Below are 997,739 nucleotides of genomic sequence, written 5' to 3' on the forward strand. Positions count from 1 at the left end.
GTACATTCTTCTATATCATAATATTTCAGAATTAGGAATCTTTCTACTTATAACAGAAGTATATCTATGTCTCCTGTAACCATTCTTGAGTTTAAAAATTATCAACTTTTTAAAAATATCAACTTCTGGGTCTTTACTAGAATATGAAAGAGACAACCTAGGAGTCAGGGGACCTGGATTCTTATCTCAGCCTTGTTACCAGTTGATCTGGGAGTCTTGGAAGAATATCACCTACCTTCTCAGGACCTGTTCATTTCAAAAAGTAACATGTTTCACAGAGTAAGATATAAAATGAAGCAGATATTCTAGGAGAGGTCTAAATTTAATTCATATTCTTATATATTATCATTCTACTTCAAATATTTTAAATTACTTTCTGTTTGTTCCTCACCTTATCCACTTTCCAATGACAGAGAAATAGACTAAAAACAAAAAAACAAAAAAAAAATGTCACAGAGAGAGCTGAATAAACTTCTTAAAAGTCATCATCAATGATTAGTTTTAGTGAATGTCTAAAACAATACATGCAGGTAAACAAACACAATCTATCTGTTCCATGTTGTCAAGTTGGCAGGGTCTAAAGGATGGAGAACCACCACTGATGCAGGAAGAGCATGCGTTGGGGATATGCATGTAACTTGTATTTTACATATCTATCTGGGTACATTTTATATTGTTCCACAAATTTCTGAATTGGACCATTTTTTAAAGGTAAAATATAGCTTTATAAATATTAGAAAATTATTAGTTCTGGATAAATACTGGATCCAGGAGAAAAATAATACAAATTCAACTCAGATATATTCTCTCTTCACTCCTTCCCTACTCCCATATCTTCTGGCCAATCTGGCCAGGAATTGGATGCTTCTGGGCACAGAGCAGGTTGAACAGCTGTTTGACTCACTGCTTTTGACTCCTTGTCATTTGGCAGATTGAGATCTCTGCTGAGAGCACCATTTGGATTTTTTTTCACCCAAAACTGGTATTTTTGAACATGAAACTGAAATAAAGTGAGGCACTAGTGTACAGTTATAGAGTAATAATGCCAAAAGAGAGTGTGACAGATTTATGTCAAAAATCTAACTTCCCCTCAGAAGTGTTTAAAGAGATAACCCCACATTGGCTGAGGTGGCCATGACAGAGTATGAGTATGGGTTTTCTGAAAATGTATATATAAAAAATGATACTAGCTTCAGGTGTATGAACTAGTGAAGAGAAAATATCAGACATGAGTAAAAATAAAGATGCATATAAGCAGGCAGGACAAAATGAGACTGATTAGGAAAATATAAGTAGAGAATCCAAGAGAGTCAGTAAATCAAGGTTTGGGTATTTGGGAGGAGACTACAATACTACTACTACTATTGCTACCACCACTACAACCAACAGTCTCAATAGTTATTATTATCACTACAACAGCAACAACAAAATAGTTACATAATGCTTACAGAGCAAAAGTATATATGTCAGCACTGTTCTAATGCTTTAAACATAATAAATAATTTAATCTTCTTGACAATCATAAGAAAGAAGAACTATTGTTATTATTTCCAATTTATGGGAGATGCAACTGAGGCATAGAGAATCTAAGCCACTGACTCAAGATCACACAGCTGATAAAGGTGAAGTCATGGTTTGAATCTGTGGCCAAAAAGCAATGACTGAATCTAAAATTTGAACCACAGGTTAAAAGATGCTGCAGAAAGTTGAACACTTTTGAATTAAGCATATATAATAAGCAAAGCCTGAACAAAGGAAAGAAACCCCACTGAAGCCCTCTGTGGTGACAGTAGAAAAGCATACAAAGACTGACAAAATTCCCTTCTATTTAGGTCCTTCCTGGAAATTATATTTCTTCCCAAATTTACCTCTTCTGTCCTCCTTTCCAGACCAGAGTACACACAGATCTAAAGCTTCTTTTAAGGTCTCAGTCCTTCTCCAATAATTAGCAAACCTCATTGCCAGAAAAGTCTCTTTATATGTAAAATTAATCACTGACTTTCCAACTTAAACCCGTTTCCTCTTCTCTGATCTTTCTTGGCAATGGGAAATACACACTAGATGAAGATAGTTAAAATTCTAATCACCTTTGCTTTTTTGTTTTTATTTAATAACTCATTTAAATGTACTTCTGCTAAATCCTACTTTAAAATCCCCCTGACATTAATTACTGACATATTCAAGTCTTTCTGACAGGCCCATTTTGCCATCTTAAATGTACTTATGGTGAGTTTTCTCATCTTACCTCTCCATTTTCTAAGGGGTGTATCTTGGAATAAAATGAAGTGCAGATGACCTCATCGTCTTTGGCATATGATGGTGGTCCAGTGCGGGGATAAATATTGTAAAGGGTGAGGCACTCTGTGTCCGTCACAGCATGATACTGCCAGGGCTTGTAATCAACATCATCAAGTGAGCGTTCCAAAATCCAGTTTCCAGGCCGAGGGGAGTTAGCTGCTTTCACAATCACATATGCAATCTGGAACACCTGGGGAAGAGTGACAACAACAACACATAACTCTGAATTCCAAAGTATTCTCACCATTAGATATCAAATATAAGGCCTAAGGCTACAATATATTTTATTTCAGATTTTATTCGATAACCCTATTATGCTCTCTGAACTGATTTTACTGTTACATATTCATATTTAATAACTTTTTGCTAAAACGAGATGTTTCATTTTGACACCCACGCTTTAAAAGAAATGGGTTAAAATTGGATTTTAGTTTTCTAACAACTCATTGACATCATTTCATCTAATTTTTGAAGTTCCATTGTAATCACAACCACTTAAAGCATTTATTACATACCAATGTACTCACCTTACTTTGTTGGAGAGTATAATAAATGCGTTAGAAACCCCATGTGTGATTGTGCTTGATAGTTTAGAAACACTTCTATCACCTAGTCCTCAGACAAGTACCATGTAGATGGTGTTACTGTGGTACAGCAAAAACAGCATAGCACTTTAGAGACATGGTCCTGTATTCAAATTGTGGTCCTATTATTATGTGACCAAGGGCAGATTATTTTGCTTTGTCAATTCCTAGATCTCTTCTCTGCAAATTAGGATCAATAATAAATATACAAAGTACATTACTGAGAGCAATTTAGATTAAATGAGACAATGTATGCAAAGTACCTAGCAAGGGACTTGGTTGTAAATACTCAATAAATGTCTACCTCTACATCCCCAAGTAGAAAATAATGAAGAAATTCTAGGACATGCAGACAACTATCTGAAACTGGAACACATTAAATAGAGGGTTTATGTACCTTCTGTACAAGAGGTAAACATGTGTTTAAAAAAAAGGGAAATAAAGAAAGGCTTCAAGTCACTGTAAGTCTGCAGAGTGACAATTGAGAATATGGCAATTCTTTACTTTCAAATAATATTTGAAGATGTAAAAAATAAATATTCTGGATGCTCTGTGACGGTGAATATGTGTGTCTTTACCAATTCAATCCAAAAGTCTGAAAGAATAACACACAAACATTATTGAGTGACATTTATAGACAATGTCCTGAGTAAAAAGATACATACAAGTCAGTTTAAATTACAGTCTCCCCATCTATGAGTTGATAATATACTGTAAAATGGCATATATGAAAAATATACTAATAACAAAGGACTATTATATGTTCTTGTTTAGTAAATTCAGTGAGATATAAGGAGCTTGACAGGCTTAAGCTCTGAGTGATTGGGGTCACTGGAGGAAAAACCCACTAAAATGTAATCAGTGGGTCTGCTTAGAGAGAAGCTTGAAAGGAATGTTCTGAAAATAAACCTTACTTGCTTCATAGTTTTGACGTGAGATTTTCAGGAATATGGGTAAGGTGACTATGGCAAACTCTAAGGAACTGAATTTAAACATATGAAAAGTTGTTCTACAAGAGGTAAGACAGATGGCTCTGACGTGGGTCTTTTGAGATCTTTACTAGAATACTAGCCTTTCTACCTGAGTGCACTGAGAGGAAAATCATGAACCAAGAAACGATTGAAAGTTGGGCTGGTATTTGCCCCTTAGGCACAGTTGTGGAAATACTGGTAGTTAAAATACTGAAATACTTCTGTACTTGTTGGTAAATTACTGCTGCCCAAGCCTTCCAAATGCTTCCCCTCTCCTGAGACCATATGATTAACCTTGGGATAGCAAGGAACAGCCAAGACATCTCCTCTGATTAGTCTGGGCTTTGACTGTTCTAATTTATTGACTATCACTCTAGGTGGGAAATATTATGAGTTTATATTTACAAAGGTATACAAATAAGTATAATATCAGACAGACACATACATATGTATGTGCATATAAATACTGGAATACACTTACAGTTATTTTGGGGAAGGGAATATATGAACATATCAAAGCCATTACCTCTGGGGTTTGGGAATAAGGAGTCAAGGAGAGAAAAAGAGCTTTTATATTTCATCCAATATTCTGCTATATTAATTGCATGAACATAAATGCCTTAGTTTTTAATAAAATTATTTTTAAAATAAGGAAAAAAAATTAAAAATAAGTAACAAAGAAAGGACAAGAGTAAGACTGGATGGAATATACTCTATCAATCATAATCTAAAGTATCTGCTACTTCTGCATTTTTCAGGTGTTACAAGGAATTATTATTCTTAGACATTCCATGTTCAATAACTCATACCCATGAAACTTCTTTACAAAGGAATTCACTGAAGGACATACCTATTGATTAATCTGATAGAACACAGAGAGATACTCATTTCTGTTAAAAATCTGAAACACTATGGTCCTAATTTCTGGTAATCCTAAATTATTCATGACAAAGCCTGTAAAATAATAAAGAATTATGAAGAACTAAACTGTGAGCACCTAAAGAGCACAGGTGCTACATTCCTGATTATAATTCTTTTGAAATAGTGTGCATTCAATATTTATTATATAAATTGAATAACCAAAATTATTGTAACATGCTTCCATGTTACTGCTATTAGCTTTATACTGTTTATTTTTCCTGTTTGTTAGAGCTTAAATCCCAACCAGCATATCTTGTCACTTGCAGTAACTAAGACATACATTGCTTGCATGTTCGTTCTATTATGTCTCTATAAGCTGAATAAATTTCTTAAACTCTTTTACCCTCTGTTTCCCAGTGTTTCTTTTCCAAAGTTAAAACCATGGAAGAGATAATGAGATAATGAATAAAAAATACTGCTTGTTCTTTGGAAAAAATCATCTAGATAAATACTTCAGCAAATTTCCACCCAGAAAAATACAATGCACAGATACTTTTTTTAGTAGAAAACCAAAAGACAAATAACAAAGCATAATTAGAGATTATAGGCACAAATAAGAAGAATAAAGACATATTGATGTATGGAAAAAGAACTTTGTTTAGAAGCAGAAACACCTCAGAAAGCAAGTATATAGGAAAAGGCCACATTCTCTTGGAGCTACAACATGGATTTATGACTTAGGAGCTTCTGTGTTGGCTCTGGAATAATAGATGAAATCTATGAAAAGAAGTTATACTAGAAACCACACAGACTCCTTCTATAATTCAATATAACTGCCAGAATTAAGTGACATGGAAAAGCAGTCACTGCCTTTGAGAATATTAGAGTCATCCCATTTCAAAACAATATCCTTCTTTCATTTATTTTCTATGGATTCTTTCAAATTTCATGCAAAATTAATTAAATTAGTTGGCATGTAGTATTTTGAATAAACTTTTAAAAATGTGGTAGACAGCCTTATTGAAAAACATAATGAATAAAAGTGTTCTTTGAAAGCATCAGAAAAAGACTGGGAAAATTCTAACAGTGATTTTCTAAGTACTCCAAAATTTTATGATTCTCTAATGTAACTATGCTACTTTTATTAACTCTGTCTCATGTTTTCAGTATAAAAACTCTTCAAAATCAGTAGTTATAAAACCAGATTAATAAAACCCCAATCTGTATGGGGTGCAACAAGGAAAGCATACACTTCATTCTAAGTACAAAAATGCTCTGACGGCTGGGCTTCCATGAACCTTAGATATCAACACACAATACCCAACTTTTTGTTGTTGCTGGAGGCCACTTTTTACTAACTTCATGGCTGAAAAAAAAATCAAAATAACTTATAAATTATGCCAAATGTTTGACATTTTACTGTATCAAGGAGAACTTTCTAATTCATATTCCATTTGTATGTCACCTAACAAAATATCTGGTAATCATAATCATATGTCACTGATGTACCATCGAATTAGATGTTCCCAAGAGTATTAAGAACTTGATCTCATTTAGGGTGGAAATGGAGAATAGGATCTTTCTGAAGAATCTTTCAATCCCTAAGTAACAAGTAACACAAAATGACCATCATACATAGTGATGGTTTCTAATCTTTTTCACATCATGGCTGAGATAAGATATTGGTACAGCACTGGGGCAAAAGGAGGAGACCTCACAGTCCAAAGTGAGCTACCGAGGAACTCTGGTCACTCTAGATGCTGCCCTGAGTCTGGACACATTAGCTTGCCTATAACTCATATGGATATGTCTGACATCCAGAACCAATTTCTAGCACATGCATTGCAGGGTCTGGATTTTTAAAAACTATTCTGTGCTATGACTCTCAGGAACCTACTTTATCCCGGTTCCTTTGTCCTCAAAAGAATCACAGATCTGGGAAAATGCTACCAAAGCATATTGTGTTTTGCAGATTTTACTGAGACTTTTGAGTGTCACTGGCACACAGTTTAGAGAGTCAAGCCTAAGTATGACTCTTTAATGATGTAACAAGGACACAGGACTTCTATTTCCTATAGGCTGATCCCCCATGAAAGCCATAAAACTATTAATGAGGGCCACTTTTCTATGGAAGATGTGAGATCAACTTTCTTACAGAACTTGACCTAAATTATTCTCTTCCATTTCTTGTTTCCTAATTTGTCAAGAGAACAACATGTGGCCATCTAATTTCTGCCAACTGATGACCTCTGCCTCCTTCCCCACATTGCTGTCTGTGAACCTCCTATAGCAAATAGTTGCCCACATACCAAAAATGCTTAATTGTGGAAGAGGCTTTGCAATATTCTACTACCTGTTTTTGCCAATGTTATGGATTTAAGCTATGATGCTATCTCTAATATACTTTGAAAACTCATGTGTATTTTTAGTCCTAAAAGTATGTTTGTCAAATTCCCTTATTTACTCATATATATATATATATTAGCTTTCAGAAAGCAATGGGAGTTACACAATATCAGAACCAGAAAGGATCCTTGGAAGCACAGGTTTCAAGCTTAGTACCCACTGGAATAATCGGGGTAGCTTTATAGAAATGTGTAAACATCTCTGTGTTTATTTGATGGATCAAGTTCATGCAATTACCTGATCTTTAACCTGAGACCTAAAAAGAGAGAATAAAGAAATTATAAACAACAACAACAACAAAGAGAAGAGTTCAGTATTTCAGTATTTTTATGGAAGGTCCATGAGAGTTGGCTGATGAGGGAGAGCAGAGGTCACGGGCTAAAGAACTCAGAGTGGCTGTTGCCCTGGGGGAAGTCAAGCAGATCCTCACGATGGCAGGTCTGAGCAGAAGCAGGGGTGAGAAGTGGGCACGAATGTAGGAAATTCAGTGAAAGTCTGAGTACAATAGACTACCCCCCTACCACCAAACCACATGCAACCAAACTCTTACTCCCCAGCACAAATTACAGAGCAATCACAGAAAACAAGTGGCTCACTACAATCTTAAAAATTATCTGAAGAGATCGTGATACATATTTTGATAACACTATTACTGGACTTATGTTTAAATCAAGCTCTGATAATAAATGCTTTCAATTTAAAAAAATTAACTTAGAAATATCTTCAATGATTACTTCCTAGGTGAGTTTTACGTCACCTGTACATTTACACTTACTTCAGTTAACCTAGAATCATGTGGTGGGGAATCCTGAAGGATAGCCCCCTTGCCTGCCTGTACTTTCTTTCAGACAAATTAATTTACAATAATTTCACAGACTGAATTGATTTGTAATTGTCCCTCAGTTACAATGTGCAGCCCATTTATTCACCCCCAAGTGTATACTGCAATCGCTGAGTGTGAATTTAATGAGTTGCAGGTAAGCAAATGTGCCATTTCACCTCAGGGTAAGTGGCTCCCGTGTCGCCAGAGGAACAGAAACAATCTGCCCTCAATTAAAACAGATTTTTTATACTCACATTAAACTCATGTAAAGTTTACACATTTGAAAATGAATTACACTCCAAAATTTCTAAGAACTATTAATCTAACTGGATGACTAATGATAATCCTTTGAAGATACAATGTTCAATTATTCGCTGAAATTGTTCTTTTTTTTAACTGGTTTTAATCAATGCCTCACTACTCATGGGAAAGTATCTGAAGGACTTTCCTACATCACTATGCAAGAAAGAAAATCTCAACTTTTTTTCTGAAAATTAACAAGAGTTACTTTTCAGCTCACTCTAAATTAATATGCAAATATAGAGCAATTACATTGCTTTATTAAAAATAGTAGGTTGGACAAGTTGATTATAAAGTTGATTTGGAAAACTTAACAAGCAAGAATAGCCAAGAAAACCTGAGATGGAAGAGCAACGAATACAGGGATATATTATTAAGTGAAAAAACCAACGTGGATAATATTCAGGTATACAGGATGCTGCTGTTTACGAAGAGGGCTTTTTTTGAAATGATGGATCTATGACCACTAATGGTCATCAAGGGCCACAAATGTCCCCAAAAGAGAGATACTTGGATATTTTCTGCAATGTGATGGAAGGACACAGCACCATCTATAAAGCAGTCATGCCAAAAAAGTGACCCCAAATCAGAGTGAGTCTCTAAATGTAACAACTATCAGTTTACAGGAAATAAGGCAGCAGAGGAGCATGAAAACAGCACCGCAGGGATACAATTAGCAAAATCCAGAGTGTGAGAACTTTTATTAGACATACAATATGGTTTCTTCAAAAAATTGTGAGAAAATAAAAAATAATGAGGTTATGAGGTTATGAGGTTATAGATTAAGAGAGCTTAAGAGATAGATCAAACAAATCCAGTGTGCGACTTCAGGTAAACCCTGATTCGGAAAAAAAAAAAAAAAAGTCTGGAGGCCAGTGTGATGAATTTTAATACTGACTGAATATTTGTTAGTATTAAAGAAGTAGTAGTAATAGTGCTAATGTTTAGGTGTGACGATGGTGTTGTTTACAATAGAGCTGTATCTTTCAGAGATCCATACTGAATTATTTATAAAGGGAGTAATATGTATAGACTTTGCTTCCAAATAAACTGGCAGGTGGGGTGGACTATGGATAAATGTAAAATTGAAACAAGAAGGGCCACAAGTCAATTCTTACAGATGGGTGTTGGGTATATCTAGGTCTATGGTACTCCTCTCTGTACTTTTCTGTATGTTGGGAAATTTTCATAAAAATCAGAATAAAAAAGATTACTAATACACCTCATTCTAATAAACAAATGATTCTCTTTCACGTGATTTTCCACTATTGGTAATTCAGTGCTTGCTCTTAAAAAGCAAATTATTTAATGCATTTTCTTTATTATCTTGATAAATGTATATCTGTTTCATACCGCAACTACATTGCATTCTGAGCTCAAGAAATATATCTTAATTATTTAAAATTAATTATCAACTGTAAAGGGTATTGCTGGCCCAGAAAGTATCAAATTTTAGTCTAGTATTTAAAAACATTAGGAACACTAATAAATGGAATGCAAATGAGAATGAGTAATGTCCTCCCTCAGCTTATGAATGTATTAGTACTCATGCTTCATTAAGTTGCTATCACTTTTAACAATGTTAGCTGCAGGTGAAACTCAGACAAGCTTGTTCCTTCTCTTTAGCACTGCCCTTGACATGTATTCTCTCCTCACATATTTCTCTCTTATAATCTATGGTTTCAAAAGATGGACCTGCCTCCTGTGAACAAGCCATTGGCACAGCATGGCTTTCACACCAGCTACTGGTAAAAGAGCAGGTAGGCTGAGTTCCCCCATCGAACATGACAGTCCTTTCAATGAAGCCATCACAAAGAACAATATTGGTGTGAATCACAGACAGTCAGAAATGTGACAGTTTAAAGCTTGCTTTCTAAAAATTATTCACCCTGGAGAAATACCCAGCATTGCCTTTGTTTTTGTGCTTCTATAGTTACCGGGGTAGGAAGAACCTATGCTTTCACCAATTTATGACATTGCAGACATGAATGAATTACTCTAGTTCAAAGCATTTGGGGAATAAAAGCAAAGATTTGTAGTGATGAAGAGAGTTAGAAATATAATGTTAACAGTGTAGAATAACAAATCACAGACAGATGAAACTTTCTGATCTTGGTTCATGAATTCTTTCAACAGATCAGAGTCACTTAACACTTACTCAGTTTTAGCTATTTGAAATGAAATAGCATCAGCTATTTTCCTGCTTATTTAGGCCCCACTTCCTTGTCCCTCTCTAGGGACGTTCTTAAGAATAGTCTGTGCTCTCTGTTGTTTATTACCTTAGCGTGTCTTCTCTATTTAACCCCCTGCAGCCCATGAACCACTCACCACCCTACTCGAATCACTTTCAGAAGAGTGACCAGCAGCCTAGTTGGAAAATTCATTTTTTTTTCCTCCATCCTCAAGTTTCTTTGAAATCTCCATAGCTTTTGACTATACTGTTCTCCCCTTATCTGAAGCTCTCTTTATCTCTGGAAAAAATGATATTTATTTATAATTTAGAGATTTTTTAAAGAAGAAAAACATGTTTTCCTAATACAGCTTTTTGCCTAAAATGGAAAATAAACAATAGGAAAGAAGGGAGTGAAGACAGAAGGAGTGTTCAGAGGAGAGCACTGTGTGGGGTGTGCCTGCTGTGGTTCTTTTTAATTCAAGTTTCCTTAACAAAGGTGCATCCCAATGTTCTACGTCCTAAAAATCTTTTCTTGGGGAAAGTAGCATTTTATTGAGTGCTTAGTTTTTGCTAGGCACTTCAGCATACAGAAGTTTCTTTCTGCTAACAAGAATCCTGTGTGGCAGAAAGAATAATGGCCCCTCAAAGATGTCTACAGCTTAATCCTTGGAAACTTTGAATATATTACCTTATATGTGAAGGGGTACTTTGCAGATATGATTTAAAGACCTTGAGAAGGAATGTCTTTAAATCATATCTGCAAAGTACCCCTGGGCCCAATATAATCACAAGGGTCCTTAAAAATAGAAGAGGGAAGCAAAAGAGGTCAGAGTGGTGGAACATGAGAAGAATTCAACCCATTTCTGGCTTTGAAAATGGAGGAAGTGGCCATAAGCCAAGGAATGCAAGCAGCCTGTCAAAGTTAGAAAATCAAGGGAATGAATTCCTTTCTAGAATCTTCACAAGGGAATGCAACCTTGCTCACACCTGGATTTAGGCCAGTGAGGCTCATGTCAGGCTTCTAAAACTATAACAAATTTGTGCTGTTTTAAGCCACTAAATTTGTGGTAATTTGTTATGGCAGCAATAGGAAACCAGTGCACTAGGTAACTTGTTCCACTTCACATGACTAGTAAATTATGGAGCAGGTTTATAAATCCAGTTTTGTCTCATTTTGCTTTTTGCATAATACCTTCCATATCTATGAATACCTAAACTAACTCCTTTATACAGATATTTCCCACATCTCAAACTTCTAACCTAGCCACGTTCTCATGTCCCATTTTATATTTCAGAATAACAACTGAACATCTCTTATGACAATTTAATTTTACTTTGTAAAAAATAATTTTGCCCTCGTTTTACCACAAAAACTAAGTTATAAGTTGGTAGCAGTAGAAATTGTAGAATACACTATAAATGTCTTTTAATACCTTACACATACTAGATTCTCAATTATTTTTTTAATTCAATGGAGTAGGTGATCAAAATGGAATGCCACCTCTGAAATGATTTAAGGAAACTTAGATTGATTTCTACAAGTACCTAAAGAGTGCACCTACCTAACTACCATTTAACATTAATAAGTACAGATGACACATCCCTCATCATTTCCAGTTTTCTTGGGAAATGCTACCAAGATAACTACCTTGAATAGTCTACATCACATATTCTCCCTTTGAGATAAAAATCTGCAAAAGAGAGAATTCTGCCAAGGTTTGTCAAGCTGGCCTTTACCTCAAATTTTAGAAAGGTGACTTCACCTCACAGTGAAGTGTGAAGAGTGTAAATGAAATGAAAAATGAGAAACTGCAGAGCCTGATATCATTCTGGCTAAGATTTAAAAATAAGGGCAGGAGATGGCACTCATATAACTCTACAGACATTTTCTACAGACCAAATGCTGAAAGTTATGACAGATATGTCTGAAAGGGTACCATATTGAGAGGACACAGGATAAAATTCTTATGAAAACAACCCTGCAAACTCTTTGCTCTTTGTCCTCTGACTAAACTTCTCCTGATTTTTATGAGTTAGAAATGCATCAAATCATCATAGTACTTTGGTGATGTCAAGTCAGAAGAGATTTATGAAGTGCTGAGCTAGATTTCTGAAGCTCCAAAAGGATGCACAACACACAGATAACTCTTAGGAAATTTTACTGTCTTCTCTATGCCGCCTCCACAAACAAGCGTTTTACTCCATTAGAAAGTCTGACTGCTCATGGATTTTCCATACCTCTCCATGCAGGACTAATTAATTGGTTGCACCAAAGTAAAAAAGTTTTTTGTTTAACCTTCACCCCTAGAGGAAAATCAAGGCTAATCAAATTAGGACTTAGCACAGCAGGAGGGGAAAAAAGCTTAAAGAGTGACAGAGAACAATTTTCTAACACTGAAATTTGTCCAATTTAGCAGGTTATGAATGTCACAAAAAGTCATGGTTACAGTTGTCCTGAAAAAGAGCAAATTATTTTGGATATTTTCTGTGGTACCAAATGTCCCACTGTGAACATTCTATCATCCTTGAACATGATTAATTTATATAAAATAATTCACTAGAAAAAACCCTGCACACGTTTCCATTTAAAGTACAACAAAATGTCATTATATTCTGATCCTGAAATCACTATCCAATAGAACATTTAATAATAACGCCTAGAAAGAAATTGTAAAGAACAATATACCTTTGGGAAACAGAAGTAGTATTTTACTAATGTGGAATCAAGCTCTATCTCATTTATGATACCCCAGGCATAAAATAGAATTCATAGGGGTTCTTGAACAGTTTGATTGACTACAATTACCCAACATTAAAGAATAAAGCTGAAAAGTCATCAAGAGTAAATTCCGACACTATAAATTGAATCCACCTAACAGCAGAGAATGGATGACAATAGAACATCCGTGCAACTCTACCATAAGCATATATGGAGGTACTGTTGTGAACAGAAACACTATAAACAACATTTTAATGAAGTGCTTCATTACTAAGCCAAGACCTAAACATACTGTGGATTGTTGCAAAATAGCTGCAGCTATTTGCAAAGCTTTATAAGAGGTATGAAGGATGAAGGCTTAACCTTTTCTTACTCCAGATATCATGTCTGCAGTGAGTATAAATATGGTATTCAAACAGTGATCATAATCAACAGGTAGTAAATGCAGTCACTTATTGAAAGCAGACTTTACACACATTTTGTGTGAAGGAGACCCTTTTCCCATTGTTTGCCTGTTCAGTATAATACACTATCAAGTATCATCATAGACAGAAGTGAACAACAGCTGTATAACTATTAATATTTTTAAGTCTAATCCTTTTTATGTCTAGGTCACTTTATAGGACAAACCAAAAGAAGGTCATGATTTGAATTGTAGATATTCTTGACACGAACAACATTTTGGGCATGCATCAAATGCTTAAAGTACACAACATACTGGAAAACATCAGATCATTTTTGAACACTAAACATAAATGAAATTATTTAAATATGAACAGAATACATTTAAATGTCTATATGCTCAGTAATCTCTTTAGGGAGGCTCAAAAGAATATATTCAAAAGGGGACTAGGATGACTCCTTGATTAACAAGGGCAAGAAAGACAGTTATACCTGCAGTCACATTCACTTAGGCTAGTATTACTATACCTATTTTTCTCAAAATTCCTATTATGGATTCTAAAATTCTGCACTTCCATAAATATTTTGAAGACTCACAGAGTAATATATTTAGTTCATTGATTCATTTATTCTAAAATACTATTGAGCAACATATTATTTACTGTGCCAGTCTTTAAAGTGCTGAAATACAGTGGAGAAGATAACAAAGTTGCTCTCTCACAGGGATTATATTCTAGAAAAACAGACAACATACCAGTAGTCTGCTGGAGCCAGCTTGTACTGGCTTTCAAAAGCCAATTCTGGCAAAGACGTAGAGGAAAGGGAACACTTGTACCTTGTGGATGGAAATGTAAACTGGTCCAGTCACTATGAAAAACAATACTGAGGTTCTTCAAAAATTTAAAAATAGATTCAGCATAAGATCTGGCAGTTCCACTTCTAGGTATATACCCAAAAGAACTGAAAGCAGGATATTGAGGAGATAAATGCACTCCCATATTTATTGCAGAATTATTCACAATGGCCAAGATATGGAAAAAACCTAAGTGTCCATCAATGGGTGAATGCATGAAGAAGAGATTATACATATATACAATGAAATATTATTCAGCTATGAGAAAGAAGGATGTCCTGCCATTTGCAACAACATGGGTGAATGCTGAGCACGTGTATTATGCTAAGTTAGAGAAGTCATCAGAGAAAAGCAAGTACTGGATGATATCACTTATCTATAGAATCTCAAAAATCCAAACTCATAAAAACAAGAGTAAAATGGTTGTTACCAGGTGGGTAGGGGTTGGGGAATAGGGCAGATGTGGTTTAAGGGTGCAAACTTGCAACAAGTGGTAAATAAGTCCTAGAGATTTAATGCGCAGTACAGTGAATGCAGACAACACTGCATTATAATAATCAAACTTGCTAAGAGACTAGAATTATTACAACCACTAAAGTGATACTGCATAACATGATAGAGATGTTAATTACTGCTACAATGGCAATCATATTACAACATATAGATGCATCAAATTAATATGTTGTACAAATCAAATTTACACAATATTGTATAGCAAATATATTTTAATTTTTTTAAAAAGCCAATTGTGTTTATATCTTCCCAATTCCTTCTTCAATGACATCATTTTGGTAGCTTGAAATCAGTCCTGATGTGAGTATTCACACTACAGAAACTGGCTAACACAACAAATTAAGGCTTTTTGTTTACCCCTGGACAATCAACGGTTAATCATCTGCCAGGCCCCCAATGCAACAAACAAGGTAATTGAAAAAATAATGAAATTTTAGGTAGGGGTTTCTACAATAGATGGTGATCACAGAAGAATTTTTATTTGAGCAGAGACTTCTGTTCAAATGACATGACATGACATGACAAATTAAGCCATGTCAAGATCCGGGGAAAAGAGTATTTGAGGCAAAGGAAATAGCCAGTGTAAAGAGCCTGATGCAGGAATGCCCTTGGTTCATCTCAAATGTGGCAGCAATGGATGATGACCTGGGCTAATGCTGGAGAAACACACAAGGGCCAGGCCATGCAGATTCTACAGGAAATGACAAGAAGTATGGCTTTTTGTTTCTGTACTTCAGGAAAGCATTGCAGAATTTTGAGCAGAGGGGTGGTAAGATCCAATGTACATTTTTTAAAGATTACTATGGCTGCTGTTTGGTGCGTAGGTTATGAAGAGGGGATGGGAAAGCAAAGAGACTAGTCAGGAGCTTTTCTAGGAGTCCTGGTGAGAGATGATGATGGCTTAGATTAGGGTGGCAGTGATGCAGATAAGTAGTGGTAGTGCTCTCATATGTGGAATCTTAAAAAAATAATAATAATAACATCAATACAAAACAGAAACAGACTCATAGACATAGAATACAAACTTGTGGTTGCCAAGGGAGCAGGGGGTGGGAATGGACAGACTGGGATTTCAAAATGTAGAATAGATAAACAAGATTATACTGTATAGCACATGGAAATATATACAAGATCTTGTGGTAGCTCATAGTGAAAAAAAATGTGACAGTGAATGTATGTATGTTCATGTATAACTGAAAAATTGTGCTCTACACTGGAATTTGATACAACATTGTAAAATGACTATAACTCAATAAAAAATGTTAAAAAAAAAAAAAGTAGTGGTAGTAGTGGTGCCGATAAGAAGTGGTCAAATTCAGGATATATTTTATAGGTTGAGTTTTCAGAATTTGGATAAGGGGTATGAAGGGAAAATAATAATCAAATATAACTCCCAAGTTTTCTGTTTGTGTTTATCTATTTGTCTGAATAATTGGATTAAGAGTGGTGCTATTACTGAGAAGGTGCATGTTTGGAGGAAGGAAATCAACAAGGCCTCTGCTGTGAACTGTAAAATATGTGATGCATCATTAGATTTTCAAGTGGAGTTACTGGTTGAGAGACAGATGCAGCATAGTATTAAATGGGCTCTTGCTACTTGAGAAAGTTTCATAACCTCTCTGTGACTCATTGTTTTTAATCTGGACAATAAAAATAATAATACATTTTCATTATAAAGTTGTGAGGATTACAAAACATAACACACATAAAGTGCTACTGCAGTGTCCAACCCATATTACATGCTCATTAAATATGTTATCATCAGTAGCAGTGCTTTCATCCATTTCCTAAACAATACATTGGATCTAAGTTGTTATTCTTTTTAGATAATCTTGATAGGGAAATAAAGAACATATCAGATTAGCAAAAAAATCTAGATCTATTTTGAAACTTTTAACTGAGAAAGAGACCAGAGACACAGAGACAAAGAGAAATTAGATTAGTCAAAAGATATTTTCTAAGTGAGAGTAAAGTCTACCTTAACCCTCACTTGTATATTCACCTGCCAATAGTTATTTGTTTATGTTTTGTCTTGTTTGGTTTCACTGTTGTAATGAATAAAAATAAAGAAAATATATTTACATAATGCAATGGTGGAATACATTTTAAAATTTAATTATTGAGATTTATTATTTGTTTTGAAAGGTGATATAATTGCTCCCATGATATCATCAGGTACCAGAAAGTCCATCGTTTTCCTGAGCTCCTGGCAGGTGTTGTGTCTCACTTATATCACCCTTGCATTTCAGGGCGTCCACAACGTCTAGGAGGTCTGGAAGCAGGAATATAGTCTATGAGACCATACATTTGAAATTTAATTTTTAAATAACTAAATTTCAAAGACCACATAATTATATGAGGAAGATGTTCATAATATAGTATCTAGCTAACAGAATACAGTTGAAAAGAATATAGAATTTTATCTACAGTCTGCTATCAGTTTAAAATATATATGTATTTGTGTGTGAATATATGTGTTGGTGTGTGTGTGTGTGTGTGTGTGTGTGTGCAGAAGAGAACTGAAAGAAAATAAAACCAAATCTTATTGCTATTAACTAAATTTGTAATACAATAAAGCAAAATCTATATCAAAAAGTTAATTCATGAGAAGAAATATCTGTAAAGACAGTTATGCTTGCTATGAAACCTAGGTAAAACTCCCAAAATGTATGACGGAAAAACAATCAACAGGAAAATACCTATAGAGAAAAACAAATGTTTCAGGAATAAAATTTAAAAGTACTCCTTATATTGGAAATAGTAAAATATAATGATTTTAAATAGATAAAAAGATGTTTGATGAAACAATTTCATATTGCCATGGAGTTCACAAATTAATTTGGAATTCAAAGTTTTAATGAAAATCAAAAGAATTAAAGCTAGTCAATATAGTCAGTATTCAGATAGGGAATAAAGATTATTCCTAGGAAACTGACAATATAGCCTAATTTAGAGAGGACCATAAATAGGAGGAGTCTTAAATTTTACGATTTACAATAGCATCTACTTTAAGTACATTCCTCAGACAGAATCCCTACATTATGTAATCAATATACACAAGTGTTTCTTGTTGAAACTGAGCTCTTTCGGAAACTTGAAAGTAGGCACCTACAGGAGAAGTAACACTTTATATTCTAAATTTACTGGGTGTTTTAAAGACTTAGAGAACTGAAAAACTGTGTTAAGCCTGAGGTTGCATTAGCAATTTATGCTATTCCTGAGCAAGGAATAATTTGTATAATCGTTAAAAAAGAGGGATACAATTTAATTAGAAAGTAATGCTATAGCAGCACAGAACAAAGCTTGGAGCCATTCAGCAAGGCTAACCATTTGTTCAACAGCTACTTCTTGGGCACCTATTACATGTTAGTCACCTGTATCCATCCAGATGCTAGAAAAGTAATGAAGATTCGTAAAGGAATTATCAAGAACTCTTACATATTTCTACATTTAAATAGTATCACATGCAAGTATGGCTTTTAATACAATCATCTAGTATAATTTTTATTTCAAGTATAAAATATAACTTTGCCAAAGGTATCACTATGTTTTTAGAAATATTTTGATTGAGATATATGACTTTTAAAAACCCCAAGCATTTGACATACAGATTAAACAAGTTTATAATAAACCATTGTTTCTTAGCAAGTTGTTTTAGCACCTTAACCTTCATTTTCTACACTTGACAATGATATAAAAAAGAATGCAAATTTTTGTGCTTAAAATTATACTTATTTTCTCTATATTCAGAAATGCTTCATTTGTAAAATTTAGAATATGGAATTCTACTTAATGTCTGTAAGTACTAAGAACTTTAAAAGTTATGTTGATATGTAAATATTTAAGCAGGTTTTCATTGTGATTACTGGGGAGAAGCTTAAAAGCCCTTCCTTAGGAAAATCAATGAATAACACTAAAAATAAAGAAATAAGGATTTAAACTTCTGGAAATCATTTTAACCAAATTGGATCAATGATAATCTTTCTCAAATACTCTAGTGTAGGATTTAGTCTATTGCAATTGTAACTGCCCAAAGAATTTTCTTATACAGGCTCACAAATTCTGCATGATTCCTTAAAAGAAAATTACTTAAACTGAGCAATGAACAGCATTTAATAATGCAATAACTCTCTTCAAAACACTTTAAAAAGACAAAGGACACAGACATACATTTAAATAGCCAACTCAGTATTTCAAGTTACATCTATACATGTAAGTTAGAGGTTATTAGTATCTTTGATAAATCTTAAATTTAACTTAGAGGTAGTTTTAAATTTTAATACTCTTTTACATTAATCTTTTCTTGTTTTAATGAGATTATCACAGTTTCCGGCATGTATACATGCCATTATACATGCAAATGTATATGGTATACGGAGAAGTCCTGATGCTCTTGATTACTCTAAGATTCAGGTAGGAATTAAGTTGCGTGAATACCTCTTTGGAGTATAGAAGGCAGGTTCAGAAATTAGAAAGAGAACTGAGTTTGGACTCTGGCTCTATCGCTACCAGCTGTGAAATTCTGGTCAAGTTGCTAAATCTATCTGATGCAAAATGTTCTCATCTGTAATAGTATTGTTCTTATAGAGTTGAAAAAAAAAAACACATAAAATGATGCATGTAAAACATTTTGCCCTGCACCTGCGACCAAACAGGTTTGCAAGAAGTGCCATTTACTCACTAGAGATAAAAGTGCTGTATTTCTAGACACAAGTACTCTACATATTTTATTTATATTATTAAATTATTTATATTATAAAAAACATAATTTACACAAATAAATTATGGTAAATAAAACACTTAATTTTCTAACTGACTCCAACTTATCACATGCCTGTTGTTAATGACACATTTCAGTAAGATGAACAAAATTGTCCAGGATTTAACACCCTTTCATATAAATCTTTTATCTGTCATGTTTCAAGATTCTCAAATTTTACATGGTCCCTCTTTACTGCTATTCTTTCCAACAGCATATGGTCTAAAAGTTATTATGTATCTCTCTGAATGATTTATCCCTTGTTATCTCAAGAAAGATTTAAAAACTATGAAAAGAAATCTGAACCATTACCACTTCACACCCATTAGTATGGCAACTATCAGAAAAAGGCAGAAAATAACATGGTTTGGCAACGGTAGGCAAAATGGGAAACTTCATGCACTGTTGGTGGAAATGTAAAATGGTGAAGCCATTATGGAAAACTTTGGTGGATCCTTAAAAAGTTAAAAATAGAATTAGCATATGATCTAGCAATTCCACTTCTGGGTATGTACCCAAAAAGAAACAAATGCATGGATTCAAAAATATTTTTGTATATCTATGTTATAGCAGCATTATTAGCAATAGCCAAGAGGTGGAAGCAACCAAAGTGTCCATGAATGGATGAATGGACAAACAAAATGTGGTATATGCATACAATGGATTATCATTCAGCCTTAAAGAATGGAAATTTTGACATGCTACAACATGCATGGACAAATATTACATAATTCCATTTATATGATGTACCTAGAGTAGTCAAATTCATAGAGACAGAAAGTAGAATGGTGTCGCCAGGGACTAGGAGGAGGTGGGTAGGAGGCATTACTATTTAAAGGGTGCAGAGTTTCCTAAGTATATTCTAAAAGCAGTGGAAAATATCTTTTTTACTTTCTTACTCCATTTCTTGATTTTTCTATTTATTTTATAAACATTGCCATACTTCCAAAATCATTAATTAAATAAACTATTCTAAACACTGATGGATGGAAAAGCTTATCAGTTGAAATGAATTGAGGGAGGTGGCAGTGAGGATGATGACTGAGCAAACATGGACATTGTACTGAAATATTATTACTGAGAAGATGGTATGTTCCAGCCCATTACTGCAAGATTTTATCACAGAAATAGTAAATAGTATAAAGGCAGACAGCTAAATTAGGTATTCACTCTGTATTTTGAAGATTATTCATCTGTGCTTCCCAACATGGCTTGTTAAATTGATATAATCATAATGACCCAATGCAGAGAGGCAACTGCTCATTAGGGTTTGGGGCTGATTTCCTTGGTTGTACTACATGATGAGGCCAATTTTTCTTTTAGTTGGGTTCATTGTTTCAGCTAATTTGAGATTAATCTACCATGACCTTCCCACAGCAAACTTGGCTAAAAAGCCACATTAAAATATTTGTTAAAACAAATAAAACTGAAGTATTTTGACAGGAAATATATTACTTTTAATATTTAGACATGATCTGGCTAATAGATATAGGATGCTATAATCTATTTTTTTCTGTACTGTTTTATTAGCTGTTACCTTAAGTTTAAAATTACACAATCAATGTTTGTGTTTTTATATAATTAAACTGATCACTGATAGGTGTTGCTGTGGTGAAAGCTTCAAATTAAATCTCAGTGTTTGGAGCCTTCACCTTCTATTAAGGTTTCTCTAATAAAACAATATTGTCACTCTCTGAAATTTAATATGATGCTTTTTTTCTATATTCTGATATTTCCAATACCTAAGTGTAACTTGTCCCTCTTTGCAGCTATATTGCCACTGTTGATCATTCCCTCTTTCTTGATATATTTTATCTTGATTTCTCCGATTTCACCTTTCTCTCCTCCTTACTCCACTCACCACTATATTTGAAGTGCCAAGGATTCAATTTTAGGAACTTTTTTTAACTCTATACTTTCTTTCTAGGTGATTTTAAATGGGGCCATAGTGTTAAATACAACCTCTTTGCCAATGATATTCAAATTCATATCACTAATTCTAGTCTCTCCCCTAAACTCCAAATTCATAAGTCCAACTGTGTCTTTAATATTTCCATGTGGATGACTAATAACCTTTTCAAATATAACACATCGAAACAGAGCCCTATTTACCACTTAGAATTGCCATCCTGCTTTTCCTTGAGTCTATAACAATCTCAGTAAAGTAAATTTCTTCAGGCCAAAATCCTAGGAATCAACATCTTTACCTCACTATACCCATTTTACCATCAAATCTAGTTATATCAACCTGCACAGCAGATCCCAATCCACCATTTCTGTCTATCTCTGTTCCTACCACCATAGTCCCAAGTCACCATCATTTCTTGGCTAGAATATTGCTGTGGTTTCCTAACTGCCACCTAGTTTTCATTACATTCCCCCTTTAGCAGGCTGAATAATATTTCTAACAAAATAAATAAAATCATATTACTCCTTTCTTAAATCCCACTGCAGGTCTCTCATTACACTCAAAAATCTAGCACCTTATCATGACTGACTACTCTCTCCAGAAATTACTATAAGTAGAACTGGATACCTCCTGGACATCATCTCATATAACCTTTGCTTTTGATCAGTATGTTTCAGCCACACAGGGACCTTTTTTCATTCCTCAGCCTACCAAGGTTACTTCTACCTGGTATAAACTTATTCAGAGTTTTTCATGACTGTCAATGTCTGTTAATCAATTCTCAGCTCAAATATCAGTTTCTTAGAAACCCATAGGTAGGACATACAAATAAAGTGTCCTTTTATTATTCTCCATAATATTATACTGTTTTGTTTTTTTCCATGACATTTTAGCTAAATTATTTACTTAATTTTCCACATACCTTTTCTTTCCCAAGCAACCCTCCTGACTCTTGCAATTAGAATGTAAAATCTTGAAAAACAAGGACTTCTGGCTCCTTTATGGCCAAACTTTCAGGCTCAGAATAGTGCTTGTCAAGTAGTTCTTAATCAATAAATAGTTTTTCCAATTTATTACTGTAATGTGATTTTCTTTATATATTATTGAGGGCAAATCTATAGGGGGCAAGGTTCTTCCTACTTAGGATTGTACTTACTTTAATTAGGACTGCTTTAGGGGACAATTTCTTGCATCCCAGATTTTTCAGGATGATTCCAATTTTAAATATGTTTTCTTGCTTTCTTTATAACCCATTAAAATGTCTCAATAATTGATATATTTTAGTATTGAAGTAATCATTGAAAATCTTCCTTAAATTCACAAAAAAGAAAAATTCTCATCAGATAATATTCTGATTTAACTATAAATAAAACAAATACATATTTGCTTTCAAAGAGAAGAACTATAAAAGCTTAATAAAATAGTAAAAACAGCTATTTGAAGTCATCAGAGAGCAAACAAAGCAGACAAACTTGATTAAAAAGATATCAGGATGAGCTAGCCATTTTCCTTTCAGGGTATTCCTTGATTTACTCAGAGGTAAACAGAGGCTCATATAAAAAGCTACATCCTAGAGCTTTCATCAATCTCACAGGATGAGAAGATGAAGATTGGAGTTCAGAACTGTGAAGTCAGCTAGGACATGAAGAACCATGAGCCATAGAAAAATGAGCTCTACATTCTACTCATCTTTTGTCCTCAAGAGAGTTGCCAAATTAGGTGAAGGATTCAGAAGATAAACACCATGCAAAAATTAACTCATAACAGGTGAAAAGCTAAGCAGCTCTTTGGTAAGTCTCACAGAGCTGAAAAGACAAACTTTAAATTTCAGAGTCTGCCAAAAGAAAAGACTTTCAGTTAGGAACCCTGAAGGTCTAGAAGTAAGGGCAAACCAGAAACAGCCACCAGAATCCCTGATCAGGACCCAAAAATCTGAATAGCTGATCGAATCGAGGCAATCTGGTCCTAGTCTAACTCTTGCCAGAATGAACATAAATTCATTTAAAACAATTTTTATGAAATTTCAGACACAATGTATATTATTTAATTAAAAAAAAAAAAGAACTACCAAGCTTTCGACGAATCTGTAAACCAAGAAGGGGAAAAAAAAAATACAGACTCACAGATGTTTCAAATGTTAGTTATCAAACATATAATTAAAACAACTGTGATTAATGTGTTCCAGATGACCAAATGAAGTAGTCTGGAATCTATTTTTTTTTAAGTATCAAATGGAAATTCTAGAACTGAAAAATAGAATTACTGAAATTAAGAGTTCAGTAAATGTGTTTAATAGAAGATTAGATCCAACAGAAGAAAGCATTAATACACTCAAAAATAGGTCACCAGAAAACGCATAGACTAAAGAAGCCTTCAGAGAGATAGGGAAAAAAGATGAAAACTAAGAAAAGCATAGAATAATGCTTAATGGACATAATTGGCTTGATGAAAAAGCTAACATACGTGTAACTCGGATCCCAGAAATAGAAGAGAGAAAGTGAACAGTAACTTTTGAGGAAATATTGGCTGGGAATTTTCAAAACCAGTGAAATATATCAACCCATAGAATCCAGAAGCTTTTGATTCCCATGACTACTTATACAAATAAAATCACTACTAAACACATTTTAGTAAATCCCTGAACACCAAAGAAATAAAATCTTCAAAGAAAAAAGACACTTCACTTTCAAAAAAGAAGCAATAAAAACCACATGATCATCTCAATCGATGCAGAAAAAGCATTTGATAAAATTCAACACCCATTTATGATAAAAACTCTCACCAAAGTGGGTATAGAGGGAACATATCTCAACATAATAAAAGCTATATATGACAAACCTACAGCCAGCATAGTACTCAACGGTGAAAAACTCAAAAGCTTCCCACTAAAATCTGGGACAAGACAAGGATGCCCACTATCACCACTCCTATTCAACATAGTCCTGGAAGTCCTAGCCACAGCAGTCAGGCAAGAGAAAGAAATAAAAGGGATCCAAATTGGAAAAGAAGAGGTAAAAGTGTCATTATATGCTGATGACATGCTACTATATATAGAAAACCCTAAAAGGTCCACACAAAAGCTACTAGAACTGATTGAAGAATTCAGCAAGGTAGCAGGTTACAAAATTAACGTTCAAAAATCAGTTGCATTTCTTTACACTAACGATAAATCAACAGAAGAAGAAAGTAAAGAAACAATCCCCTTTAAAATAGCACCCAAAGTAATAAAATATCTGGGAATAAATCTAACCAAGGAGGTGAAAGAATTATACACAGAAAACTATAAACCATGGATGAAGGAAATTAAAGAAGACTTTAAAAAATGGAAAGATACTCCATGCTCTTGGATTGGAAGAATCAATATTGTTAAAATGGTCACACTGCCCAAGGCAATCTACAGATTTAATGCAATCCCTATCCAATTACCCAGGACATATTTCACAGAACTAGAACAAATCATAATAAAATTCATATGGAACCATCAAAGACCTAGAATTGCCAAAGCATTACTGAAGAGAAAGAAAGAGGCTGGAGGAATAACTCTCCCAGACTTCAGACAATACTATAGAGCTACAGTCATCAAGACAGCATGGTATTGGTACCAAAACAGACATATAGACCAATGGAACAGAATAGAGAGCCCAGTAATGAACCCACAAACTTTTGGTCAACTCATCTTTGACAAAGGAAGCAAGAATATACATTGGAATAAAGACAGTCTCTTCAGCAAATGGTGTTGGGAAAACTGGACAGCAGCATGTAAAACAATGAAGCTACAACACTCCCTTACACCATATACAAAAATCAACTCAAAATGGATTAAAGACTTAAACATAAGACAAGATACAATAAACCTCCTAGAGGGAAACATAGGCAAACATTATCTGACATACATCTAAAAAATTTTCTCCTAGAAGAAATAAAAGCAAGAATAAACAAATGGGACCTAATGAAACTTACAAGCTTCTGCACAGCAAAGGAAACCAGAAATAAAACAAGAAGAAAACCTACGGAATGGGAGAAAATTTTTGCAAGTGAAACCGACAAAGGCTTGATCTCCAGAATATATAAGCAGCTCATACGACTCAATAAGAAAAAAATAAACAACCCAATCCAAAAATGGGCAGAAGACCTAAACAAGCAATTCTCCAAGGAAGACATACAAATGATCAAAAAGCACATGAAAAAATGCTCAATATCACTAATTATCAGAGAAATGCAAATCAAAACTACAATGAGGTATCACCTCACACCAGTCAGAATGGCCGTCATTCAAAAATCCACAAATGACAAATGCTGGAGAGGCTGTGGAGAAAGGGGAACCCTCCTACACTGCTGGTGGGAATGCAGTTTGGTGCAGCCACTATGGAAAACAGTGTGGAGATTCCTCAAAAGACTAGGAATAGACTTACCATATGACCCAGGAATCCCACTCCTGGGCTTGTATCCAGAAGGAAATCTACTTCAAGATGACACCTGCACCCCAATGTTCATAGCAGCACTATTTACAATAGCCAAAACATGGAAACAGCTTAAATGTCCATCAACAGGTGACTGGATAAAGAAGTGGTGGTATATTTATACAATGGAATACTACTCAGCCATAAAAACCGACAACATAATGCCATTTGCAGCAACATGGATGCTCCTGGAGAATGTCATTCTAAGTGAAGTAAGCCAGAAAGAGAAAGAAAAATACCATATGAGATCGCTCATATGTGGAATCTAAAAAACAAAAACAAAAACAAAAACAAACAAACAAACAAAAACAAAGCGTAAATAAAGGACAGAAATAGACTCACAGACAGAGAATACAGACTTGTGGTTACCAGGGGGGTGGAGGGTGGGAAGGGATAGACTGGGATTTCAAAATTGTAGAATAGACTACACTGTATAGCACAGGGAAATATACACAAAATGTTATGATAACTCACAGAGAAAAAAATGTGACAATGAGTGTGTATATGTCCATGAATAACTGAAAAATTGTGCTGAACACTGGAATTTGACACAACATTGTAAAATGATTATAAATCAATAAAAAATGTTAAAAAAAAAAAAAGAACTTCCACTGATTTCACCACAGAAATTATAAAAGCCAAGCAGTAATGGTATAAGATCATTAAAGTGTGGAAAGAAAATAGCTTTCAAATTAGAATTTTATTCCTAATGAAATATGTGATTCAAAAATAAAGGGAAAATAAATGCTTTCAGAAAAAAAATTGAGAGAATTTGTCACCAGCAAACTGTCATTTAAAACAAAGAAAAAAAAAAAAAAAGACAGAAGGGAAATGACCTAATGGGAAGTCTACTAACAAAAGAATAAAGAAAGAGAACTGAAAAAGTTAAATGTGTTTAAAATTAAATGAATAGTGCCTGTTTATAATGATAATAATTACTTCTTATGGAATTTAATATACATATAAAATTAAACACATCAGAACTATAAGTCAAAATCTGACTGGGGTCAGGGAGAGTGGGTGGTGGGGGTGGAGAGTATGGAGTTAAAATGTTATAAGGCCTTTTGCCTTGTCTGGGAAGTGATGAAACTATCAATTTATAGCAAGTTCTGAAATCAAGGATGCATGCTATAATATTTAAGGTAATTAATAAAACAGGTAATAAAAGACTGCAGAGAACACAAGTTAATGAAAGGAGACAAAGAATAATTAAATGCGGAAAAATCTTTAATATCCAAAAAACCAAAATCAGAAGAAAAATTTAACAAAAAATTAGATAAAATTTAAAAAATGGGAACATAGCACTTTCAACTCAAATATCAGTAGTATTTAATGCAATACTTAATGAAAATAATTAAATATCTAATTTAAAGACAATGACTGTCAGATTGGTTAAATAAACAACTCAACTACATACTGCTCACAAAAGATAATCCTTAAATATAAAGATACCAAAATAAATGGAAAAGCTGTATGATGTAAACACTAACAAAAAGGAAGCTAGCAAGACTATAAAAGTAAATCTTAAGGATAGAATTATTGCTAGCAATAGAAAGAATGGTTAATATAGCACAAATCCTAAATTTGTATGCCCCTAATAAAACAGCCTCAATATATATAAATAAAACTTACATAAGTCACTGATACATTTATAAAACTACAACTACTGACTACAGAGCCCATATTCTTTCTCAGTAGAAATGTATGTTGGGTGAAAACAAGTCTCAAAAAATTGAATTTCAGAAAACTGGAAATAAACTGACTACAATTAAATTAAGTGAGAAAAACAACAACAAAAATGAAAAGATAATAAAAACACTCAATAGTTTAAAAGTGAAGCACTTAACTTCTAAATAACCCATGTATTATGGGAAATTATAATGAAAATCAGAAAATACTTTTAAAAAAATGATAATGAAATGTGCAACATTAAACCTGTAATATGCAGTTAAAGCCATATGTAGAGGCAAATATGTACCCTTAAAATATATGTGGAGAAAACAAAGGCTGAAATATTAATCATCTAAGTATCCATTCGACAGAAAAACAGTAAACTAAAATCCCCCCAAAAAAATTAGAAGTAAAAGACAAGACACATAAAAGCATAATTAAATACAATGTAATTATCTAACAATAGAGAAAATCAACCAAGTCAAAAATTGACTATTGATAAAATACCAAAATTATAAAAAAAATTATTAAAGATGCCAAAACCAAAATGAAGATTGCACCAACAATATTCAAAACAAACAAAACAAAAGAGATCATTTATACATTATACAGACCACTTATATATTAAAAAGCCAATAGTGGTATATCATTGACTTCATGTCAATATATTTGAAAATATAGGGGAAATGGATAGATTTCTTAAAAAGCCCAACTCAACTAAACAGACATAATAAGAAATAAAAACTCTGAAGAATCCCACATTTATTATAGAAATTGATCTATAACTCAAAGCCTATCCACAGAGAAAATACTTGGGGCTAATGGGCTTCACTGTTGAATAGAAGTTAGAATGTTGGTTACCTTTACAGAGAGAGTGAAGAGAACAGCTAGGAGAGAACATGAGGGTAATTTCTGCATTACTGGTTATCTTGATCTGGGTAGTACTTACTTAGGTAGATTCACTTTGTGAAAATTCATCAAGCTTTTCACTTATGATTTGCCAACTTTTTCATATACATGCTTCAATAAAAATATTAGGTACACAAACACAAAAGAAGTTTTTTTAAAAGATAAACATTGTCACACTAGTTAAAACATCAAAATTCAACTATATGCTGTGTATAAAAACATATGTAAAATGGAAGGTGGCAGAAAAGTTGAAATTAATAAACAGAAAAATAAGCATGCAAATGATAACAAAATAAAGCTGATATAAATAAAATAATATCAGGCAGAAAAGAAATTTAAGCGAAGAGCATAATAGTAATGAATAAGGTTACTTCTTAATGATTAAAAATTCAGTAATCAGGAAGATATAATAACAACAAAATCATACAGAAGTTATAATAAAAAGAGTTCAATGCCCAAGTGACACTTTTTAGGCTTTCCCTACATAGATATTAATTTTCACAAAATACTGAATATATATTGAATCCATAATTTTTTAAAAGTTATATGCCAAGTGAAACTAGTAGGTAACCTTCAAATATCCCAGTAATTAAACTGTTTTTGTTGTTAAACTAGCTTTTGTTTTGCTTTTTTATATCACTCTTATTACAACTCTAGCACATTTATTCTCTATTCAGCATTATTTTCAATGTAGAAGGCCAGGAACTGTTACTTAACCGAGTATCAACTACTGTGTAGCATTGTGCTTGGCTATTTGCCTATAATATATCACTTTAGCCTTCTAATAATCTTCTTCAAAAAGAAGTAGTGACACTAACTATAATTTACGTATGACCAAATGAGGAGTATAAAAGTAGGACAATTTACCAAAAGTAAATCAAGTGATAAGTCAGGAAATGGAAGTTGAACAAAATTACATCTCCTCCTTTCTCATTAGCCTCATTCTTGCCATGTTTGTATATTTAAGACTCAGGGTCACATTGGAAACATGTATTATCTACACATGAAAACATGTAAAACACATATGTTATTGCATAACTTAAATATATATAATATATAAATACATATAATTATAATCACATACATATAATAAGTAAAAACTTAGGCTCTAAGAATAAAATGGGAAAACACAGTATTCCACCAACATGATGAAATACAGTTGTATTTCCTGTGTGGAAGTCATCAGACAGCTGTGAAAAATTGCCCACATTCAGTCTATTTTAGGCAGTCCTGTTCAGACTTGCATAACAAAATTAGTATAATTTTAAAAATTTTAACATCTTTTCCACAGATTTTTAACAGATCTCTCCCTTATGTATTATTATTTCTATTTTTAAATAAGCAATTCTTTCACATATTCCCTGGTTTCAAGAATCATTTTCCAGGGCATTCATGTTGACACTATTTGAAATAGGATCTGCATCTCCAAAATGTTTATATGTTCATGATTTTGCTCAAATTTAGATTATCAGTAATTTATATCAAAATATATAATACCCTTTGTCTACCCTCTTGTTTAAACAGCACCCTGGTGGTCCCTTCCCCCTTTTTCACATATACTTTTTTTCCCCACAAAGAAATAATAAAATATCAATTAAAAAATTCTAGTCCTAGACTTCTCTGTTATAAAAGAGTTAAACTGATTAAAATCTACTTTTCCCAAATAAAGCTATAAATGTGGTAAAGTAACAAAAAGAGTAACAAATACAACTGAAGTTTAGAACATTCTTAGTAAAAGGATTAGTGAGAAAATCTACTTCATGCTATTTAACCTAAGACTGAAAGGAAAAATAAGAGGTTAAAAAATGCATAGCCTATTTTATCATAAGAAGTAAGATTATTTCTTCCTTTGTTTAATTTTCAGCTTTAATAAGATTCTTATACTATGAACTGATGTTTTGCATTGGTTATTCAATCACTTATTCATTTAATATAAATTTATTGAGTGCTTCATATGCTGTGCACTATTTTAAGAGCTTTGAATGTGGCAATTCAAAAAATAAAAATAGACAAATATCTCCACTCTCATGAAAACTATATTTAAAAAGGATAGGTAAAGAACATTCAACACAAATACAGATGGTTCCTGACTTATAACAGTTTGCTTTCAATTTTGAATTTGGATCTTTTTCAGGCTTGCGATATGGTTTGATACTGGGCAGGGCAGTGAGCCTGAGCTTCCAGTCAGCCACAGGACCACAAGGGTGAAAAACCTACACTCTTACAACCATTCTGTACCCACACAACCATTCTGTTTTTCATTTTCAGTTTAGTATTCAATAAATTACTAGTGAGATATTCAACGCTTTATTATAAAGTGGGCTTTGGGTTAGATTATTTTGCCTAACCGTAGGCTAATGTAAGTGTTCTGAGCACGTTTAAGGTAGGTTAAGCCAAGCTATGATGTGTGGTAGGTTAGATGTATTAAATGCATTTTTGACTTACAGTACTTTCAATTTATGATAGGTTTATTGGGATGTGATCCCATCATAAGTAGAGAAAGATCTGTAGTAAACTATATGTAGTAAGCTAGATAGCCATGTTTTATGGCAAAAAATAAAACAGGGAATAGGTTAGGAAGTAGGGAGGGGCTTGTCATTTTAATCACGATTATCAGGGAGGTCCTTGCTAAGAATGTAACACTTGAATACAAACCCAAAGGAAATGAGGAAACAGACTATATGGAAATTGGGAAAAATTATTCCAGACAGTAGGAACAGCAAGTGCAAAGGCCCTGAGACAGGGACAGCAACTGCAAAAGACTTTAAGGCCCACTGAAGCAGTCAGTCAGGCAACTGAAGAGGGGAGAAGAGGCCAGAGATGAAAAGGGGTGAGGTAAAGATCCCGTAAATCCTTGTGTGCAATTGTGCTTCTCCTACTGAGTGCCATTAGAGTTTTAGTGGAAGGAGTCTCAGATCTGATTTTGTACTAAGATCAATGTGAGTGCAGTACTGAAAGCAGACAGAAGGAGAGACAATTAGAACTAATGTTGTGCACAATATAGACACTAAAGCTGGTTGTCACCTTTATTAGTGATTAAAAGGTCAGCACAAACTCATTTAGAGAGAGAATACATTTTCTAATTAACCACAGATCCTACTTGAGACATTGAATCAATGATCTTTAAAAAAAAAAAAAAGCAGGTAAAGAACTGTGAATTTAATTGTATTCTGCTATACTAAACAAGACGTACCGTGTAGGACATTTTGAATATGAAGATTATAATTTCCTCTGTAGTTAGTTCTATATTCATCAATTTAGCAGTGACCAAATAATACCAAGAAAAAAAATTCAGTTATTTGAAGACCATTCTTTCATCAAATCTACGGAGTTCCTGCTAGATGCTAAGTGCCATGATGGATAGAGAGAACTCAGAATTCTGCTTCAAGAATTAGCAATCTAGTGGGACTATAGGGAAATAAACATCTAACCACCATGTCAAGGGCTAAATCCTTCACAGAGATCTGTCTCCAGGAAGAAAACCTTGCACCAAATAGACTGTGATTAACAGAACCATATTCAGCTAGAACTATGTACATCTTGCCTGGCTTTTTAATATATCACATGTGTGTCTTCTTCCTTATTTAGATAATGAGATATTAAATATAGGGATATCATTTACAGTCCTTTCTACCTTTTGAATAAGTAATAATTGTATACATCTCATTTTTTCCATTCTTTAATAGGTAGAGCTAATAATGCTCTCTAAGCTGTAGAACAACAGATCCTTTCAATAGGAATGAGTAAGAAGAGAGTGTGAGAAAAGAGTATGATATGCAAGAATAACAATCTTCTTTTGAAATTAAAAATTTGATACCCTTTACTTTATTTAAACAAAATAAAATTGAATATATGAAAAAACTGAACACATTGATATGTCAATGTATTTCATGCTTTATTATTATATAAAGGTTTAATCATCACATTAATGATTCAAGGCTTTAGAAAAAAATGGCTCTATGCTATTCACATAGATTCCAAAAGTATGGTAATATTTGCATGGAAATATTAACCCAACCTCCTTCAAAACATAACTCTTATGTACAATAGTTAATCAGTCTCACTAGATATGTCTCTATAAGGTCAATGAATAAAATATTTAGGTCAAGAACATGTAGAACTTGATCTCTGTAGCTGTAAGACAATCTTTCCTGATAAATGTATTTTTAGTTTTGGGGGATAAATTAGGAAGAGATTGGACTTATGTATTGAGATAAAGGAGATTCTTACCCATAAGCATAACTAATTCCATGGTGTACCTGGATTATCCAGGAATGCATATGAACTCAATATACATTTTTAAAAAGTCTATTAAGGAGCTGTCCCTCTGTGCTTTATCTTACTTGCCAATCAACTTTCTTCCTAAACAAATCAAAGAGCAGGACCGAGGAAATGGCCAAATTTAAAAAGTCATAAAATGAGATCAGATATCATAAGACATGTTGTGGTGAAAGCTGGTTGGAAAGGGACTAAAATGAAGTATCTTGGACATCCTATTAACCTTTAATTCCCTATTATTGTCTTTTAAATTGATGTATATTTCTCTTTGCCATTATATTGAGTTTTTGCATACATACCACTGTAACAGCTAAGCTTCTCAACGTGTTTATGCTCATACCAGGACCTTAAAATAGCTATAATTGCCAGATGGAATTCGTTGTTATATTGCTATATTGTTATTTCAATTTCTTGCCATGATATTATAATATTTATTTTGCTAATCTAGAACTTGGGAGGCACATCATGATTAAAATATCTGCTCCAGATATGCTGTGAGTAATTAGTAGAATTGGGAAAAGTTAATAATCGCTTAGTAATAATAATCTAAAAACAATCTATTTATAAAATAAGGGTCTACTGTCTTATCAATAATTGTTATATTTTTCTCATACTTATCTTGAATGTTAAAATGTAAAAGAAATTTCCCAGTGTAACCTGTAATGATTTAATCAAGGAAATTCAATCGTGACTATTTATTTAAAATAGTAATTTATTAAAGTATTTCACAGAGGAGCCAAGTATGTATCAACAACAAAAAACTGGCACTTGTTGAAATTCATGCGTCTCAAAACAAAAAGGAGAACTAATAAATGGTTAAACCTCTTGGTGAATCAATGACAAACATTCAGTGACATTTACCTAATCATTACAAAACTGCTGCCCTTGCCCCAGGTGAATAATAGCTCATATTATGATGAATAACCTATTAATCCTTCATGCTGTAGGTGGAAAAGACTGAAGTTATGCCATTTTAGAGACATACTAAAATGTAGTATAAAATGAGAGATCTACTCTTTGTTTTCTACAAAACAGATACTGGCTATATTCTCCCATAAGCCAGGGGATTATAGCATGGTATTTCTTGAACCCAAACTATGTATGGACCCCTTGAAATTATATACCAAAAATTCTCCCTAAGCTAGGTCTCTAGATCCATTTAGGAAATACTGGTATAGTTTGGGGTCTAGATACAGACTACTCAGGATGAAATTCCAGCCCTGCCCGTAATAAACTTTATTAAGAAGGCCAAGTCACTTAACTTTTCTAAGTCTCAGTGTTCTTCAACTATTACAAAGGGAAAATACTACTAGTTGCCTTATAGGCTAACTGTGAGAAGTAAACAAAATAATAAGGATATTCACATTTTCTCTGTTGTCAATGCATTGAAGTATGCTTTTCTGCAGCTTTGTTCCTTAATTGAATAGGTTCTAAGAATCTGTTCCACAGTTTGTTACTACAAAGCCTGAGGCCAAATAAGAGGTCTAAAGCCCCTTCCTGACTAAGGAATTCCTTATAAAATCTGATTACTAAAACTGCTTAACTTTTGTGCATCATTAAATCATTGACTAAATTAAAATCTTGAGTTGAGTAGAAATAAGGATTTACTTTATTTTGTAGATTGTGTTCTCCCTTCTCTTGAACACATGGTAAGTTGACTCACAGGAGGTAAGAGAGGGCTGAAGTGAACAGAGACATAGGTGCACCATCCTGAGATGCAGAAGCATACAAGGACAAATTCTTGTACCACTTCCAGGTAAGTGTATTCTAGACTTTGGAGACAGGAAAACCAGTATTATAAACAGATTCCTATCACTTGTTAGGAATAATGAACTATAAAAGATGTCTTAACCATTTACTCATCTTAAGGCCATTAAAGTAAAGTCAAGGAAAATAGACCAGGAAAACAAATCCACATAACTCTTGAGAAACCATGTGGGAATGGATGAGTGGGATGCAAAGCAAATGGGAAAATATAAATGGCTTCATTGAACAGTGTGTTTTTGGGTGGACTCTTTGATCTGTGGAATTTATAATGATTCGTATGTTGAATAAAAATGACTTAGTAAAAACGTGTGATTGTATCTTACAGTTGTAAATTAGAAGGAAAAAATGCTACTATGTTTGATAACAAGTCCAAGAGTACCCCAGAGACATCACAGGTTCAATTCCAGCCCGCTGCAATAAAGTGAATATCACAAAAAAGAATCACATGAATTGTTTTTGTCTTCCCAGTGCATATAAAAGCTATGTTTACACTGTACTGTGTGCAATAACATGTGTTTAAAAAAACAATCTACATACCTTAATTTTAAAAATATTTTATTGTTAAAAATGCTATAAATCATCTGAGCCTTCAGCAAGTCGTAATGTTTTTGCTGGTGAAGGGTCCTGCCTCAAAGTTGATGGCTGCTGACTGATCAGCATGGTGGTTACTAAAGGCTGGACAATGGTGGCGATTTCTTAAAATAGGATAACAATAAAGTTCTGCTGCATTGATTTACTCTTTCTTTCACGAACGATTTGTCTGTAGCATGCAATGTTGTTCAGTAGCATTTCACACACTGCAGAACTTCTTTCAAAATTAGAGTCAATCCTTTCAAAACCTGCTGCTTCTTTATCAACTAAGTTTATGTAATATTCTAAATCCTTTGTTGTCATTTCAACAGTCTTTACAGCACTGTCACCAGAGTGGATTCTATCTCAGGAAACCACTGTCTTTGCTCATCCATAAAAAGCAACAACTCATCTGTTCAAGTTTTATCATGAGACTGCAGCAACCCAGTCACATTTTCACTTCTAATTCTAGTTCTCTTGCAATTTCCACTTCATCTGCAGTTACTTCCTTCACCAAAGGCTTGAACTCCTCCAACCTACCCATGAGGGTTGGAATCAACTTCTTCCAAACTCCCGTTAAAGTTGATATTTTGACCTCTTTCCATGAATCACGAATTCTTAATGGCATCTAGAATGATGAATCCTTTACAGGTTTTCAATTTACTTTGCCTAGCCTTATAAAATGAATTTTTTAAATAATAACACTTAAAAGTTCAAATTACTCCTTGATCCATAGGCTACAGAATGGATGTTGTGTTAGCAGGCACAAACAACATGAATCTTATTGCACATCTCCAACAGAGATCTTGGTTGACCAGGTGCATTGTCAATTAGCAGTAATATTTTGAGAAAAAAAAAAACAAACCTGTTTTTTTCCTGAGCAATAGTTCTCAACAGTGGGCTTAAAATATTCAGTAAATCATACCGTACACAGATGTGCTGTCATCCAGTCTTTGTTGTTCCATTTACAGAAAACAGGCAGATTTAGCATAATTTCTAAGGGCCCTAGCATTTTGGAGTGATAAATGAGCATTGGCTTTAACTTCAAGTCATTAGCTGCATTAGACCCTAACAAGAAAGTAAGCCTGTCCCTTGAGGATTTGAAGCCAGGCATTGACTCCTCCTCTCTAGCTATGAGAGTCCTAGATGGCATCTTCTTCCAATAGAAGCCTGTTTCATCTACACTGAAAATCTGGCGTTTAGTGTTGCCACCTTTATGAATAATCTTAGCTAGATCTTCCGGATAACTTGCTGCAGCTCGCATCTGTTCTGCATCAGCACTTGCTGCTTCACCTTGCACTTTTATACTATGAAGACAGCTTCTTTCCTTAAACCTTATGAACCAATCCCTGCTGGCTTCATACTTTTCTTCAGTAGAGTCCTCACCTCTGTCAGCCTTTGTAGAATTGAAGAGAGTTAGAGCCTAGCTCTGGATTAGGCTTTGGTTTAAGGGAATGTTGTGGCTGGTCTGATCTTCGATCCAGATCACTAAAACTTTCTCCATGTCAGCAATAATGCTGTTCCGGCTTCTTATCATTCCTATGTTCACTGGAGAAGCAGCACTTTTACTTTCCTTCAAAAATTTTTCCTTTACATTCACAACTTGGCTGTTTGGTGCAAGAGGTCTAGTTTTGGCCTGTCGTGGCTTTTGACATGCCTTTCTCACTAAGCTTAATTATTTCTACCTTTTGATTTTAAATGAGAGACATGTGACTCTTCCTTTCACTTCAATACTTAGAGGCCACTGTAGGGTTATTAACTGTCGGGTTAATACTTTCAATGTTGTGTGTCTCCGGGAATAAGAAGGCCAAGGAGAGGGAGAGAGATACGGAAATGACTAGTTGGTGAGCAGTCAGAATACACACAACAATTATTAAGTTCACCTTCTTATGTGGGCATGGTTCGTGGCACCTCCAAAACAATTATAATGGTAATGTCAAAGCTCACTGATCACAGGTCATCATAACAAATACAATAATAATGGAAAAGTTCGAAATATTATAAGAATTACCAAAATGTGACACAGAGGCATGAAGTGAGCAAATGCAGTTGGAAAAATGGCGCCAACAGACTTGCTGGATACAGAATTGCCACAAACATTCAACTTAGAAAAAAAAAGCAGTATCTGTGAAGCACAATAAAGCAAAACACAATAAAATGAGGTATGCCTATAAACACTATTGTGGTTGAGTTCAAAAGAGTAGTATAAGTGATTTGTGAAAACTATATTAAAGATTCAGTCCCTGGGCTCCATGTGTTATCTAAAAGAATAGATGGAGATTAAAACAGAAAACTCAACCATCACTACTTACTGATTTCCTATCCTAGGAGATGACCCAAGGCAAGAGACAGCAGACTCATTCCTGATTGGGAAAGCCAACTTTCAATGATCACATGAAGGGGGACAACTGCTGTGACTGGCAAAGGACCAAACTGTCTTTATCAAGAGAGGGATGAAGTCCATTCTGAGACTAGAATTTTCAGAGAATTTATACATAAGACTTAGTTGATTTAAAGCATAATTGATCAGTGTACTATACTAGTTTGCCCTGTCACTCCCTGATTGTGCTCTGAGTCTTCCTCAGAAGTATTGTTAACTCAAGAATGACATTCAGCTGCTGGTAGGGGAAGAAATAAATTCATGCCAGTTGGCAATGTGGCTGCAGCACTGAGTCCCTGCTGTTACCCTGTTGCTCAGGTCCTGAAGAGTCCCAGATGGTTGGAAAGAGTATCTTCTGTGAGACCCACTAACCAGTTCTTTGCAATTCCTGAATATGTGCACATTGTCCAAAATGAACCCAAAACCCGATGGTGGCACACTATACTCTTGTTGATGACAAACAGCATCCAGTAGGGAAATGCCTGGTGTCTATCTGGCCTCCTGATAATGTGACTGACCCCCACTCGCTGGTACTCCTCCACTGTGATCACCTGTGGAAACACAACCTCTACAGTGTGTAGTATCTGTTAACTATCTTGGCCATTCCCTCTTCACTAACACCAAACTCCTTTGCTGCTCTGTCTCCACGTGGCCAGGGAGGAGTGGCTGAGAGCCCCTCATTCCAGAGCATGAGAGAACAGGCTGAAGTAAAGAAGTCCTCTAAGTTCAACATTCCTGGTCTCAGCCTTCAGTCAATTAAATAAACTTCTGTATTTGGAATAACAGTAAAATATGGGAACATTTTTCCAGATTCCATCTTATTTGCAAGCCTAAAGAATTGGGGGTGATGGTGATTCTTGATTAAGCCTGACCTGAGTATTGTGAACAGAAAGAAAGAAATTAAGTGTAGAAGGCACCTAAGGCCTATGTAAACACAAACTCTAACAACTTCCAACATCAATTTTATACAACTGCAAGGCTTGTTACCTCATTTAGTGGCCCAGGTTTAATTTAAGAATCAACTGTCACAGCTTGCTCAATTCTCAGTAATGAGAGGCAATTTACACAAGAGCCTTGTTATCCAAGAACCTTTTAGCACACACACCATGAGCAGAGTGGCAGCACTATTATAATTTTAGAAGTTAAAAAGAGCACTATTATTTTTTTCTTTATGTAAAATGTTGATCAATATTTTCATCATTAACTAGTCAAAACAGAGTTAGCTCCTAATTCAGTTCCAAACTCTTCATGTGAATTCATTTAGTTGTGCTTTAGAAATAAATGCCAAATATTTTGAAATTAAAAAATACTAAGTGAATAGGCTCCTTTGACCACTGTATCATGATAATAATGGAGGGTGATAAGAAAGAGTATGCTTTCACCCAAGAATTACTAACTACACAAATAGCAAATCCAAGGTAAATTTCAAAGTGGAAAATAAGAAAAAAATAAAATAAAATAAAAAGAGGCACTCTACCTGCTGTAAATCCAGTGTTATTGTCACATAATGGTATTCGATTCCATTCTTAATACTGGGACTCTGCCACCAAGTGTTCTTTCCATCAATAGCATTCGTAATTGGGTGTCTCTCTATTGAATCAGCAGCAGCATGCGAAAGGAGAAAAAAAATCATATGAAGAATTTATAGCTGTTTTTTTTAAATAAAAATTAAAACTAAGTTAAAGCCATCATGATGTGAATGTCAAACATTAAAATAAGAGGCAGCAATTCATATTTTTAACAGAATTTGTTTAATGTAGACTCTTTTTACAGCATTTACAAGATAGTTTGAAATGGTTAAATACTTCAGAATATAAGAGAAGAAGCTGTTCAGCACTCTGACCATCAACTAAAATGGGCAACTTTAAAGATCACTATAGAAATTAAGCATGAAGAAATAATACTGAAATCTAATTGATGTGTCAGTCATTCAAAGAAGCAAAAACCCTACTGTTTGAGGCAGTTCTGGTATAAACTCCTGAATTGTGGCTGAAAGGTACTTGAAGATTTACACTTCTGACACATTCAAGACTTGGGCGACTCAATACATATCTGGTTTTAATATAAAATGCTGTCAAATTCATCCTAGTAGGCTTTTTGCAGACAGTCCTTAACTAGCCAACTTCTATTTAAGCCACTATTTAAAAATATAATGAAAGATACTCCAAATCTCCCATCCAGTGTTTGCCCATCCCCATAATCATGAGCTCGGTGGAGGGGCCTGGACAATAATGGCAAACAAGGAGAGGATGGCACGTGAAATTCCATCCCAACCACACAACATGGACCTTCCCTGGCCTCTACTCCAGACAGATGAGAACAGGACCTACTGTGAGAACTCAAGGGGAGACTAGAGAAAGAAATAAGAGATGTGGACAATCGTTGCCATCTCCTCTCACAGTCCTGTCTTACAGTTCCTTCCTTCTCATGATCTCCCACACTCACAGATTCCTCATCTCCTCCATGCATCTCACAGCAGCGATCATTACCTCTGGAATGCCAAAGCTCTCATTCACAATCATTGGTTCTTGTCTGACATCTTTTTTTCTGTTTCCAAAGGAACACAAGTTCTGGCTCTCCCAGCTCATGCATGGATGAGGATGGCAGGAGTAGAGATTATTGGAGACGTTCCTATTTCCGGGACTGCAGTAAGAGAACTGAACTTCCTAACATCTCCTTTGAAAGTCAGCCTTTTTGCCCACAGAAATGTAAAGAGTGGAGGTCAGCTTCCCTGCTACTCTTCTGTTCATTATGGATTAAGTATGCTTTGGGGTGTCAGTCTTGAGAACTGTTATAACACTAATTCTTTGAGGAAGATGTTTCAAATGACTGGACTAAGAATACCCTGTTAGATTGGAGCACAATCTTTTTTTTTTTTTTTTTTGTAAACTAAAGAAATATCTCAAATAATGAGCAAAACATATCACTATGAGGAATAATCATGGACTCAATTTGCCTAGGTAATGGAGAAATCTAGCCAGGTGTTTGAATGATAATGGTGATGGAAGAGCATAAGACCCGGACGATGAAGTGCTGGAGCATGAGGAGCTAAGTAGTCCACCTGAATCCACCACTTAGTACTTAACTGACCGTGGGCAACTCACTTAAACTCTGTGTCATTCTTGAAGTAAGGATAACAAAATCCACTCCCAGCACAGGTCCCCAGAATGTTAACATTCAGAAAAAAGTACAAATGTTTTTAAAGTGTGTGTGAGAGAGATCTGTGGAATTGATATAGGAGCTCCAGCTCTTTATTTCTCCAAGTAACAGTAGAGTCCAGTCTACTCTTGCTACCATTTAATACATCATCACTATTGTTTCATAAAATGGAGGACATTGAAACACCACAAAAATTAAAAAAAAAACATAGTATCAAAATATAGGCTAATTCTTTAAAAGGTATTCATTATATTTTCATTAAAAAATTATAATGTTCTCATTTTATCATTTTGTCATGGACTAGTAAAATTATCTTGGATGGGAACTCTCAACTCCCAGGGTTACCAGAAGAAACATTACAACAATTAATATTATAACTATTATTATGCAGGTACATAAAATCAATTATGTATCAGTTCAAAATGTGCAGGGTTCTGAGTCTTTACTGGAGACAAATTACATTTAATAAAAATTTTGAAAATAAAAATCAAGCAAAAAGAAGACCTCAGTGCAATAGGAGTCTGCTAGTTAAGTAACATCATCTTCAAAATTTTTTGAATATTCATTAAATTTGCCATTTTCAGACTCTGTGCATTTTTATTACATATTAATTTTATTAATGTAGCTTACTATAACTTGTTTGACTGAAAATGTAAAGGCTTATATCTTTGAGTTATTTATGATAATATGAGTATATAAGACAGGACAAAAATAATCTATTTTTATTGGTAAATTATTTAACTCAACTAAACAGCTGGATGGACTTTGTACCAAGTCTTATCCCATTAGCAGTCCACTGACATAAGGCATCTTATCTCATTAATGAAAAATAAAATTGCTGAATAAATTGACTAATTAGCACTAGTTAACCTGTTCTGCTGAAGCTAGTGAAAGTGTTAGGTCTTTCTAATCACAACAGATACCAGAAGCATAACTAAATTTCAAATAAATGCCCTTGGTGGTACGAGTGGGTGCTAAAATTGGCACATGAGGAATCAGAACCATAAATGAAATATTACTGGCATTGCTTCCGAAGAAAAATAAATTATCACAGCAAACAGTCCTTAAACATCCTCCTGAATATTCTTTACAGACTGGGTTTAATATATGATAGAAAAACACACACATTTCCAAATCATACTTGTGGCTCGTAGGTAATTGTGAGAGGAGCTATCTAATTGGAAATTTGATATCTGCCACCTCAGGTCAAATTGATATGAGAATTAGTCACAAAAAGGAAGCCTGGGAGATGAATCAACAATTAACCATAACCCCCATTATGGAAGTTTAATCATAATTAATTTGCAAATACTGATTAATTGTTGGCATACTTCCCTTATTTAAATAGAGATAGAATTTTATAACATCCTCAACAGGGATAGTTACTCAAGTCAATCCAATGCATCTGAAAATTGGCGAGGGAATCCTTGATGAAGTAAACCTTTCAAACAGCTATTTTAATTGGAAAGCACAATCTATTCATAGTCAGGAAGTTCAAGTTTCCTTTCCTTTGTATGGTAATTAAATACAGACCTCCCAGGTTTATTCTAGCTGTTCACTGAATCTGTGGAATTTTATTATCTGTTACTCCAACTTCTACTAAAATATATTCATGTGGATTATTGCTAAATTTTTACTCTTGTGGGGTATTATTCCTTTTAAATTTCTGCTTCCAAAACAGGATTTTGAAGTGTAATTACGCTGGTAATTTAAAATTAAATTAATCACATGAAGGAAATCTAGACTGTGAAAAGTTTTAAACACTTACCACAAGTAAACAAAAATGAGAAATACTAAATATACCTCATACGTGCCTTGCTTTACTAAAACAATTAATTGATTTTGTTCCAACATGAAAATATGGGGTGGGAATATATAGATGTCTTCCTTTGACAGCCTGAATATGGAACTCTGAAGAGGGAAGTAACAGTGGCTCTTGGATTAATTTGGTGAATACATCTTATCCATTTTCCCAGCCACAAGTGTCCACTCAGTTATCTTCTACCCGAATTTTTCCATCTTCCTTCTATCCTGTGTCTGTGATTGTATATGTTTCCTTCTTTTTCTCTTTTGCTGGAATGCTTTTCCCTCTTATCTCAGGTAACTCAGGTTTTTAGAGCCCTTCTGAGTCTGACCACCAGCTTAGAACTTTCTCTTCCTACTTCAGTTCCCACTGATGTTTTCCTTAGAAATTCTAACATCACTGATAACATATACAGCAAGGTATAGCCCTGAGTTTACTGCGTTGAACATTTGTTTAATTGCTCTCTCTATCCAAGTCTTATCTACTCTGACATTGTACTTGTAGACAGGAACTATAAATATTTATATTTATATGCATACATATATAGATAACTATACACATATACACATACATACACATGTATATATGTATACACACACACACATATATAATTTTTACGTATTTTATCTCTCCAACTCTCACTCTCTGCCTAGCCCTTCCTAAACACACATCCACACACTTCCAACCACCCCCATCATTTCCTCCCATTCATTCTATGGCTCCAGGCTTTCTCATATTCTCTATGAAATCATCAAGGCCATTAATTCTTATACCAATGGTAATTTCTCTCCATCAGGCTTCATCTTCTTTCCTAACAAACCTAAAGTTCATAATCCAACAATTCATTTATTTTCTGGCTGTTACCTCAATTTTCTTGCTTTTGATTTTTCCCCAGGGCTCTGACGTAGGTCTTTTATCCTTCCCATTCTATAAAAGAATAGCAAACAGATAGGATGTGTCCCAATATCCCCCGCTCCTACACCCATAACAATCTACACCACAGAAAATAACCACACTTGAAAAAAACTTAAAAAACAAGGAAGGTTTCCGATGCTTACCATCTTTGGTTTCTTAACTTTATTTTTTTTTAACATTCTGTGATATACAAGACCAGTAATCTTATTCACAAAAGTCCTAATTCTCCAGACAGATTAATGTTTTCAGCATCTCTAAATTTTATAATAGTGATGGAACTATGCACTCTTCCCTTTAATCAACTCCAAGAAAGAAGGTATAGTGTCTCCGAACTTTCTTTTGAGATAAAATATACAAATTGTGAGAGAAAGCTTTCTTCATTTTATAAGTATTACAATTTAAAATAAAAGGAGAAGAAAAACTAAGCAAATTTTTAAATAATATAACTATGAAGCTTTATCCCCATTATAATTCTCCACACTGACATTAAGTATTTGCTTCATTAATCTCCCCAATATTTGATGATTCCCCAATGTATATCTATAAATCAACCTCCATCTATAGGATTATCTCACACCATTCTCCCCTTCTCTATATAAATTCTTTACTCATTAAAACTAATTACTTATAGTCTCTGAATATATCATGCTGTTTCATACTTTCAAGACTTATGTAGTTTTTTAATTTAATGCTTTCCCCCTTTCATCTCATTAATCTTTATTTTCTCGTTACATGGGTCACTTTCTCCCAGTAATCTGTAGATGTTCCTTTTGTACTCAATTTACTTTTCTCTATCTCCTATTTCCCCTTTAAGTCCTTTAAGTCAAAGGCTATATGTGATTTAACCCTCTCCTCCAGTACAATGCATTGCTAGTAGCCGATATTCAAATGCTTGCTGAATAAACGTATGAAAGAGTCTGAGATATCAGCCTGGTTCCTCAAGGCATCCAAGAGGGCTTTGTTTGACAGCTCTCCTTGTGTTGTTTAAGAACCTTCATAGTCTAGTTCCTGCCTCTGCACCAGACTCATCCCTATCCCCTGCCCTCTGACACGTTCAGATCAGCCATTCCTAACTACTTCTAGTTCCTTGGGCAAGTAATATATTCTGTCTTATTCTGATCTCTTTTTCTGGCATTCCTTCTTCTCCTCCCTTTGCTTTACCTGCTCAACTCATATTAGATCTTTAGGTACTACTTCTGGCAAGCCTTTTCTATACCAGGACTGAATGTATGACCCTCCCCTTTCTCCCTGAAGCCCCTATGCTCCTTCTCTCCTTAGTACTCACCACACTATGCAGAAATAGTCTGCATTTTACCATTTCTTCAACTTGAATCCAGGGACCTCTTATTCCTGTTGAATTTCCAGCATAGTACCTGGCACATAAGTGGCCAATGAATGACTAAATTCTGCATTAATAACCACATCCTCAGAGACTCTTCTGCAAGTAGTAAACTTAAGGACTGCCACAGTTCTTCAGCTAGAAAACCTCGAGCACCATACCTGCTACACATAAGGAATTCCAATAATATTTGTCAAGTGATGGAGAGGGGATGTAAAGCTCACACTGGAAGAAAAGTTCTAGAAATTTTGGGGATTACAAACTGTTTGACTTTAATGCAGTTTGGCCTCAACATCTCTCAATTATAGATCCTACCCAGTGCCATACAAATTCATCGTAAAATACATACGGTATGGACTGCTGCTGTTTTGATTGCAGATTCGACACTGTGGGTTCCTCACGGGCTGCCCAGGGACATGCTCTACCAATTTGCAATACATTTCAGGTCCTTTTTCTCCACATGTTGCATTTGTAGTGATGAGAGCATTGGAAGCGAGGTTCAGGACAGCAGGGAATAAACCTGAAAAAGATGGACAAATGTAGGTGTGTGGGATGATTTTGCTGCATTTTAAAAAGAAATTAAGATAGGATGTTTTTCAGATCATTAAATTAAACAAAAAATGAAATATCAGTGATGATTAAATACCTAGCTTAATTAAGTACATTACATAAATAGCATGTTTTACCAAATGAACTTTTTTTTTTCTGGGTCTTACATATGGACTCCAAAGCTATCTTCTTAATTTTTAACCTCTAATACTTAATTAGTAAGTCTTGCCTATAACACACACTTTAAAAAAATCTTTTGTTCATATTATTGGCACAGGTCTTACTGAAACTTCCATCCTGCATTTCAGCTATTTTATATTTAGTATTAAATGGCAATCATATGTAAAGATTTTGAACAACTATATATCTGTTTTTCATGGTCATTTTTATGCTCCAATATCATTTAGCATAAATGGTTATTGTCACTTATATCCAGACTGGAGAAGATAGAAAATAACGAAAAAATTTGGAACACCAGGAAAACCATTCTTGACTGCTTTCTGTGCTATATAGCCATACTATACAGCGGTATCTCACCAGAAACAAGTCATCACAGTAGTCCATGATCACATACCACAAATTACTTCTAAGATAAAATAGAAGTGTTCTGTTTGCTTAGATGCAATCTCATAGGCACACTTCACAGTAGAGCCGGGGAGACCTTTGATTCCATAAAAAAAAAGAAACCTCAATCTCTTCACCTTCTATAACTTACTCTCAATGCTGCTTCATATATGTCTAGTTTCTGCACTTTATAGACCTCTTTTCAATGACAATAAAGTCAAGTCACTTATCAGAAGTCACTCTTTAACTGAAAAACTCATTTGGAGAAAGCGCATCTGAGATTATAGATAATTCAACTCGATTTATGTAAAGAACATGCTAAACATCTAGGTGGTCTCTGCTCTATACACATGACAAGTAGGTCTGTATCAATTCAATCTCTGACAGAAAGTCCTTTATTGACTAAATCTCATGTCCTAATATTTACTGACAGTCTCTAGAGTTTTAAGTTTATAAGTGCTTTATGCATTATTGTCAAAACCTAGCACATGCTGGGTACACAATAAGCAGTCAATATTTGTAAAATTAATGAATTATAAATATTGGCCTTGTAAACATTCCTCTGTATCATCTGAATAATAATAATAATAATAACAACAACAACAACAATAACAATAATAATAACAACAATAACAATAATAATAACATCCAGCATAACTGAATACTTATAATGTGTCAGGCACTATTCTGTCAGGGTCTGTTCAAACACTATCTCTGTGGGCTAATTCACTATGCATGACACCCATGCAAGCTACATACCATTATTACCCCTATTTTATTAAGATGTTCAACAACTTGCCTAAGACTATAGCTATCAAGTAGCAGAGCTGTGACTTGAGTGCAAGCAATCTGGCCCCAAAGTCTATGTATGGTCTCTACAAATGTTACATGAAGCTCCCAGAAATCTAGTGCTAATTTGTGGTCCTGGTTAACCTTAGAATTGCATTTCTTTAATAGAAGCAATAGTACAACAAATAAAAAATAATTTTAAATAATTTGAATCTCTATTGTAATCACTCTCAAAAATTTAAAGAGATAAGTGAATACGTAAGACCAGGAAGCTCTTCCCTCAGTCACTCTCAGGGTCTCCCAAAAAGCTTCCTCTAAACAATCCTCTATCTTTTCCCTCCCTCCCCACACTCACCAGTCTCTAAAATTCCTCTGATTCTGCTGTTCCAATCCAGTACCCCCACCACCACATTAGCCCTTTTCTCTAGTTAATAGTTATTTGAGGTTTCCAATTTTTCTTCTTTTCTAGAAGTTCAGAACTTAACCTTTTTACTTAACTGCAGTTACTATCTCATTCATTTTTTCTCTTAAATTTCTCTCTCCCCTCATCTCTATGCTCTGACTCCAACTCAATGAGACACTCCGTCAAGGTGATATGAGTCAGCTAATACGATTACTGGTCAAAAAACTTTAGCCACTCATAAAACTATTGTTATTTATTTTGGGAGAAAATGCGAAGTGTTTTACAAAAGATTAAGTACTTTACAAAGGTTGATATGTTTTTTTTTTTAAAGCTTTACCTGTGTATACAAGGCTTATTGAAAAATATTTCAGTTTTGTGAAATTTGTCACGTTACAAATTTAAAAATAATTTGACCAACCCTAGATCATTATTCCCTATCTCTAGACATTTTATTCTTTAGGTTGGTAAATGATGTATGATTAAGTAAGTAAGATTTATCTGTATATCTCTCTCCTCTGTTATTAATCATTCCTTTGCATTTAGCTGTACAATTATTATTTCATCAAATATATGTTGAGCACATACTATACCAGATACCATAAAAAACTGGGCAATTAAAATACTATTATATGGGTTTATTGTGGGAAGTGGCTATGGGCTGAATTTTGGAGGAGTAATAGAAATGTATTTGGCATAAAAAAGGAAGAAAGAAAAAGCAAACATACCAGGCAGAGGAATAGTACATGAGTATGAACTTTATACTGAAAGCTTACATGGATGTTGAGCGACTGACAGAGCACTGCATTTGTAACTGTTCTAATCTGTTAGATCATGTGATTGTGTATAGATTTGGATGTAGATATAGATATAGATATGGATCTGGATCTAGATATAACATAGTTATGTATAGATTACACTTAGAGTATACATAATGGTTCACATATATATATCAACACAAACTATTGCCTATTTGTCATTGTTAGTAGTTTGTTTCAGTGGGATTTTTCCCAGGTCTTTAAAATTATAATTTATAGTGTAAAATGATAGGTAGTAAAAAGGAAGGTTATGCTGGAAATCCTGTTCTTAAGAGGGAACAACATCTTGCTGGCCTGCAGGATGAAGCCCCTTCTAGCCCTTCAAACAAATTTCCTTTCCTTACACAAAAGCCATCTCAGGTAGGAGCCACTGTCTCTAAACTGCCTCAAGACATGGTCAGTTTGTCTCTGAGATCTTTGTCTCCTTCACCTCTGACTAGCCTCGACCTTGACCTGACCTCGGGTTCTTTTTCATAAGAATGGGTAAGACTCCCCGTGCCCTGCTCTGGAGCAGCCCTAAGGAATCTGCCTGGAGTTGGGTAGGCCTGGACTTTCTCAGATCTGAGGAATCACAGGAGGGAGCCAACAGGGGAGGATGGCTGGTGAAAATTATTTTCCTGTATATCTTACGTCCCAAAATATAGAATTGGATTACCCACCGGATTAAGTGAATATAATGTGATCAAAACGCATGGCTATAAACAAAAGGATTACAGATATGGAAGTGACATTGATTCTGAAGATATTTCATATTCATTAAATAATATGATTTAATCCCTCAGTAACCCCATTGTGTAGGTTTTAATAATCCCATTTTACAAATGAAGAAAATTCAACTCAGAGAACACAAATAATATGCACAAAGTTATGAACGAGTAAGATCAATAACTAAGATTTTAACTCAGCTTTTTAACTCAGAAGGCTAATGATCATCAGAGCCTGAAGAAAAGCCAAAACCTGGTCCTCAGCAGAGTTTATCAATTTACACATTTAATAAAAGAAATAATTTACCTGGTCACCACCCTTCTGTTGTTTCACAGAGTTTTCTTCAACTAAAGATGTCAATAAAATTTACATTTACTATCTTTCACTTCTTTCCATTGATTTATTTCTGTTACGCTTATCGATAATGTGCTCAAAATTAACCTTTCATAATTTAATAGTCTTGCTTTGTGGTCAGGGAACAGCTGCCTTTTGAAATTTTATTAGCTATTTTGTTGTTTATTTTAAATAATCAGTAAAGTGTATTGGTCAGGGAAGATCCCCAATTAGTTGCTAACGATCAACTTGAAGCTTTTTATTGAATCTGCAGCAGGTTGTATTATAGATTGCAGCCCATTTTCATTATAGGTTAAATCTATTAGACTGCACCTATTTATTCCTATTCAAAAGCAGCAAAAGAAATATTTATTGCTATATTCAATATGAGTTACTTGGTTAAGATTATACAAACATTGGAAGTGTAAATGAACTACAAATAGATGATGAACTTTTATAGATTACTGACTTATAGCCTCTTAATTCAATTTGAGGTCATGTAATGTTAATGACATAAAAGCCAGTCATCATTACCCATACAATTATGACAGACATTTTTTCCTTAAAAAAAAGACTAAGTAAATTTAATTGGATTTGTGGTTTAAAGAAGAAAGTATAAAGAAAAAACAAATAATATTTATTCTCCTTATATTATATATTTTATTAAAGATTAGAATATGTATACTATTTAAAGAATAATATATTCTGTTCTATAATATATACATTTAGTAAGTATTCTAGAAAAAGGCTAAGTCTATGTCATGTGAAAAATAGGAATTCTGCTACCATATAGTAAACATTTAGAAATTCACCAAATTTTCACTGTTATCATTCAGATGTTTTTAGACAGCATTTGCTTGCTCAAATACTGTGCTATGTTCATACAAGTTTGCAGGATTTTGATGATCTGCCTTAAAATTCCGTATTTTGGTTTCAAATGGCAGAAGCATCTTTAAAACCTGCATGTGGAGATACTACTTAGTAATTGTGGAGTACCTCCTATTAAATCAAACCACTCATGGATAACAGCCATAATATATTAACAAAATATATTTTTAAAAATCACAAATACTTGAAGACACTGAAGAACAACTCAAAAGGGGTAAACCAGGAGGAATGCATATGCTTAGGATTGAGATATTGGTGTGCCTCAGACTGCACCATGCAAGGTGACTAAAACTCAAGTAGAAACCCACAATTTCACTGTCTTTTCTTTCCTTTTTTTTTTCATTTCTGTCTTGAAAAAGCAGAAAACAGAACTAAGAATAATCACAGATGCTGTAAAGTGAGGAAGAAATACTATAAAAAAAGAAAGCAACAGAAAGGGAGCCTCAAAATATGTGTAATAAAACTCTTCCCAAATCTCTCACTGATATCAGATATACATATTCCTTAGGCAGATTCCAAGTACCCCAGTTGGAACTAAGAACAAAATAGTGATAACAGTTGCTGCATTCTACAGGAAAAAACAAGACTCTATAGAGTCTTGAGTCCAGATAAGCTAACCAACTGATATAACACAAAATTAAAAGATGGATAACGATTCTTCAGAAGAACAAAACAGAATCTTGAGTATCTACAATGTATCATTCACAAAATCCAGAACAAAGTGTTTTTAAAAAGTATTAGACATACAAGGAAACATAAAATGCTACCCCTGCTTAGGAGATAAGCAGTGAATGGAGTCCAACACTGATATCAACTAGATGTTGGAATCAGTACACAAATATTTTTAAATAGCTTTCATAACTATGATCAAAGACACACACACACAAATACTTATAATTAAAAAAATAGGAAATCTCAACAGAGGATAAGAAACTACAAAAAAATACCAAATATAAATTCTAGAACTGAAAAATGCAGGATTTAGAATTCTAAAAAATTACTACATGAGATTAAAAAAAGTTGGAGATGACAAAATCAAGTGTAAGTAAACCTGAATATAAATTGATAGTTTTTTTCTCCCAAGCTCTTTAAATATATAATAATGTTTAAAGAAAAATTATAATGTTGCCTGGGGAGGTACAATGTATGTTGATGCAATACATATGACAATTAGAGCAAAGGAATGGTGGGTGGAGGGATCACAGTAAATGAACCCATATATTTATAAGGTTTTTTATGTTTTACATGCAGTGGCACAATATTAAAAAGATGGACAATACCAAATGTTTAAAAGTTTTGGGGAGCAACTGGTACTCTGCTCCATTGCTGCTGTGAGTGTAAATTAGTACAACCACTTTATTTTATTGTAAAAATAAAACAGAAAAAAATAGTTGACTTCAGGGGAAGAGGCATAAAAGAAATCTCTGAGGTGATGGTAATATTCCTAATAGAAGTTTGTATTGTACAGGTGTATACATATGTTAAAACTCACTAAATGTTTCAATCAATGAATGAATGTTACACCCCGTAAGGACTTGTATACTTCACGGTATGTAAATTTTACCTTAAAAAAGAAAGTAAACCAATATTGAACTCTAGTTAATGATATTCATGATGAAATCTTTAGGCATGAAGTCTGCAATGGATCAAAATACAAGATGGATACTGATGGACAGATAGATGTATGATAAAGCAAATACAGAGGGCGACATTTGAGAATGTAGATGCTGAGTATATGGGTGTTCATTGTATGATTCTTACAACTTTCTGTATGGGAAAATGTTTTCTTAAAATTTGACAAATTATCTATAGAGACATTAGATATGTATGTGTATAAGTATGTACCAGTGTATATAACCATATATACATATATGTATATATACTCACATATACATATATGTACGTATATATATATACACAATTTACTGCATTCTTTGGCTTTTATAAATTATCAACCATCAGTAACAACAAAATTTTAAATTGACATTACTTAAATCAAATGTGGAAAAGCTGATTGGATACTATGAAGGGAAACTATCTTTTCAATCCTGTTCAGAATCAGAGGAACCGAGCAAAATAAAGGACTGGATTAGCAAAACAGCTGAACATTTCTCCAAGACACCTGCAGGCCAGCAATCAGCAGGTAACTGTTCTCCTTGTACAGTTCTTCCAGCACTTACTTCTTAAAAATGGAGAACTTTGACTTAGCTTCATATTTAATACATAAGTGATGCCTTTTGAAGTGAGTCAGAGAGAAATGCATTTAATGTATCAATAAGTCATCTGTTCTGTGCACAATTCATACTCATTCCTTAGGACTTATGCAATTTTTCTCTAGGTGATGAACTGGAAGGTTGCTAACGAGTAGCAAAAAGAATTCAAATCAGAGAAGTCTAGTTCAAATTTGAATTTTACAAATGAGGAAAATAATTTCCAGAACCTAAATGGCACAGCTGGTTTTCAAACACAATTATTGCAATCCCAAATAAATTTGAATGAATTTCATTATTAAAGATCTACCCTGCCTCACTCCTCTTCCTACTCTAAATTAAAACCCTTTTCAGCTCCTACTCATTCCTGTTGTTTTGTGTCATCCAGTTCTCCTTTTCCCTCCCATAGGCACACTCACAGGCCAACTTCCACCATAGTTTTACAAATCCTATCCTTTATCTACAAATGTTTCCATTTTAAGAAAGCACCCCTTCAACCTTCTTATTGTAATTGAAGTCTTGATTTCCTCTGAAAACGACACTTTCATAAATCTCCCCAGTGGATCGCTAGTCACTGGGAGAGGAAAAATAGCCCCCTTCTGGTTTCTAAATGCTACTTACAAATCAGTTCCTCTAGTTGTCACTTATAACTTCTTAAAAAGTCCAAATCATCCAACCCTTCCAAGGGCTCACCTGCATTACTGACTGACTTCATGAGACCATCTACAAAAATAACTGGCCGGTAACTGATTCACAGTTATTTTTATCCCCCAAATCTCTGCCATTCTCACTAAATAGGCAAACATAAACTAGCACTGATAAAATGTTATTCCACAGAAACCAGAAAATGTTAAAAGGTACTCTGAGAACAATTATGTCTTCTTACCATTCTAAGATTTCTGCTTCCTATTAATTTTTTGTCTCCAGCTTAATGTTATCTGTCTCTCTATCTCTCTATCTATACTTTCAGATAAGGATATCCTATGGGAACTTACGTCTACTGCAACAGTACCCTAACTAGTCTTCCTTCATGATTCCACTTCCATTCGTCTTCCAAACTGGTGGGGAAATTATTTTCCTAAAAATTGTCTTTCGATATTGCCTTCTTGTTTAAAAACTCTGTGAGTTGCCTGCTGCCTATAACATAGCATCCAAATTCTTTGGTAGTCTGAGTATTTATAATCAGGCCCCTAACTACTTCTCTAAAATCAACTGCTTCCCTCTTCTTTCATGACTTCCTACGTGTCCAGTGTACTGACAACTTATTGTTTATAAATGTATCAGGTGCTTTGAAAATTCTTTGTCATGACATTATTTTGGTCCATTCCACATAGAACATTTTCCTTTTTTGCTTAGATGATCATCTACTCATCTCTCACTACCCAGCTCTCTGTGAATACCCACTTCTCTGTGAGTGTTTCCTGACTTTGCAACACAGAATTTGTTATTTCCTTCTTGGTGTCTACCTAGTACTTAGCTGATATCTTATTATAACCCTTATCACACTGAAACATTAGTATCTTTTACACTGGATCTCTAGTCTATAACATGACTGGGTACAGGGATAACACTAGCTAGAATATAACAGCACTCAAATTTAAATTTATTGAATGAGAATAAATGCATGCACTTGTATAATCTTTTCGGGGAGAAATCCGGCAAACAAAAGCCACTAAAATAATCAGACCCTTGATTTAGAGGAAATAGAACTGTTTTGGCACCTAGGCTCAGTGAAATAATTCAAAGAAACCCAAGCTATTCGAAAAATGTAGTAGATCTTTTATCATGGCTTGGCTGTCCAACACTCAGCCTCCATTTCTGTTCGCGGGTAATTGGCAGTTTTAGTACAGAGGGTTTGCAGTACCCTACCTCCTACCGAGGAAATGGAAGTTGAGGAGATCTTTCTTCTTCCCTCTCTTTAGCAGTTTGGGAAATCTGTGCACATGACTTTGGCCTAGGGCTCTGAATCTGGAGCAATTACAGAACTGAGGAGATAAGGAAAATAAGATCATGATAGCGACAGAGATAACAGTACCAGTGCAAGTGGGAGAAGTGGTAACAGCAATGTCTGCAAAGGGACCCTGACTAGCCTTTTTAGACAATGAAACCTAGGAATTGCCTTGATGCCTGTCTTAAGCCTAGTTTTCAAGTATTTCCAGCAATTGTACAGGTTCTGTGATATATTTCAAATACATTTCTGTTTAAGTTAAACAGTTTTGGTGATTTCTGTTGCTTGTGATCAAGAAGCCAGAGGGACAGAAGGGTCACATATTATGTTTACACATCCCCGTACACCAACACACACACAGACACACACAATGAAGATAGGAAGATCAAGACAAAACAGTTAAATATATGAACAGTTGCTTCATTTAAACACCTTTAGGATAAAGTGTGAAGGAACAATAGCAGTGACAACAATCATAATTGTTTACACAAAGACACAAGACTTATTAAATGAGCATGTTCAGAAGTGGTCACAATGTCACTTTAAAAATTCTGTTTCATGGTGAAAGTTTCCTTCTAGGTTATTTTTGTTTGTTTGTTTGTTTGTTTCCATTGTGTTCTTTATTTTGATTACCTTTAACTATATGAAGTTTGGTAAACTACCATTTTAAAATGACAATGATTTAACTCGTGTCTTTAAAGAAAAACTTAACGTAGTCTGACAAAAAGAATTCTTAAATATATTTTCTTATTTCCATCATTTTAAATATTAAACTAAATGAATATTGTGGAGTAGCTGTCTTCATTGCCTGTGCCTAGCATATTATAATATTTTAATTAACATTCAGAAATATTTATAAACATGTTTGCATATCAGTATAAACAGTGTATGTATTTTAATTTCTCAAGTAATATTTCTTGTTAACACTATAGTTCAGCTTGCATAGACCATCGTTCATATAATTGATAACAGATGGCATTTGGAGACTTGCTATGGGCAAGTCATCCAATTAATGGATTCTCTTCGATATATTCCATTTTTAAATAACTTTTAAAAATCATCACATTTTTTTACACCAATACAGTACACACTTCTCCCTCTCCGTCTCTCCTTCTGTCAACCCACTCTTGGTATACAGTATTTCTCTTGCTTGTTTGTGCCAAGCACCTCTCTCCTCTCAAAAGAATACGAGATAACTGTCTGTTTCAATGTTTCTAACTTTCCACTTCAGTCTCTAAGTCTGTGGAGCATTTTTAAAAATTTTCATGCAGGCAAACAGAGCTGTTTGCAAGTAATTCAGCATTTGAAAGACAAAAGAGAATCTGCCAATTTAAAATGTTCTAAGACGTGTCTGGGAAGAAAAGAAGATACTTGTCTGAAATCCTGAGCTATGTGGGTGTGTAGGAACACATTGGTATAAAACAAAAATGGGACAAAACAAAATGTTGCCGAAGAGAATGATTTCCAGCTGTGCACTGCAGGAAGGAACTTAATGCTCTTGATCCATGATGCAGATGAAGAGTTTTATAGAACTAGAAAATCAGTCCAATTTGAACTAATAGCCGTCCAGACACAACAACGTTTGTAAACTGGAAAAAAATAATGCTGAATCCAGTTGTTCAGAAAAACAAAAACAAAAACAAAAACAAAAACAGGCGCATATTCTGGCCCTAACTTGTATTTACGGGCCTTTCAAATTTGTCTTGTACTGTTGCTTAGTTCTCTCCTTTTCAGCTACAAAAAGAAAAGGATATTTCTGGAGGCTAAAGGGTCGGTCTGGTTTCCTTTCTTCTTTCTTAATCAAAAAAAGTAGTACATGTTCTATTTAATAATGGTAAAAATTGTTTCCTTTGTTCATTCTAAACAGATTAAGATGAAACCTTAAGTATTTTTATTATCATCAGAAAAAAAATTAAATCAGATGTAACCACACATACTCCAAAGGGTCTTAAGCAAGTTTTGCTTGTAGAATGTCAACGTACAGATATTCTGACTGGAAATAAGGATGACAAGGGCTATAATTAACTCAGATGCCATCTTAGCCACTTGACCCAACCAAGTGCTACAGAATTCTATTAAATTTCTGACAAAGGGATTTTATTAAGACAGGATTACACCAAAAATTCTCAATGACCTAAAACACCATATAGAAGAAAATAGCTACTATTATGACTTGGATTTTTGGTAAGAACACTAACAGATACACCAGGAAGGACATGACAAAACATCTCCATGACAATGACTCAAAGTAAGGCATTGTTCAAGGAACTCCTCAAATATACTTTTTAAACCAACTCTAACTACTGAATGCTCAATAAACTGAAGGTGACCACGCTATATGTGATCAATAAAAACTTCTTGAAATGCAAAAAAAAATAAATAAATAAAATTTAGCAAAATATCATCTCTATGGCTAGACTGAATAGATTCTTTATCTAACTTCAAATCCATCTCCCCCAAATACAGGTCCCCATTACTCCGGCTTCCATCATTTGTTGAGGACCTAGTGAGCACTGCCCTGGTCACAAAATTTCCAGTTCTATCAATATGCATGGAAATTTTACCGAATATCCATTTAAAGTTAGAATCTACAAACTGCTTTGTTTTATTTTTTTATGTTCCACTTGCAGAACAATCCTGAATCATCCTAAAGATTTTCAAAATCATATGATAAAAAATAATTATTATAGCTGGGGCACTTATTTAGAATGTTCTAGCATAAGGGTACCCAAAATATCCATTGAGGGGGTGGCAGCTGGGGAGAAATAGTTTCCAAGCTTCTTCCAACCTCACTTCATCAATATCAGCAGAGCATATGTTCAGAATCTGCTCTCTTCTGCCTGGCTTCCAAAACCAAGCCCATAAACTAGATGCCTCTTTGGCAGGTCTGTCTGCAAACTCAAAATGAGGAGCAAAAAAGGCAAAGGAGAGGAAATGCAAAACAATTTCAAGTCACTGAAAATGAAATTTAGAGCCCTAAGAAATACTCTCACAGACACAGAAAACAAACTTATGGTCACCAAATGGGAAAGTATGGGAGGGATAAATTGGGAATGTGGGATTAACAGGTACACGCTACTACGTATAAAATAGATAAACAACAAGTGCCTACTGTATAGGGAACTATATTAAGTATCTTGTAATAATCTATAATGGAAAAGAATCTGAAAAAGTATATATATATTTGGATACATATATACATACATAACATAATCACTTTGCTGTACACCTGGAACACTGTAAATCAACTATACTTCAAATGAAAAAATAAAGTACTTAGCGCAGTGGCAAAAAAAGTGCAATAATATTATAAAATAATTAGGTAAATTTGAAACCAGAACAGTATATGTAAATAATAAATCAAAACAGATCTAAAAAAAAAGAAATTTAGAGCCTTAAATTGGCAATTATCCCACAACAGAGGTGTCTGTAATACAGAAAACAAAAAAAACTCTGTCTGCTGTCAACAATCTAAAGTATAAAAATATAGTAAGTCTCTAAATTAATTGATATGTGAGGAGAATGAGCTTATATTTACATCCCTCAAACAAAAATATCAGAGGGGACTCATGTAAGCTTTGATGCATACAATGGCAGCCCGGAAAGATGCTGTTCACCGTGGGCCCTGCTCTTTAAGGACTGCTAGGACAATTTCTTATTTTTCATGATAAAACAGATATTTTTTAAAAATTCCTGTTCTATACTGTGCTTCTCCTGGCTTAAAAGACCTAGACAAAAGGAAAGAGAAAAGTCACATTAATTTACTTTGCTCTTTTTCATTTGTTTTTATCAGTAAGTATTAGAGTTCCTCAGGGCTTGGATCCTAGATCTTTTTCTTATTTCATTCTCATCCCCAAATAATTTTCAAATAATCCCTAATAATCTCATCTATTTCTAAACCATTTACATACCATCTGCATAGTCAACAAGTCCCAAGTTATATCTCTAGGCTAGATATTTTTCTGAAGCTCCAGGTCTAATTATGCATTGACACCTCCACTGAGATGTCTCACAAACATCTCAAACTTAATCTACCCAAAGCAGAGCTCATGATTTCCAGAGCTTGAGCACCACCACCATCCCTGCATAGACACCCTGGATTAGCTACCCCTGAGTTCTCTCTAGCTCAGCACATTTTATTTTACCCACCTAATGTCTCATACAGAAAGCTAGGAATCACTGTTGATACATTCCATCACCAAATACTATACTAACTTAAGAATTACTTTCAGATCCATATGCTTCTCCCCTGCACCACTGCAAACACTTGAGACCAAGTCATAAGCATTTTTAGCCTCTAGACTTCTGCAATAGCTTCTTCTTTTTTCCCTTTTTTTGAAGTATGCAATATCCTCTTAAATGGACTCCTGATTACCCTTTGCCTTTCTTTCTTCAATCTATTTTTAACAAAATGGACTTTCTTAAGATGCAAATGTGATCAAGTCACCTCTCTTAAAACCTTTCAAGGGAATGTAATTGCACCTAGGTTAAAATTCAAAATTATTATCCTATTTTACAATATTCTCTCATCACATTCCAAGAATACTGTCTTTAGTCAGTTTCTAGAACACAGATCTGCTTTTTCTTTCCTCAGGGTTTTGCCTAGAAATCCCTGCCTCTTAACTTTCCTCTACACATCATACCTTTCTAACTTTCACAAATCTTTCTTCCTTGTATCTTATTTCCTCTGAGATTTTTCCTAACCCTTTCTAAACAGTCCCCCATTATAATCTCTAATTATGCCTCACTTTTCCCATGTGTAATTATATGTGATATTATCCAAGGTCTACTTCCCTTGCTGGAACAGAAGCCCCATGATGAAAGAAACCATGTTTGTTTTGTTTAGTTTGTTCCACTATATTCTCACAGCTTAGCCAGGGCAGGACACATAAAGGTGCTCAAAAATATTCTCCAAGGAAAATTTTATCTTAGAATTTAGGGAATAATTGTGTGCCTATCCTGAAGTGGTGGAAAACTTCCTTTTGTCAAAACATAAAAAAGAATAAAACATGGAAAAAATTAAACACAACAAAAACGTACCAAAAAAAAATACACATAGATGCATTTCTTTTTTATTTTTAGTGACTTGACAACATAGATAATGTTAGCATCGAGGGCTAAAACTATTATTTTCTTGAAGTTGTATTAATTGTCTTCCTAAACCCAAATCCCTAAACTCTGGGTAGTTTCTCATCCTCTCTTTCAGAAAATAAACAAAACTGTCTTTCGTGTTTTGTTTGAATCACTTTGAATTCTCCCTGGAATTAGGTTGGTTTGGTTGATTAATCAGAGTTAGATTTATTGACTGATGTATTTCCCAATACCTCAGTCCACAAACATCCTCCTCCCAAAGCCCCGTCTACAAAAAACAAAAGAAACAAAAACATTTTGGAAGATATAAATCTATAAATGTATGCTTTTAATAAATACAGTGTTAAACTTATGCTCACCTCTGAAATTTTATATTACATCATCCCTTTCAAGTTGTATCAGGTCAGCCTGATACATAGGGTGAAGAATTAGAAAGAGAATTGCATGAAAAAATTCTTCACAGCTGACTCAAGCATCTAATTCTGTTTTATGCTTTAAAAGCAAATTCTATGCAGCTTCAGTATATCTATGGAAATACTTGTTTTATAGACAAATTTTTTTCAAAGTCAGATTTGACAGTGTTTATAGCAAAACACTTTGTTCTCCAGCAGCTGTTTGAACACACACATAAATATGCAAGAAAACTCACAAATACTCTATTTGCTCCTGTAAATACTTGGAAGCGAAAAATCAGCATTTTACAGTCATTTAGCATAGTGTTGCTAATAATACTTTTCATTTACCAAGCACATACAAAGTCTCAGATATAATGAGGTTTTTGTCAGAATTTTGCTTTTGCCTTTTTACCAACATTCTACGACCACTAAATTCTAAGTTCCTTGAGGGCAGAGACCATAATTCATTCATCTTTATGTTCTAAGAGACAACTAGAGTCAATGATATCAAATAAATGCTCAGTTAATATTCATAACATTAATGAATATCATTAACTGTGAATTGATTTAGTCATATCAGTTCTAACTTCTTTAAAATTCTTCATGGAGTTAAGTATATTTGTTCTAGCTCAATTTATACAAACAAAAACAAAACAAAACCCACGAACTTTCCTTTGTCACGTGGTATGTACTGTTAACTCACACTGTTCGAATAATCCAATTCTTTGATCATAATAAAAGTACAGCACTGAATTTTACAAAATATTTCATTTATCTCTTGAGTCTCACAACAAAACTGTAAGATAGATGGTTATAGATAATATTAACTCAATTATATATATATATATATAAAATATTACAACATCAGTAATAATAGACAATTTCTTAAATATAGAGCTCTGTTTTTCAAATCCAATCCTGGTTTTTCTTTGACCATATGTAACATTTTCACTGAAATCCTCCAACTGTCCAGGAACTCAGCTGGTCAGCTAATTAGTTAAAAATGGACACAGGCAAGACTCTCACCTTCACAGAGCTTCAAACTAGTGCAAGAGAATTATATAATAAAATTTCTGCATACATTTTATTAAAATTTTTTTCATATTGAAAATAATACATGAAGGACTGGAAGTAGCAGGTGACAGCAGGCAGCCAGGAAAGAATTTGAAAAATACTCAGAGTAAGTCCAGCCAGAGGTCAAGCCCAGAGGGTGACCTAAGGTAAACATGGATACAAGCCCAGAGAAACCAGATTCAGCTACTCTTTGCCGTAAACACCTAGGTAAGGACTTGGAACCTAAGTTTAGGAACAGAGAATTAAAGACATGGATCCTAGAGAAGGGATCTGATTCTGAGTCAGTGGCTATCAAAGGGGGGAAAAAACTGTGTATTCTAGCCCAGAGCCAGAGGTAGCCTTTGCACACAAGCAGGTCTGAGTCAATGGGTAAAGGCATGAAGGCTCTACAATCGCATGCCCTACAGATCTGAGGAAAAAGTGACCACGCCATTTCTCAAAATCCACTTAGATTTTCAAAATTTGAAAATTTTTGAAAAACCACTGTCAAAATGTGACCAAAAGTAGTTTAAAACATTTTCAAAAATTTCCCTTGGCTCACTCCTGGGCATATATCTGAAGAAAACTCTAATTTGAAAATATACATGCACCCCAATGTTCCTAACATCACTATTTACAATAGCCAAGACAGGGAAACAACATAAATGTCCATAACAGATGACTGAATAAAGCAATTGTGGTGTACATATATAAGTTTAGGAACAAAGAATACACACACACACACACACACACACACACACACACACATATACAATGGAATACTATTCAGCCATAAAAAGGAATTAAATAAAGCTATTTGCAGCAACATGGACCTAGAGATTCTCATACTAAGTGAAGTCAGTCAGACAAAGACAAATATCTTATGATACCACTTATATGTGGAACATAAAAATTATAAAAATTGATACAAAGGAACTCTACAAAACAGAAATAGTCTCACAGACAGAAAACAAATTCATAGTCACCAAAGGGAAAGTGGAGGAGGGATGAATTAGGAGTTTGGGATTAATATACATATAACAGATAACCAACAAGGGCTATATTCAGTACCTTGTAATAACCTATAATGGAAAAGAATCTAAAAAAGAATATATATAATATATATAAATTAAATATATATATTAAATTATATATATAAATTAAATCACTTCGCTGTGCACTGAAACACTGCAAATCAATTATACCCCAATAAAAAAAATTTTCCCTGGGTCTTTTCCCCAGTTTTTCTCATGTTATTTGGAAGCATGTCTCTTTTCTCCAATCATTAGTAGGCATTAAGAAAATCACTCACCCTCACCAATTTTATGTTCTTTAACTTCAGTCACCTTTAAATGTTCTGATTTTCTTTAGAGTTCCCCCAGAATAAATGCCATTGCAAGTATTTCAAAGGTCTTCAAAAAGTGCTTTATCTGCACTGGGATCTATGAGTTTGGGACACAGAGATGAGAGAAATAAGACTCTTTTTAACTTGCAGTGGTTACTAGTTGTCCACGTTGAAACTTACACGGTTCTCAATCTTGCTTGGTAGTCAAGTTGACAAAGGGACTTTAATGGAGTCTGGATATGTGCTATAGGTCATGAAACAGAGCATCCTTATCAGCATCCAGGGATGATGCATTTTTGGAATATTATTCTTGCTGTAAGTACGATATCCAAAATGAGACATTCTTACTACAGAAGTTGTCTGTGTAACTGTGCTCTAATTAAGTATTCCTAATCAGTCTCCTTTTTCAAGAATATCACTCTACTAAAATTCCATCCGCTTCTGAATTTTTATATGCCACCACACATGATACATTCTTATTTATACTCTCTAGTATTTTAATTGCATGGTAGTTAGAGCTCTTCATTGCTGATGTATAATGAGCTCTCAGATCACTATGGTATCACAAGCTATTTTTTCTCCACACTTGCAAACAGAGTAATTTCTCCGTCATCTTGTTTTAGTGTCATGAGATTTTTGCTTCCAAAGTAAATTGCTCTTCAGTATTATACATGAAACTTATGATTTGTGTCTGCCCGCTTCTCTAACTTCTTCTCTACATGTAGCTTTAATATTTCATCTGTTTTTGCACTACTGGTTAATTTAATAATATATTAACTATATTGTCTAAAATTATATACTGAATTACTTTGGAAATGAAATATATATTTGGTGGATTCAGTCATGTCAAGACAGCCAAGGGTTGGTCATTTTTTCCTACAGATACTGAATCTTATAACTGCCACCAGATTGGCTTATGGATAGAAGTTAATAGAGTAAAATATTCTGAAAGGTAATTATTTTACTCAAAATATTAAAACAACAATAAATAAAGAGCTGACAATACTAAGAGATTAAACTTAAACACTCATTGATTCCCTCAGGCTCCAAAATTTATTCAAAACTCAAGAAGGCCAGCTTATTGAATGAAATGTTTTCAGTATATAGATTTATTCAGTCACAAAACTGTAAACATTAACTGGTCCCGAGCACGTTGAAACAGGAGATTTAAACAATATTTTCAGAATGCTATGTATTTGCTTGGCTACAACAAACATACCTAGTAAAATGTTTTTCTTTAGAGATATATTTTTTGTCTACCCTGTCAGTAATGAAGCAGGCTTGTAAATCATGCTTATGAAACTGATAGATGGATTTGGGGCCTTAAGATTTCTAGACACTCATAATCATATTTGTTTACTGTCTCCATTCCTCTAAACTAAATTGAAAGCTTGTTCAGTAATATATCTGCTTAGTGTAATTTTGGACCCAAGAAAGTATTCAATAAGTAATTGATAAATAAATCAATTAATGCATGAATACAGCATACAAGGCTGGTTTCTAACATGGAATAGAAAAACTTACACTGCAGAAAACAATACAAACAGTTTATCGTATAAGATATGATAGTGTGTCTGTATTGACATTGTTTTGGAGTGATCTGAGACAAATTCTTCTCTTTTATCTTCTAATCATCAGGTCTTATCCTTATTTTTTAAAATATGCTTCAAATTTCCATTATCCTCCATCACTACTGATACAGAATAAATCCTATTTTTATTAAAAGCAGAGATGATAATAATGTGTTAGATTCCTGTGCATAATTGTCAGAATAAGCTCCACAGATGCCCACTTTCTTCATTTTCTTGCCCCACTCCAGACCTTCTAATAACTCTCACTTGACTCTTAGATTAAATATAAATGTTCTACCTAGATATTTCAAGTATTCCATAATCTTATTCTAAAACACCTTCCCTACCTAAAGTACTCAAATTTATCTCCGATTATTCTCAATTAAAATGCCATGCTCTAGTCAAATAATTTCCTTATCTTACTCTGAAAACATTATTTCATTACTCACCTCACCAAGGTTGTGTTAACTTCTTTACCAGAATTATTCTCCACAGGTCTAAATTAAATATTTTCTTCAAAATCTTGATAAAAAATTTATTCATCCTTTTCTAATCTTTTGGGTAAAAAAATCCATTTTTATTACACAATTTATCGCTTTAGACAAATGTTCTTTATTTTATTCTTTTTATGCACATGTACTTATGACATTAGAAAAATTACTTGTTTTGAATCTCCAGAATGCTTAGCATACCAGTAAGTGCATAGTCAGTGCTCAACAGTTCTTATTAACTCTTTCATTCACGTACAGTGTAAACATACTTATCACACACACATGTGCACATATGTGTATGCAAGCATCTCCAAGTATTAAAACCTATCAGTTGCTGGGCAAAAATTTCTACAAATGAACAGGTTGTTACATATGGATTCTAACATATTTATTCATTAATCATTCAGAAAATATTTATGGAGTGCTTGTTGTATACAAGGTAAGGTCAGCCTTGGGCTAAGTCATTGTGGAGTTATTCACTTCTGTTAACACCCTCAGTGTTTAGCCAGAGCCTCAGACACAATTAAAACAAACTCAGTCAATAAGAAGACAAGGTCTCTATTCTCAACAAGCTTATTTATTTTGTACAGCTATTTTTAAAACATTCTCTTTAATATAAGGGTTATTACTAAACAAAAGATATGTATTGCTTTAATATTTAATATTGAGTACTAGTCTTATGTTCTCTTATAGTCAGAGCTACCTGGAATTTTTCACTTTGAAAAATGTTCAGTTTTAGCTATGGCTGAATAGAGGAAGTAAGGCCTGAGCAGATGGCTGTCAAAACACCAATGACTACATCCCATGGCTGAGAACTTGCACACAAAAATATGCAACTTGGTACACTGTACACTTCTTCCATATAAATGCCAAGGGACATCTGGCTTGAAAACTTTGCAAAATCAATTTGATGCTATTCTATATTTGCTCTGTCTTCCACGAATATTAAATTATATCAGCATCTGCTAGAATCCCTGACAGGAAAGGCTGTGTCCCCAGAACCATTTCAAACCCTAGTGTTTCATTTTCGAACATCAGAAAACAGCTGGAAGCTGAAACCTGCGTTACAGGAATTGTACTGCTTACATGAATGGAGTTATTTGAGAAACAGAATTCTTATATCTGGAAGAATTAATGCATCCCTACTCACAAAACACATATAATACTAATTGCTTCTAAACAGCTTTATTCTTGGAGTTTCTAAATTTGTCACCACTACATTCATCCTTGCTGTCAGACTCAACTTTAGTGTGCATTTATACAACTGTCTTCATGCAAAATATTTTAGCACTGTGCTACCTGCAACTTGATAATACATTGTTTTAGTGAAAATGTTATATAATTTAACAGAAAAATCAATATATTTTAAATTCAGTTGCTACAGCATGAGTGTGTTTAATTATCATAGGTATTTAAACATATCTAGTCAAAGTAGCTATTTTATTCTGCATGATAGAAAGATAATTGATACCATGATTTCAATTTCACACAACCTTTCTTTCTATTCCATATTATGTTAAATAAAAATCACTAACACTTCTTAGATAAAATAGCCTATAGAGAGAAAGTGATGAGCATTTTACTGATGAGATAAATTAATATTCAAACTAAATACAAATTCTAGTTGATGGCTAAGTTTGACACACACAAATACATACATAGATGGTTGGTAAGCTTTTACAGGTGTGACTGTGGGTGCAGGTATGTGCACAGCAAATACATCTCTGATTGAATCTGCACTGCCCGTTACATATAGCAAGATTGGAAAATGATTCTGAGATGAAAAAGAGCAAGCACTTTGTTCCACTAAAAAGAAATCACTGTACATTTTCTTGTGGCTCCATAACGTAGTCAGAATGTTTCAAACGTAATTTCCTTAAATGAGCAAAAGCTGCCACGGGTATATTGTACACCGCATCCACCCTGACCACAGAGCTCACATCACTGCTGTTCAGCAGCTATGAAATTTCCCATTTCCCATTTAAAATGCATGAATTTGCACATCATACTGAAAGAAGCAAAAATGGTTTCCTTGATTTAAATTTTTTCAATTTAATTTTAATTCTGATATGGTTCATCTCTTTTCTCCATGGACCCTTCTTCTTAGGTATGATTTCTCCTTGACCTACTAACAAAGCTACTGATGAAAAGAGTAATCATAGTTATATTAAAGCAAAATATGGTATTTCCATCTTTATAAAAGAGTAATAACTGTTTCAGTTGGCTATTTTTTAAAATCTTTAATAAAACAAAATTTATGATTTCAGCTTTTTATTTTTAAAGTAGTAGCAGTGTCTGAATACATATTCTTTTCTTTTAGATGTAAAGACAATATATATGAATATTTTCACTTTTCTCAGAAATTTACTTGCTACAGATAACAAGCTACCCAGAGAGAGAGGAGGAAAAGAAAGACTTATTTTGTAATTGGAAATAAAAGTTCCAATTTATGAAAAAATAGCAAAAGTGTACATTTCACTTAATTTTTCACACTTTATAATACCTCAGTTCTTTCTTTTCCCAATGACTTAAACTATATTACACTCCTCAGTAGATTTACTTAGCTATAAACAGTTACTACATGTAATTTCTGTCATTGCAAGATTATTTTCTATACAGTATGAATCCCAAAACTACTTAGCACTAAATTAATTTTTAACTGTTCATAAGTTAAAAGAAAGTATTTCTTACAGCACTTGACTTTTTATTTTGACTGCCTTTAACCACTTCTGCCTAACCAAGAAATGGAAAGATATCTGCACATACCATTAACATCTTGACATAACATGAATTTAGTTAGACAAATCTACAGCTATACAGTAATTGAGGTGACTCTGTTCCGTGGGCATAGTGTACGTCCTCTAGAAATGAGAAAATAACTTTATCATGATTCCTAGTTTTTTTTCACCTGAGTTGATTTATTTATCTCATGTACTCTCTATATAACAAGTAAGTAGATTCAACATTGAACTGTATTTAAGTTCCATATTAAATGTATGAGTAACCCTGCTTTAAAATACAGGCAACTTTCACAAATGCAAGGAAGAGATAAAGACCTCCTCCCGGACTCTTGCTAAAGCAGCTGAGGAATTTCAGTGCTTCCAATTTCAGTGACTATCTTTTATCCTTGTCCCACCACTCATGTGGTCATAATCATCGGCTCTGGAGCAGTCAGATCATAATTAATCACCTATCTATTCTCCAAAAAGTATTTATTAAAAAATAAAGTATTTATTTACAATGAGTATAATGATATGTATATGCAGTGAATGACAAAGATAAAAATAACATGGATATAGAATTGGTATCTAATGAGATAACAAAGCACGTGACTTATAAGTGAATAAATAAAATCAAATATATAATGAAAATTGGTAAGTGATATGATAAATGTTAAAAGGGAAGGAGATGAGAGGAATGGACTGAATGGGGTTGGCAAGACTAGGGACAAGACAGCAAACTGGAGTGCTATTTTTGCAATGCAGGTGGGACATAACCACGTCTGAAGGGTACTGACAAAGTACTGAGAACAGAACAACAATCCAGGAGCTATTAATAAGGTAAAATCAATGAGACTGGTAATTCCTTAAATGAGGGGTAAGAGTGAAGGAACTCAAGGGTGATCCCCAAGTTTCCTTGCTGGCACCTGGTGTGGAATACAGAAAGAGCAACAGATCAGGTTGAAAGTCCAGACCTGAGAGTCTCGAATATATACTTGGAATGAATGTCAAGGAAGTGTTCGCAGATATACAGAGTAATTCTAAACTAAAAAAAAAAAAATATGGAATTCAGAAGAACATCTGTAGGTAAGGATTATACATTAGAATCTATAGAGGTTAAAGAAAGTGCTGTCTTAGTAGTCAATGGAAGATAGTTCTCAAACAAAGAGGGAGTGCCCAGACATGTTAAATGCCATAAAGAATTCAGGGAAGATAAAGAAAAATCTTCACTAGATTCAGAAATTAAGGGCTCATTGGTGACTGTAATGAGAATGGCTTTATGGAGAGATAGAAACAATGCAGACTGTCACCAGTTGAAGAGTAGATGGATATGAGACACAGATGCAGAGGGCAGTATATAATTTTTTTTTGTTTTATTTTTAAAAACAGAAAAAAATTAAGCAAATGAAATGCTGAAAGGAAAGAAATAATAGGGTGATATATTAAAACGCTAACTAAGAAGAAAAAAATAGATGCAATGAGATCTGATTACAGGGAATATTCAAATTCAAGGCGTCAATCAATATTGGCATGTAGATTCAAATAGTGTTCCCCACATATCTAAACTGGAAGCACTAAATTATTTTAAAACTCACAGTATCTTTAAGTACAGGAGTATTTTGAAGTTTGTGATTCTATTTGTTTCTTGAGTTATTATTCTGCCTCCTGGAACAAAGTCCTCTTTGAATAGAAAGTTGGCTAGATGCTTTTTAGTTATCAAAATGTCTTCTCTTATTATTGAAAGGAAAAGTCTACAGCCGTGAGTTATGCTAGGAAAAGCTTTTGACGTATGATGACTTTATGTAGGCTCTCATATATGTATCGATTTTGTCAACATTTATCAAAATCTATGAACATGCTGACATTGTATGTCGAAGCACTATTTTTGCTAAACTTCTTGACTAAAAGTGATTAAAGTACAATTTCTTAAGCACCAAGAAAATTCTGTCACCAAGAATGAATTTATAACATGCATAGCATTGAACACTTAAGAGTAAATGAGAGTTTCATGTTGTGATTAATACACAATGAGAGCTTGTCAACAGGCAGAATTTCTTGAGTTTCCTGAGTAAGCAAAAATGTAAAATAAGCAAAAATGGGCAGCATTATGACATTCCTTTTAAGTAAAAATCTCAGCCTTAAAAACCTCAAAAATGTATGATGTTATCCTAAAGCCTCCTGAAAGATTATTTTCTTTAGTTGGCCTTGCAAAGTTTTATTTATATGCTGAAATCAACAAGCCAAGAAGTAAGCAAATGTCCACAACAAACCATTCAACCAACAAAACAACAACAACAGCAAAACTAGTTAGGTTCTACCATCCCATAATTTCTTGCAGGAGAGATTTTTACTAGCATGGTTGATTTTTTTTTTTTTTAACTGCTGTTTTCTTTCCAATATTGTTTAAAGCACTGGGGGAACTCTTCAACGGATGAAATTTCCTAGAACCTTGAAGTTCATAAAGCTGCTTTATGGCCTATTTTTGGTCCATGGCCTACTTAAAACCACATTCTAGAGGAGTCTTTTTCTTTTGGAAACAGAGGTAACATCCCAAATTAGTCCTCATCTTTTTGTAAAACCTGCAGTCCCTAAAGAAATGACATATATTTAAGTGGAGGAACACAGCAAGCTTTTCTGGCTTCCTTCCCTTTGGCTATTTACAAGTCTCTTGTTTCCTTATCCACAAGTTCTTATCAGGGCAGGACATACTTCCAATTACAAAAAAGTCACTTACAGTTTCCTCCTGGGATAATAACACCTGTTCTTGCCTGAGCTATTCAAAGGGATGCTCAGGGCATTCTTTCTCCTACCTTTTCTCTCCAAACTGCTGCTAATTCTTGTGGCTATAGAATTAACTACACTATGTGTGTGTGTGTGTGTATGAATGTGTGTGCATGTGTGTAGCAAATAGAAGAAAAATAACAAAATAACAGGAGAGCTTCTTAGCACTTGAATATTTTTACCTCCAGAATTATGTGCACTTTCTATATAATCTTAAGATAAAAACTATTTACTTAAAGCATATATCTAATTCTAACAGTTTATAAGCTACCTGCAATCAATGAAAATGTAATTTCAGTATCTGAATAATTTGCCTTTCTAACATTATTTTAACTTTTGCAAACAGAAAAGTCAACACAGAAGAGCAATGGATTCATAGATGAAATATTTTGAAATAAATAAGAGATACCATGTGTCAAACAACTCAATATTTTGCTTGGTGAATGAGATGCCGTAATTTGGCCACCAAGGTTCCACTAATTGAGTAAACTATAATTCAAAAACTGGAATTTTTCTCAAACACTACGATTTAAGCCTGCTATACTTTGAAATGTTATTCCAAAAAGGAGAAATTCCATTGTTTTACTGGAGAATTAAAACTATGAAGTTTCCTTTGATGAATCAGTTATGTGAAATAAGTTATTCATAAGAAGTGATTATATTAAGAGGTGTAATTTGACAAAAGTAATTGAAACTTTTCTCTATAGGTGAACACTTCTACTTGTGGCCAAGAACAGCTGTGGCCCCAAATCCTGTAGCCACTTCTCCGCCAGGGAAAAGAATGAAGGTTACCTCTCTGAAGATATGATCCCAGAGGAAAGAAATCATATTCCTGCATTTGACTGGCTCTCTGTCTAATCACCCTGTTGTCCTGCTCTCACACTCTGGGTTCTCAGTCCTCTCAATCATCTCCTCAAGCAGATCATTGTAAAACCTCACAGCAAATATTAATAGGGAATAAACATATGCAGAGTTTTGGGGGTGTTTTTTTTTTAGTAAAGTGTACATCATAGAAAAGAAGAACCAAAATTAAACAGAAAAAAAGAACCTGGAAGACAAAGGATTATACAAAAATATCATCTTTTTAAAAGACAGAAGCCTCTAATATTCTTGGAGAGATTCAAGAAGAGGAAGAGAATATAGTAATATGAAAAAGAAATATTACAATCATTCTAAAATAAAGTTTCCATATAACTTCTGAACATTGCCTATAAAAGAAACAAAAGAAAAACAGATTAAAATATGAGGGAAAAATAACACAGATCATCAATACAAAAGGGTCAAATTTGAAGAAAAGGAGCTTCAAAAAGATAGAATAGAGAAACCAGATAGAAGAATTTCTATTAAAAACAGAAGAAAGAAATTACCCAAACTTGAAGAAATTTGATAAAATACAATGATTTAAACTCCATGAAAAGGACTCAGAAAGTTTATTCCCATGCAACACTTCTTAAAGAAACTATTTGAGGATGTACTCCAGCAAAATGAGAAAATAAAACAAGAAAGAGGAAGGTATGATATAGACAAAGTGGATTCAATGTAGGAAAACACAGCAGGAAACCTAGGGAACAATAAGTGCAAGTTCAGGTAAGACACAGAGGACTTTGGACAAACAGATCTAAAGAAAAATGGGACTAGTTAGAAAAACTAATGTACTGAAATATTTTTGAGAGAGGAAACAATATGATAATGACAAATAGTACAAGAAGGACAAGAAGAATCAGAAACCTGGGAAATATAAACAAATAAAAAATTACTCTTAAAATAGGGTATATAAACATGGAATTGTAGATATTTTAACACTGGATAATATTTACATCATAGAATATATACTATTTAAATAAAGCCATGATGTAATTACATTAGAAGTACAAGCAAGACAGATGGTGTGTTAAGAAAGTTAATTTTTGATTTATAAAAATAGAATGTCAATTGATAGTATATAAAATTGACAAACTGAGAAATATGAATAACAGTCTATCAAAAAAACATGAGATAAAATAGTCAAAAACTGTTCCCATTAGACACCTAAGAAGAACATAACTGGGAATCGAGAAGGAGTGGATAAATGTGTTTCAAGCTTTTTAATACTATTTAACTTTTTTGTGCTTGTATTTTTTATTTAAAAAAATCAAAATAATATATCTTATCAATCTTTTCCTTTGACTTTTATATCACTTTTAACATAACCTACCAATTTTTCCTTATTGCTTATTTAAAATGTTAAAACATATATATAAGATACTACATGTAGGACTTGTACATAATTAAGTTACCTCTACTGAAAAGGAAATGGAATTTTTTTTTATATCCTGGAATTTTTTTCTTATTTTTAAAGCATTTTTAAAATTGGTACATGCTACATACCAACATATTATATACTATAAATTCCATGTATTTTATATAAATATGTGACATATATATATATAAATATCAGTATAATTTGAATGTACTATCATAAATTAAAATCTTATTATCTTATCATAATAATATTATCAATGTAGTATCACAAGTAAAAACCTATATAATCATTATCCAGGTCAAGAAAGAATATCTCTCATACCCAAGAATCCACCCTCTCAATCCCTCCTTAAAGATAACTAATATCCTGATTAGAAATGACATGACAGTTCAGTTGTGTCTACTTTTGAATGCTATGTAAATAGAATTATGCAGTATATACCCTTTTCTATCTGATGTCTTCTGCTCAACATTATGTTCGAGGATTCACCCATGCTGTCAGGGATAGGTTCACTTTCACCACTCTATAGTATTCTTTACACGACTATACCAAAAAAAAGTTTATCCACACTAACACTGATGTCATTGGTTAGTTCCAGCTTTAGACATTATCAATGGTGCTGTTACAAGCATTTTTGGATGTGTGTTTGGTGCACAGGTGCACACATTTCTCTTGAGGTTATGCATACAAGTTGAAGTGCAGCTTCACACAGTATGCATTTATTAACCTCAGTAGATAATGCCAAAGAGTATTCCAAAGTGAGTTATACTACATACCTGTTTTTGAAATGTTTTAATGTCTAGTACGAATCTCAGGGAATTTTTTGGCTCTTATTGGTATTCAGTAGTTCTTGTACTACTATGCATAATAATTCAAATCTTTATTTGGTTTTATTGTTACCCATTGTTATAGATGATACCTTAAACTGTTCTTCAGCTAGACAGAAGTTTCTGTGGCATTCAGCATTTAAGCCACAAAAGGCAAAAGAAAATTCTTCTGTCAAATATCGTATGCTATGTAGATGACAGGACCTTGTTCTTCTAAACAAACTGAAAGAAAACCTCCTGCTGACAGAAGCACAAGCAAGAGTGGTCCTTTTTCTCAGCTGGAAGCAAGCTTATATATAGTACATCACAGCTCCCATTGTCTTCAATCTGAATTTCTACTACAGTCAAAAGGTAGAATACAAAATACAAATGGTGATTTTAAAATACACACAATTGCAAAAACAAGCAAACCCAAGATGCATAAGCAACTTGCAAGTTAAAACACTGTATTTTTGCACATTTCCATTTTCTTGTGCAGACTACATAAAAAAAAAAACTTTTGATTAGGAACGAGGAAAATTATATTTACTTGAAGTAATACCTTCCTTTGACAGTCATATCAAAAACTTAAAAAAAAAATAACAAGTTTAAAATTCTGAAGAATTAGGGTACTAAATTTCTTAATAAAATTAGAGTTGACAAGGATATAGTCAATTGAAATAATTATCAAAGATAGTGCATTTCATATTATATATTTCAAACGTTTAGCAATTTTCATGGTGAAATACTTGTGAATATTATTACATTAAGCATATTTATATTTTAAAACTACCTGCACAATCCATAATAGAGATAAACTCTAGGGAGAAGCCGAAGTAGCTGAGATGCTGAATATTCCTTTCCCTTGGGGTTTGCGAGACACCCCCCAACCCCCCCCTTTCTGGTTCTCATTTGTCACCAGTGCTTCTTAGCTTAAACACATGATTTTGACAACCTCACAGCAAAGACAACAAAGATTCTGACCAGCCTAAACTTACATGCGTTTTAAGAGAAGTGGGAAAACCCTGGAGATTTGATATGATTAAAAGGTAACTTCTCCTTAATATCTGTGTTCTTGATCTGTATCTCCAAATAAGATAGCCTAAAGTTTTTAACCTCTAAGTAGGTATCCTTTAGTTTGTATGTTTACATTTTTAATGATAAATGATCTATATTGAGTTCAATTTCAGACATGAGTGTTCTCAGCTATTTTGGAAAGTGTTAATTAGTTATCTTGGAGTAAATTCTACTTAATTTCTTATTTGAAGAGATTTCTGAGTTATATTTCAAAGCATTAAGGCTTGATAACTCTCCCTGACAGAATACCTGATATACTCTCACTCAGCTAGAGTCTACCAACAATACTGAATGCTTATTATTTCATAATCTTTATGTCCTGACTTTTTCATAATTATGTTGCCTGCTCTACTAGCTAGATTTTTATATTCCTTGTTTTAAAGATGGAAGGTTAAATAATTCCACCATGGTCAAACATCTAGGAAGTGTGCACAGGATGAATGGTATTTTTCTTCTGCTTAGCGCTCAGAAAACATAACTTTAAAGAATCTTAGCAACACTAATGAGCCATCTGAAGGCAGCTTTTATATGATTCTTCTGATGCAGCTAAAATCTAGATGATGGGATGATGAAAAACTTAAAGTTGGAATGATTAAATGTGGTGTCTGGTACTCAATAAATATTGTACATGAATAAATAATGACCTATAAGATAAGAATCCAGAAACAGACCTGCCCAATGAAGTCATAAAAGTACAGAGGGAATAAACCTAGCTCTAGCTTTTGCTAGGTAGTCCAGGCCAATATAAAAAGTACACAGGATCCAAATGTAAGATAACCAGAAAAGGCACAGATAAGGTAACCATACCTTCCTGCTCTTCAAGTGTACAGAACACCACTTTACTCTGCCTTATTTTCCACTGTTGGCCTTGCCTCATACCTCTTCAAGAAATTAGAAGCAATGAGACAGAAACCCTCTCATGTTCACACCACTAATACACCAACCTACCAGCATCTGCCCCATACTCTCTACATTCCCTCCTGTTGCTATAGATAAACAAAACTCTTCTTATTGAAGACCAAACTCTCCACACGTGGTCTGTAAAGTCAATATCACAACCTCTCCCACTTTCTCAAGGACCTTGCTCTGTTTAGATGTCTAAAAGGTGTCTCAAATTCAATATGGCTAAAGCAGAACACTGTATTCCCTTGCCTTCCCTCCATAAAAATCTTGCTCTCTTCCCAATATATTCCAGCACTTTGAATGGCATCACCATCTATGTAATTGCTCAAGACCAAAAATCTATGATCTATCCTTGAGTCTCCTTCCCTAACTAGCTTCATTAAACTTTCTCCTTCTCTGCTTATCACCTACATCCAATTCACCAGTAAGAACTACTGATTCCACCCACCAAAATATCCCCTACATGTATACCTTTCTCATTTCCATGAAATCCACCCTATACAAGTCATCATCACACTTGGGTTCCTATAGCCTCCTAGCTTGTCTCCCTACCTCAGATCTTGTATCCCAATAATAAATTCTCCATATGGTAGTCAAAGAAATCTTTTTAAATGCGTCCAAAGTAATACATATCTCTACTTACATTCTATTAAAAATAAAATGCAAATCTCTCTCCTGGCTTACAAAGCCCTACATGTTCTGGCCCTTGTCCACCTCGCTGACATTTCTTTCTAGTTGTATAGGACTACTTTTCTAATCCACACCTTCTATGCTCCAGTTATACCAGCTTTCTTTTGGTTCCTACAACATGCCACTCTGGGTTCTTTAATCAGGTGTTCCCTGACCACCTAATAACTATTTGGTCATATGTTATATTATTTTATTTATTCAATATTTTAATAAAAATATCAATCATACAAAAAAGTTGAAATAATAGTGGCATTTGGTCATATTTGCTTTAAGCACATTCATACCACAGTCTGATGACCATAGATAATACCTCAAGAAGAGATGGGAATTGTAATATGATTATGTTGAAGAAGGGGACATTATAGCTCTTCCCTATTGAAGGTAAGTGTCTTATATCTTATCATATATAAACAGCCCATGTGTTACTGACTCTAAATAAAGCCTTTAAAATCTATATCCCATAGACAAAAACATAATTAGTGAGAGCCAAGCACAGCGGGTTTGAAAATGATTTTCTTTTCATTGTGTTTTAATGCATTTAATAAGCTAAAATACATAACTAACTTTGTCAATGGAACATTTATTTATTCTTTATGAGCCATCACCTTGATGAACCAAAAAACAATACAGTATATTCTTGTTCTTCAGTGAGCATTATTTGCACAGTATCTTTCTGCTAGGACAAAAACCCATTACCTCTAAGAAATTGCAGTAACTTTGAGAGACATGTAAAAATGATAACTAGCTATTTCCAGTGAATAATCAAGAAAAAAGAAGTATTCCAAAAAACGAATAGTCTTCTTAATATCCAAAATAAATGTGCATACAATCCATAGAAGAATGTATAAATCCTTTTTTTTGTAAATAATTATAATAATTTCAACAATTTTAACTCCAAATTATAACTGTTTTAAGGAAACAAATTAAGGGTCATAACAGTACTGAAGTCTGGGGTTATTTGCAGATAGATAGAGGTAAAAAGTTCTAAATAAATTAACAGTGCATAATGTTATCATTGTATTTAAATCACAGCTACTACTATAGTAAAAGTAAATGAGTTATGCAAATCGGAATATTTATTATCTACTTTCTGTGTTTAAGAATGCAGATAAGTGCAAAATATAGGTAGAGAAATTTTAAGTGCTCCTGCTGAGAAGTAATAAAAATATATTCCTTAAGGGTTATGGATGTCTGAGTTTTGAACTACAATATTATCTTTGCCTTGCAGAAAGACAAGGTACAGTATGGAATTGCGTGAAACAACTAAAATTAATCCTGAGAGTTTGCAAAGGGAGAAGAATATAAACAACAGTCCAGGAGTCCAGTGCCACATTTGCCCTCTTTTAATAAATTTTCAGTATTGAACAAAGTTAAACCTATTCATTTTTACAACTTTTGTATGTTACCAGATGAAATCTATGAAAAAATACAGGATGGTAAGAGCCATAGTGCATTTAGAATTCTATCCACTGATTATCACCCTCCCTTACCCACTTAAAATGAATTACCAGGCACATGTAGAATAACTACCAAAAATAGTTTTGAAAAGGAACCAGATTTGTTGAAAAGCTTTCCTCCTGACCCTGAAAGTCCTGAAGTAAACAGCACTGAGAGAAACAGGTGTTCTCAGAATAGATTTCAAGAGTAATCTCTGTGAAGATCTTTTCTTTGCTCAGTCTTGATTTCGAGCGTACTACTGCCACCTTTGAAGCTTGAAAAGTCTCAGAGATGGATGAGCCACATGGGCACAGAATAAGAGTGACTCCTCTCCATTAGATGGAGCCCAACGTAATTACATAAATACTTGAAAAGACATACAAGACAACTCACAGTAATCTCATAAACATGAGATGTGCGGGTGGGTTCAAAGCTTCCAAATAAACCAGTAGATCTCTTTTCTCCATCCGAGGAACTGGTGTAGCATTTTTCACACCCATTACCAAAAGAGCAGGGACCTGATATTATAAAAGAACCTGGTGACTGCCAGATTTGCCACTTAAATGATATATCTGCTTAATTTCAGTTACGCTTCAGAGTGGTCCTGTATGCCTTGCCTTAGTAACTGAAGGTTCTATTAGTGAAGGATGAAAAGAAAGAGAAGGAGGGGTAAGAATAGCGAGTAGGTTTGCAAAGTAAAATGAGCAAGGTGGGCTATTCTCTACACAGATTAACGGGATTAGGAACAAATCTGCTTTTCTCAGAATAAAATTTGAATATGAAAAAAAGCAAACACTTGAATTTTGGGCATGTGACTGTACATGTATGCCTAAGGCATAGATACAGGAAACAAATATATTAAATAAAAAGTCATGTAACACTTGCTCTAGCTCTAGACCATTCACCTCTCTAACAGAACTCCTGAAACACTTCCTGAATTTTCTGAGACTTTGCCTTAGGGAAAACACATATTTAGACAACCAGGAATGACGGATTGCATAAAGTATGTTTTGCCATGGGAAACAATACAGTAAAAATTTACATTTCTCTCCTCCTTATTCATCCATGAATATTTCTCCCTATTTTGCCTGAATGTGAAATGTCATAATATACCAGGAAGGGAGAAGTCAAGTCCACCTTATGACCTTAGAGTCACTTTTCCGTATTCAAAATAGGAGGGAGATATGTTGAATTTAAATAGATCATGAAAGTTTTCAAATCTCTTCTCTCCAGAGGAGAAATTTTTCTCTATTAGAGAAAATTGATTTCCTCAAATCCACTATGTACGCGAGCATTTGCCATATGAAATTCTAATTATCAGAGATGTACCCTCGATTTCACCTGAACCAAAGAGAAAAAAAAAAAAATTAAAGGAATACTGTACCCTTCCAATCTTTTCAAGCTTGTTGAAAAGGGAAGCTTTCAATGTTGCTGTATTTCTGGGGAGAAAATTGTCCTGGCTTCAGGACATGTGTGGTCATTATTCAGATTTAGAAATTATGACTTGGTCCCAAGATATAGGCAGATTCATTCGAGTTCACCACTTAGAATTAATGTCTTTGATTATTAAAAAAAAAAAAGATTTTTAAACCTTTTAAACAAACCCTTCAGTAACCAGTTTAAATCTGATTTCTTATTGTTGCCATACTGTTCCTGACAACGAAACCTGCAATAATCCCCAACAGCTGCCGGCCAACAGGTGCTGCTGAATAACATTGAAACACTGAGCCACAGGCTAGAATCAATTTTGTCTCCTTCACCGTTACATTCAAGCAAGCAGAACAACGGGGGCATTTTTAATCTTACCTTTAATACCCTTCAAAAACAGAGGTGGGAAACAGGACCCCACTGCATAATCAAGAGAGCACACTCCCTGTTATGATAATTGTTCTCCAGGGCTGTGCATTTTATGAGTTACATATAAAACTTATAGGGAAGGTCATCTTCTGAATTCGGAACACAGCTGGAAGGCAGTAAGAATCACATTGTATACATAAAAAAACTCAGTGCCTGAGATATCATATTCAAGGGTGTAAATTTTAAGAAGTGCTCATTTGCAATCTGTGAACATATATCAAGGCAATTTAAACTATTTTCGTCCTCTGGCCCTGAATCTACATTCATATCTTTTCCTTCTAACTGCTTCCATCTTTTTGAAAATGGACATTTGAGAAGCCACAAAAGGTCAAATGTTTAATTAATGACTTTATGCTCTTCAAAAAAAATTATTTCTTCATTATTCTTGAGACTCTAGTGTCTCATCTAATGTCTATTTCCAGCCTGGATTTTTGGATTAAGCACGTTGTGGCTTTTTTAAATAATTAGAAAAAACTGCAGAATACTTGTCAAATTTTTGAGGTTTTTGAAGAATTAATCACAACATAGTTTTTTTTTTTTTTTTTTTTTGAGCCATAATTCCAAAGTGCTTGGAAGGAAAAAGAAAGAGAATCTCTAATACTTGAGAGATAGTAGTTGGGTGGGAAGATAGTTAACTTATTTCCACATTGGCACAAGTATTTAAACAGGCAATTTTTATACTAAATGAGTCTTTATTTGACTAAAGAGTTAATATCTTTACTTTCCAAAGACATCCAAGGGAGAGGATCATTTCCTTGTAACCACCAGGTGAGATTTCAGTGGCATGGTGTCCTTCTCAATTTATTGTATTTGGTAGAGATACTAGTGTTTTAATGTGAAAGAAGATACTCTCTTTTAAGAAAGTATTATATAGCAGAAGTGCTAAAGTCAGCCATTGCTATCTGGGTCTTTGGGTTATGCACACCAAAAGAAAAATCATAGCCCACACTGCAGTAAGCACACTACATCCTGGGTACAATATGTGTTTGTGGTCCCTACAATGTTTTCCAGAAGCTTAAGCTGATTCTGTGTGATTCATTTGGAAAATTCCTACAAGTGACTCTATCCAAAAAGTAATCTCTCACTCTGCCAAAGTTCCTGGCAATATGCAGATCTTGACTCCATCACTATTTAGGGAATATTTTAAAAGGTAGAAATAAATAAAAGGATTAGGTAACTTTGAGTGTGGATTTTTGTCAACATTCCTTTACTTGAGGAAATAGCATATTTTTTTTGCACATAGGTTTAATAAACAGCAAAACTTTAGTAAAACAACTGCTTTGATAGAAGACCCTAGAAAGGACTAATTAAGGATACATCTTTGGATCCTTGCAGACCTGGGGTCAAATACCTGCAAACTTTTTAGTTCTCGTTGATATAATAGAACTATAATATTTCCACTCTCCCAGGGTTATGATTAAATTGGATAATGGATGTAAATTACCCAACAGTGACAGAACTCCTATTTCTTATGTGGCTTTGTACTCTTGATTTTTCAGTACTGGAAGAAAATGAACATCTCTTATCTTCACCAACTTTGAATTTTTTTTTAAAGTTCAGCAGCTTTATATTACCTTATACCCCAAAGGAGTAATCTTAAGATCAAAAAGATGGACAGCAACACTTACATCAGTGAAGACATGCCGGGATTCTGCAAGCTTTGACACAAAGATTAATACCAGCCTCTTTGGCAGCATCAGTATCCCATCGTGCAGTTAATGACACCATGTGCAAGAACAAAATAAGCATGTTGTCACCATCTCCTATGATTTCAGATCTGAACTACCCTTTGTTGTGTACACTGGTCCTTTTCTTTCAAATTGTACAGCTACTAAAATAGCGAAGGGAGTTTCTCGAGGATGTATTTCATTAGGTTTAAAACTGCCCATAAAATCTGACAATTCAGCATCAGTATCCCATCGTGCAGTTAATGACACCATGTGCAAGAACAAAATAAGCATGTTGTCACCATCTCCTATGATTTCAGATCTGAACTACCCTGTGTTGTGTACACTGGTCCTTTTCTTTCAAATTGTACAGCTACTAAAATAGCGAAGGGAGTTTCTCGAGGATGTATTTCATTAGGTTTAAAACTGCCCATAAAATCTGACAATTCATGTCAGTGTCGCTGCTAGGAAGCCAATAAAGCCAGCACACCATAGCAGGTTGCATGAAATGCCAGCAGCATCTCCATCAACTGATGAATCAGCTGCACCCCAAAAACAAACTAATCAGCACAGACCATTTTACTGACAATACACTTGTGTTCCTATATTTCAGAAAGGCAATTTAGGTATTCTAGATGCGTCACAGCTCTTAGGAAAAAATGGCAGCCTAAAATGGAGAAAGCTGGCTGTTAATATTTCTGACTTATTCCTCCATCAGAAAAGCACTGTCCGAAGAGATTCCTTTCACTAAATCTCCGTTAGTGAATAGAATGTTAGACTAGTTATTCATGTGTGATTTACATTTACATGGCAACGCTTTGGTAATCCTGTTTGAGTTCATGCATCTTAATGAAACAGCATGGATCAGACATTTCATTTGGAAAAAAAATGGGATGTGTTTTATATATATACTCCAATGCCACAGAGAAATTACTTTATGGAAGCAATTTAGTATGGTTCCATGAATAGCATCTAGAATCTCCAATTCACTTAACATTTAAGAACCTAATGTGCACCAGGCATACAATCTATTTGCTAAACACTATGTGGTGCTCAGGGGACACACAGATGATAGACATAGTCCCTGTTTTCCAGGAGTTCACTCTACAGTAGAGGAAATAGCAATGGTGGTGGCAAGAGCCGCTTACGATCCCTCATACTTCTCCTTTCTCCAGTAATTTCTCTGAGCCGCCCCAAAGCCATCTTGAATAAATATAATCTTAGTAAAACATTGCTCTGCCCATGCATCTTAGAGACAAGTCTCCCTGGCCCCCTTCCACCAGGTTGCATCCCTAGCCCTCTGCAGAGCTACTTAAGCCCACGATGGGAAACAGACACTTAAACCTTCAGTGGCAGTGTCATGTGATAAATGATATAAATACCAAGACCTCTGTAGCCCAGAGTGGTGACTGTTAAGGGATTAGGATGTCAGGGGATAATTTCAGGAAATTCTTAAAAGGTGAGGATATGTTACTCATGCAAATAATGGGAAGTTTAGGAGAAGGGAGGTAGAAGGGGCAGCCCATGAGAAAGTGTATGCAAGTTCACAGCACAGTACCTGCAAAGAGTTCAGTGTGACAAGAGTGTAGTATCAGTGGGAGAAGTAGCGAAGATTAGCCTGGGCTGATGAACAGGGACCAGATTATAAAGGGATGATTATCTTATTAAAAGTTTCAATATAAATTTTATATTGGAGACCATGGCATCCTTAGCAGAATATTCAGCAAGAGAGATATGAGAATGGGAGGAGGAGAGGTGGCAGATGACTAACTTAAGAGGCTATGCAGAAATCAAAGGAAGAAATATTAAAATTCTGAATGAAGGCACTGGCTGTAGGATTGGAAAGAAGCAGAGGGATTTTAAGAAGACGTCACAGGCAGTATCCACAGGACTTGGTGGCTGTGGGGATGGCAACTGTAAAAGAGGGCTCCATGGTGTGACTCGTGGTGTGGATAATGGGTGAATGGGGCAGCTCACTGAGATGAGGAATACAGAGGAAGAAATGAGAGGTCATGCTGCCTAGTGCCCATACTCTAAGATCAAGACAAGTATGTTTAAGTCAGCTAAAATAAAATAAAATTATCACCCATTTCTTCCTTAAAAAATATGTTGACACAAATAGTAAAAAGACACTAAATTATTACTCAAAAAGTACTTTAAGAGAGGAGGGTATAGCTCACGTGGTAGAATGTATGCTTAGCATGCATGAGGTCCTGAGTTCAATCCCCAGTTCCTCCCCTAAAAGTAAATAATTAAACCTGATTACCTACCTCTCTGCCAAAAAAAAAGTACTTTAAAATGTTATGTTAAAATTCTATAAAAAGTGTTATACAGAGAACAATACAATTTCTTCCAATATACGGTAATAACCACAAGTGACATGTCTCTGGATCTCAATAATTGGAGATCGCATTTTTAATACTTTACAAGTTGGTTCTTACCTAGCCTGTGATATTTGCTGCCAACATTATGTATGTAATTCTAGATTGATTTAATACTAATCTAATCTTTATGATAAATGCTTAACATTAGGCACTGCCATCAGAGACATTTCTCAATCTTAGAGTTCTTACTTTTTTACCAAAAACTAAGAATAATTATATCACACATATCTCTTCTCTGAAAGTACAATACATCTCAAACAGATATTTCTGAAGAAAAAGCATAAGAATAGGAAACACTTGAAAAGTATTCTCTCTCCTAATAATAAATAAAGATACTGGAGGTAACAAGTAGGTAAGTTAATATATAAAGAGGCAGAAATACAAAAATTATATATATTTTCCCCTTGAGTAGAGTAATCTTTGGGTCAATATGTAGAGCCTCAGAATAATTGGAAAACTTTTCTAGAATTAAATTATTATAACTATTTCTTCAACAACAATGTACTAGTCTGCATGTATTTAAAATAGGAGCTGAAATTCAATTAAAATTGTACAATTAATATTAAATTATGGGAAATAATTTTAAGTAGTAAGTCAACAAGTTATTGATTATTCAACAATTTAATAAAATAGTATATTAAAATGTAAAAAAGCAAATTTTCTTGATATTATCTTATTATATAAAGCACAAAAGACAATGTTAGTAAGTCATTTTTTTTAAATTTCAAGGCCAAGATAATCGAGCAGAATAAGATAGGAGCAATCACTGTTCCCACCTACCCCTACAAGATAAAATGTGTGAGATGTGTAGATTTAAAAATTAATGAAGAAGAAAGAAAACGAAGAAAGAAGGAAGGAGAAATTGAGAGAAAAACCAGGGAGAATTTAAACTTACTGCCTTACACAAACCTAACCTCAGCAGCCAACATAAACACTGTGAATAAACTCTGGGAAAGAAACCAGCGTTTTTACATGAAAAGGACAGGAAAATCTGAACTTTCAGAAGTTTTTCCCCAAAATAAAACATGTTAAAGTATAATTTTCTTCCCAGTATATGTTTTCTTTCCAAAATAAATGTCTGAAAACTCAGCAGATGTTTCATAAAAGTTTTGAATATTGTTGAGGAATCTGATAATTCCATAAGGTTTTACTTGGAAATCTGGATCACATAAATTGAAACCATAATGAAACTGTGTTAACAGAACTAACTATAAATATGTCCTGAAATGTGTTTAGTGGAATATGTGTTAAATTCTAGTTAACAGGATATTCTGAAGCATCAAAAATACATTAATTAAGAGTACTTATAATTTGACAATAATTAGAATGTGTCAAAATATGAGCATATACTATAATAGCACATGAGAAAAAGAATTAGAAATAAAGCCAGAAAATAAGAAAAGTACATTATTCTTAATTTGCAAATTAAAATCAAAGAAAAACAAGAACCTGAGTTTACAGTATAGTCAATTAATTTAAGTCAGACTAATGTAAGAAGACAATATATTAGGCTCCGATGATTCAACAGTCCACAAAACAAACATGATCCCTGCTCTCACATTTAAATTGTTAAATTGTTCAGAAACACATATGGGTGTAAGTCAGTGAGTAGTGAGACATGATTTTTTTTTAATGAAAGACCTTTTCTAAAAGGTCTTTCAAGATCTAGCAGTCTATTACATGTCCTCTTTGCTGCTACTACCAAATCAGTTTTCTCTATCTCCTCAAAAATCTCAGATTATTTGAAGCTTCTATCATTAAGATATAGCACCTACTACACCCCCTATTACTTTCATAGAAACACCTTCCTAGCATTTTCAAGACATGGTTTCTGGTTCATCTTCCTTCCCACCTCTCCCTATATAACAGCAAAATCTACATATGTGAGTTACCTAGTGTGCAGGTCCTAGACTTCCTCATCAACTTCTTTTACTCCTCTCCATCTCAGGACCCACTCTCATGGCTCCTTCCTAGACATGGCACTCACCACATCACCTCATCCTTTTAGCTCACCCATTACAACAACTCATGGTCCTTTCTCTTATCCATCACCTCTTCTCTGCCATCATTCCTTCTTCCCTGGCTTAACGATTCCATGATCCATCTTTAAAATCACTGCATTACAAACCTCCTCAATTCCATTTCTCTTTTAAGAAAGCTGCTTCATTCACTTACTTAAAACTCACTGGAAAATCTGAACTTCTTAGCAGCTTATGTCTACAGGTCCAACGTTAACTCATATTATTCTTCCCCTCCCTTACTGTATACTAGCCACACAGGCCATTTCTTGCACCCACCAAACACTTTCTTACCATTATGCCTATCTACTTTTTTATCATCCTGCCTTATGAACTTATCTCCCTAAGTCTTGGCTTGCCAGCCTCTTTTGCATCTTTCTTGTTTCAGTTGCAACGTCACCTCTACACATAGTCTCCTCTGACCATTTCATCTAAAATAACCTAACACAACTTTTAGTACATTGTCTTGTTTATTTCCTTCTTAGCACTTACCATATAAATAACATAATTATATTGTTTAATTACCTAGTGGCTCTTTCCTGCATTAGATTTATAAGTTCTATAAAGACAAAGGCCTTATCTGTTTTGTACACTTTTATATAACATACTAGCAAATAATAAATTCATATAAAAATTAATAGAATGAATAAAAGGGAAGTAAGAGAAGAGTAAGGTTTGACTATATACCTGTCAAATATCTAAAAATAGTAAAAAAAAAAAAAAAGTGAGAGAGAATTGGATAAAGGCCATCAAAAGGTAGCAAAAACTTCCAGTTCTAAGATAAATAAGTACTAGGGATATAATGCACAACATGATAAATATAATTAACACTGCTGTATGTTAAATATGAAAGTTAAAAGAATAAATCCTGATAGTTCTCATCACACACAAAATTTTTTTCTATTTATTTAATTTTATATCTATATGAGATGATGGATGTTCATTCAACTTGTTATAATCATTTTATGATGTATGTAAGTCAAATCATTATGCTACACACCTTAAATTTATACAATGCTATATACCAATTAAATCTCAATAAAATTGGAAGAAAAATAAACAAATAAAAATTACTTTAGAAATAAAAAATAAAGAAAATTAGTAAAGAAAAAGTTTAATATTTAGTTAACTAGTCAAATTGAAAAAAAATCAGTATACACTAAGTGTACTAATTATGCTCTTATTTTGTTTGATATGAATAAGAGAAATAAGCCATATAAAATGTATTTTTATGTAAAAACTGGTCATAATTGACATGAAAATTCACTAGGTAAAGAGAAAATCAGTCCCATGGGTTATTTGATAGCATACAATAAGGAAAATTATATTTGATTTCAATTTTTGAAAACTAAATCAAAGTAAGACAGAAAGAACCCATAAATTTATCTATAAGAGAAACAGATTTAAATTATTAAATAACAAAAATACACTAAACCATATTTACAATAAATTATGAAATTCACAAAGCATTAAGTAAACAAATATGTCATTGATGAATCACAAATCTAAGGAATCATGGGATTTCTTTACTAAATATTGGGTTCTTATCAACACCTCTTAACTTCATCATACAGAAATCTTCTTTAACTACCCTAGTAAATACAGTACTATGCTAAGTGTAATAGAATTATGTTAAATACACATGTCATCTGACATATAATATCTATGAGAATTTTCATTCACAAAATAATTCCTGTTGACTATTTGTAATTCAGTGTGATAAACTTTTACATGTTCTTTATTTTCTCCAACCAAAAAACAATACCCATGAGGATAATTTTAAAGTATTTCTAAATTTCTATGGGATTGTATTAGATATAAGACCAGAATTTGTATAATAAATGCTGTTTTAAAATATAATCTTGGTAAAATATACAGTAGAACTTACATTCAATTTAATCTTCAGTTTCAAAGATAAAATTATGTAAGTTCAATTAAAAACGAATAATGCAAATAAATAAACAAAAAACAGTCAACTAAATATTGATTCAAACTACCATAAGGAACTCAAAGTGCAAAAGACTCTCAACATATCAGACTCCAACCCTTTAGTATTCCTTTGGGATGGAAATTATAAACTCTGACTCACTGTCCAGGAATGATTCCATAATTTTAGAGTGATACACTAAAAACATCTTCATTCACAAATTTGGACTATTTAGCTAGTTGGAAACTGACAAAGCTAATAAAATAGCATCTAACCCAAATCCTCAGAGTCTTCTTTGAAATAAAAAAACCCTTGGTATTCCTTGCTCTTCTCATCTGTCTTCAGAAAGTTCCAGGTGTGTAATCATTCCACAAAGATTCCTCCTCCATCCTTTAGATTTACACCATCCATTTTCAGCAGTTTCAGCTATCACACTCCACTATGCCCTATTCCTTAAAGCTCTTTTGTTATAAATACCTAATTCTCTGGTTTGTAGCACTGACATAGCATTAACTCCTAAAATTTGATTCACAAAACCACTCTAGTTCTCAAATATAATGAATGCTCCCACTTAAAAGTATGCTACCAGTTTCTTACATATCATGAGTATTATTCCAGAAGCCCAAGTTGATCAGTCTTTAATTCAAATATCCACAGTTTGGACCTTTAATATCTCACTGTGTTTAGATATTGCATTAATTTTTATTTTGCATCTATTAATCAAAGTAATTAAATGAGAATAGGTGAAACCAAGAGACTACTCCTTTCTTTCAAAAATTTCTTGTTTTAGAAACACTGACTCTCTCACACACACACACACAATAAATTTCATATTTTAAAAAACTATTATTTCTGAATCAAAAAAGGCTACATATTTTCTTTCATGTAGCCACAATGGTCAACTGTAACAATGTGTGTATTAGGGCTGTGTTAATTTACAAAAAAGGGGGATCAAGGATGCAGGCTGAGTGTCTTCCATGTATATACTGAGAAGCTCACACAAAAGACAGAACAGAAATGTACAAGTAGCCTGTAATGATGTGTGTAATACATTCTCAGTATAATATGTATAAAATCTAACATATATAAGTAAATTTGAGTGTAAGTTCCTCATCCCCTATTGGGTTGCCTAGCAACACAAAGGCATCCAGAACCACTGTCAAGACACTGATGCTTAAATTTGTGAGAAGTAACTATTCACTCATTGTTAAGTTAGGACCCATCTATATTATATCTAAATTCTTGGTGGATGGTTTTCCAGTTTCTGCTGCTCAGTAATGTTTCCATATGAAAAAGAGAGTGCTTTTTCATTTTATTTTCAGCTTTCTAGTCATAATCTTCTTGGCAAGATCAATATATTTGCATAAAAATGTGATTGTTGTCATTTAAAATAAATAACTCGTGGCACTCACACTGTGGTTAAGTGATTTCACCCACTGAAAGATTTTGCAGTGTATCTCAGGGATGGTTTTCATTGACAGCTAGAGAAATTAAATAGTACCAGTGATGTATCAGGCATATGATACCCAAAATATTTTTGCTTAAAAATTCCACTATCTTAAATGAAATTTCCATTCTTCCTTTGGATAACCCTGTACATAAATGAGAAATGGGCTTTACTTTGACACCGTCCCAACTTTGGTTATAGGTTTCTCTTCACACCAGTAGATTAAATGAGATGATGCACATGAAGTATTTACAACAAAACTGTCAACAGGAAGTGAAGACAAAAAGAACAAAAGTAATATGGGAACTGAAATGTCATTGCACAAAATAAAAAGCAGTTAGTGACTTCCTACCCTAACCTAGCTAGTCAGGAATTATCTCTTCACTGTCTTCACTAAACGTGAATGTAATTGGACACTACAGAATATAGGCAACCTTTTACATTTAAATGTGAAAGCATAAAATGTGTGTATGTGTAGCTCTTAAATGCAGATTCCTGGGTCCCCATACCTAGATGCAAAAAAAAAATTATCAAAGATGATAATTATTTGAATGCCTTGCAGTTGCAAACTATTTCTAATTTGCAACATTTCTCATTTAATGAGGGTGCTACATCCCAACTACTGAAATAATTTGACCACAGAATAAGAACTATCTTGAACTTCAGTATAATCATAACATTTGTGAGGGATATATCTTGAGACCACAAATCTCCAAAGACATCAAACTGTTCTTTTTTTTTTTTTTTTTTGACCACACAGATTTTTTAACACAATTTTGAAAGGTTACTTTCCATTTACAATTACTACAAAATATTGGCTATATTCCCCGTGCTGCACAATACATCCTTGAGCCTATCTTACACCCAACAGTGTGTACCTCCCACTCCTTCACCTCTATGTTGCCCTACCCTCCTCCTACTAACAACCACTAGTTTGTTCTCTGTATCTGTGAGTCTGCTTCTATTTTGTTATATTCACTAATTTGTTGTATTTTTTCAGATTCCACGTATAAGTAATAGTATACAGTTCAAATCCATAAAAACTTTAATCGACTAGCAGCTGAATTCCTTTCTGGGTACTGATTCTTCCTATGAAATAAAGTTTCTATTACTTTTTAAAAGTTAATACAAGGTGCCAATGAACTGACAGCCACACTGCGATGCTGGTACTGGTTAGTCAGCTGGGCTCACTTTCTGGCTGCCAATGACTGAAGTCAGAGCACAGATTACTGTCCTTAAAATTTTCAAACTGTATTACACACCTTAGAGATTTCTCACAAATAACTGAAACTGAAAGAGTTGTAAGTGTAAATGATAAATTTATAAATGCCAAGGCTCTATCATATTAAAAATTTTTAACAGTGTATTATATTAATTGTTCTATACTATATGCGATAAAATAAAAAGGATTAAATGATTCACAAATAAATGTGCTCTGGCCATAAAACACAGTGCAAATCTATGCTGTGATTTAAAATAATGCAGACATAAAAGAAAATTACTAGACTATGAATACATTTCTCAAATTAATACTTAAATGGGCCTAATTCCAGGATTTTGCATTCACTGAAAATTAAACACATGTACAGATGTCAAGAGCACATAGGAGATACTTACAAAAAGTAGAACTCAAATAGCTAGTTTGCTTAGATACATCACATGTAATTAGATACATACTTCCAATATCATTTTATTTTGTCCTGAATAGATTTCACAGCCAACTGTAAGTTTTACCTGAACTGTTTCTTAAGTTAGCAACTATCACAGACTTTTGCATCATAACAAAACAGGAAGGATTATTTAAAATCATGCTTTTTGCTTCACTATTTAATACCAGAAGCAGATTGCTTCTTCAATTTATTGTAAAGAAATCTAAAATGAACTTTAATGTATTGATATAGACATGACTGTATTTCACTTTGAAAAATTCGTAGAGCAAATATGAAGATGTTTTTGCTTCCTTAATAGGTTGTAGCATTTTCATCCATTTACAATTTGGGAAGCACTAGTTTTACCAAAAAGGCAATAGTGTGTCGTATTTCAGGACTGCAGAACAGTTTTGAGATCAACAGCAGAAGGAAAAAGGACGGTCAATTGATATAAGTTTCTGTTTATAAACCAGTAAAATCATTGTTCGAAAGAAAAAGGTAGAAGGAAGCAAACCCAGGAGAATAAAATAAGCTCCCCAGCAGGATGCTGTTCCCAGGGAAAAGAAATAAACAAAAATCACAAGATGATGATTTTTTCCTCCTTGTAGAGGACAGACTGTGTAATATTCAAAGTCCCAAGAATTTACTCTTTGAAACAAAATTCAACCTAAGTGATCATTTTTATGTTTAAACTTGTTCAAACTGATTGGGTCACAATCTTCTAGCTAATGCTAAAGAAATAACAATGGAATTAGCCTCTTTATAATGATTTTGAAAACATTTTTAATGCCTACATTCTCAACTCTGTAGTGTAGTTCTTTCAACCTTTATATACAAAAACTCATGTTAAGTAAAATATCTTCTTTTGCGTATATAAAAATATATAATACTGTATGATTTATATACTGACAAGTCATAATTTACAGCTCAATTAAAAACATTTTCAGCTCATTTGTTTTAGGTAACAAACATACAATGAAAGTATTTCAGATTAAAGCTTTCAACAGTGAACTCTCTGAGCAAGTCAAGATAAGTAAGAGTGAAGTAGCCTACTTGAAAACACAACAAAAATAAAACTAGTCTTTTACCATGTACTTGGCTTAAGGCAAACTGATAAATATTTAATCACTTCACCACAAAGTCCACTTCTTCCCAGACACAAAATTTTGTAGGATGTTATTACCTCTAGCTGTGGACCCATAGTTTTCATTAGCAGGATCTATGATAATAAGAAGGTGAAGCACAGAACAACTTGTTAGGAGCTCGGGCAACCAGCCAGGCTGTAAATGCATATTCATATTTGAAGATGTATGCTTTCTTTGTTAGATACACATTTCTGAGATGTTTCACATCCATTTGTGGCTGTTTTATTCCTATGAGTTAGAATAAAATGGTCTCCAATTAAACTGTAAATAATCAATAATTAAAGTAATTGCATCCTTCAGGAACCAATAGGAAATACATAAAAGAATAATATTTTTTTCTGAAACAGCACAGGACGAGGAAGAGCTGAGAAACACACAAAAAAACTAATGACATACTGTACACTGCAGAAGCCTGATAAACATGTCTCTGCAACAAAGCTATATAAGATATCCTGGCTGATGGTACAGCTTTGAGTTTGGTATTGTTTTAGCAGTGGCCATAAGAAGTAGAAAGCACTTTAAAATAACAAATATAACTACTCTCAGTTCTATCCAGCAAATTATCTAGAAAACTGGTTTTTATAAATATCAACAAAGCCTGATGTCAAGTGAAAAATAGTAACTTACTGTTTATAAGCTCTTCCTATGTGCCAAGCCCTTGTGTGTATTATCTGTAATCCTTACGACAGCTCTGTGAGGCAAATTTAATTAAGCACCTGAGGTATGAAAGTGTCTTGCTTTCTAGTAGCCTAGCTAGAAAAGGCACATCAGAATTTCAACACAAATTCAAAGGTCTATGCTTACATAGCCATGCAGGCTATTCGAATGCTATTTTGGAAACCAATGATTTATAAACTGAGCATATATGAGCACCATGCATGATTTCATTCACTCAAAAGAAAAATTTTTAATGCCTACATTCTCATAATTCTTCTCTGCATTACTCCAACCTCATAATTTATATTTTATATTTTTTAAATTTTAAGAACAAATGTTTCACATGTATATTTCTTACTGCAATTCAATTGTTAGAACTTTGAAGGATGGAGCCCTGTTTCATTTTTTTTAATGAATTAATGTATCAACAAATCTGTTTAACTAAATATTATAGAACTAGAGAAGCCAGACTCACAGTCATAACATCTTCTAGGTAATCATTATTTTTAAGCAACCTACATTTACATATCACTACCATTGTCATTCTTTATAAAATGTTTTTATGAAGACAAACCTTTCCATTCTAGAAACTCAGTATATATTAGTTTATAGAATAATTTGTCCTCTTTTTCATTTAATTGTCTAGGAAAGGATGATTTCACTTTTATTTTGTATCCTATTAATTGTAATTGAATCTAATAGACTTGTTACATGAATAATCTTAGCCTGAAGTAAATTTTGAGTTTTCTAAATCAAATGTTTCAGTTTTAATTTATTTGGCTCATCTCAGATGAAACCTAATTTCCATCAACACTGAAAATAAATGTAGAGAACCAAATTTCTCTCAGTCCTATGATTTCAAAGACTTAAAGAGAAAACTATTCTTAATTTAGTCTAAATTCTGAGAACATATGAGAATCCCAATAATTATGTAATTGTCTGGGCCATGCTTACACAGTATTGGGCTCCTGCCTCCTGAGCCCTTCTTATGACCATAGTTGTCACATGTGCTATGTGTTTTTCCAGTACCTTAGTCTAAGGCTGGCCTAGAAGGTTTTATTTAATAACTGAAACTCCTTTAGTAAAACAGTTTTCCATATCTAATTTTACCTAAGGTGGTGGTTTTTTTTTTTTATTGAAAAGTACATTTGACAGAGAAAATAAAAGGTTACTTGCCCAGGATCACATATTCATAGCCTGTGCGTTGGTTTGGCATTAGCAAACCTATTTTGTTAACATCAAGTGGATATTTTATCTTTTCCAGTAAATTTGCATCGGTCATGACCACCTCTTAAAACTCCTTCACTTGTCCTTCTACAGTGCACTCTCTAAATAGACTAACATTTCAAGTGCTAATTATCAGATCAAATGTTCAGCAATACTTACACAAATTAAAAATAACAAAGTAAATAAACAAAATAAAGCCAAGCTATAACTTTGGCCGACAAACAAGTTACTCTTGGTCCCTGATTTTCCTTAAAACATACACACACACACACACACACACACACATACACATACATATATATAATGACATAATTTGAAAAAGGCAGTTCCATTTCAAGTTGGTGACATTTTTCTCTGAAACAAGAGGATGAATTAATACGAATGTAAATATTTAGGTAAGTATTCAATTTAAGTGAATACTCTGGTTAAGCTAACTTTATTACCATCATAGTGGCAAGAGACCAATTAAGGGTCATTCATTCATTCAAAAAACATTAAGTGATCAGTTTGTGCCAAGCACTAATCTAAGCCTTGGGAATGTATAAATTGTTAAAATGTGAGGAATCAGTTACCAGCATTGAGAGCAGTCTGCTCTTTTTCTTGTCTATAACCAAACTGAGCCCCACCAGGGACTTAAACTCTAAGGAGATATTTATCACAGTTGCAGGCTGAATTAACTCCCAGGTACTATAAAGAAGTTAGCAGATCACCCATCAGGAGGGTGATGTTTTCAATGGTCTTTCTTTAATTTAGGAGAGAAGATTCTTCCACCAAACACTTTGAACAACTATAACATCAAACCACTTCACAAACTGCCTACAGGGTTATAGCCTGTTTTTACTCATAAGTGGGGTGACTTCTGAGAATAAAAGTTGGTACTACCTGTAGTTGTATCAAGATATCAAGTGTAAACTGGCATGGTCCTGAGCAAACAAGGATATACAGTCATACTACCTAAGGCACTAAAGTGGTTTTGATTTGTTGAACTGAACCTTTTCTTCCCCCAAACCCAAAACACCCAAATACACACAAACACACATACGTAAACACACATACATGCATGCACACTTGCAGACCATCAGTTTCAAATATTGATTCAACCATAGTGGCTGTATGAATTCGGGCAGTTACTAAGCCTTTCTTATCCCACTTTACTTATCTGCCAAATGAGGTTAATAACAGCCCTGATATTATAGGATTTTGTGATAATTATATTACATAATTTTTAACTCAGGAAGAGTGATTGGTATGTAAGTTTTGAATGTAGTACATATTTATTATTTTTATAAGTATTGTTCAACATGGACTTTGGCCTTTGGAGGTGGCACTAGACATTATCATAACATCTAGGATAGTGGAGATCCTAAAATCATTGGTCAGTAATCCATATCCTCTTATTTGTTCTCATCAAAAGACTTTTGGAAAGTTCCAAATACTTAAAAAATCTCTATTGCTTTACATTTTAAAAACTACATGCTGAGTAACTACTATGATAACGTATTCTGTTACATTTCATAAGGTCATCTCATTCAGCCTTTACCACAGAGCTATGGAACAAATGATAAAAGTTAATTAACCTAAGGTTAAAAATGTTGTTATTAACAGATCAGGAATTAAACCTGGGTCTTATAATTTCAAGTCCAGGACTATTCCCTTCAAACTGAATTCTCCCTTTTCCTCTTCCCCAATCATCAGACATACCCTCAGAAAAGCTCTGGAAGTTTAGACACATGATTTGTTAGAGAATCTGTGCAGAAACAGACACTATCATATACTGATCTGGGGACTGGAAAATGGTACTACCCACATAGAGAGGAATTTAACAACACCTAATTAATTTACATTCACATTTACTCTTTGACTGAGTAATCATACTTTTAGGAATCTACCCTCAATGTACACTGACAAACATATAAAAGAGACATACACAAAACAATTGCTTGCAGTCTACTTGTAGCAACAAAAGGCTGGAAAAAATATCCTTTAGTGAACTGTTTGTATAAATTATTTTGATATAGTCCAAAAAAATGGAAAGATAATCTATACTAAAAAAATGGTTACACATCAGGGAGGGGATGAACAGAATGGATGGACAGAGATGGAGCCTAGTATTCCCTGAATATACCTTTATCTCATAAATTTGACTTTGGAACTATGAAAAAGATTTACATTATTATAAAACAAAACAAAGTTTTAAAAGATGTAATGCCTTAAAGCAAAAAAAAAAAAAAAGTCACGTAAGACAAATGAAGCTGTGATTAGAGTTGGGAGCCTAACCACAGAAAAATGTTTTCAAGTGAATTTTTTTTAAAGGTAATTAAAATAAAGTCTTGAGATTAAACATAAAAAACAAACAAATAAATAAATAACTTGACTATATATGCCAAGTGTGATGTTTCAGAAATACAAAATAATGACTAGGAAATCTTTTAAAATAATTTCAGAAACTATGTTGCATATGATAATATTGGCATTCTGAAACTACAGGTACAGAGATAACATGACAGAGAAAATAAGTTATTAGGAATAAAATCTTCCAGTGGATGAGAAAAGAGATACATCATAAAATATAAAAAGTTAAGCATAGCCACATAATCCTAAATAGACATAGCAGCATAAACTCAAAATGTATTTTGACCATTAAAATATATATGTATTTCCCACGTGGTCTACTGCAAGACCTAAAAACTACCAACATATTAACAGTGAATTGGCCTACAAGCCTAGACATGGTCTCTAAATATTATTTCTCACTATAAGGACCAGGGATCCTCTGTACATGACTATTTCTAAGAGTAGGGCAGGAAAAAAGCAAGACAAGCTGGCAACATTTTTATATACCAAAAAACATAGAAAATAGCAAAGAAAATCGAGCTGAAAAGACTAACAAGCCAAGTTGAAGACACTCCCACCAGACAAGGATGAGACGATTTAAGCATTGATAAGAATAAATGTAATGAACTGAAATACTTCAAATATGTTCAAAATCCACAAGATAAAAAACATACAAAAAGCAAGTTGGTCACCACTAAAGCATATTAGTGAACCAACTGATTTTTCCAAAAACTTGGAAATAAAGGGAAAATGTCAAGTATTTAATCTGTTTTCCTATGTGAACTATACCTGGGGGTGAAAAAAAAAAGTAGTTAATGATGAAATTATTTTATTTATATACGTATTCAAGCAAATATATTAAAAAGGAATGTTAGATTATCACTGACTACTTGATGATATGAAATAATTATTGTTCACTTTTGAGCATAAAATGGTATTGGGATTATGTTTTTAAAAACAATCTTTGTCTTTTAGAGATCCATTCTTACATATTTGCAGATTATACGATATGATTTGCTTCAGAAGAATCCAGTAAGGAAAGAGGGTAGTTAGTAGGGCTTCAGATTGAAAAAAAAAAAAAAAAAACTAGGTGTGAGTAGCAGTGATTGAAGTGGCTAACGTGTACTTCAGGGGTTCTTTATACAATATTCTCTATTTTTCGTAAGTTTGAAATTTTCCATAATAAAAATATTTTTTAAATATTCAAGGATTAATATCAGATTCTTAAGTGGGCTCCAAACTGAAGTTTTGCTTTGTTTTGTGTGCCATTTTGTTGACATTTCAAGATCTTAGGAGTCAAAATTTCTTATTAAAAGAAAGTCAATCCCCCAAATCATCCAAAGTTTTTTGTCTTTATTTTTGCCTCACATTCCAATAAAATGTCTACTCTTGCCCCAACATCAAAAGCCAGAATTTTGCCATAAGCACTGAATGGTTTAAAATTGCATAGTGGTTTGATGTGTTCAGGCTATAACAGCACTGCAAACCTTGACTAATTCGTATTTTAAAACAGCGCCCTTCAAAAGAGCCCAGGAAACTATCAGTTTTTCCTCAATCTGCACAAGCAACCATCTGACCCACTTTTTTTCAGAGAGACCCACTCCACATTCAGGACCATGCACATCATGGACATAAATTTTAAAGGAATGAAGCAGGCTATGAACAAGAGTTTTTTAAAAGCTGTACTTACAAGAGACTATATTATGATTTATATCAAATGAATAAAAAGTGATACAATCTTTGAATGCAAAATAAAAATCATGTATTTCAGACCTACTGACTGATTAATTTGTAGGAGATCTACACAGAAAAGCAAGAAAGTGAGTTTCTAGTAAACTTTGAAATGTTCATGAATCTTTACTTTATTTCCCACTTGACTGATTCAATGCAGTCAAGTGATTCTCAAGGTGAATTCAGGCAACTTACGTTGTTTTGTGATACAGAGCCCGGGGACTTCCCCAGGAAAACTAAGGAATCGAGTAAAATTTAACTAAACCATATCTGTCACCATCTAAAATGACTACTATCAAGATTAAATTACAGATAAATTCAGATGGAAACCAGTAAGATTCGTGAGAAACGTCTCTCATTCCCAATGTGAAAACTTCACTTAAATTCTCATTTCTACAAAGAAACTTTGTTTCTTCCATAGAAAAATGCTTCTTACTATGAGAAATTTGTAATATGTACCTGCAGAATTTGTAAGACACAGATTTTTTTTGTCCTTAGAAGTGTCCTGAAAGTTGAAAGATGGCCATGTTTTGAACAGAGAAAATGAGAAGTTGAGAGAAAAGGAGAGTAGAAGAGGGAGTTCACACCCGGATACTCACCTCCAATGATATTCACATTTAAATAACAAGTATCAATGGGTCCTTCTGGAGATGTTTTCAAACATCTGCCAGGACTGAGGAGGCCCTGGTCAAATGGATTATACATAGTGACTATAGCACAGTAAGAATATGAGCAGCTGATGAACAGAAAAAGATCATGTCAGACTAAAAATGAGAGTTTCCTAGTAGTTCTGAATTGTCCCAGCATCACTGCAGGAGACAAAATAAAACAAAACAATGTGCTGGTCAGACCGTATCTCGGGTATGGGGAAATGAGAAGGACTGAAAGATAGGAAAGGAAAGGGTGGATTTGCAAGAACCACCACACTCTATAAAATGCAGGTAGTTGTTCATGTGTCTATTATATGTATTAATTATACACGTTTTACATATTAACATGGATATAAAATAGTGAACATAGGACAATGTTTAATAGGGTCTGATTACCTTAATTTTCAACTTAATAAAGGAAAGATAACTCATGTCAATGGTACATGTTAATAATAAATATCACAATATTTATATTATGTGCATAAAATACCTCCCTTTGTGCTTCACCCAATCCAAATCCCTGAAATTCAATTTCCTAAATAAATGGCAAGTGCAGTCACTTCTCTCCACTCCTGCTCATTTCAGCCCATTACTACTTTTTGTCTGGTCAATTGCAGTATTTTTCTAAGTCATTTTCTTGTTCCAAATCTCTTGCCTTGACCTACAAAGCATCCTTCATAAGCTTGTTTTTTAAAACCCAACTTTGACACTGTTGCTTTTCTAATTAGAATCTGTCAATAAATTTCCATCACCAGGTGATAAAATCCAAGCTTCTGACCATCATGTTCTTCCATCTTCCTCTCTATCCTCTCCTTCTATCACTCTTCCACAATAAAGTGGTTACTCACCACACTGCCTGCCTATGCATCCTAGAATACTGACAATTCCTCAAGCCTGTGGATATTCACTTTTTCATTCTCTAGGAAAAGCCCAAAATTGCAGAAAATTCAGAGTCAGCAACATCGGACTGGCCAATGGGAAAAAGTACAATCTGTTACTAATCGAAAAGGTAAATGAAGACCACAATGATATACCATTTTCACTCATAAAATTGCCAAAAATTTAAATTTATGTAACATTCCACCTTTTGACATATTCACTCAATATTATGATTTTGAGATCTATACAGACATAATACTGAAATAAAATTGCATGCAGTAAGTTACAGAAGGCAAGAAACCATTTTAAACATTGGAAAACTATGAATGCACAATATTGGTTAGGTACACATAATATGTATGTAACAGTATTTTTACTGGAAAGGGAAATGGCCACAAACCATGATGGTGGGTGTCTGAAAGAGAAGCAGAAAAGGATTAAGGATAGAGATCAAGATTAGTTGTATTTTGTCTTTTCACTTTGGTAAGAAAAAGAAAACATGACATGCCAAAAGTTATTTCTTAGAGATAGGAATGTGAGTATTTTTTAAAATCTCTTTTTCTGTATTTTTAAACTTTCTCAGTAGAAAAAAAAATGAATAAACAAAGAAAACACTGTTAATACCCTTAAGGAGCAAGGCAGTGAAGAAGACAAGCAAGTAAAACAACTCTGATAATGTGTGACTAATGCTACATTAGAGGACTAGATTGTTCTATGAGAGCAGAGAAGCTGGCTGCCTAAGTGACCAGGAATTACAGAACGACTTCCAGGAGTCATTAGCAACCAAGAGATGAGTAGAAGTTGATGAACTAGGAGCTGGGGGTGGTGTTTCTGTGTTGAAGGCAGTAAGAATAGCCTTTACAAAGGAAAGCCAGCAAGAGGGAACAGAATGTTTTGGAGGAACTGGGAGTCATTTTTACTGTCTTGGGTTCAAATGGCATGTGAACAGGTAATGAGAATTGAGGCTAGAAAGGCAGGCAACAGTGAGATCCTGAAAGGAAGTGTATGCAGCTCTCAGGAGTTTGAACTCTATCCTGACGGATGGGGAACCACCAAAGACTTTTAATTAGGAGAATGATAATACAAGATGTAGATTATGGAAAAATCACTGCAGGGAGATTGCATTTTACCTGCATTAGCAGAGAAACAATAGGGCAGAGGAAATCAAGAGTTATTTAGGGACTGACAACTATAGGGTAATTTAATTACATGCGACTGTGAGGAGCAGAAAAAATGAGAAGAAGTAGCCAGTCTTCGTAGGAAAGTAGGATGTCCCTCACCAAACAGGGAAACGTGGGAAAGAGTGTGCAGCTTGGTTTGGGGAAAGTGACCATCACAATTATACCTAGAATGATAAGGACTAAGATTTTCTCAATGCTATCTTACACAGATTTAAGTTTAAATTAAATTTAAAAATCCTACATTTGTCCAACGATTGGTATTCCAGATTTATTTTCCTATTATTAGTATTGGTGCAGAGAAATCTTTGAATATGCACATGAAAATCAAATCTATTTTTGTTGAGGTTGAAAGGATTTCTCAAGAAGCAAGAAAAAATTAAAATATGTACCCCAACTTTCTAAAACAGACACATAGTTCTCTAAGTATTTGTGGAGGGAATATTAGAATAACAATCATGATATTTCAGCTGGTAGAAATATTTTTATATGAACGTTTCATTATCTCTCTGGCACCATGGAAAAATAAGCTTATTTATTTATAGATATGAAATTCCTTTAACAGATATGTGGACAGCTTGATAAACATAAGTTTCCTAAACTTAACCTAATATGTCCCATTATTCCATGAGAAATGTAACTCAAAAAAAAAAAAAAAGAAAGAAAAGAATGGACCTTTCTGTCACAAAGACAATTAAATATCAAACAGAACCTCTTTCAATCAAATGAAAATCTAGAAACTGCCATGTTATTCATACATGCAGAGTACTGTCCTTTCAAGTTGTATATAATGCAGGAAATTCAGGTATATACAGGACAACCAGCAAAATATTTTAAAACATACAACAAATGTTACTCTGTGTGACACCAATCTAGGAAAGTAAAGTGACCATTTTTCTCTTGGACTGTTTCATATATGGTATCAGAAATGACTGCTGACGTCAATTCATAAAGTATTTCACCTAATAGTAGACAGAACTTTCATTGTTTTATACCATAACAGCAGTGACAGCCTACATTTAATGGGAGCAGACATGACTCTAAAAATCCAATCTATTTCTTATTTGATACTCTTCCCATCATTTTAAGCATATCAGTTACATTGATAGTTTTTGCAAGCTTTGACTGAGCTACTGTATCCCCAATGGTCTTAACATGCGTTTGATTTCTAGTGAGTTCCATATCCAGGATAAAACCCCCAGATTTGCAAAGGGGATCCTCTACAGGTCTACATATAAATATTTAGACTTTTCACCTATCTCTGCTGAGATTATCTGTGTGATAGAAAAAGTGGTGCCCCCAACATCTACCTGCTCTTCCATATAACTCAGATACCTTGATGAGGCCATGTGACGGATTCTGGCCAGTGACCTACAGGTATAAATGATGCTTGTCATCCTGGCCAAGAATGGAAGAGATGCACGGGATCCTCCAAGTATCCCTATATAGGTCAAGATGTCCAGCAATTGTCCATACGGTTAAGTATCCAACAGTTTTGGTCTTAAATTGTTTATATTGAACAGAACTCCTCTTTCTATCACTTTAGTAATTCAAGATGGACAAGTAATGTGTGACAGAGATAAGCGCTTGCTGTATTAAGCCACCAAAACTGAGGGGTTGCTTATTATACCAGAATTATTGCAGCGTAACCTAGCCCATCCTGAGTAATAATATCTTCTCTAAGTTGTGCCCAGTGTTATAATTCTATAATATTTTAAATACACTATGTGATTTTGACAAGAATTTTATTTACTAGTCACTTGGGACATAAAAATGTTTTACAAAATTAATCTAAGAAGTTAGTACCATGATTATAAGGGGGAGTCAAACCCACTTTTTCAAAGTCTTTTTAGCTTTTCCAGATTTCATCTGAAAACTTTTACGACAGTACATCATTCCCTACAGCATGAGCACTAAACTCAGTACTTTTTAAGTAGAGAGTCTGTTGTCTATGGAGACCACAGGTGCTGTCTATCAGACAAGCTGGAGCAGAGCCTTACAATACAGTTTGTTCTCACAAGAGGCAAGTTAATGCATGCTTTGAACAAGTTCACTTCCCAAGTGATTCTTGCTTTGCAAGAAATCTTTTTAACATTTTCTTAGCACTCATCCCCACTAGTTAGCCAGTTTCTGGCATTTCATTTTGTCTTTTATGCTCTTTCTCTTGGCAGATGAACCAGACTGCTGCTTTCTTCTTGTGACATGAGTTCAAAGCAAAATCAAAGGAGTCCAATTTTTTTTTTCTTAACCCAATTTTCAGTGTATAAAATAGTGATATTTGCTGGCTATGCACTAACGTCCCCCAAAATATCTCTACACCAATTTCAGTGGAGAAACTTGGAAATAAGGCAGTAACTTTAGGATTTGCCTAATTAGGGAGTATATAAGATAATGCCCATGATTTGTTTTTGTAAATAAAGTTTTATTGAAACACAGCCACCCCCACTCACAAACATGTTGTCTTATGGCTGCTTCTCCCTTACAACAGTAGAGTTGAATAGCCACAGCAATAGTCATCTGGCCCTATAGAAAGTAATTTTGTATACCCCTGACCTACATGGCCAACAGTATTTAATTAGAATAATGTACCAAATCCTTAATGCAAACTTGATAGCCTTGCATAATCTGGCTTCTTCTCAATTCAAATGCTCTTCCCCTCACTTTTGTGCTCTAGCCACAGTGACATTTTCAGATCTCTGAGGGCTCCATGATCTCTCCAGAGTACACCAGGAGAGGGACTATGTTTATGTAAATTTCTCTCTAAAGACCCTCCACATCTGCCCCAATTTCCTCCCTACTCATACCTAGCTCCTACTCATACTCCAAGAGTCACTTTCTCAGAGAAGTGGCTCCTGGCTGCTCTCTCGTAAAATCATGTTGTTTGGTGAAACACTACTGAGAAACCCATTCCTTATCTTACCTCATGTTGAATTATATTTCTGTTAGCTTGACTACTTGATTAGAGTTTGTCTCCCCTATAGGCTGCAAAGGTCTCTCAAAAAAAGGACAGATTGATATTTTGTTCAGTGTCTGAAGCACAGAGTAGGTGATCAGAAAAAAAATTGCTGAAGGAATCACTGGATTCCCAGGATACACAGGCTTAATATTTGAAGTTTCGACTATGCACAAGCAGTTCCAATAATTCATTACAAATATTCATTGGTAATTCCCCTCAGGCCCTGTTTCAAATCTCAAAATTGCTTGCTTAGTGTGTGAGTGAGTTCATTAGCTAGTCCGTGAAGCTGGGAGGCACTCAGGATACTTATTTTATTGCAGGCTTGCTACTCCATACTCATCTTCTCTCATGGAGTAAATCAGGAAACAATTTTTCTAATGGTTTATTTTCAAAAGAGAAGTTCCCCTTAAAAGAAAGTCAACTGACAGTGCTGCAGGTACTTAACCAGACTAGATACATTTGGGATTCAAGTAAAAAAGTACAATGTTGATTTTGCGGTATTTCCATTCTAGAGACAGAATGGATCAAACATAGTCTCCGAGGCAAACAAGGAAATTTTTAAAGTCTTGAAATAGTTTTGATACATTTTCCTCTGCTATAAAACGTTTTATCAAAACAGTGGTAAAACTAGAGAGAGGTTGAAAATAATTTAATTTTGTGAAGTGAGAACATATTCAGAAAATACTTGACTCAACAGAAATCTAATTCAGGTGATATGTGAAGTATATATTATCATTCCTCTGAAGCAACGGAGGGTGAAAGCAGTATTGAAGCTAATGAACCAGCATTTATCACAAGTAAAATTAAGTTCACATAGTTTAAGAATCTCTCTCTCTCCCTTTCAAAAAAAGGGAAAAAAAATTAAAAGACGCTGTAAGGTGACCATGTAGCCATATGAAGTTCCTTCTAACCAAAGGTGATCATAGATTAAAGGCCAGGTTGTAGGTCAGAAAAGGTAATCACAGATATCACCAGAATAAAACGCATCTGTGAACACATTCAAAGAGGAGAAGATAGCCAAATACAGATTATGTCTTCTATTTGGAAGCACATAGGAGTTCTGCTCTGTATACTGGGAACCCCAATTTGGGATTATAAGAATAATAATTTATGTCCATGTATTGGCCTTGCACCACAAGGCTACTGTAGAGATCAGTTTCATAAGTGCTTTACTTGAAGGATCTCTTGCAAAGCAATCATGAACCTAAACTTCTCAGTTTCTTGGGATTCATATGTACTAAAATAACATTTTCAGATTTGAAGGTCCCAAGACACATTCCTCATGAATGTTAACAGCATTCACAACATACACTCTTCATTAGTGAGATACCACTGTAAAATAGCTTGAAATATGAAAAGAAATAATTACTTTTGTGATGCTTCTCTCAAAGAGAAAAATCAGAATGGAGAGTAAATCCTCAAGCAAAGCATCCCTTCCTCTCCCATGCTGATGTCTTTCACAGTGTTCCTCTTACATCTTCTTTTCACCCCCTAAACTTGTTCTGGGCAACATCTCCCATTCCTTTGAGTTCCAATGACTATTTATATGCTGAAATTTCCCAAATCATTATCACCAGCTAGTGTTCTCCCTTGAGCTTTGACTCTATTCAACTCACACCTAAATACTAGCATGAGTGTCTATCAGACACTGGGGGAAAAAAGGAAAAAAAAAATCCACTGGAAACTTTTTTTCCCTCTTGAAATCTTTCTGTGTTTCTTTTAGCCAACTTAGATATCTGAGTGTCATGCCTAACCCCTTCTTCTTCCTCACACTCTACATCTAATCAGTTGCCAAATCTTTCTGAGTCAAACTACTAAAAAAGTCTGTCAGTCCATTCATGCCTGTTCACCTCCATTGCCACCACAGTCATTCAGGTCATTATCACCAATTCCCTCAACTACCTCAAAAGCCTCTTAATGAAATGCCCTGTCCTGACCTCTCTGATTCATTTTCCTCACTGCCATCAGAGGGATTTCCTTAAACTCTTTATCAAGGCTCACAAAGTGGTTAGTGATCAGATTGTTCCGTATCATTTAACCTTCCCTCTGCCTACTTTCTCCCTCTGATCCCTGCTTCCTCCTTCTTCTCCGTCACTGACCCCACACTTAAATTCCAAGTATTCCAAACTTCTCTCGGTTCCTGGAAAAGTCACACTTTCTTATCTATGGTTCACCTCAGAAGCTAAAGTGCTAAATTATTTTCCTGAAACATTCTGCCCCATCCTTCCACCCCTACCCTCACTGCAAATTCTATTCACCTGAACTTCTCCTGCTCGTCTTTAAAAATCTCAGATTAGTTACTACTTCCTCTGGGAAATCTTCCCTAACTTTTATAAAAATCGATTATTTTTCTGTCATATGTTCCAGTAGCATCTTGTTTAATTTACTGCTGCACTTTGCTCACCATATGCTATTTACTTAAAAAACTGTTTCTTGATAGATTGTGTCACAAAGCAGAGACAATTCCTATTAAATAATTTTGAACTTCAAAGTTAATAAAATATTTAGTCCATAAGATAAATATATATTGTGTGAATGGATAGATGGATAGATGGATGAATAGGCGAGTCAATGAATTCATAGGCTCATTTCCACTAGCTTTTTGACTTCCACCACCTCATTGATTTATTCTGCAAATATGCCTCCAAAAATCAATGACAGTCTAGGACAACACATCTCAAAATTTTCCAAGGCACTAATACTATTGGCAGGAGAGTCTGATATAGTACCCTAGAATATGTATTAATGGGGGGGGCGGGGTTAATCTGAAAACTGTATGTGAACTTTCAGTTACATCCCATTATATTTTTGAATATATTTTAATACAAACCAGTGTTTTTCTTGCCCCATGACCCATCAAAATGTTTAAATAAGCTTTATATTCCACAAGATGGTAGTACAGTGTTTATCCTGCAGTTTTAGCTAGCTTCTGGCATGCTGCTACATACCCCGATAGGTATGACCATTTGAATTTAAGATCCTGTTTACCTACAGGATTGATTTTTCCACAAGTCATGAAGTGATTTCTTTTGGTGAAAACTGGATGTTAGCAAATATTCTGTGGTTTCAAGCAACAATTTCTGCAGAATGAGGGGATACTTTTCTTCCCATTGTGACCTCTTCAACTGTCAAGTCCATGCTTAATAAAGCTAGTAGAGGGTCACCTGATTAACTGGGCACAAACGGAGTACCTTGAATTACAGGAAAGGCCAGCCAGTGGGCATACTGAGCACAGCATGCTGGTATCGGACTACTTATCTTGATTGCGCTAGCCACTGTGTGATATATTTAGGCCCTTTAAATGCTGCACTAGGTCAGTGTTAATGAGCAAAGCTTAAAAAGCAATTGAGGAGGGAAATGCATTTAGTTGAAATGCAAGTCTGCATTTGTGCTAGAAGGCAATTCCCAGGATTGTTTACGGAAGGGGGCACAGGCTTTAAGAACCCACAGCACCCTCACCACAAAGCAAGAATTCTATACATTCCCATGGTGACTGACCATTTGTAGCGAGTCATCTTAGTTATTTGCTTGTGGGACAGGTAAAGCAATAGGGTTAACCCTATACTTAACCAATCTGATCCTTTGTCTCAGTGACTCTTTCATCTTCTCTTGTAATTTGAAGCTCCTTCAAGTGGATGGAAAAAGCAGTTTCTGTTTTTCTACTCCCCACCCTTCCATCCAACTTCTTTCAACCTCGAATTCCCATGAAGCAATACAGCAAACTCTTACAATTAATATTGTCTAGAGACGATTAAACCAAATATTAAGTCATGTAGCTAGAGAAGTGAGAAGTATTTTAAAAGCATGCCATAAATACTGTTATGGTTTCAACATTTTTAATCATCAGCAGAGTTTTTAAAGGTGTTCTGAATAAAAGAAAAAAGGCACAACATAATATATTTCAAATTAAGCTTTTATTTTTTTTAAATAACTTTCTTGTTATTTTTGACTCAAGAATTATAGAGTGATCCCGGCAGAAGAAAAATTATAAAAATAGCAAACTCTGCTATGATCGGTGTCCTTCTCTGCATGGCTATGTCTTTGAGCCAAAGCCAGAGGTAGGAGTACTGCACAGTAAAGAAATCATGAATCCTGCTCTCAAATGAGCTCTCATGTCCTGGGCTCTTTAGATCCTGAGCCAAGCTATTAGGAGGTCTGTAACATCTTACAAGGACTTTGATTTAGCATTGCCCCACATAAAAGTGACTTCAGCTATTAGGGCAGCAATTGTTGAATTACCAGTCTTAAAATTTTTTTTCCACTGCAATATAGTAACTTACTAGTAACTACTTTTAAATTAGTAAGCAAGTTGGATTACATTGTAATTCATTATTTTCCTACGTATTTTCAATTCTTACACTCAGTTTAAATTTTATATCTCAACAATAAAGGGATATTAATATTAAATCGAAATACAATATCATAGCTAAAACAACACCAATACTTTTCACAGAATATTGGAAAGTCATTACAAGAGACACAGAGATCATTTGCAATAAGAGCTATTCTCAAGGTATTACTAAATCATTTCATTATTCATATATTTTCCTTTGCAATGGTTTTTATGGGTGCTCTAACATATCAATAAACAGTCCTTTACAATATCATTTTTTTTCTAAGTCAGCATAAAGATTTACTTTTCAGTGATGAAGTGAGGGAGATGCCCTATGACACAAAATTTAAGAAGGCAGACGAAATTGTGCCCAAGGCATCTCATTCGCCTCACCCTGGGCCAACTATAAGTTGTTATGTGTGGATTTTCGACAGTTGGGAGGTTGGTTGCTTTACCTGTCCCACAAACAAATAACTAAGATGACTTGCTACTAATGGTCAGTCACCATTCGTTCAAGAATCAACTACAGTATGGAAAAAGAAATGAGCGTTATAAGTGGACGTGTGGAATTCAAACCCATGTTGTTCAAGAGTCAACTATACACTATCTTGAGGGCAGGTAACCTACTTCATATATACCTACAACACTACTAATTACATAAAAAATATATTAATAATTGCTAAAATATTGTGTTGAATTTTAAGTTATCGTAGAGGTATCATGTTAAATTACAAATATAGGTAACAAAATGCTTTCTCCATGTAAGAAAGTTAAGCATTTTTTCCTTTAGTCTTCACTGTCTTTCCAGTGACAGGGGAAGGAGAGTAAAGGAGGTGGGCTCTGGCTGACTGTGAAAGCCATGGACATCCAAACCCTCCTGAGACAACCAAGAGACTGGTACAGAGCAGGAAAAGAGGACACCGCATACCAGGAAATAAGAGTAGTTTGGGCTCCTATCTTACCTTCCCATGTAGTCACTAATAAATCCAGCCTTACAGCTAATGAATCCTGCTTCAAGGGACATGCAAAAGAAGGCTAGCACCTCTCACCAGGGACACATTTAGCTACCAATGTTCATGGTTGTTAGCTACAGTCATTGTAAAGTACATCTTAATTCATTTCACCAAAAGACAGCTAGCTAGTGTAGACAAACCAATGGGGAATGATCAACTTAGTTATGCTAATTCTATCACTAATCATAAAACACATTTTAAGAAAAAGTATCCTGATAAGTTAAGAGAAACAAATTATCAGAATAAGAATACAATTTCCTACAACTAAATTTTCTACTATGAAACAGATGTTTATTTGTTGATGTTCATGAAGAAATTTTAGAGAAAAGCTGTTTGAGCAATTTTTAATGTATTATTTTTCTTAATTAAAGTATGTTTATATCTGCTGAACCTTTGAACCTTATCCAATTTCAGTTATAAGCCTCAAATAAGACATCTTCTTAACTGTACCCACAGTGGTTTGTTAAAATCAAATACAGCTGAAAAAACTCATACAGACTCAACATTGGTAGGTCATGTAATATAGAAGAGAACTACTTAAGGTGACAATATATTTGAAAGATCTTCACAATTTAGTTTCCACCTTTATGTCTTGAATTAAGATTCTATAATATTGTATCCAAGCAGAAAGTTTTAAAAATACCTTGTAGCATAATAAATTTCACCATAAGTTTGCATCCTTTCAAGAATTATTAAACAAAACAAAAAGACTTATGGTTAAAATATGATGTGGGGTTAGAAGATTACTTCAATTTTCGTAAGAATTAAATTTGGTAATTTACAATCATAATAATGCTAGTTTGCAGTTTATACCTTATACAGTTTACAGAAAATATCATATTTTCCATTTAGTTATTTAATTCTGAAATAAAAATGATTTCCACTGATTTCTGCCTAGATTCTAGTTGATACCTCTTTCTAGACCTCAAAAATAACTGCAACACTAGCTGTAATCGTATTTGGTGTTAATCTTCACCCAGCCTTAGACCTGAGTCCACCGAATGGGAACATCAATGTGATGTCTTCCATTTATAGAGCGCTTTTGATTGTCCTTGTTCTATATAAATAGTAAAGCTGTTTTGGCTTCTGTATGCAGAATATTAATTTGCTTTAAAATAAAAAAATATTAACCCAAGTATTTAAAACTACACAGGAAGTTGTAATATAATAACAAATATATTCTCAAAGAACTGGAAATTTATGTGAACTGCCTTTAGAAATTGGACTGTCAGTGATAATGTAATATTTCAAAACTTCTGTTAAAGTGCACAGATGTGATTATTTTAAAGTACCATTGCATCGTCATCTTCCCTGTAGTTGCACTAACCCTATTCAAGTGACCAAAGTGTGAACGAGAACTAACAGTTGTAAATGGCCCCCAATTTCATCTGCTTAGCAGTCTTGGCCTATAACAAATGAGAACAACTGAAAAAGAAGCCCTAGTGGTCCCCTTCAGAGTTTGGGAATTATGGAAACTGCACTTGACAAAGTCTCCTGTGGAATCTTTGACTAGAAGTATTGCATGCTTCCAACTCTTGTCTCCCTACAATCTCTTTTCCACAGAGCAGGCAGAGTAGCACAGTATTAAACAAGGACAGTTTCAAAACCAGATAATGGTTTCCCACGCACTTATAATAAGATTCCAGCAAAGCTCCACAGTTTAAAAAACCCTGCACCATCTACCTCGCCCCTAAACATCTTCCAATTTTATCTCATACCATCCTTTCCCCAGCTCATAGTATTGTAGCCTTTATGGCTTTGTTTCTGTTCCTTAAACATAAGAAGTTCATCTCTACATAAGACATTCATTCACGTCTTAGGATCTCTGAATCTCTGTCCATCTAGAACCACCTGCATCTTAGATCTCTCATAGCTGGAAAGTCTTTCAATTGAGCTTCAGCTAACACATTGCCTCTTTCAGCAAAGCCCTTCATGACCACCGAGTCAAACTGACTCCCACTCCATGAACTATGACAACTGTTTAATTTTATTCCTACTCTTTATCACTATATGAAATTATTTTGTTTATTTATCTGTGTCCTTGCTTTTTGGCTTTTTCCCTCGTCCCCATCCATTCTAAAATGAAAACATCACAAAAACAAAGACTTGTCCACTCCTCTTTTCCCACTGCTTAGAACAATGGCTGACACACAATAGACACTCATAAGTATTTGCTGAATAATTAATGAATCAGTGAATGAAAAAAATGAATGAATATGCTTTAGACTCCAATATGTTTATTAAGGCATATTCACTCAGAACAGACTATTACGTCCAGGATACCAGTGTTGCTACAACTTCATTTTGGTCATTGTAAAGCCGCCCCAGAATAGTCAGCAAGGCAGTTGCTCACCAGACTGGATGGAGGGAAAGCCCCTCCTTAACAGTCGCTTCATATGGACTTCCTTTTGTTTGACTGCATAAACCCATTTCATCTACAGAAAGAAAATAGAATGGATGATTTCTTTAATGCCAATTCTTACAGAGCAAAATTTGCCCTCACAGTTTGGGCTGAAGGAAAATAATGCAGGCACAGACCTGGGATCTTATTCTTGAGCAATGATGGACCTGAGGCTGGAAATCTTATATTCTTTAAGGATTAAGTAACTTAAACCTGAGATGCGAAGTTCAGACTCACAATTTATATCATCCACTGAGCAATAAAATCTGTGCTACTCTAGGTAAAGACTGGGGTCTTCTTCCTGGGAACCCATGGAAACCTTGTGCTACTGATTGGCAGAGATTCCCCTTCACTCTTAAACAGAGAAAGTTTTGAAATGAAGGGCAAATATACTCACCAGGTATTGCTAAGAACAGATTCTAATGGTCTCTTCAGTACAATATCAGATAAGAACATACGTACTACAGAGAATAGTCAGGAGTACATCTACAGACTTGACATATATATAGCAAGTGGGTGTTCATGCAGAGTACATGCGGTCAATCTAAAAGTGCCCACTCAGATATTTTACTCATTATTAAATAATGAATATTTAATGAAATAATCAATATTTGACTATCCTTTGTGTTTTTTCTTTGGTACCTTAAAAAACATTTGTTTTCCTTTTAAAATTGACTTCATTAATATTTCTTTTTTTATTAATGGTTGATTACATATTGCATTTGGGAATGGTAGAGGCCTTCCATCTATGTGCCCATCAGCAGTCGGTCAGACAAACCCCATGGGACACAGGTGGTAATGAAAGCTTCCCTGCCTGATGCTGCTTTCTGTCTCAGTGCAAAGAGCCTGGCCCCGTAATTTCTGTAGCAGCAAGAATGAATTGAGGCTGGTGACTCTTGGATACATCCCTGGTCTGTATTCCCAATATAAGTTTTCCTAATAATCTGCATAAACTTTGTGAGTACATTTTCCCACCTACACTTGAGTAAGTCACTGAAATTTGAACCTTCACTAGTTGTGTAATGAGGAAGAATTTTGCCCTTGAAACTTATTTTATGCAATACTTCTACAATGAAATTTAATTAATCAATTCTAGACTCAAAACAAAAGGACAGTTTTCCTGTGTACAGTACTTTCATTATCCCAAACACCTTATTTGCTGAGCTGATCTTTGCTCTTTTGAAAGAGTACAGAATTAACCATTTGATAAAGAAAAGCTCATTTCTCAGCACATTGACCTACTTTTTCCTTAATTTACCTCTTTTTAAAATGTGAATGTATGGGTACTTTTTATGAATATTCAGCATTGAGACAACAATTGAATCATTAATCAAAACAATAAGGATTTTTCAATCTATTCAGCTAAATGTGGCCTTTGAATACAATGCCTTTCTTAAAAAGAGCTGGCACATTCTCTGAGGCCTTCCCCAAAAAAACCCCTTGAGCTCAAATTAGTTTTCTTTTATTTTCAGTCTTTGCTCTTATGTATTGCTTTAGTTTATTTATTTGAATTGAAAGGCCTGTAAGTTAACCAAGAACAACAGAAGAGACCTCTAGAAGTTGTCCACAGAAGGTAAAAATTACACAGAAGACTCACATCTCCTAAAAAGAATTTAACTCAGATATTCAATTGCTCTTAAATAAGTGTCTAATGTCTAAACATATACAATTGACCCTTGAATACTGGGAGACATTTCAAAGATTCACTTTAAAATATTATAAAATAAATGTAACTCAGGAGATATTTTTAAACTGTTTGAACATGATTTTTAAATACCACAAATAATAATGCCATCACTATTGTTTGTTTGTTTGCAAATGCCCACACTCAGAAATCTATGCACTTTAAATTACTACTCATTTCCTTTAGACAGCTCAGTCCTTCTGAGCTGAAAGAAGAATAAATGATGATTCAAATAAATAAGAAACAAGATGGGAATAAAATAAAAACTGACAAATCTTAATTTTCTTTCACAGTGTTATCTATTTCAAATAATTAAATAAATAGAAAAGTTTAGTTGATAACCATGGTATTAAACCTAATTCATATTCTCAGGCCAGTTTTCCTCTAAATACAACAGAGTTTGTGTTTTCCAAAGTACAAACTAATATATAAAGAGCTGTATCAAACTTGCACAGGAGAAAAATAAAATGATACTGACACAGCCATCATTATAGCCCAATGTGAAACAGAGCAAAATATTTCACTCAGAACAGAGATCACTGCCCTGCTTTATTTAGTTTTCTAATATATGGTCAGCTCAGTACTTCCAGAAAACAAATTCTTCCTCCCAATTGTGATTTACAAAAAATATGTATATTTGAAGTAAGATTAATAAATTCTTTAAAGTTTTTTTTTCATGATTTAAAGGACCTTAAACAACATACTATTCACTGCAGTTGCCTGTGCTACTGCTGAACTTCATTTTATGATCCTCTCATATAAATTGTTCATGAGGGGACTCAACTTACAGACTCTTGAAATAAGAATGTATCCTGTACATTTATGTTTCAGGTTTATGATGATAGATTGTTATTGCCACAGAACTGGAAACTACCAAGTTAGTTTATAAAATCTTAATAAAAATAGTGCTCATACTAAAACAGACTCATTTACCAAGCCACTCAAACCTACCGGACATATACTCAATTTCCCAAATAAAATCAGAGATGTCCTGCTACATGAGAAGGGTGTGTGTAATAAGAGTAAACATTTTTTATTTTTATTTTTCTTATTAAACTTAAATGAAGACGACTTTGATAAAGTAGCATGCTTTTGAATTTCAGGTAATACATCTGTGAAACATTGAAGGCTGTATTTTTTTCAACATAATTGAAAGAGACATAAGGTTTAGCCTACAAAGTGTTGTTTGAATGCCAATGTTCATCTACTCAGATTCAAATCTGTTCTTTAATATTTACTTCAGTGTACTGACATTTGAAAGTAGAGATTCTAAACACTGTAGAAATTCTGTCCATGATGAATGAAATTGGAGCCAAATATGATAACAGCTGAGCATTCTGTAGTCCCTGTCTTACAAAATTATGCCAACATTCACTATGGGAGAGGTGAATTGTATTTGACAACATATTCCCAGGTACTGTGTAATGAACCTTCAAACTTCAATTAGAACCTATCAGAAAGAAAAACAAACACAATTTCACTAAAATGCTGCCTTCATAAGAAAAAGAAGTCAGTTGGAAAATACCACAAGTTCAACATCACTGGCTACTCATCAAGCATTCCCTTCCCATATCAGGTATCGCATAAATGCAAATTCTTTTAGTAATAAGAGAGCTCACTCCCATTTTAAAATACAGGGCATTCAACTCACCTTTTTAATCAACAACAGTTCTATACTCCAGTCTTTAATGATTGTCCCTTCCCACTACTCACACCAAAAACAAAGATTGTGTTTTAAAGTGCATTGAATGGCACTGTTTATGAAAGGTGATCAGCATATTCAAACCTCAAAAGGAAAAACACAATCTCTGGGATACCGTGCGTGGAGCATGTAAAACATCTACATGTTGATTTAAATTAAACTAGAAGAAGAATATTGAAGGTATGTTCCCCTAAGTAGGTTACATTCTTGGGGGATTTTGATTCAGAATCTTCCAGTGATGAATTTCCTAGTGCTTCACCAAGATAACATTTCAATAGATGTTTTGTCAGCTAAAATGCAATGGCTTGCTTGTTTTTAACCTCTCTCCTTGCCAATCTGTATTAGTAATTTGCAGAATTTTGGCCATGGGGAAAGCATACATGAAAAAACAAAAATGATGAGTCTACATAGCTTATAAACTGGGATAATAGTGCTGCCTTTGCTAATGCTTTAAACAGATGAATTGAGTGGTCGTTTTGAGGTTTCACTGAGGTTCTTTTGACGAAAGATTTCCTTTAATGTAATATTTTGATTTAAGATTTTATAGCAGTAAACAAAGCACTCAGTGGAAAATACCCAGTGAATTTTGCATAAGATGGGGTCTAAAGATAGCCAGATGTGAAAGATCTCAGTCATATGAGACACTATTTCAATTACGTTGCCATAGTTGGAAGTGAAACCGCCTACTAGGTAAGAAATAAGATTGTTTTTAAAATAATCCATATCACCCTAGTATTTTCTACATACCTTTTCACAGTAGTCATAAGGTCATTTGGTATTATTCATTTGTATGTTTGTCAACAATGTACATTTTCACCCCTGTAATCTGAGCCAGCTGAAAACAAGAGTCACATCTCAGTAGCAAGAAGGGAAGAAAGACAAAAACACAGAAAGGGAGAATAGAAAGAAGGGGGCTTTAAAGATCATCCCTTCCTACAGTTATCTGTGATCACACATCAGAGACTAAAAATATCAGTTAGTGAAAGAACTGCACCAGAAGAAGGCTATCTATTTCTCAGACCAATATTCTTCCCCCAACACCACCATGTATTTATTTTTTTCAAAAAACATAATAACAATTATAAGACAACAAAGACACTAAGATAATTAGTATAATCTCTCATCATTAGTATCTCTCCCTCGGAAGGAGGGAAAACATGGGGTTTTCTTTGTTGCTCTTTCACTAATAAACCTACTCTTTGCCATTTCAGAAGATTCTGTTGTGGGATAAAAAAAATAGATCCATTGATTTTGAAATAAAATGTAACTGATTCTACTTTTGCCATCAGGTAAATAAAGAAATATATAAGATTTTAAAAGTTAAATCTGGGTATAGTTTGATTTATAGACCTTTTTAGGATCCAGAGGTCCACATCACACGAATGGTGAAGCCTCGGACTAAATTACTCAAGGTGTCTGTTGTTATAAACACAGTAATATAGCAATGACCCAGTGGGGTTAGAGTGACATGAGTGAGGAGGTGACAGCCATGAATTAATAACTTTAAAATTCTGAGAAAAAAATGCTTTCCAACCTAGAATTCTATAACCAATAGATGTTTAAAAGAAGGAAGAATTAAGACATCTTCAGACATGTAAGTTTTACAAACATTTACCTTTCATTCATGCTTTCTAAAAAAACTACCAGAGAATGTTATCCACAAAAATGTGAGAGTAAAGAGCTCCAGGATGATTGTTTCAGAAAAAAAAAAAATCAACCAATAGATTTTCAAGTGTGATCCAGCATATCGAGAGGAGGATTAAAATTCTATCAAAGAGAATGGTTTAAAATTAGTGATGTGTCTATAGTAAACTATAGAATTAAAATAAAGGCAGTTTTAATGCTAGAAAAAAATGTACAAGAAAGAAAATATAGGCATAGTGCACCACAGAGCTCAGGTGTGAGTAATATTCAAAGAATTTTAATGATGTTAACACTAAATATTATTTTAAAGTGTAAGTATATGTTGGAGAATATAAAGAGAATACAAGGAGAAGGTAGAGAACAATAAATTGCACACACCCTGGGGTCTGGTGGGAAAGTGCCAATTTAACAGCCACAACTCTGAAGTTTTTTAAAAGAGTCAGAATGGATCTTTAAAAAATTCAAATACATTTTGGTCTACTCTATAGTTTTGCTTAAATAAAAGTATTGTTTCAAATTGTCCTTGAATAAAATCAGTGGCCCCAGAAGACATGCCATGTCCACGTTGTGGCTTTATGAACTCCATGGCTTACCACTGCCCCATGTCCATCTTTGATAGCTATTGTTCTCCACATTGCAAACTGTGTGAATTTTTTCCTATAAAAGTGGTAGTGAAATTTATGACAATTTAAGAATTATTGACTCATATGAATTCATGTATTTTGTTCAACTGAGCTTTTATTTTTTTCCTTTTTGCCACAAATATTTTTTATTGAATTTTTTACACCCTGGAGTTAATTTAGACATGCAGATCAACCAAACCTACTCTCATTTGAGAAAAAGCGGCATTTTAAATGTTTCTGAAATGATTAATTAATGGCTCTATTTAATGTTAAAACTGTGTATGAGTAGCTTTATTTTTGCTCCTTAAATTTGACAAAACATGCAAAGAGACAAATACAATAGATGGTTGATAGATTTATCTATTTTAATAAAAATCAAATTTGGAAACCTAAACTATAGCAAAATGCTTACAATTGAAGTGAAAGTAAAATGAGGATGAAACAATTAAGCGTGGGGTTTTTTTTCTATTCATTCTTTATATGTAAAAAGTATTCCCAATCTTGAGTGTTTCCACATATTCTGACCTTTTATTTTCGAGTTTTGATAAAGCTAGAACTTGTCATCTCTCTCACTCATTGTGGTCATATAAGCTAGTGGTTAAGGACCCAGATTATAATACCTTTCTCTATGTGCCCAAATCCTAGCTCTGACACTTACTAGCTGTGTGACCTCACTAAAGTTCTTTAGCCTCTATCTCTATGACTTCATCTGTAAACCAGGAATAATAATAGTTCCCATTTCACAGCAGTTAGAGAGAAAGTTAATACAGTATCTGTAAACACAGAACAATTTCATTGATTGTTAGACTGAACTTGTTCTAAAGGCAGTGGTTCTTATTAATTGTGAAAAAGCATTGTGTGAAGATTTTCAATTTTTTTTTTTTTGGATATTGCTTTTATAAAACAACCTTGGCAAAAATAAAACTAAATCCAAATACACTCAATTTTGTTAATTTGGAATTTTTTAGCTGTATTAAGATATAACTGACAAAAATGGCATATATTTAAAATGCACAACTTGACGTTTTGATAATACACATATATTGTGAAATGGTCACTGTGGGAGATTGGGTTAATAGGGACCTCTCTGTGTTACTACTTGCAACTACATATGAATCTACAATTGTCTAAGTAAAATTTTCCATTAAAAAAAGCAAAAGAAATAGATCCTCAGACATTCTCACTACATTCTTGCACTGTTACCACAAAGGGAGCTGAGGTACAGAACAGAAATATAATACAGTTTGAGCATTGGTATTCTATAAAGTCTTTCAAGAAGTAATCACATCTTAGACTGAAGTACAAACACATCCAAATTAAATACCTCCTCTGACTCTATAATGTGAATAATTAAATACCTATTACCTAAAGATTTTTCCACTTAAAGCCCACATTCCAGTGGTTGACAGCAGATGCCGTGAAGTTAGCACAGCCTGTGTTGGAAAGGGGACCTCTTTTATTCTGAGATCTGTGCCCTCCTGCAAGATTCTTACTGTGACCTTCCTCTGAACCCCAGGCCCACTGGCCACTCCACAACTGCATTTACCCAGCAATCTATGCTTAGCTCCAGCACAGTTCTCAGGATCCTGTTTCCAATTCCCTGTTCTCCTTCTTCCTATCTCCCCCACTAGGACTATGCTTCATTTATTGTTGTACTAAACAATTTTATTATTTATTTCCTTGTGAAGAGTGATTCTTACTCTTAGTACTTTCCTTGCTCACATCTGTGTCTTACAGGTTTATCTAGCTCATAAATCATTATCTCCCTCTGACACCCTAAAGAATGCTTATTAATACAGCTGAAATTTAAATTCATGTGGAGGGTAACTTAGAAAGATAAAGAAAATTCAGTTGGAACGCGCAAAGACTCATCTCACACAATCTAGTGTTTGATGGTAGAATATTTCTCTGCTTTTAAACCAAAAGATTGTTTTAAAAAGCTCTCAAATAATTCCCGTTCTATGATTTTGTAATTTTTTCATTCAAATGTGTTATATCTGGCGATGCACTTGAGAAAAATAGCTTTGCTGTGGTGTAGATTTATCCCATATGACAGGTCAGCCCTGTGAGTAAAAATTAAATCAAGGAATTGGTCATGTAAAATGCCAACAAACCCCCCTTTCATAAAAACAACTGTATGTGTTTTAGAAATATTAAATAAAATCAAGTATGATGACTGTTAGCAATCTTTTGCTGATGTAGATATTCCTTTAAAAGAGCTATAAAAACTAGAGTTCTTTCACTCAGATACAAAAAATTTCCACAGCTTGCAATTTCTTCCTGAAATAATATAGCATAAAAAAAAAATCCTAATTTAAATATTCATGTCTCCACTTTATTTAATGGTATGCTACTGTGACTATAGATATTATATTTTAATGCTCCGTGATGTTTCTCCCTGTTTTATAACAGCTAAAATAAGAGCCACCTTCAAGAGTAATACTATAAGTCATCATTATGAGGTTCATATTTTCTTTCTTTGAAAAATGTGTTCTGCTTGTAAAAATGATGACATGCTGACACTCAAAATAAACATATTCTTCAACATGCATACTGCATAATTTTAAATTAGGAAATAATCCACTAGTCTAGGAGACAAACTTTAGGATTCAAGTCTATCTTCAAACAATCTTTATCTAACATTCCTGTAGAACTAAAGCAGAAGAGATGAAACAGAAAATTTGGCACAATAATAACAAAATATCTGCAGGATATAATTTGGTCCCTGAACTTTTTGAAGATCAAGAAAAATCAGCTGGGATTCAACATTTAAAGAATACCGCCAATAAAATATACCTAGAATAATGCAAATGCACTTTGCAGGTTTATAATTTTGATGAGAAATATCTGAGGAATGAGCTTCCTTTAAAACTGTCCTCAGAAAAGTGGGGGAGAACAAGTTCATCTCCTTTAAACAGCATATCCAAAGTCATCCTTTCATCAATTTAGAAGAGAAAAAAAATTCAACAAAACTACCATAGTACATCAATAAGCTAACATCATGCTCTTTTTCTCTCTTCTCCTTTCCCCTCTCACATACACCACAATGCATACACATTCACTCACACACACACATATCCATATGCATACTTTTCATACACACAAGCATACATACTACAGATATAAGTTTGTTGTTTTTTTTTTTTTAACAAGGGGTATATCTGGAGGATGGGAAGTGAATCACAAAGGCTGTCAATTATATTAGAATCCAGGAGGCATTAAATATTAAAGGATATTCTAGTATTTTATAAGACTATGTGTTTCTTCCTTAAAGATTAGGTCTACTAATGAAATCCACTCTATGTAAAACTAATTTCTTTGTGAGAAGAAAATATAACAGGGCCTTTTTTATTGCTTTTACTTAAAAGCCAGAAGAACAGGTTTTCACATAAAAGTAAAGGAAAAACAAAACAAAACCAGGAAGCAGGTTCACTTGAAAAGTACTTCAAGTAGACACAGGGTGATCTTTTGGAAGGAGCATGGATTCCAATCCTAGCTGATACTGACTAGCTAGGGAATGCACACCAGGAAGCATTTTCACCTATCTGATACTCAGGGAAATGTGACCTAAGCTAGCCAAAGAACCCTGGCCCCTGTGAGCACATGGTTAGACACATGACCCACAGACGCCCATCAGAGATTAACGGCGACCCCAGAAGTAGGAAGTTTCTCTCCTCCTGAGATTTAAAGTGCTGAGGACCACCAAACCCTGTAACTCAGGCAACTTGTGGGAAGATTCCCCCCCAAATTAACAACAAAGAGGAAAGCTGAGAAGAGACAGGAGACAGCCCTGATGAAGAGACTGCAATTCCTGGTCAACAGGTGCTAAGTCAGGTCCCCTTCACACTCTCTGACCAAAATAACAAGAGTTGTCAAGGCAGGCTAAAATTTTGATTTCTATCGTCTACAAGTGAAAACTAACATAAGAAGAACAACCTATCTTATATAATTCTAGCAATAAATAATATAGGACAGTACACAGAAGGTATCTGACAATATTAATAACTATTATTACTATTAATATAAAAGGGTAATCCTTTTTTCTTTTACAAAGGATGTGCCCAGATTTTGCATTGTAAAACTCAACGCCTATAAATATCTCCCAAATACAGGATACCTAATCAAAGATTGATGAACAAATGAATAAACAAAGTTGATGGGTTTACATTTGGAAAGGCTATCTATGGTGTATATATATATCTATGGTATAATGTTTTATTTCTAGCTAGATAGCAAACAATTTACGGTCAGGCCCTCACAGGATAATCTCCCTTTTGAGTAATTCAAATTAATCCAGTTAGGGATCTGAAATATATCTAAAATCCCTCTTCTACTTTGTCATAAAATGTAACTTAATCATCAAATTGCTATCCCATCATATTCACATGTCCCACTCACCCTCAAGAGGAAGTGATTATACAGGACATGTAACTCCAGGGTTAGGGAACTTGGCACCCATTTTAGAATCTGCCTACCACAGTAAACAACCTAACTGTCCCACAAATATGATTGTACGTACACAAAGCCCTCAGACATCCAGACTAGTCACTTAAAAGAAAAAACGCACACAATTAAAAATTACCAACTCATATATTTAATCTACATGACAGTAATGAAATTTACACTTAACTTTATCTTTCTTTTGTGGGAAACGAGTTGGGATTTGAGTTTAAGCTATTGTAACAACTCTTTGATAACATGCCTATCCCCGTTACTGGCACCTAAATGTTAGGACACATAGAAGGAGAGTGAAATAAAAACAGCAGCTACTCTCCACTCACTGCTGTGTTAGTGTGACATGGATCAAATGGATTAGCAGGCAAGCTGGCTGGTCAGTCTGATGGCAGCTATGCCGATTAAAAAGTCCAGAAGTGAGAAGCTTGCTGTAACAAATGTATCTTACTGATACAAACATTTTCATTGGTCTAGGCATTTAAAATTCTAACAGATGGTCATTAGAGGGAAAAGACACAATTACATCAACTAAAGTGCATTTTTCCATAAAAATTTTTAGGTAAGTGAGGCACACTTATGAATTTAATTCTTCTTACTGATATTCTCTGAAATATATGAAGAGAACTAGTGTACCTTTTCTAAGCCTGCTCTGGTATCTGATAAATTTTGCCATCACCCCAGGCATTCCTTCTCATTCCACTCTCATTTCATTCTCATTTCCACTCTTTCCTCAAAAAGTAAACTGCTTTCCAAAATGCCTTTGAAGTATGGCATCTGAAGTTTATGTTTTCCAGATTTCACTTAGCAAACAAAAAGATCAATCAGAGCTTTCATTTTTCTTATTTTAGATCAGTGGTTTGTAAACTTGGGGTGCCTGTAAGGATTTTGGTAAACATGCAAACTTCTGGACCTAAATCCAGAGATACAGATTATTTCATTTAATCTAGTTAGGGTCCCTTGAATGTGCATTTTCAACTCCCTTGGTGATTTGGACTCAGGTGAGACATAAGCCATTGTTTGAAAAACCTTGTCTACTGAAATCATATAAGATTCCATTAGCTATTTTGTAATACTATGAGAGAACTGACACCTAATGAACTTCCTGTTCACTAGACCTCCTAAGATTATAGATGTGAGTTCCTATGCAGTATGAAACTATTAAGTTCTGGGGACAAACTACAAGAGCGCTGACATAGTACTACAAAAGTACATCACAATACATGTATCACTCTAAACTTTGAAGAGCTTTGGAGACCTTGACCTCATCATACATACATGCACCTAATGAACTTCCCACCATAAATATATTTTATAAGTGATCTCTCTAAATCTTTATTAAAGTCAGTGGCTCTTTCGTCACTAGGTACCTCCTATCCAAAGAGCCTCTCACTTGAACTACAAAGGTCTCCTTACAAGGTAGATACATTTCCCCTTCTCTTCCTTATCTACACCATATAACTGCTCTCTTTGTTTTCCTCTACGTTATCCATGAGTAATATTTAGTGATTTCGTTTTAATGTTATTTCCACCATTTTTTTCTGATCAGTGAGCAAGCAGAAAAAAATTTATGTAATTCTCATTGTTTCCTGAGTATACGGAAAAATGTAGGTACAAGCCCACAACGCAAATCTGCAAAATAGAAGAAGTGCAAGACACATTCTCTGATCCCATCAAAATAAAAGCTAGATGCCTTACAAAATAAACAGTTTATGTTTTTAAAAAAAATACTAGCATGTGTAGAAATGCATAACAAAGAGGGACTTATACAGTAAACCTGAGGGCAGCTTACACAAAGGGCACTCTTTCTCATCAAGTGTACAGTCCGTCCAGGAGGCACACTGCCCACAGGTCTCTAGAACAATCTTTCAGCAAACCTTGGCAGTTAGCCCTACCACCTCAACTGAGTTCCCTCTGCTAAGTACTTGGGCTTAACTGAAACCAAGGCAGTTACCAATGCAACTGATAATTGTTCACTATGCTCCACAATGTACAGGAAAAAAAAGTGATTTTTAAAATGTTATCCAAGTAAGACTACATACCAACGATCCCATTAAGACATATTTTCATTAACTAAGTTTTTTTTAATTCTGTAAAAGATCAACTAGAGGGCTTATTCCACAAAATTCTACAGAAACTAATTTTTTTTTTACCCCACAGAAGCATCCACTAGAAGAAACTTGCCATTCTCAGTATATACAATGGGGAAAAAAACTGTTTTAATCTCCATGACAACAGTGTTCAGTCACACAAAAACTTTCAGAATCCATTTAAATGAGTCAATTCATAGTTTTAATAATTAAATAAAAAGGCTAATAATTTATTCAATGTTTCTGGCTGCTGTCCATCTTTTATTACTTTTTCTCTTAAACTGAGCTGGAAGAAAAGAATTTCTTTAGTCTTCAGAAAAGTGTCAATAAACAGTAACTTAAATGACAATAGAACAGACATTTTTAAATGATATTGTAGATACATGTTACTTTAAAAGCACTTGAGCAAACCTTTGCTGATAAAGATTTTTTTTCAAGTTTCTCCTAAAAGAACTCAATAAAAATCGAAGAGGAAAAGTAATAGATGGAATGGGTGAATAACCACAAAAGTTATGGCTATGAACAAAGCTTAATGTCGAAAACAGAACTTGAATAAGTAGAGCTGTAAAAGTAGAAGTCAAGAGAAGGTCACATTATTTGTGCTTTGGTTGTTTGGTTTGCTCTTAATCATATATCTTGGAATTGTTTTGTGAGTTTGTTTTAATGAGACTGGTTTTTTTGCTGCTCTTTTGTGGTGGAGAACTTTAAACACAGCTAAAATTGGACAGAGTTCCCTAGGGATGCTATTTTCAAGCTAAGATTAACAGAGACCAACATTGCCCCCTTTTATCTCCTACCTCGGAACTTCTCAGTGCCAGAGGTATATATAGGTTATGTGATGACCCCTAGCTACACAATGTATTTGAAAAATCAGTCACTAGATTATAGTGCACTGAGCACAGAGAATAAAACTACCATCCACCACATGAGAATATGTTTGCATTCATGGGGTATCTCATTAATGGAACTCCTTATCATGTTTTCTTACTTATATATTTATCATCTGATTAATATTTTTCAGTTCCGGGCTCACTGGTTTGTCCAGCATGCCAATTTTCTTTTGTTTCTGAATCTTGAAAGCTATATGTTAAAAATTTCTTTAAATGAGTGTAAGAGAATCAAAGAATTAGTGAAATATAAAGTAAAATTTTATAGTCAAGAAAACCAAACTAAATGAGGATGCACACAATTCACAAAAGCATGACTAGTTTTTAATTTATTTGATTTATTGATTCAATTATTCAACAAACTTCCTCCTCATCCCAGATCTGTCTTTCAAAAGGTTTCAGATTAATCTTCTAACACAAACTTTGATGGTGCACCTTAGTTTTCAAGGGCTCACAGTAACTCTCTCCCAACTCATTTGATTTACCATGTTACCCTACCACCTAATAGTATACGGCTGGTAACTAGTAGACGTTAAGTCAGTATTTGTTGAAAGTCTGGGATAAATTCATTTCATCCTAAATCGCTCCTTCACTTGCTCCACGCCAGGCCTTATTTTCCACCATCACTGAAAGAAAACCTCCTGCTCAGGCAACTTATCTCAAAAGCCCCATGTTTATTCCATGCCATTGCTCTTGAGTTTTTCCTTTATGGAATATATGGTTTTGTACCCCTGTAAATACTACACATCTCTTATTAAGATTTAAAATAATATTCTGCATATCTAACATATTCCCTGCGTTTCCATGGCCTCCAGGTCATATTTCAGGATGTGGCACTCCTAGGTTTAGCCATGGAATTAAACAAAATATTTACCACAAAAAAAGTAATACATTCTTTATTCACTCATGAATGAATGATCTGTTTATTCCCTCATCCAGTATTGATTCATCCTAACAAATACTTATAGGGTGTATATCAGTGCCAAACAATGTGCTAAATATTAGAGAGAGAGATGGTAAGGAAAACAGAATAGTCCTTTCCCAGTCTGTTATGCACTGTGGTTTCATATGTGCAATAATCTGTACAATGGTTTATTCCCAAGTATGCCCTTAAGCAGAAGAAATTATTTTTTAATATAGTTCCTTGCTTTAATTCTATTTTGTATATTTGTAAACTAAAAAGTTAAAAAAAATGAACATTTTGTGGAGACGGTATTTTGCATACTCAGGTGAGAATTAAGTTTTAAATCAACCTATAATATTTTATCTGGGAAAAAAAAAAGAAATACTCCTTTCCATCCAGCTTACAAGAGAGAAAGAAGGAACACCAACCAACTAATCAAGAAGTCAACAATTATAATCTATGAGGAATGCTACAAAGGAAAAGCATAGGAAAACAATAGCTCCCCTAATAAGGGAATGTGATCCACTTGAGGGGGTAAGGTATGATCTAAAGAGACTTCTAAGGGAATGATATTTGAACTCAAGTTTGAAAAATGCATTGGATACATGGGGGTGAGCTTCTAAAGCACTAGGAAGGCTCAGAGATAAGGATTTTTTAAAGCAGTAGAGAGAACAGAACATATTTAAGTAATCAAAAGAGTCCAGTATGAGATAAACAAGTTCATGCTGTACAGTGCAGGGAACTATATTCAATATGTTGTAGTAACTTACAGTGAAAAAGAATATGAAAATGAATACATGTATGTTCATGTATGACTGAAGCATTATGCTGTACACCAGAAATTGACACAATATTGTAAACTAACTATACTTCAATAAATAAATATATATATGAAAAAATAAATTCCGCATGAACAAACATAACTTGAAAAATAATGGCAAAACTCATAAGGGGCAAGAATAGTGGAGCCAAGAATAGTGGCAAGAGTAGTGGTGTTTCTTATAGGAACAATGGTAGATCATTACAACTTTAAAGTTAAGGAATGATAAACATCTCTGGCTGCCAGGAAGAGAACAGACTGAAGTGGGCAAGAATGGGGGAAGTCTTTTTAGAAGGCAATGATGGGGGCTTGCTCAAAGCATTCAGAGAGAACCAGGAAGGCATATCAACATGCATGTGAGAGATACTTGTTTCTCAGAGTTGGTATGCTTGAGTCAACTATCTTATAAAAAGTAGGAGTTGGTCAATGAGATAATAGAGATGCGTATTTTAGTCTCCACTCAACCTGATCATTTCTTTCTTGTTCCTCCCTCCTGTTCCTCTCTGCTTTTGACTATGACTCCACACTTTGGACTCTGCTTACCTACTTGTAACCATGATACTCATCTGCTCTTTCATCTCTGGGTGGACTTCCAGGACATTGAAATCTTCTCTTCTGCCTCTCTCTAAAATAATTATGCTTATAACCTTTGTTTATTCATGTTTACCTTTTGTACTATGTATCAGATACTCTTCTAATTAGATGAATCAGAAGCAGTTGCAACTCATAAAACTCAAAGTCAAGTGAAGAAGAGGATGTTATAAAAGATTCATGCTTTCACCCAATATCTATTTATTGAACAGTTACCATGTATCAAGCAGAAGGATACAGAAGTGAAGTAAGAAAATGCCTGATTTTGTGGCGCTTCTGGTGAGGAAGATAAATTGTAACACTTTATGATAAGGGCTATTATAGAGACAGGAACAAAAAAGAAAATTGCTAATATCAAGAGGATAGAAGAGTACCCATTTTCATGAAAAAGTAACATTTTTCTTGAGTCTTAAAAGATGAAACAGTTTTTCAAACACAATTCTGGAGGAAAGCCTTTCTAAACTGGGTGTTGAGCATGTGAAGAATCTGAGTGGAAACTGAGGAGAAATGAAAAGTTTGTAGAACTTTTGGCTTTTTTGGAAACTAACTGTACATAGGTAGGGGGAGGGATTGCTCAAAATAAGAAAAGGCTAGCAGCTCAAAGACAAGTTAAAATTCTGTAGTGAAAGTACAAGGGGAAAATACTGAAGTTAGACTATAATGATGTAACAAGTAGTGCAGATGGAGAGAAAAGAGTGGGGTCCTTCTGAGGTTGCTGAATCAGGCACCAAGAGTCATTAACTGAGACTAAGACCACCCGGCATGGAGCGTGTTTGGGGGTCGAGATGCTAGAAACCTACCCTCTTGGCTGGCTCTTATTCCTTTGCTTACCCTTAGATGTTGAAATTCCCAGGGCCTTCCTTTTTCTTTCCTTGTGGTACATAAGTCACCAACAGATGTTTACAAATAAATAAACAAAGCACAAGCTTTCCCCGAGTGCTCACTTACTGACATCTGGCCTCGACAAAGGATCCCTCTCCCCTACCATTCATGCCCCATATAGATTTCTCCCTTTTCTCAGTTCTTTCTACTTAGAGGCTGTACAGTGCAATTCAGAACTTAATCATTTACTTGTACATTTCTCTGTAATGTATGAGAGTCTTGTCTTTCTGAACATAAGCCCTTGAGGCAGGGATTATATCCCATACTTTGTATTCTCTCTAGCAACAGCTTAAGGCCTGAGTATCAGTAAGCTCTCAGTAAATACTTGTTAAATGATTGATTCTCTGGCTCTAAGGCATCACTCCTGGAAAAAACAACAACTGAACAGATTTGCATAAGGCCTGGTCACCCCTACTAGAGATTTCACATTAGCAAAAGTGCAATCAATGACACAAAACTTCACTGTTGGTAAAAGGCCCACAAAAAAAGAGGCAACATTTTTGTAATTTGTGATGAAGAATAATTTAATCTTGTTCTTTCATCTATTACTTTGAAGATTACTTTTACAGTATAATATAGAGGCATGTTTAAGTATGATTTTGTAGAATAAAAATGTTTAGTTTTTTTTTTCCTTTTAATAGGATAATGTAGAAGAATATTCATTGGCTTAGGTCCTTAAATTATTCAGAAAAGAATGATTGGTGCATTTAAAGCAGTTTGAGGGGAAAAAAAGTATTGCTTAATTGCTACTTTTCAAAACAATGTAATAGACCTAAAATGAATAAGAACAGATTGTATAGTAACAGTCCAAGTGCACTACTTGGAAAGTAATAGGTTGAAAATAACAGTTCCCTAAAGTAATTGTTATTTGTTTAAACTTTAAAAATCGGAGTCACAAAGAAGGGCTTTAAAGTCAAATAAAATAAGTCAAATAAAAGAGTAAAAGTCAAAGTGGATCTTAAAAAATTAATTTTTAGGAACACCACTTGAAAGAAAATGACCGCCATGGAACTTACATTTTTTTAACTTAAGAAACATCCATTGCAGCACTTGCCTCACTGTTGTTGTCAATACCACACAGTTTTTAAAGAGCAAAGGTGGCAGTTCTAAAATCAAATGCAATCTTAGTTTCATTTATTCATCTGTTCAATTTTAAGATATTTAGTAGGCATCATGCAAGAGACTTTGCAATAATAGGGAAGTGAAAGAAGATGATTTCTTGCCTGAAAAGAATTAGAAATCTATACAGAATGGTAAGTACAAAGTATGATAGCTATAATGGAGATTCAAAGTCCTCCGGGAAATAAGGGAGGTGTCTCTTGTCCCTTTTATTCAAGGGCCCAGAGCTCTCATAGAAATGGTGACATCTTAATTGTTACTTAAAACTAGGTAGCACTTCAACAGCACTAGAAAGGGAAAGCATCCTAGATCACAGAAACAAAAAAGCAGAAGAGGTAGAAAGCATCCAGTGTGTATGTATGCATGTAGAGAAGCATCAGGGTTGTTTAAAAGGAAGTTGAGATACACACTGTGATGTGAACACTGGATTGAAGACAACAGGAAATACTGAAATATTTTAGTAAGGAATTTATATAATTAGACATTGTAGAAAGATTAACTTGACAATGATAGAGAATACCTGGAGGGGGAAGAGACTTTGACTAGAGAAATCAATTAAGGGACTGTAACACTCAAGACAGGCTAGGATGTTGTAAAGCTAGACATTCCAAAGTCTAAATGGATTAAACTAACAGAGACTTCTTTCTTTTGGGGGGGGGGGGCGTGGGGGGGCGTTAACTTTTTTTATTGAGTTACAGTCATTTTACAATGTTGTGTCAAATTCCAGTGTAGAGCACAATTTTTCAGTTATACATGAACATACACATATTCATTGTCACATTTCTTTTTCGCTGTGAGCTACCACAAGATCTTGTATATATTGCCCTGTGCTGTACAGTATAATCTTGTTTATCTATTCTACATACGCCTGTCAATATCTACAAATTTTGAACTCCCAGTCTATCCCTTCCCATCCCCCTTGGCAACCACAAGTTGGTATTCTATGTCTATGAGTCTGTTTCTGTTTTGTATTTATGTTTTTATGTTCTTTTTTTTTTTAGATTCCACATATGGGTGATCTCATATGGTATTTTTCTTTCTCTTTCTGGTTTACTTCACTTAGAATGTCATTCTCCAGGAACATCCATGTTGCTTCAAATGGCATCATGTTGTTGGTTTTTATGGCTGTATAGTATTCCACTGCATAAATATACCACATCTTCTTTATTCAGTCATCTGTTGATGGACATTTAGGCTGTTTCTATGTCTTGGCTATTGTAAATAGTGCTGCTATGAACATTGGGGTGCAGGTGTCTTTTTGAAGTAGGGTCCCTTCTGGATATATGCCCAGAAGCGGGATTCCTGGGTCATATGGTAAGTCTATTCCTAATAGAGACTTATTTCTTGTTCCTGCTCCATGTGATTTGGGGGAACATGGTGGGCATTGATTCATATCTTCTGCACTCAAGCCTCCATCTGTAAGACCACTTGTCTCTATGGCATAGTGAATTGTGCACTGGATTACAAAGGACTCAGTCTAAGAATAACATATGACACTTTGGTTCACACTTCACTGATTATGGCTACGCCTAACTTCAGAGGAAGGGCAAATATAATCCTACTATGAATCCAGAAGAATGGGAAATATCCATGAACAGCGCCAGTGACTATATCAAGAAGTGATTCAAATAATTCAGATAAACAGTAATAAGGATGTATCTTGTAATAACCTTTAAAATCTTGTAATAACCTTTTATGAAAACAAATATATGTATTTATAAGCATAACTGTAACATTATGTTGTACATCAGAAATTGACACATTGTAACTGACTATACTTCAACTTAAAAAAAAGGTAATAATGATAAAAGCAGTGAAAATGGAAAGAAGTAGGAGAGTAAAAGAAATACTCTACAAATAGAATCAAAGCCTTGTTGGTTGATAAACTATAGGAGGAAAGAAAAGTATCTAGTAGGACTGGAAGACTAATGATGTCCTTAGCAGAAATTAGGAAATAAGAAGAAAAGACTTGATTTTGGGGGAGGGGGTGGTGTAGAGGAATGGGAACTTCAAAGAGAGAATGCTTAGTTGTTAAGTTTAGACTACGTTTAGTTGTAAGTCCTTCCAGAGATATGTAAACAAACATATCCAAAGGATAGTTGAAATTTAGGAGCTGGAGTTCACAGAAGAGTTCAAATGGGGAAATAAGGATTTTAGAGTCATTGACATTGAAGTAATATTCACATTTATGGGCTTAGATGAGACTACAAATTTTGCATCATTAGATTGACCTTACTACAGTCTTGAGACAATAGAGAGAATGTTGATCTTATTTTACTGGTTTCATATTTCTAAAGAAAATAAACTCCCAATTAAAAAAATAATGCAGACAAGAATGTGCAATTGTTGAGGTAGAAGGTACACTACTATTTGAAATTTTAAAATTGTAATAGTAATGAATTTTGAATCCTTCAGGAGTCTTTCGTTAATACAATCCTACAGCTTTTATCTCTCATTCCTAGAAGGTCACCATGTAAATAAAGTGAAGACTGCTAATCCCCCCTGGGATAATTAATAAGCACATATTTAAAGATGATCCTCTGCATGGCATTGTAACAATTTTACAATTTTAAAAAAGAGCTTTCCTTTCCCTCTGCTTTCGCATGTACTGACATAAACTTTTAGTAATAAGGCAAGTAATAAGGCAAATACTTTATAAAGAATTTCAAGCAAAATTCCTGAACAAAACTTCCAGCTCCCAGAAACATTTTACTTGTCTATGCAGGTAAATATGAAGTGATCCATTACTCAGTCAACACACATTTCAATTACTCTCTTTGTGAAGTCAAATATATAAAATGAAACACTCGGGAGGATTTTTAAATTGATTTAACAATCTATGAAAGGATATTTAAATCAATTTAAGAGGTCAAAATTAGTATTAAAAATAAAGAATATAGAGTTAAAATACTGGAGTACACTGAATGTAGTAAGTCTAAATATTGCTTGAAGACATTTGATGACATTTTCATCATGTGTGTGTACGTGCATTTAAGTGTATGTTAAACAGAGAAAATGGGTCACAATTTAAATGTATCTTTTACCAAGAAAGGGCCTAAAGAACACTGCTCTAGAGGTGTGAGGAGAGAGGAAGGAGATTGGTGTATTATCCAGGAAATACTTTAGTCATTTCATTAGTTACAGGCAATTATCAGCTATGGATCCTACTTTAATAGCCACACAATATTGTCAGTCCCTTTAAATACACCAGGTCTTTGTGTTCTGCTGCTTTCAACTTCACGATTTTCTGCTTTGCTGATGATTTACACCCAAAACTATACCTTAGAGAACGAATGTATTCAAACTGGTTGTCAACCTTAATCAGATTCAGCATATACATACTTAATTCTTCATTTCATTTTTGTTAGAAGAGCTTAAGTGTACTGGGATTTGTTTCACAATCTTACCAGCAATACTACAACATTATAGCTGCTGAATACTAAAACATCGTATCAACCCCGAATTTTACTACTATATTAAATATACCTAACTGGCTAAGTGGTCTTTTATCTACTTCAAGAGGAGTGAGGGGCTCAGAACAAAGGTCAAATTTCTCAAATTTATCTCAGAAAAGGATTACCCATTTCTAAAAGAAGCATAAACATTCAAAATATGATCTCTAGTATATTTTACTAATCAATAAACACAATATTAGTATTAAATAAGGTTTAGATGTGGAGTGTCTCACTGTTATTTGGGATTTTCCTATCTTGAAAAACAAAAAAAAGATTTAAGCTGTCTTGGGAACCTACTGAAGCATTTGAGTTTTAAAACTTTTCTTTCCACTTCTTCCTCTTGGGTTCACCCTAAATATTCAGAACAAATAAGATTGATTATTACTGAAGTATAAAATATCTGAGTAACCTCTGAGAATGATAAATTTTGGGTATGCTATGTTCTCATCTTTGAGACTATGAATTGCTCATATATAAAGACTGGAAACCTAAAGAACTAATATTTGCATTCTAACCTCCTACTGCCACCACCACCAAAAAAGTTTTTTTTTTAAGAAATTCAGAACAGACTCAAAGCTAAGGTAATTTGAAAAAGTGTGATTTCACCTTTGCAGTGCAACACTCCACTCAGACCCCTAGATAGATAGATAGATAGATAGATAGATAGATAGACAGACAGACAGATAGATAGATAGGAAGAAAAACATAATCTTCAGTAGAAAAGAGAATTTTGGAGAAGTAACATGGAAATGGCAGAAGTAGTAGGTAGGAATCCCAGGTCTGGTGGACCATGAAAAAGTCCATCAGAATGCCTCATTATTGAAGGACTGATGATGAATATCAGACTAACAGAATTAAGATCACAAAGAACATGGCAGAGAAGGGAATAAGAGGCCACTTCACTTTGAGTCCAGGAATTTCCTCCCCCATCTCTCATAACAGGACTTAAACACTGTTGGACATGCAGAACAAGATGTGCAATAAGATAGTATTTATCTGAAAAACAAAACTAATCAAAGAAGAACCCATGTATTGCTATATGAGAATTTGTGTATATGTAAAGGCATAAGAAAAACCTCATAACTGAAGAATAAAGACCACTGTTTTCTCTGGGTAGAGCACTGGGAGTAAGGATATTATGTTTGAATTTTTTAAATTGTGGTAGAATACATATAACATAAATTTTTACCATCTTAACCATTTTGAGGTGTACAGTTCAGTAGTATTAAGTACATTCATATTGTCATGCAACCACCACCACCACCATCCATATCCAAAACCCTTTTCATCTTGAAAAACTAAAACTCTGTACACATTAACAATAATTCTTCCCTTCCCCTTGCCTCGGGAAACCACAATTCTATTTTCTATCTCTTTGAATTTGGCTACTTTAGGTACCTCATATAAGTGCAATCATATACTATGTGTCTTTTATGACTGGCTTATTTCATTTAGCATAATGTCCTCAAGGTTCATCCATATCACAGTATGTGTCATAATGTCCTTTCTTTTCAAGGCTAAATAATATCCCATTGTTTGTATATATCACATTTTGTTTATCCTTTCATCTGTACTTGGACACTTGGGTTGCTTCCACCTTTGACCTATTAAGAACAATGACACTATAAACATAGGTGTACAATTATCTCTTTGAGATCCTTCTTTTAATTCTTTTGGATATACACCCATAAGTGGAATTGTGGGATCATATGATAAATAATTCTATTTTTAATTTTTTGAGAAACTGCCACACTGTTTTCCACAGTGACTGACTACACCATTTTATATTCCCACCAGCAGTGTATAAAAGTCCTAATTTCTCCACATCCTCACCAACACTTATCTTTTATTTTTGTTTTTAAAGTAGCCATCCTAATATGTATGAGGTTACATATGAACTTTTTACAACAAAAAGATATTCCTATATTACTTTTACAAACACATCTTAATTTTGCTGAGAGACTTAAGCATACATATTCTGCCAAAGGCTTTTTAAGGTTATTTCTCATTGAATGAGTTTCTTCCCTAAAAAAGATGTAATCCTGTAAAAAGAGTAATTGCAACCAGCTTAATGTGAAGGGGTGGTTTGGCTTGTAGTGGACTCAGACAAAGCATCTACATGCTGGGTGATAACCCAGCTGTATAAGCTGCACCTGCAAATCTAGGAGGAAGTCAGATGGTACTCGAGACAGCTGTGCATTGACCTCTTACAAATATATAACAGAGGAGTGTAAATGTTTTATAGGAGTTTAAGAAGAATGTTGGGTAAAGCTTTAGTTTGTTATATAGGGGAAATTTTTTCCTGCAGTATATTCCTGAATTCTGATAACTGATTATTCAATTGATAGACAAAATAATACAAGTGAAATGTCAGGGTATCTCTTTCACTCTAAAGTCTTTAGTGGATATCCCCCCTTCTTTTCTTTTTCTTCTTCATTTTTACTTTTCTTTTTACATCCTCCACTTCTACCTCCTCCTCCATCATAAATGGTTCAAACAAATGTTAGCATTGAACATTAATGTTTAAATAAGGAATTATTTTGGATGGAGAAGGATTTTATTAATGTCAATAGTTCAGGCATGGACAGCTTTTAACACTGTGGAAATGGAAGGATGTGTAATAGCTGTATATATGTGAAAATGAACTTTTAAGACAAACTATTACTAGGATAAAGAGAAATCAAAATTAAGGAGTAGCTGGAATCTTTGAGAAGACAGTGTGATTTTCATAGATTTTTTGAAGATGATTTTCTTTTGCCAATATGATTAAGCAGAGGTAGTAGTTCTTACCAAATATTCCTTGAGATCCCTAAAATATTCCTTTTCAGCCCCTTTGCAGATAGAAAGGGTATTTTTGATAATAAAATGTAGATCAGAGAAAGGTGTATGACTTCCTAGCTGAAGCACTGAATAACTGGAGTGTCAGTTCCAGTCTCCTCTCGTCCTCTGCCATTGCGACCATGGACGTCATTTGCTGAGTTGGAAACATTACAAGAGCAGGAGAATGGGGACCCTGAGTCATCCGATGGATCTGTCCTGGACACTGCATGACTGAGAGCTAAATCTCTGTAATGGTAAGCTATCGAGATTTCAGGAGTGAAAGGAAGCACAGAAATTAGACACAAACCTGGTTAAATGGAAAGAGGATTTGACTGGGGATGCACAGAGCAAACATAAATACACAAAACCAGGAAATTCAAGCTGGTCTAGAGATCAGGAGGTGCTTCTCACAGGAAGTATAAAAATGCAATCATGACAAATTGGCATGAATTAGGCTAACAGAGGGTACTGCAGGCAATGACACTATCATGGGCCCAAGCTCAGAACTGAGAGAAATCCTGACATGTTCTATAAATCCAAAGGAGTTCAGGATGGCTACAGCTCAAATTATAATTTAAAAAGTGGCGAGAGATGAGCCTGGAAAGAAATGCAGAGGCCTGATCATGAGGTACCTTATAAATAAGGTGATCATATAATTCATCATCTAAATAAGGCCACTTGTGAGGATAAAAAGGGGCACCTCAAATAATTAGGCTGGGGCAGCAGGTATAAACCAGAGCTGTCAGAGACAAACTGGGATGTCTGGCTACATGACTTATAAGCTACATTAGTGGAACTTGGATTTTATACTGAGGTCAATCGGATGTCATGACAGCACTTAATATAGAGGAGTGGCTCAATACTATTGTATTTTATAAGCCCCACTCTAGCTGAAGCATAACAAACAAATGGAAGAGGGAGAAATGAGAAGCAGAAAGATCCATTAAAAGACCACTGTGATGACTGCTAGTTGTGAGATGATGGTGACCTGAATCATTGTAATGATGTTGAGCCTGTAAGGAAATTGATGAAGTAGTATTAGTTTGAACCATATGAAATTGCTACCACTCACCATTCTTAACCTACAAAAGTGGCAGTTTCATAAGGTTCAACTAATAGATTTGCAGGAAATAGGATCGACTAGACTTCTTTGGTGAGTGTGCCTCAGACAAATTAACAATTTGAAACATTAATGTGTTCTGGCTTTTCTCCCATATGACCAATACTGGCTGAATCTTAGACTATGAGGACATTCTTTTACTGGAAGGAGTCAGAGATTGGAGGCGAGAGAAAGAAAAGAACAACAAACAAAGATCTCAAATCTGTGGTTTCTGAATCTAAAAAGTTAGAATTCAGATGAGAGGCAGTGGAATATTTAAAAGCAAACAAAACTTGCTCTCCACCGAACAAGCTCCTCCACAACCCACCATCCCCTGGCTGAGACCAGCCCCTGGACCACTGAGGACAAGAGATGTGGCAGAGTGAGGAGAAAAGTCAAACACATGGGTGTCCCCCACTGAATTTAGGGATTAGGAGTGCAGACCCAAACATCAGATTACCTGGTTCTGCCACTTAATAAGTGAAACCTTGGGTGAGTTATCTAAACGTATGCCCCAAATTTCTCATCTACAAGATGAGAACAATACTATCTCCCACACAGTATTGTTTTGAGAATTGAGTTAATACATTTCCAGCACTTACAATAGTAAGTGGCAAGTTTTAATCACTATATAATTATTAGTATTAATAGTAGTAGTCTGAGTATTATCAAATTGGACTAACACTAACTGCACATTAATGTTTCAAACATAGAACACTCAAAATTGCTACCTCTAGATACTGGTAAAACAGTTGGCTGTATATGGTTCATGCATAAACAGGCACAACCAATCTGAGCAACAATCCCCATGAGTGCTCCAAGGTTCTCAAAGAGAGAGGCAGAAGACAACCGCCAACACTCTTACGGCCTCATCATTGAGGAAACTGAGCGGAGTCAGTTCACTTACTAGAGATCACCAACGTGCAGTACAGAGGAGGAGAAAACTGTGGGCCAGACAGAATGTAAGGTTGAAGTTAATACTGAGATCATTATGGGAAAACTGAATCTGTATCTGATCTCCACTAGTTGAAACAATCACAATATACTATCTATATCGATACATTTAATCAGGATCCAAATGCACACCCACCTATCCTGACACCATGATAATGCATATGCTCCCCCACACCCCACACCCAGATCTTATATCAGAAGAAAGATCGGGAGGCTGACCCTTGCAATGATTTGAGTTTTAAATTGAAAAATGACCCCAAAAGTACGAGACTGAATTGAAATTACCTGAAAACACCTAGATTAAATTACCCTAAGGAGGTTCACAGTCACAAATCAAACTCTATACTAGAAATATAAAATTTACATTTTTTGCACAACACTGTGAATATTACTCCTGATACAAGGGAATTTTGGATATAATGGAGGCAATTAAGAAAGTAAAGATTAGGAAGACTACAAGGTTTCCAGATGGACAATGGTTTGAGTCACAGTGCTTTTCTAGTGTTTATTGGAGAGTTGGAAGAAGGGTAGAAGATGATACATGTGCAAATTCTATCTTTCAACATTCTTTTTTTTCTTTTTATTAATTCCAACCTCTCTTTATATAATTCAGCATTATATAGATTTTTATGATAAAAGTATATTAAATTTTCAAACACAACCATTACTGGAATGCAAATATATGTACAATCATTCTAGCAAGTTTACTTAGATCCTAAAGTGTATGTTTCCAATATTTGTAAAATCAAGTACAGAATTCCTCCTTCACTAAACTGAATTGTAAGTTTAGAAAATTTTCAGTAATGATACCACTTTTTTGGTAAACATCATCAAGTTAGGGGAATTACTTTTGCTTTCAAACCATTCACTTACAAGAAAATAACACTTTTTGTCACACTAGGTTGATTCATATCACTCTATCAAAATGAGGTTAAAGGAAAGGGGATACAGACAAATGAGGGATACTAAGATAAAAAGAAAGGAAGACAGATAAAAGGATACAGAATAAAATGAAAAGAAAAATAGATGTAAGAAGATAAAATAACATTCTCCACTGTACACATTCAGTAAAGGGCTGTGGTTGAATTAAAACTCCATAGGGAAGAAGTAGTACTGGTGGCAAGCTTTCCTCATTTTCCTCAACTCCAGAATGAAATATGAAAATACATAAATCCTGAAGCAAGCAAGGGAAGCCTCTTTCTCCAATGAAATTAATAGGCCTATATAAGGCAAATAAAATTTAATTTTGCTTTTGTGGCATGGAAAAGGAATAAAGGCAAAAGCAAAATACATGACAAAATGAATTGTTAAATTGAGAACACAGAATAAACTTAAATAGCTAAGAAAAATAAGATAAATTATACTTCTCTATAAATAATTATAATTCTTCAAAACTTTTGATTAATTTCTAGTTTGGAATGATGGAAAATTTTTTTTGCTTATACATATTTTCTAATTGTAATGAGTAAGTGATAAGCTTATATTACTTTAATTATCAGTCTTCTTTTTTTTTAGAGACAGAGCTTCAATTTCATGTTGTATGTGGAAGAGGAAGGGTGAGGAGAAGCACTAAGACACCATGAAACAAAGGAAATGGAAAGAAATCCAACACAAGGACGAAAGAAAGAACAAGAATTAGGTGGGCTGAGTTAGAGAAGAGGAGACAGTAAACACTAACGTAAAGATAATGGGTGTGGAGCCAGTCAACACTCCTCACTTATATTAAACCTAATGCTTAAAAGTTTCTACTTCCCAAATCTCCACCTCTTCAGTTCTACTCTTGCCATCTGCATAGTAACTTACTTACCCAGATCATTCCTATCAGAACAGAGAAAAGATCCAGCTTCAGCAAAAAATTTCCAATTTTACTTGACTGTTCAGATGGAAAAGCAGTTGAGTGGGAAGGCTTGGATCACCTCTAGCCCTAAGTCATGGGCTGACCCTACAGCCCCTGTTGGCAGGACACAACAGCTCCGCAGAGTTGTGTGATGCCTCCTAGACTTCTGAATGTCCACACTATTTGAGAAAACCCACTCTACAAGGAAAGGACCTTGCAGTTGTATGCAACTAGATTTTAACTAAAAAATAATCATTGGATAAAGACAACGAAATCACAAGGGAAGGAAGACTTGAAATGCCAGTTATTTTAGTGAAACATGATCAGAGTGGTGAGATTTTTCAATTTACAGTACTCAATTGCCATGCCCAATTGTAAGAGCAATGCAGACACCATTTCACAAGCAATCACATTACTAGGGAGGTATTTCCATATCAGAAACTCAGTGATTCAAATACTAACTGTTTCAGTTGCTAAAATTGGTATCTACACTTAGTGTTCTCTCTGATCATTGCATTTATCTGGAGTGCTTACAGACCCAATGAATGGAATATGAATTAACAGAATTGAAATCTTTCAAAAATTTCCCAAGGACTTTGAAATTTTTGGCCTCCATTCCCATATGCTCATTGGCCAAACCCAATTTTTGGTTACCTGGTTATTAAGCTGCTCAGCTAGGACCATGAAATCACTACTGAAATTTGACATAAGAAGCAGGCTATCATCACCAAGGGAGATGGATGGTGACAAAACTAGCAGCAAAAAATGGCACAGCAGTTACGTAATAAATAACTGCAGTCAAAAGGTAGATAATCAGGTGTTAGGCACATATGCAATTAAATATCTCAATTTCAAGAAAATTATATTTAGACACTTGAAAACAACAATGATTTATTTATTATACATCTTATTTTAGAAATAAAAAAGAATAAAATTATCTCTCATCACATGTACTTGATGGACTATGGCCAAATCATTGAGTTTATATTATTCTCCCAGAAGGAGCAATTATAGTTTTCACTACAAATACCCAAATAAAGACATGAGTTTTATATTGTGGCCTCAGAGGTCCATTTTTTAAACTACAAATAACTGGCAGACTATCCACTTGCATAAGCATCACTTCAAATTGTGATACACTTCTGGTCCGACAATGTATTTCACACTGTTTAAGTAATACTCCCATCAAGTGGAGTTATATAAGACACCGCCAAGTTTACCTGCAGAGAAACACACTTCAATAGTTCTCACACAGCATGAAGGCATTTATCATTATTTAAATATAGAAAAAAAGAAAAGGTTCCAATGTTTCTGACATTATAACTGGCTTGTGGTAAACTGCTGTTAAACAGTGTTCAGTGGGCTGTACTTATCCTACACAACTGGAAGAGATCTCTCATGCTGTTCCACAAAATACTAAAAGAATCAGAAATGCTCTGGGTAAAATTCTTTCCTTAGCTCTTACCCTGTGCTCCCATAACTCTTCAAAGTTAACCACAGACTAATCAAAAACAGATTAGCAATTAAAAGGGGGAAATATTTACGTGAGTATGTATGTATATATGTGTGGGTTTTTTTTTTAAATAAAATCAGTATATTTTTTCCATTATCCTCTCTGTCTTATTCATGTGAGTATCTAAGTAGAATATTTATAAAATGTTTTGATAGAGCCAAATACATGTTGATTTTCAGCCCTTGGCCAAATATTGAATACACAGCAATGGCACTCAGGCAAAGTTCCATGGGAAGCAAAATATTTCAATGGATAGATTAATTATTTCCCATCTTAACCTTAATAAGGTCTAGCAACAAACTGCCCCAAGTAGAGCTATTCACAAATGGATCTAGCCACTTGTTTTAAGTGATCCCATTATTACTCAAAATCAGTAATGTACATTAAGTATAGAAACATTTAGGGGGATGTTTTTATTGTTTTTAGTAAAATAAAAAAGTTCAAAAGTACCATACATTATGACTATCCTATTGAATTTAGAAATTTGTGAAATACTAAACAATATGAATACCAAATTTAAGAACACATTTTAGGTACTATAAATTAAAATATAATTATGTTCAATAGTCCATAAATTCAAGAATAACTAACCCATGTTCAATTATCAGACTGCTTTAGAGACTATGCTACCTTCACCTTAAGGCTCAAGTATAAGAATTATCTTAAGACTCCTCAAAATGAAGGTGTCCATGAAAGCTGATTTTGTTATCTAGCTAGGTGGTACATCTTTAAAACTAAAACAAATAAAGTAAAATAAAAATAAAGCAAATTATTTTTTGAAGTGAGAACTACTGCAAAATTAGACATGCTTGAGACTGGACTGGGATGTACACGGCCCAGAAGCTATGGTGAACTGAAGCAAGTATTGCATACAAATATTATGAAGGATTACATGGCTAAATTATATAGGTCAGCTCTTATCATGAGCAGTATTTCTTTGTCACCCACTTCACATTTGTTTGCAAATTTAACATTCACCCTCCAAATGAGCATGCATATATTTTCTAAGGTGCAAAAACAAATGCACCTAAAGACTATTTAAACAGCATTTATCTCCCTATTTACACAGGAAGCCAATAGGCACAAACCACTGGTTTGAAGTATCTAATATAACATCCACAAAACATGTGGCTTTTGGGAGCTGTGACAATTAAGCAACTGAAACAAACACTGAGCCATATAGAGCTATTTTTAAAATAAAAATAAAATCTCTTTCTATTCTGCCGTAACTATGTAGGTCGGAAATTATTGTGGTTAACAACCTCGAGGAAAGAAAGGATGAAGGAGTTAGCTTTCCTCTTCTCTTCCAACTTTCTCTTCCATTTCCCCACAGTCCCTTTTTTATCTTTCTAATTTTGATCGAGGTTTGCCATATATTTGTACCCACAGCAGAGAAGGACAGCCACAATTTACAGCACCCACACTCACTCTCAGAGGATACCTATAACTTTGGCTGTGATATTAAAAACATATATAGTCTACATAACAGATAAATTTTCCCTTTCCTTGCACATAAACCTCAATTATAAACTCATTTAATTTAGATTAACTATGTGCTGAGGTAATTTCATTACATAAAATTATGTTTATGCCTGGTATATTTTGACTATATTTTATTGTTAATAAGCATGGGTAATCTGCTCCGAGAGCTTAATTCTGATTGCTCTATTACTGCTGCTCTAAAATATAGTGTAGACAACAACCACAAATCAGATTCCAGAGGTAGAAGAAGTACAGTAACTTTAGTTATTATATCTCAATAAGCTACATGTGCACAATTTTAAAAGGAATTTTCTATTAAAATACCTCTCGTTAAATAATAAGCGAAACTAACTTATTAAGGTCATCTAAACAACTGAGGTGAAGAGATAGCTTAAGTTCCTGTGGCTGTTATCCAATGTGAAAAGCAGCCCGGGTAGAGTAAAACTGATCTTTTTTTCATATGAATGTGTCATTTAAAGAAAAAGTACACCAGTCATACAAAGCATGATAATAACTGGTTAAATCAATGATGGCATGTCTTTTTCTTTGGCTAGAGTCATCAAATTTGAAAAGTTACTAAAAAAGTGAAATTTGTAAGTTAAAAAACTCTCCAGCCACTTAGCAATGCTAACATGCTCATATAGTGATGACCTTTCTCACACCTTCCAGACTTCACCCGACCTCACCTTTAGTTTTCATAACCTCTCCGAGTAGATACATTTTCAAAATTTAATTTTGAGCTTCCCTTTCTCTCATTGCAAACTAACCTGTTTCCTTACAAAATAGTAACCCTAAACTTCATCCTTTGCTCTCCTAGTTCATCAATTCTGTTTAACTTACTGCCTCTCTGAACAGACATACCCCATAACTCACTCTTCCCTCTCATGAACTGCTCTTTTCCTCATCTGCCCATTAAAATTCTTCTCTCCTGTTAGGCTCAGCTAAATTCCATCTTCTCTGTGAAACTGTCTCTACTCCTATGAGACAGAACTCTTTCTACTTTTAAAATATTTTAAATAAATTTATTAAACCCCTTTCCACCTACATACTTCCTGTATTAATTTCATTGTATATACACATTTAGTTTTCTTCTCTACTTACAAAATTCTTGCAGGAAAAAAATATGTCTTGCACATCTTTGTACGTATTATATAGAAAACCTTTTCTGACTCATAGCAAATGTTCAACAAACTTATATTTAATGAATAGATTGGGATTTATCTTTTCCCATTAATATTATTATCATTGCTTTACGCATGACCATAGTACATAAAAGCAATTAGATAAGACAGCCAATAACCTACTTTAAAAGTTGAACAAAGCATTTTACTCTGTTTTGTATGCCTATGTAGAATTTTAAGAAATGTTAAATTTACCAGAAAGCCTCCTAAAGAATAAAATCTTCCCAAATAGAGCAAGTTTTTTTTCTTTATTTTTTATAATTTTTCTAAACAAAAGAGAAAGAAAGAAGTAAATAGAAAAATGATCAATTACAATATCATTCCTTATCCCAAAATTTAGCCTACCAAACATTTATGTTTCTGGAAGTAATAAATATCACTAGTTTAAGATAATGTCTTTTGTTTTAGAAAAGTAAAACAATACAACCACTTTGGAAAATATCTTTCCCATTCTTATAAAATTAAAAGTATATTTACCATGCAACCCAGTAATTCCACTCCTAGATAAATATGAGCAGTAAAAACATATGTCCATAGAAAGACCTGTACATGACTCATATACAGTAAATTTATTCATAATAGCTAAAAACTGAAAACTGTCTAAAAGTCATCAATAGGTGTTAAATTTAAAATTGAGACATTCATACATTGGAAATTCTTAGCAATTAAAAGAAACAAAATATTGATGAACACAAAAATGTGGAATTTTTTCAGACCTTAGGCTGAGCGAAAGAAGGCAGACACAAAACATACATAGTTGGTGATTCATATAAAGGAAATTCTAGAAGAGATGAAACTAACCAGATAAGAGGTTGTGGGACTGAAAAGAGCAAGCAGGGTCTTTTTGGGAAAGTGGGATATTCTATTTCTCGACCAGGGTGATAGTTACATTTGTCAAAGGTCATCTAAAGGTACTTCTGTGTGAATTTTATTTTCTATGTAAATTATACTTCAAAAAAAGTTGTTAAAAAAGAGATTATGCCTTTATGTCATATTGTAAATATTTCACAGTCCATATGAGTTTCATTTTCTCAGTCTAATTCTCTAGAATGGTTACCATAATACCAATCCCCAGGGATCTCAGGAATAGTAGAAATAAAGTGAATAAAATGTCTTATTGGTCTTACCCCTTTGCTAGAATAGAAAAACAGTTAAAGCTTGTGAAAGCTAAATGGAAATGAGGTTCAAATTCAACAAATTATATTTTCCAAAGAAACTTCATTACACACATCTACATAAATGCATGTAATGTAGATAATTATCAAAATACATATCAGAAAGCAATAGTGTTTTAACTGTAAGATGGCATTTCTACCAGGGTTCTAAATAATGGTTACCATGAAGGTTGGTTTTGGAAATAAAGTTGCTTTATCTGACTTAATAGTTATACTACAGGAAACCATGACCCAGAATATTAAGTATAGATAGATTTCAAAAATTATTTGGTTTCTAGAACTTTGCAGCAGCATTCAGATGAGTACCTCTCAACCAATTTCCAACTAAAACTATAAAATAGTCTATTATTTCATTTACCTCATTAATTCCTTCATCAATTAAAATTTGCATACAAGCAAAAGAAAAACATGTCTTGGGAAAGAGACTTTATTCTGTTAACTCCCACACATATACAAGAAGGCTAATCTTAAACAGCTGTCTTTTTCTTTAACTAAATTAACAATGCTTATTATATTCTGGCTTCCAGATGCAGAACAACATGTTTCACGTTAATATGCCTAGTTTCTGACCTGGCAATAATGCTAAGGAACTCAGCAGGAAATCTGGCCTCCAGATACTGTTATCTTGGGAGATAAAGACAAAGGAACGATTCTCTCAATTACTTTATTGTGGAATTAAAACTGTTCATCTAAACTGTTGTCAAAGCATCTTTATTCCAAATCTGTTAACGTAAGTTACAAACAGGATGCCCCAAACCAAGCTGGAAAACTAAGGCTGTGGGTGGCATAATGATGAAATATAAAGCTGTCTCTTGAGGTAGCTACTAACTCTTACTAACTCTGTGACCCTTTTCTCCCCACAGAAAGAACAGAAAGAGTGGAAAGAAGAGGACATGTGGTAAGGTTTAAGCACAGATGTGGCAGGTGATCTTGACCTGGATGAATTTAAAATGCTCCTCCCATCAATCTGAACTGCACAGGTGTGTCCTAGGCTTTGATCCTCTCTGGGTCTCAAACCCTTGAGGAAATGGTTCTACAATTAATGGCTTTAAGACTATTCTAGGGCAATTCCCCCTTTGGTTCTGGCACTCTAAGGACCTCTCTGACCTAAAAAAGGGATTACTTGCAGCTGGATGCCTACATCTGAGATTTTCTAGGGTGAAAGATGAAGAGATTCCAACACCAGGCCTCTTAGAACCAAAGTCCATTGTCTTTGTCACCTTCTTCAGCCCAACCTCCTTTTCCCCCAGCCTCCACAGCAATAGCACTGCCATCAAATCCCAGAAACATGTATCCAGATGAAAGATCCTATTCTCACCAAGCTTTTTCCCCTGAGCTTGAAACAAAAGAAATATTTTAATTTCACTCTTTAAAAGAGAAAGGCGTTCTCAGCACTATGTAAAATACTTAGTTTTCTACAATAGCTTTCATAATATAAGTATAGAATAAAAGAAAGTTACAGGAGAAAGCTACAATTACAGCTTAAGATCCACAAAGGCTTTATAAAGACTTACTGTTAAAGAAAACTTCCACGAATATATTTATAATCCGTAAGTTTTATCTCATTTTTATCCAATAGTTGAAAATACACTAAGAAATATTTTCAAGTGATTTCAGAAAGGAAAAAAAAAAGCCACCATGAAATCTAGCAATGGAGTTTAAAAGAATTCTTCCATACAACAACTATGTAAATCAATAGTAGTTTCTTTGAAATAGAATTGAAAGCACACATAATGCATTTTAATGCAGAGTGTACAAAGACAGTAAGATCTATAATTTTACTAAATGTCAACGTTACTGTAGCCCACTTATTGTGGAGTCGGATATAATGAAACTCCATTTATAGTGAAGTAGAATGGAAGTTTAAAATTACGTCAATGTAATATAATGCACAAAATATAATTCCAGTAATGGTGAATATCTTATTACAAAGAAATCTTGGTGAAATGATGAGTTCACTGTAACTCTCCAATATCTCTCAAAGGGATGTTCAAAATAACATTAGAATTTAACACCAATATTTTACTCAGTGAATTATAATAAATTCAGTTTAAAATTCTCTAATATATGAAACCATATACAAGTCTATCAAGAAAGATGGAAAATACATGTGTATGAATGTAAAACAGTATACTATGCATATTCTAAGTTGTGTCTGGTCATATTCATGAATAGAATGTAAACAATGAATTAAACACTTCAGTTATGGAAGGGGTAAGAATTATTTTAAAGACACAGATAAAATGAATGGAGTACATGAGAAAGCAACCTTTTTTGACTGAATAAAAAAAAAGTTATAGATTATCCAGAGTCAATTTTAAAAACGCATAACCCTACCCTGCTTTAATATTGTTACAATGCTGCAATTTTCATATTATATTTCTCCTTTTAAAAAACTGCTACTTTCTATATTAGAAAGAAGAATTTATATGGAACTGAAATGCATGCCTGGGATTTAGAAAATCTGCGATTCTACTTCTATCCATTCTTATTTTTATCAAGCTACGCTATTCATTTTAAGTACTGACCCGCTCCCTCTCCCACTTTACTCCAATTGTAGGAATACTCTGATATATATAACACTATACTCAAATGTTTTGTGTAGAGGCATAGAGTTGGTGATGAAACAATAAAACATCCTAGACACCAGATGCTACACAAATGTAAGCATATGATAGCAGCATGGTGGAAAAGGGGGCTGTAATTAAAGCCATCAGAAAGGATTTGATTTTATCTCTCCATGGAAATCATAACTATATTATATAGTTACTTTAATTTAGAAAATTAGTTTATAGGATCTTCTCTATTTGAAAACTATACTAGCTAATTGCTGAAGAGAAATTTTTAAAGTGTTTAATATTAACTCCCATTTGTAGTAGAATATTTAACTTGAAAGAAATTTGCTAGTATGCTAATAATTCTATGGACTGCAGTTTCATTATTTCATTTATATTGTCTTTTCAATAACTTTACTCTTTATTTATCTATGAAGACTACATACCAAGAGAATAAAAATTAGAGTGGCATGCCACTTTTCTATTCCCTTTAATAAATTCTCACTTGAAAATGTTGCCATGACCTGGTGAGTCCATGCAGAATTCAATCTCCAGTGCTCCAATTGGTATTAAAAAGAAAACACATCTAACTTCAACACAAATTTCTTCCCCTCCCACACTCTCAGCTCATAAACACATAACTTAAGCAAGAAAACCAAGAAAAAAACCAAGTATACAATATGATGAATATCTTTACACCCCATATAATGATATATGGGATAAAGTGACAGCATTCATCAGACACAGGTGGATTCATTACTGAGGACGTGGAGGAAATGAGTATTGAACTCCACTTTGAAAGTAGAAGAGAATGTCAGGTGATCAAAAGTAGGGAGTGCTGAGGAAAGGGGGTGGTTTCTTGATGGTATGAAGAGCTCAGTAAAGGCATAGAGGGTGAAAATTATCTTTTTGAAAAAAAAATTACAGATTAATTAGGAAAAAGTAAAGAGGGAATCTTTTCCAAGTGGTGAGCATGGAAAGTGTGGAGGAGTTAAAAAGGAAACTGGGGGGGAAAGCCTTGAACAGTAGTGTCTATCATATATTTAATCATAGCTGGTAAACTCTTAGAAGCATCACTAATATTTAAATATTTAATTGGAACACCATGTTTTAGCATTCCGTGATCTTACAACTTTCCTTCATGTCTTGGCAAATTCTATTTTTGGTTCCCTTTTCTGTACTTGAGTAAAAATTTTAACTGTCTACTTTGGATTGCATCATATTCTTAATAATCTCTATGCTTTCCTACAAGTTAGCTCTCCTTTTTCTATTATTTCATCATTCAGTATTCATTGTTACCACTTTCTGTGCCAGCATCTAGGCTATGCAGAGAATAAAGTTGTAACAAAACAAAATCAGCTCTGCCTTGCCTAACATTAGAGTTCCATTTTTGAAATAAGGAGAATACAGGTACCATGTCTCTTGAACTGCAAATTTCTTTTATTAATTCTAAAAGATCACCATTTTTATTGTTAACTCCAAAAAGAGACCACACTTAGGAGTACAGTACATTAATTATTTGAAATATTGTGGAGTCCTGGTGAATATTTTTAAAAAGCACTTTTCTTCAGAAATAAAAAAGACTACAGCGATATCTAAAAAAAAAAAATACACACACAAAAGAAAAATGAAAACAGATGCCAATCAAGTCACCGTATGTGAGTTATCTATATTCTATCCCTAGAATTTACACCTTGAATGGACATTTAAATCTTACGTATTATAATTCTCATCAAAAAAGGTCTCACATATAGAAAAGTTCTGACTAAGCCAAGAAATACACAATCCTCATCCAAAGCTTAAAAATTGCTCAGTTTTTACTGGAATATTCTTAGGAAAAAAAATTTTATGTATATGTATATCTCAGAGGCAAAATAATGTATTCTAAAATATTTCTAAAATATTGTATTTATCACCTAAGTGCTATTTATAAGCATATCTTGTATCTGTGCAAACTATCTTTCGGTATTTGTGGAAATGTATATCTTATAAAAATATTCATTCAAATTATGAAAGCATTAGGAAAAATAGTACATGTACAAAAATTTTCAAAGGTTAACTCTTTTGATCTGAATAAAAAAAGTGGCTTCATTCATTTATAATTTTTTTATTGTGTGCCTACCATATGCCAGACTGGAGACAAGACATAATATAATAAATATAAATAAAAGACAAAAGTCTAATCATTGTGAAACTTTCCTTATTAATTTCGAACAGTTACATAGCTGAACATCTTGAAAGAACTAATTAATTGTATGCCCTTCTAGCTCCCTAAAATACCAACAGCTCTTGAAGTATGTCCGAAATAAGACTGGATTGGTCTTTTAAATTATTACATAATTGAAAATCATAAACAGGACAGAGTCATTAAATACAATTTTGACCTAATCTATGGAATTATTTTCAAAAGAGTCTAAACACAGTCATTCATTAATTTAAAAGAAAAAAAGTATGGATCTCCTAGGATCTGGAAAATGGCCTGAGAGAGGAATATTTTGTACAAAGGAATGAATATCTAAAGATAAAATTTCAAATCCTAGATAGATAAGGAACTTTAGAATAGTGTCGCTTTCTCAGCACATCTTAGGTAGCACCTGTCAGGAAGCCCACGGATAAATCATTCCTTGAAAGTTGAGTGAAAAACATTTTGTACAAGCTTGGGGGAGATAATAAAGAGAAATGAAAAAGTATTTTAAAGTATTTTTAAATATACCATTGTTTACAAATAAAGTACATCTAGATCTATCTCAAAACCAATAAAGATAGGATATGCATTTTAATATTTCCTTTCCAGACCAATTAATTTTTTCTGTTAATGGGAGGCATGTGGCAAAAAGGAAAAAAAAAATGGAAAGATGATGGGCCATGGTTCTCAATATAGAAGAACGAAATGTATTAAAAACCACTGGGAAAGAAAAAAATCAAAGAGAGGGGTGGAGAAAAACTTCATAAACCAACAATGCCTTTGGCCAAACCTATCATTTGTTGTGATAATGAGCAGCATTATTAATGATATTATTTTTATGGCACATTTTATTTAACCCTTATAACAACCCCAAGAGGTAGATTTGAACATTGGGTTCTCACTTTTTTTAGATGGAAATTGAGTCTCAGATAGTCAAATGACCATTCTATAGGTTAAGCTCATAGCTTTAGCAAAGGCTGAAGGCAAAATTTGTATCCTGGAGTTCCAGTCACAAATCCAGTAATTTTTTTAATGTACCAGAATGAAAAATTGGATAGTTGTTAAACATGTTAAACATGATTGAAACTTTTGGGGTAGGAAAGGGCCTATAGGAAGAATTTTGTTTAACTTTTTTTTTCAAATTCTGATGTTTCCAAGTATAGAAAAGTAGGTTTCCCTAGAGATCTGTTGGGATTATATGATTTCCTGAGGTAGATTTTGCTTTTGCTTTTGCTTTTGTTTTTCTCCAGAAATTTATCATTAGACTTAATACACAGGTAGACACACTAAAAATTCTCCCTATTCAGGTTGGTATTAAATAATGTGTGCCAAGACTTTTTTTTTTTTTTACCTTAGTAAGTAGAGAGAGTACAAAATAGAGGTTCTATATTGAGAGCTTTTCTACAATCCTATTATACTTTCCACTGAAGGCCATCCTGAAATTATGTTCCACTGGGTGTCAAACATGCTGAATTGTCATCTTTACCCATGCAGATGTTAGTAACAACATGTGCTTCATAGGCTGAAATAATAACTAATCTTTATGAAGCACTCACTATGTGCCATACATTTTTCCAACACATTATATACATTAAAATAACTCTTAAAAACAAATCCTTTAAAAATTCTTCAAAAAACAATTCCAAAAAAATGTTTATTATATATTTGAAATATAAATAACCACAAAGCATTGCTAAAATTTCCATTCTGTTGCCTGTTTAAATCATGTCTCACATTAAGCTACTAACATAACTATTAGCTAATTATAGGACTTTGTGCTTCTTCGTATCTCTGTTACTGACTTGTCATGGACCTTGATAGAATCCGTCAATCTCTCTGCAGTGACATAAATAGTTTACTATCTATAATCTCTTAGGATGTACTCAACAAAACTTTTAGAGTGTTTGGCTCTTAAGCAAAAGGGATGTCATATGCACTACAATTATCATTTTTGAGCTTTGTGATCAAACAATAAAAGAGAAAGAAGAAACTAGCTAATTTTTACTGATCAGTTGCCAAATATTTTCATATATATTATCTAGCTTAATTCTACTTTAATTTAAAGGAAATCTAAACTCTGTTGACTCAGTATTTTGCTCTTAGTATGAAAAATGATAGCTTGGCTGTGAATCCAATTCTTTTCCTCTCCCAAGTCTATATTTTTCCTACTATTCAAAGTTATCTCTAAAGTGGAGGAATGTATACAGAAATTAAAGACATAAAGAAATATATGTTAATAAGAATATTTTTGTTAAGTTAAGCCATGAAGTTCAGAATAGGAAACTAATCCAACACAAATTCCAATTAAAATAGAATTCGTACATTTGTGTTTTCAAGTATATGAGCAAATACCTTCATAAACAATCTCTGCAGAGTTCGGTGTACCACAGTGTTGGGGAAAAAAAAATGCCGCTTTAAGCCAGAGAATTTCTTGGCACCAATACAGTTTTTAGACTTAATTCTTTTTTCTTGAGGGCTTTTGAAAATTCACATTTATTGAAGCCCTAACAGATGCTCCATGTTTTATATTCATTGTTTTATATACTCCTCACAACAAACCAATGAGGTGAAGTAGCGACTTGAAATGACAATCTCACTACTTTGTGTTTTCCTTCGTATTTTCAGTCTCATTCACTAATTGAAAACAGAATAGCAGGCAATAAACCAGAAAATTGGGGTAGCTACACAAGCTTTTGGAAAAAATAGATTTGATGTGGCAAACTCTTCTAACCTTATTTCCCCTTTAGAATAGGACTTTATATGTTACAAGCAACATAAAAAGGGTTACACCTTAGAGTTTTAAAAGTGCAGCTATGGCGTGGAAAAATATAATGATTCCATTTACAATTTAGTGGTCCATAATAATTTATCAAGGCAACTACACTTTTCTGCAAATTCAATTTTTAGACTCCCTTATTCTAGATTTTTGTTTATAAAATTGAAAATCTAATGATTAAAAAAATCAAATAGCAATGTATAAAATATGCTAATTAGGTAATTGTGAGAGGGTTAAACTACAAATAGTACATACATACATACCAGTGCCACACATACAGACCTACACATATACATCCTCAAACTCTAGAAGTCTTACAAAATTTTCCATCTTAACTGAGAGATTCAACTTCAAATGGAACTCTAAATCCTTTCATGAAGCTGCTAGTGTTCTACACTTCTTCAGATGGAATTTTGAAATTAACTCTACTCTGATTCTTAGGTATATCTGTTTGACTTTTACTCCTTTCATTCACTGACATACACAGTGATTATTTTTTTAAAGAATTTATTATATAATAAATATCATTATGTTTCTAGTCTGCTAAAGTAATTTCTATAAGGAGACTTCAGAAAAGAAAATAATCAATTAATACCTTCTTATTGTCTAATATCCAGTAATCCGAATTTGAAGAATTTAAAGACTAAAATTTGATGAATACTTTTAAATTTATACATAATTTTAAGTAATATATGTGTGTATGCCTGCACAGTTTTAAGTAGTGTGTGTGTGTTTAAATGAAAAAGTTTTAAAGACTACACATTTTATATTTCTTATTCTTTCATAATACCTAATGAATCTCTGGTTTCAAATTAGACAACTAACATAAGTTAGAAATGAAGATATGATTTTTTAAGGTATTTTACAGAAGATAAAGAAGGACTTAAAACTCCAAAAGAGATGACAACTTAGGATCCATAAAATAAGGAGCAGGAACATACTCTAATTTCTCTAAAACTAGCATTGGGACATGCATTTGTCCTTGACAAATTTCTAGACATCTATTCTTCTATAAAATAAGGATAATTATATTAACCAACTAAAACCTTTTGCTATGTAAATGAATACATTAACGCTCACAATGCACTATATACTATTAAGCCAGCCTAAAGCATCTGGCCTTGGAAATGCAGTTAAAGGAAGTGCTGTGGGTAAGTGCACAACCCGGTGGCCAATTTAGAGGACCATTCAAGGAGAGACATCCTTGACATTGCACAAGATGCCCTTCCCAAGTGCCAGGCAGGAAATAGTTGCTCAGGTCTTCATCATTCAGAATTTACATAGATTAACTTGCTATTTGAACTAGACTAGGCCTGCTACAGAAGGCCAGTGTTATGAGTAATAAACCACTAATAGATTGTCCTCTATGGTCTTTTTCTACATGTCATGTGCCCAAATAGGATAAAGCTCCCATGTTAAAATCCACATTCAAGATGACTGGAAAAACACTGTTGTGTCTTTTTAATTTTTTTTTAAATTCATATTATAGATCTTTGTCAAGCAACCATCAAGCTTTAAACTCATCATATAAGTTTAGATTATACCTCAAAACTATCTTTAGATAGTAATTATCAGAGGTTTTCCTAAGAAGAAAGATTTAAGTGAAGTTTTGTCTTTCCTACCTTCTAAAAAGTTATATTTGTTAGAATCATGTTTTTGAAAACCATGTTGTATTCACAATCAGGATACTAAAGGAAACAAGAAAAAAGAAGGAAGGGAAACAGGGAGAGAAGGAAGAAATGAAGGAGAGACAAAAGAGAAAGAAGAAGCAGAGAGAGGAAGAAAGGGAGGGAAGAAGGAAAGGGAAAGAGAGGGAGGGAAGCTATGCAATTTTCTTCACCTACATTTGTTCTAAATCATAGAATTTAATCAGACCAAAATTGCTTTACTTTATTCCAAAGGTTTCTGCAAGGCTTACAGAGATCTTTAAAGAAGTTATAAAAATCAAACAGATAATAGAATAAGTTTCTGAATGGGAAAACATTTCAAAATCCATTTCATAAGAGTCATCAGATCAAAACATCATTGTGTGATTTTTAACAACAGTATCTAAACTTTAGCTCTGATACTGAAATGAATAATAAAAAAGAGAGCTCCAAGGTGTATATATATACATATATATATATATATATATATATGTCCATATAGGGTTATGAATAATTAATTTTGTTTGTTAATAATTTGTTCTAATGTGCATATTAGTTGAAAATACTCTAAGAAATCTATGGCATATTTCTAAGAACATGGGGGCAAAATAAAAGGATATGTAAAAATTCCTTGCATTTATGTAGTTTTGAGGTATTGATATTCTTTTAATAATGGAATGGAAATGAGATGGCGAAAGACAAAAAATAAAATAGAAGCTTTACAAAGATGCATCTGAGCATTCTGATGATAAGATTGTTGAGGTGGAATACCCTGGAATGGAGTCACCTAAACATACTGTATGAGTGAAAGGTTTGGGGCAGGAGATGAATCTAAAATAATCCTACATTTGTATTATTTATCTAATCTGATGGATTAAAACCTGCATGAGATAAGATATATTAATTACTATTTAATTCATTCATTTAATTCTGCTCAAAACTCTTCAATATCATTCTTTTCACTTAGACTAAAAGGCAAAATCTTTACAATGATTCTGTCCCCCATACTTCTCTAAGCCTTCTGATTGTGTCTTAGACCTTAGAACAACTAGTGATAAAAAAAAAGACTCAGAACTATGAGAAAGTATCTTCTGTAGCTAAAAACTTAAAAAAGAAACCACAACGAGACGGGTAAGAGGGGCAGACTTCAATATAATCAGGTCCCATATCCTCCTCGGTGGGCAACCCACAAACTGGAGAACAATTATATTGCAGAGGTTCTCCCATGGAAGTGAGAGCTCTGAGACCCACATCAGGCTCCCCAGCCTGGGGATCTGGCACTGGGAAGAAGAGTCCCCAGAGTGTTACGCTTTGAAGGCCAATGGGGCTTGATTACAGAGCTCCAGGGGACTGCAGGAATCAGAGACAATAAGCTTAAGGGTCGCACAGAACATCTCACACTTGCTGGGATCAAGGACAAAAGCAGTAATTTCACAGGAGGCTGGATCAGACTTACCCGCTAGGCTTGGGGGTCTCCTGGAGAGGCGTAGGGTGGCTGTGGCTCACCCTGAGGGCATGGACACAGCGGTGGCCATTCAGAGGTGTTAGTCTGAATGAACTCTCCTTCCAGAAAGCTTACATCTTGCTTGTATGTTAGCACCCACTGAGACTTGACCTCATACAATAGCCTATAGGCAGCAGAACTGGGACACATCAGGCCAAACAAGTAACTAGATGGGGACATATCCCCATCCATCAGCAGATATTGCCTAAGGCTAACCCCACAGCTGCCTCTAGACACACCCTTATACATGACTCTGCCCACCAGAGGGCCAATACCCAGCTCTACTCACCAGTGGGCAGGCACCAGCCTCTCCCACGAGGAAGCTTGCACCAGCCACTAGACCAGCCTCACCCACCTAGAAAACTTTTATCTCACAACCTGCAAAACAAGCCCACAAACACAGGCCAGAAACTACCCTGGGACCAGCTGGCCATAGGCCCCTGGGACAAGAGGGAAGTACACTGCTGGGATGCACAGGACATCTTCTACAGAGGGCCACTTCTCCAAGGTCGAAAAACATAACTAATCTGCATAAAAACACAAATAGAAATCTGGACAAAATGCAGCAGCAGAGGAATATGTTCCAGGCAAAGGCACAAGATAAAATCCTAGAAGAAGAAATAAGTGATGAGGAGATAGGCAATCTACCCAAGAAAGAGTTCAGAGTAATGATTATGAAGATTATCAGAGAGCTCAGGAAGAGAACAGATACATAGAGCAAAGTTCATAGAATAGAGTTATAAAGTATAAAACAACCAACCAGAGTTGAAGAATACAATTACTGAAATGAATAATACACTAGAAGGAACCAACAATAGACTAAATGAGGCAGAAGAATGGATCAGTGAGCTAGAAGACAGAGTAGTGGAAAGCACAACTGCAGAACAGAAAAAAGAATGAAAAGAAATGAAGACAGTTTAAGAGATCTCTGGGACAATATGAAGCACACTAACATTCTCACTAGATGGATCCCAGAAGGAGAAGAAAGAAAGAAATGATCCAAGAAATATTTGAAGAGATAATAGCTGAAAACTTCCCTAACCTTGGGAAGGAAACAGTCACCCAAGTCCAGGAAGCTCAGAGAGTCCCATACAGAATTAACCCAAAGAAGAGCACACCAAGACATATTATAATTAAAATGTCAAAAATTAAAGATAAGGAGAGAATATTAAAAGCATTAAGGGAAAAGCAACAAATAACATACAAAGGAACTCCTGTAAGACTATCTGCTGAATTTTCAGCAAAAACTCTGCAGGCCAGACAGGAGTCTCATGAAATATGTAAAATGATGAAAGGAGGAAACCGACAACCAAGAATACTCTATCCAGCAAGACTCTCATTCAGATTTGATGGAGAAATCAAAAGTTTTGCAAACAAGCAAAGCTAAAAGAATTCAGCACCATGAAACCAGCTTTGTGACAAATGCCAAAGGAAATTCTCTAGGCAGAAAAGAAAAGGCTGCAACTAGAAACAAGAAAATTACAAAATGGAAAAGCTCACAGGTAAAGGCAAACTTATAGTAAAGCTAGGAAATCATTCTCACACAAACTAGTAGGATGAGTAAAAGACATTAGTAGTAAAATCATCCGTTTCCATAATAAGCAGTCAAAAGACATACAAAAAAATGTAAAATGTGACATCAAAAACCGTAATCATGAAAGGAGAAGAGTACAAATGCAGGGTACTTAGAATACTTTTGAAAATAAAAGATGAGCAACTTAAAATATCACATATACATACGGAGTGTTATACCAAAACCTTATGGTAAACACAAACCAAAAATCTATAATAGATATACATACAAACAAGAAAAAGGAATGCAAACATAACACTAAAGAGAGTCACCAAATCACAGGAGAACAAAAGAAGAAAAGGAAGAGGAAGACCTACTAAAACAAATCCAAAACAACTAAAATAGCAATCAACCTGCACTCCTAGAAGTTCTGACACCTCTTACCCTGCTGTATTTGTCCAGAAATCCATCACCCACTACATTCCACACAATATCAGTATTTATTATATTACTTATTCATTCTATATTTATCATATTTCTGTCTCCTCAACTAGAATATAAACGCCACAAGAAAAGAGATTTTTTTTTTTTTTGGTCTCTTTTATTCACTGAACACATTCATTCAATAACCACATTCCAATACACACAGGCCCAATCCCATCAATTTCCTGCACAAATTCTGGCTTTTGAACTCAGTCTTACCAATGAGTACAGACCAGAATTAGTCTTCTTTCTGTCTACCTGGCATACACTGAGCCTGGTATGAGTCTTGAGAACTGTGTGCTGATCTAATTCTGTCTTTCCCTAACCTCTACCTTGTTTTCTCATTCACTGCCACTAGGCTTTTGCCTTAGTTCCCACTTAGCTACCCACTTCGAAGCTGTGATTCTACACAAATCCCAAACCCCAATCGTCCATATTAAAAGCTGAACAGTTTGGTCACTGACAAAGTTTTATTCTTGAACTTTTCCAGTCTCCAGCTGCTAAGTAAGGACCTACTGCAAACTGGACAGATGACGTGGAGTCACCAGTTTTTTGGGTTTTTTTTAATTACCCTCTCAGAAAGTCTCCCAGCCATGTTCTACCCACATGACAGAATCCTACTGGAGAGCTAATGTTTACTGGACTCAGGTGTCCATTTGATACATCCTCTGGATTCTATACTTTAGCCACCCCACTAATCTTGTTATGTACAGGCTAGGTTGAAGTTACTTTTCTCTATTCCGAACTCATAAATCTCAATTCCTCCTCTTTCATTGTGGCCCAGAATTGTGGTCCCATAATTCTGAAGCAGATTATGAAGGGAGATGTGAGACCTTATGGAAAATTTAACTGAATTTCTTTTCATTCTGCTAAATCTATTTGAATTAAAAGAAGGAACAGTGATTCAGTCTTAGTGGTCTATGTTGAAAAGTCCAGAACACTAGTCATTGTCGATGAGTAATCAGTATTTATGAAATGTATGAATAGAAAAATAGTGATAATGATCTGCTTTAGATAAATGGGGATGGAGAAAACACTGGAATGTGAAATCTGCTAAAAGGTAAACTTGTTTTAAGTCATAGCTATTGCAATATAGTTGAAAGGTGTTAAGAATTCCAAATTCTACTACTTCAGAAATTCTTATTTAACTAAATCCCTCCCATAAAATATAACTCATGTTTTTCTTATGCAGTCATATCTGGGTAGAACACTTGGGACATCTATTTGAGTTTTTAAATAATTATATCTAAGGAAGGTAAAAAGTATAGTTATGACAGTGTAGGTGACAGTTAACCCATCTTTCAGGAACTCAAGTAACTGAAGTGAATTAAGAAAGAATTGGCAGAGCATGTACAATTTTTTCATAATCCCTAGCAAATCTTGGTATAGATTCAGTTCATCACTTTGCAGGAAATCTTAGAATAGAAAATTTTTAGGAATAAGATAGATTAGCAATTTACATATACTGATGTGAGATTAAAAATATAAAGTGCATATCATTTTTTAAAATTCTAATACATCCATATAATATAATAGTCAATGTTGAATATGTTCTTATTCTTAGCCATACATTTCATCTGTTATAATTCATTTTTATTAAATTATTAGGCCAGTATGTAGTGAAAAAGTCAACAAGTTACATACGGAGTAAAGAAATAACCAAAAAAAAAAAAATCAGTTCCAGGTTTATGACCACAATAAATCCCCTGAAAAGTTCTCAGGTAATTTATAGTGTTCTCACATTTTATAGCACAGGATGTTTTAGAACATGCAATTGATGGGAATGTGGAAATTCTGCATTAAATTTTTAAATATTCTTGCCAAACATGAGTGAGGATTGTCTCAAATATGTTTTTATTTTAAATCCCAGAGGACATCTAAAAACACATTTATATTCACTTAATATTTTCTTGACATTTTCTAAGAATTCAGAAGTTCAAATACAAGTATGCATTCTGAAAACAATAGATGTAATACTAGAATCTTGGACTTGGAAAAGGACTGGAGACTTCATGAGTTTTAACTTCCTCTCTGTAGAGGCATTCCATACTCAATCATCTCTGACAAGTTGCACATCTGATCACTGCATGAATATTTCCAAAAGCTAAATGCTCTAACACAACCCAGTTGCTTCTGAATAGCTCAGAAGAGGGAAGGGTAGGGAGAGGGAGGAGGCTTCCTCTCATTTTATTTAACCCAAATCTTCCTCTTTGTCCTAATCTTCCATAGATCCGAGTTCAGACTTTAGAAAGAATATGTTAGTCTCTCTTCCAGGTAACAACACTTCCAAAAATTTGAGGATACCTTTTATTATTTCCTAAATCTTTCTCCAAATTAACAATCTTTACATGGAATAGTCCTCCTCTGAAAATCTTTTCAGACCCCTAACTTCTGCTCTCCCTCCTCTGAATTTACATCCATTTGTCAGTGAAGCACCCAAATGTGTTCTAAACAAATAAATCTATCTGCTTCTAAGTTTTTTTAATAAAAGTGAGCTAACTTTTCTGTCACCATATCATACTACTTGTTCACGTTGAACTTGCTGTAATTCAGACTACCTTTTTCATCCTGTCTTTGTACTCATTCCTGTACATATAAAGGACACAACAAATTTCCAGAAGAAGACAAAATGAAATTATTTAACATCTGGATACAAATAATAAAACCAATTCCACATAGGTTCTGTTCATGGGTCAGGCTATAAAGACCTTTAAAATTCCTGTATCTGTTATTCACCAGTTTAGCCATCTGAATCAATTTTGGCTCATCTGAAGTTGTCATAAGCTTGGATTTTATGTCTTCCATCAAGCCATTACCAAGACAAATTGACATAAGGAAATCTTTGTCACACGCCTAGAGTCTTCTTTGTGGATTGACCCTGTCTACTATGTAATAGTCGATGGAAAGAATCTATTTTCAGTCAGTTGCAATTTACCATTACACATCCAATTCCACGTATTATTAACACAAATATCAGGAAAAGATTTTATCTACTGCCTTGCTGAAATGCAGAAACACTTTGACTACATCATTTTTCTATTTTGTCAATCTTAAATTTAGTTAAGGAATTTCCTTGGAATATCATTCTTGCTGAGTCAATGCTATTCATACTACTATTCAGTATGTTCTAGAAACTACATAAAATGGTTGCTTCATGTCAACATTATTAATAAATTGGCACCACACTATACGGGAAAACAGAACTCATTCTAAACAATTAATTTTTGGCCAAGAAGGTTAGTGCTAGTATAACTGAAAAGAGAAAATTGATGATAGCCAAGAAAACACCTCTTTAATCAAACTCGTATCAGATCATGTTCACTGAGAGCTTGCTTTAACAGAACAACACTGAAAAGGAAACATGGCCTCAAAAAATTAAATGGAAAGAAATCTTGGTACTATAAAAAAGGAACTTTAGCATACAGTGCCCTTTAGCATAAAGCAATACTAGAAGTGCTCTTAGTTGTTAAAAATTAAGTTATTATCAGTTGCATGAACTTAAGTCAAAGCTAAGTCTCAGGTTTTAAATTTGTCCAACAATAATAATAATGACTAGAGGTGAAATAAGTTTATGTATACAAAGCATTTTTAAATTATAAAGCACTATACAAATTTAAGGTATTATGAAATATATTTTATATAGAATTTTAATATTAATATGTTTTACCCATTTATCTTTGAGCTAGTCTTTTAATATACTGCAAATAATCTATAAAATATACAGTAATAGATTCTAGAGTGTAGAATATAGCAGTCTGTAGCAGATTATATTTATTTTGCATAGAATTACTTATTGCGTATAACGCTCAAGTGATCTCTCAACCGAATGGCAGTATAAAATCTCCCTTCTATTTACTTCATCTTGTGCCTAGATCATAGAAATCAGAGTTAATTTTATCTCAAATAAAACTGGGGTGGGGAGAGAGAATAAGAGTATAGGGGATGGGGGGCACGCTAGGGAAAATTGTCAGGAGCCCACTTGATCCCTGCTCTGCATGCTTTGGCTTCTGCCCACTCCAAGTGAACAGAGAATTGCTGATCCTCGACTCTTCACTCCCAGCTGCCTAACAGTATTAAAGTATTGTGTATTGTTAAAGCATATCATATAACTGAGCAAAGTTAATATTTAAAAGTAGTATTTAAAAAAAATCAGTTGCCAAAGATATTCTCAAAATCACTGTTTCAGAAATTCTATTAATTAAGCCACATTGACCCCATTTTACTTCTCAGATAAGGAAAAGCAAAAATAGAAGAAGACAAAATTTATATAGTGAACCTAAGGTCATTTTTATTCTAGGAATTTTAATCAGGGAGTTATCATTATAGCAAAGAGCTTAAGGGTATTTTTTCTACTCCTTTTAAAATAAAATAGTACTGCTAGAAATACTAGATTATAAGCAGAAAAACTATCAGAACTGTTAGACATAGCTTTATTCCAGTTAACTAAAAGAGGGATGAGTGTATTTCAAAATTTTGGCAGATTCAGCCTCATGAAAACTTCCAAAAGCAACTAATCTCCAGATTTTGTACTCTTAGGGTAAATATTTTGATATTTGAAATCAAACCTCAGATATTTCTTAAAAGCTTTTTTACTTTGATACATGTTTTCCAACTTACAGAAATGTTTGCTGAAATACTGCATTATAAATTTTTTTAACGCTGCATATGTGCTTTTTGTAAAATCCATGATCATAGGGTAACTCTTCAAAGTCTCCCAAGAGTTTCAGAAATGATGATATGCATACAAACATTAAGATGCTCTGATGAGAATATTTTGAGTTACATTAAGTACAACTGTCTTCCAAAGTCCCATGACGTGTGTATCTGGTCACTGTGGTATTAATTAAAATACAGATGACATAGAGCTCTCATCTACATTTAAGCAAGGGGAGACACTTCATTATAATAAAGTAGGATACCTAAACTAGGATGTGGGTAAAGAAAAGATGAGGCTGGAGGCGCCACTGCCAGGAAAACAAACAAACAGGAAAAGAAAAAGAAAAAAAAAAAGGAAAAAAACACCCACATACTTAATGCTTTTACAAACCCTGTTCAAAGAGTTGGAAACAAAGTCCCTTAAAATAAAAAAGATGTATCAGCTGCCCTCCATAAAGCTCCAAGATGAACCACAGCTTGGGAAACCTTTCTCTGTAGGGATAGAGTCTGATTTGGAGAAACTTTTTTTAAATGTTTAAGTGGTTAAAAGTTTGTCTATCGTAAAGATTTTGAAAATCAATTTGCAGGATGTATAGTGATAACAAGACCTCTCAGAAACGACTGAAAGATGAAAAGCGTTTCGTGTTATTTAGGGGGAGGCTGGCTGTTCGCCCCTACACGGTGAACTCCGGGGGTTGAAAGTGAACTTGTAACAAGTTTACCCCCTGTCGCCCCAAAGCGCGCTCCCCTAGTGCAAAGCAAGAAGGCGGTGCCTGAACAGCAACTTCGAGAAGAAGGGACCGAGCACCGAGGGGCCCCAACGGTGTAACCTGGAGCCCGTGCCTCCACTGTACCTCTTTGCTGATGCGCCGGTGGCTGCCGCCGCTGCTGCTGCTGCGGGCGCTGCGCTTGGCCTCCCCCGAGGCCCCCGCTGAGCAGCAGGACCACGAGGACCCCGGCGGCTCCAGGCATTGCGGTAGCCCTGCGGGGATCCACTTCTCAGGAGCTGGAGGAGTCGCTGCCGCCCTGTCCCCTGCCCTGGCTTGGGCTGAGTGAGCAGCAGCTGCTGGGTAAGAGGAGGAGACAGCCCCCACCGGTTTTGGCTCGGCCGCCGCGGGAGGGTGGGGGTAGAAAGAGGACACTCCCTCCCCCTCCCCCTTCCCGGGCTCTCGCCCCACGGACGTCCCGCACGCGCTCTTAAAGGGTCCTCGGTGGAAAAGGCCTCTCCTTACAGCGGTCCTTCCCTCTGCGAAGGGACTGGCTTGCTCTGTTGGCTAAACTTCTTTTAAATTAAAGGAAATAATTGATATGAAAGCACTTTGTGATCTAAAAAATCCCTCCATAAGAAAAGCATTATTTGTGGGAAATCTGCACAAGTAGGATCTTTACCGAAGCTGAGTAGATGTACCTCCTGAGAAAGGCCTGGCAAAGTTGTGTGAGAGCACTGTGTATCCAGGGGATCCACATTAGTGACAAGACTGTCCAAAAGGCCTGGATGACTGAGAAGTTACGAGGAGGCCAAAGGTGCTGAAGTAAACGGATATCCCTCAGTGTTATCCATCTTCCCTAGTTTTATCAGTATTAGTGCTAGGAAACTTTTTTTTCTTTTCTGTAGAAGTTGCAAAATGGAGTCTGGCCCAGGCCTTAAGAATAAGACTGTGATCTCTGCTGTCAACTTTGTTTGATTCGACATAGGAAAAAATACAAAATTATTTAACCAAAATTAAGATACAAAACCAGTACTATCAGAGCTAATTTTGTTTCAGATAAACTTAATTGAGGTACATCTACACAAAATAAATGGCATCCACTTGCTATGTTTAAAAAATATAGGCATCCATTTGACAATTAACCCAATTAATATATAGTCTATTTCTATCATTCCCCCAGTTTCCTTCTTGCCCTTTTGCAGTAATTCCCCCATTACCACTACCCCTAGAAACAGGCAACCACTGATCTTTTGTCACTATAGATTATTTTAACTGTTTACAAATTTTATATAAAAGTTTAGCTGTTGACAAATTTTATACAAATTAAATAATAAAATCATTGTCTTTTGTGTCTCATTTTTAACAGTGCAATGTTTTGGTGGTATAACCATGTTGTTGCTTCATTCCAATAGTGTATTCCTTTTCGTTGCTGAATAGTATTCTATTATATGTATATATCACAATTTGCTTATACATTTACCTGTTGAAGTACATTTGGATTGTTTCAGTTTTGAGCTATTAAGAATAAAGCTGCTATGAATATTTGAATACAGTGTTTGTGTAGACATATGCTTATATTCCTCAATTCCTGAGAGTGATATTATTGGGGGTTTTGGTGCATATGTAATGATAATACTATAAAACTGTTTTACAATATGGTTATATTATTTTAAATTTCCCCAGTAGTCTATGAGACTTCCAGATGCTCTGCATTTTTGCCAACACCTAATATTATTTATTTTTAGTGACTCTAGTGGTTGCATGGTAAAATCTCACTGGCATTATCATTTACATTTCTCTGGTAATGCTGAAAATGTTTTCATGGGCTTACTAGGCATTTCTATGACTTTTGTGAAATGTCTGTTCAGATCTTATGTTCATTTTTTTCTAATTGTTTAATTTGTCATATTATTATTAAGTTATAAGATTTAAATATATATTCTGGAGAAAAATCCTTTGTCAAATATACTTGATATAGGACATTTGTTCTCAGCCTGTGGCTTGACTCTTCAGTTTCTCAACTGCTGCTGGAGGAGGTTATCGGGAGAACGAGACTGCTGGTTGACCTACTAACTGGATCCAGGCAACTGGAGGCTCCTCACTCCCTTCCCTATCCTTGGAAAGTGCATTCCCTCCCTGCCTTCCCTCCACTAGAAGCTGCCTCAAGGACACACCCTTGAAATAGTAATGTGTTGCTGAGATCATCTGGATAGCACATGTGACTGAACCAGGCTAAGGCCTCCGTATAAACTTTTAAGATTCTAGCAGGTGGGTGCAGAGATCTATGCATCTTGCAGCCGCACAAGACAAGCCTTCCATGTAAATTCCTTTGCTTGTTAAATCTGCCACCTACAAGTCCTAAGTGGTTTACCTTTTTCTTCAGTCTCTCCTTGCTCTCCATGTACATATAAGTGTGCCAGTTTGTAAGCCAACATCTGCTTCAGCAGAACAGAAGTGCTTAATTCTGATTAAGTTCAATTTATTTAGATTTTTCATTTATGCTTAATAGTTTTTGTGTCCCATTTCAGAAATTTTTACTTCAAATTTGTGAATATTATCTTCTCTATTTTTCCTAGAGACTTCATAGGCTTGGGTTTATGATTTATTGCTGTTTGCTGTGAAGTAAAGACCTTAGATAAGGGCCTTTTTTTTAAAAAAATGCAGATATCCATTCATTTTAGTACCATTGGTTGAGAGAATTATTATTTTCCCATCTGATTACTCTGGCCCTTTTTTCATAAGTCAATTAATCATACGTGGGCCTATTTTTGGACTCTCTTTTCATATATCCAAATATATATAGAATATTTTATGCCAATATCACTATCTTAATTACTACAGACTTATAGTAACCTCAAAGTTAAGTAATGTAAATACTACAATTTTTTTAACAAACTAAATTCTTTTGTCTATTCTAGATCTATTGCATTTCCATGCAATTATTAAAGCCAGCTTGTCAGTTTCTAATCCCAGAAATAATGTAGTAAGGAGTTTGACTGCAATTGGGTTCAATATATAGATAAATTTGGGAGGACATTGATATTTTAGCAGTTGTGTGCCTTCCAATCTGTAAATATAGATGTTTCCATTTATTCACATCTTCAATATTATAAGCATTGCTTTGTGGTTTTCAATTTGTATGTGTTCAACAGACTTCCTAAAATTTACCTCTTAATGTTTCATGTTTTTGGGTGCTATCATAAACAGTACTTTTAAATTTAATTTTTCATGCTGTTAGTAATACAAGTGATTTTGATTACATATACTGGATCTAGAAAAACTGTTAAAATCACTTCAAGTCGCTCATATGTAGATGCCTTTGCATACCTCATGTACAGGATCATGCCATCTACAAGTAAGAAATTTTACTTCTTCTTTTTCAATCTATATGTCTTTCATATTTTTCCTTGCCATACTGCACTGGCTGTGACCTCCAGTATAAAGTTGAACATAGTGGTGACAGTGGACATTTTTGCCTTATTTCTGATCAGAGGGGAAAGCAGTCATTCATTCACCATTATGGTAATGGTTATAGGTTTTTAATAGGTGCTTGTTATGAAGTGAGGAAGTTCCTCTCTTCTGCTGAAAAGTTTTTGTGACAAAAGAGTATTAAATTTGGGCAATGTTTTCTCTTCATCTATTTAAATAAACACTTTCCCTCTATTTGGTTATTTCTCTATTTGGTGAATTACAGTAACTGATTTTTCAATGTTAATCAAACTCACAGTCCCAGCATAAACCCCAATTTGTCACGATAGGTTATCCCTATTATATGTTGCTGGTTTCAATTTACTAATATTTGATTAAGAATTTTTAGGTTTATGTTCATAAAGGATATTAGTCTATAGTAATTTTTCTTATAATATTTATATCTGGTTTTGGTATCAGAGTAATGCTGGCCTTATATAACTAGTAGGAATATGGTACTTCTTGAAAGAGTTTGTATGGAATTTTTACAATTTTCTCCCTAAGTGTTTTATAGAACTTATTGGTGAAGCCATTCTGGGCCCACAGTTTTGTTTTCTTTGTTTTTTTGAAAAATTTTTGTTACAAATTCTATGTTTTAAGTAGATGGAGAATGATTCAATGATTTTCTACTTTTTCTTGTATCATATTTGATAATTCATATCTTTTAAAATATATTTGGCTAAGATATCAAATTTATTGCCATAAAGTTATTAATATTTATTATCCATTTAATATCTATGTTATCAGTAGTAAATGACATCTTCTCCCCAATATTTGTGTCTCTTCTATTCTTTTATATCAGTCTTTTTTATAGAGGATTGTCAATTCTATTCATTTTTCAAGGAATAAACTTTTGGTTTCATTGATTTTTTTTTTTTTGGACTATTTTCTGTTTCATTGGTTTCCCTTTATATCTTTAACTTTTCCTTCATTCTACTTATTTTAGGTTTACTTCACTCTTCTTTTTAGCTTCTTATGGTGAATACTCAGATCACCTTTCTTCTTATATAACTTATATCACTTTTATATTAATGGTTATTAAATGATTACTAAAGTGCTGAATTTTTCTCTAAGCATAGCCTTAACTGCAACTAACAAATTTGGAATTAAAAAAAATTTAGTTCAATTCAAAATCTTTTTTTAAAATTTCTATTGTGATTTCTTCTTTGACATGTGTTCTTTTGCAGTATGTTGCCGCTGTGGTCTCAATGTTTGTATCTCCCCAGGAGTCATGCGTTGAAATCCTAATGCCTAAATATGATGGTATTAGGAGGTGAGGGCTTTGGGAAATGATTAGGTCATAAGGATGGTGCTTCATGAATAGGAGTAGCACTCTTACAAAAGAGATTTGAGAGCCCCCTTGCCCCTTCCATCATGTGAGGACACCACAAAAAGACCTGGAAGCAGGTTCTCACCAGACACCAAATGTGCTGACACCTTGATCCTGTACTTCTAAATCTCCAAAACAGTGGGAAATAAATATCTGTTCTTTGTAAGCTACCTAGTCTATGATTTTTTATAGCAGTTGAGATGATTAAGACAGCTGTTAATATCTAATTTTTTTGAGGTTTCTCTAGATATTTTATTGTCATTAATTTCTAGTTTCAGCCTCTTATGGTCAGAGGATATATTTAAATACATTTAAATTTGTTGAGACTTGTTTTTTATTCTAACACATGGTCTATCTTAGTGAATGTTCTATATTCAATTGAAAACAATGTTCTGCTATTCTCAGGTGGAGAGTTCTGTAAAGGTTAATTAAGTCAAACTGGTTGATAGTGTTGTATTTATACTTACTCATTTGCTGTTTATTTGTTCTATCAATTACAAAAAGATAAATATTGAAATTTATCACTGTAATTATTGATATTGCTATTTCACCTTTCTAGTCTTATATTAGTTATCTATTGCTTTATAACAAATTACTCCCACATTTAGAAGTTTAAAATAATAAACAATTATCATCTCAAAATTATTGTGGATCAGCAATTCAGAACCATTCATTTGGGTGGTTTTCTTCACTTGGATGGGTCTCTCATGAGGTTGCAACAAGACATTACTCAGGGCTATAGTCTCCAGCAGGCTATAATGGGGCTAGAGAATCCAATTCTAAAGCGGTTGTTGGCAGGAGGTTTCAGGTCTTTGCCACATGTGACATGATAATTGTCACATGCCCTAAAGCATGTGATCTGAGAGGGAAAAAGGAATGAGGAATCTACAATGCCACTTATGACCCAGTCCTAAGGTCACATACCATCTCTTTTGTCAAATTTTATTCATTAGAAGTAGGATAATAAGTATAGATCACATATAAGGGATGGGGAATTAGCCTCCACCTTTTGAAAGAAGAGTATCACAAAATTTGTAGGTATATTTTAAAACCACAACAATCCCGCAAGATTTTGCTTTGTGTAATTTGAAGCCCTGTTATCAGTGTATGCACATTAATATTGTTACTTCTTCTTGAAAATCTAATCTCTTATCACTACAAAATGTCTCTATCTCTATTAATATTTTTCTACTAAAATCCATTTTCCTATTATTCATATATCTACTCCATATTTCTGATAATTAATGTTTGCTTGGCATATTTTTTCCACCCTTTACTTTTCAATTTGAATCTTCATGTATAGAGAGTCTCTTATAGACAATCTATAATGTAATCTTGTTTTTTCATCTAGACTGATAATTGTTGCTTTCTTATTGGATTGTTTAGGTCTACACTGTCTAATGCAGTAACCACTAGCCACATATGGCTGTTAAAATTTAAACTTGAATAAATTAAAATAAAGTAAACAATTCAGGTATTCAGTCACCCTAGCCACAGTTCAAGTGTTGAAAATCCACAGTGGACAATATAGCTTATATATACACAAGGAACATTTCTTTTATAACTGAAAATTCTATCATACAGTTCTTGTTTAGGCATTTTACACTTAGTATCATTATTGATATGACTGGGTTTAATATATCAGCTTTTTACATATTTTCTTTTTCCCTAATCTGTTCTTTAGTCTTTTTTCTTTTTCTATTTTCTTTTTGAATAATTATTTTTTGGTATTCTATTTTTATCTGCACCATTGTACTTATATATGATATATATATATGTATATGTCTTGTACATATTTATGCATTGATGTAAATAACATCATTATATATCATAATATAACATTATAACTAACAGTATACATATATGCACATATATTATGTATATATGTATATATAAATGGCATAAAATATGCAACTTTTAGATGTTTCATTATCTTCTGGATTGTATAATTTCTTATGACAAGTCTGCAATTATTCTCTTTTTTTTAATTCAGGCTGATCTTAAGATTATTATGTAATCTTTGATTTGATAAATGTTATTATTATGTACCTTGGTATGGATTTATTTGATGTTTATCTTGTTTGGGGATGATTGAATTTTTTGGAACTATTGAGTTTATAGTTTTCTTAAAATTTAGGAAAATTTAAGTAATTTCTTCTATAATCTCTTCTATCCCTTCCCCCAACCCCCACTGCCCATCTCTGTTTTTGAGATCAGTTTTCATTCCATTCATTTTTTTAATTCTTTTTTCTCTTTGTGCTTCAGTTTGAATACTTTCTATTGCTATATCTATGTATCTTTGTTTGGGCTACTATAACAAATTATCATAGACTTGGTGGCTTATAAACAACAGAAATTTATTCTCAGAAATAAATGGGCTAGAAAGTCCAAGATCAAGGGGCTGGCAGATTCAGTGCCTAATGAGAGTTTGTTTTCTGGTTCATAGACAATATGGCAGATGGGTAAGGTTGCTCTCAGAGGTCTCTCTTATAAGAGCACTAATCCTCATCATGAGGTCTCTACCCTCATGACCTAATCACCTCCCAAAGGAATCACTTCCAAATACCATCACATTAGGGATTAGATTTTATCATATGAATTTTGGGAGAACATAAACATTCAGTCTATAGCACTATGTGTATTTATCTTTTCTTCTGCAGAATCTTGACCACTTTCAAGCCAATCCAGTAAATGTTTTGTGCATTATTTTGCATTTTTTTCTTTAAACAAATTCTGTTAGTTTTAATTTTATGGTTTCCTTTTCTATTCTTCTTGTGTTCAACTTTAACTTTTAACTCTTTGAAAGTATTTGCAGTGGATGTTTTGAAGTTCGTATCTGCTTATTCAAACATCTCTTGTCATTTCTGGTTCTGTCTCTATTAATGTATTTTTTGTGATTATGGATCATGTATTTCTGCTTCTTTGTGTGTCTAGTAATTATTGACTAATTGTTAAAGTGATGAATTATTATAAGTTTTATGTTGTTGAGTATCTGGACTTTGTCTGCTTCCTTTGAAGAATGATGGTTTTGATTTTGTGGATTAATCCCTTCTCAGCCTTTTGGCTAAGATCAAATGTTTTATGGATTAGACTGACCCTTTCACTGTTAGTTTTAAAGATTTTTTAAGGTATAAATGAGGTAGCCTTCACTTTAGGTCTAGTTTAACTCTCCTATTAAGACATGACTCCTCTAATGTCTGTACTGGATTATAGAATTGTTAAATAATATCTCTTCACTGTAGTTGGCTGGAAATGATGTCTCCCAGTCCTGTATGTTCAGCTTCAACTCCCTTGTAATTCTTTGCGTGGTTTCATAGAGTTTCAACTTTTGCTGGAGAAGCTGATGTTAAGTCAAAAATACAAGGGCCTTGCACATAGATTCCTGGAGTTTTATCACTTAAAATCACCCTCTTCCAGTACCCTGCTTCACAAATTTAAGTTGCCTCCCCAAACTCTGATCTCTATCTCTGCAATTCAGCAGGACTGCTGTGCTTTGCTTGGGTTTTCTCTGCCTGCTGTAATTCATAAACTGTCTCCAGCAGAAAGTTGGTTCAATCACTGGCACCATCTAGTGTGTTTCTTTTTTCTCAGGACATACAGATTTGTACTGCCTATTATTTAGTGTCTTAAAACAGCATGTTTATATTTTCCCCAGTTGTTCTTATTTTTCCCTAGTAGTTTGTATACAGAAGATTCAGCATCAATTAGTCCCTCATGGCTAGGAATAAATGTCCCAAAGATACACTTTTTAAATAATAATAAAAAGACTAGATACAAAAAAATGATCATTCATTCGAATGATTTAAGAAATGTAATGAGCAGAACAATTTTGAGGATCATAGCCTGAGAATATTCTTACTCCTCATCTTAATAATACGACCTTTGAAATGGATCACATTGTTTAAATTTTTTCAAATTATATTTAAAAGCTTCTCAAAAGCTGTACTTTCAAAAAATATGAGAAGATCAAGAATAGGAAAAATAATTGTGGATATTAACCCAACTAATATTTCTTACAAACCTATAAAATTATGTCAGATTATTTATTGAATTTCTTCACATTATAAATAGTGGAGAAAGCATAGGACTACTTATTAACAAACTAAGGAGTTATTTACTAAAATACATTCTCTAGGTAGTCACAAAATATTGGATTTGCGATGAATATGGGGACATTTATCCTATAAAGTAGCATTACAGATCAGAAAATTAAAGAGTCAATTTACAAGATAGGAAATTTTTTTCAAAGAATGTTTTATCTGAATGCAGTTGACCCTTGAACAACACAAGTTTGAACTGTGTGGGCCCACTTATACACAGATTTTTTTTTTAATGGTGAACACTACAGTACTACATGATCTACGATTGGTTGAATCTGAGGATGCAGATTTTCAACTGAGTGGAGGGTTGGCACTACATTGTTCAAGGGCCAACTGTAATTTGAAAGACTGACTTAAAAAGAAAAATGTATAAGTAAAAACAGTGTAGATATGAAAAGAACAAAGTATAACTCAAGATAAAATTGTTAAAACACTTTTAAAAGAGTAAAATTATTCTTTTAATAAAATTAAAAATTAATTACATGGCCAATACATAATTTTAATGTCAATTATGTATGATCATTAAATTATTTCTATTTAAAGAGAAAGAGATATTAAAATGTCAGTTGTTATTAATTGCCACTCACAAACATATAATCCGTAGGAGAATGGCATAAGAGAAATCAACCTCATGGGCTAATCACAAAATACAATTATTTTATGTGCAATTTCTATAGCTCTACCTAGAAAAGGATACATTTAACTGTTAAGATTCCAAAATACAGAAAAAGACTGGCAATTGAACTTAAAAATAGAAAAAAAAGAAAGAAACATATGGAAAATAGAAAAATAGAACTTAATCCATGAAAAAAATTAAGTCAAAAATATCTATGAAGAAAGGACAAATATAGTCCCGAGAAATACATCAGTTTTCTTACCCTAAAATTCCAGAGAATCAGGTTTTTTTAATTCATAATTTAAGACAAAATATGAATTTTAAGATTTTGACCTAATATTGTACATTGAATTCTACTTAAAACCTCATTTAAGTAGATTAAAAGTAGTTCTATTTTTAGTTTTTCGAGAAATCGCTATACTGTTTTCCACAGTGGCTGCACCAGCTTACATTCCCATCAACATTGTACAAGGGATTCCTGTTTCTCCACATCCTTGCCAATATTTGTCATTTGTGGTCTTTTTAACAATAGCCTTTCTGAAGTGATACCTCGTTGTGGTTTTGATTGGCATTTCCCTGATAATTAAAGATGTTGAGCATCTTTTAATGTGCCTGATGACCATCTGCATTTCCTCTTTGGAAAAATGTCTATTCAGTTCTTCTGCCATTTTTTAATCAGGTTGTTTGCTTTTTTGATATTGAGTTCTATGAGCTATTTATATAGGCTGGAAAGCAATCCCTTATTGGTCATATCATTTGCAAATATTTTCTCCCATACCATAGATTATCTTTTCATTTTGTTGATGGTTTCCTTTGCTGTGCAAAAGCTTTTAAGTTTAATTAGGTCCCGTTTGTTTATTTTTTCTTTTGTTTCCATTACTCTAGGATACAGATCCAAAAAAAATATTGCTATGATTTATGTAAAAGAATGTACTGCCTATGTTTTCCTCTAGTTTTATAGTATCAGGCCTTCCATTTAGGTCTTTAATCCATTTTGAGTTTACTTCCATATATGGTGTTAGAGAATGTTCTAATTTCATTCTTTGACATGTGACTAGCTGTCCAGTTTTCCCAGCACCACATATTGAAGAGACTATCTTTACTTTCTCCACTGCATATTCTTGCCTCCTTTGTTGTAGATTAACTGACTATAAGTGCATGGGTTTATTTCTGGGCTCTCTAAACTGTTCCATTGATCAATATGTCTCTTTTTGTGCCAGTACCATACTGTTTTGATTACTGTAGTTTATAGTATAGTCTGAGGTTGGGGAATGTGATTTCTCCAGCTCTGTTCTTCTTTCTCAAGATTGTTTTGGCTATTCAGGGCCTTTTATGTTTCCATATAAATTTTAAATTTTGTTGTAGTTCTGTGAAACATGCCATTGATAATTTGATAGGGAATCTGTAGACTGCCTTATGTAGTATGGTCATTTTAACAATACTGATGCTTCCAATCCAAGAACTTGGTATATCTGTCCATCTGTTTGTGCTGTCTTCAAGTTCTTTTATCAACATCTTATAGTTTTCCAAGTACAGGTCTTTTGCTTCCTTAGGCAGGTTTATTCCTAGGTATTTTATTCTTTTTGACGAAATAGTAGATGGGATTGTTTCTTTAATTTCTCACCATATGACCCAGCAATTCCACTCCTAGGTATATATTGAAAAAAACAAAAACACTAATTCAAAAAGATACATACACTCCAATGTTTGTAGCAGCTTTATTTACGGTTGCCAAGATATGGAAGCAACCTGTGTCCATCAACAGATAGATGGATAAGGAAGATATGGTATATATTTACAATGGAATACTACGCAACCATAAAAAAGAATGAAATTTTGCTATTTGCAACAATATGGATGGACCTGGAGGGCATTATGCTAAGTGAAATAAGTCAGACAGAGAAAGACAAATACTGTATAATATCACTTATATGTGGAATCTAAAAAATACAACAAACTAGTAAATACAACAAAAAAAGAAGCACACTTACAGATATAGAGAACAAATTAGTGGTAACCGGTAGTGGGGGGAGGAGGAGGGAGAGTAGGAAGCACAAATTATTGGGGATAACATAAGCTACAAGAATGTATTATACAACATGGGGCATATAGCCAATATTTTGTAATAACTTTAAATGTAAAGTAACCTTTAAAAATTGTGTAATTTTTAAAATTTTAAAAAAATATATACCAAATTCCCCTCAAAAAATAACCTAAAAAATGCTGCTTTCTTTTTAAAAAAATAAAGTAGATGAAGAATAGTTCTACCATTTTTATAGACTGAGGAATTTGATGTCTATCTTATACTCAAGAAGACAATAAGTTTTTAAACTGAGAAGTGACATGATTAGAGCTCTGCTTTTGAAAAACAATTCTATCAGTGTGGAGGATTGAATAGACCAAAGGATTAATGAAAATGGAGGGAAATGACCTTCATAAGAGAGTACTGTGTTCTTTCTTCATTCATTCTAATAACAAATCTTTACAGAGCTTTATTCCAGCTTTCCTGTTATAAGCTGGAAACTAGACATTGTGGCTACTACAGAAAACAAGATAGGCAAGGCTGTGCTGTCATAGCACTTACATTACAGTGAAAAAATAAATAATAAATTAGTAAAAAATTTTAAATAAGTCATTACAAATTGTTAACACTATGAAGGAAACAAACAGGGCGATATAACAGTAACTGTAAGGTGAAGGCTCTTTAAACAGGGTGTCAGGAAAGCCTCTGTGAGTAGGTGACATTTAAGCTGAGATCTGACAGAGCACAGGAGTCCAATGAATGCAGGGTCAGGACGGAGGAGAGAAAATATTTTGGAGATGTTTGAGAGAGTGCATTAACAAGACTTGCTAACCAACCGGATATGGGGATTTAAGGATTATTCTAATGTTTCAGGCTGGAACAACTGGCTGTCTGGCAGTGTTAATAACTGAGATAGGAAATACAGGAAGACCGCCAGGTGTGAGTTAGAAATGTTGAGGTAATTGCCATTGGAGATGTCCAGTTGGTTATTTTTAGTTCTCCTGATGGCATTTTATAGTCATCCCATGAACAAACTACACAGTCAAGGGAACAGATTTCTCTATGAAACTGAAGAATAGGTGTGAAGGAAATAATTAGAAGACATAGCTAGCCTAGAAACAAATGTAAGTGTACAAAATAATTTAGAATACTCTATTTGCACTAAATGCTAGAAAATGGACTCTGAAACATATTTTTTGCTAACATTTTATTGGGAAGTACAATCCCAGGGAAGCATGAACACTAGGAAAATAGAGTAGAGAAGGGAATGAGACAGAACAAAATAGGGCAGTGGGACACAGCTTTATGGCAAACTGATGGCTGGGTCATTCAAGACATTTTCAGAGAGGTTACATAGAACTACTCTGCCTATTAAAGGGGAGAGGAGATTATTTACCCACTCATTCCCCCTTTGGTCAAAGTTCATCTTTTAGGAATTAGTTCCTCACACTTCTGAGGTGCACGTGTGTGGTGCTTAGTGAAATGAAAAGCTCCTGCCCATGTCTTGAAAATCAGTGACAACATGGAACGTTAAAAATACAGGAGGCATGAGGGAAGTTGTACCCAGACATTAAAGGAGGATCAGGAGCAGCAGGCACAGTGGGGACGTCAACCTAAAGCAGACGCAGCTGCCGTAGCAGCAACTTGGCTCCAGGCCTATGGGACAGAGCAAGCCACCACTCTGGGTAGAAAACAGGGCATGTGCACAGGTCTGTGGTGGTGTATAAACTGAAGCCAGTGGAAGATGATGAAGGACAGAGGAAGGGGTAGACAAAGTGGTAAGAGACAAGTCAGAGGTGATAGGCCAGATCATTTTCACCTTTTTAAGGACACTGGTTTCATCCTAAGTGAATAGGGCAGCTATTTCTATACTGCATTTTAAAAACATGTATCTGGTTGCTGTGTTGAAAGTAGCCTGTCAGAAGCAAGTTTAGGCACAAGACAATCAGCCACTACTGCAGAAATCCAGAACTTGTGGCTTGAACCAGAGGAGTAGCTGCAGTGGAGAGAAGTAACAGATTCTGGATATATTTTAAAGGGGGAGCCCACAGGATTTCCTTACTTCATACTTTTCACAGAATCAAATTTCCAGTGGATTAAGAAACTAACTTTTAAAGCTGCTAAAAATAAAATCATAAAAGTATTAGAAGGGAAATACAAAGATAGGGAAGACCCAACATTCCAAAATTCAAAATCCATAAACAGTATCAACATTAAAATAAATAAAATGAACAGATAAGCAACAGACAAGTAGAAGATAAAATATAAGAGATTAAAGTTTAGTACCTAGAATACATAAATACTCGTAAATTCAACAAGGAAAAGGCAAACAATTCAACAAAAAAGTAGGCAAAGAATATATAGAGGATATTCACAAAAAAGCAAAGGGGAATAGCTATACACATACAAAAAGGCACTGAACCTTGTATGTTAGTAGGAAAACACAAATTAAAACAATGAAGTGCCAGTTTTAATCTATCAGGTTGAAAAAATAAGTTTTTTTTCAAGGATTGGATAAAGCCTGATACTGGGGTGCTCATATACTGTCCATGGGAGTGTCTAATCTGCCAACACATTGAAAAGCACAAATTGATAAAATACACTAAAATGTAAAATACCCATCGTCTCAACCCAGCAAGTGTACTCAATATCTATCCTAGTGAAATATTCTCATATCACTAAAAAAGGTATGCAAAATTTTAATTGTATTACTGAAAAATCAGAAGTTTCCCTAATTTCCACCACAGAGTACTGGATAAACCTATGAGGCATACCTACCAGGTAAAAGAATAAAGTATATCCATAGGTCCTGACATGGAAAGATATCCAATATATACCTTACCAAAAAAGGAAGTTGTCTGAAAACACATAAGAGAATAATATTTGCATGATAAAAGTGTGTGGTGACTATCTGAATAGAATTTTTCTGAGTCCTCACAGTTGTGAGGTTAGATAGAGAAAAATAGAGCCATTACTAAGTAACTATGACATTAGAATAGCCTATTTTAATAGCTCAATTTTTAAAATTATTTCCTAAATTTAAGTGAAATGTCTTTTTCTGCATGTCACACTACATTATTTGTCAGTCTCATTATCAGATATTACTTCAAATAATACAATAAAAATACAATTTAAGTCAATTGCAATATAAAAATGAAAATCATGCAAAAACTATAAAAGTTCGTGAAGTCAGTGAAAGAGATTTTGGGGACTACAGACGTCATTGACCAGACCATTCAAAATTAGTCCAGTTAGCAATTAAACAAAAGAAAATGAAGCATGGGAATAATAAGAATGCTTTAAACAAAAATGGTTTTAAGATCAAAATGTTTACCAGACAGAGTTTGCGTACTTAAGCAAAAATGACCTGTTTTTAGAATCCTGTTGCAAAAGTCAAATGTGAAACAAATTATTTCATATTATGTTTTTATTCAATTTTGTTAGAAAAATTTAGAGCAAAACACTCCTGATTCATTCTTTGCATATGCCAAAAATTAGAGCAGTTAAAAGGATATCTCTTATTTTGGTAAAATTGAGAAAAATATTTAGTTAATTTTTTTTATCTTATATAAGATAAAATGCCAATAAAAGCTTTTCTTTTCTATCTACAATGAAACATCCCTTTTTTAAAAAGGAATTTATATTAACTGACATCTAGTACAAATTATATTAAATCAATAGACAATGTATCCCAAATATCTTGGTCCACTTTTAAGCTTTAATAACTTGAGAAGCATAAATTCTACAAACTTACCCACAAAAAAATCATTTGAAAGTTTATTTATTTACATTTCCTATACATGTATTCAATTTGATTGATCATAAATTTTTAACTTTATTTTAGTCTTTCTGATTGAAAGTGGCAAACATTGACAAACTGACACATTGTAAACTATACTTCAATAAAATATATTTTAAAAAGGATTAAAAGCTTACTATTTAAATTCTCAAAACTAAATAAATGTAAATAAATCTAAATGAACTTTTAAATGATAAGTTTTGTAAGTTTGTAATACTTCTGATACTACTAAGGCTTAAAACTACATACGTATGTGTTTGTATATTTGCATGCATATATCCTAGACTTATAAAAGGGAAAATCAAATTCTTCTAATAAGCATTAAAAAACTAAAAAGCAAGACATCAGAACCTACTGAAATAGAGATATAGACCATGTTTCTTGAAGAAAAAAATCAAATATTAAATATACTAATTTCTTTCAAAATTAATCAATACCAATTAAAATCCTAGAAGAGCTATTTATAAAATCTGACAAGCTGACTCTTGTAAAAAAAGAATTTTGTGACACATGTTAGATATGATAAGTAAACTTTGCTCAAGATGGAATATTACAATGAGGAGGCTGCAGCAGGGTAAAAAGATCAGGCTCAACTCTGAATACAAGAAAAAACTGGATTTACAGGCGAGGAAAAGGTTGGGTTGGGAGGAAGAGGAATCGGTGATAAAAGATTACTAAGAAGAGACATCAAGGAAAGGGAGATTCTTGTTGAACAGATTTAACAGGATTCTTGCAGAAGGCAGGGCAAGGTGATGAGACACAGAAGGTGAGGATTGGTTGGGGATGAGGACCACGATCAGATACTATGACTTGGATGCACTAGGATTAATCATTCCTTTCTAAAGCATGTTTACCAATAAAACTTTCAAAATTAGAGAAAAAAAGAAAAAAGAAGACGAAGAACCAGGGAAGACATTACTGCTTCAGCAACAGGGAAACAGATCAATTTAATAGTTTATATTTAGGTTTATAAATATTCATGAATTAGTAAAGAAAGGATGGCGCCATGACTACTGATTATTAATTGAGAAAAAATGAAATTAGGTTATGACTACATAGCTTACATAAAAATAATTACCATATGCATTCAAATTCTAACAATACAAAATCACTTCAAAAGTGTAAAAGAAAACACCAGAGACTAGGTTAATAACACAGGGGTTTAAAAGTTTTCCTAAACAAGTCACAAAGCTCAGAACCACAAGAGAAAAATTAGTTAAACTAACCTCTTAAAAATGATAAGTTTTTCACATGGAGAGAAACCATGTGCAAAATTAAACTATAGGCAACAGACTGTGAGAAATTTTTCAAAGTATTTTATGGGCACATAGTTTATGTATATTTTTTTTTTAAGTTGCTATGAACCACTAACAAGAAAGCAAACAACTTGATATAAAAGTAGGCAAAGAATATCAACAATTCATAAGAACAAAGATTCGATTTGTTTATGATAAAAACTCTCACCAAAGTGGGTACAGAGAGAACATAGCTCAGCATCATAAAAGCTATATATGACAAACCTACAGCCAGCATAGTACTCAACGGTGAAAAACTCAAAAGCTTCCCACTAAAATCTGGGACAAGACAAGGATGCCCACTATCACCACTCCTATTCAACATAGTCTTGGAAGTCCCAGCCACAGCAATCAGGCAAGAGAGAGAAATAAAAGGGATCCAAATTGGAAAAGAAGAGGTAAAAGTGTCACTATATGTCAATGACATGTTACTATATATAGAAAACCCTAAAAGGTCCACACAAAAACTACTAGAGCTGATCAAAGAATTCAGCAAGGTAGCAGGTTACAAGATTAACGTTCAAAAATCAGTTGCATTTCTTTACACTAACAATGAATCAACAGAAAAAGAAAGTAAAGAAACAATCCCCTTTAAAATAGCACCCAAAGTAGTAAAATATCTGTTTAAAAAAAGGATATATAAAAATTGTTCAACCAGTTATCTCAGAAATCTAAATGAAGTCAATAATAAAATTTGTTTCCACTCTGATATATGAAATAAGTTGATCCAAAAATTTAAAGGTTAGTAAGACCTAGTGCTGGTGAAAATAATAGGAAAACAGACAAGAATCTTATACTCTGTTCGTAAATTATTATTACACTTTTGAGGAAAGTTTGACAGAATCCACACATTTGAAACATATACATTGCCTTTGACCCAGTTACTCCACTTGCAGAAACACGTTTGATAAACACCATCTGTTATTATCTCAGCCCATGTTTCTCTAATGTGAATTACTCATACTTGATTCGTAAGTAAAGGAATGGATGCAAATAAACAAAAGCTGTGTAGAGTTATACATTATTTTTTCCCAGGCAAAAGAAGCAGGTGAAAGCATGAGTAGAAACAGAACCTTAAGCAGAAAAGGAAAAAGCCTACAGCTGGGCTGATGCAGAAGTATCAGAACTCGGTTCAGCTCTATTTTATAAAATTAAAAATCAGTGCCTGAGCCCAGGCTTCTCCCATGATGTCTCAACCTCAGCTTTACGTCGCTTTTACCTTTGGCAATTCGTATTGCCACCTTTGTGGCATCCACCCAGCTTACAGCTCCATTTCACCTGTACTCTTCAGTCCCATCAGGCCTACTCATATCAGCAATTTTATTTAATAGATTTGTACATTTTAAAACTCCACGGTAACAGCCCCCAGGCACACAAAGCTCTCTTGCCTAGACCGTCTATATGATCTCCCCAAGTACCAATTTGGTTTTGTTGGTTCTGTAGTTTCAAATGTGCACAGGTATTGAGTAGTCTGCCGCAGGAGACTGGTTCTTCAATTGTACTATTTAGAAGAACATGAGGTTTTAGGAGCTCATTCAGAGCATTAGGAAGAAAGCTTGTACTTGCACAAGTGAGCAAAGAAATATGGGTAGGTGGATGATCATTGCAGGAGTGACTGCAATGGTATATAATTGAACACCTGAAATCTATTCATTAGGGAATGATTAGATAAATATGACCTGTCTTTTCTATAGAACTTCATAACATTATAAAAAGGAGGCACAGGAATCTCACCAAGATACATTGTTTAAAAAGTCACTAAGCAATATATATTTTTACATTAAACTCAGGAATATAAAGCTCTATCTACAGGTACCAAGTTGTTCTCAATGGTTACATATAAGGATGCAAGTGTTATTAATGGAGAATTTTAGTAAATATGTTTCTGTACAATTTAAAGCTTTTTAAAAACAATATGTATATATTCATGGATCATTTCTGTAGTGATTTTAAATAACCTACTTTAAATTCAAACAATAAAAATCTACAAGAAAATTTTCAGCTCTTAGGGGAGGGGAAGAAAGAAATGGAAAAAAAGATTTTTTAAATAGACGTTATTAGTAAATTTCAAATGTTTATTATCTCAAAAATCATAAATAAAAATATAAACACACACTGGAAAGCAACAGATATAAGTGATATAAGTCAATATCTTCACTAATTTAGGAGCACAACAAAAATATGTGTAGTTTTATGAAAATATAGATGCCCAGCCCCACTCCCAGAAATTCCAATTCAATCTGGCAAAGAGGAACAGGAAAGTTGTATAGCATAACATGGTGTTGTAAGCCATTAACCCATAGCAGTGAGCAAGCTGTGGGAGTAGTTCAAGGAAGGATAGATGGTTAAGGCTGGAGAACATCAATTTTTACTTGCTTGAGTTCAGAATCAATTAAAAGACAAAGAAAGAATCAGACAGAGGAGTAATGGAACATCAGTATAACATGATGGTACTGTTGGAGAATGTAGCTGAATTGTATAGCCACAAGTTCTCAAGTCCCAAGCCCAGAGTTAGTTAGATACTTATCCACCTACTGACTGTCAGCTCTGGGTGACTAGAAGCACCCCCATGAAGCTCACCCAAGTAAAACATTGCTGTGGAGCTGAGAACCTGAGAGGCAAGCAAAGACCAAAACTAGGACGCCTAAGCTTCACTTGCCCAATTCCTACTCCCCAACTTATCAACCAGATAATTCACTCCTCCCATGGAGAAGGGTGAGGAGAACCAGAAGCAGAAGTGTCAATCCATATCCCTCACAAGGGAACAAGAAGGCAAGTGAAAGGAAGGCCCACCCTTTCTCACAGAGACTAGAAGAGAAAGTGGAGGTTTAACTGTATAATTAGGGGAAGTCTACCACAGAAGAGAGGAGAAATTTCAAAGAATAATTAACTCACAGTTATTAATATAAACCATAGAGCATACCTTAAAAGTTTCTACTATTTCAGAGGAAATTTGTTCCTTTCAGATTTTGCTATGTATTCTGCAGTATGATAAACTTAAAGCCCTTATACAAAACAAAAAATCCATGATAAAGCTTGACTTAGAGTTTTAAGAATATAGAATGATCCCTGAATCAGCAGTCCTCTGAGGAGAAAAATAGGATTGAAATTTATATCTTAATATCAAATAATGTTCTTTAGGATCAAATGTCCCACTTACCTATTAAGCCTCACAACATTATCATAATTTAACTGAGATCAAAATAGTTCCATAATCTACATGAAGGTAACAATTATAAAAAGGAATATATAAAGAATGACAAAGTACTTGTAGGTTCATTATAACTAGTGGAGTCCTACAGGAAATTTCCGCTGAAAGAATATTTACATCAAAAGTGGCATTCAGATAGAAAACAATTTGACAGACTCTTAATTTTGTTAGTGAGCAAAATGCCCTTACAAAATTCAAACACTTTGTTCTTCTCAGGACACACAGGCTCAAAACACTCTTAACCAGAGAAATTTGGGAATGACTAGAGGTGATATTCAGAATAAAAGGTTAATTTTAACTTTTTTATTATTTGATCTTTTCTACCCCTTCCCACATTAGATAAATGATCAACTTAAACTAAAATTCTTCTCTCCTGGCACATTTTTTAAATTTTATTTATTTATTTATTTATTTATTTATTTATTTATTTATTTATTTATTTATTTATTTATTCATTCATTCATTCATTCATTCATTCATTCATTCATTCATTCAGTGGAGATACTGAGGATTGAACCCAGGACCTCGTGCATGCTAAGCATACACTCTACCATTGAGCTATACTCTCTCCTGTCCTTGCACATTTTTGATGCAGGCCTACAAGGATTTTTTTCAAGGCCTCTTTTAGTTGTATTTATGATATGAGTGTTGCAAAAGATATTCACTGACCCTACCAATGTGGGGATTACACCTCCCCACTGTGTTGAACTAAGGTTTGTTGTGTGACTTGCTTTGGCCAGTGAAATGGGAAATGTGATATTTGTCATTCTGCGTGCTTCGCCATGCTTCTACCCAACTCTGTCATGAGGATTAGCAATGCTCCAGGTAAGCCAGTACCATTGGCCTGGGTCTTAGAGTGACATACAAGATAAGTGAGATACAAATATTTGCTGTTCTAAGACCTTGAGAGTTTTGAATTGCTGTTGACTCGATTAGAGCATTCCTATTCCTACAGATACCAAGAATCATCCAGGAGAAAGAAGAAGAAAAACCTTCAGTATTCTTTCCTCTTCTGTGTTAAAAGTAAATAAAAATCTATTTTTTTAAATTAATCTTTAAGGGGTTGAACTGACTGATTAAAACAGAAAAACAATCATTTGGTCTAGTAATCTATAGACTTAATCCCTTGCCATTTTTATTTCTGTAAAAACTGGCAACTGTTTACTAAATAAAGATGTTTATTTTAGTCCTGTCTTTAAAAAAAATTATCATCTGATAACTGATCTGGAATGAATGGCCATTTATTAAAAGAAAACAAAGTAATCTAACTTTTTCCCATTAGGAGAAAAATGCATTATTCTCTAATTCCTTAAACAAACAAACTTCTATTTATTTTTACTGTAAATAAGCATACTTTAAATTAATAAGAGAATGAATAATGATAGTGCTTTTAGAAAGCTATGTAATTTTCAAATGAAAAACACTAATCTTAGCACTTTCTTGGGCAAAGAAGATTATGAGCTACTAAAGAGAGCATGATGCTTTTAGTTAAAATAACACCACTGAAAAGGGTCTCTACCACCTTTATTTGAATAGTACTTCTGTTGCAAGAGAAAAGCTGCCAAATGTGTCCAGAATTGATTAATAAGGAGAATAATTGCTTCCTACTAATTTTAATCTTTTTACAGCTTTGCCTCTCATGGGATAAACATGAGGACTATGTGGCTTTATCATCAAATCTGAATCTAACCATTCCCTTGCCAGCAGCCAATGAGGTGCAAACACAAATTAAACTAGATTGAGGATTATACTGCTTGGCTGTTTGAAATTTTATATTACTGTGAAGCATGCAGGCGAAGAGTAGCAGATGGGCAATACTGAGCAAAATTTTCTTTCTGGATATTGCCCATCTGTTTTCCTTTTTTGCATTTCTACTTCAAACTATTCTAGATGTCCTAATTTTTCTTTCTTTCTTCCTTTCTTCCATTTTCCTTTCTTTCTTTCTTAATGGTGTCATAATTTGTTACTCAAATTTTCAGTGGTCAAACAAATAACTAGAGTTGATGATTTCAACATAAGCAGTAATAATAATTATTAATTTACACTATGTTCTTACTAGATTACAGTCACTCTCCTAAAACTTTTAAATGTCTTACCAGTTTTTCATAACCACTAAATAGATACATTTATTATCTTCATCTTACAGATGAGAAAATTGAAGAATAAGGAGTTCAAGACAATTATCCATTTTACATTGTTAGGAAATGGTAGAATAGGGATTCAATGCTGTTTTAAAATATCAAGCATTGGGGAAAAAATACTTTTTTGCTCTAAAATTTAATATACTATCATTAACACTTAAATTTTATGTTTATAATCAAACTTAAAATATATTTTATTTAATTTCTCTCAAGTTCATCAAAGAATACAAAGTATTTCACAAAATTCAAAAAACTGGTTGCAAGTGGTAAGATTTCACCAAACCATTGAATTTCAGATTTGGAATAGACATGAAACATCACCTTATCTAGTGCTTCTCAAAAGTCTTTGTTCAATGGAACCCTTTCTTTAGAAAATCTAACATAAAGACCAGTAATCTAATATATAGAACCAGATCAAAGTGTCTGAACAACGATTGGGTGTGGTGGAGGTGTTGCCATGGGAGGGGAGAGGGAAAAGACTTGGCCCCTGCCCCCTCAAATAGTTCTGTATCCTTGTCCCTCTTTATCCCTTGTCCACAGTATTCCTTTTTGGACATTTAGTGCATCACGTGTTCCTGAATAAAATTAATGAAAGTCTCTAATGATAATATCTGCCTAATGAGAAAGTGTTTATTTTACAGGCCTCAGTTTAACTAGAACTCAATTTTTAGATAATCTCAAAATGTAATCGCCTACTTTTACCCACTGTCTCCATCCTCAGGTTTCTCCTGGGCCACCAAAGGAAACTTCTGAAAAACTTTAAATTTTTTCGAGTGACCTTTGTATTTAGAAATGGAGAAAAAAAGGACCTATAGAAAGTAGAAGAGCTTGAGTGAACCAACCTTGGGAGCAGATAAGCAGGCAGAGCAGCTTACCAACATGGTGTTTCATGAACCCAGATTGAAAGCCTTCCCACATTCACATGCAAGCACAGTGATACAAATATCAGTGTAAATTAATTTTTAAAAAAATAGATAATTTTGGAACATGGGTCCTTTAGATCCTGTAGTAAGGCTGGGTCAGTGCTACACTTCAACAACGAGGTTAGTATATTAGTATATTAGGTTCAGGCAAGGAAGTAGAAGTACAAAAGAATCAATATGCAAGATGTGAAATTTTGTTTCATTTTGTTTTGTTTATAAGTCCTAATGGCAGGGAAGGCTTTTCTTTCTTCTACTGCATTTCATGACTGTCTTTCAACAGGACCTAAAATCTATAACATACTATCATACTGTACCTACTCTATAGTCTAATAGGACTAAGTTGGCTTTTTTGGGCTGGCCTAGTAACCAATCTGATTAAAAATATAATACATTTTCATGTAGGAATATCCAAAACTCAAATAAACAACTTGTAAAGGAATTGTTAGAAATAAATCTGTTCCTTTATTGAGGCTGTCTTTGTACACACTTACAAACACACGCACACACACACAGAGACACACACACACAGATACATATGGTGGCTATGATTAATCAGGCTCTCAAATCTAAAAAACAATTAAGGACACTGCTCTGACTCTTCGCTTATGTGTTTGCAATCTTTCCCTTATCTATGTTCATTCTCTCACACATGCTCTATCACAGTATAGCTTGAGGGGATCTGGAGCAGCTGGACTTTTCACAGAACAGCATAATGTTTTCCTCTGTATCAATGACTTCATCCTAAAAGGGCCACGTAAGCAGTAAGAGGCAACTTAATAACACAAATGGGTTCCTAAAGGGGAGAAATAAGCTATGAAAATTTGGGGGCCTACTCTATTAGTGAAATTTGGGGAACATGCCAGTAGATCCCTTGAAAGGACAAGGCAATCATTATTATCTTACACCTCCCAACATTATAAAGGAATCACAGGACTTGGTGGGCTTCTTGGGGTTCTTTCAACTCTTCGATGATGATACAGACTTCCCCAGGAAGAGGGTATTGGTTTCAAGTTACCTTGCTAGGAAAGGAAAGCTCCAAGGAATTTCACTTGGCCCTCCCCACCACAGTAACCTACATTTCACAGTTCAGATGTGTAAATAGAAAGTTTTGCTAGTTACTAAATATATGTACTCCAATCGTACACTCAAGATCTGGTAAAATAAATATGGGATGATGTGGCAGAGTTTACGGGTTGATAACATCCAGTTCCCATTTCATCCTTGCTAACATCCTCACTTTAATTCAGAGAAGCAATGTGACCAGCTCAACTGAATGCATTTTTCTTACACTTTCTTATTATCAGGACAGACACCTGTGATACATTCCTAGAAATGATCTCTTATCAGAATATGTTAGATAGACGTTAATTCTTTGAAAATTACTAGCTTTATAAAGGAGGAAATTGGCAGCAAATTTGGCCTTTTTTCCTTACGTTGACCTTCCCTTGAGCGTGGATATACAGGCAGCGATTGCAGGGGCTGTCCTTTCACGTGAGAGAATGGCAAAGGGAAACAGAACCGTAGCCTCTGACACCACAGAACTGTTCAACGCATTGACAGCTGCTACGTCCACACCTCTTGAGACAGGTGCAACATAAATGCTTGCTTATTTAAATCACACTAGTTGGATTTTCTACTATTTGCAGGCATACATAATCCTAATTAATACAGATAGATGTATCTGAGCCTAATGGGAGGTATACATGGGTCAGAATTCCATTTATCAACTAACTTCCTTAAATCTTAACTCTTTCCAATGGCTTATCAGCATACTTATTCCCCTAAAACCAGGCTGTGGTCCAGTCGTTCCTGATTCATGTGGGAATTTCTCTATCCACAGTGCACAGTTATCCTGGCTAATGGTATCCTGAGTATCACACTACCACTAGGAAGTCCTCCTTCCACAGACCTAACCTCCCTTAACCGTCCCCTCCAGGGACGGTGAACCTGTAAAAAGACTCAAGTCTTATGAATTCAAGTCAGGCCGTTTTTCTTCAGATCCAGAGTTTTGGGTACATATAAATCAGGTAGGACCTTAAAAAACTGTCCATCTTTTTCAGTGACAGAAATTCTGCGGTCAATTAGCCACTTCAAAACAACCACCAAAACACCTGTTTGTATGACCAATACAATTTCTAAGATAGTTCTAATGCCTTTAACAGTAACCAGTCCTATTCTGCCTCTGAAAATGAAATATTTCTATTGGCTTCTATAGATTTACATGTGTGGAGAATATGACAAATCAGGGAGAGAAGTGAGTGCTTCATATATACTAAATCCACTCCAAAATGTCTAACATCTTTGATACTGGGATTCTTTTTCTTCTCTATCATAGTGAGCAATTTCTGGCACCTATCTTAACGTAGAGTCTGTCACTACTGAGTCTAATGCAAAATAAAAGAAAAAAATTGAGATTACTTCCACCAGATCAAGAAGCACATTGGCTTCAGAATTGCCAGTATGGCCAACCCAAATCAGTCAGTTCAGGCCGACTCCAAACTTTGTTCTCTTCTCGTTGGCCTAGACTGAGAGTCAGCAGACTTTTTCTGTAACAGTCCAGATAGTAAATATTTTTGGCTTGCACGTGGGAAAGTTTCTATCACAACAATTAAACTCTGCTGTTATAATGATAAAGCAGCCATAAACCATATGTAATTAAAAGAGCAGAGTTGTGTTCCAATAAAATTTGATTTATAAACAGTTACTTGAACAGATTTTGTACACAAACCACTTCTAATCTAGAACTTCAAAAACAATCCTACATATGTTTATCATATTTTTACTCACATAAATTTATAAGTCCCTACAACTTTTTATGTGTGTGAGTATATGTGTGTTTGTGTGTATGCACATAGCTTTGTAAGATTTGACCTTGTAATTATGCCCATAAATCATGCTGGGATCTAACTTTTCTGACTGATTTAGAGATGAGGAAACTATTGGGATAGGACATCAGTAGAATTGGCTTCCTCCTACCAATTCCTTCCTTCCTCTCTTAGGTTAGACAAGCAAGAGGGGCAACCTCAACACAACAGAGGAGTGGTGGCTTTCCCGAGGCAAAAAAGGCTCAGAAAGCACTGGAGGCCCAGGCTTCTCTGAATTTTCCAAATATCTCAATTCCAATTTTCACAGGCATTTTCTTTTTCAAAAAGTGCTCTCACTTTCATCAAAGAAAGTCAGTGAAGCAATGAATTCACTCAGTGTAATTCAGCAATGCACAGACTCAAACTTATGTTCAGTTTCCAGTATATTTGCTTTGTGCAACAAAAGATGATAGGGTTTTTTTCTTTTAACACAGACATATAGATTCTCTTATTTGCAATCTGTGCCTTAAGCCAAGAATTTTGAAACCTGAGCAAACCATTCTCTTTTTCTTTTGAGATGTCCATGCATTTAGAAAAAAAAAATCTCTCAGACTCATTGAATTGCTCTTCATACTTCACTGTAACAGCCGCTGGAGCCTCATAGCCTTGCTCTGAATTGTTATTTTACAGCAGATGACCCGAAGGGATAATTTAATTGGTGGCTCAGGCCACATACTACTGGCTACCAAAGTTCTACCCTTTAATATTTGCTAGAAATTTTCTGCATTTTAGCCAGTTAACAAATCTCAGACTTCTCAAGACGCATGTGTTCATGTGCTCTTTTGCCACCCCACTCCCTATTTTCCCTTAAGCTTGTTGATTTCAAACATTTCTGGTCCTAATTTTATATTAGTCAAGGATCTTCGCTGAAAGCAGTAAACACTGACACTGGCTGATTCAAGATAAAATAATGTTTTGAAAGAAATGCCAGTGGGGTTGGAGAACCAGACCCAGAGGCCATGCAACCGGAGCATCAGCCAAATAGTACCCTAGAAACTGGCCATTTCTTGTGCCACTGTCACGGCTGAATGTTCAAAGCCACAGGAAACACTACTGACAATTCTGGAAGTCACTGTCAGGACTCCTGCCCTGAAAGGTGGTTGTTGCTGCTACAGTTGTCTTGGTCTTCTAACAAACAGATTCACTTCTGTGTATATTTCTTTGTATTGATATCTCATAATTTAAAATGTTGGTTACACACAGTTAGTTTTCAAGCCTAAGTGCAAAGGAGGTTAGACATGCAAGCATCATAAATACTTGCTATTTAAGCTTCTATTCACAAAGGTTTTTAGGTGGGGAATTCCCTGGGTAGAGGAAGATGATCTGAATGACAGACAAACAAGCAGAAAGGCAAATATCAAATTGTTAACATTTATCAAGTCCTTATCATTGCCAGGCAGTGTTATGAGTTTTCTATCTTCTAATTTATTTAGTTCTTACATTATTCTATTTTTCCCATTTTTGGAGAGGAAACTATAATACAGTGCATTTAGACAACTTCTCTGAAGTCACACTAATAAGTAACAGGAAAATAAAAAGGCCTGTCAGATGCTAAATCCACCCTCTTACCGGTTATGGACATTGTTTATAATTGCATAATTAACTTCTTACAAGATCAAAAATGTATAGTAATTTTGACATATAATATTGCTTATTGTTTGGAGAAAAGTGATAAAGTACTAAAGAAATGTCATATGAAAAAAGAAGAATATAAGATTGTGATTGAATTTTAAAACTGACTCATTAGATTAAGACTTTTGCCAAAGGCCTAAAATTTCTTAGGATTGTGAAATTGGGTCAGAAAACTCTAGTTACAAAATTACACTTTACTTTAGAATATATTGTAAACCTCTGTGCAAACCTCAGTAGACATTTTTATTTTTTGCTTTGAGACAATGACTCAATATTCTGCTTTATGGATAACATCAGCAGAGATAATAAAGAAAGTGATATTGCCAGAGGACTTTTCTCTTTACTGGACAACAAAATAGCAAAATAGCAGATTCTGACATTGATAGCAGCTATATGTTATGGTGGGATACTCTCTTTCATGACAATTTTTGAACATAATTTTTCTTTATTTAAGAGTATTTTTATATTTTACGTGATAGTATTGTTTTTATGCATTTTGAGGTAGCTTAGCCAAAAAATTAGAATAAAAAGACTAATAAAAGATTACAGGTTTGTATTATTTATCAGATAAAATGGTCTCAGTCCTGCTCAATATAGGACATGAAACGTAACAGGTGCTCTGTAATTGCTTATTGATTGGAGAATGCCAACACTTTGACTCATCACTAATTATCTGTCTACACTATTCTTATTGGGTTTTCCAAGCTTCTTTTCCACTCCATTCAAGCCGAAAGTTTTCCTGCCCCTTTATCTCAAGTTTTAATTTCTTCTTATAGTTTATTGAAAAGAAGAGCATCTAACATGAACTCTCAATATTCTTCTCCATTTCAATTTTTTCCCTTTTCTTCCTCTTGTTCTTGTTCTTCTTCCTCTTCTCCTCCTTCTCCTTTTATTTCTCCATCTCTCTCTCCTTCCTTGCTTCCCTCTATCTCTCTCCTCTCATTCTGTTCCTTCTGTCTCTCCCTTTCACTTTCTGTCTTTCACTTTCTTCCTTCTTAATTCCTTTCTTCCTTCCTTTTTCCTCCAGAAAGACCAGACAGAAAAGCAGAATGAGAAAAACACTTATGGCTTTGCTTTCCAAATTTGGATTTCCAGGACAAGATTTTGGTCCCTGAAGGAGAAGCTTAAGGTCGCTTCAGGGTTAAGTATTTCACATTTTTTAATGAATCAAAGGACCAAAAAAGGTGATTAAAGGATTTTGATGGCACAAAGGATAATCTCTGTTTATTTCAGTAGAGATCAATTTATTGAAGGCCTATTATGAGCCAAGTTCAGCCAAAATCATGGAAATACAAAAATAAGTCAAATATAGCTGTGACTTTAAAATACAAATTGGGATTTTCCAGGCAATAAACAATGTGAAATCATTCTAAGGAGAAAAAATGAGTAAATATGTAGTTGGAGCATACAGTATGCACCTACAAAATAGCATATAATTTAGAGTAGGCAGAAAATATTTATAAGGCATAGAGATAAGCCTGGAAATGTAACCTGGAGTTGCTGTGAAAATTCTTGTGTGCTGTGGTACATATATACTCTGGAGGTTAAAGGAGAATTATCATAGGGTTCAGATCAGAACTCTGTTTTATGACAGGCAGCATCACAGAATGCTTTCTTCTAAGTGCCTCATATATATTTTCTCTCCTATCCCTCACAACTAGGTTCTACTATCCCCATTTTATAGAATAAGAAACTGAGGCACAGAGTGGATAAGCAACTTACTCGAGATCAGGCTACCAAGATAGGGCTAGAATTTAACCTAGGTGATCTGACAGCTGGGTGAAAACTCTTTGCCACTTCACATATTAACTCCAACTCTTACAGGAATGGTTTAGAAAATAAATAGTAACCCATAATGGAAATCCATAAAAGCCAACACTGAATGACCAGACAAAAGAAAGATGAGACAAAAGATGATAAAATTATTTGGGAAAATACAAGTAGGGGTGAACAGTTGAGACTAGCTTTTGAGGTAAAAAGGATAGAATTTAATGAACAACTAAATGAAGGGTAATTCCAAACTTTCTTACTTGGATATCCATGTTAGTGGTGTTACTGAGATAGTGAATTTGAAAGAATATGTTTGCACCTATAAAAAATGAGTTCATTTAATTAATCCACGCATCCTACTAACAGGAGCAAGCAGAATCCCAGCTTTCAGAAATAAAAAGGTGAGAGGGAGATTGGAAGCCATGTCTATCAATAATGCTGAACCTCAATCTACTGAATAAGCAATCCGTACTCTTTCTTCCCTTGTGTTTAAACCAGTTCTAAAACAAAGTTACTGTAGGCAATTACTGTGAGAGAAGAAAAATTGTAGAGCCTGGAGAACCAGTTCAACAGTGACATCTAGTTTAATACTCTAAAATAATACAATTAAAGTTCTATGTGTCTTTCAGCAAGTCCATAGAAAACAAGATCCATTTTACTTCATTGTTTGTTGTTCAGGACAAGGTTCTTGGTTGACTATCAAAAACTATTATTTCTATTATAAGCAGAACAAGAACTATATTGAAAGGCTATTGGATAGCCTTTAATATACCTGAAATTTACTTCACCAAAAATTTTCTATTTAAATTCATCAAAAGATATCCAAATTAGGGCAATGGTAGAGTCACTTATGCCAACTCATCAGACACTCCATGTATTTCTCATAAGTAAATACTTCTGAAAATATTGACATTTAGTAATCTGAGAAATTACTCTCTAAACATTTCCAAATGTAAGGCTAGCCTCCAACAACATAAGAGAGATCTCTGAGTCTTCTTTTATTCATTTAATTCTTCATACTTCAGGTGATCAAACTAATCTCTAAACTTAAAGTAATAAACTATCATTTACACAACTGAAGTTAGAAGTAACCACCACAGAAACAAGGTAGAGGGGAAAGAGCTCTTGAAATACATAGCAGAAAGAGAATATACATTCTTTGCCTTGATATTCATTAATCATCTTTGTTTTGGTCATTTGTTATTTAGTTTTTTAAGATCATAGTGTTAAGAAATGGGCTATTGTCGCATCTCTTACCAATATGAAATAATCCTGTTAACAACAATACTTCAAATATCACTGCATGATTATGCCTTCTGTCTATGAAAAATACTCAGCACCTCCACCCAGTTCCTCAAGCCCTGTTATTTGTCTCATATCTGCTCACAAATAATTTTCTACTCTTAGTCCAACATTTCACTGAAGTTTGCTGTCTACCAACGCACTCTGAGTGGGCCCACTCATACTGCTGCTGCTGTCTGTGCCCTTCATGAAAATATTACTTCAGGATAAGGGTAGCTTCTCTTGTTGCTTATAAAGCAACAAACTCACTAGAGAACAAAATGATACTGAATTTCCTTCAGTCTTCACTGTGTCTGTGTCATGCTGTGTTGCCCTGAAAAAATGAACAAGTAGAATGTGCTTCTCTCTTGGCACAGTTTAAACCAAAGCACTGAAGTGCTTTGCTGGAGCCTCCCTTGGTTCATGGAGTATTTTATAAAAAGAGCCCATAGGTCTATCTCTGTACCTCTTCACATTCCCACCCCAACCAAGCACAAACCACCTCCAAGTTCTTTCTCCTGCCTGTAAATACTCTCATGAATGGCCTGACTAAGTAGTAATTCTCTTAACATACAGTACACAGTACCTTGACTATTGGATTGTTGGTTAAGCATGCTTTTCTGGAGGATTTTAAGAAATAGTAGAACCATATCTTTCTGAAAAATTTTAAGACTGGCTTGGTCTGAAGATATGTGCACTATTGAGATGTCCTTCCTAGAACTCTTTTCTATGCTAAGTAATGTTTTCTATATCCCTAATCCTTCTAATTCTCTCCTCCAAAACAGTTATATACAAATTCATGTTTGTGTGTTCTGTGTAGTTGTTACATATGATTTAAAATGTATTTTTAAAATACTGAAGAATTTTGGCTCTAAAACCTTAAAAGGTTTGGAGCAAAACTTTATATTTATTCACTTAAACTGTAAACAGAATTGCCTTTTTCAGTTCCTAGAGAACTTTTAACACAAACCATCCTGTGCTTGTACTGCAATATTCGCCTAGTGTTCTCAAGCTCATTCTAACTGGAGTTTTGCCTCAGCTCATTCGGAGTGATTTGCTAAAACCAAAAAGACAGGAAAAGAGTGTTAACTCTTCTTTCCCCCTTCAGACACAGTTGTCAGTTCTGGAAGTCAATTTGAAATAAGGCAGTGTCATTATTGCTAGCATCGGAGAAATGGGAGAGGGAAATCATTACAACTTTGATGTATACTACACTCTAGCATTTTAAAAACTGTTCATTATTTAACCAGATCTATAAATGCAATATCATTCATGCTTCCACGTGACATTTGGCATGTGGTTCCATGCGTGATGGAACCACATGACACGTGTCTTCCAGATGCCATCAAGAGCAAGTTATCAGGAGGCTTATTTTCAAAACAGGAGTTCAGTTCCCATATCTGACAATGCTCTTGGTTGGGACACATTACCTAATACTTACAGGCATAGTCATTTAAGACTCTTAGATTTCAAGATCCCTAAACTTCAATAAAATCTACATAGAAAAATAGATAAAACCTCTGGGAATAAAAGTTCTATTTGAGGAAAAAAAGTCAAGAGATTACTGTAATAGCTGTAGGTATGTTCTTTACATGTGCTTTGATTTATTTTATATATAATTTAAGATATAAAGTTATATTTACAAAATCCCCATGATTAGTTTTTGTGGTTCTTTTTTGCTGATTTTGATAAAAATGCCTATAGTGGATTTGCTGGCCACCTAGTCAGCTCTATTGTCTCCTCTCTCCTTCCTAAAGGCATTATTATTTTCAGTTTGGGTATCTACCATTTCACCATGCAGCCCATGTGTTCTGGGGAAAGTTAAATTTGGTAGAGTAGCATCTGATTGATCTAAACCAATAAACACATTTCCATTCTCTAACACAGTGATTGGTTCAGATGTATGTGACCTGAGCCAATCTAACCAGAAGCTGAATTTTAAAAAGTAAATTTTAAGACTCTGGCTTAAAACCCTGAGAAAGAAACACTTCTGTATCTGGGTGATGTGTGTTTACAAAGACTGGAATTGTTGGAGCTATTCTGTTAATATAAGGAAACTTCTAAGATGAATTTGACCATGGAAGGAAGAATGAGAAAGAAAATTGGGGTTTTTAAACGTATCATTAAGTTGCTGAATCATGATGAACTCAGCATGCTTCCCGATTTACATATTTATCAAAGCCAATAACTCCTATTTAATATTTAAGCCACACTCACTGGGGGTTTTTTGGTTACATGAAACAAAAAAACACAAAAATACAGTATCAGATAGTATAGTATCATATCGTATAGACAGGATGAGGTATATTAGCTATGGAAATGAATTGCTAAATGATTGCTTCTTCCCCTGGAGGTTCTACATTTAAAATACGGCATTAGGCACAAACAAATTTAATACTCTGCCATTTTTATGTGATAAAAGATAAAATATCAGTTATTCTAGTTACTTATCCTCCATTTTAAAAATATTTCCACAACTGAAAATTTTATAATAATTTATTTTAAACTCACATTAGTATTGTTGAAAGCCACATGATTTTTGCTTTACTTTGGAGATTACATGTACCACCTGCTTCACTAATAGTGGAAAGAGCAGATGGAGATGTTAATATGTTAAAATATCTTAGAATTTGACTAGCGGCAACTCCTAACATTCAGGAATTTTTTTCCTCCAAAATCTCATCCAAATTATTAAATTATTGTGTGTTTTGATAAAAAGATAAACTTCTTAATATTAAAACTTTTTTCTCAAAAGTCATCAATAATAAGTTACTTTAAAAGGTCAGTAATTATAAAAGAAATATCATCTTTAAATTATTTAATTTACTATTATTCTTAGGAATATCATACATTAAATTATATAACCATGGCATATTCTAAAGTATGAGAATGTTATATATTGCATCATGATTGACAATATTAAATCATATAAACATCAAGATACATATGAACACCTAAATCTTATAATTAGATATTTTAAATGTCTATATTACAAGCTGTTTGAACTAATAACAGTAATTTATTTTTTTTTATTTTCTGATTAATCAGGAATACATTCTCATGTATTCTAATTCTTGGGGGTTATTATTCCTTATTCACAAATAAAGAAATTAAGGTTTATAGAATTTCAACAACTTGGTCAAGGTAAACAGCTAGCAAATAGAGAGCCAATGCTCAAATCTATGGAATCCAACTTCAAGCCTATAGGACCAATCACTGCAAAATTCTTCCTAGGATATCAGAACTTCACCAACTTAAAATTTAGCAAAATAAGAAATTTTAAATTACTACAAATATATGACAGATGATAAAGAGGCAATTAAAGAAAATAATTAAATCTATCAATTAAAAAGGGTAATTATTTCCAGTAGTGATGTATATTTTGTGCAAATGATACATCAAGAAAATAATGAATTACAATGTTTATATGTAGATTGAACCTAGAAACATTTATGAGGGGATGAAGTTTTAGAAACTTTTTAAAGGATGAATTTTGTTGTTAATCATATGTTGCATTTTAGAAAGCCAGGAATCTATGCAGAGATGGGAGTAAACTGATCAGATGGTAGATTTCTTATTAATAAGTGTTCCAATTATTTTGACAAATTATATGAAAATATTTTTTAAACTATAGTTTTTGCTGTTTAACGTTCATAAACATTTGGTGATTTCCTATCATTCTATCAGGATTCATCTACTTTATCACTTAATATATTTCATGCTCACCCAATGTCCTAAAAATACTATTCAATTATGTTGAAACCATGTACCACCCAGCTACCTTAGCAGTTTCTGAAAATGTACAACTCTTTCCAAAGATAGAATTTGTCACCCTAGGAATGCTGTCAGACCTTACTGTCAAAGCCTTCTCAAAAAAAATAGATTCCAGTATGGCATTGCCACAGCACGGACTGAAAACATCTTACATCAGCCATGGAGTTACCACAACACTGAGCACAACATCAGGAAAAAATAAATAGGTCACTATTAAATAAATTGGTCAACTGCTCAAAATTGATTTTTGATAAAATGTAGGTTTGTGACCTCCTCAGTGATCTTTCTCTTTGCCTGAGCCTCCACTTTGGGTAAATTACTTAGCTCATGATTATTTATTATTCCTAATGGCCCTGTAATTTTTTGCATATTTTACTTAGTCTTCTCCATAATTTGATTTCAAACGCAAAATATAAACTTTATTTCATAACAACAGTGCTTGACATACAAGTACTTCTTGTTTGTAAATAACGTGTCAAAATGGCTGTTTTCACTATAATCTTAGGCCCTCTGCAGCCTCTGTGCTGGTGATTTGCTATTATCTCTGGGACCTCCCCCCTCCCCATCTATTCTTCTTCTCTGTTAATCCCATAGACTACATCATTCAAGTTCCCTCACTGACTTCCTGTAGGATTTAGACAAAGGAAAGAACCATCAAAATAGAGAGCAGGAGATAAATTGAGATGTTTTATTCTAACTACTTCTTTACTTCCTTACTTTGGGCCATGTTTCTGTCAGTAGCTTTCCCTCACCCCACCCCCACCCCCAGCCATCCACAGCTCCCGCTGTGTGTCCCTTCCTTTATTATTTCTATTCTTGCTGGGCCCCAGTACCAGGACTTTCTTACTTGGACCCTTCAGACCTAGGGATGGAGAGGAAGATACCAGGAATGCTCCAGAACTGAGAAAAGGCACTGTGAGGACACAGTGAAAAGAAGACCATCTGCAAGCCAAGAAGAGAGGTCTCACAAGAAACCAACCATGCCAGCACCTTGATTTGGGACTTCTAGCCTCCAGGACGATAATTTTTTGTTGTTTAAGCTGTGGTATTTTGTTGGCAGCCCTAGTGAATTAAGTATCTCAATCTACTATGTATAAGATCTTCAAAGCTATCTTGCTTTTCAGATTTAGTGAGGTGGCTTTAATTTAGATTCATCACATTTTATTTTAAGTCAAACTATCTTAATTTGTTAAACATTTTCCTTATAGAAAATACATGAATGATGTAAAAATAATGTGGAAACATGAAATTGCAGGTAGAAGCTAAACACTGACAATAATCTTGGATATAAAGTGAATCTAGACACTCTTCAGAATAATTCCCTCCGGTAAAGAAAATGAAGCTTTTCTACTTTTTTTAATCCCAGGTTTCATTATATAGTAGGTATCAAGATTTTTACAGAATGGTTGAATTGATAACTGAAAAAAAACATATTTTACAGTAGTGGTTCTTAAAGTGTAGTTCCTGGGCCATTAACTTCCATGTTACCTAAGAACTTCTTAGAAAGGCACAATCCTGAGTCCAACTCTAGACTTACTGAATCAGAAACCTTGGGATCCCTGCAATCCGAGTTTTAAAGGCTCTCAAGTGATTCTGATGCAGGCTAATGTTTGAGAACCACTGCTTATCATTACAGTAATCCAAATGTCTCAACAATAAATGGATAGCTTTGAAAAGGTGTGTGAGGAGAAAGAGTCCTTATCTCATAAACAAGTTGAATTATTTCTTCCAGATATTATTTTAATAACAATTGATGTTTACTAAAATAGAAAGTATTTTGTTAATAATAATTTGGATTCCAAATATTGCAAATAGGGATTTGTCAATATTATAATATTAAATATTGACAATACATTAATAAATGATAACCCCTTAAAAATCTACATTTTAAGTAACATTGAAAAATATTTACAATGATCTTTCAAAAATTACACAAGGTAATATGTTGCATTTACACATTGTACCATAAGTAGCATTTATCAAACAGTAGTAGTCCTAGTTCATCCATTGCTATAAGAAAGAGTGGGCAAAGAGATCTTCTAACAGTGACATAGGTCTAGCAAAATCTCAGCCAACCAACAGAGAGCTCTGGAGAAAAGACTGTCTCATAGTAGAATTCTGTATGTATTGAACAGATATGCCAGGACCAGCACCCATAGTGGGCTCAGTCATTACTATGGTATGGCTGGGAATAGCATGGATTTGGATCAGAGGCTGGGCAGAGACTGCAATTTTCCCAACTGAAGACTATCAGGTCATTGCACTAATTGCTGTTGTACAACAAGTACTTTCTTGGAGGGGGATTCAAAGAGCCCACCTCCATGGCTGCCAAAGGTATATTTTGGAAAACAAAAATTTAATTCATATATTTGATTATCCCTCTTTTGTGTAACCTTAGTGAAAAGGACTATATGAAGCTGAAGTTAAAATGCAGTAATCATTGAGAAATACACACTGTTAGTCACTTGTGCTGAAATTAATGAAAAAAATCTCACCAACTCCATGATCTTGTAGAGCAGTCAGTGAGAGTGGTCAGAGATAAGGAAAAAAGTGAGTACTAGTGAGAAAAATAAGTTTGATTTAATATTCTAAAGGTAGACATAATGGACGTGCACTCATAGTCCTGCGGGAGCTTCTCAATGGTAGTGGAAACAGTCACCATAGTAAAAGATAGCAAGGACTCTCAGAGAATGGGAAAATGAAAACAAATACATGAGCTGGCAGAGTGATGGGAACTCCTGCACCAATGACAGGGGAGAACTTAGAGACTGATGCCTCTGTTACTTTAGCTCCAGACTTAGCCTGTTCTCAAGGCCGGTGTCCAATTCCTGAAGACAGACTAAGAAATGCAAAGAAAGTAACAATAAATTATCAGCACCAAAGTGTCTCTCACAGACCTTGAACCTCATATCAAAAAATCTCTTTTGTGGCTTCTTTGAATCCATAAACAGGAAGTCGGCCATTAGAAAAGTGATGTGATTGTACTTTAAAAAAAATGATCAATTCATGACTATTGAAGAGTTAAATGTTAACAATACAAAGCATGTGTAAGTGCACCACAAAAAAAGTCTAGCCATAAACGTCACTTCATCACATTTGCCACTGCAAAACACCAACAATCAAAACTAGTACTATATAGGTGTATCATATTGAATCTTTTTCCTTTTAGGGTTCTGCCTCATTTTATCATATTTAATCAACTTTAAATAACACTTAAAGAGCATACAACTGCACACTAGTAACTCTTAAATTGACCTCACCAAGTGTTTCCAAATAGTCTTTCTAGCATTGACAATTTTTTATCCTCCTCAATTTCAAGATAGGAATCAGTAGAAAGGTATTAAGGGAGCATAGCTGAGGTGTTAGACCTGAAGCACGGTGGCAATGCCCATGGGAAAGGCTTCTCTGACTCACAGCTCTCCATGGCTTTTGAGAGACTGGCTTTTTTGTCTTTGAGAAAGCTTATAACTGGAGAAGAGGACCCTTAGGCAACTTCTCTTGGGGAATAACAATTACAGATATTCTTAGAGAAAAATGACTGTCTCTCCTTCCCTGTCACAACCCTGGAAGAAAACTTTTGTCATGGTCAGTAGAAGTAAAAACAAAGCTCTATCTGAAGAACAAATGCAGAAAATACATCATCTTGCCTTTCCTAATATTCTCAGTTACTCATTAGGAAAATAATGCAGTTAATTAAATTGGCAATTAATTGTATACATGATTCTTATTTGCTATTTAGAATAACTTAAAAGTTATGTATTCAGAAAGTTCTGTTGTAAGGATATTGAAAGGAATAACAATTTTATATCAACAGTCCAATTTATTATGTAGATTTTTTGTGTAATACTGATATCTTTCATAAATGTTCCGGTGTCCTTATTTTTTTTACCTTTATAGAGCATAAAAAGTTCATCCAAATACCATTCCATTATGCATTTATATAACAGAAAAATTCTTACGTATCTGATAACAGTTGACTAGACTTATCTCCAGTGTCCAGAGGCACTGGAGGTAAGTCTAAACTTAGCTGTTACATTTTTATATAACAGAACAAAATATGAGCAGCTATTTGTGGTTACTGTTTCATCAATTCTGAGAATAAATTTGTAAAGTCATGTGTGCATGGTGTAACTGTTTCATTTTTGTTGTGTTCAATAATATACCCAGAACATTCCAGTGATTAGGGGATTGCCATATCACGTTACCTCATGATGAGCAACATCTCTTATTCAGTGATATGCAACAAATTCTTTCCATGCTTACCTCATGTCATTTTATAAACATAAAGATCCCATAGATGCAGAGCCAAGAAAATCGTTAATGGCTGAAGGAAAATAGTAGAATGACAAAATGAAGGTCATAAAGATGTCTGACAGGGAAGGGAAGTGGAAGAGGCACCTCCTAACACTGAATAATCCTCTATCCATTCTCTGTTAGGAAAGATCCAAGTGTTTGTATTGTCCAGAATACAAACACTTTCTCTTGTTCAAGAGTCCTTCCTCCACCCACATGTGGCCTCAGCAAGCACAAGCATTTAATGAACATCTGCTATGTTCTTATCTTGGAATTTAGTACTATGTGGGATTCAACTACACATCAAGACTTAATGGGTAAGGAGCTTACAACCTATTTATGATATCATAGCTATCACAAAATCATTAAGGCCTAATGAGTGGTACTCATCTGAAGGCAACAATAGACTGAATCCAAACAAACTCAGTAGGGCTGCGGTATCTTCATGGACTAAGTAGGGCCTGTGATGGGGATTAAAGCATAGGAAATAAACACTCAGGATTAGAATGATATTAGGTATCCTGATAGAGATGATCCTCAGGTTCCTAATGGAGTTGATTAATGTGGTTATTGGAGAGAATATGGGTAAGGATTTTAGGGTACAGGGAAAAGAGAAATAAAAATTGTCTATACAAAGGAAAAAATCAAAACACTAAATGAGAGGTTCCCTGAGACAGAGCAGTAAGAGACAAATAAATACTTGTGATGATGGGAGTACTCAATGATATAGGGTAGAGGAGATAAAGGCAACTAATATTTATGCATGACTTCTATGCCCACGCAATGTGCTAAGTGTCTTATTTAAACTACAACCAAATTAGGTATTCATAGCTTTATTGCAGTGTCCTCCAGATATCCGTGATAGTATCCCAAAGTATTGTCTTAATATTCTACAGTCAACAAACACCAGGTTATAACTTTGGACATGACTCCCACTAAAGACTTTGTGACAATGGAAGAGAATTCTTGAACAGTAAATAACTTATACTATGATGTAGAGTAGCCCAAGCCTAGGAGCTATTTACCCTGACCTGCCTCCCTATGTCCATAAGCAACTTAGACCTCACCCGTCAAAAACTCTCCTGGCACATCCAAGTGTCAGAAATTTCTCTGCCCTGATTGAGGTACCTGTTCATACCCTGTCTAAACCAGATTTTAAAAAGTGTTGAAAGTCATTTTCTTCAAGAAGATTTGTCTTCCATTATCTCCTTTTTTCTCCACCTTCCATTTCACTTCCATTATCTCAGGAAACATCCATATCAAATCTTCAATATCCTCCACATTTCTGATCCATCTAATGCTATGACAATTGCCTATCTCTCCAGGCTCTTTAGACTTTAGAGACTTCATCTCTTCCTACAAGGGTTGGCAGCCACTACTGGCTGTTGACCAGATAATCAAGCTGCTTCTGTGCCATTGGGCATATTGGTATGTTGTTTCCCTGTCTTTTCTAAAGAATCATCACTTCCATTGTGAAATTTAGCCTAACACCCTAAGGCAGATTTAATCTGTTATACTCTTTTAAAATATTCTGAGTACGCTTTTATGCCAATCATTATTCCTGGAACTGGAAATATAGTGTTGAACAAAACAGGTAGGATCTCTCTCTCCTCTTACAAATTGAGCATCCATTCTGAGAGTTTGAGACATAAAAGCTCTTTTGTCAATATTTCATCTATGTACCAAGCATACTTTTCCAAATTACATGGCAGTGTACTGCTTTTGTGTTTCCATGTCTCTTTCTCACCATATTATAAGCAACTTAATAGAAGTACATTGACTGTCACCTGAGGGCCTCTAGTTCCTAGCAAAGTGTCTGGAACATAGTCCTGCTATTCAACACCCAAGGGCAACGTTGTCATCAGCCAGTGTTGGTGAAAGCTCTTAATTTAATATTTCTAATCAATTAATATATTGACCTTTTCATGTATCAAAAGGCTTTTAAACATTTTTATTATTATTTATGATAGCATCTTCTCAAAAAACAGCTCTTGTTATTTTCCAAAATTTGGATGATAAGCATCCCCTAAACTCAACATTAAAGAATTTATTGTTTTTTGCTAAGGATATATACCCTCTAAAAATACTTCGAGAATTTTACAAATATAATAAACCTTTTGCTAAATGATTTCTTAATTTTATTTTTTGGTTAGATTTGATTCTACCCTCCTCAAGTATTTTTCTTCATAAAAACATTGAGTTGCTTTTTTGGGGGGAAGGGGAGTGTTGGTGGTGGTTTTTCACTTTTGCTACTCTTTTGCTTACTTTCTAACACACCTATCCTTCATCTCTGGAAACTGGGAAATGACCAAGAGAGAACAAAGAACATCAGTAATCCTAAAACATGTTCATTCTTTATCTTTTTTATTTTTCACTCCAAGTCAACGGTTTCTGTTTGCCTCTCCTCTGAGGTTTGAATCTTTAGGCTTTGAACCTTCTGTTTCTTAGTTTATATATACTAACTTCTGAAAGAAAAAAAAATGACTCTTATTTATCCAATTGTTCCTCCACCAATTTTCTATAACTTTAGCTGTCGCTTTCAGCTGCTGAGTCAAAAATGTTCTGCAGGGATGATAGCAGCTTCTGCTCATCACCTTTTCTCTGGCACAGGCAGGGGGCCAAATTTATTGTGCAAAATATAGAGAGATTTTAGGACATTATTTTTCTGGGGCAACATAACTGATGTCACTTTGTATTCTCTCTCATCAATTTACAATCTGTATGTTGCAATATATGGGTACTATTTTTTTATATTCCAGTATATGGTTATGGCATAATTTCTTAACTAAAAATAAGCACTTTGTCTAACGCTCCTTTTAATTCTCTAAAATCTCAATAATGAGCCTTTATCTCCTTCTCAAATATCATCCTCTCATTGTTTAGATGTCTCACTGTGTACCTTTTAGCTTCCCAGAGTTGCTCCTACTGTGTTTAATCCAAACCACCAAACACTGAGTATTAGAGTCATCCTGTACCAGTCAAAATGCAGCTGTACTGGGCCAAATTCTCCAATTATTAGACTAGGTAGCTGTTTGAAGTAACAATTTGCATTCAAGATTCCATTTGTAATTTTCAGTAGTAAAACTTCATCGAATCAGTCTCACTAGTCACTATTATGTGATTGCCTCTATTGCATACTAGTTACAAATTTCACTTTTCCTTTAAAGCCACTTAATTTATTTACCTTGAATATCATTACAGTATTTTTTTACATGACATAAATATAATTTATTGCCCTCTCCTTTATCCAGCCAAGTATTGCTGTGTTTTTTTAATTCCCCTCCATATTACCTGAAATGCACTCAGAGATTTTCCTAATTTTTTATTTTAAAATATTAAAATGCCAATCCTCTCAACAACCACATTAAGGAATTATAGGGAAAGCAGTTGTCTTGCCACTTTAAATAGGGAGAAGCTGGGCTGCAAATAAAAGTGTGCACTTTTTATACAAGTCAGTCAGTTGTTGGTCTGGGAAAGGAGCCCAGGGAATTTACGTCCAATTTTAGCATATCAGTAAAGAGACTAATTTTTACTTTCACTTAAGGTCAAATCATAGGACTGGACTAAATTTTATTTTCATTTAGGGTTAAATTATAGGACTGGAAGGTACTAGTTTCCATTATATACTAGGCAGGATCCTATCAATGCTATGCCAGAAGAAAGTTTAATTTCAAAAATATTCATAGAAGAATTCTCTGTAACATGATTCTATCAGTTTTTTGAAATGTTAAAGTCAGAGAACTATAACTCTGTGTCTCAAATTAGAAGCAAGACTAACCAAGAGAAATGGCATAGAGTTCTTTTGGAAGAAATTAATAGTCATTGTCATTATGATATTCATAAACCCTTTCTTTGAGCATGCCTCTAGGTCCAAATCTATAGGTCCAAATCTATCTTGGTCATAAGCTGTCATTTATTTATTAATCCATTCAATAATTATTTACTGATATTTTATGCCCACCCCAGTAAAAAAAAAAGTAGACAAAATTCCTTCCTCAAACACAGTTTACAATCTTTGAGAAATTGTTTACAGTGAGTTAACTCCTACAGTAGAAAATGCACAAAGCTCAATGAGAGCATGTGGTCAGGGCAATTCCATAAAATTTCAGGGCTCAGCAAGGCTCTCTAAAGGAAGCAGTATCTTAAAATGTGGCTTGAAGGGTGAAAAAAGAGACAACTCAGTCAAATAGGAGATAGCGTGGTTAAAGAATATTGTAGGTACAATATGTAGAAAGCCACAGATGAAAGACAGCATTGCACATTAGATGATCTATAAGAAGTTTGACATCGGGAGTGGGAAGTGACTGAGATGGGGCTGATAAAATATCCAGAGCCAGCTGGAAAATAAAATAGAGCGAGTGTTGACAAACTTTCTGTAAAGGCCTGGGCGGCAAATATTTCATGCTTTTAGGCTTTGTGGACCATGCAGTCTCTTGTCTCAACTACTCAAATCTGCTATTGTAGAGCTAAAGCAACCTTAGACAATTTATAAATGAACATAATCCAATTGATATATAGATCAATTTATGGAGAACTGACATCTTAACATCATTTAGTCTTTTGACCCATGAACACAGTATATCTTTTCATTTATTTAGCTCTTTCATTTTACTCAGCAATGTTTTATAGCTCTTATTGTATAGGTCTTGCCTTTTCTTTTTTCACATGTATCCCTATTTCATATTTTAGATGGCATTATAAGTAGCATTATTTTACTTAATTTCCCTATTGTTTGTTGCTGGCATGTAGAAATATAATAGATTGTTATATATTTATTTTGTAATCTGCAACAGCACTTATTAGTGACAGTAGCTTTATTGAGATTCCATAGGATATTCTACAAATAGTCACATTCTTATGCAAATGAAGTGACTTTCTTTCAAATCTGGATTCATTTCTTTTATTTACCATATTGTACAACCTGCAATATAAAATTGATTAAAAGTGTTAAGACTGAATATCCTTGCCTTTCTCCTCATCTTAGGAGGACAGCATTTAGTCTTTCACAATTAATATAAGGTTTACTGTAGGTTTTTCATAGGAGACTTTTATCAAGTTAAGGAGGTTTCCTTCTGTGATGGTTAATTCTATGTGCCAATTCTCCTAGGCTACAGTGTCCAGTTATTTCATCAAACACAAGTCTAGATTTGCTATGAAGGTATTTTTTAGATGTGATTAACATTTAAATCAGTAGACATTGAGCAAAGTAGATCACCTGCCATAATATGTGTGAGTCTCTTCCAATTAACGTAAGATAGAAGACAAAGACTACCCAAAAAGGAAGGAATTCTGCCTCCAGACAGCCTTCATACTCAAGACTGCACCATCAACTGCACCATCCCTGGATTTTCAGCCTGAGAGCCTGCCCTGAAGGTTTTAAACTTGCCAGTCCTGACAATTATATGTGCTAATACCTTAAATATTTCCTTTTCCCTCTCCCCTGCCCCCTCTTCCTTCCCACTCTTCCTCCTTCATCCTGTCTCCCTTATCAACCCACCCCACTTCTCCAGGTAGATAGATATAGATGATGGACAGACAAACAGATAAAAATATAGTATCTTATTGGTTCCGTTTCTCTGTAGAATACTAATATACCTCTATTCCTAGCTCACTGAGTATTTTTACCAGGAATAGAAGCTGGATTCTATCAAATGTTTTTTCTGCATGTGTTAAGATGATTACACGATTTTTCTAATTTAATTTTTTCATTTATAAATCATATCATTAATTTTCTAATGTTTTTAGAGTAAGCTTGTATTATGCACATGAACCCTACTTGAACATAATACTTTATCATTTTGTTATATTGTATTTGATTGGCTAAAATTTCCTTAATAATTTTCACATCTGTGTTCATAAGGGTTATTGATACCGGAAAAAATGGGGCATGAGAGGATGGTCATGTCCCAGGTCTCGGATGAGTCCCTGGGATGCACCCCACCAAGTGATGGTCCTTGGCTTCATGCAGGAAAGAATTCAAAAGCGAGCCATAGTTGAGTAAAAGTAGATTTATTCAGAGAGATGCACACTCCATAGACTGAGTGTAGGCCGTCTCAGAAGGCCAGAGTAGCCACAATGCATGGAGGGCAGAGGTGGTAGTTAAAGTAAAACCAGATACACACTCCATAGATAGAGTGTGGGCCATTTCAGAAAGCAAGAGAAAGAGTGACCGTGAGATATGGGGTTTTTAGTTTTTATGGGATCAGTAATTTCATACGCTAATGAGTAAGAGGATTATTCCAACTACTTAGAGGAAGTGGCAGGGACTCCCAGGAATTGGGCCACTCTCCACTTTTTTTTTTTTTACATTTTTTAATTGAAGTATAGTCAATTTACAGTGTGTCTATTTCTGGTGTACAGCATAATGTTTCAGCCATACACATATATACATACATTCTTTTTCATTATAGGTTAGTACAAGATATTGGCTATAGTCTCCTGTGCTATACAGTATAAACTTGTTTATTTATTTTATACATAGTAATTAGTATCTGCAAATTTTGAACTCCCAATTTATTCCTTCCCACCCTGGTATTTATCCTTTCCCCCTGGTAACCATAAGTTTGTTCTCTGTGTCTGTGAGTCTATTTCTGTTTTGTAAGTAAGCTCATTTGTGTCTTAACTGTCCACTTTGTGACCATTTATGGCTAGCCTCAGATCTGTCATGGCACCTGTGTGAGTGCAATTTTGTATGCTAATATATTACAATGAGTGTATAATGAAGCTCAAGATCTACTGGAAGTCAAATCTCCTGCCATCTTGGGCCTCAGGGTCTATTGGGAGTTGAATTCTCCACCATCTTGTTGTTAATTGTTGTCATTCCTTTAATGGCTGTGCCTTGCCCTCTTCCTTTCTGTCTCAATATTAATCTACAGTTTTTTTTTCCTTGTAATGAATTTGTTTGGTTTTGATTTTAGAGTAAAGCTGGCCTCAAGGAAAGTATTCCTTCCTTTTCAATTTTCTGGAAGAGTTTGTGAAACCATACTAAATTTATTCATTAGTTGCAGTAGACTTTGTTTTTTGTTTTATTTTTTTTTTGTAAACTGCATAAAGTTTATTAAGTACACAACATGTTGTCCTCAAATAAAGTTTTACTTCTTATTTTATTTTCTTGTTTTTTTTCTTCTTGCTTTATTTTACTGGCTAGGACTTTAATTTCAATGGTGAATAAAAGTGAGACTGATGAGTCTATTATTATTCCCACTGGGGAGACGTTCCAGTCTTTCACCATTGTATGTGTTGTTAATTGTAGTGTTTTCATAGATGTCTTCAATCAGGTTGGGAAAGTTGTATTCTTGTTTTGGGAGAGATTTTTTTTTTCAATCATGAATTAGTGCTGAATTTTGTCAAATGGTTTTTTTGCATCTATTGAGGTGATCCTATTTCTTTTTCCTTTTTTTCTGTTAATGTGTTCAAATTACATTGACTGACTTCCAATGTTAAACCAACCTTGTATTCATGGAATCAACTGCATTTGGTCAAAATTTATTATCTTTGTTATATATTGTTGCATGTGATTTGCTCATTGCTAGGGCTATCAAAACAAAGTACATTACTAAGTGTTCTAAACAACAGAAATTTATTGTCTCACAGTTCTGGACGCTAGAACTTAGCAACACTGAAACAGTAAACTCTTGTTTTTTCCTGAGCAACAGGCAGCAATGAAAACCTCTTCTCATTTTTTCAGCCTCCAAGCTTCTGCTTTCCTTTTGGCTCTTTGGAGTCTTGCTTATCATATGTACATTTTAGGAATCATCTAAATAGTTGAAGGAAATACGTATGCAGAATTTGGAGGTAGGCATCCCTTCTTCCTAGCTTCCTCCTTTCTGAGATTATTCCCTTAATTTCCATCTGCTCCTGTCTTTTTCAACCTCTGTCTTTTCAGTCCAACACTGCACATTTTTATTTGAATTCTACTATTCTACATGTCTCAGGAAACTGGGAAGTGACCTCAGGGGAAAAATCAACTAAACAAGAATATCATCTTGTTTACTTCTTTTCTTTAAAACATTGTGTGTTATGCACTTTCTGATGCTTTTGATTGCTTTTAATATCACAAACAGTTTTTTTTTTTCCAGAGTTACAATAGTCATCAACAAGAGAATAAGTTTGATAAAAGTTACTAGTACCGGAATGCAAAGCCTAACCAGTGTTCTGTTGATTAAAAAAGAAGTTTCATAATGCAATCTCCTTCATGATTCCTATATATTAATTTATTATTTATATTTGTTTTTTAAGTTTGATTTTATTAATATTTTAATTCTATAATATAATAAGCAAAAAGCATTTCTAAAAATAACATTTAATACTACCAATGAGGCTCAAATATATAGTCTTTATTCTTCAACATGATCTCATAATTTTAACATAATAGTTTAATGTAATTTCTTAATTCTTAACATCATATAAAGCATAACTTAAAATGTTATAGGCAAGAAAATCCTCACTGTCCATGTTTTCATTATCATTAGCATCTCTTTCTTCTCTTGTATAGACAAAACAGTAATGTCCTTACATTAGCTATAACTTGATGTAATTAAGAGAGGTCCAAAAATCATTCTGAATGTGGAAACATAAAAGACTAGAAATCAGCCCTGGGAGAAGGTGAAGGTAAAATGAGCTGCTAATGAGCTAAATTCTATAACCCACAAACGAGAGACGTCACTGGTGACTACTGCTCCCCTTTCCTTCCCTCAATTTTTTATTGGTACTTTCAACTATTAAATAGATTTATCTTAGACTGACAATAAGTAGGACATAGTAATCACAAACTTAAGAAAAATGACTAAGGAAATGTTTCCCTTTAATATATAGGACAATTAAATTTGTAAATGATTAATTACATACTATTAATTTTTCACCATTTTTTACTCAATTGGGTTCAACACTGCATTCTCATAAAATTTTTTCAAAAGAGACTAATATATCACTACATTGTGCTGAGTACAGGAGATGCAAACATGCGCTAGATGTAATCCCTACCCTCACAAAATACATGATCAGTCAATAGCTCATTTGCCCTCTCAAAATGTCTCATGCTTATCTCTGCCTCTTTCTTCTTTTTGCCGAATCTCTAATATATATTTTATAACACATCTAACGTATAGTAACTTCCTGTGAGGCAGAGCATGATGACAGAAAGAACATGATCTTTGAAGTCAGAGAGACAAATTCAATTCTTAACTTTAACACATATGAAATGTATGTTTTTGAGGAAGTTATTTCAACTCTCTGGGCATAATTTCATCATTTGCCATATATATGGGCATTAACATCTATATCAAAGTGTTTTTGCAGGGAGTGCACAAGATACAAGTTGTGCAAATCTCCTGGGAAATTATCAAGGCTAAATAAGTCATTATTTCCTATATTCTACTGGCATTGAGAAAACAGATGTAAATGCATATTATAAACTGTGAATTAATCTACTAATTCTAATTTTGTTTTGAATCTATCAAGCATATTGCAGATAACCTAATCTCCCTAAGCCTCAAAAACCTTGATCAGCTTTCTGTTTCTTTTCTCAAGTAGTCCAGGTCCTCTTTCAAAGTCACCAAAGTCACGTGATCCCTATTCAGTCATTTCCCAATTACTTCCTGAGGTCTACTGGAATTTCTAAGTCCTCTCTTGACAATTTGGACAGGCATGCATATTCTCTCCCTTCTAGGCCTTTGATCTTACTTCTAGGACTTCTAGGCCTTTGATCTTACTTCTAGGACTTCTAGCCTCTAGAACTGAGACAACACATTCTGTTGTTTAAGCTGCCCAGTCTATGTTACTTTGTTAAAGTAGCTTAGCAAACCAATACATGAAATCTTTAAATCTTTGCAACTGTTCCCTTAAAAACAATGGAACACTCAGAGCAGCAAATCAAAAACTGGAAAATCTCTACCTCAATACTAGGTGACAAGTTATTCCCCACAAACCTTAAAATGTTAATAGGAGATGATGCACACCTCAAGAACAAGACCCAAATAGTCCTGTTTGGATGACTGTGCTGGAGGAGGCAGAGGAAATTTTCAGAGCCATAGAGCTAGGGAACCCCCAAATCATCAAGCTCTGAAAAGCTAAGCAAGCAAATACAGGAACAGTAGCAGATTTAGGACAGAACTTGACAGGTTCCAACTTGTGGGTACAATGTAGGAAAACATGGTAAAATCATATAGTGTTGGAGTAGTCTGAGCTCTGTGAACTCTTAAAACACAAACAAATAAAACATTAAAAGCTCCTTCCAAAACATGCTGGGGATAGGCACAAAGAAAGAAAAGGGTATCTAATTTTAGAAAGGAGAAAAAGCCATACGATCTCAGAGAGTAAACTTTTCTCAACACTTCACTAAACTAACAGAAGAGGGAGGTCTAGAATCTTGAAGCTAGAAAATATAATCTTACCCACTTTTCTCTCCTAAAAATGTAAGAAAATTAATCTCAAGCATGAGCAATGGAAAGGATTATCGTCAAACCACAGATAAAATTATTGTAACAAAACTGAAATTAAGGAGAAAGTTTATGTCCCTTCAGAAAATAGAGGTGTACTACAAAGATATTCCCACAGAAGTCACCTACTTATTAAAAATTAGTCCAAAAAAGTTAAGAAATTGTTAAAACTGTGAATTAATAGCTTAAATAAGAATTATACAAACTCATAAATGTGATGACTAGACAAAAGTATATTTGGAAAGATTGCTGACAAAACTTAGAATGCTAAATAAAAAAAAATAAATAAAAATCACTTCAGAAATGAAGTCCAAACTGGAAGGGACACGGACACATACACACACACCAGCATGAATAATGGCTTAGGAGAAAGAAAAGATGGAAAGGAGATAATGTTTAAAAGTCAAAATAAAATAAAGAAATAAAAGAGGATTGGAAAGAAGATTATAAAGATCACTAGAAGATAGGCAAGATTCAACATTTGAAAGCTATAATCATAAAACAGAACAAATACTAAAAACATGGTTCAAAACACTCTTGAGAAAATGAGAGGCCGAAAGCACATACTGTAAGGCACATTGTATATGTGGCTAAATGAGCCAGAACAGGAAATGCTCAGTCATATTCAGGAAAACTACTGAATTTTAAGAAAAAGGAAAAAGGGGTGAGGTTTGAGCATTTAGGCAAAAACATCAAGCTATCTAAAAGAGAAAGAAAATTAGATTATTGTTAGACTTTTTGACACCAGCACTTTATGCTTCATAAGACAACTGAAAGAATAGATCTGAGAAACACAATGAAAGAAAATATAAGCCAATAATTTTTATATTCAGGCAAATTGCCATACAAGCATACTACAAATACAAGCTGAAAAGAAAGCATCCAACTACTAGGAACATCAAGAACCCAGAGAATATTGCTTCCATGAGCACTTCTGAAGGAATCTATTAGAGGACAAGTTTCAAGCAACCTAAATAAATGGGGAGCTATCAGCATGATGTCTGGAAGAAGCTTTAAGTATATAGTTATCTGCAGGACTAAAACTAAATGATGGTTATAAAGAAAACAGTATAGTTACAATAACCATATTCGCTGAAAGTATAGATACACTACAGTTATTTTACACTGAGTATGGGGAGGAAGAACCTATACTAAATGAAGTAGTCCAACAGATGGCACCCCAAAATAATTTGAACCTAATTCTAAGCTTCTGCATATAAATAGGTAATATTGCAGATAGAGAAACAAGTTAAAGGATACTATAGGAAGAAATGTGCCAAATCCAGAATTCCTCAGAACATCTGACCCAGGTTCTTCAACAAGTCAATGGCATGAAAAACTAAAGGAGAGAAGACCATTTAACAGTAGAATTTACTTTTAAAATAATAACCAAATGCAATGAGAGTCCTTTGCTTGGATTCTAATTCAAACCAACTGTAAAAAGATATTTGTAGATAATTGGGCACATTTGAATACGAACTGGATATTTGATCACAATAAAAATGATAATTATATATGATGTGATAATGGCACTGTGGTTATGTAAGAAAATGCTTCCCATTTTTGGGATGCATATTGATATATTTAGTGGTTGAAATGACATGAATTCTGGGAATTGCTTTGAAATACTTTAGTATAAATAATTGGAGGATAGATAGAGCAAGTTTGTCAAAATGTTGCTGGTTGGGTGATGGATTATTTTTCAAAATAAAAATTTTAAAAGAAAAAGAAAAATGGCACCCAAAAGATATCCACATCAAATCCCTAGAACGTGGCAATATTACCTTACTTGGAAGAAGAATCTTTGCAGATATAATTAAGAACCTCAAATTGAGATCATCCTGGATTATCTGAGTGTGCTCTAAATCTAATGGAAAGAACCTTTTAAGAGACACACGAGGAGAAGAGACAGAAGAACAAGGAGGTAATGTTGCCATGGATGCCGACATTGGTATGATGCAGCAAAAAGCTCAAGGAATGCCAACTGCCAACAGAAGCTGGAAAGGGCAAGGAATGAAGTCTTCCCTAGAGTCACTGGAGGGAGTTTGATCCTTCTGACAGTTTGCCTGCTGACAGTTTGCATTTAAACTTTTGGCCTTCAGAAACATGACAGAATAAAATTTTATTGTTTGAAACCACCAAGTTTGTGGTAATTTGTTGTGATAGTCCTAGGAAAAAAAAACAACAACAACACTAAATTCATTACTATTCATAGCATGGCAGGGGAAACTTTGCTTGGCCTAAAGATTAGAGACCACTCTGTGTTCCATTGTCTGAGTGGCTCAGCAAACATTTGTTTACCAAATATTTGCTTTTCATCTCCATATGAATTGCCTTCTCCCCTATGAAGTCCCAATCCACTACCCTCAACAGCTTCTTTTGTCTTTATATGAGAGTAATATTTAAGATGAGGATTTTGGCCCTTTTGGTGAGTTAGTCAGTTTTTCTGGGTCTCTCCTATGTATACATGCCATTAAACTTTTGTTTGATTTTCTCCTGTCAATCTGGGTTATGCTAATTTAATTCTTAGGCCAGCCAGAGGAACCTAGAAGGGTAGAGGAAAACTTCCTCCCCCAAACATAGGAAACGGATTGCTTGTTTGAACTCAACGTTCTGAAGGCAACACATTTCTCATTTAGGAATACTGATCTGGTTTATATACTGGATACCATGATATACTGCTATCTTTCACTAGAGCTGGAGCAGATAGGTGATATAAAATGGGTTCAGGCAAGGTCAAGAGCCTGCTGCTTAGGCTATACAAGTTAGTAGACCCTTTATTAAAATCTCAGTGGTATTTAAAGACAGTGAGGGATTTTTGGAAAGCCACAGTAGGTGAATCATAATGCAGGCAGCTGGAGTCATCACTAGGAGTAAGGTCATGCCACCTGAAGTGGAGAATTATACACTTGTTGAAAAGCAGCCCCTAGTAAAGATGAAACAGTTGTCAGTGGAACACCAAGAGCACACATACAGGACTGCCTATCATGAGCTGTGTTCTTTTAGGTCCACTAAGTCATGAAGTCAGGCAGACACAGCAGCCATCCAAAATTCAGTGGAAGTCATACATCTCAAATCAAGCTCAAACAAGACTAAAGCACATTAAAGAATAAGACACTTAAGCAGGTATCCCAAAATCCTGTATTGCCCATCATGCTTGCAGCAGTGCCACTCCCTCAACTCACAGATAGATGGTCATATGGGAGAAGAAAGTTCCAATACAAACAAACAAAGAAACAGGAAGAAACCTGAGCTTAGTTTACAAATGGTTGAGATTGCTTTGTCATTGTATTTGTAGATGACATGATGCAACATTGAATTTCCTTGAAAATAAGCAGTACTGGATAGCATAGGGTAATGAAGATTGGTCATGGATTGATAATTGTTAAAACTGTATGATAAATACATGGAAATTTATTATATGATTCTCTCTCATTTTTTATATGTTTGACTTTTTCTATAATAAACATTTTGAAGTAAATTAAAGGTGATTATAGGTGTGATAGGAAAATAAGGAAGCCCTTGGTAAAATCCCATAATATTAAATCTTCAATATGAAATATAATTTCTTGGAATGATAGTCCATATTTTTCCATCACCAAGCCAATTAGCCTACCAAGAAATTTACAGTGATGAACAGCAGTGCATTGGAATGTTGTGGTACTCAAAGGATTATTTTGTATGGAAGGGGTCGTTTTGTGCTTATCACATTGGAAAGATGCCAAATGCTGAACTAAACTGTAAAATGAATAATGCCTTTATATTCAAAATCAAAAGCCCACAATATATTTATTGTCCTGTTACTACAAAATGTTCAGTTTGCAATCCAGTTTCTTTTGCATTTTACTAAAGCGAATCTCTTAATTATACAGTCACATAAGTAGAATCATAGTGTTTTAAAACTTAAAGAAAATTGAAAGATTATTTACTCTAACTTTCATGTATTTTACAAATGAGAAAACAGGATCTTTTGAAGTTCCCAAAGTATTACTGACTGAGCTGAGACTAAAACTCGAAACTTCTGTCTCCCAACCTAGTGCTTCTTCCACTACCTAAACTAAAAACATGATACATAAGATAATGTCCCTTTCAAAAAAATCCATTCTGATTGCTGCTAATGGGAAGTTTCCCATTAATACTGAAGAAAGCTTTCTCTCACACCTTTCTAATAGCTCCATCTCTTATGCTGTCCTAATAGACAGTGAATGCCTTAAAGGAAACTTTGTATCTGTTATTGTTAACCTTGATTAACTTTGAGAATCAATTAACCTTAATTCCCCAAGATCTATCACAGTGCCTGACATAAAACAGGCAGTTAATAAATGCTCACTGGAGAATAAAGGATGTGGCAGACCTACATGTTAACAATTGCAAAGCTTTATCTGAAAGCAAAATGAGTGCCACTTTTTTCAATTAGATGACAGAAGTGATGTGATGTATTTCTAATATACAGACATAGTTAGGTTTGAAGCACTATTGTTGGTGTGGTTTTTTTTTATTTGTTTTTGAAATGAAATAAAACCCACTTCCACTAGTGCAAGTTGGTATAAGCAGTATGTAAAGTGTCTCTTGATTTATGTAAGGCTCATAAAAACACAATACACAACTTTAAATAATGAAGAAACATTGATAAAATCTAACATAATGTATTAAATTTTTATAGTTCACATTAGAATACATGCTAAAATCTCATCTCTATTTCTCCCAAATAATTAAAAATTCTTTTTAGAGAAGGAAACTATATTCCTTTCTAATTATTTCTTTATTCCACATTTCTCTAATTATAATTACAAAATGGAATAAAGAGATAATTCTAATTATTTTGCATCTGTTCACAAGTATAAATGTCTATATAAATGAGATAATTGAAGATGTTCATAACAAATCTGAAAATCACTGAGGCATTTTAAATAAATAAAATCAATATTCAAAATTATCTACTGTATTAATTATCAAATTATATAAAAAATTTTTAAAAATTTTATTGAAGTGTAGTTGATTTAGGAAAACTAGTTTTCAAATGTCAACAAAAATTTTTTTAAAAACTTGATAATTCATTTTCATGCCTGAGAATGAAACAATTTTAAAAACTATGAAACAATTTTAAAAACTAATAATTAATTATTATAAAGAAATTCTTATCTGTTGTATTTTATTGATAAGGGGAATTCATTTTTTGCTCCTATGCATAGAATTTCTAGTATTGCAGGAAAGTTCTTTGAGTATGAACATCTCCATGTGAATCCAGTAGAAACATTTTACTGTTCTGGATAAGAGTTATAGTAAATTAAATAACTGATTCTTGTGTTTATGAGGGCTTCTTAGTGCACCCTTGTGGTCAAGTAATATGTTACAAATGTGACCTTAAACATTTCTGAGCATAAAGCCAGACGTAACAGAAGCCACTGTGAGACATCTGTTTGGTCCCTTCTGAAAGCACCAGCTATTATAGCCTACCTGGTTCTGGGAAAAAAAGATTCAGTATGAGTTTTGCTTTTTGAAAAGGAGATACAAGATAAACAATTCGAATAAAAAGGTTTAAGACAAAAAGATAATCTCAAATTGTTTGCAAGAGAGGCCACTGAAAATGATGTTGAATAATATTAACAAATATCAACACTGAACAAATATCAGTGGATTCATTTACTGCAGTCTGCTTGTTCAAACTTCTGTGTTCTGTCATGTGAAAAAACGGTATTTGAACAATGCTTCCTAGTTTCTTTCAATTTGTCAAATGCAGTCACAACTCTTGCCTTACAGTTTTTTAGTTGAACACAAGAAATCCTTGTTCTGGGTAGAAATGGATGTTTTGTTCACATCAACTGATAAACTAAGTGAGATATAACATAGTATTTACCTATTTTAAAAATTTAGCAAAAGAGCACTGTGTATACTTTTGAAAATAAGACAATAAAGAAAAATATTGGCAGAATGGACAGCAAATTTGAGATTTCTAACAAAATTGACTTTCAAAAAAAGCATTACTATCATGTTTCTACACATGTGTATATTACAATAGATAGAACTTGTCTTGGATATGTAAGTTTATATAATAGCAAAATACAGTCTAACACATTTTTATTTTTCCTGGTAACTTTCAGGAAATTTGTGGTTAATTCAGATACTTTTATATTAAAAAAATCTCATGCAAAGGTAAACTAGACATATATACAGAATATTTATATTAGTAACATTTTGTTTATAATAGCAAAAACTTGTAAATAATCAAAAGTACAGTGACAGGTAAATGGATGAATAAATCATTCTACATTCTTAAAATGTGGTAATGTCAGATAATGAATGAATAAATGTTACATACAACAGCACCAATGAACGTAAGCAATTTAAATTTAAGTGATAAAAATAAGTCCAAAAAGTTAAAATATTGCATAATATATTTTAATAAAATAAAAAAATTAAAACAAAGCAATCTACTTGTTAAGGATACTTAGCAATGACTAAGACATATATTTAAAAGCAACATAATATCCTTATATGATCCAAGGCAATAGTGACTAGAAGGCAGTAAGACTCAGGCTGGGGGAAGAAATGGCAAAAACCAGGTCATTAGATGTTTTATTTTCTATATTGGGTGTCAGGTTAATTGGTATTGGTTATACTATTGCTTGAAAACAAACTAATGTATAAAAACTAAAAATAAGGTATGCAAGAACCACTGATGAGAGTGTGTGATAAAACAAAGATAAATATTAATCCAATTCTATGTCCCTGGAACACAAACATAGAAACAACAGGATACAAAGGAAGACAAATGTTAATTAATATATCAGTTTCTACAAAGTACAAAAAACATAATAGGTATGTAATATAGTTAGGCATTATAGATGTTCTAAAATTTTGTAGTTCATCTTTGAATCAATAACTGGTCTTTGAAGAGAGAGTATATAGCTCAAGGGGTAGAGTGCATGCATGGCATGCATGAGGTCTTGGGTTCAATCCCTAGTACTTCCTCCAAATATAAATAAATAAATAAACCTAATAAATAAATAAATAAACCTCCCCCTCATAAAACAAACAAACAAACAAAAAAACTGACCTTCAAGTGATCTATTCACAAGTAGGTATATGAGGGGAGAGACTACAGGTCTTTATATGTTCCCAAAATCAAACACAGTGCTTTGTACTTAGATGTACTTACTAAGTATTTTATAACAAATGGACATGTGATTCAAAGATTAATCCACTGTACATTCATACACCCCAAAAATTAAAAAGAGAAAAATAATTATTTTCTAAAAAACATAATCATACACATACTTTAAAATCATTTAAATAAAAAAACCCTTTGAAACACATTCCAAGGTATATGTCAATAATTAATATTATATTTTTATGAGAAAATTCTCTTGAGGATCTTTATCTAAAGGGTAGAAATAAAATTTTGCCCTTTATTTTCATCCTTTATTATTTAAAAAAATTCAAATGCCACATTTGCTTTCTAGTTCAATAATTTCTGCTTGGTGGTTTGTAATAAGACTCGGAATCTTGCCCACCAGCAGTCAAGATAAATAGGCTCTGCCTTATTAGAGAATCTGGTGTGTTATGAGAAAAAGCCAAGGCAGGAATAACCTGAAACAAGAGACAGGCTACGAATATTGCAAATGGTTTTAAGATGCCAGCTGGCCTGAGGAAGAAGTAGAAGGGCCTTTCCTGGAATAAAATGGAATGATTATGCCAACCTAGAATTGGGTGAAATGTGGCACTAAACAGAGAGCCCTGGAGAAAGGCCAGACGACTCAGTAGGAGAGATGAAGGAAAAGAGAACAGGTGGATAAACTCCATTGCAAACTCAAGTGTTGCAAACAGCCGTACTCCTAACTGCTCACCGGAAATGGAAAGAGCTTAAGAATATAAAAATTAGTAACTTAATTTTACTCAGCATTCATTTAATTTTTAAAATGTCACAAACATACAAGATTAATCTCTATTTTCAACATATCCTCCCCACACTAACCACAGATAACAATATGTTAAAGGAAATATTTATTATGTGCCTGTTATGTGCTAGGTACTTGAGTTAAACCCAGAGAAAGTATACTTTAAATGAAGAAGTGAAGGGTAAGCAGGGCACAGCTAGGAGAAGGGGCAAGGATGTGTGAACATTTACAGATGCAAGATTCTCTCATACCTTTGACGAACTTCAGGTCAAGTGCGGTTGAATAATGGGAAGGTACTGGATTGAAAGGATTAAGGCTAGATTTAGACTCTAAATCATATTAAACTTTTATTAGATTTTATTCCACATGCTAAATGCTATAAGAAACCATGAAGTGTTTTAACAGAGTTCTGGATCAACTATGTATTTTAGAAGAATTACTCTGGTTGTAGCAAAAGGAAATTATTAGAAGAAAGTGGAATTGAAGGAAAAAAAGATGTAGGAAACGCTAAAGATGTCCAGGTAAAATAGAATGGTAGAACTTACATATGTGGCCCAAAAGGAGTAGGAGAGAATGAATTTACCTTCCTACTTGAAACGACTGAAAAGAAAAGAAAATATATGAAACAACATTTTCAACATATCACATGAAGAGTAGTGATTCCTGAGATATGGGACTCAGGTGAGTTCTACTACTGTCCCAGCTTACTGCCTTAAAACAATTTCCAGGCTCCTGTGCAGGGAGTGGTTATACTGGAGAAGACTAACAGATTCCCTGAGTAGAAGAAACAGCTGAAAATCCAGAAAGACCAGGGTGACAAAAGTCAAAGGAAAGAGTGTCAGTGAGAAGACAGCTTTACAGAGTGAGAAGACAGCTTTACAGAGATCGAACCCCAGAGAACTGTGGCAGGTTCCCCTCAAGTAAATAGACAAGTATTCATTGGAACATCAATGTAAGAAAATCACCCAAGGCCAAGGGGGAAGAAAAAAACAACAACACTTGAAATAAATAAAGGGAGCAGTACCTGGTGCCCCCTCCTCCAGACCAGAAATAATGCCTCTTCCCACAAGCCAAACTGGATAAACCTCATAGTTCAAGGTGCATTATGTAGAGTACTCAGTAATGGAGTAAAATTAGGCTTAAATCAAATGATATGCTTGTCCTACAAATCAAATTTTGAAAAATAAGACCAGAATGAATCAAACTGTTTCCAAGTAACTTAACTTCATTGATAATAAAGTTCAAGAATATTTCTAGAAATACAAAAGCACATAGTACAAAAGATGCAAAATCCATATTACCTGTCATTCAATAAAAAAAATCAAGCAGCACCCAAAGAGGCAAGTAATTATGTTAGGAGAAAAAGCAATCAACTGCAGCTGACCCAGAACTGGAATAGATGTTAGGATGAGCAGACAGAACATGAAAACATGTTGATCATTATAACTGCTTCTTATATATTCAAAAGCTAGAAAAATTGAGCATGTTAAATAGGGGCATTTAAAAAGAGACATAGAGATCATACATCATAATCAAGTGGGATTTATCCCAGGGATGCAAGAATGGTTTGATATCTGCAAACCAGTGTTATGCACCACATTCACAAATTGGAGAATAAAAATCATATGATTATCTCAACAGATGCAGAAAAGGCCTTTGACAAAATTCAACCTCCATTTATGATAAAAACTTTCCAGAAAATGGGTATAGAGGGAACATACTTCAACATAGTAAAAGTCATATATAATAAGTACACGGCTAACATAATACTCAATAGTGAAAAGTTGAAAGCACTTCCTCTAAGATCAGGAACAAGACAAGGATCCCTACCCTTACCACTATTTTTGAGCATAGTATTGGAAGTCCTAGCCAGAGGAATCAGACAAGAAAAATGAATAAAAGGAATCCAAATTGGAAAGGAAGAAAAATAATCAGTTTGTAGATGACATGATACTATGCATAGAAAATCATTAAGATGCTATCAAAAAAGTCATCAATAAATTCGGTAAAACTGCAGGACACAAAATTAATATGCAAAAATCTGTTGCATTTCTATACACTAACAATAAACTATCAGAAAGAGAAATTAAGGAAACACTCTATTTACCATCACATTAAAAGAATAAAATACCTAGGAATAAACTTGCCTAAGGAGGTAAAAAATAAAAAACTATACTCAGAAAACTATAAAACACTGATGAAAGAAACTGAAGATGACATAGATGGAAAGACATACTATGTTAATTTTTGGAAAAATCAATATTGTTAAAATGAACATACAATTCAAGGCAATACACAGATGATTCAGTTCAATCCCTATCAAAACACCAAGGGCATTTTTCATAGAACTAGAACAAATAATTCTAAAATTTGTATGGAAACACAAAAGACCCTAACTAGCCAAAACAATCTTGAGAAAGAAGAGATATGCAGGTATCACACTCCCTGATTTCAAACATCATTACAAGGCTACAGTAATTGAAACAGTACAGCTCTAAACTAAACTAGACACAGATCAATGGAACAGAATAAAGAGCTCAGAAATGAATCCACACTTATATAGGCAATTAACCTACGACAAAGAAGGCAAGAATATACAATGGGGAAAAGAAAGTCTTCAATAAATGGTGCTAGGAAAACTGGACAGCCACACACAAAAGAATCAGACTGGACTACTCTCTCATACCATGCACAAAAATAAATTCAAAATGGATTAAAGACAAATGGAAAACCTGAAACCATAAAACTTCTAGAAGAAAACAAAGGCAGTACTCTCTTTGACATTGGTCTTAGTAATATATTTTTGGACAGGTCTCCTCTGGCAAGGGAAACAAAAGCAAAAATAAACAAACATTATTACATAAAACCAAAAACCTTTTGCATAGTGAAGGAAACTATCACCAAAACAAAAATACCACCAAATGAATAGGAGAAGATACTTGCAAATAATACACCTGATAAGGGGTTAATGTCCAAAATACACAAAAACTAAATGTGGAATCTACACACAGACACACACACACACACACACACACACACACACACAAAGACAAGTGAATTTATTTGCAAAACAGAAACAGACTCACAAACATAGGAAACAAATTCATGGTTAACAAAGGAGAATGGGGGTGGGAAGGGATAAAATGTGAGTTCAAGATTGGCAAATATTAACTACTATATATAAAATAGATAAACAACAAGTTTTTACTATATGGCACAGGCAACTATATTCACTATCTTGTATTAAACTATAATGAAAAAGAATATGAAAAGAATGTATGTATGTATATGTATGACTGAAACATTATGCTGTACACGAGAAATTGATATAACATTGTAAACTGACTATACTTCAATTAAAAAAAAAAAAGCAAGGTGGAGGAAATGGGCAAAGGATCTGAATATAACTTTTTCCAAAGAAGACAAACAGATTGCCAACAGGCACATGAAAAGATGCTCAACATCGCTAATCATCAGGGAAATGCAAACCAAAACCACAAAGAGATATCACCTCAGATCTGTCAGAATGGCTAGTATCCAAAAGACTACAAATAACAAGTGTTAGCCAGGATGTGAAAAAAGGTAACCCTCATACACTGTTGGTCGGAATGTAGGTTGGTAAACCACTATGGAAAACAGTATGGAAATTCCTCAAAAAACTAAAGATTGAACTACATATCACCCAGCAATTCCATTCTTGGGTATTTATCCAAAGAAAACATAAACACTAATTAGAAAGATATATGCACCCCTATATTCACTGCAGCATTATTAATAATAACCAACATACAGAAGCAACCCAAGTAACCATCAATAGATGAATGGATAAAGAAGATGTGGTGATATACATAAGAAATGTACTGTGTGGAAACAGTTAACAACTAAGTAATGTCTTTGGTGACATGTCATAACTAGGCTTATTGTAGTGATCATTTTGAAAGGTATAGGAAAAAATCACTATGTTTGCAAAAGGAACTGACATAGCATTGTAGGTCAATTATACTTCAAAAAGAAATGAACATACAAACAACCTCACAGATAGAGATCAGATTTGTGGTTACCAGAGGCCAGGGGTAGGGTAAGGGGAATTGGATGAAGGCAGTCAAAAGGTAAGGTAACTTCCAGTTATAAGATAAATAAATACTACAGATGCAATGTACAACATGATAAATATAATTAACACTGCAGTATGTTATATATTAAAGCTGTTAAGAGAGTAAATCCTAAGAGTTCTTATTACACAAATAATTTTTCCTGTTTCTTTAATTTTATATCTATATGAGATAATAGATGATCACTAAACTTATTGTGATTGTAATTTCATGATGTATGTAAGGCAAATCATTATGCTGTATTCCTTAAACTAATAGAGTGCTGTATGTCAATTATATCTCAATAAAACAGGAAAAATTAATTAATTAATTAATTAATTAGAGACATAGAAAAATATACATTACAGTGTATTAAAATTAGGTAGTGAGATTCCTCTAGCTTTATTCTGCTTTTCAAAACTGCTATTTTAATTCCTTTGCCTTTCCATACTTATTTTAAAATATATTTACCTAAGTCTACAAAAAAAATATTTTTGAGAATTTCATAGGTATTGTGTTTATAGATCAGTTTGTGGAGAATTGGCATCTTTATTATGTTGAGCTTTTCAATCCATTAACATTGTTTCCCTCTCCATTTATTTAGATAGTTTATACTTTTTATCACAGTTCTGAAGTTCTTTGCATACAGATACATTAATGCATTTTCAAGTGTTGAACTAGCCTTGAATAGCTGGAATAAAATCTACTTGGTCATTATGCATAACTTTTTTAATATACTGCTGATTCAATTTGCTAATACTTTGTTGAGGATTTTTGTGTCTATGTTCCTGAGGAAGTAGCTTTTTTTTTCGTACAATCTTCATCTGGTTTCGGTAGTAGCGTAACACTAGCCTAAAATAAAGTGTTCGGAAGTGTTTTCTTCTCTTCTGATTTCTGGTAGAAATTATGTAAAATTAATATTAATTATTCTTTTTTTCCCCAAACTTTATTCTTTAATTTTTTTTTTTTTTTTTTTTTTTTGGTGGAGGGGAGGTAATTAGGTTTATTTATTTATTTGTTTTTTTAGAGGAGGTACTGGGGATTGAACCCAGGACCTCATGCATGCTAAGCATGTGCTTTACTACTTGAGCGATATCTTCCCCCCAATATTAATTATTCTTTAAGTACTTGATAGAATTATCCAGTGAAACCATGGGAATGCGTTTTCCAGAAACCTTTAAATTATGAATCAATTTTTCAAATAATTACAAAAGTATTCAGATTATCTATTTCATATTGAGTGAGTTTTGATGGTTTGCAGTATTTGAGGAATTAGTCTAATTCATTGTAATTTGCTAGTATCCTGGCTTGGACAATGTACTATGAGAGATGCCACCATTGATGAGAGATGCCACCATTGACAGAATCTGGAGGACGGGTACATGGACTCTCTCTGTACTATTTTGCAACTTCTAATGAGTCTATTAATTTTCTTCAAAATAAAAAGTTGAATAAAAAGAAATACATGTATTTTTCATAGTAACTGTTAATTTGTAAATTGTATACGTTAATGCAACTATTTATTACTATGAGAGAAATTTTACCCTGTGATTCTTAGTTTGTTGTTTACTTGATTGCAACCCTTTCTGGTTTGAAATGGAAAAAAAAAAAAAAAAACTCAGACTGTTCCATCCTTAAATTAATTTAGTAGGAAAAAAATCTCTCAATGCTGCTCTCTGTGCTCACTTCTTATAGGTAGTATACCATGTAATTGTGATAGGTAAGCTCTTCCAGATTGGAAGAAATCTTTTAAGATATGCTGGTATTATTTCAGTTGACAGGAATTTATTTCAGTTATAACCAGTATTCCCAAGCCTTAACAGACTGCGAATTTAAAAAAATGGAGATATATTTAATTACGACTCATCAACCTCTTTCCTACCTGCCTAAGCAGGAAATAAGCTCCTCTCAACTTGTTCTCTAGTTTGTTTGTTTGTTTTTCTGGAAGTGCTCAAACTATGTTTCAATTATGCTTAAAAAACAATCTGTCAAGATGCAGTCATCATGTCACATTTATACGCATCTTCAGCTCTTCTTTCGAGTTCACATAAGTTCACAGCCCCTGACTGCAGAAGCCCCTGGAAAAGAGTCGCTGCTTCTAGAAAACTCCCAATGCCCCATGCTGTTAGACTCTAAAGGAATAGAAGGACAATGTATTCAATGCAGATGTGGGAAGAATAGCCTTCCACTAACTTTGAGCTGTACTTTGTGAGCATAAACCCTGCTCTGCAGGGCCCCTGGTACTACACAAATAGTTTCATCAAATTTGGTCTAATCTCTTGCCTGAATACCACAAAGTTCTCTCAAAGAGATAGAAGAAATGACATCTCTTTATAACCGCTGTTGTTGTGTTTAATTCCCTGTTAACGGATAATAGGTTCAAAAGTAAAATAATCAGCTTCTCTATCCTTCTGCTCTCAAAAAATCCATATCCTAACTAAAATTCCTCCCTCTTTTTCTAATTAGGAAACAAAATTACTTCACATATGTGGATACTGATATTCATGGCAGGTAGAGTTAGAGAAAAGTGTCAGCAGCATTTTTGCACCATCTTAGCTGGTCAAAATGTCCTGTTCCAAAAGGGAAGAAAGGAAAATGTGAACACAACATATCAGTCCTTAGAGACATTGAAATATAGTAGTAGATCTAGTAGAAAATCAGACAAACCTGGCTCTTACTATTTATCAGAAGTGAGTGTTTTGAGCCTAAGACTTAACTATTATGGTGAGCTAGCAACATTCTGGCTCTTCAACCAATATTAACGAAATTAAAGACACCCTCTCAGTATGTCTGATATTCAAATACCATAAGAGAAAGCCTGAAAGTGTTCATTTAATCACCTATTATCCCTGTTTGGCAGAACTCATCAAACAACTGATCATTCATTCTTGGGTCAGGCACTTACCCCTGATGTAATTAGCCATGGAAAAACCTTTTAGACAGCATTCTTAGATATGCCAAGTTCCCAGAACATAATAGATTCTTCTTCTGCAATTGAGATCTTGTTAGCAGATGGTCATGTTCAATGTCTCAAGTATCTTAAATAAATACAATAAGACTGTTAAGCCCATCCACTGCTGGCATAAGCTTCAGAGTCAGACAGGCCAAAATTCTACTGTGTGTGCCATGTACCTAAAATACAAACCTGATACTTACGTTTTGCCATGTGAATATTTGCTGATTAAATGGAACAATTTAATCTATGTCTCAGTTTGCTTATCTTTAAAATAAAAATAAATGTTAGTAGTACAGCTGTTATAGACTAAATGTTTGTGTCTTTCCTAAAATTTATATATTGAAATCTTAATCTCAAATGTGATGATGTTAGGAGGTAGACCTTTGGGGAGTAATTACTTCATGAGGATGGTGTACTTATGAATGTGATTAGTGCCTTTATAAACTGAGAAATGGAAGCTTGCTTCCTCACTCTCTGATCTCTACTGTGTAAAGATACAAGGAGAAGACAGCCATCTATAAGCAGGAAGTGGGCCTTCACCAACACAGGATATACCAGCACCGTGATCTTGGACATCCTAGTATTCATAACTGAAAAATAAATGTTTTTGTTTAAGCCACTCAGTCTGTGGTATTTTTTAGAGCAACCCAGACTGACTAAGACAAGAGCTCACACACAACCAGCATTGCAAATTAGTCAGTGAATGATAAATACTGATTAACAACAAGCTACCAGTAGGTACTATATTTTAAAAAAAGGATATCAAAGTTAAATCATAATCATAGATCTTTTGTGAGCACTTATATCAAATACTATTCAAAGCACTTGACATATACTAATTCATTCAATCCTCAGAAGAAATTTATGAGTCAGTTGTTATCATTCTCCCCATCTTGTAGATAATGAAACTGAGAAAAACAGAGGTTAAGTAATTGGCCCAAGTTTCACACAGCTGGCAAATGGCAGAGTCAGAATATGCTCTTGAGTTGCCTGACCAGAGACCTTGAGCTCCTAATGGATGTACAAAGCCACCTTTCAAAAATAAATTTGGGAATTATTATGCTAAGCAGATTTCTTTGATATGAGAGAAACTATTATGTTTCAACGCATTGAATCTATGAGATGAAATATAGTTTATACTTATTATACTACATTTATTAGACCATAAAACCCTTTGTGTTTTCATGAATCATCCCACAGGTTATTCTGAGGATCTTGCCTTAGGACATGCTGCTCAAAGTATGAAAATTTATTCCATAAAAATGTCTCATTATTCCTTTACAGTCAATTCCCACTTATTAAATTCCTGAAATTTTAAAGTGGAAACATTTTATGCATGGCACCAGCACTGTGCCTTTACAATGTCTTTCACGTGAACAACACATATGTGGGTAGACACAGAAACCAGTAAGAGGCAAAATTCCAGAAAGGTAGCATTAGAGCTTTAATTGTTTATGCGCTATTTCAGAGACAAAGAATTCTGTGATTTGATGCAAAGAGAGTATTCCAAGATCACTGGGACTGGAATGAGTTCTATCAGCACCAAAAAGAACATAGGGAAGGGTCACAATATCTGTATCCCAGAAGATAAAAATAATAATGCTGGGGTTTGGGATGGAGAAGGAGAGCATAAAGTCCCTTCAGAGTGACACATTTAAATATGAGAGTAAGCTAAAGATTCTCAAAAAATAAATAAGCAGTGTACCAGACTGTCAATGACTGTCTAATCAAGGACAGTGGGATACCTACTTGGTTTTCTCTGTTAATGCTTATGAGTTCATGAAAACAATACAAACCTACTGTAATGAAGACTTGGATGGATGTGTAAATATGTAAATTTGACCTCTGTTGCATACAATCCTTAATTACAATTTGTCATAGAGAATCAATCAGAGTTTCTTGTAGTTACCTTTAAGGAGTGCAGTGGAGAAACAGGGGGTATAGGGCTTCTGCGTAATAGCACTCCTGAGTCCCACTTCAACTGAGGAGGAAGCACAGATGATATGAGGGTAACAGAGGAAGTGAATGATTATAACAAGATAAAGGTAAAGAGGCCAAGTGAGAAACATGGCCCGTGAAGCAATAATACTGGTTTGAACTCCTGAGGCACACAGGAGGCATGGTTTCAGAATAGGATCTGTGTATTTAACTATCTTTAGTCTACTTTTCATGATTTCTCTTGCTCCCTCAAGGAACTGCTTTCTCTCAAGCACTTAACCAGGTAGTTTTTATTTTCTAAGGTTTCATTGAAGCCCAGGGGAACAGAGCAAATTCAAAGGGACAAACTATAGTCCTTTTTTCTCATTGATGGAAATTGTGGTAATATTTGTGACAACTTTTTTCAGTTGTTAGTATTGCTAGGTTGCTTGCTTGGTATAAAACATCCAACTGTAATAAAGCAATATTTTTAAAGCTGGAAAACATTGATCCTAGGCTAACATAATTCATAATATTAGCATAATTATATTAATGTTACAACATTTATAGATCATATATCTATTCATTAGGAGAATATGTACTATATATCTATATTATCACTTTTAAAATTTGTATAAAAATTAATTTGATCTTTATGAACATGTGATTTCACTGAAGTTAGAAAGTCTTATATCATTTTATATTCTCTCAATAAATAGTAATATGTTATACTGCAGATGCTAAATAAGCTCAATAAATGTTTGTAGATTGAATAAACTAATGAATGATCAAAGTTAAGTTCTTCTAGAGTCAAATAAACAATTTTTCTTCTTTCACATGTCTCCTGCATTTACATAAGGTTTTTAATATTTATGTTTCTTTCTACAAACTTAATTTCAACTGTAGCTATCATATATGAACTTCTCATATCTCTATATAATATTACATTCACTTCAAAAGTTCATACTTTTATTGGAATTTTGGTTTATTTACTTAGTTTTAATTTTGGAATTAAATTTTGTTTTATTTACTTAGTTCAGTTGAATATCTTTCATAAGTTACTCAATCTTCAAAAATATAATTTCATTGCTATAAGATTGAATCAAATTAAGTTCTCAATTTCTTATGTAGATTGCTCATCTTAAACCCTTTGATTACCCTTAATATTTATAAATTTAAATTATTAACATTACTTTGAATTTATGAGTTTTCTTACTAATAGCTCAGATATGCCAGTTCATTCATTTATCTACCACACAGCATAGAGAAAATAAAACTGTTTTAATAAGGAATAATTTCTTCAGACTAATCTTTTCTTGTCCATCAAATCTGAACATTACTAAACAACTAAATTCAGAATAATAGTTTACCAAAATAAGTTTAAATTATATTTTTAATAAAAGAAGAAAAATTATATGGATTAATAACATATTAAAAACAAATATACAAAATGTCACATTCCTATTTTCATCATGGCATATCATATACAATTAAGTACAAAAAAAGAAAGCTCATTAGAGGGTATTGCACTACAAGATTCTATTTTCAACTTCATGTTATTAAACTATTACTGTCTTAAGTATAAGCAAATGTATGAATGGAAGAGAATATCAAGTCCAGAAAGAGATATAAGTATAATCAAGAATCAACTGTATGATAAAGTTGATATTTCAAAGCAGTGAATAAAGTTTTAAACAGTGCTTTGAGAACTCACTTGCTAATTAGAAATTAAAGACGTTTAATTATTTTCTTATTCCATAACATATAATGATTTTTAGGAGTTCTGCTTCTGATCAAGGTAGAGTAACAAATAATCCAACTAGCTGTTTAATCATCAACAATGAGAAAACTAGACAAAAATGTATGAAACAACTGAGGGACAGGAAACAAATCAATGAGATTTACATTGCCCACACAGTCCAGATGTAAGTTCATGGAGAAGATTCCAAGGAAAACACAATGATTTTACTGAATTAAGGAGTTAAAAGCTGGATTGAGGGAAGTTTAGATAGCTGGATATTGCTGGGCAGTCAGTATTCTACAGATTAGGAGGTTACACAGAAAAAGAGCTCCAGAAATATTCACGGTGACACCCTTAATTCCTTGGCTGTATATATGACAAATTTGTATATTAAAGACTTCAAAATATTGTTGGACAAAGTTTTAAAACATCTAAAGAAATGGAGATATATACCATGTTCATGAATTCAAATTGTTGAGATAATTCTCCATAAATGAAATATAGCTTTAATACAATTCCAACAAAAATAGGCAAGCATTTGTGATAATTAATAAATTGATGCCAAAATTATATAGAAACACAAATGATCAAGAATAGTTTTTAAAAGAAAAAAGTTGAAGAATATGCATTACGTGACTTCAAGACTTAGTATAATACTGCAGAAATTAAGATAATTTGTCTTTAGTGTAAAGATTAAGCTATGGATCAAAGGAAGAAAATAGACCTACATATGGGTGGTTAATTAATTTTTGACAAAGGTAATTTAATGGAAAAAAATGTAGTCTTTTCAATAAATGGTACTAGAACAACCATTTATAAATATGGAAAAAACATAAACCTCAACCCTTACCTTATAGCATACATAAAATTTAGCTCAAAGGGGATTACAGACATAACCGTAAGAGCTAAAAATACAACATTTCTATTAAAAAGCATAGGACAAAATCTTTAAGATTCTGGAGTACGCAAAGATGGGGGAAAGAAAGCATCCATTTAAAAAAAAACTGGTAAACTGATTTCATTAGAATTTAAAACTTCTGTTCTTTAAAAGACACTGTTAAGAAAATAGAAAAAGCAATCCACAGATTGAGAAAAAAAAGTCCTCAATATGTATGTTTGGAACTGACTTTTATCATTGACACATAAAGAACTTTTACAACTAAATATTTAGAAGACAAAGCACCTCCCCACCAAAATAGGCAAAACACATAATTAAGTACCTTACCAAAAAAGACATATTAATGGTGAATGCCTACAGGAAAAAAAGCTCAATGTGATTAGAAATTAATTAAATGAAAATTATAACCACAATAAGTTACCTCTATGCTATAAACTGAATGTTAGTGTCCCTCAAAATTCTTATGTTGAAACCTAATTCTGAATGAAATGGTATTTGGATATGGGCCCTTTGATTAGGTCATGAGGATGAAGCCCACATGAATGGGGTTATTGCCCTTATAATAGAGACCCCACACAGAGCTCTCTTATTCTTCTCCTGTCATGTGCAGCAAGAACACAGTCATCAATGAGCCAGAAAGAAGGCCCTAAGCAGACACAAAATCTTTTGGCACCTTGATCTTGGACTTCCTATCCTCTAGAGCTATGAGAAATACATGCTTGTTGTTTACCCAGTCTATATTACTTGTGTTATAGCAGCTTGAACTAAGACACACCCATTATTATGGCTAAAATAAAGCCTAACAATATCAGTATTTATAAAAATGGGGAATCCCTGGAACTCTAAATCATTACTGGCAGGAATATAAAACGATTTAACCACCCTGAGAAACTTTTTGGCAGTTTCTTATAAAGGTGTACACATTCCATACAACTTATTAATTCCATTCATAGATATTTACTCAGTTGAAATGGAAACATATGTTCACATAAAAACTTATATATGAAGATTCTTAGCAGCTTCATTCAAGATAGCTAAAAAACTGGAAGGATGCAAAAAGTCTGCTGGTAGATAAACGTATCAACAAATTTTGGTATATCCATATAATGGGATACAACTCAACAATAACAAAAATAATGAACGACTGATAGATACTAAAAATATTAAGCTAGACAATTTTACACCAAAAAAGATTCAAACACAAAGAGTACACTGTGTACAGTTTCATGCAGGACATATTTAGAGTGACAGAAAACTAGTGGTTGCCTGTGGCCAGGGGTTAAGAGAATTTGTGTTTAAAAAGGAAGGACTCATAAGAAAAAGAAAATTCAAAACTTGCAAATAGGCAAATGGATGATTGCATGTCCTTTCAATGTCATGCTAGATATTTTTGTGGCAGGTTTATCTGATAAGGATTAGCTAATGCCTAAGGGCATGTGCATTTGATTATAGCATTTTGCAACTCTGTAAGGGTAGGTGTTGGTGAGTATAAAACTGACGGTGATGCGGATGATTCTATTTCTATAGCAATGCAGATTAATTTTGTCCTGTAGAGATGCAAATGATTTTTATGCCATAGGAAACCTTACATATCCTGTAGGTCACTGATTTTTTTTTGTACGTAATTTAGAAATCTTAATTTAGTATTCTTTCTTTCCATGGCTATAAATAATCCTATCTACCCTACGGTGTTTTTTAGTCAGCTTTATCATTTTATTGATTCCATCAATAATGAGTTAAATATATCTCTGATACATATCACTTTTTAAAAATAGCCTTCTCCAAAGATTCCTGTGGGTTCAAATACTTAGATTACCACCTCATCCCTGCTGCATATTACTATACATGTACCTGCTTGTCTCTGATCCTATTTAACCATAAACACTTAGCTTCAGTCATTCTGGATCCCACCACTCTTAGTAAAATCAAAGAACATATCTCACTGGCAAAATCTCCTGTGGTTATCAGGAGCCTACAGACGATAGTCATCACTGGGTTTTTTAAGGACCCTGGTAGTCAATGCCTTAGTTAAATAAGGATTTTAGGTCTTTTTAGAAAATATAACGATAAGGAATGCACAGGTCATATATGATAAATATTCCAACATTCATATTTCCTAAGACTTTTGGATTCCTTTCTTTATACTATGTTAGGGAAATTCTGGATATCAACCTCTTTCAATCTAAGTTTCCATCAACAACAAAACAAATTGTTAAAGCTATTTCCAGCTATTCAAGTTAATAAATAAAATCTAGAATATCTAGTAAATTTACCCATTTCAAAAATTGATCCAATCTAGTGTTACATTCTGTTCTCCTTGGTCTAATGCTCTTAAAAGACAATTCCACATCTATTCCTCAGGCATCTGCAACATGTATTAGAAAAAATTTTGCAATTTTTTCATAAATGAGCTATTTCTTTCCTGCTCAGATTTCATACTTGCCACTGTGAAACATACTGATAAATAACCATAGCTATGGATCTGTTGCCAGTGGATGCAACCAGTGTTCCAGGTTCTTGTCCTGTCCCAGAAAGAATTCAGAGACAAGACGTAGAGGTTAAAAAAAGTAAAGTGAGATTTATTAAAGGATGGATAGTACCCTCTCAAGGGGAGAGCGGGCAGGCTCAGGTGAGTGGCTGCCCTGTGTTTCTATGGCAAGTTAGTTACATAGGGTACAAAAATGAATGGGCGGAATATTCATTGAGGAGGGAAGGGCTTGGGGTTGTATTTCCTGAGTATCATCCCAACTCCACCTTCCCAAAGGGAGGAGGGATTTTTGTTCTTATTTAGTGTGGATCAGAAGTGTCATGGTGTTGGTGCATGATGGGTACTTCTGATCTGCAAGTCTAATTTTATTGAAATGAGGGCATAATAAGCAAAAGGTTCATTTGGACACAGGAAATTCCTGCCTTTTTTTCACCTTTTTTTGTTGGTCTCCAGGCCAAAAGGTGTGGCTGGCCCCTTATCAACCCAAAGATTCCTGCTGTTCTTTCTCTGCCCAGGGACCCCTGGTGCTTACATGATGTATGTTTTCCTGCATTTGGCTTGTGCCCCTCCTTTATGCCCAGCTCCTGCCATTTGGTCTGTGTCCCCCTTTCTCTGCTCATATCTAGCTATCTGCCTGCTCTAACAGATTCAGTGACAACAGTGGTACTTGAGGAGTGTGGTAGGCAGGGTAATGGTCCACCAGTGATGTCCACATTGTAATCCCCAGACTCTGTGGGTATGATACCTTATATGGCAAAAGACTTTTCAAATGTAATTAAGTCAAGGATCCGACATGATTATCCTGAATTATTCCAGTGAGTCCAATGTTATCACATGGTTCCTTAAAAGTGGAAAAGAGAAGGGGAACGGGAGGTCAGCATGATGGGATATAAGAATGACAACCTCCACTGCTGGATTTGAACATGGAAGAAAGGGATCATGAACTGAGAAATACAGGCAGCTAGAAAAGGCAAAGATGGATTTTCTCCTAAGGCAGCCCTAGTGACACTTTGATTTTAGTCAAGGAAGACCCATGTTGAGCTTCTAGCCTACAGAATTGTAAGATAATACATTTGTGTTGTCTTTGGCCACTAAATTTGAGATAATTTGTTATGGTAGCAACAGGAAACTAATACAGGGTGAGAAGATTAGGTAGCCCATTACCAGGCAACTGCCTTAGAGGAGAATATTGTAAGAGATTCAAGAAAGAGGAGGCTAGTCTACTCAGAACCAAGAAGAGGAAACTCTGTGTTGGTCAAGGGCATATCTGAAAGACTCCATTAGAGTCAACCAAGTCTCAGGTCTTCATTAATGGCCAAGTAACACCACTTTACTTTAAAAGTCTGTATATTTAGGTTGCCTTATACTTCCGAAAACTGCTCAATTCAGTTTTGCATCTGGTTCCAACAAAACTGTCCCAGAAATAACTACCAGAAATCAGGTATTTTTTAAAGACAATTATAAAATAAGCTTTCTAGCATCACTGGGTAGAATAATAGAGTGGTAGCTTAAGCATATGGGTCAGAGAAAACTTTTTTTAATGTTAATATTTTGAACATATTTAAATGTCAATGCTTACAAATAAGTGAAAAAGGAAAAGCTGATAACAAGGAATACAATACAAATGAAGAACCTGAAAAAGTGCAAACAGGTTGACTCTGGAGGATAAAGAGATAAAGAGGTGGAAGATCTAGAGCACAGATGGGAAAATTAATAACTGAGATGAAAGAAGAAAGAAAACATGAATGTGACAAGATGAATTTGTTGGCATGGTGGCAGGTAACTGAAGTTCTTTCTCGAACTTCTATTTTTCTCTGAAAAAAGCAATGAAGGCAACTAATAAAAATAAGAATAGACAGGGAAGAACTAGAAGAATAAGAAAAGTGGAGAAAATTTCTTATAGCTACTGTGGAGAAGAGAAGAAAAAATTGATTAGGAATTGATATAAAGAAATTTTAGAAAATGGTTAGGGGTGTAATTGTGATTAAAGATAAATTTGTGAGTATACAATTCTCACTAATAGTTTTTAGCTACCTATGTATAGGTGCAATGAGGGAGCCAATTGGATTAATATAGGCTTGGTATGTCAGGCACTGGCCAATGGACTTCCAAACACTTCTCCTGTTTGGGGGAAAATTCCCATTTTATATGACTTGGTAGGATTCACTGCCTCATCTTCCACTACAAAAAATGAAGACAAGGATACAGACAGTTGAATCAGGTTCAGTCTAACACACTGAGATGGAAAATTGTGTATTTCAGGAATGAGTTTAAAATAAAAATTCCAAAAGAAAATTGAAAATATTCCTACCTTTTGAAACATTGCAATTTTTGTTTTTGTTACTTATTTTCTTAGACTAAGTGGTGGATTTGGTTTGAAATATCTGGTATCATACCATCATTCTATGGAAAAAAAGACAGATTTCTATAGAAGCCGAGCATGTAGGATATTAAAAATAGAACACAAAATATGTGTCATTACCAGGGATATTTGCATTCTGGTGCACTATTGTTTACTGTATTTACCATATTATTTTTAAAAATATAGTTTCCTCCAGCAATAAATTATCCTGGATTCTATGAAATGCAAACGCAAATATCAAAAAGCATATATTAAGAAAAAAATCTATTATACAAATTTGAAAAATTATGTTTATATATTGTTTAAAAGTGTTCTACTAAGTATCTTGTTTTATTCTTATTTTTTATTGAAGTGTAGTTGATTTATAGTGTTAGTTTCAGGTGTATGGCAAAGCGATTCAGTTATACATATAAATACATAAGTATCTTTTTCTAATCATGCTTTTTGTCTATTTTTCTGTCAGTATAAGAATATCCATATACTAAGTGGTCCCAGAGTTCTCTCTATTCTCAGAATAAAATAAATAAATAAATAAATAAATAAATAAATAAATAAATAAATAAATAAATAAATCTTTCCCTGCTAATTATAAGGAAAAGTTAAATCAACTTAATTTTTAGCATTTAAATATCTGTATGGATTTAGAATCCAACCAAGGCAGGGAAACTTCTCTATTTCTTTTATACTAGCAAACAGGTTGTGAAGTCAGGGACTCTGTGGTAAGGCTGACATTTCTATAAGCTAGTGGTTTTTTTTAGGCCACTCCTAGTCCCTAAAGCCACTTAAGTAGTCACTGTTTCTGCCTGTCAAGCAAGATAGTTATTAGCCTCTGTGAATATTTTCCTAATAGCTCCACCAATCATTTTTATCTCTCCTGCCAACCTGAGCTTTCATTAGCAACTGTGAAAAATGCTCACAAAGTTAACATAAAGAGGTACTGGACCAATGCAGTCTTTTTGAGTTTTTAGTTATACCCAGTGAGAATTGTTACACTCTTAGGAAAGACTTTGGAAATCACTACATATCTAATATAATTTTTCTCTCTCAATAAAATAGTCATGTCAGTTTTTCCAGGTTTTCAGGCCAAATTCATGGAGTCAGCTCATCTTCTTACATTCCTTATGCAAACATTAGCAAAGCCTGTTGGTTCCATCTCTGAAACGGACTGAGAATCTCCTTCCTCTACAGATCCCACATCAGTCCAAGCATCACCGGTCCTTGCCTGTACTACTCTAATAGCTTCCCAATGCATCTGCCTGCTTCTACATTAGTTCTACTATAGTCTATTCTTTACACCACACACATAGCAGTTTTTTAAAACATAAGCTAGATTATGCCCTTCTTCAAATCAAAACCCTTCAGTACATGTTCATTTTACAGAGAAAAAATTCCAAAGTCCTTGTTTAGGCCCACAAAGCCCTGCATGATGTGGCTCCTGACATCTCAGACCTCATCTCTCACTCACCTGTCATGGTGCTCCAGCTACACTGCTTCTTTGTAATTCTGCAGGCATACAAAGCAAGCTCCTCCCTTGGCTGAATTGTTCTTTCCTCTGATATCGCCCTGGCTTATCCTTCATTTAATCTATGTCTATATTAAAATGTTACTGCATTAGGGAGGCATTTTCCTACTAGCTAAAATAGCACCCCTGTGAATTTCTCTATCCCTTTACTCTCTTTATTTTTCATATAGTATATATCAACACACACACAGATGTACACATATATATGTATGTTGGCATGTGTATATGTGTGTATGTAGACATATATGTGTGTGTATACAAAATCTTTGCCAAGCAGACTACAAAGCTGTAAGTTCCAAGCAGATTATAAATTCCATGAGAGTAAAGACTTTAATTTATTGATTGCTCAATGCCTATGACCTAGGATAAAGTCTCTCACATAGTAGAGTTTTTCTTTTAAATAAATGAATGAATCTCTACTAAAAGAATATAATCTGGATAAACAGTTTATACACATACGTACTTAAGAGAAAAAGAAAGAACAAGGCATAACAGAAAATAAGAGTATTGTGCAAAGCTCAGCCATTGAATTGAAGGACATGTATGAATTTACATAGTGATCATGTGAATAAAAGAGGATTAATTACTTTGACCTGATTAGTTCATTTCTGAATTTATGCTCCTGAAGATTCACCCAAGAAGCAGGAACCTTGAGCAGGGGCTAACATATTCCAGCTTCATAACCATGTGTCTTTTCATCTACTCGTCCCGAATACCAGAAAAGGAATATGCATCAACACTGTCTGCTGTCTTCTAAGATTATTCTGCTAGTTATAGCACTGTCTGAACTTCTGAAATTAGTGAAACCATAGTATGGAAATACAGACCAGATTGTTTGCATGAGTTAATCAAAATTGCTCATTAGGGCAAGCTCTGACATTTTTCATCCTTGATAAAAGATTCTAACAATATGTTCCAAAATCTAAAATAATAAAAGATGACAAAATCTGCTTAAAGAGTGGTAAAATTGTGTTAATATCTTCGAGTTCATCAGTAAGCATTAAACTAAGACTAACTCATGCAATTCATATTTGAGTATTTCTCTGCCAGAGACCCCTGTTTTAAATCAGTTAAAAGAAGCCAATTTAAAACAAAAACAAAAAAAAAGAAGGGTCAAAGAATACATGTGTGTTTGTGAATTAAATTGATAAATCATTACTGACATTAAAATAAGTTTGAGAGGTATTGTAAAACTTGAGGCATTAAAATGAGCATTACATTTGGAAATAGGAGACATGGATTCTAATTCTAACTCCTCACCTAATTTCTGGACAATGTTGGACAAAGCTCACTTTCAATTGCTTTATTAAAAACAAACAAAAAGCTATATTAGATAACAAGATGTTAAAGGTATTTACCTCAGAGGGGTGATTATAAGAATTCCTTTAAAAATTGTCCGAAGTTGATAGCTGTCTTCCTGGTTTATACACTCTCCAATTACAAGTATTTCCTTATATTCAATGTAACTATTGTTTCTGCTATAATTGAAAATCCCTATTATTCCATAAAAATAAAATGTGTGCTTAAAATACTAATAAAATTCCTCTTAGTTTACTCAAAATCATTTCATAATTCCTTTTCCTATCTCCTCTTCTAATATTAATATCCTTGAAAGAATCAACCTTAAATATAAATTTATAAATAAAAAAGTTCCCATAAGTTCCAAATGCAAAAATTCATCTAGTTAGATGAATACTTTAGGTAGCAATTTACTTCTTCTTTTTTTTTTTGCACTTTTTTTTTTGAAGTAGTCAGTTTAGAATGTCGAGCCAATTTCTGGTGTAAAGCATAATGTTTCAGTCATACATATACATACGTACATATATTTATTTTCATATTCTTTTTCATTAAAGGTTACTACAATATTGACTATACTTCCCTGTGCCATACAGAAGAAACTTGGTTATCTATTTTATACATAGTAGTTAGTATCTGCAAATCTTGAGCTCCCGATTTATCCCTTGCCACCCCCACTTCCCCTCTGGTAGCCATAGGTTTGTTTTCTACATCTATGTGAGTCTGTTTCTGTTTTGTAAATAAGTTCATTTGTGTCTTTTTTTTTTTTTTTGAAGATTCCACATATGAGTGCACATATGAGTGCTATCATATGGTATTTTTCTTTCTCTTTCTGGCTTACTTGATTTAGAATGATGATTCAAAATAGCTTAAAGACTTAAACATAAGACAAGACACTACAACCTCCTGGGAGAAAACATAGACACAACATTTTCTGACATAAATCTTAGCAATGTTCTCCTAGGGCAGTCTACCCAGGCAATGGAAATAAAAACCAAAATAAACAAATGGGACCTAATTAAACGTATATGCTTTTGCACAGCAAAGGAAACCATAATCAAAACAAAAAGTCAACCTATGTAATGGGAGAAAATATTTGCAAATTATGAGACTGGCAAAGGCCTAATTTCCAATATATATAAACAGCTCGTACAACTTAGTAACAAAAAACCAAACAACCCAATCCAAAAATGGGCAGAATACCTAAACAAGCAATTCTCCAATGAAGGCATACAAATTTTCATGTGCCAATAGGCAACATGATCCAGCAAACTCACTCCTGGGCATATATCTGGAGGGGATTCTAATTCGAAAAGATACATCCACCCCAATGTTCATAGCAGCACTATTTACAATAGCCAAGACAAGGAAACAACCTAAATGCCCATCGACAGATGACTGGATAAAGAAGGTGTGGTATATTTATACAATGGAATACTACTCAGTGATAAAAAAAAAAATAAAGTAATGCCATTTGCAGCAACATGGATGGAACTAAAGATCATCATTCAAAGCAATTTACTTCTTTTTAATGCCAATTATGTTCTATTTTATTTCCTGATTTACTGCTTAATTTAATAATGACATACAAAGTTGTGATATTCAGTAAGTATGTTGGTCTGGAGAGAAAAAATACTGGTGATGTGAGTAATTTTATATGTTTAATACCTGATTTTATTATTTTTAATGATTTTTCACCAAATTTTTAGAAACTAAGACTGCAGGTGATCATTTGAAATTTTTTAAAATTCCATGAAAATTCTTTCAAATATTTTTATGTAACAACACCAAAAAATTTTTTTCAATTACAGTTAAGACCAGGTAGCAAATAATCACAAAGTCTGTATGCTAATGATCTCAACAAGCTGGAAGTGCTCCTTCTAACACAGGTGTTATCAGTGGACAAATTATGGGCTGTTTTGAAGACAACAAACTACTCCCTCACTTCTTGGAAATATCTTTGTCTCTGGTTTAAAGTTTCTATTAATAGATTCACTTATACTGAATTATGACACTGACATCAAAAGACCACTATTACCTTGGGAACATGCTGTGTGAGTTGGAAATTGGGAAACCCACTATTTTTCTTCTATAAGGAAAAATAGGCATGTATCATGCACAAAGGAAATTGTTCAGCTTTGGGCGGCATCCTTGCTTCTTATTGTTACATGCCTGAGAACATATAGACAGTTCAGTGCAGCTCTCAGTTGAAGCCTGTATAATCCTCTTACAAAGCTGTAATGTTGCTTCCCATGAAGGAAATAATATTACTTGTTTTTCCCCAATTAACTCCTATTTTGTTATTTTAATTCTTTATCTTTACTTTTTTCTTTGTATTGTAATTATGGACATCGAGGATCTCATCAAATCAATTTAAAGATGAGTGTAAAAGGAGAAAAAAAGTCAAAATATTTTTTAAAGATCTTTAAAAAAATGCCTCTGTCTCGCAGGTCAACAAGAATGTATTGATATTGTGAACATCTGTGATACATGTATTAATAAATAGAGTCATTACCAAAAACTATATACATTGGGGTAATTGTCTTTTCAAATTAGAGTTCCCTCCAGATACATGCCCAGGAGTGGGATTGCTGGATCCTATGGTAAGTCCATTTTTAGTTTTTTGAGGAATCTCCATACGGTCTTCCATAATAAGCTGCACTAAACTATATTCCCACCAACAGTGTAGGAGGGTTCCCTTTTCTCCACACCCTCTCCAGCATTTATCATTTGTGGGCTTTTTAATGATGGCCATTCTGGCTGGTGTGAGGTGATATTTCATTGAAGTCTTGATTCACATTTCTCTGATAGTGATATTGAGCATTTTTTCATGTGCCTATTGGCCATTTGTATGTCTTCACTGGAATTAACCCACTATTATTCACCTACTACACAGCTCAGTTTTGTCAATTTGCTAACTGTCATCTTGAAAAACAGGAAAAAGAACGCTGAGGGAAATTATCCTCATGAGAGATGTGAGATTGAGAGAGAAGGTCTAGGGTATAGGGTACAGTGCAATGAAGATACACCTGGAAAATGGTCAATGGTGGGGCTCTGGGCATTCATCATAGTTGTAATGTGAACAGTGTTGACAGATAAAATATAAAACATCTAGGTAAATTTGAGCAGATATTGCAACTTGGGACATACTTATATTTAAAATTCATTCCTTGTTTATCTAATATTCAAATTTAACTAAATTATTATTATTATTATTATTATTATTATTACTACTACTACTACTACTACTTAATAAGTCTGGTGACTATAGGGTGAAGGCAGCACCACTTAGGATAAGTGGTTTGAGAAAAAGACCATTGTCCATTTTCTTCTTGCCTTTGCATTTATTCTTGTCTGCAGCCAAAACTAAAGGGAAAAGAATCTTCAAAATTTACCTTCCCACAGAAATGTTTTTGCTTTTACTTTGTTTAAATTTTTATCCACCTTATTATAGTCTTCATACATCAACTTTTCCCTTGGGTGTATAGATTATGCAATGCATTGCATTAGGCATACACTATGATATAAAGAACGTAAAAAAATTCCTTTCTTTACTGATCTTACACTCTCATAGTACAGCAAGAACAAGCATGCAAACTAGCAATGGTATATAGCACAGAACATGTTATAGATATATAAAAGGGGAACTGAAGAAAAATAGTATTTCCAGATTGTTTAAGTGAAAGGTTAAAAGCTATATGAAGGCCTCAGAAGTGACTTATGTTTTCCGTCAGTATGACACACTAGATATTGTCCAACCACAGAATGTCTAGAAGTGCTGGATAAAATACAGAAAACAAGCTTTTATAAGCACAATTTATCTTACCAGAGGGTAAGGAAATTCCCAATGGTTGCTAAAAGAGTGAGTGAGAGAAGAGAGAAAGGAAAAGAGAAAGCACTGACAACCTCTATGGTATGCTAAAACCTCAGTATGAGTCTTCATAAAATATTTATTGATTTTAATGAACTAAAGGCTTGGATTTTAAGGCATAGATAGAAGAGACAAGATCTTGGACGTAACTATAATCTGGACCCATGCAAAAAGGTTTAGTAGGGGAAAAAAATGGTCTGTCAGCAAACACAGACAATTGGGATAATTCTGTATCTCAAAAAAAGAAAGAAAGAAATAAAGAAAACACAATATAACATAGTTGAATTTGTACTTCTCAGTAGGATGCAGAAAAATGCAAAAATATATACTTTTCATGGTATCCACAAGAAAAATGACAAATAACAAACCTATATCTAATATTCTACAGGAATATCAAAGGTTGATGGATTCATGGAAGCCTTGAAAAGCTAAACCCCAGCAAGAAATGAACCATGCATAGAAGAGTAGTGAGTCAAGACAGCTTCCATGCCTAGAGCACATGCCTTTTCTGGGTACAAGTGAGTTATAAGCAGGCATGTCACAGATAAGACTTTGCAGAAATGAGAAGAAACCAGCCCAGCTTTTTAAAACAGTGTAGACTGGCAGAGAGGACTAAAATTTGGAAAAGCCCCAGATGTGAAAAATAAATCAATGTGCCTGATAGTTTTTCCCACAACTCCCTGAATTTTGGTGAATAGTGGCAGTGGAACAGTATGAAACAGAATTTTTTTTATGCAATTTTATGCCTTCTGGGGTGTACGGTTTCCAGAGCCCTGCTGAAAATGAATACTCAGAGCCATACCGGACAAGGGCATTAAAAGAAAAGAAAATTACAGAACAATTTCTATCATGAATATAGATGCAAAAATCCTTAACAAAATATAAGCAAACTTAATCAAGGAATATATAAAAAGCTAATATAACTTGACTGAACTGAATTTAACACAGAAATGCAAAGTTGGTTTAATAACAGAAAATCTGTCAATGTAGTCCACCATATTAACAAAATAAGTCATATAATCATTTCAATAGATGCAGAAAAAAATATTTGACAAAATTTAACACTCACTCATGATAGAAAGCCATAGCAACTAGGCATAGAAGACAACATCATCAATCTAATGAAGGATATGTACAATAAATCTGTAGTACTTAAGTAAAACCTCAAATGCTTTCACTTGATATATGAAACAAGACAAAGATGCCCACTCTCAACACTTCTACCCAAAAATTTTACTGGAGGTCTTAGAGGTACAATAAGGTAAGAAAAAAGATACTTTCTTAAATATTAAAGGTATAAAAACAAGAGATAAAACTGTTTTTTCACAAATTGCATCATAATATTCAGACTTAAATAATCCATAAAACAAACTACGAGAATGAATAAATGAGTTTAACAAGGTCATAGAATACAAAGCCAATATAAAAAAAAATTAATTCTGCTTCTCTGTATTAGCAAGAAACAATTGTGCAAAAAATCTTTTTAAAATACAATTTATGTAGGCATTAAAGAACACAAAATACTTAGGAAGAAATTTAAGGTGAGATATACCAGTCCTACATACTGAAAACTACAAAAGCCATATTAGAGAAATTAAGGAAAACAAATAGAGGGATATTGCATGTTCACAAAAGGGACCAGATTTGTGAGAGGCTGCTACAATACCTTTTTCATTCATCTCTCAGGTTTTGGAGAGGAATGAGATTCTGCTTCCCTCTCCCTGCTCCCTCCCTCACTTCCTTCAGTACGGCTGCAGGCTATAAAACTGCTTAGCTATAGTCTAGATACAAAAAATATTTAAGACATAGTTGTTGCCATCAAGTAATTTATAATATTTACAAGAGACCAAAATTTCCTTGATTCTAGCAATGAAATGTACATATTAATTTTTCCAGTGTTGGCCCTGAAGGCAAAATAAATACCTCACAGGTGGGTCTTCATCTATTTTGTCTATTAAAATTTTTTAAAAATTCCTGTATTAAACAAGAGAAAAATCAACAGGTTGACTGCAGTCTTAATGATTATCATGAAGCTGAAACCACTTCATTTGCTACCAAGTTAAAAAAAGTGCAACTACCATACTCAGTAATAAATCAAGTACAAAATGAACTACAATAAAATTTTAATATGTATTTGATCAGGTCTAATTAGAAATTAATATGATGTTTAAAACTTTTTAATGGTTTCTTTATTGTGTCATACTGGAAGGTGCCTTTTGAACAGGAACTCAACTAGAGTGAACCTGAACTCAATGCTTTATAGACACAATATTTCAGCACTAATTTAATAAGAGTATTGAAAATGGATAACTGATGCGAGGTTTTCATTAAATCTAAATGGGTTCTACAAACTAATAGAAAGCATAAGCTTGGTGTATAAGATTAAGCAGTTTCTAAACAGCCATCTGATTTGATTCTAAGTTGCAAATGAATATATCCACGGATGAATGTAATTGTTTTAAATGTTACTATTTGTAAATTAAAATCTAAAAAGTAGTGCTTCCATATTAAATGAATAATCAAGAGTAGATACTTAATTTAGGTTTAATGTTATAAGACATATTTTTATGTGTTAGGTTGTTATTGCATCTCACAAAATATATCCTCCAATTAGTCGGGCTTGATGCAGTGGTATGTATCTAATATATGCAAATAGCCTGTGAGTTTGAACTTATACTGTCAGAATAGTCACTTCTCGCCTCTGGAGGTATGGGTTTAGGTCACAAATGAGAAGACCATAATTATCACTTGTTTCTTCCACTGTTAAAGTATGAGTGATTTTGAGAAATTAAGCATTTCAGCACAGTATCTTTAGTTGTACACATTTTTATTTGTTTTATTCTCTCCCGTGTTTAAGAAGAGCTAGTTTTGAAGGGCTAATCCAAATTTTGAAAGCTTGTATAACTTCAGGACCCTATTGTAGGCAGAATCAAAGAATGATTTGTACAATATGCACATATAAAATGCTCTCATCAATATGTTCTTTTTATTTTTAGTGTCTTTAACTAAGTTAATTAAATTCGTTGTGGACAGGTTAAAATTCACAAGTATTCCTCTCAAGTAAAATGTGTGTATATTTTTAAATGTATGTATTTTTAAACATGTAATAGAGTGACTGCATGATTGTTTTCAACATTTGCTTATCATTTTAGTGATATATACTACTAGATAAGTGACTTAACTGAAAGTTTTTACATAATGGCACAACATACATGGCATTTCCATCCCCACACTTTGCTACTTCACCAAGTCTATTTAAATTTGAATGTGAATATAAAGTTATTGTGATGAGAGGTAAACTTTGTTAACTAAATTTTTAAGCAGACAAATCTATTAATTAAAAAGAAATGATTGTGATCCCTTAATTTTAAGGGAAAGATTAGGATTTGGAACAATCAAGATATAAGTGACTTTTCAGAAGAAAGCATATGGTACAATAGCCAACTTGGGATACCATTATTTTACCTTTAATCCAATTCCTTTTTTCCTTTTATGTTTTGAATTCTATTAGTCAAAACAAAAGGGAAGAATTTGAAAATTAGCTCAAGCAACAGTATGAATGAGAAAAAGTGTTATTAAGTGAAGACAATAAAAAACTGACAGGTGAACTTGATAAGGTGAATGATTCAATCTCATATTGATTGACACATGCTAAATGTTCAGCACTATGATAGAAATTATAGATACAATTTTATATTTGGTGTACATATTTAGTTTAATATTTCTTCTTATATGTAAGAATTGCCTCTGTGGTACAAGCAATTTTTCATTATACCAATCTGTACAGGAGTATTCTGGAGAGAGGACTTGGCTATCTTATTCTTTGTGCCAATTATTTTTGAGCTCCTATTCTTCATTTCACTTTCCATCTCTTCTCTTTTACTCTTTTCTCTCATATTCACCACTTAACTCTGTCATGGCTAGCTAAGTTAAAGCTGGTCTTTGTCAAGAACAGGACCATTCAGCTTATTTATTCATAAAGGCTTCTGTGACAAGACTGTTTAACTGTCCAAAAAAACACTCATCTCTTTTCACTAATATAAGAGTTCCTGTGGAAACCTCCTGTAAATCAAAGTTTACAATTCCAATTCTTTACCACCTTGAGGGAGTGACACCAATGTAATGTGAGTCAAAGTGATGCCACCTGAGGTTGAGAAAGAGCCCTGCTTTATTTATACTCTCTTTTCTTATTTACCAACTAAATGCAGAGGACTTCAAGGTCCTAAAGAATGATGGCAACATAAGATGGAAGGAGGCGGAACTCCTGAATCACTCAATGCAAGACAAATTATCAACCAAGAGCACCTATACTGGATATTACTTGAGCAAAATATAATCTTCAGTCGTATAAACCAAAATTTTGTTTTGTTTGTGTTGTTTGTTAATTTTACAGCATCTGGTATTATCTTAATTAATGTAGATATTAGTAATTTGAAGTGGGGTACTTCCTTTAAGAAATACCACGCAGTGTCGCATTGGCTGAGTAATCAGGCAGGAGACAGTGAGAAAACTGATATTAGTAATAGAAAAGATGGCTGACTATACTATTCAGTGGAAAATATTTGGTAAAACTATCAACATGAACACACTGAGAGTCACCCAGCTTGTAGCTCCAGGGAAGGAGGTTAGAAAAAGTCAAAATGTTAATAGTATAAATTGGTTGTCATCCCCTCCATATTCTGTATTGTCATGTGTTTTAATTCTTCACATATATTAAGCACTACTAATCATTATTATTATTGTTGTTGTTTATGAACAGTATAGGTTTGGATTTACCCATGTATTTATCTGGCCTCCTGAATTTCCGTATTTCTATATAAAATTATTTTACTTTTGTTTGAAGAATTCCCCCCCAAATTTCTGTTCATTCAGATCTGCTGGTGATTAGTTCTCAATTTTTGTCTATCTGCAAATATTATTAATTATTTTATTTACATTTTTGAAGGATTATTTTCTTCGTTATAAGATATGTAAACAATCTTATGGTTACTGGGGGTAAGGGAGTGAGAAGGGATAAATTTGGGAGCTTGAGATTTGCAAATGTTAACCACTAGATATAAAAATAGATAAAAAACAAATTTCTTTTGTATAGCACAGGAAACTATATTCAATATCTTGTAATAACTTTTAATGAAAAAGTATATAAAAATAAATATATGTATATACATGCAGGACTGGGGCATTATGCCGTACACCAGAAACTGACACATTGTAACTGACTATTTTTCTACTGAAAAAAATAATAAATAAAATAAAACTTTTAATTCATATAGGCATGTCTTTTCTCTAGCATTTTTAAGACATCATTCTATTAATTTCTGACTTCTATCATTTCCACTGAGTAACTGGCTGTCAAGCTATGAAGATGAAGTGGTTTTTTCACTTTTCCTACTTTTAAGATTTTCTCTTTGTCTTTGGCTCTCAAAATTTTGCTATGATATGCCTTGGTATGATTTCTTTCTACAACTTCTGCTAGAGGTTTTTCTAGCAGTCTTTCATGTACTGTTTCTACTGAGTCTTTCATACATTTTAGGTAATTCTCAGCCATTATTTATTCAAATATTGCCTCTGCGACATTTCCTCTCTCTTTCTAGAACTCTAGATCATATCCATGTGTTCCATGTCTCTGACATTCTTTCTCCTTCAAGGATTCAAATTAGATATTTTTCATTGAATCTAGTCTTCTGTTGTATCTCATCTTTTACAGAGCTCTTAATTTTAGCCCTAAAATGTCAAAAAATTTTAAAGCCATTATGTGAACTCTGGCTTTTACACTAATTAAAATGGGAAACCAGTGGAGCTTTTCAGCAAAGAAGTGATATGAAAATTCATTATGTTTTAAATGGATCACTCAGTCACTGCAGTGGGAATAAACTGTAAAGGAACAAGGCAAGAGGTAGGAAGAACATTTAGAAATCTGTAGATGGTGGGTCAAACAGGAAAGTGGTTAGATACTATACATACTTTGAAATTACTGCAAACAGGATTTCCTGATGATATGATGTGGGATAAGGAAGAAAGAGAGGAGTCAAAAATGAATCCAAATTTGGGGGCTAGGGCAGCTGAAAGATGTAGATGACTTTGATGGAGTTTAGAAAGAATGAGGTGGTAGAGGAGTGCCAGATTGAGAATTCAGTTTGGGATTCACTAATTGTAAGCAGATAGATATACAACCTGATATTCAAGGGAAAGATCTGGTTGGAGACAGAAACCTGTGAGTGGTATTTAACCACTGAAATTAATGCAAATAAAACATGGAGAACCCCTAAATGCATGGAATCAAACTGAAAATTGAGAATATTTTTGTGAGATTTTTTCCCTTCATTTCTGTCATCATTTTAAGGCCATGTTGTCTATAAGGAGCTGTGACACCCGCCTAAATTCCACTAAAAAGAATGTTGGTTTTGCCAGAGGAAACGGGCTTATCAGTACTCAAATGAAAGAAATTTTGAAACTTTCAACATATATTTTTCAACTGTCAGTAAGGCCCAGGCTTAAGCTGATATAAAATATGTTCAGAACATTCAAATTTCTATATAGGAAAATGACTGGATTTACCCCCATGGTACATTCACTCTCTATTCTGTATTCCCTTTAATCATTTCCATCTGTCTTTTTCATTACCACATCACTTCTTACAGGCTAAAAAATTTCAATATGTCTTATGTCAGTAGAAGGCAATAAACTAGTTATGACACAATTTTCAATTGTTTGGAATGAAAATAGCTGCTATAATGGAGATTAGGGTGAAAGACTAAAAACAAAAATACTAGATACCTTCTTATAATTGGGAGTCAAAGATCTAGAGAGCAGCTATATGTGAAGCTGAATGATTTTGACAACAATGTTAAATAGGTTGGTGACACTTAATTTGTTTTTCAATTTCTGACCAGAACTGGCATTTAGATAAAATGAGAAAAATGTAAGATACATTCACAAACATTCAAGAATGTCAGCCTCCTCATTTCAAATAAGTTGGTAATAAAAGAAAAGAAATTAAGTTATTAGTTTATGAAGGTCTATTTAAAAAGATAAAATATGTGTGATATATGTATACATATACCATTTTTTTAACTATGGTGCCTATTTTGAAAATAAATTTTAAAATTAAAATTTAGAATAAATGACAGTATTTCTATAATTAGTAGATATATTTATATTAAGGGCACTGAGAAATGATAGAAGAGCCAAGTTTATCTTAAAAACTAATCCATGTATAATCTGTGAAATATATCTCTAATCATCTATCACTCCCACTAAAAAAATGTTTTTGTGTGTGAGCAAAAGTTAGGTAGACTTTCAAATTCTTTTCTTGTTAAAGAAGAGTAATAAATTATGTCTAGGAATGTTACAAAGCAATAGTAGAATCTTTCCAATACATATTTCCAGCCTACGGCAACAAAAAATACTTTTTAAAAAAACCCACAATAATACAAATTCAAAGCTCTACCTTCAAAGTATATCCAGAATCCAAAACCTAGAGTCTGGATCACCATCATTTCTCATCAGTTTTATTTTAATAGCCTCTCAACTATTCTTTCTACTTTGTCCCTTGGCTACATACACTTTATTCTCAGCACAGCAACCAGAGTGATCAGTGAGATCATATGACTCTACTGCTCTCACTTTCTAATATTCACTTCAGTCACTCAGCACCTGCATCCTGGTCCCCTTGTTATCCTCCATCACCCCAGGCATACTGCTCCTCAGAGACTCGAGTAGTTTCCTCTCCTCGTCGTACCTACAAAACCTATTCCCTTCCTCTTTCAGGTTTTTGCCCAAATATCACCTTCCAAATGGGGCTTATTCTGACTCTACCGTGCCCCTAATACTCCCAATTCTCCTAATGTCCTCTGCTTTCTTTTCCATGGTGCACTTTTCTTCCCTGCTGGGAAGTGAGCTCTAAGACGGCAGTAATCTTGGATGTTTTATTCACTGATACATTCCAAATGCTTAGAATCATACCTGCCACTTAGCAAATGTTTAATAAACACGTCACTAATGAATGAACAAAAAGTTCAGCTTCAACCTGAAAATATCAAAAAAAAATTTCTGAAAAAGAAGAAAATTAAACAACGTCCAATATTATAAAAAAAAATATCGAGACATCACACAGCATGTTATAGCTGTTTCTTTCATATTCCAAGCTCATTTTACCACTTAATTCCCATACATACAAGTGATTCTTCTTTTTCTGCTTTGCTTAAAATTGCTCCATAAGAAATCATAATAGCAACAAAAGGAAAACTACAGTTAAGCTGAGTTTGTTTTCGTAAAGAAATAGGAAGAGGCAAAGTTGAAAAATAGTGTTTTGTTTACTGACACACAGTGGGAGTATTCTAATGGATGCATTATCACACTGTGTATGTTTAGTGTTTGTGTTTATTTTAAAAGAACTATAGTCCTAACAAAAACAAACAAACAAACAAAAACAAAGCGTAAATACAGGACAGAAATAGACTCACAGACAAAGAATACAGACTTGTGGTTACCAGGGGGGTGGAGGGTGGGAAGGTATAGACTGGGATTTCAAAATTGTAGAATAGATAAACAAGATTACACTGTATAGCACAGGGAAATATACACAAAATGTTATGATAACTCACAGAGAAAAAAATGTGACAATGAGTGTGTATATGTCCATGAATGACTGAAAAATTGTGCTGAACACTGGAATTTGACACAACATTGTAAAATGATTATAAATCAATAAAAAATGTTAAAAAAAAAAAAGAACTATAGTCCTCTCTTTCTTTTCTAAATTTTCTTATGACATTGCTGAAGTACTATTATAGTATAAAAGAAAAGTACTGAATAGATTTAATAAACAAGTCATTGAAAAGAAAAAAAACAATTTTGGAAAGTTAGTTTGTGGTACTGACAAAAAAAGTTATAAGTAATCATATTCCTTATTATTAAAATATTACTTTTTAGATAAAATAGTAACAATGTTGACATTATCAAAATACGGTAAAAACAGCACCATTTATATTTTCTGAAGGAAACATTTTCAACATGCTAATCAGAACAAAAATAATAACATGCTAATTGTATTCCTATCCCCTAAATCATAATGTAATAATAAATACATATGAAGATTCAGTCTATGTGATTGACTCAACAAAGTTACTCCCTCCATTCCCATTATAAAGATACTGACTGGTGTCCACTGCATCCTGAATGCTGCCAATTATTATCCAAGTACCCTTACACGTCTGCTCAAAGAGTTCATGCTGGAGAAAATCTTCAACCAGAATGCATACCTTGCTCAAAGTAAAAAAAGAAGTCATAGTGGGTGGAAAAGGAGAATGAAAAGACTGGTCACATATTCAGCCAGGTCACATAATCTTTCTCAATCTCGGAGAATTAACACTAGAGAAAAATCCTTTGAGTGCACTGAATGTGGGAAAGCCCACAGTAATAACTTCTAATTTAAACATCAGGGACCTCAGGCAAAGAAAGGACCATACACATGTTGTGAATGTGGGGTATGCAGGAAGAGAACATCTCTGACTTATACAAGAGGTTATAGTTATTTACTAAGAACTATTTATTTACTTCTTGTCTAATCTACCTTTCCACCCTGGCAGGGATACTTATTTATTTTATTTATTCTCACATCACCAGGACAAAGCATAGAGCCTGGTACACTTAAGTACTGAAGTGGTTCAGAACATGCCACCCCAAAATATACCATGTTAGCACATTGATTATTTTAAGTTAAATGCACTTGAGAAATAGAAGATATAGGAAAGGAGGTTAGAGACCTAACCTCCCCCTTTCTACGTAAAAGCAGGTCATAAAATTTTCCATGAGAAATATGTGTTCCCTGTATCAGGGAGAGAAGAACACTCTTAAAACCAGAGACTAGGAGCCAATAACAAAATGAATCTATACAGTTACTCTCTCTTGCCTTTGGAGACAGCCCGCACTCTGTCTATGGAGTGTGTATCTACTTTTGCTTTAAACACTTCCCTCAGCCCCCCACACATCGTGTTCTCTGGCTTTCAGAGCTGGCCTGTACTCTGACTATGGAACGTGCATCTCTGAATAAATCTACTTCTACAAAAAAAAAAAAAAAAAAAAAAAAGAATCTATGCAAACAAATCTGCTAAAACAACCCTTTATTTACATTAGTTTCCCTCTATTATTCCTAGTCACTGTACCACTGTCCCACTAGCCCCTAACCTAAGACCTTTTGTCTTGTCATATCCCCACAATTTATTATTCTTTATTTTAAAAGATACATGAGCTTTTAGACCTAATGGCTTGTTTAAGCCTTCATTTTTCTTTTAAAAACTCTCATGTACATGTAAAAATATGAAATAAAGCTTATATGTTTTTCTCCTATTAATTTGTCTATGTCTGTTTAATTTTTATACCCAGCCACAGAACATAAGAGGACAGAAAGTTTTCGCTCCTAGTCAGTGAATTTTTTTTTTTAGTGGATAAGCTTCCACTCATAGAGTTGTATGTTTACCAAGATACATTTATATTTCCTAAACTCTTTATGCCAGTTTTACTTGCTAGTATAATTATGTAATTAAATTAAATTTTATGCAAACTGATGAAATGTGATTGATGATGGGTTTGTGATGTAAACTAAGTTAAATGCTAAGATTTCATAATTGTGAGTCACTAACATATATTCTCTGTTGTATGAAGTACAGAAAATAAAATTGTTAAAAGTTGACAGAGACAAATCTAGAAGGAATATGCACTTTTTTTTTTTTTTTTGGAAGAGCATGGGCTCTACGTCTAAGTTTAAGGAAAGTAAAATCAGAAATTACACAGTATATTGCAGATGTGTTTCTATAAGAAGGAAAAGTAGAATTTCTCTCAGCAGATCCATCAAAGTAAATGTCTTGGATCTCCATCAGCAGATTGGCAAATAAATACAAATTTACTTTTTTAACTTAAAGTAAGATGTTGAAATATGTACCTATATTTTATCCAGATACTCAACTTAAAACAATTATTTCAGTTAGCTTTCTACCTCCCAGTCCTGAATTCAGTAGAAGGGATATTATTACATAACATATAGAACATGTAACTTAATATATACTTTGGAAAGGTTTTTTGGTAATTATTTCATGTTGTTGATGAAAGTAACCAAGTTTTGCTAATCATAATGAAACTCAGCATAAAAATATTATAGTTTTAATTCATGCTTTATCTGGGACAAACTATTAATATTCCTCTTCCTTTGGAAACATTAGCTCTGATGAAAACATTGTTTATGTTATGTTCTGTTGCTCCAGACAACCAAAGTTTCCAAGGAAATATGCTTTAAATTCTTCAGTATTAAAATGAAAACCTCTTTTTTGTACAAATTGCCTCTGAGTGAGGGACAATGCCTGAAACAATAACCCAATTCAAAGTTTAAAAAAAAAAAAACTGGCAAAGTGACTCCAGTGGTTTTGTTCAAAAGCCATGAAAATCATTCTCCTTTGCTTTACAGATTTTACTACCCAGTATCAATATTTGCCTATTGTCAGCTGGGGAGAGATTAAAAATAAGTTGGGTTTAAATGCTCTTGAATTTCCATGGTGGTTATCTTTACCTCTGAATGATATTCATTCAGTGAGCTGATTATTGAGATTAAATTGCCTTGTAGTGCAGTTTGTGACAGTTGTTTAGCCTTCTTTCTACAGCTGAATTCAATGTGACTTCCCTGATGAAAAATGGAAACAAGAGACTACTAAAAAAAATTGAGGAAACTAGAAACCTCTTGACCCTTGTAACATTATACGCTAGTTATATACCCAGAATATATTTACAAAGATTTATCATTTGACCCATTAATTAATTATTTTATTACTATAGAAAAAGAGGAGAAAGAGAAGAAGTAGTAGTGGTAGTCCTTGACGCATGCGAGCTTGTCAAGATGGCAGAGCAGTAGGACTTTGAGCTGGCCTCCTCTCAGGAACACAACAAAACCACAACTGACTGCTGAACAGCCATCAATAAAAAAGACTGGAACCTACCAAAAAAGATTTTCTTCAACTGGACATAAAGAGAAAACCACAGTGGGACAGTGGGAGGGGCATGCTCACAATATAACTGGGTCCCACACTCCCCAGTTGGGTGACCCACAAGCAGAGAAGGATTATATTGCAGAAGTTCTTCCACAAGAGTGAGAGTTCTGAGCCCCATGTCATGGGTCTCGGCCTGGGGGTCTGGCATCAGGAGGAGGAACCCCCAGAGCATTTGGTTTTAAAGGCCAGGAGGGTTTAATTGTAGGAGTGCCACAGGACTAGGGTAAACAGACTTCACTCTTTTAAAGACTACACAGAATCTCACATGCACTGGGACCAAGAACAGAGGCATTAATTTCATAGGAGCTTGGGCCAGACCTTCCTGCTTGTTTGGGGAAGTCTCCTGGGGAGGTGATGGGTTGGAGAGGGTGGCTGTGGCTCATCCTGGGGGCATAAAAGATAGTGGCAAACATTCAGGGAGTATTCATCCGCATGAGCTTTCCTGGAGGCTGACACTTTGCATGGGTTATTAGCACCAAGGCCTTACCCCACTTATCAGCAGACAGGCTGCCTAAAGACTTCCTGAGGCCACAGCTGCCTCTAGACATGCCCCTAGACATGGCCTTGCCCACCAGAGGGCCAGGACTCAGCTCCACCCACCAGTGGGCAGTCATCAGCCCCTCCTCCCAGGAAACCTACACAAACCTCTAGTCCAGCCTCACCCACCAGGGGGCAGACATGAGAAGAAAGAAAACAACAATCCCACAGCCTGTGGACCTAGTCCACAAATGCAGACCAGACTCTACCCTGGAATCAGTTGGTCCCTGGCCCTTGGGTGATGAAAGGGGCATGCACTGCTGGCACACATAGGACATCACCTACAGAGGGCCGCTTCTCCAAGGTTGAGAAACATAACTAACCTCCCATATACATCAAAATACAAATAGAAATTTAGACAAAATGAGGTAGCATAGAAACATGTTCCAGGCAAAGGCACAAGATAAAATCCCAGAAGACGAAATAAATGATGAGAAGATAGACAATCTACCTGAGAAAGAGTTCAGAGTAATGATGGTGAAGATAATCAGAGAACTTGGGAGGAGAATAGAGGCACAGAGGGAGAAGTTTAAAGTTTTTAGCAAAGAGTTAGAAACTGGTTCTTTGGTAAAGAAACAACCAAACACAGCTGAAGGATACAGTAACCAAAATGAGTAACAGATTAGAAGAAACCAAGAGTAGACTAAATGAGGAAGAAGAACAGATCAGTGAGCTAGAAGACAGAGTAGTGAAAATCACTACCACAGAACAGAAAAAAGAAAAGAGAATCAAAAGAAATGAGAATGGTTTAAGAGACCTCTAGGACAACATGAAGCACACTAATATTCACATTATAGGGGTCCTAGACGGTGAACAGAGAGAGAAAAGCCCTGAGAAAATATTTGAAAGGGTAATAGATGAAAACCCCCCCAGTCACCCACGTCCAGGAAGCTCAGAAAGTACCAAATAGGATCAACCCCAAGAGGAGCACACTGAGGCATATAGTAACCAAATTAACAAAAATTGAAGATAAGGAGAAAATATTAAAAGCAATAAGAGAAAAGCAACAAATAACATATAAGGGAGCTCCCCTATGGTTATCAGCTGATTTTTCAGCAGAAACTCTTCAGGCCAGAAGGGAGTGGCATGGTATATTTAAAGTGATGAAGGGGGAAAAACCTACAAGTAAGAACACTCTACACAGCAAGGCTCTCATTCAGATTTGACAGAGAAATCAAAAGATTTACAGATAAACAAAAACTAAAAGAATTCAGCACCACCAAATCAGCTTTACAACAAATGCTAAGGGAACTTCTCTAGGTGGAAAAGAAAAGGCTACAACTAGAACCAAGAAAATTATGAAATGGGGAAAGCTCACCAGTAAAGGCAAACACACAGTAAAGGTAGGAAACCATGCATACACAAGCTAATAGGGAAGTTAAAAGACAAAAGCAGTAAAATCATCTGTAACTACAATAAGCAGTTAAAGAATACATAAAACAATTAGTTGTAAAATATATTAAAAACAGTAATCATGAAGAGAGGAAATTACAAATGCAGAGTATTTAAAATGCATTTGAAACTAAGAGATCAGCAACTTAAAACAATCATGTATATACAGACTTCTACATGATCCACTCTCACACCATTTTTATTCAACATAGTACTAGAAGTCCTAGCCACAGCAATTGTAGAATAAAAAGAAATAAAATGAATCCAAATTAGAAAAGAAGTCATAAAACTGTCACTGTTTGCAGATGACATGATACTATACATAGAAAATCCTAAAGATATTACCAAAAAACTACTAGAGCTCATCAATGAATTTGATAAAGTTGTGGGATACAAAATTAATATACAGAAATCAGTTTCATTTCTATACAATAACAATGATGTATCAGAAAAAGAAATTAAGGAAACAATCCAATACCACCACATCAACAAGAATAAAATACCTAGGAATAAACCTACTTAAGGAGGCAAAGGTCCTATACTCTGAAAACTATAAGGAACTGATGAAAGAAATGGAAGATGACAAAAACAGATGGAAAAATACACTGTATTCTTGGATTGGAAGAATCAATATTAAATATTAAAATGGCCATAATACCCAAGGTGATCTATAGATTCAATGCAATCCCTATCAAATTACCAATGGCATTTTTCACAAAACTAGAACAAAAAAATGTTAAAACTTGTACAGAAACACAAAAGACCCCAAATAGTCAAAACAATCTTGAGAAAGAAGAATGGAGCCAGAGGAATCAGGCTCCCTGACTTCAGACTATACTACAAAGCTATGGTAATCAAAACAGTATGGTGCTGGCAAAAAAGCAGACACACAGATCAATGGGACACGATAGAAAGTCCAGAAACTCACATACTTATGGTCAATTAATCTACAACAAAGGAGGCAAGAATACACGATGGAGAAAAGACAATCTGTTTAATAAGTGGTGCTGGGAAAACGGGACAGCTACATATAAAAGAATGAAACTAAAACATTCTCTAACATCATATACAAAAATAAACTCAAAATGGATTAAAGACCTAAATATAAGACCAGATGCTAAGAAGCTTCCAGAGAAAAACATAGGCAGAACACTCTCTGACATAAATCACAGCAATGATTTTTTGGATAGTCTCCTAGAAAACAAAAGCAAAAATAAACAGATGAGACCTAATTAAAAGTTTTTGCACAGCAAAGAAAACCATAAACAAAACAAAAAGACAATTTATGGAATGGGAGAAAATATCTGCAATGTGACTGACAAGGGATTGATTTCCACATATACAAGCAGCTCACACATTCAATATCAACAAAACAAACAACCCAGTAAAAAAAATGAGCAGAAAATCTAAATAAACATTTCTCCAATGAAGGCATACAAATGGCCAATAGGTACATGACAAATGCTGAATATTGCTAATTATCAGAGAAATACAAATCAAAATCACAATGAGGTTTCACCTCACACCAGTCAGAATGGCCATCATCAAAAAGTCTACAAATAATAAATGCTGGAGAGGGTGTGGAGAAAAAGGAACCCTCCTTCACTGTTGGTGAGAATGCAAACTGGTGCAGCCAGTATGGAGAACAGTATGGAGGTTCCTTAAAAAAAACTAAAAATAGAGTTATCATGTTATTCAGCAATCCCACTCCTGGGCATATAGCTGGAGAAAACTCTACTTTGAAAAGATACATGCCCCCTCAATGTTCACAGCAGCCCTTTTTACAATAGCCAAGACATGGAAATAACCTAAATGTCCATCGACAGACGACTGGATAAAGTTGTGGCATATATATATATATTTTTATATACAGCCATAAAAAGGAATGAAATAATGTCATTAGCAGTAACATGGATGGACCCAGAGATTATCATACTAAGTGAAGTAAGTTAGTCAGAGAAAAACAAACATCATATGATATAATTTATACAAGGAATCTAAAGATGACACAAATGAACTTATTTACAAAACAGAAGGAGACTCACAGATACAGAAAACAAACTCATGGTTACTGAGGAGGAAGGGATAAATTGGGAGTTAGGATTAGCAGATACAAACTGCAACTACTATGTACAGAACAGATAAACAACAAGATCCTACTATATAACAGAGAACTATATTCACTGGCTTGTAGTAACCTGTAATGAAAAAGAATATGTATACATATGTATAACTGAATCACTATGCTTTACAGCAAGAACTAATACAACATTTTTTGCAGATAACAAAGGCAGGATTGGGGATGGATAGATTTCTGGTTTAGTGGATGGTCAAGCATGCCCTATGCATGGACCCTAGGCACAGACCCTAGCTGAGAGTCTACTTCCCAGTTCCTTAGTAGGAAAGTTTGTATGACTAGAGAATGGCAACAACTAGGGGGCAGTACTGCCTAAAACCACGAAGGATAAAGTGGTGGGGAAGAAAAGCATTGCCATTGGCCATTCCCTGAGATTTACATTATACCAAATACACAGTCTCAGAGCAAAGAGGAAGATTTTGTACCTCCACCTCTAAACCCACACTAAGCACCACAGCCTCACTCTACTTCTAACAGACTCTCATGTCTTCCTGCTCTTTGATATGTAACAACCCAGAGGCCTCCCTGTGGCTGGGAGGGAAGGAGTGCTACAACTGGCTAGGCCTGGGTCAGCAGCCCATTCATATGATTTAGGAGATTCGGGGACTGAAAGCACTGAGACAATCACCCTGCAAAAGTTGGGGAGCAACAGCTTTCCAAAGGAAGGGAAGCAATGTGAGGCTAGCTCAAAAACAAGGAAAGCTAGTGTACAAACAAAAGCATTGAGTGTCAAACAAGTATTCACCAGTTCTGTAATATATGTATATTTTTTCCAGTTCATGTAAAATTTTTTTTTCATTTCATGCATCACTTAGACTTTTATCTTGGTTTATATTGCCTTTTGGAATAACATTTCAAAATTATGTAGTAAATGTATCCAATTTTCCTTTATAATTAATTTCTTATATTTAAAAACACATAAATTAGTTAATGAATGATGTCTTAGGCCAAAGCAGAAAATATAAAACCATCATCTGAAGTACTTAACTATGAGATGGAATATGGTCATATTTTGAGGCGGGATGGTATTTCAGGTGTGGAGTTAGTACATTGACAGTACCTAGATCTGCTCTTGCAAACAGCTCAAAGAGTTTCCCATTTTCTCGTGAGTTGAAAGAGGTATGAAGAAAACTCCAGTAGGAATGGGAAAGACTGGTGGAATGCAACAACTGGTCCTTGAGAAAAGAAATGCTGGAGTAGTTTTTAGACACTTATTTAGAGTAAAACTTAAAAGTGAATTATTTATACAAGAAAACCTATTAGACATAGAGGAGATACTCAGATTCAAAGAAGGACTGGAGAAAGAGGGGAGAAGAGCCTGGTGAACCTCTCCTGAAGCCTTGAGTGCCACAAACAGAATGAGAATCAGGGAGTCACAAAATGTACACGCAGCCTGCAAGTAGAAATGAAACAGGAAGGGGGCAGGGCACAGCCATTCAAGGAATGCTACAGCAATTAACATCAAAATGGTGAAAGATTCAACCCCCAGTAGGCCTTGAGGCTCAAGATGGTGGGAGATTTAACCTCTAGTAGACCTTGAGCTTCATTATATGCTAATTGTAATATATTAGCATGGTGAGTAACATGCCTGCAGGCACCACGACAGTCCCAAGGCTAGCCACAAAAGGTAAAAGAGTGGGAAATGGTCAACTTCCTGGGAATCCCAGCCCCTTCCCCAGGCTAGTTAGACTGGTCCTTCCACTTATTAGCACAGGAAGCCACTGCGCCCATAAAAACCGGCAACACCATGCCTCACGGCCAGCCTCTCCCCTCCACCCCACCTCCGTCTGGAGATGGTCTGCACTTTGTCTGTGGAGTGTGTATCTACTTTTACTCTAATCTGAGCACTCAACCCCCTCACCTCATGACCTTTCTCTTGCCTTTCGATGTATCTCTCTAAGTAAATCTACTTTTACTCAACTGTGGCTCGCTCTTGAATTCTTTCCTGCGCGAAGCCAAGGACCCACACTTGGCAGGGCACATTCCAGGGGCTCAACCAAAGCCTGGGACACGGCCCTCCTCATGCCCCATATCCGTTTTTCCTGCATCAGAAAGATCTTGGTATATTCAATGCACAACAACATGAATGTACTTAATGCCACTTAAAAATGATAAAATGGTAATTTTTGTTAGATATATTTTGCCACAATAACAACAACAAAAAAAAGGCAGATTCTGCCATTTACTGGATAGGTGGCACCGGGCAAGTATCTTAACCATGTGGAGTTTTACTTCTTTTTCAGCATATTATCACCAGTCAGAACTTGGTTAATGGGGCATTAAAATTGAACAGTTTTACCTCAGTCTTCTGTCAAAGCCCTTACACTGCGTATCAAAGTCAGGTGTAAGACCACCAATGAGATTTGCAGAAAATGGTGAGAGGAACTGATTTTATGAGTCTTCAACTCCCACTCACACTGAGTGTATAAAACGGCTGGAGAAATCTGGAGGAGAATTTTGGGGGAGTTGGTATGCTGAGCTTCTCCCCTAGGAAAGGGATTTAGGGGTTCATTTGTCTTCATGTCAAAACCAAAGAGAAGGCCTTGAAGAAACCATTTAAGGAGAGTGATACATGTTTAAATATGAAGGTGAGACAGGAATGAAAGGAGGGGAGGCTGTGAGGAAACTGAAAAGTACCTTATGAGAAATAGATAGTTTGAAACAACATCAAGTCCCAAGGAGCTCAATGCCAGCTCACGAAAACATCAGTTAAGAAAGAACCTTTCTGCTCATTTCTTCTTTTCTCTCCACCAGCTAGCTCTAAGGCCACAGGAGGAAGGAAAAAGGATTTACTCAGAGAAAACAGGGAGGAGAAAGTCTAAGGACAGACAGAAGTTAATATAAAGGTGGGCATGTGAATGCCTTCTATGGCCTCCTCAGTCTTAAAGAGAGTTTCTAAACTCAAAGAAAGTATACTGAGTATGAGTGAAAATTTTGTGGCAAACATGGGAAATTGGCAGATTTCATGGCCTGATTGATTCAGAGTGAACCTTAGCAGCATGTGGGGATGCAGTGACAGAGATGCCTCAGTGGGCTTCTAGATTTCAAGAGGATGCTTGCTCAGCCCCCAAATCAAGTTTCAGTCAACTCTGAAAAAGTGAGGAAAATTTAATTTCCTATACCAAACTCAATTTTGCCAAAGATTATTTTAACCTTTCAGGTACAATATACAGACTGCCATCTAGAAATTGACACAGGACAGCTATCTTCATCCAGGAATGGGGCGAGCCTCATCACCTCCTTTCCCTTTCTGGAAATCCAATTTGAGCTTGCTCTCTTTCCCTTTCTGTCTCCTAATCACCTATTACCTGCTGCATCTGCCTAGCAAAGCATCCTCATATACCCCAGCCCCAATCTCCGTCTTCCCAGTGTTGAACAATATGATAGCCTCATATTGAAAAATATGGCAAGAGTCCTTTAAAAATTGAGAGTTCATTTCTTTACAATCATTTTTTCAGTTTCTCATATGTCTGACAATGTGATACGTGTTGGGCATGCTACAAAGAATAAGACATTGTCTCAGCTTCAGTGAATTTGTAGATTAGGTACAGAAACAGGAAACTCAAGACATATTTATGAGCTAATGAGAAAATTACAGTAAAAGATATATACAAGTTGCTAAAGGAGCACAGAGGAAGGGAAAATTTGTTCTTCCTCTGGATTTAGGAAAACCTACATATAGAAAAAAGACAGCTAAAGAACCAATTAAACATAATTGAATCCCCTTTAACCATTCCCTGTCTTCTTGTTCAGCACACTGGAACATCACCATGAACAAGCAGCAGGGGTGCTTCACCTGCTTATTGCCATGGAAACTGCTGGTCCTACTTAACCACCTGAACAAGACTCTTCCCTCCAAGTTGATGTGGCTCCCTTTGTAGGGAAAATTTAGGGTGTTGTATGATCCTCACTGTTCCCAAATAGCTGCCCTACTAATCACTCCTTTGAAATTGCATCACTATCTTTAGATGGCTACAGGTAATTGTATATTTGTTACCTAACGTTTAAACGTCTCTTTGGGTGTTTCTACATATGTGCTGTGTAACTGATATACAATTGTGTGGTCAGCTGGCAAACTCAGCATAATCTAGAGCTTAGGAGCTTGATTTCTGCAGTCAGGCAACCTCAGTTCAAAGCCTATCTCTGGCACTGTACGTAAACCACTGTGCCTTGGTTTCTTCATCAACAAAATGAAGACATTACGAATACTCAATGCCTAGTACATAATAAGCATTTTATAACTAAGAGTATTGTCTTTATTATCTGGAAACCCACTGAAAACAAGGAAAAAGGGAGAACAGGCCAGAGATAAAAGTTTCTAAAAGAAAAAAATAAGACTGTTGAACAGAATTCTTGGAAGAATAGCATTCTTTGGGATTCTGAGTGATCTCTTTTATCGCCACATTATGTTTGAAATATTCCAGAGAGATACATGCTTCTTAATAAAACTGTAAAATCTATCTTCAAAGTCGAACTGTGGAGTAAATCTTGAGCTAGTGATTGCTACTCTGCAAATTATTTGCATTATTATATATAGAAATATTCTTTCAAACAGAAACACCCATTAGAGAGTGAACAGCATTATATGGTTCATTCAGCATACACTTTTATCTATAACTTCATTCTCAGATATTTTTTATAAACCCATAGTTATGATAGGCATAACCATTAATTTTTAACTCCTCCCATTTCATTTTATGAAGATGTTAGTACTATTTTATTAAGCAATATCATTATCATATCTATAAGTAAATTAATAAGTGAAAAACTCATTTTAAAATTCAATGGTTTTAAGTAATACACTATATGTTACACCCTAAAATGCTTATTGTCTTAAGAGTCCTACTTCAAATCAAGTGAGTTAATTTTTATTCTCAAAATACTTTTTGCCCAAAAGAGCTCAAAGACATTTCCTCATTCATAAAACTCTGTTACAAATTTGGTCTTTACGACAGAGCAAGGACAAAAAGCAAAATTACTAGCACTCTTAGTGCTGAAAGTCTTTTGCTTTCCTTAACAAAATTACTTAGTTTCTTCTGAGATTAATGGACTGTCAGTGGGTTCTGGGCAATGACTAAAACTTTAAAATAAGGAAGGGTGACCCCTAGTGTTGGCCTTTAGAAACCAAATTCATACAAAACCACAAAGCTTCAAAAATGTGAGAAAGAACAGTAGCATTCGTTATAAAACAAGTCAAAATACCTAATTTACTTGCCTTAATTGTCTATAGACACATAAGTCATTATTATTTAAGATATTATTAAAATGCTTAAAGAAAATCTTTTAAATGACAACATAGATCCTCCCACATAAATTTCCTTTCATTCACGGCAAGTGTACAAATCAAAAAAGAATAAAATAAGAGGAAAAGGCACAAGATTTGCTTGAATGAGCAAGGAAAAAACTAGCCAAGGTAAAAATAAAGCGTAAACATTAACTCCATATTGCACTGCAGATGACAAATTATACTTAAGCCACAGCATTAGGCTTGCGTGAAGTATTTAGTAAGGACATCTTCAGAGAATAATTTACTTCCTTACTAGTTTTTGCATAGAAAGATTAACCTTCAACAAACTCAAAGTCACCAGTCCTGCCAAAAAAAAGGAAAATAGTTCAGCTTAAACACCTGTCACTTGTGATAAAATGAAATGAGAGGTCAAGAGTGACTTACTGCATCCTTTGAACTCATTGTCACTCAACAAGAGAGGCTTTGGGGGAAAAAAAATGTTGGGACAGGGAAACCTTTTATGTGCAGGGGAGTTCTTCCTAGAGAAAAAAATACAGTATGTAGAAAAGTCTGGCAGTTCTTTCCTATTAGGTTTTATTCCCATTATTTACTAAGGTTCCTGACTGGAGCTGGCTTGACACCAGCACAGAGCTAAGCAACAATTTAATGTTCTCCTTCTGAGTTTCAAGTGCCATAGTGACATTAAAAAGTCACTGTTGCCTAGTCAAAGTTTGTGCTGAGGACAGCACTGCCACCTCCTTTTACTCACATGGACTCAAGAAGGAAAAGTACAGAATGATTGGGGAAATAGGAATAAGAAAGAAATTGAATATGGTGATGAAATTGTCAATTTAATATGAGAGGTAGAACTTAAAAGGACAATGGAATTTCTGCTAATAGCAATGACTGCTGACATGTCGCCCATCACTCATACAACACATTTTGTTCTTGGAATATGGCTTCATTTTCTTGCTGTTTCAACAAGTCCATGAAAAGAGAACCTTCACAACTGGGATTGTAACCTTTCCGGGCGCCAGTTCTACTAGCATACAATTTCTATTAGTCATTTAAAACCTTCAGAGCTTCCTGAAGTCCCTAAATTTTGTTCAAAGTGGGTTTTTCTTTGTATTTTTCTCTCATGCCCTCTGATTTTACACTGTAGGGCCCCTTTACCTTTCTTAAGAAAGATATACCTTTTATGTTTCACATAAATGGTACCTAATAAACATCTATTCACAACTGTAAATTATTTAGATTGCACATTAAATTATTTAAAATAATGCTTTAAAATAACTGTTTTTATAGTAATAAAAGAAAGATGTTACTCTCTAAGATGGGAGCACTAAATGATTTATTTTATTCCTTTTATGTTTCTGATTTCAAACATTTGGAAGAAAGTAAAATATCCTTTTTTAATCTGCATTTTCAATATTTTTGTAAAAAGAAATCATGCAAACAAGCGGCCTCAAGTTTCTATTGTTATTATACCCCCATAATTAAGGACTTTCGATTACAAGCAATATGTCTCATTAAAAAAAAACTTCATTCACTTAGCAAGAAGGCAATCCTTAATAGGTGCATACGTAATTTCATTTTGCACGACTGATTCACCTGCCTGCTAATGCTCATTCTCGCAGAGCCTTAGCACTCTGTGGGAACTTTTGTTTCTTATAAAAGCTGCATCAATTCCTTCCAGTGACTAATTTCATAAGACACTGAAACGGTTTCTGTGAAATTCAGCTTTCAAAAATGTATAAAACTCTAGGAAGGAGCTTATGCACACATTTTGCTTTCTTTTATATATATTACTCCTCCATTTAAGCATATCAGGCTCCTAAGAAATGTTGGAAAGGCAATCTTTTTTTGCCAAATAATAGTACAAAATAATTCCCTATTCAAGCGCACACACACACACACAAATACAAATGCATATGAAAGTTAAGTTGTAAGTACTGTGCTTTGGAGAGGTGGTATTCAAGGAAACATGAGAGTGATGATACTAACAGAACACATTTTCTTGGAGATGGGGAATCAATTTTATTAAAGATTTGGTAGAATAAGTGATTCATTCTATTTCATATTTGAAGCTATAATTTTATATTAAACATTATGAAGTGGAATTTAGAAAGACTTAAATTATACAGATAAAACATGGAGTTTCAAGGAAATTTAGTGTTTCCTGGTATGCTTTAAGCTATTGTCCCAAGTCCTTTAGGTTTACAGAGATTTTATTTTTCTATTTGGAATATTTCTATGGAAAATCTTGTGGTCAAATTCTGTGTTCAAATTTAGACTCTCCTGGGAGAGATAACATATAAAGCTGTTAAAGGGAAAATGTGTGTTTATTATATCGATGTGAAAGTCAAGGACAATAATCTGTACAGAAAAAATAGGTGATAGAGAGACTGACAGACAGGTGAGAGAGAGAGAGCTAGGAGGAAAAATTGGGGAAGAATGACCATACAATGCTTCTACGTGGGATCAGGTTGGAAGACATGACCGGAAGACAAAAGCAACAAAAATAAAAGACAGAAATGTAGGAACATCCCAAGGATAAATGGATGTCATCACAGTTTTGTGAAAGTCTACCTTTCTTTTACTGACTATATCCTTGAAACAAGGAGGCTTTTGATACTAAAACTCAGACGTATATCCTCTCCTTGCTTCTATACAAGGAAAAGATTTAAGCGATAATTTAGACATATATGTAACATCTCATAACCTAGGAAAAATATGTTTTGTTTTAACTACCAAAAGTTCCCACACCATTTGTATTATGTACAAAGAAATGGTCTAAATTAACAAGATAACATTAAATTAGATAAATGTAAGGTCTTGAACTTAGGTCTAAATATTTGACTACAAAAGGGAGAGTGTGATTTAGATAAAGCGACAGTGAATCAGGTTTCTAACACAGATCTGCCTCCAATTACTAAATTAAGAAGAGGTTGTAAGGAAATTTTTCTGAGCCTGGCTTTGTCCCATCAGTCTATGTCTCTCTGTAATTCCAAGCTAAGCAACATGTTTATCCTATAGCCACTGCCAACCTTATGATTTTTCCTAACACTTGACTTTTATTTTAATTATACAAGAGTGTGTTGTTGCTGTTAAAAAAAAAAAACCCAATGTTACAGAACTGTATGCAGTACGTAGTAAAGCATTCCCAGTGCCTCATGAGTTAACATTTGGATGTGTATTTTTTGAGATTTTTTTTTCTATATACCCAAATGTATCTAAATGTATAAATACAGATTTTTAGCAAAATGAAATCATATTAAACATGGTTTTTCAAATTGCTTTCTTCCCTTACTAATAATCTCCACCACTCAACCAATCAATATCTACCTAATTGCTAGATCAAAGAATACACAAATTCGTCACCTAGATATATAATGCCATATTAGCACCCTCCCAATACTGTAGCAAATAACACTCCCAACAAGCATGTCAAGGTATGTCAAATATTTATTTGCACATATTGATTAATTTGAGATAAAATTAGAACCATGATTTCATTGAAATTTTCATTTGAATTATACTCAATTTATAGATTAACTTAAGGACAACTGATATGGTTCCATGATGAGTTTTCCTAAGAACATCCTATATGATGGTATTTCTCAGGTCAGCTCTTCTCAATATAAGTAAGTGGTATGGTTTTTCCTTAATCTCATTATAGCAGTAGTTTCTCTAATGCTTAAGCATGGTTGTATTCCTAAACTTTGAGTTTTAAATCGTATTTTATGTGAGATGTAATGTGTATGTAAGTAAATGGGTCCTTTCTGTGACATATTTTGCTAGTAGTATAATACTACTATAAATTTAGCAGTTTTCACCTTGTGCTACTTGGGGAAGCAGTTTTTAAAAACCTAAAAATCTTCCATAAGTTAGAAGAGTTTGTTCATAAAATCATCTAACCCTACTACCTTTCTTAGGTACTAGTTTCTTTTATAATTATTGCTTTATTCACGTTTCCTACTTTATATGAGTAGAATTTAGCAATTTATATTTTCTTAAAGATAAATTCAATTAATCCAGTTTTTCAGTTATTTTGTCAAATACTTATCTAAAGTATTCTACTACTCCCTTCCATACCTTTAATTAAAGCCCATTTCTTCATTATACCAACAATAACTAATATTTCAGATTCTTAATGTATGCCAAGCACTGTATTCATTAAATTATTACAACTTTTGAGATAGGTAGCCTATTTTTTACCACTTTTCAAAGGAAGAAATTGAAAAATAAACCAGTGTTACTTATCTAATATCACACAGAGAGTAAGTGCCCTATCAAGTGTTCAAACTTAAAACCAATGTTCTTAATCTGTATACCATAAAAATCCAACAATTGTTAGGTTCTTTTGGTTGCAAATCGAACTTACTTCTGTGAAAGGAAGAAAGAAGTTCTCACCAGACCAGACCTCTGCAGCACAAGTTTCAGGGGTGGGTTTTCTCTTTAAAAGAGGTCATCAAACATTTTGCTTATATATCTCCATGAGAATTATTTTTATTGAGATATAATTGAGATATATAACATTTTATATGTGTCAGGTATACATGTATTGATTTGATATTTGTAAAGAATTTTTAAGTTGAAAATTAAAATTTTGTATTATCATTTAAGTAGCTGCAAAAAGATAATTTTTTGTATATTGTAAATATATGATTTAAAAAATGAAACTGCTCTATCACTTTAAAATGGACCCAGTGGGTCCTAAATACCATAGTGATTGGACACCCACCAAAATTTCACATCAATCCTTGTTTCCTTTTTATGTTTCACTTGACCCCATAAAACTTTATATCAAGGTGATGCATATTTTTATGCTTGAGCATCTTTATTATTTATATTTTTCTTTAAGAAAACTATGCACATAAATTTAATGCTTAATTTCCTTTGACTACAAGTTTCCAAGTGTTAAATTATTTTTTCTTTTGTATTGAATTATTATTGTAATTGCTAATTATTATCTGTTGATTTAAACAAGTTCACAAATTTTGACAATTATCAATCATTAAATGTATACTTTAACTAAAAATGCACTCCTTGTGAAATGGAAGAGACTAAAGATTTTATATGTTTTCATTTATTTTTATTATCAATTCATATATTCATTGATGAATGTTAGTAGTGCTTAAATGAAATTGGACTTAATGTTCATATGATCCCTATTTTCATTTTCATTGATGTAAGTGCTGAGAGAGTTTTTTCATATAAATTAATAACTGGTCCTAGAAGGAGTTTTTATATAGCAATGTTATGGGATTCTTAGAACTTGTTATCAGTTACATGACAAAAATTACCTAGTGATATTTCTTTAAAAAATATTTTTAATGATTAATCAATGGAAATCTATTAAGTTCTCCTTAAATTTTATTTAATTCAAAGACAAGAAATCTCCTGATTTGCAAGAGGATTTATAACCTAATCTTTAGGCCTTCCGTTCAATACCAGCATCAATATTTCCAAATGTTCCTTCTTTGGCAGCCTGGTGTTTTTTATATACTGGTACAACTCACTATTATAATATTCAAGAAGTCTAAGTGAGGTATATGCCATTTTTTTTTGTAAAAGAGAAAGGGGCTACTGTGAAAATAAAAATGAGAAAAGCATAATTAGAGTACAGACGGACAATAAAGTTCCGGAAATTGATTCCCTTAATCTATCCATGAGTCCAAGTAACTTTTGAAGAGTCTGCACATATGTGCAGAAGCACAGTGAACCCCAGATGATGACCATTTCTCATATGTTCTAACCACTCTTGAGTCTATTTCTCACAATCTTAAATGTCAGAATTCCAGGGGGGGTGGAGGGGGATAATTGGTCCAGCTTGGGTGAGTTCTCCAGCTTGCTCAATGAATGACAGCTACTGGAAAGGATCACATACTATAGATGGGGACACTAAGAATCTGTCACTGTTTATTAAAGGCCGATCCTAGAAAAGGTAAAATTGTGAGCTGTACCACCCTCACAAAAGTTACCTACAACGGTCTCAATGTGCTTCTCTTTTTGTTCTGCTTCAAACTGGCCAATTTTCTCCTTTTTATTTGTCTTTTCAAAGAACAAGTTCTTAGTCTTATTTTATTTATCTTTAATTCCTGCTTATAGCTTTCTTCATCCTTTCCACTTTGCTGTCTTAATTCTACTTTTACCTAAATGTTTATTTTCAACATATGAGTTACGAATTTCTCCCCAGCATCATTCTACCCATACCCATTAAGTTTTAATATGTAGTAATGTCATTAATTTCTAAGGAATGTATAATTTCAGTTGATTTGCAATGTCAAGACACATTTAAGAAAGTGTTTTTATGCCGAGACTATCTTCCCTGCTTGTTCTGTACTTGCCTATTATCAAATCTCAATGGAGTACTATAATGGTCATTTTAAATGTAAGTATTCACGGTATGCTCTGCTAAAAATCCTACAATAAACGTTCAAGTTTTGAATAAGTTTCAAACTCCTTACCATGGCTTAGATCACTTCCTTGGTTTGGCCCTATACCAAACTATCCTCACCTGCTGTGATCTCATCCTCACTCTCCCAATCTGTCTACAGTGACCACCTTGCTTTTCCTGGAGCACAACAAGCCTGATGCCACATGAAGGATTTTGCAATTGCTGTTTACTTTGCCTGGAATTTTCTTTCCCCAGATATTCACTGGATATGCTCAGTCATTTCATTAAGATTTCTGCTCGAATGTGACCTCCTTAAGGACAGCTTCATCACTTCCTTCATTATTTGTACTAAAAGGGGGTAAGGGAAGGGATGAGAGAAAGGTGTGTGTATGTGTGTGTGTATCCTATATATATATATATATATATATATATATATATAAATCATATAATATTTGTTTATATATAGAACATCTCTGGGAGGAGAGAAATGGGGAACTGCTAAGGGACAGAGACTGTTTATGTTCCATGGTAACTTTTGAATTTGATACTACCTGACTAAATCATCTATTCTAAAATTGACTATGTAACGACATTAAGAGAAGGGGAAGATTAATAAGAAGAGGGAAAATTCATAGGGGAGTGAAAAACATTTGTTGGGTCATGGAGTTTCTGTAGATTTATGTAAGGTGATGGGAGAGGAGACAGCATTCCAGGAGACTTAAACAGCATATGTGAAAGCATAGAAGGTGAAAGGAAAATAAGGAACATGCTACTGAATATTTTATGCAAATTTGTATCTTCAGGGCCTAGTTTACTAGAGACAAAAAATATACCTGTCTCAGTAGGGCAGTAGAAGCTTGTTAAGGAATAATGGAAAATAATATCGCCTAGGAAGAGCAGGAACAGATGGAGGATTTTAAAATTCAAAGCAGAAGGTTAGCTTTGTTGTACTAGGAAAAAGTAAGCCATCGAAGGTTCTTGAACAAGGGAACGGTATGGTCAAATAAGTATTTAAGGGAGATTATTCTACATCACTGTAATGAAAGGAAGGTGTCCAAGTAGATGACACTTACAGTTATTCTCAAAGGAGATTGGGACTTGGTTAGGTGAGTGGCTTGGGGTTACAGAGGAAAGTAATAATGAGATTTTTTTTTTAATCAACAGTATTTGGAAAGTATCTGTATATGAGAAATGGAGAGGTGATATCATAGTAAATTCAATTCACAAACAACCACAGACTATTATATATAAGCCGCTCTGTTATACATGTTTGTTCATGTAATTCATGTTTGTTCAAGTAATGAACAAAATGGAGAGATGTACAAAATCTGACTCTATTCAAGCGCTTGATTTTAATCATGATTTACATTTTACCATGAATCTTATAGTTTATGAACATCTTCACAAAAAATTTCTCATCATATCCCACAAATACTCATTTGAATTATAATCCATCCCACTGTATAGCAAAAATAATAAAAGTACTATGAGTTCAGGTGTTATGACCAGGTCACAGTACTATAAAGCTGAAGGGCACAAAAATGCAAACTGAATCTTCAAACTCCAGGTTCTGCTTATTTTCATACTATTATGCTTTAGGAGGTGAGTTAGCTAGTAATTTTTTGAGCACTTACTATGTTCTAGCTATACATATTATTATCTCATTTAATCTGTTTAAGTATCCCACAAATTAGGCATTACTATTATTAACATTATTTACCAGTAAGGAAAAATAAAGCTTCAGAAATGTTAAGTGATTTGCTACAAGTCATCCAGCTTGTAAGTGACAGCACAAGGATCAGAGTACAAGCCTGTCTAACCCAAGAACCTGAGCTCTGATAGATAGTATTCGGCAGTATCAGGTTGGGAGCAAAACAGTGCCACAGGAACAATGTTGTGAGAAGGTTCCTAGGAATCTTGGGAGCAGGTGAAAGAGTTGCCATTTAAGTGGGCTTTTGAAAGATGGGTTGACAGGTAATGGAGAAGACCACTGTGATATTGTAACATAATATGAAATATATACTTGGTTTTCATCCCCAGTTCCTGGAACAGAGCTCCTAAAATCCTTGAAAATTCCAGAGTGATCAAGATGAGGAGTGTCTTTCGTCATTAACAATAAGCCCCTTTCAACCATATCTGAGTTTATATTGAAAAGGTGATCCTTGATGGGCCCTTAGGTAGTGGGTGCTGGTTGCCAAAGGAATCAACCATGTGTTTGGAGGGTTGGAACTTTCAATCTCACTCTCTAACCTCCCTCTGAGGAGGAGTGAGGGGGCTGGAGGTTGAGTTAATCATCCCTGGCCAATGATTTAATCTATTGTGCCTACATAATGAAACCTTCAGGAAACCTTAAATAAAAGTGCTTGGGAAGCTTGTGAGTTGGTGAATGCATCCTTGTGTTGGGAGGGTGGTACATCCCAATCTCCATGGGGACAGAAGCTCCTTTGCTCAGTACTCTTCTGGACCTTGCTTCATGTGCCTCTTCATCTGGCTGTTCATTTGTAGCCTTTATAATATCCTTTATAATAAATTGGTAATATGAAGTGAAATGTTTCCCTGAGTTCTGTGGGTCATTGTAGCAATGTAAGGAGGAAGCAATGGGAACCCCTGATTTGCAGCCAAATTGTACAGCACTGGGGATAACCTGGGGGCCCACTACATGTGACTAAGATCTGAAATGGGGGCAGTCTTGTGGGACTGAGCTCTTAACCTGTGGCTCCAGGTAGTTAGTGTCAGAATTGAATTAAATTGTAGGCAATCCAGTTGGTGTTTACAGGGAACTGGAGAATTTCTTGGTGTGAAAAACCAACACATTTGATGTCAGAAGTGCTGTGAGTAGAAACAGATCATTGTAGCCACCAAGAGATGATAATCCAGGTTAATCCCATTATAAGTCTGTAATGTTTGAAATCAAATTTAACTCAGTATTTTGAACTAAATGACTTGGCTAGTAGTTGTATTATTAACCCCAGTAGGGAAGTTGGGAGGAGACACTGGATGGGACAGAAAAAAGATTATAAATTTAATCTTGAATATTTTACTGGACTATATTTAAATGCCTAAATATAACACATGTCAAGTTGAATTTCAGAAAGTGGCCAGATAGTGGGAAACTGAAAAATATGAATTTGGAAGTCTATAAAATGAGTATAATAATACCTACCTCATAGGTTCATATTAACAATTAAATATAATTAAATACAAACAAAAACTCTTTAAAAATGAGAAGTCATTGTTTTTTAAAAATAATTTGTCACACAGACACAGGGACAGCTGCAGTTCTGGGGGAGATGAGATTTCTGAGGTGTATTATTTAACAGAGAGAACAACAGGGGAGTGAAAAGGAATATTTGGGAAAAGATTGAGCATTTAAGAGAAAGGAAAGGAAGAAAAATTTGAATATTGCAGAGCAATGAAATGCTTTCCCAGAAGTCAAGGATACACAATTTTAGGGAGTGAAATGCATTAAAGAATTACGTGGATTGAGAGTGAATAAATTCACTATTAAATTTATTAAAGTTGACAATAAGTAGATCTTGAGAGGGTAACCCCAATAGAATGAGAAAGAAGAAAAAACAATTAAATGAATTTAAGGTCACATGGATAGACATGAAAGGGACATTGAAGATGATTAGCAATAAAGTAAAAGAAGGAAAGAGGACAGTAGCTAGAGAAGGATGTGAGAACAAATGTGAATGTTAAGCAGAATATAAGATTCTAGACTGGAAAAGACTATCTGTGAAAATAATACTGCTTATGAAACAGGAAGAACTGGGTCAAGGACAAAGAGACAGTTTGGTTTTATAGTATAATCATCTCTTTCTCTAAAATTGAAGAGAATCACAAACTGACAAGCCGAGAAGGAGGGAGAGTACCCTGAATCTTTCCAAATAAATAAGAGAAATAATCATTTGATGAGGAATAAGGATGGAACTTGAGGAAGAAGGGAATATGGAATTGGAAAGATAAAGGGAAAGAGAACAAAAAATCCACAGCAGCTACACTTTTGAATATTTTGTGAGAGAACCAGGAAGAGGTAGATAAATACATAAAGAAAGAAAGAAGGCAGTGGTATGGGCTCAGTTAAAATTGGCATGAAATTGTGGTGAGCTAGAGCTGAACAATTTCTCGTTGTTTTGTTTCGTTTTGTTTTTTCTTATTGAGTTGTGTAGCCAGGGATAAGAATCAGATTACACAGGCAAAGCAAAACTCTGGTAAATCAGAAAATCAAGAGTGCTTTAAACCATTTGTTTTTCCTGCAAACAATGCATTGAAGTTAGAATCAAGATATCTATACTTCAGCTTAATTATGAGATAAACAAACCAGTTTGGGGATTATTCTTGGACTGTGTCCCACTCCTTTAATGTTGCTGCAGTAGGAAAATTACTTCCAAAATTTCTAAACAATGATCTTATAAGTGAAACTTTTAAAATCTCATTCATAAATCACTAATTGCCTGTGCTCAAGTTAATTTTTAACTGAAGACTGTGTTTAATAAGTAGTTATGATGTTTTCAAATTTGCAGTTCCATAAACTGGAACATTAAGAAAAGTAGGAAGATCTACTTGTGGCTATATTTCAATAAGTCAATATAGATATTTATAGTAAATAAGAAATTTTAAGGAAAGACTGTATCACAGAAGATTCTAAACTATTTACTGTGATTTGTTTCCAAAACTACATAGGATTTTTATAAAATGTTAGGCAAAAGAGAAAGATAATAAAATTAAATTTATATTTAAATTTTTCTTAGAAAAGAAACTTCTACCACACACACACACACACACACACACACACACACACACACACACACACACACACACACATTCCTTGAGCTTGCAAAACTTAATGTAAGGATATTGGCATTCTAAAATTCTCAAAATGAAATCATTTCTTGTTTGTGACAGAAAAAAAATTTTGGTGGAAAAAAAAGGAGAGAAAAGAAACAAGGAATGAGAAGGGAGAGGAGAGAAGAATAAAAGAGAAAGGAAAATGAATGAAGGGAAAACCAAATTTTAAAAAATTACAGTCCAAAAAAATGTATAACACTTGTCAAATACACATTAAGTTCAGTGTTGGTCGTAACATTTCTCTCACATCTAACTTTTTTTTTCTCAATTTCAGTTTTTTCCTAAATGGTTCACTAATATTCTCACATTTTTCTATGCTGTATCTATCTTCCCTATAGAGCCAGAGGGGGAAAATGCTTAGAATATAACTAATTATCCTACATATATAAACTTTGGGGGATTTAGTACATACTAGTAAAATCCAGTGAGTTTATACAGCATAAATATTAATTATGAAGCTCTTTAAACCACGCAGAGTTCTAAAGTTTGAAGCTTTGTAAAACGTAAGTTCAGAACATTATCTTACTCCAATTCCTATACTTATTTCATGTACAGCAAATAGAGAAACATTTCCTAAAGCAAAAAGGAGGGAGGGAGCGAGGGAAGAAGGGGGAATAGCGAGAGGGGAAGAGAGGAAGAGAGGAAGAAAGGAGGAATGAAGGAAGGAAAGAAGGAAACACAGGCCGTTACTCTGGATTTTTAAAAGTTGTTAAATGTAATGGAAGCTTTAAGTACAAAATATTAACTATAAGTCTAATTTTTCTTTTAATCTCAACAAAATCAAATATTCTAATTTAATATAGCATCCAGATAACTAGCTTATTAGCAAATGATATAAAAGCAAAAAGCTTCAGGCATAACCCCAAGCCTTCTCAAATGATACTCTCCTTTCAGATGGTTATTAACTGTGACCCAGATGTAGTTTTCAATTCAGTAAATGAATCACCTCCTGCCTTTCCTGGCTTTTCAAAAAATAATAATCAATTAATCCTGCACCGAGAAATGACAATGAAGCTTGTTTTTATTCCTTGATTATGAAGTCTGATTGCCTTTAAGCTGTTGATGTATATTTTTAATCATATCAGCATTAAATTTTAAACAGAAAATTTTCTTTATTGTATTATTTTATTTTTACATCTTTTCATGCATACAAGTTTTGGAGGATTGGTTGTTGGTAATTTAATAGCTTTAAACTGGTAGTTAAGAAGTCATGATTTACTAAGACCACAAAATGCACACACTCACTTGCAAAAACTAGTGTTAAAGGAAAGCATATTTGTAGATACAAAATTCTTGCCCTAAAGGTTTTATTTCTCTTACTGTTTCTTTCCTTCTTACTTTCTTTTTCTTCTATATGAATAATTTCAATCTCTTCTGGCTGAAAACGTTTTTCTCCACATTCACGTTATTATTGGACTGTTATTAACTTATTATCCTGTCACAGGGAATCTTTGTTAAAAGGCAAAATTCCAATGGCATACCTATGACCTAAAATAAAGGGCAGGCATAAGAATAAGAAGCTCAGAAGATGATATGGCTGGCACATGTTATAAGAAGCTATTAGTCAAACAGTGTTATCACTATGTCTAGGACTTGGATCCCGACTTAAACATTCAGCATCTTCTCACTAGTAGTAACTTGCTGATATTTAGAATTTCATCTGTTTGAAAGAACTGCATCTATTTTTTTAAAATATTTATATATTTATAAATTTATATATATGTAAATTTATTTTACATTAAAGTTATACCATACATCATACACTGCTTTATTTTAAAGATCACTTAAAATAAGCATCATATTTTATGTGTTGATTCCCTGTAAATATACAAACTTTCAAGCTAAATTTAGTCTGTTCAGTTTTCCAGTACATTAATTTTTGTTTTATGGTGAAGACTTACTGTCTGACCAAAATATGTTAGAAACCCTAAAAGAAATTCATATTGCCCAGCGAGTTTGCAAATTGGGATGATAATTTTCAGTTATACTTCCCATAATTTCTTTCTTTCATAAAAAGGAAGTCATGTATGTGTTGAGCTACACATTCCTTCTGTCCAGTGTATGCAAGAAGACTTTCATACTACATACCTGATCCAAAGAAAGAGACCCAAAGGAAAGGTCATTAACATCTTTCAAATGCCAGTGAACCTGAACCTCATCCTGAATACTCAGCTGTCTTCTCCATTTCCTGCATTTACATAGGCAGAAATACTTAATACTTAGACATTTTAGTGGCTGGTTTCCTCTCCAAGCTTTGATTGTTCTTCAATGTTCTTCCATGTAAACTAAGCTTATATCTCTGCCCCAATATGCTTAGGAAATGGGCCAGACTGGCAACATCAAGTGACCAACCAAGATTTTCCCTCTTTCCCTCACTTTTTCAACTGAAGATAAGGGAGTGGGGAGTGGAAGTGATTGTTTTCATTGAAATATAAAAGCATTAATGTTCTTTTAGATTTATAGCCTAAAAGTAATAATATGTATGAGGAAAGGATTATGAAAAAACTATGAAAGGAAGGAAAGATGATTGTTCAAAAGCTAAAATTTTAAGCACTTAAAAATGACTTAAATGAATTATAATGAAAATATTGGTCAGTAATACATTGGTCAATGTACTTTTTTCTTCATACTCTATCTTTCTAAAATGAGGATTCTTTTTGAAATCCCACAACAAATAATTTACTTCCCTGAACTTAACTTTCACTCAGTACATCCTATTATTTTATAAGCTGTGCCCTGGATAAGTTATTAAAATTGACACACTTTGGTAGTCAAATAGAGGTCAGAATAATTAAAAGAAAAATTAAGTCAAATTCATTTCCCTGTGTCAGGCTGACCAAAAATTATATTTGATTGATTTAATGCTTTGTTAATAACTGAATTTATTAGACATACACACATACATTCAAGGTTTTCATCTTAAACCACACAAAGCAAAATTGATAAAATAATATATTGGGAACTCATAACAATAATAAAACAACAATTGTTAAAATAGACAAAGGATCTGAATATACATTTTTTTCTAAAAGATATACAAATGGCCAATAAGCACTTGAAAAGATGTTCAACATCATCAGGGAAATGCAAATCAAATCACAAGCTATCTCTTTATTCTCGCTAGGATGGCTATAATCAAAAAGACAAATAATAACAAGTGCTGGCAAGGATGTATAGATATCAAAACCTCATACTGGTGAGAATGTAAAATGGCACAACCTCCTTAGAAAACAGCCTGGCAATTCCTCAAATGATCATTCATAGAGTTATCATAGGATCCAACAACTGCACTGCTACACATATATCCAAGAGAAGTGAAATACATATTCACTTAAAAACTTGTACAGGAACATTCATAGCAGTATTATTTATAATGGCCAACGGGTAGAAACTACCCAAATGTCCTTCAACTGATGAATGGATAAATAAAATGAGGTGTAACATATATCTCATTAAAAAGCAATGATATACTGATACATGCTACAACATGGATGAGCCTTATATGCTAAGCGAAAGATACCATCTTAAAAGACCACATATTGTATGATTCCAATTATATGAAATGTCTAGAATAGGCAAATTTATATAAAGACAGAAGTTAAATTAGCTGCTGTCTAGGGTTAAGGCAGTGGTGGGGTGGTTGGGAGAAAATGGCAAGTAGTTGTAAATGGGTATGAGATTTCTTTTGAAGATCATGAAAATATTCTAAAATTAGATGTGCCGATGGTTGCATAACTGTGAATAGATTTTAAAAAAATTGAATTGTATACTTTAAGTGGGTGTATGTATAGTATGTGAATTATATATAAATAAGGTTGATAACAAAAAATTATTAGAACCATAGCAACTGAGAATAACACATCACTTAATATTCATGGAAAAGGTCCTGGCTTAACTCACACTAACTAAGTCACAGTGTCATCTAGCATTCTTAATACCACCAATTGGTAAACAATCTTTCTCCTTCCAAAAAGAAAAACAAAAGATGACTTTTAGAGTAGCTAAAAGTTAATCTTGAAGTCTTCTTGCTCTGCTAAATAAATAAGATTTTTTTCTTTAAAAGCTTTAACTAGGTATCCCTTGTTTCACTAAAATCCAACAGACAATCAAGGATTTAATTTACAGACTACTTGCAGTAGTAGAAATATGGGAATGATGTAACATTTCTGCTCTCCATTTGAAAGTATGACTTCAAACCAACGTTAACCATCTCTGATGAAGTACTTTGGAGCTTGAAACAAGACAGGAAACAGAATAAATAATAAACACAAATTTATTACTTATTTAATAAATAATATATTGAAAAAATATAAAATTTATAATTAATTGCTATCAAATTCCTCTAGCCTATTTCCCAGAATTCATGTCTGCATGAGGATACTTTATGATTAGTTTATTAAGATTAGTTTATTTTAAATATTCAATATATGGTTCACTTTTCTTATTATATAGAGTAATGCTGTTTGTATTTCCTTCACCCAGCAAAAATCAGTTTTACAATTTATGATGAAGTAAAGCAAACTTAATAAACAAAAACACAAAGGACTTATATTCTTTGTTCTAAAGAGATACTAAGTAAAGAGACCAATGTCACAATTTATTTCACACTGTATATAATTTATTATGATAGGAAGAAACTCATAAAGGACTCTATTAAATGCATATCAATGTTTTATATTAAAAGCTGTGTTATTTAAGTGATTAAAGTAATTTGAAAGAAAAAGTTGAAATTTTCACCATGAGTAGTGTCAACTCTTATTGAGTTGTATTAAAATCACCCATTGGTATAAGCTTGGACATATCTGCCCTTCAGGAACATAAAATTTACCTACCAGCAATATTTTATGCAAATCAGACTTTGAAACAGTTTCAGAAGTATCTGGCAAAAAAAATCTAATTTCTTGTCGTTGTGAGGTAAGCAACTATAACTGATTTGAAGTCATATTTCTGAGATGTGAACTAGCAGAGTTAAGTCTAATGTGCAATTGAAAGAATATTAAAATAAATCTTTGTAAAAAGTTACAAGCATCTATAGAAATTTTAGTACACATTAGCAAAGAACTGTAGCTTTCAGATGTCTGAGAATTTCTTTAAATAACAAATTTTTTCCCTAAGAAATAATATAGCCTTTTTATTTTTATGCATTATGTACAATAAAAGAAAGAAGCACTGTGCAGTGATATGGTTGAAAGGTTATTATTACTCCAATGACAGAAACAAAAGTATATTATCACTTGGATGATGTCAATGAAAGGGTATCATTACTTTTTCTAAGGAGAACATTCTGGTAAGTAAACACACAAGTACAGTATTTATTACATTTTATTCCACATGTGTCTCCTAGGAAATCAGGAAGAAATGTAATTAGTTTGTGATGTTGGGGAAAAAAAAACTTTGGTTTCATTTGCTCAACAAAAGTCTCTCAATCAATTATACTTTTATCAAATGTCCCTTCATATCCTAGCATTCTATTTTGCCATCCATTCTGTATTTCTCACACATATCTATCTCAAAAGTTATCTTGCTAGAGAGAGTGAAAAACAAACATCCAAATTCTACAAGAAAATGCTTAAAACTTTCAATGTTAAATCTATCCACATTTATATATATTAAACAGAATCATGTCTACTGCATTCTTATAAGCACCTGAAAATAAACATGTATGGTAAAAAAAAGTCATTGTGATATATAAATACATTTTTCCAAAATGTTAGATTATTGTAAAGTAAAATTAAGCTAATTTGTTATTTAAATTACTTCTTACTAGCTTCTTAGAAATCAGTGCTCCTTGTTCTTTGCATTTGTCCAAGCAAATTGTCAGGTGTAGAGACTTAAATACTACTGATGATGCTATATAGGTGCAACAGATAACAACTAGAGGAATATAATTCAAAAGCAGAATTATTTTTGCATAAAAAGGTAGCGGCTGAATGGTAATACATATTAACAGCAATGGTTCCCTCACCAAATTTTTCTCTCCAAATCTACATAATAACAATCAAAAATATTAGATAGGAAACTACAAACTTCAAAACACATGCATGTCTTACTTCTACCATCAGGGATAAAATATGCAGTCTCTACATAGACAAAGCTTTCACCATGAAAGTTAAGGAAGATTCAGCTGGGCACGCTGGCTACCTGATATTTTCCAGATGCTTACTGCAGTTGTCATTAACTAGAGAGAGTGTCTATATAACTAATAGTCAGGAAGAAGATACACTTAATTTTGCAATCTGTAGACTATATAATTAACCCATTAATCAGTGGATTAATTCAGAATAATCACCTTTATATTTCTTTAGTCTTCTTTTGGAGATTTCTTTTTTTGAGTTTTTTACCCCTACATAACTGATAATTTATCTGTTCTTTTTCTTTCCTTCACCTCAGAAATCTGTCATTGATATTTTGAGTTTCTTATAGTTAATTCTCATTTGTTTGCAATTCTCCAGGACAAAAGTCATGGTTATTGTCCCCCCTCTATTTTAGGGTAAGTTTATTCTCAGCTTTCTTCACAACTCCTGAAAATGGATCATCATTCACTGTAATTATGGCAAAAATGAATTCCCAGCTTTGCCCCCTAATTCTAATTTGAATACAGCATCTAAGTGGTAGGAGACAGTTGACATAAGTGATTTATGCCTCATACCTGTTAGAAGGAATCATGCGTTTAAAAGAGTGTTTGCCACAGTGGAATATAATTAGTATGATAATATTAGGACACCAATTTTTTGTAATCATCCTTTTATGTGTATACATTTCAGTTATTTTGTTGATAATACAAACGACAGTATTTCCTTGTTGACAGTATTAATGCATATGTTTTGAGCTTCAGATGGCAGAATGAGGACCAGTAGGTAGTAAAAGATTTTCACTCTACATGAAAAAGACTTTTGCAGCAATTAAAACTTCCAATATTTTAGCACACATATCCTAAAAAGGACATGCTTCTAAAAAAAAAATACAACTTCTAAAACTAAGACATACTAATAACAATTTTATAATGTCATCTAATTTAGTTGTTATTCAAATTTCCCCAATTATGCTCAAAATATATTTTATTATTTTAACTCCAGTATCCAGAGTCACATATTGCAATAAAGATTGTTATGTCTCCGAAATCACTTTAAATCTAGAGAATCCTTCAACTCTCCTAGAGTATTTCTTCTTTTCTCTTGGCTTTGACCTTTTTATTTTTATTTTCCCTTGACTTTGACTTTTTAAAAAGTCCAGACCAGTTGGCTTTGAGAATGCCCCAAGTTACAGATTTGTCTGACTGATTCATAATAAAGCTATTTAACTTGCTTCTCTAATTCCAATACTTCTTGTAAAATGCAAATCAGATAGATGTTTTATTAAGAATAAACATTTTTGGAAAATCACTTTATTGGCAATGATTTATATATGTTATAATACATAGCAAAGCAGACACAAATTGTCGTATCATCCTATTAATAGCAGATGCTAAGATTGTCTATTTGGTTGAGGTAGTGCCTGCAGACCTTTTCATACGAAAGGTACATTTTCCTTTTTGCAGTTAGCAAGCAATCTATGAAGTGATGTCTTACCACTGTGAGACTATTATGTTCCCCAACAATCCACTGGTCAAAGACTTTAGCCTCCATTGACATTCCTGCCTGAATCAGATATTATATTGATGCTGCAATAGTTATTTTTTTTAATCTACATTTCTCTCTTTCTCTCTCTCTCTCTCTCCTTTGGAATATCTCTATTGACTCATGAATTTTGGGTTTGTTTATTCAAATTTTTTATGATCATTTACCATCATTGTTATTTGTTCTTTCTTTTAATGTTCAAGTTTTCCCACATTAGACCAGTGAGAGACCTTTCATTGTGATCTCAGAGTTCTTTTAACATAATCCCATTAGTCTGATCACTTCCTGCATTTCTAGCATCAGAGATGACCTGGACTTGATTTTATTTTCCTGGCCACAACTTGTAATCAGCCATTTCTCCAAGGAGCCTTGGTTCCTTTTAGAAGTTAATGGTATTCAGAAACCAAGATCTGTGCTCTAGGTGTCTGCGAGTGGGATATCACTACTTTCATGACAGTACTCTATTATTTAAAAAAAAAAAAAAAAGATTAAGAAACTTAGTGCCCATCTTATAAAACTGAAAATAATTTTAAAACATAGTAAAAAGACAATATAAGTATTTCAAGAAACTACATGAGTCTGGTAATGAAAAAGACTTTCTTAACCAATACTAGGAACTACAAAATATAAAAATTCTTACAACAGCAACAACAACAACAAAACTAAAAGCAAAACCAATACTCAAACAATATGACTGGAAGAAATATTTGCAATCCAAATCGCCAAAGCTAACATCTATAATATCCAAACACACTTATATTCTGAAAAGAAAAAATACAAATGACCAAAGGAAAAATGTATGAAATTTTAAATGGGAATTAATAGCTGAACAAATCCAATCAACTAATAAACATGTGAAAAGTGCCCAAATTTGTTAGTCATCATAGAATGCATATGCCCAGTCACATTTTACCTTCCTCACTGGCAAATATGTTTAAATGGACATTTCTTTGACTTGTGTGTTATGGGAGAAGAGATGCTCAGACATTAGGTAGAAACGTGAGTTATCACACTCATTTCAGAAAGCAACCCAGCAACATCTATCAAAGTAAAAAGCAAATGTAGCCTTTGAGTTAAAAATCTTACTCCTCAACCTCAAGCTATAGAAATAAGGCACCAGGACTCCGAATACATAGGTATGGATATGAGTGTGGTGGTTGTTTCACTGGTTATTGTTTCACTGGCTGTTGTGGAGAGAAAAAAAAACAAACCTAGAAACAAACTGAATACTCATCAATCGGGAAATAAATCCATGGACTAGTACACAGAAATTGAAAATAATAAATTAGAAACAATGGAGGAATTTCCATGTGGTATGTTGAGGGAGAAAATCAAGGTACTGAAAGATATGAGGAGTTGGATTTCCTTTTAATAAAACCAAAAGACCAAATAAAATCTCTACATATGCACATATATATTGATAAATATGTTTATGCATCCATGGCTTTAAAAGACATCAGTATGAAAATGAAAAGACAAGACATAGACTGAGAGAAAATATATGAAAATAATATCTGATAAAAGTCTTATCTCCAGAATATAAAAAAGAATTCTTACAATCCAAAAAGATGTCCTTATTAAAAAATGATATGCAAATGTATAATAACCCCCCCCAAAAAAGGCATTCAACACAAGTAGCCATTAGGAAAATGGGATATTAAACCACAATGTGATACTACTCTATATCTACTAGAGTGGCTATAATCAGAACAGCTGACAATAACAGGTATTGGTAAGAATGTGGAGAAACTGGAACCCTCTTACATTTGCTGGTGTCAACATACAATAGTACAGCTACTTTGGAAAAGTAGTAGTTTCGCAGTTTCTTAAAAAGTGAACTGTATACTTAGCGTATAACCCAGAAATTTCAGTCTTAGGTGTCTACCCAAGAGAAATAAAAATATATATTTACATAAATACTTGTGGGCAAATAAGCATTATTTATATTCCCTTCTTTAGAACAATTCATAATAGGTAAAAATTAGAAACAACACAAATATCCATCAACTGGTGTTTGGATAAACAAAATATGATATATCCAAACATGAAATACTGCTCACTAATTAAAGGAAAAATGTATTAATACTTACAGCAACATGGATGAACCTCAAAAGCATTATACAAAGAAGCTAGATACAAAAGACTGAAGGTTATATGAGTCTATTTATACAAAATTTCTAAAAAGGGAAAAATTATAGACATAGAAAAAACATGGATGATTTCTCTGGGGCTAGGGTAGGAGCAGGGTTAACTGCAAAAGGGCATAAGAAAAATTTTTTTAAGCAATTGAGTCTTATAAAGGCAGATTGTGGTGATGGTTTGCATAATTATATAAATTTAATAAGCTTCATTGAAATGTATACTTCAAATGAGTGAATTTTATGATATGTAAATTATACCTCAATAAAGGTGTTAAAATATAGGAACATAGGTTACTAGGGGAGGGGAACGTGTTAGGTGATGCTGGTGAATTGAGGAAAAGAAGGGTTGGGACAGCAATTGAAAAAGAAAAAGCTTGGAGATGATCAAATTCGTATCTTCAAAAATAAAGTGTTTTACAATATCAAGTTCTCAAATATTTCTCTGAATGCATCAGATGTAAGACACTATAAGAATTTTCTGTTGCTTTATATTTTCAAAAAAAATGTGAATAACAGACATTTTAATAATCAGAGATGTATCATTCAGGCTGAAAATGTTAATATTTTTTGAATTCTGTAGCTAAAATAAACAATGGCCTAATAGTAACTTTGTTACACAACCATTATTATAATCCCTCAGGGGGACAATCTCAGTTATTAACTTAAAGGAAATGCCAGCTTTGTTAATGGAAAAAATAATAAAGATCCCTCTAAGTTGACCCACAGAAGGATATCTCCTGATGGGAAAAAAAATCACTGGATCACACCAACCACCCTCATTTTGTTCTGAGATTCACACTGGTCTTTTGTTATCTTACAGATTGCTGCTGTCATCACCATGCTAGACAAAGAAGACCTTTCTTTTATCACGTTGGATAAATGACCTATTCCTTGGATCCCCATAGCACAGTTGGAACATAGTTGGAAAGTTCATAGAAGTTTACATAAAAGTCCTTAAAGGCAGGGTCCATATATTATTCATCTGCATATTTCTAGAATTGCTGGTAATTACTGGCAAGTTTGCTGCCCAGTGAATATAAATTAACTTAACTGAACAAAAAAAGTAAATACAAAGATTATCTTTATATAGGTTAAACTGATTTGTTACAGACACATTTTTTTTCCTCTGGAGTATATGCCTATTTCATCCAAATGGGACCCTAGGACAAAGATGAGATTTTGCCAAAGTCTCTTTATGGTCTCTGGTCCCTCTCCATGTGGTACACACAATCCACTATATGTCCTTCTTGATGTTAGAGATACTTTAAAGATCAAATGAAGGAGATAGAGTCCCCGCTTCATTCTATTTAGGGTCTGACTTTGAAGTTCAAGTTTCCCGTAAGAAGACTCACTTTTTCTCCAGTTAGCTGACACCAGGAGTTACTTTCACCATTAACTGAGTCTCTGTTTATCTAAAAGATTATTGTCATACCTGTGCATGTTAATGTCATCTCAATAAAACTCTAACCCCAGTAATCATGAGATAAATACGATTTGTACCTATAAAGGAATTGGAGAGTGGAGTTTGTTTCTTTGCATCATGTACTACATTTTCATTACCAGCTTTCTCTGCGTATCTCACATCAGCCTTCTACATGATCACATCCAATACATTTTCAACTACTGTCAATTATACTAGTACAATTCCTATTTTACTGTTACATTCCCTGTCAATCCTGAGTCATTATTTTGACTTTTTAAAGTATTGTCTTTATTTCCTGAGAGTTAGAAAATAAAGGAAAACTTAAGGAATAAAATATTAATTACTCAGTATTGACTATGCATCTCAGTTGGTCTCCTTCCCTCCTTTGCAATCCATCTCCCAGAGTGCACAGGTTTTTTTTGAGACATGTCACTTTTCTAAAACCTTAAATTTGCTCTGAAATCAAACATACAAAAGTAGGATTACATACAGAATATCAAAATGGTTCTGTGAAACAGCCTAACCGCTGAGGTGTGTCTTACTTAAAAATATGCAAATCAATAAATAAGCTAACAGATAAATTCTCCAATAGATTCTCATAGGTCATAATATAAAATTTAAACTTTTCTGGACTCTTTCTTTTGCAGAACTCTTTTTATAAGCAGCTACCATATGAGCATTTTCCAAGTCATGTGTTTCATATATAGAAATGAGGTCCTAGATTGGGTAATATACGGAAAGCTTAAAAAGGATTTAAACATTTAGACAGGTATCATAAAGAGGAACAGTGTAGAATCATAAGGCTTGCCACAGGTGAGGAGAACTGCCAGCCCAAGGTCTGGAGAGAGGATAGGGATGAGTTTATAGGACTGCTAGAGTATAGCTTTATGAAAAGGGCCATCTGAAAGGAGCTGTGGTCCTCTGTTAAGGGATGCAGCTAATCTGTGGTGACCTGGTTACTTAGGAGAAGAATAAATGCCCTAATCATTCTCTCCTCTCACTTTCACCTTCTGAAAGTACAGATGTCTCAGTTGGGCTAAACACAACCAAAACCAAACACAAGGGCACTGAAGCATGAAATCCACAAACATCAGCATCCTGGGGGCATGGAAGAATATGGAGAAGAGTAGGGAGTGAATATGGAAGGGTCAACAATGGAAGCTATCCAACACATTACAGATTGCTAATCGCTAATAGCTGTTACCCCAAAGGAACAAAAAGGTATGTTGGCAAAATAACTGCTGGCTAAAATAAAGCCAAGTCCTAAGGCATGAGGAAAGATACAGTATGTAGTCTTTTCAAAACTTTATCTTTAATTGAACTATTTTTAAAGACCGTAGAATTGGTGTTTCACAGAAGTCAAATGCAAAGATTCACTAGACATTCAGTGGCTGGTTTACCTGCCTCTCTCTAGTTACACTGTACAGTTGAGAGCAGAAACTATGTTTTTCATTTCTCCGTCCTCATTGCCTGAGATATAAATATTTATTGAATGAATAAGTAAGTGAGTAAGTGAGTGAAAAGAATGAATCAACTCTATAGTCTAACCTAATACTCAAGAGTGTCTATTAACACTTTCTTTTAAAATTTTTTTAATTCAAGTATAGTTGAACAAATTATGTTAGTTTCAGGTATACAGCTTAGTAACTTGACAATCAAATACATTATGAAGTGATTAACATAAGTCTAGTAACCACTGGTCACCATACAAAATTATTATAGTATTAATAACATTCTCAATATTACCTACCCCCATTTCTCTACTCGTGTCAAACTATTCCAAATATCCTATACTTTCTCCATCGGTACCTTTGATAACCCAGTGTTTTCAAAAACAGAATTTCTCAAGACTGGCTCTATTGTCATTAAGGTCAGATTATTCTTTGTTGGGGTTAGGGGAGGTGGTTATTCTGTACATTGTGGGATGTTTTAGCAGCATCAGATGCCAGTACTACTTCCTGAGTTGTAACAAACTAAAAATCAACAGTGTCTCCAGATGCTGCTAAATGTACTCTCTGAGGTAGGAGGGGGAAGTAGGAAAGGGGAGGATTGCCCCCATTGAGAACCACTGTTCTATAGTATCATTCCTCCCTTCTTTACTAATAAATAAAAAGCTACCTCTAAGTTGCTAACTTCACAGAAATTTTGTATTTCTTGAAACCATGTATCTCCCTTTCTCAACCACTGAAATAATGACATTTAGCCTTCTATAGAGAACCTATCACTTTCCACCTTAAATTGAATTACTTGAATTCTTCTATTAGATGCAATTTCTGTATTTCCCAATGTACTTGGTGATTTATCTTCTGTAGATTATAGTATATGCCCAATAAATATTTTTAAATGAATGAATAGTATTATTTATTTTTCCATATGCAGAATTACCATGATATAGTCACACTTTCTCTTTGCATTAAGTTAAAGACTTTAGAGATAGGTGAATCTTAGAGGCTCTAACATGGCAAATTTCTTCTTATAATAAGGAGGTGGGAGCAATACTTGCTCACTCCCTGAGATATGAAAGAGGCTTATGACCATGAGAAAAACAAAATTCAGAAAAACAAGTTATCCATGATTTCACACTCTAAACTTCAAGATTCAAACCAGGATTTCACATCCCTTTTATATGTGTTTTTTTTAAATTCCTAATTAACATAAGGATCCAAATTAAGCATTTAAAAAGAAATTGAGGAAACCAAATGAGTGACTTTCATTGGTTGATATTTACCATAAAAATTTACCTTTAATAAAAAGGCCTATAAAATTGTTTTCATCTTCAAAGTGCTTTAAGACATTAATTATTGCAAGACTCCTGTGCAATAAATAATTAAGTATTATTATCTCTCCCTTTATTGATGGGAAAATGAAAATTGTTTAAGAACTTTTTCCAACTTATTTAGGTCAGCTACAATGTTAAAAGTCTAATTCCTCTCAGCACATCTTATTTTTCACTCTAAAACCTGATTTAAGAATGATTCTTACAAAATATATTTTATGAGGTTTGGTAACAGAAACCTCAAATAATTTCTAATATCAGAGATATAAATAATAAACTCTCCTCTTCCACTAAATATTAAATCAAACTTCAATCTTCAGTATTCCAGTTTGAACTATAAAACTTTTAACAAGTGGTAAATGATTTCCATAAATTACATTTCCATTCCTTCAGCATCATTATTAGTAACTGGATGAACATTTTCTTCAAGAAAATATGTAACCTTTTAAAATTCTAGTTCAAAAAGAAAGTTCAAAACATAGTTTGATAACATTCCAGGATTTACAAACCTAACACTTCCCTTGGGAAATAAGTGCCATGAAATCTACTATGTTCTGTCATTTTATAATGTGTTCAGAAATAAACTGTTGGAAAGGTTTACATATTTCTGTCAATATTCTGTTTGTAAATTTGCAGTTTTAGATAAATTATAGGATATGTTCACAGATTTAAGAAAACAAATTGCTTGTTCTCTTAATTCTGTAGAGTATGGATGTGTCTTTATATTTGCACCACTTACTCATAATGCAGGTGTTCAAAATGTCATCTACAGTCGCCCACTAAACATAAATGGATCTTTTTCCTTGGGATTGCCAAACATTTCTGTGCCTGTTTCCCAAAGTGGTCATTTAAGCAGCAACTTCTCACTAAACACCCAATTTCTACAATCATATCTTGCCTTCTGCTGAGTAGTATTTACTTCTATATAATAGGTCAACCAACAGCAATTTCACTTCTTAAGAAAATACAAACTAACATACTAGTTTTAAAATTGTATGCATTAGCTGCTTAATAACTCAGTGTTACAATGTAGGAAGCATTTAAGAAAGAAAGGAAGCCAACAGAGCTGGATGGTGAGAGAGGAAATGTCAGTGCTTAACATTTCAAATAAAGGCTGTCCACTCAGTGTACAGGAAGGTGAGGAGAGGAAGCAACATGATGGGGAAGTACAAAGAGTTTCTACAGTAGCAGAGAGGAGAGATTTTAGGAGCAATCATTGTCAATGCTATTATTTCTTCACTAGTGGAATGATTCAACTGCTAACTATTATGGATGTTCTGAACTCTGGCAGGAGACAGATATGGTTAACACCCACAAAAACAGCCACTTCAATCTGCTGCCCTGAAATAGCCTTTATCTTACTATTTATACATTTTTAGGCACCTATATGCTTGCCACTCCTATGACATTAATCAGAATGTATAAGTGAGTGAAATCAAGAGTAGAATGAGAAATACCCCTGAGAGGATAAAGAAAGCAGGCAACGCTAACATTTCCCCAAAATTCACACAGAATATGCCAGTATAAAAATACTCACAGTCAGAAATATTTTGTTTGTTCTTTGTTCTTACAGAAGTTATCTGAATCTGCAGTGACTGAATAAAAATTTGGCAAAATGTGACTTAAGAGGTATACTAAAGTTAAAGCTTATATTAGGATATTGTTGTCTTTAGTAAAGTACAAACATGTTATTTTGGAGAGATGGAGGCCAAAACGGAGGGAGGGAAGGATGGACAAACATAAGAAAAAAAAAAGAAAGAAAATCTTCACTGACTACCTACCAACTCTGTAAGATGCACCTGTTAACAACTTTTATATGCATCATATTTAATTCTCACAGTATGCCTATAACATGTATTTACATACTAATTTTTGTAAATAAAAAAAATCATACTCAAAGCTATTAGGTAATCGGCCCAAGATTACTCAATTAATATGAGTAGCAATTTTTAATCAGATCTGATTCTGAAGAACAAGCTTTTGTACTTCACAATGCTACTTCCTTTTTACTCATTTATACTACTAAACATTTAAAAATCTAAAATCTTTGTGAGAACATTGGAGAGAAAAAAAGTGGCAAAGAGAAAACAGTGAGGGAAGGAAAACAGACCATTCAAGAAAATAGGGCAAGAAAGAAGTTTTGGAAGAAAGGTATGTCCTCTCCAAAACTTTTTAAGAATAAAGGAAACCATACAGATCAGGCGTCTGGAGGAGAAAAAAAAAAAAAACAAAAACTTGCAACCACCACATCTATGAATGCAGCTTCGTGAAAAGCAGATATTAAAATAAGACAAAACAACCAATTTATGATCAATTCATCAGTAAATTATAATTAATCAAAATTCTTAGGGAGCACAACAGGCCAACATGTTACATATGTTGATTGATTAGACTATTATATAATACGATCCTTTCGCAAGACTAATAAAAATATGCTGAGAAAGACAGACACAAAAGAGAAAGAGAGAGAAAAATAGAGAGATTATCATAGCACTGACTTGTTTCTGGATAGCTCTGCCAAAAATTAATGCAATGGCATTAATCTTACCATGTATTTATCACCATCAGACAGTTTTCAATTCACTCAATGCCACTCATTTGTCAGCTACAATGATAGCGCCAATTAAAATTAATTTTTCACATATTTCTTCAGGTACTTTTAATGGTTTATTAAATTTCAGAAACTACATATTGCATCTACTATCTTTCTTCTTTTCTCAAAGTTTGTAATTTGACATGAAGCTATCAATCTTAACATAATTTATCCTTTATAAGACCATGTTACTTGTTGTTCATTGATTCCAGTGCCCTCTAAATTTTCCAAGATGTTATATATATAACAGTTTGTAGGAAGAACAGGTTTACCAAAATCAATTAATTTTTTTATGATCACATACTCTTTCTATTTCACCTTCCATAGTATCTACATATTTCACATAGATATAAAGACCTAAAAATAGAGTACTTTCTCTTTTCTTGAATGGTTATTTTCTAAACATATTGGTTCCTGCAACATCTAGAAGATCAAGTTGGTTATCTTACAGAAAGGAAAACAATAGATTTTTTTCCTGCTAAAATAGATTATATTTTGAGTAGTTTGAAATGACAAAGAGTCAGAGGTTACATTTTGTATTGATTTTTTGTGCTTTTGCTATCATAAAACTCTAATACCTATCTGGAAAGAATCAAATCCATAAAGTATCAAATCTAGGTTCAGTGGGCCATGGAGTTATTTGTGTTAAATGTTGGTATCCCCTGATAGACCATTTAGAATTTGGACCCACTGCATGAGACAGAAAACAAAAATTAACAGTGACTTGAATAAAATAGTAGTATAATTTTCTCTCATGTAAAATAACTTCGGCAGAAGGTAGTCAGAGTTTTCAGAGACCCAGACTTATGTCTTTACTCCACCATCCTAATGCGTGCTTCTCATTCTGAAGGTCAACTCATGGTTCAAAAAAAAGGAAAGGAAAACAAACAGCATACATCCTCTTTTTAAAGAAGATTTTGCTTAAATCCCTCATAACACTTCCACTTATATTAATGGAAAGAAGTTAGTCACGTGATCATACCCAACTATAAGAAAGGTAACAGCCTTTTAGCTGGGCAAAAAAAAAAAAAAAAAAAAATCAGGTTTTTCACAAAAAAAGAAATGGTCATTAGGAGGCAATTAAAAGTTCATGCCACAATAGTGTTCCCTCTTTGTCCCTCATTTTTAAGAGCACTCTTTAAACATATTTTAAATCATTTGCTATTTTCTTTCTTTGGGTAATGGCTTTCATTATCCAATATCCAGCTTATCACTGATATAATTATCATTGTCTTCAATGCTATATTTATTATTCAGTCCTGTCTCCTAAGTTCCTAATTTGCAAATGCCTATTGTCATCTCTACTCAGATGTTCTACAGTGTGACAGACACAATGCTATGGACTCACCAAACCCATTCTGTTTTTTTGGAGGGATGCACACAAGAAGACTACATTTACCAGCCTCCCTTACTATCAAACTTAAACCATATGACTAAGTTCAGGCTAATGGAACAGTGGAAGAAGTGATATATTCTTAAAAGGTCCCATTTGATCGTTTACTCTTTCTCCTGTAAAGATGGACTCCAAGATGAGAGAGCTACAGAACTGAAAAAGTCTACAGGTGTGAGTCATTGCTTAGCGATAAGCAATCCAGGGAAGACCACTGCACAAACCCCTATCAGACTTCCTGTTAAAATTATGATATTTGCAAGGTTATTTGTTCCATAAAGCATTAATTACACTGATTAAAACAAACAGGTATCAATAATTTAGGGATTCATTATATTTTCCAGTAAGTCAAATACAGTTCATACCAGATTAGTTTGGTAAAGTAGACAAATCATGTTTAGAGTTACAGGTTTTCTTGATATCAACCAGACAGATTAAAATCGAATGTTAAATTATAAAGGTTAGAGGAATTATATATGATAGCATAAAGAAAAAATCACAATCAATTAGGGCAAATTCTGGGGACTTTGCAAGAGAGTCTAACGATTTTGATTAGCATTCCTTCATTGCTGTGTATAGCTACTGTCTCTACTCCTAGATTATACGACCCTGTGATGAGAGCTGTTGTCTAATCTCTGTTTTAGCACAAACACACAGCATCTCACTTTGTATGGAATAAATGTTCAATGATAATGATGATAATATTGACGATGACAGTAATAATGATATTGATGAAGTTGATGTAAAAATTGTACATTGGTGTCATTTTATCAAAATTAGAAAATATATAATAAACACTAATTTGAAATAATAGGTTTAGAGTTGGAAGAGTTAAAACTATTCCACCACCATTTAGTTTTTTCAATTCCCAGTGTATAATTTCTAATAGTGCTACATTCAGCTATTTTTTTCCTTTAATTTTTGGTTACCCCACCTCTTGAATAAGTACCAAGATTTATCATATGATCACTTTCACAAAAATGTTCACTTTTGAGCTTTCTTCTAAATTCGTACTTGTGAAAATGAATCAACACATTTAAATCCTAATTGGCACCCTCACCTTTCACTAAAAACAAAGTGTCTTCCCCTGAAATCTAAATGTCAACACTTGCTACATCACTTTTTTCCTTGTTGACATGTGAATATTTAGTCTTCCAATGTCTCCATACCTTAAAAAAGTCACAAGAAGGATTCCCTACCCAAATAAGGAAGAATTAGAGTAAATAAGCAATAGTGCTGAGACAATGATCTATGTATAGTTTTTGAACATTTAAACATGAACTGCAATACATTTAAGTGCTTTTAGATAAAAAGTACAGTCTTTTTCATGTTGCATAATCTATGCAGAAATAATGGTGATATTTATTCTAGTTGTTTGAGCAGAGGTCACAGTAAAGTCATAAGGAAGATATGATGAGAGGGATGAAGAGAAACTTTTACAAACATAATGAGACCCCTTTTAAAGTAGTTTTTAAAAAAACTTCAGTAAAAACTTGTACTTAATTATGACAAGAAAGACAAAAGAAAAGAGAAGAATATTCAAAAGAGAAAGAAAAGCATGGACAAAAGTTTGGGTTTTTTTAACTGCAGAAGAGAAAAAAAATATGAGTTATAAGAAAGAGCACTAAATAATATGGATTTATCCTATTCTACTTTCTTGCAATTTTCCCTGAAAAAAAATGGTAATGAAAACAGAAAAGAGACAAGGTTATCCTAGGTAGGAAACCATTCAGAAACAAGCATATGGAGTAGAAGGACAATATCAACTATGGAAAAAGACTGTTGCCAAGTACAAGGGAGAAAATGATGTACTTGGTAACGACCACTTCCCGTCGCTCCAAAAAAAAGATTTTAAAATTCTTCATGTTTAAATAGAAATACGGTCAGATGATAAGGAATTTAAAAGGCCTCAAAGTGCCTTCTTTTTGAGTGTTTGCACTTCTGTTCATTTTCATGTCCTCACCCCCAGTCCCCAGCCTGAGCTCCCACATTACATACAGTACCTACCACAGAGTGCAGTTATTAAATATCTAAGGAAATTTTCATGAATTCAAAATGCTGTTCTATAGAAGGGTACAAAAAGCTTTCTTTATGCCCAATGATGTTTTATATGTTGATAACTGCACTGAACTGATACTACATTTATGTACTTGATTTTCATATCTTTGATGAAAACCCTTCTGTATCTTGGAAGGTATCTTAAAACTGTCCAAGACTGCAACTTGGTAAAGGACACAAGTCGAACAGTAGAGGGGAAAGATGATAACCAGAAAAATTAATTCAGCCAAATTTTCCTTGGTGATTAATGGACTGATGGATGTCAATGCCAATCATCCTTATATTCATAGTATTGCTTCTCAGGAACTGTGCTGCTGCTAACACAAATATATTAAAGAACCAATCTAGATGATCACAATACAATGACTTTTGACCTGCTGAGAGTGATGTGTAAGCATGAAATAAATATTACAGTTGGCAATTCTATCAAAAAACCTACCAGTTCTATGTGATATGCTCTTAAAAACTTAGAATGTCAGCACACTTGCTGATCAGACATGAAGGAAGATAACAGAGAGCTATAGAATTTTTTTTCTTCCTGAAATAGATGATAATCTTGAGTGGTTTGAGAAGTGACAAAAAGTCATGGACTACCTCTTCTACTGATTTTTTATGCTTTTGTTGTCAGGTACCTCTGATGACTACCTGGAAGAAGTCAGAAAATTGCAATATCCAGTCTGGTTTCAGTGTGCCATGGAGGAAAGTTAAAGGAAGCACAAGATTCACAGAATTTAATCTTTAAATTTAGAAGAACAATGTGTGGGTAACATAAGTAAGAAAATACAAGGAAAACCATAAAGCAGTAGATAACAATATAAAATGGTCTATTTTTAAAAGGAAAAAGGAACAAAATCTAAACCAACAAGGACCCCAGACATAGGGCTTAGGGGCTCTTCAACCTATCTGGCTCACAGAGAAGTCATAATTACCCACTGGAGAGATGATCTTGCTGTTCAAAAGGGCAGGGAAAGGTTGTGAAACGGAGTTAAGGGAGAAGACTTTCTCCCTAAAGAAACAGATCAGAACTTAAAAGGGGACAATTTCCACTGACTTGTGCCTATGCGAAAGGAATCTTTGAACCAGGACTTCCACTTCTGGTCCTACCTTGTGTCTTCTCCCCTCTGATTTTTTCTGAAATCACTGCAACTTATTTCTATATCTACTGTTCTATTGACTGTGCTAAAAAAAAATCAACAAATACCTACTATAAAATGTTTTTGTGAAATACTTGCAACAACAACAACAATAAATGCACTTAATGACCTTACCATGATGAATTTTATATAACAATCTTGTTCTGCAAAGGATGTTCCTGGACTCAGTACTTTTAACTATTATCCTGTAACACTATACAACTTAAATCTGTAAAACACTTTTTATTTTTCAAGGCTCTTTCTTTCATATTAATTTGCTCTGTGAGATGAAATAAATATAACTTCTAGTTTTAAAGGTACAGAAAATGAAGCATCAAAGGGGCATGTGACTAAATCTAAGTGCAAAACACTTTATTATTCTCAGCTCACTGAGAAAATATGTAAGTTAAATTCTCAGCCTTGTATTTACCCCAACCCCCTCCAGCTGTACATTTCAACCACATACTTAACTTAGTTTTTAATTAAACATTAGTGAGACATTTTAATCTTATCATCCTAGAATAAGTTCTGTAAGTCTTTTTTGTTCATCATCATAACTCTCACAGAAAGTGTGATCCCTGGCACATTAGAAATGCTAAACAGATAGAACTTGTTGTATGAACGGATGCATGATTTTCTTTTCATCGAGTGGTACCTAATTTTTGTTCCTTAATCTAATTGTACTTCAACCACACCATTTGCACCTCTCTCACTTGGTTATCTCTGCATGTACACATCTATTTCCTTCTGCTAGACTGTAGATTCTTAATGACCTATGACCATCAAGACCTAATATAGGTCTCTGTCCTGCAGTGGTATCCAATAAATGATTGAGAAAATGAAAATTTTCTCCATGCAACCTAGGAAGTTTACTAGAACAATTATGATCACTTATTAGAGACAAGCTACCTACCCAGTAAGCCCCTGATGAATTTCTGGGAATACAGCATTTTCCAAGTGAGTGAATAATTCTCTCTTGGTCTAGAGTCATGACATATTTTATAGCAGCCATGACTGCTGCCTGTCAATCCATGTGAGATCACCTTCTTCCTTTAAAAGATACCCTTCTTAAGCTAGTATCAGAGAGCAAGTAAAGTAAAAATTGAACACTCAGACTGGCCATTTGAACTCTGACACTTCTTGATAACGTGCTAACACTGCCAGTAATTGCTCTCAGTTGGGGACTGAATTCCCTAATACAGGTTGTGATTTTTTGCAGGTTCTGTTTCTTGTTTTTACATGAGCATCAAGCCCTTATCCTTGAATGTGAGAAATGCCAACAGTAAAAAAAAAAAAAAAAAAAATTTGACCTAACATTCTATACAAGTAGAAGTTGTACTTCATGAAACTAGAAAACTGAACATTTCTAAGATATTTCCCCCACACCTCACTCCTCAAAGGGAGAAGTGACATTTTCAGTTCTTTTCAGTTCTTGCTTCTCAATCAGGAGTAAGTTCTAATTTAAGAAAAGAAAACAGGAGTAATTTAGAGACACTTTTAAGGTCAGTAATATATGACATAGAACTGAAGTCTGTGAAGAAAATCACTACTTTGAAAGGATAAAACTATCCACTCAGCCTTCAAATATACTAATTAAAATGATATCTTCCTAAAGAAAAAATGCTAAGTCAGATACTTCACCAAAATAAGGCTAGTTTCACTGAAACTCAATTTCATATAACCAAGAGGATCTTAAATGTCATTCAGATCCCTACACAAATGATATCCACAGTGACATAGAGACATTTTACTTATCATAGGATTCAAATCTCTGAATTTCCTTACTCCTAATCTTTATTTAAATGGATTAAATTTTGTCTCATTTATATGTCTTTTTAAAGGACAGCTGGTAGTTATCCACATCCTTAAGTTTCCTACAGAACTGCATTTATTTTTATACCTGAAAAATAGCTGTCTGCCTGATTCGTTGCTAGTTCTTAATCACATGATTTTGGTCTTTCTGTTTTTACTGTTAGTGATCATAAAAATAAGAAAAGTGTCTTAATTGTAAACTATTAAAGCCTTTAAAATCTGCCTGTGGATTTTTTTGTAAATCACTTTAGTTTTTTGGGGTTTTTTTTTTCCTCAACTCATTTATCACCTCAACTTTGCTCTAATGATGCTTAAGATTTGGTTTTATTATAAATGTAAAAATTATAAATTGTAAATATGTCTAACATGAAAACAAAACCCCTCCAATCTGCTTTAGCTCCTAGAGAGCACACCAGCCCAAACAAAAGGCTCAAGATGAACCTCTGGAAATACAAGAGTGGTTGCCTTGGTGAGCCCAGGCCACTAAAAAAAAAGCCACAAACTAGGTGGCTTATAAGAACAAAAATTTATTTCTTATAGTTCTAGAGACTGGAAGTCCAAGATGAGGGTGCCAGTTTTGGTAAGAGCCCTCTTGTGGGTTGCACACTGTCAACTTCTTGTATGGTCCATATGGTGAAAAGCAGAGAGGAGCAGCAAGCTCTCTTGTGGCTCTTACAAGGGTACTAATCCCAGTCATAAAAGCAGCACCCTCATGACCTCATCTAATCCTAAATACCTCCCAAAGTCTCCACCTCCTAATTATATCATTTTTGGAGGTGGGATTTCATGAATTTCGAGAGGATACAGCATTCAGTCGTAACATGAAATAACTACTACACGATGTTGAAGGAATATACTACTGCAAAATATGTCACTTGGAGTAAGGATTATTTTGAGCTGAAGGCAACTGAGAAGCAGCAGATGCAAGAAGAACCCCCTACACTCCCCTCTTTTCCTAAAAGCACAGCATATATTTCCATTTGTACACGTGTTCCCCTCTGCAGGAAGAGGAAAACAACTCTTATCTGCATAACAAAGTACACTCAATGACCCTTATCTACCATACATTTATTTTCTAGTCATCCTCCCCTAATTTAATACCCCTAGTAACCCAAACCCCCTTTGTTTTGGCTAGTCATTTCTCTGCAATTTATGACTATTTGTTTAAATGATATATGTGCCCCAAATCTAACTCCCTCTTTGTGTTTTCTTTTTTTCTGTGTGGTCTGAGTACACATAAAAATATTAGTATCAGTAAAGAAACATTTCTCCTGTTCATCTGTCTTTTGTCAATTTAATTTGCAGGCCCCCAAATGTTGATACTAAGAGGGCAGCAGAAAGTTTTTCCATCCCAGCAATGTTTTAGCTATAAGAAAGAGAAAAGCCATTAAAACAAAACTGGCTTCAGTAAAGACATCTGTTATGTCATATGGGTATTCATAGCTATTCATAGCAGGGTAGGAATGGTTAGTTGGTTAATTTATCAGACCACTATACCATGAAGAACTCAGGATCTTTCCATCCCTTCCATACTGCCATCATCAGAATGTAGACATGTCCTTAGGCTTGTCTTTTCCTGATAGCAAGATGGCTGCAGTAGCTTCAAACATTACATCCTCACAAAACAACATTCAAAAGCCAGAATGAAGAGGAGACATATTCTCTTCATATCCCTAAATAAGAATGGCTAAACCTGTCCCAGAAGCTGTCCAACTGACTTCCCTTCACATTTCACTTGCCAAAATTCTGTCACATGCCCATGCCAGAATGAATCATTTGGCAGGGATATGGAATTACCATAATTGGCTTGGACTAATCAAGTTTCACCCCTGGAGTTGGGGAGGAAGCCAAACTCTCCTGATGCTCAACATCCCTGGGCAGAGCATAAGCAAAACTCAGTGAATGCTGACCAACACTATCTGTCATGGTTTATAATGTTATCTCTTTGTTCTACTCATGCATTTCTTTCTCTTTTACTTTTATTATATACTTAAAAACTCACTTACTTGTTTTATTTTTCACACCCCCAAGTTTGTAGCACCAGCTAAAGAGTTCACACAAGACCGCTTTATGACATGTCATAAATAGGCTCACATTCAGTTCACAAGACACACTTACAAGCACATAAAGAAATGCAATTCTCCATTAACCTTCCTAATCTTTGAAGATCAGCAACATAATTCACTCAAGATACCTGGGGGACAGAAAGTAGCCACAACATTACTCAGCAGATTCTATTACCTCAGTTCTTCAGACTCAAAGATTGTGATGTTTGTGGTAACTTAAAAACTCCTCAAGAGCAAAACTGTCATCTCCCACAGTGATGACAGTCCCATAGCGTTATGGGCACCTAATAAAGATTTATTGGGATAAATTAATTAATTAGTTATCCTTTCTGTGACTCTCTTCTACAGTCTGACTAGATGAAGTTTGCCTTTTAGAAGCTCATTAAACATCCCCTATCTATTTATGGTTTGACTCTCCTTCACCCTGGAAAATCTAGATTCATTCTGCAAAAATGACCACTTGCTTTACATTGGACTACACAATCCTATTTCACTACACTTCATAGATCTGTGTTATTGCTTGACAAAAAATGTGTATCTGGAGATTGTAATGACAGCATTATTTCTTCTCACATTACAAGGTTTGAAGGACTCCACTTTAGAATACTCTAACACACGTTAGTGGGCAAGGCCTTTCATGAGCTGGCTTTTGCCACAATCCAGGGTCATGTAATGCCTTTTGACAATTCCACCAATATTCTACAATTCAGTTTGCAATTTCCTCAGCATTCTCTGCTTTACCCTCTTTAGTGCATTTGCCTATAGAATTTCCTATTCTTGAAATGCCCTTTTCTACTTGGTCTAACTTTGGAGCTTATCTTGAGATTCACTCTTTGGGCATAGCTTGCTAGATAACCTCAAGCAGAATTAGATGTCCTTTTTCTAGGCTCCTTTAACCATGTTTTATTATAACTTTATTTTGGTTTGTTTTGACTTTTAACATGCCTGTTTCCCTATTTAGATGGTGAATTTCTTGAAGGCAAATTCTTTTATTCTTTATAAAAAATTTTTCCATTGCCTTTTACAGTAGCTTGAACATAGAAGGTACTTATTAAATATTTGCTAAATTAAAATTTTGAATTTCACATAAATCTAAAACAACCAAAGAAAATTTCTAATATCATAATAGTGCTGGTGTCGTGTGTGCCTTGTAGAGACTTACTGTCAATCCTTTCTCACTGTTTAGTAAGACTATAACTAGTCAAGCCTCACTGACAGAAATACTTTTGAAGAAAACGTATTTCTCAGACTTAAATCTCACTATTACAAACATGAATGAAAACTGCCATATATTGAAGACTTTTTGTTTTATAAGACGTTTAATACCCAGTTGATTCAATGTTGTTTTCTGGCTATCCGAAGCACTTCAGATCTCTAATTCTTTTTCTTTATCTTTCTTTTTTTTCCTGTCTTTTTCCTTTTCTATCAGGTCACGTAGAACATTCAGATGGATAAAGTATACGATTATTCTGAAATGTTCAATATAAATACTGTTCAGTTACTTTATTCTTTAGTTCAAATGGAATATTAATGACAAGTAATATTGTCTCTTTCAAACTACAAGGAGCAAATTTCTTACCTATTGTTTTAGCACAAAAATTTAGAAATACCTCCATTACTTTGTAGCAGTTTCCCCTTTCACAACAAGCACTTTGTGGTGCCATAATTGTCCTATTCACTAAGGATTTCTATATTGTCCCCTAGAATGTAAACACCTCAGAAGCAGTAATGTTGCTTTGCTCACTGAAGTATCTGAAGTCCCTAGAACAGTGCCCAGCTCACAGAATAGGGATTCAGTCATTTTTTTGGTTAAGGTGAATTAATACATGTATAGCTCTTATAACCATGCACATATAATTACAAAGACCTTGCAGGATTTTTTCTTATCATTTTCTCTCATACTAGTTTATAGTTTCTTCCTCATATTAAATCTTACATGAACTTCTATATGCTACATTAAAAAAAAAATCTAACACCAACTTCATCTCTTTTCACTTCCCAGGCTGTTTTATATACCACAATCAATTTCAACTTTCAAAAACACTTAAAGACCCCATTCTACCAATAATACCTTAATTGGAATCCAAAGACTTCTATAATTTGGCCTAACTTAATTCAGCTCTAATTCAACTTGGCTGCCTACTCATTATTTCTGAACAAATTTACTTTATATTTTCCTGCCTTAAATCATAATTTGTACTCCTGACCTCTTAAAGGATGTTCTCCCTTTATCTGTATGTATCACTGCCCATAGGCATCTTACACAACTTTTAGGTGCTAAGTTTATCTTACCTCCTCCTCCTTCTTACTTCCTCCAAGAAACCATCCCTGATTATTCCAACAGATCACCCAATGATGAGAGCAACTATGGTTTTAAAGTTTGAGGAGAAACTAATGGCATGTATGAATCCTTTCTTCAGAGAACTATGAATATACATATCTGTCCAATATCCTCCTAAAGAGTCAAAAATGCCTTTCATATCCTGTGCCACTAGCAAACTAGCTTGTATCATCATGGTGTCAACATTTTTCTCTCCAACTGAATTATAATTCCTGGAGAGTATGGACCATGTCATGAACATGTATACATTCTTATATAAGTGCTACAGTTTCTTAATTAGAGCTTAAATTTTTAAAAAAAAAACCTTAAAAATCTGTGGTTTATTAAAGTCCATCTTATAAATAATTTTAATAAAATTAATGACAACTAAGCTTGTACAAATTTTCTACTCATGCTACCTACTGCACAGTTACTTATACATGTGCTCATAACTACACTTTGAAAAATCTCCAAATAATATTTAATACCATTCCAATTCGAGAAATTCTAAAAATCTAAATATAATTTTTGATAACACTTTGATTATACAGGAAGAAAAAAAGCAATTTTCTGGATAATTTTGTGCCTTTGTTGCTCTGTATCTTCACTTTGCCCTTTATTTTCTGTTCCAATATCAACCATCATATATATATTTCATAATATATTATGAAAACAAATGGATATCTTTATTAATTCAAAATTATAATCAAATGCTTAAATGCCAAAGTGCGAAAATGTGATGAAGGCCAGAGAAGAGAATCAGAGAGCGAGAAAGGATCTCTAGGAAGGAGAAAAATAATTTCATGTCTTTAAAAGTTTCATAGTAACGTGCAGAGGAAATATATTTTTAAATCCCCAAATGTAGTTATTTTATGTTATGAAATACTCCTCTCTAGAAGAAAATAAAACCCCTTCTCTATTATGACTTGTTTCTATAATCTCATCTCTGCTATTAAAGCTATGAAATACTGTAGCTTTTCAATATATAGCATTCAATTTGTAGAGAATTCTTACAATCAAAGATAAAGCCAATTTCAAAGGAATATGTAACCATATTAGGATTCTTCTGCAAGAATGTACTTGTTTCACTCAGATTCTCCAGAGGAAATAAACACATTTCGAATATACAAAGTACCATTCATCATTTTGTTAAAAGTATAAATAATCCACTAGGGGGAAATGTGGAGGAAAAAAACTCAAGAGCAATATGTGACTCTGGAATACAAAATTAGTTTGGACAGATTATTAGAAAACACACTGTAAAGAATAATACTTCGCTCTCCACAGACTGAGCAAAGTGACAAAGAGAAATTCACCTTTTTTCACCCAATAGAAATCTCCCCCTAGAATAACTGAAAATATGAATCAATCTTTCAACAGGACAATTAATCATTCCTTAATTTGCATCATTCTCCAGCTTATGCAAAATATGTTCACATTTTTAGGACTATCCAAATGGATATATCATGGATTCAAAGATGGAATAAGACTTTCAAACGTCAAAAGTCTGAGGTGCTACCCACAAAATAACTATGCAAATCACAAAAACCAGCTATTCATAAATGAGCCAGACTTGTGTAACAGCCTCTGAACCAGCTCTAAAATCCTTTCAGCTTTTCTGTTTGGTCTGTTTATTCAGTCTACAGACCCATGTGGACCAAGTCGTATGATATTTTTATCAAAAGCCCCAAGGTTTCTAGCCCTGAAGATGATTAAGACCCCTGGAAAGAGAAGTTTGATCCAAATTTTGTTAACTCAAGAGTGGATTTTGGGAGTCTAAACAACTCTTGTCCCTTCAAGTAAGAATTTGAAATCTTAAACTCTTTTAATACTTATATGATTGAACTTACAATACATCTAGACCACCTTGGCATGTCTGGGCAAGAACTGGATTGTCCCTGTAAAACTAGAGGAAATAAATTCCAGATCCACTCTTTCTTTTACATACTACAGGCCACACTTCTAGTTCAAATTCTAATTGCCTCATGTTTGCCTTTTTCCCCCTTTAATGGTAGTATTTACAATTTCTCTTGTAAGCTATTCATGCATACAGCCTTTATTTGATTTTTAAAACGTATTTAATTTCATAAAATAACTGTAATAAAATATATTTTTAACAACTGTTTACTTTAGCCAGTCATGATTCTAACGCTTTACAAGTATTATTTCTTTTTTTTTATACAAGTATTATTTCAATTAATCCTCAGTACAATTCTATGAGATATGTACTATTATTTTTCTCATTTTGAAGATAAGAATGCCAGAGCACAAAGAAGTTAAATAATTTGCTCAAGGCCATGTAATTTGGAAGAAGTGAAACTGAGATTTGAATAGGCAGTTTGACTCCAAAGTGCATGCTCTTAATCACTACATTCTCTGAAATAGTCTCCTTAGATACAATTTTGATTCTACAATTGCCACATTCCTCCCTCAAGAAAAAAGGGGGAAAAATGGAAAGAAAAAATCAGCCAATCAATTTAAACTACTACTCTTGAAAAGGGCCCCATTCTTTTTGGCCAACTCCATCATGGTCCAGCTAATGTTCACTGATGAAGACAAAGGGATTTGCTTTTTCTTATAATGAATTTGTCTTCTTTGACAGCACAAGTCACTACTTGTGCCTTCCTCCTCCTTACAGTCCATGCTTTTTTTCTGCACCATGCACCTTTCCCTCATAAGGGGCTGCTAAAAGGCCACGTGGATCTGTAATTTGTTTGTTATTTCCTTACCTGAATTATCCTCTAATGGAACCTCCCCCTGCTAGCTGGAACATGACTTCTTGCCTGCTAAACCTACAGTACCTACAAGATTCCTTTTATTTAATGAACATTTGGACTTGATCCTAAACAGTCAATTTTGCCCTGATACAATCATTGCTCACTCATGATATCAACCTTCCAAAAAGTATGGTTCTTTCCTTCTTCAAATATTGCTCAATATTCAGCTTAACAGTACGTTTAATGTAAGAAATATCTGCATTTTTTGTATAGCAACATATTTGCCAGTACAGTAACACATTTTATACTTAGTAAGCTCTCAATATATATTTCTGGAAGGAAAACAAGTTAGCAGAAGAAAATAATGGAGGTGGGGGAGGCAGAGGGCAAGAGATGAAGAAAGACATGGAAAAGCTACTCACTTAAGGTATTGTTTAAAAGGATAAACTTAAGGCAAACTTCTTGCGCCCTTACATTTTTAATCTAAACTTTGACCCCCAAAAGACAATTATAACAATTAACTCTTTAATTATAACTATGGCCTAACAGACAAAAAATATACATAAACTAGGATAATACATGTACCACCAGTCCCACCCATAAAAACTTTATCTAATAACCTTGAATTCCATTTTTAAAGCCCAATCTTTTAAGTAATGATTTATTTTTTATCATTTCTAGAAATGTTACTCCAGGGGGAAAATGAGACCCAAAAAGATAAATGTTAGCAATTAAAGTAGAATCTTCTATCTTATGCTAGATGGTGCATTTATAAAGCCACACAGAAAAATATGAATCATCTTTATGACAATTGTTAGAAGAATCATTAGTACTAGTCTTGCATTAAGTAAGGAAATAAATTGCTTTGCTCAAAATTTAATCCAACTATTCCTTTACATATTTGCTAAAGTGAAGAACACTTTACATGCTAGAAGGGCAGCTAAGGGCACTAAACTCCTTGAAGCAAACAATTAATATGCTCTAGTATAACAAAATATCTAAGTGCTGATTGCATAATTAGACTAGATACAATGTAAAGGCTTATTTCATTGTTTTGATTGACCTGACTTGTCAAATCAAGTCAAAGTCATCAAACAATACTTGACATAGACAAACAGTCCCAGGCATGTGAACCCCATTTCATAACCTATTATAGTAGTGATTTTGAACAGCATAAATAGGAGAATAGAATTTTTTAAAAGACATCTTATATAGAAGCAATAATTTTCATAAGAGTTCCTACCTTTCAAAACCCATGACATCTTATCTTTTCAACTTTCAACTACATAAGAATTAAATTATCTTTTGGTATGTTCCTTATTCACATACTTTCTTCTTCCTCTTTAGTCAGATGCCTGTTGGTTATTTATCTAATAATTTACATTATGTCCACTTATGAAGAAGAGTCAAGTTAAGAAGACAAAACACAAACCAGTTCCTTGTGCTTTTGTATATCTTCAAAATATCAATAAAGGAAACACATACTTAATTTTTTTTAAGAATAGTTTTTTGTGGGGGAGGGTATAGCTCAAGTGGTAGAGCACATGTGTAGCATATACGAGGTCCTGGGTTCAATCCCCAGTGCCACCTCTAGAAATAAATAAATAAGTAAACCTAATTACCTCCCCCTCAAAAAATAAATAAATAGATAATAAATATAAGAATAGTTTTTTGTGTTACCATGGAGTTAATTTATCAACCTACAGACCTCTCTAGCTATATGTGTCACTATCATTTGTGTATAATTGGCTCTGCTGCCAGTCTGTTCCCGTTTGATACTGCATCCACACAATTACTTTTTAATCTATTTACAAAAATTCATTAATTCATGTCAGTTCTGTGCTTTAAAATACTAGCTAGCTCTCCATGCCTACAGAATAATTCTTTATCATGGCAATAATACCCTTAATAATTTGACCTAAGATGAGGTCTAGACCGATTTTTTCCTATGTCTCCACCATCTTGTTCCCTTTTCCAATTCTATGGGCCTCAACCAAGCTCAGCCTTCTGTTAATTCACTATACTCTTCCATACTATTTTTTCTGTTGGAATGTTCTTCCCTGCCTCATAAACTCATGCATCCCTCAAGGCCCAGGATAAATGTTACCATCTCGGTGAAATCATTATCTACTATTCAAGGAAGAGGGGGTTGCTTTCTTCTCTGTTTTCCCAACAGACATTTATTCATAATTATTATACCATGCATTAAGTTAGGCCATAAGTATTTATTTACATGAGAGGTATCGTAGTATATTGACAACAGCTTGCCATCTAGAGTCAGCCTAACTTACCCAACCAAGTTTTTACATTAGTTGATGTAGGTAAGTAGTCAGACCATTATACATGTTTTGTTAAATTAACAAATGATAAAAACTTTCACTTCTCTCTATATGATGTGATAACCTAAGGATATACTTCAAATACATAAAATATTTTACTTTTAAATATTTTTTTTTAAAAAAAGCACAACAGTGATTATATGAGTCTTGGTTTATTTACATGTTCAGTGTTAATCTTTATAAAGTAAGGATTCCATATCCCATATATTGACAATAATGTCACAGAATTTAAAAGTGTAACATGTCATCCCTAATGGCTTTAAAATAGTTTATTTTTAAGTGCTAATAATAAGTCCATCAATAGCAATCTTAAGACTCTTTTTAAAATTTATTTTTTCAGATTTAACATTTTAAATTTTGTATCCAGCCTTTTCTGAGACCTATGATTTTAAATAAAAGGCAAGATAAGCAATAAAGCTAATAAAATATGTTCTTAGCTGGACGAATACTTGTTATTTCAAGGAGAAACCCCCACAGGTGGCATGTTGAAAAGAGTAATAAAAGGAGTATAAAAAGAGGGGTAAAACAGAGGATATGAAAACCAACCCCCACATTCCCTACCACTAGTGATGAATAAAACACTAAACCTAAAATAAGACTAAAATAAGAAAATCTAAAATAAGCCATGTCTCTGAAATAAGTGGATTGAGGTAAGGTTATGTGCAAAAATTACTACTAACATTCAATATTTTTGGTTTCACAGATCCAGATTGCAATATAATCCTTACGCAAGTTCTTTGAATGTGTCTCTCCTGAGCAATTTGGGAAGTTTCTACTGTAGAGAATTGGAGGGTGGGGGACAAATCTAACTTGCATATGCAGGATAAATACAACATTTTCCTCATAAATTATATTTGGATTGGGGGTCCATTATTGAAGCAACATCACTTGAAATAAATATCAGAAAGCAGATTTCGTGTTTTGCAATAATTTTACACTGACTGAAAAGCTACAAAGATTGGATCATAATCACTGAGACCCTGGGTAGAGCAGATGGATTATCATCTAAGCACACAAGCTCAACCAGCAAGGCTCAAGCGTCTTTCCACCCACGGAGCTTTACCTTGTTAAGTAGGCAAATTTTCTGTATTATTCACAATAAAATGTCCTCACAAACAGCATCATAAACAGGGGCAAAATAGATGTGCGTTTATATGTGTATATTCTCTATGTATAACATTTCAAACCTACAAATCATTTAGAGAAAAACTATAATTCCAGATGGCTGCTTAATTTTATCATGAATTTTTTTCAAAATCTTCAAACATTTTACCACTGATAAACTATATTGGCAAAGATATATGTGATTGATTAAAATTGATGTTTATAGCAGGTGGCCAAATTACACAAATCTGCTTTGCTGTGAAGCAGTATTAAAAACACCACTCATAAAACTAATCTGTCATTTAAAGGAAACAGTTCAAGCCAATCCAGTAGCTACTGCTTTTTTAAAAAAATTTGACCATGCCCCACCAATATGCTAATACCCATCTGGAACATAATCCATTAAAATAATCCAAAGATGCCAAATGAAATGATGACAAGACTCTTTCATTTGATGACCCAAAATAAGCTGAAAACATTCCTAAAGCCTTATTTTTCTCACTTATATTATACCAAGTTTTATATTATGTTGGAAACTTACGAGCAAAATGTCATACTGACCACAGAAATATCTAAGTCCTCTTACACTAGGATCTGTTATACACTTGAGTAAAACTGAATATTTTCCAATATGCCATTTGCCTACTGTAGTTTATATAACTCAACATTATTTACAAAGATCTTATCTAGGGGGAACTAAATTATGCAGATGATAATGATCAGAAAATAACTGATCCACATCTCACGTTTGGTAACAGTGTTGACGGGGACAGTGTAGCCACAGAGCTGGAGATCAAGACGTGTCATCTACAGCGGGCTGGTAACGTGCTGACATCAGTTGTGCCACGAGCACAACCAAGTGGACCGTTTTGTTAGAACTCATTACTAAAAATGAAATCAAAATAAAACAAATCAAAAGAAACTAAATAAAATAAATTGGTTTATACTTTAAAAGTCATAGATCTGACTACAGGAATTACTTATAAAATCTGGATTCCTATCAGAAATTCTGATTGTTGGGAGTAGAAGAAATGAGTGAATTTCTATTTTTGAATTTTTTAGTTAAAATAAATTGAATTTTTTAAAAAAACTCCAATGAACTAATATTTTTCCAAGTTTTCAAAATTTCACCATATAGAATTTTTAAAAACTACTTAATAAAGTGTGTGTGCATGTGTGCACAGCATTTATATATACAGCTATATGTATCATTTTGGTGTATATATTTACATATATTTTTTTAGATGACATTTTGATTTTATCACCCTAGTAGTAGTTGATATTGTCACAACACTTTCTGGTATAATTTAAAGTATTTAATGTCACAGAAAACAGTGTTATTAGGCTTTGGGAAAGATGAGCTGGTTTTATTCTTAGGATACTGAACCACTAAATTTATATCCAAGTACAAGATGTTTTGAAGTTTCTTTACCATTTATTTGACTGAGTCCTTCCAGTACCTGTGGGCAACTTCATATCAATTTAAGTATGTACAATGTCGAGCAGGGTTTTCTCTTTAAAGCTAAAAAGTTCTTTCAGTTCCCACCCATCTAAGAACTTGCAACTTTGTTCTATCAGAAGAACACTAGCATTTCTGGTCACAAAGTGGGAAACAACTTAAACTCATGATATCACCTTGGTACCTGCAGGATGAAGATGCAAATCCTCCACTGCAAATTCAAGGAGTTTTTTCATTTATTCATTCAACATTTATTTAGTACAGTTGCATCTGTTGCTATGTAAGACTATCTGCAATATGTCCAATTTAATGACTCCTACCTTATTCTACACCTGGTTTACACACACATACACACAAGCATTCAATTGGACTGATCTGTCTACTCCTCCCTCAAATACACTCTATTCATTGCCATTATTGTTGTTTTCCACACATTATTTCAAAACACACACTCAGAATCCCTATCTGCAAGGAGACTGCAAGCCTCTATGGGTAGAGAGCTTCTTTGTTAAGGAAATCACCCTCTCAACAGTTCTCATTAGTTCCCAATAATTACTCATTGGAAGAAAAAAATACCTGTAATATATAGGATTACAAGAAGCTAACTTAATATGTTGCATGAGTGTCTTCAAATGAGCTCTACATAATAAACCATGGCGCTACTACATAAAAATATTTTAAGGGTTTTATATAGCATAGTATCTCTTTAAATCTGATTAAAATAACTGCTCTGAAAATTGCAAAATCCATAGATTCTCACTATTAGTGTTCATGAGATTATTGTTCAATGAAAAGAGTAAAATATTATTTAAGGCACATTTTTAAAATTCGAAATTTGTTTAATGCAACGAGTTACTGTATAATATAGCATCTCTAGTTTTAACCCAAATCATTGCTCCATGCTTCTAAAAGTCAAATATCTCCGATATCCCACCATGATATGTAACATCTATTAGTTTGGGGAGGATACACCTACATGTGTAGTAGGTTCTGTTAAACATTCAGTATTCCCTTTGGCAAATGACCAAGAGATTAGTTTATCATACTCTGAAACCTGGAGGAGCCAGCAGTACATTGGAATGACCGTTGTTTCAAAGCAAGACACCTTTTCATTTCACTTAACCCAGCCTTACAGAGCACACACTGGATGGTGCTCCTGGACTGTCTCTTAACCTATTTACATGTGTCCAATTTCTTCGCCTCAGAAGGCAAGTAGAAAGTGCCAACAGAGAGCTGTACTCCTTAAAGTCTAAATTGGTAGGGATTAAGTGGAGTTTAATAATAAAGTAAGAGACTTAAAATGAAGCCCTTTAAAAGACACATTTCTCTCCCTATTTTCTCTTATTAAAAGAGTAAACCGTGGAATTTATGGAGTAAGGCAAGAGAGAAAAGAGAAAAGGACAAGACTGCTTCCACCTTGGCCCTTCTCCCAATGGCTATTGCAGGTGCTTACTTTATCGACACCCCAATGGCAATCTTATAGAATGCTATACAGCTCTTATGACAAAGTCTCTTATGTCATCCAACTGCAAGATTGAATATTTAATATAAAAAATTTTCCAGAGGTAATGTAGAGTAGGTAAGGGTAAGTTCCTGTGTGGGTTGTGGGAAAAACAGGTACTGCTGTAAAAGATGTTCATGCAGTTTCAGGCTTAAGTCCATCCATGGAACTTCCCTCACATTTCAATAGGCCATTCTGCCATTCCAAGTCTCTGCCAATAACTAATCTACAGTTAGGATGTGTAAGAAGACAGGATGGCAGTTATCTTTGGTAAGTAAGGAGGTACACAGTGACTGAGCAGAGGAGTTTGGGGTGCTGGTCATGTTGTGTTTCTTGATTTGGATGATTGTTATACTGGCATGTTGACTCTGTGGGAATTCACATGGCTTTTCATTTATGATTTATGCAATTTATGTGATATATATTTTTAAATTTTTCTAAAAGTAATAAAATCTGCTGCCAAGTTAGAAACCCAACATTTTCCCTACTGTCAAATGACTTTGAGCTTTCTCAACTTGACATTTTATCTGCCAGTACAGAAATGGCCTTCACGCTAAGTCCTGAAAAGAAAAAAAATGATGTGACAACTTGAAAATCAGCAAAGAAAATGTGACTTTCTCTGTTCCAATATTACAAATGATGTATATTATCTAATATAATTAATGTCTAGAGTTATGAATCTACTTATTTTTATTTAAACCACCAGAACAGTATTGTAATATCCCAGTTTCTCATAAAAACATTCCCCTTCAGAAAGTGAACTCAACTTCAGATATCATAGACCATAAGTTTTCAGTGGAAACTATTTCTATCTCTTATCCTTTTTTTTGAAGTTTAGCAAGAACCAGTAATTAGCATCCCTGATCTTCTGTACCACTAGCCTGGCTAGATGGAAAAAAGATTATAAGGCAACAATTTCTACATCAGGATTTCAGTTGGGCAGTCTAGAAAATAGAAGTGTCATTTTGTTACTTTCTCTATGCAGCCTCTTGGTCAGTACTAAAGGGTATTGTTAGTGATCTCTCTTTAAAAAAAAAATCAGCTTTTCATTGCATTCACTACAGAAAAAATTATAGTTTAAAATAAGTCCACCTTGTTCCTTAACAAGAGAAGGAAGTATTTATTATTGTTATCAAACATAAGAGAGATGACCCATGGCAACCATTTGTATAGTGTTCCTAGCTCGCTGGCCACCCAGGCCTGCCTTCACTGTCCTCTTTTCAGGTGGTAAAGCAAGTTAGAAAGGAAGTGGATTCTAGGTAGAATTCTCAGCATTTGAATTATAGAAGTACCCAAGCCCCTCTATGGGTATAAAAGCAAAACACATTTTATTACCTAGGACTGTTCTAGTCATGAGTAACAGAAAAATGTAAGTCATGATGGCTTGTGGGAAACAAAAAGGGTAGGGTAATCTATAGGCTTAAGAAACTGAACATTCAAAAGGCACTATATCCAGTGGCTCAATGACATCAGTAAGGACTTCGTCTCTCTCCTTCTGTTAGATCTGTTTTTTTCTGCAATGGGCTTCATTCAGTTAAGCTTATCCTGAGGTGGGAAGCCCCATAAAAAGACCAGCACAACCCCCAGGCAGGGCCACTACTCTCCTGCCAGCACCATCCAGTTCCCTGGCCCAGCAGCTCTCTCTCACTTTTTACCTCTGAAAAGGCTTACTTCTAGGAAAGTGGAACTTACCCCTAAAATTCTATTGGTTCCCTAAGCTAACTCCTGATTGGTCCATTTGTAGTACTTCATTTGCACAGAGCTCACTCCTAATTGGTTACTTTTCTCACTCTTGATTGGTCCATTTCCCTTACTCCTGATTGGTTATTTCTCTCCTTCCTGATTGGTCCATTTCTACAAGGCTTGTTCCTAATTAGTCAACTTTTGTTATACCTTATTTGCATACGATGTTGCAAAGCGTAAACTGGCAGCCTATAAAAGCCTGTGTAAACCTACAGACGGGGTCCAGAGCTAGGAGTGTTAACTCCTCTGGGCCCACTGGCATAATAAACCTGAGTTCTCCAACTCTCCGAGTGCTGCTTTGTCTCTTGCCCAGATCCAAGTTGCTGTCACAACTGAGCCGTAACACTGAGCTGTAACATTGAGCTACAACACGTTTTTCTGCAACAATCCCAGGGAGTAACAAAACAGCTTCTAGCAGTTCTAGGCGATACTTTCTACCTTCAGCAAGTGGAATGGAAAAAGCTCCTCTTTTTCAATAGTTCAACCCTAGGATTGCTCTGCAAAATGTGGTTCCCACTATCCCTCAAACCTGCTCTGTAGGCGAAGGAATTGAATAAACTTAGTATCTAAGCCTGGATCACAGTCATACCTGGATCTAGGTAAGTGGTCATCTCTTTCAAAATACAAGCCCTAAAAGTGGGAGCAGGATAGTCTTCCAAAAGTTGGGGGGGAGGATCAATGTAAGAGAGAAAGGTAATGGATTCTAGGTGAACAAAAGAAGTAGATATCCAGTAGTAACTATATTCAGATGAGTATTTTAAAATAAAATGTCAACTTCCTAAGGACAATGGAGAAAACACAGTCAGTTTACAAACTGTCACTTTACATAGCTATGTTCAATGTCTTATGCCAGTTTGAATTAATGTTCCCAGTTCACTGTCTCTGAAAAAGACACTAGTCTTCCTCTCCAAGAGGCCTCCTCTGAAAACAAAGTCCCTTATTTCCCTTTTATTTTAGCAACTACCTACTCAAGCCCTTTCCCACTCAGCCTAAATCTCTCATTCAACTTTAATTCTATTACTATCTAAATATCCTCTTTCATTATTGCTTCTAAACCTCATCTAAAGACGAAAGGAATGCTACATAGAATACAAAAGAAAAGACATGATTGGGGTATACAAGTTTACACTTTAGATAAAATTAAGAAAGGAAATTTATATATCATTTCAAAAGAATAAGCTGATTCTCATCCTCCCAGGGGTCTATTAGTTAAAGTACCAGAATGACATGATAATAACATGGGCTGTTGAAATTCTGTGCTAGTACCATATTGAGAAGAGACTTGGAAAAAGTGTAATCTTTGAAAATGTATTTTAAAATAGCCTACCAATTAGATGCTGTCCAAAGAGCTTATAAAGGAAATATTGTGGCCTCTCCTTCAAAAAAGATTTTTAAAAACCAAAAGAGTGATGTTTTTGGTTAGTTTGAAGGCTACTGGGCCTGGAGTCAGGAAAATAGACTCTCTATAAGCCTTCTCAGCCTATGATTCAGGGACAGTCAAACTACCCAATCATGGGATAATCTATAAACCAACTGTTATATGAGACACTCAGAAACAGGCTAATAAAAACTTAAAGACAAATTACAGGGTTAAATCCTCAACTGCTAAAAGATGGACTATTTTACCTAATTTTACCTATTGTTCTTGTTTTAGTAGTTGTTATGTGATACACTCTCTTTGAGAAAAAAAATAACTTTCAGTATGAAATATTGTAAAAATAAAATGTCCAATAAAATCTGTATGATGGTATCTTTATTTCTTTAGGGATCTGAACATTCTAAGCTTTTAGGCTTTTGTGTGATTTTCTAACATAAATGTCTCCCCTTTACGACTGTTTCATGAATATCTAGACTTCCTTTTTCCTTTTGAGGCATACAGTTTTTATATTTACCTTTCTGCTGTAAGGTAGTTTCCATTGATTTCCACTTTTACTTATCGATATTTTAAAATAATTTTTAGCCTCATTTTGACTAATTTTCTTTTCTCAGACTGTTGTTGAATTTTGATTTTCCTTTTCTCAGGAAGCAAACCTGGATTAAGTTTTTTCTTCATTCAGAAGGAATTAGTAAAAACTCTCAGTTCAGCAACTGTCATCAGAAGATTTAAACTATTTCTTTTACTATAAGCTAATGTTTAGACATCCTACTTCATCTGTTTGGGTCACTTTGTAAGTTTTGTTCAAATTACATTACTAATAAATTTTACAATATAAAAGCCATTATATTTATTCTTCAGTGCTCCTGTAAGACCCTATTACTGCCTCTATGTTATCTCTTATGAGCAGTATTGTAATTATTCTTCACTTAATTTCCCTACTGCTCTGTAAATACTTTGAAGGTAGACACTGGATCCAATTTGTTCACTGTGGAATACTAAGCTTTGGACATAATTCTCAATATACAGTAGGTATATGGTCTCTAAATGCAGTTTTCCTTTGGTATATATATTGAATGTAGTTCCCTGTGCCATACAGTATAAACTTGTTGTTTATTTATTTTATATATATTAGTTAGTATCTGAAAATTTTGAACTCCCAGTTTATCCCTTCCCACCCTCCTCCCCGCTGGTAACCATAAGTTTGTTTTCTATGTCTGTGAGTCTGTTCTGTTTTGTAAATAAGTTTGTCTTTTTTTTTTTTTTTTTTTTAGATTTCACATATAAGTGATATCATATGGTATTTTTCTTTCTCTTTCTGGCTTACTTCGCTTAGAATGACAATCTCTAGGTTCATCCATGTTGCTGCAAATGGCATTATTTTATTCTTTTTTATGGCTGAGTAGTATTCCATTGTATAAATATATCACAACTTCTTTATCCAGTCATCTGTTGATGGACATTTAGGTTGTTTCCATGTATTGGCTATTATAAATAGTGCTCCTATGAACATTGGGGTGAATGTATCTTTTTTAATTAGGGTTCCCTCTGGATATATGCCCATCAGTGGGATTGCTGGATCATATGGTAAGTCCATTTTCAGTCTTTTGAGGAATCTCCATACTGTTTTCTATAATAGTTGCACCAAACTAAATTCCTACCAACCGTGTAGAAGGGTTCCCTTTTCTCCACAGCCTCTCCAGCATTTATTGTTTGTAGACTTTTGAATGATGGCAATTCTCACTGATGTGAGGTGATACCTTGTTGTAGTTTTGATTTGCATTTCTCTGATAATTTGTGACATTGAGCAGTTTTTCATGTGCCTATTGGCCATTTGTATATCTTCATTGGAGAATTGCTTGTTTAGGTCTCCTGACCATTTTGGATTGGGTTGTTTGTTTTTTTCTTATTAAGTTGTATGAGCTGTTTATATATTCTGGCAATTAAGCCTTTGTCAGTCTCATTTTTTGCAAATATTTTCTCCCATTCTGTAGGTTGCCTTTTTGTTTTGCTTATGGTTTCCTTTGCTTTGCAAAAGTTTGTAAGTTTAATTAGGTCCGATTTGCTTACTTTTGCTTTTATTTCTATTGCTTGGATAGACTGCCCTAGGAGAACATTGCTGAGATTTATATCAGATAATGTTTTGCCTATATTTTCTTTCTATACACTAACAATGAAATATCAGAAAAGAATTAAGGAAATGATCTCATTTACCACTGCATCAAAAAGAAGGTAATACCTAGGAATAAACTTACCTAAAGAGGCAAAACTCCAGTACTTGGAAAACTATAAGACACCAAGGAAAGAAATTGAAGATTACACAGATGGAAAGATATACTGTATTCTTGGATTGAAAGAACTAATATTGTTAAAATGATCATACTACTTAAGGCAATCTACAGAGTCAGTGCAATCCCTATCAAATTACAATGGCACTTTTCACAGAACTAGAACAAAAAATTTCAAATTTGTATGGAAACATGAAAGACCTCAAATAGCCAAAACAATCTTGAGAGAGAACAGAGCTGGAGGAATCATGCTCCCTATCTTCAGACCATACTACAAATCTATAGTAATAAAAAACAGTATGGTACTGGCACAAAAATAGACATGTAGATCAATGAAACAGGATAGAAAGCCCAAAAATAAACCCATGCACTTAAGGTCAATTAATCTACAAAAAAGGAGGCAAGAATATACAATGGAGAAAAGACAGTCTCTTCAACAAGTTGTGCTGGGAAAACTGGACAGCTACATGTAAAATAATGAACTTAGAACACTTTCTGACACGATATACAAAAATAAACTCAAAATATATTTTAAAGACCTAAATGTAAGACCAGATACTATGAAACTCTGAGAGGGAGACATAGGCAAAATACTCTCTGACATAAATTGTAGCAATATTTTTTGAATCCATCTACTAGAGAAATGGAAATAAACATCTTTGATAAATATAGATGCAAAAATTCTCAAGAAAATATTAGCAAACTGAATCCAACCACACATAAAATAGATCACATACTATGATCAAGTTGGATTCACTACAGGGTCACAAGGATGGTTCAACACACATAAATCAATCAATGTGATATACCACATCGATAGAAATTATAAAAAACACATGATCATCTTAATAGACGCAGAAAAAGTATTTGATAAAAATTTAACATCCCCCCAAGCAATATTCAACATCCATTCATGTTAAAACTCTTACCAAAGTGAGCATAGAGGGAACATATCTTAACATAATAAAAGCTATTTATGACAAACCGACAGCCAACATAACACTTAACATTGAAAAGTTGAAAGCCTTCCTGGTGAAAACTGGAACATAACAAGAATGCCCACTCTCACCACTTCTATTCAACATACTACTGAAAGTCCTAGACAGCAATCAGACAACTAAAAAAAAAAAAAAAAAAAAGATCCAAATTGAAAGGGAAGAAGTAAAATTATCATTATCTGCAAATGACATGATACAGAAAATTCAGAAGACTCCATACAAAACTACTAGAACTGGTAAATAAATTCAGTAAGATAACTGGATACAAGAAATCTGTTGCATTTCTTTACACTAACAATGAAATATCAGAGAAGGAAATTATAAAAACACTCTCAAGGGGAGGGTATAGCCTAGTGGTAGAGTGCATGCTTAGCATGCACAAGGTCCTGGGTTCAAATCCCAGTACCTCCATTAATAATAAACAAACAAACAAACAAACTTAATTAATCTCCCCCATCAAAAAAAACAAGGATAAAATACTGGGCTTTAAAGAAAAAATATATAGAAAAAAATTTTTTTTAATTTTTAAGTTTTAAAAAAAGAAAATCAAATCAAAAAATTATAGAATACTTAGGAACAAACCTGACAAAGAAGGTGAAAGACTTATACCCTGAAAATTCTAAAACACTGATAAAGAAATTGAGATGATTTAAAGAAATGGAAAGGTACCCCATATTCTTGGATTGGAAGAATCAATATTGTTAAAAAGTCCGTACTACCCAAGTAATCTACAGATTTAATGCGATCCCAAACAAATTACCCAGGACATTTTTTCACAGAACTAGAACAAATAATCCTAAAATTTATATGAAATCATAAAAGACCCAGAATTGCCAAAGCAGCACTGAGGAAAAAGAACAAAGCTGAAGGCATAACCTTCCCAGGCTTCAAACAATTCCACAAAGCTACACTAATCAAAACAGAATGGTATTGGCACAAAAACAGACATATGGATCAATGGAACAGAACAGAGAGCCCAGAAATAAATACACACACCTATGATCAATTAATCTTTGACAAAGGAGGCAAGAATATATAGTAGAGAAAAGACAAGTCTCTTCAGCAAGTGATGTTGGGAAAATTGGACAGCAGCATGTAAATCAATGAAGTTAGAACACTTCCTCACACCATATACAAAAATAAACTCAAAATGGTTTAAAAACTTAAACATAAGTCAAGACACCATAAATCTAGAAGAGAACAGAGCCAAAACATTCTCTGACACGTCATAGCAATGTTTCCCAAGGTAAGTCTCCCAAGGCAATAAAAATAAAAGCAAAAATTAACAAGTGAGACCTAAGCAAACGTGTAAGCTTTTACACAGCAAAGGAAACCATAACCAAAATGAAAAGACAACCTACAGAGTGGGAGAAAATATTCACAAATGAAGTGACTGACAAGGGATTAATTTCCAAAATATACAAACATTTCATACAACTCAGTAACAAAAAAACAACCCAATCAAAAAATGGCAGAAGACCTAAATAGATATTTCTCCAAAGAAGACATACAGATGGCCAATAGGCACATGAAAAGATACTCAGTGTCACTAATTATCAGAGAAATGCAAATCAAATCTACAACGACTGGTCAAAATGACCACCATTAAAAAGTCCACAAACAATAAATACTGGAGAGGGTGCGGAGAAAAAGGAACTATTCTAGATTGTTGGTGGGAATGTAAATTGATGCAGTTACTATGGAGAACAGTATCGAGGTTCCTTAAAAAACTAAAAATACAGTTACCATATAATCCAGCAATCCCACTCCTGGGCATATATTCAGAGAAAATTAATCTGAAAACATACATGCACCCCAATGTTCATAGCAGCAACTTTACAATAGCCAAGACATTGAAGCACCTGAATGTCCATCTGTAATAAGGAAGAACAAATCTGACTCATATTATATCTGTTCCTTTAGCTCTAACTTTGTGCTCTGTTTCCTGTGCTTAGTCATGCTGGTTCTGCACCTTTTATAAAAGAATGTTGCCTATAGCCTGAAATATATAGGATAGCCCATTCTCAAGGCTTTGATCTTTAGGGTATAACACTTCTCCATTCAAATAGAGATAAAAAGTTGCAGAACAGAGACTAACATTTGCCTTGTTGGAGATTACAGAAACATCATAACCTGACCTACATGGACAGCTGCAAGAACAAAAGACTCTGCAAGATACCAGGAAGTGTGCAACAACCAACCACACCCCCTCCTCTTTTTAGTATAAAAGGAGCCTGAATTCTGACTCGGGTAAGATGGTTCTCCAGGACATTAGTCTGCCATCTTCTCAATCTGCTGGCTTTCTAAATAAAGTCATTATTCCTTGCCCCAACACCTCATTTCCCAATTTATTGGCCTGTCCTGTGGTGAGCAGAACAAATTTGGACTCAGTAACACATCAACAGATGATTGAATAAGAAGATGTGGCATATATATATAATGGAATACTATTCAGCCATAAAAAGAATGAAATAATGCCATTTGCAGCAATGGATGGACCTAGAGATTATCATACTAAGTGAACTAAATCAAACAAAGACAAATATCATATGATATTGCTTATAAGTGGGATCTAGAAAAAATGATACAAATGAATTTATTTACAAAACAGAAATAGACTCACAAAGAAAATGAATTTATGATTAACAAGGGGGAAAGGGAGGATAAACTAAGAGTTTGGGATTAGCAGATACAAACTACTATATATAAAATAGATAAACAACAAGGTCCTACTGCACAGCACAGAGTACTACATTCAGTAACTTTTAATTATCTGTAATGAAGAAGAACATAAAAAAGAATATATATTTACATATATACGTGTGTGTGTATATATATATATGTGTGTGTGTGTATGTGTATATATATAAACTGAATCATTATGCTGTATACCAGAAACTAACACAACATTGTATGTCAACTGTACATCTTTTTTTTTAAATGGCCATCATCAAAAAGTCTACAAATAATAAGCGCTGGAGAGAATGTGGAGAAAAAGGAACCTTCCTACACTATTGGTGGGAATGTAAATTAGTGCAGCCACTATGGAAAACAGTACGGAGCTTCCTTAAAAAACTAAAAATAGAGTTACCATATGACTCAGTAATCCCACTCCTGGGCATATATTTGGAGGAAACTCTAATTCGAAAAGATACATGCACCCTAATGTTCACAGAAGCACTATTTACAATAGCAAAGACATGGAAGCAGATTATTATATATAAAATAGATAAACAACAGAACCTACTATATAGCACAGGGAACTATATTCAATATCTTATAATACTCTATAATGGGAAAGAATCTGAAAAATTATATATATACACACACACACACACACACACACACACACACACATATACATCTGAATCACTTTGCTGTATATCTGAAACTAACAGATTGTAAATCAACTATACTTCATAAAAATAATAATAATAATTTGTGTAAGGATTGTTTAATTTGGTTGAAGCTTGCAGCTGGGCTACTGAAAATTTAATTCAGTTTTTACAAATTAGTTAATGCCCAAGAAGTCATTCCACAAGAAAAAGTTATTTTTCAATTATTTTCCAGTAACCCACTTAGCCCAACTCAACCAGGCCAAAGGAGAAAAACACCAGAGTATTATTTCCTGCACTTGAAGTATTTGTAAGAACTTTTGGGTGGTAAGAATAAAGAAAAACCAAGATCAATATAAAATACTCAGTAAGTAAGCTTCTTGCTTTAGAATCTTGAACTCTTCAAACAAAATACGGTAAAAAGAAAAATAACAAAACAGTGTTTCCAGTAATTAACTAATGAAAGATAAATAGAGAATTCTTATCTGTACAAATGATATGTATGATACACAAGAAAGAAGGTGTAAAGCTAAAACAGGCAGCTTATCTTTCCTCCAAAAATACACCTTCATTACCTTCCTCTGATAAGAAAGAAGCTTTGGGGAATACATCGTGTTCATGTAGATGAACATTGTTTAAATGTTGTTCATGCAGTACAGGTCTTTTATGTGATAAAATACAGCACATGAAATACAGGTCAATACAGGTCAGAAATGTGATAAAAATTTTCTTATAAGGAATTTAAACTTAGCTCTGTTTCTAGAAATACTGTCTGAAAGTGGAACCCAATCTCAAAATTCAAGATAATTACTTGTTACTGCTTTGATATAGAAGAAAACAAAACAAAAAAAAAAAAAAAAAAAAAACTCAATTTCAGTTTCAGCTCAGATTATAATATAAAGGGACATAACTATAATCTTTTAATTTAAGATCATTTTCACAACATATCAGTTTAAAAAAATTCTCTCTGCCTTCAACCTCCTTAGCTTGCTTATTTCTTTTGTCCTATTAATGCCTATTAATAGAGACAGACATTCAATCAGCATTGGGGACTTCAATCAAAATCTTTACAATAATTTAAAGAAATTAAAGCATATGTGCTTTTTACTTGATTATTTCAATCCATTTTATTTATGGCTAGTCTTTTCTATTACATTTACTTTTTCATTTCAATTAGCTTCAATATAAATATGGATACTGGGTTACATATATTACTTTTAAAAGTATAAAAGCCACACAGGCACTTTACTACTATTTTACTAGTGGAAAAGCCATTCAATAACTCTGAGTTAATATCTATTATCTCCATTTTATAGATGACATAACTGAGACTAATAAAGAAATTACTTTGCCCAATCTACATCCAAGTCTCTCTGATTTCAAAGTACCTCTACTGTGTTTGAGATTCTAAAGCAGAACGATAAAAAATTTGAATGCTTTTAAAATGTGATAGGCATTATTAATCATACTCAGTTAAAATAACTGTTAAAATTTCATTTGTCTCAAAACTATAACCCTTTTAGGTGACATATCAACTTGCTGTGTATTTCTTCATTAGTACTCCTCCCCTCCACTTTTCTCTTTTCTTAGTACCTTTCTTTTCCTAATGATTTATACTTTGTTTCACCTTCTGTAATGCTATATTTCCAAAAACTCATCTTTACCCATTCTAATCTGTTCTTTTCACTTGAACATTCTTCATCTTCAGATGCAAAATTTCTTCCCACTATAATTTATATAACATCATCACTTGATTAGACTTGACCTTACTTGTCACAACTGCCTTTAAATACATTTTTAATAGGCCACAGATAATATTCATGTTGTAGTGCTCTGTCACCAAGTTAAAACAGTTATAGTTCAGAACTTCTTTAAGTCTGGTGTTTGCAGCAGTTTATGTTGGTGCAATACTGTGTACATATAACTGAAAATCAATAAGAAGTTAACGGAAAGTAAATACCATAGGGAGAATCAGGCACTATACTTGATGTACTTATAGAGCAAGAGAGAAAACATTTCAAGAAAATGGATAAAAATAAGTTTGGAAAGTTGAAGAAAAAATGGATCGTTTGTTTTATATGATGCTTACCTTTAGGGAATCTATAATTTGGCCTTAGGTTCAGTATGCTTTCACTTTCTCATCCTATAAAAAATGTCTGTTTGGAACACCTTGAGGGACCCAGATTAAGATGATTCACCAGGGTTTGCTAGGAGGGTCATGTATCTTCTTATTCTCAGAATTAGAAGAAATGAACTACCAAAGGCTTGAGTATCACTCAAATGACAGATGTAATGAAGAGCTAAAATACAAAAAGCTAAGTTCAAATTGCTCCAGCCACTGACACCTCTATCCAGGGAGGAAGAATAACTCCAGCCTCCAGAATATTCCTGTTGACCAAAATAATGCCCTTCAGAAAATTAAGAATTGGCTTCTAATAAAAAATTCAATTTATAATTAAAATATGAATTATTCATAAGAATTTTCTGAGCACTTCATTTGTTCTCCATATATACCTGGCTTGGTGTTACATATCTCAATCATTCATTCAATGATTTATAATGAAGAGGCTGTATAGCACAGTGGTTATGACCATAGGCTCTGGAGTCAGACATAGCTTGATTCAAAAGTTCCTTCCGCCATAAAAGTCTAGTTCATAAGGTTGTATGGGAACTAAAACTAAAAAAAAAAAAACAAAACAAAAAAAAAAACAAAAAAAACAAAAAACACACATATTTAGAGTATTTAACCAACTACTTTGTGCATAGTATGTGCACAATAATGTAATCTAATGTTATTATTCTACCTGATAGTGTATATTAAGTTTCTTGTTATTTGTGACAGTGGTCACAAATTACCACAAATTTAATGACCTACAACCATGCAAATTTATGTGAGGAGGGTACAGCTAAAGTGGTAGAGTGCATGCTTAGCACACATGTGGTCCTGGGTTCAATCCCAGTACTTCCTTGAACAATAAGTAAATAAGTAAACCCAATTACCTCCCCAAACCAAAAAAAAGGAGTTCTAGAGATCAGAAGTTTGAAATGGATCTCAGTAGGCTAAAATTAAGGTATCAGCAGGGTTGCATTCCATCTGGAGGCTCTGGGGAAATTCTGTTTTCTTGCCTTTGCCAGCTTCCAGAGGCTGCCTGCAATTCCATCTTCATAGCCAGTAATAGTCTGGCGAGTTTCTCACATCAAACCACTCCGACTCTGATACTTCTGCTTTCCTCTTCTACATTTTAAGGGCCTTTGTGGTTAATCTGTACCCACCCCTCCCCCAAATTCAGGATAATTTCTTTATTCTAAAGTCAGTTGATTAGCAGCCTTAATTTTATCTGCAATCTCTTTCCCCTTTGCCCTGAAGTTATGCCAACTTAATTTATTCACAGATTTGAGGATTAGCAGGTGGATATCACGGAGGGGAGCTATTCTTCTGCTTATCATATACTAAGTAGTTAAACAATATTATTTAATTTGCTAACTATAACATTTTTAAAAGTTAGGCATAATAAGAAAAGATTAATGTTTGTAAGATCCCTTTTCAAAATAACCCAGTGATATGAGATAGTAACAAATTCAACAAACTGTATATGTATTGTTCATTAAACTAAATATATTTTTACTGTTATTTTTACCAATAAACTTTTCTGTGAATAATAATTAAATTTACTTTTAAGCTATAGGAATCTGTGATGCTAGATGAGTTTGCATTAGAATTCAGCTTTTATCATTTAAAGAAGCAATGATATATGTTATTTGTGAAGAAAAATTTTAATTAACTTTATGATTAAACCCTTGTGCTAGAAATAAAAGGGAGATACAAAAGGCATACAAGAATTATGTCTCTTGGAAATTTCTATCTGATTTGTAAGAGAAGACATTCATTTCTCAAACCAGTAAGTAGCATGTGAACCAGTTTAGTCTTTCAGAACTGCTTCTAGAATGTGGTCAACTTGGGCTAGAGTTTTCAGGAACAAGACAGGATTTTTGAGCAGCTACCTAACATTTTGACTCACTATTTTCTCTTAAATCTGATAAATATTATGGACTTGCTTCTCTTGCCCAATCCCAACTCTGAAATACAATTCTAAGTTTTTACTAAGTCCTTGAAGCCTATACACAAACCCCAAAGGTGTCTGCAGCCTGGGAGAAAAAGTTCTGTTCCGTTAGAGAATTAGACATGATTAGACTAATAAGGAAAAGGATAGCTTTCAAAGGACAAAGAAGCAGCAAAAAATGGCCAAGCACCTCCTATATTATCTGGCACATAGTTCATGCTTAAACTCTGGTTAGTTCTATCTTCTTTCTCCTCCCAATGACTGAAGATTTGGAGAAAAGTCTGAGCAATTTGAGTTGGATAGTAGAAAGAAAACAGTTTTCCGGAAACAGTTTAAGGAAATATATACAATAGCATTAAGTTTATTTGATAGTTAAAGCCTTTTCACTTAGAATGGTAAATTTCTTAGGCAGAATAATTCTTTGCATTCACTGCACCCCTCTGACAAAGCTAGACAACTGTATTATTCTCTGCATTTTAAGTCGCAAGACTAACACTTATTTCAAGAAGAAGATTAATGTCAAAGGCATTAAAAAAGAACTCAGAAATTTAAACCCATACACGTTTACATTTCTGCCACTTTTTTGTTACAAGTAATTATGAACTGATTTTTTTTTAATCCATAGGCCTATTGGAACAAGTATGCCACTTTAACATCTGGTTTAGAAAATATATACAAAAATGCTTTATTTTAGTTGCTCAAAGAGTCATGCTATGTTATCCAGTCTTGATCAAGTTCCTTCTCTTAATGGTTCTCCCGAATAGCACTTCTCTAATAACAACAAAGTAAATAAATGTGTAATTAATTATTTAATATCTTTCTCTTCCATCTCCACAAGAATATGAGATCCACAGGAAAGGGCAGTGTCTGCCTTGGTTTCCACTATATGTCCAGTGCCCAATGAAAAAATTAATGAGTAACTAAACTCCTTATCCTTGAGATTCATCCTAGATTAATTCTGTATGGATTATATCATTATCCTAAATGTTACTTCCAAACTTTTCCTATCACCCTTCCATTTGCTTCTGTCCCATCTCCAGATCTAAAGTACTGGTACTTAAACCTCCCACAAAGAATTTTTTTAAACCTGGCTCAAGTCTAATCTTCCTCTTAGAAATTACAAAATCTGATATAAATCTGCATTATCAAACTATGTCTTGACCTTATCGTCTTTCTTCTGCAAACTGCCTTCATCTGCTGCCCAGAAGATAGTATAAGAGTTTATGTACTTTAGGGTGGATGTTGGATAACACATCTGATGGTTTATATCAAAATGTTTACTAAAAAAATTCAACACTTTATTAGTTAGAACTCCTACCTTATAAGCATTATAAACTAAATTTAGCTAGATTAAGCAAGAGAGAGAGAGAGAATTTATTATAAGGATATAGGTACGTTTTATTAACGACTTAGGATAGGAGTGTATGTTGGCTTTAGAGAAACAGTGGAACTAGAAAAGTAGAAGACATCAAAAATCCAGAACATTCCCTTTCACCTCCTCTCCCTTCTGCTTCTTGCTGAGTACTAACTTCATCTATTCATCTCTCTCTGAAGGTTACAGGATACAGTGAACAAAGATGCCCATCTTCAAGCATCCTAAGATTGCATGCTACCCATTCAAATGGCTTCCCTTGTTTTCAATTTAAATTTTAGAGCCCAGATTTAAAATTTCAGAAAATAATGTTAATTTAGACCATCATGATTCAGATGGCCATTGTGCTACAATAAGCTATCATCAAAGAGGAGGAATCAGATTGTCCCAACACGCCCATCATGGACTTGTCCCCATGATGCTACAGATTAGCCAAGTGATGGGGTGAGGGCAGTCAGGAAGGAAAGGACTGATTAGCTTCATCAGAAGGAGAGAAATATGTGAGATGAGACAGCCTTCCAAAATGTCTGCAAATATAAAATAAATATTCACCAATCTAGCAGAAAATAGGATTTAATGATTATCAAGTCTCTGGATTAGCGATTAATTCATTCAAGTGCACTGAAGTGAGAGAAAGAACAATAAATGTAAAGATTAATAGTTTTTTACTTATAAGAATTTAAATTTTATAGACAACAAAATATGACTAAAATAAAAAGGGCAAAAGAAAACTAGAAGATATTAAAAATAAACGATAACTCCCCTAAATCTAGATATAAAGAAGCTCATACACATAAGACAGCAAGCCCCAGTAAAGATTTTTTAAAATAAAAATAAGTTCTAAGATCCTTAATTCAGAATAACTGTAGTCACAATTTTTACAATGGAATTGATCTCTAAAAGTAAAACTAGTAAAAACATATAATTACTGAATTACTCATTTATGGGAATAATTCATGTGACTATTAGTATATGTAAGTAAAGACTTTTGGAAACACCAAGTCAGGAGACTAATTAGCAAGACTGCAATGTGACTAGGACTAAAAAGGCTACAAAAATGTCACCAAAGAGAGAGGGTTTATCAAGGAAAGATATGTCAGCAAGCAGCAAAGATAAAGGAGAATAAGATGACCAGATTCACAGTCACAAGAACATTTCATTTCCCCAGCAGTCAACATCATTTCAGAGCCAGTGTACCCCAGTCTCTGACAAACTCTTCAGCTCTCTGTGAAGAAGGCTACATTTTGCTGGTCAGAAGGCCAAAGAGAAGAGAGTTGCACACAGGGAAGGATTCAGATGTCTTCAGGGGATCTCACTTCCCTTGAGTCTTTGACTGAATAACGACCAGTGAATATCTGTGAGCAAACTCTCTGAGGACAGAAAAAGAAGAATCTACGGGGAAAATACACAAAGTTCTCACAGGGCCAGGAATAGTTTTTCTACCTACAGGCCAAAGTGAAAAATAGGGCATTGGGTAGAATACACATACTGGTTTTCCCTAAGCACTGTGGCAAAATTAGCCACTCTGATCCCCACTAAAAATGATTAAACTCAAAACCTGAAAAAGCCAATCTGTTTCCAAGTAACTTAACTGTGTCCCAGAACAAAGCTCAAAAATACTTATAGTAATACAAAAATATCCAGCACACAACAAGGTAAAATTCACAAAATCAGTCCTCAAAAAAAAAAAAAAAAAAAAAAAAAGGCAAGAAAATAAGATTCAGAGTGAGTAGAAAAACAAAACAATCAAAATGATCCAATATTATGAAGTTGACAGAGTCTGTAAATGAGGACATTAAACCAGTTATTACAACTGGATCCATGAGTTCAAGAATCTGGAGAAAAGATTGAGCATTTTAAGTAGAGACATGGGTGATACGGAAAAGACCAAATTAAACTAGAGATCCATGAGAATTAACAGCATATGTTTACAGAAAGACTTGTATGTGACTATGCATCACATTGATTGGTAAATAAATTATGGTATATTCAAACAATGAATACTATGAAACAGAAAGAATTACTAAAATATGCAGCAATTTTAATGGATCTCAGAACAATTACACAAGGATGTATATAAATGTCAAATCACTATATTTTATACCTGAAACTAACATAATATTTTATGTCAACTGTATTGCAATTTAAAAAAGAAAAAATAGAGAAATATTAGACAGTTGAATGAAGCCAGACATGAAAGTCTACATACTGCATGATTCCACTTATATGAAATTTTATGAAATAGGCAAAACTAATCTAGGGTAAATCAGTGTTTGTTTGGAAGGGAGAAGTGGAGGTTCTGACTGCAAAGAAGCACAAGGGTATTTTTTTAGATGAAGGAAATCTTCTATATTTACAGTTTTGTGGAGGTCATAGTGTACACATTTGCCAAAATTCTTCAAATTATATATCAAATTATCCAGAAATGAATATATTTGTGTATAAAAAGTAATGCATTCAATTGTTTACTACTTAAAAGAGATGGCCGACCTGAACCATGGAAAATGTATAACCGTTTCCCCATTGCTGAGGATTTTGAAAGAAACAAAATAAAGAATTAATAACATGAATATCTGAATAAGAAGTGGTAAACTTCTGGGCATTAGTAAGCTTGAAATTATGTGTTGTGTGCCCAAGTAAGTGCTCACAAACAGATATCAACCACAGAGAATTTCTCCAATAATAAAGTGGAGAAAATAATACTTCCTACGGATATTAGCCACCCCCTTTCCCCAGGCACTCCAGCTTGACCAGTGGGCTCATAAACAAAGTATTCAAGGCACCAGGGATAGAGGCTATGCATAGATTAAAAAATATGGTTTGCCCTTCAACAAGAATAATTCTGACTGTCATTATTGCTAAATACCTAACATGCCATCAGCTGAGTCTGATGCTGATCCCCTTTTGTGGCACCGTACCCAAGGTGATCAGCTAGCCAGGATGACTACCTCATCACAGAGGAGGAAGCGACATGTCATGAGGATAAACACAATAGATATGGACATATCATCCCTGTCTGCACTGTTTTGTAAGCACCGGTACTCATAGGCTAATGGAATTTCTGACTTTCTATCATGATACCCACAAAACTTTGCTTCTGGCCAAAGAACACACTTACTAGCAAAAAATGAGGGAAATGTTCACACTCATGGAATTTATTGGTTTTATGATGTGCCACATCACTTCAAATTTCCTTGCCTGACACAACAGTGGAATGCCCTATTAAAGACAAGTAATAATACCTTATTCAGTTAGGTGCTTTTCTACATTACTTTGTGGATATATTAAACCAGCAATCAATATTGTGCTATTTCTCTCATAGCCAGAAGACACAGACCAAGGAACCAAGAATTGGGAATGAGTGTTTTCTCTCACTGTTATCCTTAGGGACCCAATCACAAAAGCTTTTCTTCTCATTCCCTATCTTTTGGCTTTACAGGTGTAGAGGACATAATTCCCGAAAAATAAATGCTTCCACTAGTAGACCTAACCATGAGTCCACTGAACTTCAAGTTTAAACCTTGAACTCTTCATGCCACTAAGCCAATAGGCAAAGAACTGTTTGCTGTACTAATGAGAGTAATTGATCCTGTTATCAAGGAGAAAAAGTTACTGCTACATAATTAAGGCAGAGAAAATTCAAAGGATTCTCTGGGTTGCCTAGTAATGATATGTTCCATGAAAAAAAGGTTAGTAAAGTAATGGAGCAAGTCAAAAAAGCAGGACCATTAAAAACTCCAGCCCTTCAAACATGAAGCTTTGTGTTATCCCATCAGGTAACCATGACCAGCTAAGGTGCTTGTTGAGAGCAAATGGAATAGGTAGGAGAGAAGGAAATTATAAATACTGACTATGGCCTCTTATTTACTTGTGGGAATAAGGGAGGTAGAAGCTAAGACTATTTCTTTTTCTGCTTTATGATATACATATTTGCACAATCAGTTTGTTTTCCAACCTTCCTCTTCTTCTATCCAACATAAAGTATATTAGTAGAGATTAACCTTACAGTTCAATCTATAAGTTAAAAGCTATCAAAGGAGAATTGAAATTAAGTTAGAAAAGGAATGGACATAAGCCAGGGATAGACAGTATTATTCATGGAATTGTGTGTCTACCCTTTTGTGAAAAGAGTAAGTTATATGTGGCTGTATGTATATATCATAGCAGAGTTATATATCACATCATGTAGAAGCATGAAGTTGAATGGCTATTGTTTTTGAAGTTAAAATGTAAGTGGAAGTGTATATACAGACTTTGAGTTGACAAATCATGAACTATGCCAGACTGTGTTCAACTTGGCATCACTCCTGTTCCCATTTGCTTTGGACTGAATGTTAGTGTGAATCTAAAATTTATATGTTGAAACCCTAATCCCCAACATGATGGTATCTGGATATGGGGCCTTTGGGAATTAGCGTTAGATTAGGTTATGAGGGTGGGGCCCTCAGGAAGGGACTAAAGCTCCCTTTATTAAAAAAGAGACACGAGATTTCTCTTGTTGCCATGTGAGGACAGAGTGTGAAGATGGCCATCTGTAAACTAGGAAGAGCCCCCTCAACAGACACTGGATCTGCTGGAACCTTAATCTTGGACTTCCCAAGCCTCTAAAATGGTGAGAAATAAATACTTGTTGGTTAGGTCACCAAGTCTATGGTATTTTTGTTATAGCAGCTCCAATTGACTAAGACAGCATTTTATCTTTTAGTCTGCTTCAAAGGAGAACTTGAAACTCCACTCTCCAGATCCCCTTTAACTGGATGGTTCCAAGTTAGTCTGCAAATGGCAAACAAGCATTAACATGCAGAAAATAGCAAAGAAAAAAAGGCACTATTTTCTGGCAGCAATTAAAAGAAATATGCACAGGGAGACATGAGATTCTGTATCAAGGACTTCCAAATCATCCACTTTGGGTGTCTCAGACAACAGAAACATTAGTAGCGACTTCTTGGAGATTCTTAAAATTCACAGCTTTCAGACAAACTCTTGGAAATCCTCTCCGGGTCTGCTGGCTTCCCTATCTTCACTCCCCAGCCATAACAATGGTTATGCTTGCAATTCTTGTGTCAAACCCCTTCCTACTGAATATTCAGAAAAGCTTCTGCTTTTAAACTGAAACCTACCAATATAGGAAAATATCGTGTTTGGAACGGCCAAAAGTGATTGAGAGATAGTCCTTTAGAAACTTTAAAAAGAAAAAGAAAAAAAAAAAAAAAAAACTACAACCAAATCAGTTCTGATGAAGTACAGATCAGGGGTTTTTGCTATGTAATAGTCTACCCCAAAAGCTACTGGCATGGGAAATAGAAGGGCTATTGTTAGCTTCATTTACTGCCAGAAATTATTCAAAAAATTTTTTCTGGTTATGCACTTTTTGATAGGAAATGGAGGAAATGTAGTTCACTTCATGACTATGAACTCAAAGCTTTGGTTAAAGGAATGAACCATCTTTTTGGTTCTCACTCTAAAGGCAGAATAATTTTTCACAGGCATATCTCTCACCTAGATTTCAGCTAATCTCAGCAAATTTATTATAGATGACCACTTATTACTATATATAATCTATCACATTTAATGTTATAACAATAGATTGAACTACTTTATAAATTATGCATCATTTTAGATCATTGAAAATATGGCATTTAATATCAGAGGGCATCAAATTATGAAGGAGTTAGTACTCAAGGAAAACAAATTCTAATTTCCTGCTCCAAGAAATATTTCATGCCAGTGATTAAAATTTGAGTTTTTTGTTTCAAAGTTAATCATAAAACTAATGTTGACTTAGAAGAGATCTTTATGCATGCAACACTTAAGTTAATCTGAACAAAGGCTCACTTCTAAGTATTAAAAGTTCAAAATGAAAGCTTTCTACGTTTGTGATTTTACGTTTAGCTTAAAAAAGATTACTGTCACTTAATAGAAAATACTTGTGGTTGTCAAAAGAAACGTTATGGTCGATTAATGCTGTTGGTAAGAGTATTTAAATATTTCATTGTTACAGAAAACTCATCATTCAAATCAAATATTTATTCCCTTTTCATGTGTTAAGAACAAGGCTAAATTAAAGAAGTTATTCATTAAATATCTATTTAGCCTATAAGAAGTAAATGAAGCTTCTCCAACTAAAAATAATCCTGGCCTCTTGCTACATTTTTAGCATGCTAACAAATGACATACTGATATTCAAAAAGCTAGACGGTTATAGTGAACCCAATGTGCTTTTGGCACAAAGTCAAACAATGTTCTATCAAGCAACACTACTGTCTACTATATATTATGACACCTAAATCTATCAGTAACATCATATTCAGCTTCCAGATAAGTTTCACTGTTGACATGTTTCTCTTAGCATCAAGTGACAAGAGAAAGTGTCCAGTAAAAAGTTCTGAACTTCAGGCACTCCAGAGGCATGACAACCAAATCTACATTCAACTAAACATTCTGGTCAAGTGATAAAAATGTAACAAGTGACAACCAATTGTGGAAGAAGTTGATTCTAAGGCAATTGCACAGAGAGCAGAATATCTGAAATGGTTCCAGAACATGTTAAAATCCAGTCTGAAACAATGCATGAACAGGACAAGAGTCAGAAAATTATAATAGCAGAGCAGCCACAACTGTCAGAGATGGAGCAGAAGAAAAAATGTAAGTTTGAGAAAGACTGAATAAAGCTACAGTCTGCAAATGATCACCAAAGAAGGAGTTATTTTCTAATGGGCAGAAATTGGTACAGGAAAGACAAAAGCTGATTTTTAGGCAATATTGTTTAGTCCTCTGACAATGTAATACTATTTATGAGAAAATAATGATGATAATTGCCAATTGTTGACACTTATTAGATGCCAGGTATTGTATCAGGCCCTTTATTTCTTCATCTTTAATCCTGGTGAAAATACTTCAAGATAGTCATCATTATCTTCATTTTATAAATGAGGAAATTAAGGTTCAGAAGCTCAGCAATTTGCCCAAGATCGCACAGCTATCAAGTAAAAGAGCCAACATTTGATCCCAAATTTACATGATTCAAAGTCCAGGCTCCTTTCCTACTCAAAAATTTATGACTCCCATATTTATGAATGCTATGTACATATATAAACATACATGTAGAGAGAATCTGAATACACATATTCTTAGTGTATCATTCATACATATATCTTACTAGGTGCTAAAAGGGAAAAAAAGCTATGTTTACTATTTCTCTGTTCATCGTATTCAGTACTTTGAAAGACTGAAAAAACATAACAATCACAGGGAAAAACTGGAAAGCTTTACGAGAGAAATGGTTGTTAGTACTGTTTAAGAATACATAAAATGATGTTAGTCAATTTCCTGGGATTTTCGTAGTACTGAAAACAATCTCCTTAGAGAAGTTTAAATGTTAAATATGGGTTTTATAAGACATAGAAATAAAGAGATTTTCATAAGGATTCTTCTAGAGGAAAAAGCATCAGCATTCAGTGAAATTTGGGGATAGCTCAGAGAAAATTTAAAAATTCTTTATATTATTTGCCATAAAATAAGCAGCTTTGAGGGTGCTGCAGAGGATGGAGTAGGAGGATGAAGAAAAGGGACAAAAGGATTCAGAAACTGAAGGTTGATTTCCTAGAGAAAGAGCTAAAAAAAGGCTCTCCTGTATTAAATAAAGTTCTGAAGATTGTAAATACTCTATTGCTATGTTTTTGTTATCATGTTTTTTCCTCAAGTTTGAAAGTAAGAATGGAGTCCTCTTTAATTTACTGAGAGTGATAATTCAGTCACAAACTACCTTTTCATATAATTACCTTAGGAGGCTCTCTTTAGCTGTCTTCTGTTTTTTTAAATTTCCTCCCTTGCTTTGTTTGAGTCAACTTAGCAGGAAGTTCAAAATATCTAGGATGTGTTTCCCTGCTAGCTTACAAGAAAAATCAGATGAATAAAAGCATCTGTATATTTAGGTAATATAAGAGAAAAGCAAGATCTTTTGCTAACTAGTAGTGTAAACTTCAACAATTCAGTATCTTTGTGCTTCATTTTTCCTCCACTTTAAATAAGGGAAGTGGACTGGATAACACCTTCAAATTTATCAGCTCTTAATTCTACAGTTTTGTACACCAAGCTGTTAACCATGGCTGATTCCAAGGAGTGGACATTCATGGGAATGTCTGCCTTTATTACAGCCCTTGTTTTTTTTTTTTTTTTCTTTTTTAATATTATGCAGTACTTTTGTAAACTAATATTGATATAGATTTTTCAATCCATTATTTTGTGATAAGTGACATAACAGAATTCTGTTATCTTTGGTGCATACCACGGCACATATCCACTAAGTGTCTTCTAGAAATAATCTGTACACACATTTTAAATACCTCGCAGAGTATCCTCCCTTCCTTCTTTTACACTCAGAGGGGATTGATTTCATTGGTCCTTTTAGTAAATAAATAGCCCATTCTTTTCAATCTCTTCCTTTCTTTCCCAAATTTATTTTACAAACTCTAACGAGTGACTTGACTGGGCGCCTCACACTATCTGACCAAACTCAGTGTGACCCGAACTCTGAAAAGAAAACTTTTGCATTTTCCTTTTGATCATTTTAAAGGTATGTCAATCTCTGAATATCACTCTCTTGTTCTAGCAAGACTAAGTCTGGTCCCCACTGCCAGGTTGTTATCAAATTTCTCTTGCTTTTGTGATAAACGTTTGGGATTTCAACTAACTGAGGGAGGGCTCCCTGGGACTGCGGCTATAGCTGGATTCCCTGAATTATCTTCATCTGTCCCACATCTCCATGCAACAGTGGAGCTAAGGTCTGACAGCTAGATTATAATACTGCCTTTGTGTAACATGAAAAACTTTTCTTTTGTCTGTCAAATGTAAATTTACTAGGTCTGGCATCCACAAGGTAGTTTTGAGGAATGAATGCTTTGGAATGGATCCAGTTTGAGTTTTGAAGCAGCAGTTATTTTGGCTTTGTTTTTTTAAACCAGTAATTTAAGCCATTTCTTTAAAACAAACTGTTCTTCAGGTCCAGAAAGATAAGTTAGGCAATTTTCCTTCTATTGGTTTCCTTGCTGATAAACTACAGCATAGATTCTATTTACGCAGCTATGCAATTTTAAAGGATAATCCAGGACTTGGATGGAAAACAAAACAAAACAATTCTCATCCAGTATTGCAACTAAAACAACTTCATCCCATCTAGGTGGTTAGATTTAATGTTTCAACTAAAAGGGAGATTGGGACACTCAGAAAAGAGACCCTTTCCCTCTTATTCTCCCCTCCTTTCATGCCCCAGTCCTCTTACAATAGCAAATGTTATTGTTGCCACTGTACTGCTAGATCCCTCCCACCACTGCCTACTTGCTTTTCAAATTTTACCTTTTACCATATTACAAGCACACTTAAAGTCATCTTTCTCTCCCAACCAATTGCAATGAAGATGTTTCCCAATGTAAGTTATTTAAGCTAATGTATCCATTTCTTGGGTTGCAATAAAAACTTACCAAAAATTGAATGGCCTAAAACAATAGGAATTTATTCCCTCATAGTTCTAAATACCAGAAGTTCAAACTCAAAGTGTCCGCAGAACTTGATTCCCTCCAAAGGCTCTAGGGGAGTAACCTTCCTTGACTCTTCCACTTTCTGGTAGCTCCAACCATTTTCTTGGCTTATGGCTACATCACTCCAATCTTTGTCTCCATGGGGACATTTCTTCTCTTCTGTGTGTCTGTGTGGAGTCTCCCTCTTCCTCTATCTTATAAGAACATTTGTGATGGTATTTATAGCCCAGGGGTCAAGCCATCATAATCTCATCTCAAGATCCTTAATTTAGTCACATCTGCAAAGGCTTATTTTTCCAAATAAAGTAATATTCACAAATTTGAAAAATTAGGATTTGATATCTTTCAGTAATATATGCCACAGAAGACCTGAGCCATAAGTAATTGTACTTCTTTAAATCCTTAGAATAAACAGTTACTACTTATTAAAAAATTGATATCAAGTCTCTCGATACCGGTTTATATATCAACCTACATCGCCTCTTAATTTTCCTTATAAACTGTGAATATTTGTCAGAAGATGGGGCACTTGTCCCTAAACTGTCCCTACCTCAGAATGATTTCTCTACTCCCTTCAAATGTCTTCTCTACTTTCTATCTGTTCTCTGAAAACAGTGTTTAGTCTTTCAACTAATAAAAATATTCATCATATCAAAGGCTACCTTTATCTCCCCCTGTGTTCCTTTTTTTAATCATTTATTTCTTGAGTCCCCATAACACTCCAAGGTCTGTGAGAGCCAGTGACTTTTAATTCCAAAATCCTTTATTCTTAATTTACCTAGAAGTCCTACAGATTTTCATGAAAACATTCTTTTAGACTGTCCTGCCAATAAAGTCCTCAAGTAGGTGTGTAGACAGCTATAGTCAAGCCTCTGAGGACTGCTAGATATCCCCCATTGACATCCCAAAATTTCAAGTACTTGTTAAGACACTCAGCACACCTCCAGAAGTTGTAATACAGTACCTTCAGTAAAGCATGAAGCTGACCAGCATGTCAGTGAGTAACTAAAGGTGGAATGAAGTAGTTTACCATTTTCAACCTAAAGATCCCGTCACCAAAGGGAGGTTCCACAATCAATAGTCTGCCACGAGGAGTGGTTTCTTAAGAGGGAAAAAACTAAAGTACTCAAAGTCCAGAAGAAAATAACTAACCTGGAGATCCAAAAGTTAGCCCAAGGAATTATCATTTGAGAGGAGATCCCACTGACAAGGTAGCTGAGCAGGGAACCAGATGAAAGGACTCTTCCTGTGAAAAACCAAGAATTATATTATCAGAAATTTTTCTAAGCTTATTTTTCTAATTATAAACTTAATGTAAACTTGCAGAAAATTTGAAAAGTGCAGAACTGTATTCTAAAAGACATATTAAAATTATTCATAATTCCCATCACCCAGATAAAACCATAACTAACATTTTGCTGAATTTCCTCTAAGTCTTTTTATTAAAATGCACGTTTATCGTTCATTATAATATTAAACTTGCTTTTTCTCAATCTGTCTAAACCAACATTCAGAAAGGTTCCAATGCTCAGGCAAGCTCTCTCTAAACCACATCCATTAAGGCCATGCTGTATGTAGGTTACATTTTCTGAAATTTACAGATAAGGCAGACTGAACTGATACCCAGAACTGAATAGACGGCATACATATTCACTTCCAAAGTTTGGAATCTTTAATGAATAGCTTTCTACTTTATCCAAGCCTTGTGCACTGAGAAACTACCAAGGTTAATTTTCTATTTCATAAAGCACTCAGCGTATTGTTACTGTGAATATTTGCTTCTCTCTCCCCTATTTTGAAAGGCACTTTTGGTTTAATACATGGAGTTGTGCTATAGTTGCCTTGCACTTGAACATAAGGATGATTTATAAAGGTTTCTTACAAGTGTGTGCTATGCAATCTGAAAGGGCTGACCTTTAGCCACTCTTAAAGTTGGGAAGAAATTAGCTCATTAAATGGCAATATCATATCCCTTATTCAGCTGTCATGAAGTTCAACCTGAAACACAATATATTTTAAGGCTAGGCATATATTCTATCCAAGTATGAGTTTGGTATTTTACTTCATACCATTGTAATAGTTCAATATGTTTTGTGTAATTCTCTAAAATTCCACCCTAATGTTTCTTAATAATAGCAAAGATTCAGCTGTACTGCAAGAAAAATCATGTCCTCTCACTTAAAGGTTAATCATGAATTTCTCTCGCTTTATTACCAAGTCTATATGTGGCCATTATCCAAGTCTCTCAGCACCACTATTCCAAGTGAATTTTACTGTGTAACATCATGAGCTATACACATTACATCGATTAGAATAGTCATTTCAGTTCTGGAGTCAGGAGTGGGGTTTCTGCCCATAGGCACATAATTCTCTACAGCTCAAGCCATGTGTTCAGCACCAGATTCATATTTTAGAGTATGAAAACTGAAATTTTGCAAATGGTGAGTAATCAAGACAGATTAGGTAAGGACAAATATTAACCTGTGATCCCAATGCACAGTTTGAGAACTTCGTTTAGGCAAGAAACACATCTTATCACCATTATAGTGGGTGTTATCCTGGGGCACATAGTAGAGGTTGTTTTGTAAAATGAAGGTAAAAAGGCAATGAAGTTAAGGAAAAGGGAGGAAAGGAAAGAAGGGAGGGAGGGAAGAAGAAAGGGAGACTGAAGTAACACCATATGCAACTGCTTATTGTATTTCAATTTCCCATTCACATATTTTTGGCCAATCTGTCCTTAAACTTTGGTGCTATAATTATTTGTGCTGATTATGACCATTGTCATTCTTGATCTTGACTTAGTCACCTGGCTTTGTTTTCTTTTACTGTTGATTTTGGCTATATAATACAGCTTTACTAGGTGTTTGTTTGATTGTGATCTCAAGGTCCAATTACTACCCTGGTCTGCTGTTCAAATGGATTTTTTTTTTTGTTCCAGAATCTTCTCTGTGCACCACTAGTTTGCTTTGGAATTTTCTAAACTGGACCTTGGTTAAATTGGCCATTTAAGTGGGAAGAGCCGAATTCTCTTGTGCTGAATATTAATCTCACCAAAATTCCAACTGGTCCAGCTATTCCAAGAGAATATATCCAGTTTTGCTTAGAATCCTATTTTTTAACTATACTGAAGATGATTAGAATTATCTTTGTGACTATGTGGTAGCAGCCAGAACTCAAAAAGTATCCTTATGTGCAATTTAGAAAGGACTTTTAGAGCTGCACAAAGAATAATTAGCATGAAGGTAGTCTAACTTAAAGAACAACCAAAAGCAAGCTCAAACTTTCTGGTTCTCTCTCTCTCTCACAGACACATACGCATACACACACACAGAAACAACACATCAACAAGCATTTGAGTGTTTTTCCATAGACTTAGTCTATTTTTGATCGTAATGGAAAGAATATAATCTTATATTTCAAATCTGGAGCTCTGATATTTATAGTTGTGTTATTAGGGTTTCATTTTTTAGTAATAAAATATTTTTGTAAAGAAATGTACTTTATAGTTACAATTAGTTTTATAATTTTCTTTCAAAATTATAAAAGTAGAATTATTTAAAAATTAAATAAATTTGTTTATTTAAATAAGATACATTAATGTTAAAGACATTGTCATTTTTACCATACATATTTAAGTTTTTTAAATAACTAGTTTACCCTCTTACTAATTTATTTTGAAACTTTTCACTCATTTTTTTATTTCCTAAAAACTATGGTACAAATCATCACAGAAAATCCCAAGTTTCCCCATATCTTTAAGAGCATATAAAATGGGAATTTGAGGGTCAAAATTCCACTTTCTGGAATTTCATCTCCTTTGCTCTTGAAATTCCATAAAAATAAATTCTCATATTCTTCAAATTTAAAGTAATCAATTAATTACTTTTACCTTGACTGTGAATTTTTACTTGTGAATGTTGGAAGTTATAGTTAATTAATAATCAAGAAGATAATAAGCCAAGTTTGAATGTTCTGGACTACATTTACTCTATGTTGGGATCATTAGAGAAGAAGGGTCCCTAAGAAGACTTAAAGACAGCTGGGTGTAGCAGCAACCATCAGACAATTTGAAGGACAAATACAACAGCATGAGTTATGTGATAATAATCACATAAACTTAGGTAACACTTAACAGCAGTCAAATTTATTTTCTTCTGTGCCATTCCTATACCCACCTTTTGCTTTAATCCAGTAAAACTACCCAAGAAGAACTTTACAAAAGATCATGCCAAGGTTATGACTTACTAAGAGGCAGGACTGGAACAGCCAAGAGACATTTGGGACTAATGGATGATGCCAAAACTGATGGAGCTGAAGGTCCCAAAATGGAGTCCAAAGTGGAGGTTGAAGTAATAAACAAAGGCCAACGATCAAAAATGAACTAAATAGTTGACTAAAAGTGCAGTGATTAGGTGCTATTGAAATTGTGACAACTTAGGCTTCCATAAGTAAACTGCTAAACATTTTCTGCTCTGGCCAGATGAGGATATGATCATTCTAGGACCCAGCAGTAGGTGGCAAGTGAACCAAGATAAAAATATAATACGCAAGCTATTATAACAAGAGTTAAAAAAAAAAAAATGCAGTGACCAAGAAAGAGCTAGTCATGACATAGATTGGCATAATGCTTCCAATTGTAGGTCATTAGTGTGCTGATAATAAAGATCTTTTTGACCAGAGTATCTTCTCTCTGTCTTTCTAAGTCCTTTTGTGTCTACTTACTCTTTCTCTATATAATTTTAATTTAAAATAATATATTTAAACATTAACTATCTATCTATGTGATAGTGAGCTAAGGAGACAGAGAATACAAAGCAGAAGAAACTCTATGCCTTCAAGGAGTTTACAAAATAGTGTGGCAAATGAACCAATTAAACAAATAAATGTAACAATATGAAGAGTGGATAATTTTGTGAAGTCAGAGGAAGGAGATAATATGTTCAGTTAAAGACTCAGGAAAGGCTTCACAAAGAAGTGACATTTGAGAAAGAAATTTAAAATGATTAAAATTATTGTCAAGTAGAGTTGGGAAAAGAGTGATTTGCTAGCAAATAGCAGTCACTGAGGATATTTCTGAACAAGACTGGTGGGCATTGAAAGTCAGAAAGATGTCACCCTTTGTAGACAGGGTTTGTTTGACAAGGAGGAGCTAAGGAATTGCCCCCACATCTTCAGTGGCAATTTTATTCATTCTGAAGGGAGATTTTGATACTCTTTCAAACACTCTTTAATTTGTCCCAGCAACCATCACAAATTTAAAACTGGTAGTAAATTTTATAAAATGATTAGCCATTCCTGTAACATTTCACAAGATCATAGAAATTTGCACAATGACCTGTTACTAGTTGGTAACCTTTGGTTATCACTTGTTTGATAACCTTAATAGAGAAGTGTATCTCTTTTCTAAAGCATCTTTGTATAGTTTATGAAAAGTTACTCATTTCTAGCAAGATAGAAATTATACTATAGCCATGAATATCAGGACTTGAAATTTTCCACTGCAGAGTGTAATTTCATACTGAGTCATGCATTGAAAATCTTGTGTGCATTCCAATGTATGTGATCCATGTGCTTATATGGATATATGCAGTGATTTTCATAGGTGTCTTAGGTTGGATGTACAGTGCTAGAGTATTAAAATATTTAGGTAAAAATTCTAATTCATTTTCAAACTGAAAATTATATTCCAAATATATATAATTCCAAAATTAGATTATTTTAAAACATTTTATATTATAAATGAATTATAAATAAAATTGGTGCTTCCAGATACAGCTCCATGGGGGATTTCTGGAAAGTTTCTCTGCCTCTAACCTTCACCTAAAGCCTAGAGTGCCTCTCTGACTCTGTAGAGACAGGAGCTCTTCTGACCCTCACAAACTGGATTAGAGAACATCACAGCTCTGTGGATGTTCTGGAGGCCAAGGGTTCCAAACAGTTCTGCTAAGTTTGTTGAGAATAGAAATGCTCTTCATCAGTCTTGTCTTTGCCCGTTGTGTGAACAACAGATCACAGAAGTAAGAACATGTCTACATACTCAGTAAGGAGACCCTGACTTAGGAAGTGTTACACTTTCTGAAACTTCCCGTTTTTAACTGTAGACATGTTCTATTTATTGAAAAATGTTTGCACTGACCTGGCATGAAATCAGTAATCGATTAAACTTCTCTGAAATTCTTAACCATTTACATTGTGAGTGCTAAATATTTAGGAAACATAGTTCACACAATCCTGTTTCAGGAAGTGAGTAGCCTCTTGGAAATATCCCAATCTTTCATATGCCCAAAATGTTATTCCTGCTGCCATTTTTCACCTGTTCTCTCTCATAATATTTCATCTCTGGCATCCAGGTCAGTGTTTTCTCTGCTCTCCTGTACTTTTCAAGGTTATTTTGAGCTTTTGTAATCACTCCACTTTGAAGCAGAAGTTGTTTACAATACTATTAAGTAATGCAATTAAGTATTTCTATTTCTTTCCTCTCTTCTGTCTTTCTCACCAAATTTAAATTTCATGTAATGTTTCCCATATTTAAGGGTTAAACTGGAAAAACTGAATCAGCTGGAAAGCAATCCAGCTCTGGGCATAAGTTTTCCTTGATGCTGCTAATTTACATATTAAGTTGGGTAAGCCCCTCTTCCTGAGAGATTCTATGGGGTTAAAAAAATGTTAAACATTGTCTTAATTTCCTTCAATGTCAAAGTTGTATTTTACACTACACACACACACACACACACACACACACATATATATATACACACACATATATATGTGTGTATATAGCAGAGTGTTAGAATGGCTATTATCAAAAATACAAGAGATAAGTACTGAAGACAATATGGAGAAAAGGAAACCCTTGTTCTCTGTTGGTGGGAATGTAAACTGGTGTAGCCACTTTGAAAAACAGTATAGAAGTGCCTCAAAACATTAAAAATAGAACTACCATATGACCCAGCAATTCTACTTCTGGGTATGTAAAAAGGAAATGAAATCACTATCTCTAAGAGGTATCGCACTCCCATGTTCATTGCAGCATTATTTACAATAGCCAAGATATGGAAACAATCTGTGTCCACTGATGGATGAATGGATAAAGAAAATGTGGTATATACAGTTAACCCTTGAACAGCACAGGTTTGAACTGTGCAGGTCCATTATTTGTGGATTTTTTTCAATAAATATGTACTACAGTATTACACAATCCACAACAGGTTGAATCCAAAGATGCAGCACCAGAGATAGGGAGTGCTGGCTGTAAAATTAAATGCAGATTTTTGACTGCCTGGAGGGTCAGCATCCTTAACCCCCAGCTTGTTCAAGGACCAACTTTATATACAATGGATATTATTCAGTCAAAAAAAGAAAAATTCTGCCATTTGCAACAATATAGATGAAACTTACAGGCATTGTGCTAAGTGAAATAAGTCAAAGAAAGACAAATATTGTATGATCTCAACTGGAATCTTAAAAAAAGGAACTTACAGAAACAGAGAGTAGACTGGTGGCTACCAGGGTTGAGGAAGGTGGGAGAAATGAAGATGAAGATGATCAAAGGGTAAAAAGTTATAAGTGAGTAAGTTCTGGGGGTATGTACAGTATGGTGACTATATTTAATAATACCATATATATACTTGCAAGTTACTCAGATAGTAAACCTTAAAAGTTCTAAGCACCAAAAAATTAGAAACTATGTGAGGTGATGGATGTATTAACTAACCTTATTGTGGTAATCATTTCACAATATATATCAAATTATCACATCGTACACCTTAAACTTACACAATGCTATATGTCAATTATATCTCAATAAAGCTGGAAAAAAATGCATATTTAATATCCATGTTATGAATTTAGAATCATTAATGCTAGTCTGGAAAATAACATTCAGAATTACTATTTAAATCAATAAAAGGGATACAAATAATATCATGAAAAGAAAGAAATAGAATCTCAAAGGCCAATTTTGTCATTTTGATTTACTAAAATCAACAACTGACTGAATTAATAAGGATGATGAAGGAGCAAATATAACTCCTCCCCTCTTTTCTTTTAACTAAATGATCAAAGGGGCTTGTGACATTTAGAAGATGAAGGAAATACTTTTATGGTATCAGAGTGGGTTTTGTTTTATTTGGTTTGGTTTTATCCTTCCAAGATAAGTCCTTTTGCTTAACAAAAATCCTTAAAATGTCACCTGAATTTTCACAAATGAGGCAATGGCCACCCTTGACTTTTTAACTTTTAAACTGAGTGAACAATTGCAGATCCTCATCTTACTTGACCCCTCAGTAACTTCTGACACAGTGACTATTTCTTCTACCTTGAAATTATTTCCTCCATCATCTTCCAAGGTTCTGCTATGTCTTGGATTTATCCTTACTTCTATGGTAGCCTCTCTCAGCCTCCTTTAAGTTTCATTTTCCTCCTTTTTCCGGTAAATACAGGTTTTTTCTAAAGTTTCTTCATGTGTACTCTTCTGATTCCCATTAACCCTTTGTCCTGAAACATCTTAGCCAATCCTGTGATTTCAACTACTATTTGTTCAACAGTGAGTTTCAAATCTGAGAGTCTCTCAGATCTCTCTCCTGAGCTCCAAACCATGTATCCATATGTCTATTATACACCATTCATCTCTAAATCAATAGATTCCCAACTGAACTTACCATTTTTCTTACCTCTTTTCCATACCCACTCCAAAACTCTCTGATGTGTGTCACCATCTAACTACTAGGCTGAACCAGAAATTGAGCAATCAACTTTAAACATCCTATCATTTCCATCCCATATTTGATCTTTCACCCTGTCCTATCGATCTAACCTCCTTAGTATTACTTAAACCAACTCTATTCTCTCAATTCCTATCACTGCTACTTCAGCTCAGACACTTGTCACTTTTTACTTGCAATACCCAATAGCCTCCTAACAGATCTCCCAAGTTTATTCTGAAACTTCTCTATCCACATTTCATACTGATCCTAAAGCTGTTATTCTTAACTGAGTGACTGGAAGAAAATAACATAATACTATCTAAATGTTAGGAAAGGAGTAGGATGAAAGATGAGAGACTTTGTTAATTAAACAAAGCATGTTACTGATACAGTAATTTGGAAAATCTTATTGTAAAGTAATAATTTTTATTTTGAATTTTAAAATCTTTTAGATGAGGCCATATTATTTCTATGTATATTGAAAGAATGTATTTAAAAAGGAAATAAAGGGAAAAAGAAACTGTACAGTATAAAATTCTTCAGAGGGGCCACATTATCCTTAGAATAATGAGCCATTTTGTTTAGCATCTTTTGTAAAGTTCTCAGTGATCTAGTTTCTTGTTTATCTTCCCTAGCTTCTCATAAGTGATCACTAAACATAAATACTATATATAGTACAAGTGATAAAGAGCTATTTGATGACTTAACATCTTTGCACGTGCTGTTTTCTCTATCTGAAATACCCAGACTACAGGTGTGCACACATGCACACATACACATACATTTCCTTCTGGCTGTTATCTTCTTTTCCTTCAAGAACCCCACCAAGTATAACTGCCTTTAAAAATTTTTCTTTGACAACAAAATAAATTGTTTCTAGTGTAAAAAAATGCCTTTCTCTGCTCTCATCTTTACATATTGTGTGACTTCTATTATATTACTCATCACACTAGAATGAAATGCTTGCTTTTCTTATCCATATTCCCTACAAGACAGTGAGCTTCTTGAGAACAAAGATTACATTTTCATCCCTATATCTCCAATATCTAACCTACTATTTGAATAGATGTTTTCTGAAACCACTGAGACTTTTTAAAATGTTTTAGTAAATAAGACGTAGTAAATAAACACCTTAATACAAAATTTTCTTGAATAGCTCATATTTGAAATTCTTAAGCTTATAATGTAACACCACCATAACATTCAGAGAATAATCATTAAATGACCCCATTCTACAGATTATGTAACTGGAAAACTGAAGTCTAAAGTACTCAGTGAAAGTCACTAAAGGCAAAATCAGACATAAAATTCCGTATTTTTTTAATTCTGTAAAAGTAAAAGCTAGTCAGTTAAATAAATTAGGCTTAGTTCATTTGGTAATTTTCTCTTTAATTGGCTTTAAAACTCAAATTTATAAGCCTATTAACAAAAGAAGACAAATTGGTTCTAGTAGTCAGAACATAAAGAAATTTGGTGAATGCAAACTAGCCTGAATAAATTATACTGCAAATCATTTTGGGAAAAAAAATAGCCCATTTAAGGAAGATAAGCTTGCTATTATTAGCTAAAATGGTCCTTTAATGTCTTTATTATGTGTATTAATTATTATACAACCAACTAGTTAGACAGGTCAGCTTAGATTTGTTCCTACTGAACATACAATTAAAAGTTACCATGAAATTTGAGGAATTACAATAATGATGTATTCATGACTACCCTGAAAATATGTTTAAAACATCTGACTGCCTGCCAAAGTTGCTTATCATCTCTTATGCTAAAGAATTGCACAGGGAGTTGAAGAAATGAAAACAGCTTTTGTTTACAGCTCACCTGGCCTGTTACACAATTACTGTATACACAGTGTGTAATCAGAATCCAGAGAAAGATAACAGCTTTACTGCCACCAACACAATCAGAGAAAAGAGTCACCTCTAGGTCTCACTATGCTCCCTGGGCATGGCCAACACCTGGGCACTCAGGCCACCAGTACCCAACAGGCTGTAAGGGCAGAGTACAGAACCTTTAGTGTATTATTCAAGGTCAACTCTGCTGACTTTCTGTTGTATCCCTGGTCTTACTCCCTTCATTGTCTAACCCTCTAACTATCTACTAGATTCATTCATTCTTCTACTCATTCATTTACTCTTTCACAAAAAATGAATTAAGTTCTTACCTTGCACAGGCTCTTATCATACACAGTACTTGGAAGATTGAAGATGTGGAAAAGGAGCAAGGTTCCTGCCCTTATGGATTTTTTTAGTTTATCTGAGGAAATAGGCATTATTCACTTAAATATATATAATTCTTACCAAAGTGTCATAAGGAAAAAATAAATAGGATAATGAAGATATCTTATGAGGAAGTGAGAAAAGAATCTCCTTTAACTCCTTTTAGTCTTACTCCCCTGCTCAGAAATTGTCTAGTAGCTCTCCATTGACCAAAGCCTTATTTCTCAAACATCTTCATGGCTCCTTACCTGGAGCCATGAAGATGTTTGAGAAATATTTTCAAGTGACAGGGACACTACTCAGATGTACTAAATGTTTTTAAAGTATTTTTAAGTATATGTCTTTAAATTCCATATATATTTTCAGCTTATGCAATTTCTTGGAGTAATGATATAATAAGCTTATTGTCCATTCTGTAAATGTAGAAAAGAGATCTTTTGGTCAATTAATGGCCTTATAGGAAGCTTTTGGATCTATTCCAAATGCTGAAGGTTTGATGGAGTTGTCCAAAAGTTATGGAAAATATGAAAATTCAGTTAAGACTCCTTTCCATTGGAGTTAGACAAGAGAGAAAATGAAGAATAGTATCGAAAATCTCATGGTTATCTTGAAGGATAATAATAAAGTTATCTTATAGGAGATAATTACTGTGCACTAAAAATGGCCCAGCACTCATACTACCACAATTCTATGCCAAGATAAGATTCAGTCATACGGGGATGATATTTAAAGCATCAGAAATTGTAAAACAATGTCCACTGTTTAACAATGAGCATGACTGGTTTTACCTATGGAATAAATTCTGTAAAAATATTAATTTGACAACCATATATTCAGAGTTAGTGTTACATAAACTGTCAACCACAGTCAGGCTGAAGTGGGGGGTGGATATACTCTGGGGAATCTATCTTATCAGTATGCCCTACATCATTTTTTAAAATAAGGGAGCTGACGAAGTCAAGGGCAAAGTAAGGAGAGCTGCAGAGTTTATGAATCTCTCAGGTTAGGATTTTACTGCTTAAGTATAGATGCATCCTTGGCTTTAAGAGTTCCCCTTTCACTAGCACAAACTTCTCCTGTCCTCGCACCAGGGATGACTTTATCACTGAGGGCAAAGATCAATAACATGTTCTAATTCAGGACACAAAGACTTTTCCTGGGGGACCAAAGATACAATATCACTTCCAGGCAACAGGGCTTTTCCAAAATTTTTGAAGCTATTTAGACTTGAGAATTCTACCCCATGGGAGAGTGAAAAAGGCAAAGAACAACAGAACAGCCCTTAGTCAAAAAAGATTTTAGAGGTCAGGCGTCCCCTCTCAGAGCTACAACTTCTTGGAGCTCTTGTCATGCCTGCTTCTGCCCCACCTGTCTGACCTACTTGACTCTGTGCCAGTTCCAGTCTTTCAGATCAAACCACCTGCTTAGTCCTTCCCCAGCACCTTGATCTAGGCTGACTGCAGCTTCTCAGCCCCAGGCAACAGGGTAGGCCAGCTCTTTAGCCAGAACTGGGGCGCCGCTGGCTAGTCCAGTGCTCCCTGTTGTCTCCTGCAGCTTCCTATCCACTTGAATCTGTCAAAGCTGTGGGCACATGAGCTAGTTCTGGCTTTGAAAACCACAAGTATATACACAGTCACTGCTTTTTGTAGAGCCTTACTTTAGGAATTCCTACTTCATACTCATTGGATCCGCTCAAAACTGCTTAGAAAAAGCTCCCAGTTTGTACTCTGTGCCTATTCTTTCTGTCAAGGTTATTTTTCAGCTGCATCTTAAATTATCCTGCATAATTTTTATTTATTTTTGCCAATTCCTAATGAAGATTTTCTACCTCAACCCCACAGAATTGCTATTTATATATCCTGAAATTATTAATTACCCATATCAATCCTGTCTAACAAAGTGATACTGCAATAGCATCATTTTTTTGCCCAAAGAGTTCTGAAACTGTTAGCTTGATCATTGTATATCAGTTAATATTAATTGTGGTTCGGGGATTTCCGGAAGATGGCGGAGTAGAAGGACGCTCGCAGGTCACCCTCTCCCACAGATACACCAAGACCCACAACTACAGACCCACTCAGCCAACCAGAGCACCTGTGGAACTCCAACAGAACATCGACCTCTTCAAAAGATAAAGACGCCAAAAATCTGGTAGGAGAAAAGGAAAAAAGAAAGAACAAAAGGCAAAGCAGCGCGGGACGGGTCCCACGGGGAGGGAGCGGCAAAGGAGGACTGGCGCTCGCTCGCTGGGTCTCCCCTCTCCAACTGAGAGGCCAGCGGGACGGAGGGGCTCCGAGGCTCGGATCTGTACAGAGCAGCCCTTGACTAACAGAACTAAGTTAAACGGGCACAGAGCGTCCCCCCGACACCCAGCCTGAGACGCTGGCCGGCAGCCACGGGCAGGGCCAGGCTGCACAAGCTGGGCGGAGGACGGAAGTGGCCGCACGGAGGCAGCCCCGGGGGAACGCAAGGGGCTGCGCGCCGTGGCTGTGGGTGCACAGGGCTGAACAACCTGGGCCCTCCATAAAACAGCAAGGTTGATGTGCTCTCGGGGGAAGCGTGCACACCCCCATCTCTGAAAACCCGCGGAAAGTTTTCGGGGGAAGAGAGGCGGGGATCAGGCACAGCCACCATATCCTCCGCGCTGAGCACTCAGACGGGGGCGGGGGCGAAACCTGCATCCGCACCGAAGGGCTTAGCAGCCTCAAAGGCCAGACTGAGACTGGCCTGCACCCCGGGGCAGATAGGATCCTTCCATCCTGGTCCCTCAGAGAACTTGCTCCACAAAGCCAAACAAGGAGCTGGGTTTTAGCTCGGAGCAGGGACATGGCTGTCCCTCGGTCTTCCCCGAGCCCACCCGCGGAGCGCCGAGGGCGGAGCGCCGACCAGGGCGGAGCGCCGACCAGGGCGGAGCGCCGACCACGGCGCGCGGAGCGCGCAGCCGCACAGAGCAGCGGAGCTACCGGCGGCGGCGCAGGTAGAGCGAGAGCGGCACCCCGCCTTTTGGGCAGGAACACAGCCCCTGACCGAGGTGCTGGGAGGGGGAACGACCCGCCCTCCTACCCAGCCAGTCTGCAACATCTGACTGCGGCATCCGGAGGGGCAGCGACCCACCCGCCCACAGCAGAGAGCTGCACCTGACCTAGTGTTAGGAGGAGGCGCGATCTGCTTGCCGACAGGTGCTGGGAGCAGCACAGAAGAGGGCGCCAACGGAGGGCCACTGAAAACAGCAAGCTGAGCTTCCAAAACAGGACGAAGACAGAAAGACTTCACATTAAAAGCACACAGACTCCAGGAGAACACCGACAACCCCCCCCCCTTTTTTTTAAATCTGTTTTTACCTGTTCTATTTTCTATTACTCTCTTAATCTTTACTTCTTAATTCATTTCTATTTCTCTTGGGTTTTGATGTCCTGCTATTGATTAGACACAGGTTTCAAATACATCTATTCATCTCCCCCCCCCCTTTTTTTGTAAAGGTTTCAAAAGGACGTCTCAACCCGATTAATACTCTGCTTCAACTCACTCTTCTATTATTCATTATACACTGTTTTCAAACCCTCTTTCTCCCTTCTTTTAAAATTCTTTCTCTCTCTCTTATTTTTTTTTTCCTAAGTTCTATTCCTAAATAGGCATCAGATAGATAAAATCCTTAAGGACCAAAATAAACAACTGATACTCCATAAACCACAGTGCCAAAGAGGTATGAGCAAGATGAAGAAGCAGAAAAACCTTTCCCAATTAAAAGAACAAGAGAAATCCCCCGAAAGAAAGATCAACGAAATAGACATTGATAGCCTACTAGATCAAGATTTCAAAAAAGGAGTGATCGAATTGCTGAAGGAATTAAAAGAGATAGTGTTTAGAGATGTAAAATATGTCAAAAATGAAATTGAAGCTATAAAGAAGAGCCAAGTAGAATGGGTAAACTCATTGACAGAGATGAGGAATGATCTAATAGCTGTGCAAAGCCAACTAGATAATGCAGAGGAACGAATTAGTGATCCAGAAGACACGGCAATAGAAAGCACCCATTCAGAAGAACTACAAGAGAAGCAAATAAAAAATAATGAAAATAGCATAAGGGACCTATGGGATAATATAAAGCGTCCCAATCTTCGCATAATAGGGGTCCCAGAAGGAGAAGAAAGATCAAAGGGGATTGAAAAGGTTTTTGAAGAAATCATGACTGAAAACTTCCCAAACTTAAAGAAGGAATCAGATACCCAAGTACAGGAAGCTCAGAGGGTCCCAAACAGGAAGAACCCAAATAGACCCACACCAAGACATATCATAATCAAGATGGCCAGAGTCAAGGATAAAGAAATGATTCTAAAGGCAGCAAGAGAAAAGCAAAGAGTAAGTTACAAGGGAACCCCCATAAGGCTCTCAGCTGATTTCTCTACACAAACAATACAGGCCAGAAGGGAGTGGCAAGATATATTCAAAGCCCTGAATGAAAAAAAGATGCAGCCTAGGATCCTTTATCCAGCAAGGGTATCCTTGAGGATAGAAGGAGAAATAAAGAGTTTCACAGACAAAAAAAAAAAGCTGCAGGAGTTTAGCAACACTAAACCCATGCTAAAAGAAATATTGAAAGGGCTATTCTAAATAGAAAAGCAGCAGGATGCTACAGAAATGAGAAACACACAACTGGAAAGGTGATAACTCATGAATTACAAATAAAGTAAACATGAAATTATAAAAGAAGACATACAAATCACTGAGAGTGGGAGAGGGAGGCAGGGAAATAAAGAATTTTTTTTTTCTTTTTTAAATTTTTTTAACAGTAGCATGGGTTTGAGATCATGTTACTATCAGTTTAATAAAAACAGTTATAGTAATGGGTTGATAGATTTACAAAAAAGGGTAACCACAAGCCAAAAATTTACAAAGGAGTCACAAAAATTAAATAAATTCCATGATAATACAAAGGAAAATTACCAAACCACAAAGGGAAGAAGAAAGGAACAAAGAGGAGATACCAATTCAACTGCAAAGATAAGTTCAAAATGGCAATAAACACACATCTATCATTAATTACTGTAAATGTTAATGGACTAAATGCTCCAGTCAAAAGACACAGAGTGGCAGACTGGATAATAAAGCAAGAACCTTCAATATGCTGCATACAAGAGACCCACTTTAGGGAGAAGGACACATATAGATTGAGAGTGAAAGGATGGAAAAGGATATTCCATGCAAATGGAAAAGCCAAAAAAGCAGGTGTTGCAGTACTGATTTCAGACAAAATAGACTTTAAAAACAAAGGCCATAAAGAAAGATAAAGAAGGACATTTTATAATGATTAAAGGAGTGATACAAGATGAGGATATTACACTCGTTAATATATATGCACCCAATATAGGAGCACCTAACAACATACAAGAATTACTAACAGAGATAAAGGGTGATATTGATGGGAATACAATCATAGTTGGAGATTTTAACACTGCATTAACATCACTAGACAGATCTTTCAGACAGAAAATAAACAAGGCAACAGAGAAATTAAATACTACAATAGAAAAACTAGATTTGGTGGATATTTTCAGAGCATTACACCCCCAAAAAATAGGATATACATTCTTTTCAAGTGCACATGGAACATTTTCCAGGATCGATCATGTACTTGGGCACAAAAGAAACCTCAACAATTTTAAGAAGATAGAAATTATCTCAAGCATCTTTACTGACCACAATGCCATGAAACTGGAAATCAACAACAGAGAAACAAAGGAGAAAAAAAGGAAAGCATGGAGATTAAACAATATGTTATTGAAAAAACAATGGATCAATGAGGAAATCAAAGCTGAAATTAAAAAATACCTTGAGACAAATGATAATGAAAGCACAACCACTCAAAACCTATGGGACACAGCAAAGGCAGTGCTAAGAGGGATGTTTATAGTGATACAGGCCTTCCTCAAAAAAGAAGAACAATCTCAAATAAACAATTTAACCCACCACCTGAATGAATTAGAAAAAGAAGAACAAAAAGCCCCAAAAAGCAGCAGAAGGAAGGAAATAATAAAGATCAGAGAGGAATTAAATACAATAGAGATTAACAAGAACATAGAAAGAATCAACCAAACCAAAAGCTGGTTTTTTGAAAAAGTAAATAAAATCGACAAACCTCTGGCCAAACTCACAAAGAAGAAAAAAGAGAGAGCACAAATTAGCAAAATAAGAAAGGAAAATGGAGAAATTACAACAAACAAAATAGAAATACAGAATATCATACGAGAATATTATGAAAAACTATATGGAACCAAACTGGATAACCTAGAGGAGATGGACAAGTTTCTGGAAACATACTGTCCACCAAAACTGAATCAAGAAGAATCTGAACACTTGAACAATCCGATCACTAGAAAGGAAATAGAAATAGCAATTAAAAACATCCCTACAAATAAAAGTCCAGGACCGGACGGCTTCACCGGGGAATTCTACCAAACATACAAAGAAGAACTCATACCAGTCCTTCTCAAACTCTTCCAGACAATTGAAAAGGAGGGAATACTCCCAAACTCATTCTATGAAGCCACCATCACCCTGATACCAAAACCAGGCAAAGACACTACAAAAAAAGAGAATTATAGGCCAATATCACTGATGAACATAGACGCCAAAATCCTCACCAAAATTTTAGCAAATAGAATCCAACAACACATAAAAAAGATTATACATCATGACCAAGTGGGGTTCATCCCAGGGACACAAGGCTGGTTCAACATACGCAAATCAATCAGTGTAATACATCACATCAACAAGAGAAAGGACAAAAACCACATGATCATCTCAATCGATGCAGAAAAAGCATTTGATAAAATTCAACACCCATTTATGATAAAAACTCTCGCCAAAGTGGGTATAGAGGGAACATATCTCAACATAATAAAAGCTATATATGACAAACCTACAGCCAGCATAGTACTCAACGGTGAAAAACTCAAAAGCTTCCCACTAAAATCTGGGACAAGACAAGGATGCCCACTATCACCACTCCTATTCAATATAGTCCTGGAAGTCCTAGCCACAGCAGTCAGGCAAGAGAAAGAAATAAAAGGGATCCAAATTGGAAAAGAAGAGGTAAAAGTGTCATTATATGCTGATGACATGTTACTATACATAGAAAACCCTAAAAGGTCCACACAAAAGCTACTAGAACTGATTGAAGAATTCAGCAAGGTAGCAGGTTACAAAATTAACGTTCAAAAATCAGTTGCATTTCTTTACACTAACGATAAATCAACAGAAGAAGAAAGTAAAGAAACAATCCCCTTTAAAATAGCACCCAAAGTAATAAAATATCTGGGAATAAATCTAACCAAGGAGGTGAAAGAACTATACACAGAAAACTATAAACCATGGATGAAGGAAATTAAAGAAGACTTTAAAAAATGGAAAGATATTCCATGCTCTTGGATTGGAGAATCAATATTGTTAAAATGGTCACACTGCCCAAGGCAATCTACAGATTTAATGCAATCCCTATCCAATTACCCAGGACATATTTCACAGAACTAGAAAAAATCATAATAAAATTCATATGGAACCATCAAAGACCTAGAATTGCCAAAGCATTACTGAAGAGAAAGAAAGAGGCTGGAGGAATAACTCTCCCAGACTTCAGACAATACTATAGAGCTACAGTCATCAAGACAGCATGGTACTGGTACCAAAACAGACATATAGACCAATGGAACAGAATAGAGAGCCCAGAAATGAACCCACAAACTTTTGGTCAACTCATCTTTGACAAAGGAAGCAAGAATATACATTGGAATAAAGACAGTCTCTTCAGCAAATGGTGTTGGGAAAACTGGACAGCAGCATGTAAAACAATGAAGCTACAACACTCCCTTACACCATATACAAAAATCAACTCAAAATGGATTAAGGACTTAAACATAAGACAAGATACAATAAACCTCCTAGAGGGAAACATAGGCAAAACATTATCTGACATACATCTCAAAAATTTTCTCCTAGAAGAAATAAAAGCAAGAATAAACAAATGCGACCTAATGAAACTTACAAGCTTCTGCACAGCAAAGGAAACCAGAAATAAAACAAGAAGAAAACCTACGGAATGGGAGAAAATTTTTGCAAGTGAAACCGACAAAGGCTTGATCTCCAGAATATATAAGCAGCTCATACGACTCAATAAGAAAAAAATAAACAACCCAATCCAAAAATGGGCAGAAGACCTAAACAAGCAATTCTCCAAGGAAGACATACAAATGATCAAAAAGCACATGAAAAAATGCTCAATATCACTAATTATCAGAGAAATGCAAATCAAAACTACAATGAGGTATCACCTCACACCAGTCAGAATGGCCGTCATTCAAAAATCCACAAATGACAAATGCTGGAGAGGCTGTGGAGAAAGGGGAACCCTCCTACACTGCTGGTGGGAATGCAGTTTGGTGCAGCCACTATGGAAAACAGTGTGGAGATTCCTCAAAAGACTAGGAATAGACTTACCATATGACCCAGGAATCCCACTCCTGGGCTTGTATCCAGAAGGAAATCTACTTCAAGATGACACCTGCACCCCAATGTTCATAGCAGCACTATTTACAATAGCCAAAACATGGAAACAGCTTAAATGTCCATCAACAGGTGACTGGATAAAGAAGTGGTGGTATATTTATACAATGGAATACTACTCAGCCATAAAAACCGACAACATAATGCCATTTGCAGCAACATGGATGCTCCTGGAGAATGTCATTCTAAGTGAAGTAAGCCAGAAAGAGAAAGAAAAATACCATATGAGATCGCTCATATGTGGAATCTAAAAAACAAAAACAAAAACAAAAACAAACAAACAAACAAAAACAAAGCGTAAATAAAGGACAGAAATAGACTCACAGACAGAGAATACAGACTTGTGGTTACCAGGGGGGTGGAGGGTGGGAAGGGATAGACTGGGATTTCAAAATTGTAGAATAGACTACACTGTATAGCACAGGGAAATATACACAAAATGTTGATAACTCACAGAGAAAAAAATGTGACAATGAGTGTGTATATGTCCATGAATAACTGAAAAATTGTGCTGAACACTGGAATTTGACACAACATTGTAAAATGATTATAAATCAATAAAAAATGTTAAAAAAAATTGTGGTTCAGAGATGACAATTATTAAAAATGCAGTATATTTATCAGATACAGCCTACTAAACCACAACCAAAATTGGAAAGTACATATCCAGCCTAAGTGTTATTTCCCTGCATGAGTGGCTATTTGCAAAGCTGATTTACAGTGTGGCAAATAAGAAAATGGGATGATATACAGCAGTAGAGATGCTGCAAGAATTGCCATGCAGGCAGTGTTCTCAAGTACCACATACCATAAATTCTCACAAGATAAAGTATATACCAGAGGAAGCAATGAACCATTTTCTTTACACTTCTTCCATTCTGCCAGAACTCTAGAATTAAAACAGGAAAAGTGAAAAAGAGCTTCTAGTTTGAAATTAGACTGGACAGCACGGAAGAGCAGATCTCTAACTGGCTCCAAATCTGTATGGGCTTAGGTGACCTTGGGAAAGACTGAATCTCAAAATTCTCAGTTGCTTTCTGTTTTTATTTTCATTCTTTTAAGGAACAAGTATCTTCTCTGTTGATTAAGGATACTATAAAATGAAATTGTCATGTCTCACTAAAAATGATATATATACATGTATGTGATAAAACAATATAATTTGACATGTGATATATAAAGAATACATATAATATCACAAAACAAATGCAGTAGTTGCATATACATCGTTACTAGATATGCATAGGGCAAGTTTGACACAACTCTAGTTCCTGATACTACGAGCTCCCTAATTACATGAGAATTCTAAGTAGCTAAGGGAATGTATTATCTTTTCCATTTACTTTAAAGAAGGCAAATAATTTTAAAATTCTATTTTCAACTGGCAATACTGAAAGGGATTTAAAAGTCAATCATTTGAAAATAGGTCTGAAACCAGTAAAAACATACAAAACAACAGAGATGTGCAGCAATCTGATACCATAGAGTCAACTGTCCCTCAAATGTCCCTGGTAAATCTTTGAGAGGCTCTTGATAAAAGAAACAACCAAAGATACCTTCCTAATCCAACGTGGTAAATTTACAGTACATAAAAGCTATTAATACGAAAGATGTTTATGAATTTTGATGCTCATTTACATTTTTAAAATTTTATCATAAAGATACAGATAAACCTAAATATTGGGTAGAATTTTATTTTTTTTAGTTCCTAGGGAATAACAACAAAAAATCATCAGTCTTACAGCAATATTTCAAACAAATCTGAGAGCTTTTCAGGATATTTTGCAACTAAAAAGATATAGTAGATAGAACAATACAGTTAAAAGTACGATCAATGAAATCAAAAGTTACTTCAGGCTTTCCTCAAAACAGTGAAGCTTGGCACATAAAAAGTATATTTTATGAGTAACTTATTTGAGAAAATCCTACAAATACTAAATGCCTAATATGTACCAGTCAAAATACTAGATGCGGGGGATATATTAAACAAAATAGTGAAGTTTCTACTTTCTTAGAGTTTATACCAGTAGGAAATACACAAACATAATTTAAAGAATTGAATAAATAATTATAAGGGTGCAAAGTGCTGCAAACTGAGTGGCTGAAATACATATAGGATCACTACACAGAAAATGAAGTTTTAATTGGATGAAGAGAGTTAATAATAAGGACTATGAGTCACTTGAGATTCTTGATTCATGAGATGAGAATTACACCATTAGGAAAAATAAAGATCAGCATCAGTGAGTAAGTGAGACTAGCCAGTGGAAGCACAGACCTTTTCAATTCAGGCAGCATTTGAGTCTCTTTTCAGCAAGCCTTGTTAGATTCAGAAGCACAGTGAAAAAGAGTCTGTTGTCATTTGTATCTCCAGATTTATGTTACTATGAATTCCTGAAACTTAGTGATTACAAGGTAAAGCAGACATTTCCTGGACACTGAAACTTTTATGTAGTCATTGGTCCTTAATTTATCATATTTTTCTGAAACTGATAAACTGATGAAAGTGTACCCATTAAAGCAAAACATAAGATTATTTTTTCCTAATAGTAAGCATAATTTTATATTCTAATGAACATATAAAGAATGAAATGAAAAGTCATATAAACTAAGATATAAGAAGAAACTTCAAAGGAACTACCTTCCCAGACACTCCCCAAATACATGCTTACACACACAATTTCCAGTGGGGACATACTTCTGCTCTCCTCTGATTTTATAGAAAGTGTAATCAGAAGGTTTTGGGGCAAAACTTTGCAGTTTATATCCTAGCTTTGCAACTAAGTGGCTGTCTGATCTTGAACAAATTATGTAAATTTTTTGAGTTTGGGTATCTTCATTTGTAAGATGGAGTTAATATTATCTCCTTGACAGATCTGTGAGATTCCAATTGTGAAATGCTAACCCTCGCCTATCATAGAAGAGGTACTCAGTAAAGTCTTCCAATTTTTTTCTTTCCCAGCCTATCCTTCCCATTTTACTAAAACTAAGGAAGAGAAAGGAAAAGGAGAGAGAAGAAAAAAGCTTTCCTCTCTTTCCAACAGAATAAAAGATGACCTCCAGGCACAAGGAGAAATTTGTGAAAACAAATGTGCATTTTAGCCATCAAATGGTGACTGAGTGAAGAATCTCTGCCCCTATTTCAGGGACAAAGACAAAGTAGGTACTTGATAATTATTGAATTAATTGAATATAATGAAAAGAATGACTAAACTGAATGCCTGAAATGAAGGAATAAATAAATGGATAGATTGACATCCATCACATCACAAAGGGTCTTTGCACCTCTACAGAATTTTTTTTTTGGTACTATTTCCTCTTAGATAAGTGGTTTTTCAACCTGGACTACATAACGGAATCACCCGGTAAGCTTTTAAAGTCCCTATGCCCAGACCAACTGTATCAGAATCTTGTAGGAGGGGAACAGTAGTACTTTTTCAAATTCCTCAGGTGATTCCAATGTACTGTCAGCTCACTGAATCTTGGCCCTTCTAGTAACTAAGCCAGATGGGGAATGGTTTTTAATACTAAAGACTTTACATAGATTTGAAATGGATTGCAATTCTACAAATTCTACCTGAGCAACAGAATGGCCTGGGGCGTTTCCCTCTCTTTATCTCTATCCTTCTATCTCAAAAACCCAGCCCATCTCCCCATACCAACCAAAACAGAACCTTTGCGATTGGAACCCAGGCATCAGAATGTTTTTTCAAACCTAGGTAACTCTCTGCAAAGGAGAAATTTGTTCATATCCCTGCTTATAGGTGGCCACTTGCTATGATCTTCGACACAATTGGCTCCAGCTGTCAATGGAGAAGGCAAAGCCCAGTAAATATGAGGCCCTAACATAAATATCCTGCTAGTTTCTCTTGAAATGGGTAGGATTTCTTCCTTTTGGAGAATCCAAACCCTCAAGCCATCTCTGCTGTTCCTGAGGCAAGGACAGGCCAACATCTTGCCTATACCCTGGTCTGGTCTGCAGGAAACAAGTATAGCTTTGTCACATCACAACCTTCTTAAAACCAAATTATCCATGTACTTCCACATTTTTGGAGCCTGATATTCTGATACAGTAAGGCTGACAATTATTGGAGCTTTTACTGCATGTGTAATTAAGCCTAGTAATGGTTAAATATCAATCTATTTCTTCTAGAAAGCAAAAAACAGCAGAATACTAATTTACATAGATGCACACTTGGATCGTATCTTGGACATTTGCTTTTTCTTTTAGTCTGTTATTATTTGTTTGTTTTTCCTTTTCTTTATTCTTGATATCACCTTTCCTCACCTCTCTTCTTCATAACATTTATTCTACCTTTCCACTCCAAGAAAATTATGTTGAAATGTAATAGCTATTCTACCATATTTTACATGCATAAATATATATAATTTTTTCATTATTTGCTACAAACCCTAAATACTATATACATTTTATTCCTTTTTCTTTTCACCCAATACCTCATGAAAATTCTGCAAAGTACCTTAACATAGCTCTAATTCATTTTTAATAGCTGCAGAATAATTCATTATATGCAGCTACCATAATTCAACTATTATAATGGATATTCAGTTTCCTTTTTTTTTTTTTAGCTTGAACATCCTTATGTATTCATACTTATATACTGGTGCTTTTAACTCCATGGTTTAAATACCCAGGATGGAATTGATAGGTCAAAGGTTATATGAGGTATTTTTCCTTTTTTATTATAATAGCTGACCTAATCTGAAAAAACAGAAATTCACCAACAGTTTTTGAAAATACTCTTTTGGGGAGAGGGTATAGCTCAAGTGGTAGAGCACATACTTAGCATGCACAAGGTCTTGGTAATCCCCAGTATGTCCTCTAAAAATAAAGAAACCTAATTACCTCCCCACCTCCATCCCTCAAAAATACTCTTTTCTTTATATCACTACAAGCAGTAGAAAAACATCAGTCTTTTTTATCTTGGCCAATCTAATCAGGCTATAATGACAGCTCATTGTTAATTTAATTTGCATGTCTCTGACTCAGTGAGTTTGATCATTTTCTTTTTTGTTGTTGAACTTTTAGATTTGCTGTCCTATGAATTGCCTATTTGTGTCCTTTGTCCATTTTTTTCATTTGGAAACATATCCACCATGATGTTTTTAGGGATTTTAGTATCTTACCATCTAGAAAAGAAATAAATTTCATCTGTTTTTGGTAAATGGATATTTAAATTTTAATGTAGTTTTTTTCTGGCTTTTTTAAAGTTTTGAGAGAAATCCATGATTAATTTTGAGAATGCTATTTTCATCATCTACTGATACAAACATATATGTATTCAATTTGTTTTATAGTAAATCATGCATTAAATTCTGGTGGCAGATTTCCTGATAATGAATCACTATTCATTTCTCAAATGAAACATTTATCATAATGTATTAATTGATAAATTGTAACATTCTTTTTCTAATATTAAGCTTATTTTTATCTTATATGTTAAAATGTTACATTGATCAAGAATATTTTTTCTACTTAAGATGGGATATAAAAATATAATATTTAAGGTCATACACATGTATATTTGTGTGTACATATATTATTTTTTTCTATATGATTTTTATATGATTTTAAGGATATAAAAATATAATGTTTATGGTCATATACATGTACATTTGTGTGTATATACATCATTTTCTCTAATGCAGTATATACTCCATTGTTTGCATAATCATAAATATCTTTCCTACACCCTGAAATATTAATATCTTTTATGAGCGCATTAGGATTCCTGCCTTGAAGTTTTTTCCCCTTCAAGATGTTATTCCACTCTCTTCTATATTACATGTTACAGATGAGAAGTCCATTGACAGATTCTCCTTCCTTTGTAAGAACTGTTGTGGGGTTTTTTTTGCTTTTTTTTTTGGATAAAGTCTTATAAGGACCTTTTAAAAAAAAAACTACCATGAAATCCTTAGGTGGGTGTATTTTCTCATCAATTCTGTTTGAACATCATTAAGTTCTCTTCGGTCTCTATCTCTGGGAAGTCTTCTACTACTATTGGTTTAATCATTTCTCTATCTGTTCTTTTTTCTCCTGGAATTCCATGTCTTCATATTTTAATTACCTTCCAAATGTCTTACAATTTCCATAAATCTATTTTTATAATGCATACATTCAGATATTATTTCCTTTGATCTTTCAAACCACTAATTTTCAGAGCATTGATTCATTAAGGTATACTTAAGGCATAAAAGATAAACTCAGTTGCTTAACACAATTGCGTTGCATTTTTTGATCACATGAAGTTTAAGTGGTAAAAGTCAGGGGGAGTCAGCTGTGTTCAATTAACCTAGCTTGATGGGGACTTGTTATCTTCAACATGGGGCCTCCCAGGTCATCTTAGACATCTCCAACCAGTCAGCAAGTGTGGAGAGAGTGGAGGGTCATCATTAGAGGTCTGTCAGCTCTGGAGTTAGTGTACATTATCTCTACTCACATTCTATTAGCAAGAGCTCTACAGCCCGGGCATTTGTTATGGAAAAGGGGGCTGGGGAATATAATCTACCTACATGCCCAGGATAAAGAGGGGCCAGGTTTTGTGGAACACATAGCAGTCTCTGTCATCTTACCAAAGACTGTCACTCCTTCAGTTCTGGTTAATTTTTGGTTAAAAAATCATACTTTTTCTTTCTTGGTGGGAAGAGGTGGATTTTATTTTTGTTTGTTTCTTTGTTTTAGCTTCAAAAAGACTTCTGAAGAAATATTTGACTCTTCTTGAAAACTCTGTATTTTAGTTCAAATTATTATCTATCTCATTCAGGAGTTCAAGTTCAATTTTGTTTGGCATGTGTTGTGTTTTTTTCTCATCCATCTTCCTCCCTGGTTGCTGGGCTCTTTTAGATGTTTGTGTTTTGCTTCATTTTTTTCTGCTCAGTGGCACTCTAGGATGGTTGTACTAAAGTGATGAAACACACACACACACACACTGGAGGCCTCTTTGGTGATCCACCAGGAGTTTAGAAATTCTCATTAAAGCACCTGTCATTCTCTGAGGATGGTCCAATTCTCTTTTCCTTTACTGAAAAAAAAAAAAGTGTTATTTCCCTTGGGAAACCAATGAAAACCAGGCCCACAAACATGCTGATCTTCCACTGGCTTTTCACTCATCTCTAAGTGCCAAGCTCTCTAAAGATTTCAGCAATTAACAATCTAGACCAAGGCTCCATTGGTGGTCCTGGGCACTTGCCCCACCAGAGTGAGAGAAACAAAGGCTTCCTTTCCACCTAGCCATTCCACGGGTCCCAGAGCAGCCATTTGACTCAGGAAAGACAGTTTGGATGGAGTTGGTAGGTAGTGGAAAGGAAGAACACTTAGTTTAGGTCACCATCTTCCCAGAATCTCCTGTTTTTAATCTTTCCACATTAGTTTGAGGAGACATTTTTTCCCCAACAGCAAAGATTCAATGTTAATCTTATAAATTCTATTTGCCCTGTCCCTGTGTAATGAAAAAATATATGAACAAAATGTAAATAACTACGATTTTATGATATTTTAAAAGGAATATAGTTGCATCCACCTGAAGTAAATATAGTAACATAAACTTAATACTGATTAATCAACATCCTATTATATGTACCTTGGTAAATGGCTATGATTTCGTTGTAATTAGTATTAACTCTATAAAGCTTACATATGATATGTATTTCAATAAAAGAATTTCATGTGAATAAAATATAAAACTATGTCTTTTTCTTTCTTTAAACACTGTATGTAGATTACCAAATCTTCTAAAATTTCACTTTTACCACCAACATTTTAAAACAGTCAAATAAAACGAACTTCAGACTACAATGTTTATCATAAGTCCTAAATAATTGTCAATTCAAATTAGTAAGATTTTAATCTGAAAATAAAGTATAAAATAAGGTTCTATGTAACAGTAATATTCAAGTGTCCTCATATTAGATTTTTGTAACCAGTACTTCCTAGATCTATTTGCACTAATTGTTTTATAGAATAATCCTGAATAACAAAAGCATCTTCTGTTCTCTATGATTTTAACAATCACTGATTATAATTAAAGTGGATTGAAAATATCTTATTTGCCCTGGAATGAAGAAAAAACTTAGAACTTAAAGAGCTATTATTTTGACTTGAACAACAATTACCCTTTTGCTCCCTTCACAAGTCTTAATTCCAATCCAGGATTTGGTAATTTGGAAAAAAGAAGAGACAGGTACTGAAAAGAATCATATGAAACTATCCCTTTTCACCACCAATTCAAAACCTCACTTTTAAAGGCCAAGTGACTACTGTATTTATATTCAATAAACTTGTAATTTCTAACAATGATGCCAAATTTTATAACAGTCAGGCTATTTGTTTTTCCCAGGAAGCTTGCCATAATAGAATTACCTTTCAAATTGCATACTGTTATTATTCAATAGTATTAAAACACTCTGACTGTGAGCGTTAATTTGCAGAAACTACCATTGAACTTACTACTGATGAAAATACAAATAACAAATTACACATTTTAAAACTACATTTGAATTTGAAAATATGTCCAACATCACTCATTATCCCAAATAGAGGAACTGGCATGGTAACTGGGTAAAAATATGACTGCTTACATTTGATATGTTTTCCGTAAGAGAATCTTATGTGCATAAAATCTACTTAGTTATAATTATGAGGATGTTTTTTTGTGAGCCATCCTCTTCATTTCTCCTTTGAGAAAAAACCAATACAGTAAATTATGGCTCTCCCACAAAATTAGGATGTATGTTTGTAAAACAACACCTAATTTATGCTAGAAACCAGGAACATTGATAGAGACTAGGTCAACAGGACAGGCACAGTCTAGTGGAGCAATAGACACATCCATCAACTATTACACTTTAATATGATGAGTTATAATGGGGCTAAAAAATGCAATGAAAGCTGTACTCGTTAAGATTAAATCAGTGACTATAATGGATAAATACCAAAATTTCAGTGATTTAACACCTGAAAGTTTATTTCTCAGTCCTACAATGGTCCCATGTAGGAGTTGCTAGTTGGGCACTTCTCCAAGCAATGACTCAGGTACCTGGGCTCTCTTTTTCCAATAGTTCTACCATCTTAAATACACAGTTCCTGGGATCTCCTTGAGGTGTTCTTTAAACCAGGCATCTGAAAGTGTAAAACAGTGTGGAGGATGTCAATTGGGAGGGATTTACAGCCAAGCTTGAGTCTACACATTGTTTCCACTCACATTTTATGGCCATGTCAAACAAGTGAGGCTAAGCAATGCTTCCTTGCGCGCCAGAAAGAAAAAGAAACATATTTGTTATTAAGCAGCAAGGTCTACACAGAAGTAGGGAGATAAAGGGAAATTTCACAAGGGTGTTAATTCTACTACTAACTTTTCAGAGACATGTCCATTTTCCAGATGGACAATGCACACTACAAAGAACATTTGATATAGAAGCAACAGCTTATGTAAAGGCAAAGAAACGTAGAATCGTCTGGAGTATTGGTGGAAAAGAAGACTGTACAGTGTGTGTGGACTGTAGGATGCAAGGGGAGCAGGACATGAAACTGAAAAACCAGGGACCAGATCATTCAGTTCATGTCCACAAAACGTACTGCATATTATGTTTTATATGCTTTTAGGAGTTGATAAAGACAAATATAAAGAATAAGCCTCATTCACAAAAAGCTCCCATTTCAGCAGAGATCACAAAAAGAAATTTGATGAAGAGAAAAGATAGACGCACAACATATTTAAGTGAAGAATCAGCAGGACTTAGTATCTGATTGGATGGAAGGTGGCGGGAAAGATAAGAAGAATAGACTGGGGTGAAAAGAGAAGTATTATAAATTGGGAGTTTGGGATTTGAAGATACTAACCACTATATATCAAATAGACAAACAGCAAGGTCCCACTGTATATAACACAGGGAACTATCTTCAATAACCTGCAATAGCCTCTAATGAAAAAGAATATATATTTGTATAACTGAATCACTATGCTGTACACCAGAAATTAAGATAGCACTGTAAACCAACTATACTTCAATAGAAAGAAAGGAAGAAAGAAAGTAAGGAAGAAAGGTATAAAATGACTTCCAGACTTCTCATTTGGGAGACTGGGTAACTAGCAGAGGGAACACAGAAATAGGTAAGATCAATTCATGAAATTAATTTCAAACTTTTTGACTTCTAGGATATGCGGCATTCAGCTCAAGACTAGCAAGTCTTAAAATTCACATTTTGTGTGATTAAAATTTTGCTCAATCATGGTGCAACACACTGAAGTTGGGGGAGCAGAAACCTGGAGGGCCTGTGCGCTGCACCTGGAGATCTGCCTGAAAGGCCCTGGAGAACCACACTTGCATTCCCATCTAGAAGTCCTACTGGGTCGTCTAGTTCCACAAGACAGTCAGTGAGGATTCGAACGTGCTGTGCGGGTCCAAGGCTCCCAACAAGCACAACAGAAGTACTGAAAGCCGCAGCCCTTCCTCGACTCATCCGCTGAGGACACTGACAAGAGCGAGGCGTCCGCCCGCCAGGAGCTCAAGTAGCGGGCCTCTGGCCCAGAAATACTAGTGGGACACGGCCAAGGCCCGAAAGATGCGGTGCTTTGCCCCACCTGCATCAGCCCTATCACCCTCCCCAACGTCACCAAGGGCGCGGTACCTCAACGAGATCAGGACAGCATAGTGGCTTCCTCCAGCGGGCCACCAACAGGGGTGCTGTGTGAGGAGAACACGCGGAGCCCGAGCTTGGGCGTCCGCGACGTGACGCCGCGCAGATCCATCCAGGGCGTCGTCACGCCAGGAGCGGCCTCAACGCCGCCCGCGGAGCCCATGTCCCTGGGGAGATTCGGTGTCCGCAACGAGGGGTCGGTCGCTTCTACAGGGTCCGGAACGGAAAGCGGAGCCATGTCTTAAAGGAGTTTCCGGTGACCGGCACCCGCACGTTTATCCTCAAGGCCTGTCGACGAGTCCTTTGCTTTTACCGCCGACCTGAGGCCCACACCGGCGGCCCAGCCTCCGCGGTGCGTGTCTGACCTCTGCCCGGGGACCGCTTCCATCACACCAGCGCCCCAGGGGAGACACAGCAAGCTCAACGCCTGAAGGAAGGCGTCCCAGCTCCGGGCAACTCTCGGGACAGATTGCAGGGGGCCTCGCAGACCCTCCGCCCGGGGAACTCCAGCCGGCGACGACCGACCGCAGCCACGAGCGCTCGCGTCCTCCTCACGACACCTCGCGAGACCGTGAAGACCCGGGATGCCCCGCCTGACGGGCTTCCTGGGCTCATTCTGTGCCTTCTCTCAACGTGGATACTTGGTGCTGTTTCCTTCCTTCTTCAAGATTTAAGAGGCCGCAGAAATACCCTCCCGACAGGTACTTCTGTAGTTGATGGAGGTGGGGGAGGGAGTGAGACACCACTTTTTTTTTCTTTTTTTTCTTTTCTTCAGAGGGAAACTCAAATGCCCCCCCCGCCGCCAAATTTTAAAATAAACGCATTAAGAGACTTATTTGTGTGAAAAAAATTCTCAATCTCAGCTCAATCTAGAATCACGCTCCATCTGCTGTTTCTGTGTCTTGGTTCAATTTGCAGTATCTCCTATTTGAACTTCATCCCAATTGGTCAATAAGTACTTTTTTATTATACAATTTTTTAAAAAGCAACCTTCCCATAAAGCACCATCTACCTATTACACTATTAGACAAACGACTTTTTTAAGAAAGAAAAGGATTTCCTCACTTTCTCCATCCATTGTAGATTTCTGCCCAATCACAAGAATGAAACTGCCTTCATTAATGTATGATCTTTTAATTGACAAAACTAGTAGATTCTTTTCACCCAGCCTTCCAGGAGTCTTTGGGAAGGTGGCATTATTTGACCACACCCTTCTAACACTATCTACCACTTTGAGTGTGATGATAATACTGTCTTGCCTTCTAAGTACTCTGCTCAGCTACCATTCCAACATACACCAAATTGTGATGGTTGAAGCTGAGGTTCAAAATTTTGAACAATTTTGATAAGAAATCTATCATAAATAATAAATTCTCTTTCCAGAATGGTGCTGTGAATTCATGACCTTTGGACCAAGGCAGATTTGGTTACTCTCCACCTATGGAGACATCAGCAATTATGGTATGTCCAGTATCACTCCTTCCTTCTTCAAGTCATGATACCTCTCCTTTTCTCCTGAGGACTGCTTGTCTCCCATTCTGGAGTTTATAGTTCAGTGGACGATCAGACACACCTATCCCATCACATTTCAGGATTAGAAATGTGTATTAGTTTGCTAGGGCTACCAAAGCAAAGTACCAAAGATTGGGTGGCTTTAAACAGTAGAAATTTATTTTCTCACAGTTCCAAAGGTTAGAAGTCCAAGATTAAGGTGTCAGTAGCGTTGATTTCTTCTGAGGCCTCACTCTTTAGCTTTTAAATAGCTAGTTTCTCCCTGTACCTTCACATGGTCTTCTCCTCTGTACATGTCTGTGTCTAAATTTCTTTTTCTTATAAGAACATCAGTCATACTGGATTAGGGCCCACCCTAATGACCTCATTTTAATTTAATTACATCCTTAAAGAACCCATTCCAAGAAACAGAGTCACATTCTGAGTTATTAGGGGTTAGAATTTCAATATATGAATTTTGTGGGAACACAACTTTTTCTCTAACTGCATGAACCAAAGTTGGCCAGTCAGTATATCCCACACCCCTATGTAGAGAGGTTGGTCCCACGTGGGGGGATATTTTCAAGCAAGATTAAGCAGTATCTTTTGAGGACTGATAAGTGTGGAAAAAAGAAAGTCATAACCTACTTTGTGAGATTCCCTAGTTCCAAGGATAATGTAGGTTTGGCGCTTACGTATAAGTTTACAAAGGTTGTCTTTTGAGTCAAGTAGAGAAAACCTGTCAAGGATCAACATGAAGAAGACAGATACGAGAGATGGAGAGAAGGAGAGAGAAGTCTGATATTATTTGACCACACATGTCCAGTATGTCTAAACTAGGGAGCTTCTGTAAATTTTACTTGATGCCATATATTTTTTTACTAAGCTAGTTTGGGTTGGAAATCTGTCACTTTCAATTGAAAAAAAAAGTTCAACAAAATATACCTTGGAAAAATAGGTGGTTTTGGCAGAGTAACTTAGGTAGACTGACTAATGTTATATTGCTGTAAATATGAATCAATCATATTTCTCAACCATGTACTCTGAAGTGAAGCCCTGTAATAGGGTTCTCCAGAGAAATGGAACCAATAGGACATATATAGATATTTATTTGGGAATTTATTATAGATTTATTGTAGGAATTGGCTTATGTGGTTTTAGAAGTAGAGAAACAGAATGGGATCATCAATGACATATAGAAAGAAGTGAGGAGTTTTAAAATTTGCAGTTTGAACCTTGGGGCATTTCATTAGATTAACATGTTATGTAACATGTTAGGAAATACATGAGCTAAAAATGGGATTGGCAAGACTATATTTTCAGGGATCATTTCTGTAGTTCATTATTAGAGAAGAGCACTGATAATAAACCAGTAATCTGGTAAGTAAAAAAAGGGGGGATTGGCTATTATGAGAGTTATCTGTTTTATTGTATTTTTGTATGATTCATCTAGAGGCACTTTTGTTTGTTTGCAAGACCCAGAGCAAATAAGAGAAGAAACTCTGGAATTTGCTAGAGTAGTTTAAATTAAAATTTTTTCAGAGGTAAATAGGGTAGTAAACTGTCCTGAGTTATTGAAATTGTACGGTAGGTTTGTTATATTAGTCTCTATATTTTTGAATGTTTGAAATATTTCATGATAAAAATAGTAAGATTTTTTAAAAATTCCAACCTTGGGCCAAGCCAAGTATCAAGATATTTGGTTTAAAAAGCTAATGGCACCCTTTTCCCTATCCAGTTCAGAAACAATTGAGAAATAGACACAAAAATCAGATGAAAATTATAGCATCATCTTTATCATTTGTGAAACAGCTTCGAGAATGTTGCTTTAGGCCTTGAGCCAAGTAACTTGATAGTCTTGGCTCCCAAATTGATGCATTCATCCAAGCACTGGCATTACACCAGTGCTTGACAGGGTTACACCTAGGTATACCCTCTCTGCAGGCAGGAATATATGAAAATATGGGAACAAGTTGCTAAAATGAGTGAGGAGGAGAATGAGAAACCTTCCCTGAGTAACTGAAATGTTCTATTTCTTGATCTATAGTGATTTTATAAATACTTAAATATGTAAATGTCTATCAAGCTATCAAATCTATTAAAGATTTGTGCAATTCTTCATATGTATTAATCTACCAGGGCTGCCATAACAAAATAACACACACTGGGTAGCTTAAACAACTGAAACTTATTTTCTTGAGGTTCTGAAAGCCAAAAGTCCAAAATCAAGGTGCCAGCAATGTTCTCCTAAGGCATCTCTTCTTGGCCTGCAGATGGCCTTCTTCTCCCTGTTTCCTCACGTGGCCTCTTCTCTATGCACACCCGTCCTTGGTGACTCTTTACCTTCTTATAAGGACATAGTCATATTGGAACAGGGTCCAACTCTATGACTTTATTTAACCTTAATTACCCTTTTAAAAGGGTCTGTCTACAATTCAGTCACATTGGGGATTAAGTCTTGAACATGTGAGTTTATTGAGGGGACACAATTCAGTCCATAGCACTATATATATGGTATACATCAATAACAAAATTAAAAGAAAAGAAGAAATAAATGTCCATAGAATGGGAATTCATTAATATGAATGAAAAGACTGAATTCACTGTAAGTTTAAGACATCCCAAACTTTCCAAGAAAAAATTTGATAGCAGAGAAGGTACATGGAAGCCTTTGGAAAAGAAAGGAAATGGGAGAAAAACTAAAGGTTGGTGGGAAAAGGACTCTGGAAGCAAAGACCAGCTTTTCCTGCTTTACTGCTAAAAGTTTGAGAGAGGCCATACTCCCTTGTCCTGGGACCCACTGTTGCACAAAGGAGGGGCACATCAGCTTCCACTTCCAGTGACAGAGAGGGAGGGAGAAGAAAGGCTGGGTGGGAGTAGGCTTGCAGGGAGAGATGGGAGGCAGATGAGAATGAGTAACAGGAAGGAGGTGAGAGAGAAAGAGGTATCGGGAGGGAGAAAAGAAGGGAGAGAGAGGAGAGAGGAAAAGAGGGAGAGAGGTGAAGGCCGAGAATGAATTCCAACTCCGCAAGAGACAAATATATGGCTGAATGTTTAAGTAAATGAACTCTGGAGGCCAACTGCCTGCACTTATGTCTTAGCTCAGTCACGTAAGAGCTGTCTGACCACAGGGAAATCACTAAATCATTCCATGCCTTAGTTTCTCAACCTGTCAAGTGAAGTAGAGAATATACCTACCTCATATGCTAATTTATGATTGAATCAAATGAGCTAATACATGCACCGCTTGGCATATGTTTAAGCAAGTGCTGTATAAACGTCTGCTATTATCAGTCAAGTTTAAGTCTTCCACCTGGGATCCAAAGTATGAATAAGAAATAAAGACTTGCCTACTTTTGTGAAGATCCAGTGACCATGCACGGCTCAGGAAATAGTTTATTCCCTTTTTCACTCCCATGCTTGCTTCTCCTTAGGCCTAGGTTTAAATAAATAGGCAGAACTAGTCAGATTGCTCCACTGAACTATGCCGAAGTGGCTGGGATGCAGTTCTCATGTGATTTTCTTTAAGCCTGATATTTCCCAGCATAGACATAATTTCCCATCTAGGAAATGCTGATATCCTGCCTTTCCATGTTAAGGCAAAGTGAGAAATCTGCAGTCCTATAATTTTTCTGCATAGGTTATCTTGCTTAGTTTTTTTTTTTTTTTTTTTTTTTTTGCATTGGAACATCCAAGGGGGAAAAAAGTATACTCAGCAAAGACCATTTTATTTCCCTCCAGTTCACTGTGATACAGGTTGATAGACCACACTAACCCTGAGGAGACCGCTGAAATGTGAGAATGCAAGTGTTTTGCTCATTTTCTACACAGGCACTTGCAGAGACCAAAACACCACGCAGTAACTGGGAGCTGGAAAACCACAAGTAATGTTTACTGTGTGTGTCTATTAAAAGGTGTTAACAAGTAATTGCATAGCATCACCCACTTAAACATACTTCAGATGGTATTTTTACCCTGAGTCTGAGGAACGTTTCGTTGGCATAGATTTTTAAGAGCTTTTGAAAAGAATATGGTTCTATGGGAGATGCCAAATTTGTGGCTTCATCCAGTGCAATTCAGATGGCAGGATGTGGTTCAGCAGTTATGGGGGTTGCAGTGAGTCAGCTATGGAGACAAATGTTTCCATGGTGACCTTCCCCATTCATTCAGCGTGAGGCCTCCTTACACCCATGAGAATTAATGACAAGGCATTAACACTGATAATCATAATGAAGAGAGCTGTCTGAGAGTGGGGCAACTCCACCCTGACATTTGTGAGGAAGTAGGATGGAGGAATTTAGCCAGTGCGTCGGGGAGGAAAATACTGAACTACAGAGAAAGGAAATCCATTTATTTTTTCTTTTATAGAACAGTTTTCCTGCCAGAATAGACCCTGCTGCTGACAGACGTCTATAGCCTCCCCTCTGGGAATTCTCTTAGTGGTACAACAAAGTGCGGGTGAAAATAAATAACTCAAAGAAATGATTCACTAATGGTCAAAAGAAGCAGGTTGAGGGAATATGGAAGGGACACAGGCTTAAACTCTACTCTGTTTTGTTTGTTTGTTTAAATACTTTAAAATGTTCCTTAGGAAGTCCTTTTAGGAAAAGCCTTTTTCTTGAAAGACTTACCTTTTTCTGTAGCTTCATGGCAAAACTTTTGTTCCTTTCAGGGGAAAAGTACTTTTCATGTTGTGCTAATAGCAGCACTTTATTTCTGTGTACAGAGATGTGGGGCATTGCACAAACATTAGGAGTCTACCCTCTTAACTCAGATGCCAGCCTGGGTAAAATTATAGACGCAAAGAGAGATTATGCTTTCCCAGAGCAGGATGCAGATTTTCACAGGCTCCCAAAGGATCAGGCCTTGTGATTTAGTCAGTTGTTTGCATGGTTATCTCCTTTATTAAATTTCAAAATTCCATAGAGCAGAAACTTTATCTTATTCATCTTCAGTGTTGTCAGCTCCACTCCCAGCACACACACACATGCAAATATATACAAGTACACATGCACACACAGGTAGTAATCTAACATCATTCTTTATGCACTACATGCCACATTACTACATATCTGTTAAATGAGTGGATTTGATCAGCAACATAAAACCTCAGGTGAGGCAATTAAGCACTTTGTATATGAAGTTTTAGAAATCCATAGGGCTAAATTATAACAGTTTTTAAAACTATGTGGTGCTGTTCTGCTTTTTCCAATGTTTAGACAAGTGGATTTGACACAAATACAATAAAGCCTAAGAGGCAGTAAATGAAAAACATGTGTGAAAAAAATCAAGAGGTTCTCAAGGCAGCTGGACTGTTTAGATTGATTAAATGATGTCTGCAGAATGCTGATGGCTGGACCTACTGTGGCATTTATTAATCCATCAAATATTTATTAAGAACCTACTTTAATAGCTGTTTGCTCTGTGCCAAGCACTGTCCTAAGTGCTTTATGCATATTACCTTATTCAATCTTCCCTAAGAAGTAAACACTGTTATTAAAATACCTATTTTTCAAGCAAGTAAACTGAAATATGAGTAATTTAAGTAAGTTGCCTAAATCCACACAGATAGTAGAGGTGGAGTCATAAACTGAACCAAGGAGCCTGGCTGCGGATCACAGGTTCTTAACTGCTGCATGACACTGCCAATCCCTGGGCTGGGAACTCAGAGTCAAGCCATAATCAGAAGTATGTACATTTACTTTGTTTTCATAAAGCTTAGTGTTTTGAAGGGGAGGCATGCTGAAAACAACCAAATACAATCACAGGTGACAAGTGCTAAATGAGAGCCGAGGAAGAACTCTAAGGACAGGGCAGTATAAATCATCCTAACCTAAGGATGTGAGGCTTCTCATAATGCAGAAGAGAGAGAGTAAAAGAGGTCAGTGTCATTTCGTACTCACGTTGTTTCCTGATGGTCTCTGGTGATGAGATAAGAGTGGCTGAGCCAGAGGTGTTGAGTCATGCTCAGGAGGGAATCTTTCCAGGTGATTCCGAAGGTCAGCTGATGAACTCTGAGAGACACACCTCTGGTAGGTGCAACACAGGACAGAAAGATAGCATCTGACTAGACAAGGGACGATCATACCAGGTGAAACGTGTCATCAGAGACTGTTGGGAAGGACAGTATTTCCATAAAGCTAGAAGTGTAGATGTGGACATTATAGAGAAAAACACAGTCAATAAAGGAAGCTGAGAAACTCTGCTAGGGTTAGAGAGAATGCTATAGACATGAGAAGCTTTGGGGAGCCAGGCACCTGCTAGAAAATTCCTCTAGAAGTCAGTCTAAATCTTGACAATTGTTAACAATTTTTATTCATCACCATAACAGTTAATTTATATTGAGCACTTCCTATATACCAAGCTTTATGCTAAGACTAGGGGAAAAGTATTTTTATCATTACTGCTACGCTGATCAGCTATGACATAATAGAGCTGAGCACTTGACCCCTGATCATCATACAACCCCCAGAAATATTTTATCACTTAAAGCTACTGATTACCACCCTTTTTGACTTTAAAGGTTGATAGTCAAATCTATGGGAACACATCGAAACAAATGCAAGATTTTTTTTTCACTTCAAAGTTTTTATGAATTTTAAGTATTGGTTGATTAGCATTTTTCATACAACACTAATTACAGCAGAATGTGTAGGGGAAGGGTAAAGTGGAGGTCAGAAGAAGCCCTAGAACTGAGGAGAAACACATTTTGAAACATCAGGGAAATGAATGAACAAAGAATCAAAAGACAGACATGAATATTGTTAAGTCAGAGCATGTCAGGAGTTTTGGAAGTCCCAGCAAACAGCTTCTAGATGATCAGCAGAAATAGAAGGGATGAAAGCAAAGTGTGTGACCAACAGGCAGGCCGTCAGAAATTGTCAGGAGAGACAAAGAAATGTGGATACAAGGCAAGACTTGTTGGAGGTGAAACCAGGACAGGACCCTGAGCCCAGGCAGCCTGCTCTCCTGCCCCTACTTCTTGAGTCCCCGCCATCCTGTTGAGAATGAATGAGCCGTGGGGAACCACATATGGGGAAAGCAGAAGGCAGTAACCAGGAGTGAATCTGTGAGTGGCAGCAGGAACTGCAACAGCAGGGTTAGTTTAAAAGGTTAGTGGTTTTTCTCTGTTTCTTACATCTTCCTCAAGTGGCTGAAGTGTTTAAGATTAAAATACCATTAATTTTTAGGAAATAAATGACTGAAAACTCATTCTTAAAATCTTCTAGGATTAGAAGGGTCTTATTTGGGAGGTACAGAATTTTAACGCTTTCTAGGACTTTCCTTCTGCAACTTTGCAATCGCTGTGTAACTTGCTTTCTGCATCCTCTCCCAACGAGGGCCACTTCCATGCTCTTCAAACAGACCAAAATGTGGCATATTTGGGCATCATTTGAAGTATATATTGTTCCTGATATCCATGTTTAAAGCATGTTATGCATGCCCTGAATTTTACCTTTACATTTGTTGAAGTTACTTTACTGAATATTTGTCCATCTTTTGTACATCATAGCTAGGACTGTTAAATAATGCAAAAAGGGATTTGAACATATCCTTTATAAAATATGACAATGCTTAGATAAATATATTTTCAGTATCTAGGCACATTACTTAAACATACTATTCCTTTTTTAAAATATAGGTTCAGCATAAAGTTGTTGAACTCAAATAATGTACTTATTTGAAAATCTGTACCTGAATGAGTTGCAGGAAGAGTTCTCAAAATCTAACCAGTTCACTAGTATTGTGGACTAGGAAGTAACTTCCTTATTTTAACAATAGGAAGTATTTTTATGACCTGTAGTACCTTGGGTGGTACTTTGGGGAATGATGAAGCAAGAATTTCCTTCCCTGCTTGCAGACCTCTAGCTACAAGTTAGTGCCCTTGGTTGTGATGCTGCTGGCTGGCTTATTAAGGATTTGATGTATTGTCTTTTGTCCTTTTGGCTCCTGTCACTGTCTTCACTTTCCTGTCCTTTTTGTGGTATCTGCTTGGTTCTGGAATCTCTTTTTGGTTGCTTTTTCTTCCTTGTACAAAATGTTGTCTTGTCTTTTCAGCATTTCAAAAGGTTTCCCCAGTGACTTGAATTTGAAGAAAGCTGCAGGGTCGTTGCTCAGTGGAAAGCTTAGAATGACAGTGAAATCCCTAAACAGGGACTACTCTTTCTGAATAGGGAAGCCTAAAAATAAAAGCTGTCTGCAGCTGGGACTGTGTGCTAAGACAACTGAAATGCAGAGGAAATCGAAAGTATAAATAAAAAAACAACCTTGCTAGAAAGGACTAAGGTGTTAAATTGGTGCCAAGGTAGAAACCTGGAAAAGGCCAACTTCATAGTAGGTGGTTTATCACCCACAGATAGTTTAATGTGGTGAAAGTTTGATTCATCCATGAAATGTCAGCCCCAAGAATGCAAGGAGATAGCAAAGAGGCTCTAAGTCAGCCTAACTTCCCCAAAACAACTGGAGAGCTCCATGTTCCTAAGGCACCACTTTCTGTTTTCCTTCCTTCTACACAAGCAACTCTAATTATTTTACTGATGTTCTCTTCCACCAGCTCGCTTCTTTGGAATGGCATTTTCTTTTCTTATTCATCAGTGCCAATTCCAAGTCTCCCTTTCCCTAACCCCATTCTTGCCTGGACTACAATTTCACATCAGCCCAGTTTGGGGCTCCTGTAATTTCCCTCTAACTGCTGTTTCAATGCATTTTGAACTCCAGCTTTTTAACCCCTCACTCTTAATCCTGTTTGTCATCCTTACAGAGTTTCACTTCTTTTCTCTTGGAAGAGTTTAGACCAACTCCTTGGTTATCACTTGTTTGGGATCAGTCAAATCCCAAATCCCTACACCTAGACTGTGATAATATTTGAGGACAAAAAAACAAAAACAAAAACATACAAATGTGCAGCTAGTGCTACTAAAATGTATATTCATCTCTTCAGCTGGACTATCCATGCTGCTTGGCAATCCAATGTTTCCCTCCTTCAGCTCCCTCAACTGTGAGCCACAAATGTGATTTCAAGTCTTCACCAGGCTTTGCAATCCTCTTTACTCTGTAAGTCTCATTTTTTCTTAGCATATGACCTGTATGGAAAAAAGTGGGGTTCTCTATAGCACACACGACTGCAAATTATTTCTATCTTCATGGCAGATCATGTAGTTTCTACCAGCAAAATTGAAAAAGCACTCCTTCTAGTACTTTCTATTTGATCACCCACTCTTCTGGCTTTCCTTTAGATTATAAAATTATGCTTATTTCTCTTAATTTAACAGGAAAAAAATATCTCTCAAATCTGTGTTCCTTTCTAGCTACCTTTCCTGCATTCTTCTTCCTTTTATTAAGAATGACCTTCACTTATCATCTTTACTTAGTCATTCTCTTCCCCATATTTCTTTTATTTTAAAAATAATTCTTTAACATCGTCATTAAAGTAATGTATGTACCTATTTTTAAATGAAGAATAGTAATGTCCAGATTTACCACTGTCCACCTCCCAATTTGACTACTCTTGGGCCCCTCTTTTAACACTTTATGCCCCCTGAACACTACCATTTTAAGAGTTCTGTTCACCAATGGATGTATTTTCTTTTTCTTCCCTTATTTTGATAAAGTAGATTCTTCAGTTCTGATAGAGCTTTCTGAGTTCTTATGTATCTAAAAATATTACTTTTCTACCCTCATGCTTGATCAGTGGGTGGTTTGGGCATTGAATTCTTTGTTGAACAACAGATTCCCTTAGAATTTTGAAGTCACCGCTTCTCTATCTCTAGCATCTAATGTTACTGTCAAGAAAGTTCGATGTTATTCCAATTATTGTTCATTTTTTAGTCAGTTTTAAAGTTTTTAAAAAAATTCTCAAATGTACAGAAAAATTGCACAAATAGTACAAATAACTCTTTTCCTGTTCCATTTGAAAATAAGTTATCAATCTGAAGCCTCAATTTTCAGATTACTTTAGTATTTATTTCCTCCAAAGACATTCAATATGTTCCTACATAATAAAATACAGCCATCAAAATCAGAAATTAACATTGATGCAACACTGTCATCTGCTTTAACTCTTTAGGCCACTTCTTTGGACCCTATTTAAGTTTGCCATTTGTCCCAATAATGTTTGCATTTAAAGGATCCAGTTCAGAATCACCTCTCACAGGTCTCTTTAGTCTCCTTCAGTCTGGAACAATTCTCCAGTTTTTCCTAGGCTTTATAACATTGACACTTTTGAAGAGATAGGTCAGTTATTTTGTGGAATGACCCTTCGATTGGGTTTGTCTCCTGATTAAATTCGGGATGTGCATTTTTGGCAGAACTATAACAAAAGTGGTGCTGTATCTTCAGTGTATCATAACAGCTTTCTAATGCACAGTACATCTCTTTCCATTCTTTAACTTTGAAACCTTTAAACGTGTGTCATTATATTAAAGTGTCTCATGTTGACAACATGTAATTGGGTACTCCATTATTTACCTATTCTGACAGTCTTATCTTCTTAATTGGTGTATTTAAATCATTTGAGTTGATGTAATTATTGATATGGTTGCATTTAAGCCTACAAACTTACTGTTGCTTTCCCATTTGTCCCATTTCTTCCTTGTTTGGGGTTTTTTCCCCCACTCTTTTGCTTCTTTTGGATTATGTAATTATTTTGTACTATTCAATTTCATCTCCACTGTTGGTTTATTAGCTATATCTTTTTGCTTTATATTTTTAGTTGTTTCTCTGTGGTTTATAATATACATCTTAACTTTTCACAATTTGCTTTTTTAAATTATTAAATTATTTAAATCATTTATTCCGTATCAAAATAATATATGTCTTTATGTGTAATGTAAGGACATTACAACTGAAAACTTACATCTCCTCCACCTGGTACTCTTTTTATTATACACTTTACTTGTATATATGTCATAAATCACAAAATACGTTGTTGTTATTTTTGCTTTAAATAGTATAATATCACTTAAACAAGTGAAAAATAAACAAAAACAAAATGAACAAAAAGAGTCTTGTGGAAGATGAAAAAGGTTTGGAGATGGATGGATGGTTAAAATATGCTGACAACTCTTCCAGCTTTTGTTTCTCTCAAAAAGTCTTGCAACAAAAGCAAAAATAAACTTTTTTTAAAATGATGCAGTGGGACTACATCAAACTAAAAAGCTTCTGCACAGCAAAGAATACCATCAACAAAATGAAAAGGCAACCTACTGAATGCAAATCATATATCTGATAAGGAGTTAATATCCAAAACATATGAAGAACTCAGTCAACTCAATAGCAAAACACAGTCAGATTAAAACATGGGCAGATGATCTGAACATACATTGTTTTCCAAAGAAGACATACAGATGGCAACAGGTACATGAAAAGATGCTGAATATCACTAATCATCAGGGAAATGCAAATCAAAACCACAATGAGATATCCCTTCACACCTGTTTGAATGACTGTTAATGTCATTCAAAAAGACAAGAAATAACAAATGTTGGCAAGGTTGTGGATGAAAGGGAACCCTTGTGCACAATTGGTAGAAATATAAACTGGTACAGCCACTGTGGAAAACAGTATGAATGTTTCTTAAAAAAATTTAAAATAGCTCTACTATGTCATCTAGCAATTCTACTTCTGGGTATTTATCCAAAGAAAACAAAAACACAAATTTGAAAAAAATACATGCACCTCTATGTTCATTGCAGCATTTTTCACAATAGCCAAGACATGGAAACAAACCTAACTGTCCATCAATGGATGAATAGATAAAGAAAATGTAGTATATACATATCATGGAATATTATTCTGTCATAAAAAAGAATGAAATCTTGGCATTTGCAACATGTATAGACTTTGAGGGCATTATGCTAAGTGAGATAAGTCACACAGAGAAAGACAAGCACAATATGGTCTCACTTACTTGTGGAATTAAAAAAAAAGACAAAACTGAGCTCATAATACAAGGAACAGATTGGTAGATGCCGGAAATTGGGGGTGGGAAGGTGAGTGAAATGAGTGAAGAGGGTCAAAAGGTACAAACTTTGAGTTGTAAAATGTTAAAGTCCTGAGGAAATAGTGTACAGCATGGTGACTATAGTTAATAATATGATATTACATACTTGAAAGTTTCTAAAAGAGTAAATCTTAAAAGTTCTCATCACAGCAAAAAGCATTGTATAACTATGCATGGTGACAGATGTTAACTAAACTTATGGTGCTGATTATTTTGTAATATATGGAAATATTGAATCATATTGTACACCTGAAATTAATATGTTATATATCAGCTATACCTCAAATATTTTAATAAATAATAACCTAAATAAATACATAATTTTAAAGTCTTTATTTACCTGCTTTTTTGGAAGATATTTTGTTGTACATAAAATTATTTTAGCATTTAAAAAATACTGTTTAATTACTTTCTGACTTGCATGTTTTTGAAGAGAAATCATTCTCATGCACCCTTTTTGCCTCTGGCAAGTAGGGCTTAACTCACTTGTTAAGACTTACAGTGCTCTGCTATCTGTTGGCCAGTGTCTGAAAATAATTCTTTCATACATTTGGTCCAGTTTTCTAATTGTTTACAGAGAAAGGGCATGTCCTGTACCAGTTTCTCCCTCATAGAGGAAAAAGAATTTGCCATCTATCTCATAAATTATGTTAGATATGAATAAATTACTTCTTTGTATTAAAAGACAGAGATTCTTTACCTGGATTTGAAAACAAAACAAGACAAAAATGAAAAACCAAGACCAAATCATAACTTTCTGTTTGTCTCATCTGTTTATTTGTTCCTGTCTTCTTGCTTGCTTGTTTGTTTTCTTTTAGATTAACTGAATTATTTTTCCTTTAAATTCCTCTATTTAAATATACATCTTTGCATTATTTTTGGTGGATGTTTATGGGAGTACATCATGCATTATTAACTTACCATGATCTAGTTAGAGTTTCTTTTAAAATATTTTAAGTAAAATGTAAGAACTTTGGAAAAAAAAGAGTTCCATTTATCCACCTGTCCTTTTTACTATTGTTGGCATATATATTATATCTACAAATACAGAGTTTATAGTTTCAATTATATAGTTTGTTTTCTCAATTATAGGTTTATAGTTTTAGTTTTCATATGACTTTTACAGAAACTAATTGAATGTAATTGTATGTTTACCCACATATTTACCAAGCATAGTGAAAGAGATGAAGTTAAGAATGTGTTTGGGTCCCCATATTCTCAGATTTCTGTATTTCATCCTTGTCATTCCTTGAAGGAAAGCAATTTCTCTTCCTCTCTTCCATACTTCTGTTTTTACTCCACTGTAGTGGAGTCTTTGTTCACCAGAAGCAAAAGCTAGATTCTGAAATGTTTTATTTATCTCTATTTCTTCCAGTCTCTGGTGTGTTCTTTCTAAAAGAAAGAATATTCTGCCTTGTCTCTCATTCTGCTTTCGCCAGACTGAGCTCCTTGTTGTTTCCTGAATTCACCCTGCTGTTTCCCAGCCTGTACTTTTCCTCTGGTTCTCCTTCTGGAGCACCTTCATCCAGCAACCATCTGGAAAAACACCTTTGAACATTCAGGTCATGCATCATCTACACCCACAAAGCTTCTGTGTCACCTCCCTTCTCCCAGGTGGTAAGAACCAAAACTTCCTTCGGTGCCCCAGCACACCCTGCATATCCTACTGCTTTTGTTCTCTTAATATTTAAATGCACTTGTTTGTTTACCTGGCCTGTATAAGTACTTTTGGATCATAGAACACACCTCTTTCCTCTTTGTTTCTAGCACAGTGTCAGCACTGGAAGTTGCTGAATGAACAAATAATTAATTGACTAAACATATGAAAGAAGGAATATAGGTTTGTATCTATTAATTTGTAGTGGGTAATTTTAAGGTAGTAAATATTTTAACAAGGAAGTAGTATCTTAAATTGAAGAAGTTAAATTGAGATGAAAATGTAAGGATTATGTCACGAAGAAACAGTTAAGAATTGACAAAAGATCCCATCTGAGATTTCTAAATATAAATTGGATCTCTGTGTGTAAATTTTTCCATTTTTCCCTTGAGAAATATAGATTGGCATGCAGTCTCTAGCTGATTGGCATAGGATGCTCACAGACATCTGAACAAGCGAAAGAAGCCAGCGTAAGAGAGTCCAAGAAAAATAATATCTTCCCTAGAAAGACAAAATTCAAATGCAAATGTGCTGGATCATTTCAGGAACTGGTAGAGGAATGGATTTAAAATTCTAAAACTTTAAGTCCAAGGCAGAAAAAAAAAAAAAAACAGTCTTTTAAAAATCAATGTTTCAATGATGAACAATTTTGACCAATTAAAGTTTAGACTAATTGCTATGGTGATTTTGGAAAAGAATGAAGTTAATGAGTTTCTGAATGTCAACTGCAGTTTTTGAGTACTTTTAATTTGCAATCTCTTTATTGAATGGAGAAAGCATTGAAGACTCAGTCTGAATGTATTCAAACTACATTTTAGTTTTTACAGCTGTACTTTAGCATAGGAATTATATTTTGCTATAATATCCACTCAGTTTTTGGAAGTAAAGTCTTAGATATATCTTTTAGGAGTGTCAAATCATACACTCTGTCAGATTCCAAAAATAACTTTGTTCAGTGTTATACAGGATAAGACTCTGGCCTGATATACTAATCCTCTGATCTAGAGGAAAATAGTTGACAGATTGCTTGACCTAGCAAATCATTCAGATAACTCTGCTAGGAGCAATGGCCCTGCCATTTTTTTAAAATATAAATTTTTGATTCCTATCAATTTTCACTGAAGGAAACTTTGAGAAAAATGCCCAAGGATTTTGGAATTCACTGTAATTTAAATGTCTATTTCAAGTAGATGGAAAGCAATCCCCTGCCTTTCCTACTTTTGCAGAGGCAATTGGGGAAAATAATAAGAGGGACAATTTTTCTTTTCCTTCCTACTTTAGATATTAATTACAATAAATATAAAATACATCCTAGCCACCTACACACTGAAATCCTTCAGCCTAGACATTTACTTGAAGATCAACTGTTACAAACCTTTGCAAACTATGTGCATACATAAATAATTAGTGCTTTTACTCACACTTTAGAATTTTGCTTTTCATTTCCTAGTATTGATATCTACAGAGAAAGGAATGAAATGACACTACAAAGTCTAATGTACCAATCACATGAGCCCAGTCATACACGGGAGGGAGAGAAGTAATGAGCTGATTTTTCTCATTTTTCTGCCTGCATTTCCCCCTCTTGATTTTTTAGCACCAAGGTAACATCTGATATCAGAAAAAAATGCAGCAAAATAAAAACATGAAAAGCCAAAAAAAGGCATCAAACCAAGGGTGACTTTCTGTGTCTGCATTTCAGGATCATGCTGCCAATTATTTCAGGTCCAGGAAACTCAGAGACAAGGATTACCTACTCCTACAAAATGCATTATTTTCCCCTCATTTGTCCGGGTGGCAAGCAACACAAAAACAAACATGAAAAATATGTATTGCAATGTTTTTATATTCAGTTAATGGTTTACTAGTCCAGCATTCACTAAATCAAACTACCATAGAAAATGCATGTCCTGTGGTGTCTCTATTTCCCTCTCTCCCCCTTGCAATTAAAAGGCTCTAATGAGAAATACGACTAGTTCAGAGGCTTTTAATTGACATACATAGGACTGATTTAAGAGCTTTCACCTGTCCCTGACTAACTCAAGGGCACTGATCTTTGAAATAAACTTTACTCAAGATAAACACACATACACAAATGAGGGGTTCAGTACAATTACTTGAGTGCTAGAGGGCATTAAATTTAACAAGTAATATGTAGGTAATGGTCCATGATATCTACAGATCTATTATGATAAACTATATTTAATTGTCTGTATTTTTACAATAGACATTCATATACCTTTTCCTCCATTAGTATTTAAGGCAAGTAAACAAATTCTCCAAAAGAACTTGTACTTCTCTCCAGTCGTGGTCAGTTATCAAAGCAATGTTACATTTAAGTGATTTTTTTTTAGACTGTCTCATCATAGTACCTCTGTGTGCCTTCAAAATGTTTTTCTGTAAACATTTAAATAATTTTTAAAAATCATACAGACCTCTTCCTTTGACATAGGAGATACAAAGCCCTGAGAGATGAAGTGATCTGCCCAAGGTCAAACCTTGAGTTCGTGAACAAGTCAGAACTAGGAAACAAAGATGTCAAATGTGAGATACATTCATCAGCACTAATTCATGATGAGATGTCAGAATACTTCCACTGTCTTTTTTTTTTTTTTCCTCTAGCAGTTTATACTTATAAAAGCTGCTTCTAATGGGTTATTTCTTCACCAAATCTCTAAAATACAAGCTTTTGTTTTTTTCAACTTCACTTTTTTTTTTAATTAAAAAAAATACTTTGTATTAAAGACTTAAGGGTTTTGTCCATTATGAAAGAATAACTTAGAATTTAGAAACTGACTTTAGAACTTTAGAAATGTTGTCAGTTTATATGTCCCCTGAACATGGATTTAGGGGTACTTCATTTTACAGTGCCAAAAGTTCACATGCATGATTGACATCTGTTTCTGTTTTTTTCCCTTTCCTATTTTAAGCCCAGTTAGTGTTTGATGACAAATAGAAGACTATAAACTCAGTGAGGAAAAAATATCCTTTGAAAATAAAGAAGTTAATAACTATTCATATTTCTTCAGGGATTTTTATAGACTCTTTGAAGGAGTCACAAATTTGTATTTCTGGAAACTGAATGGCCCATTGAACTGATTTGTGTAGTTTTTTGTTGTTGTTATTTTTTTAATGTGAGCATCTTTGCAAATCTTTTAGTTTAATTTTGGAGAAAAGTGTTTTGTTCATTCTGTAGTACCCTATGTCTAATGATTTAGCAGACACTAAGCAAATGATACTGGAAGTTATTTGAGACTATGGCCTGGGACTTTTTCATTGTACAAAATATAAATTTATTTTTATTTATTTATATTTTATTTATTTAAGTTATCTTTATACATGTAAATGCCTCATCACTTACTGTGAGAGAAACAGATTGCAGATTTCAAAGATCAAACCATAAGAGATTGGCAAAGCCATTCAAGGTCCCCAGTTAACAGATTTATCAATTGATCTTTTTTATAAATGAAGTTAATTGCTGTTCCCTTTGTTATAGATTTAGAAGTGAATTACACACATAACACACACACACACACACACACACACACACCTGGTGTTCTGTATTGAAAGATATGCATAGGTTATTGTTTTAAAGTGAGTAAATCGTCTGTCCCACCCTTACACAGAGTATACCTTATACAGAGTGGTTGCTCCGTGACAGAAGCTGCTCTCCATGAGACACAGCTTTGTATGTAGACCTCTAGTCTAACAGTTATAATAGGGCATTAGCAAAAAGAGAGGAAATTAAGGAGGAATGCATTTTTTTTCCTGGAATGTTTTCTGGTATGGACTAACATATTTTAGTATCTAAAACCTGCAATGTTAGAGTCATACAAAATACATCAATATGTAAACTGATAAATATTTTAAAGGCTATCACCCCCGATGGTAAAAGCTTTAAATTCAGTCTTTTGAGCTTGCTAACGAGGAAATGAAATAATTATAATTATACAAAAAAAGTTTGCTGTGAAATAAGGATTATAATAGTTTCAAATTCTCAGTTCTGCCTTAATGAAACAAAGGTGCTTCTAAAAATCTCCAGACCATGCAAAAGAATGCAGTTAAAACCATAGGGGTTGGGGCATGATACTCCAAAAATTTGTCAATGGAACATTAAAAAGAAAGGAAGGAAGAAAGCAAACAAGCAAGCAAGAAAGAAACCTAATGAAAATGGTAGCAGTTTTACACTTGTTAAATGGATAAGAAATAGGTAAATACTACAACAAATATGGCACTTCATTCTGAAAAGGATCTGAAGTTTTTTTGTGGAAGGGTTGCAGATTGTGAGTCATTGTGAAGTGTGGAAAGAAGGTTTTCTGAGTCAATAGGAAGTGAAACATCAGATGTGAATGAGTGTGAACTACTGATTGTCCTTGTAAGATGTGAATGTGTGTATGTTTTGTACATTCCTATGAGGCTTAGCTCAGAAGTGTAGTTTTCTGTGTTCACCTAATTTTTCTAGCAGATGAAACAGTGCATAAGCAAATGCAAAATTTGTTGTATGCTAAACTTCTTTCTTAATAAATCAATTGCACTGAAACAAATTTACATTTTTTTAAAACCATAATTATAACAGAACTGACTGTACAATGTTAGTTGAATTTAAACTTTTATTGGTATGTGCCAGAACATAACAAGAAAATGATTTATCTGGGACTCAGTTGTCTGGTACACCCCAATCTCAAATAGCAATTAAATGAGAGTAAATGATCCTATCAAGTATATATGGAAGCCACACGATAGTGACAGTTGAAGCAAGTGTTAGACCAGACCAGTGGTTCTCAAACTCTAATGTGGTCAAAATCAACTGCAGTGTTTCCTAAAACTCAAATTTGCCCCACTCCCAGAGTTTTTGTTTCAATATTTGCATTTCTGAATATTCCCAGGAGATGCTGATGCTGGTGTCCCCCAGACCAGGGTTTGGGAACCACTTGTTAGACCATCCCAACTACTGCTGAAAGCAGTTGACAACACTCTGTCTCAGTACTTACTACATAGAGGAGAAAGTTTGTTTCCATTGTGGTTACCATTAAGATTGTGACTTTCTCATCAAAAAGATCCCAATAGACTTTCTCTAACTTTCTTTGCTCCACTGTTAGTGGGGAAAAAAACCAAACAACAATAAGAATAAAGACAAAATTAACATCTAGGTTCATGTTATGTGGTGGCATTTTGATCACCACCTTTCAAGTGTTTGTCATTCTCCATTGTACAGAAACCATGCATTTGTGGTGCAGTTGGCCTCCACCAGGTATGAGCCTTGATTAGAATGAATCAGTTAGGTTAAAAATCATTCCCTCTGGGCGTCCATGATTGATTCACTCAGAGAAAATTTAGAACTTCAATTCAACAGTTTGGGAAATGATGGTTTCTTTTCTACAAACTTGAATTAGGAAACAGGTCACTCCAGAAGCTGCTGGCAGCCATTTTATAACCATAAGGCAAGACAGACTGAGGGCAAAGCTAAAACTGCAGGAGACCAGAGCCAAAAGAATAACAGAAAAATAGAGCTGGATTCTTCACTGAACAGAACCTGAAGCCCAAACTACCACTAAAATTCTCAGTTATATGAGTGGATTAACCACTTTAATTTTTAAGCCAGTTTAAGTTGGGTTTCTTGTTACTTTAACCAAGAATAAAACAAACAAATCAAAGGAAAAAGAAGAAGAAACTCCTACCTAAATAGGTACAGACGAAGGCAAGATAAGACCAGAGCTAGTAAGTAAATCAAGCAGTGAGCATATTGGAATGATGCAAAGTCTCCATAAAAGTATGATAAACATTCCACGTAACGTGAACTTCGGCTATTTATACATTCAAGGACTAAGATCTTGTTGGTAAGGATTTCTGGGGAAAAAAAAATCAGTTCCAGGTAGTAGAGCCTGGAGAAGTCCCCAAAAGGATCAAAGGAAGCAAAGCATCTAGAACAATTAAACATACAAGCTGTTTCCATGACCACCCTCTCTAGACTTCGCTTACTATCCAGAAAATGAATATAGACCCCATTGAGGAATGCAGTTAGTTATTCTTAATAATTATTTTGGTCAGCTTCACAAAGTCTCAAGTAAAAGAATCTTTCTAACCCATTGTCACATACAGATATCTGGACTGAGCAGACTACTGATTATTATAGGGTTTTGGGCAGAAAGAGCAAACCTGGTTAGACAGTGTTACTCACTCAATTTACAAAAATTCACCTTAACTAAATCTACCTCTGCCTGAATATGTTCCATTTTAACCAAAAACAACAACAAAAACAAACAAAAAATAGAACCATGAAAAGTAAGACTTGGGAATTCAGGAAAAATAAGTTTAATTTGCCAGTTTGCCAATCAGAAGAGAAATTATTACTCTTTCATTTGGCCCAGGAGCAAATTAATCCCAGTAAACCAAATGGCAAGCAGAAACAGGATTATTTTAGGAGGGAGATAATCTGTTGAAATCCTGTCTGCTGTTTAACTTTGGATAAGCTATTTAACAGTCTGGAGTACCAGATTTATCATCTGTAAAATGGGGATGATATGTAATTTATAGAGGGAGTTTTCTGGTATGAAAAATAAGACAGCCTATGGAAAGCACCTCACAGCACCTGATAGATATTATGTGCCTGATATTTGATGGTTTCCTATCTTTCCCTTACCCTAAATACCTCAATAGCCTCTTAGAACAAAATATAAAATAGCTATGTTTCACCAGATTGTTTAAGCTATTCATGGAGGAGGGCATTCTGAGTCCTGTGACCACAGAAGCCCTGAGGGCACAGCTGTATTGGAGGGGTTGTCCAGGATTGGGGTTGTTTAGAGGATCCCCAAATCCTCTAAACATAATTGGACAAGAGGAAAACCATAATAACATCCAGGGCAACGTTCAAGTATATACAAGCTAGATAGCGATCAGTTCCATAGAAACCAGATATACAAAGTGTTTCCTATTAACAAAAAGGCAGAAGCTTTTTATGTGCCACTTAACCAGCAGCTTTCACATTTGGCAGTGGGACATGAAACCTAAGGACTGAGTGTGTCCATGGAAAGTAAGATATCAACAACGAAGCTGCAGGAAAAGTATGTGACATTTTAAGGCTCATTTATAAACACAGTCTCCTGGAATACTTCTACGAAGCTGGTGAAATTGTGGTCCAGTTTACTCTTGCTTGCCAAACAGTGATAATCTCAAACTGCTGAGTTTAAGAAGAAAAAGGATACCTTAACAGCTTTTACATGTACCAGTCCTGCTGATTTTTGTGTACTAAAACCTGCACTATTGGAAATTCTGTCTGTCAAAAATAATGTACATTTCTAGCTCTATATTTACCAGGTATGTGTTAATGGGTGGGTGGCTAGAGTTTTGTTTTGTTTCCTTGGTTGTTTTAACCTTATTTGGGCACCAGCAATGTACTTTTTTAAAAGCCTTGTCTGAATGATAGGTTCACCCAAGAAAATCATAGAATACACTCTGAATAACAGAATGTGTCATATAATAGTTTTGTGATTTGGCTGCCTACCACTGTCACCTCATTATTCAAACTGTATACCTGCGTGTTATTCAGAATATGTAATGAGAAAATTTAATTTCATGGGATATTAGTTCATAAAGAATTCAAAATTTTCTGCCATATATATGATGACTTTTTAGGACTCTGTTTGCCTAAAAGAATATAGAAAGATTAAAGAGAATATTTGTCCAGTGTTTAGCATATAGAGATGACTTTTTCAGTGAACCTGGTTGGATTCTAGGTCCACCTTTACCAGCTAGATGACCTTGGACAGGTACTCCAACAATTCCACACCATCAGGTACCAAAATTAGAGAGAGATCAGTAAGTACCAGATAGATCATTGTGAAGAAGAAAGTGAAAACTGATTACAAAAATATTTTGTAAATTAAAAAGTACTGAGGTAGTTCTAAAATATTTAATTGTTCTACATGCAAGCCGCTTAGCTACTTATACCTGTGGACCTTGAGAAGTAATTTATTTTGTCTAAGAGCCCAAGTTTTGCATCTGTGTATCACACACACACACACACACACACACACATGCACACGCATAAACAGTAATAACACCGATCTACCTATCTTATCTGCGAAATTTGAATGAAATTGTATTCTCTGAAGGAGCGTTGTCAACTGTAAATATTACAAAATTTTTAATGAGTAGGCATTCTTGTCCCAATTATACTGACATGAATTCCTAAAATAGAGAGACACTTCAGTTAAAAACATTAGATTATAAACTCCATGAATTTAGCAGTTCTGTTTTGTTCCTTGGTATATCTTGAACTCCTAGAACAGTGCCTGATACATAGCAGGTGCTTAATAAATACTTGTTCAATAAATATCAACATAAATATATATAAAATATATTGAAGTTTCTATGATAATAGTGACAGTTTGGGAAAAAAGAGATACTGATGTGTGTGCTACTAAGAAATCAACTGGCAATGAGAATGAAGAATTTTCTGGAAGGTAAGGAAAGTATTTGAGAGAAGACTATATAGTTTTATTCTATGACTTACATTAGGAAAGAATAGTCATAACACATTCCCCTTGGGGCCAAGCAGTACATTGATTTTTCTTCCACATATATGAGAAAGAAAACAAATCAATGAAAATAAACTAGAAGCAAGACATTCAGCAATCTAGGTATCTTTCCAAGAAAGAAAATGGGATGTACCTTCTCATATTGCTGTCCATTTGTCCTTGCATCCTGTATCTCTATCCGCATGTACACCCAAATTTGAATTTAATAATTATTGCCTATAATCACGACCCTGAATTCTCGAAGAAATGATGTCATTTTCAATATTATTCTAATACAGAGAATTATGTATTATGTTTCATAAAAAATCATTACTTTTTAAAGTTGTGGTATTTTCTTCTTTCCTGTAAACATGATAATTAAGAATCTATCATGTGTCATGAAATGTAGATAATTCAAAGAAAGAATAAATATGACCCATACTATAATGGAGTTTGTAATTCAATGAAAGATAAAGAGAAATTTAACTTCTTTTTAATTTAAATTATTTTATTCTGTCAATCTATTTTCCTAGACCACCAATAATTATGTATTAGGTTTATTTTATGTAAAATTAAAAACAACTAAGTCATATTCATATGCATCTGGGTTGATATTCTATATTTTCTTTTCTGGGTAGCTTTGCTATTTACTATTTGTTTGTTTGTTTGTTTGTTTTTGTGTATTTTCTGTGTATGTGAGTGTATAAGCCAAGGTATTATAATGTTATCCTGTATTATTTTCTAGCAGTTTATAATATATATTTCTATCCAAATATTCGTCCACAATATACTTTAATTATTAATTTACTTGTCTATCTCCCCAACAACTATAGTCTGAGTTTATTAAGATATGGATTATTATTTAGCATTATTTCTCTAGTATGTAGCACAGTACCTGGGATATTACATACACTGAAAAAATGTAGAAGGAAGAAAGGAAGGGAAGGAGGAAGAAAGAAACATTTATGTAAATACATGCCACAGTTTATTCCACGTGATCACATGATCTGAACATGGAAAAGTTAAATAGAAGTGAATATATTGATGCCAAATTATGCTGGAGATTTAAGAGCGTGCAAAAGCAAAAGAAATGAGGCAATAGGTTACAAGTTTTGAATCAGGAGTTAGATCATGTCTATCTACATGTCCTAGTTAACCTTGTATATTCTTTATGCCACACAGAGAAGTCACAGTGTACTGAGCTGGACAGAGTTTACTCTAGCAATGTAAGTCAGCTTCAGCCACTAAAGGTTCCAGTTTCCGCAGCCAGACTAAAGCAGAACATTTTGGTTGTTACCTCAGTGACTCAAGCAGGAGGTAGAGGAAGTACTTAGTCATCCTCTCTATTTTTACTTTTTTGCCTAAACTAGCTAGATAATTGGCTGAACTCTCCATTCTGCCTAGACTGTGGAGAGCTGGCAGAGCTGCAAGAAGAAATTTGCCCAGTCTTAAAACTATGGTACCAGTTTCTTCATTATTACTCACCCCCACACTCTAAATAAACAATAAAACAACTAGAAACGCGCTGAGAAAGATTCTGCCAAAATTACATGCCTGCTGCTTCTAGACTTGAGAAACAAACTCGAAAGTGATTTGCAGGAAAACAAAAGCACAAATAAAAATCTAGCCCGATGCAGTCCTACAGAGCAGGTTTTACTGGTAGAGCCACAATCTCACTACTACACTAGGGGAATGCTCTGTGATCCGCCCCAAGGGCATTTCCCTGGGGGTCTGGGATGCTTTCCATCACCATCCTTTCCACAGAGGACACTTCTCACTGGTATCTGTTAGGACAGCTGGAAAGATATTATTTTACCAAAATAAACTTTTTTATTAAAAGTTATGATTGCACCTGCAATACAGCCCAGCATGTGGCGTGTCAGCTTTGTTGTACATTATTTTTCTATTACTATTCCAGGAAAGATCTCTATCAGTGACTGCCTGCAGAGTAGGAGAAAAAAATCCAAAATGGAGCATTATAACTTATAGCCCAGAGGATACAAAAAGAAAAGAAAAAACAGAAACAACAACCTAAGATCCCATATCCTCCTTTCCCTTAGGAAAGGGAAAGATTTACCTGATTTTGAGTAGCTTAGTTCACATATGCAAGAATATTTTTGTAAGTCTACAAAAAAAGAAAGTGCTGCATCCAAGCAAATTTAAAATGTGTTTAAAATGTAGATGAATATTGCCAAATTACATGCCAAAAAATGCTTTACCTATATTACCTCTGCAATCTTAACCCAAACCACATGTAATTCATCCTCCATACTGGCTTATGTGCAGGCCTGAAAGGCTGTATTTTTCCCCTATACTCTCTCCCTGTGCCATTCTTTGTCTTTCTAAAGGTTTAGCTTAACTAGTCCGTACTCAGAGACACCTTTATTCCCTACTGGGTTCCTTATGTGTTTTCGTCATTAAATTTTTTACAAATTATGACCTCTTACCTGTTACTTTGCTTGCATCTATTTCCCTCCGTAGAATTTATGTACCTAAAGGGAAAGGAAAGTACCTTTTCTGTTTTGTTGATCATTGCATTCTCAACACCTAGCTCTCTGCTTGACATATATTAAATACTACTCAGGTATTTGTTAAATGAATGAATTGTGCAATCTGGTGTTAAACAACCATAGTTAATTTATTGGCCTTGCAATTTATTTATTGCATAATCTTGAGGGTTAATTACCTCCGTAAATACCTTTTGATTTCCTTCATTTGTAAAATAATAATTATTCTAGCCACATAGAGATGTGAACATTAAATGAAATGAGTAAAGAGCATCATGTATAACAAAAAAGAATTCAAAACAGCTACCTGTTATTGCCTAAACTGAAATGAGGGGCAGGGAGATAAGTGAATGAGTGAACGCAACTCATTGGGAATTGTATACGTACTCATGGCAAGTGGAGGCAGTTTGAGTTGTTGGTTGGTAGTTTCCTGGAGGCAGAAGACTACCGTCTACTTGACTGCAGTTTGACTAGAAGGTGCATTCATGCATCTAGAAGGAGGAAACGGTTGAGGATGCTTCTCCCTTAACACATTCAAGAGATAATATTTCTGCGAATTATTTCTATTTAACTCCTTCTGGATCCTGCAGTGTCTTCTTTCTGTAGCTCGCCTCTGCAAGGAATCAACTGCGAAACAGTTTTGAGAGGGATAGGATTTTCAGAACTTAATGCTCAATGCTATCCTACAACCACCATCCATTACTGCATAGCTAGAGGAAAGAAAAGGTTGGGAGGAAAAATCTGAAGCAGAATATCAAGTTACTCTGTTGTCTTTATGAAGGAAGCCCCAAAAATGTGTTGGAGGCTCCTGTTTGACTTGTAACATCAGAGATGAGATTTACTCAAATGGAAAATGTAGAGAATTTTTAAAAACCTAAAACCTTCTACTTTGATATATATTTGTATGTAAACTATCCCCATAAAAGTAAGGAATGTTTTGGTAATGAATTCCATTATAAATCACATAAGTGAAATTGAAAGTGTCACAAAGAACAATACAATATTTATTTTAAAACTTTGAAAATGTGTGCACATTGCTATTTGGTAGTCAACATAAAATTAAGACAGATTTTAATTTTTTTACCTAGAAAATTTTAAAAACTAGCCCATTTTTTAATTTGAATTCTTCAGTTAATTTGCTTAATCTTCTGCTGTTGCTTTGTGAAGCCTTTAACAAAGTATATTACACAAGCTCTATTTCATACTCAGTCAAGTTCTTTATAAAACTAAAATGAATGACGTACCAAGGTCACTATTTCCACTGACAGTGGCTCTAGACCTGCCTGAATATCCAAAGTATTTGGAGGTGTGTATTGGGACCAGGTGGTGTTTGTATGGCTTTTTGGATAGAACACTTCAATTAGCCTTGAAGAAGTTTCAGCTTATTGTTCAAGGAGTCAACTTCCTACTTCTAATATAGTGACTCTCAGTCTTATGATATCCAACCCTCCCATTTTATTGTAATCATTTTGTTACAATCTTTTTATGACCCCGAAATAAAGTTATAGGTATGTAACCTCTAACACGTATAATTTCAAAAAGGGAAGAAAGGAAAGAAGAAAGTATGCTCTAACAGTAAAATTAAAGAGTCATAAAAAGAAAGGAAAATAATTTGTATTTCAACATGTAAGAACTTAGGCACAAGCATGCCAGAAGACGTATTGAAATTGTCAGATGCTTGCACCTATGTGAAATGAATAAGATATGATTTTGATAAGCAGGATGAGATGAACTCATTTTTTTTATAACTATAAGAAAATGAAAGGGGAAATATGCATAGACGCTAGAACAAAAACTGGTTTCACAAAAAAAATGTAGGAGGCAGAATAATGCCCCTGTCCCACCCCAAGATTCCACATCTTCCCTGGAACATATGAATATATATATTAAGTTGTATGGCAAAGAGAAACTAAGATCGAATTCAGATTGCTAATAAGATTATTCTGAATTGTCAAGGTAACATGAGGGCCATTAAAAATAGAAGAGTCAAAGTCAGAAGAGATGTGGAGACAGAAGCAAGGTCAGAGTGATGGAATGTGAGAAAGATAGGGCTCACCTTTGCTAGCTGTGAAGATGGAGGAGTAAAGGAATGCTGGCCGCCTTTGGAAGCTCAAAACAGGAAGGAAATGATTCACCCCTTGTAGCCTCCAGAAAGGAGCACCGTCCTGTCAAAAATTTGCCTTTAGCCCAGTGAGAACCGCGTCAGACTTCTAACTCACAGCCATAAAATAAGAAACTTTTGTTGTTTAAGCTACGAAGTTTGTGTTAATTTGCTGCAGCAGTAATAGAAAATTAATACAGCAAGTAAACACACCAATCTTTTATGATAAAAGAAAGAGGGACATAACTTTAATTAAAATGAGGATAAATCAAGACAAATTACAAACCTTCATAAGGGAGAAAGAAGAGGGGGGTATAAATGATACCCTCACAAAGAACCCGTGATTTATAAATACAGAGTCAAAATAATTCCTTATTTTTTGGCATGGGATAAGACAGGTGTATCATCAGAAAACATATCTCATTTCCTGATAGCCTACTACATGTCAAGGCATGTTTTGGGCAGTGGTACTTAAAACTTGAAGTGTATCCCTCTGTTGGTTTGGGGAAATAAAGGATGAATTGAGAAGAAATAAACTTTTTAAAACAAGAGCCTATATAGAGAAATTCTATTTTTTAAACACTTTTTTATTGAGTTATAGTCATTTTACAATGTTGTGTCAAATTCCAGTGTAGAGCACAATTTTTCGATTATACATGAACATACATATATCCTCCAGGACAGTATCAAAGTTTGGAAAACAACCCAAAATTATATAAATAATTGTACTGTGCTTTTCCACAATAGATTTCTTACTAATGGGTTACAAAATAAATTTAAAATATGTAGGTTGGAAAGGTTATGGACTAAACTATATTCCTTTAAACACAATTTTTTGATCCGTAGGTATATAGCTTTCATCAGATTTGGAAAAATTTTGGCCATTATTTCTTCAATATTTCTTCTGCTTCTCCTCCTTTAGAGACTCCAAATACATGTACGTTAGGCCGCTTGAAATTGTCTCAGACCTAAGTGAGGCACCATTTATTTTCTTTTTAAATCTTTTCTCTACCTGTTTTATTTTGAATAATTCTATTGCTGTATCTATAAATTCAGTATTTTTTTCCCTGCAGTGAATAGTCTCCTGTTTTTCATCTCTGTAGTTTTCATCCTTAGAAATTCTGTTTGGTTCTGTTATATCTTCCAATCTTACTGCTATCATGTTCAATCTTTTTCCAGCTACTTTAACGTATAGAATAGAATTACAAGTATTTTAACATCCTTGTCTGCTAATTATGACATCTTTGTCAGTTCTTATTGATTAATTTTGATTGGCTGATTTTTTCCCCTTATGATGGGTTATACTTTTTTTCACTTTTTTATGTCTGGAATAAATTTTATTACATGTGAGGCAATACAGATTTTACCTTGTTAGATGCTGGATATTCTGCATTCTAAAAATATTTTGAGCTTTTTCTGAGATAAAATAGTTTGATCACTTGGAATCCTGCTTTTAAGATATTCTATGCAAGACTAGAGTCATGTGTAGTTTAAGTATTCCCAATGCCAAGACTAGACCCTACTACCCAGAACCCTGTGAACTGTGTAGTTTTTCCAGTGTGGCTGATGGGTACAAACACTATTGCCCAACCTATGTGATTGTTGGGTCCTGTTCCCTTTAATCATTTCGGGTGTTCTTTCCCCCTCAATTACTGTTGAGGTAGTTTTCTTAAAAGCATGCAGTAATCAATACTTTGCTAAGAGGGTGATTCTCTGTAGTTGCCCAGAACTATTTTTGAGTGGTTATCTCCTCTCTCATACTCCAGCTGCCATATGAACTTTAAATACATTCTTCTTGGATTCTTAACGCAACCTCCTCAAATCAGGAAGTCCACTAATCTCTACTTGAATTTACCCTTCATGTGATCTGGACAGTCTCTTAAGGTTGGAAAAATCAGAGGTCTCACCTCATTTGTTTCCTATCTGCCAGAGATCACTGTCCTTTGTTATTTGAGGCCAATGTCTTGAAAACTGTCCTTTCCTGTATGTATCCAGATTTTTAGTTGTTTCAGATTGAAGGGTAAATCCTGTTTTTCTTGTTCTATTTTGGCCACAAGTAAAGTCAATGTGCCTTTTAAACAGTCCTTCTCCCCTTCCTTCTCTTTCTCTGTGTGTGTGTGTGTGTGTGTATTTTTAAATACTCAGTTTTTAAATTGAAGTTTAAATTCATGAGTCTAATCTATTTACATGTACTTGAATATGTTTCACCAACCTTATTTTTGTTTATCATTTCTTTAAATACTTTCTTAAAAAAAAAACTAATTTTCCCTATTAAGACAAGAAATTAGGACATTCTTAAATTCCTTAATTCTCTTCCACAATAATTCACATCATGTAATTTTTTCCCTAGATTTAAAATTCAAGGTTATTGTAGATGTATTTCCTCTTTTTTATTTGATCTTAAATAAGTGGTTACAATAAGAGCAAACTTCACCAAGCTATTCAGTCACCTTTAATTCACAGATCTTTTGCTGCATCTCTATGATTTTTCTCTCATCCTGCTTTACCTAAAACTGTTGTCTCTGTGAATCATTGCATGGCAGTTCTCTTGAGGCTTTCCATGCCTGAGATTTTTTTTTTTTTAATTATGCTGGCATATTTGAAGAAAGTTTGGCATGAAAATTCTATTTTAAATTATTTCCCTTTAGTACTTATAGAATACCTCTTCATTATCTTCTTCTTGTGTTTATTGGAAAATCTGGTATCAATCTGACTTTAGAGTCTTTGTTACTGTTCTGCTCTGGAAATTTTTATGTATGTATATGGTGTGAATTTAGCTACCTACACTTAATTATTTATTTACTTTGTCTTCTTTTATCTTTCAAATAACTTCCCTAATTTTAGATTCACAATCTGTTTCTATGGATATCTGTAATCCAAAAATTTATTTTCAAACGGCTGTGCCCCTCAAGTATTATGTTATATTCTGTGAGCTCTTCTTCATTAGGGCTAGTTCCCAAGCTTTGCTACCCAGAGAACCACCTGTGCAACTTTTAAAATCCCCAAAGGCAGGTCCCAATCCATAGCAATTAAATCAGCATGTCTAGGAGTGGGAGCCAGGTATTAGTGTATTTTTATATCTCCAGGTGATTCCAGTATGCAACAAAATTTGGGAACCAGTGTTTAGAAGCATCAGCCATGCTGTCGGGTAGCATGTGTTTCCCAGTGTGTCAGATTAATGAGTCAGGGAGTACAGGTGGGGGCAAGGGTGGAAGACTCCTGAGATAAATAGCTCCAAACATCAGAAAAATCACTCTTTACCCCAAAAAACATCTCAGGTCAGCTCTTCATCTTCCACCACTCTTGGCAGAATCAGCATTAGAGGAAGATACTCCTTAGATTGTAATTCTTTAGTCCTAACTGTGTAGAGAATCACTTAAGAATCACCAGGCTACACCCTCCACCAGTTAAATCCAGAGCTGTTTAAGGGTGGGACACAGACATTAGTATTTCTTCAAGTTCCGTAGATAATTTCATTGTTGGGCTAAAACTAAGTACCACCCTTCCAAAAATTTGGAGAATGAGGGGTGGAGACACAATTGCCTGAGGTCAGATTGTCTCCACCTATTTTTCTTAGCTCCTCAGAAGGGAAGAACTATTTTACTGACTAAAATTTACTCTTGAGGATACTGGGACAAGAGTTCTGAGCAGGGATTTGGAGCAGGTGCTATTTGTACCAAGATAATAGAGGGCTGGAAAGCAAGGACAGAACTCCAATTCTTCTCTTTCTATTTTATCCTCTAACTGCTAACTATTGAGCTACATCCTATCCCAGACTAAAACCGTGTGTGCGCGCAGGCGCACACACACACGCATACACATAAACCAACACCAACCAATTGCCTAGAGGGGTGAAACTTGCATTCTCTTACAGTGTTCTTCATTTTCCTCCTCTGGTTCCTGAAGGTTGAAAATAAAAGAAGATTCTAGCAGTTGGGCTAGTTTAGTACCTTGGGTGAAATTAGCATCAAAATCAGTGCATATTAAAACCATTCCAAAAAATTATATAAAATAAAAGCTTTGTATTTAATGCAAAACAGAGCTAGGCTCTGGTTTCAGATGAAGTTTTGAATACCTTGTGGACATCTGAATGTCATGTAAGATTTCTTGTTATATAATTCTTTGTTATATAGAACTACCCTTGCACATTGCAAGGCATCAGTCATCTCTGGCTCTTGCCTTCCCCTCCAAATAATAATATATTGTGCCAAAATGTAAAAGATCTTGCAAGCCCTGATAAATCTGAACCTATCCATAAAAGACAATGAAATATGTAAAAGGCTTTTAAGGAAGGAAAATAAAAGGTTTAATTGAACAGTAGTGAACTAGACTAGGCAGTCAGTTCTTTAAGGGAAGCACCACTTTGGCATCACCACTATATCATCAAAGATTATTCAAGAACTTGGTGAATAGTAGACAATAAATAGATGAGCAGAGAGATGGATGAGTGGAGAGAAGGAGAGAGATGGGGTCAGAGACAGAAAGAGAAGAATATAAGATGCAAGAAGTCCAGTTAGGGAGCTAATAATTATTTAGTTAATTATTAAAGAAGACCGAAGCCAAAGTAATAATAGTGGAATAGTGACAACTGAACAGATCTGAAATATTTAGAAGAAATAATCAGTAGGTCCTATGAGATCGTGTAATGTAGTAGCCAGAACAAGGATTCTGTAGCACAGATAATTCCCTGATTTAGGTAATAATTCCTTTTAAGCACAGAGAAAGCACAATAATGCAAGAAGTCCAGAGATAAAACTACTAAAGTGTTCATTTCTGTAAGACATGCATGGTTTCTCAAACACATCTGTATTTTTCATATGTAGGAGCATACTCAGGTATACAGTAAAACTTCAATAGATACCTGTTGAATTTGTATAAATAAATAAGGCTTTATCTTATTCACATAATCAAGCTGCTCAAATCCTTGTCACTGTTGTAGCTTCAACAATAGATCTTTCTGACATTAGCGGTAATTGAATGAGCAGGGTTTGTTGCACATGTACAACCATTTTTAAATTGTTTTTCCAATTTTACACTTTATACTTGTGGATTTTTGCCAGTTCTTTTTGTATTGATTGTATTTTTTAAATACCTACTTAAACACATCATCAATTATCAAAACCAGTAATATGTATATTTAAAGGAAAGTTTAGGGTATGGCAAAGGAGTTTGAAGGGTCTTAGGTATAAAGGATATACCTTGCTAATGTAGAAGTGAATTGAACAAACACAGCAGTTTATGAGAGGATAAAATCATTTAGAATTGGGAGATTAAATGGATTAGAAAAAGAAAAAAGGAAGAGGGCAAGAAAAATTAAAGAAAAGAAGGTCATCGATATCAGTGCAAATAACAGGAAGCCTCTAACAACCAGAGTGGAGAGGGCTACGATTGAGTACCAGATGGAGAGAAAAGCAGAGTGGATTTAGGGAGCTTGAAAAAGACAGAAGAACAAGAATGAACGAAGGCCTGATCATTGACTGATTGGGGTGACATTGAATATCTTACAGAAGGATGTAAAGAACAGGGTTTTAGTGAGGAAAAGAAAAAAAAAAGCACAAAAAAATCTATTGTAGCATTATTCACAAGACATAGAAACAACCTAAGTGTCAGTCAACTGATGAATGGGGTGAAGAAGAAACGGTATATACATACAGCAGAGTGTTTGTTATTCAGCCATGAGAAGGAAGAAATGTGCCATTTGCAACAACATGAATGGATCTTGAGGGCATTATGCTAAATAAGTCAGAGAAAAACACTGTATGATATCACATGTGATATGGAATCTAAAAAAGCTGAAATCATAGAAACAGAGAACAGAATGGTGGTTACGAGGGGCTAGGAGAGTAGGGGGATGGGGCAGGGGGGAACTGGGGAGATGGTCAAAGAGTAAGAAAAAAAACACCCCACAAAATATAGTGACAAGAAAACAAGTAACCAAAGACGTGTTAGTAAAATTTAAGTCACTGTGTGAAAGTTACTGAGTGAAGCAACAGTATTGAAAGTTGTGCTACAGAGATGATAACTGAACTCAGAAAGTGAAAAATCTTTTAGAGAAGAACAGCCAAACTATGATAAAACCCAAAAGGAAAACACAAGTATTTATGACAAGTTTTTCATATCATATTTCTGATTAGCACATTTGTTTAATGAGCACAGAACAAACATAAAGCTTCCAATGGTGCTATAGAATAAGTATACTGGGAGGACACTGAACAGGGCAACCTAACTGTGCTCTCAAATCTAATGTGCAGAGACTAGATTATAGCAACAGAAGAGAATGACATATTGAATGTTCAAGTAATTATGGCAAAATTATAGACAGTGGGACAGTGGGAGCCCTTCCGGTTGGTAAGACCATCAAAATGACAAGGCAGTTTATCTTCAGTTCCTACAGTGTGTTCCTCTTCCTTCCCTTTGGGTCCTTCTAACCTCACAGGTTCTTTGCCTTCTTAAGACTCTCTTTTTCCTAGGGCCTGCTGTAGGATAAGCATGGATAATCACCATTAAAATGTTGGTTGAAGATAGATTAATATGTCTTGCATTTAAGTGGAAAACACTTGCACAAATTCTTTTAGACAAGTAGACAAAAGCGTGTAACACTGGGTGTTTAAAAAAAATGGGAAGAGTCAGATGTCTTCCCTAGGCCCTTAGATGCACACTGTTTTTTTTTGCATGTATTCTATAAAGAAATATACATATGCAATGCCCTCCTGCCAAAATATTTTATATCCTCATAGTCTAGAGGAAATTAAGGAAATTTGAATTAAACCTAATATTCATCATCCTTCATCCCCACCCTTATCTTTATGGAATTGTAAGTAGTGGGGAGGATTTTGACATGATGGACAGCATTCTAGGCAATAGAAAGGAGAAAGAAAAATGACTACAAAAGAAAAATGAGGTAGTATAAATTAATGCGGACTGTGATGATATGCATTTTCCAAGCTAACAGTACTTTGGAAACTTACTGACATTGAAGGCTAAGGTTAACAAAGTGTAGAAAATGGAAAATAATTGAAGCAAAGGGGAAAACAGCATAGATAGTAGAAAAGCAAATAGGAGAGAATAACCTTATAATAATAATGTTTATTTTTAAATAACTCACTGACTGTAGATCTTGACAAATTATGAAATGTTTCTTCCATTCCATTCTCTTCTTACATACTTTGTCCTTCTTATCTATTCACAGCAGTAGATGAGCTTGTCCTCATCATAAGAGTAACTGAGCATGAACATTATCTGAGCAGAAAGTGCTGTCTGAAGAAAGGTGTTGTATTGTTTATTGGTGGATACTGTCTCACACACAGTGCATACGCAGATCTCTGATATTTTATATCACATTTTGTGAAAATGATTAACGTATTTTATGAATACTAATTAAGTATCATAGAAGTGCCTATTAATAATATCTAAAGGGAAAGAACACAGTGAAACTACCAGTCCTGAGATTATCGGACAAGCATGTAGAACACTAATTCAAGAATAGTGTTGTGACTTCTTAATATCTCTTCTCCTTATGGTTCTGACAAATCTATTATAAATCTCTCCAATCACATATTTGATTAAAAATAAGTTGCATTTACATAATTATTTAGTAGTTGTTTTGAATCAAATTATCATTTTATAAAGATATTTGTTAAGTTATAATCCTATATATTATTCTAAAATATTGCCCTCAAATGCAATTTATGTCATTTTTTTCTGTCTCTAATATTGTTTCAAGCATTCTCGTTTTTCCAGGGCACTGTCTGTTTCTGATTCTTCCTTTCTCCTGCTTCCTTTTCAGTGTTCACTTCCTCTCCTTGATGTAATGTACTGTCTCTTAATTATTTTATTTCCAGTCCATCTGTTAAAGTTCTGTTTCTATCTTTTTCTCCTATTCTGTCAATCTAATACATTATTCTCTCTGGATCATCTGTGTTTTGCTCTCTCAGTATTCCTCATATTTGCAAATAATATCACAAGCTGATGCTAGATTAGAATAAACCAGGGCCAAAACACAGAAAAGCAAAGGCCAGGGAAAGAGTGCAACAAAGTAATAAGTTAACAGGATTGATGCTAAGACTTCTAGCCCTAAAATTATTTGAAATTTTCATTCATTGGTCTGCTTTATATTTGATAATTCTCCACTTTGATAATTGCTCAATGTTTTTGAAAGAGAACATCAGCTGTGCCCAGTAGTTGATGAAGTGATGGTATACATACTATTTTTTCACTTTCCAGAATTTCAGTATCTGAAGAACATCAGAATGTGTCTTATTATTTTAGCATAGCTTATTGACTTCATCAGGTGTAGGTAATGGTCCTCTTGTAATTGTGCACAAAAGCATTTATGATATGTCATCTTCTCCTGCAAACTGTTCTCAGCATGGCCTGCATTCTCAGTCAAATCATGTGGTGTGTAGGGCTTTAAGTGCCCTAATAAATAATAGAATCTCCTTGATTAGAAGTTATCTCACTTGGCTTGAGAATACTGTATTAGTTTCCCAGGGCTGCTGTAAGACAGTACCACAAACTCTGTCTTAAGACAGTAGAAATGTATTGTCTCACAGTTCTGAAGACTAAAAGTCTGAAATCAAGATATCAGTAAGACCATACTCTCTCTGAAAGCTTTAGTAGAGGATTCTTCCTCACCTCTTTCTAGATTCTGGTGGTAGCTGGTAATCCTTGGTATTCCCTGGTTTGTGGCAGAATACCTCCAGTCTCTGCCTGTCTTCACATGGCTTTCTTCCTGTGTGTCTCTGTGTCTCTGTTTTCTCTTCTTATAAGGACCCCAGGCATTAGATTGAGGTCCACTTTAATCTAGTATGGCCTCATCTTAACTTAATTACATCTGCAAATATCCTATTTCCAAGTAAGGTCACATTCATAGGTCCTAGGTTTAAGACTTTAACATACGTTCTTTATTGACACAATTCAATCCATAACAAATACTTTTCCATTTTTTTTTTTTTTTTGCCACTTGAAATCGTAGTGATGAATGATCTAATACAATGTTATATATACTGGAGATGTTTAATTCACATTATTTGATTTTGATTTCTACACATATAATGCTTTTTACTATTAGTTATACTGGTGGTAATGGTCATAAGAAGAAACTCAATGACAAAGTATTTTCTGCTTTCATCTGTAAGAAACAGATTGAAATACAACTTTTAGTAATGATATATTACTCAATATTTTATGTGTTGCTTAAATAATATTTTTGCTTTTATCTTTAATACATTTTTATAAACACAATATCCATGTAAAAATAAATGGAACTGTGCTAAAATATCTAGGAGTAAGTTGAGATACTCTCCTTATATGAAGTAAAGCTAAGACTACTTTAAAACAAAGTGATGCAACTCAGGCTTCCCTTGAATGGAAAGCACATGTAAGATCTGAATATTCAATAACTACTGAGCAGGAAGAATAAACCTCTATTTTTTGTTTGTTTCAGTTAATTATACTAATTAAAATTAGAACGTCCACCATTAAAATTACCTGCAGCTGTATGGTTCGTGTTGCTATTGTTGGTGTACACTGAAAATATTCCAACAGAGGGCACCAAGAATTGCTTGTGATCAAAACACCCACACAATCTTGTCACTTTGGAAAGATTGCAGACAGCATAACTAATAAAGTTATTGTGCTCTTGTGAAAAAATATAGCATGTTTGAAAAGAGTGTATTAACCTCGTTGTAAAGTATTGATTGCACTCTATATTAAAGGAAATGAAAGAACAAAGATAAATTGCTTTTAATTCTTACCTTGTTTGCTCTTGCTTGTTTTATTCCATTTCAATTTACACCTATATTCAAGAACACTAAAAAATGTATCACCTGGCCTCAAAGGCAGTTTTATTTTTCTTACACACTTTTGTAACAATTTGATGCTTTAATAAAACAGATGTATAATTTAACTGAGAAAGTGATGAATAAGAAATATCTAATCTCAAATAACTGTGAACTCAACTTGCTATGTTTACTATTACAAAAAGAAAAAAGAGGAAGAGGGGGATGGGAGGGAGGGGAAGTAAAGACAGAGAGAGACAGATGAAAAGAAAGAAAAAGGAGTTTTGTTATTTTGTTTTATTTTTTTGTTACCTTCCGAAATTTCTATTTACTAGATAACAGTAACAGGTTAAATCCTGATGGTAAACTCCTAGAGAATATAATGATAAGCAAACAATCAGTATTTCTGAAATCCCAAGTTTGAAATTAGAAATGTTCAATGTTGTGCTGATCTTTATTAAAGACTATTTATGCCAATAATATGTTCACACATATGAATATTCATCCAAATCAGCAAGCCTTGTATATAAGGAACAAGCTGTTTGGAAGGTGGACAGTGTGAGATACAGAAGTAATAGAAATCATTTGAATATTGGGCTCTTTTGTTGTTGTTGAAAACAGGAAAAAAATTCTTGAAATTTTAGTTTCAGACCACAGAATTTATGTTTACAACATTGATGCTACTCCTTTGTTATAATACTTACATAAAACAAGATATGCATGAAAATAAGTAATATTTACATATTGATTGCTTCTGTATTCATTGTGGTGTAACAAGTCTTCAGAGCATAGCTCATGAGCATTGATGTATAAAAATAAACTGGATTCCAAATAATTTTTTAAATGTTCAAAGTTTAAAATTCAAAATATTTTTTAAATGAATAAAGCATAACAGGATGAAGCTCCACCGTGTTGAGTGGCAGTTGATGGACACTTCATGCATATTTATTAGATATAAACCAATATTTAAAAATCAGATAAAATTCTCTTTTATTGTTAATGACCATCATCTGAAGTCACCCTGGTGTGGTGATGTACTAAGTATAAAATCAGTCACCTTTTTTTGAGCTACTTCTCTTAAGAGCAGAGTTCCTGTAATTGCATTCCCATCTCTCTTTCTTTCTCTTTCTTTTTGAGATGTATCTGTAAAGACATTTGGCATCTCATCAGCAAAAACAGCAGCTAGAGAAAGGCCTTCCTACGTGCTCTGTCAGGGGAATTGCAAGTTTAGGTGGAGTTTTAATAGACATCAAGGATTTACTGACATAACATAGATTGCATGCTTTCATTCTATCTATTATTTGTGCCTTTCTCTTTTAATGGAAATGAAAACAATTATAGAACAGAAAAAGATAAAGCTCCCCTTTGAGAGTACTGTATTATAGTCCGTGAAGAGGTATAAACTGACAAATATACGCACAAGGTAGGTATTTTCACATCAGATGACATTAGTTAAAATTAATTTCTACTTTCAAATTTTGTAGGAAACATCTGTGAAAATCAACCCAAGCCAACAAATCAATAATATTCTATGTAAGTTATGGAAGGATTTTATTATTATTTTTATTCCAATTCACATGTTTTCTGGAACTGCTAGTGATTACCTGGCATTAACAACTTCTGATGTTGTTAATAAATTGTTTCTTTCATAAATTGCCCACAATCTGGACTTTAAAAAATACAAATTAGACAAAATTCCCTGAATCTAGCCCTGAAGATTTCCTTCAGAGTGTGCTGACAGTTCTTCAATGTCCAAAACCCCATCCTATATGTTGTGGCCTTACATCAATCCGAAACCGTTCAACAAATCTCAATCTAAAAAGGAAAAAAGAACCATGAAAATATACCTGATAGAGCTGTGTTGAATATATGGCATGTGGACATTATAAAATAGTCTTTTTACTCTGTGTTTGATTCATAATTAAAGAATCATAGAAATACAGAAATGGAGGCGGTTTCATCTGTCAAATTCAACATCCATTTTAAAGTAATATTTTTAATTACAAAATTAAATCATATTTCTTGTGGTAACTTTAGGAAACAGATTTCATTTAAGCCCCATAGATTGAACTCTTGTGTTTATTTCCACTCCCCCTGGAAATGAAAGGAATGAAAGTAATGGAACATAATACTTACAAAAGAACAAACCTTCAAGGACAAAGAGAATTAGAAGACAACAGCGAGTCAGAGACGTGAACAAATTTTTGAAAATAAAAAGCAGTTGGAGGGTAATCAAATTGGCAGAGCTAAATGAAAATGAAATCTAAGACCTTCAAAGGAGAATTTTGAAGATTAGCTAGCAGATTCACAGAATCCTGGAAAGACTTGAAACAGAAGCTCTCAGTACTGGTTCAGGCAGAAGTGGGCCTTGGAGCCTAAGGACACTCAGATCTGTTCTCCCACTCCAGCAGAAGACCTGAGGTTTAATCAGGGATACTGAGACATTGTACTGGCAAAATAAATAGATTAAGTGAAAGACTAAATGCTGAATACATGTGTACCTCATTTTATTGCACTTTGCATAACTGTGCTTCACAGATAGTGAGTTTTATAAAAATTGAAGGTTTGTGGCAACCCTGAGTCAAGCAGGTCTATTGACACCATTTTTCCAACTCATATTTGCTCACTTCCTATCTCTTACATTTTGGTAATTCTCACAATATTTCATATTTTTTTCATTATTGTATTTGTTATGGTGATCAGTGACCTTTGATGTTACTATTGTAATTGTTTTGGGGTGCCACCATCCACATCCATATGACAGCAAATTTAATCTATAAATGCTGTGTCTGTCCTGACTGCACAACCACCTGTTTCTTCATCTCTTCCTCTCTTCGGGTATCCCTATTGCCTGAGACACAACTGTACTGAAATTAGGTCATCAGTAATCCTATAATGGCCTTTTAAAGCGAAAGGAAGAGTCACATGTCTTTCTTTTTAAATCAAAAGCTGGGAACGATTAAGCTTAATGAGGAAGGCATGTCACAAGCCAAGATAGGTTGAAAGTTAGGTGTCTTCTGCCAAACAATAAGCCAAGTTGTGAGTGCAAGGGAAGAGTTCTTGAAGGAGCTTACGAGTCCTATTCCAGTGAACACATGAATGATAAGAAAGTGAAACAGCCTTATCGTCGATATGGAGAAAGTTTTAGTGATCTGGATAGAAGATTCAACCAGCCATAACATTCCCTTAAACCATAGCCTAATCCAGAGCAAATCCCTAACTCTTTTCAATGTTATGAAGGCTAAGAGAGGTGAGGAAACTGCAGAAGGAAAGTTTGAAGCTAACAGAGGTTGATTCATGAGGTTTAAGGAAAGAAACCATCTCTGTAACATATAAGTGCAAAGTGAAGCAGCAGCTGCTGATGGAACTACAGCAAGCTATTTAGAAGACCTAAGATAATTAATGAAGGTGGCTGTACTAAACAACAGCTTTTCAATTTAGGTGAAACAGCCTTCTATTGGAAGAAGATGCCAACTAGACTTTCACAGCTAGAGAGGAGACATCAATGCCTGGCTTTAAAGCTTCAAAGAAAAGGTTGACTCTTGTCAGGGGTTAATGCAGCTGGTGACTTTAAGTTGAAGTCAGTGTTCGTTTACCATTCCACAAGCCCTAGGGCTCCTAAGGATGATGTTCAATCTACTCTGCCTGTGCTCTATAAATGGAACAACAAAGCCTAGATGACAGCACATGTGTTGACAATATGGTTTACTAAATATCTTAAAACCAAAGTTGAGACCTACTGCTCAGAAAAGTTTCCTTTCAAAATGTTACGGTCATTGACAATGCACCTGGTCACCTAATAGTTCTGATGGAGATGTACAAGGAGATTTGTTTTCATGCCTGCTAATACAATATCCATTCTGTAGCCCATAGATCAAGGAGAAATTTCGGCTTTCTAGTCTTGTTCTTTAAGAAATACATTTCATAAGGCTATAACTGCCTTAGATAGTGATTCCTCTGATGGATCTGGCAAAGTATATTGAAAATTTTTTGGAAAAGATACTATTCTTGATGACATTAAGAACACTGATGATTCTTAGAAGAGGTAAAAATATCAACATTAACAGGAGTTGGGAAGAAGTTGATTCCAGTCCTCATGGATGACTTTGAGGGTTTCAAGTCTTCAACGGAGAAAGTCACTGCAGATGTGGTGGAATGTGCAAGAGAACTAGTATTAGAAGTGGAGCCTGAAGATGTGACTGAGTTACTGTAATCTTATGATAAAACTTAAATAAATGGGGAGTTGCTGCTTATTGATGAACAAAGAAAGTGATTCCTTGAGATGGAATCTACACCTGGTGAAGAGGCTGTGAAGATTGTTGACAAGAAAGGATATTACATAAACTTAGTTGATAAAGCAGTGACAGGGTTTGAGAGGATTGACTCCAGTTTTGAAAGTTCTCTTGTAGGTAAAAGGCTATGAAACAGCATTGCACTCCTCAAAGACATCATTTGTAAAGAGAATTGCCAATTAATGTGGCAAACTTCATTACTGTATTATTTTAAGAAATTGCCACAACCACCCCAACCTTCAGCAACCATCACCCTGATTATTCAGCAGCCATAGACATCGAGGCAAAAACCTCCACCAGCAAAAAGATGACTTGCTAAAGGGCTCAGATGATGGTCAGCATTTTTAGCAATAATGTATTTTTAAATTAACACATGTACTTTTTTTAGATACCATGCTATTGCATGCTTCATAGACTACAGACTAGCGTAAACCTAACTTTCATATACACTTCGAAACAAAGAAATTCATGTGACTAGCTTTATTGAAATATTTGCTTTATTGTGGTGGTCTGGAACCAAACCTGCACTATATCAGAGGTATGCTTGTAGTTATAACTCCCATCCCACTAACTCACTCTCTTCCATTGCCAGTGTCCAAGGACATCAGCAACAAACTACAAATGCAAACACTTTTGAGGAAAACCTCCAACATTTAACACAGAGGACAAAACATGAAATTTGACAATTTACTCTCTCATCAGCAGTGTATGGGAATACCTGTTTTTTTCCACTCCTTCTTCAGTCTTGAATATTTGTAATCATGTAAAATAAAATAATCTTCTGCTAAGTATTTTCATTATGGCAAATAAGTAAACAAACAAACAAACAAACAAACAAACAAATAATAATAGAAGCAGAGCGTTCATGTAAGTGGGCCAAAGCCTGTAAGTGCTAAAGTGGTACAAGTGGGATCTGAACCGGGTCGTTAGGCTCCAGAGCTTATGCTTTTAGCAACTTACACTCTTGAAAATATTAATTATGCATATTACTGTCCAAACTGTTGTTTCTTCTCTGAACTTTTATGTTTATAAATGTGCTGGTTTACTGCTGTTTAGATGACTAATTTTTGGTATGTGAATCTGCTCATTTTTTTAAATGGCTATTTTTTAAAATGATAAATTTTCCACATCAGGACTGTATCAAATATAGCAATAGTTCATCCCTTTTTATTGTTGAGTAGTTTTCATGGAAATGATATACTTTTGAGGGACATTCAACTGTTCAGAGACATTTTAGCCATTTCCAGCTTGAGTTATTACAAATAAAACTGCTAAATGATCCTATATGTTTTTGTGTGCACATTAATTTTCATTTCTCTGGATAAATGCTCAAGAGTACAATTGCCGGAATATACGGTAAATATATGTAGTTTTTAAAGAAGCTGTCAAACCATTTTCCAGAGTGACTGTAACATTTTATATTCCCAACAGCAATTATGAAGGATTGAGCTTTTCCACATCCTCACTAGCATTTGGTATTGTCACTGTTTGTTTGGGTTTTTTTAATTAGCTATTTTTAAAACTGTTGAGTAATATCTCATCATGGTCTTTATTTGTATTTCCCTAATGGCTAGTGATGCTCAACATCTTTTTGTGTATTTATTTGCCATATGTGTATCCTCTTCATTTGTTTTGAAATGTCTCTTCATTTGTTTTGTCCATTTTCTAATTGATTTTAAGGGGTTTTTTGGTTTGTTTTTTATTGTAGAGTTATGATAATTCTTGAATATTCCAAATATGTGTCCTTTGCCTGATGAGGTGTACAAATATTTTCCCTCAGTCTGTAGCTTGTCTTTTTTTGTTGTTGCTTTGAGGGGGCGGTAATTAGGTTTATTTACTTATTTTTAGAGGGGGTATTGGGGATTGAACCCAGGATTTTGTTCATGCTAAGCATGCGCTCTACTGTTTGAGCTATACCCTCCTACATTGTAGCTTGTCTTTTTATCACCTTAACAGGCTCTTTTGAAGAGCAAAATGTCTTATATTAACAAAGTCACATTTATTGGATTGCTTTTTATCTGGAGATCATGTTTTGGCAGGGGTCCTGTCTAAGCCCTAAGTCCTAAAGACTTTATCATACTATATAATCTTTGAAACATTGCATAGTTTTATATTTTATGCTTAAATCTATAATCCATTTTGAATTAATTTTTGTATAAAGTGCAATGTTTTGGTGATGGGCTTTTTGCCCATGGTTATCCCATTGCTCCAGAACCATTTGTTAAAAAGACTCTCCTTTCCTCCATTGAATTGCTTTTGCATAATCAGTTAGGCATACTTGCTTACATTAAGTTCTACTAAGTTCTTTATTCTGTTCTATTGTGTATCCTTGAACCAACACCACACAGTCTTAATTACTATAGTTATATAAGTCCTGAAATCAAGTAATTTCTCCTACTTTATTCTTCTTTTTCAAAATTATTTCCCTGTTTTAGTCTTTTTGCTTTTCCATAAAATTAAGAAAAAAATCTTGCTTATCTAAAAGCAAATATTCCTGGAATTTTGAAAAGAATTGCATTATACTTACGTATCAGTTTGGGAAAAATTGACATCTATACATTGTTGAAACTTTCAGTCTATGAACAGATTACAACTATCCATTTATTTGGAAATTTTAAAGTGTCTTTCCTTATCATTTTGTAATTCCAGCATACAGGTTCTTTACATGTTTTCTTAGGGTTACACCTAATTTTTTGAGTGATTGTAAATGGTATTATACTTTTAATTTTAGTGGTCATGCAGTCATTGTTAGAATATAAAAATGTAATTGATTTTGTGTCTTGATCTTGTTATTTTATGACTTTGCTGAACTCAATTATTAGTTTTAGGATTTTTTTGTAGATTCCTTAGGATTTTTTTATGTAGACTATCACGACATCTGCAAATAGAGACAGTTTTGTTTCTTCCTATTTCATCTGTATGCCTTTTATTTCTTTTTCTTAATTTGTAAGGCTAGCTAGAACTTCCAGCACCATGTTGAACAGCAGTGGTAAGAGTGACATACTTGCCTTGCTCTTGACTTTAGAGGAAAAACATTCCATCTTTAACCATTAAGTTTGTGGTTGGAGGTTTGTTGGAGGTTTTCTGTAGATGTTCTTTGTCAATTTGAGAAGTTCTGATCTTTTCCTGGGCTATTGATACAAAGTATAATCGATACTCTCTTGTGATGATGGGTAGTGAGAGCGAGCTGCAATTCCCAGCCAACGCGTGACCATGAGGATAAACAACCAATACACTTACAACTATTCTCTAGTCACACAACCATTCTGTTTTTCACTTTCAGTACAGTATTCAATAAGTTACATGAGATATTCAACACTTTATTATAAAATAGGCTTTGTGCTAGATGATTTTGCCTAACCATAGGTTAATATAAGCATTCTGAGCACATTTAAGGTAGGTTAGGCTCAGCTTTTATTTTCAGTAGGATTGGTGTATTAAATGCATTTTTAACTTACAATGGGTTTATGGACACGTAACTCCATCATAAGTTGAGGAAGTTCTATATACTGTTTTTAAGTGTATGTCTTTGTACATATTTCTTGGTGGCCATGCTATTTATCATTATTATATGTGCATAACATATAACAATCTACTGGTATTGATAATTTACTAGATCAAGTGAAGTGTAGAAACCTTAGCTCCCTTACAACCCTTTACCCATCTATAATATGTGTCTTAAATATTTTCTCTGCATACATTTAGAATGGCATCACATAGTGTTATAATTATTCCTTCCACTGTCAAACACAATTTGAAAACTCAGAAAGAGAAGAAAAAATTATTGTAGGTAAACATGTTTTTACCTTTCCATTTTTTTCCTTCCTAATGTTTCCAGATTCTTTTTTTTAATCATTTCCTTCCTGTTAGGAAACTTCCTTTAGCCATTATTTCAGGACTGGTTTACTGGCAACAGATTCTTTTAGTTTTAGTTCATCTGAGCGTTCTTGATTTCCATTGTATTCTTAAAGGATATGTTGGTTAGATTTAGACTTCTGAGCTGATAGACTTTTTCTCTAACCACTTGAAAAACATGCCACATCCTCATGATCTCCATGGTTTCTAATGAGAAATCTACATCATTTGAATTGTTTTGTCCCTTTGGGTAAGGTGTCATTTCTTTCTCTCTACTTTCAATAGTTTGTCTTTTCTTTTCAAAAGTTTGACATTCATGTGGCTTAGGGTGGATTTCTTTGGGTTTGTCCTAGCCAGATTTTATCCACTTCTTTGAATCATTCTATAGTTACCTGAAAAATTGAGTTTGCAGTTAAAAACTTTTCCAGAAAGAAAATTCTAGTCCTAGATGACTTCGGTGATGAATTCTACCAAACATTTATTAAAGACATAATACCAAGTCTTCACAAAATTTTCCAGAAAATTGAAGAGGAAGGAATACTTCCTATGTCATTCTATGATACAAGCACTAATACCAAACCAAATATTTATGATGGACATATATGAAGTAACTCATAAAATTTTAGCAAAATTGAAATCTATATATCAACCAATGTAATTCTTCATATTAACAGACTAAAAAGGAAAATCTCTGTGAACATCTTAATAGATGAGGAAGGAACACTTGACAAATTCAACATTTCCTCCTGATAAATCTCTTAACTGACTAGGAATAGAAGGGAAAATCTTCAACCTGATAAGGGCCATGATCTACAATTAACCTACATCTACTTAAAGTAACAGCATGGATGAGTTTCAAAATAGTTAGGCTGAGTGAAGTAAGTCAGTCAAAAAAGAGGTACACATTGTATTATTCCAATTACATAAAATCATAGAAAATACAAACTATAGTTAGAGAAAGCAGATTAGTGGTTGTCTGAGGACAAAATGGGAGAAAATGTCTAAAGAAGTAGAAGGAGAGAGTGACAAAGAATCTTGAAGAAACTTTTGGGGATGCCAAATATGTTCATTGTCTTGACTGTGTTGATATTTTCACAAGTATATACATACGTCAAAATTTATCAAATTATATACTTTAAATGTGTACAGTTTATTGTATGATATTCTTACCCTTCTGAGTTGATAGAAATTTTACCAAGTTAAAGAAGTTTACTTTCAAATTCCTATTTTTCTATCCAGACCAAATGCATTAACATATGGGCTATTTTGCTTATTTCACATGAGCATGTTATCACTTGATCAAGTGCTATCTAACAGCACTATCATAATAAAGTCAAAAGTTCATTACAGTTGTTTTAAATAGGGCAATATTTACATGTTTAACATCCATATACAAAAAAAAAAGAAAGCATTGTATTTCAAGAGAAGGGCTCCAAGTGCATCAAATTCTTTAAAGATAATATTCATTTGAAAGAAGAAAGGGCAAATGAGAGGAAAGCAGAGAAGAAGGAAGGGGAGGAATAAGGGAAGAAGGGGAGGGAGACAAGGAAAGAAGAAGGAAAGGAAGGGAAAGACCTAACAGCAAAAACATGCATATGTTTGCATTAATAGCTTGACTTTTGAAATCCCAGATATAAAAAAAACATTAAATGTTTTCTTTTATCATCAAAAAAAGGAAATATAAATACTCTGGGTATATATGAGATATGGTACTAAATGGGAATAAAATGGACTGGCACAGTAAAGATGATTCACAGAGCAGGGTTGCAGAGCATCAAGGGTCATCTATCAAAAACTTTGAAAGCAGCTGGATTACGGTAGATAATCTTGGGACTCTTAGCAGTTAGTATACAGTGGCAGGCATGACTTTTTGAGATGTGTTAATAAAATCGAAACTCCTACATTTAATAAGGTTGCCTAGAACTTAGCATTCTATTTCCCCACTATGATAAAGAATCATAGGTCTTTTTTGTTTGTTGGTTTTCAAATGTATACTCGTATTTAACATCTAGTGTTCTCCCCTGTTCTCTAATAAATGTAATTTCAATTCCATTTTTAATAGCTCACAGAAGAGGCTCTGAATTATTAACCCCTGATCAATTTCCAAACACAGCTGACCTTTAACGTAATCCAAGTTTATTGAATTTTTACAAATAGAAATAAAGAAGAAAATTTGAGAGCAAGAGCAATCCTAAAGGAAATCTACATCTACAGTCTCTCTCCTGAAATTCATAGGGCAAGATGTGTACAAAAGTTAAGAATTTTTAGAATTTTAGAACAGTGATGTGATGCATATACCATGTATCGCATACATCTACAGTGGGGTTTGTGGAAGCACTGTAGTCAAAGACTTGGCTATTTTTGCAGGGAAATGTGTTAACATCCATAAGTGTGTAAAACAGAGATCACAGATAACTCATGTTCAGCTAGATTTTGCCACCATATAAATTTAAAGACACCTTTTTGGTATTCGGATTATTTTGGACTTCAAATTTGCAGGTAAGTCGTTATAGACCTGAATTTCAATATGTTGAAAGGAAGAGAAGACAATTGTGGCATAAAACCGGAGAAGAGAGCCTTAAATATGAAAAAAAATATGCACACATTTTAACAGATTCCTATTAACTTTCAGAGTGCTGATAATATAGATATATGGCTGGCAGATTTCAGCTACTGTATTTCAGTTTCATTTTTCTAGCATTTTAACAGAATGACCATGTATTTTCTGAAAAGTGGGGCTATGGATCATGAAACCAATGTGATTTTTTTTTAGAGGAAAAATCTCATGAATTATGAATGGTGTTGTAGGCAGAACTGTAAAAATTATACCATATTTAAGATAGCACACTTGATATACTTTTGAATATACTCATATTAAATGTAAGATAGTAAATTTTGTTTCTATTACATTGGAACTTCACTAAGATACTATCATCAGGGTCCGTGTAGAGTAACCTTATAGATAAGATTATCACAGTGAAATCTTTCACATCTAAAATGTAGTCCATTGAGACTGAGGGCCAACTGACTTCTGTTTCTTCTGAAACTTTTTAATGAAAGAAAACAAGAAACGAAAGGAAGGAGAGATGGAAGGAAGGAAGAAAGGAAGAAAGAAAGGAAGGAAGAGTGGAAGGAAGAGTGGTAGGAAGAACAAAAGGAAAATATATTTCATTTTGGTAAATAATACATTAGACATTTCATGTGTGATGACAAAACTAGATCAAACTTCCTGCTTATATTAAAATATGCACTTAATTTCAGCATGGTTTTCATATGTAATATTGTTTTTTTAGAAACTTGATTTTTATTCAGATTAGATTGGACTTTGATAAATTGGAAAGAAATTCTGAGTGCACAAAGTAGCCTGAGTATTTATAAAACTGATACTATTAAAATGTCATGTCCCTATTCCCACTCCTAAGCAAACATGAACTCTAATGTTATTCTGTGACTCATCTAATGAATAAGTCTTTCTCTTCATTTTTAACACCTTCTCTCTCAAGTTTCAAAATGTTTACCTATATAAGCAAAATTATTATGATTAATTTCAAAATACAGCTTTCTCTTAAACATGATTACCTAAGTGTAGTTGAGGTTAGATGAAGGAAGAGAAGGATGATGATTAAAACAACAAAACCACTCTGTTCCAGGCCCCATGTGAAGTCGTTTCACATACATTACTATTATTAGCCTTTATCACAACCCCCTCAGACGTATACTATGGTATATTTTACAGATAAGTTAAAGAGATTTCCCCAGGTCACAGTTATGAACAGTTCATCTGTCTCTGGATTGGTAACCTTTCTTTATGTCAGACTACTTCCTTTTTTCCTGTCATTCTGCAAAAGATTACATCCATAGAGTCATGTAAATATTTTCCTGATGCCAAGAGCTTGAATTCTCAACTAAATTCTCCTACAAAACATCAAACTATACAGATTCCCCTCACCAAAGTTTCTGGCAGTAAGCCTATCTGACCACTTTAGAGCTACACAAAGTAGAGTATAAGAAATTGAGTCAGGACCTCAAATGCTTAATTTGTACTATTTTACCCACATATCAAGCCTCCTAGTTGTTTTTAGCTTTGCAAATTCCCTAATCTGCAATCTGGGGCTCTCAGCACCTATTATCTATGTGTCTTTCTTTTGAACTGGGGCATTTTAAGACTGAATGAAATTAGAAATGCTTCAAAAACAGCATCTCTGAAATACTGTTATGCCCTATTGCAACCTGCATTTCTGTCTCTTTGTGCAGAATGTTCAGGGAAACTTCAAGTAGTGCCCAGATGTTTTGAGACATTTGATTAGCAGGAGTTATTCCTCTGAAAGTGTGAGGGATTTATTTTGAGATGTGTGCTGTTACCCTGACTGCTGCTATAAAGCCGTGGGTTGTTCTTTCCTTTTTGCCATAGGAGTACTTTATAATTTCAGTAAGATTCTCTCTGCATGAAATAATGTACTTTAATGTAGATTTCCTGCAGCAATCCACAAATACTTCTCTGTGGGATTTTACATTTCAACCAATTCAGTGTACTCATATCACTTTTAAATTCATTTTTACTTACATTTTTATAATGTTCACCCGGACTAATAATTTTAGCCTTACCATAGATATTTTTGGTCACGTTTCTCTCTAAATCTTAAAACCCTACAACTCTGAAGCACAAAGCAAACAGTTCTTGTTTTTTTGTTTGTTTGTTTATTTGTTTGTTATTCTTGGATCTCCATTCTAATATGGAATGACAAGCCTTAGGTCATAAAATATTAAATAAAATTGAAAAATTTCCTCAATGTTAACATGATTAGCTTGGATTAAAAAATAAAAGTCTGGCTCTTGCTAACTTGCATTACAGTCTGGTGAAGGTAGAGGAACATTCTTACTTGGGTACAGCCTACATATATATTTTTTTCTGACCCTTGGACTACTTCTTTTAGTTTAAGCTTTTTAATTCCAATTCCAATTTCAATAAACTTTATTGGCATGGCAAGTAATGCAAGCATGGCTAGAATCCATAAATTATGTTTGTGACTTTAGGGCAGCAGGTTTCACAGAGGAAATGGGATTTTTTTTTCTTGCATCTTCATTTTCCATTAAGTAAGGGAAATGGAAGAGAATATTTCAGTTCTAGTAAGACATAGCAGAAGAATGAAAAAAAAAAAAAAAGGACTTCTCTGGTGGCTGCTTTCTGCAATGAGCCATGAGCTAGAAGCAAACATTTTTAAAGAAATAAAAGAAATACCAATTCAGTATTTTATATTAAAATAAAATGTGTCTATAGGAGAATATGTAGATTCTGTGGGGTCTGAAGTTTAATACCAGTTTGTGGAACATTTTTCAGGAAAGAAATTAAAATTAAAATTTAATTAGATTCAAAAGTGGGTATTTAAGATGATAAGAGAAATCACAATAAATTGTGTATTTTAAAAGCTGACAAATAAAATAAGCATCACAAAATTTAAAAATATATATATATTAATTAACTGAACACCATATCTGTGTAATACTTCTTTCTTTATGTGATAATTTCTGTTTTCTGTAAATGGAATAGAAAGATAATTCAGTCTGTCTTCTAGCCTTGTAGTGCAAATGAGTTTAAATTAATCCTAGTTTAGAAAGCTTTATTTCAGCCTCACAATTTGTGGTATTGTCATGCCAAGACATGAAATGCATAAAATGGATGACTTTAAAAACAGACATGTATGGTGTTAGTAGTATGGTTTTAGGTGTGTGCCCTACAATCTGAAGAGTTCTGTAAATTCCATTTTGCATAATTCTCATCAAAAAGAGAAAAATGTATGGTGCATTTATAATTGTACATGCTGCATTATTTAGTATGTTTTCAACAGAAGAGGACTTTCATTTTGAGTAGGCAGCCTCCCCTTAATTTTAAATATTCAATGTTTGGAAAAATTATCTCAGACTAGCTTCTGACTCCTTTTTCCTCTTCCACCACCACCAGAATATCTGTGGAAGCCATTTCTACACCAGGACAACCAGTAATAACTTAATTATACGTGAAAGTGACTGCAAACCACAAAAATGTATTCCACTAAACTGGGATTTCTCAACTTGGCACTGTTGACATTTTGGGCCCAATAAATCTTTGTTGGTGGGAGGGAGGGGCATTCTTTGAATTCCAGGTGTTTGGCAACCTCCTTGGCCTCTATATACCAGTAATATTCCCACTTCCCACCCCAGTTATGACACCCCATAATGTCCCCAGACATTGCTGAACATCTCTTGAAAGACAAAATTGTCCCTAGCTGAGAATCAATGTGTTAAGATGATCAGTTGCAATCCAAACTTACCTAGTTAACTGAATATCAAAAAACACCACTACTCCGGTATCAGTAGGGCAAAAACGTGGCACAGGGAAAGCTGAAGAGGAAAGAGACAAAGTCTTAACAGTTGCAGAAACAGTATCTTTTTTTCTTATTTAGTATCACAAAAAGCTTATGATCATATGAACACATTGTGAGGGACTTCCCATGCTTTTGGAAGGGGTCAATGCAAGGGGGCTTATAGATAAGGCTTCATTAACCTCAAATCATTTCTATTTGTTCTTGAGACTAATAAGAAAATAATAATTTTTAGTATTTTTATGCACTATTGTTCAAGGGGGCCCCTGAAGTCGGATAAATGTTCCTAGTAGGCAATGGTTGTTTAAATTATACTTAGTAGGGAAAAGCCTAGGTCAGTGACTGGCTCCTCATTCATTGTTACTTGCCTTGGTCTCTAGGGTGATGCGGCTGGAAGTCTGTTAGTGAAAAACATATGTATTATGTCCAAATAAGAATAAAGAACTAAGCATTTAATTAAGTTAAATATGTTTCTTTCCTAGACAGTAATGTTTTCCAAGCATAGTTGGCAATAAAGCCTTTTTTCATGGAATACTTATCTCACTGGACTCTCATATTATTTAGAAAAGAGTTTGGTGAATGCTGCTGTTATGGTAAGAAGATGGCATTTGGCATAAGGCAGTTTGGGGTCCAAATGTTGGCTCAGCTCTTTCCTAGCAAATGGTTACTATAAAGTCAATTAACCTTTCCTAGCCTCTGAGATCTTATCCGCAAAACTGGGATTAAAATACCTGCCCTACTGTATTATTGCGAGGTTTAAAGATAGCATATAGAAAGTACCTTGTACAGTGCCTGACGCATGGTACACACACCGTAAATCACAGCTCCTGTTAATGGTTGAGCGTGTTCCTTGAAAGGACTTTAAGAAAGCATTAATCTGAAATCACAGAGAAGACATTCGTATGGAGTTGTAATTCTATTAGCTTTTACTTAATGTAGGTTGGTTGACTTTCTAGGGAGAATGAAATCTGCCTGGATTTGTTGAACACCGTGAAATGCTCAATAGTTATTTGTGTAAAAATCTCTCAGCTCTAGAAGAAGCAAACAAACAGCCTTTTCTAGTAGAGAATAATTCATCATTAATTTAACATGGTCTTACCTAAAATAATAGTATTCTTGGTGAGATTATATACTAGGTATTAACCCTGGTTGTGTCTAAGTGGGTAGGAGTTGTGATATTTTTGTTTTCTTCTTTCTAATTTTGCTGTAATGAATGTTATTTTTGTAATGAGGGAAAAAGTTACTTTTAAAATTTCAAATAGTAAACCCCTGAGTTCTTTGGTGCCAATATTCTGGTGATGCTTATGCTCCTAGTAGGAGGAGATTGTATCTATTTAGATAGTGCTATACAAAACATGATTCTTCCAAGACCTAAAAATAATCATATCCTTTAAAATTAAAAGCAATCTTAAGGATCATCTTTTCCTGTGCTTTTCCGTGGAATACAAAAAAAAAAAATGGATTCCTAGAAGTTTAGAGTACTTGAAAGCAGTTAGTTAATGATAGAATCAGGACTCCTCTGCTTTTCAAAATGTTTCTGTATAACAAACAATGCAGATCCTAGGTGACTGGGAGAAGGGCTGATTGAAAAGAATGTTGACGATTCATTTACTGTCAGTTCCATTATTCATATTTTAATTCCTTCCAAATTATCCTACTAATGTAATCCCAACTTCCTTGTTCCTTTGCCTCTTAAACAAACTCTTAATAGCAGAGGTCTTAAAATAGTCACAGACTGTCTTATAATCTTCCTGTATCCCCATCTCCCTTTTGGCATTTTCTCCCAAATTCTGAATCTACCTCCTATCCCTTAACCACCATGTCTTACGCTGTTACTGGCTGCTTGAAGTCTCCATCTTGGCTGTCACCCAAAACCTCCCCATTTCAAAGTGTTTATGATTCCAATTTTTCCCTTCCTTCCCAGCTCTGGTTAACTCCAACATAAACTTCAGGATTTACCTCAAATCTGTTGTCCTGTCACTGAAGCCAGTACCCAATTCCCAATGCAGCACTGGTGGTTCTTCTGCACCTTTACCATTTATTAAAATTGTGATGTGTTTCTTTCTGAACTGATATATGAGTCAGACAGGTCTTCTCCATTTTTGTAACAAGTTAACCTGGAATAGGATGCTAAATAATTAGTGCCTGAATGAGTGACTCAGCCTCCTGAAGGTAGCTCATGACCGCTAGATGTTTAGAGAAAAAGGGCATGATAAAATAATTCAAACTGAAGTATAAATGACTGATAGACCTTCTAGTCTACCCTCACAGGAACATTTGAATGTTTGATAGGACACTTAAAATGATGGCATTTTAGACAAAGTGACTCTGGAGATTGCTTCTAAATTGATAACACAGAGGCAGTCAGGTTGTCCTGATACATAGACTGGTCTGTATTTGAAGCACACAGTGGCTAGAATAGTCAGTTATAAGGAACTAATGAAGAAAAACATTGGGAAATCCTAGGAAGACATTAAGAAGTGGAGGAGAGAAAAGAGGTGAGAAATCATGGCTCAAACAACTTAGTATTGCTGGTCCCAAAGCAGAAACTGGCAACAGGAACCTTGGATCATTGTTCCTCACAGAGATTTGGTCACCAAACTGCTCTTTCACTATATTAAGTTAAATACAGCCTCTTGTGCAGCTGACATCAGAGTAAATTTCATCCTCCAGTTTCACATTTCAGTAGCAGAAACTGACAACCCAGATCCTAAATTGTCCCCATTTGAAGTGAGAGAAACAGATGGGAGGGGAATACACTGAGTGAAGATATTTGTCACCCATTCTTGCCAGAAAATGACAGAAATTAATTGCTTTTCTATTTGTTTTTTCATAGCAGGTTGTTTGTACCTCAGTTGTGCCTATCATTTTTGCCTTTACTCCCAATTATTTTTTCACATGCCATCTTCCATGTTCCCATGCTCAACATTAGATGGTACCTTAAGCTCTTGGAGATGTGGGACCCTCCTATGCTCTATCTCTTTACCTTTCAATGCCCAGTACAGAGCATTAAATATAGTAAGAAAGGGAGAGGGAAGAAGGGAGGGAAAATGCAGAGAGGAATTGCCTTTTTAGGAAGGTATTGGTTAGTATCAAGTGGATGTACAGGGTAGGTGTGGAGGTAATTGGATGTGCTGGAGTTGGAAAAATAGAGGTTGAAGAAATAAAGAGGAATAAAAAGGAGATGGAGATGGTGTACCAATTGTAAAACCTAGTTTCAAATTCACTTGCATTTTCTGTGATTACTGCTGAGTGTTTTGCAGAGTCTGGTGTTTCAATTTGTTTTGAAGTAGTTAGGGCCAACTTTTCAATTTATTCCATTGCTAAATAATTAATCTACCCCCGGGCTCCTTAGTAAACTGATCAGCAGCCGTATTACTACTGGACAAAACAGTTCTGTGATGTGTCTTGTCACTTGCCAACTCAGGTATAATTTTTCTTTGTTGAGAAATCATACCTTTGGATGTGAATTACATACTTTCTTTTTAATGGAGGAACAGGTTGCAATAATTTAAAGGCATTTCTAATGTCTCACCTGGTTTCTTCAAACTTGTCCATTTGCTGAGATTTATGGATCCTGTACCAAGATTTATTTTTCTTGACAGTTTTGTTAAGAATTTGGAAGACCTAGTAGGTCATCCTAATTTTTTTCTCTCACCAAAATCTGAGGATAACTGGCAGAATGTCACATAGAGGAGATAGAAACTTAAAAGCTAGTAGAATTCTGTGATTTAGAGATGAATAAACTTAGATTACATTTTAACCAATAGCCTTTCACAGTGTAGATACCATCCCTGGCCTCATTTCACCTTGACAAGTGGTTAATTAGCATATGCTTGAGGATGCACTCTAAAATCTTGTATAGGGCACCTTAACTTCCTGTGCCTTGGCCTTTTCATCTAAAAAGATTTAAACAGCAGGAAGGTAGAACCTCTTGACCTATTCAGTGAGTCTGCAAAACTTAAGTACCCACTCTTCTTGGGTAGTTTTGCTTATTTATTGGGAGATTTAGCTCTTGGTTTACAAAAATGAAACAAATACATGAAAATATAAATAAGTAAATGTATCAAAGTGAAAGGAAAAGCAGGGTAGAATAGTAAAATAAGACCACTAGAAATTGAGTATATAACAATGTAGACCAATAAGTTGTATGTAATTGCTAAATAATGACCACAAATTTAGCTCTGAGTTTCCCAGCAGCCAAGTTGAAAAAGGAAATACAGATAGTTACACAATTATTCATTAAATATAAATAGGCATGATTTTGAAGACAATTTTTTCTTGTCTATTAACCATTCAGTCTTTTCTTATACTGAGTCAAAGTTTTACCTTTGATAGTATTACTACCAAAATGAATTGGACCCAGTCTTGGTTTCAAAAGCAAAATATAATAAAATTATCTCTTTTTATGATTTTTTTGAGATATTACAATATTAATTGTAGTGATGGTAGTTATTTCTTGGCCATCTATAAATTCTACTTATTTATCATCCATCTCCCTCTGCTAGAATATAAACACAGTGCAGAGATTTTCGCCTACTTTGCACCCTGTTGTATAAGCCATATCAGAATAGTACCTAGCCCTGTGAGGCACACAGTGAATATTTATTTAATAAATGAAGAAAACATTAGGTTGTGTGGGGCAGGCCAGCAGGAGGCATATCTTTAGTCACACCACCCTAATTAAGGGTACATAAACAGTCACTGGATCCTAGGCTATCAACCTGATTGTGATTTGTTTACTGAGCTATTTTACAATGGAAAGACAACATTCTGAATATGACATGTGAACTTAGCCTTCCCTTCTTGAAGCTATCTAGAAAGGGGGGAAAAACCTCAAATATTCAGATCTAAGATGAATTAAACAGCCCTAATTGTTTTAAGGTGCAGTCTCACTTTACCCAGTATGACTTGGATTTAGACTCACAGCTCTCATTGTTGCAGTAGGAAATGAGTTCTGGGTATCATACAATGAGTTGTAAACAAAATCCCTTAGTATATCTCGGTATAAATAAGTGATGTTGACAATTGTTTGTTATGCACAAAAGAAAATATTTCACTAGCAGGAAGAACACACAAAAAAAATAGACTAAAAAGTCTGCATTCTTGATCAATATTATAACTATAAACAAAAAATCTTAGAAATTAAAGAAAAAAATGGGCTTCAAAAGCTTGCATCAGAATAATACTTTTAAACTTCAGTGGCCATAAGACTTAAGATTTTCTTACTCATACTGTTCTTCAACTTTCTGTCCAGGGGTTTGTTCTTTCATTATTTCAGAATTTGGTGTCTTTTCCTGCCAGACCACAGGGCCACTTGACCTTGAAAAGTCTTTTCATTCATCCGCCCATCTACCCATTCGTTCATTCCTCAACTGTCATTAATTGAACAACTATGTGACAGTAACTATTTATGGGTGAAGATACAATGATAAACAATAAATAGTCTTTGACTTCCAGGAAATTAGAGTGACAGCCTATGTGCTAACGAAACAAAAATTTGATTTCTAAGGAGGCATTGATCCTCAGAATTAATGACCAATTGATTAACATAAAAAAGATTAAAGCAAGTGGATATGATGAAATGGGCTGTGGGCCTTGTAGAAAATAGAGGAAATAGAGTCTCATCCCCTTCGATAGCTTATAATCTATAGAAAACTGTATAGAGATAATTACCACAGGAAATATGTCAGTCTTCAAGATAACTACTGATAAAGGCTATTTCCTAGTTTATGTGTTCTTCCAACTAAATAATATAGTTATACCAAACTAGAATGTGATTACTAGCATTTATAGTGAAGGATTTGTAACAGAAGGTTAAGAACTGTATTACTTGCAAATACAGAAAATTACAAATACATTTAAAAATTTTCATAAATTGTTTATCACAATGAACCTTTGTGTGGTAATTCAATACATTTTTGCCGTTCAAAATTAGTGGGGTTTTTTTGGGAAGAAAGTTTAATTTTTCTTCTAGTTTCATTGAATATAATTGAAATATAGTACTGTATAAATTTTAAGGTGTACAGCATAATAACTTGACTTATATACGTGGTGAAATGATGACCACAGTAAGTTTAGTGAACATCTATCATCTCTTATGGATACAAATAAAATAAAAAGAAAAAAAATATATTTTCCTTGTGATAAGAACTCTTAGGACTTACTCTCTTAATAACTATCATATATAACATACAGCAGTGTTAATTATATTAATCCTGTTGTACTTGTTTCTTTCATATCTGGAAGTGTGTACCTTTTGGTCACCTTCATCCAATTCCTTGCCCCTCCTCTGGTAAACACAAATCTGATATCTTTTTCTATGAGTCTGTTTGTTTGTTTTGAAGTATAATTTGACCTACAACACTATGTTAGTTCCTAGTGCACAGTATAGTGTGATTTGATATTTCTATACATTTCAAAATGATCACCATGGTAAGTCTAGTTACCATCTGTCACCATACAAAAGATAGTACATTATTATTGACTATATTCCCTATACTATACATTTCTTCTCTGACTCATTTATTTTATAACTGGAGGTTTGTACCTCTTGATTTCCCTCACCTATGTCACTTATCATACACCCCTCTCCCCTCTGGCAACCACCTGTTTGTTCCTTATAGCTGTAAGTCTGTTTCTGTTTTTTTCATTTGTTTTTTTAGATTCTACACATAAGTGAAATGATATAGTATTTGTCTTTCTCTGTCTGACTTATTTAATTTAGCATAATATCCTCTAGGTCTATCCATGTTATCACAAATGGCAAGATTTCATTCTTTTCAAGGCTCAGTAACCTCCATACTATTTTCTATAGTGGCTGCACCAATTTTTATTCCCACCAACAATATACGAGGGTTCCCTTTTCTTCACATCCTCATCAACATTTGTTATTTGTTGTCTTTTTGATAATAGCCATCTTGATAGGTGTGAGGTGATAGCTCATTGTGGTCAAAATAAGTGTTTTGAAACAGCCTATTTCTTAACACCGCGGACGCTGGAGTCAGAGTGCCTGGATTTGTGCTTTAGCTTACCACTTAAGCAAATTGCTTAATCTATTTGAGCATAAGCTTTCTTATTTTTCATTTGAACTTGTAAAATGGCTCAAATAATAGCTTTAAGGATCAAATGAGATAACCCCTGTGTATTAGCTTCCTATTGCTACTGTAACAAATTATTACAAACTTAGTAGCTAAAAATTATACAAATTTATTATCTTACAGTTCTGGGGTCAGAAGTCTGAAGTGGATTTCACTGGACTAAAATAAGGTGTATATAGGGCTACGTTCCATATGGACGCTCTAGTGGAGACCTTATTCACTTGACTTTCCCAGCTTCTAAAAGTCACTTAATTCCTTGACTCCTGGCCCCCTGCTCTGTCTTCAAAGCTAGCAGTGTAACATTTTCTCTCCTCACTCTTCTCTGCTTCTATCCTTCCATCTTTTCTCTCTTACTCTATTGCTTCTCTCTTATAAGGATCCTGTGGATAACACTGAGCCCATCCAGATATCCCAGGATAATACTTCCATCTTAAGATCTTTTACTTAATCACATCTGTAAAGTCTCTTATGCCATGTAAGGGAATATATTCACATATTCTTATCTTCCAGGGATTTTTTTTTTTTTTTTGGTGGGGGGATGTGGAGCTTGTTATTATTCTGCCCACCACTCCATGTAAACTGTTTTTTAAAAATTAGCTAATATTATTAGTTATGTACATTCCTGTTGTCCACCAAACTTCTTTGAAGTTTATGTAAATTAGGTAAGTGGCTGTTTTACATTGCAGAAACTGAAAAAGGAAATGGGGTTTTGACCAACCCAGTCTCTGATTCTTTTCCCAGACCATTGTAGTTTGTCATCTTTGACTTTCTGCTGAGATCAGTGGACCATTAGTTTAAATCAGCTCAGCTGTAGTTGTCAACAAGTAAAGAGCTAATTGACTATTTCATTATGGCCCCAAAGAAATTACTTGTGATTTTAATACTCCACTGTGCTTGTATAGCTATTTCTTAATGAATTCTTCTCTGAGTTTATTTCGTTTAGGCAGTTGTGAAGCTTTTAAAAGCACACAAACTGATGTTAGGACATATCTGTATTTTATATGTCTTCCAACAAGGCTTCTCAGGTGATTTGAAAACATTCAACAACAAACTGAGAACTTGCTTCCAGGATAGACAGGTATTGCAGTCAACAAGAATCACATTTTGGTCAGTTATCAAGTGCAAACTACTTCACAGAAAGTCTGTTTAAGGAAGTTCAAGCTCAAAAAAGTAGTTTACAGCTCATGCCTTTTTTCCCTTGCCAGTCATAACCATCACTTTCCTCAAGATATAGCTCAAAATTGGTCATCCTCCAAAAGCTTTTCCCTCCGACTGCCCTTCACCAGAACCTAACACTTTGCTTCCTATTCCTTCACATTTCAAATATATTATATATCACATACACACATATGGTTTGTTGTCTCTTATTTTTTGTCTATTAATCTCAAATGCAAACTGCTAATTCTCCTCTATCCCCTATAGAGTAACTAGCACTGTGTTGTACACTTAATAAACACTTGCAAATGGCAAAATGAATTCTTTGTTTTGGTTAAAGAGGACTTCAGCACTGAAATGAGCCCCTGTGTTTGTGTGTAGGTTTTACTGGTTCATTTTTTTGTCAGACTTCCCTGGTTATGAATGCGGTGGTAGCACCAACAGTGTAAAGGGAGGATTTTATTGGACAACATTTGGAGGATTAGAAAAATCTCCAGAGCTTTGGAAGTGCCACATTTTGTGTTCAGAATCCTACTTCATTCTGTCTCAAGACCAGAATAAGCTGGGAAGAAAGATGGCAAGATCCACAGGGTTCCATATGTGAAGCCAGCAGCCCCATTTCCCTTCAGAAGTAAGTAGGAGGAAGGAAGAAGTGTGATCATTAGAGAATTTCTCATTCAGCTGTGTTAATTCTCCTCAGGCTGAAACTTTGAATCTGAATTCTTAACCCTGCAAAATGTATTATTGAATACATGATGTATTTACTTAGTTTTAAGAGTTATCCTCTTTCCTACTTTTTGCTAAAATAAGGAACAAAAAATTACCTTGGGATAATTTGTCCATTCAGACCAAAAATAATACAAACAGAATTTAATAGGATGCTATATAGCTGGTGCCCTTTATACCTTTTTTCCTATAGTGAGCCATACTTTTTTGGGGGGGCTGGGGGCATGGAAATTACTCACTAATTTAAAGTTTAAAGGGTGAGTAAGGCACCATATAGTGTCCCAGAGAAGGTAATTTATCAAACACATGTAGGATACCATAAAGACCAGACATTTTTTCCCTCAGAGTTCAATCTTTTATTGTCATTAGACTAGACTTTTTGAAAATGGGGAGAGACTCCAAAGCCAGAATATACCAGCTCTGTAAGTGACTGTCACTATCCCGTCTCTCCACCTCAGTCCAATTCACACTTTTATGATTAGCTTCCTTTTTGACCCATGCTTGTTAATTATACCCAGCTGTAGGCAAATTGCTCTTCCAAATTGGCAACACTGAGCTCTCAAGCTGCTCACATTTTTTTTTTTTCTTCTCTTCCCTGGATAAAACCTTTGGAGCATGCTTTATCTTGACTAGTGTTTTCTGAGTTAATCCTCAGTTATGGATATTTTAAAGGGATCAAGGGACTCACAAAATAACTCTGGGTTTGAATACAGTGCACTTCTTTCCATTTGATCCAAAACTGTTAAGAACATACAGAGAGGAGATGTTCCTTAGAGACTTAGACTCATAGCCATCACAATTCCATTTGTTTCTGGATGCTCTCAGGTCAAGATCCAAGTAGTAGCTAGCCAGGTCCCAGCACTACTCCTGGGATCAGTGGGCTTTGCCCTACAGTCAAAGACTCCCAACACCCATCCAGAACAATAGCTTTCAAAGGCATAACAGGCACCTTTTTTTTTTTTTTGGAAGTCCCTGTTCTGTTCAAGGACTTTATTGTCAGAAATCCCTGCTGCCCTTCCCTTCTTGGAGGGCTCTACTGACAATATACATACCCAAGCAAGACTGTGACTTAAGGAAGTGCTTTTAGTTTTTTTTTTTTTTCTTTTTCCTTCTTTTAAAAGAAGAAATAGAAGCTCATTTCCATCCAACAGCCCAAGAGGCTCTGTCTGATGAATTGGCATTGAGAATTTTGTCACCTAATGCAAATGAAAGTTTTTAGAGATGAGAGTTAGGTACATAGGTATTGGGGGGATGGGAGAAAAATGAGATTCAGGATCAGAATTTGCAGGTCAGAGTGACAGCTCTGCTATTAACCAGCATTATAACTTTGGCCAGGTATTTTAATCCCTCTAAACTTTGGTTTCCCTTACTAATTCACAGGGTTGGATTGAGGATGGATTGAGATTGTGTGAGTGAATAGGCATTACAAACTGAAAAGCATAATATAAACAATCAGTTGTTATTAACAAGATGAGAATATTATCTAATTGCTTATAAATGCATGCTGTGGGTATCCTTATGGTTTGTCACTGGATAAATAAAACCTTGCTTCTTCTGGGTACAGGTTTGTACATAATCCTTCAGTAGAACAAGAAAAAGAAAAGAACATTTACTCAGCAATTATTATCATTCAGACCCTTTCATACTTGTACCTAAAACTAAATTTACACCCATACAAAAATATACAATGTACCATAGTCTATTTAATCGTCTGAAAAAGTCTGATTAACCTCATTTTCATATGAAAGAAATTGAGACACAGAGATACTAAATGTTGCTTAATGCGATGCTTTCCAAATTCTGTTCTCTGGAACCCTAATCCTGAGAAATACTTCTCTTTTAAAGAGTACTGTGGTCTGAAACTTTGAGAAAAAGTGCATTATTTTCCTCCCTCCAACAGATTCACAGTACACAACACCATATTAGTAATCATGGAACAGTTCCGCGGTAAAGAAGCCTGGTACAGTAAAGAAACCTGTTTATCTTTGCTCAATCCAGAGTTCTCCAAGCTTATGTGATCTGGAGAGCCTGTTGTCCAATTATATTTGCTAAATTTCGATAGAACTGGGATTTTACAGAAAACATTTGCCAAATGGAGATCTCAATTCGTGATTGGAGTTACTATGTGGTAAATCTGCAATCACAATACAAACCTATCCTCTTTAAAAAGATATCCTACAACCATATACCAAAAACCATAGGAAAATAGTTATAAAATTTTATTATTTTACATTTACTGCTAAATATATCAATATTATAGTTTGTGGGTTTTTTTTCAGTTTTTTTCCCTTAGTTGTAATCATAATGTATGTTGACTTTGTCTTACAGTTATTTTATTGTAGCAAAACATGTATAACATTAAAATGACCACTTTAACCATTTTTAAGTATACAGTTCCACGGCATTATGTACTTTTACATTATTGTGCAACCATCACCACTATCCATCTCCAGAAATTTTTCATCTTCCCAAACTGAAACTCTGTAATGTCTTCTGATTTTTTTTTTACCCAACATTTTATGAGAATCATTTTTCCACTTTGCAACTTACTCTTTTTAATACCTTCATTTCTAGTGGCTGTGAGATATTCAATCCCAGACAATGCTCATGAGTCTGCCCATGACTGGACTTTTATATCATTTCCAGTTCTTCCTTTTGTAAATGATAAATATCTTTGTGTCTATAACACTTTCCTTATGTTGGGTTATAAGAATACCAACATCTTAGTGATTTTTAACACATGTTGACAATTTTTTTCTGTTATGTCAAATTTATACTTCTATTTGATTGATACATTCATCCATTCTTTCAAATAAAGACCTAGTAAATTCTCAATATTTGCCAAGTACTATGTGGAAGCCACACATACTCTCTATTCAAATGATTTCAGTACACTATGGCCAGCATTAGATATTGTGGCCAGCATTAGTGGCAAATAAGGACAAAAAACACTGATTTACTTGTCCAAAAGTTTTAATGCATTTCTTTGACTTTTAGTGAGAAGTCATCTTTGCTAGTTTGTTGATTCCTTTTGAGAGTTTCCTTGTCCCTCTTTGTTTCCCCTCCCCTACTTCTTACCCTTATATGTGCTGTTGGGCAAATTATTTAATCTCTAAACTTGTTTCCTCGTTTGTCAAATGGGAGTAATAATTGTACCAATGTCATAGGATTGTTGTCTGAACTCAACATTGTACACTTAAATGTCTCAATGAGACATGATATATCTTAAGTCAGTGCCTAGCATGCTGAAAGCACTCTGCAAACATTACCTGTATTGTTATTATTTCCCAGAGAAAGTAAAAGGAATCTTCTGTGAGTTGACCCAAGGAATGGGCAAGCTAGAACTGTGCCCACTTTGCCCTGGCACTGCATGTCAATTTTGAACAAGACTTCTGTGTGTTTATAAACAAGTAAACCTAACAAGTCATGAACTTCCTTCATCTCTCAGGAACAGAACACATTAATTACTATATGTATGGTGAGATTTTGTTTGTTTTTCCTGAGACATACTGCTGCTAAGTTTACAAAGTTCCGCCTAGTCCTTTAAAAGGAAAACATATGTCCTTCCATTTTTTTTTTGTTACTTAGGATTTAGTAATGTTCCCCAATCAAAGAAGTAGAAATAGTGATATGTTAACAGTTATAAGTCAGTGAGTTAAAAAAAAATTCTACATTGTAGTCTAAGGAAGAATGACCTTAACTATGATGAACTGACAAGTGTTCAGCTAGTTAGTGTGCTAATAAGCCAGCTTTAAGACTCCCAGTTATGTTTAATCAAGCATCTATCCTTATCAAATTTTTAAAGTCAGAATTAGCCTTGCTGATTATAAATCTGTGTGTATATATATATCACAATATATAATATACATATATATAACCAGTTCTATCATAAGCCTGGTCATTAATACCATTTATTAATTGATTATGTGTCCTGGTAAGTTGTTAATTAATCTGAATATGTGTCTTGGTAAATTGTGTAAATGTTATATTACATTGAATGTCCATTGTGTTGATTTACAAAGGCTAAAGACGTCTGAGTAACTGACACATGCCAATCAAGAGATTCTATTGTTCTGGGAATTGTATATGTGACGTCAAAATTCTGAATAAAAATTGTTTATTCATATCTATTTTACTTGCTATTCTACAAAATGAATAAAGTATTCACTATACTGTCTTTTCACAGAAGCAAGTAAACGTGGCATATGGTGAAACCACTTCAAGCTGCTGAAGTAGCAAACTGGAAAATACTTCACTGTCATAGCATTATTTTCCTCCGGATGAAATCATTCGTTGCTGTTTTCATTGTCGGCGTAAAGTTCTTTTGTTAAATACTTCTGTTTCTTAAATACCTCTTAGGTATTAAAAACAAATCAAAAAACCTACCCTACTCCCGCAGACCTACTGAAAGGCAAGGATCATAAGCCCAGCTCCTGGGTTCTTCCTGCGGGAAGAAGTGGAAGGAGGCCGGAAGGTTTCAGAACAACAAGCAAAGTCAATGAAGCAGAGAATAAATCCAAATATTCAGCAAATGACAAACCAGAAAGAAGACATGCCAGCTGTTCACGCTGGAAAGTTACTGAACGTTTATTTTGGTTCAAGTTTTATTTTTATATGAAGAAGGAACAATAAGTTTTCAACGGGGGTGGGATGTCTTACTCTGTATTACATGAATAGGGAACAGAGAGTTTGCAAAGCAGGTGGGTGTTTTATCTGGGCGCTTCTACACTCCCTCTTCCTACCGGCCGCCGCTCTGGCGGGACATCCGCCTTGGGCACAGAAAAGCAGGGCGCCTCTGCTCAGGCGGCAGGGTTTCTCTGCGATCGTCTTTTGGGGTCCGGCCACACTGCTTACCCAACTGTCGCATGTCAAACTGCCGTTTCTGGAGTAGGGCAGCCAACGGCGTGAGGCCCCCTTTCCCGCCTGCTGCTCTCGAGCAGCGGCGGGCGGCAGGGCTCCGGCGGCGAACAAAGGCGGCGCGGAGCGCGGTGCGCGCGCGGCCGGGGTTGGCGCGCGTCTCTCCGGCAGGAGGCGGCGGCGGTGCCGCGCCTGAGCCTGCATTCCTCAGAAGCGCCAGGAGCCCGCGGGGCGACGTCACCCCCGGCTCCGCCCCCGTCCCTCCCCTAGCAAAGTAACTCTTGACTAACAGGAGCAGCCTCCGCCGAGCATGGAGAGCTGCCGCCGCGGCCGGCCGGCGACGCGGGCGACGCTGGCGCCCCAGAGGTAGTTTGGCGACCGCGGGGAAAGAAAAAGTGCGGGCGGGCGGTCGGCTGTCGACTCCCTGCTGTCACCCCGTCAGGCCCGACCGTCCCCTCGGCCTGGGATTTCGCTGCAATCCCCCAGCAGCTCTTTGCAAAGCGGCTTGAAAGTTCTCCCAAAGTCGACATGGATACAGCGGCGACGGCGCTGCCTGCTTTTGTGGCGCTCTTGCTCCTTTCCCCTTGGCCTTTCCTGGGGTCGGCCCAAGGCCAGTTCTCCGCAGGTGAGTGGCCGGGGGGCGTCCGGAGCCCCGACGAATGCCCCCAGCCCGGAGCTCCCCAGGAGTGGAGCCGGCTCCTCTCTAGGGCCGGGGGCAAGGGTTTAGGGGGGAACTTTCGCGGCCCGGGGCGGGGGTATCGAGCACAAGGAGAGATGTCCCCAGACTTTGTGCCAGGTGGGACGCGGGGTACTGGGCTGGGAGCCACTGGTGCAGGTAACTTTGATCTTTGCGACCCATTGTTCCTGGTGGAGGCTCGCTCGGCGCGCAGGCGGGCAGGGCTGTGCGGGAGTGTGCGAGACAGTGCTTTTCTTGGGAAACTGGTTGCCTCGGCGTCCCGCGCAAGCTGCACGACGCCGGGGTAGAGAGAAAGAAAAAGTGGTTACGACTGTGAGGACGGCTACTCTTGCTTATGGTGCGGGCTTGTTGCTTTCTGCTACTAGAACGTTCAAAGAAAATTTCCCCGGGAAGCCATTGTCAGAAATGTGGAGACTCGAAGGGACTGACCCCGGCGCGCTTTGCCAGGTGCTTTTTGTCCCGGGAATAACCTCTGACTGTTGTCTAACTACTTCCCCGTCCCTCCCCCAGCGTTGGGCTGCTCCTAGATTTGCCCTGTGGGTTAGGGCACTGCGCTGAGTAGGTTCCGTGTGTGTGCTGGCGGAGCCCTTAAGACGTTTTGAAACACGATTCTGAGGATCCAGGCCGAGCCGTCCTGGGCAGCGAGATTTGGGCTGCGGGTCGCGGAAGCCTGACCCGCGGTGTGGGAGCCCGCTCCCCCGGCATAGCCACCGAGAAACTGGCCCAGCTCCTCCCGGAGCCAGCCTGGGTGATGGGGGCTGCAAACGACTGCCGCCGGCCTGGAGAACCCAAAAGGAGGCGTGCGGTGCGGTCTCGCCTGTTAGCCCTTTGGGTTCTAGTAAAACCACTTATAAAAGTCCGTAAAACCCGTCTTTCCCAGTCCTGTCCTCCATTCCCTTCCAGTTTTGTCATCCTTCCTGTCGGTTGCTTCTTTCGTTCCCTCCTCTGGGGGCTCTGAAGTTTCACCAGGTGGATGCTGGGGAGCAGGCTCCCGGCAGATCGTCTGCCTCCCGCTGGTCCTGACAACTTTTCTTGCCAGCCCACCCAGCTCAGCTTGGCTGGCTAGCGCATCTGCTGCCTTGGTTCGCAGTGCAGATGGAGACGGAGAGGTGGCCGAGGGGTGCTGGAGAACACTGGGGAAGCGACAGCCGCTATCCTGGCTGAGGCCACAGGACGCAGAGAACCAACTTACTTTGCACTTGTCAGCTTCTCTCGTTGTTGTGGCTACCTGGTTTCCTGGGAATAAATTCAAATAGTTGTTTTCCGGAGTAATGTTTATTTACATTCCGTCGTCTTTCCCCGGTTAGAACTCTTTAAAAAAAAGTTAGACAACAAATTCAGGTGGCAGCACGTGCTATGCACTGAGGCAGATTATAAAATTCAGCGAGTAGAGGAAAAGTTATGTGTCTAGGTGATGTATGCAGAGGACAACAGCTCTGTGCAATGGATGATCCGATAGCTTAATTTTAATTCTTTCTGGAGCAAGCATTACAGCATGCATCTCTGACACATAATGCCCTTTACTATTGGAAGCGTGCTTGATATAAGACATGAAGTGAGGCAAGTGAGGAGGGGGGGTATTGATTTCTGCACAATGTCACTACACGGAGAACCTATGCTTGAAAAGGCATGTAGTTTGTTAATTGAAAGTTGGAATTCTACTAGTTGCATGATTAAATTTACATGTATTCAAGAGTTGCAACTATTAATGTCTCCACAGCTGATGGATATATTTTCATCAGTAAAGAAACTTTTCTTTTTCTCTTTTCAAATGTTATTTACCCCTTAATGAGCAAGTAAATATTAAATTTCCTCTAGCAGAATGCAGATTAGCTTTCCTGATCCCTAGAGTTCAGATATCTCTAATGAACAGTTGTGTTCTTAGACATCCAGTTCTAAGTAATTTAACAAAATATGCCTGGTTTTTCTTTAGTGACAAAGCAAAACACTTGACTTTATTTTATATTTAATTAAAAGAGTGTGCAGTTCTAATCAATGCAATTCTGGCAGGACTGTATCTCAAATGTTTTGCCATTCAGGAGATAGATAGATATCCAGAAATGAATGCCTTTTATTCCCACAGTTTAGATTATGAATCTGCCTTTCTCCATAAATTAAAAGTTTGTTTTGTAGAAATTTCCATTTTCTGCCTATCCTGTCATTTGTTATTCTACTGTCATGATATTTTATGGCAGTCAGAGTGTTGCAAAGACATGGAATCACAGATTGGAGGTGTATTTTTCTTGCATTTTTTTTCTTGCGTTTCATTTCTTTTGAGAAATTTAAATAAAAATGCTTTAAAAGTATAAAACAAATACATGTTCAGAATTTTAAAATAACCTGTTAAATGTTTTAAAAATCATGCTCTTTAGGCCAATTTACCACTTTCAGATATTATGTGGTTCCTAAATGTAGTAAGCTTCAAAAGCAAAATTTGAAAGGCTGCAGATTGTTGGATCTTTGATATGTCATGTACTCATCCAGTCTACTTTGTTTAAACCACAGTTTTAAGAACATTTGCATCACTTGCGACTTTTTTCTTAGCTTTTAGAGGTAAAGTGTAAAAATTCTGCATGGTGAGCCTCTTTAAAATCTGAATTTCCAGAACTTCCTATGAATCTCAACTTATATTGTTTCAGTTTAATTGTTCACTGAAAATGACAGCTGTGTCAAATCTCTATTATACGTGGGGAAGTTGAAGCATAGAAGCAGAAAGATGTACTGAAGTTTGTTTGCTGGGTTGTGTGGTTGTTATCTCTTGGTATCATAATGTGAGGAAGTTTTCTGTATTAGGACAAAACCAGTCACAGGTGAGGTAATTTGGAGACTCAGCTTTCTCATCTGTAAAATGGGGATAATAATACCCATTCTGACCTTTCTACATGGTTTTTATGAGAATGGTTTAGTTTATGTGAACTGACACTGTAAATTGTCAAGCATTATGCAACTATCTGGGGTGTAATCATCATACATTAAGGTAGCTAAGTGCCTTGCGGTCTTTCCTTGCTCCCACACTCTCTCCTAGTAAGCAGGCTGTTCAGGATTTGTGTGTGTGTGTGTGTGTGTGTGTGTGTGTGTCACTCCACCAGTCATTCATTTTAATCATTGTTAAACATAAATATCCTAGATTGGCCAGACCATAATTTTATCAGCACAGTGAGAAACATTTTCCTTTAAATTTTTTTGTTTTGTTTTTTACTTACCCCGTGTAAATCCTTACTTGAACTAAACCTGTAGAAGAGTCACTGTTAACATTCATAGTATTCTAACCATAGGAAAAACTTATTTTTAGTCATTTTCTTTAGCTGTCTGTTCAACTCTTGATTGTTCTACTTTTCCATCTCAGTGGGAGAAAAATATGCAGCTTTTTAGATGCAGTCTTACCAGTGACCTAGAGAGGGACTGTTGTCTCTCTAGTATGATGTGAGCCTGGAAATGCAACTCCAGATCCTGCCTTGGATATAGTTCTTGGCATGTCACACTGTAAGCATTCACTCACTTGATCCCTTACAACCTTGCAGCTCATCTAAGCAGTGCCACTTTCCCAGAGTCTCACTCCTTGGTGTCTCTGTAGGTGAATTAAATTTCTCCTATATTTATTATCTACTAGGAAGATACATCGGAGACAGCTTTTTAAAGCTTTCCCTGTTGGTTTTCTGGTTTTGATTGGCCAGAATCTCTCCATCCCTCAATTCATTGGAACTCCAAATCCTAAACTAGTAGTAATGTGTAACCAGACATTTCCAGGACTGGTTTTTCTCTCACTTGTCTCCATATACCTGCCTCTGTTGGTTTTCCTAGATTGCGGGATGTCGTATTGTGTCTGGCCAACCAAGACGGGAAGAGGCAGGTCTGGCTGCTTTTTGGGCTTTGGCAGTGTGCTGCTGACAGCTCTTCTCTTTGTATTCATAAATGTGAATTTGAAAAATAAATCAACCCCTCTGCCACTCTGCCCCTCTCCCACACTCCTTCCCACTCCCCTCTGGCAACCACAAAGCCCCACATGCACATACACAAAATCACAGCCTTTTTATTTTCGCCAAATATCTTTTGGTGCTGGTCATGTTCTTAAAAATTGGAAATACAATTCAACCATTACCCAGAGCAAACGCCAGTCCTCCCACTTAATCTCATATTTCTGGCAGTGATGGTTTACTACACGTTTTTATGGCCTTTAACAAATATTTAATTCATGTGATAGGGTCCTATATAGAGAAACTAGGTCATTGCCTGATAATGCTTTTGAAGTGCTGTGTTCTAGGTCTGCTCAAAGTGATATTAGGGACAGTGTAAGTCATGCTAAATGTGGATCTGCTTCTCCGAGGCATGGAAAATGCTGTCCTCATCTGCCTGGTGCTCTTCCCATTTCCTCTGCTTGCTCCTCACGGAGGGCAGGAAGAGGAATGCTGGAAGATTGAGAGCAGGAAACATCAAGGGAGTTCACAGATTGTTCCTAAAGACAAAACAAAGAACACTGTGTGTGTGTGTGTGTGTGTGTGTGTGTGTGTGTGTGTGTGTGTGTGTGTGTGTGTGCGTGTGCGTGTTTGATCTTTTATTTAATTTTTGAAAGAGGGAAAAAAAGCCCTATTTTTGATTTGTTTATTGGAATCAGCCTTTGCCTTTGTCCAAGCACATTCATTTCTTATTCTGTGGATGTAAAAACTTCCCTCTGTGTATTCCTCTCAGACTTTACCCTTTGATCATGTGTCTGGCTTGTGTTCCTTTATCAAATGGTGTTTCATTTTGCCTAAAAAAGGTTATAATTGCTTTTGAACATGACTTTTTTTTCTTTTCATCAAAACTCACACTGTTTGTCATAGTTCTGAATGATGGTGTTTTATCAGTTCATGATGTTAAACTGGTATTTGACATCAATCAAGCTAATTTTTATATATATAAACTTGTAAATCCATGAAGTAATCTTTTAATGTCATAGAATATTTGTGCTTGTATATCTCTGGAAGAGAGAATTTGAGTTCCTTTTTGTAAATGGGGATAGAAAAAAAATTTGAGTGCCATACTGCCTGTTATTTTGAGAAGTGAGATATGTTACATATAACTGGGCTTTGGAAAACTTTAGAAGTTATGTTTGAATGTGTGATATCAGTGAGAAGTCTGGAGGTAGATAGTTTACAAACTTCAAACTCCATCTTAGCGGAAATGTGTTTTTATGAAAAAATGCTCTTAAAGAAACATAGTTTCACATAAAGGGTTTTATTAGTTCCATGAAGATTCTGTTGGGAAAGGTATGTTTATTTTCTTGCAATATTCTTGTGGGAATTCTTTTGATTTGTAGCTAGTATTTTAGTAATAAAAACTGACCTTACGCAATTAAAAAAGTTAGTTTTGTGAGGTTTGCGGATTGTTGAGCTCCTGGGAAAATGTTCGGCTTGAGATCTAAGAGTCACATTTATCCTGTTGTGGAACATTGCCATTTCCCCACTTAACTCCGGTTTGAATTTTTTGGCATTCTCCTCTGTGTGTTGATAATCCATAAAAATTACAAGTGGCTTATTTTGTCACTTACAGTTGTTTTAGGAGCAAATTAAGTAGCCCTGAATGAAATAATCCGTGTTTCCACTTTATGTGATTATGGATAGAGCTCTGTTGAAATAAAAGTGATGAACAGAGCAATGCTGGCTGAATCCTTTTACAGGTGTCCTTCTAGGAATTATTTTCAAGAGGAACTCAGAAATAAAGCCAAATGAAATAGTGTCTAGAGTTATTCTTTGCATTTATTTTGTTGAGAAAGCTGAATGATGTAAATATGTATTTGTGTGTGTGTGTGTGTGTGTGAATACAGACACACACACACATACATACACACATATCTTAACAGTGATAGAACTTCATTGTCTCCAAAGGTTCAGGTGAGAAGGAAACTTAAGGACATCTACAGAGGGAATCAAACGTCTATATTTATATTCTGGAAAGGGTATTGAAAATACATAATTGTTTTGTCTATTCATAGATGAAGAAACTGAAATGGAAAAGTAAATGGACTATATAGTATCTAAGATACTGTACTATACTATATTGTACTTTAAAGGAGGAAATAAGAAACCTTCCTCCAGATTGGTGTCTATTTATATAACCCTTCCCAGTGCAGCCTGCTCCTTAACCAGCTGCTTGTAGGTTGATTCTCCAAACCCTGCCCAGGCAGCAGCTGATCAGCTACAGAAATTCCCCTAATCCTTACTGGGCGATGGGTTGACCTAGCAGCTGGTTAAGTGGCAGACTGGCCAGAGCTCCTTGATGTGATTTGACTTAGGTCGTTCAACAAATTTGAGAGTGGAGAGGAAGCCTTTCTAGCGCCCTCACTGCCCACTTAAGGGCTGATGGCTAATTGCTTTGTGGTCATTGGATTCGTCAATTGCAAGGTGCCCTAGCATTTTGTTACTTGAATTATGGTCGATGGACCAGCAGCATCAACATCACCTGGGAATTTGGAATGATCTTGTTTGTGATCATGTGTCGGAGCCCACCTAAGACCTACTGATTCAGAATCCGCATTTTAATAATATCCCCAGGTGATTTGCTTGAACATTTAATTTATGAGAAACATTGCCCTAGGACAAAGAAAGCTCAGCTTGAAAAGATTTGCCACGTGCACTTTGCTATAGAATTGTAAGAGTATTGTCAAAGAATTAATTACAACATGAAACAAATTTCCCTGGATTTACACTTCTGGTGAGTATTTACTTAATTATAATATAACACCCCAGGCGCATGAAAACAACAGTACTGTTCAGGTTTTTTTTTTTTTTTTAAAGAATCCTCAGACAATTTGGAAAGAAATATTTCACAAGAGAATAAAAATAAGGCTACATAGTTTTGGTTGTGAACATATTATATAAGAATATTTAGAGGTAAACATATTATCTGAAGAACCAAACATGATATATGCCAATCATTTTTACTTAGCATATTGCCATGTTCCTATAGAAAATGATATTCCCTCTTTTTTTTTTTTTAACTAGTAGCAGCAGTTTCTTGTTTTATATTTCTCTTTTTCTTCTAAGTGTAATTTAAGTAGCTTTGTAATAAGGAGCTCATTTATAGGATAGTCAGATTTAATGAATGGAAGTTAGGTAGAATACATTAAATATCACTAGTGTTCTTTTATTATCTTTTGTGCTCATATTTAAGAACACAGATTCTTGTCAGTTTTCTCAAGAGAAAAATTATGATGTAATAGACAGTGTACACTATTCACGTCAAAACACAGTTTTACTTGCATTTTATAGCTTGCTTTAGCATTCTTTTAGAAAATGAATTTTCCCAGAAGACCTAATTGCCTTCTTATTAATGAGCCTGTAAGAATGTTTTGCTATCCATTTACTATTCTAAATGTATCTACTTTTGCTGGCTGTTTCAACAGTGAAGTCCCTGATTAAATCACGACTGCTCTATTTGTTTTTGCCATTCACTAGCGACACAGAAAATACTGGCATAATGACATGGTTATGGCAGAAACTAATGAAAAACAAGCGATATAAATTAGTGTTTACCGATAATAGTTGGTTGTATTGTAATATTAGGAGCTGGAGTTTGGGGCAGTACACAGCAGAATTCTCTACATGTTTTACACTGTAAATGAAAGTCTGCTTCACCTGTATTGTTTTAAATACAATATTGGTTTAAATAGTTGCTGGATTAATGAATAAACTGCAAATCAAGGATCTCCACATTTACTTGTTTTAGACACTAGTGTTCAAAGGAAGAGGTTTAATTTTGGACAGATCAGTGTTAGAGGAGAAGTTAGTGATGGAGAGAAAGCCTGATAGTTACTTCCATACATCTTGGAGAGCTTTAGAGTGTGAAGTTCTCTGATTTGTTACTTTTTCTAATTTTATGCCAAATTCTAGAGATTGACTTTTGTACTAGTTCAATTTTTATTCCTGTCAGCAATAATTAGGTTCGTTTATTCCCTCACACATCCGAGGGGGGAGATTTCCCCAAAGCAGTTGCAGAAACAACAATAGGAGTTGCTATTTACTAAGTGCCTGCGACCTGCCAGGCCTTATGATCAGTGTTCTGCATCACTTAAAATCCTCACCATGATATTTTAAGATTGGAATCATCTCCATTTTGCAAACTGAGGCCAAGAGAGGTTAAGTAATAAATTGCCACAGATGACAGTGTGATGAACTAACATAGCCGGGATTCATTATTGGATATATATACAGATGTAGCAATTAGACGTTTTTTTGGGTTACATAGTGGCAGAAAATGCAACCTAGACTGGCTGCAACAAAAGGGGAATTTATTGTCACTTCTAACTGACAATTCAGGTGGAGCTTTACTTAGGAGTTCACACAATTCCATTGAGATACGGTCTTTACCTGCCTGCTCCGTTTAGCTTTGGGTGCTCCAGAAGCTTCGTTCTTGGCTCCACATAGAGGCAAGGTAGCATCGGCAGCTCCCAGATTCTGGTCCATTAGGAAAATGTAAACTATCTGCTGGGCACCTGAAAAGGCCCTGAGGTTCACTAGGGTTGGATTCAGTGAATCATATATCCAGCCCCTGAGGAGAAGTATGCTGATTGTCTTAGTTTCCTAGGATTCTGGGCTCAACCCTGCATCCCCCAAGAGGTCATCTGGACTGATTGAGGGGAGTGGAATGTGTATCAAATCAGAGGTTGTCAGCAGATAGAGGAGTGGATTCTAGAAAAGTAGCCAAATCTCAGTGTAGTTGCTTGAGATAGAATTAAATAAGGCGTGAGCAGTAAAATCAAAGAGAAGGGTGCACCTGTGTGTGTGATTATAATCCTTCTGAGGGAGGTGGTGAAAGTTGGTGGTGGGGGAACATAGTTGGATCTGATGGTTCTCTGCTCTGTACCAGTAGATGGTAACATCAGGAAGACGTGATGGTCTAAGCCTTAGTCTCTAAGGGGAAGGGAGTGGAGGAGGAAGAGAGGAGAGAGAGGCAATCCATTTGTGGTAGGTTTGTGTGCATTGCAAATCAGCTGTTCATAGTTTAGGGAGCATTTCTTTTTTGGTCTTTAAGCCCTACTTTTAAGCATGCATTTTATTATTTTCATGATTGTATCCTCTTTGCCTCAGTATTGAATAAGTCTAGTGTTCAAATTTGACAGAATTTTGAGTGCTAAAAGGGACCTTTTAAATTAACATCACTTGATTTGATATAACTTGCCCAAAGTCACATAACTTGGAAGAACTTGAGGTCAAAATCAAACTCAAGATTTTGATTTTTTTTTTTGGTCACTATTGTTACAACATATGCATTGTTTTTGCTTAATGGTAATTTATATAGATACCTATTATTTAAGATTTTCTTTAATTATTTTGGTTTGTATTCTGAAGTTCTAAAAACAATGTTTCCAAAGGCAAACCTGATTTGGCTTTGCTCAGAATAGTAATCCAAGTATGAGGTGATAATAATTAGTATGTCTATGAGAGAAAGAGAGCATTTAGATAACTGCCTGTTTTTCAGTTATCCTGCAGGATTTATTTATATATATACATGCTTGAACAGGTATTTGCATGTATACATTTATTTATTTTTAATGGATGCCAAAGGATAAACTAAGCTGGGTAAATGATGCTAATTCAGAGAAATAAAACCTAGTGACTCTTCACTTTGGAAACAAATTTTGAAAAACTCAGGAAGTGACGGTGAACTTGTTTATAATTTTGGTCTTCTCACCTCTGCTGCCTAGCTGTATAATGCATATCTGAAAACATGGACTGTTCCACAGAGTTGCTATGACAAGGTACTGAATAATGAATAAAATATAGAGAAGTAGTAGCTGTTTGCTTAGCCTCCTTATCTCACAAGGAGAGAATTGTCTATCTGGCCTGTGTTAGATAGGAGGCCTAAAGTTGGATGTGACTGAGGCTCGGGCCCAGCGTGGCTGTGCCAGTTTAGAGCAATGTCAGCCCTGGGCACTTCTGCCATCGGTGTTGGCCGTTCTTTGGCAAGGGCAGCTGGCCTGGCACTGAGGGGTGAAGACGATGGTTGTGGAGGAAGCTTACTGATTGCTGTCTGTTCACTGTGCTTCCTTCTGTTACTGGAGGTCTATTTTCACACACTTTTTTCTGTTATCTTAAAGATCTTAATGAATTATTATTGTCTTCCATGTGTGTTGCCTGTTCTCTGTGGCTCTTTTTTACCCCTTATTATATCCTTATCAGGTGTGATAACTGTGACTCTTGAATGATGAAGTTTGTGATAAGTTGCCTAACAACGTGGTGGGTTGAAGCAGAGTGCTACCTAGTCTTCACCCATTTTTGCACCTTTAACTAAACTCACATTTGAGTACTTAGGGAATATATGAGGTGAAGAGCGTAGCAGTGACCTGCTTCAGAGAGAGCAGAAGGATTCTTTGGATACTTTGGAGATCTATATACAAAACATTTTTGTGCACAGAACGTTGGGCAGCTGTAAGACAGTTCCAGTCTTAGTTGTGTCACTTTCTGGCTGTGAGGTTTGGAAGTAAGTCCTTTCTGCTTGACCTTAATTTCCTGATCACTAAAATGGGACTGTTACACTGAAGAGTGATTTTAATATCTTTAGTTACTCAGTAGGAGACTTTTAAAGGTAAAATGAGTAATATATGTGAAAGTACTGCTATAATTGGAAAGTACCATAAAATGTAAATTATTTTAGTTGTGAATATAAACTTGGATAATAAAGAAATCATTGTTGATGAAGGCACAGAATACATGGTGAAGATGAAAATAAAAACAATAGATGCTTTGTATATTTGTGCAAGTTATGCGTTACGATCTAAGTTGTTTACTTATCTCAGTGTTTGGGGAAAGTGGTGTGCCAGAGAAGTCTGTAAGGCACTTGTGAACAGTGAGTAATTTTGTTATATATCATGAAACGTAGCCTCCCAAATTCATTTTCACTTACCATATTTCATTTTATATATATGTAACTTTTACTCTGTAATGCTAAAAGTTTTTATATTTTCACCAGATATGTTAATAAAGATTATGTGATTATAAAATATTGTTACTGATAGTTTTTAAACTTATGTTTGAAGGACTGTGCTCATATATAGCAAGTTGTACGTCCAGTTTTTCTTTTTGAATATTTTCGTGAAGAGATTAAAAATGCTGTTGTTATCAGAGCTGGTCTGCCTAATTGGCGAGAGCATGTTATTAAGGTTTGCCTCGCTTAAGGCTTGTTTATTCTTCCACAACACATTTCTTTTGAGTGTCTGCTATGTGTCTGCGCCGTCGCAGGGCCTGGGTGTGCTGGTGGGAGCAGATGTGACTTTTGCGACAATTAAGGAATGTAATCTTCACATAGCTCCCCATTTAGTGATTCACGGGTCAAGCCTGTGGCTGTTTTGTGACTGACTGTACCCTGGTGGCTTGGCAAGTCTCAAAGCTCAGTCTGTCTCTCACAATTTGCTGGTCCACTTTAGAACTTGACGGACAATGCAATGTGTCAGCAGTCTTTCCGTATCCTTGACTCTGCAGACAGAAAGCTAGAAAGAAGCCTACCAAAAAAGAATTATGCAAAGATAGGCCACAACGATAGTGAAATTCCTCTAAGTGGAATTTCCCAGAAGTTGAGTAATTGGAAGCATAAACAAGTCGGGCAGAGGAGAGAGAATGTTTTCTGGAAGCTCACTTATACTCCATTTGGGGGCAGGATGAGGAAGATTGGGGGGCATCCTCATAGTGGACATAAATGTGTACATAAATGTGTCTTCATAACCTGAACATTTGTGCACAGAGGCCCTGGTTTTTCGGCTGCAGATTCGTACTGGCCGTGACCTACAACTGCTTATCACCTGCTGCAGGTGCCTGGACTCTGATCTGTCCCCTCTCTGCTGCTTCAGTGGAGCACGATGTCCTGAGTAGTGAGCCACCTGCTACCAGAGAGGGGAGGGATCCAGAGAGGCAGCCAGGAATGAGGGTAGACCTTGACCCTCCCCCCCCCTCGCCTGTTCCTGCCCTGCCCCTGCATCCTAAAAGCAAAGCAAATTCTATTCCTGGTGCTTAGGTCAGTCATTTTGAAGGGTTTTGAAGAGGGTGACAGTATTGTCATTTAAATACACCCATTGACCTACTAGGACATGGAGATTCTGAACATCTGTATTAAATGAGGCCCACTGGACTTGTAGTTGGTGAATTAAGGAGAAAAGTGATTTTGGAGATGTGTGAATTTTTCCTAAGCAAAATCAAAATTGCCAAATTACATAGACCCAAGATTCAAAAATAGAAATTTAGAAAGCTGTTTTGTTTTAGTTAAGTCACTAATATTTTGTGCCCTTTTCATGTTTAAGTAAAGGGTACTCACAGAAAGATAGCATAATATTTAAGATCACAGACTTTTAGGAACTGACTAAGTGTGAATACTTTCCCACATTTTTTCACTATGTGACCCAACCACATTCCTTAAAATGTGGTTGATTTTACCACATCTGGTAAAATGGGATGATTCAAGTACCCATCTCGGATGTTTGTTCTGAGGAATACTGAGTTAAGGTGCTTAAAAGAGTGCCTGGTGCTCTAATAAAATTCATCCACTTTCGCTTTTATTACTATCATCATCATTATTACTGGACTAAATTAAACACTGTTTGCAGAATATCTTGATACCATGCTGTTATCTTTTAAAATGTCTAACTGCATTATCTTTCACTTTAATATAAAACCAGCAGAGAGTAGGTAACAGGCTGCCTGAAATAGATCAACTCGTATGCGGATTAACAAAGACCACAGCAAGCACTATAAAGAATATAATTCAATGTTTATGAAAACAAGAGGCAAATTTACATTGATTCCTAAGGATCAAAATCTTAGAATGAGTGGCAAAAATAAACAAACAAAAACACCTGTAAAAGTCATGAGTGGGGAAGCTAGAGTGAATGTGTGAAAAGGATCAAGTTTTTGGTATAAAATACCTGAAACAATCTTTGGAAAATATGTTTAACATTTTTTAGGGAGCTTGGAGGAGGTGGGGAATATGGGGCATTGGTGAAACTGCTTACCCCCTGGAGAGATTTAATCTCAGTTAAAATATGAAAATTCTAATTTGGGAATAGGATTAAAGTGGGAATTGACCAGAAAATTGAGGAGTGAGATCTATACCACTTCAAGAAGTGTCCATCTCAGTGAGACTAAAATCCTGCCTGGGAGCAGCACTTGGATTTAGAAATGAGATCATTAGAATTAAGCAGAGATAAGGGAGGCCTCCTTAGCTCCTAAAGAATGTTGTTTCCCTAAAGGGTATAGAAAAGGATATGTGTACTGCTTCATTTGCATTTGACACTTGGTAAGTAAGTGCGGTACTGGCATTTAGAACAGCTATTTACCTATGAATTCTAGATAACGTTTTTTGTTTTCTTTTTGAAGATTGCTGTTGATATTTAATCGTCCTTAGCCCAGGTAGTTTCAAATCCTTTTAAAACCCCAGGCTTTTTCAATCATTGTCAATGGGGGCAAAGCCATTTTAGAGTTCTGCATGGGGCTGGTTGAACTTTTGACAACTCTTAGCTCACTTGCAGAGCTCACTTTGGCAAGTCAGTGTGGAGGAAAGCCTTTTTAAACTTGAACAAGGATTGCATGTCCAATTCAAGCTTCAGATTTCTTAGACCCTTTCACCTTCTTACTGCATCTCTTCTAACTTTAACTGAAACAAACTTCCCTTTTCCATGGGTTATACCTGTGAAAATATTTGCTCTCCAGATGATATAATTAAATATTCCTGTCAACTTTCTAATCAGAGAAGCTCTTTGCACTGCAGGCTTGAATCTCACTAAAATAGAAGCTCTTATAATATCCAGTTTACTATAATAGTGCAATTTTGTATCCTGACTGGATGCTCCTACTGACAGGGGTCTTTGAGATTCTGGTGGCAGCAGGTGCCTTCATAAGCTCCTCTCCATTTACAAGGTAAGTTTCTTAAGATGGTGTCATTTTGGTACACTATTTGGTCAGGTTCATGTCTTAATAAAAAGGAGCATTATAAAACAAACTTCTGCAGCACGTATGATCTTAAATATGGATCCATTCGAAAGAAGGGATATGTACCTGGACTGTTTGTTCTGTGCTCCAGAATCATGACCCAGTTATTTGGAAAGCTGATGGATCCTCTATATTTCATAACATATAAGGTATTGAATCAGAAGATTGAGAATGGCAGACCTATGTATGGAATGAAAACACTATATAATAGACAGTATACTTTAATATAATAGTATGTATAGGAACAATAAGTTCTAACTAGTGTGGTTCAGACTGTGGCTTGCAATCCTTCTATATGAGGGATTTGGAGAAACCCATGACCAGGAAGTGTTAGAGCAGATATCTCTTGAAGAACTAGGTGCTCTGTCTCCGTGCTTTTTTTTTTTTTTTTTTGACTTTCAATACAATTTAATTATTTTTTACACTAAGGTCTTATGTATTTCTAGTTTATTCCTAAGTATTTCATAGTTTTTTTTTAATTGAAATATAATCAGTTTACAATGTGTCAATTTCTGGTGTACAGCATAATGTTTCAGTCATATATACATATATTTGTTTTCATATTCTTTTTCATTATAGGTTACTACAAGATATTGAAATTAGTTCCCTGTGCTAGTCAATAGAAACTTCTTGTTTTGTCTCCTTGCTCTTAAGGCAAAGTCTGTTTGATTCTGCAGAGTGGACTGTGTCTTTTCTGGTCCATTATGATCAGGAATGCAGATCCTAGGTAAGGCCTGGGAATTGCTTTCGAGAGATGTTGTTTACTCCTTTAGTTTAGGTACTAGAACCCATAGGGCAGTTTGGGTTTCCCACAGGTATGTGCTGTTCAGTGGAGTGATCCATTTAGGATCTTTCTTGGTCTCTTGGCAGTTTGCTCGCAGTTTGGAGTCAGGATAGCAGTAGGTAGAAGCACTCCATCCATCCCCATCCCTAATTCGTAATTATACCACATACTTCCCCAGTTGCCAATACATTTTAGAAGAGCATTGGATTTTATTAAGAGTGTCTCATGTTGCTTTCAAATATAGTCAAGTAAAGATGAGGAGAGAAGGAAGGGGCAGGATGTCATATCAGCATTTAATTTTTCAGGTGCTTATGGCTTGAAAGTAGTAAGAGGTTTCTGTTGAGGTGGAGACTTACTGTTGTTGACACCCCCATCTATTGTTGGGATTTCAGCTACACCAAGCATTGTCCTTTATGTGAGCAGTGACAAAAAGGATATATCTATTCTGTACATTATGGCAGTAGACTTAATCTTTTATGACAGCATGTCAAATATAATATCCTTTTGAGCTTGTTAAAATTGGAGATACTAGTCTAAATTATTAGCACGTTCCTTTTGGCAATACCTTGCTGGGGCAGATAGCAGTGCTATGTGTGTTCATAGGATTGATTGGGATCCCAGCTAGGGAAGCTGGTGAGCTAGTAGTCTCTTCATCCACTGAGATGTGCGTAGCAGAGCTTGTCTCAGTTCTCTCATGTTAACTCAGTTCAGTTCACCAGGCATTTAGTGCCTGACCCTTGGGTGCCAGGTAGTGTGTTTAGCCCAGAGGACAAAAAGATAAAAAAGGTCCTACAGACAAGTAGTGTGGTCTAGAAATAAATGTTACAAATCAGAGTGGAAGGTACAGTGAGAGAGGGACATGGGGAAAAGACCATCAGGACATGGGGAAAGGACAGTCATCACTCCTGGGGTGACTAGTTAGGCCTTTCTGGATCAGAATGCCATCCATGGCAAAATTCCCAAGAATGGGCACACAATGCTCATGGAAAAAGGAGGGAGTAGTGGTGATGATGGTAAATGTTTAACAGTTGATTCCAGAACACACAAAAAAACCCCACCAAAGTTCAAGTTTTAGCATTTGCCAGTTTCCACCATGTAAATACTCCCCACTATGGCTTATTACAAATTACTGATGTGACGTCACCGAACACAAGTTGGGAAGAGGTGCATAGTTGCACAGCACTATATAGCATTTCTACCCTACAGATACAAGAGAAGTAAGTAACCTCAAAACATAACAGGACATAAAAGAGTAATAGTAAAATATAACAAAATAATTGGGAAATGATGAGTTTTGAGTTAATATCTCTGTATTCAAATGTAAGTTTCTATAATTTAATGTTTCCAGTGGCTGTGACTAACAACCAGCTCACAAAAATTGCTGAAAATTTTAGTAAATGACTGTCAGGTGCTGGTATGGGCTTGCTCTAGCATATCACTCAGTGCATTATAAGCTTGGATATGGGTGTGAGGGGCCCAGTGAGTGACTCCTCTCCACTTTAATTACGGGGTCTTTCTAGAACACTCTTCCCAAAGATCAGAATTTAGTGTGAGAAAGGCTAGTCCACCTTGAAACCCATTAGTGAGAATTTGGTTATCGGCAAGGTTTGGATTCACAGATACAGAATGCTGATGTCAGAGGCTTTGGAGCATCCACTGTGGAGCCTTATCTTAGGAAAAGTACCAAGAAGACTGTCTTTCTGCTTAACTCAAGTTTCCTCACCGTACAGGGTGAATATCTTTGGTTGTAGGTGTTGATGTTAGTAGTCAAGCTCTCCTTAAGGACTGTTAACTTAGAGTCCTGCTAAGTCTACTTGAAGAGTAAGCTTTTCAATACATTTGAATTATGTACATTTTCATGTTAAGCACCATCTTTTCCAGAATATTACACAGTAGGTAGTGGATTTCCAGCCAATATAACTTGGAAATTATTATATAATCCTTGTAATAACATGCCTCTGTGGCCCACAAAAGCACCTCACATTTGCAATATTCAGAAATATTGGAAGAATGAAAATGTCAGTGAAAGTGAATGGGTCTGCGTCGCATTCTGCTATACATTATTGTTTTGATGGGGTTTTTTTTTTGATGTATATGAAATTAACATCTTCAAAATTACCATTTTTATGTAAAGTATGTATTTCTTGTCTTGAATTTATTTGGTTTAATGATATTTTATTGTTATTTTCCACTGACTTATACAGTTAGCTTAAGTTACTTCTGGTTATTTTACTTGATTTAAACATTTTTTTCTTTATTTAACCTCTACCAATGTCACATACAAGTGAAATGTTTAACATACGCTCTTATACATTTACTTCTATAAAACAACAATAATCCATGTTCTAAAAAAATGTCCTGTAGATTAAGCCTGCAGTGTTAAAGGAAAATTCCTGTGCCCCATATGCCTTTGGTAGGCTCTGCCCAGAAGGAAGTTAGTATCTAAAAGTAAGATATGCATACTCCAGAGTATATTGCAAGGTATTTTTGCAGCTTGTAGAGATTGTAAATATGGCAGATTGTGACTATGTTGTGTATGTATGTTTTTTCCCTTTTTGTAGGAGAGTGTGTATGTGTTCACTGAGTGTAATATATGATGAAATGCTGACAGTGCCCAAGTGACTTATTTTGGCAAAACAGATTTCCCTGTATGATTTTTCTCTATATATTTTATATAAAATATTTCATCTCATACTTGGGAAGAAAAATCTATCTTCCCTCATATAAGAACAATTTCAAGAATTTGGAATCATTCCAAAGTTTACAATTTGAAACTAGATTTCATAGCAGAATTTTCCCAGTCTGTTCAAAACAAAATATAGATTTTAATTTTTCTCAATTAATGGTCTCTCTTCCTTGAAGAAGCCAAGTGGGAAAAGACAGATAAATGTTATTTAGTATTAATGAACACGTACAGGCACACCTCAGAGATATTGTGGCTTTGGTTCCAAATCAATGCAATAAAGGGAACATCACAATAATGAAGAGTCACATGAAGTTTTTGGTGTCCCAGTGCATATAAAAGTTATGTTTACACCACACTGTCATCTATTAAGTGTGCAATAGCATTATGTCTTAAAAAAGCAACGTGTATGCATTAATTAAAAAATAATTTATTTGAGGGAGAGTATAGCTTGGTGTTAGAGTGTGTGCTTGGCATGCACGAGATCCTGGGCTTAATCCCCAGTACCTCTATTAAACACACACACACACACCCCTCCCTAAAAAAAGACCCCCAAAATAAAAAAAAAATCCAAACAAAAGAAATTTTAAAAAAGCAACACAACTGGTTGCAAATATTAAAGAAATTAACTTTATTGCTAAAAAAATGCTATCATCTGCGCATTCATTGAGTTGTAGTAGTAACATCAGGGGTCACTGAAAGCAGATCACCATAACAAATGCAATAATACTGTAGAATTCTGAAATATTATCAGAATTATCAAAATGTGACACATTGTCACAAAGTGAGTAAATGCTGTTGCTCAAGGCAGGGTTGCCACAAACCTTCACGTTGTAAAAACGCATTTTCTGCAAAGCACAGTAAAGCAAAGTGCAATAAAACGAGGTATGCCTGCAGTGCAAAAGTGACTGACATTTTATTTTCTGTGCTTATATGGTTATGGGAAAGGGGTATATGTTAATATAAACCCTCAGGGATTTACTTTATAAAATCAATTTCTGCTGTATAACCTGGGATCAGTAGAATTTAAAGTCAATCTCTTATCTTTATTCCTATAGTACTCTAGCTATTAATTGATATTTGCAACGATGACTGAATTAGCTAAACAGAATCAGAGATTTAATTATGCTAGGTACATTGTAGTCCATAAGGCTGGAAAGCTTACCAGTAGTGGTCACAGTGACTAAAATGAAAGACTCCCTCCCGTACAATTTGAGTTAGTTCACGTGATTGTATTGCCTGGGACAACCCATTTGAGAGCATGTGTTTTTGAAAAACAGCTTCTACTTTGTATTTTTGTATCTCAACACTGTTTATTCAGCAGGTCTTGATCAAGATCTGTAATTCATTTCTCACTATATTTAGCCACTTTTCACCAAAGACTGATGACACGACACAACAATGATCTTACCTGAGGATCAGGATTTTACCTGATTCTGTGTCCGTAACTGCAGCCTTTAGTGTGTGTTTCCCTGGGCTGTTTACATATCTTGTCTAGACTGTTATTTCAAGGGCAAAATATATATCCTTTTTTAATGTTTAGGTCCACTAACCTATTATAACATTTACTTTAAAAATATTATTTTCAGTAACTGACATTTTAGTGTTTACTAGGTCTGTCACTTAACTAAGAATTTATAAGCCTCAGCCCAGTATTTTCAAAATGCATGTGGTCACCCATTTTGTGGATACCAAATTCAATTTAGTTGACAGCAACTAGTTTTTAAAAAAATGAAATAGAGAATATAATAACATATAATCAAAATAAGTATGCATCTCAGAGAGAGAATATTGTTTTCAGAAAACTTTGGCTTTACTTAAATAGATTTTTACGTATCTTTATGTTTCAGTGTACTGAGTCAGAGTGTGAAATGAATTTCTCTCTGTGGGTCTGACCAAAACGTGGGAAAGCCGCTATACTTTGTCATATAGTGCTCACTACATTCCAATGAAGTAATCCAAGGTCTAGGATGCATCCCAGATCAATGGTTTATAGACTCCAAGGATATCCTTTAGCTATTATGTTGTGGCACTTCTGATGGACTGTAAACAGCACAGGGGTTGCTTGATTGGGTAAATGACTGATTTGACTTACCTAGGACTCCTTCCTTAACCTCAGTTTGGGGATAATGCTGCCATGAGCACCCTAACTCTTTACAGGGTTGTAAGGATCAAATAAGGCAATTCATGAGAATATGCTTTTCCAACCTTAAAGGAGCTGTACCCATGTAGACATTATTATTACAGTAACTCGCTCTATGCTTTTCACTTAATTGACTACCAGGTTTGACTAGAGATAGTTGGATTTAAATACCTAATAAGATATTTTTCAAACTCAGAAGTCTACAATTCATTGCTTCATGAGTAGAGATCACTCTTGGTGAGTACTTTTTATGATTTTTTGTTTCTTGTTTATGACAAGATGTTGTAAATAAGGCATCTATGGTTTTTATTCATATTTATGTTTCCTATTTTGGTGTTACTCTTGATAAAAAAGCAGAAGGCAAATGTACTTTGGACATACCTGTACAAGGCTCATTATTCACATTTATCTTCAAATAAACCTGCACCTTGGTTTTAAAAGAAAAATAACACTAAATTAAACTTGATTTTCAACAAAAATTTGAAATACCAATGGTGATATTCAGTGGAACATCTAAAAAGTTCTAAATAAAAATATATCCAAGACTTTTAGAAAAACAATAATGGAACAAAAAACAAAGACAAACCTCCCATTGATTGTAAAACTTTTGAGTGAAGGTATTTTAATAAATAGAAGTAGCCAGCAAAGTAGCTAGTGGTCTGCTGTCTGTCTTCTATTCTTCTGTCTCTGTCTCCTTCACTGTTTCACTCTTTCTTTCTCTCTCGGTCTCTCTCTCTCCCTTCCCTCAATCATCTATCTTTCTAGCTATGTGGCCATTTGGTCAAACATCTCTCTAAGATACACATTTTTATTCCATATTTATTCTGTGGCCTTCTTTCAGGATATAATGATTGAGACATATGTATTTTGTATTTTCACATCAATATGGAGTAACCTTATGATTCAGTATACATCCTGAGGCTTAGGGTTAGGAAAATGATCATCATTAAACATACTTCTCAACATTTAGAGGAACAGGCAGCTCTCTGGACAGAGGAGCATTGATGCCTCTTCTCCAGCAACCCCTTAGTCTAGCCCTACTGAAAGCATAGGAGGGTATTGGGATGCAAATTAGGTGGAGGAAGGCTCTTTGCCAAGTGTTGTTTATTGAGCTGAGTAACTGTCTCCTAGTGGGTTGGAGGGAGGTGGTTAGTTTAAGTGGGCAGGAAGAGCCCCCATACTCCCAAATGCTGAGATATCTCAAGGAAATTCCCCAAATGTGGATTCCCTGGGCCCCTGCACAGGCTACAGGCTCCTCCCCATCCAGGAGCTCAGGTTAAGACCACCTGTTTGTAATCGGGAAACTGTTCGTTTGCACTTTGGAAATTAGGATCCTTGGAAAGCAAGTGAGGCTGTGATTTATCTTTTAACAACCTGACGAAGAAGAAAGTGTTAAGGAAATAGGATGACTACAGTTTCAGGGGATTTATTTACAGTTCCTAAGAGAACTAATTGTTTTTACTTTTCACACTTCAGATATAAACAGTATGCTAATAACAAAGCATCCATACCTATTCATGAGAAAAATTCTCTGGAGGACTTATGTTAGTTAACATGTTAAGAAACTCTTACTGTTAGAAAAAAAATATTTTAAAGTTAAAAAAAAAAAGTCTTTTAAAGTGTTTAGCAATTCAGATTTTAAACTGATTCACAGAATCGCCTCATACCCACCTCCAGTTAATGAGATTTTACTGTTTTATATGTTAGCTACATCTAATAGAAAGGGAAGAAAAAAAAACCCTTCTGATAAGTGATAATGACTTAAACTTTGGATCTAAACTAAGAGAACAGGTCTCTTCAAAATGTGCATGAATTAATCCTGGGAGAGAGTGGTTGAGTAAGAAATAAAGGAGGGGGAATGGGAAGGATTCAGAAAAACAGGAAAGCCAAGGTATTTAGTGTACGACTCATTTTTGATGTTTACTTGTTTAAGGGTGAAATTTTTACATTTGCTCATTTCAAAGCAAGATTTAAAAACTCAAGTATTTACAGCAATTTTATTTCTGTCTACTTTGTGTTAAAAGTATTTTTTCAGTGTAGCACCAGGGCTAATTAAGTTAAAATATTTTAAAAGGGAGTTTACTAACATTATTAATTTCCCTTGTTCTTTGGCAGCTTAAAACTATTAAGATTACTGTTCTGTTACTGATAGCACTTACATATGTTTTTGTACCTCTGAAGTGAAAGCTTACTTAACTGCCGGCAGTATAGAATACAGTCATCTCCAATTTGGACAATTAACATAAGGCAGCTTTATAAGTGATGAGTCCCATGCTGTTGTATATGTGGGAGGATTATGGCATCGAGTCATTTTGTTACCCTGTTTGGATGTTATCCTTTTTAGTTTATAAGTAATCTAATGTTTGTTACCCATAATGTTTTTTACTGATCTCAGAGCCACCCTGGCCTTCTTTAGTTTACTGTGATGCCAAGCACTATAAAAATATTTTGAGTAAAGATTTCTGAGGGAAACTATCATCTCCGCTGTTTATAAAGAATTTTATTATAAAATGAGAGCAGTTCCACAAGCCACATCAGAAAATGTCACATTGTATCATCATTAGACCATTATCATGCCTTGTGTAACATTTATGCTTCCTATAAATTCAGAAGCAGTGAAAGTTGTTTTGTACAGTATTTATTCATTTAGGAGATAATGAATAGCACAGGATGGTAGTAATTTTAAAGGCTGTGTATGTTGTTATTAATGGTCAAGATGAAGGAAGTGGCATTATTTCAAAGATTTCTGTCTTTCTGATCTTTCAGGACAATACCATGTTAGGATCAAATCTTGACCTGATCTCAAATCCCACGCCCTAAATTAAATTTAAATTACTTTATTTTGGCTTAATATTTTATATTAAAAAAATCATTGGTTAAATACTAACTATATGTTCAGCATTTAGTGAGAAACTGTTAAGATATAAAGTATGTGATAAAATCTTTTATAGATGAAATACATAATAATCATAGGAAGAATTTTATAATTGATTTTCTTTGTTTTCACTTTACTACCAGACAGGGTTTTAGGACTAACTCCTTCTTTGTCTGACCTACTTTTCAACCTTAAGATTTAAGAAGATGTTTTTTCCATCTATCTAATTGTTAGAATCTAAGATGAGACTTCCTCGTTAGGCCTGCTTCTTCTCCCAAGATTTTAAAGGACATTCAATGAATTTTTAAATATACATTGAGCGCCTTGGCTATAGCATGCTTTAGGGACTGAGAACACAGTCCTTTACATCATGGACCTCTAATCATGGTCCTTACAGTCTCGGGTAGACAGATGTTAAACAGATACTTAAACATAATTAAGTAATCATAAGTTTGTAAAGTTCTGTAAAGAAGTATATGGAGAAATATAAGGAGAAGTACTCTCAGGAAGATTGCCCTTGCCTTGGGGTCATTGAGAACCAAAGATTGAACAGAAATTCTTGACATGAGGAAAGCTGGGCAGGAGATTCTAGGCAAAGAGCACAACCTTCGTGAAGGCTCGGGGAGTCTGGAGAGAAGATGATGTGTTGTAGCAACTGACAGAAGCCCACCACCATTGGAGAGGAGACTGGGAAGAGGAGCTTGGCTGTAAATAATTGTGAGGATTTTGTCATAAGGAAAAAGGACAACCAAAGTGGGAGAAAGACATGATCAGATTTCCACTTTATAAGGATCACTCTGAGCACAGTATGAAAAACGGTTTGGATAAGGCCATGTGGACTTTGAGGAGACCAGTTAGGAGGACATCTTTGTAGTCTGAGGGATGATAGCGGTTGGATGAGGCTAGAGTGGGAGAGTGGACAGGCGGGAGAGGTGTTTGGAAGGTGAGACTTAGAGAGCTTACTGATAGGTTTGTGGGGACTTAGTGAGAGGGAAGGATGAGAAATGCTGGCCTAAGCACCTGGTTTGATCTGTAACACTTACTGAGATAGGGAACATGAAAATTGGGTGTTTTGGACCTTTGCCTCCCTGAGACTTTAAAAACAAATTTGCATGTTCCTTTCCCGTGTGTAATTCTGTTTTAGGTATCATGACTGAATATTCTTACTTTTCAAAATAGTTTCCCTTTCTGTTATGGTTTAAGGTATGTGTGCCTGTGTGTCTGTTGAAAACGTAGTCATTGAAGATTACCCATTTCGGCTCCAAACAGCTGTCTCTTTACCCCAGGCACCTTTCTATATTGATTCTCTCTCCTTTATACTTTAGCTTCCTTGAGTGATAACCTTTTCTCTTTTTGAAGGTCTTACCCTGTTAAAGGCAACATTTCTTTAGAATATGTATAAATACACATATATGTATAAGTATGGCTCAACGAGTCCACATATACACACAGTTTTTTTTTTTCCAGATTGCACTGAGTTGTTGTATAGTAAGATATGGAGAAAGGAAGAAAACCTAAAAAAGATTTCTTCAATGCCTTGTCTTAGAAAATGGACACATACTAGAAGGTTGAGAATTGAGTTTTTTGTTTTTTTGTTTTTTTTTTTTTTGGTAGTGGGGAGAATAGATTTTACCATTTGGCTGCTTACGAACATCAGAAAAATGAGTATGACTCTTGTTTTTCCCATGTACTTTCAGGGCGTTATGACAGTTTTAATGTGGATTGTAAAGTGTAGGAGGTATACTCTAATTCCCTTTCACGCACATAAATCAAGTTTCAGGCTCTCTCGGAAATGTTTACTAGAAAACATCATGGGCAGACTTTAAAATGCTTTTGGATTGCATGACGGCATGGTGCCGCTTCGATTGAAGGCTTGTAATATTTTATTTTCTTTCCCAAAGAGTCAAGCTAAATCCTGTAAGCGTTTTTTCTCGTTTTGTTGTTTCTGTTGTACCATTGTGTTTGGCTCTAACCTTTCACCCCCCAGGAAACAAAAGTGTTTTCTTACTCTGGTGCTCCTGCTGAGTCCTCCAGCTGTTGGGCAGCAGTTTCAAAGTTGTTCCTTATTTACACAGTGTAATTCTGGCTGATCAGAAAACTTCCTAAGTCTTGTCTGAAGTATAACATACAAACTGTAAGGGATATATTTTGAAGGGAAACCTTCATCAAAACTTAACCAAAACGCAGCTCATCTTACTATTTTAATAAAAAATCTCATTTAATTAAATGATTATATCCTTTTAAAAAATATTTATGATGAACTTCAACATAAAACCTAGTCTACAAAACCTCAAGCAAATTCATCAGTAGTGGGTTCTGGCAGCCACTCTGGATCATTCACCGTTAAAAGTAACAGCAAACGTGCAAAGCTGCGAGTGTATGCCAGGCACCGTGTTGGGGTCTGTTGAGACTTTGCCCTCCAGGAACTTCAGTGTGTTAAGAGGAATGGACATGGTGATAAACGTTCTAACCTGCTTAGGCATGAAGTACTGGGAGAAGACAGATAAGGGAGGAGCTGTCTCTCCCTGGAAAAGTTGAGAAAAGCATCACAGATGAGGGAACAGTTGTGTTAAGTCTTACCCTTGGGGTTTCCAGATGAAGAGCAGGGGAGTGGCTTAAATATTTACAGTGTAACAGAATGATAAATTCAAAAATAGTATTAAGTTTTGGCATTGTGGGAACTGAAGAGGCAGATTACTCAATTGAGGGGGGTTGGATATATGGAATTTACCTAGTGAAAAAAAAGTGATACCAACTTTGAGATCTAAAGACAGGCAGGCATTAGAAGGGTAAGAGAGCCAAGGAGGATATTCTAGGCAGAGAGAGTAGCCTGTGAAGGGCCCAGAAATTAAGCAGTAAGAACTGCCACTGGTGTCTGTGAAGACACTAGAGATGAATGTGGCAATTTATTGGGGCTAGGTGGTAAAACCTTTGGGTCCCGTGCCATGGAATGTTGACTTTATCTTGGAGGCAAGCTGATGACATTGAAGGACTTTAGGCAGGGGAATGATAGGATGGGACTTCCACAATTAGAAGATTATGTTAAAAAAAAAAAATTGGGAACATTGGTGAATCAGTTCCCAGGGGGAAGCTTTATCACCTAGAACTATTCCTGCTTTAATGCTTGAACTCTTAAGTTACCTAGCAGCCTTGCTTAGCTTTTAGCATCCTGTGCTTGTGGTAATTTTTGCTACCCTTGTCCTTGCTGCTATCACCCATTTTCTTCTGTATCCGTCATGTCTGTGATACACAGAGCCCTGGCCAGGATCATGAAGGGCAACTGAAAAAGTAACAAGGTAAAAAAATTACATATTAATGTAAGCCTAAGGTTTAAATTGGTGGCAGATTTTGGTGTTCGTATGAGTACTTGAGTCTGTCTAAATTAATCTGACATTTTCATCACTGTTTCCCAGCTTGAGAATTGACCTCAGGTAAAATAATTGGAAATTATTGGTATAACCCCAGCTACATTACAGCTGCCAAGTGTGGATACACGGGAGCTAGGCTGCTTTTGTCTCCTTCCTCATAAACATTCTTTCCGCATTCTTTATCAGCACATAATCCTGAGACACAAAAAGCCTTTGTGTCCCACTGGGAATGTGAGAAAATCAAGTCTATATATTGGTTTTGCCTCTGTTTTGCTCCTGGTTAGGAACTACTAACATTTCCATGTTAACCACCCTGGTTTTGAATTGAGATAAATGTTTTCAGCAAGATATCTCCTTCATTTTCTCCAAAGATACCACCATTCCCATAGAAGACGTTTTAAGGACAGATTGTTTCAGTGTCTGTTTTCATCCACCTGATGTGTGACTTGTGGGTACTTGTTAGAAATGTAAATTTAATGGAACTTAGCCTAATAGTAAGCACTAATATAGCACCTCCCATGTGCCAGACACTATGTAAATTAACACACTTAATCTCCACCCCAATTACCTGAGGTAGGTATTATTGTTAAACACTCCTACGAACTGAATCATGGTCCACCCCCAACCCCCAACTTTCCCAATTCTCATATTTAAGGACTAATCCTCATTGTGACTGCATTTTAAGGTAGAACCTTTAATGAGCTAATTAAGGTTAAATGAGGTCATAAAGGTGGGGCCTTAATCCAATAGGAGTGGTGTCCTTAAAAGAAAGGAGACACCAGGGATGCACTTACACAGAGAAAAGGCCATGTGAAGACCTAGGGAGAAGGCAGCCACCTGCCAGCCAAGGAGAGAAGCCTCAGGATAACCTTGTCAGCACATTGGTCTTGGACTTCCAACATTCAGACGTTTAAGAAAATAATTTTATTGTTTAAGCCATCTAGTCTGCAGTATATTGTTATGGCAGCCCTTGCAGATTAAAACACACAAATTTTGCATATGAGGAAATGGAGGCACAGAGAGATTAAGCAACTGGCTTAAGGTCACACAGCTAGAAAATGACCAAGTCAAGATTCGTACCTGAAAAATGTGACTGTTTGTTCAGTGTTGTTAACCATTATGCTATATTGGTTCTCATGTAGAGAGAGCTTCCCACTACCTGGACCTAGGTGTGTGACTACATACTGCCTCTGGCATTTTCCCTTTCTTCCTTTCCTCTGCCCACTTCTTGCTTTCTGGTGCACAGTGCCTAGGACCTCTTCACTTTAGGCTGTTCTGTACAGGAATGATATATCTGCAGGGTCCCTTACTCTTATCATGGTTTGTAATTTGCGTGGCTCAGGCAATTTCATGGCTCAGAATGAGCAGGGTCAGCAAACACTGTTGAAATTTTTCTTGTCATGCATTAACTTTTCAAATGATAGCAAAACTCACCTTCATTTTTTCCCAGCACTAGTCGGATTATTTCTGTTAAAGGCTGCTTTCGTGGTATATCCCTGACTGCCATCTTATGGAAAGGAATTTCTGGGAAAGGACAGGAAGAAGAAGTCGAGAAATTAGAGAATTTGCTTGAATTAAAGTGCCTATATTAATACCCAACACTGATCTAACTGATGAATTGAGCACTTTTTAATTATTTTAAAATATATTTAATATGCTCTCTGTTTTAAAACAGTCTTTAAAATAGGATAGTGTTTTTGGTAGCTACTTACACCTCAGTAAACCTAAAGAATTGGTGCATTTGTAAAAATGCAGTGACTGTTGAGGGTACATTGTCGAGTCTTGCCTGAAAATACATGCAAGAATGAATTACATACAGAACTACATTGGGATTGGTCTGGGAAATAATAGTTTAGTTCTGAGCTTATTAACCATTTCCCATGAATTTGCAAGTGTGTAGGTCGTACAGGAAAACAAAACTAATAAATGAATACTTGGACTCTTGTCCTGATCCTCCTTTTAAGATGTAACTAAAAGATGTTTGAATACTCTGTCAGGTGCCTTTCATATAAATATAATTTGATACAGATTTAGAAACAGATAAAAATGAAAAAAATTACATTATATTGATTAATCTTTAGATTTTATATTTTTACTTAATTTTGTATGGCTGACTGTTACATGTTGAGGATACTTTAGTTTCTGAAACCATGTTAATATCACTTGACTTGTTATTATGCTAGAGGCTTGAGAATAGGATTATTTCCTTCTGAGGTTTCTTCCAGCTTATGAACCAACCCATTACCTTCTCTGTGTGCAGAACTCTTACCAGGATTAGGAGAAACAAGAGAAAGCAGAGTGCTTTACTTTAAATGTGAAACTTTAAATATAAACTGCCTTTAGAATGACTAATGAAGTTTTTTTTTTTTCTATCATGGAACCACTTTGTTATCTCTGTATTTCTGTGTATAATTTTAGTAGAAAATATATTTCATTTTCAAAATAAGAGATTTGTCTTTTTAATATAGTTATCTTATTTAATACCTGAATGTAAACTCCTCAATTTATGGCACTGAAATTGGTTGCTGTGGAAGTATTTTCAGAACCCTAGGCTTATGATTTGTGGAAAGTATATTAGAGAATCACATAAATTTTTCTTTTTTTTTTTTAAAGTATGCTCTTTTCTCAAGCCTACTTACAATAAAAATAAAAGGATGAGATTTATGAGAAAAAAAAAATTGTTTTTACATACGTTAGAGTTTTTTCTTTCCCATTAGAGATCAATGGCTTTATGACAGTGTAAAATTATTTTTTATGTCTGTAAACTTGTTCTAGTTTTAAACTATCTTAATTGCCAGTGAAAGGTGAAAGTAATTATTGCATTTTTCATTGTAGCGGAAACCCACTTAATTCTCATTAGATTTTAAAGAATTAAATGACATTTAAATTTATTTGTTGAAACACTTCAATACCACTACACCAATACAGGTATAATGATTTTCTTCTTGAGCAACATTCCCTCAATACCCACTCTCAGAAGTGCTAATTCCAGGCTACCTGTTGGCGAAACTAACAGTAAGTAGGGTTTTTCTCCCCTCTGCATCCAAGCAGTTTTAACATGGAATTATCTAACATGCCTCTGATTCTGACACCAATCCCTATATGCATTTTTTTCTAACACAACCAAGCAGTTAACTCAGTTCTGACACTGTCTACCTGGAAATAACATCAGACTCCACAGGTTATGGGCTCAGTCCTAGAAGACTGCCCCTTCTTCAGATGCCATTTCCAAGTCAAGGTTGTCACCTGTGCTTCTGATAGACTAAAGATAGGTTCCCACAGCCTCCTCCTTGGCTTCAATTAATTTGCTAGAGCAGTTCAAAGAACTCAGAGAAACATTTTAGTTATTAGATTAATGGTTTATTATGAAAAGATATAATTCAGGAACAGCCAGAAGGAAGCATGCACAGGGAAAGATATGGGGAAAGGATGCAGGGCTTCCATCCTTCCCAGGTGCCCCAGTCTCCCCAGATCTTCATGTGTTCACCAACCTGGAAGCTCTCTGAACTCAGTTGTTTTGGGTTTTTATGTAGGCTTCATTACAGAGGCAGAATTGGTTAATTCATTGGCCATTTCCAATCAACTCAGCCTCCAGCTTCTTCCCTCCCCAGAGCTGTGTGTGTTGTGAAGGGGTGGGACTGAAAGTTCCAACACTCCAGTCACATGATGGGTTCCTGTGGCAACCATCCCGCTTCCCTAGGTGCTTTCCAAAGATCATCTCATTAACATAAACTCAGATGTGATTGAAAGGGATTTGTTATGAATGTCAAGACCCTTGTTGCTCTTTTCACTTAGGAAATGCCAAGGGTTTTAGGAGCTCTATGCTAGAACAGGGATGAAGACCAATACATGTTTTATATTTTAAGTCATAATATCACAGTGTTCAACATGAAAGGTGAGGTGGAACCCGTGTTTCAAGGATAATTATCTGCTTTTGTTCAGGTTCCCAATATTTTTTTATATATATATATAAATAAATATTTATATATATATATATATATATATATATATATATATATAAAAATAAATATTTTTATATATATATAGACAATAAAATCTTTAAGATATATAATATATGTTATATAATATATATATATATTTAATAGACTTTTTTCTTTTGGTGCAGTTTCAGGTTCACAACAGAATTGAGCAGAAAATACAGAGAGTTTGCACATAGCCCTCCCCCCAACACATATATACTCCCCTACATCAACATCCCTCATCAGTCTGCCATATTTGGTACAATTGATGAGCCAACATGGGCATATTATTATCAGCCAAAGTCCATAGTTTACATTAGGGTTCACTCTTGATGTTGTACATTCTATGGGTTTTGACAAATGCATAATGACATGCAGCCACCATTACAGTAGCATAGAGAATAATTTCATTGCCCTAAAAATCCCCTGTGCTCCATCTAGTCATTCCTCCTTCCCTCTGTCTCCCCAGACCCCTGGAAACCATGATCTTTTTATTGTTTCTGTAGCTGTGCCTTTTCCAGAATGTCATTTGGTTGGAATTGTACAGTTCGTAGCCTTTTCAGACTGGCTTCTTTCATTTAGTAATATGTCTTTTATGTTTCTTCCATGTCTTTCATGGCTTGATAGATCTTTTTTTTTTTTGCTGCACATAGATTTTTTAAATTTATATATATGTGCTGTTCATTCTTTCTAAGAACATTTAGAGCTTTAGCTTTAAAAATTACATAGTTATCAAAGGAATAAAGCCAACCACAAAATAAGAATTAATTCCAAAATATACATACAACATTATATATATATATATATATATATATATATATATATATATATATATATATATATATATTATGTTTTATTCACTCCCCTTGGTATGTTTTATTGATTTATAATCATTTTACAATGTTGTGTCAAATTCCAGTGTTCAGCACAATTTTTCAGTTATTCATGGACATATACACACTCATTGTCACATTTTTTTCTCTGTGAGTTATCATAACATTTTGTGTATATTTCCCTGTGCTATACAGTGTAGTCTAATCTACAATTTTGAAATCCAAGTCTATCCCTTCCCACCCTCCACCCCCCTGGTAACCACAAGTCTGTATTCTCTGTGAGTCTATTTCTGTCCTTTATTTACGCTTTGTTTTTGTTTGTTTGTTTGTTTTTGTTTTTGTTTTTTAGATTCCACATATGAGTGATCTCATATGGTATTTTTCTTTCTCTTTCTGGCTTACTTCACTTAGAATGACATTCTCCAGGAGCATCCATGTTGCTGCAAATGGCATTATGTTGTCAGTTTTTATGGCTGAGTAGTATTCCATTGTATAAATATACCACCACTTCTTTATCCAGTCACCTGTTGATGGACATTTAGGCTGTTTCCATGTTTTGGCTATTGTAAATAGTGCTGCTATGAACATTGGGGTGCAGGTGTCATCCTGAAGTAGATTTCCTTCTGGATACAAGCCCAGGAGTGGGATTCCTGGGTCATATGGTAAGTCTATTCCTAGTCTTTTGAGGAATCTCCACACTGTTTTCCATAGTGGCTGCACCAAACTGCATTCCCACCAGCAGTGTAGGAGGGTTCCCCTTTCTCCACAGCCTCTCCAGCATTTGTCATTTGTGGATTTTTGAATGACGGCCATTCTGACTGGTGTGTGGTGATACCTCATTGTAGTTTTGATTTGCATTTCTCTGATAATTAGTGATATTGAGCATTTTTTCATGTGCTTTTTGATCATTTGTATGTCTTCCTTGGAGAATTGCTTGTTTAGGTCTTCTGCCCATTTTTGGATTGGGTTGTTTATTTTTTTCTTATTGAGTCGTATGAGCTGCTTATATATTCTGGAGATCAAGCCTTTGTCGGTTTCACTTGCAAAAATTTTCTCCCATTCCGTAGGTTTTCTTCTTGTTTTATTTCTGGTTTCCTTTGCTGTGCAGAAGCTTGTAAGTTTCATTAGGTCGTATTTGTTTATTCTTGCTTTTATTTCTTCTAGGAGAAAATTTTTGAGATGTATGTCAGATAATGTTTTGCCTATGTTTTCCTCTAGGAAGTTTATTGTATCTTGTCTTATGTTTAAGTCCTTAATCCATTTTGAGTTGATTTTTGTATATGGTGTAAGGGAGTGTTCTAGCTTCATTGTTTTACATGCTGCTGTCCAGTTTTCCCAACACCATTTGCTGAAGAGACTGTCTTTATTCCAATGTATATTCTTGCCTCCTTTGTCGAAGATGAGTTGACCAAAAGTTTGTGAGTTCATTTCTGGGCTCTCTATTCTGTTCCATTGGTCTATATGTCTGTTTTGGTACCAGTACCATGCTGTCTTGATGACTGTAGCTCTATAGTATTGTCTGAAGTCTGGGAGAGTTATTCCTCCAGCCTCTTTCTTTCTCTTCAGTAATGCTTTGGCAATTCTAGGTCTTTGATGGTTCCATATGAATTTTATTATGATTTTTTCTAGTTCTGTGAAATATGTCCTGGGTAATTGGATAGGGATTGCATTAAATCTGTAGATTGCCTTGGGCAGTGTGACCATTTTAACAATATTGATTCTTCCAATCCAAGAGCATGGTATATCTTTCCATTTTTTAAAGTCTTCTTTAATTTCCTTCATCCATGGTTTATAGTTTTCTGTGTATAATTCTTTCACCTCCTTGGTTAGATTTATTCCCAGATATTTTATTACTTTGGGTGCTATTTTAAAGGGGATTGTTTCTTTACTTTCTTCTTCTGTTGATTTATCGTTAGTGTAAAGAAATGCAACTGATTTTTGAACGTTAATTTTGTAACCTGCTACCTTGCTGAATTCTTCAATCAGTTCTAGTAGCTTTTGTGTGGACCTTTTAGGGTTTTCTATATATAGTAGCATGTCATCAGCATATAATGACACTTTTATCTCTTCTTTTCCAATTTGGATCCCTTTTATTTCTTTCTCTTGCCTGACTGCTGTGGCTAGGACTTCCAGGACTATGTTGTATAGGAGTGGTGATAGTGGGCATCCTTGTCTTGTCCCAGATTTTAGTGGGAAGCTTTTGAGTTTTTCACCGTTGAGTACTATGCTGGCTGTAGGTTTGTCATATATAGCTTTTATTATGTTGAGATATGTTCCCTCTATACCCACTTTGGCGAGAGTTTTTATCATAAATGGGTGTTGAATTTTATCAAATGCTTTTTCTGCATCGATTGAGATGATCATGTGGTTTTTGTCCTTTCTCTTGTTGATGTGATGTATTACACTGATTGATTTGCGTATGTTGAACCAGCCTTGTGTCCCTGGGATGAACCCCACTTGGTCATGATGTATAATCTTTTTTATGTGTTGTTGGATTCTATTTGCTAAAATTTTGGTGAGGATTTTGGCGTCTATGTTCATCAGTGATATTGGCCTATAATTCTCTTTTTTTGTAGTGTCTTTGCCTGGTTTTGGTATCAGGGTGATGGTGGCTTCATAGAATGAGTTTGGGAGTATTCCCTCCTTTTCAATCGTCTGGAAGAGTTTGAGAAGGACTGGTATGAGTTCTTCTTTGTATGTTTGGTAGAATTCCCCGGTGAAGCCGTCCAGTCCTGGACTTTTATTTCTAGGGAGGTTTTTAATTGCTATTTCTATTTCCTTTCTAGTGATCGGATTGTTCAAGTGTTCAGATTCTTCTTGATTCAGTTTTGGTGGACAGTATGTTTCCAGAAACTTGTCCATCTCCTCTAGGTTATCCAGTTTGGTTCCATATAGTTTTTCATAATATTCTCGTATGATATTCTGTATTTCTATTTTGTTTGTTGTAATTTCTCCATTTTCCTTTCTTATTTTGCTAATTTGTGCTCTCTCTTTTTTCTTCTTTGTGAGTTTGGCCAGAGGTTTGTCGATTTTATTTACTTTTTCAAAAAACCAGCTTTTGGTTTGGTTGATTTTTTCTATGGTCTTGTTAATCTCTATTGTATTTAATTCCTCTCTGATCTTTATTATTTCCTTCCTTCTGCTGCTTTTTGTTCTTCTTTTTCTAATTCATTCAGGTGGTGGGTTAAATTGTTTATTTGAGATTGTTCTTCTTTTTTGAGGAAGGCCTGTATCACTATAAACTTCCCTCTTAGCACTGCCTTTGCTGTGTCCCATAGGTTTTGAGTAGTTGTGCTTTCATTATCATTTGTCTCAAGGTATTTTTTAATTTCAGCTTTGATTTCCTCATTTATATATTTTTTTAATATTATATATTTTTTGAACCTAGAGTAGGTAGTAGTGGTTTGTGGATGCCCAGCATCTATTCCCTATTCTGACAGGAGCTTCCAGATTCTGCTTTGTGAGATTACACCTCCTCACTGTATGCAGTCTTGAAGGGACTTTTAGTCAGGGTGTCCCTTACCCAGATCTGGGTGGCTGAGACACACTTGGAAAATGAGTCCTACCCTAGGATTGTTAAAGTGAGACAAGAAAGGCATTTGCTAACAGCTGGTGAAATTTGTAAGATTTAAAATGTGAGAGCTCATGACATCCATCTTTCCTGCCTTGCGGAGAAAGCAGTAGAAGAGTACTAGAGAGAGGAACTGAAGATTTCACACCATGTTAAAAATCCCTGGTTTTAACTATTAAAACGAAGTCAACAGACCCAAAATGGAGTTGCTTATTCTAAGCCTCAGGTCACCAAAGCAAGATTTAATCAGTTTTATCTCCCAGAAGTGGAATCTTAAACCAGTCAATCAGGAATGCCTGGTCACCTCTAATTAGGTAATCTGCCTGATAGACCCCTGCCAAACCCTAAAGGAAAGTAACCTTGCAATAACCATTCTGCTTGTTTGCCTAGTATTCCTTGTTCCTGATAGGAACTATAAAAGTCTTTCATTTTGTACAGGTCCTTGGAGCTGCTATCTGTCTGCTAGATTGGGTGCTGCCTGATTCATGAATTATTGAATAAAGACAATAAAATCTTTAAAATTTACTCAATTGAATTTTGTATTTTAACTCAACTATTTATGAGAACTAGCTTTTTTCCTTGCATATTCTATGGCTTATTATTTAAAAATTTTCTCTGATTACACAAATCAATACATTCTTCCTTTTGTCTAAGCTAGTTTGTCTCACAACCAAACTGATAATCACCTCAATCGAATTAATTTTTTCTGTGTTTGTATTTTGCCTCTTTTTTATGCGTAAGTCATTTTCAAAAGTTATAATCACAGTATAGATGCAGTTTTGTTTTAAGCTTTTTTCCCCAAATAAGTACATCTAATAAATGCATTTTTCCTAAATATTTTCTTTTTATTTGTCAGAAAAATCTGTATGATACATGAATTTGTGCTATAGTTTGCCATTTAACCTATGTTAAATGTTTAGGTTTCTTTTCACACCTTTAAAAACTTTTTAAAACAATTAAAAATAACAAGGGACTTTGTGTATTTTTAGTAGTACTCCCTGGGTTAATGTGTAAAAGTTTGATTATTGAAAAAAGGTGAGGATTTTAGTGTTTAATTCCATGTTGGATTCCTGAAGGGATATTTCACATTTGTAGTGACAAATAGCAATGTATGTTTCTACCATTTATCTACAACTGCATCAGCTTTGTTTATTATAATTTTTTAAGTTAACACAAATTTTAATAATACATTCTGTTTTTAATTACTTGTCAAATCTTAACGTATTTTGTTTAGTGTCTGTGATCTCTCCCGTTTAATTTTTTACTACATTCACTCTATTTCAATCCTTTATCAACTTACTCCTGTATAATTGCAATAAATTACTAGCCAACATTTAATATATCCACTCTCTCCTATTGCCACTCATATTTCATGTCCACCACTTATTAAGTGCATAACTTTGAGCAAAGTATTAAATCCTCTATTAACTCATCTAGATGGGGTTAACAATGGTACCTATCTTAGAATGGTATAATGTATGTAGAATACTTAGCATGTATCTGGCATGTAGAATGTTAGTTAATTATAAGAAGTTTATGCACTGGATAATATATCCTCCCCTTGAAATCATATAATTTACCTCCTTTAGGGAATTTGTCTTTGCTGACTTCTAAATGGTTTCATTACTCCTGGGAGTGTCTTTTCTCTCTAGGCAGGATCCTTACATAACTCTTTGCATAACCCTTTTTGAGTACACTTAATTCATAGTTATTCAGAGGGTAAAGAGTCACTGACAAAGAGAATATAGAGACAAATATTAAATTTTTAGAATACTTTAAATTCTAGTAGTCTGACAGAATATTTATTCACATTAGGTTTCTTCTGTTGACTTTAGAGAGAAAACCAATGTGTAAGTATAATGGTGTTGGAGGTGGGGGGCAGGTACTTACTGATTTTTGTCACAAAATTCAGAATAATGAAAGAGCATGGACTTTGGAGCACAAATAAAACTGAATACAAATCCAAACTCTGCCAGTCGCTATCTAAGTTACATTAGTTACATCATTGTTTGCCTTCTTCTTGGTCCAAAATGGGGATAACAATACCTGTTTTCTGCCTAAATTATAAAGATTAACTGAAAAATGATTACCTAGATTTTCTTTAAAATATGTTCAGCACTCAAGAAAACCTGTTGATTCTTCATTCTTAGAAGGTATTTTCCATTATTGCGTGTCTGATTATTGCTATTCTTTAATAACATGTTTCTATCAGGATCACTGTTCTCTTTCTTCTTGGACTCTGTCAACTTTCCTGCTCTGCTTCTGCATCCTTTCATGGTCATTGTGTCCAGTCTTTGTACCCGTGGAAGAGCTGCTTCCAGTTGCTACAAGGGATCTCTCATTGTTCACTAGGATCCCTCACTGTGACAGCAGCTGCAGCTTAAGTAGTTCTCTTTTCTTTTATTGTCTTTCCTTCTTCCTTTGTTTTACTTCATTTTATTATAGCAACATACATGAGTTATCTCTGTGTGTCTTCTCCATGAATGGGACTTTGTATTTAAGGTGTACAGCATGATGATTTGATACATGTTATACATAGTGAAATGATTACTACAAACTAATTAATATATCACCTCATATAGTTGTCATTTTGTGTGTGTGTGATAGATGCACCTGAAATCTGCTCTCTTAGTGTATTTCCAGTATTCAAGACAGTATTATTAAGTATAGTCATCTATGTATTCTTAATGAATGAATTGTTAGATAAAGCATTTTAATGGTATGGATCTTTATAAGATTACGTTAGTATTGAATGTCAGGCAGGTTTTCTCCTTTTCACTTTATTTTTCCCCCAATGAAGGAAATTGTTAAAAATTTGGTGGTGGCATAACTGAGTGAAGACTTATGAACATGAGCACTGGTTACTTGCTTAGAACCTGACAATAAACGTGTAATGTATGCTGTTGTAAACAATTGTTCTCAATTTAGAATGTCATTGCTTAAGTTATTTTTTTTAATGTCATCCTGGGTTGATTGCAACAAAGCCAAAAATATACTACTGGGTACTTAGGATAATTTTCTTGATCGAAAAGTTGAATTGTAATTATATAGCTTGTATTTATTTGTGGGTAGCATTAAAACTTCACATAATTGAGATTGTTATATGTAGATCATTCTCCCTTTTTATTGTGGGTTCAGAGACTCCACTCTAATGGTTTTAATCCTATGAACTTCCTGTTGAGATTGTCTGCTAGTTAAAATGGAAATTTAATTTTTATGAGGTTTGTATGTGTTTTGAAGCAAATTAAAATTACAGCAGTTAGGGTTGTAGATTTGATTTGTATTTTCTGAAAGGAAGGAAACTGTTGGGTTTTAAAATGTGATTTGATTTGAACAAACTCTGCTAATTAAATTTATTTTTGAGTACAGTATTAGTAGAAAAATTATAAATGAGGATAATTTTCCATTGCTTCTTTCTGCATTTCTGAAGTAAAACTCAATATTTTCTTAACATTTTGTTTTTTAAATAGAGCATTAACAAGAAGTCATTTACAAGTGACTTATTTGTGTTTTTAAAGTTTATTATACAAAGGATTACTCAGGAAATACTTTCTTCCCTAGTTTACTTCTGACCCTGGGAACAAATATGTGTTAGTATTATCATTTGATAACTGTCTCATCAACAGTGAAATTAGCCTCACAGACTCAGTCTTACTTAAATTTGTTGAAGCTGGTATTAGATTGTTTAACTTGTTAAAACTAGAGGCATATGTTTATTGATGGTTAATAATACACTTGAAAATGTAGTTAAGATTATAAACAGCTTTGAAAATAACCTGTAGAAAGTCCTCATTTAAAAAGAAAAGGTTTAGATTATAATTTTTCTCTTAGGAGTTTAAAATGTTGCTAAGCATTTGCTGTGAACGCTTCTATAAAAGGAAGTAGAAAGAAGAGTTAGTGGAACTGAAACCTACTATTCCTGGGAAAAACTAACTTTGATACAAGATTACTGCCCATTAAACCTGTTTTATGCTGCCTTGGAAATAATTTAAGACAAAGGGTGATGGATAAACCCATGAATTCTACATGAGAATAACCAGCTTTTGTTTTCTTTGTTTGATTTGATTTGATTTGATAAGCATGGCCATTGTAACGTGTATATCGAGGATTCATCAGTTACTATATTTGAAGAGCACTTTGGTCAGTAGTCAGGATGTGTTTCTGAGGAATCAAGGGACACTGGGGATATATAACAGAACCATGAAGAGGGGAAAATAAATTGAAAAGGAAGTGACTGACCCTGGAAATTACCAGGACATCCTGCCCAGGATGTCATTACCAAATCTGTGTTCCGTTATTTTTATAAAAAGATAAAATCTATATACACCAGAGGACAATGGCAAACTAAGACATAATTGGCCTGTGATGATAAAGGACATTTCATACTGCATTAGCCTAGTTCTTTTAATTAGAGTTTCAGTTTAATTGCAGTATATTTCTCAACTAGTTGTTGGCACTATCTGATGATAACAGAGATTTTTACTTAAGACTGGCTCTTTATATAAAGTGCTAGCCATGACTTCATGCAGAATGATGTTGAATTCACAGCATAGTGTCCATGAGCTGAACATCAGGGAAGTGTGTGAGTTCCTTTAATACATTAGACTTCCGTTACTATGTTGTTTTCTGTTCCCTTGTTCATCTTTATGAATAAATAGGTTCTCAGAAAGAGAGGCAGACTCAATAGTACGACACTTAAACTACACTCATTCATAATATATGAGGAGAAGAAGATGAGAAGGAAAAGGAAGGAAAAATCTGAATTGTATTGTATTTGAATTATGTTAGTTTTATGAAAAGACAGGCTGCTTTTTTGCTTTTAAACACTCGGAGTAGTAGAAAATAAGATGTCAAGGAGTCAAAAGGGTAAAATATGTTGGTAGAAAAAAAAATCCTGTCTTGTAGGGTTTGATAATGTAATATATTGCACAAGCATTCAAAAATGACTAAACAGAAAAATTGCTGGTCCTAGTGTTGGTGGCATTAACCACACTATTCAGAGCCCATGTCTAAATATTTAATAATTAGATATTCAGATTAGTAAAGTTTTATTTTATCAAGAATCTTGCATCTAAAGAAGTCAGCCCTATGTTGGCTCAGCTAGGAAAAAAGTGTGATGTGGACGCATCAAGTGGTTTTATGAGCAGGATACCACCTGGTTCCTCCTTGCTCTGACTTCATTTGTTGTCTGGGATAATGAGAACTGTTCATTGGCTCAGTGCCTCTGCTTGTAAGAGACAGATGCTATCTGATCCCTCCTGTCAGAAGAATTCCCAGAATAAGCCATTCAACCAAGAACAATCGGTGTCTTGTTGATAGCAAACAGTAGGGAATTCTCTGTATTCTCTTGCACCTTGCTTTTTCGTTTGTGTTTGTCCCCTGGTAGCAGAAACTGTTCATTGACTGACTAACTGAGGGAGCACATCAGTGGCAGAGAAGATACTGCTTTTCGGTGATTTGGCTGTTCTTTATTACTGTGCTGTACCCACTCAGTATCCCAAAATGTCCACATTGCCAGTTCACTTTTAGCATTTCTGTTGAGCCTGTCTCCTGCTGTGTGTTTCTATTTGTCTTTTCTGGTATGTACACTGTATTTTAAGCAGGTCTCTATTTCTAGTCCTTCTTTTTCTCCACCTCCTCCTCCTATTTCTCATCCTGTAATCACGCGTCATTCACAATCAGGATTTTCTTTCAGTCTATTCCCATTCCAGAATAGTTTAAGCCATACATTGTAGCTAAAAACAAACAGTGCAGTGTAATATGAATGATGAGAAAAGGTAGATACAACCAGACCACAACCAGACCACAAGGAATTTATTTTCGATTTCACTCACAGCCTGGGATGGATATTTCACAGCCTGGTGATGTCACTCTGTACTTCACGTCTTCTGAGGGCTGGGGAACATTGTTCAGTGTCATCCAGCACAGGTCTTATTAGGGCTCCTCATTAACTTGTCTTATTTGATGACAGTAAGAACATGTTTCTGTCACTAAGAGTGAGGATTGAAAACAAGCAAACAAACAACAGAATATAAGAAACCCTGTAAACTGCTAATATGTATTAATACCTGAAATCCATGCAGCAGGATTTATTTATTCATTCATTTATTTTTGTGTGTTTTATTTTGGGGGGACAATGATTCAATTAAAACAAAATTATATTCTGAGAAGAAAATGCACAGAGGCCAGATGGTCCATTTTAGAACCTCACTTGTGTTAGTTAACAAGCCTTTACTGAGTGCTTGTCTCTGGAAAATAGGATGCTGTATAGTCCTGGAAAAGGTAAATGACCTGTAACAGCCAGTTCCTTTAAGTTTGTAAATTTTGTTGGAGATCCTTGAAATGTATATTTATAAAAATTCTTGGTGGAAACTGAAGACTTGCTCACACTAGCTTAACAGTAAAACAGTTTAAAACAGATGGACTGTATGACATGCGATCAAAATATCTGTAAAGTAACTGAGGAATGACTATTGAATCTGGTTGAAAGAAGGAAGTAGATTTAGAGGAGAAAAGGTGTGAAAGTGTTTCTTAATAAAGGGGGCCTTGATACCACAGTCTCTGCAATACAATGTTGCAGATGTTGCTTGGGGAAACAGGAAAATAATAAGTTAATTCATCACTTAAAAAGTAAGCCTCCATTCATTCATCTTATCTTAGCCCACTGTCTCAAGGTCTGGCCTTGTTAGTCTCTTGGTGATTGTTGTAGGTTATAAGCATTCAACACTGTAAAGCAATACAAATACAAAGCATTTGGCATACAGAATTGTAAAATTTTAAAGAGATTAAAGATTTTGTGTTCTAAATCTTTCAAAGATACTGGTACCTGAGGTAAGGTTAAGTGATCAGTTAACAGTTGAACTTAATTAATTGTCTATATATTAATGGTAGAATAGAGTTTAAAAATATGTATGAGATGATGAAAATGCATTTTCAGAATTACTTCAAAAGATAAAGTATAATAAAAGCTTTTAAGTAATTTTTTTGAAATTGGAATTGGAAATGCAAGCCTATTTGAGTCCCATATTTGTTTTAAAACTGTTGTCAGGGCTCATCCATGGATCAAAAATGGAAGACTGTCTTTGCAGGGTGTTGTATACACAGAGACTCTACAGCGGGGTTGGAAGTTATGTTGGTATGGATGTGACAAAAAGAGTGACTTAGAGAAGAGGGGTAGAATGATGAGTAAGGAGAAGTGGGTTTGGAGAAGCAATGAAAGTGTGTTGAAGGGCTTTGAGTGGACCAGTGTAAAATTTTAGGCCTTACAATGTGATGCATTAAGACTGAGAGTTGACTTGGCCATGGTGGTTGATGTTATTTGGGAGGCATCCTGATACAGTGGGTAGAACACTGGACTATGTTCTGTAGCCTTAGCTCCATCTCCCAACTGGATATGCAAACATAGTTGTTACTTCCCCATTTTGAGCCTCTGTTTTTCATCAAGGCAGTAAGGGTGTTAGACTTGATCTTTCAGGTGCCCTCTGTACTTCGTGAAGGGTATTCTTATGGTTCAGTATAGTAGAAGACACTGAAGGAGGGTGGATGTGCTAGGGACTTACTGTTAATTCCTGTGTGAGGAATGAGGGCTTGGGCTGGATTGATATTTAAGAATGAAGAGGAAAGGAGAGATCAGGGACATATGGTAGAGGCAGAAATGGCAGAATTTGTAGACAGGTTGAGCTTTGAGGATGAAGATGGAGAGAGTCAGAAATAACTACATTTTGGAGCTGAGGGGATTAGGAGGAAGAGTGAACACTGTTGACAGTTACGGGAAATTTGCAAACACTTCCTTATTGCTGGGGGAAGAAGACAGAGCTCAGGTTTTCGCATGACAAGTTTTAGTTGACATCTGAGTGAGAAGTCCTGTAGGCATCTGGAAGTACCAGAGTGAAAGAGGAACCAGGGAAGTCGGGCCTGGTGATGGCTCCTAGGTGTCAACCACAGACTGTCTTCAGAACTGAGAGTAAGTGAGCTCATTGAGGAAGGAAAAAAAGAGCATGGACCTAAGGCTGGAGGCAGGGTGGGGGAAAATCCTTACTGTAACTTATAGCCAATAGTGGGTGTGGAAGTTAAAGACAATAGCAAGTTGGATAAATGGGAGAAGGCCCAGGGGACCCAGGAGGTTGAGAACACCACTGAGTTAGGTTTTGAGGTAGTAGGTGGCCTCGGGTTGTATCCTTGTACTATTTCCAGAATATCAAAGCATAAGAAAGAATTCTAAAGTGTAAGAAATGATAAGAATAGAGACTCCTTATTTTAACCACAAGACGGAGTATAGATGTTCTAATAAGTAGGAAAATAAATAGTATTAAGTAAAATTCAACACACTCAATTTAGTGTGCCAAGAAAAAAGAAAAGTGTTTTTCTCCCCTTTAAGTCTGTCTTCAGTGAGCAATTAACAGTCCTTTCTAATCAGTCCTCTTTCAAATCATCCCTAAACTGCACTACCGTCTATCCAAACAAAGCATATCCCTTGCAGGATGGCAGAGAGAAAAAACCTATCTGTGACAACTACTGAGATTAAAAATACACCCTCTCTCAACCTGTTTATTACAGATGGGCCCCAGGCCAGCTTTGTTTGATCACCCATCTTTAAACACTACATATGAGTTTGTTACAGTGGAATTTGGACAGTGGGATTGAGTCAATACAGGACTTTATGACGCTGTTTAATTTGTAAATAAGAACTTAAAGCAGGACTTCCAGTGAAAACCATCTATCTGAGGATGGCCAAGATTACTGTTTCCTCCCACTAGTTTTTAGTGTCATAATCATTTCAGAAGTAAAATGCAGATTTTTTCCCCCTTTTGGGGCATCTAATTAGTTTCAACAACTCAGCGCTGGAATCGTACAGTTTTATTGAGGCTGGGGAAGTAAAAGCTGGACTACTGAGTACACCACTAACATTGTGGCAGGACCAGAAGTCTTCTGGATCTCAGCTGGGCCAGTCACTGAGCAGTGTTTTGTTAACTAGAACCTTACCAGGTCCATTTGTGTACCATCAGTGTTTGCTGAGTCTTCAGCCCAGCCTCAGACCCACTCCTTTTACCTACTGAGAATACATGGCTTTCTCTGTGGCTCTGCTGGAAGGAATGGGAACCCCACTACCTTGGGTGAGGAAGATTAAGCCTGGAGGACAGTGAAAGTGAAGTGATATGGAGCTGAATGTGCAACTTATCTGTTAGTCCAGAGAGAGGAAGTGCTGTAGGGAACGGCTGCCCAATTCTGTATTCCAGGAGTTTTATTCCTAACAATATATATCCTACAGCTGAATGCACTTCTTAATTTGCCTGTAAATTAACAAAATATTGTTTTACTAATTTTTTCTAGATATAATACTTCTTTTCTTTGATATGGGCAGAACTATGAAAATGTTCTAACTGATAACCCAAGGCACAATTATATTTCCTTTTGCTGAAAAACAAACAAAATCCGACATATATTTGAGATCATCTCTCTCCTAGAGTGGCAAAAGCATCTTAAAAACGCAGAATGGGCTGTATCCACTCTTGTTTTGCAGAATTATTTTGTTTGCCTTTGTGAGGATAAAGGTCGTGTTAGCTTTCCCTGAAAACATGTATTCCAGAGGAGACGGGTGACCAAGGGCACGTGAGAGCAGTGCCAGAACAAGTATCTTAAATAAAATACCAAGCAGTGCTACAGGTACGAGACGGTTCATAGGGAGGGAGAATAAACAAGAATCTGCCTCTGATGGGTGGTTGTGTCCCTTTGCAGCCACCAAAGCTCAGACACAGTGATGGCTCTGGACTGGATCCAGTGAGGAGGGAAGACGTGAAATCCTTGGGTATATCTGTCTGGTATCGCTATCAGAAAACTATGGCACAGGGAGGAGAGATGTGGGTAAGGTGGGAAGGAATCCATGAACCACAAGTGAAATTGTGCCAGTTCTGAAACTCTTGGATCTTTGTTTTACTCTTCTTTTCTTTGAACAGTGATATCAAAACAGTGTCTCCAAAGATCGCCTACATTCATTAATTCCAAGTAGGGAGGAATGTCTCACCCCTTCTTTCAGTTAGTTTTAAATAGCATCAACACATCTGCCCTTAGTATACTGCTGCTTCAACATCCCTTTATATCCCAAGTTCTTTCTCTAATTTAATGGCAGTGACAATGGCATATGGAGAATGATGACGGGGGTGGGGCTGTTAACGCCTCAGAGTTGAGCTGTTCTCTTCTCAGACCTAGGGAAAGAGGATGATGTTTGAATAGGAACTTTATGATCATCAACTTTACTCTGTTCTTAATGGAAAAAAAATTGTCAGTATTTAACTTGTATATTTTAATATGTTCTTTATGTGTCAAGTTTACATTACAAATATCAGCTGCTTTTTTACACAAAAGAGTTTTTCATTTCTGAGTGTTTTAGAAAGAACTAGATAAGTGTAGCCTTTTCTTTAGTGCTTTTAAATAATTTTAGTTGATTTATGGTGGCTACTTCTCTTGAAGTTTAGCTTTTAGACTTTAATTGATAGGTTACAAAAAGGAGATTGCAGCTTCGTAGTAAATGTTAAATGTAACCATGAAAATAACAGTGTTACTTTTTTTTCCCCTCCTCTCTCTCTCTCTCTCTCTCTCTCTCTCAGCTATAATATATCTGCTAGAGATTCCTAAGTGTTAATGTATGGATTTTTTTTAATATAATTTGTTATATTCCTGAAATAAAATTGGCTTGCTTTATTTGTCAATAAGTGTGTTACTTTTTCTAACATTTAATTCAGGGTAGTTTCACACCAAAATGAGTAAACATTTTTATTCTTTCTAGCTGTCTTGCTTGCTTTACTTCTTTGTACAATTTGGAAATCACATTGTAACTTTTTTTGCCTCTTTATTAAGTTTTTGGAAAACTAAACACATGGAAACATCCTTATTTTACATACTGGTAGCAACACCCTAGTAAAATTAGATTTTTTTTTCAATTTCAAGAATTTTTTTTTTTAAAGTAGTTTAGAAAGAACCCATGTTTGTTGACATTTATCATCATCTAGACCTTAATTTCACATAGTCTAGGTTCCTCAATAACTATTTGCAGGTTTCTAGAACTTAAATAAATGATAAACTATAAACCTGAAAAATATGTGGTCATTTGCTGAATCAAATCAAAATGAACTGACATTTTTTTTAACCTATGAGTGAAACTAAATTATTTAAATGGTCTACCAAATCATAGTAAAACGAGTATTGAAATAAAACTAAATCTACATATTTTATACATTACTAAACCAAACCTATTTTATTAAAATAAATGATCCTCTAGTGTATTATTTATACATACTTTATCCAAAGATTTACATCTGCTTGATAATACTGCATACATAGTTTTGGATGAGTTGACCTCAGGCAAAAAAGATGCTTCCCAGAGCACAGGACGTGCTGGACATATTGATCACCAAAATGCTCTGTGAGATGTTTTTGAAGGTCTGTTTACGTGACCCCGATAGAAACAAGATCACCTCTTGGTGTGAGAGGAAAGATGCTGGTGAACACAAAGATTGCCATGGGGAGGTGTAACTCTTGGGCAGCAGAATTAGATCTGTACTGTGAGTGCCCTTTTTCAGGAATTACAGAATGAAATAATGAATGAAACATAACAGAAAACTTGTGTTGGTAAAACATCCTTTCTCATTTTAAAGAAAAAGACTTACTTGGTCTGTCAAAACCCAGCGCTGATTTTCAAAATGTGATGCAATGTTGATGGGACAACTTTAATATAAGTATAAAATTTTTGTACAGAAGTACTTGACACTGAACATTAGCCACACTGGGATGTGGCTGTATACACTCTTTTTTATTAGGAAGTGCCATCTGTTTCTTCTCAAAAATCAGTTTAAAATGTTTTTCTCACCAGTGAAATATGATCAACTCTCAGTCAAAATGGTATCCTAGCTCAGTCTTTACCTCTGTGCTTCAGATCTATTTAAGGCAATAACCCACAAGAATGCCCAGGAGTATATCTTAATCTCAATATGTTTAAAAGCAGCTGCATTATTCACTCTCCAGTATACTTCATACCAATCCTTCAGAGTTCCAGTTACCCAATTGCTTTTCCCCTTTCCCTCCTTACACCAAAACCTCCACTGTCTCTTTAAAATTCCCCATACCTGCACCTCCTGCCTATTTCAATACCATTTAGCCAAGATGCTCAGAATATCTTTCCTGGTCTATTGCAGTAGTCTCCTTATCTGCTCTCCTGCCTTGGCTGCATAAATGACCTCCTCTAACCAATCCATCTTTCACTGTGCTCTCAAAGTGATTTGTCTGACACAAAAATCTGATTGTGTGAGTCCCGTCTTAAATGTTCACTGCTTCCCTGTGGCCAAAGGTATACAGCTCTGCCTCTTAAATGGTTTCTATGTTTGAGGCACTCTTTAGATATAGTATCTTGTATAATCCTCACAGCAAGTAAATGAGGTACTTACTAATGCTTATTATCTCCATTTTACAAATGAGGAAACAGACACAGAGAGTTTAAGTACCTGGCCCAGGGTCGCGTAGCTGATAATGTCTGGGCCTGAATTTGGCCCAGGGAGCCTGACGCTGGACCCACTATCTGTCAGCACTATGCTGTATTGCTTCTAACTTCTTAGCTTCTCATAAAAGCAGGGTTTGACATCCAGAGTGAACAGAGAGAGGATATACTCATTTTATATCATCATATTCCCGTGTGTGTGTGGCTTGCCTTGCCGCTGCCTATAAAGGGGATGTTTTAATTTTACATTTTAGTGTGGGAATGCAACGATTCTTGGTCTGAGAGCTAGTATTTCATAAGTACTAATGGTCTTAAACTATTAGGTACATTGTATGGCTTCAGTTTTAGTTGAGGTATTAGGCATTTAAAATGTATTTGCAGCACTGTTTCCCTTTTAGAGATGCCTTTTTCTGCCCTTCAGTAGTTGATAGTGTAGTGTATACATTTTGCTCCAGAGAAGAATATAATGACACTGAGCCTTGGTATGAAGATACTTCACTTCTTGCTCCTGCCTGAGGCTATCATGAGTTTTCAGTTGTTGCAGGAGTTCAGAAAGCTTAAATTTTGATGGCCAGAGCCATTGAAAGCTTTCTGTCTCAAAGTTAAGTTTGATTTGAGAAAAGGAATATACATGTAAAAATATACAGTCTCATTTTGTCAACTGCTTGCCATTCTTTGAATCCATAGTTTATTATAAACATTTATCCTATCTTCTTAAGTTACTGATTTCCTTGTAGTGTCAGGTTATGTTAGAAAGATCATTTTTTTCCACTGGAAAATGTAGTGTTTCCTGGTCATAGTTCAGACTTTTGTGAATGAACCCGACCAAACAAGTCAGTGTCTAATGTATCTTCCATATAAGAGCCCTTCATCTATTTGATGATAGCCATCATGTCCCCTTGTGTCACCTCTCCTTTAAGTAAATGTTAGGGTTCCTCCCACAACATATGAGTTTCATGTCTTATTTTGCCACGCAGGTCCCACTTTGAATTAGAAAACTCAAATATATAATCAGTAGATATGGTTTAGTGTCATCTAGAATATCAGTGGCAGAGATCTTAAATGGAACCTAGTTATTGGCCCCTGTTGCGGTCTGAATCGTGTGCCCCCAAAATTCATTGAAGTCCCAACCCTCAGTACCTTAGAATGTGACTGTATTGGGAGATACAGCCTTTAAAGAGGTACTAAGGTAAAACGAGCTTTTATGGCTGGACCCTAATCCAGTGCACTAGTATCCTCATAAAAAGAGATTAGGAAAAAAAAAAGAAGAGATCAGGCAGACAAGTACAGGGGAAGACATGTGAAGACACAGTGAGAATGTGGCCATCTGTAAGTCAAGGAGAGACGCCTCTTTAAAAACCAAATCTGCCACCACCTTGATCTTGGGCCTCTATCTATCTCTAGAATTGTGAGAAAATAAATTTCTCGTTTCTCAGTCACACAGGCTGTGGTATGTTGTTTTGGCAGCCTTAATAAACTAATATAGTCCTAAACTTTGTGCCCTAATTCCTCAAGCCCAAAACAGCAGTTATCGAACCACGTGGCCCTGGTGGGTTAAGTGGAAAGGAATGGTTTACGCACGGACTCACAGCTGAGATTATACAGAATGCTGGATTTGGTTTTTGTGTTATTTTGTGTCTTGGATGTTTCTTTTCTACTTTGTACTGCAGAAATGAATGTTCATTTTTGAATGACAACAAAGGAAGTTAAAAAAATGTGGTGTTTTAATCTAACTGGTAGTGTCACAGGATAGGTTTTATATAACCTAAGTGGTAGCTTCTCAAGATTGTGTGTGTGTGTGCGTGTGTGTGCATGTGTGTGTGTGTGCATGCGCTGATGAGCAAGGGATTCTGATTATTTGAGTCTTGAAAACATTTGCCTGAATTGGTATTCTGGAGCTTGAGATACTTTAGGACCATGAAAAATTCAGTTTTAAAAGTTTGAAATTTCTCTAAGAGTTGCTTGAAAAATAAGTAGCAACTGATGAGTCATTTAGTATTTCTGAACATCTGATTTCTGATCATAAACTGATACCATCTTGGATTCTGTGATACCACAGACAGATTAGGAAAATTATTATTTTGCATCCCTAATAGTGAAAAACTGACTTGGGGAAGAATCATCAGTTGATGTTAAACTGAGGGCAAAAGAAGTTTGATGGAGAGCAGAATATTTATGTGGTCTTAGAGCATCACTCTACAGACATTTTACTAATTACAAGAAAAAAAAAGTACTTCTATAGTGGAGAGATAGAACATCAAAATTAACATTGTTAAGGACGTGCACACAGATACCACATGCGTCTGGGTAGGATACCATAAGAAGAACACACAAATTTTTTTTTTTGTATTTTTCTGACAAGTGCATTACCTGAATCTAATCCTGAGAAAAAGCAAATAAACCCAAATAGAGGAAAATTCTACGAAATACCTGCCTTGTCTTCTTCAAAATGACAATGTCATGAAAGACAAAGGAAGCTGAGGAATTGTTCTTCTGGATTAAAGGAGACTGAGAGATGTGAGAATTAAATATAGGTAAAAGGGACATCATTGAGGCAACTGACAATGGAATATGAACTCTGAATTATATCAGGACCAGCAAAAGTTTTTGTTTTTTTTTTGTAAGGGACAAAATAATAAATGTTTTAGGCTTTGCAGGCCATACTGTGTCTCTTGCGACAACTACCCAACTCTGCTGTTGCTCACAGTGCTGCTGGGGACAAAACAGAAAAGAATGGGTATGGCTGTGTTCCAGTAAAATTTTATTTACAAAATCACTTGGCATGTCAGGTTTGGCCCAAGGGTTTGCCGAACACTTCATTTTGTAATCTTATTGTATCAATGTTAAAGTTTCTGAATGTGATAACAGTATTGTGGTTATGTAAGAGCATATTCTCGTGGTTTGGAAATATATACCATGGAAGTACTGGGGGGTGAAGGGCATATTGTATGCAACATACTGTCAAATTGTTTAGGAAACGTAAATAGATTGTATAGACTTATATAGAATAACTATGAAATTGATGGAAAGAGAAAGCAAATGTGACAATATGTTGAAAATTGGTGAGTCTGGTTACTAAAGGATATGCAGGAGTTCTTTGTATTATTCTTGCAACTTTTCTGTAAGTTTGAAATTGTTTCAAAATAAAAAGATAAAAGCAAATTTCAGAGAGTTCCTTATACTGAAAGGGGGGAGTGAAGCACAAAACGAAAGTAACCGTCAGCGCACACTTGCCCACACACCACTCGCTGCATTTGGCTATGTTGTACCATCTGCGACATGCAGAGCCACGTGAATAAACAGAAGCTACAAGACCAGGCTTCTGGGGGACTATTCAAATAAAAGGCAGAATTCATGAAGGGAAAAAAAAAACCCCACAAAGAACAGAAATACGAGCAAAGGCTCAGCAGAACCTCCTGATTTCACTTGGTTTTTCTGCTCTCTGGAGGGACAGAGCCTTGGGAAGAAAGCGCGATATGGAGGTGTTGCTTATGCTTTTGCTCTGCCTTCCTCATCCTCCTCCCAATTTCTTTCTCTCTCACTGCGCCCCCCTCCTCACCCTCTTTGTTTCTGTTGTTGGCCTTTTAGTCTTCTCCCTCTCTTCTTCTACTCTTCGGCTCCCTCTCCTAAGGTAACACGTGAATTTGCTTCTGACATGTTCTTACACATTAACTCTGCTAAAATCATTGTGGAGAAACCACAACCAGCACAACTATGTTCAAAGCTTGTTTGAAACCCAGCTTCAAAACTGCAACATGAAAATATCCAGCGTTAGCCTCACACACTCTCACGTATACCTGCTGGACCTCTAGCTTGTGATTAAAAATAAGAAGGAATGTGGTTCAACTGTGAGTCCATTAGTCTGGTCCATTTCACAATCAGGCCACTTTCTCCTTATTGATGGGCCTGCTTTTGGTGTGTGTGTGTTTTGGAGGTTGTTTTGTAGATAGTAAGTGCCTCTCTGATTTCCAGTTTTCACTCATTTGTAATTGTTTCTCTTTAAAACCTCTTTCTTCCCCATGAACATAGTCCTTATCACATCTCTATATCCATTTGTGCCTTGCCCCAAACTCTTCCTGTCAGCTTTCTTTCCTTTTCTTTTGTATGTAAAATGGTGTTTATTTTATTTTTTAAAGGTGTACATTGTGATGATTTAATACACATACACATTGTGCAGTGATTACCACAATCAAGTTAATTAACACATTCACCATCTCCCATGGTTACCATTTTTGTTGTGTATATGCTGATAGCACTTAAGATCTACTCTCTTAGCAAATTTCAAGTGTACAATGCAGTATTATTAATTATACATAATCACTATGCTATACATTAGATCCATGGAACTTAGTCATCTTACAGTTGAAAGTGTGTCTGCTTTGATCAACATCTCCCCATTTCCTCCCTTCCCACTACCCCCATCAGCCCCTGGAAACTGCTGTCCTATCCTCTGGTTCTGTGAGTTTGACTTTTTGTTTTTAATCATTATTGGTTTTCTTCTGGAACAAGATTGTCCCAACCTTTTCTGCTCATCTTCCATAATATCTAGACTGCTCTGCCCAATTCATTTTTCTTTTTCCTCTTTCAGTTCCTGCCCCAATTTTTGCTACGAAATGAATTGAAAATCAAACATTTTTATTTGTTCAGTAAAATTTTACACACACACATACAATCACACAGTTATCAGAAAACTGGATATCCTGCAAATACCTTTACAATTTGGCATATTTATGACAGCGATTGGGAAAATGTTGCATAAATGTACTCTCTGAATGTTTTCAACTACTGGCCTAAATTGTCAGTTTTTCTCAGGCATACTAAATTCATTTGAAGCCAAGAGAACATTGTTGCATAAAATTTGTTTTTAAATGATGTCCTTCGGTGGCGTTTGTTGAAGGCACTATCATGTATTCTCCTGATACTTTGACTCCAACTTAAAGGAGGCTTAAGTTAGCCCTTAATGTAGTCTGGTCTTAACTTTCCTTGTCTGATTTCTTTTTAGTTTAGTGGCACAGTCTCTTTTTTAAGAGAAAGAAATTCACTATGTGGTTAAATGCAGTGAAAATGAGTAGTTTTTTGTTTTTTGTTTTTTAACTGTGGATATTAAGCAATATAACCAGGACTTGTAATAGTTTATAGGAAAGGCTTTTTAGCCATTAAAAAAAAAGATATATTGTTTCTTCTCTAGATAATGCTTTATTGAACCTGTAAAGATCTGTATGTTAAAAATTATTTAAAAGCAAAATTCTTCACTGTATTGATTTTTGTTTCTTCTTGCCTCTTCTAAGATAACAACAAAAAGAGCTGCCTGCAACTCCTAACTGAAGCATTCTTTTACTTGAACTTGGTCTTTCTTAAAGATGAGAGAAGTGTAAGAGTAAAACAGAGAAATCATTAGAGACCTAAAGTGAAAAGCAGTAGTTACAATGAATATTTTTGTGAACTTACATCGGATTTACTTTAACATGATTACTTCTGTTGAAAAGCTCACTAGAGGTTAACAAAATGATTTCATAGGGGGGAAAAAAGCTCAGACAACACTTATTAGCATTCATGAGACAGGGAAACAAAGAACTTTAGAGTTCAGAGGCATCTTAGAACATCTCAATAAACTCCATTGTATTAAAAATAAGGAAACTGAGGCCCAGGGAGAAGTAACTTAACTAATTGTTTTGGTGAGGTCTGAAGTAGACCATGAGTTTTAGCTTTTTTAACTCTATGGTGTAAGATAAATGGTTAGTTTACTGTTATGCAGTATTGTTTACTATTATACATTCTAAGAATGACAGAATGCATAAAATATTTTGTTAGTTGGTTAGCTGGGAGCATTTATTCTATTAATTTTCCATGGCTGCTGCAACAAATTGCAACAAAGTTAGTGGCTTAGAATGACAAAAATGTATTAATTTATATTTCTGGAGCTCAGAGGGCAGATGGGTCTCACTGGGCTAAAATCAAGACAGGTCTGGGTTTCTTCTGGAAGCTTTTGGAAGAGATCAATTTCCTTGCACTTTCCAGCATCTAGAGGTTGCCTACTTTCCTTGGCTCATGGTCCCCTTTCTCTGTCTTTAAAGTCAGCATGGTCAGGCCAAGCTCTTGCCATTTCTCTGGTTCTCCACTTCTGCTTCCTTTTCCAAATTTAAGGTCACTAATGGCTACGCTGGGCTTATCAGGTAGTTCAGAATAGTCTCCCCATCTCAAAGTCAGCTGATTAGCAACCTTAATTCCTCTTTGTCATGTCATCTAACATATTCACACTTTCCAGAGATTAGGATACAGACACTTTTGGGGGCCATCATTCTATCACAAGTGCTAATCTAAGTATTTGTGTTAAAATAAAAATGTGACCAGAAACTCCTAAATGCTGATTTGTTTGGAGGCACAGATACAGACTGATTTGATTGTTTAATGTTCCTGTTTCGTCCCATATTCTCAGGCCTTGTGTTAGAACATCTCCTTAAAGGTGGGGCGTTTAATAAATAACAACAATATAAGAAATGGCCAGCATTTTATTTTATTGGATTTGAAGTGGCTTTCCAGGTCAGGATATAAATTATTTTGGAGGTATTTTCAAGTTATTGGAAGTTGAGCGAATCAGGCATGCTCTCCTTGTGGCATTCTTACCTTAATAATTTGTAACAGCAACTTCCCTTGGCATGTATCTACAGCTAAGCACACAAGATAACCTTTTGTATCTTGATAGATGGCTTAATATATGCTTTCTAGCTAGATAAAATAAATGGAAGAAAGCACTCATTTATAGTGGTCATTTCTATTTTTTAAAGATTAGATACTGGTCTGGTTTTGTTAATCTTGCCACGGCTATTGTGATCTTATTTTTTATAACTGTGAAAAGTACATTTATCATTGTTATCAACAAACTACCTTGTTTCAAAGTTGTGAGATTTATTTATCAAAGGGAACTTCTGTGAGAAAGGAACATTAAGACTGTTGTTTTTTTTTTTTTGGAAAAGGTAGTTAATGTGTATATTAAACTTCCCTAGCCTGAGGCAGTGTTTCTGTTTGGTACATAGATTTTAGAAAATAATTTCAGATTTAGAGAGAGCTATTTTAACTTTAAAAGGTTTGATGAAATCTCTGATTAAAGGAAAGTGACAAACACTAGTTAGGTGGAAGATAGGAGAAAATAAACAGAACTAGTAGCAACCTGTTTCTTGGTGGGAGACTAGGGTGAGGGAGGAAGGTGGACGTGTCTTTAAATGAGTGACCAATGAGGAGGTTTGGGTGCTGGTGAGTTTGTTGGGAAATCCTTTTCTTTAAATCTATTCCAGAGCAATTTTGTACTCATGAAATTTTGTGTCAGAGATAATAGATTAAACAGTATTATCAACTTGAACACTGAAAAAATAAGGAGTCAGTCTAAATGGAGAGTAATTACACTACTTGAAAATAAACTTTATATGATAAGAAGTGTCCAGTTGTGGTATTGACAGGCAGTTAAATGAGGGTCCTAATAAACTCCTGCTGAAGAATGCAGTTAACTAAAAGCTTGGAATTCAAGATTTGTGAGATGTTGCCAGACTGAAATTTGTCCAAGATAATGTGTGTGTTTTGCATGTATATTTAGTAAACAGAGGAATATTGATTTGTTAATATTCATAGACACTGTGAATCCCAAATTAGTTTGTCCTGATAACTCAATCACCAATAAAAAAGACTTGTCCTCTTCATTATCAAGTGAGATTTCTCAAATTAGAACAGTCTTTATTTATTTGTCAAGAACTTGAGTGTCTACTGATTGCCAGGTATAATGCTAAATGGTAGATGGAGGATACTGAATATAAGCAAACTTAGTCCTTGACCTCATGAAGTTTACAGTCTAATGGGGAAGATGCATGTTAATTAAGATACATGCTGCTATGAGGACCTAGAAAAGCTTCCTCCAAAAGGTGAGTTGTGGTCTGAGGAGAAACAGAAGTTAACAAAGTGAAGAGAGATGAATTGGGGGAGGGCAAAGCACTCTAGTTTGAGGGAACAATATTTACAAAGACTATGTGACTAACTGAAGGTGCTGGAGTCTGCAAAGTGGGGAGAAAGTGTTCTTCATGTGAGATGAAGAGAAGCAGATGATGTCCAGGTTAAGGATAGACAGTAGGAAGTCATTCAAGGATTGTAATAAGGGGTGATAGTGGTGGTGATAAAATTGGGTTTCCATTTCAAAAGATCCTTTTGACTACAATGTAGAAAGCAGAAAGGAAACAGTAGCAGTGGCACAGAGAAGTGAGTTGAGACCTCTGCAGTTATCCAGCAGAATGAAGTTGGTAACTTGGTTAGTCTTGGAGCATATGGAGAGAAAAAGGGATGGATTTGAGAGAAAATTAGAAGGTAAAATCTCAAGATTTGGTGATGGATTGGATGGGGGAATGAGGGAGAAGATGGAGTCAAAATCGTACCATGGGTTTTCTGGGTAAATTTGGATGAGAGGAGATATTATTTACTGAGAGAGGGAGCCCTGAAAGACGACCACATTGGAGGGTGAGGACGCGGATGTAGGTTTTAAGCTTGGATATGGGTATGTTTGAAATGCCTTTGTGACAGACAAGTTGAGAGATCAGCTAGGTGGTTGGGTATATGTCTAGAGTGCAAAGGAAATGTTTGGATTAGAGAACTTTATAAGACATCTGCTTTATTTTGTAATTGAAGCTATTATTGATAGTGATAATAAATTCCAGCATTTAACAGCCAATGAGATGACAGTGAATTTGCAAAGAAAACCTCGGAGTGGCCAGAAAGGTTGGAAGAAATAGTAGTTCCATATCATGGAAGCCAAGAATGTGAAGAGGAAGGAGTGGTCATTGATATTGAATTTTGCTGAAACATGAAGAATAGTGAGGGCTGAAAAATGTGCACTGCATGGGTGATGTGAAAGTCATCACTGTAGTCAAAGTGGATTCGATGACATGAACTTGCAGGATTTCTTATGGTGGGATGTAATTCTTCTGGGAGTAGATACTTAAACTTACAAGAAGTGGTCATTTGCTATTTTATAGAATTCTCATCTGTATGCAGGGTTTACTTTCTTCTTCTTTCTCCTCCTCCATCTACCTTACCCTCTCAAAACCAAAATAGGATTTGTCCTTGTTAATTAACAATATACTATTTGCCCTTATATGAACATAAGTAATTTTTGTTCCTCCTGTGCAAAATATAATAGTAAAAGCTTCTTTTGTTATTTTTAGCATCTTTTAGGAATCATAATTCATTCTCAACTTTAGTTCTCCAGACATTATTTGGAGGGTACATTTCATTTGTATAATTTTATTCTCTTAGTTTTATTTAAATTTTGTGGTATATTGAATACCTTAGGCCAAAGAAAGTACTGTGTGCATTGCTTTTAAGCATACTCTACCTTTTCTAACTGATTGATTTTAATCTCATATTCAGTTGTTAGAATGAGCCTCATTCCCATTTTTCTGTACTGGTAAAATTGTTACTAGTTTTTTTTTTTTTCCCCGACCCCTAATTAAAAATAATTTATTTAAAAATATCTGTATATCTGACCATAGCTTCTATTCCCCTCCCTGGTTATTTGAAGGAAACTAATTCTCTCCCATGTTTCTAGTCACTTTGCATTTCAAAGATTTTCAAAAATTTAAAAAATTTCTAGTCATTTTAAGCATTTCAAAGGCTTGAAATGCTGCTACTGCCAGTGGTTACCCTAGGGCCAGCAGGAGCCTTGTACATTATGCATAGGAAGCCCTTCAACTGTAATTGTTGTATTTTCTAGATTTAAAAAACAATCTCTTTGTTAGTATATTTGCAGTTCTTGCCCATACTGTTGTCTTCTTTAAATTTCAGGACTAACTTGCATTGCAGTTAATGTGGATTGTCTGACACATAAATTGATAGATAAGATATTGTATATCCAGTGTATTTTTTCTTCTTGTTAGATATCTCCTATTTGTAATTGTAGCATTGACAAAGACTTGGAGCTAGATTATGAAGACAGATTGAACCAAGTAAAGTGGCAGAAGCTGCTGCAAAAAAAAGAGTTCAGTAATTTTTTCACTTTGTCTGAATCACAGTTGTTAGGCTTACTTCATGCACAGGCAAGCAATGCAGTCACACAGCGCCTCGAATTAAGAAGAGGGCACACATTTGGGATTTAATTCCCTGTGAGTATGGTCTCAAAATTCATACTAATTTTATCTTTGATTTGAATTTTGTAAATGAAGCCTGATGGGACCAGTGGAGCAAGACACTAAGGCCTGGACCTTCAGCTCACATGTGGTCTACCTCCCATTGCCTCCTGACCCCTGGGGATGGGTTCTCAGCCACCTGTTCTCCTGCTCCACCTAGTCCAGTGATTTGTCGCTCTCTGTCCTTGATGGGAGCTTGGTGCTGGTGCGGGGAGGGTTGAATCTAGTGCGTGCTCCTGCTTTTGAATAACAGTACAGGGCCGCAGGCGTCTCTGAGGGCTTGTAATCACCCTATTAGTCTTCCCATACCCAAGAGAGCTTGACATTCAATAGCAAATAAAAAAATATCATGACAAGTTAAGATATTGCAGAGGAAAGAAAGGAAAAAGAAACGTTTCCTGGTGTTTGAACAGGAATCCTGCATTTTCATTTTGCTCAGGGGTCAAAATAAATACTTGGCCCTGACTACTGTTAATAGTGAACTAATGCACAGAAACGAACTTCACCTTTGCAACTTATTGATTGTATTACAATGTTAGAAATGAGGTAAAACATTTTCAAAATTTTTCCAGTTTTCTTTTTTTGAAACATAGTGTATTAATGGATTTGGCTGTACTTAGGACCTAAATATTTTATAATAGTGGTTGTTTTTCCCCAGATCATACTGTTAGTCTTTCGATTTACATTTCATTAAGAAGACAGATTTTTGAAATGGAGGGTATACATATATACCCTCACAATAATAACAAAAGGAATTTGGATTTAAAATATATATTTTCAAATTTAACACCAAACATTGTACAATTATGTTTATCTTTTGTTGAAGAAAAAGCTGTTTGATAGTAATGGTTTAATAAAAAGTCTTTGTCATGATTTTTTTTTTTTTAATTATGACTGCACTTCATGACTTTGTATTGGGAGACTTAGTTCTAGGTTGAGTGTGATCCCTGCCCCTCCCTGGCCCCCACTGTGCATTACACCATTCTTTTACCCTCAGTTCACTTAAGTGACCAAACTGCTTTTGCTGGAAATATAGACTTTATTTGTTTTACTGAAGGTCATATTTGCTTTGCACAAGGCCTTTTAATATAGATAAGAGTGGTGTGGAGCTGCCCATGGCAAATTCTCAAACCCTTTCTCAGCATAAAAATCAAACCCAGGAGAAAGAGAAAACAAATTGGATTTAATCTTTCCATCCATAACTTGTGTGACTTCTTTATTCCCACTCCTGTAGACATCAGTGTTTTTGATTTTTGGGTTTTTTTTTTTTTTGACTTTAATAACTTTATTTCTAAATTTGAAAAATATTGGTGTTTCTGTTTGGATTTTCTCTCTGTCATAAGTTGGAAGAGTTGATCCTGCTGGTGTTACGGGTTCTTACTGGGGAATGTGCTGGAGCCATTGGGTGGCCATCTGTTGTATTTTTTTGTATTTTTTAAAAAATAAAAACAAAGCTTCTAAAGGGCTCTTTATGATATACATAATAATAAGATATTCAAAGACTACTGCTTTTTTCCTTAGAGTTGTATCAGCACAACTTTTTTTATTTTTTTTGAGATTTCCTAGATCTGCTTTGTTGATTTTATACAAATTAACTTTTAGCTTCCTTTAATGCCTACAAAGGCAGATCACACAAATGGATATTTTGGGCTGTTAACACGTGCCTTTCTTTCTCTAAAGTTCTAGGGATCTTAAGGCATTTACTTTGATTTCTATGCCAGTGTTTATCTAGTTTATGACTTAGCATTTTCTTTCCATCTAGAAGTTAGATTGCCCCTTTGACTTAATAGCTTGTGATTTTTTAAATGATTTCACAGTTGAAACAACTGTTCAGCTATGTAAAGATATATAAAGCTTTTGTGTTGATTGTAATTTGGCTTTTTTCCGAAAATATTATGCAATAATGAATAGGTGCTTGCATACCAGGCATAAGTTAGTCTGTCTCTAAGTTTGTAATAGAATTCAGGGCTGAAATCATTTTTTTAAAAGCAAAGTTTGACTTTTATAGAGAAGGCTGAATTATTTTGCAGAAATAATAATAGAATTTGAATTAAAATACAGCCATTTTTGCTTTCTAATAACTACCTTAATTTTATGTTATAGTTATCTAGAAGGGCACTTTATTTAACTTTAATGTGTTAATGTGTTCTATGTAAAACTACTTGAGGTTGAATACTAGTGATCTAGGACTACAGATCAATAAAAAATCTAGAGTAGTTGGTGGATGTTGGCTACATATGGCATGAAGGTACAGTTCACATACAGGTAAACTGAGGCTTATAAGTAGTTTGAAAAAGTGAATGTACATCAGATATGCAGTGTTTGTACGTAAGCAGAGTACCCAATCTTAGACTGATTAATAACCCTGGGAATCACATGGTAGAGTCTACTAGGTGATGAGAACACCAACATCAAGCAGACTTTTAATTTTAACTGTTCTAATACAGGCGATTCAAGGGTAAAAGAGCACAGAGTGAGTATAGAACAAACTTGGAAGGACAGTACTGGATTCTCCCAGTTGAGAATACATTCTATCACTTCTAAGCCATTTCCAGTCACTTTGTCTGCAATTTTCATATAGGGAGTATTGCCTTCTAACTTAGAGCTTTAAAAAGTCTTTATTTCCCTTTCTTGGTGTTATTTTATTGAGGACAGGCATGTATTGTACCTTTCATTCGGTAACCCAGTTAATTAATTCTACTATGTGTCATACACTGTGGTGAGTACAATAGATGTGGGACTCAAAAAATGTTTCATGTAGAATTAAAATATGCCTGTTTCCCCCCGATAGTCTTCCATTCTCCACTCTGTTTTCACTTTATGTTCCTCATTCCTCATTCTTTCTAACTATTCTTTTTTCTCTGTTGTCCCTCTCCAGTTACTCCACTCTCTAAATCTGTGCTGTCCAAGTGGTAGCAACTAGCTACATGTATCTTTTGAGCCCTTAAAATGTGACTAGTCTAAATTGAGATCTGCAGTAAATGTAAGTCTTACATGGTGGCTATGTTATGAAGAAAATAATGTAAAATAGCTCCATTTTTATATTGATTACATATTGAAGTAATAATATTTTGGATATATTGCATTAAATAAAATACTGTTCCAATTAATGTCATCAGATTGTTACTTTTTAAAATGCAGTTAACCAGAAAATTTAGAGTCACGTATATGGATCTAATTATATTTCTATTGGAAAGTGCTGCTCTAGATCCTTTCATTGATTTTTTTTTTTTAAACTAATCCTCTTTTCACACCTTCCTTCCTGTTTTACCATCATTCTCCTCCCTCAGATATTTTCACGGAGGTCGGAAATTAGAAAAATGGCAAATCTCCTGAAACTGTCTTTAAAAATAAATGTTAGATGGAATATTCAGCAATAACAAGCTATTGAGTACGGATATGGATACATGCTACCACATGGATGAACCTCAAAAACATTATGCTAAGTGGAAGAAACCAGTCATAATAGTACATACACTACGTGAGTTCAGTTATAGGCAATGTGTAAAATAGGCAAATCTGTAGAGACAGAGTAGATCTGAATTTTATGGGATGCGAGTTATATCTCAGTAAAGCTATTAAAATAATATTAGATCGTTCTCATCACATCCAAGTGTCACAGGGCCAGTCATTTTGGTGTTCTGCTTTCCTTTCTCTACTTACTAGGGCAAATTTGCCTTATTCTTCATTAATAAATTTAACCTTCCTAGAAATTAAGTGTATGCTCTTGTTAATGTTAGTAGTGATCAAGTGCTTTTGTCTTAAAAAAAAAAGGAAAAAATAGGTCAAAGTGTGTTGGAACTTTTGTAAGCAGTTACAATCCCTTTTTAAAATTGATGTGTGCAGAGTAGTTATTTTAATAGTTTTCTTGTTAGGCAAATGTACTTAAGTGTCATTTTAATGCATTTGTATAGCTTTTTTTAATTTCTTTATACCTCCTTGATGTTCTAACATTTGATGAATTGTGGCTTTTCATTAGGACATCTGGATTTCTTAACATGAAAAAATAACAAAAGAGAAAAAAAATTTCCACGATGGTTACACATATCTATTTATACTGTAAGTGCATAAATACATATTTTTTTCTAACAACTCTGGACAATAATGGGTCTGTGTGCTAAAGAGAAACATTTTGATTAAATTAGTCCATTATAAAAAATGAAAAAAGATTAGTGTGAAAGAGTAGTTTTTAAACAATTTCTTCCAAGCTGCATTTTTCCTTTCACCATTTTCCTTTAAAGATGGCTGCAAATTGCAATATCTTAAGAAAGTATTTTTTTATATTTATGCCTGTAAATAGTATTTTATATCTGTTCTCCATTTTGAGGTGCTTACTTTTCTAACCTTCAAAATAAATATGTAAGTAAACAGTTATAAAACTAATATAAATTTTGACAGATGGTACCTGCCCCTTTGATCTTTTTGACCTTAAGTCAGAAAAAAGTGGAGAAATTAAAGTTTGACAGTTCAATAATTTCTTATAGAGGCTTGGTGTCTTTAATGGGGAAACCTTTTCTTACATCTTTTCCCTCAGCTATAGTGGTGTCTCCACTACATTAGCTGTGCTTTGTTTCTCCCAAGTGAAGAATTTTATAATCACCTGAATTGTGCCAGTTACTTAATGAGCAAGGGAACCCCCAAATTTGCAACTTACTCATCCTTAATGATTACTTTTTTTGGAAGGAAAAGGATGTTCTCCATGATTTTCAAGCCAGTGTTGGGCCATATAATAGATAAATAATCAATGATGTATTGTGACTCTCTACCTCTTTGCATCTTTTCCCATTAATTATAGACTACTTGTTAAATGTTGGTTTCTCCCCAAAATATTTATATGTTGAAACATTACACCTCAGTGTAATGGTATTTGGAGGTAAGGTCTTCATTAGTATTAGGGCACAAGGGTGGAACTCTCCTGAATAGGATTAGTGCCCTTATAAAAGAGGTCCCAGACATCTCCCTTGCCCACTTCCACCATCTGAGGACAACCATCTATGAACCAGGAAGTGGGCTCTCACCAGAAACCAAATCTGCTGGTGCCTTGATGTTGGACTTCCTAGCCTCCAGAACTGTGGTAAAGAAATTTCTGTTGTTTATAAGCCACCCAGTCTATGGTATTTTCTTACAGAATCCCAAATAGACTGAGACACTGCTATTATCTTCAACATAATGTTGTTATTTTGATAGATAAGCACCATTATTGCCTTAATTATTAGAAATGGTAACCAATTAAAGTTTATTACTTGGAGGAACTTAATAATCGTAACGGACTATAGGTATACCTCATTTTACTGTGCTTTGCTTTATTGTACTTCACAGATAGTGCATTTCTCACAAATTAAAGGTTTGTGGAAATCCTGTATTGAGCAAGTCTGTTGGTGCCGTTTGTCCAGCAGTGTTTGCTTACTTTGTGTCTCTGTGTCACATTTTGTTAATTCTTGCAGTATTTCAAACTTTTTCATTATTATTGTATTATGGTGATCTGTGATCAGTAATCTCTGACATTATTACTATAACTTGCTGAAGGCTTAGATTTTTTTTTTAGCAATGAAGTATTTTTTAATTAAGATATGTACTTTTTTAGACATAACGCTATTGCACACTTAATAGACTACAGTTTAGTGTAAATGTAACTTTTGTATGCAGTGGAAAATCAAAAAAAATGTATGTGACTTGCTGTATTGCAGTATTCACTTTATCTCGGTCGTCTGGAACTGAAACCCTGGTATCTCTGAGGTATGCCTGCACTGGCAGCTTCTTATAGTCTGTAGGCAGAGGGGCCAGCCTAAGGGTCTGTGCTTTTTCACTGGACCAAATGAGTCTGTTTGCTGTTGCTGTGGGTGTCAGCTTGTCTTTTAATAGCAGCCCTGGGTACAAAGGTTTCAAAGTTTTCTTTTCAAAGTCCTTAGAACGGACTCAGATGGTGGGAGGATGGCCTGTATCATTTGCCTCCAAGGTGGAACATGGTGAGGTAGAAAAATGTGCACTGATAACTGTGAGTTCCTTTCCTTTTTCCTAATAGTGGGCTTAAAAACTATAGGATATGGTGAACTTTGCCATGTTATGGTACCATGTCCTGACTTTCGTAGAAACCAGGTATGTTAATTAGTGTCATAATCTAACTACAAGGAAATGTTTTGATTTATTGGATATTACAACTTGAAGGAACACAGAGATAATGATTTTCTTGATGAGGAGTCTATCAAACATCGCTCTGCACTTAGAACCCCCTTTCTTCCTAATACACTCCTGATAATTTTAATCCATAGTACCCATCTTTAAAAGTTCCACTTTTCAAAAAAAAAATTCCATTTTTCAAGCTGTGAGGATAGATTTTTATATGCATTAGATTTTAAGATAATGCATGTATTTTCAAAATTCAGTGGGCTTTAATAATAAAAGGAATATATTTATTATTTAATGGCCATGAGAAAAGTATTGATCATATGTATTTGCCTTTTTATTGATGATAGAGATGGGTTTAGGGAACAGTAAGGAGAAGATGAATACAATGAAATTCCTTCATATGTTTAACAAAGAATTACATTTAAAAATGCTCTGGTTCTTTCAAATGGTATTTTTTTTTTTTTACTGTGAACAATTTAAATAAGGTAACCGTTTATTTCCAGTCAACATTCAGATATCTAGTGTATGATCTTTTCTGAAGTTATATTTTTAATTTCTTTGTATGAAATTTATCTATCTGTCTTACAGGTATATGGCTATACACTCCTACTCTGAGGAGATCTGTAGCTTTTTATTAACTTTATTTTGTCTTTATTTTATGATAAAGACAATAAACTGTTTGGCTTAATTTCAAGGATAAGCAGTGCCTGTTAGATGAGTTACTCTTTTTTAAAAAAAACTCTCCTCCCTTTCCTGGCTTTGTTCCCACCTGTTCCCCAAAACATTTACATCTTTCCCAATTTCTAGTTTTAATGAGGGAAGGGGATTGGTTTTTGTTGTGGTGGTAGTTGTTATTGTTTATCTTTACAACTCTCACCCTTAGACTAAGGTGAGATGGAGGGGAATTGTCCAAAAGCTCCTGCCCCTGTGGAAAGCATAGCGTTGCCCTAGTAGAGAAAGTTGAGAGTAAAATCCGGGAACTGACTTGCTGGCCTTGTCTACTGCTCGTATGTTTGACAGTCTAAGGTGTTTGAGGGCAGTACATGTGGAAATATTAAGGAGTTAACATTAATAGTACTGTGACTAAACAGATGGTGTAATTAGCCCACGATGGGGAGGAACAGCGTTTTCATGTTTGGATAAAAAGGGCTCTCTGTGGGTGGTAGAGTAAGAGGTTCCAAATGACAGTGCCTTATAAAGATTATGAGACAGACCGTTCCATACTTTGTGGTTGAAGCATATATTGTGCATACATGTAGGTATACATAATCTCTCAGCCTATTTTATTTTAAAATATACTAGCCCTTGATAGATTTAAGAAAAACTCTGTAAGTGAATTCAGCTTAGTCCAGGAGACATGGCTAAGTACTGTGGAGAATCTGGAAATGAATTTGGCCTTTATATTCAAATAACCAATTTTCTGGAACAAATTCATGGGACAGTGGCAAACATAGGACCTGACAAACATTTTTATAGCAAAATTATATTGTAAGTGGTTAGTTGCATTGAGTTACTTAGCCAAGTTCAGTGTTTCTCAGATGGAGAATATTTTCAATAAGATGGTGGAAAAAAGTTCAAGCACTGAGTGTGTCTCTTCATCATCTAACATTGTCACTGCTTCTCTACGTGGGATAGTTTGCTTTTGTCAAATTTCATTTATTCTGAACTTGTTTATATATATTTTTATGTAGCACAAAAGTGATGCAACAAGCAAGAAAACACACTCAAATGGATAAAAACACTCTGATGAGCCCTTCTGTTTGTATAATGTGAACATGTTTTCCTCAGTAAAAATTCAGAAGTTAAAACTGGTTGTATTCAAATCGATCTTACCCAAGTATAATAATGTAAATTTAAAATAATACCTGACGCTTTGGTTAATTATTCGAGGGATATTTGCAAAGATTTTTTCCCCTTGTCAGCCCATCTGCTCCTATGGTACAGTCGTAATGCAGAAACATTGACATCTCAATTATTTCCATGGCAACAAATTGATGTCAGGATCTCACATTTGACTTCACTGCAGGACCAGATAGAATTTGGATTACTGGAGTGGATTGGGAGTTCTTATTGAAGCCCAGGTCTTTAAGAGAGAGAATTAAGTATTTTTAGGAAATAATTTTAAGCTTAAAAAAATGAGTGTACTTTTAAAGAGGAAAAGTATAAAACTATACATGAAGTGTATGACTACGATTCTTCTATCTTTCTGTATATACAAAGACATAATAAGGGCGTTTACTCTCTGTGTGACAGTTGCAAGTAAGAGTTTGCATCTGATTTAATGTTCACTCAAAAACTTAAAAGACTTAGAGATTCAGGCAGTTGTCAGTAGTACAGAACAGTAAAGGTCCAGAACCGTGTTACTTTTAGTTAAGTAATGTGTATAAACTAGTCATGTGTGGTACCTTAGCTTCAAGTTATGTCCTCTGTCTTTGATTTAGGATATCATATAGATGATCCTTCACACTGTATGGATGGAGTAACTTCAAAGATTCTGTGGTACTTTGCCTTCCTTTTTGTGTCATTTTGTGCTCCAGTGACTAAAATATTTCGTATGCTACTACTTAGTGCAGATGTGAATTTTACCCATTCTTTATTGCTAACTCTCAGGGGAAACAACTAGATTTGATTCCTATGAACAAACTTCTCTATTGAATGTAAAGTTATTTCTGATACTTCCCTGTTCCATACCGCTTTGTATGTAACTCGTTGTAAGGCTGACCTGGTTATATTCAAGTGTGTTTGGGCTTCTGCCCTCTCTGACTAGATAGTGAAGGCAAGGACTATGTCTTTACACTCTCAGTGTCTGGCACATAGTGGGTACTTTAAGTCTGTTTCTTGAAAAATAGATGTGATTGTCAGGGTATTACAGATTCTTAGACCTGGGTGGTGTCACTCCATTCTACTGCTGGATCTTGAGTTTTGCAAATTTAAAATTTTGGTTTAATCTATTTTTAGGAGACTGACTCATCATAAGTAAACTGAAAAGAGACTGAATTATGATATGTAATTGAAGATAATTCCCCAATTCTCTCTATTAACTTCTTTTGATGACCAAGTCCACAAAAGGGATAACATTCTGGACTAGATGGTTTCTAGATGAACCAGTCCTGGAACTTGGTGAATTAGGTGTATAGAAGTATTTTTGAACTGGATAAATTGTCTCTGGACATTTCTGTCCAGTTACCTGATAACCATCCCTAGGACAAAAGAGTTTCTCACTCTGAGCTGTACTGGATGAACACCACTGTCACTGATGGTTGATTTGGTATGTCAACTTGACTGGGCTGAGGGTGTGCCCACATAGCTAGAGAAAGATTTCTGTGTATCTCTTGAGGGTGTTTTCAGATGAGATTTACCTTTTGGATGGGTAGATTGAGTAAAGACCACCCTCACCAGTGCTAGTGGGCATCATCCAGTCCTTTGAGGATCTAACTAGAATAAAGAGGCACAGGAAGAAAACCTTTGCTCTGTGCTTGAGCTGAGAAGTCCATCTTCTGCTCTTGGTCATTGGAGCTCCTGGTTTTTGAGCCTCCCAGTCAGTCCAGGACTTAGACCATTGGCCTCCCAATTCTCAGGCCTTTAAGCTCAGACTGGAACATTTAACATTGGCTCCCCTGGTTCTGAGGTATCCAGACTTGAACTGAATTACACCACTGGCTTTCCTGGTTCTTCAGCTTGCAGATGGCGGATTGTAGAACTTCTTGGCCTCCATAATCTTGTGAGCCAGTTCCTATAATAAGTGTGTGTATGTGTGTGTGTGTGTGTGTGTGTGTGTATAATACATTGCAATATTATGCTATTTGGTATATATGGTATATTATATTATGTATCCCACTTGGCTCTTTCTTTGGAAAAGCTGACTCATACAACCACCAATAATTATGTTCTTCTCTTTCCCTAAAATGACTTGCACATCTTTACCCTTCCTTTAATTATTACTTCAGACAATAGAGTTTGAATAAACTTGTAATAGTTGGCTTATGTGTCATGTTCTAACTTTCCTGAGAATACACTCCGGGACCCTGTGACGATGATTGCCGATATATGTCAAAGGTTTACTCTGTGTGTGGCATTTATGTGCATCATCACATTCAAATTGTTTTAATAACTCTAGGAGATAACTACTCTTGCTTACCTGTATAACAAAGTGGGAAGGAGAGGTGGAGAAATGTGCAGTGGAACTTGCTTCAAATCACATCCTGGAATAAGTGAAGGAGCTGGGATTTGAATCTGATTCCAGAGTCAGGGCACCTGCCATTGTGCTTATATATACAGATTGATAGTTTTTTTTTTTTTTTAAAGATGGGATGGCTGCTTATGTTTTAATTTTTTGTTGTTTTCAGTATTGGAAGGTGAGCTTGTTTCGTAGAAAGCCTCACTGTAGTGCCGAAGTGGAAATGGTAGTTTCCTACATGCAGTTTCCCTGCTTTCAAGGTCACAGAGGCAGAGAATTGGCATGAGGCTAAAAAGAAAATGAGTGTACTTAATGATAAGAATTTATAATGAGATTTCAAATGAGCAAATATACCCATTTTGGGATCATTTAATTTTTTTTTCCATGCAGCTTAATAGCATTACAGTAAAATCTTGCTAATTTAAGAATTGTGGGCAACACCTGTCTCAAGTAACAAAGTCTGAATCGTAAAATAATTTTATAGAAATTAAGTTTTATTATTTTTCTGATACATATAATTAGCCTATCAATTAGGACCTGAGGAAACTAAGCTTCTGAGTTACTTACGAGAATAGTTTATTTTACATTAGTAGTCTGTCTTCAATCTTGTTTATGCTATTAATTGCTTTTAAAATTACTTTAATATTTTCTACATAGAGATCAGATCTTTGTAAAAGGCTTTCATATACAGCATCACATTCGATACTCACAAGAAACTTTGCTTTTCAGTCTAGTCAATTTGTAGTGAAAGAAGAACAGTAAAATGGTTTCTTCAGGACAATGTGGCTGGTTAGCCAGAGCCTGGTCTAGAACTTGTGTCATTTGAGGCACTTTATTATCACTGCACAAATCTATACTGTCTAGGTAATCCTTTTTGAATTATCAAAGTTTGTTTAGCAGTATCTGAGCTTGTGTTTTCTCCCTCCTTCCCTGTCTTCCTTCCTTCCTTCCGTCCTTCCATCCTTCCATTACCCATTAATCAAGATTTATATTTCTGAAATTTGCAGAGCATGTTTATCTCAAGCAGATTTTCTGCTTTTAATTTTTTTGTGGGCATTTAAATTTTTTGTTTAAGTTCTTGTTACAATTCAAATTTATGCTCATTGGATTGAATCATTTCAGAATGTGGTTAAGTTTTTTATTGCATTTGTTTTCTAGTGTTTAGAAATGTCTAGTTTGTCATTTGAGATATCTATGTAGAATTAGTCTGAAATAGTCCCTGTAATTGACTATTACACTGTTTTAAGATAGCAATAAAGTAGATCCCTGTTCTGAATCTCTAAATTCTACTTGTATTCAGAACTCTGAAGATTGTAGGTAATATAACTGACATTGGCTGTCTTGAACAAATAAATAAAAATCATTATAAGAAAATTGGGGTGCCTGGTTACTAAGGGACAAGAACCTGGTGAGTTTCAGTATCAACTTGAGTCAGGACTTATGCCTGTTTATCTTCTTTGCAGTCTATGCTTCCATCATACACTCTCTTTTCTGCTTTCCTCTCCCCATTAACACTTTCTCGTATACCCCACTCCTTCCTGCTCTCCCTTATTCTGCTTTCCCCGTTCTTCTTCATGCCTTTTCTCTGACTGCTTTTTCCTCTTTCTCCTTTTCTCTTTCTCTTCTCTTTCCCTTTCTGTTTTTCCTCTTCTCCTCTTCTCAAATCTCTTCTCCTTTCCTATTGCCCTCTTCCCCCTCAAGTACTTCTGCTGCATCATATCTCAAGGGATATAAGGACAGATAGCCTCATATTTAGTGGTGGTAAGATTGACCAATGCCTTAAGGTGGTAAAAGCCTGATCATTTTATTATAGGATTTCTCATCAGCCTTACCCCTAATGGTTTTGTCATTCATTGATGACCATTGCCTTATTCCATTAAAGGTTGAAAACTGGAGATATCTTTATTATATCATTCCTTCTCCGTATATTACCTAGAATTATTTTCTATAGAATAACTTTTTTATCTGCTTGGGCTATTTGGTTACCTTGAAATACAGTTCTTAATGGGAAGGTGGGACAATTCTCTTCCTTATATATCAGTTTTCAGCATACTAAGTTGAATCCTCAGTACTTATTGTATTTAAGAATTCTATCCCTATGATTCTTAAGTGCAACCAGGGTTGAGAAGCACCAGTCTAGAGCTTGGGTATATCTCAGATCCCAGACTTTTACTGCTTCTTATAAAAGCAAATTTACGAGATAACTATTGCTTTTACTACGTGATATATTCTTTTGCCAAACTTTATCACAGCATATGGATTTCATTCGAAGCAATTTATATAGGAGTGTTCTGGGAGGTGCTTGTTTATTTTTGTTAAATTGCAAACTAAATGAACCATAGAGGAAGCACTCTAAAGGCAGCCTGAAAATAATAATATACTAGCTAACATTTCTTCAAAGTTTAGACTGTGTCCAGCTTTGTGCTTAGCCCTGTACAATCATTAGCCCATCTGACCTTCATAGCACCTTATGAAGTAGAGAATCTAATTCTTCATGCAATGGAGGAGGAACTGGAAGCTGAAATTTATCTGTGTAAAGTCATGAGATTAGCAAAGGGTGGGGCTGGGGCTGAGGGGTGTGGACAGCTGGGAGACCCAGAGCCTGTGCGGTGGAACCCAGTTTCTGCTCCTCTCAGAGTGGGATATTTCATGTGTTTAATCCCATTCCATCCTTTTTGTGGATTTTTCAACTTTTATTCTGTGTCAGGGAAATGGAATGACTATGTTTTTCATCTTCAGATTCTGCCATAGAAAAATGGTCATATGTATAGTTGTCTATGATGGTTGGAATTTTTACTAGATCATTATAACTAGCATTTTTCCAATGGTTATAATGTGGTAACTTATCTTTATGATATTATTCAATCATAAACTCTGCAGACTAGTTGTTTTTAGCTCTTTTGCATGTCTGGGGAAATAGGCTTAAGGAAGTTAAGTGCTCAGTGTCACACAGTGAACTTTGAACCAAGGCTCCTCTGCACAGTGTTTATTCTTAACCACCTTATGCTGATGAGGCAGAAGAAGAGTTAATAGGAATTAAGAGTGGTTTGGAGGGTAGCACATAACCTTCTCCAGAAGCCGTTTAAGGTTGTTTTTCGGCCAGTACAGGAGACCTACGTAGCAACAAACAGCATGAATTTTAGACTCTTAACTGTTCAATTAACTTTCTCCATGTCAGAACTTGGTCATAGATCTGTAGTCTTTTTTCATTTTTTAATTATTCCCTAGAGTTGAACGGAGAAGGAATAGGGTATTAACTAATCATGATCAGCTCAGAATTCTGCTCTGGTTTCTCAGTAGTGTTGCTCATTGTTTGGAGGTGAGCACTCAGTAAGAGGTCTTGTATCTTACTCTTCAGTGGCTTGCCTCATTTTAGAATTTAAATTTAAGAAAGTATGCTCATAATATTTTCTCCAGTGACTAAAGCTTAGGTTTTAGAGGTACATAATTTTACCTTATCTAAAGTTTTTAAAGTCTAGAAGCTCATAAAGAGAATACAGTGAATCCCTACAACACTCTGAGGTAGCAAAGACACAGTTAGTAACCAGCAGCAAGTTAACTTGGGGGGAAAAAGTGATTTGAAGGTTATACCAAACACACTTGTGTATACTTTAAGTGAAAAGAAGGGAAGACTCGGATGGCCTTGTCTATTTAAAAGTGGGGAAGGGGGACCCTTTATGTGAGAGATGGAAAATCTAGCAAAATGAAAGGCGACCAAAACAAACAAACAAACAAAACCACAGGAAATATGATAAGGAGAGATTAATGGTGGCAACTTGAACTGGTAACAAGCATTCTGAACCGGCGGAATAGTGATGCCGACTTTGAGAGTGGATTCAAGCTGCCACATGGCCTATCCCCAGATAGTCCTGTCATGACTAGGGTATCTCTTTGTGAGACTGTAAGTGACTTGAGGGCAAGAACTAAGCACTTTTATCTTGTATCATGAGGAATTAACACAGTGCTTGGCATTTTATAGGCTCTGTTGAGTGTACATAGGAAAAGTGTATCTTTATTAGGGGTTTGGTAAAAATCCTATTGAGAATCATGTTATAAAGAAAACAATGAGCCTTTAGATTAGGTCAGTGGTTCTTATACTTTTTGGATCCATAAGGATCCATTTATGATCTTGAAAACTGAGGACCCCAAAGAACTTTTGTTTATGTGGATTATGTCTACCAATATATAACATATAAGAAATTAAAACTGAAAAGTTTAAAAAAATAATAATTTAAAAAATCCTTTACATGTAAACATAAAGTATATTTTTATGGGAAAAAACCCCCTACATTTCCAAAAGTATTTAGTGAGAAGACTGGTATTTCTCTATGTATTTTTTGTCCCATTTTGTAACATCATGCATTGATTGGTCAATTGGTCAATTGGAAAATGTTGATTCACTAGTTATGCAGATCTTCCAGACGTTGACATGTTTCATTATATATATATAACCAAACAATAACGTTTCTTAATATCAGAAGGTGTTTTAAATGCTGGAAAGCTGTCAGGCTCAGGATGGTGGATAAAATTTTCAGGATACTAATTTTCACTTAAAAGTTCAATTTTTATCATTGCCAGCAGACACTGTCAGTTATTTTCCTTACAGTGACAGGCTCACTTGCTTTTTCCTGAAAATGTCAGTCATACCCAGTTCTGAATAGTTTGTCTTCAGTCATTCATTCAAGTAAAAAAATGTTTCATGAGAAGAGTGGTAGTTCACCCCGTATCTCTGTTTCATAAGGGCTCTTCCCATTGTATTTTGATAATGGAGCGGAGATGCTTTACACAATACTTCCCTTCTTTATCATGTAGAATATTAGAATGGTATTGTGATTTTAAAAATTAACTAATTTTACAGATTTATCAAAGATCTTCTTTAGTGAAACTGCACTCTATTTACTGTGATTGCATATCAATGAATGACTACTAGTAAAATTTAGTGCCCATTTTGGTTCATACTAATGGCCTCCACAGCTTGACTTACCATTGCTTCTGCACCATGGGTGAAAAGGATAATAGTGTCTTAGTATGATTTTGAAAACAGTTTTGACCTCATGATTGGGTCCTGAGGAACTCATACTTTGAGTTTATTACTTGAGGGATGTGGTTGTCATATACAAGTAAAGTGATTTTTCTCATATGTAAAAAAATTATCTTGGTATGTATTTCTAAGAGTAGAATTTCTCCCATGCATCAGGATAAATGGTTTTGTTTAATTGGTTCATTAACAGCTTGAAAAAATTAAATTGCTATTACTGAGAAGAGGATAATTTGTTTTTAATTTTCAAATAAATCAAGTACAATAATGCCTCTCAGTGCATTTCTTAATAATGATCTCGCTTATCATTATCACTGTGTATGTATCCTTAGAAGCAGATACTGGTTGAGCAGGTGACAGACTTCTCCACAGTCAACATGTTAATCATTTCTCTGCTTGTAAAGTTCTTGGTTTGATTTTTATTCTACTGCAGTTCAGTTGCACACAGTTAAGTGTATGGACAAAAATTAGGGTAAATGTGTTTGACTCTTTGGTTATTGCATTTCATTCACATAGGGTCTAATCTACACACAAGTATTAAATATTTATTCCTGATTGTGGTTAACAGTCAATTTAAAAAACCACCTTTGGGGGGAAAAGCCTTTATTTTTAACTGAGGAAACAGATCAGATTATGTAAGTCTTTCTAGTATTTTCTCTTTTTGGCCCTTTTCTTTCAGGTTTCCCCTGTTGAGGGAGAAAACAACATTAAAGTATTAGAATCAAGAGAGAAGTGTCCTTCTAACAATAGTAATGCCTACAGTTCATTGCAATGCAGAATTTAAGACAGTTATGTAGGATGACATCAAACATCAGAAATGATCAAAATAGTAACTTATAATGAAATAATAAAATATAGGTACTAATCTGTGTTTTAAATAATGCAAAGTTATGTCGATAAAGGACTAGGTTGTTAAAAGTGTTTTAAAGGAGCTGTTTTCCATGTACAGTATGAGATTTTGTGAAGCCCCTTTCTGATGCATATGCATGTTTATGTTTAAAAATTACCCAGTATAAACATTTAAACACATGTTGTAAAACTGGGATGGCATAAGAAAGAAGCACACAAGAAATTGATGTGATCACTGCCACTTAGATAAAATAATTTTAAACATTGTGCTTGGTTAATGTTTTGTGCAATAGGTTAATGATTAAGGTTTAAGTTGTAAATGATATTTGTAATTTCTTGCCCCTATCCCACTCCAAACATACAGAGTAAAACATCTTTGATTCCTGATGGCGAAGAGCTAGCATCTTAAAGAGCAGCATGCATAAATAATTTATTTTCAATAATTATTTAGGGCCTCGTAGATGCCATGCTCTGTGCTGGGTGCCAAAGATAAAAGAGGAGCAAGGTCAGGTCTTCATAGTTTAACAGAGGGAGACAGTGGGGACGGTAAGTGAGGAAAAAGTGGTATGAGGTCTGTAATAGAAAGTACAGGAGACTGAGAGTTTAACTTTATAGAGAAGAGAGTGTGTGAAATGAAAAGACCAGAAAAGTCTTTGCAGAACAGGTAACCAACTGGAATTATATGTACTTAAATGACATAATAATTATAGTTAGCAGTAGCTTATTGATTCTCTAGAACTCTAGAACCAAGGTTATTAAAAAATTAATAGTTTAGTCCATAAAAGTTTAAGCATCTGTAGCCCATATTATGTGGCAGGCCCTGGTGATGCTGGCTGGTGTGAGTGGCATGGCCCTTATCACTGACTAGGCCACAGTCTAGTGGGAGAGTCACGTAATTTCGGTTCAATATAGTAAGTGCCCTGAGGATGAAATGCTCAGAAGGGCATTTAACATGGCCAGCGGCTGGCCAGATCAACAAGACGTTGGTGTTTGATAAAAGGTAAAGACAAATGTTCACTGAGTTTTGGAATATTTTCTTATGTGTGTGGCCCCAACATCTCTAAATAAAAAGAGGGGCTTTGCTTTTGCGTATTTCTTATCATAAAAGAGCATGGTCTTGATTCTGCACACTGGAAAATAGCCAAGGTTTTCCTACTACCTTCAAGCACCCATAACAGGTTAAGCCTGCTGCAAACCCTGATCCCATCAGTAATTAGCTGTTAGGTTCTTGGATCAGTTATGTTACCTGTAAACTCTACTTTTTTCAACTATAATAAGAGATAAATATAGTAGTTAACTCCTTGGGTTTTGGTGAGCATTTAATGACATAATCTATACACAGTTCTTAGCATGGTGGTGCCTGGCATATGGTAGATGCTTGTTATATGTTAGCAATTATTATTTTGTCTTAAAACACTTTAACAAATCACATAACCATTAGACCTCAAAATAACTCTGAAATAGACTTCTTTTTTATTTCCCAGGTCAGGTGGAAATTTTGGCATTCTTGCCTAGCCCTGTGCTACCAACAAGAGAAGCTTGCCTGCTCAAACTAGTGTTGGTAATGATTTCATAGAGAGCAATGCTATCCAACTCTTTTCCATTAAAGTGGGATAATAAATACTTTCTAATCCCACACTGTGTATGTAGTGCTGTGCTAAATATTCTAGAGGTAAGAAACTTGAAACTGAAATTATCTTTGTCCTTAAGAAGCTGACACTTTATCATGATAAATAAGATAAATATTTAAATAATGATGCATTGAACATATAGAAAAAAAAAGGAGAATCAAGTATTACTTAGCTTTGTCTCATTTAAGCTTTAGATTTCTGAGGGGTAGAAAAACCTTAAGATTGTAGTCGTTAGAAAAGCTTTTGTTAGATGTTCTGAGCATTTTTCCCTACTGTTTTCCTTAGTTTTATTTGCAAGCTGGAGCAGGTATTAAAGATGAAGTGTTCTGGTGGGAGCGGTAGCCCGGAGCGCTTGAAGCATTGCTAATTTCAAACCTTGTAATTTAGTTAAATTGAAACATAACTGCATTTAGATGAATGGGCCGCTAGTTTTCCTTCCCAAAGCAAACATGCCAACCTTTCATTACTTCTTGTCTGTGTTATGGCTTCTGTGCTTATTCAGATCTGCTCGTTTACACATAATTGACATGTTATGGTGGTGCAGAGTTTTTATTTTGAAAAAAGAGCTTCAAAAAATTAGAGATGTGTTCCATAGCATACTGTATCAGTCATTTTATATTCTGAAGTGAGAATGAGGGAGTTCCAGGTAACTTTGTTCCCGTGGAAGGTGGTTTGGCTCAAGCTTTTACAAACGAGGAATGAGTAAGTGACACAGTAGGTCTGATTACAAATACAGTTTATCTTCATTTGAAATCCATGACTTCTATTAAATTTAATTACTTCCCCCATGGCTTCTATTAAATTTAATTAATTTCCCCTGCAGCTGGCATAGTGGAGGTGCTGCTGCTAAAGGAAGGTGATTGCTAATTGAGGGAGTTTTCTGTAAGAGGTTTTTTTTTTTTTTTTTTAAAACTCTTTCTCTTGTTTATCTGGAAATCTCTTATCCAGCCAGACATCTTGGAACATTAGTGAGAAGTTGCAGGTTGCAAAGTAATACATGAGTTCATCACCATTACTTAGGGGAATCTGTAGGTTTTTTGTTTTGTTTTTTGGTCTGATCCTTCAGTTAACATGTCTTTTTGGCAAGAGGCCAACCTAGGATTCTAAGCAAAGAAAACTGGCCCAGTCTTAACCTAGACAAGATGGGGCGTGTTAGGCCTAGCTACATAAGCATGGAGGTTTCCGGCAACTGTCCCAAGGTCAGTTGCTGCTCAGTTGCAAAAAACACAGGGAAAGAGAGGCGAATAATTCAGCATTTAAGGGTAGTGTATTACCCATCTAACAATCATTTGGGGGACTCTCTCAAATTAGAATTAACAATTTATTATTAATATAGTTTTTCTCACTGGGGCCATACAACTATAGTGATAATATAATCATCAATATATATTCTTAAGGCAAAACCAAAAATTTCAAAGCATTTTTAAAAATCAAGATATGGGAATGCCTGTTGCCCTTGCTTTGTTTCTACAAGTTGACCAAAGGGGAAAAAAAATGTAGATCTATACTCATTTAATGTATTTTTATTCTCAGCCTTTCAGTTTTTAATAGAAAGGAACTCTCATTTTTGAGCATCAATATATGCCAGGAATTATTTATACATTATATGCACACACAGACTATGTATATACACACACACATTTTCCTATCAGCCCAGTGAAGTATTCTTTACACATGAAGAGTTGAGGCTCAAATTCTTGTCTTTTCTGTCAGTCACTACCTGCCCACGTAAGTGGTATTGAAAATTTTGACTTTGGAGGACATTCTGCCATTCCTTGAATGGACAATACTCTTTTGGCAACAAGCTCCTTCGAAAGCTATTTCCTGTGTTTTTCATGATCTTACTCTCTGTTTTTTTCTCCTTTTTGGCCACATCTGCTTAGCTTAAACTGGGAAGCCCATTATCTCTTCAAATTTAAATTTTTGTTTGATGGCCTTGGAGTCTCATGATGGCCCGCTTCTCTTTATTCTATACTCTCTCCTTGATAGTTTTATCTAATCTCTTGGCTACGTACCATCTATAAACCCATTCATTACCGTAAATTTATAACTCCAGTCCTGATCTCACTTCTGGGACTGCTAAAGAAAACCAGAGCTGGACAGTAGTTAATGTGGTAAAACGGATTTTATTCAGGAGGGAAACAGAGACCTCAGTCTAGAACTGGACTTAATTAGATTATAGCATGGACAAGTGGAAATTCATAGTCAAGGAGCAGGTGGATGTCAGTGGACGGAAAATTACTAAGAGGAAACATCAAGGGTAAGTGGGGGATTCTGGTTGAAACTACATGACAGGGGGATTCTTGCTGAAGGCAGGCCGGGGAGATCAGATATCATGAGGGGAAATGGTGGGAGATGAGGAATTTGATCCAACGTTGAGGTTGATCAGATTTCCCAGGTTGGGGCAGGATTTTTGCTCAGATTGGGCTATGCAGATCTGGCAAACGTGGGACCTAGTGGAGAAAAGGGCTTGGAGGAGCCTGTCTAAAGTTTGGTCGAGGAGATAGTCCTGGTCAAGCCCCAGGACATTCCTTTCACTCATTCCATGTCTCCATTTGGTATTTCCTAGGCATAATACATTGGAGTAATCAAATTCCTGAACAAATTTGTGTTTTCTTCTGCAGCCCTCCCTGCTAGCCTTGACTCATCAGAAACCTGGGAGTCATTCTTCATCTCAACTTCTTCCCTCATGCCTTGCCTTCAAGCATTAAGAGTTATTTAGTCTCTTATCTGGTCTTTCTACTTTATTACATTTACCCCAACCTCACCATTTTAGTCTATGCCATCTAGACTACAGTATTTGCTCCCTAATTTATTTAGCATTCCCTCAAATCCGTTCTTCATAGAGCATATATCTTTGAATTGTAATTATGATCCTTTTACTTTTCTTATTCCCTCCTTCTCTCCACCCCTTTCCCTCCCTTCCCTTCTCGTTTATCCCTGTCCTCTGTCTCCTCCTGGATCCTCGCCTTTCTCTTCCTAACCTCTTCTTCACTCCTTCTCTCTCATCTTCTTAGCGCTCCCTTCTCCAGCTACCTGGGCAAATGGAATGATAAAGATTTATGTGTTTAACGCAGCTGTGGTCCTTATTCATGACTTAGACTGAGTTTATTTAAAGACAAAGTACCAATTACCTTTTGTTTGTTATTAGAATGACCAGAATGTTTTTCTCTGCCACCATTTTCAAGAAATTAACCTATTTGTTTCTTCTATTTTTTCTTTGTGAAAGGTAGTCTCTCTTGCTATGTTATGGTGTTATTACAACTTGATTTGCCAGCTTGGTTTTAAAATTGCAACCAACTTCTAAAGTTTTGAGCTTTACAGTTCGCTAAAGATGCACATTTGTGCGCTGTTCACCGGTGCTGTCAGAATTTGAATTGCTTTCTACAACAAATCTTGATTTTTCTTCTCAATTAGTCGTTGAGATTTCTGATTGTTACTTAATGAATACTGTATTAATGTACTGGCTATACTGATTAGAGCCATGAAAGTGCGAAGTCAATCGATGAATGAATTAGAGCTTTTCTCATCCCTTTTTGTGCCTGTCACTGTCCTCTTTTGTTCTCAGGACACACTGGAGACTGCGCTACTGTTTTGGCATAATTTTAGTTTGAGTATATGTATTTTTTTACCATGTATGAAGACACATCTTTTATTCCTTGAAATCTCTTCATTGTGTAGGAGAAATGACATAGGTGATTGGTAGGGGACAATTATCTCGGGTTAGGAACAGGTACGTATATTTTATGGGCACTGGTGGCCCAGTTTTCTCTAAGGGAGAGGCGCATGATTGGCCATATGGTTGTGGGCAGGAGGCCAAGGGGCTTGTTAGGAAGCTGCGTTTGATAGCAAGCTCGTGTTTATTTACTTGGAATGTAATTTAATTGGGGTGCTTTGGTGGGCATTAGAAGGGGAGGGTGGGGTGTTAGACTTTATATTCCTAGTACACTCCAGTCCTACCAATGTTGAAGGAAAGGACGAGATAAAGGAGAGATAAAATAATGGAAGAGAGACGTACAAAGGGGACGTAGCACAAAAGAAGGTAGACAGCGCACAGAAAAGTGAGGTGACTGTGAACAGAAGAGTCAGGCTAGAAGGATTCTATCTGGCAAGGCAGAGAGAATTCAGTGAGGAAAGTCCGCCTGCTCTATTCATGGTTCTAGAACTAACTTTTGCTTATTTACACTTTTGCATCGCTCTTGAGAATTGTCAGTAGTGTGGTAGTGTTAGGACGTATTCCGAGGGCATGAGTATTCATCTTTGCTGTCTTTTTTGATACTTACTCAAGCATCTTCTCAGTACCTGAGATTTGACTTGGTTGGTCTAGATTTGGAAGTCTGAGGACTCCGAGGGTTAGCTGTGCTTGTTCTTTGGATGTGGGACTTGTAGCTACTGCGTGTTAGTGGTGGCTGTGGCCCCTTCTGTGCTGTTTCTAGGCTTTCTTTTCTAATGGATTCTCTTTAGGTTGATAGTAGAGGCCATTTGTGCTTTCTTAACCTTTTCTTGTTACTGTAATCGTGCAGAACCCTAGCTGCCTAGCTTTCATGTGTAACCACCCTATACATGTCTGCTTAAATTACTAATCTGTGATTACCTTTTAGGAGGTCAATAGTAGTGAATCTGTCTTGTTAATTTTAATTTTTTTTGAACTGTGTTATACCTTTATTATTTTATCTTTCTTCATGAAAGATAGATCTGCCTGACTCCCAGGCTAACACATTTTTGTGCTTTTCTGGGTTGTCTAGAGGAGAAACATAAGGCCTTAATGTAGGAAGGCCAGGAGTGACCTTTGGAAGAGTAGCCTTGAGTGTTGTCCTCACTAGCATGAAAATAAATGTTTTTCATCAATTGATATAATTTTCTAGTCTTCGGTTTTCTTATTCATAAAAGAGTACTTCAGAACACCTAGGCCAGTCTGACCTAGCTCTTTGTTGATTACTTCTGCCCAGGAATATGTTCTTCCTGCACTGCCTGAAATTTTCATTTTACATTTGCATGTTTTCTAAAACAGCACCACTTAAGGGCTAATGTGGATGATTAAGTCTTCTTAAAAAAAAATCAAATGCTTTTCAGGGGTTTAAGTGGCTACCCAAAATTCATGTTGTAGGTAAAATGTGAACAAACTGTTTACAGTAAAGGAAATACACACTTTTAAATGGATGAAAAGTTAGCCTTATAATAAGGAAATGCAAATTAATATTATAGAGAAATGGTGTTTTTTTAATCTCTCAGATTGGCAGATATTCTGAAATTTGATAACACTGTTAGCAAAGGTTTTAGAAGCAGGCTTTCTCCTACATGCTGTTGTATGGTGCATAAGTTGGAACACACACTACAGATGGTGATTTAGCAATGTCCATCAAATACAGATGAGTATATCTAATAACACCTCCCTTGGGAATTTATTAAAAATATCTATGTGCAAGATGCTCAATGCAGTATGTTTTTAATAACAAAAGATTGAAAAGCAGCTAAATGTCTACCAATAGGGAACTACTTAAATCAATTATGGTCCATTCATACAGTTGGCATCCTCCCCAGCTGTTAAGAAAAAATGAAATAATGAGGCAGTCCTTTATATACTGATAGGGAAAAATCTTTGACATTTTATTAAAGATAAAAAAAATTAAAGAAAGGTGCCTGACAGCATGTATAGTTTGCTAGCTTTTCTATTAAATAAGAGATAAAATAAAGTGTATTCCCATTTGCTTACATATACATATACATATAAAACAAATTTAGGAAGAATCCAGAAGATACTAACGGTTGCAGTTACCTGTGGAAGGGGAAATTTTCACTACATCCTTTTAAATTTTTAAAAAATTTAAAACATGCATATGCACCTATATTATCATTGTAAGTTAAACTAAAAACTGTACTTTAGTATGAATTAATTTAATTACATTGTTTCCTTCCTAACACTTATCTGAAATGAGTTTCCCTGAGGTGAAGGAAAAGTTTTGAAAGTTTGGAAGAGGAGGAATTTAGCAATTGCCTCACTTTCAGTCCTCAGGTGAGGCAGGATACCACCTGTACCCTACAATGGGGACACCTTGGAGCCCTTGGGAGGTTTGAAAATTATGTAGTAGGAACTTTGCAAGACAACAGAGGTAAAATGATGCCAAAGGCTAGTTTAAATTTCTTTGAAAATTTGCCTGCAGCCAGCTAACTTTAAGCAAAGCAAAAAATAGGATGGGGATGTTCTTCCTTACCCCTTTGCCTGCTTCTTGCGTGAGTCAGAATTTAAATCAGATTCAGAACCAAGATTTAAAGCACAGCTTTGAATTAGCACATGGTTGAGGTATAGGACAGGCCAAATATATTTAATTACCTACTCTGGGAACCTCACTAATGTTTACAAGCCTGTGTCTGGTTGCAATGAGTTTTCACTTTCAATAAACTCACTCTCAAACATTTAGAAGAGTAATTAGGAACAGCATGTAATCATTTGCAGGGTCCTAGACCCTGTCATTCATTCATTGTGGACTTTACTCTTTGCTGTTTGGCCTGTTTTTTCTATAATTTACCCCAAAGCCTAGATTTTAGAAACCTGAAATCATACTAGGAATCATGAAGGTAATAAATTAAAGGAGATTCTATTACTGTAAACCTACTGTAATTTTTTCACAGTTGAATTACCCCTATGTACTAAGGCTGATTATTTCAAATCATATCAGTGTGAATAGTTTTTCATTTTTCTTAATTAATTTTTTTATTAAAAAATATATTGACCACTTGCCATGGGCCAGAATTTATTTATGGCTCTGGGAATTCAGTGGTAAATCAGACAGAGTTTTGGTGCCATTTAATTTGTAGTTTTATAGAAAAAGATGTTTATCTACTTCGTTCCTTTGTGACTGCTTCGCCATGATCTTTGATAATTTAATTATAAAATATTGTGAAATAGGAGGAGAGGGGAAGATGCGTAATTACTCAACTGATGTTTCTCTCTGAAATAGTCAATTCACATTTAGGAAAGAACTTTATCACCATTTATTGGAATCTTGATCTCTTAAGAAATGTTTCTCATTTTTAAAATGAGAATTAAAATTAAAAATAATTCCTTGATTGCTGCTAAGTACTTTGTAAGCAAATCTCAGTGTGCCCCTTATATTATAAATATATCATTATGTAATGGAAAGAACATAAGAGTTTGAGATCTGATTGGAATACTGATCCATAACTTCCAATTATTTGGTCATATTTAAGTCATTTTTTCCCTCTGAACTTCAGTTTCAGTGGGGAAGCAAAAGCTACCTCCCAGAGTGGATGTAAAGATTGGAGGTGTATGTTGTATGCCTGGCATATACAGTAAGAGCTTTGTAAATGCTAGCCATTATTTTATGATTAATTCAAAAGCAGCTTGCTGATCACTAAGAGTTTAAGAGGTCGTACTTATATTTGGTTGTGTTCAAGTTTCACTTTTAGAGCCATCTCTCCTTCTTCAGGCTTTTTTTTCCCTCAGCCTACCTTGGCACCTGGGGCAACCCTAGATCACTATTTGTATCTTCTCTTTGCAAGTTGATAATGCATTGCACAGAGGTGGGCAACAGCTCTTTGATTTGATCCCCAAATCAAAGGAGGTAAGATGAAGGCAGATGGAGAGAGCTAGAAGTAGTTAGTTGGACAGAGGTGGGGAGATGAATACTGTTCTCTCTTCTTTCCCTGCCTGTGGCAAGCAGCCAGCTGTTTCCTTAATTCAGACTTCTCTGTGCCCTGGCAGTGATAGAGCACATTCCTCTTAGAGAAATACCTTCTGGCAATTGCCATTTCAAAGAAGAAACTTAGAGTAGAAGAATCATTTTGATTTAGAGTGTTAATGTGTGTGTAGGAGTAGGTAGAGAGAGGAACCAGGGGCTGGCAGCCATTTAAAAGTCACATGCCATGACTGGGACATTGTGCTGTACACCAGAAATCTACACATTGTAACAAACTGTACTTCAATTAAAAAAAGGAAAGGAAGGAAGGAAGGAAGGTAGAAAGGAAGAAAAGGAAGCAAGGAAGGAAGGAAGGAAAGAAAATTTTGTTTTCAATAAGTGGCATGCCAAATCTTCATTTATTCCTTCACTCCTGAGCAGAGCTGGAAGTGTTCGTGGGGGCCACCCAGAAACAGGGCTTTCTTGAAATCCCTGGGATGTGAAGTGGTTAAATACAATGAATCAGCCCTAGCATGTATTCTGTTGAACCCTGCACTTCCGCGAATAGCGACGCCTTCTGGCCAATGGTGGGAAATGTCTGTTTTAAGTTCCACTCATTCACTCTCCTGGTGGCCCTTGGGCTGTATCCCTGTGGCCCCACCCGATTGGGAACAGCATTGCCTGTACTGCTGCTTTTGGGTGCGCCTTTGTTATTTCTCCCCTTGCCTCTCATTTAATTTTATCTCATTTAGTTTCTTTTTAGCAAGAACTTCTTTATCTCTATTCTCTCTTCCCATTTTTGGTCAGCTAAATTTTAGGAAAACCTTTCACAAAAGCAGTATGCATAATGGTTAACGCTGTGGAGTGTGACGGCCTGGATTTTGAATCCTCTTCCTACCTGGTAATCTTGGGCAAATTAGCTTGTACTCTGTACCTTCACTTTCTATAAGATGGGGGATATAATACCTACCTTCCAGGGTTGTTTTGAGGCTAAAATAAAATAATGTATGTGAAGTTCCCAGCATATCATTTTATGCAGAAAAGTTACTCACTGATTGTTAGCTTTTGTTATTTAGTTGCCAATGTGCCCTTTCATTTGTGTGCCAGAAATAATCTCAATTGATGAAATTAGTGTCAGTATATACTCAAAGCATGGAAAAGAAAAGGTGTTTTAGACAAAGTAGCTTTACAGCAATTTCTAAAGTGAGCAGAACTGTCAAAAGTTGTCTTCAGAAACTTCATATATCTCCAAATACTCCTCCTCCACAAATTTTCAAATTTGCTTTCTTTAAGCTCCAGCAGGTGAGATATATTTTGAAAGATTCCTTCAGTTGGATTCTTTTACCATTTTAATTGCTAATATTGCTACTTTATTATTTTCTGTCATTTTCTAATTAAATGCAGAATTTAAAAATTATGCTTTAAAACTGGATTTAAACTGCCTACCAATCTTTAGGGGGCTATCCTGGGAAGGTAATCACGGTTTTAAACAACATTTTGGAAAAAATGTTGGTTGAGACCTTGAAGAGTAACTTACAAATGATCTTTTTGTGTATAGCCTAAGGGGTTACTTTACCTGTGACTTTCCAAAACTTCTAAGAAGTCTAATTCTTGCCTTTTATATTGTCTTTCTTTTCCCCCGTTTTGGCAAGCCAATTAGTTGGCTTCTCTTCTTAAACTACCTTTAGTCCTAATGCCAAAATATTTCTTTCTGGTTTGGTTTATGTGAGAGCTCAATCAGATGACTAGGAAAGGCAGGTTGTTTTCATTCTATTAAGTAGTGGCTTTTCTGGCAGTTTTTGTCCAGCTTCACATACTGGCCAAGCTATTACAATACGGAAAGGAGTTTAGTTTACTTCCTCACAAACAGTCATGACTGCACTCCTGCCCCTGATCCATCAACTCTCTGTGACTTGCACCTTGAGAATACTCTCTAGTCATTGTTTGGGTCAGCATTTCTCTTTCAAGTAACAGATAAGAAACTGCTTTAACATCACCCACTCGCAGGATAGAAAACTATCATTTTTCTTCTACTTTCATCAGCTGACTCAGGCTGTTCTGTGCAGCTCTTGGTGTTTGCCTAGCCTCGTCCTGAATGCTGTAGTAAATTCAGAGCTAAGCCATTGGTTAGTTATGTCGAGATAATTTCCATGTCAGGAAAATAAAATTATCACTATTGGTGATAGGTGTATATTATACCTGCAGTGAGACTGTTTCATCCTCAGAAGACCGACTAACCTAGGAGAAGCTATTTAGCTATACATTTGTGGGACTCATAATACTAGACCCTGTCAAAATGGCCATTGCAAACCAAGCTTTTGGAAGTTTTAAGCTTTTAGAATTTTCTTAAACAACTGTGGAACCTATTTGGGAGAATTTTAACCATAGGCATTTTCTCTATGTTAAAGGCACAAGAGGTTTACACATGAGGAATATTTAAATTTCTTTCTTTGAGTGAACTAATTCTTTTTATTTATTATTTTGGAATGGGCCAGCTTAAGAGGGATTCTAGTACTTTAGATTTGATTTTTTTTAAATAAACTAGGTAACATTTACTAGTTTTTGAAGTGCCTGCCACGTGCACAATCTCATTTAATACTTCCATGTATATATATGAGGCAAGTTCTCATAGCAAGTAAAATGAACTGAGATTTCAGGAGGTTAAGCAGTTTGCTCAAGGTCACATAGCTATTAAAGTGATAAATTGACCTTGCCGTGGCTCACAAACTTTGCTGTACTGCCCTCTGTATTGTACATCTCTCCGAAAAAGGTAGGAGGGAGGTTTAGAAGTATCTCCTTACATTCTAATATGAGTAGTTTTGAAACTAAGTAAAATGACTTACTGGGAAAGCCCCATATGCCTTCTTGTCTATCCTGGCTGGTTTGCTTAGAAGAAAAAGCCACATCCTGTAACTGTGCTCGGAGACTGTGGGTTTTAGTGTATCTACCTGCCTCCTCAGAGAGCTTGTGTGTTGTCCCAGAGACAAGATAATACTGTCACTTCAGTTCATCTGACCTGTTTTGTAGGCTACTTTGTCATCCCTGTAAAGGAGTGATTTTTACTCCTATACCATGTTGTTCCTAGACTGTTGTCTAAATGGGTTAAAAAAATAGGTGTGTCAGCCCCTACTGTCTAATGATGTTTAAGATCAGGCGTCTTCTCTAGGATTGCCTGGAAGATCTCTGACTTGAGAGGTCGGTGGCTGTATGCAAAACTTCTCAAAAGAAGGATGTCCTTCTGTCTTCTCTACTATAGTTTATGGATTGTGTTCCTGTGACTTTATCTGCTCCATTCTAGTGCCTTCCTCATACCTATTCAAAAGAGGATAAAAATTTCTTAGATCTTTCTAAAAAATATTAAAACATGCTATGGAAGTTGAATAATTAAAGAATACAAGATAAAATACTTAAATACTTAGAAGATAAAATACTTAAAATATTAAAATCCAGATAAGATAAAGTTACAAATTCAGCTAAATGAATTCTTTGATTAAGGAAAGTATTAAGGAAAGAAAATGTAAAGTAACAAGATAAATACTAAATGAAAGTTTATAGTGAAAAATCTAAAAGTAAGTTGAATAAACTGCACTGAGTTAGATATGTATGTGTGTGTGTGCCCGTGTGCACGCACATGCATGTATCTGTGAACACAACATACCTATGTGCTAAAGTTAACATTGGTTTAGACTGACCTCATTGTGCTTTTGGTCAAATGACTCAACTGAGTTCTTTGTGAGAATATTACTTAGACTTTGAAAATCTTGAATTGATGACCCACCTTAAATAGTTTCATCTTGGGAGGAAAATAGGGAGGGACATAGGCATATTTTTGTGTGGTTCAGGTAAGAGCTGATGATCTTATGGTTTGTAATGAGTTTCAGTGGTTCTACAGTTTTATATAAAGCATATTAGATCTTCAAGCCCTATCGCTACATAACTGTAGTTCTACAATACTAATACCTCACATTTGTTTAGCCCTTTGTCTCTAAGAACTGCTCTCAATTATATTTTTGTATTTGCAAATGCACCAAAGGTGCATTTTGATTTTATATATTACAATAGTAATTTCTAAAAGGTTTAGTTTATATCAGCATTTTTTTCTTTTAAACAGAATCCTATTTAAAAGATACCAGAGTATGCGTACAATCAAAAGTTATCACAGTTTACCAATTTTATGTATGAGGAGCAGTGTTTATTTTTCAGTGGGCTTTTTGGATTTTTGTTTGAGCTTTTAAAAACAAAATCCTTTGAAAATGGTGGTTATAAAGGTGGTGATCTGTGGTGGTTTATGACAATTCTAACAAATTATATTAGCTAAAACTGGAAGGAGCTATGTTTTCAAAACTTTCTCCTCTTTCCCCTTCCCCTACCCCCACCTTCCTCCCTCCCTCCCTCCCTTCTTCCCTCCCTTTCTCTTCCTTCCTTCCTCCCTTCCTTCCTGTATCAAAGGTAAGAATATACGCACTACATTTTCCTATTATTTCTACAAGTGTTGGGGGTGGAGAACAGTAGATTTTTTCATAAAAAATGTCAGGGTACCCTGATAGCTCTACCCCTTCCTTAAGCCAAGTCTTACTCATTTGAATATTTCTCTTGGCTTTACAAGGAAACAGTTTTACTGTTGAGTATCTGATTTAAAAGGAGATCTCACGTAAAGTTTTAGTGAGCACTTAAATTAGATTTTATAAGAGACTCTTGCTTCATTAAAAATGAAAGAAAGAAAAACAAGTGATTAGATCCAGCAGGATGCTAGAATATTTGATGGTTTAACATGAACATGTCTTGAGCTTTTCCAGTTCATAATGAGGCTTGCCTTTCTGTTGATACCCTCTTGACATTGCTTATAGCACTGAAACATTTTAAAGCATATATTAAAAAAATGATTTCATTCTGATATCATCAGTCTGACCACTAGTTGAGCTGGAGAGATTCTAATCTGTTTTAGTAATTTATTAAATAAAACATTTTTCAGACTGCTTAGCTCACAGGATAGTTTGTATTGTTTTTCAAAAATATATTTTAGATATAATAGACACTTGTGTTTTAAGACTGTATAATTATTTCAAATTTATAAAGAACCTCTCTAAAGAACATTTTAAATACAATACAAAGATCTGAATATTTGCATAACAATTAAGAATATTTTAAAAGTCACCATGTTGATTGATGTTTATTTTCTGTGGGGGTGTGTGATAGGCATTGAGAAGGGAGTGCCCAGTATGTACTTGCTGTTTCTGGAGGATGCCATGTGTATTCATATCTCCAGACCTCTGTTTAGGCATGCTTGTTTAGGCATGCTTGGTGCCAGTCCAGGTCCTGGCACACTCTAGCCTGCTTAATCAATATTTACTGAATTAATGTCTCCTCTTTTCCTGACGTGCCCTTTCTTGTCTTTTTGCTATGACAGAGTCTTGCTTATATTTCAAGGTCAAACCTAGAAGTCACCTCTTTGTGACTCTTCTTCTTCTCTTTTTTTCAGCAGAAACAAATATTTTATGTGTATTTTGTTACACTCTCATGATTGTGTCTACTATGCTACATTAGTTACTATGTCCTTTCTGTCTTTTTTACAATCATTAAAGGCATGTAACATGTTTTAGTTACATCTCCAGCTTCTAAAATGTTCCCTGATATAACAGGCACTCAATAAATACCTGTTGAGTCAAATACAATCTAACAGGATTCAAAGGAGGGTGACTTGGAAAGAGAACGAGCATGTACTGATTGACTAATATATGTTAAACTCTTCATTAGTTACTTGAAAATTCCATGGTGTATAATGTTTCATATGATCCTGGGAGAGAGGAGGTACTGTCCCTGTTTTACCCATTTTACCTTCGATGAGGAAACTACGTGGCTGGCGAGATTAGAACCAGGCTTTCTCCTCTTCCGTCTTCTATCAAAGCTGTATTAAGCTGTCAACTGAGAATTTTTTTGCAGCTTTTTCCCCCCTTTTCCTTCTTAAATCGTTGCTAAACTCAGATGGTAGAATCTACTATTTTCAAACCGAAGTTCCTTCACTTAAATTGCTCAGATTATAAAAACACACCCATTTCACACTCATTTATCAGGGTGATTCCATTATTCTTACAAGTGACCATTCTATCATCACAGTCACATGGATCTTGCAAGCAATTGCCATTTGAATTCTGATCTTTTATGACTAAAATACCTTAGAAGGGAATCAAAAATGAAAAAAAACCCCACAATTTAAAATAAACTTTCTATAGAATTGAAAATTATGAGACGTATCTCATCATTGTGGATGTTCTCAGATGTATTTTATCTCTATTTTTGTAAGTCTCTCAGGGCAGAAGTCATGCAGTTAATAGTGCATACTGCATTGTGTAGAGTAGGTTTATAATCTGAATCACTAAGACAAGCTCCTAGAAGGGCCTCTACTACATATATATATGTATATGTGTGTGTGTGTGTGTGTGTGTGTATGTATTTATATATTTATTTACAGTGATACCTTTCTTTAAAATTCTTCTCTGCCCCTGTGTCTCACCAGTAGGATGTACTGGAATGCATTGTAAGGGGATGTATCTTATAGATAAGTTGGATGGGGATATGTGTAGATGTCAGACTTTATTTTGCTATTCTCTTTGGAAGTGGCACTGTTACCTTTATTTCATCATAGTCTAGCCCTTGCTGTTAAAAAGGTAGGTTTTAGTGCCTTATTTCCAGATTACTATTTTTGAATTAGTAGGACAGGATCAGGGAATATTTTTATCAGAAACCCAAGGAGGTTTTCATTTTCATAATTACCTCAGTTGTTTCAAATAATATAGTAATCAATTTGAAGTCATTGGTTTGTTGCCTGATGGACCACTTGGTGGTTCCTGAAAGGTTGCTTCTACCTCAGGCATTTTGTATGTGATGTGATGTTTGCTCTGCCTGGAATGACTCTTAACCATGAATCTTCACATTGGAATCTTTCATCCTGTCATTCCTGCTCCTCCTGTGGGAGATATGCATCCCCACTACTGTTCTGTGTTACATTTTACCTGCCATTGCTTGTGGAATGTAGACTCTGAATATTTCGCTGTGTTGTTCATCTCGAAATGCTCAGAACAGTGACTGACATTTAATAAATAGTTACAGAACAAACTGGAAGTTTGTATAGATAATTAGGCTTAAGATCTTTTTATGAGTCTGCTGACGATGTGTATGTTTAGAGTGCCAGGCTTGCTTTCCCGTAGCCTAGGGGTGCGATGCTCAGTGATGGGCTTCATCCTGCGGTAGAATTCCAAGCAGCTTCAGCTGATGAATAGGCTCAGTGTGAGCCCCGAGCAAGTGGATCCTAAGGAATAAGATTCATCAGTCCACAGTGTCCACAGATTCTTATATGATTCTCTATTTCACCGTCTATGGAAAGGACAATGCGAAATGTTTTGTTATGTGTTGTCTTGCCAGCTGATCGTGGTAGTTGGTACAGGAAGTAGGGAGGCTGTTGGAGGAAGAGGTCAAGGAGAAAGGACTGATTCTGGTGTGGCAATCATCTTAGAATTGACAGAAGTTTTTTCAATTTTACTTTGAGGAACATAGAGGTAATTAAATTAATTAAATCTATAAACAGACTAATTAATCACAAAAATTTTGAAAATTGTGTTCGTATTTTGCACTGTCTTTTTCCTACAGAACACATTTCACTTGTCTAGGAAGGAGTACAGAAATGATAGCTTTCCAGTATCTTTGACATATCCTCGGACTGTCAGTAATGGCAGGAAGTGTGCTGGTTGAGAGGAGTGGCTCTCCAACCAGGAATGGAATTGCAGAGAATTCCTTGTGTGCTTAATAGAAGGCAGGTAGGAGGAGTGGTGGCTAAGAGTTTGGTCTCTGGAGTCAGATTCCCTGGGTTAAAGTCGCTAACTATGGTTAGTATCCAAGCTGTGTGAACTTGGATGCATTATGCGACACCTCCCTAGGTTTTCTTATTTGTGGAGATGACAGTGCTTTCTTCACAGAGCTGTGGTGTTGGGTAAGTGAGGCAATGTATGTAAAGTAAAGCACATCAGCATTCCCCTGGCACATCGTGAGTAGCAATAACTATTATTATTAATACAGTCAGTGCTAGGTCTACACTTAACATGAGCCTGTTTGGTACTGATGCACAGAAGAACACATCATGAGGAGATACATAATCTTTCAACTTATCAGTGTTATATGTTTTGAAAGGATAACTTGTGCTTCAGCTGTTGCAGTGCTGGCTAAGTGGAGGGTCCCTGCGGAAGGTTGGAATTGATGCATACCTGAAAAAGTCAAAGCTCTGAAATTGTCAGAGTGTGATCATTTTATAAAAAAAAAAAAAACGTTTCCTTTACAGTACTAATTTGAAATAGGAATGGTATCTTTAATTTCAGGTAAATCAAGAAAAAATGGCTTTTATAAGATTATCTTATGCAGGAACAAATGCTTTTCTATTGTTTTCGCCTCCTCCCTAAAAACATGGGTTATAAAATCTTTTTAGTGACAAATGACAAAATGAAATGACAAAATGTTCAACAACACTTTAAAACTACAACCTTTTCTTTTGAAGACATTAGATTTTGTTCCTATATAATTGTAAAGATGTGGTGAGTCTTGGAAATGCTGATTCTTTTTATTCATCTTTCTAAAAGCAGAAGGCACTTGCAGGAGCATGGTGACGGGGTCGGGAGTTACAAGAAGTTATAAGGATTAGGCTACATCTGAATTTTTCACTTAAGAAATAATTAAAACCCACTGTTGGGTGCTGAGAAGGTTAAAAAAGGTGAATAAGGCCCAGATGGCTGCTTTCAAAGGGATTACAGGGATTGAATAAAATACTAGAAAAATAGCTTTAATAGAACATAGAAGGCGGTAGACACTGAAAGAAAGGTAGAATCAGTGTTCTCTGGGAGGTATTTCTTCTAGCTACAGACCTCAAGAAGAGCTTTAAAAATGAGCTGGTGTTTGAACTGGACCTGGAATTGATAAAACACACACACACACACACACACACACGCACACACACACACACACACACACACACACACACACACACACACACACACACACACACACACACACACACACACACACACACACACTGGAGTCCATGAGGGGGGAAATGCGTCCTTGACAAAGGGACTAGAATGTTCAAGGACTAGAGGCAGAAATCAGAGGGTTATCTGTGGGAATCAGTAAGTCATCGTTCATTTCTCTAAGAGTACTAGTCCCAAGAGATAACATGCACAAAGAAGTTTCTATGGTGAAATTAGTTTGGGAAACTTCGGATACTATATATACCTCCTGGCGATTATCAGACATTAAAAATTCTGAGAAATCTTCTATTATAAAATATATTTATGTTATTTGTAGTAGTTTATTTAATCAAGAAACCTTTACTAGGAAAGTGCACAAAAATGCTATGAAACAGTATCTTGGAGACCCTTACTGGGAAATGTTGGTCCGTGAAGGTTGGTGGAGGCAGGTGGTGGGAGGTGTGAACATCAGTGAGGCTTTCTAATGTGGGTGAGCCACGATCTGGTGTCCCCTCTAGAGGAGATAAATGGAGACTGTGTAAGATGGGATGGATTGGAGACTGGGAAGAGATTTGTGGAGGGTCTTCCAGTAGTTAAGTCTTTTTAAGCCAGTAGGTTGGAAGTCATGTAGGTCTAGCCTGAGGTGACTGTGGTGGTACTTTAAGGAGGAAAGATTTGAAAGAAAAGGGTCTTATAGAAGTAGAGCCAGCACTTCTTTGATGTCTGTTAACTGTGGCAAATATGAGAGAGACTTGAGACTGGTTTTTAATTTTAAAATACACCCCCCCCCCATTTTGATACCTCTGAAATCTGGAAGTATTTTAGTTTTTGGTCATTGTTTAGCTGCCAGTGACTTTCATTTTTAGTGGTACACCAAGTTCAAAGGTAGATTGTTAAAATACCACTGTTGTCAGGAATGCTTTCCAGGTAAAGGAATAATGACTGTAGCCTGAGAGTAACTTGGGGCTTAGCAGTTTGTTAACAATGTGATGTTTTTTAGTCCTTTTTGGAAGAGAGAGGACACTGGAAGAGTCTCCTCCAGTCATTTGGGTCAAAGGAAATGCAGATATGATTGAGAGAAAAGGAGTGAATGAGTATCAGAACCAGCATTCCCTCAGGGCTTTTGCCGTAGGCTTTCTCCAGCTGTCAGTACAAGGGAGGGAATCCTGACCGTCCACAAGTATCACTTACTTTCTAAGTCTGTTTTATTTATCCAGCCGCTGTCAGCAGTGTGACTTGAGAGATATGGATCTTACCCTGTCTTCTAGATATTCACTTGACAAAATAAACAGACTTAAACTTCCTGTCTCAAAATGATTTTGGTGGCCACTCCTTCTCTTCAGAAGATCATTACTCTTGCTGGAAGAATAAAAATTTTGTACCACGTTTTATTTGCTAGAGTTAGTTCCCTTAGGAGGAATTTAATTTATGCTATTTTTTCTTAAAGATTCAAAAAATTTAAAATACATGCTCACTGCTATACATTCTATTCTTACAGCCTAAATAACTCAAGAAATGTTTATTAAAGAGAAAATACCAACCTCCCCAACCCTAACAGAAATATTGATCCAGTAAATTATTATGAAAAAACATAAGGTTTATTCAATATTTAATGCTTAAATTGCTCTGAAATATATTGCTTGCCTCTATATACCCATGTAAATGTTAATGTCATGAAACTCATGGTTGTATTTTTTTCTTTTACTCCCCTGCCACCTCAATGAAACAACAACAAAAACTATTAAAATCCCAGAACTTGTCCATAATGGTTTGATGGAGTTAAGTCATTTTATAAAACATTAAGCTTTTCTTTTCCCCTTTTTTAAATTTTTAGGTTGACAGTGTTCCTAGGTCACGAGGAGAAACTGAAAAAGTTTTTAGTCATTGTTGGTTATAGCTGTTATCAGTAACCAATGATCAGATTCTCATTAAAACAATGAGAAAAAATTCAGTTTCCTTGTTTTAAAGAAAAAAAGCTGGACTTCTCAAGGTTTTTCAGCCAGGCATTTTAATTTGATCTTAGGTATTCAAAAAAGAACACACCCAACATTACTCATCAAAGGGTTTTTAATTGCCAGAGGGAGCTGAACTTGTTTTAAGATGACTGTATACTAGTCTTGAGTTTGAACCACATAGATTAGGGAACACAGAAGAGTCATTTTGAAGATTGTTATTTTAGCACAGTGTGTATACCTCAGATTGCCCAGGTTATTGTTAGTCTTTTAACCTGTTTTCTAACATTTTTAAAGATCAAAAATGTTCAGTTAATTTTTTTTAAAACATCTGTGATATGTTAAACTATTTTGAGTTCTTTGGGAAAAAAATCATTCTCCCATGCCATAATGAATGGGACCAATATTGTGTTAGTTAAGACTCTTTCGGGTTTAGACAAAGGTCTGACTGTTTGAAGGGGAAAGAGAATATGTTAGAAAACTACACGGGGATCTAATGAAGTCTAAGGATAAGCCAAATAATAAACAACAAGCCACGAGGAGGTCAAGCCTGCAGTCTGACCTCTGAAACAAGTAGGACTGAGACACAGAACCCCTCAGGGTGCCATCTTCATTTCGTTTCTCTATTTCTTTGTGTTAGCTTCATTTTTCTTTCTTTGAGGACCATTCTTTTTCTCCATGCAGTAGTCTGACCATTGAGAGTTCTTAAATTTTATATCCTAATTTCTAGCAACAGAGTGAGTCTTCACCAGGTACAAGATTCCAGGCAGGGAATTCTGATGTATTGAGTTTGGTTCCACCCTTGTGCCAGTTCACTGCGGTAAGGGAATGGTCAGCATCACTGACTGCAGTTCCCTGAGTAACTGTGTTCATTAGGAGTAAGGATGCTGCAAAGCCTAGAGACAGGCAAAAATCCCACATGTGGTCATTGCAAAAATAATGACTTGCATCTGTTACTTGATTTGAAATTTTCTGAATAAATTAACAGTTATTGTATCTGGGTGAATTTTCCTAGTGGCACTGTTTTTGTTTTCAGAGTAAGTGTAAGACATTTTGGTGGTACTTCAGATCTTTCATGGAGAGATATTTGTTGGGAGAAGAGCAGTGGATTTTTATTTGAGGGTGATTATAAGGTATTAAAGTCAATTTATATACACACACATGCATACATACACATACAACATTAAATTCATACTTTAATAACATTAAAAATGTATGCCACACATGCATACATACACATGAGAACTACAACATTAAATTCATACTTTAATAACATTAAAAATGTGTGCATGAGGAAAAATAATGCTCCATGAAAAATTAAACCTAACCTTTTATCAACACACTTAAAAAATCTACAGTATAAAAAAAGGGTTAATGTGGTAAGACACCAGAAACTGACATGTTGTAATTGACGGTACTGCAATTTAAAAAAATTTTAGAAAAACAGGGTTGCAGGCAGGGGAAACTCTGAGAAGAGGCACAAAGCAGCTCTGTTGGCTCCTGATTGCTGGCCTGGGCTCTGAGGTGGGTGAGCCTTTGTATGTCGCTTAGCAATGTGTGTTTTTTGTTTAAATGGATCTCCTCTCATGAATCATGAATTGTTAGTTTACAAGAGTAAGGTGTTCTTACGAGCCTGCCAAAATGGTAACCAAACTCAGACTCTTTTTGTACCAGAAGGCTTTTAAGAACAGAATTTTAGCTTCTCAGTTTTATTGTGGAACTTGAAGAAATATTTGATGATAATTCTGTCATTATAATCAGCCTCTAACTCTAATTTTGTTTTTATATAAAGATCTTTGTGATTCCAGCTGAAAAAGAATTACAGGACTAATTCTACTATTTAACAATTCATTTTGGGTATATTGTGTGGGGTGGAAGCAGAGAGGTGCTTTCCTATTTAGTTATTTGAGTCTGTCCTTTCTGAAATGGATTGTAACTCTGAAAGGATGAATATTCAAGAACATAGTCTTGAATGCTTTGTAAAAAATTCTGTTCTTACTATTCAACAAGTTTTGAATCTCTCTCAAAAGAGCTTTTCTGTTCGATTTAAAAAAAGAAGAGAAAAAAAGTAACCAAACAATAAATACTTCTTATTTCCCCACTCATATCTCCTCTAAAAAAAAAAAAAAGTGTGGGAATCCACTTTTTTGAATCATTTTATCCAAAAAGTAGCTAATATTTCCTGCCCTAAGCACCAGTATTCTTTTTAAATACTAACCGGACTATTTCTGACAACCAATCCCCCTCTTCTCTTTTCATCACCGCGTTTGCTCCCACCTTCCTTTTTGGTCAGAAATTCTATTTTCCAACTTTATTTTATGTGGGGAGATTTCCCCTGCAAAACTTTGTTGCTTTAGTCATTTTTAAGTCAAAATATTTGACTAGTTTTCTTTGCCAGTTAATGTACTAAAAATACAATAAACATTTATTTGTTTAAAAACGACAAGTAGGAAAAATGCTTGATTTCATGAATATTGATTTAAAATAATCTGAGGATAAATGCTTGTGTGTTTACAAGCAACTGCAACCTGATGTAGGAAAGGCTGTGTGGAAGTTTGGGAGAGGCAGATGAGCCCTTGAGACAGGAAGGTAGGGTCTCTCACCTGGGCACAGAAAATTGCTTCCAAATACCAAAATTGGATTTTATCATTTTGCCCAGAGTTGAAGATGATTTATACTAAGAACAATCACCTGATTTTTATCTTTCTGATTCAAATATAAGCTACACACCCTGTGGCTCTTGGTTCTGTACTGTTCAATCTGAATGTTCTCCTTCAGTGCTAGTTGGCAGGACCTTTTAAGGCTTAATCTCAGTGCTGCAGTTTTCCATAAAACTCTGACCATTAGAGGCAAATGGAAAAGTGTTCCTGCTTTCTTCTAAGACTTACATGATTTTGCTTGTATTTTCTGTTGTAATTACTGCAGATTGCTTGTTGTTGTTCTGCATCCGTGCCCAGGCTTCTCCATGGGACTCTAAGTTCTCTGAAGGCAGCAGCAAGGTCTCATTGGTCAAAACAAGGTCCACATATCAAATGTAGGGTCTTGGATTTAATAGGTGGTAATTAAACATTTATTGATTCAAGACGACAGTTGATTCACAGATCAAAGAAGGAATAAAACAGTACATTTTAGCTTTTTGCTAGGAAGACTTTCAGGCAAACTTTGTACAAATTTATAGCTTTGTGTTTAGAACTTTGTGTTAATTATAACAATTACTTTCACTGTGTGTAGAAAAAAGATAATTCCCAGAATTGCAACTTCATTGAGACAATTTATATTTTTATCTTCTAATTTGATTTAGTCATTTGGAATGACTACTTTTCTCTGTAAACTTCATAGCCAATGACATCAAATCCCTTTCCTTTTTTAGGGAGAACAGGTAGTGATATTTTAAGCAATAGGTAAGGAAGGTAGACTGAGTATGCACGAACAATGTTTGGAAATGTAATGGCATAAACTCACCATGAAGTACATGTTCTTACACATGTTCAGTGTTATACATGATTATTCATTTGCTGTGTATTAACTGGGCTTCCTTATGAAGCATTTGTTGCGAAGGATTTCACATCTAACTAAACCAACCTCCTGAGTTTCCACAAGGGAAAATGGTTATCTCAGGGGTTTTGGAAGCACAGTTTTTGGATCCTTTGGTACTTCTTTCTGGAGGGAAGATTTTGGAGGAACAGATGTTTTTCTCACCATTTTTGCTTAACATTTTTTTCTTGAAAACACAAGCAACATGTGATCCTTTTCTACCCCAGGGTCGTTCTAATCCTGGTTCTTCAGCACTGGCGGAGAGGGGTGCCCAGAGCAGCAGGCTTATTGGAAATTTCAGGTCTTCAGCAGGTTCTCAGATTCGTTTCCTATTGAATTCCTATGATCTGTTTTTCCACTTTCTGTTATTTGAAAGAGGCAGCTAAAGGCCACATCTACTCCTTTTAGTCTCCCTTCTTCCTTTCTTGAGTTATAATACATAAATTGAATAGATTTTTTTGTGTTTCAAATAGCCCTCTTCCCCCAAATGTTTTTTACTCTCAAATGTTTTTTTGTTTCACATAGTACAATCAAAAAAAAAGAACCCTGATGCTACTGTTCATACTTTATTTGGGATTATTGGATACTAGTTATTTGTAGATTTCTCCCTACAGCCCTGATAAGAATTTCAGAAGGGAAGGAGGATTAAGGCTTTATGTAACTGACTGGGGATACTGAGGGAGTGGTGTGGACTGGTGACATGGCATAGTGCTTTATAGAGCTGGAGGTAATCATTAGAGTGTAGTATTAGTGAGCGAGGGAGGCATCAAAAATGGGGATAGGAGAAGAGAATGGTGTAGGCAAGAAGGTGGTTTGATTAAAAAGTCACAGACACTCTGTACAGCATTTAAACTGTGGCAGAGCTGTGCTGTGTCCAAGTTGGTTACCTGCTGCTGCTTTTTAGTAGTGTTCTCGTACTGAGGCTGGTAAACACCTTTGCAAAGACACGAGTGCTGCAGACATATGCTTGTGGTGCAAGATTTAGGGCATAACACTGAAAAAATGTTTTAGTAAGGACTATGGTCTTTGGCTCAAACCACATTCTTTTCCTAAAGGAAAAACTTTATTTGGAATATTTGAAATTTTGAGGAGGGAGAGTTTGAAGAAACTATGACTCTGTTAAAAAAATGACACTTGATGGATTTTAAATGGTCAGAATTCATTAAATGTAGTATCGGTGAAAGTGCATTTTAATTATTTTTCTCGTGACAAGAGATAACAGTGTCTTCTGGAATGTTAGCATCTATCTTATATGTTTTTATAAAAACCTTAATTACAGAACAAACACATCCACTTGCACCTGATCCTTGTTTACTCTCCTCTTCGTCTTGTGCATATGGGTGGGAAGTAATCGCAGACGGTGACAAGAGGGAGAGGAGCTGCTGAGAATGTCTCTGGAAATGAGATGAAAAGGGCATGTTCTCTTTGCTTTCTCATCCCTCAGGTGAATAAGATTTACTGTGGCATGAAGTTTGTTTCTCAGGGAGGAATGGTGAGCTCTGAATTCATGACACTATTATTAGGAATGAGGAAATTAAAGAAGAGGGTCTGAGTGACAAGAATACCGCTATGATTAAAGAAACGTTCTTGCTATTAATAAGCAAATCAAGATGGAAGGTTCAGTGTTATTGCCCAACTATCAAATATTTGATAATGAAGTTGTAGTGATTTATAATAGTGATAGATCTGGAAAGAACCTCTAATGATCCATCAACAAATGAGTTTTCTTGTATTAAAGTGATCTGTGCCTATTAACATTATTAAATGACTCCCATGCTTTCCATTATAACATTATTGTTTTTTTAATTTGCATTATTAACCATTATATTTTTCTGTGTATAAACTATGTAAATTTCTCTTTGGAGGTGCTGATATTAATGGCCTATCCTTGTGTAAGGTTGCAGGGAGAATTGTGTTATCCATAGAGCAGTTTTGAAATTAGTTAACCCTCTCTTGTCTTCCTCTATATGACCTCATGATGGCGCATCTTGTCTTAATACTTTAACTCCTAAGCGCCCTTACCCCTCACACATACCACACCTGTCTTTAATCCTGGGCCACTTGTTAAACCTAAACAGTTTGTATTCTGAAAACGTAAACGTTAACCGAAGGAAAAAACAGGAATTATTTTTTTCTGTATGTCAGAGTATATACAAAAAAAAAAAAAGAGAAGAAAATGGGATTTTAGATAAAATTTCTGCTTCACAGGATTTATATATATACATATATAAGACAGATGTAAACATATTATATGTCTTAGTTAATATTTACTGAATGATGTGTACATTCTCATTTGTTTTAAAAAATTTTTCTCCCTTAATTTGGAGAGTGAAAAGGCTAACTATATAACATCTTTATTTTAAGATAAAGGAATTTATAGTAAGGAATTTGGAAAATAGAAGGAAGCTGGTAATCCCACTAGTCTGAGGGAAATACTGCAAAATAGTTTCATCTATCTTTCCCGTCTTTTTTTTTTGCATGCATGTATGTATACATGCATAGGTATGTTCTGGGGCACCTATGCACTCTCTTTTAATTCCAAAGGAAAGCCGAGATACATTGAACATGTAAACTTTGTAATTAAAAAATGTTTTCAATTTAGTTTTATATTATTATTATTTTCCCTAATCGTTTGCAAAAAGGGAAGTATCTATGCACCACTGTACTAATAGTAAATCTGATTTTAAACCTCTGTTAGTTAGTTCAGACCTTCACCAGCTCTCACCCAGACTGTTGTAATCACTTCGTCACATCTTGTCTTTCTCCCTGGTCGGTGGCCCTCTACAATCTGTCCTTTATACGACTGCTAGCATGATCTTTCTAAAACACAGATTTCAGTGGTGTCCCTCCCCTTAAGGTAAGTCTGGGATACTTGGCATGACACACAAGGCCAGATGTTACTGAGTGTTGTTTTCATCTCCAGTGCTTCTCTTAGGATCCCTCTCTAAACCTGATACTCCCTGAAAACAAAATCCGATTTTAGTCATCCTTGTTTTTGTACCTGTTCTTTTCTTTATCTGGCGGTCTTCATTCTTCCTTTAAAACTTAGTTCATGTGTCAGATTTTCTGTGAAGTCTTTGTTGACGTCCTACCCAGGGATAGTGTTTATTCATCTCCTCTGTTGCTATGCACATGGTGTGTATTTCTCATACTGTAATTGCTTACTTGTCTTTCTCCAGCCCTCTCTTATGGCAGCCACATGCCCAGTATCTAGTGCAGTACTGATACTTACATCATGGTTACTGAATTGAATTCTTTACGGGTAACTAGATTCATTGAGTTCTGATATCACCTAAGATGTTATTGGCCTCAAACATTTAATCCCAGCCATCACAAACTTAACACAACCAAGTTTTTTTTTTTAAATCATACATGTAAGAATAAAGATTTTCATTTTATATTTTCAATTATTTGCAACAATTTTTATTAAAACCTTCCTATGCTTCATGTACCTTGCTATATATTCACAAGTGCTACTGTGACTGAGTGAAAAAAACATCAAGAGTCTTTGCTAGATGGAGACTACTGTTATTTTAATCGTAACAATTGTTGGGTTTGGTTCTTTTTTTCATGGCAATATCTTCTCCAAGGCTCGTCTGCTGCCTCGGGTTCAGGTGCTGCTTCTTAGCTCAAGTCTGTTCTCTCAGAAGAAAAGGGGACTTGACAACTGGAAATTATCCTCAAGAGTCATCTCTGCCAAAGTGGTCTGTGAGAGTGATTTGTGAAAATGTTTTTTTTTCCCCTCACTCAGTATGCATCTGAAATGGAGCCCTTTTCACTACTGAAATATGAGTGCAGTTTTTTTGTGTTTGTTAAAATAATAAGCTATCATTCATTAAAAGGAAACACTCTCTTTAGTTGTGGCAGTTGTCTTGTGGCCCTGGGCAGTAAGCACAAATTAAGATTTTGTTTGTCCTGATGGACCTAGTGACTTACACAGTCGCAGAAGTGCAATAAAACCCAGATTTCTTGACTCCCAGTTTATTTCTGTCTGTAACAAATACAGAAGTCAAATAAGATGATTTGTGCAGTTTTTCTACCTTGAAATTCAAGTGGTTTCAACTGACCTGCTCCTCGTCTTACCCACCTTTCACTGTTTACAGATACTTCTTACATTGTTCTGCCTGTATGCCATTTCTCTCATGCAATGGTCATAGATATCTTTAGAATAAATTCAACCTGATATTATTCCAACAAAACTTAAACAAAAAAGATTTTATGTGATGCCTCATCCAGATTTTTCTCAAGAGTAAAAAGCTACATTCTTAGAGAAAAATCTCTTTTCCTGTTATTTTTCACGTAGAAGCCTTGCCACTGGAGAATTCTAAGGTTGCTGGGGAGGAGATTTGAAAGGTGACATGTGGAGAATAGCTCTACCAGGCTGTGCGGTAGAGCACAGTGACCCTTGAATCATGTGAGCAAGTGAGCAGAAATTAAAGAAATTCTATCGAAGAAAAACCAAGATTACCTGATTTAGCAACACTTACTAATCTCGACTGTGTGTTTATGAAGAGTTCTTGCCATTTCCTCATTCTGCTGTGTGTATCCATCAAGACCGCAGTTGCTTTTGTTTTTCAGATGGATCGAAAAGTATACAAACTTTTGAACGAAAGATATATAGATTTCCACTTACCGATTAATAGCTATATGACCTTGGCCGAATCAACAAACTGTCAGTTTTCTGAACTATAAAATGAGAACATTTTCACTGACTGGATTTGTTAATATTAAATGAAAAGATTATAGAAGTTAACATTTGTAAATATTAAAATAATATAAAATTAAACAAAATCTTTGTAAATATTAAATGATAGTACTGCCCACAGTGTCTGACACGCTGTGATTTACAACAAATACTTAGGTTTCTTTCTTTTCTGAAAATTTGATCTTTCCTTGACGTGTTTGGTTTCTCATATTCTAAACTACATTTGGAAAAGTTCACAAATGGCTTTATTACATTAGATCAACTGGACAGAGCAATAAAAGAACTAATCTCCTTCAGAAGATGAAGTTTTGAAAATAAGTAGTGGCAAAGCAATCCAACCTCTTTCTATTTGATTCATTTTTTAAAAATTAGGTGAATGACAAACAATATCTGCTATCTAAAAAAGTCTTCCACTCTGAGGAAATTTCATTTTTGCACAGTAGCAAAAAAATACACGTTAAAAATTAAATTGGCTGGCAGGGACAAGCTGAACAATAAACATTGCAGAGGGATATGTAACAGAGGAAAAGGAATTGTTGGAGAAGGCGAGAGGGGCCCTGGGATAGAGTCTCTCTTTCATCAGTTACTGAGTTTGGGAAAGTCAGTTAACCTTAGGGAGTCCCCAGTGTGACAGGAGGCTATGACACCTTTCTACGTGGAGGAAGAGAGCTGGTGCAGGTAAAATCTTGATGTCCCTTTTAGTTCTGATTCTTACATGCTGGGAGTCGGAGAAAATGGAGTGTTTTCCTATGAGCATTCATTTTACATAATGTTATAAATATATTTAGTGCAAATAGGCCTGTGCCTTTGAGTTTGGAGAGTATCACATAGAATCTGTTTCTCCATGTGCAGTTTCTCTTAAAGGCTGAATGGATCAAATTTCTTTTTTTCCCCAAAGTTGTGACCCTTGGGGCATCAGAATCTCAGTACTGTAGTTTCTGCTTCCTTTAGGGGCCTATTAACTTTTATTAGTTTTTTTTTTTAATCAGGGTTTTAAGGTCAATTCAATAGGATGAAAAGAGGAAAATTAAGAAAGAAACATCAGTTTGAACACAAAAAAGTCAACAGAAATGAAGCTTTGTTTTGAAAAGTTGGCTCAGTAGAGGAGGGTAATCCTCATACGGTGATCGTTATAGGCCAAGCTTCACATATACACACCTGTAGACCTCCTACTTAACTAAACCTAGATTACAGTCTAGGTTAAACAAAAAGTGATCTATGCCTAAATGATCCTTAAAGTCTTTTCCAATTCTGAAGTCTAATGGTTGTAATTACACACAATAGGGTGTAACCTTTGGGGAGATAAACTTTCTCAAGAATGTCATGTCATTCCATCTGAACTGTCAAGTGATTTCAAAGCTGTCTCGGTGCCATACCATTGATACCACAGAGGTCCTGCCTTAAGATGAAGGATGTGAAAATATCCAAGCAGATGCAGAGAGGCCATCTGTCCTGAGGCTCTAGAGGACATTCCTATACTGGGTGGAGAATTGTACTCAGTGGGCTTGAGGAGCGTTTGCAACTCCTCACATGCTCATATTCTTTCATTTTAAATAAATGAGCTTTTAGACCAAATGGAGCCCTGCATTTTCCTCGAAAACTAGAGTAGACTTCATTGAGGTAAGGGACTGATTAACTATTCTTTTAATATATTGGCCTGAACTGCACTCTATGCAGATACACACTTGGCAGATACCTCTGATATTTTATTTCTCTTTCTTTATGGGATTGCTTTGAACTCTGTCAGGAGTCAGGTTAGAATGTCACTGCCTTGTTCTGCTTCAGTGGTATGTAGGCGGGCTTAAATACAGTCACCATCCTCAAATAGCTAGTTCTAGTAAATTAAATGCCCTCTACTACTGAGGAAATATATGGGTTGTAGATGCTGAAATAAACTGGCTTGAAAATATTTATTACACAAAAGAGATGGTAACGGAAGGAAGCACGTATCCTTGCTCTCCCAACAATTTCTCACTTGTAAATGACATCCCTGAAGGGATGTCCAGATTCCTGGTGCGGGCATGTAGAGTAGACAGCTGAGTCACAGCTGCTAAAATGAGACCGTGCCTCCTTCCCCTTTGCCAAGAGAAGAAATGAAGAAAGAGGTGAAAGAGAACTCTTGCCAATAGTTTACTTAAAGTTCACTGGCTTGAGAAGTCTGTGAGGGTCTTAGGCCAAGAGGAAGCCATTGCTTGACTACATGGGAGCGTTTGGAGCGTGAAATCTGCTTTACCTAAGGGAACTCTTATAATTGGTCATAGTTTGTGCAAAAATGTATCTTATTTCTCCAGAGATCTTTCCTGTGTTTGTAGGAATGCTTGTGGTATCTGGCATATGGGTTGCGGGCTGCTTGTTTAGTCTGCGTTTTGATTCAATAATACCTGGTTTGCTTGTTGGCTTTCTCCTCGAGTTGATGCTACGTTTCTTTTTGAAATACATCTTCTCATCCATTTAAAGAAAGTTCCAAAATGCCAACTTTGCTTGGATTTGGATCCTGGATTGATGTCTTAGTAGCAGGGACCTTTAAGAAGTCACTGAAGCTCAGGTAAATTAAGCTTACTGTGGCTTCTTCATCTATAAAATGGAAGTAATGATAGTACCCATCTTATTTGTGAGGATTAAGTAGATGACTTCCCATGAAGTGTTTGGAACAGTACTTCACCCATGTAGCCACTTGGCCATTGTTAGCTGATACCAGTACTCTTATTGCTGCAGTGTTCACCCTACTGTAGTGGTGTCTGTTTCTTTTACTACTTCTGACACATTTATACTTCTATTGCTACTCTTCCTTTGTGTCTAAAGAATGTTCCTTAGTGTTGGAAGTAGCGTTGGAGATAAATGGAGAAGGAGATGAATCCACCAAAAAAGTGAACACTCCAGCTAATAGAAGAGCACCAAGAAATTAACGTCTGTTCAATATCACCATTATAAATATTGTTTTAGAAATTCCTGTGGATTTAAACAATTATACACACACAAAGAAAAACAAACTTTGTGTTGTATAGACATTATGAATTTATACTTAGAAGTCCTGGTAGCATGAATTGTAACATTATTAGATTTAGGGCATTGGCTAAATGGCTGGGTACCGTAAATTTTAAAAAAAGTGTGGTGGCTTTCCTAAATTTTAGCAATAAGCAGTAAGAAAATATAATGTGGGAAACCCTAGAAAGAAATATGCAGTAAAATGTTTTTACTGATTATCTCTGATTGGTGGGAATATATGTCATTTATTTTTAATTAAAAAAACTCCTGTGATTTATTTAGTGCTTACTATGTGCTGTGAAGTGTGTTCAATGTATTTTGCATGTAGAAAGTAACTATTAGCTTTACACATTGTATTCTGACCAAATATTTTCATTAATCCCCTCTGAGATCCATAAAGCCTTTCTGAGTTTTGTTTGTGAATTCTACTGCATCTAAAGATTGTATATGCAAAACGTATACCAAAACTTTCCTGTTACTCTTGTCTTCTTGAAGCTGTCAGTATGTGGAGAATAGTTTTGATCACAGGATTGAAATGAAGCTATTCTCAATTTAGGCATGGGAACTTGAAAACTCTCATTTCTTGGTGTGAAAATACATGTTTATATGTTCTGATGTATAATGTATACAATCATGTTGACTGGTTTAAGTCTGACTTTTCTCCATGGTAACATTGAATTTTGGGGGGAAAGAAGATATGGCTGACATGCTGGGTCCTTAGAGAGATTTACTTGGTGTCTTAAATGTTTAAGAAGAGGAGTGTGTTCATTTGGTTTTCTTGGGAGGCTGTGGTTGTTATTGTGATTATAAATTTAAGTCTGGGAAGAAAGTTTTACCACTGAAGTCTCAGCCAAGTTACTGATTGGGCAGGAAGTCAACTCTACTGCCTTCAATTACTTACTCTGCAGTTCCCTTCCCCTGCGACTTCTACACCAGTGTTTTATAGTACTATAAAATTTTATTCCTTGACTTACACAATTCTCACTTCACCTTTGGAGGTGTAATTAATGCCATTGAGTCAGATTCAATAGTCTTTCACTCATTGAGCTTTTGTGGACTTTAAAGAAGTCACAGATAACCCAGTTTGAGATTGCATTTTGTAGACATTGCTGCAGCCTGGGGCAAGGCCAGATGACAAGTCACTAGCTTTTAATGACTTTTTACTATTTTGGTAGAAATAATTTTTCTTGAGAACACGATCATGTTATTGCCAATATCTCCACAGCAAAAATAAGTCTTTTGGTCTGTTTTACAAGATGCTTCAAATACATGAAACACAAATCCTAATATGAAACGTAGCCAATTCCTTTTTTGGTTTACTGAGGGAAGAAGTGGGAGTGGACTGCAGAATCCTATAAATGGATAATTCTCATCTTGTGGGGAGATATTTGCTTATAGACCTGATCATAGCAAGGGGAAGGTTTCCAACCTCACACATTTCCTTTTAGGTTTGGCAGTCCATAATAGGTTGGAGGTTAAGACCTTGTTTAGCAAGAATCTGAATACCTCCTACTTATCTAACAACCTTCTGTGTATATACAGGCAGCTCTTAAAGAGATGCAACTTGATACAATTCATGGTATCATGAGTGGTTGGCCATTTATTAATTATGACTTTGCCACTTAGACTGAGTAGGACACAGACTCCACTAGCACATTCATCTAGGCCTCACCTCAGTGGTTTCTGCCCTCAACTATCCTTGGAACCATCAAGCCCTTAGTCTTTAGCAAGCTACCCCACTCTGACACCTCCCAAGTGTCTCCTGTTTCTTCCCCAAGAGATGCTTTCATTCCTATGAATCTCTGTCACCTACTTTCTGTAACCCAACAGCTCTTCTTTCTGTTATTACCCACTCTGTAGAGCATTTCCCGAAAGAATCTCAGTCAAATACAACTACTTGGAATATCAGCTGATTACTTACGCTAAACCATGGTTTTCCTGCCTTAGTTCCTGCAGCTCTGTTTCCTCCATGCGTCATCTGATCTAAGTAAAATCTATGTTGACATCCAACTTGTAGACTAAAATTAGACACAAAATGGAGAGATAAGAGGAGGTATTAAGAAGATACTTGAAGTTGAAAGGTATTTTCCTTTTGCCCCTAATAAGGTTAACATATGATTTCACTAGTTGAATTGTATTCCACTCACTGAAAATGTTGTTTCTGGGAATAGATTTTATTTTATTACTATGATATTATTAGAAAAAATTGGAGTTAAATAGTAAGTAATAGCCAGATAGTCATAATCATGGTTCAGACATTTTGTATGGAAATATGTCTATGAATGCATTCTCTGACAAAGTTATTAACCATTCCTTTGCAGGTGAGGTAGCATCAGAAATGCTTTTGACATGGTTAGCTCTCTGTTAGGGCTTATTCTATTTGTATTCTGGTTCTACCTTCACATGAAGCCTGAACTTACTGAAAGATAAGTGAAAAGGAACTAAGTAATGTTATTAGATGTCAGGAGAATACAAGGAAGTTATACTCAAAGCCATTCTTTTAGATAATTTTATTTTGGGCTGATTTACAATACTATGGCTGTAATCAGTCTTATCTTGAGTGGTTTATCATAAACTGCTATTTCCCTTAAGTAGTTTTTCTTTGTTTTCCTAATTTGGTTAAATAGCCTGTTGAAAGAACTGGTGGCTGGGGAGGGATGCTTCTCCCTCATTGATCTTCTATGACACTTCTTTTCTTTTGCGCACTTGTTTCAACAATTCTTTACCTCTATCTTTGGATCTTTTTATTGTCTCAATATTTGCCAAATAATTGCTAGATTCTATATTGCCTGTTAAAATATGCTTTGACTTTATCTTCACAAATTGATAATGTTGAACATTTATGTTTCTCGTGAATTATTACAGTACCTTACTAGTGTTCATTAGTCCAGACTTTGTGATTTTATATGTGAAAAATTTGCTGTAAGTGCCCTTCAAGATTGAAGGTAGTCCTTGTCTTTGGATGTTATTGAAAAGACCCATACAAATTTATTTTAATTTTATTTTTTTGTCTTTTTGGAAGTTGGTTGCCCTACTTTGTGTCTGTAGGACTCAGGACTGCACATATGTGAACATTTGTGCTGGACAGATTTCTAGAAGTGTGGTTGCTAGATTAAAAGGCAAGTGATTAAAAAGTTTGATAAATAAAACCAGTTCCCCCAATCCCAAAATGTCATTTGCCCTCCTATTGTTACCCTCTTATTGTGACCATGTGTTGTCAACACTGTATATTATTAATGCTTTGCAGTTTTGCAAATGATATGGACAAAAAAATGCTCACTTTTGTTGGCATTTGCTTATACTTGAATAGTGAGGATGGCAAATTTTCTTAAATTTACTGAGACATTAATTAGGGGCAATTTGTTTTTACTAATTATTTGCCAAGATGGCCTTGTCAGCTTCTTGTTGTAACAATGTCTTTTATTTTGTCTATTTTTAGAGCTTTAACAATTTCAAAATATATACCATGGCTTGAGGTGAGAAGTGAAGCAGGAAAGCTGTCCTACTGCACAGCAAATACCAGACTTCAAATGCTATCTTCATACTGTTACTGCTTTTAATCTATTATTCAAATCTTATGTGCCAGCTTCTCACCCCCTCATATTTGAAAATAAAAACTTTCCAGGTTATGTTTCATCCTGAAGAAATGTGTTTGCCTTTCATCTGTAAACTGTACAGTTCAATAGATTTACAGTCAGTCATTATTTTTTAGAGCAAGAAGTGGAGGGAAAATTAAAGTATGTTAAATAAATGGGATATAATGCTTCAGCCAATCGTCTAAATTTGATGAGATGAGGATATTTCAAGTCTGTAGATATTTTTATACCTATTATTCTTGGGAACCACGAGCCCCTGATAATGCATGGAGTTTGCAACAGAAGAAAGTTAACTTTATTAAATTATTCTTCTAGGCCCAGACCCCTTTTCTGCACTGATGCATTTTTTTATATTTTTGAATTTCATATGAAATTCTAATATAGGCAGAATCAACATCTTTAAAATATTTTTATTATGTAAGAATGGTTAAATCGTGGCAGTTTACATTTTAGGAATTCTACTAGGGAGTGGAGTCAGTGGTGGCATGAATTTCTGACATGTAACTGAATTTTTTATCATACAGCTGCTTTAACTTTTTTATAAAGGCCCAGGAATGATGGGATATTGTTGTAAGCTCATCTTCTCTTTTCTAATCCTTCAAATTTTGGTCATATTACTTTAAAAATTTCATGCAACTATTAAACAATAATAAGGATCTCACCTAGATGTTTTCCTAACTAAATTCCTAACTTAATGATGCCTTAAATGTGCATAGCATGTAGCTTTACTAGTTATAGGATATTGTGGACAGATTTTTAAAATTAATTGGAACAGCATTCCTATATAGTAGGTCGAAGTAGGATGGGAAAGTGAAGCCAAATTCTTTTTTTCTGTTGGTATAGAAATGAGAAAATGAGGATACAGGCAGTCCTGAATCTTGGTGAGGTCCTGTGTAAAACCCTATTCACCATTCTCCCAATTAAGACTCTCTCTCCATTAGGTTAGAGTGGCCTTACATATCACCTAAATGTCTAGGTAAAGCATAATTTTTACTGGTTGAGAGATCTTTATTTTACATGGTGATTCCACTGCCTGGTAACCACATGCATTCTCCTGAGAAAGGAAATTTGAGAAGAGAAAAGTTATTGTTAATACAGACTTCAACACTGACTTGGTCAGAGGTTGATGTCGTCAGAGGCTAGTAGCAGTCTCACCAAAACTTTGGTTAAAGCCCAGGCTACTTCCTTTATAAGAAAGGAGGCAGAGATCCCTGACAACATGGTCTCTAACATCACTCAATATTAGTGTAATGGTTTGCTTGTGTTTGGGTGAGTGGATTGTTTGCTATGGACCTCTGGTAAAAGGCCAAACTGGCTGTTTAAATGATGCTTAGAGTGAAAGAACTGGTTGATACATCTGAAATCAGTAGTTAATATAGTGATTGAAATGGTAATAACCTTTTTTTTTTTTTAATAAAGAAAATGGCAGAAAGAGCCCTAAGTCTTAACTCTTAAGAATATGTTTTAAGAACTCTGGAAAACCCAAACTTTGGCCTCTATACCTTCACATTACACGAAGTCTAGAAACATTTCAAAAGGAAAGGACCTTCATATTAATGAAAAAGATAGAAAGATAATTTTTCTTTTATTCTCAAGATGTATATTAATTATCTAAATTAGTTGATTATCATTTCCTTGAAGGGTATTTCAAAGTCTTACAAAACTAAATTGTTGACCTATTAAAATGTAGCTGATAATATTTAAGATTCCTTTGCCAATCTGATATAAAACTTTAAATTCAAAGCCTCAAGGCAGATCTTTGCCCTTCCTGTAGGAGGTTGGGTTATGGAATTCTGTTTTACATGGCTTCAGCAGTTTGCAGAACTCCCTTCATAAATGAAAAATGATCTATCACCCATCATGCTTGAGCTGAGTCGGGAGCAACTGCTGAAGTAAGCCAGAATGTGTCTGATATGGGTGAAGTGGAGCCCCCCAGGAATCCCTCCATGAGAAACAAAACAAAACAAAAGAAGTGTTTAAATGTAAGCTTGGGTGGTTTCCAATTTTACCGAGATGTAAATATGGCTTCAGTTGTGAATTTTATTTTTCAGTACATTTATTCCCTATTACTTTGTTCAGTGGGTTTCTCTGGATTGTCTATCTAACACTAAACCAAAAAAAAAAAAAGGTAAGATTTTACTGGAATAGATAAAAGGATAAAAAATAAGAAAAGAAACTTGAGTAAATACACTCATGATCTTTGCAAAAACACCTGGTTTCTTATCATAGAACTCATGTAAGAGTGATGGCAAAGATTGCCATAACAAAATTGTTTTTGATTTATGTTAGTATTTTTATTTTAATGTTTTTAAAGATAGAAAAGCCACTTGTTTATACATATTTTGGAGGAAGATGAGGTGAAAGTGAAGGTTGCCAAGCAAGAGCGATAGGACGGTGCTATCTATGATCATACGCGTTCTGAGCCCTAAGTCACCCTATTCAAATAAAATTCTTTGCTGAAATTACTAGTTAATCATTCAGGCTTTTACAGTTCTGTCCAAAAAAGAACCTTTCCTTTGCTGGCCTGACGCCTAAGAGACTTTGACAATTGATGTGTTTCAAAGTTTACTAATGTTTTATCGACAAAGGATGCGACACCATCACACCATCACCTGAGTGGGATGGGTAATGCTGTCTTTGTTGAGTAATAGCTTGAGGTTATGCTGGTTGGAGGGAGCTGTCCCGGATGATTCTGAAAATGTCTAAACACACCTCATTTTGAGGAGCCATTTAGTGTTATGGTCAACAGTTAAAGAACCTCTAGTGCCTGGATTCAGATCCTGACTCTGATACTTTCTTGCTCTGTAACTCTGAGCCATTTTTATTTTTTCTACTGTGAAGTCCTTTCATTAATGTATCCCTTTTACATTTTAATAAAGCTTTCTTCATCTGTGAAATCATTTCTATGGCTGTTTGGCATGTAATCAACCATTAGCTCCAAAACGAGGGATGAAGTCACATATGTACTGTCAGGACTGCCCAGGTCTCAGAGGCTTATTTTTGGATTTCAACTTGTGCCTGAGACCTGAAAATTAGGTTTAGAGACTTGGGTTGCTCACGCCTGTCTTCTGGGTCCCCTCCCAAATGGATATGTGCTTGTGTGTATTTGAGGCAGTGGATTGCTGTCCTGTTTTCTTTTCTCATCTCTACTTCCCTCATTCACACAACTACTCTTAATTTTATTTTACTTATAGAAGGAGCACCCATAGTAGAAGATGATAAACAAACACCTAAGTGAATTAATGTATTTGTGTTCACATATACTATGTATATAAATAATTGCATGCATATATGCATGTATATTCTGGGTCACAATGTAAAATATATTTCCCTTTATGGTCCTAAAAACTTGAAGCCCAGACTAGAGGACCTTGAAAATGTCTTCAGTTTTCTCATATTCTCACTTCCTGATTTAGGCCTCCGTCCAACCAATCTGATTTAGTTTGGGCATATTACTGTCATTCAGATCCCATTTTCAGTTACGTTTCCTGGCTCCAGCCTACTGCTACATGTCTTGATATATGGGAAAGAAAGTCAAGGCATATGGAGGTAATGGAGAAATCAAAGACTCTTGGTTGCAAGCTTTTAACCAGACTGTGTACTTCTTGTAATTCTCAAGAATACTTAAGATCAGAGTGATCTAATGGGTTGGTGAACCCACAGGCCAAATCCAGCCTGCCACCTGTTTTGGTAAATAAAAGTTTTGAGCACAGCCGCGCCCATTTGTTAGATATTCTCTGTGGCTGCTTTTTTGCTACCATGACAACAGTTATGTAGTTGCAACAGAGATGGTAGGGCCTGCAAAACCTAAAGTATTTATTAGTTGGCTTTTTATAGGTTAAGTTTGCTGACCCCTGATCTAAAGGAAGGTATTTTCTTACTGAAAGCATAACTGATAAGTGTTAAAGGAAAACTGGTTATTGTAATGTGGTAATACTGTCTTTATGGGAACTCTCTCTAGTCTTTCTGGATAAACTATATGAAGACCATAAGTTTCTTTCTTAGACTTCTGCTGTTAAATATGTGCTTAGGTTTGCATCTATAGAGCATATATACAGAATACGCTGTTAAGACTGGAGCATGAAAAAATAAGGGTAGTGTTAAAAAAAAAAAAACCTGTGGAGTGTTAGAGGCTTTACATGCATTATCATTAATCCTCATACAAACTGTATTGTGGCTGTTATTATCTAGATTTTATTGGGAAGGAGATTGACTCACAAAGAAACAAAATAGTAAAGCTGTGTATGTACTTTGCCATCTCTCCATGCTTCATCTGGAAACGCTATCTCTTTCTTCCACCACTTAGGTGGCATTCTGGGCCAGTTCCTTAAAATTCCTTAAGGCTTATTAATTGAAGTTGAGGAGATTTTAATATTGCTTCTCTGCAAAGATGGAGGGGAGTGAATTTGGACTTATTTTTCCATTCTGGTTAATTTAGTCTTATTAAAGGAAGATTATTCAGTCAGTTGGAGTATAGCATTTGCTTCAAATCATAGACAATTTGAATAAAGGTCTTACTGGCTAAATAATCTTGGATTATATATATTAAACATATATTCTTGGCTAGAGATGGAACTCTAGGGATGAACAATTAGATAATTTATGGGTGTGTTTGAAATGAGCTCTTCTCTCATCATTAAGAGTCATTTATATCTATCAATAAATGATGGGTTTGGATTTCCATAAATATCTTTCGAGTTCCTTTTCCTTTATGAAGGAGCTAGGCTAAAATAATATTTTCTTCTACTAATTAACTACTAGCAGGGCAAAAAAATTTTTTTTTGCTGGATCTGAAGTTATCATCTTTTAAAGAACTCTTACTCATAAATTTTCTCATTTTTCTTCAATAGATCTTCTTTGGTATAGAACCAGAGTGATACATTATGACCAGTGACTCATACTCTTGTCCTCAAAGGCATTTGTCCTTTGTGTCTACTTGGATTTTGTTTTTTTTTCCCTGTTTGAATTTCAGTACTTAAATTGAAAACAAGCATTGCTTATCCTTAGACTGGAGGTAAGCTATCTAAATGTGGATTATGATACATCAGTTTTTATTTTGTATCTTCAATATTCCCAGTTGAAAGGAAAAAAAAAACTATTAAGATATCCCAGTAGATTTCAGAGGAAATATGAACTTTATTAAAAAGCATCAATTTTTACACTTTTTCCAATAATCTTTTTCTGGAAATAGACTATATTGATTCATTATAAATGGAATTACATTTAAGATATTCAGTAGTAAGTTATTTTTCTCTTCTTTTGATCTTTTTTTTTTTTTGGGTGAAATGTGTTTATTGGCTTCTTTGCAATGAGTTTTGGGGCTTACACCAGTAAACTTATGTTATAGTTCTGATTAGCATAGATAAAGACGATCTATTCAAAGTTAGCTTAATTCAGTATTGCATGTGTCCTAATGTGATGTATATTAATCTTTCTTTGTGTTCTTAATGGAAGAAAGATAATTTCAAAGTTGATCACCTTTGTGAGCAAATTTGTGTGTCACAGTTTAATTCACAATTGGGAAAGATTAATTTATCCATTTTTGAGGGTCATAGGACAACAGTGTTAAGAATATTACATTTTTCAATACATTTTGCTTAGGAGTTTCCTCTTACTTTTCAAAAGGATGTATATTCCAATCAATTTAGAAAAATCAAGACGAAAATGGTCTGTATCTTTAGCTAAACAAAGCTTGCTCTTTACAATTTGTAAAGAACCTTAAAAGATATTTCTGTATGTTTCTTGCTATTTTACTCAGTCAGAGAATTAAGACTGCATAGGTGGGGAGAACGTGGAAGATCCTTGGATAGTATCTTTTCAAAGACTGTCCTCCATAAAATGTTCAGAGTTGTCCAGGGCTCTACTGACTTTTTTTTTCCTTCAGTTCAACTTTGTCCTAAATTAACCCAACCCTGGGTTTTATTGAAAAGTTTGACGTCAGAAAGGATTTAAGTTTAGTATTGATTCTTTTATGGTTCTACAGAAAGGATCTCTATTACCACGTTCTCGCATAGAGCTACCACCATCTGTTTTAAATAAACACTCAGGAATCTAACTGCTAGGTGTTTAGGCAATATGATTCTGGGGCTAGGAATACTTTTAGTTTTTGTACCTGATGTTTCTTAGTACCAGTCCTTTCAGTGAGCTGCTTAGAAATGGAAAGAAATTCAGGCAAGTCCGAGTTAGCTTGATTTTAATTTTCAGGTGAACAGCTTGCAGAGCCCTATAGATGGGTTGCGGCAGAGGAGGCAGACCTTTGCAGCGATAGATCTGTCCCTTAGCTGATTGATTGGCAGAGAGGAATTAGCGATTTGTGAAATGGCTCTTCAGAAGTAATTTTCCTCCAAGGGTCGAGGAACTTGCCGTCGCCATTTCCTCTGAAATGATTTTCCCGCTACTGCACGTAGTCTTATCACCAGTAGCAAATACAAAAACTGAAAATGTAAAGTGTTTCCTTGTTCATTTTTCATCCCCTCTGCCTAAGTAAATTTCTTGAACATCATTTCAGTATTGCCTCCTTTTGTCTAGCTCAGTGAAACTTTAAACTCACGAGTTATGTTTTTATTTATCAATTAGAACCTTGCTAAGATAATTTCTCTTTCAAATAGATTATAAAGATGTCTTGAACAGAGAAACATGTGTATAGAAGACTATGTATTAAAGAAGATATTGTTTTTAGGGCTTTCTAGTGAGCCTTAAGTGGTAAGCTGGAATTAGGTAAAATGGAATTAGCCCAAGTTGTATTACATGCTGTCTGTTGAACGGTTGAGCCAAATTGCTTACATTTTTCCCCATTCCTCTTTAAACTCTACATAGCTGCTAGAATTGTTATTTTTGTGTTTGCTTTTATTATTATTATTATTTTTTTAATTATTTTTATTATTATTATTAATGTAGCTTAAATGGTGTCATACTCCTGTATAAAATCCTTTAATGGCTTCATACAATTTTAGAATAAAATCTAAATGTTACACGGTATCTAAAAATCTTTCAAACTTAGTTTTTTTTTTGTTCTCTACATACTTTTAATGCTCATTACACAGAATTGTTTGAGATTATTTGAGATTCTCTAACATCTCATGTTTCTTTAGATCTGTATGCCCTTGCTTTTGCTTTTTCTCTGATTTCAATTCTATTTCCATTATAGCCTGCCATATCCTTGCTCGTCTTTACAGGCCTATCTCCATGAAGCTACCTAACCAACTCAGGTGTAGGTAGCGAATTCATTTGTCGTTTGCGTTCTTTGTGACTTTGGTCATACTGGTATTAACCCCTTGTAACACACTGTATTATATACACTCCCTTACTCATGTCTGCTTATACCATCCATCAGGCCAGGAGTAAGTAGTACTTTTTGTATTTCTTACTCACTAATCCAACACTGTATTAGATCTTAACCTTGGAATACAAAATTCTTTACAAAAAGATTCATAAACACCTCTTACCAAAGATTTATTCATATGCTATATATGTGGTAGATAGATACATTGTACCTCTTAGATTAGAACTGATTGGTAATTATAAAATAAAAAAGTCATCTTTTACAGTTTTTCTTACCACTCAAGTCAGATGGACCAGGAACTTTTCCTAAGACCCCTGACTGATACGGCAATGATGTGCAACAAATAACAGGGGTTGACCCACTTATTTTGTAGAGCTCCACCTAGTTGTTATTGCTAATAAGAATCCTGGAGGCTAAAATTAACAATGGCTATGAGGACAGCTATTAAGGCCATTTGTCTTCCAAATGAGCCATTGTAGGTTCCACTGGTAGTTTAAATTTATATACGGAGGTCACTCACACTATTATGAAGGTCAGTAGAGGCCCTGAAGGTATGTGTTGCAGAGCATTAAGTCATTTTAGGGTTGTGATGGCAAATTACATTTTGAGAAAAATGTTCCCCTTGCTATGCAAAGACTTATTTCCTAGCAACCTCTTTTCATTGATTAATTTTAAATTAAAAAGCACATCATTTTTCATGAGAACATTTATATAAAAGCTATTTTAGACATATTTAAAAGGCAGTATTAAACTTTCAAGCTGATGAGGTTTGGTTATTTTAAAGAACTGATGTGGTCGTAGCGTGATTCAAGTTCACCCGTATACATATTCTGCTTTTGAAAAAGGTTGTTTGGACATTTTTGATACTGCCTTCCTCACCTGTGATACTGACTTGTCTCTGTCGTTGGTGAGGAATATAACTTTTATTCAAATTCAGATTGACAAACTTTTGATGAGGAAAATGAATTCTTTGTTTACAGAGAAGAATTTATAGGCCTGAAGTTTACCACCCCCTAGCCTGTTGTGTGGTCAAAGAATTCACTGAGTTTCTTCAAAAAGATCCCCATGGAAACTAAGCAAATAAGCTACTTGAAAGGAGAAAAGTTATTGGTTTTTCTCATTAAACCCACTGCTGGATTTTCATTAGTTCTAATCCATTTTCTTTCAAGATTACACATATAGGCCAGTTCTTATTTTCATGAATTGAATAAACTAAATACGTTGAGTTGTGTGTGCCTGGATAGGTAGGCTGAGAAGCAAAAGTAATTATTCTACTTCTGCCGTTAAAATTATCCCAGAAAATAAAGCCAGGAAAAATGACTGATGTAAAGGGAAAAGGTTACTGCATTTAAAAAAAAAAAAAGAGAGGTTATTAAATAAAGTGGAAGTGGTGAGAATGATTGTAGGCTAATCTGACTAGTTTTATGCTTCAGTTTTTTCCCCACTTTAAAGTCATAATTATGTATGAAAGTAATCTAAATAAAATATGGAAGTGTGTTTTACTGACCTCAAACACTTTAGGCCTAATGAAGCTTTAAGTATTTCATTTGCTGTTATGAATAGATTGCAAAGTGTTCTTCAAAAGCAAGGAATTTGGTAAAACTTAAATATTAACTTCACCTTTCTGAACTTGCATTATAAAGAAAGACAATTTTCACTCTTTTCCTTCCTCCCCTCTTCCCACTAAAGTTGTTAACAATCATTTAGATTCCAGGTGGTTTGTATATTTCTGGAAAGCCTCACTATTACGTATATCTTCTAATATTTTTCATATTTAGAAATATCTGCCTCAGCCTTACTTCTGAGGCTCAAACCAGTCTCTTATTCAAACAAGATACTGGTAGAAATTTCATTTTATGTGAACATTTAATAAAAATAGTGATAAATAGGAGTACCATTTATTATCAGATTATGAGTTCCACATTACATATTTCAATTTAATCCTTTCTTGTCCCGTGCATTCTTCATCTTTAGTAAATCCATTTAGAATATAACAGAGGTCCTTCCTTTCCCCTTTCAGGTGGCTGTACTTTTGATGATGGTCCAGGGGCCTGTGATTACCACCAGGATCTATATGATGACTTTGAATGGGTACATGTTAGTGCTCAAGAACCTCATTATCTGCCACCCGAGATGCCTCAAGGTAAGAATCATTCCATTTACCCAGTGTTGGAAAAATCCCTTTGGAATATGTAGCATTTTCTTATGTTAGGTATAATACCATAATTCAATTGTTATGGTAAACTAGTGTGGTCAAACTACTTGACCACATCACAGACTCTCAATATATTCTTTGTTTTTCCCTCAATAACTGTATATAATCCTGTGTTCCTCAAGGATGTTCACTATATCTTCATGATCTCTGACTTAGGATAAGTATATGTTAGTGTTTTTGCCCCCCCCCCATTTAATAAAAAAGCAAAATGGAAATGAAACCAAGAAATAACAAAATAAAATGAAGAACGAGCAAAATACTTTCAAAACAGTCTAAAAAGTAAGATCAGCTCACTTACTACCTATTCTATTAAATCATAGGATTTGATCTAATCAGACGGAAGGGAAACATTTTTATTTCATAGTAGGGAGAGAGCTTCTCTCATCCCACTGGTCATGAGCAATGCCAGTGGTTCTGACAAGAGGCAGCCTGGAGACCAAACCATCAAGTGGAAAAGGTCTTTTACGAGTGGACCAGGAAAATAAAGCTGAGACCTGCTTCTTCAGCTTGGCCTTGTTACACCCTTTGAATTTTGGTTTTGTGAAATAATACGTTTTTCTTACTGTTTAAGCCAGTTTGAATTGTGTTTTCTTTTAACTAGCATAGGATATTAATCCATATATACCATGTTATAGACACGTAGACTAATATTTGTGCCTTTGATTCTACATATTAATTTGGAATTAATTCTAAGCTCTATGCATATATGTTTAACTTACTAAATTTTAGAAGTTGGAATTGCAAAGAGAAATTTAAAAGTACTAAAGACAATGAATTATTTTTCTAATATTTAAAAATAAACAAATGTTACATAATTATATATAATCATATAATCCACAATATAACAATATATACTGTATAATACTATAGGATAATACAGAATCATTTTCTTATAGTATATAATCATATGTAATTGATGGGCTGATTGCCTATTACTGGTAACTTAAGTTTTAAAATTTTAATTATTATTTTAAAATACTTCATAACTTAGTTTTCTGAATTTTCTAAATTCTTTGGGAAGTTTTTTGTTGGTCCACCCTGTGGTATGCTATTTGAGAGTAGGGAGAATTAAATTTGCCTTCTGTTCTAAATTGTCACTCTGTGGCTGAGTAGGCAAATGGATACTTCTGAAGCTGAATTGAGCCATAATTTGCTTGCCAGAGGAATGAATTGGTACTTGGTGGCTGATACCCTTAGATTCTTACGTTTGGCCCTTATGGTGCCAGCAGACTTATTTAGTTGTGTACATAGGTTTGTATTTTTCTTTTAAAAGTACAAAACCTTATTTTCCTGGTACATTTGAAGTAAGGAAACTCCTTTAATATTTCACCTGAGTTTTCTCTGTGGTATATTTAGACTGAATTTTTTAAATATAAAATTAAAAGATGTTGGCTGGGATGCACATATTTTGACTGCTTATCATCAGAGAATAATCAGAAAGGTGTTGATTTATGGAAATGTTACCATTGTTAATTACCATTGAAGCTGAGTAATGAATAGCTGAAGAGATACTGCTCAGATGACCTTGTTGGTTCACCTTTGATGAACAGCTTAATCGGTGGTTACAGTACAGGATGATGTGCACAGAAGATGAAAGTGTTTGAAATTCAGCCACATCTTCCAATTAATAGGACATTAAGTAATTAATCATGCAGAGGAGGGAAAAAGGTCATGGCCACTTTATTTTTGCCAAATGTCGGTTGTGTTTGGTTTTCAGAGAAGGTGAAAGAAAGCATTCATGTATATATTCTTCTTTCACTGTTCTTTTTTTTTTTTTTTTTTTTTACAATCTACACTATTTTTTCCCATTTTCCTTCTGATATTCCTTTAAAATGCTCACTGAACATTATCTGTTCATAAATTGGAAAAAAGGAGACATTTAGATACATCCTATTAAAATTTTATGAATGATTCATTTATTTTTAAATAAATGGTCAGGCATGCTTACCTTTTTCATATTTAAAAAAAAAAAAAAAAGCTCAAACTTCTGGCAACCCTAAAGTAAAAAGGCTGGGTCTCTGATGCACACCTGTTATTCAGCTATTGAACTCTCTATATAGTACTTGGACATTGTTAATTGGCTTCTGTGTATTGATCTTTTTGGAGGGATAAAGACAGTGAATAAATAAATGAGATTAAGAAAAGAATGAAGATGGGTAGAAAAGAAGGAAATTATCTCACCTCATTTTAAGACATAATGCTATCAATAATTGCTTAATGTTCTTCAGCAAAACTACCTTTGTCAGGTGACAGTGATGGTGACTGAAAGGCCTACTACATACATTTAAAATAGCATTCAAAAGAATGAGTGTATCCTAACAGCCAAACATCATTTGAAAATGTGAGCACCTGCTCAACTCAGTGATTAAGGGAATGCAAATTAAGACCATAATGAGACACTATTATACACTTAGCAGAAAGATGGAAATCAAAATTTCAAGTGTTGGTGAGAGGATGGAACAAGTGAAACTCTTGTATACTGTGCTACGATTGGGTATAAATCTGTACAGATGCTTTGTACAATGTAACTACTGAACAGATCTGGATTATACCCAGAAACAGAAGAACTGAGTACACATGTTCTCCAAATGACATGTACTGGAGTGTTTAAAGCATTAGTATCCATAAGAGTCCCAAACGGAAAATAGTCCAAATGTCTGCAATAGTGCAATGAGTTAAATAAGTGGTGATATATTCATATCGTGGAATATTACACTGCCATGTAAATGAATAAACTGTTGCTATATATGGTGTGGATGAATTTCACACATATAATCTTGAAGGAAAGAAATTAGACACAAAAGGGTATGTACTGTATTTCATTTATATAAACTTCAAAAACAGGCAAAACAAATTAATAATGTTATAAGTCAGGGTATTATTTCTCTGCAGGAGGGGATGGCAGGGGTGGGGGATGTTAGTGCTTGGAAGGTGGCATGAAGAGGACTTCTGGATACTGGTAATACAGTCTTTGTTGAGCTGGATGATGTTTTCACAGGTATATTTAAACTGAAAAGTCATTGAGCTGTACAGTGATGAGTTGTGTACTGTTTTCTGTGTACCTTATATGTTAATAGAAAATGGCAAAAAATAGAGTAAATAAAACCAGTGCTCACAAGGATGCTTTGGGGGAACTAAACTAAAAATTAAAGCATATTATAAATCAGAATGAAAGATACAACATAGGAGACCTCAGATGGGCTCAAACTCCTTTTTTTCTCACCAACCTGGACCCCTCTCCCACATTCAAAGACAATATGCTCTTTGACAACTCTGAGTCTTCCCTCTGTTTAGAAAATTTTCTGTTCACTTATCCACTCACCAAACTCCTACCCATTCTTACTATGTCTACTTAAGTTCCATCTGCTTTGGGAAGATTTTCCTGGCTGGCTTGAAACTTTTATATAATACTTCTATCTTCACATTCAAACGCTCCCCACTGTACTTAGTATGTATTTCAATTGCAGGCTATTATAGTGCTTTTTAAAATATATTCTTCTCTCCACTAAACTATAATGTCCTTGTGAACATAAATCGTATTTTTCGTCTTTGATTTCCCAAGACACAATTTCATTTTACTTAGGGAAAATGTCAATTTAAATAATGTGGTTTAAAATATTTTGGTCAAGGGTTTAACAAAAAAGGTCTTTCTTTCTCTTACTAAAAGATTAATTGAATTAAAAAAACCCATTTCCCAAGCATTATATTCAGTTCAGATTTTAATATAATTAGAAGACCTTCGTGTACTTACTAATATTTAGCTTTTGCCTTTATAAATGATTTCACCTATTTCTTTTGGATATAATTTTAAATGTTATTAATACAACCAAGAAGAAACTCCCTTTTAAGATCTTTCTCTGTCTCTCTTTTGTCTTTTGCTTATCAAATTAATCCCAGTCTTCTACTTCTGAAAAGTCTGGTCTATAAAAATCAAATCTAGAGAGAATGGGACATATTACAGCGAACTAGAAATTGTTCTTGGATCTCAGATACGTCTGTGTCCATGAGCTTGTTTGTCAGATATTCCTTTATACTTATAACATCATGAAACAAATTCGCTGGACTGTTTTACCACGTGTTCTGACCTAGCTCTGAGCATAGGGATCACGGCTGACATCTCAGTACATTTATCTTCAACTGTAATTATAACTGCTTTTTCTTTTTAACAGGTTTTTATAAAATGACTAATTGAATTTTAATTTAGAGTCTCTAGAGTACTCATTTGACAGTTTAAAATTACACTACATTGTATCCCACTTTCAATCTGGTACTTTTCACTGACAATACTGTAAATCACTATACAGAGTTCCTTCTGTACAATGCACTCTTTCTTTCTTTCTTTCCTTCTTTCCTTCTTTCTCTCTCTTTCTTTCTTTCTTTCTTTCTTTCTTCCTTCCTTCCTTCCTTTCTTTCTTTCTTTCTTTCTTTCTTTCTTTCTTTCTTTCTTTCTTTCTTTCTTTCTTTCTTTCTTTCTTTCTTTCTTTCTTTCTTTCTTTCTTTCTCTCTCTCTCTCTCTCTTTCTTCCTTTCTTCCTTTCTTTCCTTTCTTTCTTTCTATCTTAAAAATAAAAGCCCTCTGTCATTAAATTGATCTTAAGACTGAAGTAAGAGGCCACTCATCCTCTGTTGTAAAACTTAGGTGTGATTCACTAGTTTAAGGTACTACTAGATCTCAATTCTGCCCCCTTGTCAAATCCTCAAACTAAAATTTAGAGAGCAAATGACATTACACAGAGAAGAATGAGGAATGAACAATGTTGGTAAGAATGGTGTCTTTATAAAGGGGGCAGAATTTTTTCTCCTTCTTCTTTTTTAATCTCAGAGTTTTAAACATGAATTATTAGCCAGTTTGTTAAAATAAGGTTTGCCTTCCTCACATATTTATTTGGAATGACTAAATGTTTTTTGTATTCAAAAGTGAACATGCGTGAGTCACATGATTGTGTGCTTGGCTTTCTTCTGATAGTGAGATACAGTGAAAATCAAATAAAATATTTGATTTATATGATGACATTTAATAGTGTTAATATGTAACACAATGTCAGCTAAGTTTTCTATGTAATGATAATGGTCTCTTAGTTTCTAAGAGAAGATTTAGTAATGATTTACTAAATAATACTAGTAGGCAATGTATCACATTTTAATATATCTGAGGAGAAATTTCAAGGGAGTTTTTGTGTTATCTTACCATTTCTAACCTATAGTCTATCTCTCTGGGAACCTTAATCACTCATTAAAATGAGCAGGTCATTCTCTTATAGACAGTTGATAATAAGACATATATTTCTATAAGATCATAATTGCTAAATTCTCATACATCTGAATTAACAGAATTATTTGACAGCAAATCTACCAGAGTCAAAATATGGCAGAAAGTGGTGCATATAGTGTTGGTTGAGAGAGAGTTGTAATGTTATGGCTAATTTTGTCATGTTAGAGGATTGAACACATCAGGCCAAAATGTTGGTTTATTTTCTTTTCGTCATCTAATTCTTATGGTCTGTTAATACTAACAAAGATAGTGGTGTGTCAACCTGTGTGGTTGTCCTGGGGAGAACGGAGAGATGGGTGGTCATGGGGAAAAGAAGGGAAGACAGAAGGAAACAGAGGAGAAGAAGAGAGTATAGCTTAACATCAGTTCATTAACACAGGTGGGAAAACCTGTAAGTATTGGATACAGGCATTAGATTCTAAGAAGGTGACAGATCCTGAAAACCTCAGAAGTTTAAATCTGGAAGGTTATGCATCATTCAATGATTTTCAGGGTTTTTTTTAATAGTAGAATTCTTTTTTTGAAAGCAGGAGTTCTCAGCACTCAGATGTGTAAAATTGATAACAAAGAGCCACTGGTCCCAGAACTTGCTTACTTTCTACTCCCGCCATCCCACTTCCCACCCCTTTCCTCCCTACCTCCCAGCTCCAGCAAGATGGCTTCTCTGAAAAAACACGTAGAGAAGTAAGTGCTCTCCAAGCTCCAAAGGACGGCTTGAAAACAGTGGTTAGATGCACATTCAGCACTTTCAGATAAACAGCTCTGAAATGAAGGTACCTGCTACCATTAGCTATGACTGATGGTAGTTTACCAGCTTTTACTCTACCAGGGGCATGATCTATATTTTTAATCCTCACATGAACCCTACAAAATTAGTGACATTCTAAAGATAAATAGAGTGCATAACTTTCTTAAAGCTACCTAGGGATGGAATTTCAACTTAGGTTCATTTGTCTAATATAAAAGTTACTCTCGCCATAGTACCATCCTGCTTCATAATTGTAGTGTAGCTGATGAATTTCCTTGACTTGGTCTTGGATCTTTAAATCCGCTATAAAATGAGCTATATATTAGATTTAATCCATAGTGATTAAATCCGTACTACTTCATGTAAAATACTATTTCTTTCCAAAATTTGAAAGCTTTAACTGTCTCTTAGTCTTCACATGAAATGGAATCTGAGACTCACTGTTTAGAATTGCTGCCAAGCTTTGGGATCTCCTCCGTGAAATTCTCACCTGCTACGGAAATGCTTTGTCCTCTCTTTGATTTACCTGTATGTTATTTTTAGTTATTTGATGAAAAGTTGCTGCATGGCTATCTAAGCAAACCCTTAGAAACACATCTATTATCTGTTGTCTCATTAGAGCATGTATAGTAGAAGAAAAATTTGGGGGCTAAAGAACTCAGACTAAAGATTAGGGTTTGAAAATAATTTTAAGACTTTGTTTGCAATGGGGTATTTTAGGACTAGAATTATGGGCTTATTTCAATGTGCTCTTCCAAACCATATTATCATGTGTCTGTTGGTGCTTTTGCCCTCGGCACAGAGAAGATAGTTTACCACTTTTGAGTTGCTTATTAAAAACAGTGGGAGTTGGAGGCAGTGCAGGGTCACAGAGTGAAAGGCTGTAATGGATGGCATGAAGGGTGAGCCACTTCATAAGGGCTGGTTTTTAATGTGAGTACTATTACCCTTGTGGACATAAATGCACCATGAAGAATGTCTAAATTACAGCGGACAGAAATGGCATGCTGAGACAGGAATATTTTTCTGTTATTTCAGGTACATAATATATCTAAGTTAGATATGTCCCAATATATCTCAAGGGGAGAAAACAGCCCTGTGTTAAAAAAAAAAAGAAAAAAATTAATATTGGTGTCAGTGCTAGAGAACTTCCAACCTCCTAAATGAATTAGGGGTAAGAATACAGAGTAATTTCAAACACTATACAGTCACCTTTACCATGTGCCTTAAAATCAATACATAGTCCAAGGAAACAAAATTACTTTTCCTTGAGGGGAGTGTGACTGAAAGTACAGTTATGACCTTATACTTTGCTCTCCAAAAATAAGCTTGCCTCATGATGGCTAAAGAACAGTCTCAGACACTCAGTTTAAAGCTTTGTCTTTCAAGCACAAGAAGACTGTCAGAGGAGAAATTATACAGAAAAGCAATGGAAGCTAAGTGATTAAATTAGAGAGTCTTTAAAAATAGGTTATGTTAATTTTCTCATAAGTTAATATTGCGAAAAATATAGAACTATGTGTATATATTTATCATTGCATAAAAAGATGCTTTGAAAATATTGGAAGACTGTCAGTTTTCCAACCTTATTTCTGTTGAGAGTACAATGCTATGTTGTACAGACCTCTTCCTCCTCTCTCAGAGAGGAAATTATTGATTGAGAAATATTTCTCAATGAAGTGAAATTTTTGTATATTAGAGCACATGACAACTTACAAATGCCAGCTACATCATGAAGTCTTCACCTAAGGACATAGATTAAAATGATATGCTGACTTGCTTCTTATAGTTTATAAGAATAAATGAAATAGGACAATTCCACAAATTTCATCAAGTCAATTATATATTTCTGTACCTTGCCTCCTCCCCTCAGTTCTGATGTAGTTGATGAATTAGATAGAAAAGTGGAATGGTAAATCTGGGACTATTTAAAAATTGTATTTTGAGTGTATGACTTTTATCCAAGCCAGGTTAGACTTCGTGGGTCATTTTAAGAAATGCTTTTCTATCTATTCCTAGGCCTTTTTAAAATATGTCATTTTGCTTAATTCTCATACAAGCCCTCTCAGGTACATATTAACTCATGCTATAGATGAGGGAACTGAGTGGTTAAGTAAATTCTAGAAGTTTCATGTCTTTGGACAGTCAAGATTGAGAATCCAAGTATGTAGAGCTATAGGAGAAAGATCTCACTTTGGGATTCTATATAAGCAAATTTCAGTTGAGTTCCTTCTTTAGAGACTACAGAAAAACAAAAACAAAAACAAAACAAAACAGTCTTCATGGCTGAGTTGGAAGTTTGGCAAAAGTTATCTCTCTCATGATTTTTCCAGTTCCAAATAATGGAAAGCACAACTCAAAATGTCTTTAAACCATAGTTGTGGAAAGCTGCTTTCACATAACAAGAGGTCCTGGATTGGTTACTTAAACGATTTAGTGATGTCCTCAGGTTCTGGGTTCATTTGTCTCTCTGCTCCTTCACTTTTGGAGGTCATCTTTTAACCTCAGGCTAGCTCTCCTCATGGGTATAAGATCTGCAGCTATTCTAGGTATTAATTTCAGATATGAAGATAAAGAGGTTGTCTCTTCATTATGCCTGTTTTTATTTTTTAAAAATAAACATAAAAAACCTTTCTGAGCTGCCCATCAACAGATTGGTCTTCTTGTCCAATTGGCCAAAATTAAGTCCCATATCTATGCCTAAACCAATCAGCAGTTAGCAGAATAAGACATGGTTGGCTTATGCCTTCCTCCCCTAGCTGGAGCTGAAGCTGAAGCTAGCGCCAGCTTCCCCTGATGCACATGGCTAGCCAGATTGGAATGGAATAAGGATGAGGAGGATATTGATTAGGTAAACAACAGTGCCTATTACAGAACTATTTTGTATAGATATGGTAGGATGGATATATAGGTAGTAGAATTCAGAAGCTTTGGGATTTGGAAGAGTTAGACAAATAAAGCAATTATTAAAGTAGCATGAGAGTCTCTTAATGCATTGTCAGCCTAGTATCAATTTTTTCTTGAATTCAAAGTATTTACTGTATCTGTAACTTGACAAGTGGGAAACCTTCATGCCCTTAATAAATTTATTTTAGTTTTCTGACCTGCAGATGTACCCAGAGTTTTTGTAATCTTGTTTTCCTCCTGAGTTTTATGACATAGAAGAAATAAGGTAACATACTTTATATAAACTCAAAATCTAAAAATGAGTCAACTGTTATGTAATGTAGATGACCACATGTTAAAGATATGTTTAATTCATTAATGAGCTGGATGGTAAGGCTGGTTCAAAAGATTATGGAAACAACGGAAGCATTTGTAGTCACTGAAAGGAAGATTGCTGGAGTAAGATTCCTAATTTTATACTAAGTAAATGAATGTCTAACAGGGCAATGCATTTGAAACCTTTGAGGTTATCTTTACTACCAAACAGAAGTTATTTGCCTCTCTCCAAGACAAAATTTATTTGAAGTGTTATCATTTAAATATCATTTGTATTGCCATGAACTTTCTGCAAATTGATACCTTCTCTTACAGATTTATAAAACATCTTGATCACTAATGAGCAGTGACTCAGACAAAGGTACAATGCTATTAAAGGATTGAATAATCCTTAAGTGAGGGATATGTAGTCATTCTTTCCCCCTAGTTCCAAATTTTTAACAGGTCCCCGTTATGATCATAAATACTCTCCAAAGATAATTCTTGTTAAAAACAACAAAAGACGGTTAAAATACATGGAGCACATCAAACAAATAATGCTATTTCCATGGTCTCATAAGGTAAGGGAACAACAAACCTTTGTGTTTGTCCAAAGGCCTATAGGAAACGTCACAGTTTACCAGGAAAGACTTCTTGAAATTTTTATTTTTCTGAATTTGGAGTCTTACCATTCAGGCAGAATCAAAAGACTTATTGCAGCAGATTGATCACTTGACTAAGATAGTAGCATAGGTGCCTGAGAATAAGGAATAATATCAGTATATTACTAATATAAATATTGATTATGCTAGTAATTATATTAACATGTCAATTGCTATTAATATTTAGTATTTAAAAATAAAATAGAATGGAACACAATTGTAAGAAAACTCTTCTAGAAGTAGTAAAGTTGTGCTTTTTTTAAATAATCAAAACTAGAATAAAATCAACTTAATGTACAAAAGATATTGGAAAGATACAGAATCTCTGCTCAAATTACACAGAAGGTTGGGAATAATTTTTACAACTGCTTCTTAAGAGGAGATTGGAATGGCTAAGATCAATTTGTTATTTTAACAGAAAGAAAACATAATTACAATCTGGCATTAATGTGATATTTGGCAGTAGAAGCTAAGAAAAAATTACAAAAAAGCCTATCAAAACTGAGCCAAAGTTTTCAACACAATTCATTGCTTCTTTTTAGGGCTTATAATTTGCAGATATTATACTCCAAGATAAATAATTTTTCTCTGCAAACTTCTTAGAACTTCTTATAGCCATTGAAATTTTGTATGGATTAATTTCTTTCAAAGTTCTGAAATAATCATACTTTTTTTTTTCCTTTAAGACAAAATTACTCTCTTCCTTGGCATATAACAGGTTGTCCCTTGGTTCATGGGCACCTCCCACTTAATGTCAAAAATCTGTTTCTGAAAATCAGATACTCTGTTGAAAATGCTAATAAGGAGTCAATTTCCTATTATTTTAAATGGGAAAAATTGTAATGTGTTAGATTGCCAACCAAAATGCCTGATCAGTTAGTTAAAACATAGCATACATGATAGATTATCAAAGTAGGGGGGACAATATTTGAAAATATTTTTCCTGATCCAAATAATTAATATGATTCAAATAATTAAATTAGAGTTGCTTTGCATGGAATACAATGCTCTGTATTCATTATATCTGCAAACATACCACTTGTCACTCTGAGCTTTTCAAAATACTTATACAATTCTGATGTTTTACTAACTGTATTTGAATGTAGCCCACAACTCTTGCCATGCATAGTTTTATTTATATACCATGTTGTGTTTCAGAGTTGTGAGAAAAATATTTCTTCAGATAGATATACTTGATTTACAATGTTGTGTTAGTTTCCGGTGTACAGCAAAGTGATTCACCTATATGTATATTATTTTTTAGATTTTTTTCCATTATAGGTTATTATAAGATATTGAATATGAATAGAGTTCTTGAAAATAAAGTTAAGAGTTACTTAACATTAAAGTATTAAGATTAAGAGGAAACAATACCACCATTCACTTTTGTGCACTGTTTGGTACATAGACCTGCAATAAATAATTGTTGAATATAAGAATGAGCTTTTTCTCAATGTTTTTTTATTGAGAGCATGTATTAATTACCTTGAAATTCAAATTATTTTTGTATGAATAAGTAGAAGAAATGATAATGTTGATAAAGAGAAAAGGAGGTATTTTAGAAAATGATTTGAGCTAACTGCTGTTAATGTACTCTGCCATTGCTAAATTGGGCTCTTTGAGCCTTTCTACATAGATGAATGGGATGGGTCTACTTAAAAGATGATCTGAATGGATTTAATTCCAACCCTGTTCTAGTTTCTTATTCTATGTGTAGAAATGATCTCTGGTGCTTTTGTTACCATTTTTATACTAATGGTTAACACTATAATATTTCATTGTGTTTGTACTTTTTCTGTGTGCTATATGAAATCTTTGGAATTTTAGACCATTGCAGCAGTTTTGGAAGATGATATTTCATGTTATGTTTTATAACTTAACTTGGCTATTGAGAGTACATAATTGTGAAACCTTGCTTTATGTGATAACCTCTGCTTTTGATTTTTTTTTTTTTCTTTTTACTGAATTACTCAGGTAGATTCATTGCCAGTGAAATCAAGAAAGGGTATCCTTAGCTTGGTAGAGGTGACTATTTCTTCTGTTCTCTTTTACTCACAACTAAAATCGATGAAGACAATAAGCCAGTGGGAAGAGCTGACTATTGCTGTTATATGTCACATTCCTCATCCTAAAGTCCAGGTTTCTCTCTAGTCACAATGTTTATATAAACCCTTTGTACAGAAGTCCATTAAAAAAAAATAGGACAGCTTTCATGTTACTGTCTTATTTGTGCAGGCTGAGGAGTTTTTTACTGGACCGATGGCAGTGGTCCAAAAGTTACTTGGAATTTCAAATGCTCTATATCTGTGTTTAGAAAGTGAAAGCCTGTAGGCCCCAAGAAGTCGTTAGAGTGGAATGAATAAAGAGAAATGCATGGTCAACAAAAATGATTTTTAATTTTCATACAGGTTCCTTTTATGCTGCTTTTAAACATTCACTACCCTTTTTTATGGACACAACTATACTTGTAATGTTATACTATACTACTATAATAACAATAGTATACCATAGAAGGAGATAATTTCCTTTGTGCTCAGTTTTTTCTGTATTTCCTGAATCCCCAAGTTCAACGCATTCTAAAAGATGTTTGAGTAGTAGTGCCAGAATAGTACCTTTAACATCATCAAAATGAGTTTCCATTAAGTCTAAAAGAGACTTTGGAGATTATGTCTAGTCTAGACTTTCATTTTACAAATAGAATAATGTAGAAATAGGTAAATTGACACAGGGGTCAGAGTAACCTGAATTCAAATCCAGGTTCTATTGTTTGCTATTTGGTCATGACACATAACCTATCTAAGCTTCCATTTTCCCATCGGTAAATTAGAAATAGTAAAATTTATTCTCTCTCTCTCTCTTCTCCATCTCTCCCTCAATTTTGCAATATCAGTGAAAGGAAATGTTTGTGCAGCATCTGGTAGTGTCTAGCATGTACTTGGTGTTTAATAAATATTATTTCTTCTCTTCCCATGGCCCAAGGTGACATGGCTGGTTAGTAATCTCAATAATCTGTAAGGAATTGATTTGGATTTCTTTCACTTACTTTTTTTTAGCAAGGAATAAATTGCCTTTCCCCATTATACTTTTTTCAGCAACTCACTAGAAATTATTTTATGTCCAATTCAGAAAATTACCTTTCCTACATAATTGTTCACTGAATGCAGGTGCTTTGCACTATGACACATAATGATATCTGAAAATGATTTCCATACAACAGTATTGTAGGTCAACTTGAACTTTTCAAATATTATTCTTAACAAGGATAGAATAAGACATGGAAATAATTTTGGAAAAGCTTTATTACTTCTCAACTTTTTAAGACTGTCTACGTAATTATTTTTCTGTTTAGCTTACTGAATTGTTCTGTGGTCATTCTCATTTCAAAATCTGAAAAATGAAATATATTATTTTACTTTGAATTTTATTTAATGTTGGGAACAGCTGCAGCCTATAATGTCATAAAGGCATAAGAAGAAGATATGCAACAGCATTTGAAACATTGAGAAACTGAAAACATTTTAAAACAGTTTCTTTTGCTACCAAAATTGAGTATCTGTTATTTGTATACGAATAACTTTAAGCAAGCACCAGTAAATATCTAGAGTTGAAAATTTGCATCTGATTCTGTCTGATATGGTTTATTGTTACTATTTTTTAAATCAGTTTTCTATCATGCAAACTGATTTTTTTTTTTTTTTTAGCTTAAAGTAAAACTTGTGCAAGTACTTATTCAGCACCTACATATTTGGGAAAAATTTGAACCTTTTACCAGAGACTAGAGATACTTCCAGGTTGCTAGTTGTGTGTTCTTGTTCTAATGAGAAAACAGATTGTGTTGGCTCTTTGGATGCCTTGGTTTCTTCTTTTGAAGAATGAGCGAAAGGTAGGTTCAGTTATCTCTGCTCTTTAGATACCTCATCTACATATGGTGTTAATAATGAATTTTAAGGGCTTATGAACCTTTTAAAATTGTCATATAGGTGGTGTTTGTATGTATCTGTGTATAGGTATGTATGTGATTTTCCAGAAAGATGTTAGATGCTGAATATCAGAAGAACCACACATAATAGTACAGAATTCTTTAGATTCCCCTAAATTGGACAGTTCTCTAAACCACAGTTCTTAGGGGAAAGTTGAGTTTTTAATAGGGAATAAAACTCACCCTTTGCTCATCTCTTGGCCTGTTATCTTGTACTGACTCAATCAAAGATGCTATCTTTCTACAAAGTCTCCTCTATGTCTTTTTAATTCCATCTTGACTACTTCAAAGAGAGTTAGTCATATCCAGAGTTTTAAGGATTTAAAAATCCTTTATTTTCAAAGGATTTTTCTCAGAATTTTTTTTCCTCCCAATAATACAATGTTTGTAGGTTATTTCTGTTACTAGACGAACTCTTTTTTGATGTTCCTCTTGCCACACAGTGTTGGGATTAAAGCCTTATTTTGGGGGGTTTATATACAGGATGAACGGGAGTTGGAAATTCCCTTCCCTACATTTTCTTCCTCATACTTGTTCATGGAAAAGCTTAAATAAATTACTTCATTGTGTTCTCCATTTCCTGCAACTCATTATTGCGGGAAAAACCATAAATAAAAACAAGCAGAATAACTAAGAACAAAACATCATCAAACAACAAAATATTAGATAGCAAACATTATTAAACAACAAAATAAACACTGAAGGGATTTGTGCTCCGCTTTATGCCGTGAATACCCTGGACTCAATATCTTCGATTCAAAGCTTTTTCTCCCTGATCTATTCAACCAGTGTTAGAGAGGACCATATGACTTACTACACATTTCCCAAGGGTGAGAATATTTACAACCTGTAAAGGATTTAGTGTTTTGGGGAGATACACCCAATAACTTATGCAGAAAAAGGAAGTAATCGAAGCATCTTTTATTATAAGCTTATTATTTTGGAAGACTCAGGCTCTATATTCTAACACTTATGACTTGGACCTAAGTGCACATGATTTGGGCAAATGATCCTGTCTTTAAAGGTAACATCGGGACATCAATAGTTGCCCTTCTTTTTCCAGAGGGTAGCTGTAAGAATCAAAGTAACACATGGTTGTGAACATACTGTGAAATGGTGAAAGCAGATTTTAATAACCCCAGTATTCAGTACTAAGGATCTCATGTTAGTAATGTAAATGGTTTGGCCTTGTATCTTTAATTATTCCATGTCATGTTAATAGCCAGTACTTCAAAGGAGAGAGTGAATTATATGGTTCACAGAAGTGCATCATATTTCATTTCATTGGCTCATGATATTTTATCCCATGACTGTAGGTAGCAACGGCAAAGTGAAGAGAGAGAGTGGGAAGCAAGAACCAAGTACCCTGAAGTATATGGAAATAAAGTGGCTGAAATAGGAGTTGACCAGGTTCCGAAAAGAACAGAGTAGCTTTTAGTCAGAAACTAGACAGCCAAGTAGAAGAATTTCAGGGAGATGAGACAAATGGCCAGTAATTAGGTACTGTGTTTTATTTTCTTTTACTAATAGTGCCTACAGTAGTAGTTTACTGTGATAAACATTTAGTGATTAAAATTGCTTCTTGCAGTTTAGTTTCTGAGGTCATTTTAGTCATAACAAATAATGCATCGTTTCATTCTGTTATTTTCAATCTTATTTGAACTTTACATAGTTTATGTAGTAACAATTATACTGAAATGAAGGTAAAAATAGAAGATAATTATATGTAGGTAATAATAGCATTTTAAAAAGGAAGATAGAAGACACCAGGAAGGGACAAAATTCTGCTCTGTAAAATTTCCTTCCCCCGAGTGAAATATGTATAATTTTTAGTTATGTAGAATATTTCATGAAATTACTTTGGCTTCTTTGAAAAAGAGAGCTTCTACATAAATAGTAAGAGTAATTATTTTGGAAAATAGTCTTTGTTTTCAGATTCCTGAGAGATGTTTTTCTCAACATTTCTTCTTTATTTTATTTTCAGTAGAGATTTGTCATGCTCATTTTTTCCTCTGATTTTATAACTAGTACATGTATAGTATACAAAAATTTAAATAACTCAGAAAACCATAAAAATCACAAATAAGTCTCATAACCAAGAAAAACCACTGTCAATATTTGATGTTATTTTATTTTCCTCCCAATGAGAGTCTATATGCACGCTGTATTATATGGTGTGTATGTAGTGTTTATGTATATGTATATACATGTTTACATGATGAAATAATGATCCTATAGGATATAAGAGTCCTTCTGTTTTTGTTACCTAATACATTACCAGTATTTCCTCATCTTCCAAGATAATTTTGGGATGGGTAATATATAGAGATTCTTTGTCATATAAAAGTAACATATATTTTAAAATATTTCCACAATATTAGGCATATCTGATATCTTTTCTTCTTTTTTCCTATTATAATTAATGCTGTAATGAGTATCCAAAAACTTATATAGTTTATAATTGTCATCTTTGGGAAGACTGATTCAATAGGAACTAGTCAGACTTGTCCAGAGGCAAAGCAGAACTTATGTTTCATTTACCTACTTTACTATATTTATCCTCTACTGCAAAACAAAATAATTTCTATATATATAAGAAAGTAACTTATATTTCTTATTTATTGAACTATAACTCTCCCTTTAATATGTGTAGTTAATTTGTTTTATTTCTGTAAAGATTTGTGAAGCGCCAGATCCAAAAAGGCATACTGTGTCCACAGATTACACCTGAAACATATTTCTTGACTGTACTGGAGTTAAACAGAGCAAGAAACAAGTCTTCTTTTTCATGTTAAGAAAGGAGGAGTTTTAATGTGTTTAAAATACAACCTAATTTATATGCTTATAACAGTTCTGAAGTTGATTAAAGTCTGTAGGGTGAATGGAAATTGCATGTAGTTCTCATTTTAGTTGACCTTCCATGTTAATTAGGACACTTTTTTTCTCATTTATTTTGTAGTTAAGTACATTTCTTTGTCTAGTAAACTTTGATTCTGTTTTTTTGGTTTCTTCTTGCTTTAATGAAGCTGATCACTTTCAGATCCCTTTTGACCTTCCTCATGATTTTGGATAACAAATCAAAGTACTATGATGAAGATAATTCAGTCAGTTCTAGTGACAATCTATTACCAGCTCATTCATTCAATCATTCATTTAATAAATATTCATTTAATAGTATATGTGCCAGGCACTCTTCGAGGCACTTGAGATAAATTTATGAATGAAACAGATGAAATTCTTTACCCTCAAGGAGCTTAATTTTGATGAGAAGAAAGATAATAAAAAGTGAGAAGTAAAATATACAGTGTTTCTGAGTGCCATGGAGAAAACTAAACACTAAAAAGATTGTGATTTATCAAGCCATGCAGATATCCAGAGGAAAAGCATTTCAGGCAGAGGGATCAGCCAGTGGGAAATTCCTAAAGGAGGAGCATGCCAGCATTTGGGCTGAAGAAGAGTGACCGTCAGGGTTTGTGGTAGGAGAGAAGGTCAGGGCCGTAATAGTGATTGTATGGGCCCGTCAGCAGGACTTTGCAGGGTTTTGAGTGGAGAGACGTGATTTGACTTAAATCTTGACAGGGTCAAACTGCCTGAAGGATGTGAAGAGTGGATACTGGGATGATGTGTAGAAAAAGGGAGACCAGTTAGGAGCCTGTTGTCATAATCTAAGTGAGAGAAGATTGTGACTTGGGACCAGGAGATAGTCAAAGGAGGTGATTAAACATTAGGGTTAATGGGGTTGAGTGATAGATTGGATTTGTGGTGTCAAGTATGAATAAAAAGTATTTTGGCCTGAGCACTCCGAAGGATAGAATGGATATGAACTGAGATGGGGATGAATGTAGGTGGGACAGATGTTTGGGAAAGAACTGGAGTTAACTTTTAGAGACATTGAATTTGAAATACCTACTTGTTTTCCAAGTCTGATATTTGGGAGAGAGGACTGTTTGGGAGTTTTCAGTATATAGGTGACATTTGAAACCATGAAAACGAGATAATAACCCAATGGTAGATATGAATAGAGAGCAGAAGAGTTCCAAGGACTAAATCAAGCATTACTCCAATGTCTAGAGATCAAAGATGAGGAGAAATATGCAAAGAGAACTAAGCAGTAGTGGCCTGTGTCATCAGAGGAATATGCACCATGCTGACAACTATAGCAACAGATACTGAGAATGATGCAGGTGAATTTAGAGTAGAATAGGGTTTAAAAATCTGTGCTTTTCTACCTTTATCAATAAAAGAAGGAAAATAGCGTGAAACAAAGTGTGAAATTAATATTAAAATGCACACTGGGGAGGTCCTGGAAAATCAGAAGATGGGTACTATATATTTGTTTCTGTGGCTGTCTTCTATCTTTTTTATGTATCAGGGGAAAAATGAAATAAGTTTAATTGCAACATATGATGAAATATGATCATACTTGCAGTAGAAACATTTTTGCTTCTCAGGATATGGTTCTTGAACTGAGACCAGGGGATACCCATAAGCAGGTGTAAGATTTGTCTTATAAACAAATTTGGAGTGACCACTAACACAAAGATAGTTGGATGATGAAAGAGCCCACATCCTTGATCATTATACATGGACACATATTTATTATATAATTGTCTTTAATAATTTGTTATGTTATTATTAGCATAATGGAATATTAGGATACTAGATCTACAAGGGAAGGTAATTTTAGTAACATTTATGGAATGTTTTAAGACAATTATTGAATGCTGGTTTTCAAAGATCTCTGCATTTTAAAATAACTGGGAAAAAACCAAACAAGTTTCTTCTGTATAGCACAGGGAACTGTATTCAATATGTTGTAATAACCTTGAATGAAAAAGAATATGAAAATGAGTATATGTATATATATGCATGACTGGGACATTGTACTGTACACCAGAAATTGATACATTGTAACTGACTAATTAAAAAAATAAATTAAATAACTGGGGATTCTTTATAAAAGACCAGAGCCACACCCTCAGAAACCGTTATCTGATTGGTTTGAGATAGGGCCAAGGCATAGATATTTATTTAAAGTCCTACAGGAGAGTCTAATGTGCAGCATCAAAGTAATAAACATCAAGATAATGGAAGTAAAGGACATGTTTATGTATGTGTTTTGTGAAAAACATTTCTATCCTTTTGTATTACAGTGGCTCATCCTGTTTTGCTTATAGGTGTATTGAATATGCATCATTGCCTGATTGATGTCTATGTACTACACATCAAAATGTGAATTGACATAGCTATGTAGGGAATAAAATCAGGGAACAAAGTTTAAGGCCCAAGCCTTGGAATTGTATTTAAGCATATCATCACTTGGTGAAAAAATTCTAAAAATAACACGTGAATATTAGGAACAAATTGAATTGGTTAACTAGCAGCCTTAGTACAGAAATTTTGGTGGGAAATTATGGTGTGCCGTTGTACACCTTGCTTTTATTTTGACACAGTAACTAAAAATATTGGAACGTTTCCAGTCTTAGGTCACAGTTTCCTGTCTTGAAATTACTTCTCTTATTTTGCAACATTTACAGTGTATGGTGCGTCCTCACAGGGCTATATACACACCCAAATTCATATGCACGTATATGCCAGTCTTTTCATTCACTTTCCCATTCCGTTTCTGTTCAAACATTGGCAAAGGGAATTGAAAAACCTTATGACACTGACTTACTAGAAATGTGATATATCAAGAAGCTAGACACACTTTTTTGAAAGCAGGGTAAGGGTCTATTTTATGCCCCAGGGAGTAGTTTTTCATACCAATCATTCACACTCATCATAATTATCATGTGTGATATTATGCAGTTAAAATACAGCCCAACTAAAATTGTTTGTCTTAATTATCATTATCTATCCTCAAAAACTTAAATTCAAGTAAAACAAGACCAACTCCAGGTAGCTTTTATTTGTCCTTAGGTTTCTGGCTTACTCTTCACCTCCTAGGAAATTCATTTCAAGGATTAAATAAATAATGTGTACAATGTGCCTACTGTTCCTCTGTTACTTTTCCTTTGGTTTTCCTGGATACAATGAATGTTGGAATTGATTGAAACCAAAAGTTTGGTCTAATTCTCTTATTCTTGGATGATCATGTGGATGTGTGTATGAACCACCACATTTAAGCATTTAGAAAATCTTTTCCACAGACTCTCCCTCAGTTTTGCTTCTTTATTTCTACTTTGAGTTTATCACCATCTGTTACCTAGCATCCTTATGCCATGCTTCTGAAGTCCATTCCTTTGTTATGATAGAGACACCTGGTAGCAGAGCTATTCCTAAGAGGCCTTATTTGGCAGTTTAAAAGTTAATAGTCGTAACTTGGAAATAGAATAAGATTTGGGCTTAAGACTGGGTAGACCACTTAACTTATGTGAGAGAAAGGAGTGCTAATTGGATAGGCCCAAGGTAACAGGGACAGACCTAGGACCACTAGGACAATGTATCATTCCACGCAGCTGTGTTTTGTCTCTAAGCATCTTTCCTTGCAATAAAATGTCATTGAACTCATAGCTTAAACACTTTCATTAAAGAACTGAGAATTTGAATTAAAGAACGAAATCTGGAATGACCTGCCTTCCTTGGGATTAAGCACATATTTACTTGTTATTCAGGGAAGCAAAGGTCTGTGATTGGTTGGGTGAGTTAGTGGTTACGGTGCTCCCAGGATCCAGTTTTGACCTTTTGGAAGGAGGTTGGGTAGCAAAGAAATGAGCTAGGGTGGAAATATGCCGATGAGGTATAAGAAGGACAGTGGCAGATTGTAGTGGATTTTGAAGTGTCCCAAGTTATAGTAACTACCTTGAGATCTATAAGAGTAATGACGATGTTATAACTGTAGTCAAAATCTAAATAGATTGCATTAAAATATTTTATGAGAATATATAAAATTAACATATGCTAACAAGCTATCCAATTTGGGTTAGAAATGCTTTGCAATAAAAGCGTTATTTCATGTGATTGATAGGGAAGAAGCCATTTATTTTTACTAACTCCACATTATAGTACAGAGAGAGGACCTACTGATTAAACAGATGTAACTAATAAAATGAATTGTCAGGATAATAATGGAGAGGGGAAGTATCGAAGACAAAGCAAGTGTTTTTTGACTGTCTTGTCTTGTTGATGGAGGTGATGGGAGGGGCAGTGTAGAAGAGCATGGTATAATTCATAGACAAATCCCAGTATTTCTGTTTATTCAGTTTCAATTCACTGAGTTGTCTGATTATAATTGAGTTGTTCATATTGTGCCTGAAATGTTCTGAGGCAAATGAAATCTAAGAATTCAATTATACTGAAACAATAGCCACAAGACACGGGAAAGTTATTGCCCATGCTAACAAAGGGCAAAATGGGAAAACTCGATGTGTATTTAGTAGAGTTGGTGCGATTGCTTGGAACCAAATACCTAAAATTATTTCCAAGGCAAACAGGCTTTAATTTAACAGTGAATTTTTTTTGCAATAAATCATGAAGGTAATCTTTTTATCCTTAAAGTCATGTTAAAAGTTCTTTTTAATGTAGTCAGTGGATTTTTTTTTTTAAATATAGTAACAAAAGTCTAAAACTAGTTTACAAACTGATGATTTTTTTTGGGGGGGTGGGACTTTTATATAGGAATTTGAAATGTTTAGGTGATAACTTTTTGCTTTTTTTAAAATCAGATTATTTTTTAATACAGATCATTGTTTATACTTTGAAAATGTGATACACAAATTAATAAACCATATACTGATTTTATTTTATTTATTCTTCTACTAGGGCACATTTTATTTTAATTTTTTTAATTCAGGTAACATTCATTTGTAAGATTATGTAAGTTTCATGTATACATTACATTTCTGTTTCTGCAAACCCTGCATTGTGCTCACCACCAAAAATTAAGTTTCCATTTGTCACTATGCAGTTGATCCCTTTACCCATTTCACTGCCCCCTCTGTCCCCACCCCTTCTCCTCTGGGAGCACTACTCTGTTCTCTGTATTTATGTGTTTGGTTTGGTTTGTTCATTTATTTTATTTTGTTTTATTGCTTATTTATTCATTTTTAATGTATCTATCACATATGAATGATATTGTACAGTATTTGTCTTTCTCTATCTGACTTATTTCCATATGACAGTTTTGAATTGAAAACTTCAGAGTTTTCTCATGGAAAGTTTTCATCAGAAAAGTACTGTCCATTTAAATAGGTTTTAAAGTAGAAAAATGCAAACTTGATATGATGAATTATCTTGATGTTAAAAAGGCACTGCTTCATGAATAATATTACTATGAAAAACTATTTAAGACCCCTAAAGACCTATAAAAGAGAAATATTTTATTTAGGGAATGAAAAAAGATCTGGAGCAATAGCTTAGGGAACCCTTTGTTCTATTCCCTATTTTACTGTTAATTCTGTAGCTGTGAGCAACTAATTTAACTTTCCAAAACCTTTTCCTCATTTGGATAAAGAATGAATAATACTTTCCAGCTACATCAATAACAGGGATGCCCTGTTGGATGATAATGTTTATTTAGTACATTAAGCTCTGTAGGTGGGAAGGCAAGTACTACAATATGAGCTCAAGCTGTTATCATTGAATTGCTTGTTTCTTTAAATGTGTATTTAAAAAGATATTTATTTTGGGTCTGTTACGTGCAAGGGACCTAGTGACATGTCCTTCCTGGTATTTTCTAAGCCACTGAAATGCAACTCCCATTTTTTACTCACTATTGTATCCTGTCTGTTCAAGACCTTGCTTTGAATCTTCTGCATGGGAATAATCAGCAAATGTTTATTCAGACCATAAATATGGATGATGTAGTCTTATAAGTATGCCTGAAGACATGAAGTGTGTGTTTGTGTGCGTGTGTATGGGGGAGATGGACTGAATTAGAAGGAACTTCTGCTTTGAACAAGAGCTCTAAACTTTATTTGCCTTTACTGTTATTTCCTTCATGATTAAACTGTTTGCTTTACCCTCAAGTTTTCAATCTCTTTTGTGCTTTTGTTTTATTCCAAATTGTATTCCCCCTAATTTTAAATGGTTTGTTCCTCTACAAGGCTGTCAGCGTTAGACAAAAGGGACTCGTGTTATCTTCCCTTGGCAGAACAAAGTGCCCAGTCCTGGAACACATTTCAGAAACATGACACCCACATCTGTATGGCATATGTCACATTACCATATTCTGAAATCCAAGAGAAGAGATGTAATCTAAATAAATTTTTAAGAATTTCTAAAGCTCGTTTTTTGTTTAAATTTATTAAATTTACATAATCTAACCAGCTTCTCAATAACTGTATGTTGAGTTTGGAAGAAAGTAATTTCTATAGGTTTACTAAAATTTGATCTACTAAATTTAATCATTTGGAAGTGGAATACAGCTAAATTTCTTCTAAATATCCATCCACCTCTATGTCAGGAATTTAAGGATGAAGAATAGTCAGTTCTCACCCATAGCATTTTATTTCACCAAATGAAAGGCAAAATTAAATCTAGATTTATCAGACCAGGGCCTGAATATTTTGAATGTCTTATAGGTGTCTGTCTATACTGTGTTTATCTAGTGAGGTTCTACTTAGAATCCTTAGTCTTTGGAACTTATTTACATATGGAACCTTTTCATTTTCTCTTCAGAGCTATTTAAAGCTAAACTGTACTTTGGAAAAGAACTAACTTTCTAAAATCATTAGTGCACTTCTGCAAACTGCGAGTCTTCTTCAGGAATATATCAGTAGGAAATTATTGAGTGAAACTTTGGTTAAAAGTGGTGGGACATTGGGGAGGCAAAATCAGTATATAAATGTGCTTTCCGATACCTTTTTTTCCCACGAGTGAAATGCCTACTGTATCTTAAAGGCAGAAAGCTTGACTTGTGAAGTGGTGGAATTTAAATTGCATACGAAGCCAAGGCTCTTTTAAAAAAAGTAAATTAAGTCAACTGTACAGGTTAGCTCTTTGGTAATTTTTGTTCTTCTGGAAAAAAGTGGAGAGTTTCATTCTTCTATATTCTCTGAATAATGGAAGGATTTTCTGGTATGTGAATTTTAAAAACCATTATTGTAGTGTGTAATCTTACAGTACTTTAGAACTAGGGAGTGCTTTAGAAACCTAGCTCAACTTCCTTACTTTACAGACAGGAAAACTTAGTTGCAGAGAATTAGCAGAACTTGCTTGGTGAAGAGCATAGAACTACTTAGAGTTAGGTTATAATAGGGGTGGCTGGCCCCTCACTCTGGTCCTGTGACCCTAAAGAGTTAAAGAGAATGACTTCTGAGTCAGATACTCCTCATTCCAGTTACACTTCAATGCAGCTTACTTTGTTTTAAAAATAAATTGGAAGTAACACGAAAATAAAGATAAAGCTTCATTGGGGGAACATTAGGATTACTCAGAGGAAGCTACAACTAGTCAGAGGAAGCAACTGGTAAAGACAGGATCTTGCTCATTGGCCTTGTCACCGATTCGCCTGCATTTTTATTTTATTTTATTTTTTAACAAGAGAGTTGTTAAGGCACCTCTCTCCCTCTAGTGGAATTGCTCTTACATTAATTGATTTTGTTTTGTTTGTTTAATTAGAGTCAGTGCGGATCATAGCCCTGTCCCTTTCTTTCCATCCCAGATCCTCATTCAGTTTATTTTCTCTGCTCTCTGTCACCCTAAATTCAGTTATTCTTCCCTTTGGTCTCTGCTTCCTGTTTCCCTGCCTACCCCTAACACCCTTCCTCTTCCATGTCTAAATTTCGGTGAAATTGAACGTACAATTTCCTGACATCTGTAGATTTAATGCCAGTGACATAAAAATAAGCTCAGCAATTCTGGAGTGAGATGGCATCTGTGCATTTTGCATTATTTTTGATTGTGGAAGTGGGGAAGGGTATGCAGGTACATTTGACAGTCAACTTAAAAATGAGGCACTGGATTCGCTTCATTTTAATTGCTTTGTAAAACTGAAATAACATTGCAGCCCATTAAAGTGAGAAAGAATATTACCCCCCACCAAGGTTCTCTCAAACTCTCAAGTAGGGCATTACTTTGTATTTTTTTTTATAGTAGTTAATGGTTTCCATTTAGCCCTGCTATTACGTGCCGAGAGACCTGTGTTTGATGTAGGGACCTAGTGTTAATGAGGCCCAAGTTAGGGGTTTGATTTATATATGAAACAACCTAGAAGGAGAGATACTCTTTATTGCCATACTTACTATTATCGTTTGTTTTAATACAGGCCTTCTGTCAACACAACTCAGAAACTCAGCAAAAGGCAGTGGTGATCACATCTGACTGCTTAGACTCTAAGGGAGCTTGAAAAAATACCTGTGCTTGGTTCCACCTGAGACCAATTAAATTTAATTCCAGGGATAGGGTTAGAGTATTGGTGTTTTTAAAAGTACTCCAAGGTATGTCAGGGTGGGGAATATTGGATACACTGGGAGGATCTCTGAATTCAACAAGATTTGGATTTGAGAAGTCTCCTATTTTGGGCCCAGTGGGTATTCTCATGAGTGTGTTACAGATCTCTAAAATTCTAGAATCCTGTCATTTCTATGTAATCTTTCTTTGAGTAAATGTTGTCAGAGTGGGTAGATGATAGAAGGGCTGTGGGGGGCCCTGGATAATTCAGTATCGCTTATTGTCAATGCTTGGAAAAACAGCATGAAGACCACCACATACAGTAGAATTGCATTTAATTTAACCATACATCACATCAACAAATATTTAGGACCTGTTGTGTACCAGACACAGAGATTAGAAAAGTCAGTAAGATAGTAAACTATTCTGCACCTATGGAATTTAGGTCCTTGAGGAAGATGCCACATAATGACCAAGGTGCTCTCATATAGCAGGTCCAACACGGCTCCCATCCCTTATGCCCCCCATCCCCGACCCTGCTAGTGTTGGAACAGTTGAGCATCAGTTAAGTAGTTTGCTTGGAGTTAGAAGTCCACTGCTATGAAGACATGTATCTTCTGACACTGAGATCATCCTCTGCATTTAAAGAAGCGGATACTATGAGAGGGAGCAAGCAAGTGACAAGAGGAAAGGAAAAACAGATCCTTGTTTGTTGACTCATATGCACGTTCATTAAGTCTAAAAGCAGGCAAACCACCACCATGATTCTAATTCACTATCTTTTCTGGTTCTTGAACCCACACAGTTAATTTGATAAAATTTAAGTACATACGTGAGCTGACTCCACATCCTCATTGTATGTTATTATTATTGCTGTAAATCTGTAAGACATTCTGAACACAAAGTCTCTGGGGTCTCAACTCTGTCTCCTATAGTTCCCTTAAACTTCTTTAAGCCTTTATTTCCTCAGCCATAAGCTGATAAAATGACATGCACTTTGTAGGGATCTTGTGCAAGTTTGACATATGGAAAGCCCTTAGCTTGGGACTTGGTATGTATAGATGCTTAGTGAACAGAAATATTTGTGTCATTTTGGAAAGGAGCAGCAATTTTTAATTAATCCCTAAAATGGAGAAATAGGGAAATTATAAGAACTTTAATGCACCATAGCAGAGAAGGTGTGGGATATCCTTTGTGTAAATCCTTTAGTCCAATGTTTGAGTGTTTTAACTAAATCTGTTGCATTGGTTAGAATTGCTATGGATAGCTACAGTATTTTTGCCCAAGTGATTCAAGCTTTCTTTTTCGCAGACTTTTCCAAAAGAGTTCTCTAACATCTATAATTTAGCAGCTAAAGAGCTGGTCAGAGTGATAAACCACACAGAAGCATGTAGGGGTCATTTCATTTCTGTGCTTACCTTGGGCTTCTTTGTTTGACCCTATACTGACAAGTGTCTCTAATGGTAAGGGCTAGTCCATCAGGTTTACTCTACGGAAAGCCTTATCTGTCTTCTACTCAAATAACTCATTTCTTTGTGACTGATGTGAACACAGAGGAAATCTCCTGGTTCGGTTCTTCCACAGTGTTTGCAAAAAGATTCAGAAACTAGGGAAACACTACTTTCTGTGGCTTGAGATATGGGTAATAGGTATCAAGGTACAACACTGCTGATAGTTTCTTTGAGAATACTCAAGAATGGCTTGGCATTTAGATACTAAACCCGATCAGGGTTTAAACCAATCTTATCAGATTTTCTCTGTTCTTGATTTAACTTAAACATTACACAAAACCACTGTCTTGGAAAACACCCAACCCTGGAACTAGGAGAGGGACCTGTTCTTTCTGTTCTAAAAGACTGATATTGATAAGTTATATAAAAACCCCATAAGCACAGTCCCAAAGTGCCAAAATGCTATCAGTAGCTGAAGGTAGGCCCACCACGGCTGGTGGGTAGGTACTGTTGAAGCCCTGGTGGTCTGTGAGTGTGAATGGCCACCGACTAAAGCCATTTCCACTTCAGGTTAGTTATAAATGGCTTTGGAGGGATTTTCCTAATCTAATTTTTGACCCTCTGAAAGTATTTTCATTTTGCCAGTAAATTTGTTCTTAGATAAATATCACCTCAAATTTCCTTTCACCTCTACCTTTATTCAAATGAAACAAACTCTCTAATAACAGTTAGGCCCTTCAACTTTAAACCCAGAAATGACTTTTAAACTGACTACATATCTTTGATTGTTCTGGCTATGGAGATTTTAGCCAAGATTGTTAGGAAGAAGAAAATTGAGGATGTGGCTTATGCGCCCAATTAGAGCATGAATTTGGCTTAGGGTGCCTGTGAGCTTTTATTCATGTCTGTGTTTACTTCCTGTGGCCTATTGTGCTAGGTTGTGTAAGACACTTCCAAGAAATTGGAGCTGGGCTTGAATCACAGTGTTCACTAGACATTCTTTGCCATTTTGGAAATATATCTAATACAGAGATAATGTAGATACAGTATATTTATAATAACCTGTTCTCAGATTTGCCACTAACAATACAGAAATGTGGCTTATCACTGTTATACCGTGACTAGGAAAAGATGAGATCATTGGTTCTACTACCACAGTCCTGTTTAATAAATTCAGATATGAGATGGCAGGAAGAGGATTTAAATTGATTCAGAATGTTAAAGACTTTATAGGGCTGTGGGTCACCCTATTAGGAAAACCAGTATGTGGTAGAAAGGATAGAACTATTCATTACTGTATTTAAATTAAAATGTGCACATGTAAACTGTGTTTATACAGGTGAAATGAACAGGTGAGGTAATGAATTGTTATCCACATACCTTAAAGTAAGTTATCTAAGCATTTTGCTTAGGAAGTGTTATTTATTTATTTGTTTGTTTAATTTGTTTTGAAGAGGTCAGTGATCATTATTGATTCTGTTGAGAAGCTTACTTAGTAATGCCTTCACTTTCCTTTTTGAACGTTGCCAATAGCTTGTCAAAATATGAGAGATACTCATGAGAATAAATTGAACCTGTTTTCATGCAGGTGAGAAATCAGTTATGTGTTTCTAATGATATGTTTTCATAGTTATCCTGTATTTACCACACAATATGTGTTGAATTCAGTAAAAGTAATGCAGACATCTATAACTATCTGGTAAGTTTATGTATGGGTCATTTGACCCCCATAATAGGACAAGAAATAAAATGTAATTGTTTAAATGCCATTTGCTTCTAAGAAATATATCAAAATGTAAAACTCAGCTTTGAAAATGTTTAAGAAAAATTAAGCCTTAAACAAATCCATTGTGACTCAGAATCACGTGTTAGACTTTTATTATAAAACACAGTATAAAATAAGTTTCTACATTGAGTTACTCTAATTACATAATAAATGAGGTGATAAAATTTAAGTAGGTCTGTTTATTGCATAAATTGCTAGCTATCTAATTTGCAGGTTACAATAACACCAAAAAATTCAGGTTTTTGCTCTGTTCATTGCTAACTGAGGGGTTTGGTTTCCTCATCTATATAATGGGAGGGGGGCTGACTAATTTGTTCCTTGTACTTCTGAAATGCTGTTAACGTTGATGAGGTAATGAACTGTGACTGTCAGTATGGCATTGTCATTTGGAAGAGTATTGTCTGTCAAAAGGGGAGCTTCCTCTTTGTTGGGCTTTTTGGGGGATGACAGAATTGCTTTTTGAATATTTTTACTTTCCCATGATTTGACCAGACACCAGTGGTAAAAGTGATAGATAGAAATGAGTGATCAGAAAACTGATCCCCATATAAAGATGAAATGTCTATGCCTATTTCTAGTAAGATAAATTTTTGAGCCCAAATATAAGGAGGGACCTGAAGAAGCCTTCCAGATGTGCAGATAGGAATGGAAGCAGACACTATTACACCAAGTAGTTTAGAACAGTCCATGTTATGACTATCTTTTTAATTTTGGAAGGTCTTTTGGTTGAGCTAGAGCGGATTATATTATATAATGCCATTAACTAACCATGGCATTCAGAGACAATACCAATTTATTTCTTACTTATGTCACCGTCTGTAGCAGGTCATTGGGAACTCTGTACCCTGTAGTCCCTCAGAGACTCATGCTCACTGAGGCTCTGCGTTTTAGTAGTAGTTGCACCATTTGGAACACTGAACTTTCTCTATCTCAGTGATACAGCAATGACTAGAAAATCTTCATGGGCTTTCTGCTGCTTCTTTCATTGGTCATAAAAGTCACATTACACCACCTAACTGCAAGTGGGATGGGCAATGTGGACAGCAGATGGAATGCTTGATACTCACCAATGCCTGGGACACAAAGACGCTATAGAATGTTTCCTACCCCTTTCTACCTTTTTAGACAGTTGTATTAGCTAAAACAAATTTGACCTCTTATTACTGTATTCACAGTAATTCTTTTCCTCCCTATCTTGACTTCTCTGTTTTGGTACCAGTTCTCTTTGGTTTATGATGACCTGTTTTATGATAGTTCAATTTCTTATTTACACTGTGTCATTAGCACACTCACATCTCTGAAAGGAAAGTATATATGTATTTGATATTTATTTATTTATTGTCATGACCTCTATTTGGTGGTCTTTGTAGAAAAAAATTTACACATGTATTTATATTTATCCTCTGTAAATTTTCTCTTTGCAGCTTTGGCATTAAATGTGATTTTTACCTCTATTTGTAAATGCAATTTTATTTGATACTGGCCCTTTTAAAATTTTAGTTCAACATTTAAAATTCATTACAGTAGAATTGGAAATTCAAAGGTCTTTAATCTGTCTTTGTAAACGTAGAAACCAGGATTTCTATTATTCTTTAGTAAAAAGCTAAACAGCCTCATTCTTTCTCTTAATTCTCCTCAATGATTAATGAGGAATCAAAAGAGTTGCCTTTGTAAATGACTTTAAGAGTATAATTTAGATCCTGTTTATAAATCCTCTCCAGAATAATGTATACTTAAAATGACCTGATTATATCTGTGCACTCAATTTTACAAATTAGGTACACAAAGTATTCCATTCTGTGCTCTAAGATATTAAAGATGGATTTATTTTAATAAAATCTGGTTTATATCTTACTCTATTAAAATGTCAAGACAGTGTATGAGGGGGTGGGGATAAGCTGGAAACTATGCAATGTGCTATTTGCAGGGCATTTATTTGACAAAACTATCTTTATTTAGATGAATTAAATAACTTCCTTAATATATTATTTAAATATATAAAATGTTCTATATTTATTGAAAATTATACGTAAGTTAAAGGATAATCCACTGTGTTTAATAGCCCTCATAGAGTCAAACCTGTGCTATAAAGCAAAACAAAATAAAATAATGAAAAGTAGTAACTAGACACTTTTTAAAAAAAAATGGCAAAATAGAGGTTTAGCTTCATAGAAGAAGACAGTAACCAATCCGAGGCAAAAATGGGAAAGTAAATTTTCTTATAGGTAAGTATTTTTCTTTTTTAAGACAGTTATTTTATGTGTATGGTTTTGTTCAGGGATGATCTATATGCAGAGTCATAAATTGTATTGTTGAAAGAACTTCTGGAATCCTCATAAACTGTGCTAATTATGAAACGTTCTAAATAACTGAAAAGTTAGTCCATATAGATTTAGATACTTGATACTTAGCCATATTCACTTAAAATAGTTAATGATTCTTAATATGCTCTTTATTCTTAAGTGTGGGAAAACAATAAAATAGGGGTAGTGGGTGTCCTATGTCCCATTTTTAATACTTCAAAAAAAAAAAAACCTGAAGACTATTGTATATTTACCATTATAAAATGTGTTCATTCTAGCAAAATATTGAAACTCTCTGATTTTTATTGAAATTATATTATTTCAGAATTGTGAGAAAAGTTATTTTATGTTACTCAGAGCCCTGGATTGGCAGTATTTATATATCTGAAACTAAAAAAATATTTTAGTGCAGTAATGTTATATTAAAAACAAGCTCAGGCTAATTTTGGTCATTAGGGGTGTGAAATAACATTACCATCCAGTCCAACTTTGTTTCTTAGCTGTTAGTTTCATCAGTGTTTATTGATACTCAGATCAATATCAAGAGAATCACATGAGAGTTCAAAGGATTATGAACATTTTGGAGAAGTAGTCTAGGAGTTCTGCCAAGGGAAGTAGAGGACAGAATGAATTTGAAGGTGAGTAACTGGCTCCATACTTACCATTTATATTAGGTTAATACTCTGGATGTGTTTCTCAAATGCTAATTAGTGATTCACCATGACATTATGTAATAGCAGTCGTCATCACATCTTAATGTTCTCTGAGTGCTTTTTTTGACTCTGACTGATGAAATTTCAAGAAGATGGTGTTGAATAGGGCAAATGGGCAATGGCTTTCCCTTGATTCTAGACTAGAGGATAATGCCAGCTGAGCAGTCTATTCAAATATTACTGTGTAGCCTATGGCTAATTCCTCATTTATCAATTGACCTAGTTGACAGACACTCACAAATGTGTTATAGACTTTTTGTTGAACTGCAGACACACACACACACATTTTCACTTTTGGATTGCTACTATATGTTATAAAAATTTTATTCTTTAGGGAAAATTAAATTCTGCTACTATATAGGGAATAACATTAGATTATACTCAAAGATAGAAAATACTCTTTTTAAATGAAATAAAATGAAAATGTTAGTAAATTTATAGAGTAGAAGTACTATTGCAAATTTAAAAGAAGAATTTTTGCAGGCAGTTGAAATGCATGATTGTTAAATATTCAATCATGTGTATAAAATACAATATAATAATCCACAAGGCACAAAATTCAAGCATAAAATAAGTTAAATAATATCACGTGGCAATCAGACTGGAAAATGGAAACCCATTTCTAAAATTAACTGTTTCTTACTTGCTAAAACTCCCTGACGTTCAGCAAGACAATGATTTTTCTCATGTTGTATAAGTCACTTTTCCTAAACCTTGCTTTAAGTTATCCATCATTTATTTTCTTGGACTGCCAGGGATGGAGTGGGTACAGAGTACTAGGAAATCATGTTGCTCCTTTTCAAAGTGTGACCCAAAGACCCCATACATCAGAATTTCTTTAGGTGCTTATTTTAAAAGGGAGACTCCTGGGCCCAAACATCAGCATGTGGTACCTGAAAATCGTGCTTATTAATGAGCAACCAGTGGGTTGTGTGCTTGCCTTCCAGCTGGAACCCTGTGCCACATTTGAGTACCAATACCATGGGGAGTCTGTATCTTAATGAAAGCAAGGCTAGGTAGGATTTTGTCAGCATCACATACATCCTTTCTAACTAGCACATGTGATAAAAACCCTGAGCATAAATATCACATAGGTAAAGACTTTTTTATCCATATGTGTATCAGTCTTCCAACTTTTCTCCTTCTGCTTTAAAATCCGAGCAGTCTATTATAATTTCAGGAACTACTCTTCCCAACTGAAATATATTGCTGCTTTCTAGTTGCTGCCTGCAGATATTTAAAAATTGAAACAAGCATCTCATTTCATATTATCTTTCTGCCTACCCATGTACTGAGATAATGCATTGGATATTTTTGTCATTCAGCTGAACACGAGTTCTATTTGCATGATTTGTCAGAATAATTATTTGCCTTGAAACAGCAGATTGAGAAAGACATCTCACTTCCAGGTAATCTGCTACTGAGGATAGCCCAGTATCGTTGAGTTATTCCACTGTCCAGTAATAATTTTTGTTAGACTAAACCTCCCAGCCTTTGGAAAATGCACCAGAGCTGTGCTCGAGTTTTCCCCTTTCATCTTTTTCTCATTCTTCTCTTGTGGCTGTAACGTAGGGAGGTGTTGCCCCTCTCCTAACATTTCTCTGTGGTTGGAGCAGTGTTTTGATTTCTGCTACACACAGCTGGTTTGTTCTGAATAGGTAGCAGGTATTGAATTCTTCAAGGGCCACAGAAGCCGTGAGCTGTGGTGCAAAGAGAGGTAGGGTCAACTTGCACAGAAAGATGTGTGAGAGGACTGCCAGCCCCCTCCACTGCCAGTATCTGTACAGAATTGGAGATTGTAGGCTCTGATCTGAATACCCCCTCTCCTTCAGGGCTAAGGACTGTTAAAACAAATAGTGATTATTATGGATTAAGTGGAATTTGGTCTCTGCTTTATTACAACTGCTTAGATTATCATTGGCTTCTCTTACCACTCTTAACTTCCAAATAAGTAAACCTGTTTTGATGTATTTGAGTATTAAAGACTATAAAAATACTTTGAATTTAATTTTGAGAAAAATGTACAGGTCTGAAACAAAATTGTAATTGATGCAACCTCTTTAAGGGGGCTTATTCTCTGTAATCATTCATGTGTTTCACAGAAATTTAAGAGTGTAGGCATGGCAAAGAGAGGTGATTGAATGGCTATACAATGTCACTACTAGTTGTTATTACAGTATATCAGTACTTCATATATTCCTAAATATGATGCTGCATCTTAAATTTCTAGAAAAGCATGCAGTGATAAAAGAGATGTTTATAGTCACGTTAGACGGACAGACATAAACAGTAATTCCAGCATAATAAGATATTAACCAGTATAATATGATCAATAGTAGGATAATTATAGTAGAGTGCTTGAAATGGAAATATTGTATCATTTTTCTATCATTTTGAAAAATAAAGACAGTTGCTCTTGAATATTTATAATTAATTATAATTATGAATGATAATTATGAATATTCATGATCATTCATCTAAGCATGAATATTTATAATTATCTGGGTGGTGTTGATCTATTTTTCTGGTTACAGAGAGCTAGCTATTCTATAAATATAAATAGGCTGAGGCTGGGAATGGTGTGTACTGTGACAGTGGCCAGAAATTATGAATTCTTAACACACATGGTATCTGGATGCTGGGGCTCCCCAAATAGGCAGTGAAAGACAGACCTCCTCTCCATACTTATTTTCTACTCCTGCCTTTCTTGCCCTGAAAGGGAAAGGGCTACATCTTAGATCATGTTATACAACTTGTTAAAGGCAGTAATCAGAGGTCCATGATCTCTGTCTTTGCCTTTTTCCTGCTGTTTAATTTTGTGATACCAAATGAGACTATTAAAATGTGAACTCTGATCCATGGCTGGTTAGTTTCTAAGTTACAACTACAGGATGCATGCATTTGAAGCTCAGATTTAATAGCATGACAGATGCCACCTCACTTTGTTTTGTTCTGTAATGGCAAGTACAGCAAAAGAAAAAATGGAAGATGAAAAAAAAACTCAGTTTCTTAGTTTATACGGTATGAATCTTTATATCCTCTTTCATCTCCTAACATTTCCAGGCTCCATCTCATTCTTAAATTGTGTCTAGAAAATTTAAACGTTCTTAGTTTCCAAGTCTCAGCTTCACCATGAAGTCTACCCTTATGTAAAGTCCTGAAATTCATGTTCCTTCTGCTCCTTCTTTGAGATTTAGCATTTCCTCCCTTGTAGAATTAGAAAAGCTATACACCACGTAAGAAAAAGCTTAGGGCTGAAGTGGAGGCAGGAGTCATGTTTACAATTTCAACTCTGATCCTGGTAATCTTCGTGATATAGAATAAATTGAAGTATTTCCAGGCTTACATTGTTCATACTAGTTTGGAAAGTGATCTGAGGTATAAATAGAGATTTGTGCATCATCAGCAGAAATTGATGACTGAAGCCATGATTGTGTGGTAGATTGTCCATGAGACATTGCAATTTCCAATGTGAAGAAAGAAGAAAAATTTGCATAAGGAAATTGAGGGAGGGTCATCTGAGAGGTAGCAGGAAAAATAGCAATAGTTATGTTGTTGCCAAAAGATCGGGCCCCATCCCTGACGAGCCAAACTGAAACAGGGTCTTAGAGCATAGAAGAAAACAGACAGCTTTGTTACTCTGCTGGGCAAAGGGGACTCACAGCAGGCTACTGCCTTCAAAACTGTGAACCCATGTTGGGGATAGGTTCACATCCCCAAGGGGATGGGGTAGGGTGATTATATAGCCATAGCTTAAACAATAAAACATCCATAACAATCAACAGAATTGTATTCTTAAGACTCAGAGTGGTGTCATGGTGTCTCCAGGTGACCAGTTCTATAGAGGCTAGTGGTTGTCCCACTCTTTGGATCTGTTTATCTTGTAAGTGCCCAGGCGTGCTCCTATTGGTAATTCAGGCTATTTTGTAAGGTTACAGTCCCTGACCTTCTCCCTGGAGAACAACTCAGAAACCAAATATGATTATTGCTTTGGATTACTGAAATAAAGCAGAGACAGTAAAATTAATAGCTTCATTTTAACAATGGGCCTGGAACAGAGAAGAGCAACCGGTCAGTCAGGTTAGTTGGCCAGTTTAAGAGCAAGCATAAGAATAAGCAATCTGTTAGCCTAAGCGTGGCCATTTTATTAATTATCCTTCAGTGTCAGGAAATACAAGAGTTTCAAGAAAGTAGAATAATAATAAATTGCTATTGTTTTAAGGAAAGATAAACTAAGATGAGAAAGGGAAAATGCCTGATAGATTCATTAAGTAAGGACTCACTGGTGACCTTGGTGGAACTCGTTTCACTCACAGAAAGGGGTAAGAGCAAGACTGCATGAAAAGAGCCTGCTGTGCAAGTGAAGAACCCCCATTGACTGTGCCTTCAGTAAGCTTGGATGGAGGCAGGGAGAAAGACAAGTAACCGAGAGGAATCTGGACGGAAATGAGGGACTATTGTTGTGAAGATGGAGGAGATTATATGCAGGGGCTAATCAGTCAAGAGGGATAGACTAAAGAGACAAGAGAGAATGGGTTTAACTGTTGGTAGGGGAGGAGAGTGAGGCCTTAAACCTAGGGAGAAAGCTTAACCTTGAACAGGATGAGTAACACCTGTGGCTTAGACAGTTCTCCACTTGGCTCAGTTAAACACATGGTGTGGACTGATTTTTCTCTGCTTACTTTGCCCAGAGCTATTTGCCTTTTAGTTGGCTCACTGATTTTTAACAACCTGAGAATGGATGGTTTGAGAATGACTAGGGAAAAACTGCATTTAGCAGCAATCTCAAATTAAATGAAATTCTAGTAGAAAAAATGTTTACGTGTAGAAAAATTGGGAACTTTAGTGAAAATATTCTTAGAAAATTTACTTACATCCTTTTCTTTCCTCTCCCATTGGTAGAATTTTACAATATGATACGTCCAAACACACACACACACACACACACACTCCCACACATTATTATTGGTAAAGAGAGACTGCTCTACACACACTAGGCTCTCTATGAATATGTGTGGACTATGCCTTGTTAAAGGCATTGAAACAACCTTTCTTTGGATAAGAATGGAAAGACAAAGTACAAGACCCACAGTATCAAATTTGAAGTATGTCAGTTCTGCTATTTTAAATTTCAGATAATTTGTACATCATGGTTAGAAACGTACTTTTCTATAAACTTTGGTAAAATGATTGGCTACGCAGCTTCAGCCTGTACTCTTCCCTTTGAGACACAGTGTAATTTACTGAACTCAATTGTTCTACATGTAGGTATAGGAAAACTCTTTTATCTTTGCAACATAATATTCAGATGGTACAGTACTAAAGAGACAATGTTTAAATAGTCTACAATAATTAAGTCAATATACCTTTAAGAATTTTAGGAAAAACAGCTTTTTATTTCTGTAAAAATAATCTTAACTGTACAGTAAAGCATCAAATTCATTACAGTGTCTACTGTGCTTAATTTCTGTTAAATATTTGCCAATGAAATAACTGTATTTTAAAATACACTATAATTTGGACTCAATTAATTCAGACTGACCTTGAATGGTTAAGGGTTGACCATGAGAGACTGATAACATGTGGTTAAAGGTCAGTGCAGATGTAAATAGTCTGGGCTTGAATCTGAGCTCCATCATACATTAGCTGTGTGATCTTAAACAGGTTAAACTGTCTAGGATTCATATTTCATATGAAATAGGACCTTCACACTGTCATATGGATTGAATGTGTTAAAATTTATAAAATGGTTAGCACATTGCCCTACTCTTTCTAATGATGTTAGCCATTCTTATTGCTATTTATATTGATTCCTGTGTTAGGCAGTAAAAGAAAATTGAATAAAAACCATAACATATCCAGAATATATTATGTAAAGAAATGCACTTTATAAGAATGAGTATCCTAGGAATCTCATTTTGTTTTGGGGAAAATTATTTCCATATGTAGAAAAAACAAATATGTTAAAATGTAAATAAACAGTGATTATCTCTGGGTGGTATAGTTATGAGTGCTTTTAATTTTAGCTTTTTGCATTTTTCTTATTTTCTATGAGTAATATGTATTACTTTTGTAAAATGTATGTAGCAAATGTTATGAAATAATACAGATCATTCTAAATATGAAATATTTGGAAATCAAATGCAAAGTTAACAAGAATACAAGATGAGTCTTTTTATATTTGGAATGCAATTCCCTTCTAAGAAATTGAAGCACTTACTGGATTTAATCAATGAGCATAGTAATTAAGTGGACGTTTTTAGCAGATTTTACATCCTGGGATAAGATTCTTTCGCTACCCTGCAGAACACTTTTGAGATGGCTCATCCTAATGTCAGTAGGTGTCTGTTCAAGAAGTGAAAACCAGCATTTTAGCATGGAAATTGCTGGGTAAAGAAGAGTAAAATTAAAATAAGACAAAACAAAACCAAACCAAAACCTCACCAAACCATGTATAAATTATTTCTGAAGGTTTTTTTGTTTCTTACTTTATTAATAGTAGATAATCAGTCATGAGACGATTTTAAACTCCAGAATTTGGATAGTTTTCTTTGACTAGAGTTCAGTATTAATACCAGCATAATTGTTATGTGATACCTTTCCAGGCTTATGTTTTCCTATTAGTTAGTTAAGAGAGTTCACGTTTGTTGAGAACATACATCGAAACCTCCCTTAATATCTGCCTAAGGAGAAAATAAAGAATAGGATGAAGAATTTTTTTGGGCAGAATGCCTAGGGAAGTAGGGCATCATATACTAGTCAGTACATGGAACAAGTTCAGGCAGTCTACTGCTGTTTACCAGTCCCCCAGCAACATGGTTCAAATTTCAGTGACTCTGATCTATTAACTTTGAGTGACTGCATAAAACACAAAACTTATTGCTCGGTATTCAACCCACAAGTCACTACATAAATAACACATGCACATCGTTATCAACAACAAAGCACATCCCTTCTTTCAAAGTCTGTTGGTGAGTGGTTGCTGCTCATCTGTCTTCAGTTGAAGAAGACAGCAAGTGTAGTTATGTAGTGTAGTTATGTTTCCTCCTTGTCTCTCTGGTCAACCTACATGCTATTTTATAAACATGGGTAATTTAAAGAGAAAATTGTGTGACAACGATGAAAGTGCAGCAAAGAAACAAAAAGCGGTAATGCTGGAAGTAAAATTTGAATCAAAAACCTAAATGAAGTTAATAGAAGAAATTGCTGTCCATGGGAATGTTGACCTTCCAGCTCTTCAGGAGACTAGATATGTGGTCAGAGAAACTTATTGAAGGTGAACGTATCATCATAAATTAGGAAAGGAGTTGCGACAAAAAGGAAAAGATGTCCTAGATACGACACTGGCAAAATATTCAGATTAAAGGAATTCTTGGAGTTATTTCATGACACTGAAAGTGCAAAGGGTAGAATGCTGGAAGTTAATCCAGATTCAGATAGGAATATGACAATTTAGGGAGGCATAAAATACATGCTAGCTCCATATATAAGATTTATGAAGAAAAAAAGAAGGCAAGTGCTGTTCAAACTACTTTTGCTAATTTTTGAATTCAATTTTTACTTTTTAGATAATGGTAGATTCACATGCAATATTAGGAAATAATAGAGCTCTTCTGCACCTTTCATCCAGTTTACCCCAATGATACCCTCTTACATTTTACATGTAAGGTACCACTACCTGGAAAATGATACTGATGCAACTAGACCTTATTCAGATTTCACCAGTTTTCTGTGAATTCCTCTGTGTGTATGTGTGCATGAGTGTGTGTTCATGTACACACCATGTATGAAGTTCTGTGCAATTTTATTAGTTCTGTATATTCATGTAACCATCACCATGGTCAAGATATTGAACAGTTTTGTCACTACCAGGATCCCTTGGGCCACCTTTTGTAGTTCTGTCCACATCTCCCTGCCTCTTTATCCGTACCTATTGGGAACCACTAATCATTTCGCCTCAGTTATTTTATCATTTCTAGAATGTTACATAAAAGGGAATGTGTGTGTGTGTGTGTGTGTGTGTGTGTGTGTGTGGTAAGTACTTTTTAGTTTGACTCTTTCAGTCTACATAATTCCGTTGAGAACCATGCTCATTATCAAGTGTATCTATAGTTTTTCTTTTTATTGCTGAGTAATGTGCTATAGTATGCATGCATATGCCAGTGTTTCTTTAATCATTCTCTCATTGCAGGACAATGTTGTTTGTTGTTTGGCTATTGTGAGTAAAGCTGCTACAAACATTTTTCTACATATTTTTGTGTAAACATAAATTTCTTTTCTTTTCTTTCTTCCCTTTTTTTTTTTTTTTTTTGATAAATGCTCAAGAGTGCCACTGCTGTATAGTATGGTAGATGCATGTTTAGTTTGTCAGTCTGTTTTACAAAGTGTCATCTATTTTACATCCCTATGAGTAGTGTATAAGTAATCCTTTTTCTCAACATCGTCTCCAGCATTGGGTATTAGCACTATTTTTTACTTTAGCCATTATGATTTTTTGTTTAGTGATCTCATTGTGGTTTTAATTTGCATTTCTCTAATGGTTAGTAATACTGAATATCTACTCATAAGTTTATTTGCTGTCTGTAAAATATCTTCAGTAAGGTGTCTCTTGGCCCATTTTTAAATTAAATTGTTTTTTTTTAAATATTGAGTTTTTAATGTCCTTTATATTAATAAGTTTTCTCAGCATTTTAATGCTTTGTATTTAAGTGTGCTAAATAATTATTGGTTTTATTTTTTTTCATTTCCCTGTAAATTTTTAACTTTTAACTGAAAATAAGAATGTTTTAGATTTTTGACAAAAAATTTTTAAAGATGTGTGAATAATCATAAATTTCCTCATTGATTATAAAGATTTATTTGCACAGGTTTAGCTTGCATGCCCATTTTTACAGCCCCATATTGCTGAGCAAAGTGAGGACTGTCTGTAGTCATTATAAAATATGTGCTTTGTTAGGGGACACACAGGATGGTGTGGAAGCTCACAGCCTTTGCAAATGTGATTTTTCAGGTGGGATCTGTAATAAGTAGGAGTGAGCCAGGTAGAGAAATGTGGGAAGGCTACCTTCTGGGCAGAGAGAACTGTATATGCAAAGAGTTGGAGGTATGAGAGAGCATGGCACTTTAGAGGAAATAAAAGAAGTTCAATACAGCTGAAGCACGGTGCAAAAAGAGCAGTAGAGAAGCTGTGAAAATAAGAGGAGGCAAGGTCATAAAGATACCATAGTCTGTGTTAAAACCCGCGGTCTTTATACTAGGATCCTGGGAGAGACCCAACTAAATCTGAAATTCACAGAGATCCCTTTGACCACAGTGTGGAAAATGAATTGTGGGACAATACAACTAAGGCATTCAATACTTCATAAAAGGGTTTTACATTCAAAGATGTTTTTGTGTTTGTGTTTGTGTTTATTTTGGTGTTTCTGTGCAGTGGATGATTTTCATTTGAAGGATGATTCAAATGATTACATACTAACTTGAAGGAAGTCCCACCAAAATGTAAAACTGGTTAAAGTTGAACTACTCTGCTTGAAATCAAAGTGGATGGTCTAGACTCCAGAGTATCACCTGATTGTCCATTCCTACTTCTAATCGGATTTTGAGTGCAACTCTTCAAAGCTTAAGCACAGAGTAGAGTGCCCCTTGTAAGTTGGAGTGCGTGGCAGAGAAGCTGCTCACCATTTCAACCATGACATTTTATCGCTTACTTGTTTTGTGTAAGTTTCATTGCATGATTTTATTTTTATTAAAAAATCTCCATGAGAAAATGTTTGAAAATCTTTACCGTAAAGGTTTTGAAAATTCAGGTTGGTAAATTCTAGCTTCGAGAAGGGAAATTTTAATCACGGGGTTACATTTTTAGTAAGAACTAGGTGAGAAAACAAACTATCAAGAGCTTTCATTTAATCAATTTGACTAGTGAAAATTATGTGAGAAGGTGTTGAGCTGTCCTCAGAGTTTTTTTTTTTTTTTTTTTAAGTTTTACGTTCCCATGTCCTTTACAGTTACCCATCTTCTCTTAGATCTTTAAGGGATTATGGCGATGATTTCTCTCCATCCTGCCTGTCTGAACATGTTGTGTTTAAATTCACACTTCATTTTCTATGGCAGAAAACGCACCAATATAAAGTAGCACTACTGTTGTTTTTGGACCTGCAGGTGTTTTTGTTTTGTATTTGTATCAAGTCACCGCTCATTTTGACACAGCGGTGCTACAGCGGGGCTACCTTTTATTTCCTTGATGTTCTGAGATTACTTATTCTTGATCAAATTCCTCACTCTTCTGGCCTTTGGACTTGAACTAGTAGGATGTGGTTGAAGTTACAATTTCAAGATTGAATGAGTCATTTTTCAACCATCACACATTCTTGTATTTATATAAAGTTCCCTAGAATTGAAGAAGTAGACAGAGTTGGAGCTGTCTTTTCTCTTGTTTCTTTTTCTTTTTTAACTTCTAGGTTAGAGAGCAAGTTGCAAAAGAATACTGCATTAAACTGGGGATGAAAGACTAGCTTTCTACGTCATAAGGAGTTAATGTGGTTTGCAGATTTAAAGATCTGCCAGGCCAATAGATAGTGAGAGGTTAGTGATAAGTTTTACATTTGAAGTTTAAATATTAAAGAATATTCCAATTCCACAGCTGTTTGTTTGTTTGTTGGCCATGCTGAAATGTAGGCCCAGTGTTTCTATTGCTTTCAGTTAGACCAAAGAAGCTTGAAATCTTGATTTTTATATTAGTTTCTTTTTTTAAAAAAATTGGCTTAAATGTTTATAAAATACTCTGTTAGGCCAAACAAAACGTTTCTGTGGAGAGATTGTACTCCTCATCTATCAGTGTGAAAACATTGATCTAGAATACACGTTACTGGACTTTCTCAGTGTTACGTTAATCGATGGATACTTCTCTGGGTACTCATCCTTTCCCTCTGTCCTCTTTAAGGGCTTTTTGATACTGTTGATAAGTCTTGTCCTTAAATTTTATCAAGGTTAACTTCCTCTCCATCCTCCACCATTGCACTCCCAACAAATATAACTGCTGACTTGTTTTTTACAACAGACCGACACCTCTGAAATGTAAGAACATTTTGATATCTGACCATGATTGGTACCTTCAGTACCTTTTTCCTTGACTATGAGCTAGTACATAAATATCTATAAACGTTTAGTGTCTTTGATCATCTAACGACTCATTTTGGCCTATTATTTCTGGCTCCTCTCCTGCTGCCTGGAGTTGTTAGTACTTACTTTCTGCCTTCCCCATCAAGTAGATGGTGCATGGGGAGGTCCACCTATGTGGACTTGGTACGTGGTTTTCTCTTGGGACTGGCTTCAGTGAAAATACTGCTTCATTGTCTGAAACTGGTGGGTAGATTGCACACATGTCTTTATTTTCCTGGGACAGTCCCGGGTTATACCAGTAACCTGGGCATAATTATAGTGCCCCATTTCACTCTGTGTTCTTGTTAGGAGGAAGACTTAAATGATCACCCTGGACCTTTTTCTTCTACAATCATTGCCGAGTTTCCATTGTTGGAAACCTAGCCCAAACCCCACTGCTCAAGCAGATTTCAAATGCATAAAATTTCCATACTGCTCAAGTAAAACAAAACAGACAGAATAAAACACCTACGTCTTTTCAACAGTACTTCTTCTCATCAAAATTCTCCATGTATTTTACAAATAAAGCCTATGATGTCCATTGGTTTTAGTTGAGTAGTATGAATGTAGTTGTGTTATCTTTCCCTCTTAGGAGAATCAGCTTCTAAAGATATACTTATTTGTTGTTAACTAAGGCAGTAAAACAGCAGAAACTCTTTTACCTAAATTGTCTCAGTGGGCCTCTCACCGCATGTTTCATTTATTCATTTATTTATGTTTGATAGAATAAAAAGAAGATAAGAAGGCAGAAATCATGAAAGCATAAAGCTAGAGTGAATTTGTTTTTTCCCTGTTGATAAAAATCTCTTACTCATCTGCAGTTGTACGTTCAATCATCTGCAGTTGTACATTCAATTATAAACCACTGTCCCAAGGATTTAATTCTTGAAAAAAAAGTTCACTGGGGAATATTGATGGGGAGATTTACTTCTGATTTTTTTTTTCCTGCTTACATTTGGTTAAGTGAATGAGCCTAAGAGGTAGAGGAATAGTAACGTCTCATGTTTTTAGGTTTGCTGTAATACTTTCCATTGCCCTTGGTTGACTGTGAATTTTTTTCTTTTTCTGGATTTCACTCTTGAGTACTTTGGGACTTTAATAAGAATTTTCTCTTATGCCTAGTTCTTATTTCTTTTCATGATTTCTTATTTGCCTTCATTTCTTTCTTTACCTGTAATTGCCTTCTTGTGTAGAATAAGGGAGAGTGGGGTGGACATGGTATGGAAATCTGTTTGCAAAAGCCCATAGCAGTTACTGGCATGCTTAGATAGTTGGGTTTTCATTTACTTTCTTATTTAATAAGGACATAGTCATTCCTATGCTGTGGTGCCTCATATTTTTATTCATTGGTAGCCAAATTAGTGATTATTTTTCTTATCAGTGTTCAACAGGATGTTTGATTTGCTCCACCTCCAATTTAGAAGTTAAACAAATTATAAACCTTCCAAGTTTTCATACATGACTTATTAAAGGCATAGCTTAAAATACTTAATAACTAACTGAAAAGTAATTCTCTTCAATATGACAGCTGGGATTAGGTTTCCAGTAAAATGTCTCATATAATGCAAGTAGGAAAAAATAAAAAATTGATTGTATATTTTGTCAAAATAAATTGAAATATTTCAATTTACAAAGGGACATTTGGATGTAGTTCTCATAGAAAATTTTTATAAATTGTTACGGCTTTAATACCATGAGTAAAATATTATAAACATAGTTTAAAAAATTTTTTAAATAATTTTTTTTCTCTTTTTTCTTTATGGGGGGGAGGTAATTGGGCTTATTTATTTATACTTGGAGGAGGTACTGGGGATTGAACCCAGGACCTCGTGTGCCCTACCTCTTGAGCCATACCCTTCCCCCAAACATAGGTCTTAATTGCAATCATATTTTAAAGACTTGGGGAAGAGTCTTGTTATGTAAGTATAACTAAGAGAAATTTTAATATTTCGAGCAACCATTAATTATTTGCAACTGTAAGGTACTTTTTTTACTGGACTGAAGATGGTAGGTTTGGAATTCAAAACTTTATTTAGAAGTCTTCATCAACATTTGACTAAAATAACTCAGTTTTGGAAAAGTTTTACTATTTAGGGCTTTCTTTAATCAGATGTGTTAGTTAATATTACATTTTTTTCATATGAGTTAATTGGAAGTTTCAATTGTAAATTATGTAAATAAATACATACTTGGAAATAATGTAGTTTAATTGAATGTCTTCATACTAATGCTAGGGCGGCTTTTGAATATTATTACTTGTCACAGTTTTTTTAACCAAAGCACCTGTGATTGTGTGAAATCTACAATAGATGATCTATATTGAGAACCACGTCTTCATATTTTTTTTATCATAGTCTTTGCATTATTGGCATAATCTAATTCTTTCTAACAAGGCAAGATTTCAATAATTCAGAATCAAATTTTGAGCAAAAATGAAAACAGCTAGTTCATGATGCTAATTCATGGAATATTATGTTTTGATGCTGGGTTGCACTTTTAATTCATTTATAATGTAGAGATTGAAGTGATGTTAATACATAAATTATAGGAAACTTTTCGATTTCCTAAAAAAGTTTATTTCCAGATTAAAGAATTCACTAGCTGAGTTTCTTCTGGTTAAATATTAGTACACATATATTTAACTATTATTTTTTATGAGAATAAGAACAGTCATTAAGCTTAAAAATTATATGCGGTATGGGATTGCTTTACCTTTGCATAGGTATCTGTTGCCCCCTCCATCTCATACATACTCACGGATAGACTTACAGATTGAATGAAAAACAACGTTCTCTGACATAAGATGGACTTTTATGCTTCTTAAAAACAGAATAAGCAAACAAATGAAAAATAATGTCTGTATATTATATTGACCCTTCTTCACTATACACTAAAAACTCCAATTTCTGCAAGTTTAGAAATACCTCAGAATGGTAGATATTGGCTTGCAATGAGTTTAGTCCATTTTTCAGTTGCCTGAATTAGTAACATTTTTGTGGCACCATCTTGACAAGGGAGAAGGTCTAAAAAGTTCATTGATGATATTTTCATTGTCTCTAGGAGACAAAGTCAGACTTCCCTTTGAGTCTGTGTAGACAGTGCCACCATGGTTTAAATGATCCCTCTTCTGTCTTCTTCTCATTGCTCCCACTGTTCCCCCAAGCTTGCTGGTGAATGACTAAGATTTCTTTCACAGTCACAGATCAAAGATTAAAACAGTAATTTATATTATTGTTCGTAGTGAGATAACATTTTAATTATCATTTGCTCGAAAGCGTCATTTACTGTTTAATGTGCTTGAGAGTCAAAGTAGTATCATTTAAGGTCAGACTTTTGATGCATGTAAGCTAATATTTTTTTTTATTCCTTTTCTATTGTTGTAGGGATAGCAAGCATGGGATTATCATTTCTCATAGATTTACTGTGTTCCAAGCCTCATACTGAGTACTTTGTTGATACTTCCTGAGATATCTTCATGCCAGTCCTGTGAGGCAGGCTGTGTTATCTCTGTTCCATAGGTAAGGCACCTGTGTTTTACAAAGGAGGAATAAGAAATAGTTCAAGGTTACGCATAAACATGTATTAAACTGAGTCAGTCTGACCCCTTCTGTATGTTGGGAACAATTTTAAGCTTTGTAAGTGTTTTATCTTTCCCTAAGTTCTGTTTATTGAGAGAACTAGAATCTGCACTGGATTAATTTGTCAGGCAGCTAAAAAGGAAAACAATTCTATTTCACATAATTTTTTTTTTTAAATTAGGTTTATTTATTTACTTATTTTTTGACAGAGGTACTGGGGATTGAACCCGGGACCTTGTGCATGCTAAGCATGGCACTCTACCACTGAGCTATACCCTCCCCCCTATTTCACATAATTTATGAGGTGTTTTGTATTGGGGCTTTACAGCAGACTATTAATATCATTATACTCAGGAAATTAATTGAAGTTTTATTACACTATAGGATGTATCAGAAAATTGGCTAAAAAAGTTCAACCTTTTAAGTGACAGGATTACTCACTGTCAGACAAAAATAAAAGACTACTTCTCAGTGTTCATCTTTCTGTTCTCCTTTGCTTGCTCGACTATTTAAAGTATTTGCCATTTAAATATGTCACTAAACTTCAGTGTTTTTCAGATTTTTAATGTATAAAACATACAGCAAAATGAAATGATCTCTAAGGTCTTTTCAGGACCTGAAAACTTCAATGTTGTGACATTGCAGCCACTCAAAGCCTAACAGGAAAACATCAGCAACATAATATCCTTGTATTTCCCTTTTCTTTCCTGCTTCTGATTGTTATTCATTGGAATATTTTTGAGACAGCAGGTATATACTAAGGTGAAACTGCATTCTTTTCTGCTTTTCACTAAAAAGGTGAAAGTAGATAAATAGGACATTTATTGCCTGAGATATATATCCTTTTAAAATGTAGCATAAAAAATAGATACAGTGGATATTTAAAAAAAAAAAAAAAGAACACCAGCTACTTTCTTTTGTAGTTAAAATTGAGTGCTTCTATTTTGAGGATTAGATACATATAATTCTAATGGAAATAAAGCTCATACATTTAGATTCATTATCTCAGAGCATTTGGTATAATGGGCAAGGTTGTCTTAAACACCTTCATGGAAACAAGATGTATCAGTGAGAAGGGATACAAATGCAGGCAGTGTATAATTCCCTTGCATGGTGATTAGCACATATATTATCTCTCCAGTCTGAGTTACATCCTGAGGAGGAATCCTAGATAGTGTTGGAAGGAGATACAAATAGTGTTGGAAAACATTCTTGCTTCCCCTGAAGCTGACCTGCACATCATAACTTAATTATTTGTTTCTCAGATGTTGGGATTTTCTCAAATGTCAGTGATTCTATTAGTTGATACTTACTGATTCTTGACCTCTTCTTTAGTACAATGCTGGATGTCGTGGCTTGAAGTAGGATAGGATATTGTCATCAGCAAGATGACTTGTCTTCTTCAGGAGATGGCAGACACACACAAAATAATTAAGCAAGAGACAACAGGATGAAAGCAGCTACCATTCACTCGATACTTCCTTGGTACAAGTCTCAACGTTTAGTGTTTCATGTATATAATAGGAACAAAAATGCATCTTCTTGTCCACACCTAAAGGCTTAACTCCCTTTGGTGTCACATCAAAGAGAAGCATATATTCAATATCAAAAAGCATTTAAAATAGCATGCATACATTCACTGAAGACTCCTGCAGATTGATGTGTGTATATATATATATATGTGTGTGTGTGTGTATATATATATATCAGTGCATTTGTGTTTGTGTGTGCATGATATAAATGGAAAAATTGCTTAAAAAAAAAACCACTTTATTTGGCTCCTCAAAGTTCCACATCACATAGTGGTGGTTCTAATTTTGTGCATCTCTGGAAAAAAATAAATTATCTTTATATTGGCTTTGTATTTAGAGACCTACCTTTCGCCCCCATTCTTCTACATTCAGGATACATTTTTGTCTGTTCCCCAGATACCTTTTGACCCTTTATTAAATAAATGTATTTATAGTTTCTCTAGATTAATTTTAAAATGTCCTCCTTTATTCATTCCCTGTCTATGGAGGTATGACAAAAGCTGAGAAATACAAACAAAAGGCTTCCTTAGAAATGAGCGATGTTTGGAGTGAGTGGAAGAAAGACTGCGAATAATCACAGTTTAATTTTGTTGAGCCTGGCTGCATATATCCTACACTGTGTTGTATCACCTTGTGTTTTACAGTATTTTGGTGAGCATAGACTTCCAATTGTTATCAAATTTAGGGTAAGGATCCTGATATAACTTGAATTGGTTTTGAAAGATGGGCATGATTTCTTCAGCTGAGTGGTGATGGGAGGATTTCTGAGAGAGGGAGCGGCCATTCGTGGATGCAGAGAGGCTGGCATACAAGACATGCACCGTGGTACTGTTAATAAGGATACAGTTGCTGACTTGTTTACAGTGAAGAATCCATGTGAGGGAGTTGGGCTTTTTGGGAATCAGGGGGGTGTGAAGAGTGAGGAAGTGTTTTTGATACAAGAAACCAACATCGAAATTTGTTGTTGCTGGTTTTTTTTCTATGTAAGACTTGAAACATTTAAAGAGATAAATATATTCTGTGTATATTCTATAAAGCAGGTGATGTCATCTCTCTTTTACTGACAAGGAGCTCAGTTCTCTAAAAGGGGAAGCAAGTTGTGAAAATCACTTAACTTTTAAGTGGTAGAGCCCAGACTCAATCTAAGTTTGATCTGAGTTTGGATTTCATTCTCTTTACTATATGCTGAAAAAAATAGACAACATTGCAGATGTTTCTTTGTTTAAGATCTGTCCTGTTTATTTCAACTGAACTTGGGAGAAATGAGAACTTTGCCCTGTATATTTTGTCAAGCAGCTAAAAATGCAAACAACTCTGTTTCACATAATTTATGAAATGTTTTTGGATAAAGCATTTAGCAGATGAATTTCTATTTAATTTTTAAGGGAATTTGTAATAGAAGTTTTACTGTACTATAGAAATAGCCTATATAAATAATCTTTTTATGTAAATCAGATCTTCTATTTCTTTATTTTATTTTTATTCTTAAAATGTTAGAAAACCTTGTACTAGTTTCATTAATGATAACAAACTATCATTGACTTTAAATATGTTTTATATAGACATTTATATCATGTGTCTTACTGTACTGTCCAGATATCCAGAACAATGTTCAATGGAAAGCTAAGGGACATCTTTCTTACATTTGGATTTTCAAAGGAATATTTGTGAATTTTTGCTAATGAAAATGATGATTGGTATAGGTTTTGAGAGCTATGCTTTTTCAAAATAAGAAAGATTTCTTCTAATCAAGAGATTTCTTTGAAAATTTGCTAGAATGAACTTTCTAAAATAAAAAGATGATTTTTTAAAGTCTTCTTTGAATTTGTTACAATTCATTCCTGTGGTTCTACCATTTAACTTTTATTCTAAATTTGGGTAACTGCTTCGTTAAAAAAAGTGGGGATCCATTTACAATTTACAATACATTTTTATGCAATTTATAATGCCCTATTCTATAGCCAGCACGCAGCTATTTAAGGAAGATGAGGTGGTGTTGGGGCAGAGGTATAACTACGTGATGGGCATTTTTTTTCTTGACATAACTATGTTCAGTTTTTAATATTGAGAAAAATAACCAGTAGTTGGTTTTATTTCTTTTTAGATTTAGCTTAGCAAGCAATCACAATTGACTGTCTTCTTTCACAATTTTAGGTAGCATTGGCTTTTGGGGGCAAAGTGATATAAGCATGTATGGAAGATGATCTTAGCAACAAGTAGGGGCTATCTTCGTTTACTAATCATTTATTATTTAATTTATATACCTTCATATACCTTTCATTGTTATGCAGATAATTAGAGGTGACTTACCCAATTGGCAGAGACAAATAAGGAAAAAAGACTCCTGCTATGTATGACTGCAAATATTATTATAAAATCAAGTTCACAGCCAATAAAGCTGAATTTTTCAGTCACTGAGGCCTATGTTGCTGTTCTAGTTGAACCTCAAATTAGAGGCAAGCTTCCTGGCACTAACTTGAAAAGGAAATACAGTTATTTAGTTTTTACTACTTTGAGGGGAAGCAAAGCCTTTCCTAGGATTAAATTCTAAAGCTGGAAGCAAAGAGGAAGCCATAGAGCATAAAGGGGTAGTTCTTGTGGTGGTTCTTATTTTAAAGGGGTACGTTTTTATAAAATATTTTTCTTCAGAAAAATTAAAACATGCTTTTTTTCTCCAAGAAAATGAGTATAGGCTTGTACACAGTTTTGTTCCAATGTGCTTTTTTTAAACTTGTTTTCTCACTCTACAGTTATCTGTATTGTAAATGATAAATCTTTGAGGCTGAGTTTATTATTAAGTGAGCTCAGGCAGTGCTTCTCAAACTACAGTCTACAGGCACATTCTTTGAATTTTATAAAAGTTTAAAAAATTATGTTTTAGTGACACTAAAATTAATATGATACACATTTAAGATGATGTGGATGATTAAGAAATAATTCAGAGACATTGTTTTTAGTTGAAATATACTCAGTTACAATGTGTCAATTTCTGGTGTACAGCATAATGTCCCAGTCATGCATATGTATACATACATTCATTTTCATACTCTTTTTCATTAAAGATTTTTACAAAATATTGAATATAGTTCCCTGCGCTATACAGAAGAAATTCTTCATCTATTTTTATATGCAGTGGTTAACATTTGCAAATCTCAAACTCCCAAATTTATCCCTTTCCACTCCCTTTACCCCAGTAACCATAAGATTGTTTACTATGACTGTGAGTCTGTTTCTGTTTTGTAGATGAGTTTATTAGTGTTCTCTTTTTCCTTTCTTAATTTCTTTTTATATTTTTGGAATCCCCATGTGAGTAATATCATACGGTATTTTTCTTTCTTTTTCTGGCTTATTTCTCTTAGAATGATGATCTCCAGGTCCATTCATGTTGCTTCAAATGGAATTATTTTATTCTTTTTTTGTCACTGAGTAGTATTCCATTATATAAATATACCACAACTTCTTTATCCAGTCATCTGTCAGTGGACATTTAGGTTGCTTCTATGTCTTGTCTATTGTATATAGTGCTGCTATGAACATGGAGGGGTATGTATCTTTTTGAATTAGAGTTCCCTCTGGATATATGCCCATAATGGGATTGCTGGATCATATGGTAAGTCTATTTTTAGTTTTTTGAGGAATGTCCATACTGTTTTCCATAATGGCTGCACCAAACTATATTCTTACCAGCAGTGTAGAAGGATTCCCTTTTCTCCATACCCTCTCCACCATTTATCATTTGTAGACAGAGGCATTATTTGCATTTGTGTTGATGTTATACTTTGCTATGGGGAAGTACAGTTGCGTCACAATTTAGGGCACAAATGAAGGTTTAACAGCAGTTCACATAGAGAAAAGTGATGGGAGGATTTAGTTATTATGTGGCAGATAATACATGCCATGAGCAAGAGAAACTTGGAGTAAACTATGATGTTTCTATTAGCTGATATCATATAATTTTTTACCATATATATTGTGCCGCTCCTAAATTTTTATATATTAGCTTGAAAAAGCTCACTAGTAGTAAATATAGTAAATAATCAGAAAAGTACTTACTATAAATGACTTTATGTTTCTTCTATATTGTATTTTAGGAAGTATTATTAAATTCATTGGTCCAACAAAAGCATAAATTAGCGGCTAAAAATCACTATCAAATAAAAATAACAAAGATATGATAACACCGACTCAAATGATGTTTCATTGTGATCAAAATCGAGTCGAATCCAAAAATGAAATGTAAAATCTACAACAAAGTATATATGCTTTCACTATTAAATGTAATATTTGCAATATGGATTCTGCAAAACATAATTTATTATGTTAAATTAGTGTTAATTTAAATTTTATTGATTTTTTACATTCTGTATGGGTAAGAGTAGGATAAAGACTTGTCATAATAAGTTAATACTCAGAGATTATTCTGTGCTTAGTTTAAGTTAACACTGAGGTCTGTGAGAAAGTTTTCCTTTTTAAGGATTGGTGTTTTACTCTTGTTAAAGAAACAGTGAATCAGGGGGTTTACTCTTAAACTGTTTCCTGCCCATAGGGACTTAACAGGTCATGATTTCCTGCACATTTGAAGGTTCTTAAAGTAAAAGTAATAATGCGTGCCCAGTTGCTGGGTCTGCTAGAATGAGGGGATTCCTTACGTGATTGGCACACTGAGACTGATGTTTGAAACAAGTGTTTATCAACAAAGAATGTCTTGAAACCCTATCTGGTTGCCATGTTTATGTTTTGAGCCATATGGGTTTACTCTGACAGTTCAGATCGGTGAACTGTCAGCTATTTTTACTGGTTTGTTAGAGAACCAACAAATAGTTTAAACTGAGACAAAATGACTTATGTTAGTGGGAAATTCTCGCACTGGAGAAATCTTATCCCTCTTGTAGGTCATCTGAACAAATCTATTTAGTTTATCTGAGAATTAGATTCTTCAGGCATCTGTATCTCTCCTTTGCTCACCTCCTTAGCAGTTTGCATTTCTCCCATCACCACCCTCCATATCTCATTTTGTTTTGGAGAGGGGTAGTGGTAGTAACTTTGAACTTTGGATTTCATCCTGCTTCTGATCATGGGTATCTAGAAAGGTGAGTGGAATCACTCCTTCCATTACTTTCTAAAGGAACTTGATTGTGAGGCCATTGCAACCTATAAAAGAAAAATCAGACTCCGTGTGGTAAGACGAGTGCCTCTCGTGGGACCTTTTCTAAATCTGAGGAAATCCTGAGCCCCACGTCCTTCCTGGAAGCCCAAGGTTGATATCAGTGTGAATTTCTTCATTCAGCAAATGTAGCTAGTTTATCCAAGAACTTGTTTGAGCCTCATTTACTTATTTCTTTTCATTTGTTCAGGTGTAGAAGGATGTTTATGTGCTTTTCTGTGTTCTAGGAAGCAATTTTAGGCCAAAACTATGGTGGAGGGGAGAATCACAATGGTGTTTCAATCATGATTAGTTCCAATTTTCCTTGTCCAGATACGTTTGTCTGTTTTAGCATCATGTCAGTTTCTTCTTCCTCAGAATACATTGTCTTTTAAATTGAATACCATCAGGATAAATATACAACACACTCAAGAGGGAATTTTGGCTTTGTACTTGAAAAGAATAAATCAGGAGACAGCTGTTCAGATTCAAAGATGGGTTTAGTGAGGATCAAGAGGTGAATATACTCGAGATACCCAAACTAGTTATGTGTGCTTGTGAGTGCAAGGTTCAGTAACTTTCATCCAGCTGCGGACAGAGTCTGTTGGGAGGTCTTGGAAATCACCCAACTTGTTAATCGCTATTGAAATAACAAGAACATTCTTAGTTATTAGAGCTAGTATATAAGTTAAATATTTACAATGAATTTTTCTCCTGTCTTCTGTAGGATTTCTATCAATATTAGCAATAGAATGATTTGCAGTCAGAGTATTGTGTTCCATGTTCCATAGTAATATATGGTGTGACCTTAATTTGATTAATTAAATTTACTCTGTAGTATCATGTTTATAAAATATTTAAGGCTTTGTTAAAAAGTTTATAGAGAGCAAAAAAAAAAAAAAACACAGTAGGATTATGGAATTTACTTACATGTGTAAATATATGTGGAGATAATTCACAAACGTGTTTATAGCCAAGATCTTTCCTCTAAGATACAGAATCATATATCCAATTTCCTACTTGACAGGAAATCTCTGGAATGTTTCAACAAAATTAATGCCCCTTCTTCCTTAGATGATGTTTATTATTCTTTTTGGCAGCCTTTCCTATATTTGGTGATTTTCTTGCCTGATGACTTCTCGTGACCTCAGAAAGAAGTCAAACACCTTTAAGCCATCTTTATAGCTTAGGATATTGACAAGTGACCAAATCTGCACCATTCAGACCACCTAGAGGAGATTTGATTAGGAAGCTATTAGGAAGCTTCAAAAAGGAGGCATCATGAGGATTCACTTCTGCAGAGAGTGGAAGCATAGACATCCGAGGATAGCAGAGTGTGATTCAGCCTAAGTGCTGGGAGCAGTGTTGTTTGTGCTCAGCAGTGGGTCTCCAGTGGAGAGGTCCTGGGGTATATTTTGGTCACTGTTGGGCTTTCTGATGTTCTTTAATAGGATTCTTTTTTTTTTTTTCTTTTCTGAAAATGATGTAGTAGATTTCTGTCATTTATAATAAAAAAATCAAACTGAACTTTCCCCGCAAATAGATTTTGTCCTATTTACCAAGACTCGGAATTTCACCACGGTCTATTTGAGTATATAGGCAAGAAACATTGTTGTACATTCTGGACACCTGTCTCGTCTTCACTTCTGTTTCTTGTACACCACCAGTTCTTGTTGGTTTTTACCTCTTGTATAGGTTTTGGATGGTTACGTCAAGTCATCTTCATCATCTACTACCATAATTAAATACAATTTTTCTCTATGAGAATGCTACACCTATTTCCTGACTGGTCTCTACACTGTAGCCAGAATGATTTTCCAAAATGTAAATCTGATTTAGGACAGCAACCTCTGCTTCCCCATCTTAAATCTCTTCTATGGCTTTCTGTAACACTTAAGATAAAGACAAAAGTCCTTATTTTGCATATAAGGACTTCTTGGTCTGTTTACTTCATTCATCTCCATCTTTGTCTTCTCCATTTTCTCTTACCGAGCCCATCTTTCAGTCTCTTATTCATTATAATCTGTCCTGCTCCAGGTCCTTTGCACAAGTGGTTTCTAATGTCTTAAATGATCTTCTATCCTCTCTTCAGCTGTAGCTCTCATTCCTCAGATCACAGATCTTTCTTCAGATTCCATCCTTTTCCTTTTTCTGAAAAGAAGGACCCCATTATGTGATCTCATAGCCAACCTCTCTTTTAAAGAGGTTACCAGGGTTTTGCTTTGACATGTATTTGTGGTCATTTGGTCTACTTCATCAATGTAGAAAAGCCCTATGAAGGAAAAGTGCCAAAATGGTATTTGTTAGAGCATTTTAATGACATCTCACTAGGTCTTCCAAGCAATTAAAATATTTAAATTATATTATTCCTTTGTAACTAATCCACTTTGATAGGCAGTATAATGTAGAGGCTATAGAAGATGGTTTTAGTACTAGATTTGGATAGAGTTCTGAGCAAGTTAAGTTACTTAACTTTTCTAAACCCCACATTCTTTTGTGTAATATTTAACACTTTATGTACTCAATATCTTTCTCACTGGAATATTCAATGAATTAAATAAGATATTTTTACTGTTTTAAATACTTCTGTTATATATTTCAGTTAGCCTCCAACATCATTCCCAGTAATGGGCTATCTGCTATGTGTAGATCACTATGCAGAAAGGCATAATCACAGGCAGTAGTCCTTAAGAAATTTATAGTCGAGTTTGGAAAATACTGTACGTTATAAACTACAAGGTAGAAAATGTAAAATTTGTTCATTACCTGCCAAGTTATCTGATTAATCATAAGAATTCCTGGAGAAGGTAGGAACTGGGGTTTGCAAGGGAGAAAAAAATACTGCAGTTCTTCTAAGCAAAAAGGAGGGGGTAAAACTAGACAAAAATGCATTGTATCATTATGAAATGTAAACTATGAGTTCATGTGGGTGATTCATGGCAAATGAGCATCACAAGGTTTGCAGGAATCACAACTGTGAGGATTTTGAGGACCAGAAAGAGTATGTGGTATTATCTGTGTCTGTGCATGCACTTGGTTATATCTAGTGGATGGGTATCACCATGATTGGAATGATCATTTCCATTTCATGATACTTGCAGTGTTTAGTCACTACTTGTAGGACCATTTAAAAGCAATTACTTTCTTTTTTAAGTCATGTAAACCGTTCCTAGGGAGATATTTGCAAGTACTATATTTAGAAGAAACCAGTGTTGGAGACGTATCTTTATTTCTGGTTATTCTCCAGGGAGAAAAACTTGACCGTATTCTGTGTCCTTCTGTTTAGCTTATGAATATCACTGAAATCCTGAAAGTACATCTCATTAGGAGAATTGAGTCAAATTTTTGAGATCATTGGAAGTTTCCTCTTCCCTTCCCGACTTTCGCCCTTTGAGGGGAGGTGGGGAAACACTTGTGCTTGACTATTGGTCAGAATTCCTACTGTTACTTGTTTTGGCTGAAACTGTTTTCTATTTTAGCTTCTACAGTACATCCCAGAGGGAAGCTTTGAAAGTTTGTGTGGGAACTGAAACTCTGCAATTTCTCAATGTTTATGTTCACCCATTGAGCCTTAAGTTAGCATTTACGTAAACAAAGTACAGTCCTCAGTTGCTCTCAGGGCAGCAAGAGCACTGCTGGAATGGAGGTCACTTGCTCACTTGCATTGTGCAGCTTTTCTGGTTATGTTTCAAAGGAATGTTTTGTTGAAGGAATATCCTAGGGAATGATTGTTTTTGCTAAGAAGTTGAATAAATTGTATATCAGCAGTCAGAGAAGTATTTACGTCCTCTTCTTTTCTTCACCGTTGACCAGTATGGCGTTTCACAATTGACCAGGTGTGTTTTTGTGGGTTTTTGTTGTTGTTGCTGTTGTTTTTAAATAACAGCTGAATTTGCAGCATTGGCGGTGGAATAGCTTTTCCTAGAGAACAGTAATATGACTCAGTATTATACATTGTTCTTGTATTGGGAACCACTAATTCCACTAGAGCTATCTTAAATTAATGTAGGGTCAGGAGACTTCAAAGGATCTTGGATTTTTTTTTTTTTTTAAGTTTTAATCAAATCCTTGAATTATAGAAGATTAATTATCTTGTGACCAAAAGCAACAATCTTAACATTTGAGGTGATGGTACTATTCTCTTTTGGTTTTTAATTTCATAGGACCTCAGTTTCTTTTATCTTATTTGGATGGTTTATGAAGCTACTTGAAGGGACAGAAAATAAACATAACCCCATTTTATCCACCACCCTGTTCCTCCCTCTTTTCTCTTGTCTTCCCACATTTTACATCTAAAATGTAAGCACTTATTTCTTCTCTTTTTCTCCTCTCACTTGGACTCTTTTCTTTATTTCTCTTTACTCATTTTCTCAATTTTCTCTCATATTCTATATTCTACTTCTCTTTTGCTTTTCTTTTCCTTTGTTTGTCTTATGCCTTCTAAGGCATGCACTGTTTTCAAAAACAAGTAGACAGATTTTTGGTTTAGATAATATTTTGTAAGTAAAAAAAGTAAAAAATATGTTTTTACTTTGATAGTTCCCATTTCTGTAATCCTTACAACAATCCTCTCAAACAGTACTTTTATTATATCTATGACACTTATCTTTTCTGGGGCTGATTTTCATCAGTAAAATTGCAGAGGAGAGGTGGATGGGATGGGGTGAGTGGTGTCAGAGCCAGGCTGCAGAACCACGTCTCTGACTTCAGAGCCTGCATTTTTTAACCATTTCATAGATGAGAATATGATTTCCCTTGGATGGCAGTGGAATAAGTGTTATTTCTTCCTCTTAAATCTTTTATAAAGTATCTTCTATTGTAACTTGGAACTTCAGGCTTTAATAAAGGAAGCAACTGTTGCCAGTTAAACTCCTGTAGCCTGATTATCCTTGAACCTGAGAACTCAGTTGAGAAATTTTGCTCAACCTGAGTTCTTCTCTTACTGATCATTACTTGCCATTTGCTTATTCAGGAGTAATTGCTGACTCTTGTTACTTAATTTTGAGTCAAAATAAAGCCTTGTTCTTCTGGTATGGTATATTAAAATTTTAAAACAGTTTTTTGATATCTCTAGACACACTGTGACTGCTGGGTAGAGCATTTTGTCTTTGGAAATATCCATTTATATGGAAATAGAGAAATACTGTACACTCATTCTGTACTGACCTTAAGTTCTGGTCTTTCATTATTAACAGAATTAAGGTATATCCAAACAGCAGACTAGAATTGTTAGTATGATGTTCAGTCATTAGGCAGGTTTCAGAATCTTCAGGCTGTACTACCTTCTGATACCTTTCAATATTCTTTCCAGTCTTGGTCCCTTTGAGAGGGTAAGTGAGGATTACAAAGTTGGCTTAAGAACGAAGACTCTCTTGCCTTTTGGAGTAATGCAACTCTAATTATGCTCTCTGAAGTTGCTTTTCATTTTAGCAGCTGCTTCTCAAAACATTTTAGTACCACATAACATAAAAGCTATGAAGGTTGGGGAGCCATAGGGGGAGGGCCAGGATTTCAGTAATTAGAGAAATCATAGAACAAGAGATCTTAAACTTAAGAGTTATGAGTCTTTTATAATGTTGGTAGTTATGTGTGTATATGTGTTTCCAGTGTGTATTTATATCCAATTCCAAAGATAGAAAGAGTGAAGAAGGGAAGATTAGAAAAGAATAGGAAGGAAAGAGCTGGGAAGGAGGGTTCATTCACATGATGGTAAGAGGGGTTTGGTAGAGTTGTGAAGGGAAGGGTTGAGATTTGAGTGCCTCAGAATTAACTAGAAGTCTGTAAGTTTACTACTCTTTAACATTGTCATCTCATTTCTTAATCTTTGAAAATGTTCTTTTCATGCATTTTGCAGTTTGATTCTCTGTACTATTTGATAGAGAAAGGAATGATTACATCAAAAGGAACACATAATAGGGACCTGCCTAATCAGTGTGATTTAGCACATCATTGAGTCCAACCTCATTTAGACCCAAGGGGTTTAATCATTTCAAGATAAAGAAATCAAGGCAGAGAAAGGTAAAATTATTTATCCAAGGTAGATAGTTGAGTAGATGGGTAGATGGTAGGGAAAACTGGAGTCCTGAAACACGCTGATGAGAAAAGCACAGCAGATTATAAAATTAGCCTTTTTAAAGAGTAGGTGGGTGATATTAATCAATACTTTTAATAATCAGATTGCACAGATTTTCTGCGTCATACAGATGGAAATGAAAATTTTGCTGATCATAGTAAGGGCCAATTAGATCTATGCCTTTGCTTTCTTAAAATGCTGTGGGGGAGGGAGGTTAAAATGTAGCACAATGTTTGGCCCAGTTCCTAGCAGGTAAACTTCCTGAAGAGTCTAGTCTCCCACAGAGAAATGTGATCATTTTACCTGAAACCTTCTTCTTAGAGTTTTGTGTTTTCTGAAAGTTTTAGACACTGTTCTTTGAAAATAAAGTATATTTTATTTTCAAGTGTAAATTGACTACCTGGAACAAATACAGAGCCCTCACTCAGGGATTATAAGAAATTTTATTCCTGCAGAATGTAGATGAAAAAGTTTTCTATTTTGTCAGGACAATGAAAGGGACATTTTAAGGAGAGTAAATCTGTTGTATTCCTGTTGGAATAGAATCCTGTGAAGTTGCAAGTTCTGTCCTGTTGTATTGGAGTTTGGGGGACGAACTCCATTACATTACATTACATTACTTTTTCTGATTTGACACTTTATAAATAGTGTGTCTCATTCCATCATTTAAAAAACAAACTGCATAATGTAGGGGGTGAACTCCAGTAGAAGGCATTATCTTAAGAAATAATAGAAGGTAGAAATTTGAAGAAATAATAATAGAGCATGCCAAAAAGCGAGGGCACCTATGTCAACCTTACCAAAATAATGAAATCTCTTGGGGAATTCTCAACATTAAGAACAATTTATTTATTTATTTATTTATTTTTTGAACATTGTTTAAAGTTGTTTCAAATTCCATGATTTTTTTTTCCTTTTTGTTCTACCTTTGAAAAAACAATATTGCTATAATGTTTGAAATTCTTTATTTTTGCTTGCCTTTATTGAGTTCACCAAGAATTTACAGGTATGAAATCCCTCTATTAGGTGCTAGGAAGAAAAAGAAGTTTCTGCTCTTGAAAAGACTGTATTAGGGCTGGGAAGACACACAGATAGGTCTGGTAGACCTGGTACACAAGACAGAATGATAGAAGTGCTGTGGACATGCAGAGCAGGAAACACAAATAGATGGTTGTCAGATGTTGTCATAAATACATTCAGCTCTGTGCTGAATGCTCCCAACATTGTTCTAGATTTTTGAATTAACAAGATGGATCAAGTACAAATTTTTTGTGGAGTTTGTCAATCAAGTGAACAAATAAATTAGATTTGGTAAGTGGCAAGTGCTGTGAAGGCAATAACAAAGAATGACATGTTAGAAAGCATCTTGGAAGGAACTACTTTAGTTAAGAGACCAAAAAGTGCTTTGCCAATAGATGGTTTTTGAACTGAGACCTGAGTGATAAAAATAAGCCAGCTGAGGAGAGAGCATTCCAAATGGAGGAAAATCCACTGTTAAAACACTGAGACAGACATAGGCTTGAATTTTTGAAAGGCAGAGAGAAGCCCACTGTCTCTGAAGCAAATTGAGTAAGAGAAGAACAGCGTAGGTGTTAATGTGAGAGAAGAAGGCAGGGACCAGATTATGCTGAAGCTGATAGGTTAGAGTTAGGAGTTGGGATTTAATCCTCACTGCAGTGTGGAGATGGGAAAAGATTAATTGTGTGTTTTGAAAAAAATGTAGCTGCCTGTAGCAAACTATCGTAGAGCTGCTAGTGTGGATGGAATTCATGAAACCTGTTAGGAGCCTTTTCTTCTTGTCTTCCTGAGAGATGAGGAGTTTGATAAACTAGTGAAGGTGAAGACACGTTGGGTGGATTGAGGAGAACGTTTGAAGGTAGAGGCAATAGTGTGCTAATGGATTACAAGAGAAAAGGGAGGGAAAGGGAAAAAATCAAACTGATTCCTAGGTATTCAGTTGTAGGAACTTGTTATATTGTGTTGCCACCTAATCAGATGAAGAAAAATGGGGTGGGGAGAAGCAGTTTTGATAAAAGGAAATGAGAAGCTGAAAAGTATTATGAAAAACAAGTCAAGACATTGCCTTCCACATAAAGGTGACAGCAACATAAATGCTTAGAGATACTAATTTTGCAACAAAGAAAAATATCATCCCAAATGGACTGGGACCCAAATCATGATTTCAACTGTCACTATTCTCTCTATCCAGTGGTCCTGATTACGGCTTCTTAAGCTGGCTGGGCATGAAACTCTATTACTGTACAGTGTCTTTATTTTTTTCCACATCAACAGTTTCTGGCATGTTCTTTGTTGCTACTAGGAAAATCTCACTCAATGCCAAGAACTAACTGTTTTGCACAGTGTGTTGGTGCTTTGGTAGATTTTGGTAGCTTTTCAAAATGGTCTTCAGAACACACAAAAATGCTTTTCTTATTAAGATGGACTGTTATGTAGCCTCTGGACTTGGACTGGAACTGTACCATTGGCTTTCCTGGGTTTGTACTTCTCAGGATCTGTAATCACATGAGCCAGTTCCTTCTAAAACATTTCTTTCTTTCTTTGTGTGTGTGTGTGTGTGTGTATCCTATTTCTGTTTTTCTGATGAACCTTGATTAATACACCTTTGATATTTATACTGGTGTGAAAAAATATGCAGCATTTTCTATTCTCCAGACATCCAACATCCCAGTAAAGACTTTTGTTTCACAGAGTACATCTTTATACCATGCAGTGACTGAATGAGTGAAGTGGATTCAATTTTAATAAGTGTAAGATAATGTTCTCATTGTAGCATGAAGTTAAAAAGAATTATGCATATTAAAATCTAGTGCTTCTTCACATGTAGTCCAGAGACCACTGTGGGTCCCCAAGACAATTTCAGGGGAACTGTGAGGTCAACACTACTGTCATAACAACACTAAGCTACTCTTTTTCCTCCCCCCCCCCCATTTTCTCATAGGTGTATGGTAGAATTTCTCAGAGGTTACATCATGTGTGATATTACCACAGATTGAATGAAGAAGTAAAAATGAGAATCTAGGTATCTTCTATTAAGTCATACACTAAAGATATTTGCAGAAATGCACAATGATGACTCCCTTCATACTATTTTTTGAAAACATAGTAATTTTTCATAAAAAATATTTTGTTTGGGTTAGCATATAATGGATTTATTATTATTATTATTAACTGAATTAGTAAATGTTTTTGAAATTTCTTAGTTTGAATTAGTAATATGGTCAATATTGATAGAACTTACAGAAACAAAGGCCCTTTGATGGTCTTAATATTTTTTAAGAGTGGAAAAGGGGTCCTAAGACTAATATGTTTGAGAACCATTGCTCTAATAGAAGGTTTTGTATCTACATAAGAATGGCTCTGACAAATATGTTAAGTGTATACTTCCAAACTTTATACTGTTCCATCAAATGATTGTTTGAAAGCAGCATAAATCAGTCTACTTGTTTGCTTTATTTTTGTTGTTTTCTGATAATTTATCCCACGTATAAGTAGAGTTGGTACTGCCTCAACAGTTACATGCTGTTATATTCTAAGAACTAGTCTCTTGTCTCCTTCTCATTCATTTAGTCATTCAACTAACCAACCAACCAGGTGTTCCTTGAGTTTCTGCTATATACAAGGTCCTTGTCAGATGCTGCGTCAGCTTGCTGCCTAACTGCTCTGAATCTGCCCTCCCTTACCTGCTCTGTGATAGTGGAGCTTGACCCTTTGAGCCTTTCTCCTTTGTAACTAGCACAGTGTTAAGCTTTGTCGATAGAGGATACTGAAGGGGCATTTTAGTGGGAAGGAGATTTCACTCCTGATTGAATTACGTTTCTATTTTAGTTTCTTCTTCCGGGTCCTACATAGCTGGTTTCCCAGTGCGTGTAGTTCCTCAGTGAGCTTGCAGCCCCACCCCTGCCTGATGACTACGTTGCTGTGACCCTGCCAGCACTCACACAGCTCACCCCAAACCCTGCTGCATGTGACTGTTTCCTGCTTGCCAGACAGATGTGGACCAGCTCTGGCCTGAGCGAACCCAGCAAACGTCTTCATCAACCAGTGGGCTGTAACCACACCTTCTAAGGGGATCTGATTCTTCGCAACCTCCCTTTCCTTTCCACATTTTTTTCTTCCTTGGGTATTGTGGTTATTCTTTACGACTCTCTTTATAACTTTGAAGTCTCTACCCTCTTGTAGTTAATAATTATTTCTCTTATGCTTTTACTGTTACATTTACTGTGTGAATTCTCTCTCCTCATTTTGACTGGACTCTGCATGAATCAGGTGCTTTCTAAGAGAACATTATCATTCCTCTGAGGGAGATAAATGGTCCCTATATAAATTATTTAAAAACTGTACAAAAGCAGTATATAATTAAGGGCTAGAACCAGAAAGGCAGAGGTTGTGTACTGAAGGCAGGAAAGCTCAGGGTCGGCTGCTGCTGAGGAAGAATAGTGGGTAAAAATTGACTAGGGGCTGAGATGAGGGGAGGCTTTCTTAGAAGAGCACGAGCCCATGCTGGAGGAGAAAACTAGCATGGTATGTGGACAAAATAGTAAGCACTCTGTCAGGTTGGGCAAGCTGGTTTGTGAAGAGAAGTGGTGGGAGGAAATGTGGCCGCAGTGTTTTGGGGCAAGATCGTGGAGAGTGGTCAGTACTAGGCAGAAGAGTGGAAATTTCTCTCAGTTCACTTTATAAGGCACATTCAGTGGATTTTTGAATAAGAACTGAATTAGTAAAATATTGTTAGTGTATAAAAGGAGATATATATATATATATAGAGAGAGAGAGAGAGAGATTTATATATATAGATATATATATTTATATATATATATAAAAATAAAGGAGTTTCAGGATGAAGTATAGAAACCTATTTATCACTCATTGTTTTCTTTGCAGTTAATCCTATTTTCTGTGTTACTGCGTTTTTCCTAGAAGTATAGCTTAAAGATAAAATTTTCATTAATACATAAAATCCATAGGGCATTATTTGTTTATCTAGATAATAGATTGTGGTGTTTATGAATATGGGACTTGCTTTCTTTGGCTGTTCTTTTAAAGGAAAACTGCTATTTAGTCTAAGTACTCGCTGCCTCTTTTCTTTTTTAATGAATTGAAACACAGAAGAAGTTCCTGATTTTTGTATTGTGTTATTTTGAAAGCCAAGATGCTGTTAATCTGTAGGATGCAAATAGGATTTATTTTTAAAAGGCAAAAAAACCTGTGTTTATGTCTTAAGTATTAATCATTATTCATTTGATGTTTCTCATGTAAGATAGCATTCATGTAGTTTTTCTTTTTTTTTTAAGTACAAATCTAATGCATGTTCATTGTAGAACATTCAGTGAATGTATATAAACAAAAAAAGAAGACAGAAGTACAGGTTCCCCCCTGGTAATACAGTTAACATTTTGCTTTGTATTTTTTGTTTTTTTTCCGATCATACATACATGTACATATATGAATACACCCACACACTTACACAAGTGCATTTATTTAATACAAATATATGTATTTTTTCATAAATGAATATACTGTTTTGTAACCTGTTTATTTTACTTAATACACTGAATCTTCCATTAAATGGTTTTCTTGGTATCATTTTTAATGACTGCATAATTATTAATCAAATTGATTTACCATAGTTTTATAAACTGCCTATTATTGGGCATTTAGCATATTTTTAATTTAAAAAATTTTAAACAATGTAATGGTGAGATGGACATCATTTTTAGGCTGCATCTTTGTACATATGCATGATTATTTAGTGTGCATTTCTAGATTTGGAATTCCAGACCAGACGACATATACCTCTTTTAAGGTTTTTGATTCTCATTGTTAAATTGCTGTCCAGAATGGTTATACTTTTAAAATTATAATTATAGGCATATATATTTTTCTCCCCGTCTTAAATGGTATATGTGAGAACTCTGTTGCTCAAGAGACTGCAAGGAATATCTGTAAGGCCACACTTAAGAAGTTCTCATAATTAAAAATTAGTACATTATATGTGTGTGCACACAGATGTTTCATTATTAAGCCTTGAGATAGCTAACTCACAACTGAATAGAAGTAAACTCATTAGAAATCTGAACGATTAGTTAGCTGATGGTAAAACAATAGTGAACAAGCTTAAATTATAATATAAAGAATGAGGGAAGTGCATATTGTAGTCTTACCTGACTCTAAGGGTTGGCAGCCAGTTCTGGGAGACTGTGGAAGTATTTTTAGAAGTTGATAAGAATAGTTTAGTGTTCTCTCTGTTTGGGATGATGGAGGAGAATACTGAGTCAAACAGGCAGCTACCTCCTTGGTGCCTACGGGGTAAACTACCACTATATGAAGTCCATTGGCAGAAGGATTTAGATGGCTTTTTGATACTAGTGCTTGCTTCTTCCTTTCTGGAACTGTGAAATAAATGCATATTATTCCATAGCACCCAGAAAATGTAGCAATAGTCAGCTTGCATTGAAAGAAGCCCATTTAGAAGAAACATCTTATAGAAATGAATGAGTACTTTTAAAAATGTATTTAACTTGCCTTAAGTGCCTGTGAAATGCTGAAATAGTTTGGACAAGCTTTTTTGTTGTGACTTTTGTCTTTCTAGTGATCAAATGGATTTAATTCCTACAAATTAATAAACTTTGCTTATCCCATTTCCTTAATAAGAAAATTATTGTAGCTTAAAAGTGCAATGGGCTGAAAATTGCTAGATGGTCTTAATGGTAAATATCATACTATATAATTAAAATGTGAGAGAAAATATTTTATTTCAAAGTTTATTTTATGAAGGAAGAAAATAATCTATTTGAAAGCCTCTAAGACATTTAGGCAACACTACTTTAAAATTGACAATCAGAAGCCATAGTTGACACAGACTTGTAAAAATAATTTAAATCCACTCCAGTCATAATGTATCACTGAAAAAACTGTGATAGCCATGGAGAAATAGGTCACTAGGTTTGTGAAGAAGCTGAGGCCCAATAACACTAAGTAACTAATCCAAGATCTCACGCCTGTTCCTACTTAAAAGCCATAATTGATCTGTTTTGCTGTGGTGAATCTGAAAGATACCTCTGCAATTCAGCCATGGACTTCAGAATGTGAGCACAACCAAGAATAGAAACATCCTGTGTCTATAAATTGGGTAGGATCCAGGATATCCTATTTTTAAAAAAGACACAGTTTCTTCAAAATGTACATGGCCAATTTATCCTACTAATGTGCAATCTGTGAGAAAAGAAAAGAAAGGAGAGAAGAAAAGGAAAGGAACAGAAAAGGGAGGGGAGGAGATGAGAGGAGAAGGAAAACAAAGAAAAGAAAAAGAGAAGAGAAGAAAAGGAATAAGAAGAAAAGAAGAGAATTTCAGGTTACAAGAGAAGATGAGAACTGGGAAATATGAAGGGAAAGTTGTAGCAATAGCAGTCACTGTAATAAGCTAATGCTGTAATTGGCTTGAAAACTCATAGTTTTATCACATGGAATCTTCACCAAGGCTCCTGCTGCACCACAGAGTACCACTGACTGGGAATTGGTCAGATTTGAAATTTTGATTTTCTAGGTGGTTGAAGCCCTCTTATCTGACATGATTTGAACTTTTTGTTGGGTTAATTGAACTAGTTAGACAGGTAGTCTGTAAGTGTATAGTGTGTCATGGAAAGTTAGTATGTTTTAAGGAGGAGACAGCAGGTTGATTAATTCTTCAAGTTGGTCAGAAGGAGAGCTCCAAGTGTAACCAACCCTTGCAGCACTGGGTTCTGTAACACTACGTCTAATACATTTTGGTTAAAATTACACTCCAGGGAAAAATATTTTACAATAAAATTTGTGTTCTACCTTAAGTGTGATAAATGATATCCATTTATCATACTTTTTATTTACTTAAAATGTAATAAATATTTACATTTTTGTGATATATGTCTTTGTCAAAATCCACAATGACCTGAGAAAAACTGGTTGTTTTTCTGGAGAGGTCCTTGGACTAGTATCAGCAGCTAATGTTCAAGTCCCATTTTTATACTTAGCACAATATGACCTTTGCCGACCATGCAAAGATTGTGTGTTTGAAGGTGGAACTGTGAGGTGCTGTGAGCTATGCCTCCTCATCACTGATTACCAATGAACATTTATTAATAAACCAAAGGTAACGGCATAGATTAGTGGTTTTCAACCCAGGCTTCTTATAGCTTTTGAAGAGTATCGATACCATTGCAGAACTAGGGGAAATAGCAACGATGATCAGCTGACAGCTTAGTGGATGAGGCTCCAGGTAGGTGAATCTACTACTTGTCAGATTCTCAGCTCTAGAAAATTTGGCATTTTAAGCTTCAGTCCTCATACTCATACTGCAGAGTATCCTTATTCCCTGAACAAGTCCAGAGTTGTTAGCATATTACAAAAGGTCACACAGCTCGCAGAAATGATGATCTTGGGATCTGAAAGCAGAAATGATTCCAGTGCCCACACTCTTAGCCCTTCTCTGCATTAGCATTATGAACGGGGAAAAGGGAAATGAACTCCTTTGTAAACCAGGCCAATAACATATTTGTTTTGTTCATTTATCTTTTTGTTGGTTTGATAACAGACCTCTGTTGAGTGAGATTAGAGATTTTTTAGAGTGGGATCTGGATTTGAACCTGGCTCTACATGATCTGTTTGACTTTAAGTTACTAATTGTGCCTCAGTTTCCTAATTTATAAAATAGGATTAATAGCAGGTTGTGAAGGGTAAATGAGTTTGTACATGTCATGCACTCTAAACGATGTTTGTTATCCACTATGAATTCAATTCACCTACTGACTTGTTTGATATCTTTTTATAGCTTTGTTCTGGAAGACATAATTTAGTACTCAGAATAGATTGGTATCGTTTTTAGTATTCTTTCTATTATTGTATCTTCCCTTTTGCTTGTATATCTACTTAGCTTTATTTTATGTAATGTCATTTCAGGTTCCTATATGATAGTGGACTCTTCAGATCATGACCCTGGAGAAAAAGCCAGACTTCAGCTGCCTACAATGAAGGAGAATGACACTCACTGTATTGACTTCAGTTACCTGTTATACAGCCAGAAAGGGTTGAATCCTGGCACCTTAAACATATTAGTTAGGGTGAATAAAGGACCTCTTGCCAATCCGATTTGGAATGTGACTGGATTCACCGGTAGAGATTGGCTTCGGGCTGAGCTAGCAGTGAGCACCTTTTGGCCCAATGAATATCAGGTAATCATCTGTTCTTTTCTGGTTTATGCTTTGATGTGATCGGCTCTCATCGATTGTCATTGTGCATGTGATACTTAGAGGTAATCTAGCCCCATAGGAATGAGAGGTCGTCTCTTCAGTCAGTCCTCTTCTACTGCTGTTCTTGAGGAAATGTTCAAATACACTGGCACAGAATGTTTAAAGTGAGAAAATATTTCAACCTATGGTAAAAAAGTTGTTTAGGTACAAAATTTGTTGGTTGTTTGGCAAAGAGCTGCTTTTGTGATAGATATATTTCTATGTCTCTGTTCAGGAAGAAGTAGTCTTTTTTGAGTTGAGTGTAACATTCCCATGGGCTTGGTTTACTGACTACTTGAAAATAACATTTGGAAAATAAACATGAAATAGTGTTTCATGGAATTTGTTACATAAGGAGGAGGCATTTTCAGTAATTTAAAAAATATTTTTGTAAATCACTTGAAGTATAAAAATAAGCAAATGAAACCAAGATTAGATAGGTGGACCATTTTGGCTTCAAGATAGTACTAAAGAATTTCAGTGAGATTTTCGAGTCTTCATTCTAGCAGCTAAGTGACTGCTTCATTCTATTGCACTGTCACTTAACTGCCCTAATTACTGATACTACTCATAAGCCTCCCTGTGCGTGGCCTGTCATGGTTTCTTCAGCCCCAGCTATAAAACATATATGCAAACAAACCAAAAAAGTTGTCCATATGTCTTTGAATTTTTTTTCTCCCAGAAATGCTTGATTTAATTATGATTAAACTAGGCAATGAATAGTGTCAATACCTACATTGTGGTTTGTGTGACTCAGTTTATGTGGGTTAACAAAAAAAGTCCATTTACCAGTTTGGAGAGTTGTTCATTAATCTTCACTGAGGTTCAGTATCTAGTAACAGAAGGTTACCTCTTCTGAAAGTTCACTTTTGTGTTAGATCTTGAGATTTAAACTTTTAAAAGACTTGCCTATTTGTAGTTTATTAGAGAACCTAATGAGAATGAGTTATGTAAAAGTATATATTTTTATAATTGTCACTGAGTAATTTATAAGCTAAGAACAGTTTTATTTTTGCTTTTTAAAAAAGTATGTTAGGCTGATTTTCATTCCTGGGGATGAGGGAGAGGAAATCAGTGCACTCTTTTAATTGCTTTATTTTGAGTTGATTTTTTATTTTATTAAAAGTTTCTTACTTCATAGATGTGGTCCCACCGGTAAGGTTCTCCGCTCAGGGTTATGTGTCTATGGAGATTTCAATGGATTTTCATTAGGGACTAGTTGTTTCCATTATTTTTGAACAGAAGGGTGTTTCGCTTCATCTTAGATAGCCATCTGCTTCCTTCAGAGTCCACAGCTCTGGGAGGGCTGTGTATGTAGTAGGTGAGTGGGTGGAGGTGTGTGAAACTAATGCTAAAGCACTGAAGCAAGATTAATGGGCTCATCTCTGACAACAGTGTGATGGCTGTCGTCGCTGGGTCACCCTCACAACACATTGCTATTATAATGATTTCCCTAGAATCTTTTATTGGAGTTTAACATAACACTAAAAAGGAAAAGCTCTAATTCAGCAAAATAAAACTATCAATGAATTCAGTCTCCTTAAGATAAATTAAAGCACAGGTAACAAATCTAGCAAAATTGTTAAAAATTTGGGTTCTGGAGTCAGGTCGCATACATTCAGTGCTGTTTGTTGTTTGCTACCTGTGTAGATAGTACATTAAAGAATCAAATTGCTGTAGCTTTGAGAAAAAAAAACCCATAGAAGTAGATATTGATAAATCGTATACATAATATATCTATGGTATCAAACTGCTGTTCCTTTTTAACTAAGAAATGGCATACATATAATTACTTTCTTCCTATTTTTTGGTAAGATCTATATTTGAATCATTGATATTAATAACATTTTCTTATGGCACAGATTTCTGCAATGTTAATTTTAATGTTGGGTTAGAGTACCAAGAACTTGATGAATGCTGCTTTGTTCAGTCTCATTTTGCATGACAAAGCTGCCTAGGTTACATGCACCTGCGGTATTTTTAAGCAAACAGTGCAAAAAGTACTTGTGCAAGTTTTAACCTGGCCAGTGAGATCTTTTCAGAAATCTCTTATAAGAGAAAATGACTGCTAAATACACAGAACCTGTGAGTAAATATCTCTTTGTTGCAGATTGAAATTTGAGCAATAGACCATTTCTTAAGTGATTACTTTGCTTCCACATCTTTTTCCTTAACCTGCAAAACTTAAGTCAATGAGAGCAAACAACAGAGAAGAATATTTTTTTCTTTATGTACTTAAATGCTCAATAAATTACTTAATTGTTGTTTTCAGCGATTTTGTTATTTAGATACCTAGTGGTACCTGTATATCAGTTATTAGAAACAACCATATTCATGCAGCAGTTTTGCTATTAGGAAATAGCATGAAAAACTTTTGACTGTTGCTTAATGCAGAATCTTTATGGATTTTTAAAAATTAAAATATAGCCATTGCAGTGTGCCTTGTCAGAAGCCTACTCTTTCATCCTTAAAGAAACCATGCATCTTTTTTATTTTCCCAGACTCTAGATTAAGAAGAGTTATGATATGCACAGAAATTGTTCTCCTTAGTTCCAGAGTTTACTCAGCTTCCCTTCTCCAGAGAATTACTCTCCAGACTTCTTCTTTGACACTTTTTTTAGCTTTCTCGTTTTTCTGACTCTCCTTTCTTTTGTATTTCCAGTGAAGACTCCTATCCTGTCTTTGCTTGAGCCGTTCCTTATCTGACCACCCCTCTGAGACACCTCCTTCTCTTCCAGCTTTAACAGTAACACCAGAAAGAGTCAAAAAGAAAGTAGCCCGCGAGTTCTACTACCTTTTATTAGGATAGGATCACTTCTGTATGAAAATTGTGATCATGGAAGTGAAAACAAAATACTTTTTCCCAGCTAGCTCTTCTCTTTTCTATGTTTCTGTTGAACAGAAATCTGAAGAACATACAGCATATCTTTGGTGTGATTTTCCCTTCCCAGAGGTTTCATCTCACCAGATGGCCAAGCATTAGATTGATGTGGTAATTTAATCAAATTTGCTATGGACTATACAGTAATGAGGGGATACCAGTTTTTAACCCCAAGAAACTTAACCTCTGATATGAAAAATTAAAAAAAAAAAAAAAACCCTATGAAATTGTGAAATAAAAGCAAAAACGATTCTCTAAGTAGTGAATTTTGACTACCTGGCAGATCAGGATAAGAGCCCATGGACTCGGGGGCCAGTCCTTCCTGGTTGAATATTAACTCTACTATTTCGCAGAAGTGCAGCCTTAGGAATGAATATCCTTAATCTCTTTGACTGTAGTTTCCTCGTTTTTCAAATCCTACCTACCTCATTGGATTGTTATAAGTGAGTTAATTACATGTAAAGTGTTTAGAAAAATGTCTGACACATAGTAGGCATTTAACGTAAAGTTAGGTTAACATTATGATGAGTAAATTAAAAATCTGTGACTTATTGGATTTAATAAGTGCTCAGCATTTTCTTCTGCTGTGGAAGCATACCATTCTTTTTTTTTTTTTTTAAGACTTTATTTTCTTTAGAGCAGTTTTAGGTTCACAGCTAAATTGAGAAGAAAGTACAGAGGTTTCCCCAATACCCCAGATCCCCACACATGCACAGCCTCACCCATTATCAACATCCCCACCAGAGAAGTGCATTTGTTACAATAGATGAACTTATATTGACACACCATAATCACTCAAAGTTCATAGTTAATTTTAGGGTTCATTCTTGGTGTTGTACATTGTACGAGTTTAGACAAATATGACATTTATCCATCACTATAGTGTCATATTACAGTGTCATACACTGCCCTAAAAATCCTCTGTGTTCCACCTATTCATTCCTCCTCCTCCATGCTCTCTTCTTTTCAGGTTTTTTATTTATTAAAATGTCTAATTTTTTGACACCTTATTAGCATGAGGTCACACCATGCTAACATCTGGGGATATATAGGTGAATATATAAACCTTACTGTCTAGCTTCGCACTATGGGAGATAAAAATGTAAATCAGATGTGGGATCTACCTTTAAGGAGCCTATCCAGATAGGAATGTGAGATATATACATAGATAAAACTTGAAACAACATAGCAGTTGTTAAACAAATGACTTAAGAGAGATCTATATAAAATGTAGTGGGGAAAATGAAAACAAAAGATTTGTTTCCCAAGTAATTTGAGGCAGAAATGGGATGATAATTTTTGCCTCTTGATTTTCTATTCCTAGATTAGTATGCTTTCCACTCATCTTTTTTGTTAAGCCACATTTGGAACCAACATTTTCCATAGTGAAACAGAACAAGCAAATGTAAATTTTATTTATGACATAAGCATCAAAGTGAATATATAAGGAACTCTTTCTTACCTGTGTCTTCAGAACAATAGATGGCTTTTCAGCTTAGTGTACTAATTATAGAAAGTATCACATTATATGTATTTTTATTTGCCATGGTTACAAGTTGCTAAATCTGCCTATTTTTATAGGCCTTAAGTAAGTAATGTAAATTTTTTTAATTGCTCACTAAACAGAAGTAAAAAGAAAAAAATCAACAACCCAAACATTATGAGATATTATTTCAGTGTTAAATTTCAACTGACGATCAGCCCATCTCTAACAGTGTAATTTTCTCCACTCTAGAAATCTGACCTGTCTTGTATGTGTAAAACTAAATTCTGCTTTGGGATTAAATCCATTAGTTTCTTACTGAACAGTGAGGTTGTTACCAAATGAGGCAGGCAGACATAACTTCCAAAACTATTAGTGGAAACCTAATCTGCTGTTTTCCATTAACTGGGTGCACATCATTAATCACAAAAATGATGCGTGATGAAAACTACAGGGGTTTGGCCAGAAATTGGAAAGTGATAATATAGCAGAATGTGCCTTTTTTTCTTACCCCCCAGTTCACTGAGAAATAAACACTGAAGTTTTGCAACCCATTTTCTTCTTAACATTTTCCACTGTTTTAAAAAGCTGTAAGAACTGGACAAGCATAGGATCTTTTGTTTTTGTCTCCTTTTTAAAGGTTTATGTTAACATGTATTGCGCTGATATTTTGGCAATGGAATGTTTGTTACACTCCAAAGATACTGCTGGCTTTGGATCCAGGAAGATTGGGACTTAAACCAAATGACTGTTTACTTAAATAAAAAGTCTCTAAAAGATTGATCTTGGGGAACAGGAGCTGGAGTAAGAGTATGCTCGTGAACCATCCATGCAAAGAGTGAGGAAGAGAGGATATCACTCCTGTGTCATAGCTCTTGGAATGCTTCCAGTTTATAAGGGTCCTCATTCAACCATGTAGAGCCCAAATGAAGAAAGAGGAGTGGCAGGACTTCTCTTTGCTAGATGTATCAGTCTGCTTGAGCTGCCATAGCGAAATACTACTGTCTGGGTGGCTTAAACAACAGAAAGTTATTTCTCTCTTGGTGTGAAGTACAACGGTCAAAGTGCTGGTATCCTTAGTTCCTGGTGAGAGCTCTCTTCCTGGCTTGCAGATGGCCGCCTTCCTGTATGCTCACATAACGGAGAGAGAGCGCTCCTGTCCCATGCTCTTCTTACCAGGGCACCAGGCCTGTGGGATTCGGGTCCCACCCTTTTGACCTCATCTAACCTTAATTACCCCCTAAAGACCTTCTCTCCAAATACAGTGACACTGGGGATTAGGACTTCAACATGTGAATTCTTTTTGAGAGGTGTAACAGTTCGGTCCATAGCAGTAGGTATTGTAGCTTATAGCTATAGCTTCTTCATTTATAACCATTGTAAACGACACTGGCTCATTATCGTGTATGACAATTTTGCAGATATTATTAACTTTCTGTTCAGTAGTCCTTCTACTCACTTTTTTTCACATTGGCCAAACTCCCTCCCACATTACTTACTTTCCCAACTTAATTTGTCTGTAAGAATGCCCATGTGATCAGCTCCGGCCAATGAGTTAGGACGGAAAGTCAGCTGGGAGGCTTCTGGGAAAGGTGTTCTTCTCCGATGAAAAAGAGAGATGCATGTTGTTGCAGGAGAGCGTGATGCTTGGCACTACTGCAGTTATTTTATAATTCTGAGGAAGACCATAACAAATTGAGGGTAACAGAGGAACGTATGGAAGAAGCCAAGGTCCTACTCTCAGACAAAATAATAAAAATAATAATAAAAATAATAATAAAAATAAGAACTATTTTAAAACAACTTTTAGATGAGTATTGCCCCAATACAGCCGAAATCATCCTAATATCCCATGCCATATTTTTGTTGAGCTTTCAAGCAATACCCCCTCTCAACACACTGTTTATGGTTGGCCCATGTGAGACATATGGCAGAACTAAAACCGTACAAATCTGTCTATGAATGAAACAGTTCATATTTTTCAGTCCAGTTGCAGAGAGAAGACAAAGCTTTATACCTGAAAATGTAAATAGGGCTGTAACACAAGAGTTAATGACTGAAGGGAGCAGAAGGAAAGGAAGGAAAGGTCATTTGTTGAGTGTCTTCCACTTGTAAGACACTGAGCTGGATACTTCCTTCTTCATCATCTTTACTTTGTTTTACAATTTGATCAAGAGCTAAGTGGATGTTTCTTATCTCCATACGTGGACTAAGTTGTTGACTATTAAAGGGCCTGAATTATTTTTCTTTTCCTCTCTACTAATTTAATCTTGCTTTAAAAATTTTGGACTTTAGCCATATTAATGACTTCTGAATTTAGTCACAACTAAATAGGCTTATTTTAGTTATGGCAATGGTAACTGCCTAATATGGGTATTTTGGCTCATTTTTAACACTGGCACCATACCTTCTGCTTTGTTAACAAAGCAGCCTTTTGCTGCTGATTTTTACTCTTAATGAGTCCCTATTTGTTTCATTTAAAGGTTTGAAAAAATTTCCATGCTATTATAGTCCTTGTTTTCTTAAAACTTATCATGCGAGGGTGACTTCTCTCTGGTTCCTGACAGGGATTTGCTTTTATTATAAAACACCTGCTTTACTTTTCCTTTGGACTCTGTTCGCATTGATTCGTTGATGAAATTTACAGTGTGTAAACAAATGTAAACAAATGAAGAAAAGAATCCTGTTAACAAAACAATTATTGCAAGTATATGACAGAAGTCTTTTGTTGTTCTACTCAATCATGCCTGATTTCATTTAGCGTAGCAGGAGCTGTCAAGTGTCCCTTCACTAAGTCTATTGAGAAATATTTCCATGAAATGAATTCACTTCCCTTTTAATAGCAGATTAAAAAATAATGAGCAGTAAGGAGAGTTAGGCAGTGTTTGTTCAGTTTATGACTTTGGTTTCTCAGGAGTTTGTTTTTTCCAAAGGGACTGGGGAAGACAGATGCTCCAAAGGGTGAAAGAGATGCCAGTGCTTCGCTGGCTCACTCCCTGGTGTTCAGCCCAGCTTGTTGAATCTGAATTAATGCACTTCTGATTCCTTGTTTTCCATACCTCTGTATCCGTTATTTACATACATTTAATGGGCTGATCTTCAGTACCAAGAGGGAAGAAAAAAAAAGTATCCTACCGGGGCAGGATTCCTAGCCAACCCCCAAAAATACAAGAACCATTTCCTTCTAGTCCATTTAATCTGACAGTGCTGTATCATTTATTAATATAATATTATATCAGTAAGAAAAATACAACAATTTAAAATCAACTCCTTTATTTATTTTCTGTGCTGACTTTGATAGTTAATTGGAATTGGTCTTTTTTAAACGGGTTTTTGAGTTTCTGTACAACTTGAATTTCTCTGTGACCTCTTTGTCCATTTCCAAGTCAAAGACTGATTTTTTCCCTCATTTTAGATTGCAGGTGGTGTATAATAAAACGTTGCCTCTTCAAGGGAAATACAAAACTAAACTGGGTGACGTTATGTTTTTATCTAAAATTTAACTTTTGCTGTGGTGATTTCAGTTTCCATTCTTAGAACATAATGGAAAAAAGAAAAGGTTGTAATTATCTATTTTAGTATATGCTTTTCAATTGAAAGAGTGTGGTAGGGAGGAAATATAAAAGAAATGTCAGACATATTTATAGTTTGTGTCTATTTTACTGTTTCTTTTGAAAATACTGTAGAGAATCTAATTATTCTGTTGTTAGTAATACAAATTGGAGTTTAAAGGAAAACAAACTTTGAACACTGTAAATTAAAACATCCACTTATGTAATCTAGTGGACAATTTATGGTTAATTTTAACAGCCTGATTTTCAAAAGCCTTTTTTAAGCTGTCATTATAACTAGCTGCTACATGTTATTTCTGCATTTAGTTATATAAATAACCATTGCACACACCACTGGAATTCCCTGATGAGATTTAGATCCTTAGTATTCTTTGAATGATCTTTTGAAAAATCATTCTTCTGAGCTTTCTGGAAACAGTAAATCAATTCTCATTTTATGTTTAAAACAATAAGGTATATAGTCATAAATTTATACTGAGGAATGATTCAAATAAGTAATAAAGAATGGAAAATTTCTAGCACCTAGAGATCAAAGATTGGTTTAAACTTAAACATCTTTAGATCTTGGTGTTTTGGAACAACAGCACAAATATAATACTTGGGAACAGATACAGTGATCCTTTGGGTTAATATTCGTTAAAAGATACTTTTGGTTTGGTTGTGAACTTCCAAGGATTATAAAGGAAGGAAGTCAGTTTAGCCCCATAGATATAGGAGTGAATTTCTATTCTGATTTGGCGGGGGGGAATTCTCTTTGTTTCTTTTTCTTTCATATTTTCCTTTTTTCTTATTCACTCCCCCCCCCACTTCTTTTAGGGAGGGGACTTTTGTAAGCAGATCAGTAAACACATATACAAATAACTATTTTTTGAGTATCTCTATTATGTTAGGTGTTGTGACATGCTGCATGAGAATTAGAAGTAAGTGATCTCATTTTTTTTTATGCTGGTTAGGAATAAAGTTTAGGTATTTTATATATTTGGGTAAAAGTTTTGACATCTTTTGGCCTGTGTTCAATCCCAGGTCCTTTGGTCATCACGTCCTTGTTCATTGAGTGATTATTTTGTGGGACCTTTTGAGTTTCAATCCCTGTAATAAGGGATGATAGCTAGTCTGCTCAGTATACATGTGTTTTATGAGGCCGGAAAGAGGTAATGAAAGCCTCAAAGTAGTCTATTTAAAGCTCTTATATACAAATCAAAGACACCACCTAAAACTAGCAAAGTCAAAAAGAGAGAGAATTGAAAAGCTTTGGAATTCTCTCACAGCATATTAGGGAAATGGAATATCCAAGCCTGAAGAAGATAGGGGCCCCCGGAATAGCCTTTATGTCTGAAGGTCATTATGAATGACTCATTAATTTAGCCATTCCACGAGTATTTATCAAGCAACCTAATCTATGCCAACCATTAATCTGGCTGCTGGGGATGTATAGCTCTGAGTAAGTCTCAAGGTTCCTGTTCTCCCAGGAGCTCTACTCTAGCGGTGAGAGTGGGGAAAACAAATAAATAAATGAGCAAAATATCAGAATGCAGTAAGTGCTAAGCAGATAATTTAACTAGAATAATGTGAGAATTAGAATCTTGGAAACCATCTTGCACCAGGTGGTTCACAAGAATTGTTTGAGAAAGTGACTTTCCCCCTGGAGATCTGAATGGCAAAAAGGACCTAGGCACACAGAGATCAGAGAAATGCAGCAGTGACAGAGCAAACAGCTAATCCAAGGGCCTAAATCTGGAAGGGGATTAGCATCATGCAGGGACAGAGAACAAGCATAATGGTCATAGGAGAACTTTTCTAGGATGAGATGGGCAGGTTCTAGTTATATGGAGCTTTGTTATCCAAGGAAAGAGTTTGAATGCTTAGAAGATTTCTATCAAGGAATTTTACTTACTAGTTTTTGGTCTCATCTTGTACATGTTCCGAATTTATAGTCTTTTCTTTAGTCTTTTCGCTGCTTACTCTGTAGTCACAGCTCTGATTGTGTTCCATCTTGATAATGGTTAACAATTCCCTGATGGTTTTCCTTACCTTAAACTCTATTATAAATCATTTACTTGGCAGGGAGGGGGATGCTATTTTGCTGATACTGATCTCAGATTTTGCCAGTGTTTCCTTTAAAGTCAAAAGGATTAGCCTTCATTTGAGGTCCTTCATAATTTAACCTCAGTCAACTGCTTCAACGTCTCTACCATTTTTTTTTTTTCAGACACTCTCTGCTTTAGGCAAAGCACAAACTGCTCTAAGTATTCTTTCAGCAGTTTGGATACTCTGTGTGTGTGTGTGTGTGTGTGTGTGTGTGTGTGTGTGTGTGTGTGTATAAATTTTAATGATATATTTAATCTAATCAAATCAAAACAAATGCCTTTGTTTCTTCCTCTCCCTTACCCAAATTCTGTTGATCCTTTAAGACCCAACTTTATGCCCACTTCTACCATGAAGCCTTTGCTAGCCTCTTCACTTTTTTTCATATCCATATTGCTTACATTTCTGTTTAGACATTTAGCTTGTAATATTTCAGATTGTTTTATGTCATGTGCCCCCAAGTGGATTACAGAACCTCTTTGAAAAGGGCCTGGGTGTCCCATAAAGACAGTGTAATATTTACATGATGCTTTGTATTTTAGAAAGCAGTTTGACAAATAAAAAAAAAATCATCTTCAAAATAGCACTGTAAGGTCACTAGGAAAAACAACTATTTTTATTTTATAGGTAAGGACTGAGGGGAGGATAAGTGACTTGCTTAAGGTCATGCTGCTAGCTAAAATTAAGTCCCCTAAAGGTAAATTCTAGTTCCTCTCTAATATGCCAGGTTGTTTGTTTCTTTGTTGATAATGATATTTTAAGTCTTGGTCTCAAGAGAAAATTTGATTTGCTGATTAAATGTTAACTGATGGGCTTAAGAGTAAGGTTATAGGTATTTCGCTTACATACAATATTTCAGAAAATTTTTTCTTCTTATTTGCTAATATTTCTTTTAAAAACATTGACTATTTTTATGGTTTGTCTACCTAAGAATTGATTGGATGAAGAAAGGTGTACATTTAAGGGCCAGCTCAGAACTTTGGTGGACTGGATTTCAATTCGTTTCCACAGCCAAGTGTTGATTGAGTTGTCACTGCATGCTTAACACTAATCTAGACTCTGGGAAAAAAAAGCAAACAAGTATGAAAACAATTTCATACCTTTCTTTATGGAATATAAAGTCCATTAGGAGTTGGTCATGTGTTGACAAGTTTTGGTGGTAGGTGATGGTTAACTGGAGTTATGTTATACAGTTATCTCTAATTTTATGTATGTTTGAAAATGCCATAATAAAACAATGGGAAAAAACAAAAGTGTTCTGCAGGGGGCTAAAACATCCATATTGGTTCTCTTGTATCATTATTTAATTAAATGATCAAAGGAGTGAAGAAAATACTATTAAAGGAGCTCCAAGAAGGAAGCAACACATGAGCTCATGGTCAGACAAAAATGAAGTGGAATCTGGGTATGTAAAGGCAGAAGTAAAAGGACGGTAGGTTTCTCTATTAACAAAGCATAGATGGAGTCCTCACCTGTCAGAAATGAGAATGATCAGGGGACAGCCACACTGGTCTGGCCCAAGTGGAGGGTTTTGCCATGAGGAGGAGTGACATTACATTGAATTGGTTGGACCTTATTATTAAGAAGCTTCCGAATCCAGGTCATGAGATTTGTTTGTTACTTTTGATTCTTAAACATTTGTGGACCACTCAGAAGAGTCTTATCAGCAGAGCAGCGTGATGACAGTGGTGATGTTTAAAGTCATTCCTTTAAGGCTGAGCTCAGCAGATCAAAGATGGGCCTTAACTCAGCATTTGCTCCTGTCCACACACTGGTGTTCTTCAAGCCCCATCTGTTCAAGCTAGACTCTGGAAGTTGTGACGTTCAACATTTTTGGATGAAGACCTGTGGGGGGCAAGACATATTTTTGTTATTTAGTTCTCTTTCTGCTAGGTAGAGACTTATTTGTTATAAGAGGTAATCAGGTTTTGGCAGCCAAACTCGCAATAAAGAAATGTCTATTCAAGGATTCTGCCTTTGTCAACAGAATTGCTAAATTTTGTTCATTTAAGCTTATTCTTTCCACTGGGATTGCGAGGGAACTTTCCTTTATTATAAAGGATGAAAGATGTCCAGGTGATGCTCTTCTTCTCCATCTGCCCGTTAAGTCCTTAATCTCTTACACCTGGGTGGCTTCTAATCTTTTATTTGCTTTATGTACCAGGGGTTCCAAGTTGGACAAGTTCTGTTTCTCATATGCCAACAAAGTAAGTTTCCTTGTGCCATAAAAGGGCATGGTACACCCCAAGATCTCCTGGAAAATAAAGTGGGTTGCTGTTCATAAATGGGCCTGCCGGTTTTAATGCAACCCAGTTAGTAAATGGCATTCACTCCCTACACAACCAGGAGTGCCCTATTGATTGGCAGCAGGAAGCTCCATGTTCACATTGAGAGCCCCTTTTGCAGGGTTGCTAGCCTCTGAGAATTGCCAGTGTGCTGCCTTTGTGATGCAGTAAAAGGACCTTTCTGCTTTTTTTTCATTGCTATTTGCTTCTCAGTTTGGAGCCCGTTGAGTTATTTAGCCTTAGGCCTGAGTTGTAAGGCGCAGAAGTTTTAAATGTTTGTTTTTGGATCTTCCTTGGTCAGGGTTCTTTTTGGAAGAAAGTCAAGCAAATAATACAGGAGGCAGAGTTATCTGCTGCATCATAGTTATCACTATACAACCTTGAATTCAGTGGGCTACCTTGTCAAGAGGTTGTGCCCTGAATTGAATTTCAGCCTTGAACCCCACTCAAGTTCAGGGAAAGCTCATGTTGCAGAAACAGTCTTCTCACTTCAGTCATGTAAACCTTCCTAACAAATCATCTCTACACCCAGTGAGATCATGTATTTATCAGCCACCTTATGGGATAACTGAGAATCAAAAAGAAAGGCACAATCCACTTCCTCTGTTCTTCGAGGAAAAGCCTATAAAGAGTGTCACTAACTTAGTAAAGGACAGTGCTTGTTAAGTCAAGACAGAGTGTATAGCTCACTAAACTTTAGAAAAAGACAGAAAAGGGTTGTTCATTGTCTGGTGCTTTTGCATCTCTGATTAGCTGTCACATAAATGGTTTGTAGAAGCAGAGGCTGTAACTTTTTATTTTATTTTTTCAATCTCATTGCCTCTACTAGAAAGTCAGTGAGTAGGGAGATTACTTAAACCGTAATTTGTGATTATATTGCCTAGAGGGAGTGAACTGGTATCAGTCTGAAAATGGTCAATTTTCTATAAAAATAGTGTTTGTTAACTTTGAGGAGCAGGAGACGTTTTTAAAAAAAATTATGACTATTTTAATTTGGAGGGAATCACTTGGTAAATGTGGTATTAAGAGAAATGTTTCTGCGTTTTATCACAACCTAACCATACAAAAATGCCTTAATTCCTAAGTGATATCACAGCTCTCTCCTTCAGCAATACAAAGCAGTGAGAGCTAGAAGTTAATTACAGCTTCTGGTGTAAAAGACTTTTGAGGCAGTACCTCCAGTGAGAGGAGGTTCATGCTGTTTTTCAGAGCAGCCCCCACATCCCAGTATGGCTGTTGATTTGCTTAGGGTCCGAGCCTCGCTTTACCAACCAAGGCTGCTGCATCTGGTCTGTGGCACTTCCCTACTGTTTGGATCATTCCCAAAGACTCCTGCCTCTTCCTAGACTCTGGATTCCCCCACCCCTGTCTACCTTCAGTCTTGCTCCTGGAGGCTCATTAACACTTACCACCCCTGTCCCAAGGGAAACAATAATCCCTCTTAGAAGAGGATCTGTTCCTTGGACCAGAGAATTGGGGAGTGGGAGAGGTGATGCCTCTGCCATACCTTTTAGTAAGACCCTTTTAAAAAGTCCAGGGGGTGCTCAGTTGGATGAGACTTTGTGGTGAGTTAACAGAAATGAGAAAGTTTAACTCTTTGAGCTAAGAAACCGTGTGTGGCAGAGGTGTAATTTATAGCCTGTTGACTATTTCCTGACTACGGAGTGAGACATTTAATATAGGGACTAGCAACCTTATCATTTTTTAATGCCCAAGATTATAATATTGTTTATTTAAAACTGATACATAATCGCTACAATTCCCTCCTTTCTCCTGTGTCTTTGGTTCCTTTCTCTAGGCCCACCCCAGTATGTACCACGTGCCTGCTGCTGCCTGCCTCTCTCCCACTCCGCAAACATGCAGAGTTTCATCCTGCTGAAAAACTGTGCACTGGACTTCCATGCCTACCTCTTCTTCCTAGTCCAGCATCTGCAGAGGGCGGCTGTTACTGCCTTCTGTTCTCAAGGTGTTCTCTTACACCTTACAGCGTGGCAGTTCTCTCTGTCAGGCACCTGAAATTGCTGTCTCAAGATGATGAGATGTCCCTGACATTCTTTTTCCGATTCCAGTTCTCCTTGACTTCTGTGTAACGTTTGACATTCCTGGACTTGCTTTTTCTTCCTTAAATCGAAAAGCCTGTATTATCCTTTTTTAAAAACTTCTCTGACCAAATTATTTATTTATTCACCTTTCTGCCTTTCTGGTCTTGCTTCTTTCTCATTTTTCCAAATGTAAGCAGTTCTAAGTATTTAGCCAGTTTTCTTTTCTATGTATATATTTTTAATGAAATATTTTATAAATATATAACTGTGCAAGATACAAAGAATAGTAAAACAAATGTACAGGTACCCATAAACCAACTGAAATAATATCACCAAACTCTTCTGAGAATGTCTTTCTGTTGACTTTCTGTTTTTTGTTGACTTTCTAAAAACAAATATTTTATTAAATTTTTAAATGTTTTTGAAATATAATATAAATAGTATCATGTTTTGTGCATTTTTTTGGACACTTAATTACTACTACCAGCCCTGCCACACTCAACATCCAAAACATCTGTGTTTTTCTTTTAATATTTCCTTTAAACATTAGTTTTTACCTGACTGTTTTTAATTCTGCTGCTGCCCTTTTCACACAATGTGGCCTAGACTTCAGATCTCTGTACTTTTCAAGTAGACTTCTTGCATCGCTGTTTGTCCTGCACTGATCACGGGTGGTGCTGACACTATATTGATATTAATCTTTTAAAGTAAGACTTTGAGTCTTTCATATGTTCTCATGCCAAAAGGTCTAGTCCCTAAGGCTCTCCAGCATTTCTTATGTCTAGCCCAACCTGCTTTACCTCATCTTCCACTGCAAGATCTGTCTTATTCTAAATTAGTTTCTCTTTAAATTGTCTGGTGGTTTTTGTTTTCATTTATTACTTCATTCCATTGTTCTACTTCCTGGAAAACCTAAATCACACCCTTTCTATCACTCTTTTGGCATTCATGATTCACTGACGTAACTTCCCTGAATGTTTTTGTTGAACCAAAGGTACCGATTTTATATTTTATTGTATTCCCTGTAGCACCTATCACAATACTCAGCACACAATAGATGATTAATAAATATTGGTGGGTTGATTAGTAGAAGGATACTAATTTTAAGCAGTGCAATTTTATTTGGATTGTCCTGGGTGAGTCTGTAAAATTTTATTTGATTTGGGGAGTTGTATTTTAAAAATTTCTGTATCAAAAGTTTCATGTAGGAAAATCGACAGATTCTGTGTTTTTCTAAGGGGTCCAATTTTTCAATCTCCATGGAGAGTCTTTTCTTTCTAAATTACAGGGGTTTTTTTTAATGCTAACTGTGAGTGGTTAATTTCTATTATTTTCCTTGGTGTCTTTTTCTCTGTCTCTTTCTTCAATTTTTCCCTATTGAAAGAATACTTCCACATTCTAATAGACTTATTTTCTTTCTTTTCCATTTTCTATAAACAGTCCAAGTACTACTGAAAAATGTCTAGACTAACCATTCAAGCCAGATAGCGGAGAACAGGAAACTTTAAATCGTCTAAGCTACTAATAATGTAGACAATGAATTTAATATTCTTTGGTAATTCATGCAAAGTAGGGGGGAAAAAAAAAGAAAAGAAATGGAAAATCTCTTCAAGACTCTCCATTAGTCAAGTTTATTTCAGCTGTTAATTGTTCTGCACCAAAATGACAGTGATAAATCAATGAAATGGTGGCTTTGAGAAGGGGGTTCTTAGAAATCTAGTGAAAGGCATATCAACCTTCCTTTTCTTCCTTTTCAGACTTACAAAAGTAAGTCTTCTCTATAGCAATCAAGAAGAAAATGCTTAGAGGACAGGAAGAATTAGGAGCTATTTTTATATTCAGAAACATTTTTATTTAAGAAAAGAAATACAGAAATAGCAAAATAGCATAGAGCTGTGCTATCCAATCTGTTCCTTAAACCACTATGGTGAATTACAATGATTTCTCATAATTACAATGTTTCTCGTAAGTTTTGTTTTATAAAACACATGCTTCTTGTCTTTTTCCTTTCTAGGCTGTCAGCCTACTACCATCCTAAGAAGAATAGGGAATGTATATTGATTGTATGTTAAAATGAATTCCCTGGGAATTTAATATGCTTCTCAATTCTCTTGAACAAGTAAATCTTGAAATGCTTTTTTTGTGTGTGTGTGCAAGTTGCATTTCTTAATGGAAGTAAAGATGGCTTTTAAACTTAGTAATTGGTAAAGTTATACATGTTTTCAACTGAAAGGCTTTAACGATTATTTTATCCAGCCCCCTGACTGGCGACTCATTGAGGCTACATGATGTGTGCATGTCACACAGAGAAGGTGTCTGAGTGGGCCAGGATTTCCTTTCTGTTCAACTACTTTCAAGATAATTAGCTATTTTAAGCATTTCACAATCAAATAACTTCTGCCTCTTAAAGTCAAAGATTGTTTTGTGTATTTTTTTATCATTTGCATACATTGAAATTACTTGTTTTATGCAGTATAATGAATCAGGGATAGTTAAATAAGTTAAAATATATTTGTTCACATTTTGCTTCCCTGATGTTGAATGCTGCTACCTTCAATATTGACATAAGTTAAAGAAAACATTACTCTGAGGGTTATCCTAAAACTTTTTTTTTTTTTATGAAGAAGTTGTATTCCTTCTTCTTACTATTATACTTTGGTTTTGCTTGGCAAGATTATGTGGAAAGAGCTCTTACATCACCCCCAGTTTACCACGGAAGAGCAGAAGGCACTGGCGCTGCTCTCTTAGTCTTTTAAAATAAGCCACAGGCAAAACATGGAACACACTTAATAGTGATTTTAATGCTCCAGAATTGCATAAGTCATGGGCTGTGATAGGATCTTCCATGACTGTGTTTTATTTTGACCACAGTGCATCTTTTGTTTTTTGACGGTAAACGCCTCTGTTGTTTCAACAGGTATCTAGACTTCAAATAATTGTTGAGTGTTGTAATTGAGATAATTGACTCTCAGAACTGCAATAACAGTGGAAATCTTTTTGCTCTTTAAATTTTGTGTAAAAATAGTCCAAGCGGTTTAAAGAAAAACTTTACAGTTTGCAGAGAGAAATTTCCTTGAACAATTTATTTTAATGGAATACAATTAAGTAATGAATCTTCACGTCACAGCTTTAACTTGTCTTCTAGTTAAAGAAAATCACTTTATTGGAGAGATAGGTTAACCTCTTGAGGTAGTTTACTTAGAGACTGCATGATTCATAACAGAGTAATATGAGTGAATACTGAATGGTATCCCACCCATATTTAATCTTTTTTTTTTTAAGTAATCCAGGCAGTGGCATGGGAGAGAACTGATGAAAAATATAACAGGGCGAATACACTAATAGATGTGATCTCCAAGTGTTTATTCCTGTCCCTCTCTTCGGCCACAGGCACATGTTCACCCACATCCCCTTCCCACCCTCCTGTAAACTGACAGGTACCTCAGTTCCTTAAAGAACAGTCAGTAATAGGGATCCATATTAAAAAAAGTCCCAGGGTATCTAGAGGTAGAGTTCAGTGGACAAAAAAGAGGGCTAACTTTGAAAGATATACTTGGGATGCAAAGCTGTATTGGCAATACTGGCATTAGCTTGCCGATTTCAAAGGTCTTTTAGTAGTTCAGGTCAGTCAGAGATAGAAACAGGACTGGAAATAGGTTGTGACTGACAGTGCAGACTTGAAGGAAATCAGCTGATTTCAGAAATGGTTTGGAGATGAAATTGATAGGATTGAAGGTTGACTTGGCATGTGGGAAGAAAGAAGGCAGAGGTGATGCCATAACTGCATGTGGAGTGGAGTGTGATGCTGTTTATTGTTATATGGGTTATTTGAGAGGAGGCAGATTGCTGGTGTGTGTGTGTGTGTGTGTGTGTGTGTGTGTGTATGTGTGTATACTGGGAAATGTGGAGCTGGGTGATGCTGATTTAGTTACTGTGCATCATCCATATGGCATTGATTCATAGTTTGGATCCTAAAGGTCAGAAGAAAGATCTTAACTAGAAAAACAGATTTGGAGGTCATCAGCATGAAGATGCTGATAGAAATCAGAGAAAGCTTGTTTTGTCCAGGATGCAAAAGTCGATTAAGAAGAGGAATTTGTAGAAGAGTCCAGCAAGATGAGTCTGAAAAGGAGACAGAAGGGAGATACAACAAATGAAGAGAAAACCATGAAACTGAGTGACAGGAAAATTAAGGGAAGAGAACACTTCAAAAAGGGAAATAATAACATCAAATCCAGCAGAAATCTCAAAGAAGATAAAATAAAAGGGGCTTATTGACTTTAACATGAAAGACTTTAGTTTTAACTTCTTCTAAATAAATGTTTTGAGTAAACAGAGTACAGAGAGCCAAAGGAGCATAAACAGTTCTGGTGCCAAGGATATTCTTTTTTCCCCCTGACTTCTTATAAAACAGAGGGATTTGGGGGGTTTGTTTGCTTTTTTCTTTGTGTACAATTTTTAATTTAGTAGTAGGAACTTAGAATGACTGAAAGTATCAGCATAATCTGCTGTTCTTAGTAGATGTTTCCAAGTGTACTATACAGTAACCTACCTGTGGGCAGGCAAGACAATAAATGTAAATCATTTTATTTTAACTTAGATATAGCATTGAGATAATATCTGTATTCTAAAAGAAGCATAAAATAATATAGTTTTCCAACAGTAGAAAGAAGGCAGTCTAGTTACTAAAGAATACAGCAGCAATGATGATTCTTTCTCTGACCTAAAGTGGACTCAAAGAGTATATATATGATGACAAAATTACAAAAGTTGTACTTATAATAGTTAGATGTGCATTTGTAAATGGAGGTTTCTTCTAAAAAGAAGAAAACGTAATTTTTGCTTTTACAATTAAAAAAACCAGTATTTATAAAATGTAGATATTGTATGCTGGGTAATGTGCTTTTGTGTTTAACTTTTCTCTTCTTATGTTTTATCTTCTATTTGCAAGTAGCTAACAATTAAAACACAAAATTTACCTACACTTGAATGTGATACATTTACTCAACATCTTTAAAATATTAAGAAAGTGATGAAAAATGCTAGTTTTGTTTCTGTATTTGGCACCAACCATCAGCACACTTGAGAAAATTGACAAGAAAATTTCTAAATTTAAGATCTGAAAAAGGTAATGTGAGTAAAAACATTGTTATTTTGGGAAATAGAGAATTGTATTAAAAGTGTTGCTAAATTATTTATAATCATACAATTGCTATATTTTTTATACCTACATTTTAAAAAGTAGTGATATTTACTTTTGATTATGACAAACATTAATTCATTTATCCAACAAATATTTTCAAGGGTCTTCTTCATGATGGGTACTGTTCTGAGTACTCAGAATGTACCAGTAAATAAAAGAAACAAATAAATCACTACTCTGAAGAAGCTTTTATATTATGGGCGCTCACAGGAGACAGTAAGCAATTATAATATAAGTAAGACCAGAAGTTTGTAACAGCTATGGAAAAGAAAATCGAGCAGGATGGTGGGGGATGTTGAGAGCTGAAGGGCAGGGACAGGTTGTAAATTTTCATTCCATCTTTTGGGTAGGTTTTACTAAGTAGGCTCTCGGACAAAGATGGAAAGAAAATAAAGGGATAAACTCTATGGTTATCTGTCAGAAGGCCGCTGCAGGTAAAAGAAGAGCCGGGGCAAAGGCCATATGGTGAAACATGCCTAGCGTGTCCAGGAGCAGCCACTGTGGAGGCCATTGTGACTGGAGGGCAGTGATCAGGGGGAGAAGAGAAGGAGGTGAGGTCAAGAAAGAAGTAGGGTCTGCTCACTTTGAAACTTGTAGTGCCTGGGAAAGATCTGACTTTTACTCAGAGGGCGTAGAGATTCATTGGAAGCTTCTGAGTAGAGGAGAGACCTGATTTTGGTGAATTTAACTATTTTTCATGTTCTTTAGCACACAATTTATAAGAATGTAAATTTAAAATTTTTATTCGTGTTTTTAACAGTGTACTGTAAACAATTGCTATAGTGTAGCCTACTGGCCAGGTATGGAATTGCTGTGTAACTCCATAGGGTCCTGAACTTTAAGGCTCTGCATATGCCTCATTTTCAGAATCCTAAAGGTTTAATTTTGAAGAATTAAGATTTATTTAAAATAATCACCTAGAGCTAGCATTAGGGTTTAGGTCTCCTGATTATATGTGAGAATGAGAAGCAAGAACCCAAAACTACCTACTGTGATTGGATTTGTACTCAGTGCCTTACTTATTTTCTACTAATCCCAGCCATTTTCCCCACTTAAATTACATTGCTGCATCTTTTACACATCTCTTTGCCCAGGTCCAAGTGTATTATTGTTTCTACTATTGATCTTTCCTATTAATTACTATGTCATAATCAATCCCTCTTTTTCCTCCTCAGGACCAGTTTTTAAATATTCTTGCTTTATTGTATAGTCCGTATCTTGTATGCACCTTGATAGATACTTATAATCCATTCCTGCCCTATGGTTTTTGCACATCTTGCAGCAGAGGTTGGAAAATTATGACCAAATCTAGCCTATGACCTGTTTTTGTACATTGTGATTAAAAAATGTTTTTTGCAAAAGAAGACTATTTCATGGCACATGAAAATTATATGAAATCAAGTTTTAGTATCCATAAATAAAGCTTTATTGATACATGGCTATGCTCATTCCTTTACCTGTTATCTGTCATGCGTTGAGTTGTTGTAACAAAGATCTGCGCCCTCAAAGCCTTGAATGTTTCTTATTAAGCATTTTTAAGAAAAAGTTTAGTGACCTCTGTCCCAGAGCAGTGCTTCTCAGAGTTTTCTGGGCATAGAATTGCCTGGAGGGCTTGTTAAAACCAGGTTCTGAGGCATCATCATTCCCAGAAGTTCTGATTCCATCAGGATAGGGTGGGGCCAGAGACTGAATTCGACTCTCAAGTGACCCAGATCCAGCCAAGCCACAGACTGACTACACCATAGCATTGCCCTCAAGTGGTCCTTCTTGAACTTAATGCCTTTCTTAGCTGTCTTCCCCCATCTTAACAGTCATTAACTGATTTTGGAAGAAGGAGATGGAAGGGATTGGCTTTGACAAACCTTAAAGCAGCCTGCTCCAAGCAACAGACCTAGTCGAAACGTAATGAATCTTAAAAATTTGTTGGGGGAGGGTATAGCTCAAGTGGTAGAGTGCATAATTAGCATGCACAAGGTCCTGGGTTCAATTCCCACTACCTCCTCTAAAACATAAATAAAGAAACCTAATTACCCACCACCACCCAAAATAAGCAAAAATAAATATAAAAATTTGTGCACACTATGTATTGTACTCTCAACATATATCTGGGTGTATTTTAACTGTTGTTTTTTGTTTGTTTGTTTGTTTTTGTTTTTTTGGAATGGGGAGGTAATTAGGTTTATTTATTTGATGGAGATACTGGGGATTGGACCCAGGACCTTGTGCATGCTAAGCATGCACTCTACCACTGCACTATATCCTACCCCACATCTGAGTGTTTTTTAAGATAAAAATATCCATTCCCCTTTTTTTACTCTGTCCTTCCCACATAAAATCTTCTATATGAACTCTTGTTTATCCTGACACTTAGATGTCTTTGCAGAAACTTCCTAATTGTCTTATTTAAATGACTGTGTTAAACTGCATGGTTAATCACATTAATGGTATTTTACATTTTATTTTTCTGAATTTCTCATCCTTCTTGGACTGGCCAAGGTTTCTTTTGTGTTTTTAAATAGTAGATACTAATAGGTGCTAGAAAGTTTCTATTAAATTATTTTAAATTTGAAGAACGGTAGTTCAAAATATTCATAGGGTGACACACATAGTTTATTGTATAGTCTGTGTCTCAGGTGCAAACTAATCACATGGTTAACTTGTGGAAGAAAATCCAACCTTAATAACTTAAGAATTTCTATGCAGTATAAGGAAATCACATGTGTAGGCATACACCTGCTTATGTCAGATGTTATATACTTCCTGTTTCATCCTGTGATTCTGTACAAATGTAGTTTTTTTAATGAGTTATAGTCATTTTACATTGTTGTGTCAAATTCCAGTGTAGAGCACAATTTTTCAGCTGTACATGAGCATACATATATTCATTGTCACATTTTTTTTTCGCTGTGAGCTACCACAAAATCTTGTATTATTTCCCTGTGCTATACAGTATAATCTTGTTTATCTATTCTACATTTTGAAATCCCAGTCTGTTCCTTCCCACCCCCTCACCCCCTTGGCAACCACAAGTTTGTATTCTATGTCTATGAGTCTGTTTCTGTTTTGTATTTATGTTTTGTTTTTTCTTTTTTTTGATTCTGCATATGAGCGACCTCATATGGTATTTTTCTTTCTCTTTCTGGCTTACTTTACTTAGAATGACATTCTTCAGGAATATCCATGTTGCTGCAAATGGCGTTATGTTGTCAGTTTTTATGGCTGAATAGTATTCCATTGTATAAATATACCACATCTTCTTTATCCAGTCATCTGTTGATGGACATTTAGTCTGTTTCCATGTCTTGGCTATTGTAAATATTGCTGCTATGAGCATTGGGGTGCAGGTGTCCTTTTGAAGTAGGGTTCCTTCTGGATATATGCCCAGGAGCAGGATTCCTGGGTCATATGGTAAGTCTATTCCTAGTCTTTTGAGGAATCTCCTTACTGTTTTCCAGTGGCTACACCAAACTGCATTCCCACCAGCAGTGTAGGAAGGTTGCCTTTTCTCCACAGCCTCTCCAGCATTTGTACATATGTAATTTTTAATGACTCTAGCTTTCTTCTCAGAGGTATATGATTTCTTTTTGAGTTGGTCAGCCCTCTGTCATTTATTCATGTTTACAGAATTGTAATAATTTCTACAGTCATAAATTATTTTACAAAACTTAACTGAATTTAGGATAAAGCAGAGGTAGGATATATATTATATAAGTATTACATAAACTCTACCTTTATCATGTCTTAAGCCATCACAATGGATAAGCAAAAATTAGGCTTCTAGCCAATGTGGTTTTTAGCTAAATCTAAAAATTTTGTTAGTTACTGCAGATATACTCCAGGTTCAAATATACTCTACCAAAATGAGAGAGATGAAATGCAATTAGCTTTATGTCTTGCCCCAAAACATTAATTTAGTAACTTGACTTAATAAAACTCAGTATGTAAAATGCAAGCAAGAATTTGCAAAATTCACTAATTATAGACAGAAACAGGGAACTAGATAGAGTCTGTGAAATCCATGAGAACCTCAAAGAAGACCAGCTTGGTAATTCAAGTGACAGAAGAGAAATAGACATCAAACAGCCTTTCTACTTCATGGTGCACTGAAGAAAGAAAAAAGGAGCAGGATTTTTTACATATCATAACAAGAAAAGGAGGGGAGAAAACTGTGTTTTGAGGGAAGGCTGTCATTTAATCAGAGTTGGACACACTAGAAAGATTATTAATACCAGGGTTAGGAATAACAAAGTGTCTGCTCATGTAACATGCACAGCAAACACTTATTGTCTCTTTTTAAGATTATTTGTTTACATATACTTAAATTTAGTAAAATAAACAAAAGTTGCAAAATAAATGTAAGGAATGTAATTAGTATACTATTGTGTCAAATGGAAAGATTTTTGTCTTTGTAGAAAATATGTAATATGGTTGAGACCGGGAAACGAGAAAGCAAGGATTTGTTTTTTAATTGAAGTATAGTTGATTTACAGTGTTGTATACAGCATAGTGGTTCAATTATGCATATATATTCTTTTTCATTATAGGCTATTCCAGTCTATTGAATGTAGTTCCGTGTGCTATACAGTAGGACCTGTTGCTAATCTATTTTATATACAGTAGTGTAGTACTTTGTATCTGCTATTACCAAATTTATCCCTCCCCCATCTTCCCCCATTGGTAACCATAAGTTTGTTTTCTCTGTCTGAGAGTCTGTTTCTGTTTTGTAAATAGGTTCATTTGTGTCACTAAAAGCAAGAATTTTTTAAAAATCCGTCCACATCTACGTGCACAAAGGCTGATCCCTGGGAGATCGAGTAGGCTTTTCGGATACGCTCAGTTACATTATTGTCTGCTAGAGTCCACTTGATCAAAATGTGTGGGCCGAGAACTGAGTCTACCTTCTGTTTTTGCGTCTACGCTTTGCTCTTTGCACATGAGTTACCTGTGCTAGGCAGTCACAAAATGACTGCTGAAATGAACTGAATTATATTTCAGTCAGTGGGGTACCTCCTCTTTCCTCAGATAGTTTAATGATTATTATTTAATTTTAGTAGAACTAACAACTTGTAACTTACATAATTTCTGGAAAAATGTTTTGATCTGTTATATGGCTGTGGAAGTGGTGTGATTTTTACTTTCCCTAATTTTTATGAGGCATTTTACTTCTGTTATGAGATGGGCTGGTAGATGATGTTTGGTATTTCTGGTAAGGTTTTAGAAATCTCAGCCCAGTGAAATAAAGAATAGATCTATAAAAGTCTACAATATAGAATCATTTTTTGTAACAGCAAGCTACCTCTACTTGATACTGGTATCTTTACTTGAATCATTTACTTTGACTTTCACAACAATTAGATGAAGTGAAATATTATATCCAATTTATGAAGGAGGAAACTAAACACTTGGTGAAATTTACTTAACCAGGGTCACAAAGCTAGTAAATTTCTCTTATGTGTTGAACCCAAAACTGTCTCACTCCAATGGCTATTCTTTGACCACCAAGACATTTTTTGTTTCTTTAATAAAGGTTTTTGGAATTCCTTCTGCCAGATAGGCATTATTTTAGATGTTGGGATAAAACTATGGATTACCCACTGCTATACATGCAGAACATACAGAGGAGCTTAAATAAGTTAAAATTTTGAATAAGTTAACATTTTTGAGAGCTTAGAAAATTAAGTTGCTTTTATGTAGAGTCCTGTAAAGCATCCTTTAATTCTCTGTTCTATTTCCTAGTGTTCATGTTTCACAAAACTCTACACCACTGTTCTCAAACTTGAGCAGGTATCAAAATACCTGGAAGGTTTGGTAAACTTGGACTGCTGGTCCCCATCCCCAGAGCTAACTCATTGGAACCAGGGAAGAACACAAAAATTTGCATTTCCAACAGAGCCCCAGGGAATATTGAATGCTGTTGATCTGGAACCATTGCTCTTTGAGTACCACAGCCCTAGAAATAACGATGAAGAAAATGGGGTTTATTTGGCTTTCTTCCTTTGTGCAGTTAACTGTATCTCTGTGTTATCTGTTTCGTTTTGGTTGCTAGCTCCTTAAATACTGATAAGATATGGGTGGTGGAGGAGAGTGTTAATTTTTAATGGAAATGCATAAGCATTTTTTTTAATCCCAGAATGCAAATATGTTCTCTAAAACATTGTTATTTGGAGTGAAGCAAATTATAACCATGGAGGAGTTATAAAAAAATCTGTGCCTTTCTAGCCAAGGAAGACTGTCTGACCAGGATTCATGTGGATGTTTTGTTTATTTCCCATCTTTTTTTCAATTAGTTTAGCAGGCTGTTCTTCAGTTGTGAAAATCATAAAACTGAATGGTTCTGCATTTCATTGTGTTACTGCTTCACAAATCAAGTGTCTTTTAATAACACTGTCTTGAAGTTGCTAAATATAGTGCTATTATTTTGCAACATGACGCTTATGCATGAAAAATAAAATGTTAAATTAATAATATTGTTTGACATATCCTTGAAATTGTCCTTGAGTTATAGTACTATAAAATACCTAACAATTTGTGCCATGTTTAAACTCAGATTTACTTTGATATAGAATCCTATAATAAGTTTCCAAAACTTATTTCATCTCCATAAAGTATATTACAATGGTATGGGTCAAGTTTTTTGTATTTATCTATGTGGTAAGAGACTGGTATCTTAAAGGGAGGGAAAAGACCTCAAAAAAGTCTCATTAAAACCTTCAAGTATTTTATTTAAAAATTTAGCCCCATAGAATCAAGTGTTCTCTTTAAAGAAAACATGATTTTTTTTAAAGATGTTTAAGGTTATTACATTGATTGGACAATAAAAAGAATCAAATGCATTGTTGAAATACTTTGAATTTTTGGATGATTTAAACTATTAAGTCAAACATTCTTTCCCAATACTTCTGAACTCAGACTGGAGTTGGATTTTATAAATTTGATTTCTGGCTTGTTTCCTAGAAGACTGCTCCTTAAAATAGATATTAATTCATTGCTAATGAGTTGTATTTGTTGTAATAGTAATGCTTCTTGAAATATTTTAGTGAGACACAGCTCTCAGAACTCTGATGCACACAAAAATCTCTAGAATTTAGGGTCTACACCAGTAGTTTGCAAATGTCAGTGTGCCTAAGAATCACTTGATTTGCTTCTTAAAAATGCAGGTCCACGGGCTCCTACCACTTAGAAATGATGACTCACTAGATCTTCAGTAGAATCTAGAAATACTCATTTATAGCATTTATTTCAGATAGTTCTGATGCTAATTATCCAGGGACCCCACTTTGAGAAGCACTGATCTAGGTTATAGTGATGGTGGGCATAGATTTGATGGGAGAAATAATGGATCATTGAAGATAGAATTCAGATGAAAAATGCACAAGGCCAACATGTTGTTGAAAGGAAAGAAGAAAGGTCAGGAGTGTGACCTAGAGGGTGTGTGTGTGTGTTTACGCGCATATGTATATACAGAGAGAGAAAATGGGGAAGGCCAAGAAATTAGTCTTGAATAACATTGATATTTATGAAATAAATTAAATAAGAAGAGCCCCAAAATAAGAGCAGCCAATGAGTATACAGTGAACTAGAAACTTTCATTGTTGTGAATCCAAGGCACTTCAGTGTCAAGAAGCAAGCCAGGCACTTGAAGAATGACCTTTGTATTTAATAATTAGTCTGCTTCAATGAAAAAGGCAGAGTAGAGTTTGGGGTGAAGCCATATCTCAGTGTGCTGATAGTTGGTGATTATAAAATACAGAAAGTAAGTAGAGAGTAGAAATTTGGATGAGAAGAGTATGTTTGGACAGTAGTCACAGGATAATCATGATCAAATGAAGGGGTTTAAAAATGAAAGCAACTACTTGAGTGTATTTATAAAAGGCTAATGGAAAGGAGCAAATACAGAGGAAATACTAAAGATAACAGAAGGAACTGATGACAGATGAAATGAGATTCAGGAAAGCAAGTAGACAAAACATAAAGTTGGCCATGAAAAGGTGAGGTGAACTCATTGTCCAAGAATGATGAAAAGCAGTAACAATGGGATGCACAGAAATTTATAGCTTGGGAACAAGAAGTTAAAGGAACTGGTGCCTTCTTTCTTTGACTTTTCTTGATATAGTTTGAGAGAAGAGGTTTACTTCTGTATTTTAGGTTGAAGAACAGAAAGTGCAAAGGAATTAAGGTTACAGGTAAGAGAGGAAATGTAGGTTATCACCTGTGGGGTTTAAAGTAAGTAAAGCATTGGAGGTCTCCCTGAGGTGAAAAAGCAGAAGGTGAGGGGAAATTTAAAATTATCATCCTTAGGCGAAACCCTGCTTTTGTCCATGAAGGACTAACTGCTGTAGGAGTTGTCCTCCTGAGCAAGAGTTTTTAGACATTGGACATCAGGCAACAGAGTACTGTAATCTCTGATAGAAGAGGAACAAATGAGATGACCCCTAAAGTTGTCCCAGTTTACAGCCTGGAAGTAGCATCCAAGCCTGGCACAGGATGGGGAACCTAAAGAGTATCCAACACTTTCACTGAGATCTCTCTGATCCCAGGAGACTGAGATCAGAGGCTGAAATGGTGAGATCTGTGGGGCAGGGAAGTGTAGAAAAAGATACATAGAGAAAGAGAGTGCCAGGGATTTGCAGGAGGGTCCTTTCAAATTGGCATACCATATACCAAGTGAAACTCCAAGAAGCAGGATAAAGAATCATTGGAAAGCAGCAAGATAGATAGTTCTCAGAATTCACCCAGAGCTAGGACTAATTTCCATTCCCACCGGCTAGAATGGAGAGCCTTCATTATACACAGAGCATTGGGTAGAAGAGTCCTCAGAATGGTTTTGCCTTATTAAAGGGAGTAAATTGGCCTTACTTTAAAGGCTGCTCAGAACCCATCATAACAAAACTTAAAACCAACCTTTGAGAGGATCATATTGAATTGCACAGAATAGTGTGCCCCCATCCCCCAAGCTCAATACTCTTTAAAGGGATACAACAAAATGCAGCACCAAACATAGTAAAACCCACATTGCTTAGCATTCAATAAAAAATTACCCTGCATGCCAAAGGCAGGAAACTATGAGTGGTAACTAGTCTTTTGGAAAAAATAATCAAAGAAACATACCCTGGAAAGACAAAGCTGGTGAAATTTGCAAACAAAGATGTTAAACAGCTATTATATGCATATGTACCATCTGCTCAGGAGAGAGGAAAAGGAGAACATGGTAAGGAAGGAAATGGGAGATACAGAAAGGAACCAAATGGAGCTTGTAGGAAGATTCCTATTGTTAGGAAGTTAAAACAATAGAAACTATCAAAAATGAAACAAGAGAAAAAAAACCTGAAAAAAGATGAACAGAGTCTCAGTAAACAGAGTCTCAGTGAGCTGTGTGTCAGTATCAAGCAGTCTTAATGTGTAATTCGGGTCCCACAAGACAAGAGAAGGAGGACAGAAAAATATTTGGAAAAATAATGGCCAAATATTTTCCAAGTTGGATGAAAACTATAAACCCACAGATTAAAGAAGACAGTGAATTCTAAGCAGAATGAATGTAAATGAAACCACACCAAGGTATAATCATAATGAAGTGGCTGATACCACTGTACCAGTGATAGAATGAAAATGTTAAAAGCAGTCAGAGAGAAAAGGCATAGCCCCACCTTCTGCTGTGGGGAGGGGGTGTGCACATTAGAGGCTACCTGGACTTGAGTTTCACCCTGGGGTGGGTTGAGACAACCAGCAACATTCAGAGCTCGTGACTCTGGGTCCCACACAGAAGGGAGTTTAACAATGGCAGGGATCTTCCAGAAGGGATATGGGACAGTGTTTGGCGGGGCTTGGGGGGAAAAGGAAGGGAGTCATTGAGATTGAGTAGAACTGTGAAAACTAAGAGGGACCCTCTGGTGTCTGAGGATTACCAGGATTGTAATGAATAGCCTCACTGTTCTTAATTGAGTTATGACATTCTGATGTTAGAAGTGGCTGAAAATCTCAGACAGTGACCAGTGTGGCCTCAGGACAGTGAATTGCTTTGCTACAACATTTGCACAGGGATGGCAAAATTTAGTTTTTTCAGCTGTTCTTATAAAATTTTGGTGGGAAGAAGAGAGCTATCTTCCCCTTAGTAGTGTGTATGAATAGAAAGTATTTGTAGGTAAACTCAAAGTATAGGACTACATTTGTTTTATTCAACTTTGTATTCTCCTGGCAAAAAACAGTGCCTGGCCCATAACTTAGGAATTAATAAGATATTTAATGAGCTTTTCCTGGTCCTCTCTTAATTGGTGACAATTCTTTGATACCAGAAACAAGCTGAGGTTAAAAGAAAATCCACAACTTACTAGCCATCACAGTGGTCTGAAGTTCTCTTAAATCATTGTATGGTAGAGCTTTATGGAAATACTATTTGCAGTCTACTTTCTGAGCTTTAAAGGCAAGATGATGCTTCTGACCTACTTTGTATGTATTATGAACAATAATTATAAAACATCATGTACTTTATAAAATGTTCTGTAAATGCATCTCTTCTATAAATACCATTTCTAAAAGTAGGTCATTGTGTTTTTCTCCTTCCAAACCCTAAAAAAATTGAGAAACATCTTTAGGAGTGTCTTGTTGAAAAGTAGAAACATTCATTGCTGCATTCTACACCATTCATTGAGTGAGCATTTTAAGCAGGGGCCACCTGAGGCCCAGAGCTGTGGAAGGCAGAGTTTCTGTCCTTTCAGAACAAACACATGGGGACCAGCCTCTCTGGTCACATCAGTATATGGAAGGTATCACATGATTAGTGCCAGATTCCTGCTCTGACTGTGCAGGAGGGAGCTTGGAGATGGGCATCTAATCACACTGATGTGGAAAAATTTTAAGGATTAAGGAGGCATTTGGATGGTTAGGATTTACTCCTAGGAACAGGGAGTGGCATTTTAAAAAGGTGTTTAGGAGTTGAGAGATGGGCATTTTCAGTGAATTGTGGAAGTCCAAACTAGTAGAGTATAGGATGAGTTTGCAGAGAGCAAGAATATAACACACTGAATGGGGCCAGATTGTGAAGACCTGTGGATGCTATGCTAACAAGTTTGGGCTGTATCCAGGAAAAAATAGAGAACCACTCTAAAGTTTCACCTGTAATGAATATCTTCATATCTTTGCTTTGGGGAAATTTAAATTTTTGCCAAATGGTCATAGGCAACTTTACAGAGTCAGGTGGGCTTGTTTATTAGTGGGCTGTTGTAGTGGTGGAGTTACAGTGTGCTAATGGCCTAAGGAGTAAAATATAGCGTGAAAGAGAAGTGAAAGGTGGATACCGGAGGTATTGTTAGGAACTGCTCATACTATACAACAGAATGAGTGAGCCCTTGGAGTTGCTGCTTTGTTGATTCCATCAAGGACAGTTTAATTATTTCTGTAACTATTTAGTCTGTTTTTCCTAATAAGTGCCATTGATTTTAATTTTTAGTGTGAATATGCACATTACTTCTATTTATATTGTTCTTTCAGTATCCAAAAATGATTATTTCGGAATAATTTATGGAGTAAAACATTGAAAATTATTTAACTTACTAGGCAACGTTTATGAATTTACAGTAATAAAGAAATGATTGGCATATAATAACTATACACCTTTAAAATGCTTTTCCCCCACAAAAGCAATATTTTACGGATATTAGAGGGAAGAACTATCGTATGTGGTTACATAACTCCTTTCATAAATCAAAAATGTACTAATTGTATTTTTAGCTCTCCTAAATGACTTTTACTCCTAGGGTGATACACATTTCTGACTCCTGTTTGCTGGCTAGATTGGGCTCTACTGCAGAGCTTTTCCTTTTTGGTTCCCTGTCACTCGTGTCATTTTCTAAATTGATGGGGGCACCCCTGGAGGAAATGGTCTGTGAAGGATGTTTGCACACTCAGGACTCCGTAGCCAGTGCAGGTAAGGAGGGAGTCTTGGGGTGAAAACACGTCAAAGACAAGCTGTACTTGGCTCTGGCTGTACTTGCCTTCCAGGAGGAATGGGACACTTGGCCCATATGAATCCCTTGTGGTGGGCCGGTTTGTTGCAGCACCCATGTAAGAAGCACCAGCCTTTTTTGTGTTTATTTGTAGGACGAATATACCCATATTTCTTATATTTAGTGTCCCTTCTAATCTCTTTCAGCAGTTACCTCATTCATGTTGTTTGCAACTGCCATTTTTATTTTCCTCTCTTAGCTGTATTATTGTCTCTCCTTTCTTTTCTGGTGTAGTAAATACATGGTGTCTGTAAGGTATTTTTGGAAAAGAACTCATAGCACTTTCTAATTAATCTTTACAGAATCCCTATGAGGTAGACAGGGCTGGGTATTCAGCACACAATTCGCTAGACCATGCTGTCTTTCTCTTATGATAGAGGAATATTATTATGTTAAAATGTTTATACACTGGATACATAAATTTGTAGAGATTGATATAAACCAAATCCCTTGGCAAAAATATGAACATGCCCTTGGCATGAAATTGCAATTGTAAACCATGCTTTATCAACTTCTGGTGTTTAAAGAATTATTCCAGATCTGCACACTTAACCTCTTTTGAATAGGTTTGTTTCCTTTATCTTGTCTCTTGGGGAGCCATGAGGGGGCATTGAGCTACTGAACTGGAATTCCAGCAAGTGAGAAACTCAGATTTGTGACTGCATGATTTAGAAATTACAGCAAGCTCCTCTGGCATGAGCATGGCTGGTATACATGGATTATAATAGCTTAATTGACTTATACAATGCGTATTTCTATGTTGATATACTGATAATATTTTTTGAAACCAAGGCAGGTTGGTTATGCTTTTACAGAGTTTAATGTGGGTCATCTGGATCACCCTTTCTTCAAAACAAAAAACACGCTAGTGATTTTCCACCTTAAGGGAGGAAGCTTCACTATGTTTCTTAACTGAAAGCAAGAAATAGTCCTAAGGTACCTTAGTGTTTCCCCCACTGTAGCGTATGGGTTCACATGGGAAATGGCAAATAAGTGGAAAGGGAAGGCTGAAGAGGGAGCTCTTCCTGTCTCTTCCCTCCTCTTTTTGCTCAGTTTCTGCATTCTGCCCTTCTCTTCCCGCTCCTCCTTCTACTTTTTACATCTGTTCAAGAAGTAGGAAAGTACTGCTCTCAGATTCCCATTCTGTCTATACACACAAAGTTAGTAGATTAATTCTGTGGGGATTTGGGTGTGTTAGAGAAACTTGGTAGCTGTAAGAAAATTGAGTCTGTGTGCAAGTACAGGGCCGCTACTCTGCATCCTCTGTCCTGTATTAGGGTTACAACAGAGAGGCATGCATGGTGGGCTTCAGATGGGGAGGAGACAAGTGCAGAGAGGTTATTTTGAGACAGGATGGAAGGGGGCAGGGCACAGCCATTCAAGGAATGCTACAGCAATTAACATCAAAATGGTAAAAGATTCAACCCCAGTAGGCCTTGCGGCTCAAGATGATGGGAGATTTAACTTCTAGCAGATCTTGAGCCTCATTATATATCCATATAGCGTGATGAATAACATGCCCACAGGCACCTTGGCAGTCCCAAGGCTGGCCACAAAAGGTCAAAGAGTGGGAAATGGCCAACTTCCTGGGAATCCCAGCCCCTTCCCCAGGCTACTTGGACTGGTCCTTCCACTTATTAGCATATGAAGCCACGAAGCCCATAAAAACTAGCAACACAGCGCCTCACAGCGGCCTCTCTCTCTCCCCCACCCCGTTTGGAGACGGCCGTCACTCTATGGAGTGTGTACCTCCTTTTAATCTAAGCACCCAACCCCCACACCCCGTGGCCTTTCTCTTGACTTTCAATGTATCTCTCTGAATAAATCTACCTTTACTCAACTGTGGCTCGCTCTTGGATTCTTTCCTGTGTGAAACCAAGGATCCACACTTGGCTGGGCACGTCCCAGGGGCTCAACTGAAGCCTGGGACACGGTCCTTCTCATGCCCCACATCTTTTTTTCCTGCATCAATTTTAATCTGTTGACACACAGGCTCCAGATTGATGCGAGGTGTTTTCTTACCACGGAGGCTGAAGGGAAGTGCTCCTTCCTGGAAGGACTTACGGGAAATGGGATTCAAATGTGATGTAAGGCCCTGAGTCTGGACCACTCAAGTGCCAGGCCTAAGGGAGTTCCCAGAGCTTTATAAGGGGGAGATTAGGGTGATAAAAGTGAAATTAAAGGAAAATTAATTTATCGTCCATTTAACCTCAGAGCCTTCCTCTTGGCCTTCTGAACTCCCTTTCATGTGCATTTGGAGGGAATGTTTGGAGCAGAAACAGTGGGGTTATCTTCTTTATTAAATATGCCTAAGATACAGATTATTTCTGATAGACAAAAGACTAAAGATTGTTTTCTTTGCCGTTAGACCCTAAAGCTCAGTCCTCACCTCCTGTCTTTGCCTTGTTTGGGGAAGCCCAGTTTGGACAGGCCCTGTTCTCCATTCACCCTCACTACCCCCTGCCTCTCCCCCAGCCCACCCCCCAGCCGCCTTGGCTTTGGGCAGCCATTTGATCCCTGACCAGCTCGGCAGGGTTCTGCAGAGTGGTTCCTGTGAGTGGGGTCAGCACAATGTCAAACTGTCTTTTTGTGTTGATGTAAAGAAAGAATTGCTGCTTTGTACTGTAAGATGGCTGAATAATTGCAAATATAGATTTCTTTTACTTCCTCTAATTCTCTTAAAGAGACAAATATGAAATCACTATTACCTAGATTTTTTTTTGAAACTTTGATTTGCTTAAGTAGCAAAATATCTTTTATTTGAGAAGAATTATTCAAGTAATTTGCTACAAAAGTATGGAAAATAGATTTTAAAATTATTCTGAGTCCCAAACATCTAACATAACTGCGATTACTATTAGCATTTTCTGGATTTTTCTAAGTTGTTTTTAATGAAGTTGTAATCAAAGTATAAGTACACTATCATATATCCTGTTTAAAAATCTAAATGTTTGACTATAGTAAAGTTTCCCAACATCATTTTGACATTTTTTGTGATTATAATTTTAAGATTGGAAATCAAACTTAAGAAAATGTTATAGTTGACTTAGTAATTCAATTGATTTTATATTTTTCTCTTAAATTTTACATATATGTACTTTATTTTACTACATTTTATATTATTTCCTTAGATCTTAATTCCTCCAAGATGGCATTTGAATTCAAAAAAGATGGCTCATGAGCTATATTATCATTAAATTGCTTTCTAAAAAGTACTGTGCCACCAAAAGTTATTTTTTAAATTTCTGTTTTATTAGGTAGCATTATTTTCTTCTTTCATAAAATTTCCTGATAGTTTATTCAGAAAGAGGAGGACAGTGACAGTTTTATGGCTGCTAAGGTAATATATAAAGTGCTTTAAAACTTTTTCACTGACAGTGAGAAGCTACTATGCACCTGTCCCTGAGATGGGCTCCAGGCCCCTAGGGATGACTGCAGAGCCCTGCCCCTAATCCTGCAAGCCCAGAGGAGACACTGGCCAGAGGAGACCAATTTAAGAGATGGAGATGAAGCTTTTTTTTTTTAAACCTTGAAATCTGTCATAGATACATGATTTTAAAAATGTTACTGCTACTAATAAAGGTAAACATCAAAAGCTTTTCTTTCTTTTTCTGTTTCTCTGTCTCTCTCTGTGTCTCTATGTCTCTGTAGCTGTTTCTCTGTCTCTCTGTCTTTCTACCTCTCTCTCCTTGTCTTTATGTCTCCATGTCTTTATGTCTCCATGTCTGTCTCTCTGTCTCTGACTTTCTCTTTCTACGTCTCTTCTAGTTAAGTCAGTAATCAACAAACTCTTCACTGCCTGATCATGGGCTTTTCCAGCCTGCTGGTAGCTATCATTTACAAATGTGCTGGTAGTGAGATATTTGGAAATGATGTGGGATGGAACCCGAGAAGTGGTTAATAATAAAGGCTTTGGCGTTTTAATTCTTTCCTCCACCCACCAACTAAAATTTGGGAGGGAAACATGTAGCAGAAATCATGCATACTATTCTCAAAATACAATAAACAGTATTTTAATAGGAACTTTAGGGATGCATTTTTACATTCTTTTTCTGCCTAACTATCTGATATGCTTTGAAAGAAACTTGGTGAGAGTACTTTCTTCCAATGGTTTCAATTTAAAAAAAGAAAAAAAAAACATGGCTTTTTGGTTTACTGCTAAAGTATGTATCTACTTGGCTTCCAACTGCATTGATCCCTATCGAAATGGCTTTGCTATACAGATTTAACTGATAAGCAATTCTGGAGTCTGCTAAGGAAAACCATTCATTTGGGGAATGAGTCCATTTACTTTGTGTTTTTAATTAAAGGTATCTAATGCTGGAGTGCCTGTTACTTTACCATTTTTTCAAACATCGCAAATCAGTTCTTTTTTGTTTTTCTTAATATAGGGACTGATTTACATTATTTTTGTTGTTGTTGTTAATTAGAATCAGTCTGTTAACACATTCAAAGAACGGACTTAAGCACTAAGCAGTTTTTCCAGGCATCTTTTAAAAATCTGTCCTCTGAAGAAATTTGGGGAGAATTCCTCAGAGTGGTATGATTTCCAACTCTGAATTCTGTTCTGTTCAACTTACAATGGCTCACAGTGTGAGCTACTTCTAGTCTAAATAGGTGCTTCGGCCGTATCTCAGGGTGATTAATGACTGAGTGGGGAAGGTAAACACAGCACTTTGTGAACTGAAGACCAGAACAAACCAGTCTGATTCTATTCCCATCCCTGGCCTCTTGGCCCAGGTCCCCTTCCTGGATTATTCTTATTACTGATTAGAAGGCTCCACTCTTTTTTTATACATGAATATGTTGAGGTGTAACAGGAGCGCTGACCTGAGAAATCAGGAGGTTTGTGTTTAAACCAGTAATTGTACATTGTCTCTAATACATTTCATCTCGTTAGATGTATCTCATTATCACAGCCTATAAAGAATTTTTTTTAAATTAAAATTTAAATTTTAATTGTAAATCTTTTTTACTCTAATTTTCTCAGCTAGGGTATTAGGTATTCTCTCTGATGTTGTGTGTGTTATAAGTAGTTACATTCTTTTTCAAGTGCTTGATAATAATAATAAATAGACCTAGGCTTTGTGCAGAATGGCTTCTTCCTGCTTGATAACAATGCATCAATCAACCCTTTTTCCAGTGTAGAGGTTACACTAGTCAGAAGATGACATTACTGTGTTACTATCCATCCCTCATTTCTGCATATTGTCCATAAAGGGAGCACGAGAGATTTTGCCAGATGCTTTAGTGAAATATGGACAAATTAAGAACTGCATCATTTCCTTTATCTATTATTCTGGTACTTCTAGTTTTTCTTTTGTATTACTCAGAAAACATTTATTTAAGTATTAATAGAATTTCACTGGAAACTTGGAAACATTGGTTTGTGGGATTTTTTGAAAAACTTAATTTGTTCAGTTTTTAAAATAATAGGACTGTATTTGTTCTTTTGTTCACATATTATTCTCACTTTCTCAGTGTTAGCAAATAGCACATTGGATCATTCAGCCATTCATTCAACAAATAGTTTTAAATACTAGAGAGGAGATAAGTACTTTTCCAAGTTTTCTCCATAACTTAAGGGTATCATTTGTTTGGACTAGGAGGCTGGAATTAATTCAAGATAGCTATTAATTTAAGCCTAAATGACTGACTGAAATTTCATAAATCATGCTGGAATGTTTTTCTAACCACACAGAAACTAATGTCTGTTCTTTCCCCAACCTTTACTTCTTTTGGCCAGGAGTCTGTTAAGAGCTAGGCTGCCAAAGCTCAACATAGACTCCCCACCCCAGTTATTGATCTCATTTCAGAATCAGTCTCTATATTACTATTTCTAGAGACAGGGTCAACGGAATATTGTTTTGAGAGATCAGGTCATGTATTTCATTAGGGTAAAATATGATTGTATTCTGACCTCTCTTTTCTTTAAATTGGTTCACAGTGTTTTGACAGAGCTCTTGCAAGCCTGTTCTCTAATAGAGGACAAAAGATAACCATTTTCTTATAGATAGTTTTTCATCGTTTTGTTATCTCCATTAAAAGTGGCATACCTCGACAACTGCTCCTACTGATAATGTGTTGTTTTCTTTTGTCAATGTACTATGGCTGACTTTCATTTGAAGGACTCATCCAAGTTACCTTGGTTTATACTTCACAGGTAGTATTTCTTAAGCTTAGCTCCAAGTTAAACTTCCTATGTTTGTTTTATTGAATTACTTTTCTTTTTTTTTCAATCAACTGACACAGACAGCTGTCTTCACATTAGTGCAAGTCTTTTTTTAGGCTCACACTGTTGTGCCACGCTGTAAGGAGTAGACTTTCCAGGCAGCAGGGCATGCAGTGTCTTTCAGGTAGATAAGATTTAGAAACAATTTTCTAAGGAAATCTCTGATCCTGTGGCATTGCCCTCAACAACGGAAGGGTACTCTTGTGGACGTGGTCAAGTTTTTTTAATGCAAGATTCCTTAATTCTCATTAAAGAATATGAACCCTGTGTACATAATTTCTTAAAGTTTAGTTTGTTGGAATATGTGTGACTGCATTTAAATGGCATTGTTGAATAGTTTTATGCCATAGCCTTTTCCAAGGAGGAAACAGTCTTGAACTCATTGGAGCCCAGAGTTTGAAGAAACAATATTTGGGGAAGATTACTTGAAAGATATGCAATCCTTTTTTCCTCTACGTTCCCCATATTACCTAAAAATCCATCTCCAGATCAAACCATATCTTTAGACTAGCACAAGGAACACATCAATTTCCCTCCCCATGAAATTGTTTTACTGAATCAAATTACACCAGGAGCTGCATGCCGCATTTATTGCTAGAAAGCTTAGAACTAACTTATGGCTCTGTAATGTGAAGTATATAAATGTTTATGGTAAACATATTTGAGCTTTATTTCTGGCTCTAACTGATCTCTTCATTCTCATTTTTCTCCTTCTTTCTCTGATTTTACATTTATGGAATTTTCTTGTGGTTAATGTATCCTTTCAGCTGCCTTTAGTCTTTTCTAGAGAGGAGGCAGATCTAAATAAATAAATGTAAAGCATCCATAAGCAGAAAAGAATAATTAGGAAAGAAATAAATTTGTTTTCTTTTTGAACTTGTTTTGAACTTCTTTTCTGTTTAAGGACAATATTTTTGCTGTCTTAAATAAGATGTCCTAGTAAATGTTATTAGTAGACATAAATAAAGAAATTTGTGTTTACATTGCTTACAGATACCATAAAACTTTACAAATGTTGCCTCGAGCAGAATTTTATACTCTTGTTTATCCAATAATTCAGTACATTGACATTTATAATTAAGACGTACTATCCTATATTAACAAATTATTTTAATATTTAATTAAATATTTACTATTATCTTATGTACATAGTTAAAATTTTAAAGGTTTATATGTACCATCACACTGATTAAATTCTATGAAGTAGGCATGGCACATATATAATACCCCTGTTTTAGAGGCTTGGATGGTTTTGGTTTGCCCCCCAAAACAAAGAAAAGTGTATCATCTGGCAAAGAAAAATAAGATACTCAATCTTGAACAAACCTTAAGAGTTACTTATAATTCATCAAGTGTAACAGGTTGTCTTTTAGCCTCATGAAATATTAATTCTTAAAGAGACCTTAGAAAGCACTTTATCCAGCCTTCTCATTTTATGGGTGAAAACAGTTGGGGTCCTAAAAGTTACCACTTGTGTGATATTATACAATCAGTTACTATTGACAGTGGGATTTAAAGCCATAACTCTTGGTACCCAGTCCTCTTTGTGTTGTGCCGTGTCTCCCATTGCTGTAGTCCATTCTCATTCCAGAACATTGGAATGAATATTAAACCCCCCGTGTAAAGTCTGCTCATTGAGAGCGTGCTTGCCCCCTTCAGTAGAGTTGAGCAGTCGAATCCATATTCCCAGTGAGTACCACCAGGATCTTCAACTCCGGGCTCAGTATTTTTCTCCTTCCGGACCCTTATTATCATAACCATTCTAAAATTAACGCACTGCCTTCACTTATCAATTCTTTAGCTCTTTTCTCTTTATGGACAGACCAAGAGGGGGGCTATAGGTCTCTGAACTCTTTCTTTACTCTTTTCAAGTAACATTATGAAGTTTTCCTACTGGTTATAAATAAACCAAAAACAAACAAAAACCCCACAAATAAACAAGTGTATAACATAAACCATCTCAGGACTCGGAACATTCAGTCTCAAACCGAGGAAAGTGAATAAACACGTATAGAAATAATTCCCGCGGTGTTGCACGTAAAAGAGGACCGCAGGCTTTGGAATCTTTTCAGTTCATTTACTGTGAGTTCGGTGAAATTAGTCAACATCTGTGAAGCTTAGTGTCTTCATCTCTAAAATAAGGATAATACCTACATCATAAGTGTGTTGTTATGGATAAAATGAAGCAGTGCCATGTGCTGCACCATGCTGTTGAAGCTCAAGGTGATACACATGGTAAGTGTTCACACTAGTGTCTGATGAGTTGCAGTCACACAGATTTACTTCTTTGCTGTGGGTACAGGAGCATAACTTGCTTACAGTGTAATTGAATTGATAGTATTGCAAGGTGCTTTCAAATGTGATTCTGTTGAATAATTTTAGTTGTCAGACCTCACCAGCAACAAAAAGGCTTTGTTCATTCATATCGCTTTTTGTTGGTTAGCGTAAACCAGAAATTTGTCTTTTGACTTTTTCCATGATAATCGAAAATAGTACAGACAGACATTCATTTTAGCCAGACCAGGCTATTTCACTTTATACTCATCTGTGAGCTTGCCTGCAAATGTAATAGTGAGACAACCTACTTGTAACTTCTAGGAGGTATTTCTGAATCATTCGTCTGGACCCAGAATAAAAGTGCTTTCAAGTCTATTTCTGCAGTGACCAGTGGAACAATCTGGGCTTTTTATCTGGAGGTAAATGCCAGTGATTTCCTTTGCAGATATGTCTGCCTATGGGGCTGTGACATAATTTTAATTTTATTTAGGGGACCTGTAAATCCCAGGAAGCAGTTTATTATGATTGGATAGTAAATTTTAAAATGCTCTCAAAATATTTTCTAGTTATGTTTTTAATAATTACTAAGGTATCTTTATAGGCTCATAGTAATAATTTACTTAGTCAAATATCGATTACAGTTGTGGTTTTCTGATTTTTGTAGAATGGCAGTTTCTTTAAGAGATGGAAGATGTGAATTTGGTTATTGGACACAAAGTTTAGGCAGGGAGAATGGACCATGTGCCTTATGTTCTAGGAGTGCAATTCTTCCAGGAAAATAAAAACAGTAAACAAAAACAGTATAATGTTTTGGTATTGTAACTTGTAAAAATCTTATTTATTTGAAATAGTGAGTCATTATTTAGGCTGCTATTCTATTGGCCAACAATTTTTTTTTATTATAATTATATTAGAAAGGTAGAATTTAAACATTTTGAAGGGGGGAAGTTTGCACATTGTATAATGGGGTCTTGATCATTTAGTGATGTTAATCTAGTGGTTTCTGCTGTTTTCACTCTCACTATGATCAATACATTATGGTCATTAATAATAAAATACAGGAACCCTAGCTTATCTATATATGTATGTATTTGGGAAGGGGGGATGTAACTTTATAATGTTTTTTATTTGCTGAACATTTATTTGATTTCGATAGTGAGAAGAAAGCTTGTAAAACTCATACTATTCTGGGGCTTTTGAGACTTTACAGTAGTAAATTGCTACTTCTACATTGACTAGTATTCCATATATCCTTACTGGAATGCTTCTAAACTGGGAATCCCATGAGTGTATTCAAGGGAGACAACTCTAGCTATTTCTGTATCCAAAAATAGAAGAATACCTAGGTCAATGGCGCCTAGACATGCTTTGGTCTAGAGTTCAATCTTGAAGGGTTACAGCAGAAAACACTGCATGTTAGAATGTAAATTTGAAGGAATTTTGAAAATTCAGGTTGATAATCTGGGATCTGTGGATCACTAGGTTGTCCAGTCTTGAACTTCAACTGCTTTTAAGCTTAATTTTACATACTCCATCACAGTGGACTATCTATAGTTTTCATAGAATGGGTTCTGGGACTTTACAAAAGTTAAATACTACTGCTCTTTGTTAAGTGCTTGATATATTCTTTAATGTCATACTGAAAAATCCATCTTTTATTATTTTTAACTTTGTTTTAATGGCTAATCCGTATGTGGATAAATCCATTATACTCACCACCTATGAAATATTACAGTTGATATCAGGGTGCTTGTTTTAGGAGATAGAATTATTAATAGAAGAGTGCTATTAATATGATCATATTTATTTTCCTGATAAACTTCCAACTAAGTCTTTCAATCTGATATTAATTTTAAGTGAATTTGTTGCCTCTCCCAAATAAAGTGAATAAACCAGTCAGATTTGTTAAGGGCACAAAGGGTTGGCCAGAGATTATGCAACAATAGTCTTGGAAGAGGACCAGAGATACAATCATAGTTTGCCAAGTTTGAGTAATGATTTCTTCAAAGTTGAGAACATCATTGTGCTAGTGTTTTTTTTCTGAGTGCTTTAGACTTTGATCGAGGAGTGGGGCTTCTGAGCTTAGGCCGGGGTGCCAGTGGAGAGTTGCACCTGATCAGACCTTTCTTTTTTTGAGTAGATAATAGCTGCTTCTGCCAGAAAACCAGATCAAAGCATAGCAGGGGAGATTAGTACATTGGTTTTATCAACCTTTTTCCAGCAACAGCTCTTATAAAGCTGATAACAGGGTGGGGGTGAATAAAATCATCTGCTTTCAACCTCCCTGTGGTGCTTTCATCATGATTTGTTTAAGAACCAGGGAGGACCATGTCTACAGTGTGAACACCTGAACAGTCCCCTCTCCATCCCTGTCAAAGTTTAAAACACTTAACTAGTAATCACTGCGCAACTCTGGGGCAGTAGGGTACCATGTTTCCTTTGCTTTTAACTTGGCAACTGCTGTGGCTTCTTCAGCACCTGGTCCTCTGCCAGTGATCACAGTTCCCTTGGATTGACTTCAGATGACTTTTTTTCCCTTTTTTTTTTTTTTTTTTTTTTGAGGTTTGTGTTTCTCCTACTGTTATCGAGGCAAAGGGCTGCAGTTTCTATTCCCTCCCTCCATATAGACCACAGCACTCAGGCAGCCTTTTTTAAATTTTTTTTTTAAATTTTAAATTCCTTCAACACTGCTCTTGATGTTAAGGATCTGAATAAGTCTTACTTTCCACAAGTTGACAACTGAAGTCAAAAACCTAGTCCAAAAAAAAGAAAAGAAAAAAAGACCATAGCTACCCAGTCCTGTCCTCTTGTTTTATATAGCATATGTACTAAAAAAAAAAAAAAAAAGCAAGAGTTAGAATCTTGGCTCCTAGCTGCCTGACTGGTTCACTTATTCCTTTGTGACAAGATGCTACACTCACTACATTTAAGCAGAGTGTTTCCTGAGATGGTTGGTTGGTTGGTTTGTTTGTTTGTCTGTTTTGGTGGAGAAATGAAAATTTTCTTGAGTAGCATTTTAAAGAAATATGCACTATCTAAATAGTCTTCAAAAGTGCATCTAAAAGTTAAAACTACTGGGTGCTTATGGTACACACTCCATAGAGACACAGGTCTGTGTGATGTTTCTAAGATTTCTAGCATCTGTACCATATGTAGAAAATACTCAGAATTGAATAGGGTGGAATTGTCTGTTTTATGTGGAATATGTTTACTTTGTAGCACATTGGCTCTCCACTTGTAGTCAATATGTACTAATTACTTATCGCCATTGTATATGGTTTTGTAAAGCTGGGGAGTGAAGTATAGTGTAATGTTACATACCTTGACCTTTGAACCAGTAGAACTCAGTTAAAGTCCTATTTCTGTCTCTAATATACTGAAACCTTTGGAATCCAATTTAACCTACTGTGTCTCTTTTCTTATCTGAAAAAAAAATATGATATTGCAATTTAAACACTTTCTAAGGTTTTCTCAGTACTGAAATTTTAGAAGATGACTTGAAATATAATTTTACTTGTTAAAATGATTATATTTGTATATGGATATGTTTGCATTTTTCTTTTGTTGTCAAAATGTGTGACTGACTTCATCACAATTTACTGATGTCAGAAACTCTACCCAAGTCATAACATCATTCCTATGGGAAAGCATAATCCTTTTTATACCTTTCTGTAAGATGTGTTTCCCAGGAAACCATCATGGCCCAAAAGTAAGGACTGCTTGCTCTGGTTTAGGGATAATCGACTAGAAAGTACGATCAGCAGAAGAGAAAGTTAATTGGTTTAAAGACTTTCTTGCAGCCATGGAGAATGCTAAATTGATTTTACCTTATTACATAGAAAAAGTGCAGCACATTCATTATACAGGAGGAGTTATTTTTGGAGAATAGACTATCTTCTGCAGACTGCACCAATGATTTTAAGATACTTAAAAACAACTGTCCCATATTTAACATCTGCCAGTTCTTAGCCCTAGGACTTACACAGGTGGTAAAATTAATGCATGTAAATAGAGATTTTGCATAAGTATAGCAGGATATTTTATGTTTTCAGGGATCAATAGACAAACTGTTTATATTTCCTCTTTTTTATGTTTACTCTTTATACTCCAACTGTGTCCCAATTTCTGTATTTCTGTCAGTGACACATTATTCTCAGAACTTCTCTGGTTAGAAACTTTGCATTTAGAACTAACTCAGCTTTATCACACCCCAAAGTGCTCTTCATTTTTTCATAATAAAATCAGTTCATGAATTACATTGTCTTTATAATGTGTTTCATATCTGGGTAACATTCTCTATCCCAACGTCACCTAGATTTCTGTATGCCACTATCCTGATTAACTGGCCTCTCTGGCATCAGTATCCAAAGTTAGGGCATCTTGGAAACTAACTTTGGGGAATCAGAATCTTCTGCCTGGTTTTCTGGCCTCTCTAATCATACCCTTTTCTGCTTTTATGCTCATTAGAATGTAACCTTCTTTTGAGCCTTGCCAGCTTCTCCTAACATTTGTCTCTTCTCTAAGTTTCAGCAGATGTATGTAGCCACATCTATCAGCCCATTTGATGTCATTTTGTTACTTTCTTCATTTTCACCAAGTCTCTGGCCTCTTGATTGTTAAGATTGTCTTTATTCCACGTGATAGTGGAAATTTAGCTTTTCTTCATGTATTTTCAATGACAGATTTATAGCATTTACTTGTGGTTGTTGGCTTACAATTAGGCAATTTCATTCTTATTCTAAAAATGGAGAAATTAATGAAAGAATTTAATGAATGGATTAGTTACATTTTTGCAGGATACTTAGATTCCAGTTTTCTTATAAGATTGATGAACTCTGGACTTTTAGAGCTGAATTTTAGCGGATATTTCATTAAACTGTCTTTATTTTATCAATAAGAATAAATTCTTGCCCTCTGGGACTTTTCTGGAACTAATTAGCCCTTAGCATGTGAGATATGAGACACTTATTACCGTGTTGTTCTTCTGTCTGAGTTTAACTTGACAAAGATATTACTGACTGATGTGCTCTCTCTTTCTGTCTCTGACATGAGAGATGGCTTATTGCGTATTATTTCACCTGGATCCTTTCTTTTGATGAGGGTAATAGTACTGGAAAGGACTGAAGAAGCTTGCATAATAGATGAACAGTCACAAGTCATCTTCAGTGAGTTCATATTTACATTTTACTAGTGGAAAGCAAACGGTAAGACTAATTATTTCCTTCAGGAATGTTAAACATACAGTTCTCTCCTATCAAAGCAAGGAAAGAAACTGGAAAAGTATCTCTCAAGGCAATAGATTAAAATTTGTACTTCTGTTTTTAGACTCATTAATAAGTACTTTAATTGTCTTAAGAAAATACATAATTAGCAAAAATTAAAACAGTAAGGATGGGTTCAATATACTGAAAATATTTTGCCTTGGATTATAAACTTAAAGAGGAGTTAGTACTCCAGATAAAGAACTGATTAAGGGATAGATGATCATATTATTGTACAGTAATTTAACTAGAGCCATTGTGTTGTAGAGATTGTAAAATAAATAAATTGTTAAAAATAATTTTACTGTTCACTGGGGCACAGTGATTATTATGGAATAATGGTAATTTCTATCAGTAATGTAGTTGGCGAATATAAGTAAACCACTTTACTGTTTTTGTCTGTCTTTGATGCTTTGTCTCTCTGAATGTGGACCCTGTTTCCCAAGAAGACTGAAATCATAAGTATTTCTGATAGTTCTCATACGTAAACTTTAATTAGTGGTTCTCTTAACTTTCTTTGCGTTTTTTGTTTCCTCTCATGTAGGAAATATGTCTTTTTGTGTTCAATAATGGATAACCCTTGGAATTTAGTGACAAATGTGGGTTAATTGAAATCATCATCGTCAATTTAACAAATGCCTCTGGTAATATGTTTTGCATTTTTAAAAAATTATATCTTGAAGCAAAATGTGTCTCTCTGGGGAACAGCAGTGATTATATGATAATCACACACCTCTGGGCGTAAGAATGGGAAAGGTGCAGACAAATGTATCTATTCCTTTGACATAATGATTATTTCATAATAACTGAGTGCTTCTATTCCAGTCTTCCCTGCCACCGCTATCCCATTTTCTGCTTACTCTATTAGACTGAAAGATGAGTAATAGAATTTTTCTTGTGTGCTAAAATATAATGCTGGTAGCTTTATGATGGTTTGGTGTATATTTCAGCTGAACTGTACATTTCTTTATAATCACTAGGAAATCAGAATGGTCTATTAGCCCAAGTAGTTGATATAGTAGAGAAAATAGACTTTTTTTTTAGCCATTTTGTTCATGACTTTCTTAATAAGACTTACCAGATCTCCTCTTTTCATAAATCTCAAATTTTAACTTACATTCCATTGCTACTGACAGTGTTGATGTACATTCTTATGTATGTGGATTTGCACTGTTTTTGAAATAATTTAGGCTAGAAGTGAATATTTTACTCAGTGTTTCTGGGACTGTACACAGCCATGGTTCCAAGCCCATGGACAAAGGAGCTTTTTCTGATGCTGCTATTAACTGTGGAGCCTTGTGAGTTGTTTGGTCAATTACTTAGTATCAACTTTTCTGGGGAAGCTGTTTTGTGAATTGTTGGTAGTAGCTAAATATTGGAGGAAGAGTTACACGGTTTTAAAAAGCATAGGCTTTAGGATTAAATGTAATTATAGTAAAATCCTAGCTGAATCACCTTCTATCTCTTTCCTTGTACAACTTATTTGAGTCTAGGCATCAAATTTGTTCAAAAGTGCCTAAGGCACTGTCTGGCAAATAAGTGCTCAATGAACAGTAGTTCTTCATTTTTTTTCTATGTCATGTTTGCCATCATGCTCATGAATTTGGATGGATGATGTGTGTTGGATGGGTGGGTGGGTTTGAGGTGGTGTTAATACCTTTGTATAAGAAACAAGGATAAGGACACACAGGCATTGTTCCATTCCTGGGGGAAACATGAGTTACTCAAGAGACTCCTGAAATTCTGCAAGGTCATTATAACTGTTTCTTGTCAACGTACTGAAGGGCTCTGCTGAGAGCTATGGGAAGCCTCCTTGAAGCCATGACCTTTCTTAATGGGACTCTGATATGGAATGAAGAATGTATTGAATGCCTTCTCCATGTTAGGACAGCTCACATTGTTGTCACATGTCTCCTCTAGTCAGCCCTGTGTTTCAGAGAATGAGGAGGGGTTGGGGGAGACTTTGCGATATTCTCAGAGTCACACAGTAAGTGATGACCCAGGATTCCAGCCCAGGTGGGTCAAAGCTGAATTATAAACTCAGTAGGAAACCCTGGCTTCATTTACAGGGTCAACTTTAAAGGTTCCCCTTTTGGTTAGGATGTTTTAGTCATTTTAGAATTTACCTCATGTATTAAATTACTTAATCATAGCTATTTTTGGTTTGTATGTTTTACATATATATGTGCCCACATGTTTTATTATCTGGCTTTATTATCTGGATGTGAAAAACAAATTTAAATAAGGGAGACACTCCCCACCCTCCCCCATGAAACATGTGAGCTTTAAATGATACCAGAGTCAGTAGGTTTTGGTGAAATAAATGATAGAGAATTAAGGGTAAGGACATAAAATAATTCATATTTTATTGACTCACCTAGTGACTTCTTTTCTTATAAATTGGTTTAAGAAATGCATTACATTTTTGCCTGTTCAAAGATGAGTTTATGGCCTGTAGATGAATCAGAATTTCCTCCTTTTTCCACTTACTTTGTACTCACTCATCACTGATACTGACTTGTTGTTTTCTGGGTGAGCATTAATATGTGGCTATTTTGTTTCTATTTATTCCTGAAAACCTAAATATCAAAAGTACATTTAATTAGCTATACTTTTGTGAGATTAATAACATAATAGTCAATCTCATAATAAATAATAAATGGTTTATTATGATATTTCTTGATAATTTCTAGAACAGAGCAAGATATAATTTCCAAATAGATTGCTTAGCAATCTTCCCCTCAAATTACTCTCTTCTACATACCATCCTATTCTCTTTCAGTTTCATGTTTTCACTTACTTAACACATGCAAGCCTTGTTGGTTAAACAAATTTGGAAATGCTAGGAAACGTGGTTTCCGGGAAGCACATCAAAGCTTCTGAATTGAGACCTGCTTTAAGCAGGATTGTTTTATATCTGGCACCCTGTATGCTTTGCTTGAATTCTTCCCTTTGGCATCCTTGTGTGCTTAGCTGTGTAATCACTACCCTGGTCTTCCAGACATGTTGCCTTCCCTGTTGGTGAAATAGAATCATGATTCTAGCAGAGACTTTACAGTTACTACGTTCCAGCGATTTAATTTTATAGAAGAAAGAATTATGGCCCAGAGAGATTAGTAGACCCAGTATCACCTGTCAGTGGCATAACCAGGATTATTAGATCCTGGGCCTGACTTCTAAAACCAGTGTTCTTTAGCTCATACTTAACTGTGGAGGCCTTTGAATGTATTCAAGCTTTGACTTTTAAGTGAGCAGGTCATTTAATTTTTCTCAGCTTCATTTTTAGTATGTATAAGATGTGACTATTAATAACTGTCCTGCCTACCTTGCAGCTCTTTTGTGCAGATCAACTAAAAGAATGTGCATTAAGATACTATAGTGTCACGGTTCTTAATAAGGATGACTTGCATATTTAGGGCACTTCACAGCTCTTCATATTTGATGTTAATCTGTCATGGGGAAAAGATGCCACATAGAAGCACTACTGCATGTACCACTGTTTTCATATTATCATTGTTTAAGATAGCAGGTTGTTTTCTTCTTTAAAGGGGAGATTATATTTTAAATCTTGGTTTTCTTGTTAACAGTGGATATCTAAGACGGTATTCTAAATATCACTACCTTCAGCATACATGTAACCAGTTTGATTACACCATTTGAAACCACCAGCCATTATTTCAGCTATACTTTGGCAATTTACTCTTCCCTGATTCTCAACAACATGTTGAACAGATTTCATAATTTTTGGTCTTCTTCAGTTATTAAAATCCAGGTCAGTCCATTTTCAGTGTACATGCTCTAATTTTGCCTTCTCTCTACTCACTGTCACCTAGACTTGCAGTTGAACTTCTGAAGGAGTCAAGCCAGTATACAGTTGGCTGTTTCTTTTGTCTTCTTCCTTAACTGGACCCCTGTCAGATGTGGGGAGGAACCCCCTGATTTTCCTCTGAGTTTGCTGCTTTTATAGCTTTTAGCTTTGCTTCAAAGCACCACTGATGAGTGTGGTCATTGCTCATAGTTGCTATGGGGGTGATTTACTTCACATGGTTTCTGTGTCACATCAGCCCCCTCTATCCTCAAGGACCCCTTTGAAAAGAGGCTATTATGTCCTTCCCAAACTTCTGCCAATGGTCCACCACTCTGACCTTTTTAAAGCCAGAATGGCCCCTTACTTTGCTGCTGCCTGGGGAGACCCAGAGCTCCCAGTACCACCTCTCTCTCTACAGGGCACTTCTTCATGTAGAGACGGATGAACCACCTCTGTGTCCTTAGGGCTGCAGGGAGACTCCTGTCCACCTTCTAGACACATGAGTAGTGTGCAAGAGCTGGCTTGTACTGGCTCAGAAGAGCCAATGTTCAATTTGCAGGAATTTTGTGATCTTCCTGTTAACACAGCCATTACTAATTACATTGTGTAAATGAATAATCAGATACATTATATTAAAAACAAAGTGATAGATACTCAAAAACATCACTTCCTAGTTAATTTACTGTGTTTTATTATCTACATTCTTGATGCTGTTTGCACCTGTTGTCTGTTCATGGTGGAAAGTACTGCATAACAGCATGCTACTGCACATTTCTTCCCACTTCGCATGCAGGAACTGCATCTGTAGGATGAAACTGGACATGGTGGGAGGATTTTCACCACTAAAATAATGTGTCACAAACCAGAGTCTGTTGTCTCCCCTACTTCCCAGTTGGTTGTTGAAAGGTAGATATTCCTGTTGTCTAAGGCTTGCTCTTAGACTGATTTTCTAAAGCAACTGACAGTTTGGATGGTTTTGGGTAAAGTGACTGTTACTAGCTCTTCCTCCTTCTCTGCCCCACCACCTCCATAGCCTGTAACTGGGGATAATTTTTAGGGTTCTTTTCTTGGGAAGTTAGTATTCTCTTTGTATGTGGAGAGTTTAACACTTCTCAAAGAATAAATTAAAAAATAAGTCCAAAAATTTAGGACTGTAGGACACTGATACTATTGATCAATATTTGTATTTTAACTTAAGACTCAGACTCTCAATCTGATTCCCTTAAGATAAAAATCCACCTTTAAGAGAATATAGTTTATAATGCATTTTCACCGCATGAACTTGTTTGGTTTCAAAAATTTAACCTTGAGTTTGTCTCACACTGTTTGAATCTAGGGAGAAAGCATGTTGGAAACTGGACATAAAATCGGCGTATCAACAATTTTGTGTTGTACTATAACTTTCACCATACTGTTTAGCTTGTCATCCATAAAATTGGGATGGAATCTAAACTTGGAAAAGAATATTTGACCGAAATAGCAAACCGTACAGCATTGCATGATCCAAGTAAAGCACCCTTGATCGGTTTTTGTCATTTGCACACATGAAGAGACTTGTCTCAGGTTGAATAACTTCTGGTGTTGGATTCTAGATTTAGTCATGTCATTCTTGCTTGTTGGTATCATTAAGTAATTAGTTCACCATGTAAGGGCCCAACTCAAAGCTTTCCTTAAGAGTAGAACCCACATTCTTAATTCTTACGGAATTTATATTATTCTCATTAGAAAATTCACCGTGACGCTCTGTTTGCATCTTTTTACTTTTGATTTTTCTGTTATTAATGTACCTCCTAAATGCTGTCATCCGAGTTTGTTGAAATGCTTATCTCAGAGCTCTACTGTCCAGGGAGGTAGTGACTGGGCAGATGTGACTACTTAAATTTAATTAAAACAAAAAAATGTGGAACTAAGTGCCCATTGATAGATGATAAAGAAGTTGTAGTACAGATATATAATGGGATAAGAGTCAGCTATAAAAAAAGAATGGAATCTTGCCATTTGCAACAACTTAGATGGACTTAGAGGGCATTATGCTAAGTGAGGTAAGTCAGTCAGAGAAAGACAGATACTGTGTGATTTCACTTATATGTGGACTCTAAAAACCAAAACAAATGAACAAATATAACAAAACAGAAACAGAGTCATAGATACAGAGAACAAATGGGTGTTTGCCAGAGGAGGTGGGAGGGTGAGAAAAATAGGTGAGGGAGATTAAGAGGTACAAACTTACAAAATAAATGAGTCATGGGGATAGATACAGTATGGGGAATATAGTCAATGATAATGTAATATCTTTGTGTGGTGACAGATGGTAACTAGAACTAGGCTTATCATGGTGATAATTTTGTATTTTATAGAAATACAGAATCACTATGTTGTGCACCAGGAACTAACGTAGTATTGTGGGTCAATTATACTTCAAAAACAAACAGTCTCATAGAAGAAGAGATCAGATTTATAGTTACCAAAGGAGGGGAGGGGTAATTGGATGAAGGTGGTCAAAGGGTACAAATTTCCAGTTACAACATAAACAAGCACCAGGGATGTAACATACAACATGATAAATGTGGTTAGCACTGCTGTTATAGATGAAAGTTGTTAAGAGAGTAAATCCTGAGTTCTCATATATATATATATTTTTTTTCCTTTATTTTATATCTGTATGAGATGATGGATGTTCACTAAATTTATGGTGGCAATCATTTCATGGTGTATTTAAGTCACGTCATAATGCTGTACACCTTAAACTTACACCGTGCCGTATGTCAGTTATATCTCAGTGAAACTGAAAGGGAAAAGCTTAAAATAATTGCTCCTCTGTTTCAAAAAGAAAAATACATGTCGTCAGTCACGCATTGAAGTGCAGAATGCTCACGTGCTGCTGAGCCACCACCTAGGGTGGATAGAGAACATTTCCGTGGGTCACACAGTTCTGTTGGATGGTATTGCTCTAGACTCTGAAGTTCCCCATATAGTACCTGTCCTTTAATAACTGTCGATATGACTGGAGTGTATTGGATTTTAAATATTTTGCTAATTTAAAGATGGGGACAAAAAGCATCTTATGAGGAAAGTAATAAAATAAACTTTTGACTAAAACAGCATAATATTTTACCTGTATCCTAGACTAAAACAACTTAAGGGCTAGCTTGGAAAATTAACTGTTATTTATAACATTCTTTATTCCCCTCTAGCAACATTATCTTCAGATTTTTACATCCTTATGACCTACTGAAAAGTCTTTATGAATATTGATTTCTGCTTTTATATTTTTGATCGTATGAGCCAAAGGATACAACACAGTGAATATTTTATTATGTTGAAACAGAAATTGAAGTTTTGTCTCGAATTTTTTGTTTTAAGGATTGGGTTTGATATAGAGTGAAAAAGGGAAGCCAAGTTGGGATTTGTCTTTGTGCAGGTAAAATAGAAAATGTAGTTCACAGCTGGAGAGAGTGACGGGTCAAGTGGGGTGAAAGAGAAATTACAGATAAACAGGCTCAGGATGAAAAACTGATCAGAGACCTCAGCCTATAACTAAAGAGAGAGAGATGGGAAAGCTAAGAGAATGCCAATCAGCTTTGTAATTCAGGTTATTTTTTTGTTCAGATTTTAAAGAAGAACTGTAGTATTGAATATTAAGTATTAAAGGACTGTTTCTTAGGCGCCTTTCGAGTAACTTGTTATGACATCCTATTTTTCGTAACATCTTCTAATGTACTTGGAAGTTCAGTGACAGCATACTCTAGTACTGGAGTTGAACTGAGAAAGAAGTTTGTTTAAAGTAATTTTTCAAAATAGTGGCTATATTAATCTTTAATTACTTAGATTAGTAAACTGCTTTCAGAAACGGACATTATTCAAGAATCTCCAAGGAATATGTTCCACCTCTCGAACCTGAGTTAGACAAGCAGTACACTATAGCCCTGTGACTGGCTGGCCCACCTGACTGTCTCTTTTCCTTGTTTCTTACCTGAAGGCCTGTGTACCTGCATGTGGAAGGCATACTACATGCTACTTGCTCTGCTGCTTCCTGGGGGTGGCAAAGATAGGGCCATTTTCCCCATTTCCTATGGGTCATCCCCATCGTTAATACCATCGTCATCCTTTCCTTGAATAAAACAGTGGTCTTGTTCATATTGTCTCTGCTTTTGGCTCTTGCTTTCCCACAAACCACTTCTCCCTGCAGTTGTCACAACCGGTTTCTTTAGATCATAATTCAGATTGTCACTCCTCTGCTGTGAGCTAGTTCTACTACATGTGGAATAAAATCCAGTCTCTCTTTAAAAAAAAATGGAACATTGTAAACTGACTATAACTCAATAAAAGAGAAGAAAAAAATGGGCTTCCTATTTTTGAAGAAGCCTTGTCGTCAAAAATGTAGTTCAGAGAATAATAATATAATCTACAGGCCTAAAATTTTTTTTCTAAATCACACAACCAATATATTGATAAATCATAAAAATTAAAATACAGAAGTTGATAAATAAGTGAAACTCCTCTGTCATTATTTCACCCCTTCCACCCAACCCTTCCCTCAGGGTAACTACCATTGGTTGGGTCTACCGGCTTTAAGAACTTTTCTTAAGAAATTACATCATGTTGCACGTTTGCTATCTACATATGTGTGGATAGATAGATAGATAGTATATAGATAACATAGAGAGATACATAGTGGATGTATAGAGATGTGGAGATGATTTTGGTATTGGGACAACTTAGCCTACACGCTCAAGACTTGAGCTATGAACAGCCGTGTCCATTTACTCCAAGATGTCTTACAGATATTGTAATTTTTTTTTCTATAATGTGAAAATGTTTGGGAAGCACTGCTGAAGTCCCAGCTTCCATCATCTCTCACCTCAAACATTTGCCTTCCAACACTTCTCCCATCTTCCCTCGTTGTGCCCTTAGGGCTGTTCTCGCAGCAGACTGATCTTTTCAAAACATGTCAGACATGAAGGATTCTACCCCAAATCCTCCCATGGCTTCTCAACACACTTAGAATGAATTCCAGATTTTTTACCATGGTTCTGACTCCTGGTTATGTTGGCTGCCTCCCTCTGCTTCCCTGGCTCTGTTCTGTGCTTCTGGAATATTCCAAGGTTGTTCCTGCCTCAGAGTCTTTGTGTTTGTTATTCCTGCTGCCTGGAATGGTGTTCCCTCCATTTTTGTGTTCAGGGCCCTTCTCAGAGGTTTCCCTGATCACCGTGTCTCACACCTGTTCTTTAGCTCTGTGCCTCAATAGTGCTTTGTCATTAGGCTGTATGTTCGCTTACTGTCTTTCTTCCATATTAGAATTTTTTTTTATGTAGTCACCCACTTTTTCTATGTTGTTCATCTCCTGTACATATTGAGTGTTCAATAGATAGTTATATAATGTACAAATGCCTATTCTATACTAAAAGGTTTGGTAGACAAACCAGTATTTTAATTCTATAGTTATCTCCTTTACTTCCTTTTTTCCCATTGCCTTGGATTGTTGTTGGATAATTCTCTGAACAATTATCTCTAGTATTAGCATGGGCACTTCAGGAAGAGGTAAAAGAAAATATAAAATCAGGACCTAGTTAATTTATTAGCCAATTAAACCATGCGTGATTAACTCAGTAGTATCATTGTGTGTGTAAAATATTTTGATCTTTTAAACATAATCGGATGAAAGTTTTAATTATTACCTTGCTCGATTTAACATTATGTAGTGGTCTTATTATAGAAATTTTAAGGGGCTTCCCCATTACCATCATCTTTTTTAAGAAGAAAATAGGCACAAAAGTTGAGTTATAGCTAAACTAGTATTTTTAAAAAATGAATAATACTATAGTTTAAGTAAAAAGGAAATGATTTTATTTCCTGTAAATTCCTCCCTGTGCGTCTCTGCAAAATATCATATTTAAAAATTCTCTCTGGTCCTAGTTGATTTCTGAATAAAAAATGTATTCTGGCTATTTTTCTTTTTGCCAAGATTATCACTGGTAAAGTTTCAGGCTATTTATAAATGGGAGGACGCTCTGATTTTTGAGAGTTGGAAGTTTGAATTTGTTCATTAAGTTGTTGGTTTTTTAGGACAAATAGTATGGAGAAAATTAAATGTCCTTTGCAAATCAGCCACATCATAGAATAAAAGGAATAAAAAATTTGCATTTTATTATACCACCTTTACTTACTGTTTTATAAATCTTAGAGTGAAGGCAGTGTTTCTGACATTATTTTTAATCTCATATTACATTTAAATAAAGTGTCTTTAAGATTATTTACCTTAAACACTTGCTTTGTTAGTAAAATTTTGGATTTAAAAGAAAAATAAACAAACTGCACACACGGTTTTTCCTGGAGATACAATGATACATACTTGCTCTCTCCATAAAAATGTATATGAATGTAGGGATAAAATCTTCTCACATCATTGTACATAGTCAGCATGCAATAAAATGTCTTGATTTACTGAATAATATCCCAGCATGTTTATGTTTAATTTTAGATGTTTAGTTCTTTCTATTGAGATTCCCGTCCTTCAGTCTGCTTGTTGCTACCACAATGTCCTTTGCAAATCAATCACATCATCTAATTTGTAAACCCTTCAAAGGCATTATACCTTCAGGATAAAAGGCAGACTCCTGCTTCTGGCATGAATATTTCTGTAAGATAAGGTCACAGCCTTCTGTTTCCCCAGCTTTATCGCCTCTGTTCTCTTCTTCCTAACTATCCCTAAAAGGTCTATAGATTGCTTGTGCCAATAGGTCAAGAAGTTTCTCATTTTCATGTTTTTGCAGATGGATCTTCTTTACTCCGTGATACCTTGTTTTCTCTTTGTTTGCCTTATGTTTTAACACTACTTTGTAATCATTTCCTTTTTGAATCACTGCCTTCCCAGATAGAAAGCGACTTGGAAATCCTTTCCTTTGCGTGTTACTACTTTACGTAAGTCGTAGACCTTTACCTCTTAGGAGCTGTGGCTGTGCCTTGCATCTGTCCTTGTGTCCCTCATGCCTGGGATGTTTAGTGTGTGCTCACTTCGTGCTTGGGGAGTGCAGGGTGATTTCCTGAGGAGAGAATCCCTCAGAAGTCAACTTTCTCTGAAGTTGTTTGCTCTTCCCCGAGGTGGAGTCATTTTCTCCCTCCTCTGAACTCTCTCATATCTCCAGCTCTGCTTTGTCACAAATCACTGTGCTATAGTGATTTCTTATCATGTCCATCTGCCACATTGTGACTCTTTTGAGGACAGAGATTAAAAATTAGGTACTTCTAGATTTCTAGTGACTATCAGATATTATGTACTGCATTTTTTAATGAATGAGTAGCCAGTTGTTTAAACTTTTTAAAATTAGTACTTTATACAGGGATATATATATTTTAATTTTAGCTGGGTATCTGGAAAAGAAAACTCTTGAAAGTAATTTGCAACTTTCAACATGTATATGATTTGCTAAAATGTTAATGTCGATATGTAGAATCAGTGCAAATTTTAAGTAGGTTGGTATCTCCTGAAGTCTCTGGAAAAGGCCTTTGATTTTCATAAATTTCAAATCTATTTCTAGATTCATTAGAGTGACTCTTTTAGGTCACCTAAGTCACTTTAGGTTGGTTTCTATTCTTTATGTACTATGTTCTTTAAAGAACACACTTGATCATAGCAGTATCTGTCACGTTCCCTCACCCTATCTATCTCTCCCTATCTATCTCTAAAGCCCAATTTTATTCCATTCCTTTCGTCTGCTGTGGGTAACAAAAATGGTTTATGAATCAATCACATTTTTACATAGTTTTAGGCTTTTGTAATTGTACAAATAGTTCCAAGGACTTCTTTCTCATCAGTATCATAATTTCTAAAATTCTCTGCCTCAGAGAACCCGTTTTTCTTGATTGCCAGACACCCAGAGGGGTTATGAGTATTCTTCAGAAATAATACTGATTTTATAACATGGAAAGGGATGTCCATTTTCCTACTTTTTTGATTGAGATTTCAGACTTTCGGACTAGCTAACTTCAGGTCTCAGAATATTCTAGGTAACAACTTTTTATTTTAAAATTTTATCAAGAAAGATTCTTAAAGTAAAACTATGTTCTTTGCTGATGTATGACACATGATTATTGTATTAATTTCATCACCAAGTATTTGAGTTGATATTCCTCTAAGAGTTAAATGAAATGTATGCTTTTAGTTAGTTGATCTTATACTTTAAAAAAAAAATCAAGGCAAATGTGGGTGTGCCCATTTCTGTGTATGCATCCATTTTTTCACCAGTGCTAAGATGTCTAGCACTATTGTCATGCTAGGATTTCTTCTAAAGTCTCCCATTATTTTCTTCTCTGGAAGCTGACTGAAATGAATTGTCCAGTTCTTCCCCATGTAAATATTTCTGAGTGTTCACTAGGCTTTTTAATTAGCTAAAGCACAAACATCTGAAATTATATAATAATAGCTAGTTGTGTCTGCACTATTTAATCCTGAGAGCCAAAGATATCACTGTACTTGCCCATTTACTTGTAAAATAAAGTGGGAAAAAAAATTCATGGGTGAGTTATCCCTTCACTCAAGTAAGAGTACACAAACTGGTTCCTCTAATTAATTTTGTATAAAAATCTCTCCCTACCTTAACCTGTTTCTGCAAGAGGGAAAGGTTACAGGCAGTACCTTTGAAATTACTTAATTCTTAAGCCAAGATGAAGAAAACAAATAGTTCTCTTCTTACATGTGGTCTTAACAAAGCAATTACTTATTAATATGTTTGCATTTGTGATAATGGGGTCTCAGGTTTAACATCTAGCTGAACTTGGCCTTGATGTAGACTGATCTGGTTATACTGCCTGTTGAATAGCATTTAAATACCTGGTTCACTTAAAGCTTGCTTTTCTCTGTAATATAAGAGCATACTATCAATAGATTTCATATTGTAGAGTTTTAGTATGATAGTGTATATAGGTTGCACTGCTCATGTTGACTTTCCTAATTGAGTTCCATGATGATAAATTAAAGTTCCTGAGAGTCACTGAAGTTTGGTGAGGAACAGACTTACTGTGTTAGTTTGAAAGCATTTTTTTCAGATATAGTTGTGCAAGTGAAGTGATCTACTTCTGCTATGTGTGAGATTGGACTCTTGGTGCTAAAATTTAAAAGGTTCTGCCTGTGTATTGTAGGAAGACAAATGGCACATCTCGAGAAGCAAGGAAAAATAGTACTGTAATTCAGTGTCATGTTGATAGAAATAGCAACCTTAACCAGTCATCTTTTATTTTTGGCTCAGACAACTAACTATAAAATATAACCCAGATGGTGGAGCTATGATAGTAAAGGTACAGAAATGACATTTTGCTGATGAATTTGCTACCCTTTGCTTCTCCACTTTCAGTTTTATATCAAATCTTTTATGATGTAAGTTGCTTGCTTATGTATTTAAGGACAGACCATAGGATGAAAAATGTGATGAATGGCATTTTTAGATCTTGGATTATTTCAGTTACCTTTTGTTTCATTTCCCTCTTCTAATTGCCTTTTTGACTTTTTCTCTCTTAAATTCATATTCTTAACATAAATTAGGCTGTGCCATGAATAATGGGCCCTGTTTCAACTTATTTCTGAATATGTATTTAAAGATACTTAGCATATAGTTTCATGCTCGGTCTGTCTGCCCATCTTGGAATTGGGGCTTCTAAAGAATGGAGGGCATTGACATATTTTCCTGTGGTCTCTGGTCTTAGCTGGCTTCACCACAGTAGGTTTGAATTGAATGAAAATGGTATCACATAGGGTAGTTTAGTGATGCTGGTGTATGGTGGTTTGAAACGTTTTTTGTATTAGAGGCTGGAACGGGGAAGGTCGTGGGTATGTGGTGCTTAATTTGCTGCAGTCCTGAAGAGGTAAGAGTTGTTTCCTCATGGTGTCCGGCGTCAGTGCCACCTGAAGCTGCCCTCTTGACTTACTGCTCAAAGGCTGGGGTCTTAAGGTACTTAATATGCTGAATTACTCCCTGGAGGTCAGGAAAGGGAGGAAGGGGTTAACATTTATGGAGAATCTTCTAAATTGTGTATGATCACTTTTAATCCTCCCAATGACCCCATGAGGTCAACATGGGGATTTGAGTTAAAGTCTGTGACTCAGAGTTGGGACTCTGCCTGATGCTGGGGTGTCCTTGTCTGATCTGTCTCTCCATTATCATGAAAGACTTACAGCAAAAGCTTTCTGAGAAAGCAGTATATGCCTTCCCCCTCCCTCAGCGGTATCCTAAAATAATAGAGAGAACGGAGAACACACAAATCCCTCTTTAATTTATTTTGTAAATTTATTCTTGGTTCAAATTTTAAGTTCATTTGTTTTCAGAGATGAAGTTTGTCTGGGTGTCTTTTAGCCACATTACGGAGTCATGTGTTTCTTATACGTAGGAATCTGCATCAATATCTATTGAAATTTTAAAAAGACCATTGACAGTTTTTACAAGTGTGTGTTTCAGAAATGAAAATTAATGTAAATAACTTATGGACTATGATTATAAACTTAAACATTTGGACTTAAGCTCTAAAAATGATTATTGTTAGCTCCTTTATGTAGCTCTTCTAGATACTTTGGGTGATTACATTAGAGATAACCAGCTCCTGGGGCTGAAGTGAAGCATGGAATGTACTGTGCTTGTGTATTCATTTTAGTGTGGAGCCTTCTGAAACAGCCTTCTTTGGGCTTTTCTTTTCTATGGTCTATTTTGGTGTGAAATCTCTTAGGTTTTATTTTCTCCTTTTGATCTGTGGTCCTACGTCCTCACTATTTCCTGGACACTGTCGTGTGCTTTGACTGATGTTCTGTTGTTTATCAGGCAAACACAATTCCACTCTGAAAAGGGCTGCATTTGGGTGGAGGTTGTAGTTGTTTTTGATGCACGTGCGATCTTGTTATACCTAATGTTGTCGTGCATGTAGATAACAGAGCAGTCCCCCTCATCACCGAGGCAATTGGGAACGCTAAGCCTCAGTGTATTTTTGTAACACTGACATTCTATTCAGGAATACTTGGCTACACTCTACATAGAATTTACATTAAAAAATCAACTTGTCACTGTTACATTATTATAACTGTGTGTGGATAGAGAGAGAGGACTGTGCGTGCACGTGTGAGTGTGTGTGTGTGTGGAGGGGATATGTATGTGTATGAAAGAAAGAGAATGGCTAAACCCATCCAATTGCTTCTGTTGTGTGGTGGACCTCATAACTGTATGTACTCAGGTAGTGGTATAGGGTTTAGAATCTCTGGAACCCTCCTACTCTCTGCAGGCTGCATCTTCCTAATGTTAAGTCTTGACCAGATTAGTCCTTCTAAGAAACTGGCCATTTCTCAGAACCTCTTAAGGAAAGTAACTGAGTCTGAATTCTTATGTACCTGTAAGTCAAAATATGAAATATGAAAGAGTTTTAGATGAAGAATCAATTTGGGCTTTATTGTATTCCATATTTAGTAGTTGTTATAATTAGAATCCTCTAATTACACTTTGCAAGCAGCTTTAAAGCCAAAGAATATACCAGTTTTTCTTTTGCTTACGTATTTAAACTAGGGACCTTTTTCAGTTGCAGCTATTTATCCTTTTCAGAAACTAAGTAAACAGGCAAGCAACCAAAAGGCAAGGGCTGTTAAGAATGCATTGGTTTCAGAGAGCCCCGAGGCCTTTACTAAAGGCATTTTCACATGTTAGATTCTTAAAAATCAACTGTTACAGGACACAGTAGGTGAGCTAGCCTGGCATGCAGGGGTCTAACAGAGAGAAGCTCCTTTTCTATAATACTTTCAGCAAATGCTGACTGAGAAAGCAGAACCCCAGACTGACAGTGCCCAAGAGAGGCACTGCAGTGTGGCGGCGACTGCCAGTTATACGTTGGACTTTTGGTATCGCCCGCCAGTTGTGTGTGTGTATTCATCTTTAAGTGTGAACAGAAATAGAATACTTTCACATTTGAAAAGAAACTATATTCTATATTTTGAATTTTCCACATAGATATTTGACTTACTCAATATAAGATCTTCTGGGGCCTATAAGCAGAAGTCGATCGCTTATAGCATTATTTAAGGGAAATAATTATGTTTTCATGATTTCTAAATTAGCTTGGGAGAATTATCTGGAACTTTCTCAAGGGAGGGTCATTTTATTATGTCAACAAAATTTTATGAGTTAGATAAAAGTGAATTAAATACCTTATCCTGTAATTCCCCTTATGGCAGAATTATTAACTAGAGTCACCTGATGCACTGTTTTCTGTAACATGCTGGCACTCTTTTCAAGCCCCAATTTTCAGCAGGGTTCTTGTGGTTCACTGATGCTGTGGGAATAAGACAAGTCACTGTCTTCAATGAGTTTATATTTTCGTAGGGGAAATAAACCTCAAAAATTTATTTAGACAATTAATTACATAATAATAATCATGCTCTAGACTGAGGACACTTCTTTTCAGTCTCTAAAAGAGCATATATTAATTCCCATGTAACTTAGGATCAGGTTAATGGATAGGAAACACCCTGCCCCTTTGAGTTTCTTTCCTTTCAACCATGCCATCATCCTCATTACTGCCTTCCACTGAACCCCAAGTCAATTTCTTCTATGTATTATGAACATTAGTACTGGTATCAGACTTGCTTTCTTCACTCCCAAAGCCCACCTGATGGCTTCACCATCTTTGTGGAAAATCCAAATGGCTTCAGCATCTTTGTGGAAAGTCCCTTGATAGTTCGCTGACTTTATTTTAACTTGCTGCTCCTGTTAAACAGATCTTATCTCAACTGTTCTAACTTTACATATAAACATCTCACTTTCCGACCATAACATAAACTCATCTTTTACGTGATTAACTTACTTAGATCATCCATCAGCCTCATGGGGAGTACCCATTCATCCAGCCATCTGTCTTTGCTAATTCATCAGCTTGCTTATCATATCAGAATTTGATTTCACCATAACCTTTTTTGTGATGTTTGCCATTTCCATAAACTTGTTGATTCCTTTTTTTTTTCCCCTGTCTCCTTATTATGGGCTTAAAACCAAGCAAACTCTATTTAAAACAGAATCACGCTCCGTGATAGATTGGAATCAGTAGAAATTCACAAGCGCCAGCTTCAGATGGGCCCACAGTATTCCTGGAAATCCCAGTACACTTTTCAGTTCCCTTTCTCCTCTCCTCTCCATCCCACTCTATTCAGCTTTCTCCAAAGTCCAACCACTTCTCCTTTTCTCCTGCCCATCCCTTGTTGCAGAGAAAATTGAGGCCATACAATAGAAATTTCCTTAACTACCAGTCCTACAAACTTATTCATAACTTCATTCATCCTCTCCTTTGATTTGAGTCCTGTGCTGTCCTATCTCACACTGACAGTTATCATTTCTCTCATGTACACTCAGACATTCCCTATCATATTGAATCATCCTCATCAACTTTGAAACATCTCAGTGTTTTTAATCTTAAAAATAATAATAAATAAAAAGTTGAACACTTCCTTTGATCCCATGTCTTCTTCCGTCCCTGGTTAGATTTCTCCACCTTCTCCACAATTCAGGCAGACTTCCTGCAGGAGGATTTGTCTCCATTCCTCTGCTCACTTCATCGTTGTCCAGTGTGGTTTCCATTTCTGTTACTTCATACAGATGGCTCTTCCTTTGGTCACTCTTAATCACAATGGCACATATAAGGTGTGCTTCGTTCCAGCCTTGTTTAGGTATAATTGACATATAACATTTTGTAAATTTAAGGTGTACAATGTGTTGATTTGATACAAGTATATATTGAAGAATGGTTCTACTATAGCATTAGCTAATGCCATCACATCACATAATTACCTTTTCTTTTCTTTTCTTTTTTTGTGGTGGGAACATTTAAGAGCTACTCTCCTAGCAACTTTCAAGTGTATAATACAATGATGTAAATATAATTACCATGCTGTGTATTAGATCCATAGGACTTATTCATCTTATAACTGGAAATTTGCATTCTCTGGTATGACATCATTTATAGGTGGAACCTAAAAAAGCCAGACTCATAGATACAGAGACTAGAATGGTGGTAGCTACCAGGGCCTGGGGTTTGGGGGAAATGGGGACATGTTGGCCAGAGTGTATAAACTTCTAGTTAAAGGATACATAAGGGGGTATTTTTAATCTGCATTTTACTTAGCATTTGATCAGCAGCTGGTTCTGACATCTCTTCCATTTCAGATATTCTTTTACTGACTTTTGGATGCCATGTACCTCCATTTTCCTTTTATGTCACTACATTTTTTTTTTATTATTATTTATATTCTCTGTCTTTTTGCAAGCTCATTTCCCTTTATTCTATCAGGGTAACAAGTATGGCAAAAAGAGAGAAGATGGCCTAGGATGGATCCTTGAGAATTCAATTTTTAGAGTTTACATGAGAGAGAAGTCAGTTAAATTTAATGATGTTGACATACATGTGTGTATATAATTTGTTGTTGTTGTTCAGCTAGCATCTGTTGAGTATCTACTAGGTGCCAGATACTGTGAATAAGCTTTGAGGACGCAAACCTGAATCAAGCACAGCTCCGGACTCTGAGGCCTCATATTGTCATTGGAGATGTAGACGTACATGATTTACTAGCGCTGATGTGGATGGACCTGCAGCCTTACCCGTCTTGGGGGTGTCACAGATGACTGTTTTATGCATGATCAATATTTGGATATGCTTACTTAGAAATAGGTTTTGATTTTGGTACATGTATTCTTTGAAGGCAAATGTGTAATTTACTTTGATCTTTACATGAACGATATTTAAAATTTAATAATTCAAATCACAAAAACACATATTTGAGGAGATTTATGGGAATAAAATACCAATTTATTATAAGTTTGTTTTTTCTTCAAATTCAGGGCAGGGAGTTACATTTTTGAAGAGAGAGAAGGGACTGGGAGGACAGGTCATTTTTGTACCTGTCCCTTATGCATGTTTTCTTCCCATGATGGCACTAATGCCCCCAGCCTAGAATGCTTACTGCGCCAGGAGCTGTGCTGAGTGGTTCACGTGCAGTATCTCATCTAATCCTCCCTTAACCTTGAAGTGGATGCTCATAGTTTCCCTTTTGTTTTTTTTAACTTTTTTTATTGAGTTATAGTCATTTTACAGTGTTGTGTCAAATTCCAGTGTTGAGCACAATTTTTCAGTTATACATGAACATACATATATTCATTGTCACATTTTTTTTCACTGTGAGCTACCACAAGATCTTGTATATATTTCCCTGTGCTATACAGTATAATCTTGTTTATCTATTGTACATATGCCTGTCAGTATCTACAGATTTTGAACTCCAGTCTATCCCTTCCCAGTAGTTTCTTTTCATAGAAAAAGAAACTGAGGTTTAGATTTTATGTAAGTTAAACTTACATAAGTAACTTTACATATGTTTTTCCATAAGTTAAGGTGAATACTTAAAGAATGTGAACTAAATGAATATCTGACTTTTGGAGCTGACGCTTTTGACACGACAGTATATTGAAAGAAAATGAGGTGCAAATTTTTATTTCACATTTTTTTCATATCCATAGTATCTTACATGGCATTTCATGTGTCACTGAATAATTTTATACATATAATAGCATCTATAAAAGTGCTATATAAACCAAAGGGTAAGATTATAGACATTGTTAGTACAGAACATTTGTATAAGTATATCCCAGGAAAATAATTTAATGTATCATTGAATTATTTTACATATACCATTCAGTCTTCATAACAAATACATGATATAGGCAAGGCCAGTAATGCTCATCTGAGGCTATGAAGACACAGTTAAATAAAATTTATGGGTTATATGTGACAGCAGACCACCTGACTTTTGAGTTTAGCTTTCTATTATATGAGAGACGTCTGCATTAATTCTGTTTGGCAAAGGATAAAGTTGTTCTTGTTCTTTATGGTTCGCCTCCTCCCCGCCTTTAATTCAGCTTTATTTCACTTATTTAGTTAATAATCCAAGAATGTTGCTAGAGTAGCAAAAATTTGATTAGAGTCATCTCCTTCAGTATTTTAGGTAATGCAGTGGAGTGGAAGCAGCATGAAAAGCAGCTCCCTGTGTTCCCAGACCGGCCTCCTGGCTGGGTTAAAGTTGACATCTGGGGCGGCTTCTGTTGCTCTCTTCTCCTAGAAAGCCCTGTTTGACTACTTGACACCAGGCATTATCTCTGACCTGAGCATTAGCCCAAGCATGTAGTGCGTAATTAAGCTACTGAGATTGGTTTTCCCTGAGTGGACAGAAGAGCCTTACAAGGTGAGGGCTCTGTTGAAGTGATAAAGCTGATTAGATCCTTAGCAGTAAAGGAATCTGATCTTAGAAATTTCCTCTTGCTCTCATTAATGAGGCAAAGACAATACTTAGCAGGGAAAATGAGGACTAAAAAGAGAAACATTTTTTTTTCTCTACTAAAGAACCAATTCTTCGACTCCCTTTTAAATCAAGGTCTAAATTTATTGTCCAGAATATAGCTCAATTTAAATGAACAAATAAGAAACTTCCTCAAGGGTGTAGTAAACATGTTTAAACTTATCAACTACATGAAGCAAAGGAAAGAAAACAGTTTGAGAGAGTAAAACTAAGAAAAGCTTGGAATTAAAATAATTTAATTAATGCTGACTGCAACAAAACCGAATAACAAACTAATTATACAGATGTGTGGTCTAGTCATAAGAATGTATTTTTTTTCAAAAATAATTTTCTCATTTTTTTCTTTCTGTACCTTCCCTTTCCTTGAACTACCATTGAAGCAAGTAAAACTTTTTCCCTGGGATACACTTATACAAACCTCATATATTAATGTCTATAATCTTACCCTTTTGGTTTATATAGCACTTCTACAAATGCTGTAATTAAATCCTCATAAAAGTTTATAATGAAAGCTGCTTTATCTCCATGTTATGGAGTTGGGACTTGGCTCTAGAACATTATGTGATTTGCTCAAGAATTTGTATAAAGGAGAGTTGGGAGTCAAATACAAGTTTTCTCACCCCCAAGAATGTGGCCTATACCACGACTGCTTCAAGTTATTCATTATTTCAAGTCTCTGAGTCTCCCCTCTATTTCTTGCTAAACCTCTGTTCCAATGTTTAGACGGTGTAGACAGTGACATGACAGTTGTTCTCATATCGAGTACATTTACATGAAAGGCAGATCCTATGTATACACACACTCACACGTACGCATAGATTAGTCCTCCTTTTGTCTTGAAGCATTTGCCTTCCCACAAAGACTCGTTCTGCTGCTTCTCAGCTTTAACGTATTTTAGTGAAATTAACAGTCATAAAGGGCAAACTTGAAGCAGAAAAGAACTAACGCGGGAGCTGGTTTGTGAGGAGCGTGATCCGAGGGCAGAGGAGCCATCTGCCTAGCCCACCGCGTCCCACGGCCGTTGGCTTTGTTGGATGTAGGACTGAGTAAGAGACTGGGAAGGGTGTGATACTGATGACACCACTCTGTAGTCAGTATAATATCTAATGGGTTTGCTATTTAAAAGAACACTAAAAAAATTTAAGTTTAGACTTTTAAAGGAACTTGAAAACCCATTTAAAGGAAATGCCCTTACTGTGTGTGTTTCTTTTTCTTGAGACGAGGTGTAGTGAAGTTAATGGAAGATCCTGGAAGAACCTGGAGTTTGGCTTGGGTCCATCCCCAGCTTTACCACTTGTTAGCTCTTAGACTAGTGCAGTCATTTACCTTTTCTTTACATTGAGGATAAAAATGATACCTACATCATATGATTGTAGTGAAGATTAAATGAATTTATGTGTGTGGAGGTGTGTGGTGGTGTTTGGGGGGGGTGCAGAGAAAGGGAAACAGCACTCCAAACTTGTTTCTTTGTCCTGTCAATTCCTCACAGATTTATTGGGGTTTTTTTTTTTTTGTCTAAAAAGTATAAAAGCTGCCTGCTTTGGCTACTTTTTAGGTCCCATTTCTGTAAGACCTCTCTATATACAATTAAAATTTTGTTTCTTTTTCTCCTGTTAATCTGTCTTCTGTCAATTTTGTTATTAGTCCAGCCAAAAACTCTAGAGGGGTAGAGGGAGAAATTTTCCCCTCCCTGAAAATAGACAATAGCATTATTGACTTAGGGATCCGAGCCAGGAATCAGAATTGTCCTACTATTTCTTTACAACTAATGAATCAGTTAAGTTATGTTTTGTTTATTTCCTTAACATTATTTCTTTCTCTCTCCTTTTTCTTCTCATCTCTTTTCCACTGCTACTAGTATATTATCTGACTGTCTGTTTCCAGTCTTACCTTCTTTGGGACCATCTTCCACCTTTTAGCCAAATATATGTCTAGTAAACCAATTTGATTATATTTTATTCCTACCTTAAACATCAACTTCCAATACATTTTCTAAAATATTTTGCAAAAATACTCCAAAAATAACCTACGTATCTCCACAAATAAAGGAGTCCACAGTCAAATAAAATATTTAAACGTGGCATGCTAAATCTGTGTTCTCTTGAAAAGCCACAGCATGTGTTATTAAGAGAAAAGCTTTATGGAGTTCTGTCAGTGATTGTAACAACACAACTCTATAACTTGAGCTTTTATTTGAGCATGGATTTTAAAAATGATATTTATTGTTGGGGAACCATGGACAGGATATACTTTTGACTTCACTCCGTGGTATTCAAGGTCTTTCATGCCTACCTCTTTAATTTCATCTCTTCCTTCTTGAGTCTTTGTAACCATACAGATTGCATTCATTTAGTCTCCCAAACATCACATTCTTATCTATTCCATTGTATATAGTCCTTTTTGCCTGGTATACCACTAATCTATCTGATGACCTCTGTCTGAAAATTCAGCTACTTAAAAGCTTAGATTATTTGCTGTCTTCACTGGTTAGCATACTGCTTTGGCACGTTGTAGGTTCTCAATGTATGTTAAATAAATAACAAAAATGGAAAAAGTCAATAAGGGAAAATTTAGGGATGTGAGATTTTCTATATCTGCCTATTTATTCTGCCTATATATTGTCCATTCAGAAAATCAAACAACACTTAATAGTCATTGCTTAAAAAACTTGGTGAGAGCTTCTTGACCTTAATAATTTAATTGCTCTTCAAAAAAAAATTGTTTTGTTTACCTGTACAAGGTTTAGGAAATTACAGTATAAGATAAAATTTTAATTCTTACAGGACAAAAATTAAAGTTTAATTTTCTTAAGTGTGTTATAGCTATTCTTTCACTGTGAAAATTCCTTAAAAAGGACTGTTGTAAACGTTTTTTGTTTCTTCTTGACAGGTAATATTTGAAGCTGAAGTCTCAGGAGCAAGAAGTGGCTATATTGCCATTGATGACATCCAAGTCCTGAGTTATCCTTGTGGTAGGTTGTGATTAAGAATTGTTTTTTTCTATATCCTTTCAACACTGGTCTTAACAGTGGTAGTGACTGTTGATTGCTTATCACTTGGTCATTGCTGTTTCCTTTGTTATTGTTGCTCTTAGCCTAGCCTGCTGTTCAGTTTTAAAAGAATACTGAAATATTTCTAGAGTTTTTGAATCAAGTAATTTTCAGACTTTTAACTAATTGCACTGCGCATATTGAAGGACGCTTTTAATTATTTAATTTCTGAAAACTGTTCAAAAGAAAACCACAGTTCCAAAATGGCATCACTTGTCCTAAAAGCCCATGATACAAAACCTGATTTATATCTGAGCTAATTGCGGTTTCAACCTCTTCCAGAAGTATTAACTTAATTGACCAATCTTTGTTTTCCAGTTAAGCACCAGTAAGGTAATCTGTCATGTGGTCCCTCTCCATCCCCAGAGGAAGAAGAGAGATGATCTGCATGATAAAACCCTTGCTGTTTCTTTTCCTCCCCAAAGAAGAGGTCCTGGCCTAACAATATATATTTTTTTCCTAATAGCTCCCTTGCCCACCCTCCTTTCATTTTGTACAAGCCCTTGGACCTGTCTTCTAGTTGCTGGAAAGGATGCTGCCTGATTCATTGATCTCCTAATAAAGTAAATTAAATCTTTAATTTATTTAGCTGAATTTTTTTACCAGAACAAAATACAAATGTAAATGAAACTCTAGGTAGAACTTGTTACATTTTTGGTAGTATTAAATTGTCTAGGAAAGCAAAGAAGAATAACAAATCAGAGTTCTATGGAAAGAAAACAAAAAAAAAGCCTCACTAAATTTCTTGATCTGCTGAGTTGAAAGCTGGAGTGAAATGAAGAGAATAAATTAATTCATCTTATTCCAAACTTAATTTTTTTTACATCATAATAAATATCTGATTTATTCACAGTAAACAATGGAACAATAGAAAGCAAACAAAACAAGAAACTCAATTTGTTAACACATAGTTTTGTATGTCCTTAGATGCACATCGGTTGGTCTTCAGATGGTGTGACTAAATTTGTGTTTACATCATATCCCCTGAAAGAAAATCATTGCATGCATTCAGTAGAGCCAGGCATAAAACAGCTGGCATAAATTCAGAATTTAGCTGTATCTCCCAACAGAAGCGTTTTATAGGACCATGAATTCTAGATGATCTGTTCAGTAATCGTCCTGGTGGAAATTGTCTAATACGTTGTAAGCAGCATGCACAGGGCGCACTATGCCAGGGGCCAAGGTTTGTGCTACTGCTGAGTGGTTTTCAAACCCTGGATTGCTTGGCCCTTCCCCTGGTTCTGATTCTGTAGGGCTGGGGTGGGGCCTGAGTATTTACAGTTCTAATAAGTTCCCAGGTGATACTAATGATGCTGGTCTTGAGTTTGCAGTTTGAGAACCACTGTCTGGCTCATGTTCTAGTGTAAGCATTCTTTTTTCCAAAGCATCCAAAGATGAGAGGCACTGGAGAAAGATGTAGCAGGCAAGGGTCAAGTGATTTATTCCATGTGGTGTATTCTAAGGAAAACAAAGGAGAACAAAATTATCTCATTCAAAGTTCAGACTGGTTTAATAATTCCTTCAACCTATTCACATACGAGAGCGGTGTTTCCGTCCACTGTTCATTTACACTTCTTGAAAGAGAGATGTTAAAGAAAGGCTCTCATGATAAACAAATTGAAACTGTATATAAACTGAGCACAGCAGTAGTTTCATTGTGATATATATAGTCCTTCCTGAGCTTTCTTCTACTCTGAGACTTAGCATTTCCTGTTTATATTTCCTTTCAGTTGAAAACAGGAATAAGCTTCAGTTTTAAAAGGTAATTATAGAGAAGACTTGTTTGACAGTCATATAACTCACGTATATTTTGACTGCAGTCATCATTTTTTTGTTGGTCTAATATTTCTTTTGGGTAACTTTCCTAGGACTATAAAGGGATAGGAGGTGGATTTAACAACAGTTAAGCTGATACTCTATTTGAGAGAAACAAGAACAGTCCCTTGTTCTTTGAAGTGCTAGAAGATTATAGTCATTGAAATAAAAAAAAGAAGATCTAACTGCTTAGAGAAACCGAATAGTTCAACAGCCATGTATATATCAGTATTTGAGATATCATTGTATGTTTTCATTATGTTTCTTTTATGCTCTGCTTTGTGTCGATTTGATCTCTCTTGCTTGCTTTGACTTGTAACTATTTTATTATCACCCATATGCAGCAGGCTACAGGGGTCCTCCAGCAGTAATCAGCTGTATTCATTGGGTGCTCACTCTGTACAGAACAATCCTTTAGCAATTAAGAGGCAATAAGTAATAGAGCTATTGAGAAAAAGAGAAATGAGAGTGAGAGAGGAAACAGTGTCTCTCAGCACAAAGAAAATTCGGTTTTCTTCCATATGACATTAGTCTTGGCCAAAGGTTTTCACAACATTATTCTGTTGGGAAAAAGTAATATGGCGTGTTTTCTTCATGTGAAGAAGATAATTTTTTTCTTGCCTTCACAGATAAATCTCCTCATTTCCTGCGTCTGGGGGACGTAGAGGTCAATGCAGGGCAGAATGCTACATTTCAGTGCATCGCTACAGGCAGAGACGCTGTGCATAACAAGTTGTGGCTTCAGGTAAGGCCAAATTGGCAGCTGAGCTAAAGGGTATATACTTCATTTAAAAAAAAATCACAAATGTACTGTTTGTGATCTCATCCTTTTTGCCTGTTTGTGTGTGTTGGGGGAGGGTGGGATATGTGTATGACAGGTTGTCTTTTGTGTAGGTTTGATTTAATTGGCTGGCAGATTCATTTCACATATTTCCATTTGCCAAATATGAGTGAAAATATAACACTGTATACTTAATAAGTATTTGGGTTAGTTTCTCATGAAACCTAATGATTCTCTAATGTCATGTCCAAACTGTAAAAACCATTTTTCGAGATCCATTTCAAAATAGGAAAAAAAAAGAAAATTGCCTCCTTTAATATTTTGAAAACCCAACTTACAAGAGCATAGTACTTAAGTAGGAACTGTCATACTCTGATAAATTTTTAAAAAGTATTTTAAGAAACCTTTGGGAGCATTTCTGGAAATGTGAATTGGAAGAGAGCCAATTAAATTCGTTTCAGGATTTTTGTGTATAAGAGTTAATCACAGATCTGAGGACAAGATATTTGCCTTGCACATATTAAATCTTCAATAAATGTGTATTTAATGAATTGCAGTTTAGCATACATGTTGGGGAAATGTAAATGGTGCATATAAAGAGCTTTAAAAGACTCAGTGAGAAAATAGTGACTAAGGAAGGAATGTGCCTTGTCTTAATGTGAATGTCACGCCTAGGGTGGGGGTGGGGTGGCCGGGATTGGGAATGAAACTAAGAGCAGCTCTAAAGCCATGAGGCTGGATTTAGGACAGATGACTTTGAGCTAAATATCTGAAGCTAGAATGTAAGTAATAATATTCTCAGAGCACCTTTATTGTTATTTTTATTCTATTTGCAGCAGAATGGGGAAAGGGATTTAATTCATTAGAATTTTAAATTCCTGAGAATGCCAATAGAGACTAAAAAGAAAAATCATTAGCTTAGTTTCTTGAGCATAGACATCAGACTTCATTTTACGGTATCTTTAGAGAGGTAAAATTAGAGTTGAGGACCATCATTAGGTTGCAGGAGGTTAAGGTAATGATTATAATAAATGATTATTAAAATCATACCTATAGGATAATGCCTGATATTGTACTGGGTGTTATGAATGTGTGTGTGTTTGTGTGTGTGTTTATTCATTTCCCACATCCAGTTGGATAACAGATGTATTTCATATAAATCTAACTAATTATCACTACTTTGGTAATTTATTTGATATGTAGGTATCAGGATACACCAGCCTGAATATGTGAAAAGGAAATAAAGTCCCTCTTTTTCTGTAATTATGCTGATTTCCCCTATGGATATGGAAATACAAGATAATTCTTTCTGGAGAAGGTATTGTGTAAAGTGTGGCCTGTTTCATCAGTCAAACATCAAGTCAGAATCCCCCTTACTTTCACTCTCAGCCTAAATAATCTGTGTTAAAAATGTTTTCTGACATATTTTCTAATTATTTTGCTAATCATTCTTCACTTAGGTGGGACATTTTTGGCATTTGATTTTAGCTGTGGTCCGGGTAGTCTTGTCCTGCAGAGCCAGAGCCTCTGCAGTCAGCCCCTGGTTTTATGCCCCAGGATTTAAATGTGACATTGAAATAAAAAGGGTTTTGTGTACTTAGACACCAGCTGCCTTGTGGCAACAAAGACTTTCTGGCCCTGCTGGTCTGAGTGGGTTGCAGTCAAAATAGTGCTCATTTATTGTTTTTTTTTTTTTCCTATTTTGTGGATTGGCTCATTTCATTCCAGTTTTTAAAAAATTTTTCTCTTGCCATTTTTCAAATAAAGATGAGAGCTAAAAATACTCTGTTCAATTCCTATTCTGCTTTTTTTTTCTCTTCTTCTTTCTCTTTCCATTTTCTAAGGTGAATTTGTGTATTTCTCTTCTATTTTGACATTCATATTGTCCAGTCACTCAGTAAAGTACCTATTCACCTTATTTGTGAAAAAGCTTTCCTTACTTTTTCAATAATACCACTTAAATTACCTTAACTTATTCTCTTAAATCATTCTTCTCCATATTTAAGAAATTTTGAAAATTATAAGCTGCCTAGTTTAGGAGTGTTTGCAAATAAATAAGACTGAGCTATAGAGATATAGATACATAGATACAGTTGATATCCGTATCTACAAAGTGAGTGAATCAGAAGGTGGTCAATGATTTAAAAAAAAAAAAAAGATCCATCTTTTGCTGAAAGTAATGGAAACATAAAGGAGGAAGAATCCTGATTCCACAATGGATCTAAAAGCCAACCCATACAAATAGATGTCAAGTCATTTTTGCTTGGGGAAGAACAATTTCCTAAAGATCAAGAGGCCCAGTTCTTAATTCTAAGCTTCTCTAACCTTTTAACTCTTCTAACCCAGTTAATTGTATGGGCTTAGAGAATTCATTGAATGCTTCCAGGCCTCAATTTCCTTATCTGTGGAAGATGTGGATTGAGACTAAACTTCCTTCCAGCTGTATGATGCTAAACTAGGTCCTTACATATTTTTGATGGTCTGAAACATAGCCTTGATCACTTTTTGTTTGTTTGCTTGATGTAAGAATGTAAAATTTTTAAGTTATTAGTGTTTTATAGGGAAAAATGGTCCCTTAAATTGTGTCATTGTGAGAACAACTGCTTAAAATATCTTCTGACAGTACTGAGAATGAATGTACTGTGAATCAACTCAAAATGAAAGGTCTTTGCATCTTACTACAAAAGGGATGGCATAATTGGAGTAGCTGTTACACCTGCCATGGTCAGGTGTGATAAAAACAGCAACCAACTTTTTATGTCCTTTACATAATTTATATTGTATACTGTTGAGCTCCAATTGGTAAATGTTATTTAAATATGAGGTGAAAGAACAAAAACTATAAAAGCAGCAGCTAGTTTTCAATTTAAAGGAAAAATGATACACTACAACCACCGTGAAAAATAATTATCATAACACCTTATATTTAAAGTAATTTATGTATAGAAATACATTTAGAGAATACCTTCTCTTATTGTTTATTGTCTTTAGCTCACAATTGATATTTCAATCATTTTTATTGTTTAAAATAACAACAAATTAGATAAATTAAAAAGTGGAGTGCAAAAAAGCAGACACTTAATGAGTTACTTGAGATAATGTAGGATAATCCATAAGGCATATCATAGTGGTTCTAACGTGTCTTTATGGAGTATTCTTTCCTATAAGGTCTCAGATTATATAGTCTCGGCAGTAGGTCATTCACTCTAGACATTTAGAAAACAATGATAAAATATATACACCAAATTAACCCCCCTGTACATGAGTGAACTACTGATGTATAAAACAGTATGGATGAGTGTTTTTAGAAGTCTGTTGAGTGTCAGCAAGCTATGAATATGGTGAAATCATGATGCTTTGTAGAACAGAGTTTTACAAAGTATGTTACGCAGTTAATTCATGTTGGATAAGGGAGTTAGAATAAAGTCTTTAGTTGCTTATAGAGAATTTGCAAATTCCTTTTCTTTCATAAAGCTCAACAAAGTAGTGTATATTCTAGATATGAACACAGTATTTTTTTTCAGCTTACAATTTGCAGTTTTTTTTCCCCACATGAACAGATGTTTCTCAATGCTTACATCAAGTTTTAGAACCAAACCCCCAGTGGTAGACAATTTGTGGTTCATAAGTTAAGGCTTATGGTAAAACGCAGGTTATAGGAGTAAGATCACAAGCGAAATTGTAATGTATAATTTATACTGAAATAAAATAGTAAAAAGTCTGGTTATGTTCCTGAGAAGAATAATTTTCTCACAGGAAAGAGAGAAAACTAGGTTATATATTTTTGTAGGTTGAAAGTGTTAGTCATGTCCTTTTTATTGCAACTCAGTAATACAGATAGTAGATACAGTGATGGCAGGAAAAAATTCAAATTACATAAACAACTACCATATATGACACAACAGCTCCACTTCTAAGTATTTACATAAGAGAAATAAAAGCATGTGTTCACACAAAGACTTGTGGAAGAATGTTTATAATAGCTTTATTCATAATAACCAATAATTGTAAAGAGCCCAAATGTCCATTAACAGGAGAAAGGATAAGTAATTAGTGGTTTATTCAAGCAATGGAATGCCACTCAGCAATTAGAGTGCACTGCTGATACAGGCACCAGTGTGGATAAAGCTCTGCAGTGTTAACGTTTTCAGAAAGAGGACTGACCACAAGAGTGCATGCCACATGACTCCATTTATGTTAAGTTCCAGGAGAGGCAATGCTGATCTATGGTGATAGACTTTAGAATAGTGTTTGACCGTCGGGGGTGAGAATCAACTGGAAGTGGACAAGGAAACTTTCTGAGATAATGTGAATGTCATATACCTTTACTGGGGTTTTGGGGTCTATAGGTATATATACATTTGTCAGAAGGTAAGATTTATCCAATTTGCTATAATAAACCACAAATGAGGAAAAAGTGAGTCTGTGAAATATTTTATCAAAGAACCAAATCATTGGTAGTACAAACCAAATCAGAGATGGCATACAAACATTTCCTGCATATTTGTCCATCTTGTCCATTTGAAGTGATTTAATTAGGTTCAAAGGTAGTTTTTCATCATGAGTCTTAGCTGAAATATAGAATAAAGCATGTTCTGAGTCCTCTATTATCACAACATGTTATAACATTTGAGGATGTGAAGAGTTGAAACAGGGGCTGGACTGTAACTTATAAATTAGCATTCTTTCATGAAGGTCCAGTGTAAGTGGACACCTACATGGCAAATTAAATAGAGCCCATGGCTGGAACGTCTGTCAGACCATATGCTTTGGCTTTAGGTTCAGTGTAGAAACTAAAATGCTAATGACTCCATCCGTCATTACAGAGCTTGGTGGGCATACATGATTGAGCTGGACAGAGAAATTCACCAGTGGAGTTATTGAACGTAGGGAATTGTGTGGGGAGATTTGGTGGCACCATTTGTTTTGGTGAATTGAAATGAGGCTGTTAATGTGTGACTGGTAATCCTATGCAGATTGCCATCAAAGCTGTGGCAGTTGGGCCAGCCTGTCAGTGATCTCCGCAGGTGCTGGCACTGTGCCTCCCGAGTGGGCTTGCCAAAACAGGAAAGTCAGCCATCGCTTTGCCCTTGGTGAGGCTCGTCTCTGCTAATGTAGTGTGATACAGCTGGTTTCTCAGCCAAAGGAAATGTCATTCCTTATGGAGCAGTAGATAATTTAAGCAATAGATTGAGAGTAAAATTAGTACAATGAGATGCAAATTGCTCTAAAAAAAAACGAGAGAGAGGCTGACCTTTTGCAGTACCAACTGTTGTCAGCTGAGGGTCAATGAAAATGGTTGGTCTGAAACTTTTGGCTACATAGTGTTTTATCTATACAGGCACATGTCATAGCCTTGTTCCTGTACTACATGTGAACATCGTCACACAGCAGTGGAAATCAGAAGCATGATTGTTTAAAAAAATGAATTAATTTGAAAGTACAAAAATTTTACCTGATGAAATATATCGCTGCAATATTTCACATGCCAGCTGGTCATTGCTCACAAAGCACTTTCTGATGCCCCATGCTATAGTCTTTTCCCATGCTTCTTTATACTGCCATATAAAGTGCCTGGATGTTTGTAGCAGGTTTAATTTTCACAAGAGATTTTACTATCCCTGAAACTATTTTTTTTTTGAGAAAAAATTCTGGTAAGCTTTCCTTCATTTCAATGAAGGGAAAAGCTTGGAAGAAATTAATCTATGTCTAGAAACATGCAGTTTACAGTGGGCAATTTGTTGAAAACTAATTTGAGAGAACTATTTCAAAGCCAAAGTGATCAAGCATGTAATATGTGATTAGCTCACACTGGGTACCGTGGGAAGAGGGGGAGAAAGGATTGAGGTTTAGTGAAATTGTCCTAATGTCTGGACTTGATGAAAGTTCTGATATTTTCAAGATTATTGGCCCTAAGTGTAAATGACACATACCTGAAATATTAGAAGAATAAAAGGCTGTATATAATTACCAGGATAGTGGGTAAAGCTGAAGACATGATGTGAGATGGGAAATGGTATAAATATATTTTGAGATTTGTGGGAGAATGGATAAATTTATTAATATCTTAGAATATTGGGAATGTATACAAGGGATTTAATTTGTTTTTTATAGATACCAAACTACAGTAATAACTAATGGTTTGAAGCTATTTGGTGAGAGATACAAGCTGATTATAAGGAAGAACTTTGTAATTGTAGGGCTGCTGAAACCTAGATTGAGTTACTCCAGGAGGTAGTAAAAGTACAATTAGTGGAAGTATCCAAGCATAATCTGGATAAGCAGTTGCTAGAGATGTAGAGGACATTCAGGTACAAGGCTGAATGCTTTTCAAGATCCTTTCAGCCCTGAGAGAATAAGAAAAGACCATATGGAATCAAAGCACTCTACTGTTTCAAAGCTGACAGAGAGCATTTGAGACTGGAGTGTTTGGTGAAATCATCAAGGAAGCTTCAACTGAACCCTTGAAGGACATATAGGACTTGGATAAGCAAAGATCAAGTGGGCTTTGTTATCACTGCAGTTTAGTGTATGCGTGTCGGGGGTGGAGAAGTCACATCAAGAGAAGGATGTTCTTGAAGTGGAAGGTTCACAATGAAGTAGAGGTAGGTATGGTTTATGGTAGGGTTGGGCCTAGGCCTTCATAGAGACAAAAGCAAGAAAGTGGCCCCTGCAAGCAGTACAGACATCAGGTCGTGAGGGCCTAGGACTGGACAGTGCTGGTGGATTTGGGGGAAAAAAATGTGAGGCAGGAAGGAGAGGGACCAATGAAAGAAGACAACAGAGTTTGGATCTGGTTGGTACCAGATGAAAGAATTTGGGAGAATGTGAGAGTGAAATAACAGAGAACTTTAAAAAAATTTCTTCCTCAACATTTATTTTTTACAGCCAGTTTGTGAGTTTTTCTCGTTTTCCATCTTGGAATTAATTTATCTGTTGGACTCCTTCATTTACTTTGTTTCCTTTCTGCAGTTGATAATTGCATATAAGTTTTCTGAAATAGGAGTGAAAGATGAGGAGATATTCTCATTCCTTTTGACTCTTTTTAGCCTTAAAAAATGTTTACCAAGACAGTTTTAAGCTTGTGGCCAAATTAAGCCTCTGGGTGGTCCTGATTGAACTTAGGAGAGTTCATCTATAGGGAGGCTGTTGGTGCTTTCAGCCTTGGCTTCTGTGTCTTGTGGTTCACTCAACAGGACTGGTGTCAGAGAGGAGTGGTAACATGTCTGTTGTGCTTTCCTGACTTCTTGTAAAGTTTTTATAAACTGATAGATGGACGCTAGCCTGCTATTTCATTCTAATTTTCTCTGTTTAGCCATAGTTCAAGCATTCGTGATTTTTTCCTGTGAATATGCTGATTGACAATTAATTCTGCTAAGAGACCATGGTATACTTGGTAACTAGTAGCCATCATTCTTGTCACTCTTGCTTTTCTTCAGGACATTGGTTTATTCGAGTTTGTGGCGTTATATTCATGGCTTCATGGAATGAATTGTAATCACTGGATGTGAAATAAAATCACTGACCAAGTGTTATGGATTATACTTGTTTATCATTTACTCTCGGCATTTGTGGTATACATGTATGTCAAGAAGAGCATCAGAAAATTTAGCTGTATTTAATTCTTTGAATTGCTAAATATTCCTGAGGTCGTTGTGGTTGGCTTTCTGTGGCTTTCTACCATGAAGAGTTCAATGCCTTAAAGATAACTGCATTCTTTTTCTTCTTCAGTAATTTATAAACTCTGAATGTGTTTTCTACACATTACATAATTGATTATAAATGAATAATGTGTGGAATATTCCTTGCATTCTTTGTCTATCCCTGGAGCACGACTGTAAAAGCCTGGTAGTCATAGAAGCTCAAGGATTTCTTCTTATCAATATCTATAAATAACAATTTACTGCTTTCTCTGTGCAGGAATAATGCACTCTCCTACTGTTCATAGAGCTGTCTTTCCAGTGTGGTTTTCAGGTGTGTCACGTCAAGCACTTTTCCACTGAGCTCCTGTGATCAGAATTACAACATGGGTGCTCTGGCAGGGGGCTGGCTTTCTTCTTTATGAAAACCAGTCTGATTTAAAGATCCAATATTTATAAAATTATGTTAAAATAAAATATAGAGAAAACCTCACAAAAATTGAGAACTATGGATCAATGAGTTTTTATAGGATACTCACCACACAGGTCAGGAAAAAGGCTTTCCCAGTCCGCCTAGAGACACCTTCCAAGGGCTCCATCCCAGACACAACTGAGCTGTCTCCTAATCCAACAAGTAATAATTACCATGACTTTTAGCCCTTGTAATTTTTTCATTTTTTTTTCACTTACATATATACAATGTCCTTAGGCACTATAGATTAGCCTCTTGTCGATTTAAAAAAATACATCTTTTAAAGTGTCTTTTAATCTGTGTGTTTGTCCTCTACCCCTTTTTTTTCTCCCTCACAATTTATCTGTTGAGGAACCCAGGCCATTTGACTTGTAGTTTTCGCACAGTCTGCATTTTACTGATTGCATACAAATGTCCTCTTCAGTTCAACATGTTCCTTTCAATTTCCTGAAAATTGGCAGCCAGATCTAGAGTCAAGTTTGATCCCCTGGCAGTGCTAGGGGTGCTGCTTGGCGTGATTACAGGGGGCACAGAATGTCTCATATCTCTTTTTGTGATCCTGGTACCTGTTGATGCCTAATGTTCATATCCATTGCTCTCGGTTGTAAATTGTGATATTCTAAAAAAAATTTATTTTATTATCTTTTTTTAATTTGTTTAATTAATGAAGAGACACTTCTCCTTATGTACTATTTGGCTACCCAGTGACATGATTCATATGAGGAGAGGGAGAATTACTACTCACATCTTTGCTTGAATTATAGGTTTTCAGTACAGTGAGTTGGTTCCTATCATCCTCTGATGGAGACTGATTCTTCTTCCTCTTTTTTTTAATATCATGAACTCAGAGATTTAAACATATTTAATAGACTTTCAATTCATTGCAATTATTACTATTTTTAAAACTCCAGTGTTCCCCTCTTTGGCCAGTGGGAATCTTTTCAAGTTGGCTCCAGTCCTTTTGACATGACTTCGAGCTTTCTTGCTGTCTGGTATTGCTCTCTGATGCCAGTGTCATTTTGCACATTTTCTCCTCCAGACCCGGTGCCCTGGGCTTTTTTTAGTCAGAAATTGTATTTCAGGACCATTATGTGGATGCTGAGAGGTACTCATTGCTAGACCTTTGCAGTGAACAGAACTAAGAAAAATATGCTTTATATTTAAAGGTAAAATATCTATTAGTTTATTTTGATTTTTCAGATTGAAGCCTAAAGATGTTCACTTAAGGTTTTCTGTATAAGTTTGTGAGTTACATCTTCTTTTTTCCCCACACTAATATTTTTGGTTCTCAATGACACAGAGAAAGAGAGAATTAGAATATCCTATAGGCACTCACTTTTTAATCTCATGTTGATTTGAATACTTGTACCATATCTCCATTGTTAGCATACAGCCATTGCGTATGTACTCTCTCCCATTTAGCCCTTATCTGATGTTAGTGTAACATTTGTAACTATCTTTTTAATGTTCGCCATCTGTGTGTATACCATGTCTTCTTAGTAATTGTGGTTGTTTGAAACTCATTTTCTAGTAGATTCCTCAGGAATAGCTCATGGAATTAATATTGCCTGAGTTCTTGGATGTTGATAGTAGTTTATATGTCCCCTTGATTCTCAAGTCAATTTTGCAGGATATGAAATCCTTCATTCACATTTTCTTTCCTTGAGTAACTTAAATATGTTACTTCATTTTCATCTGGCATAAAGCCTTGCTGTCAAAGTCTGATAATAAATTTTCTTTTCCTTATAAGTCTCCTGCCTGCTTTTTCAAGATAGTGAAAGGATGTTTTTTTCCCCAATTTCTTTAAAGATTCTAATTTTGTCAGAGTATGTGTCACTGCGGGTCATTCTGGGTTATTATTCTGAAGTATGTGGTATGTTCTTCCATTACGTATTTTAAAGACATTTAAATTATTTTAACATTTTAAAATTAAAATTTTAGAACTTTCTCTGTTCCCTTTCTTCTGTATGGACTTCTCATTTCCATGTTTGATCTTCTTGCATATCACCATTATTTAGCCGCTCTCTCTCTCAACTCCTTTTCATTCTCCTTATTTTTAAATTTTAAAAGGCTCTTTTCACATTTTGTTTAAGATATCTGTTGAATTTGCTCTAGTTAATCATAATTTCTAAAATGATTTTTCTTTCATTTCTCATTTTTCCTAAGTTCTGGCTTATCATTTATGAGTTTTATGAATTCAAATTCATATTGTTCTTTCATGTCATAAATCATTTTTTGAAAATGTTTTAGCATATCTTGACACATTAGGTTATGTTTTGATCTGCTTTGTGGGCATGTTTTTCTGACTTACTCCCTTTGACTCTAGGGAATCATTCTCTGCTCCTTATTCTCTTTTAAACTTATAATAACTTTATGTTGGATTTGACCTTGATACTTTTAAGTTGTTTGCTTTTATGTGAAATAAGTTCTTGTTTTCATAGATTTCCATTTTCTGTTGCTTTGAGTTGTGTTTAAAAATATGGCCACTTGCTTTCTGAGATTTCTTGATTTTGTTTTCACCTCCACTTTCTCTGATCCTTCTCTTTTCTTCCTCTCTTTTGTCATTCTTTCTGTTTTTATGTGGTAAACTCAGAAAGACTGAAAACTATGCAACTGCCATCAACTTTCTAGAATCTCCCAGATGTAATGATGTAATTGTGTTGGTCTCCTTGCTCTACTCAGCTTCCTTCTTTGTACAGTTTTATCACTGTAAACTCACATGATTTACATTCCCCAGTTGCCCTAGGGAAGTCTAAAGCAGCCAGTCAATCCCATTGTATTCCTTAGTTTGTGTAAAATCTGTTAAGGTAGCAAATACATGGTCACCCAGAACTTAACCTTCTAATAGGTATCTGATTAGGAATATCTGTCTAATGGTGACATTTTGCATATCTCTGTTCCTGCATCGTGCTATGCACTGTGTCTTCTTTACCAATGGCAATAGTTGTTAGAACCTTTATATCCAACTGAATTAGAGAACCAATTCCAAAAAGCCCAGAAGCAAAACAAATCAAAAACTCATCCCTAAAAACCTTTTCCTCCAGAATTGTTTCTCGTAACAGAATCATCTCTGTCAGTAAAGGGTCAAACATGAAAAGCAGACCGGTAGGAGATATAGATAGACAGACAGACAGACAGATTGACAGATTCCCCCCCCCCCCCAAGAGATTTGTTGCAAGCAATCAGTTTATGTGATTGTAGGCCTGGTTAGGCAAGTCTGAAGTCTGTAGGGCAAATACTTGGAAAGGGCAGGCTGGAGTATTCAGGCACAGACTGAAGTTGCTATTCACAGGTAGGATTTCTTCTACTTCAAGGAGGCCTCCAGTCTCCTTTTAAGACAGTTCAACTGACTGAATCAAGTCCACCCAGTTATCTAGATATTCTTCTGTGCTTAGTGTCTGTTGGTTATGGACTTTAATCCAATCCCATCTACAACTTACCTTAGTAGAGACACCTAGGTTAGTGTTTTGATTGAGTAACTGGACTGTAGCCTAGTCAAGCTGACACACTAAAAGACATCACAGTTATCAAATGTATCATTCACTTAGATGTGGTTTTGGTTATTATCTTCACAATATTGCTATTAGCAGGATTTGCAGTTAGAACTTTTGCACAGTTATCTCACCTAATATTCTCACTGTCTCTATCGAATAAGCAGTTACAAATTGATATCCCGATTTTTAGATGAAAAAGTAGAGATTTGAGAAGTAATGAGAAATTGTGAAGCTAATAAATAGTCATTTCAGGACTAGAACATAGTATCCTCTCCCAGGGCTCAGTCTCCGTACTCACGCCCTCTTTGTGTGGCTCCTCATATTGGTCACCTTTTCCCAACATTGCAAAGACACCTACGCTTCTTAAATTGAAACTCCTTTTTTTGCTTAATAGCTGACTTTATTATTATTTTTGTTAAACTTGGCTTATGATCCTGATTCTAGTAATTCGCTATCCCCAGCACGTTTTTTACCCTGCTTTATGTCAGAATTATATCTGCCACTTCTCTCTTTTTGTGTCAGATATCATTAACTTTGTTCAGTTCTTTCATTGCCATATAGTAGATACTTGGTAAACTTAGTATTGTCATTTTTTCTAGAGGAGTGCTATTTTCTTATTAAGTGTTTGAACTATTGAAATCAATAATGCTTTTCTCAAAATAATGACATGTGTCTAATTTTAGAAATTTATGTTTCTGAACCTTTAAGTTTGCCATGATACCCTTTCATGTTTCTAAAATTCTTTGATTTAATTGTTCAATAATAATGATGAACATTATTAGCTTTATCATGCCTATGAGAACGAAAAATATTTCATGTGGCAGACAAGCCCTGGGAAGGAACCCTCAGGTTCTCGGAACTAATTTTGCTGTATTTTTATATAATTCACTTCAACCTTACTTAATTTTAGTGTACAGATTTACATTGGGATTAATTTTGGGAAAAAGGGCAAGTAATGACAAATTATATGCAGCCCTTTTGGTATTATTCAGTAGGAACCAAAGTACCAAACATAGGAAAATAGTCTCCAGTTTTTCCAATTCTAAGAGGATGGAGGAGACATATATCATTATGTGCTCAAGGAAAGGCAGTGAAAAATAAATAAAACAGTAAGTGTAATTTGATTTTTCGTTCAAGTCAATAGAGTGAAATAATCTCTGCAAGTGTTCTAAGTGCCACGTTATTTAATTTAATGTTAAATTGGATTAATTTTATTCCTCAAGCTTTGAAAAGAGAAGCTGAAATAAACTGTTCCGTGTTTTAACCATCTGGTATTAACTTTTAGGATTTCAAGCTGAAAGTAATAGAAAACCAAATGTGTTATATCACTTAACAGGAAGTCCAGAAAGAAGGGGGCTCTAAGAGCTGTTGACACCATTTCAGACACGTGATCAAGAACATGATTCTGTCTTTCTTCTCGATGTGCCACCCTCAGCATTTTAGGCATGACATTGAGAAAAAGAAATGGGGACCCAATATATCTTCTCTAGAAGTGAGGAAACCTTTCTGGAAATGACTTGGCCTTTTTCTATTTTGTCTCATTGGCCAGAATCACACCTGTCAACTGTTCATGGGCACAGGACCCTCATGGTTTTGACCAGTGTGTCTCAAGCTGCAATATCTTGGTGCATAACCTAGGGATCTTATAAAAATGCAGATTTTGATTTGGTGGATCTAGAGTGATCTCTGAACTTTGTACTTGTAACAATCTGACAGGTGATCCTAATGCTACAGGTCATTATAGCTTTTGGGAATTAACCAGTATTACCACTAAACTATTTTATGCCACCAGCTGAACCTGTCAGATAAATACTGCATGCACCCTACATGACGAAGCTTACTTATTTTAATAGAGTGAGAATGCTCAGGAATTCCAGTGACTTGCCTAGAGTTTTTTGGTAATTGATGGGTCTCTGCAACCTGTATTGGAGACAAAATAAATAAGAACGCGTGACAAGGATCTGCGGAAGAGGGTAGAGAAATGAAAAAAGCAAAGTGCTAGGTTGTAATCCTTGGATCATATAATTTTGTGGTTCATTTCTTACTATTTCTCAGAGTTGGGGATTTTGCAATGGAGAAATCACATAAAAATCTCAAAGCAGTATATAAAGCCTGGAACTGAAGCATGTAAAGGCAGAAAACTATATACAGACACGTCTGCATAAGAGATATATTTACCAATACTTCTTATTTCCTTCTTTCATAGCCCTGCCTAATCTGCTAAATTGATAGCTTGTAGGCAGGCAAAGACCTACTATTTTGGCTTATAAAAGAAAAAGTTATCATTATTTTTGACTTCTGAAGTGTACACATCATAAATTGTTACTTTGAACTATAATGCATTACTGGATGTTCGGTAGATATAGCGTTGTCTAGTGTAGCAGATTACATTTTTTCATGGGCACAATACATTGATCAAGGCTAAACAACAAATACTACACAAATCACTGGACCTATGATACAAATGAAACAAAAAGCAGCTTTGGTTTATTTTAGAGGAAATAACTGCTGGATTTTTGCATTTTTAAATTTAGTTTTGAGTTTTAATCCTGCTACCAATAGGCTGTGTATCACATTTCTAATCTTTCTGAACTCTGATTTTATAAGCTTTAAATGGAAATGACTATTACAGAAAGTTTGTGAGAGAGAGCAGTGACAGAACCAAGATAATAGCTAATATAACATGAGGTACATGGAGGTACTTATCAAAATAATTTTTGAAAAAAAACCCCTGAATATTATGACTGTGTAATTATTTTACTGTTGTTTTACAAGGTAAATAGCACCTGTTTACTGTACTCATTAATTATATGAATAATGTATACCCTGTATAAACATATATATTTTGTAGTTACATTAGTATATTAATACACACAAATATAAACATAATGTAATGTAATCAACTTTGTGATCTCCTCATGGGATCACCTTAAGCAGGGCCCTCAATATCTCTGAGCTGCGGTGTGGCTCAGAAAGAGCTTGACATAAATGATCTAGATGCCCTTGAGGTTCTGTATTTATGTAGCTTCCTTTTATAATAGCTTTAATTAATGATTATTATATGTTTTGTTACAATAATTTATGAAAGCCTAAGGAGACATTACATGATTCTTGCCTCTAAAAGTAGCAGCAAATTTAGTTTATTTTAACAAAGAACTTTGGTACCTGCTAAATAATGACGGCATGCTATACATATGATGCTGTGGAAGAAAAAATATTAACATTTGAAGCCATACCTTCAGGGTGATTTTAGCACACAAAAAGGCAAAAAGACTTATATAGAATATATTACAGAAGAGAGTCAAGATAGAAAGGCCTGTGATTACATTTTATGATAATCTTTGAGTTGTTGAGACACACTATTCATGACAATTTCAGTAGGAATGTAAAGTGAAGAGTATGTATAGGTTGGTGAAATGTGAAGTTGAGTCAGAGGAAGTAGTTAGACTTCATAACTCATATCACAGTGGGTGGGAATCAATATCTAAGAGTTGTTGATCCCCATTGTTGGGTTATTCAGATTTTTCATGATGGCTGATTCTAGCAGAAGTCCATAGCAGTCCTGGAATTGTTGCAAAGAAATAGTGCAGATTCTGTATTGGCAGGGCGAAAACAATGGAAAGTTAAAAAAAAATCCAGAATTCTTTCAGGCTAGTGAAAACCTCTGGAATGGCTGGTTATAAAGTAAAGAGTCAGCAGATACTAACTATTATGTATAAAATAGATAAAAAGCAAGTTTATACTGTTTGGCACAGGAAACTAAATTCAATATCTTATAGTAACCTATAATGAAAAAGAATATAAAAATGAATAAATGTATGTATATGTATGACTGAACTATTATGTTGTACACCAGAAATTGATGCAACATTGTAAACCGACTATCCTTCAATCAAAAAAGGCAAAAAAATAAATAAGACACACTGTTGTATTACAATGAAACAAAGCTATAAAAAAATAATAAAAGGTCATAAAGTGAGTTCTCACTGACGATGCAGAGGATTGAAGGAATAGGAGATACAATCTCATGCGCAGTTGTGATTCCAGAGAAAACTATCTTAGCACAGGAACAAGGTAGTGAAGAAAGATGTTGGGCGTCACTGAGACAGGGTAAGTTTTGGGTCATTGAGAATATTCACAGAACTGCAGTGGAGAGGATAATCTGACCTGGTAGGTAACTGCTTGGGAGGCTCTTTGGGCATGCTGGGAATTCCAGAAGTTGAGAGGTGGTTTGAGTGGGTTAGTGAAAGAGCAGTCTGCCAGTGAGGAACCAAAAGAAAGGGTAAGATAATAGAAGAAAATGTGCCCTCCTTTGAGCAAAGTTTGGGGGAATGGGTTATTGTGAGATGAATGCCAATCAAAATGGAAAAATGAAATAACGATTACTGAGAGGGAAGCATTAGGGTACTAGGAAACTCTTCACAAGAGAAGGTGTGTTTTTGAAAGAGGCACAATGTTGAAAGACTTGGGTGTGTGTGCGCACAAGGAAGATAATTTAGAAGGCAGGGTGAGTAGCAGGAATTGGCTGGTCTTGCTGCAGAACTGGGAAATATCAATAATGGTAAGGAGAAAGGTGGCAGAAGGTGGAGAGCACAATTGGAGGGGGAAGTTAGAGGAGCGTGAGGGAGGGCGTGTAAGGAGTGCTGAGTCACGGTCTGCCTTCCAGTTAAAAAGATGGTATCAAATGATGTGATAATTGAAACAAAATGCAGTTTGAGATTAGCACGTGTAACAATTTTTATTTTTGTTCATGAAGTTTGTAGGTAAAAAGAATTTAGTCTGGATTTTGTGAATTTATATTTTAGGGCTTTTGAGTATAAGCTGTTTTTTCTCTTTATTATTATCCAGGGGAATGAGCAAGGCAACTTGGTGCAAAAAAAATTATGGAATGGGTGGGTCAGGAAACAATAAGATATCTGCTGAGTGAAAAATGCTGAAGTCATAATTGAGACTTCATGTCCTTATGTATATGTGCATATATATACACATGCACATATATACTACATAATATGCACATATGTATCATTTCAGATGTGTATAAGGGTGATGAAAGATACAGTGGATTTTGGGATTTAAACAATTATTAAAGTATTAGAGTAATCTCTTTATTATTTACTTCTTTAAAAATTACTAAGTATTTCAGACATACAAAAAAATATAAAAAACAATGAATTGACCACTAAGGTACTCACCAGTTTAATTTAATAAAAGTTGGTATTTTGCATTTTTGTCTCATATCTTAATTTTTGTTAAGGATTTTTGTTTGTTTGTCTTTTGGTTTCTGTTTTTGAGATTTAAACATGCCTACGTGTGTTTCAGTGGAATGTAGGAGCTGTTCAACAGTTTTTACCAGGACCCTGCTGGTCTTCGTTTGCTTGGTTTCACTGCCACATTGAATTTTATTGAATGGATAAATCTCAGTTTATTTATCTATTACTCAGGATTATTTGGACCTTTCCCATATTTAACTATTATAGGCGATTCAGAGTTCAACATTCTTGTACATATCTGTGTGATCACAGATACAAGAGTGATTCAGATGTGGACATGTAAAAGTGGAACTGTTGGGTCCTAAGTGTTATGCATCTTCAAATCTATTAGGCAGTAACAAATTATTTTCTAAAATGACTCTAACCATTGACACTTCCATTAGTAATTATAGGGTTTTGTTTTCCATATCTAGCAGATGAAGTATTTCAGGTAGTGTAAAAGGGTACCAGGGACACAGCATTTTACCAACAAGAAGTGAGGTTGAGAATCATGACCAATTTTTTTTCTCATAGTTGTGGTTTTTCTTTGCCCTTTGAGCTGTCTTTGACATAAAGAATTTATAAATTTAGGTTGAGGATCTCCTTTCATGGTTATTAGACATATACATTTTCTCTTTTTATAGCCTGTCCATTTTGTGATAGGGTAATTTGTCTTTTTTCTTATTGAACTGTGGAAGAATTTTACATAACCTAGCTATTTATCTTTTGATGGTTATTTCCAGGACAAATATCTTATCACAGTTAGTGGCTTTTTTTTTTTTTTCACTTTATTTACGATGTCTTTCAACCTATAGAAGTAGAAATTTTATTATAGTTGAGTTTTTCAATCATTTCTTTTGTGGTCTTGTGTGAGACACCCTGATATCATAAATATGTTTTCTAGTATTTCATTTTGGAAGTTGACAGATATGCTTTTAACTTTCAGGTTCTTTTGATTACTTCTTTTAAATGGTATAAATTGGCTGTCATTAATGCCAAAGAGATAAAAGTTTGCAAAGAGCACAGATTTGGGGATGATTGTAAATTATTCATTAGTATTTTATAGTCATTCTGTCATGATCGCATGCTACACATTTAGAATACCGAGATGCATCGGGCATGGTCTCAGTCTCCTGGAGGGAACAAACCTATTAAGCACCTGCAATATGGTATAAAGGCTAAAAGAAGATTTTGAATAAACTCTGGAAGAAGGGAGGTGGCAGTGAATCATTTGCCATGGAACCATTAGCTGTCCTGCTAATTCATTTATTCTGGGCTAATAGCAATTTTATGGAAAACTGAGATTACTATTATAGTTTCAGCACACCCTCCTTAAAAGATAGCAATATTTACTTACATACTTTTCCTGATTGGAAGACAATGGTAAAAATTTGTGGAGGTACATGGATATTTTCTTCCTAATTTAACGATCGAGAATAATTTATCACAGATGTTGGTTGCCAAGATGCTTTAGATTTATGGAAATGTTAAGAACCTGTTTTTTAAAGATTGGTTTCTGTTTGCAGAGACGAAATGGAGAAGATATACCAGTAGCCCAGACTAAGAACATCAATCACAGAAGATTTGCTGCTTCCTTTAGGTTGCAAGAAGTGACAAAAACTGACCAGGATTTGTATCGCTGTGTAACTCAGTCAGAACGAGGTTCTGGTGTGTCGAATTTTGCTCAACTTATTGTGAGAGGTAAAGTAAAATTGCTTTCAACTTCATGAAATTGTGTAGCTTCGTTAGAACAAAAGCAACTTTGTAGCTACTTGGATTGATTTTTAAATCTAGTGCTCTTCATCTCAAGCCACTATAAAATCACATCATTATAAAAGTTCTGAAAATATCTTAAGGTCAGATTAAGACAGTAGTCGTATAGTTTGTCAAACACGTTTTCAGTAAGTGATTTCCAATGAGAGGAATCTAGGTCTAGAAGATCTAATAGGGCCAAACATAAAATACTTTATTCTATATGGCCGTCATCTAGTTTGCATTTCAACTTTAGATTGTTTTTTCCTGATTACAACAGTTCTACAGAAACTACTTTAGTTCTTCAAAGCGTTCTGGCAGCTATGTCAAGGTCAAAGTTTCTATCTCCAGGTACACCTGTAAATGTTACCACTGTCGAAACCCAGTGTTGGATGTGCACTAATTCTGGCCCCTGTAGAATCTGAGGAATAGCGACTTGCTAAGAGGTCCTCAGTATTCTTGGATGCTAAGGCTACCAGGGGAATTGTGAGGGATTGTGACATGTCAGTGCTTACCTGTAGTGAAATACTGGAAAAACCAGTACAAGTGCCCAACGTGTATTACATTCATTCAGAATTAACTGAGTCCCTGTATATGCCACAGTTCTAGATTATGGAGATACAATGGTAAATAAAATACAAACAGTCTGCCCATATGTAGCTTAACGCTGAGTTATGTTAGACACAGTTCATAGAAAGATGTTGAAAATATCATATCAAGTCATGACATGTGTCATGAATGAAAATAAACACACAAAGTGATGGGGATTGATATCTTAGTTAAGATGATCTGGAAGGTCTCTTTGAGAAGGTGACAACTGAGCTGAAACCTTAAAAAAAATGAGGGCATCAGCCATGGGAAAATTTCAAGGGAAAGCAGCTTTATTGAATAGAGTATCAAGCATCAATCAATAATGATGCAAATGAAAATAATTATAAACTATGTAAATCTCTTCAGGGAGAAGTTTGGGAGATTTTAACAAAAACATCTAAACTGGACTGAGATTTGTCAGAGGCATCAGAGAAGGCCTTTATCAATGAATTTCTTTGATATAGAATTTAAATCTGAGAAAATGTTGCCCAGATGATGTGGGGGGAAAGGGGTAAGAGACAGAAGGACCAGCAGGCAGAGAGCAAGGCCTGTGTCAAGGCTTGGAGGCTGGAAGGAGAAAATGAGATACATCCTTAGTCAAGCTTCTGTATTTTATAATGCTTGACATCGAATGTCTTTTATATGTATTATTTCATTTTAAGATTTACTTGATTTTAACACTTTAACCTTTAGTACTTTTAGCGAGAAGAAAATTGAAATTCAGAGTATTTGATAATTGCCCAGAGCCACAAAGATCTAATAACTGGCTGAGCCAGAGTTTTAACTCCGTTTCTTAACTCCTGATGCTGGGCTCATTCTTTCCCACCACTTTTTTCTCACACTGACATTATTAAATAATGCTATTAACCTCCTGTGATGCTTTTGTCTTGAGAGATTCTGTAGCTCATCAAAAATAAGTTTATCTTTGTAAATTGGATATGACTTTATTAATAAATAAAACTTCTCTCATGTCTCTAGGGTTAGTTTATATCATTGGCTTAAGTTCATGAAATCACAGCTTCAAATCATTGACTAATAAGAAAATAAAAAATTTAACTCCAGTGTTTAGGTGGAGAGACAGTTTATCTTATGTTCACACATATGTATGTTCACCTTTCTGAGCCCTGTTTCTGCATCTTTCTTACTTGAGCCTGCTTCTGAAAGCCTGAAAGTGTCCTTGGGTAACCTTCAGAGTGATTAATATGCTATGGATAGGGAAGGTGGGTGTGTTCTTGAGTCATCATGCTCACTGTATCTTCATGGTACTGTATGTGCATTCATGATGTGCAGCCCCTGAAGGAGATGGTGTCTTTTAATAGCACAGCCTTTGAAGGAGTTGGTGACTTTTAACAGTATAGCCTCTGAAGGAGATGGTGGCTTTTAATAGTGCAGTTAGAGCACTTTTGGGATGGGGGCAGTAATTCACTTTATTCATTCATTCATTCATTCATTCATTCATTTAATGGAGGTATTGAGTATTGAACCTAGGACCTCAACCATGCTAAGCATGCACTCTGCCACTGAGAGTATACCCTCCCCACCTAGAGTGCTTTTGAATACCTTATGGTTTATATACGTATAACTAAATGTAAATAAAATAGGAATTTTTCTTGAGGAGGTGGCCCCCAATGTATGCAACAGTTTATAGAGTTAAAGAGTTGAAGTTTTTGTCCAGGTGCTCCCTTTAAAGATAAATTTCCTTCTTTCATATAATCATTTGATGCCTGTTTATTTTAAAAGAGATTTATTTTGGAATTACTAGATCTCCTTTGTTTATCTGAATTGAAAAGTACATTGTATCATTTTATCAAAGCTTGGTTTTCTTTACCTGGAGAAACTCTAATTATGGCTATTCTAAGAGTGTTACTTGTGGAGTAAAATAAATATTTCAATAAGATTTATAAAAGGAGACTTCTTGAATTTCATAAAAATGTTTGACTTATTATTTTAAGAAAGTCCTGCCATTTCGCCTATATTTTGCTTTAGATTTTATATTGTACTTATTGGGTTAAAATATGATGATGCTTTGAATGTGCTACCCAGAGTCTGTTGACATTTTAGAAATATAATTTAATTGTTGTGGCAGTTTTCTTATTCTTTTCAATATATTTTAGTTTTTTTATATTTCTAATACTTACAGGTGATACTTTGCTTGGTGTTTTCTTTGAAGACTTTAATATAAAGCAATAAATTTTCTTGTTTGTCCAGATAACCACCAAATAAATATTGTTAACCAAAAATCACACCCTTCGGGGTCAGCTGTCCCGGTGTTGAAGTAGTGCTGAGAATTAACTATGGTGACAGGTCTTGTCTCTCACTGGCACTTTCAAAGCTGACATCCTGTTACATGAATACAAAAGATGGTAATTTTAAAGGAAATTTTTGGGGCAGTGATATGAATAGTCTTTAATGAGATCTGGCACAATATTGCCTGTTGTCAAAGATGACCCAAGGGTAAGAGTTTATCAGTGCGTTTTCTCCTAAACTGAAAGTGACAGGGCATGCTTAAGGCGTTTTGGTTGCCGTTTGTTACAAATGAAAATTTCACTGCAAAATTCTCATGTTGAAGAGTATTGATCCCCGTGTTTCCGCAGCCAGAGGAAGGAAAAAAAAGTATGCTGAAACAGAAGTTACTTTATCATGACTTTAGCATTGCTTCCAGATCGTTTTGAGTAATGATAACATCTTCAGTTTGTGGAAGCCAATCTTTATTGACAAAGAAGTTTTTACAGGGATGAGATGAAGAGCAGATGTTTTGCTCAATGTTTCTACAAAATTGAAGTGTAAAAACGTGAAATACACCTTGAAATGGTGTTTACAAGCTTCAAACTAAAAGCACCAACTTCGTAGTCTAAGTTATGTTTTAGATTCTCATTCTTGACCTCATTTGCAATCTTATCTTTTCTTTTCCACTGTTCTGAATCAGACCCAGCTACATTTCTAACCAACTGACCCACAGTAAACTTCTGTAAAATCCTCTGGTTGCTACAGCCAACACTCCATCTCTGTTCCCATTTGTTAGCTATGCTTTTCTATCATTGTTGTCTCTTAAATTCCAGTTACATTTTTAAAGTTCTTTAATGTGAAAAGGACAGTGTTTTGTCTTTGTTGTTGGTTTGATTTTTAAATTTTAGTGTCAACTATTAGCCACTGTCAAATGCTGTGGACGTAAGTATTCAGTTAATGTTTTTATCTATTCCTAATGGATACGGTCGATCCCTAGCTGTAAAGTGGGGAGGATGGCAACACATGTACCAGTGCAGGTGGGCCTGTGAAACAGATTTTGGTGTTTAAAATCATAAGGACTTTGCATTGTTGTAGATACTTCCCTTTGTAAGACAATACAAACTAGTATAAACATAGGGGAATTTGCTGACTTTGAATAACAGGAAGGTACAGAAATAGGCTTCAGGATTGGTTCATTTAGTCTTGAAGGTTTCAGATTCTTTCTAATTCTTCACACTGCAGTTCATAGTTTTGACTTTTATCCTAAGCCAGAATCTCATCATGGTCATAGGAGAGCAATATGGCCACGTACTTCTTTGGTCTTATCCACTTGGGGATAGAGAGGTTACCATCTCCCACAGGGGTCAAAAATTGCGTGGTTGTGTACGGAGAGACAACTAGAATGGCCAGTAGAGAACTTCTGTATATGGGACTGCAGAGTCTAACATAGTTATTCAGAGGGAGTCAATTCTATTCAGTAAGATAGGAACTGAGGATATTTTTCAAAAGAAGATAAAACTTTAACTTGAAGAACATATAAAGTTTGGAAGTTGGTAATATGGGGGAAGGGTGTTATCATAATAAGTTAGGTAACAGCATGAAGTAGGATCATAGCTTATATGGGGAATGAGGAGCTGTTAATGGAATCACTTGCTAGTACCAGTTACCTACTACACAGGTGAAGAAGGAAAGCCATCCAAATTAACAGTTTGCATTTGAACTTTTCAGATTTTGCTCTCGTTGTACTTATTTGTAGTCTGTGTTTCATCAGAGCTTGTGTAGTTCATCTTTGTTTGCACCTTTTTTATATAAAGACAATTGGTACCTTTCTAAAAATTCGTAGGTAAAATGTAGTTGAAATCAGAGCAGTGGGGCTGCCCCCAAAGGATGCAGGAACTAGATGATGAACCACATTCCATCCTTACCTACAGATGGAGGGAAGACTGCTGGCATACAGGAGAAGATGATGACGGTTGTTTTTTGCAGTGTCTGAATTACTCTCTTTCCTTCTCATATGAGCTATGAACTAGCTAGGGTGACTTTATGTTTAGCATGATTTTTTTTTCTCACTTGAAAAGCAATCTTGATTTAACAAATTTGTTGTGTTCTAGTCTTTTTTGTATATACCAGTTAAAAAATCAGATCTGAGTACCTCATTTTATTATTTTTGTATTAGAGGCAAGGACACTTGGGAATGGAAACATGACATACTAATAATTTTGTTGGTTGGTGGTTGAAAGCCATGGGATTTCTAGCTTGAGTCCTTTAGGATTCTGCTTAATATCACTAAAAATCACACTACTGATTTTAACTTTTTGTAGCACAGCTGTCAGACTCATGAATTCATATAATGGTGATTTGAAGATCCTTTTTCTTTGCTTCTATTGTGAAAACTGGTCAAGGTGACAGGAAGTTTGGAGTTATCTAGGAGAATTCAATTTAAACACCTACATTTTATAAAATCTGAACTATAATGAAAGTCTAAGAACACATGGATAATCACATAGTAAGTTCCCCAACTGCCCTGACATCGTCAGTCAGGGGATACCAAATGCCTCAAATTTGGAGGGGACTCCAAATGTTGCATATCAAAAATTTTTACATTGCTACCCTTGAGTATGATAAAAGAAACATTTGGAGTCTCCTCTCATTCATAGCAGCTACTTGTAATTCAGGTGATTCAATATACAAGATGTCTAGTACATTTTTAAATTCTAAATGAGCAAAAGGGTACTAGATGTCCTTATTTCAGATCGTATATTATTACTGGAACTCTGTTCTATTCACTTTTGTGCGCCATCATTCCAGATACTTTTTCCTATTAGTTTTCTCCTCCTCTGAGTTTTCTTATGCTGCTTTATGAAAACGGTAGAGTGTAGCTCTTGTCTTGCCCGAGTCATTAATTTGATGTTTTTTCTTGCCAGCTTTAAAAATAACAATGCAATGAGAGTTCTTTCCCAGAGGATTTCTGAATGTATTTGCATAGGTGATTCACATGTAGAGCTCTACATAATGTTTAGCAGTTGAGGTGCTGGTCACTTTTTTTTGGAGTGTATCTTTGGGGAGTTTGCTTTTGTTGGAGCTTTTGTCTTAAGAATTTGAGAAGGATCAAAGAGGAAGCAGAATGATCTGCACGCCAAAGAACGCTTTCTGTTGAACTCTAGGGAATTTGTTTTCAGGGCACTAATAGCAGGTCTGTACTTTCCTTCAGAGTCTCTCAATTCTGTTCTCTTGGAGTTTGTGATAAATGTAATGTGGGCTCATTTCTTCCAGAGGATGTATATCAACTTCCCAGACTAGCAGTGCTTTTGTAATTTATATTCCCCTCCCTGCTCATTCCTTTTCTTTCTCTTACCCTAAACCAAAAAGGAAGCGATGGAGTCAATTTATAACTTGAGTGAAAAATCAGCTAGCAGCCTTTATTGAGTACTTAAAATGGTAATAGGCACCAGGAAATTACAAAGAAACTGCAGACATATAGTCCAAGCTCTCAAGCAATTTGTAATTTAATTAATTATATAGGAAAATGTAGAATTTTTGAATATTTTTGGCATGGAGTTTGACTTCAATTTTGGTCACCTCTTTAATTCTATGGGGAAAAAAATAAGATCCCCTAACAAATAGAAAATACCCTCCCAACAGGTATTTACCAAATTTATTAAGCATTATTTTGGTAAATAATGTTGTACTGTGAGAGTCTTACAGAATGTTAAACAGAAGCTTTATAGCTGACAGATTGGAATCAATCAGTGAGGCAGAGAGGTATTTCTTAGTTTTCAGTGGTAGAATGAGTATAGATGGTGGTATAAGTGTTGTGGTGGGACGTGTCTTCATTAATTGTAGCCCTTGAGTTTCATCCACTTTCCCACCACTTCATCTTCTAGAGAGTCAGTAGCAGCCTCCCAACTAGTGTGTGATTGACAGGTGAGCTTCAGTGTTTCGCTTTTTGGCAGTTAACATAAACTATTTGCCAGTTAGATGCTCACATCTTTTTAAAGCTAGCTAATACACATCCTGCTTACTAGTAACATAGCATCAGGAACCTGACTTCCTAAGCCTAAGCTAGGAGGTACACAGAAGCAGAAACAGAGAACACTCATGAAATGTTAGGTAGAAGCTAAATATTAGGTGAACCAATCAAAGCCAACTTGTTCAACGAAGTTGATCGTATTACTGTGGAAAGCACTTTCCTGTCCATCTGGATTAATATGAATCATGTTATTTCCTTTACTAAGAAATACTTAGTCTAGCGAGGAATAAAAACAATCATAAGGTCAACACAAGTAAGTACAGATAAACATTTATATTGTGTTAATCCTCAGCGTGGATTGTGTTTAGTTCATAGTTACTGGTTTTTTAAAAAAGGAAAAAGTTATACCATTTTAGTGTTAAAAGTGAGGATTTGGAGACTGGGGAGTGGATAGAGATTAATTGTGGCAAAGTATGGGCAGCTTTTCTCAATGTGTAAATCTGTAACAACCTCTCCTTATACAGCTTTATCTTAGCTCAGATGTTTGTTTTTAGAGAAATTATGGCCTACAGATGTGGTCTCATCTCTTATGAGCTATAGGGACAGATTACTTTTAACTTCAGGTTATAATTTGGAAGATAACGTTCTCCATTTTCTGCTTTCTGTGCCCGAAACTAAGAACATATTTGATTGTTTTTTTCTGCAGTGGTGCACAATTTGGAGTCATATTTAGTTGTGGATGGCACAGAGTCTGTCCTGGTGTTAAAACAATGAAGAAATAACAAATGAACCTGCAGGCTTTTAGGAAAAAATTTCACACACGTAGTTATTTACATCTTCCTAATTGCACTGGTGTTTTCTTTCATCTTCGTATGCATGTGGGAGAAACCACTGTTATTCTCCTGTTGCCCTGTTATCCCCTCCAGTGGCTTTCCTTCACATTAAGGGGAAAAAAAATCACAGCCACTTCCTGGTCCAAAAGACTGTAAGTAAAATATTCCCTGGGTACCACTCAAAATTTATTTCCTGTCACTCACCTCCTTCCTTATCCACAGCCAGCATGCAGACTCTTCCATGCATATTCCTGCTTTTGGGCTGTTACACTTGCTGTTTCCTCCACCTGCACTTTTTTTCCCTCAGATACATGCATACTTTCACATTCTTATCTCCTTTGGTTCCTCTCATTTTTTTTCCCCCAAAATACCTTAAGGGCCAAATTGTCTAGTACAGAAGAACATCCATCAATTTTGTTTTACAATTTTTTCTCCACTGTTATTTAGCTCCAAGTTTTCAAAAGATCTCTCCATAATGCCTACTATTAGTATGAGCAGAACAAATATTTCTATAGTAGTCTCAAGTATTTTCACATTGTTGGGTGACATACAGCGAATAGGAATATGTATGTTAATTGACTGCTTCTTTCATTTTCTGAATTTTATGACAAACCCATGGCTCCTCAGCACTCTTTACCTTCAGTACCAGTGCTTTCAACCATGTCACCATCTTCGTTTTACTGTACTTCTGTAAAAACTTCTCACTGGTCTCCCCACATTAGCACCTGCCTTCTCCAAGTCAGTCTTCACACAGCAACAGACTGACTGTATTTCACAAAGTGTCAGAGTGTGCTCTCCTGGTTCTGATGGCTTCTTGTTCATGTAATATCAGTTCCAGATGCCCCATCACAGCCTCCAAGGCCCATCTTCATCTGGTCTGTCCACCTCTCCACTCCTTCACAAGAGTCTCCTTTGCTCAACAAACTAGCGACGCTGACTTTCTTTCACCTGCTTTAATGCACTGTGCTGTCTTCTCCCTTTGAGCCTAGGAGTTTTCTGCCCACAGCGCATCTTCACAAGTCTTCAGCATATTCCTGCATTCCTAACATCTGCCTCCACCACTCGATTGACTAAGTCAAGGACTCTTCCCTTTTGCTTGTTTACGCTTGTGTTTCTGTGGCCAGCACCATGGCCAACACCTGCTGACATCTCATCAAGTAATTGCTAAAGAAACAAAAACAGCATAGGTCGCAAAGTGCCATGTGAATGGCATGGTCTTAATGTGTGGGACAGAGGGGGACAGCCTCATGCTTGACTTTAGTGGTCAGGGAATGAGCTGAGGGAGAGGCAAAGTTTTATCTCACCACTGATGGATTTGGGTAGCTGAAGATAAGCAAGGGCATTTCAAACAGAGGGTGTAACATAGGAAAACACATGCTCTTGGGGACTAGTATTAAATATGGACCATGACAGCATTTTCTCAGGGAGAAGTCTGAGATGAGCCTGAAAGTGTGCTTTGAGGCCCAATGGTGGAGCAATATGAATGCCAGACTAAGTAATATAAATTGGTGATATTATTTGATTTGGGAACTTTGAGAGTTTTGCAGTAAGTTACTCATGTCTCTGTAACTGTCTCAGAAACCTAGGATAAGAGATGATTTGACAAATGATAAGTGTGTATGGAGTAAGTTTATGGGGCTCTAAACTTAAAATCTTGATATGTTGAGGCATCCTTGAAGAGCATGTGATGGAAAGGGCAAGTCAAGGTTGAGAGATTACAGTGGAGATGTTCTTAAGAACATTGTGGAATGACAGGAGCAGTAGTCAGCCTGGGATACTAAATGAAATATGATATTATGGACAAAAATTTGGAAGGTTTGTAGAAGAACTTATTTGAGAACATACTAATTTCAGTTGTAAACTCTAGATTGGGATACTGGAGACAGGTTTAAAATATTTAGGCATATGGGAAAGGCTTCAACTAGTTGAAGGGTATTAAATAGGTATGACACAAGATAAATTAAACAATAGGTACTTAGTTTATAGAAATTCTTTGAATTTTATAAGCTTCCATTTCATAGTCTTTAGCCAATATTATTAGAATTTTTCATATTGTTAAACTTAGGATAAAAGCAGATGTATGCAATTAAATGGAAAATTTAGAAAGAGAACCTTGATATGGTTAAGTGTCTGTTTTTCATTATTCCTGACACTTTTCACGTATAAAAACACATGGAAGATATATCCTGTGTAAATATTTTTCCCTGCTATCTTCATGTAGATTCCTAGTTGGGTTTGAGGCTATCCGTTAAGTGACAATATTTTTTCTGTTCTTTGTAAAAACTTTTTCTTCATAGAAATAAAGCAAGCTCTCCAGACTTCTCCACTTTCTCTGCTCTTCAGAATTTGAGTGCCCCTGATAATGCTCCTAGATATTAATGCTCCTAGATGTGTGTTTTTCTTACATGAATTTTTTAAAGCGCTGGAAGGAGGGAGATTTTCTTTCTAAGACTTTTGGCCAACAGCATTTCTCAACCCTCAAAGAATGTCATTCATTACAGCAGGTCATTTAAAAATATTTACTTAAGGGTAGATAAAGAGTTCCCACCTGCCATAATTTTTCTCTGTTAAACCCCCACTGGGTTTGACATTTCTTTGTATATTGTGCAGGATTGTTAAAAAGTCGTTACCATGACCGGACTAGTTGATGCATGGTAATGATGAAAAGCAGGGTGTTTGGGATTCAACATGGATGGTGGAAATGCAAGATGTCAGAGGAGCCATATATTAAAGAGAATTTGAATTGGAAAACGAATCCCAATCTGCCACTGGGAACATTTTGATCATTTTGATTTATTAAACTTTTATAACAGCATTCACATGGAGCGGAATTAAAACCCTTTAGTCCTGGATAGTTTATGGTACACCAACCACTGTGTAACTGGTATCATTTTTGAAGGTCCTCTTAGCAATCAGTGAAGAAGGAAAAAAATGTGTTGGCAAGAGATTTATTATAAAAGGCAGTTTTCACAAATATTCTTGCATCCAACTTTAAATCCCTCTCTTTTGTTTGCATTGTGTTAAGGATAAAAACACTTTTTGCAATTTCAACATCCTTAAAGTTCTGAAATTTACTAATAAACATGTTTGAAACTCTGATGAATAGTTTTTCAGATTGAGGCATTGCGTTTGTGTACATGGTATAGGATATCTGCTCTTTCAGGCGTGTGTGCCTTTGCACTTAGAGGCATCTAAGTCTGCCTAAGTTTGTGTTTCTGAGTCTTATGAATAAATATTCAAACAGAAATACTAATGCAATTCTAAGCCCAACTTGCAAAACAAAGCAATGAATTTTCTTACAACTACTGGAATTCTGTAACTCAGATCTTTTACAAATCATCTTTCAACATCAGCAAGCATGAGTATTCTTTTCTGAACAGTGGCTCCATAATAAAGAGAAATCAATTACTATTAGAGAGGCACTGTAGGTTAAAGGCATTACAGGTTCACACTTGGTTTTGCAGCCGGGAGAGGGTACTTAGCTGTGAATCAGGGATGATGCAAAAGATGGATGAGACAGAGTTCAAGGAGCAGTAATGTGAGGGTCCAGGACTATCGTTTCAAGCTGTCTGCACTGTAATGATGGATGGTGTGGTGGCAAAAAGTAATAATACCAGATGATGAAAGATGCATCTCAGCCTCTTGAGCCGCAGCATACCAGCTACCTGTTGGAGTTCTGGGGCATAATGATTCCTTATTTGCAGCCAAAAGGTTTTGCTGCATTTAGCAACCCAGATTTTTGGCAGCTGTGCAGGAAGCAAGTAGCATATCAAACACTCCTGCACATTGTAAATTTAATTACCTCATATTTATGCATAGTCGTCGTTGACAGGATCTTACAAGCTATGCTAATATGGTAGGTAATTTGTTACCTCCAGAAATCGCTTTCCATGTGTCTTCTGATCATTATCATGAAACATGATAAATGATCTAGCCCATGAGGTATAAATGAAAATGAAATGGATAATTGGATTCTATGTCTAAATTGTGGCTGGGATAGTCACAGCAATTATAATTGAATTTATCTCATAAAAATGTGTTTGGCAATATATTAATGACCTTTCATGATCTTGAGCCTATGGTGTTACATGAAACTATTCTTAAGATGATTATAACAAGTTTATTATAATTATTTTTAAAAATTCTCCAACAGTTTAAATTTTCTCTTTTCTTCCCTTACTTTGCCTATATTTTTAAAGTAGTGTCTTGTTTATCTACGATGGTTTTAAGCAATTGATACTGATCATCTTTTTTTTGATACTGAAAATAGTGTTTTGTTGTTGCCCTGCCTTGACTGAATGGCTTAGGAACAGAGCAAGGTATAATTGAAACTGTTTCTATGAATACCTTTTATCATTAGCACATTTCTTTCTGCTACGTGATGAAGTGTACCCTCTTGCTTGAATGTGTGTTCTTTGATTCTTATAAGAGAATTTTTCTGCAATACCAAAGTAAAATAGAGTTTGTTTTAAGTATCATTAAACTTTTATCCTTTCTCTCACTTCTCTTCAATCACTTTAAATAACAAAAAATTATTTTATTATAAACATAGAACTCAATTTATTCATTGATTTGGTTAACATTTTTTGAGCAGTTGCCATAAGTTAATTACTGTAATTGTTGCTAATAAAAATAACTAAGACACATGATCTTTAGGGTCTTATAATTCCATATGTAGCTATGGGAAAATCTAGTCTTTAAATTATAATATATTATTATACTTCTTTGTACATGATACTAAAGCTCCTTTCTCTCCTCTAATTTCTTTCCAGGAGGGACCAAGAAGCTAATAAAACTTCTGTTTATGCCTCTTCCATTTCATTACTGAAAAATAACTATCCTAGATTTAGTTAATAACAAATATATGAAAATTTGAAAGTTATCTGGAAATGTGACTTTTCTTTTGAATGAAATATGTCAATAATGAGAGCATGTCCCTAGGGACTTGTTTCTCCTCTTGAATTTTTGCACTTGGAATTTTTTCACTTTCCTTTTATGTTGGTAGTGAACGTAGCTTAACATCAACTTATAAGGTTATTTAGTAACTGGTTAAAGTAACAGGGGATGATGAACACGAGTAAGCCATTTATTCTTTCTAAGTGAATGTAAATTTAATAAAAAGACAGAATATAAATTTTTAGAGTAACTTGTAATAAAAAAAAGCCTATTTATAATAATTTACAATGTGTCAGTGCTGTGATACATGGCTTATTACATGCATTATTTCTGTAATTTCATATTGCCAACTTTTAATATCCCCATCTTACCTACAAGGAACCTGAGGCTGATTGGTGAAGTTGCTCAGATCATGGGGCTTTTAGGGGCTGGCCTTAGATTATAACCCAACTCTGACTCCAGAGCTCAGGCTCTCTTCATTATGGTAACACTTTGCTGTACATGAACAATGTACTTACTTTAAGCTGCTTGGCTACTGTTTTTAACTTACATCCTGTCCTGTCAAGTAACATGATACTTTTAACTTACATCCTGTCCTGTCAAGTAACATGATATCTATAACATCATTTTATTCTGTGATTCTCAACAGAAGAGCAGGGGATGTATGATTCTTTCTAAATCAAATACAAGGTATTCAAAAAACCATGACCACCACACGTGCCCCTTTCCTAGATTCTGATGTACTAACATAAACGTTTGCATGCCTCTGTGTACACATGTGCGTGTGCATGCTTGCTCAACCTAGATTCCAGCAAGCCTAGGAGGGCTTTGTTAGCATCGAAGCAGCATCTTGCACACTTGGGCTTTATTAAAAGCTAAGAACCTAACTATTCTGATATTCCTTTTGCATTCTTCTTCCTCTCTTACCTGAACATTCTTCTTGGATTTTATACCAACAATTATGAATGACCTTTGGAGCTCTACAAAAACTTTGGAAATATTTTGTGTCTCTAATAAGATTCTCTGGATTTCAAAGCTTCCCTGATTGTGGGAAAAATAAATCATTAAGAATTCGATAGCTTGTCTTTTTTCTGAAGACACAGGGCTTGGTAATCAAAGTCCATCAGCACTTAGCATTAATTTCATGAGAATATGAAAATCTTGAGACTGCTTCCTGGATGGCACTCAGCTAGGTGGGCTTTTCTTTGGTCCAGTCATCTTTGATCAAGTTAGATGAAAATCTCAGACTCTCTGGCTTGGTTTTTTGTTTTTTGTTTTTTGTTTTTAATTTCTTCCTTTAAAGACTACCTCTATCGTCATTATTTTCAGCTTGGTGAAACAGGATTAGAAAACTTATAATGTATGCTCTGGAGGAAGTTTTCTCCTCCACTTATGCTATTTTTGTATTCAAGGTAGGGATGTGCTCTGAGTAACTCTTCACATTGAAAGTCAAATCATGAACCATATTTTCTTTTTCAAATTATTCACTTGCAGAGTAGCTCCATTTCTGTGTTTGTTACCTGAGTAAAAATCCAGAGAGGGGCTATGAGATGGCCTCACAAAGTTTTTCTGTGAACTAACCATATTAATGCAGTCAAAGTTTAAATAATGTCAAGACACTAATGACCTAAAATTGGCATGATTCCTGAGTAATGTTAAATAATATTACATTTCAATAGAGAGGTGCTATGGGAAATGTATGAACTGTGTAAAAAATAGTATATTATATACAGATTAATTCAAATAAGACATTCTCAATGTGTAGTTACAAAGCAGAACTAACTTCACTTGATGCCTTTATATGATGTAGTCATCTCATAATATGTTTAATATACAATGATGACTATAGAACTCAACTGTTCCCTCCAAGATGAACTTGACCTAGAAAGATTTTAATGCCCCAACTTTTGCGCATAGACATTCCTCGGTTCTTTTGAGCTCAGAGATTCTCACATTTTGTAAGTCAGGAGTGCTAGTATAATGATGTGTATAAGGAAAAAGATATAAACCAATTTTTGTTAATGATTTAGGAATTTTCAAAAGAAATTTTGGTCTAATTAGAATTTTACCATAGATGCTGACTTTAAATTTAAAATCTCAGTTGAGATGAGATTCTAATTGTATTGTGTTAAGTTGTGTGTGCAGGGGAGTGTTTCTGAGCAGGAGTTTGGGACCAATTAGTTACCTTTCTCTTTACTAATTTTAAAAATTTATTGCTTAAGTATAGTGTAGACATGCAGAAAATTGTGCATTACACAGATAGCTTGATAAATGTATAGCTTGATGAATTTTTACAAACAATATACCCACAATCCACATCAAAAAATAGAATATCACCAGCACCTCAGTGGTCCCCATCACTCCCTTGCAGTCACTAACCCAGCTGCCCCAGAGCAGTCATTATCTCTGGATTCTAATAGGAATAAACAACTTAGGTAAATGGAATTCTTCAGTTTATACTCTTTAATGTGTCTTCACTCTCCAACATTGTGAAATTCATTCGTATTGCTGCATATATCTGTAGATTATTTGACATTATTGTTGTAAAATATTCTATCTGTGACTGTGCCCCTATTTATCCATTTTACCGATGATAGGCATTTGACCTTCAAGGAACAGATGTACTCATTTTGGGAGAGCATCTACTTGGAAGTGAAATTGATAAGTAATAGCATATGCTTATGTTCAGCTTTAGTAGGTACGGCAGTTTTTCAAACTTGTTGTGTCAATTTATACTCCAACAAGCAGCTTGAAAGTTCTGGGTGTTCCATATCTCACCAGTACTAGGTAGTACCCTACCTTAAATTACCTTCTTATGTTCAATTTTTCGTAATGCATTCATTCAGCAATCATCAGTTGATTGCCTAATGTGCTAAGCACTGAAGTCTGAAGTCACAAACTTAAAGACAAATAATATAAAGTATTTGTCTTCAGAGCTCAATAACTAAAGAGAGAGAGAAAATATAGAGAAATCTCTTACAAGAAGAGGTGCATTTATTTCAGGCTAGAGAGGGTGTGCTGAGGAAGGCTTCCCAGAAGCAGTAATAAATGAGCTGGAATTTGAAGATGAATGGTTTTGTTAAGGCTATAAATGGTGAAAGGTCACTCCAGGCACCATATAAAGGGTGAAGGTAGATGAATATAAGAGAAAACTTTTCCATAGAAAATACAAATTGTTATATATGAACATGTGATTGGAATTGGAGAGTGGTAAGACATGAGGCTGGACAGGTAAGCAAGGGACATCAGGAAAGAGTGATGTTTTTGTGTTAAGAAGTTTGCAACTTTCATCGACATCTTCCTGAACCTCTTAATAAGACATAATTTTCCATTCATCAACTGCTGTGTGATAAAATACCCCAAAACTTACTGGCATAAAACAACAACCAGCTTTGGGGAACCAGAAATTCAGAAATGCACAGCAGGGGCGGCTTTTCCCTGTTCCAGGATGTTTGGGTCCTCAGCTAGGAATGCTCAAATTGAACAGCTGCAGGTGACGCAAACTCCTGGAGGTGAGAATCATCTAGAAACTTCTTTATGCACATGTCTGGCACCTGGGCTGTGATAACTCCACCAGTTCACTGAACTTTTAACATGGTGGCTGAGGGCTCCAAGAGCAAGGGTTTCAGGTTCCAGTGAACAGAGGGGAAGTTGCATAGTCCCTTGTGACCTAGTCTCAAAGTCTCATTCCACCACTTCCTCTGTGCTCTATATATTTAGGCAGGTGCAGGATCACCCAGATTCAAGAGGAGCGAACATGAACCCAACCTCTCAATGGAGGCACTCTCAAAAAATTTGTGGCCATGTTTTAAACCATCACAGTGACTTATTTTATGTCTTTTTTCATTGTCCTGTGTGTCATCTATAATACTGTGATAATCACAAAAACTGTCTAGTATTTTTCCCCTAGCCATTCTGCCTATAATGTGAATATCCCCCAGCTGGCACCATGGCTTGGAGAGCATACAGTTGACCTTGGACCTTTTCCTCCATCACCTAATTGACATTTGATTTTGTAAAACTAATATAAATTTACAATCGGTAAAGTATCTCTTTAACATAGTTCGCATTTAAATATTAAAATGAAATAACTTTTGAAACCAGATAAAATATAAACAGGCACAAATAAGTACCTTTACATTTTAAACGTATCATTATACTTTATAGGAATAATACATCTGGTATAGCTCTATGATTAATTTCCAAAGTAACTTTCTTAACCTTTGTTTAATGTCAAATCCTCAATTTAAAACCTAAGCACAGACATAGACATATACTTTTAAAGATGAAGTTGCACGGCTTTGGAACAAGAAATGGCACCTTTCAGGTACAATAGGGGGATCTCTCAGCTATCAGTTTTTGTAAGTGTCATTTTACAAAATTTCATGCCAAAAAAGTTTGATACTTTTTTCTCCTCTTTATAATACTTAAAATAGTAGGCTTCCTTACCCATTTCTTAATCCTCTTAAGTTCACTCATGGAGGTACCATTTCAAGTTTCTTCAGTGCGTATGAAAATGTTTGCACATTTTATTTATGTCTGTACCCCCCCCCCCCCGGCGCCCCGAGCAAATTTCCAGTTGATCTAGCTAAAGTTGCAGAAGGATGGGGAATTGGAAGTTCACAGAAAGAATATATGAACAGTTTGGGCCAGTAGCCATTTATTGCCCTTACTTTTACAAGACATGATATTTGTCAAAGTAGAAAAGGGAGGTTTCCTGTCGCTTAGTAGCAGGAACAGCGGCAGAAGAGCCCAACCCTTTAGCTGTATGATTGTGTTACTTACGGTCTTGACACCCTTTGTCTTACTCTTCTGGAAACTTTCCCTTGCTGTACTGGTGGTTTATAAGTTGGACTGCCTTCTAATATTTTATATGTGGATGGTTTATTTTGATATTCTGAATGTCTAGGTCCCCATTATGGTGTGGAAATAGAGGCGGTCGAATAGAATGGAAATAAAAGGTCTCTTGCTGGCTGAGCTGGCACACTAGTATAAAACGTCCTTTGGAAGGTAACTGTTTACTTGGTTAAATATCTTTATAGTGTCACTACCTTGTTATTTTATCAGATAGGTCTATATTTTTTCTCGTCTACCACCTATTTCCATCTGATTATAAAACTAGGTGTGGTGATTTTATTTTTGATGGTACTTTGACTAATGGGGACAGATATTTTTGGCCCCCTCGAGGAGTACTAATAGAACTGGGTGATTAAAATAATTATTCAGAAGTCCTTTTATTATGGTGACCGCAGGGACGGCCCTATTTTAATGGCATTCCTTTTGTTCATCATTAAACCTATACATTCTTGAGTTACGCATAAAAATCTGCTCTTCTTAGCTCAAAGATTTAAATAGAAGTGCACAGGAACCTGTCCTCTGGTCCCCTGTTCAAATCCCCTGACTCTTTTACGTAGTTGCCAGTAGGAGTAGTTGGTCTGGAGTCACTGACCACATCTGTTGAACCCATTTCACGTGAAAAGTTCTCTATCTCCTGATTTAATCCAGGGCATCTAATAGGACACATAGTTGTTTTTTGTTTTGTTTAATTCCAAATTGAGGAAATGTTCTATAATTGCTAGTTTATGTCATTTGTATTTTGGAATGAATGCATATTGGGAATCTTTAAGTTACAAAACTGACTTGGATCCGTATTAGCTAATGACACAGTTTCTTTGATGTGAAGATTTTTAAAGTCTCTGAAGATTTATGCTTTTTGAACTGAAAAGCATCCTGAAATTGTGACTCTGCTGGAGTTAGTAGTGCATTCATAAAGCCTGTTATCTAGAGGAGCTATCAACATGACTGAAGTCTTATTTAATTGTTTTTACTATGTCATCAGAAATTCGTTTTCATAATAAAGTAATGTATCACTTCTATGCATAGAGGGATATGCCTGGCTACTTAATGGTCACTCTGTACCTCCAGAGTCATGTAGAAATAACTGGGAAATGATAGTTTCCTGATTAACTTGGAGTAAATAAAGGCTTAGATTTTACATGCCTGGGAACCAGGATCATTGAGTAGGGGGAGTGAATAGTGTCCCCTGATTCCATTACTTGACTAAGTCATCACACTTAAAAAAAAAAAAAAAAGGCCTTCTGTTGCTGGCTACATGTACGTGAAAACTTCAACATCCTTTTGAATGACTTGGAATAATCACAAAGTGCATATTCTTATGTGTTATATTACAATGAGTCAACACAACAGAGTAGACTCAAGACGGCCCACTTATATAGTGTTTGGTTATGAATAAATTTTGGAAGATTCTTCTAATTCCGTAGGTTTAATTTTTTTTTTTTAATTTGGAACTTAGACTCATGAGATTTTTAAGTGTTTTTAATATTCTAGATGTGAAAGATTCAGGATATTTTTAAATACTTTTTTCTTGATTATGTTATACATGTTACATATACGTGTACGTGAACATGGATATATGTGTGTGTATATATATAGAGAGAGAGATTATAATCTTGTTATAGAGATTTTGCAGTGGAGTTTTCCTTGTAATTGCTTGCTATCTCTTGGTTTACTGGAGTAGCCATTTTGTCTTAACACATATTAATATAAAATGAATATAAATGGTGTTACTCCAAATCCTTTGGCCTGTAATGTAGGCATGTTTTACATGTTCCTGGGGGACATATATTGTCATTGCCAAACACAGTTATCCTCCTTTCTCCTACCATATATTTTTTTATTCTCTTATCTCATAAAGGTGACTGATGAGATGGTGATGTGATTACGTGTTTATGACCCTAGACTTGAGGGAGCCAAACAAAGAGTTGAAGGCTTTCCCAGTTTTACTACTTACCTGATTGTTATTCTTGGAATCAACTGCATGTTCTTTCCTTGAAATGCATGAACAGTTTGAGCTCTGACCAAGCTGAAATGAGGGATTAAATGGCCATAAGAGAAATCTTCCATATTAGTTTATGATTCAATCAAATGGATCTGTAATTTTCATCATAGCATATGTGGTTTGCCACCATGCCATATGGATTGTGGCACTGATGGAGGCTTTTGTAAAGTTGTTGAATTATTGCAGTAATTCATAATTCTGAATGAATTCATTGCACAGATATTAATTAGCATCGTTTGGGGACAAAATGAAATGAAATTGTGTAGTTATCTCACAGTTAGATTACATGGGCTAAAAAGCAAATCAACTTCACTTTTTAAAATCCCTTCACCTTTTCATATACCCTAATTATGAACCTAACCTTGTTTTTAGTTTCTATTGGCAGATCTAACATCGTGTGCTGCTGCTGCTCTGCCTTTTTATTTCAAGCAGGTGATAAAGTTATTGCAGCAGTGTTTTCAAATCCAGATGAATAAAAGGCCATGGTAATGTATAGGATGTAAAATTCAGCATGCAAAATTTGCAGTTTTGTTGCTGAAATGGTTCTTCTTATTTCAGCACATGAGGCAGCAGGAAAGAGCCATGTCATTGAGATTAAATACTGTAATTCCACAGATTTTGGAGTTTTAAAAAAATGAATACATATTACACGGGGACTGAGAGGCAAAACAGCTTTTCAATATTTAGTATCAGAAAATTTTCCTACCCTGGATTAAATTTTTGTTCAAGAAACTCAAGTTATTGGTATACATTCTAGTACTATTAGTGCAATTGTGTATTTTGATAAAATGATATTCATATATACATATATGAGAACTTTTTCTTCACATGGAAAATCTTTTTAAAAAATAATTGATTTGATTTGACTGAAAGACAAAAAAGAATTATTACATAGGTTTGTAGCTGTGCCTTTTTTTACAAGGTGGATAAATCATTTGATGCCATTTGGTCACTAAGCAATTGCCTAGAAAGTGTTCTTTTGTTCCAGTCAACTAACTCCTTTAATTAAATAGTAACATTTTGTAGGTGCTGTGTATCACTGTCAGAGCAATTGGCTAGCAACATGGTTCAGAGCTCAAGGTGGTAAATCTTACATTTTGAGGAGTTAATTTCACCATCTGAAAATAAATAAAATTCGCACAGTTTTACTATTGCCATCTCAAGATTTTGGTTCTCACACTGGAGATGTAGTCTAACTTTTCTTGTATGGAACAAATTTATGGAACAGAATTTATGTAGAAAATTGTTTTTTAGAGTGGCATGGGTAACTACCCCCCCCACCCCCACCCCAGGGCATTGGTGAGCCAGCCACTCATTCTGTAATGCTGTTATTGAACTTAGGCACCATGACAGACACTGAGAATGTGATGATGAGAAAGTTTTATGAGCACATTACAAATTTTATTGGAAAATAAAGAAAAAAGAAAAAGGAAGACCACTCGTAGGCTCATAGTTCCCCAATCACTGCTATTAGCTTTTTGGTTTATTTCCTTCTGGTGGTGGTGCTTGGTGGCTTTCTTTTTACCTCTTTTCCTTTCCTTTCCTTTCCTTTCCTTTCCTTTCCTTTCCTTTCCTTTCCTTTCCTTTCCTTTCCTTTCCTTTCCTTTCCTTTCCTTTCCTTTCCTTTCCCTTCCTTTCCTTTCCTTTCCTTTCCCTTCTTTTCCCTTCCCTTCCTTTCCCTTCCCTTCCCTTCCCTTCCCTTCCCTTCCCTTCCCTTCGCTTCCCTCCCCTCCCCTTCCCTTTGATTTTAATAGGGATATACTTTTTAAAATGAGCGTGCTAATCAACTAAGCATTCAAATGTCCTTTGATGTTTGTTGTATAATCTTCACAACTTTGTGTTCTTGAAGTTTGTGTGAAATTCTATTAAAATATCATAATTTCTGTCACCATTTTCCTATTGTAGCATATTTTGATTGCTTAATGTTTTGCTCTTCTAAACATAGATTTAGTTATCTCCTTACATTAAATTTCCAGAAGTAGGATTATTTTAGTCTATAAATACATTTTTATTTCTCGTTCTACATTGATAGTTTTCCAGAAATACCCTTTCGCTTGTTGGTGAGCAGGTTGTATACTCACATGCCCGTGTGCCTCCCTGACCGTGTTCAAGCCCGTGTGAGTAAGTGATCACGTGGCTCGGGTTTACACCATCTTCAGACTTCTACTCTAGTACTCTTGAGAAATGGAAATGTAAGTGATGTAATTTTAGGTAAGCATAGGCCACAGATTGCTGAGAGGAAATTATTTTTAATATTGTATGTTTCTTCAGATGAGCCTATGGTATTTTGGCCTGGAGAACTCTTCATTATGTGGAACTGCCATGTGCGTTTCTTGATCAAGTAATCCTGGCCCCTGGCCACTCAAAGCAAGTAACACTCCTCAGTCATTTGAACAGCTGTCGTCAGTGGGGAATCACTGGGAAAGAATGGAGGAACTCTTGTTTAGATAGATATAATTAATAGTGATAAAAATACATAGTATAAACAAATATATATATATATTCATTAAAAGAGGGCTTTGTTGCACAATTGCGTTTTTCGACTTTGAAGTATTTCTACCTACTTACTGCTGTGAAATCATGTGTGCTTATTTCATGCTTCTCAGAATTGTGTGTGTGTGTGTGAAATATTGTGAATATGGGCAGTGGGCACAGCACACACTGCGTAGTCCACCGTGACTATGAGCTAACACTCATGTAGTTTTCATGGAGATGAATAGATACCAGTGGCTCCTTTTGATTGATACATGGTCTAGATGCTGTCATAGGAATCTCAGGTTTAACAACATTCAAACTTTGTGATGTCTTAGCATTAACTTCGTTTGACCAGTTCAAGCTTATGAGCCACCTGAAGGATATGATTTGAAAAAAGTATCTATCATTGGATTGTTGGATTTAAAAGAAATTTAATATATTAAATTAAAATTTTTTGACAACGCACAAATGTATCACCATAATTAAACATAATTATTAATTTATCTGAAAGATGATTTATAGAATTTACTGACTACATGCAAACATTATGAAGTAGTAGCCAAAAGAGTGAATGAAGAGTTTTTGGCTGCCTAAGGAATTTGTTAGGGCTGGAAATCTGAGGCATCAGAGAGTAACAGTGAAAATCATGAAAGAACTATTAACTCTTCTCATAAATGTATTTTATGCATAAATGTATTTTATGCAAATGCATTACAGTTTATACAATGTGGATGCAGGAGAAATCTTGTTAAATGCATCTGAAAATTTTCAAATGTGTACTTAATGTTTTTATATCTAAGGAAAAAATGAAACATTATGGTGCCATACATATGATATTAAATGTCCAAAGACAATGTTTCTAATTATCTAGCCTGCCTTCCATTTCTTATGGGAGGAAAGGCCATCTTCCTATTCATCAGTGTTATTATTTTAAATTTCTTGAAACACCTCAAGTACCATTAAATTATATTGTTATCTTTTTAAGCCACAATTTAAAATCATTTAAAATTATTATAGGGTAGCTGATAAAATAAATGCTCGAATTATTTTGTACACTGATGTCATTCTTCCTGCTTTCAGTCTCTAATGTTTTTTTCCCGTTTACTTGAACATTTGATAGGTGACGAGGGAGAAGATTAAACAACATGAAGCATGAACGAGTGAATTCATTTTTTTAAATGGAACTGGATCAAAATTTTAATGAGAGGAATGGTAAAGAAATAGAAAAATACTGATTTGAAGTGATCTATTCATTTAAGTAAACAAGTGGTAGCAAGTAAGAAAATATCTATCTCCAAGGCAAATATTCTAATTTGATTTTTACAGGAATTCAGACATAGTAAGGGGACATTGATTCTTGTAGCCATTTTGAGTAATAATTTTTATCATCTCTATTTTCATTTCCTTTTAAAAAATAAATAGCAGTGAACAGACAGTGTTGATAAATATTGCCTTTTAAATAATTTCTGCTGCTCTGAATCTAGCTAGGATGTTTTCCTAGGAGAATTATTTTCCAAGCTTCCTACCACCCAGAGAAAAGGTGGAGCTGAGATGTCTCCTAGGAAGAAGGATGAAGTCATAGTTCATGTATGTGATAGGCTGAAAAGTGGCCCCAACGAAATAGGATCCTAATCTCTGCAGCCGAAGACTATTACCTTATATGGGGAAATGGTCTTTGGGGATGTGATTAAGTTAAGAGTCTTGAGATGAGGAGAGTATCTTGGATTATCCATGTGGACCCTGCACATGGATATAATCACAAGAATATCCTTATAAACAGGGGGTAGAAAGAGATTTGACTACAGAGAGAAGAGAAAAAGGCAGTGTTAACAGTGAAAGAGATTGGAGTGATGTGGTCACCAGCCAAGGAATACCAGCAGCTAGCAGGTGTAGGAAAAGGCAAGGAGCTGACTCCCCCCAGAGCGTTTGTGGGAAGTGTGGCCGGTGCCACCTTGATTTTGATCCTGTGATACTGATTTGGAGCACCTGGCCTCCAGAACCTTGCGAGAATAAATTTCTGATATTTAAAGCCTCCACATTTGTGGTCATTTGTTATAGCAGCCATAGGAGACAAAGCACTGTCTGCTTCTGCTAGTGAGAGGGTGATCTCAAGATACTTTTTGTCAAGGCTTCTTGGACAAGTAAATAAAACAATTTGGAGGGAGACAGAATTGAGAGGTTATTTATTTCTTTGGAAAGATGAATGTAGAGGTGTCATTTGCCTTGATACTTACTTTGTTAAGTGACTTTTTCTGGCTTCGTAGCTTCTACTTCTGATTTTGCATTTTATTAATTAATTGAATGTTGATAAGTGACACATATGTTTGTAAAATAGCATTATAACAGGAATAACTAGATGAGAATATACTTTCCTAATGACTTACCTTGATTTCAAGACACTTTTAAAAATCATTTGAAATAAAATACAAATATAGCAATTTGAATGTATAATTGCAATTTTATAATAGGTTTAGCTCTAGCATAATGAATGTAAGTCATTAATTGAAAGTTAATTGGTAACATTGGCAAAGTTTATCTTGTATTTTGGGGATTGCATGCTTCAGCTGATACCTAGTATACAGTTGGGATTTATTCACACCACACCTCTGGGTCTGATAGTGTATTAAGTTATGAAGAATATTAATATTGCTGCAGAACAATTACTTGTTCATTTGCTAACTGATTAAAATTCATGCATAATTTATTGAAATGAATAGAGATTTCATAAATAAGCCTCCTTGTTCTCAAGGGTCTAAAAACAAAATGCATATGCTAATATGAGGCTACTTTTTCCTTCAAACATAAAACTTTAATATGTAGTGGTATATTAGTCTCATTAATGGTAAGTTTCACTTATAATCATGCTGTTAATCAATGTATATGCTGCTAAGCCTCTCTGAACACTGCCACAGTTCTAAATTTGAGCTGCTGCTTTGATTACTGGACCGCCCCTTTTGTTTACTTGGCTGTGGCGAGTGAGATATAAAACTGATAGGAGTGAATTGTGGCCCTTTGGGCCAAGAACCTGATTACATCAAACTTAGTTTTTGATGTACACAAAACACTAGTGTTGAATATTAATTTTTGATTTTGAAATTCATATGCTCTCTGGCAGAAACAAAGTAGCATCAAATATAGGACTTACGTACATATTTAGAAATGTTAAGTCTTTTAAAATTCTTAAAATTATGCCTAGTTTACCAATGAGGAAATTGTAATGCCAAGAAGTTAGATAACATATTCAAGTTTACTCAGCTGTCAGTGTATACAGTTTTTAAAACCAGATCACTTGGCTTTATATTTTGTTTTCTTTTACATATCATTTCTTTAGAGATAGAAATGATAGGAGAAATGTTATGTTTTACTTTTTTATTTGTTTCTAAGAATATGTTTGGTTGTAGCTTTTCCTCTCTCCTCTCCCTCCCATCTTCTGCTCTCCTCTTTTGTTTTCTCCTTATTTTCTGTGACAATGATGTGCAGAATTTTGATGGGTGAGATTTAACATTCAGTATACACTTATTAGGTCAGGTTTAAGGACACCCATACATTGATAGATTAACCAAGGTTTGTTATTTATAGTTCCTGTGACAAAGTGTTCCGTCATGTTAAATATCAGACATCTTCAGGTTGTTGTTCAGCTGTAATGTGAGTGACGCATCACTGCTCTGGGTTAGAACCCCAGTAAGTTGTGAATTTAGCATCATTTCCTACTTAGTCAGTATATGAGCCATCTGGAATGAAAACAAACATTGCATATATGAGGCAGCTCAGTTTATTTGCAAAATCCAGACTACTTAAAATATGTGCAGCATTTAGATAGTCGGGGAAGACATTTGCATTTTTTCTGTTACATTCATTTCTCTCTTCAGCTTCATTTTAGTTTAAAGTTTAGAAAATATGTCAACTTTCTCTTTCTCTTTGTCTACCAAAACTTGTTGAAATACAGAAGTTGTTAGACTAGTTGGTAAAATTTCATGATATGAAATGTCTAGCTCTATCTTTCTTTAGCTGATAAATGAAAATTCTAAACTATTTTGGTTTTATTTAAACTTTCCTCTGTAACTTCTCAATTGAAGTCAGTTGTAAAATTGGAAATAGTTCACCATCTACTCAGTGTTGACTATATATTGTTGAAATAATTTTAAACCATAAAGGAGAAATTTTGTAGTTAAAGTTTATAAATCAGGTGTTAAGAACTGCTTTTCCAAAGAAATAGAAATAATTCTAAATGTAAACAGTTTATATAGCACATAAATTGTCTTATTTAACCTTAGCTTTATTTTCACTTTAAATCAGAGCAACACTGAAGCACAAGTTCATATGATTTTACTGATAACTAATTTGAAAGCTATTGCCATAATGAGTCAGGATTCTTGATTGGAGTAACTTTATATTCTTCAAGTGATTTTTGGGTAGAAAATATTAGTGTTACTCACTAGATACTTCCTTCCCCTATCTGTTATTCTTTATCTCAGTATCTGTTTTCTATATAATTCTCAATTTAAAACAATGAATTTGTTGATTTATTGTTATTATGCCTCCCTTGCCGTATTATATGAATACCAAATGTATAGGGTAGCTTAGCAATGAGTAGTTACTCAACAAATATTTGTCATATGAATTTGGGAGGAAAATTCTTAAAAATTACTTTAGCCTGGGTAGAGATCTAGGCCAGCTAGTCTTATTCCTTATGTCAGGGTTGTTAATAACTGAGGGACTCGTGAGGCAGAAATTGTACTTTGGAGTTTAAAAGTAAATCCTGGGCTACAACCGGAAACCCTACTTCATTTATACCTTTATCAGAAGGCAGAACCTGTCTATGAGCTTTCTCGTATTGTTGTATTCTAAGCATGTATTGCTATTAAAACAGAAAATCCAGTTTGAAAAATATTGGCTGTCTCTTCTTAACAACCCACTACTACCTGGTGATGGAGGAGGGTGACAAGAAAAGTGTTGTGTGGTTGCATTTCATAGTTTTTCTTCATATGATTTTTTGTCTATAATAATACAGCATTTATTCTCCGATTTCCTGTCTTTAACTAAACCTTTGACTTAAATGGGTGGCTCTTTGGAAATGGAATTCTTCTTTTGCTGTTATTGTGTAATCTTCATATAATTTGCTTTAAATCTTTTTTTTAAAAAGCCTTTAAAACAATTTTGGGGCAGTTAAGACTTTATTAAGGTTAACACTTTCCTTAAGTCTTCTGGCTTCCCCACGAAGTGTTCTTCCACCTGATCACAATGTACTAGTTAGAGACATATGGACAGAGCTAGAGCTATGGGATCCTCCATAAAGTTCAATATCAAATTTCACATACATTGTTGTTAAGGGAAAAAAAAGTGCTCTAATTCATCGTTCATCATTTCTGTAAGTTCAAACATTGAAATAATGTTTCCCAAAGTTTCTTTCAAGCAACAAATATCTAAGCTATTCAAAATTAAATTGCAGCGTACCTTTGACATTTGAGTTTAATATTTGATGCATTGCCTTATCACATGCAACTCCCAAAGGCCACTGATAGGTAATGATTTGTGATTATGCCTCGGTGTAAATTTCAGCTTCTTAACGCTGAGAGATGGGTGTGTGGAAACGAGTCAGCACCCGGCATCAGCCCCTGAGTTCAGTTTGCTGTGCTTTCTTTTCATCTCATCTGCAGGAGCTCTGCAGAAGTAAAGGAAAACACAATAAAAACAAAAACACTACTTGATCATATTTCAGGAATGAAATAATGAGTTACAGCAGTATTAATTAATTTGGGGATTTATAAAGGTTTTAGGACCTCAAGAATGTCAAAGACCAACTGTACTCTGTTTCGCAGCTAATCAGAGCTATTCATCTCTAAATATTTTCTCCTTATTTCCCTTGGTTACTGCGCCTTTACAGATTTATCTCTCAGAGAGGCATGTTTTTAATAAAAGGAAACTTGTGGGAATAGTGTCATATACCATCTGTGAAAGTATTTGCTCTTTAAAAGTCCAGTTTCCAGACCACTCATTTCCAGTATTCTTTTAAGTTTTTATTATAAAGTCCTAAGTAAATTCTTCCTAAAGCCTTTAGGCTTTCAGAGGCATTACTCTGTGTATTATAGTCTTTGGATTCTAACTAATGAGACTGCACATTCATCTCTCCTAGAACCACCAAGACCCATTGCTCCTCCTCAGCTGCTTGGTGTTGGGCCTACATATTTGCTGATTCAGCTAAATGCCAACTCCATCATTGGCGATGGTCCCATTATCTTGAAAGAAGTGGAGTACCGAATGACATCGGGCTCCTGGACAGAAACCCACGCAGTCAATGCTCCAACTTATAAATTATGGCATTTGGACCCAGATACTGAATACGAGATCCGTGTTCTGCTTACAAGACCTGGTGAAGGCGGAACGGGGCTCCCAGGACCTCCACTCATCACCAGAACCAAATGTGCAGGTAAGACAGAGCAGTCCACTCTGCCTGGGGGAGGAATCTAGCATAAGACACATAACAGACATACAATATTAAAAGTTCTAATTATTTGGTACATGATTAGTCACACTATTCTAAGAGTTTCAATGAATTTGGTGAATTGTCGCCTTAATTATGTCATAAATTTGATTTAAGGGCAGTGTGAGTGTTTATTATTATTCAGTGTTATTATGAAGCTACAATCTTTTCTTGCTTGGTAATTTGACTCAACTTGCTTGTGTTTAGCCCAAAATCTCTAATAGATGCAGGTGAAGCTATTATTGAGAGAGAGAACCTTGGCAGTTGAAGCAAATGCTGAATACCTTTCTACTATGTGGAAATTGTCCTCGATAATTACATTATGGTCAGTGCAGAGGCCATATCTGATAATACCAATTAGAAAAGTTAACTCTGAGCAAATCCTTGGTAAAAGTACTCTTCTATTCAGAAAATCCTGTTTTTGAGGATTAATGCAGCAGCTCGACGACCAGTTGTAAAATATAGAGAGGATTTCCTTATGTTTTTAAGACTTGCCATTGCCCTCCTCATGCCTAAATCAGAGTGGTGAAAATAATAGTACATGGAGAAAGCAGAAAGAAAGAGTAAAAAGTGAAATAAAAGTAATGTATAAACATACATCCTTGTTCCTTATCATGCCACATTGTTATAATGGGAGAAATTGTTAGCTATTTATTAAAAGCCACTGGAAAGTTTAATTGTCTAGGTTATCAGAGTGCACTAAAAGTGCACTCTTTATTTTATTGTTGAAAATAGTTTAATTTTTTAGTTTAGTTGAAAGCAACATTTTTTTATCCATCAAGCATTATGTTGAAACACCTGCAGAGTTAGTACATGGATCTATGCATCTTAAACATTTAAAGATTTAGGTTCTGAAAATTGAAAACTAAGACTGTGGGGACCTATGAAAATGTAAATGCCTGTGAAATGTCTTTTGTTTCTTTAACCTCTGTTTAGCAATCAGTATTCTGAGGCAACTCACCAAGGGTACTGATCGAAGATCAAAGTGAAGTCCCTGAAGTTGCCTGATGTACTGTCATCCCTAAGTATTTTTTAATCTGGCTCAATTTTTACATATTAATATATACAAGTTAATTTTAAATAGGAATATATTTTGTGTATCAATATTGAAAGATCACTAATAGGAGGTTTAACTGCTCAATCATTAGTCTGAGACTTGGACAATGGAGTCTGCTAATTTGCTGACTAGTGTCATACATTTATCCTGTGGTTGAAAAACAGCTTAACCCACAAGACTTTGGGTGAGTCTCCATGGCCCAGCCTAAATCACACAGTTTGCCTTTCAAGTTTTCCGTGTAGCTAAGTCTTCTTATTCTAGGTAATGTGACACATTACTCTTATTGTAGTAGTTGAGCCTCCTGGGGGAGAAAACAAGTTGACTCTACAACCTCAGCGAATCAGAGAAATAATTTAAAGACAAGACAGTGTGGAAACTATGAAGTAGCTCACTCTGTCTTCCGAAATTAATATCCCAGGCAAACAGAAAGAGATGAACAATAGGGTCCATTTTACTGCCTACACGTTTTCTGATGAGATTACCTTTTTCCCCCTACATTTAATTTTTAGAAGATACATGCAAATTGAAATAATAAATGTTAATTGACAATTCTAGTGGATCTTCCTCTTGACTTGCTGTGTCCGAACTTCTTTCTTCTAAATGTCTCATCTGCCTTCTAATTTTTTATTTTCATCAAAATAGATCATTAAAAATTAACAGTACCACACAATGTGTTGTTAATATGTAATTTTTTAGCCTAGGAATTATTTGAAATTAGCCATTGATATGAAGGCCAATGGAGATTGCAAATAAATCAGAGTGTGTTTTAAGGCTAGTTATGCTGTATTAAGTGGGTGAAAACAACGTGTTAATGAGCATTGATTTATCCCTATTGAATGCTTATGTTCAAAATGCGTATTGAACTGCAATAAGTAAAACTATGTGAAGTGCTTTGAGGTGTTTTATTTTGAGAATAACCTTATTTGTGTGGGAGGGAATAGGATAAAAATAACTTACATTCATATCTGCTTTCAAATTTATAAATGTCTTGACATTTTGAAGTTATATTGGTCTTTTTTTCTGATATGTTATTTGAGAAACATTTAATTTGTGGGCTCTGTGGCATAAAATGGTATCAAGCTCACTCATTTGTAGTTTTACTTCCAACTGTAAAAAGTTTATTTTTAAAAATATGTCTCACATGTAGTGAGTCTTTGTCACGTATTTTTATTAATTTATTTATGTCCTCATAAGATATGTTTGATGCGGATTTTTATGGTAAAATAAAAAGCACCTACAGATTAGATTTTTCAAGTACATTGTGGGTTGGAGAGAAACTGGTTTTTGTTTCATTAGGATGTCTACTAATCTTGCTCTATTATTAGAAAAGGAGGGAAACCTTATGAATTTTATATTGTATTAATTTTTAAATAATTTCTGAAAAGCAAAATTTGAATATAATTGATAAACATTGCATGTCTAAATAGAGTCAGTGTTGGTTTAAATGATGATGTCCATCTACTTTCCCTCTTCAAGATCCTTTTCCCCAAATTTAAGATCCCTCAGACCCCACCAGCACCGTCACTGGTCTCAGCCTGGTGGTTTATAACAACAACATAGAACACAACATATGCTGACTATGATATTATCTGATATTTAGTACAAAAATTCTTCATAATCTGGAGAAATGACCCCACTGAGATGCTAAATGTAACCTTTGGAGAAGTTCCCATCTAATTCTGTTAAATTGTGCAAGCTCTGAATACTGGTTCTGTAAACCATTCCATTTTAATGAATACTGGGAGAATGCCACATTGTAGGGTAGTGTTTTACCATTAATATAATCTGACTGAATAAATATTTACTGTTTTGAAATAACTGTTTTAATACATCCTGTATGTTAGACCACCAGGAAGCCTTGAAAATAAGTATAAATATTTTTTAGCTATATGTATGTGTCTGATATCAATTTTATAAGAATTTCCAATAAGTAACAGGCGTAATGATTACATTCTCTCTCTCAGGAATTCTTATTTTATTTTGGTGGATCACAGAGGAACAATTTTTGACTAAGTACCAATCAAAGAGTAAATTAGTTACTATTTACTGTCTTAAAAATTCCATTTTAATGTCTTTAAGCCTTTGAAATTTTACTTCTGGCAGTAATAAATTTTGTTTTCTTGGCAGAAATCTGTCAGTAAATAATTTTATAGCAAGTTAATTAAATGGTTTTATTTATGTGTATTAATGAGTAAATTTTATATTTTAAATACAAATGTAGATTTTCATAGTTAAGTATTGTTTGCTACTGCTTTATAGTTATTTGGATATTATTATCCCCATCTTGTAGCTAGTGAATCTAAGATCCAGAAAAAGCAAAATAAAAAACAGAGATTTGTCTAACCTCGGCTAGCTGGGCCAGTGGGGCTCACACCCATTTTCTGGTGCTTGAAAAGCCTGAATTCTTTCCCCTCTTTCTCCTACTATAGGTGATCTTTTCTTCCCCCTTTCAGAAGAGTATAGCATGAGTAAATGAAAGTACAGCAGGTAAAATCTGGGAGACATTTAAAAATAGGATCTGCATGGGTAACTTATTCTTTGAGAAAACATAGCTTAATGTTTGCAACTTGGCTTTTATTGAAAGCACAATTGATTAGTGTTCTTAACACTCAAGTATATGCCGAGTTTAAAATATTTTAAACAGGTAAAGCAGTGTTTCACTTTATCCTTTTCTGAAAATGTCCTGCTTAGTTACCAAAGCTATTTCTTTGTTTTCTTTCTAAAGTACTTTAAAATCATGTGGTAAGTGCAATTACCTGCTTCAGGGTCACTCAAGTTAGGAGAGGTGGTAATTACAGCCTCTTGTGGCTGTAGCCACCTACAATTGCCTCATGCTTCTCTATGTACCTGAGGGGTATGATTATTTCACTGTTAGTTTACAGCCTGACCCATGTTATTGCTCACATAATGCTTCTTCAGGCATTTTATACATTTTTTAAAAAAAGGTATAAATGTGAAGTTGTCTTAAATGGGCAGTAATTCAAAAACTCCATTGAACAATCAAAGAAAGCATGCTTGTTTTTTTCCATGTGTCTATTTCCTCTGGGTATACCATCTGGTGTATAGAACCTAAGAAAATACAGTTTTCTCTTTCTCTTATTAAATGGAAATAAAATATGCCATCATCAGAAATTGTCTGCATTGCATGCTTTGGCAATTGCATGTTAAAATTGCTCTTTTAAATTGCCTTCTGCTTCTGGGTAACCCATTGTGGCACTGCTTTATGATTAACTGACATTTTAGCAGCATCTCCCTCATAGGGAAGGTCAAGAGTTCAGGGTGTCCAGAACGTAATATTTTTACACAGTTGGGAAAGCTACTCTCTGCTCTTATATTGAAGTTCAGTGCTCTTGGCAAGTTTCATTGAGACATGTAGATCTATGAAGCAGTGAAAAGCAGAGTATCTTATTTTAAACGTAAACATTTACTAAACCTGCATTTTTTTTTCTCTTCAAAATCCAAAATGGAAGAAAACAAAACAGAACAATACTCAGGCATACACCAGAAACCACAATGTGAGGAATTACATTTTGGCCTTTTGGCTACAGCTTCATCAGCAAAATGGAACCATATATTGGTTTTTCTTGTGGTCTAAGATAGTTATCAATCACAAAGACTATTTATCATTAAAACTAGGTTAAACAAAATGAACAATTGTTTTAAGAAGTGGTATGGTTTAATAGTGTAAGGATGCCGTACTAATTTGATTTCAACTGAAGGCTTATATCAGTGCTTGTTTTAAAAATTGTTTAAATGTATTAATCTCTTATATATTACCTTTATATGGCTTCTTTATTATTTTTGAGCAAGAGTTTTAAAAGACAGTGCTGTTATTATTGAAGTAAAAAAAAAATCTAAAGATAAAAAGCCATAAGAAAAGTAATGGAGAACTACAGTTCTTCGATTTCCAAAAAAATCTAAAAGAAACAAGTTCATACTGTATAGCACAGGGAACTATATTCAACATCTTGTAACTTACGGTGAAAAAGAATATGAAAACGAGTATATGTATGTTCATGTATGACGGAAGCATTGTGCTGTACACCAGAAATTGACACAAAATTGTAAACTGACTATACTTCAATAAAAATATATACATATATAAATATTTAAGGAAGAAATGAAAAAACTCTAAAAGAGAAAACACTTTTTTAGATTTTTTTTCTTTTTTAGTGAATAATAACCTGATTTTGTTTTTAAGATCCTATAGAGAATATTTCAGTTTGAAAGACATTTATTTATTCAGAAAAACTTTTATTGGCTTTTGGTTTGTTAGCTGCACTGGGTTAAGTACTAGCTCTTCAGAGTTATACAAGCAGTGTCTTGCATTTTAGTTTCTAGTAGTCATGAGGGACAGCCCTGTAAACAAAGAGTAAAATGCAAACTGAAAGGAATTTAGAGGAAGAAGCTCTTTTTCATTTTCAGAAAAGTGTTTCAGGAAAGGATGGCTTTTAAACTGGATCTGAAAAATTGACTCTGAGTTTTTAAGGCAGAAAGAATAAAAAATTGAATTAAAAGCAGAGGAACCACATGTTTATCCCACTTGTAAACATTGCTGATGTTTTTTGGGTTCTGAAAATAGATGGAGCATTGGCTAATTCTAGGCTGTGGTGGAATTGCAGCTGCAGGTGGGCTGTGGCCAGGACTAACATAACCCAGGCTGCTATGCTGTTGTTTGTAAGAAGCAGACTGGCATTACTAGACTTGGTTATAGAAAGGTCATCTCATCTCTGTGGAAGATAAGTTAGCGCTAAAGAAAGTCTGGGAGCAGAAAGATCATTGAGAACAGGCTTATAATAATAATAGAATATGCTGGCTATACTCTTCTCTACAGCATGTCTCTCTTATTTTAGATCAGAAACAGGAAATCTATAAATTCCTGGAAATATTATTATTTCTAATAATCAAGAAAGTTTCTTTGGTTAAAGTGATTTTAAAGATATTTTATAGGTGATCTAATTTCATTGTTTGATTTATTTTTCTTTTTCAAATATGTGAGTCATCCAGTATCATCAATACACATGCAAAATCCATGGGATAAGAAAATTATGAAGGATTAGAGAGAAACTCAAGAGCTACTATGTATTTGATGGCATATTTGTTCATTTTGTACATTTTATTGAGCTCAAAGTTGCATACATTTCCATATTGAGGACTGCAAAAGATACAGTATTAGTAAGACAGGATTCCTACTCTTAAGGAACTAACAGTCTGCAGTTAGAACCATAATAACAATAAAAATGTAATAAGTGACATTATAAAAAGACAAAGCACTTTGGAACTCCAGAGATGAGAGGAATAATTTCTGACCCCCAAAATAATTTTTCTCAAGCAAACTGTTTGAAAACAATATTAACTGTTCTTTTCTGAACACAGCTAGATTGACAGTTCTGTTGAACAAACCCATAGCCTTACCCCTAATTCCTGAACTGTGAAATAATGCAGAAAACCATGTGCAGCCAGGAGTCACCGTAAGAATGATTTGCCTTCTCTCTTTCCTTTCCACTAACACATAGGGAAACTATATGCACAGATGGATGCATTAAATTGAAATATAATTCACATCCTAATTTAAATTTTCAAAGTAATTTGTCTGGTTCCTTTTGAATTCTCTGGGGCCCATGGATTATAGAAATGTTATTCTAAACTTCAGTGGAGAGTGGGAAAGAAAGAGATTAATTTATAATATCATCAACTTCTGTTAACTCTGCTAATGTTCTTTAATGCTAGGAACCCCTGGCATAAGAGTCATGAAAGTTGAAAAAACATGAAATTATCTTTCCCACTGCCTGTTTTGTTTTTTACCTAAGGCATGGGGTGTTCAGTTAGCCATGTATACAGTTCATGGCACATTTTCTTACAGCTGTGTAATTAACTAAATAGAGTTGGGTTGCTTTTAGCTGAAAATTATCTTCTTTTGACTTATTTGATTGCTAGAAAGCATTTGGTAACCAGTAAAAATGACACTATTTTAATTTATCCACAGTACTTTGCTACATGCTAAGTCTGTTAACAGTATCATTAAGTACTCTTTTATTGGCTTCATTTGTTTTTATTGAATTTTGCATACTATAAGGCTGACAGGTGGAAATGATTTGAATAACAGCACCAGTCCCATTAAATATCCTGGATTTCCCCTCTAGTCCTAGGTCTTTTATTTGATATCAGGTAGTAGAAATAAAAATAAAATGATATATTAGTAATATCTTAAATGATAACACAAGAGTGTCTGAAGAAGAAAATGACATAGGTAGAATTAAGAAGCTGTGGATGCAGATATTAGACACTAAGGGGATATTTTAATTAGGAAGGATGGACATAAAAGACCACATGTGAGCATTCGACCTCTCCTCGATGGTGCCATTGTGGTTACAATGGTGCCCAGACTTACCCATGATTTTCTGCCTGATTTTACCCAGATAATCTACTTCTGTTTTAATCATCACTGCCTGTTTACTTCCTTATTTTAATTATAAATAATTTTCTTTGCTTTGGAAATTAAAAAAAAACAAAACTCTTAAAATCAGACTTCGGCCAAAAACAAAACTGCAGTCACATTTTCTTGGGCAGTGGTTGGTGGGGGGAGTACAGCTTATTATTTTTAGAACTCATTTATTTACAACCATTTTAGTTATAATTAGCATTTTTGGAGTGTTGGGGTCTCTATACGATTTCTTGAATGGAAAAATTCCTTTGTAAAGATGTATCTCGCTATTTTCATAATTTAACTTTCCTCTTAACTAAATCTGAGGGTGGAATCATCATCCTGGAATCTCACTTTCTGATCTTTACTGTCTTTCTACAAGATATGGCCTTATTGTAGTTAATAGTTGTTATGAGGTTGACTCGTCCATCTTTCTTTTTCACCAACCTATGTATAAACTACAGAGGGGAAAAAGGCATGTTCAAAGGAAAGATATAATAAGTGAATTCTAGTCTCAAGTATTGTAAGTTATATTATAATTTGTGAACCTAATGAAAAATGAACTTCAAAGGCAGAAATTCATGCCTTTCATGTCACCCTAAGCAAGATCTGTGCAAATTCAGCTGTCACTACTTATGACATGGCCTAGAAATCATTCAGTGATGTCCATTTTAATTGTCTCAGCCAAATAATCTGGGTGAAGTTTAAGTTTAAATAACTCACCTTTATTCTCTGGCTTTGTTACTATTTCTTACTTCTGTGTAACTCTTCATAATAAAAGAATATTACTCAATCAAAAAAGTTTATTTTCACCTTTATTTTTAAGCAGGTACTGTTAAAATATGTAAACATCATATTTTTTCTACTAATGTTACATTCATGTGAATCTATAATACTTTCTTTTCAAAACATATACCTTTGTTTTAATATGCATATGTTATGTAATAGGCTCCCCTTTTAATAGTAATTATAGAAGGAAAGTGAAATAATTTCTGTGCCAATTATTAGATATTTCTTAAGTCAAGAGCACCATAGAAATAAAATGCTTGCTCAAAATTCAAGGTAACATTTATTGGAAATCATAATATAAGCTTTGCTAGAACTTTTTCTTCTCTAAGATATATCTCACAAGTGAATAGAGGAATGAATACCTAGTTTTGAAATACAAATGGCAGTAATCTTTGAAAAGCTCCATTAGATACTTCATTAATTTTTAGCTCTTTTTTTTGCCATCCAATCAATTACAACAATAAGTTTAAGAATATGTTTTAGAGGTTTAATTTCTTCAGTACTGAACAATATCTTAAGCTGTTAGTCACTTTATCACCTTTATAGGATGGCATTTTAAAGCTTTGGAGGAAAAAAGTGAACATAACTTAAAAACAAACTGGTATGTTGATGAATTTATGATTTTGGGGTAAATATTTTTGCAGCTGTCTCTAGTGGTTTAAGAACTGCAGGATGAAGATGACAATAGTTGTCCCCTCACCACGTGCCATAATGAGACAATGATAGTGCTATACAGCATGAAGCTTTGGTTTCTTTTTTTCTAAACAGAAGCAATTGATATATACCAGAATATTGACGTAGACTCTCTGGTGGGCTGAGCCAGCTGTCCTGTTTTCTTTGATGATTTAGTCGATGAATTTTGAACTCCTCCCAGCACTATGATGGAACCGGGCATAAAGTGGTGAAAAGACAACTTCTCTAATTTATCTTGTATTTAAAAGTAAAATTAACAGGTAACTTATTTAACCTCTTCTAACAAGTGACAGAATGTGGAAACTAACTCATCATTCTATTTAATATCACTTAAATAGATATTTTCTCCTGTGTTTCCACCTCACATAAAGTACATCAGTAGAATACAGAACTCTGCTTGTTTTCAAGAGCAACAGAGAGAAAAGTTCTTCCCTGTGTCCTCCCTTTAGCTGGCTCAGATAGTCATGTAACTTCTGCCTCCTCTTTACTTCAGGCTTACTCTCCACCAAGGGAAAAACTCATTTTTCGAAGGCTAAGTTCCATCAATGAACCAGTTACTTTTAGAAAAGGTCAGCTCATTGAGTTAAATTAGTATTTGATTTTTTCAGCTTAAGTGAACCAGTTTAGGTTTTCTTTTAAATTTCTACAATCTATTTTAGCAATTTGGATACCACATTAAAATTATATAACTGAGGAATACTGAAAAGCAGAGTTATTGTTTCAGAGTTCCCTTTTGTGTTTCTCCATTCTTTCCTCTGGCGAATTCTGCACCGTAGGTATGTGTGTGCACTGTGCATATGTCTGCTCTCTGAAACACCAGCTTTGCTCTGCTTAGGAGGAGGAAATGTGCCAGGGCTGCACTTACTATCCCTAAGTTTAATTTTTTTGGAGATCCCTTGCTAGAAGTCCCAGATTTTATAAAGACCTCATTAGAATTCTAAATAATCTTTTTTAAATTATTTATAGCTAACAAAGCATTATGCCAAATTTCACAAATAGAATGTTTTAAAAAGCACTTTTAATGCCACAATGTTTATAGAACTATTGTCATTTTTGTCAGTGTAGTATTATTTTTCTCTATGCCTGTGCTTTTTTCTTTAAGATGAAAGTATAAGATATACACAGTTTTACATTCTGCTTATTATACTTGCCATGATATTAATTCATTTCTTGTGTCCCTACAGGATATTCTAACCATCATCTTTAATGACTGCTTAATATTCTATTGGATATATATACTAGAATGTATTTAGCCATTCTTCTGTTACTGAAAGTTTAGGCTAACTCCAGTGATTGTTGTCCATGTTGCAGTGAGAATCATGCATGTGTCTTTTTTTCTACATGGCCAAAAAGTTCCTGACAAAGTACTGTTCAATTACTTTGCAAGTACTGTGTTACCGTTTACTGGACCAGCAAAGGCATGCATGCAGTCATGCAGGTTTAGCACAAGAGAGTACTTGATAATTAATCAAGTCCATCTCCTTCTTTATTATGATTTTGGGCACTTGGACTCCATAGTGAAGTGATCTGATCAGTATCATACAGTTGTATGTATTTGGTAAGAAAACCAAAACTATGACTCAACATTGCATTTTCTTTTCTTTTACATGAGTATCTTCTACATGCCAGACACTGTCTTAAATGTGAGGTATTCTAAAATGAAGATTCTTTTCTGCAGCCACTAGAGTCTAGGGAATCATAATCATAGGAGTCCCCATGTGTTGAGTACTTACTATGCACCAAGCACTAGTGTAACCTCTTAGATTCAAATCCAGGCTGTCTGAGTGCATAGTATCTATGCTGAGCTGCCCAGAGAGGTTAGCAGATAGACATGCAGGTAAACAATGAGACTAGGTAGTGGTATAATAGATATGATTTTAGGCTTTATTGGAGCACAGAGGAGCCTCGAAGTATGAGTGGAAAAAATTTCATCAAGCAGCAGAACATGAGAATTAGCAATTATGAGTTGAGGTTTCTCAGTCAGTGAAGTATAGATTGAAAGCTGACTCTAGTATTTACTACTGGGCCAGCAACTTAATCTCTCTAATGTTTCATATTGTCATTTGTAAAATAATGATCAGTAATTGAACCTGCCCAACTTGATATGTGTGAGCTAATCAGTCAAGTGCTAAAGCTGAGAATTGATTGTTAAATTCAATTTCAGGAATTTTGCCAGCCAGTTGTTAAATTATTATTAAAAATAAATCATACACACAATTATATCAGTTGTATATTAAACAAAAGTAATGCATACTCAAAACTTCCTAATTATTTTAATATATTGAATTGTTATCCAAGTTCTTGAACCTATTTGTGTCTATTTTATCTTTATGTTGAAGGTACTACATAATGATACACTAATGCTTATTTCTTTCAATTCTGTCTTGGGAAGCTTAAAACTGTACTGAGAATATTAGTGAATGGTTTTTTCCCTTCACCACCTCTCCTGTGTTTTGGAGAGCCAAAACCATGTTGAAAGTGTTAAACATTTTCCTGCACACCCCTAGAGAGAATGCATGCAAAATGCTTACTTAGCACAAAAGCAGCCCACAGTAAATATTAGCCATTACTGAGTAACTAGCCATTTCATTAACAATAACTTTTCTCTGGTATTTAAAAAATTACAGACATGCAGAAAATCTGAAAGAACATCCATCTATCCACCACTACAATATTCCTTTTGTTATATTTGCTATGTCACACGTCTGTCTTTCTTTCCAACTTTTTATTCATCCATTAGTCCACCTTAGCTTTTTAACATTGTTTTTAATATGTTAGAATAGTTTGTTCAAGTGAGTGAATTTTAAAGAATAATTAGTTTGAGTGTTATTTATTAAAATGTTTAGAATGATTTGTTTTTAGAAGTATTTCTCTAGTGGTAGTTTAAGAAAAGGATTGAAGTATTTCAGGAGATATAGAAAGCTTCTACATCAGTCTAAGCAAAAATTGATTAGTGCTTGAACTGAAGCACTGGAGATAAGAGTTCCAATGCAGAGGCAAAGTTGAAAGAGATTTGTGAGGTGAGGAATCAGAATTTTGTGACACATTGGAACAAATTCCGGCTTGGAAAATTAAGATACAGTGACAGGCTTTAACTTGAAAGGGAAAGTGTTAGAAGGGAAGTTGCCATGCTTAGTTTTAGAAATGAGATATTGAATAGGTAGTTATATTCACGGGTCTACAGTTCAGTAGAGAGGATAGAGAGCTGGATATACAGATTTGGGTATCATCACCATTCCGTTCATGGTGTTGGAGTCATGGATATGCTTCCCTTGAATTAGAATTTCATGTAAATTTCATTCAACCACACTTTAAAAATCATACTCTTTTTAGGAGAGTGGAATTATACTGTATGCATTAGTATCTTTGTGCGTGAACTATTCAGGTTACTGAAACTGTTAATGTTTCTATGTAGAATCAATTTTTAAAAAGTGCAGTGGCTTATTTTATTTACAAATGCATTAAACCTGTTCAGTATATGCTTTAAAAAGACTAATGTTTGTTGAATTGTGACATCCGTACGTGCATTTTAAGTGTTCCCCATAATGGGTAGCTTAGAGCATTATGCCAAGGGCAGAGTCACAATGTGGTTTAGTGTTGATTTTCACCAGCGGATCCTAGGTGAACTTGTCCTCTGTTGAGTACACTTCTGTCTTCTTTCTTATCTGCTCTCTGACCTTCTTTGATACCTCATCTCAGAGATTTGTGGTGCTTTTATGCAGAACACATGCCCTTCAGGTATCCCCACACCATGAGGTGAGAAGTTCGTGAGCACAAGTACCAGGGATTACATGTGCTCATTCTTTGGTATGCTAGTATAGGACAGACAGTTGTGTTTGCACTGACACCCCACTAGAACTTTGAGTTATGACAACTTGTTTTTTCAATTTTGTATCAAATTCTACATCTGAGTGCTTTGCAAATGAACTAAAATAATTATTCTGAGTCTTTCAACCCACAAATCAGAAGCCTCTATAAGACAGACTTATATATCTAGACTTTTCAAGGATTTTTGCCAGAGCAGGCAAAATAAAGTACCTATTTCAGTGAAGAGCCGAAAATAAGTGTTTCTTTGTCAGATTTTAGTGGAATGTTCTTATAAGCTAAAAAGTAGGTCAGCAAGACTGAGATTGTGTTATAAAACAGCAGTACAAATATCTTCCTAAGGAAATGACTCTGCAATTACCTATTATTAAAAAAAAATGGAGAGTTTTTAGTGATTTATTCCTTAAACTATTCCTCAGTCTTTGAGTATAATGCTAATTATATGGGCTAGGTTAATTGGATTTCTACTTTTTTTAGCTGATCACTTTTTCTCTCAGTTACAATATTTTTATAACTGTAATTTTGTAAATAATCAGTAATCGCCTTTAATAGCTCTATTTAGACTAATCATTTATTTAGTTGTGTACCATTTCAGTGAAAGAATTCTTAAAATATACTCTAAAGTTGGTTAATCAGTTCTTTTATTATCTTTTAAGATGTGTATCACATCTATTATGAATGACTCAGAGAGAAAGTGTCAAAGTTGGAAATCTACTAAGCTCCTGGAAATGTATTTTGACAAAAACATGTGTACATATATTTGTAACAATAAAGTTAAACTGGATAGTATTACAATTATTTTAAATTTCAAATCATGAATTGATCTGATGAAGACATATTTGAAAGTTAGAAATATTCTTTTAAAAATAAGAATATCATCACAGCCTTTTAATATACCTGTCATCAAATGTCTGAATAATGGAGAAATAAACACGTGCCTGCATGCAGCAGAACAGTGGACCAGAGCTGATCCTCTATTACAAATAGTATGTAGTACTTAATTTTCATGGGACTAGTGAAGCGTTATGATATCTTATGGTATATTATGGTTTTTTGCATTGAATAGTGCACATGTCTTCAGTTAAAAATATATCCTCCTCTTGGACAGGTGGTATTTAAGGAGTTTAGAATGAGAAATGGTTTGGCCGTGTAACAAGGCATGTTACAGGTGCCTACCCTGAAAGGAAAGAACAAGAGAAGACATCTCCCATTACCACCTCCTGTACAGGTGTTCACATTATCGCCTAAACAACCTCATGCTTGTGGCAATAATCATGCACTGTCGGTTTTTGTACTAATATGAAAGTGCAATTCAGTCTTTTTGACAAATATTGCATCACATTCTGGCTGTGTGGAAATTAGCACATTTTCGTCACTCAAACCCAGTTGATGTATATGTAGCTTGTGACACTCTAGCTGTAATGACTTTGGATTAATCATGTTGAGGAAAGTAAAATTTTATTTAAGGTGTTACTTTTCTTCCATTTTCCTTTTCTTCTCTCCCACCCCACCCTACCCTCTCTCTTGCCTCGATCTCAGATTCGTCCTAGTTCCTTGCTCCTTTATAAGGTATATCACTATATGAAGAAAATGTCTTATTGTGAAATTAAAGGCTACTGTCTGTGGACTTGCGTAGTTTGCTTCTTTGTTTATATTTTCTCAATTGTATATTTGTGCATCTGTGTCCACATACATCAGTGCACAGTCTAAGGTATTCACAAAATTGTTGCTTTATTACTGGGGCTTTATTTCTAAAAAGACCTGTTATATAGTTTCTAAAACCTTAACCTCTTAGAGTCATTCATAGTCTTTGAGTTGGTGTGAAATATGCACCAGAAAAACCCTACAGCCTTTTTGCTTTAACAACTTTATAGTTACAAGTTTTCTACTCCTAAAGTGTCCTTTGCAATCATGCTTGGTTTGGAAGTAGTTGTTTTAATTTTTTTCTTCTTTAGTCGCTACATCTATATCTCTCATGGAGAGAAAGTGGAAGGTTTATTACTTTAAAAGATGACACATGAATTCTCAGTGACACAGCTAATTCCCAAAGTGGCACTCCTGAAAAAGAGGTCATTTCTCTGGTAACTTAATATGCCAGGTAAGATCGGTCTGTATTTTAAATAAAGTTACCGAGTCAGAAAATATTAACTTTAGAAAATGCAGACTAAAATCAATAGTTTTTTTAAACCCTCAAATAAGATTACAAAAAATTATCTATGTCTTTAGTGTCTTTATCCTTCTTTCCCAGTAAAGTAGCCTATGTTGAGTAAAAGCATAAAAGTTATTGGTAGTAGTATAGATAAGGATACATAGAAATTAAATGCAGATACAGATTTAAAGACGTAGATACCTTCCTACCCATTTATCTGTGACCCTTTCCCAATACTCATGGACTCCTACAGGTAGCATTCGGGAGCAGACTTGGTCTACTTTTAGTAATTGTTTCATGAAGTTTCTATTTATATGTAACTTTGGGTTATTCAAAATTGAAGTTTTACTTACAATATCAGAACGGATACTTCAAGAAATGTATATTGCCATTTAAACAATTTGTTCACCATCTAAATAACTTTGAGGAATAAAACAATTAAAACAGAAGAACCTCCTACTATAACTTGAAAATATACATTCACTAGAATTTCAGCATTTATTTTGTCACTGCTAATTTATTTTTTTTCAAAATAAAAGTTAAAGTAGATTATCCCATATTGTTTCAGAAGGTGCATGGTGTTTATTATAAAAATGTTTATATTGATTATCTCAATTATGATATTAGCCTTAAAATCACACACACACGTGTACATACTTTAAAATTAGCACGGTATATAGTAGCAGAAATTGGAAAGAAACTAAATGATCAAAAGTGAGGAAATGGTTTTATAAATTGTCATCTCTGTATTAAATATTGTGTAGTCACTGAAATTATATGTATAAAGGCTTAATGTGAATATGAATGTGATATAATATTATGTGAGAAAATCAAGGTATGATGAAATAAGAATTTTTTAAAATCCAATATAATACTTGTTAAGATCCAGTAATAATTTTATAGGTAATTTTCTCATCTCTTAACTTTCTTTAAAGTCATTTCATTTATAAAATAAGTATTCTTTAAAATTTTTACGAAAAACAAAGGATGCACGTAAATTTAAATAATACATGGTTCACTTAAACTTTCTGACTTTGGTTGCCGTATTTCTAAAGTTAGGATGACTACAGTAACATAAAGTGTCCATAAAAGGACTCAGTTTGCTGATGATATTGCAAGTTAAATATTGAAAACTGTGTTCAGAATATACACACACACACATATGTGCACACACACACCTTTTTTTTAAGTAGGTATAACTGAAGATTTTGTAAACTCATTTACTTTGAACTAAGCAATAAGTTTAGACTTAGAGGTTGTTTTTAAACAAAATTCTTTTTCCTTTTCATTTTAATCAAAATACATGAGAGAGTGGAATTGAACTCTTACTTATTAGGGGGCTGTCACAAGTTTTTCTCCGAAGATTGTGCTCATGTGAGAACACATTTTTTGGCACTTGAAGATCATCAAGCAGCTTTTTCATTTCAGTCACTTAAGTTAGGAGAGGATTTCAACTTCTGAGTGCCATTCTTTGTTTTTTAGGTTTAAAAAATATCGCTTTGCTCTACATTTAGACTATTGTTTTAAATTAGATTCTTAAAAATTTCAAAACTGAAAATATTTGGCCCTAGACGAGAATCCAGTTAAACTTTTAAAAAAGTAGGTTGTTGGGGGCAATAAGTCCACTGACAAATCTTTATTTAGGACTTAATACAGAAAAATGCTAGGTCACATGCAGTGGGTAGAATCAGTTTGTAAACTGAATTTGGAGAAGGCATAGAGTAGGAATTATACAAAAAAGTGAAGCATCAGTTGTGAGATGGGGATATTATTAGTAAGTACAACATACGATAATAGCAAGAATCGTGTTTATTGATTGTTTATTCTGCTTTTAAATTTTGCACTACTAGAGTACCTAATAATAGAGGATCGTACTAGTGTTGGACTGCTTGGTAATGCAACTTCTCTAAAGATTACCTAGGAATAATTTCTTTATAGAAAATCTCGCTAAAACCCACCTTGTTGTATGGCCCATTTACCTTTGGATAGTAAACAAGTAATGAAAAATACAATTTAACCCTATTGGAGAGGAAAGAGTAACATGGGAATACTGAATTTATATTAAACAAAGGTAATGCCAAAATATTTCAAATGAAAAAAGACATCAGAATAACAAACAGGAAAATAATTTTATAAATGATTTTTTGTTTAATTTAGAAATTAATGACCACAGTCTTTTTTCATAGCAAATAGCAATGTAATAAACTTTTTTTTGGAAAGCTTTGGGTATAGCTTTTAATTTAAATTCATATGTTTAGGATTTATTTTATTTGTTAGAGTGCTTAATGTAATCTTTATTATTAAAACTGGATTATTTTTTCCTGGCTGTGTGAGTATTTCTGTGCCATTTTGCTTTTCTCACTAACCAAGTTGTAGTAGTTGTAGTTGTGTTGTGGTGAGGTTTGTGCATATATTTATTTATAGGACATAGCACAGGCTGTGTTTCAGTTAAAGCACTGGACTAATTCCAGAAAGTTTTTTTGTTAATGTTGGTTAATTTTGGAAAATTGGTTATACTTTATTCCTAGTTGATGTTTGATGATACTGATAACCTAAGTGAACTTAGTAACATAATACCAATATTAATTTTATAGGATATAAAACATTCAAATAGTTTTTATTTTACTATTTATATCTTTTCATATACTTATATGTGTTATTTACATCCTTCTTATTTTCAGGGACAATTGGAGATGGTTTACTGTAACATACAAGATTGAACAGAAGAAAAAAAATTGATAAATAACTTAGGGGGAAAAAGGGACACTTGGGGAAAAAGACAATACATTTAGGGGGTAATAAGAGTAAACAAACATTTATGTCATAGAATCTAGTGTTATTAAAGAAGACCATAGACTTGGTTCTAAATATATTAGTAGTAAAAGCAAAATCTGAAACACTAACTACAATATCTATTATTTATAATAAAAAGTTAATTATCAATCACTTATAGCATTCTACGAACTCTGCTCAGTATTTGACACATAATTATGTTATTTAATTATTGCGATGATCCTGCAATTGGTGATTTGTTAAATTTTACATATTCAGAAGGACCATCTCAGAGAAGTTGAGAGTTTTGTCGGAGATCACATAACTATTACCTGGTTGAGCTAGGATGTGAATCTGATACTTCTTTCTGACTCAAAGATCTGTAGTCTTGTCCAGAGAGGTCACAGTTTTCATAAGATAAAATAAGTCAGTTGCTTCAGAAAAATGTACCTTGTCTTAATTCTGAGGATAAGAAAAAAAATCTCTGGAGATCAGCTTTGATTTAAGGATAAAATAGAGCCCATCTAGAGGAATGTCTGTAATGCTTATTCTTCCGGCAGTTCTTGTATCTCTTTCCTCTTTGTTGGTACCAAATTATTTTGTCTTGAAGCTATGAGCAAATTGATTTTCTAAAAGCTATGTCTCTTATGAACAGTTAATATTACAGCCACAATGAAGACTTGCTGGTCAGAATTTTAGTAGATCGAAATCTAGAAAAAAATACTCATATGATTGAGACCTAAATCTAAAATTTCATCTGTCATGCAGAATTTTGATAGGTAGCCAATACTATATTAAATAGCCTTAAACATTTTTACATATCTGTTTTGCTTTTCTATCATCTTTTATCTAACTATTGAACTACAATTGCTCTATTATATGAAGTCTTAAAAGGAGGATAGAATGTTTTATTTTCATTAATTTTTAAATAAATACTTGAATGTTCATTCATAGTACCATATGAATTTATAAAAACCTTTATTACTGATTTTATTATAGCAGAGATATTTTTTAAGTTTGTCTTACTGAAGACAATGTGAAAAAAATTAAAAATCATCTCATTATTAGTTATGGAAATCTCAATTATGTTACTTACCTAGTTTTGTGTACTTTTGAAGTCTGCTTTGTATTACTTTATGTATGTAGATGTTTTAAAAATAAGATTTATATTTCCTAATTGTTTTTAGTGCTCATGAAGTTAGTTTGATTTTTCTGTTACAATACCATCGTAGTTTTAAAGGTTAAAATGAAGTATACAAAGAAAAAGAAAACAAAATCTCCTAATCATGCAGGACAAAAAAAAAATCATTAACTTTGGTGAACTTCATTTCATGCATCTTTTATATGTTCATGTGTGTATATGTATATGTTTATGTGTAAAGAGGAAAAAAAGTCAGAGGAGGGGATAATGGTTGGATAAAATATTTTGCAAAATGTATTCCATATGCACTAGTTCTTCACAATATACGTTTAATTATTTTTTTCTTATAATAAAATAGGGAACTAGGTAAAACTAAAATAATGACTATCAGGTAAAATGTTTCCATCATAAGTATTTTTTTCTTTCCATTCTTTCTTTTGTTCATTCCTTCATTTAAGTTTTGTTTAATGAAATGCACCAGGAAGTCCTGGGTGAAACAGAAATTGACACAACATTGTAAACTGACTATACTGCAATTAAAAAAAAAAAAATTGAGGAAAAACGTTTTTAAAAAACCTAAAGAGAAGCAAAAAAAAAAAAAGAAAGAAAGAAATACTGGGTGATTATATAGCAGCTGTAAACATAACCTTGCCCATATAGAATTTACAGGTTAACCATGAAAACATAAGTAGAATTGCATCTGTGAGATTTCTATGGAGTGTTTTGTTTGTTATAATGTTAGAAAACTAATTTAGTCCATGGGGTCAGGTGTATTTTAAAGATCACATGTGGTAAGAAAATTGTTTATAAAAATATTGAGTCAGAATGATTTATTTTTTGAAATTCAGTTTTTATTTTGGAAGGTAACTCGACTTTTTGCTGCGAACATGAACATCCTAGTTCACTACCACTAATTATTAATTAGCAACATATTAGAAGCATTATTTTGCATTCTGATCTTATATAACATTTGTATTCCATTTTGTCGCCATAATTCTTACTGCTGTCTCATCTTACTTCCACATTTAAGTGATTATAACAAGTAATTTTAGCATGATTTATCTACTCCTGTATTTTTCATTTAATATATCCTTTTTAGCTGGATTCCAGTAGATTGTTCTGGAAAATGTGGTATTTTGAAGATATTTTTAAAATGTATTAAATTTATTTAAAACAAATATATCAAGTAACCTTTTCTCTTAGTTGTAGGTTTTGATAGTATCCTTGTAGGACTATATTAATCTAGTTGATTCATTAGTTTATGGCTGAAAAATTATTTCACTCTGTGACTTGTAATTTAGTACTATTCCTCTATAGATAGTCATATATTTTGTTTTGTTTTTAATTTTGAACAATGCTGTTATGAATATTTTTGTATATATCTTCTTCTAAACATATACAAGTTTTCCTGTGGTATATAACTAAAATTGGAATGGTAATGCCAGATGGTAAATCCATCGTAAGTTTTACTAGATACTGTCAAAATTGTATTCTGAAGTCTTATACTTGTTAATACTTTCACCATCAATTATTAGACCCAGTTTCTATACTTCTTCTCTAATATTTGATATTGTAAGGCCTTGAACTTTTGGCAGCCTGAGTGTAAAACTGAATTTTGTTTTTTATTTATATTTACATATTTAAATTATTTACCTAATTATCCCAAGCTTGAACATCTTATTTGGTTGTTTGGATTTTTTTCTTCATGAATTATGGTAACTTTATTTTCATCTCTTTTTTGTTTTATAGACCCTTCTTTGAACTTTCATTGTTTACAATTAGAACATTTTTATTCTCTGAAATGTCTTTGAAAATATGGAAAACACTTGGATGTCTCTCTTTTTTTCTTCAACTAAATTCATTTGTATGTATATTGCCTGATTTTTTACAAATATTCCTTTCCTCTGGCCTTCCTCCTACCTTTGGTGATTTGTTAGATGGTTTCAATCTTCCACCACCCCCAACTATATGTTTATTTGATGCTTTATTTAAAGCAGTATTTATTACATGCCCATCAACAAACTAGTTCATTCTAACTGACTGAAATGCGGAAATTGATTTAAGATCTAGCTCTGCATTTAATAACTTTTTAAAAATGGAGATAATAATTCTGTATTAATGGTGTCGAAGCAGAGTCATGTCATACTTTTTATCACAAGTTAAAGGTGCTTGAAAGTTGTAGTTTTACCAGAATAAACCATAGCACACTGCTCAGCCAACTTCATGTAATATCATATACAAAATCCTAAGTCTAAAGCTACTAGTATTCCAGTATAGCCAATGGGTAAAGATTTTCTTTTATGGAGAAAACGGCTGAGAGATAAACATAGTTACCATAACCTCTGATAAAGACTGTAGGATTCTGCTTTATTTTATGTTATTCTTACAAAAGAAGAGATGTGTCCTTTCTCCATGATGAGAATGACACCTCTGAATTTGAACAATTGTCTCAGAGAATTGCCTTTCTCTGATGCATCATTAATGCTCCTTTCTAATATCTTTATTTATACACAGATGTCTGTATTTGTGTGTAAGATGTGCCAAATAGCAGCTTCAGCGATGGCCATTACTGAGAGATGTGTAGGGTTGGTTATGGGGTGTCCTCCAGAGATAATGAGGAGTGAGGGGTTTGTGTGTGGGTGATGGGAGTAAGCTGGAAGGGAAGACCATGGAGGAGACTGGAAGGTACTCCTTTGAAACATGGGTTCTTCACCTGGGTATTTTTGAATTGAACTTAAGCCACAGGAGAATTTGTACATGAAAAATTTACATCTTATTTCCCCTAATTCATTTAGTATGTCCTTCAGTTGTGAATATAGGCCACAACCTATGATAATAACATCGGTGACTTTGTTTCCAACCAACATCACAGATAATTTCATATCACATTACAGATGCTGTAGATAGCCTGAAATATCACTTACTCTTATCACTGCTTTGAAATTGCAGTCGTTTATAGACCTGTTTCTATTTAATGCACTACTAAATTAACACATTTATTACTGGGTTACGTATTTAAAAGATAATTTGATACTTATTATTCATTATAGCTCGTTTCCATTACAATTCTCTATTCTATGCTTTTGTAAACCTTATTCTCATAAGAGGTCTGGACTATAGTAGACTGCCAAAGGGAGGGAGTCATGACATTAAAACGTGTAAGAACCTTTGCTATTAAGAGGTGAGCTCAGCTTGCTTTTAACCTTCCTTCATTTCCAAATATGACAGCATGTCTCCATTTTCTCTGCCATCAAGCATAAAGTTCTAAGGAAAACTGAGAAATATTTTCAACCAAGCTGTTTATCACATTGTCTTATTTTTATGGAGTAAATGTACCCCATATGATGGAGGAAAAGAAAAATTGGTAACTTATTCAAGCTCAAGGGCACTTAAAATGTCACAGTGGAGAAAAGGGAGAATGACAACCGCATTTACAAAAAATTCTCATTAAAAAAAAGGATTTTGTTTTAATAAATGATGACATAGAAACATCTTCGGTTCTATTCCTTAATCGCCTTAAGTTTCATTTTGAAGATCTGAAATAATTCTGAGAATTGTTGATACAGTGATAAAGTAATAAGGACTCCTAAATTTGGGCTAATCACATAGAAAAGAAAACAGAAAAAAGCCTGTGGGTGTTTTTCTCCACATAATATTTTTTTTTTTCTGGGGTCTTGATCACCATGTCAGAAGAACGCTGGGCAGAGCTTGCTAATATTTGCAGATTTCTACAGTTTGTTCACCGCTCAATTTTCAGCGATAGTGGACCTCACCCAGACAGCGTTAACTGGAAAGAAAGAATTTACTCTTTCTTTTACTAATTGAATATCTAAAAACATATTTGACCCATTCTTGAATTGAAAGGCAGCCTTCACCCAGGATTTGACAATTAATTATTTCTAAACATAATTGGATCTATTGCTTTTACCTCCGGCTCTCTCTCTCTATGTAAGAAGTTTAAGACCATTTTAGTGAGTGTATCACCTATGCCCACATTCTGACTTTCCCACCACAGATGGACTTGGTAAAGCTTAGAAAGATCTGGGCCATTCTCTTTTCTCTTTTTTCTCTCTCTTACACACAAATTCACAAACACACACATAGAAATAGAGGAGAAAACAAGATAAAATGAGCAAAATTAGAAACAGTGGTTAGAATTCAGTTCATTGGTAGCTGTATTATATATGATATATTTTTATTCATGCATGTAAGATCTATGTTTTGAATAATATCAAATATTAGTTAAAATGCTTGTAAAACATCAAAGTCTTGCAGCCCTACATAACAGATAAACATCAAAACTAATATCTCCATTATGTTGTATAATAGTATATTTTCACTCACAGTTATTTAAATGTCATCCCCATTTCCTTTCTGTAGTGCTGATGTTAACCTTGTGAGCTCTAAATTGTCTGGAAGTTAATGGCCTGTTATATGAGTATAATAGTTCTTAGTGAAAGAATATTAGATTATATTATGCAGTTTGAAATGTAACTTGATCTCTGTCTCATAATCATAAATAATGACATAGTCTTGGTTGAAATTAAGGACATTTGTTTTTTTCTGCTGATGCTGTTCTTAGTTTAAGTGAAGGATTTTTTTTTTTTTTTTAATCTGGATAAATACTTAGTTGCCCATCATCACACCCTGGTTTAGAGTGAAAAATGAGAGACTGGAAATGAACATTTGTCCTAAAGGGTAGAGTGTTTTTTTGTGAAAATCAAAATTTGAAAATTGTTGTATTAAAGTTAGTAAATTCAGAAGCATTATGTTCTGTCAGGACCCATATATGCCCTTGTCACGCTTTTTGAGAGTTTTATTTTTTTTAATTTTATAAGAGTTAAATTTGAATTGAAGCTAATGTAACTGACAAGAGGGAAATAGAAGCTATTGGCTTACAATAAACAAGTTTGAATGGTTGTTAATGTGAATGACTTTCAGGCAGTGAATGTCAGAGAACAGTAGATTACTTTCTTTACCTCAGGCATTTTAAGCCATCTCCTGTGGTAGACTGACATAATTTCTCTCCCTCTCTCTTGAGTCTGGGAAGGAAAGTAATTGGAGTCTGGTAATTTTGGCCTATGGCTGATGAAGATAAATCATAACGAGCTATGGAATACACACTGACAATTCACATAGGGCTCCTAGAACATGAACTTCCAGTAATGCATTAATCAAATATTGTTTCCTTCTGATTTAGACTCAAGAAAGCCCTGGAACAGTTAATTATGAATGCAACCATCATTTTTTATTTTTGACAAAATTTTGCACGCTAAACAAATTGTTTGAAGATGTAAGCTATTGTGTCTTTCAGAACATGGGGTAGAGTCTTAGCCTTTCCATTGTATCCATTATATATGATTTTAAGCTAACATATTTAGCACAGCCTCTGTGAGGTTTGAAAATAATGGAGGTGGAAGAGAATTCAGGACCATCTGGTCTAGCCCTTCTCCTTAAGGCTCATGAATGTATAAATCATCTTGAACAGATGGAGATGTAGTCACCTAAAACTTTATAGAAATAGAGGTTCTAAAGCTTCCTTCAATAACTCATTTCTGAATTTGATCACTCTGCTAAGGACATTTGTTCAAACTATTTTAATTAAAAAATCCATCTTCTAATGTCATTTTCTAGGCTCTTGAAGACTAAATAGCTTTAGGGTTTCAGTTGGTCAATATAAGTTTGTTAAACTGTTCATTTATTAATATTTATTTAACAGCGTGTGTTGATTATTTTCAGTGCATTAGATGCTGTACTAAGTATTCATTTACATTATTGCATTCAGCTCAACAAAGGAAAGTAATGTGGACAAGACACATGTCTAATGAAAACGAGCTGTAACTTTAATCCAGATTTTTTTTACTCAACTCTTTTCTTTGAACTGTCTCCTCAGTATGAGAGGCCAAACTCCTTCCTCCCTCTCTGAGTTAAATTTCCAAATGGCTATGGTTCCTCTACTCTGAATCATGTTACTGACTTCTTTCCTTAGCTAATGGGGGTATGTATATTCAGTATTTCCCAACCCTTTTTTCACTGTCACCTACTCCTGCTAGACCCATTTCAGAATTTTTCTAAAATCTCCTCCCATGAAATTTTAATTCCACAAATATACTGTATAACTGTTTATATAAAAAAAAAGAGTAGTATTTTTTGTCCCCTTCAAGAACCAATTTTCACCCCTCGAGGGCAAAACTGCTCCCCTTGAAAATGAATGTGGTGTATCTCTGCTTACCTATTTGATTGTATGAGTGTACATTTCTTTTACTTGACTTTAATGATGTGTTTATTTGTTACATGTGGAGTAATAATAAATCGGTAGTAATCTGTATCTTTTTTTCAAATGTGCTTTTCAGTGTCCTGAAATAAGAAAAATGATTTTGAGTAATTTTATATATGTCAGGGCATAAGTGAACTTTAATACCTCTTTGACGGTATATAATTTGTGGTATTGAAAAAAAAATCAGGATATAAGTAAATGCCATCTGGCCTATTTTGTCTGTTCTGTAGACCTTAGGCCAAATTTCATGTTTACCTATAAATATCCCATTCTTAGTATAAATCCATATTTTTCTCCATTTTGACATCACAAGCTCTTGCCATAGAAATGATTGATACCTTACATTTATCTTCCTGTCTCCACAGTAGGTTCATAAGGAGATTGTCAGGAAAAAGAACAGACTTCATTGGCACGAGCAACTTTTAAAGATAATGTACCTCTTTTTATGTTCATCTTCATTTTCCTTTAAAATTCAAGGGTTACAAATTCATGCTTTAGAAAGTGCATACGTTTTGTATTTTATTCTGTGATTTATTTTAAAAACCATATTGGATTATGATGTTTTGTAAAGAATTCAAATAATGGGTTTTACACAATTTTAATTTGTACTTTAAATATAAAATTAGCTTGCACCACTGGCTAAGAAACTATTAACTAAGTATATCCAACTTTAACATGTTCTGCAAGAATACAGTGGTTAGGAGTAAGCCTCATTGGTAACTGGGCAAGGAACTGGAAGATGACAGAAGTTACTTGGCACTTCCAAATGTAGTCTGTGGAAAGTCTCTAGTCCGGGACTTTGATCTACTTCATTGGATCAAAAAGTGAAAAACTGAATCTTGAAACATTTTCATACCTTTTTGGAGGTACACTCTATATGCAATTATTCACATAGATGAAACTAACAATTTATGTCTTAGAATCGCTTCCTTTTATGATAATATCCACTTCTTTGAAAGATTTGTTGTTGTTGTTCTCTACTGAATTTTACAATGCTTTATATTTAAGAGAGGCATTTCAGTAGTGTCTTTTGTCACCTAAAACTAATTTTGATGACCTCACTGATGACCCCATCTATGTTCTGAAATTTAAATGAATACTATCTAACCAAGAGCAGTACCTTTGGCCCCTGAAATGATTTTCCTGTATATTAGTCCTGAGGCGTTCAAAGGAACTTTAGAAATTGTCACCTGTGAGGGGAGACTTTTGCCAACTATTGCAGTTTTCCAGATTCATATGGAAGAGAAGGATAGTGTATATCTAAGTGAATGAAATGGAAGAATTAAACAGGTTTCCAGTTGAAATGAAGAGAAAGGAAAAAAAAGTTACATGACTATTTGACATAGGTCTCAAAAGAAGATAGAGAAATCTGAAGTGGCCACTACAGATATGTTTCAAGTTACTTGAAGAAAGAGTCAAATATTTGAGAGCATTAGTCCTTCGTGTGGATTTAGTTGAAGAAAAATAATGAGAAATGGGAAATAGCAAGTGGGAAATTTATGCAGACCTCTGTAATTTCACTCCTGGCGCTTTATTTTGAAATATCTGTGTGTTGTGGATAAGGGGTTCACTTTCTCCACATTTAACAGGTCCCTCCCCTGTTAAATGTGTTCACTTTCCAGGGTGAACACAACTCAGTCAATAAGAACTACGCAGAGAGACCATTCATTTAAAAAGTTGTTGTATCATAAATGCATTAAAAAGTATTCTTCTTGAATATTTAGATTTAATGCCTTTGCATGAGAGACAAAATTAGATATTCAAATGATTGTGGAACATTTTTGGCCATTCACAAATTGCATAACAGTCCAAAATAAATAATCACGTCACTGATACTAGAAAAATCTGTAGTGCTTGTGGGTTTTTAAGTCAATCATGATGTACTTTATATGTTTACATATATACCAGTTAATATAATAAACATGTATCAAAAATGATAATAAAGAACATGATATAATTTATGTTTTAAGTAGCGGGATAATCCCAACAAGTCTTGAAGTACCTTTCCCATTTAAAAAGAAGAAGGGATAGAAGATGTTGAAAGGAAGCAGTAGTATTCAGGGGGTTTAAGGGGACTGTGAAAAATCTGTGGCCTATGCTCAGAGCTGGAAGCATAATAACTCTCCATGGGACCTAGAGCAAGATTCTGTGATTAGACACATTAATACCGCTGCAGAAAAATGAAGAGCGATAATCAAAAACTATAAATTGCTTCATCGTAGTTTAGAATTTGGATAAACGATTATAAGCCTGTGTTAACTCATTTAAATTCTCACAATTTCAGGCTTGAGGTATTATCCCCATTTTAAAGGCAAAGAAACTGAAACAAAGAGGAGTTGAGTGACTTCTTTTGAGTCACACAGTTATTAACCAGGAGTTAAACCGAGGTAGCTTGGCTACAACAGTCTATATTTGTAACCTTGTTGCTCAGCTGCTTCTCTAATATACATACATGCATGAATACATACAGACAGGGAAGCTTCCACATAAGCGAGCGATTAGTTAAGAACCATTTACAACACGGTTCAAACTAACATAAATGATCAGTGTTGAAAATTCTGATTATTTATGTTGTTTTAAATAAAGTTTATATTCTTATAGTAATTATTTTATGTTGCATTTAATTTTTGTTGCTAATGAATATTAACTAAGTTTTAAAATTCTCTATATTAATAGATATTATTAATACTTGTATATATAACTTATATTTAGTTTGGCTTTCTGGAAATTCCACATTTGGTGTTTTTATTTCAGGTACAACTTATAAAGTATTAATTTATACTAGGAATTGCAACTTTGTGACTGTTAGATTATAGAAAAATACTTAGATGACCAAACACAAAACACTCATGGTAAATGAGAAGAAAAAAACATAAACATAATCAAAACTATAAAATTTAAGGCTTTACAGTAATTGCTCCGTGGGCATAGAACTTAATAGTTCTTAAACCTTGTATTTGTACCCAGGGATATATAGACTGACAGCTGAATTATATTTACTGATGTCCACCTCAGCACCTAAGAATGCTTTGTGACATTCATAGAGTCTGTTGTAATATTTTACTGGTGTTGCACTTTTTAATTTATCCAACTCTTGTGGCCCTCTGAAGAAATGACTGATACCACCTCTGGAGCAGGAAATACACAGATTGAGCCTGAAACATCTTGTAACATCAGAAAGTAAGAGTTGTCAAAGGGTACTAGGGTTGTATCACAGTGACTGAAGAGCCAGCTTGAAGTCTCCCCCACTGGCCAAAACTGGGATATTTTGAGCAAATGAAAAAGGAAGGAAGGAAAGAATAATAAAAGAAAGGAAGGAAAGAACTCTAATGGATTGAATCATATGAACTATGTTAAAATTCATAAGCTCATAATAATACTTAAAATGGATATCATTAATAACTTTTGGATGATTCTAAGAAACCAGCATATTTCTCTGAAAACTTCTAAATATAGGGAAAACATCAAACATTTAACCTGTCTTTCTTAAATTATGTCTCAAGGTAACTAGCTAAAGAGAGAGGGCTTTCTTTATAGAATTATTCGAAATAATGAGTAAAGATGAAATTGTAGAATGATAATATATCCACTTTGTAAAACTCAATAAAATAATTGATTCAGTTGATGATTATTAATGACTATTAACATCACAAAAAGAGACTATTGAACATTCTTTATCTGTGATGGATATACACAACATCTATGAAATATTCTTGCCCCTAACTTCAAACCTGAATCTGATTGAGCTTCTACAGCTATCCACCAGTTCATAGGAAATTCTGGGCATTGAGAGATGTATAAATAATACTAAGCAGAAAAGTCTAGAATGTAAGAAATTCTATAGGATAAAGGACCTAGTTTCTTTAGTTACTAAAATGCACTATGAAAAAGGGAGAGAGAGGGATTTATAGATTAAAAGGGACTTAAAAGACATAACAACCAAATAACTGTTAGAATTATTTAGATCAAAATTTGAACAATCAGCTAATAATTATTGAAGCTAGGTGTATGAGGGTTTGTTACATTAGTCTACTTTTCCATATGTTTAACATTTTCCATAATAAACATAAAAATAAAATATAACTGTTCATCTAATTATATTTTCATCCAGTATCACTGCTCAAGTAACAAATTATGAGAATTTCTAATAGCCGGAAATTAGGTTATGATTTTCATTATTTTTGAAGTTATCTCTAATTGCATTTTTACTTCCTCTGTGATGTAGTAATTCCTTAGGTGAATCATTTATTTGTTTTTCAGATATACAGTTAGTTTTAATTATTTGTACTGCACTGTGGTCAGAAAATGAGGTAGTGCAAATTATGCCTTTTCAGAACTTACAGAACTTTTTTTCATTAACCAAGTAAATGATTTTTTTAACAGATATGTGCACTGTTAAATATAGACATTTTCTTTTATAATGTGGCATTTCACTATTATTCAGTCTTTTTTGTTGTTTATTAAATTCAGCTATGTCACTTTTGGTTACAGTGCTCTTTTAGAGACGCTAATGATAGAATTGTAAATAAAAACAAATTGTGATAATTTTCCCCCTTTTTTAGTAATATGTTTTGCTGCTGATATTCTAATACTGTAGTCTTAAATACATATACTTCCACAATTTTATCATTTATTATGAATTAAATTGTCTCTCTGTCAATATATAGTATCTTATTTATTATTAACATATTGCTTATTTAGTAACAAATGCCTATAAGACATGTGACATGCAGATGAGATCACTAAATTATACATAACAATTGTGACCCATTTGTTAAGTCTTAGCAAATAACCCTGACTCAACTCTCTCTTTCCTTATGGAATTTTTCTATCACGCCCATAGCCTGTTCCGGTCATAAATCAATTCTTAGTTAAAGAATACATGCTTCTAAATTCCTAATCTTTCATCATCATTATTGATGGTATTTAATGGAATTTCACTTTTTTCTTGGGACCATGGAGATTGAAGCTTATTTTGATAAATGGAGGCCCTAACTACACCTTTATATTGGTTGTCATAAACCCTTTTCAGCTATTTTAATATTTAGAGGAAAAGGCCATTTTTTCATGGAAGTATTGAATGAATAAATTTCCATCAGATGAAATGATTAACAAGGCCTTGCTGAATTTCCTATTTTTCACTTAGCAGTCATTGTATCTAGAATGTTGTCATTGTCTGTCAGAAGAGCAGTGTAATGCCTTTATCTTCAATTCTTTCTAAACTGGCTGATTCTTAATGGGGAGGGGTGAGCAGTGTATTTACCTACAAAGTCACTGTAGCCTAAAAGATGGATTTCAGTCTGTAGAGCTGTGGTGAAAATGTAATGCTAATTGTAGTTTGAATGATCCAGTCACCTTCTGATAGTACAGTTTTACACCCAAGTAATTTAAATCAAATTCTGAAAAACACATTTTCTTTCTTCTGATAGCAAATGCATAATATGCTCTAATGGGAAAACCCACATGCTAGAGAAAGATGAGCACGATTAAATATGTTTAATTATTTTTCTTATACTATACATTAATAGCTTTCTCAACCATGTCCCAGTGGCTATAGCACATTGTGCTGTGCACCTCACTGAGAAGCTTGTCTCATTTTATCATACAGTCTTCATACCGTCTTGCCCTTTTTCACCTTTGCCATTTTAACTTACTACAATTTTGTTTTCCTCATGCCTCTGATCTCCTTTAAATTTTGATTTCACATATTATATATACCAATTATTTATCAACTAATTAACTAATTTCTCCACGTACTTTATTATTTTTTTCCCCAAAGACATTCTATGGTCCTTGAAGGCAAAAAATGTCCTAGATTCTGGGCCATACTTCTTACTGTATTCAGTTTTAGAGAGATGGAAGGCGTGTGACAAATTCTAGTTTAACTGAATTATTTAATTTTAAAAAGAGCAATTGGTGTTCGGGGGTCAGTTCTTCAGAGGCATTTGAGCTCTGACCTGTAACAGGCAGGTCACCAAGTGCTTCCCCGGAGACTTAAGTGGTGTCTATTGATACTCCTATCACCTTTCTCTCTTCCCTGAGTCACTCCCTCTTTATGAGTCACAACGCATGAAGGCTGCTCTGTTTATCCTGATCCGCCAGCTCTCAGCAAACTCTTCTATTTTTAATCTCCGTTTTGCCACCGTGGTCATGCTTTTCCCCTTATCACTCTGGACCACTTTAGCTGCCTCAACCAGCCAGACAGGTAACTCATTTCTTAGAGTCTTTTCTTTTTTAATGAATCCATACATGCATTCCTCAGACCTTTTGATTTCTAGCATTAAACTCATCTTCCTCTGTACTCCCCTGATTTCTGTTTCTTGTCCCGTTCTGAACCCCAATTCCTCAGTCTCCCTCAGCTTGTCCACCCCCCCCCCCCAATCGTATCCTGTTACTTGACTATTTTACCACTTAACTCACTATGGCTAGGTTGCCTCTCCCTTTTGTCAGGCCTCATCCTTGACTAAACCTTACCAGCCCCCTTTGTGATACCACAAAGTCCTTTCACCGACCTGATTGGCTGTAGTACAAGCCCAGTTTACCATCAGTACTTCCACTAATCTCTGTTCCATTTCTTTCTTTTTTTGTATGTGTGTGTGTATATATATATATATATATTCTTTTATTGAAGTATAGTGAGTATATAATGTTGTGTCAATTTCTGGTGTACAGCGTAATGCTTCAGTTATACATGAACATACATATGTTTGTTTTCATATTCTTTTTCACCATAAGTTACTACAAGATATTGAATATAAGTTCCCTGTGCTAGACAGGATGAATTTGTTGTTTGTTTTATATATATTAGTATCTGCAAATCTCAAACTCCCAACTTCTTTTAAACACCTGACTACTCTCCTAACTCTCCTTCAAAAACTCTGACCATTGATTTTAGTAATAAAAGTCAAAGCTATCTGATCTCAACTCTACAATTGATAACTCTTTCTTCCCATTTCTTTCCTGAACACAGTTTTCAGAATTTACTACTTCCAACCTTCCTCCTGACCCTGTGGCAGGTACATCCTATGTCTTTTTCAGGTATAATAACCATCTTCCAAGTCCTTTTAATCTTAGCTGCTTGTATCTTTCTAGAGACCTTTTCCTTCAAATAATTCATCTTATGTGTTTCTCTTCATTCATTACATCGAATATTTCAAACAGCCCACAAATATTCATATTCTAAAATCTCTTTATCAAAAGAAAAAACCTTTTATTTTGACCCCAATTTTTCCTCATTGTGGTCTGTCCTTTTCTTCCTTCATTAATAAAATTCTCAAAAGAATTGCTTTTTAATACGACACTTTCCGTCCTTACAGTATTTACTTGTGCATTCATCTGTTATGCTGTTTCTCTGAACACTACATTGAAACTTTTCTTTTAGAAGTTTATAACTTTTTAATAGACAAACCTAAGTCATTTCTCTTAGATACCACCTCCCTGCAGCAGAAGGTTTTGTGTAAATTACAATAAGCATAATTTTATAGAATATGCATATCAGTTGCTTATATTTATGCCACAACTGAATATACATTTTTGAAAATTTGATTTAAGATTTCATCTGTAAAGACTTTGTTGTCTTTTCTACTACTTGTTGGAGATGGGCTAATTATTGATCTCTGTCTGGGTTCTTTTACATTTATGTTTCCTTTTCGTATCTAATACAACAAGATAATCTACTAAAGAGGTGCCTAAAGCTACAAACTAAAATGAAAGATTTTCTTTAAGAATGCCTCAATTTGTTCTTTCTTCCCTTCCCTCCTTTGCTTAATTACTTTTCAGGATTGTATAAATCCATAGAATTAAATACTAGAGTAAGCATATAGGATGTCCTAGATTTGTTATAGGTCAGACTACCTGACAAATGGACAGAAATAAAGCTGAAATCCGTAAGACTGGTGGAAAAAAACCTCTTTCTCCCTATTTTAGCTTTTCAAAATTCTTTCTGCCTTTAGTTCCCAGTTCAGTTTCCAACAGATCACGATATTCAAGTCAATTTAACAAATATTTATTGAATTCCTAAATGACATGCTTCATACTTCCAACATGTCAAGTCAAAATTACTTTTTTACCTAATGTTCCATTATTAGTATTTTGGTTTTCTTCTACCAAAACACTTATCCCATGCAATTCCATATTTGAGTTATTGACAAGAATTATACTAACTGACATTTTAACATAATTCTCTTTCCCAAGTACTGTGCTAATCACTGGACATACCTTATGTCTCATTCTCAATGCAAACAGGAAAAGTTGATGTTATTGTCCTCCTGTAATGATGAATAAACATAGAAAGTTTAACTGAACTCTTTCCGATCATATAAATTACAGTCGGGATTTGCCCTTGAATTTGCCCTTTTTTATACCCTGCATTTCTTTCTTCCCATATTTGTATATTTATAAACTTATGACCCCTCAATAAAAATGTGAGATCGAGGAAGGAAGAAAGGGATAGATAAACGGATTTTTTTATGTTATATGATAACAGGGCACATTTTCAAAGCATTGATAGCAGTCAACTGTCTGAAAGTTGCAGTGAAGCAGGGAAGGCTGAACAGAAGGAGTGGCATTTGGGATGCCTCCGGAAAGATGAGCAAGGCAGGCAGGGGAGGGGAGCGATGTTGTATTCCCAAGAGAGAGAATGGTGAGTGCGAAATACGGACCCTTCCCAATCCAGTGAATCTAGAATATAGGGCATATACCAATTTAGTTGTTTTTGGCTATTTGCTTCTCAAACAAGGGAAGGGTTACATAGCTTCTCTCTCACATCGAGGTGTTTTTTCTTCTTTTCAACACTCAATTTATTTGGCTTATTGCTGCGTGTGTATTTGTGTAAGTCAAAGGAGCAAAATCAAAAATGATTTTATGTGATATTAAAAGCTTTAAAGACCATCACTAAGCCCAGTGCAGTGATTATAGATCTGTTACCTCATCTTCACCTCAGCCTCTGGGGGCATTATTTTTTGGCTGGCTGCTAACAATGATTGTAGCAAAAATTACAGCCAAATTTACGGAATTTCTTGGCATCCCCAGTAACCCAAATTGATGCTAATCAATGTCGTACATCCTGCTTCTAGCCCAGGAGCGTGCGTTCTGACTCTTTTCACCCGGTGGAGTGGTAACAATCACTTAGGAAGCTACCGAGGAAGCTCCCATAATTCTTCTGAAATCCTGGCATATTATAACTCCCAGACACCATTTCACATAAGTGAACCTCTACAATTAGCTGAAAGTGATCTCAGTTTTAAAGGCATTCAACAATGATTATGTCTTCTATTACCTACCATGTATTTGCACACAAATCCAAAGCTGTTTCAATTTTGGCAAAATCGAAGAGGGAGAGAGAAGTGATGAGAGTAATAAAAATGGGCTTTGGTGTCTCAAAATAGAGTTGTGCTCCCAACATTATGTAATCTTCTATTTCCTGAGAATTTGCCCTTCCCATTTACTGAGACTTTACTAAATGCTAGTTTCCTTACCTAGTATCTGCATACCTTATCTAGTCTAATTCTCACACCTACCCCAGGATGTACAAATTATTAACCCCACTTAAAACAAATGAAGATACAACCTTAGCAAGATTAGGCAAGTGTCACACAGTGAATGCTAGATTAAGATCAGACTTTGTGCTCATCAGATTCCATAACTGTCTATTGCAGGTGCACAACACTGTTGCTACTGCAACATAATAACTATTAAAAATTTAAAATACTGTTCTTAAGTCAGACAAACCTAAAGCACCATTATAGCACATTTCACATTTAATATATTTATACTATTTTCATGTTATTATTATTATCAATGTTATTATGTCATTAGCTCTGCTAGGTCATAAAGATTTTGTTTAATATTCAGTGACAGCACACACCCTTTGATTAAAATGCATCAGTCATTTTGTAAGGTATGGTAGATGAATTCCCCTTGAAATCGTGGAAACAGGTAATTAAATTCTGTCATTTTCTGAAACTTTGGCTTTGTTCTTTTTCTGGATAGACATTATATAATCTTAGAGTAAACCAGGTCTCATTCCCCCAAAGTTAATTAACATGCAAATAAATTTCTTACACGGTAGTGATTGTTCTAAGTGCATTAGTGTAGTTGGAAACATTTTTAATCAGAACTTTAAAACATTTTTTCATAACTCTAAAATGTTTTGGAAAATTTGCAAAGATAAGAAAAGAATACATTATTTTTTTTTTTGTACAATCAACCAGTTCTTGGCTTCTGCTCTGATTGGTACATTGAAGAAATGCTAATAGTATATTGGTAACCTATTAAGGAATATCAAGTCTTCTCAGGAAATGATTACTTAATGCTGACGGTTAACATTAACCGTTTGAGTTGGAATGGATTATAGAGGAATATTTGTATATTCTCCCTGCCAAGGGATAGCTGCCTTCTATAGTTATCCAACAAAGGAGTTACTTGTACCTTCCAGATCATTTCTGGAGTAGAAATTCCTTGAGGGAAGAGCTTTTTTGGTTGTTATTACTAACTGTAATTCCATACTGCCTTGCATAACCCTTTGTATAATATATGCTAATAAAACTTCTGAATGAATATTTTAAAATCATCAAGATTTTCTTCATCACAAAGCAACCCTTTTTACTTTTAGACAGCATCTGCCTACTTAAGAAAATGGCACTAAATAGCAACACCCTAATTACTCTTCCATGATGGTCCTGCAGATGTTCATCATTCAAACAAGTTCATCAGTGTCCCTCTTATAATATGCAGTAGTTCAACCAATGCTGGGTAGAATGGGTTTTTTCCTCCCTTTTTCTGGTCACTAAGATTACATTGCAATTTTTGGCAGCCATATCTTGGCTCAGGTTTAGCAGTCAATTCAAATTCCTATGTGTTTTTTTGTTGTTTCTCACCATTGTGTGATCATTAGATAAATTGATCTTTTAACCTTCTCCGTCCACCACGAGGACGATTCCATACATTGTAAGAGCGATGAAATGGGGGGGAAGTGAGCAGGCAGAACAGCCTTTGCTTTAGTGAATAGAGATGGAGAGGGGACAATTTTAAACTTGCTTTCATGGTTTTGGTCCATCAGATATTTTCTTTTGCAGAGCACTTTCTCACTTCTCAGGTTTTGTTGTTTGCTTTGTCTGGTTTTTTTTTTTTTTTTTTTTTTTTTTACTGTTGTTTTCATGTGAACTGTTGTTGTGCCAGGGCATACACACATGTGTTTGTATGAGAGAATTTTTAAAACACAACTGTAGTGTTCTGTGTTGAACCTTTGCAGTCAGTGAAGATTTCTCTGTATGAGTATTGAAAACTATTGACTTTTTGTTCAAGTACATCCATTTTCTAAGGTTTGGTGTTTATTCCTAATGATACTATTCTTTGTCAACTGTATAATCTTAAGTCTACAAAACTTACAGATATTTGGAAATGGCTCTCCCCTGGAAGAGAGGCACTGATAAACTTGTTTGCATGATGAGCATCTGAGGACCATCCTGGAAAAAGAATTAGGGTTTTGTTATTTAGTGCCAAAGGGATGAATGCTTTCTCTGCAAACATAAAATGCCCCTTGTTTCTTATAATTTTAAATACAAAATGTATAGAAAAAGTATAATTGTTTAGCCTTAAGCAGATTATTACTTTATCAGAATGTTTAAGCATTTTTAAATGTTGTCATTTTTATTCATAAATATTTCTCATATCTATTTACATAAACCATGTGTAAATTTTGTGTTCTATACAGCATACATTTTTATATATGGTTAAAAATAGCATATTTGCTAATAGTTAAAAATGGATGTAATATTCTTTTTATAAAAAGCAATACCTCAGAAGATAACGGGAGAGCAAACTAAGGTAGAAGAATGAGCTAATTAGACTGGAATAGGAGAAATGTTCCCACTTTAGTTCTCAAGTGCCTATTTTTTCAAGCTATTCATTTGTAGTAAAACATGTTCCAAATTAAAGCAATTATATGATGCTTATAGATTGTGCAAATGAGATATGAAATTGTTGAGTACTATACACTGCTCCACAGAATGATATTAAAGTATTAATTCTAATACCTTGTCATGGTCTCTTATATCGTATTTGCAGATTAGAATGCAGAAAAATATCATTTTCCTGAATTGTCTATATAGTAAAACACAATTCCAACAAACAACACATTATGTCAAGCAGTGCATTAGAATTTTAAAATTTTAAATCAGATTAATTGAGATATAATTTAGATAAAGAGTAAAATTTCCTTTTTTTAATATATAGTCATATGAGTTTATCACAAACCACTGCCATAATCAACTTATAGAACATTTCCATCACCCCCAAAAGTTTCCTCATGCCCCTTTCTGGTCAAATTTCAGTGTCAGAAGCTTTACTATCTCCTCTTTTGCATAGCCACACCCAGGAAGGGAGTAAACCTCTAACCCCAGATCCAGTGGAAGTGTCTGACCTAGATCAGGGACCAGCCCTCCATCCATAAGTACTTGTTGGGGGTCAGGGTACCACTCTGACCCAGCTGTGGCTAAGGCAGGGTTTTTGAGGAGATAGACCTTCCATCCAGTGATGTAGAGAGAAGGACCATTTCTCAGAAGATGCTTTGTGTTCTCAGAGGCACAGTCTTGGAGTGCTGAGAGCATAAAATAATGAATGTCTATTATTATATTAATTTGGTAAAAGTTAATTAACATAATCAAATAGTTATAATTAATTTTTATAAATTAATTTGTTAATATGTTAACTATAAGATATCTATGTTCTAAGGTAATAGAATATACCATATACCTAATGTAAAAGAAAATTTATTGATGATGCAATATAATCTGAAAGACTTTATGTTTACTGTTTATTTTAAAAAAGTAAACTTTTTGATCATGTTTGACTCCTTCAAATAAAATAGATTTTTCACTCTTGCTTCTTTACTTCAAGAATAAGAAATATATGACTCTTTTCTTTTAATTTATCTTCTTAGTATTCTGAATCTCACCTAAATATATTTGCTATTTAATGTAATGAGTACACAGTAAAATCAGCTTTGAACCAAAGTCAGATAGATTCAGGTCCAGGAGCGATAATTTTATGAATTGACTTCTAGTTTTGTTGAAAGACAATGGGGTTTAATTGTTCATGACTTCATTTCATTAAGCATTTCTTCTGTATAAAAGCTTGTTACAGGTGATTTCATCCCAAGCATCTTAAAGCAATTGTAGACACTTGTTCTTGTGTAGCTTTTGTGAAATATACTTTAAACATGTCTAACAGTTAAACTGTAGCCCCCGCCACAACAGCACTGCCCTTCCTGAGGGACAGAGCTCATGCCTGTGGTTTTTTCCTGATTTTGGAGTACAGGGTTAAAAAACATTAAAAGTGTATTATTGTGAAAGAAACAGCACATCTGTATTTATGAAACCATAGAAACCTTTCTCCATTATCCAGATACCTGTGAGAATACCATGCTAGTTATCTTTGGTTATATATTTCGTGCAACACAGGCATTCATTCAAGACCACTGGATGCCTACTGTGTGCCAGGTAGAATTTAAATGCTGGGAACTCGGCAGCAAAAAAGTAAAGTCATTGACTTCTTGAAACTGAACTTATATTGGGAGAACAAACAATACAAAATAATTATGTAAGAATATATTAAGTCAAATATAAGAGCTAGGAGGGAAAATAATGCAAGGGGGTGGAAAGTGGCGGCAAGGTTTTATTTTGATAGATAGCATACCTGGTCAGGGAAGTCCTCTCTGAGGTGGTGGCAGCTGAGGTGAATAAGATAAGGAGCAAGCCATGTGGCTCTCTGGGGAAGAATATTCCAGCAAGAGAAACAGCCAGAGCTAGGCCTGCAATGGGCAGTGCTACTTAAAGGGTGCTTACTGGGCTGGTGCCTTGACTGGCTGTTTATCACTGATGCACAAGATAGGACAGAACTTGAGAGGGAGCTTTCATAGCAATTTGATGTAGTGATTGTAGGTGTTGCTGAATCTGATATCTGTTACATGGTGGATGGCTTTACTTTTTATTTCATTATTAATAATTTATTGTATTTTACTAAAGTTTAGGCTCCATTAGATTGGGGTGTGGGGCTGGTTTTAAACCCCAGATAATTTGAGATGCACTGTGTTCGAGGAAGACAGGGAACCACTGGGGTGAGGAGAGAGGGCCTGGGACTACTGAGTGCTATAGGACAACGAGGAGGTTCTCCTGAGTGAAAAAGAACCACGCTCATCAGCTTAGAGTGAGAGTGAGGATAGAAAAGATGTGAGGAGAGACGTGTGAAATCGTCCTCCAGCGGAGTGAATAGACCAGGAAAGAATAGACTTGGCTGTGCTTCGGGTCCACCTCATGTTTGTGGTCAAAATTGAGTGTGAAACTACTCATCATAGTTATGCAGTTTTGTCTTTTTCCCCCCTTGAACAACTTTTGGCTACTTCATTACAAGTGCAGAGTGGCAGAAAATGGAATTTAACTGAGAGTTGGGATTTCTCCAGGAAAGTATTGAGGAACAAGAGTTGAGAGCTTACAGAAGGATGCAATTACAATCACGTGCCTGAAATCTAAGCTGGGTAAGGAGAGAAGAGGAGGTCATAAGAGGATGATAGTCAGTGACAAGATGGTTGGATCAGTGGACTAGACGTCCCAGTCAGGTCAAAGAAGTCCCAGAATGGGATTATTGGAGAGCATGAGCTGAGAGGTGAGAGAGTAATTCAGTGACAGGGATGCCCAAATTGGTGTACAGGAAATGTTGCAATTATTGCTAATGATTGAGGTGGGAAATTGGTCACTATGATTATGGTAGTATGCTGCAACACTAATGGAGAGTCTCATTTTCAGACTCATCACAGCATAGTGTTACACTGCCATGTTTTCGGTGAAGTCTAGCACCATTAAAAAGAAAAATATGTAATTGTTCTAATGACATTTAATGTTTCAAATCAAATCACTTAAAAAGGTTTTCATCACATGCTTTTACTAAGCGAGTCTATAGTTCCCTTCCATTTCTGTATCTGGTGAGAGGTGAAGACTGTTTTATGTTTGGTGATAGGTCAGCGTACTGGAAGAAAGGGAAGAGAGAGTGAGGAGCTGAGTTACAGTATTTTGTCTGCTAGCATGTAGCTCAGTTTGCTACTCTCTTGCTTTTTCCTTTAGTTCTACTACGTCTGGGCATTGAAGAGGAGGCATTTCTAGTGGAGGGATCTGCATAATAGGAGAGAAAGGGAGGCGTGTAATACATTTCAGGACCAATCAGCTTTGGAAAAATAATGTGGAACGTTCTGAATCATCTTTAATATGGATAGGTTTTGAAAAGCATTGGGGAAATAAGTCAGTATTTTAGATCAGAGACCATAAATGTCTTGAAAGGTATATTACAATAACAGAAAATTGTATTTAAGAAGCAATGCACCAAATTGTCTCTGTTTTGCTGTGGCTTAGTATACAATAGTACCAAAGCTTCCTTGTATGTGAAAAATGCATTTATATGTATAATGTCAGGATCCTTAGATGATGCGGTATCTTGTGACTGGAAGAACATTTATGCCTTCTTAGACTTTATTTTTTATTGAAAACTAGGATTTACTGTTATTTTCTTTTTATTTACACATTCTAATTTTCTTGAGCCCACTTCTCTATACAAAGAAGCCTTTCAAATTTTCGTCTTTGTTACCATCTCTATAAGAAATATATTTGCATTTGGAAGACACATGTCTGTGAAAGCAATATATATACGTTGTGGTATTTGTATTCATGACTTCAATGGAATGTTATATTCATAACTTTCCAATGTTTGACTTGCCTGGATGAGAGTTGTGGTGGATTTGTTCACCTTAGATGATATTTATTCCTTTTACTTCATTACACATAATCCACCTGTGCAAGATCTTAAGGTCTGTGGTAGTCCGTTATACTCCACTAGACAGCTTATCAGCTTCTCTGCAGGCTTCTCAATTTGAATTTTAAAGTAAAAATGAATGAATTTGTGTTGCTTGTTGAGCCCATGTTATGAGCCACGTTGGCTCTCTGGTTCTGGGATGGTAACTAAAGAATGGAAACCAAGTTCAAGATTGTCATTTACAATGGCTGTGTTATATCTGTATGGTCTTTATATATACAGATACATATATGCTTATATATACATGTACTTATATGCATAGATACATACATTAATAATATATAACCATATGTATACGTATATGTTAGTGTATTTTTAGGGTGTTTAAGAAGTAAGAAAAGCTGGTTATTGATTATCAAAGAAAATTAGATGCTTGGAAGAAAAAATTACCTTAATTTATATGGTGCAATATACTATTATGCTTTCTAATTTAAAAAATGAACACTTTTTTAAGTTTAAAAGTAAAACTGGAAAACATTGAAATGTTCTCCTTCTGGCTTCTGTATGAAATAAGGGTTAAACAAATTGTTAAGAAGCATCCCAGTACATAAAAAAGGGCAAAGCATCAAAAACTCAAGGCCAAAGTGAGATTCAACAATTTTATAATCAAAACAAATAAATATAAAATGCTTTTGCAGCCAAAATTGAATTAATACATCTCTAGCCACTCAAAACTATTGCTTTAGCATATAAGAAAGCTTTTTAAAAGGTTGTACCTCAGGTTTGTACCTTTTTAAAAGGCTGCACCTCAGGTTGCACACTGATCTATGTCTTTCAATACTGTGTTAAGCTATTGAGAACTCCATTCCCCAAAGCTCTATGGGACTTTAGTAGAGGTTTTCTTCTTTTTGTTTATGTTTTTGTTTTTCTTTCTGAGGTATATGTTAATGACTAAAAGTATTATAAAATTATCCTCTCACGTTTACTTCTTTTAGAAGAGCTTAGTATTTAATACGTTCTTTGTAACTTTTACTGTGGTAGTTGAAGATATAAATAAGAATTTGTCCCATGTTTGTTTATAATATATATCTCTCAACTTAAATAGAAGAATATTTTATCTTCAGAGATATGGCAATATTAGTGAATAATTTGTACAGAAATTTTAAGTTTCTTTTTTAAGATTATTCCTTTGAGCTATAAAAAAATTGTATTGCTATAACAAACAGTAAAAGGTTAGTTATATATTTTCAAAGTTTCATCTATGGTACCATAATTTGACATACTATTTAATAAGATATTGAACAAAATGAAATAATCTAGATCTTCCTTTGTAGTTTAATTTCATCAAGAATCAAGGCTTCATGTTCTTAAAATTTTCTCGCCAATCAAGAAATCAAGTTGTGTTTAATAGGTGGTAAAAATGCAAGTTAATAGACTTACTGGAAGAAAAGACAGACACTGAAACAGGCTTTAAGCCACAGAAACAATTCTCCTTTATAATTCTTGCTTCTGAACACAGTCTTCTGCTACCTGGTAAAAGCAAAATGCCGTGTCCTTTTTACATAACTAATCTCCATATTAAAGGGGTATAAATTACTTCTGCCAATATGAGATAATTTTGAGTTTTATGTGAATTTAAAAGTATTTTCAAATGCAAAAGCCAAGAAAGAAATTAAACCTGGAAGACCAACTGCATTTATCTACTTGCACCATTTGGATCTGGTCTTTTCTCCTAAAAATGTTTGTCTGTAAAATGAGCGTCCTAACTTCTGTCTGTAATAATTCTGAGAGCAGTCAGTAGCTCAAATAACCAATTTACTCCTTTTCTGAAAAAAAATTTTTCCCCTCAAATTGTTGAAAAATTGCATGTATAAGACTCAGTAGTCAATGTATCCAAATCATTTTGTTCTAAGCATCATGGAACCAAAAGACACCATAGCAATAATTCAGGCTGAGGATGGGTCTGGTAGAGTAGAAGTACCTTAAGCAAGCTCTTGATATTTATGGGATATTCGACTGCTTTTAAATATACTTTGACCAATTGATTTCAAAGGTAATGTTTGAAATTAAAGGGAAAAATGCTTATATATTTTTTAATTTACCAGCTTCAGATGCCTCTCTTACAGATTATATCTCATCCCTATAGGATTATATATGGTCTCCTCATTTTGTTTATCTGAATCTAAATGATGCCTTCCTTATATTTAGGGTTATTCTTCAAAGTGGTGTGAATGTAAATGTTACTCATTTACATCTGGATTGCCAGGTATACAGTGAATTCTACCAACTGCCAGTGTTAAGGAGCCAGAAAGCAACATATACATTTCGATGGAAGAAAAGGGTGCAGTAGCATTTTAAACAGGAACTGAGGAATGTCTTCCTCCACTGCAGAAAGGGGCATGACGGGATGGCAGTATATGAGTAGTCGTGATGGTTCACATCATTTGTGGGCATCCTGCTTTGTGTTCTCTCAGTTTTATTTTTAATTACTCAATGCCAGTTTATTTGGGTTAAAAAAAATGTTGCTAGAGAAATAAAAGCAAAACTGCTACGTCCTCGAGTACAGAATTAAAACCAAGCGATTGGTATCTGACATCAGTTGAATTTGGAGAACTAAAGCAGTCAACTGTCATGAGTTCTTCAGTACCCGTAGTTGACCCAGAGCTCCTGGATGTTGATTCTGAAATCCAGAAACTGTCAATGAAGGGCGACCTGGATTTAGGTATGTGTATATATTAGGATCCGTGTTAGAAAGAGAGAAAGAGAGACAGAAACAGGGAAGGAGAGGAGGGAGATTTATTGACTGCGTTAACTTTATGATCAAAAGGAAACCTAATCATTCAAAAGGCCTTTCTGAGAGTTTATTGTTTCTTTGTTAGTGTAAAAACCTATTTTCCTACCTATGATGATCTCAATAGGGGTCCTTTAATTGGAAAAAGAAGATAGGAGCTCTTTAAACTATAGTTTTGTGAAATTTCAAATTTTACGTTTTAGTGACGTATCTTTCTTATGACAGATCTTTTTTTGTGACATTTTATTCTCAACATGTCCGAGATAACTATAAATCTATTCAAGCTCCGATCACTTCACACATACACCATGCAGCTGCTTCCAAGATGATCTATCTTTTCCCAGGCTTTCCTGTGGGGGAAAAAAATCTATTCTATACACCAACAGATTTTTTTTTTCATACAATGTTTTTTTTTTTAAATCATACTTGCTTTCCATGCTCAAAACTTGCAAAGACTTAACAATGTTTGCAGGAAAGTCCAGATTCTTCATCTAGTATTTAAGATTCTCAATAATGTGGCTGTTCTCTGTATAGTTTTACCTCCCACTGGTCTCTGACCAGAGCCTAACCTCCCACCAGGTATATCTTCTTCATTCCGCACTGTCCCCTGACCACAAGGTTTGTTCCTGCTGTTTTCTCCAGGCTGCTCCAGCTCACGTGATTCCTCCTTTCTCTGAACTTTCATTGATAAATACCACTACATGTGTTGCTTACTTGCCTGCCCCTCACCCTGTTTGATTGAAGTCTCATGAGGAAGATAGAGGCTTTGTCATTTCTTTTGTATTTCCCACCTCGCTGCTGTGAAGAGGAGGGCTGTCTGCAGAGAAAGCACTCAAGTGATAAGAGAATATGTCCATTAAGTTTCCCCAGTGCAAGACCCTTATGCTTCCCCATTATGCTTCCACCCTGGAAACTAAACAGAGGCTCAGAAAGGCTCGGGATCACTGGTACTCCAAACACGGGGTGTCTAGTTCCCTGAAGTTCTGAATAATGAGTGGAAAAATCATTGTTTCAGTATGAAAATTAAATTGATTAGCAACTCAAATGGTAACAAAGGAGAATGACAATGATTTCACTTAACTGAAAGCAAGGTGAAAAAGATCAAAACTAGTACTTTCAAAAGAAAAAAAATCAAGCTGGTAAAAGTACCAAGGAGAATGTAAGAAGTTAAGGGTAAATCAATTGGACAGCAGTGTTGAAGATGTAGAAAAAATGTTGGCTCATTTTGAATCAGAAATGAAATTATGGAAACTTTATACAAATCAATGAAGTTTGGTGAGGTTTCCCCATCCTCACTGATCACTGCTCAGAAATCTGTACTCGGATTGAATATCTGTTCCTCCCTATTGAAAGGCAGGAAAGAATCAAAAATGGAAAATGAGACGTGTAATTTAACTACTGTATGTGGTGTATATACTCACTTTATATTCATATGGGGTTGGCCAAAAAAAAATCTCTACCAGGCAAGATAAAATTATTCTGGCCAGTCTCTGGTATTTACAGGGAGAGTACATGTTCAAGATCTCTTTTATGCTTCTTAATAACTAAACAAGAAGAAAATGTAGATGATTTCCATTTTTAATTTGAGGACTGAGTATATATTAGCTCTTTTAAAGAAAAGTAATTTGGCCCAGATCCAGAAACACATCTTCCCTTGATAATAATAAGCCTTTATTTTTATAAAGCTATATATGTAGAAAACGAAATGTCACTTTCTTAATGAATTTGTGGCAGGTGTTTATGTTTCAGATGGGTAAGAAAAAGCCTGAAGTGGGAGATACTAATTTTGTGGGATGATTCTCCTTTGTTTTTCTTGATTAATACTTGGTATTTTTTTAAAAAATAATTCATAAGAGATGTATAATCTTTGTATTCATTGCTTAGAAAGTTTCATATGATCTACTAAATTTTGCTCTACTGTATTATTTTAGCTTGTGGGAACATTTAGTATAATTGCTTTGGCTGTTCTTCATTTGATAGTGAACCTCCCTTTGCTTCAAAAAGAGTATCTTGGATGTTGTTTGGGTTCAGTAAATAACCATTTGTTACTGTTAAGAGATAGTGAGATTTCTGTTTTAAATGGTCTTCTTGGCATGCAGCCCTGGACATAACATCTCTAAATTTCCCATCAAATTGACTATGAAGACACAGAAAAAGATGACAGTTCATGATATGGAAAATATAGACTGATGGCCAACTTCCAGAATTTGGGAGGAATTTTGGATTTTTCCCCCTATATTTAGTTTCAGAAAACTTCAAGAGGACGGCAGTTAAAATCATTTTGCAGTGAACATCTGCATGCTAACCACCCCGATTTTACTGTTGTCATGTTACTCTGCTTGTCTTGTCATAAGTACATCCATATCTCTGTTATTGGAACTGGATTTTTAAATGCAGTTGATGGGTTACCTTTGCTTGTTAGAACTTACTGAGCTTGTCTTGAAGCAAGAAGTAAAAACTATATTGAACCTGACTTAACAGACGTTTTCCTGAAAGTGAAAAACTGGACAACTACTCCTGTGTTGTAGAAGCTTTGCTTTTCCAAGTAAACCCCATCTTCAGGTACTTACCTATTGGTTTAAAAATCCATTCATGAAAGTAACTGAGAGTGTAAATGAGAAATGGGGAGAGAGGATATGTGGTTATATTTTGTACCGCGCAGAGCACATTTCCTGCAGGTGGGACACTGCAAGCAAAAGAGGAGAAGGCCAGGTAGCAGTTTATGCTGGAGCCTCTAGTTTTTAAATTATTCAAGCTGTTCTGAGCATTAGACAGCTGGGAGTGGGAGTGTAGTAGGATCCACCTTGGGGCTGTGGAGCATCACCAGATGTAGCCTGCTAGAGTCTAGAGCTTGGACACGAAGCACACACATCATCTAGCCATCCAGTTGTCCATCTGAGAAAAGGATTCAGCCGTCACAGAAGGACATCTGGAGCGGAGCAAAGAACAAGGACGCACTCATTTTGTTAGCTATCACCCCAAGTTCAGTCTAGCTTTAGACTTGCCCAAACATACATAAAAAGAAGTGGCACAGGGACCTTTATAAGTAAAGATACTGCAGAATTACTCTACAATAATAGGTACCTGTAGAAAATGCACCAGCATTTATAGTGTTTTGAGGAGAAGTAGTGAGCCAAGAATTTTATTCCAGTCCAATTAGTATTCCTAAGAGAAGGTTACAAAATTTTAGGCATTTTTATTAAGCAGGAGTTTAGAAAACACACCCTCATACAACTTGCATGACGAAAGTGAGACCCTAAAGAGGCCATGCCGTTCCATGAGTTGGGCATGTTCCCTTACACATTTGGATCCCAGATCCCAGGAACTTAGCTGGGATGTAAGCTTGATAGGTAGATTGTGAGGCCCAGGAGGACCCTGAAGCCCGGTCTGTAATGCCTTTCTCAGATGTTCTATTTCCTCATTTTCTGATACCATATGTATGAGTTTGTCAAGGCTGCCATAACAAAATACCAGAGACTGTCTGGCTTAAATAATAAAACCTTATTTTCTCAGCGTTCTAGAGGCAGTAAGTTCAAGGATCAAGGTGCCAGCAGGTTTGCGTTCTCCTGAGGCCTCACTGCTTGGCTGGCAGGTGGCAGCCTTCTTTCTGTGTCCTCGTGTGGTCTTCCTTCCTTGCAGTTGCGTCCCTGCTGTCTCTGTGAGTCCGAATTTCCTCCTCGTATAACACTCAGGCTGACCCTAAGGGTCTCATTTTAACTTAATCACCTCTTTAAAGGCCCATCTCCAGATACCATCACATTCTGAAGTACTGGGATTTAGAGACGAATTTGGGGAGGAAATACAGTTCAGCCCATAACATCATATTTATTCAGGTGTCTGATGACCTTTTAAAACTCAACCAGATGCTCTTCTTTCTTGAGCACTTGACAGGTCAAGAAAGAAATGGCCAAATGCTTTACATGAGTGTAGACTTGGTTTCACTGTGACAAAACAACAACACTTGAAAATTAGCAGCACTGAGAGACTCAGAAATCACAGCGATATCCTAGATGCAAAGTTAGCTAAGAAGGCCTTGCTCCTAAAGGAAAGTGGATGGCACGGTCCCTAGTGGAAGTGCGTTTGGGTTTCAGCGGGCTAATGGGCATCGCATCATTCAGGGTCACTTCCTAGGTGGAATCTCAACAGCACTGGAAAGCCATTCTGAGAAACCCCAGGTGTCACGTGGCTGTGTTAATAAGCAAAGGGTCAACAGGGCCTTTTTTTTGTTGAAGCAGCAACAAGTGGCTAAGACACCAGTGGCTTACACGTGGGAGAGCCTGAGCCAAAGTGAAAGGTGGAGCCTGGCTTCACAGTGGCTTCACCAGACCAAGAGGGAAGGGCACCAGACCTCTGGCTCCAACTTTTCCATCAACAGCCCTCCGACCTATTAAAAAACAGAGTTCAGTAGCAGTTTCCATGAATTGTGAGGGTAAAAGAGGAGATCATATGGGCTTTGTGAACACACATCAACCATGATTAGACCTTGCCCCTCATCTTTAAGACTAAATAAAGAAAACAAGATGTGGTAATGTATTAGTCAGGGTTCTCCAGAGAAAAGAACAGTGTGTATGTGGAGTTGGGGGGAGATAGAAGGGAAGAAAGAATTATTTTTAAGGAATTGACTCATAGGGTTGTGGAGGCTGGTAAGTCCAAAATTTGCAGGGCAGGCTGACAGGCTAGAAAATCTGGCAGGAGATGATGTTGCAGTGTTGAGTCCACAGGCAGCCTGGAGGCAGAGTTCTTTTTCGGGGAACCTCAGTCTTTTCTCTTAAGGCCTTCAACTGATTGGATGGGGCCCACCCACATGATAGAGGTTCATCTGCTTTACTCAAAATCTACTGATTAAATGTGAATCACATCTAGAAACTTCCTTCCCAGCAACATCTAGATTGGTGTTGGCCAAACAACAGGGCGCCATGACCTCATAGCTAAGTTGACACTTAACATTAACCAGCACAGACAACTAGGAATGGCTCCAGAAATTTGATGAATGAAGAATACCACACTCACACTGGAGGAGGAGAGCATAGTGTTGACAATATTATTAAAAAACAAACAAACTTCAGAAAATATGTTTTTACTATTAGTAGAATTTTTAAAAATAAGGGCTCTGAGATAAGAGCACCTAGGACTCAGGAGTATTTTTTCAGGTTATGCATGCCTAAGAGAAGCTATAAATATGCACGTATGTTTGTTTTCGCATCATGGAAATGCATTTGGCTGTGATAATAGAAATATGTGCATCACCACAAATAGAGTTTACTCTGGACTAATCACTGGTGAATAGTTTTGTTAATGAGTATTGCAATAATATTATTATTAGAACCATTCAAAGTAAAAAATCAGAACTCGTAGTTTGCTAAACTGTTTTGCCAATTTCGTTGCAGGGGGCGGTGTTTGAACCAAAATATTTGGAATTTTATACCGTTCAAGTGATTTATAGATAGAAAAAGCTAGAATGTTTGGCATTAGGACCATGGGAAATAAAAGACAGAGTTGCCATAAATATTTGAGATCCACAGCATCACATGTATTATTTTTTACTTTGAAAATTGTCCTTTACTCATTATTCCATACAGACCAGTTATTTATACTTGCTGGTGGCTTTACTCTTTAACAGCATACTGATTAAGATATCCAATTTGAATTTCACATTGTGAAATGTATAGCCTGAAAATATAAACTCTTGTCTTTTTAATCCTCCAAAAGAAGTTTAAGAATGTTATCTCAGATACAATTTTTCTCATTAGTTGTGGGTATATAACTTGAATCAGGTGTAATCACTTCAAACAAAAATCTGAAATGTCTGCATGTTTGGTTTTTAAAATTTTGTCCATGCAAATGGGAAATGCTAAGATTCCTAATAATCTTAAGTTTAGCTCATCATCTGTGTGTGTCATGTACAAAAACATATTTTCTTTCTGTTATTTACTTTAGATATCAGAATGATAACAAATTTTAAAGTGGAAGAGATCTTTGAGGTCTGTTATCAGGATCATGTCTTATAAATCACATAATTTTTTTCATATTTTTTGAAGGAAAGTTATTATATGGAGCAAAGGAAATCAAACTAATTTGTAAATTATATGCTTAAGTTCTTAATGTTCATTTTTCAACATTTGATATTAAATAGCTGTTTTTAATCTCTTCTTGTATAAACACGTTGAGCAAAAAATTTCAGCATTTTCCTCTCTTGCTTAAGATTGAACTTTTGACTAATGACATCTGTTAGAAATGTATCAGTTCCACTTCATTTTGGAACTGATGTGATGATGTGAGTCAATCTCTTGACAATCTCAGTAGCTTTCAAGTGTGTCTCTATGGAGAGTTGTTCTTTTACTGGAATGGAAGGTGTTGACATCCAGGTGTTCAAATCTGGCTGATGGGAAAATCATGATCATTCTCTAGTTTATGTCATCAGGCTTTACCAGATGACATGAAGAATGGTTGTTAATGTTTGCTATTTTATCAATTAGACTTGCAGCAGCATAGGTAGAACTCGGGTTGTGCGTAGTGGGAAAATATTTGTGGAAGACAGAATGAATGTGATATTCATGTGCTACATGAAAATTATGCCATAAATTTAATTAATACCAGTTATATTTTGTCCATGTAGTAATGGTGGCATCTGTGTAATTCCAGAAAGATCTATGATTAAGCTCAATATTAGTAATATTCTCCAGAATCAGGGAAGCAGCTATAACTGATGACACTAGATCTTGTTTTAAAAATGCACAACCTGTAACTATTTCTATTCTTGATCTTTTTTTATCTTATATAGTATTTTTGGTATGTGCTTTATTTCATTGCTTTGATTATATTTTTCAGTAGAGTAGTTTATAATTATTTTTCTGAAACAGCTTTTGGCCTTTGAAGGCAGCAGTGGCAATAATTATTTAAATATTTTGTACACAAATTTTTAACCAATATCGTATTTTTCTTTAGTGCAAAGATCAGAGCTAAAATAAAAAACTCTAATGACTCAGTTTGCAAATTTTGAATTACATTATCATCACATTAGTTACCTCTAGCTTAACATTATTAAATAAAAATAGTAAAAAAAAATAATCCTAGAAGAGTTAACCATGCTTTCTTATAAACTGTGAGATGGTGATTTGGGGACATCCCTTTTAAAACTAAGTCTCATTAAAAGGAAAAAAAAAAGCACCATTATAAAACTGCGCTTGACTTGAAGGAGAGCATTTTATTCTGCAGGTGTCCTAATTTCACTTCTGGCTGGAGAGGCACTGTAAGGTTTTCAGCCAAAACGACAGTGAGAGTTGAATATCTATTCTATACTGGAATGCTGAGATGCCTGGGAACAGAAAAGAGCTAATCTTATTGTTGAGCAGTAGTTAATAGGCTACCTGTGTCCAAATGCACACCTCCCGTCCCCTGACAAACAGATGCAGACTAGAGCATGCTTAGTGGTGGTCTCTCACCTGACGTGGCTCCCTATCGACTTTTATTAGGTCCTGTGTCCTTTGTTCAGCCCCCACCTGACCACCCATGTTTTGCCACCACAGACGTAGTATTTCAAGCAACACACAGCTGAGATTTCGAAGATTACCAATGTCACAATTGCTGCTTTATCTTCCAGTGACTTTGAATGAAAGCTACGGCATGAATTGAATGATCATAACTCTGTCCTTGCACAATCTATAGTATATTATTTCAGTTATGCTTTTTACTGCCTCTTAGGGAATTGATTTTTCTTTTCAGTGTACCACCTTCCCCTCAATTCTCTCCTCTAAAGATGGAAGAGAGAAAGAAAAAAAATTTAGTGCACAAGGTGATTGGAAAGAGGAGCAAAAAGTAGGCATTTACAATCCCATGAGGATGTGAAATGGATGGAAATTATGATAGGCGACAATCGCCCTTTCATGCAATAGCAAGTTATATAATTCTGGAGTGGAGAACTGACCCCAGAACCTTGTACCTTTCAAACCAAGTTCCTTAAAATATAACTCAGTTATTCAGTTGTTTGAATGTGTTTCATATCAAATGTTTCCTTATTTGTTAGTCTTGGGTATCTAAATTAGAGATGAACTCTCCCCATTTTCATATACTTTCCATACCAATGCCGTCCTTTTGTTTCTGGAAAAATAGTTCAGTGTTCAAATAGTCCCCCAAGCATTTAATTGCCAAATGAATTTTCAAAATGTGACGTGGAGAGTTAAAACGACATTAAACATATTCAGTGCTCAATAGGTCTTAGGGTAAATAACTGTATTTAATTTGTTTAATCCAGTATTACCTAAATTAGCAAAGTAAAAAACAAACAAAAAAAAACCCTTTTCCCCCATGATACCTGTTTTAAGCTCACCATCTTGGGTTAACATGTAGATAAGAGAACTGAGTAGATGCAAAATACACAGAAGAAAAATTGATAGGACTTGATGTGGGAAGGATACACAGGTCAAGTGAGCCAGGTTCCCAGGTATCCAACTTGTAACTCAAGTGGTTGATGGTACAACTCAAGGGGATGGGACACTGGTGAATGTCATGACGTTCATATATGTCCTGGCAACAAACTGTACCTGTTGTTGTTGCTTTGAAGGAAAGCAGGTCGATCGGTACATTGCAGGATTTATTATGGAAAGCCCATCCTTAGAAGTAATGTAATGTTTGCAGAAATAGATTTGGTATTCTAACTAGGTGAGGAAGTTGAATTTGAAAATACGAGATAGAAAAATTATAGCCAGAATAATTGCAACAAATTATATTCCACATTAAGATGCCTTAATCTTTTGACCGAAGCAGTTATTTAATTTCTGCATTATTGTCATCTAAAAATGTTCCATGATTTAGACAAAATATACTGTATCATAACTCTTGCTGTGTTCTCTTAAATCTCCTCACCCAACAAGAGGAGCAGAACTGTGCATTCAGGACTGGCAAGATGGTTGTCTGAATGTGACGTTGTCTGATGGCACTCAGAAAGCCTTTAAACATAAAAGATATAGAGAATGCTTCATTGCTTTCCTTGGATGGCAGTTTTCTTTTTTTTTTTCAGTGAGTCTAAGCAAGATTAATGTTCTCAACTGACATGATGACACATCTAGTCATGAAATGACAATAAAGTGTATACAAAATGGGAGTAGGGACGTGCCTAATAAAATGCACTACCTTAATTTTTTTCTAAATACTATTAGTTTGAAATTGTTCTGAAGGTAATGATGTTCAACTTGTAAATGGGTTGAATATGCCATTATGTTTTTACATTTATGTGCATGCACTGGTTTTGTTAGCAGTGATAGATTGCCTCACTTCTCCTTGGCTCCTGTGTCTCAGAAAAGTGATGGCATTTCTTATTCCCTTCAGTTCAATTTAGCAAACATTTATTGAGTAATTTCTCTGTTTAAGGTACTGTGAAACTGCCTCTTGTATGACTATAACAAAAAAGAAGAGAATCTGAGAGCATCAACTTAATTTAGGCAAATACTTAATTCCTGGTGATAAAAGCTAATCGGTGATGGAATCAAAAAATAACTAGCAGTATTACATTTAAGCAATAGATTCTAGTGCAGTAAGGCAAAACATGATTTTGTATTTTTCATATAAGCCAATTTATTATTAAAACATGTACCACACATGAATAATACTGGTGAATATTATATCATGAATAGCTATGAGAAGTATGGAAAAATCATTTGTGGAGACATTGAGCTTAAATATGGAATAATCAGAATGACAAGGAAGACACAGATATAGGCAGTCATGAGCCAACTAAAACAGATAAAAGATAAATCAAGTTAAGCCAAATTTTATAATTTCCAAAGCAAGGATGAAGACCCATGTTAAACCAAGATCTTTGGCTCTATAAATCATGAATCAAATAAGCACTACATGCACTTTTAGCTTCACTTTTCAAAGTGGTCCTTAATAACATCTTTGATAGAAAGAACTCCTGTTGCAATACTTGATTGAAGTATTGAAGTATCAGTTCATGCCATTTCTGTAGCTTATTTAGCTCTCACTTGTCAGCCATTCCAAAAACATCTGTTTGGTACTTTATATCAGCTTGTGAATATGCAAAAGTAACTTAACTGACAGACCTTTCCATCAAAGAATTCTAACATTAGAAAAGGTGGACTGAATAGCTCTGGGAGAGATGTGGCTATAGTCTGACTTTATCCCCAACAGGACAACTCCTTTGAAAGTTTTGGCTGGATCTTAAAAATTCATGTGAATTTTGCATTCTTCTGGCATTTAAATGCAATTTCTCCCCTAAGTCTTTGGAATCTTGGGAAGGTTGGCCATAGTTAACTTGTGGTTTCTTCTGTTTCCTGTGGGCACACACATATCCTCATTTGAGACACACAATATCATGTAGGTGTTGCTCTTAAGGGCTTTACCATGAAGTTTTGCTCCAGAATGTGGGATATGTTTGCTCTGAGTACTGTGGGAGTTCCGGAAAGGGAGGTGATGGCTGGGTTTGTGTCCTTTGAGAAGGAAAATTTTCAGCTGAGCCTTGAAGAATAGAAGTGCTTTTGGTAGCCAGAGGGGAAGACCTTCCAGTCAGACAGAAGGTTCCTACACTTGTGTGAGCAGCGTGACTGGCAGATGGGGTGAGAATATCTAAAATGATGATGGGAGGAGGAATAGAGATCACCTTTTTGGCTTGCTTTGGAAACTAAGGATTTTGGTCCTCATATAGTGAACTATTCTTAAGCTTTGAAAGCCGTTTTTTAAGCAAAGTCAATGTGAAAGCCCCACAAATACTTCTATAAACATATTTGGAAAGTTCGTAAACTTTTCTTACAAACCAAGAGTATTTTGATAAAAAACGAAAACTGAGCTTCTTTGGTTTTGGATGAGAGCTGCTGTCCCCCTAGCTCAAGATTCAGTTGATTTCTGCACTTTGTTTTGGTTTCATGGTGTCAGGAAAATCTTGATTCATGTAGATAATTCATGTAATTGAAAAAATGTATTTTAGTAGTTTATTTTGCAATCCCAGGATAATCTCTTATAAAGCTGATCCAGAGGCTTAAAAGAATAGTTGGAAATTGTTGTTTCAGTGCTGAATCACTGAGAGAATTCATCTGCTCAGAATGCTTACTAGCAAAGAGTTCAATTTGGGTGAAACAAACCAAAATGTCGTAGGGTACCATTTCAAAATGATCTCAATTGTGTCGATGTTCTGCTCAGTCAAATATTCATTACAAGTTTGCAAAGTCATTGTTATCGTACTTTGCACTTTGAGTCTAAATGGCAAATTTTAGTTCCAAAGACACATTCCCCACAGGTTAAATTTTGACTCTGCATCAAGAAAGTGAGCTTGTACAGCTAAATAAAATCCGAAGTCAGAAGCAAGCCAAAACATTGCATCTCTGTTCTTGTTGGGATCTTTATCTAATCAGGTCTTTTCAGCATCAAAAATAAAAAAGTAATTGTTCCTCTCATTTCCAGTAGTTGATTAACAACTCTCCTCATGAGCAACAGTGAGCTTTGGTTTGTAACAAGAAATCCCGAAAGTTGCTGCTGTCATTTATTTAAGCAATGTACGTGAATGTGAAATGCAAGTTGGAGGCCATTATCTCACAGCATTCGGAAAGATGCTGTACTTACTAAACAGCGTGTGCCTGGCAGGACAGCACATCACAGCTGGCTGCATGCAGCTCAGCCCTCACTTTTGTACAAGCTGCCGCTGAGCTTGCTCCCACCAATGCCGTGAGCATTCTCCTGCACTGCTGCCCTGTGTGGCCTTGGGCAGACCTCTCTATACCTCAGGTCTCTAATTGGATAATATGATGATCCTAGTCCTGTTTCACAATCTTAGTACTATTTCATAATAATAATTAGGAGGATTAAAAGAGCTAACATCTGTTAAATAGCCTTGCGCTTGGCAGATGGTAGGTTGTAAAGAGTTGAATTGTATCCCCCCAAAAGATAGATTGAAGTCCTCAGTCCCACCAGCGGTGACTGTGACCTTATTTGGAAAATAGTATCTTTGCAGATTCATTAAGATGAAGTCATACTGGATTAGGGTGGATCCTCAATCCAATCACCAATATCCTTGTAAGAGGAGGACAGACACACAGGCAAGGAGGCCATGTGAAAATAAAGGCTGAGATGAGAGTTATGTTGACACAAACCAAGGGAAAAACACCAAGGATTCCTGGCAGCCACCAGAAATTAAGAGAACAGCACAGAACAGTTTCATTTTCAGAGCGTTTAGAAGGAACCAGCTCCTCTAACACCTTGATTTCAGACTTCTGGCCATCACTACAGAAGGATGCATTTGTACTCTTTTAAGCTACCCATCTTGTGGTAATTCATTATAGCAGCCCTAGCAACTAATACAGTAAGTAATCAACAAATTGTGGCTATTATTATCAACATTGTTATTAAAACTAAGTGCATATTAAATGTAACGCATAAATTCTGTTCGCTTTTAATAGCATTTCTTTATAGAACATATGCTAAAATAAACCCAGGACTTCGTTTCATCTCATGGTCATGTTGTAATTTTATTCCTCTCCAAAACATAATTTTGCAGATTTTCACTGCATTCTACACACTGAGGTCTCAGACCCTTGTTATTGCCACAAACAGTGAACCCAGATGGCAGAAAGTAATCATAAAATTGTCCACCTTAGATGAACCTTTGCTTCTGAGTGGTAATTTTGGGTATCTTGCTTTTATACTGTTGTCAATATTGTCTGCGCCAGTTGAAAAATTACTTTGTCCAAATATAACCTGTCACTTGTTATTGATCCTTACAAGCTTGACTCTTCCATCATCAGATTTCTTCAGAAATTTTTTAGTGGTAGATAATTTATTTCAAATCACCTGAAATGTTTTAGTACTAAAATTTAAGTAAGCAGTATCCAAAACTGAGCCCAAAAGTTCAATTCATTCTATAAGTATTTACTGGGTCCCTGATCTATGCCAGGAAGTTGTTCAAGGTATTCAGAACATGTTGGTGAAAAAAACAAAGATTTCTGCCCTTTGGGGGCAATACTATAGTAAATAAGTCAATCAAATAATAAGCTAGAAGATAATAATAAGGAAAAAAACTTCACCATGACAAGAACATGGAGCCAAAGATACATACCTCAGCTTGGTTTGAAATTTAACTGAATAAATTGAAATCAAGTAAAAATCATATCCTTCCCTTAAGATTGAGAGAAAGGTAAAGATGTCCTTTCTCACCAATGCTATTCAGTATTTACAATTGTCCCCTTTTATTTGTGGGGGGATACATTCCAGAACCCCCAGTGGATGCATGAAGTCACAGATAATATAGAACATTATGTATACTATGTTTTTTTCTATACATATATACCTGTGATAAAGTTTAATTTATATTATTAGGCATAGTAAGAGAGTAACAACAATCAGTAATAATCAAATAGAGCAATTATGACAATATAATGTATTCATCCTTCCTCATCTTGTGATAATGTGAGATGATAAACTGTCTATGAGACCGGATGAAATGAGGTGAATGACATATATATCATAAACATGTTAGGTTCTTATTGACCTTCTGATGACACATCAGAAGGAGGGTCATCTGCTTGGGGTGATCCTGTATCATTGAGCCATGATGATGTCAATGGTTGGATGTCAGGAGCAGATAGTGTGAATGATTAGGAATCCCAGATGGGATGGAGTGAGATAGCACAAGATTTCATCATACTTCTCAGAATGGTGCACAATTTAAAACCTATGTCTTGTTTATTTCTGGAATTTTCCACTTAATGTATTCAGAGTGTTGACCATGGGTAACTGAAGCTATGGAAAAGAGAAACTGTGGACAAGGGGGTTTTACTATACTAGAAGTCCTAGTTAATGCAGTAAGGAGAGAAAAAGAAATCATACATATACAGATTATAAGGGAAGAAATAAAACTGTCCTTATTCAAAGATTACATTATAGTTTACAGAGACAATCCCAAAGAATCTACCAAAAATCTCCTGGAAATAATAGTGAGTATAAAAATGTCACATGATACAAGGTCAATATAAAGCAGTCAATTGCTTTTTTCTATGCCAACAATAAATAATTGGCATTTTGAGTTAAAAAATACCATTTAAATAGCACACCCCACTCCCAAAAGAAAATGAAACACTTAGACATAAATCTAACATAACACATACGGGATCTGTGTTTGGAAAACTACAAAACACTGGTGAAGGAAGTTTTCAGAAGATCTAAGTAAATGAAATGACAGTCTATGTTTATGGAATAAGAAGTTCAATATTATTAAGATGTCATTCCTTCCTTCCTAACCTGATCTACAGGTTCAATATAATCCCAATCTAAATCTCAGCAAGCTATTTTGTAGATGTTGTTAAACTGATACTAAAGTTTATGTAGAAGGGCAAGAGACCTAGAATAGCCAACATAATTCTGAGGAAGTTAAAGAAAGTTTGAGGACTTCCACTATCACATTTCCAGAATCAGTTTTAAGCTATAGTGGTCAGGATAGTGTTGTACTGGCAAAAAAATAGACACAAAGATCAGTAGAATACAATAGAGAATCCAGAAATAGACCTACCCAGATGTAGTCAACTGCTTTTGGATGAAGGCACGAAGAAAATTCAATAGAGAAGGCATGGTCTTTGCAACAGTGCAAATTAATACAACAAGATACCACACCTATTAGAATGGCTAATATCCACCAAAAAATGAAAATGCCGATTGCTAGCAAGGATGTGGAGCAACAGGAATTTTCATTCATTACTCATGAGATTGCAAATTGATGCAGCTACTTTGGAAGACAGTTTGGCATTTCTTACAAAGTTAAACATAGTCTTACCATACTATCCAGCATTTATGCTCTTACTATTTGATTATAAAACTTACATCTGCACAGAAACTTGCAGGCCAATATCTATAGAAGCTATTCTTAATCACCAGAAACCAGAAACAACCAAAATTCCCTTCAAAAAGTGAATGGCTATAGAAACCGTGGTATGTGCATACAGTGAAATACTATTCAGCAATGAAAAGGAATGGCTGTCAAGTCACACACAGACATAGTTTAATCTTAAATGCATATTATTCAGTGAAAATAGGATTATTTTTAAAATGATAATTATAATAATAAGTAATCATTATTGAGCTCTCACACTTTGGTAGGCACTGATGTGAATGCTCTACACATGTATCTCTCTTAAGCTTCATTCTTCAGTTATCCTTGATTTATAAATGATGAAACTGGGGCCCTGGGGAATGAAGAAACTTGCTTAAAGTCACTCTGTGTTAATAACATTTATTGCACTTAAAATACTGCAAACAAAATGTGTATCAAACATTTGTAAATGTTCTGAATCTCTCTGTGGAACATGAGGCTCCACTTTAAAGGCTTAAAGCCATCAGAGCCACTGAATGTTTTTGCAGCTGCTTGATGTGTAGATCAGCAGTCCCTTTTGCTGGGATTTCCTTGTGATGAGATTAACAGTGCTTTTTTAATTTATAGAATTTCAGGTGGGATTCCAAATCAGTTATCTAGCTGTCTTCCAATCAACTCTGACCTTCTCTATTAAATTTCTGTTTTCATCTGAAAGTGATTTACTTTCTTACCTGGATTTCCCTCTCGCTAGTATAGTTTTTCCCCCCTCTTTCTGCACATGCACACATACGCTTTTTTATCCATTTAATTTGTGGCTTCCCCCCAAAACTTAAAAAATCCATCTTAATAATGTAAAGATCTATGAATTCTGCAACAAATAAATGTAGCATTTCTAGAGGCTAGTCAAAGTAGGTAGTTGCCAGGTAAATGTATATAATGAAATAAGTGATTCAAGTAGAACAATTAACAGATGGTGGGAACAATTATATATTCATATTCCTGGCCAACAGCATTTGGTAGATATAATTACCTTACAGGTGTTAACTGCCCTTCTATCATGGAATGAGACATCTCTGAACACTGGAGAAGCACAGTTAAATGACTGATGGCCACAAATTAGTAAAAATTCTTTTGGCTCATTTTTTCAGACATGAATCAGAAAGCTAAATTCAGTTGTTAGAGTCTAAAACTAAGTTCAGAAAAAGTGAAACTTTAACAGGAGAACAGGTGTGGTATAATCTTAACATTGATTGCTGGGGTGGGAAAAAAAAACCCTGAACATTAAAAGCCATTTAAAATTCATTCAGCATTTGGAAGGTACAAAGTCCAAAAGTCAATCATTTTGGGAAAAGGAAGCAGCTGTTATGAAGTATTCCTTTGAGTTTTAAATAATTACCTGAGTTTCATATGCAAAATAGTATTGGAATACTATTTTCAAAAAAAGGTTCTGTGCAGATAAGTTTATATGTTTCATTATAGTTTTAAAGTATTACACTAGAATGAAGAGAAAATATAATTTTTAATATATAGTCATCTTGACCAGAAATATTTGAAAACAAAGACAAACACATACATACACAGATTAGGTGGATCGAGCATTGTCATTTTTATTTTACTTGTATATTGTGAAGAATAAATATTTGGTACTTCCACTTAACATTCCTGTCAGTTGCAGCTATCAGTCCAAGGAAGTATTAAATGAATCTCTGCCCCCACCAGGAATGATGTTGTCTGATTAAAATTGGGAGATTTCCTTTCTTCCTTATACCTTCTTCTGGTCAACATTGAATCTCTGAATTTGATCTATAATCAGCATCATCGTTTAGTGCTTGTTTATATCATTGTCATTTTTTTCAAGCTACACTTTTTTAGTTGTTGTTTTTATTGTTTTGCAAAGCAGTAGCTTGACAACTATTTTGTGAAGTCCTTGACTATAAATATGACTCTTCGCAATTATCTTTTTTATTGCTGGACAATAGTTATTACTGAATAAATATTTTTGACTGATTAAAAAATATTCTAAATAAACTTTTTATTGTATTTCTTCTCTTCCAATTCTGCAGAAGAAAAACAGAATAGAGCTTTTTCTCTAAAAATTAGGAGGAAAATATTCCTCTAATTCATTTAGAACTTTAAAATACATATTTTTGGTAGCACATTTTTAAAGTTGCTAAGTTTTCTATCTAATATATAGATGCAGATTGTTTTGAGGGAAAGTATTTATTGTGCTATATTCCTTTTTTATTGTAATGAAAAGTTTAATTTTTAGTAACATAAATGTTATTTTATTGAAATATCTCATAATTTTTCCTTTATATTCCCTATGATAACAGCTGAAATCAAGTATGTGTTGAAATCCTTAAAAAAAAAAATAAACTGAAAATCAGTTTTTGACTTCTGTTGTCTAAAATATCCTTCAACAAACCTGATGCTTTAAATTTCTCCTTTTTCTTGTGCAGTTAAAGATATTATACTTTTTTCTCCCTTCATCATGGTGAATAATCAGTAAGTAAACTTTTCCAAAAGCAATTAAATATGTAAGGTACAATTATTAGCACACAGCTCCTCTCTTACTTGGTGTCTAGATTATAAGTTTGGTAATACATTAGCATTAAAAAATTGTCATTCCACCCACATAGCAGTGTGTATTTAGTGTCTTTTTGATAGATTTCAAACAATGGAACTACTGTATTCAAAATAAATAATCTGAAATTGAGGTAAAGATTTATGTTGAATGACACTCTTGCTTTAGGTTGGAAACAGCTCAGAAGTTTCTGAGTTGGAAATTGTTAAAAAAAAAAAAAGAAGAAGAAGAAGAAAGTTTTACTTCCAGGTAAAAGACTTTAAAGAATAATATTTCAAGTATTTCTTAATATTAAGAGCAAAATACCAAAATCATTATTGGGAATCTAATCTCAGTTTTTAACCACATCTATGAGAAGAGATTGTATAGGAAAGGAGTAGGATTTGTATGCAAAAAAAAAGAAAAAAAATTATTAGTATAATAGGATTAGATCTAAAAATTGTATAATGAGAACAAAATATTATAAAACTGAAAAGTCTCTGGTAAATTAGTTAACAACATTTATTTCAGTTAACATTTTTTCAGATTTTACTGAATTATATACCATTGAAGAATCAGAATTCTTCCGGCAATACTGTGACCTTGGACAAAACATTAAACCTTATTTGTAATATGGTTGTGACAGTAGGAACAACCTCATGTTGTTGGAATTAAAGGAAATGTTATATATAGCACTTAAATAAATTCTTATTTAGATTCACTTTAATACATGCTGTCATTAAGTAATTTTTAAAATCTGCTCAATAATTCAATTGAAAGTAGGGAATGTCTAGCAGAAAGACATCAGAAGCTTTTCTAATAAGCATTGTAGTTTTTGATTTTGTATTATACTTAAGCCCATGATGGTGTTGCAAAATTCATAGGGAAAAAGGCAAAAATCATGATTGAGAAACTTATGTAAAACTGAGGTCTTTCTCTTTTGGGATAAAGTCAATTTAGTCCTAGAGTAAAATTACTTTTCTAGCTATTATGTTATCATAGACAGCTTTAGCTTATTTCTGGAAATAACTGCCGAAGTCAGCAGCACTAAGCACTATTAGAAATAAATCCTTTGAGAAAATATTTTCAAGCTACTATTTTATAGTTCTGAATTTTTTAAATATACCTAAGCAAGTTTGTGAAATGTTTTTAACCAGAAGGTAAATACTCAAAACCTTTTATGTTTTAAGAAACTTTATATTCTTCATCTGGAGAATAAAATTGATACTTAAGTAAAAATCCATCTAAAACAGAATGTTATTTTGATTTTTGAAAGTTTAAAGGAATAACAATCAAAAAGTATGAGTTTTTAACAGATCCACAGCTTGGCAATTTTTTGTTTAGTTATGTTTTCATGCTAAAAATTTTTTAAAATATGTTTTTATTACTGGAGAGAATAAAGCCCACATAAGTATGCTTTACTAGCACAGTAGATTTCATTTAATTAATGGATTATGTATGAGTCTAACAGATGGGTGAAATTTAATTTTACTCATGTCACTTTAATTTGTTTTCGTGGCTTTTTCGAAGCAGCTGATTTGTACTATTAGAATATTTAAATAATGTTTTTGACTGATCTGCTCCAAACTAAATGGACCCTTACCTTAGAGAAATAAATACAACAAATGAAGTGGATTGCCAAAATTATGTATGGGGAAGGAAAATGCTAGTAAGGTTCAGAACTTCTGATAAAGGTCTTTACAAGACAAATCTAAGGAAAGCTGATGACCAAGGATTAACAGGAAATTTTCATTCTCAGATATAAAACTGTAGAATTCATAGAAAGTAAGACCAGAAATAAATGGCTGACTTCTCAAGTGGAAAGAGGTTAACAGTGTGTGCCTCAGGATCAGTTTTAGTACTACTGGTATTAAATCTGCTAATGATTTAGAAGATGAAATGGGGAAGTTTTGCTAAAAACAGGGAAAGATTAAGAGCACAGCTGAAAGAAATAGTGCATTTAAAAAATTCATAGATAATTATGAACATAAAAATCAGAAGAAAAAATTCCTAACTTTTGGTTGTCCTATACATTGTGTTAATGGCTCAAAGGAGATTGTTGAGGGATAACTTTTTAAGCTTTACTGTTAACATAAGAGAAGTCATGTGTATTTCAGCTCTCTTCTTACTTTTCTGCATTCTGTTTCCCCTATTCATCAAAAGAAGTCTCCATATTAGAGAAAAAGCATATTAAGGGAAAATAATATATACATACACACCAAAATTATATTTAGAGCAAACTGCTTATTTCTTTTAATTCCAGAATTGAAACTGGATAACTGACACTGAAGCCATTGTATTTGCTTAGCACAGACTTGCTACGATGCGAGTCTCTGGTAATCTAGATTTACCGCCATTGGATGCATATCAAGTCATAGATCCCTCTACTGGAAAGTCTGATGGGTAGAAGAGTTAATGGAGTTATTTTAAATCATAGGTCACTATGATTATTATTTATTAGCATCATTTTTGTTTCCTTATGAATGTTGTAATTGAAAAAAACCTTTGGATGATATGTGGACCCATTCTACTCTTTGCACGGAGACAGCCTCCTTACAAAGTCCATGAGTTTTCTGGCTCTTGGACCATATTTACTCAGTCACAAATAAATAACTTCATTATGAAAACATGAGAATCTTTAGAACTTTAGAACAAGAATATGAATACTTATATCCCCCAAACTAGACAACATTTTTTAAAGCTGTGTATATGTTAATGGATAAAAATTAATTAGACTGGAGATTTAAAACACTGAAAGCTGCAGAATGTAAATATAACAGATTAAAAAATGTCATCTTTAGGAAATACTAATTTCTATAGACAATGCAGTCAAACTTATTAATTTGAGATTCTTCCTTCTAAAGCTTGAAAGTCTTCACAATTAAGAATGCTATACTCCTTCCAGCAGTACTACCTAATCAATTTGTTTTTGCTCAATTGTTATTGAATATATATTGATAATTACTCCACGTTACAATCACACAAAGCTTAGTACAGAATATTGGTTTTTAAACTGCATTTTACAAAACTGTGTCTTCCTGGAGGAACTTTAGGGGATCATGAATACTGTCATCCATAATTGAGGAATTCAGATATAATCGTTCATCAAAACACCTTTGCTTTTCCCATTAATTTATACTTAAAATTCAGTGTTATAAAATTTGAAACTGGGTTTTAATAATAACAACTTTATCTCTTATTTCACTGTTGCTCAACGCAGGATTCTCTTTCTATCAGCATTTTACAGATGAGTGAACAAAAGCTTGGAAAGGTTGTGTAACTTCCCCATGGTCACAAAGCTGATTGTGGATCCAGATTTGAACTCAACAGTCCAACTCCAGCGATTGCTCTTACCCATTGTGTCATATTGTTGTTTGCTAGTTGGGGTATTGAGTTGTTGATTTCTTTTGCAATCTTAGAGAAAATAATTTAATTATTTTTAATTCAAGCTTTGGATTCATTCTTCTTTGCTTGTACTACATCTTATCTGCCACATCTTACCTGTTTCACTTTGGTTATGCCATGTCTTATCTGTTTGAAAGATTATTATCGAGAAGACTCCTAATCTTTTCCCAGATACATAATTATCAGTAGATTAATGTGTACTTGTAGCATGACCTTTTCATAATCGAGAAATAAATCAAATGGCTTGATATGCTAAATAAGGATCAGATGATATTGTTACTATATTTCAAAGATTAAGTATGGAAAACATTAATTATCAATTAAATAAGGAAAGACAAAAAGCATATAAAACTTCTAAGAAGTTATGGATTCTAAATCTAAATTCAGATAGTTCTATATTCCTGTTAGCCCTAATCCATCTCTTACCAGTTAGCAGATAGTGTAGATACAAGAAGACAGATTAGGACACCAACTATTGAAGATACAATTAAGCATCATAGATTCCCCCAAAACATAACAAAAAATAGAAAAAAAATCCTGTGAAAAGCAACAGCTCATTGAAACAAGCTGGGCCTTGCAAATATATTCGCAGTAGTCTGTGATTAGGCTTGGGGAATAATGTTGAGGGAGGGTAGTAGTGAGAATTCAGAGAGTAGAGGGGGATTTACTTGTGATTGCATACCATTCTGTGTATTTGTTTTGCAATTAATTTTTTTTTTAAGATTGTGGTTAGTATGTATTAAGAATGCAACAGTAAAAAAAGGATATACATTACATAACAAATTATTTCCTATCGATTTTATTTTTAAGGAAAGACTTGATCAATATAAGAGCACTTAAACATTCAGAGTTTTAATTCTAAGCTCAAAACTAACAAACTATACTTTTAGACATATATATTTTTTCAAATCCCTTTCTATAAATATAATTTAACGTTGTAATCATGTCAACTTTGAGAGCTGTTGTGAGAGAGATGTTCCCATTTTATTGATAGAAAAAAAAAGCTTCCGTGAAACTGTAGTATGAAATTTCTCTCTTTACGATTTTAATTAATTTTAAAAAGCTTCTATTATATACCAGGTGCTTCCAAAGTTTATTTTTATAATTCATTTTTCTTGATAAAATCATTTTTCTTGTAGCTGTATGCATTTCTATGTTTTTGTCACTCTGCACAGATTTACCTCAGTGTATGTTGAATTCTGCCAGGGAGACACACATGGGAGAATAGAGGCAGAGGTGGAGAATCCTAGTAGTATATGTGAGTGCACATGAAGTGTTGCCTGGAGGACTTGCTGTAGGAACTGGGACCTTAGTTCTGATTGTCCTACGTGGATGAGCCAGAGGATCTTGGGAAACAAGTGTGTTTGACTCAGAGATACAGAGAGTAAGTGATTGTGTCCAGTCGCTGAGCCATTCAGGTTGGCTAGAGTCCAACATGATTGTGGGATGTGGTGAGAGGTGCAAACCAGCAGGCAGACCTTGCCCTCAAAGCGGAGTGTGTGTGCTTTCGGGGCTGTTTGACAGTATCCTGAATGTGACAGGGAGCAGAGGGGTGGCATGAGGACATTACATATTAGGAATATTACCCTTGAGAACAGTATCTCCATTTATTTGTTTCACTCACAAATTAAAACGCATGCATAAACAGACAGGTGATTGTGGAAAAACATAAAGGCTGCAGTCTTTATATCTGTGGCACAACGTAACGTGGGCACCTCCTCTTTCACAGGCCTCATCGCCTGCCCTCCTAAGTCCTGTTTCTTTATTGCCACCACACCCGACTTTATTTTCACGGCCCCCCTGGGCTGCCCCGTGCTCTGCCTCTGGCCCTGCACATTGAGCTGCCTGCCTGAACTGCTCCAACTCTGACTAATCAATTCCTGTGCGTCCTTCAAGCTGCAACTGACATGGGCCTTCTTCAAGGGAGCCTTGATGCCTTATTACCAATCAAATCTCCTTTGTTATATGTTGCCATAATTCCTTTCAGTTTTCCTTTATAACATTAATTGCAATTTTATTTAAATAATATTTGGTACCATTAGGATATGCATATTGTTAATAAGGATAATATGTATATGTGTGTATTTACGTATATATGTGTATATCTGTTATTACGTGTGCACAGAAAAGCAATTAACAACAACACTTTGAATTTTTTCTAGATGTTTTCCTCCTATCTGTGTACTGTATCTGGGTGTGGTTAATTGAAACAATTCCATAGGTATTAGGTATGTGTCGTGTCCATCACTGTATGACTATTATACTAAGAGTATTTTCCTGTGTAATTAGAAACAAAGGGAAGGCAGATGGAACTGGAGGTAAGGAGGTTTGTTAGAAGGCTCTTGCATTGTTCTAAGTGAGACCTGGGAGTAAGAAGGAAGGGATGAATTTTAGAGTAACAAGTAGTAAGATTTGGAACTTGGTTTGTTGTGAATGTATGGAGGTTGGGAAAAAATTAGTTTATACAAGGTAACTATTGGGTTTGAGCAAATGAGTGAGTGATGTAGAAGGAGGAACCAATTTGGAAAGAAAGAGGGAAAGAAAATGAGTTCAGTTACTGACGTGAGTTGCTTGTAAGAAATCAAAGTGCATTTACCCAGTGAATTAGGCTATTCTAATTCACCACTAAAGTGAAAGCAAAAGAATATGGCCTCTGAACTCAATGTGCTAAACTATATTTAGGTACCATGTTTAAAAAAAGCCTTAGTGAATTATTAAGGGAGATTATGACTCCTCTTCCCCTAGAGGGATTTTTTAAGTACACAGAAGCATTTGTCTGCTGTGTTTTGAAAATGATCTCACCAAGCTAAGGGAATTGCCAGCCCAGATAACCTGTCAAGAACTCTCATATCCCAGAGCTTTGAATCTCTGATATACTTATTTTTATGTTGACTCGGTTACATGTTCTAGTATACCACATTTTTAATGTTTTCCCTTTGCTAAACCAATAAGAATTCATTGTAATTTAGTAAAGTATGTTCTCTCCATCATAAAATTAAATGGCAAGAAGTCATATTAAATTAAAAAGTACTAATTCTTCAATACTTTGGCTTTCTTTTTAATGAGTTTTCATCCAAAAAATTAAAATATATACTAGTCTTAAATGCAGGAATTTTGGCATGTTTTTACCACATTCTCTTCACTGAATTTCTTTTCAGTGTGATCTAAACTAAGTGCAAAAAGCAAGGGCTTGGTGTTACTTAAAAATACAAATTAAACATGGTACACTAAAATTTTTGAATATTAAATTAAAGTCAATTTACAAAAGTAATATTTTTGTTAAGCAAATCTGTAAGTACCCTCGTAACCATCTGTCTGGCTCATCAAGATTTACTTCCCCGAGCTCAAACATGGATAATGGGAATAGTGATTAGAAGAATAAATTTATTAAAGCTGTAAAACTTTACCATTACCCTCTCCTCCATTCACAGAGGTAAAATCGAACATTCATTCAATCATCAGTCATTTTTTGATACACCTATACTATGTGTGAGATATTGTGTTAGATTCTGGGAATATAAAAATTAAAAAAAATTAGAGTTGCTTACATTCTGGTAGTAGAGATAAACGTATACACTGATAACTTAAAAATATAAGTTCCGTGATATCAGTATCACAAAGCATTATAAATGCAGCTAACTGAGCAAGGAGAAGATGTGGGATCAGGGAAGGATTCCTGGAGAACATCTAAGCTCATGTAAAAATAAAGCAGCCAAGTGATATGAAAGTGATATTATTGAGCTAAGTGATATTAAAGGATGGTTGGCCAGATGGAATGTTGAATGAAGGAGGGGCTATCGGAGAGGGAAGGATAGTGGGGACACTGCAACATAAGAATTACGGAGGTAAGAAAAATGCATGCGATATGAAGAACTACAGATAGTTGTAGTATTCCAAAGACATGACGAGGGAGACAGTGATGAGAAGACACTGAAGAAGTAGATGGAACCTGGGTTAATAAAGGTATTATTTACTTGGCCAAGGAATTTGAACTTTACCTAATAGGTCAGTTTATTCACAACTTTGATGTCTACAGATGGCATGAGGAAGTTTTATGCAATTTAGAAAACGCAGTTATAAGTAAATTTTTAAATAAAACTTTATTTTAAATTAAAAGTGGTATTTGTTTCATATCAGAAGAAAAAAATATTGTTAATTTTCATTGTTACTTGTATGTAGATTTAGGATGAGTAAGCCAAGAAACATGTTAAGTCTGTGTTTTCTGGTTTTTTTATTTCTTCTAAGTTAGTCAGTACTAACTCACAATTTTAGGCCAGTGGGAATGATTTCCAGCTAAAGTGGCGACTGTCAGTTCTGGATGTTTAGATCTAATATGGAACCAGAGATGATTAATTGATATTTACTGGAAAATGCTTTTAGCAAACTGTCAGAGTCTAAGTTGGCAAGTATATCCTGCTCAGAGGCTAGAGAGTTAAATGTTCAGTTAAATCTTTTAACTTAGGAAATAATGACAAATTGATTTTAATGTACTCTATTGTTGAATTCAGGATTAGAAGTTATTTTTTCATATTTTGTTGCAACATTGGATATGTTTTTAAATATGCATACCGATCAGACACCAATCTCTTTCTCTAAAAATACAGGAAACCATGATGTGTTGAATTAGATTAAACTTGGAGTGACTATGTCATTTGTATCGCCATTCAGTCATCTCTTTCTGACCCTCAGAATTAAATATGGTGATATTTTGATTCTGATATGATAGGTTTAGACTATCATATCATATATGACATATTCAATAAATTGAATGTGTTGCTGAAATTGGGTTATTTGGGTATGCCACTTGAAATCACTGAAGTGGTCTTTAACAGCATAATCAGTGGAGGAAGAAATATATTTATCATATCCTTCATTTTGAAAATGTAAGTGGGCTTCTTTCCCCTCGATAGTCAGCACACAGCAGTACGGCAAGGCAGTTTTGTATTCACTGCCCATTTCTTTACTCAATACACAGAAAATCAAGGTGATTTTATTCCCCATTTTATTTCCTTCAACACTGAATCAAGATCAGGTAGTATTATATGCTTGACTCTTGACTGTTCTCAGTGAATAAAATATCTGTACTGACATTTGAGTTTTATTTAATTCTCTATTCAGAGTGCCAACTTTCCCCTCTGCATACTTAGCTCTGTTCCACTAGTGTTGAATTCACTGCCTTTGTCCCCCGTCTGTGTGTAGTCCTGGTTTCAAGGAATGACTGGTACTGAAATTTATTGTGCCCTCAGTTTATTCTACACATCCATCAAGAGTGTATCCTCTGCACATCAGTGATTTGTTCAGCTGTTGGATAGAATGTCTGCTACTACTTCCAAGAGATAGGTATTGCTTTTTTGCATTGTATAGCTCCTCCATATTGATGTTACGCCTGTCTAAATGTTCATTGGTATAGACATTTTGTCAATTGTTATTTTCTTGATTTTTTGAGTATATAATATTGGTCATTAATTTTCTCAGTGGCTTTATGAGCCTCTCAGAAATAGTGTGAATTTGAAATCTGCTTTTGGTCCCTTCTCATCTTTGATGACTAAAGTTAATCAATTTTGTCATGGAAAGCATTGTTTTGCTCTCATTCTGTAAAAAGTTCTTTGGTTTATTACAGAGATCACTGAACCTGTTTCAAAAGTGCTGAGAAAGTGTCAGTAGATGTAAGCCACTATTTGACAGTATCATATTACAGACAGTACAATGAGGTCTACAGATGAATGGATCTATGATTTTTTAAAAAATGCAGGTTTCCAGTACTCTATTGTACTTCACTTTTTCTTTTTTTCTCTTTTTAAGTCACTGTTTGTTCCAGCACAGAGATATACATTATATTTTGACATTTGAGTCTTGTTCACTTTTTATGTTAAGGACCTGGGTATGTTCATTACTACTTTTAGGTTTTGATAAACCAATTCTGAGACATTAATACGTTTTTAATTGTTGCCATTTAGCAACAAAAAAGTAACAGTTAAAAAAACCACATTTAACATGTGTGAATAATAGCACACACAGCTTGAAAGTAAGTTAGATGAGGGAACTGGACCAGCACAATCTTTATGGCAGGTGTGCACCATTAATAATGTAACAATTATTAAGAATGGAAGTGGGTTACATTGAAAATCATAATTAATCTTACATTTCAAACTTTTGACATGTGAAAAATGGCAAGGATGCAAAGGATGAGCTCATTTAGAAGGCTAATTTGGCTATCCATTTGCATTTAGCTACTCGGATGTTATTTAAAGAACTATGGTCACAACAGTATAAATTAAAGGTAACTCCTGGAACATAATAGGTATTTTACATTTAAAAAATATTGTTGTAAATTTTAATCCATTTCGGTGAAAAACTTTATATTACTTATGTTTTCCAGATTTCTTAATACAAATTCTCTACACTGTTAGAAACAAAGTACTGTTCTAAGTCTGCCAAAATAGATTTGAATCTGGCTGAACCATCAGTAAGTTACTCAGCTCCCTCCTAATCTCAGGTTCATGTTTTATAAAATTTGGGGGTAAAAATATCTACCTCTTAGAACTACTATGAACATTAAATGAAATATTATACTTAAAGCTTTTTCCATAACACTCATTAAGGGTATGTATTTAATGCTTAGATGCCTCTTTTTTTTTTCTGTGCTCTGTAACCACATCAAAAAGTTAACTTTTGTTTTGCTTCCTTTGTCATTTTATTGAGTTTTTATTGACAATGTTTAAGCTAATTTTTATTCAGCAAAATGACTAACTTGTTACTTTTAGCATCATATGGAGGAAGCAATGAATTTCATATAATTATTAAATAGTCCAGGATTGACATTAAAACAATATTGGCTCTTAAGAATGCACTTTAGAAACAATTAATTTTGACTGATGTGTGTTTTTTGCTATTTAGAACTACAGTTTGGTTTTGGCATGGCCTGGTGTCATAATGAAGCAGTTGACAGATCACTTTCAACTTCATGCAAAATTAAAAGAAAATTGCAGGGATGAGATGGTTGACAATTGAAAAGAAATACAATTGTGTCCAAGAAAAAGTAGAGGCCTCTTGCTGCAGGGTCCTTGGCCTGTGCCCAGGAAGGGGGCTGCTGGCTTGCTCAGCGGGCAATGCCATCTCAATTAAACCTCTCAATGTGAGTCCGCACGCAGTGATGCAGAACCACAGTGAGGGGACCACGCGTTCTATGGAAGCTTGAACATCTTTTTTCCCCCAAATTGTCACAAGTATTATTATTTAACACAGATATTTTCATCATATTTTTAAAAGAAACAGGATGAAATAATATGTGTGTAACTTAAGTAAGGCAAATTGATATACTATTAACCCTTTTCTTTTTTGTTTCAGTTTTTGATAAAATAACTAATGATTCTTTTATTTAAAATTATATTTTATACTTGAACATAAAGTTTGAAGATATGGATAACTACTATTTATTTCCTCATCACTTTTTGCATCATAGTCTTTGGGCTAGAGGTTCTGTTATATAGTTTTGCCTTCTCAAGGGACATCTGTCAAAAAGATGACATGGTTGTCTTTGATGGAAACAGATTTAATGGGTTCATTACTGAAGCATGATGAAGTTATTCATTCTTTCATTCAATAGATTAATTTTAAGGAAACATTTACTTTATGACATTGTGCTTGAATCCATGATGAAAGCAAAGAGACCTGGCATAATTCTTGTTTTCACAAAATGTATAATTCCCTTGGAAGAGAGAAAGCATTCTAAAAGCCCAACAGATATTCACATTAGAGTATTAACTTTAACAGGAGAGTAACATCAGAAACCACAGGCATGATGATGAGCTTGATTAATTGTTTTAGATAATATTTTCAATACAGTGTTTAAGATGTCAGGAAGGTATGGGTGACATTTTTGAAAAAAGATCCCTTAAATGGTTATAATAATCAAACTTGTGAATGCTTTAAGAAAAATGTTTCAGAATGTCTTTAAAATGTATGTTTCTGATGTACTTCATTCCTTGATGAACCAGAGAAACAAATTATGCTTTATTTTAGAAAATGCACACAAAAATGCATTCTCCATGTATATAAAAGAAAAAGAAGGAATGAGATGGAACTGCCAAACCTCAGTTGCTGAGGACTAACTACATTTTAATGATTTTCTTAAGGCCCTTCCCTTATGGTGTAAATTTTTTTTAAACAAATACACAAACATCTTACATGCTAGTGAAGTTCAATAACTTTAATTATTGAAGTATAATTATTTGACTACTTATATTTGATTTATTTATGAGCATTTATTAGTAGATGACTAGATATACAGTTTTACATTCAAGACAAATTATAATTTCAGAAAAATCCAAAAATTAACTATTTAATTTCATTAAATTAAACCCAATTTTGAAGAATTCATAGTAAAGTACCTTGTATTAGGTGCTCAGATAGTTTGGACTTACCAAATTCTTTTTTTCTATTAGCAAAAGACTCGCAAAAATGTTCCAAGAAAGCATTAGAGTATATTAGAATATTATAAAATGCTGACGTTTGATAGTGACATTTGGTTGCTGGAAACATCCCTAAGGAGATAGATATAGATATAGATATAGATATAGAAGATAAATAAACAGCAAAACTTCTTAAACAACTCTCCCTTTAGCTTTACATTCAAACCAAGAATTCTTGGTATTTTCAGCCCTAGTGTTTAATGATGTATTCAAAACTTCACTTGTAGAGAAAGATTTTGCATTTACATGTGAAAATGAGTGGGTAGACTCCAGGGATTTCATTTATGTTCAGCAACATTATATATCCTTTTGTAAAAATCTGTTAGATTTTTTTTTTCTGTTTTTCTGATTTTAGGGCTGCTTTTATTTCTAGTTAGATGTTTTCCCTAGTATCCAACACACATATTCTCCAAGAACCTGAAAATGGGCCGAGTAACTCAGAAAATATGCTTTTTTTTAAGAAAAAGTTATTTAACTTGACATTTTGAAAATTATAAATGAATGTTTTTACTTTCCACCTGGAGAGCAGATGATGGATAAATAGCCATAGGAGACAGGTAATCCAGTTTTGGGGGAGAAAAAACTTATTCCCAAACTTCTCCAGGCCTTTATCCCTGTAAGTGATAATGTTAGTAGATCATGAGCATGGAATTGTAATGAAATTAATACCCGCATTTTATGCATAAAGTGTGCCAGGTATTTTTTTAAGCGCTTTAGAGTAGCATCTTATTTTATTCTCATCACTGTTCTTTGAGGTAGGTTCTATTTTTTCCACAGTTTGTGGATTTGACAATGATGCATATAGATGGTAAATAACTTGCACTTTAGTAAGCGGAAATCTGATTCCACAGTCCATTCTCTTTAATCTATTTCATACACGTATTTGGTCTATTCACAAAGGCAGCTCTCTGCGCTCCTATTGTGGCTACATTCAGTAACTTAAGAAATAAATATACCACATACAGAAACACACAGAGGCTAGTAAATGGTCTTGTGACACTTGTTCTAGGTCACTAAAATAAACAGGCTAGTATAAATACAAGCAGTGCCCAAAGGTACTTGGCCCCCAGAATCAGCGAGCGTGATTGACAGTAAACTCTTGGTAAACAATACTAATGCTGGCTCTAATTAAATAACTAATTCTTTAGGTCTCCATGCAAATGAAAAATGTGTTTAATATGCATATAATGACAGCATCTGTTCTACAGTGGACCCTAAAATAAGATCAATTGTTTATAAATTAAACTCAATCTATGTAGAACATCTAATTTTTAAGTTGAAATATCAAATGATCTAAGATACCAAAAGTATTCTTCCTGTGCTTTGAAAATAACATCCTTTGACTTCAGGGATTTTTTTTTTCTGTCTTGATGAGGTTTATTTTGATATTTAATGTTCAAAGCCCTTAGATTTCATAACAATTCCTTTAGGGTAAAATTGCTTAAAGTTAACATATCCATTGCTTTCCTATTCTATGCTTAGCGCTGAATAAGAAATAAGTGAAGTAGTAAATATGTTTTCTTGCCCTGAAGAAACTTGCTCTCTAGCTGAGAAAACAAGAAAAATACTTGATAGATCAAAAAACAATGAAAGACAGTTCAGAATGAGTATCATTAAAGCAGCCTGATATTCATGAGAAATTTTTAAAATACTTTTCAAGTTTCCGACATTAAATATACACTTACCTTCTGTCAAAGATATTCCACCTTAGTTTCGCAAAGGTCTGCAATAACCTTTTCCCTCCTGTCACTTGATTTCTCCTAGTAATTTGATACTTTTGTTATTCAAATTGAAATCTTTACTTTGCTTTTTAAGCATGAAAACATGGTAACGCTATTTCTAGAGGAAGCATGTTGGTCAATAGTTTTAATTTCGTTTTATAACTAAATTCAGACACAGAATTTTTAAAGTTGCCTTCAATCAGCAAAAATTTATAGCTCATTAATTATGTCACAGGAACTTACTGACTGCAGAGGATCAAAGGTCCATTCATTCATTCATTCATTCACTCATCAACACAAATATTTATTGAACGATGATTATGTACAAAGTATTTTAGTATGAAAAGACAGGAAATAATAAAGGTAAATAAAATATAAATGATATTATATGGCAGTAGGTGCTTGGGAAAAAATGAAGCAGTAAACAAACATTGGATTTTAAGTAAAATGGCCAAGGAAAGCTTCACTAAGAAGGTGACATTTGAATAAAGCAGGAGTTAGTGAGACAAATGGCTATCTGGGAGGACATTCAAGGCAGAGAGAAGAGGAAGTCAAAGTCCCTTCCAGAGGCAAGAATATTCCTGGCTAATTGTGAGGTGTCTACTGAATCGATTACACCGAGTAGTGGGAGATGAGGCCAGACCAGGAGCAAGGTTTGGGGGAGGGGAGGTGGCTAGGAGAAAGTGCAGGACCCAAAAGCCCATTGAGATGACTGACTCCCACTCTTACTCTGACCTAGGTTGAGTAGGTCACTGGATGGTTCTTCAGGGTCCCTCTAACAACTCTGTGAAAGAGGAGCAAAAGAGGAAGCAGGGGTTCATTCCAGTGTAGTTTGGAGACAGTTTAACTCATTGCAGCCCCAGGTGATTAGTGGCTTAGATCAAAGAAATAGCAATTGTGGAAGTAGTGATCAGTGGCCTGATTCTAAACATGTGCTGCAGAGACAAAGGCTAGAACTGACAATGAAAGTGATGTGAGGTGTAAGGTGACTCCAAGGGTTTTGGCCTCAATATCTAGATACGGTGTTATTTTACTGAGATGGGGAAGACTGCTGGAGGCACTGAGAGGAGAGACTTGTATAAAGTATTTGATGATAAATAAGCTGTGGAATAGCAGTAGCTCAGTTTTGCAGATTCTGTCTGAGATGCCCATTAGACAATCCAGTTGAGATGTGTGGTAGGCAATAGGATATATGAATCTGGAGTTCATGGGGAGATCCAGCCAGAGATTAATATTCAAAAGTGTTTACCTTTCCCCTAAACACTTTGCTCCTCCTTGCAGGAATGAAGACAGTGATGGAGAAAAACTGAAAGTGTGGGTGGAAGTTCTTCCCTGTCTGAAAGGGTGGCAAGGATTCTCTTCAACCCTGGTCTCTCTCCCTCCCTCCCTTTCTTTCTTTCTTTTCTTTCTTTCTTTCTTTCCTCCCTCTCTTTCCTCTCTTTCTTTCTCTATCTCTTTCTTTCTTTCTTTTTCTTTCCTTCCTTCCTCCTTCTCTCCCTCCTTCCTTCCTCCCTTTCTTTTGTTTTTTCCTTGAAGGCCCTTCACATTCACTCCCTTCACAGTGAAAACACCTAGTCATCCTTTCAAAAATGGCTTGATTGTTACTACTGTGGTGAAAGAACTTACTGTTCCTTTCATCAGAGTTTTAAATTTTCATTTACCTCTTTGGTCTAATAGTGCCTTATTCTTAGGACATTAAAATACAGTTTACCTGTGTGTGGGCCTGTACCTTCACCACATTGTGAGTTGTGTGAGGAAAAGTGTAAGATCTTATTTATTTTTTTATCCTAAGAAACTAGTCTGACCCACTTGTATTTACTTGCTAATTATTTGTTAAAGTTATTTGTTTTAGTAGGAGTTGATTTTGGAGTTTATTCTATATTTTAAAAATTGGCTATGGCAAACATATTAAATGATTAATTATTTTAACATTTATTTATTTAGCATTATTTATTTCTTTACATTTTTCTATATTTTAAAGAATTTTATAATGTAAGTACATTTACTTACATGATCAGAAAACTGGATTCATCAATGTGAAGCTATAAATATATACCAAGCATATCCTTAATATCTGTGTCATACATATTTTGCTCAAGTTTACCTTGGTCCAGTGTCACTCTCATTCATATCCAGATTGAGTTCTTGGGGTTTACTAATCTCTTTATGAGCAGCCAGTTCTCTTGAATTAAAAACAGCTGAGTTCTTAACCAGATTTTTGGCATTGATGTTCTGTCAGGATTTGGCAGGTGCTCTGGTTGGCTGAGCAGGCCCGTAGATGTGAGTTTTGGTGTATTTGTGGGAGAGGGTGAGCTACAAGCATCCTTCTACTCCACCATCTTGCTTCTGTCTCTGTACTCTATTTCTATATAGGACATAGTTTCTGATTTCAAGTTTCCATAATAATATAGAAAACTAGAACACACAGACACACAGAATGAATGAAAGATAATGGATTAAATGCCTTAGTATGGGTACCAGTAAAAGTTTCTGAGAATTAAAGATCACTTATCACTTTGTCACGCTTCCTGGGGCAAGCTTTCACTGGGGGGTAGTATATTTCTAACTGGACACTGAACTACTTCAGTAGGGAGAGCTGCAGAGGGAAAGTATTCTAAATAGATGGAATGGAATGGACAATGACATATGTTGCACAGTTCTACTGATTTTGGTGTCTGATGAGTAGATCTGATGAGTAGATTGGCTTGAGTGCAGGGAACTAGGAGAAGTATATGATATAAAGTTGTATTAGGAAATTATATACACTTTATATTAGGAGATCTTTGCATCATAGGACAAGGTTGTTTTGTTTTGCGTGGGTTTTTTGTTTTTGTTTTGTTTTTTTCTTAACTCTATTTGTTTAGCCTACCTAGGAAACCTCCAACAATGTTTTTTATGTATTTAACTTACCATATCCTATTCTTTAAATTGAAGTGTGGTTGATGTACAATATTACATGTTACAGGTATACAATATAGTGATTCACAATTTTTAAATGTTATACTCCATTTATAGTGATTATAAAATATTAGCTATATTCGCCGTGTTGTAAAATACATCCTTGTAGCTTGTTTTATACCTGATAGTTTGTACCTCTTAATCCTCCAACAGTGATTTGAATAGACCAGTTATGTAATTAGAAATGCAATTTGGAAGATCTGGATAAAGAATGCACTGGAAAGTTCAGATGAAAGAAAGGCCCTGAATTTAAAGAGAGGGACAAAGAGATGCCATAGATCTTATGAGATGATGTGGTAAACAGATTTGGGAACTGATGTGGGGCTATGTGAGAAATAGAGGAATCAGTGAAATTGTCAAGGTTTTAGTCTAGGTACTAAAGCCTTTAATAGAAGCAGGAAGTTTAGAATGAGACACTCAGGAAAGGAAGATGGTGGATCCTGTTTTAAATGTATTGTATTTGAGCATCCAAATGGAAATCTCCAGGCAGATGAAATTCAGAGTCAGCAAGAGACAGTTTGTAACTGATCATATGAACTTGCATACAGAAAGAATGTGATTACTAAAGTAGCTTATGCACAGAACACAGAATAATTCCTAGTGCTTTTACACCTTTACACACTTTCTCTTTCATTTGCTATTTGTGAATATCTGGAAATTAGGAACTTTCGTAATACTTCTAAATGTAGCCTTACTAGAACTTATTTTGCAATCTCCTATGTTGTCATTTCTATATGTTGTTACCACTTTATGCTATTCTATGGAATCATTTGAAAATATTAGCAAAATTCAATAGAAAATATCTTTATCAACTATCTTGCATAAAGTAATGACAAATAAGTTACATTTTATTTTTACAATTTAAGGGGATTTCATTTTTTTCAAGGCAAATATAAAATGCAGTGGAATATTTGCCTAACCCTATAAACTGGCTCAAGGCAGTCCATGCTCTAAAACGAATTGTTGAATACCTTTTCAAAGGTAAGGAAACAAATTCTTCAGGATGCACATCAAGATGAATCACCTTTGACTTATTTCTGCTTTATGTGTCATCATACATAAGACTTATGCAGATCTAGGACATACTCAATTAGAATAATGAAAGATATTTCACAAAGGAATAAAAGTGAAATAATATTTAACAAAGCTGTAATAGAATATTAAAAGAGAAAAGTAAGATTTTGATGGAAAATATTGCTCCCCATCCCCATCCCTGGCATTTGTTGAGTGTGTATAATTCCACTGATTTTTTTTTTCTGGAAAATCTCAGACCTTAACATAATAGACATAAAATATACAGCAGTTCCTTAAAAGTTTTTTTAGGGTAGGAATATTCATAAGGCATATTTGGATATGAAGTTTATAGTCACTAGGTTATTTGCTAACATTAAAATAATTATATTTATTTTTCTAGTAATTAAAAAAAATTAACCTCATTCCTTTATGTTAAAAGAGATCATGAATCTTCAGTTTTAATATAGGCACAGATTTTCCAGGTGGAAGTTAAGGAGTTCATTATTTTTATCTCTATCAGTTTCCTACTTTACAAATGAGCCGAAGCAATTAATTCTTGCAAGTCTCTAATTATAGCGTTAGGCAGATTTCCTTGTGGTTTTGTAATTCTTTGTGTCGCATTTTCACTGTGTTTACTGTCTCAGCTTGATGGCTGTTGACATGCTGATTCATTCTTAGTGGACTAGATAGGTTTTGTTCATCTGGAGGAATGAGTATAAAGAGGTCACACCTTATAATCACACTGGCATTTCTAGTGTGTGTAGGCCATATATCTCCTTTTAATTTAATCTCAGAAAGATGTACAGGGATTTCTGCAGCTAAGCTGTACAAATCGATAAAATTTATAATCAAGGCTGTCTAATCTCCGAGACTAATATAAAACTTCACAACTATTGATTACATGTGAAGGATCTGCTAGCTGTTAATCACGCAGGAAGGCATAGAATAAATGGTGGCTTCAGAAAAGGAAATGGACAAATAGCCATCACCCCACAGTCCTCAGCTGTCTTTCTGTTCCTCTGAAGCAAGCATGTTACTGGACAGTTGGTTTTATGAACTCAAATGATGTGTTAAAGTGGACCAGTAGCCATGAATCACTTTCAAAATTTGTATTACTATAGCTGTTTTTAAAATATAATTTAGAAATTTTCTCTGTTTTCTTCGGCAATGTGATCCAAAGCCAATTAGTCTATTTTATAAGTTTCCAGAAGTAATGAAAGAAGGACCTACGTTGATGTATTAAAATCATAATCTTTGTAAGGAGCAAAATGAGCCATACATACTAGGAAAATCATTATGATGTAATTGTTGTCTTTATTTTGGGAGGATTGTGGGGAGGCTTCATGTCATAAGATAACCTCACTTACAGTGGGCCCTTTAACCTTTCATTAACTAATACACTTTATAATAATTTCCCTAGTTTGAATTGACCGATTCATTCAAGGACAGATGTAAGATGTTTACAAGGGAGTTATGTCATTGAGGAAAACATGTACTATTTCTACATCTAAGCAGCATTACAAGGGTCTGAATGAAAATATATATGTAAATGTCTTTTTTCTGTTAGACCTATCCACTCAAAAATAACTTATTTACTTTTATATATATACATACAAACTTACATTGATATAAAAAATTAAAATAGTTTAATAAATATATTGCAGTGATGGAGTAGGGCACTAGAAAATGACTCAATTGTTATAGCTTAGAATAAAATATTGACATGTCTTATCACTCATAGAATTATTAGTCCAGCATTTAATATATTAGTATCCGTGGGAGCACAGTGAAGAAATGAACCTGCCCTCAAAGAGCATACAGGAAGTGAAGACAAAAACACATTCATTTAAAGCCATTTACCACAGTATCCGGTACATACCAAGTCCTTAATAAACAGCTCCTGTTAGTACAAAAAAGAACACTAATAAGCATGTAGAGGTGCTCAGCACAACCCATTAGTAGAGAAATAAAATTTGTAAAGTACCGTTCTATGGTGAGATGAGTGATACAGTCTTCACACAAATGTTAAGGTAATTTACCAAGTGAAGTAAGGGAAGAGATTATGTCAAATTGCTGAGCAACAATTAACCACAAAATCTCACCAGTGGCAGAAAGCAGGCGTGTGTTCCTCACACTTCTGGAATGGTTGTCTGAGAGCCTCTGATGAGCTTGGCAGGCTAACAGATCTGTTGGTGGACTGGCTGTTGGCTGATCTAGACTGACCTTTGCTGGTACAACTAGGTGGCTAACTGAGCTCTGCTCCACATGTATCTCTTATTCCAGAAGTGGTGGTGGAGGTGTAAGAGCCCACAGGACCTCATAGGACTTTTTGAGATACAGGCTGAGAATTTGTGCACCACCACTTTTGCCTCATTCTGTTGACTAAAAGCAAGTCACAGGGCAAGACCAAATTTAAAAAAAAAAATGAAAATGGGAGTCTAGACTCCACTTCTTTGGTATAAAGAATTGTAAAGTCACATGGACAACAGCATGGTTACAAGGAGAGGCGAAGAATTGGCGCCATCACACAGTTGAGTTATTAAGTTCTATTTTCCTTAGCTCATGAACTTCAGACACATTAAAATTAGTTGCTTTATTCAGAAAATAAAATTCCTAAGCATATACTATGGGCCAACTACTTTGCTTGGCATACAAAATACTTGTCTCATTTTTAAAAACAACCTAAGTGTGTCATATTTCTTCTTTTTTAGGGCTGAAGAAGGCATTAAAAATTCCCTCCTAGAGTTTTGTTATTGCTATATACAACTCCTCTACGGTCATATACTGTATATTACAAAGTGGTGTTTTCCGTATTTTTTAGGATAATATACAAATCACTCTATTTTTTGTGTCTGATTAATGCTGTTGCTAAGTAAACATTTTTATGAAAAATAAAGCTTGTTTGTACAGTAGGAGATTATTCTCTTATTTTTTTCCTTCTATAAATTTAAAAAAAAATGCCTTTATTTTATACTTTTTCCAAGTATAGATAGTTATCTATAGAAAGTATAACACATATATGAATATGTAATATCAGAGATGAAGTGCATTGACTGACTATAATTCCATGTTTCTTCTAACATAGTTAATATTATTACATAAAAATTTAAGAGAAAAACATTAAAGAGTCTCTAAATTTTCAATTCCCCATATTTTGAGAATTAGGTTTCATAAGACATTCAGTAGGACTTATCTATTGGAAAAATGGTTATTTTTGTCTTTTTTTCCATGTCACTTTGGTATTACGTTCTTTTAAAAATCAAACAATTTCCTTAGCATTATTGTAGAGAGGATGCAAATGTTATTAGAATTATCTGATGAACTTCAGTCAGACTCTTGAGAGCAGTGGAGATGATATATTTTGGTTTAATTTGATGATGTCCTCAGTATTGTTCTGATGGTACTCGGTAAATATTACTGTGACTCTGCAGGAGAGCTGAATGAGCCACGCACCCCCTGTCATTCTGTATCCCCTGAGTCCAAGCATGTCATTTGAACAACACAGCCAGTAAGCCAAAAGAGCTGACAGTTGGTTTGTGATTATTCCTGGACCTGAGGCTCCCTCATGTTACAGTACTAATCAAGTCATCTCACCAACTTATCATTAACTCAATCTGACCTGTGGGAGCAGAGATGAAATCTTTTTGGCAAGACTAATGATGCCATAAGATTGAAAAGATGTGCAGTGTAAAACCTTGATTATCCTCAGTCATTTCCATGAGGAAAAGAATAAAAAATGCAAAGCATCAATAGAGAAAAGTAAAGACAATGTCTTCCAAAGACCTTAAGTTTTTCCTCCCCCAAGGTATGCCAATGTTTTCTTCCTTTTTTTAAATTCACCTTTGTTCAGAAATTTCATCTCAATTATTTTTCATTTTACACTAACAAATATTTTATCTGGCAGTCAGGAAATTCACTTTTTCTTGCATTTGTTTTGATAAATGAAATGGAAATTGTGCTTTGCAGTCAGCTTTTAGGATTCCTGATGAAAAGGCAGCCAGGAGCACGAAGCTCCCTGTCATGCTTCAGTGTTCTTAGTTTGTGACATCTTTGACAAGATTTCCTTTTCTTCTTGGCATGAGCTTTGGGACATCTTCTGTTTCTCTCTGACTGACAGCTGGATAATAAGTTTTATCATTAAAAACTGATTCTAGGGAAATGTGATCCCTGCCCTTGATTCTCTTCTAGCTGCTAAAGCTTTTATTTTCACAACGCTTTCAGAATAACTAGAGATTATTGCTACAAAAGGACCTGGATATTGACCTGTCATGTCACATGTTGTTTAGCAAATTCCAAAAAATTGAATTCCCTTTTATCTGTTATCTAGAACCACTTATTAACCCATCTTGTTGAGAGGTGTCAAAGTCAACAGATCTGTCTATTCATGTTGCCTTAGTTTTTCTTAATATTCAGAAAATTATTACATAGTTCTTCATTCTATCCTAACCAAGTTGGGTTAAATATTTGACACAGATACTATTAAAGGCATATATCCCATTCTTGATTCTGTTTAGAATTTAAGTAAGAAGTAATATGTACTTCTGTATTTACCTGCTAATTGTGTATTACTGGTCATAGATTTGATATATAAATTTTCTGCTATTTCCTTTTATTTCTTCTTGATTTCATGTGGCCTTTCACACTCCAACAACTAGGAAATAGGTGAATAATAAAAGGAAAATGAAATGGGAAAAGTTAATAAACCTGGCTGATCAACATTTGGAAGGAAATACAAGGACAACCACCTAATACTGACAATTCTCAATACATCCTAGGATTATTGGAAGTCAGTGAATTGAAGAGAGTGTTATGCCAGTTTGGTTGCACATCTTTCTGCAGGGCACTTAATAAAAGAAAAGATTCATCAGCCAAAAAGTAGAATCAAAAATGAGTAGACATTGCTTAAAGTTTCAGTTATTTTACCTGCTTCCTAATGTTCTCTCTACCCACTACTCCCACCCACTCTTCTCCACGTATATCACCTGTGGCCTTAAACCTTCTTAATTTCTCTGCTGGTGTCCTCAGTTTTTATGTTATAGATTTCACCTAGTCTGAATCCACTGATTGATGATTTAAGAGGAAAGTTAGATTAGAGTGTGTCTGAAAACACAGATTTTTGAAAAGTAGAATGACCTAGAATGTTTGACTTCGTGGTTTTTCTTTTACCACTTTAACTTTAAGCTGTTATTAACTCACCAGTGTCCAACCTGTAGCTACTTCCATTGTCTATTGAAGTCACACTCCTTCTTAGCCCTTTATTCTCCTTGACACATTGCAGTCCTTGGATTTCTCTACCTCTAGTGTCTGCACACTTGACAGACCTCCAAATTAATTTTTCTAAAGTAGCTAATTGATTATGTTAATTTCCTGCTCAGTTAATTTCCATATGCTGTTAGATCAAGTTACCTCTTACCATGACATCCAAATTTTTCTATTCTTTTCCCAATTTTTCCTACATAATCTCCTATAAAATAACTTGGGATTATATATTTTTTCCAATTGTGTTCTGCATACTTATTCATCTTGTTTCCTCTGCTTTTGTATTACTTATCCAAACTGTGTCTGGAGATCTTCTTGCCTTGCCCATTGAGACCCACTATAAATATCTCCTCCATTTGACAGGTGGAAGTTGTTTCTCCCTCTTGAATTCCATTCCTAAATGGAATAAAATACTATTCCTACAGTATTTTATTCCATTTATATACCATTTATATCATGCTGTTTTAATTATTTTTATTTTTTTCTTAGTTTACCACCTTCACTAAATAAATGTTAAGCTCCTCAAGGCCCATTATTGTTTTATTCTTTATAGAATCCTCCACAGTGTCTGGTATCACATACTTTATATATTAAGCAACCTATTATCCTACACGTTATGTAATAGGCAATCTATTTTTGTTTCATAGTAGATGGACAGCTTGTTCAAAATATTTCAGCATGATCCTTTGCTGCATGAAGGTCACTTCCTTGCTGTATTTCTTCCCAAGTTTCTTCCAAAATTTTGCCCCACAACATTTGTTTAATAAACATATGTATGGAATACCTAATAAAAATTTGAAAATGGAAAGTAAAAAATTGGGAAGAAGAAAGGGCATTTAATAAATTTTCAAACACTTGCCAGATAGTGCATTGATGAATGTGATCCCCATTGTTGTATCATCTTTCTGATGACTTGTGTTGTTTATTATAAATACTGTTTACTGTGATGCCTCTGTGTGCCATTCACCATGCCAGGCCATTTCTTTAAATTATTTAATCCTTAAAACAGCACTTATGCCAAGCTTTATATAACATAGTGAGTCAGAAGCAATATACTACTTCCAGTTATTCTATGTCAGTTTAAGTAATTATTCCAATTTTAAGTTAAAATTTTAATTTATGCATTCATATCCATATGAAATACAATACAGTTATTGATGGGGCACAGGAATAATGGGTCAGGGTGAGAAATTTAGGTAATTGCATTGTTGAATTCTCTGATAGACTTTTCTTTGAATGAATTTCATAGAAGTAGAAATATCAAGTACTTGCTCTTCATATTCTGATATAAATCTATGTGTACGTGGTTGTCAGCCCATGTCAGACCTAATAGACCTCAGAGGCTTTGCGTAGCAGAGTGACAATGATATGTGTGTATATACATATATGTGTGTCCATGCATGAACACATATGTGTGTATAATATACATGTTTATACAGCTGAGAATGTCCCACCTCAATAAAAACTGGGAAAAAAAACTAAGCACATGTCACTTGAGAATAAGTGTAATTAGACAGTGGCTTCCTCTGAGTTGCTGCAGATGCCTTTGAGCTCAAAATAATTGAGTTTTTACTTTGGATGTATTTCTGTGCATGGTTATGTGTGTTTACTTTGTTATATGTATGTGTTGGAATACTGCCCTAGATGACTTATATTTTAAGTCACTATTTTAATGATAACAATACAGTTTTCAGCATTTATTCAAGCCATTGTGAAAAATGTGGATTTGAAATACAATATTGACCTTGTAGGAAGATTCTTTGCCTCCTAGAAAAACATTTGTTTTTTCACAAATCTGTTTTTTATACCAGTTAATAAAATATTGACTATTGATATTATGATTGTGGTATATACACACATGTATAGGATTTATAAAGTTATACTTTCCAGATTTTTAAAAATCTGGTGTCAAATTCAAAAAAATCATTGCCTAGTTTTTAAATATAATTTATATGAGTGTCAAGGTAAATAGCATTTAAATACATTAAAACAAAATTCTCGCTGAAAGTGAACGCTGTGTTTTTTTACATACTGTATAATAAATTTGTATTTTGCCAACACTTAAAAATGTAAGAATTGAGGATGTTGAGCTACTCTGTCTTCTTTCACAGTGTCTAGGTATGCTTTTGTTTTAAAAATTAATTTTTTTCATATATGAGAATAAAAGAGTAGGGGATAGTGAGTCACTCCTGCTTTTGACAGTGAGTCCCTCAGAATGCACACATTTGCATCTCTTCTTGTTCTTCCAAGCCTAGAGAAACACCAGGTTCGTGTAAACCTTGCCCTAGCTCTAGGGCGACTCAGGACGTCAGTCAGTTCTAACAGGTAGTCAGCTAGCTGCAGCAGCTGCGCAGAAACTGAGTAGCACGTGCATCCCCTGTTTTCAGTGCTCCATGAAGGGGTTGAATAAAGGAAGCCAGAAGACAAAGGAAATTGGATATAATGAGATTAGTTAGGAGAAGGAATTTTCTATTTATTTTTATAATTATTTAAGTTTATAAATAGAGAAATTAATTTTAAAAATTATTTTATGATTAGCTTAAGAGAAAATGTAGACATATAGTCAGTAATATAACAGGCAGACTGAAGAGGCTTTTCTTAAGGCTTGCAGTCTATAAAGTGTTAAATAGCTCTTTTCTTTACTATTTTGCATTTCCATTTTTTAAAGAAGCTTCTAAATTTGCTGTTCAGAAATGTAGTCTCTATGATGACTGTACCCTAAAGTCATGTGTACACTCTAAATCACTGCTATGAATATCCAATTTTTTATTTTTTGTTCTTTTTTTTTTTGAGTTTTATTGGTTTTACAGTCTCTACTCACCTCTAAAGTTACTTAGGGACATTTTTCCCCCATTCCTATCAATGAAGTTATGTCATACATCTGTAACACAGATGCTTTTTTTAATTTTATTTCATTTTATTTTTTGATATATTCATACCCCCTTTACTCATTTCTCTAACACTCCATCCCCTCTGGCAACTGCCGATCTATTCTCTATAAATAATCTATGAGCTTTTTTTTTTTTTTATTTATTTTTATTTTTAAGACCCCATGCATAAGAGAGATTATATGCTATTTGTTTCTCTGTCGGATTTATTTCATTTAGCATAATGCTCTGGAGGTCTATCCATGTTGTTGCAAATGTCAAAATTTCATACTTTTCCATGGCTTAATCGTATTCCATTGCATATATACATTTATATAACACATTTTCCTCCATTCATCTCTCAATGGACACTTGAGTTGTTTCCTTATAAATAATACTGCAGTGAACATGGGGTTGCATATATCTTTTCAAGTTAGTGTTTTTATTTTCTCCAGATAAATACCCAGAAGTGGAATTGCTGGATCATATGGTAGTTCTATCTTTGTTTGAGAAAACTTCATAGTGTTTTCCATAGGGGCTACACCGATTTACATTCCCACCAATAGTGCATAAGGATCCCTTTCTCCACATCCTCATCAACACTTATTTCTTGTCATTTTGATGATAGCTGTTCTGATAGATGTGCAGTGATATCTTGTGCTTTTGGTTTGCATTTCCCTGATAACTGCTAATGCTGAACATCTTTTCATGTACCTGTTAGCCATCTGTATGTCTTCTTTGGAAAAATGCCTATTTGGATCTTCTTCCCATTTTTTAATCAGCTTGTTTGTTTGTTGCTACTGAGTTATAGGAGTTCTTTATATATTTTGGATATTAACTCCTTATAAGATACATGATTTGCAAATATTTTCTCCCATTCAGTGGGTTATGTTTTCATTTTGTTCATGGTTTCCTTTGCTGTGCAGAAGCTTTTTAGTATGATGTAGTCCCACATACTTATTTTTGCTTTTGTTACCTTTGCTTTTGGTGTCAGATTCAAAAAAATCATTGCCTAGACCTGTGTCGTGGAGCTTACTGCCTGTTTTTGTTGTTGTTGTGTTGTTGTTGTTTGTTTTTTTAAGGAGTTTTATGGTTTTAGGTCTTACTTTCAGATCTCTAATCCATTTTGAGTTAATTTTTGTATATGATGTAAAATAGTGGTTATGTTTCATTCTTTCGCACATGGACTGTTCAGTTTTCCCAACACCATTTAATGAAGAGACAGCTCTTTCCCTATTGTGTATTCTTAACTCTTTGTCATAAGTTAATTGTCCATATATGTATGTATTTATTTCTGGGCTCTCTGTTTTGTTCCATTGATCTATATGTCTGTTTTAATACAAATATCATACTGTTTTAATTATTATATCTTTGTAATATAGTTTGAAATCAGGGTATGTGATGCCTCCAGCTTTGTTCTTCCTTTTCAAAATTGCTTTGGCTATTTGGGTTTTTCTGTGATTCTGTACACATTTTAGGATTATTTGTTTTATTTCTTTGAAAAATGTCATTGCAATTTTGATAAAGTTGCATTGAATCTGTAGATTGCTGTGGGTAGTATAGCCATTTTAACAATACTGACTCCTCTAATCTGTGAGCGCTGAGTATCTTTGATTTGTATCTTCTTCAGTTTCTTGTATGCTTTTCTGATGCTTTTACAGTTATATTAGAATGCACGGTAAGTGCAAATTGAATACTGGAATAAAATGAAAAGATGGATGAGAGAGAGTGATCAGTTGGAAACAGAAATTTGTAAAGGGATAAAATGTCAGAGTCAAAATGAGGGGTATGTGAAAACAAGTATAACTACTAGAGCTAAAAAATTAAAACAGAGGAATAAATATTTATTGGTGTTTTCTCTCATTGCTGTATGGAATATTTTCATTCATATACATTAAGTATTTTCTGGGGAAATCTTCTCATTCTAGACACTTTTAAAACAAAGTATGGACTAACTGTAACATGGTGGTTCAGTTCTATGTGATTGCCAGCTCTCAGGCAGCAAAATCACAGTTTATCAGTGAATTTTAGAATGATCCTACTACAAGTGCCTGGCCAGCTTGTGGGCAGTGGTGCCAAAGGCTGTGTTTTCATTCTAACTAGACTGAAATGGAAGTGTCATCACCTCACTCTTGTGCTTGGTAGGGAAAATATTAACATAGTGCTAAACGTATACAGAGATTTTTTAAATAATTAGAAAGCCAAATCTTTCTTCCAGCCTACGTACAGTGTTTTAAGATAAATACTGAAACAAAAGTGCTAAAATAGGGGGAATGGGTATTATAAACAATCAGAAGACCAGTAGACAGCATTTAAAACCTAAGCTTTGGATTCTACAAAAGATTAATTTGCATATATACATATATATATATACATACATATATATGTGTGTGTGTGTGTGTGTGTATGTATATATATATATATAGTTTTCAGGTTTTAAATTTAAAGGCCACCAGAGTGTATTTCAGATCACACATTAAATACATTGAAGTGGAATCCCAATTCGGGCTTGCCATCTGTGTGCCATGCTGATTATTTTTACACAACTAAGATTTTAAACTCAAAAATGAAAATTTATAAAACCACCCACATTGGACTTTTTTGTATTACTTATTTTTCCTCATCTATTTTCCTACTGATTTCTATTTTGCAAAAGCATTAACTATCCTTAGTGAGTTAATGGGGGTACCAACAAGGTCTTGACCTTGGCCTCAACTTTAATCTCTTTGTCAAATCAGTATATTAAAGTTTTGCTGTGTATTGTTTTGCTTACTGTGTAGACTTTGCCATGGCCATGACTTTCATAGAGTAATTATTTTGATTAAGTTAGATGATTAAAGTTAGTTTTGCATGAGGAAAGTATACACTTGGGAAGCATTGATGGATGGACTCCAGTCTTCAGAGTGTTTAGTTCTGCCAGCATTTTCCAGTTGAATGGAAACTCACCTCCCAGTTTGGTTTGGATGACACTGAATGGATTGTCAGACCTAAGTGTTTCCTAGAGAAGGATAAAAAGAGATCAAGAAGGAGAGATGACAATGCGGATATCCACATATTTCTTGCAACTTTTCTCGGATATTTTTCTGCTTTGATGAGCAACATCATTACCGAAATAATAAATGTTAATTAATATCTGCGTCACTTTTGTAAATGATAGTTTAGTGTTACAATTAGACTGATTAGTATACAGCATAGCTTGGTGACATGACAAATCATAGAGCAGAACGTGTTGACTCTTATCCATTATGATATATTAGCTAATTCACTTGCTCAATAATGACAAAAGACAGGGAATTGGGCAGTAACAAGAGAAACAACTACAAAAGCATTGTGGCCACATTGGCAGGTTTTTATTTTTCTGCCATGTTCCTGAGTGCCATGGATTGTTGACATTTTACATTTCATTTCTTTTCCCATTGGTAAATCATAGCCCCTGATGGAAACATTCAAGAATAAGATTATGAGTAAATAAAAAAAATGAAAATAAAAGATGACTTCCAGATTTTCCTAGGTTTACACATGCCTATGTCATGCTCAGTGTTATATTTTTTCACAATTAATTCATGGTGAAGTTGACGGCTCTCTGTGTCTTTGATTTATTTTTCAGAACCTATGCGAACCCCAAAGACTTTAAAGATTGCTGAGATACAGGCAAGACGCATTGCCGTGGACTGGGAATCCTTGGGTTACAACATCACTCGTTGCCACACTTTTAATGTCACTATCTGCTACCATTACTTCCGTGGTCACAATGAGAGCAAGGCAGACTGCTTGGACATGGACCCCAAAGCCCCTCAGCATGTTGTGAACCATCTGCCACCTTATACAAACGTCAGTCTCAAGATGATCCTAACCAATCCAGAAGGCAGGAAAGAGAGTGAAGAAACAATTATTCAAACTGATGAAGATGGTATGTTCATACTTATTATTTTAATGAGGGGAGGTTATATGACAAGAATTACATACTTGCTTACAGTTTTACCTACAGTATGCAAAATTGTATTGGATTCTGAATCTGCTAAATACTCTTAACAAGGTTAACTTAGTAAGAGTTTTAACAAAAAGCTTAATATTCTTCAGGGTAGTATCAAATATTAGATGAAGTGTTCCCCACCTGTTTTCTGTTTTTATACAGTGTTAAAGTAGCAACTACACTTAGGGTCTAAATAAAGTTTTTATCAAATGTTCAAAAATAATTTTCACTGTTCATGGCATAACATCAGTTACCTATTGGTGAAATGCACTTAGTTAAAAATTTAGTATTTTGCATTTTACAGACCAATAGTAATAGATTTCACTTTTCCTTAAGATTTGAAAGTAGTATTATTTACCTATTCTATTCATTTTTATTTTTAAAACTTTTTTATTGAGTTATAGTCATTTTACAATGTTGTGTCAAATTCCAGTGTAGAGCACAATTTTTCAGTTATACGTGAACATATATATATTCATTGTCCTTTTTTTTTCTCTGTAAGCTACCATAAGATCTTGTATATATTCCCCTGTGCTATACAGTATAATCTTGTTTATCTATTCTACATTTTGAAATCCCAGTCTGTCCTTTCCCACCCCCGACCCCCTTGGCAACCACAAGTTTGTATTCTATGTCTATGAGTCTGTTTCTGTTCTGTATTTATGTTTTGTTTTGTTTTGTTTTTTTAGATTCCACATGTAAGCGATCTCATATGTTATTTTTCTTTCTTTTTCTTCCTGGCTTACTTCACTTCGAGTGACATTCTCCAGGAACATCCATGTTGCTGCAAATGGCATTATGTTGTCAGTTTTTATGGCTGAACAGTATTCCATTGTATAAATATACCACATCTTCTTTATCCAGTCATCCTTTGATGGACATTTAGGCTGTTTCCATGTCTTGGCTATTGTAAATAGTGCTGCTATGAACATTGGGGTGCAGGTGTCACTTTGAAGTAGGGTTCCTTCTGGATATATGCCCAGGAGTGGGATTCCTGGGTTATATGGTAAGTCTATTCCTAGTCTTTTGAGGCATCTCCATACTGTTTTCCACAGTGGCTGCAGCAAACTGCATTCCCACCAGCAGTGTAGGAGGGTTCCCTTTTCTCCACAGCCTCTCCAGAATTTGTCATTTGTGGACTTTTGAATGATGGCAGTCTGACTGGTGTGAGGTGATACCTCACTGTAGTTTTGATTTGCATTTCTCTGCTAATTAGTGTATTCTATTCATTTTTAGATGGTTTTTATGGAAGTATAAATATAAAAGGAATCCAAAGTTTATATTTTTAAATCTAATTAAAGATCCTTACCAGATATTGGCAAGCTATCATCTTTTATCCATCTTATTACCACCCAAGTAATTGAGTTATAACTTGCCCAATTTCTATGCATATTACTTCTAAATTATTAAATAATAAGAAAATATTTATATTATCATTTGCACATACCTCCTATAGCACTATAGTATGTCATTAATGTGAATACATCTTCTGATTCAAGAATGTATCCTAGACAAAAATGTGTAAAAATGATAATCTAATAATAACAATAATGTATTATTTCAATGTAAGGCATTTCATTTTCAAAATTTCCTTTTATGAATGAAAGCATGTGGGGGAGAAAAAAAAAAGTGTTCTATATCGTGAATTGAGGCAAAGCTGAACTGGGAGTCAGGAATCATGAGTTTTCAGTCCTGGCTCTAATAACTCTGTAACCTTAGCAAATCCTTTCACCCCTCTAGTTCTATATTTCTCAGCTCCATATGAAAAGTTTAAATTAAATGATCTCTCAGGTTCCATCCCATTCTAAAGTTCTCCCTGAATAGCTTGTCAGGAGGGCTACACTTTATTTGGGTTTCAGAAAACAGGATGTATTTCATACTCAAGTGTTCCCAATTTCCAAGTTCTAAACTTGAAGCTTGGATTATATTTTGATGCCTACCAAGTATGAGATTGCCATAAAATAGGTAAAGATACCATAGTTTCTAGAAATTCTCCTTATCACTTCAGGCTTCCTCACTCGGGAAAGTAGAACTGATCTTGGATTGTTCTGCTGTTTTTGTTACAGTCAAGGGAAATGAAAGCTTTTTAACCTCATTTAGCTCAGATTTTGAAGGAAACAATAAAGTCTTAAAATTATGCACATTTGTAAAATTTCAAAGAATAAGCTTTAAGACTTATTCATGATAAGTGTGCTTTTGTCATCTTTGAGGTAATCAAACACAGTTAACTCAGCTATCATGTTTGAACTTGCACTTAAGCAAAGCATTAACATTATCTTAAAGAACAAACCCTGCTCTAATACATAAACACACAAACATGCACAGCACATGCTTATGAAGGAAAGAGTGGTTGAGTGTAGTTGTTTCATGAGTAGATTATCAAAATGGGAAGTCTAAGCTTGGATTCAAAAGCTCTGGGAAATCTCTATCTCATTTTATGAAGTGGGATAAACATTAAAATGTCTCTATTACACTAAACATTTTAAAGTATAGTTGATTTACAATATTGTGTTCATTTCAGGTATACAGCAAAATGATTCAGTTATTTTTTTCAGATCATATTCCATTATAGGTTATTACAAGATATTGAATATAGTTCCCTGTGCTATACAGTAATTCCTTGCTGCTTACCTATTGTATGTATAGTAGTTTGTATCTATTAATACCATACTCCTGATTTGTCCCTCCCTCCCTTCCTCTCCCCTTTAGTAACCGGGTTTGTTTTCTATTGTCTGTAAGTCTTTTTCTGTTCTGTGTGTAGATGCATTTGTATTGTTTTTAGATTCTACATGTAAGTGTTTTTATCATATTTGTCTTTCTCTCTCTGACTTACTTCACTAAGTGTCATATTCTGTAGGTCCATCCATGTTGCTGCAAATGGCAATATTTCATTCTTTTTTATGACTGGGTAATATTTCATTGTATATATATATACTACATCTTATTGAGTCAGTAGTCTGTTAACAGACACTTGGATTGCTTCCATGCCTTGGCTATCGTAAATAGTGCTGCTGTGAACATTGGGATGCATTTATCTTTTCAAATTAGAGTTCCCTCTGGATATATACCTAGAATTGGGATTGCTGGATCATAGAGTAAATCTATTTTTACTTTTTTATGGAACCTCCGTACTGTTTCCATAGTGGCTGCACCAATCTATATTCCCACCAACGGTGTCTGACGGTTCCCTTTTTTCCACACCCTCTGCAGCGTTTATTATTTGTAGACTTTTTGATGATGGCCATTCTGACCTGTGTGAGGTGATACTTCATTGTGGGTTTGATTTGCATTTCTCAAATAATTAGAATGTTGAGCATCTTTTCATGGGCCTGTTGGCCTTCTGGATGTCTTCTTTGGAAAAATGCCTGTTTAGGTCTTCTGCCCATTTTTTGATTGGGTTGTATTTTTTTATATTGAGTTGTATGAGTTGTTTGTATATTTTGGATATTAACCCCTTGTTGGTCACATTGTTTCCAAATATTTTCTCCCACTTCATAGGTTGTCTTTTAGTTTTGTTGATGATTTTCTTTGCTGTGCAAAAACTTTTAAGTTCGATTAGGTCCCATTTCTTCATTGTACATTAGACATTTTGTAACCCATGATTTTAGAGATAAGAATGTACTTACATGTTTTATTGCCTGCCATTAAAATTGAAAAAAAACCCACATGATTTCTTAATTGGTAATGTTAGACTCAGTTATGTGAGGTTTATGCTTCTCTAATCAATTGCTCCCCAACAATATAACGCAGTTTGATGGTATTCTTTGGTATGAGTTTTTAGTCTGCCTTTCTTTTCCATAAACCAAAGAATGCAGTCAGGCTTATATAATCTTTTTCATATTGCATTAAATTTTTAATATATTTTGGGGTACACATATGACTAGATTATTAATCAGGAAGTGAATTGCTGTGGAAGTTTAAATTATGTCCTAAGTTGATCAAACTCATGACTGTGATATTCATTTAATCTATAAATAGCTTTGTAAAAGTACAATGGCATTAACTCTGTTAGTCTGATTTCAATATTATTTCCTATCCTTGTTCTGTCTTAACCTTTGTTTTGAAAATTTTTTTACTGTTTGTAGTTATATTGAGTTGCATATTATTATTTCATAGTAACATGATGACGTACTTCCTACTACTATAAGGTTTTTTTTTAATATATGTAAGACTAAATGATTGAAATACAAGCTTTCTCTGAAGTATTTGCAAGTAATTCAGTCTTCAAATCTGCTCATTATGAGCTCCAGTTTCTACATAGTGTACTTGATGTGTCTCGGTGTCCCTGAAGGGAGGACAGAATATCTACATCACAATCTATTGTTGGAAGATCAATGGATTATGATGATCCAATTAAGTCAGTCTTATTAAATTATTGTTGCCCTATATACATAGAAAAATAATAAATTATCAACCACCTAATAAAAGAATATAATTTCATGAAAAGAATTCTGGGGATGTCCATAAATCATGAGAGCAAAGCTAGAATGGTTTCCCACCAGAACCCTAAGGTAGAATTTATACTTAATTTATTGCATACATTTTTTAGTGCATGGGTAGAATTTTTTGTATGAGACTTTGTTTTCATTTTTTATTCCAGCATTCACAAAAATCAATATTATGAGGTTAGCTCAGCAGAAAAGCCTGGTTTGGGGACATTTTTTGTCTAATACAAAGCTATTTTAAAATGTACATTTAATATATTTTAAAGGCTGTAATGCTTATTTAATGTAATCTTGCCCCACCCATTTTTCATTTTTCCTCTCTCTTCCATTTTGAGAGTTATATCTTAAGGGACTTTCTTATGTGCAAAAAAAAAAAATTTAGCTGAAACAGCTCTCAGATAAATTATAAGCAGGGGAATAAAAGTCAGCATTCTGTCTCCAGTAAAAGTTGTTGATGTGGAAATGTGAGGTGACATTTCCTGCAGTATGAAGACAGCCATGATGATGGTCTTAGTGACTTCATGTTGTATTCACACAAATCATATGTACATATAGATGTCATCTGTATATAGAATTGTCTTCCTTCAAATGTAGAAGGTTACGGAATGTAATTTGTGCCTACACCCCCTTCCCCTACCTGTTTTGTGTGTGTGTTTTGTTGTTCACCTAAGTGTAATTCTTTCTCTCCTCCACTATACCATTCCCAGTGCAAGATCAATAGTGTGGAACTCTCTTGGCCAAAACTTTCCCACAAACCTTTCCATAAGTGTATGAAGTGAATCTTTATGATAAAGTAGAACATGTATAAGAAGAACGGAGAAATACTCAAATTCTGGGAAGGCTGCTTTCTATTTCTACCTCTCTCTCAGCGCAGAATCATGCACACACATTTAAAACTATCCCTAGTTGTGATCAATCTGAAATATATCCATGCCAATTCATAGTATTTTTTGGACAAATCATGTTTGGTGAACACAGGTAGTGATTATAATGCCATCAAATAAATATTTACTCACTAATTGGGGCTTTACCTCCTCCTCCCCACAAAGCCACCTTCTATGAGAGATATGAAAAGGTGAAGAAATGCTTTCCCTTAATTACAGTTATGAGCTTGTGTCATTTGGGTGGAATGGAAACAACAGACACTCCCTTGGAAAACAAACTAATGCCCATGGTAGCCTCAGTAGATGCCACATTTCATGCACAGGAGCCATCATGGACCCTCTGCCTTGAAAACTGCATAACCTGTGCCAACTCTATGGACCTGGGGGTCAAGGGGAGTGGACATCTTTGGTTAACTTTTCCCCTGAGCCCTTAGTTGTCAGATAATGTGAACAATTCTTCTTGAGTTTAGTCCTAGCATCTCTTCTGTTTACTGTGGATTTCTTCCTTTATGAATTTATTATTAATGTGCCCAATTATGTTGGCCATCCCAGAGGTCATAACATCATTCATCGTCTCCTTGTAGATTAAAATAAATCTTACTCTTATGACATATCATTCAGAATTTCTTGATGCTGTTAGCCATGATGCAATGCATTTCCTTTGATCCAGTGATTTTTAATTTATTTCAATCCTTACAAAATTGCTGTATATTCTGAAACTACATTTCTAGATAATGTCATGTGTGAAGTTCACTGAAACGTTAGATTAAGGAAAAATATTAATTAAAAACCATACTTGCCCAATATTTGGGTTGGCATTTTCAAAAGAAAACATGTTTTTAAGCAAAATAGGGTGGATAGGATATATTTTTAAACATTAAGAGAACAAGAGAGTGGACATTTATGTAAATAAATAGCAACTAAATATTTAAATAAAATGTATAAAAAGAAAACACACAATAGCAAAAGCATCTTGCATCTTGTGTTTGTCAATAGAAGCTGAAACATCATTCATTGCTGCCACTGGGTGTTGTCAATTATATGACATTCGCAAATCAGAGCTAGAATGGTTTCTCAAAGTTTGTCATACCTGGGGACACTTCAGAATTACTTATGCTGATTGTTGAGTTCTAAATAAGTCTCATGTTATAAAATGGTTTGATTTTTAGCTTTGGAAAAGAGAATTTCATATAAAAGACTGAAGAAATGATATTTAAATCTATTCATCTTAGTTTTTTTTTAATTGTAATAATCAATGCTTTCTTTTTTTAAATTATAAAAATGTAAAAAAGTATAGCTATAAAAATCAGATTGACTATTAATGAGCATTTATTCCCATCAATTCAGTACTATATGGTTTAGCTTTTGAGTCTATGGAGTGTTCATTATTATTATAATTTATTATTTTATGAACTTTTTTATGGAGACACCTTAGGGGCTTATAATAATCTTCAAAAATCTTTCAGGGAAATCTTTCAGAGAAAGCTGTTCTTGAAAGAAATTACAAATGAGATCTTCATGTTATTAGAGGTATACAACAGAGAAAACTAGACTACACAATTTATTCAACTCTCTAAGGTGATAGAATATTCTTTTGAATAAAAATAACTTTGTAGTTGTACATAATCTGCATTAGAAGCTTATAAATTCCCATGTATTAAAGCCATAAAGCTGGTCATACAGATTATTTTCTTTTATTTTTATTTATTTTATTCATTTTTAATTTGTTTGTCTAACGTATATGTTTACTTTTTTGTTTCTGATATAAGGATATTTATAACCAAAAATGTGTATATTTGTAGTGCCTGGCCCGGTACCAGTCAATTCTCTTCAAGGAACGTCCTTTGAAAATAAGATCTTCTTGAATTGGAAAGAGCCATTGGATCCAAATGGAATCATCACTCAATATGAGGTATCAGGAGAAAAAGGAAGTTTAATGAAATGTGGATTGAAGGGGAGAATAAAAGAAAAAGTTTGAGAGAAATAATGGAAATGAAGTAAATGAGAATTAGCGGATTAAAATCATTATTACTTCTTCTCTGTTTTAATGTATAAATTCCTTGATCCCAACAGTACATATCAAAACAAATATTGTATGGCACCTAGAATTTTCATATTCTTAAAGTACATGTTGTTGTTTTACGGAAGCAGAATGAGCCTTGTCAAAGAGACTTACTGGTAGTTGTAAAGAATAGATTTTTATAAAAAATTAGGATACTCATATTTCATACTGACTTAGGAGAGGCCATTGAATGTCAGATGTTTCAGAGTAACAGAGTAATACCTAAAAAGCAAAATATATCATAAGGCTGACTATTCCAGAGCTTCATCTCAACTTTGAATACAAATCATAATCTTATTTTTAAATATGGGAAGTGAAAAAGAAGAAAAGGTCATTTTAATTGCACAGATATGTAGATCTGTTTCTGCATCCTCAGTGTTGATTAGGGCAAACAGTGTTTACGTTTCTAGTGGCTACAGAGTGCATCACGGGAATAGGACTCTATCAGCATACTTGAAATTCATTATGTGACTTGGACAAATAGAATAAATTTAATTATAAAAACATTTGTTGAACACTTTCTGTGTTTCATCTGCATTACAATATATACAGCCATAAGATTTTATATATATATGTTTATATTTATATTTAAGTATATTCATTTATATTTTAATAGAAGAAAATAGATGTTTGTTGATCCAGCCAGATAGAACTCTAGGTTTATCTGTGGATGAATAGAGAGATAGAGAGAGAGAGATAGAGAGATAGACAATAGATACAGAATGACAGTGAAATAACCATAACAAAATGAGAAGGAAAAGAAATGAAACAAATGTGATTCATCCCACACAGATGCTCTTGAATGCTATCTTATTTAAAAGGGAGTTATTTAAAATGTATTATGACTTAATATTGGATATATAATAGTAAATATATTTCTTAAAACAGGTCAGTTACAGCAGCATAAGATCATTTGATCCTGCAGTTCCAGTGGCTGGACCTCCCCAGACGGTATCAAATCTATGGAACAGTACACACCATGTCTTTATGCATCTCCATCCTGGAACCACCTACCAGTTTTTCATAAGGGCCAGCACAGTCAAAGGCTTTGGACCGGCCACAGCTATCAATGTGACCACCAATATCTCAGGTATGCAAATAAATAAAGTGCAAACAGAACTGGTTTATAATAGTATACCCTAAAGAAGCACATATACACTGAGTATGGTTCATCTTACTTATTGAATCTTTACTATAGTTATTAATGATTGAAGGCACTTTAAAGAATTATTTGATACAGATTATTATTGGTTATGTGCCAAATCCGAAAATCTCAAGTAGTCATTTTTAATTGACAATGGTCTTTTAAAAAAACTGTATTATATTTCAATTAGGAATATTTAAGTGTTCACTATAAATGTTCATATTAAAGACCTATTATGTTTTTGGGGAGTTGGTAATTATTATAGTATCTGATCTTATCAGATATGAATGATTTTATCAAAAGCATGATAGAAGATCCTTATAGTACCACATGCCTTGTCTCTGTTCCATTTTCCCTGACAGTCTGATAATTTTAAACAAATGTGAATTTTTCTTCCTCTTAGAAATCTCATATAAATTCATGTAATCTCATATAAATTTCAGAATGGTAATGTGTAGGAGAATCTTAGATTGATTAACATACAATTAAATTTCACACTATATTTTGTTCACAATTTCATCGTTTGCCAGGAATTAGCATTATAATATGCCTTACACCTACTCCAGTGTGTGTGTATGTAATGTTTTATAACTTAATTAAAATTACTAAAATGAGTACGTTATGTAACTGAAGAGGTAAATTGAAAAATAAACATTTTAAAGAGTCAGTTATTTAATATATTAAAATACTAATTTTGGAACAAAATTTTGTTCCTTTATGTTCATTTTTATTATAGTTCTACAAAGCATATATTTGTGGTATGTTATAATACATTATTAAAAATTTTCTACCATTCTTCTGAATCTGTATCATTTGCATTAGAAGGAAACCACATATTTCTAATTTTTTTAAGTCAAAATTTTATTTGAAAATGTTTGAATGCAATATAAAGCTTTAAAAATTTATATCATGAAAAATTATTCTAATATAAGCTACTTTCCTTTTGTATAACATTTGATATATTTTAATATTCTAATAAAAATGAACTATAAAATAGTACTCATTATATTAAAAAATAGCAATGTATTACAATTACCAATTCATTTTTTGATGGACCAATTCTAAACATCAATTTAAATACCTATTGAAATTATTTTACTAAAAAATATGACATAGTGATATGATATAGTAAAACATATTTCCTACCCTTTAGAATTAGAGGTAGTGCTATAAATAAGTTCCTTCAACAGGGATATCTAAAAAATTTACATCAACTTTATAAAACTGAGAACATTGAACAAATGAACATTATGGACAGCCATAATTTATTATGGTTCAGACACATTTTTTATTGAATAAAAAACTTACAAAGACCAGGCAGGACACCCATCTAGCATTTTCTTTGAATTATTTAACTGTAATTTTACTTGAAGCAGCCTGTGTGCACGGATGCTTGATTTAGACTTTAAAACTTGGTTGCAATCGCTATACCTTAGGAACACATGGTAATTGTGCTAAGGCTGATGAAATTTATAGTTAATGTGGTTCTCAGGCTCACTTTAACTTTTAAGGTAGTTTATGGTTATTAATCCCTTGAATCCAGTAATTCTATTCCTTAGCATTTTAAAAGCAATTTAAATAAAAGAGTAATCCAATTATTGGAGACATGATGTTTGGCAGTATGATGATGTATACATGTATGTGTACAATACACATATGACATATACATACATGTGTAATAATACACACATATATATTGTGCGTATTTAATATCTTGATTCTACTTCATAAATAAGTCTCAGATAATTTGCCTCTTTCTAATGTCACTGTTCCTTCCTTTCCATGTGGACCATATTCTAAGCAGAGCATTGAAATATCTTTCTAAGCAATATCCTTGCCTTTAGACTTACCTTGCTTTGATTTTTTTTCTATTAATCTTTGTACAACATACATTTATTTCTTAATTTTTTTTCAAAATCTAATATATTATATCCAGTATGCTAAAGCCCAAACATCCAGGCATAATCAGCATTCACAGCCCTTTATTTTATGGCTCCTCCCATCTTCCACTCCTACCCATGTGTGGGAGCCCATGATTGGGTTAACAAATTGTAACAATCCCAGCCACTTATCTCCTTAAAGAAGATGTGCTTAGTAACTGCCTTGAGGTTTTAGCAATGACCCAGGCCCCCCCGGCTATAAACGCTTAAACGCTGGGCGTGCCTGGTGTTAGTCTTCTATCCCCAAAACAGCCTTGGGCTGGAATGGTAAAAAGCTGCAGACTCAGAGGTGAGAAGGCTGGTTAGCCACTGATGGGTAAGACCCCCTGAGGGGGCAACCTAAGACAGGCACAGTCACCTGAGTCCAAGAAAAATCTTGTTAAGCAGCTGATTCTCATAAGTACCTCCCTGATAAGCTGGAAGGCTCAACACGATTATGATTCACCAAAAAGGGTCTTCTAACCTTGAGCCAAACACCAACAATAAACAAAGCCTTTGTACTCATTGTGATCCCACCCTGTTCTTCCCTAAATTCCTGCTTCGATTGTACTCAAAAAATGAGAGATTTGAGAGGCTCATGGCGTTGGCTCCCAACTTCCTCTTGCTCTCTTGACTTTTCCCCAGAGTCTTGAGTAATTCATTCCGTCTCGGTGGGACTTCTGCTGGTCGGAACCCACAACTTGTGATGAACCCACACCCATGAATCCAGAGTTCCAGGCATAGCATGCTCTTGTAGCTGTTAGAACACAGTGTCCTGTCATGTGATTATATCTTCAAATTTTCTGTTCCCTACCTATGAAATATTCCATGCTTTCCCTTCCTGATGAGTTTTTACTTTTTTTTTAACATTCAACTCAAGCACTGCCTCAACCCTGAAGTCTGCTCTTTCATCTTCCCAACTCCCAACACTGGTTTAGATAAGTGTGGACCCCAGACCAACAGCACCAGCATCACATGGAAACGTTCCAGAAAGTATGTTATGAGGCCCCCTCCCCACAGCTACTGAATCAGAAACTCTAGGGGAGAGGCGTAGCAATCTGTATTTTAAGAAGCCCTCCAGATGTTTCTGATCTCAGAAACCACTGCATTGGCTAATTAACTGTCCCCTTTTGCTCATCTAAGTTTTGCTATAGTTTATTTATTTGTTTTTGTTTATGAGACTCTCACTCTCGATAAATGTGAATTCCCTACTTTTAATTCTATAATTGTCAGATACCACACTTCATTTTTAAAAATATTTTAATTATTTTTATATTTATGGCACTTCTCATAAAATTTGACACATAATATATATTCAGTAAATGTTCAAAGAATGAATGAAATACTTTAAATCTTTATCAGACATTTTTTGTTCTCATTTTTTCTGATAATGCACACATTTCGCTGGTCATGTACTCCCTTAAACACCTTTCTACTTGGAAATAATCAAAAGCCATTTGAGATTACTCACCCAGTTCAAGATTAGAAAACCTCCTCTCCCCCAAACATTATCAAACATTTTGAAAAATTTTAAGTTTCTTCTTTTTAAGAAACTGGCAACGAATGCTAGTTCATGGTAAATAACAGCTAAAGTTCCCATTCCCACTCACCATGCTTCCTAGATATTTTCCTTTTGTGACCATGGCGGTGAAAGCGGTCCAGGCTAGTGCAGTCATTCCACATCCATCAGGTCACAAGTAGCACGACTTCCCCCTTGACAGCCATTTACCTCGGTTCCTGCTGTTTCTGTCTCCACATCTCCATGTGCAACCAGAACTCTCCAGAGTCTATGCTGTTACTACCTTCCTCCCATCCCATCAAGGCTGATTTCAAGGTCTCAGGAAACTAAAAGCTAAAACGTCTTCACAAAGTATTTGGAGTGTGTGTGTCACAAATCGCCAGATTATAATTTAAATTTCAGCAACAAGTCTTGGCTTCACATCTGCTGCTGCTTTAGGTTCCCAGAGTTAACATTCAGTGGCATAAGTTAAGGTACAGTTTCGATGTAAAGTATTAAACTGATTTTTCCCTCAGTCAGGATAGTTTATTGATCTTAAACTATGATATATTCCTGTCAACTGACTGAAACTTTTTTTTCTTCATGAATCACTTATCAGCTCCAACTTTACCCGACTATGAAGGAGTTGATGCGTCTCTCAATGAAACTGCCACCACAATAACTGTATTGTTGAGACCGGCACAGGCTAAAGGTGCACCTATCAGGTAAGGAGGCAGGAAATAATAGTCAAAGGGAAAAGCAGCCAATAGGAGAGATATTTTCTCATCCCTGCTCAGCAGCCAATACTGTGGTTCATCTTTAAGAGACACTCATTTGACACTTACCATCAGAATGGTTTTATTTTTGTTTTGTTTTGTTTTCCTGTTTTTTATTTGGACAAACCTGTAGAGAGAATTTTAAGAGTAAAACTCCAAGGGGACTTTTGAGATATTCAAGAACTCTGCGTTGTTTGATTTCAGAGCTTTGCTTTTTGATTTTTTTTCCCCTCTAGTCCCATTTCATTTCCCTTCCTCTGTTGGTATCTGTGGTATACGAGCTTTGAAGGTTTTTGTTGGAAATAAAATGAGAAAATAGCTCCTTTCCAATGTGTTAAATCTGTTATTAATAATTTCATATGAGTGATTGAAAAATAGGAAGCTATGAGGAAATAAAAGGAGAACAGTTAAAATGAATGCAGCCTATGTGACCTTTTAATTCCTAAATTGTTGCTAATCAGGAATTCCATAGTAAATATTAAAGTTCAGTTTGCCATTTACTTTATCTCTCCAATATTAAAATCTCCTACATTATCCTCCTCTTGCAGAAATTATGAGCTGCATTATTTTCAGGAATTGAGTCAAATTATTCTAATGATTTTAATTCCTATGCATTTGTAACTAGATAAATGTCCAAAACTTAAACAAGTTTCCATTTGAAACTGGTAGACTTTGTGGATACTTTTGTTTTCATACTTCTATTGAGAAATAAATCAAGGCACAGAAATCAATGCAGATATTTTATAACTGAGTCATTTCAAATTGTTTACATATTCATTTAAAAATGAACTTAATCTTTTTCTGTGGGTAAAATGAATACATTTGACCTTGTGAGCACATATTCACCATTTAAAGAATTAAAATAATCACTGGAAAGGAAGAAATATTTTTGTTAATTAGAAAACAAAACTGTATGATGAAAGAACTTGAGTCCATAAAGGAAACTCTTATGTCATGTCTGTCTAAAAGCCACAGTAATACCACACCGGAGAAAAAGAGTAATATCATAATATATTGTAATATAAACACTTGTACAGCACTGGCTACTTGAAAATGCAAAGTATATTAGTGCTACTTATAAATCAGCGATCTACCAGTGAGTATGATTGCTGATCCAAAGGAGAAAGAAAAAAATGCCTGCATTCAGCATCTTTACTATTGACAGGTAATCAGGATCATTCACATGTTCCTACCTGTGAGAAAATTTACTTTATAGTTGTTCAGTTCTGCTACTGTTGTCTAAATGAACTACCACATGCATTTACCTTTTAAGAGTTAGATATCTGAGTGAACTCAGCTTTGCTTAATGTAAGTTGAACACAGTATATTATTATTGCACAATAGAGCTACATAATATAACTTACACTGTTTATTAATTAAATAAATGTATTATACTAACATGAACTGATTATGTACTATGTGCCAGGCACTGTGCTAGGCATTGTAAATCAAAAATAAAACGATCTGGACAATCAGAGAGGTCCACAGCCTTATAAATCCTTTGCTCATAGTTGGTGTTCATGAACTTTGTTGAATTAGTGCGTAAATTATTGATAACATGTTTTTAAATCAAAAGTCTTTCTTTGACACTATTTACATTTACTTACCACAAAATTTCCAATTTCCAAGAATACTACAAGAAAAAATAATTAAATGATATATAAACAAATAAAAAGTATTTTAAAATAATGTTGCTACTGAGAAAAAAAATCTGTTTTCCAGCTGATATTCCAGTCCCATCTTGTCTATCTTTAGTTTTTTGCTAATGGTTTGCCCAGCTATCTGGGATCACCCATAGGTGGGAGCCCTGAGGCAGGACCAGGCTGGTCTAGCCAGGCAATTAGGCTTCAAATGAGCCCTGCTTCCTTTGCTGTTTGAATCATCCCTTCAGGTAATCCTGTCTTCTTTCTTTTGATCGCTTTCCTCCCTTCGATATCATTCCCAATAACTGGGGCCTGATCTTGAGGGTTCTCTTCTCCTATGCTCTAATTTCTTTGAAAATGGGGGCCCAACTTGATGTAATCAATTTTCATAGCACTGTATTTATGGCCTGGTGCTTCAAATCTTTGACTGGATCTTCATTAATTTTTTCCAGTTCTAGAAACTATTTGACTTTTCGCCCATTTTCTTCTTTATTTGTGTCTGTCTTACAGAATCTCTTCTCTGCTAATGCGTGTGGCCATTCCACTTTGTCTGTGGCCCATCTTCTCCCCTCCAGATAAAAGCCAGACTTGTTTACCACCTAGCCAAACCTCCCTGGAGTATCCATCTGTTAGCTTTGTCTGCTATCACAGGCCCCAAATACTAGATTCTATTTTTCCCTACTTTACAATATTCCTAGCCTCTGCCAAAGTACATTTTGCCATCCATTTGTCCCAAATCCAGTGAAAATATAAATTTTTCTCCTTTGGCCCTCCAAACAGACTCCAATTTCCAAAGCCTCTGTTACAGCACATAGGATACCCTTGTTACATAAGGTTTGCACATTTTGTTTAGTTTAGTTTTATTAAGAAAGCTAAAATCGGTCTCTATATAAATGTATTGACTCAGTAACATTCAGTATGTGCCAGAAGCTGAGCTGGATACTTGGAATAGAAATCACATAAGGGATTTAGCATGTTCCCTCAAGTAGGGGATGGTAGACGTGTAAAGCAATAAATGCTAAGTGTGAACAAGTGACAGCAGCTAGAAGATGTGCTACTTAAGCCGAGTTTTGAAGGAGAAGTAGAAATGAAGTTAACCAAGGGAAGGGAGAGGTTGCTCAGAAGAGCAGGGAATGGGCCTTCCAATGATCACAAAGGAAGGGATTGCATATATGACATAGGGTGGTGCATTCCAGAACTACAAGTAGTTTGGGGTCATTGGGAAGAAAGGGTGTGTCAGAGAAGTGACAGGTGCTGAGGCTGGAGAAATAAGCAGTGGCCAGAGCAAAAGGCTGTTTATGATTCGTCTAAAAACTGAAGGTGGTCAAGGGAGAATTTTAAGTGGAAACTACCTGGAGCAATTGTACATTCTTAGAAGAATCACTCTGAAACATAGAAGATGAACTGGGGTGAACCAGACTGAAGGCAGAATGGTCCCAATGAGAAGAGCTATTGGGCCACACTGAGATGAAAGCAGCGGAAACTCAGGTGAGGCTTGCCTCCCAATCATGGTTTTACACAGCTAGTATGTATAAAGCTTGGTGAGAAGACGGGTGGAATGAACACTTTGGGTGAGAGATGATGGTATCTTTTCTTCTAGAAGTGGTAGCAGAGCAAAACGTCATCTAAGAATTCAAGATAGTTTTTTTTTCTTTTGAAGTTTTTAAGTAATAACAAATATTCTTACTGTTTTTATTTGATTGCCACCCCAAATCAAACAAAAGACATGCTCTTTATTGAGAATGAGTTTTTATGTAATTATAAATTATTTTATATACATAATTTTTTTATATGTTTGCCTAGCTTACCAATGTTTTAACCAAGCTTTCTTTCTAATGTGCCATGTAATGTATATGGAACAAATAATGTACATCCCAGTGAAAAATCCTGTTCTAAATAATATAGCACTCAGTATCACCAAGTACTTTGTTCTTCAATATTCATTAAAATTGTGTCCATACACTAATGAAAAACATGTGCAGTGCAGTTCTGGCAAGTGTGGTTCTTTGACGAAATTAATTTTTGAATATATAATCATTCTAAAGTTTGAAAGTTGCTGCCTGACTTAACTTGAATCTCCTTACCAACTTTTTGAAATCTGTCCTTAAAATTGTCATCATTTGACAGTCATTACTGTGATTCAAAATGAACATTACCCACGTTTGGAATCAATTCCCTAAAATGCATAATTTATTTTCTTTCTTTCTAAGACATTTTATGTTTTTCAAAAATGAACTCAAATTCTAACCTGAGTAGATATAATTATAAATTAGAATGCAGAGAATGTCCCATTTATTAAAAGATTGACTCAAGGAAGCTATGTTTTCAAATAATGAAAATAGCAGAATATGACAAAAACAGAAAGAAGAGTTTCTCAGTGGTGAACTCAGTTTATTGTAAGTTGTAGTAAATGAATGTATTTTATTGTAGCAGTTTCCAAATATAAACTCTACCTATTTTAAGCTGGAAGGAAGCTACCTATTCTAGGGTATAGCTAAATGTTTATTTTGTAGTTAAAACGTAATTTTGCATTTTGAAATACTAAGTATCATATATTTTTAGTTAGGTAAATTAGGATATAGTCCAGAAATGCAGTCAAAACCATCACTCTTCCACAGTTGCCTTAGGAAAAGAAATTGTGTGATGCTCAGTGATAGCTTAACAGAAATACAGATCAGAATATAGACTGAGTTTGGTTGGAGTTCAGACCTTATATATTAGAGTTATTCCCTGGGTCAGCTTGTCACATAGACACAACTTGAGACATTGGGACTGCTGTCCTTATCCATCTGCAGAATACTTGTTTTCTCCTAGAAATTGAAAGAGATCAAATAGTTGCTTCTGATTTTTCTAACCACTGTCATGACACAGAGCTTACTTGAATTCCAGATAAAAATGCTTGAAATTTAAACAAAGATGAAAATAATCCTTTTGCCTCATTTTATGGGCACACAGGTCATATGTTCCAATTAAAATCAAATAGATGTTATTTCAGCTTAATGTTTATTCTATAGAATCATAGTAGGTAGAATTTTTTTCTTACAGAAACCATGAGGTATGCCCTCTTTTAAATCTTCTTTCCAGCCTTCAGAGTTCTGTGGTCACAGCCAAAAACTTCACTGTGACCTTGAGAAACTCTGAGCCAGAACCTCTAGCTAAGCCACTCCCAAAATCCTGACCCACAGAAACTGGGCGATAGCAAACATTTGTTGTTTTGAGCCACAGAGTTTTGGGATAATTTGTTACACAGCTATAATACAAGCACCCACATAGCTGAAATCTTTCCTTCCTTCAGGTTTCTGCTTAAACACATAGGTCTTTCTTGACCATTGCTTGTGAAATAGAATTCTTCATTCCTTTCATTCTCTGTGCCCCATTCAGACTTATTTTTCTTTAGAGCATTTATCCCTTCTTCGCATATGTGTGGCTTTTAAAAAATGTATTTGTTTTATTTGTATTTCCCTCGTAGAATGTAAGCTTCTTGAGAGGAGGGACTTTTACTACTGTGTTCATTATTGTAACCTCAGCACTTAAAATAGTGCATGGCTAAAATATATACAAAATAGTATAATACCAGATAGTATTTTTAATGTAGCATGCTAGTGATAAAAGCAAAAAATGTTATAAAACGGTGGTTCTTGAGGGAAGGGTGTAGCTCAAGTGGTAGAGCGCATGCTTAGTACTCACGAGGTTCTGGGTTCAATCCCTAGTTCCTCCATTAAAAAATAATTAAATAAATAAACTAATTACCCCCCCCCCAAAAAAAAAAAAACTTTAGGGAAAAAAAATCCCAAGACAGTGGTTCTTGGCCTTTTTTCAACCCTGGAATTCCTTATGGTTCTCATCAGTGTATCTGTGGCATTATAATTTATGGGTGGATTAAGGGCTAAATTGAAAAGGCATCCCACATGAGCCTGCATCCTACCCACACTTCATCCTACCCACACTTCATCCTTCAGTTACCTCTGCCTCAAGAATTACCTCCATTGGCTTTAGAATACAAAATAATTAGTGAGTGAACTAGTCAGAGAAGGCTTCATGGCAGAAGTGGAAAAGCTGGAAAAGGAGAAAGGAGGATACTTTCTGGCAGTATGTCTGTTATGTTTAGGGGACAATGGTCCTACAAGCATGAGACAGATAATATACATTAGGAGATAGAGCAAGCATGGCGATATAAGGACATGGCGAGATATTAACCTCAGTATAATGAGCATAGATTTTGACATTTGGAGAGCTTCACATAACTTTGACAGTGGAATGTTAGAGAAGAGTTGTTAATGTCCAAAATGATGTTTTAGGAAAAAACAGCAGAAGTGTTCAAAATAATTCTCTTTTGCATTCTCCATGAGCAGTTCATGGCATACAGAGAATACTCAAAAAATAGTGACTGAATGGGTGAAAAGATGAGTGGGTGCCTGGATTACATGAAAGAGAAACTGAAGGAAAGAAAACCAGACCGGGAATATGAATATAAAGTTATAAATAACCTCCCTAATGGTAGAAGCAATGGGGAAGAAAAGAAATGGTAGGTTACAAGGAAGATAGTACATGGTTAAAAATAAAATTTGTTAAAGTTAATGCCAGCATTTTGAGCTTTGATTCAGAAACTGGTAGTTCCTCTCCCAGAAATAGGGATGTTATGAGAGACCTGGCTTGTATGTTTAAGGAGTGAAGAGATGGGGAGCCAGAAATACGATGGTCACTAAAATGGTACTTAAACTTCTACTCTGGATAACCAACATGTTGGCATTGAGGCAGTATGAGCAATAGTGGCTGTGAGATCTTGGGATGTCTGTTGATAAGAGGAATTGCAAAACACTGGAGCTGGGGAATTTCTCCTGAAGCTTTAAGGAGACATGTTAGATTAAAAACACAAGGAAGTATACAATTATATAATTTATTATTCTTATCACCAAGAAGTTGTACAAGCTACAACTGAAACCAGATTCACAGAGGGTTTACTTACTGATGGGTTAAAAGAAAAATCCATGGCAGACTGTTAGAGGTAATGCTGAGTTCATCTCCAACGTTTTTAAGCATGAAATCAGGAAGAATACCATGTCTATCATTAATTGCTTTGAGCTAATGGCAAAATTCCTGTGTGTATTTTCTTACAGTCTTATAACTGAAGGGAGATTGTATGATGAGAAGTCGTCATTTGGTCTCCTAAAAAACTAAAAATGACTACATACCAATGTTTAATCAAATTAAATTATAATACAATGAAATCATTTTTAGTTTTTTAACATAAATCATTTTTGACTATTGAGTGAGGATTCATGATGCCAGTTTGTTGATTTTAACTTAATTGTAGAAATGTTTTTAAAATGTAACTAAAAGGAATGAGGAAATATGAAATATGAGTCAAGTGAATAAAACTATTCAGGTGCCTTTGGAATATTTTATTTTATTTTTCATTTATTTATTTATTTATTGGAATACTTTAAATTGCTAGCATACTAAACTCAAATAATATTTAGGCCTAGCTAGAGTTAAGTACTATTAGATACTTAGACACCCCCAAGGATGAGAGAGCAAGGCCCATTTCATGTAATCAGTCAAGTCACTTCTAATTTGATTTCTCATTCCTTATTTTCTGTCCTTTAATCAATTTGTGTTAATAAATAAGAAAGTAGAAGGGGGGGGGAACCTCAGAAAAATGAGGAGTATGTGGTTAAAGAAAGGCGTGCTCAGACAAATTGAGCAATGAAGGAAAGATAATTGCTTTTATAAATGGACTTTATAATATTTAATTTGGGGCTCCATCTCAAGTTCAATGAGATCTTTCCCAAATAACAGATTGTACCTTTTTTTCCTTCACTCCTCTCCAACATTGGCAGTCTGCTTTGTTCTTAATAGATCTGAGAGACAAGCTGCCTTGTGTGAAGTTCCTTAATTTGGAATGTACAACCCATGTCAATTTAATAGAATTAGTTAAGACTGAATGTTCACTAGATGTTCTGGATTTTTCTAGAGGTTGGGATAATTAACAAATTTATTTTTGAAGATTTGGTTAAATGATTAACAAGGATGGGTAATTATCATTATTGTCCATTAGAGCTAGAAGATGAGGTTAGATTTACTTGGGGAGTGTGCATGGATGAGTTTATTTATCTATATATCCACAAGTTATGTAGATGTATAGCATACAGATATGGATTCTAAATTGAAAATAAACAGAAAAAGAAAAGACTAGATTTGCTTAACATATCATATGTCAGCTATGATCTCTTTTTTAACCTCTCCAAGGGCAATGCTTATGTATTTCCTATATTTTAAAATTGACAAGTGCCTGGTCCACAGACCCCCCCCCCCCCAAGAAAGCACGTATATTGTCAATGGCATTCCTAGGAGCTTAGAGACCCAGCTTGGCAGAGGTACAGAGAATGATGCAGTACATATAATTTTAAAGAACACAGACTTCTGTGGTTACTTGCCCACATCTCGATTTCTGACATTAGTACAGTTTCTGTCCTATTTCTAAAGGAAAGGAGATGGATACTAACCTACCAATTTCTTAACAATATATTATTGGAAAATGGGAACTTGAATAATTAGGAAGAAAAAAATCTTTATAAAGCTTCTTTCTCTTAATCTATACAAGTCTTCTGTTTGTAGATATATCAGAGTTTATACTATTAGACTTTTATACTAGATTCTAAACTGGTGTAAAATTTAATGTTAATTGTCTTAGTTGCAAATTCAATCTCTATCTGTCTCCCTCCTGTCTTTATTTTTATGTAAATTTATTAAAAAAAATTCAGTTGCTACTGGAGGTCTACTGAATAGCAACTGTTTTCTCTATATACAATGAGCATATTTGCCTGGAAATTTAAGATTCAAACACACAACTATAAACACATCTTATTTATATTCAATTTATATGTGACCACAAAATATTTTCTCATAACTGTCAGGAATTTATAAATATTTCTTTTAAATTCATTATATATATAATATACAGAATATATGCAAATATGTTAGCAATGTCAATATTCTAAGTTGTACATTACTTTAAAAAGTTTTCCCAAAGAATGTCCTACAAAGAAAGATTATTAATACACCAGTTTCAGAAATTGATTGCAAAATTTCATTAGTGATCGGGCAGATCTTTATTTTAAAGTTGCGTTACTTTCTCTCTCCTTTCCTCTAAAATATTAGCTATTGGAGAAAAGTTTTAAGACTTTTAAGAAAGGTATTAGAAGGTTTAGGTTTGAGCTTTAATAGGCCAAGTGCCATCTGTTTATACAATTGGTAACATTTTATTATTAACAGCTCTGGAAGAAGGAGGCAGTCTATTTCGGTGGCGAGGACAGATTTCTGTCCATCTGTGCGCGTATTGCAGCATGTCACTTGTGCTTTAGATCTGCATAGCTCTGAGCCAGTGCTGATGCCATGGCAAGGTCAAGAGGTGGAGACGCCTGTCAGCACATTCTGTCTCTAACAGGGTGACAACTACAAACTGGTGCTTCAAGCCCCACCCTGAGGCAGTCATTCTGTTGGGCCTCGGAGCTGGGCCTTCCACACTACCATGTCAAAGGAAAATGTTAACTTTAAACATTTAAAAATACCAGACTTAGAATTTAATCTGTGATGTGTCTCTGGTTAATGTCAGGTTCCTTATTAGGGTGGCTCATTTCTCAACATTTAAAAACGTGTACAGTTCTGTGGTGACTTTTCTTCCTTTTTTCCAAGTCCTTAGTGATTACATGAGAGTTGGCAGGAAAGCACAATCCAGGTGAAATTCTATTTTATTGCAAAATAGCTAGAAAACCAAAATACAGGGAGTTAAGACTGACTTTAAAGACTGCAGTGCTGCGTGTTGATATTAACACCGTTCCTTGTTTGAGAAATTTCAGTATCTAGAATCTCTAAATGTGTGTTTTCCCTCCCTCTTTTTCCAAAAAGTGCCTATCAGATTGTTGTGGAGGAGTTGCATCCTCACCGAACCAAGAGAGAAGCTGGATCCATGGAATGCTACCAGGTTCCTGTCACATACCAAAATGCCATGAGTGGGGGTGCACCGTACTACTTTGCTGCGGAACTACCCCCAGGGAACCTTCCTGAGCCGGCCCCATTCACCGTGGGTGATAACCGGACCTATCAGGGCTTTTGGAACCCCCCTTTGGCTCCACGCAAAGGATACAACATCTATTTCCAAGCAATGAGCAGCGTGGAGAAGGTGAGCTCCCTCCAAGATTTTGCTTTTTCACTGCCCTGAGGAAAAGCTGCAGCCGAATTTTATAAATACTCAGTAACATTTGTCAGGGGAAAAAAAAAAAAAAGAAAGACAGAAAAAAAAAAAAAAATCGCTGTGTAGGGGGTGTTGTTCCTGTTCCCAGCCGCCTGCACGGTTTTGGGCCAACCGTGGGGCTGCGGCTCCATGCCAGGTACATCGCGCAGGATTCCTGTCTCCTAGTAACTGCTTCTACTTGAGCCCTCTTCAGGAAAGCCCACAAGAGCAATTGGGAGTAAAATGATTTGAAAAGGTGGGCTGCTGCCGGGACTCCAGCCCCAGTAAATACCCGGCATTGTTCTGTCTCTTTCGCTCAGTCGTGGCACACTTCAGAAGATTAAATTGACTGCAGGATAAACAGAATGCGTGTTCCACAGCAGGCTAATAAACCCTTATAAACTTTTCAGGGGGCACAAGCCAAATAGTAAATAACAAGTAGCAATCCTCTGATTACAAAGTAATAGGGCGCCCGTGGTATATCTGACTGAACCCAAACAGACGGCTGCCTGGCAACGGCTGGATGCTGTGCCCTTAGAGAAGTCTGTTTTCCCTTTCCCTTGCTGCCCCTCCTTTTCCCATTTTGGACACAGTTGTTTTTGCACACTGCCCCTGTTCCCAGATGAATATTGAAGAGGGAAACACAACAGGAAGTTGGAAACTACCAGTGGTTCTATCCGGGAAAATAACCTGGCCTTTCATGCCTCATGCTGTCCTCTTGAAAGATTTTCTTTCCTAAAACATTTAATTTTTTTTTTTTTTTTTTGGCAGGGAGGGGTAGGAAAAAAGATGTTGAGAATAGAAACCTTCTACAATTTAAAATTCAATAGAAGAATGACATTTTTATGTACTGGTAGCTCTGTAAGAAATTGCAGGGTTTGGGTAATTGTATCCCCCAGGTGGATACCTAGGAAATGGTGTGAAATATGTGATATCCAATTGCAACAGTCATATTATATCTTGGACTAGTTTCATTGGAAGGCATAACAATCCATTTGCATTTCTGTAAGGGGATATGAGAACTTAGGGTATCGACTGGCTTTTTTTTTTTTTTTTTTTTTTTTTTTTTTTTTTTTTTGACTGGCTGCTTTTGAATGACAGCTTTACCTTTGTGCTTACCTGCATGATTGGCTTACAGTACATGGAAAGAAAAATGCCACAGCATTTTCTGAGATGTGCTTCAGAGCCAGAGGCTGCTTATGGTTAAAAATGATCTTGTCATCTTCTAGTTTATTTTTACATAAGTGGGAGTCTTTGGAGGCAAGTCGTCTGCCCACTTCCCACACACATCATTCCTTGCCACTGCCATGATGGGGCTGCTCAGAAAAGAGACAACCATGGAAATTTTATTCCAGTCTGTGTATAAAGTAGCATAGTTCTGTGTTTTTGGTATTCATCCTTAGAGAGGTGAGAGATTCCAAATTAACTTTTGTTACTTGCTCTGTGGTATGAGAGAAGTGTTAATGAATATCTGTTACTTAAGAAGAATTTTCTCTGACACTCTTTAAAGGCTTTGATATGAATTTTTCTTCTAATTATTAATATATCTACATGTGGTTTAATCAAAGTACAGTGTAGCAATAATGTATTTCACAGTTATCTCGGCAAAAAGTTTTAAAATTGGCATGTCTCCTACCAGCAGAGGTTGGTAATCCTGATAGAGGTAACAGAAATTGCTTTTAGGAAATCAAAATCCCTTTGGGCCTTTATGAGAATGTAAAACAGTCTCTTGGAGCTTCCTATGAAGGCTTCAGGTCACAATTAAGTAATAGAAGTGCAGATTTTCATATTTAATTATGAATTTCCCCCTCAATGCTCTAATTTTATTTAATTCAAAAATAATAGATGCTTAAGAGAAAATTACATACACTCGATTTATCAATATATAGAACTACTCAAGATGGAGTTGCAAATCCATCTTGAAAACAAATAGCCTCTGTTTTGTTCACTGTCTTTAACATCTTTCCCAACCTCTTCTGTATTCAAAGATATAAACCGAATGAACTAAGTCCTGGAGGAGTAAGGTGCAAACCTGGAAGTGTGTTTCACCCCCTATTACCACCCCACAACATCTGAAAAGAAGGAAAAGATTTTTCAAACTTTGAAATGTCTTCTCCTTTCCGCTTTCTACTTCTGCTTCTTCAATCCCACCTATCTAGCAAGAGGAGGAAAGTAATCCCACCAAGAAACACTTGACCCAACGAAATTAAAAAGGAAAAAAGAACAGATAAAATATTCTGCAACTGTGGTGCAATTTTTGGATGATCTTTCTAACTTCCATCACTTAGCGCTTTCGTCTGATTTGTATATTTGGGTCTGATTTGTATTAGCTTTGCAAATACATTTTTCTTTCTGATCATTCAAAAAGTACAATAAATGCAATAGAATGACATGCTACTTGTCCCACACAAGATAGCCTGTTTCATTACAAGTGAACACAAATACTTAAATCTTTAGAAAATACTAACATTTTTAAGTTAATTTAAATTTTTAAAAAATCTCTGTGAGAACATATAAAAATGGTGTCCTTAATACTTTGGTTCTATTCTTTATAATCCTATTTTATAACCCTAGATTGATCTTGATAATAGTTGTAATTTATGAAACAGGAAACATAATCTGTAACTGACTGTCTTCTTTCGTTTTTCACTCCATCAGGAAACTAAAACCCAGTGTGTACGAATTGCTACCAAAGGTAAGAGGTTTGCTTCCCCCCCACACCCCAAATTCCATTGCCAGCTTTCTAAAATGAAAGAGCTTTGTTCCCTGCTTCAGGGCTAATTAAATGTGTCATTTCTATTACAGAGTATTTGTAGCAGGGCTCAGTTAAACTGCCAGCCAAGTTCTCTGCCTCACTTGGGTGTCTTTAACATGTAATGGGTGCTACTTTCCATCCTCTAGTACTTGACTGGAGGAATCTTGTTATGAGAATAGGAAGGATTTAGAAAACCTTAGAAGGGCTTGTTTCTGCCATTTAGTGTCTGAAAGGTCTTGTGCTGCTGATCAGCGACGTATTAGGAAAAGCTTAGCAACATCAGCTCAAAATAGCAAATTGCTTATTTAAAAACCTCTGTTACTTTCTGTGGTAGACAATCAAACATAAAAATACTGAACCAGTACAGACATGTGTTTAGGGTATAGGTGTGGAGAGGGGCCATATCAGTAGTGCAGTTTGATTGAAGATGCTTTCCTTTATTTTTTTTTCAATTAAAACAAATTTAAATCAAACTGATGCCAAGAAATTAGATCTGTGATGGCTAATAGGGCTGTTCTTCCTGATATCACGTATTATGCTTTAGTTGCCTTGTTTCTTTAAGAGAAAACATTCTCATCTTTGAATGAGTATTTAGAGTTCAGAGTGGGAAAAAGTCTCCTGTATTCACTATGTTTGTAATCCTTCATTTGAGTTATTTGACCATGCCAGCAAGGGAGAGAGAACTACTTGGTATATGTATTCTAGCAAGAGAAATGAGCAAAAGCTGTCCACATGCAGACGTGGGGCTCTGCAGAGAGTTGTTGCTCTGGGTGGTTTGCTGCCAGAATTAGTATTAGGCCCACATTCATGAGCAGAAGTTGATTCATTTGGAGTAAAAATGAATGGCCATATTCTGTTTGTGCTGGCATCTCTCCTTTCATCATTTTTCTCTTTCTAATCATCAATCTGCTCAATTAAGCATTTGTGTTATACCCTTGATTTGTAAAGTCAATAATGAAAGACTTTTTCCTTGACTCATGAGAAGTAATAAAAAAGCTTCACAGAAGAGAAAAAATATAAACTTTTTCAATTCAAGTATTAAGATTTCTCATGATATTAAAAAAATATCCAAAATGAAGGAAAAGAAAAAATATATACAGATGCATATAGTATATAGGCATTTATTTTATTTCAAAAACTTAGCTTATGGATTAAGAGTTAAAGTTTTTAGAAGATACTAGCAGAAGACATTTAGGACGTATGCTTTTCCAGATTTAAAATAGAGCCAGAAATGTGAAATGGTCTCACGTCAGCCTCCAAGATTCTTTTTTAGATACGGTCATGCTGTGTTTCTATAACACAGAAAAGATAGCTATAAATGATTCTAAAGTTTTAAATTTTCTTACTTGATTACTTAATTATTTGCACTTGCATGAGCTTAAGTGTCATTTTGTTCCTTGCTCAATACAAATAAAATTATGATGACAAATATCGCATGAAATTTTGACTGCAGGAGAATTGAGATTATGGAAATCATATTTATCATGTGGTATAGAATATTTCCCAGAAACTCAGAGGTGGTTAAGACAGGGTCCGTGTGTGGTAGTTTCCTCCTTGCTTAATAATCTAGCCCTGCTCTACTTCCAGATCTCAGGTTGACAGTATGGTTTAATGAGTGAAAGAAATCAGGCCCTGGGCGATCTGGATTCAAATCCTGAATTTGCCCCTCCTTACTATTCTTTAAAGTTCAGAAAAATATTTAACCCCTCATTCTAAGAGTAATTGAGTACCTACTCATTACTATTTTTGTGAAGAGTGAAATAGTTTATATGAAATGGTTGAATAACGCCTAGTATATTGTGACTATCAGTTGAGTTAACTGCTATTTCATCATCATAATTATTATAATCATTTTGTATCTTACTTCAGAAGGACATAACTTGTGTTACATAGTAATGAAAGAAATACAAATAAAAACAAAACTGGGTTTTCATGATAGAGATTTCTTGGGAAAAAAGAGGTTTTGTTTTAATTTTTTTAATGTTTCTGTCCAGATCTAATTTAATATCTTCTCTGAGCATTCAGCATTTTTCTACATAGAAAAACCATACTAAGATAAAATCAGCTTATTGCCTGACTATATTTTAAACTAACACCATACAAGTATCATCGGCTTTGGTATAAAATTTTTCAATATGAAAATAAAAATGTTTCTGGCAGGGCATTTTGAAGATACACTGACTAAATGACACAACCGTATTGACTGTGAAGGGATGAAGGAAACTTATGAGCAAAGAATGTTTAACTATTTCACAGGTATATAGAATACATAAGCAAAAACCTATTAAACTATATACTTAAAGTGCATGCACTGTACTGATTTAGAGTACTGAAAATTCTTGTGGGGAATGTGAAAGAATTTAAAAGCCAAGAGCTACTAGCCTACACAATAGAATAGTATGATCATTTTGAAAATATTTTGACTTGTGAAAATTAGTCTAAAACCTTTCCAATGTAATAGATTGTTTCCTGCCTTCTTGGAAGTCACACCTGATGGCAGCCAACACTAAAGAGGGTATAGACATTGACTTGACTGTTTAAAAAAAAAAAGAAACACATGGAGTAAGTAAACTACATTGTTAACATCTAAAAGAAATGATGTGAATGTATACTATGAGACAAAAGAACTGTTCTGGGAGTTACGTTCATTGCAGCTGAGGTCAATGGTCCTGCTCTCTGACTCACGCTTAGGTTACGAAGTTATTGAGAAGATACATAGAATGGAGGGGTTTATCTAAATTATACCAGAAATCAGGAAAATCATACCATTTTTAAAATAGCATATCCAGAACCAGAATTGTAAACATATGAAAAGGAATTCAGTCCACTGTTATCTTTGAAAAGCAAAAAGGAGAAGAAGCCTCAGGAAAGGTCTCTGTGGTACATCAAGAAAAAGGGGCAACCTTCTAAAGTCACTTGTCCAGTGAGGAGCATCATGCAACTTACATGCTTGACATGTATAGCGCATGTCTGTCTGACCACTGAAAGAACACTATTTTAGGCTGTTCAATACTGGTTTGCTTTCTGTCTTTTTACATATAGTTTATAACAGTGCAGCAAACTGGTATACACATACACACAATTATTTGTAAATTAGCAGCTAAGAATCTTGTGCCATGAAGAATTTATACTACGGCAACTTCATTTTCTTCTCAAATTATTTCAGTGGGTGATATTTTAAAGGTTAGATTTAAATATGAAAATATTATATAAAGAAAGTATAATAGAAATTATTCAACAGATTTTCAAAAGTGCTTCTCTGGGAATATGCTGTATCCATGTTAAATTAACAAGGGGTGCATTTCAATTGAATTTTCCTTTTATCCTGTTCAATAATATTTAGCCTGTTATGTCATTAAAATGTTCCCAACGTATAAATAATCATTAATGGAACCATATACTCATTTACATAAAATTATTCCATAAGAAGCAAGCATTGATCAGCAATAAAGATATCAAATAATTCCCTAGAATAAAACTAAGAAACAAGACCAATAGTATATGAAAGTGAAAGTATTATGATCTGTTCATATAAGTAGCTTACATTTTGAAATTATTTTGATTGTGTCCAGTTTCCCCTCGTATGAAAATCTGGGTTTGTAGAAGAAAACTAGTTACTTAAAATTTTAATTTTGATGGAAATTTCTAAGTCGGTCAACATAGAAACGTCAAAGAAAACAAATAAGCCAACTCGGAGCCTTAACGATTTTAAGCTGAGCTATACCCATCGCTGAAACTCCTGAACTCCAGACATTTATGTTTGAAAAAAGTAAATGTCCTCATTATGAAAACCAGTGCTGGTGGATAATCCATTACCTGCAGCAGATAATGTCTGAACTGACGTTAGATTTTTATTTTCCCCTAGGAATCATAGTGAAAAATAGTGGTTTCTTTCCAAGATGAGGCGTGAAGGACCAATTATTTCACAGAATGATTAGAAGAGAGCACTCAGAGTCCTTGTAACCTAATCAGTGACTTTTAAAAACAGGGAATCTTCTCTTAGGTGTCAGGCTAGAACCCCAGGGACCCATTTGCTGATTTGGCATTGGTGCTTTGGTAGGATTTACCCTCACTGGGCCCCAGACAAAGCTGGAAAGGCAGAACCCAGATGATTCTCCTAGAAGCCATCGAAATAAGAGAATTCCAAACGCTGAAGTGTGCATATCTCCATTCATCCATTCATTTCATACCGGCTTATTTATCCTTTTGATAAATCCAGCGTTGACATGTGATTGTGAAAGGTGTTGGTTTAACTCTTTTATGTGCTTCCATCCTAGAAATAGTCCAAATCAGATCATTATTAATTCAGGATGTACTTATGTGAAACAATGATGATATAGGTCCTTTCCAACCTCTCAGAAATATCTTGACTTCAGTGATAGCATGCATTTTTAAACATGCATTTCCAATGTTAAGAAAAATTCACTTGTTATAAAAGAGTAGGTGTACATGGAAGATTTTATCCAATATATATGATAAAACATAAATATTGGTAACATTTTATTTATGTTTTCTTTCCTCCTTTGCATCTGTTCCCTAATTACTGGATAAAGAGGTTTTTAAAAGCATTTTCTTTATAGTTTAAGTTTTGTCTCAGCTGCTTTTGTCGAATTTTTCATTGGTGCCCTTTTCTCTGAATGTGCAAATGGATAAAAGTACCTTTTGAAGGGATCAGGCATTCAAAAATAATAAGCATGAGAAGAAAAAGAATACTTAGCCAGAAATTACAGTAATACCATGGAAGCTCCATTTGATTGCACTGTATGTACATGTGTGACTGAATTCATTTCCATCATATTTATCACACATGAACTTGAACTTGAGTACCTCTCACCAATCTCAGCTCTTAAGTTGCACTCTTGACCTGTATCCTTTATAGAGCTTACAGCTGAAGTGGAGGAGGTGAAAGTAGGGGTGAGGTCTAAAGAAGAAATATATATTTCATTTGGCTTCAGGCTCTAAAATCCTAACCTTAATTTCTTAAATTGTACTAAGATACTTTATATTTTGCCACCTACATGTTCAAGGAAATGCTAAAGCATCAAGACAAAATTTTCGGATTCTTTCATACTGCTTTTTTTAAGCTGACGGAAACTGAGGTCAACTGTGATAGTTCAGTCACTATTAAGAAATTCTGGGCAAGGTCAGGGCTTTTGTTGGTCCCTAGGATAGAATTAGCTTTGAGGAAGCTGCCAGCTCTTCTGAAAAATTGAAATCAGAATAACTTTGTCGTTCTTCCTCTGAATGCCTAAGTGCTCTTGCTGGTACTCACACTTTTCTCCTGCAAGGGGGAAAAATGTGCATCATTCTTCTTGCCTACTGGATCTGTGTACTAGTTTTTAAAATTAATCTGATTTGGGGTTTCATTTTTCTTGAACTCAGAAGGGAGGGAATTACAGAAAAGTATATTAGTAATAGACTACAGCCTGAGGAAAATGAAAGTATATCTAAGTGAAGCCAAGCAGGAAACAAGTACAGTTTTAATAAAGCTTATATCAGTGGTTCATGGCTTGCAACTAACCTCTTTTAGGCACCAGTGTTTCTTCCTTTTTTTTTTTTTTTTAACATTTTTTATTGATTTATAATCATAGGCATCAGTATTTCTTGATGCTCTGTCAAGGCCTTACCATCTTAAAAAAAAAAATCTTTTTAAATATAGAGAAAGTTACTAAAAATTAACAGCCAGTACATTTTTCTAACTTATTTGCAACACTAAAATATCCCTTTTTCTTTTGAAAAAGTAGAGTAGAATAAAAGGGTAGTATTTCTACAGCAGATTCAAAGGCTAATGATTCTCCAAATTCTTTATTATTATTCAGAAATTTCTTAGGATGAAGAAGTCTAGATGGACTGCATGGTTTATGAGGGTTGGGGTGACATCTGCTTATATTTGTTAAGACCATGCCTGATATTTCATATAAATGCAGTCAATCTCTTTGGAATGAATCAATACTGTTTTCCAGAATTATTCCACTTTTCAATGCCCTGAAGATATATCAGTTGCTATTTTTTCACTGCGTCTTTACTTTATTGATATAATTTAGAATTTGAGGTGTTTGTTTTCTTTTTAGTCTTTTATAGAAAAAGAAAAAAATTAATGAATAAAAAGTTTGCCATCTTGGTATTCCCGTCAGCTTTTGCTTCCCTTCCATCTAAACTACACTACACTCTCAGAATGGAAAAAGAAATGCAGAAAGAAAAGTTTTGCTTAAGTTATTAGTTTCATTATTTCTTATATTACTTTTCACCTTTTTTCTTTAAGAGGAGAGTAGGTTTAAAAAGTAATTGAATTCCCCACCTCTCCTCTTACTGGGTAGAGAGGATTTATGTTGCTATCAACACAGGCAGTGAATGATGTACAAGCCCCTGACTTTGAGAAGCTTATGGTCCAACTCATGACATACCGAGACCTGAGAAAAATTAAAGACTAGAAAAAATACAAGAAACGTTGTATATGTAATATAAGCATATATACTATGTAAGTATTCTGCTAAAGTCACGGGGAGTTTTCAAAAACAGCAAATTATTGTTGGGAAATTTGTGGCTAGTCATGATTTTTAATCTCTGTTTTAAGAAGCCATTTGAACCTTATTTACTTATTATTATATTTATTTCTTATTTTATTATTTTTAGCAATTATATATTAAGAAGATGTTACTACTTTATTTTGCAAACATTTTAGGAATTGCAAGAGCATTTACTCTACTTTTGTAAGAAACTGTTTTAAAAATTGAAAACAATGCTTACATACACAAACTTGTTATATACAGAATATTAAGAAACATCTTTCCTTAAGTTTTAGCATTAAATTTACTTCTGAAAAGATATAAAAATAAAATTCTCCTTCTACCTCTATTTCTAAGTGTATCTTGACATTGTGAAGTGAGTCATTGCAATGATAGTGTCATTTGTGATTAAATATATAATGTGAAACCAAAACTACCAAAAGGATATTAAAATAAATTGGTTCCTGAAATATTGCAGCTATCACTGGTAACTCCTGATGTCGAATCTGCCACCGAATAGCTCTTGTGTTTTCACTGATTGGCTTTATAATAAGCCAGTTTGATAGCTAATACGTGTTCAATCCCCATCTTCATGTCAACCAAGGCAATAAGATTACCAGAGGTCTACTATGGAAATCATTTCTGCAATGTGATTAAAGATCAATTCAGACATTTTATTTAGTAGTTAGTATATACTGATAGCAACAAACTGAGGATGCCAATAGTTTGTCTGGGAGAGTTTTATAATTTAGCATTTCATTAAAATAATATGAACAGCAAAGTAATTATTGCCTGTATTTCTAAAAATATTGTCTTAAGAGGCGAATGATAATGAAATAACTCCATGACTAATGTAACATTTCATAGACTTTTATGAGGAAGCGTCAGAAATAACATTATCTGACAAAGCAAAGATGGCAAAACTCTCGATGATAGAATTATCTCTTCCTGTAATTCCTTTTTGAAAACCAGCAATCAAAACTGAGCCTGTTAACATTTCTAGATAGTCATATTGTATTAAATAGCTAATAATTTGTAATCATAGTCATTCTTGGTTTGGGGCTCTGTAGAAGCTGAACAATGGCTCCTTCAAATATATCCATGTTCTAACCCCCGAATCTTGTAAATATGTTACCTTGCATTGCAAAGAGACTTTACAGATGTATGAAGTGAAGGATCTTGAGATGAAGAAATTATCCTGAATCATCCAGGTGGATTTAGCATAATCATGTGTCCTTATACGTCGCAGATGAGAGGGACAGAGTCAGAGAAGGGATGTGAGGACAGAAGCAAGGACTGGACTGATACACTTTGCAGAAGGAGGGGTCCATGAGCCAAGGAATGAAAGTGGCCTCAGGAAACTAGAAAAGACAAAGAACTGATTTTCCCCTTTGAGTGTCCAGAAGGAACACAGAACTGCCAATGCCTTAATTTTAGTCCTGTAAGATTCATTTAAGACTTATGACCTCTAGAACCATACATCATACATTTGTGTTGTTTTAACCCAGGAACGTGTGACAATTTGTTGCAGCATAAAAAGTAATACAGACTTTGGCACCTGGAAGTGGGGTCCTGCTATAACAAATAACTAAAAATATGGATTGAATTTGGGCAGTGGGCAGAGACTTGGAAGGATTTTGAGAAGCAGGGCAGAAAAAGCTTAGATTGCCTTTAGCAGACTGGTAGTAGAAACATGAATGTTAAAGCATCTGCTGACGAGGGCTCAGCAGAAAATGAGGAACATGTTATTGAAAACTGGAGGAAACAGTATCCTTGTTATATGTCAGAAATTTAGCTGATTTGTGTCCTGCAGTTATGTGGGAAACAAAATTTGTAAACAATGAACTTGGATATGTAGGTGAGGAGATTTCCAAGCAGTGTTGAAGGTGCAACCTTTCCACAAATACACAAACATTCACACGCACATATATTATTGGTTGATACAATTATCTTTATGTAGTGGCAGTACAGATTCCCTATTTTTATCCTTTGATTTTCAAGAAGGCAAATGGTAAATGATAGAGAAATTAATTTTATTCTTAGCAATTCAAAACAGATCTTCAGGATGAATCCCACATCAAAAGGATTGCATTAGTTTCATTGTAGCATTATGGTAACATGCGCTCTGCCTCTTTTTTTTTCCCCCTGTATTTATCCGATTGTAGGGAAAAAAGATTAAAATCTAGTTCGGCGTCATTGAAACACATTTGCAGGGTGTTACAGAGCATTGGTTCATGATTATTGCTCCATAATAGGCAAAGTATGCTTTATCCCCTATCAGTTTAGTGTCTGAAATTATGCATTCTATTCAGTTTTTAATGAAATGTGGATTAAAGATTATCTCCCTGATTTAATAAATGACATTAGAGTAGAAAGTTAATTGGATCTTTCTTGAATAAGCAGTGACCACTATGTGCGATTGATAGGAGGAAAAGACAGTACATGACATATATTTTTAATTTGTTTTATGTGTTTAAAACTTTAAGATTAGTGAAACAGTTTTTGTTTTTTTTTTTAATGTGTAATCAGTTTTCTCAAGTAAATTATGTAGCTCCTATTACCCTTGTAAAAATCATGGAAACATTCTAATTTCTTTTAAAAAATTTAAATTTCACAGATTTATAAAACTGAGATACAAAAAATGCCACATATTTTGATTGAGCACATATATAGTTTAGTGTGTTTTCATTTTAAAGACAGAAAGTGAATGTTATCACCCCAAAATCTAAATAGTTCTAGATTTGTCACCTCCTGTTTTTTACATGAATTTTGACAGTACTTTAAAATTTGGAATCTTATTCGCTTCTTACATTGTCTACTCTTCATTCAAGAGCTCCCGCTGAAGTTACTGGCAAAGAAATTATCATATGCATTTCCTTGTTTAGGACATGCAGAAATTCATATTTGTAAATACAATGGTGGAGGTGATGATGTGATTGTCAGCACATTTTATATATCCCTAGTGGTAGCAAAAGGAAGTTGACAGGAAATATCACTGGCCTTTAGTATACAGATTGTCCTTTTACAACAGTGCTGTTCTTCCTGATAGCTATTTGTATGTGCAGGTGTACCTTCCATATTGTAAATTAAAAAAGATGGTGTCTTCCTGACTGGCTATTGCTATTATTTACAACATCTGGCTTTACATCTGTGCCTCTTAAAATCTCCATTTTTACCATTGCAGAAACCACCAATTCTTGTAAACCTCCTGTTTTCTTGACCTGTTTACTGCTGTTCTTTTAAAATCCAGCTGAGTTATACTTTTGACGTAGGAGTTCCCTGTACTAGTAGAGCTTTCATCTCCTTATCCTGATAACCATCATCTCAGTTCTGACTCCTTTATAAAAAGCTGCTTTGTATCGGCCAGTTATTTTTCTGACAAGTTCAGCCAGTGAGGGAGATAGTTTGAAGTAAACATGGTTCATTGATGGTGGTCTAACAGTGTGCTAAAGACTGGAGCAAATAAGAAAATCTTTGTAGAGAGATAGGAAGAAAGAAAATTAAAGGTCCTAAGAAGTATATAGCTAAGACTTCACTTCCTGTAATTCACCTTTCCTTTAGGCTACCCACTACATCATTTTTCAGAAGTGATCGTAGAAACAACTACTTTGTTGGTCTGTGATTTTTTTTAAGTTTTACATCATCATAGTGAACAAGTCATTCCTTCAATATATCTTTGTCCATCACTTAATTTCACTTAACTGTTCCACCAACTGCTAAACATTGGGAGTTTGGTCATCCATCCAGAACGTATTTATTGTATGCTTACTATCTGTCAGGTACTAAGCCAGATATCAGGCATCAAGGAAAACAGATGTGGGATGAAGGGCATGACACCTGCATGCAGTTACTATGCAGAGTGGGTTTGGGGTAAAAATAGTCATTGGCTACATCTGTCTTAAATCATGACCTATGATCTTCTGCATGGAGATTCCTCAGCTCTGCCAAGATCTATTCTTGGAAATAGGATGCTTGCCTTTTCATTTTGTTAGAACATTTGCAGTCTACATTATAGACTTGCTGTAATCTAGAATTTGCTAATAACCTCCATTAAACAAATATCTTCCTGTCTGAAAACTATGAAGGTGTTTTGGTTCAGAGTTTTATATCACCAATCTGATGCTGTGTTGTAGATGCAAAATTCTACATATTTACCTAAAGTGGGGATCTCTTTCCAGACTTGTTTATGATCGTAGAGGCATATACATATTTCTGCTTCTACTTAGAGATAGAAAAATACACAGATTTTTAAAAATCGCTATCATCCTAAAATAGTGGTCTGAAGCTTGCATTTTTTAACTTAAAATGTCTTGGACATATTTTCAAGTTAGAAAATACAGATATTCCATTGTAGGAATGTATGTTAATCCCTCCTCTATGGATGGATGTTTAGATTGTTCAAAGGTCTTGCTATTACATACAGTAATGAATTAAACATCCTTGCTAAGATGTTTACATTTTCTGTTATAGCACAGATTCCTAAAAGCAGTATTTCTAAATTGTATGTACATATTTCAAAATAGTACAGCCAAATTACAGTCAAAAAGAATTATACAAACATATTACAATGCTTGTTTCTCCATACCCTTATCACTACTAATTGGTATCAGTCTTTTAAGATTTTGCTTATCCAATGGGCAAATCTGGTTAACGTTTTATTGTTTTATTATTAAGTTATTCACAGGATACCACTGATTGTTGTTTTAAAGCCATCCCATAGTGGGGAGGGTACAGTTCAAGTGGTAGACCGCATGCTTAGCATACATGAGGTCCTGGGTTCAATCCCCAGTGCCTCCTCTAAAAAAAATAAAATAAAACCTAATTACCTCCCCCTGCCAATTAAATAAATATGTAAATAAAAATAAAGCCATCCCATAAATGAAGAGATGATCACCTGAACACAATTAACTATTCAATTTATGTGATGCATTTTGTTTCAAGTTGATGAATGAAAAATTAATGAACATTCCAAGCTTTTTTTTTTTTTTTTTTACTGAAGTCTGCTGCTTCAGGAAAGCCTGGAAATACTTCATTTTGCTTTGGAATATCTTCAGGTGCCTAGTGGTCTGTCACATTTCCTGAGCTATAGTTGATTCTAAATCATCTTGGTTGATGATACAGTTTTGTCTGATTTCAGAATTCCTCAGACGTTCTCACATTGAGTGGGGCAGCATCCCTAGATGTTGTGAAAACTGTACCTTTTATTCTTTAAAAGCAAATAAAATGTGTCAAAAAATAGTCAAAGTGGAGGGTAGCAAGATTAGCCACAGGAGTAAGTTGGAATTCATTAGGTAATCCAGTTGGCAGGGGCAAATGTGGAGAGTATTTTTAAGTTCACTGCTAAAAAAGGTTTTTTTTAAAATCCAGTTTAAAGTAGTTATTTGAAAAAAATCACACAATAGTTTGCTGAATGACAAGACAAAATGTCACAACAATCATGAAAAAAAATACATAAAGTACATTAGTATCTTAAATTTCTCCTGGAAAAAAATAGTTATATCTCTTTTAATATATATATAACCAAGTTGAAAAAAGTTAGAAAAATGGGCCCATCACCAGTTAAGTTCAGTTTGACTTCTGTTTACCAGATGTTTTGATAGAACTCTTTTTCAGTGTTTCGTATAATGATCTCTGTGAAACATTGCTGTGAAACATCTAAGCTATATATCCTGTTTGTTGATAAAGAACATATGGTTTGGGGAACTGGTGTTAAAACCACATGGAAATTTATTGTAAAGCAAAAATTACAGTTTTTATTTTCAATATAATAGCTGTTTTAAAATTCTTAAAGACTAAAGACAAATTTTACCACGATATACACAGTCATCTAAAGTAAAATATTGCAGAGAAAACAGAAGAATATTTCACATTGCTATACTGTGGATTAGTTCTGTTTTAATTTCAGAGGAATTCAGTTTTAGAACTAACCAAATAACCTGTCATGTGCTCGTCTCCCTAATCTACTGCCATCATCACTTGATGTTTATTTACCAAAATGATACTAAAAATGATTTTTACAGATACTTTAAACATGTCTGTTCTTCTTTCCATTTTTCTTTATATAAAGACTTCATTGAAATAAATATGTAGTAAAATCCAAATTAGGCTAGACGTACATGTGTTAGTGTCGTATTAATAATAAAATCTAAATTTGATTTTCTTAAATATTTTAAAATATTCTTAGGCCTTGATAGGCCAGGGTCCACGAGACTCTGAGGAAGTCTAAAGCCTCTTTTGGAGAACTCTCTCAGAGGACTGGCTTGCCCCAAATTTTCATCATGCTTTTTTAAATTTGGATTCATTCACGGGAACAGTTGCTCATCATGCAGGGTATCGGAAAATGACCTAAATTAACTTTTCTGCAGGAAGTAGAGGGACCTCAGGATATGAGACTCCAGTTTCAAATTTCCCCTGAGATGTAAATTAATTCAGTCTTTATCTGGGATGACTTAAATGACTTAGTATGTAATGTCTCTTGTTTCTCCCAGAGAGGATCTATCAGCAACAGAGACCCAGGTCTAGTGATCAAATACACAGGACTGCTTACTGAGAGGAGGCAGAAAAATCTGATTAGTTCATAATAAAGGGGTAGGGGGAGAGGTGGCTGCACTGTGAACAAAACTCACTCCCAAACACAACTAGAAGAATGAGCTGGGAAGGAGACTGAAAAAAATCAAGTCATTTATTTTGGAAAAAAAAAAAAAAAAGGCGAAGGGATGACTGGCAGTTCTTTTCAAGGAACCTTTGTAATTTTGTGATGTACCTATTTTTTTTTTGGTCGTTTTGTTAATTCTTTATTTCCTATATTTATTTCAATATGTTATTAACAACTTGTCACACTCTGTATTAAGTATAAATAGTCTCAGGTGTACAAAGATGAGTAAGATACATTTCTTGATCTGTAGGCACTCATATCCTGCTTTTCGACATTCTTTTTCTTGCCATTTTCCATTAATGAAGGTTATTTATCTTCTCTCTTTTATTTAAGGCTAATAACTATCATTTCCTCCTCTGAAATATTTTTTGGTAATAATTTTTTACCTATAAAATTAGTGTTCTCTATATGATTATGTTTCTAGCAGCCGACTTAGGAGTTAGGTTCTCTGAAAGATTATGTCTCCAAAGATCTCTTGGAGCTGCTCCTGGGGCTACATTGTGGCCACTACAGAGTATTAGATCTTGTAAAGCTCAGTGGTTTTGTTGGGCTTCTTATTCTCCCACGGCCTTTGGACTCCTTATGCCTCTTGTTGTCCATATTTTGAGGCATTTTTATGGAACAGAGGTTCCCCAAACCCTACTAGTCCTCAAATATGACAACTATTTTGTAAGACCTTCTTTACTGTCAAGAAACAAAATCCATTCAGTGTACCAACATACATAATTTAAAAAAGTAATCAATAAAGTTTTCCAACCTTAATACAGAAAAGAGCTAGAGGAAATAACTTAAAATAATATGTACATTATTACCCAAATGATTGGACACAACCACACAGAAGACGTAAGGAATACTCTGATGTATTCTTAGAATCATAAAATGCAACAAGTATTAATGCTGACCGCCCCACCCTTCCCCCATTAAATATTATAGAGCCTCGGCTCTAACCACTGGGAGACCTAAACGTCCCTACACATTTTCTGGATACCTCCAGAAGTCACTATCTGTCCTACTGAGAACCACTGTTATAGAACTTTAACCTTCAATACCAGTGCTTATTTTTGGCACATGTCTCTGTTTGGTTGCTCTGAGGAAGATTTTGCCATGGAGCTTCTGAGAAAATAGAATCTCAGAATTTTTTTTTCCTAGTTCCCAAAATAGAGCCCAGATGTGCCACACTTGAGCATAGAGTATTTTAGTGAGTATATCTTCAAGTGGTAGATCATAAAGTGAAAATATAAATTTCCTTGTATTATATCATTACCATGTTGCCATCATGTGTCCAGATAATACTGGCAGAAACCACTCACTGAAGGATTTGGTACTGTTTCATAAAAAGAGAATTAATTTAGTCAGTTTTAATAAGTAATGTCCTTTGAGTAGAAAGACAACATTTTAAGCAGCAGAAAATGAGAACTCTCTGAATTTTTTTTTAATCCAGTAACAAACAACATTAAATAGTTTCAAAGAATATGAAAATGAATACATGTATGTATATGCATAACTATGACATTGTGCTGTACGCCAGAAATTGACACATTGTAACTGACTGTACTTCAATTTAAAAAAAAATTGAATAGTTTCAAAATCTTCATGTCTATTTCACTTTCACCTTTCTCCTTGCTATTTCTTTGTCAAACAGCTGCATAGTCGTGAAACAGCATTCCTTCAGAAATGTGCTTCTTCACCAAATTTTTCACTGTATACCACTTTGATTTAAACATTTCATGCAAATTAATTCACAGATATTTATTAAGGAATTATATACTTTACATAATAACCCCATCAGATCTTCTGATTTCCCAATCCTTTTCTTCAGATTAAAACAAAACAAAAATAGCATCTGACACAACTACTCTACTCTCCAAAGAAGAACTGTAAAATATAAAACTGTTAAAAACTTTTTGGATGGCCTGTTTTTAAATCTATGGACACTATAGGTTTCACAAACCTCAGAACCCTTGTTTTCTTTAGTATCAGTCTCTGCTCTACCTCATTTACTTCACAGTACCTCGGATATTTACTGTTTCTGTACTGGCCACATGAATGAATGAATGAATGAATGAATGAATGGTGTGAATGAATACAGCGTGTTAATAAAATGCAAATAGAAAAATGTAAACAAAAAAATTTCTCCCATGAAGATTTTAATGAATCTTTTCCGTTTATCAAGGGGAAGCTTGTACTAAACACTTTGGTTGAAATGCTGCTGATCACAAATTGGTCATCAATTTGAATACATGGTATAGTTTTTCTATCATATTGGATTATTTCCTGAAAACCTAAAGGAGAAGTTGATTGTGTTGCCTTAGTGCCTTTCTCTATCATGAGGTGCATTTAGATTTTAATTATTTTAACTCTGCATATAGTTATTTTTTAATGCATTGCCTTTTATAAAAAAACATAATAAGGATAACATAATTCTGAGGATGGTTTAGTTACCCTGTCTACAATTTGTACTGGAAAACCCACCTGGATTCAAGGATCTGGTGCTAAGTGTAAAAGAGAATTTAATTTTCTGTGGAGATGTGTGATACCCGAGGGATTGGCATTCATTGGACCCTAATCAGATTGAGTATTGTGTATAAAATCATTCCTGACTTGTGAGATTAACCTTTAATCACCAGTTACCTTATAATGCACAATCTTTCATTAAATATAAAACCACCATTTCATTTAACTTCTAAATCCGTGTGTCAGTAAAATAAAACAAAAATTTATCTTAATGCAGTAATAGCAGACATATGCTGTTCTATTCTAAAATCCTCAGAAATCTGGCAAGGTGAAAATTGAGAACATAGCTATGATCTCGTGGAGTTCGAATATAGTCCTAAACTTTTTGGAAAGAGATTTGTCAGCTGGATTTTCATGCTCTAAATCTGACTTCAACAATTGCTACCTTCTACCATAATTTAGCCAGTTATACCTCAGTATCTCCAGACAGTCCCCAGCAAAACCCACTTTCAAACTAAGAGCAGAGCTCTGGCTTCTGTGCCAGGCCCCAAGTGCTGCCCTCATCTACCAAAGTCAGTAGTGCTGTTCAAAGTTACTAATCAGGAAATACAGATAACTGGAAAAGTTCAGACAAACTGAACATGTGTTCATTCTTTTCCTGCCGTCTTCACATCTGCCACCTCCTCCACTCCCCAGGAGCCCCCTATTGTCTTCACCTACATTCCCATCAGGTGTTCAGACATAAAAACTCAACTGTTTTCTCCCTGAAAACCAGTTCAGGTAGCTTAGAACTGGTTCAGGATACACCTCTGGGTTATCAAAATTAATCTTTTAAAAAATATTTATCATCTCAGGGAATGAGATGTGATGTCAGGTGCAGGCAGTCTGTCCTGACTGTGCGTCTGCTCTTCACGTGGCAAACCTCCCTGCTGTTGCTACTCCTTCAGCTACAGACGTACATATGTGCCAGACGCTGCCAACTCCTTTCTTCATGGGACTGATTGAAAATGTAAAAAAGTGTAGAACCCTCAGAACCTTTCCACCCCTGGAAACCAGAATTACTGCATCTACTTATCCTCTTAAAGAGGTGAACATTTTCACCGCGGTAGTTTGACTGTTCATATATGATGTTTGATGTTTTGTATCTAATTATAATCAGTTTAGAGGCAAGTAAGACATTATAAATAAGGACCATTATATTTGGTTGAAAATTTCATGGATTATAATCAGAATTTAAAATTACTCTCTTAGACGTAAGACTTGAGGAAGCTATTAAAGCTGTGGTCTTTACAAACCTTTTAACAAAAGAGCAAAACTCATGTAACTGATCTTTATGAGGGGACTAGCTAAGCTTGTGGGAAACAGCATGACCCGTCACACAGAGCCAGCAGCCAGGAGGAAGAAAACCACAAGGAGGCTGAAAACAGCACAGAACCCAGAAAGGGGGGTGGGAGGACGGGCAGGAACCAACCAGCATTGACTCGGAACAGAAGGTTCAGTTGGGAGGCAGAACTTTACAGAGTCTGGTGGTGAGAGGTGGTAGCAGCAAAAGGAAGCCTCCACAGTCTGCCTATACAGAAGCTGGAAACTAGGAACAGATCAGAGGTCAAAATCAGACAGGATTTTGAAATCAGAGCAGGCACAGCAAACAAGAAACACTTAAACTGCTCAAGTAACCCCTGCCTTCCACCGGAAGTCCTCGTTCTGTGACTGCTGTTAGACTGCCGCCTGCTGGAGGCCAAGACAAGTGCAGCTTGGTAGCTTGTCACACCTGACCCCGGGGGAGGGTGCAGAAAAAACAGGGCCTGAGATTGAGGACCTTGATTCAGACAGGTCACTGGACCAACTGCTCAGGTGCTTTTTTAATAGGGAAAGAAAGTAGGGGGTGAGACATCTCTTTGTCATTTTAAATTTTAGTGCTTCTTAAGCTATCGAAGTCCACAGATTGAAAGACAAAGGAAAAGACAAGGAAAGAAGGCCAGGCTCAATTTGATCATAGAAGCAGTTAGGGGATGGGTTATTGGGGAACAGAAGCACAGGTGATTTTAAAAAATGAAATCGAAGCATTCATTACTTGGCTTTTTCTCATTAGCTGCCTCTTCCCCACAAAACCCCCACAAAAGGTAATTACAAGTCTGTTCTTACATAGAACACTCAGAAATTTTACACTGACACTGAAATTACTTCAGTGTTTTTTTTCTTCTGAGATTGACTCAGGAGAGTTCAGTTTCACATCTCTCCTCTTCTGAATTTCCAACATTTCCTCTGCAGATTTTGTATAGTGTTAAGTCACACAATTTGTATTACTACTTTGTGCATTTTATTTCCAGACAAAGTGCAAAGTTTCAGAAGGCAGGAATGATATCTTTAGCTGTGATGTGAAAGGGCACGTACCAGGCTTGGAATCAGATGACCTGGAATCTGTGCATCAAGTTGTGTGGCTTTAGCTGAATCACCAGTCAGCAGCACGGCCTAGACTGTAAATCTAGTTAGATGAGTGGTTTTCAAGGAAGCGTGGGGCAAGATGAAGTTAGAGGATTCAAAGCTTAAGTTCCTTTTCTCTGCTTCAGCTGCTATGTCTGCCCTCTCGTTTATGTTCTTTCTTGGGGTTCAATATTGAATTTTGTTTTTTTTTTTATTTCCTTGCTATTAAAGGTTTTAATGATACGGTGATGTCTAATATCACTTGCAAACTTGGAGTTTCATTTTATTTATCTGCCAGACATTTTTTTAGTGTCTTTCTTTGGACCTAGTAAGTGTCTAATAAATATTTGGTGGGAGAGAAAAATGAATGTTGTGACTCAGTCATGCAACATTCAGATGTTCATAACAACTTCTATGTGAAAAGTTTAGGACAGCCTGTAGTGAATGACATTTTTGACTTTTAAGGAGAACTCTTTTTATGTCAGCTTGAAATTTTTCTTGAATGTGATCACTGACTTAGGGAAATAAGAAGCAAGCCTGATGTGCACATGCTTTGTGTGGAGAATGAGCTGCTTTTAGGAGAATAATCCAGCCAGTATCTGGTCAGCCATGTAGGACTCATTCTGTGGAAATGAAGAAACTTTCCTTTTTCAGTTTGAGTCACACATATGAAGGCTTTGATAAGACTAAAGTAATCCAAGGAAGCAATTTCAAGATGCACAACTAGAAACAGGAACCAAGAAGCATCCATGTCTCACATAACACAGTCACCCTAATGGAAGAATCAGGTTTTAAGGACCTTCTACAGATAATGTCAGGATATACAGATAAATATGAATAGCTGCCGGGTGAGCGAGAAACACTGCCGGCACAGTTAGAAATCTTATGAAGGGTATCTTTCAAAATGTCTTTTGCTGCTTTATACTCTTTTTTTCTCCTGGTTTTTTAAATTTCATTTTTGTCTATTTATTTATTGAAGTATGGTCAGCTTACAATGTTTCAATTTCTGATGTACAGCAAAATGTTTCAGTCATACATAGACACACATTTTTTTTCATATTCTTTTTCATTATAGGTTACAGGATATTGAATATAGTTCCCTATGCTATAGAATGGAAACTTGTTACTTATTATTTTATATATAGTAGTTAGTATCTGCAAACCTTGAACTTCCAATCTACCCCTTTCCATCCCCTTTCCCCTCTGGTAACCATACGTTTGTTTTCAATGTTGAGTTTGTTTCTGTTTTGTAAATAAGTTTATTTGTCTTTTTTTTTTAGATTCCACATATAAGTAATATCATATGGTATTTTTTCTTTCTCTTTCTGGCTTACTTTGCTTAGAATGACCATCTCCATGTCCATCCATGTTGCTGCAAATGGCATTATTATAGTCTTTTTTATGGCTGAATAGTATTCCATTGTATGTATATGTGTGTGTGTGTGTATCTCACAATTTCTTTATCATATCATCTATTGACAGACATTTAGCTTGTTTCCATCTCCTGGCTATTGTAAATAGTGCTGCTATGAACATGTGTCTTTTTGAGTTAGAGTTTCCTCCAGATATATACTCAGGAGTGTGATTGCTGGATCATATGGTTAAGTATATTTTTATTTTTTTAAGGAATTTCCATACTGTTTTCCATAATGGCTCCACCAAACTACATTCCCACCAGCAGTGTGGGAGGGTTCCCTTTTCTCCACACCCTCTCCAGCATTTTATTATTTGTGGACTTTTTAATGATGACCATTCTGATTGGTATGAGATGATACCTCATTATAGTTTTGATTTGCATTTCTCTGATAATTAGCAATATTGACCATTTTTTTATGTGCCTATTGGCCATTTGTATGTCTTCATTGGAGAATAGCTTGTTTAGGCCTTCTGCCCATTTTTGGAGTGGTTTGTTCATTTTTTTTTTTTTTTATTTGTTAGTAAGTTGTGTGAGCTGTTTTTATATTCTGGAGATTAAGCCCTTGTCAGTTGCATCATTTGCAAATATTTTTTCCCATTCCATAGGTTGTAGTTTTGTTCTGCTTATCATTTCCTTTGCTGTGCAAAAGCTTGTAAGATTAGTTAGGTCCCATTTATTTATCTTTGCTTTTATTTCTATTGCCTGGGTAGACTGTCCTAGGATAACATGGCAAAGGTTTATGTCAGAGAATATTTTGCCTGTATTTTCTTCTAGGAGGTTGATAGTATCTTGTCTTATGTTTAAGTCTTTAAGCCATTTTGAGTTAATTTTTGTATATGATGTGAGGGAGTGTTCTAACTTCACTGATTTACATGAGGCTGTCCAGCTTTCCAACACCACTGGAAGAGACTTGTCTTTTCTCCACTGTAAATTCTTGCCTCCTTTGTCAAAGATTAGTTGACCATAGGTCTGTGGGTTCATTTCTGTCCTCTTTGTTCTGTTCCATCAATCCATGTGTCTGTTTTTGTACCAATACCATACTGTTTTGATTACTAGCTCTGTAGTATTGTTTGAAGCCTGGGAGGGTTATTCCTCCAGCTTCATTCTTTTTCTTCAGTATTGCTTTGGCAATTCTGGGTCTTTTGTGGAATCAAAATTTTAGGATTATTTGTTCTAGTCTGTGAAAAATGTCCTGGGTAATTTGATAGGGATCACATTAAGTCTATAAATTGCTTTGGGCAGTATGGCCATTTTAACAATATTACCTCTTTTTTTAAAGAGCCAATTACACTGTCCCTTGGAGGTCGTGTTTTGTGTGACTCCTGCCACTTTTGGTGCTCTGTCTTTTACGAAGATTGCGGACCCGGTCCCCAGTTTCTGTGAGTTAGCTGCTAATGCCTCATATCTCCCCTCTTCTCTTCAGAATCACTTATGACTTAAAAGCATTTGCATTTCCCACAGTTTGTCTGTTCACCTCCGAACTCTGTCAGCTTATAGCCAATGACTAACATGGAGATACAAAAACCAGCTCCCTCATTTCAAGGTGAGGTCAACTCTGGAGCAGTTATGCTCCAGAGCTCCCCCAAAGGATCAGGCTGAAGTGAAGAGTCCAACTGAGGCCACAGTCTTACCTAGCTTATTCGTCTGTCTTAGCCTGCTTTCCTCTCTCCTTTTCTCCTGAGAGCACTCCCTTAAATCATGTGCACCCAAGCCTTTGTCTCAGCCTCTACTTCTAGGGACCCTAACCTGAGGCAGTAATACATTTGACAGCATAGATCCTGTCATCTTTTCACTCTCACCCTCAGTCTCAAGCATATCTGGAACACAATGCTCACAAGTTATTTTGAAATGTGGGCAAAGGAAGAAATTTGACCTTCCATTGGCCAGGTCTTCACCATGAAATATGGATAATTGAAGTCACAAGCAGTCTAACACAATTCTAACCATACTTTGATTGGAATTCTTAGCTCCCTAAAGAATTAGGAAGTTGGCAGAAGTGGGGAACAGAATTATGGTAATATCAAAGTGGAATCCATTTACCTTCCTAACCTGCCGTCAGAAACCATCAAAACATCATATCAAATAAATATTCTCACTTGTGAAAGCATACAGGAATATTTAATTAACATCATTATGTTGCACCCCTACTCTCTGCCACATTGGAAAATAAAAATAAGATGTGGCTCATGCTCTCAAGAAATTGTGAATAGTGAGAGGGACTGACAGATGAATTAATAACTATGTTAGAATGTGCCAAGACATACAACAGACTACTGTACAAAAGGACGCTTGAGATCAGCTGGTGGAAATACCAGAGACATTATCTGGAATAGGAAACAGTCTGAGCAAAGGAATATCGGCATGAAGAGTTAATGGAATGTTCGGGGAAGAATATGCAGAGAAATTAGGCTTGAAGGTATGTTGACGTAGGTTTATGAAAGGACTTAAGACTCAGGATTAAACTTGATCTTGAGAACAGGGCCCAGCTATCAGTAGTTCAGGGTTTCATTTTCTTCTCCACTTAAAAAATTGTTAAAACAGTTGTACACAGCTAACAATTGTTTTAACAATTTTTTAACATGAAGTGTTTTGAAATAATAACCTAAAACATTTATTGACCTTTTTTCTTTTTTTCCTTTCTCTTATCAAATGCTTACATATTTTCCATAATTGTAACAATTGTAATTTCTAATTATTTGTACTAACTGTTATATCTTTAGCTGTTCCTGCATTATATGATTTCATTTTAAGTGGCTAAATACTGTTGTAAATAGTGTATTTACTTTACATTCCCATTTTCATTTTCCCTGAAAGTTTCATGGGATGTTAAACAGGATGATACTAGGATCATATTTGGGTTTTAGAAAAACCACACACAAAAGCTGGAGCTAGAGAGAGAGGAGTGGGACTTGGAATCAGAAACTGCAGTAAGGGAAGCACTGCAAGGTAGACTAGGGAAGAGGTGATCCCAGCCTCTGCATCCTCATCCTCACCTGGAAAGGAAGCTATGAATACCTGCCTCACAAGCCTCATGAGTGCTTGCATAAGTTAATTGAAATAATAGATGAAAAGAATGTGGCATTTATGGAACTCTTAAGTAGTCATTCATTCAGCAGGGGAACTGGCAAAAAAAAACCCCACAAATTTAAAAAGGTGACTTTGACTTTTAGGCACACGATTCCCTAGAAGACTCATTGAACTCTTTGAAGGCAGATGCTGTCTTACTCATTTTCATGTGTTCACTATACCATTTGACTTATATTATTGCCCAACATACTTATTTCTTCAATGAATCAACTAATGAACAGCCAGGCAATAGTTACCTGTCTGCTAGATGGACAAACAGTTCTGCCTGTTGGGAATTATGCAGGTAGAGACTGCTTGTAAGAAAAATGACATATGCACTATTCCAAGAAACAATGAGTGAGTGAAACTACCTCAGTCATCACATGATGACAGTTAGGCATTTTCTTCTCTTGCTAGTGAAAGTCTGTGCTAGCTGTGTACATTCATGGGGCCAAGCAAATGATTGTTGTGAATTATGAGACTAATGGAGGTCCCTCAAGAATACAGAGTTCTCTGGGCACTGTGGAATATAAGTCAAGTCTGAAAAAGGAATGAATTGTCCTTTCCTTTGTGGCATTGAACTCAGTTATAATTTTTCACTTAATGTGTTTCCCCTTTTGGACTGCAGGCTCTCCTAGGGCAGGATTTGGGTCACCCTTGAGTCTGCCCTCAGCAGCTTTCAAACAGTTATTGAATGAATTACTAAATACAAACTGAATGATAGAAATGGGGCAATGGTTAGAGTGTTGGGTAAGCCACAATTTCAGCATGAGGATATATGTTCTGTTTATTGCAAAGGGAAAGGAAATAATATAAAATGAGTAATAACTTCCTTATCTACTACTGAATCCCTGTTCCATTTAAAAAACAATTTTTAAAAGATTTGCTTGAGACACTCTTTGCAAAAAGAATGCTAATATTTGGCAAAACTATGTAATCTTGCCAAAGTATAGTATGTGTTGCATGCTAGCAGTTTTTTACTCCCTAATATTATATATTTACTCCCTAATAACTACATATTAAGTTCCTGCTATGTGCAAAACACTTCCAGATACTTTAAATTTACATTCAGTGACCTTCAAAACAAACCTAGAGACTAGGATTTATCCCATTTTAAAGCTGAGAAAATTGGATCTCAGTAAAGCAGAGTAACTTGCCCAGAGTACACAGCAATTTTTCCTGCCGCATCTTTGATCTGTAAAACTTTATCATACCTGATTCTTTGGCTATTCTAACAATAGCCTAACGAACCCATAAACAACTTCTAAGATACTTAGAGAGAGATTTTATAGAAATCCAAGCTGGACATAATATGATTTTCATCATTGTAATACAAAACCACACATGTAAATGAAATTTTCGTGGACCATAAACTTTTGCAGAACTATTGAAATTTATCACTACTTTTCCAGCTTTGTCCCCAAAACGTCCCATGTCAATTTCTAGGTGCTATCTTTAAGTGGATTCTAGGCTTTAATTGTATCATGCTTAGTAACTTATTCAGTGCATGAGTTTTAAAATATTTTTTTCACTGAACAAAACGTAAGCATCTTGTACAATTTGAAAATGTCCAAATAAATCAAATAAACCTATTTCTTGCCCTCTAGTTCTCAGACTGAAAAATAACGATTAAAAATAACTTTTTGGGTAAATAGTTTCCCTGTGTAGCTAAACTTAGGACTAAACCAAGAGTTTTGCTTTTCTTGGCTTCTTCCATAATAACCTACTATCGTGTGTGTGTGTGTGTGTTTTTCCGTCCACAATTTCTTAGCTTGTTTTGCTGGCCTTTACTTCTCCTTGGGCATTTCTCAATACTTGGATATGGGCCCTCTGCCCCTCTTACTTGTCTTCTCTTTACAGGACTTTACATAGCTGCAGTCACATTCTCTATTAGGATGGCTTTCAAACCTGTATCTCTGATCTCAGTTATCTCTTCCGAGTTACAGCCCTGTAGCTGCAATGTCTCTTTTTCACTAGCATGTAAACTCAAGAACTTCAAAACGAATCTGATTTTCCTCTGCTGCAACCTGCCTCTATTCTAGTGTTTTGTTTTGTTTTGTTTTGTTTTTAAATCTCAATTTATATCACTGCCATCCCCTGAGTAGCTCCCATACTTGGAAATTATGATTGACTCTTCTCTCTTCCTAACATTCCCCATCCAACCAATCATCAAACAATATTGAATCCACGGCCTGCACTTCTTAAATCTGTCTGCTTCTCTTCCCTACGTGCCCTGGTCCTAGTTCAGTCAGGCAGCTCCGTCTCTTGCCTGCATCACTGTTCTGTCACCACAGCTGGTCCTTCCAGTCTGCCATTGCCTTATTCCTATTGATTCTTCATATGCTGGCCAGAGAGAGCATTAAAAAATGCAAATCTGTTATGACACTTACTTAAAATACTTGTGGTTTCCAAATGCTTTTAAAATAAAGGTCAAAAGCTTTAGTCTGGCTGACAAAGTCCTGCATTCTCTGGTTGTAACCTGGCTCTCAAGTGTGGCCTTGAGTCACTTCCCACTAGTTAGCCACCCTAAGCTGTCTTGAATTGTTTGTAGCAAGGAGGCCTTTGAACCTGTCTAAAGTGTTTACTCACCCTGTTACCTTCATTTTTAACCAGTTCTCAGGGCTTGGATCTGGGCCCTCTTCTCTTCCTTGCACTCTTGCTACAAGATGTCAGCATGGCTACAATTCGCTATATTACGCTACACTAGAGTTCTATCCAAGAACAGCTTGCAAACCTGTTTCTCTTATCTCAGACCCCTCTTGAGAGTTACAGCCCTATGACTGCAGTATCTGTTCATTCAACATCTTTGTCTCGCTGGCACACACCCTTGAGTCCTCAGTATAATTATCCTTTCCTTATTCCCCAGACTAGATTAGTCTTCCCTTCTGTCTTCTCATAATGCCTTGCTTTTCTGTCAGAAGATTTATCACAATTAGTTTTAAGTTTTGTGTAGTGTCTTTTTTCCCCTCTAAGCTAAAAAGATAGGTTCTAACTTTTGTGGGAGAATACATCCCCAGTGCCTGGCATGTAAAAGCATTCAAGTATTTGTTTAACAAATAAATATTCTATACTTCTTGGTTTGGATAAAATAAATTTATGGTCTCCTATATTTTGAATCTTTAAAAAAATAACATACTGCGGGGAGGGATACACTAGGAGTTTGGGATTAGCAGGTACAAACTATTATATATCAAACAGATAAACAAGAGGGTCCTACTGTACAGCATAGGGAACTATATTCATTATCATATAATAACCTGCAATGAAAAATATGAATATGTATGTATAACTGAATCACTGTGCTGTACACCAGAAACAGCACTGTAAATCAACTATACTTCATTAAGAAAACACAATAAGAACATGGGGGAAAAAATGGCATACTGTTTGAATAGTACATGCCATTTAAATATGCACTTAAAATTAGTTTTGTTTTCCTAAAGAAATCATATCATTTGAAAGACTAAAGCATATGCTATAATGTGATACTTTAACAGTTATTTCTCTTCTCTGAAATGATAGTTTATTCTGGGTAGCTATTTAAAATAACTAATTTCAAGTATAAAGTTTACCCCTCTTTAGGAATTCAAACCCTTAGGAAACAAATAGATAGTATGTGTCATACAGTAACTGTCCTTTTTACTAAGAAGAGGTCATCTTTCTTCTTTATAATTTGACTGGGGAAGCAAAGTCTTTTTGTCAGAACTGCTTTGCCCAAAGTAGAGAACAAGCTTACTTACTTGAACGGTTACTGAGCCTCAGCCATGTGAAAGTCTCTCCAGCAAGGAGAGATGGATAGGGATGGGGATCAGGGCAGAGAATGTTGATTTGGAGTAAGGCAGTCTTTGCCTTTCAGGAGCTGACAGTGCAGTGGGGGAAACACACATGTATTTAAGTATGAAGCAAGGAATAATCAAGACCTTTTTTAAAAAGACTGTGAGTAGGATTCTAATTTTTTAAGTACATTAACACCAACAACAAAAAGACCATGAGATTCTCATCTAGAAGTAGTTATTTATTAAGAGGGTAAGCGGTGAAAGCTTTACAGAAAAGATGGAAAGACACTGAAGGAACAAAGGAGACTGGACTTGAAAAAAGGGAGAGGGCAGCACAGCAGCCCCATTAAAGGCTGGAGACGCAAATGAGTTTGAAACATGTGAAGCAGCAAGAGGAACTGGGGTATTGGACTCCTTTCATTATATTAAGGGCTTTGCGGAAGTAAGGTTGGAGAACAGGAGTGATTCTCATACCTTTTGCAAATGTAGCCCCTCAGCTGCTGACATGCAGCTATTATGACTAGACTGTTATCTTACCTGATTTAAAGGAAAGAGCATTTTGGTACAGATACACATAGAGTAATAAAGTTTTGAAGCAAATTGCAGGGCCTTTTGTAGCTGCTATGTGCGTGAGTATGTGGAGAATGAGAAGAGGTTCTGTCAGCAGTAAAAGCAAATAAAGAGTGAGGATGAGAAGTACTGATAAGAACTGTCAAAGGTGGCAAATGGTCATCTTTGTTTTCCCTGTTCCCCACCACTCAGTACCATCACTTTGGTTTCTTTCCTGTGGGATTCTCTTGATTACTTACTGCGTGTATCTTGAAAAATACTGTTGTAAATATGTTGGAAAACACATAGATTTTAGTAAGCTGAATAATGGCCACCTAAAAATATCAGGTCCTAATCTCTAGAACCTATAAATGTTACCTCATAAGGAAAAAGAGTATCTGCAGATGTGATTAAATGAAGGATCCTGACTGGAGGAGATTATCCTGTGTTACCTGGGTGGGCCTTTATCCAATCATGTGTGTGTTATTAAAGAGAGAGTCAGCAGAAGACTTGACACACAGAAGAGAAGGCAATGTGACCACAGAGGCAGAGATGGGAGGAGACTGGAGTGAGTGATGCTGACAGCCACCAGGAGCTGGAAGGGCAAGGACCCTCTTCTCCCCTGGAACCTTTGAAGGGAGCACTGCCATGCCTATACCTTGATTTTGACCCAGTGATACTGCTTTTGGACTTCTGGTCCCCATGTTACCCAGAAAAGGGAAATAAGAATTACCTCAGTTCTTAGTCACCCGAAAAAAAAAGAATTTTTGATGAGAGACAAAGTGTGATATAAACAAGATTTTTGTTAGTGAAGTAAAAAAAACAGGGAAAGCTAGTACACTCCCGAGAACTGGGAGCACGCCACTCCAAGAGAGGGAAAATGGCGCCGTTCCTTTGTTCTTCCTGTTTTTGTATCCTGGTTTGTGATTGATTGATTGATTGACAACTCAGGTTCCCTGTGCTCTGGTTGATTGACAGCTCAGGCTCCTTGTGCTCTGGTTGATTGACAGCTCAGGTTCCTTATGTTCTGGATTGTTCCTTTCCCCTTCCTCTCCCTCTGACCAGTGCTTATTTCTATCTAAACTACCTAACACCCAGAACTGTGAAAAAATAAATGGGTGTTGTTTTAAGCTACTAAGTTTGTAGTAAATTTGTTACAGTGGCAGTTGGAAACAAATATGTAGATGGAAAATTATTTTATGAACTTCTCTTTCAGATGTACCTGTTTACTCAGCATTTTATCTTATTTGAGCAAGGATATAACCAGGGTTTTCTAAACTACAAACCATTGATTTACATCTTTACTTAAATGTGTTTACTTATTCTTTCTCTGTAAGGTAGAACAATTTAGCAAAAGATTTATAATAATGCCTTGTCTCCTTTGAGGTTCAGCTTAAATAACTTTGATATTACAAAAGTTGGAGAAAACAATCTGTCTGAATCAGAGACTTTGGACTATGAATTCATAGAAACTAATGAAGAAAAACAAAACTTGGCCTCATAGGGAGAGAATGTCTTATGCAAATCTTTATTGTTAGCCAAGTTCATACAGGCAGAATACAAAACGCTGTTTCACTGTTTGTTGGGGATTTGGAAATAGCTTGAGATAATCTAATTTAAAAGGGTTGGTAAATTCCTTTAGCTTTGTAGAATTTATTCCACATGTGTCAGAGATATACTCATTGTACTGCAAAATAAACTAGCACTGTGTGTGACCTTCCTGGAGAAGGTAAATATTGTCGTTACATTAAATCCTCTCATATTCATTTTATTGGTACATGTTAATGAACTGCAAAAATGTAGTGGTAATACTGCAAAGTCTACTGATAAATTCTGAGAATTATCAGAGATTAGTTCAAATGTAGTTCTAGTTTTATACACTACAGAAGTATTAAAATATTAATTTCCATTCCTACTACTGAATTTGTATTTATTGTAAATGTAAACATAGAAGAGGAACCATTAATATTTTCTTTTCCCTAAAAAATATTCCAAGTAGACAAAAGGATTCATAAGATCGTGGTTTGCTGGTGCAATAGCAACGTAATCTTATATTGAGAACATCATCTGTTAGGCTGCAAGTAGCTGTGGTCATGTGCTTAGAAGACTTTCAGTTGCTGCAGTACATGGTGATATGATGGAATAAGATGTATCCAGTTGTTTACACAGCTCTTACAAGGAAATGTTTTAGTCTGTTCCTTTGGGTTGAAATGTTGTGTACTTAAAGGATTGAGTTACTGTTATGACTTGGAATATTTAAGTAGCTTTGAACTTCAGGAGTAGGTTAAATGCCTGTTTTGAAAAGGAAAATATGGGTGGACAGAGACTAAAATCTGTGAATTATCTGATTGCCCTAGAGATGTTCTCTGATTGCAAAGTTAAGAGATTAAGTGGTTCTGTTTTAAAATATACTAGGTGAGAAGTGAATTTTGTTTTCTTTTTTAGTTTTTATCACATTTTTGAAAAGAATACTTCCCACAAGAGTTTTAATAGGAAACTATAGTAAAATACAGAACATTCAAACACACTGGGGCAAATTCAGTACTGAAAATAATATGAATGGTAGCATATTACTCAGGGTTCTCGAGAGAGATAGAACCAAGTAAGTAATATAGATTTATTATAAAAAATTGGTTCACATGATTATAAAGGCTGAGAAGTCCCACATCTGCTGTCTATAAGCTGGAGACCCAGGAAAGCCAGTGGTGTAATTACGTTCTGAGTCCAAAGATCTGAGAACCAAGAGAATCAATGGTGTAAATTCTAGTCCCAGGCCAAAGGTAGAAGATCTGTGTCTCTCAGCTCAGCAGTCAGGCAGAGAGAGTGAATTCTCCCTCTACCTTTCTGTTGAGGCCTGGATAGATTGCATGAGTCCCATCCACATGGGGAGGGCCAGCTGCTTTAATCATTCTTCTGATTCAAATGCTAATCTAATCGGGGAAACCCTCACAGACACACCCAGATAACGAGGCACCTGTGGCCCAGTCATAGTTGGTGCATAAAATTAACTGCAACAGGTAGGACAAGAAAGGTAGCAACACCAGGTCTAGGGCTGGAGAAAAGTGGAGAAAGTAAGAAGCTGAAAATCTAGCTTCCAAAGAGTTTTAATGGATACAATTTAACTTTAGCAAGGTGTAGATTCAAGGTCAGAAGTTAGTAGGGAAGGACTACAGAACAATGTGTCCAAGGTTGTCTGGTGGTGCTGGTACTGAGGGGTACTGGTTTCAGTATACATTTTTAGGTCACACAGATTCCCAGGACAGTGATAACCACTAATCTCTGATAGAGGCTCCCTGCCTTCTTCTCTGTGTTTAATTAGAACACTGATTATAGCTGGACACCCTCTCTGTTTCTGTTTGCAAGTGGGTCTCTTCACTTAGTTATGCAGAACAGTCAAAAATGTTTATTCTTACTGTGGTGTGCTGCCTACAATTCCCTGTAAATTCTCTGGTAAATTCTAGCCGTTTTTAGCTATCAGTTAAAATGTAGTTCTAGTTTTATACACGATGAAAATATCGCATGTTCAAACTTGTTACTAAATTTATACATTTATTGTAACACAAACATAATAGGGAACCATTAATCTTGTCTTTTCTCCCCAAAATGTTACTAGGAAACTGGAGGAATTTTAAGGTCACAGTTTGCTGATCATTTTAAAAACCAGATGGCTTTTCAGATCCAAGAATATGGAGCAAATTAGTCCGATCCCTTCTCACCCATATACCCACCCCATTTTGTTCCACCAGATTAAATAGTTCACATGGGACATGGTTCTTCAAAGTCCTGTCCTGAAGGAAGACTGTATGGTGAAGAAGGGATGAATAGGGGACTTCTAGCCGACTTAAGTGTACTTAGTTCCTTTACCATCAGTGAGAAGCATGTAGGCTAGTCTACCCAGACCTTCTGGGAGAGGCTTCCTTTAAGGACACTCCCTCTCTCCTTCCTTCCCCATTCCTTTCTTAGAACTACCTGAGAACTATTTCTTAGAACTATTCCTTCCTTCAGAAACCGTCAAATATGCCCTCAGAAGAATGTGTCACTCACTCTTGGCATCTTTCTTTCACGCTACAAACCTGAGCTCTCAGTCCTGGGCCAAACATTCCACTTCTTCAGGTCTGTGAGGCAGGTTAGAGGATGTTGAGAAGGTAAATTGAGGTGTATTATAATATCATGACCAGAGGAACCTAATTCCAGTGCAGTTTCCTTTCCAGGGAGAGTTGTATTGTGGCTGGTTTCCTTTATTAAATTCCGTATGGTGTAAGGATACCTTACAAAGAGAATATTTTTTTCTTTGAATGCAGCACAGTTGAAACCCACGATAGATTCTGTCTCCTCTCAGCATGTTTTTGGGCTCACCATTTAGTAAAATCAGACCTACCTATTCCTAGTATCCATTAGTAGTAGGTAAACGTGTCCATGGTGGATCAAATAGTTTGCACTACCTGAGATCTGCATGTTCACAAAAGAACTCACACTCTCCAGTGCTCGTTCATTTTGCTACCAGGGAGAAACAGAGCCAGGTTTCATGGCCTAATTTGGATCAAATTCCTTTGACCTGGGTCTACTTCTGATGAAAGAGTAGTGGGTAAAATTTTGCGAGTTCACCCTGTTAAATGCATCCTGGAAACCACACATGCAACAGGGGCGTGCAGGTGAGAGTGGGGAGCTGGTGTGAGGTACCTCCCCCCGCCACTCTTGATTTCTGCAGAGTCAAGACTAGGTTTTTTGGAGACACTCATAGATCTAGCATGATATGGAAAGGAGATGTGGAGCAAACCGAGGGAACCTAATCCAGAGGAAATGAAAGGAAAAGTTGAAAGAAGGAAATGGAAAAATTGGAAGAGAGACTAATGTTTATTCTTGCAAAATTGAAGGAATTTGCAAAAACTGCTAAGAAAAATAGAGTGGAGCCTGTCCTTTCACCTGATTCTTCACTTTTAATCTTGCCTTGTTTTTGGTCAAGGCAATTAGAAATCAATCTTCAGCTAAGAATTTTGAAATAATTCTTAAAATGCACATGATGTTATTATCAACAGTTTATTGAATATCTTTATGGATCTCAGCTTCTCACATTATACTCTCCAGTAGCTAAGGTTAGACACAAGATGTAGCACGTGATCTGTCAAGTACGTGTAAACGTTGTAAAAAAAAAAAAGCACAAATTTCCCATAAAACATTTGGCTTTCTATATCCCCAAAATATAAAAATCATATTAAATTGGGGGGACTGAAGAAGAAATATGCTTATAAAATCTAAGACTCAGCAAAGCCCAGGAGAAAAAAACAAGTTCACATAGAAATTAATGGAAGAGGAGTTGATCAACATCTTCCAGGAAGAGCAGGTCTGCCAGGGAGTATGGAGGACCGGGAACTGAGCTGTGGACCTGGTGATATGGGGGACAGTGCCTCAGAGATCTCTTCAGAATAAATACACATTTTTCTTTTTCTGCATAAACTAGGAGTCCTTGACAGTAGCAGAACTCATTTGCAGTGAGGTGTTAGAAACCAGTTTTAAGGAATTTAGAACAGTGTGAGCGAAAAATACTGCAAACCATATCAGTAAACAAAGAATCCTGAAACCATCAAGTCATCAGCGGCTGCCGCCACCCGTGAGTGAAGACAAGCCTGCAGCCCAGCCTCTGCAGCCACTCACAATGGCACACCCTGAAGGGACTCAGAATAAGAAAGGACAGGATACTGGCCCTAGATAGCTAGGTGCTTGTCAAAGGAATGAATTCAAAAAGCCCAAATGTTTGCTTCCTCCCATACATAGAAAAGGGCTATAAATTCTTTAACTTGAGATGCCTGGTTTTCTTTAGTTAACAAGTAATCTTTTATTGTTCCAAATGCCTGGTCTTTGTTGTAAAACTCCTGTATATCTAGCTCCTCCCCTACCTCATCGGAGCCGTCCCTCAGAGCGATCTGAGAGGCTGTCATTCCAGCTCGAGTCCTCCTGCCAAATAAAACATAACTTTCAACTTTTAGGCTGTGCATTTATTTCAGTCAACAGCAGTAAAGTGGAAGAAGTTATGTGAACAGTGGATTCAGTGAACTTGGAGGTAATTGAAAAAGCAAATATACTAAAGGTCAAAGAAAAATGAAACCACTTGTTTGAGGACTGCTGAGAACTGGATTTTTAGGGAAGAAAGGTAAGGGACCAAAAGTTAGGATGGCCAAAAGCAAAAAGACAAAACACAAACAAAATCCCACAATGTTTTAAAAATTGTTTACAGTGGAATAGGAAGCAGGAATAAAGGAGAAAAGGATATTGCTCAGAGTACGGGAGAGCTGAAGGGCACCACTGACAGACATTCTTCTTCTGAGAAGGAATTTATCCCAAATACATACCTTTTAAAAGAGTAGGCAAAAGGTTAAGTAGCCTATTTGCATTTACACTATAAAACTCAATTTCCCAGTGTCATACAGATTATTGGTGGTTAAATCTATAAGGCAAACGAGGGATTAGGGGATCAAATATTTCCTGAATCCCTGCTCTTTGCCAGAGAAAGAGATGCTGTTGTATGTATGCCCTCAAAGAAGATACGGAAAACACACAGGGTACAAATCTTGCTGAGCTTTCTTTAAGATTATCTCATTTAATCCTCAGAATATGTGTGAAAGAATATAATTGCCCTGTTTCATACAAGAAACTGATAAATATTCAAAGAAGATATCAAACTTCCCCAAGTTCATATAATCAGTGAATGGTAATCTGGTTCCTCTTACAACTCCACCCTACCTCAGTTAGGCTGTGATTTACAGGACAGATAAGAAATAGAACCAATAAGTGCATAGAAATTCAGTTAAGAGATTTAAGGACTGAGGAAGGCTTCATTGAAGAGATAGAAATTTTTTATTGAAAGGATCCTATTTACACAAGAGGAGGACTTTGAGTATAAAAAAAGTTTTATTATCTAGAAGTGGGCAAAAATGTAGTTGATTAAACTATCTTGGATTTAGTTCTCTGCTAGATATTTTGAGAAGTAGAAATTGTGAAATATAGTCGGTGCTTAGATCATTTTAGCCCATCAAGAACCATTTAAAAATGTGGCTCCTATCTGTTCACTCAAGGCCAAAAGATATTTTAGGATTAAAACCAATCTCAAATTCTAAAACACTTATTAATAATTTAGACTTTATTCTAAATTATCTTGGAAAAAGCTGGAACTCAAAATCCCTTTTTAATCTGGCTCCTCTGTACAACATTAAGGCAGTCTCTAATTTAGTAAATAAACACCTGTGAAAATTGCACTGCAACCTCTATTAATATGATTTAAACCGTGTTGTGTGTTCTCCTGAGATATGCCAGATTAATGAATTTTCAAAGCCTTGCTGGAAAATGACCTGCTGAAAATGAAAGTAGAATTCATAACTGGAAGCAGCCAAAAAGCAGCTAATCTTAACTCCACTTTACAAATAAGGAAAATGAAAATAGGTTAAAAGTAGGTCATATTTATTTTAGATCACATCACAGCCTTATAATTTGAGCACTACATTAAAGATTTTGATATTTTCTTTCTCTGATATTTCAAATTCTGTTACATTCGTGTGTGTGTGTGTGTGTGTGTGTGTGTGTGTGTGTGTGTCTCCCTCCTGTTTGTGCTCTGAATGGTGTATGGATGACTAGGCCATTTCTGTCGCTTTGAGTTTTGTGCCAACAAAAATGTCAAGTGCATTTGCTTTTTAATTAAATGCAATGCCTGGAATTTTATATTCCAGTTTTTTCCCTGAAGAAGAGACTTTCCTGATTTTGTAGTTCATAGGAGGAAAAAAAAATCACTGACATTATCGTGAAGCTTTTCCCCTAACAACTCCAGATATCCACATTTATCACTTTATAAACATGTCACTTTAAGGTTCAGATTTAGTTGTACTGTAGCCTACTTTGCTATGGACACTGTGTGTGCATGCGTGATCCAACATTGTTTTAACCTATTTCTCTGATTTCTCCATAATCTTCAGCTCAATCTGTTTTACTCTCCATCGGCCACCACTACTTGGATGTCCCACATGTAATAATCAGTCTGTGGAAAATGTAGTTCCTTATCATTTACACTTTCCTTTCCACTTCCTTTGGTAGGTGGGCTGGCTCATTTTCACCAGGGTTATAGCGTTATATCATTCATCTTCTTATTTTTCTACTTCCCCAAGTTAATTTTAATTCCACTCTATTCTTATTCTCTTATCTCCTTTATTACTTGAGGTTTAGGGGGGAAAAAAACAAAAACTTTTTTGGTCGACTAGAAAGCTCCATAATCTCTGAACTCCTAGACAAGGCATTCAAAATATTTTGCTATTAATATAATACACTATTCCTTTTCTCAGTAAAAAGCTGTGCCATCCACCTCCAGGTTTTCTTAAGAGAAGTCTTCCCTCACCTTCAAATCTAAAGAGGTCACCATGGTCTTCCATCTCATTCCTTATTGTAATTCGTAGTATAGAACTTCTCACTATCAGATGATGCTTATTACTTGTGTCTCATCTGCTTCTCAACTCGGGGATGTAAACAGCATGAGAGCAGAGATATTCTCTGTCTTGTTCAGTGATGAATCTTGAGAGCCTAGAAATGTGGCAGGCACATGCCAGGGACAATTTATTAATGAAAGGAAGGAAGCCCATGCCTTCTTCATGGATGTAAGGTTCCATTCATTTATCTACTCATGGCTGCTTTTTTCTAGAAAGGATTTGATCTGACTGTTAGTTTATTTGTACTTCTTGCTCTCTAACTTTATTCCTTTTTTTGTTTAGGTAGTGATTGAAGTTGATACTTCTCTGATCTCTCTGAGTTCACAGTGGTAAAAAAAAAAACTATTCCTAATATAAGTGGCTAATCACATGTCTCCCAAGTGAAGGTGCTAGACAGGAGTCAGGAAGCATGAACTATGATTTTAATTGTGTCAGTAGCTAGTATTGGAACCATGAAAAAGCCATTTACCTGCTCTGAGTTTTTTTCCTTATCTAAGAATGAGTTGGGCTTTGATGTTGAATGATTCTAAGAAATGTTTTAGGATGGCAGCAAACCAGATACTGTTTTATGCCGCTGTTCAGGAACCTGGTGGTTCCTCTTTTCGGGACTTGGCATATTTTGCTACTAAGTACAATTATTTAAGTACTTATCTTTCTGCTTCTAAATTATATATTCTCTGAAAGAATAGCATTTGTTCATCTTCCTGGTTTTTAGCCTAATGCAGTCTTTTGCACCCCTGAGGTATCACAAATATGTGATAAGTGGTGAAGAGTAACATTAATATCTCTGTGTTTTTAGATACTAGACCTCTCTCCATTTGATGCTGTTTATTTGAACCCATATTGGCTCTGGTTCAGGAATCCAGATTTGGAGAAAGTTTCATCTGAGTTTAATTATATATACCCTAACAATTACTGAAGGCTTCTGCACCAGGTGTTGTCCTAAGGACTTTATGTGTTTTGACAATCATCTTTTCATCAACTTAGAACACAAATATCTCTATCATTTTTATTTTACTGATAAGAAAACTGAGGAATGCAGTGGTTAAATAACTTACTGTAGGTTACCCAGCTGATGAGTGGCGGAGCTGGGACTCAAACCCAGATCAGTGGTTTTGCTATAACAAAAATGTAGAGCTGGTCCTCTTGAGGGGTGCAGAGGTGGTCTGAGTCCTGTGTCACCTCCTGGTTACTGGCAGAAGCTGATGCAAGTTCTCTTTTTTTAGATGAAAGCGTAATCAATTTAGGTCTGCAGGATTCTCACAGACTAACATAAAACAATTAACTCACAATCAAAGGTCACCAAGCATTAATGAAAGTAACTCACTGTGAGAGGTAGCAGAAAAAACAGATCTTAATTCCCAGAGGACTGCAGGGATTGGGGTTGTCAGGTACAGAATACCAAAGAGCTAAGAGCTGTGCACAAAATATTTAAAGAAACAAAAATAAAAAAAAAAAAATAGCAAGATGCTATCAGGAGTACCTAAATAAACAATCATTTGCAAAGAGCCAAATGGGACTTTTAGGGAGAGATGCACAATTGTTCAAATTTAAAAATAACTCTTTTCGTGGACTACTTTGACAGCAGCTTTGACGAAGTGAAGAGATCATTTATTAGCTGGACTTTAATCTGAAGAAGTTACCCATAGCAAAATATAAAGACCAGCCAAGATGCTCACGGAGAAAAGGACGAGGCATGGAAACATGCCCATTATATATTACAACATACTGTAGAGCTATAGGAATTTAAAACCATCTTATATCAGCACAGTATTTGCCTCTTGGAAAATAATGGAAAATTCGGGATCTGAATTCTTGCATTTATGTAATTTGGTTATAGGGCAGATGGTTTTGTAGACCATTGGATCAATTGAAAAACTGTCCACAGATAACTAGGTATTTATGTGAGGGGGAGCAGTACAGTAGGGAGCTCCTACAAATGTAGGAGAGGATGTGTAGGAAGGAACCTGCCATCGAAAAATTTTGAAGGTAATTTCAACAAATTGAGACATCTGCTTCCCTACAGCCCCTTCCACCTTCGGCACTTTCCTCTGGTATCAGGGGCACTCTGACCAATGAAAGTCATATTCACTGTCTTTTTAAATTCTCTGGGGCCTTAGGGTCTATATCTATATATGCCTATAGGCTTTAAAAACCCATTCTAGCAATTCTGAAGGATTTTCATTTGGTTTCTTTTATGAACCTCCTGTTCTTTATCAAGGCTTCTTTGTGTTGGTGCCCCTCTTCACAATCCCACAAGAATTCGATCTTGATAGTGTTCAGGGTTTGGCCTCTCCCCAGCATTGCATCCCAACTAAGACCCACTGTTGGTCCAGCTACACTTGCAGCAGCCTGTGCCAGGGCTTCCAGGGTTTCTGTATGAAGCCCATCTGCCTCCTCCCTGACTGTGTCCTGCACCATCCTACGTTCTTACGAGGTGAGGAGGGTATTTAATAAATTTTGAATATCTACCCAGGTCAGGTTATGGGTTGCAAAGAATCGATGAAAAGTTTTTCCATTCTCTTTGGGTCATCTCTATAAGTTGGCATATTGTTCTTACAATTAAGTAAATCTGAAGTTGAAAAGAGGGAGTGGACCCAGATCATCAGCTGCCCAGTTTCATCATTCACATGCCTGTTACTGGGAAAAGGAAAATGAGAATTACCTCGGTTCTTAGTTACCAAAAAAAAAAAAGAATTTTTGATGAGAGACAAAAAAGTGTGATATAAACAAGATTTTTATTAGTGAAGTAAAAAAAAAAAATAGTGAAAGCTAGTACACTCTCGAGAATTGGGAGCAGGCCACTCCGAGAGGAAAAATGGCGCCGTTCCGTTGTTTTTCCTGTTTTTATATCCCAGTTTCTTGATTGATTGATTGATTGATTGATTGATTGATTGATTGACAGCTCAGGTTCCCTGCACTCTGGTTAATTGACAGCTCAGGTTCCTTGTGTTCTGGATTGTTCCTCTCCCTCTTTTTCTCCCTCTCCCCCCGCCCCGTGCTCATTTCTACCTAAACTGCCTAACATGCCCAATCGGCACTTGCCTTAAGGGATATTGCCCCACCTGAGCTTGGGTAGCTCCCTGGCCAAATCCAGTACCCTGGCAGGTATGAGGGGGAGACCATCCCTAGCTCCTCCGAGAGTGGCAGCAGGCAGGGTTGGGGGAAGGGTTTGGCGATGAGCCTGAGGCTGTGGCTCAAGTGTTGGCTGTAAAAAACACCGTATGGGGGTGGGGGAGGAGCAGGCAAGAGTGATGATGGAATTAACAGCGAGTCTCCCTCCTTTTCATTAGAATCAAGTGAAACAGGTTTCTTCCCTTCCTGTTGGGCCGTAATCTTACATCTTATTTGCACAGGTTTATTCTGACACAATAGAAAACTGTACAAAATGTATTTCATCCCATTTTTCTTCCTGTTTACAAAATAAATCTAATTGCAAAATTGTATTGTAATTTAAGGATCCATTTTCAGGCTGTTTTTCTCCTAAGTCTGAAGGACATTGTATCCATGCAGTATTACAAAAAAGACCATCTTTTTCTTTCTCTTCCATGGATTCATAACTGAAAGTCACCCAGTTTTGGAGAATGCAGCCTAGAGGGCTGCAAGGAGGAACTTAATTAACATTTCCCATTTGGTTTGCTTCCAGGTAGCTGCAGCAACAAAATCTCCCTACAGGTCCTCTCTCCCTGGTGTTCCTTGGGCACCAAGAAGCTCAACCCCAGTAGCCAATTCTTAACAATTTAGACAATCAGACATAGACAGACCTGGACAAACAAGACCCCAAGACAAAGTCCCAGGCCTCTAACCCAGGAAGGGAGCGCCTCCGCAGTTGTGACCATTCATATTTGCCTGCCCAGTCCCGCCAGGAGGGCCTCCGACCCACGACCTGGTCAGGATTGCGTTTCTTTAACGAGGTTACTCCCCCAAAAGATGTCTTCCAAACCCAGTCCCCCAAAACTGTTTTTTTGTTTGTTTGTTTTGGGTTTTTTTGCTGCAAAATGAAATTTAAGTGCCAAAGGTCGGTGACACCTCACTAGGGAAATCCAGGGGATGGTCCCTGGAGCAAACGGACCAGGCAGGTGCTTGGAATGTACAGGGTCTCTCACGACTGGAAGGCGGCCCACGAGCCATGGGCACAAGCCCCGTCTGGACTTACCTCCTGGCTGCCTCGACTTGTTGGACGCACAGCCAATCAGACTGCTGAGACACGAAGTCTTGCAACAAAGATATGACTTATTTGCAATGCAGCCAAGTGAGGAGATTTCAGGACAAATCTCAAATCTGCCTCCCCGAAGGCAAGGAGCTCGAGTACTTGTGGGGTAACCAGTAAAGAAGCAGGGAGGTCTGAGGTGTGGGGAGCAGTAATGTCATTCTGTGCAGGCTACAGGCCTGTGCACATTCAAAAAAAAAAAAAATTCACACATGCACATGCCCAGTTGAAGGGTCAGTGGTCCTATCCAGTCTTAACTGGCTTAGCTTGAATTAGATGCAGCTGATTCCAAGTTTCTTGAAAACAAGTCAGGCAAACATACTATTGTTTGGGCTACAGGCCACTTGGAGAACATGTTAAGTTTTAAAACGACCTTGATTAGTGAAAGCAGGTGAAATAGATTGGACTTACGGTTTCAGGCATCTACATTTACTCACTAAATCTGGCAACCCTAATTTATGAAAAATGAAAACATCCACACAAAGGATTGTAGGTAAATGTTCATAGCAGCATTGTTCATCATAGCCAAAAATGGAAGCAATCAAAATGTCCACCAGCTGGTAAATTGATTTTTTTAAGTGTTATAGTTAGTCAGTGGCTTACTATTCAGCGATCAAAAGGGATAGGCCACTGGTACATGATGCAACATGGATGGACCTCAAACCCATCTTGTGAAGTGAAGTAAGCACGACCGAAAGACTGCAGACGACACCAGGGATCTTTTTGTAATGATGGAGTTGCTCTAAAACTGAATTTTGGTGATGAATGCACTAATCTATAAATTCAGTAGAAATCATTAATTATACACATATAATGGGTGAATTATAGTGTGTGTAAATTATACCTCAATAAATCTGTTTTTAAAAACTCTCTTCTGCCACGCTTCCCATCCGGCATGCTTTCTGCGCCGCCAGTCCTGCTGAATTACCCCCACGTTCCCCAGCCTGCCCTGCTTTCTTGCCGCTTCGCTCAGGCTCTGCTGGCTGCTGGGACCACATTTTCCCTTCCCTCTGCCTTGCTAATGGAATCATCCCCAAGGCCCAGCTCAAAAGCCATTTCCTCCACATTCATTCACTCTGCCTGTTGGTAGATCACTAATCCCTGGCAGTATTTCCAAGTCACTAGGCTCAGCTTCTAATTGCACTTCATTCCTGATTTAACCCCTCGGGGATTTTGAGGACTCTTTCCCTCTTCACCTTCAAGGAAACAGATGGTTTTCACACCTTTCCCTTTCCAAGGACCTACCGTCAGATCTCACAAAATAGGTACCAGGATTATCTGGATGCTGAGTCCGCTGGACCCTGGGCTTCTCAGGGAGCATGGCCTGAGCTGGGCGCGCTGCCCTGTCAGAAGCACAACACTGCTTCTTCAGGGAGTCTCCTTGTGTCCCCGCCACACTCTGTAGGGAGCCATGTCATATCACATAAAATATTACTGTAAACCAATAAGAAAAAGAAAAAAACCAAATGGAAAAATGGGTCAAAGTTGTACACCAAGCCCTTCAGAAAAGAAGTGGTATAAAAGAAGATAGGTATAAAAAAGAAAATAGGCATAAATAATTTAAGTAAGCACATCAAAAGATAACTTTAGTAATCAAAAACATATTATATATCATTTTCTATCAGGGGATTGGCAGAAATTACAAAGGTCAGATAATATGAAGTGTTAAGATGTAATTTAAATGGATTTTACGTACAATGCTGGTGGGTATGTTGAATCAGTAACAACTTGGCATTGTCTGTAGAGTTGAATGCTTGCAATCATATAATGGTTACAGTCAAAATCTCTGTATACAACCCCTGGGGCCACAGTTTGCCAAACCTTGGAGTAGATCGAGGAGTATTTGAGTATTTGGGGAATGGCTGATGCTTTTAAATGATTCGAGTGTATGATACCCTAAAGTAATTGTCAGCAGATGAGATTGAAAAGGTTGATTAGAGCCTAGTTTTGAAAGGCCTTATATGTCATACCAAGAACTTTTGCTTTTCCTTTTGGGTGGAAGGCAGTTAAAGGAGTCATTTAATCATATTTGCATTTTAGAGAACTCATTTACGTGGCAGTATACAGGGTAAATCTGAGGAGGCCTACGTGGGAAGCAGAAAGCCTTAGTGAAAAAACAAGATAACTGGGTCTTGATCTGAGGCAGTAAGAAGATGGGAGAGAGACTTAAGAACAGATTTCAGGGATAACTTGGCAGACAGACTCAATCGTGTTTAAGAAGTAAGAGAACACGCTAAGGCTCTATTTACCCAATTGATAAATTGAAATAGGAAGTTTAGTGAAAAATTTATATGTGTAATTAAAATATTTACCCTTCATTAAATTACTATGAAGGAAAAAATAGTATTTTACATGGTTTTTGACTTTTAAGTACATTCCTGAAATGTGATACTTATTTCTTTTGCTTTTTAAAAAAGTATTTCTATTACTTCTTCAGGGTTTTATATAACATTTTGAACTGTGGTTTAAAAGGAATTTAGAGAATCTAAGACTACAAGAAGATGCCTGAAGCAGTGTGAAATTAATTTTAAATATTTGTAATATTAATCTATACTGTTATTTCATAGTTGTTAAAAGCCTTCATAGGCTTCTGGACTGTTATTTTCCACATCAGAAATTTTCAGATAATATCCATATTTTTATTAAACAAGAACAGAAACTATATTCTAGTTACCATTTAAGGAAAATGTGTGACATATAGCTGTTTTCATTTTTCACCGGTATTAAACTGTGATAGACCCTTGTTTTAATTCAATAATCTAAAACTAGACAAGTTTCATAAGATCATATGACATGATGAAGCAAATGACTTCAAAGGATCCCTGAGTTAAATAATTCATACTTCAAGATGCCCGTAAGGCTTAGACATCCACCGCGGCAGACTATTTAATTAATAACCTGTACTTTACAAAACTCATCATTATATATTTATACAATAGACTACTAAGATTTTTTTAAAACTATTTTTCAATAATGTCAGTTCCCCTAGTCACAATTTTTAATTTTTATATGATGGGCCCAAGGGGGCTAACATCTAGGCCATCTCCACCCAAAGCAGCAGAAACTACTCCTGCTTTCCACTACAAATGATTCACAGTTTACAAAAAACGTTTCCCATCATTATGTCACTTACTGTTTCTAAAAGCTATGTAACATAGGCACTGGTATTATTTTTACTTTTTGATGAAATATTAACTCTAAGAGATGCTAACTACTATTGCCACACAACAAATAAGAGAAGGAGCTAAGAATTAAAATAGAGTCTTGCTGATATCAAATCTCTTGTACTTTCCATGATGCTGGAATGTCCCTGCCCTTGGGTTTGGTGGTAGATGGTGGTAGGTGGTAGAAAAGGTTAGCCTTGTGAAGGAATGGTAACAGAGGGACTTGAAGTTTCTAGAGGCAATTTAGAAATGTGTGTACCATTTTATGCCAGCACATCCCAAAAATAAAATATATGTCTGGTCAAATATATCCTTGTGTTTTTTTAAGACAATTGATTTTCTTTATGCCACTATAATCTACCATAGGCAGATTTAGTTTTGTTCTTTCATTTATTCAACCAATACTTTGTACTGTGGGTCCTTTCCAGGTCCTACTAGAAATATAATGGTAATTAAAATAAACGTGTTACCTGCTTTCATGGACTATATCTTAACAGCAGTGGGAAGCCGTTGGAGAGTTCTAATCAGTAGAGTAATGTGATACAGTTAAAGTCTTAGAAATACTACGTGCTGCAGCATGGGGGTTTGGTGTAGATTAGGCAGAGAGTGCAGTCAGGGAACTAAGACGGGTGCCTGCTGTGTAATCTGAGTGAGAGACAATGTTGACCTGAGTTAAGGTGGTAGCAGCAGGAATAGAAAATGTAGAGACAGAAGATATTTGGGAAGAACTAAGTACTTTGTAACTAATTGTATGAGAAAAAAAGCAAAGTGATCATTCATACCAGTTTGCCCAGGACAGTTCTTGCCTTTTGTCCTGTCATGATTTTTAAGAGTACCCCTCTTCACTTTCAAAAGCATTCTAATTTGGATGATAAATTGTATGCTAATCCTAGAGGTAAGAAGACAGATGAACACTGTGTAGAAAGTTGTGTCATTTTCTGAAAGGGGATACACTGAGGGAGGAATTGGTGTGAAGGTAAGAATATGAGTTCAGATTTGGACATAGTGTATTGAAGGTGACTTTCCTATGTTGAAGCACAGACATATAACAGGAATCAGATGACTACGTGGGTCAGGAGTTCAAGTTGCAGCCCTTGGTTAGAGATACGTGAATGTAGTCTCTGTCTCTCTTTCTATCTCTCTGTCCCTGTCCCTCCTTCTCTCTCTCCCACTCTCAAACTATTTTATTGTACTGTACTCACCTTCTTCTTGTAATGATGTAAAATGATAAAATGCCTACCTGATGAGATGAAGCCAGGTGAATGGCATAGGCATTGTGTCTTGGCGCTAGGCTGCTGTTGATCTTCTAACCATGTGTCAGAAGTAGGGTCATCTGCTTCTGTTGATCCTGGATCATTAAGCCATGACAATGTTGATGGTTGGCTCTCAGGAGAGAGATGATGGTTGGAGATCCTGGGTAGGATGGACTGGGATGGTAGGAGATTGCACTATGCTACTCAGAACAGTATGCAAGTTCAAACTTATGAATTGTTTATTTCTGAAATTTTCCATTTAATATTTTCAGACTATGGTTGACCACAGGTAACTGAAACCATGGAATGTGAAACTGGATAAGGGGGACTACTGTGTGTAGATTTGAGGGTGTTCAGCATGGATGGCAACTGAAGTGTTAGAAGTGGATGAAATCACCAAGCCAGAAAGTACGGAAAACAGTGTCAAGACGCCCAGGTCCCTGGGAAACTCAAAGTGGCACCTATTTTTTAAGGAAAACAAGGAGGGGCTCACAAAGATCTGGAAGGGAGAGGCCAGAGTCATGGGAACACTGGGAGATGGCCAAGTAATGGAAGCCCCAGGGAAGAAGCGTTTCAAGAAGGAAAGAGTGGACAGCAATGTCATATGCTGTCAAGAGGTCACATGAAACAAGAAAAGTGTACATTGAATTCAGTAACTAATAAGTCATTATTAGTTGGGTGATGATGGGTTGGTGGCTTTGAGGGGCATAAGCCTGATTACAGGATTTTAAGTAGTGATTGGGAAGTGAGCATGAATGATCTTCCAGAATTTTAACTGAAGAGGAAAGAAAGCATTAGTGAAATACCTGGAGCATTTGCAAAATCTGTAGGATGATGGTGTCCCTAAAGCTGCTGTGAGATCACCTGATACCTTGTACTTAGAGGCTTCTATCTCTAATCTCCATCATGAAAAGGAAAACTTTTTGTATAATTATAGCTATTAAATAATTTGAATATTTAAGTAGATCTGTGTCTTTTTAAAGTATTTGTATATTTTTTACCTAAACTTTTTAGGTAAATTATTTTTAAGTAGTAGGAGCAAGGACACAATTTATAAAGTTACTTTAGCTATTTTTGCCCAAAAATGCATCTCATAAATTTGTTCTATAAAAATAAAATACTACCTTAGTCTTTTTCCCACTTCTAAAGAATTATGCTGCTCTTGGCTTCAGAACACTGGGGACTCTTTGCATATTCTTTGGCAGGTAAAAAAAGGTAAAGATTTATGGCAAAGGAAAACATTTCTGAAAAAGGTGCTCCACATTGCCTTTGTGTATGTGCATAAATTACGAACAGGGCTCAGGGGTGCAGTCACTATAATAGCTTTTTGCTGTCTTTGAAGAAAATAGAAAATGCTTACTTAGGGGCTACTGCTTGTGTTTCCATTAATGAATCTTCTAAGCTTGAATGATTTTAAACAGGATATTTATGTTCCTTGGTTTAGCAGGGCAAAAATTTAGAGAAATATATGTGATTAAGGTATCTTAAGTAATAAATTTATGCAGACATTTAATAAAATTTCAGTTAGTAGTAATAATAATAATAATAATAAAATAATATAAATGACAGCTGAAGACTTTGAAAAGGATTCACAATCAAAGAGAAACAACCACTAAGTCACGTTTCTGGAGAACATGTTTAGCTTTCTGTACTCAAGATGTACAATGATTTGAAGCATTGACAAACAACTCTTTTGCGCAAGAGTTGTAATCATGACAAGTAAGCACCCTTGCCCATCCCAAATGAATGAACTTGGTGTTTTTTTCTTTCTTAACCACTTTGTAAATATTAATTAAAGTCCAGTGTTTAACAAAGACATATAGACAATGACTTTAAAGTAGTAACACTGTTTTACCTAATAGACTATAAACGTCTCACGGCTTTGCACCCTGAATACACCTGCCAGGTTATCAGTATCTTTGGTCAGAAATTTACTTCTAGATTTGGCTTTTCATTCCTGGAAATATGTTTAGGTTAATTCATTAACAAATCCATGTTTTTAATAAAACTTTTAATAAATAATTTGTCCTCTGTGTTTGGAATTGTTTATCCATCACCTACATGTCTGTTTTGTTATAAAATTTATGACTCCCAGTTAGTATTAAGGCTGGCTGTTCATACTTCATGATGATAGTTTCCTTTGCACCTGTGTATACTCTGAGAGCTGTCTGCCTCTGGTGCAGCCTAGCAATTCTGAAGATTCTAATGAAATATAATATATGCTTCTTACAGCATAATATCTTTGGAAAATTATCCTGTAGAAGTATGTGTTTGATTGAATTTAAATGGTATATTAAAATATATTTACCTCATCTAACAAGAAATGATTTTCCAAAGAATTTCAGAAAATTTAATTCTGTGAGATACATCAGAAAATCACAAAGGAATCATAACCACGGCCCTCTGAAAGCCAGGTGTAATGTAGAACCTTCTGAGAGTAAGCTTTCAATAGTGAATGATGATCTGTTGCATACCCTAAAGTTTTTCTAGAGATTTCTACATCAAAGATTCTCCCTTTTTCAAACAGTAACTGTACCAAACCAATACAATTTGAGAATTACAAACAATCAATATATTCTTTTTAGCTTCATATCCAACTTTGAAATATACTCCACCTGTTTTTATTATATATGATTATATGCATACATATGTATACATACACACACACACACTGTTATATGTATGTATTTCTAAAGCTGCTCTCGGGAAAGAAGAGATCTCCAATGTATTTAATACATGATTGTTTCTTTTTAATTGAACCATTATACGTAGTTTGAAATGTGGTAAGCATTGAACTACTTCTATTCATAATTAGTGAGACTGGAAATTCCCTGAAGCTTAGATATACAGAGTGTCAGGTCAGAAAGGAAAACCCCCTTGCTTCCCAGAAGAAATGAACTGAAGGCTTGCTCTTCCTTCTTGAGAATGATAGTTACCGAATACTGGGCCATGGGGAAGTTCTGTCCTGTCCAATTGAAATAAGATAAATGAAGACAATTACAGTAAGTTATTTTACAAAGTTAACTGTGACCTAATACTTTTCTTCAAACTGTGTTTCCTACCAGTTTACCTTTAAATTACCATTTTGTGCAATGATATCAATATTAGCTATATCAGTACATTTTCATTTCCTACTTGGGAAAATTAAAAGTTAACTTTGTGTCAGTCCCCTTTGAGGGGAGACTGTGGCTGGTTGGGAAACTGGAGCAGATATTTAAATATGCAGAAATGAGGGTAAAAACAGAAGTTGGGGCTAAAGAAGCCAAGAGAGAGAAGAACGGATTGAAATGTAGAAAAATAGGTAATTCTTTTTAGGGAATTAGCAAATTATCCACGAGGAATTTATTTTTTAAGTATCTTCTTAAAGTTCTGTTTCCTAAGTTTATTATCTGGGTTTTATTTGTTGAGAATGTGAAATATCGCTTGATGTGAAATATACCTTGATACCTTTGTTCTTTGCTTACTCTTGCCTTCCTCAAAACCAAATGTTCGTCTCAAATGTTTTATATCACATCCTAAACTCACACCCCAGCACTTAGACTAAGCATTTAATCTAACCTCTTGTGTCCCAGACAAGTGTCACTGACACCACCTTAAAGGGCCAACCACAGCACCTTGTATTTGAGTGGAGAAGTGCTAGTTGAATAAAATGATAAAGGAATGAATCATTAAATCTGACCCCATCTCTTTCCACTGTACTATTTGCTAAAAATCATGTGTTCTGACTTTTAAGGACATTTAGAGAAAAATAGTTCACCGTTCCATTTGACAGTTATTTCTAGGTTTTTATTTTATTTTTTGTGTTAACAAAATCTTTCTTTAAAAAATGTTTCCCTTATCTGGACCCTAAATCTCTCATGCTGCAGTTTAGCTTGCTACTTTATTTTTATTTTCCAGTTATTTTTATTCAAATAAAGTAAGTTGTGTTTTGTAGTAATCTTTAGCTGGGAATAATTTTCCTCTCTGAGATAATTAGCTGCTTTCAGTAACGTATTTTTTTGATTCATTTAGCAGCAGCAACAGAAGAACCAGAAGTGATTCCAGACCCAGCCAAGCAGACAGACAGAGTGGTGAAAATAGCAGGAATTAGTGCTGGAATTTTGGTGTTCATCATCCTCCTCCTGGTTGTCGTATTAATTGTAAAAAAGAGGTAAGACCTGATTTTGTTCCGTCCCACTCACTTATCATATATGTCACTGTCACTAGTTTTCCAACACTTTTTTGTTTCCCTGAGCTCTTTTAAATTAGAACAAACAAGAAGAATTGAATCTGAACAGTGTTGCCAGCATCTGAGTCTATTTCTCATGCTTTGTAAATAAAATAAGAATTTATTTATTTGCAATTAGTTATTTGCAAGTTAATTTTGAATATAAACGTGTATGTTTTGTCATCTTAAACTTGATATTAATGAATGAATTTAAATTCCTCAAATGCAGAGTTATTTGAGATATTATTGTATCTTATATTTTGAAGTATTATCTATTAAGAGTGGCAAAATAAGTTTTCTATGATACTTGGGTTATGGTCTATGAATTATTTTGTACTCTTACTCTATTTTTCTAAATGTTGGCTACAGATAAGATATGAGAAAAATATAACATTATTTTATGAAATTGTATATTAAATATTCACTGATTTTAGCACTTTAATATGAACAGTCAGTGTTTTTAAATTGAGCGTTAGTCTTTTTTTATACTATATCAACCAATATCGCCATCTTCTGGAATTATATGAAGATATTAAGACCTATGGGAATTTAAGTTGAATTCTATTTGGGAGATTAAGGTATACACCTACCAGAAAACCTTTCAAAGTATACGGTTTTTATAATTTGAACTTTTTTCTATTCTATAAAATGTCATTATCTATAAAGCATTGCTTTCTAAACTAATACAACTCTCCAATCCTTCCAATCATATATTTTAAATAATATTACAATTCGGAAGGACATTTTTAAAAATTCTTTGCAGTGTACAGTCCTAAAATCATTTGATGAAGTGTTTGTAGTTCATTAATTATACTGAATATAATAAAAGATGTTGCTTACATTACATTAAATCATATACTATTATGCTGGTTATTTTGTACTCAAAATAAATCATTAACGATTTAGATAAGACTCATACTTCATGTTTAATGATTCCATGAGAGTTTATTTTAATGTATTGCCTCTTTACAATTATCCCCTGGAGATATATATGTTGGAGAAGACACATCTGCATTAGAAACATTAGGTATGCATTATAGTGTTTTGTGTTAAATTAGCTACATACGTGCTTTCCCCTATAGTGCTTTCTCTTTTTGCTGTTGTCTACCTCTGTGGTTGGAAAATACATCACATTTGAGATGGGAAGATTTAAGTATTTTAGTAATACAAAGTTGCTGATCAAGATCCATAAAATCATTGAATATGACTTTCAGATCTTACGTCTATATTTAGTTTAAATTTATATATTTGGAGAGTTAACCAAATGAAACAGTTTAGAGAGTTAATTCAAGTTTGCTTTACAATTAAAATTATTTCAGCCACTTCAGATGGGATACGAGAACATGAAAATGGCCTCTGATTTTGTCCTCGCTCAGTTAGAATTGGGTTAAACTTACCGTTTTTATCTGTTGCGTATTTGAAAACACTTATTTGTTACTGCCGCCTTCCTTATCTACAAGTGGCCATCTGTTTTAAAAATTACCAAAAAATTGAAACATAAATTTTCTAAAGTACACCGAAACAATCTCTAAGCATGATTTTTTTATGTGGGTAAAATGCTCTGACAACTCTCTAAAATTGCATAATGTATCAAATTCTTTTTCTGGTTCATATTTTAAATGGTTGGATAAATGAGCCTCTCTATTAAATGCTTAATGTTTGAGTTTTCATAATTATGCTTCAATTGGTTGTCTTCTACTAGAAAGTATGCCAGGGATTTTGTTTCTCTTTCTCATCACTACCTCTATGACTAGAAAAGTTATAGTTTTATAAATAGATAAATTTACACATTTAGATACATTGCCTTCTGATATAGAATATTATAACTAAGAAACCCTCATTTATCTAAGAAACTTTGTAATGACTTTTGCTCTTATGTAGTGTGTCACACATATATTGTGTATGACTTAATCACAAATATGTTTATTATAAATACACCAAAGCATGGATATTACAACAGTATTGGATAGTATCAAAGTTAAACAGTTTAGTATATAATATAGTTTCCTCTTAATACACAAACTTGTAATAAAAATAATGGAAAAGGAAAGTATTTTAGCCTCTTACGATCTTTATTTTTATGGGAAATTGTTAAGTTTCTCAAGACTTTATCCCTCACTGGGAATAATATATGTAGGTATATTTCTCATGTTAAGAAAATTTCTCTGTATTTTTGGTTGTTGTGTAAAGAGATGGTTTGGAATTTAATTTAGTAAAATTCTATAGCTGAGGGTATATATAAGTAAGTTTTTAGGCTAAGAAAAGGGATATTGCATCTTTCAAAACGCAAAGTCATTTTAATTTAATCACTGTTGAATTATTTCCAGATGTATGCCATTTTTTCATTGGTTCTGTATTATTTTAAATGCGCAGCATGAATACATTAATAATTCCAAACACCAATTTGACATTCTTTTTCAGTACAGTAAATGTTTGTGTATGATACCATGGTCACATACATCTACTGTAGAAATATCTTTGTGCATATATAGTGTATGGCACATATATATATTCACATAATATATGTATGTACCTGTGTACCAAGAAGATATAGTGACTTATTTACAGAAATTTAAGTGTCATTCTGCATATATTCTATATTAACCTAATAGATCTTTATGTTTTGTATCTAAAGAAAAATAGTCAATTTAGTATAGAAGTTCTATACACAGCTGTTCCATCTGTCATGACATTTAGATGGTATTGGATGATATTATGCTTAACTGCATGTTGAAAATACACAATCCATTTATTTTTCAATTTTTTTGGCTATAAAAGAAATGTCAGCATGTTATTTTTTCCAAATTATGTATTTTAAATTTTATTTTCTATTGCATATCTGTCTGTTTAATTGCATGGCAAAAGATATCTAACCAATGCATGGGCAAATTGAAATACAAACCAAAAAAACATAAATTTTATTTTATTTTGTTTTATTTTTTAACGCACATTTTTCTGCTTTATTGAATGTGACAGAGTCACGCTTTTCATTCACCATTGCTTCTCTTTTTCCACTGTCTGTGATTTGCTTGCCAGGAGGAGCTACTATTCTTACTCCTACTACCTGTAAGTAGAAAATGGGTGATATACGACTTTACATGTGTTAAAGATGCAGTATCCCTTTTCAAAAAAAAAAACCAAAATCCAAAAAACCCCAGAATGTTTGCAATTTTGGTAGTGTTTCAAAAATATATTTTTTCTGGACTCTAAAACTATAACGTTTACTTATTAACATATTTGTTAATCTTTTTAAAAAGGGATATTGTATTTCTGTATGTTCAGCTATTTTTAATTTTTCTTTACAATTTTCCGTAAGTAGCTATAGACTACAGCCCAAAACATCATTTATTTACTTAAGTCAAACTTGTACCTTATCAATATGATACCTCACTCATCTGATAAAGTAGAGATAGTGGTTGTAATTCACTAATCCCTGTCTTTACATAACACTGTTATATTGGACAAAGTGACCCAAGTGATGTTTTCATAGAAGAACATTCAAAATGCCTTTGCAGAATGCAAATCAGGTAGGTCTGGCTGTGATAACATCTCTCTTCCCATTTCCAGGAATCCAGGATGAATTATAACTTCAGAACACGTTTGGTCTGACCATACTATGCTCTTGTGGAAGTGGATAAAATCATAATGTTGCAGTGACAAAGAAATTAAAAATTATTTTTGGAGAATAAATTTTGAGTTTGTTTATAATAAATAGTGCAAACCAAGACCAAAAAAAGAAAAAAAAAAAAAAGGAAAGAAAACCTGTCAGCCTACACAAAACAGTATATAGGTATCACATATCTCCTTTTTTCTCTTCCAAAGTCTTAGCTCATCCTATACTTAAGAGATGCTACTCTGAATAAGGAAGGAGAGTAAGGGAAGGAAATAGAGTCCACTCTATTTCCCTGGTCATTTTCAGTTTATTACCTTAAATTCCAGGGTATTCATTCAATCCAATGGGACATATAACCCACAGTATTTATTTCACCAGGTAAATTTAAGCTAGCTTTACAACAAAATTTGGTAAGAGTCTCAATGACTATAACAGAATTCTGCCAACATTTTAAATATTATAAACATTTGGCTTCTTAAAATCTACTAAAACAAGCAGGTGTAAACTAACAGCACTCCAAGCTTATTGTGATGAATCATAATATCCTTGTTAAATCATGTGTGATGAAGCCAGAGGTAATTAACTGTACCATTTCATACAATGATGGAGCACTTTTCCTCTTTATAGCCCATCCATATATCCACCTGCAGAAGTTTATACTGTTGGCTGCTTTGATAATGAAAGTCATTTGCACATCTGTCAAACTCAAGTAGTTGCAAAATGATTTGCTTAACTGTCCTGTACATTAAATATGCCGGTTGCTCAGAGGGAGACAAAACATCAAACATACAGGAATCAATAAATATTTAATTATGAGAAAGAACATCAATAAGCTTACCATTATCCATCCATTTATCTGTAATATTAGAATGGGATTGCCTTTTTAGTGGATGGGTAGCATTTCTATATTCTAGACTATGTAGTAGCTTTTGATACTTTGTTGTAATACTTAGGGTTACTGGAATTATCAATCATAATTAGACAAAATGTCACATACATATGTTTTTAAAAGCTGCTTAAACAGATCTAGTAAAGCTAATCTGAATTAAAGATTTTTTTAAATAAAAGTAGAAATAAATTAGAGTAAAACTTAAAAGAAAACCAGATGTAATCTTTGAGCTAACATTCATTGGCATTGTCATAGTAACTGTCAGTTCTTGATCAAAACACTTAACTGTAATGTTGATTTTTATTTCTTTTGTAATAGTGTGAATTAAAGCCTACCTCACAGGGTTGTTGTGAGGATTAAGGTCTAAGAATTAGAGCCATGCGTGGTTGGCAGATATTAACAAAGGTTACATATATTCTCCCATAATTTGTCAATTAACAGGTTTGTGAATCTGAAAAGTAAAAGTCCTTCATTGACATGAAAAATTTTACCTGTCATGTATTTGACAAATTCATTACTTCTTGTTTTTCCTCAATCACAAATATTTTTAAATTATATGTTTTAAAGTACAGCCTCTAAATTTAAACATGTCTTTTCCATGTACTTCAAACTGCCCATCATCAAAATTTTTACATTATTTTTAAACCAAAGTTCAAGTTGCCTTATTTTTGTCTACTGCAGTCCCTCAAATTTTTTGAGGAATGAATTTATTCTTTCTTCTTACCCAAGAAACAAAGATTGGAAGTTATTTCTTAAACTTTTTTTTAAACTGTTTTAAAATTTTAAAATGGCAAAACATTTGTGCTACATTCACATTCTTCTCAAATTTATACAACTGATGTTTAACTCCTAGACTGATGAGTGCTTTACATTATAGTACAGACGGTAATGTGACAATTTAAAAAAAAGGTCAGCAACTGGATATAGTATAAGGGCTTAGGGCTTGGAACTAGGTCATTCTTTACTGCTTATTAGATAAATTTTAATCTTGGGCACATATTTTACCTTGTCTGAGCTCAATGAGCTCATCTGTACAATTAGAATCCTCATGTCTTTTTCAGTGTGCTGATCTGAGAATTAATTGAGTTAACAAATGACAAGTGTCAAACATGTAACAGGCCTCATTCATCCATTCAACAAGTATTTACTGAGTGTCTGCTTTGTGCCAGATACTGCTCTAAGTTGTTAGGTATATACAGATGGTCCTTCCCTTTGTGGAACACATAGTGGGGAAAACAGTTTAAAGGATATGTGAATGATAATGTGATGAGTGTTATTATAGGCAGAAAACATGGTGCTATAAAAACACCTACCAGGGAAACTTAACCTGAGGCAGATTGTATTGGGTTCAGCTGGAAAAGTCTCTCTGATGAGGCAGGACAGAATGGAAGCTAACCAGATATTAGAACATTGAAAGAACATTGTAGGTCAAAGAACAGATATCCTATATGATAGCCTAAAGGTAAGTTTGGAAAGTGAAGCCTCTAGACTAAAATATGATGTGTAACTTGCCCCATACAGTAGTTCAAAAAATAGAACCACTTGAAAGAATAAGGAAATTTGACATGAACATTCAGATTCATGGCTTCTCTTTAAAAATAATTTAAAAATTAGAAACTCAAATCTGGGACCAAATTCCAATAAGTCACTTAGGCCCGTTGCCCACTAAATTCCTCTCCTGTTATTCACAGTCCCTACCCTTCCATGCTGTGTCTCATCACTGGCAGCAGCACTATTTACGTTCCTTGTCTGACAACTATAAGGGCTTTATGGTGTTCTTACCCTCAAGCCTAGAAAAAAGAGATAAGAGAATGAACATGAATAGAGCAGATATTGCTACTATGTGATGGTGTTGGTGATAGTGGCTGTGATGGTGTAGTGGTAGTGGTAGTGATGGTTGTGGTGGTAGTCTTGTTGCACTTTTGTCATTGTCTTCCTATTGATAGCACTGTCAATATCATTATTGTTACTTCTAGAAAAATTAATGCCATTTCCATCTCTAAAACTTAGTTTATGACCCTCTTACTTAGGTATCTGTCAGATCTGTTGTGTCAGTATGTTGGTTGTTGTTCGGTATGAACCCCTAAAGCCAAGAATATAATTCTCAGAGAAAACTATCCTACACATGAGTATCTCAAATCACTAGATTAATTTTTAAAGGAAAAGCCTTTGGACATAAACACAATTATTAAATGAGTCTTTTTAAAAAAGTATTTGTAGTATATTTACTCTAGTACAGATACTGATGAGAATCAGAAGAATTTGTCCAAGGTAATAACCCAGCTGAGAAATATTCTTAAAACAACTAGAAAATATTTCCAAGGCAGCATAAAGTGCTGCCATAAATTTAGAATATAATATAATCTGGCTACTACAGGCTTTAGAATGTCTTTATTTCTTTTTAGAGTACCTTATTAATGTGGGGTAAATGTTTCATACACCTTTAATAGTTTTTTTATTGCATGTTTCATGTGTAACATTGAGAAAGAACAAGAGTGTATTTCACATCCTTGATATGTAAGATAAAGATGTCAGTGTTTGAGTAGCTCAACAGTCTAACTCTGCTGATTTCAAATCCCCTAAGTCATTTGCCCTGCTGCATTTGTAAGGCCTTTTTGTAGTTGGTACTCTCTAAAACACATCTTTAGGATCTGACCATGTCTAAATCCAAGATTATGATCACTTGTATAAAACCTCTAGAAAGCTTTTTTCAAGCTTTTCTCAAAGTGCTTTTCTTACAAAGCATTAAATGTTCTCATATATTCCTGAGTTTTTGCATTATATCTAGCTGTGGCTGATTCTGCAAGTTTCCAGATTAGGTTTGGATTAACATTATATATACATTGCTAAATATGTTAATACTACACGCTGCATCTTTTCTCAATAATAAAGAGTGAAGAATGGGATTTCTTTGTCTGTTTTACTTGGATGACGGTAGTAAAATAAACTTGAAAAAGTAGTCATGTTATTCCCCAAGAATAACTTCTAAAAGTTGGTCAAAAGTATTAATCATCCAGGAGGAAAACCAAAATTTAGCGTTTGCTTAAGTTTTCCTTGAGCAACTCTACTAGGATGTATTTATTTACTATTTTAATGAAGTATAGTTATGCTTTATGATAATTTATTTTAATGATAAAATACTAGAAGTGATGATGCATTTAAATTGACAGCTTAAATGTTGAAATATCCATATGACAAGTAAAACAATTATATAGCTATCAGCAAATATCGTTTTAATGTCAAACTTAATTCCTGAAATTAGGACATGTTCTTAGAGTTTCTCAGACAAATCTATATCCTTATCCTTGGGCTTTCCTGAACTACTGACTGCTGGTGTCAACTCCCCTTCAAACCTCATACTAAGGTTTCCCATTTGTATTTGTCTTGGCAGCAAGCTTGCCAAAAAACGCAAAGATGCCCTGGGGAACACCCGGCAGGAGATGACTCACATGGTGAATGCTATGGATCGAAGTTACGCTGATCAGAGCACTCTGCATGCAGAAGACCCTCTTTCCATCACCTTCATGGACCAACATAATTTTAGTCCAAGATGTAAGTTCTCCATCAAAATCTTAATAAATAATTTTTAACACTTTTTAATTCCTCTCAATTCAACACATTACCTTTTGAATAGTGGGAGGAAATAAGAAAGAGACATGAAAGAAGCAGCTAGAAAGAGAAAAGGTGACACAGAAAATTATGGCATTTATCAGGAGGCTTATCTTCAGTCTTGATATTGGATTTAGTTAACTTCAAACTGTATGAAATATATTTTTATGTTATAAGAGATATTCATATAGCACCCAGAATGAATCATTTGTTATTGCTTTAAGTTAAAATGCTTGATTGTCTATATAAAATTAGTTCCTGTCAAAAATTATTTATAATTATTTTGCTAGTTGAGTCTTCTTTGTGTGAAAGAAAGTTCCTTTTGAGATAAGAAACATCATAATTCTTTCTGGGAATTACTGGCATGGGAAAAGTTATTCTATAGACTCCTGGAGAATTTCAGTAATAAAAAGTTAACAAGGGGAAAGAGGAATCTACATACTCTAAAGTATCTGATGTGAAGTCCAAAAGTTTACTTGATTTGAGGGGTTGGCAGGGCAAGGTGAAATCCATCTGTCTATCCACCTATCCATATTAAGAATTCCTAATGTTGATCTCTGAAGGCAGATCTTTTAAAATATTTCCACTGAAGTGCCGTTTAATGGCAGACAATTTGAATAATTGCCCCACAAGCAATATTATTGCTTATCCTCAAATTTTCTATGCTTTTTAAAATACCATGTTCTTTAGCACTGTGTTTATTTTTTTTTACTTAAATTTAAGTTAAATTACCAGTCTCTTCAAATCCCCCCTGTAAAATTGATACTTGAGGCAGGCAAATCATATTTATCCTTGGCCTTTTGTATACAGAGGCATTCTGCCACAGATCCTCGAGGTTTGCTTACTCAGAATGGGAAGAAACACATGTGTAAGGAAAGAAGTAAACAATAGAAGTATTATTTTCTATACAAATTATAAACATATGTAGTGGTAAGGTTGAAAAAATAAAGTATTTGCAGTCTGTATGCATTTATGTCTTTTCAGAAAAGGAAGTTTTTTTCTGAAATGTTCAGCATGGTGAAAACTTTTAGTAATTGTTGACCATCATTTTCCCTGGTACATATCTACACCAAATTATTAGTTAGAAATGCTGTATGAGTCATTTTGGAATTTAATTTTAATAATGATAATTTGATCTATTTTATTTTTATTTCACTGTAAGATAAATGATAGAGAAAAACATAAAATACTATTATTGTTGAAAGTAAGTTTTGCTAAAAATATACATGTACATCTCTCTAACCACTTGATTTAATAATCGATCAATTAAGGACTTGAAAGGGTTTTTGTTTCCCAAACTTTTCTGTCTATTTCTATATTAGCACCTTATTAGGAAGCTTGAATTTGGTAGTGTAACTACAAATATCCAATTATGAACTTGGAGAAAGGATTAAATCTATTTCCCACAGTTAACTAAAAAAATTTATTTGAATTGAATATGAGATAATACTTTCCTAAGTACCTCATGCTTGTTAGATTTAAAATGGATGATTTTCTTCCCCTGATTTCATAATCTTTATAATGTCAAGTTGAATCTTCTTGGCTTTTTCTATTGAACTAACTACTGAATTATAATTATAGATGCACCTTTCCTAGTATTTTGAGATAACCCAAGCTGAAAAAGAGAATTTTACCCTTCTAGTTTATAGTAATCAGAGAAAGTGCAATAATTATATTTCTTAAGGAATGATATCTCTGTTTTAAAGGGGAAAAAGGAGTGTAAAATACAACTTTAGGGCAATATATTCCTTCATGAGCTTTGTTTTCCTACAGTGCCCAATGATCCACTTGTGCCGACGGCTGTGTTAGGTGAGGCCCTAATTCTTTGTCATCTTTTTTTGCATGGATCACACCTCCTTGCATGGATTCTAGCTTTGCCTATACAGTAATTATTTACAGTGCAAGAAGCAGCTTGATCTCGAAAATATAGTCTTGGTTTTTATCAGAAACCAACTATGGTCAACCCAATTAGATCTAGTGCATTTCAAATTAGTAAGATATGCTTTTTCAAAACAACATATTCTATAATTATTGGTTCTGTTAGATTTGAAGTGAAAGTACAATGGCCCTTGATATATGACTAATGGTTCCACATGCAAGTTAGTAGAATGAACCCAAATGCACACACGCCAGGGGCCAGGGCTATCTGAATAATTTGTTTATATATAAAAATCTACCTGATTGTAAGGGATTGTCTAAGTCCTCCTGATTATATAGCAACTAAGGAATATATTTCCAAGTGAACATTAGGAATGTGTGCATTTGCTGTAGGTTTGTCTTTGCTAAGAATTTATAAGTGCAGATAAATTTGCTACAACATTGATACAGAATTTTGCATTATATATTTACCTTTCATGATGAGTGTTATCTTTTAAAAAAATTTGGACTAAGCTAAGATTTACCACTGTATAACATCTAAGTCAACTGGTATTTGCTAGTGATGAATAAGACCTTTTCAGATCTAAAATAAATTAAATTAATTTTTAATTTAACTATATATTTAAGAATAGAATGAGTTTCATTTCAATTTGTACTCAGTTCCTTGACTAATTATACACCAGTGATTCATGATCAGCTTGCTTGTACATTCACAAGTTGTCTTATCAGTTTGACCCCAGTGCTTTTAATATTTAGGATTTAACCAAAGACATGTAGAAATTGCCAGATAAATGCATCTTAAAAGTTCCCAGTTCTCATGTTTTATATTTAAATTTCTTTGAACATAAAACTTTAGCTTACATTATATTCATGTTTTTATTATCCATGTATTCAGTATTTAATTATATTTTTAAAATATATTAGAACAATGCAACTAACTCAGTTAAGCAAGATATACTTCTTTTCCACTAAAATCATTACTTAAACTTATAATTGTTTAATATAAAGATATATTCTGAAAGAATCTATAAGTCAGTGTTTCCTGTTTCTGATTGCTCTCTTTTTGATGTCCACACCAATAATGGCAGGGAAATGGGCTGAGGAATTTGCCCCAAGGGATGTAGGCAGGAGCCAGGAGTCATGATCTTTGGGAGGCATCAAATGCTTCTGAAGATGTTATCTGCTGTTTTGGGCATTGTAGAATGCTGTCAGCATCAAACTAATAAGTTCAATTCAACTCAATTATTAAAAATTCAAGAAAAAATTTAGTTACCTGTTAAAATTTCATTATAGTAATATACAAAGAACATTCCAAGAACAATTTTAATAATTCTTACCATACCGTTTCCACAGAATTTTGTAAAGGGAAGATGAGATAATGCATAAAGTTTAAAAGATTACTGTAATAATTTTTCCCATGAAAAAGTATATTTATGTTTAAGAAAGGCTAGAGTTAACACAATAGAGCTATAAAATCTGCTTATTTAAACAGTCATTGTACATTTTGTATCATTTTGAAAATCAAACTGGTTGATTTTTCAAAATATTTGTCCTTTAAAAGCTAAATAGCTCATTAATCATACCAGATTTAGAAATGGTTTGTTGCATTTGTCATCATTCTTAGAGTCACTGTGTTTACAGTTGTTTTGCATCCAGTTGATTTTGTATTTATAAAGCAATCTATGAAATCACTTCAAGGATTGTTTGGTATTAATATCTGCTTACTGATTTAAAAAGAAGTTAGAAACTTTCGTATTGATTCATATTTTTGTTTTCTGTGTTTTACTGCTTCATTGGGTTAAAGTCCCTATAACTGGTAAGTGTATTGCAAAGAACTCTAGAAAACCTTTCCATCAAGGAAATATTTGAAATTATTCTTAAATGTATAATAAGGATAATGATTAGTACATGTACTCTTAACTTCTAGTCACATTATTAGGTAATTTAATGAGGCAGAAATGTATTGAGATTAATAATTCATGTGTGATTATTTTAAAAAAATACTGCTCATTGTACTACTGTATTAAGGTTAATGCAAAACAGAAGGCACTGTCTATTTCATATTGGTACATAATAATGTAAGATTTGGAATATGGGTAATTCTAGGTTTATCACTGAGCCTTTCACAAATGTAAATATTCCACTGCTCCAGCAGGTATGATGTGAGCTCTGGGGCTGCTTCATAGAGCACTGACTTCCTTAATTCCAGCTTGGGTGATTGCATTTTTGCCTCTCTGACGTTCTGTTCTCTTTACATCTCATCCTGAGGTGTATATTCTGTGATAGTGCCCAAATCAGTGGCTTCTGAATTTAATTTTGCTGGGGAGATGTATGTAATCTTTATGTCAGTCTACTGATTGCAATATTTTAGCAAAGGTGGATCAATTGAGTGTAATCTCATGGATAAAAGAGGAAACAAACACTCATGAACCATGTTTGCTAGCAAATGCTTGGGTGTAGAGGGATGGGAAACCAGAGTAAAGGGCATTAATTCATTTGGGTGTTTTTAGGTTACAACAGAATCCAGTTTTAATTTTTTTAATACAATGTGGAATTTTAGAAGTGAAAGCAAAAAAAAAAAAAGAAAGAAAGAAAGAAAGAAAAGCTTAATTCAGCCTAATAAGAGAAAGTTAAGTAAATGCAATCAAGCTAAATTACAGAAGGACACAAATCTGATTGTGGGGTTCTTTTTTTTTTTTTTTTTTTTCCTTCTCCAGGAAGAAAAAATGTTTATCATGGGGACAACAATTCATTTTTTGCCATATCCTATTTGTAGAGTTGGTGATAGAACAGGCAAATGTACCAGCACTTGAAATATGTTTAACTGTTAATTAAATATCGTTCTTTACAGTATGCATTATCATTAAAACAAAAGTTCCCCTAAGAGTGTACTTTCTCTTCTGTTAATGAGTATGGCAGTATAATGTTTTCCAGAGTAACACTCCTTAAAACATTTGTTTTTTATTAGCATGGTAAGTTTAAATGTGATAAATATTAGCATGCTTCTTCTCATTGTAATGATTAGTACTATGGTCATTAAAATAATATTTATTTTTCAGAGGTAAAATGTTCTTGTTCTTTTCTTCCTTCTAATGACAGACTTAAGAGTTTCTTTTCATGCTAAGCTAACAACACTGCTGGGATGGGACCTACACTTAAATGTGGGTGGTGAGGGACTTAATAGATTTTAACTAATTCATTCATTGAAATATTTATTGTTTGACTGCTTTGCACCAGGCACTAAGAATAAAAAGAAAAATATGACTCTGTCTCTACACCCTAAGCACTGAGAGTTTAGTGAGGAAAATAGATCAGTAAAAAAATGATTAAAATCCAGAGTTAAGTGAAATGAATGTAGGAGAACAGGAGGCCATGGGATCATAAAGCAGGAGCTATGTATATAGTCATCCTGGATGGACCAGGGAAGAATTCCAGAGGAAATACCTACATATTTTGCCCCAGAGACATACCCTGGTTTCTTTTATATAGTAGCCAGAAGAGTCAAAAAAATATCAGCAATAAAAACAACAACAATAATAATTAACCACGGGAGTGGAGACTGAGTACAAATGTACATGTAAGCTGTCTAGCAGGTGTAGTGGGGACAGGGGATGATTCTGTAGAGTGTTTATATTTCCCAGGGAGTGTATCATGCTAAAAAGCCCCAGGTGTTAGAGCATATTAGGATCAAAATGTCAAGGACAGCCCTGTGGGGATGGGTTGCCAAGAGGGAGGCTGGGATATGTGTGAGAAAGAGTTTATTCAACTTAGTCAACGATGAAAACACCTCTCCAATTGACAAAGTGATCTTCTGGTCCCACTCTCTACCACTATAACTGGAGATACAAGAAAAAGTCAGAACTCAGCAAAATCTCCCTCTTATACTTTTTAAAAGCAGATCAGATGTCTCTCTACATCTCGCAGCATCTGTTGTCTTCTTCATACACAGATAATATACTCTGACCTCCTGCCTTGAGCTGAATTAAAAGGCTTTGTCTTGATGGGGATGCTGCCCTAGGTCTATTCTATATTTCTTTCCCTTCTTCCTGTTATCAGAAAGATCTTAAGATCTTAAAATCTTCTTTGCATAGATATATATTAAACAAGGTAACTTTGTCTTTTTTTTAATCTTCTGGAATCTGAAAAATGCCAGATGAGAACCACAGTGCCACAGCAGAGTCCAGTCGTCTTCTAGATGTACCTCGCTACCTCTGTGAGGGGACAGAATCCCCTTACCAGACGGGACAGCTGCACCCAGCCATCAGGGTAGCCGACTTACTGCAGCACATTAATCTTATGAAGACATCAGACAGCTATGGGTTCAAAGAGGAATATGAGGTGAAAGTTTCAATATTATGTTGAATTTTATTTCTAACCATGATACTCAGTGGAATTTAACAGTTTTTCCTCTCTTTAACATAGCAAGGAGTGGAATACTCTGTAGACTCTAATCCTTTGTCTGTGAGTGTACAATCAGGTGTGCATAGGAGAAGGTGGGTAGATGGGTTGGAAAAATAGATACTTCCTGGGGCTATAGCTGGGTCTAAATTAATTTTAAGAAATAAAAAGTATTGGATTCCATAATATATTTTACTATGTTATTTAAAAGCCACTTTGTTGACCTTTTATTTCCCCCTTCAAAAATCCATAATAGGATGCCTCGAGTCCCGTTGGATCATTAGACGTTCTACCATTTGAATGACTTAAGCAGCAGATAATTCTCTGCCTCTTTGCTTGTTGACCCTCTGTTGAGAAATAAGATCAAGCTTCGTGCCCTGAATGTACAAATTTGTCACTCTGAGTTTTGTTTTGTGGTTTACTGGTTGAGGGTGGATTGGAAACAAAACAAAGCACTGCAAATCCGGACAACAAAAAGAAGCCCCAAAAAAGGACACGAGAAATTCTTTTTTCATCTATATTTCCCCTTCCTACTCAAACCAAAATACCAAGATTTGTACTACAAAAGAAGTGGTTTAAACTAAACATCCCAATAAGCATAATGTAGCAAAAAGGAAGCAATTCCTTTGCCACTTTTCACTTACTGAGAAATATCAGTCAGGGGCATAGCTGGGAGCCACCATACACAACACACCATTGTACGTATGCATTTAAAGTGAAAGAACGCAAGCAATATTTGAAAGACCATCTAACATACATCCAACTTCATAAGGAATCTTCAAAACTCTACATTTTATTTACAGATTCCTTGTATACTTTAGTTTGGGAGTGAGTAAAATTATCTTTGAATTGTGAAAGTCGGTTTTAGATATATTCCGGAAACACTATGCTGTGGTAACTAAATAGTACAAGGAATGACAGTCTTCTGCCAGAGCAAGTTCTTTTTGTTCGTTGCATGTGTATTCCTGTGTACCTCACTTCAAAGATCGCTGATTCTTTGAAGACCCCATTTCCTGTGTTGAGCAAAGTTTAAGTTTTTCTGCAAAAAGAAATCTATACCCATGTTTTAAATTGCTGCATATGGTAATTAAGCCAATCAACAAATTCATCTGTTCCAAGATTCTTGGAGATGGTGACTCTTTAATTTTATATAGTCCCTCGTTGTTGAGACTCAGTCATTTTCATGATCTTCAAATAAACTGAAATGTGATGTATTGCACACGATTTAATGAATAATTATGGGGGGAAAACAGGTTTTCTTTTTCCTGTTACAAATGCAAAAAGAAGCATATTTGAAAGATGCTCATTAAAAGTAGTCCTGAAGTTTTTGATGTTTTCTCTACTTCCATCTCACGAAGTTACAGCAATATTAAATTTGAGATACTCTCAAGGTCCTTTTTTTCCCTAAAGTTGTTTCTTGTCCTTAATGTGAACTCAATCCATTCCAAGATGAACAATAAACAATCTTTGAGGCCTGAACATTGAACTTGTTTACTGTTATAGGACTCCCTTCCTTTCTGAGAAAGTGGCTTTTACTATTTTGGTCTTCAGAACAGACAGACCTGATTCAAGAAAAGGAATTAAATTCAGTGTGCTTGTTAATTTTGTTTTTTTCTAGAGCTTCTTTGAAGGACAGTCAGCATCTTGGGATGTAGCTAAAAAAGATCAAAACAGAGCAAAAAACCGATATGGAAACATTATAGCATGTAAGTTCTCATACAATTCTTGGTGAATGTAAATACTGTTTGTAGCAGACAGAGTAATTTGCAATTCCTCCTTATATTAAACTTCCAGAAAATCCCAGAAGGTGGCACATCTGTTTATAAAGTAATCTATTTAAGATTAAAACAGCATTGGCTATTGGCCATGACTCTGAAATTGTCATTATCCTCATTAACTAAGTTGACTCAGACTCTTCGCCCTGTGAAGATAACGTGCTGTTTGATTTTATGTTTGCACATAAATGCATGGGGGTATCATTAACAGCTGAAAATACTGAAATAATGGAAAAGAAAGATTTTTCTCAGTGATAAATTACTATAACATTTCCACCACGCATATTCCAGGTGGAAGTGTTACTCTTTCCACATACTTTTATTTCTTCCTTGGAGCCAGTGTCTGAACCCCAGTAGCTCCAAGTTATTTATTATTAGGGACTTCCTCCCAATTAATTCTTCAAGATGTATATACATGATATAAATAAATTGATTATCGTATGAAACCATGGGAGCAGTAAGAAAAGTAACAGTTTAGTTTGTTAACTAGCTACTGATTTACTTTGACCACTCTAGTCTCAATTTAAAGTATTTTAAAGGATCTTATGAATACATCAGAATTTCACCTTGACTCTCATGACATAAAAAGTTGAGAGCAGGGATTCAGAGTTCACTCCCTAGTTCTGTGGGTTTTTTGCTGTAATGTGCAGGAAGAAGGATCCTACCCGTTTAAAATCATGCCTAAGAAACAAATTTAGGAGTTAGAGCCAGTTTGGTTCTTTATGGCTAAATGAAAATGATAATTTATCAGATGATGGTTTATCAGACATTATCATATCCCCTAAAAGCTTCCTAACTATGAAGATGCCAGTCACTGAGACTTTATTAACAGAATATTATCATTGTAATATGCAATGAGCTCATTAAAGTTCTTGTGTGACTTCAAATAATCAGTATTTAAGGAAATTTTGATAGTATACTATGGACAAGCTGCTGTTAACCACTGAATTGTTTTTAGTCTCTACTAGGGTCATTGTTTCAGAATGGGGAGATATTTACTAGCTTTTATTTTATCAATTGAAAATTTTAGATGATCACTCCAGAGTAATTCTGCAACCCGTTGAGGATGACCCTTCTTCAGATTACATTAATGCCAACTATATAGACGTAAGTATTTTTACAGTTCAGTGTGCCCAATTTGTTGGCTTATATATGTGAATCTTTTTGCTTGTTATTACCTATAAAGTGATTGCTAGCTTTTTAAAATAAAGAACAAACTGTACACTTTTCCTTGTTCTACGTCCTAGTACTTACTGACGTTGTTGTGCTTTCTTTCACACCTGACTTTGGTTTGGGCTGTAGATTTGGCTGTACAGGGATGTAAGTACCACTGTATGTAAATAACAGCACCCTATGATAAATATTTAATGTAATTACTCTTAATTACAGTTTTACTAATGCTTACTACTAGTTATCTCTGCATGCTTCACCTAATTAGCCTCATACAGTATATCTATGTTCATTTTTGTAACTCCTTTACATGTGTAAAGATCTTTTTTACCTCCTTCCCTTCTTCTATGTTTAGAAAAACAGGACCATTTTTAGCTTTTGACAATTTATTATGTACTCGAGTTTTATTTGTTGATGGTTTCTGTTTCTGGCTTTTATTCCTACCCCTCCCCAAACATATGTGAGAAGCTGGATAGTATGATGTGTATTAGTGTTTCTGAAATTTTTACTTTTTTACATTTGACTTCTGATGTTAAAAATGGGTAGGGAGACTATTTTGTGGTGTGTGGTATTGGTTTGTAAAGTATTAAAATTACTTAGGCAAAGTAATTACTAAATTGCATTTGTAAAATACACATATCACACATATATATTGAATCACACAGATCAAAGTTTGTTTTGATCATATGTTCTGCTGTTCAGTTTTGGTTACAAACATATCTACATGTAAATTCCTTATTTAATGGAAAGTAATTATCAAATAAAAATATTATTAAGGAGGCAATGTATATTACATATAGAAGGACAGATTCTGTTCATCCTTCCTGGTTCAAAATCGCACTGGAAATTGTGGGAATGTTCATTCATCTCTCTGTGCTCACTTCCCTCATCTTTACAGTGGGGATAATGATAATATTACTAACCTCATCATTTTGTTGTGAGAGTTAAACGAAGTAATGCATGTTGAACATTTAGCGCATATGAAGCACTCATTAAACTTCATCTATTTTTAAAAAATAATAATTAAAAAATAATTTAAACCTAGGTGTGCTGAAATTAATTATGCATTAATTGTAAGGCAAAAAGTAGAAATATCAATTATTGCAGTATATACATTTATATATAAAATATATGAAAATTAGTACCCAACTTTTTCTAATTTCTATAAATAGGAAATAATTTATCACATTTCCTAAGTTCACATTTTACAGTTATTTTGTGAATTGTCATTATTTATATATTTGAACTAATGAATTTTATTAAGTATAGTCTCTGAGTATATTGGTTAAATTCCTGATCATCATTTTACTCTCATTCAATATTTTAAATTTATCAGATATCTCAACATGGAAAACTAAGTCTACTCTTTAGAATTAAAAAAAATCAGCAGTTCTCTGACAAATTTGTACTTGTACTTCCTTATTTAGTTTAACTTTGGTTTTCTGCCAAGACCCTGGCAGGTCATTTTGTCCTGTCCAAAGAGTCCATGAAGACATTTGGTCCATGCCAAAAGTCCTTGATATTTGGTGCTGTCCAAAACCATTTGGCATGAAACAAGTATGCTCATGGACATTTTGGACAGGACCAAATTTCAAGGAGCTTTCGATATGGACAAAATGTCTTACAGACATTTTAGATAGGACCAAATGTCTACTAACTCAGGCTTTTACTAAAGCCCTTTGACACAACAAATTCAAAGCTTAACCCTATTATACCATTAAAATTTTAGCTACTCGAGATCTATTGGAATTCAGAGCAGTTGAAAGCAACTAACAACTTATTCCTTATCTGGAATAATTTGTTTTTTGAAACAATATTAAATGCTTAACTACATAGAACTCTTGGCACACTAAAAAAAGAAAAATACTAAAGCTTCTGTTCAGGATAAGATGCATTTAAAAATTATTTCCCTATATATGTGTGTACCTGTAATTATGTGTGTGTAAATTAACATTATCAGCACACACAAAATAGTTTTGGCAGATTCCTGAACATATTATAGAACTGAAATATTCTCTAAAAAATCTCAGCAGGACTTTGACTTGATACACACATGCATTGTCCAGCTCTAACATTGGAATGTTCTGTTATTTTTTTATGGTTCTAATATGTCGTTGTCCATTTGTAATGCAGTGTGTTGTACTTTTGGATGATAAAATGAGAATTAATATTTTTGAACACAATTTTGCCAGGAATGAATGACTAAAGAGTAACATGAAGGCATAAACATTTTAGTGAAACCAAACAAAATCTATGAAGTTACTTCCTAGCAAACAAAACTCAATTATGAAATATATATTCTAATCAGAGCCCTTAAAATATTTAATTTTTGTTTTATTTTTACCTTTCAGATAACCTAGGTTTGAGAAGTGAACTATGAGTTCACTACTCATTTCTGGACTTTTTACTATAACTTAATCTTAACAGGTGGTTGTCTTCATCTTTTTATGCCTTCATTCATTTGTTTCTGACACTGATATAAAATGATGACCAATTTGTTCTCCTATTTTAGGGCTACCAGAGACCAAGCCACTACATTGCAACTCAAGGTAAAACTTTGCCTTAAAAAATGTAATAGAATAACCGAACTTGCTTAATTATCCATATGGCTTTTTTTTTTTTTTTTTTGCAATTTTATCTGAATTAATGGGGGAAAAAATCAGCTCTTCTGATTAAACTGTTCTTTATTTGTATGATACAAATTGCTTTATCTGGTTAAAATATGTATAAAGTAAAGCTTGATTTATTTTTTAAATTAAAACTAAGAGAGAAGCTGCTGGTACATTTTGAGATTTGGTTCTTTGTATCCTGATGTCCCAGAGCACTAATCAACAGTGCTGGGCAGAGAAATTACTTATTTTTGATGAAAGCATGTGAGATCTCATCTTGTCTGAGGTGCCTGTTTTCTGTTGGCCTGGCATGTAATGGTACCCAAGACCAACATTGTTTTAATGAGATGCTGGACTGTCTTGCAGCAATTTTTTTTACAGCCAAGACTGAGACAAAACAAACAGCTAAAGGGAACTCAGTCAAGTTCATTCTTCATGGAAAATAAGAAGTAAAGAATTCTTGTTATAGTGGCACATTGGGGAGTAAAAGTATCCTGACAGTAACACCAAAACCACCTTGAGTTATCTCTTGAAATTGGCCACTGGCCATCAAAAGAGGAAACCTGCATATCTTATTTTATAAAAGAGGAAAGTAAAAAGGCTATTTTGCTTTTTTTGACAGAGGTCATTTTCTAAGTGTTTTTCACATGTCTTTGGAATAATTGAGTTTAATTGTAAACTCTTTACAGTTAGAAGGATCATCCATGAATAACTAGAATAATATTCTAGTTTCATGGTATGGGGTAGGGTATAGCCCAGTAGATGCTTTTGCACTTTGGCAATGATACTATAAGATTAGAATGTATCCTTATATATGGTAATTCTTCATTAACCCCTAAACATGCACTATTTATAAATGCTGTGTGTATATTTAATTGGTAATATGCGCTGCTTGGTTGATGGTGGCATGACATTTCCTATTCTCACATTTATTTTGAAAATGGATTAAAGTAATTTAATGATAGATATAAGTACCCTAGAAACTAGTGATATCTTCTGAATTTTAAAATATAGAAGTCAAATTGAAAAAAAACCAAACTTATACATGCCTATGTTTTGCCTATAGTGTGAATTTAGATACAAACTGAATTTAAGTACTTTCAGTGACATTTTGTGTTAGACCTTTAATTTTTTTTTGTTTGTGTAGTTTATATTGCTTTTTATTTTATCTAAACTTCTTACTAACTACCAAATTTCTCTGATAACATAATATTCAAAAGAATTTTTTTTCATAGGCCCAGTTCATGAAACAGTATATGATTTCTGGAGAATGATCTGGCAAGAGCAGTCTGCCTGCATTGTGATGGTTACAAATTTAGTTGAAGTTGGCCGGGTAAGAAGAAAAAAAATCTGTGTGTCATAAAATATGAGAATAAGTTGAATAGCAAAACATAACACACTTAAAATAGAATATCATTTAAATGTTTGAAAAAAATTCGTAGGCATGGCATTTCAAATGAGTGCTCCTAAGTGAGTCTTTGATGGCCCAGAAGTTACTTGATTTCTTATTTACTAATAAAATAAGCTTTGATTTTATACTAGAATCTAATTGCATTATCAGGCTTGTATATTTTTATGAGATTACACACAGTCTTTCTATTTATTGTGGAACAGATTCTTTTGTCTCATTTAGGGATTTCTAAAGTGTCTTTTAACTGTGACCTGAGGAGTTATCACTGAAATTAAATCATTTTGGTTAATGTGTATTATATACTCAGGTCCACCTGTATATACTTTCTGTTATTTAGGTTAAGTGCTATAAATACTGGCCTGATGATACTGAAGTTTATGGTGACTTCAAAGTAACTTGTGTAGAAATGGAACCACTTGCTGAATATGTAGTTAGAACATTCACCCTGGAAAGAGTAAGTACCCTGAAGTTCTACAAAAATATGTATATTGAAACTTTTTTTTTCCTTTACTGTCAAGATTTGTTTTGATGATGCTATAAAATCCATCCATCCATCCATTCAGTCATTCATTCTATAAATATTTATCTGAGAGCATAACATGTGCCAGGCATGTTTCTAAACTTCCAGACACATTAAATCCATGCTCTTTGTTGAGCTTATGATCTAATGAGGGGAGACAGGCAATAATAATAAATAAGCAAGGACATCATATATTAAGCAAAGTACTATTGATAAAAATTATGCTGGGAATGGAAGTGGGGAACATTGCTGTGATAGAGGAAGGAAGGGTTTACAGTTTTAAAAGGATGGTCAGGAAAGGACTCGTGGAGAAAGTAACATATGAGTAAGGGCTTGAAGAAAGTGAGGAAGTGAGTGATATAACTATATCCCACGGAAGGATTATATCCCAGCGAGGTGCTCCCAGATGGAGGGAAGAGTCATTTCAGAGACCCAGAGGCATGATATCCCTATCATAACAAGAAACAGCCAGTGGTCTGGGGTATTCAGAAATGGGTATGTGAAGAGAAAAGAAAGATGAGATAAAGTCAGAGAAATCACAGAGCCAGATAAGTGAGACTTTGTGAGCCACTATGATGAGTTTAGTTTGTAAAAGTAAAAGTAGGGAGCCACTGGAAGGTTTGAGCCCAGGAGTAACATGATCTGACTTTTATTTTTAACAGGATCAGGAAGACTAAAGCAGAGTGGGCAGTGTAAGTGCACAGAAGTAAGACATAGAAGCAACGATATTGTTGCAGAAAAGTTTAATAAATTTGACTACACAAAAGTGTGAAATCATCTGTATCAAAAAACTTAAATCTAAAAAGTGCACATACAATAAAAAATTGTAATTATTTAATATTCTTAATTCATAGCATTAATACAAGTAGAAAGGAATACTAGAATTCCCAAAGAAAAGCAACTGCTAAGATGCCTATTAAAAATGTTTAACCTCATATACTGATACACCATTTTGTATTTTCAAATCAGCAGGCTCTTTTTTAAAAAAGAGTAATTATTCTTAAAAAAGAATAATAATCCCCATTGATTTTAAGGGTATGGGTATTTTAAGAGACAGATGTTCTCATATGTTGCTGATCGCAGTTAAATTGCCATAAACCCTCTGTAAATCAGTAAAGCATATATCTACAGAGCTTTAAAATATTGATGTCCTTTGACAAAGAATTTTACCTTCCATGAATCTCTCCTAAGGAATTTATTTAAAATATAATGACTTCATATATAGTCCTAGAAAATTATAGATAGCCATAAATATCCAGCAATATATAGTTAAATTACATATCTATGATCTAGAAATACCACTCTTTACAAATGACATTTATAAGTGATTTTATCAACATAAAAATTAGAGGAAATATTAAATGGAAAGTACCATTATACAGAACGACATAATTATGATTATCACAACTATAAAATATGTATGAAAATTTCTTAGACAAATCAAGTACAACAAAATAAGCAAAAGATATAGGAGATTTCAAGAAAAGACATCAAGTTTGATTTAATGAATAACTATATCCCATTATTATGGAAAGAGAGAATATAAATATGCATTCTTCTTGTAAGTTAATGAAGCTCTAAGTAAAAATCAGTCATGAAGTTAGTCATAAAGAAAACCTGAACATAGAAAACAAATTCAAGGTGTTTCCAAAATCCAATGGAAACTAACAAATCACTAAGCAAACAATCTCCCACATTAGTCTCCTAGAAATCACCAAAGCCTTTTCTGAATAATCCTTGAATGAACTATTGCCCCAAAACTAAAACTAAATTGTAAAGATAAACAATTTTATATCAAAATTTCCCACAAGTTATCCTATGAGAAAAATATATATCCAAAAATGATTCCTTTTTTGAAAGGCAGGCTAAAATCTTGTGGAAAAAATTGTTGAACTAGAAAATCAGGAAAAAAACAACAATAAAACAAAGGAAAATTAAATATAAAACAAACACAAAGATGAATAAATTTAATCAAAAAGCTATTCCCTTGAAAAGATCAATAAAGTAACTAAACCACTGTCAATTCCAAATGAGGAACAATCAAAACAAATTATGTAATCTTAGACAACACAAAAGGGATATAACTACAGTTATACTTTTATTAGGAAAAAATGTGAAAATATTATGTGCAAACTTAGAGATAGGTATTTTAGTCTAGATACACAGATATTCTAGCAAGCTGTAATTTCCATAATTTGTCCCAAGGAGTTAGAAATCTGAACAGATGATAGAAGAAACTAGAATGAGTGTTAAAACTGGCCATTAAAATTGCATTTTGATTTCATAATTGAGGTATCCTTAATCTTGAAAGTAACTAATGAATACCTAATTCTTAAGTTAAACTATTTAGGCTATAGAAAACCATTAAAACCAACTAAATATATTTTAAAAGCTAGCATAATTGTAACAACAGAATCACATAAAGATAGCACCCTTAGCTCTTCTTTGTCTCTCACCTCTTTCTCTTTCCCAAGTATGCACACACATACACACACATTGCAGACCAATTCCATTCAAGAACATGTATAGCACAGGGGAATATACACAAGATCTTATGGTAGCTCACAGAGAAAAAAATGTGACAGTGAATATATGTATGTTCATGTATAACTGAAAAATTGTGCTCTACACTAGAATTTGACACAACATTGTAAAATGATTATAAATCAATAAAAAATGTTAAAAAAAAAGAACATGTATGAAAAAAACTTCAAAATAAAATACTGAAAATTTGAATCCAGCAGTGAATTAAGAAATGATCACAACATGATTGATCATGATTATGTTTTAAGAAGGCAAGGATATCACAACTGTGGTAGGAAATCTAGCAGGATATTTCATTATCTCAGTGCATTAAAGGAAGAAAACCATATGATTTTATTAATAGATATTGTAATGCACTTAATTTTATTTAAAAGACATTTATAGTAATACTCTAATTATATTAGAAAAATAAGGAGACTTCCTAAACATGATAAAGATAATGCAACAATAACTAGTAGCATCCACATTAAGGAGTGAAAAATTAAAGGCACTGCAGTTATAATCAGGAACGCAATGTGGATAATCATCCTCACTAATAGTCAACATTTTTGGAAGCTCTAGCAAATGAAATAAGACAACAAAAGAAACACATGGGAAAACTATTAAAAAGGACAAAATTATTTTTAGGTGTAATGATTTTATACCAAGAAAACTAGAGATAATATTTTGAAATGGAACTAGTAATTATTTAAAGTGACTAATTCAAGATAAGTATTCATGAATCTTAGCTTTCCTTCATGTTAGCAATAAACAGAAATAGATACTAAAAATCTCTTTCACAATAATAAAAAATTCTGAAGTAGCTAGACTATATTTAATAAGATGCAGATCCTAAGTGAATAAAACTAGTGTATTGAATGGCATAAAATAAGATGTGAATAAATGGAGACAGGCACTGTGCCCCAGAATTGGAATACTTGGAATTAATACTACATTATGGATTTAATGCAGTACTAATTGTAACATCATTGGGGCTTTATTTAAATTTTATTTTCTTGTTATTTAGAAATAATAAAATGCTAAAAAAGAGGATTTTTTTGAAAACCACATATTTGAAAATTACTTAGGAAAATTTAAGTTAAAACATATGATAAGGGAATATGCACTGTCAGATAGTAAAACTTTCTAAAAAGAGCAAAGTCTCTTTGTCTAAAATCAGATCTTTGAACAATTATGGCCTTCCTTACTAGAACTGACTTGAAAAGTAGTAGAGAAAGTGTTTTTTCATGTGCGTGATTTCACGGTGATGTTTATCATAGTCACGTCTATACTTATTTGTTGAGCCCTGCTTTGTGTAGGGTATTGTGCAAAGAACAGGAATGAAAAAGAATCGTAAGATATGATTACTGGCTTCCAAGGTTTTGGTGATACTGGTCTATATAGAATAGACTCTAAAGACAAACTTGCTAAATTTAGCTCATTTGTTTCATGCAATCTTTCTACCTTTTCTGATGGAACAAGTGAGATTGAGATTTCACAGAGAGCTCACAGTAGAGCTGAGAACACAGAGATTATAGTGGGGTTTTGGGGACTACAGACTGCACTGTTACTACAATTTACAGGCTTCTTTTAACAAAGAGGATGGGAAAATCTTTGAAATGTGCATTTAAAGGGTTTTCTTAAATTAACCCAATAGGAAAGAGGCACAACAAGGGATGATTTGCTTCTTTCGTTTTGTATTTTCTTTCTTTCTTTTTTTTTTTTTTGCTATTTGCTATTTGCTATAAATAATCCTCTGTGTGCTGAGACTTTGCACAGTTAAGAAAAATAGTCTGCCCAAAGAACAGCTTAGCTGTCTGTATAGTTTTACAAGCCAATCTAGAGTAGCAGTGTTCTGGAAAATCCCTACATACCATGCCTCAAAACCATTTTCAACATGGATAAGCAAAGCATTAAAACCTCTTTGTGAGGTGAGAAGCTAGAAACTTGCTTTTATACACCTCTTGAGAACTCAGTGCATTGGGTCAATAGGACAGCATTTTAACTTCCCATTTCTTCCTTTTCCCCTAATAATTTTATATATTGTCATTCCAAGTAAGAAACAGACTGTCAAGGTAAATAAAATTTACCCAGCCTTATAGAACTGAGTAAGACTTGTAATTTGCTTTCTTTGGCAGTTGTCTGAAGATGAAGGTAAGCTCGCCATGTCAGCATCCTTTTTCAGAAAAAGTATGATCTTTGATAAATTTCTCCTTTTTTTCATGGTCAGTTAGGTCAAGTACCCATGGTTGTCTTTAATGGCTTTATTTTGGTCCTCTTGAAAACACTTCTTTACATGTTTGCACAGAGAGGGTACAATGAGATCCGTGAGGTTAAGCAGTTCCATTTCACCGGCTGGCCTGACCACGGCGTGCCCTACCACGCTACAGGGCTTCTTTCCTTTATCCGACGAGTCAAGTTCTCCAACCCTCCCAGCGCTGGCCCGATCGTTGTGCACTGCAGGTGAGTGGTGGTCCAAATGGCATTGACTGTGTGCAGCTAGCTTTTTTTTTTTTAAGTATCAAGACAAGGCTTTTAGGACTCTACTTCAATTTAAAAAAAAAAAAAAAAAGACTAGGCTTTTAAGCACAAAAACTAATGCACGCTTATGAGGTTCCAGCTTGCCTGTACTACAGACAAGGTAAAACAGCAATGAAATAAAAGTTAACTCTAGGGAGGATATAAAATAAAAACTTCAGAAATAAATACATTCATCCTAATGTGTGTAGTGTTGTCCATAATTGCAAATGTAGAAACTCTGCCTTTTAGTGGCAACATCTGTGTGTGCGTGTATTTTAATCGCTCTTACAAATCCCACATTGTATGGAATGGTAGGTAAAGATAGAGATTTCTTGCCAATCTAGTAAATTCTCAATAGAATCCCAGCTTTTAAAACTAAATTTGAGACATACAGAGTTACTAAATGGCCTAAATTGCAAGAATTTGTGCTGTAAAACAGCTATTTAAGAATTAAAAAAAAACCCATCCATCAGAGGTCCTTGAAAACTATATCAGTGAAATCCAGCAAATATATACCAGGAAAAATGTGAGTATTATCCAGACTTTCTTCTGATTAGAAATTTCTCTTAAAACAAGCATTCAGAGACACTAAAAGCAAATTACGTGGCCTCATTTTGAGATATGAACAGAAAGATATATACTCAATCTGAAAAGCTTGTCCTAAATGCTGCACACCGTTCTCAGTCAAATACTATCCCCTCTAAGCTACATAATAGATGGTTGTGCTTAAGCGTTTTTTTTTTTCCTTTCTGAAAATCCAGCCTATTCAGTATTTAAATGACCACATATAAAAGGGGAAAAATAAAATGCAGAGAATGAAATAAAAGTAAGGCATCTCATTAGGAGTAGATATTGTGTACCCTGAAAAAAAAATCTGCAATTCAGTCCTCAGTCTTCCTCAAGAAATCTGATGTACTCTTCAATTACTTTCCTGTCTCAAACCGTGAGAACAGTGATTGAAGAGATGGTGGGCAAAAGAAGAAATAGATAGCCACATTATCTTTTACTTAAATTTCTTAAAGAACAGCGAGTTTAAGAGAAGTGACCAAATCTAGACAATAAAGAAATAATGTTAATAGTCTATCTATGCATTTAGAAAATGAGATAAATGGGTTCTTAATTCTGGGGTATCTTGACATATCATAGAGGTTTACTTTCGTATGTATTGCTTGCTTCAGAAGTGCTCCGAGATTCTCAGATTCTCTCTTGAAAGAGAAGTGTCATTTTCTATTTACACTCGGGTATCTGAATTTATGGAAAAAAGGAAGCTGACTACAAAGTGAATTTTGCCCTAAAAATCCCAACTACATCTTGTTTGCCCCATTGACTTCTATATATAAAATTGGAGAAATATTCCCAATGAGTAAAATAATTGACAGTATATTATGATTAAACTACTGAATTAATTACAGTAAGATAGTGCATCTTTGTGACCTGTTAAGAATTATGTTTTATACCTAACAATTCATTTTCATTTTTATCTTCAGATCACCATTCAAATATTCTTTCCACTGTTGGTCTCCTCCCCATTGATAACTACCATTGTCTTCCCCACGCTCACTGTTAACACTGCCCCTGAATTGGGACTCCTCAGATGTTCCATTTAAAGGTTTTGGAATTCATGTTCTTTTGCCTTGATATTTACAAGAGTCTGTCTGACTAAGAGAGTGAACTGGCATTCTAGCATTTTGCCAGAGTACCCATCAACTACATGAATATGAGTCTTTCAATCTCAGGTTAAATTTTAAAGCATGAATCCACTCCTTGGTCAAGTCTATGAGCTTGAAATTTATGTAAAATGAAGACTGTTTAAGAGAGCTATGGAACTTGAGCGACATGGATACATTTATTTTCTAAACACAATTTGATTTACAAAGTTATGTTTTTTCACTTGGAACTCTTGTTCCAATCTTCAGTTTACAACAAAGCAGATACTCTACATGAAGTTATTTGTTCATTAATAAGTGTTTACACAGTACATACAAATTATATCTTGTACTTTGTTTAATCAATTTTATTCCACTTATTTGAAAATCAGAAGGATCTTCAAGTTTGCATAGACATGCTTCCTGCAATTCTTTAGATATGTTTATTTTTCAGTGCTGGTGCTGGTCGAACTGGTTGTTACATTGTGATTGACATCATGCTGGACATGGCTGAAAGAGAGGGAGTCGTTGACATCTACAACTGTGTCAAAGCCTTAAGATCTCGTCGCATCAATATGGTCCAGACAGAGGTATACTGAGTCATCGAGTGGCCTTGTTTTGTTTGCCTCCCAACATTTATCAAACTAAATAGTAGATGTTTTTCACATCAACTCAATATAAGCTCATCAAGTCATATAGAAAAATATTGGTGTTTTTATTAATATCTTATATGAAGAAGATTCTTTGTATTATCTACCTTTGATGATAGAAAATTTTTATTAAAATATTATGAAATTTTTTCTTTTCTTTTTTTTGATAGGAACAGTACATTTTTATTCATGATGCCATTTTAGAAGCCTGCTTATGTGGGGAAACTGCCATACCCGTCTGTGAATTTAAAGCTGCATATTTTGATATGATTAGAATAGACTCCCAGACAAACTCTTCACATCTTAAAGATGAATTCCAGGTATGTACTATGTCTAGGACTTCTTTTGTGAGCAACTTACTACAATTTGTTCTGGGCATTCTTAATTCTTCTAAGGAAGGTCTTTCAAGTCAAATTTATAACCTCTGACCCTATTTTAAGTATAATATAATACCCATCTCTTCTATTATACATATTACGGAGTCACTTCTGTATTAATGAGCTCATATCTGCTGTATCTTGAAGGGCAAATGAGTTCAGACTGAGGGAAAAGTATAGGGGAAGGTATTATAAAAGTCAAGTTTAGTGATAATTTGTGTGTATTTGCAACTTTTTTTTAAATGCAGTCTCACAGGTTTTGACCTGTGTCACTCACAATGTGAGATCAAGCACATTAATAATAATTGCCAAAGTTTTTGCTACACATTTTCTCTAAATAACCCAAAGGTTTTCAGTGCCCTTAAAACATCCCTAAAGCTCTGTGACTATGTAGTCAAGAATAGCTCTAGAAAAACCTAATATTTGATTCTCTGCCCAGTGCGGTTTCCAACATGCCACACACAGCACGTCTTCAAATATGGCATACCAAAGTGTTATTACGAATGATACCTTTGATGACGGGCCATCATTGTGGGCCACTCTGATTGTATTTACCTTGGTGAGGCGATACATTTTGCAGGTAGCTATTTTGTTTAGCTTCCCTTTTCTCTTTAAAAAGAGGCACACTGAACAATGTGTGTATTGTTTCTTTGTCACTTCTCAGGCTTCATTAGCTTTAACTACCAACTCTATCAGCCTGTCATCGTGGCAAATGCCATTGCCTTGCACAAATCCTTCACTTTCTACTTGGCCTCCTAAATACTTGATGGATCTGTGTTATGCTATTAAATGGGTCACTGTCTTTTAACCTGGGTTTGCTTTTCTTTCTAGACCTTGAATTCAGTCACCCCTCGACTACAAGCCGAAGACTGCAGTATAGCATGCCTGCCAAGGAACCATGACAAGAACCGTTTCATGGACATGCTGCCACCTGACAGATGTCTGCCTTTTTTAATTACAATTGATGGGGAGAGTAGTAACTACATCAATGCTGCTCTTATGGACGTAAGAGACTGCTCTCTTTGTTACTGTAAAGTGTTACGAAAAGCTGCAAAATCGATGAACACTGGCTGGTTTTCTTTTCAAGAAAATTAAAATGGCCTAAAAAGGAAAATTGTAAGCTTTCACTGAAATGCAAAAAAAATTTTTGAGGGTGATTTTGAATTTCCCCTACAGTGATTCTTAAGCACTATAAATTTTAGGCTTTATTATAAATTTGATGCTTAATTATCAGTTACTATACCCTGTACAGGAAATATTTTCAGGTGATATTTTTCATCCTATTTTCAGGAAAGTGAATCACGCTTATCTATTTTGAATACAGTTAGTAATGAATTTTTAAAATTACAGAATGCCATATTCTACTGAAGTTGTGTTAATCTGAACATTTTTATCTCTGACATTTAATATTCCAGTAATTTATAGCTAATTTGTTTTATTGGTTATTAATTGAGACTATATATAAATAACTAGGGAAGGCATGGAAGATACCATGTTAACACACTGATCATAACGAAAGAGCTCTTTTGCCCCACCCCAAACTTCATAAACTCTAGATGGTAGAGTATGTATTCAGCATATTAGCATCCCACAGACAGAACAGCATGGAAAGAGAATTTTAAATTAGTCTTTGACGATCTTGTTCTGCTTACCTTGGGAAGAAACAGGAAGGATGTCAAGTTCAGAGTCCTTTTAGTTTATCACCTTCATTCATAAACATTTCCAGTTTTTGCCCGTTAGCCTATGAAACCATAGCAAGGAGAAATTAGATGTCAGGGTTCATTCCTGGGTGACTGATAATGAAACTTTCTAAGTTATTGCTCCTATTGTGTTTTCCAAAATTAGCTTCTGATAGTAGAGACTTAGAAAACCCCACATTACACTTCTAACTTTTACCAAGTTGCTTTGTTCCTTTTTATTCTACAGAGCAGAATAGTTTAAAGGCAAGCTCAGATGGAAAGTTGCCATTCTTGCTGTGCCCAGAGTCTTGCCTAGTCATTAATCATATCCTCTGAAACCTCATTGGATCCTCATTTTACTTCTTCCTATTTTAATTGTCTGGAAAGACAAACATACTAAATACAGAGAAAACACACAGACCTTTTTGTTTCTGAGTCAGTCTAGATTTGGGGTGAAAAAAGCTGTGTGAAAAAGGGAAAGAGAAAACTTTAGGAAAGATATTGATGATGCATGTGTTTGAGATCTTGTTTGTCTTTTGGCATCTTTTTCAAATTTTTCTTAATTTCCAGTTTGTTTTTTAGTTGATATGAAGACTGAACCTTGCATTCTACCCATTCCTGTTCTCTATGTAATTCCCTGTGATTCAACAAAGATGTATTTTATAGTCGAAACTGCTCTGTGGGTTTAGAGTGTAGTTGGGGCTTCAGAAGAGTCAGGTTTGGCCTGGGTTATAAGAATGGGGTTCATTGGTCAACACCCCCCCTCCTGCCTCCCCTCTATCCCATCATATGTGTCCTGCACCTTTTCCCATGCCTGTGAAGAATTAGGAGTTAGGGCCAAGGATTCTGCAAATTCAAAGCCTTAGATGAGCTCTTGCACTTAGGAAAGGAATAGGAAATCTTCAGTTTTTCCCATATCATCATCTCCTCGTCCATCTCCCCGCCCCTGTGCCTTAAAAAATGAATAAAAAGCTTTTAGCCTCCTTTGACTTACTTTCCCATGGAGCAGACATTTAATTGGAAGGAAAGCTTACTTCTATCTTCTGATCCTTTCTCATGAGCCTTCATACCTTTCTGAGGAGGGCACTCACCCCCGTGGCAGGTACAACTTTGTGAGGTCTTAAGAACATTTAGAAGCAGCTGGTGAATTACCACCTCCTCAGATTTATCCCGTAGTCTTCCATGGAGTGAGATGCTATGTTAGCAGCATTTCCCAAATGGTGATAGGATCTACGAAGTTCAAAGACCCGTTTCTACACTGATGTTAAGACCCTTGAAAAACTAAGGAGTAGTATGATACAAATGTGTTAGGAGATCACAATTTTTATCAGTCGGAAATCTATCTCAGGCAACTGTCGAGTATTATTTTTTAAAAAACAATTAGTGTAACTTATTACACGGAAATGTTTATTTCTATTTTAGTGTAGATCATTAGTCTGTAGAATGACAGATTGCCCAGGACAGATAAGTATATCCCCTCCTTCTAGAAAGAGATAATGTGTTGTGTCCCAGGCAATTGGCATTTGGTAAACAAGGGATCATTCTCTCTTAGGTGGGGCCAGGGTGTGCATTGGTTTTACTCTCTGGCACTTGAAAAATCCTAAATGACTGAAAACTATCATTCTGACCATTGATATATATTAGAAATGCACAAAAAACTGTGGGAAGTAGATTGCCTGCAAGATGTGCAGAATATGCCAGTAATATCCATGTAATATAAAAACAAGAGTTTGAAACATATTTGTTTTTTCTTATTTGGAGTGGAGGAGAGCCAAACAGTTACATAACAGTGGGTAGAAAATAGACAGACAGACAGAGATACACACCCCCCCCCCAGGGAATTTTATGCCTTCAGCTCGCAGACTGATTTCCTTTGGAAAACTGAAACATGAAGGATCTTAATCTCAAGAAATTCTTTAGTTCCTTCTTGTATTTGTCCTATATTTACTTTTCTTCACAAAATAAAACTTAAATTCTTGGCTTGGATTACTGCTGAGGCATCAAGGTCATACCATTAGTCTGACTACCAGTTGCAGTGCATTCTAGTGGTCCAAATCTTTTATGCTGTGGCTTAAGTAGTAGGTTGGCTCCATCTCCATGTGAAGTTATGGTGATGTACTGGTTCTGCATTGAAGTGTATTGAGTCTCCTTGTACAATTGATTACTCATTTTAAGTTCTTATGTTTCTCCATCTCCCTTGTATTTTCACAGAGCTACAGGCAACCAGCTGCTTTCATCGTCACACAATACCCTCTGCCAAACACTGTGAAAGACTTCTGGAGATTAGTGTATGATTATGGCTGTACCTCCATTGTGATGTTAAATGAAGTCGACTTGTCCCAGGTTAATGGTTATAGGTTGCTTTTGTGTACTTAAACGTATCTTAATAAAGTAGTGATAAAATGCTAAAATCTGCTTTATATTACCCTAGTTAGAAAAAAGATGCTCATTTTCTTTTTCTTTCAAAACATTCATCCTTTAGGGCTGCCCTCAGTACTGGCCAGAAGAAGGGATGCTACGATATGGCCCAATCCAAGTGGAATGTATGTCTTGTTCAATGGATTGTGATGTGATAAACCGGATTTTCAGGATATGCAATCTAACAAGAGTAAGTGGTTAATCATTTTAACTTTGCTGATCCAGAACAGGTGATCATAACCATTATAGGGTATAATTCCATTCAGACAAAAGAGAGAGAGTAAAATTAATTGGCATTGCATAATCAGTCCCAAAGCTAGTAATTATCTTACGCCTTAGGACTAGAATAAAAATGCATTCTAAAAACAGGAAAGCAGAAATGCTGGAAGCTAGGTTTACTGGTCCACTACTAGCCTAATGTATCCCATCTGGAAATCCAAATTCAGATGCCCTGGTTCAAATGAGTTTGATTGGGCCTGGCCCCTGAGTATGTGTAGACTTATCTCAAGGTTGACTGTTTTATTAGCATTGCTGTCCAGTGCAGAAGAAGCATACAATTGAAAACCAAGAATATAATAATAAGGACAGAGAAGAAACATATGTCAGATCAGTCATTATAGAAGGGTTCCAGGTCACTATTCCAACTTCTGCGTATAAGAGAGAGCCCCAGGCATGAAGGAAAAAGTAAATGACAGCCATCACTGATGCTCCTCCTACAATTCATCTACAATTTGATTCTAAGTGTCCCAGCATCTGGCTCTGCCCAGATGTATACCTAGATCGTGTGCTGCAACCACTGCGACTTTTCTCTGTAGCAAAGCAGCAACTGTGTCCCTCAGGAGTCTTTCTTTCCTTGACTCTTCATGTGTTTTGCAATCAGTGACAAATTAAATGTGGGGGTCTCTCCTTCAAAAAACCAGAAATTACTAATAAAACTGTTTAGATTATGTAACCACATAGCAAGCAGAATTTGAAAAGAAGACATTACCAACTCCTATGAAATTATGCTCACATTAAAGACAAAGATTACTCTTTTTTAGAGCAGCAGTTCTATGTATGTGTATTATTTTAAGTGTGTGAATAGGACTGTCATGTTTCAGTGTTTCTCACATCAAAATGGCTATATGTGTTTCTGGTTAATAAGTCTATATGTATATAAGTAAAGAATAAAATCATATCCAACTCTATTGCTCATTTCAGTAGGAAAAAAAGGATAACTTCAATCATGTCATAATATTCATGCATATCTTAGATGTTAATTTAAAAGGATCTCATTATGTCTGCACATCTGTTACAGTATGGTTCTAGTAATATTTTAGCTGAGAAACCATAGCAGCTAAACTAAGAAAGTAAGGCTTGTCTGTTAATTGAACTGTTTATATGAAAAATATTCTAGAAACAGGAACTGAAATTTATGTTACATTTTTTGGTCAGCATATTTGTTTATCTTCCTCTATATTTGATATTCTGGACCTTATTAGTGCATGATTTTTCTTTGTGTTCCCAATCTCATTATTTAATATCATTCACCTTACCAAATATTTAGTATGAGCCAACTGGAGCCTGGGAGTTATACCAGGCAGTTCCTTGTTCTATCAAAAGATGTGTATGTAAGCCCTTGCCATGTGGATGCCTAGTGATATGACTCACTCACACATTACAAATTCTTCTTTACATTTTCATTTGAGGGCTTAAGTTCTCCATTCATTTATTCAACAACGCTATTATTTAGAAAGTATTTTGCTAGGTTCTAGTGATAGAGATTTGAGGGGAAAAAAGAGCTTTTCTTGTCCTTAAAGAGTTTATATATTATCAGGGAAGACAAACATTAAACAACTTGTATAATTATTTATGTACAAATATATGAACTTTTGTAGAGGAAAAGTACAAAATGCTGAGTGTTTTGGGTGATCTGACATTGCTGGGTGATCAGAGAAGCCTTTGAGGTAGTGATATTTAAGTGATATTAAATTTGAAGAATTAGTAGGAGCGATTTGGGCATGGGGTAGCCAACTATCCTGGTTTACACAGAACAGAGAGGTTTCCCAGAACACATGAATTTCAGTGCAAAAACCAGAAAAGTCCAAGGCAAACCCAAGTTTGTTGGGGATTGAGGAGGACAAGCAAGAAGGAAATGTCCAAGGCAAAGGGGAGAGTATGTGCAAAGTCCTCAAGGCAAGAAATGACTTGATAGATTAAAAGGCCAGTGTGTCTAGAACTTGAGTTGAGTGTTAGAATAATGGGAAGTTGGAGAAAGAGGTGGAGCCTTATCTTATAGGTATTTTTAAGCCATGGCAGCAATTTGGATTTTATGCTAAGATCATGTGGAAGCCATTAAATGAGGAGACTGACAAGATCATATTTGCATTTCAAAATAATCATGATGTCTACTGTAAGATTGATTTGGAAGGTGATCAAAGTTTGTTCAGAGAGATCAACTAGGAGTAGTTATTATGATTTGTGATTGGGAGTAGTGGTCAGTGGTAATAAAGAGGAGATGAATTTGTAAGTTATTTAAGAAGTATAATCATAGGAATTGATTATTGGATATGGGTGTGAGGGAGAAGCTTGTGAAAGGATAATTCTCATTTAAGTTAAAGTGTTTCTGCACTGGTATGTATATATTTTGAACTTACATCATCTAGACTCAGTCCAATGTCAGTGTCATTTATGTCAGGTGTAAACTGCTATGAAACTTTTACTTTGCAGTAAAAATTCTAGTCCCACTTTATTTACATAAAAATGCTTTTCCCTCTACAGCCACAGGAAGGTTATCTGATGGTGCAGCAATTTCAGTATCTAGGGTGGGCTTCTCATCGAGAAGTGCCTGGCTCCAAACGGTCCTTTTTGAAACTGATACTACAGGTGGAAAAATGGCAGGAGGAGTGCGAGGAAGGGGAGGGCCGGACGATCATCCACTGCCTGTGAGTATGGCGGCTGGGCGGGGCCACTGAGGGGCCGTGGTGCTCATTCCCACCTGAGCCTTCTTCACATTTTCCATCTTAAGAGAGTAACTGAGTCACATCTTACAGACCCCAAGTCAGTATTATTTTAAAACAGTCTTCCTGTTTCATGATTCTACAATTCATATTAAACTTTTGTATTTAAAAAATTATTATATAATTATTATATGATTTAAACTCTTCTGAACACTACTCTGAACAACTTTTCTGATTTACACTGTGTGCAAATCTAACAAAAGCTCAAAGCATCTAAGTTGCAATCCATGTGAAGCAAAATTAAAACACAAAGGGGAAACTTCAAAAGGTAATGTTTTCTTTTTTCTTTTTAATTTTTTATTGAAGTATAGTCAGTTACAATGTGTCAATTTCTGGTGTACAGCACAATATCCCAGTCAGGCATATACATACATATATTCGTTTTCATATTCTTTTTCATTAAAGGTTATTACAAGATATTGAATATTGTTCCCTGTGCTATAAAGAAACTTGGTTTCTTAAAATCTATTTTTATATATAATGGCTAACATTTGCAGATCTGAAACTCCCAAATTTGTCCCTTCCCACCCCTTTTCCTCCAATAACCATAAGATTGTTTACTATGTCTGGGAGTCTGTTTCTGTTTTGTAGACGAGTTCATTAGTGTCCTCAGTTTTTCTTTAGAAAATTTTTTTTTAAGATTCCACATACGAGTGATATCATGGTCTTTTTCCTTCTCTTTCTGGTTTACTTCACTTGGAATGATGATCTCTAGGTCCATCCATGTTGCTACAAATGGCATTATTTTTTTCCTTTCCCAAACATATATGATTGCATGATCTATGGTCACCAAAACCTTCAATCTAAAATGCCTTTGCTTTCTTTGCTTTCAGAAATGGTGGTGGGCGAAGTGGCATGTTCTGTGCTATAGGCATTGTTGTCGAAATGGTTAAGCGGCAAAACGTTGTTGATGTGTTCCATGCAGTCAAGACACTAAGGAACAGCAAGCCAAACATGGTGGAAGCCCCGGTGAGTCACAGAGTCTTAGATGTAGAAAGGAGTGTAGTGATTAGTCAGTCATATACCTACTTGTTGATTTGACTTCATACCCACATTCTAGAGAATCAGATGTGTAAATGAGTCTTTGTGGTGACTCTCCTGCTTAATTGATGAATTGCCAAGTATTCCTCTCTACCCATATAAACTCAATTACATATCACATAAACTGCTAATGGTGAAGAACACTGTTTTCCCTTAATTTGGGAAATTTCTAGGATTTTTTTCTGTTGTGGGCAATAAATATTTGCTACAATAAACTTCGGTAAATGGCTTTATATTAAGAAAAATCCTGCTATCTAGGCTTTATTCTTGTTTATTTTTATTTCTTAAAGCATACTGAGTTAACTAGTGAAACGTCATTTTGAGGGATATACTCCTAGGTTGCATTAGCACTTTAGACACTCAATGTTTTTAAAGGGCAAATGAAATTTATTTTAGTCATTATCTATAATTACTTATTTCTGGTCGAATTATAAATTTTTTAACTATTGAGATCGACAGTTTTCAACTTTTACCAATTATAGAGCATAGTCCATATGATACAACTTGAATTTGCCAGGTCTCATAAAAACTGGACATGACTTACAAAATAAGAGCTGGTAGGTATATGTATGTAGGAGCTTCTCTGGTTGAAGCTATATGTAGAGTAAGAAAGAAAGTTAAACTCTAGCACATTTGACTTCTAAAGCAATGTCTGTGGGTTACACACATGTGCGTGGTGGGATGGGGTTGGGAGCAGCTGTGTAGTTTATGCTCACACAAGAGTAAACCAGAAAAACCAAAGCACTATTGTTGCTTCCCCTACCTTTATCAAGATGATCAGATAACTAAACTGAGCAATTCAATAAACCTTTAAAGTATTTTTACCACTTCCTGCTCATGGATTGTTCACACAAGAGGTGCACTGCTTCCTGAGACAAAATCTGAAGAGTTACATTTATGTTGTTTCACTTTTAAGAACAGTCACAGGCTTCTTCCCCGTCTGCAAGTCCTCAAACCCCTTCTACTCCAGCTCATACCTTAGGTTACTGCTCTTGTCCTGATAAGATGACATTGTTTTTTTTTGCACACCGGTGGGGGTGGTGATGGCAACAGAGGTGGAGACAGGAGGACAGATTTGAGCAATTTCTACGGTAGGACTCTCAAGTCTTTTTACAAAATGGATGGGTAATGATAAGTCTTTAAACTCTCTGCTGTCTGATGATTTCTTAATGTAAACTCTGCCTCTGTCTCTCAGATCAGGTCTTCTTAAAGTCATCAGTGAGATCACTTCTGGCTCAGAATTCAAATTTTACCTCCAGATTTAACTCATTTACCACCATTCCTTTTTTTAAAAAGTCTGTGGTTAAACTATGCCATTCTAGAACTTTCTAAAGAGTTAACTGTTTATTTTCATATCCATATCTCATGAATCCAGACTAGATGCCCAACCCTCTGATTTGTGTTTAATCAGGGTTGATGATTAGTTCAGTGTGCTGCTGAATTGAACTAAGTTTGGTAAGGAAATTTTGAGTGTAAACCAAATTGCTAGAGACTGATTAAAGAGACATAGCTGTTTGCAATCACTTCTTGGTTCTGGAGATGCATTTGCCACAGTGGTAGTCTAATTTAAATCACACCTACACCTACTTGATAATCAGGGTAGGATTGATAAAGACCTCTTGGGGGACGTTTTTATTATCCTCATTTATTGCTCGAGATACCTGGAATTTCTTTTTTGAAATAGTATGCATTTTTAGATTGTTCTCTGTAATTAACCTGAATTTCACCCACTTGGACTGAGTTGGGAAATTTTTAATACATATTGTAAGTCATAATTTGCCATGCAGTCTCTCAATTTTTCTAAATTCTTCAAAGTGGAGCAACATACAGATGGACTCAGAGGAAAGTCAGTTTTAACTCAAAAATTTTATTGCCAACCAAGTGTCAAATAAATAAAGGCAGGAGAAATAAACTGAGTAAATATAAGCTCAAAAAATTTAAGAACCACTAACCATTCTTGAAAAATTTACTTAAATACACTGATGAATGAAAAACAGTGTCAAATATTAAGAATTTGGGATCTTCACTAAACTTATGAAAATCATTTCATGCTGTATGTACATCAAATCATAATACACCTTAAACTTACACAGTGCTGTATGTCAACTGTATCTCAGTAAAGCTGGAAGAAAAAATTAAGACTTCGGAATTGTGAAGTGGCAGTTTGAAATGACTAGCTTTCTTTTTTTGTTGCTAAGGAAAAAAATCTGAAGTGTGGAGAAGAATATTTGCACATGTTCCCTCCAGGATTATTTATAATAGAGAAAAAAATGCAATCTGATAGTCAAAAAATCCCTATGTTAGACTTTTATGTAGTATAGAAAAAAGTGTTCAATAACATAAGAAAAAAATACATCATAATGTTAAAAAACAAAATAAAATATAACATTATATCCTCAGATATATGTATGTAATTATATTTATACTAAAGTGGTTATTATTTCAACCATGCATAAAAATGGACCAAAGTAAAACTCTGGTAGTATTTTAAAAGTTGCTTCTGATAACAGATTTATAGAAACTCTCTCTCTGTTCTTTATATTTTTGTACACTGGAAAAGTTTTCTGTAATTATCAGGTATTACTATTATGATCAAATACACAATATTGAAGTTTATTTTAATTTGGTATAAAATATGAGGCAAAGACAACATCTTTTTATATCAAGTTCCCTTTTCTTAAACAGCAATCATTAGACTCAAATGTAAAATATGTGTGCCTAGATGTTAAACTTGGATATAAAATAAAATTTTAAATTCTTGAATAATCTAAATTGAATGCCAAGTAATCATTTGGTAGCCGTTGTTCTTCATTATTCTCCTCTTTTTTTTAACTTTGCTCAACCCTTTTGTTTGAACATCCTCAGGAGCAGTACCGTTTCTGCTACGACGTAGCTCTGGAGTACCTGGAATCATCTTAGTTGGGTGAGACTTCACAGCACATCCAAACAGAAGCTGTTCGTCTGCTGAGCCAGCAGCTGTTGTACCTGTGACACCTGTGCAGAAAGATTTTCATGTGGGGGGTGGGAGGCTTTTACATTCGAGAGGTAAAAGTATTTTTCTTATGAAGTTGTGTATCTTAATAAAAAGGACTCAATTAGTTTCTATTACTGTATGAAAGCATCAACATTTCGTGCCACATAAATTATATTTAATAAGAAGCAGATTCAAATGAGAACTTATCAGTGTTTGTACAGTGAATATGCAGCCTTTTCTCTCCTGGTTTTGGTAGAGCAGCCACCACATGTTGCATGAATTCATACTTTCTGTGGCATTTTTCTCCCTTTTTTTAGGTAAAAGATGCTAAATCTTTTAAAGGAAAAAGAAAGAAAAGCTGTGCAAATTCATAGTAAAGTTCATTTTTTTATATGTTTCAAGTGTAGCAGATCTCTATATAAATATATAAATATATATAACTGGCTTATTTTCTTTTAATGTGCAATGATGGCTGGATCATTTGAAGTTCTTTTTAGAAAAAAACCATAAGCCAAAGATTCAAGTGTAAATATGTCTATATGGAGAAAGCACATTATATTTATTGGTTACTTACATTCCTTTTTTGATGGCTAAAATACCACCACAACACAATCATTTTTCTTTTCTGAAGAAAGCTTTTTCTTTCACTAAAATCAATTGTAAACGATTTTTGTAGATTATTTTTTGTATGTTTAGACTAAGTAGAGGATAAACTTTTTATTCATATACCAGGAAGCAATGTTCTTTATAGTGATTCTCTTGTGTACATGCTTGTGAATTAAATTTATGTAAAGCACCTTGGCAATTGGGTCTTTTAATGTAGGACCAAATTAAAACATTTTGCTGAAAATACATAATTTTTCATGATTTCATTAGGTCAGTAATGGTTTCGTGATCATATATGGGAACTGCACACATTCAATGGCCTTGCTGATGACTTGTGTAATGTTAAACATAGCCTTTAAGCAAGCATCATTTAAATTTTAAAGGAATTGGTCTTTTCAGCCTATGACCAAGTACTGGTCAATAAATCAAGATGGCAACATTTATGCTTTCAGGGTCAAGTTTTAGCAAACTGTAAACTGTCAGGGTGATCTAGTGTTTCTTTTGATGTTTACATGCACAAGCTTTGGGTTCTGAGCATAAACAAACAGTGTGAACAAACTGATGCCAGATTCCTGTTTTGTGCATTGCCACAGGATTCTCAAGTGAACCTTTCTAAATGTGGTCTTGTTCACGTGCTTCACGTAGCTATAGCTTCGCATCATCAGCTTGCAGTTTGTTATTGACTAAAGTATCCTCTTACTAGATTGCCAGTTCATGACATGGTGCTTATGAAGATTTAATTAAAGTAAGAGTGAAATAAAGTTTTTATAATTACAACAGTTACTGTTTGCACATCATTTTCTCCCCTTAGTTTTCATGCCTTCACTTCCAAATAAATAACCTAATCTCACTGATACTAGTAGACCACAAAAATTCTATTAAAAGTAAAACTGATGTCCAAGTACTAATTTCTTTCATTTTTGTTCTTTAAATTGAATTTCAAAAATTCCATATGAATGGGGAGAAAGAAAAAAGGCCAGAGATTGACATCCATTTTTTTTGAGTTGTTGCATTTGTATGTCACTATCCTTTTATGTAATAGATATTTCCTATTTCTTCCTTGTAACAAAGTTGACAAAGAATAATTATAATCCCTATTTTACTGAAGATAAAATTGAAGCTAAGAAGGTAAATGATTTGTCAATAGATTCAAATCTGAGTCTGATTTAGTAGCTCACTCACTTCATCTAAACACACTGCTTCCCCAGGGGCATGGCCAAGAAAATTTGGCACTTCATTCTCACTGCTCATTAATTGATTTTCTCACAAAGTATTATCATTATGGGTATCTTGAGACTTCCATTTGCTATGTACATTATTAGAACATTTGTGACTTTCATTAGTAAGAATTTAGATAAAGAGAACTTACCTTTTCCTAGGAAGACTAATTTTCATTTAAACACGGGTGCATTTAACAAAAAATCCACAAACTCACCCAAGATTTTGTTACCCAGTAATGTTCATGATGTTAGCTGGAGGATTCTGCAGGGCCCTGATTTCATTTCTATTCACAGGATTGCAGCCAAAATCACCATGAATACTGGTGAACACAAAGCTCAGAGGTCCGTGTGATCTCCAAAATCCAAGCAAAGAACAAAAAGTCCTCTTTCTAACAGGAAATAAAAACGTCATGCTTGCTTCATTTGGGCACCACAGAGGCCACTCCATCCAGAGACAACTGGGTTGGGGGAGGCGAGTGGGGCGCTAAATCTGTTTTTCCCAAAACTCTTATTCAAAAAGTTACACTTCATACCCTTGCGGAGGTCCTTGAGTAGTCTCATGCATAGCCACGTCTCACTCAGCTGTGGCCCTTGAGGCAGGAGATGTCCTGGAAGAACTCTTAAAAAGTGGTCATGCTTTTCCCTGTTAAAGACTTCCTATCTCTGTTAGTTTTGAAACTAAAATTCCTTAAATGTCTGTCATGACACTGAATTTCATAGATCCCTTTCCTATACATTTATCACTAGGGAAATGTTGGAAGTGTGCGGGCAGAGACACAGCAACTGGGAATTCGAGTTTTAATGAGTCTTGAAAATAAGTGTTAACCTTCTTGTCTGAGCTGCCTAGCCTTTTTATAATATTTAGTCTTTACAGAAAGGGAAGTGTTCTGCGTGACTGTGTTGCTGTGTTGCACCCAACTGATCTCTAACATTCACAGATAAACAAAAAGGAAGATATTTTTTGCCTGGACAAGGAGGGAGAGGAGACATGTTTACCTCTATACTGATAATGCTCATTCAATATTCACCTTATTGAGATCTCTTGGGTTCCAGGTACTCATGGCTTGGAAGTCAGACATCAACAGCTGCTCCCTCTCTAATCTGCTCTGTTGCCAGAAAATGCTGTTCGTAAAGAAAGTTCCTGGCATCTAAAAAACTTACAAGACACCTATAAATATTAAAATGAAAGAGGAGAGAAATAATTGTAGCTCAACTGGAAATATGAGATAGTCTTTTAGCTTTGGAAGACAGCCTTTGAGATTTGCCTAACTTTCACAGAGGTGTGACAATTGTACATTTATATTTAGTCTCTATGCATTTGAACAAGCAGTTTTCCATAACAAAATAACCAGAAATTAATATAATGTCCCATACTCATTGTAGTATGTAGAATATTTACTCTATAAATTATGCCCATGGGCAGAAATTCCACAGCATTCCTAAATTCACTTCAGTGTTTTAGTAAACACTCCTTTTAAATGTAGGAGCAATATGCTATTTTAGTCAACACTATCCTAAGTGAAAATAGAAGATAGCTGACTGTGCGTCCCATAACAATTTCTACCTACGTATTATTTCATAAAGTCCTCCCCTCCTCCCCCCCGGCTTAGGGAGGCTTGGAGAGGGAGAGATACCTGAATTTGTTCACAACTCTGGTTTATTCAAGCAGTCTGCAGAGTATTAGAATATTATCACTCTGAAACTAAAAAGAAAAGCTCTGTCTTGGGATCTACTTTAAGTAAGCTATAAGTGGCTTCTGGAATGTAAATTGTCCAAAAATCATTGGAAATGTGGATATATAACACTTCTGAACTTCCAGCTTCCTCCAAAGTGAATTGAAATGCTAACCTGGAAGATAACAAACACCAGAGAGACACTGTTGTTATCAAATCCCAAAAGAAACCAATGGAAGGGGTTTCTAAACTACTGAAGCAAACGTAAAGTCTCTACTGAATATCAGAATGCTTTTTTTAATGTTAAGATCTGCTCAGGGAGGGAGTGGTAGGGAGATTTTATGACATACCATCTCTCAAGATGCATTTGCCAATTGTAGGAAATGAGCTACAGTACCTGAAATCTAACGCAGAAAATTGTGTGCTGATTTATTCTGATGTAGCTGTGTTCATTTCAACGTAGCCTTATTAATCTTATAAATTTTATCAGTCTTCATTCAGTTAGAATATATATACCATTTAGGACAAAAAAATTAACCAACCCTCAGTACTTAGATGCAGTCTAAGTAGATGTAGAACAAGAATGTCTAAGTTGAATCACCAATAAGTTATACGTACAGACAAACAAAGACCATGCATTCCCACTATGTTGCACCATCTAAGAGACAAAAATCAAGCTGAGAAAGTAGAGAAAGTAGAGAAAGCAAGATCATGGCATCCACTTGCTATTTGCTGAAAAAGAGATGCCTGCAGGACTGGCGGGTATCGTGAGTGAGAGAAGTAGGCCAACTGTATTTCAGAACCGTCATTCAGGTTGTATTATTACAACAAAGCTTATGCATTTCTAGTAGGGATATTTTTCATCTCTACAAAAATATATCTGCCTCCCATTTTTATTAAAGTACATATTTCTCCTGGCCCATCTTGCATTTTCCCACTTTTGATTGAAAGATGGATACCAGAAATTCTGCCACTTCAGCTCTACTACAAGAAACACAATAGCACAAAACTGATGATAAATGGCAATTGCTGCTGGACATGAGGACCAGAGGGAGCGGTATGGAGAGGTTGACTCTACTTGGACTTGAAATCACATGTGATCCTCAAAGAGAATGGCACTCATCTCCCAGCAGTGTTTGCTGCTTGGGAATACGGACTCAATAGTCTTATCTCTCAAGAGGGTGTGGAAATCTAAACTTTCATGTGAACTCAAAAATTTTTAGTATTAGCAACCAATTAAATTCAAAAACAAAAATATACCTCTGGCCCAACTCTATACAAAACAAAACCTGTCAGGAGGCTACATCTGGTCATCTAAGAGCTGCAGCCTCCCAATTTGTGACATCCATCATAGAAACTTTTTTAAAATGTTTTAAAGAAATATGAGTTTCAGTTATGTTTAAATAGCTATCACTATTTTTCATACTTATTCTTGGTTTCCTATTTACCTATTTTCTCATGTGTTTTCCTGTTTTAAAAATATATGTAGATGAATCTTGACTCTTAAGATGAAATAAAACAAGGTCAATGTTTCTGCTCCCTCCTACCAGGACTTAATTCATTAGAGTGTACTTCAGAAAGCAATTCACACATTTCACCTAAATAATCACCCCCAAAATGATGACTAGAAAGTAATTCTCCTGGAAATAATAGCATTGAGAACTCAAAACAGGAGCCCTTGTTCTGTGAGCCATGGGGGGATGGCCTGAACTGTTTTAGTCCCAAGTGCAGTAGAGCATTTGTGGAAGCACCACACTTCCAGATTGTGATGGTACATGCTGACGTCCATGGCAGGTGCAAAACAGTATGGACTCTTGCCAGCCCACAGTGGGAACCTGAACTCCAGTTCCATAAATCTAATTACCATAAGCACAGTCAGCAGACTGAAATTGATTTCTTTTCACCTTCATGTTATAATCTTGGCATGATAAAGTAAGTAAGTATTTGTTAACTTTTTGCTTTCCAATATTAAGTTCTGTGTTTCCTGAGTGCTCAAATATGGTCAGTGAGGAAAAAACTATCTTCACATAAGAAATTCTCATAATATGATAGATACTAGAGATGATCAAATCTAATGCCCTTATTGTTGAGTTTAAGAGATTAAAACCTAGAGGAGTCATGTTTATCAGTAAAGGGTCAGATAGTAAATATTTTAAGCTTTGCCAGCCACTAGTCTTTGTTATCTTTGTTGTTAGACATTCCCTAAAGGATGGCTAGAGGAAGTTTTTCAAACAAAAAAAGAAATAATAAAAAAGGGAATTTCAAGCATCAGAAAGAAAGAATGAACAATGGGAAGGGCAGGATTATGGGTATATACAGTAGAATATCCTTTTCCTCATATATATGTTTTGTAAATTATATTTGATAATTGAAACAAAAATTACAATGCCATCTGACATTCAAGAAAATAATATTTAAAACTGGAAAAGAAAAAGGGCTCTAAATGGAAGATTTCCATACTTTACTGCAAGTGGTAAAATAACAATACCACTAGATTGTAATATGTCTCACACACACACACTAATATACATACATATACATACTGTAATGCCCAGAGAAACCACTGAGAAGATTCTACCACAAGATACACTCAAAAAGTGAAAAATAAATGAAGATGAAATCTTGAAATGTTTATACAATGCACAGAAAATTAGGGGAAGAAAAACTAGAATAAGAACCAGAGAAAATATAAAGAGAAAAATAATAATAAAATAAGTCTAACTGCTAACATACAATAATTACCTTAATGGTCTAAATATCCCAATAAAAGCATAGATTGTCATACGTGATAAAAAATGACATCCATACACTATAAACAAGAAACTCACTTCATATTAAATGAAATAGGTAGGCTAAGAGAAATAGGATTGAAAAAGATACACCATGCAAGCATTTGATTTAGAAAATAATGATTCGCTATAATTAACATCTGATAAAGTAAACTTCTAAGCAAATAAAATTACTACATAACAGGACATACAATGATGGAGGGAATCAATCCACAAAGAAGACATACGATGCTAAATGTGTACACACCAAACCACAGAGCCTCTAAATGCAAATGAAGCAAAACCTGAGATGAAAGGAGAAATAGACAACTTAACAATCACAGCTGGAAACCTTAATGCTCCCACCTCCCCACCCCCCGCCAATAGCAACTGATAAAACTAGTAAGACAGAAAAGCAGCAAAGATATACAAGTTCTAAACAACAAAATCCATTGACAGGGTCTAACAAAAAATTTTGAACACTACCCAAACAGCAGCCAAATATACTTTATTCAAGCACCTATGGAACATTCACCAAGACAAATTATATCCTGGGCCAGAAAACAAAACTGCAACAAATTTAAAAGAATTCTGTAGAGTACGTTCTTTGACTATAAAGGTGTCAAACCAGAATTCAATAACAGAATGGCAACAGGAAAATCTCTATAAAGGTATGTAAATTAAGCTACACAGTAATAAATAATTCATAGGACAAGAAGTAAATTTTTAAAGAAAATTTTGAAAAACAGACCTGAAAGAAATGAAAGTACAGCATATCAAAATATGTGAGATGCAGCTAAAGCAGTGATGAGAGAGAAATATATAGCACTGAATGCCTATCTGTAAAATGAGATAAGGTTTCAAATCAATTATCTAAGTTCCTACCTCAAGAAAATAGAAAAAGGAGAACAAACTAAACCAAAAACAAGCAGAAGAAATAAAGATGAGAGCATAAATGAATGGCAATAAAAATAGGCAAATAGAGAATACAATGAAATTTAAATTTGGTTCTAAAAAAAATCAGTAAAATTAATAGACCTCTAGCAAGATAGGCAAAAATAAAAAAGCACAAGAATCACCAATATGAGGATCCTAACAGAGGATATGATTACAGATACTGCAGCTATTAAAAAGGCAACAAAAAATAGTATTTAAAATAAAATGTATACTCATAAATTGGACAATTTACAAAAAATAAACTAATTCCTAAAAAAAAGGCAAAGCATTAAAACTCAGTCAAGATGAGATCAATATTCTGAATAATCCTATAACCATTAAAGAAATTGAATTCATAATTAAAAACTCACAAAAAAGAAATAACTAGGCCTAGATGATTTTGCTGTAAAATTTTATCTAACATTTAAAGAATTAACACCAATTTTACACATTCTCTTCTAAAAACAGGAGGAGGAAGGAGCAATTTTCAGCTCATTTTATGAGGCTAATATAAACCTTTTATCAAACCTAACAAAGACAGACAGTATAAGAAAAGCAAAATTAGAGAGTAACATATTTCATCAATTTTACATAAGACTTTTCAACAAAATATTAGCAAACTGAATCCTATAAAGTAAAAAGAAATTATGCACATAACGAAGTAGGATGATTTCCATGTATGCAAGGCTGGTTCAACATTTGAAATTCAATCAATGTTATACTCTATATATCAACAAGCTAGAGGAAAAAAAGAAAGCAGGTGATCATATTGATTGAGAAAAAGCATTCAATAAAATCCAATGCATTCATGATAAAAACTCTCTAGACGGGAACTTCCTCAACCCAATAACATCTAAAAAATTTACATCTAACTTCATACTAAATGGTAAAACTGAATGCTTTCTCCCTAATCCTGGGTCCAAGGTAAATATGTCCTCCCTTACCACTTTATTCAACATAGTACTGGATTTTCTACTTTGCAATAAGGCAAGAAAAAGAAACAAAAGTCATACAAATTTGAAGGACAAAATAAAACTTTTACTTTTTGCAGATGGTATGATTATCTATGTAGAAAATCCCAGAGAATCTACAAAAAAGTCCTAGAACACATAAGTGAGCTGAGTAAGTTCACAGGATACAAGATTAACACAAAAATATCAATTGTATTCCTGTACATTAAAAATAAATGTGATGAAACTGGAAAACACAACGTGATTTGCAATTGGTCCAATGAAAATGAAATACTTAGGTGTACACTTATCAAAACACATACAGGATTTACACGCTAAAAATAATTACAAAATGCTGATTAAAGGAGTCAAGTATACCTAGGCAAATGGAGAGACATATTTGTTTATGGATTGGAAGATTTAGTATAGTAAAAATGTCAGTTCTTCCCAAATTGATCTATATGTTTAATGTAACTTCTATAAAAATCCCAATAAGAATTTTTGTAGATGTAGAGAAGCTTCTTCGAAAATCCACATGGAAAGGCACAGGCTTTAGGATAGCTAAAATAATCTTGACAAAAAAATGAATAAGTGGGAGGAATCACTCTATCCAATTCTAAAGCTTCTATATTGATATATTAATCAGAAAAGTACAGTATTGGTTTTAGAAAAAAAAAAGAGAAAAATTTCTGGATTTAGGGCTAAGCAGAGTTCTTTTACTTAGCCCCCAAAACATGATCCCTGAAACTAAAAATTGATAGCTTGGGCCTCATCACAATTAAACACTTTTGCTCTGTGAAAACCCATGTAAAGAGAATGGACAAGACTAGAAGAAAATATTTGCAAATTACATATCCAATAAAAAGACCAGCATATAAAAACATAAGAAGAATTTCAAAACTCAACAGTAAAAAAAACAACACAACTAGAAAATGTGCAAAAGACATGATCAGACATCTAACTGAAGAGGATATACAGATGACAAGCACATTGAAAACATGTACAACATCATTTGACATAGGAAATGGATGTCACAATGAACTATCACAAACATGCATCAGAATGGCTAAGATAAAACTTAGTGACAACAGCAAACACCAAATGCTGGTGAGTATGTAGAGACACTGGACCAGGCATTCATTGCTTGCTGAATGGTAGAGCCATTCCAGAAGAGCATGGTAGAATTCTCGTAAAACTGAACATCATACAAAAACTGCAAAAACATACAACTCAGAAGTTATGCTCCTAGGTATTTATCCTAGAAAAATAAAAACTTAACATTCACACAAAAACCTGCACATGAATATTCATAGCAGCTTTATTTGTAATAACCCCAAACTGGAAACAGCCCAGAGTTCCAACACCAGATGAATGGTTAAACAAACTGTGGTACATCCATACCATGGAACACGACTCAGCAATAAAAAGAAACAAACTACTGATACAGACGACAACTTGAAAGAATCTCCAGGGAATTATATTAAGTGAAAAAAGCCAGTCCTAACAGGGTATATGCTGTATAATTCTGTTTATGTAACATTTTGAAATGACAAGAGTTTTAGAAATGGGGAATAGATTAGTTATTGCCAGGGATTAGGAATGTAGGTGGTGTGGGTGAATAGGAGGTGGGTGTGGTTATAAAATGACAACACAAGGGATCCTTGTGGTGATGGAACTATTCAGTATCTTGTTTGTGGTGGATGCACAAACCTACATATGCAACAAAACTGCACAAAATTAAATACACACACATGAGTAAGAGTAAAACTGGATAAATCTGACTAATATTAGTGGATTGTATCAATGTCTCTATACTGAATGTTGTATTTTAGTTCTGAATATAAGGTTTAAGCTTCTCTGAAAGATGAGACTCAAAAAGAGATAGTCTTCTACTGACCAAGGATATGCCACAGGACACATATCACCCACCAGGTGATCCAATGATATCCAGCATACAATTATAAAAAGTTTCAACCAATCTCCAGCGATAAATAATCTAAGGCCATCTCTGCATTTATTAAATCTAGCAGAAAATATTAGGAATTCATTAACTCCTGAGTCCATAATCTCTTCTTCAAATGGCAAAATTACCCATTTCCAGCACATTTTTTTTCTTATACTGTTGCATTGGTAATTGCATCAGAAAGAAAGGGAATACAAGACAGGATTTTAATTCAAATCTAGTGCTTGTCCAGAACCATGCCCCAAAGAGTGAAATTTGGTAGATAAGACAGAAAGATAAACAAAATATAGAGAGCAAATAAGCAATCAAAAGAAATGCATAATGATATGTTCTATGCAGAGGATTACAGTGGATGATGTTTCAAGTGACCTGGCTAGCTGCAGAGAATAAGGGAGAGAATCCTTTCAATCCAAGGCCCCAAATAGGAAGAAGCTGGATGTGTACAAGGAGGAGAAAGTAGCCAGTGAGGCTGGCACAAACCAAGCAGAATAGCATAATGTAAGGTCAGCAAGAGTGGTCCACAGCATGTGGGCTTAGTAAACAAGAGCCAAGAGTTTGGATAAATTATTCATCTTGATCCTCCATTCTCTCCACACCTCACAAGGTAAAATTCAGGGATTAAGCCATTACATTACACGGCAGATTTCAATAAATGTTTGTTAGATATAATTTAAGCCAGACCTAGAATTGAAGCTTCTTTTTGTTTCTCCTGTTTTACCCACAACATCATACAGTGTCTCTGCTTCTAAAAAAGAGCAGACAAATAAATGAAACCCAAAGGCGTCTGCTCTTGAGAACTTTCCAGGATTTTCCTTTGAGTACACTGGGTAGCTCATTCCCCTAAGTACTTTGGCACTTCATATATAGTATTCATAAATTCAATGAGCTGTTTAGTGAGTAATTTGACTCTGGACCATGAGAAACAAAAAATAAATCTGGGTCTAAGGAGACTTCAGCAATTCATCCAGTTCAATATCACTGATAGAATATAAGCAAAATCTTCTTCCATTCCAGTTGAAACACGTAAATGACAGCAACATATAAACATATTTCATAAACACAGAGCCTACTATAAAAACTGGAAATAAAAGCCTCGTCAATCAGAAATGGAGAGGCTTTCCTAAAAAGTGTATAGAAGGCACAGCAGTGAGTTGGGGCTGAAACTGTGTAACTTGGGGGTGTCAGGGAAGATGGAAAAGACCAGAGCCTACCTGAAATCACAGAGCTGCCTGACACTAAGAGATGTGCTGGGCTCCTGGACCACACTGTGTTTGCATATTGGAGTCTGGACCATAGCAGGCGAGAAGAGATTACCCTTGACTGAAAGATGGAGTTGCTCACCTATACCGCCTATACCTAACGGGGACTAATAGTCTAGAACCATGATTTACTGTGGGTAAGTCTGAGATTTTATTAGATTCTTAGGGCTGCTATAACAAATTACTACAAACCAGGCGACTTAGAACAACAGAAATTTATTGTCTCAGTTCTGAAGGCTAAATGTCTGAAACTGAGGTGTCGTCAGTGCCATGTGCTCTCTGACACCTGCAGGGAAGAATCCTTTGTTGCCTTCTACAGCTTCTGGTGGTTTACTTTGGCATTCCTTGTCTTGCAGCTGCATTACCCCAATCTCTACCTACATCATTCACATGGTATTCCTCCTGTGTCTCTTCTCACTTATACCAGTCATGTTGGATTAAGGGCCCATCCTACTACAGTATGACCTCATTTTAGCTTAACTAATTGCATCTGCAATGATTATTTCCAAGTAAGTTCACATTCTGAGGTTCTGGGGGTTAGGACCTCAGCATGTCTTTCTGGAGGACAAAGTTCAACCCATAACACACAGCAATAGATAACTAACACACCCAGCCAAACTATGCAAGTGTGAGGGGAGAATGAAGATATTTTCAGACATATTCAACCCCTAACAATGATGTATACAGAACTGCATTCCCAGCAGTTATTGCTAGAATACCATTTTTCTACATATTTATGTACCCATGAAGTATGGTTTTATTGGATTTGAAATGTTATATAAATGTTATTGTATGGGTAACTTGCTGCTTTCTGTTTTTCATTTATTGTTTTTGAGATTTACTTACTTTGGAAACCTAGTTCAATTTTTAAAATTTCTGTATGGTATTTGATTGTAGAGATATAGCCTATTTTATCAAAACTTTCTCTTGTGGAGGAATGTATATTATTCTCTATTTGCCTTTCAAGAGTGTGTATTTTTCTCTATTGGCTTTTTAAGAGTCATCCTCTGCCCTTCTCTGACTGGCTGTGTGTCCTGGGAGGCTGACCTCTTGAGACTGCATCACTAGGACTCCCGTGCTCTCACACTTAGGGTTAGGTTTGGCCAAGGCCAACACCAATGGGAGATCAGCCAGCAGGAGGACAGAGAGGTGGTGCTTTCCACTCACTAATTCACATGTTTACAGTGGCTGCATTCCTTTACCAACCACCTGGAGGGCAGCCTCTCACCTCTGACTTCTGCTGTCCAAATTCCAGTAACACTGCTTTATCCTCTTCTCCCTTCTAGGGAGAAGGTCTAGGGGTGATAATGACTTTCGGCCCTTGCTACTCCCTGGGTGCTTTACTAACCTTTATTGGTCCCCTAAACTTGCTAAAACTTTTAGTCTTTTCTTTAAAGCCCTCAATTTTGCCCTAAGACACAGCCCATCCAATTGGATTATGGGATTATGTCATCCATAAATTTGATGAGTGCATGGATGGACTCTGCCAGGGGGAAGTGGGACCTTGGTAATCTGAGGCAAGCAATAACTGGTATCTTCACTAAAACAAATCTGCCTCTGGCATGTGATATGCACCTACTGCCCTAGCAAATGCTTTTCCTTTAGTTTCCATCAGTGAGTATAACCTGCAACATCTCACCTTTGCCCAGCAGTTCAACAGTACACCTTTGCTGTCTTTTATCAAAGCCATGTCTGATCTCTGTCATATTATAGTCTAGACTAGGGCAGTGATCCTCAAAGTGTCACCTGTGAACTGGTTTCTTGTCCATGTTTCTTACTTGTCCCCAGTGACTTAAGAAGCTTGCACCAAAATGTGAACTATGTCGCTATGTACACTGTTCAGTTAAGCTGATAATTCTTTTCTTAGCAAGGCTTTTTGATGAGGGAGCAGTGACTGATTTACATTCTGGTGTAAGTGCTTTACTTTGCTGCAGACTTAGACTTTGAATAGTTGGTATTATGGTCTGGAGGGACCTTGATTATCTTGACATGCAACAGAATATCATGTTGGGGCATTAGTAAGAAAATAAAAACCAGATGCCTTTAGGAAGACAAAGCCTGAATGAGGAAGGGAGGCAACCACGTGAAAATTCAGACCTCTGATACTATAAAGTTTCTAGTAGAACAATGGTATAAAAATGTCAAGATATTCCCTCTTCAATGAGAGACAAGTTGTCTCACTTTGCACAGACCACAGCAGAAAAAGTCCTCAGACTTAATACATCTGAGGCACTAGATTTGGGTATATTGCTCTGGTCCATCATCAGGCAACCCGTAAGGCTTCCTGTTCCAAGAAATATGTGGAGCAAGAGAGGGTCTGCAGCAGGTCCAGGCTTTGCACAAGGTGACCTGCCACTTAATGCCAATGACACAGCAGACTGTGCAGTCCTTGAAGAATTTGTGGCAGAAAAGGATAAAGTATGAAGCCAGCAATAGTAGCATCAAAATAGATCCCTAAGGTTTTTGAAGAAAGGCTATTTCCTCTTCTGCCAACCATTGTTTTCTGGTGGTAAAGCTGTTTTGGGTTTGGTACGTGGCCCTAATAGAAAAGCAACAGCTCAATATTGTATGGAACACTAGGTGACTGTAAGAATGGACTATAAGAATGGCTACCATAAACAGCTGGGCATTACCTGACTGAAGACATTAAGAAGTTGGATGTATGCAGCAGCCTTCATTCCCTTATGAAATGTGATTGGTGTGTATGTATGTATAAGACTGAGCCAGAGCAGATTAGGAAGTCAAATAAATTTCAGGAGTGATGGCTCAGATTCTCCTGACATTTGCTCCTACTCTTCACTTTCTCTTCCCTAACTCACATCTCTGGCTTCACAGATACCCTAAAATCCTCATGGTCTTATTAGTTAGTGACTAGATTGTCTGCTGGCATGCCAGCACCATTTCTACCCTTCTTGTTTTATGGGGTCTAGGAAAAGGCTTGGTAAACAATTGCAAAGGACTGGAACTTTAAGGCCAGAGGAAGTGTAACAGGAATGAGGGCCAGTATGCAAATAGTCCTTTGGAGGAAGAATATGGTGCTACAAAGAGAAAAATGCCAGTATGGCTGAAACTCAGAGAGCAACATGCAAGAGAAAGCTGGAGAGGGAGAGAGGCCATATAATACAGGAGTGTCTAGGCTGCATTAAGGATTAGAGTCTTTCTCCCATGAGCTATGGGAAACATTTTCATGATCTCTGAGGGTCATGAAAACTTTATGAAAGACATGACATGAGAGATGGGGTTGACGAGTGGGACGGAGAGTGGTGAGAGAGGAGCACTCAAAAAAATGAGACAAGATATGTTAGTAAATTGTGTATCAGCCAATTTAGCTGGAGCAGAGTATAGAGGAGATTAATTTAAAGACAAAATGGAGAACCTAACACGGCAGGGGTTTGGACTTTATTCTGTTGTTGATGAAATGTTATTCAGGCAACCATAACAACACTTCTGGAGATGGCTTCTGTAGTAAACTTAAACTGAAATATCAAATTTGAATTTAGGTTGAGAAATACTGTTGGCTTTTGTTAATGATGGTGTTTTGTGGTTCTTGAAATGAGACAAAGAGGCTTAAAGATACAGGAAATCCGAGGCTTTGGTAAAGACTTTACATTGTTTCATATTAAAAGGAGCTGCTGCAGGGTTTTTCCTCATGCCAGGGCTGTAGAAATAGAGGAAATAGATTATGGCACTTTCGAATATTAGATAAGTAAATGCCAGATCTCTTAGGCTGTGTTTTCAATACCTAGCTCTAGCAATTTTATCTTGTGAAGAAGGCAAGAAAGGGATCTTTACTCCCTCAATTTTTGCTAGTCACTTCTCACTAACTGATTACTGTTTGATGACAAAAGAATGGTGGTGCAACAGGAGTAGATGACATGGTGGTCTGCACTATCTTATTGTGTAGTTTACTTGTCTTCTTTAACTTGATCCAGATCCCACTCTCATCTTATGATGAATTGATTATATCTAGATCTGATCTTACAACTTGGTGGGTCCAAGAAAATCCAACTCAAAGTGTGCAACTATGTCTTGTTGCTTTGTGTCTATGGTCAGATGCACCACTTCTACCAGGGCCCAGTAGCACACCAAGAATTGTTTTTAGAATGATTAATTCTTTGCTGTAGATAGCATGGTATTACACTAGAATTCATGCTGTGATTCCTGTATTAGGAAATACCACAAATGCCACATGGTACCTTTCCCCAAATAACCTTAATACAAATGGGTCTGCCAGGTTTCAGGGATCAAGTAACAGGAAATTGAACTGCAACGTGGACTTGTTTGAAAGCCCTTTCCTGCTCTAAAACACCTCAAAGCCAGCAGGCTTCCTTATCATTCAGTAAATAGGCTGATAGGGTTTCCCAAGCATAGAGTATGCTGTCTCCAGAACTGGAAGAGTTCTACTAAGTATTGTACTTTCTTCTACTTGGGAGGTAAAAGATATATATAATCCTTTGTTCTTTACTTTGTATAATTCTTTGATCTTTACTTTTGGATGTTTCATACCTGCCCTAGACCACTGGACTTATAAAAACTTTACTGATGTGGCTTGTCGCTGAATCTACCACACTCAAGAGTTATTATTTTTTTCGAAGGTCTACATTGTCTTTACCACTTCTTGTCCATCAGGTCTGATTAGCACTGTTTTATTGAATAGTGAGCCAATTTGATCTTTTGCAAAATGTCCAAATGCCCAGGTCTTTTTAGACTATTTTATGACAGAGAATGGCAGAAAACTGCACCTCGAGGGCGAGACCATAAGTACATGCTGCTGTTCATCCCATGTGGATGTGAACCACTTATGGTCCTCTCTCTTGATAGGGATGGAAGGAACTAATTTTCCAGATCAATGGCCACATATCACATTCCTAAGGCCATGTTTATTTGCTCTAGTAAAGATAATATATCTGGAGTGCACACTATAATTGAAGTTAATACCTAACTGAGTTTGTGGTAATCACTGTCACCTAGAGGATCCATCTGGTTTCTCTAGGCATCAGATTGGTGAGTTAAATAGGCTATGAAATGGACCACCACCCATGCATCCTACAAATGTTTGAGAGTGGCACATATTATGTCTGCTGTTTCCAAAAGTTGCAATATTTTTTCAATAGTTTTAATGAGATAAAATTAACATAACATCAGTTTACCCATTTATACTCCACAACCCAATATTTTTAGTATACTCACAGACTTAGGCAATACTGCTTTATGCTGCTTTTTTTTTTTTAACCATTGTATGAGGAAGTTTCAGAGGATTCCCCTTGGTTTTCTCTGCTACAATAGTTCTTACCTTATAGATCAAGGAGCCAATGTGGAGATTCTGCCAACTCACAAGAAACCCATACGAGTCAGACATTTGGGGAAAGAGAAATGACCACGGGGTGTGTCCCTGGACATAGTGAACTGAATTTGGGCCAGGACTCCATTTATCACCTGACCACCATTAGCCACCAATCTAACAGGGATAGGGAATGAGGATGCTTCCAGCAGTCCTCTAAATGAATGTCTGAGTATTCCCCTTTTCTAGTATACAGTAATAAATGTCATGGTTCCCTTTAGGAAAGGACTGGGGGGATTATTATATATATACCTGTCATGGTACTACAGGTTCCTTTCTCATGGTTGATCAGCCTCTCCTACAGTCAATGGGTTCCTATCTCTGAGACTAGCTCAGGCCAGGAAACTGGGTAGTGAATCATATCTTATTATTGGGTGGCCTTCTGATAGTGAACCATTGATTTATTTTAGTTGCATAGATTGAACACACATGTAAACTGTACATTTATCTTGATCTGATGATACCATGTTTTATTTTTCAACTACCTTTATAGCTCTCTGTGTCAGGCCTCCGTCCACCCTCAGTATATCCTACCATAGCTCTGGTCTACAGAGAACAACACCTCCCCCCAAACTCCCAAAACTCTTAAAATGTCATTGCCCCATTGTAAACCAACTATACTTTAAAAAAAATGTCATTACCCTTCTCCCAAGCACATTATCATTTTAGTAAATGGAGTTTTCTTTGGATCCTCCAATAGAGTATAATCATCTGGTGATTTTCTTGGATTTATGTAAAGTATCAACTCTAGTATATACATTTTTGTGCTCTTTATTTTTTTTTATCACCATTTGTCCTGACAGTCTTGGTATTTCCACTTCACTTAGTGTGGGACATCGTTTTCCCAAGCATCCTGGAGCCCATCTAGTGTAACAGCACCATCTCCCAAGTTCTTGCCAGTGTAATTAATCCTATAGTGATTTATAGCGATCCTATAGTAATAAAAATGTCCTTATCCAAATTCATATTCTATCCCTTTGTTACAGCACTCTCAAAAGTAGTTTCATAAATACTCTCAGAACCCCCACCCATACATGTTCCTATGTCCTTCAGTGCCTTTAATATATAGTGACTTTCTTCTCTTAGCAGGTCTAGCACTTTCCTTATCTGGTTCTGTTATGACACAACCCTAGCTGTTTTTCTAGTAGCAGGAGAGAAAGTAGGGCTATACCTAGAGCAAGGAATCTGCTATCTTTCAGATCAGACCTATGGTGTGTGTTCAAGCAAGGAGGAATGATAACCACTTAGGAGAAATGAGATATTTCCAGAGTCCAGGGGCTCAGAGGATTCTGGAGAGTCAGGATTCCTTAGTACATTTCCCCATATGTATCCATTCCAAGTCACAGGATCCCACTCTTTCTCAATCTCTGACCTTGGCATTTCAGACCTGCCAGGGTAAGAATTCAAATTGTTCTGCAGCATGTCCTCCTATTCTAAGTCAACTCTGATCCTCATCTGCTCTCCAGAGCAGGAAGTGACAGTCTGTGTATGGTGTCAAGGAGACTCACTGAATTTACCACTCTACTTAATGTTGGTGATTAACCACTTTTAGCTTATCACTGCCTTTTCTCAATATGTCTATTGTCCCACTGATAACCACCTGATTCCATCATTCTTATGATTATTATTTCCCCCAAATCTTCCAAAACCTAAGATATTGCACCTACCAGTTTATTCCATTTCACCAGTTTCTTACCCCAGTTCACTACTGGTAAAAATTCTAAGAATTGCACTGTGGTGATGAGGTCCTTATTGCCACATGGCCAGCACTGGATCTAGCTTCAAAATTACACTTCTAAATTTGCTTCCTAGGTATACTCCTAGTACCAACTCTGTTAGGTTGGATTCCCCAGTAAATAGACTCTTAAAATTCTAGCATCTGCATGCAGGTTTCTTCGGGAGTGCCTTTACTGGGGAACAACACAAGTGAGGGATAAGGAAGGTAAAACAGGTCAGAGGATGAAACTGAACTGTGAGTAGTTGCAACAGACAACCCACCTGATCCTATGGAAGTTTCTAAAACTGGGATAGCTCTTCAGAATTTTCTCAATTGAGTCAAAAGGATCAAGAACTTTGTACTTCAACTTTGACTACTCAATAAATTCAAGCAGCCCTCAGGGAAGTGTTTTAATATTGACTGAGGCTACTTCTTTCAACCAAGGGTAATTTCTAGGGACGAGCTCTATTGGGAGCCACTGGCAGCAATACTCCTAGTAGCTAAGAGAATGAATGCATTAGTTTTGAGCCCTTCACATATTTATTTCAACTGAAATGTTACTAAAATAATAATCAAAAGTATGAAACCAATATATATTTAGGCTTTAAAAAAAGAAAGTATGCAGAAATATGTAATCTTGTAATATTTGTATTACGAGAAGTAAATGGAAAGATAAAAGAACAGAACACTAAGCCTTTGGGACCAGTCTAACTTTAATGATTAATATTTCCCCTCGAGCTAAATTTGACTTTAAAGAAATCCCTGCCCACCATACTGGGTTTGAAGACCCAAAAAGACAAGCACTGAGAATTTTATAATAATGCTATAATCAACTTTGGGCAGAGATGTTTCAAAACTGATGTCTCTGACATTAGAAGCTCTGGGTTCTTAAAGAAACACAGGGGAACTCTCTTATAATTTCATAACCACTTTTAAAGAATTTTTACTAGTTCCATTTTGCCACTTGAGACAACTCTTTTACATAAATTAGAGGAAGCACAGACTGCATCCAAAATGCTTGGTTTGAAGTCCAGTCTGCCACCTACTAGCTGGATGATAAACAAGTTTTTAAATCTCTCTATGCCTCAGTTTCCTCATATTTAAATACATGGGAGTGATAATGAACCTACCTCATGTGTTGATAGGATTAAATAAGTTAAGTATTTTGTACATCGACTGGCATCACTCAATCAATGATTGTGGTCATTATTTTGTCCTCCAAGTAGGTGATTTTCTATCCCTTCATATATAATCTTGATAATCTTACAGTCTCTTAGCAGATTAGATTCGCCACTGTATCTGCTCTATTGTGTTGCATTCGTCTTTACTGGGTATTTCAGATTCTACATATGGCTGTTGGAGCAGATGCAAACTGGTTGAGATTAATTGTGGAATCTGTGTCAAAAATAACTCATTTATGTCAGGACTGACACTACAAATCTAGTCCCTTGGTACCAATATAGGAAATGGATTCTTAGCCCAGATTTTGCCATACTTCACTGTTTTGAGAGATCATGAGGATTATTTTAGATCCTTTTTTATTTATTTTCAAATATATTAAGGCTATATAAAACATAAGCGCTATCATTGTAACTTGCTTATGGAATAATCCAATCTTGGCAGGGTATAAGCAGGACAGTTTAATTTTTGTTTACTACTGCTTTCAACCTGTTTGGTTTGATCTAGCCTTCTATATCCCTTGATGACATCTAAGCAGAGAGATCTCACAGCTTCCTGAGAATGTTCAATTAAAATAAGTTTAGGTGTTACAAATTACAACATGATTTACATCTTAATCTAGTTTTAAAAAGCAACTCCCTTCCGGATCCCAACTCATGCTGACCTGGGGCTTATGGTCTTGAATTAGCGGAGAGCCTATTTATTCCTACCCCCTCTCACCTGACATAAAAGAAATCTGAAGCAGCACAGTGAAGGAAAGATGAGATTAGAACCAAAGCGTAAATATTTTACTTACTTTTTATTTCTTGGTCCAGCTACTGTTGATAGGTTGTCATTGCCTGCTCTGGGACAAACATCCAAATGCCAGCTTGTGCTGCATTTCATTCGTTGGAGTATTTGTGGGGACTCTGGGCTGTATTGTTTAATCATATCGATGATGTCCTCTCTCTGGCTGACATCTGGTCATGCCCAATCAGATCCTACACTTGGTGGGTTTATTCCATAGTATTTCAATTTTGCGCTTCCACTGTGCCTGCAGTACACCTTCATAAATAGGGACCTTCAACAGAGATTCACCCTGGCTCTGTCATGGCAAACTGTTGGGAGTTGTGGCCTGTCTTCAGGCCCTGCAATACGGGGCTGCTTCATTTATCTTCAGCGTTATCCACCTAACTTCAGCGTTATCCAGGTAAGCGGCAGATATCTGATTCTCTGTCCATGCATGCTCCCAAACTCCAGAAAACACAGGTGAAGCTACTGAGAATTCTCTCACTGCACCCCACCTTGTGCAGTGAGCCCCGGAGGATCTATGAGTTTCTGAAGCCCAGCAAGTATGGGAGTTAGATGATCATCTCTGGACTCTTCGCTTAGGCAGCATAGCTCTTGAGGGGAAGGGGGATGTGAAACAGAGAAAGGAGGATGGGAAAAGCCACAGACCTTTTCTTCAACCTAGTAATGACTATCTGAAAAGACAACGATTTTACTTCCAAGAAACCTTTTCCAAACTTGTAGACTTCTGCCCTATATACTTTAGACATGAGTGATGGTCTGATGATGGTAGGATTGTTTTGACATATCTTAAAAAACGTCCCTCAGAGATGTGTATATTGGCTTTTCCTTAGGCTGAGTGAATTCCTATCACTGATGATTTATAAGTTGATAACTTAGCCAGAATTCTAAGAGATCAAAAAAAGTTTATCTCTGCAGGATATTGATAATTTACTTAATCTCTTTGTTCTTTAGCTTTGTCACTTGCAAAAGGGGTAAGATAATAGTACCTACGAGAGAGTTGTTGTGAAGCTTAAATAAGGTAATCCATGTAAAACTTACAGCTGTTCAACGCAGCTTTTTTCGTTTTGTTTTGTTTTTCTTTGCTTTTCCTTCTTTCTTTCTTGAAAAAACAAAGCAAACTAAAAAACCAAAAGGCAAAGCAAACCCACGGTCCAGGATGCGTGGCACGGAGCCAGCAGGATGTCCCCAGGTCCTCAGGGACGATTGGTGTGCACCAGCGGGTGCTCTCTGCACCCATGTGATGTCCTGCTGCTGGCGGCAGGTGCAAGTTTGGCACCACGCACTTCACCATCCACTCAATGCAGTCGCGCACCTTCTTGCCGTGAGGTGAGGGCACAGTAGATCAGGGTCAGGCAGTCGCGCCTGCGCACCTGCCAATCCTGGAGGTGCAGTCAGTGAACGCAGCCTTGATGTTGGGAACGAGAGGCACGTCTCCACGTCCTCTTTGTTGGTCAGCAACAGGATGGGGACACCGTCCGGCGCCTTGGTCGTGACCATCTTCTGGAACGCTCGCTTGGACGCGCACAGCCTCTCCTTGTCCGCGCACAGCCGTTCTCCTCGTGCGTGGAGTCAATGAGGTAAGACGATGCCGTGGCACCCTGTGTAGTCCTTGCCCCACAAAGCCTGAAGCTCCTCCTGACCCGCTTAGTCCCAGAACACGAGGCAAGCCCTTCCCAAGTCCATAGAGGCGAGGTTTAGACTGCGGTGGCGGTGGCTTTGGATCGATTCATCCCCTTTGTAGTTCTTGTTAAACCAGGTTTTTGACTGCTCCAAGAAGCTCGGATTCTGGGCATTGTGCAGACCCAGCATCAGGATGCTGTACTCCTCCGGACAGCAGCGTTTACATCCGGACGAAAGAGAAGCTGGAAGCGCCGGGGCCATAGGAGACACCGGTCGCCTGACGCGCTGACGCAGCGCTGACCCGGCGCTGACCCCGCACTGACGCCGCGCTGACCCGGCGCTGACCCCGCGCGGCGCCTGCCGGGATGCGGACGCGGACGCAGACTGGCCGAAACACAGTTCTTAGTACACGGTAAGAATTCAATGTAAGCTACCCTCGTATAATCCGATATATTTATTAAACTATAAATAAATGTTGATGGAGTATATTTATTCATATAGTTAACGTATATTTACCAAATACTCACCTGTCATGGGCACTTTGCGAGGGGTAATGAACAAATCAGCCGGCTGTCATGAAGCTTACATTCTAGTGCGGGGAGGCAAACAATAAACAATCGAGTAAGATTTATAATGCGACAGATAAAGATTGGCCCTAGGAAGAAAACGAAACAGGGAGAGTGGTCCAGGAGTGTGGAGGAGTGCTGCTCTTTTAAGTGATGTAAGGACTCACTGAGGAGGTGACTTTTGAGCGGAAATCTGAGGTAAAGAATATTATTCAGCATGTTAGCAGAAAAATGTGTTGATTAAATTCAGTATTACAATCTTCACAAGTTTGATACAATTTATAATTCAAGCAAGTAACTAAACCTTATGCCCAATGAAGAAAAAATTACCTCAAGTCGAGTAGATTAATCTAGTTTTTAAGGAGACAGTTTATGCTATATATAAAAAATTTGTACTGGTCCAGCCTGGAGAATCTTCCTTCTCTTGGCTTTTAGCTTGCCTTGTGATTTTGTTTTGTTTGTTTGTTTAAGGTCAGGCATGAGGTACTAGGAATTGAGGTAAACAGGCCCTTAGTGTGAGGTTCTGTGTTAATCTGGCTAGAAGTTGGTCTGTGTTTAATGTTTGATATAGCTATAGGTGCCATTGACTTCAGATTCCTCTAGTGTCTTTGTTTTTGTCTCCCTGTTATTTTAGGCGCATCCGTAAGAACTCCTCCTTAGGTGAAGTCTGCACATTGCAGCTCTTTCAGGGCTATCTGTTGTTATTGTACTGGAGTCCTGTTGGTGTAGTAGTAAGGTGTGTGCCTGGCGGTGGTGGGGGAAGTGATCTATAATCTCATGATTAAATCTCAGTCATTTAGTGGGCCTATGTCCCTGGGCTTTGACTTTCTTAAGTGTCTCTTTGCTTTCTTCTTTCCCCCTTACAAGAGACAGGAAGGCTACAGGAGCTAGAGTGGGCTGAAGGCCCTTCCCTTTACCTAGGGTACAGTGCTGGTAAGGTCTTTTCCCCTGGAGAGTAGGTTTTTGTTATAGAGAATGCTCTAGAGGTATTTCAGAATGGTTACTTTTCCTTCCCTTGCCAGAACCAGGGTGGGATCATTCTTAACTCTTTACTGAAATGCTGGAGGGTCCCCAGAAGTAAAACCCATGAAAGTATAGGGGCAAGATCTTATTTTTTAAAATAATTATTTATTGAAGCATAGCTTACAGAGAGATATGCACAAATCATAAATGTAGAGCTTGATAAGTTTTCCCCAAGAGAAAATACCTGTATAACCGGCAACCTGATCAAGAAATAGAACATTTGCAGCATCCCAGAACTCTGCTAATGACCGCTTCCAGTCACTTTCCTTTCCAAGGTAATCGTTAGCCTAACTTCTCACAGCATAGATTAGTTTTGCGTGTTTTTGAGCTTTATGTAAATATAATCAAATAGATTTCATTGTGTCTGGCTTTATTTCAATGAACATAATGTTTGTAAGATTAAGCTGTGCCATTGCATGCAGGAGCCATTCATTCACCCTCATTACTGCATAATATTTCATTGTATGAATATAAGATCAGTTATTTATTCATTCTGCTGTGATGAACATTAGATTTGCCTCATGTTTTACTCTATTAAGGATATTCCTACTATGTGCTAGCGTACATGTCTTTTCATGAGCCTGTGTAGTTGTTTCTGCTCAGTGTATATCTAGGAGTGGAATATACACATTTACACTAGCAGATATTGAATGCCAAATAGATGTGCAAGGTGGCCGTAAGTTATAGTCACTCCACATGCTCACCAATACTTGTTATTAATCAGTCTTTTTCAATTTAGCCACTTTTGTGGATGTGATGTGAAAAGTGCAGCTGATAAAATGTAAAACCTATCTGTTAATTTGAATATAGATTGCATGGCAGTCTTGAATTTCAAGTTTTGTCTCTTCACAAGTTCTCTGGGTTCTCTGCCTCATTGCAATTGCCCCCTGACTACCATTGTCCAGAATCCCTTTCTCTCATTGTGCTCCAAAAATTGGCAAATGTCCTGAGGGAAGTATGTTTTCCATGTCTCCTTTTTTTTTTTTTTTTCCCTTTTTGTGGCTTAATACCTGTATTTAGGTACCTTAATACCTCATCATTTTATTATCTCCCATAATTTCCATGTGTAAAAAATTTGAAAAGGTTCAACTAGGGGTATTCCATGAAGTTGCAGCCATGCTGTGGAGCTAGAACAATGGAAGCTGGAACAGCCAGAGATTGGCTTTTCATGTAAACTTGTGGCCTCTCTCTTCATGTAGTCTTGATTATCTCCATACCGATTCTACATGTGGTCTAGTTTGGGCTTCTTACAGCATGGTGGCCTAAGGACAATTGAACTGCTTATGTGGTGGCTGTGGAACCTGGATCCTCATGTTCTGTGTTTCAGCAGTTCCCCCAAACTTTCAAAATTATATGCATGTGTGTCTGTGTGTATATATACATATATAATATACATATATAGTATGTATTTATATAGTGTGTATGTATATATCACACACCATAAACAGAAGCAGAAGTCTTATTTGATGAGTTCTTATTTATTTATTCTTAGGAACACTTACAAGGGTTTCTCTGAAACAAAAAATGATTTTTACTATTTTGTTTGTTTGCCTTGCTTGTTTTTTTAGAGAGAAGATTCTAGCCAACATAGTCTCTAAAGATTATTTCTTTTCCACAGGATAATCAATATAGAATAAGCGACTCTGAAATTTGTGGGTTTCCAATTCTAAATAGAGTCTCATGAATTCATGCTTAAAGCTTTTGGTGTAAGCCATTTTCCAAAGTGTGGAGGACATCACTTATAACCCATGGTATACATCAAATACCCTGCATTGATCTACAATTTAGTAGAAAAGCAGATGGATAAATGTGTGGACATCATTTTGCCATCCACAAACATACCACTAAATGTATTTCTGAAAGTGTTGAAAAGAGCAGTGCATACTGTCATTTTATGAAATGCAAGTACTGTACTTGCATTGAAAACTGATGGGGTAAAGAAGAAAATAATCCACTGTAAATGTGCTTTAACCAGGAGACTGAGTTTTTCTAAAAAAAAAAAAAAGGCAGAAAACATTGAAGTACTTAGTTGCCTTACGGTCACAACGCTCAGAGTAATAGTGAGTCAACTGAACAAAACTAAGATGAATCATCTGGAAGAGGTAAATGTTGAAAGACAGATATAGAATTATTTTTGTTCTCATGTTTTTTTATTTTTCTAAATAAACTCTTTGGCATTTAAACAAATAGTCTATTCAAAGGGTAAGAAGTGTTCTATAATGTTTTAAAAGAGCAAACATTATACACTGCTGTTATCAAACTTTTAACCCCAGCCATATTTAAGTTGCTAACAATTTAAAACATGCTTTACTGCGTGAATGAATAAAACTTAAATAGTCTACTTTTAACTTCCAGAAACTAAGAAAAAATGGATCAGGTGCTGAGAAAGGAGATGTAGGGATTGTGTCTTTTCTCTCTCGATCAAAATGGAAAATATAAGAGGCAATTTGTATCACTGATTTGCAGGCTAATATATATTATTCTTTACCCCAGTGATGTGCATCTTTTTGCCCTTCATCCAAAAGTATGTCTGCTCCTTATAGAAAAAAACATTTGATGCTATTACAGGTGTACCTCATTTTATTGTGCTTCATTTTATTGAACCTCACAGACAATTGTGTTTTTTTACAAATTGAAGGTTTGTGGCAAACCTCTGTCAACCAAATCAGTTGGCACCATCTTTTTCCAATAGCATTCGCTCACTTCATGTCTCTCTGTCACATTTTGATAATTCTCACAATATTTCAAGCTTTTTCATCATGATTATATTTTTTATGGTCATCTGTGATCAGTGATCTTTGATGTTACTATTGTAATTGGTTTGGGGTGAAATGTAGTATGCCCACATAAGACAGGGAACTTAATCGGTAAACATTGTGTGTATTCTGACTACTTCACTGATGGGACTGTTCCCTGTCTCTCTCCCTCTCCTTGGGCCTCCCTATTCCCTGAGACATAGCAATATAGAAATTAGGCCATTAATAATCCTACAATGGACTGCAGGTGTTCAAGTGAAAAGAAGAGTCACATGTCTCTCACTTTTAAATCAAAAGCTAGAAACGATTAATCTTAGTGAGGAAGGCATGTCAAAAACCAAGGTGGACCAAAAGTCAGACCTCTTGTACCATATAGTTAGCCAAGTTGCAAATGCAAAGGAAATGATTGTGAAGGAAATCAAAAAGTGCTACTCCAGAGAACACATGAATGGTAAGAAAGCAAAACAGTCTTCTTGCTGATATGAAGAAAGTTTTAGTGGTCTGGATAGAAGATCCAAACAGCCACAACATTCCCTTAAGCCAAAGTCTAATCCAGAGAAAGACCTAACTCTCTTTAATTCTGTGAAGGCTGAGGGAGGTGAGGAAGCTGCAGAAGGAAAGTTTGCAGCCAGCAGAGGTTAGTTCATGAGGTTTAAGGAAAAAAAATCTCTATAACATAAAACTATAAGTTGAAGCAGCCAGTGCTGATGCAGAAGCTGAAGCAAGTAATCCAGAAGATCTTAATAAGATGCTTCATGAAGATGGAGACACTAAACAGATTTTCCATGTAGGCAGCCTTATTTTGGAAGAAGATGCCATCTAGGACTTTTATAGCTAGAGAGGAAAAGTTAATTCCTGGCTGCAAAGCTTCAAAGGACAGACTGACACTCTTGTTGGGGGCTAACACAACTGGTAACTTTAAGTTGAAGCCAGTGCCCATATGCCATTCTGAAAATCCCAGGGCCCTTGAGAATTATGCTAAATGTACTGTGCTTTTTCTCTATAAATGGAACATCAAAGCTTGGAGGACAGCACATCTGTATGCATCATGGCTATAGCTGCCATAGATAGTGATTCCTGATGGATCTGGGCAAAGTAAATTCAAAACCTTCTGGAAAGGACTCACCATTCTATATGTCATTAAGAACACCCATAAATTATGGGAAAAATCAAAATTTAAGCATTAATAGGAGTTGAAAAAAAGTTGATTTTAACCCCCATGAATGCTTAGAGGAGTTCAAGACTCCATTAGAGGAAGTAAGCATGGATGTGTTGGAAATAGCAAGAGAACTGGAATTAGAAGTGGAGCTTCAACATGTGACTGAATTGCTGCAATCTCATGATAAAACTTGAACAGTTGAAAAGTTGCTTCTATGGGTGAACAAAGAAAGTGGTTTCTACTTCTGGTGAAAATGCTGTGAAGATGTTGAAATGGCAACAAAAGATTTGGATTACATAAACTTACTTGATAAAGCAGCAGGGTTTGAGAGGATTGACTCCAATTTTGAAAGAAGTTTTACTATGGGTCAAATGCTATCACATGGCATTGTACGCTACAGAGAAGTTGTTTCTGAAAGGAAGAGCCAATTGATGCGGCCGACTTCTTTGCTGTCTTATTTTAAGAAATTGCCACAGCCACCCCAACCTTCAGAAACCATCACCTCATCAGTCAGCAGTCATCAATACTGAGACAAGACTTTCTGCCAGCAAAAAGTTTACAACTTGTTGAAGGCTTAGATGATGGTTAGCATTTTTAAATTAAGGTATGTCCACTGTTTTTTTTTTTAAAGATATAATGCTGCTGCACACTTAATAGACTACAGCATAATGTAGTCTTTTGTATATACTGGGAGACCAAAAAATTTGTGTGACTCACTTTATTGCAATATTTGTTTTGTTGTGATAGTCTAGAACTAAATCCACAATATCTCCAAGGTATGCCTGTATTTTCTGCACCTAATAGGGTGAAGAGTATCAAACTTGAGATGGTAGCTGAAAACATAAATATCAAACAGATGCCTGCCCTCATTAGAGACTTCCACTTCCCCTTACATGTTTAGGAATCCTTGTGTGTTTAGCATTATCCAGGTTTGCCAGTGCTGTTCACTCCCAGGTCTCAGAGCTGGTACCAGCTGCTAGGACATGCCCTGAGAACATTATTGGTTTGTTGCAGTGCTCTGGCACTCTGCTGGACCATTAGGCCTGAGAATTGGTGTCAGAATTATAGAGGTGGGCTAGAAGAATTAAGTGTTTCCCCCTGTTATCCAGGATAGATGGGCCTTCAAAAAGGGAAACTCCCTTTCATTCCCTCAGTGTAGTGTCAGAGAAGTCCAAAGCCAAAACTGTTTTGGTTTCCCAAGGCTAAAACTTCCTTAGTTATGATTAAGTGTTGTCACTGCATAATACAGTGTCTACAGTGAAAAATAGGTAGTATTAACAGTAAAAGTTTATTATATTGTTGTTTAAGCTTAGCTTGTACAGCAGGCATGACATAGGTACTACTATTAACTCCATTTTACAGATGAGAAAATAAAGGCATAGAGATGTTAAGTAAATTACACAAGATCATGTAAAATAGAACAGTTGTCCACAGTAGATAAGTACCATCACTGATGGTAAAGTTCACAGAGATGTAGTTGGATTATTCCACTTCTGTTGCCACGCTGATGGTTGCTAGTACAGATTCCTGGCCTGGGCAGAGGGGATTACCACACTCCTCCAGACATACTGTGTGAAGAGCTCTCTATGCAGAAGCTGACCAGGGTTGTCAAGGCCATGTTCTTAGGATGCATTTACTTGCCCAGAGTCTTAGTCTGTTCTGAGTTGGATCTCCTTCCAGTTTTTCTAGTTCAGAGATAAAAAAATTTAGTTTTTTTCTTTTCCTCTATTCCAACTCACTGCTTCTGTCTCTTGTGATTTTATCTCAGGATCTTCATTGTCCTTCCCTGTGACTAAACCTTAGTCAGGCCTTCCCTTGCTGTCTCCAAAAGGTTTCCTTAGTTTTATGATTTTCTCACTGAATGGAATCTTAAAGATGATGCAGTTTGTAAATAGGTATAACATGATGATGAAGAAGAAGAAGAAACTTTCCTGCTGTAATACAGCTTTGAATAAAACTTTGGCCTGTAGTAGTTAATACTCCAGATATGCTAATATCAGTCAATTCTGTCTGTTTAGAACTTCATCATGAATCAGGGAGTAGTCATAATATTTACCTAAGGCTTGGATAAGTGGATATGAAGTTTCTTCTGTTTGTAGAAGACAATGATTGTTAATTTCTAAGTTGCCAAACAGCTACACAAAGTTCTTGCTGCTTCATATTTGCTGTGTACACCATTTGCTAATCGTTTTCTCACTGCACAAATCTTCCCTCTGAAGGACTCCTAAGAACCTTTTTTTTAAAGAATATATAGTTTTATTGAAGTATAGTCAGTTTACAATGTGTCGATTTCTAGTGTACAGCATAATGCTTCAGTCATACAAGAACCTTTGACTGCTGTTTTGATTCTATAAGCATTTTTTGGGGAGAGCCCACATATGTTATATATATAATGTTGGGAGACACAAACATGAATGAGACAAAGTCCCTTTCTCCAAGGAGCACTTTTGATCTGTTTGTGTAATAATCACTGGTTCTAAGGGTGGGAGATACATCTAAAAGAAGAACATATTCTTTCTCTCAACTAAATTTCACCTAACAAATGAAGGCAGAAGTGACAAAAGGCTAAATCTCTGATTTTCAATGGTTGGCAAAAAAGAAACAGTGTTTCAGGTTTAACAACTTTGTCCTATAGTATTTAATATTCCAGATTGGAATTATTCCACTCAGGTTTAACAGCTAAAACTATATAAAGACATTGCCACCTAATTACAAAACACCCAGTTAAATTTCAGATAGACAATGAATTTTAAAAAAATTTTTATTTGTTAAATCTGGCAACCTTAATAAAGTGAGAATGTGTGTTAATTCCTGTGTATGGTAAATATTTTTGTGTTTTTCCAGAAGACATGACATAGTAGAAAAATAATGAGGTTTAGAATCACCTAGATGTGGATTAAAGTCTGACTTTGTCAGTTTCTTGCTAGTGACAGTGGGAAAGAAATTTGTTTCTGAACCTCATTTTCTCATAGATATAGTAACATTTATGATCAAATGTTGTTGAATAGCTCATTAGTAAAATATAAAAATGACTGGCATGTATTGGGGACTATTATTTTTACTTGCCAGTGGTGGTAATGATGATGATAACAACAACAACAACAACAACAACAACAACAACAACTAACATTTATACCAAGACTAAGTGCTAAGGACTCTACATGTATTAACTCTACATGTATAAATGAAGCACAGAAAGTCACATAGCCAGTAAATGTAGAAAACAAGATTTGAACCCACTCTTAAATGTAATGCCTTTGTGTCTTTCTTCTATATATCATTTAGAAACAATGATTTTATAGTTGCATTTCTTTACATTAACAAAAAACTACCAGAAAAAGAAAGTAAAGTAACAATCCCTGTTAAAATTGCATAAAAAAATTGAAATACTTAGGAATAAAACTAACCAAGGAGGTGAAAGACTTATATGTGGTGAACTACAAAACATTGATTAAGGAAATTAAAGATGATTTAAAGAAATGGAAAGATATCTGATGCTCTTGGATTGGAAGAAATAACATTGTTAAAACGGCCATTCTACCCAAAGCCATTTACAAGTTTAATGTGTTACCTATCAAATTACCTAGACATTTTTCACAGAACTAGAACAAACAATCCTAAAATTTATATGGAATCACAAAAGACCCAGAATTGTCAAAGCAATTCTGAGGAAGAAGAATGAAGCTGGAGGAATAACCCTTCCAGAATTTAGACAATACTACAGAGCTATAGTAATCCAAATAGTATGATATTGGCACAAAAACAGACACATAGATCAATGGAAAAGAATAGAGGGGCCCAGAAATAAACCCACAGACTTAAGGTCAATTAATCTTCGAGGGCCCAGAAATAAACCCACAGACTTAAGGTCAATTAATCTTCGACAAAGGAAGCAAGAATATAAAATGGAGAAAAGGCAGTCTGTTCAACAAGTGGTGTTGGGAAAACTGGACAGCCACATGTAAATCAGTGAAGTTAAAACACTCCCTCACACCATACACAAAAATGAACTCAAAACAGCTTAAAGACTTAAACATAAGACAAGACACTATCAACCTCATAGAAGAAAACATAGGCAAAACATTTTCTGACAAATTTTAGCGATGTTCTAGGGCAGTTTACCCAGGCAATAAAAATAAAAGCAAAAATTAACAAATGGGACCTAATTAAACAAGCTTTTGCACAGCAAAGGAAACCATAAACAAAACAAAAAGACAACCTACCAAATGGGAGAAAATATTTGCAAATGATGTGACTGACAAAGGCTTAATTTCCAGAATATATAAGCAGCCATATAACTTAATAACAAAAAACAAACAACCCAATCCAAACATGAGCAGAAGACCTAAACAAGCAACTCACCAATGGAGACATACAAATAGTCAACAGGTTCATGAAAAAAAACGCTTGACGTTGATAATTATCAGAGAAATGCAAATCAAAGCTACAGTGAAATATCACCTCACACCAGTTAGCATGGCCATCATTAAAAAGTCCACAAAGGTTAAATGCTGAAGAAGGTGTGGAGAAAAAGGGAACCATCCTACACTTTGGCTGGGAATGTAGTTTGGTGCAGTCTTTATGGAAATTCCTCAAAAAACTAAAAATTTTTTAGACTTACCCTATGATCCAGCAATCCCACTCCTGGGCATATATCCAGAGGGAATTCTAATTTGAGAAGATACATGCACCCCAGTGTTTATAGCAGCATTATATACAGTAGAGAAGACTTGGAAACAACCTAAATGCCCATTGACAGATGACTGGATAATGAAGCTGTGATATATTTATATAATGGAATACTACTCAGCCATAAAGAAGAATAAAATAATGCCATTTGCAGCAACATTGATGGACCTGGAGATCTTCATTCTAAGTGAAGTAAACCAGAAAGAGAAAGAAAAATACCATATGACCTCATTTACATGTGAAATCTAAAAAAAAAAAAAAGACATGAATGAACTTATTTACAAAATAGAAACAGACTCACGTAGAAAACAAATGTGTGTTTACCAGGAGGGAAAGGAAATGGGAAGGGATAAATTGGGAGTTTGAGATTTACAGATACTAACTACTGTATATAAGGTAGGTAAACAACAAGTTTATACTGTATATCACAGGAAACTAATATCTTGTAGTAACCTATAATGAAAAAGAATATGAAAAGGAATATATGTATGTATATATATATATGACCGAACTATTATGCTGTACACCAGAAACTGACACAGCATTGTAAACTGACTATACTTCAATGAAAACAAATGGAAAAAAAAAGAAACTATGATTTTAGACAGACTAGTGTGACTTACAGCAATACAAATTTTGGTAGCTGTTAAAGGTCGGAGATGCCCCAAAGAACGTTAGTATGAGAGGCAGAGGGTAACCATGGACTCCTCTCACACCAAGGGCCAGCAGAACTGACATAGGAAAATTATTGTTTTTTTCAGTTATATCTTGGAATGGAGATGCTTGCCACTGCTACCGCTGCTGCTGCTGCTGCTGCTGCTGCTGATAATAATAATAATAATAATAATAATAATAATAATAATAATAATAATAATAATAATAGCTGCTAATACATATTGATCAATAACCATGGACCAGACTATATTCTAAGCATTTTACATGATTAATCTACTTAATCCTTACAAGATTTACAGATAAGGAAACTCAGTCTCAGAGAATTCAAATAATTCACACAGTGCAGCTCACCTCTCCTTTTAACTTAAACAGTGAATATTTACAAAACCTGACCCTAGGTATAATCAATCCTTTACTCCTCTATGTTCCTGTAGAATTAGTCACTTTTAAACTACTTCTCATAATGTTAATTAAGACTTTTCTACTTTTCCCTAGGGAGAGGGATTCTTGTTTTATTTTTCTCTGTATCCTCCAGCATTCTGCATTAGATATGGTGGTTCTGGTTGTCTGTTGCTATGTATAGTCTTTTCCAAAACTTCATTGTTTAAAATAACATATCTTTTATCTATTCTGGGTGTTGACAGGCTAGGTGGTTTGTCGTTAGGGTCATTCATGTGGTTGAAGCAGGTGGCCTGTGGCTGAAGTCATCAAAAAGCTTCCTCATTCACGCGTCTGTCACTGGGGCTTGTAGGCCATCTCTCCACATGGCCTCTGCGTGTGGTGAGCCTGGGTTTTTTCCTACCCTAGTAGACTCAGGGGCATTAAACTTCTTGTAACGTTACTGACTTCCCCCAGGACAGGCATTTCAAAAAATAAGTAGAAGCTCCCAGTTTTTTAAGACCTGGCTCAGAAGAGGGAACAATATTAATTCTGCCCAGTCAGTTATTCTAATTGGTCAGAGCTCTTGCAGAGCCCACCTAGATTCAAAAGGAAGGGGAAAAGACCCCCAGCTCTCAATTTGAAAAGTGTCAAAGAATGTGTAACTATCTTTAATCTTCCACACTGGCATTTCTCAGTAAGTGTTGGATGGATGCATTAATGGATGGATAAATGAAAATGATCTTGGCCAAAGAAAGCAGATGGAAGAAATGAGGGATAAAGATGAAAAATAAAAATGTTTACAAAGAATACTACTATTTAAAGTTTACAAGTACCTGGGGATATGTATCATGATGTAGAAATTACAATGGAAAATAAATAGGTAAAATGTACAATATGTATATATATTAACAATTAGATATGACACGGATTCTTCCTTTTCATGCTAAAACATTGGCATGGAGGTGTTTGGAAAATTTTAATAGGCATAAGGGCTCTTGGCATTGCCTTTTGATCAGATTGGCTTATTCTTCTCTCCTATTTTCATTCAAGTGTTTCTTCTTCACTTAACAGAGTTTAATTTTGAAAAGTCAGAGACTTCGAGTACTGTACCATTTTCCCCCATGCCTTTCTTATTCTTTTAAGAAACTCAGACAACTCAGAACAAAAGCAAAACCAAATAACCCAATTAAAAAATGGGCAAAGGACCTGAATAGTCAGTTCTCCCAAGAAAATGTACAAATGACTGGCAGATATATGAAAAGATCATTCAAAGATTACTCAACATCACTAATTTTCCTAGAAAATTCATGTCAAGACCACAGTGAGAGATTCTAGACCTCAGCTTCCATTTTATTTTGAGGACTTCTACATAGAGGGTAGAAGAATTCAGTTATTTCATAGCCATCATAACCAGAATAAATTTCCCTGACTCCTGATATCTTCATCAGTTCTTCTATCCCAAACCCTCATCTGTCCCCGTCTCAGAGAACTTGCTTTTTAAACTCACACAAATTATTTCAACTTTCTCACTGCTTCCTAAAGAAGAGTAAAGAAAAATATAGGACATGAACAGGGACATAATGAGAGAGTAAAAACCACCAGGACTTTAAATGTTAAAATCAACAAAATATGCAAAATGCCTTGAGGCAATGTAATATCACTGTCTCACAGAAGGCAGAAAATTACTAGGAGAAATTTAAATGATGTGCTGGAGAATGTCAACTGCATTCGGAATGGAGCTTTGGATTTTTATAGGAATTGAATACACATTTCAGTCATTAAAATGAAACACTCTGAAATTGTTTCAGATTGAACTTTACATAGGCCGAGGAGGAAATTACAATTAAATATATCATGCCAAGTTTTTAATTTATGAAATGAGACATGGGGTTTCTGAGAAAGGAAGTAAAATGAAAGTTTGTTTCTAGAACCCCTTCCATTCCTAAGATGTCAAAGTTGGGGATCAAAATTTTACCTCCTTATTCACCCTATTATACCCTGTTGGAAATGATGCGTATATGACCTTCAGGAGCTTCTGGAGGGTGAGTTATAACCAGAAGCAAGCACAGAATAAGTCCTTTTTGCAGTAATTTGGTTTCGTGTGTCCTAATAGCCCGGGAACAGAAATCGTGATCTTCCCTCTGCTTCACTGCTGGGGTTATGGGCTCTACTTGGTTGCTGCATTCTGCTTTTCCATTCCTGATCTCACTGTGTGTCTATATTGTTGATTTTGCTTCTCCTCAAATACAGGTATCTGAGTTTCTAACCTAAATCCAGTTCCTCCTTGCTCCTTTGATGATGTGGATGCAGTGTCCTTGACCTTGGACAGTAACTAGCTGGACCACCCAGTTAATATAAGGGGCCCAGACTCTTTCTGAGGAGTCTCCTGGGACATTTACTCATGAACTGGGCCTCTGTGTGCCCTGCTCAGAAATACACAAAATGTCAAAGGACTGCCAGATGTATCACCTCCTTTGCCCTGAAGATGGTAGGGGCTTCTAACCAGCCAAACTAGAATGATCCTCTGAGGATCACAGGTAACACCAGGGATTCTTGACCAAAATGACATGATCTCTTATGTCCGATTATCCTTCTAACATACCTCATCTTAAGAATTCCTTCCCAGATACTCTTTCAACTCTGTTCTTCTCACTGGTCCCACCAAACTTCATTTTTTATTTCAGGTTTTCTTTGGATTCTACTCAGCATTTTTTTTTTAATATCCTTTCTTCCCAATATTACAACCCACAACAACAATTAGAGATCTTTCTTCAACTGTGGAAGGTGAATAAATCTGTCAGTTAAAAATAAAAATGTGTAGTTTCTCACACAATTATGACATTAGAATCTGGATACTTTTAAGGTAATAACCCTGCTTCAGAAAGAACTTAGTTCTTGCTATGCCTCTTCCTTTTCTCAGTCCTGCCATTCTTTCTGATACCTCTAATTCTTTCTCTGATAGGAACAATTGAAGATTATATCAACAGTAATTTAACAACATAGAAATATTCCAGATGCAGTAAGAAATCCAGCAATAGGTAATCCTGAATTGGTATAGAAACTCTGTGATGCCCTTCGGATGATCCAGTTCCTTCCATAATTCCTTTTCTTTTAAATAAATTTTTTATTTTAAAATAGTTTTATATTTACAGAAAAATTACAAAGATCATATAGAAAATCTCATATATGTCCAATTTCCCATTATTAACACCTTACTTTAGTATGTACATGCTACAGTTAACAAATCAGTATTGATACATGTTGTTAACTAAGCTCTAGACATTAATGAGATTTTCTCAGTTGTTTCCTAACATTACTGTGCCAGAATCCCTTCAAGGACACCATATTACATTTACTTACGATGACACCGTAGGTACCTCTTAGCTGTGGAAATTTCTCAGACTTACTCCATTTTTAATGATCTTGACAGTTTTGAGGGGTGTTGGTCAGGTATTCTGTAGAGTGTCCCTCAACTGTGATTTGTCTGATGTTCGTCTCATATTAGACTAGAGTTATAGGGGGAGGAAAATTCCAGAAGGGTTAGGTATCACATAATATCAAGGGTACATGTGATTAACATGGCATCACTGTTGACTTTGATTACCTAGTTAAGGTAGTGTTTGTTAAGTTTCTCAACTATAAAGTTAACCTTTTAGGAAAGAAGTCATTATATACATAACATAAAGCATGAGGAATTACGCTCTATCTCCTTGAGGGGGAGGGATATCTATATAAATTGTTTGGAATTCTTCTGCATAAGATATTTGTGTTTTTCTTAATTTGTTTACTTATTCAAACATTTGTTTATATTAATATGGACTTATAAATATTTATTTCATGCTTTGGGTTATAATCCAATATTATTCTTCAATTTGTGTCTAGATTTGGCCATTGAGATTCTTTCAGTTGGTTGGTTCCTGTGTCCCATTGACCTGCTCTATCATTTTGTGTGTGTGTGTGTGTTTTGTTGTGTTTGAGTATTTCCTTTCTGGCTCATCTTGTATAATTCTTGCCCTGGTCCTAAAATTAGTCATCCATTTACTTAATTATTCAATAGCAGTATACATGTATAGCAGTGTCAGAATTGTAATCCATACCCCCATAGGGAAAAGTTCAGTCGATGGTAGTTGTGAAAAACACTCTCTCCCTGTTGGTATGGGAGGTTAGAAATAAGCAAGAGGAGAAAGCTAGAATGATCCATGCAGTATAGATTAGCACTGAAGACAGCACTATGAATTTATGTGTAGCTTAATATAAATACAGATATATATAGAAGTATTTATAAATATGCATGTATATACAGAATACTACACATACAGATATATTTGTTTGCTCTGTTGTTAAAAAAAAAAAAAAAAAAGCCTAGAAACAATGACACCCGAGGGGCCATGGGTGCACCTAGTACTCAGATCTTGGCTTCTAGTACCATCTTCCAATAAAAGGAACTAGGACTCCTTGGAGAAATGACTGATTGTCGGATTGGAGCAGGAAATAATACAAGATGAATGTGGAGCCTATGTTGCATTTGATTAGTTTTCTCATCCTGCTTTCTGTCTTTGGAAATTAAAAAGCCCAAAGCCCTCTTTTAATTTTCAATATTCTTGAATAAAATTCTTTCAAAATGTCATAGGCTTCCTGTGTATTAATTTCTAATTTACTTTATTAGACAAAAGCCACACCCACAGATCTCTTCAAGATAAGCCCTCTTCTACCTGTGAGTTTGCTGAGGGACATTGCTCTTAATGGTCTCAGAAACCTTTTTGTTTAACTGAAAGGTATTCCCTTAAAGTCCTTTTTGGCCTTTTTGTCTGTCAGAAAGGTCTTTCTGATAATCCTCAGTCCCATTTTGGATTTGGTCTTTGGCTTGAAACCCTTTCTTATTTTGAGAGGCTTTTGCTAACTGAAAAGACTATTTTGAAGGCCTTTGCATACTCTTCAAATCCAATTCAAAACTTGAATAATTTGGTTTTTAGTTCATCTCTTCTCTCATTTTACAATAAGCAGCTCAAAGAAAGCAGGCATTACCCTCAACACTCCGCCTGGAAATTTCTTTAGCTAGATCACCAAGTTCATTGGATACATTTTCTACTTTCCATGTTACTTCTGATGACAGCTCCGCTCAATTTTCTGTCACTACATTAAAGTATGTCACTTCCTTAACCTTCTAATTGTATTTTCCTTACTTTCCTTCAGGCTTCCACAGACAGTCTCCTGGAGATCTTTAAAATTTTACTGAAATTTTTCTCCAGGCCTTTTAGGCTCTTTAGTAGTCTCTTCAGGTCTCTTCCAGTTTCTGCCTGGTCCTAAATCCAGTGTCATGTATCTTTGATTTGTTTACGGCACCCACTTTCAGGTGTTAAGTTCTGTTCCAGTTCTCTATTGCTTCAAAACAATTTATGAGGCAGAGTCAATCATTTTATTACCATCTTGTGGTTTTGGTGAGTCTGGAATTTGGGAGGTGCTTGAGTGTGGAGTTCTGGTTCAGAGCCTCAATGCATTTGCAGTCAAAGTAACTGAAGCTGAAGACACTGAGGGCTGCATCTCTCTTCCTGTGGTCTTAGTGCTTTGTCTGTTGGTCTCTCTGTGTGGGGGTTTGGACTTCCTTACCACATAGTGGCCTCAGGGTAGTTGGACTGCCTATGTGGTAGTTGAGGGAGCCAACATGATAGTTTGAGCAAGCAAGAAAGAAGACGAAATGCCTTTAATCGTCTATCCTCACAATTTACGCAACATGCTATCTCCCATTCATTTGGTTTCAAGAAAGCCATAAGCCCACATATATTCAAAAGGAAATTATATTCCATCTTTTGAAGAAGAAGGGAAAGAGTATAAAGGCACAGTTGTATTTTGTATACCTGTGATTAGCACAAGAAGCCTTTGCTTTTGGCATGCAAAGATACAGAGATAGTGGACCTATTGGAAAAAGAAGGCCAGTACCCTCTGGGAAACAAGCCCCCTCTGCTGCCTAGGAAGAAGGTAGAAATAATTAGTTTTTTTGTAGTAAAATATACACAACATAACCATTTACCATTTTAATCATTTATAGTGTAGCAGTCACAGTGTTGGCATTGGGTACCTTCACAATGTTGTGTTAACTATCACCACTCTTCAAGAGAGTTCATTGTATTTGGCAAAGGACCAGGTTCATGAAGACCTGAACCAAGTTCAATGACAAGGAAAAAAACACAGCTCCTAAAGAGGGGCTGTGCTAAGACAGAAAGATTTGGGGCTGGTGACCTAGGTGTACTGCAAGGGTTGTGTCAGGGCTTAATCGAGTGCTTCTGTATTGCCCAGACACCCTGCTGTTAGCAGCCGTGATAGCCGGTGCTGAGCTTTAGAGAAGAGTAGAAAATTAGTGGGAAAAATAAAGCCAATATGACTACATTGCACTCCATAATTTTGTATAACTCACCATACCTGTTGCTTAAAGTTAAGACTGTATATACTAATCTTCAAAAACTAGAAAAGCTGACTTTGAATTTAACTTTCAGTTTAATATATTCTTAGAAACTGTATTCACTGGAGTGGGGGTTATTTCATTTCTGACTCCTAATAACTCAGACATTAGAACAGATAAGAAAAGTGACAAATCCGTTTTCATTCTAGTATTATTATAGCTCTTTGCTGTCAGGAAAGCCAGGCTGTTTTGCTTCCTTTCTGTAGGAAATTGTCAGTTGATAGACGAAACTTCAAGAATAATTAAAGAAATAGGATATGTTCACTCCCTTGAGAAAATCAATCTTTTGCAAATGTATTTAAATGAATTCAGTATCCTTTCCTTTTAATAGAGCTTATCTGGGAGAAAACATTTATTTTAGATTTTATTATGGCACCCAGAAAACTATGATGCCTCTTTAAAAATAAATTATAGTGTAAAAGTCGCAGAGGAAGCTGATTGAAAAGAAAAAACCTCAGAAACATTCCCTGTGTATCTCCCACTGTCTTATGTGCACTTACAGTATTCCTGATAAGTCTCAAAACACTTCCTGTTACCTGAGACTATCTTGAAGTGTCTCAGTAAATATTTAATGCGTCTTTATCTCTTATTCAGCATGCCAGAAGGAAAAAGATTTGTTTTCGGCAGAAGTTGGCTGTGGCAAATGCCAGAGGTTAATTCAGCAGGTGTTATTGCATCTGTGTAAATCCAGGAGGCTTGACAGCTGCCCAGAAATACTGACCATTCTCTTTGGGAAACCAGACTGTGAAACATGGATTAGGTCACAAATAAATGTCACTTCGTCTGTTCACCTCACCTCTTCCTACATAAAAACACTAAAAGATTGTTTTTATCAATATAAATATCCCTGCTCTGGCAATGAGGTATCATGTCACACTGGTCAGAATGGCCATCATTAAAAAAGGATAAATGCTGGAGAGGGTGTAGAGAAAAGGGAACCTTCCTACACTGTTGGTGGGAATGTAAATTGGTGCAGCCACTATGGAGAACAGTATGGAGGTTCCTTAAAAAACTAAAAATAGAGTTGCTATATGATCCAGCAATCCCACTCCTGGGCATATATCCCAAGGAAATTCTTAATTCAGAAGGCACATGCACCCCAATGTTCATAGCAGCACTATTACACCAGCCAACACATGGAAGCAACCTAAATTTCTGTCAACAGATGACTGGATAAAAAAATTGTGAGATATATATATATACACACACACAAATACACACATACACACACACACACACACACACACACACACACACACACACAATGAAATACTACTCAGCCATAAAAAAAGGTATGGAATAATGCTATTTGCAGCAATATGGATGGACTTGGAGATCGTCATACTAAGTGAAGAAAGCCAGAAAGAGGAAGAAAAATACTTTATCATATCACTTACATGTGGAAGCTAAAAAAAGACATAAATGAACTTATTTACAAAACAGAAACAGACTCACATAGAAAACAAATGTATAGTTACCAGGAGGGGAAGGGAATGGCAAGGGATAAGTTGTGAGTTCAAGATCCGAAAATACTATTATATATAAAATAGATAAATAGCAGGGTCCTACTGTATAGCACAGGGAGCTATATTCAATACCTTGTGATAGCCTATAGTGAAAAGGAATATATGTAGAGGTATAACTGAATCACTCTGTTGTACAGCAGAAATTAACACAACATTGTAAACTGACTTACTTCAATAAACAAACAAACAAACATCTCTGCTTTGAGAATGCTCAAGGCCACAGTGTTTGTGTTTAGAACAGGAGATGAGGTGGCAGAGCTGTTTGGAGGACTGTCATGGCAGTAGAGATACTAATAGTTCTAGTACCATCAAAAGGGTCACTGTCTGCAGGTGCACTATGGGTGTCGTGAATGTGCAGTATCTCGCTTCACTCTTACAGCAGTATTCTGTGGGTAATACAATTACTATCTTGTTTTAAAGATCAGAAAGTTTAAGTGACTTGCTTAAGGTCTACCTTTTGAGGTGCAAAACTGGAACTATGTGACTTCATGGTCAATGTAACTACCTACTATACTATGTTGGAAAAGAGGCAGACAGGAGGGAGGAAATATGTGGACCTTCATGCAGCTAGTCAGCCTCATTTGATATGCATTCGTTTAGTGCAATTTACCAATTGTAAAACATGGAAGGCATTAGATTTGCATAGCTGATTATAGTTGCTTTCAAAACAGAGAGTAAAGTGAAGTAGAAAATTGCTCAAAACCAGAAGTCAAAAGATTTGGATTTCAGTTCCTCTGTTACAAACTAGCTGAGTGAACGTGGGAGGGTTACTTAGACTCTTTTATGACATGCAGAGAAAATAAAAATGAAAGATGAAGAGAGAACACTTTAAGTTCCAGATGGCTTTTTGATTTGTGGCTCCAGTTTTTACCTGATCCCCAGCTGTAAACTTGACTTTAAACAATTCTGAAAGCTTATAATAATTTTACTCTTCAGATTAATCTAACTAGAATTGGTTGCTGTTACTTTCAGCTAACACAGCAGGAAATACTGAGTCTGGTCCAATCTGGGTTTAACCACAGCAAGATTTAAGAGCTCCACCCTTCTCTGTGGATACACGAGGATCATATTTTGAAGACTCAAGGCTTTTATTTACATTTATAAGGTTTATATTTACATTGGTTTCCTTTGCTGATGTAGGGGTAAGGGCCCTTTCATGGCACCTTTCTTCTCTGCAGGAGAGGAGAAGACCTGGGCTGCTCCAAGGCCCTTATGCACATAATAATCCTTAGCATCAGCCTCTGTGATCAAATGTACAGCTCCCTGCAGAATAATACCTTCTGTATAAGACTTTTGAGGGCCATAGTTATCACCAGTTATGTATATACTCTCAGGGTTTTCTTCCTTCAAGTGTCCAATTATAGACACAGTTTAGATAAGAATTTCTCTTAAAAAATTACCATTACCAGCAGAGTAAGATTAATAATCTTTCTCTTTCTTTAGGATTAAAGTGCTAATCATAGGGCATGTGTTATACATGGATTTATTCATTTATTTTTAATGATGAGAGTCTGTCTTTTGGAGTCTTAAGAGCCAGCTTGGAGTTAATGATGAGGTACTCTCTATACTGGCATTAGGATCTGTCTAAGAAGATGGCCAATGGGCAATGACTTCTAAGTTTAGTCAAGTCATGCATGATTCTTAAAAACCACCACTGAACTTTGCAGTGAGGACTTTATATAGTGTAGTAGTGAGGGTTCTCTAAGAATTCAGTGAAATAAGCTGAATCATGCTAACTTCAGCAGAAAGGAGAAATGTATTAGAAACATATTATGATACTGCATAGAATCCAAGGAAATGTAAAACCATTAGGCCTTTGGAATGTGGAAACCAGAAAAGGCTCAGACAGGAGTTTGTGGCTAGTTCTGCGAAAGTTCTATCTTTAATGACATTTAATATGGTTGAAGAGTCACATCATTCCAAGAGTGGGAAATGGGCAGACAGATCAAAAGTGTATTAAACAATGATCATCCTGAAAAGCTTTAACACAGGGAAACATAACTGCTGATTTGGTGGGCTAATGTGAAAGACTAGGTACAGTACCGATACGTTCCAAATTCTTCTGCCCTGGTTCCTGTCTCTTTTTTAGCATCCTGTCAGTTCTGTGTACATTGTCCCTCTAATAAATTCCCTCATATTGCTTTAATTAGCATCCGTATGCATTGCTTGCAACCAAAGGAGTCTAGGTGATAACAGAGATTGGCACCAGAAGCAGCTATTCTTTGTTACAGTCCCAAAATATAATGAGGACTGATTCCTTTCTGCTCACTTAACTGACTTCCAGATCATATCTGAGATAGCTTTGTGGAGGATTTGGGGACCATCCCACTTTTGTAACCCTTCTCTTATAGTTTGTGAGATTTGGGATTATTTTAGAGTTTGAGTAATCCAGTACTTTGTCATTTAATAGGATTTGTTTTCTCTAGGAATAGAACTCTTTAAAAATGTTTTGATCATTTGCTTCTACTTCCATTTCCTGGAGTTTATGGGCTATATTTCAAAACCAGTGATCTTGTAGAATCAAACTCTTACAGTCTCATTCTGGCCTGAGAGTCTCAATTTCTTATCAGTGAACCTTAGCCTAAGTTTTCTGACATGTCTTTCTCTTGGCCTGTGCCTTGGGGCAATCTGAAACAGTTGTCAGGTAGTATGATATTTAAGGTCCTTGGCTATAAGCAACAGAAATCAAAACTGGTTTAAGCAAAAAGGACATTTATTTTATGCATATTAGAGAGTTCACTGACTACTAGAAGGTGAAATTATCAGATTTAGAATCTAACAGTGCAGCAGGAAGTAACTATCTTGTCTTAGAATTGCTAACCACTGAAATGAGTGAACTCCATTCATTTTATTTTTCTTACTCTCTTTGTCTTATTGTTTTCAACATTTAAGGTTCCCACAGAGAGGATATGATTCTAGCTTTGATCATTCTTCTAACTCTTTCCCTAGGTTTACTTTTTTCAATAAAGGTATTTAATTGTAATGTAAAAAATATAGAAATTCTTTCTAACACGTTCTCTAGGTTTCAAAATATGAAATATTATTTACTTACTTACTTACTTATTTAAATGGAGATACTGGGCATTGAACCCAGGATCTAGTGCATGCTAAGCATATACTCTACCACTGAGCTATAACCCCCTAAAATGTGAAAGAATTTTTAAATTAAACAAATATAAGGCTAATTTTCTGACTCTCTCCAGATTCCATTTCCCATAAAATAGGAACTTCTGCAGTCTATTTTAAATGCTGGAAAAGAGTTTGCCTATTTGTCTTCCTTATTTGCTCCTCCCAGAGGAAAAGCTCCTTTTCTGGTAAGATTTGGATAAAGGTTCAAGTATGATTCAGTCTCTCAGTCTCTCTCTCAATCTCTGTCTCTCTCTCTCTCTGTCTCTCTCTCTCTCTTTCTCTCTCTCTCTGTCTCTATCTCCTGCTCTGAGCAGACTACTTTATTTTTCTCTGTCCTGCATTTACTTAGTAAGCACAGCCATGTCAGAGCCCAAGGCCTGTTTTCTCGAGATAGGCCTGAAAGTCTGACTTGTGAAGGAGGTTGTGAATTTTCTAAAGTTTAGAATCTGAAACTTTAACTCTCTCAACTGTCAATACCAAGCTCTGGACTTGAGAGAACATGATTAGAGACTCTAATTTTAGCCAATATTCACAGATCTGTTCTCTGCCCTAACTGCACCAAACAAAAAATAAATAATATACTACCATCATCACTTTTTTCCTATATTGGCTTTCAATTTTGTTTGTTCCCAGAAGGGAGGTATGATAAGCCCCTTCAGCACCCCAATAAAAGTTTTAAACTTTTTTCTGTGGTTCTTCTAAAAATATATTTTCTATAAATAGGGCAAAAGATGGATCCATCAGTAATGTACTGTTTATATTGAGACTTCAATGTATGTAAAGTTAAAATAATATAGAGTTGAGTATAGAATGCTGAGGAAAAAAAATTTAACCAAGGACTTCAAAGATTTGTTCACTAAAAACTATAAAACACTGATGAAAGAAATTGAAGAAGGCACAGATAAATGGAAAGATACACTGTGTTCATGGTTTGGGAGAATTAATATTGTTAAAATGTCTGTTCTGCCCAGTGCAATCTACGGATTCAGTGCAATCTCCATCAAAACTCCAATGGCATTTTTTACAGAAATAGTAAAATTAATTTTAAAATTTGTATTGAACCACAAAACACCCAAATAGCAAAAGCAGTCTTGAGGAAGAAGAACAAAGTTGGAGACATTACACTTCCTAATTTCAAATGATATTACAATGATATAGTAATCCAAACACTATGATACTTGTATAAAAAAACAGACACAGAACAATAAGAATAGAGAGCCTCCAAATTAACCCACGCATATATAGTCAACTAATTTTTGACAGAGAAGCCAAGAACACACAATGGGGAAAGGATAAATGGTGTCAGGAAAAGTGGATAGCCACATGCAAAAAAATTAATTTGGACCCTTACCTAACACAAAAATAAACTCAAAAGTTTTAAAAACTTAAATATAAGGCCTAAAACCATAAAACTCCGAAAAGAAAATATAGGGAAAAGTTCCTTGATACTAGTCTTGGCAATGATTTTTTTGGATCTGACACCAAAAACGCAGGTAACACAAGCAAAAATAAACAAGTGGGACTACGTTAAACTAAAGAGTTTCCGCACACCAAAGGAAACCATCACAAAATGAAAATGGAACCTACAGAATGGAAGAAGATATTTGTAAACCATCTATTGGATAAGGGGTTAATATTTAAAATATATAAAGAACTCAGACAACAAATAGCAAAAGCAGAATCAAATTTAACATCCATTGCAAATTACCAGGAAATGCAAATCAAGACCACAATGAGATATCACCTCAAGCCTGTTAGAATGGCTACTGTCAATAAGTCATAAGATAACAAGTCCTGGTGAGGATGTGGAGAAAAAGGAAACCTTATGTGCTGTTGGTGGAAATGGAAATTGGCACAAATGTTATGGAAAACAGTATGGAGGTTCCTCAAAAAACTAAAAACAGAACCACCATATGGTCCAGCAATCCTAATTCTGGTTATATAGCCAAAGGAAATGAAAACAGGATTTTGAAGAGGTATCTGCACTCCCAGCATTATTCACGATAGACAAGATATGGAAACACCATTAAGCGTCCGTTAATGGATTCATGGATAAAGAAAATGTGATATGTAATGGAATATGATTTAGCCTTAAAAAGGAAAAGGATATCCTGCCACTTGTAATAACATGGTTGGACCTGGAGGACATTTTTCTAAGTAAAATAAGCCAGACACAGAAACAAAAACACTACATAATCTCACTTATATGTGGAATTAAAAAAAAAAGTTAAATTCTTCATAACAGAGAGTAGAGTGGTTGTTACAGGGGTTGGGAGGCAGGGGATAAGGGGGAAACTGATCAAATGGTACAAACTTTCACTTACAAGATGAATACGTTTTGGAGGCCTAAAGTACAGAATGTTGACTATATTTAATAATGATGTATTGTATACTCGAAATTTGTTACGGCAGTAGATCTCAAGTGTTCTTGCCACAAAAAATTGAAAAGTTAACTATTTGAGATGATAGATATGTTTGTGATTGTGGTAATCATTTCACAATGGGTATGTTTATTAAACATCATGTTGTATAGCTTAAATTTGTATTTCTTGTTAATACCTCAGTAAAGCTGGGAAAAATATTACAGAGTTGGGTTCACTGGTGATATATAAAAGTCATGCTGTGTTTCACATCAGTTGTTCTTCTGATAACCAAACCATGTGCATTTATAAAGTACTCTGTGGAATTTTATCTGTAATACTGTTTTACTTCAAACAAAATAGAACTTTGTAGAGGTTATACAGCTATGTCCTGACTTTGTTGTAGAAAAGGATCCTTTTACTTTCAAAATTCTGTCATTATATGAAATGACACGTAGCATAAGAGATTCATGCCATAAGGATTTCCAAAGTGACAAGAAAAAGGAATATAAGTTTTCCTTAGTATCTTCACAGATATACCCTTGTAAGAACAACAATATAAGACTTAGCATCTACCATTTCTCTACTATTCAGTAAGGGATTTGAGAGCAATATTTCTTCCAGATTAGGTACTAGGAAACACATAGTCCTTGATTGTCACTACCAATTCAATACCGGTAGTCCAGGAATATGGTACATATGACTGAATCCTAAGGTATGAGCTATAAAATCTTACTCAGAAGAAAAATATTTAGCCTCTTTACGTGGTTGATATTTGCTTCAAATTCAGATTAAATAATTCTTTGGGGATTCAAAGCCTGGATTTATGGTCCTACTTCACCTCAGAGTCTCTGAGTGAGACAAATGTCCTAGCCTTGGCTTGTAGCCAGGTCTGGTCATGACCTTACTCTGTCACCTTGAGGAAAAGAACAGGAGGGAGGATAGAAATTAGCCTGGTTCAGTTTCAGATTGCTCAGTGCAATACATCGAATATGTGACAGTTGTTCGTTTGTTCTTTTAAAAAGTATTTCTTAGCACAGTTGCTTGGAACTATGAAGCTGCATCAGACACAAATACTTCTCTTAGGAGTTAACAATCCAAAAACAGAAAAAGGTATGCAAAAGGCCACTTAACAAGAGCTGTTCAGCTAATGAGACTGCTATGAAAAAAGAGGGAATTTTGAAAGTGCCTTAAAGATCAGAAAAGACTTAGAGGTAACAGAACGAGAGCTGAACCTTAAAAGTTGAGCTTGAGAGACTGTATTATTTTCTTCTCACCCAGCATCTCTTCATCTTTCCTTGAGGAATCACTTCCTATTTCACTCTCCATCAAGGTGTTTGTCTCCAGTGTCAGAGTAGGCCTCTGACCTAACCTGGCCGCTGAGTTTGCTCAGAGATGGATGCATAACCCAGTCAGACTGCTGAGAAAAGTACAGAGTAACAGTCTTTTCCCACTGGATTAGTGGCATGTTCCTGGATGAATGGGTTCTGTGTGTGGGTTAACACTTCTGAAACCTCTGTACATGTATTCTGGGATTCAGCAAGTGAGTAATTGAATGGCAGATGGTAGAAGATAGATTTGTCCTGTTTGGAGTGGAAGGTTACAAATGAGCAAGGGGAAAGGGCTAGAATAAACCAGAAGTACTGGATTAGAGTTGGAGACATCAGTATGAACTCATGTTTAGCTTAACATATATACAGACAAATGCATATAGAAATATTTATAGATATGTATGTATACAATGGTCAAAGATGGAATAGTTTGAGCTGCAAAATTTATAAAACAAAGTAGTATTAGATTATAACCCAAAGTATAAAATAAATATCCATGAATCCATACTGATGTTAGTACATCATTGAATTAATAAATAAATGGAGAGAGAAGGCACAAATCTCTCATTCAGCAGAATTACAAATTTCTTATGTACATACTCCTCTCTCAAAGAGCTGGAACATAAATCCCACCCCTTAAGAGTAGAATATGCTCATTACTTGCTTCCAAAAACAGTAGTATGGAAAGAAGGGAAGTGTAAACTGAGTTTGGAGAAACCTGGTAAACACAAAAACTTAGTCAGATGGTTAGTCAGATTAACGGCATGTACCCTTGATATGGTGGAATGGAGTAGTATTTCATATCTGTGGTCTTTCTCCCCAACCTATCACCTCAGTCTAACAGTGAGAAAAAGTCAGACAATCCCAAATTGAGAGGCATTCTACAGAATACCTGACCAGTACTCCTCAAATTGCAAGGTCATCAAAAACAAGGAGTGTCTAAGAAGCTGTCACAGCCCAAAGGAGCCTGGGGAATCATGGCAAATCAATGTGAATAGGGACCTTGGATGGGATTCTGAAACAGAGAGAGGACGTTAGTGAAAATGTAATAAAATTCTAATGAAGTACAAGGCTTAGTCAATAATATCTCAATATTGGTTTCTAACTTGTGACAAAAGCACTGCAATAATGTGAACTGTTAACATTAGGGGAAATAGGTGTGGGGTGTACAGGAAATCTCTGTACTAACTTTGCAGCTTTTCTGCAAATCTACAGCCTATTCTAAAATTATTTAAATACAAAAAAAAGATTGTTGCTCTGCTTTATAAGCTCCATTTAAAATGTGAAGCCCTCTAATGACCTTCTTTGAGGCATAGTGATAGTAGGAAGTGACTCCCCACACCTCATTCTCTTCAGACAGTTTTATTCTGGGAACAGTGTTGCAGGAAATAGATAAAAAATACTAAATCACTTTTGAATACATACCATCAGAAAACAAATACTTACATAATGTGGTTGTAACTATTTATGATGTCAAGAACTTTCTTCCCTGATAGAAAACTCTCGAAAATACATTCCTGATTCCTAAGAATGAAATAAATACATCTTCTAAAACAATAAGCTCACAAAATGATGAAGCTGGTTGCAATGCTCTCAGAGTTTAATTAGAAAACATAGTCACTGAGAAGGTAATTTGAGCTATGACTATAAATCTTTGTGAAGAGTCATCGTCTATAACAAGTCTTTTACTTCATTTATTCTTAGCTATTTCATGTATAAAAAAATATTTTTTTCAAAGAAGTCGAATGCACTAGAAAGTAATGAAATCTAAAATCATTCTTTTTGTACAAAGTGAATCTGTAGATCTCTCCAGTTGCTACCCTTTTTGTCTCTTCCTTAGAGATTTTTGCTTGGCAAGAGTGGGGTGAGGGAACGTAGTTTCTCAACAAACTGGCTTCTTTCCATAAGTAATTCCTGTGTCAGATTTTCTTGTCACTAGATCTACAACTTTTCCAGCTTTGAAATGATTTCGGTCAAATTGTGTATCATGTGCTTACTTTGTAAAATAGAGGAGCTTTGAGAAACAGAATGACCTTAGTTATGTATTGCTTTTATGCCAAGTGAGCACAGTAAGTTCTTCAGTTATTAAAATACTTCAGGAAAAAGGAATCGTGGGTCATTCTCTCTTTAGCATACATATATGCAAAAAAATACTTTTTGTGGTGGTTATTTTATGTTTATGTATTTTTGTTGCTATCTCTATCATTTTCCCCATAATCAATTGCTGTTGATAGCACCGAATTTTTGTCACCTGGTACCTCCCAGCCTGACTTAGTCTGGTGGCACCAAGTGTAAAAAAGTTGTTTATAATAAATAATTATATATGTGTGTGTGTGTGTGTGTGTATATATATAGATATAGATATAGATATATCTGTCAGGTTAAGTGAAAGGTCTATTGATCAAGAAACTGATTTCAGTTAAAGAAATACATGACCTAAGTTAAATTTGCCAAACAAAACAATTTACATTTAACATATATTTTAATATTTTATTTTTGTAATATCATTTATATCTAATTTTTAAAAATTTTTAGGTCTGAAATTGAAAAGGACAGTCCTGACTTTTTAAAGAGGTTGGCAACCTATCAGTGTTTAATTTGTAATGAAAATTATTTTTGAAAATTTCTGGTTTTTTAATAGTTATTTCATTTTTTATTAATTTATTATTGTATTACTAGTTTTGGGGGGCAGAGGGTAGGCAATTAGGTTTTATTATTTATTTTTAGAGGAGGTACTGGGGATTGAATCCAGGACCTCGTACATGCTAAGCATGAGCTCTGCCACTTGAGCTATACTCTCCCCCTTCAAGTTTATTTTTATTAATGCTTAGGACCAAATTATTTCTCAGGTACTCTAAGATGTTACCACACTGAAACATAAATGACATCCTTGATTATCTTTCGAATATAGCAATTGTATGAAAAAAGAGCAAAACTGTCAAAAGTGGGAAATTCCTTCTACAGGCATATTGCAGTTAAGGTTTTAAATAATGTTGTATAAATGTCAGAAGAAAATGTTAGAGTTATGTCACAGAACCTCCACCATTTGGAAAGAGAAGATGGAGTCTTTTATTAAGGAAGGGATTTTAATTTTTGATTAGTCATTATGGTTCTATGGAAAGAGGGGTTGAGTTCTATGGCAAGGAGACATGCCAGCACAGGATTCATGATGATGCCGACATCTGTATCATTCCTCTTCCCAAGATTCACATTTCAACCTGTGCTCCTGCTCTGTACTATCTGGCAACAGGCAGAACCCCATGCAGAAAAATCCGTTCTTTTGAATAAAGCCTACCTAACTACCTCTTAACCTCAGGAACATTCTCCCTAAGGAAACCCAGTTTTAATTCTTCAAGTCTCTGGGCAGGTGTTCCTCCTGTGTGTTCCCATAAAGTGGCATGCTCATCTTTATGGAGAATTTGACACAACTTTCTACAGTGGTTTGTGATTCTTCACTTGTGTGCGTGATCTGCTAAAATGGGACTTCTCTAAGGGCTTATTTATATTCTCAGTGCCTTGTTTAACCACAGGTTCAGAGGAGAGGTCAACAAATGTAAGCTGAAAGAACAATTAAGCATTAGGGTAGAAAACAGGGTGACCAAAATGATAAACCTGCTTGGAAGAAATGTGAGCCCTGCCTTAAGCTTCATCCAAAAAGAGAATAAAAATACTAGGAGGCACAATCTTCGTTGAAAGTGGGGCCATGATGAATGTTGTGAGGTGATTACTCAGAGAGTCACTGGGGATGGTGAAAGGTTTTGATTTAGCAGTCCTTTTAGCGACGTGCCATTTTAAAGATGCTCATGTGGATTTTGACAAGATCAATAGGTTGTTGTAGAGCAGATTTTAATTTTCTTCCTAGATTATTAAAATAATTCATACTTATTTCTCTAAATTAAAAATGTACATAATTATATCTCCAATTAGAGCTGGAAAATCAAGGTGATCAAAGTACAGCAAACAGGGAGCCATTTATGGCGCTGGGAACACGTAGTAGATATACTATGATTTTGCTCCTGAAACACCGATTTCTCCTATTTTGGGTAATAGCACACTGATTTTTCTTTAAGAACTTCTCTCCCAACTCTGTTTTTGTGATTTAACTGGGGCAGCTGCCTAATAAAAGCTGAAGTAGAGCACATGAGCCTGACCTGGGCAACTAGCATATTCCATTTCCTCAGTCACAGTAATTGGTTGAGAGATAAACATGCAATCCAGGTTGAATCAATCAGAGTTTATCCTGGGACTTTTCCTGATATAAAGAGAAGGTATATTCAGTCCTCTCTATCCACAGGTTTTGCATCCACAGTTTGTTGAATCTGTGAATACAAAACCCACAGATAACAGAGGGCCAGCTGTGTTCATTGTACTGTGCCATTTTATATAAAGGGATTTGAGCATCCGAGATTTGGATATGGCAAGCAGGGGCTCCTGGAACCAGTTCCCTGCTGATAATGAGGGATGACTGTAGTTTCTTTTCATTACACTTGGATCTGTGAAGATAGAGGTTTTGCGTTGCCAGGGGTCAACACAACAGCATGATCTCCCTGAAATGCAATCCATGCAGAAGAAAGTTGAGCCTGATGCCCTGATAGTATTGTGTGGCTCTCCAGAAACAGCTATCCAGTAGCTAGAATTACTTTTAATTCATCAGTGACTTAAACCAATAAATGCCACATTATAAGCAAAAATCAGGGGGTGATTCCTATTTTCTGGGCAAGGCCTAATTTTTGATTTTTCAGAATAGACAAGAGAAAGTTTTAGAAAATGAAGAGGTTTAGGTACCAGTCAAAATGATCTCTAAGCTTCAGTCATTACTCAAAGGAATATTATGTCATATTCAGATATTAAAATATTGTTTTTAAATTCTTGCTTTGTAGTTTATGAAGTGAGTTTTTTTTTTTTTAATGTTCAGTAGTTCTGCTTACTTTTTGACAAAGTAGCTACTGAGTGAATGGCAAAGAAATAGGCTTTTAATGCAAAGCTTGTTTTTCACTTTTATAAATTGTCTTCTTTAGTTTTCTTTTTTTCCCTCTTTTTTTTCCAGCATTACTCTTCTTAGGACAGAAATCATTGGCAATGATGACACTAACTATGACTCTGTTATCTTTTTTGAGTTGTGTTGATGGGCAGGTCCATCTCTGTTCTCTAGTAAAAGCATTGAGGAGCAAGCTCAGAGAGTTTTCTTAACAGAAACAGATTCTTTTTCAACAGGAACTTTTGAAGCATGTTAGAATTATTGGAATGATGTGAAATACACCTTTCTGAGAGAAATGCCCTTAGACAATTGATGAGGTTTACCTGGAAACAAAAGCTTTCAGTCATAAGTATTTATTCCTTCTTTTCCTAATAGAAAGGACCAAATTTCATGCACAGGATACTTAATCTACAAAGGGGTCAATTTTGGCCACACGTCCTGTGGAGAAGACTGTTTGAATTGAGTCCCTGTCACTTGCAATTTATTTATTGCAAGAGAGAGACTTCAGATGATAACCACTGAAGAATAAACTGCTGAAGAGTTTTAATAAGGGGAATGACCTTGTCAGATTCATACTTTAGAATAATTACTCAGGCCTAATGGTGAGGAGGGAGGTTGTAAAAATTTTATAATCTAAAAGCTTTTTGCCTAATATTGGCAGGAGATGGTGGTGGCCTTCATTACATAGGCACAGTAGGCTTGGGGAGAGGTAGAGGACTTGAGAAATGTCCCAGCAGTAGACCTGGATTCCCTCAGTGATCATTTGGTAGAGCGGATGGCTGACAGGAAAGTGTCACTAATAAGACCCAGGATTCTGGCTTGGAAAGTTGGACGGAGGGCAGTGTTATTTACTGAGATAGAGAATATAGGAAGAGGAGACAGATTGTGTGTGTCTGGGGGGTGTGGAGGATGGGAATGGGGATATCAAAAGGAATGAAACATTCAATTTGGGGCATGTTGAATTTAAGATTTGAAAAATATCCAAAAGGTTTTATATAGATCTGGACCTCAGAAAATAGTTTGGGCCAGAGACACAGGTTTAGAAGCCATCATCATACTGGTACAGGTCAGAGGTCATAATGGGAAGCCCTTTGATTTATTTATTTTGGGCTAGCATTCCTTTTTCTGAGAATAAATTACAAATACTTAGTAAAGATAAGGTAATTCCACATAAAAATAATAATTTGGCCATCATTTTTTAAATGAGTATTAGTTGCAAACATACAAAGGTGATTTGACAAGAAAAATATCATCTTAAATTTTTCTTGAAAATTTTGAAAAACCAGCTCTTTTGGACTTAAATTCTTTCCTGACAACAAGTGGCTGGAGATACAACAGCCTCCTTTTCTCGAACTCAGCCCTTTCAGTGCTTTATATTACCTTTTACATTACTTTTAAGGTAAAACTTGCATTTGATTACTGAAGACAAATGTTTGAGTGAGAACACCACAATATTTAAAAGGCAGAGAAACAAGAGGCTGCAAAAAAGACCAGCAAGTGGCAGGTAGAAAAGCAGAATGAAAAATGAGGAAAGCCAAAAAAAGAGAGTATTTCAAGGAAAAGCATGTGACCATGAATATGAAGGTAAGATAAGGAATAAAAAGTATCCACAAGATAAAATAAAGAGGAACAGGGTAACAAGTGACTTGGGTGAAAACAGTGCAGAGAAGGTGCTAGAAACCACAGAATTTTTAAAAAGAAACCTCTATTTGTTCAAGAGAAAAAAAAAAGCTTTGTCATTCATTGACTTTTAACCTAAATTTTTTTCTTGTAAACACACACACGTTAAAAACATAAAATTTGATTCCTACTTAAGATGTTTTCTTTGCTGCTTCTTCTCTATCCGCAATTTTTAGCCTTATATTGTTAGTATTTTCTCAAAACAACTTTTTCTTTGAAAGTATGTTTCTTAGTGGCAGTGTAGTATCCTTATGTGGATAATTGATGCAAATACTTCCTTCTTGTACTTTAGATTTCTTTCCGCTTTTTTGGCCATTGAAAATAATAAATGCTTCAATTAGTGGTATAATAAATCTTTGTGTATATCGGATTATATTTAAAGATAAAGTTACTAGATCAAATTGATTTCAAAATAGATCACATCAGTTTTCAGTTATATGAGCAATATAGCAAAATAGACCTCATGAATTAAATATTTGGTGGTTCTATGAGCTATTGAATGTAAGTGTAAATGTTTTTTAATGTGATGGTGGATTCTATGTCTTTCTTTCATTTGGTTAATTTTTATTTAGATACTTGAAGCTATGTTACTTGGTTTGCATTACAGATTTAGAGCTGAATCTTCCTTGTGAATTGAACAGTTTTTCATTATTAAATATACCGTTTATGTCTAATAATGCTTTTTGTCTTTATATCTACTTTATCTGACATTGGTATAGTTTCCTGAGCTTTCTTTTGGTTAATATTTTCTTGTTATATCTTTTCCCATCCCTTTACCTTTAGACTTTCTGAGTACTTCCAATTAAAGTAAATTTTTTCCAAGCAAGATATTTTTAAAATGCAGTTTGCCAATATTAGTTTATTACCTATACTATTATTATTTATTTGTATGCTAATTTATTTTTAATTAATTCAACAAAGAATATATTTAAGTTTATTTCTATCACCTTGTTATTTGCCAGCTAACTTGGTGTCCTTTTCTTTTTTTGCCTGTTTTTGGATTAATCAAAAAATAATTTTATTATTCCATTTACTGTATTTTAGTGAAATTATAGAAATTATAGCATGCATTCTTATTTCATTCTAATGCTAATGATTACTTTTACAACTTCTCTAGAAAGCTAGAAACTTAGAATATTTTAACTCATTTACTAGTTCTTTCTTTTGCATTATTGTTATGTATTGCAGTATACTGCATGAAGTATAAATAGTTCACCTATATTTTAAACTTCTTAAACCATTAAAATGATTGTTTTGTACCATCAATATTTGTTCTATTTACCCATGTATTTACCCTCTTCATTCTTTCTTTCATTTATAATTTTTTTATCTGGGATCATTTTCCTTTGCCTGGAAAACATCCTTTAGAATTTGTTTTAGTGCAGGTCTACTGACGACAAATTTTCTTAGTTTTTGTTTGTCTGAAAATGTCTGTATTTGGCTTTAACTTTCATAGATAATCTTCTCTGGCTGTAGAATTTTAAGTTGATAGTAATTTTCTTTCAGCATTTTAATTATGCTATTCCATGTTTTCTGACTATATTGGTTTTTGTTATGTTGCTGAGAAATTAATCAGTCAATCTAAGAAAGAGATGGAAAGTTTGATTCTAGCCAAATTTAAGGATTATAGCCTGGGAAGAACATCTCAGAAAGCTCTGAGAACTGTCCTGTCCCTTTGAAGTGAACTATGCCTTGGCACAGTTATACAAGTTTTTGAGACAGAGGGCTGTACATTAAATGATATATTATTGCCAGTTTACATAATCAGATCTAAGCACCATGTGACCCCTTATCAAGAAAAATGTTATCTTTAAGGAGATGTCTTATTGATGCTAGAAGAATGTTGCTTTTTAAGGTTGAGCAGGTTTTTCTGCCAATGGGGAAGTTTTGGTCAAGGCATAATGCAAATACATGATGCACAGTGCAGAGAGAGAAGAGGCCAAAGAGCAGAGGAAAGTTTTGTTTAAATTTCTCCTGTCTTGCCATAAAATATGAATTTTATTTCACAGTTAATAAGTCAGTTATAGTCTTATTGTTGATCCTTCGACAGTGATGAGTTTTACCCCCTCATATTGCATGTGAGATTTTGACTTTGTTTTTTAAAAGTTTTACTATGATGTTCCTTGTTGTGTTTTTCTTTGTATTTATCCTCCTTGGTGTTCTTGGCTGTTTTTCAATCTATGGATCGATG

At 35.0% G+C, this 997,739-nt stretch overlaps 2 protein-coding genes and 1 pseudogene across 6 annotated transcripts in view; 1 reads left to right on the plus strand and 2 right to left on the minus strand.

Annotated features, from left to right (window-relative positions):
• LAMA2 (laminin subunit alpha 2) overlaps nt 1–161,429 on the minus strand; it is a 516,774-nt gene extending 355,345 nt beyond the window's left edge. The window contains exons 1-4 of the mRNA XM_045524726.2: nt 161,169–161,429; nt 45,173–45,343; nt 39,084–39,196; nt 2,246–2,488 (exon numbers count right to left, since the gene is read on the minus strand). Of these exons, the coding sequence (XP_045380682.1) occupies nt 2,246–2,488; nt 39,084–39,196; nt 45,173–45,343; nt 161,169–161,286 (645 nt within the window). The 5' untranslated portion in view covers nt 161,287–161,429. The remainder of the gene's footprint in view (nt 1–2,245; nt 2,489–39,083; nt 39,197–45,172; nt 45,344–161,168) is intronic.
• A 270,138-nt stretch (nt 161,430–431,567) lies between these two features.
• PTPRK (protein tyrosine phosphatase receptor type K) lies at nt 431,568–942,199 on the plus strand. 5 transcript variants are annotated; one of them, XM_074368386.1, is made up of 31 exons: nt 431,576–431,928; nt 549,377–549,499; nt 617,455–617,726; nt 686,164–686,245; nt 688,768–688,883; nt 707,301–707,475; nt 735,510–735,803; nt 826,245–826,547; nt 833,742–833,851; nt 834,890–835,091; nt 839,182–839,287; nt 848,890–849,163; nt 851,873–851,909; nt 899,923–900,058; nt 908,009–908,169; nt 910,000–910,035; nt 914,258–914,442; nt 916,121–916,208; nt 917,308–917,384; nt 919,960–919,996; nt 921,292–921,389; nt 921,805–921,921; nt 926,819–926,973; nt 929,131–929,266; nt 929,497–929,646; nt 930,535–930,708; nt 933,594–933,725; nt 933,865–933,990; nt 936,561–936,724; nt 937,633–937,768; nt 940,706–942,199. In XM_074368386.1, exons 1-31 carry the CDS (start codon nt 431,832–431,834, stop codon nt 940,757–940,759), a joined length of 4,353 nt encoding a protein of 1,450 aa, XP_074224487.1. In that variant the 5' UTR covers nt 431,576–431,831; the 3' UTR covers nt 940,760–942,199. The 5 variants fall into 5 exon arrangements, with proteins under 5 accessions (XP_074224490.1, XP_074224487.1, XP_074224486.1 ...); XM_074368385.1 differs by having other exon boundaries at nt 431,577–431,928; nt 899,920–900,058; XM_074368388.1 differs by lacking the exon at nt 910,000–910,035 and having other exon boundaries at nt 431,577–431,928.
• A 20,314-nt stretch (nt 942,200–962,513) lies between these two features.
• Nucleotides 962,514–963,372, minus strand: LOC105077422 (ADP-ribosylation factor-related protein 1 pseudogene; annotated as a pseudogene).
• Nucleotides 963,373–997,739: the final 34,367 nt, after the last annotated feature.

This window comes from Camelus bactrianus, chromosome 8 (assembly GCF_048773025.1).
Source record: "Camelus bactrianus isolate YW-2024 breed Bactrian camel chromosome 8, ASM4877302v1, whole genome shotgun sequence".
NCBI classification, from domain to species: Eukaryota; Metazoa; Chordata; class Mammalia; order Artiodactyla; family Camelidae; genus Camelus; species Camelus bactrianus.

Coding starts and splice junctions, on each gene's coding strand:
- PTPRK (XM_074368385.1), top strand. CDS start 431,832: ATGGATACAGCGGCGACGGCGCTGCCTGCTTTTGTGGCGCTCTTGCTC. Junction 839,288..848,889: donor GCTAAAGGTGCACCTATCAG/GTAAGGAGGCAG, acceptor TTTTCCAAAAAG/TGCCTATCAGATTGTTGTGG. Junction 908,170..909,999: donor ACATAATTTTAGTCCAAGAT/GTAAGTTCTCCA, acceptor GTTTTCCTACAG/TGCCCAATGATCCACTTGTG.